General features: G+C 39.7%; 1 protein-coding gene and 2 long non-coding RNA genes across 7 annotated transcripts; 2 read left to right on the top strand and 1 right to left on the bottom strand.

Annotated features, from left to right (window-relative positions):
• Nucleotides 1-4,772: 4,772 nt before the first annotated feature.
• On the bottom strand, nt 4,773-696,472 carry pard3b (par-3 family cell polarity regulator beta). Of its 4 annotated transcripts, XM_008114949.3 has the most exons (23): nt 695,373-696,471; nt 641,182-641,283; nt 514,276-514,447; nt 500,014-500,120; nt 439,780-439,865; nt 427,952-428,038; nt 427,489-427,614; nt 421,184-421,542; nt 419,534-419,673; nt 416,541-416,669; nt 395,873-396,058; nt 373,652-373,825; nt 362,656-362,788; nt 346,485-346,581; nt 343,928-344,043; nt 322,125-322,169; nt 277,565-277,771; nt 275,665-275,911; nt 196,390-196,500; nt 171,979-172,275; nt 109,199-109,328; nt 64,366-64,445; nt 4,773-10,801 (listed from the first exon to the last, which is right to left on the bottom strand). In XM_008114949.3, exons 1-23 carry the CDS (start codon nt 695,490-695,492, stop codon nt 10,441-10,443), a joined length of 3,612 nt encoding a protein of 1,203 aa, XP_008113156.2. In that variant the 5' UTR covers nt 695,493-696,471; the 3' UTR covers nt 4,773-10,440. The 4 variants fall into 4 exon arrangements, 3 of the variants coding, with proteins under 3 accessions (XP_008113156.2, XP_062825199.1, XP_062825198.1); XR_010002345.1 differs by lacking the exons at nt 4,773-10,801; nt 64,366-64,445 and adding an exon at nt 173,649-173,680; XM_062969128.1 differs by lacking the exons at nt 4,773-10,801; nt 64,366-64,445; nt 109,199-109,328 and adding exons at nt 173,649-173,680; nt 180,517-180,587 and having other exon boundaries at nt 172,073-172,275; nt 695,373-696,472.
• Nucleotides 696,473-716,588: 20,116 nt separating this feature from the next.
• Nucleotides 716,589-723,852, top strand: LOC134295713 (uncharacterized). Its single transcript, XR_010002344.1, has 4 exons — nt 716,589-716,824; nt 719,472-719,554; nt 722,858-722,951; nt 723,542-723,852. It is a non-coding gene; the product is annotated as an uncharacterized LOC134295713 (long non-coding RNA).
• A 78,789-nt stretch (nt 723,853-802,641) lies between these two features.
• LOC134293752 (uncharacterized) lies at nt 802,642-811,615 on the top strand. Of its 2 annotated transcripts, XR_010000714.1 has the most exons (4): nt 802,642-805,635; nt 808,766-808,920; nt 809,954-810,038; nt 811,418-811,615. It is a non-coding gene; the product is annotated as an uncharacterized LOC134293752 (long non-coding RNA). The 2 variants fall into 2 exon arrangements; XR_010000713.1 differs by lacking the exon at nt 809,954-810,038 and having other exon boundaries at nt 802,654-805,635.
• Nucleotides 811,616-811,890: the final 275 nt, after the last annotated feature.

The raw sequence follows: 811,890 nt of genomic DNA, 5'->3' as shown, positions 1-811,890 counted from the left end.
TAGAAGCTTTACCAGTTTCTGAATCAAGATATACCCTGCAGTATAATAAAGTGTCACTCAGGCTTGTGTAACAAGTAACAGTATCTTTACTTCAGTTCAAAAGATCAAACAGGGTAACAATATATACAGCAGTCTCTCTGAATTCACACAGAGAATAGAGGGAATGAACTATCCCTTTAAACAGTCTTAAAATATGCCTCATCTGCCTTATAAATAATCAGGCTTCAGAGAGTTGTCAGCCATTTCCTTCCTGACTATTTCACTCTGCACTCTCTTCACTCTCTGAGGTGAAAGTGGCAGTTACAACCGTTTGTCTCAGCAGCAAGCTAGAGACAGCAGCCAAATGGAATTCTGGCTCCTGACTGGTTCAGCCAATCAGCTGCCAACACATCCCTTTCCAGTCAACCCAGTATATCATGGTGCCTTTTTACAAATCTCCACACATTTCCCCCAAAGGAGCCTGATTGCCAGAGATGGCAAGGGAGACCTTAACTGTTTTTATTCAGAAATATGTGGCAGCATAGTATTGTGTCCATTCAATTGAATCGACATGGTGGCTGCACATGTGCAGAATGTTTCCACAAGCAACTCATGCATGGGCTTCTGCCTGAGCTAGGATTTGGGTTTGAGCCCTCCTGCACTTACGTAGAACCTAAACTTTGCATTGGTGATGTGCATGTCCACTAAGAAGACTACATCCAATTCTCAATTACCTTCTTCTTCAAAAGAGAAGCCTCATTATAGCCCCAGTGTCAGCCTGGCTTCTGATCTGTATTGTAGTATGCATTACAGCAGAAGCAAAAGGCCATGAACTTCACCCAGCAGTGACAGATGTCAGTACAAGCTGTTAAGAAGACAACGCAAAGGAGGGGAGGGTTGTGAGGTCAGCACAAAGGTTTGTGTGTCTCCATGTGTATCTATCCTTGGAGCAGCAGCCGTGTGTTTGTGAATGGTACAAAAGTCTGCACTTAAATTCATCTCTGGCCCCTTCTACACTGCTATATAATCCAGATGATCAAAGCAGATAACCCACATTATCTGCTTTGAACTGAATTATATGAGTCTACACTGCCATATAATCCTGTTCAAAGCAGAGAATCTGGATTTTATATGGCAGTGTAGAAGGGGCCTCTGACACATGTGGCTAAAGTGCTCAGTTATACTACCTTATCCTAATTTTGCTTTACCGGTTGAGCATAACCTTGGGACAAGAAATGTTTTCATATTCATTTCTTCCCCCACAGATTTTGAAATATCTGTATTTGCATATACAGTAGAGTCTCACTTATCCAAGCTAAACAGGCCAGCAGAAGCTTGGATAAGCAAATATCTTGGATAATAAGGAGGGATTAAGGAAAAGCCTATTAAACATCAAATTAGGTTACGATTTTACAAATTAAGCACCAAAACATGTTATACAACAAATTTTACAGAAAAAGTAGTTCAATATGCAGTAATATTATGTTGTAATTACTGTATTTACGAATTTAGCACCAAAATATCATGATATATTGAAAACATTGACTACAATTTTTTTTAAATACCAGTAGCCAGATTTTGTTCATTTTCATGGTTTCCTCCTTTCTGTTGAAATTGCCCACATTCTTGTGGATTTCAATGGCTTCTCTGTGTCATCTGACATGATAGTTGTGAGAGTGGTTCAGAATTTCTGTGTTCTCAAATAATATGCTGTGTCCAGGTCTTCTTCATGTACACCTTATACCAGGGGTCTCCAAACTAAGGCCCAGGGGCCGGATGCGGCCCTCCAAGGTCATTTACCTGGCCCCCGCCCTCATTTATAATATAATATTTTTATATCAGTTTTAATAATAAAATATATTATATATACATATGATATTGATAATATCATGTTATACAATGTAATACTAATAATAATACCATATAATAATATTAATTACATGTTATATATTACATATAATATTACAGTATAGTTCAATATAGTAATATATAATGCTAATATTGTGCTATGCTAATAATATTGTATGTACATACAGCTGCTCTGAGTCCCCTTCGGGGTGAGAAGGGCGGGATATAAATGTAGTAAATAAATGTAGTAAATGAATAAATAAATAGTTTTATACTTAATCTTTCCCAAAGTCTGAAATGAATTGAGGGCACACAACAACAACAACAATCCTAATTAACTTGACTATCTCATTGGCCCACTCTTCCTATTGAAATCCTGATATGTTTATGTTGGTTAAAATTGTTTTCATTTTTAAATATTTTATTGTTCTTTCATTATTGTTGTTTTGCACTACAAATAAGACATGTGCATTGTGCATAGGGATTTGTTTGTATTTCTTTTTCAAATGATAATTCGGCCTCTCAACAGTCTGAAGGATTATGGACCGGCCCTCTGCTTTAAAAGTTTGAGGAACCCTGCCTTATACACATAGACTGGAGGTAATTTTATACAAAGTAAGTGTGTGCACCTTGAACAATCAGAACGCAAAGGTGTCTCTATATCAGTCACCTATGTGGACAACTTTGGGAATTTCAGAATTCTAGATCAGGAATACTCCACCTGTAATTACACACACTTGTTTCTCTGTGCAAAGGGAAATGTGCCTTTCTGAGTGCCCAGAAGGAACTCTTTGAGCAGATGAGGAGAAAGGGCAGAATTTAAACATTGGCAGTCTTATTTGAGAGTTTATTAAGTTACAAGGCTAGAAAGGGAAAGAAAGATACATTGTCAAAGGCTATTTTCTCCCTCTGCAGTTTATTTATTGTTCAGTCTGTAGTGTATGGTTTGCGTATTGGACTAAGGTTCCAAGAGACCAGAGTTCAAATTCCTGTTCAGACATGGAAACCCATTGGGTGGTCTTGGGCAAGTCTCACAATCTTACCCTCTCAGAGGGCAGGGGCAAACTTCCTCTGTACAAATCTTGCAAAAAAAATATGTAATAATGTCAAAAATAACTTGAAGACAGATAGCAACAATTATTCTGAGCCCTTTTGAAAAGGGAGTACCCTGTAAAAGGACCATAGGAACCTCCCCCCCCCCCCAATGGGAGGTAAATAAAGAACAACTCGAAGGAACAGAGCTTTCCAAACTGTGTGTCAGGTGCAATGTGTAGGTTTCTTTTTTTTTCTGTGACAGGAGCGACTTGAGAAACTGCAAGTCGCTTCTGGTATGAGAGAATTGGCTGACTGCAAGGACATTGCCCAGGGGACGCCCAGATGATTTGATATTTTACCATCTTTATGGCAGGCTTCTCTCATGTCACCGCATGGAGCTGGAGCTGATAGAGGGAACTCATCCGCGCTCTCCCCGGTTGGATTTGAAATGGCAACCTTCAGGTCAGCAATCCAACCTTCATGTCTTCAGTCCTGCTGGCACAAGGGTTTAACCCACTGCACCACCAGTGTAGGTCTATTACGTAAACAGAAGGAGAAATGACTAAATCTTGGAAATGTATGCTGTCATCTTACAAATCATATAGTTTTAAAAATATAAATGAAAGGTTTTAATGAGATACATTGTGTCCCCATACATTTTATGTGTCCATAAATCTTATATGGGATTTGTTTAACTTCCAGTTTGCTAGTCAAACTCAACTTATTATGTCACCGAAAAAGCATTTCACCAACATGTTCAGAAATGTTTTGAAAGCTCTGTATCAGCATTTAGCATTAATACAATCAGAAGAAGAGTAATCCAGTTACCTGATTTAAAATAATAGGAAGAATTTACTCAGTTTGGCTAATAGTACCTAGCAAAAAGACACTACCTTCTGTGGACAGTTGTAAGTTTCACTTCTGCAGATTTGATTGCATATTCATAAATTTGATTCTATGGTCAACTTCCACTTGAGGGTTGCACTGCACGATCTAGAGATTCCCAGGGAGTAAAGACTTTCTATATATTTCAGATTTCGATATTAATGTCAAAAATACATAGTATGACTTTACATAGGATTTCTGTTACATTAGAACAGTAAAGACAAATAACAACAAAGTAAATTAAACATTAAATATTAAATAACCAAAAAATAAAAATAAGGTGTAAACACTAAACTAATCTGGGAATCTGCTATTGCAATACATCCAATGAAGTGGTTTAAAACCAGTATAAAAAAGGATTAGGACCAAGTACGTTCCAGTCTACTTGGAATGTACGAAGCTCATTCCAGAAGCATGTTTAAGAACTGGTCCAAGAATCCAGAAAAGCCTTGACTCCCAATTTGGCCACCATCCCACTTTCTTTGCTAGGCATTGTTTTTGGTCCCCAGATGTTTTTGGCCTACAGCTCTCAGAAACCCCAGCCAGGTTTACCAGCTGTTAGGATTTCTGGGAGTTGAAGGCCAAAAATATCTGGGGACCCCAGGTTGAGAACCACTGCTCTAGACATTCTCTAGGCATTTGTTGGTTCTCCAATGAGATTTTGTTGGAAGTTGACCATAACGTCATGCTGGAAGAGAGTCCTACAGAAATGTTATCTCAGGTAAAAATAATAGCGTTTTCCCTCTACTTTCATGGAGGTCCTGCACCCCTTACCCCAGTGAATGTGAAGGGGTGACTGTAATGTATTTCTCCCTCCCACTCAGGAATTTCAAGAGGTTCAAAGAAAGCATAACAAATGGCATTTTAAACAATTTACACGCATCCTTTAAAATCTGTCTGTAAATTCTCTACCATAAGGCGAATAGAGTCCATACAGGGAGCAGAAGGCGGAACATATTCCAGGTAAAGGGGCATCCCTGCAGGAGGGGTTGAAAAGGAGCAAAAGATTACAAACGTGACTTGGCTGTTGTTCTTAAAGCCTTTATTTTAATGCAAAATAAAACTGTCCAACATTTATATGGTGATATATAACAAAAACAAAATAAAAGGTCTAATTTGATCTTGTGGTAACAAATGTACTTCCTCCTAAAATAAACTTTCCGAGGTTTTAAACAACACAATGCACACAAATGTAGATTAGAAAAACAAAACGAAAGTATAGATAGGGTGACAATGTGCAAACCGGAGCCACTCTTATTACAGTTTGAACTGCCAAAAATCAGTGGGATTAAATTCAAAATCGCCTGAAAAAGTCATCTTGTGAATTGAGGATTAAATTGTTACATTTTGCATTGAGAAGCAAAACAGCACTTGATTAAATATAGTAGGAATACTCCTGCAAAAAGTTATCTACTTCAGTGCCTGATGTGGGAGAGCAAACAATCAACTCTTAGTTCCCACAGGGAAGAGGGAAATCACTCCAGACTACATACAGAAGACAGCGAGGGAGGAAAGGAAGATGGAGGTAGCGCTTTCATATTATACAAAAAATATGCAGCAGGTAAAGCTGTTTCTGGTTAACATTGTGAGCTAGAACGCCTACTGTCGGCTTCCTAATTCCGTTCCCTGGCCTTTAGGCTTCCCAGAAAGCCACCTTCTCAACTGCTGTGCTTAGTGTTAATTCCCCATTTTATTGCAGTCTAATACCAATTAGTGATTCAGGGAACTGCTGGTATTAAACCTTTAGTTGTTCATGTACAATTCACTTGTTTAAAAAAAGCAACTGGAGTTTGATCCAAAGTACACTGGTGTTTCCAGTAAGTTTATTGGGCTTTCAGCCAAGTCTCTATTTCAAGTGTAACGCTTAAGTTAAGGAATAACACCCAAGGCCAGAGTAAGGCACTTGACACCTCTGGTCTGAAACCAGTGTTGGTAGCCTTGCCCTTCTGCTACCCTGATGGTTTTCCACCACCAATCTGACTATCTCGGCATATTTTAAACAGCCAGTCTTGAAAGAATGCCCATCATGGCTGTCTAACATTTTGTTTAGCCATATTAGGGGGTTGAGCTGGAAACAGCCCCTAATGTGGGTAGATTGAGATGACCATGTTTTGCAGCTTGCTACTTCTTACTGGTCATTCTTCCCTGCTTTTTGGCAGGGCATTAAAAGCTAATTTGGTCACCAATACAAGCAAAGTGGCCCATTACCTTTATTGCTTGCTTCTGGTTTTTCATCAAAAAGGAAAAAGTAGCAGAGATACCAGGTAATGTAGGAAACGGGGATCTGAGTTTGCATACACGACTATGAAGGAGATACCAAGTCGAAATGAGTCTGTAGAGAAAGATATTGCTTTGCCTGGGATCCCAGGAAGACATCCCACCTTTTCACAGAATTGATAGACTTTCCATGCTGTGGACATATTCAAGAAGGGCGACCAGTCATCATCTTGAAACAACCTTCAGCAACCTTCCCAGAAGTCCAAATCTAAACTATCCCAGAAACCAACATTCACCTTGGAGATTTCTACTGCTAGATTGGCACATTTTAACACAAGTTGAATAAAGGCATTCTAGAATACAAGAGGACCTTTTCTGATAGAAACATCTCCAAAATATAGGAGCTCACAATAGGGAGGAAACAACTCATAACTCAGTTTGCATGCATTTTGTTTTTGCAAGTGGTATATTTTAATCCATGAGCGATAGCACCTTAGGAGATATGTGTGCACTACATATTTGTCCGCAATATGGTGTTAAGAAAGCTTGTTTGACATTATTGCAGAGAAGGTGTCCCTTTCTCTCTCTGCATATGTGCACAGCACACACATGTATATTTAGATGCACACACACAGATCTACCCACCATGATGAGTCAATTAAAGCAGTCAAGTGCTTCCTAGCTCCTCAGTCAGAAATTTGGCACTTTGGATTGATGAGGGGAAATTCATTTTGTTCTTGTCCCCACAAGAGGAGTCAAGAGTTTTAACCCGCTGCCCCACAGCTATCTGTAACGTATGAAGCACCTGCATCTACTCAGTTGTGTCTATGCGGGGAGAGAGGAAGTTTCCTACTGTTCAAAACACAGAACTACTCTTTAATAAGCCATCGACTAAGATTAATGGTTGAGAAGGTCTCTTTTTGACCTTCCTTGCCCTACCAGATGGCGCCACTGCAGTCAATGGGAATTTTACAGGGCACTTCGGGTTACATTGAAACAACTGAGCCTTGAGCAGCAAAAGCCGTAAATAACCTAGACAGGTTCTTGCCACCCAATCTGGATGCCTCCCTTGCTTCTGAAACACTGTCAATTATCTTTGCAAACTAGAATGATATGGCACAAGAAAAGGTTAGGAGGCAGCAGTTTATAAGGCAGAATTAATTCTTTTAATTCCGTTGAGGATAGATAAAGTCAACATAATCGATATTGGTTTCTTTTAATGAAGGATCCCAATCTATTGTAGGGTTCTGATTACACAAAAGCAAAGCTATTTTTTCTGTCCTCACTCCTTGAGGCCTTTTTGTCTTTATTGTACAGCTGCCATTTTTTTCTTTGTTAATCTCAGTTTATGTGGTTTATCCTGCAACCACCACAGGCATAGTGTGATACCCCAAAGGGAGTTGTAAAAGTGTTTTTGTTGAAGAGCCTCTCTTATAATATCTATCCTGCTTCTTATGCAAAGTTGAGGTATTTTCCATTGATTGCTTCTCTGCATGTTCCTGAGGCCTATTTCTTAAAAAAAAAATTCCAGGGACAAGGTCTAAGATGATATAAGAGAGTTGAAACACAGGGAACAGACTCCAAAATTTGCTTACATGACCCTGGTCTGATAGAAAGGCAACTTGGCTCTACTTGACTAAGAAAAGTCAAACACTAGCCACTCAATGTGGAGAGTATTGAGTAATGGGTCAGTGTTTCCAAGCAAATTATAAACACAGCAAATACCTGACATAGTTTGAAGTGGTAAAGAAGGCAGAAAGTGTCAAACAGTTTGTGCTCTTTTCAAAATGTGCTGCATACCTTATCAGAAGGAGCTGAAATGAGACCAGAAATAAAAATAAAAATAATGCAAATTCAATTATAAAAAGAAGGTCTTGTATAGCTCCATAAGGTTAGAGTGGGAAAACTTACCACAGATCAGGATTCATCAAATACCTACTTTTCAAAGCCCATTTGACTGTAGGTACCAGCAGCTACATTTTACATCAACATTGTTCATGTTCTTTTATATTTTCATGTTCGATATATTTCATAAAATATCCTATTTAAAAATGTCACTATTTTCCTTCCATACTGTAGTGGTCTATCTCAGTTCAGATACTAAACAAGATACAAGAACTGAGACCTATCAGCAACTTACCATTCACTTCAGACTATGTAAACTAATCATGTAAATTAACATGATAGTCAAATCAGTTGCCCACTTAAAAGTGGATCAAACAACTGAAAATAACTCATAAGAAAAGGCAACACAAGAAATCACATCTTGCAAGTCATTTCTAGCTACTCATTCACAGCCACCTGAAATTAAATTCATTTCTTGGAAATAGTTATTGTCTTTGATATGAATATCTTTCACATTAGGGTGCATTTTTAGAAATAAATAACCAAGGAATAATTACATGGACAATTCATTTCTTGTTGACTTTTCCCTGTTAAAATTAATCACAGAAGCATGTTTGGTATTTTAAGCCATTGTCCTACTTCTGTTTAGCAATGTATATGACATTGAAATCTAGGAAGGATAGGTCACACGACCTTGGATTCAAAACTCACTAATCATTACTCGAGGACTTTGAATCTGAGGCTGCAAGTTTGGTTAAAATTCAATTACTTACCTGAATATTAATGCTCAGGACAACAATGCAGGGCCTGTGGATCCCATATAAAACCGTTGAATCTTTCATGGGGAGTAAAAGAGCTGACACTCTGAAATGCAGCAATGCAAATTTGTGTGCGTGATAGATTCACTATGCGCCATGTCTCCTGAGGCCACCCGGTATAATGAAGCCATTTCAGAAAGGCTAAATGATAAATGGCTGTGCCTGGTAGGTGACCCCTCAGTGCGATATATAATAATTATGAGATGACCTATGTAATGAATCCTGTTAATTTGCTGCATACCAAAAGAAAACCAACCCATCGCCTCATACATTTCCGTGGCTAGACCCAAGGTCTTTCCCTCCCAGAAAATGGGCTGAAGCAGAGGCCTGAAATGCCTCTGATGTCAAAGTCTGTGGAATTAAAAAGATATGCTGAATTTCTTCAAAATGCTGGGGTCAATCAAGTTAGCCTTGGTGACAAATGCAGGTCTAGAATATTGAAAGGACTCCTTCCTACATTTCCCATGCAATCATTCTTTGTCTGCCCACAATGTCCAACTTCCATTTGAGTAGAACCTTGTTCATCTCCGTTCTCTCGTCATTTATTTTTGGAATGACTGGAAGTTACGGTATTTAAGGAGAAACATATGTACTGTATCTCATAAGCCCCAAAGGCTGCCACTTATTGCCATGGACTTCTTGGACATTTAGCCAGGACGTCTTTTCTGGGATTGGTGGGAAGCCAGCTCAGCCAAGCCACATTTTGCTAAAACCAGCACTGCAGCACAATGTTGCAAACACACTCAACAATTAATCTCCTGGGAGAGCCAATTTCAGAGGAAGATGGTACACCAGCTTTGCATAAGTATGCTGTCAATGGATTGTATGTATTACTGGTGGTGACTGCTTCTTCCCTGCATCCTTCTTGTCTAGGGATGGGTATTGGCAATGGTGAAGACCAAATAATGTCACACAAGGGGTGAATCTGGCTTTCCATGTGCTGCCAATTACTAGTATATAATTATAAGCTGAAATATGGCAATGTCACTAATGGGGAAGCAGCTCTCACCAAGTCTCCCAGCCCAAAGGCAAAAACATCCTATTCTCAGGAAATAAGAGGCTGCATATAGGGCTTTTGTATATATAATTCCTGGAGGCATCACAAGTCATTGGTTTCAACTAAAGATTATCAACCCTCCCCCCCTCCATTTGTCTATTATTTGATATTAGAAAACTGAAGGCAGGAGGGAAGAGAGAGAGAATCATGATATGTGTCCAATACAGAAGAAAAGACAGAAATACAATATCCCCAGAGGGGCAACTAAGAAGGTCACTGTGAGGGTTAAAATGTGAGTGATAACCCCTGATATAATGGCAACAAAATAATTTGCACCATCAGTGAAATACATTTCCTAACATAATGAAGCCCCTTGTGAACCTGCCAGGGGATCCTGCAAGTTGGAGATTCTCCAGTTGAAGGTGGTCTACATAATATACTAAGTACACACATAATTGCACTGATTAGATAGATGCCTTTTCTGAAACTTTTCCAAAACAAGAGTCTTGGAATATGTGCTTATGACAGTTGCAAACAGCCCTGAATGGCACTTTGTGATGTGCTTGGAAATTCCACTTTTTCTTCATCTACCACCTTCTACGTACAAGCAACTTTTAAAAAAAATACTCTCTGATGCATTGCTACCTAAAAATCACGTACCACGTTGTACGAGCATGTAATACATTTAGGAATATATCCTGGATGCTGACTAGCCACAGTTAAAGGACGTCTGTCTTGGGGTAGCCAAGCTCGGTGGTGCCAGAAAGATGATGTCCATTTTTTCTTGTTAGATGTGAAGAAGAGTCCACCTTTAAGCTATACAGCTGCAGTCATGGGATCCTTTTGTCGTGGATCTTGATGCCTATACTGATAGTGATCAGGACCAGCTGGACGGGAGGCCACTCTTCCCATTTCGTTGTAAGGTAGAACCCTGTGGCCTTGAGGAGGTGATGGAGGTACGTCTTGCCGGAGGGGTCCTTTATGCTGGGACACTGGTTGTGTTGAGTAATACTGAGCATACCATAATTCTGCTGGCCTCGAGGCATCATGTGGATGAACGTAGCTCCCTTTAGAAGGTTGACCTGTTGGCTGGCCTCCTTGAAAGTAAGGAAGATCTCTCTCTTTGTAAGGTGCCCGTAGTCCCGTTATGTACTCCGCTGGTTCTACAGGTCCATGCCTGGGAAGGGAAATAATTTTTTTAAAGGGTGTGTGCACGTACAGCTGTAAATAGAATTCCTAGCATCATTTTCATTTAAAGTTCTCCCTTTGCCTGGGGCAAGAAATGCCAGCCTTTGTAGCAAATAGCCCATGTAAGTCAAAAGAGAAGAAAGGCTTCCCCAGTCTCATGCTGCTCGATAGGCAAAACACAGAAGATGTTGGGCGGAAAAGTCCAGCATGCATAGCAGCTCCTTGACAAAAAGGCACCACTGGAGTCCCCTGGCTCATCATGCAAAACTACTCATGATCCCTCAGCAATAATGGAAAGCAAAAAATCCTTTCTGTGGTATGGCTCTAACTGTGGCTTATCTGGCTTAAGGATAAACAGATGAGTTCATTCAGCATCCCCAGCAAACCTCCCAAGGATTCCTGTATACCAATATTCACACCTCAGAGCTGTTTGGCCAATTTTCTTGTCTCAAACATGTCAGTTTATAAAACTTTCTTAATCCCCATGGCTGGAAAGTCTGGAACACTCAGAAGAAAACATGAAGAATATGTAGTATCTGTGTTTAGTGGGCCTGCTGCCAGTAAGGTTTCAGGATGGACACACACACTGTTTCTCTCTCTCTCTTCCTTCACATGTACACAGGAAACTGGGAAAGCTAGAATCAGGGATCTCTGTAACTTGTCTGCTTCCAAAAGTATTTGTCGAGCTCTGATGCATGAGGGGGAAAGGCAACCCATGTGATAGTGTAATGTCAGGGGGCCTGATTATGGAGTCATTTCTGTAGTTTCTCTGTCTTAATTCTAGGATTTACATTAATGAGGGATTCTCTTCTAATAAGGATAAAGCCAGGATAAGTGTTACACAGAATAAATAACTGTTGTATGTAGATGTCAACTCCGAAACCACAAATACTCCAAGCGATTAGGCTAAAATATTTCCACGCTTACAGAAACAATAATGGAGAAATTGGCTGATGGAAACATTTTTGTGAGATGCAAAAATAGATACTGTGTTTTCTAGTAGGTCTTAGTACAAACTGAATTTAGCCCAAAATGCTGATGTGTGATACATCCTTGCATGTGTGCTCCAAATACATGTTCTACCTCTGTGTTTTTTAAAAGTGTTATTGTTTGAAATAAATGCTGAATTTGTGAAATTGCACACCTTTTCCTAACCTCCATAAATTTGATCCAGCTTGCATGAGAAAAGAGTGGAGCCTTGGAAGACAGCCAGGTTTAGTTTCTGCTCAGCGAAATCGAGGTGCATGGCTGCTCAGATGTAACAACCAAAATCCACCTTAAGCAAGTCGGGGAAAAGACTTAGATAACAACAAAAGAGAGACAGGACTTTGGCCAGTGTGACAATTCAGTGTTTTCATTCAGACTGACGGTAGAAAGACTTGCGCCATTTAAAATGGGCTACAAAATTAATACACAGAGGAAGTAGCACTCAAACCACACAATCCCATTCTTTGAGTCATAATAGCTGAATATGAAAAACCAAACCCATAATGATACTTCTCTTCCAAACACATCTTTCAGTCATATTCCACAGGAATATTTTGAGTGTTGGGCTATGGATCTGAAGACTAGGGTTCAAATCTCTGCGCTACCATGGAACCCTACTAGGTGGCTTTGGGTAAGCAACACTCTTTCAGCCTTTAAGTAAGACAAAAGCAAGCTCTTCTGGACAAATCAGGCCAAGAAAACCCCATGATAGGGTAAGGAACAACTTGAAGACAGACAACAAGAAAACTCCAGAAGTGAGGATCAACTTTGTTAGGACGTATCCAGTTGCAGCCTTTTACATTCTGCATTAGTGTTGCAAGATTTAATTAAAGGCATGTGAAAAGTTGGGAAAACCTCCTTGGGCAACCCTGAGTTCACTCACCCCACTCTGCAAATTGGTGAAATCAGTGTAGATTGGTGGGAGTAGGGGAAGATGGATACACTGACTGTGGAACCAGGAATGGTCAGGGCAACTGTGGGTATCCACTGATTTGGCTCTCTCTGAATCCAAGATATTGGCCACCACCACATCTTGTGAATAATTTAAATATGAAACAATGTGCGAAGGAATAGGTTTTGTTTTGGTAGGTCAGTTTCATTCAGTTTTGAGTCATGGTTATCTACACCAGAATCATATCAGCAGCAGGCTAGCTAGGCTGATTTTGCACAATCCCAGTACCTTTTGCACTACTCTACACAGGAGAAAAAACACCAAAAGAGGGCAAATTGTGGTTTCTGGAAGTCATTTTCTTTTCAAGCATACAATTCATGCTCCCTTTAGGAATTTCAAAAGAACGCCTTTTGGAAAACCAAGAGTGAGTTTTGAGACATTCCTGGTTTAGTATCCTGTTTCCATTTTTTCCCCCCAAGGGAAGCAGTGTTGTTCTCATATGGCCTAGTAGGTGGGAAACTACCCTATGGAGTTTGCCAGCTTCTGTCCCACACAACATTTAATTTGTTATACTCAACATCTTCCATATCATTTCTCTGCTTACAATTTTTAGCTAAAGCTCAAAAAAGAACCTTTTTCATAGGAGAATTGCTTTAGTGTTATAGAATCGTAGAGTTGGAAGAGACCTTGTGGGCTATCCAGTCCAACCCCCTGCTAAGAAGCAGGAAATTCTCATTCAAAGCACCCTCAACAGGTGGCCATCCAGCCTCTGCTTAAAAGCCTCCAAAGAAGGAGCCTCCACCACAGCTCAGGGGAGAGAGTTCCACTGCTGAACAGCCCTCACAGTGAGGAAGTTCTTCCTGATGTTCAGGTGGAATCTCCTTTCTTGTAGTTTGAAGCCATTGTTCCGTGTCCTAGTCTCCAGGGCAGCAGCAAACAAGCTTGCTCCCTCCTCCCTATGACCTCCCCTCACATATTTGTACATGGCTATCCTGTCTCCTCTCAGCCTTCTCTTCTGCAGGCTAAACATACCCAGTTCTTTAAGCTGCTCCTCATAAGGCTTGTTCTTCAGACCCTTGATCATTTTAGTCGCCCTCCTCTGGACGCTTTCCAGCTTGTCAACATCTCCCTTCAATTGCGGTGCCCAGAATTGAACACAGTATTCCAGGTGTGGTCTGACCAATTCAGAATAGAGGAGTAGCATGACTTCCCTGGATCTATACGCTATACCCCTATTGATGCAGGCCAAAATCCCATTGGTTTTTTCTGCTGCCGCATCACATTGTAGGCTCATGTTTAACTTGTTATCCATGAGGACTCCAAGGTCTTTTTCACACATACTGCTGTCAAGCCAGGCATCGTCCTCCATTCTGTATCTTTGCATTTCATTGTCCTGATACATTTTCCTTGCCTCTTTCTGCTTTTCCACCTCTTTAACTAAAATTATTTTTTGAGATATGGGAATGACCCCTCTAACCTTGCAGATCATGGAGAGGGACATCCTGGTCAGGCACCATTTCCCTATGAATGGCATTCTTATTCCCAAGAGTATCCATGTGAATTTCACAGGCACTTCAGCAAGTCACCTGCTAGGAGTGTACAGTGTTACGATGGGAGGGACAGGAGACATTCTATGCACATGCCTCTCTCCTGCTGTTTGAAAACGTATGGTATAAAGATTTATTAAAGCATGGTGCCTAGATCCAGTTGGAGGGAAGACATGGCAGGTGTCATACTCAGCTGGGTTTCCCCATATGGAGCCATTGAGTGAGGGCACATGGAGCCATGCCTGGGGGGAGGAGGAGGGGGGATGCATTTATGCCCTGCCTTCAAATGACGGGGAACCATGCACTGGCATCCAGCCATATAGCATCCCAAGTATGTCACCCCAAATAACTCCAGGCAGCAGGGTAGATGTTGAATGGCAGGCAGGTAGATTCATGCCTGGATCCAGAGCCAAGCTGTGGCTACCCTGCAGATTGATCTGATTCAGTTTTGGGCTTCAATTAGCCATGTGAGCCTGCTAGTGCCTTGTGATTGCCACTCATTTCTTTGTAGCTTCAATGCTGTCTTACCCCAAAGGAAGGGAAAAGGCTGAAAGTCCAGCTCTGGTTCAGGTATGATTAAAGGTCAAATTTTTACTTGAGAAGTCTGAGATTGTTCCCCTCCCACAACCTCATCACATTGCTGAAAATAAGCATCCTCGGACGCTTAGAGCCTTCTTTGGGGACGGAGCCCCATGGCAGCCATCATATGACATCATCCATCCCCAACCAGGGTGAAAGCATTGCCGGATGCTGTCCCTGCAACATGGGAGGGGGGCTCCCCCATGTGATAAAGTCACCAGAGCCAGGAAAACTGTAAATAACAATGGATGCCTGTCCTTGGGCTTAAGGTGGACAACATCTGAAAATGGTATCAGTTGGTTACTTCAAAGAACGACCAGCCTGGCATTCAGAATATCAGGGGGAAACATGTTATTCTATTATTTAACACCTCAGTGATTTCATTCATAAACTGGATGAGATTTGCTCCTTCATCAGTGGAGTAAATGTGCTCTTTAGCCAAGATGAATCTTCCCAATTGTCTCTTCAGGAAACCCTCAATAAAAAGAAGCTCAGTCACCACAGAGCTATGGGCCTAAAATCGAGATAATTTCCAGATGACTGTGTCACAGCTGTGATCAAAGCAAATTTTCAGAATCCCAAAGAAAAGCCAAGCGAGGAAAAATCACAATGGAACTGAAAAATTCTGATGCATTAATTCCTACACATATCTACAAACTCTTTGGTTAGCCTTTCTTCCCTTCTTAATCTGCTGACAGAAAGCCAGGGACTTATGATCAATATCGTTGGGAGAGTTCCTGTGTAATGCCCCTGATACAAGGATCAGGAGATGATGCAAGATTATCACAGAGTGCTTCTTTTGGCAGATCTTCCCACTGGGATCTGAAATGTCCAAGTAGCAGTCATGGCCTTAATATAAATACCACTCAACTTGTTCAAGGCCTAAAGGCCTCTAATCCTAAACACACTTTAGTGCTTAAAGGGACTTCTTTCTTCCAAGAAGACAGACATAGCACTGGGCCAAGAAAATATTTCCTCAGCAATGTGCAACAGATAATTTTATTCCATTAAGTAAAACATCAAGATCAGATGCAAATAAATATGCAAAAAGTATTAATTTGGTAAAAGCCACAGATGCAGAAGCTGTAGATGCTTTATAGGATTTGTATTTAAGGATTAAATCGCAGAGGTGTGATACAGATAAAGTGCTTGCTGTTGGTCAAACAAATTCTTGTTTATTAGATTGCTATTGCAGTTTCTATACTGCACCTGGGTGGCGAATCAGTAGTATTTTCATATTATTTTGCAAGTCAGTACAGAACAGCTGTTAATCCTGCTTTTCTTGACTATACATATATTCCCCAATTCAGTAAATGTATTTGTGGGTATTATTTCTTAAATAGAAAATGTGATATCATAGGCAGAAAGCAGTTCCATCTGTTTCACCAAATTTTAATTTAGAACTAACACTATGCACACAAGAAATGAAACAACTAAGTCAGGTAAGCCCTGCATGAGTAAAGAAAACCAATTTGAACCTTCTAAAGATAATCTGAAGTGGTTTTTTCCCACATTGCCTCCAAAAATTACTTTTTCTTTCACCAGCCTCCACTTTTTTATTATTTCCATTTTGCTTGCCATTTTTTAAAATGATTAATTTTATTACATTTCAATTCCATTCCATTCCAAAATACAATCTCTATAATTCTCTAAAAATCTCGGTTGCCATATTTACAGATCAACATTTTCTTCTAATCCAGGATGGGAGGTAGCTGGTTTGGGATGCTTATCTGCTCTTTCCTTTTCTCTCTCTGTTATATTGTTCACACATGTTCTCTAAAGGATTCTAGAGGCAGCTGCTGCTTTCCTTGCTTGTTGTAGGCAGGCACATGCAACTACAGCAGGATCATTATTTTCCAGGTCAAGCTTTATTGCACTGTTTTCTGCAACCCAGCATTATAATCTGTGTATCTCCAGTCCTCCTTTAACATTCTCTCAATGCAAATGCTGTTTTTAAAAAATCCATGTAGGCAGGGAGGAAAAGGAAACTGGACAGATTTTAAAAAGAGCATCTTTGTTAGACTGAAGGATGCTTGTAAAACATATCTAATCTTAAGGACAGGCACTTTTATTTTGTGCCATAAACTGTATGGCAGAAATAAAGTCAATTTGGTGGGAGTAACAGTTCTAACACCCATGGTTTCAATGTCCTGTTAGTATCTCTGAGGGTGGCTTCAGGTCCGTCAGCACTTTGTCTGGTGTTTCTCATGTGGAACCGGGAGGGCCTGTCTTTTATAATGTTCTGTTTTAAAAGTGAGAAATCTCTGGGGAGAACAAGGGTCCTGAAAGTCCAAGGCCTGGAATTCTTCCTCTCTCCCTTTTCCACTTTAAACAGGAAACATTTGTACTGAAGAGTCCCGAGAGAGGGAGTGTAGGTTCATTTCAAAGCAGATAATATTTGTACATGGCCAATGTTGGTGATTTACCCTACAGGCTTAAGGGAGTGAAGCAGGAAAAATAGTGCATATTGAATTTTGATTCATGCAGAACAATCCTAGAGGAATCTGGGGAGAGTAGGTTAAACATGAGTATCCCACCTGGAAGCACTGCAGCTAGCTAGACTTCATTCTCAAATACAGAGCAGAGTTAGAACTACGTTTTCAAAAATGTTGTATCAGCAATGTTTTTTTGTTTGTTTGGGATTATGGAATCTATAAGAATTCTATGCATATCCGCTCAAAAGCCATTTCTTTATAGGCCTGTACCTAGACATTCTATGTAGAACTGCAGAATTTCATTGTTTGAAGGGCTGAGCAATTAAGAGCATTTTTTTCACAGATCTAAATGGCAATACTATATTTTAAATGCATAAAGAAACAAACAATAACCATCACCTTTATTTTCCTGAGATAGTTCACCTACTGGTTTCAAACCCTGGTCTCCCAGAGTCCAAGTGAAACACGCAAACCACTATACTATACTAGTTCTCAATCAGAAGTCATCTTGATTAATCATTGCTTTGGTTTGCTTCCTGCTGAAAAAGTGGGTGGCAAGAGGAAGCACCATGTCTTATTAAAATCTTTCTTAAGTGGTGCAGGCAGGGAAGAGTAGAAACCGACCCCATTTTTTATGGAACATAGCCTGGAAAGAGCTATAAGACTACTAAGGTTACAAGGACTTCCAGGATGTACTTTGCAATTATCCTTCTGGGTGGTGGAGCACTTTCTCTTTACCCCCACATTTCAATTTTGAAAAGAATGTTTTCATACCAAATTGTTCATACAGACATTCAGCTGCTGCTTCCAACACTGGTTGAAAAAGCCAAAGTAGCTGAAGTGGGCATATACATGCAGTTTGGCAGTTCTCAGGTTTCATGTTTACCTTTTCAATGGCTATGGAGCCATTGATGTGGATGGGTTAGAGCAGTGGTTCTCAACCTGGGGTCCCCAGATGTTTTTGGCCTTCAACTCCCAGAAACCCTAACAGCTGGTAAACTGGATGGATTTCTAGGAGTTGTGGGCCAAAAATATCTAGGGACTCCAGGTTGAGAACCACTGGGTTAGAGGAAATGTACCTGACCACATCAAAGCATGGAAAGAAGGATCCCCTTAAGGAAGAAAACCCTGAAGGGATGGTTTAGTTTACAGATCTTGATTAAGCGTAATATGTAATTCTTCTCTCCAAGATAAAACTGAAAACTCTCAAAACCTGGATCTCACTGAAACTAGAGTAAATACTGAACACACACCAACACCCACACAGAATTTACATTTGCCTTTCCAAACACAAGCAAACAATGCTGTGTTTTCTCCTTGCAGTAAGGACCACCTCCAAGGAGCTCCTAATTAATTTTGTTCTCCTTCCTTCTTGTTTTTCTTGGCTCCTGAGAGGCATAGAGTTCAGAAGCCTGGTTCATGCCTCCCCAGTGACCCATGGCTTGGTGGGCATATATATCTGTCAGGCAAACTGAAAATTAGTGACCACTGGGACTCATCCGAACTGTTGACCAGCCACTCGTGAAAGCATGTGGAGAACATTTCCCATAACAGGAAACGATAGAAAGAAAAGGGCTAACTTAAGCACTGATACTGGATCCAGGCCAGAAAGAATTTGTCTAGACACTCAATAGGGAAACCTATGTGATCTTCAATTATATTATATTTCATTAGATCTTGAGTGGCAATTCTAACAGATAAGTGGTGACTGAGTCGGGCTAGGAAGCAGTGGGGCTGAAGAGGAAGATATTGTGATGATACAGATCCTTCACTATTGGATGTGCCACTTTGAGGCTCCCAGGACATTAGACTTTCTCATGTAACAAACAGTGCTCCTCACCTGCTCTATAGACAAACACAAATCCCACTGGTGCAACTTGTGTTCCTCCAGCATTGTGATGAAATAGAGAGAATCATGCAACCATAAAAATATCTCTGCCCATTATGTGTATGGTGTGAGTGACTGATCTTAATGAATGCAGCAGAAAGTTTGGAGGTGTTGTATGTTGTACATAATTTATATGCTGAACTTTCAACATAAAATGTATGCCTTCAGGCTTGCTAATGAAGTAAGAAGAAACAAAAGTACAAGAAAATGAAGATGATGATACAGTAGAGCCTCGCTCATCTGAGTTAAATGGGCGGGCACGATCTCGGATACCGGAAATCTCTGATAATAGAGGGCGCCTATTATCCAAGCGTGGGGAAGGTGCCTTGAGGGAGGGAGGCAGGCTCCGGAGGAAATTCTAATGGTGGATTTCTTCTCCCCACACCTTCCTTTTCACCTTTGAGGAGCTCAAAGGCTCCCACCAGCTCCATTAGAACTTCCTCCAGAGCCTGCCTCCCTCCCTTGAGACATCTTCCTTGCGGCCCTGGCAAGCCCCCACACCTCGGATGATACGGACACTCGGATAAGCGGGGCATGGATAAGCGAAACTCTAGTGTAACTGCAACAACTGAACTAGCAACAATGGCAGTGGCATACTAATGCAAAGAAAGCCAATGCTTGAAATAAATGTTCCAGGTAGAAATCCCTGGGAAAGACTCTTTTGCTCTCCTCATTCTCAAAACTACATTTGAACGGCATTGTTTTTTTAAAAGAGATTAAATCAAACGGTATGCTATGATCTCAGCTCAAGATACAGAATTCATAGCTACATGGCAATATAACTAATTTTAAATATTTTTCTTAATGAACCTTTAGTGGCTTTGGAAATTGAGGTTCATATTCTGATGTCAGATATAATATAACTGATTATGTAATTTTAGGTTCTATGTTATAATTTATTGTTAGATGTTGGTTTATTTTGTGATTTGGGTGGCCTGTTTTTGTATCTGTGTTCATGGCTGTTTCAAGGCATTGAATGTTTGTTTGCCTTTGTGTTTTTGTCTGTTAGAATCTGCCCTGAGTCTCCTCTGGGAGATAGGGTGGAATATAAATGCAGTATTATTATTATTATTATTATTATTATTATTATTATTATTATTATTATTATTATTATTATTATTATGCCTGTTAGCATATTCATCACTGTGTCATTTTTTTAATAGGACCAATGCCTATAAACTGCAGGAATATGTTTGGTCATTGCTTGTCCAGCTAGATCAAAGGAGAAGAGTGGGATAGATATCCAAACCATTTGGATGAATGGATTCATGGGAAGCAGCCAAAAAGAATGTGAGTGAGGTGGGGCATATGGCAAGTATAGTCCGGCAGACAGAGAGCTTTGATCTTGGATCTGGCTGACCTTGGTTCAAGCCCTACCTGGGTCACGGAGTCACTGTGGGGCCTCTGCATCAATCTCTCTCACATCTCCAGGCCCCTATTTGTAAGATGGGAAACCTCAGGGGTTTGTGAGGGCAAGCTCACTAAAGATTACAAAGCACTTTGCAAATTAAAAAAGTTACAGAATGATAAATAGGGGTAGTGAAGCTAATCCCTACTTTCTCATCTTCTCTTTGGTGTAAAGAAATGAAAGACTGCAACAGATGCAAGACACAAGATGTTTTTCTTCAGGCTGACTTTAGCAACAAAGAACTTCAACTTCTAACATTTTTTAAAAATGCAAGTGTTTCAGTTGCATTTACTCATTTCAGATCATCCACTGGAATTACATAAAACTATAATTAGATGAAAATCTTGAACAATAAAATGAGAACGGGGTGGGCAGAATCTTAATCCTGAACAATTCCCCCCCCCAAGGGAATTTTTATTAATAATTATTATTTTATAATACACTAGCTGTGCCCGGCCACGCGTTGCTGTGGCGAAGTATGGTGGTATGAATTGGTGGTCGTTAAGGTAAAGGGTAAAGGTTAAAGGTTTTCCCCTGACATTAAGTCCAGTCATGTCTGACTCAGGGGGTTGGTGCTCATCTCCATTTCTAAGCCGAAGAGCCAGCGTTGTCCATAGACTCCTCCAAGGTCATGTGGGATGATTGCATGGAGCGGCATTACCTTCCCGCCGGAGCAGTACCTATTGATGCACTCACATTTGCATGTTTTTGAACTTCTGGGTTGGCAGAAGCTGGGGCTAACAGTGGGGGCTCTCTCCGCTCCCCCAATTCAAACCTGCAGCTTTTCGGTCCAGAAGTTCAGCAGCTCAGCACTTTAACACGCTGTGCCATCAGGGGATATTATTTCCTAAAGGTTGTGAATATACAATATTTCTGATTGTTTTTTTGTCTGTTGGAGGCAAGTATGAATGCTGCAATTGGGGAAAATGATTAGGATGTAATGGCCTTGCAGCTTTAAAGCCTGGCTGTTTCCTCCCTGAGTGAATTTTTTGTTGGGAGGTGTTAACTGGCCCTGATTGTTTCCTGTCTGGAATTCCCGTTTTCAGAGTGCTGTTCTTTATTTAGTGTTCTGATTTTAGAGATTGTATTGTTCTGTTTTATTATACCACATTAATTTTTATATATTCTGATTTTAGTGTTTTTGAATACTTGGAGCCAGATTGTATTCATTTTCACGGTTGACCGCAACACAATAATAATAATAATAATAATAATAATAATAATAATAATAATAACAACAACAACAACAACTTTGGTAATACACAGTGCTTCACTCCCTTCTCAGCTTCCTTTCTGGAAGAATCCTTTCTTGGGAGGTGTTAGCTGGCCCTGATTGTTTCCTTTGTGGAATTTCCAATTTCCCTGCTTTCAGACTGTTGGTCTTTATTTACTGTCCTGGTTTTAGAGATTATATTGTTCTGCATTATTCTATCCCAGTAATTATTTCATATTAAAGTAGAATCTCACTTATCCAACATTCGCTTATACAATGTTCTGGATTATCCAACGCAGTCTGCCTTTTCATAATCAATGTTTTTGTAGTAAGTGTTTTAAATTCATTGTGATATTTTAGTGGTAAATTTGTAAATACAGTACAGTAGAGTCTCACTTATCCAAAATAAACGGGCTGGCAGAATGTTGGATAAGCGAATATGTTGGATAATAAGGAGGCATTAAGGAAAAGCCTATTAAACATCAAATTAGGTTATGATTTTACAAATGAAGCACCAAAACATCATGTTAGACAACAAATTTGGCAGAAAAAGTAGTAATTACTGTATTTATGAATTTAGCACCAAATTATCACGATATATTGAAAACATTGACTCCAAAAATGCGTTGGATAATCTAGAATGTTGGATAAGTGAGACTCTACTGTAATTACTACATAGCATTACTGCGCATGGAACTACTTTTTCTGTCAAATTTGTTGTATAATATGATGTTTTGGTGCTTAATTTGTATAACGATTACCTAATTTGATGTTTAATCGGTTTTTTCCTGAATCCCTTCTTATTATCCAACATATTCACTTATCCTGCTGGCCTGTTTATGTTGGATAAGTGAGACTCTACTGTATATTGATAATCTTATATTATCTGCTTAGAACTGGATTATATGAGGCCCCTTTTTCACAGCTGTATAAAATGCACACTGAAGTGGATTATATGGTAGTGTGGAGTCAAGATAATCCAGTGCAAAGCAGATAATATAAGATTATAAATGGGTTATATAGCTTTGTGGAAAGGCCTTGAGTCTACACTGCCATATAATCCAGTGCAAGTTAGATAATCTGTGGAAAGGCCTGAGGCCTAAATCTGCCTGTCCCCTAACTGAACCCTGGCTGTCCCTTGGCTGAGTTGGTTGCTAGGAGACCAAGTGGGCAGAGATTAGCCCTCTAAACTGGCAGCAATTGGATAAAAACAATTATTGCTCTTCCTCTAATTAGGACTTCATTTTTCTTTTCTTTTTGTTGTATCAATCTAGAGGCGTGGATGATGGGTTGTGCTGTCAAATTTCAAGGTTGGGGGGGGGGCCTGTAGTTTTGTTGTTTTGTGGGTCGCCATGATGCCATCACTCATTTATATATATAGATGGCAAGTTGTTAGGTGACAACACTGCAATAGCAAATATAAAACATTAATGTAACATTTAAGATGTCATTTAATTTCCTATGGCCTAACTTCAGTTGTTAGTTCCAATCAAAGCAAACCCATTGAATCATTGTAACTGACGTAAGTGATGTCTTATCAAGTTCATTTTCCTTCAATGGGGCTAACAATTTGATTTATTTCTAAGTGGTATTATGTATGCATGGAGATGATTAATGTTTTATCATTCCTAATGTATTAACAGAGCATCCTTAGCTTGAAACAAGTTATAAGCATATTGTTTATTACTAAAGGGAAGTTACAAACTGTATCCACTTAGATGTTCTAAAGTGCTCTGCTGAGTAGTAGAACATTTGAGTGATTTAAATTATAACCATTGTTCACAAAAATAATGTGTGGGAAAACTCATTTTGATCAGGTTTTTTATTGACTGACTTAAACCAACCATTTAAATTCTCTCAATTTAAACCAGTCTTAGGCTGGCCTGCCATGGTGGCTTGTAGTTTCCAAAGTTGGTGCCTTTTCTAGTTTATTCCCCAATGATCCAACTGCAATTATAAGTATTATGTATTTGAACAACAAACTACATAATCTGATAAATTCACAGCTAGTATGACAATTCATTCTTTCATCCAGTTAGTATAGTAGGTTCTTTGTCAATTGTATCCACGAGAAGGGAGAAGAAATTACAGTTTTCTCCGTCTATCTCTTGTCAACTCCTCCTATCCTGTTCCTGGTGAAAGAGCAAAGCCCCTTCTACACTGCCGTATAATCCAGATTGTCAAATCAGATAATCACATTATCTGCTTTGAATTGGATTATATGAGTCTACACTGCCAGATAATCCAGATAGTCATTCAAAACAGATAATCTTGATTTTATATGGTAGTGTAGATGGGGGCACAGGGGACTCAGCTCCTGAAAGGCAAAGGTTTTCACCATACAATAACTATCTGGCTGAAGTTGACTATATAGTTGTACTGGAGAACTGAGGCCCTTTCCACACAGCTGTATAAAATCAACATTGAACTGGATTATATGGCAGTGTGGACTCAGATAATCCAGTTCAAGGCAGATATTGTGGATTACCTGCCTTGATATTCTGCCTTATATGGCTGTGTGGAAGGAGCCCTAGTGATTCCTAAAGAGACCTTGGGCTTGTATATTGTCAAAAACATGGGGCTCTACATGGAGAACTGACTGTCTTCATGATACATAGCTACTTCTGATGAATATCCCAGATTTTTTAGGCAAAGTCAGGGGATACTTAGAAGTTTTCTGGGAACTTTGGGGAAGAATGGCAATCTGGATTGTGTCATATTTGGCCCAATCCACTTCCAGACAGGAGCCACGACCTTTTCCCTGCACTCATCTGCATCACCATCACTGCCACTTCTAGCTGGCCCTGGAGCTCTATGAAAGCTCTTGGTTGATTTAGGCCCCTTCTACACTGTCATATAATCTGCTTTGAATTGGATTATATGACTCTGCACTGCCATATAATCCAGTTCAAAGCAGATAATCAGGATTTTATATGGCAATGTAGAAGGGGTCTCTGCTAACATCAGAACCAGCATGAAGAAAATGGGTTACCATGGTGCCTTTGACAATGCCAGAAGGGGATGCCAACACAACCAGGAAGGGGGGATATTCTTCATGCTGTTTACACAGCCACCCTGTTTTGATAACAGCAAAAGCCAGGAGCTCTCATGGAGATTTGTGGCCTGCTAGGATGGGCAGTGACATGGACAAGGTAAGTGTACGCTTCCCCAGAGGAGCAACTGTGCTCCTTGGTTATGTAAACAACAATCCCAGATTTCGTACAATTGTGCTGGATCAGGGGCACCTTCACACAGGACGAAACTGCCCAGTGTAGATGATACCCATATTAATCATACCTGCAAATAGTCAAATCAGTGAAAATTAAACCTGCCATTATGAAAAACTGACTGTACTAGGAATTTTGAGGGACATTTCTAATTTTAAAAACTCCTTTTTGCCTGGAAGTACAATTAGTACTGCAGTTTGCTCAAAGGAACCCATCTTCATACAGAGTGGCTTGGTTGGGGGAAACTAGTGAAGAAAATGACTCTTTTGTAGCTGCAATTTTCCAGTGGTGGGCCAGGACCTGTCAAGGGGGCAAGGAAACCCTTTTGCAAGCACTGTCAGGCACCAGCTAATTCAAGCATAGCAACACAAGTGTCCAAGGAACTTCTCTTCTGAACAAAGGAAAATTTCCATGGATGACCCTTTGTTAGTAGAAAAAAGGAAATCAATGGTACGGATGGCAGTGGGTGGGCAAGCATGCAAGCGTGTGCAAGGAAATTCTACTGGCCACGGCTCATTAAAATCAATTTAGCAAAGTAGAAGACTCTGGAAATATAATCGCTATTCCCTCAAATGTTCCTTATCTTAGTTATTTTAAAACAGCATTACCGAAGAGCAATATGTGCTTGCATTTCAAAAACACAGGAAGTGACTTAGAAATTTATAAAGAAAACACAGCCAGTGATGCATTGTTCTTTTTGCTACTGTTGATGTCAAAAAAAAAGAAGAAGACAACTTATAGTCCCAAATGGCAATGCCACACACAGGTTATTTATGTGCTGCTCTGGCTACACTGCATTCTCCTCCTGTTCTTCATCAACAATGCATGACTTTAAAAATCAGATAATGTAAACTAGTACAATCTCTGAGCTCTACTACAACACATGCCTTTGCAGCAGGAGCTGTTTTTAGTCTGAGAAGTGTGTTTCAAATTCCTTCAGTGTCAGATTTCCAGTTACCAGACCTTACATTCCAGGTCCAGGCACGGCTGTGGTTGAACAGGATTAGCAGACTACTCTGAGACGTTATGAATTACATAGCTTTTACTTTCCAGGCTTTACAGATCCATAAAAAATAATGATCATTTGATGACCTAAGTTACTGGGTGGAAAACAAATATTGAAAAAGAAAAGCCTTCACTTACGCTACTAGTATTTGCTTCAAGCTGTGCTGAGCTCAAGGTCCTTCATTATTCACTGACTGGATGATAACACTTTCTCCAAAATGCTGGTTGATAAGGCAGGGCCAACTCTTTCTTTTTCTTATGCAACTGTTATGAACACTACAGTCAGCCTTCCACATTTGCTGGGGTTATGGGTAAAGGAAGTGGAAAAAAGTGACTAAAGAAATTCCTTTTTTTTTCTTTTACCTGAGAGAAAACCTTACTAGGAATTTCTAAGTTGGCATGAACAAATATAGGTTCTGCTCAGATTTAAAACATTTTGCATCTTTTAAATCCTTCTGAACTAGAGGAAGAAAATGAACAATGCTCTTCTGGGTTAGAAAATTCCTACTGAGTTTACCGGGAATATCTGGTGCCTCAACGAGGCCCCCCCTGAAATGGGAAACTCAACCTCCAGTGATGACTTTGCTTCATATTAAGCATTATCAAATACAAGCAACTAACTTGGCTGTTTTAATTAGTTGAATCATTCAATTAAAAAAACCAAGTGCAAAGGCCCCTTCTACACTGCCCTGTATCCCAGGATCTGATCTCAGATTATCTGCTTTAAACTTGATTATATGAGTCTCCACTGCCAGATCATCTGGGATAAGCAGATAATCTGGGATCAGATCCTGAGATATAGGGCAGTGTAGATCCAGCAACATCTGGTCAATGAAGACAGGTGGGAGAACACTGGAAGACAAGTGGGAGAACACAAGAATAGGAGAGGAACTGAGCTCCTGTCACTTGATTTTGTAGAAGAAAGAATTTCTCTCTTCACCACAGCTGTTGTTGTTGCTATTGTTGCTTCAATTATTGCCACTATTACTGTTAAAGGTTTGGCCATTCTGTCCTATTATGTGTTCAGTCATCCTGTTTTCCAGGAAAGTTGCTTTCTGGTTCTATATGTATCATGCATACACAAATATTTACAGGGCATAATATTTTTCCAGGGGGTTACAGCCACAACTAATGGTTTCTCCCTCCTGTAGTATACTCTGCCAATAGTCTGATGTTAAATCACTTTTCTTCCCCAGATGCAAACTTTTGGCTTAAATAGTACCCTGTAATTGCCTTGCTAAAACAAAATGGTTGTCTGCTTCATGCTCTTGATGGTTCTCATTCAGCGCAGGGGAATATGAGATAGTGACTCTAACATGTGACTATGAAAAGAATAGGAGAAATGAGTGTAAACAGGAGTGGCAGCAAGTGCCATCACAGAATGTGTGTCAAACTGGTAAAGTTAAAAAATTGTCACTAGGTGAGCTGAATCAGCAGTCAAGTGCCCCAAGGGAAGAAAGAGATATGGATAATACTGCAGTTCTATGCACATTTCTGTGGCTACAAGTCCCACCAGAGGTGAGAAGGAACATATTAACTTGCGTTTTGGAGATGTAAACTTGCATCTTAATCTACACGCATTGTGTTGGGCTGCCAGAACAGCAAATGCTTGCAATAAAGGTGGGGATATATGTGGTTTAAAGTAGGGGTGTGTGAAATTCCATTGGTCGATTCAATTTTGGATAATTTTGGAGATTCAGCAGCTGAGCCACTAGAAACAGACCAGGAAGGACCCCTTTCCATGAACAAAAATGGACCGCCTAATCTTTCAGCTAAAAATTCGGGAAATATTCGTTGATTTGGACTAACTTTTCATCATTAGTATTCTGACCGTTCATTTGTTTTTCAAGAACAAGTAGCAATCTCTCCATGGTGGGGGCGATGGGGCTAAGAAGTGGCAAACACAGTCATACTTGCTGTATCATGTTTCTAAGCCAACCAGAGGGCTGGATTTCCCCACTTGTGGCACACACTGTTTTGGACTTCAAATCCCATAAATCACTGTTGTGGTTTTTAAAAAATGTTATTGGTAAAAACTTTAAACATTTCCCAAAAAAAATCAGTGGATTTGCAAAATTATGTGAAACTTGGCAGGCTTATAGTCATAAATGTGTCCTACAAGTGTGGCAAGTTTCATCCTGATGGCCATAAAAATGATGGAGAAAGACACCCCCCCCCCCGAATGTTCCTGAACACACAGCCAGCTGCATCACATTTCTCAGCCAATCACAGGCCTGGTTCTGTTTGTTCTCCTCCCCTCTTGTGGTATGTGCTGGTTTGGACTTCAACCCCCAAAACCCCTCTTCTGGTTTTTAAAAAAATTATTGGTAAAAACTTTAAATATTTCCCAAACATCAGTGAAACTGGCTTGTAGTTGTAAATGTGCCCTACAATTGTGGTAGGTTTAATCCTGATAGCCATAAAAATGATGGAAATACGAGCCTTGCCAGTTTCCCTATTGGTGCCAATGGACAGAATCTTCCCAGAAAGAAATCGGAACTCTATATTTTGAATTACGGATTGAAGCCTCCCGTCCCAAATCTCCTGAATTTTCCTGAAAATGGATTGGGGGGATAAAAAAAATAGAACCAACGACAATGGATTTCTGTCATTTCACAAACCCCTAGAGGAGGCATTTTCCATGTACGTAAATTTTATTTCAGTCCCTGCATGTGTTGCCCACAAAGTTCCTGATGTGGCAGAAAATGGGGTGAGTGTGATGCTGCCATTCCCCTTACTTCAAGCAAAACAAGAAACCAAATGGAAAGCCTCAACGTGGAGGCCCCTCTTATTGAAGTCTAACAACTCAACATTATGGTTGCTGGCATACTGTCATGATCCACAATGCAATGCAGACAAGAACAAGATTACACAAACAACACAATAGACTCTCTCTCTCTTTTTTTTTTTACTAAGCTGTGAAAGAAAGCAACCATGCAGATGACCTTCCTTAGCCTACGGTCTCTTTATATTCAGATCATCTCAAGCAACGCCAGCGTTTCCTCTCGCAGGGTGCATGGAATTAAAGAACCTATTGAGAAACACGCGGCTATTGCGTGACCTTTTCAAAAGTGAAAGAGGCTAAAGCAGAATGTAATGACTTGCTACTTAAATTAACAACATGTGTCATTCTGTATGTTGCACGTTTTCCAACACAGCATAATACCTTGAGAGTCATTAACCTCTTGGCACCAACAGCTCCTGCCTCCATGCTAAGTAGTCATGCCTTTTGTGTTGCAACCTCTTTGCCCTATTAAGAGAGCTTCGGATTAGGATTGGGGTCTCTCTCTGGTCTTTTGTTCCTTGGAACAGCACGGGATGAAGGTTTTAAGCAAGCAAAAACAGCCTTCTGGAAAGAGGGCTTTGCATCCCATTGAATTAACCTATCTGATTAGGCTTGAAATGGAGCTATTTGGAAAAAGCTTACAGAAGTCCTTGTGGTACAAATGAAGCTATTCCTGCTTTACATTCTAGTAGATGGTGACAGGAGTAGTTGATGGAGGACTTTTTCCCAACTGAAAACCCTCCTGGAACAAAAGTTGCTTGGTTAATGGCGGGTCAAAGAGCCTGGTTTTGTGAGGAAGGCTAACCTACAGCCAGTGGCAACAATACAATAATGCAGTACAAGACAGCATTATTTGGTATGGTGCTTTGGGTCCTACATTTGAAGAAAGGTAGGCTATAATCAAATAATTAAATAGATAGCAGATAGCAACATGTTGGTCTTTGGTTCTACAGTTCACCAAAAAAAATTCACTGGGAAAACATATTTATTCATTTACTTATTATTTGATTCCACTTTTCTCCTTTATTTTCATGTGATGAAGTGTCTTCATTCTCTTTTCCTTAATGGAAAAATATATACACAAAATTTTTATCTAAGGGAAGGTCTGAAAACCAAAGTATCTGACGAATGGCACAGAGACCTAGCCATGGGAAGGGAAGACAGAGAAGCAACATGGGAAGCATTTTAATCTCTGCAGGGAAGTCTTCTAGAAAATGCAGCATGCTTGTTTTCTCTTGCTCCAGCAACTAGAATATAATGCAGTGGATTAAAATAACAATGAAAGAAATTACATCTGAATGTTAGGAAGTGATTTTTAAGAACTCTGTAATAGTGGAAAGGGCTTCTTCTTCATTGGAGGTATTAAACAGAGAGTGGGTAGGTGTCTTTTAGGAGTGCTGGACTTGTGAATTCCTGCACGGCAAAGGGTTGGACAACATAGGCCTTGTGGAGCCTTCCTAGTCAGGATTTTATGATTCTAATATCTAAGTGGAAAAGAAACAAAAAGATAATTTCTGTTGGCATGAAGGATAATGGCTTCCATAAAGCCGAATTGTGCTGGTGAGATGACGAGTGACAGAAAACACATTTAAATAGCTTGTTTGTAACTGCCAAGGTTTTGAGGTAATTTTCCGTTTGTGCATCTGAAACAAGACATTCTGATGTCCTCACAAAATATTCTTTTGTGTGATGTAATGAAAAGGAGAAACTGTGCCAGTTCCAATGACTGGAACTGCAGAAAAACTCTTGCAATCACCTCTCTTTTGCCTGCAAATTCACTGCACTACAAGTATCCAAAGTGTTCTGGATCCACTCTGAAAGCCACATAAAAATACATTTTAATCAGTTCTTATTCTACACATGTAGTGAAATTAAAGCACAATGAACATTCAATGACATTGTTAAAAGATTTCCAACAAATAACAGAAGCCATTAGAGAGAGTCTTCTTAAGTAGTAACAACTGGTGCAGAGGTTCTAGCTATTCAACTGTTAGATTATTTGTTTGTAATGAACAGCCTAATATTAAAGTCTGTGTGAAATGCTATGAGAGCATGTTATTAATGCTATTACAATTTTTATTTTTAAAATTATCTTTCATCTAAATTAAAGCATTCTTTGTTGCATCTCCCCCAGCTTTGCTGTGTTCACCTCTTCACTTATATTATGTGATTAAAAATATTCCTCAGTGAATGACAAAGATGCTGAGCCAGAACAAATTGTATTTTCCTTCTACTTTTTACATTTTATTTCTAGACAGAGTAACTTAATTGAACTCACTGAAATGTGCCTTTTTATTTTCCATATCCAAAGCTCCAACGGAATTTCACCATCTTAAAAAATGAAAATGCTTTGTCATTGGTTTCATTTAGATGATATTTCAATTTATACTGTTGCTTAGGTCTAAAGCATACAGCTAAGTTCTCGAAAAAGGTAACCAAACTAGTAAATCATGTCTTTGGTTTTGCAAATTTTCAAATCATTCCCATTTGCAGGAACATAAAAAGGTGTTTAATATACTGTATATATATATATATATTTAAAAATATTGAATAGCTTTACCAAAATATCGTGCCTTCCATGATTTTGCAGACTAAAACTGGAACACATGGGCAAAAAATATCAGAGTATAAGGATGTAGCGATGAGCAGGCAAAAGTTAGTAATGAGGATAAAACACATAAAACTATTTTAAACAGAGAAACTCTTATGTTTATGTGCTTGGTTTAGAAAGATTTGACAAAATGTGGGAGATCCCAATGAGTCCTACTAGGAAGAAAAAGACCTTTTCCCTACTCTTCTTCCTGCTATTTAATATGAACTGGTATGAGGCAGTGAGGAGATGACCAACCTCCTTGGTGGCCTATCCACCTTACAGTTATGATCTGTCATAATCTAGTGAGCAGCATGCTCCCAGATGATGCCAATGATGGAAACAGGTAGGGTTCAGAGTATTTAATCATCACGAGAAGATGGTACATCGTTGCCCCCACATTGAATGGAGCAGATCCAGCATATCATGCTGGCCTGTTTGTCATATCTGCCAATTTTATCCCTGTGTTTGGGAGAGTCTGTCACAATCATCCCAAAATATGTAATCCAGTTTAATCATTCAATGTCACGTCTGGTCAAAGTGCATTCAGAGGAGTCAAGTCATCCTCATCCCAGTGCATGTCATGTTTGGTAAAGCAAAAATGTCCTGCTCCCAGTTATGGGTGCAGGAACATTCCCATATTCCGTTGAAATGAAGTCTTGGGTTGTAACACAGTCCTGGACATTAGACTGGTCTGATGTCACAGTAATTCAGTTGGTTTTTGTGGTCGGTGCAGTTCCACACTAAGTGAAGTAGCTGCACTCATTACCAGCGGGACATGAGAAGGTGGAAGAAGCATTATTGACACCAAATCAGTAACTAAGAGAGCCATAGTTACTCCTACTGGTAACTACTTTTGCCAGCGGGACTGTGTTTGCAGCAACTGAAGCATAGCAAGAAAGGCAGAAACTAGGAGAAAGAGAGAGCAGTAGAGCCATTTTAAAATTAGATGAAAAAATGGGAGAACTGAGCACTAAAGTGGTTTGCTCCTCAGAGAGTTAGAATGTATGAAACATTCTTTGGTAGTGTTTGGTAGTCTGGTTGTTAAGACCGTAAGACCACTTATTACAGAAAATCGATTGTATCAATTGGCAATTGGAGGCCAATGTTTATAATGATTAACAATGAAAGTCCTTGAAGAACATCAGTGGGGATATGATTGGCAGATATAACTTCTCATTGGTGACCAATATCATCTGTACAAACTAATGGAGGGTTTTTTTGTTGTGGTTTCCCATGTGAGGCTATTCTTTCACAAGTGTGTGTGGGTGTGTGCACTTTTCCATCTCTCTTTCCCTACTTTGCCATAGGATCACTTCCATCTCTAGATAAAAGACACACAATAAGTCTTTCAAACTACTACCATCCAGCTCTTCCCTTCTGCCATACTCCACACTCATCTCGCCCCCTATTTGCAGGATAACTAATGGACTTCCATCAGTTTTAGTTCTCATCTTCTCTATCACTTTGCCAGTATCTCACCCATGTATGTGCAAGTCTAAAAATGATGCTAAAAGATACCAAATATATCCTCCTCTGAACTGACTTCGTTAATTTGTCTTTCTATGAAATTCATGGGATCATCATAAGTTGACTGGTAACTTGAAGTCATATATTTCCCCCTCCTTTCCTCCTCCTTCAGTGTGACATGATTTCCCCCTTGCCTTTTGCTTCTATGGCAAGATAGTCAAGAGTAAGTTGATGTGCAGAGGAAGACAAGAAGAACAGAAGCAAAGTGCAAGGATGCAGGGAGACATACAGCCTTCAAAGCACTGCCCTTCCATTTCAGTCTCTCTTCTCTGCGCCTGGTCTGATGTCAATGCCTTCAGAGCTCAGGTTGCAAATAAAAAAAAATCACAGGACTCATATATGGAACACTAGACTCATGTGGCCGACAACCTCAACACTGGATTACTGCTATGCGCATTACAAGGGGTAAGCTTGAAAACAGCACAACTTAATTAATGGCAGTAGTTCTGTTTTACCATGACATTAAAAAAGTCTTGGATGTCTCAGACTAGCGGATCAGAGCATTTCTCTTATTTTTAGTTCAATCTGCACTGGTTACTTGCTTATTGGCAGGCCCAATTTCAATTTCTCATTCTTACCTTTAAAGCCCTAAATACCCTGAGTGCTGTGAAGACTGCTTAAAATCAGCAGGACATGGAAATGCTTCACTCTGAGTGGATTTTTCTATGTACATTCATGTGATTTCAAAGGGATTATTTCAGATCCACTGATGTCGCTTTGAAGAGGTTTACTTGTGTTCCTAGATGGATTTTCTTAAACAACATTTCAAAAAAGGGGGGATTTGCTTATAATATAGACTCTATATTTTCTCCCTACTTCAAACATTTTGTAGATATTGCATTTACTAAAATCTTCCCTGGCAAACTGTTAATAAAATGTGAACATACTTTCCATTTTATTCTGTGTTGCACAAACTTTTGGCAGCATCAAATGATCCGTCCGTTTCCAAAAATCAAGGAATCTTACTCAGAAGTAAGCCCAATTTGAGCTTAGTAGAATTCAATCCGGGGTCAAAATGTCAGCTGCTGGGGGACTCCATGTTTTAAAGCAACATTAAGTAGAAATGTAATAAAATTGACCAAGCCCAAGTTATAGCACCCATATCAATTGGAACGTGCCTCCTTGCATATACTAATATATTGTAGTATCTCATAGAAATATAGGCCATACACATGCAAGTGGGAAAAGTTTCTATATACAGTAAAGCCCCAGTTAACCGAGCTCTGGTTAACCGAGGCTCTGTATTATCCTAGGTGCCACTGGGGGTGCCCCTCCCTCTCCTTCTCTCGAGTTCAAGAGAAGGAGAGGGAAAGGGAGGAGAAAGCGCCCCGCAATAGCTGCTGCCTAGCAGCAATGACGATGCGCTTCCCAAGGGGCGAGGGCTCACAAGGGACGTCCCTCAGTGAGAACGCCATCGCGGCTGCCTAGACAGCCACGATGACGAGGCGCTTCCCAAGGGGCGAGGTCTCGCCAAGGGACATCCCTCGGCAACACGTCACCCTATCCGAGCCGTTCAAGTTATCTGAGATGGAGCCCACCCCTTTTTCTCGGATAACTGGGGTTCTACTGTACATAGAAGGCAGGAACCATTTTAGTTTCTTCTAACAGCACTTTGCAATGCAAAGGACAATATTTGAGAGCCCTACCCTCATCCAAAACATAGGAGGACTTTCATGAGCTACTGAGGGTTGCAGCTAGAAATCCAAAAGCTTCTATGTACAGCTGGTAGACCTCCATAATGGTTTGGACTTCACCCATGGCAATTTGCTTCATAAGTACACATGCACATATGAATACTATGTCTTATTCCTAGGTAGGAAAACTAGTGTGGCAGATATTGTCCCAGTGTGTTCAAAATCTTGTAGTGAGAAAATAGATTTTTGATCCCCCCATCCCAAGAAAGCATTAATCTCACATTCATGCCAACCTCATCAATCCTCAGTAACCTAAAGATGGCAATGTGAAGTGGTTTTATTTCCTAAGCATAGTAGGGTTGCTACAGAAATTACAGAATAAAGGAGAGAAAGGAACAGAGACAAAATATAACCCAGAAAGAGCAACTGTTGCTCCTGCTAATTTTTTCTTTAATATTGGTGGCGTCCTGTTTATTTATACTGCAAAACATGGATCAGCATTCAACAGTTCCACAAAATTTAGGAACGGTGCCAAGATTGTTTTTCATTCTTGAATAGTGCCAGCAAATGACATAACTGCATGTATGATTCCCATATTTCTCCTCTTCCTTCTCAATCAGCAGATACAAATGTTCTAACAGGGAAATTCAAAAATGTGTCTATTCAGAATTAAATCTGATTGCTATCAACAGGTCTTACTCCAATCTAAGCAGGACAAAGGATGTAGCCAAAACTCTTCGGCAATGGCATAATTAAAATCAATGTTGTAGAACTTTGACTGTATTACCCCAGAAAAGAAATGGTGTGCTTTGTTTTAAAATGTTCCTTCTTTCTAATGTATGAAGTTATATTCTGATACTATTCATAATTACATTATATAGAATTTATTAATAAAAAGAAAAACATAAAAAGTTGAATCTTCTTTTTATTTGTCGTTTTATTTCTAATGATCCTTTTTGTATTCTTTGTGCTTTATTAAAAATCTTAATAAGTGTCACCTCAGTGCTTGACATTATATATAGCCTGAGATTTCCTATACTGAGCTGTGCTTTTCTGTTTCAGAAAAGAAAAACTTTTCTTTCACAGTAAAAAAAAAATCCTTAATCAATGCAGTTTTTATAAAAGAAAGAGCAACCCACCTCAAAATTCCTGGGGGAAAGATGACATAAAGCCAATACTTAGTAAGAATCTCCTAATTACTTCCCTCATGGCTAGAACGGAAGCCTTGCTGTTTGGTGGGTAGAGTTTTTTTTTTACCTTTGCAACACAGATATAATTTCAAGTTATCAAGCTTTGCTGATAGAATTGGAGAGGTAAGGCATCCTGCTATAATTCAAGAACTTTAAAAAGCCTAAGGACTTTATCATACCAGTATGTGGTCTCATGGCAATTTATGGTTTTTAAACAAACAGAAATTTACAATTTTTGGAATAACCACTTTCACACAATTTGCACAATGCTGGCAGTTTGTTGATGTAAATTCCTACAATCAGGATTCTGCACAGAATTTCTTCCTACTCACATTAACCCTTCCCAGTGTTTTCATGTTATTTTGCAGCAACTGCACAGTTGTATAGTTTCTGTGTTCTCACAAGACCTTCCTCCACTTTGCAATATCAGGATTGCAGCAGAAGGAAAGTGTCACACAACAAAGAATGTTGGAATAACAGCTATATTAGAACCACTGACAGGTTTTTCCATCAATAAAGAGAGATGATCCAATCACAAGGAGAGATGCTGATGCACTAGAGTCCTGAAACACCTTTTCACTACAAACCACATTCTGTCCAGGTAATTCATTAAGTAAAAGTTTATTTAAAGAAGAATATATATAAAAAATAAGCAAATGCAAAAGAGAAAATCAAAGTTTAAAAGGTTATTTCCTAGATAGCCGAGAGTCCAAAATCTTTTCAAATATAGTCTCCAGAATCAATCCACAAGAATACCCATTAACAAGATAGCATGAATCCAAGGCAGACAACCTAAGCCACACATGAACTATAAGCAAGAACAAACTTAGAAACGGTACATGAATTCCAAGAACATAGGACCCAAAAAACAAGAGCTGTTCACATGAATACAATGTTGCTCTCACAAAGAATTGTACCAGCAGGACCACTTTAAAAAGCCTCAATTCCTCTCATAACATAATTTCTCATGCACCTGCTTTTCTTCTCCTTATTTCTAATTCTCTGGGAAAAGCAAGTTTGCCTTTGTTGCATGCTCTGTCTCCTCAATTCCAATCGCCTTGACCTAGGCAAACATTCTTCTCCCACATTTCTCTCAGCCTGCACTTCTGGCAGGTTCTCATGAGAACTGATATCGCTTTCTCCAGTCTTGCGGGAACTGCCAGGAGTTTCTAAAACAGCTCTCTCCAGGCCACTTCTATCCTCTTCTGGGCCCATTGAATCTATTCTAGCACCCTCTTCCCCATCTCCTGAGCACTCAGAATCTCACTAGGCTACAACAGATACAACTTTGTGCGGTAGGCCCCATTCAAAGGCACTTTTATCTTGCCACATCTGTACTTTAGCAACCTTGTGTGATAAAGCCCTATCAGGTTTATAATGAATTTTCTTTCCACTTGCTACAACAGAGTCAGAATTAGGACTATACTGCACAACAAGGGGTAAGACTTTCTTGGAATTCATTATGGCAAATGTTGCTCTCTTAGAATAAGAAAGGACCTTACTCGTCATAGGCTTTATCAACCTAGCATGGGCTTTGAAATAATAAGGCTAAATATTGATAAGTTTAATCAGAAGCAAAAAAAGAGTTCAGTTTTAAACAATAAACAAATGTCCTCACAATTTGTTTAGTACTATATTTGTGTGTATTTCTTTTCAAGCCATCTGTAGACTTATGGAGACCCCATTAATTTCATAGGCCTTTCTTAGGCAAAGAGTACTTAAGAGATGGTTTTGTCAGTTCCTTCTTCTGATATATAACCCATGGTTTCTAATATTTGTTGGTGGTCTCCCATAGAAGTACTAAACAGAGTTGAACCCAGCTGGCTTCCATGATCAGATGGAAGCTGGTGCTTTTAGGGTGTTCAGGGTAAATGAATATAAACACAGCATTATGGTGATTTAAGGAGGAACACAACTTCTGTGCTTTCTACAGCATCATGGTGAGAGTACGGAACTGTATGATTAGGAGTATAGGTGAAGCAACAATGTCTCTTTGATAGCACTGCAGCCATGCTGCCAATGTGATTTTATGCTGTAGGAAGATTAGGGTAAAACTGCCTTCCCCAGCTAAAACAGTGCCTTGCTGTGCTACAGATTGCATTGACAGAATTCTGTCTGCTTTGATTTGCATTGATCACAATGTTGCTACTGTGGTTGTCTTGCTACCTGTAACTTCCCGTGCTACATTATCAAATGAACAATTCTTTTCTGTTATCTCCAGATGCATCTGAGAGGTAACAATACCTGGGGTTCCCTGTCTGTCACATACCTAAAGTGAGCTTTTAAAAATACTTCATAACACAATAAATTGTGTTCTAGCATAAATGTGTCATATTGGAACAGGGAGATCATAGGTAAGATAAGCAAGACAGAAATAAACCTCCCTAAATCTTGCTGTAACTAAAGGATTTGGGTCACATGAAGACTTAGAAAGTTGATTTTGACAGGCAGTAGTATTTTAACTGTTTCCAATGCACACTGAGCTCTCCTCACAAACAACTGTGACAGGATTCCTGTCTACACACAATTTAGCTTCACGTTTTACCTTCCTTCAAAAGTGTCCTAGTGCATAAATTTTGCATAAATTGAGAATAGGCAATACAATAAATGTATTTACTACTGCCTTCTCAGTGATGCAGTTATCAACTAATGACAGACAAGAGTTTTGCTAGTTGATGAAGGATGTACAGACAGAGACCTCTCTGATCTTATTTAGATTCTTTTTGCTTACGTTTTTTAGTTAAGCAGAAAGATGAATTAAGAACTAGAAATTAGATTTAAATGCATTTTGTCTTTTTATTAGGCTTTAGATATTATCCACACTAAAATACATAGATTCCTGTTTTTGCTGCTATTTAGTTAAAAAAACACCTCTACTTAAAAAAAATAAATGAAAATTGATATATAAAATGTCAAACGCTGTCATATAATACAGTGGCTGCTGACACCATGATCCAAGTAAAAAGTCATTTGCACGGAGTTTCAACTGTGAAATCCTACTGAGATTGCTTATGCTTGCCAAATTTTGCTGCTATCTGTAGCAGATTATTGCTCAACAGAGTACTTTGTTTCACCCAGAAAGCAAAAGTCCTAAAGAAAAGCAAAACATTTCAATCTGATATCTCAAGATACACCCCGATCACCTGGATCTTTCTCTAAGCCCTCCCTTGTATCAGGAACTGCTGAGAATTACCCCACCTTTGTGATTTTGCTTCCTGAAATGATGATGTGCCACCAATTTCTAGAATGCAGCCTAAAAAAAAAAGCTGAATGAGCAAGTCCCCATTCTCCATACTAAATTAGCTTTGAAGTGGAACAAAACTGGTGGGTAACTCACTTTTCCTTCAAGGGTGACACCCTCCTTCCTCTCACTTCCTACGGCTGTAATGTCGTGTTGAGCATGTTCTGCTGTTTTTTCAGCTGCACCGGATATCAATTACTTCGTGTGCGGAGGATGCTGACCTGAATAACCGTTCTCCATTTAACATTACTTCTCACCTCCTATCAACTGCTCTGCCATTTAAATTCATGCCTCCTGGACCTTGAATTAGGACTTCATGACTTCCCTTTTCCTTTCATTACATGGTTCAGAGGGGATTAACTCTTTTAAAACTAACATTTACCCAGGAATCTCACAGGATTGCACATATTTCAGCCTTTCAAGACAAAATAAGGAGTGAAAGGCTAATAATGCAAGACCTACATTAGTATTAGAGATTAGAAGTTAGCGGTAAGGTACAATTTTGTGCAAAACATGCGTAAGGTGGACAATGTTACCTTTTAATTTGCTATAGGCTGCTAAACATATTTCAGTGCAAGTTCGTAACTGCAAACAAAAACATCTACAGTACCACAAATCAACTTAGAAATATCTTAACACAGGGTTTAGATCTGGGTTACAGTATTTAAATCTGAGAGAAAACAAGAGCCTAAAAAAAATAAAAATCATATTTACTAAACAGAAAATTCTCTTTCTCGTCAATGAATATTTTGCAGTCATTCACTATGCAATCTTAATTTTTTGTGGCTAATAATAATAATAATAATAATAATAATAATAATAATAATAATAATAATAATAATAATAATTTTTATACCCCGCCCCATCTCCCCGAAGGGACTAGGGGCGACTTACATGGGGCCAAGCCCAGGCTAAACAGACAATGTAAAAACACAATAATAAAACAAATCAATCAACAATAAAACAAATCACAAAACAAATGAGGTCATATAAAATAAACATACTTTGATAAAATCCTGGGTTGGCTCCTAAAAGGAACTGGGACAAAGAAAGTGCCAGTAGTGTCAGATACAATTGGGGAGAGGACGATACCAAAATTATTGTCCTATTAAAATGCTGGGGAAGGCGTAAACAAGGAAACTATGGCTGCAGTAGTGCAGTAAAGATAAAATAGGCAACAGGTCAGTCCTTTACTATGGAAGTCAGTCGCCAAAGGCCTGTTGGAAGAGCCAAGTTTTCAGGCTCTTCGAAAAATAAGGAGGGTAGGGGCTTTTAATTTCAGTCATGGTTTACAACATAGCTTGATAGTGCTTGGAATTCCTACCACATAAAAATGTTATAAAATCAAGTTAAAATTTATATCAAATATAAAGTTTTATTTGAGATAATTAATTTTAGGTTTCTTTCACACTATGTAAATTTTCTTGTAACTTGGGGTGATCAGTTCTTTAAACATTATTCACCAAGGCTAAAATATCTTTTGGTGTACCACTCACTAAAAGATATTAAATTAAACAGCTTTGGAGACAAGGTCCCTATAGCCCTCCGTGGCACAACAGCCATGGGGCTCAACATGAGTCTTCCATTTATCCCACAGTGACCCCCGCAGCTACTACTGGATCACTCTTTATGTTTATCGAGCAACTGGATAGCCTACTCACAACAAGATATGCCTCTGCCCAACCAACTTAGGTTGCATTCACATTCCTACTGTAGATAAAATGTTTGAAAGTCAATGCACTATTAGAGAATTTGTGGTATAGGAAAAAATAGATGAAAAATGTTGATCACAACATTTATCTTGCCTGTTGCAAGCCAGTACAGACAACTACAGTGGGATTGGCTAGAGTGGAATCCCATCCTTTCCCAGCTTAAGCTTTATTGTCTTTTTAATTACAGACACATTACAGAAACCTGATACTAAAAGTCTGTATTTCTCCAGTTTTCCTTTACTATCCTCTCAAGGCCAACGCTGCCAAGAACATCCAAAGGATGAGGAGGGGAAAGCAAAGGGATGGTCAGGCATAAAAAGGCTATCAACCTCATCATACAGACTGATTTGCCCATCGTACATCGCTTTCTTATCCCTTTTGCCACAGAGCCCATTACAAAACACATATCTACTTTCAGTTGGGCAATGTGGTGAAAAGGGAGAGGAAGCAGTGCACACCACTGCAGCAGCAACATGGGAGGCTTCCCTTGTTGCCTTTGCTACAAAGGGGGGGAGCAGTGGAGGCTTCCCCCGTGGGATGGGGTGGCGGTAAGTTGGGCAATGCGGAGCGTGGGGCAACGGTTTCTCCACGCCTCCCGCCAGAACCTCACGGATTCGTCATAATGTGTGACAAACTCCTCACTTAATGTGATAAGGTCCTAAATGAAAAAGTCCTTCCCTGTTATTAAGGCATGCCTGTTTGTGCATGCACGTAGTTTAGAATTACAGTGAGGACTTTATATACACATATCAAAAACTTTACAAAAGAGGAATGTATCTTTTCTTATTTTCTCAGTGGTTGAGTTTTTAAAAAAGATAATATATTCAAACTGTATCCTTATTATCAACTGTGTTGTTGCCATTGTCATGTGCCCACAAGAAATTTCCAATTTATGATAAATCGAAGGTGACCTTAGAAAGGTTTTTTTAGAGGTGGGTTGCTTTTGCTTTCCTTTGAAGCAGAGAGAGTTTGATTTGCCCAAGGTCATTCAATGGGTTTCCATGGTATAGAGGGCATATGAACTCTCTATTCCTTGCTGGTTCTCATATAACAACTGATCTCCTGCTTCCCCAAGAAGACTGCAAAAGCCAAAAGCCAGTCCTCTCTGAATACATCTCCAAAGGTTTTTGATCAAGATTAGTTACTTGAATCTTGTGGTATACTGCTCATCACCTGCCCCTAAGATAGGTATATAAGTTCTCATCTACCCTTAAAATGGATTAAGGCCAGCCTCGCCCTGACTAATATTTCCCGCCCCTTGATCAAAGGCTGTCACTGCAATTGGTTTTTAACTGAAATTGCTGTGTTTTATCTATGATGTATTTTTGTTATATTTTATTGTATGTTGTTCTGTATTTGTATTTGTAGTCTTTGGAAATGGCCCTGAGTCCCTTCGGGGAGATAGAGCGGTATATAAATACAGTTTTTTTTTATTATTATTATTATTATTATTATTATTATTATTATTATTATTATTATTTATAAAGTATGTATTATTCTGGGATAACTATGGTATTTTGAAATTCTACAAGGTTCACTCTGTGCCTGTTTGTGTGTGCATACTTAAATGCAGATTTTTTTTTCTAAAAAAGACTCTCATTAATGTAAGTGTGTGTGTGTGTGTGTGTGTGTGCGCGCGTGTGTGTGTGTGTGTGTGTGTGTGTGTTTCCCTTTGCCAAAATTTCTTTAGTGACTCCCTTGGAGATTAAAGATCTGGTTCGACAGCTGCACTTCATGACTTGGTGCCTTGACCTCCTGACCTTTTGACTTCCTTAAAAAGAATGCATTTCAGTATAAAGGACCTTATTTGGCTTTCAGAAAATTCAACTTGTTAATTATAGGCTTTGTTGTGCTTCATGTGAAGGAAGCACAAATTATTCCTTTTCACTATCAAAGCCAAGCTTTTCCCCTTTTCTGTATTTGAAGAAATTTCCACTTCTCATTAATAAGAGTTCCTATGAATTCAGATGTAAATCCCTGTGATAACAGAGGTAGGAAGGTGTGCACCAGATTTCTCAACATCTTCCCCATCTTATGTTTGATCTGGATGTACTTTAATTTTAGAAACACCCTGGAAATTTGTCAGTTTGACAATTCAAGTGTTCTCTCACTTATTGCTGGGGTTAGGTTCCAGGACCACCTGCAATAAGTGAAAATCCGTGAAGTAGAGACACTATATTTATTTTAATATGTATACATTATTTTAGTAGTTAAACCCTATTTTAAGTCTTTATCAACCAATCGTGTGTTGATAAATCACCTCCTTCTCCTCCCGTTGCCGCTTGGGCTCCTTTTCTCTCCCTCTGGCTTCTCCTTCCTCCCTTCCTTAGGCTTTAAATTGTAATTTTTTTATGATTTATAATAGTCTTTTAGAGTTCGTTGAAAAACTGTGAAACAGTGAATCCGTGAAAAGTGAACCACGAAGTAGTGAGGGAACACTGTAGTCTGATCCAGAACATGTAATCCCTACCATTCGGCAAGCAGATTGTGGTCTAAATTCAGTTGTTTTAACCCAACAAGAATACATTCATGGAATCGATGGGATTTATTTATGTACTAACTCACCATTTAACAACTGATTGAATAGGTCTACTCAGTTTCAACTAGTAGTTGGATCTACACTGACATATAATCCAGTATCTAATCCCAGATTGCTTGTTTTGAACTTGATTATATGAATCTATACTGTCATATAATCCAGTTCAAATCAGATAGTCTGAGATCACATATTGTATTATATGGCAGCATAGAAGGCAGCATGTGACTCAGATATATTGATGAGAGCATATGTACGTCAGAAGTAAACTGGGACAGACATTGTCAAGCAACACCAGATTCTGGTCAAGGTGGCTAAATATATTAATGAGAAAGAAGGCACAAGTTATGAGAGGCTACATCTGTTTGATTTGTCTGAGCTTCCTAGGAAGGGCAAGGTTCCTTTTCCCTCTTCATTACTCACTGAGTTGAGTGCACACAACTTTGAATCCAATTTACAACAATGGAAGAAGGATGCTGGCAATGTCTGAATGTGGGACGCAAGGTATGGAAAACTAGAACATTTTAAACACAGGTCAAGAAGTTTGAGGGCAGAGAATTACTCAGGATTACTAAAAGATGTAGAGCTGTTTTAGGATACATGAGAATGCAGACTACAATAAGCAAATTGCCCTAAACCACATGTGTCAAATGCAAGGCTTGTAGGCAAAATCTAGCCCTCCATGTCATTACTGCCAACTAATCTAGGTGCACATAGCATTTGAGCTATACAAACTTTACATTATTGTGGGGTTGTTGTGTGTTTTCCAGGCTGTATGGCCATGTTCCAGAAGTATTGTTTCCTGACGTTTCGCCCACATCTATGGCAAGCATCCTCAGAGGTTGTGATGTATATATACAGTATATACCTCACAACCTCTGAGGATGCCTGCCATAGATGTGGGTGAAACATCAGGAAAGAATGCTTTCTGGAACATGGCCATACAGCCTGGAAAACACACAACAATCCTGTGATTCTGACCATGAAAGCCTTCAACAACTTTACATTATTGTTTTCCTTTTTGACTACAATTACCAGAATCCCTATTGGCCATGCTGGCTGGGATCTGTACTTCAAACAGAGAAACTTTTCAGAATCTCTGTATATTAATCTTTTTCAGCATGTCCTCCAGAACTATGGCCTGAAGATCTTCCTGTGTTTTCTCAACAAGACTTAATGGATTTCCTACATCAGAGGAGTCTCGTTCCCAATAAAAGGAGAAAGCCTTGGCTGGCATATCTACACCCAATTTTCCAGTCGGGAAGTGGCAGTATTTCATCCTTTGGCAATGAATTTTCAGAATGAATTGCATGATTTCCTACTGGCAGAGGAAACACCTTCTCCCCTACCAAAGGAGACATTCATGGCTGGCATGTCCACATCTAATTTTCCAGTTTTGAAATGGCACTATTTCATCCTTTAGGGATGAATTTTGAAATCTATGAAGATGCAAAGGTATAATCAGAGTCTCACTGATTTAAAATCAAAGTACTTCAAATAATTTACACTTGTATTTTACCTACTCTGGGGGCCTTTCCTATTCTTTACAGTTTTAACAAAATGTACATTGATCTTGCACATCAAATATTTCTTTAATTCATTGATCTTGTTGCAGCTTTAATTCTCCTCCTGCAGAAGGGCTATTATCTTTCCACTGCCTTTCACAGTGACTCGGGGTGGCTTTGTTTTGTAATTACAATGGGTCTCTTATCAAAGGTATTTTCCCCTATAACAGACAACTTCTCTTGAACAAACCCATTGCATTCTTAGTTTAAAGGTTTATTCAAATTGGAATCAGTTTGCTTTGACTTTACGAGATGCCAAAGATAAGGTAGCAATCAGGGGTTAAGTAGTTTCCTTAACAGAAATGAATAAAGAAGTACTTTATTTAATGTGAAGTATTTAATATAATTAATCTTAATTGAAAAAAAACTACATGCATGCACCCCTCAAAGTCAGCAGGAAATCGATGTGTTCAGGAACACAGAGAACAATCTGCACTTCCCAGACAAAATCTAAGAAGAGACTTTCACTTGGATAGCTCTTAAGACTGGAAACTATACATTTTGAGGATGAACCAGACTACACTATCAATGATATAAATGAGACAAAGGCCCAGGACCCTCAAAGAGTAGGGGCCCCATGCTACTGCTGCAGCATAAATATCACATATAGATATAAGTTTCTTGTAATGCTACTGAATAGAGACAGGAGTGTAGACCTCTTCCTCTTCCTCAAAAATGATTGAGTTAACTGTCCTCTTCAACTTGATTTGTCAGCTGTAATGTGGCAGGAGAAGTTGTTGACACAATGAAATCACTACTTCAGAGACTGATCTTGGTCACACTAGAAATGGGATGTGTGTGTATGCCCAGAGTCAGAACCTCTTTCCTGTGATCTGCCACAGTGCCAACCTATTCTTCCAATGGGAAGCTCATGTAGGTGCACAACGGGGCATGCTTCTGGTATTGTTCTGGAGCCCCAATTGCTTTGAGGTTGGTTTTACCTACAATGGACAATACTTGGTCCCATGTCTGAGATTTTTCTGAATGGTTGGAATACAAATGCATTATAAGGATAGTGGACCCTCGATATCCACTGAAGTTTGGTTCCAGAGTTCCATGATACTCCAGGCCCATTATATAATAATGACATGGCAAAATGATATCCATCATAGAATGATAGTCAAGGTTTACTTTTTTGTGGGAGGTGAGGATGGTATTTTACAAGCCATGGATGGTTGAATCAGTGGGTTCAGCATTTGTGGATATGGAAAGCCACCTGGACATGATATTTAAAGCTCCTTCATTCCATGCCTATATTGTGCATCATAAATTAAAATGGATTTACCACTCCAAAGAAAGGGATTGCACTCTACTGCTGATTTATCCCTTTTTATTCCCGAACAGGACTTTGCCTACACCTCTCACCATGCTGGTACGGATTTTCTTTGGCTTGACTCCTTGAAAGCCTGAGGGATGCTCTTATATGGAGGAGGGGAAGGGAGGGATCATGGAGAAATCCTCCTTTCCCCTGCAGCCCTTTGAAACGTTGTTATTGTTTATTTTTATGTTGTTAAAATATTTATAAATTGCTTTCTATCCCAACAAGGAAATGTTTAGTAAAAATGATCATTAAAAAAAAATTGAGCAAAAACATTCTGCAAAAACGAGCAAAAATAATTTAAAGAGTGAAAGGTCTGACAAAATGATAATGGGTTTGACTGCCTGTTAAAATTCCATAAGAAGCCAGCCTGACATCCCTTGGAAGGAAGTTACAAATTGGAAGTGTTGCTACAGAAGAACCCCAGCCTTAACACCCACCAACCTAATCTCTCAGAGTGGGATGCGAGGACACAACACAATGTGTGCTGGAAATGTCAGGATCATATGGGTGGAAGTAGTCTTTTAGACACACTGGGTCCAAGATTTTAACAGATTTATAGGCCAAAGGAATTGCCTGGAATTGAATCAGAAGCAAAGTGGAAGTACCTACATCTAAAACGTACAACAGAAAACTCTCTAGTTGCTACATTTGCACAATTCTATATCTTCCAAACATTCTTCAAGGGCAGACTTGGATAAGACAATGTTTCAGCAATCTGACTGACAGGCAATTCAGACATGGCTCATTGGTCAAATCTGCTTTCCCTAGAAAGAGATGAAAATGATGTGTCAGCATAAAGAGAATCAATGGTCTTCTGCCCTGCTCCACCTAGAATTGCTCCAGAGGTGGCAATGTACTGTGTTGCAGGTGGATGGAGGAATCAGCCAGAGCTGCCTCTTTTCTTGTCCCAGAATTACAGTCCCTTCTGTAAACAGGAGACTTTCCCTGGGTGGAAAGACAACTTTAATCTATAATCTTTAAATTCTCATCCGGAATTGCGAAAGGCATACAAATAAAGAGTAGATGCTGAACACTGGAGTTAATATTACTTATAAATAAGCTCTGCAGCTAAGACAGAAATGGCAGCTATCTCTTACTTTCAATCCTAAAATATCTAATATTGGATGACACCTGCTCCTGATCTACTAAAATCTTTTTGTGACTTCTTACTACCATCTTACTCCACACTGCTTGACTGCCTTAAGAATGATGGGCTTCTTCCTATCTCTGAGACCTAGAATTCTATTCCACCCTCTGCAAGAATCACTGTCTTTCTGTCTTTGGACTGATTCTTAAATGGCCTAAAATCTTTAGACAAGGTCTGGAAACCTATTTCTGGGCCACAGCATTTCAGACGAACCCCCCCCCCCCATCCCCATTAAATCAGTCTTATACTATAGCCATAGGTTGTTAGCATGATGCAAATTGGGCTACAAAGTGGAGTACACAAAATGAGGATGTGGAGAAGAGCAAACCACAGATCCCCTACTGGAATGTAGTCTGAGCCTTGTCATATGCACAATGGAGGACCTTCTAAAAGCAACACCAGAGGCACTCCAAGTGGCCAGCGACTGGTCAAAGAATGTTTAGCACAATGCCAAGTTTTTAAAACTTTGTTTGTGTTTATAAATACATTACAACTGTACCCCCGGTTTCGCTTCTGATACGATAAATAAAATAGAATGTAAATGTTTATATATATATATATATATATATATATATATATATATACACACACACACACACACACACACACACACACATACATACATACATACACACATGCGCGCGCGCACACACACACATATATATACCCTCAGGACAGTTAAAATGTACAAGCTAGTATCTTTTGTAGGGTTATTTAGAGGACTTCAGTTTTCTTCTAAGCTAAAAATGCATGGCATATAGAAAACTGCTGTGCCAAGAGGAAACTAATCACAGTGACCTTTTCTGATAATAGAGTCTGCAACTCTTAAAAGTTACCTTCCAGGTTCCCCAAATCAAGAGAGACTATGTCAGAATACGACAAGACTGAGGTCCCTTCCATACAGCTGAATAAAATCCCACATTTTCTGCTTTGAACTGGAGTATATGGAATTTATAGCAGTGTGGACTGGATTCAGATAACCCAGTTCAGAAAATATTGTGGGGGTTTCTGCTTTGATATTCTGGGTTATATGGCTGTGTGGAAGGGCCCTTAGTCACTTCCAGGGTGTATTACTACAATGTTTTCTACACAGACATGTCGTTGAGAGTAATGCTGCAGTTCCTTTTTAACAGCCATGGACTGAGATTCATTGTTTGGTCAGTGGCTTCCAGAGGAGCTCCCAGGCTGACGAGTCCAAGGGGCCTTTCCTGAACTGCTAGTCTCAGGAATCCACAGGATGTTGCCAAAGCAATTAAAGTGGAATCATGGTGCTATTGTTGTGTGGTGTGAAATGTCCAGAATGCAGCAAAGAGTGTTTGTGCATGGGAACATGAACCAGTTGTGTTAAAATAGCTGCTCTGGCTTCTGCTATTTTGCAGGGAAGTACAATTTAGATTACAATAAATTTAGGTTACAATAAAAGATCATATCCTCCCATTTGATGCTGCCATTGTGCAGAGATCTACAAAAGGGAGATCCCTTTCTTCACATCAGCCATCCAAGCAGTAGCCACCTGGTTAGTGCTTGGAAGAAAGACCAGCAATGAATCCCAGATTCTTTAGGTTATATTTCTGGGGAAGAAACTTGTAAAACCTTCTCTGAGTATTCCTTGCCTAAGAAAAAGAAGACATACAACAATAAGACAAAAACTCTATGAAATTCACAGAGTTGCCATAAATCTTGAAAGCACCTACACCCAGAACATGATTGTTTGCATGACAGATCAATGGGAGAATGAAAGAGCTTAACCTTGCAATGCCTAGAGATAGCACAAATCATCAAACAAAGAGCTCAGCATCTTCTTGGGGCTAGGAATCTGAGGAATGATACATCTATTGTGCACTCGCTTATCAAGCCCAGTAAAAGGAAAAAAGAATGCAATTGTCCTAATATATTGCTAAGGAATATATATAATGAATGGGCGTAAGGGATGGAAAAATAAAAATAAAATAAAATACAGAGACCAACCGTTGCTATTCCAAGTATATATCTACATGTAACCTTGCAAAACAAAAAGTAATTGCAAACTCTGCATCTTGTTACAACCTCGAGGGGAATATTCAAAATGGGAAGGTGACTCCAGAAGACAAATGCCTTCTCCTGGGAAGATTAATTTTGCCCAACAGCGTGGGAGAGACTAGTTGGGTAGTGCGTGTGTATGAGTGTGTGCGCGCACGCACATGCACAAGAAAAAGAACATGAATCTAACAAATCTCAGGGTGGTTATGGACATGAATTAATGTATTCCTTCAAGGTTTGGGAAGGATGTTGGATTTATGCAAATACTGCAGTTGCATTATAGAAAAGAGTTTCAAGATTGTTGAATACCCTCTCTCTCCATAATTGTGAGAAATGCTGTGGCAAGTACCAATTTGCCCCCTTGTGGGAATTGCCAAACCTGTTCTTATGATCAAGATTAAATGAAGAGAATTCTAGGCTAGGCATGCTTTGAAAGGTCCACTTTACATTTAGTGGGTTTGTGAAGATAAGACTGTTGTTCTGCTTAACTGCTCCGTCCTCTCCCCCTCATTTTCTTTTCTTGTTCCCCTCCGCAGCTCTCCAAAAGTGATTTGAGCAACAAAAATGCTCTCGTCGGTCTTCTCAGTTTTACCTCTGTGTCCTTTCTGTTACGGAAATGTTCTTGAATCAACACAAGGACTAAAAGGAATCGAAACATTGATTTTTTTAGAATCAGCATTTCTTGCTCGAAAGGCAGCCAGGGCTCAAGAGATACATCATATTAATACTGATCATTAAAGGTCTCAGGAACTGACCCTTTCTTCTGGTTAGGAGTCTATTTCTAGGTCCAAGTAAAGTGACTTTTGTATCCAAAGAAATCAACACTTTCCTGACTTGGGACACTCTTGGCAAATTTATCCCTTGAGAATTAAAGGATGTGCCATGAAACCAAAATGTAAAGGGGGGGGGGGGGGAGAAATAAAACCGCAAACAGGATGATTTCAACTAGGAAGGGTTTTTTTAATCAGTCAAGTATATATATTGAATTAAAACAATTTGACATATTCATATACTAATATAATTAGAAAATAAAAGTAAGTTTATGGATGCAATGTACATACATATGTCTGTATCTGTTTGTGTGAACTGGAAATGGGTAGGAGGAGGAAAAACTCAAAATATTTTTACAGTAACTTGTACTATTGGTTCAGTTCCTCATGCCAAAACAGCATTGCAGGGTTAGCAAGAACTGTGCTATTTTCTTTCTAAGTGAGAAGCTTTAACATTGCTCAATACAATTCTGCAGTAGTTTGCCTTAAAGCCCTAGGGCAACTATGGTGTGTGAAGAACTCTATCTTCTCCGCAAATCCTTGGCTTTTGCTTTTTACGCTTTTCCTTCCTTTCTGAAGATTAAATAACACAATCCAGTATCCATCACTCCTGAGCCCTTGGGAAGATCTGACTTAGCAGAAAGTTTCCCATGAAAGGTTCCCAAATGATGACTGTAAACTTCGATTAATATTAGATTTTTCTAAAGGCTCACAAGATTGATTTGACTGACTTCTGTTTATTTTCCTTTACAGCTTTTCATAACAACAGAGGAGTCACACAGGGTTAGCAGCCTCGCAACATTAACTCTGAGACTCAGATCGAGTTACTACCACTGGACTATTAAAGTAAAATAAAATAAAAAGCGGGTTGCAAATCAAAACTGTCAGCCAATTTTAATTTATTTCTTTGGAGCTCTGGTAAGTATAGGATTCTTCCATTTCAGCTCACATGCATTAAATTTTGATAACTATGTTAGGAAAATTGTGTTAGTCCATTATTGTTCTTATAAATGATCACTTGTTTATCTGTAGTATCCACCTGAGTTTTGTATAGACTTTTCCATTTGTCTTGCATAGATTTTGATTTCACTGCTTATATTACCCTTTGTAATATATGCATTAAGTGTGTCAGTAACTTAAATAAAATAAATGTAATACAAATAATTACATGCACACATCTGTACATGGATATGTAATACATATGTATTTTATATATACACATATATGAACATTTATGTGTGTATGTGTGTGTGTACGTATATGTATGTGTGTGTACATATATATATGGTAAAGGTTTCCCCTTGACATTAATTCCGGTCAGGTCTGACTCTGGGGTGGATGCTCATCTCCATTTCTAAGCCAAACAGCCGGCGTTGTCTGTAGACACCTCCAAGGTCATGTGGCCGGCATGATTGCATGGAGCGCCGTTACCTTTTCGCACCTATTGATCTACATCACATTTGCATGTTTTCGAATTGCTAGATTGGAAGTTGGGGCTAACAATGGGAGCTCAACCCATTCGAACCACCAATCTTCCAGTCAGCAAGTTCTGCAGCTGAGAGGTTTAACCCATCTGCCACTGTGGCCCCAATATCTATCTATCTATCTATCTATTGATGTACAATACATATATATTTTGTATTCATGTACAGATATATGTGTGTGTGTATTTTATGTTGCTTTTCTCCTAGCATAACCTCACACTGGCTTATAAAGCACGTGCATATGCGCGCGCACACACACACAAAATCACATATGTATAACATATAGGTATATACACATACATGTAGGTGTTAGTGTGAATGAATGTGAATACCTTCCTCCTTATTTTTCAGAAAATGCTAACACTATTTGAGTGAGATACAGACCAAAGCATCAGTGAAAACTCATAGTAAGTCTGACCAAAAAGAGGTTAAAATCTATCTGAAGGCCTATGACAGGACAATTAATTCAGAAGAAAAGGCTTTTCTGGATGACTCTATTGTATCTGCACAAAATCATGAAGTGGAGCTGATTTGAGAGGTCTGAGATCTATTGCAATCCGGTCCAGAAGAGAATGTAAGCAATTCAACAGCTCACTGTGAAGAATTTGTCCATCAGTTTGCAAACAAAATCACAGGGATTTGATCTAACTTGAGATGCTACAGGCCTGACGGATGTAACACGGGCACCTGCTTGTCCACTTTTGATGGATACTTTTCAATTTGTTGCAGCCTGCAGATATGGACAGGATCCTCAGAGAGATGAGAGCCACCACATGCATACTAGACCCTTGCCCTTTCTGGCTAAATAAACAAGCCAAAGAGGGACTGGCTGAGGGGCTAAGAGAAATGATGAATGCCTCTACTAGAATAATAGAATCATAGAATAGTAGAGTTGGAAGAGACCACATGGGCCATCTAGTCCAACCCCCTGCTAAGAAGCAGGAAATCGCATTCAAAGCACCCCCGACAGATGGCCATCCAGCCTCTGATTAAAAGTCTCCAAGGAAGGAGCGTCCACCACGGCCCCGGGGAGAGAGTTCCACTGTCGAACAGCTCTCACAGTGAGGAAGTTCTTCCTGATGTTCAAGTGGAATCTCCTTTCCTGTAGTTTGAAGCCATTGTTCCGTGTCCTAGTCTGCAGGGCAGCAGAAAACAAGCTTGCTCCCTCTTCCCTATGACTTCCCTTCACATATTTGTACATGGCTATCATGTCTCCTCTCAGCCTTCTCTTCTGCAGGCTAAACATGCCCAGCTCTTTAAGCCGCTCCTCATAGGGCTTGTTCTCCAGACCCTTAATCATTTTAGTCGCCCTCCTCTGGACGCTTTCCAGCTTGTCAACATCTCCCTTCAACTGTGGTGCCCAAAATTGGACACAGTATTCCAGGTGTGGTCTGACCAAGGCAGAATAGAGGGGGAGCATAACTTCCCTGGATCTAGACGCTATTCCCCTATTGATGCAGGCCAGAATCCCATTGGCTTTTTTAGCAGCCGCATCACATTGTTGGCTCATGTTTAACTTGTTGTCCACAAGGACTCCAAGGTCTTTTTCGCACACACTGCTGTCAAGCCAGGCGTCCCCCATTCTGTATCTTTGATTTCCATTTTTTCTGCCGAAGTGAAGTATCTTGCATTTGTCCCTGTTGAACTTCATTTTGTTAGTTTTGGCCCATCTCTCTAGTCTGTCAAGATCGTTTTGAATTCTGCTCCTGTCTTCTGGAGTGTTAGCTATCCCTCCCAGTTTTGTGTCGTCTGCAAACTTGATGATCGTACCTTCTAACCCTTCGTCTAAGTCGTTAATAAAGATGTTGAACAGAACCGGGCCCAGGACGGAGCCCTGCGGCACTCCACTTGTCACTTCTTTCCATGATGAAGACGACGCATTGGTGAGCACCCTTTGGGTTCGTTCGCTTAGCCAATTACAGATCCACCTAACCGTAGTTTTGTCTAGCCCACATTTTACTAGTTTGTTTGCCAGAAGGTCATGGGGGACTTTGTCGAAGGCCTTACTGAAATCCAGGTACGCTACATCCACAGCATTCCCTGAATCAACCCAACTCGTAACTCTATCGAAAAAAGAGATCAGATTAGTCTGGCATGACTTGTTTTTGGTAAATCCGTGTTGACTATTAGCAATGACCGCATTTGTTTCTAAGTGTTCGCAGACCACTTCCTTAATGATCTTTTCCAGAATTTTGCCTGGTATTGATGTGAGGCTGACCGGACGGTAATTGTTTGGGTCGTTCTTTTTTCCCTTCTTGAAGATAGGGACCACATTCGCCCTCCTCCAATCTGCTGGGACTTCTCCCGTTCTCCAAGAACTCTCGAAGATAATTGCCAGTGGTTCTGAAATAACTTCCGCTAGTTCCTTCAGTACTCTTGGGTGTAGCTGATCTGGCCCTGGGGACTTGAATTCGTTTAGAGAGGCCAGGTGTTCCTGGACAACGTGTCTCCCTATTTGGGGTTGGATTTCCCCCAATCCTTCGTCCATTCCGTGTTGCTGAGGTTGAAGATGGCTTTCTTTTTCTGAGAAGACCGAGGCAAAGAAGGCATTGAGCAGTTCTGCCTTTTCCCTGTCCCCTGTCGCCATCACCCCATCTTCTCCTTGCAATGGCCCTATCGCCTCCTTTTTCTTCCTTTTTCTACCAACGTAAGCAAAAAAGCCTTTTTTGTTGTTTTTTATGTCCCTGGCAAGCCTGAGCTCATTTTGCGCTTTAGCCTTGCGAACCTTTTCCCTACAGGTGTTGGCTATACGTTTGAATTCTTCTTTGGTGATTTCTCCCCTTTTCCACTTCTTGTGCATGTCACTTTTGAGCTTTAGCTCAGTTAGAAGTTCTTTGGACATCCATTCTGGCTTCTTTGCACTTGTCTTATTTTTCTTCTTTGTTGGCACTGTTTGCATTTGCGCCTTGAGTATTTCACTTTTGAAAAACTCCCATCCATCCTTAACTCCCTTGTTTTTTAATATCGGCGTCCATGGAATGCCGCTCAGTAATTCCTTCATTTTTTGGAAGTCAGCTCTCTTAAAGTCCAGAAAGCGTGTTTGACTTGTCTTAGTTTCAGCATTCCTTTGTATTGCAAACTGCAGGAGCACATGGTCACTTGCCCCTAAGGATCCAACCACTTCAACTGTATTGATCAGGTCTTCCACATTTGTTAAGATTAGATCAAGAGTTGCTGATCCCCTTGTTGCCTCTTCTACCTTCTGGACCATAAAATTATCTGCAAGGCAAGTGAGGAATTTGTTGGACTTTGTACTCTTGGCTGAGTTTGTTTTCCAGCAGATATCGGGATAATTGAAATCGCCCATGACTACTATATCTCTTCTTTGTGCCTGTTTGGTCAGCTGTTGACAGAAGGCTTCATCAAGTCCTTCATCCTGACTCGGAGGTCTGTAGTAGACACCCACGACAAGATCTTTTTGAGTCCCGGTTCCCTTGATTCTTATCCAGATGCTTTCAAGCTGGTTTCCCGGATTACAGTCTTGCATTTCTTCTGCAACGTAACTGTTTTTGACATATAAAGCTACTCCCCCTCCTCTCCCCTTCTACTGCAAGGGAAGGAACCAACATGCCTGAAAAAAATGTGGAAAGACCTCTTCTGAAAGAACTTTTGCTGGAGCCTCCTATATGCTAGATACCCACGGACCAGTGGGTATCTAGCCTTCCGTTTTTGGGCAAGACATTGGATTACGGGGTGGCTTCTACACTCTAGAGGCGCCTGGATGAGGATTACCTAGACCAGTGTTCCCCAACCTTCGGTTCTTTTGGTTTTGGACTTCAGCTCCCACAATTCCTAACAGCTGGTAAACTGGCTGCGATTTCTGGGAGTTGTAGTCCAAAACACCTGGAGGATCAAAGGTTGGGAAACACTGATCTTGACACATTTCAGACTTGTCTAATGCCTGGTTAAGGGAGATAGTTTCAAACACATTAGTGGATGACCAGCACAGGGACATGAACAGCGTGTACCAGTGAATCTCCTGGACCCCTTGGTAGCTTTCATCAACATGGTATCCTTCTGAGTTGCCTCTTTGGGATGAGGCCTGGAGGCCCTCTCAAATAGACAGGGGAAATTCTGTGGCTATCAAATTATTGATTCTCTTTAATTCCAAAAATGTGCTGAGAGTAGACAAGGTAACATGAAGTGTCATTGTCTCAAGCATTTCTCTGGTTCAGTTTTGCCTAAAATGTAACTATTTCACTGTATATTTACCAGATTCTTTGCACTTGCTTTGAAGCAGAGCATTATATGCCAGAAATAAATTATAATTGTCCTAAGAAACCCTAGCGGGTACAGAGCCACAATAAAACACTAACCATAGTTCTATTTTTTCAGTTAATTCACTAACCTAACCACATTCATGAGCACTCCAGCAGTGATTTGCAAGAAATATTCAAAGTGTAAGTCAAAGATTCTTGTACTGAAACAGAGATCCATGCACATATAAAAACACGCACATGTGAGAGCCCTGATTGGACTGTGGAACCATTTTCCAACAACATATAAATAATATCCACCTGACATTCACATATTCATGTAGATTCTCAAGGGGTAAAAATGACACATTTCCTGAGAAACAAATCTCAAAATGAATCTCAGAAATCAAAATATACTGTTACATTTTGGAGACATATTCTGTCCCATTTGTCTTTAAATTGGATTTCAAATATGACTAAACAAGACTCTTGCAGGTATTTTAAGAGGAACATACTTTTGTGTCATAAGCATTAATGAACTAAACTGCATTCCACCAAATGCATTTACTTACTTACTTAATTTATATCCAACCTTTGTCCCAATAATGGGACTGAAGGCATATTTCAAAACAATACAGATTAAAATCTGTAAAACCATTAATAAAAGTGTAAAAATAAAAGTTTCTACTGATGTATTAATTTCCACACACAATCCCTTACCCCATCTCTGCTTCTCCAAGTAACTAGCCCGTGGCTAATAGTCAGAATCAAAGAGCTGTAGCCAAAGGCCTCTTCTACACTGCCATATAATCCAGATCACCAAAGCAGATAATCCACATAATCTACTTTGAACTGGATTATCTGAGTCCCCTTCTACACTGCCATATAAAATCCAGACTATTTGCTTTGAACTGGATTATATAGCACCGTAGAAGGGGACTCCGATAATCCAGTTCAAAGCATATACTCTCGGTTTTATATGGCAGTGTAGAAGGGGCCAAAGCTTCAGATCCTGTCTGAAGCTGTCAGGTTTGGATGGGCATCCAAGGTCTTAGATAATTTCTAGGGCAAAGGCTCTAATACGTTTACTGGTGCCATGTGCAGCCATTAAAAATAAGCATGCAAAGTGCCAAATATGCATGCACACATCTACGTCTATCAGGTATATGCGCAGTTCAGGTTAAATGCCTGCCAATGTAGATCATCTGCCAGCACAAAATGAGCATTCCTAGCCCTGAGGTGCAAAGCAGGCCACTATTCATCAATGAAATTTCTTGCCTGTCACACATTAACACCTTCATACACAAAGATACCTGTGAAGGCTTGTGTGGCAAGTCATCATTCTTGCCATAAACACTATCCAAATTAGGACATGACCCAACCAATTCCCATCCAGAGAATTATTTTATCAATAAGACAGATGGAAAAGCCAAGAGAACCCACTTTCAGTTCATTTGCTGTTTTGTAAGGCTTCTTCTAGATCTAAATTGTCCTACAGACATTTGGGGGTGCCGACTGTTCTGTTTATTTGTGCATGTGTGTGGCATGTACCATATTGTAAGGTCTCCTGGTAAGGCAGCATTTCACAGTTGCCACACCTGCCTTAGACCACACAGTGCTTCTCACAGAATTCTTACATCGGTTAGAAACCCAATCCAATATCCCACTAGATCCATTACTTTTTCCTCAGTGACCTCCCACTTTTTACCTCGACACCTATCTCTCTGCTCTCATATCTCAATATATCATATCCACAGCGTTTCCTCTTTGCTGTCCAGTCAGAAATTCTCCCCAAAACATCTTTGTGGCGCCACATCTCTCGCCTGTCTCAAAATCCACCCTTTCCATAGAAGCTTTAGCTTAATCCTTTTATCCTTGCACCCTACAGGAACCCTCCTTAGGAAAACAAAGCTTAAGTAGATGAGAAACTGAGTTTGTGCAGTTCTTTCCTTATCCTGAACTCAGCCATCTTCTCATTGCCGAAATGCCAATATTTAGGCTGCAGGATTCCTGGGACAGAACTCATCTTTTTCACTGATCATACTTAATATAGTGCCATGTACTCTGATGGCAATATACAAGCAATTATAATGGACTACAAAAAGATGTATCTAGAGGAATTCCTGCAATAAACAACAACGTGTTCATTGCACAAATACATAACAACCCGGGAACACATAAATCATCCTACAAACCTTAATCTAGACTCTATAACAGGTAGAGTTATAGCTAAACAGCTAAAGTCTATGTGTTTAAGAATTGGAGAACAACTTCAATAGAAGTTGCTTAGTGAATTCCACAGTCAACCTATGATCTACAGGACTAGCGCAGTTTAAGGACTCAAGTCAACTGTGACATAATCTACACTTTTCACTGTCTTTATGTGGCTGGTGTTATTAAATATAAATTGGAGATATGAAAGGGCCCAAATATATTGAAGAATATAGACTATAGAGCGGGGGAGTGGGTGGTGGATGGGTGGGTTAGAGATTCAGGCTGATGTTCTAGGTCTTGGTGTCCTTATTTTTAGACCGTTTTAGCATTCAAACTGAAAGTTAATGCTCAAGTGTTCCTGCACTTTCTTCTTGCCACACCATCACTGAACAAGAATGTAACAATTTGCATTTTGTGAAATATCAATTTTCAGAAATAATGTATCTGCATTAAAAAGGCTTCAGCAAAATAATAACATTCAGTTAAGACTGATGTGTTTATTTAACGGGTAGAGTTTGAAATATTGTATAGAACCTCAAGGCTGGCATATGCACCAGTCTCTAATTTTTCAGCTGATAAGAAAGCAGAAAAGAAAGGGTTTTTATGCTAGCAAGTATAAATGTTCCAGTCTGGAAGTTTCCCATTCAAGTACTAACTAGAACTGACCATGCTTAGCTTCCAATATCAGATGGGAGCTGGTGCCTTTAGGGAATTTCGGCCAGCTCAGTAAACAAAACATAGAGATGGAAAATAATATTGAAAATGTTCCAATGTCATCTAAATCAATAGTACATGCACAGCTGGGTACTATATTCAATTCTGATGATCTATTACAGAGCAGATGTAAAAGAAATAAGAGAGGATTCAGAGATGAGATGGAAGACAGCAGTGGTTGCAGGCTTAGAAAAAAAATGGGCCCTAAAGGGAAGACTGAATGTGTAGATCCCTTTTTAAGTAGGGAGAGGAAATGAATAAGAGAGGATGCAATAAAGGGACGGAAGGAAAAACTGGGGCAGATGGGTATATTGGACACCACATTTTCAGCTGCTCCTTTATAGAAACTTTAAATGAAGCAAGTTGTTTACAATATATAATCAGCCAATGAAATTAGGCCCTCAGATGGTTGCAGACAAAAGTTTTTAAAGATTAAAGTGAATACTGAAATGTCCCATTACCTGAGGCATGGCGAGAGCGGTGGGGAGCCACTACACTTTGAAGAAAAAGAGCTCTTCTGATATTAAATTAGCAATTTATGGCCCACATTAGTCACAGATGTGAATGAAAGAGATTGCTTGAAATGTAAAATCCCCTTTAAACAAGAGTGTGTCACTTAACAATTCCAACGTATGTTTTAAAGAACATTAAAGCCTGGGAAAGCTTTTCTTATAGGAAAGATCTAATAAATCCAATCAAATAGTCTTAATGCCGTTTAATATAAGCCTTGGGCTCTAGAAGAACCTTGCTTAAATCAGACGACATCCATCCGAACAAATGTAATGCAAAATAAAACTGTGTAAAAAACGATATAACAAGACAACTAAAATAAACCTGGCCTGTAAACAGTCATTATTACCCATGTATGTGTATTTATGGTAATTATATCACTCTCTGCAGTGAACCACATTTCGGAAACCCCAGTTCATAAAATGCAGCGTAGGAGAGGGAGAATCAGGCAATGTACACTGGTACGTTGTAATGTCGTGTTGCCTGAATGCCAGACAACATAAACACGGTGCTTTAAAAGTTTAAATATATTTACAGAATCACAGTGAAAAATATTGGTTGTCTGAAAAGCAGGAAGGTCTCTGAAGGTACCCTGCCACTTATCAGATGCCAGGGTGAGAAAAGTGCTGGTCAAGGAAACAGACAATGTATCTCCAATGAGGTGTGAGACACTTCCAAATTTGTGAACTACTCAGGAAAAGCCTGTTAGGCTGACTGATCTGTTAAGAAATACAGGCTCTATTCCATAGGAGATGCAGCATGCCAAGTGGAAATATTTGCTTCCCCCTCTTAAGTAAGGCAGCACATTCTTTTTTAATTTTTGCACAGAAACTGGATGGAGCTGCAAATCATGTGTGCTGGCTGATTGTAATGGAGAAAAAGTAAAAAAAGAAAAAGAAAAAGGAAAGTATGGTATATAGTATGTAAGTACTGTAGGTGATATAATATTATCTTCTATATAATGGAGGACAGGACAGGACACTGGGTATTTATAGGTCCAACCAGAGTTTGGAAAGAATGTCTTTAAAATCTCATTTATTACTGTTACCTCCTCCCATGCTCTTGAAGTCAGTATTATAATGTCAGCAATGTTAACTTTTTAACAGATAAATTTGGATGCACTTCATTTTCTAGCTATTTTTAATTGATCTAAAGGTAACATGCTACTAATAGTGTTCAACAAGAAACAAAAGGGAGGGGTGAGAACAATGACGGATTGTAGTGAAAACTGCCTTTTCACAAAATAATGCTAATGCTAATCGGCTTGTTTACACTGACAGAAAATTCTGTTTGGTACTTATTTTCTTGGTTTGCATTGGCGATGCAGTAACCCCATTAATGCCATACACATCATAAACATTACAGTATAATTGCAAAAATCAGATGCACATTGTTCCCTGGAAAATTCAACTCATTGCAAGGGAGTGGTCCATATTTTGAATTATTTGCAGTATTTTTGGTTACATGGCTATGACAGCTCCATTTTTTGTTTTGCCAATCACATTAGGCAGGAGTGAATTAATAACAATATATTGATATGCATCTTTCCACCAACCAGCTTTCTTGGAGAGTGGCTACACATCAAAAAACGAGCTTATCAGTAAAACTTGGAGGTAAAAGGCAATTTTTCTGAACTGGAGTAAACTGCATTCCAAGTGAGTCATCAAGAAAATAAGGTGTTCGGATCGCAGTGCCTATTTGGTGCATATGATTTTTTTCTACAGTGCAGACAAGTCCAATATTTCCAAGATACTGTCCTGAATCTTCACGCTATTGCAGAACCATGACTATAAAACAAGAGGTGGACACTGACAATCCAAAATGAACTTTATAAATAAACACACACCTTCACCGTGTATTTTGGCCATACACCCGTGAATGCTGGCAATGCCGTTTAAGTGATTGACAATACTGACATGTGTATTTCTGACATTTTTGACATGCACAACATTTGTCAGAAATGACTGTCACTCACAGAACTTGGGACATTTTATAACAGTGTATGTAAAACTGCTTATCAGCCTTGACACTGGTACAGTGACTTTAATAATGTGCTCTGACATAGCCAAAACAAAAGATAGTAACACAAGTGAAGGCTGCTTACTTATATAGTCTTCACCTAGGAAGGTAAATACAGAATTGATGCCCCATTTTTTCAGCTGTGCAAACAATGTTAAAAAGTTGGGGTTTTTACAGCCAAGTTCAACAGCTATGATTATCCCATGTCCTTCTTCTGGAAGGGAGTACATAAAGAGTGTGGCACCTTAACTGGCCTAAATAGTTTGATAGAAAAGGTAGTTTCCTGTGTTCTTATGGAAACCTACTACACACACTACTACTACTACACACACAGCTGAATAAAATCCCACATTTTCTGCTTAGAACTGGAATATATGGCAATGTGGGCTCAAAAAAACCCAGTTCAAAGCAGATTTTGTGGGATTTTCTGCCTTGATATTATGGGTTATATGGCTGTGTGGAAGGGCCCTCTGACTAATACTTTGAAGATCATGTGCTCATGATGCTTTCAAGGAATTTAAAGTGAAAAGTCCTCTGTAAATAAAGGGCCCTCTGTAAAGGGGTCCTCTGTAAATAAAAGGCCAGTTCATGGTCCCTCAGACTTTTTTGTGGGGAGGAACGGGACACGGAACACTACAGCTTAAAAAAAACATGAATTAATTCCTATGCACACTGCACATATAATTTTAACTAACATAACCAGTATTTCAATGGGGGATGTGGGACTGCCTTTGGTTGATGAGAAAATCAAGTTAATGAGGATTGCTGTTGTGTGCCTTCAAGTTGTTTCAGACTTAGGACGACCCGACGTCTAAAATCTAGGGTGGGGCTGGGGAAATGATCTTGGAGGGCTGTATTCAGTCTGTGGGCCTTAGTTTGGGGATCCCTTGTTTAAGGCGATGTTACAATGAGTACAATATACTCAAGGTGTTAATCTGAGATATTAGTCATGTTCCATGGCTTTGACATAAGATAAGTCCTTCTGAAAACTTATAATATTAGAAGAATATGGGAAAAAACTATCACATCATTTTCTCCAATTCCTCTGTACTGTTGCATAGCTTTTAGGAATAGAAGGTTATTGAGATCTCTCAAGAATTTAGTGTTAACTTAAGAAAGACAACATTTACCCTCACTCCATCTCATCCATTCACTTTCTCTAACAATTTAGGATGATAAATAATTGATACTTCTGTTCTCTCTGTCCTTACATTCCCTTTCTTTGTTTTTCAAACCCCCGAAACTGTTTTTTTTTTTTTACAAACCATATTACTTTTAACCGCTTCTACCATTGCCTGGTATCTTGGCATGGTTTCTTAGCGTTCCTGCACTGTCACGCCTCACTTATTCTTATCAAAAATTATTATCTGCTGCAGGGATTCCTAAAGTGCCCTATGGATATAAGAAACCAACTGTAATGAAGGAAGAAGCAAAATGGCCAGAAACTAGACTCTCACCTGCCATGTATTTTTGAAGTAGACAATGTGAGTATGGCTGTATATATGCCAAATCTTTTCATCTACAGTATGATTCCTGTATCTGCAAATATATGCAGTTTCACTTATTCACTTAGGGTCTTGTACACAAGCTACACTCTCATTCCAGTGGCTCTTGTCATTTGTCTCATTGGAAACAATACAGGCTGGTTATTATTCATGTGGGTTGTACTGTACTTTGAAGTATTTGTGGCACTGTAGAGATGTTATTCCTTCGAATACCTTTTTTCGAGTCAAGAGCAACTTGAGAAACTGCAAATCGCTTCTGGTGTGAGAGAACTGACCATCTGCAAGGACGTTTCCCAGGAGATGCCCAGATGTTTTGATGTTTTACTATGCTTGTGGGAGGATTCTCTCATGTCCCCACATGGGAACTTGGAGCTGACAGAGGGAACTCACCCACTCTCTTGGGTTTCGAACCACCGACCTATTGGTCAGCAGTCTTGCCAGCACAAGGGTTTAAGCCACTGCATCACTGGGGGCTCCTTTTAGAATACCAATGTTCATTCTGTGTACCCGCCACTTTTTTTAAAGTACAGACCTGCTTGGTGTAGTAGTTAAGAGTGTTGGACTATGACTCTTGGGAAAAGGGTTTGAATTTCTGCTTGAGCACGGAAACCCACTGGATGACCTTGAATATATCATACTTCCTCTCTGAAAAGCAAAAGCAACACTCCCTCCAAATAAATCTCGCCAAGAAAATCATTTGATATTTTCACCTTAGGGTCACCATAACTTGGAAACAGCAACACAATAAGAAGGACATATTTTAGCAGGATTTGTAGCTCTTCAAGGGGGTGTATTGTTTTCGATAGTGGGAAGGAGCTTGCAATAGCAAAAAGCCATATTAGATCATAGGGGAAAGAAGAGAAAGATCAAGGAAGGGGAGGTATAGTGTAAACCATTTTAAAACATTTGAATAAATATAAACAGCTACAACAGTGTATGTGTATGATTTGTCTCCTGCATTGAGTCAGAGTACACTAACAGTCCTATCAGAACTTGGAGAGCTTAGTATCTTGGACTACAATTCCCATAATTTCTTTAACGACAGAGTCCCTGCTACTTTTTTAGCACTTCCAAAACAAATGATTTGAAATCTGTCCATGTTTATTCCAATGTTTTCAAGCTCAAAAGGACATGCTCTCTACTAGGCAAGCCTAGCAGCCTTAGTGGCTTGCTGTTAAGCCTGTGAGAATCCAGGATCCTCCCAGTAGCCCTGAGCTGTGAACTTGGTTGTGACTGTTGCACTGGGAACTCCTCACAGTGATGTTCTGTCGTTCCTAGCTACGATTTTTATCACCACAGACTCTGTCTCCGTTAGGCCCTGCTAAGACCTGCTATAACTCTCCCGGAATAAGCTTTCCTCAATGTCATGTTCTTCCCCAGCAGATCATGACTCTTGCTGACATGTTCATTGAGAGAGACTTTACTCCCCTCACCCACCCCAAAATTGGCTGTCTAAATTATTAACACAGCTATAAAGATGGCACTAAATCATCAGCAGAAGGGCAGCATGACAAAATTGCAACATAATCTCTCATTTCATTGCCAGATGTCTGTTCAATGCAGATTTTGCTAAACAGTGTAATAGCAGGGGGAAAATCTCCCTGCCAGTCTGCGAAGGGGGTTTGTGTAGATGCACACCAGTGTGTGTGTATCAGAGACTGAAGGCTACAGAAATTCAAATAAATCTTACCTGGGCAAAGAGGCGTATTGTCTTTCTATGCCTTCATACTGGAGATGGTGTGAAGGCCCATCTGGAATTTTTCCAGACACCTGTAGTGAACAGCATAATTAGAGATGAAGATCAATTATTCAACCCAGTTACTGACAATGTTTCTGAAAATGATAATCAGAGAACAAATGATGCTCCAGCATGCCAAAATCAACAAAGAAGAAATGCTGGGACTCAAGAGGAATCCACACGCAGTCTTCGCACTATTAATAACATGGAAAATTACACTGAAAAAGAAGTAATGCTTCCCACTGCCAAATGTTTTGCAAGCCAAAAAAGGTGCGGAAAATTCACATATCATTTACAATTTACTGCTCTCTATATGTGTTAACGGTGCTCCATGCAGTCATGCCGGCCACATGACCTGGAGATGTCTATGGACAATGTCGGCTCTTCGGCTTAGAAATGGAGATGAGCACCAACCCCCAGAGTCAGTCACGACTGGACTTAACATCAGGGGAAACCTTTACCATTACCTTATATGTGTTAAACTACAGCTTCCATAATACTCCTTCACCACACTGTTTTGGAGGCGTAGGCTATGGGAACTGTAGTCCAAAGCATTTTAATTGTATTAATATTAAGGCTACTTATTTGACTTGGATCCCACATTTCTCCTACCATGGGATTCAAGCCACCATATGTTTTAAAAGCATAATGTCATTTTAACCCTTAATATAAAATTTAAGCACAATTAAACACATTTTCTGTTTTTTAAAAGCATGAGTTTTTAAGAGTGAAAATATGCTTAAAACACAACAAAGAGAGCTTCCAGCACAGCTCTCTGTGCTAAAACCAGCACAGAAACAGGTTCTGCGCAAGTTCCAGTCACCACCTCCAACCCAAACTTCGGGCTGCAAATCATAGTTAATATCAACCAGAGTCACATGTTTTGATATAACAATAATATGGTTAATCAAAAACAGAAATAAAAGCTTGTGATCTCTTTCTAGTAGCCATGCTGGGCCCATGGACAGAATAGCAAACCATAGTTTAGGATTATATCTGGACCAGATCGATGTTTGCTGATGGCTCTGAGTACTAAGAGTCTGTTCCAAATTAAGCAGTAATTCCTCTTTTAGCAAAGAAGGTGCAGTATTCCCTGTTCCTTATATCAGTATGAGTATCAGTATCTTAGTACTGCTAAAATCAGCAGTTTTACAAAGCAATATACTAAAAGGCCATTTAAAATCTTTTTCTGCATCCTCAGATTAATGGCAGGGAGGATTTAATGCCTTTTCAAAACACTGTTAACAATTCATTTAAAATGAAAGAATAAATAGCATCAGCCTTTCTGCAAAAGGCTTTTGTTTAAATACCATTTGTTTTCTTTCTTACTCGCTCTATCCAATGCACATGGTATAAACAATCTAAAATTAACATGTTTCACTGGTAAGAAAGTACTTTTTCCACTCTCATAAGTTAGGTACAATATGTCAGATTTTGTTGAATATATTTAAAATTCGGCATGATGGAAAGGCTGTGCAATGTGTTGTATAAAGAATCATTTCTTTCTATGTGTCATTTTCATATTCAGCATCTTTTGATCAAATTCACAATATGTGTGTGAGAGAGAATGGGGGCACTGTTCTGAAAGTGTGGGTCAGACTCATGAAGCTGAGTGAGGAAACCCAGAGATTTTAGGAGGTTCATTAAGTTCCAAGAAAGGAAATAATCTTAAATTCATCCCCTGACTCAACAGCGAAGCTTTAGCACTACAGTCATTACACTATGAACCCATGAAAGCAGTAGGGAAGGAGGGAAAAGCCAAGAACCCTCTGACAACAGCTACCCAATTCTATTTCCTTCTAGATGCCATTTCCTTGACTATAGTTTGATTTGGGAACTGTTCAAGATCAGAAAAGAACTGCAATTAGATAATCCTCATCCAAGAGTCACTGGAATTGAAGAATGATAAATTTGGAAGAAACAGAGTTCAAGAACACTGACACATATCAGTTCCTTTTGAAGTCATCATAAATCCAAGGAATTACAGCTTCATGCTTGGGTTTTCAGATAAAAACAACAACATTTTTCTATCTATACTAGATTTTTCACAAAAAAAGAGAACAACACAGTTTTTGCTATACTTATCCAATTCCGAAGAAATGACAAGTAAAGCATTGGCTTCATCCATGACTAAACAAAGTTCATGTTATGTCCTTCAAAGATACTTTCCCTGTATGTGGATTCCAAAGAGCTTACAGAGTAGAGCATAAACAGACCAAGTTATTGTCGAAGCCTTTTAAGGCTGGAATCACTGGGGTGTTGTGTGGTTTCTGGGCTGTGTGACCATGTTCTACCAGCATTTTCTCCTGATGTTTTGCCTGCATCTGTGGCTGGCATCTTCAGAGGATCAGATCCTCTGAAGATCCTTCAGTCCTCTGAAGATGCTAGTCACAGATGCAGGTGAAATATCAGGAGAAAATGCTTCTAGAACATGTCCATATAGACCAGAAACCACACAACACTCCCAACAGAACAAGTTGTTTGGAAGGACTACTTTGTGTGTTCAGATATAACAGCAGTTACTAAACATTTTTTCAGTTCCAACTTCTACCCCCCAAATTCCATTTCACAGATTCTTTTACTCCTTGTCTTTTGCCATCATTACCATCCATGTCTCTTGGATTGGAAATATGTGTCTGATATATTCCAGCATATTGCAATGTTCCACTTACCATCATTTTGTGGAACAATGGCAGCAAGAAGGTATGAGACCTGGGGCTCATTAAACCTGCTGACATTTTACAGGACTTAAATAGCATTGTTAGCTGATGATAAGACTACTGTTCACTTTATTCCAATTACACTCTGCCTAGAAACAACACTATTTTTCTATTACTTCTTATGGGAAGATCAGGGAAACTTATAAAGTTGCCTTCCTGAGACAGAAATTGAGCCTAACAAATAGCAGGTGAGACGGGTCTGAAAGAAGAGGTGGATCTATCTACAATGTCCCAATTTCACATCCTAATCATATAAGACGACTATGCATGTATCAATGCTCAGTCTTAATGGAATCCCAACCAAGTATCTGAATAGAAACAACATCCTATATTTGCCCTGAATTATTGTTGTCTCCACAACAGTAGCAACAAGTGTTTCTAGAAAATAAAGCAACTAGGTTTGTGTGTGTATGTGTGTGTGGTACATTAATGTTGACAAATTTCTAATCTAAGCAGTTTGGCTGCCTTTGCTAAAGAAGGACACTGCTTCTAAACAGCCTTCAAGCATGGTACTCAAAAGCATCCTCCACTCTTGTTCTGTATCGGTGCTCTGAAGCTAACATGACACCAACGCCGTGGAAAGACTGTTTGCTCAAAGGAGCCAATTAGTTATGTGCAGAGGCAGGGGATGTTCAGGGGAAATGGTCTTCAAAGTAACTAATTGGGTATTATAAAATGTAACAGTAGTTAATGTTGGTGATGACTTCTTGCGCCTACAGAGAATAAGAAGTCCGGTAGCTTGCAAAGACACTCAACGAGAAAGTGGGGGGAGAATGAATTTATGGTTGTTTACCAAGACAAGCCCACACAGTCGCCGTGCCAGGAGAAAGCGTTTATGTTACATGCTGTCCTGTAATAGCTTCCACCATCCAATTTCTGATTGTTTCTATCTCGGCAAGGAGGAGAGGAGGAAAAAAGAAAGAAAGAAATCCCCCTGCCAGTTGTTTGTGTATGTGCTCCAAGATGCAGTTGCCATAGAAACTGATTGTGGATACAGTTCTACAAAATTTGGCTCAGCAAAGCCAGTGGACACTTTGCTCAGGGAACATTGTCCAGTGAGCTCAAAGAGCCGGCTTCGGTTCTGTGTCTTTCATCAGAGGCTCAACTAAGCCCTTCTTCCTCGCACCATCTGTCTAGACACCAGTCAAGATCCATGAACCAGGCAAAAAAAAAAAAATCCAAATATATATATATATCTGACTTCATAAAAATACTGCAGGGGAGGAGAGGAGAGTGGCAAATGTGTGGTACTGGAAGCAACAGGTTAGTTAGGTTATTATAGCTACTGATAAGAACTGACTTTTCGATGGGCTGTCTTTACCACAATAGGTTTAATTACAAGGTGGAGGTCAAGCACACCACAGATATTAGCATAATGAGAACACCTCATTTGCTCCAGTTTATGTTTTGCTTCCATCTCTTTTATGGCACTGTTTAACAATCTTTTAATATGCTGTTTTGTATTCCCTGAATAGACAGGGGATGCAGTGGTGCAGTGGGATAACGGGGGCTGTGGTGACACAGCAGGTTAAACTGCTGAGCTGTGGAACTTGCTGGTCAAAAGGTTGGTGGTTCAAATCCATGGAGTGGGGTGAGCTCCCGTTATTAGCCCCAGTTTCTGCCAACCTAGCAGTTTGAAAACATACAAATGTGAGTAGATCAATAGGTACTGCTCCAGTGGGAAGGTAACAGTGCCCCATGCAGTCATGCTAGCCACATGACCTAGGAGGTGTCTACGGACAACGCCGATTCTTCAGCTTAGAAATGGAGATGAGCACCACCCCCCAGAGTCAGACTCAACTAGAATGAATGTTAAGGGGAAACCTTTACCTTTACTTATTCCCAGCATAGACCGCATCTATCTCTTTCGAAATCAAGTTGCTACATTAAAAGCCATACTTAGAGAAAAAAGAGAAAATACACACTATCCATGTCAGCATTTTGAAATATTCCCTTTAAGCGTTACCAAATGTCTCTTGTTTATGGAAGTCCTCCTCTCAGGTTCCAAAAAAACACTAAAGACTTTCTGTATATATTTCAGATTTCAATATTAATGTCAAAAATATGTAGTAAGATTTTACATGGGATTTGTGCTACATTAAAACAGTAAAGACAAATATCACTTAAGTAAAATAAACATTAAATAACCAAAAAATAAAATAAGGTGTAAACACTAAGCTAATCTGGGAATCTGCTATTGCAACACATCCAATGAAGTGGTTTAAAACCAGTATAAAAAAAGATTAGGACTAAGTATGTTCCAGTCTCATTCACGTGAAATGTTTTGGGGACTCAAAACTCTGCGGAATTAATCCCCCCCCCCCTTGCAATCTGACCAGAATAAGATTCAACTAGAAAGCAGGTCTAGTACTTTGCCTCTAATCCACCTTGAGATTTTCTCATACAGGGTTGGATAGAAGTATTTTGATAACATGTTTCCTTTTGAGGCATTTGTTTTGAAAAAGTGTACCTTCAGATTTCTATCCTTAACTTCTATTTGAACTCCCAACACAAGCACTTGGATGTATACCAAAGACAAGCAGTATGCACATACAGACCTAAACAAATACAAGAGCAGAACACTGAGGTGTTCCAGCTGAAAATGAATCTGTGTGGATATAAAATGACTCTTCAGAAGTAGGTTAGAAGAAAAGTGGGCTTTTAATACACGTTTCTGCAAAATGCAACAAAAGAAACATTTTATAAAAGCATGAAAGCTGAAAAGTCACATGGTAGATTCTAAAGGTAACAACTATTTTAGGCAAAAAAGGTTCAGCTCTGTTGGGGAAAGCTTAGTTTCTGTCATATCTTTTTTATGTGTTTTCTCCACAAACAGGAAATCTTTATTTTTTGAAAAGGAGTAGTGCTTAAATATCCAAATGCAAGTGGAACTAAGTGGCTTTAAGGACCACAGCTTAACTGATTTGTGGAGCAGGTTGGAAATTAGAATGTTTCAGAAATTAGGACAAATTATTGAAGAAGGGCTGTTGCAAGTGATCATTTCAGCCATTTCTCCTTCTAACCTCTCATAGGAATAAAAATGCACCCACATTTAAGGCTGAGATTCTTGTGTAACATAAAGTCCTCAGAGAGAGTTGGATAGCTGTTTAGAAAGGAAGATATTTCTTTTTGCAAAGTGCCTTTATTGGATTTTAGGCTTGTATGATTCAGCTCGAACAGAATCACATCTGTTCCCTACCTCTATCTGCCCTAATATGCTGGGAACTGTAAGGACACCCCCTTTTTTGGTTACAAGGCATTTTTTCCACCTTTATATGATACAGCTGGAATCGTCTATTTATTTTCTACGATACAAGATTGCTGAGTTTAATGCAACTTGAAAGGCCTTTAGCTCACAAAGTTATAGAAATTTGATATCACTTTTTATAGACAAGGGAGCGGGGCAAGGGACTAGAAAGTTCAAGTACAATTCATCTGTTTATACAGCACTAGCACCTCATTCACCAATCTGCACAGCTCCTTGCTTTTCAAACTATGGACTTCATTACATTATCTAAATTCCCTGTCATAGGACACTTTGTCCATGCAGCAGGCATGGGGCCCACTGGATCTGATCACACGACATACATCTACTTCTGGCGGGGCTGCATGTCATCTGCGTTGAGGAAGCACGATAGGAGGTGAAAACCTGAACTCGAGAAATTGTCCATGTTCAAGTTAGGAATTATGAGGACAACCCGGGCACACGCTGGAAAGCAAATGCTTTCCGGCATGTAATAGGTAAGTGGGTGGTGTGGGCAATGTGGGGTGCTGGGTGACAGATTTGTCCTGCTACCCCATGATTTGCCCCGCTATTCTAAATAATAATAATAACAACAACAACAACAACAACAACAACAATAATAGTGCAGTTTTCTGACATTGTATATTTCTGCTGCTTCTGTGTCTGTTCATTTGTATTTTGATTCTGTAGCCCACTTGTCAATGGATGTCTAGAATTGGCAGCATCCACAACGGTCCTTTTTATCCTGGGCGACGACCGAGCCAGTAATCCAGCATATCTATCTTGTTTGCTGTGTCATACTATGTCGTTGTGTCAATAATAATAATAATTTATTTTTCTATCCCGCCATCATCTCCTCGAAAGGACTCGGGGCGGCTAACATGGGGCCAAGCCCAGAACAGAGACAAAACATAACAAGTTAAAACAAATATCATTCTACCCCCCCCTCCCCCCACTGTTGCCTGCATCGAGGACCTCAATGTGATAAGGTCCTGACTCCCTGGATTCTGTAGGAGAGAGTCATGGAAGTCAGTATGAAGTCAAAGTGTTATTACTGTGTATCATAGATATACTTCAAATTCCACGAAAACGTATATGGAGAATCAAATACACAGCTTGTCCAGACATACCCTTCATCCTATTCCAGTGGTTGATTATTTGGTGGCTTCTTGTTCTGTTCATGGTATCCTAAGAATATTTTACTTCTAACACTATATTTAGCATTATCATTTGAAGATTTTTATGCCCAGAAAAATTCTGTGGTTGTTTTTAAAATAGTGGTACTTACCACTGGGTTAATTGTGGCATGTAAATCTGATGCACATTAAAATATTAATTTGGTGCGCTCATGCTCCCAACAATATTATTTGCAGATGTATCAACAGACCGTTTACTGTGAAAGTGCCTTCAACTCTTCAACTTCTAACCATCATTCTATTTGACTGTATTTTTCCTTATAAGCTGAACATCCCTTTAAATGCCCAAAGCTATAATATCCCAAAATCAAAACTGTCCACAGGAATGACTGAAATAGTGACACTTCTCCTTTCTAATGGTTTGACATATAAAATTATATATGTGCATAACTTTTATATGAAATATAAATTAATTGAATCTCATCTTGAAAATATCTCATTATGACTTGAATCTCATTTCAAAATATCTTACTACAGTAGAGTCTCACTTATCCAAGCTAAACAGGCTGGCAGAAGTTTAGATAAGCGAATATCTTGGATAATGAGAGATTAAGGAAAAGGCTATTAAACATAAAATCACATTATGATTTTACAAAATAAGTGCCAAAACATCATGTTATACAACAAATTTGACAGAAAAAGTAGTTCAATACGCAGTAATGTTATGTTATAATTACTTTATTTATGAATTTAGTACCAAAATATCATGATATATTGAAAACATTGACTACAAAAATGGCTTGGATAATCCAGTACCTCGGATAAGCGAGGCTTGGATAAGTGAGACTCCGCTGTATTTACATATAAGTTAAGCATCCCTTATCCAGAATTTCCAAATCCAAGATTGTCCACGTGGGCAGTGGTGATAGTGACTTCTTTGCTTTTTGATGGTTCAAAGTATCCAAACTTTGTTTCATGTACAAAATTATTTGAAATTGTATGAAATTGCCTTCGATCTATATGTATAAGATGTATATGAAACATTACTTTTGTGTTCAAACTTGTATCCACTACCAAGATATGCAAAGACATACGTAAATATGCAAATATAGTATTCCAAAATTCATAGAAATCAAAAATCCAAAACACTTTGGTCTCAAGCATTTTGGAGAAAGCATACTTCACCTGTGTTATTATTGTTTGCATTATTGCAATATGGTGTTACTGAAAAATTATGCTTACTGGCACAATTTCTCACCCTATAGACTTGTGATGTGTGTCGCAGATTGATGATGATAAATGCAAGCTCTTATGTGTGCCTGTGATCCAGAGTCACCTGAAGAACAATGACATGCCACTTAAGTTTGCAGAACAAAAATACAGGAACTTTACTGATTCTAAGAGTTAAAACAATAGTATACTATTTACAATAGTACATCTGATCATTTACAGAAGTCCACAGTCATAAATAGTCCTATCTCAGTCCATGAATCAGCTTCAGAGAAGAATACAGTCATGGTTCTTCTCCCTCTTTTCTCAGCAGCAAAATAGGCCTCAAAATAGCAAGGCCTCTCTGAGTAGATTTTTCACCAACAGTACTCAGACAGCAACGGAAAAAAATTGGTTCAAACTGTTTCTGTGGCAGCAGAACAGAAACACTATCAAATTAATCCTCAGATTTTTGCAGGCTCAGCCAATCAGCTTCATGCACTTCATTCCCCAGTTAACACACACAGCATGACAATGTGCGGGTGCATTTGTTGCCATTTAGAGTAGAAAATAAACAATTCCCCTCACTGCTGAATTGACTCCCATGCTGGAGACACAGATGGGTGCGATAGGGGTCTAAGTTTTCTATCTCCCTGCGAAACAGTACTATGAACATTCAGGCTTGGAGTTATGGGGTGTGAAAATTGCCCATCCAAATATTCTTCCCCAGTGAAATTTGGCCATAATTTCAGAATTTCTGATACGTATGGTAGTACTTAAAACTTCAGTCAAGCATTTAGAGGTACAGTTAAAGTGTCAAAAAAAAAGAGAGAGAGAGAGAGAGATGCCAAGTTACCAAGGGAAGTAAGCACAGCATACAGAAGAGTTCTAGGTGTCAATGTTTTTCTGTATTTTATTCTGCAGCATTACAAATTTGTGGAGGGCTGAAACCAATTTCATTGGTGGAAAGAATTCTAAAAGTCCCCCAGGAAAATATGTTTTTTTTTTTAAACTATTACACTACAGAGCTATTATTGCCACCAAACCATTCAAAATCCCAGAGCTTCTGGTTATGTGAATAAGTACTACACCCTTACTTAGATCTAATAGCAAGGAACAAGGTATAGAAAAGGGAAGGAGTCCAAGAGAATAAAAATGGGGAGTTTTGCTTCTTGTGTGGCGTGTAGTTCCATTATGAAGACACAACACTGTTTTGTTAAGGCATGTCAGCATGCAATAATTAGCTGAACAAGAAAGTTTGCAACAACACACAAACAAGACTGTTTCTGGTAGAGAATGTTCCCTTGAGAGCTATGTGAAATTCCAGATAAATACCCACACTATAGGTATGCATTGGAAATTCCTTTTGCATCTATAAAGGTTCAACATAATATAGGATGTGGAGATGTGGATTACTACTATCCTTAAAAGAAATTCAAGGAATTCGAGTATTTGAACAGTGAAAGGGGAAAAGAATAAATGGAATACAAAAACCAAACCTTTATTTGCTGAAATAACAGAAGAGAGGTCCTGGTAATGAGATTAATAATACAGAATATGTAGAATGAAGTCACCTTTCTGTAGAACTCATTGATTCCAGAAATCATCCAAAACTAAGAACTAAATGGAATCTACATAAAATGATACACAAGAGCAGAAGCACAAATCAGGGGTGGGAAGCCTTTATGCCTAAAAGAATGATTCCTTTTCTACTTGAGCCTTATCTTGAGCCAATCTGACATGGATACAAAATAGGTGTCCAGAAAAGTCAGATGCAGAATTGCAAAACAAGCTGCCTTTGTGCACATGCATAGCCCAGAGCTGTGTTTTCTGTACTGAAATTGGATCATGTGCAGAAATCCTTTCTCTTATCCCTGTATTTCATGATTCCAAGAGTCTAATTTAGAAGGATAAAAAGCTTTTCTTGTGGGCATTGCTAAACCAATGGGAGTCAGAACTCCTTGTACTTCACCTAGAGATCAACCAGTAGATATTAAGCTCTCTTCCTCATGCCTTTCGAATGAATGATAGGAGTCTGGCAATGCATAAGACCTGTTTCAGATGGAATCAACTAATTTCTATAAACCCAGAGTTCTTGTATAGTTTATATTAACTTTTGTGGAAAATGTGAGAGATTACAGCAGGCAAAATGTTAGTATCTTGACCTGGTACAATAACTGCTATCCTCTCATGCTAGAACACCTTCTTTTCTGCTCTTGACCTTTGAGTTTCAGTTCAGAGGACCAACCATCCTCATCAGCAACCAGTTTTATTATTATTGTGACGCTATAATTATTTTACAGTATGAAATGATCACGGGACACCTTAACACTTACATGATAACAGTTAACGATCAAGCAATGGACTGGAAGAAGACACTGAGCGAATAAAATAGGGAGAAGACGTGAATGGACAACCTGTCTTGCCATGGGTTTGCATCTATCAGCATTATTAGAAATCAAAGGGAAGGTAGAAAGATGTGTGCGGGCATGCTATCAAATTCATTCCAAGGGAAATGGAGTGCAATAAAAAGAGAGAAGAGAGAGTGGGTACAGGTGTAAAAATAAGCTATCGGCCTGTCAAATGTGATAACTGCATGGTGCTTTAGCAGAGGTCCCTAATAAGAGCAGATGATACTCTTGCTGCAAATAATCTCTCACAGCCCAACCATTATCTCTACGAGATCTGTCCAGGAAAAGGAAAAAAAATGCACCACATAAATGCATGACCTGCAGGCAAGGTAGTAAACGCTGCAAATCAGTGGAGGAAATAATATGGCACACTACCCAGATATAGAATTTACAAGCCACTAGTTACAAGTAAGGGGTTATTTGTAATTTGTAATTAATTCCCTTTTGCAATAACATGACATTTGGTGGCGGTTCTATGCTGGCAAAATAAAACTGGTACAATTCAGTGTTTTGCCTCAAAGCTGCCCCAGATTTTCCCTGTTAATGCCACACTTGCTTGTAATACACCACGACATTTGTCTTGATGGCCACACATTTCTTCTTTCCAAATTCAGATTTATCCTTTCCAGGGGCTGTCCCACATGAGAACAGCCATGAATGCAATCAATAGTGAGAGGGTAGATCAGGGCCCTCAGTCTCACATCCTCATCAGATGAATGATTTACTCATGCTATGCCACTTTTTCTCCCCTTTCACCACAAAGCCCTTCCCATGACACACATCAACTTCTTCCTGGGTTCTGTGGTGAAAGAGGAGAGGAAGTGGTGCATGCCACTACTGCAGAAAGATGGGAGACTTCCTGTGTTGCTTTAAGAGCAATGGGGCGAAGCCTGATGGCGATACGTTCCCCCATGGAATGGGGGTCGGGGTAAGTTGCACAACCTGGGTCATGGAGTGATGGGTTCTCCATGTCTCCTGCCAGGACCCCCATGCCACGATGTGTGGTAAATCCTCAGCCAAATGGGGCTCTGTCAGGGAGGTGCTTGGGAGGGATGCAGCAGTGGTACTTCAGTGGCCCTGAGGAGAAAGACAATTTATTTGGCCTTTTCAATGACGAGAGCCCCAATCTACACATTTTTAAAAATGCTTGCCACTCACTAATCTATCCCTCTCTTAATGCCACTGTTATTCAGATAGACCCACTGGAAATGTAATGGTTTTTCCTAGAAACTGCAGAGCAAAACAGAATTTTAAAAAGCATGAAAGCCTAAAATGGGTGCCTTCACTATTGTAATGGTGGTATGTCATATGCAGGGGCGGTTCACCCATAAGGCAATTTAGGCAGTTGCCTCAGGCGCCATCGTTTGGGGGTGCAGTTGAGGCTGCCTCCCGCCGGGTGAAGCGGCTGGAGAGCGCGCGTGCTGCCGCTTCCGGTGAGGTCTCTTGGAAACTAGGCAAGTGGGGTTTATATATATGTGGAATGTCAGTCCTTGAGGCAAGTGTGAATGTTGTAAGTGGCCACCTTGATTAGCATTGAATGGCTTTGCAACTTCAAAGCCTGTCTGCTTCCTGTCTGGGGGAATCCATTGTTGGGAGGTGTTAGCTAGCCCTGACTGTTTCCTGTCTGGAATTCTTCTGTTTTCTGAGTTGTGTTCTTTATTTACTATCTTGATTTTAGAGTTTTTTTAATACCAGGGGCCAGATTCCCTTTCAGTGGCCTTTTAATTGTGGATTATCTGCCTTGATATTCTGGGTTATATGGCTGTGTAGAAGGACCCACAGTGCTCTTCCACACAGCCATATAACCCACAATATCAAAGCAGAAACACCCACAATATCTGCTTTGAACTGAGTCCACACTGCCCTATATCCCAGTTCAATGTTTGGTGCTAAATTCGCAAATATAGTAATTCCTACATAACATTACTATGTATTGAACTGCTTTTTCTGTCAATTTGTTGTAAAATATGATCTTTTGGTGCTTAATTTGTAAAATCATAATGTAATTTGATGTTTAATAGGCTTTTCCTTAATCTTTCCTTATTATCCAACATTTTCACTTACCCAACGCTTTTATTTTTCAGTGATTGGTTTGGGGGGGTGTGTGTGCCAAAATTCTGTTTGCTTACACTTGAAAATTACCTAGGGTCAGCCCTGGTCATATGTTTCTACAACAATGGAATAGCGGTGGGTATGAATTTTGTCAGGTGTAGATACCAATTGTACAGAAAGCAGGGATAATATCTTCCTTTTGCCATGCAATTTTAGTATTTTTAAATGCTTGGATTTTATGAAGGGTTTGCCTTTTGTCTTCTTTTCTGCTATACATTCTCCCTCTAGATATTTTGAACTCCAAAATTTCTTCTGAATAAAATATTTTTGCACCCTTTTTAAAAAGGAAAAGCAGCACTGCTCCCCAATGATACACAAGTTCCTTAATCAAATCAAACTTCTACTTAGCAAATCTATCCAAAAAGGAAAAGAATGGGAAAACCAACCTTCGCCTTTTCAAAAGGTTATTTATATTTAGAGGGCAGTGCATAGATTGCAATCTCCTTCACAAGAAGACTGCTGAAATGACACCAACTTCAATGGGATTTTAGCAACTTAACAGTGGAGGGGATTGCAGCAATGAGAGTTTGCTACCTTTAATGATAGCCATCACTTAACTACCTCAGAGGACCCCACAGACTTTGTGCTCATCTCAAAAATTACCAGCTGCTCTTTTATACTGAAAGTGTCGCCTTCCAACCAGGGAAAGGTGACATTAGCAACTCTTTGGCGGCACGGTTTCTCTCACTTCTAGTATCTCCTTTACCTTTGCTGCACACAATAAGGATGCCCTTTCAAGCCAAGTTTCACTGGTTTTTGCCACCCCTCCTCATTGTGTTAAGGGATTTGGCCTCTGAAGGCTTCCTGACCTCTCTGCTTCAGTACTCTTTGCCTCCCCCCATTTCATGCTAACCCCTCCATACTTCTGATCAAGTGCTGAAAAGAAAAGGCATGAAAAGAACCATGAAACCATGTGGAATTTGCTCTTTGACATCTCCTCGCTCAGGTTTTTATTTCCAAACTGGAATATGTTGGGGCTGGGGAACAGAAATAGGCAACAAAGTGCTTTCCCACCCAAAATTATACTAACCATTAAAAAAAGAAAATGAGAACATTTTAATCCAACAGCACAGTGAGTGTTCAGCACAAAAACACCAATGTTTATGATTTGAAATGCTATCTTTTCTTTCTATGCTGAAAGGAGATAAACCAAATCGAGGTTTTCTCCCGTCTGCGGACCCTCAACACACTATTTACTAAATCCACCAGGATCTGCCCATTTCCCTTTTTATTGAATCAAAAAAGGTGCAAATTATAATTTCAAACGTTCTTGTGTTCATAATAAAAGAAAAGGAGGGAAAAACCCAACGCTTGTGTTTTCTTTACACAGAGGAGGGGTATATTTTTGCTTTTCTGTTTTTTGTGATCAAAGCTGAAACAGTGATTTTGCATTATTATAACACTCATCATTTTTGTCTCTAATTTGGATGGTTTTTAATAAAGCTCCATTGATTCCACTGAATGCAATCCCTCTTGGCAAATGCAGAACACACACGCTGATTGCTAAGTATGCGGCAATTATCATATTCAGCAGTACACTTTAATATCTTATTTATAGATGTATCTGTCTATAATTTGCTCTAATTAAGTTGCATTGATTTTAATGACAGGAGCCATCGCTTGAAGACAGAGCGAGGGTTATGTGATCCCATCAATACCACTGTGCTATTGTTTGATAACACAGTTTTAAGACTTCTCCATTGCCTAGAATAACTTGTCCTCTCTTTTCAAAGTCTGCTAAAGAGGTAAGATGGAGACTTTTAAATGGTATGAGCCACTGCCAAAGAAGAAGCATTATTCCTTTTGTGTTTTCCAAAAGGAAAAAAAGACATAGCCTGTATGCTGAACAAATAGATGAATCAAGTAATGCTTCAGTTGAATGAATGGCAGTTTCCCCTTCTCATGGAACATCCCAAGGCTTTTTTTTTTTTTGCTGCCTGGAGTAAAGGGCAAAATGTTATTCCTCCCAGCCACAAGATTTCTGATTACTATGGTGTTTGCTGGGATTGCATCCATATCCAAACCAAAGGTTTAATACAGAATGTTCAGGGAAGCCATATTTTAGACATTTCTTTGGTTTCCAACATAGGAAAACAAGGGAGAAACTAAAAAAAACAATACCAAAAGGCTACAAATGCCATACTTCTACTGAATCTGCCACCTAAGCTTCACTCTCTGAAATCCTGCATCTTCCCTTCTATATCTTTGAATAAACAGGAAAAGCACAATTGTGTGAGGATACCACATTTTTTACTTCTGCAATCACCAGATAATTTAACCTTCTTTTAAATGGGTAAATGGAGGAAACACCTCTGAGACATATGGCAACTTCATGCTATTGATGGGCCAATGTGTATTTTCAACGTTTCCTTCTCTAATTATTCAATCTTATTTTATCTCCATGCTGCCAGTGAAGGGTGCTTTCAATAGATGGTTTCTCTCATTCTCCATCGAAGGGCATTTTGCAGCCATTCCATCTTTTCTTTAATAAGTGTTAGGGAATCAAAAAGATGGGAGACATACCAGGAAAACAAACAATGCCTAAAACTGGAAGATGATGGCATATCAAGTTCATGCTTAGCATAATACGAATGTGGATGGCAGGAATGAACACCCATAAATAGACAACAGAATGCCTCATTTAAACTTCTACTCACACATTGATGGATGTGAGGACCCAACTATTACAAAAGGGAAATGCAATTGCTGAGAAAACAAAACACAATAAGCTGAAATAGTACATTTTCTCCATATTGGGTACCAGTATAATGAAAGTAACAAACAGGAGATGAATAGGGCAATATTATACATGATACTCTGTATTTGTAAACCTACCCTGTCATATAAAATATAAATGGACAGAAAGAGAACCAGCACTGTGGTTTTAATAATGTGCAAATATATTTAAATGTAATTCATCAGTTATAATATTGAGAATTGATCAATTAAACATTCTTTAATCACCTGACATCCCTATATCAAACACTTTGCTGGGCATAATGGAACAGGAGCTAGTTAGCAATATCAAGGGAGGAAAAAAGGTCATAAATGCAAATATTTTCTGCCACTTCAAACAGCCATAAAGGTGAATCTCAAACAAAATGCTGTTCATTTCTGTCATGTCTAAAAACACATTGGCAGAATGTTGCAGAATGCTGTCTTTCGTAATGCTCTGTTTTATGCAGTTTGATCCAGAACCAATTTGCTACTGCTGAATAGGACTTACTCTCAAGGACTTGTGAAAAGGACTGGAGCATTAATCCCTTCCATTTTGTGAGTCAAGACTCCAATTCATGATTTTAAAGTGGCTCTGATAGCAGATCCTTATGATGTCTAGCAGAATCTACCTCTGTCATATGATTTCATTTTTTTTTATATCATCATTACACCATAGTCACATATTGCTTTGGAATGCACTCTACTAAGCCAACAACAAAAACAAAGAATCTCCAACTGAATTAAGCCATTAATAGGTACCCTGGTTGAACTAAGCCCGTTATTTGAGTACCCTCCAACATTTCACAGATGAATACCAGAACACGCGAGGCAAGTGACATCAGAGTGTAATCAAAGTGGCAAAAAGCATTAATAAGGACGTACACACAAATTAGGAGAGGATGAGCTGTTTGCTTTTTCCTGATCCTAACAAGGAGATTCTGCCCTACCTTCCCTCTCTCAACTCCAGGCAAAACTATTTTTACGTTTGCAATAACATAATTAAGCTGAGGACAAAGTGGGGACTAGAGAGGAGAAGAAACAAAATGGAACATTTTAAAAGTAGTTTAAAAAATGGGATGACAAATCCTCTTCCATATCAAAACAGTTGGAACATAAATAGAATTGCTTTATTGTCATTGTACTATTGCATAACAAAATTAAATGTTTTCCCAAGCACATATCAGAAAACAACACACCCATCCCTCCACATATGCTCTTGGAGCCCAGAATCTACTCCTATTAGTTCCATGAACTATTTTATTCTTTCTGAGTGTGTAAATGCACACTATGTAGTATATTCACACAGATGGAGGAGGGAGTGTTTCCTCTGATAACTGGCTGGCAAAAAGATTTTAAGGTTAGAGGCAATCATAGACAGAACAGCCCCTTTAAAACAAATAATTCTGGCAAAGTGTCAGTGACTCAACAAACTACAAAGTTCAGATTTCAATGAGATGAAGCCTCCTAAGTTATACCAAAGTGCTATACTTGTGGAGTGTTAAGTAGGCCATGTTGCCAAGCCATTCTGGGATCACTCCCATTCCTAGCCAACCCAAGTAGCAATAGTCTTATATATATTTAAATAAAGGCTTCCAATGAGTTTGGTAGCATAAACTGAATTGTTCATCTCAAGTAAGGTAGATTCAGTGAATGAAAGTCCTGGCTAAGACACCATTTATATATTTAGGACTGTGTTGGAGTGAAATATTGGATTTAGCTCATTAAAAGTAACAAAGGCCTCATAACATGTCCTATTGCAAATAACTGCTATATACAAAATAAGTTCCTAAAAGTGCATTCTTATTTCCTAGACATATTTTGGGCATGGGAGTGACATAATGGGTTAAACCTTTGTGCTGGCTGGACTGCTGACCTGAAGGTGGGGTTGCTGACCTGAAGGTTGCAGGTTCGAATCTGCGAGATGGGATGAGCTCCCATCTGTCAGCTCTAGCTTGCAGGGACATGAGAGAAACCTCCTGGCAGGATGATAACATATCCGGGCATCCCTTGGATAATGTCTCTGTAAACGGTCAATTCTCTCACACCATAAACGACTTGCAGTATGTTTTCAAGTTGCTTTTGACATGATAAAAAAATTGGGCATGTCTTATCTATTTCTCTGTCACATGTAACAATGTTGCCCATGAAATGTTTCTCCATATATTCACACATCCAGCTGAGGAAGAGGCTCAAATACTTCTGAGTCAGAAAATATGCATCTTATTGGAAACATCTCCTTTATCTTGGATTTATGCTCATTCAGCAATAATGGGAGAAAAAAAGAGAAACAGTGTTGAAGAATTCTGACATAGCACTTTGGGATTCTTGCTAAAGTTTGGCCTGTTATGTGTTTGTGCCTCGAAAATTCACACTGGATCATGAACAGTTTGGATTAGGGAGTATGTGGGGAAAAGGAGTTTCAAGGTCCCCTTATTGAGTGTATTTGGTCACTGTCCTACACCACAGGTGCATCAATGTTGCAAATCCACTGGCACACAGCTGAAGTGTGGTACTTGGTGTTGGATGTGGATTTCAGCACCACAGCTTCAGCTATCATTAAAAAGGAAAAACCCCAAATACTTGCAGAAAGGAACATTAAGGAAGCTGGAAAATGTTGCCGTGCATTTCAGAGGGCCAGTGCTGGGTAGTAGGTTTTGATTTAAGAAAAAAAAATCAAATTGTTATCCCTGAAAACTACAGAAATATCTTCAAATAACTGGCCAAAACCATCTCAGCACTTTCATAGTTTGCAAAGCATTCTGTAAAGTTATTATAGTGGTAATGGATCAGAGCTGTTTCTCTCTCTCTAAATCTCTGCATTTTAACATACATCATCATAACTGTGTAAGCATTATCCATTCTAAAAATGCAAGGGCATGCTCTCCAAGGGGAAGAAATCCTCTAAGCTGTTTTTCCTGGTGCATTTTCAGTTTCTGGTCATCATTTTTCACTCCCTGATTACCACTATAAGTGTTGATTAATAGTCATGCTCATGTCACTAGAATGCACTGCCCCCGGGTCAGGAAAACATCCTTGAATAAAGAAACTAGATAGAATAATCACACCATCCTTCCTCTTCTCTATAAAAAAAGAGGACAACAGACACTTGGATATTAAAGTTACGGATGACCTTAGTGCCTCTGGTTAGCAGTTCTAAACACTTTTAACTGAAAAGCAATTAAGTGTACTTTTAACCTCCTTGTCTTCAACATGGAGAAAACAGAAAGACAGTGAAGGAAATATAAAAGGTAGTGCTTAGATAATGACCTGCCAATATATTTAAATTTCAGTTTTTCTCTCTGCACCAGAACCTTCCAAGATGACAGTATGTCAACTTTATTATCAACCAGATCTGCTGGGGAGCCTTCCTTTCTGTTTCACCATCCTCACAGGTACAGTCTGCCCTCCTCATTCACTTGGGTCAAAGTAAATTTGAGAAAGTGAATAAAGAAATTATTATTAAGTGACAGAACACTTTCTTAGGAAGCTCTAGGTCATCCAGCTGGAAGCTGACTTCAGAATCACATTAGAGGACATAGAGCTTCCCAGAGAGATGCTGTTTCTAGGAATCTCTAGGTCCTCCATCATGACTGGAGAATGTTGCTGCCAGAGTCATACTAAAGGACCTAGAGATTCCTAGGGAGAACAAATCCATGAATAATCCAATCTGAAAAAGTGAAAACGCAAACAAAAACCATGTCAACTTACAAAAGGAAAAATAGAAATAAATACAATCAATAAAGAAATGTCTTAGCATTTCTTACTATTGTATTAAAATTGAATAGGGACGAGTTCTTAATAAAGAAAGCAAAATGCAAATGGACATTTCTGACAAAGAAATGCCGTATTTCTTCAATTGTAGGACACCACCGATTGTCATTTCAGCAGCAGCACCACCAAAAATACCTAAGATATACCGAAGAAATATGCATCTTAGGATTAAAGAAATACAGTATATAAAAACCATCTTTCTTAGACACATAGCCGTTGAATTTCCTTAATAACTAGAGTAATTCAAAGGTTAAGGTGTTTCATGCTACACATAAGCTATATTTAATTGGGAGCAAATCCCACTGAACTTAGTGAGTTCTAAATAGAGTTGTAAAAATCCTGAATTGTATGCGATCCTACAGCACACATCACAAGGCATCCAAAACAATACTAAAGAAGTTTAAAATGCAGACCTGACTAAGTTCTGTTTTCAGAATCAAAGTCTCAGACAGCTTCTGATCCTTCTTTTTTTGTGTCAGGAATGACTTGAGAAACTGCAAGTTGCTTCTGGTGTGAGAGAATTGGCCGTCTGCAAGGATGTTGCCCAGGGGACACCTGGATGTTTTGATGTTTTTACCGTCCTTGTGCAAGGTTTCTCTCATGTCCCTGCATGGAGCTGGAGCTGATAGAGGAAGCTCATTCATACTCTCCCCAGGTTGGATTCGAACCAGCAACCTTCAGGTCAGCAACCCAACCCAAAGTCATCAGTCCTGCCAACACAAGAGCTGAAACCACTGCGCCACCTGGGGCTCTGCTTCTGCTCTTGAAAGGCTGTCTCTGTTCCTTGTGTCTAGTCCAAATAAGATCCTTTCCTCCTCTGTGGGTCCTTCTCTCTGGGTGGCTTTCCTTCTCATTAATCCAATAATTTGTTTTTGTTAATTTGACCTCCTAATTGTCTTAAATGCATACCATATTGGAGAGCCCCACCGCATTTGGAACCCAATACTGAGATAAATTAGAAAAGCAAATAGGAGGCACCTTAGCTCTAAGCCTCTTAGCTCTGAGAACACTTCTATTTCAAACAAGAGGAAAATCTTATTTTCTTTCCCCTCTTTCCTATGGATCTGGTTGGGAATATTTTGGCATTTTAACAGAACACAGCACTCTAACAAAACCATGGGAATCTAAAGAGAAGTCATTACTGAGAATGGTCAATTATCTGCTGATTTCTTTGAACTTTGGACTTAATGTATGCAATATCAGCACGGCAATCAACCATTTTGCCTCATATTAAAACCAGCTTTTTGACACTGCTTGTGATTGAGAATAAACCCCTTTTGTCTCTCCAAAGTCTCAACCCTACACCCCTCCTTTTTCTGCTATTGGTTTACCACACAGTTTACTCAGATAACCAATGCTTTCACATGTTTTCAAATCAGTACATTGTCTTGTGAACACTTAGATTTGTTATCTGAACTTTCAAGACATTATAAGTTATTTTCTCCCATTAGGTTAACTTTCAACCGAAGGAATGTTGTGTTCTTAAACATCCAGTACCATCTTTCTGGAGATATTTGTTTTCCAGAAAGCTATGCAAAAAAAGGACTTCCAGACAGCAGTGAACACTGGCTATTCAGTTACTATACTGGAGAAAAATTATCTGGACTGTCCCCTGACGCCGCCACACATACACTTTCGAACCTACCGTGGCACCACATTTGTGCTCACACAACCCAACTGTGATGAAACCGTACCAGCCCTCCAGGACCATCCTGTCACTTTCTGTGTTGCCATTGCTACTAGTAGGCAGCCACAGAGCTCCATGTGAGCTCCAGGTTGCTGCCAGTGCCCCATTCTGACATCAGCCGAGGTGTCCACATGTCTAGGATGAAACAGGAGCAGATATCCCAGTTTTCTTCCTGGTGAAATTACCACTTCTGTGGATATCAGAACAGGCCATCACTATAGCCAGTAACTGGCTTGGAGCTCTGTGGCAAGATGAAAGCAGCAATGGTAACAACACAGGACTGATGGGCATAGGAAAATGGTGGAGATGGTGGTGTTCTGTCCGGACAGTGGATTAGTCCACATCAGACCTAATCCAGCTGTCCATGGGATACTCTGAAGTTTTCAACAAACTGTAGCACATCCCCTGACTTTGTCTAAGTGAGTTTGATTGAGGAAAACATGTGGTTTTCATCAATAGAAGAATGTTGAGAAAATAGCCACAAGTCAATTCAGTATGACTCTGGGTTTTCTTGGCCATCTAAATTTACTAAGAAATAACAAGTGTATGCATATGGAGAAAGAAACTTTGGAACATCTCAGTTTATTTATTAGGATACCCAGGTGAAACCTTTACTGTTTTTAACAACTAAATAATAATAATAATAATAATAATAATAATAATAATAATAATAATAATAACAACAACAACAACAACAACAACAACAACAACAACAACAACAAAACAACAGGAAAAACTCAGCCGCTATCAGGACCTCAAGACTGAACTTCAAAGACTCTGGCAGAAACCAGTACAGGTGGTCCCGGTGGTGATGGGCACATTGGGTGCCATGCCAAAAGATCTCAGCTGGCATTTGGAAACAATAGACATTGACAAAATTATGATCTGTCAACTGCAAAAGGCCTGCTGGGATCTGCGCGCATCATCCGAAAATACATCACACAGTCCTAGACACTTGGGAAGTGTTCGACTTGTGATTTTGTGATACGAAATCCAGCATATCTATCTTGTTTGCTGTGTCATAAAATAAAATAAAATAAAATAAAATAATAATAATAATAATAATAATAATAATAATAATAATAATAAAAAATTTATTTATATACCTCTCCATCTTCTCGAAAGGACTCAGGGTGGTTTCCAACATGAGCGTATAAAACATTCAATTGTCAAAAAACACCATACAACAAAGTTAAACATAGTAAACATAATAAACAACATCATAAGACAGAACCAAAACAATTCTATTATAAACAGACATAAAATGACATATCCAAATCAATGTACACAACTGGCATGATTCAAATAGAATGGTAGCTTGAGTGCTGAGTTAGCCATGGAAACTCACTGAGTGATTAGGGGCAAGTCATACTTACTCCACCCAAGAGAAAGGCAGTGGCAAGAAAGCCATGTGATAGGATTGCTATAAATTGGAGTTGGTCTGATGGTTCATCACAGCAGCAAGTTTAACTCAGTAGTAAAAAGTGTATCCTGATGTAAGAGCATGAACATCCACCTAAATGCATACAGGTCCATGTAACCTCCAGGGCATGGAAGCAAAATGCAGATTTAGCACTGAAAGAATCATATAAAATATTCTCACAGGCAGGAAGGCACACAAGGGAGACACAGCTTCTTACTGTCTATATTAATCTTTTTTTGCTGGAGGCTCTCCTGAGTAGTAGTTGCCTCAAGGTAACACATTCTTCATGGTTGTATTATTGCACTCTAAACATTTAGGTACTGCTTCACAAGTCAGAATACCACTTTACAGGAAAAAGGGTTAGAACCAATTTCGTAAGCAGCAAGGGAAAACACCAAAGATGAATAAAATAGCTAATATTTTTGTTGTGAAATTTTAACCCAGATTCATTTCTTCGAATCTAATCAAAGAAAGAAAAAAAACAGGATGGTATTTGTGGAATTTTAATGGCTTGAGTACTAAATTCACCTTAAGCCTTTTCAAAATAGACAGGCAAGCAAGAAATGCTTCTCCCCCTTTTCACCATCTCACTTAAACAAAAAAAGAACACACTCCAAAAGTCGCCTTCAGTGTGTTAAACAAAACCACCACCAAAATCCAGAAATTCTGCATTAACATTTATCAAAGCTATCAAAAGCAGAAGATTTTCAGAACAGCGATATTCCATATGTCACACCACCCGGCTTCTTCTTCTGTTTTCTTTCCCTTTTTATCCTATTGGTCCTGACTTTTGAAATAATAACAGATATAATTTCCTTAAGCCTGCAATGGCAATGGGGAGGAGGCAACCTCTCCTTCCTTACTGATACCAATTTAGCAGCTGCTATAGTATTTCTGCGATCTGGTACTATAATTCCCCTCCTCTTTTTTTTTTTTTTTTGGATACCAGATGGATGCCAGATGGGCAATACTTTCTTCTGAGCTCCAGGGTTTTTTTTTTAAACCACCAAACAGAGGGTCAAATCTTGTCAGCGAGTCTTCTCAAATGGCACTTCAAAGCACGACAATTGAGGTGGGCGGGGAATTGAAACATCTGCTCCTTACTCCTAACGACCCTAATAATATATGAGATAGCCATCCTCACTTCCAACCAGAAGTTAATACACAGCTGCATAACAAATGGATGCTTCAAGGTTCTACTACACTTTGCCAGGGAACAAGATCTAAAGGCCAACTCTTCAGCCACCAGTGTCAGCTATGAAGGTGCAATATAGGCCATATAATCCAGTTTCAGAATACCATATAACTGAATTGAACTGGATTATATGGCAGTGTAAGGCTCATATAATCCAATTCAATGCAGTTAATTTGCATTATGAAACTAGATTACATGGCAGTGTAGATCCAGCTGAAGTCAGCCCTCTGTAACCATGTGATTCAATCATCCATGAATGTCCCTCCCCCCCCCCAGTCATTTTTATATAAGAGACTATTTTTCTAAGGTAAAGGTTTCCTCTTGACATTAAGTCTAGTCGAGTCTGACTGGGGGGTGGTGCTCATCTCCATTTCTAAGCTGCCAGTGTTGTCTGTAGATGCCTCCTAGGTCACGTGGACAGCATGACTGCATGGAGTGCCATTCCCTTCCCACTGAAGCGGTACCTATTGATCTACTCACATTTGCATGCTTTCAAATTTCTAGGTTGGCAGAAGCTGGGGCTAACAATGGGAGCTCACCCCATCCTGCAGATTCAAACTACCAACCTTTTGGTCAGCAAGTTCTGCAGCTTAGTGGTTTAACGCACTGTGCCACTGCAGCCCTTCTATTTTACTACACTATTGTAAATAATGGGATTTGAGAATCCATGGATTTTGGAGTCCGAACAGGGTCTAGGAACCAAATGCCAGAGGATACCAAGAGCCCACTATACAATCAAGGAACTCTCCTTCTGGGACAGCAACAGTGCGGAGTAGGGCAGATTTTGCATTCTTATCCCCTGCCCTTTTGAAAGACGAGAGGGAACGAATAAGAAAACTTCTACTGTCTTTTGAAAATACCCAGCATGGAGCAGAAACAGATAGAAGGAAGAAAGCAAGAGAAGAGGCCTGCAATGGGTATTAATTTTTCCTACTTCTTTCAGGAGGCTGACCCATCTTTCAAACTGGAGGAAAACCTCCAGAAACAAAACCTAGAAACAGTCATGCAATCATTCTGAAAGAAGCCTAGGGGAGCTAATTCAAACGTGATTTTACAAAAGCCTCCCCTTTATGTGGAAAAGAAAAAAAAAGTTTTTTTCAAGTGTCAAGTTAAATTGTCCTTAAGTTTAGAAGGGTATCTGCAGGAAAATACAGCTGACATCAAAGCATGCTCTCCACTCTGCAATTTGCTTCATGGAGAAGTTATGATAAACAGGTTATGTGGTTCCCTAAGGTTACCATGGAAACCTTTTCTTTTCAGGCCATCATTTCCAAAGGTACAATTTGCATTAAAATGACAGAACTTGATTTTTTTTGGCAAGATTCAAGAGGGGTCATGCTACCCTGTATTATAGCTATTATTTCAAAACTCCTGAATGTAATATTCAAGGGAAGGATCTATTAATCCCCGTAAACATCTTGATGACCAAATACAATTTAATTGCCGGCATGTCAGGTAGCTCTCTGACAAATTATTGGGGAAAATTAAGCCTCTAATATAAGAATAAATATTAAAGTTAATTCATGAGTTGAATCTGAAAGCGACTTTTTCTTCCATTGCTTTGTGCAACTGTTCCACATCATGTTTTGTGCTCTAGTTTCTAAAAGATATTAGGGCAGTAATGGAACATGTGGCTCCATCTCTCTCTTCCTCTCAAGGAGATTCGTATTTCTGAATCAATAAACTGGGGGGTGGGGAAAGGAGACCTTTCTTAATCTTGTAAATTGAAGCATTGTTACAAGAACTCAACATCTACAGTGCTCCAGGTGATCACTTTCTTCAGATCCTATGGACTGCTGAATGTGTGTTCAATGTACACACAGAAATATGATATATAATCACCTCTGTATATATATTGCAAGAGTGCACACCTTTTTCTGGTCTTAAATGCTACATATGGCCCTGAGGTCAAACATGCATTCATGTATCTATACACACTGGGAATGTCGTTCCATATATTTTAAATAAATTATTATTAGATTATCAAGTGCATTATGTTCTTAAAATACCTCTTCTCCTGACCCAGCATAAGGTCACAGTAGCTCTCCAAGGGAAGCTCATTAATTCAGTAGAGAAAACAGCCGAGGAAACTCTCTTCCAATGAAAATTAATGTGGCAGATCCCATACAAGGATACTATGTGTAAACTGAGTGAATGAGCATGTAATCGTACAGATGGAACAGAAGTGGAAAACAACCATTCATCCATGGCTCAGAGGAGTAACAACACCTGTACATCTCTCTTACTAAAGCCATAAGAGCACTGAGGATGGTTCTTTCTAGACATTTGCAAAAGTCGTGGAATATGCTACACATGTACACACCTGTCCATTTTACCAGCTCCAACAATGCATTTTCATCAGAATACATCTAACTATGATTTCTGATTTGCATAGTATATACTGCTCTGCATCGTACACTTCGGAGGTCTGCTTCTTGGCCACACACGTCTCATAGCAAACATGCGAAAGTCATCTGCAAGAATACTGCAACAATACAAAAGGTCTGGCTTTCACCAATATGTGTTTTGCTTTTCATAATAAAGACAGTTTGGCACAAAGACACAGTACTGTTTGAATGCAGAATACGTTTGCTTAAAAAGACTGAAATATTGCAAAAGAAAACGCAGGATATCTTGTAAAGCTCTTTCAAATAAGAATGAGTCATAGGAAGATTCATTGAAAACATGTCAGAGTCTTGGAAAGGCGGATAGAACATTTGAATTAACATTCAAAATGACAGAATTGCAACTTTCAGCTTGAATTTCATTTATTCACAGACCAGCAACAACTCTAACAATGTGCATTTTAGGTGGTGGGCAAACTCCAGAAGAAGGTATCCATTGTAGTCTATAACTAACTCCTTCCCTCAACAATCCAGGGAAAGAAGCAAAAGAGGTACTGTGAGTGGTCATATAATATCCCCACCCTATGCGTATCATGGCACTAAAATGCTGTAATTACTTTCAATATCTTTGGCCTTGACATGTCATCATCTTTAGTCATTGGTAGGCTTGTGCAACGCGGCTGGAGGGCTATCGGTTTTTGGTATCCAAATTTCATTGGGTACCCAGATCCGTTTTTGGGAGCCTCCCGAATATCAGCTAATGGAAAAATCTGTTTTCAGTTAAGCAGGCAAAAGATCAGGGAAGATCCGGCCCATTGGCGGCAATGGGGAACTTACGAGGATCCCTTTTCTGTTCCTGTGCTCTTTTTCTTTCTTCCTTTCAAGGGAGCCTGGGTTTGAGGAATGGGGTTAAGGAAGCACCCTTCTGTCTCTAGAGCCAGGACACAACTGAGAGCAGTGAAGGTGCTCACCCCATTAAATAGACACAGCTTGCATAAGACATGTCAAGACAGTCTTCTATTCTGATTGGCAGGGCTCATAGGGAAACCTTGTGCAAGCACGTGGTAGCCTCTTTACATGTTGAGTGATGCTGGAGAGGAGAAGAGGAGCCATGACCGGCTGCCGCGTGGCCCGTTTCAGTAAAAAAAACAAAAAACAAAAAAACATGACAGCAGATCCCTTGCCATTATGGCCAGCCAAACAAGCCAGATTGGCTGAAGGGAACCGACCAAACTGAATCTGTGCACAAGCCTAGTCATCGGCTAAGTATTTCCTTCACATACACAGAAAAGCTGCAAAGATCAAATACCTCTTTTTTGTGTATATGAATGAAATGGTCACCTAGTGACTAGAGATGGTGACATGCCAAACAATAGTACTGAAGGGCATAACTGCCTATATCTATAAACCAACCTTTCACTTGCCCTCATGCAGCAATGTAAAGCTATAACTTCTTCCTCAAATACTTTATTCACTTTGGCCATGGGAGCCTCCGGTGGCCTTGGGGATAAAAGCCTTGTGACTTGAAGGTTGGGTTGCTGACCTGAAGACTGCCAGGTTCAAATCCCACCCGGGGAGAGCGCGGATGAGCTCCCTCTATCAGCTCCAGCTTCATGGGGGGACATGAGAGAAGCCTCCCACAAGGATGGTAAAACATTAAAACATCTGGGCGTCCCCTGGGCAACGTCCTTGCAGATGGCCAATTCTCTCACTCCAGAAGCAACTCAGGTTGCTCCTGACATGAAGAAAAAAAAAAGACAACTTTGGCCATGTTTATGTGAAGGGATTGAGGGTGACTTTGGATATCTGTGTGTGTATACACACACACACACACACACACACACACACACACACACACACACACTATAATACAGAGACTTTGTTAAACTGATGGGTAAAACTCATATCCTTCCAAGAAGTTACTGATCTTTGAGTTAGGGGGAAGTTTTTTTATTTTATTAAAGCAATGACATATACCTATAAGCCCAGCAACACAAGCCATTTTGAAATGTTGTTGTATTGTTAAAATGTATATTCTTATTATTCTACACAGATTCTTTCTCATTCTCTATCTATCTCTCTATGCCTAACCCCAACCTCAATTTCTGGAAGAATGCTTTAAGTATAGAAAGTTATTTTAAAATCCAATTTATTCAAGTACACCGGCCACCTAAAAAGATTTTCAGAATTAGAAATACAAACAAAATGGAATTATCTAAGAACCTGAGCAAATGCTTTTAACACAAAACAATTGTTGAGTTAAATACTTTTAATTAAATAACTTTTCCTCCATTCAGCATACTTTTTCACTAACTATTAAATCTATGGGCAAGAAAATCATACACACAAAAGATGACATTTTGACAGAAGGGCCACGTTTGTGTAACACCAGAGGTTGATTTAGCAAATGAAGTTTTCTTCTGTCCTATTTTGTTCTGTACTTTAATGCATTCTTATTAGATTAGCATCTGCACTGTAGACCTTGAAGTGGGAACTAATAAAGTTATCCACACAATCTCTAGGTGTCTGAGCCACTGACTTTATTTTTCATTTAAAATAATTATAACAGTGCGACTTGTTTGTTAAAAAGCTTTTTTATATTCACAGATAATTGCTTTATACAACAGCCAGCAATGCATCCTAATTTTCACATCTTCGGTGAGAAATGGAGGAGGAACCTTAAGCTCTTTAAAGTTTGAACCAACTTGACAACAATGTCGTCACAATAGTTTTAAAGCCTTGAAGTTAGCAAGAGCAGAAACCCTTAAGTGGATTAACAAGCCAAAAAATAACAGCACTACAACATTAATGGTTTACATGTTTTCTCAGGTACAGGATGATTATTGATGGAAATTTATGTCCTGACCAATTCCAAGGAGTAAACATAACAAAGAAGAGGTTGCTCTGATCCTTCACACTCACTGTCGGTGCTATTGTTCTTGTTTAGCATTCAATCCAAACTGCGTTTTAGCTAAAGTCATCAGTCTATTGCAAATCAATACCCCGTATGATCAGCTGAGAGTCAAGGCAACAGCACTGCACCGATAGCAGTCTCTAAAACTTGCTGGTTCTAAAGAGGAATCTAGACTGAAACCATCTCTGTCTATGACCAGTAAGGGGTTTCCTCCAATGTCCTGGGATTTTGCTTCACCAGAGAACTCTTTTTTAAGTTGCCTCTAATGTTGCTGTAAAAGCTTCATCTCATCTGGCTATCTCATAACTTGGGAAATTACTTCTAAAGAACTGCATAATTAAACAGGAAATAACACTTTCAAATCAGGATCAGAGTTTTTTTTTTCAAATTTTGAAATGCAAAGATACAGAATGGGGGAAAACTGGCTTGACAGTAGTATGTGTGAAAACGGCCTTGGAGTCCTCATGGACAACAAGTTAACCGTGAGCCAGCAATGTGATGCAGCGGCTAAAAAAGCCAATGGGATTTTGGTCTGCATAAATACGAGTATAGTGTCTAGATCCAGGGAAGTCATGCTGCTCCTCTATTCTGCCTTGGTCAGACCACACCTGGAATACTGTGTCCAATTCTGGGCACCGCAATTGAAGGGAGACGTTGACAAGCTGGAATGTCTCCAGAGGAGGGCGACTAAAATGATCAAGGGTCTGGAGAACAAGCCCTATGAGGAGAGGCTTAAAGAGCTGGGCATGTTTAGCCTGCAGAAGAGAAGGCTAAGAGGAGACATGATAGCCATGTATAAATATGTGAGGGTAAGTCATAGGGAGGAGGGAGCAAGCTTGTTTTCTGCTGCCCTGGAGACTAGGATGCGGAAAAATGGCTTCAAACTACAGGAAAGGAGATTCCATCTGAACATCAGGAAGAACTTCCTCACTGTGAGAGTTGTTCTGCAGTGGAACTCTCTTCCCCGGACTGTGGTGGAGGCTCCTTCTTTGGAGGCTTTTAAGCAGAGGCTGGATAGCCATCTGTCAGGGGTGCTTTGAATGTGTTTTTCCTGATTCTTGGGAGGGGGTTGGACTGGATGGCCTGTGAGGTCGCTTCCATCTCTATGATTCTGATTTTGACACATAGTGTTATTGGTAATCAATTACCTCCAAGCATTGGCCTTCCCCTATTGCCTGTCATCTTCAAACCATCATGCCTATCTGAATGGCTAAATGTGGGGGTTTTTCACTGCTTACCTTTTTTTGTTTGAAAACCAGAATAACTTTTGCTCCTTGTGGCATTTTTCAGCCCTATCCCCTGCCCCTTCAAGTCTTGTTCAATATATATAATCATGTGGGTGTTCTGGATTGCAATGGATTTTCCAAATGCATTTTGCAATCCATAGCCTTCTGTTTCCTCCTCCTCCAGTCTTTCAAATACATCTTTTTGATTTTTAAAACTTTTCTGTATCCTCTAAGTGCTAAAGTGTTAACCTGGTAAGTGTCCATAAACTCTCCTTTATCCCACCTGGAGAAATGACCAATTTGACAAAAGGACAGGGAGGGAATCAACAGCATAATTGAAACGTGCCTAGTTAGTACTTTACTAATAGGGTGGAGGAGACATTAAAAAAATGAAAAAAGGCATTTGTGGGGAAGAAAGAAAAGTAAACCATGACTTGCAAAGCACATCTGGATAAAATGGCAGGGTGATGAGATTGGACGTTACATCCTAAAATCATGCTAGTGTTGCTCAAAATTTCCCGCCCATTTCCTTCTGGATTCCTCCTGCAAAATCCCACTGGGTTTCCCTGCCTGTACAAGAACTAATCGCTAGATAATATGGAGAATGTGGACAGAGGCAAGATGATGATGTATGAGAAACTTCTTTGCGCTCATCTCAAATAGGAAAAATGGCAGCATAAAAATAGGCCTAGTGATTCTTTCAAAAAAAAAACATGCCAGGAAATTGAACTGGTAGCTGAGAAAAGTTTATAGGGAATAGGTTTCTTCACCTCTTGGTAATTGTGCATAAAAATCTGTAAATTAACCCTGAATCTGAATTTTAATTGTAATTCTTTAGGATTTGTACCTGAGATTAAAACGAGGTATATATAAGATGGGTGGGTGAGAGTCAGCTGGTGCTCCAGTTCATCCCTTTTGACCGTCATCCAATATCTACCATGTACTGAATCCAGGCATCCATAATTTGTTTTTGGAAAGAAGGCTGGGTTTTCTGTTGTTTTTGGAAAGGAGGATGTGTTTTCTGCAGCATCGGAAAGGCTAGTCTGGGTTACCCTTGGCACATGTAATGACATGTATATTCATGGCTTAGCATGCGCAGACACTGGACTTTGTCACTTGTTTTAACCGTTGGATAATGGAGAAAGGGTTTAGAAAGAGCATGTTTTTTCCTTTTCCTTTCTCACTTCAGAAGAATAGGGTCTTATTCCTAAAGTCACTGGTGGGGGGAGATCTTTCTGCTCTGGGGGTGGGTGGAAAAGGAGGTGATGGTTGTCAGGCATTTAAGAAGAGCTCTACTTTTTTTGTGCCATTGCAATCAGAGTGTCAGAAGGAACTATATTTTATCCTGTGGCATAAATGGCATTGATGTGCTGGATGTCACAAAGGGAGCTGTCATCTGGGCGTCTATTTCAAATAGGCAAGTGAAGGTTCAAATGGAGAAATAGTAGGTCTAGTTAATTCTCAAAAAAGGTTTAATGTTAAAAAGACCTTTTGCTGTCACCGTGATTCATGCTCTCCCCTGTTTGCACGGACCATTTCAGGTTTGAAGTCAGTGGAAATGTGTGTTTCAATCACGTTAACAGAGGCTGGGCAAGTACAGAGCAAATTCTTTTGGGACTCATCCAATCACACAAATATACAAATGAACAAAGAGCCTGATGATGTGGCCAACGGAGCAGGAACAAAGCACAAAATGGGTTTTTTTTCAAGGTTTTTGTATCTGGGCCCGGCTCCATCTGAGCGCTGGTGCAGCAGTTGCCATGGGTATGTGAGTGGCACTTGTTGTGTTGGTGCCAGTATATGAAACTCAAAGTGCCGTGTTTGGTCTCTCTTGTGCCCTGTGACTTCTGTTCTCCTTTATTAAGTGAAAGGAGCTGGATGGGACTCATTATGAGGCTTTGAGTAATCAATAAAGGGCTTGATTGAACAGTGGGTGCAATTTGTGTGCTGAAGGAAATAGTAAAGAAGCAATTTCTAGATAGAAAATGCAGGAGCCCATTTCAGCTTTATTTTTTTTTATATATAAAGAGTTTGGTCAGAATTGGATGGGGGAGAGGAGGCCAATTCTCTGCTCTTGCTGAAGCTCTCAATATGCTGTTTTCTATGGCAAAGAATGAGTTACTGGCACCAATAGTATGCTATCTGCCCAAAGCAAATGTCTCATTTGGGAAAGAGTTTTGCTGGGGTCATTTTAACCCTTCTCCTCCATGGTCCTAATTCTGATCACATGTGTATGTACACAAACACACACACACACACACACACACACACGTGTGTGTGTGTGTATACATGAATATGATCACCCTTTCAATCTTGTTTGTAGCTTGAATCTGGGTTTTCCATTACTAATCTCTTCCTCACTCCTGCTGGATTTTAAAAGTACAATTCCAAAGAAACAGAAATCGAGATTGGTGAGGGATACAGAAATGAAAAAAATGGGAAGAGGTATATACTGTAGGGCATTAAAACTTTCTCTCTGATTTGTAAGCTGATCACATTTCTCAAAATGCCTGCTCTTAAATTTAGCCTTTATAAAACGCACATTCATGCAATGGGATCTTATAACCATTGAACAATAGAAGGTGAATGCTTTCCAACCTTGAAGCAGAAGAGTTTTTCTTAACAATAGTAAAAGCACACCAGGTCCAACCACATTGACCCTCAGTTCAACCCCATGTCAAAGGAATGTAATATAAAAGAACAGGTACATCTGCACATGTCAAAGATTCTTCTAGTGCAAAATTAATACCTTGTAAAAACAGTCAACCACAAAAGGATTAACCACAGAACACCCCCATAACATGTGCCACAAGGAAAGCAGTGTCTACATTACATTGACAACCTTTAGTTAAAACAGACATTTTCTTTCTAAAAAGGTCCAGGTCACCCGAAACATCAATTTTTGAGGGACCAAACATAATTTTGCATTTAAGGAGATTCTTAGATATGGAAGCAAGGGCAATTTACTGCTGGCTAATTTGCAAAAAGAAATCCAACTCTTTGTTCCACTCATGTCTAAATTTGTTAACATCAAATTAAGTGCTGTCCAACAAACATTTATAAATTAAAGTTTGCTTCATTTTCTTTCAGAACATGATTACCGTTTTCAACACAGCGTGGGCGGCTTGGACATTCGAGGGGAACGCTACACATAAAATCACTAAAAGGTGTCGCAACTGTGAATTCTGCCACACTGTACCAGCATATAACTGAGAAGCAGACTGCAATGATGGCAAAAGTTCTCAGTCTGTATCAGTCAGTTGAGGCAGTAGATGTGACTCTTAATGAGACATGCCACATCATCCCAGGATGTCTACACCCTATCCCACTGGAAAAATTATACTGTTTAGCCGGTATTGCACCATCTGATATTCACCGGGAAGTAGCAGCCAGCAATGAAAGGACCAAGGCATTGACATCTCCGGCCCATTCTCTGTTCGGATTTCAGCCCGCATGCCAACACCTTAAACACTGAATAGCCTTGCAGTTGCAAAGTTAATCAGTGAGGGTATTTGTTGGCTGTTGTTGCCTGGAAGCATTCTTTGTTTAGGAGGTGTTAACTGACACTTGATTGTTTGTTGTCTGAAATTCCCATGTTTCTGAGTAATGTTTTTTATTTACTGTCTTGATTCTAGTGTTTTTTTTTTTAATACTGGTAACCAGATTTTGTTCATTTTCATGGTTTCCAAATTGTCCACATGCTTGTGGATTTCAATGGCTTCTCTTTGTAGGCTGACACGGTGGTCGTCAGAGTGGTCCAGCATTGCTGTGTTCTCCAATAATATTCTGTGTCCAGGTTGGTTCATCAAGTGACTTCTCTGGTTGAATGAGTCTGCAGTGCCTTTCACGATCTTTGCTTTGTGAACCAGATGCATAGCCATATAATCCAGATTATCAAATCAGATGATTCAGATCAGATGGTTTGAATGGGATTATATAATCATATAATCCAGTTCAAAGCAGATAATCTGGATTTTCTATGGCAGTGTAGGTGGGACCTTAGTCTTTGGTAAACAGAAAATAAGCTTGCTACCTCCTCACTATGCCACCCTTTCAAATGGGTTATTTCCACCCAGTCTGTCTTGCCCTTTCTTTCAAGGCTTCTTTCTTGCACCTTCTTTCAATTCTCTTTCCAACTCTCTGTCCAGTCAACAAGTGTCTTTGGGGATTAACTAGGAAGACTCCACTAATGGTTCTTAAACCTCCCACAGATTTCAACCTGGGGTTGAAAACTTGAATCACTGAAAAGGGTTTCAATGTGATTTCTGTCTTTCATACTGGTATTTTCAGCAGCAGTAACATTAGCAAAAAGTGTTTCTTTCTGCTGTGCATTATATTTGGCAGCAAATCCTTTTTTTTTTTTTTTTGGTTTCAAGATCTTGAAAATTGAGGTGCACATTAGATTCGATGGCACACTAGATTTGTGGCAGCCACAAAAATGAAGTTTTTGGAGTATAGCAACTACTTTCAAAGTACTTACCACACACTTAAATTGGAATAACACTTTCAAACCAGGAACAGATTTTTTTTAAAACAATTTGCTACATTGTGTAATGGGAAAGGGCCCCCAAGCCAAACAGGGGTTTCACATCACAGGCATCTCTGATTGCCTGGCTCCAGAAACACAGATTTCTCCATCAGTACTCATTAAGCAAGCTATCAGCCAACTCAAAAAACAAACATGTTTTTCCCTTCCTGAGAAACAAAAGTAACATGTCCCACAGTGTCATTCTGTAGCAACGCTAGTCATAAGTTATCTTCATTAAAGTGAAACCGTTATGGCATATTTCAGAATTTGAGGTTTCAAGTATTGCTTTTCGGAAAAATGAGTGAAGGAGAATGAGAATCATCCAATTGACTTTGTTAGCCAGAGGGCTTTCAGAAAAGCTTGAATTCATAAGGTGGTTCTGTGGCCAGTTCCCGCATTACATAAAGTTGTCATTTCTCCCGCTGCCCGAGAAGACAGGAAGGCTATTACTCTCTATAAGAAGGAATGTTGTTTTTTAAAAAAACCATGATCCAATACAAACGTTTGTGGTTTTGGGGAGCCTAACCTACTCTAAACTCAACATCCTGAAACTGGAATTAATTGCTCATTAAATGCACAAAGAGTTCCTTTCTCAGTCCAAAGTAAGCACAGAACCTTTTGACACGTTATGGAAAAATAATGCAGTTCTCAGGCTTCTTTTTCTCCCTTTGACTCCTTTGGAGTCTGGATCTGTGCCAGGTGCACAATAAACTCCTTGGCCTTTAACACAAGCTAACATGATTCTTCTCCGTCTTTTTGTAACTTTAATTGGGAACTGACAAAGCCGTAGTATGTTACCAAAGTGTTTGTCGGAACCTGTTGACAGACCATACATTCAGGCCAAACTCCCCAGGTTTGAAACCAGGACTGGCTGGGAGCAGATCAAATAACAAAACATGTGATTATTCTAAATATGTTATTTATCAACCTTTAAATCTTACTTACAAAGGAAAAAGAGGCTGGTGGAGAAAAAAAGGGTTCTGAGGATTGATGTAAACAAGGCATTATAAAAGGAAATTGTCATGTCGTCTGCCTTCACCCTCCCAGTGAAGAACTACACAATTATGATGTTTTATGCAGTTCTTGGAGACCAAAAGATAAGCGAGAGGGAGGAAATTAATGCCACACCAAAGGACAGGTTTTAAAGGTAACGTAATCTCTGTGTGAGATCTGCAAAGTAATCCACACAAATGTGCACAAAGATTACTAATTCCTAGTCATTTTAGGTTTTGTGTGCAGATATATGTCTATTCAGTGGTTCCAACCCAATGCAGCTTGCATGGAGCTGCCGAGGTAGTATGGATATGCCTACTTTAAAGAAATCCAAAATTTTATGTATCAGCTGTTGAGTGGGAGAATATGGAGCAGGAGATTAAATCCAGGCTCTGACCAGTTATTCCCACCTCAAAACAGCCGACAGGTGAGATTTTAGTGTTTTTTAAAGGGGGGGGGGTCATATAGTGTCAATAGCATATCACATGTGACCATATAGTGTCAATATCACATCAAGCTGATGTAATTTTAAAAAAGAAGTTGTAGTTCTCCATTCACACAAGGATGGTTGCTTGAAAAGTCTGTTGAAGCAGGTGCAGAGCCCTCAACCAGATCATGGCAATAAGCCCTTTTGCAAGCTTCAGTTCTCTTAATTTTCACATAATGTCCTGAGCAGGAACAAAGGACTCCTTCCAAATACCAAGGACCTGGTGTTTGATCAGTTTCCTGTAATTTTCTGCTTGTTTGTGAACTAAGTTAACAGAAGGAAGTGCAGTGAAATGAATAGGAAATACTTCATGGGACTTCAAACAACTTGAGATTGGATTTGTAAAAGCATGAACTGAAGCCTGCACCTAGTGTCACGGTAGACAATTTTACCAATATATATTCTTAAACGTACACATGCATTAAAAAGTAAAATGTTAGATGTGCCACCTCCCTCTAGCCAATGCAACAAAGAGCAGACAATTCCTTTTTCTCCTCTTCCTTCGTCTCTTCCTTGTGGTCCCCATGTAAATACGATAATGGTGGAAACGGATGATGAATGGATGCCTCCACACCCATCTTCTTTTCTCACCAGCAGCTACTGGGCAAGATATAGTTGCTCCTGTAGGTTGCTCATCTGCCTCAAAATCCTTGGAAGAGTTTACAGGGGCCATGCAGGAATAAACAATCAAAGCACTCCTGTCAGATGGTCATCTAACTGCTGCTTTAAAACATCCAAAATGGAGACTTCACCATGCCCGGAGGCAGCTGGACCTAAGTGCCAACCCACCATGATCAATGTCCTCAAATTCCTTTTTTCTTGTTAAAGGGGAAAATGGGGGGAAAGGGCAACTCAACATTGGATTGAAAGAACAAAAGAGGTAGAGATTGGTAGACTCTACTAATCTCTAGTCAAAAGGACGGCAGAAGCCATTCCTATCTCCCCATATTTTCTCTCTAGGCTGTATTGTGTCAGTCTCAGCTGCGGCATCCCAGCTGTATTGGCACCAATGCTGGCTTCCTTTTGATGCCAAGTAACCGTGTGGCTTTTTATTAAAGCAGTTTATTTGGGGCCTAATTGATTTAGCCCCAAATTGTTTAAAACTACCATAACATTTTAAAAACCATTTCAATCTGTTCATTGTTTTAATATCCTTTTGGTCTATGCAAATTATTTTTATTGTTGTTTTTTTTAAAAAAAATTAAAGCTGTGCACAATAACAACAAGGATGAATCGAGGAGAAGTGAAAAGAAAACCAGGGAGGCACAAAGCATGGTGGGCTTATTTTTAAAAAAATTGTGTGGGTTTTGGCCGTACTTTGAAGCATTTGTCTGTTTTCCAAAGCTATTAGAAAGCTGTTTTTCAGCTGGCACTCATGTAAGCTTGACACATTATGTCTACTTTTAAAAAAATGATTGTTCCAAATATGCTTTCTGTCAAAAGTCTAGGTTATTATAGTGTTAGTAAAAGTCAGAAATATCATTCTATGTTTCTATTATAATACATTTTAAATGTATGTCTGTGGGTATGCAAGATTCAGTCAAAAGTTTGATCATTGGAGTAAGGCCCCTTCTATACTGCCATATAAAATTCAGATTATCAGCTTTGAACTTGATTATATCACAGTGTAGACTCACATAATCCAGTTCATAATCTAGATTATATGACAGTGTAGAAGGTGCATAAAGAAGACCAAGAGCCGAATCCCCATTCAGCCATGGTAACGGATGATCATGGACAAATCATACCCTTTCAGCCAAAAACAAACTCTCTCTGAATATATCTTGGCAAGAAAATCCTACAAAATGATTGTTTTAAATTGGAGATAAAGATATATAACAATAACAAGTATATTATATTATTGTGTATATGTCTTCACATTACCTGTCAAATTTGGGTGAATCCATTCATTTCATATGTTTTTTTTAAGTCAAGGAATACACAGAGATAGTTATGCCAATTTCTTCCTCTGATTATATAATCCATCAAAAGTTAAAAAAATAGTGAGCAAGTTTGAAAGGTCTCCAAATCAGGGGAGATATTAACCATCTATCCTGGGTGCTTAGCAACAGGGAAGCTTCCTGACATTGAAGCCACGGAGTCTGCATAGTTGGTGTGTAGGTGACAATAGCACAGAGATGATTAATAAGCTTGAAATCAGACTCTACTGAATGCTGTGAAAGTTGCAGGATGCACTGAGGATATTGGCCAAAGCAACATATAATGCCCCCTCACCCCCAAACAATTTCCAAAACTGAAGCCACTATCCTGTTTGCATCCTAAGGCAAAAGAAAAACCAGAAAGCCTTTTCAGCACCAAAACCAGGGCTCAATTGTATTTTATATTAATTTTTAAAAAGCAAGTAGAAGCCAAATAGATTAGCTGGAACTGACAACTTCAGGCAGTGTAAAATTGCCTTCTTGTTGTTTTGGTTCTGTTCTTAAGCAGCAAAACCTGGTTTTTGGCTTAGCATCTATTAACACCATAGAAAAAACACAATTTGATACAATGCCATGTAATCTAGGGTTACAGTTTGGTGATGCACAACCACACTTTGGCAGAGAAAACTACAACTCCCATGATTCCACAGTATCGAGCCACATCAGTTCATGTGGTCCCAAACTGCATTAATTCTACAGTGCAAATGGATCCTTAGTTTGATGCATGTATTGCTCTATTCCAGACCTGGTTTTTCTTTTTCGGAAGATACTAACTTCATTTTCTTGCATCACATTCACACTGCAGAATTAAAGCAGTTTAGCAACACTTTAACTGCTCTAGCTCCATTCTATGGAATCCTGGGATTTGAAGTATATTGTGGCACTAGAGCTCTCTAACAGAGAAGGATAAACATCCCACAAAACTACAAATCTCAGCCATCCATGGCATCAAGATATGGAAGTTAATGTTGTGTCAAACTGCTATAATTCTGCAATGTGGATACAGCATAGGAGACTAACATCACCAACTTTGCCTCTTATTGGATGCAAACAATATTTCCAAGTTTGGAAGACTATCTGATGTGAACCCAATGAGTTATTGTTGAGTGCCAATCCATTTGAACCCTTGGTTAGCAATGTTTTCCAGTCATAACAGCAGCTGCTACATATGGGAAGGTATAGCGGAGAGATATGGCTAACTGACAAAAACACAGTGAGAACCTATCTCGTATTAAGGATCTCACAGCTGCATTGCCCCTAGAGGATTTCCAATGGAGAGGAAGAAAAATCTTATATATACTCCTTTCTCAGTTCTATGTGCCTTTTTTTAGAGCATGGAAATATGTAGATTACAATAAGTTTTCAATTTAATCACAATTATGGAATTAACCTTCTTTTCTCTCATAGCAAACAACTCAGTTATTGCTCAATCCCTGTTCCCAAAGAGCAAAGCTGAAGTCAGAAGGTCTGTCTGTTAGTGATCATGATCTTCAAGATATATTTTCAAACCATGTTGTTGACCACATGGGAAGGGTGAAATACACTGTTTATATTGAAGGTATGAACAATGTTTAAAGGGGGGAGGCATCGGCACAGTTGCACGGGCCATAGGTCATAAACAACCAGCTATAAGAATGCCTTCATCTGGATGTGGCTTCAAGACCTATATGAATTGGAACACAATGTCTTAGTATGTCACAGAGCTTAAGGCAAAGCTAGAGCTCCAAGTTTGGGGGAGTAGGAAATGTATCACAAGGGAAAAGGTGGATTACTATGAGCTAAGTGAAATGGATAGGAACAGCCAAAGTTAGGTTTATGTTCCCTAAGGGGAAACAGCCAATGAAGGAATTCTAGATTAGCTACAAAGCATCTTTTGCTGAAGTTGATTGTGGAGTACAGGAAGACCAAAACACATTAACACAAATCTGGTTTGCTGTTATTAACTACTGTCAAGATAATTTATAAGAAGAACCCTATGAATGAGTGACTTCCAAGCCACCTTGTCATCAAAAGCTCTGCTCCGGTCTTGCCATGCCACTTGTAAAGAGTCTTTCTCTTTTTCTACTGTCTTCCATCTTGCCAAGCACTTTTGTCTTTGGGTTGTTGTGTGTTTTCCGGGCTATATGGTCATGTTCCAGAAGTATTCTCTCCTGACATTTCACCCACATCTATGGCAGGCATCCTCAGAGGTTGTGAGGTATATATTTCACAACCTCTGAGGATGCCTGCCATAGATGTGGGTGAAATGTCAGGAGAGAATACTTCTGGAACATGGCCATACAGCCTGGAAAACACACAACAACCCTGTGATTCTAGCCATGAAAGCTTTCAACAACACTTTTGTCTTTTCTAGTGATGCAAAGCTTGGAAAAGATCACGATGCTGGGGAAAATGGAAGGAAAAAGGAAGAGAGGCCGACCAAGGGCAAGATAGATGGATGGTATCCTTGAAGTGACTGGCTTGACCTTGAAGGAACTGGGGGTGGTGACGGCCGACAGGGAGCTGTGGCGTGGACTGGTCTATGAGGTCACGAAGAGTCGGAGACGACTAAACGACTGAGCAGCAGCAGCATATCTTCTTTTGTTATTTCCAAAGTGCACTAGTCTTTGTTTAGTTATCTTGGCTTCTAGGGACAGATCGAATTTGCTCTAGGATTCATTTGTCTTTTTTAGAAGTCCCTGGTATCCATAGAACTCTTCTCCAGCACCACATCTCAAATGAGATTATTTCCTTTCTATCAGCTTTCTTCACTGTCCAATTTTTGCAATCACACATAGAAATGGGAAGTACAATGGCATGGACAGTGCTACCTTTAGTATCCAATGATATATCTTCACACTTCAGGATTTTGTCTAGTTCCTTTGCTATTGTCCTTTCAAGCCCTTGTCTTTTGATTTCTTGACTGCAGTCTCCATTCTGATTAATGACTGAGCCAAAGTACGCAAAATCTTGAAATAATTACAGTTACAGAGTCATAGTATTCTAGAGTTAGAAGGGGCCTCATTGGCCATGGAGTCCAACCCTCCCACCTCCCACTCAATTCAGGATTTTAAGATAAAACATCTCCAGCAGGTACCTGTCCAGACTCCTTTTAAAAGGGTTTTAGAAAAAGAGATCTGGTCCCCTCTCTAGGCAGTTGGTTCCACTGCCAAGCTACTTCTGCTATTAAGCCATTCCTCCAATCCTTTTGTAACTTAAATCCACTAGATCTCATCCTACATCTGAAGCAGCAGGGAACAAACATGCCCTCTCCTCTCTGTGACAGCCCCTGAGGTATTTGAAGAGTGCAATCCTGCCCCTTTCAGTCTTCCCTTCGTCAAGCTGAACACGCCCAGCTCCTTTAACCTTTCTGTACATATTTTGTTCCCCATAGTTCTGATCATCCTCACTGCCCTTCTCTGAACCTGCTCCAACTTGTCTTTATCCTTTTTAAAATGAGGCATGCAGAATTGAATGCAGTATTCCAGATGAGACCTGATCAGTGCAGAATATACTGGGACTGTTACTTTCATTGACTTTGAAACTATGCTTCTATTAATGTATTCCAAACTAGCATTTGTCTTTTTTTTGGCATCACATAGCTGGCTTATGATTAGATATTAATCAACAATAATCCCAAGTAGGACTTTTTTTTTTGGCAAGGAGTACTGCTGAGCCATGTATCTCCATTCAATCTTATACTTGTGCATTTTGATTGTATGGCCTAAATATAGAATTTTCAATATGTCTCTATTAAATATCATTTTATTATTTTCCGCTCAATTTTCTAGTTTATATAGATCCATTAGAATTCTGTTCCTGTTGTCTATTGTGTTTGCTACCTATATCAGTTTTGTTTCATTTGCAACTTTTTAATGTCTTCATAATCAACTCTGAAGTTATGCAAATCATTTGTTGTCTTTATGTTTGTTTTCTTTATGTTCATTTGTAAACCCGCCTTTGCCTTTTCTTCCTTGGCTTTCTTCAGCAATTGTTACAAGTCCTTGCTGTTCTCTTCAAGTAGTATCATGTTATTTGTATATCTTATACTTATGAAGTTCCTCCCTCTGTGTCTAATTCTGCTTTATATATATGATATGTTCTGTGTACATGCTAAACCAGTGGTTCTCAGCCTGTGGGTCCCCAGGTGCTTTGGCCGACAACTCCCAGAAATCCCAGCCAGTTTGCCAACTGTTAAGATTTCTGGGAGTTGAAGGTCAAAACATCTGGGGACCCATAGGTTGAGAACCACTGTGCTAAACAGATAAAATGTAGTTGTACCTGATCCTCTCACCAGCTGGAAATCATTCTATTTCGCTGATTCTCTACTGAGCAGTAAAATCTTGTACATGTGCCACAAGAGACTCCAGTCCTAGGTGATCCCCCTAGGTAACAGACAATCTTTGAGATAATCAATGGGCAAAAATTACAAGAATATAATCCAGTAAAGCTCTCCCTTTTCAGGGTATGTTTATTGAAGGGCATGTTATATTGCTCCTTGTTAAGGTTTGACATGTTTCGTATCACAAATCAAACAGCAGTGTAGGTTAAGAGGACTTGAGCTCTGATGATGGAAGCTCAAGAAGCACCTACAAGTCTCAAGGAATGTGCTAGTCCCCTCCTTACCTCCCAGATTTTCTGCATTAAAGCCATAACATTAGTGTTAGTGCAAAGGCATTTGACTGCGAAATGGAAACAATCTTGAGACTTCTGATATTAATCAGAGAGACTGAGAGCTTTAAAGCTATCTTGGGTGCTTTGATTAACAACCCTTCTCTCACAGAAAACATGTAGCCTTGGGAATCAGTAATCTTAGGGTATTACACCTAATAGAAATGGCTTAAGGGGGATTACCCAGAAGGGACTTTTGTGAAGCTTTGGAGACTATATGGGGGCATAGTCAGCATGGTAATAAAGCCCTTCAAGGTTTGATAAGAAATAGGAATCCTCATCCAGCCCTCCCAAAGCTTCATTGACCAGGTCTGGATTATTTGCCAGGATATCAATTATTCTTTAAACATTTACCTTGGGGGAATAAGTATGTTATTTAAAAACATAGCTTGGAGAATAGTTTCTATCTCTCTCTCTCTCTCTCTTTCTCTTAAGCACCACAGTTCTGTTGGCCAAATCAGGCTGACTTAATGAAAGGGTATGTTAAATTGATTTATTGGGAGGGAGTTCCAGCAACTAAAGCTTTATCAGAACCAACTTTTAAAATGCACCAAGAGAGGACATTGTTCATAAACAATCCAGGTCCTGAAAGCTTTTTGTATCTGCTATGGTAGACTTAGCAGCAATGTCTCAGAATATTGCCTGACTTCCTTTGTTGTTAACAGCTCAGATTTTAGCATTACTTTAAAGCTTTGGTCCAGGGAAGTCAGAATTGGATATGCACTGAGCAGACAAGGGTAGATGTAGCCGTGAATAATTAGCAACTCTGATTTTTAATCCAGCTTCTTTCTCAAATAAAGAAAAGACTATTAGAATTCCCTTCTGACAGCTAGATTTCAATCATCTAAACCAGGGGTCCCCAAACTAAGGCCCGGGGGCCGGATGCGGCCCTCCAAGCTCATTTACCTGGCCCCCGCCCTCAGTTTTATAATATAATATTTTTATATCAGTTTTAATAATATAATATATTGTATATACATATAATATTGATAATAATATTATGTTATACAATATAATATTAATAGTAATGCCATATAATAATATTAATTATATGTTATATATTACATATTATATAATAGTATAGTGGTATAGTTCAATATAGTAATATATAATGCTAATATTGTGTTATGCTAATAATATAATATATTGTGTGTACATACAGCTGCTCTGAGTCCCTTTCGGGATGAGAAGGGTGGGATATAAATGTAGTAAATAAATGCAGTAAATAAATAATTAATTTTAGACTTAGGCTCGGCCAAAGTCTGAAATGACTTGAAGGCACACAACAACAACAATCCTAATTAACTTGACTATCTCATTGGCCAGTAGCAGGCCCACACTTTCCATTGAAATCCTGATAGGTTTATGTTGGTTAAAATTGTTTTCATTTTTAAATATTGTATTGCTTTGTTGTTGTTGTTGTTGTTGCACTGCAAATAAGACATGTGCAGTATGCATAGGAATTTGTTTTGTTTTTTTCAAATGATAATTCGGCCCCTCAACAGTCTGAAGGATTGTGGACCGGCCCTCTGCTTCTAAAGTTTGGGGACCCCTGATCTAAACACACCACCATAACCTATAAAACAAAGATATTTGAAAACTTTTCAGATTAAGAAGGAAAAAAAATGTAGAAAGGTATCAGGAAAACCACAAATAAAAAGCAGCACATTTAAAGTGACTATACAAGACTGCAATTTTCAAGATGTTACATTTTCAAAGACAGCAAAACTACAGTTAGGGCAACACAAATTACATACTTCTCCAACATGGGCACACCTTGTATATAAGTGGCCCATCGGGAGTGAAAACTATGGTACAGTTGCAGAACCATTAAAGAAATTTTGCTACCTGAGGTAAAGGACAAGACAGTATTCCCTCCCTATGCAGTTTTATATTGTCTTACTCTGAAGTTGAAAAAATGTAACTTGTCCAAAGAGACCTAGAGGGTTTCCATGGCTGAACAGGGATTGACATCCTGACCTCCAGAGTTGTAATACAACACTCAAACCATGACTACACCATTATGGCTCTTTTAATGCTTGATGAATATTTATTAGACATTGGATGAACACCTACCCAGTGCTGATCAGATGGCCTTCCTCGGCTGTCATTTTCATCATAGAAAGGTAAGCCTTCTCGCCTTGCTTGATGGTATTCTTTCCGTAACTTCTGGATGCGTTCTGCAGTTCCAGCACTAGGGCGGTCACTAGATAAAAGAGAAAAATGGATAAGTATCAATCAATATTATCTTCAGCTGTTACAAGCAGGGGATCACATTTATTTTAAAAAGTGAAAACTTTAGCAGTGTGGGTCTTTAGTTCTCATGATCACCACTTGAAAATGTACACATACGTACCTCAATATGCTTTCTTGGGCTTCCAGTTATAGTATGATACTTTGCCATAAAGTCTGAAGTTTGAAGGAATAACATACAATCATCCCTCCACATTTACAGGTATCACTTTTGAGAATTTTATTATTCATAGATTTGATTAAAATGCTGCTCTAGGGATCTCTAGGTCCTCCAGTGCTATTCTATGGCCAGCCTCTGCCAGAAGTTGATCAAAAAGTCACACAGAAGCACTTAAGAAGCATCTGGATAAGAATCAAGGGAACTGGGACTCAAAAAGATCTCGTCGTGGGTGTCTAATACAGACCTCCAAACCAGGATGAAGAACTTGATGAAGCCTTCTGTCAGCAGCTGACCAAACAGGCACAAAGAAGAGATATAGTAGTCATGGGCGATTTCAACTATCCTGATATCTGCTGGAAAACAAACTCGGCCAAGAGTACAAAGTCCAACAAATTTCTTGCTTGCCTTGCAGACAATTTTATGGTCCAGAAGGTAGAAGAGGCAACAAGGGGATCGTCTACTCTTGACCTCATCCTAACAAACACAGAGGACTAGATCAATGCAGTTGAAGTGGTCGGATCCTTAGGGGAAAGCAACCATGTGCTCCTGCAGTTTGCGATACAAAGGAAAGCCGAAACGAAAAAAAAGTCAAACCTGCATTCTGGACTTGAAGAGAGCTGACTTCCAAAAAACGAAGGAAATACTGAGCGGCATTCCATGGACGCCAATATTAAAAGACAAGGGAGTCAAGGATGGATGGGAGTTTTTCAAAAGTGAAATACTCAAGGCGCAAATGCAAACAGTGCCAACAAAGAATAAAAACAAGACAAGTGCAAAGAAACCAGAATGGATGTCCAAAGAACTTCTAACTGGTCTAAGACTAAAAAAAGACATGCACAAGATGTGGAAAAAGGGAGAAATCACCAAAGAAGAATTCAAACAAATAGCCAACTCCTGTAGGGAAAAGGTTTGCAAGGCCAAAGCACAAAACAAGCTCAGGCTTGCCAGAGACATTAAAAACAATAAAAAGGGCTTCTTTGCTTACATTGGTAGGAAAAGGAAGAACAAGGAAGTGATAAGGCCTCTACGAGGAGAAGATAGGGAAATTCTGACAGGGGAAAGGGAAAAGGCAGAACTATTTAATGCCTTCTTTGCCTCAGTCTTCTCACAAAAAGAAAGCCAGCCTCAACCTCAGCAACATGGAGTGGATGAAGGATTGGGGGAAATCCAACCCCAAATAGGTAAAGAAGTCATCCAGAAATACCTGGCTGCTCTAAATGAATTTAAGTCTCCAGGGCTGGATCAACTACACCCAAGAGTATTGAAAGAACTAGCGGAACTTATTTCAGAACCACTAGCAATCATTTTTGAGAGTTCTTGGAGAACAGGAGAAGTCCCAGCAGATTGGAGGAGGGCGAATGTGGTCCCTATCTTCAAGAAGGGAAAAAAGGACAACCCAAATAATTACTGTCCGGTTAGCCTCACATTGATACCAGTCAAGATTCTGGAAAAGATCATTAAGGAAGTGGTCTGCAAACACTTAGAAACAAATGTGGTAATTGCTAATAGTCAACACGGATTTACCAAAAATAAATCATGCCAGACTAATCTAATCTCTTTTTTCGATAGAGTTACAAGCTGGGTAGATGCGGGGAATGCTGTGGATGTAGCCTATCTGGGTTTCAGTAAGGCCTTCAACAAAATCCCCATGACCTTCTGGCAAACAAGCTAGTCAAATGTGGGCTAGGCAAAACTACGGTTAGGTGGATCTGCAATTGGTTAAGCGAACGAACCCAAAGGGTGCTCACCAATGCATCTTCTTCATCTTGGAAAGAAGTCACGAGTCAAGTGCCGCAGTGTTCCGTCCTGGGTCTGGTTCTGTTCAACATCTTTATTAACGACTTAGACGAAGGGTTAGAAGGCACGATCATCAAGTTTGGAGACGACACAAAACTGGGAGGGAGAGCTAACACTCCAGAAGACAGGAGCAGAATTCAAAATGATCTTGACAGATTAGAGAGATGGGCTGAAACTAACAAAATGAAGTTCAACAGGGACAAATGCAAGATACTTCACTTAGGCAGAAAAAATGAAAGATACAGAATGGGGGACGATGCCTGGCTCAACAGCAGTATGTGTGAAGAAGACCTTGGAGTCCTCGTGGACAACAAGTTAAACATGAGCCTACAATGTAATGCGATGGCGAAAAAAGCCAATGGGATTTTGGCCTGCATCAATAGGGGTATAGCATCTAGATCCAGGGAAGTCATGCTACCCCTCTATTCTTCCTTGGTCAGGCCACACCTGGGATACTGTGTCCAATTCTGGGCACCGCAGTTGAAGGGAGATGTTGACAAGCTGGAAAGCATCCAGAGGAGGGTGACTAAAATGATCAAGGGTCTGAAGAACAAGCCCTATGAGGAGCGGCTTAAAGTACTGGGTATGTTTAGCCTGCAGAAGAGAAGGCTGAGAGGAGACGTGATAGCTATGTATAAATATGTGAGGGGAAGTCATAGGGAAGAGGGAGCAAGTTTGTTTTCTGCTGCCCTGCAGACTAGGACATGGAACAATGGCTTCAAACTACAGGAAAGGAGATTCCACCTGAACATCAGGAAGAACTTCCTCACTGTGAGAGCTGTTCAGCAGTGGAACTCTCTGCCCCGGACTGTGGTGGAGGCTCCTTCTTTGGAGGCTTTTAAGCAGAGGCTGGATGGCCACCTGTCGGGGGTGCTTTGAATGAGATTTTCCTGCTTCTTGCAGGGGGTTGGACTGGATGGCCCGTGAGGTCTCTTCCAACTCTACGATGCTATGATACTATGATTCTAAGAGATTTCTAGAAAGGTGTTCTCTCAGGTGAAAACATAACAAAAAAGTGTAATTTTTTACTTTCAGGGAGGTCCTGTGCCCCTAATCCCAGCAAATATGGGTGGTTTACTATATTTAACACGTTAAAGAGACACAATTTAATACTGATGGTCCTAGTTTCTTTATGGGTGACTGTAGCGTTTAATGTACAACAGCTCAGTTCAAGTATGGGTGGGGCAGCAAATCTGTGCTTCTCTGGATTCAACTTGTTCCTTTCTAAGAAAATACTGACTTTCCTATTATTTAGAAAAGGGAGCATTGTGTTTGTAAAATGATAACAACGATGACAATGACAATGAGGATGATGATGCAAAACAGTCAATGGCATTGTTTCCAATGGCCCAACTGTGTGCCATCTCTGTTAGTCCTCTTGGTTTCTTTACTATAGTCACTATTTTGTCCCTTTAATCCTCTCTTCCTTTTTTCTTTCTTTATCATTTTGCCCATAGTTGAACCCTGTAAAAGGTTTGTTAAATGGGAACACATAGACTGGTACAATAGAATAGCAGTGTTTGCCGAGTATGATTTATTGTGTCGCTAAATTACAGTAATGTTAAGTTTGTGTTATATTCATGCAGAGAGGCCAGGGGGCCAGTGGGAAGGACTGTTTGCTGGGCAAGATTTATTTTTCTTGTCTTCTGTGGGTTTAAATATAGGGATATTAAAATATTTTGATTCACAGTGACATTTATGGATGCCATATACATTTCCTACGTCTGTCCAAATGTAGGGATTATATATCAAGAAAGAGAGAATAATTTCTGCACAGGGTGAAAGGGGCCTTGTTGGGGGAAAATATAGGCAAACGATGGGAACAAAATGCAAGAATACATAGTGTGCAAATGGGAGAGCAAAGCACTCAGCAGTATGTAATACAATTTAATGAACTGTTAATAAAATGGAGACTATTTACAGCAAACCACAGAACCTAGAAGCAAAGTTCCACTGCTTCCAATATTCATATGTGAATAATTGTCTGGAAGTGGCCACCTAGGATAAATACTTCCTGACACCCAAAATGTGTGCAACTGAGAGGTGTTATAGCCACATATGAGATCCATTACATTTTGTTTGGTTTTTGCCACATGGAAACACCGAAACATTTGAAGCATCTCTGAACCTGTTTTCAGTTCACACAACTTCTTTACTGAACAAGTTTGCATAATCCATCTCATTTTTGCCTTAGTTTTTAGTTATCAGACTAACTCTACTTCTTTACAAGGCCAGATACTGTCCTCAATGGAAGTGTTGTCTATAAAACCCAAAGATCCCTCAATAGTGACTTGTGGGGTGCCACAGGGTTGTGTCCTAGACCCAGTGCTGTTCAACATCTTTATTAATGACTTGGATGAAAGCTTAGAGGGCATGCTTATCAAGTTTGTAGATGACACCTAATTGGGAGGGATAGCTAATACTTCAGAGGACAGGATCAGAATTCAAAATGACCTTAAGAAATTAGAGAGTTGGGCCAAAACTAATGAAATAAATTTCAACAAGAAGGAGTGTTAGGCAGAATAAAATGAAATGTAAAGCTACCGAATGGGTGATGCCTGGTTTGACAATAGTGCATGTAAAAAAGATCTTGGGAGTTTTAGTGGACAACATGAGCCAGTAATGTGATTCAGCAGCTAAAAAAGTCAATGGGATTTTGACCTGCATCAAAAGGAGCATAGTGTCATGACCAAAGGAAGTCATGGTGCTTCTTTATTCTGCTTTGATTAGACCTCACCTGGAATAACACTGTGTACAAATCTGGGCACCACAGTTCAAAAGAGATATTGACAAGCTGGAAGGTATCCAGAGAAGGGCAACTAGAATGACAAAGATCTGGAGACCACAAATCCCTATGAGGAGTGTCTTAAAGAGCTGGATATGTTTAGCCTGCACAAGAGAAGTTTGACAGGAGACATGATCACCATGTATAAATATGTGAAAAGATGTCATAAGGAAGAGGGAGCAAGCTTGTTCTCTGGAAACTAGGTCTCAATGGAACAACAAGTTCAAATGATAGGAAAAGAGATTCCACCTGAACATTAGGAAAACCTTCCTGACTGTAAGAGCTGTTTAGCAGTGGAACTCTCTGCCTCAGAGTGTGGTGGAAGCTCCTTTCTTGGAGGCTTTTAAACAGAGACTGGATGGCCATCTTTTGGGGGTGCTTTGATTGTGATTTTCCTGCATAGCCGGGGGGAGGGTTGGACTAGATGGCCCATGTGGTCTGTTCCAACTCTACTCTTCTATGATTTTACAATTTATTTTAGTGACTTTTGTGGTGCTGCAAAGATATCCTCAGTAAGACAATTGTGAGCCCAAACTTATCAATAGCCTTAAATCCTGGGGGCAATATTAAAAACAATGCTACAATGTGCTTCATAATGAATTCAGAGAGTTTTCTTCAGCTATAATTTAGCTGAGTCCATGGTAAAACATGCTTTACTAAAATAAAGAACTAAATTCTTCTCTGTATGTGTAATTTGTATGATGAAGTCAAATCTTTGCAGTATGTTCCCATTCCTTCCATCCCAAACATAAAATACCAGACACAATATTTAATGACTTTTTTCTCAGTAACTGTCCATATCAATAGTTAGAAGTACTGGCTTTTAAAAAATGTAAGTCTAATTGAGGAAAGAAATATGAACAATGTAACAAAAAAAAAACAACCCCCAACCCAAGCCTGCATCAAGTTCCCAAGCAATGTGAAATTATTGCGATGCCCAATCATTTAACAGTTCTGCATTTTAGCTTGGCTCCTGACAGTTACATGAATATATGAACCACATTCAAACTACCAGATGAATTCAATCAGGCCCAGGCAAATATCGCATACATAATCTATTAGTTTACCCCAAAGAAAGCGAAGCATTGAATTCAAACAGAATGAAGTCATCAGTAATAATAAAAAAAGAAACTGATAAGGCAATATTAAAAAAAGACCACAATTTTCTCACATTTACAGGAGGAAAAAAAACTTTGACTTCAACCTATTTTCGCATCTGAGTATAAGTACATATATTTCAAAATATGGGTTTGATCAGATAGCTATTCTAAAGCAAGGAAATGGAGGAAGAAATAAAATCCCAGGTGCATGGGATGAAAAAAACCATGTTTGTATAGAAAAGAAATCAGAATGCACAAAAGAAATTTTAAAAAATATACTACCTTAAAAAAACTTGCATAGGAAATATTTTCAGTGAAATGCATCTGTAAAACTTGTGAGCAGTGTTAAAATTATAAAATGTTTGAGGGAATTACATTACCTCTTTGTTTATAAGACCACCATGAAACTGGAACTTTCAAACAGAAGGATTATGGCAGACCTGAGTAAGTTTTGTATCTCCAAACTCGTTTTGGTCTCTCCTAAATCAAACAAGCAGTGAAAACACTAGCACCACATAAACCACTTCACAGCTTGACTAGTTAGACAAGAAAATTCAAGGCCTGCCAGAAACAAAGTGGAGGAGTCTGATCCTGGGGTTCCATAGACTGATAGAGATGTGACTCAAAGGTTCAAACAGCCAGCATAAAGATCACAGAAGCATCCATAACAGTAGGACTAGGGAACATATTTAGCTGACAGTTCAATGCAATCACTGCCAGTTCATCTCTGGAACCAGAACAGTAGTGGAATACAGGGTAGTTTCAGAGAAACACAGTTGGAAGGGACTCCAGGGGCCATCCTGTCAAACTCCTTCCCATGTAGGAATATGTAACTAAAGCAGTTCTGTAAAATGCCCATCCAACCCATGCATCCATGGGTTTTGTTATCCACAGGAGTTGCTGGAACCAAACCCCAATGGAAGCCAAGGGTCTGCTGTAAACAACATTCCAACTTCACTCTTTTACGCCTGTAATTAACTTTTTAGGATGAAGCTACGCTGCCCTATATCCTAGGATCTGGTCCCAGATTATCTGTTTATCCCAGATAATCTGGCAGTGTAGATAAATATAATCCAGTTCAAAGGAGATAATCTGGGATCAGATCCTGGGATATAGGACAGTCTAGATCCAGCCTTAGGGCTCTTCCAGGATTTTGCTGGGGAGGGCATCTAGGCAGCCCCCAGCCCCCCATTTCCCCTCTAAATTTAATGGAGGGGCCTGGCTACCCCACTCACCCCTCCAAAGCCCCTGATGCATCAGGAGCTTTCTCTGAGGGACCTGAGATAAAGCCAGCCCCCTCCAGTACATTTAGAAGGGAAATAAGGGGCTGGGAGGGGAGGATGGGGTGCCATCCCACTCCTCTTAGAGCCCAAAGAACCAGGCTGGCAATGGGAATTGACTCTCAGGAGAAAATCCCCACAGGCCCAAAACCTCAATAGATCCGTGCCTTGCAGTAAGATCCGGATCTACTGAGGTGTTTTTTAAAAAATCTGGAGTAAACTGGAATATCTCAGTTTATTCCAGATTAAACCGGATTAATTTGAGGCATTGTTTGGATGCCTCTGGTTAATCTGCAACCCATCATGGGTTTTGGGCCTGTGTGGAAGGGCCCCTAGCTACTTTTACAGTCGAGGCGGGGGAGGGCTCCGTAAAAAGTGGAGGAGAAATATAAAATGATCAAATGTTGGCTCATACTGAGGGTCATGCAGCAAACCCACACTTTGCTGTAAAGAAGAGGGCAGTGATTTTTTTTACCATGGGTCAGCAGCATTCAGGTATTATAATTACTTCAGAAAGTAGAAACATTACTTCTCAAAATGCAATGAGAATGTCAATCAGTTACGGTTCTGAATCGTAGGACTCTAACCAATTACTCTATTTAAAAAGCACCTTTCCAAATTCTGAATTTAGAAAGTATGCAAAATCAGATTTGATTTAAGACTCAATATTTTAAATATTTCAACGAAGTATATGGTAAGATATCATTTCCTTTTGAAGCATTTTGAGCATATGGAGAAATAATCAGTGAGGCAATGGCACTCCCCTTCATAATCCAGATGCTTTTCTTTCATGCTATCATTCCAATGTCAGGGGCATACAATAAATATCATGGCATGCTTCAGGTACTGCACAAAGATACCTTGGCTGCTTGACCTGAGTCTCTGATTTGAACTCCAGTCAACACAGTGGTGTTCTTGTAAGGATTGATGTCTTACTGATTTTCATTTGACAAAACAAAATGTTAATCAAATGGGCTTGGTCACATCCTGTAAAGCTAGGCACTTTGTCCCCTTCTATACTGCAATACAATATAGATCAGTGGTTCTCAACCTGTGGGTCCCCAGGTATTTTGGCCTTCAACTCCCAGAAATCCGAACAGATGGTAAACTGGCTGGGATTTCTAGGAGTTGTAGGCCAAAACACCTGGGGACCCACAGGTTGAGAACCACTGATCTAGATTATCAAAGTAAATAATCCACATTATCTTCTTTGAACTGAATTACATGAGTCTACACTGTAATATAATTCAGTTCAAAGCAGATAATCTAGATTTTATATGGCTTTGTAGAAGGGCCATTAGTCTGTCAAATAGTAAACATTCCATTTTAATTGAATTCGTATTGCAGAAGACATTTTTTCAGCCTTGGACTACAGTTGCTGGCTGCAAAATTCTGAGAGTGGAGTTAGGTCTGCATTAATTGTATATAAAGTGAGGACTGACAAAAAAAACATGTGGAGAAGAAAAGAAACCTGACCCTCTACCACAACTTATTTCTGAATGCCTTATTTCTCCTAGATGGGCTCTGCTAAGAGGAAAGCTCCTGAGAGAAGGTGATAGGGAGCTACCTAATGAGTGAAGGGTACCATGCTCCTCTCTTCCTCTAAAACAGAACTCTCAGAGCACAAGACAATGAGAAAGAGTGAAGATCCAACTAGGAAGCTATTCCTGCCACAGACACAACCAGAACCTGGTTTAGAAGAGAATCACTGGATGCATCTACATTGTAAAATGAATGCAGTTTAACAGCACTGTAATGACCACAGCTCAATGTTATGGAATCCTGAGAGTTGCAGTTCTGCAAATCTTTAGCCTTCTTTGCCTCACCAAACCAGGGTTCCCAGGATCCCATAGTATTGAGTCATGGCAGTTAGTGGTATCAAACTGCATTCATTCTACAGTCTATGTGTACCCACAGATTGCCCATTTCACTGTCAGTGTTGGATTAACTTCTCCATTGAGAGCAATGGGCTGACAATCAGATTCTGTATCTTCACCTGCTGAAAAGGGATTACCAGTGGGAGCTTGAAGAAGGAAACAAAAGTTTAAATGTAAAAAACAAACAGGATCTCTGGTCTTCTCAGACATAGAGACTGAGCAGGCCCAAGTATAAACCCACAGCTGTGCTGCCAGTACTTAGTAGCTGAGCTTCGACTATATTCTCCCTAAGAGCTATACGGTGGCCAGGACTCTAAACATTAGGTAAGAAGTAGTTGGAATCTCATTCCTACCACCAATTGTAGACATTGTTTGAAACTAATGGGTAAGTCAACCAAAACACAACTGGATCTACTATTAGGAATATACTCATCTTAAAACATGTGTGAAAGCACTACTGTGGTATTGTTCATTTATGGTATCATTTGCTTCAAAAATCAAGACCGAAATATTTCAAAGAGTGTCTAACAAAAGCAGCACTTACAACACCCACATTTATTTTCAGAACTTGCATGCTTTACTGAGGTGGCTTAGCCTCGAAGAGAAGAGGGGAAAAAAAAAAGAATAGCTGAAAAAATATGATAAAAATAAACTGATACCAAGAACAGAACTCTGCAATATTTTAAGCTTTCATCTTTGTCAGCCAAAGAGGGGAAAGAGAGTTTACAAGGAAATAAGCCTTTGGTGTTTGCATCTCTACTTGAGCAAATGAAGGATATTCCAACAGAAGGCTCTGACAATTCAGCAAGATAACAGAAGTTAAGATTCAAGCAGGGAGGGCTTAAATATAAAAACACAGCATGCACATTTTGCAGATGAAAGCAAACTATCTATTCATCCATCCATCTAATGATGTTTCTATGTGTCTGAATGCCTGCCCTTCTGCCTATGTTCATATGCCCACACACATTTGTGTATCTTAATATAAAACCAACCTCCCTCTTTGTGTATTTGATCCTGGAGTAGTGCACAAACTGCTTTACAAGATCAATATAAAAAAGAAGAGTTCCATATTAACAAAATGGAGATTTGCATCTTGTTTCATTATCGACATGGCAAACCAAATAATTACGATGTAAGGTAGGATAATGTGGAGCCACATATTATCTGTCTGATCTAGGAAATAGCAAGATCCTGACAACTATTACAAATTAACCAATCAATCCATCAAAAAGCAAGTATGACTGTAGGATGTGGGTGATCCCATTCATGCAAATGAAAGAATGGGAAGACAATAGGTTATACAGAAAATATACATTGGCTGATCTTGGAAGTACAGACATTTTTGCTAGTAGGATGGCTGGCTGAAGCTGCTTTATTCTGTGACAGATTAATGCTTCATTTAGTCCAGCACTTTTAGACTGAAAAGCTTGTGAAGTACTGCGGAAAAGGTTTTTTCAACTCTGGGCCTGAAAACCCCAAACCTGCCTTTTTCCCCAGGTTGGGATGCAAGACAGTTTCCAACAGAGAAAAACTAACAAACATATACCTAATATATATACCGAATATCTATCTCTCTTTCTAGTTAAAATTCACAAATTGAAAAGTTAAAAGATGACAGAATGATGTAAACTTAAAAAAAAAAAACCAGCACAACAAAATTAACAGATGGAAAGTCCAGCACATTTTTAGAAGGAATAGGCTTTGAATGTTCTGCCCCGAAAGCCTTGTGAAATAGAAGGTACTAAATCAGTCTGCAGAATGACATTTAGGGGTGTGTTTGTAAGTTTAACATTTCTTGGGAGTTCTAAGGCCTGGAAGCAGCCAACAAGAGAGCCCTGTTCCACTAGAAGTACCTGTGAAGGTTATGGCAGAGAGAGAAAGATGTCCACAGCTGATCTCAAAACATGGGCTGGTTTGTACAGAACATAGTTCTTCAGTAACCTGGGGCTAAGCCATATTGAGTTTTACGGGGCAAAACCAGCACTTTATATTGCACCCAGAAACAGTCTGGCTGCCAATATAGCAATGTGAGAGTTGTATGCTCACTGTGAATTGCTCCAGATAACAATCTGGCTTAAGCTTTTTGGGCCAGCTGAATATTCAAAATGCTGTTCAAAGTCAGCCACTTGAAGAGTGCAGTATAGCAATCTAGCTGGAATATAACTAAGACATGTACTGCCTTGGCTAGACCTGACTTCTCAGGAAATCCTTTTAAGTATGATGTTAGGAACTGAATGTCTGACTGCCATGGCTGGACCATGAAAGAAAACTTCCCATGTTCTGCCCTTCCTGACCAAGGGAAAGATGTAACATCACTAGCTTCCACTCCTTGAATGCTGTCTCTTCTAAATAGTGCTGGCTAAGCAAATTGAGATCAAGGATCCAAATGTCACTAGAAATTTGTATTTTCCTTTTCACTTTCTGTGGCAACCTCACACATTTGGACTCAATTAGGATGCTGCCTAAAGGCATAAATTACACAACTCCCATGATTCCATAGCATTTAGCCATGGCAGTTAAAGTGGGGGTCAAACTGCATTAATTCTACCATGTAGATGCACCCCAAATTACATTATTACTGTAACACAATGAAGGAGAAGTTTACTCATTTATGATATGCTTTTAACAATAAAACTATATTTAGTAATGCGTGTCTGTGGTTTTGTTGAATGGTGGTGGAGGAGGATATCACATGGGTCAGGTGTTGACTCATGCTGTGTCTCTTATTTCTGCCTCCTGTTCTTTTGTGAGTGTTGAAAACAAAGTAGATAGAAGGAAAGTATGTTTTCTCTTTTGTTTTCAAAATTCAATTGTGGATGAAGGTCAATTCACATATTTGTATCGCAAGTAACAAAAAGTAACATTGGTCAAAATGGGAAAGTATATAACAATTCTAACAAACTATGAAGTTCAAGATGGCTTGAAACCATAACCAGTTGTTGTTGTTGTTATTAGAAAGCAACATTCTAAGCTCTGCCTCATCAGAGAAGCTCACAGACTGAGATCATTATTAGAGTTCAGATGAATCCAGCTCTGCTTCCGCTAACTTCCAATGAATGAACTGTGGATTTCAGCCGCTGCTGTCGAATTTGTAGTGGCATATATGAATATAGCAGAATGGCTCATACAATGCAGTCACTCATAAAACCTGAATATAAAACAATGTTTAAAAGGCACCAATCAATAAATGATATAATGTGGGTCAGCTTCCTTTCTGCAAAGAGTGCTGTTTCGCATTATGGCAGAATTTCAATGCTTTCTTACCAAGAAGCAGGATGAAACTGAACTAGAACCACAGAACCAGAAAAGAAGAAAGAGGTCACTAGGTTACATCATCTATAATTCCAGGAGCCCTACGGCCATATCAGCTGTCAATTGATCACCTACCTACAAAGCGAGGCAGTATACAGATGGGAGACAAAGCTAGTGTTGCTGAAACATCACATACAATTTTACGATAGAGTAGCTCCTGTGGGGCAGGTTATACTTTGAAAATGCGTATGCAAAGGCCAACTTAGGCAAAACACTTTGGGAATTCAGGAAGCCTTTGAAATGTAAACTGGCAGGCAGGGCGGAAAAGCATTTCTAGATGCAATTTCTCATGTCGCTAGCTGTTCTTGTGTCAAACCTTTAAAATATTTTTTATAAAAACAAGGCAGGGATAGGTCTCTGTGTGTGAGTACTAAAAGTGAAGCTCTTGGAAAATGACTTATCACTGCTGTCTCATAGTCCCTTTCAGCAAGATTTGAAAATACATCTCAATAATCAAGAGAGCAATAAATTTCCATTTAAAGATGGATATCTGAGAATGATTGGGACCCAGTAGGGTAGCCCTAAGTTAGAAACAGCTTGAAGGCATGCAACAACAGCAATGCATAAAGGTCCGTTCATTCACGTTCAGGCAGTCCCCAAGTTACAAACTAGATAGGTTCTGTAGGCTTGCTCTTAAGTTGAATCTGTATGTAAGTCAGAACAAGTACATTTTTAATAATAATAATAATAATAATAATAATAATAAAATCTTTATTTATATCCCACTTTTCTCTCTAAATGGGACCCAAAGCGGCTCACAACATTATATAAAAGACTATATATATATATATATATATATACACACACACACACACACACACACACACACACACACACACACAATAGCTTATAAAAACAAATTTACAATAATAAATAAACACATTTAAAAACATCAGTCTAAAACAGTTATTCCAAGCGACTCAACAAGATAGATGGGGATCTTAGCACAACAATAAAAGTTAGCCTTCCTGTCATTACAGCTAAGTGTCTTCATCAAAAGCTTGTGCGTACAGGAAGGTTTTTAGCTGTTTTTTAAAAGATGCCAGGGATGGGGCTGTTTTAACCTCCTTGGGGAGGGAGTTCCAAAGAGTTGGAGCGGTCACCGAGAAGGCCCTCTCTCTCGCCACTGCCAACCGCATTTGTGATGGTGGTGGCAATGAGAAGAGGGCCTCGCTAGAAGAGCTTAACATTTGGGCAGGATGGTTAGAGGAGATGTGATCAGATAGGTAAGTAACTGTTTAGGGCCTTAAAAGTCAAAACCAGCACCTTGAATCGGACCTGGAAAAGAATTGGCAGCCAGTACAGGTGCTTTAGTGGGGGGGGGGGTAGTATGCTCCTTGGGTCCAGCACCTGTTTAATAACCTGGCTGCAGATCTCTGAACTAACTGAAGTTTCTGGACACTCTTCAAGGTCAGCCCCAAGTAGAGCCTATTACATTAGTCTAAATGGGATGTAACCAAGGCATGGACCACCAGCTTCTCGAGATATGGTCGCAGCTGGTGCACAGGTTTTAATTGTGCAAAGGACCTTCTGGTCACTGCCGACACCTGGGCCTCCAGGGTCAGCAATGAGTCCAGGAAGACCCCCACACTGCAGACCTATTACTTCAGAGGGAGTGCGACCCCATCCAGCACAGGTTGCCACCCTATATCCTGATCTGCCTTCCAACTGACCAGGAGGATCTCCGTTTTGTCTAGATTCAATTTCAATATATTAGTCCTCATCCAGTCCACAACAGCTGACAGGCACCGGCTCAGGGTCTGGGCTGCTTCCTTGGCTTTTGGTGGAAATGAGTAGTAGAGTTGGGTGTCATCTGCATACAGATGGCACCGAACTCCAAAACTCCGGATGATCTCTCCCAGCAGCTTCATGTAAACAACATGGGGGACAGAACTTAAGTGAAACTCCAAACAAAAAGATATAGATATAGATACAGATACATAGATACATATATACATATATACATACAGTAGAGTCTCACTTATCCAATGTAAACGGGCCGGCAGAATGTTGGATAAGTGAATATGTTGGATAAGTGAATATGTTGGATAATAAGGAGGGATTAAGGAAAAGCCTATTAAACATCAAATTAGGTTATGATTTTACAAATTAAGCACCAAAACATCATGTTATACAACAAATTTGACAGAAAAAGTAGTTCAATACGCAGTACTGCTATGTAGTAATTACTGTATTTACAAATTTAGCATCAAAATATCATGATGTTTTGAAATCATTGACTACAAAAATGTGTTGGATAATCCAGAACGTTGGATAAGTGAGTGTTGGCCAGCTTGAATTGCACTGAATAGTCTTGCAGCTTAAAAGCCTGGCTGCTTTCTATATAGGGCATCCTTGCTAGGCCAGGTTGAATGGGACGGAGTAGCCTCGTGGCTTCAAAGCCTGGGGACTTTTCACCTAGGGAAAATCTTGGTTGGCCAGGTTGAAAAGCACTGAATAGCCTTGCTGCTTGCAAGCCTGGCCGCTTTCTACCTTGCGGAATCCTTGGTTGGCCAGTTTGAATAGCAATTAATAGTCTCGGTGTGGCAAGTATGAATGCTGCAATTAGCCACTTTGATTAGCATTTAATGGCCTTGCAGCTTCAAAGCCTGGCTGCTTCCTGCCTGGGGGAATCCTTTGTTGGGAAGTGTTAGCTGGCTCTGATTGTTTCCTTTCTGGAATTCCCAATTTCCCTGCTTTCAGAGTGTTGCTCTTTATTTACTGTCCTGGTTTTAGAGATTATATTGTTCTGTATTATTATACCACAGTAATTATTACATATTATATTTATAATCTTATATTATCTGCTTAGAACTGAATTATATGAGGCCCCTTCTACACAGCTGTATAAAATCCACACTGAAGGGGATTATATGGCAGTGTGGACTCAAGATAATCCAGTTCAAAGCAGATAATATCAGATTATAAATGGGTAATATTGCTATGTGGAAGGACCTTGAGTCTACACTGCCATATAATCCTGTTCAAATCAGATAATCTATATTTTATAGGCAGTGTGGATCAGGCCTAAGTGCACTCTGCCTGTGCTCTGGGTGGTCTTTTGGCTGAGGGAGTTGCTAGGATATGAAGGGGGTGGGGCCTAAAGGCAGCGGGGGGTAAAGGCAGCAGAGCCTACCTTTCTAACTGGCAGTTGGGGGGAGAAAGGCTCTTCCTCATTCTCTGCAATTTGGACTATTTTTCTAGGGGTTTTTTTAAATTGAAAGACGTATTTTGGATGACTATGTCTTTCGTGGCCAAATTTGGTGTGATTTGGTTTAGTGGTTTTGTTGTTTACTCCATAGTAAAACAAACATTACATTTTTATATATATAGATACACACACACACACACACACACACACACACACAAGCTTTGAATAGCACAGGGAAGGGCTGACACCCCCGTGGTGCTTGTTTTGTTGTCTGTGCCCCTGTTCAGAAGATTTCACCTCACTTTCTGTCTCTGTGGTAATTCGATTTTGGAAAAACATGCTTGTTGTGGAAACAAGAAATGGTGAAAAAGCTTCAATTGATAACTTTCACGAATTAATTTCCCTTCCTAGGGGTAGATTTATCTGACCTCCTGTTGTCTCATCCCTGTTCTTAACTATGAGTAGCTTGTAAGTCAGATATTTGTAACGCCGGGACTGCCTGCAGTTATAAAAGGCCAACACTTCTGAAAAAGAAGGCTAACAGAAAAGGAGTCTAATGCTTAAAGCTTGCACATCCCCACAAAACAAATGAAGGCTGAGGGGTGGGGGGGTGGGAGCTAAACTTGCATAGAAACTGATCTGTAAATAGACACTGGCTCCAACTTCAAGTTGAAATATCGACTACATCATTATATAGATTTAAATAGTTTTTAAAAACCAACAAATAAGGTTTTTCTTAAGCCAAGCACTCTGACCTTTTAGTCCTGCAAACTTGCATAAAAGAGTTACAACCCCTTCTGTTCCAAAGGTTAAAGATTCCTGAAGCAACACATGACTGTCATTTGTCTGGATGAAAACCGAGCCCCTGTGACCCTGAAACCGTCACTTGTGACTCTTTGACTCTAGAGGCAGCTTAGTGGAAATGAAGCAACTAATATTATTTCGGCTTCCAGGGATTAATTAAAAACCAATTAGGCCCTTCTGTTATACCTGAATCACAGCACTGAGCCAAATTAAATGCCTGCTGCCTCAAATGCTTGGCAGCAGTGTTTCTGCAAACATCGCAGGGTCTTTTTCTTGCCTTCTTTTTTTAAAAAAATGTATGACTTAATGTGGGCTGAATAATTTTCTCAAGGGCCCATAACATATCTATTCAATGCAAACACACAATAGAGCTCTTTACTGAAGCTCCCCCTGCCCTGCTCCCTGTCTACATCTCATGCCCCTTGGTTCTGTAGCTTGCAGCTGCTCATAGGCTTCTCTTTCAACTGACACCTTTAAGAGGAGGCTACAGGAAAACACATTTTCTCAAGACTGGTTTAGGTTAAGGAAATTCCATGTCTTAAAGAGCAAGGATTGTAGGTTTTTTAAAAAGGGGAAAATCCTTAACTAATACAGGAAAAGGTTCCCATATGTGCAAACATAACAAGACTGTAAGACTCTCACAAGATAAGGGAATGGAAGATTTTCTTGTGCAAAAGTTGTTACGTATATATTTTTTGTACTTTAAAAAAAACCCATGCATGGTTTACAAGTAAATGTAGCAGTACATTCCACCTTCTATTGTTTAGGACTCCACACCATCATTCTCTTTAATCTTGACATTACTACCTTGGAAAAGGTTGTATTTAGTTTTCCAAGGTTGTATTTTGTAGTCATCATGTATATACTCATTTCCATTTGGATGATTTTGATATGTCTGTTTGGTTTCTTTTTATTCATTCCTTAATTTATTTTGGATACTTCATTCCTTTATTTATTTTGGGTTGAGAACCACTGCTCTATGCCTCCCCTTTTCAAGGGGTAAGAGTTTCATGCATGGGCGGTTGATGGTTGCAGAGATATAAAAATTTCAATTCAGGTCCATCTTTTGCAACACCCTGTACAGTATTTTGTTGATATCATTTCTGCAGATGCACAATATACTCATGTGTAAGTCTAGAAATTTCAGTCCAAAAACCAATTCCCAAAATATGGGTTGGCTTCTATTATGAGTCAATGTAACTTATCAAAAAAAGAACACTTCTCTTTGCTGAGTAGAGCGTAGTCCAGGGGTCCTCAAACTTTTAAAGCTGAGGGCCGGTCCACAATCCTTCAGACTGTGGAGGGGCCGAATTATCATTTTGAAAAAAAAACCAAAAAAACAAATTCCTATGCACACTGCACATCTCTTATTTGTAGTGCAAAACAACAACAACAATGAAAGAACAATACAATATTTAAAAATGAAAACAATTGTAACCAACATAAACCTATCAGGATTTCAATGGGAAATGTGGGCCTGCTTCTGGCCAATGAGATAGTCAGGTTAATTAGGATTGTTGTTGTGTGCCTTCAAGTCATTTCAGACTTTGGGCGAGCCTAAGTCTAAAATTATTTATTTATTACATTTATATCCCGCCCTTCTCACCCTGAAGGGGACTCAGAGCAGCTGTATGCAATACAATATATTATATTATTAGCATAGCACAATATTACCATTATATATTACTATAACTATACCACTATACTGTAATATTATATGTAATATATAACATATAATTCATATTATTATATGGTATTATTATTACTATTATATTGTATAATATTATGATATTATTATCAATATTATATGTATATACAATATATTATATTATTAAAATGATATAAAAATATTATATTATAAAACTGAGGGCGGGGGCCAGGTAAATGACCTTGGAGGGCCGCATCCGGCCCCCGGGCCTTAGTTTGGGGACCCCTGGCGTAGTCTGTCCCTAGAGAACCTATAGGCAGCACCGACTTCTTTTATTTTTTTCCCTAGCCTTTTTAAAATGTTTGGTGGTGATGGTCAGGGGCATTGGTGTTTCCATTGAGTGACTTTCAACTTATCCATGGGACATGACAAAATCCATAATTTTCACCCCAAAACATAGAATCATAGAATAGTAGAGTTGGAAAGAGACCTCATGGGCCATCCAGTCCAACCCCCTGCTAAGAAGCAGGAAATCGCATTCAAAGCACCCCTGACAGATGGCCATCCAGCCTCTGCTTAAAAGCCTCCAAAGAAGGAGCCTCCACCACGGCCTGGGGGAGAGAGTTCCACTGCCAAACAGCCCTCACAGTGAGGAAGTTCTTCCTGATGTTCAGGTGGAATCTCCTTTCCTGTAGTTTGAAGCCATTGTTCTGCGTCCTAGTCTGCAGGGCAGCAGAAAACAAGCTTGCTCCCTCCTCCCTATGACTTCCCCTCACATATTTGTACATGGCTATCATGTCTCCTCTCAGCCTTCTCTTCTGCAGGCTAAACATGCCCAGCTCTTTAAGCCACATGTCCCCACCTTAAAGTTGACTATGAGTATATACTGTATATTATGCTTGATCTTAGCTAAAAGGCTGAGAAGTGATTTGTATCATTTGTCTGTGTACTTTTTTCTGTCTTTATTGTTGACATGGTCAGTGGATGAATCAATAAGTAGATCTATCCATCTATACTGCATATAGCTATATCTATCTATAGAAAGGAGAACTTCAGTATATGTGATGCTTTTCAAGCACTAGAAAATGAGCTGTTGGAATTTAAAAACCATCTAATTATTATGTGTTTGATTTTAAATAATTAGGTGTTTAGCAATGTTGTACCCCATCTTGAGCCATGAGGAGAGGCAGGTAAGAGATAAAATTATTGTTGTTGTTGTTGATGATGTTGTTGTTAACATCTAAAGACCTATCTCATCCGGCAGGCCTACCCAGCCAGTTTTAAGCATGAATTTTAAACTTGTGTCCTGTGTTTTAATCTCTGTCCTGTGTATTTAATAGGTATTTTATAGAAATTGGCAGAAAAAAATGAAATGCAAAGATACAGAATGGGGGATGCCTGGCTCGACAGCAGTACGGGTGGAAAAGATCTTGGAGTCCTCGTGGACAACAAGTTAAACATGAGCCAACAACGTGATGTGATGGCAAGAAAAAGCCTGCATAAATACGAGTTTAGTGTCTAGATCAAGGGAAGTCATGCTACACCTCTATCCCGCCCTGGTCAGACTACACCTGGAATCACACTGTGTCCAATTTTGGTCACTGCAATTGAAAGGAGATGTTGACAAGCTGGAAAGTGTCCAGAGTAGGGTGACTAAAATGATTAAGGGTCTGGAAAACAAGCCCTATGAAGAGTGGCTTAAAGAGCTGGGCATGTTTAGCCTGCAGAAGAAAAGGCTGAAAGGAGACATGATGGCCATGTATAAATATGTGAGGGGAAGTCATAAGGAGGAGAAGGAGCAAGCTTGTTTTCTGCTGCCCTGCAGACTAGGACGCGGAACAATGGCTTCAAACTACAGGAAAGGAGATTCCACCTGAACATCAGGAATAACTTCCTCACTGTGAGAGCTGTTCGGCAGTGGAACTCTGCCTCGGAATGTGGCGGAGGCTTCTTATTTGGAGGCTTTTAAGCAGAGGCTGGATGGCTATATGTCAGGGGTGCTTTGAATGCGATTTTCCTGCAGCTTGGCAGGTGGTTGGACTGGATGGCCCACAAGGTCTCTTCCAACTCTGCAATTCTATGAAATATGATGTAATATGTATTTTTTTTATAGAACTACATTTTAATGTGTGTGTTTATAGCATTTTTGCAATGCTTTTTTGTTTTAACTATGCCATGACCCACCTTAAGCCACGAGGAGAGGCAGGTAAGAAAAATATTACTACTACTACTACTAGAAACAAGAAAAAGGCAATGTTTCATTTTCTCCTTCTCTGTGTTTCCATCAGAAACATAAAAAACCCACTTTTATAGTAAAAAAGATAAGAGTTCTTAAAAATTGTACCCATGTAAAGTTCTGTGATGAAGAACAGTTCAATGTTCCTTGCATCACTGAAAGCAACGAAGATTTAATTTTAGTCTCACTAAAACACCAAGAGCAGAAAGGAGGAAAATAAAACTCCGGGGAAAATTGGTTGTCTGTGGTTATACAGATGAGAAAGAGAGTCATTTGGGGAAAGATATTACTCGTCCTGAAAGGTCCTTAGCCAAAATGTGCCTTCAAGGGGAAAACAGTTAAGATTTTCATTAAAATAATATAAAAAGGGTGAATTTTGAACTAGTAAAGGCCAACAATCTGAGCTTCTATTGTTCTACATATGAACCAACCTAGAAAAGACTACAAAAGGCCAGGAGTTTACAGGACGTGGTTGCTGACAACAATTGTATTTCCCATAGCTTCCACACAATGGTAAACAGAAAGAAAGAAATAATTTTAAAAACAGGCTCCTATTTCCCTCAGGCAATGTTAGGGGTTCTGTTTTATACCACATGTATGCACATACAAATGACATCTATTATGTCTTCTTTCCATCAGAGGATCGTAACAAGATATAATCATGAAGGGCAGTATCTATATGGCAATTTTCTTAGGATACTCATAGCAGAATACTTAAAATTCTCTTCTTTTGGCACCTTCTCATCTTACAACGGAATATATATATGCACACATACACTTCAATGAGAGGAAGCAGCTGGCATATTTGTAATATATAGGTCACACCCACATAGAGTACAGATTTCCACCCACCGTCACCACTCATTTTACAACAGCTGTAACAATTCAAGCAAATACTGAATGCTAACTCACTGCAAAGGATTGCCTTACTTACATTTCTTTAGATAGACCTAAAAACATTTACTTAGAAGTTAATGTTATTTACTCATGTTAAATCAGCCTAAGTGTTTCATATCTTAATGCCTGTCACACCTGTATGCAACAAACATTGCCTCATGATTTTGTGAACTGTTTACTGCTCAGCTCTACAATTGGTAGATTGGTAGACTCTAGGGCTGTAGGAGAAGGGGGGTCACGATGATAGCTGTAGCCAAAGCATTGCATTGAACTGCTATCAGATATGAATCCCTTTCACATAATGGTAAGGCTGAAGAACATAGAATCACAGTATCTTGTAAAGCTGGAAAGGAACACAAGGTCTACCTAGTACCGTGTTTTCCCGAAAATAAGACAGTGTCTTATATTAATTTTTGCTCTAGGTTTTATTTTCAGGGGATGTCTTATTTTTCCATGAAGAAGAATTTACATTTATTGTTGGACCAAAAAAATAAACAAACATTATAGTTGTCATCATAAACCAGCATAACCAGACAAACTGAATCCTATGAAGAATTTCTTGTTACTACCAATATTTCCATTTACAACACTTTATGGTACGTAATTTATCAATCCTGCATGCTGTGGTGTTCTGTTTAACGGGCATGCTTCCAAACAAAAACTTTGCTAGGTCTTACTTTCGGGGGAGGCCTTATATTTAGCAATTCAGCAAAACCTCTACTAGGTCTTATTTTCTGGGGATGTCTTATTTTAGGGGAAACAGGGTATATTCCCCTTCCATGCAGGAATATACAACTAAAGCACTCTAGAAAGATGCCCACACAGCTGCTCCTTGAAGACATCCAAAGATGGAGAATCCACCACACTCCAAAGCAGTCCATTCTACTTCTGAACAGCTCTTACATTAATGAATTGGAATCTCTTTTCTTATAATGTGAATCCATTAGTTCATGTCCTAATCTATGAAATGTCAGAAAACAAGCCTGTTCCATTTCCTACATGTTATCTGTTGATATAGTTAAAGGTGGCTATCAAAGAACTTCTCCGTGTTTTTCATCAAGCTAGACATAACCAGCTCCTTCACTTGTTCCTCACACAACTTGATTTCCAGACAGTTTATCATTTGATTTCCTTTCTAAAGGACGTTTTTATGCTTGTCAGTATCTTTCTTGATCACACACAACCTTATCACATGAGGAAATTTCCGTGTCCTAGGATACTTCTGCCCCAGTTGAGCAAAAGAGCCCCATGCTGCCCATCAAATGATGTAGCCTCACTTCTGGAGGGGCTCCGTGGCTCAACTGGAGCATAGAATCATAGAATCATAGAATAATAGAGTTGGAAGAGACCTTACGGGCCATCCAGTCCAACCCCCTGCCAAGAAGCAGGAAATCGCATTCAAAGCACCCCTGACAGATGGCCATCCAGCCTCTGCTTGAAAGCCTCCAAAGAAGGAGCCTCCACCACACTCCGGGGCAGAGAGTTCCACTGCCGAACAGCCCTCACAGTCAGGAAATTCTTCCCGATGTTCAGGTGGAATCTCCTTTCCTGTAGTGTAAAGCCATTGTTCTGCATCCTAGTCTCCAGGGCTGCAGAAAACAAGCTTGCTCCCTCCTCCCTATGACTTCCCCTCACATATTTATACTTGGCTATCATGTCTCCTCTCAGCCTTCTCTTCTGCAGGCTAAACATGCCCAGCTCTTTAAGCCACTCCTCATAGGGCTTGTTCTCCAGACACTTGATCATTTTAGTCGCCCTCCTCTGGATGCTTTCCAGCTTGTCAACATCTCCCTTCAACTGCGGTGCCCAGAATTGGACACAGTGTGATTCCAGGTGTGGCCTGACCAAGGCAGAATAGAGGGCTAGAATGACTTCCCTGGATCTAGACACTATACCCCTATTTATGCAGGCCAAAATCCCATTGGCTTTTTTAGCTCCTGCATCACATTGTTGGCTCATGTTTAACTTGTTGTCCATGAGAACTCCAAGGTCTTTTTCACGCATACTGCTGTCGAGCCAGGCGTCCCCCATTCTGTATCTGCAGAAGCATCCTACGACGCTGAACTACCAACACAGGAGCCTTTCCATGTTCTATTAGGAACAACTGGGCTACCGTGGAGAGGAAGCTGCTTGGCAACCCTTCCCCACACATGATGAGGAAGTGTTTGCTGCTGATGAGGTGGGGTGCAGGTCACTGGGATTGCCCTGCTGCCCCCCCCCCCCCCGATTTGCCGCAGAGGCTGGCAAATTGTTCTGGAGGACCTCATCAATGTGAGGAGGTCCATGCATGATTATTTAAATCCATGAGTACCGATTAGGGGGTGTATGTAATCTATCAATATATTACTGATGGCTAATGAAATCTTTGTATTGCTCTCACTCCAAATTGAGGTGGTGGTGATAGGAATGCTTAAATATTTTCATTGCTGAGTTGATTATGTCAGTGATTCCTCTTGTTCCATTCTAGTGATATGGCACAGTTAATTCTGCCAGCAGCCAACTTTAGTCACATACCTAGGGGTACATTATTCAGTGGTTACCTCTATATGGTTGGGTGCACTACAATGTACTCATTTAAATAAGAAACATCTTTGGTGTTTGTAAAGGGACATTTTATTAAAATCATACCTCCGTGATGTGGAATATAAATGGCATTCTACTCATAGTTAATGTGCTTTTACTGACGCAAAAAGACTTGTTCTCCAGTGCTGGAAAGATAAACATTCTCCACCTACCATTCAATTGTCAGTAGATCTTATTGCTCTAGCTATAGACATTAGTTTCATGAACACATATTTTCAGAAACATGATCACTTTATTTTAGGGTATATGCTGAGCCCACACTCACATCCCATTTGCTCCCCCCTTTCTTTGCAATGATACTATTTAAAATGATACTTATTTTTTTTTTTTTTAAAAAGTCTAGTCACATGTGTATTTAAGTGCAATAAAACATCAGTAGGGAAGTGTGTTTTAAATTCAGACTGCCAGACATATTCAGCCACAATATTCATCAATCTGACTTCCTCTAGATGAGGATGACAGCACATCATCTGCCTCCCTTGGCAACTGGAACATGGTCCCACTTTCTAACTTTGTCCAATTATGTCATTTCTTTTTGCTAACAGCTATAGGGGAAAATCATTAGAAAAGGGGGGTACTTTTTTACTGGAAGTGGAAAGTGGACTCCCCTTCATACTTTGTTTAAGTGTATACAAAAACAAACAAACATCTATTTCAACCATGGCAGAATGTTTAAAGATATTATTTCCTGGCAATTGACTAAGGCTACCAGGAGTTAAACCTCCAAACATCTGGAAAGTCAACAACTGAGAACTACTTTTCTAGCAGACAGTAAGCAAAATGCACTTTTCAAGTAGGAAGCTTAGTAAGTGCCACTATTTCTTGTAGCATCTGTTCAGTCATCTGAAGAAACATTGCAATGGAAACCTGTCAACACCTGTATGTTCAGCAACAAATGCTGGAGCAGATCCCTATTCAGAGACAGCATCTAGGAAATAGTGTTGCCCATATAAATTCTATTCCATGAACAACTTAGAAAAAGCAATGCTATGAAAACAGCATTTGAAGTTTGCTCACATAGGGAAGCAGGGATTTTTTTAAATATATTGCTAAGAAAGCAGAACATATATCACTTCTGCTACTCAGCATGAGGGAAGGGACCCTATTAACACCATTTTTTCAGCTCTCTTTTAATCAGCATGTACAAATGATCATATATAGTAGGCTCTTAATTTCTGTGTGGGTTAGGGGCACCATATCTTTGTGAAAATTCTGAAACCACATTTTTTTTTAAAAAAAATCAGTAACCTGAAAGAACCTTTTTAGGAATCTCTGTGTCCTCCAGTGTAGTTCTATGGTTTACCTCCTGCAAATGTTGGTCGCAGAGTTGCACCGGAGGTCCTAGAGTTTCTTGAAGAGTCTATATTAAGCAAATCTTTGAATAATCAAATCCACAAAAGTTAAACACACAAATGTGGAGGTGCAAGTGCACACAAACATATCTCCTTCCTTGTCAGAAACCATATTCAAGAGAAATATGTTTTTCATAACACCAGTGGTTACTATTTTATAATCAGAAACTCATAACTGCACCAATATTTTTGTGTTTATTTTTGGAAAGACATCACAGAATCTAATCAATTAGGACTATTCCTGAATAATAATCTTAAAAACGGAGATGTCAAAGTAGAGGTTCCCCTTATATGTATTTCATAGAAATACGTTTTAATAAGTATCTTTTATAGAAATATAATTTAATATATGTATTTATGGTATTTTTTGCAATGTTTATGTGCTTCAATTATTCTGTAACCCACCTCAAGTAACGATGAGAGGCAGGTAAGAAATAAAATTGTTGTTGTTTTTGTTGTTGTTATTATTATTATTATTATTATTATTATTATTACATGGTATCATTAAAACCCTAAATCATGTTTTTTTATTGTTCTAAAAATCAGTATTACAGGCAGATGTTCCAATGCCTGTTTTTAACAAAACGTCGCCTTAGGCAAAAACATCAACAGGGTCTCAGGCTTAAATTTTAAATCCGCTGTTCTGGTGAACCTGAAGAAATAATTTGCTTCTCTCTTCTTCAAAGGTTATTTATAGGCTGCCTAGAATGTCAGAGGGAAGTAGATAGATCATGTGGTCAAAAAGCATCCTTACAATAAAAGAAAGCTTTTAATGGATGATGGCTACTGGGATAACATTAATCCAGTATTAGGACTTTTACGGGAAAAAAATACAAATGTAATTTATCTTTTTAACTGTCAGCTGCATTTCTAAAGCTTTAAAATCTGTAGCTTCCAGGGGCCTTTTGTCTTTCTGCCATGGCAGGAAGATCTTGGACAGCTGTAAGAGCTTTGTAAGCTATCTTTCTCAAAATCCATTAGCTAATTCAAGGAACCTAATTAGAGCTGCCATTTTGATGAAGCATATCGAATCCACAGTATAAACTACTAACACCATCAGTGTTTATTAGAAGACCACAAGAAACAAAACCCCATTAACTATAATAAAAAAGTGATGGACATAAGCAGACAGTTTACGGAAAAGTGTCTATAGAAACTGATACAAAGGAAATGAATCCACATGCCTTGATAGTATATGGCTAAACACTAAAGCACTAAAAATCCATATACAAAATTAATAATCTCAGTGGAACACTGGCACAAGGAAAGGATGCTTTCTTATGCTTACCTCTAGATTTTAAAAGGTCTATAGTTTACATTTGAGAATATATATTTTAGAGAAAGAAGAATTAATGTGTTAATGTGTAAAAAAAGCCACAAAACTATTTTAACATCTATACAATGGGACTAAGACAACAATATATTGATGGGATGGTAGTCTGATGTCAGAGGCTGAAAGACAATTCCTAGTCCCAACTAAAGTCGACCCAAGAAATCAACAATGGAAATGTGGAATATTAGTGAATACAAACATTGCATGGTATGAAAATAGAGGTGAAACATTTCCATTGACCCTTCATATCCATAGGTTCTGCACCTGTAGATTCCACCAACCATAGCTCAAAATATTTGGGGGGAAATATCCAAAAGCAACCTTGATTTTGCCATGTGCCAAGTACTACACTAGTGCTTAGGTTGTAGCCTCCTGTCAGAGAGATCATCAGGTTATCTCCGGCATCTGTTTGAGTTGTTTGCCATTATTATAAGAGACACCAATTTACGACATCATTGTATATATTGGACCTTGAGCATCCAGGGATTTTGGTGTCATGGACTAAATGTGTGTATATGGGGAAGTGGGCATTGATTCATATATGCTTGCGTTTTGCTTTTCGCTGCCACTGATTGGGAGCCACATCACACATGTCACAACAGAATTCCACACTTGGATCTTCCAGCATCTTTCTGAAGGTTAAAAACAATGTTAGGGAGGTGGACCAAACTGAGGTGTTTGATATGTGGAGATTAATGGCATGCTATTTCTAAAGGCATTCCCCTTTCCTACTGGGAAATAAAGCCAGATTTCCATATTGCATGCATTCCCCCCCCCCCCCCCCCCCCGTCTGTAGCCCTTAGTTGCCTTCTGGGTGAGGGCAAGCTATATCAGCCACAAGTGTTTTAAAAAGTGCACCTCCTCCATCAGACAGCTTCCCCAAGTTGCTTTCAAAACTAATAAATAAATAGTTAAGTCAGCAAGCAAGCAAAGACATCTTATGTAGTTCGGCATTTCCACAGCTACTCCTCTGGGATTTTTCCTTTTACAAACCGTATTACTTTCTCTCTAAAGCAGTTCTAATTGGACAAAGCTGCTATTTATAACACTTTAATAAACTAAAAAGAAAGTTATACAGAATTTCCTTGCATATGTTTTCCAATCCAGATCCCTCATGTTGCAAACAATGAAAGGCATGGCATATTGTCTTCAAGCGCTGGTTCTGAAATGCCTCTCCCCATTCTTATAATTATATCTCCATTCCACTTCTGTGTTCAACCAAACAGATGCAAAAACAAAACCAGGATCTTTTCTCCAGCAGATGTTCTAGTTAAGCCACTAGTGAGTCGGAGGTGAAAGGTGCAAGCCTTACAAGGAAAGAATGAAGCATTCTAACGGAAATTTAACGAGGGACAGCGTAAACAGCAAATGAAATAATTTGTAGAGTATTTCATTAGCTGTCAGCGCAAGAGGCTAGGCAGGATGAAAGTGTGCTGGCTAGTAGCTATGCATGACAAAATAGCTTTTTGAGAACACAGAACTCCTCAGAGAGGTATACGTTTAATCAGTATTACAATTATTGTGATACTGCCTCCGGAGTCTGAACCACAGGGATCAGAAATCATTGTGTTGGGCACCATTCAAAAAGATCGCCAACATGATTTGCAAGAGGGCATGCAGATGGGGGGGCATTATTCTGAAGGAACCTCTGGAATTTCAGAAACATAATGTATTAGATGGAAGAAAATGACATCTGAATTATTAAGGAAATTACTACAGTGGGGTTGTGATATTCATATAACACAGATATTAATGCAATTAATGCCTAGACAAGGCCAGCAAAACAATTGACCTCCAGGGCTGCCTAAATCAAATGGGTTAGATTCTGTCCAAACACAGAAGGTTATAAGGGGCTTGATAATCATGTTTTTTGCTGCCTAGAGCTATCAAGTAACAGACAGATTACCGCAGTGGTATGTCACAAGTTTCATAAGCTTGGAGTAGGCTATTTAGGAGATTTATTTTTTAAACAAACAAACAAACAAACACTATTTTACTAGATAAAGGTTTCTCCAAACAGAGCAAATGTGTCAACAGGTTGTAGTCTTTGTTGCCATGTCTCTTGGTGTTGGCTTGTTTAATTCTGAAACATCCAAACAATGTTTCTGATACACTGGGCTACCTTGTTAAACCTCAGCACCATCAATGAAATAACATTTTTGCACTATGATATAGGCACCATCTACACCATTTAATGCAGTTTTAAACTGCAGCAGTCAGAAAAAAAATTCTACAAAAACCTGAAAAAGAAAGCTGTTAATGTACAGTAGTTTGCTGTGGTTTGTGTAATCCCAATCCGAGGGCCCTTCCAGACAGGTCCTATATCCTAGGATTTGATCCCAGGTTTTCTGTTTTTGCCAGATAATCTGGGATAAACAGAAAATCTTGGATCAGATCCTGAGACATAGGGCCTGTCTGGAAGGGCCGTGAGTGTCAAACTGGTTCTAGGATTTCCTACATAATCACCTGTAAGTGAAACCGCTTCCTTCAATACCAGTGTTAAACTGCATTAAATGGGCAGTGTAGATGAGGTTGTTTTGGAACAGTCCTGGGGCAGATTGAAAAAAACCATGACAATCAGCCTTCCAAAGCAATGGACATGAATGACAACTCGCTAAAGTGAAGGGCATATACTCTTGAGAAATCATGCTATTTAAAACTAACCTGGAATAGCTGTGAGATTTGGCCCCGAAAATGGATTTACTTATGTGCATACCTGGTTTAGACAGAGAACCTTAATAGCAATTTTCATCACAGTTATTGGCATTTTTGCCTGAGGTTTGTAATGTAATTAGGCAAGAAGCAGCTTGAGGATACAAAAAATGGTAAATCCAAGAGATAAATAATTCCTTTAATTTCATGTTCTTAACCCTTTAGAACCCACAAACACAGGATTCTCCCTTCTGTTTCCTTTCACAATATTTTGGACCTGGTAAAATATTTGCAGGGAAAGTGTAATGGTAGATACAATAAAAAGGAGCATGCCTTTTCACATATTTACTCCTCCTTTTCTTTTGCGCCAGATCTCTCCAGTTACCTTCCCGATGCGACTAAGAAACCACAAATTCTTTTACACACTACAATCATATAGCTATTCATATTCATATACCCATGATCCATCTTTGACTGCCATGGGATCCTCCGGTAGCACCAGAGGACAATTCTCTGGCTATGGATCCCAAAAGCTCTTTTCTCAAAATGCCAGTTCTATAGGATATTGTCATGGGAGATAAAGTGGAATCATAGTGCTATAACTGTGTAATATGCAAAGGCTATCTATTCATGGGAGTCAGGTTGAGGGGAAAGCTGCCAGAGAAAAGCACTGAGTGGGCAAAGAATTGAGTGCCCCTTTCTGCCCACAACTTCTGCCCTCCAGACAACCCTCCCTTTTCACTCCTTCTTTGATGTTGCAAGCAAGTCCACAACCCCATATTAGCTATCAAGCTTTTTGTTCTTCTCTCACACACACCGCTGTCCAGGTGATTGATACAAAACAAGTCCATACCTTCTGGTTATTTTAAGGTTGTTTTTTTTTATCATTTCCCCCTAATTTTTGTTTTGTGTTTATAATGAGAATTTTATATTGATCTGGCAATTGCCTCAAGGTCTGACTAAAATCACAAAAACTAATAATTAAAAAAAATACATATTACAAATACAAATATGGAGATCTTCCTTTACCTTCATAATCTAAGATGATTAAACTGAAAATACAGATTTCAGCATTTAACTCTATGTATACATGCAAAAAACATTTGGAAATTACATTATGTAGCAAATTTTGAAGAAGAAAAATCTGTTCCTGGTTTGAAAGTGTTATTCCTGTCCAATTGTGCAGTATGTACTTACTTTGAGAATAGTTGTTACACTCTAGAAACTCTGTTTTTGTGGATCCCACAAACTATGTTGAATTGGTTGCGACTCTATGAGACATTCATTAGAAAAACCCTAACAAAATATGCTGGAGCATGTCCTGCAAAAACAAAGTTTTGCAGTTTAATACACTTTTCCCATGTTTTTATGATAGAACTAATCAGGAAATGACATTTATAAGCCAAGAACAAAATTATGTTACATATTGTTATTCAATATTTGTTAGAAAAGCTACATGTGTCTCTGTATCTTTTTTTAAAAAAAGCAACTGCGATCAATGAGAATACATTCCCTCTTTGCCTGCATGGAAATGGAGCTATACTATATCCTGGATGACACATATAGCTATAATCCTGGAAGTAGTAGGATTTACTGAGTCTATCTAACATTGTCTTTTCTCAGGAGTACACTAGGAATTTTAAACTGACGATTAAAATTCATTACTGCATTATCAACTCTCTTTGTTCTGGGTGAGCCAGAGGGCAAAATAACAAAAAAAAAAATGGTTTTGCTCTGACTGATGTGGAACTGACCCAGCTGGGTAACTTCTACAGAAGCTAATGTATTAACAAGACCTGGAGTGAAGTGTAAACAGCCGTTCCCCTGCTCTCTTGGCTCTGCATCCCACAAAGCAGACAATAAGCCCCAAATGCAGATTAGAACCCTGCACTCTTGCTGTTCTTTAGTCAGAAAGCACTTTCTTTAAAGCCTTTCCCCTTCTGCTCTGTTATTCATGTGCTCAGCATTGTTCCTTGGCAAAGCTAACAACAACAAAAGGAGAGTGAGAGGCAAATCGCCTTGCCTAGATGCCTGTAGAGGAAGTGTATTTGTTTCTTTTTGCTTGCCCTGAAGGTTGCCTCTGCTGAGAAACAAGTGCTTTGAGTTAACCCTTCATACGGTGGGACTCATCCATTTGTGAGAAAGTTAGGAAGGGAATAACTCCCATCTTCTCAAGACAGTCTGAATGCAAGAGAGCTGAAAATCCTTCAAATAAAGAGATGGAGTGGAGGAACCATTGGTCATATTTATTCATCCTTATATGGATCCCTGAGCTAGCTGATTCAGGTCTTTGTGGTACAGTCAACCAGAGAAAAAAGAGAGAGGAAGTACTGGCTGGAACACATATAGAGCACATAGAGGAAAACATTGTCTATGTATGCATTTCTCAAAGACAGCAGGATGAAACAGGACATGAATAGAAAGTGAAGAATATTTGCTTCTGGGTTTCATTGCTCCCTCTCCCTTTACATTTGAAATGTGAAAGTGCTTAATAACATGCTCTTTAAATAGTTCTACATCTGTTGTATATGTAGTAGTGAAAGGAGTATGGATTAAAACCAGTCCTAATTCTTACCCAGAAGTGACTGGGGCTGTGCTGGCACAACGGGTTAAACCGCTGAGCTGCTGACCTTGCAGATCAGAATGTTGATAGCTTCAATCTGTGGGACTGGGTGAGCTCCCGCTCTTAGCCCCAGCTTCTGCCAACCCAGTAGTTCAAAAACATGCACATTTGAGTAGATCAAAAGGTACCGCCACATGACTTAGGAGGTGTCTACAGACAATGCAGGCTCTTCGGCTTAGAAATGGAGATAAACACCACCCCCCAGAGCCGGAAGGGAAGGCTTTGCCTTTATCTGTATTACGATTGTTTCTAGGCATTGAATGTTTGCCTTTGTGTATGCTGGAATCAGCCCTGAGTCTCCTCAGTGAGATGGGGGGAATACAAATAAAGTGTTGTTGTTGTTGTTGTTATCAGAATCATTACAATAAACAAGATGGTTCCTGAACCCAAATAATGTTTGGGCTAAAATCAGGGCCGTAGCCAGAAAATTTTTGGGGGGGGGGTTTGAACCCCTGACCCACCCGCCCCCCGGGTTCAGACCTGTTAATATCTGCTTGAGATAGTGCCTGGAGGGACTCTTAATTTCTTGCGTCTCATAGACTTAGCATGGGAATTTGGTTAACCAGTTAAAATTCATGAGTAAACCAGGTATTTTTTTTTAACCTAAAAATTTTCGGGGGGGGGGGGGGGGTTGAACCTGGCTAAAATGCAAGTGTTACTTCCAGTTAGAGTAGGAATTGTTAGTTCCAAATGTATCAATTAAAATTACAAAGAGCTGAATTTCCTGGTTCCTACTGATGTGTATTCCATTTTATGTATCATGTTTATTAAAAACTTTTAAACACATAACATATAAAAGAATTGAAAAAGGAGTAAGTTTTAAAGGGGGGGGGGAGAAAAAAGAAAACGAAAAAAGAAATAAAGGAAGGAAAAAAAGGGGGGGGGGGGTAAGTCTGTGTCCTTCCAATCTTCTCCATCACCACTTTAAATTTGGTTTCTGTATTTGAACTTTCATCGACTCCTACGGTATGCTTCCTCTATTACATATGTCCTCTCCGCCGGGCAGAATTCTTTTAAATTAAAGCCGGATTGGTTATATAATAAAATTCCCTTTCTCCCATTTCATAAAGTTTTAAAAAGTTGCCAGTCTGTTTCTTTATTTGGTTTTCCTTGGTGCTTTTTAAATAGTTGTCTTAACTTATTCATGTTCATGATTTCACTATTTTAATTAACCACTGATTGATAGAAGGTACTTCTTCTTGTCTCCAATGTCTTGCATAGACTATTCTTACTGCCGTTGCCAGGTAGTTGAAGATTACTTCACCCCCGGTAGCGTAGTGGTTAAAGCCTTGTGACTTGAAGGTTGGGTTTCTGACCTGAAGGCTGCCAGATTCGAATCCAACCTGGGGAGAGCGCGGATGAGCTCCTTCTATCAGCTCCAGCTCCATGTGGGGACATGAGAGAAGCATCCCACAAGGATGGTAAAAACATCAAAAACAACCGGGTGTCCCCTGGGCAATGTCCTTACAGATGGCTAATTCTCTCACACCAGAAGCGACTTGCAGTTTCTCAAGTCGCTCCTGACATGAAAAAAACCTTCTTTATTTACTTCCATTGTCCTACTGATGTGTATTCTGATTGTGACTGAGAAGTGGATTTAGTCCTAAAACTAAACTATAAACAATTAATATAGTAGCAACTGCAGATATAAATGCTATTCATATACTTAAAGTATAGGCTTTCAGTATCTACTGAGTGAAATTGCCTAACTAGTTAGGTTAAGCTACATAAAAGCCATGGGACTGTAAATGGAGCAAAATTTTGCAAGGAGTGAAACAGTCACTTCAGCATGATGCTATCCATAAGGGGTACGCAGACATGTTTTTTCTCATAGTATCTGTATCATCAATGTCACACAATTCAGCCCTGAGATGAGTTTAAAGGTTTCAAGTGCTCTCTATGAAAATGCAGGCAGACTTTGCCCCCCTTGGTTTCCTCAGGAGATCAGATGAGTGTATAACTTGGGGAGAAACAGAAGGATTGCAGAAGAAACCAGTTAAGATCAGGAATCACCATTTTATCAAGATTGTACTGCCAAGAGAGCTTTTCTAGATGGCAAGGAGATTATCACAGTCTAGTCCCCAAGGAAGTAAGGCATTAGCCATGACAGCTTGTTGGGATCATTTTCTGAGGCACTTTGTTGGTGAAGGAGGGAACTAAGACAGAACAAATTATTATTTCAAACTGAATACATAGTCCTGGCACTGACCAGGGGTTTATTTCTATGATGAAAACCTGCATGCAATCTCTGTTCATTTCTGGAAGTGTCGGGCCATGGTGACATATATTTAGTTTCATCTGGATTATAGTAATGCACATCAAACTCTTTAACTTATTTAAAATTCTGTAGCCACACTTTGACTGGTATTGCTTGCAGAAAACGTATAGCCCCCAGTTATGACACATTCACTGGCTACCAGTTCAGTTCTCTGATCCATTCAAAATGATGGTCATGACTGATATGAACTTGGGCCCAAATTACCTGAAAGGCTATTTTCCCCATTCAAGCCTCCTTGGACTTTCAGATATTTCAGATCTTTAGTTACAGACAGGAAAAAGGAATTTCCTTGGTGGCTGTTCTCAGGTTTAGGAACCCGAGCAGTTATCTAACAGCCAAATTATTACCTTAGGGAGTTAGGCTGGCTTCTTCTTCCCCATTGCTTTTCCTCCAGCTGGCAAAGGTATTGTAATTCAGACAGACAATTTACAATTGACATTGCAAAAGGTGCTTTTAACTGTATGGGTGCTGAATTTTCCATTCACTGGTGCATTTTAATTTTAATTTTTAAAGCTTTTCTTTACAGCATTTTGACGGCATTTGTATCATTTTACTGTAAGCCACTTGTAGGGGAGGAAGATGGGATCGAAACAGAGTAAGGACATAAACTGAATACTTTTTTTCCTGAACTGGAACAGAATCCAGATTGTCATCTTGCTGTCACTGTTGGTTTATTGTAAAGGATGTTCTACTTATAGGTCTGTGGGTTCCTGTTTAAAAATTATTTGGACATCCTTAATGTTAGTGCTAAGTACATTAGATTACATTGAAAGATGAAACAGATAGCAAGGAAATTATCCTATCTAAAAGAGGGAGCTCTTAAGGTAAATCTCTCCCTCAGAACAAATTTTATTAAATTGGTTAAACACACAAACACACTTGATATTAACTCATCACAGTTAATTTCTGTGACTATTTACCAAGCTCCTGGTTGCTGCTTTTTTGCGATAATAATAATAATAATAATAATAATAATAATAATAATAATAATAATAATAACTTTATTCTTATATCCCGCCCCATCTCCCCGAAGGGACTCAGGGCGGCTTACATGGGGCTATGCCCGGACACAACAGCACAAAATCAAAGCAAAAGCAATAAACAATTCACCCAACAATAAAACATCAACATGGATAAAAACAGTCATAAAAAAGTCAATATACAAAATAATGTTAAAAACATGAGTTGGATCAAAAGATCTGGGCAAGGTGCAGAAAAAATATCCTCACATGGTGCTTCTTCACTTGTTATTTATACTCCTGATTATTCAATTGTAATTTAAAAATAGATAAAATAGACATTGGTTTGTTAAGACAGTGGCATTTTTGGGTTATACACAGGGTTGGTCGTATTTATTGCTAACCTTTAGATGCTGAAGAGTTTATCATCTTTTTCCACCTATGTGTGCAAAAAATAATGTGCCTGATATTTAAATTCTATTGTGCAGACTGAACCTGTGACTTAAGTGTGTTGGACGACTTATTGAAATATTTTGGCCTGAATCACATTAAAACTCCATTTAGCGTTTAAGTGGCTTGACTCCCTCTAATAACATTGGCTGGGGGTACATATTAAGACTAAGATCAATGGCAGAACACCAAGGAGGGGTTTGCTTATCTTGAATTACTGGACAGGTTTTCAAGAAATGGCTTGTAGGGTTGAGGTCAACCAAGCGGTTGATTAAAAGTGCCCAAAGGAGGCCTAGCCTCGCAGGTAATGGATGAGGATGTCTCTAGTATACTGATGGAGACTTCTACATGAAAACCCATTGTACCCAACCTGTACCCTTTGGGAATATGTTTTACGCATACTTTGGACTGCTAAAGAGAATAATAAATAGATCCCAGAACAAATCAAGACTGACCTCTCCATAGAAACCATTATACTTTGGCCACACCATGAGAAGACATGACTCACTAGAAAAGACAATAATGCTTGCTAAAGTAGAAGGCAATAGGAAAAGTGGGAGATCACAAAGTGGGTGGATAGATTCAATCAAGGGAGACACAGCCCTGAGTCTGCAAGAGCTGACAAGGTCAGTTGATTACATGGAAGTGTCTCATTCATAGAGTCACCATAAGTCAAAGTCAACTTGATGGCAGCTTATAGCATATTAAGATGTCTCTGAAACATAAATGAACTTTATGTTTTGACTTAGGCCCCATATACACTGCCATATAATGCAGTTTCAGAATTCAGATTAATTGCATTGAACTCATATAATAAACACATATAACCCAGTTTAATGCAGTTCAATCTACATTATAGTACACTGACCTTTATAATGCAGTTCAAACTGCATCATATGACAATGTAGGTGGGGCCTTAGTACCCATATCCACTATATGTCATTATGTAACAAATTCAGATATTCCACAACTCTCCCAAAATCAGAAATCAAAAGCACTGTTGGCTCAAGCATTTTGGATAAGAGATATGTATAATGACATATTAATAAAAAATACAGAAATAAAGACATTTTTCTGCATGGCTTCTCCCTCTCAATATATTCTTTCATGATACTTATATAATGCATGTTACCATTAGTTACACATATGCATTCTACCATGGAGTCTATACTAAAAACAACATGAAGTGCAAAATAGAAACAAGGCTTTGGGGTACAGGTTTCTGTTTATATACAATTTTATTTCTTGACAGTTTTCTTTAAACAGTAGCCTCCAGCTCCTCAGCCTGCTCTATCACCCAGCAATGCTGCAAAGGAAATAGCTTTGAATTGCCAGAGAAAGCTACTGGAAGAAAGAGATTCTGGTACAGCATGTCCTATTAAAATTTCTCACAGCCCTTGGTACTCAGAAATAATGTGAAAAAACAAAACAGATAAAGTCCTTTAGGTTTCATTAGGCAAAGAGTAATTGGGTCTGGAATAGGCTTTGCAATGAAGGCACCAGAACCTGTTGGATCTCAGAAATTAAGCCCTGATTAGTACTTGGGATGGGGAAACTACCAGGTGCTGTAGGCTTATTTCAGGGGAACAAACTGGCAAAATACCTCTGAGTATTTTTTGCCTAAGAAAACCTTATGCAATGCACAGGGATGCCATAAATTGAAAGGCAAATCGTATGTACACATACATATGGGTCAACTGCAGCCTTATCAGTGGAACTTAGAATACATTTTGATGCACCTACTATCCTCTCCCCCTTAAACTACGGAGCCTTGATGGGGCCTCTGGGCACTCCGAGAATATAAACATAAAACCTCCATAGTTCTGCAAAGAGCCTCTGTGAGTAGATAGCTCTCGTGCCTGTGTTCCAAATGAAGCTGCAGCCAGCTTAATGAGATGGCTAATTGATGAGCACTACTTCCTTCTCTCCTCCATTAAGGTAAGTAGAACACGTGGGCATCTCCGCTCGTCAAAGACAAGAAAAACACATTAATTTGGAGAGTTGCAGAGCTGTTAATAAATCTGACACTGTCTGGCAGATTTTCTTCATTTCCGCCTATTTGATGGACACTGTGATCACAAGTTAAGAGGATCTATTTTCTCCCACAAAATTGCTACTCTAGGACTTGTTGTTTTCACAAAGAAAGTACAAGGAAGGATGGGAACACAATGGCAAGATGGTGTATTTCCTCTTAAGAAGCCTACTTAAGCAACTACTTGCTAGTATGAGCAACCTACTAAGTCTAACCCACATCTTACTGTATGTGTTAATGTTATTATAAAAAATAAACAGACTCTTTGCTTTGCAGTTGGTATTCTGTTCGAAGGCACTCCACACAGCAAATCCCTTTTACTCTACTTTTTTTCTTCCATGTGAAATTTGTACAGGCTTGGCTGAGCTATTTCTAATAATTTTTTCATTACTAACAGATTTTTGTGTGTGTGGCGGTGTTATGCCTTTGCCTTTTGGATGGGGAAAAGGCAAAGGGCAAGGAGAGAAAGAGGCTTTAACTGCCCTGAAAATGATCTTTCTGAATCTGGGCCTCATAAATCCTATTAAATGTTATATTTCATCAGCAGACTGGAAAAGCTCCCCCTCCTGCCCTCCCTCTGAGCAATGATGAAGCCCAGCCTTTAAATTTATGGTTTCATTTTAGAAATGGGCTATAAAGAAAGCTTGGCTTTGCTGTCTGTCAAAGAGTGACTTCGACAGGCCCAACCAAGGTGCGGTTTTGAAAAACAAGCTTCTTTATTATAGTACGAGGCTCACAAACCCAGTGCAAACTGGGGACGCAAACTTAAACACATACGGGTAGGGAATATTTTTCTCTCTCCAAAGGACTTTACTCTGCTTCTATCAGCAAGGCGTCTACAACAGTATCCTTGCTTACTCAAGTAGTAAATGGGGAAAAATCTTTCAGTTAAATCTCTTCAGTCTGTCACTTCTCAATTTGCCCCTTTTACACATGACTAGTTAGCCTCTCGAACTTCTATAGGATGCTCCTGTATGGTGTACCCTTCCAAGCTCTTCCCCTTCTTTCTGCAAACCTGATGATTGCTGGCTTTCCATTTTATGGAGTCAGTATGATTGCTGCAGCAAAACCAGGGTTTTGCACATTAAAAGATGCTCAAAAGGGAGCTGTGTCTTCCAAAATACCAAGAGGCACAGGATGGTGGCACAGGGGAGTTCTACTTGGGCATGGGTCCCTGGCGCAGGATGATTGTAAGCTTCTCTTTCACTTTTCACATGTTCGCTGTGAACAGCATCTGTGCACAGCAAAGAGGACTCCTGTGTAAAATGAAGAATATATAATACAGCAGCAGATCTGGGCCTGAATGTCCTCAAAATATCTTGTCTGGTTTCTTCCAACTACAGTAGAGTCTCACTTATCCAAGCTAAACGGGCCGGCAGAATGTTGGATAAGCGAATATGTTGGATAATAAGGAGGGATTAAGGAAAAGCCTATTAGACATCAAATTAGATTATGATTTTACAAATTAAGCACCAAACCTTCATGTTATACAACAAATTTGACAGAAAAAGTAGTTCAATACGCAGTAATGTTGTGTTGTAATTACTGTATTTACAAATTTAGCACCAAAATATCACGATATATTGAAAACATTGACTACAAAAATGGCTTGGATTATCCAGAGGCTTGGATAAGTGAGGCTTGGATTAGTGAGACTCTACTGTACATTGGTTGCTCTTAGAGTTCAGGTCACCCAACATAGCTCTGTTTTCAGGACTGTCTCCAACACTGTGGTATTTCAAACAGAAACTAAGAACAAATCCCAGGGGGCAGAGGGCTCAAATGCGCAACATGTCTTCACTCTTATTTTCACATATACCATTCCATATGGCAGTATCATTTCACTCTTGATGGAAGACTTAGGTTTAAGAAGAAATTAAGGAAAATTATGCTTGTCAACATCTGGTGACATTAAAGTAGCAAGTTTTTGCATTTCAAAAGTCAGGGCACCAGATGGAACATTTTTTTTGATGGACAGAATTAGTTAACTCTTCGGGCAGAAAGCTGAATATTTTGGGGCGGAGAACCCTCATGAATTGCATAGTATAGCACCATTGTCTCCTGCTTTTCATGTAATTTTAGCCGACTATGGTAGTACTGATACTGATATTATCTCCCCCCCTTCAAATCATTAAACTGGAGTTGTATCCAATGTTTTTTCTTCATCTTCTAGTTTGCTACAGACACAGTCCCTGCTGCTGAAATAATTTTCACCTTTTAAAAATTCACTAGCTTCTGTCATTACTGCTCTGCCCAAGTCAGACTGGAAAAAGGCTTTGTCTGTTTTTGAAAAAATGGAGGATTTATTAGTGTCCTTTAGCTTGTTTTAAGCCCCTTTGTTTAAAGCCTTTATGTTCCTGGCTATCTGATTTGTATTGATAGCAGACATGTACACACAAACACACACACGTACTTTGTTCATAAATATTTGGTGCCTGCACACATTACTCAACATACCAGCCTGTGTAAATACAAAGAACTCTGAGATATGCAGGACTGGCAATTCACTCTGTAACTGCCCAAGCAGACATTTCTAGAAAATATCTAGAGCAGGAAAAATGATGATTTTTCCTGCTCTAACACTGCCTCTAATTTCTCTCAGTGAACCCCTCAAGATATGAACAGATATACTTCTAAAATGTATTTTTAATTTTTATTTATGTCTCACCTTTCTCCCAAAAAGGGACCCAAGGTGGTTGACAACACAGATGTTTACAAAACAAAGGTAAGAAACCAATAGATACGAGGAAATGCCACATAACATAATTAAACTATTTTTAAAAACTACTTTAAAACATTTAAACATTTTAAAACACTTTAAAACATTTAAAACATAACACTGAGATTCAAAGTGCAGACCTCCACATTAGAAGATGCTCCCCTAGCAACTACATTGTAGTCCCAAATCTGGAGAGGTCTTTGCCTGCTGTGGTAAGCAGAAATTACATGAGCATTCATAGATACAAGAGTTTACAATATAGCTCCAATGTTTACTCCTCAGGGTAATGTGGATGTACCCTGAGACAAATCCCCAATGAATCTAATGGTCCCAGGAAAATAAACTTCCCATGTCCATGTATGTTTAGGCCCGTGTGAATGCAATGTACATTTTGGGTGTCCAGATTAAACTTCCAACTGTTCAAAGGGAGGAAGTAGCTAACAATATGCAAGTCATAAATCAAGTTCTTAACATATGCAAAAATGTAATTTGTATAGTATTGAAGGACTCCAATCCCGAGCATTGTGCAAAAAGATAAAAATGTGGAGCTGTGAGGAACTACAATGCTATTGTCATATGAAGTCTATATTCTTGCACACAGTTCTCTCCCTCACCCACCCATCCTAGATAAGCACTGTTATTATTTTCCAAACCCATGCATTCCAAGTAGCAAGGCTGCCAGAAAAAGCCACATTAGTATGATAAAATAATGTTTATGGTCTCACAGATGAAGGATTTCTAGGCTTGGTTCATAACTTTAGGGAGAATTCAGCAATTTGCATCCCATTGTTGCTAGGTGAGTGAAGTACCCCATGCGCTGGCACCACAATAATGATGGTGGAATAGAAATTCATACAGTGGAGTGGAAAAGATTCTAGATGGAATTCCCCTTTCCTGTTATCACTTCCACATTCTCTACTCAGTCAAAAAGTAAGAATAATTGTGGCACAAAAAAGCTGTTGGTCTTCATTATAGTGAGAAAGTAAGCCTTGGGGGGCCTCTAGTTGAAGGCAAATACCGTGAATATAAACAGATAAGAGTAGTCTTAGAAAAAAATGTTCTTGGGCATCAGTCAGAAAACAAAGACTAGCCTCTTTTTTCTGTTGCCAGAATATATATAGGTGGAACTTAATGCTGAAAACTGGACTGATAATGCAAAGAGTGAAACATCTATTTAATTAAATTGAGGTTCCCAAAGAATTATTTGGATTATCTGTAGCTGGGGAATTCTGGGAGTGACATATCATTAAATACCAAAATCAGAATTATCCGGGACATAGTATTTCCCATTTCTATGCACGGCTGTGAAAGCTGGATATTGAAGAAAGCTAACAGGAGAAAAATCAACTCATTTGAAATGAGGTGCTGGAGAAGAGTTCCATGTGGATACTATGGACAGCTAAAAAGACAAATGAGTGTGTCTTAGAGCAAATCAAATCTGAACTCCAATTAAAAGTGAAGACAATTGAACTGAGATTGTCATACTTGGACATATTGAACATCGTGACTCACTGGAAAATATGGGAATGCTTGTGGAAACAATTAAGAAGGAAAAAGACCACAGAATACTGGATTGATTCAATGAAGGAAGCCACAACCTGAGCATGGCTGTTGAAGACATAATGTCTTAGAGATCTTTCATTCACAGGCTTGGCATAAGCTGTATCCTATTTGACAGCAAATCACAAGACATGCAATTGCTATTGTCTAGGCTGCAAGGGACAAAAGTTGGATTCAGACAGGGCTCTCTTTCATTCAGGGGCTGGATCTTGTGACCCTTTATGTTCAAACCTTTAATCTACTACTTAGCTGCAGCTTTCTCTCTCCCAAAGCTGCATGTGAAACAATACTACAGATGATGTGGTCTTGCTCTCCTATCAGATGCTTTTTTCCAATATTCCTTTGGTATTTGAAATAACGAACACTCTCACACTTGGGTTGTCTACTCCCATTTCTTCCTTCTCCCCTCAGAAAGGTTCTTCCTGATACAAGCAGTCTTGGATTCACAAAACATAATATTTAATACTTGCTTTCAAATTTGCTTGATTTAATTTTCATATTGATTTGGGAACTGGTTACCTCAGCTTGTTATTTCAACAGTCTGCCAACAGAGCACAAGAAAGTGTGCAACATTTAGCACACAACCCTCTATCCAAATGCTTCTGAGGTCTAAGCTTGTGGTGAACTACTTAGGTGATGGTTTACTTTGTGCAAATTGAAGCTTATTTAACCAGGGACTTGGAGTTGGAAGGCCAACTTCTCTCTTTAAAGGAATCTTTAAAAACCAGTAACATTAGCATTATTAGTTGTTTTCACCACTTTCAACACACATTAATTTTAGCATCAAACTTGATGTAGTGATAGTCAACTATGTTTGCCTGCATTCATACAGGCAAACATGTACACATAGTTTTGGGTGTGCATGTCCAAGTCCTCTTATCACCTGGCCAGTGTCATAAGCTAGAGGATGCCTGCTGATGTTGCTTCCCAGTGGAGAACTGTGGGGGGGGGGGGCATTCAGACCATAGAGAAGCAGCTATTCTCAGCTCATTGAGATGGAGGGAGAGAAGAAATGAGTGTGTGCCTTCTAATGGCATCCTGTCTTTTTCTTCCCCCAGGGGCCCAGTGGAGCCAGATTTTCATGGTCTGAATTGCCTGACCATTCTTGTCTCTTTCAGTTCCAGCTACACCAACCATCTAATGCAGTTTCAAATTGGTATCAAAGAAAGTACTTTAATTGTACAGTTGATTACATAGGGAATCCTGGAATCAGTTTGAGGCTTGGACGGTAATTAGATTATACAAATCACAGAGCAGTGATGCGCACTGGATTCTTAATACATAATAAAAGAGGAGCCATGAATTCTTTTTTTTGCTTTTTGGTACTTCATCACTAAATCCCCACTCCAAGTTTCAGGTTAGATGACAACTTTGCTGAGGGAGGGATAATTGAACCAAACAAATTGCTGAAGGACAGAGCAAAAAAGCGGAGAAAAGTTCACTCCTCTCACTGGTGTATATTTTGATGTAAAATTCAACATATCTATCAAAGAGGTGAAAAATCCTCTCTCAATGCTGCTGCATTTCTGCAAATCCTGTGAGTTTTATGCTTCCATCCTTGGCAGGATTAGGATGTTAGATTTTATTTTGAGTATCCACATGGATATTTTCATTGGATTTTTTTGCATGGATTTTCTTCAGCCTACATATTTTGGCAATCGTTTTGCCCACTGACTATCAAAAACACATCTGTGTATTTTTAGCAATCCACATTTTTTAAAACATGTATTTGTAGGTGTTAATTTTTCCAAAATGTACAAGTCTCACAAATGTGTTGAATTCCTACTGTCTAGTACAAAGTCTTGGGGAGGGCAGAGCAGATGCTTTCATTGCAAATTTAAAGTCCCATGAAATTATTTTCTATCCCAAATCCTCACCCCTCTTTGCTGTACTTGTGAAGGACAGACTCATGGGTAAATAATGTGGCAAAATTCATTTCATTTAGTCTTTAGATCGCTCCATCACAGAGCAACTCAGTACACAAGGAGCTACCGTGTTTCCCTGACCAGGCAATAAGACAGTGTCTTATATTAATTTTTGCTCCCAAAGATGTGCTAGGTCTTATTTTCAGGGGATGTCTTATTTTTCCATGAAGAAGAATTCACATTTATTGTTGAACAAAAAAAATGAACATTTATTATATACTGTACAGTAGTTGTCATCACAAACCAGCATAACCAGACAAACTGTGAATCATAACAAGAATTTCTTGTTACTACCATTATTTCCATGTACAACTGGTGTGTACATTTACCAATCCTGCATTCTCTGGTGTTCTGTTTGGTAGGCACTGGGCATGCTTCCAAACAAAAAATTTGCTAGGTCTTACTTTCGGGGGAGGCCTTATATTTAGCAATTCAGCAAAACTTCTACTAGGTCTTATTTTTCGGGGATGTCTTATTTTCGGGGAAACAGGGTAGCTAGTTTTTATTTTTTAACAATTATACTGTATATGAACAAGAATCAATGACAATTATTGTTTTAAAAAATTAACATCTATGCAATATGAACCATGTTTTATCCAGGTTTAACCATGTATCAATCATAAATTCAACCCCTGGAAAAACTGGCTTCTCGTTCCTCTTTGAAGCCATGGTTCTTGGCCTACTTCCAACTTCCGAGCAATATCTCATCAGAAAAATTAAAGAGGCATTACAACAGGACTGGGAGAGGAAAGCCTAAGTACAAACTTCCATAACCAGAACAAGGATTCATATTGTAGTGTGTAAATGTGGGTACAAGGGAGGATTAAGGGTGTGACAGGGTGGAAGGAAATGTACCAGGCATGGACTTCATTCTCAAGATATGTAGGTTCATCACTGGTAACAACGGAATCATATAGATATCAATTTTGAAGAACCCATTGCTATCAAATACTTTTGTGTGTGCATATGTCAAGTCACCTATCAACATCATATTATTTTCTTCAGCTAGGAAGACTCAGAGGTAATTTTGCCAGTTCATTTCTCTAAAATCAGCCTACACATCTGATATTCATCAGCGGATTCACATCTAAGTATGAACCAAATCAGATGCAGGCAGATCCCAAATAACGAACAAGATAGGTTCTATAGGTTTGTTCTTAAGTTGAATTTGTATGTAAGTCAGAACAGGTACATTTTGAAAATGTGACTCCAGCCAATATATCTCTATCTCTATCTACCTATCAATTTTAGACAGCACAGGGAAGGGTTAACACTAATGGTGTGTTTCTTTTGCTGTCTGTATCCCTGTTCAGAATATTTCACTTCATTTTCTGTCCCTGTGAGAATTGGATTTTGATAAATGTGGAAACAAGGATTGGTGAGGAAGCTTCACTGAAGACACCCTTTTCCCCATGATAACACTTTCAGGAGTTAATTTCCCTTCCTAGGGGTAAATTTCTCTCACTTCCTGTTGTCTCAGTCCCGTTCCTAACTCTGAGTCATTTCTAAGTCAGATGTCTGTAACCTGTATTTCAAATCACTCTAGAAGAATTTCTTGTCTATTCTAGTCACAGTTGTCTCTCTTCCAGTTTGAGATTGTGTAATTGTGTATTTTCATTATGAACATCTTATTTGTTCAGTATCAATTAAAATACTATTTTCCCCAGTGATGCTGAAAATGATGATACAGGCCAAATCAGTAGTTCTTTTCTCCTTGGAAGTATACTTTGACTTTCTTCTGTCACTGGGTACCTTTCTCGGGAAAAATCTTCACTACCCATGCTATACTATATATCATATATTAATGCTAACGGTAAAACGCAATCCTGATAAGTAAATACCAAGTAATCTAACTGCACTTTATACAACAAAAGGAGTAGAAAATCTGGTTAGAATGATATTTAAAGCCTTTTCTCTAAGGAGATGAATGCAACACAAAGCCCGCTCTAGCATTTCTTGGCGGCAGAGTATCCATTCCTTCATTTCCGAATAGACGCACATATCAGCGTGTTAGTGATGCTTTCGCAAAGAAGGTTTGACAACAATAGAGAGTCCCCCACCCACTAAACAAGAAGTGACAACTCCATCTGAAAGCTGTCCCTGGATGTGTTTTATGTGCAGAAATTATCTGTGACAGTTCAAATCAAAACAGAGTTTTCATTTCACATGGGAGGTAAATGGACGAACGAATAGGTTGCTTTAAATGCTACGGTCTACTGCAATTAATGTTGCAGAAAATTTCTTTTGGGTAAACTGCTCATTGCTTGCTGAAAACTCGAGGAAAAGAATGTAAAAAGTTATTCTCTCCAATAGCTACACTTTGAAAGATCAAATTCAAAGGTAATGTAATGATAAAATAAAAAGAAAAAAAAACTCCAAAAACCCAATCCTTTTCAGATACTCTGTCAATGCAGGAAAGCAAAAGGAGAAAAATGAAGCAGCTTCATCATTACTGTAGCAATTATATTATTCAGTCAACTGTCTGAGCACACATTTTGTGTGATTCTAGGAAAACCACTTGATTTCCAAGGATTTTGTTTCCAATAAACAAGAAAATAACATGATTTCCTTCTATCCCTCCTGCAGGGAGGGAGAAGAAGCTCAATGGCAGAATGCATATCTTTTCATCAGAGCTGGGGAAAGTTATTTTGTTGGACTATAGCTCCCAGACTATAAAATGAACATGTTGGTTGGGGATGCTGCATGACAAGTCTAGCATTGAGGAGCTGGTGACCACACAAGACCTACTTGGGGATCAAAATGCTGTATCTGTATGAAAAACAGTGCTATAATGTTGGATAATAATCACCTATCATTCGACTCGCACGGACTTCCACTGGTCTAACTTCTACAGATCTAAATGAAGACTTGCATTTACAATCTTTAATATAAAGATTATTGTAAAAATATGACGGTAAACTGAGTTAATATTTAGGATGATTGCATCATCTTTGTGACCCAATTCAGAGAAACCATAGGGTTTCCCCCACTCTTCCCTGACTACCTGAGTCTGTACAAAGATATTTAGGGATGATAGTTTCTACTGTGCTTCTCTTTGCTTAATGGGCCACCTTCTTTAGAGAGTGTATTATACAACTCCAGAAATTTCTGTATAAAGGTATGTATGTATTTATTGTATGGTAAAGACCCAAATAGGGTCCCCTTAGCGCAATGTTTGGGTCACAAAAAATGTGGCAGCACAAAAACGTTTCTGAATGCCACCTAGACATTCGCATGAATCTGATAGTAACAACGTGCAGTGCTTAGTAGACTCTACAGAAATTGCTTCAATTAAACTTCACAAAAAGGAAAATCAACCAGTTTAGCAAGTTTTGCAAATGCTGATTAATTATCACTAAATGTTTGATTTGTATACCTATTTCATATATTTATAAATCTGAAGCCCTCAGAGCCCCTGGTGGCACAGAGGATTAAAATGCTGAGCTGTTGAACTTGCTGACCAAAAGGTCAGCAGTTCGAATCCAGGGAGTGGGGTGAGCTCCTACTGTCAGCCCCAGATCCTGCCAACCTAGCAGTTTGAAAACATGCAAATGTGAGTAGATCAATAGGTACCACCCCGGCGGGAAAGTAATGGTGCTCCATGCAGTCATGCCGGCCACATGACCTTGGAGGTGTCTACGGACAACACTGGCTCTTTGGCTTAGAAATGGAGATGAGCACCAACCCCCAGAGTCGGACATGACTAGACTTAATGTCAGGGGAAAACCTTTACCTTTACCTATAACTCTGAGGGCACGTGAAAATTTCTCAGGTGGAAAGGGGTCAAGTATGGAAAAGGTTTACGAAACCCTGATGTAGAATAGTGTTATCTAAAGTCCTAGTTGCTTGCACCCAAAAACTCCTTTAAGGGATTGCCCCAAAGGGACATGATCCCCACTATGATTATCTGTAGTTCATAAAGGATAATGCACTAGGAATGAGAAAAATGAATGCCACTTGCACAGTCCTCCAAGAAACCCAAGTAGAATTTGTTATTTTGTAAATGAAATCATTATAGAAACATTATCAATTATTAGATAAAGTTGTGGGATCGAATGCTGTATCTTAGAAGTGTCCAAATAAGTAAATAGCATTTTTTTCAAATAATAGATTCTGAAATGTTGTTGCTGTTAGAACAAACTCCATATTTGTACCAAAAGTCACATATAATAATAACATGAACAGCAAGGAGTGTCAAGTATTGTTCCTGAGAAATATTCCCAATCCTATGATATTGACATAGTCGGAAAACCTTGTTTTATTGCAGCCTAACAAAATATCTCAAAATAGTGAACAAGTTTTCAAGCCCTTCATAACTCTTCATCAGGCTAGATGTCAGACTAAGCACAAGCAAGAAAAACAACAAACTGGCATGATGTTGACACTACAGAAACTGCTTCAACATCATGGTCTTAAAATGGATGTGCTGAAGTCTAAAAGCTTCAGACTTCATCTAGAACTGCTAGGAGAAAGAAGCATACTAAAAGCTGTTTTTGCCACTGGTGAACATTTAAAATCCAGCAGGCATTCAGGTATGTCTCAAGCCTTAAGCAAAACATATAGGGCCTTTGTTTAGTAGATAAAAGAAATAAAGATAAACATGGCAGTTTTTATATTAGCAGATTAATTTTAGGCAGTGTACTAAGTCAACAGAAGTAAAAAGGAATAGTATTACCTAGTGGCTGGAGGGAATGTAACCCTGAAAAATGAAAGTGCCTTTTTTGAGTAGCAGAAAAATGATTTTCATAATGATGTTTACTTTTTAAAGCATTAATGGCACTTCCCATGCATCATCTCTGCAAGAATACAGATACAGTATACTGTTATTTAATATTTGAACAATCCTTACAAGTGTTCTGAAAGGTTGAGGTCAGTGTCATTTCAATGCTGCAGCTTTGAAGAGGGAAGCTAGGGCAGAAAGAGCAACTTGCTTAATGCTATTGAGTGCATACATAGCAAGAGCAAGGCTTGGAATGAAGGACTTCCCATCTCAACACTTTTACCTACAGTCATTTCTGTGGTGTGAGATGGGGGTTCATCTACACTGTAAAATCAATGCAGTTTGGCATTACTCTAACTGCCATGGCTCACTACTATGAAGGCACCAGTCTCTTTGGCAGCGAAGGCTAAGGACCGTGTAAATCTGCAACATGGCAGTTAAAGTGGCATCAAATTGCATTTAACTTCTAACATTGTAGACGCAGTCAGTGATTTGTAAAAAGTATTTTTTTTCTCTTTTGGCATCGGCATAACAAATGATAGATCTATTATTCTATTATGTCTCAGACTAAAGGAAGGTAGGAGGATACATGTGTTGACACCTCAATGAAGGTGTTCACAAAGACCCTGAAGACCGACTTAGTTCTAGACTGTTCTAGGGTAAGCTCTTTTTAATAAAAAATGCTAGAAATACCTTTCTTTGTGTGTGTGTGTGTGTGTGTGTGTGTGTATATACATACACACACACACACACACACACATATACACACACACATACATACATACATACACACAGGCCACTTAATGTAATTAAATCTCAGTGCATTTCCCAAAAAAGACATATATAAGACAATTTAGTTGGAAATATCTGATAACTGTGTTTTCAATGGGCTACAACATTTCTCAACCTAAAGAAAGGGGACACAGTTGCCTCCTTGATTTTCCCCACACACTCAAATTGTACTTTTGCACCAAGAGAGTTTGCAAAACCAAGAAGCACAAGTTTCAGTCCAAAAAGGGTTGAAATTATGCAACTATTAGAATCGAAGTCTTGCAAAAGTTCCAGCTTTAAACAAATATCCAATGTATGCTCCTAAAATGCACCTAAAAGCCTCTTCAAATGTACATGATTGACAGGGGAAAATGTTGGCACTTTCCAGGGAACTTGCTGACAGACCCACTGCTCCTACAGGAGGTGGGACCAGTGGGCAGTCTCAGGATCCACTGCTCAAATGACACTAATAGTATCAGTTACAGGAAAATGCTCAGTTGGGACCCACAGAGTACTTACAACTTTATTACAGATTCTATAAAAATTTGCTTTTCTGGTACTGTGGCAGGACTTCCTGAGAACTTTTAGGAATCAATAGTCTGGAAAATCAAATTACCCTTCATCTGCTCTCAGGACATGGAAAGATGGTCTTCACAGGATTGAAATCAGGAGCTCTGCTTGCAATCATATGAGTAGTGGTGTTTTTTGTTACGAGTGACAGTATTCAAATAGTTACAATATTCTTGAGAAAGTGAATGAATCTCTCCACCTTTATGTCAGATAATTAAAACCCATTTCCTACTGACAAGTCCAACCTCATGTTTTTGGAGTACACTGTATATCAAATGTATTGGCAAAATGGTTTCCAGACCCAAGTTTGCAATAATGTGTAATTTTCAGCACTTCAGGAGAGTTTTTTCTTCTTTTCATATTGTGCTTTGAATTCACAGGATGACTCCTTGCTGGTTACTTCTGTGCCTGTAAAGAATAGCAACATCTTCTTTGAATCCTCACCCAATTAGCTTCACAAGGGATCTCTTTCCCAAAAGACTCCTGGAGTGGCAAAGAAGGATTAATGTGACACAGAGCCAAATGAGAAAAGGAAAGATCACAGATCAAAGAAACTGAAAGAAGGGTGACTTAATAAAACTATTTTTAAATTGGCACACCAATCTTAAGACACATTTACACAGCGGTAAGTAGAGTTCACTCCACTGGAACTTTCTACACAGTAAAGTATATCAAGAGGAGCCATGTCAGTGAAGAAGGTTTAACTGGGACTGAACTGATGAAGATATTTACAAGAAGGCATCAAAACTCAGGAGATGGGAGGGAGTCCTTTTTTTACTGTTCCACTCTCCAGAGATCACCTACTGAGGAAGGTGGAAAGTGCTTTTTAAGTTGTGGCAGATGGGGGGTCAAAGCATCAAGGCTGGTTCAGACTGTGGCATTTACAGGGAAAAAAGCAGGAAAAGATCAGCTTCCCTCCCCTGTGTTATTACCCCCACCCCACACTCCTTTCTATCCATTTAGGTGCAGCAGCTGCATAACCACTGCTATTTTCTTCCGCAAAGGCACAAAATAGCCGCTTCTGTATTCTTAAAAATCAGGAGCGGCATTTACTGAAAATATCAAAGAAAGAAAACAAGACTTCCTTCAGGTGAGGGACTTTCTCAGACTACTTCCCTGTAATTTGTGCACTTAACAATCAATAACAATTAGGGACAAGGCCTGTTGCTGATTTAATGCTGCTCCCCAAAGCCCTCTTCCCACCCCACTAACCCAGACCCCTCTCCATCATCATGCTGTAGAAGTGGCTACTGATTTGTAAAGCAAGGACTTGCATTGCAACAAGCCTTCTCTATCATTACCTGTGAATGGATCAGAAGCACTTCAGGTCCCCTGGTTAGCAGAACACTTACAGCACAGAAGTGCTCAATTAAAGCAGCCCTTTCAGGCAATTATTGAGCATTACAGCCGCTCAGAAACCGAAAATAGCACTCCCCTTTACTCCAAAAGAGAGTGAATTTTTACCTCTTCCATATGCCATTCCCCTCCCATCCCGTTTTCTCTTTTTTTAACCTATGTATTTTGTGACCACTTTCAAGATTTGCTTCAAAATGCAATAGTTGATTTTGCAGCACTTTTGGTTTATATCCTTTAGTCATGTGCAAATGCTTCTCTCAAATCATACACCATTTCAATAAATTAAATGCACCCACTTTGACATGTTTCAGTCATTGCAGAAGGGGCCTAACTACCTTCTTATCATGCAATGTTGCTATAGCATGATATTCCAATTTAAATGCAATGGCAACAATATTGTTGAATCGTGGCATAGTGAGATTATTAGACAATTCTAAATGGCAAATTCCAGGATCCCACAGCATGTTGCCATGGCAGTTAAAGTGGAATACAGTGCTATAACACTGTAATGGGATATTAGGAAATAAACCCGCAGCTTGGACTGAATATGTTGAAGAGCCCAGAGGCAGAAGTGTTTAGAGCTGATAAATTCAGAAGCCAACTAAGGCTATGTTTTCAGTTGATTATTGAATTGACAGACATCACCCCAAAGAAACTATTACTCTAGAAATTATAATGTATCATCATTTAAATTTTAAATGAATGAGAAGAATCAAGCTCAACAATGGGCTGTCAGAAAGGCCGATTATTAAGATTATTTGTATAGACGGTAAAATATTGGCACCTCACTGTCCTTCTCTCCATTGTTAAGGTATTCTCCATTTCCTGGCAAGATGCTAACACTCTTATTCTGTTAGAGATGAATTGGGAGGGAGGGCCACACACTACGACAATAAAGTGTGACAGCTGCACAATGGAGGATGAAGAGACCTTTGGCCTCTGGGAGGAGGGAGGAGGAGGAAGACGGTGGGACAAGAAAAAATGGAGATGTGAGACTAAGGAAAATTGACTAAATTATGGCCAATGACATCATGACTAAGACCACATGATATTGCTCTATGCAGGCCTGGCCCGTAAGATGGTTTCATTCCTTTAGCAATTTCTTCCTCCAAGAAGTACGTTGCTAAACTATAAAAGTAACCCCACAAATGTTTTTTGGCAACAGAAACCTAATCATGGCAGAATCTTTTCATAGGTCAGTTGGGTCAAGAGAGGTTAAGGGGAAGTAGCATTGCACAACTGCTCTGCCCCTGACACGGCAGTCTCCCGTATGTCCCACAACTCACCCCATGTTGAGTTTGAGTATGGATATATTGGCTTAGATAAGGCCTCTAAGTGCACTGGGCTAAGTGATTTCAAAATTATTTTGGTTCTAGCTTATCTGAGTTTCAATTTGTGGATATCACAAAAAGGAAAGGCGTGCAACCTGGGGGCATGGCACCAGCAAAATTGTCCCTATTGACTTTAATGATATTGCACCCCCTTTACCTTACAAACGTGTGGAAGAGCTATTCTTGTCTAAGATGCCTGAAAACAGGGCAGGGAGAAGGCAAGGAAGATATACAAATACTTTGGGTTGTAATCCCAATGCCAAGCATATGTTGCTCAAAAAGTTTAATACAACATTGGAAGCAGCAGATATTTCCCACTGTAGGCCCTTAAGCAGCTCCAAAGCTTTCACAGCCAGTTTTTTTCACAGCCAGTTGTGAGAATTGAGAAGGAAGAGAGTTATGTAACAAGTGTGCCACAGTGAATTGAAGCCTCTGCCTTCATGGTAGATTATATTGGAAAGAAAATTGAAAACCTAACTGGGTTTTCAGGGTTGTTGTATGTCTTTCGGGCTGTGTGGCCATGTTCCAGAAGCATTCTCTCCTAACTGGGTTTTGTTTTTTTTGTTTTTTGAAAGGGTATCTTAGATACTATGAAATACTGAGATATTTGCTTTTTGGTGATTTCATGCACAACATTATATAAAATTGCCTTTAGGATATATGTGTAAGATATATATGAAATATAAGTGACATTCATGTTTAGACTTGGCTTCCATCCCCAATATATCTCATTATACATCTACAGGCAGTCCCCAAATTAGAAACAAAACAGGTTTTGTAGGTTTGTTTTTAAGTTGAATATGTATGTACGTCGGAACAGGTACATTTTTAAAGTTAAACTCCAGTCCAAAATATATATTATTTAGCTTTGGCTAGCATAGGGTGTTTCCTTTGCTATCTATGCTCCTGTTCTGAAGATGCCACTTCACTTTCTGTCCCTGTGATAATAGGATTATGAAAAAACTGCCTTATTGTAGAAACAAGGATTGGAGAGAAAGCTTCAGTTGAGGCACATTTTCCCCATGATAAATCTTTCATGAGTAAATTTCCTTTCCAAGGGGTAGATTTCTCTCACTTCCTGTTGTCTCAGATCCATTTTTAAGTATGAGTCATTTGTAAGTCAGGTGTTTGTAACTTGGGAACTGTCTGTATAGACAAAACATGGGGGAAAATATAAAATCTCAAACCCTTCTGGTCCCAAGCATTTTAGATAAGAGATACTTGACTTGTATTTATAATTTTATAGTTTTATTATTTGTAATTATTTGGAATGGTCAGTAGTCTAATTTAATAAACTGGCATATAATTGAATTAAATTACCTGGAATGATTACCTTAGAAATAACAGAGCTCACACTGTCTCTGTTCAAAATTATGAACAATTGCACTTACGTTTAGCTTCAAAGAATCTTACATCTATGGCCACCCATTAAAAAAAAACACCCCAACAGTAAGAGAGATTGATTTTCTAGTTCCTTTGTGACTGACCATACTTGATCTGTTCAAAAGACCTGTCCACCCATTTATCTGTGACAATATAAACTGCCTGAAACATGGTCTGGTGAAGACAATATATACATACTCAAATTTGCTTCACAAGAAACTCCACAGTCCTTCCAACAGACAATTACAATGGAACTATCTTGTCAAAATCCCTGAACAATATGCTGATATGTTATTATATGAAAAAATCCTTTAAGGAAAAACAAAGAACAATCAAAAGTGACACAAAGTTCCAAGATTTCCCACCAATATGTATTCTAGATTTTGATAGATTTATTGGATTCCCTAGGATGCAGCCATGGAACAATAGTACTATTTTATAATTACCTAGTCTAAATAGGGCTATACTAATCAGCTGTTTAGTAAGGGAGCAAAGGTTCATCACAGAGCCAAAACCACAGTACTTTCTGATGAACAGGAACAATGGCTTCATCTGTCTTAGCTTTCAAGCTTCCCTGTTCCCAATAAACATAACTGTAATCCTCCCAGCAACAGGAAGAAATGGATATCCTAAGCAACAAGCAGTATATTGTTGTAATGTATTTTGTAAAGTGACATATTTTGGGTGGCTTGGTGTACTATGACCCTTAGCTGCTCTCAATGGGGATGGAGGCCATTAGATTACAGGTATAATTTTTCACTATGTTTCTTCTGAAAACAAACAATTAATAGATTTATAAATTTTATTTCTACAGCAAGAAAGTCTTCAAAAAATCATCTAGTATTCAAAGAATATTCACAATTTTGGATGTACATGTACAGAATTTGCTCTTGGTTTTTTGCACCAAAAACTGCATATCCTGTGCAGTGAACAGCATTTTCGGTACAGAAAATAATGTTCTTATGCCCAAATATTTTTCTGCACAGAAAACTGTTTTGTGTGTAGAAAATGCTGCTTGCTATGCAAATCACCAACATGTGGATTTTGCACAGAATATGTCACCAACTACAACTTTTTGGACAGAAAAAAACATTTCTGTGTTACAATATTGTTTTTAGCACATAAAAGGTGTTTTCTGCACAAAACAACCATGTGCCAAATTTTGTGAATGTTCTTGTCTGTCCCAGATTGCCAGGGTTTCTTTGTTTTATTCTTCTTGGGGGGATTCTTTGTTTAATGTTTTGAATATTTGTGAAATATGCTTTTGATCCCTATATTAGAACTGGTTTACTGATATGGACGAATGGCTCTGTCTGAAGGTCGGGATTCTTGTCGAGGAGATACTCAGGACAAAATGTCTTATATTCATAAAACATGTCTTTGTTTTCCAGCTGGGGACCAAAGTAATATTTTAAAAACCATGTATATAAACATGTGTATGTGCAACCCACACTGTGTGCACACAGAGAGACAGACATATATATGCATGGATAGTGTCTGCAGCATAAATCATATAGTGACAGACATTCTGTCTGCAGCCCCGAACAATGCCCTTTTCTTCTAAAAGCTGGGATATGAAAAATGTATACAATGAGAGAACTGCACACTCCCCCAAGCCTTCTTAAAATCATACTGAGTAGCCAACCCAGGGGGCCTTTTTCTTAGCAGTGCAAGAACCTAGGAGGATGAGGCAGCTGCTTCCAGCTCGCTGTCATCTTAATCATCATTGTACGTGTCCTCCTTCTTTACTTCATGCATTAAGATTTTCCATCACTATCTAACAAATCTTTTGCAGTAAGCAGCATGTAATAATTGCCAGGGGAGCTCTCTTGGTTGCTCCAAGCTGACCTCATGCTTATGAGGTCAGCTGGTCAACTGAAGTATTTCTTTTTATATAGATGGGAGAACTAGCCCTGACATCCTGGCTTAATCATGCTAATCACTGCTGGAAAGAACCTGAAGTTGGAAATGGCTTGGGAAGGCTTTATACTTTGCTTCTCCATCAACTGGGGGCATACCTTGTTATCCATGTCTGCAAAGCCTCCATCTTTCCCACCTGTTGGGAATAGGAATATCTACTTTTCAGTTTTCATTATTGTTTCCGTGCTGCATTCCAGACTGACTAAAGTGTAATTTGGGCTGTCAGTTAAAATGGGTTTTCTCAAGTGATAAGTTCATGGTTTGGTAGGCATGCTCTGCCATTGACAAGTCTAATGTCCATGGGTAAAAAATACTTTAGTTGAGACAGTAGGTTATTAATTGTTCTTTATTAATAATTTAACTATAGAATTATACAGTTAGTATGATTGGTAGTTCTTCTTGAGCCATTGATTTAAAATGTCACCTACAAAATCTTAATTTTACATGTTATCAGTTTGCAAATCACTATCCATGATTGAGAAAACTGGACATCTCACAACCAAAAGTGCAGACATCTTTGTTCTCTAGTGCCATCCCCAAAATAACTTGTTTTGCATTAATTCAAAACAAGAAGCACAATGCATTATGCCCATTACTGTGAACAAATGTACACAAGCCCTGGATTGCCTTAACTACATATCCACACTAAATTTCTACATCTTGGATTTTCTCTAAGAATTAATATTGAAGATTAATTTTCTTTCAAGACAACTATGTTTTTGCATGTGTGCATGCATGCTTGCACACGGTTGATCTGCAATTCAGGTATTTCCTCCATGCTAGGACTTTTACTGCGGGGGGGTGGGGGGAGCATTTTGTCCTCAAAAATAGTAACGTTTTTGTTGCTGAGAAAACGCAATTAATCTCACCATTCTCAGAAACGCATTATTAGTATGTTAATTGAGTAGCAGAAGAACAATACATTTCAAGATTGATCATTCATTTTATATTAGACATTGAACGTTAACATATTCTGCACTAAGGTTCTTCTGGTCACACTTGTACTGGTTTAGAAACCTATGTTTTCTCAAAAAGTGTATTTTGGGGTTCAAGGATAAAAATGCTCTAAATTGCTTGCTCACAAGTACTATGTAAGGGACTGCCCTATAAACAAGATTTTAGCAGGTTCTCTTTTGAACAACTCTGACTATTTAATTAATCTTCAAGCCATTAGCCATTCATTTAAAATGCCACTTACAAAATCTTCATTTTGCACATTATCAGCTGGTTTGCAAATAGCTATCCATGAGCAGAGGCATAATGATCTCCTTCTCCTATTCTTACAGCTTACCAATCTCATAGTCAATTTTGGCTTCTTAATTACCCGCACACATATTAGCATTTAAAATTAAATGGCAGAGTTCTTTTAAAATAATGTGCATGCGCGCATGCACACACACACACACACACACACACACAGAGCAATAGAGAAAGTTAACATTCTTATTATTGTGCTTCCTGTTAAAGGAACCACAACCTACTTTTAATGAAATAACTTTGTGGAATTTTGTTCATAATGAAAATATAATCAGAGAGAAAAACATTGACAACATTAATATAGTTAAAAAGAAATTCTACTCATGTTGACATTATAAAACTTTGATCTCTTACCCTCTTAGCCACAGGTTTGATACCCATGGTTGCACTTACCCACACTTTCTGGAAGTGTTTGTGTGTCTCCCTAGGTTAGGGGCTCACATACACCACTCCAAAATCCAGTGCTAATCAGGAGCAGAAATGTTCTGGACTGGCCACAGAGGCTGCATAGGTATTCACACGCTCAATTCCTGACCCATGGCAGCAGTGTGGGTGGAGTCCAAAGGGTTGAGTTAGGCTGAGATTGATTCAGTTCAGTTTAAGTGTCATCTTTGCCTCCTTCTCTATGGTTGTGTGGGTACTTTTGCTATGATAAAAAAGGTTTCGAGTGACAGCTAGCTCTTTGGACAGGTGCTGTAGTGACAAAAACAACATAGCCCTGATCCACCCGAGTTCAGGCAAAAGGAGATGCCTGCATTAACCCATATGGGCACCAGACCATTCACATTGGAGCCAGTCTGCTGTCCAGACTGTGCCTGAAATGCAAGATTGCTCCAGAATTTCAGTTAAACTCCAGATGATTCTCCCATTTTGCTTATTGCAAAACTAAATCAGTTTAGACTGGTCTTTCTGGTTAAGAATGAGAAGTCCCTGAACATGGACAATCAGGTTCAAGTTGTGGTGCTGGTATAGGAGAAGATCTGGTTCTCTAGCGTGATTCTACAGTATAGTCAAAGTACACAGTTTGTTATAATCCATCGTTTCAGATATCCACAGTGTGTGTCTTGGAACATATCCCAGATAAGGGAACATACTGTACTAAATTTACATTCCCATTCAGGCATGAATTCATTGACTTAATTCAGGTTAAGTCCTTTGGCACAACATGCAAAATGATGAATCAGGATTTGCAAACCACAGTTTGGACTATGTTTTGACATCATGTCTGAATTGATAAATTTCCAGATGCTCCTGGAATGGAAGGTGCCAGATAAATGGAAGACTGTTGGTAGGAAACAATGGTAGATTGGTACCTCTAAACCACAATTTCTCATAAGCTTTGAAGGTTAAACCATGGTTTAAAATCAAATGATTTTTAGTTGTAACCAGGATTTGGACTGATGTCTTAAATGAGTGATTGCATAGCTTTGAGTGATACCTATTTGTGCTATGAAAAGAGTTTTGTGGACTTCAGTCCAATTTACCAGATGCAATTATTTCTCACAAGTTTTTATAAGTTCTGTGATGCACATGTTCCTCCCCAGTCATGTGGTTCGTATGTAGTACCAAATGAACATATTCCTACATATTTTGTGACATATGCCATGCTCTTCGAAAGGTATTCAGATAGTGAAATACTAAAAAAAATACTCAATATTACTTTCTATTTTCTCCTCTGACACTGAGACAATATGTGAAATGTACTATACCTACAACAACATCAACACATCTCTGCTTCCAGTATCATATATTTCTTGACATTGATGCATTGACTTTGACTAATATTCCCACATAAGTACTAATCTCCTGTTTTTTTTTTTATTGTGTCAGCAGGGAATCGAGAATATGCTGCAAGTCGCTTCTGGTGTGAGAGAATCAGCCATCTCTATAGAGACGTTGCCTGGGGATGCCTGGATGTGTTATCATCCCGTGAGAGGTTTCTCTCATGTCCCCGCATGGAAGCTGGGGCTGACAGATGGGAGCTCACCGCGTCTTGTGGATTCAAACCACTGACCTTCAGATCTTCAGGTCAGAAGTTCAGCCGGCACAAGGGTTTAACCCATTGCACCACTGTTAAAGCACTTTAACATCCAAGTTAATAAAACAAATATGATTTATCTCACACATTTATGTGGCACTCTTCCTTAAATTAGGCAAAACAACATTTTCGTGTTTCCCACACAAAATACTATAGGTGAGGATTTATTCTTCACAAAATTCACAACATTTTGGTTTAGAAACCATATTTTTTGCAGAAAATACTCTGAGAAAATTTTGTTTTCTATGGAAAAATGCCATACAGAATATGTCTTGAACTACAAAGATTCTTGTCAACCATGATTCTCCTCACCACGACTTCACAATCCTCAGGAATCAGTTTTTCAAGCATTAATCCCCCCCACATCAAATATTTTCAAATATTCTTGCCATCTCAAGTATTTTTTCAAACTATTTCTGTTCCCTGGTACCCTCTTTCAGTTTATGTAGCTGGGACTTTCTATATGCAGATGTCCCTTGACTGCACCCATGAACCTAGCTCCCCGCTCCACTTCCACACTGGTTTCAAGTAAGTGCATTACTACTTTAAAAATATCTAGCACAATTATCTGTGGGTTTCATTTACATTTCATTTACAGACCACAAATCTACTTCCCAGTGATACATACTAGGATTTACTGATATAAACAAGAAGAAAGGCGAAAGACTGTTAGGTTTATATCTCAACACAACATGGTTGAAGAAACAGTTGTAACAGATTAGTCTGAGATTCTGTCTTATTTTTTGAAGTACAGACAGGGTAATAAATATGGGGATACTTCTGTAAAAACAAAAAGTAGGGCACTAAAATAGGGCACTGTTGAGGAAGACATGGCTCATTGTATATATCAGTGCAAGATATGCTGATTAAAGCACAGAGATCTTTTATTATAAGCATTCTCATAACTTTATAAAATCATTAAAGGATGATAATACATCCTTCACAGGAAAAAAGTGATTGCTTGGTTCAATGCATGAGTATTAATTTAATTCTTGATGCTAATGTTCTATGACTGGAATCATGAGATTGAGATGAGATCATCTAGGCTTGTGTTTGTGTGTGTGTATGAGAGAGAGAGAGAGAGAGAGAGAGAGAGAGAGAGAGAGAGAGAGAGAGAGAGAGAGAGAAGGGAGTCCCAAAGTCTTTTCTTATATCATAAAATTGTTTGTCACAGATTGTGAGTTAGATGGGGGAAGAGTCACATTTAACTGAAAAAAAAATTAAGTGTGCAAGAAACACAAAGATGAAATATCTCTAAGAGCAAAGAATGAGAAAAGTATGATATGAAAACCAGATACTAAATCCTAGGTATCATAAATTTGACTTTGATTTGGCCAAACAATTTCACTTTTTTCTTTCTTTATCCTAGTCTGGTGGACAAACCAGATTTTATGGTTTGTCCTCTGAGGAGCCGTGGCACACATAACAGCTAGCACATTATTATTATCATTATCATTATGTTTATTTATACCTTGCTTTTTCTCTCAAGAAGACTCAAAGCGATACATGCAGCCCACCTTTGAACAACTTGCTATGGTGGTTATCTCCATATAGCAAGTCACACTCATCTAAGGGTTGGTACTATAAATGTTTTAGTTGGGAGAGTGCAGTGACATGAATGGAGCCCATGTGTGGCAAGGCCTATACTGAGACAGGAATTACAAGTGCAGTTTAAGGTGCTTCACATACAACAGCTGCTACATGTGGACCTATCGTGTGCTTTATAATTGGAGAATTATCCAAGTGTGTTACCCTTTCCTTAATTCTCTTAAAATGAAAATCAAACAAGTCTCCCTTTCAGCCATTATTGTTTTCAAAAGACCTGTTTGCTGAAGATCTCTGGCCATGAGACAACTGTACTAAATCTATGTAATACTGACATGATTGCTTCAAGGATCTCATCTAGAAGAGAGTGATCCAGACCCCCAAAACTGCCATTGGTGGGCACATGTAATGGTGTCTATGTATTGTTGATTTAACATTTTGAAAGGTAGTAAAAAGCAGCCAAACGTCGAGGAATTACAGCAGAAGATTCTGAGTTATATAGAGTACCAGAGTCCTGTAACTAATCAGATTTGGCTCAATATTTACTTGTCAGCTCCCCTTGCCCACCAAAAATTGGATACTTTACTCCATAAGAGGAGGTCTAAATTGGTCTAAATGGCTTTAAACCAATGAACACGGGCACCGGCCTATACTGATTCTCACTCAAAGACTTTATTGGTTTGAAAGGATCAGATCTCTTTTATTTAAATATGCAAATTGAAATATCTGTCCCTCTCCAAAGACAGTCTACTTCAAAAGAAAAGCAGGGCTTTTCAGGTTGCCTCGTCCTAGCAACTGTGGCCTCATTAAATATCCTTTATAGCCATACTATTTATTCCATTAGCAAGACGTATTTACATATGCAGTGTTGAATTAAGTGATAGGGCTGCCAACCAAGTAATAGAAAGTTCAGTAATGAATCCTTTCCTTACTCTTCTTCTCTTGCTTGCATTTGTATATCTCTCCCCAAAGAAACTCATGAATTTGCTTAGGCACAGGCAGCCCAGCTGAGCACTATGTTCTTTAGCACCCTCCAAAATGCTAGCCTTCCAAATTTCATGATGTGGCTCCATACATGTGCCTAGGAATGGGTTTTTTTTAATGTAAGCCATGCAGTGGGGGGAAAACTCTGCATTTTCTAACATTATCAACCTGATAGCCTGACAGTAAGGATTAAAAATGGCTCCTTCCTCCCTACTTGGTTATTGGAAAGGCCCTGAAAGGTAATCTGTCTTGTGAAGCCACGCTTTACAGTCTGCATAAAAGTGCCATGATTCTCAGTCTTCCTTCCAATGTAATTGAAAGCGCATAATATCACACAACAGGGGAAATGTAAACTGTAAGCATACACAGTAAATCACTGTATAAGCAAACAGTTTTTGTAGCAAATGGGCACAGAGTGACCGTGAAGGCCAAAAGAAAAACAAACATGCAGCAGATTCAGGCTGCAAAGCAACACCTTTGGAGTGGAGGAGGAAGATTTCTTATTCAGGAGCACTGCAGCTGGATTTGAGCCAGGTCAGCTCTGTCAAGCCTGTGAAACCGAGGCCTTTTTATAATGATTTCAACTTAATCATGGCCTTGAATAGTGAGACTGCTAGAAGTGCAAAGAGAAAGTAAATGTGTTGTTTCCCTTTAAGGAGCTATAACACCTTGATTGCACAAAATCACTCAATAAAATTAAAGAACAGTTGCAGCAAATTTAGTGACCAAGATCTCTTTTGGTAAACAAACAAACAGCCATACAAATACTTGATTTAGGAATTAAAAGAATCTGTAGCCTAACTCACCAATAGCCTGACAATGTGCACAACCCCTGGTTTATTTTTCAGCCACACCATAGTCTTCATAATAGTCTCATAATTTTACAGTTTGTGACAGAGGTGTCGGACTTCTGGCCTTCCAGATGCTTCAAACTCCCAGAAGCCCTAGCCAGCTTGTCTAATGGCCAGGAATTCTGGGAACGGAAGTCCAAAGCACCTAGAGGGCCACAAGTTTTACACCACCAGGTTATAATTCCACTGCAGTGGTTCCACCATTTGTTTGTACTGCCCAAAGTTGATATTTTGCTACAAAAAGTCTAAAAGGTGCTGTTGGATAGAATTAAAAACATTCTTTTCAAAATATAATCAAATTAAAACAGCTTTTTGTTTGTTTGGATGCATTACAACTATATCTGTGATATATGAGCATTACCTCTCAACAGGAGCATGCTGATGAAGTGGCTTGTTGATTCTTGCATACAGTCCTTCTAAGTGGTCCCTATCTGAAGGTGCTGGAGGGTTCTCAGATCCAAAGGTATCTGGAGTGGGTGGAGAAGAGGGCCTGTAGGCATTGGTCTTTGGATACATTTCCCGAAAGTGATTGACACGTGCGTAATTTGGGTCTGTCTCGTCATCGTCAATATCAGGTGGTGGACCCACAGGACCAATTGGATATTCAGCAGGCCCCCTGCTCTGCTTCTGTCGTAACTCTTGATGTTTTGCACCAATTCTAGGAGGCAAAAAAATGAACATTTATTCACTTCAATGCCCAGCTAAACCAAATTGAACCAGTCTCACAAGAGGGCTCACAGTTAGCTTGTGCTGAATAACAAACAACTTAGACATACAAGATGGGCGCCAGGTAAAACCTACAGATGCTTGGTAATCATGCTCCCATATTGAACTGAACATATCAAGCAAGCATGTCTGTCCGTGATTCACAACAGATGATAATTTAGTCCCTGTCTGTGTATTGGAAAACTCTGAGATCATGTTGCCATCAATAAGCATACTGGCACCAACATCACACAGAATTTTACCGAGAGTTATGAGACATTTCTGCAGCAGATCCATATTAAATACAGTAGAGTCTCACTTATCCAACGTAAACGGGTCAGCAGAACGTTGGATAAGCGAATATGTTGGATAATAAGGAGGGATTAAGGAAAAGCCTATTACACATCAACTTAGGTTATGATTTTACAAATTAAGCACCAAAACATCATGTTTAACAACAAATTTGATAGAAAAAGTAGTTCAATACGCAGTAAGGTTATGTTGTAATTACTGTATTTACGAATTTAGCACCAAAATATCATGATATATTGAAAACATTGACTACAAAAATGCGTTGGATAATCCAGAACGTTGGATAAGCGAGTGTTGGATAAGTGAGACTCTACTGTAGATGTTTATTTAGTTCTTTTTTCATATAGTCCAATTAAACAGCATTATCTGTGGAACCTTTTCCCTTTCTCCCCTATCCTAACATTCTTCTAAACGAATCCACAAACTCATTTGTGAGAAATGCAATAATGTGGCCAACATAAATGCCGAGGGGTTTGGTTGTCTGGAAAAGTCAAAGACCAGAAGCAATTTCTTGGGTCTTCATCCAAAGCTCCCGCACAACTTACTTAAGTGGAGCACATCATACCTCATTATACAGAGGCTAGGGACAGAGTAAGACAGTGAAGAAATGAATAGAAGCCTGGCAGAGATGAATTGGTACATATAAGTGAATTAAAGACTATTACTGGCAGTACTCCACTGTGATAAAGCTTTAAGTGGTATTACAAAATGCTGCTGCTAATCAGTGCCATTGTGTAATCTGTTGGGAATAGGAACAGTAAAAACACACCCAGGTATAATTTTAAACCTAGCCAGATTCCGATGATTCAACATTTGCTTTGCAACTGAAAACTTTAAACAAGACACTATTAATAATATGAAACTTAAATGTTCAGCTTCCTCACTCCATAATTAAAGCAAGAGGAAAGATCATAGCAGCAAGATGAGCCTAGTACATGGAGAGCAGAGAATGAAAAGCAAGAGAAGGATTAAAGCATAGGAGAGCTGCCAATTAAAAAGCTAAGATTTACCCACCAGTATTAAATTCTGAAGCACAGAAGATGATCCTGGAAGCGAATAGGCATAAAGGGTGTATAAAATAAATGGTAAATACATCTTGTTAAATCATCACCTTTTGCTCTCAAAAAATTTATGAAGAATCAAAGAACAGTCGACCAACAAATTAGAATAAAAATGGAGTGGAGGAAAGGGAGAAATGTTTCTGAGAGAAAAGATGAATGGACACGGGAAAGATTGAAGGCATCAATGTTTAAACAACACTTGAAATGAATTGACTTAAGAAGGGGGTTAATAAATGATGGTGAGCAGAATGAGAATGCTGATGATGTGATGAAAGGGGGTGGAAGGGTTTTTTTAACTAAAATATTGGCAAAATATGAGGCTCTTACCCTACTTTATGGATTTTAACAGAGAATGAAAGAGGGAACAGAAACTAACAAATGCCTGCAGCCTGCAAAACCACACAATTATAACAAGACAGGATTGGCTACAGTTTTTGTTTTTGTTAACAGGATACACAGTTGATGAGAAACTACTATAAACTGTATGATGTGAAACATGAGAGAGTTCTATGTGCTGTGAAAATAGTAGTCATTAGTATATTTTTATATAATTTACTAGCTTGGGTACCCAGCAATGCCTGGGTTATTTGAGAAGGTTGTTGTGTGTATTTGGATCTTAGTCAATATTGGTGTGGTCATATGTTATGCTATTTCTTAAAAAAAACTTTCCTGATTTTTTTTATGAATGCCCCCATTAGAAGGATGTGAGTGAACTACAATTCCCAAAAATCTTAGGTCAACCCTCCCAAAACTCCCCCAGTATTCCCCAGTTGGCCATGTTGGGTCTGTGTGCCAAATTTGGTCCAGATCCGTCATCTGCTGGGTTCAGTGTTCTCTGGATACGGGTGAACTACAACTCCCAGATTCCCAGGTCAATCACCCTGAAACTGTGCCAGTATTCCCAGTTGGCTATATTGGTTCCGTGTGCCAAGTTTGGTCCAGATCTGATGTTGGCTGCATTCAGTGTTTTCTGAATATGGGTGAACAGTAACTCCTGGATGCCAAATTCAATCACCCCCAAACCCTGCTAGTATACAAAATTGGCTGGGTTGGGTCTGTGTGCCAAGTTTGGTCTAGATCATCACTTGCTGGGTTCAGTGTTCTCTGAATACGGGTGAACTACAACTCTCTGGTGCCAAGGTCAATCACCAGGAAAGCCTGCCAGTATTCACAGTTGGCCATGTTGGGTCTGTGTACCAAGTTAGTTCCAGGTCCATTGTTGGTGGGGTTAAGAGTGCACTTAGACTGCAGCTGAACTATACATCTCAGTCCCTACAACTTCTATAAATCATGGTGAATTCTCCCCAAACCTCTTGTTCAGTTGCTGATCAATTCCTCTGTTTGTGCCATAGGAAAGGGTTAAGGGAGAGGCAATGGGCAGGGTCATGCAAATGGTGAGAGAAAGGAACACTGTGATGTGCTCGCTGCAACCTGCAATGTTCCTGGAGAGAGTGACTTGGTAGCTCCTCAGCACTGGGAACTATAGCCTGTTTGTGGAGGCTGGATGCTGTCTGTGTGAATGGACACCCGTGCCACATACACACATACAGATTTTCACTTTTATTATGTGTATAGATTTGCAGTCATATGTTTTCCCTAAAGAGGAAGGAATGTGAAGTCTATGGTTGCAACTGAGTGCCATCTGTTGTTGGCCACAAAACCTGGCCTGTATTATTCAGAAAGATATTTGAGGACTCGCCCAGATCTTCAGTACGCAAAGAAGTTCAAGTGAGAAACAAAGATCTCAGGCCAGGTTGAGCTTTCTGGCAGCAAGAAGGAATCACACTGCTTCAGCAAGCTTCAAAGCATGGCCTCATAGGCCTTCCCATTCTTCCACTGCCTATTCAAGAGGACCTGGGAAAGAGAAGGACTTGTGCTGGAGTGAGCAAGCAAGCAAGCAAGCAAGCAGACAGCCAAGGAGTTCTGCCTCCTCTAAAGCTCAATATAACACGATAAAACTGACTTCTGTCATCCCCCCCCCCCCCAAGATTCTATTTAAACACACATGCATGTGTATCCTAGCTGGGAGCAGATCTATTAGCAAAAGCCTGAATGCAACTGCCGTTTCATGTCAGTCAAGCTTGGAAGTTACTTTTTTCAGTGTAATTCTCATGTTGGCAGGGAGACCGGGGAATTATACTCCAAAGAAGTAGACTTTCCAAGCTCTGTAGCCTATGCTGTACACATACTTTTCATGTTAATTTACACATGAGAAAATACTCATAGCACATGCAAAATGGTCCTTTCTCAAATAATCCTAGCTGGCATGTATTAAACTGGCTGTATAGCAGCAGGCATAGAAAGTGCTCTTTAACTATCCATTTCCATATGCCACAAAGTCATGCATCTCTGTGTATGTGCCATCAAGTTACTTACAGACTTATGGCAACTGCATGAATTTCTGAGGCAAGGAATATTTAGACATGGTTTTGCCACTTCCTTCTTCTGAAATATAGCCTCCAGAACAATGGTTCTCAACGTGTGGGTCCCCCAGGTGTTTTGGCCTACAACTCCCAGAAATTCCAGCCAGTTTACCAGCTGTTAGGATTTCTGGGAGTTGAAGGCCAAAACATCTGGGGGCCCACAGGTTGAGAACCACTGCTCCAGAACCTAGCATTTGCTTGTGGTCTTCTGCCCAAGTACCAATGGAAGATGACCCTATTTAGCTTCCAAGATCAGACAGGATCTGGTACCTTTAGGATAAAATCAGTCAGGATCCATTATCAAAAAAAGCCAGCTTCTCTTGAATTCCTTTCTGCAACCAGCACCATACATCAGGAGAGTCTGATATGCATACAGATACATAGTAATTTCACTGCATAGGAAGACTGGTGACTATCTATGACTATGGCAAGATGCTACCTAAGAAGAAAGGCAGGAAATGATGGTCTCAAAAAAGTGTCACCTCACAGAGGTCTCAAGTCAGTAGAGGTACCAGCATTGATTCAACCTCATTACGTGCAACTATTTGCACATGTTAGCTTTGAAGGACGGAGTACATGGACCAGAAAGGAAGAGAGTAGCCATGAATCCTATTTTACAGAGGACTAGTCTCTGCTTGAAGGCCCACTCAAATCCAAGTCTATCTTAAAGATAAGGAAGTACAAAGAGGAGAAAGAGCCTCTGAGATTTCACAAAAGTAATTAGCATCCGGACATCACACAGAGTCAGCTTAAAGATGACCTGGATCTATATTTCCTTACTATGGTGATAATGTATTTCTGTCTAAATGGCTATATGGCCATGATCTAGCAGCATATTCTCCTGACATTTTGCTTGCATCTGTGGCTGGTATCTTCGGAGGATCTATGTAAAACTGTGTACTTTTTCCATCCCTTTTTTGTAATATAGAAGTGGCCACTCTAGAAGTGGCCAGATGGAAAGAGATTTGCAACTGGTTGCAAGACTGTCCGGTATCTCTTCTTCAGTCAGGAGTGAAACTAACTTCTAAATCCATAAATACTCTTGATTTGTAACTCCTGGTTGGCTCAAATCATGATTAAGGGTGGTGTTTAAAGGAGGGCAGGAGAATCTGACAGCACACATCCCATCACCAACCCTTTAATCATGATTAAGGGACTCCCATGAGTTATTATGCCATATTGCAGAATGCTTCATTTTGTTAATTAGAGGCAAGAAGGGCCCTTCAGGACCAGGAGAGGATGATGTATTCTTCAGACTCAAGTAGCAGTCCCTAGAAAGCTGGAATAACTGTAAACAAACAAAAATAAGTTTAAGTAAAGGCTTTGAGGTTACTACAGATTAAAAGAATAAAATAAAGGATGAGTGTTTCCTGTAATGTAACAATTCCTAGCTCACAAGCAATTAGTGAACAGATGAAAAAAACAGCAAGAGACTTAATCCTCCAGGGGTTCCTGAGAGAAAGATGAAAGAAAGATCACACAGAGAAGTGGAGACCTAGTTTGTCCATTCAGTTGCCGAATAGAAGTGTGTGTGTGTGTGCGTGCAAGAGTGTGCATGCATGAATCTATGTGAAATGTTAAAATCGGATCAGTTTTTGTCAACAAAAACAGTCCTTCTTGTGAAAGTTCCATTTACGTATTTCCCGCTGTCGGGGATGCTTCCTAAATAGCAACAAGTAAGACATTGCATTTCCACTGCAAATGCAGGTTTTAAAAATCAATACACAAAGTTTGGGGCAATGGGAGAAAATGGGAAGGGCAACTGAACTGATGTTCTCTTTCTCTCTCTATTATCATACAGAAAGATTAAGACTTTACACATCTCACAGCAAAGTTGCATTTAGAAATAATCATGAAGGCCCTTAGATATGATTTTGGTAGAAGTCCTCATCAGCTTATCCTCTGTTATTCCTTAATACTTGTGTTTTGTGACTAGAGTTTTACATACTAACTGAAGAAGCGGGTGATACCAAAGATACCATAGACGATTGTCTTCCAAGGATAGAGTTTTGGTGGTGGGACAGGTATCCAAAGAGAAATCCAAAGAGAATTATCCACAGACAGAGACAGAGACACAGAGAGAGCACATCAGTTCAGTTGCCCTTCCCATTTTCTCCTGTTGCCCCAAACTCTTTGTGTATTGGTTTTTTATACTTGTGTTTTGTGACTAGAGTTTTGCGTATTAACTGAATTGTAAAGATACCTGGCCTTTGGATGTCCAAAAGTCACATGGTACATTGGCTTCTATTGACCACTGGAAGAGTTTCATCCTAATAATTTTATGTGAGGCTGCTACAGTCTTTATGTGCCTCTGATACATCCTGTCAGTATTAGTATGAATGGCCCAGTGTGTTCATCCCAGATAACATCCCAAAAGAAAAAATGCAGATGCTGTGACTTCAGTACCTTTTACTTTACTTCCCCAACACAGTTTTAACCATTTTTCCCTGATGAATTTCTAAAAGTTGTGTGCTCTTGATGACTTTGGATAAACCTATCATCATACCATACACCACATTAACATTCAAATTCAAGTTTGATATGGATATTTTGGATTTCTTTTTTAAAAAAATATAAAATTATTGTTACACGCATTTTGGTTTTTAATTGAAAGCATCGTTTCTTCCCCTTCTTTGGTGTCTCCTGTGTCTTTGTTCCTCTCTCGTGCTGCTCTTCTGCAGTCAATGGGAACAAGGGTACTCAGATGAAACCCCTCACAAGGCCTCTAACACAGGCATGGGCCAGCTTCAATGGCCCTCCATCCACGTGTTTTGAATTCTAACTCCCACAATTCCTAACAGCCGGCAGGGCTGAAGTTGGCCCAGACCTGATCTAGAGGATATTTTGGATTTCTGATGCTTACAAGCAGAAAAATGATCAAGCTGTGATAAAGCAGGTAAGCAACTGCAAATATTACCGGGGGGGGGGGGCTCTTTTCTTGTTGCAATAATTGTACAAAACATCTAGATGAATACGACACATTGTTAGCAATATTGTAATAATTTGCAATATTCATAGATTAATCTTCCTTTTGATTGTGCTGTTCTGCAGCCTTATGAGTTTTTGCTTGATACTACTATCTAACACAGCTGGACAAAAAGGACATTGAAAGTATACTTTTTGTTGCTTGCTCTGGTGATATGGTGCACCAAGTGGTCTTGTATGTCAGATATAACCATTGTATGATTCTGCAGCTTGTACCATCAAATAGATTATGATTTTACAATGTCAGGCAGGCACACTGGGGTTTCCTTCCAAGGGTCCAACTGAATCTTCTCATATCAACATGTATATTACTAAGCAATATTTCTGTCTCATAATCTTCTGGGAACTTTCTTGACAATCTTTATTCACCAAAATTTTATTGTAAGAGTTGTGTCACTGACAGAAATAAGTCTACCCCCAGAATACACAGCACCATTAACAATCGTAATACATTTTCAGGGGATTGGGCAATCCTATGTATTTTCTATCCTGCACACATACAACTCAAGAATCAGAGTTTTGATTTTCAGTAAATATTTTTCATTTGAGAACAATGGGCTGTTTAGGCCAATGCCTCAGCGTATTCAACCTCAATCAAATGGCTTGAAAAGGCCAAGGATGCTTTTATCAAGATGAAGAATGTCAGCTTTGGGTCAGATTTGTGCTTCATTGACTGTCACTTTCTGGAGTAACACAATAACCAACATCAGCTTGAATTGGGTTTCTAGTGAATATGCACATACATTTTAAAGCCTGTGATAAAATCACAGTGTGAGTATTGCATGGACTCCAATTTATTCTCCCTACAGCTTCTCTGAGTGCTTACCTTTTTGGTCCCTTTCTTTGAAATACCTCAGTGTAGCCATTATCTGGCAAATGAATTCAAATATTATTTATTTATTTATTTATTTATTTATTTGCGACATTTATATACCGCCCTTCTCACCCCGAATATCTGACTGAATCATGCATACATTTCCCCAATACTGAAGCATAAATGATCTAGTCAGATATCTGAATTCCCTTGCCAGATAATAGCCATATTTAGGTATCTGCCCTTTTTCAACAGGACCTAAATACCCTAAAAGTACCAACTCTTGTTTGATCTTGGAAGCTAAAGAAAGGTCACTGCTTAGTCCTTGAATGAGAGATAGTTGAAAGGAAGGAACTGGCAAAACCACCTCTGGTATTTATTGCATAATAGAACCCTATGAAACCTGTGTGGTTGCCATATGTGGACAAGTCACTGGAAGCAACATACACATTCATTGATTTTTTTGCCAGGGAAATTCACTAGTAAACATATGGGGGAATCAGTGTTGTTGTAATGGGAAAATTAGTGGGGCTATGAACCACAGATTTGCATTTGTTAACATAAAAGAATACTGTTTAATTGGAATTCAGATCTTTTACCTATACAATAATACGAAGGTGCACAAGAGAAATCCAGAACTGCAGAACTGATTGTAGAAATCTGGACATCTCTGTGTGCATTTAAAACCAAAAGAAAACAGGATCAGGATTCAACATTACCTTGACAGATTAGAGAGCTGGACCAAAAATTAACAATATGAAATTCAATAGAGGTGTTTTCATGAGGTACCACATCTGACATGGAAAATGAAATGAACAGATATAGGTTGAGTAACACCTGATGCGAAAATTGTAAATTTGAAAAAGACCTAGCGCTCTTAGTGGACCACAAATTAAACATGAACCAACAGTGTAAAGCAGCAGTCAAAAAAACCAATACAATTCTGAGCTAGATCAACAGTCAATGTCATCCTATTGGATTTCAACTGTAAGAAAAGAGATCCCACCCAAGCACTACAAACCTAAGAACTATTGACAAGCCTGTATTTGAACATACTGTACTCTTTCTCCTAAGAGTTCTTGAAAAAGAAGTTGAATGAACATCTTTTAGGAGTGCTGTAGTTGGGTATTCCTGCAAGAAAGGAGTGACTATATTTCACTTGAGGCCAACATCATCGCAAGGATTCTATGGTTCTATGCTAAGAGTTTATTTTTGAAGGGTTAATTCTTCCATCCGTCATCTAATAATTTCTACAGTTGTTGAATCAAGTCTGTGCACAGTGAGGTGCATATGTGGCCTCAAGTCTTCCAGACGAGACGGTTCATCAAAAATACTGGGTCATTTTTTAAAAATTTCTCTTAGATATTTAACAGATTTCTAAAACCAGATCCAAGAAGAAGAGTGCTACTTCCGCAATGGTTCTTTCCTTCTCGCACATAACATTCTTTCATGTTTGATAAGTGACAATAATTTCGTACTGTTGTCAATACTGGCACTTTGCACACAACAAAAGTCATAAATGGGTCATCACAATTTTCTTTTGTTCCTCGTGAAATAAAAACACACACCATACAGCACCCTAGCCTTTTCCATTTTCTCCATATAAATGCAGCCTGCAATTGCTTCCACAGCTGTAGGCTGTGGCTGCTTTTAAAAAATTGCTTTCTTTTTATGTTGTACTTGGCTAGCCAATACTAGGTTATTTCTCCATGATCAATGCTTCATCTCTTCGACAGGGCTATTATAATTGCATTAATATTTCTTGTTTATTTCTCACTCCTCTGAAGAAAATCTATAAAATTTCATCAATGACCTCTCTTTTATCCAGTGAATTTTTCATTTGGTTGCTCAGTTATAATGCTGAACAATTTTGTGAACATTTTGGGCAATTTTATTATATTCCTGCTACTTTATCCTTTTCACCTTTCCCCACTCTTTCATACAAAATTTCATTTACAAATATTCCTCACCATTTCTTTTTAAAAACAGAGAGTTAAAACCAACGCTATGAATGTGGTTGCCATTCTGCAGGTTCTTTGTGTTTCAGTTAAAAAAGAAGAGTTAAGGGGAATGGATGAGGACCAGGAAATTGACCCTGGGACTCACCACTGTTGCCTAGTCTTGATATACAGATATTAGAACAGAGAAAGTGTGTCATGTCAGAAGCCTGCCACACAAACACAAGTTTTAGGACTGTAGTAACAGCCAGCACTGTATTAGATGTGTATTACTAGAACAATGTGCCCAAATAAAAGGCAGTGGCATGAGTGAACACACAACATGTGAGTAAACAGTCCATGATCATGGCAGTAAAATTTCAAGAATTTCAATATACTACTACTAATAATAATAATACAATATAATAATATTAATTATATATTATTTATTACATGTAATATTACAGTATAGTGGTGTGGTGCAATATGCTGGTATATAGTGCTTGTGTTGTGCTGTGCTAGTGATATAATACACTGTATGCAAATATTATTTGTAAGCCGCTCTGAGTTCCCTTCGGGGTGAGAAGAGTGGGACATAAATGTAATAAATAAATAAATAAGAATGAAAAATATGGCTTACATTTGTCATGGTTCAGTATAATTTGTAAGGTTTCTCCTAATAACAAAAGCATCACAGAAGTACAAAACTAGAAATAATTGAGAGTAGCCTTCAACTTTCCTAGTAATTTCTTCCTTAGAGATGCCCATTGTATCTGGGAGAGATGCTAACAGGTAACATCAGCAACACAAATTTGGGTGCTCACAAACCAATTAATGAGTACTGCATATAGTTTTTCCAAGAATATTAATACTAATATTAACTGCATTTTCAGCTGTTACTTTCTATACATCAGGGCCTCAGGTCATACTCATATGCCAGAGTGGGTATGTTACTTGCTCTTTATATGACATTTGCTCACTGGTACATAAAACATGGGACTACCCTAAGTACCATTGTTTATGAAGCATGAATATGCCTGGCTTATTTCTCAACTTTTGTTGGGATCAGGCCCGGTTCTCATTGACGCCACTGAAACCCTTCCTAGGCACACCCGAAGCAGCAGCAGCGACCATTGGGTCACTCACCACCAAACCAGGAAGTATTTTGTATTCTCACGATATTTCGTGAGACCTCGTGAAATCTCGCGAGATTTCTGCATGATCTCACAGAAATCTCGCGAGAATACAAGCTACTTCCTGGTTCTGCGACGAGCAACCCAATGGTCACCGCCGCCGGTAAGTTGGGGGTGGGGGGGCATAATTTCGGGGGGGGGGGCAGCCCTAGGTTGGCTTACAATCTGAAAAAACCTAGGGCCGCTCCTGGTTGGGATGAATCTATTTTGCTTTTCCTACCTGCTGTATCCTATTTGAACCATGTGCTGGCAAATTTTTCTAAACAAATGATTTCCTAGTACTATCTTGCATAGTGGAGGCAGCCCTTACACCAACCCGATGTGTGCTGAATCACTTTGGATCTAGTTCTTCTATTCTTCTTTGTTCTCATAGTCACCTATATGAAGAGGAAACATCCCCGCCATACTGTATACTAGGGTTGTGCACAGATTCACTTTTCAAAATAGGCTCTGGCTGTTCTGGCTGTTTCAGCCAGCTGTAATGGCACAAGCTCTGCCACCATTTTTTCCTGGCTGCAACAGACTACATGGCTGCCAAAAACTACTACTTTTGGTTTCTTTCGGCTACATCTGGAGCACAGAGAGGCAGCTGCAAGTACACAGGGTTTCCCTGTAAGCTTTCCTGTTGAGCCAATCAGAACAGAAGAAAGCCATAGTGTGTTTTTTAACCAAGCTATGCTTCCATTTTTCTATTGTGAGCAGGCTTCTGAGATAGACAGATCGGTGATCTAAATTCTCAGTGACAGAATGAAGATCAAGAGTAGTTCATGTTTGGCCATCGACACACTGTTTTGTCAGAGAAAAGATATGTCACACAGATGATCAGTAAAGAACAGGAAGTTTACTCTATAAAATGCAGAGCAACATATGTACAGTCATAAGAACAGTTGTATTGACTCACACAATGTCTTTTGAGAGATATTCAAATGGTCCTTAGATGTCCATGTAAAATGTCTTCCTCTCAGCAGCCCAGGCGCAAATCTTGCTAAGCTACTGTAGAGAAAGCCATCTGTAACCATTGCCAAAAATCCCAGGCTCAGCTAGCTCCCTGGGTGTAGCCCAGCCAATCAGCTTCGTGCTTTGCATTTTTAGTTAACACACACACCAACTGATTTTTACATGCCCCAACACCACTCACCACTTTGCATGGCTTGGCTTGCTTTTAAGTCACCTAACAATCTATAAGCAGTTTACTTTTTACACATTTAAGAAACTGCCACCGATGGTGCCCTTCACATGAGGCAAGCTTCAAATGTGGGATAGAGGGCATATCTTACCATTTCTATGAGGAGGAAATTTATATCTTTTTAAAAGAAGGGCTAATGCTCCTTCAGGTGGTGTGGCTTCCATTGAAATAAGTGTATGAAAGGGTTCCTTAACTCAGCTTCATTGAAAGGGTGTTGAGGAGAAAGGATCCCAGAAAGGTTGTTTTCTTAAATCTGATGCCTTTAATTCAGGTCTTATTGGAGGATATAAGGCAAAAGGATCTAAGAAAGGATGTTTCTTAAGACTGATGGTTTTAATCCAAGTCTTATTGAAGGATATATGGAGAAATGATCCCAGAAAGGTGATTTCTAGGCTTCTGCAATCCAAGTAAGCCACAATCCGTTTTGGTGTCCTGGATTTCAGTGGAGGTCCTGATCCATTTTTCAGGGGCCTCCCGAATTCAGGAGGACAGAAATCAATTTTCAATCTGGGAAACTGAAAGATTAATTTTCTATCTGGCCTATTATTGGGAGAGGACTTCCCAGCCCCCCCTTCTTGTCATTTTAGGCATCATTTGTCCTCATATCCTTCATTAAGTCCTGAATTAAAAGCATCAGAGTTCAGATACCACTCTTTCTGCAATCCTTTCCCTTCTGTCTCTAGAGGAGACCTGGGTTTACTAAAGGCTTAAGAAACATCACTTCATAGGATCCTTTCCCTTCTGTCGTTAGAGGAGACTGATGTTTAAAGAAAAGGCTTACGAAACATCGCTTCCTGGATCTTTTTCCTTCTAGTGGCTGCCTTCCTCCCCACACTCAATGTGTAACTGAAATAAACTGAAAGCAGCCAGTTTTCGACAACCACTGATGGCAAAAAATGGCAACGGAGCCCATGCCATTACAGGCTTCCAAACAAGCTAAAGGCAAACATCCAAAACAAATCTGTGGTTTCTTAATGACTGAAGGGGAGCCTTGTAAATTCCCCATTGATGCTAATGGGCCAGATCTTCCCGGATGAAAAAAAAATGGATTTTTTCCCCACTGAATTTGGGAGGTTCTCAAAAAATGGATCTGGGGGTCTAACGAAATCCGGATACCGAAAACAGAACAGGGTTAAACCAAATCACACACCCCTACTGTATACTGGCTGTACTTTCTTTCATCATTTTAAATCACTTGTTATGAAATACAATCTGCCTTCTGAAGGCAAAAGCTATGCTGACTGGATTCCACTTTGGTTAAGAAAACAGATCCATGTACAGGATCTCCTATAACACCGTGTAACAAAATTTGAAAAAAAAATCTGTTCCTGGTTTGAAAGTGTTATTTCCTGTTTAATTGTGTAGTATGTGCTTTGAAAGTAGTTGTTATACTCCAGAAACTTCGTTTTTGTGGCTGCCACAAACTAGGTTAAATTGGTTGAGCCCCGATGAGATATTAATTGAAAAACTATAGCAAAACGTGTTGCAGGATGTCTTGAAAAAACAAAGTGTTTGCAGTTTAATAAACTTTCCCCATGTTTTTATGATATATAGTAGAGTCTCACTTATCCAACACTCGCTTATCCAACGTTCTGGATTATCCAACGCATTTTTGTAGTCAATGTTTTCAATATATCATGATATTTTGGTGCTGAATTCGTAAATACAGTAATTACTATATAGCATTACTGTGTATTGAACTACTTTTTCTGCCAAATTTGTTGTCTAACATGATGTTTTGGTGCTTAATTTGTAAAATCATAGACTAATTTGATGTTTAATAGGCTTTTCCTTAATCTCTCCTTATTATCCAACATATTCGCTTATCCAACGTTCTGCTGGCCCGTTTATGTTGGATAAGTGAGACTCTACTGTAATCAATTAAGAAATGGTATTTATAACCCAGGAACAAAAATCATGTTGCATAGTGTATTCAAGCAAGTTATAAGTCATCCTCATAAGTCGTGACACTGAGGTTAAATATTAAGCTTTGAATCATTTTCTCCTTTTTTATTTATTAGCCTAAAACTATTCTTCTTGGGTGCACATTAAATAATATGCTTAATCACATGGCTTAGAAAACCTGTGGTGTTCTGAATCGGGGGAACTGCAACCAGCTCATCTTACTTTCCATTTGTGGTTTTCATCCTCTTGGTCAAGCGTATTAATGAAATATCCTATAACACACAGTGATAACTGTGTATGTACATTGTGGTGATATGTGGTTAGAAACTGGAACCTGAGGGCTCAGCAGATGAACATTTAAACTAACACAACTAAACCAAATCCATAATCTCAGGCCCTGCTGCTGCAAAGAATAATTTTAAAAAACCCAGCAGATGGTGTCAGATTGCCAAATTGTAATATGTTTTTGAGTGGCCACATTCCCAGTAATACAGCTGGAGTGCCTAAAAGGGAGTCAACAGCCAGCCATGGAATGGAAGTGTGGTCCTGTTAGGGACCGGGATGGGAGCTGGGTTTAAATAGTGGGGCATGACCTAGTTAGGAACACAGGAAGCAGAACGGTGTAAACGTAATGCAAGAGAGTCGAGTGCAAGTGGTAATCTCAGCTACGGCCGCACAGATTGAGCTTCTGGTTTTGTTCAGAAACTAGTAGAAAGATGGATGGATCAATAATGGCATTTCTATGTATGTCTACAGTTGGAAAAGCAAGGGTAACCTATCACCAAGAGTCCTTTTGTCTATAAAAGAAGATCATGAGGGTAGAACCTCTCTGTTTGCACCCCACCTAAGATGTATGAGAAAGCTGGACTGTGGTGAACTAACCTCTGTGAAGCTAGAGAGAGGAAAGAAATAAGAGTACAAAAACAGAAGGCAGAAAGCACAGTAGTCTATACTGCAGCAGTATAAAAGATTTACCACTGTTTAAACACACAGCATGGTATTCCCTCCTTCCTTTGTAAACCATTTTTGGCTGGGGGAAAAAATACCAGCAGAGTTAGCAACTCAGAGCTACCTCCAGCAACATATGGAGTGCCATATTCTGTTCCAATCTAGAATTACTACAAATCATCATTTTTTACTCTCTAACAATGACCAGTGTGAATAATACAGAAGGGAGACATTTGAGAAATGAAGGATCAATAAAATGTTATCCATTACACCTATCAACTCTAATTCAATACAAATAAAGGACAATCACCTTAATTTTTACAAATATTTCCTAAAATCATATCTCTGTTTAGTTATCATAATATGCTTCAGCTTTTCAAGTTATGATTGGAAGATTCCCTTTGAGCCTTTGCGAAAGTGTATACATAGAATGGTAAACAGAATAGAACAGTTTCTAAAAAAAAGTGCATCTCTACTCAAATGCATTTTAATTGAATAATTGAAACACACAACTTAAGGACTATTTAAATGCACTTTTCTTAATCTGTGAGGCCCTAACTCAGATTTCGTCAGCCCTGTATCTGGTAGAATATACTAAGTGCTGGGTCATGATCTACTGAAGGAAAGACATGACTGTTTACATTGGCATACCACTTTCCTAATTGGCCAAGAGGGAAGTGTAGTTTTTATTACATTTTCTAGTGTACATGGCAGCAGCAATAGCAATCACAACAGATCTGAAATAAGAATTTCAAATCACTGGGACAATAGGGGCCTGCCTTTGAGGTTCAGTGCTATTGCTACATCTTTGGAAACCAGAAATCTGATAACTTCACACAGTCAGCACAAAATGGAATGATGACCTTGACCTGCACAACATCATCCAGTATTTTTTTTCCATAAATGGTGCATACCATAACTATGCTGCTATGATCTAATAAGAATCTAAAAGTAATTAACTGGATTTGCAGGAAAAAAGCCATGCACCAATGCCTTAATCAAATATGTATTCTTATCAGGGTTCTAAGGCAGCAGTAAATTGGGACATTTAAAAAAACTGGGCCCTCATCCAATCTGTGATCTGATCAGGGTTCAATGGTTATAATAAATTGGAACTATTAAAACTGGGACCTCGTCCAATACTTTTATTTTGTCTCAACCACAGAACCTAGCAGTGCTGCTAAGTCAGGAATATTCAATGAAGAAAAATGCTGTGTTGAATTAACTCTTAACAAATATGATGCAACATATACAGGAGTTTCAACACAGATGCACTCATTCTAAAGTTGAGTTGTGGTTATAATAATATTGCATTATATTAGGAATCTACAATAATCTATAGTCCTATGAGGCATACATATGTTCTGCTAACCTCGGGCCTTGAGTACAAGAGACTTTGGACAATATTCCCGATTTTTGTCCATCTTTTCACAAACGTTAACAGAGTAGAGAAACAGAATTATCTCAGAATTGTAGTAAGGAGTTTAATTTTATTTTATAGCTAACCTATTTCTGCTATCCTTTTACAAAAGAACTAAAGGAATGGTTGATACAATACATATGTCCAGCATCACATAATCTGGGTACAGAGTAAACCAAGCCAAAAATTATAATAGAATGAAAACAGACTTTCAAGCCAATGTTTTTCCAAATATGGGGTTAAATGTTTTTATTTCTGTGAATTTAGCTTGTGTAGGGTATCTACAGCTGCAATATTAAATTGCAGTTTCCCAAATATCAAAAACGTATGTATTGATTTAAAGTATATTAGCATTTAGGAAGGCTCGGGGCTAATAAGAAGAGGAGAACTACTCTACAGCTTTGGAGAGCTTCCTAGAATTCAAGTAAAATATGGAGTTAAGTCCTTACGCTTTTAAATATTCAGTCCTACCCAAATACTGAAAATACAGAAGTCAGATACACACTTTTTCACTAGTAGACCCACTTTCTCCAGTAAAAAAATTCAAAGACAAACCATTTCTATTAGCAAAATTAATCCTCTTTGTTTCATAAATACCTCCACAGGAAGATGCAACTTGGCATATCGAGTAACTTTGTGTTCACAATTGTGTGCATGCTTTTTATTACAGAAGAATGGGAGAAAGCGTGAGAGTGAATGGAGCTCAACAGTAAGATGTTAATCTCTCATGGAAAGAAGACTTTGGTCTCAGTAGGGTTACTTAAGGAAAATAGGGAAACAACCAGGAAAAACAGCTGTTTTAAAGCTGATATTAGTATTAAATGCAGTTTAAAAGCGGGTAAATGATAGTACAGTACAAGCAACCTGATGCATCTGGTTTGCTTCAGAAAGAGCTTCAAAGGGCAAGAATATTAAAAAAGAATGTGGGTTGCCTTAAAGCTAAGAATGCAACGCACTTTCCATTTCAGAAAAAGGAAATCTGCCTCGTCCCACACTGAATGTTAAATCTGAAGCAGTTTTACTTCAAGACTGAATCATATCTACTTAGAAGACGAAAAATATTCAGAGAAAATAATGTTTTTGATGGATAAAATATTAAGCCTTTGAAGCTTAATGTTTGAAGCTAGTCCAGTTTTCTAAACCAGGACCTATACTGTGACTTTAAATATCTATCTTAAAACAGGGTTTTTGTCTGATGATCTCATAACTTAGATTAGAACAAGTTAAGTGGTTCCAAAACTGTGATGAATCAACTAAGCACAGCAAATAAAAAAAGCTAATCCAAACAAACCCATACTAAGTGATCTATGTTATGATGTTCTCCTATCAGTTCAGAGAAATGTCACTTACGGAGCTGAAGAGAAGTATGAAAAGAGAAAAACTGCATTGTTATATTTGAGTGACTTAGGCTCCATCTACATGGATTTCGAGTATCTGCTTTGAACTGGATTATATTAGTCTACACTGCCATATAATCCAGTTCACAGAAGATAATCTGGATTTTATATGGCAGTGTAGAACGGGTGTTAGTAACTACATGTACAAAGGAATACAATTTCAGTTAGTTTATTTCACAAAATTGAGTGGTTTATGTCCAAAAAATGGATTGATCACTTAAAACCACACATTCATTCCACAGGTATTACAGTGGGTATATCCCTAGGCTACAAGTCTGAACAGTCCTTGGAAGAATTTAAACTGATTTTATAGAAAAAGCATGGCAACGTAAAATCTGCCTGAACATTTTAGTACAACAAAGAGGAACATGTAGCCTTCCAGACTTTAATTTCCATCAGCGCCATGAGCTATGTTCAAGGACTCTGCATTCAGGAATTGTAATTTAACACCAATTCCAGATAGCCACAGAGGTGTTCAGCAGAGGCACCACATAGCACTTTCTTTGGTGCCACTAGTATTTTCTTGACAAGTTTTATTCAGAATGCATTGCCCTTACCTTTCTCTGAGGCTGAGAGAGTGTGACTTGCCCAAGGCCACCCAGCGTGTTTCCATGAAGAAGCAGAAATTTGAACCCTGATCTCCAAGCCATATTTCAGCCCTCAAACCACTACACCATGCTGAATGTCCTCTCTGCTCAGTTCAAAAACTGATGATTCAGGTGGTGTTACATCAGGGAAACTCTTTTCAGGCTCACTGCTGACTGGACCAAAGACACCTTTATGCTCCTGACTTAATGTCAGGTAGACGAAGCCATTGTCATCTGACTGGTTGGATCCAGCTCCTGGCTTCTCTTTCAGAAATAGATGAAATTACATTTTTTAAAGTCTGAAATCCACTTCCAACCCAGAAGTAATGAAGGAATGGAAGGCTATTACATCTGGAAGGCTATTGGAAGTGGAATGTGTATAACAGTCAGGATCTTAAGTTTTTCAATCAGTGTAACAAAAAAAAAAAAGCATGAAATTGATCATGTGTGCATCTACACCAGTGGTTCTCAACCTGTGAGTCCCCAGATGATTTGGCCTTCAACTCCCAGAAATCCTAACAGTTGATAAAATGGCTGGGATTTCTGGGAGTTGTAGGCCAAAACACCTGGGGACCCACAGGTTGAGAACCACTGATCTACACTGTAGAATTAATGCAGTTTGGAATCACTGCAACTACTATGACTCAATCCTATGAAATCATGGGAGCGTAGCTTGACAAGGTCTTTACCTTCTCTGCCAAACAGTGCTTGTGCTCTATGATTCCAAAGCACTCAATCATGGCAGTTAAAGTGATGTAAAAAAAGCATTAGTTCTCCAGTGTAGGTGCACCTCCTTTAGGTCAGGGTCTTATAATGAAGGCCTCAATCTCTCAAGGAATGATGGAAGAGTGGGGTATGCATTACTATAATATCCTTTCAACAAAATAGCAGGAAAACAGGCAAGCATTCTTGTTTCTAGAAAAATCTTTTCCTTATCCCTATTCAACAACAGAACAACAACAAAATAATCCATCGTGTTACCAGGCATGGAAAGTTAACAGTAGAAGGTTAATATAGTTTTTATAAAACCAATGTTAGTAATTAGGAAAGCAATTAAAATCTCATACAAAGCCAAGTTCTTTGTGTGGCTTTTGCTCACCATATGATTTCCCTTCTATATCTTGGCACTGCAATTGTTAGATTTACTATAAATTAATTTCTCTCCTAATAAGGAACGAGGGCTGAGTCTGCAGAGCCTACATTCTAGTAAATCTTTTGCAAAACGTGGTCCATTTAGCAGCAAGACAAAGTAGGCAGCAAGTGAAGTCATAGTGGCAGCAAGATCTATGGCACAGCTTCACTGTGTGGTTGCCGTTGCCAATATGTGCATTAAAATCTTAGACCTGAATTACATTATACATTATGGGATTAGTGAATCTTGGGGCAAAGTTATAAAACTCATCTTTACTGTCTGTGTAAGCCATCATTAGGTGAACAGTCAATAAAAACATAAAGCACTGAAGTTCCACTCAACTGGATAACTTGAAGCTTATTTTAGTCAAGCCCTACTGCATTTTTTACATAGTCATATGTCACAAGAAAGCCAGCTTTTCCTTTTTTATTATTGATAAAATCATCGGCTACCTTTGCAAGAGCTGGGTAATATATTATTTTTTATCTGCCAGCATCGCACACTAAGCTAGGCACTTGAGTTACTTCAGTTTTGCCTTCTCTAGAGACTAGTTCACACAAACATGTTCGCTACTGAAGCATCATGTGGTGATTTGTATCTGCAGATGAGCTCTCTCAGGTCACCTGCACTTAAGATAGAACTTGTACATCAATGCAGCACAGGATCTTCAGAAGAGCTCCTTTATGCATCTAGCTGCAAGGCATCAAATGCCGAGGAAGCAAACAGTGAGAACTCCTGCAGCTCCAAGGTAGGGTGAGCTTTCAAAAAATGTTGTTGGAATGTAGTTACTTTCAGTCCTAGTCAGCACAGTCAGGGCTGAGAGACGATAAAAATAGTAATTCAGCAAAATCTAGAGGGCCATTTCTAGATCATGGGATGGTTCATTTCCAACCCCTGCACTCCTGAAATTTAGAACTACAAGCAAGGGTGATATGGCCATACTGAAGGCTTTGCAGTCTTGTAGCAATCTGAAGCACTGCCCAACTGGGGATGAAGGAATCTGACAGCAAGTCCCAAAATTCCAAAATTTACCTTCCCTGTTTTCACTTTTGAGGCAAAGGCAACCACTGTTAAAATTTTATTTCATAGGCAAAACAACAATATGACTTGCATAGCAACACTGGCGATGTAACAATGTGTGTGAAAGGAAACCCCATGAATGAGAGATAAGTTATTTTGTGCTGGTAACCTTCCTTATCCTCTGACTTCTCCTCTCCTATAAACAATCATAATTGATGGGATTTCTACTTCTCTCTCATACTCAGACACTTCAATTTTAGGTAACATTTTACATTGTTTTGAAAATTTACCAGATTCATCTGTATACATGTAATTTTAAAAAACAAGCATAACATAGAAGTTGGCATCCTATTGGTTAGTTGTTGCATGTCTAAAAGTGTCTTTTGGCTTATGGGAGACACTAAGGGCCCTTCTACACTGTATTTATATCTCAGGATCTGATCCCAGATTATCTGCTTATTCTAGATTATTTGGCAGTGGAGACTCCTATAAATCCAGTTCAAAACAAATAATATGAGATCAGATTGTGGGACATAAGGACAGTGTAGAAGGGGCCTAACCTATCACAGGGTTTTCCTGGCAAGACTTGTTCAAAGGGTATTTTCTTTGCCTTCTTCTGAGGATGAGAGAATATGACTTGTCACCCAGTGGGTGCCCATGGCTAAGTAGGAAACCCTGGTCTCCCAAGTCCAAGTCCAATGATGAAACCACTAAACCATGTTCGCTCTTTAGTCACAATTGGAGTAGACTATTCAATCAGGTGTAGAAAAGAGTTAACAAAACAATCAAAGGACAGGAGCAACTCTCCAATGAAGAACACAGGCTCCTGTCCTGCTGGAGGTTTTCCACCTGAGAAACTGTCTGTCCACTGTCTGAACTGATTGCATTACAAAGGTCCAAGGTAGCCTGCATGATTCAACATGGCTCTCCCTATGTCCTGTTTAGGCTTGTATTTCCTTTGTATCTCCCATATGGCTGCATGGCTCAGTTGATTAGAAGTAAAACTGTCAGTCTGCATGCATACTGCAGTAGGTCTATTCTCAAACACTGGATACAAGTTGTGACAGACACAAATTGGTGTTCTTACTGCTCTCATCAATGTGAACCAACACTGTGATCAGACAGAAGTGAGGTTAATGTGTTATGTGGTTATAGCAAAGAAAAGAGAAATAATGTGCTTGTTCATGTGGTATAACTTACATTTTTCCTTTGGGGATTCATATGATAAACATTTTTTTTCTTAATATACAATTAAAAGGAATGAAATTGCCCAGAGGAAGAAGGTGATATTTCTGTGCCTATTAATTGTGGGATAAGAATCAAATATATGAGTTTAAAATATAATCTAGGTCCATCAGTTTCTAAGCACACCTGCTGTTCTCCATTTCAATCTCAAACGTTTCCAGGTCAGAAAGGTGAATAATTATTAGAGAAGATAAACCAGAATTATAAAAGCATTGAACTGACTGTTTTTAATAGGTTCTTACCAATTAACTGTCACTCCAGGGAATACATTCTATTTCGAAAGAGAATTTATCACTGAATGAAATGTTAACAACAATTATTCCACGTCCAATTGGAACATTAGCTCCAGAAACAGACGGGATCATTCCTTGAAGTCTGCCAAACATTTTAGCAAATGACACCGGCCCTTTAACAGATGGGCTACTTACTCCTTAGCTTGCCAGGATACTAATAAAGATGTTGGCTTCTGTAAAATGAAGGACACATGCCTCTCAAATTGCCAACATCCAGACAGGAGGTTAGACTTTTAAAAAAGTAAAAAGAAGAATTTGCAGGGAGGGAGGGAGGGTGGGTGGGGAGGGGGGGGGACTCAGCTTAGAAGTGCCAGACATAAATTTCACTGACACTAGTACAAAACCTTCACCAAACTCCAATTAACCCATTAAAGCCACTGAGCGTGTATATAATAATAAATGTGACTTTTATCAGACTTTTATCTTTTGTGCCATAAAAATGGTATTTAATTTTCAGTCTGTTTTTGGACAAATGCAATTATTGTAATTGCCAGATACTGCAAGCTGATTTTAACATTTGGATGCCTCATGAAAAAAAGTATACAGACAAAAACATTTCATAACTTGAAATATAATAAATGGCAACAATTTACAGAAGAAAACAACTGAGGTCAGGCTTAGGGTCACACACTATCTGTGATCAATGAACCAAATGCTGTCCACAAGCTATGAACATCGGTCCTTCTTTTTTGTCTGCAAAACACACACACACATAGACACATATATATTCAAAGGAAAGGGGCAATCATTTGATTGGGCTGCCTGCCTTTGGCTTTCAGGACTGCAAGTTTTGCAAGCCTTTATAAAAGGAAGAATGTGAAATCTGATGGGATGATCACAAGAGAGGCATAACACTTCATCTGCCATCTCAGCATCCCTACACTGGAGATCCAGAGGGCAAAGGCTTCTCCTTTCTCTATGGATGCACAATTGCATCTGGATGGTGGTAGGCATATTCCACAGCCAACCAGTAGTCATTTGGATTGAAAGCAGAAGAGATCTTGAATATTTACTTGCCCAATGCCCAAGAGAATACTTGAAAGTCTAGCTCTATCAAACTCACTGACTAAGGTGTTAGGCCCTTGGAACTGTCATGCACAGTGATAAAATAATTACTACGACTCAAATTAACGAGGAACAGCTCAAGTAGTAAACTAGTTACATGGAAGTAAAGGAAAATGATTCCAGCATATTCTCCCTCTAGACATCTCACTCATCTGTCTTCATGAGGGGGCTCCACATATGCTGCTCCCAAGAGCACCAAGGATGTGGGCATGAAGGCCCCAGATCCTACCAAATACACCCAACTTTTTGAGGCAAAGGCAACAACTATTAAAATTTTATTTCATAGGCAAAGCCAATAACATGACTTGCAAAACAACACTGGCAATGTAAAATATTAGGCTCAGAGGAGCTATTCTAGCTTTTGAACATATGGATTCTTCCATGTTCCATGAATCCACAACACAACCTTAAGTGAATTAAGGTGTTTCTAAGGAGATGGTACACGGAACAAGCAGACGGGCAGTCTAGGGAAGCCAATATTGCTCTCATCATAAATGAATATCTGATTAGGACAAACAATGATGAGATGCATTCCAGGATATAATTAGTTGCAAAGAATCTCACACTGCTGTTTCCCTACCTGTTCCCAGTGACGCCTATATTAGCATAGGTATGAGCTTTATGAGTTATGCACCAGGCAAACAAGATCTATCTATAGTGCCAGACCCAGAAAAGAGATGTAGAGATTTGCCTATATTAGCTTTGGATAGGGAACAATTAACATCCCTGTAAAATTTGTTTTGTTGTTTGTGCTCCTGTTCCCACCACTTTCTGTCCCTGTAATAATTGGATTTGGAAAAAATGGCTTCTTGTGGAAACAAGGATTGGGGAGAAAGCTTCAGTGGAGATGCCTTTCCCTATGGTAACTCCTTCTGGAATGAATTTCCCTTTAGAGGGGTAGATTTGTCTTACTTCCTGTTGTCTAACCCCTGTTCTTAACTATGAATCATATGTAAGTCACATGTTTGTAACTCAGGGACTGTCTGTGATGTGTTTCTAAGAGAGAAATGACTAATAAGATTGGTGACAAGAAGTCTGGGATGCCATTTCTGGGATCACTTCCCTGATTTTCTGCTAGCAAAGGTACATCCTCTTTTGTCACAGAACACAGGCTGGGATCCCCACTCCCCTCCCTTCAACTCACCTTTCTCGTTCCTCCTTCATCTTTTCAAATTCTTCTTCTTTAAGAGTTCCAGTCTTGGTGTTTCCTTTCTGGTCACCCTTTACACCTTTATCCTCTTTTTTCTTCCCAAACCTGATTAAGAAATTGGGAAAGGTCATATGAAGGGAGAAAAGGAATAGTAGGGAAAGTATGCATAACTGAAAATCCACACTGGGGGATTAAAACAAGAACAGTATAATGTACTTTTTGTTTCGGAAAGCTACGCCTTCCGAAATAGAGTGGATGACACTATTCAATAAACTAAAAATTCCTCAGAGTATGAATTAACTAATTTTCCATACACTCGGAGCTTAATTTTTTCCAAGATATCATCAGTTAATGTATGCTGGAGATTTCTCAAGATGCCGAATGAATGAGAATTTTTTTCAATGCTAGCCTACTATTAGCATAAATTTTAAAGCAGCTGAAGGGGTTTGTTTCCCCAAGGACAGCGTGCGTCTAAGTAATCCTTGCCAGCCCTCAAGCCCAGGCACAGAACCCCTGTGCCATGTTCTCGAACTAAAGTCGCTGCACAGCTTCAACTGTTCTCTAGTTTCCCTTTGGAAGTGAGATAAATGGTGCCACACTGTATGAATAAGAACTGTGCTAATTTAAGGGGAAAAAACACTTGGCATACCTACTTCCTATTTTCATTAGAAACACACAACAAAGTACAGGTGCAAAGGGTATACATGTCCAGGAAAAGCCATTTTCATATGTGCTAAGACAAACATTTGCTCAGTGCAAAAACTATAGAATGACATGTTTTTTGTACCACAGCTGATGGGTACTGCTGGAACTTATCATTTAGATCAATGCATGATTCTAATTTTACTGTTTGGAATTTCCAAGTTGGATTACTTCCCTGACAATTTAACAAAAACATATAATACAGTGTATGATTTAGAATGAGGAAATGCAGATTTTAGGAGAAATAGATACTGAATTGTATTTAAATGTTCTGTTGTCAGATATTATAATTTATTTCTTACATATTGAAAAGACGGGTTTCATTCATTTAAGGCTCCACAAAGCTTATGGATCATGATAATTAACTACACTGGTGTAGATGGTGGCATAGGAGCAGAAACACAGGAAGGGCTTTCTCATCTTCCCCTATTCACCCTGATTGTGGCTCAAAAAAATTGGTTACTCCAGAATTTAAACATAAATTACACTATGTAATATTTTTTTGAAAAAAAAATCTGTTCCTGGTTTAAAAGTGTTATTCCGGTTTAATATTGTGATATGTGCTTTGAAAGTAGTTGTCATATTCCAGAAACTTCCTTTTTGTGGCTGCCACAAACTATGTTGAATTGACTGAGACTAGAGGAGATATTCATTGAAAAACTATAGCAAAATGTGCTACAGGATGTCCCGCAAAAATGAAGTTTTTGAAGTTTAACAAACTTTTCCCCATGTTTTTATGATAGAACCAATTAGAAAATGACATTTATAATCCAGGAACAAAAATTATGTTACACAGTGTTATTAACAAGGTGAGAACGAGTATGTTTAGAATGTTTGTGATGGTAACACTTGGTGATGTTTCCAGCTAACAGGAAAATGGAATTGCAACACATATATCATAGTGTTGCCTGGGGCTGGTTACAAGGACCATAAAATTCCCTTGTTGAAATACCTTCACTGGTTATCAGTTTGTTTCGAGGTGCAATTCATACTGGTGGTTTTGACTTATAAAGTTCTATAGAGCTTAGATCCCAATTTATTGAAAGTCTGTATCTTCCTATATGGATCTGCCTGAGCCTAAAGGTCTTTAGGGGAGTGCTTTCACACAGGTCTAACAGACTCATAGGCCAGTCCAATAGGAAAACATGAGAGTGCCTTTTTGGTGCCATTCACATTGAAATTCACTTCCATGGGAAGTCAAGTTGCCCCTCTGCCTTTCCTTCCACTGGCATTGCCTATGGCAGGCATGGGCAAACAAAGGCCCAGGGGCTGGATGTGGCCCTCTGGGTGCTTGCCTTAGGCCCTTCCTTGTCCTCTTGGTATAAAGACATAAGGACATGGTGGCCCACCACATTCTTATGCCAAAAAAAATGAGGGTGGAAGACACACAGCAGCTGAGAGCCCTCTGGAGCGTTCTTAGCCACCGGGTGTCTCGCCTTCCTCTTGGCATAATGACAGTGCAAGCCGCCCCATCCTTATGCCAGGAGGACAACTCGAGGAAGGCACACAGCAGCTGAGAGTCCTCCGGACCACTCTCAGCCACTGTCTGTCTCACTTCCTCCTGGCATAATGTCAAGAGGACAGCCCAAGGATCAAGTGAGGAGGATCAGGGCAGTTGCCATGTGTCTTGCCTTTCCCCCAGCATAAGAATGGGGTGAGGATAACCCCTGCTCTGCCCTTTCCTGGTCCTCCCCATCTAGTGTGTGCTCGGCACCTCTCCCCGTTGGCCTGGTCCTCCTGACCAGGTCTACAATGGGGCCCCAAGGCAAAAAAGTTTGCCCATGCCTGGCCTATCATGCGTATGTGTGTGTTGTATTTTTTATCTTTATTGTTATGTCTATAAAACTATTTCAAACCTTTAAAATTATAGGTGCTCATACAGAAAGCTAATATCATTATTTATGCTTTTGTATTATTAGATTTTTAGTTATACATTAAGGTAAAGGTTTTCCCCTGACGATAAGTCCAGTCGTGACCGACTCTGGGAGTTGGTGCTCATCTCCATTTCAAAGCCGAAGAGCCGGTGTTGTCTGTAGACACCTCCAAGGTCATGTGGCTGGCATGACTGCATAGAGCGCCGTTACCTTCCCGCCGGAGCGGTACTTATTGATCTACTCACATTTGCATGTTTTCGAACTGCTAGGTTGGCAGGAGCTGGGGCTAACAACAGGCGCTCATTCCGCTCCCGGGATTTGAACCTAGCACCTTTTGGTCTGCAAGTTGAGCAGCTCAGTGCTTTAACGCACTGTGCCACCAGGGGCCCCACAATAATGTATAACTAGTTATACATTAGTTAAACATTATTTCAACATTGTAACAAGATCCCTCAGGACCCTTATTTGGAGAAAAGCGGGATATCAATGAAACACGTTAAGCATATAAAAAATGTATACAGTATAAGCAGTAACAAAATGCAACTAGTCTTCAAAAATCCCCCACACAAAAGGAATTAAGAAATAATACTGCATCATCATATAGGGTCAATGGTCAAAATACTTTTGCCACAAGACTCCCCTGTACCAATAAAAACAGTAAAAACACTTTAAAATCAAGCCAGTGTCACTTTAGTTGGCAGTAATTTTATTTAGAATATATATGTATAAGCAAAGAATTTGAAACAGGTTGGTTTTTGAAATTGCACGAAGGTCAATATCTCTATATGAGGCCATAAACACTTCACAGTTCTCAAATGTGAGGACACTACTAAGAAAGTCCCACACCAACCTGATTCATCTCACTAGCAGGATCTCTGATGAAGAAAGAACTTTTGTAAATGCAATCATCAGAAAGTGCCAACAGAGATTTTTTTTGGGGGGGGGGAGGGACGACGACAATTTTTAGTCCTCTCAACTCAGCATTTGCCCATACTTCTATTGTTCACATCACTGACATCCACAAAGGCCGCATCTGTTATGCTTCAAGTAAACTGGCTCCAAACAAAGTAATTCTTAAGAAAAAATCACAACCCTGGAAAAACATAAAGCAGGCCCAGGTTGAGTCTATATGGAGGCTCTGTCCCACCTTCACTGCATATCATCTCTATCTCTGTTTGACCCCTTTACTGCCACACACATCTGTTTTAAACCAAACCAAAATCAATTTGGAAATCCACACAGGATCCCCATTATATAGTCAAACTGGTGCAAGGATTTTTTCCCTACCATACGCATGTGTTTTCTGGGTGCTGACACAGACAAGGGAGCTATCCTTTCATGATGAGAATGGTGATCTAGGCGACCATCTGATCTAGGTGAGCACCCATCAACCTGGCCCTTTCCCATCTCCAATACCACTGCAAGCCCAATTCAAAAATTGTTATCCTCAAAAACAACAGAGTAAAATGAAGATTTTTAAAAATTGCTTCAAAGTCCTCAGTCATTAGTTTTATGCGAAATAATCCACCACAGAAAAAAATATTTTAAAACTACTACAGGAAATGGAACATGAGAAAAGCTATGGAATACTTTATAACTCACTCACCATTTAGGTCCAATTCCCTAGCAGGAGTAATTAATATTGCAGTGTAATAGATCAAAACCACATCTTCCCTTGGCCAAATGTAATCTCTGCCATAGCATATTTTCCACATGAAATCCACAATGTATCTAAATAAATGTAATCTAAATGTAATCTTTTCCATACCATATTTTATAAATAAAATCCATAATATATCTAAATAAATACATTTCGTATTTATTGATATAATCTTTAGGTGATTTCTCATGTCCTTTTGTAAAAATGAGAAAAATGCTCCTTTATTCATTAAATAACTATAAGGCCTCCAGCATGTTGGCTGAAGCATATTTTTTCTGGTATGTTGGCATTTCTCCAGTGACCAGCACTGAAATCCTACATTTCAGTGCAACCTTATATAACTCAAAATACTAATGAATTCAAGCTGTGAGACTAGAGTACAACAAAGTTAGACGCTAAAAGGTAACACACTTCCTCAGAAATATCCTTCATTGTTCACTGTAGACTTCATGCCAACAAGCAAGCCAGGAATGCCTCAGTGCAACATGAGACACATTTGTATGAGATAGATATCCATACTTATGGGACTGGAGTGTGTAAATGTGGAAATGCAGTACAGTCACATACAGAGTGGATGCTCCCTACTGCCTGGATCTTTGAAATGGTCAGCAAAACAGAATTAGGTTCACTTGAAGGGCTATCGAAGTGATCCCGGGGAAATATGGCACTCCTTTAGAACCCACAGTAATCTTTAGTAAGCTTTGCAACATGTCTAAATGGGTGTATGGGGAGTAAGGAGTGAACAAAGAAAGAGAAGGATAGTAGGTACAGAAAAAACTTACTATTTTTTTTACTAATTGCATCCAGCCTATTGTAGTTTTTTTTTTACAACTACATAAACCCTTGAATGTTTCAAAGGCTCTATCACTGATAGCTGGTGGCTCCCATGGGAGCAAGACAGTGAATTTGCTCCAGGTTTTTGACAACTTAAAGGAACTATTCAAGCTGCATAACTTATTAAAAGGATTAGATTCAGCACCATGGATAGTTCCTAACCTTTGGTACACTGGGTGTTTTTGACTTTAGCTAAAACAATTCCTGACAGTTGACCAAGCTGATTGGGGTTTTAAAGAGTTGAAGTCCAAAATACCTGGAGGATCAACGGTTCAGAATCACATGATTCAATGGCTGTTGTAGTCTGGCATGCATCAGAGGATTTTTCTGAATGTTCAGAGGATGAGGAGGATGATTGCCTTCGTTTTGGCAATTGGCAAGTTCAGTATGACCCAGAAACTGGAGGTCAGGCAGAGATGGTAACAGTGAAATACAGTCAGCCCACATATTAGCTGGTTTAACCTTTACAGATTTCACTATTCACGGATTTGATTAACATTTTCTCTCCAGGAATCTCTCCAGGAAGTTGAAATCTCTCTGATGGAGATTGATCAAGAGTTTCCCTAGAGAACCTAGAGATTCTTAGAGGGGTATTCTCTCAGATTAAAAAATAGCACTTTTTATGTGTAGTTTTCCCACTTTCATGGGTGTTCTGTGCCCCAAGCCCGAGTGAAAGTGGAGGGCCAACTGTAAAACCAGAGTGCACAGGGCAAGTGCAAGGAGAGCCCATTCCCAGTTGTTGTTGTTTTAAATAGCAAAACTTAACCACAGGAAAAATACATCCTTCTTTTTAGGAGGACCTCTAGAAGGAATAAAGGTAATCAGAAGAGGATGATATCTGAGATACTGCAAACAACAACACTTCCATCCTCTCCCCCTAAGAAAAGATTGTGGGAAGCTCACAATGTAGCAGAATATGAAGAATATACCCATGAATCACATTACAGATTACAACAAGATCACATAATTGTTGTCTACAACTGTATTTGCTCAGAATCCCATTATCTATACAAAGGGAAGAATTCAGTATAATCCTTTCCGTATAACTTTGCAAATATAAGCAAATGCACAATGCAAAATGCCCCACAAACCAATTCTGGAAAGACCTGAATCTAATAGCAGCTGAGAAGAGAACTTTCTTGTCTAATGTGTACATATTCCATGGTGAGCAGTGCTCACATTGTTCATTCCACCTTGGCCACATTCCAGATCACACATTTGATCTTGCGCTCACCTTTCCAACATAGTTTCATTTAAGCAGGAGTTTGGAATAATGTCTGATTTTTCATTTACAGATTTTTAAACTATTATTGCCACCATGTTTGTATTACTATAGGGGAAAAGGAAAAACTGGTACATTCAAATAAGGTTGTAAACTAAAGATGAGTTAATAAACCTAGATGAAAATTAGTTTCTCTTCTTGCCTCAGTTTGATACTGGAGTTTTGTGAAGTCACGTAGTACACCAAAAAAGCTAAATATAAAATCTCTCAGCCCCAGGCTGGAAAACATTTTTTTAAAAAAACATATTTTTCTTTCACTAAACCTTTAAAAATCTCTCTCCTCTACGTTGACATAAAAGGAGAAAGACACACAAAAATATAAATACATGAAATGGCACCTGCTTAAAAAAACATGCCAGGTAAAACCTGTAGGTAAGTAAGTAAGCAAGAAAGTAATAAAACCTGTTCTTACCCTATTACAAAATCTATAAATTTTTCTTACCTCCTCTTTCCTCCACCACTCTATTCTATGTTTCATGTTGCTAGGTGAATACTCTCGACAATTCCTTTGTGCTGTGAAAGTCAAGCACTTCTTCAAAAATGATGGAACATTATTTCAGGTGTATACAATACCCAGATCATGAATATAGTCAGCCTTGTGCAGCAAATATGATGGATTTCATTATGGGGAAAATATCTTCATGTGACAAAAATGATGAAATAGGTCAAACCCATGAAAAGTTCCACAAGCTCAGTGGTTCTCAACCTGTGAGTCCCCAGGTGTTTTGGCCTACAACTCCCAGAAATCCCAGTCAGTTTAGCAGCTATTAGGATTTCTGGGAGTTGAAGGCCAAAATATCTGGGGATTCCAGATTGAAAAACCACTGCACTAGCTGAAGAATTGCAGACTTGAAAAAGCTAAGGAGCCAACAGTTTAGACGAGCAAGAGTGAACAAGACTAATTCATAAGTGTTGGCAATATCTTCTTATTGTCTGTGAAAGCACATTGTCTGAATTCAGAACAAAAAAGATATAGCAGCATTAGACAGAAAATTGATAGAACCAAGAGATCTAGAACAGGGTTCGAAAAGGCTTGTAAACACAGTAGGGGTTGGAAGTCAACATTTAGGAGGAGCCATTCCACCAAGGCGAGGAAGCTCATGGTGAAGTTGCATTTGAGTATTCTTTTTTCCTCTTCCTTCTCCTATCACTGCTTCCTTTTTTAACATGACTTACTAAGATTGTAAGCATAGAAATAAAAAGAAGGTAGGGCAAGAGGGAAATCAGAATTCTTGGAGGTCAAATCACAAAACAGGAATTAGCTAGAACCTCTTACAGGCAGGGGCAAACTTCGGCCCTCCAGGTATTTTGGTCTTCAACTCCCACAATTCCTAACAGCCAGTAAGTTGGAGTCCAAAACACCTGGAGGGCTGAAGTTTGCTCATGCCTCCTAGGCTACATAACTCCATAGTAGCTTTCAGGGGAAGTAAACCATAGAACTAACAGGAAGACATAGCAAATTTCTAGAGAAACAATATCACCCAGAGGTGAAACAGCAGATACAGGTTCTGTGGTTATAGGTGTCCCACTGTGCTGTCCATTGCCCTTAATGCTTTCCACCAGGTGTAAAAGACAACAGATCCTCTGGGAGGAGGTATGTCTTCACCCACCCACATACATACAATCAAAGCCTTTAGTCAGAGATTGTTAGTTGTATAAAGAGAAAAGAGACTTAGAAAAAAAAGGAAGAAAGCACTTGAATATTTAATAACGTTAAACATTTCTAACATTGATTCCTGCTCCCAAGTATATAAAAAAGAAGGGAGGAGGGAAAATAATGATAATAACATTTTGGCCTCACACCACTCAGCACACTGTTTTTGTGACACTATGCACTATGAAGGCAGCTTCAGCTTTAAAGCCATTAGCATGCTGCCTGTAATGGAAGGACAATATTCTAAATGCACTGTGCATAATAGGTATGCATACAAAAGCAGGAAGAGGTTCTCTTTTGTGTGACTTGCCATCAGAAAAAGCAAAAAAAGGAATGAGTCACCCTAATGTGAAAGACAACGCACTGTACCTGAGAACAGGTTGTGCAGGCACAATGGATTCCCCCATTCTGATATTGAATTTAGCACCAAGACTCTGAGAACAAGAAGTGGGCCAAGTTCTAAATGCTTACTGATGGCTACAGGAATACCAGTCCATGCCAGTTTGAATGGCACCTTACATGAACAATATAAACATTTCAAATGTGCTCTAAAAGGATGAGTATAGAATGGCTCTAAGGAGATGCATTCAAGGTAGCAGCCTATTTGGGATGCTATGGAAAAAAACATCAGTCACCTATCCTCATTGGAACTGGGTTAAAGAATTGGTTAAGAACCCATCAAGGTAGTAGAATTCAGCTTCATGAGTACTCCTCCTTCTAACTACAAACACTGGCTCTGTCATTTGAATACCAAATGTGCAATTGTACAGAAGAATATTTGTTGCTACACCTTATAATCACTGATGCAGATGAAAGCAATATTTCTTTTTTTTCTGTGCTGAACTGCCCAGGTGATGGCAGAAACTGATTATTCCTAACCCCACTGACATCATCCTTTCTTTGTTTTGCTTTTAATTTCAAGACAGGTTTAAAATGAATTTGCTGTTCTGCGAGCCCACTCCGCCGTGCCTGCAATGAATTTCGTATACACAGGACCTAAAAGCGGTGGCCATGGTAACATTTCATTTCTGTGCTGAAGAGCCAGTTTCCACATCTCAAATGTGTTGATATTTACTTTGAGGATTAAAGAGCAGGGAGGTCTACAAAGTCCTCAGACTTCTAATGCAGGGAAAACATCTGCTGGACAGAGTCCTAAGCAGATTGCTAGTTAAATTCAGCAAGTGGGAATTCTTTTGGTTAATTAGGTCTCCCATATCAGGAGATGACATTGGAGATCACTGAGAGCACAGCGGTATTTGAAGCATTTTGTTTAGAAAAAAACATGAATTCAAAAGGTCAGCATGGTGGTAGGGGAGAACAACAAGGGCAAGAACAATAGAATTTGTGGCTTAGATGGTGTCATCTGTAAAAATGATGAGTGTTTGGAAAAATTCAAAGCCATTTGTGAACTTAATGGAGCAACAAAATAAAGCAAACAAGGGGCAGAAAGGAGAGACAGCAGCAGCAGACCTATTGTTGCATGGCATGGCAAGGTTTGGAAGAGAACGCTGATAAGTTATGCACAGCCTCCACCCAAATCACCAGCTTTCAGGTCTGGGAAGAGAAGATTTTTGACCTCAATGAACCAAAACGCTCAGAACGAGAGTTTGCATTACAGCACTGCTGGAGCAGATTTCTTGGGGAGATCTAGTTTCAGTGGCACTAGCAAGGCCACTTTATTTTCTTTTTTGCCAGATGTGAATGCTGAAGTGGAGCCATCTGGTCACACCATTATCAATACACTTTCTCACTTCTTTCTGATTCTATTAAACAAAACCGGAAAGGTCTGCCAGATAAGAGATAGTAGAAGGTATTTTCTACTTTTTAAGCCTTTCTCCATTCCCCAGTACCTGTTTCATCCATCATCTCTCTCTCTCTCTCTGCCTTTCCTATAAGCAAAGAGAAATGGGAAGGTGTGTAGGTTAAGATATGGAAGAATAAATAAACCAATGGGATTGTGATGGGGAGTTGCCATGAGGAGGGGGGAATATTAGGAGTGAATATCCTCGACAGAGAAGGAAAGACTTTCTAGGCCAGTGGTTCTCGACCTGTGGGTCCCCAGGCGTTTTGGCCTACAACTCCAAGAATTCCCGGTCAGTTTACCAGCTGTTAGGACTTCTGGGAGTTAGACTCATAGAATCATAGAGTTGGAAGAGACCTCATGGGTCATCCAGTCCAGCCTCCTGCCAAGAAGCAGGAAAATCACATTCAAAGCACACTCGACAGTTGGCCATCCAGCCTCTGCTAAAAAGCCTCCAAAAAAGGAGCCTCCACCACACTCTGGGGCAGAGAGTTCCACTGCTGAACAGCTCTCACAGTTAGGAAGTTCTTCCTAATGTTCAGGTGGAATCTCCTTTCCTGTAGTTTGAAGCCTTTGTTCCACATCCTAGTCTCTAGGGCAGCAGAAAACAAGTTTGCTCCCTCCTCTCTATGACTTCCCCTCACATATTTATCATGTCTCCTTTCAGCCTTCTCTTCTGTAGGCTAAACATGCCCAGTTCTAAACATGTCCAGCCTTCTTTTCTGCAGGCTAAACATGCCTAGTTGAAGGCCAAAACATCTGGGGACCCACAGGTTGAGGACCTTTTCACCCTGATTTTGTAAAGAGACACTCATTAAGCTGTGATGGCCCACCAGGAAAGTGGTGGTGAATTTTGAGAAACAGACCGCCAGGGAACTCAGACAAAACCATTTAGCCTTTCTTCGTAAATATGGTATGGAGTTGCCACTTGTTGATTGGAAAGAAAAAGGCATTCTGCATGTTTTTAGAGATGTTTTACCATATTTTTACTGACTGGCTAATAAAACAATCCATGGAAACTTGGATATTTGGTAATTTCTGTTTTCTCACCCATTTGAGTGTGAAGAACTGAAGGCAATTTGTACCCAGATACCACATAATATCCAGTGGAAGTCGGCCATAGAGTCATGCTGGAAAACTTAAACATTCCTAAATATGTGTTTTCTCAAGTAAAAACATATAGCATGTTTATTTGTTTTCCCCCTTTCATTAGGCCCTGAGCCCGCAACTCCAATGAAAATGGAGAGCTGGCTACAGCTTGCTTGGGAAAATAAGTCCTCTTAGACAGGTGATCTCATATATTGCACCAAGAATGGCCTAAATCCAATTGTTAGTCCCAACTAGATTAGACAAAATGAATTAATGGGAACATTGTAAGGAAAACACTTCTGTAACTTCCACTGAGTCAATGAGTGTACTCTAACAATTGGATTTAGGCCAGTGATTGCTGCACTTCCTCAGCTAGGCAGCTAACTCCAGAAAGGCAGCTCTCCGACATCCCTCAGCAGTTCCAAATTTTTGGCCAGATACTGAGTCTCTTCTGGGAACATGCCAATTTTGCAGTTGTTGGAAGATGGGACATGTCAGCACTTAGGACTGAATAAGAGCTTGACACTTGGCTCTTATTTTTGCCAAAAATATTTAAGTAGGCATTTACAGGATTACCTGAATAATAGTAAAGATTCAGAGAGGGCTGCACATGCTGCACAATGTACATACACACACACACACACAGACATACACACAGAGGGCTAAACATATATATTGCTTCAAGAGAAGAGCTAGACAATTTCCACATATAGAGGTGATGGAATGCTCCCTCAATTCTACATATAGAAGTCAACCAGTCTAACTCTGAATTTCAATTCATTGATGGCAATGTTCTGGTGTCTACTGCATGATGAAGAACTTTGGAAGTGAAGTGTAAGCTGTATGGCTCACACAGCTGTGACCTCCAACATCTTACTTCCACTCTGTACTTCCCAGTGGTCTAACTAAGCCCACTCACTCAATTTATATAGGGCTTGCCTCCTACATGGTCGCACACAGAGTTATAAAGCTATAAAGTGCATATGTACAGGCTGAATTTTGTTCAAGCCCAATTCTAATAATCAAAAAGGAGGAACTAATTTTTATGCTCCTTCTTCCTCCATATGGGATGGTGATTTGGAGGGAAGGAAACCTAAGATTTTATACACACTAGAGAACATTTTGGGGACAGCCAGACCAGTACAAAAGGTACACACACTGTTTCCACCAAGAAGAAAACAGACCGTTGGTGTTTAACAGGAGGTAGGGAAAAGCTAAAGGGAAAAATAACATGAGTTGGGAGCCATCCAGTTCAGGTTGAATTATCTTTTAGAGATGAAGGGATCAATGTTTTTAATTCCTCAACTGATGACAGGATGGGAACAGGGACTGAGCATGCAATAACATTTGGTAGGCAATCAGAAAGTTCTTAAGTGCCAAAGTATAAAATGCAGATACCAGAGACTTCTTATGAGAGGCAACAGGTACAAGGTGTTTCTATGGCAATCACAGAATGCTCTGAATCCAAAAAGCAGAAGAATTGGGAGTGCCTAGTTTCAGGGAGAACACAGATCAAGTAAGCAGAACAGAATGAAAATAAGATGCACATTAGGGGAAGCCAACACGTAGCAACCAGCAGGGGGGACCATTGCAGCTCCCTAACCCACTCACTTTGTGGGTGCACTCACATTGCTGCCAACATTCAACAGGATGCGGGGAAAAATGGTTGCAAAGGCATGAGACAAAATCAGGACATTAACTGTTTGAAACAAAGCATCAAATGGGGCCCTTTCCCCATCCAGCTAACGTGCATAGTACTCAAAGTAGGAACTTTGGCAAATGAAGTAGAACATCCTGCAAGCATCTTCGACATTAAACATCCCATGATAACAATGAAAAAACTAATCATATACTGTCCTTCAATGACACCTCAAATATGATGTCTAAGGCAGATACCATGTTCCACCTTGGAGGATTCACTCAGCTAATGGGCTTCCTATAGGCAACCATTGTAAAATAGTGTGCTGGAGCAAACAGTCCTTTGGTTTTTTTCCAGCATGGCTTTTCTTCTTTTCTTATGGATTGTACAAGAGAGATTCAGTTTGCTTCTGCCTTGTTCAGACTTCCCATAGTCTGCTAGTGATTGGAGGGAGGACACTGTATGAACTGAACTGCCACATGGGCTCTAGAAACCAGGACCCTCAATTTGCAGGCTGTCATGTAGGAGATTCAGATACACATTGTGTTAAAATTGGCAACTATGAAGACCTGGGGGAAGGGGCACAGAGGCAGAAACCTGTTTCTAAAACCACTTCCATGTGTCACCTTGAGCCTTTCAATTTTAAAACTGGTTAGAGTCAGAACAAATAATAAAAAGTTTAATCCCTCCAATTTCAAGGCAGATGAAATAAAAATACACCAAAGCATTCTCAATTCTTGGAAAAATACATAAAGCGGGTGGGAGCATCAATGTTAAATTTAAATGTAAGTAAAGAGTGAGTGAGAAAGATAAAGATACTAATAAGGTATGATTTTCAGGTCCACACAGGGACTATAAAAAGCTTATTAACTGCCATGACTGCCGTGTGTTTTAAGTTATTTTATCACTCTGCTTTACAGCAGGAGAAATACTCTCTTGGAGCGGCACCGTGCTTTGATTAATTACTTTCATACATAGGCTTTTACAGGGTATTAGTGCTGGAGTGAGTCAGACTGGCTGCCTGTGATTACCCGCCCAGACTCATTTTACATTTATGTTAATAGGAGTGTTAATGAAAGAAATCTTTTACATTTTTAGTGTTTTTCTAACTACCTAAAAGCTTTCTGGTTATGCTCTTACTTACTAGACAAAAATTATGGGTGCTATGCATTGCAATTCCACAGATCTTGCAGAAATGATCATATGGGGACCCTGGAGTGGGAGGGAAACACCGTGAACCACAGTGAAATAGGCACATATTTTGTATCCAGGCATCAGCCTTCTACCTGAGGTGAGAACAGCAATGCATAAAATGTACACTTGAATACATATATACTTTGTTCAAAATGACTATATAATGTTTAACCTTTTAGTTCTCTTTATTTATGGAAAATAACCTTCCTCCCTCCACTCTATATCCCATTACACTGGTAATACAAAATTACATTAGGTCTTCAAATAGCACCAGGGAACTGTTCCAGGACCCTTCAGGTAATAGGAGTTTTGTGTATAATCTGGAACTCCATGTTTCTTATATGAAATAAACAATGTCTTGGACCACTGATCGAAGCATGGTGTAGAATTACACAGGAGGACATAACAGTGCCTAAAGAAGTGTTCTCCAAAGGCCTCTAGCATGATTCTTTGGTCAATTTTCAGTGGAACCTGACCCAAAATCCTTCTGGAGATCTAAAAAGAAAAGCTCATTAAGCATCACTAGGTCCTCCTATATGCTTCTGTGGAATTCAAAGTTCTTCACATATAATTGAAACCATGTACATCAAACTCTGGTAAGAAGTTGGCCAAGAGTATTGTTTCTCAAAATGGGTCAGGCTTCTTTTTATTACATTGTTGCTCTGGTGAAGACTCCATCTTCTGGCAATCTTATTGTAGGCTTTTGTGACCAGATTTCTTCAGATGATGTTTGTGTCAGCGGGGATGATGGGTAGCAGAGTGAAATCCAAAAAATTCACCATCCCGGTTCACCTCCTTCTCTCCAGACTGTTTCCCCGTGTGGAAAACAGCACTGGACAAACTCACTCCAGTAGATGAGGGTTCAGTTGGTAGTCCAACGGCAAACAACTTTATTTACATGATCTATTTACAGACAGAGCAAATTCAGTCCTTTCCTCCATGAGCGCTTTGCCGAAAGCACTCATGCACACACACAGCACATTGCTCATCGCTGTTCTCTGCTCTACACAGGAAAAACTCCCACAACATTCCACAGGAACAAGATAGTAAGTCCCGGTCAAAACACACTTGACCCCATTGGTCCTGTGATACATCAATCATAGCAGACTCTCATTAACTCCATAATTGCTGAATCCAGATTGATTTTAACATTTCACAATACACAATACCCTGACAGTTTGCTATTGCCTTCCTCTTGGAAAGAGAAAGTATGAATGACCCAGTTTCTGTGACTGAGCAGGGATTTGAACTCTGCTTTTCTTATGTCCTGCTCCAACACCAATAGACCACGCTGGTGTCCGTCCCCCCCCCCCCCCCCCGACACACACAAAATCCAGTGGATCTTTGATATCAAGTGTTAGCTGAGGTTAAGACTAAAGGTAGCAATGCCTTATTGGTGTTTATCCACTTATGATATCACCAAAGTGCCATTTACATAGGGGGTAGGGGGATAAACTAGTAGCACATTGCTAGGGGGGGGGGAGATTTTATTTTATTTATTTTGTGTCAAAAGCACTGCATAATAAATAAGTTTAAAAGTGATAAAATAAAGGAATCACAAACAGCTAAATAGTTTTAGACCAAAAGTGGGCAACAGCAATTGCATTGTCCGTAGCAATGCAGTTGCTATGGACAATGGGGAGAGATGGTAGCAAGCAGAAGATTTGGCTGTCAGGCAAATAGGTACTAGAGATAGCACCTAGAGATATTTCTCCTTACAGAAGATGTAGCCATGTGCCAATCACCCAAAACCACAACTCTCTGTGTGTGCACATACAATGCTAACCTGGATGCAGCGAGTTCTTTGATAGAAATTCCCTCCAGTCAAAAGTGAGTAGAAATGTTTTTTTTTTTGCTAAATTCCTCAACCTTTGAAATCCCCAGAGCCACCTCTCCCACTGTTCTGAAGGATCACACACTCTCTAGAGAAGATTGTTAGATGAGTTCTAAATATCTCAAATGCACCAATGATCCTGGTAGTTAAGCAAGGTCAGCTCTGGTTAGCACTTGCATGGGAGACTGCCAATAAATACAAAGTACTTTAAGCCAGTGGTTCTCAACCTTTGGTCCCTCAGGTGTTTCTGACTTCAGCTCCCACAATTCGTAACAGCTGGTAAGCTGGCTAGGACTTTTGGGAGTTGATGGCCAAAACACTTGGAGGAACAAAAGTTGAGAACCACTGCTTTGGATATATTTCAAGGAATGGAACGTCTGAACCTTCATTGCCTAATAAAACCTTATGAAATTAATGGGGTTGCTATAAGCTGATGGGCAGCTTGAAGGCACATTCACAACACATGCACACATAAATAAAGGGGACTGAAGAAGATTGTAGGAAAATAGGGGGAAGCCACACACACACAAAAAGGGTTTCTGCTCCTGCAGCATTCCATCAGGAGGATTTGTCTGCTGGATCAGAAGCCTTCTGAGGGTTGATAGAGCCCTCCAAGGGAGGCCTGCCTCTTTAGCTAGCTTCTCTGATCCTAGCTTTGATTGCCTGTTTGGCTCAATTTATACACTTGCACATGGTACAAAACAATCAGCAGCATTCCTGTGAACAGCAATGAGACAGGAAGAAGGAAAGAGTAAGGTGTTTTGCAGTCAAAAGGTGCTGTTTAAATTGGGGGCGATAATAGCTGAGAAAGATAAGTCTGAAAGTGAAATCCCAAAAGAAGGCCATGAACCACTTTGATATGGTTAAATCCTTCTTCACTCTTTTGAGTAAGTCAGACTTAGGATCCAGGATAAATACACATTTCAAGCTGCAACAGAAAGAGCCCCTCTGACTGTACTTTGAAGTTGAGAGCCTGCATGGCACGCAGGTTCAATGAGTAAGGAATCTCTTTTTTCAAATCTCACCTCAGACTTCAATTTACTAGGGTTACAGACTGAATTGTTGTAGGGGTTATTGAGCTAGCATTTGTGAAGCACTTGGAAGGCACAGGAAGCATGATTGACATGGCATGAATTCTTCTCCTCCCCCTTCTGAAAACTAAAAACACTGGATAGTTTGAGCAGTTCCATGGCAGCAACTAAGAAGGAACCAGCAGTGCTCTGTAATATGATCAAAGTACTACACTATCTAGTGTGGAAGGGTTCAGGTTTTGTTTGCTATGTTGACAAACATAGAAGGGACTCCTATTTCTGTCTTCTTGACTTACATGTAATGAGATACTGATTATATTCAAACTAAATTGACAAACACTCAGCCTACCGAAAAATTATTTGGCATAAACATCTGCAAAGAATAACAACTGCCTCTAGTCCAAACATATCACAACAACAATTTTTCATTGTAGTTAGGGAATTAAGACCAGGACATTTCATCTGACTAAAGAATTTTCTGCAAATGAGTTACATTGCATGGTAATAATATGCCTCCAAGAAGTGAAAAGAACTAGGAGGGATAAAAACATAGTTATCAGCAATACTGACCCAAATTAAGGTTTTGTAAGAAACTTATCATCTCATAGAGTAAAATGTTTCAAAATGACACAAATTGATCCCGGTAAAACCATGGATTTCCCCCCATATTTCAGAACTAATTTCACCTAGACCAGTGGTTCCAAACCAGTTGTCAGCGGACCATCACTGGTCTGCAAGAACTAAAATATGGTCCACAAAACATTTTAAATTTTAAACCTCTATTCATTTTAATGAATCTGTTGCTATGCAGGTTCTGCTGGTGAGTAGGACATCAGACAAGCGTGGGAGGCTGGGGGGAGGGCAAGTGATAGATGTCATGTATCACATACTCACACCACCCAGCATCAGTCAGTTGCATGCATTCTTTTGTCTTGTTTTGTTGTGTCATTGATTCTGTTTTGCTGTTTAGTGATTCGACAGCTACAGTAGTTTTACTGACCATGAGTCCTCAATATTCATATTAATTTTTAACTTCTTAATGATGACTGAAATGATTGAAACTAAAAAAAGCAATTTTATATCAAAATTCGAGGAATCACCTTGCACTATCTTATGCTCTTCTCCACAACTTATTAATGTGAACAAGGGTTTTCTGCTTTGCTGGTAATTAAAAACAAGTCCAGGAAACTTATTTATGTGAACAAGGGTTTTCTGCTTTACTGGTAATTAAAAACAAGTCCAGGAATCGATTGAAAGTAAGTGATGATATGCGTGTAGCTTTGAGCAATAATATTAGACCCAGGATTACCCAATGTGTAAAGAAGATGCAAGCTCAAAAATCCCATTGATGCAAACTGAATTTAATTTAAAATGTTCTTTTTATATTACAGTAGTACTCTTAATTCATTTTACTATTAAGTTTAATGAATATGCTAAAAGGTTTGATTGAAGTTTATTTTTAGTTTAACAGTTTATTATTATCGAACCTTGTGGACCCTGATAACAACAAAAATATCAAAGTGGTTCCTGGTCAAAAAAAGGTTGGGAACCACTGACCTAGATCCAATCTAGAGGTTTTGCATAAAAATGCACTTATTCAGTATCAGCTACTTTAAAGATGAAAGGGATGGGAATGAGACAAAACCAACAGCATATAAATGCTGTAAATAAATAAATAAATAAATAAATTAGTACAAAACTAGAGGGAGATGAATGCATCCACAAACTACATAGGCAGAATTGGGGGAGATACCTACAAATGTTTTAGTATAATCATGAATGCTGCACTGGTTGAAAAGAAAACCAGTGAGAGCTTCAACACAGAATGTTGCAGCATATACTCATCCTTTTTTCCTGCCCCAGAGAAACACTTGGGTTTGGGGTTCCAACCAATGCAAGATAGAAAAGCTCTAGTGAGGGTTGAATTTCTTGGGGAGTTTGTGTGTAGGGGGGGACGGGACGGGATGACAACAACACCCTTATCCTTTCCCACCACCTGTAACCTTTCCATACTACTACAGATCACTGGCAACAATTATCTGTGAGATCTACATCTCCCCCCAAAATACTTGTGAAATATTTACCTGTGAGTTATTCCTCTGGAATAAAAAACTGATCAAAAAAGGGGACTGCTTTGAGTTTCTATCTTCTTGACATTCTACTATAATAATTATTTTTAAATAATCTTTAGCTAAAGAAGACTGTGAACAGTGTATGAGTTTACAGAGAACAAGGATTCACGTTACAAATTAATTCTTTAACCATTTTTTTGAAAATAAGCTCTGGATCCTTCTAGTTAAAAGGACTAATCACAACAAGCTCAATATTTTTTGATGGACAAAAAAAGTCAACGTTTTTGCAGAAAGAACAATAAGAATATCACTCTTCCACTCTTGTGAAATGTAAAGACAATGAAAGATAAAACAAATTAAAATATCAATGCCTAGTAACGTAGTCTAAAAGAGCAGTGAAACAAAAATAAGTTGAAATATTTATTCTCCCAGCGACTGGCATCGTCTCCTTATCACTGAAATGTAATTATGAAAGAATTCAGATTCTACAATACACTGTAACAATGTAGAATCAAAAACTCTCCAAACCTGCCATCTAATTGTAATCTAAGAGAACAGATGACAATTAGACTCATCATATTTAACTTACTGGAAAGCTGCATCTCTAGACTGTTATTTAATCCATTAAACAATGGAGTAACAATGGAAGCATAGCTGCTTCTGACACTATAATACTTCCCTGCCCATACTTGCATGCAATCATTTTACTTATTTTATCATTTTCAAAATGATACATTACAAACAGCCATTGCTGTGATTATGCATTGCTGCTCTTGATCAGCAGGGACTCTCCCCTCCTCTGGACACATCCTGAGAGAAGTCCAATATATTCAATGTTTCAGTGAAAAGGAACAAAGGAACTGAGATCTTGCCTCCAAAATTATACCACATGTCAGTAAAAGTATGAAATGATCAGGGTGAAAGGGCAAAGAAGCCTTTCCATTAATTATTGAGTATTAAATTACAACTTAATGTCATGTAGAAGGCAACTGTCAATGCCTGGCTTCAAGAGAACATGGACAAATGCAGCAAATTTATCAGTGTTGCTCTCAGAATTCTTATGCAACCTGATGGAAGCTGACTGACAATTTAGCACTGCACCACATTAAAGGATTGTGTCGCTGAAGAAGAAATACAAAGGCTAAGGGGGTGGGAGCAGGATGAGAAAGAGTCTAGCACAAACAGAACTAATCTGAACTTCTGATCAGTGTAGTTGTCTCCCAAGAAGTCAGAAATAGCCTTTTGGTGGATAGAAGAACATGCAGGGCTAGAGCTCTCAGGCAAAGTGGGTTGGGGAGCAGTAGAAAAATGGGCAAGCTCTAATATGGCTACTAAAAAAACTAAAATGCACAAATGTAAGAAGAGTGACACCTTGGCTTGACAACAGTATGTGTGAAAGGGATCTAGAACTTTTATTAGACCTCAAGATGAACATGAGCCAACAGCTTTAAAAGCCAATGTGATTCTATGCTGCATCAAGAAGAGTACCGTATCTAGATCGAGGGGAGAAATAATACCAATCTACAAGTTTTGCTTTGATCTGAGTTCACCTGTAATACTGTGTCCAGTTCTGGGCACCACAATTCAGGAGGGATATCAACAAGCTAAAATGTGTCCTGAGGAGGGATTTAGGGAGCTGGGTATCCCATGGGCAGGAGGCAAGGGGGGAGGAAAGTGGGGGAAAATGTCCTTAAGAGTGGGGACACAATCTACCCTGGCAATATCCATCTTTGGGGATGGCCTGTCATCCCACAATGTTTCCCCACTTTCCTCCACTTCTTGCTGCTATCTTCAATCAGGAGTCATCTCCTGAAAATGGACTTTTCTCTCCATGATGCACAGCTACTAGAAATGGCTGTGCATTGTGGAGAGATCTCCCGGGAACTCGGTTGTGCCAGTGTGAGGAAGTGAGAAAATGGGGAAAACTTAATGTGGGAAAGGTCATTTGCCACAGAGCAATGGATTCAAACTACCGGAAAAGTGATTTGAACTTCCTGGCAGTAAGAGCTGTACAACAGTGAAATGTGCAGCTTCAGAGGGTGGTGAAGCCCAGAGGCTGGATGACCATCTGTCTGAATGCTTTTATTGTGATGGCAGTAAGGGGTTTGACTGGATGATCCCTGTGGTCTCTTCCAACTCTATGTCTTTATCATTTCTATTGCTCTCTAATAGTGTGCTTTTGTATGGAATTGCTGTTTGTTTTGTGTTGTTTCATTCATGTTGTCTCATTTTCATATTTGGTTCCCGCTAATGAAAATGGGCTGCCTATATGACACGAATTTTTGTCTGGCTAACGAAAAACACGAAAATGTTCATGCCATTGGCGGCAATGGGAGGGCTTCCAAGGCTCCCCCTCCCCCTCGGTTTTTTGGCTAGAGGGGTGAAAATCCCACACACTGAGGGCATTTCGATCCCTTTTAGTCCACCAACTTTTTAAAACATTTGGATCTTACCCACAGTACTATTGTTATTAATTATATTATTATTATTAACACTCATTGGCACACATCAGCTGTCATGGGGAAGCACTCCTCTCCCAGACTCAGCTTAGATTCCCAGAGTTGCTATCATTATTATTATTAACACCCATTGGCACACATCAGATGTAATGGGAAAGCAGCCATCTGTCAGTACCTGCTTATTGTTACGAGGCCAAAACGAAAGGAAAACAAAAGCAATCACGATGACTGCGGTTTTCATTTTCGTCTCACCTCTCATTTCGTATGAAAATGCCATCATTCGTTTTGTGTAGACGAACAGTCGAAATGGAACGATAGCACGAAGGAAACGAAGAAAAAATTTCCACGCACATCTCTACTCTCTAAACTGGTTTACTGCACATAAGGATGGCAGAACACCATATTTGATTGTCACTGTTAATCTGGATATGGTTGTTATATGTTTTCCGGGCTGTATGGCCATGTTCCAGAAGTATTCTCTCCTGATGTTTCACCCACATCTATGGCAGGCATCCTCAGAGGTTTTGAGATATGGAGAAACTTGCTTAGTTTCTCCATACCTCACAACCTCTGAGGATGCCTGCCATAGATGTGGGCAAAACATACAACAACCCTGTGATCCCGGCCATGAACGCCTTCGACAACACAATCTGGATATGTTCTGCATGTGAAATTGTGATGGAGGCAGCAAAATGTTTTAGAAAGGTCCTACTCTGGGTCCTGAGAAAATGTCTGGCTAGCAGTGATTCCCAAAGTGGGCATTACCACCCCCTGGTGGGTGCTGCAGCAATCCAGGGGAGCGGTGATGGCCACAGGTACATATATCTTTCTGTTTAATTGCTATTAAAAATTTAAAAAAATAATTTCCAGGGTGCTGAGTAATATTTTTTCTGGAAAGGGGGCGGTAGGCCAAAAAACTGAAAGTCTTTTGACTGGCCAGAGGATACAGCGGCTTCCATGGACTTTTGGTCTCCTCCATTAAATTCCTGCTTATGACAAACATGTAGAGTAATTATTGTTAGTTGATCTGTAATATGATCATGCCATTCTTCAATTTCACTTAGACATGGAGGTATAAGACCTCAGTACTGTCAACATACTGGAAACACTTGCCCAGCATTGTGACAATAGAAAGATTTCAGCAGCAAAGAAGATGTAAGCAGATTATCAGGTTTTGTTAAAAATGACAACCTGGCTGGAATTAATTAAGGCAAATGAAACAAATATGGTGGAATTTCAATATATGAAATCAAATCCAAATGCTTCAAAATCTATTTTAGTTTGAAAAAGAAAATGGCTACTGCAATGTTGATGGATGGTATTTACTATTTATCAAGAAAACAGGGGAAGGAACAGTTAAGCAACTTGGAATAAGGCCAGAAACTCTATTCATGACCTAGGAATAAGTCTCATTAAAAAAAAACCCACATTAGCATCATTAGTACTGGTTTCTGCTCTTTCATATACCAATATTTTAAAAAGCACTTTTTCCAGCACTCTGTTGTGAAAAACAAGACCAAAATGACTGAGCTCCTAGAGAGTCCAAGGGGAGTTAAACTTATCTTTTTCAACAACTCTGATTAAACAAAAAGAAACTACTACTTTGATGCTCAAATTAGCATCTCTTCTCCAACAAGCTGAATTAATTAGTACAGTGACAAAAGAAATAGTCCAGATAGGATCAAAGCTGAAACTATATTTATTTGGAATTTTAAATGAAAAACACAGAGCATTAACCCCCTCTATTCCATTTTATTGAAGGGGCTGCTTTTAAAAAGCTCAATAAATATATTTTAAGGGGTCACCAGACTGCTGCAGATGGCTTGGGGGAGGGAATATTTCATATAACCCAAACAAGGAATTCTTGGAGTCGGTGATTTAGGGAGAGTTCCCCCCTCCCTTGATTAAGTAATTTCAAAGCATCAATATAATTAAGCAACAGAGATCTCATGAAGAACTCTTAATTTGAATGATCACTCAGATCATGATTTTAATTAGGTCTTAGGCTCAATTTTAGCAACTCTCTCACACAAGATAGTTACAATCAGGTTTCAGTTATAATTGCCTGGTTGTGTGAAATGGCTGTCACAAATTCTAACCTTATGGCTCAAAATAGCTCTGTACCTTGTTTACACATTTACATTTTGCATGTTCAAAAACGACTTTATGCATCTTCTGCAATTTACCAGCTTTTTAGTAGATGTGAGCCATGGATTCAGCTCCACTCAGAAGTGTGAGCACACGAAAATTCTTCCATTTATTCACATGCCTTCACAGCAGAAAGACACCCAGATTCTGAGGCTGCTTCTTGAAAAGTGTGCATAAGGGAGGTCATCCTGGATTAAGAAAGTACCTAGATATGGGTATATTAATAAAAAGCAGTGTATCCACACAAGCCTGATGTCCCATAAGCAATATGATTAAATTAGATCAGGAAGGTAAGATGGTAAGGTATTTTTATACGTCTTCAATAAGTCATGTTAATTTGCCACCTCATAAGACACACTTCCTACATACCCATACAAATGTGAAGAAATAGAGCACTTAATCTGGATCTACACTACCCTATATCCCATGATCTGATCCTCGATTATCTGCATATCCCAGATTATATGGCAGTGGAGACACATATAATCCAGTTCAAAGCAGATAATCTGGGACCAGATCCTGGGATATAGGGCAGTGTAGATCCAGACTAAGTGAGTAATATCAGGGACCAAATTCATACTATGCTGTTAAGTATGTCCATTATTGAAATTCCCAATTTGAAAAAGAAACACCCCACTATTTTTCACATAGAGTAACATAATACCTGAATCAACACCACCAGAAGATTGTCACTGCCCCCGCATATGTGCCTATTGTTCCAGGGCAGGATAAGGCCCTTTATGCTCATTCTCAATTCCATGCAATCCATCATAGCCCACTATTTTAGGTTGCTGCCTGTCTGCCTGTGCCGATGGCGAGTATGAAAGCATGAAGAAGCGGAAATGAAAGAGTAAGTGCAAGTGTTAGAAAGAAGGCATCTTCACTCTGAGGAAGTAAGTTTGCGCTGTTGTGGGGCAGCGTTCACCATATCGCGGCTGCTTCCTGGCCTTAAAGAGACTTTGGTCCCTTATAGATTGCCATATAAAATCATTGCTGTCCCTTCCCTTTTTAACTGGGCTGTTCAGAAGTCCCACCAGCCATAATTATTAGTTATCATTTACAGGTTTAGGAGCTGGGGTGGCACAATGGGTTAAACCCTTGTGAATTGCTGACCTGAAGGTTGCTGGTTCAAATTCACAAGACCGGGTGAGCTTTCTTCCGTCTGTCAGCTCTACATTGCAAGGACATGAGAGAAGCCTCCCAGTAACACATCTGGGCGTCTTCTGGGCAAAGTCTCTGTAGACAGCAAATTCTTGCAATATGTTTTTAAGTTGCTTCTGACACAATAAAAAGATTACAGGTTGATTTTCTTCCAGTAAGATCAAACCAGAAGGCATGGCTCTCCACCTTCCCACTCAAGAACAATCATAGGATTGTTTTTTTAGGCTGAGAGAGTGTGTGTGTGACTGAGCATTTTGGGTTAACTGGATGCCCTAAAATCTCTGTTTAGAATTGTAATCACACTAGTTCTTCTGTATCTTTCAGTGAGGCCCTTTAACATTAGGAGAATGGTACTTGAATTAACCATAATGGTACACAAACAAACGCAGAATGGTCTGTTCATACTACACTGGTTTTAGCAGGATTTGTATTCCTTTGTATATTTCATGGTAAAATAAGGAATGAAAGATTTTTGCCAACGAAAGCTTATTCCATGTTGTATGTACATATACATTTTACTTGCAGGCAAGTAGAACATACAGGGTTTTTTTTTTTTAGAATGAATAGTATTATAGTACAGTAGTGATTTACAACTTGATCATAGAGAGCAGAAATTGATGTATAGTCTGTCCAATCCATGCAGTTCCATTTGCTTGTCCACTAGACTGTGTAAATATCATTTTCCATATTTTACAGTCTTTTTTTCTTGCATCACAGGTTGGTTCTTGTTTTTTTCCCAGTATGATATAAGAATAATTTATTTTGAAACAGAAGCTAATATTCTTTTTAATTAGCCAGACGCACACTAGGAGTTAAAAACACAGATAAGCACTACTTTTCACTTTAAGAGGAAATGGTGAAGTGAGTTAATTAAATAATTATTTTAGAAGGAGAACATCCAGTCTGCTGTAATGAAGCCAGCTATGTGTATCACCTTAAACTGGATACCTTAAACTATATTCTATTTATTTATTACCAGATATCTTTCTTTTTTTCCTTAAATCATTTACCAAGAAGTTTTCCACCATCCGCTGTACATCATATAATACAACCCATAATGTAAGCTGGAATATGTTGAGGGTTTTCTTGCCTGAAAGGCACATCAACTGGGGTCCCTCTGAATGAACTAAAACTCACCCTTAAAATAATAATACCAATATTAATAATGGACTTGTAAACCACCTTTCAAGACCGTAGTGTCCTTCAGACAGCTTTAAAAATTTAAAAATGTCCTTAAATTCTAGTGTTATTTGCAAGTATGGTATTAATTTGGAAAATTTCTCATATGAATGTGTAATCTTATGCACAAGGCAGTGGTAACTTTTCCTTACACAAATCATTGACACGTCTTTTGTGTGAAGACATTCACTCCACATCAACCGGCCTTCCCCAACCTGAAACTTCCCAAATCTGCTAGACAAAACTTTCACCATCCTAAGTCAACAGGACAATTCTCACAATGGAAAATGCACTATTTACAACACAGATCTGTTTCTTTTTATGTTCTAAAGAGGCGGTAGAAGTGGAAACACAAAAGCAATGTGGATCCACTGTAATAGCTAAGAATGATTTTGAGGATGTACAGTATAAGCTGGGGTCAGTTCTTCAGACAATCCAAATACCTGTCTGAGCTATTAAGAAAATGAAAGGACTCACATTAGCATTTCCAGCAACGCTTCATAGTTTATCTATAATTAACTAAAATCTTGCTCAAGGCTAAGATTTTACATGCAGTAAAATGTGTGTGTACACACACAAAACACACTTTTATAATAAAACAACATGTCTAAATATCATAAACATCTAATCTTTTGTATTTTAAAGTGACAAGAGTGGGCTACATGATAACTAGTATTTTCCTCACTGGCAGTAACTATGAAACTATCACACATTTCTAATTAGACACAGCTGAATGTGGCCAATATCCCTCCTGTGCATTATTATTTGTAGATTTTGTTTGTGCCCAGTTGAATTCTTCTTATGTTAAAGACCACCAAGGACCACAAGAGTCCAATCGATAGAAGTCCTAGCAAGAGAAATGCATCTGCTTGTCAAAAGTGCAGCTATCAATTATAAAATGTAAATATTTTTTTTCCTTACATTAAGTTTTAAAGTGAGCTATACAGAATCTGAGAGACTGATGTCAAACTGAGCTATGGAACCTTTGAAAAAAATGAACCACCCTACAAACAATAACAACAACAACAAAAACAACAACATTATTTTGTACTCTGCCTCCATCTCCTCGAAGGGACTCGGGGCAGCTAACATGGGGCCAAGCCCAGGTAATGAATGGGATGGGAATAGATGCCACAATTGCTTTAGAGTTGTATGCCTATAACAATTGTGCTAGAAACACCATCTCCTTATCTATGCATGTAGATTGTTTTAAAAACTCATTCAATGGGTCATCTTAACAAACTGGATCAGCTACATTCTTGTTAAGAGGCTTAGCAAGCATTGCAAGACAGCTGCTAAATAGAAATGGGAAATAATGGAACAGTTGAAAAATATAGTATATAAAAGCTAGCAGAAGGATGCAATTATACTGCTCAGTAGAAGAATCTAATTTGGGGGAAAAACTCAGGAGCAAAGGTAGTTGTTTTTTCTTTGATACAAGCACATAACTCTCATTAGTGTTAATAAGACTTGTGCACACGTATCGAGGGGCGCATGCTTTTGCAGAGATTAACACTACCTTGTTATGGCGACTAAAGGAGGCTCTGTCACTCAAGCAGTCTGTCTCTGCTGGTTAATTAAGCAAGAGCCTCTGTTGTCAATCTTGGGAGGATGCGCTTCCTCCTCTACCTCCAGCCAGGTTGACACAAAGCCAATTGTCAAATGTCAGGAACAACAAAATGGATGATAGCAATGTTAAAAGAAAAGTATTGAAGACAAGCTCCAACCTCCCGGTGCCCCAGGCTGGAGGGAGACGGGTTTTGACACAGTTACAAGAAATCAGATTGATTTCTTGCAGATACGCTTCGGCTTTGGAAAGTGTGACTAAAGCTGGCTTCCAAGGACAGGATTTATGAAATATTAGCAGCACATATTCATTAGCTTGTCTTAGGGAAGGAGCCAAGATGTATGAATAAGAACAAGCCCACAAGATAATAAAGATTCTTCCCCCTCCTGAATGTCTGCTGGAGATATTATGCCAGCAGAGCATCCAATCGATAAAAGAGAAAGCCCAGGACAACACGGCAATCAGCAAGATGCCTTTCTGCTCTACACTGGAGAATGCAGGGCAGGGAAGCATTTTCTCACTAGCTACACATGCAGTCGATTTCCTCCACCACTAAATTTCCTCTAAATGTCAAGAAAAAACGGCAGATACAGGCAGTCCCCAAATTACAAACAACTGACATACAAAAGACTCATAGTTAAAAATGGGGGTGGGACAATAGAAAGCGAGAGAAATCTACCCCTTGGAAGGGAAATTCACTCACGGGGAAAAGGTGTCTCCACTGAAGCTTTCTAAAAATGTACCTGTTATACACAAATTCAACTAAAGAACAAACCTACAGAATGATCATGTCTGGAGACTGACTGTATATTCTTTGCAATTTTGCAATGCATGTTCACAAATGAGGACCACAATCCAGAAGTCCGTAATTCTAGGTACAGTACTCTGGTGCATTCTTGTTGATTGGTTCCAGTGCAAATGGAAGTGAGTAAACAAAGTACAAACACTAGGCTGGGTTGTCGTATGTTTTCCGGGCTGTATGGCCATGTTCCGGAAGTATCCTCTTCTGATGTTCTGCCCACATCTATGGCAGGTATCCTCACAACCTCTGAGGATGCCTGCCATAGATGTGGGCGAAACGTCAGGAGAGAATACTTCTGGAACTTGACCATACAGCCCGGAAAACATACAACAACCCTGTGATCCCGGCCATGAAAGCCTTCAACAACACATGAAACACTAGGCTCTTTTTTGTGGTTTATGGGCTTGGGGAAACATGGTAGCTCTTGGTATGGTCTGACATCACACTAAACAAAACATAGACTGCAAGTTCATGGTTTGTTTAATGAGTGCTGTCAGTGGCCATGCTGTTCATGAGTAACATGTAATTTAGGTGTTGTTGTGTGCTTTCAATCATTTCTGGACCCTATTGTGGAGTTTTCTTGGTGAAATTTGTTAAGAAAGAGTTAGTTTTTGCCTTCCTCTGAGGCTCAGAGAGGGAAACTTGCTGAACATCATGCAATAGACTTCCATGACTGAGCAGGGATTTGAAACACTGTCTCTCAGAATACTGGTACAACACTTTAAATCAGTGTACCATATATATTTTTCACAGGACTATGTGTAAATAATTTTTGTTGTTGCTACTACTGCTAACATAAAAAGCATTGCTTGTGTGGGAGTGAAAATCTTGCAGTGGCTGATTTTCTTTCCCCAACAGTTCAACTGGATGTGTCAATGCATATTTTCTTCTCAAGTATGAGAACACTTGCAAATTTGCAAATAATTGCAAATATCGTGTGATAAAAACAACTGTGGGCATTTGTGGCAAACGTGAAAAGGATTGGGTGGGGAGTTATGGACCTGCCTCTTGCACTTTTTTGTAATCAGGTCCAAGACTCAGTACACAGAAAACTAACTGATATATTACAAGAACTAAACATTAAGAACTCAAACAACATATTTAGTGCAATTAGAAGGATGCAGTTTCATCCTTTTGGCTAGGTGAGTGGTATATCCTAAGAAAAAATATTATTCTTATATTATACTCAAAAAACCTCAAAAGATATGCAGAAGTCAGAATATTTGAGATACAAAACAAATAGTAATATAACAAATCCACAAAATAACAGTACATTGTTCAGTATTACTCATCCATAATGGTTAGGGATCAGAGGTGGTTTGAATTTCAGATTTTTTTCAGATTCTGAAAGACTTGTATTTGCATATACTTACATAATGAGACATGAAGGTACTTTTACACAATATTTTTTAATAATTTGGAACATGAAAAATGTGTCCATTGAACCATCAGAAATCAAGGTGTCACTATCTCAACTATCCATGTGGACAGTTTTAGATTTTGGAGCATTTTGTATTTCAGATAAGGGACACTTAACCTCTGTAATTTTTTATTGGCATCACCAACGTGTCTGGGGAGATTAATGATAAAAAACAACACCTGGGCAAATGAGTCTAAAGTTGGTTGATACACCCAAACTGAATCTTGATCTTGTTCATCTTGGTTGGTGCTGTAGTAGAGAAGGCCCTCCTTTCCACTCCCTCTCCCTCCCAATACCAAAATCTATGGATGCACAAGCCCCAGTATATACAATGGCACAGAATCCCTTATATAAAACTAGCTGTGCCCAGCCACGGGTTGCTGTGGCATAGTCCTAAGAGGGTTTTTGTTTGTGGAAGCAAGTATGAATGTTGTAATTAGTCACCTTGATTAGCACTGAATGGCCTTGCAGCTTCAAAGCCTGGTTGTTTCCTGCCTGGGGGAATCCTTTGTAGGGATGTGTTAGCTGGCCCTGATTGTTTCCTGTATGGTATTTCCCTGTTTTCTGAGTGTTGTTCTTTATTTACTGTCCTGGTTGTAGAGTTTTGTAATGCTGGGTTCCTGGTTTGATTCATTTTCATGGTCCACAGCAACCTAATAATAATAATAATAATAATAATAATAATAATAATGACTCTGAGGTGGCGGGTGTGCAGAGAAAGAGGGCAATTAACATTGAATGGCCTTGCAGTTTCAAAGCCTGGGTGATTCCTTCCAGGGGGAATCCTTTGTTGGCTGGAGTTAGCTGGCCCTGATTGTTTCCTGTCTGAAATTCTCCTGTTTTCAGAATGTTGTTCTTTATTTACTGTCCTGGTTATAGAGTTTTGTAATGCTGGGTGCCTGATTTTATTCATGTTCATGGTTCACAGTGTCCCAATAATAATAATAATAATAATAATAATAATAATAATAATAATAATAATAACAATAATAATAATAATAATAATGACTCTGAAGTGGAAGGTGTGCAGAGAAAGCGGGCAATTTGCATTGAATGGCCTTGTACTTTGAAAGCCTGGCTGTTTCCTCCCTGGATAATAATGAGAAGAAGAAGAATAGTAATAATAATGACTCTGAGGTGGGAGATGTCAAGAGAAAGAGGGCAACTAAAAGGATGAATTATCCCTTTGAGCAGCAACTTAAAGTGCTGTAGAAGAGAAAGTTTAAAGGAAACATGACAGCTATGTAAATACCAGCTGCTCTCCCTCCTGAGAACAGTTCCTTAGTATAGCTGTATTTCTCTCAGGGCATGCTCTCTCTTCTGAGGGGGCGAGAAAAGGGAAGGAGCGGCTGTTAACAGTTGCCAGCCGCAAGCCCTGCCCACCATGGCTATGTTTTGAGGAAGTGGGGTTAGGCTCTGTCCGTAGGTGCAAGGTCCTCTGGGTAATGTAGTTGTTTCAGTTCGGGGGGGACTCTGCACTTGCATGGTAAGCAATTGGGGTTTTATTTGGTCCAGTAGAGTCTCACTTATCCAACATAAACGGGCCGGCAGAATGTTGGATAAGCGAATATGTTGGATAATAAGGAGGCATTAAGGAAAAGCCTATTAAACATCAAATTAGGTTATGATTTTACAAATAAGCACCAAAACATCATGTTAGACAACAAATTTGGCAGAAAAAGTAGTTCAATACGCAGTAATGCTATGTAGTAATTACTGTATTTATGAATTTAGCACCAAAATATCACGATATATTGAAAAAATTGACTACAAAAATGTGTTGGATAATCCAGAACGTTGGATAAGCGAGTGTTGGATAAGTGAGACTCTACTGTATTTATTTTGTGGTTTGGTCTTTATTTTTCTAGGTTTTTTGTTTTGTTTTGTTTGAAAGACATAGACTGGATGGCTATGTCTTTTGTGGCCAAATTTGGTGTGATTTGGTTCAGTGGTTTTGTTGTTTACTCCATAGTAAAATAGCACATTACATTTTTATATATATAGATATGGCAAAATCAAGATTCACTTTTTGGATTTTTAAAAACACACTTAAAAGTTGTGGTGGCTGAATCCATGGATAAAAAATGTGGATATGGAAAGTCTAGATCCACTTCTATCCTAATATTCCTCACTTCTCCCTTTCCTTTTTTCAAACTTTTATTTAACATGTTAACATTTTAACACTTTTGCTTTAGATGCCATGGGAAGGATGACATTTAAGAAATCAGGAAAGCTTTGCTGAGTGCTGAGTGTGTGAAGTGAGGACACACAAGCTGAGATGACACCAACATAGAGATCATCCCCATACCAATAAACCATGCTTTGTGGAAAGAGAACTGTTGTGTCTGAACCAGAAAGAAAGATCTGTAATGTAGCACAGCAAAATATTCATACTCCTCAGAACTGGACGTGACAGAAAAACCCTGACAGATATTTGAAACAATTCCAGTTACAGTATGGAACTGTAACTGACAGAAAAATCAATGACTGCGAAGAATGAATGTGTTGATAAATACCACACATCTGTAACCAATTTGTAAATACTTTAGCCACTGAACAGTGCTCTTCTCTCTATGCTCAGTCTGTAAATTAACCATAAATGTTCCAAAGCTGTTCACTATTAGCAATGTACAACAAATCCATGGAGGGATGGCAATGATCAAAAATCAACTCAAAGAATCCCTCCCTTCTCCAGCCATCCTTCTCTGAACTCAACATTTGCTACATAAGCAAAGCTGTTTGGATAATGGTATAATGATACAAAATGGTTGAGACCAGGCAGGCAACCAACAACATCATATAGGGTTGCTAGTAAATTGTGTCAGCATAATTCAGGTCAAGCTATGCAATTGCATCAAATCAGAACATTGTTCTGAAATTGCAGGCAGTCTTATTGAAATTTGCACCGCTTTTGTCAAATCTGCTAAACATTCTTCTGTGAAGTATGAGAGCTTTCAGTGCCATGCAACCACTGTTCTGTGGTTCTTAAAATATTTTAACCCATTTCTGTCAAGTCATCTTATACAAAGCACATCCAATCCCACATCATTTTCCTATACTAAACCTGTATAGAACTACTGAAAATTTACTCCCTTCTGTTTCATTGCAGACCAGAAGGAAATGAGCTTTAATACAACAAAACCATGATGCAATGCAAAAGAAACACACATGAGCAAAAAAAAAAACCAACAACCCTCAAGTCTTGAATTAAAAATGAGCTGAGAGAGCACTGAAGGTTGAATGTAAACACAGAAATAGGTCATGAAACGTTTGGCAGGAGTGTTTTACTCATGGCCATGATAATGTAATTGGCAACAACATTTCTCCTGTGGATTTCCCACACCATCAGAATATGTCTACATGTAATTTACAACCAATGGTTGCTTGAGGCTGCCATCCTATATGCCTTTACCCAAGATCAAACTCTACTGTGCTCAGTGAGACTTAACTCAAAACATTGCTTGTATGTCAAGTAGAGGTTCCTCTGTATTTGCCTTCAAATCATTTCTGACTTGGAGCAATCCTAATACAAACCTACCATGGGGTTTTCATTGCAAGATTTGTTTAGAGTGGGTTTGCTCTTGCCTTCCTCTGAGGCTAAAATGTGATTTGCCAAGATCATTTAGTGGGTTTTCATGACTGAGTGTGGATTCAAATCCATATTTTTAAGAGTTCCACTTCAGTATTTCTTTCTATTTTTATTTGCCTCACTTCTGTTCTCACCCCATTCTTAGTAGAATAATATCACTACTCTTTATTCACCTCTTGACCTCTTCTGTTTCAGTTTTCCTGATGAAGGCATACTCTTGATTTATAAAAGCAGTTTAACATTTTCAGCATTATTTTCTTGAGCTATAAATCTCAGCCATATTTTCCTTCCCACTCTCCCAATAATAAAGATGGAAATTAAATCCTCCTTTCATTCTCTCTCTTCAGCCATACAATTTCCTGTCACCTTAATACTCCTGTTCTATAGCCATGTTGGTGGGAATTGTGAACACAAGGACCAGTAATATTTAGAGGTAAAGAACAACTGAATATAGGAGCATAAAGTGGAAATCATGATAAAACCCAAGGGCCTAAGAAGGCATCAAACCGAAGTTTTACGTCCTAAGAATTTGGAAACGGCTAAGGTCACTCACAGCTCCACAGATTTAGCAAGTTTTTCTCCTCTATCTTTCTGCCACATTATGCCAAGTGATAACAGTAACAACATGACTCACAGTTCATTGTCATTTTGTCCTTTTGAAATTCAATTTTTGACAGGATTGGAAATCTCATCAATACACATCTGGGCCAGAGAATGGTATTTCTGATATAAAGTAGCTTGGCCCATTGGCAGCACTAAGGGGTGCTGGAGGATACAGACCACACCGGATAATATCATTGATGGAGGGCGTGACACCAAATGTCTGTCTATAACATTTTTGTACAGTAGAAGTGCATTATTTTCTTTTATAAAACTGTTCCAGGTGCCATGTCTATTCAGACAAGCCTTCCTTCTTGTTCTTTATCTGCATACAGGTTTTCAATGACCCACAAAGTTGTGCATGCTCCTCCCTCCCTCCCCCATGCTGCCAGCTGTGCTGTGCCTTAAACTTCGAAAACCTGTCTTAGTTCCCTTTTGGCATAACACCTTCCTTCCTTCACCCAACATCGACTGCTCAGTTGGAGTCTGTATTTGTGTGGCACCTTGAGTTACTGTACTGGGTAACACCAACCCCAGTGACGTGATCGGCTTCATCTGAGATCAGTGTACATCATAACATTAGAGAAGAAGACCCGTTTCCAAGGTAGTTTCTGCCAAAGAATAAGGACAGCATCGTTCCCTCACAGAGAAAGAGATTAATAAACTCTAACAATAACTGTATTATTTGGACCCTTTAGCACAGGCTAAATGAATTAGTACCTACATCTTCCTCTAAGTATGAATAAAAATGTAAATGTAGTACTTTAGAAACACACTATTAACAATGCAAGTGGTTGGTTAGTATTTAGTTGCAGCATAATTTGGTAGAGTGTCCCAATTCACAACACATAGGACAAGAAGCTACTGTTAGAATGGAATATGGAAAACTGGAATGGTTTGCAATGGGTAAGGAGGTCAGGCAAGGCTCATATTATCAACCTTTATATTTAACTCATATATTGAACATTTCAAACGTAAAACAAGATTAGAGTTGGAGGAAGGAGACATGCAAATTGGAGAATAAACACCAACTATTTAAGATATGCAGATGACACCGTGAAGACTTGAAATAATGACTGAAGAAAGCCAAAGACAGATTTACAATTGAACATTAAGAAAACAAAAATAATTTCAACAGATAATTTATAAAACTTTAAAAGAGATAATGTAGACATTGAAACAGTTCAAGGTTTTCTACCCATTGCTCATTAATCAGAATGGAGACTGCAGTCAGGAAATCAGAAAAAGACTTGGGCTTGGAAGGGCGGCTATGGTCCATGATCCTGAAGTGTAAAGATATATCACTAAAATACAAAAGTTAGGATTGTCAAGGCCAACGTATTTTCCATTTCAATGTACAGTTGTGAAAGCTGGACAGAGAAGAAAGCTGATAGGAAAAAAAAAAACAACTCATTTGAAATGTGATACTGGAGAAGAGTTCTACAAACACTGTAAACTTCTTAAGACAAATAAAAAATTTCACCTAGAACCAATGAAGCCTATAATCCTTAGTCAACTTGATGGTATTGTAGATAGACAGCTTTCAGTGACTACTGATAACTTCAATTCAAATATCACATGACAAACAGCATGGGCGAAGAGACACTGGAATATTTTCAAGAACAGAATACATAAGGTATTGCGATATGCATTGTTTAGCTTTTTGCAATTAATATGTTAAATAAACACAACACAAAAATGAAAGAATGCCTGTTCTTTACTTAGCTTTGGAGAAATAAAACAATGTAGTGTTCACAGAAACTGTTTCAAAACATCAGCAAGACCTTAGGGCACATATATTTGTGAAGTTTCTGCAGTCTGAAAAGATGACCTTAGGTTTGGTACAACAATACTTTCTGAGCAACATTTTCATGGAGCTCTTATTGGATGTGTTTGTGGAACTGATTGGTAGAATGTCTTTTCCAGTCTACAGAATAGTGGTTCCCAAGCTATCGGTTCTTAGATGTTCTACGTCTTAGAAAGCCTGACACTGTGGGAAAGGGCGAAGAATTCTGGGAGATGTAATGCCATAATATTGGGTAATCTACAGGTTGGAAGTCACTATTCTAGAAGTTATAAATAATGAATCTAGTCGTATAAAATTAATAACCTGCTTCTCCTGTGCCAACTCCACTTTCCTCCTAGACAAAGAGCCACTTTTACTCCTAGTGCAGTGATTCTCAACCTAAGGCCTCCAAAAATCTCAGCCAGTTTACCAGGTGGTTAGGATTTCTGGGAGTTGAAGGCCAAAACCATCTGGAAACCCCAGGTTAAGAACCACTGTCCTAGTGTAAAAACAGGATCTTGTAGCATATAGAAAGGCTACAGGTGCTTCTGGATGGAGGGGCTCCTAATGCCAGAATTTCCAAAAAAGGAATGTACTGCATGCATGTTATCAGGTGTTTTTAAAACTTTATGGCAAAAGTAATCTCAAGAAAAAATTACCTCGCTCTTGTTCATAAGATTATATGAAAGAAGTAGTGAAATCCTCGTATGTCGTACCATAATTTCCACCATCCACAGTCAGCATGGAGAAAATCCTTACTGGCCAGGGATAACATCAATCATGGGGTGACAATTTGGAAGTGTACAAATGAAGGCTACATTAAGGGATGAGATTTATAATAGTAATAATAAAACTTTATTTGTATTCTGCCCTATCTCCCCAAGGGGACTCAGATTTACAGTCTCAGGACTCTTTGCAGTATTGTTTACACAATGCAGTGCCTTTTTTCCATACAGTATGGGTGTGTGTATGTACATGCGTATGTATGTGTGATACATACACAAACACACACAGAGAGGGAGGGAGGGAGGGGGGAGGGGAGAGAGAGAGAGAGAGAGAGAGAGAGAGAGAGAGAGAGAGAGAGAGAGAGAGAGAGAACAGTATAGCCCCCATATCTAGAATTCAAGTGTATATATGAAACTTCAGGTACCAGCCCCACAGATATGGTGCTATTCTGAGAGCAAACAAAAGAAATCCTGACATACAAGTAGCCCTGTAAAATGCCTTGGCAGGTATGGTTAGATATGAGCTTTTCCTCCCTTTGTAGTACAGTACAAATTCTATATAATAATCATGAACGCTCATCTTTTCTTTTCTTTAAGTGTGCTTTCAGGTTCTATTCAAGAAAAAGCAAAATACCTACTACCTAGTCAAATGTTGGCAAAAAAATTGAACCTTGCCGTCAACACGCTGCTGCCAAATTTCTGATCAAATTGCATAACGGACTATGTTTAACATCCGTTAAAAATTCATACATAGTTTCTGCTCGTATTCATCTCAACTTCTTCTAACTGAGCCTCAGAAGCACTTCTGGAGCAGAAAGTGCAAAAATGAGTAGCGGTGTAGCTGGATACCTTTGCTCCTTAATTGAAATGACTTCTAACCTAGCTCCAAACATTCAAAGAACATCCTTTTTGCTACAAGTAGTTATAAGTGATTCAGAAAATAGCACCTTTCCCTCTGAGTGCTCCCTGGCATTTACTTCTGATGCTCTGAGCTGTAAGTATGTCAGAGTTCAGAAGCTAAATAAGGTCAGGCCTTGGAGGGAATTTCTCAAAATAATAAGTAGACAGGTCCAGAGAGTAGCCATGACACATGGCAGACACCCATGCAACCTTATTTAAGAGACTCTAAATATGCAATTAAGGTAAATGAAGAATAGCTTCTTGCCAGGAGGCAAGCACCAATCCAGCTGAGGGCAGAGAGTACATATTATAACTACATGGAAAGTAATTGCTGGATAGCCAGGGCAGTTCCTTTGTTAACAGGTCACCATGAGAGACCCATAGGCTACTTCAGAATCCAGCCCTGATATTTCAGCAACAAAGCTGAGATGACAGCATGGCAGATTTTGCAAAGGAGAAATTTAGCAAAGGTTGTCAAAGTTGGTGTTTTGAACTAATGTATAGCAAAGGCATTGGGAGACCACTGGAGAAATAAATGGGAAGGGCTGACACAGCAGCAAGTACACACTGGGAGTGCAGGTTCTCGAATTCTAACAGATAAAAGAATGACTGTAAATACTCCTAAATTTTTAGTCAAAATTCAACCCAGAAAACCTGGGGTCAACTTATTCACTGGTCAATGTAAGTACTGTACATTAATTATTGCATAAAAGTAGAGCACCCCTTTTTCTGAGTAGAATAGTGAAAGGTAAGAACTTAGTTCATTTTAAGAGAACCTGGAAGAAGCACCAGCCCCTATATTATCTCCACAGTGGTGCCGCTTTGGGCTTTTTGGAACATCTGGGCAAGAAAACATGTTGGCTTCAGCAGCAGGGGTGCTTGGCTCTCTTAGGCAATACCAGCACTTTCCTCCCTCTGTAGAATGCCCCTTGACTTATTCATAGGTCATACAGAAATCTATAATTTTGACTCCAAACCTGTCCTCAACTTATGCAGGAGGTTGTATTCATTACTGGTTGTATTTATGCAATAATGCCAAAACACATATGGGAGGATGTTCTCTGTATGACGCTTGAAGTCTCATGGAGACAGCATCTGAATGCTAAGTGTGCTTTCTCACTCCTCCCACCAAGTACCAACTTCTTCAAAACTCAAAGGACAGGGAAACTGGAAGGAGTCCAAGAAGGAACAATATTTGCTGTAGGGTCTCGGGTTGTTTATAAATGTGCATATGTGCCTGTGTGTGGATGTGGGTGTATGTGTGTGTATAGTTAAGAAGAAAAAAAGTGTAAGAGCACTGTCTTCACTGTTGTATTTAAGGGACCTCACACTGACATGCCACCTTGAAAGATTTGTTAAATCAACAATGGGAAAATTGGGGGCTCTACATCACACAGACCCTGAAGACCAAAATGTTTTGTGAAGTTTCACCCAAAGTCTCCTCCATTTCACTAAATAAGTTGGGAAAATGTTCACCCCAATATCCTCTCAATGGCTCAAAATTTCTGAACACACAAAAGCAATTTTACCCAATTTCAAACCTTCCCCCCAAAAGGCTCAAAAGAAAAATAATCTGAAATTGAAACCAGAAGTGGCACAACATCAGTTCTAGTCACAGGGAACAATGCAATACAAGATAAAAACAACATAATAGTTACTTTAAAAACCGGATGCCCAGCCCTACACTAAAGGAAGCCCCGCTCTGTTTAAAACATTTCATAATTGCTTTTAAAACGTTTCAGAACAGCTGAGGCAGCATGGTCCACAATGTTCCAGATGAAGACTGTCCCACCCACATACAGACTGTACATGCAATTGAAACATGGAAACAATGGCGGATAACATGTTTGGTCATTTCTTCCACAATTTGAACTTACATGTAAGACAGAGAAATTTTATCAAAGTAGTTCCAACAACGTTATTGGGCTTTGTTAACCTGAAATGAGAAGACAAGGTTTTGTGTTCATCCCTTCTGTATGGCTCCACAAACTAAATGTGGTAGCATCTGCTTAGTCTCAGACAGTATTTTGAGACCTGGATTGACCCCCAACCATCTGGACTGAGCACTGGGTCCCTCAGGACACGAAGGTTTATAATTACAGCATTTCACAACAAGATCAAATCTTTGGCTGCTTGATTATGTGCAGGAAAGGAAACTCACTTTCGGGAGCTTCAGCCTTTTGAAAATCCATAGCAATGCCTAATCATAGTTTTATCATCTTCTTCATTGGCACTGACCATATTTCCATGGTGCAGCAAAGCTCAGCCTCATGTGAACTAGGAAGAAGAGTTTCAAAGCTTTTCTTTCCCTTTTTAAATGGGCAGAAGTAGGAATGAGCCATAACAAGCAACACAGTACCCTCGCATTGTTTCCCTCCCTACTCATTGCACGGCCAGAGAAACTTTGCAAGCTTTTATTTCTATTATAATTCAAAATATGGAAATGTAGGAAGGAGTAGCAAAGTAAAAAAGGTGGTGGTAGTGGAGATGATAGAAAGAGAAAGACACGGGGGGGAATGTGTACATTCTAGAGAATAAGTACAGTCATTCTTGATCATTTATGTTTCACTAAGAACAAATTACAGAAATGCCCTTCACTGATTTTTCTGATAGTTTCTTCCTAGAATGAATTAACCCTCATCCCACACATCTGAGAATCCACTTGTGACTGTGTAACTCTTAATATTGGAATGCACCCAAACAGATCTGACACATGGCTAAATGTATACAGAAATATGACTGAGTCAATGGTACTGTAGAATGTAACATATAACTGGAGTACTTGTGTCATTAGAAAACAAGAGTGCGTCTGGTAGGTTGGATACTTCATTTCTAAATGTTGTTGTTTTGTTTTTGTGTGCCTTCAAGTCATTTCTGATTTATGCCAACTCTAAGGTGAACCTGTCAGAGGGTTTTCTGAGGCTAAGCGTATGTGACTTACCCAAAGTCACCCAATGGGTTTTCATAGCTGAGTGGGGATTCAAACCTGTTTCTTTGAAGTCGTAGTCCACAGTTCAAACCACGGAATCATGACGCACACAGGAAAACTAACTCAGACCATTTTCTTTTTGCTAAATCAGACTGTTTTATTGCCAACAGCATAACTATTTGATTAAGAGCCATATGCCATTGAGCTTACTTGTCAGTCTCTAAAAAGCACATATTGATACCACACAGAATTAATGTTTTTGTGTAATGTACATTTAATATATAAACCTGACCTCTCTTACATATTCAGATGCTAACAGACTGAGAAAACATTTCCAAAGCTGTTTCACTGACAGCAGCTGAGCAGCGTATGGGGTCAGCCAAGACCAGAATGGGGAAACAGAAGCCCTATCTTCCCTTCTCCAAAGCAGTGATACCAGTTCAATGCTGGGAAGGCTTTCTCTACATGAAACCATGACTACATATGGAGAAACTGGGTTACTCTTCCTTTGGAAAGCCCAACTAAAGGGGTGGATTATGATGTGGTAAGGGAAAGTTGAAGACAAAGAGATTTCTCATCTTACCACAGGGCACATCCCAGAAGTGTTTCTCTAAGGACTTTATCACATCGACCTATTATTCTGCTGCAGTCACATTAGCAGAGCTAGCAGATCTGTCGGGGGTGCTTTGAATGCGATTTCCTGCTTCTTGGCAGGGAGTTGGACTGGATGGCCCATGAGGTCTCTTCCAACTCTACTATTCTATGATTCTATGATTCTATGATCCTATAAATACTGGGTTGTGCCTCTCTTCAGTAGCACAATTGCACTGATTCGCCATTCCGTAGTTCCATGATTAATAACAAATAAATAAATAAATAAATAAAACTTTATTTATACCCCGCCCCATCTCCCAACAAAGGACTCAGATAAAAAATAATAGATACATAAAAACAACTGGGTAACATAAAGAGTCAAAATTAACACAAAACAATTGACACATAAACAATTATTATATAAAACATGTTAAACAAGCTTTAAAAAGTCCAAACCATTGCATTGATCAATATGAGCCATGTAGTTCATTTATTCTTACTTTAGCCATTGTTTTCAGTTCTTTCCTAAAGGACATCAGTGTGGGTGCTTGCCTAATCTCTTTGGGGAGGGTGTTCCAAGTCAGGGTCACTACCGAGAGGGATCTCTCCCATGTCCCCACCAACTGTGCTTGTGATGGAGGTGCAGCCATGAGGAGGGCCTCCCTGGCAGATCTTAAAGCCTGAACAGATTCATAGGGGAGATGTGGTTGCGTAAGTAGACTGGACCTGAACTGTGTAGGGCTTTGTATGTGATAATCTGCACTTTGAATTGGGACCGGAAGCATATAGACAGCCAGTGAAGCTGCTACATTCCCTATAACTCACTCCTGTCAGTAGCCTGGCTGCAGATCTTTATATCAACTGTAGCTTCTGAGCTGTCTTCAAAGAGTGCATTGCAGTAATCCATATGAGATGTAACTAAAGCATGGACCACCGTGACTACATCTGGATTTTCAAGGTACGGTTGCAGTTGGTACACAAATTTTAATTGTGCAAAGGCCCTCCTGGCCACTGCTGACACCTGAGCTTCAAGGGTCAGAGCTGAGTCCAGGAGGACCCCTAAACTGTGGAATGTAACCCTGTAGAGCACAGGTTGCCACCCTATACCTCAATCTGCCTCACGATTGACCGGGAGAATCTCTGTCTCTCTAGATTAAGTTTCAGTCCAGTCCTCATCCAGTCTGTCGCAGCTGCCAGGAACTGGTGCAGGACTCAGGAAGCTTCCTTGGATTTTAGTGGAAATGAGTAAAAAAGTTGTGTGTCATCTGCATACAGATGACACCAAATTCCAAAACTCCTGATGAGCTTACCCAGCAGTTTCATGTAGATTATAGTACTTCCACATACCCTTTGTAATCCTCCCTTCCTACACTACTATGGTTTCTTTATTATTTATTATATTTAGAGCAATTGTGCAATTCCAGCATCTAAAATAAACAAAAACAAGACAAATACAAATATAAATACAAACAGCCATCTTGAAAATAGTGAAGGAGACGATGGAGAGGAGGAGAATCTCATTTCCTACTGTTGTGTTACTGCTGGTATGCCACCACAGAAGTGGAAGGGAGCCATCACAACAAGCTAAGTGATGGGAACTTTACAGAATTGGGAGCTATGTATAGATGGATTTTACCGGTCAATAACTAGTGATGTGGAAATCATGAAGAAGGGAGGCAAACTTGTAGCAGGTTGCACAAGTTTGTGTGATAGAGATTATCATATTTGTTTAGGTTGCAGTTTATGTATTTATTTACAGTATTTATATTCTGCCCTTCTCACCCCGAAGGGGACTCAGGGTGGATCACAATGTACATATATATGTCAAACATTCAATGCCATTAGACAAACAACACACAGAGGCTATTTAACTTCCCAGCTTCTGGCTTTGTGAGGGTATGCTCGATTCCAGCCACAGGAGGAGCTGCTGCTTCATCGTCCACTGTGACGATGAGTCCTTTTTGATGGAGTACTTTCTCCTCCAGTGTTGTAAATCAGTTAAATTAGCCTCTCCACATAAGCGGTCCCTAAATTTTCCTACTTGACAGATGCAACTTTCATTCGGGATGCTTAGGTCAACAACGAGCAGGGCTATTTTTATTTTTTATTGTTGGGTGCTCACTCTGACACAAGCTGGCCTCGAACTCATGACCTCTTGGTCATAGTGATTTATTGAAGCTGGCTACTAACCAGCCTGCGCCACAGCCCGGCCCTTGTGTGACAAAGTCTTACATCTCTGGAAAACTATAGAGTTAGTTCTCATTTCTTTTTTGAAAGGGTTAATCTGTACCCAATCTGTACCCCATATGTGTATGTGCATGTGTGAAAATAGGATATATGTTCCTGCTGAAGGGTGATAAAGCAGAGGACAGAAAAGTTTCTCTTCTCAGCAGGTAACATTTCTTTTGTCGGCACTATTCTCATTTTTTTTTTTGCCTTTGATATTAACTCTCCTTACTCTTACACAGGGTAGAAGAAACGGTTACTAAAAAACACTCTGAGATAAGAAGACATAGTATTATTGTTGCTGTAAATACAAGACCCAATCCTTTCTATAGGAGTTAAAAGAAAGAATGGGCCAGCATCATGTCAACAGCAAATTAAACATGTAAATCATCCCACAATACATATTCATAAGTGGAGAGTGGCATGCTCATTATGCCAACAGAGGATTTATAATCTCCACAAATAGAGCTGGCAGGTTTATTGGAATTTGTTACCGATTACTGGTATCAGGCATACTGTGTCAAAACAACTATACCTTTGTCTGTATTTCTCTACTTTAACTTCTGAAGGCTACTGGTGTCATTGCTTGGCAAATATAAATATAAAGTGTTACTAATACCGCCTTCTCTCTAAGGCATAAACCCTGCCATGCTGAAGATGAATTTTTTGTGGCTTGCTGTGGCCAGTTTCCAAGGCCATTCTCATAAAAAAATAATTTGAAATAAGGAGGCTTAGCAACTTATTTGGACTGAACAGCAACCTTATATCATGGAAAATTATTCCGTGGTTGCAATAAGGTTCTTAGCAATGACTTATAAAATATATAATTTAGGATTGCTGAACTCAGTTGGAAGTGGCTCTAATACACAAGGCAAAAGACACATAACTTCGTTATTGCTTAAAGGTTCTTTGAATTTTAACAAGTCAAAACAGCAAAAACAAAAAAACACAACAGTAATAATGTTTAAGAACAACAGATGCAAGGCTACCAATTAAAGGCTTCAATAAGCCATTCGTCTTGCTTTTTGCTGATTAATTAACCAATTAAAATATTGTAATATCTCATCACAGATGTTTTGAGGATATATAATGAAGACAATAGAGTCAACTAATTTTAAACATATTGCAAGGATCAAAGGAAAGGAGAAAGAGGGCTTATGTCATGAGTGCTGAAAATCTTTTCAAAAATAACAGATCCAATTCAAATCTAAAAGTCTATGGTTAATGAATTAACATGATTCCAAATTTCATGTATAGAGTTTCCCCTTTCAAGCTTTCCTTAGGGGAGTTATTACATTCTAGTCTCCCAATCCCTATTAAGCTCTTCAGTCCTTGGCCCTCTGGCAACTTAACTGAAGGGACACTGACAATCATTTAAGCCACACGAAAACCCACTTCCTGCTGAGAACTCCCATGCTGAGAGAGAAACATTTTGATGAAGAACAAAGAAAATGCTAGGGAGAGTTAACTGCAGGGATCTTAATCACAAAATAGATACCCTAACAGGAATGGGTACCAATTTGGAGAAAAGACCCATGAAATCAGGCTCTTTCCCAAGGGGTTAAGTTATCCAAGTACTAGCATCAGTTCCATATCATATGTAGTTTGCATGATGTAGAAAGCCTCTTAGTAAACAACATTATGTATCACAATTTTTGTTCCTGGGCTATAAATGTCATTTCCTAATTGGTTCCAACATAAAAAAACATGGAAAAAGTTTATTAAACTGCAAAAATGTTGGTATTGCGGGACATCCTGCAGCACATTTTGCTATAGTTTTTCAATAAATATCTCAACTAAATCAAAATAGTTTGTGGCAGCTGGATCACAACAACAACTTTCAAAGTAAGTATTGCACAGTTAAACAAGAATAACACTTTCAAACCAGGAACAGTTTTTTTTTCAAATTTTGTTACATAGTGTAACCCCAAGGAATATAATCCCTGAAATATTATTAAACTGCTATCTAGTAGCCAGAAGTTATATTTATTTATTCCGTATCAAAAGCATTGCATAAATTAGTATAAAACTGAAAAGGGTAAGGTAAAGATTTTCTCCTGATGTTAAGTCCAGTCATGTCTGACTCTGGGGGTTGGTGCTCATCTCCATTTCTAAGCCGAAGAGCCGGAGTTGTCCGTAGACACCTCCAAGGTCATGTGGCCGGCATGACTGCATGGAGCGCCGTTAAAACTGATAAAAACTGCTAAATATCTTTTGACCAAAAACAGGCAACAGCAACCACATTGTCTGTGGCCTTAAGCAAAGTTAATTCTATTAGGCAAGACTGAAAAAAAATATTGGGGTTGGGAAGACCAAAACAAAACACCCAAAGCAAACAAAACAATTTGGTACTGTTTAATTATCTGGGCGTAGGCAACAAAAGGGCGCTAGAGAAAGTAGAATAGTTTATTTTAGGGGAGGGGAGCTGAAGGAGGGAAACCATTTCTACTGTTTTTGCTGGTTATTCTCCCTCCCCACTTCCCATTTCATAAACAAAGGATGTTTCCATGATGGGGACATGGGTGGGGGGAATAACAGGAAATCAGGGGGAAATGGTTTTACTTCTTCAAGCCCTCCCCCCCCCCCATAAATAAAATTGACTATTCTCTGTCAATGTTGATCCACAACATATATGAGGGGCAGTCCAGCCCTGAAAGAAATGATCCATAACTGTGAAGTGACAAGGAAAAAATTTATTTGATTTTGCTTGGGTTCATATGGTTTAACTATTCATCTGTATGTACACGTGGACCTCAAACATAGCATTAGACTCAGTTACTTGATGCTGTGGAGCAGTTGCCAGCATCTACAAATCCTCCTTAAGTCATTACGATTTAATAGAATTAGTAAAAAAAGATCTTGTCTTTTATCAAAAACTTACTAATGCCTTCTTCAGGAACTACATTCACATCTGTAACCAAGCAGCTTGATATAAATAGGTTGGAAACATTCACAGTATGACTATTCCAGCTAAATAATTAAATAAACATAATGCTATTTTAATGAAATAATATGGAAGAAATTACTTTTATGCAAGAAAATTACTAAATTATTAATGTATTAATGGTTAATTCTTGTGCAAAGTGGGAGATTTCTCTTTAGTGATGCCCACTGTCTATAATTCCATTTTAACATAGATTACAGTTGCCTGATTGTACTGTTCAGAAAATGTGTAAATATAAAATAAGCAAACGACTTGACTGAAGTTCTCTCATAGATTTCATATGGATCCATCTACTCAAATTAACATTTTTGTTGTTGTTCATTCATTCAGTCACTTCCTACTTTTCGTGGACCAGCCCACACTGGAGCTTCCTGTCAGCCTTTGCCACCCCCAGTGCCTTCAAGGTGAAGCCAGGCACTTCAAGGATACCATCCATCCATCTTGCCCTTGGTCGGCCCCTCTTCCTTTTTCCTTCCATTTCCTTCCAGCACCATTATCTTCTCCTGCCTTCTCATTATGTGGCTAAAGTACTTCATCTTTGCCTCGAATATCCTTCTCCCCAGTGAGCAGTCGGGCATTATTTCCTGGAATATGGACTGGTTTGATCTTCTTGTGGTCCAAGGCATGCTCAGAATTTTCCTCCAACAAAAGTGTCTTATCTTTCTTCACTCAGCCTTCCTTATGGCCCAGTTCTTGCATCCATAGGTTACTACATAGCTATACAGATTAAAAATGGAAGGCAACTCCAGGAATGTTTAATGAAAAATCATGCACTAATCTTCAATATTTTGTTCACTAAAACACAAATTCCACTCCTTTTGAGAATGAAGAAAGCTATATAATTTACAGCTAGGCTAGAGGAAAAATGAAAGCAGGCATCACAGAATACCTTTGGCAATTAAAGATTCCCCACCAGTTCTGTCAGCATTGAAAGGTTGTAAAGAATATCTTAAGATATTTATTTATTCATTTTATTTTTAGGTATATTTTAGCAAGATCCTGGCAACATGATACTGGTGTAGGAGGTGTTAAAAAACAATCTGCTGAACATATGTTGCTGAATCAATAGGAAACCTTTTACACAGTTTACCTATTGTAAGTGTTGATTTGCACCTTTCCAAAAAACTAAAAAAGGGAAAAGACTAAGAATAAATAAATAAAAAAGACTGGGCTAGAAGTGTAAAGCAGATATTGCACAAATATATATCAGAGGCTATGGCCTTCTAACTGTCTAAAATCCCCTTGCTGTGAAATTGTACGGAGAATTAATCTAGTGCTAACTAGTAAATGTTCATTCAGTTTCAGCACATTAATATCAGGCTGCATGCCAACTCTGTGGAATCCCTTCGAATAGGAGATTTTATAGCTATGAAGGGCTCTTCTGGTGCCAACACTCTTTGCTTTTGCATGGGCAAATTAAAATAGCCATGAAAGGATGGTTTCTAAGTAATTCTTTGGAGATTATCTGGCAGCTTAGATCTTTGGGCAGGGTGTGGGATTTGAGCAGGGTGTGGGATTTGAATTTACCCATCTCTAACTTTTTTCTCTTCCCCCCTTTTCAGCTCTCTTATTATTTTGCTCATTAGCTGGCTATTGTAGCTTCTAGTGGGCAATATAATGAATTTCCTTTAAATTCATATGCAGGAAAGTACGCATGTAACACAGAGTACTTGGTCAGGATGTCTAAGGCTGGGAACAAGCTGACCTGTTCTTCTGCTTTACAATCAAATGAAACCTCTCATGAAAAAGAAAAGCTTGACTGAAGCCATTATGCCCCCTTTCATTCACTGTGGCTAGTCTTGTCTGTTTGGCTCCATTACATAACTGTGTATGATATAAAATGAAAGGCAAAATATCTCTATTAAAGCCAGGTCAGGTAGCACCATTAAGAATCCAAAACCCATGATACATGTAACTACAATCTTATGCTACCTATGCAAACTACCTCCTTTACATAGACAAAAAGAAAATAGCCAAAGCTTCAAACGGAAGGAATTTCATGAATCTACTCAAGAGATCTCAACTGAAACTATGAATTGGCATTAGCCAAAATTCAAATGTGCAGATGGATTACTTTTTTAAACATCTAATAGTTTTTTTAAAAATGAAAGAGAAGCTGAACTGGAATATGCTGAAATGTGTTGAAAACATACCTGTCTAGGATATATTTTAAAGATAAAACTCTAAAAAGCAGTGCTTCCTATAATAGCAAATGGATGACTAGGTTAAAAAAAAGATGTTCAAAGAACTCTAGTTGTAACTATCCTTGTGTAGTAACACTTATATCATAGGATAAGTTGCGGATTTCATTGAAGCAATTATTTCAAAGGAGTTGGCTTACTTTAGAGAAGATAGTCTTATGTTAAGAGAAACCAATTCAAATGTGGTTTCAAGATATAAGAAGGAAAGAGAGACAGTAGCATCCTTGAAGTTGCAGTAGATCATGCAGTTAGTTAGAATCTTCCCCACCAAAGTGCATTGAAAAGACACACACACCATCGATACCAAAATACGTAGAAGCTCAAGTCCTATTGTATAACATAGTAAAATGGTGTCCCAGAATGCAGAGGGTCAGCTATACATATATGTCATCATTAGCTATTTTCATATATGTCATTTTGCTAGTTTGTATCTCTTTTTGTGCTGCATTCCCTCTTTGGTGTAGTGAATCTTTAACATGAACTCAAAGGTCTCATGCAGATATAATGATCATAATCATTAAAGGAAAAATAAATTAGCAAGAGGGGCTGCATTTTCCTTCCTTCTTCCAGATGATAAATTCTGCTCACCTGTTGCAAGTATGGTTAACCATTATATTGTCACTAATTCTAACTCTGGTTAAAGTTAACCTGAGTTACAAAGTATGATAAATCAGAATTTTAAAATGGCTTGAAACAGAAGCGATGGAAATAGTATTTGCTATTATTCATGGGAAACCTAATTGGGGAAAATAACATAGTGCTGAGAAATTTACAAAGCTCTCACACTGTATTCACAGATTCCAAGAAAATTATTCTGCACAAAAACATATTTGCATATGTGTGAAAGCCAGTTTTCGCATAGTCACATTTTTCCATGCTAGGCAGGGCCGGTTGGACATATGAGGCTGCTGAAGCGGCGGCCTCGGGCGCTGGCCGCTAGGGGCGCTGTCGAGGCGTCGACAGCAGCCCATAGCGCCACAGCAGAGATTGCCCAATTCTCCCTTAGTTCCTGGACGCGGCCGCAGCTCGCCCTGCCGACCTGCGGCCGCGTCCAGGAAGGGAGAATTGGGCGATCTCTGCTGTGTGCACGCACACAGCAGAGATCGCCCAAACCTCCCTTCGTTCCTGGACGCGGCCGCAGCTCGCCCTGGCGACCTGCGGCCACGTCCAGGAAGGGAGAATTGGGCAAGGAGGAGGCAAGTGGACAATATCCACAGAAAGGAGGAAACCATGAAAATGAACAAAATCTGGCAAACAGCATTTTAAAACTCTAAAATCAGGACAGTAAATAAAGAAACAAACTCTGAAAACGGGAATTCCAGACATGAAACAACCAGGTAACACCTCCCAACAAAGGATTCCCACAGGTAGGAATCAGCCAGCCCTTGAAGCTGCAAGGCTTTTCACTGCTAATCAAGGTGATTAATTGCAACATTCACACTTGCCTCCAACAGACAAGAATTCTTTCTCCCACCCTGGACCTTCCACAGATGTATAAACCTCTCTTGCTTAGTTTCCAACAGACCTCACAACCTCAGAGGATGCCTGCCATAGATGTGGGCGAAACATCAGGAGAGAATACTTCTGGAACATGGCCACGCAGCCCGAAAGACATACAACAACCCTAAAGGGTAAATGTTTTCCTCCTGACATTAAATCCAGTCATGTCTGATTCTGGGGTTTGGTGCTCATCTCCATTTCTAAGCCAAAGAGCCAGCGTTGTCCGTAGACTCCTCCAAGGTCATGTGGGATGACTGCATGGAGCGGCGTTACCTTTCCGCTGGAGCAGTACCTATTGATGCACTCACATTTGCATGTTTTTGAACTTCTGGGTTGGCAGAAGCTGGGGCTAACAGTGAGGGCTCACTCTGGTCCCCCAATTCAAATCTGCTGCGGCCTTTCAGTCCAGAATTTCAGCAGCTCAGCGCTTTCACACGCTGTGCCATCAGGGGATATTATTTCCTAAAGGTTGTGAATATACAATATTTCTGATTGGTTTTTTTTTTGTCTGTTAGAGGCAACTATGAATGCTGCAATTAGGAAAAATGATAAGGATGTAATGGCTTTGCAGATTTACAGCCAGGCTGTTTCCTCTCTGAGTGAATTTTTTGTTGGGAGGTGTTAGCTGGCCCTGATTGTTTCCTGTCTGGAATTCCCGTTTTCAGAGTGGTGTTCTTTGCGATATGGTATGTGCTTCTGCCGTCTGTGGCCGTGAGAAAACAGAGGATTTACCAGACTTTGATGATGGGAATACTTTGTTGGGAGGTGTTAGCTGGCCCTGATTGATTCATGACTGGATTTCCCCTGCTTTGCTGCACCCATTACAATGGTCCACGCTGGCGTGGCACTTCTGAAGGACAAGAGTTCACTTCCTGAGAAAGGAAGTGTCTATTCTCCTGGGGCTCCGTTCTCCCAAACAAAACTGATCTGAAGCTAGTCCGAAGTCTGAAAAATCTTCTGAAGAGATATCATGACCAGGAAACCTTTGTGTAGTACTTGTAGACTAGAAATAACAAAAAAAATAAAATTGTTGCAAAGTTTATTAAAATATTTATTTATTAAAATGCAAGATTGGTGTTAATTCTATGTAAGGTTACTATATGAACATAATGTTGTTAATAAACTTCTGGTTGTAAGGTAAACTCTTTTATCCATTCTATTCACCTCTACCTTCTACCTTTTATTTCTCGGTGATTGGGTTTTTTTTTGGGGGGGGGGGGCACGAAAATCCTGTTTCGCTTACACTTGAAAATTTCCTTGGGCCGGCCCTGATGCTAGGTTGACTTTTTCCACAAAACTCAGCAATTTTGCACAAACAATCCAAAAATATATACGAATACCTTCAAACAAAACAATGATTCCTTGATCGGTCCAATCAAAATATACTAAATACATTATTCAGGCTTCTTCAACTGGCAAATGTGTTTAAAGCTATATAAAGGAAGAAAAGAAAGGTCAGTGTTGGAGTCAGAGGCCTAATATTTTGTTAAGATGTTTTTGTTGTTGTTAATTAAGATGGTCTAGAGCAGTGGTTCTCAACCTGTGGGTCCCCAGATGTTTTGGCCTTCAACTGTCAGAAAGGCCAAACAGCTGGTAAACACCTGGGGACCCACAGGTTGAGAACCACTGGTCTAGAGGGCTATCAATACAGGCAGAGATTACTCCCATCTTTGGCTATGTGGGCTCTGGGCTTTCTCACCACTATGTTATTTTTCCCAACTAGGTTTCCCATAAATAATGGCAATATAATTCCAAATCCATTACCAATAGCAACAGAGAACATAACTTCCCTGGAGATCCAGACTGTTTCTGTCCTGAGTGAGGTGGCCTGTCCATTTCTTAGGCAGAGAACACTGACTTCTCAAAAAGCATCTGTACTGTTACATCTTTTAATTTTTTGAAAATATTTGTCCAAAAATCCCATTATCAATTTTAACAGAAGAAGCTTTTTTTACAAGTTAGATTAGAAGAAAGGAGAATACTGGATTACATACAGCAATTTAATAATACATGAAGATGAAAAATACAGATGTAAAACTCAAGAAGAATTGAAGGATGCAGGACTCCACCTACAGTGGTACACATATAGGCAACTGAAAGAAAGTTTTGCACTACACAATAAAAATGTGGGATCTGAAAGAGACCAATCAGCATTTAAAAAGGAATGGTGTATGAATGAAGAATATCTTATTGGAAAAATATATAAAGTATTACTGAAGACAAAAATGTAAACAGAACAGATAAAAGATTGTATTGGGCACAACATAGAACTAGATAAATGGGAATAATTTATTATTTACAGTATTTATATTCCGCCCTTCTCACCCCGAAGGGGACTCAGGGCGGATCACATTATAACACACATAGGGCAAACATTCAATGCCCATAAACACATCAAACAGAGACTGAGAGACACACGCAGAGGCAAGTTAACCTTCTTCTGAGGGGATGTTCGATTCTGGCCACAGGGGGGAGCAGCTGCTTCATCATCCACACTGACGGCACTTCCTCATTCCATTCCAGGTCGTAAATTAGTTAATCTTGCCTCCCCACTTTATAAGTGGTACCTTATCTCCTACTTGATAGATGCAACTATCTTTTGGGTTGCTAGGTCAGCAACGAGCAGGGGCTATTTTTTATTTTTAATTGACGGGTGCTCACCCTGCCACGGGCTGGCCTCGAACTCATGACCTCATGGTCAGAGTGATTTAAGGCAGCTGCTCAACAGCTGCGCCAGCTGGACTATTGACTAAAAAAAAATGGTACTTCAACCTTAGAGAACATTTTTATAAAATGATGAACAAGTGGTACCTGAGCTCTGCAAAACTAGCTAAAACGTATAAGAGAAGAAACAACAAATGCTGGCAATGTAAAGAACAGGAAGGAGCTTTCTTCCACATGCGGTGATCCTATAAAAAAGCAAGAGAATTCTGGGGCAAGATACAAAAACACTGCAAGAAATTTTTCATTCAAAGATACAATTTGACCCTGAATTATTTTTATCGGGAATGTCAAATAAACAAAATCATTACACTACAAAGTATTACACTACATTATCATAGCAGCAAGAATAGTATACTCATATTTCTGGAAGAAGGCAGACTACCCAACAATAAAAGAATGGATAGTTAAAATCTTTAAAATAGCAAAAATGGGCAAATTAGCAATGATGAACAAAGAAAAAACACAAAAAACTTTAGTTTTAGAAATTTCTAAACTCGGTTTCTAAACTCGGTAAAAAAAAAGAAAGGAGGGAAAAGGTTTTTTTAGAAGGCTTCATAATTTAACCTGTTAGAATTTATAAATAAAAATTATCAGGCCAGAAGGAAGAATAGAAAAACAGTGTAATAGGAAGGAAGAATGGAATTATATATGAATGTCTCCAACCCAAGAGACGAGAAATCACTAAAATGGGAGGGGTAGGAGGAAGAGAGAGTATAACCAAATACTGTACAAATATTTCATAGATGTTAGGAAGTATTGTATTGGTTCATGCATATATACATATATATAGATCTGTTTCACTTTTTTTATTAATATGCACATTGAAAATAAAAACATATTAATTTAAAAAAGAAAATATTTGCTATCCATGGGTATTGGAATCTATGAATGCAATATTTTTGGTTATAGAGTGCAGACTGTATTAACAATTCTTTCACATTCACTTTCTCCTACATGATTGAAATCATTTCACACACAGTCCTTAGTTACACAGGGCATTATGAACCAAGGGGACAAGTAAAACAATGTCCAAAGAAAGAAAAAATCCTAGATGCATTACCAGTTTCTCTGTTGATATCTTGAAGGAAATTTCCAAGCTCTTTGTCTGTGCACAAAGTAGAAACTTCTTCATTAAAGGTGAATGGAGCACAAGGATTTTCAACAGGAGCCAGTTATTCAGGAAATAGCTATCATTTGGCAAATGGCACAGCACACACTTTACATTTCTTGATGCAGTTGATAATAACCTAGGGTGCACTTTGGCTGCACACACCAATTTCAAGGGAATTAAGAATATGAAATCTCGACTCATACATTGCCATAGGCCCATGTGCATAAGAGTGCCTTTGCTTGTTCTATAGAGTTAGGTATTTATCTATATATGTGATACCTTTTCCTCTTGCTTCTGAATGTGGGTGTTATATTTACATTCAAGACATTTTTTTCATTTTTAAGTCACATTATTGCATCTCTCTTCCATTTTATCCCTTCATTAACCAACATCTTCTTGAATGCTTTTTGTTCTTCACATACTTTATTTGGAGAAATTACAGATCCAAAAGTAAATGCACACTCCTAGAAAATCACCACCATTTACCTAGATCACAAGGGGGAAGTCCATTTAGAGGCCCAATCTTTTCTCCCTGCTAGCACAGGGAATAATGAAAGCACAGAATCGACATAACAGTTCCCATTCATAGTACAGCTGATAGGGTAATGAATTATATAATAATTATGCTACTCACCATTAAAAGCTTACTTTAGCAGAAATTGAAAAGCTTTGTAGATGCATGAGGAGCAGGGAGATGGATCACATATTACAACTCTCCGCTGTATGTTTTTGAACGCCAGCATTTTTAGACCCGAATCAATTCTATTTCACATCACCTACTCTAGATGTGATGCATTCTATTTATACCATATGTGCTTAGCAAAGATAGATGAAAACTGGATAATATTTGTTGCATGCAGCTGGAGGCCAGTTTATATATGAAGCGACCAATAACCTCACTGGCAATTCAGGGCTTACAAGTTGGGGCTTTGGGGTGTCTTCTCCTGAGTGACACCATTTTTCACAAGATTTAATCACATCAAGAAATATGAAGGGGATGCCATCAGTACCTGCTTTGTTGTGATGTGTCACAATTAAAAGCAGGAGGAACCGGAATAAGAAACAAGAAAAAATACTGAATACTGTCTCAACATGGTACAACAATGCTGGCAATCAGATTTGCGAAAAATGATATCTAGCTGTTCTATACGTCAGAGTAACTTTAATAATTATCAAATTGTTTGGTGTATACACACACAAACACATAGTTTCAAAATTCATCATTTCATCAAGATAGGTAACCCCTTGACTGATGCATATTGCATGTATTCCATGGATAACCATGATGACCAAACAATTATTTTAGTCATGATCCAGCCAGATGGGGCTTTCAATAAATTGTCTTCCTCCATGACTGAGCTCAAAGGTTTCCCTGGCAAAGACTTAGAGAGCCCAGGCTCACTTCTAGCCCATCATGAGATGGCTCATTAGGACTTTACGTAAGACGTCCAGTCAGTCCTTCTCTGCTACCTCCATATACAGAGAGAAATGATGTGCATTATCAAAGTGAGTGTTTGAAAGTAATCTGCAAACACACTTTGCATATTAATGTAAATGAAGATCGAATGGAGGGGCATATTACTGAATGCAAATATTAAGCATTCAGTTTTGTTAGAAGTGTCGAACTTGCAGTAAGCCAGCCTGTGCTCTTCCAAGGTCACAGGTTAGTTTTGTGATAGATGAAGGATGTATAACACTGGAATGTGGTGCTCCTTATGCACCATAGGTAAACAGAGATTTCCACAAGAGAGTATTCAATCACTATCCCCAGAAGCAAAACAACCTCTAATATAAAGAGATTCGTTAATACATACCATCTGCAGCCTCTCCATCAACTTCACAGTAAGTACATAAAGTCAATTAAAAATATCTAAAAGTTTGAATCACCTTGTTGTCCCTTTCCCTCAAGTATTTCTCTGTTCTTAACACACAATATCGGTAGAACTGGGAGAAGAGGGAGATAGTTGTCAAACAGTAAACTCTCCAAACAGTTAAAAACATCTGTTCATACTTCAACAAGCAGAATCACAAGATTTATCTTAAGCAGGATGTTGTGTCAAGGTACAGCAAAAGGTTCAGGCACCAGCTCAAAGCCCTATAGTGAGAGAAATCTGCTACGAGAATGGTTCACTTCGTTATCACTGTGTCTCTTAAGCTAATTTCCAATGCACTGTGACCCTAAGGTGAACCTATTGTAGGGTTTTCTTGGCATGGTCAAACAGGGATTCAAATCCAGGTTTCCAAAGTTGCAGTCCACTCATCAAACCAAAAAATCAAACTGGTTCTCACTGAAATCTAGCCAGAAAGAGTTAAGATATCATCAAAAAGAGATACAAGAAGGTATGTGTTTGCATATGATTTGAATATGTTAATTTATTTGTAAAATAATGCATTAGAAATAATTGCCAATAAATTTTTAAAAATCCAATGCATCTCACTCCGGGTGACTGGCTGACTTGTGAGCTTGCCTGCTTTGCCTATTGTCCAGATGCTAACTGCCAATGGGCAACCTCAATGTTCCTGCTTTCCTCAATATTCAACATGGAGAGAGACAAGAAAGCCCTTCAATGAGTAAAATGTCCACTGACAAACCCTTCGAATAAAGGCCAGTCCTCTGCAAAATAGGATAAATAATCTATTGGCTTACCATAAAAAAAATACTCTAAAGCTATTTTAAAAATAAAAGACAGGAATTGTAGGTCAAGAGTGAAGTTTTCAAGGTTGTGAAAACTCCCAAATGAAAACCAGTAAAAACACTGGACTTGTGGAAAATTTGTTTGAGTTCACACATCCTCCTGGAAGATACTACAGAGGTTCACTGAACTTGGAGATGGCTTTTCATGGTGAAGCCACTGATAGATAGAATTGAACATGACAGGCAGAATCCCAATATTTAAAATTTAAGTAGGATCCAGTACTATGGTGGTAAGAGCTGTCTGGCAGTGGAATTTGCTGCCTTAGAGTCTGGAGAAGTATCTCTTTGAAGGTTTGTAAGTAGAGACTGGATGGCCATCTGTTGTGTGTGATTTGCTTGTATTTTCCTGCATGGCAGGGGGTTGGACTGTATGACCCTTGTGGTCTCTTGCAATTCTATGATTCTAAATTGTCTCTTTCATATTATTATTGTGCATACCATGACTGGTTTGGAAGACTAACTGTGATAGAGTCCGAACTCAGTGTATATACTCTCAGGATTAACAGGGTCAGATTCCATCTATATATTATTAGGAAGTAGCACAGAACAAGCACACAATGTTCTTCACCAAATCTACATGTCTCAACAAATGGCTGGCTGAACAAACAAAAAGCAGACAAACAGTGGGTAAAAGTAAAGCTTTTAAAAGTTAGTATTTCCCATTATTCTGCATAAGGGTTTCAGGGAATTTGTGACAGGAGCGACTTGAGAAACTGCAAGTTGCTTCTGGTGTGATGTTGTGAACTACAAATCCCACAATTCAATTGCTGTCAAGAGATGGTGAGATTTCTAACCAAAACATTTGGAACATGCCAAGTTGGAGAAACTATCCTAAAGCTTGGTGTCTGACATATTAGTTATATTTTATCATTGATCCCCATTTCTTTTCTTTACTTCTGTAGCAACAGGTATCCATACAATTCTATCACCCACAGAACCATGTTGATTGCTTGTGTGAATTAAAGAAAGTTAATTAAGAGATAAATCTAATTATTACACCCAAGTAGGTCAGACCCATTAAAAGGAAGGTAGAATTAATTTAACACTAACTAAAGCTCCATTGATCACCAGGCCTACTCTAGTTAGATCCAGCAATTGGGTTTAGCCTGACGTTTCAACTTCCATTTTGAGCATATTGATTCATTGCATATTAAAATGTCCTGCTAAATTTCTTTGTGCAGTGAGAGTTTGCTTCTGAGTTGACAATCTGCATTAGCAAGCAGTGATTATCCAAGAGAACCATCATTACTTGACTCTTCTGCATGAAAGAACTGAATATGAAATTTTGAATATGACATAGTGCAAGGTTTTCCTTGCACTATGCAAGGACTTTCTGAGGTTCCCTATGGGGGTAAGCTGGGTCTGTTTCAATTCAGCCACTGAATTGATAAGGTAGGAGGCATCCATGGCCCAGAGGATGAAAAGCCTCCATCTCAACATTTTAACTATTGCTTTTAATAGAAAGCGGTGATTAATTATTTAAAATTATTAAGTAAATAGGCATTTGAGTGGGAAAATCTTATGAATTCTTCTTGGGAAAATACTTGTTTTTGCACATATATTTGTATACTGGTTTCCTTACACCTGCCATCAGGAAATATAGCTTATTTACATATTGAATTTATGGAAGCTGACATCATTGTAATGTAGCTCGTAAGAAAAAGTCATGCTCCCTATTGGATCATAGAGATTTTGACAGAAAGATTGCATAAAAAAGTATTGTGGATCAAGAAAACCATGCAGTAATCATACAAAAGAATGAGTTTGGAAATGAAAAGTTCTTTGATTTTCAGATACAGCTATAGCCTCCCTTAAAAGCAAATGTTAACATTAGAACATCAACATCACTATTAGAATAGAGAAAACATCTATCTATCTATCTATCTATCTATCTATCTATCTATCTATCTATCTATCTATCTATCTATCTGACTATTATTCAAATATAATATAAAAATTAAAAATGATTTTTGCTTGCAGGATTTACAATGCCCAGATAGTTTTTGAAGTTTCTACACTCAGCAGAATGATCATATCTGTTGACTTAATGGACAACAGATTTATACTCAGGTGAAATGAAATGTTTCCAGAGAGGCTGCTTGGACTGTTTTTGCCACACAAGGCAGCAGAACCCCAAAGCATGTCACTGGACTCTGATACTCTTCTCCTCCAGCGTTGCTCTTTCCATAAGAACATACAATTTATGAAGCAATTCACAGTTTTGGCTAATTTCCTCAACCTTAATTTCGTCAGCTCCAAAAAGTACTGAATTAAAGCAACGAATGGCTAAAGATACATATACACAACTACTTAACTGACTACTCTTTTTTCCCTGGAAATATAAGACTGTGATTCATTGAAGATAGATTATTGAACACCAGTATTGGATCAGGACCAGAATTCATTTAAAACTCCCTTTGGCTCTGCTCAGGGTTTCAATAACATTGTAACAGATCAGGTCCTGTGTATTAATAGTAATGATTTTATAAATGAAAAATTTAAAGTACTTGAAGAATATTTATACTGTTCGTTTTGATGGCTTCAAACACATTATTGAAATTACAGAACCTGCCTGTCATTTCTCTTGCTGGAAAATTTTACATCCCTCTTGGAGTGGGACAGTATGAAAAAAGTTTTCATTTTAGCAAGTTTTAAATTATTTTTTGCCCATGCATTCATTTTTTAATTTAAAAAGTAAAACGTTCCTCTGCAACCACAAACTCTTACAACATTTTCATATGGTTTATTCTGCTACCCTGGCAGATTTGTCAGCAATGTAGAGTCAGTGTAATGTCATGTTTCATTAACATGTGGCATTGCTAATTACTCATTTGCTCATGCAGCAGTTCACAGATCATACCGGAAAATCCATTACTGATCATGAAATCTTATATACCAACAGCAAATTCATTCAAGTAGGCCGTTTCATCAAAGGTGAGTTCTTAAAAAGCATGAAGGGGAAAGAAAGAAACATGATGACGCTGAAGTCACCAAATCTACATGTTGGCTTTGAGATGGTAGGATGGGTCTGAGTAGGAGGTAGAAACAGATTACAGTCCCCAAAGGCCAAGAATTGATGGGAACAAAGCAAGTGAAAGAAAGGTAATAAAATTTGATTTTTTATTCAAAAATAAAAAGTAATCACAGATACATTCTTGAAAATTCCAGACTCTTGTTAGCAAACACCAACTTTCAAAGCTTCAAAAGCTACATGATAAATAATCTGCATTTTTGGTTGGCTGAATCACCATTATATTTGGACTTTGGAATTTGTTCCACGTCTCCAGGGGTGCATCTGCACTGTAGAATTAACACAGTTCAGCTGCTATGGCTCAATGCTATGGCATCCTGGGAGTTGTAGCTTTGCCAGGTCTTTAGCCTTCTCTGCCAAAGAGGGCTGATGCCTCACCAAACTATAACTTTGAACTGTGGCAGTTAAAGTGCTGTCAAACTGCATTAATTCTATAGTGTATATGCATCCGAAACTTGAATCACCAAAAGACTTGCATCCTGATAGTTAATCCCAACAAGAATGGACCTTTCCAAACAAGTGTGTGAACCTATACATAGTTAAATCCCATTGATTGGATGCTAGTCAGAACTAACAGCAGAATTCAGGCCAAGCTACATATGTTTTTAATAATTTTTATTAAGTATTTTTAATGATACAAATAAAATGAAAAGTTAAGAATATAGGGAAAAAGCAAAGGGATACTGGGGACGGGGGTTGTTGTTATAATTTTATGTGACTTGTTTTATACTTTTGTACCATTTTTACCTGTTGTATGTTATATGCGCACCCTGGAGTGGTTTGTAAGCTGCCTGAGTCCCTTCGGGTAGATGGTGGCAGGATATAAATACAGATGACGATTGTTATTATTATTGAAAAGGGAATAGGGTCAGGGACTAGAATAGAAGTTTAGGGTTGAATAAAGAGGAAAGGGGTGGGGGAGGGGTAGTTTGTTGGCTTCCAAACCTCTTTGACGTAGTTATAAGACTCTAATACTCATACATTTCTTCTTATTCTCTTCCTCTGTCTTTTCAGATACTAAGGGGTGTGTACCCTTATTGGTACATATTCACAGTAATATCTTCATTTTTTCTTGTTTCATATACTGTACCTAGTTAACAAGGTCCAGTCCATGACCCTTTTGTAATTACCTCTCTGTTGTACTAGTTGATGTGTGAGTTTATCCATACTCATAATTTCCACAATTTCCGTCAACCATTCCTTTAATGTGAGGATTTCATTTACTCTCCAGTGTCTCACAAACACTATTTTGGCGGCTGTAACCAAATAATTAAATAAAATGTCTTTGTTTCTCTCTAATGTCTATCATGCCCAATAAAAATATTCTGGCTTCAGCTGTAATTTCATTTGTAATATCTTCTGAATTGCACCATGTACTTCTTTCTAAAAACTCTTTGCTTTTTTGCAACTCCACCACATGTAGAAAAAGGTACCTCTCTCTGTTTCTCATTTCCAACATTTTACATTCATATTTTTGTAGCATTTCGCTAATTTGTCTGGGGTGATATACCATTGGCACATCATTTTATACAAGTTTTCTTTGCTATCATAAGAATACATATATTTTAGTTTAATATTCCAGCTCTTCTCCCATTCCTCCATTCCAATAGTGTGACCTACATTCGCTGCCCACTTCACCATGCATTCCTTGACAGTTTCTTTTTCTGTTGACCATTCTAACTACTTCTTACGTAGTTTCATCAGGCCAAGCTACATATGAATGTCATATGTCAAAAACTTAGAATTACAGACAGTTTCCTAATCCTTTATTTTTAAAGATTTCACAACGGAAAGGTTAAACTGCCAATGATTGAATATTCTGTTTTTTCAAGGTCATTTTTTTTTTAAAAAAAAAATAGTTTTTCTAATTAGAATTCTACAATGATCCTTTTGCTAGTTGGTCAAATGGACTGGCAGTTATATTGACTTCCTCTAACTTGTGTGCAATGTTCAATGCATTGATCTTAAGCCGTACACTGAAAGTCATCTTTCTCAAGATTCAGGTTCTAATTTTGCTTAAATTCTTTGTTTACTTTACAGGAAAACTAGTTCATCCCCCAGAACATCCCCTATTTTTCTCTTAAAATCCCCATGGATAGTCAATAAATATCTGCTCAGAGCAATATGCTTTATTCTTGAGAACAGCAACTATTCTGTACTTTTTAATTAAATCTCATGGCTTTAATTATCTATATCAGATGTTATATAAACTTGTTTATTTTAAAGCAGTTCTCTGATTTGCATTCCTTCTCTTTCAGTGATGTTTGCAGAATTATTAGCAGTCTAAACTTATATTTATGCAGGGCATGAGACACACACAAACCAAGGACTCTTAGATTTTTCTGGCAATGAAGAGTACCCCGTTTCTCTCTAGATGTGCACAGAGGCAGCATGGCAGGCAAGGATATCCCAGAAGGTTTGAAGGGGTGCCCCTCAAGTAATTTCAATACAGTCAAAACACCTTATCTACGAGATATATGATATGTTCCTGGTTAGACCATGTTTATGTAAAAGAGCAGCTATAACCAAACATCATTAAATTATTTTACTTCAATTCCCAGAATACAATGGTTTCTCTGGTTTTATTATTAACTAGCTTGAGTACCTGGCATTGCCCAGGTTATTAGAAGAAGTCATTTTTTTTTTTACAAAATGCATAAGGTTGTGGGTGTAGTACAACTCACATCATGCCAGATTAATCCATTGAAACTCTATCAGTACTTAAAGTAAGTTATGTTACGCAAGTTTGCTCTAAATGCACCATCGGTGGGGTTCAGTGTGCTCTCTGGCTGTAAGGTAAACTATAACTACCACTATAGTAAGTCAGTTTCCTCAAACCCCTCCAGCAGGTTAAATCAGGCATGAGTGTTCTGTGTGCCAAGTTTGGACCAGGTCCATCATCAGTGGTGTTCTTTGATTGCAGATGAACTATAAATCCCAGTACCTACAACTAACAAATGTCAAGCCCAATTCCACTTCAAATCCACCAGTATTCAAATTTGGGCATATTGGGTATGCGTGCCACAGTTAGTTCAGATCCATTGTTGTTTGCATTCACAATGCTTTCTGGATGTAGGTGAACCATAATTCCTATAAAGCCAGGTGAATTTTCCCCAAATCCCTTGGGAATTTTGTGTTGGTCATGGGGGTTCTGTGTGCTAAGTTAGGTCCAGAGCCATCGTTGGTGGTGTCCAAAGTGCTCTTTGATTGCAGGTGAACTATAAATCCCAGTAACTTCAACAACTATAAATCAAGGTGAATTCCTGGCAAACCTCTCCAGTATTTTCTTTGGTCATGGGGGTTCTGTATGCCAAATGTGGTCCAGGTCCATTGTCAATGGGGGTCACAGTGTTCTGACTTGATGCACAGCGAACTACAACTTCCATCATGTGGAGTCAGTCCCCCAAACTCCTCCAGTATGTTTAGTTGCTGCTCAGTTCTGCTCTGTTTGTAATGATGTCAGAGTGGAACAGAATAGGAAAAGGTTAAGGGAGAGGCAGTGGGCAGGATCATGCAAATTTCATTCCAATGGAGAAAGGAACACTGGAATGCCTTCATGTGGTGAAGGAAACACATTACATCTATGGTGAAATGGTCCCTGAATAAAAGCATTCCTTGGGTGGTAGGCCGTAGTGTGTGGGGAGGACATTGGCAGGGGTTCCTGAAATGTCAATGGAGAGAGGCTTTTGGTGGCTCATCAGCACTGTGGGTTAAAGCTGTTTGTGGAGGTGGGAGACTATTGGTGTAAGTAGACACCTCCGCCATATACACACATACAGATTTTCACTTTTATTATGTGCATAGATGGTGAGACAAGGAGAAAGGACCATACATATGTAGTCTTCGGATCCCTAAAATCAAAGAAAACTTGCTACATACTGCATGGAGCTAGAGGCTGATCAAGCCGAAGTCTGTCAATAACATTTTAGCAAAGGTAAGCTGAATTTAAGCTTGGGGCAATTGGGATCTGGCTGTTTACTATGCTAACAATGAAGTTAACGAAACAAACTATAATTTGGAAAAACACAATGATTTTTTAAAAAGTTCTGAATAAGAAACAGTTAATATGTCAATGTGATTTTTTAAAGGAGCAGTAAAATATAACAAGTTAGACTTCTGTCTTTTGAGTTCTTTTTTTAAAAAAAAACACTTTGGAACAAGACAGAATTTCAAGAGTATGTTAAAATACACACAGACACGATGGTTTTATTGCAAGTGGTGGGTTTCCTATTTATGAAAACTGTCATCAAGATGTTCAGCTTTAAAAACAGAATCACCATCAAAATGAAACAAGAGCCCAGTTTCAATGAACTGTCAGTTGATATTAAGCAACAGCAGCTAAACATTCATTAGTGGGCTTAGGGTATACCATGCATGTTTGCATGGAATCAATGTTCATATAATTGTAATCTTTCCTGTTCTCAGTGCAGTCATTTCATTCCTGTGTTTATAAGAAGCAGTTGTCCTTGTCACTGGGAAGCTTTGTCATTCCCTTTTAATGCATGTGAAAATTTATTCCAGTTGGTCCAATTTCAATAAGGGTACAGAAATGTAGATCTCAGGAGAATTGTGTTTTGCGTGTGCATATATGTGCTGAGAAAGGCATAGCTCCAGAATCCACTCTTTTATTTTTGCGATTTTACTGAAAAAACACCAGACCTTGTCTTGGACAAATTTAAAAATAATTTCCTCCCTTTACTGCCATGAGCCTTGTATGCTGAAACCACTTTTTATGCCAAGTCTGCATGCATCCGACAATTTCTTTGGCCACATTCACCATGATTTCCACAATGTGTCATAGCCACAGGGAAGTAAAATGAATTTCATATATACTTTCATGTCTTTAGAGTCTCTCTTTTAAAACTCAGTGTAGTTGACCTATTTGCTTTCAGTCTATATGGCAGCAGCAAGATAGGAAGCTAGTGTTTCCCACAGATGAACAGAAGGCGTTTCCATACAATGTGTGCTTTAAAGTTGCCCATCAACTTATGGTGATCCTATAAATTGCATCGGATTTTCTTAAGTAAGAAACACCCAGGATGACTTTGCCAGTTCCTTCCTTTGAGGAAGCATAAAGTGATCTATTGGTAGAATATATGATTTTCAGCTATTTTCCCACCCCATCACAGCCCCCTGCTCAAGAAGGAGACAAACTTACTAAATACCACACATTCTATTGTATTCCTTCAAATCACAAATGGGTATTAGTTGGATGTAACATCTAATTAAAACCAACATTGACTAAACTGGAATCCATCAGTCCAGCCATTAGTGGCCAAGGAGAAAAGATACCAATTGGTAGCCTATTTTTTTTCAGAAAACACAGTACAGGGTCTTTCTGTCTGTCTGTCTGTCTGTCTGTCTGTCTGTCTGTCTGTCTGTCTGTCTATCTATCTATCTATCTATCTATCTATCTATCTATCTATCTATCTATCTATCTATATCATCTCTCCTCTCATCTTCTCTTCCTTCCTCTCTTTGCAGGATTGTAATTAACATAAAGCATGATAGGCAGGTAGGAAAGATACCAACTGGTGGCCTGTTTTTTTCAGAGAACATGCCATCCAAACAAATCTATCATCTATCATCTCTCCTCTTCTCTTCCCTTCCTTACTCTCTTTGGAGGATTGTAATCAACATAAAGCATGTTTAGCAGGTTTATGACATAATAGTTGACGGAAACCATCGTATGGACACACTTCTTCACTAAAATAACCAGCTAAGCTTTGCTGTGCGAAGAAGCAATATTATTGCTACTGGTTGTGAACATGCTGGGGAGATCTCAGTCAAACTGATGGCTAGCAGGAATAGTTGGGAAAATGGGAAGATGATAAACTGCATATTAAGTCCGAAGAGCAATACAGTGCTTCCGTAGTAGATAGATTTGGTCTCTTTGCTTTGCTGCTCACAATACTATATGCCCCGTTCATCCTGTTTTTTAGCAGTCAGCAGCAAAATCCAGATATTGTGTATAATTTGGGCTTGCTAGTGAATTGAAGCTGAGCACATTTGCAGCTCCTTGGATTTAACCAGACAGATAGAAAGCTCTCCAAGGAGCTTCCAAGGCAGGTATCTTTCAGGATTCTGTGGCTCATTTATCTCCTACACTGCTATATAATCCAGATTATCAAAGCAAATAATTCACATTATCTGTTTTGCGCTGGATTATATGAGTCTACACTGCCATATAATCAAGTTCAAAACAGATAATCTGGATTTTAAATGGCAATGTAGAAGGGGCCCCAAAGATTTAAGTGGGGGATTGAACCGCATACTACGGATGCTACAATCTGAAATGGAAAACTGCTATGGCTGCACAGGCATGACCTCAGTTTGAAGTAAGCTTGTTGTGATGTCTTATCCTGGCTTTTTTCCTTCTCTTTTTTCCTTTTCCTTTTTTTCTTTTTTTCCTTCCTTGTTTAGTTCTCTCTTTGGTGTGGACTTTTCCATTTGTACTTAGTTTTAGGGGTGGAGCTTAAAAAACTCCCTAGAGGCCTGGCTCAGTTTGGTTTAGCCCTTTTGCCTCAGAGCTTGCCTGAAAGGCTTTTCCCTCCTTTTCATTCTGTGTCAGAGTTTTAGAGGAGAAGGTCAGAAATTGTAAGGGTTCCTTGGCCTTGGCAATCCAGACAGGCATCCTTAGCACGTACCTTACCATATAGTCATCATAGTCCAGAATTTACCATAGCAAAGTTCAGTATTTTACCACCAAAATAGTACTTTACCAATATAGCTTAGTTTACTTCACCATAGTTCTGTACTTTACCATCTTAGTTCTGTATTATATCTATAGCTAAGTATTTACCAACAATATAGTCCAGTATTCTACCTTCAATAGCAGAATATTTTACCAAGTGACTTACCACCATTATAGTCATTTTACCTCATATTATACGAATATAGTCAAGTATTTATTACCAGTGTAACTAAGTTCAACCAACAAACTTCATCTTTGTAATATATTATTTTGATTTGCCTTTCAAGAATCCTGCTTGAAGTTTACTTTGCCTTTTGTTTCCAGTAAACTTATTTGGTTAACTTTATCCTATATTTCAAGAGTTTTTATTTTAAAGAACTGAAGTACATCAGAGGGTATACTGATAGCCACCAGGTATAGCCAGACATTATAGTTTTCTTTTTAACCCCGGCGTGCCATCACACTTGTAGTTGGATCTGCCTAACACTCAGTTCTAGTCTGCACTAGTCCACTACTCTCATGATTGTGCTCTATGGCATGTTGTCTGAAAAGCACCAATGGGTGCACTGAAAACTGAACAAAAATAAATATGGGCTCTATTCATACGGTATACTATCAGCATGCCTTTAATCGAAATCCATGATAAAAGGAAAGTCGGAGTTACTTAACTATAGATAACACTTATCCAGAAAAGATGCATGTTTACAAACATCATCTCTCCTCTGTGCAACACTTACAAAGCCTATTTTGCACATTTGTAAAATCTGGTGTGGTTCTGAACTGAATAGACAACACAAAATGCCTAGTGGTGCAGTTCCTCTAGCAAAAAATCAGCAATATTCAGAGCTCTGTAAAATAAAGAGTATCTCTTCAAGAAGCATTTCTAACAGCCATTTCCAAACAGGTTCTATGATAGAACAAATCCCACGCTATTACAGCAAGTAGGTACTAAAGCCAGTTATCCACTCAGAACAAGAAAGCTGCATGCCAAATCAGTTTTTATCCCCCAGTGGATATAATAGGCTTCTCATATAAATCAAGAAATTAAACAGTTTATGAAACAGAGGCATTGCTGCAAAACTGACAAGATTCACCAAAAAGGGGTATTGTTTGCATTTCAAAACCTGTTGAAACGCTACTGTTGTATAGATTTTTGAAACTTTAATTTTCAGCTGAAATTAATGTACTAGAGACAGAGTTTATGGAAAGGTAAACAAATTGAATTCTGGTGGAATAACACTATATGCATTTATCATGGCACTGAGCACCTTGGATAATTCAGCATACGAAACAGAATTAGGAACAGGAACAAAAATCTTGAATCTGTGGCTACAGTTCTCAACCATTTCACGTAACTCATAGATGAAGACTACCTTTATCAACAACAACAACAAAACTTTATTACGGCCCATGACCAGCACAACGTGGGGCACAAACGCCCTGGGAAGGGGAAACACATATTACAGATGCAAACTTATATAATTTGTTCACACATGTCAGGCACTGTTAAATTTTCTTAACAGTTAAATATCATAGAACTCATAAAACCTTATCTGAACAACTGATTAGGTAGAGACCACTCACATATGTGGTCTGTCCAAAAAGTAATAAGTATTGTTTTAGTGGGTTTTTTAAAAAATTGACCATACATGCAATTAGCTTATCCGCTTCAAAACATGTTCCTGGTGATTGAATACAGCGATTCCAGTATTGCTGACACTGTTCATAGCAGTGAAGGCAGTCTTCACTTGAAATGTTGTTCAAAGTCCTTGTTGCAACTGCCTGGATGTTTTCCCAAAATGAGGTGCATTTTGAGCTTAGGGAAACAGACTGCAAGAAGTCAGGGCTGTACTTTAGTGTGTGGGGACAGCCTTCACACTACAAGCCACACTGGTCTCAGTTCTTGAAGTTGAAGGACACTGCTCCAGTCTCCTATGTAATTTTGCTTGTGACAAGACACAAAAACTACTTTGCACTTTGCTAACATACCAGCTACTACAACTGTAAGGATAGATCTAAGGAAGGTCAAACTGTATGCTTGGGTTTCCTCTCCACCTGCCACAACCCTCACTTTCCATTCCCGACCCTTCTGCACTGCACAAAATTATAATTCTCATTACTGTGGGACAGATCCACATACGCTTGGGAATGACATACCGTGGTATGTTTTGACTGAGCTGAAATCAGCAATATGTAGGTTCTGGGTTAGTCCATCTTTACTTAGTGGTCTCTCCTACAGGATTCAGAGTGGATTTTCATCTAACATTTTTCAATGTTATTTATGACATAGGAGCAGCTATTGCATTACAAAGTAATGGAAAAGCAAAAAGAAGATCTCTTGGCGGTCATTATTCTAACATATCTTACAGGAAAAGGGAAAATGTAATACAGCAGACACTTGGTATTCTCTAGGGTTCCAGGACATCCCCATCCCAATACGAAAGTCTGGGGGTGCTTAAGTTCCATTATATGTGATGATGTAGTAAAATGAAAAACAACTTAAATAAATGCCTGAGAGAGCATGAGGAACTGAGAAACTGTGGAAGGCTACAGCAGGGTATGCCTTCACTTCAGTGTAAAGCTCAGCATGCAGCAATGTCAAGATTTGCTTTCTGGATTTTTTTTTCTGAATATGTTTGAACTTGATTAGTTGAATATATGGATGCAGAACTCATAGATACATATGACTGACTGTACATAATGTTAAGATGAAGCAAACTGAAGTGGTAGTAAATGAATGGGTAGCTTACTGTAAACCATATGGCTAAGGAATTTGCATTGTAATACTATGTATTAATCTACTGCACAACAGACTGAACTTCACATCTAGGGGACAATATAGCATTTATAACTGCATTATTTTTCTGTTTTAAAGTAAAAACAGATATGTGAGGTATAGTTTCAGGGAACTGAAATTATGGTATTTTGCAAGACATTTCCAATCATCATCTGACCTCTCTTTCAGGATTCCTCATTATGCACAAATGCAGGATGTACAGTATTCATTATGTTCAGAAAACTAATTTTGTGAGGAAGAACATTTCAACATCATCAAATTAAGATAAAGCCAGACCTATTTTCTCCCTCAAAAGTAAAATGCGGAAAAGTTGTCAGAGTGTATTGAAGTGTGTTTCTTTTTTCCTTTCTTTTTGTTAATTGCAAAACAAAAGGTTAACTTACTGAAATATTTGCTAGGACTTATTTTCATCATTGAAAACAACAGTTGTATTTTTAAATGATTAGATTAATGACTGTGTATCTATAATAATCTTAGTTTGAAATGTCAACTGAATTTGAGATGACTTTTTCATTTAATCAGTCAGAGCACTATACAATAAATAATGCTTTGGTTTGATTCTTGTCTCTGGCATGATTCAACATGACATATATATATATTCCATAGAAAACTATAGACAAAAAGAGTCATTGACACCTTGCTGTTGCATCAATAATTTAGACATCAACTGCTTGGGGGTTCAAAGGGGACTGATAAAATGACAATTCTAATATGTATTAAGAAACTACCATCTAACTAGGAAAAATAAAATCACTGAATTAGTCTGGAATATCAGTCTGCAATAGAATCTTGTAACACCTTTGAGACTAACAAAGAAATAAGTTGATAGTAAAAGTATTGTAGACTTTTCACATCTATGGGAGTAGATTTAATCTTCTAAACAACTGTTTCTAAAGTACTGCAAGATCTCTTTCAATAAGAAAACAATAAGACATACATGGACCTGACATGAGAAACAACTTGAATGTAGAGAGTGATGTCTGTTTCACCCATAGTATTCAATTCAAGATCTTTGAGCTCGGTATGAGCACAATTCACAGAGGATCTTGGGCTAGACTCTACCTAATCACCTAATCAGAATGCCCTAATTCCTGTCTCTTTTTGTCACTTATTGTAAGCACACCTTGTTTTTGCAAACTACTTCTCTTACCATTAGCTCACTTTATCCATATTGTTATTTAATAGGCACAAATGATTATGTTGGATACATTGAATTATGTTAGCATTCCATAGATGCTCATGAACAATTATGAGACCGCTGTGGGTAAATATAGGTAGCAAAGCGTGCAAAGGAGCAAAATAGAAATGCAGCCAAGAAGGGGTCACAGTTCCTATACAGGAAGAGAAGCAACCCAAATAATGCAAATATATACAGAAAGGCATATTATTTTTACTTGTGTTTACTGCCATCAAATTTTATTAACATTTCGATCCTTTCTATCTTGTCTGTACATTATTATTATTTATTTATTTCTTATAACCTGCCTCCATCTCCCCAAAGGGACTTGGGGCGGCTTACATAGGGATAAGTCCTAAAAACATCAGTTTGATGTACAATTCAAATACAATACAAGTTAGAAGATTAAAACATAACAAAACAATTATTTAAAACATCTTAAAATGAACACACAACCATATCAATTACAGAGCAAAAGTGGAACTATTCAAGTTGCATGGAAGGGGCAGGCTGTGCAACCGTGGATAATAGAACCAAAGTAGAACAAAGTGCTAAACCCACATACTTGTGCTTTTTAACAGCTATTCAGATTCTTGAGAAACTAGATCAAGGGTTCTCAAACTTTTTCAACCACAGAGTCCTTTTTGAAGCAAAAGTTTCTTGTGGAGTCCCAAGAAATTTTTATATATGATACTATATTACTATTTTATTTTATCTACTTGGGGGGGGGGGGGCAAATCCATGTTTTTACCTTTATTGTCTTTTATACATATATGTTTTTTTTAAAAATATTTTTATGTTTAGAATGTTAACTTACTTTTTGTTTGTATTTTCTGATGTTACTGTATGTTGTTTGCTGTTTTATCTGGGTGTGGCCCCATGTAAGCTGCTCTGAGTCCCTTCGGGGAGATGGAGGCGGGGTATAAAAATAAAGTATTATTATTATTATTAAATGTATATGTATCAGGCAGGGGCAAACTTATGGACACAGGGGCTGCATTGTGTTTTAAAGTTTGACAGATAGGCTGGGCCAGAGGCAGATGGATGGAATGTGTTTGTGTGAACTAATTGGAAAAAAAATGAATGAATTCCTATGCACACTGCACATATCTCATTGGTAGTGCAAAAAAGAAAAGAAAAGAAAGAATAATAAATGTTTAAAATGGAGAAGAATTTTAACCAACATAAACTTAACAGTATTTCTGCGGAAGATCCCAGGGGCCATCCAGTTCACCCTTCTTCTGCCAGACAGGAACAGCACAATCAAAGCACCCCCAACAGGTGGCCATTGAGCCTTTGTAACAACAACTACAAAAGCAACAACAACAACAACAACAACAACAACAACAACAGAAACCACAGGGACCATCTAGTTCAACTCCCTTCTGCCATGCAGAAAAAGCACAATCAAGGCACCCCCTGAACAAAGGGAGGGAAATAGGGTTTTGGAAACAAAGAAAGTGTGGGGGTTTGTGTGAGGGTCTGGGTGGCAAGGAAATGAGAGTGAGCAGTAAGAGAGCCAAGGAAAGGATCTGGGGCCTGGGAGGACCCTGCTCCTGCTGCTCTTTTGGCAGCTTCAGACTTTAATTTCCCCGCATTTCTCAGGAGGAGAAGGAATGAGGAGAAGGCGGAAAGCAGTATGGTGCTGCGGAGCCCCTCACAATTACTTGTGAAGCCCCACAAGCCCCACGGAACACAGTTTGAGAACCATATTGTCAATGGGCAACATTTTTCTGCACCCTGTATCACAGTCACAGCCTTGCACCAAAATCGCAGTTCATACAAGGTCCTTTGGATTGGGTTTCAATGATACAGCAACAAGCAGAATTAAATATTGACTTGGGAGTTTATGTATTTTTTTGCAAATCTCTACCATGAAATAATTTGAGAAAAATGGAATGGGCAAGCAGGAAAATGTGTGGGATATATATGTGTTTGAAAATTAAAAGAACTGTTCCTTGAATTTCTTTTAAAAGATACTCCAAAAACCTTCCATTTAAAACTAAGAAATGATGAACTAATTTAGGTGCAGCGCTGCCCATAGTTATGCATAAATATACATGTTCCTATCCTCCCCCACACCTAATATATGCCCTGTTCTTTTGAAGTTCAAGTTTTGGGTCTCTAATCCTTTCCTTTTTTGTTCAAAACACATTAGAAGCTTGGCTATGATTTGCTCCACAAATATAGGTCATCTTATTATCAAAGTACATTAATGAGTTAGAAGGCTATCTTCCCTTATGATGCACTGGTCTAACTCATTAACATTAATGAGATTTATGCATGTAGGCAAAGAGAAGAACAGAACCTGAATTTAACAAATAAACTGTTAACAGTGTGTACATAAGATGTTTTTTACACACACATGTATATTCCTCTTGTCTTTGTTTTTGACAAATGAGAAACTCAACTAAGAAGTAATCAAGATTGCAAGGGAAAGAAGGGAAGTGTGTCATAAAACAGCCAATATTTTCTTAATGGCATGACAAATGGGCTGTGCATATATTCTCAGATTAATTACGGCATCTACCCCCTTAGACTGCAATCACTAAAACATGGTAGTTTTACTCCACAACTGACAGTTTTGTACAGTATAGATAAATCAGGGCAGAAAAATTAAAAATGAAGGCCTCACAAAATGTTCTAAATAGTTTCTGATTGTAATTTATTTCTCTCTTTGCAGTACCATTTATTTCTATCACTTTTCCAGCTTCATTAAATAGCACTAAAAACAATTAGTTATGCAGCACTAGAGAATGGGAAGCAGCATACATACTCGCAAGATGAAAAGGTTGGGAGACGCAATCTTGTGGGTGGACAGAGAAAAAAGAAACTGAAGGTTCTTCGTCCAATGCTCCTATCCTTCAAAAGAGGTCAAGTACACTTTTAATGCCAATGCCACTGACAAACTGTGAGAATTTGCTTGCACACATGTGGATACACACACACACACAAAGTACTCCAGGACTGTCCCATTGTTGGCGTGAGCCTCCTGATTTAGGATCGTAGAAGCCAGGTATCCATGGGAATCAAGGGATTAATATTATTGTGTCTTATTCAGCAATACCATTATAGAGTCAACTCTGTTGGTCATAAAAATACAGTTGCAATATTTATTCATGTAATAATAAATATATGTATTTTCTCTTCGAGCTAAAATAAAAATTAAAACCATTTAGGTGTTTAGCTTAAAGCAATGTTGGCAGATTAGCCAGCCCCCAACCTTACTTGGCCACAACCAAGTGGCCCATACTGTGAAAATGAGAGTAAATATTCCAAAATTAATTGTTGCCAGGGACATGTAATATTTTCAAAGAAGAAAATAGCATTACAGCTCACATTAGGTACTTTATTAATCCTCTTACACACTTAATATAGTAGAACCTAACAGAAAACAGATTCTTTAAAATATACAACTCTAACATACATCAGGACTGTATATAAGTATTCCTCCTTCTTTATAGGAAGCAACCCTTGCCCCTCTAGTAAGTGAGTAAATCAATTGCAGAAAGAGAGACAGTGCTATACAAGCACCAACCAGAGAAATGACACTATAAAATAGGCCTGTGCAAAAATTCAGACGCGCGTTGTAAGTCGTAAGTGATTTGGAAAATCCATACTTACGATCCACTTTAGAAAGACAATGGTGTGTCCCCTGCCCCAAATGAATTAAAACACCAAATCTATGAAGTTTTTGTAAGAAGTTGTAACTTTTCGTAAGTTGCAGTGAGTTAGCTTCTTTTTCAGCACAATCAAACCCTTGTGGCGCAGCCAAGCTTGGCATGTCACATGCTCTCCTCAACCTATCAGGGCTGAGGGAGAGGGGAAGAGAGGAGACACTGCTGGAATTTTTTTTTTTAAATACAGGAGCCACGTTGCCTCTGCTGCCAAATGGGCGAGAGCTGGGAGTTGAGGGTAGTGTAGGAGCTAGGAACTGAATTTGTTCATTCTCGAATGCTTGTGCATGTGCCATGCACAAGCATTTCTCTGGTTGGTGTTCTGGTTGGTCCTTGTATTCCATTTAGGACTGCCACAGCTGAGTTTAACGATCCTTTTAGAATCGTTGACATTTTTCTTTTCATGTTTGTGTGTGTGTGGAGGGCTGTTCCATTTAGGATTCATTGGGGGGGGGGGGGTTCTGTTTTTTCCTCTTTGGATTTCTTTCTACAAGCTGCTTTCTTTATTTAGTTATCTATTTTAATTCTAATCTACTAGTCTAGTCTTTATGCTTTCCTTTTTATTGGTTTTTAAAGTATAATTCAATTCCTCAAAGTGCACCGTGTGCTTTATTTTACAAAATTCCCGCATGGCCATCGAGGCTGTGTGGGGTAGGAGAGGACGCAATCGGTTCTATCAATCCAGGGAGAAGCGCACGAGAATCCTTGCGACCCTGTGGAGATATAGGCCGGATAGCCTACATGAACGGTCCCCCTGGACTTAACGTCCTGCTGTTAAATGCCAGATCCGTAACGGCAAAATAGCAGCCATCCAGGATTTATTCCTGGATGAAAAAGTGGATCTGGCATGTATTACCGAGACCTGGTTGGATGAGTTGGCAGGGGTCAACTTCACCCAGCTGTGTCCTCTGGGTTTCGGAGTGCATCCGCAGGCCAGGTCTGGGGATCAGGGAGGTGGAGTTCAGTGGTCAATTGAGATTCTATCTCCCTGATCAGGTGCCCCGTTCCACAATCTTCCGGGTTTGATTATGTCCACCAGAAAGTTGGAAACTGAAACAGGTTGGGGATTCTGCTTGTGTACCAGCCACTCCGCAACACAGCAGTCTCGCTGCCTGAGCTCGCCAAGATGGTCCCAAGCCTGGTGTTGGAGTCCCAGCACTTTATTGTTCTGGGAGACTTCAACATCATCGCGGAGTCCACCCTTTCTGGCTCAGTACAGGACTTCATGGTTACCATGACATGAATCTGTCCCAAATGATTTCTGAACCAACACACCAGGCGGGACACACGTTAGATCTAGTTTTTGTTGTGGATGGAGGAAAAGTCAGTGTGGAAGAGCAAAACAGTCTTCCATTGTCATGGACTGACTATCACCTGGTCAGTTTTAGACTAACCACAGCTCAAAGCCTCTGTAGGGGTGGTGGAATGATTAAGATGGTCGACCCCAGGAGACTTATGGATCCAAATGGATTCCTGAGGTCTCTTGGGGATTCTCCCGTCATGGAGGCTGGTGATTTTGTTGAAGCCTTGGTTGATCTCTATAACACTGAGATGGCCAGGGCGGTAGACACAATTGTCCCTGAATGTCCCCTATCATCATGTAGAGTCAGCTCAGCTCCTTGGTTCTCTGAGGAGCTGGCCGTGATGAAGCAAATGAGATGGAGACTGGAATGCATCTGGCGTAAATGTCGAGGTGTATCCGATCAAACACGGGCTAGAGCTTCTCTTGAGGTCTACTCCGCTGCATTGTGGGCAGCCAGAAAAGATTTCTTGACTGACCACATTGCGTCTGCAACTAATAGACCAGCTGAGTTGTTTTGGGTGGTGTGGGGAGCTCCTCCATCCTTTTGATGGGGGGGGGGAGCTGTTCCTGACCACCTGACAACTCAATGTGGTGAGTTTGCCTATCATTTTGTAGACAAAGTCGCTTGGATACACTCTGATTTAGACGCCAGCCTTAATGCAGTATCTATGGAGGTAACTGAGGCACCTGCTTGTCCAGTGTTAATGGATTCGTTTCAGACTGTTCACCCTGATGAAGTCGAGGGGATCCTTAGAGTTGTGAGGGCGACCACATGTGCTTCAGATCCTTGCCCATCTTGGCTAATAAAACTTGCCAGTGGGGGGCTGGTAAATTGGTTTGTGAGGATAATAAATTCCTCACTGGATCAGGGAATTTTTCCATCTATCTTAAAACAGGCATTGGGTAAACTGATCCTGAAAAAGGCGTCCCTTGATCCATCAGTACTTAACAACTACTGGCCAATTTCAAATCTTCCCTTTTTGGGCAAGGTTCTGGAGCGGGTGGCCACTTCGCAGCTCCAGGGGTTCCTGATAGAGACTGATTATCTAGATCCATCACAGTCTGGGTTCAGGCCTGGTCATGGTACTGAGACAGCTTTAGTCGCTTTGATGGATGACCTCCGCAGAGAATTTGATAGGGAGAGTGTGACCCTATTAGTTTTCTTGGACATCTCAGCGGCTTTCTATACCATTGACCATGTTATCCTTCTGTGGAGGCTCTCCAGAATGGATATTGGGGGTGTTGCTTTGCAATGACTCCACTCCTTCCTGGAGGGCCATTCCCAGTTGGTGAAGCTGCTGCTTGGACCCCTGGCCATTGACCTGTGGGGTCCCGCAAGGCTCTATTCTATCTCCCATGCTTTTTAACATTACATGAAACTGCTGGGTGAGGTCATCCGGAGTTTGGGAGTTGGGTGCCATCTTTATGCAGATGACACTCAACTCTACTACTCTTTTCCACCAAATTCCAAGGAAGCCCCTCGGGTCCTTGATTGATGCCTGGCTGCTGTGATGGACTGGATGAGGGCAAACAAGCTGAAACTTAATCCTGACAAGACAGAGGTCCTCCAGGTCAGTCGTGTAGCTGATTGGGGCATAGGGTAGCAACATGTCTCGACGAGGTCGCATTCCCTCTTAAGGTACAGGTCCGCATCTGGGGGGTCCTCCTGGACTCAGCACTGACACTTGATGCTCAGGTGTTGGCGGTGGCCAGAAGGGCCTTTGCACAGTTAAAACTTGTGCACCAGCTGCGACCATACCTCATGAACTCTGACTTGGCCATGGTGGTCCACGCCTTAGTTACCTCCAGATGAGATTACTGAAATGCACTCTACGTGGGGCTGCCTTTGAAGACAGTTTGGAAACTAAACGGTTTGGGCCCAGCTTACTTGTCTGAACATGTCTCCCGCTATGACCCACCACATAATTTAAGATCTTCAGGGGAGGCCCTGCTTTCGGTCCCACCTGCGACTGGCGGGACAAGAGACAGGGCCTTTTCAGTGGTGGCCCCTTGCCTATGGAATGCCCTTCCAAGTGAAATCTGTCAGGCTGGTTGTGGGACCAGGCTTTTGAACAATAGAAGCAGCATTAACTACAACTATATGTTTCAGGATACAATGACAGATCCGGCTTGGATTTGGAACGCACCTAAATGTATATTTATATGTGTGATTTATGAAGGTTTTAATTAGCTTAATTTTATATTGAATTTAAATGTTATTGTAATTGTTTATATGTGTGTTTTATATTTGTAAGCCGCCCTGAATCCCCTATTGGGTGAGAAGGGCAGAGTAGAACTACTGTAATAAATAAAATAAATAAACTACAGCTGGTACAAAGATCAGCGGCCAGATTAATAACGGGAGCAAGCTACAGAGAGCGGTCAACCCTCCTGTTCAAGCAGCTCCACTGGCTACCGATAAGTTTCCGGGCCCAATTCAAGGCGCAGGTTATTACCTATAAAGCCCTAAAAGGTTCAGGACCTGCCTATGTCCATGATCGCCTCCTCCCCTATGAACCTGGGTGAGCCCTAAGATCTTCCGGGGTGTTCCTTCTCTTGCTCCCACCTCTATCCCAAGCACGACTGGTGGGGACGAGGGAGAGGGCCTTCTTGGTGGTGGCCCCCTGGCTCTGGAACTCTTTCCCTAGGGAGATTAGGTTGGCTCCTTCAATGCCTATCTTCTGCCAGGAATTGAAAAAAAGTGGGCGTTTGAGTGAATAAGCCCATCAGACATGCAATCTGTTTACAAATATGTATGGCACTTTATCATTGTTCCTCACTCTATATGTTTTAGCCCTTTAATGGAACTGTTCCCTTGTTCTTTCCCTATTTGCCCTGATTTTACCTATGGATTTTTCGGAGCTCTTGCACTAGTCACCCTCTGCTGTATGTAGCAATCGACGCACAGGCTTTTAAAGTAACTGTTATGTTATGTTGTTTATACCTTTATTATATTGTTTTAAATTACTGTTTTAATTACTGTTGTATGTAATGCTATGTTGTATTTTTTGGGCTAGTCCCTGTGTAAGCTGCCCCAAGTCCCTTCGGGGAGATGGTGGCGGGATACAAGAATAACGTTATTTTAAAAAGTTATTATTGCCAGGGAGTGCTGCTGTTGCTTGCTGTTGCTGCAGGACCAATATTAATACAAACAACAAATAAACATAGCATTTTGGGGTCAAGTGAGAAGAAGAATTCTAGTCTAGTATCACTGAGTAGCACCAGATGTGTACCCATTGGTGCAAATGTGCGAATAACAAAACAAAAAACTAACATTTTTTTTGAAGTTCATATTAGATACAATATGGACCCCTTACAAATTTTTCAAAACACTTTTAAAAAATGGGAGTTGCTCGAATTTTGTAAATACAAATAAAACGGATTTTTGGCATTTCATATACCTCTACTAAAAAAACAGCCTTACTAGAACTCCATCCCAATTGGGAAGCATAAGAAGAGGTTGTTGGGTTCTGCATCGTGGATGGTTGTTCAAATTTGCTTTTCTACCGAAAAGGCCAGAAACAGAGCCCACACTTCAAAAATCAAAACGCTGCAGCTCCAGTCTACTGGTTGTCTATAGGGAGCTAACTATTAAATTTTCATTGGTATGGCTGCAGTCCATTAGCTAACTTACCTTCATGCCCATAAAAAGTGAAGGGTAAACCTAGGAATTTTACAACCACTATCTGGAAAAGGTAATAACAGGGCCACAGCCACATTACATTTATTATCCACCATTCCTCTAACAACTACTCTGGGATGAGGCCTCAGAGTAACAGCACACTATGGCATATGTCATATTCTCCTGGTGATTTAAAAGGTTCAGATTTTATTTAACTTAATTTAAAAGTAAAGCCACAGCTTTGGCTCTGCAGCGAAAAAATACACTGACTGAGATGATTTCAGGTCAGATAACTACACTAACCAGGCCACAAATTAAGAACTTAATACCCATCATCCAATTCAGAAAACTCAAGAATATGCTTTCCTATAACACCCTTTTGGATGAGCAAGCACCACGTTAGACATACTTAAGCACTAAGGAAGTGACAAACGGATTACTGTCTTCACACTGACCCAAATTGCAATGGTTGGGGTTGTCATGAGATTAAAGTTCCTGCTCTGCTATATAAAAACACACAGCACATAAATTTTTCACAGTTGTCACAGCATGATTTCTATAATGGCTTTTAATTTTTTTTAAAAAACTCTCATATTGCTCCTGACTAAATTTAAGGCTGAAGTAATACTTTCACAAGATATTGCACATAAAGTAAAGTCCAAACAGTTGACGTAAACAACAACTGCTCTCATCTGTGAGAGTCTACTCATTTGTGTGACCAGTCCAGCCAAACCTTCACTTTTACAATTTGGTTGATCTACTTCATCTTTCCCTTTTATTGGCAGCTGATCTCCATTTCACGTATCAGTCTAAGTATAAAAGAATTAAAGCCTTGGGCAAGAGGTCTCTTTCTCAACCGGTAGCAAGTTAATGGACAACTTGAAAGAGAAGAGTATCATGTCCCTCTAACCTGACACACACCAACCTGGTCCCCATCCTGTATTTTTTTAGATGCAAATCCATTGAGCACCCTTCCATCATATCAATCAATAAATTCCAAGAAAAATAAAAGCAAGATCTTAAAAATATAATTTGACTTTACCTCAACATGGCACCCAAGCCTTTCTTTTTTGTTTTTCTCTCTGGGTCTTCGTTTTCTTCTTTCTTGTCCTTTTCCTTCATTTTAGATTTGTTCTTCAAATTCAATTTTTTATTCTTGTCTTTCATTTTTGATTTGTCTTTGGTCTTCTTGTATTTTTTTGCCTTGCCTTCCACATCTTCTAATTCAGAACTGGCATGAAAGTTTTGCACTTCCTGACCAGAGAGAGAGCTCTTATCTGACATGCCATCTGCAGAATGGGAAAGAAAATTAATAAATACAGACCTGGGGCATTACATGTAACAATTAAAATGACAAGTATGGTATGCATCAATGGTGTCTTATAATTCACTTTCATTGAACTTTTATTTAACATTTCATTTAGCAAAGACTATATAACTTACCCAATTAATTCCAATAGGGCTCTTTTGCCAATTATTGGTTCTTATTTTCCAGATTCGGAAAAATAATATAGTTGGTGATACTAGAATTTAAAGTAAAATATACACATTGCTCCTTGGGATACACAGATTTAAAGGTTAAGCCAGTCAAAGAACTAAGAGATCATAAGTGGATTTCAAATTCATGAGCACACATTTTATGATTATATCTGTATCAGTGCTGTCAAATACAAATATTCTAAGGCAGTGGTTCCCAACCTGTGGGTCCCCAGATGTTTTGCCTTTAATTCCCAGAAATCCTAACAGCTGATAAACTGGTTGGGATTTCTGGGAGTTGTAGGCCAAAACACCTGGGGACCCACAGGTTGAGAACCACTGTTCTAAGGGCACATCTAAGGTCCCAGGGTTACTCCAGGTTAATAAATACATGGAAAAATGCAGACCTTCCAGGGGATATGGGGATGAACTGTCGGGATTGCCATCCATGATCCCAAGGGTCAATCCACACAGCCATCCTGCCTTGTCAGGCTCCGGTAGCCCAGCGGGGTAGGATGGCAGTGCCAACCTCCCCTACCTGTCCCTCATTAACCACTAAAACCTACTGTAGAGGCTTGCCTTCATTTGCAGGTCTCGAGTAGAAAGCTTCTTTTGATAGGTTATAGGTGTAAATAGGGGGTCAGGGACAATACCCCCGGGCCCATCTCAGATGGACCCAAGAGGATATCTAGCCACCACCCCAACAAAATGATGGGGTTTTGGCTGGTGATTTGACTGCAAACCCAAGAGAACCCAGCATTTCAAATGCCAATTTCTCCCAGGTTTTAGGCCTGTGCAGAAGTGGCCTAAGTAGCTATTTCCAAAAACTACTGAATGGTGATTGCAGTGAATCAATTCCTAATGGGTTTGCTACCAGTGGATCATGATCCATAGTCATACTGAGGTGTAACCAAAACTTACAGAGTACTATTGGTTTTTTTCCTGAAATTTAAAGCTACCATCCAACCATGAACCACCCCTCCTCTAACCTCCGGTCAAAGACGATGAATCAGAAAACACAAAAAAAGCCAAGGATATATTCATGAAATTTAAAAGTGGGTCAGGCTTCTGTGACATTGCCAAAAGTCCAGGAAAAATGAGACGTCTGAATTTGGCTTTGTTGTGTATACATTGTCAGTTCAGACTACAGTGGAGCCATTGAATCAATGGAAGTCATACTAATTTCACATTTATTATTTGCGTTTAATCATGTTGTGACTAACTACTGGTTTTAGAACCATAAAGTTCAGTCATGCCTTCAGATATGCTGAAAAGTATCCTCAACATCAGAATTCAAAGAGAGTTTCCACAGTAAGCTCTTGATTCAAATGTCCTCCTTCCCTTTTCCTCCTATGTTAAACCGAATTGAGAAGTCAGGAGTAGTAGTCCACAGCAATTGAACAATAGCACAATGTTTAGGAAGTCTATTTTGAAAAAAAGGAGAAGAAAAAATGTGAGGCACACACCTTCTGGAAAATCTTCAGGTCCATCGTAGGATTTATCAATGGCAGCTCTGAAGCTCTCATTGCACCCTCTACCACGGACCATGTGAGGTTTGGGCCTATAGAAAGGAAGCTCGTTCTTTTTCACTTCAGCAACAGCTGTCTGGAGACTCTCTAGGGAACTTGATTTCTTCAAACCTAGAGTTGGACCAACATCCTTGCCAGGAGGTTCTGATTAAAAAGATGAGAGAGAAAAATATATGAAACTACACAAAGCAGCAATAAAACTACAAACATGCACATGTTTTAAAGAAGAGTTCCACTTATGGTACACCTATAAAATGTTGGACCCTGCAGTTGCACAACTGTAAGTCATCTTTAGCCCTCCAAACTTAACCAGAGCTTTTATGTCTAATAAATATGATTTGCAAATCTTACAGGTACAGAAAGCATAAAGCACAATGCCTGGAAGCATATGACTCTCAAAAATAGTACTGCTATTCTGAGGCTATTCTGAGGATGCAAAATATTGTGAGCTAAAAGGAGCAATTCTATCAGGATTCCAATATAATTTCACTACTGATATGGGATTTAAAAAATGAATGAATATTGGTTTTACAAAGGAAGCCACTCTTCTACTAAAGCCACAGAAACCCTAAATATATATGTAGTTCTTTTTACTGTTCAGACTTTTAAGGGAAAAGGAAATGGAATGATATTATTATTTTCCCATGAAATAATTTAACCTCCAATATTCTAGCACAGAATTATATTTCTTCAAAACAGGCCAGTATTTGTATACATGGAAACTTTCAATTGAATTTTAAAAATGAGCAAAAGGCACGGCCATGTCATGTGAGGACTTTGAAGAGAAGGACAGCAAGGGATTTGGAGGAGTGAGAACAAAGGAGTCAAAATGATTGGTCAACTCTGAAACAAGATGAATCAACAAAAGATAATCTATAGATCATGCCTATACAATATAAGCCAGAGAAAGAAAACACATAAGCACAAGAACAAAATGAAGAAGCAGCCCTAAGAGATGCCTAGTTTATTAAGGCCCATTACGGTGCAATTGTTTCAGAGTTTGACTAGAATCATAGGAGATGAAGGTTCAAATTTCTGTTCAGCCACTATAATTCACTAACCAAGTCAAAATGTCTCTTGACCTAAGAGAAAGGTAATAGTTAAAGCATAGTGAACTAATCTTGCCAAGTAACTCCATGATAGGTCCTCCATAGTGTCATCATAAGTTGGAATGATGTGGACACAACAGCAAAACAAAGATATAGCCAGATGACTCTTTATGGGCTAACCAATTATATTTAACCCCCCCCCCCCCTCAACTATAATTGCTGTATGTGAATGTGTTTGGCTGTAGCAAATTGTTTAAGAGCATCATCACCATACTAGGTGTCTTCTTCTCTTTTCCTTGCACAATAAAATAAAGGAATGATATAATATTCACTTTTTACAGCTCTTTCCTATGTTTGTGGGAGCAGTTTAAAGTCTGCTTAAGTCTATCCACAACAGAACTGGGATGAGGGCCATTCTCTCTGAATTGCTTCCCCTTCTTAGAGTAGCTAGCATCAGCTTTTCTCATTATCTGTAGGTAAGTAGCCATCTTAACTCTCCATGATATGCCTGGTGTGCTAATTTCCATGAAAGTCACATATGCTCACCATGGAAGAAGAGGATTACGATTGAAAAACAGTATGCGAAAGGAGTAGGGAGAGAGATGGTGAAAAAAGACTGAGAGATCAATGGAAGGAAAGAATATGGAGATCACGAATAGGCTATAGCGACCTATAGAATGGGTAAAGAAAGAGGTGAGATAAACTCAGCTTGCTTCATAAATACATAAAATACCATACAAAATTGAGAGTATGCAAAGGGGAAATGATTTAAAACAAAGTTCTCTATTTTGTGTGCTGGCTGCTAACAGAAAGGATGTTATTTCCCAAGAGTAATGTTTTCTTTGCAAAGCTTATATTTGTGAAAGATAGTGGAAATTTACCAAAGCAGCACCACAACCTCTTTAAAGTTGATAAAAATATTTCTAACATGATGGTGATTAATACACATTTTACTGTGCGATATATACAGCATTGAAATAATTAAAAATTGTCTCTTCTTTTAGCCCCCTCTCTTTTGTGTGTATACTTTTTGTGCTTATTTCCTTAATATCGAGATATCAGGTATACTGTATATATTTTGAAATACATATACCAAAACATTGTCCAGATACATACATTTAGAACAGGAATCAATTTGGTAGGTATCTTTTGCTACTGCAATGACTATTTATGAATGGCTATTTATAAAGGCTCTTCACAGCTTGCAAGATATGCAAGAACAAGAGCTAGATAGGATGATGTACAAAGCATAAAAGTAAAATAAAGTGTTGATAGTTACAAATGTAAAACCAGGGTTTATGTAATTTTGAGGGAACATGATCAACAAAAACAATGATATAACGAAGCTCCTCAAAACACGGAAAGGTATTCAAAACACTATAATGATTACTATTCTTGGCAGCCTTAAGAGAGATAGCTGTTTGCTCTCTTTGGTACTGCTAAATCTTAAGAAATAATAACACTAATGAGAAATTATAGCTAATCAAAATAAAAGAAAGTGATGAATGAAACCTAATACGAGAGGGAGAGAGTGTGTGGTGGGGGGAGGGGAAGAAGCATTGCCACCAAATGGTGAAAGATCAGCCACACACAAAGCAATTTAACACTGCTGTTCTCTGGGGATTTTGACATGTAATGTGCAAAAAAAATAAGAAAGAAAAAGGGAGAGAGGGAGAAACCAGTTTAAAGGGAAACCTGGTTGCTAGGTCACAAAGTGCAATGTTCCTTTGTTCATTAATTGCCATTGTGGAGACTACTATTATTGCCAAATTAGCAACTGCTGAAATGGATTTTGAGCATCGCCTTGCTTGCAACATAAAAGTGTTTAAAATTATTCAAGACATAAGCATCAGTGAGAGGTATAGCAGCACCCATTTGAGGTTGGGAAGGAACAACAGAAAAGAGAAGCATAATCACTGGAGAAGAAACAGATGAAGTAAAGGCTTTTCTGATCAGGAAAGAAAAACCCAGGCTGCTTTTTAGTGAGAAAACAACTTTGATTGTCAGCTTCTGACAGAAAAATCGCCACACATATCAAAATATAATTCTCTGTTGCAGGGCTTAATTTGAGCCAGGGATGAGCCCAGGGACTAGCTTTCAGTGTTCGGGCTTATCCCTGGAAGTTAGCTTGGAAAAAAGAGGGAGAAAGTGAGACAGAAAGGGAGGGAGGGAGGGAGATGGATAACAAGCAGAGTGCTTATTGCCTTTTGTCCAATGATACCTTTTGCTTTCACTAAAACAAAGGTATTGGTGACAGAGTGAACACAAAGATATATTCTTCTCCCCCTACCATAGTCTAGTTCCCAATAGAAGAGAAAGGGTTGGTAAATTTATTTCTAGACATGAGGACATAATTGGATTTTTTTACCGAAAAAATAAATACAGTATGACCCTTGTACTACAGGTGCCACAGAACGTGTATCTGTGGTTTCACCTATCTATATCTGACAAAACATGCTCCTCTCCAGGAATTTTCAAGATTCTTCAGGTGATTTTATGTTATGCTTCTACTGGAATTTCCCCACAAAGTCACTCTGTATGACCAAGCAATTTTCTAGGTCCTCAGGGGTGTCTCAATAGTAACTCCTGGCAGAAGTCATTCATTTTCATAGGGTTCACCCATACCCATGGTTGCCCGTTCTCCCCCACAGATACACAAGTCATACTGAATATAATTATACAAACCAATGCTAGCACATAGAAAACTAGCAATCAAAGCAAAATATAACAAAATGCAAAATCCACAAAACAGTGATACATTTACAGGACACAATTGAAAGACAAAATGCATCAAAATGCAAAATCCATGTTTTGCTGGCTTCTTCATCAAGTAAAGTTGTTTTTTAAATCATGTCAGAAGCGACTTGAGAACACACTGCAAGTTGCTTCTGGTGTGAGAGAATTGGCCATCTACAGAGATGTTGCCTAGATGCCCTGATGTGTTACCATCCTCCTGGGAGGCTTCTCTCATGTCACTGCAAGCTAGAGTTGACAGATGGGAACTCGCCCCGTCTCGCGGATTTAAATTGGCAACCTTCAGGTCAGCAACCCAACCCTCAGGTCAGCAGTCCAGCTGGCACAAGGGTTTAACCCAATGCACCACCATGGCTCCTAGTAAAGTTGTTAATAATCACAGAGAAGAAGATGAGTCAGTTTGTTTCTGATGCTACTTCTGTTGTCAGTTAAGATGGCTCAAAGGCAAAAGCCACTCCCCTATTTATCATGTGAGGACCAGGGGCAAAGGGCAATAAAACAAAAGTTTCAATTTCATTACAGGTTGTATATATGTTTTTGTAGTCTGGGTTTATGCGATCAACTTATGCAAACATCTAGTTGCATTGTAAGGTAAGAAGGTACAATATCATATCTCAATCTCTTTGTCTTAAGTGTCATAAATTTTCCCCCAAATATTCCCCAATATAGATGAAGAAGATAAGCTGGGATGATCTAGTTGCCAGATTGTTGGACTTTCCTCTGCTAATCTAGTTGGTTATAGTTATAATTTGGCACTATGGAATGGATCATGTTGAGACTCACGAAGAGCAGATTTGATATAAATTTTGCAGATTAGTCAACTTAAGTTGATAAACTTGTAGAGACAGGAATGAAGACATATGGCTCAAAAGATGATGCATAGATTGGTGCCATATGCACAAACAGTGACACTTGGGAGGTTTAGCTTCCATTAAAGTAAACTCCATTTTGCCTTTGAAAAGACATTTCAAGGGTAATGTCACTCTTGGTACACTAATGAAGGCAGATGGCTGTGATCAAATATCCTGGGTTCTATTATCAATTCTGTTTGACATGTCTTTGAATTTTACAGCTCGGGCAGGTTATAAATAGGACTAAACAGGTGCAAACAATTGTGATGCAGAAGATCCAACTGACTGATGGAATCATCGTCACAAAGTTCCCTAGTAACTGGCAGATTCTGCTATCCTATATACCACAGTAGAGAATGTATAAATGGCATAGATTATAGTCTTGTGGAAGGCTACACATTCCTCCTGACTGAAATACAATAAACCATTCGATTCATGGATTCTGCATCCACAGATTCAGCCATCCAAGGCTTGAAAGTTTTCCCTCCTCCAAAATTCTTGGTTTTACCATTTTATATGAGATATCATTTCACTACATAATTATATATAATGGGACTTGAGCATTCATGCATTTTGGCATCCATGGGGGAATCCTGGATCCAAATCTCAGTATCCATTGAGGGCTTATTGTACACTGAAATAAGGAATATCATTAGCAGAGATTTTGCTTTCTTAACTTCAAACTTTCCTTAAACAAACTGGCAAAGCTCTGTGAACTCCAAAGCAACACAGATATATTTAACTACTATTGCTATTTGGAGCTTAAATTAACTAAGTTTCTAAAAATCATTCTATTGTTACTGAATAAATGTTGAATATGACTCAAATGAAAGCATTAATTTTACTAATAACAATAAAGTCCCTATTTTTGACATCCTATAAATACTTTTTAAGTGTAAAAAGAGCAGGAAATTACTACTACATTTATATTAGCAAGTAAACTTATTCAAAATTTCATTACATCATTTACATTCTTGCTAACCCCTAAAACTACTGAGCAAGTTGAACAGACTTACATTGTTTATGGCCTAACAACATTTTATAGAAAATCTGTCAAAATATGGAGTGAAGAGGCAAAAGATTAACTACATGTTCTATTTACTTGAATGTAAATAAAGTTTTTGCCCCTGTCAACCTCTTGAATTCTACCATTTAAATAAAGCTTGTCATTTATTTGGGACTATTATTATCTGCTAGATCAATAGTTAAACATTTAGTTGCCATTTCCTATAGGTGATACAGTCACTTAATCTGGTCTTTTATTTACAGCTAGCAGATAAAAGTATTTTTCTCTTCATTTATTTCTTCCCATTCAATCTGTTTCCTTCTGACTCCTTTGTTCTCACTCCTCCAAATCCCTTGCTGTCCTTCTCTTCAAAGTCCTCACATGTCACGGCAGTGTCCTTTGAGGAAATATATTTCTGAGCTAGAATATTGGGGGTTAAATTTTTATAAAGCAGCAGAGCTTCCAATCTTCCTGCAGTCTGTCTGGGTGGCCCAACCCACCAAAAATAATCTCCAGGAGGAGACATAAATGTTTAATTGCTGGGAAACGGGAGGGCCATTAAATTAGAGATTACCTAAAAGAGCAAGGGACTGGAGTAGATGACCTCGAGGTCCCTTCTAACTCTATGAGTCTATGCACCAATGACAGGAAGGTGCAGGGAAAGGGGCGTGTTTTGTGGGGGGTTGGCCCCTCCCACCTCCCACCAGAGAGCATAACTTGGGGACTGTCTGTACACTGGAGTAGGCAGCCATGGCAGGTGTGGGAGACAATGTTTCCCCCTAAGCACCAACACCAGGGCTACTCTATATCTTTTTTATGTGTGGCTAGATGCGTGCGTGTATTGGGGAGGGGATATGGCTGAAAACTGCAACCCTTCTTGGTTGGGCTAGTGATGGGCTAAATGCAATTTATTCCTCCTGAAGGTCTCCAGTACCACTTCATTGCAGAGTACAAAATTACAAGACAGTCGACACTCCACATTTGTGTTTTTGACTTTTGTGGATTTGATTTTTCATGGATTTGATTTAAAATGTTATCTCTAGAAATCTCTGGGTCCTCAAGTATGGCTTCATCTTCAACTTTCTCCGATCTGGAGGACCTAGAGAGAACACTGTAGGAATCTCTAGGTTCTCCAGAGTGATTCTATAGTCAGCTTCTAGCAGACAAATCTACAATTATGCTGGAAGACCTAGAAATTCCCAGAGAAGTATTATCTCAGCTTAAAAAATAGCAATTTCATTTCTCTCTCTCTCTCTCTCTTTTTTTTTTTTTTACTTTCATGAAGATTTTATATTTTTAATCCAGGAAATCTGGAAAGATAACTGTACACCCAAGATGCTCAGTATTTCTGTTATAGTTATTGGAAAGAAAACAGAAAGGAGAAAGTAAGTGTGTGTGTCTATCTCTGGTTTGCTTCCATTTGGTATAATAAACCAGCCATTCTTGCTCTCTTTGGGGAGGGGGGGGGGGGGGAATGACTGCCTTATTACACCAACTGATAACAAACCTTTCAAAGAATTTTAAAACAAGGTCAGAAATAGGAGGCATTCAGGAAGGTGGTAATTCAACCCTGTAAAAACACAACAACAAAAAGCAAAATTTTAACACTATAGTGCAATATAACAAACTGCAGATTCATTAAGTGACAGAATTGCTTAATTCTATAGAAAATATTAGCTACAAAAATATAGCGCTGCAATATGAAATGCTTGAAAAATGACATTTTTTAGTTTTTAATGAATATTTTATGATACATAGGAAAAACTCCCAGCCATATGTGAACAGCTCTAGACATCACATATATTAGTCTAGAAAATCAAAACAATAAATAAAACCAATAAAAAGTGGACTGGATAAGAAAGCTTGGGAGGGTTAAATGTGGTTTTTCCAACAGAAACTCCGAAACTCCTTCAGTCACTTACAGAAATAAAATAATAACAAAACTTTTTCTTTCACAAGACATTCAGTTGTTTTTTAAATCCTACATATTTATGGAATTGTTTATATTTATATATTAAGCTATACAGTTGTTAACTACTTTACCATTTCAGTGTAAGGACAGGAACCACCTGCTACTTATGTATTTAGACAGAGTGGTATCCAACTGTGCTGCTCCTGTCTAAATACCATCAAGGCACCAGATCCCTTCTGATCTTGGATGCTAAACAGAGTCAAGCCTGGTTAGTACTTGGAATGGTCTCTGCCAAAGAATACCGTGAGCTGCAGGTTATATTTCAGAGGAAGGAAATGAAAAACGACCTCTAAGTGTTCCTTCACTAAGAAAACCCTATGAAATTCATACAGTTGCCATAAGTCAATAGGCAACTTGAAGGAAGCTAAAACAGCTTCTGTCAATGTAATGGAAAAAAAGGATAACTCAGAGCTACTTCTTGCTAGCTACATTTATTTATTTATTTGTGACATTTATATGCCACCCTTCTCACCCCGAAGGGGACTCAGGGCGGTTTACAAGTATTTTGAGAATGTACTCTTCAACTCATAGATTTGTGCATAACCATCCATGATCAAAAAGTAGCCTGCAAGAATCAATAAGAGAAATATGTACACATTTGTACTGCTTCATTTTTTTTCTCCTGCACATCAAAAACCTTCCTTTAAAAAATCATTCAAGGGTACACTTTCCCCCACTGCACATTTCCCTGGCATCTTTGTCAGATACACTGCTATTGGTTAGTTTGATTTAGGGCTATACGTGGCTCTCTCACATTACTGCCCTAAATTGTAGTGATTTGAAACTAAGCGTGCATCTACAATGTAAATTAATTCCATTCACCACAACTTTAATTGCCATGGCTCAATTCTATGGAATCACGAAGAGTTGTCATTTGATGAACCAGCACTCTTTAGCAGAGAAGTTTAAACAAAACTCCAATGATTCTACTGCATTGAACCATGACAGTTAGTGATGTCAAATTGCATTAATTCTACAGTGTAGACCAGAGGTCCCCAAACTAAGGACCGAGGATCACATGTGGCCCACTGAAGCCATTTATCCGCCCCCTGCAGCGGCAACTCCCTCCTCCTCCGCCGAGGAAGGTGCATGTGGTGTGGGGTAGGAGGGAAAGGCACGCACCTTTCCCATCTCCTCCCTCGCCTGGTGTGTGCCTTCCAAGGCTTTGCTTGTTTATAATGGTATTTTCATTATTTAATTAATAATTAATTATTAAGGGGTGCTTTGTTAGTGCACAAAAGTAGAAGGAGGTTGGACTAAATGGCCCAAGGGGTCTCTTCCAACTCTCTTTATTATTTTTATTATGATTTTATGATTAACATTGAGGCTGTATTTATTCCTGTTTTGTTTTTTGGTTTTTTACTTCAAAATAGAATATGTGCAGTGTGCACTGCATAGGAATTTGTTCATAATTTTTTAAAAAACTATAGTCCGGCCCTCCAACGGTCTGAGGGAACATGAACTGGCCGTGAACAGTTTGGAGACCCCTGGTGTAGACCCACCTGAAGAAAGATTATTTCTTACTTGGCAACTATTTCAACTGCCCAAACAATCTGAATGACTTATAGAATCATAGAATCATAGAGTTGGAAGAGACCTCGTGGGCCATCCAGTCCAACCCTCTGCAAGAAGCAGGAAAATCTCATTCAAAGCACTCCCGACAGATGGCCATCCAGCTTCTACTTAAAAGCCTCCAAAGAAGGAGCCTCCACCACAGTCCGGGGCAGAGAGTTCCACTACCGAACAGCCCTCACAGTCAGGAAGTTCTTCCTGATGTTCAGGTGGAATCTCGTTTCCTGTAGTTTGAAACCATTGTTCTGCATCCTAGTCTGCAGGGCAGCAGAAAACAAGCTTGCTCCCTCCTCCCTATGACTTCCCTTCACATATTTATACATGGCTATCATGTCTCCTCTCAGCCTTCTCTTCTGCAGGCTAAACATGCCCAGTTCTTTAAGCCACTTCTCATAGGGCTTGTTCTCCAGACCCTTGATCATTTTAGTTGCCCTCCTCTGGACGCTTTCCAGCTTGTCAACATCTCCCCTTCAATTGCGGTGACCAGAATTGGACACAGTGTGATTCCAGGTGTGGTTTGACCAAGGCAGAATAGAGGGGGAGCATGACTTCCCTGGATCTAGACACTATACTCCTATTTATGCAGGCCAAAATCCCATTGGCTTTTTTCGCCACCACATAACATTGTAGGCTCATGTTTAACTTGTTGTCCACGAGGACTCCAAGGTCTTTTTCACACATGCTGCTGTTGAGCCAGCCATCGACTTGCTACTCTTCTTTTTACATTAACTTTACCTTATGGCAAAGACAACTGTTTTTAACATTCCTATTCTCTTACCCTCACTTTCCTCCTCTTATATAAACATATACAGTACACTTACTTTTTATAATTAATGGTAGCATTTTTACCTTGTTCCTCAGATGGAAAAAACAAAACAGTTTACAGAGATTAAGAATGTAATAGATAATGCTCTCATTTTAAAATCTAAAATACAGTACACACAAATAATAAGGTTTAAAGAATGACACCCCCCCCCCCCCTTAAAGGCACTAGCATTTTGTTGGGAAGTTCTAATATAGGCTAAATCTGAACTGGACATTTTTTGGATTATATGAGAGGGAAATTTTAGAATAATTATTTTGATATACATACAAACATGAGGTACAGTAGACTCCCGGTTAACTGAAACTATAGCAGCCGGAACCTTCAAGCAAGAGAATTGAAGAAATAATACTGCATTTACAAAACTATTTTTTATAATACACTAAAATTGTGCTACATTAAGTTAAATTTGTCATTATTTGTCTCCATTTGCTTTTAAGTTGTGTTTGTCTTTGCTTTTTATTACTGTATTTCAGTAGAAATATCACGTTGTGAAGGGAGCCTTCCTCTGGTGACGTAGCATGTTGAACTGAACTTGCTGACCAAAAGGTCAGCAGTTCGGATCTGGGGAGTGGAGTGAGTTCCCACTCTTAGTCCCAGCTTCTGCCAATCTAGCAGTTCAAAAACATGCAAATGTGAGTAGATCAATAGGTACCGCTCCAGCAGGAAGGTAAGGGCATTCCATGCAGTCATGCCGGCCACATGACCTTGGATGTGTCTAAGAACAACACAGCCTCTTAGGCTTAGAAATGGAGATGAGCACCAACCCCCAGAGTCGGACACGACTAGACTTAATGTCAGGGGAAAACCTTTAACTTTACTATCATGTTGTGATATAATATTGGCTATAGTATTCACTACATTTATTTTAATGGTAAGTCTCAAACAACCAAAAACTACATTTATCTGGCATCTACCTATCCCCATAGGTGCCAGTTAAATGAGAGTCTATTGCATATTGGAGATGGGACCATAGTCCAAACACAACATTCATTTGTTCCATATACAGTAGAGTCTCACTTATCCAACGTTCCGGATTATCCAACGCATTTTTTTAGTCAATGTTTTCAATACATCGTGATATTTTGGTGCTAAATTCGTAAATACAGTAATTACTACATAGCATTACTGCGTATTGAACTACTTTTTCTGTCAAATTTGTTGTATAACATGATGTTTTGGTGCTTAATTTGTAAAATCATAACCTAATTTGATGTTTAATAGGCTTTTCTTTAATGCCTCCTTATTATCCAACATATTCGCTTATCCAACATTCTGCTGGCCCGTTTATGTTGGAAAAGTGAGACTCTACTGTATAAAGCATCCCCAAGTTATGAACAAGATAGGTTATTTCTTAAGTTGAATTTGTAGGTAAGTCAGAACAGATACATTTTAAGGGTAACTTCAGATATCTAGCTACTAGCTAGCTAGCTAGCTGGATAGCATAGGGAAGATTTTTGTGAAAACAAGGATTGGTGATAAAGCCTCCATCGAGACACCTTTTTCTCATGGTAACTCTTCCAGGAGTGAATTTCTTTTCTGAGGGGTAGATTTTTCACATTTCCTGTTGTCTCATCCCTGTTCTTAACCATGAGTAATTTGTAAGTTGGATGTTTGTAACTTTGGGATTGCCTGTACACGTGATACACATACAGTGAAGATAATTTTACACAATATTTAAACAACATTGTGGAAGAAACTAAGTTTGTTTACACCGAACCATCAGAAAGCAAAGGTGTCACTATCTCAACCACCCATGTGAACAATTTGGATTTTGAAGCAGATTTGCAGATAAAGGACATAAAGCCTGAAATTATTATTTCTGACTGGGAAGGATAAAGTATTCCCTTAGTTCCTCACCTGGCCAATGTATGTTCCATGAAACTAATTCTAACAACCATGTAAATGGGCAAATAGACAACCATTGAGAGGAGAGACAAAGTGTCCCAGGAGATTAAAGGGGCAGAAAAGATAAACAAGACCAGTAGGCACAAAGACTAGTGTAGTCAATGACTGAGAAACTGAATAGAGTCAATAAATTAGCAAGTGTTAGAAATACTGACATTTTAATTCATCTTATATGGTAATTTCTTTGTATACTCCTCCAAGAAGGTGCTTTTGGGAGTCAGCTGAGGAATAAATCTGTGTAAGACAGGTTATTTAACTATCTAAATGTTAAAAGGATATAATGAAATTACAAGTATCTCAGAAGAAAAAAGGAAGTTGAATTAATTGCACACTATACATTTTCCTCACAAAAACTAGGGATCTCTTCCTAAAAATATTTGGTGGCTAGGGTCCAACAACTTGGTGCTTGTCTACACTGGGCAGGTTAGCATGGTGTAAATCTGGCTCAAAGCAACCCTAGATCCAACACACACATCCTAAATCAGAAGCTGTTGTCCAAACAGCATCAGCTCCATTGAGCTGTTGCCTTTTCTGTGTTTCCGCTGCTTATGGTCTCAGAGCAACCAGCTTTGTCAAGGTGGCTACTCTGGAGCGTCAAGCTAACTCTGGAATATCCCCGGATTTACCCAAAATGTGTGCAATTGTTTTGAGTAGAGTTTTTTTTCTGGCCTGTGTAGATAAGTCCTTGGATACAATATCAAAAACCAAAGTGGATTTGATATATGCTTGACATGGAAACCACTTGGGTGTCCTTCACTAAGGAATACTCTCACCAACAGCAAATCTTTTATATGACTATTTGTATATATTTTTGCCATGCGAAAGGTGATACAGTAGAGTCTTATTTTTTCAACATAAACGGGCAGAATGTTGGATAAACAAAAATGTTGGATAATAAGGAGGGATTAAGGAAAAGCCTATTAAACATCAAATTACATACTGATTTTACAAATTAAGCACCAAAATATCATGTTTTACAACAAATTGACAGAAAAGGCAATTCAATACATGGTAACATTATGTAGTAATTACCGTATTTATGAATTTAGCACCAACACATTGCAATGTATTGAAAACATTGACTACAAAAACTTTGGCTACTAACAAATTGACTACAAATAAAGATAGAATTGCATAAAATGAACTTACAGTAACAACATTGTTGGAAGTAAAATCCATAAAAAGTTCAGTCCTTGCTGCCTAGAGAAACAGCTGTGCATCCGGATGGGAGCCAGACTGAGTTGGATAGTCCAGAATGTTGGATAAGCGAAGGTTGGATAAGCGAGACTCTACTATATCTCAATGCTCTCTGCTTGGACCTTTTTATAGGGTAGAGCAGAATGAGATTACTTGGTTGAAATACTCTAGAACTAAGGGAGAGGAGTTCTATGTTCCCTTCAGTGTCGCCCCTTGTTCCCAACAGGTCTGTCTGAGATAAACAAGAACTCATCTACAAAACAGAAACATTTTCATGATAAATAATTTGGGAACTAGTGAACTACAAATACAATCTAGCTCCAGATCCACGCTTATTATGTCAGGTTCCTGTGCCTGGAGGAAGCCAAGCAAAGGAGAGTTTCTATACCTACTTGAGAGACCTCAGGAGGTATATATGAATACACAAGGTTCTCAGTTAATGGGGATTGATAGATCCTAGATAAAAGTAGCTTCTAAGACATTTTCCTGAATGCAGTTAAAAGATACAGCCATGGTGAATGTCTTTAAGTCATTAGTTTCACCCAAAAATAGGCATAGACTAAAATTGTCCTAAAACGATCACTTCATTGGGAAGTGTTTATTTCAAACACCCTTTGTGCACTCCCCCCTTTGCTCCAGCATTTTAAAAAATTCTCACAATCAGTTTTCTCACTTTTTACCACGTAATACAAAACAATCAGGGAGCATGTTGTGAACACTAAACAGGCTGTTTGACCTGACATTGTGGCACCAATATATGGAAACTTAAGATAACTCAGAGCAACAGCTATGCTTTACATATCAATCCCCCCCCAGGCATTGAGAAGTGGAAAGATTTGAGTATATATCAAGGGAGAAAGGGCAATGCGGCTGTTACGGAGGCCATGCCATCGCTTGGCTACCATTCATGGACACAGAGAATTCCTCGTCTGTAGATCCACTATTGCATGGCTATCTGCCATCCAGACATAGCTGGATTCCTTTAATTATACAGTTCAAAGCTTTGACTAAACAGTGTAATAATTTGCTTTAATTCCCGAACTTCCTCAAATGGCCCAAACTGATTGTGCTGGGAGAGTTGTTTCAACTCCATCTCAGCAGCCAGATAGTACATAACCCTTTAGAAATTTAGGTTATGCCCAGTCACAAATAGAAACCAGAAGAATACTCACAGTGTTCATTTTAATTTTAATAACTATACTGAAGGTTTAGCAAAATCATTATGATCACCCCTCCAATTTGCCCCCACTTCATCATTACTCATGTATGTTTTCAGCCATGATCTCTACAAAGATACTAAAAATTATCTGGGACAGAGGGTTTTCAATATTCATCACACTGTTTAATTTGCACTCTTCAACTGAATAGCTATCAGGAGCACTCCTAATGTTATGGCCTTTTCAACACTGGTTCATTTAGAAAACATGGAGAGAATTATGAAAGGCTTGATAAAAGCAATGAAACATGCTAAACCTCTTACACTCCAAAAATTAGCGATAACAATTATCTTTTAGTTGGTCTTTTGCCTTAAGCATAGGATCCTAAATTGGAAACAGAAATAAAAGGTCTGAATAACATTATGCCTGGCCCTTCCCCCCAATATTAAAATTCAAAGTATAGGGAATTTGATAAATTCTCTGATTAAAAGCTCTCATTAAAGATTTGAGCTTTGCAAATATGCCTCCCTATATACAACATCCTGTGTAATGGCGGCTTAGTTTCTACCACATTCAAGAGGAGTAGTTGCATCCTGGAACCTGGAAGGGTAGGAGATAATGATTTTACACCCCAACAATGTTGTGAATATATGGGCTAATGCAACAAGTAGTTAAATGTAGCACTCTAGTCACCAATGCAGTCACACAAATTTAGATCCAGTTTGGAGGTGGACAAATTGACAAAGAGACCAAGCTGAGAGTTGAAGAAGTTGAGGTCAGGGCTGTGCTTTTTTTGTGTTTTTGTTTTAAATTCACTGCTGTGAAAAATGTTGTTTAAAAATTTAGATTCACATAATCATAGAATCTCCCTGCAATGCACAAGTACAATAGTTCAACTACAGCCCTCCTGAAAGATGACCATCTGACCTCCAAAGAAGGAGAGTTCACTACCTCTCAGGCAGTCTTTTCCACTACTGAACAATTATTTCAGAAAAAACGTTATTTCTAATGCTTAGGTTGAATTTCCTATCTTGTAATTTGAATCCAGTTGCTTATTTTATAGTATCTGGAGTAACAGAAAATAATCTTGCACCATCTTCTACAGAACATATTTAAAGACAGTTATCCTGTCGCTTCTTAGCCTTTTCTTCTCCAAGCTAGACAAACCCAACTCCCTAGTCAGTCCACATAGCTTTGCCATTAAAAGACAGGATCAGATATATTGTTGATAGTTATGGTAGGTTAGTGGTCTTTCTGTTTTATGATTTCAGGAGGCTCTTCATTGGAGGCAGACATCTTCTGTATCAATGGAAACTGGATTGCTTGAATCTTGTTGGATACTCCCACATTTTAGAATATTGCTGCGTGAAGGAACCATGAATTGAGAAGTGTGAAGGCACTTATTCATGTTCTTTCCACCTTTTCTGTAACTGTGCTTTATGCTCTGACACTGTGCCTTATGCTTTCTGTGCCCCCAATGCTGAAGGAGGAGAACTTTCAGTGTGTCCCATTCTGTGAATAAGCTTAACATAATAATAAAAAATACAGGCCTGCAGCTCTATGAGATCTACAATCTCATAAGAACTATTTTTAAATAATTGAACATCACATAGCACAGACTAGATTGGGATACTAGAACTGGAACAGGCAAAGCAGCATGTAAGTACCTTTTCTTCACCATTTCTGAGGAAGCATTTGGAGGACAGGACATGCTGCCCTGATATGTTTTGCAGTTCGGCACAAACCATGCAACTTGGTAACTCTTGTGGTAAAACAAGAGGATCTCATGCCTAAATTCTTCTGCATATCTTCTCCCAGTACTGATCAATTCTCCACAGACCCTGAAAGTGGCCTTGAAAAGCTAACTCTAGGGATGGAGAGAATGAGGAAAGAGCCAAAGGCATTTCTCACTGAGGGTGTCCATGCATTGTATTTCACAGAGACAACTTTCCATCTGAAGGAAGACAGAAATTGAAATAGGAGAATGCACAAAAAAGTATAGACTTACTACAAAAGAGACAAGATTTCGATTCCTGAGTATACCTAAAGCTATCAAATAAATTGAAATAGGAGAATGCACAAAAAAGTATAGACTGACTACAAAAGAGACAAAACTTCAATTCCCGAGTATACTAAAGCTATCAAATATCAGAAGAATTAGGGAAGGCAAACTCTTTGAAAGAATCAACAGTTTGAAATCTGGTTAAGAAGGAATAGTAAGGACTTTGAAGTTACCTACCAAAAGCATGCAGCTCACTTGGGATCATTTCACTCTACTTAGTTATAGCTCTATGCTTCTTTATCTGCCATAGCAACAATATATGGAATTATATGATTTATAGTTTGGTCAGAATCACCAATGGAGCACTCTGAGAATTCTTAATGCTTCTCCCTAAACTACAAATCCCATGATTTTATAGTATAGAGCCAAGACTGTGAAAGAGGAATCACAATGCTGATACTGTGCAGTGAAAAAGGGACCCTGATAACTCTCTGCCAAGGTGAGAGACACACTGTATTTCTATTAAAATCATAGTAATTAGTTCTAAATGTGTGCTATATTTGTATATACACACACCTTATATAAGTATATGCAGTTGGAATTATAATATGCAAATTTACCAATGGTTTTGTGATGATACAAGTTCCTCTCTTGAAGACGTATTAGTGGCTGTATGGTAGCAATAGAAGAATAAGGGTGAGAACATATAGCCAATGACAGCCATGTTCTGCAATCTGTTACTGGCAGAGGTTTTAAAAAGTACCCCCTGTCCTCTGAAAGTGAAATCTTTCACCAATTAAAACTGCTTGTCATGAAAATTGGTTACTGTGTGTGTCTCTTTCACAATGCTAATGAGATTCTGAATAAAAACTGAATTAAAAGTACAAGAAAAATTACTTTGAAATCAAGGCTGAGAGAAAATGTTCTAAAGCTTTCTGCTAAATGTGTGACAAAATCAGTTGTATCTGAAATCTTGTCACTGTTTAGGGAACAAAAACCTTATATGTTCTTATCCATATTCTTCTTATGATATTTCCTGATAGCTTAATATCAGGTAAAATGTGTCCCCTTCCCCTGTGATCTTGGAGTACAACTCCAAGATGTGTTTTAACAATGTTATTAACAGATCTGTTTATATTGTTTTGTTTTTATGATTGCAATTTGGGCATTAAATTTTGCCAATTTTTGTAAGCCGCCCTGAGTCCCCTCGGGTGAGAAGGGCGGGGTATAAATGTTGTAAATAAATAAATAAATAATAACTCCCAACAATCTGTACTTTGTTTAAACTTCATTTACATAAGGAATTCTAAAATAAGTGTGTACTATTGAGGTTTATCAGAGTATCTCATTTCAGCTTTTCAAAATACATAAGTTTCCAAGTTAGTCAAAGTATTTATCAGTTTTGCTGACCCACCAATATTAATCAGTAAAGAGTGACATAATCACTTCACTGCCCTGTGATTTTGTACACCTAATAAAGAGAGCAATCTATTTTGTACTTAAAGTTCAATTTACTTTATGAGTCAAAATAATTCTGTGAACAGGCTATGTGTGAATAATAGTTCAACACAATACATCTGGTGGACATCAGTCTGGGTTGACTACTCAAAATATGACAGCATGTTTATTTTAAACCTTTATAAAAATACATTTATGCATTTTAGTTTCTGGCTTCCAGCTCCAGATTCTCAAGCCACATAACTAACTAACACATAAGACAAACCTGCAAAGTGGTCTTGGTTCTAAGTTTGAAGAGACAGATCCATCAAACCGACTGACACTGGAGATAGAGTTGCTAAAAACTAACCCAGGTATCAGCATTATGCCAGATCCTAAACTAAAATCTATCAAATCAGGGGTACTGTAACAAGTGCCCCCTGAATCAGAACTTCCAGATTCCATATCCTCAAACTCTACACCTCTACAGCCACCATGGAAAAGAAACAATCCCTCTATGCCAAGGATCTGCATCCCCATGTTAATTTCCAGTACAGACTGAAGGCAATTTTCCAAAAAGAAGACAAACAGTAAGTCCCATGATGAGGGCCCACTCTTCAAAGACCCCTCCATGGGAGCAGTGATCTGATGTTAGAGTTGCAAAAGCTGAGTTCCAAACTTAGTCTAAGGGTGCATCTACATTGTAGAATTAATGCAGTTTGATATTATTTTCACTGCCATAGCTCAATGCTATGGAATCATGGGAGAAGTAGTTTACAAGGTCTTTAGCCTTCTCTGCCAAATGGTGCTGGTGCCTCACAAAATTACAACTCCCATGACACTACATCATTGAGTCATGGCAGTTAAGATTGTACAAATCTTTGTTGATTCTATAGTGTAGATGGATCCTAATTTGCTGACTTGAGAGTTTTTCATGGTCCTGCTATGGATCTCCTGTCAATATGAGGCCACTATATGAGGAGAGAAAACCTTGGTACCCCAATGCTCTCTCAAATTGAGAACCTGGACAGGAAGATCATGGTATAATCTGTAGGCTTAATCCTTGACCCTTTGCTCTCTTACTAAGTAGTGGCATCCAAGGAAGACAGAAGAAAGCCTTTCTCTGTTTCTCAGCATGACAAGAATTTCACTAGTTGTTAGAAAATGATTTATAATATCTGTACCTTGCCTGAGGGACAAAATCATGATAGCCAGTGGTTGATGTGAGAAAGAAAGTGAACACCATGTTAGAACACCCTAAATGAATGGTGCTGGAGCAACATATTTGGAATCAAAGGGTTTTCTTTATGGCAGGGGAATACATTTCTTAGAAGAAACTATATGAAACAACCTCTGTGTAGAAAGAATCACAAAGAGTATACAAAGTGCATGGCTGGGTCATGAAGCTACTTCAAAGACATCTAATTCAATTGTCTCCAAGACCACTAGCTTCAAATACATTGGTCTGTAATATTTTTTTTTAATACACATTTAAGTCTCTCTCTCGATTGGTGCCTCATACTCTTTTTTTCTCAGCCACCATCCATGAAGAATGTGCTTATTTTTCTAGGAAATACAATCTACAAAACATTATTGTTTCTAGTAGGGGGTATATACCTATACAATTCAGAACAAATCATTGTAAATAGGGGATAGAAAAGAATTTGAGATGCAAAAAACTTGTAGAGCTCTAAACGGATACAAGATGAAATCGTGATAAATCACAACAGTAGAATGGTGATAATACTGAATGACTAGATATCTCTCCTAGGTGTACAGACTGGGTTTTGAATCTGAAAATGAACAATAGAACTGAGTTCTGCAACGCAACACTTATCTTCTCAAGTGCTATTTTTCTGTCAAGTTAACCAATGCTCCACAGAGAAAATATAAGAAGGAATTAATCTGGAATGGATTGTTAAAGTCAGCATGGCAATAAGGACTGTATCTTGCTCTTGTTTCTGGTAGGATAAACTATAGGTTATGAAACTGGAAAAGATATCCGAACCTGGCTAATATTTAGAAGTGTAAAATATTCTGCCACTCACACCTAAGATGCTGCCAGTTTTAGGTCTGGATTCCCCTCCACTCTAACTGAATCATCTACATTTATTTATTCCTGAACCCTTCAGCTTTTCTCCCAATATGGGATGTAACACAGATTAAAACAAAATACATCTTAAAAATTTATTACATAAATAGTTAAAAGACAATAAAATACTATCCTATGAAAAATGCCAGGACTAATTAGCACTCAGCACAAATACTATGTTAAATTATATTTAGAAACAGAAAATGCAAGGCTAGAACCACTGGATAAAAATTGAGTTTTGTAGTTTCATGTTGGCATTCAGAGCCAATGTACAACAAGGTAGAAGAGTAATAGAAGAATTTCCTTGTCAGGAAGAATGAAGATATCAGACTGAATGCCGAAAAGTTTTTCTGTATTTTTAATGCTTGTATAGGGGACTATTTTAACTAATGCTATTTGACATGCAACTATTTAATAGGCCTAAGATTCTTAAACTTTTTTCACTCATGACCCCTTTCTGCCCAATAATTTTTTGATGTGACCCCAGATATATAGGATATAAAAATATATGGATATAAAAAAAACCCCAATCATTAATGATAATTAATAAGCATTTATAAGGCTTGCTAAACAGGCTAAGTTTCCTATTTGTGGAATATAGTTAAAGCATTTTCTGCAGAGTCCACTGTAAGCATTGCATGCTGTTGCTAACAGATTTATGTAAATGTTGGCATTCAGAAAGCTTTTACTTCTTTTTTACTTCTACTGTTGCCATATTTGATTGAAGCGGACACCATTTGGGGTTGGGACTGACCGTTTAAGACATAGTGTAATAGACAACACCTGCTGAAAACTCTGGCAACCCCAAAGGAAGAAACAAGAGGACTTAGGCATGATCCTGCTCCTATCAGACCCTGAGTTATGTTATTAGTAGCTGAATGTTGCATATCTGCATATTTTGGATACTTTTCCAATAAAATACACTAAAATTGAATCCTTCTTAAGGCGCTATTATTTAGCCTAATAAAGAGGCCGTAATCAACGCACAAGATTAAATTGGATTGTGTTACTCTTGAGTCACGTATGTGGCTACATTAAAGACTTATAGAAAATCTTAAATATAACACAGGTAAACTTCAAAAAGAAATGATTTCACAGATATTGTGCTATAGGATCCAATTAAGAGTAACACTGCAACCTACATCAGGATTGTTTCTTCTTCTTGAGGTATTTCCTTATGCTTGTGAAACTGTTTCCCTTAAAATAGTTATTAATATACAGCTGATTAAGTTCAAACATAGCTTGCCGATTTTCACAGAAAATAATATTTCAAACTACAAATAAATAGCTATGGGATAAAGATGGGTTGATGCTCTGTTTCAAGGGATTATTGAAAGTATCATTATATTGTGGCAAAATTATGGTAAGGGGAGAATAAGGTTAGACGAGAACTAAGGTTTCTTATTTACATTCCTATATAAATACTTCCCCTCTCCAGTCTTTCACATACACACACAATCCCAGCGTTACTGATTCGGAATTGTGTCCTATCCAAACCCTCAAATTTACCAGAACGAACTAGGGAGAAACCTTGTGCCTTATTCCCCAGCCAACTATCAGTCTGATCCGTGAATCCAGCATGCTGGCACTGTTTATGGGCTCACTTTATGGGGGCTCTCCCCTCCCCAGAGCTGTCCAGCAGCTACTCTAATTTAAGAAGCTCTAAATATTGTTGCCATGGGCGACACAGGAACATAGAACAAGGCTCCACTAATAAAAAGGCTTTCACGGCATTTCAACCCTTGCTTGCTCACAAGTAGAGTTAAAATTTATGGCTTTTAAAATACAGGTTCCGAGAGAGGTCAGGTTATATGGCTGCCAGTAATAAAAGAAATCAATATGGCAGCACATCTGAAGAAGCAGGACAAACTAAATAAACACTTCATCCTAATCTCCTTGGACTTGAATTAAGAGAACATAAAGTAGTGTGTTTATTTTGCTTGCCCTTTATCATTCAGCTACATTGCATTACCTGAATCTTCGCAGCCTGACACCAGGTGAGATGCTAATATTTGCCAGCCATGAGACAATTAAACTTCATGTCAAATCCAAGCCATTAACCTTATCACAAATCCACTAGTTCATGAACATGTTACAAATGCATCCAGGACTGTGAAAATGACCAGATTTACTATAGTATATTAACATTTCTCAATTTATATACAGTAAAAACTCCATACTGAAAAGGATATATTGCTGGGCTTTGTGTTACAAATGGACTTTGTATATACAAAACCATGGGTAATAGCAAACCCTACTGAAATGAAGGGCTTCTGACCCAAGAATAGCATAGAGTCACACTGGAGAGTCTAGAAAATGCCCAGAGGACATATTTTGTCAGATGTGGATAAATGAAACTGCAGATACTGGTCCATGGATATGGGGGTTGTACTATAGTATGGTGATTCAGAAACCATGAAAACAACATTTCGATTAACATATTTAACATCAAATTATGTTACTGAAGTTTAGACTTTGTAGAGTTAGAAGCATTCCATTGTCAGAATCAGAATCACTTCTGTAATGATCTGCAGGCTCATATTAGAAACTAGACAAAATGAGTTCAGCCTGAGGTTTTTCCATAGATTTGCACAGATATAAAAAAATACCAGTATTGGGTCAGAACTATGAAAATGACTGTATGAAACAGGTAGTTATTTCCACTGCTCCAATGAGCCTCTTATCTCATAAAATTCAGCAAAGAAAAGTTCCACTTGCATGCATAAGGAGGGTACACATGAAAAAACCCCGAGAGCTTTTTAATCTGTCACTTCTTATCTGATATTGAGAGAAGAAGTAGTTCTACCCAAGATATAATCACAGGATAAAAAACAGGATTAATCTAATTTGAATGTGATTATTAAGAAAAAATAATAATCGGATGGATGGTTTAAGCATAAATGTACTATTTCCATACTCCAGCAAACCCAACTAAGGCATCTTAGATGGCATTCACCTCTATTGACAGTATCCATCAGATGCATGTGGGGGAATAAAGCATCACTTACCAGCAGGCCATGATCTTAAGTTTAGTTTTTACCTATGGTATAATGAAGAGGAGGCAGTATTGTAGCACAGATAAGAAGATTAACACATGTGTAGAGATGAACAGTCTTTGTCTAATCGAACTATAAGGGATAGAGATTATACTTAACAGAGCCAGGAGAAAAGGAAATGCAAAGGACATGACTTAAACAGTGGTCATAAAACAAGTAAGAATTGAGTGATAATAAAGACAAATTTGTGTAGAGAAGCTGATTAGCATATGTATTTAAAGCTTAATCTTAGAATTTTAAAATTCATGGTCTTCAGAAGAAGAAAAGTCAGCTGCTATGGATATTGAAGTTCTTCCTACCATTGCTGGGCAACTTTAAAGGGTCTGGGAGTTCATTTTCTGCCTGGAGCCCACAAAGTCACTCACCTCCTTCAGTGTCTAGTCATCTTTCCCTCCCTCTTCACCTAACTTCCCAGTATTTTTGACCCATCACTTTGTCAGAATGAGGGCACGATGCATAGGAAACTCCAAAGGTCCTGACAGTTTGGGACTGGGTGAAGTATTGACGTTTGACCTAAGGCACACTAAGGCCAGTTCCACACATACATTAAACCCACTTTGGAGCAGGTTTAAGAAACCTGCTCCAAAGGGGGTATAAATCCACACAGGCAGTGGAAAAATCAGGCTTTGCCGGGATAACATGTGAACCTCCAACCTTCCCCCCCCCCCCCCAACACACACAAACCTCAAAAACAAAAAGGAAAATCATCGGAAGCCATTTGGAAAACTTCTGCCTGAAGAAACATTACAATGACACCCCAAAAGATAGGGGGAGCTGGCAGTGATTTGCCCCCCACTTTTCGGGCGTCATTGGTATGTTCCTTCAGGCAGGAGGAAAAGCCAAATGGCTCCTGGTGAGTTTCCTTTTTATCTTTGAGGGAGTTTGGGCGAGGGGGTTGGTACCTGCCCTCACGGTTGTGAGAGGGATGTCTGGACTGCCCTCTCAGAAGTACAGAACTTCTGAAGGAGCAGTCCAGACAGTGAAAATAGTTTGTTCAACCTGTGCCTTTCACGAAGGTGTAGATCAACCCACTATCACATTATCTCGGCACAAAGCAGAGTTTTTTGGCTTTGTGCCAAAAGCATTTGTGTTTCCGGACACCCCACTTGAAAAGGGAGTTGTCTGGATGCCACCTAACTCCCCCAACACCCTTTCGTGCTTCTCTCCCAATTTATGCTACCAGAACATCCAGTCACTTGGGATTCACAGTATTTTCAATATAAAACAATCAAAGACCACAACCCCTTAAAGGTTTTCCCTCGACATTAAGTCTAGTCATTTTCGACTCTGGGGGATTGGTGCTCATCTCCATTTCTAAGCCAAAGAGTCAAGGTCATGTGACCGGCATGACTGCATGAAGCGCCGTTACCATCCCGCCGGAGCGGTACCTATTGATCTACTTGCATTTACATGTTTTCGAACTGCTAGGTTGGCAGAAGCTGGGGCTAACAGTGGGAGCTCACCCCGCTCCCTGGATTTGAACCAATGACCTTTTGGTCAGCAAGTTCAGCAGGGGTTTAATCTGCTGCGCCACCAGGGGCTCAAAGACCAGAATCACCAAATAGCCATTTCCTCAATTCAATGAAAATGGCCTGTTGCAATGCCAGTAATATAAGCATAACCCTCCATACTGTCAGAGGGTTTTGCTTCAATGTAGTATCTGAACAAAGTAGTATCTGCTAGAAAACCTTCCCTGTTGAAAGATGCCACCCATTTTCATTTCATATCCCTTTCTTTAAAAAAAGAACCAATTGACAACATGGCACTGGTGCTACTATATTTTTTCCAAGTTAAGCAAAAAGACAGTTTTCAAAAATCTTCAGGTTATGAATACATTTATGATAACTACAAGCATTTTATGTGAAATTGTCCAGAACAACTGCAAGGTAACAGATACAATTAAAGAGGAAGAAAACCTTAATATTTCTTTTTCACCAATCAGAGAGGGTGATTTAGGAAGATTTTCTCAGTAAAATCAATTCCTCTTAGCCAAATATAAATTTGCTATGAAAAAATAACATCCAGAAAAGAATCAAACATCCTGAGAAACTGGGCTGGCTTTTTTTTCCAGAAAGAAGGCAACCAAGCAAAAGACAAACATCAAACAGAGGGCTGCTGGTGGGTTTGTTAAATTCTTGATCCCATGACAATAAAAAATTACCCTTGGAGATTTGTACATAATACTTACAAAAGGACTGAAAACAGTCCTGGCAGAAACTATGATTGTGGGAGGGGGGTTGATGTGGATATTTAGTGCCCTGCAGCACATCTCTATAATCCTCCAAGACAGCTGGGAACGGGGAGTCTGTTCCAAACATGTCACTTGTTGCAGACACTTCATAAAGAACAACAAGGAAATGTACTATGTCTGGATTTGGGGTAAAACCTGAGAATCATTTCCCCAAATAATTGCCTATGAAATTGCTCCATTACTGAAATTCAAAATGAGCACTTACATAAACACTTTCCGTTTTCCATATGTATCAGCTTCATATACTTCTCTTAAAACCAGCTGCTGCCGCATTTAACTTTGTTTGGAATTAAAGAGAATAACAACAGCAGCAGCACCAACCTATCTCCACCACTATTTATTTGGGGAGGACAAACAATTCAAGAGGAAAAAAAATCCCCAAACATTATTTCTAAGATGATAGAATTTCTCTCTACAATCTGCTTTCTTCAAGATCAAAGAAGTTCAGCTACTGGTAACAATGTCAAAGGCCTTTGTCAATCCCATCCAAAACTGTCTTTCACGATTTCAGATGCTATTTTGCTTTTCTCACGGGGGAAAAACATACTAATTCTACAGAATAAGCAATTTATTGGAGCCTACAAAAGGGTGTGAATATACAAAACCATGGATAATACCAAGTCCTACTGAAATAAAGGGCATCTGACCCAAAAATAGCACAGAGTCAAACTGTAGAGTCTAGAAAAAACTTTTTATAATGTTGAAACAAATATTGTGCATACTTGTGTATAATTCAATCTCATGTATAAGTCAAGAGCAAGTTTTGAGACCAACATTATGGATTTAAGGTGGATCTCAGCAATATGTGATGGCACACAAGAGCAATAGGAGAAGAGAAGATTGTGGCAGCAGTCCATAGAAGTGACACTATTTAGAGAAAATGGAGGAGGAAAAAAGAAGATGACAATGTTAGTAAAAGTGGGGGGAAGGAGGTATCTAGCTAGCTTAGCTAGCTATTTTTAAATGCCTTCCAAATGGTCCTTGGAGCCAAGAAACTATAAGAGGGAAAGCATATGATAAATTTAAACACTATTTTCATAGTAGCTTGGCTTCATAAATGGCAAGAACCGGGAATTCAAGAAAGAGTAGTCTTGGAACTAACATCTGAAAGGAGATGGATACCCGGTTCTGCTTCATTCTCTGGAAGCAATCTAAACAGATAGCTGGGGCTACCCACTACTTCTTGTCATGGCTCCTATAAGAAGGTCTTGGATATCTTCGCAAGTGCCCAAACTGTCAAATTACTTGTGATATAGTGTGATACACGAGTGTTTTGACACCACAAAATCTTGGCCTACAAGATCATCAAACTTCCATATGCTTGATATCTGTCTAAAAAGACTCCAGAAGTGTCTACTTTCCTAGAATTCCTTACAGAGAAAGGGGAAAGCATAATTAAGAAAACATAGCATCACCTCCCCCCCCCCATCTTCTAACACTTTGGAATGGATGTGATTTTTTTCCAAAAGGTTACAATAAAAATTTAAGACAATCTTTACCCAGAGCCTATTCTAGATAACCGTTTTCTTATATTATTGGCAGACATTAAGAATTCCTGGACAGATGGTTCCAATGGTCTCCAATGGACAGATGGTTGGCAAGAGGTCCTTCCTCACAGCTAAAATGGCTTATCTGTACTGATGATTATTTTGATCGGGTTCCTCAAGATAAAAAGAAATGAAATACAATGTAGCTCATTAATCTTCTGGACCAGTGCAACCTCCTGTTACCCATTCCGAAGCACAGCACAGACCATTTTATGCTACCCTTTAATGTAGAGAAATTGGATACCTTCCTTCATTAGACTCTTAATTATGAGCATGAGAAGATTGCATTTTAAGTTTATTTTATGTATTTTAAGTTTAAAACAATTTAAAGCAATTTAAAGCTGGTTCCATCCATATTCATCCTGAATAGTTTGGTCCCTTCTTACATTAAGTTTCCTGTACATTTCCAGAGCACGGCCTACAATCACACATCTTCTCACTATTTTTTCAAAGAAGGAACTGCATTCCCTTTAACATTGTCATTTCTGCATTACCCTTTTTATCCTGAAGATACTTGCCAAAGGACAGCATCTAAAATAAAACATTAGTTTGGTGTAGTCATATGAGCTCATGATGGTCAGTAGTTTTGACAGCTTTCATGAAGAACTATCCTCATGGAGGACAGACACCATCCCACAAATTCCATGCACAAATCAGTGTGCAAGCAGGTAATCAAGGCACACTGACAGCTGAGGGAAGGTTTTTGGCTATATGGTTGTTTTATACTTATCTACTATAGCAAGAGTGTCAAATTCATTTTTATCAAGGGCCACATCAGCCTTATGGCTGCCTTCAAAGGGCCACTTGTAAGACTGTATAAATGTAACTATGTTGCCTTGGCACTGAAAGCCTCACAGGCCACATAAAATGATGTGGTGGGCCAAATTCAGTCTGTGGGCCTTGCATTTGACCCAAATGCATTTGGCATGAATAAGTGAATGAACGAGTGTCCTCCTTGTAAACATCCTAGTGATGAAGAAAAAGTCCAGATCTTTCATCTAGATTAGTATGGCTGTTTCAGGGTTCTTTACAACTCTTCTGTCTTTGAACTCTGCCTTTTTGAACAAGGGTGAGCAAAGATCAACATAATATTCCTAAAGTGGTCTCCCTGCTAGTGCCTTGTATAAAGAAAAAGGGGCCCATCATGTCTACTGTGGGAAATGTTCCTGGACCAGTATGTCTGGAAGACCTACCTTTAAGTGTCCTACACTTTGGCATCAGGGTTCATCACACATAAGGCAACAGGATCATGGCATTTTTATTTTTCTCCTTGTCAGATACTCATCGATTTGCGCCAAGTCAGAATATTTTTTGGTTGACAGTTCAGAAAAAAACAATAACAATAGAAATCAAAGAAAATAACACAGAGAAGTATTGAGACTGCTGTGACTTAAATTCTGTGGCTAAAAAATAGTTATCACCTTTAAGTAGTCCTTAGTTCAATGCAATGCATTATATTGTCAGAAGGTTTTCTCTAGCCTTGTCCTTTCACCAGAAGAGGTTTTTTTTATAGTTTATTGTTTAGTGTGGCATTTGATGCTTAAGTATTATATGAAGAACAATTCTTGTTTTTGATGTGTACAATTTCTCAAGCAGGTCCCTGTTCCCGTTTTCTAATCCCCTCCGATGTGCCCCCTTAAACGTGGAAAGAAGCAGTTGATCTGATATAAAATTAAATTCCTATAGATATGTAGTCAATCCAGCATGAACCTGAATTGTTGTGATAAGTATAATAATTCAGATGAATGCTGTGAGTATTGGCCTGAAAATGAGTTAGAGTCAGCTCCTTACAGAGTCTTGAGCTGGAGAGACTTGAAGTACAATCTACTTGGTTCCTAAAATACTTGGAGACAATATTTGTTGTGCAGCAAGAATAAAAGGTATTTTGAATGCTATTTGAACCTTGCTCCTTTTCTTAGCTTCTGTGGAAAAAAAACATATAATTTTGACTGTACATTAAAGTACATAGCCAGTGATAACTATCTGTATTTTGACAAGTTGTTACCATGTCATTGCAGTGGAGTTCTTTATCATTCTGGATGGCACCCAACTCACTGACTTAGAAGAAGCAAAAGGACACTATTCTGAATTTTAATCTAGAATGAAGTATTTGATTAATAATGTTTGATGTCAACAAAGAATGTACATTATCAGATTCAATATTGTGTTAGTTTTAAAAATTCTGCCAGTTATATTCAAAATATCAGACACATTAATAATGTAAAACACTCAGAGATTGTATTTATAGCAAAGTCTGTAATAAAGATAATACGAATAGAGTAAAAAAAAGCCACATACCAGAGATAGAAATACTCCTTACCACTAATATAACTATTTCATTTACTTTAAATATTAATAAGATCTGTCATATCTATAGTCTGATATGTCTAAAGTTAAATAAACCTCCATTCAAGAGACAATGAAAGTCAAAAAATATGCTTAAAATCATTGCCATTGAGATGAATAGACTAAAATGAGCATTGTGAATTGTAACCACGAGTTTTAAAAATTGCCATTCCCTCCTCCTCTCCGCCTCCACATTCAAGAACTGTAAAAAGGAATAACCTAAGTAGAACTGCCCAAATCATTATCTGTACACCATTACAGTTCCTGACATTAATCATTTGTAGTAGTATGTTCATGCATCTATTATAATTGCTTTCCAAGACAGCAGTGCTGGTGCAATTGACATTGCTGTCCATGTGGAAGAATGTAACGACTTTTTCTATAGCCCCTTAATACTAATCCATGTAAATGGCATAACAGTTTTATTCCATAAGTGTGATCAGCTGTGACCCTGCCTCCGTGATGCATGCCTTCATAAACTATACAGATAGGCTGTATGAAATAGGACTTTTGAGAGGTAACATACTGCAGATAACTCTGGAGAAGATGTCTTGACCTGTGTTACTAAAGACACTTGAACACCAATTTCAAAAATAAATAAAGGGCTAGAGCTTTAAATTTGCTTGGGAGGCCACTAAGGAATAACAGCATGGGAAGTTTGTGTACACTGAACCATCAGAAAGTAAAGGTATCACTAGTTCAGCCAGCCATATAGACGGTTTTGTGTTTTGGATTTTGGAATCCAGATAATGGATCCCAGTCTATATTTCAGAGAAAGGAACAAGCAAAGCCACTTCTGAGTATTCCTTGCCTAAGAAATCAACAACATGATAAAAGAGATGTAAACAAGAATTTAATAGGGAGAACTAAATAATTAACTGCTTACATGATAAAAAGACCCCATGTTGGAGGAAGGATACAACAGGAATGTTACCCTCAGGGTGTTTGTTTTTCATCTGTAGGAAAATCAGGGGAAAGGAGGGAGTGTGGAGTGATGAGAAACATTAATAGAGCCTTGGGACAAAACTTACTTTGTCTTGTAAATGGTAGACAGTAGCCAATTCTTCAAAGTCTTTACCATAACTAGACCAAAAAAAGGCTATGTTGCTAATCCTCCTCCCCATACTATGAGGTATAAACTAAAAGTGCAGGTGTATAATCTGGGAAGCATTCCAGCTTCATTAAGTCCAAGGCATCAGTGGCTTCACATGCCCACTGCCAGAAGTGTGTCATGAGCAGAGAAACCTAGCATCTGGAGGGAAAGGATTAAGGAAAATTAGGAACTCATCAGTGACTACAGGTTTCTTTAGTAGCATGCTGCAATTCAAAGCACCTGCCAGTGACAGGAGCCAACTTCTCAAGCCTCTAGGGAACAGAGGGTCCCCCCTCCCACATTTCCCTGTTGTACATCTGCTGACCTCTCAACCATGACTGGAGGGGGGCTGAAAAGCTTTCCAGACACTCAGTGACTGGAGGTACAGAGCCGGAAACCAAATGATGAGGGAAGCCAGAGCAAGTTCAGAAGAACGCCACATCTCTAAATGGCTCAGCTATGACATAACTAGGCTGACATAGTACAGAAGCTCTCCAAGCTATTTCCCCTGCTCCCTGCTGTCCTGATGTCAGTGTGCTTGAAGATGAAATGCCAGTTCTTAGGGATTCTCTAGGAAGCAATCTAACAGCACAACCACATCCCTCTCCTCCACAAAGGATTTCAGTTTTGCTATCTGCAAAGCTGTTTTTTTTTGGGGGGGGGAGGGTTGGGGATTTTGTAAGTGTTGGATGATTTGGGACTTTAAGATATAACACACATTTCCATTCATATGCCTCTAATTAACAGAATTAGATCCCATATGTGATTTTAGAAAGTTAAATTGCTTTTTGTCTGGTTCTCAGCTGGAAGTGTGTGGTCTCCACATAAACTAGAAAACTGGAGGAACACTAGAGTGTAAATTCAACAATAGTTGATCCCAACAAGAACAATAGACCTCAAGTTTCTAGGATGATGTGTATAAATGGGTTGGAATTCTTCAAACTTTTTGTTGTGGATCTTTTACCACATTTCAGTTTGGATAGATCATTCCAAACACTCATTTGATATCCTCTAGCTCAGAGATAGATAGTGTTTAGCATGCCAACTCATTGTTTGCAAGGAAAAATATGTAGTTTACAGCCCGAAAGACATACAACAACCCTGAAAAATAAATCCCTGCTAGCTAAAAATCATGTTGTTAAAAATCAGCTGTAAACTACTATAGCAGCCTCCTGCTTCTCTTCCTGCCTCCTTTCTTCTTCCCTTTTAAGTGAATCATGCTGTGACTTTTGGCTGAAGTTTGGCCATCTGGTCTATTACGCAGGACGAACACCACTTTACAAAATCTGGGTTTAACATTGATACTACTAGCTGATTCATCTAATGATTTGGATAAATCAACTGTTTCAGGTCTGGCCTCTATACTTTCAAAATACGACCATCAATCTTTTAATGCCACCCTGAACATCTCTGTTCTGTGCCAATAATACACCTTAGCCCATGTGTGCAACACATCCAATATGTTCAAAATTTTATTTACACAATACATGGAGTATGGTCTAATAAGCTATAAGCCTATGTCAGTGATTTTAAGTATTTAAAATGTTAATTTTTAAAGCCAAACTATGATGCTATAGAAAATGGTGATTGCAGAAACAAGGCAGACTTCATTACTGGACTTCCATTAAGCATAATCCAGCAAAAAAGCTTGAGGTGGTGGTAGTGAAGAAAGATCTAAGATACCCCATTTCAAACGAGACCTATCTTCCAGGAACACAAAATCCTGTTCTAAATGGATAAGAAATCAATTTACAAACATCATAGCATCCTGTTTTCCCCTCTTGTGCCAGCAACAGTCAATGAAAAATTATCTGTTTTATACATGCTGCAGAGATGTGCTTCTGTTGCCAGTCGTATTATCACAGTGGAATGATCAAGCTATTATGACCACTAAAGTAGCCATGCCCATTCATTTCATTCATGTCTTAATTTGATCACTGCTATGAAGCATGATTATTCAGAGGTTTGTATTAACTGGTCTCATTCTCACCTCCTATGGTGCTTAGGAGCATCTCTTCTACAAAGATGACAGAAGACAGATTTCCTTCCCTTGCCTGTTAGTTTTTTTCCTGCAAATGATGGCTACAATTTTGTTAGTGTTATATCTTTTGGGCTAATAGTCCTGAATTTTTGCCCATCTGACTTCTCAACATTTGACATGCATCCTTTATTCCACACTTATATCACCAAAACAATCAAAACCTATGCCTCTTTCTCTGTGCTTTGGCACAAGTCCTTTAACATTTCAAACAGCTTACTTACTAAGGCAAGAAAGAAATAAGACTGCTCCCTTTTCCATTTCCTGAACTTCTAGGCAGCAGTGGGAACCATGTCCAAGAGACCACATGTCATTTCAAAAGGAAAATGGAGGTGTAGAGGGCAAGCCAAAATGATTCACACATTTGGGAAACTATTTAAAGCCATAATAAGGAAAGCCTATTTAGAGTGACCTACAGATTATGAAAAGAATCAACAGGTCTGAGATGATGCCAATATGATTAATGAGCAGAAACTATAAAAAGTAGGCTTCCTTCAGAAAATAGAAGTCTTGCCCAAATCAGAAGAGACATGAATAGTGCCAAAACAAATGCAAGTTTTCAATATAGCACATGAAAAAAGAAAGATAATTTGACTAACATCCTGCTAAAAACATTAAGACCAAAACATTCTTTAAATGTGTCAGAGAAAGGGAGGTGGGCCAGAGAGGCAGCTGGACAAATGGAACAAGTTCTAAAGAAGGATAGGAAATACCATGAAAAGAAATTGTATTACTTGTTTGTGTATGTATAATAGAGGACCGACGTCTCAACTAATTGTGCAAGAAAGGAGCCAGGAAACCCAAACCAACCAGAGATGGAAAGTGATTCAGTGATCAGGCTTACAGACAAATTAGAAATTAACTACTAAGCTGTGTCCAGGTGGCACCCATCCAGAAGTTGTTAAATCAAAAGTCTAAAACATGAATTTCTTGATCTTCTAATAAAAATGTGCAACTTGTTTTCAAAAACAGCTTCCACAGTATAAGATTAGAAAGTAACTAATCTTACAAAGGAATGTGTGGGGAGGTTTCACATATATACAGCAGATAGTTACATTTCTCTCTAAACGAACTGGCAGAAATAACAAGTCTGGCTGAAGAAAAATCAGCATAGCCTCTGGAATGTGAAGTCCTGTTTGAGCAAGACCTTATCATATTAGCCAGGTGAAGAGACCCACATTGCCAGGGAACTGAGGAACCATGTAGGGAATCTATCACCCCGTGTGCTGCTCCCTTGTTGCAATGCTTCCTCCATCATATGGGGAAAGTGCCACCGAAGCTGCACAGATCCAGTATTTGGAGGGAAGTTTCCTATCATGCTTCCACTCCAGTTGTGGGCCTCCACCAGAAGCTCAGTGACGTCTTGGGATGGGCAGCATGCCCATCTGTTGCTAGACTGGCAGGGAAGTGTCCTAGGATGCTAAAAAAAACCCCATGTGATGATAAGTAAAAGTCAACTAGACCTATAGAATAATCTAGTTCATATTATGCAGTTGGTCTTCCTAAAATTGTTTCCAAGGTTTCTCCAAAGACTTAAGAGAACACCTGGAAATTAAACTACCTAAGGAAAAGGTAAGGATAGAAACAGGTTTTTTTCTATTAAAGAATACCTTTAAACCATTTGGGTCCTTATGTCAGCAGTGGACAGAGCTGTCATCACTGGAGGGTGGAAGCTGCACCAAGGGTAGGTTGGTCACTCTGTTTTTCCATTTCTCACCTTCTTTTTTGTTGCTCTATCTCTTCTTCCTTGTCCAGTGGGCTGTCAAGTCAATTTATCCCTATTTTTAACTGAGGTCTGCAGTCAGGGCAAGAGTACGTGTAAACCAACTGCTTAAATTAACAACTCACAGCCAACCAGGATCTTTAGACCCACTTCTTAAAGTGTATAAAGCGAAGGTTACCCTCATGCTTTTATATGGAGCTGAAGTTTGGGGTCTAAACCAGGTACCATTATTAGAGCAATCACAATCACAGCACCTGCAAAGTTTTCTAGGAGTAGACAGGACGACCCCAGCTGCTGCAGTAAGAGCGGAACTGGGAGTATACACACTTGATGGCTTATCTAAAATCAGGGCCTACAACTACTGGATAAAATTGATTGCCATGGCAAATGATAGACTGCCAAAACTGTGCCTGTTAGAGCAGATAGAAAATCAACATCAGTCCTCTTGGCTAGTTCATCTGACAAAATACATTAGTAGTTGTGGACTTCCGATTCGGTATCCAAATCTCTTAGAAGAACTAGACCCAAAAATAGTGGCTCAACGAGTACTGGATATAGAAGGCCAAAAAGACATTGCTACCCTGAGTAAAGCTGGCTCATTGAAATGGTTAAGCCGTTTTAAACATACTTTCCAAACAGCCAGGTATCTAAAGACAGAAATGCCTAAACACCTCAGGAGGGTATTTACCAGAGCCCGTTTTGAGCAGCTGGATATGATGGTCAATCAAACATGGAAGGTTTAATCAAGTTCCATACAACGAACGATTTTGTATTTGTGGAGCATCAGAGGTGGAGGATATCGCACAGCTGTGAATTGTATAAGAAAGATAAAGACCAATGCCTCGGGCCATACATTATTCACAAAACACACTGGGACCCACATATTAAAATTTCATTATTGTTGGCCAGCCAAAATCCTAAAATAACACACAAAACAGCCCTTTTCCTATTCAAAGCCACACAACTGAGAATTGCATATCTGGAATCAATTGGGGTAAACTGTGCAGGTGATGCAGATATTTGACCTGAATGGGGTCTTGTTAACAGCTTGTTTATTTTAACTTCTTTTTTACCGCAGGTTGTATGTTGTATGTTGTATGTATGTCTATGTGTTAAATGTTTTGATATGGCCGATGGGCTAATCAATAAAACATGATTTGATTTGATTTGAACTGAGGTCTGAGCAATTCATGTGCAAAGGACCATTGAAATGAGCCTGACGGCCACATAAAAATGGGCAAAGGGGATAAAGTGAATGGAATGGAATCACATAGTTGGAAAAGGCCACAAGGGCTATCCTGTCCACTCCCCTGCTATGTAGGAAAACATAATCAATGCATCCCTGACAAATTATTTTCCTTCTCTATGGAATGACCTTTGACTTATCCACCGGTCACATCAAAATCCAAAATTTTGGGTCTCAACTCTACACTGAACTTATACACAAGGTTGGCCTGTACACAAGTACAGTAGAGTCTCACTTATCCAAGCTAAACGGGCCGGCAGAAGCTTGGATAAGCGAATATCTTGGATAATAAGGAGGGATTAAGGAAAAGCCTATTAAACATCCAATTAGGTTATGATTTTACAAATTAAGCACCAAAATATCATGTTTTACAACAAATTTGACAGAAAAAGTAGTTCAATACGCAGTAATGTTATGTTGTAATTACTGCATTTATGAATTTAGCACCAAAATATGATATATTGAAAACATTGACTACAAAAATGGCTTGGATAATCCAGAAACTTGGATAAGCGAGGCTTGGATAAGTGAGACTCTACTGTATATATAATAATTATAATGATAAGACATGATGCATACACATATAATTCTGTCTGAGTGGAGAGAGAGAGACGTTTTTGTCTTCTTCCACAAGACAAGGACACAAGGGAGAGCCTTCTGGTGGCTTCTCCCGCATTACGGAGCTCTCTACCCTGGAAGATCCCTGGTTTTTTGTCAGCGGAGAAAGAACATTTTATTACAAGAAGAATTCAGCTTTTAGTACATAGTGGCAGGGAAAGTTTTTAAGAGGCACATAGTGTTTTTATTTTAATATAATTTAATGTTCTTATGATGTTTAACTTTCTTTTTTGAAGCAGAAGTTTAGCTTAATTTTGCTTTAACTTTTGTACTTAATAATTTTTAGTCATATTGTATTTTTTAAATTTTGTTCGCTGCCTTGGATCCCATGCTGAGAGAATATATGTGAGATATAATTAAAATGAAATGGAGGAATGCAAAAAGGCAAATTGACCTAATTTAAAAAGTGAGCAATAAATTCAAAACAAAGAAGTTTTTTTTCCAGACACCAGGTAATCCATTTATTTCCATATGGCTACAAAATGTAGGCATGCAGTTAACTTTATCTTGCCATGGATTAAATAAATTCATGGAGTAGACAAGGAGTGGACAAAATGTGGTCCCAAGGACACACTGTGGATACCAGGATTGTTTTATGTATTCCCCACAGCTCATTTCCCGGTGGGGGAGGGGGGGAATAAAGTATCTCTCCTGAAGCATTGATCCACAGAAAGTCAGAGACAAAATAAATAAATAAAATGCACCTGTGACCTTGCAAGATTTTCCATCTCTGAACTAGGACACTTGATGCCTAGCTTTATCAACATAACACATTTTAATACCAACTTTTTGGTTGCTCGCATTTGGACTTGTTTCCTGCCTTTGGCTTTGCAGACAATTGTACACACTGTAGTTCTCTTTATATACCTGAATATATAATATATACCCAATATATAATCTATTTTAATCTAAATTCAACTCTGTTTGGCTTTTCTCAGTATCTTTGCGGCAGATAATCATCCTCCCCCTTGGCATCCTTGTACCACTGCTAACTGACAATATGCCTCCTTGAGTCTTTCCTAAGGCTAGATAGAGTCATCAGCCAAAGTCTTTTTCTTCTAAAATCTTACTTTCTAGATTTTCTACTCATTTCCTTCTTCATTATAGCACCCACAACAGCTTGAGTTAGAAGAGCAATACGATGTTGAATAGAAATACTTCTTTTTATACCACTTAAAACGACACTGAATATTTCTGCCATGGAGTCTCATGGCTGGTTGAACATCCAACTCTGCTTATGTCGATGAAGTGCAATTTCCCACCATAAGCATTACATAATACAAAATGAGATTGCTCCTTTGAGTGATAAATGGGAAGTAATATCTCATAAGATAGCTCCAACTTTAAAACATAGAAAATTCTGTTTTTCCTGGTATTTATGTAACAAAGCATATGTATAATATTATCTATATACAGAGGAAGAAACTCCTTCAATATGTAAGAAAAGTGTGGCACTGGAAGTCATGGACACATTAAGAAAGAGGAAAGATTACTGTCTTACTCTGCAGGAAGAGGGGGGGGCAGCATTCCTGGCACATGTTAGTCCTTTTGATGGGTGCTACTGGATTTAAAATCTCAATATACATATGTTTTAGAAAATTAAAAGAGAAAACAGCAAAGGTTTCTTTCTTTTAGTCCATTACACTAATTAATATGTCAAACCTCGTAAAGAAGGACTCATCAGTTTTTTTTCCAGCACTGCATCATTTTAAGAAGCTGTGTCAGCAGAGACCTCAGCAGACAGTCAATACATATTAAGAGAGTCCCAAGCATTAAATAAAGTAAAATAAAGAAGTCATATGAAAAATGAAAATAAGCAAATAGCTCTGAAGCTAATGGAATACCATTTGTGACTTTGCATAAATGAGGGGAAAAGGCAGCATTTTCCAAGGCAAACAAAAACTTGGAAATAAATCCTCTCAACATATTCCATTACAACTACTACAATACACAATAGTTAGCTGTGCATTTACACCCTCTGAATGAAAATGGGCATCTCACATTATCTTATGGTAATTATACTATACTACGAAAAAGATCATGATACTGGGAAAAAAGGAAGGAAAAAGGAAGAGAGTCCGACCAAGGGCAAGATGGATGGACTGTATCCTTGAAGTGACTGGCATGAACTTGAAGGAACTGGGGGCGGCGACGGCCGACAGGGAGCTCTGGCATGGACTGGTCCATGAGGTCACAAAGAGTTGGAAACGACTGTGTGAATGAAGAAGAAGAATACTATACTACTACCATTACTACTTCCCATCCAGTTTGACACTTCCTGTGAAGGTTTAGTTGGCAGATGTTATTATATCTGAGTGCTCCTGAGCAAAAGCAGTTACTGTGACTCAGGAAAATCACTATCATTCCAACATTATGCCACAGATTAAACTCTCTGAGTCCCCTAAGAGGTAACCATCCTATTTTATTTGCCCAATCTTGAACATGGTGCCTAGAACATGCTTTTCAAAGTCCATGAATTATCAGTACCTAGAAAGTTTCCAGGAAGGAAAGAAATCAACAGTCATAAATACAGGAATATTCCCTGGCAATTGGGGGGGGAAACTTGCCAGCCCCCACCCCAGATTGCAGATGAAGCACTGGTCTAGAAGCCTCACAGATTTTGACCAAGGATAGGTGGGAGAAATGTATGTCTAATTCTTCTTTGCTAAATACAGGAAGGCAAATATTATTTAATAGGCATCACTGAAATCTGGTGGGATGAGTCTCATTATCAGAACATCATACAGGTCGGTTATAATCTGTTCCAAAGAAACAGACCAAACAGGAAAGGAGGAGGAGAACCATTATATGTCAAGGACATGTACATTCTGCAGGGAGATAAATGGGTTACAGCAAGCATGGACAAACCTTAGCCCTCCACGCATTTTGGACATCAACTCCCAAAAATCCCAGCCAGCTTCCTGGCTGTTAGGAATTGTGAGAGTTGAAGTCGAAAACACCTGGAGGGCCAAAATGTTTGCATGCCTGGATTAGAGTATAGATAACAAGTTGAGAGTTTTTGGTAATATCATGAGGAGATGGAACAAGCTTGTTTTCTGCTGTCCAGAGATTAGAACATAAACAAATGTTTTCAAATCACAAGAAAAGTAGTTCCATCTAAACATTAGGAAGAACATAAAACAATGGATTCAACTTATAAGAAATAAAATTTAGCATAAACATCAGAAATATTTTTTACTCTAGGTGTTGTTTAACAAAAGAAAAGATTGCCTTGAAGCCAAGATTGGATATGGATAAGCATCGTTCAAAATGCTTTAACTGTCAAAATCATGATGTCATCTAGTAGTTTTCTTGTTTAATTGTAAAACCTTCCATGTTGGTGTTTGATCGAATTTGCCTCATCAATACTTCAAATGTTAGTATAAAAAATAGAGGTGAGAATGGACATCCTTGTCTGATCCCTTTCTGGATTTCTATTTTTTGAGTGAAGTCATCATTTATTTGTATTTTTGCAAGTTGTTCAGAGTAGATTGTCTTTACTCCATTTCTAAAGTTTTCTCCACAATCTATTGCCACTAGTAATTCATTTATAGAAGTCCAATAAATGTTGTCAAAGGCTTTCTCCATGTCCAAGAACATCAACACTATAACAATGAGCAATCCAAACTCAAGATAGCACTTCTAAGCTAACTTCCTAAATTAACAATAACTTTCCAATTATGTTATGTTTTGCTTCTAGATTGGAGTTAGGCAAGGATTGGTGAGGTGCATATAATTTATCAAACAGCTAACTGAAGAGCTAGGTTATTGTACTGAGCATTAATTAAAAAAGCTTGCATACTACACTGGAGAAATAAAGAGATAAATATGAATCTGATGTTTATGGTACATAAACTTATTCAATTTCATAAACTAAAGATGCCAACGCACCTCCTGAAGTTCATGCATACCTTTTGCATTCTTCAACATCTTGAACTATAGATAGGTATCAAAGTCCCAACACTTTTAATTTCTTGAAATATTTAATACATTTTACTCAAAGTTTACAAAAAGCTTTCTCCAAAGAATTCTTTGTTGTTTGCTTATTTGGCAAACCTATTCCCTATACATGAAGTCCCTGAGTTACAAAATCTGACTTCCAAATAATTCCTAGTTAAGAACAGGGGTGAGACAAAAGGAAGCAAGAGAAATCTGTCCCTCGGAAGGGAAATTCACTCCTGAAAGAGTAATGGTGGGGGAAAGGTTTCTCCACTGAAGCTTTCTCACCAATCCTTGTTTCCACAAGCCACATTTTTCAAGATCCAATTATCACAGGGACAGAAAGTGAGGTGAAATCTTCTGAACAGGGGCAGAGACAGCAAAACAAACCACAGTAGTGTTAAGCCTTCCCTATGCTATCCAAAGCTAAAAATATAAATATTTGGCAGAAGGTACACTCCAAGTGGCCAGCAATACCAGAGGTACTCCAAATGTCAAAGGACATTTGTCAAGTTTTTAAAAACTTTTTTGTGTTTTCAAATACATTACAACTTGTACCCTTGGTTCATTTTTGACATGATAAATAAATAGGAGGTACACTTAAAAATGACTTACAAACAAATTCAGCTTAAGGACAAACCTACAGAATCTATCTTGTTCGTAACTTTGGGACTGCCTGTATGTCCATATTTTTTTTAAAGAAAGAAAGGGAGAAATCCAAAGAACTCACTAGTGAATCAGAAGGTAACATGTGTAGTTTTCTTAATGTTTAGAAATAGCATGCCAAAAATACAGTGGACAATTGGACAGAGAGCTGCTACTGCCATGTTCAAAGAGTTTGAACTAGGAAGATCCAGCTACAATTCCCATCTCTGCTATGAACTCCCTAAGCAGCCTTTGGTATCCTATTTTCTACTTCCTTACCTTCATTTTAACTTCCATCTGACAAGAAAGGAACAGTAATACTGATAGAAGAATGTCAAAAAACATATGTTTAGTGAGAGGATGTACAGAAAGCAATAGTGGTAGCATTTCCAAATACACACAATGCATTTGCAGGAGTATGTGCATTTTTATGTGCATGAGAAACAGAATGTTACTGCTAGCATGTGCAAACAAGGCCTTTTTTCAACATCTGCTTTTCACTACGTGATAGAATGTCAAGGTACCTGGCTGCTTGTTTTTTATGCTTCTGGACAACACACACACAAAAACTGAAATAGTAGGCTATTAACTTTCAGAGCAATTCCTTGCCAACCGCTATGATTGCAGTGGGCTTTGTTCCAACACGGCTTGATAGGAAAGGCTTCCATTTGTCTTTGGCAAACTCAAGAAAAACTGCAGTGTTTGCAAGCCTCCTTCTGAGTAATAGCAGGGCACACCTTTCCAAATGATGAGTCACTGCTTGGAAGATTTTTCACCGTCTGATGCTCCCCTTGGTGGAAACGAAGAAAAAAGCTCAGGTGCAGGGAATAAAAGAAGTTTTTGCTGAAAAGCTCAGTTTGAACAGAACAACAAAAGGCTATTTGCCTCAGTAGCTAGATATCTACCTATCTAACTGAGGAAATCTTAGCATTAGGATTAAATATGGGATTTATTCAGAATGATGACATTTCATGTAACATTTTTAAGAAGACCATGCTCTCAGAAGATAATGGGGCCATTTTTCTCTAATGTATTTAGTGCAGAAATGATAGCACTTGCGTTCCTCATTCAAGAAGTGCATCAGTGAGAATTTCTCCTAATGCCATCCAGAATCACTCTGGTTGTGTGCGTGTTTGTAATCAGTTGAAGGGTTGTTCTGATGAGACCAGAAGACATGGGACTCTATGTCACATGATCACTTTTAAATTCAAAAGGTATTAAATATTTGAAAAGTACAGCAGAAAATTAAGAAAAGTCATGCTCTTGGCATTTTCTTCCCTACTTCATCCATGATTTACCCCACTAAAGAAGTGAACTTGGGTTAAACTTCAACTCAACCGTTACAGAATCATCAATCAGAGAGCTACAGCATGACTTGCAGGTCCATTCAGTGAAGGGAAGAATGAAAAATGGGACTGCTTTTGGGTCCCAATTTTGGAGAAAGGTGTGATATAAATTCAGCCAATCAGTGATTAATAAGCACACATGTAAGAACTGAGCTCTCTATTTCCATGAATCACCCTCCCATCGTATAGAACATAGGATATCCCAAAACAGTGTTACTCAAAGTGGTAGGCCCTGGATCAATATTGATCTGTGAGCTAATGGCCACTGCTCTCTGATGAATTTCCAGAACAGAAAAATTGTAACCAATGGGCACAATTATGCTGCAAGTCTGTAGCGCACACAGAAATAACGTCTAACAACTCCTAGTCCTTAACATCAGATAATCGGAGAAGCACTGGCCTCAAGGACAATATAAAAATATGGGTGATACTAAACCTATAGGAAGGTGCCTTATGCTGAGACAAACCACTCAACTGTCAATAGTCAGCTCTGCCCAACAGGGGTTCTTCTAGGTCTTTTTCTAGCATAATTTGGAGAACTGTAGTTACAAAGCGCTTGACTTATCAAGTTGCCATTGATGGAGTGAGTTTGCAGGAATTTGAACGATCAAATGTTTCCCTCCTCAGATCAGTATTTTCTGAGGTCCACAGATCTTAGAGTGCCAGATAAAAGACTGGTAGAATTCCTTGTCACAGCCTTTTTCATATCCTTCCAGTCCTAGCCTGAAGGAAGGCAATCAAAAAGTTTCTATAGGAATGAACACTTCTGCTTCTTGCTTCTCCTACTTCAGCTTGGGCAAGGATCGGACATATTATTTTGACAATTTACTACACTGTAAGAAAATCTCTCAAGAGAACTGAATTCTAATTGTGATGGTTTAGTATTGGGGGTTTTGAACACAAAATGTGGGTTCATTTCCTAATTAGTGAAGAACTAGCCTAGCAACAGCCTCTCAAAGTTTATATAACACATTAGTGAAAAAAGTGTAATTGGCAAGGTACACATAGATCACACAAAGATCCCACAGCAGCTCTCATCTCCATGTTCCCCACTCTAAGGCTATAATTCAAAAGCCCCTTCACATCTCTATAACCTGGAGGATAATTTTGCTGACTACAACTGTTTTAGATAGGCAATATGTGTGTTCAAAACCAGTACTGACTTCTGAGCCTGGGTGAAAATCTGACACAAGGGAAGACTGGGATACATGCTATTGGATTATGATCTGTTAGGATCACAACCTATAGAGGATTATGACCTGTTAGTATCATAACGTATTGGATAGCAGAGTTTCAGGAGTGTTTCTTTAGTTTATTGGGTAATGGAAGATCACTGGGTGTGCAAATATTTTGTTTCTATTTGATGCTCTCAGCAGATAAAGATTCAAGTAGACTTCTTTAAAATAACATGCTTATTTTCCTCGCAACTTCATGTATTTAAATATACAGGTACATTTCTTGTTAGGTTAAGCTTTAAAATGTTTCAGTTTGTATCTTTAACTTACAATCTTTAACAGTCTCTTTAAAACTATATTGCTCTGTATAGCTCTCTTTTATAACAGTCTACTTCCAAGGAACCCAAGCCTCAGCTGACTGTCTTCTAACACTGGCTTCTGTACTCAAACAAACTCAAGCCTCAACTGACTTCTGTCTTCTGACACTAGCATCTGTACTCAAACAGACTCAAGCTTCAACTGTCATTCCTCAAATGTCATCCTTTTAAACTGCATTCTAAACAGTTACTGAACCAGTCACATGGTCTGCAGCCCCTCCCACTGCCTCAAGTACTTAGACCTAAGAAAACTGCAAACCAAAGAAAACATACACTTCAGGGAATAAATGACTCATAAACAGACAAAACATTGGATAAAGGAGACTTGAGAAGGTTGCTATCTCCAACACATGCAGTCCTCCCAGATTTGGTGGGGGCACATACGTGTATAAGTTGCTCTCCCTGTTATAGTGTTTTAAATGGGCAGCGAGGTTCATAACCTGGTCTGGAATTCTAACCTACATTTAGGAGCCATAAGTCTGGAATTTATTCTGTGGTCCAAGAAATTATATCCTTGATTCTCTGGAGTGATCCCTGATGTTCAGGCTACTTGGGTCACGCACTTTCAAAACATAGCATTATGCTTCCATGTGGAATATGGCATATTTCAATAATAATACATGTGATGGCGAATGTCTTTGTTTTTCTGGCACTGATTTTATTTACTTCCCTAAATAGTTCAGAATGATGTATTTTTAAAGAGAAAAAAGATCTCACCAGCTCTTTTAAGGTGAGAAGACTTTCAAAATAATACAGTAAAGTAAGAAACACAAGGGAGCATTTTACTTATCATTGTTCTATGTCTTCAGGTCATCTCCAACTTATGGCAATTCTATCCTAGGGTTATATGTATATGACACATGTAATCCGATACTGGGTCTTTCCCCTCCTTTATAGTGTTCTCTGGATTTAATATTTACTGTATGTCTTATAGGCTGGAAAATGGACCAGCCCAATTTAAGGACACATTGTGGCACAACAGCCTAGTATAACACGTTTAATGAATATATTTCTCATTCTGCTTACTTACTCATGTATTGTTTAAAAAAAAGAGGTGTACTATTGCTGGTACTGCAAATGACTCAATTTTCTGTAAAATGCCAGCAAATAGATAAATCTTAATATATCACTGCAGAGTATGGAGATAAGACTTAGATTAATTACAGAGGTTTAAACAACAATAACAGCAACAACCAGTGACTACAATTTCTGTAAACCAAATGGGTGATATTTCAGCACTGTTATCTTCAATGCAAGGGGAAACAAATATATCTTACCTTGTTGTTGCCTGGCCAACAGGCTCATGTTGCTTTCATCTGCCACTGGAAGAAAGCATAGGTGGGGGCAGAGAGAAGGGCAAAAGAGAAAAAGAGACAAATATTAGGTTTTGCCCTGACTTGAGCAATAATTAAACAAAAAATAGGCACTTTTTTCGACATTTGAAAAACACCTTCCTTTCCAACATTTTTCTAATATCTCTCTCACTCTTTGACAGACAATGAAAAATATACACAGAGATTCAATCCAACACTTTCCAGAAGCCAGAGAAACCTGTTTTGATAAAATAGGTAGGTTATAAATAATGATTATGATTATGATCTCAAAAAGTAGCAGTGATGTATAGTTCTCTTGTCCATGTTTCTAGCATATATAATCATAATAATTAATGTTATGTACTTTCAAAGGACAATATAGTGTAGTACAACTGGTTGTCACTGTAATTAATAAAAATTATGATGACATTTTAATATATTTTATTCTTTATATAATTTCTTTTTTAGGCTACACAGAGTTAAGGAGAAGGAAGAGTTTCTCTTCTGTGTAGTGTACAAGGGAGAAAAATGCAAAGAGCTAACCAGAAAAAAATACAAATACAAATACAAATGATGTTTGCTTACTTCTGACAGATGATAATACAGACTTTCAATAATGAATGTATGTATTGTCTAGACCAGGGGTCCCCAAACTAAGGCCCGGGGGCCGGATGCGGCCCTCCAAGGTCATTTACCTGGCCCCCGCCCTCATTTATATTTTTATATCAGTTTTAATAATATAATATATTATATATACATATGATATTGATAATATCATTTTATACAATATAATACTAAAATAATACCATATAATAATATTAATTATATGTTATATATTACATATAATATTACAGTATAGTGGTATAGTTCAATATAGTAATATATAATGCTAATATTGTGCTATGCTAATAATATAATATATTGTATGTACATATAGCTGCTCTGAGTTCCCTTCGGGTTGAGAAGGGTGGGATATAAATGTAGTAAATAAATGCAGTAAATGAATAAATAAATAATTTTGGACTTAGGCTCGCCCAAATTCTGAAATGACTTGAAGGCACACAACAACAACAATCCTAATTAACCTAACTATCTCATTGGCCAGAAGCAGGCCCACACTTCCTATTGAAATCCTGATAGGTTTATGTTGGTTTAAATTATTTTCATTTTTGAATATTGTGTTGGTCTTTCATTGTTATTGTTGTTGTTTTGCACAACAAATAAGTTATGTGCAGTGTGCATAGGAATTTGTATTTTTTTTTCAAATGATAATTCGGCCCCTCAACTGTCTGAAGGATTGTGGACCGGCCCTCTGCTTTAAAAGTTTGAGGACCCCTGGTCTAGACTGATAACTAGTGGTGTTAACTTGTCTGAACAAAGTGGTATCAAACCGCATTAATTCTACAGCGTAGATCAGGCATGGGCAACGTTTGGCCCTCCAGGTGTTTTGGACTTCAACTCCCAGAAATCCCAGCCAGCTTACCTGCTGTTAGGAATTGTGGGAGTTGACGTCCAAAATACCTGGAAGTCTGAAGTTTGTCACTTGTACTTACAGTGGAAATCCAGTCAGCCAGATGCTGCTGGGGTGGGAAGAACCTCATGTTATGGCCTAACTCCTAACCTTTTCCAGGGTTCATATACAGTGTTCCACACTTTGGCCCCATTGTGGACCCTCAGTAACCACAGATATGTGCCACCACTGACATTGTGCCGATTGCAATTCAGATGAAATGCAAGGAAGAAGCCGATGGACTTATGTTGTAACAGATTTAGTCAAGGCTCCAGAAATATACAGACACCCCAGAACAAAAAGCTTTTAACATGATAAATTTGGCAGGTCAAGATTAATTCATTACATTCAAGATGGCCACAGTATTGCACTTCAGCACAGATATATCTGTACATCTCTATCACAGCTTGTTTTCTATCTTTCTTTCCCCCCTTTTTTTGAGGGGGAGGGAAAAAAAAGAAAAGTTAAGTTAAGATTAGATAAAACACAATAGATTTAGACAATGAAAAATACCCACTACTCTGAAAATAAAATTCCCAAGTAGTCTCTAGAAAGCTTAACCAAAAACATCATCTAAAAAGCAAATTAATCAGCCAAGGTCTCGTTTCAAAATGCAAAACATTCCTGCATGCTTTTAAGAATCTAAATAAATTGCCTTTCCTGATCTAAACATTTTTACAGGCACAGGGAAGGGAGGGGGGATCAGTCACCAGCTCTCCAGATGGATATTATCCTTACACAGCCCTTTCAGTGTAATAAAGATATAGCACCATCAATTAATTTCAAGTCAATGATTGTGCCAATAACATGACTCCAGCAGCTCTTATATCCTCACTGCAGTGTTTCCTCATCTAGGGACAGTCGCATATTACTCAGAGAACATGTCAAATCCTGGCGCAAATCTATCCTTTTATGCACATTTTAGATGCCATTTTAGAGTGGAAGCTATTTCTATTGGAAATTGACATTTTTAACTCTAAAGCAATGAACTAAATTTTACCGTTCTCCACTGCAACCAGTATCCACCTATGCCTGATAAGTTAAAAGACAACTGAAATAATGATCAAATCCCAGATTTTGAAGATAAAATAAAAACGTTAACTTTGAGGTTTTTATTCACGTTATTTTGAATAATGTTCAAAAATTAAAGTCTGAAGATGTTAAGTGGCAAGAATCAAACAGATAATATAGCTATACTCACGTGCCACTTTCTACAGCAGTCTGGGTGGGAGTGCAAGAATAATTTTACTCTGTATCATACAATAAGCTAGGATAAACTGAACAGTTTAGGAAGGGCTCCCACTTGAAGTAACAGTGGCTAAATAAATCACAGCACTTCATTTCCTGTCTGTTTCAGTGGCAACTAGTGGGGAATCCAGGTCTGATCTCAATCCAGGCTTTAAAGGAGCTCTCCAAGGTGCTGAACCTTGCTTCTCAGCAAAATCAGAACCTTACAGAGTTTCTTTAAAACTTGCTAAAGCCTGGAAGACTATTTCCTCTCAACCAAAGGAGAAGCTACCAGTTGCCACTGGAGTTATCATATCCTCTGCCAATAGACTGCTTCCCTTATCTGATTTATTCCCTCTCCATGAGCCAGTGAAAAAGTCAAAGACAGTTCTAGGGTTTGTTATTGTCTCATCCACTGCAAACAGAAGCAACTATGCAGCATGCACCAACACATTCTCCATCCTCTACATTTGCCTGGTATCATGTCTTACAAATTTGCTAACTGTATTTAACAACAGCATTCCTGTTGCTACCACAAAGTATTACAAAGACTAGTTGTGCCCTAGCCCAGATAATGTTTTAAGAAATACGAAGGTTCCCTTGCATCAATTGGAGGATGAGCTTTTTCTCTTGAATTCCTTGGTTCAAGAGAAAACAAGAGGAAATCACTGCATGTACATAATCTAAGAAGTTTCTAGAAGAATCTGCCAACATTTAGAAAGAATCTGCATGGAAACAGATGAAAACATGCTTAGACAAAAATACTTTCATCACATCAAAAATGATGTGTGGACAAAGCTTCACTTTTGCAGTTCACAAGAATGTATTTTCTTCTTTCCACTTTCCACGCTTAGGCTGCATGATGTATTGTTATCACCAAGTTAATGCAAATTGTTCTTTTTTTACTTTATAGCACCTCCGCCTCTCATTCCTAAGTAATGCACTGTTAATTAAGGCCATCATAGCTTATTTTACACCTTTGTCGCTACACCTCCTTCCTCATACACTAAATGAAGCAGAATAATCTCCTTGCAATGGAATACTGTAAAACATTAATAATCTAAATCTTAATTGAACTTGCGGCATGCCATTATCACTTCCGCTCAGTTTTCATGACATAACCACCGTCCCTTTGTCACAAAACTTCTCACTGAACAAAGTCAGAGGGAAAGAATCAACTTATCCAGCACCACTGGGCCATGATTTATATTACAGGCATATGTGAGGGGTTTTTCTTACCACACTGCTACACCAAGTTTGCTAATTTAGATTTTTACCTTAAATCTCCAGTGCTAATGGGTGCTAATGAATACTGTATTATTAAATCACATGCAGATTTTTAACATCTTAAAATTATTTTCAGTTATTAGACTAATACACAGTGCCCTTATTTCCAGGGAAAATAAGGTAATTATCATATTCTTCCACTTCTTGCCTCCTCCATTTTGTTGCGCATAAGCAGATATCAGTCAGGTCCAATGCAATAGACACACAAACAAAAATAAAAGGAACAAAAAAATCTTTACTCGTGTCAGCAGAGATACAAAATCAAATAGCTCAACAAACTTACATAGTCCTTGTAAGTAGCATAGAGTAAGGCTTCTTCATCCAAATAAAGGAGTAGAACATAAAACAACCAAATAGCTATTCCATCATAGCAAGGAGCATTGCTGTTAAGTCCTTGTTAATTCAGCATCACCAAACTGTATTCTAACATCCATACGGTTATGCCCCACCGGGTGTGGTCCAAGCTTGCTTGCTGACCTACATCAGCAGTTGTTCATAATAATTAAAGCCATAAGGTTTTCCTTAACACACACATATATATCTGATCCTGTTACTACTTACTGTAACACATTTCCCCTTATACTCTAAAAATCTGTCAAATACTTATTTTTATTTTATTTCATCAAGATTTTATCCAAGAATGACTGAGCCAAATCAAAATTCTGCAAGTCTGATCATTGTTGCCTCTTTTACTATTTGCGGTCAAACACAAATAATAGCAACCGTACCTTAAGAAAGGTTTCTTCATTTTCCTTTTTCACAGTAACCATTTCCACCGGCGGAGCCCCCAATGGTGCAGTGAGTTAAATCCTTGTGCTGGCAGGACTGATGACCTGAAGGTTGCCAGTTCGAATCCAACCCGGGGGGCCTGTGGATGGGCTCCCTCTATCAGCTCTAGCTCCATGAGGGGACACGAGAGAAGCCTCCCACAAGGATGGCAAAAATATCAAAACATCTGGGTGTCACCTGGGCAACGTCCTTGCAGGCGGCTGATTCTTTCACACCAGAAGCAACTTGCAATTTCGCAAATTGCTTCTGACATGAAAAAAAAATGTTTCCCAACAGTCAATAGAATATAAACGGCAATAGAATATGATCATAAAGTCTCCCTAGAGAATCTAGATCAGTGGTTCTTAATCTGTGAGTCCCCAGATATTTTGGGCTTCATCTCCCAGAAATCCTTTCTGGGAATTGTAGGCCAAAACACCTGGGGACCCACAGGTTGAGAACCACTGACCTAGACATTCCTAGCAAAATCTCCAGGTTCCCCAGTATCTAAAGTGTGTGCTCTGTGTGCGTGTGTGTATATATGGCTTAAGTTGGAACTGATACTTTAAAAATGTACCTGTTCCGACTTAAGAAAAATTCAACTTAAGAACCTATAGAACATATCTTGTTTGTAGCTTGGGAACTGTCTGTACTTTTAGTACAATTTTCCTCTTTAACAGTACACTGTGAAGAGTTCCCCCTTCATTCTCTCTTTTTCTCACATTCATCATGCATCTGTGGTGAGAAACAATGTGAAAATAAAAATTCCTAAATCTTAATACAATATTATCCACTTAGAGTAATCATAATAAGTGTAATAGAAATAAGTAAAAATATTTCCTGTTTCCACTTAAAATCTTCACAGTCTGACTCAAACTCTAAAACATGTCTATACTATCATAGTGGAATAGATTTCCATACACAAAATACTTCTGTTTGAGAACATAATATTCTATCCTACCTTTAAAAAGGTAAAGTTAAAGGTTTCCCGTGATGTTAAGTCCAGTCGTGTCCAACTCTGGGGGTTGGTGCTCATCTCCATTTCTAAGCCAAAGAGCCAGCGTTGTCTGTAGACATCTCCAAGGTCATGTGGCCGGCATGACTGCATGGAGCGCCATTACCTTCCCGCTGGAGCAGTATCTATTGATCTACTCACATTTGCATATTTTCGAACTGCTAGGTTGGCACAAGCTAGAGCTAACAGCGGGCGCTCACTCCACTCCCCGAATTTGAACCTGTGACCTTTTAGTCTGCAAGTTCAGGAGCTCAGCACTTTAACACACTGTGCCACTGGTGGCTCTCCTCTATCCTATCTTAGCATAAATCCTCAAGTTCTCCCTCACATAAAGAAATAAATCTGTGAGTAGTGTATATTTTATATAGATAGATAGATAGATAGATAGATAGATAGATAGATAGATAGATAGACTGGCACTTGGCAGCAAAATTATACAATTTGGGGTTTATGATATTGTATACATCATGATTATAAAACCAACCTAATAAAGATACATTTATCTCATATCAATGGGAAGTTCTAGGTTATTTTAACAAAGCAAGCATGAAGGAATGCCTGCGGGCTGGATGCGCCCTCTTGGATTCTTTCATCTGGCCCTCATCTGTCTGGGCCCTCCTCTTAGCTTGGGCATCCCCAGGCTTAGAGAAAGGCTAAGACAGAGACACACAGCTTCCAAGTGCTCTCTGGAGAGCTCTTGGCAGCCTCGAGTCTCCCTGTCCTCTCAACCTAGAAACATGGCAGGCTATCACATCCCAGGGCTGAGAGTAGGGATGAGGCAGTCCGAAGGGTCTTCTGAGATCCCTGGGCAGCCATGTGTGAAATTCTCCTCTTGTCAGGAGGGCGTGGTGGACCACCACACTCTCCTGCATATGCCCTCCCTTAAAAAGTTTGCCCATGCCTGAGCAAAAAGGAAGGGGCTTGCAAAGCTTTGATGTAGCTATTGTATAAACTAGGGGTTCTCAAACTTTCACAGCTGCAGAGCTCTTTTCAAAGCAAAAGTTTTAAAAATCACAATTTGGACATACAGTAATGTGTGGCCTGTAATTTGTCTCAGACGCCATGTTAAACTTTGCATAAGGAAAGACAAGACACAGAGGAAATGGGAGAAAAGAGTAGGAGACATATAAGGCCAGGGCACATTCTGAATTGAACTACATTTGCATTGTGTTACTGCATTGTGGCCCTGCATTCTTGGGAAACAGTTTGACTTTTGAGCATGGCATAACAGTGCTTACATGTTGTAGTCTGAAGAGAGGTCCTTGGTACTACTGATATGGGCAACATTATATTCATTTTGTTAGGTTGAAGCAGATGGCCATATTAAGCATTAGTAGTTAGTGACTTTTGGCACCTTAAAATTTAACAGATTTATTGTGGTAGAGAATGTACTTCATCTGGTATATAGAAACATAATTGGAAAATTGTAGATAATGAGGTCAGATAGCAATGAAATAAAAAAGAACAGTCAGTAACAATTATATGTATAGCTGAAGATGAGCAAAATAACCAGTCATAACAGCATGCCTATGTTAATTAGACTTGGATGTACTCAGACAGGAAACCATTATCTCAATTCAAGCTTCAATAGATAGAATCAAACTTCATAACACATTCTAATTCAGCAATTTCACACTGGATTGTCCCTTCAAAATGTATGGTGACCTTCAAAGAGCAAGAAAATATCTTCAGAGACTGAAGTGGTCTCTCCATAGTTTTCTGAATGTTATAATATCTGACATAAATTTGAATTTAGCTGTTGAAAATTAATTAATTGCCTTGAACTATATATTTCAGAGGAACAGATGGGCAAAATCACCTCTGAGTATGAAATACAAGGGGTCACCATAGTCAACAGACAACTTGAAGGCACATCCACAACCTCAATATTTTTCCTGTTCTGCCTGTACAAATTAAAAGCTCTGACCATATATACATGGTGTGCAGAAACTATTGCTACACTAGAGCTCCACTGCATAATGTTAAGTTTGCTGTTGCTGCAAAGTTCAGCAGTAGCTCTTCATGACCCAAGCTACAAGCACAAAGGGGCCGTAGATTCTATTGACATTCAATCAAGCAGGCTCCAGGTGGTGCATGAAAACCTTTAGAAATCATATTACTAAATAATAATATTGCACATTTTAGCCGTTTGTTATTGAAATCAAAAACTCAGCTAGGTACTTCCGTTGATATTCAAATTAAAGATAGCACGATGTGGGTGAAAAATCTATTAGTCAGTTCCCAGTTGCAGTCAAATGTACAACAGTATTTTTCAAATCATATGGTTTGCTGAAGTAAATGTTGCTTATTAATCATGGGAACATTTGTAATGCTCTTGAGAAATTTAACAGTTCATTTTGATATGGCGTGGTCTTCACTTTCTCAAATGGGAAAAAAGACTTTACTTTGGAAGTGTAAATAAAGACAAAATGAGTTATAAACATACTATATATACTGAAAAGTATATGCTGAAGAACTTGACACAATGTAAAAATCAAAAACATGAGAGAAAGCGTGCCTACTCTGACAGGGAATATATATGCAGACTGACATTAGCCTACCATAACATTGCCAGGTATTTTGTTTGAGCTGACATACAACAAAATAGCTATTCATTAATATTATTCAATTCTCTATTTAGCTGCAGGCTAAAGCTAACAGGGCTTTCATGTTAGTGAATGCAATTCCCAGGGCTGTGGTACGTACAGATCATTTGTACATAGCCCAAAGTACTTTCGTGCAAGTTTACAGAAAACAATAAGTGATATTAATATAAATAATAAAATACTAGGCTTTTTAGAAATGATATTGGTCTTCTGCTACAACTTGGGAAAACTAATTTTGTCATGCAGCTGGAGAAGAACACTGGTGCACACGTGACACAGTTAATGCATTTTTAGTGCATAATGTGGCAATTATTGTCTATACAACTGTCCTATTGTGCATGAATAGGAAGTGGCATCATCCTTACAATAAATTGCACGGTAATTAGCCATTTCCCCTCATTTCCTTTCCGAACTCTGATAACACTCAGATATATCATTTGCCTTGCTTATTTGCAAAAGTAAGAACAAACCAGCCGCACAGCTACTGTTCTAAATTAAATGGATTGTAATTTTCAGGTCTGTAAAGCAAAGGCTCAAAGTTCAAGCCTTGGAATTGTCTGACAAGGTCTAGGTCTGTGTGCCCTATGGCATTTCATGCACAAGGGAAAACATAGTAACTAAACTCTGATCCAACTCTATTGATAGAAATGAAATACAGAAAGCAGGATCCTGTAATTTTGGGCTTGTTAACAACATACACACACTCACACAATTTAAAATGCCTAGTTCTCAGTGACAGGAAAGATTGCTTTAGCCACCTGCTACTTCTGTCTTCTTCCTGTAGGCACTGCCAGGTCAGTGGCTTCTAAACTGCATCCACATTTACATATTCCAAATAGGAATCATACCATTATTTGCATAATTAGTTATCCCAAGTAACAGATGCCAAGAAGAACTCATACTTATCCAAGGGCAATCTCCCCTGAGTTTCAACTCCTTCACCTCTAGTTAACTCCTTTAACAGCTTGACTAGCTTAGTTATTTAGAGCTGCTCCGTTCCCTTGGCCATTTTTAGCTCAGCCATTTATTTGGCAAGAATATCTGAAAGATCCAAATCTTGATGTTTTGCTCTATTATCATCAAAGAATTGCAGCATGGGATTCCAAACTAAGTCATGCATCCAGGTAGATTTCCAGATTAAAACAGCATTTGGGACTGTTCATCTGACAGTCAGCCATCCATATTTACTGGGGTTAGAAGCATAAGATCCCCCTGAAAGGAAAAGCCCATTAATTTTAAAAAATGCTATTTATTTTACCTTAGACTAGAGAATACCTTAGTAGGAATCTCTGCTTTATACAGCATGACTCAATGGTGTACTTCCAGTGAGAACTGCACTGGAGGACCTACAGATTGCTAGAGCACTGTTCTCTCTAGGAATCTCTAGGTCCTCCAGTATGGCTTTCAGGGGAAATCTCCTTTCCTGTAATTTGAACCCATTGCTCTGAATTTCTCTGTTTCTAAGAAGAGTCTGCATTGCAAAGATGGGGAAATTGTGAGCCAGTCTCCTTAGATTACACAGAGATAACACTTGAGCCAGAGACAAAAAAAAACCCCACTCATCATGACGGGTGGTGATAAGACCATACGCTATACTTGTACATTTCTCTGATGCCAAAATAATGATTCTCTCATTTCACCCACTTTGGAAGATAAAAATTTAACAGTAACATGCAAATGACTGAAAACACAATCCCTTTTTCGTTTAAGCCTTGGTAGTATTAAATCACCTTATGCAAAAACAAATGTTAGTTAAACATTTTTAATTAGATGTATACAATTAAATTGGAAACTGATTTTTTAAAAGTAAGCAACAAAGGATTTTGCAGATGGGAGTGAAGGAAGAGGTGAAAAGAAACTGTTTTCCATGGTTTTATTCAAAGAACTGTCAAATGTAAACATCAAATCAAAATAATAACCCGGAATACACATGCAGAGCAGCTTAACTTCCGAAATAATTTCAATTTTGGAAGGAAAAAGCATTTTAGAAGCTTATGTTTGTGATTAGCCCTTCCAAACTAGTGTAGATACAAAAGCAGAATGAATTGGTGGTTATTCATCCCCACTTTTGCTTCCAATGGAGCACGTTTGGACAAAATGTTCATAGGTTTCCAGCAATTATTGGGCAATGCCTTGGCAATAACACAGAATGATTGCAAAGACAAATAGCTAGGCAAATGGAATAACAGAACACAATGGCTACTGAGGATTTAGAAGAAATATTCTACTAGGCACAAATTCTGTGGCACTGTTTGTTTCAAAATGTTCACTGTTCAAAACTGTCCCTGCTACTAAAAATTAGGCTTTTTCTTTCTCAATCTCAATCACCATTGGATGTTGGAAGGTTTCCTATTTCCCACAAAAAAACATACCTTTTCTCTCTTGTTGCTTCTTATGCCCAAAACTGCCTTCCAAGACACCTAAGGATGCTACATTTCTTGCTTCCTATAAATACTTAAACCAACTTAGCTTTGTCCTGAAAGTTTTGACACACTTTCCAATGTCCCAATGTGTGTAACTGAATCAATCGATCACATATTGGTCCTCTGTTCACTCTTCTCTTCATCCCTTCCTTTTCTGCTGTATCTTTTCTGTTTTCAATTAAAGGCAGCAAGCTCTCCAAGCTGGGGTCTGCTTTACTGTATGGTTGGTGATGCCAATATATTGACAGTGCTGTATAATTGAAGCATATATTTATGCCACAATTGGGTGGAAAAGGTACCTTTCTGGACTGTAGCATCCAGGATGCACCACACAGCATATTGTAATCAAAACAAATCACTTTTACGTTGATATGCACCCATCTTTCCCAAGAACAATGCTTCTAGGCATGTGGCACAGAAGACTGTCAGAGGGACATTACACAGCATCACAACCATGTGACCCACAATGATTCAGTGCTCCTATATATTAATCTTTTAGCTACACTTCAAGCTCTTTAACTCCTAATCCAGGCAAACACCACAAAGGCACTATGTCAAGAACTATCAAAACCAAGCAGTATAAAGGCAAAGTGAAAAGTTAATTTCAGACTTAAAATGGCAACTTTTTAGAGAAATGTATCAGGTCCTCATATGAAATTGTCAATTCTGTGGTATGACTAAGATATAAATGTGATGATTTGTAAAAGAGGCACCATCATGTGGTGAGTTAACTGGAATGGGCATGTGGCCACAGCTGATTGGCTGAGGCAGTCAGGAGCCAGAATTCTGATTGGCTGCTGTCTCTAGCTTGTTGGTGAGACAAACGGTTTTAACTGCCACTTTCATCTAGGTGAGGGAAGAAAGCACTGACTGAAAATGGTCAGGAAAGAAATGCCTGCCATACTCTCCGAAGCCTGATTATTTATATGGCAAATGAGGCATATTCAAAGGCTATTTGAAAGGGACTGTTTATCTCTATGTTCTCTATGTGAATTCAGAAAGACTGTTATATATATTGTTGTCCTGTTTGAACTTTTGAACTGAAGTAAATATACTCTTATTTGTTGCACAAGCCGACTGTTGAATATATTGTTGCCCTGTTTGAACTTTTGAATTGAAGTAAAGATACTGTTACTTGTTGCACAAGCTTGTGTGACATTTTATTATACTGCAGGGTTTATCTTGATTCAGAAACTGTGATAAAACTTCTACTTATTTATTTCTACAACCATCAACAATAAACACCTCACATATAGTTGAAGAGATGCATTTAATAAAATTCTACATGACCACACTCCCTAAGGCAATGATTCTCAACTTGTGGGTACACAGAAGTTTTGGCCTTCAACTCCCAGAAATCCTAACAGCTGGTAAACTGTTGTAGGCCAAAACACCTGGGGACCCACAGGTTGAGAACCACTGCCTTAAGGGTAAGTGGCAATACTATGAAGAAAGGCAAATACACCTGACTGAAGTTCATACAAACAGATGTCCACAAACTTCTGGCACTATAATATGAGGCTTCCAGCAGAAGAACTTAATTCCATCCATAGACAGAAATAGGTATCACCACAGATTCTCTCACATGAGCAATAAATACCAATCAATTTATCCAATATGCTTCTAGCCTGAAGGTTGGGACTCTCTTCCAATTCTGTGAGTCTATGACTCCTGGTTAGTAGCTCACAATAAATCTCTGAAGCGTAGAAATGAAATTCAAGGAAAGGAAGAAATGGAAGAATGCACAACTTTGACACTTGAGTCAAAATTCCTAAACAACAGTTGAGCAAAGCAAGAGTATGTTCCCAAACTGAGCCTTGGGACCATTCTCTCCTCAAAGGGACGAGCACATGCATCTGGAATCTAAGCATTTCCTTATGCAAAATAAGGACAGTGGATTCCATTGAATTTTCTCCTGCTGAGCAGAAAATTGTGAACAGCACCCACTGCCTGCTCCTGACTCTGCCACTGATATTTGCTTTTTGAAAGTGGCTCAAGCAGTTTTTTCATCATGCCAGGGATTGCAGAATAGGTAGTCCCCAAGTTACAAACATAAAACTTACTGGACTGAGACAACAGGAAGTGAGAGAAATCTACCCCTCGAAAAGGAAATTCACTTTTGGAAGAGTTATCCAGTGGAAATTGTGTCTCCACTGAAGCTTTCTCACCAATCTCTCCACAATAAGCTTTTTTTTTTTTTTTCCAAAATCCAATCAGGGACAGAAAGTGAGGTGAATTTTTCTGAACAGGGGCACAGACAGCAAAACAAACTCCACAGGGGTGCTATCCAAAGATAGATAGATAGATATCTGAAGTTACACTTTAAATGGACCTGTTCTGACTTACATACAAATTGAACTTAAGAACAAACCTACAGAATCTATTTTGTTCGTACCTTGGGGATTGTCTGTATTGCAAAACTATGTATTAATAAATACAATAAACTGCTAGAGGTGGAAAATGATCAGAGGTTGCCTTGTGGGGAAATTACTCATTCCAGGTAATATTTTGATTATTATTGTATTATATTGCAATTAGATACAATCTTACCTAAAGCCACTTTGTAAGGTATCGTATATTATGTGAGGTCATTTTGTATAACAGAATATCTAATTGTAATCTATGATGTATATGGTAAAGCATTTGACACTGATTGACTTGACTAGTTCAGATGTCATGGAAAGTTCATAGACATTAAGCACACTTTTACCTCTTGCAGCCCTTAGATACCAAGAAACATGATATGTACTGAAATATAATGGTGACAGATCTTCCTCTTAAGAGAAAGGCTTTAGCTTGATGGAGGGCATATGTTTTGCAAGTAGGAAATCTCTTATTCAATCCCAAAGGCTGCCACAAGAGACTAAAGGCAAGTCTATATGGGCATTATATGCAACTACAGTAGAGTCTTATCCAACATCAATGGGCTGGCAGAACATTGGATAAGCTAAAAACATAAAATTACATTATGATTTTACAAATTAAGTTTGCTGGAATATCTAAAGTGCCTAGCAGGTTTGGGGCAGCCTGAACAGCTGGATTGGGTCCAGTTCAGACCAGTCCACTGTCCAGGCAGGACGCCTGCACCAATGTCCTTTTCCTGCAATGACAAGCACAGAGAAAGATGGATCCCAATGTAGCCGTTGCTCCCAGCCAGACACAGAGCTCTATGTGAGCTCTTAGTCATTGTGGGTAACCTGTTTTGCATGATCAGAAAAAAGGTTGTGAGACCTCCCCTTTTTTTCTTCCTGGTCATTCAGATGCACAACCAGAAGCTTGCACAGAGATCTGTGTTCTGCTGGGAGCACTGTTAGTGACACAGACATTGAGGTGAGGGTCCAACAGGGCTGATGGAGCCTCAATACAATTGGATCATCTGGGCAATAACACATAATACAACGGATCCACCCAGGATAATTGGTTGCTCCAGTGCTAGTTGAGATCATTTGTGTTCTGGATTGGATTTAATAACCAGTTGTGAACTCACCTTATAATAAAAGGAACCAATCAGTTTAGCAACACTGACTGGACCAATGGTCTAACACAGTGTCAAGGAAGCTCTTTATATACTCATCAAGTAGTCAGAGCCGCAGTGGTGTAATGGGTTAAACCCTTGTGCTGGCTGAACTGCTGACCTTAAGGTTGGGTCGCTGATCTGAAGGTTTCAGGTTTGACTCTGTGAGAAGGGTGAGCTCCCGTCTGTCAGCTATAGCTTGTGGGGACATAAGATAAGCTTCCCAGCAGGATGATAACACATGCATGCGTCCCCTGGGCAATGTCTCTATAGACGGCCAATTCTCTCACACCAGAAGCAACTTACAGTATGTTCTCAAGTTGCTTCTGACAAAATTTTTAAAAGTCATGAGATGTCCAACATTTTGCCTTCTAAGCTTTTACTCTCTGGAATCCATCAGCCTGTTTTCAGCCACATTTTCTGGTCCTATTCATTTATTTAAAATATTTTATCTAGGGTTGCCAGGTGTCCTTTATTGTAAAGGTTTCATTTATTTGAGAGTCAGAAAGCATCTCCTTATAGACTGGCAAATGTCTTTTAACTGATGGTTGGAAAGTTTTATTTAGATTGAATGGGATGACAAAAATGTATTTGGGTGTTGGTGCCTTTTATAAAGAGAGATATGTGTGCATCATTTAATTTATGAATGTCAACAAGATGTTAATTTTACACGTAAATGCATTGCTAAGTTAATTGAAATCATTTTTATTTGGCATTTAGATAGAACACACACTTATTAATAAGCTATTTCCTGATTGTCCACCCAGCTTGTCATTAATTTTGGCTCTCCCTTATTGCTGATGGCAAAACCTGGCAATAATATTATTATCTCAATTTCTCCTGAAGTGGGAGCCAAGGAAGCTCAAAATACAAGGTAAAACAGAACAGAGCTAAAATTACCAACCATTCGTTTAAAAAGCACAAAATTTTAAAAAGCTTAAAAGCGCTTAAAATGTAAGAAATGGGGTATGGAATCCTCATTTCTGTGGCAACCCTTTCAATGAGAATATGCCTACACAAGGTTGCTCACCTACAGTCATCATGACCTGCCTCATAACATAGTCAAGAGCTTATATTCAGTGTCACTGAACATAACAATTGTCTTTTTTAAAACAGATAGACAGGATTTGTTTATCAAACAATATGGGAAATTTTATACATAAAATTGTATACATAAAAAGTTTGATTCCATATAGTATCAAATAATAGGTTGAACTGTCATAACTGCACCAATGAGAACCATTTAGCAGGAAAGCATATTTGTTTTCATAAAAAGATATAAATCAGTTTATTTTTTCTGTATAAAGTATTCATTAATAAAATGATAGATTGAAGTTCATGACAGAGTTTGGCATGTCAAAGTAACGAATGTCAAAATTTTCTGGTTATCTAAACACCAGCTGACAAATCACATTATTATTTATTATTAGGGGCTGGATAGGGAATAACTTGAATTTAATGTCTTAAAGTTTTAAGTTTTAGCAGACTTCACACTTCATTTTTTAAAAGATATTCAAATCCTCTTTGTGTTTTCTTTTGCGCATAAACAATTAATCCAGGAAGTCTTTAATCAACCACGATTTCCTGTGTTGTCCACATCAGGAAATTACGGTTATCATTTTCAGAATAAACTAGGATGTTAAACCAACTTCAAACCACAGTATGATATTATTTTTTCCCACAAACTTTCTTTGTTTGGATAAAATGGCAATCTGTGTTTAGGCCTGATTGCACTCACTGGAAGCAAAAGATTCATACATATCTCATCTCACTAACATAACATTCGAATGAAAATGGCTAATATCTTTTTAAACTAAACTGTTGTACTTTTAACGGTTTTTTAGTGGTCTCTCATTGGTTGTCTAAAATTCCCACTAAGCTACAAAATTTAATCAGTATTTTGAAGACGTTGCCCTTGCCTCAAAAGCCATTGCTAGCCAATATTGAATCCATGAGCTTCTGTCTTCATAAATTATCGGGCATATTGCAGACTTAATCTGATTATGCAAGGGTGCTTATTCATCATTGCATTTAGGAATCAATAATTATTGTTCAAGGAGCTTCATAATAGTTACACATCTAGGATTTCTGCAAGAAGGGTACTTTCATCCCTGTTTTGTAGCTAGATCACAAAAAGTGAGAGATTAGTTCCAGTTAGTTAACTAGAGAATGAATGTCTAAAATCTAATTACGCCAACATAAGCTCTCCAGTTTCAGTAAACAAATTCTTAGTATATAAATAATTAACGTTCATGGGAAATGGTGAACACATCTCTTTTGCATATGGCTTTGGCTATAAAAATTACTGAATATAAAAATATATTCAGGTACTTTGTGTATCAATTCCTTCATGTCTGAGATAGTTATGCCACCAGTTGAGCAACCTGATTGAACATTTGAACTGGTTTATGCTGTCAGCAAGCTTCAAAGCATTAGGAGAGGAACTATTTTTGTTAGCCAGGAAAATATTTTTACCCAAACATATCTTTTTATCCTGCCACCCCCACCATGCTCTGAAGCCTGCCCTTTTTAAAGCTTCTGGGAGAAGAATTCCCTTTTGCAAAATAAACATTTGCATACATAAAATTCAGCAAAAAGCAGGTGGAACAAAAATTATATCAACTACAAATACTTTGTTCTTGCTGTTTTTAATTTGAATGTCCTAGTTCTGCAGATATGCTGACTACTTTAGATTGTCCATCATCCAGTGATTCAGTCAGGGCCATTGCAATTCTATATATGAACTGAACAAAGACACAACTCAGCAACCAGTATGGAATCCTAAGAATCCCTGTTATCCATTTTCCATAAGGAAAGATTTAAACATTGTGGAGAGAACTAGCTGAAACTCATGGGTAGGATCTGCTGAAGAGTTCCTTAGGTTTGACAGGAAAGGTTTCAAATTTCTTTCAACTGTGATACTTTGTAATTCAACAGTCTTGAAACATTTATCTGTCTTCCTCAGATGTGTGAATTTAATATAGGAGATAGTTCTTATTGTTTTATTATCAGGGCAATGTAATATAATAAATGAAAAGAACACAATTTGGTAAGAAATTTAAACTAGTCAATCAGAACTTTTAAAAAAATCCACAATATTCAATTAATCCCCATAAAGCAGTGGTTCCCAACCTGTGTGGTCCACGGATCACCAGTGGTCCCCAAGAACTAAAATACGGTCTGCAGCCTCACCGTTACTAGACCACTGCAATGAGGGCGACTGGTCTCGTGAAACCCTCTCATAGTGTCAAGGCAAGGGGATGTCGGGAGGGGAGAGGCTGACTACCCACAAAGGTGCAACAACAAGCTTCCTGGTTACTGCTTCTCCTCCCCCTCCCTCCCCCTGAGCATAGCCGTTCCATGTGGCGCCTGGAAGCGGGAGTTTTTAGGCCTGTCCCTGGGGTTATTTGGGATGCTGATTCAGAAAATTGCATTGGATAGACCACATCAGCTCCAGATTATTCAATAAGGTTTTCTATGGGTGAGCAGATGGCAACTACTGGATGGCATATTTGTGTACCAGAAACGAGAGCTGGTGTGGTCCATTCAATGCAATTTTCTGAATCAGCACCCCAAATAACCAAACCGAATCTAAGGTTGACCAAAAACTGATTCGTAAGCCTTTTGGTACTGATGTTGGAGAGTAGTCACTGCTCAAAGTGGTCCCTGGTCAAGAAAAGGTTAGGAACCACTGCCATAAAGGGTTATAGAAGAAAATCAGGAAAGAGCTGGCAGAATTTCAGGAAGAATAAGCATTCTAGAAATTGATTCCTCTTCTATTAAAATTTGGTGGAACAAGCAAGGAATGATAACTGATGGAAAATAAACAGTGATATGGTTATTGCTGGCCAATGCCCCTCTATCCAAACCTTAAGAAGATCTCATGGTCAAATTTTCAAAAGTGAAAGTACAGTATATCTGAATTGCATCTATTTGCATGCAATTCAGATATAGTCTTTGCTGGGAAGTTTTGAAAATGTTTTGGTATAACTAGATATTTTTCACAATTTGTAACTTTAAGGTTACTCCCAAAGAAGCATTTATTGTATTTTGACATTTTACAATCTTTTAAGTATTTAGCTTTTCTATTTAGATTAAGACAATTTCTTATATTGCCGATTGTGTTCTATTTCGTGGACAGGATCCTTGGGGCGGTGGGAGCGACCACTTGCTCTGCAGACCCTTGCCCCTCGTGGCTAATTAAATCGGCCAGAGGAGGGTTGGTAGAGTGGTTTGTGATGATAATTAATGCCTCTTTGGATCAAGGCAAATTTCCATCTGTCCTCAAACAGGCCATAGTGAGGCCTATATTGAAGAAGGCCTCCCTTGATTCGGCCATTCTAAACAACTACAGACCAATCTCGAACCTCCCTTTCTTGGGCAAGGTCCTGGAGCGGGTGGTTGCCTCGCAGCTCCAGGGTTTCCTGGATGACACCGATTTTCTGGACCCATCGCAGTCTGGCTTTAGACCTGGTCACAGTACTGAGACGGCTTTGGTCGCCTTGGTGGATGACCTCCGCAGGGAGCTGGACAGGGGGAGTGTGACCCTGCTGGTTCTCTTGGACATCTCAGCGGCTTTCGATACCATCGACCATGGTATCCTTCTGGGACGGCTCTCCGGGATGGGCCTTGGGGGCATGGCTCTGTCGTGGCTTCAGTCCTTCCTGGAGGGCCGTTCCCAGTTGGTGAAGCTGGGGGACACCTGCTCGGACCCCTGGCCTTTGACCTGTGGGGTCCCGCAAGGTTCCATTCTGTCCCCCATGCTTTTTAACATCTACATGAAACCGCTGGGAGAGGTCATCCGGAGTTTTGGAGTTCGGTGCCATCTCTACGCAGATGACACTCAACTCTACTACTCCTTTCCACCGAACTCCAAGGAAGCCCCCCAGATACTGAACCAGTGCTTGGCAGCTGTGATGGGCTGGATGAGGGCGAATAAGCTGAAGCTTAATCCCGACAAGACAGAGGTCCTCCAGGTCAGTCGTATGTCCGATCGGGGTATTGGGTGGCTACCTGTGCTTGACGGGGTCGCACTCCCCCTGAAGGCGCAGGTCCGCAGTTTGGGGGTCCTCCTGGACTCAGCACTGACGCTTGATGCTCAGGTGTCGGCCGTGGCCGGGAGGGCCTTTGCACAATTAAAACTTGTGCGCCAACTGCGACCTTACCTCGTGAAGTCTGATCTGGCCACGGTGGTCCATGCCTTAGTTACCTCTAGACTGGACTATTGCAATGCACTCTACGTGGGGCTGCCCTTGAAGACGGCCCGGAAACTCCAACTAGTTCAACGTTCGGCAGCCTTGCTTCTAACTGGAGCAAATTATAGGGAGCGGTCAACCCTCCTGCTTAAGGAGCTCCACTGGCTGCCGTTCACCTTCCGGACCCAATTCAAGGTGCACGTGATTACCTACAAAGCCCTGAACGGTTTGGGACCCTCCTACCTTAGTGATCGCCTCTCCCCCTACGAACCTGCACGATCTCTTCGTTCGTCGGGGGAGGCCCTCCTCTTGCTCCCACCTCCGTCACAAGCACGGTTGGTGGGGACGAGAGAGAGGGCCTTCTCCGTGGTGGCCCCCCGGCTCTGGAACTCGCTCCCCAGGGAAATCAGGCAAGCCCCCACCCTGGTAGCATTCAGAAAGAGCTTGAAAACCTGGCTCTTTACTCAAGCCTTTAGATAAAGATTGCTCATCCAGAAGCAATCTGTATCTGTGACCATTCTTGTACCGGTTTGCACCTTTTACCTTTGTCAACTCGATATAGACACAGGGTCTATTCCCATCCCAATTTGCGCTTCCAGAATTTGCAGCACTTTATCAGTCACCTTGTGTCTACAATATTTATATGGTGCACTTTACCCAGTCTACTTTTACAATCTCTCAGTTTTAATCCATGTTTTTATTAGTTCTTGTTTTTTATTGGCTAATGTTTTATTTTTATTTTTTATTTTTTTTATTGTGCAAGTTGTTGTCTATTGCTGTGTTTTATACTGCTACTGTTTTTATTCGGGCTTGGCCCCATGTAAGCCGCCCTGAGTCCCCTTCGGGGAGATGGAGGCGGGGTATAAAAATAAAGTTATTATTATTATTATTATTATTATTATTATTTGCACATACTTAAGACTACCAGTCAGTAGCCAAAACTAACCAAGCACTGAGGCACAACATTTTGAAAATGCTGTACATGCACAAAGACCCCAAATGCTTTTCCTTGAGGTCCAAGAAGGTAGTTTTATATTTGGAATGGTGCCAGAAATCCAACTCCAGAAACCAAAAAGGAGACATGAATAGTTTTTACAAGCTTCCTCTTTATATAACCAAGAGCAAACTGTAGAATCAGTCTTGACTGAAATTTCCATACATTAAGAAAAAGCTGGGCTCTCTTTTCTTTAGTTCATCTATGCAATACATATTATAACATATCAAAGTGGCTCCAGTTCAAATACACATACATGTACAGATTCAGAAAATGTGCTTTCAGATGTGTGCCTTCCTTTGATGGTAACATGTTTTCTGCAGACATGAACTAGTAGTGTTGCAATGTCTAAAGAAGATCCACTATCGACAAGTGCTACCAACATGAGGTGGCAGATGGAGAATAAGCACTGAGATACAGTTATAATAATATACTCCTCTACTTTAAGATATCAAAATCTTCCATATTTTCTTCTTAAGACCACTCTCAAAACCTTAGCCACATGTTTCATTTCCAAAAAGCTAAGCACATGCAGTGCTGACAATTACTGTGACCTGCGATTCTGTCCAAATGTTAGGAGGCACCGAACCTGATGGTACATACAGGTCTAGAAAGCACAGTGGCATTGAACAAAGTCTGATTGTCAAAAATATTTCCTCTGGCTGGTGATAAAATACAAGCTCAAGCTGAAATATCCACCTGCAACCGGCAGAAACTGTGTGCAAAATATCTGCCACCTTTCTCCACAGAAAGCAATTTCAGATGAAATTGTTATATGCTATGCTTACAGGGTGGAAACTATTTTCAACCACACTTCAATACATTCCGCAGAGCTCGGTTAGCTAGGTACAATGGTGCCACCAATCACATGTCTGTAAAAGTCAGCCAAGAAGTTCTCAACTTTATTATTTCTTGTTGTTGACAAGGAAGTATTTCTATTTAAGATGTTCCTTTTTATACTTCACTGAAACAAGCAATATGCTCCATGTTTAAAATCTGATTTCACTGCACAGAGTTCAAGACTCAAAAACCCTCTCTAGATTTTGTTCTCTAGAACCAAGTGGCATTTATTTCTAAAATAAAAAATAGTGCTACAATGAAGATTTTTCTACTTGTGCCAAGTTTAGCTCTAGCAACAGGTTGTTTCCAAGCAGTATATATTTGAGAAACAAAATCAAGAAGTGAGGCTAAAAGGGATTATTAGTTTCTACCCACTATTTCTTCTTACCAAGATCCATGCTCTTAGAGGCTTTCAGATTAATTGATTCTGTCTGCTTGGCCAGTGTCAAAGATCTGAAGTTGATGTGCTGATCTGGTAAATATGCTGCTGAATCTGCTATTGAGCTGTAAAAGGAAAACACATCAGAGAAAAAATGCTCAAAAACACGCATCCATTGTAAGAGTATTGTACCCATTGCAGCCAGTCACATTTCTTGTATGATTATTGTTTGCACTGACTATGATTTTATTCAGGGAATGTCTTACAGACCTGCACAACCTATGGCTCTCGAGGTGTTTCGGGCTTCAGCTCCCAAAATTCCTGACTATCTGATGCTGGATAGGATTTCTGGAAGTTGGAGGACAAAACACCCGGAAGGCCGCAGGTTCTGCAGGCCTGGAACAGATACCTCCGAATGCATGTATCATTATCCCAATTTTTAAATAAAGTGAATAAACCTGCTGGGACGATGTATATCTCACCCTAAGTTAAAGAAAACAGATATGTAAAGAAGCACACAGGACAGCAAAATCAGGACTAAGCTCCTGAAATGTTTCATCTTTAACGATCAAATTTTCAACTGACTCATTTCCAGATTAAATCTGAAAACAACTTACAGCTCTCTATGTGCTTGATTTAACCAGAAATTCACTCTTAATACACATTCAGTTTTCACTGGATGGAGTTATGTCCAGCCTGTTCAGCTGGAGGTGATGAAAATGTTGCTTGGAGAGTTAAAGCCATCCCCATGCATTTCATCTCTCCTGACTTGCAAGTTCTATCAGAGAGAGGCTAATTAATTGGGTGATGGAAATTGCTAATGCTTTGTATGATACCCTAGGGTCTCATGATATAGGCTAGAGATATATATATTTTGAAAAACAGCCTTGTTCTGGCTCCTTTAAAGTAACCAGTAGCAACAACTTCACTGAAGAAGTCTTCACTGTCCCTCATCACCCTCCATGGGCAAACAAAGAATGGGCAACATGGAAGTCCCTGAACAGACTCAGTAGTGGAGTTGGGAGATCAAAAGTCAGCCTGGCAAAATAGCAATATCTAGAAGAATCTTCCACCTTGGCTGGTTATGGAGCAGAACAAGCAACTGAGCATCTGTATGCCCACAATACCCTGCCTCATGCACAGACAGAGAACTACAGACAATGCTGTTGCAAATTTTTGGTCTAAAATTATTTAGTTGCTTGTGCTCCCCTTCTTATTTATTTATGCAATGCTTTTGATACGAAATAAATAAATCACTCTTGGACACTATCAATCAGGTTCAAATGTTCTTTTTTAAAGTAAGATTTTTGACCATGTGATGACCTCATATTTTGAGAGGTTTCTTCCCCTTCTATCTGGGTTAAATTCCTGGTCTTGAGTCCAGACTGCTGGATAAACAAACTGAGGTTTGATCCAGACAAGATGGAAAGTCCTGTTGATCAGTAGATGGAAGGCCCCATGAATCAATAGAACCTCCTGTGGCTAGGGTAGTATTTGATACTCAATTTGAGAGTCCCTTTAGATTTAGATTTGGTCAGGTGGCAATAATGCCTAGCACTGCTCATCTTGGGCTGGTGCACGCGTTGTGCTAAATTTGACCACTGTGATCAATGCCTTTGCCACTTCACATTTAGATCACGTGGGACTGACTACAACATTTTTTGAAAAGTTCGAACTGGTGCAAAAGGCAGAGCTTTTTACCTAATAGTGGTCTTGAAATACCTGCAGTACTTCTAGTTTGTTACTAAGTTCTTACCTATAAAGCTCTAAACAAAGTGGGGCTAGGTTATGTCAAACCATTTTCCCTTTTGTGAGCCTGTCTGAAATTTATTTTTGTGAACTGAACACCTGGTGCATGCTCTATTTTCTAACAAGGTAAAGGTGGTGGGGACTCAAGCCAGGGTATTTTTTTTCATGAAGCTGGATACCAGCTTTAAAGCTCTTTTCTCAGAAATGCTAAGCTCTATTCTTAGTTACTATTTAGCTGGCTAGTGCAGGGGACATTGTTCTGCATAGCTTTCAATAATTAATGTCACTGTTGTTTTTAATGTCAAGCCTTAGTTTTACAGTGGAAAACATTGTTCCATTTTTTGTACATTATGCATTCTATTTTTTTATTTGTACATGACTTCGAGGACTTAAAGTCAGTAAAGTGAAGGACTCTAAATAAAGAAATAAAAATTATGAAACTGGAATAAATTGATGACCAGGTCACAAACTATACATTTCTAAAACATGTTACAAAGAATTTTAGTAATTATAATTTTAAAAATAATAACAACACAACATGCTTCCTCCACCCCACCCACTTGAATATGAAAATGACACTTAATGACAACATAGGGTTGCAGGTACAAAATAAACATTTTTATTTAAAAATACCCATGTACCTATCACCATATAGTTATAAGAAGCCTTAAAGATTGGGAAAGTTGTACATCTAAGCAATATATGAATATGTTCTGTTGCAAATTCAGCAACATAAAGCACAATGTTTTTTACATGAAGAAAAAGGATTCCTATTGCTTTCTAGAAATAAAATTATACACAGTAAACATTTTCAAACCTGTGATTATAATCTGTGATCAGCTCGTCACTCGGATGTGGAGGCAACGGGGGTGGGACTTCATTTTCAACCATGCCACTCTCAGATGTATGAAGCTCTGAAATTAAGGGGGGAAATTAATAAACTATGGTACCAGCAAATATATTACATCTATTTGCTGATCAAGAACTGAACTGGCATGCCTGCATGCTGTTTGAAGCTAGTGAGAAATTATACAAATCTCCAAACTAACTAAACTAGAATTAAAATTACACCAAGCAGAAAATACATCCCTTAGGATTTTCAAAAGACCTGATTTTCCCGTTTGCACATGCATAATTAAAGATAAACACATTGAAATTCTCCTTATGGAGAAGTTCTGTATTGGTTTTATTAATTTCAATGGATATTCTCCCTCTCTGCACAAAACTTATGTTTAAACTGAGCCCTGAATAAAACATTCAAGCATAAAACATACTGGCAGCACCAACTGTATTCTTGTATGCCTGAGCTGTTTACTTGTTCTGTGCCTTATCTACAAATTGAGGTTATCCTCAGGTTTTTATGGGCTCCATAAACAGAACGCCATTAGGGCTGTATCTACACACTTCTTTCTGTCTTGGGGAAAAGCTAGGCAAAAATGTAACAAACAAAAATGAATCTCTAATGTGGCTCAGTGAGGAGAACATGACAGCATGCCCAGGAATCTCCTGCAACATCTCTAGTTGGAGCTTCAGCAGTCAGGTTAGCTTACCAAGCATCTTCAAAATAACCTCTCTCTCTCTATATATATTTCATCACAAATGCAATCATCTAAGTTGTTACGCTCACATGCTCTATTAGAAGATGAGACTGCCCTGTTAAATTCCTTGCAAGAGAACAGGAAAACTATGAGATACATCTAGAGAAATAATCACAGAGTATTGTGTTAACAGAACTAGTGTCCTGATTAAGATATAGCTGATATAGAAGGTTCAGCTTTCAGGGGATATTTTGAGTACTAAAGATTCATGTTCAGATCCCTGTTACCAGGCTCACAAACAACCAAGAGGCAAAGAAAGGCTTTGATTAGCTAATGTTTAGGACAAAGGATGAGGCCATTCTTTCCCAACCAGCTCTAAACAATCTGTATAGTCTAAATAGCACAATTGTAATCAGCACAAACACAGCATCAGGATGACAGTGAAGAATGTATTGGATGAGTTCAATTTCCACAAATCACTTTTGATGCAGATGCTGCTAAATCAGCCCTACTGGGTGTGCTTCCACATTTAGTGGGGGGGGGGGGGGGGGGGAGGTTGCCATGCTCTTTCTTTCATGATGCTTTGCTCACTATTTATGAAGTATCCACACAATACCATCCCTCCTTTCATTCTCATCCTCTCTTGGTTATTTCACCTCTGCAGAAAGTTGGGGTTGTTTTATTTTTAACATATTATTGTAAAGCCTCCACAGAGGTTTTTAATTCCAACTTTATGCAGTGGTGTTTTACTATCCCTATATAGATCACAGAATCATAGAGTTGGAAGTGACCACATGGGCCACCCAGTCTAACCCCATTCTGCCATGCAGAAAAAGCACAATCAAAGCACCCCTGACAGATGGCCATCCAGCCACCATTTAAAAGCCTCCAAATAAGGAACTTCCACCACACTCTGAGGCAGAGAATTCCACTGTTGAATGGATCTTACAGTCAGGAAATTCTTCCAAATGTTCAAGTGGAACCCCTTTACTTGTACTTTGAACCTACTGCTCCGAGTCCTAGTTTCCAGGGCCACAGAAAACAAGGCTTTCAAAAGGATATGACTTATGCTGAGATAAAATGTTAATCAATGATTTGTTGTTTATAATCCATCAGTTTGATTTGTGACTAAAGTGATTTGAAAGTGAGGTTATTATTTTTTGGGTAAACAGGTATTCTTGTTTCAAAAAGACCAAGTAGTAAACAATATATGCATGAAAAATGGATATAGATGCTTTATTCATCATTGCAATTAATTTGTATTAAAAATTGAAAAATGATTTACAACCCTTTGTTGTTTTGGTCACTGCAAGCAAACAATGGAGTGGGAAGGGAAGCTGGACTCTCTTTCCACAACAAAATTCCCTGCATGCATCAGAGAATCAATGACATCTGGAAAATTTACTACAGTGTGATAAAGTTACAGCTGATAAAGGCTGTGTGTTTTAAATTAGGATTTTCAAACTGTAACAATTTAAAATGGAACAAAAAGCACCCATGGCTTTAATCGATTTATCAGTGGGGTGCTAATTTTCATCAGCAGAGGTATACATTTAAGGCACAGTTGTTTATTTTTTTAAAAAAATATTTATGTCAGCTGCAATGCACAATGAGAAACAAAAAACGTTTTAATGCTGATTTGTTGTTTTCCTGAGATTATGCTGCTGAGGCCAAAACCAAGGATATATTAGTCATGCATAGGAGAGATGTATTTGCACACTTCGGCTGAACTTTGGCTTTTAGGCATGCCAAAAAAAATATCTTTAGGACAAAATCCACAGAAAGCTCAATCACATGGAACACTGGATGAATAGAGATAAGGGGAACAACTACCAGATAGAAGGGGAAACAGAATGGAGTGACTGGAAAAGAGAAAGAAACACCACAGAAATATATTTTTACAAAGGGTATAAAGAACCACCAGTACATTTATACTTAGAAATAATTAAAATGTTGATATCTTTATGGATCATCGGCTTTAATGCATGGCAACCTAATGAATGAAATGCACCAGGAACTTCAGTCATCAGCAGCTTGCTCAAATTTTGCAGACTAAAGGCTGTGACTGCATTGGTTCAGTATATATATCTGTGTTGTGGCCATCTTCTTTTTCCTACTGTCTTCCACTTTCCCAGCAAGTCATGCTATTTCTTCATATGCTCAAAATATGATTGCCTCAGTTCAGTTATGGCATTTACTCATGTATAAGGCAACCTCGGCAAGTTTGAGGGACAAAATTATGGATTTTGAAATGACCTGTGGAAGAGTTGAAGTTCATTCTGTAGAGAAAAGAAAGAGATTATCCACTTTGGGGTCAGCTGCCCCTAGCCAATGCTGCTATTTTCCCACCCAAGCATTCAAAAAGGCCAGAAATGGCACCATAACAGAGTGAGGAGGTTAGTGCTTCTTTCAGGTTCTCCTGGGACAGACTAAGCTCTTGCCTTTCACCACTCTACTCAGAGATTGAGATGTTGCCTTTTTAAACATAAGGTTTAGATATATTATTGACTTTGATTAGTGGATAAGTTGATCCAGATTTCTGGGGTCAATGGTTTGACTAAAATTTCTAGGCTTATACATGAATATATGCTGTATCTCATTTTAGGAAGAATTAGGGTATGGTTTGCTCTAAGATGCATTCACTTGTCTTTTGAGGAATTCATGGTATCTGTAGAACTCCTCTCCAGCATCACATTGCAAATGAGCTGATCTTCTTCTTACCAGCCTTATTCACAATCCAGCTCTCTCAACTGCACAGAGAACTCATAAAAACTTTGGCTTGAATTATTATAGCATTGGCATTTCATATTATGCCTTTCCACTTGATGATTTCATCTAATTCCTATATGCTATCATTGCAGATCTTGGGTTGCATCTGCATGAGTCATGACTCAACGCTATGGGATCATGAATGTTGTGAATTTACAGGATATTTAGCCTTCTCTGCCAAAGGGTGCTGGTGCCTCACCAAACTACAATTCCCACAATCCCACAGTTAACTAAAGAGGTGTCAAACTGCATTAATTTCATTGTGTAGATGCAACTTAAGTCTCCTTCTGATTTCTTCAGTGAAGAAATCAAGTAACTACATATATTTAACTTGGAATGAGCTCCAGCATGTCTACTACAAATATATTTTAAAAACCCAGAAATAGATAGAGGACAGGAACAAGAACAAAGAAGGTTTATAAGTATTGCCAGTGCTCAGAAAAGGTGGAATGGCAAAGAGGAATTCAGTTTATTATGGCTTGGGGTTGGTGAAAGGAGACAAAACAGAGCATCTGGAAGTGTGCACAGTACTCAACGGTGCAAAAATTTACCATGGGGCCAACACTCTGAATCTAAATAACCTTTTATTCCAAAATGACTGGCATTGAGGTTTTAAAAAAAGAAATTCTAACTTCTCTTCAACATTTCAAAAATCTTAAGTCATCTGTAAAGTGATTTCATGAACACACGTGTATAATTTAAATGTAATCAATTATTTGGATAAGGAAGACAAGATTAATAAACCGGAATTCTTTAATTGGTAGACGGTCCTGAAATGAAGCAATATTTCCAATTGCAGGTGGTTTCACATAAGGTAAGATTCATTACACAGATCCATTTCTTAAGGCTGCCATTAGAACAAAAGCCTGCTCCTTTGTCATGGAAATGATGGTGAGTTCCTCAGCAGTCTTATAATTTTCTAGAAGTTAGAAACTTTCTGATGAGGCAGATTCCAGTAATCTTTCAGCAACAGAAATGTGAAATTGCTGGCACTGAAAGTAAGACTTCTTTGAAGAAGCTCTACTTTTTAAAAAATGCTGTCTCTGCACAACATCTTGGCAGAGGAACAAACTGAGGACCTCAGGGTGGCAAGTATTAGATTATTCATATAAAAATAAACTGAATGCTGGCATTTCAGTATTGGATTTTAAAGCATTTCTTCAAATTATCGTAGGGAAAGCAAAATATATATTTAAAATATATCTTAACTTCTTACCAGAATATTAGAAGTTCTCTTTTTAGATCACCAAACAAATTGGTAGAGGTTTACATACGTTTGTGGACATTTATAGAACACAAAAGGCGGACAACTATGATATATTTCAGCTTCCTATTGAGTTTGGTATGTTCCAATATTGCTAGGCCTGAATGCCTCACACTGAGGTTACTACTGTAATTCAATTTTATAATGCAATTAAGAAACCTATAAGGTTTCAAGCAAGCCTATTATTTGGGGATTATTTTTTCTCTTCAACACTGCAACACAAAACTCTCTTGCATTCTCTCACTTTATCCTGTCTGGTCTTATATTTTATTTTCTGGGCCACCTGTCTTCTATCTAAAATGTCTCTTCTACTCTTGCTCTTATTGCGCAACAATTTGATTATCTTTTGTCCTTTTCAAAGAATGTTCACTGGTTCCTTGCCTCCTGCTGTCAAGCTATTTTTCTATCCTTTAACTGCTTCTATTCTCCCTCCTCAAAGTCAAATACCACACTCTTTGTTATCTTCCCACTGCTTTGTCTACTTCTGTTCTTTCCATAATACATATGGTGAAAGCTAAAGTTCCATACTTAACAAGACAGACCATAATTGTGTTATTTATACATCATGATCCTAGAATGTATAACAAGAGTGGGAAGAGAGAGACCAATAGGCATATAACAACATGATTTGGGATCAGGCTGGCATATGGACACACAGTGCATAATCATTTTTTTCAGTTACATAAATCCTAATTTCAAACCCAAAGATCGCACTATTTATTTTTCAACGACTTTGCCTTCTAGTGCTATGTCTTCTTTTTCTAACCTATTTAAATTTTCATTATTGGTCTGGAACACTGGCCAGCATTTTGGAGAGATTTTGAAACAAATTGTGGGAAAAACTGCCATATACATATTAGACTTTCTATTGAACAGCATCTATCAAAGAGTGAAAACAGGAATACAATTACTGGTGTTTCTCGCATCACCAACACACTGATTAGTCTCTGCTGGCACTCAAAATGCTATAATCAACAAAGTGAAAATAAATTATACAAGATAAATGTATTAGAGACAACAAGAAGAAAACACTGGCAATATTTGATATTCTAATCTTTATCCCTGCATCTACAAAATAAAGAGCAGGATCAAGAATAGACAACTGAAGAATTGTAATGAAAAAAATGTCAATACAATGATCCTACCATGATTAAAACACTGTAAATTTTTTACTTTTTGGTTCTGGCTCACAGAAGCATGATAACTTTTGGAAATAAAACATCCACTTTTGCCACCATACTGGTTCAACAGCTGGGGATGTTTGAGATGTCATTTGGTTAAACAAATCTTCCATACATTTATCAAGACATCCAAATTCCAATTTGTCTTTCCCCTTACAAGTCAAAGAATTAATGCTTCAACAAACAATGGATTATTTTTCTGCCTTGTCAGTGGAGAAACAAGCCAGAGTTCCAGCACCCACCAATCTTGACAGAACAATAAACAAACCAGGATGGGAAATCTGCAATTTGTACAGCTTCTGTTACAATTGATAGCCGTGGAGCATGTGGATTTTTAAAATGTGTTTAATTAGTTAACTTATTTTTACTCCACTTTTCTCCCAATATAGGACCTAATGCACTTATGGTATAAATTTTTAAAAAATATATAGTTGAAACATTGTCTAGTCAGTGATTCCGGTCATGAAAACCTTCGACAATACAATGTCTAGTTCATTGATTTTTTTTAAAAAAAACCTTAATACAATATTTAAAACAGCTGAAAACACATTTTTAAAATAATAGAAATATACCACACACCCCAATAAAAGATCCTTATGCTACACTCAGCTAAAAACGAAGACCTGTTTGAATAGAAATGGGCAGGCATGTAAGTGCCATTACAATAGAGGTCCTAACTGAGTGTATTTCAGTCCAGCAATTCAGCACCAAGAAATGAGCTTATAGCCATTTCAATATGCACACAAAAATATAAATATCTAACCTTTCTTTCTAGAGCGGGATACAAAATAATTAACTTGCATGAATTCCTGTGTAAAAACATTATCCTTATTCTAATGCAAGACACTGGTTGTAATAGTGAAACAAAACTACTGGTATAATAAATAGTTTTACAACTCAGTAGGGTATTGTGTATGTGTATGTCTGCATGTTTGCACACACTCAGAGGCCAAGATTTTTAAAGCCTTTGTATGGATTGTGCAGTCAATAGCTAAAAGCACAGTTGAGTTAAAAGCATCTCCCTGCTAGCAAACAAACAAGAGGAAGAGTGGTAGCCTAACTTCATTTAGAAGGGCATTTCTGTGAGCAAGAAGAACTCTCTCACATCCTTACAAAACTATCTCTGAAAGTGGTGGGTCTGAAAGAAAAGCTTATCCTGCGTTTCTTAACAATAAGGCAGGATCTTATTGAGATATATGGTCCATCAAATGAAAACTAAGACCCAAATTGGATGAGTGCTTATTTGTCAGGATCCAGATTCAGAATTATGCCCAGAAACAAATTAATGGAGCTGTTGAGAAAAGGGAATTAAGTGTTTTTCTCAACTAACCCTGGCCAATGGTCTGGCTGCAGCATTTTGGAGTAGATAAAGTTTCCAAACATTCTTCAAATGTAGTCCTATCTAGGACAGGTTAGAATAGTCCCAAGAGAGGCAATTAAGGCACATATGATTTTGACCAGAATACATATTTCCAAAGTGGGTACAGATAGTGCATTTGCTTCAATTATGAAAAGCACTCCTGACCACTGTAGAAGCTTGAGGACGCAAGCTTCTTGATGAGATGTCTAGGGCCTCATCTACACTACCATATAAAATCCAGATTGTCTCCTTTGAACTGGATTATATGGCAGTGTAGACTCATATAAACAAGTTCAAAGCAGATAATGTGGATTATCTGCTTTGACAATCTGGACTATATGGCAGTGTAGAAGGGGAATCGGAGAACACCCACATTGTGAATCTTAATCTTCAAAAGGAGGTCAACCTTATCCAGGACAGGTTGAATTCCTATTACTGGTTGACATTTCAACTGAGCAGTTGTACCCTGTCTTGTCTGAATGAAGATCCAATTTGTTCATTCGTACTGTTTTTGGATGATAGGAAGAAGAAATTGATTTAAGTGTTATCAGCATATAGCACTGAAACTCAAATTTTCTTGCAACCTCTCCTACACAATTCATCTAAATCATACACACATACACTTAGAGACCAGAGAATGTCTATGGGGCAATGGTCAAGTCAGTGAGCAAGGATACCTCAGCACTACATCTGGTATCTTTCAGCATGACATCCCATCAAGAAGCAGTCCAGAATATAATGTTCAATTATACTGAAAACAGGTAAGTGGCATAGCAGAAACAACACAGGCAATACTACTTCATTCAATTTCCAGATTATATTGATGTATTGTCTACAAAGTCAACCAAAGCCACCTTCATGAATGAACCCAGCCTGAAACCAGATTGAAGCATGGCCCCTTGGAGCTGAGCAACCACTCCATATTCCAGTACCTTGCTCAAAAATGAAATACTGGAGGCTGTGAGGTCTGTGAGGTCATGTCAGGACCCAGGATGCAGAGCACCAATAACCATGCACAGAGACCAGAATCTATCTAATATCTTTATTAAAGGAGTATATAAAGTCAATAAAAACAAGTGAAGAATATAGTTCAGAAGTAGACCTTTCAGGAAAGGTCAAATATAGTCCAGGAAATCAATGTCCAATATGAGATATTAGAGTCCAAAGTTATAATCCAATAACCGAAACACACACTTTGCCTTGCAAAGTGTGGGGAAATGACAAGGTCCTTTAGTCCATAGAAACAACAAGGCTGGAAACAAACTTGATTCTTGGCAAAACAAGGCTTGATACGAGGCAACAAGAAGCAATAAGCAAGAACAGGGTCCGTGGCTAGGTCCGTGGCGAGGTCCGGGGAACAAGGCAGGCTTGGAACTAGAACAAGGTCCGTGGCAAGGTCCTGGAAACAAGGAACTGGAGTAGCGTAGTCCACACACGATCTTACTCCTGAAGCTGACGAATTGACTCCGCAAGGATCTCCTTGCGGGTAAACACCTATATAGGATCTTGTTTTCCCGCCAAGGAACACTTTCCCTGGGGAACAAGAAGTGAAACCTATACTATGTCCAGATGCATGACTCCTTAAGATTTCCCAAGGGAAACAGGCTTAATCAGCTAATTGTCTGGCAGCGATTCTGGCGCTTCGGCGATTCGCCTCCCTTGCGCCTCTATCTTGATTATAATTATCCCGGCGAGAGAACGGGGGAGATTTCTGCCCAAGGCTTGTTTGGCTGACTTCTGGAGGGCAAACATCCTGCAGGTGCAAGGGCTCTAATTCTGGCTGAAACGGTGGGAAACCCAAGTTTTCCTCTTCATCTGCCACAATAGTACTAGGAACGGGACTACATGGCCCATGAGACATCACACTATCTCCGCCCTCAAGGCCCCCCTCAAACATGGCCCCTCTCCTCGAGTCGCGGGGCCGCGGCTTGGCAGGGTAGGCCTGATGGAAGCGGCGGACTAGGTCGGGGGCATGAACTGTGGAAGCGTCTTCCCAAGAACGTTCTTCGGGGCCAAAACCTACCCAGTCAATGAGATACTGAAGGCGGCGGCGGTGGAAGCGGGAATCCAAAATGTCCTGAACCTCGAATTCCTCCTCCCCGTCCACCAAAACAGGGGCGGGGGCCGGGCGGCCCGCATCAGGACGTACACCATCCGCCGGAAGGAGCAGGGAGCGATGAAACACCGGATGAATGCGCATAGAGCGCGGAAGTTGGAGTTTGAAAGTCACGGGGTTAAGTTGCGCCACCACTGGATAGGAACCAATGAAACGGGCATCTAGCTTCCGGCAGGGACGGTGGGAGGGCAAAAAGCGAGTGGACAGCAGAACCCGATCTCCTACCTTGATTTCGGGGCCCGGTTGGCGATGACTGTCAGCGTGGCGTTTATAGTCCTCCTTGGCTTGGTCCAGTTGCTGGAGCAATAGTTGTTGCACCGCTGTGAGTTCTTGCAGCCAGTCCTCCGCTGCGGGGACTTCTGAGGTTTCAATGACAGGAGGAAAGAAACGTGGATGGAATCCGTAGTTTGCAAAGAACGGGGTTTCCTTGGTTGAAGCCTGGACACCGTTGTTGTAGGCAAACTCTGACAGAGGTAATAGGGATGCCCAATTGTCCTGTTGATAGTTTACATAACAGCGAAGGTATTGTTCCAAAGTGGCATTGGTGCGCTCCGTTTGTCCATCTGTTTGGGGATGGTGAGCTGAAGATAAACGAGAGTCTATGCCCAACAGTTGTTGTAGTGCCTTCCAGAATCGAGAGGTGAATTGAGATCCACGGTCAGTGACCAAACTCTTGGGCAATCCATGTAGCCGGAAAATATGCTGAAGGAATAAATCTGCAGTCTGTTTGGCCGTGGGAAGGCCATAACAAGGAATGAAATGGGCCAATTTGGTGAAAAGGTCCACCACCACTAGGATCGTGGTAAATCCAAGGGAGGGTGGTAGGTCGGTGATAAAATCCGCAGAAATTATCTCCCATGGACGAGATGGAGTAGGAAGGGGATGCAGTAGCCCTGAGGGCTTCTCCCTTCTTGTCTTGGAACGCTGGCATACTGGGCAGGTATTGACATATTTCTCCACATCCTTGCGGATCTTGGGCCACCAGAAATCTCGTAGGAGCATGGTTTTGAAAAGCCCAAAATGTCCTGCTGGCTTGCAGTCATGACACAGATGAAGTGCCTTTTCTCTGCCTGGTCCTGGGGGGATGTAGACATGATTTCTGTAGCATAATAGCCCGTCCTTAAGTGAGAAAGGGAAACGTAGTCCTTGGCGGATTTGATCTTGAGCCCAGGCATCCGCCTGTTGACTGGCTCTAATTTCTTGAGCACAAAGGGGTCCTGGAGTAAAGGGAGTTGGTTCAACTGCAGTGGATTTGGTGTTTCCCACTGTGAGCGTGGCAAAGTTTTCGGGCTGCAGCAATTGGGATTCGAAGGTCTCTCTGCGCCCTGCAGCATACTCTGGTTTCCGTGATAGAGCATCTGCTTGCTTGGTCTGAGCTGGGGTTACATAATGGATCTGGAAGTCAAAATGCTCAAAAAACAAAGCCCAGCGCTGCTGCCTCTGATTTAGCTTGCGGGCAGTTCTTAGATGTTCCAAATTACGATGGTCAGTATGAACCTCAATGGGAAATTTGGCCTCTTCTAACCAATGTCTCCAATTTTCAAAGGCTGCCTTTATGGCCAAAAGTTCCTTCTCCCAAATGGTGTAATTTCTCTCTGGGGCTGTTAGTTGACGGGAGTAAAAGGCACAAGGATGAAGATGTTCTCCCACTGGTTGCATGAGTACAGCCCCAATTGCCACATCGGAGGCGTCAGCCTGCACAACAAAAGGGGTTTTAGGATCAGGGTGCTGAAGAATTGGCTGGGACGTGAATAACTTCTTTAGTTGCTGGAACCCCTTCTCTGCTTGCTCCGTCCAGCGGAAAGGCTGTTTTCCACGGATGCAGCTGGTGATTGGGTCAGACCAGCGGGCAAAGTCTGGAATGAACTTGCGGTAGTAGTTCGCGAACCCCAAGAAACGTTGCACTTCTTTCTTGTTGGTTGGCGCCCGCCATTCCAATACTGCTGAAACCTTTGCCGGGTCCATGGAGAGCCCTTGTGGTGAGACGCGGTATCCCAGGAAGTCTACCTCTTGTAGATCAAAAGCGCATTTTTCCAACTTGGCATATAGTCCATGATCCCGCAATCGTTGTAACACCATTCTGACGTGTTTCTCGTGTTCTGATTGTGATCTAGAAAACACCAAAAAATCGTCCAAATATATGATCAAGAACCGATCTAGATAATCCTGGAAAATATCATTGACAAAATGCTGGAACGTTGCGGGAGCTCCGGATAAACCGAAATTCATGACTAGGGACTCGAATAATCCGAATTTAGTCTGGAAGGCGGTTTTCCACTCGTCCCCCTCCCTGATGCGAACTAGATTGTAAGCCCCCCGGAGATCCAACTTGGTGTAGACCTTGGCCCCTCGAAGCCGGTCTAATAGGTCCGAGATCAAAGGCAGGGGGTAGCGGTTCCGCTTCGTGATATTGTTCAATGCTCTATAGTCCACAACCAAGCATAGGTCCCCTGACTTCTTTTTCACAAACATCACCGGGGAGGCAGCTGGGGATTGAGAGGGTCTGATGAATCCCTTGCGAAGATTTGACTCTATGAACTCCCTGAGAGCTTCTTGCTCTGGTTCCGTCAGGGAGTAGAGGTGTCCTCGCGGGATCGGGGCCCCCTCCACCAAGTCAATGGCACAGTCATATGGTCTATGTGGGGGTAGTTTCTCGGCTTCCTTTTCATTGAAAACATCCCAAAAGTCTGAATATTTCTTGGGTAAGGTGATGATGGGCTCAGCGTCTGTGGCATGGCAGACCTTGGCTACTAGACAATGGTTTTGGCAATACTTTGAAGCAAACTGTAGTTCTCTGTTGGTCCAGGAGATGTTTGGGTCGTGAAGCGTCAGCCATGGAATTCCCAAAATCACAGGGAAGTGGGGCACCTCGGTAACAAAGAAGGAGATCTCTTCCAGGTGTTCCCTTATCCACATCCTGGTGGGTTCAGTCCATTGACTTACTGGACCCGTCATTAGGGGACGGCCATCGATAGCCTGCACTACCTGGGCGTTCTTGAAATCGTGATATTGTAATCCCAGAGAGTCGGCATACTCTCTATCGATGAAATTGTTTGTTGCTCCTGAGTCTATCATGGCATGGATCATGACGGGTCCTTTTTTTGCTGACCACAACGTGACCACTAGGAGAAATAGGACCCCGGTTTGCGGCTCTTGAGTGGGGTTCTTGACCGGGTTGGCGAGCCTCTCTATGCCCGGTCGCTGGCTTCCCCCGCCGGCTTTGCGCCAGCCGCCTCGGCCGTCTCTGTCTCCGCGGAGGACGGCGCCGCCAAGTGAGCGGCGGGCTTTCTCTTGGCTGGACATTCTCTGGTGAAGTGGCCCCCGTTCCCGCAGTACCAACAGAGGTTTAAACGTTGGCGGCGGGCCTTCTCGGCAACATCTAATCTGGGACGCACATTGCCCAACTGCATCGGCTCCTCCTCGCTTCCTCTGGGGTATGGGGCTGGTGGTGGGGGTCTCCATACTGGACGTGGCTGAATACTGGCGGAAGCGGGAGGTTTCACTCCTGCTCTTCCACTCTGGCCTCGGAGCCACTGTTTTTTGTTGGCAAGCAGGACTTCGGCTCGTAAACATTGATCGATAAGCCTCTCAAGAGTGTTTGGGGGATCCACCTTGGAGATTTCTTCCTGCATCTCGAAGTTGAGACCCTCACGAAACTGTCCTCTGAGGGCTATATCATTCCAACCGGTGTTTTGGGCCAGCACTCGGAACTCGGCTATGTACTGGGACAACGGCCTGTCCCCTTGGAAAAGGCGCCGGAGTTTATGGCCGGCCGCCTCCACATTGTCCTCGATCCCCCATGTCGCCTTAAGGTGATTCAGGAAGTTTTGCACGGAACTTAGGTTCATGGAGCCCGCATCAAATAGCGCCGTCGCCCAATTGGCCGCTGGCCCTTCTAGGAGACTGTAAATCCACGCCACCTTGACATCTTCTTGGGGAAACTCGGCTTGACAGGCTTCTATGTACGCTTGACATTGGCGACGGAAAACGTGAACCTTGGAGGCGTCGCCAGAAAACTTGGTTGGAAGCGCCAGGGCAGGATACTTCAAGCCCCGTATTTCTCCCTCCTGCGTATGGAGTGTATCACGGATTCTGTCTAATTCATCCTTGGAAATGGTGTAGCTGAGTGGTTGGGCTCCCGCCCCGGCTCCTGTAGACATTCTGGTCTAGGTTTATTGGTGCTTAGGGTGGCGGAGTCAAACTGTCAGGACCCAGGCTGCAGAGCACCAATAACCATGCACAGAGACCAGAATCTATCTAATATCTTTATTAAAGGAGTATATAAAGTCAATAAAAACAAGTGAAGAATATAGTTCAGAAGTAGACCTTTCAGGAAAGGTCAAATATAGTCCAGGAAATCAATGTCCAATATGAGATATTAGAGTCCAAAGTTATAATCCAATAACCGAAACACACACTTTGCCTTGCAAAGTGTGGGGAAATGACAAGGTCCTTTAGTCCATAGAACGTGACAACAAGGCTGGAAACAAACTTGATTCTTGGCAAAACAAGGCTTGACACGAGGCAACAAGAAGCAATAAGCAAGAACAGGGTCCGTGGCTAGGTCCGTGGCGAGGTCCGGGGAACAAGGCAGGCTTGGAACTAGAACAAGGTCCGTGGCAAGGTCCTGGAAACAAGGAACTGGAGTAGCGTAGTCCACACACGATCTTACTCCTGAAGCTGACGAATTGACTCCGCAAGGATCTCCTTGCGGGTAAACACCTATATAGGATCTTGTTTTCCCGCCAAGGAACACTTCCCTGGGGAACAAGAAGTGAAACCTATACTATGTCCAGATGCATGACTCCTTAAGATTTCCCAAGGGAAACAGGCTTAATCAGCTAATTGTCTGGCAGCGATTCTGGCGCTTCGGCGATTCGCCTCCCTTGCGCCTCTATCTTGATTATAATTATCCCGGCGAGAGAACGGGGGAGATTTCTGCCCAAGGCTTGTTTGGCTGACTTCTGGAGGGCAAACATCCTGCAGGTGCAAGGGCTCCAATTCTGGCTGAAACGGTGGGAAACCCAAGTTTTCCTCTTCATCTGCCACAATAGTACTAGGAACGGGACTACATGGCCCATGAGACATCACAGGTCAGTTGTAAAAAAAAAAATGCATTAAAAAGACCCCCTTGCTGAAACATATGAATTATCCCTGTCTTTTTCCAGTCATCCAGTTTCCTTTGTTTACCCCTACTGAAAGGAAGCGCAAGGATCCAATTCACACATGATATGTCTACATTCTCGAAGGAACTTTTCCACATGTTTGGCATATATAAATTGAAAAGTATGTATTATCCCTGAACCCACAGGGACCCACATTCACTGGGAGATTATCTACAACTGGCCCTATAACCTGCACTGGGCCAGAAGTCACTCATGGACATCTACCCAACATCCAGGGGCTTCCTGTCCATAACAAGGGGTAAAATCTGTTAGAAGAATATATTGGTTAGAAGAATATGTTCCAAAATATCGCACCACACTTTGTAGTATAGCTGCTTCAGAACAGCCGTGGATTGTGTGGCTTGTGCTGATGGTACTGGGACTGTATCAAGTAGTACTCAAGTCACAACAGATCTAAACATTTTTATCTGCAAAAGGCTGCACAAAATTGTTCAGAATAGGCTGTTGTAGGTTATTCACATAGACTAGTTTTGAATTTCCTTTTTTAAACTGAATTAAACACTAATCTACAAACTTGGGTCACTGAATGCCTGCAAAGCATCAGATTGAGAACACAGCTCACAGCTGAAAACCTTAACCTTTATCACCCACACCATTTACCTCTACAACCTCACAGCATTTGACGAAAAATAGATTTTATTCAACTTTGGGTTAATGAAAATGATTTCCCTCTTTGGATCATGGCCCCATAAATGATCGATTTACTTATTATTTTCAGTAGTTTTATCTTTTGTTGCAAAAAATTGAACACTTACAATAATTGCAATTTTTTATATTTGTGAACAAATAAATGTATCCAAATCCTCTCTAGGTGAATGGACTCTGGATTAATCTAATTATAAATAAGTGTGGTTCATATGTGTATGTTATTTTTAACTCTTGCTATGATTCAGAGAATTGTAAGGTATATTACATACATTGATTCTTTTAAACAGCAGACACAAAACACCATTAAAATCAAGGAACTGGCATACATTCTTACAATGAAACAAATATTAGGTGTCCTACCAGAACCAAATAGGTAAATTTAAGAACAATAAAATGATTAAGATCTATAGGAAATAAACGCCAGAGATACACTTGTCACCTGCAAACTGTTTTATATCTTGCCTTAAGTGTTGGGGCAGGAAACCAGAAACTGTCATGTAAAATAGCCAAGAATGTAATTCATTGGTTCTGAGTCAGCTTTTCCCACCTTCCTTGAAATTGTCATGCCTTACAAACTCTGCACTTACTCTAATTAATTGCCTTCTGAGTTGATGTAAGATCCTGCAAACAATATAATAAAAAGGGAGAAAAAGATGTAACAGTAGTTGTGGATTATGTTTGTGGCTTACGTGATTAATTGTGATTATATTGTTTTAAATGTTTCTAATTTTTAAAATCTATTTTATTATTCTATTTTAAATGTACATTTTAATTGCACATTGTTTTTAAGGCATCGAATAGTTTCCTATGTGTAAAGCCGCCTTGAATCCCCTCCGGGGTTGAAAAAGACAGCATAGAAATGTCGTAAATAAATAAATAAATAAATGTTGTTGTTGTTAAAACCAAAACTTACATGTAGCACTCACCTTTCAACCTCCCTTGCTGGCAATACGCTCCAAAACACTGCACAGCAGCATCACTACACCTTGGAATACTTGTGAAATTAAAATTCCCTTCAAGGTCCTGCTTGGAAAATGATGCAACATGCTCTATGTGTTCCTAAGGAAAACCAAATTGACACTTATGTAAAAATACTGATTCATTTATCAAGTTATTTATATTTATATCCTCACTTTTCCCTAAAAGTAGTACTCAATATCATTAAAATACTGCAAAAATAAAATTAGAATTAGAATTTCAAAATTCACAGAATAAGAATGCATTGATAAGAAAGCAATACCTGCACCTAGCAGATTAAAATTTAATGTAGCAGCTTAGGTATCAAATTTGTTTAGTCAAGGATATCTCTGCATGCTAGAAGAAGTAAAGTAAAGGAAGAACTAGCTATTCCTCAACCACTGTAAGTGTAGCAATAAGCTGCTGGCTACAAGAATCAGTCAGTGAACCAAAGGTATAGCATCTGAAATGTTTCCTGCCCAAATGAATTGCTGAACTGCATTTTAACCTCCTTATTCACACTCAAAATACTCTGGGTGCAAAGATCATTGGAAGAACATGTTTTTGCATGCAGGGCTCAGAGGTCCCAACAGCAATTTGTGACACCTCTCAAGCCCTCTATTCTTTACACCAATTTTACGGAATGTTTGGTGGTGGTTGTTGTTATTTTAAGGATCTCATTATAAAGAGATGCAGCATTATTTAGCTTACTTATGTGAGAATAAGCCTTGAACTCAATGGGACAATGAAGATACGGTGTATTGATTAGACAATATATCATCATCACAATAATCTAACAACAACAATGGAAATGCCGAAGAAAGGTTTTCTCTTACTTGGATTAATCTTCTATTTAACTAACCATGCTTCTTTTAAAATATAGCTTTTAGCAATGCAAATAGCACTCAATTTGCGCATTATTTACACTGATTTTATTTCACATTATAGATAGGACTAGACTTCCAGATGCTTGTAGCATTAAAAGTTCCAACAGTGTGAGAAGAGATTAGTGGCCAGTAATTATTAACAAGGAAACAAGGTAACTCCAGCTGGATTGGATTTGTGAGATTTTGCCCTCATGTTTCTAGTACAGACTTTCAGAAATTATACGTATTTCATCCTATATAGAACTGGCTGAAAGTTTAGATAAGGATTCTGTCAAAACTGTTTCCAGTTCTGCCAGAGCTGTTAGTTTTCCTCTCGAATTTAGACCAAACAGAAGCGTGTTGGGGGCAGGATGAAAGTGACATGCCTTTTTCACCCCTCTTCTTTAGTTTTTTTTCCCACAGCATCAGAACAAATAATGCAATGTCACTATTCTTCTGAGGAGCACTCAAGCAATACAAAATAGCATCCAGTGTGACTGCTGAGAAAAGTAATAGTTTATTTTGTAGATTTTTTATTTTGCAGCCTAACTTCTAAATCCTAGTGTCAGTCCCAACTAGAATAGGCCATTGAATCAATGGGACTGACCCATGTGTTGAAGAACTCAATAATACATGATTCTGTGGTCCTACTCTAGTCTTCTCTAAAGTACACAACTTTCTGTTTTCCTATTTTTTTGTGGGGAGGAATGGGTTCTTTAAGATTATGTTCATTTAATACTGTATTCTCGATTGATTGGCTATGTAAATTGTGGCATCTTACCACTCAATTGGTGATTATGATCACCTAAACTAATCCAAAAGAAAAAAAAAGCATGAGAGGGGAAGGTAACATTGAATGCTGAACATTAGTATTTGAGGCCAGAAAACAGAAACTGGAGAATGTTCGGCACAGTCCCAGATCCTACCCATCAAAGGCAGAATGCACGATAGAGTTTCTTCTGACCACAACTGGCTTCCCATTATTACTCCATCTGTGAAGGCAGCTTGTAGCCTTGTCAAGACAAGAAAAACGGTGCCAACAGTAATTTTTTGACAGCCAGCTGGTTCCCTTCTCTCAGTGGCTGCCACATATGTGCTGTAATGAATGCATACCAGAATGGCTTGGGAAGAAAATGGCAAACCCTTAACCCATGTTTCAATGTTTTTTGGCTTTTAAAAGTTTTTCTCTGTCCTGTCAATAACCATTCCAAATTTCTTCTGACATTTGCTTTGTAAAAATAAACAATTTACTAGACCAAATTAGTTCTGAAGAACTAATTAACTATGCTACTGTAAAAAGGAGGGGGGTTTCTCCCCAACCACCATACTTCCACAACAGTTCAAACCACACTGCCTTCATTTGTAGTATTCAAAATATAATATCAATTAGTCCTGTTTTACATATCTTATTTTTTTACATAATATACCAGGGAACAAAGACTTGCAACAGATTTTAGAACTATAATTACAATATTTGGACTGTTTCATAATGGGCTGGAATCCAACGAATGGCAACATAATCTGGATCTCAACAAGTGAGCTGTAACTTAACTCAAGTCCCACAGATTTCAATGAGAACAAAGCTCACTGAAGTCTGGATGCAAGCCAATTCCCTCTCCTCCTTATGCTATCCACAATTCTTCTTCTAGATGGCTTCTAATGACAAAAATAACCTAATGTAGCACATTTGCTGTATTGTAAACATAGCTTTTGAATGCAATATTATTTCTTCAATGTTTTGCCAAAAAATGAAAAACTTTCAATGTTATTTTTCCCTGGGAGAACACCTTTCTAGAAATCTCAGCATCCTCCAGTATGGCTATATAGAATCGCCTGGGAGTTCTGGCTGCTTGAATTCCCGTTAACTGAGATTCTATTGTATATACTAGGGGTATTACTATTCAACAGTCAGCCCTCCACTTTCGCAGATCCAATTAAACTGTTCTCTGGATCCTCCAGTGTGACTTGATGGTCAACTTCTGCTGGAAGGACCTAGAGATTTCCAGAGAGAACATTATCTAGGAATATTATCTAGGTGCTCCAATGCAATTCTATGCAGTCACCCTGGGGGATGTAGAGATTTCAAGATGTATCCTCTCAGGTAAAAATAACATTGAAAGTTTTTCACTTTGTAGGGGTCCTGTGCCCCTAACCACAGGAAGTGTGGAGACTGACTGTATTTCAGTCTTGTAAATCAGTATGAATACTATTCGAGACAAAAGAAAAATATGGCTGTGGAGGACTAAAGGGTTGCAAGAGGCTGAAGCCTGCAGTTCACAACTTGTGGTGTATGAGCCACATTTTGCCAATCTCAAATTATGAGAAATTGCGAGGAAAAAAACGTGCTTTTTACAATTACTGAGTCTTAGAATAAAAAAACATGGAAGCCAAAAACAACTGAAAGAAAAAGAGCTTGATGCTTAAGAAGGTCACAAGAGAAAACTATTAGTATCAAAAGAGAGTGGAATTTTAATACTGATTATAATTTAAATAATAATGCACATATGATTTCAAAAATAAAACATATAGAGCAATAAAAACAGATAAAGGGGAATGAGATCATATAAAGATGTATCAGTTAAGAGAAGATTCTGAAGTTTGGTATAAAGCAACAGGAGATGTCGGTGAAGAGAAACATATTGAAAGAGAAACATATTGAGGAATAGCATGCTTTATGTATAAATGGAAAAATAGAGTGCTAAAGAGTTGACAAGAAAGATAATAGGGTTTAAACTGAAAGACAGAAAGGACAATGAACAAGTCATTAAAGTAGTCAACACAAGAATGTATGAATAAGAGCGTTAGTAGAGTCGTTAGCTTTTTAAGAAACAAAAATTTGGAAGCATCAGAAATTGGAAACAGACAAAAGCATTAAGAAATCTATGAAGAAATCTATGAATTATATCAAAAGATGACAAAGGCTTACACACACGTATAGAAAAGAATCCATGTTGCTTAGCAAATATAAGAAGATTAGACATTTCACACAAAACAATTTCTAGAATTCAGTGTTTGAAAGCCAGACTGAAAGGGTCCAGAAGAAGAGAAGAAAGAAAAATGGGGCACTTAGAATAGAAAAATCTCTGAAGGAGCTGAAGATGAAATAAAGAAAAGACAAACAGGGCAATAGGTTCAAGAGGAGGTAATAATATAGAAGAGTTGTTTTTATGATTCAAAGAAACAAAAGTGTGTTTTAAGCAGGACGACGTAATATCCAACATAGAGTTAAAAGATAGGAGTAAGAGAGAAAAGAACACATGGAGAATAATGAAATAGAAAAGACAAGTAACAGGTTTTTTATTAAGTGGTGGAAAACTGCAATGGCTTCGGGGGTGTCAAATTGGCCCTGAGAATATCTTGGACTGCTTAAGACCCCTGCCATGCCTTCCTACCTTACTGTAAAAAAAAAAAAAAACTACATTGATGATATTTTTAAGAAAAAACTCCCTAGGTGATGACAAATCCCAAAATTCCTTTGGGTCTTCCTAACTGTTTATGGCCTATGAGAGACCAAATCTGAAAGTGACCTATACGCAAACATTTTCTTCTAATTTTTAAAGGTAAACTTTATTACAATTAGTACAATTTAGAGGAGGGGAATCTCCCCCATCCTAATGAGGAGAAACAGGACAATAGCCAGGATTTTGTTTCGGGAGGGGCTGGGATTTTGGTTTTTTTTGGGGGGGGGGCTTAGTCTGAGCGGGAGAGGGTCTACCCTAACAAACCTTTTGTATCGTTATCCGAATACCCCCATGCATATGGGATATATTGAGCATGCTGATCAGATCATGGTATGAATAAACATAACAATTTAAATAATAAATGTAAGGCCTTCTCGCGGACCACCCTGAGAATTTTTTTTGGGGGGGGCGAAGCCCCTCAAGCCCCCCCCCCCCCCCCCCCCCCGCTACATGCCTGAGGAGAAAGAAAGACTAATATTGGGCTTGAAATCAGACTTTGGGACCTGCACATTGCTAGTGGGCTACATTTTTTCTGCTCAGGTTTAGGGAATGACATTTAGTGAAAGAAAAAAGGAGTAAGATGACCTAGTACAGGCCTGCATAATGTGTTGGGGGCTGGATGTGGCCTTCACATTCTGTACTGGGTTTTATGAATTAGTCTCCTGTTTTAATATTGTATGCTTCATGTCGATTTTATCGATTGTTTTACTGATAATTGAGGTTTTATTGGTATAATTGTTTTATTGTTGTATCATTGATATTTGAATGTTTTATCGGGCTAGGCCCCATGTAAGCCGCCCCGAGTCCCTTCGGGGAGACGGGGCGGGGTATAAAAATAAAGTAGTAGTAGTTGTTGTTGTTGTTATTATTATTATTATTATTATTATTATTATTATTATTATTATTCACAAGGTTTTGGTGCGGCCCTCAGAGGCTCTGAGCCTAAGCCTTAGAGAGGGAGGTCACACGCAGATCTACAGCAGAGGAGCAATTGGAACCCCCATTCCCTTCACCAAGTGTTTTGCCTCTACATGTTTCCTTTCTGTATGCATCCAAGTTACCAAACTAATCTGTAGCAAAGGGGGCACCACCAGTAGACTCAGTTAGGATGCTGAAAGCCAGTGGTTCCCAACCTTTGGGCCTCTGGGTGTTTCAACTCCCAGAAATCCCAGCCAGTTTACCAGCTGTTAGGAACTGTGGGAGCTGAAGTCCAAACACCTGGAGGCCCAAGGTTTGGAGCCTCTGCTGTAAATTCTGGTCTCAGTTCAAAAAGTGGCCTGAGAAGATTGTTCTACTCAGGTTCGAGTAGTGGGGAGCAGAGATGAAATTTTAAGAGGTTTTGGACCTTGATTAAGGGACGTTGGAATCCTGGGATCCAGGTTATGCTAAAATTTAACATCAGATTGACTGTTTAAGTTGGAGAAGGAGGCAATAAAGAAGAAGGACCTCAGTTCTTTCCTCTGCCACTCTTCCTTTCTCTTTGCATCTGTCATCTCCTTCTCATCAGGTGGCAAAACCACCAACTCTGCACCGTTCACTTGTCAGGGAGAAATTTGGTTAGATTGCTCTTCCTTTTTCTTTGCTTCCGGGTTGCCTCTGTCGTCTCCACCTCCTACAGTGGGAAGAATCACCAGCCCTGCCATTCATTTCTCTCACTTGTGAGGGAGAAAAATAGCTTCACCATGAGGTTGTTGCAGGGTATTCATAGCAAAGTTAAGTCTCTCCCTCACAAATGAGGGAAATGAATGGCACACAGTTAGTGGTTTTTTTTCCTCCATTGGAGAAGGAGACAACAGAGGCAACCCAGAGATAAAGAGAAAGGAAGAGCAGTGGAGGCAAGAGCTGAGGCACTTCTTCTTTCCCTCAGAAAAGGACTGCAACTTGCCAACATGCTATGGGGAGAAGGGGAAATTGATGGTAATCCCCTTTGCTGTTTGCTCCCTCTCAAAATCATGGAGTGAGGTGCTAAAAATCTGTGACCCAAAGAAGTTTAGCCTATTTAATTTTGGTCCCTTACAACTGCCAAGTTGTACTTGCCTGAGAACAGCATAATAAAAAACAGCCAATATTAGGAGGAGACAGATGAAATACATAGAAAGAAATGATACAGTAAAATAGAGGGAGGTCCACCACTGCTTTAGAATTTTGCATGATCTCAGCAAAGGGACCTGGAAGATTGCTTTGTTTTAAAGGAATTGTTCAAATGTGGTGGTGGTGGTGGTGGGGGGGGGGGGGGGGGGTTGTGAAAACTATGATGACTGCTGCTTAGTTACATGGACTTTTAAAAGCAGAACTATTGGATGAGTTGTTTGCACTATTTTAATCAATAAGACTATTCTGTGCAAGGGGAGGAGATGAGGGTATATAGTAAAATTGACTGGCTCTGCAAACAAATTTTTAGTATAAACCTGCATGAAGAAAAATAGCACTTGTTCTGTTCTTGCACTGGAAGTGAGAAATCTCATGGTGGTTATTGATTTCTCAAAAGGTTGTCTCAACATGTCTATATGGATACATTATAGTGACTGGGAGGGAATTCTTTTTTTTTTATCATTTTCCCTCTAGGCCTTCGCATCACTAGGATTCCATGGGGAAATATAACCCGACTCCAAGATTACTCCTACACACAATCCAGCTAAAACAGGAAACATTAGCACCTGCACTGTAAATTGATGGCCATTTTGAAAGAAATTGGAAACAAAAAACAAAGAGATGAGAGTAGTCTGTAACAATTTATAGTGCATCCCCTGGAGGTGGGGTAAGAGTTAGCGCAATGAGATTAAACCACCAATCTGGAAAAAAGTAAAGGGAGATATCCCTTTTTTCTTTTTCTCACTCTTTAGACACTACTCCTATCAGATCAATTACATATCCTGTTTCCCTGAAAATAAGACCTAGTAGAGGTTTTGCTGAATTGCTAAATATAAGGCCTCCCCCGAAAGTAAGACCTAGTTTTTGTTTGGAAGCATGCCCACCGAACAGAATACCAGAACATGCAGGATCGGTACATGGAAATAATGGTAGTTATAAGAAATTTTTCATAGGATTCACAGTTTGTCTGGTTATGATGGTTTGTGATGACAACCACCGTACAATATATGATAAATGTTCAATTTTTTTTTGTTCAACAATAAATGTGAATTCTTCATGAAAAAATCAGACATCCCCTGAAAATAAGGCCTAGCATAAGTTTGGGAGCAAAAATTAATATAAGACACTGTCTGATTTTCGGGGAAACACAGTAGCAATAAAATTATTGATGCTCCCATATCCAGCATTGCAGAGAAAGTGCTTGACGAGAGAGGATTCATGAAATGTTTTCTCACCTTTCCTGCCCCTATGCAGGGCTGTAGCCAAGGAGGGGTGTGTGTTAGGGGTTCAACCTCCTCCACTGAAATTTTTCAGGTTTTTTAAAAACCTGGTTTACTCATTAATTTTAACTGGTTAACCAAATCCCCATGAGTGCCCACTGAAGTTTATCTGTCTTGAGTGCCCACTAAAGTTTATCAATGGAGCCTGATTTCTAAATTATTTTGCACTATGGAACTACTCTTCACGATTCGCTTGAAAAGTTTCAACCCCCCCCCCCCCCCACACACACACACACACACACATTTTTCTGGCTTTGACCTTGCCTCTATGCCTCTCCTTCTTGGAGGCTAGAACAACTCTGGTTTTAGTTTCAGGAAAAATGGGATACACTGAAGCACTACATTGCAAGTTTGAACTACAACACCACTAAAACAACAATCTAACTGATACCTCAATCTTCTTTTTATGAGTAAGAGAATGCACATTTTAATCAGTTCGGCTTCACTTTGCAACAAAGCTTCCATTGCTGTTACAAATTAATATGTATCTTTTGTGTTACAATTTGCTGCTCTTCTATATGGTTCTAAATAAATCACAAGAGCAGTTACTGCTAAACACAGGTACCAAGTGGGAGAGGCAGCTTTAAATCAAGAGTGGGGGTGGCTGAATCTGCTTTTCTAGCTCTTTGATAAACAGCAGAATCAATAGCTGAACAACTGATCAGTATGCTGCCTAATTAGAGTATTCTGTTAGTGCAACAGAGCTGTCATGAAAAGGTTCCATTAGTGCCCCAGCCAATACAAAAATAATGGATTTTTAAGCATATCCTGCTATACCAAGCTGGAATGCAGCAGGGAAGGAAGTAGTTCAGGTATGGGGAAAATGGGTCAGGGCCCTTTTTGCTACAGTCTTCAGTCCCAAATACAATTAGAATTGAACTGCAAGCACATCCTATAAAATTAATTTCTGTTTAAAATGAGTTTTATTCAATCAAGAATGCATTGGGCATTCTTGACAGGGTATGTGCATTTCATACTTCTGAGTGATACAGAAGTGGAAAGAAGTTTTGGTTTAGGATTTGAAGTAAAGATTTGATGCAGAGTTGGATGTTGGGAAACCTCATTTGCAAAACATAGTGGTGAAGGGCACCAACCATTTCAGAGAATCAACTGATTTGGGAATAAAAATATTAAATAACCATTTACCAAAAAAAGGGGGACATTTTTTCTCTTTGTATTTCTTGATATTTTACTCTGATAGGATACAATGGCAGGTTCATGAACATAAACCTGACATTTGCAGGAGTATATCTTGGAGGATTCACAGCACATACATCTTCTGAAGTTCTCCCATAATCAAGAAACTAGTGGTGGGATCGCCAGTCCAACCATCTGTGTCCCAAAAAATCCAGTCAGACCAGTGGGGCATGCTACTGTCTTCCTGGCACACAGTGTTGTACTGTTCTTCAGGGAAATCCACAGGAAAGTACAACCAACGTAAGATCAGTCTGTCTGTGGAGAGATGCTTAAGATGGCTGAAGTATATGTAGATTAGGAATGGATATATCCATTCACAAGTACAAGTTGAACATCCCTTATCCAAAATACTTGGCAACAGAAGTGTTTTGGATTTCAGATTTTCTTCAGATTTTGCATATGTATGTGTGTTTGTGTGTATGTATGTATGTGTGTGTGATATTTCACATTCTTGATAACATAGGCTCAATTTGTATTCAGTGTCAGGTTGAAATACTGACAATTAGTAACCGCCATTGATAAGAACAACAAACCAGCAAGAATTTTGCACAATTCTACCTGATGTTCAATTGTTCCAAAATATTTCAGAAGAATTATTCTGTGGAGAAAAAGATAAGTTTGTGTGTGTGTGTGTGTGTGTGTGTGCACGCACACGCATTTCTGCCAAAGGAAACAGTGCTTTCTGGGGAGAAAATAGGCATTCTGCAAAGGAGATCATGAGTCTTTCCTCACATTCCTCTTAAACATTTTAATATATGGAGAATATAGCAAGGAATATTATTTTTCTCCTAGAGTGGGGGGGGGGGGGGACCTGCAATAGTTCACCCTCATGTGTGAGGAAAATCTAGTTGAAGACTTACATGCCTAATATAGATTTCTATGTATTTCACGGACATATCTGTTCCCTGTATAGATGAGTGGGAAGAGTCAGTGAAGGAAATGTCAGTGACTGGTTTTCAAAATGACGGATGCCAACTTTTGTTGATTTGGGAAGGTAATGTCTGAAGATAAAAAAATCTACATGTAAATAGTTCCCTGTCAACTTTAAGATTTCATACTAATTCACAGCTCTGGTGGTTTGCCAGTCAAAATGGGAATGAATACATCAGAAGCAATGCTAGATGATTGAGTGTTCAATAGGGAGGTTTCTGACAGGTCCGTTTTTGGAGCTGGTGCAAATTTCTTTAAAAGCCCAAGAGAATCCAGGATGAAAGCTTGGAATGAAGGGATCTTTCTCAGGTTGGTTGAGACAAAAAGGTTAAGAAATAAGACTATCAAATTTTGTGTGACATGTGTAGATATATGGGATGAGAAGGACTCTTTAGAAATGAGTTTGAGTCAAACGCATCTGTCAAAAGCACAGCAAAAATATTCTAGACAGGAGAAGGTTGTTTTGGCAGCCAACCATGGAAAGAGAATTGTTAATACAGTGTGGCAAGCAGTCCTAGAACTTGACTAGCAAAAATGTTTATAGGATAGTAGCCAGGTATTCACGAGAGAAAAGGGAAAAGACAAAAACAATTTGGTTTGTCTTTGAATAAAACCTTCACTTGTTCAACTAACGGTAGTCAAGCTGTGTTTTAGCATTTATACACATATAACCAAAATCTGTTTTGACTTCTAGCAATGCAATTTCACCTGTGGAAAATATGATTAATTAATTAGATTTACTGCTCATGAAGTATTTGTTGAAATAAATGGAATAGTAAAATTTAAAATTACCACTTGAACTGACTAGCTGAACTGAAAAATCTTGCTTGAAGATGTCTTAGATACTGGTTTATTTCTAACTTACAAGGCAGAAGTTGAAACTTGTAATGTTTCTAATAAACTGTAAAGTTATTTATAGAATACATATTTTAATGGGGGGAAATGAGAGCCGCCACCACTGACCATCTGCTCTTACAATAAGAATATTATGTAAATCTCAAGGTTTTGGGCCATCAATGCTTATAGAGTTTTTAAATGAATGAAGTAATAACGCCAGTACATCAACTCCACACAACGATGGCTAAATAATTATGAAAACAGCTCTGATAAATTAATGGAGATGAAGGCTTTTTTTTTTACCACTTCCGTCTGCCTGTCCAGCCTCCTGAGAACCACAAGCTGGATCATTCCACGAATATTTCCTTCCATAGACATTGAACGCCTCAAAGTCTCCATGGCTTCATGGTTCGATTTTCCAAGCAGAGACTCCCCATTCACTGCAATAAGTTGATCATTTTTTCGCAGGCGGCCATCCTACAAAACAAAAAATTATTAAATGTATTCACATAAACAACAGCAGCACAGGAAGTGTAACATGTCTGAGACTGATAAAGTTTTCCATATAACCTGTGAAAGCACATGTTTATGAACATCTGTTTACATTTAGCATTATCCCCACTTGTACCTTGGAAAGCACTTTATGAGTTTGGCATATACAAAAGTTGTGTAGAAAAGTGTCATCTTGGTTATTAGCGTACTCAAAGAGTGAAACAAATCTGGTCAGAAACAAGCAAACGAAAGAAAAATTGGCAGATCATTCAATTATTATTCATGCCAAAAGAATCAGCATATTCCAAAGTCTGATCTTTACAATTAGTCTAGGAAAAATATGGTTGAACTTTAAAATAATTGCAACAGTATTTCTCCCTAAAGAATAACTAATTACCATCAGAATAATACCTTCAACACAGAGACACACACATATCTAGATTTATAAAGTGCTAAACACTGAAATATAATACAGACTCACTTGAATATTTATATTATCAACAGAAAAAGATGAGAAAAACGACAAAGCCCCAATACTTCTAAATCAAATCTTGGAGATTTCCTGTGAAGTTTATTTAACACCTGCTAATGCAAACTGAAATGATCTTATAGCTCCATCACAGGTCTGGTGTTGGTCTGGCGTTAATAATCAGTCCATTAGCTTCTAACTTCAAATATAATGGTCAGAATTTTCTTGGTGCACTACAACAATATAATGTTTCTCTATGCTGGTGTAGTGCACATATAGAGGACTGTACAATGGCCAAACTTCTTTCCTGCCACTGCTGAGAGGAAGAGATGCTGGCTCTTGACCAACGCATTACTGTAACGGCTGTTTTCCAGGTAGGTCTTTGATGACTGGTTCTTCTAGGAAGACTGGCTAAGAAAACTGCACTGAACCTTTCTGCAGCAACTATTCTAGTGGCTATATGCTGTAGTCAATGGATACTAGGGCTGTACGATCAATAAAAAATGTTTCAAAACTAATTAAAAATTAGGGGGCACTGGCGTATTGTTTCTAAAGTGTTTCTAAAGTATCATTAGTGAAAATTTCATTACTATAAGGAGAGTGATGAAATTTTGTTAATTTTTTAGTTATAATTGTGGGGAAACTTCAAGGGCTCCTTTCTCCCTCATTTTACAGCTATTGAGGTGAAACTTGCTACAATGGTAGAACATATTTATGACTTTTAGCTCATCAAATTTCAGAATGTTTTGCTTATCCACAAATTAACATTTTTTAAAAAACTACAAAAACTAACTCCTTGAATTTTCTATACAATGACACAAGATTACAGGGGATCATTTCCACAACTTTCAGAAATATTCACACATCTACTGATTTTAGGGATCTTTTTAAAAGTTCTGACAGAAACATTTTTTAAAGCCACAACAGTTATCTCTCATATTAACCAATGGAAGTTACATTTAGAAATTTTTTCCCAGCCCAGCACAGAGATTTACTTTCTAGAAGTATAAGTCAGTCCTCCTCTTTGCAGATTTAACAATTTAGTGGAACTCTGGCTGGCCTCTGCTACGGAGGGACAAATCTCTCCCCTATCTTGATTGGGGCTTTCTGATGCTAAGCTGAATTCTGGGAAATGTAGTTTAGGGCAGGGCGTAGGGCTCCTAGCATTCTCAAACTACATTTCCCAGAATTCTGTGCTTTCTCAGTCTCTTTCGCAATGAACTCTGCTTTCTTCCTGCTGCTTCCCTCTGCTAATGCAAACTGAAATGATCTTTCAGTTTGCACTCCTTTCCACCTACTTCCAAGGAAGCCCCTCGGATCCTAGACCAGTATCTGGCCGCTGTGATGGGTTGGATGAGGGCCAACAAGCTGAAGCTCAATCCTGATAAGACAGAGGTCCTCCAGATCAGCCGTTCGACCGATCGGGGCATAGGGTGGCTACCTGTGCTTGACGGGGTCACACTCCCCCTGAAGGCGCAGGTCTGCAGTTTGGGGGTCCTCCTGGATTCATCGCTGTCACTTGATGCCCAGGTGTCGGCGGTGGCCGGGAGGGCCTTTGCACAATTAAAACTTGTGCACCAACTGCGACCGTACCTCGAGAAGTCTGGCCTGACCACGGTGGTCCACGGTCTAGTTACCTCAAGGATGGATTACTGTAACGCGCTCTACGTAGGGCTGCCCTTGAAGACGGTCCGGAAATTACAGTTGGTACAACGGTCGGCAGCCAGGTTACTAACTGGAGCTGCTTACAGGGAGCGGTCAACCCCCCTGTTTAAGCAGCTTCACTGGCTGCCGATAATATTCCGGGCCCAATTCAAGGTGCAGGTTATTACCTATAAAGCTCTAAACGGTTCGGGACCTGCCTATCTTCATGACCGCGTCGTCCCCTATGAACCCACCCGATCGCTGAGATCCTCCGGGGAGGCCCTCCTCTCACTTCCACCTTCCTCACAGATACGTCTGGTGGGGACAAGAGAGAGGGCCTTCTCGGCTGTGGCCCCTAGGCTCTGGAACTCCCTCCCCAGGGAGATTAGTTTGGCACCCTCCCTACCATCCTTTAAGAAACAATTGAAAACCTGGATGTTTGGGCTGGCCTTTGGAGAGACAGCCATCGGATGACCAGCCTCACTATAATTCTATTCTGAATGCTATTAGGTTCCTCTCATCGGGATATTTTAATCTAATGATTTTATCTTATATTACTGCTATAGTCCCCCCACCACCACCTTTTAAGTTGACTGAATGGCATTGGTGGTTGTTTGATATTATTACTGCTGTATAAACCTTTGTTTTAACTTCTGTTTTATTATCTTATTGTGTTTTAAACTGTGTATATTGCTGGTGTATTTGTGCTGTTACTTTTGTAACATTGTGAGCCGCCCCAAGTCCCCACGGGGAGATGGTGGCGGGGTATAAATAAAGTTTTATTATTATTATTATTAATGGCAAGAGGCCATTAATTTAAAGAGAAATGGCAGACTTTTTGGCTTTGCTTTGCTTGCTTGGGCTGAAAATAAAACTGACTTTCGGAAGCTGCTGAGTTTTACAAAATTGAAATAAAAAAGTATTGGGTAAGTTTTAATTCTTAAGTTTTTGGCACAAACCATGCCAACTCACTTTGTAAGTACGAATTTAACTAATTTGATCCAACTTATGACTAACGAAAATTTTTCACAGCCCTAATGGATACCTTCTAAGGGCAATTATTCTGTTAAATATTTAAGTGTTATTTTTCCTCCCAGAAGTTTCTGCTTTCCTTAAGCATGACAATTTTATGATATTTCAACCAGCTTTTCCCTCAGTTAACTGATCTCAAAATAATATGATTAATCATATCCAAATAAAGAAAGGAACTTCAGAAATAGGCCATGATTTTTTATTAATTATTATTCTACTTATTTATATCCCACCTTTTCCCCCCAATACCAGGACACATGGCAGTTAACAACATATTTAAAACAATACAAGCAACTGAATGAAAGTATAAATAGAAGATTTGTGAAGTTAAAATAGTCTAAATTCAAAATATTAAAAGGCATTAAAAGACTACATAGAATCTCTATGACATCAAAAGACTAAAACTAGTCAAGTTATAAAAGTCTGATGGCACAAATAGGTTTTGAACTACTGATATAAAAAGAGCATGGGCAGAGCCATATCAGTCTCTCTACAGAGGGAGTTCCAATGTCTGGGAGCAGCTACCAAAGAGGCTGTCTGCCTGTTCACCCCAAATGACCCTCAAAAGGTGATGGGGCATAGTAAAGGGCCTTTGCAGATGATCTCAGAGCTCTAACGGGCTCATAAAGAGATACAGTCCTTTCCAATAAGCTGGACTCAAGTAGTATAGGGCTTTATAGGTCAAAACCAACATTTTGAATTGTGTCCAAAAGCAGACTGGCAGCCAGTGGAGCTGTTACAACAAGGGGGTTATGTGCTCCCAACTATCAACCTGATTGCAGCCCTTAGGGCCAACTAAAGTTTTTGAGTACTTTCAAAGGCATACAGGTGGAGCACATTGCAGTAATTTAAGCAAAACATAAAAAGGCATGTACCACCATAGCCACATTTGACTTTACCAGGAACAAATACAATTGACACACAAGCTTTAATTGTACAAAAGCACTCTTGGTGACTGTTGAAACCTGGGCCTCCAGACGCAGGGCTGAATCCAGTACTCCTCCTAAATGGTGAACCTCCATTTTTCGGGAGAGTATAACACCATCTAACACATACTGAATCCCTATTTTTTTTGTGATTGACCAGGAGTACATCTGTCTTGTCAAGATTAATTTTCAGGTTTTTTGCAAGCACCAGTTTAGCACAGGAATGCCTTCCTTAGAATTAAGTGAGAATTTATAATAGAGCTTTGTGTAATCAGCATTATGGTGACACCTGATCCCTCAAACTCTGAAGACCTCTCCCAATGGTTTCATGTAGATTTTAAATAGCATGGGGGACAAGACAAAACCCTGAGCGATACCACAGGACAATGGCCAAGGAGTCAGGCAGAAGTCCCTTAGCACTATCTTCTGAGACACCTTGAATCTCTTTTGTAGAGAGAAAATGCAAGGTATAAACATCCACATATACAAAAGCATAAACATAAACACAATAATTCTGAGACTACACTTTCAGGAAAGAGTGGAACCACTGAAGAACAGTTCCATAAAGCCCTATTCCAGGGGGCAGCATAAAATTGATGCCATAGTTGGTGGTATCAAACATTGTTGAGAGGTCCACAAGAAGTAAGGGGTCATCAGCTAAAGCAATCAAACCAGTCTCTCTCCCACAACTATTATTTATTTATTTCCAGAATTTATACCCCGCCCTTCTCACCCAGGGGGACTCAGGGCGGCTTACACAGTTGGCAACATTTAATGCCAAGAACATAATAATAAAACAAAAACAGTACATATAATCAATTAAAACTATAAAAATACATCATTAAAATACATTATAAAAATTAAAACATATGTAAATTAGATCCATTTGTCTAAAAACCTCATGCTTCAGCCTTCAATCGGACCATGTCGACGTTATCATATTATTCGTTAAAAGCTTGTGCACACAGCCATGTTTTCACAGCCTTTCTGAAACCCAGAAGAGTTGGGGCTTGTCGGATATTTGTGGGGAGGGTGTTCTACAGCTGGGGAGCCACCATCAAGAAGGCCCTGTCCCTCGTTCCCACCAGCCGCGCCTGCGAGGCAGGTGGAACCGAGAGCAGGGCCTCTCCAGATGATCTTAGGGATCTAGCTGGCTCATATGAGGAGATACGTTCGGATAAGTAAATTGGGCCAGAAACTATGTCTGAAACCAGACTGAAATGGATCTAGATAATAGGTCTCACTGAGAAATCCCTGGAGCTTAGAAGTCACCACACACTCCAGTACCTTGGCCAAAATTAGAAGAGTGGAGACTGTTCTATAGCTGTCAAATATATTAGGCTCCAGAGAAGATCCTTCCAGAAGAGTTCTTTCCAAAGCCTCCTTCAGACATGTTGGAGCTCAATCTTGTTGTTATTTCTCCTCTGGGCTGTTTAATTAACCTGGATGTGGTGACTCTCCATGGATCCTGTACACATCTTTAGGCTGAACAAACAGAGTGTAAATCTCCACCAGCACCCACCCACTCTCCTGACCATTGGCTCCAGGCACTCCACAAAACTCCTCCACAGCTGAATGGCACTAAGACACATTCCCAATTGCTCATGGCCAGCCAGTGGCTAGGGGACGTGGAACTGGCCCTGATGAGCTTGCACTGGTCAAAGGTGCTCCACAAAAAGGCACCGGATAATTTCTTGTGCAATGCCCATAAATTACTTACAGTGGAAGAACTGGAGTTTCCCCTAGTCTAAGACATTAGGATTCTGGTAATAGTTTGGAAAACAGTTTTAAGAACAAAATCTTGTAATAACTTTTCAAGGGTTCTATAACTAAAGAGTAATAGGAAGATGTCCTAGGACACATCGTTTTACTAATATCCAGCTATAAATGATTTCTACGTGTCATCAGATTGGTTGTTCTTAAAAACAACTTCCCAAGCACTGCCTTTTGTCAGTCCATGAACAGTCTTCAGTTTTTATAAGAGCCCCATCTCGAAGAGCAGGTCTGGTGACAAATCTGTGAAACTTTCAAATATGTTTCGTACCAACTGCTGATGGATTGGTTTCTACTTCATCCGCCCCTGCAGACAGTGATTTCCTGTAAGTTTTTTTGCTTTATTTTTGTTATAATCTGAATTTAGATGCCAAAGAAACTTGATTGATTGACTGATGTTCTGTAACTGTTGCAGACTAAATGGATATTCAGAATGCCTCAACCTATGTAAATCAAAAGGCTTCAGCTCACATTAAATGGGCTATGTTTAGATTTAAGTACATTGCAGGCCTTCTAAAATACACTATAGTTGACTCTTCACATCTGCTAAGATTAGAAGTAAAAAAAAAACACAAATGAAAAAATGCATTTGTATTGCCTGAGAGAACACCTTTCTAGAAATCTCTGGGTCCTCTAGCTCAACTCTATAGCGTAAATCACACTGGAGGACCTAGAGATTCCTAGAGGAAACATATAAATCAAATTTGTTAATAATAAAATACACAAAAGTGAAACCCATAAATGTGGATAATGGATAGTAATTGCATTGCTCAATAAGGCACTCCTTAAACTTAAAAGTTGCAGTTTTAAAACACAAAACCCGATGTGACTGAGGGCTGCAGTACGTGACTAAAAATCTCTCTTTTCAATGCTAAACAGGAAAGATAACTTGCCTTCTCATTTGCATTATCATCCTCCAGCCTCTGAGCTATTTGGTTGTTTTTTTTAGGAATTCCTGATAATTTACAAGATTTTATGTTGTAGGTCAATGATTCCCAAAGTGCCCCCTAGTGGGCGCTGCAGCAATCTAGGGAGGCAGTGATGGCACCTATTAGGACACGGGGGTGGGGCCATGGGGAGGGGCCTCTTCCCAAGTGCCAGAGACAGGGCTGAGCACCCGAGGCAACAGTTAGGACACACAGGGGGCAGAGCTAGAGGAGTGGGCATGGCTTCTTCCCAAGAGCCCGAGTACAGGGCTGAGAATCTATACCTCTCCTGAGGTACTTGCTGGGACACAAAGGGCGGAACTAGGGAAGGGGGCGGGGCCTCCTTCCAAGAGCCTGAGACAGGGCTGAGCCTCTATATTTCTCCTGAGAGGCCTTTTAGGACTAAAGGGTGGGGTGGGGGCCTCTTCCCAAGAGCACAAGACAGGGCTGAGCCTTTGTATACCTCCCCTGAGGCGCTTGTTAGAACACGAGGTCGGGGTATAGAGGTTCAGCCTCATCAGGCACTTGGGAAGAGGCCCCGCCCCCTCCTCTAGCCCCGCCCCCTGTGTCCTGGCAGGCACCGCAGGACAGAGATAGAAGCTCAGACCTGCCTCAGAGCTTGTAACTCCACACATCCGAGTCCTGGCCTCCCATTTGTGGCCCCACCCACCTCCCCCTCCCCCTCCCAGCCCTGCATCTTGGACTAGGGGAGAGGCTCAGCCCTGCCCTCTTGAGTAGGAGCCATGCCCACCCCTCTAAGCCATGCCCCACTTTCCAGGGGGCACTAATATTTTTTCTGGAAAGGGGGCGGTAGACCAAATAAGTTTGGGAACCACTGCTGTAGGTGAAGGTCCCCTGTAAATCAGCAGAAAATAGTTCCCAGAGCTGTTTTGTCTCTCCCAGTCCCATCCCTACATACTTTTATACATATTCTTCTTTGTAAATCTGGAACTGTGAACTACTGCTTGTTATGGTCTCCAGACTGGCAGTTTACATTAAAGTAGGTCTGCATTCATCACCTACAATAAAAAAGCTCTGAAAAATGTGCAGATAACTTTCGATTACATTATTCGCAGAAAATGGGATGGTGTAGCCCACAGTGTGAGTGGAGATGAAGGAATCTGCACTTGCATACTTCCCACAATTTCTGTTCCCTAATACAAATGGATCCATATGCAATCATGCCCAACTGGCAAGCACATCCTCAGTCTGTCTCGGTCTCCTGTTACCTCTGAAAGAGTCAAGGATTTTAAACCACTACTCATTTTAAATTTTAGCATCTGCCGTTGATTCATTGGTGCCTACAGCATATAATCATATCCATTATAACATAAACAAGCAGTGCTCCTTATTAAGGAAGTAACCTCTCTTATCTGAGAGACATCTTAGTCAAAAAATATTCATATTGATGCCATAAACCTGAAGAAACCTAATATGGACTGAAAGGGTCTGCAATGAAAAAAGACTCTTAGAAAAGGAAGCGGCATTGAAAAACCATTAGCTTGCTTACAGTGAATTTGATTCAATCACAAACTCATTAAGAGTTTTCTATAAGCACTTGTCAGATTTGCTTACATCTCTCATATGTCTTAGTGGTCCATAATATGTATATTTTCAATTCGGATCCTCCCACTCTCTACAATCATTCAAGCATTTAGTATATTCAACATTATAGTCTTGCCAACTCTAAACACACATTCTTCTCCTTACAAATAATGATTAAAGATGTTATAAGAATAGTACACCAAATTGTATGAACTAACACAGAACCTATGTTACGATGGAGAAAAGGAAAATGGCCTATGAATTGGATTAGAAGATAAAGCAAAGGAGATGTTTTACAATAAATACACAGATCTAAGATAGCAATAGAGTGAATCAGGCATCATGCTCAAGAGGCATCCCACACTAGAATATAATATGAACATTTAGGAACTGGTATTTGCACTAACCTGTGACCTAAGAAACACATTACAACAATGAATCAATATAAGCTCATGAAGTCGTATATGGTGTACTGAAAAATGCAGGCAAATACAGCTATAAGGATACTATCAGATTTTATTTCCATTACGATACTTTCATATTAAGAAATAGTATTCAATTTTAACTTGGATTTTTACATTCCTTTTAAAGCCTATTATTCTACCTCCTCTTTCAAAATATTCCTCTATTGCACAAAAGAACTGTAAAAAGAAATCTTGGGGCACAAAATAGGAAAACGTCTAGACCATCGTCAAAGGAGGTGTGCCTGCTGAGTACAAGGCCGTTGGGAATCCATATCGTACAGGAAGTGATCTCTAGCAGACAAGACTCTCTGCCCCACCTCCATAGTAAAGAGGCGTAGAATAGTTATTAGACAAGGTATTCGCCATTTCTATATTTCAATACAATCCTTACAAAAATGAAAGGAACACATCATTTCAATAGTCGAGGAAAAAGAATGAAAACTTTTCTTGTTGGGAGCTGTTATGGCGATTTTGAAGTTCTTTTCCACTATTTTTGGTGTTCAAGTCAGAGTTCTTTTATTAGGATTCTTTGCTTTGGGATCTTCTAAAAGATGTAGCAAAACTATGGAAGCATTGTTCAAATGAAGCTTGGCATTCTTGTTGTCATAGACAGAACGCCACCAAATAGAGTACAACACAGTTTATTAAAGTTACAGAACTAAAAAATGCCCGTAGGAAGCAAAGGACTAGGCAAACACTTGTCTTCAGTGTGAAAAGTAACAGAAACAGCTCCGTTTGAATTAAAACGGTTCGAAAGGATAAGCCGGATTAAACAGGAGTTTAATCCGGATTAAAACAAAAGTGCTTACTTCAGCCTGACAATTTAAACAAACAAAAGTTGGAAAACAGAGGTCAAAATGAACACAAAAAACTGGCAGCAGATTCCTCTCTGCTACTCAAAAGCTACAGATGAGTAACTCAGGCTGTTTACTCCTCCGTGCAACGAGTGAAATCCGGGTCCAGGCACATCAATCAGGGTAACGACGGTCAGCATGGGTCCCAATCCGGTCCAAGGTCGAAAGCCAAGTGCAGACGTCCACAAGTTCCACCGATAGCCACAGAAGGGATAGTCCAGAGTCGTAGTCAGTCAGTCAGTCCAGCGTCAATCCAGAGTAGGTAATTAATGTCCGTCAAAAAGACGACGGAGGTCCAAGCTATCAAGATTAAACACAAGTTGCACAGAAAAACCCCACACAGTTCCTCCCGCCGTCTATGCCCAGTGTCCTTGGTAACTTACGTATCCAGCAACGAATCACACCCGTCTTCAGGAAGTTCCCCAACAAGAGCCCAAGCGTTCGTCCAGATTACCTTGCCCAACGCAATTAACCATTGATCCTAAACCCCATTTTATCCCAGTTCATAACTCCTCATCGCTGTCAGCTGCTATCCTAATTCCAGGTGCCTCATCATCATCATCCTCATCAGAGCTAAAACACCTTTGACTACGCCCCACAGCATCCCCAGCTGTGGATCCCGCTCCATCCCTCCAGCCCGTCCATGGGTCTGATCCTGCAACCCGCCAATTGCCTCCCATGCTATCATTGCCGGCGACACCCAAATCCTCCCTCACACGAATCCACTCCATGTCATCCTCCTCTGAGCTAACCATCTCTTCCTCCATTCCCTCGGTAAAACCCTCAAATGAGTCTTCATCTGTTGGTTCTGCAAATAAGTCCCGGAGCCGTTTCCTTTCACGCTCCTCAAAAGAGTCTGACTCTCGAGGAGTCTTACGACCACGTCTCCTAGTACCGGAGCCAGAAGGCTCAACCATAACACTTGTCATATAAATTAAGGCTGAGCGTGGTTGGTTGAGTGCATTGACTCATTCTGTGTAGACCACAGAGTGCTCTTGGATGCACTGATCAATGCCTGTGACAGATATTTTCAAGCCAAAACCATGTTAAGGTATAGCGATGCTGATCTAATAACCAAGGTGTGTCAGGCCACAAAATGAGCATTTCTGACCATGCTTGTTCTAAACCCCTGGTTTCATATTCTGGTTTATAAGCAGGACTTAAGTTACAATTTTCTAATTAGGGCATAATTAGAAAATTGTTTAAGAATCTAGGATATATTGAAAGTATACAAAGGGAAGGCCAGAGGAATTTTATTTCATTCTGATTTACTCATTTTGTAAGCCTTAAGATTATTTCATATGTACATCTTTTATGATATTGTAGTATTGAAAAAATATAAGATCTGCCTATGACAAATCTACATTTAGTGATAGGTTAATTAAAATTGACAATTAGTTAACTGTATCTTTCTTAAAAAAGAAAGAGAGGGCTCTTGCTAAAGTCCAGCAAATGTGCCGGCAAACTGGTTCCTGTAGTCATAAAGCTCATCAATTGGCCTGTCAAAAGTTGCAACCTCCACAACATATATGGACCTGCTATACCCATAAATTTATGGGTATGCTATACCCATAAATGTGTGAACTCCAATAATAAAGTACTGAGTCAAGAATAAAAATCCAGCTTGCACCTGGGCCATGAGAATGCAAAGCTACAAAAAAAAAAGTTTAGAGAGGCACACACTACAGTGGCTCTTGCAGCATTATGAACACCTTAGTCTTAGTGCTGGAGGATAAGCTGTTTCCTGCAATTGCTAAGGATCTGAACAGCAATTTATAGAGCAGTCAATTTCCTTTTATAACTCAGTACAGTATTTCTAGTCCAGTATGATACTGGGGAAAATTGAATTTGCTTTAGCATTAACCTATTTCCCAGATACTATCCCAAGGCATTTCTGAAACTCATTTATTAGACCAGCATCATACTCACATTCTCTCGTCTTGGTTATCGTAAACTATCGGTAAAGAGACTCTAATAAACTTACAGAAATAATGACTGCATATGCGACTCTTTTCAAAGCAGAACCTCCATTCACTTAAACTCAAGGTAGATGCTTAACACAACAATATGTATAGTTCTTAAAGGAAATCATAATTATGTAAGAGAACAAGAGCACAGGATCGACAACAGCAAGAAAAATTAAAGAGCATAAAAGTTGAAAAGCACTACTTGATTTGTGTGTCACATGATTCTTCAAGTTAACTATAAAGGAAGAGCTAAGTAACAAACAAAGTAGAGGTGGATAAGTACCAAATAAATGTTGTCACTAGCAACAGTAACAGGGAACGCTTTGCAGTTCAACAACATCTCAGTCTTTCTAGTCCTACTATAGTGGCGTGATGTTCAAGAGGCCTTTACAGAAGTGGTATCTCAAGCACATGTTTCGGGAAGAAAATGCACTCTAAATGTGCTCATTCATGAAGTAAATAAGGGGCAACAAAAGTAAAAAAGTTAGTTTCTTGTCTTATTTTTCGAAGCAGATACTGTGTATATCAACACTGTGCCATTGTGAATTCTTGTTATATTCAAGTTCAAGTTCAGTGACTTATTTGAGAGAAGTGGGACATCGTTATATTTGTCCCATAGGAATTTCTACCTTGGTGTTACCTCCACTGTTGCTACAACACAGAGTGGTGTTTTCAAATCTTTGTGAAGTAACAGAGCACTTTATCTTTTTAATACGAATCTTCTTCTTAGGCGATCCCTCGTAATTCGAGGATGATGGTCTTCCATCTCTGTTGTATTTTTCTTGGAAGACACCTGTGCGTGATTTTTTTTTTAATGTGTGGAAGTCTGTGCATGGCGAGTCAACACACAGGCTTCACAGAGTGAGGTCCCAGCAGTGGTGTGATTAACACAACGAGAGTGGCTTCTCAGTCTGTTGCAGCCTTCTTCCGCCTTCACAGCCGTTATAACATGTACCATGTTATCCTCTGCCTGCTCCGCCGTTGAGGTCTTTGGGTCTTCAGATTGTTCTTGGTCTGGATCCTCCCCTGTGGCCACTCCTGGGAGTGCATGACTCCAGTGGTTGTGCCCGCAGGTTCAATGGAACAGGCAAGCCCCCTCACCATGACAAGGTGACAATCCATCAAGAGGGTGAATACGAATACGGGGAATGATATCAGGGTGTCATACTCCACACAGAATCATAGAGTTGGAAGAGCCTCATGGGTGATCCAGTCCAACCCCCTGCCAAGAAGCAGGAAAATCGCATTCAAAGCACCCCCGGCAGATAGCCATCCAGCCTCAATTTTAAAGCCTCCAAAGAAGGAGCCTCCACCACACTCTGGGGAAGAGAGTTCCACTGCCGAACAACTCTCACAGGGAGAAAGTTCTTCCTAATGTTCAGGTGGAATCTCCTTTCCTGTAGTTTGAAGCCATTGTTCTGCGTCCTAGTCTCCAGGGCAGCAGAAAACAAGCTTGCTCCCTCCTCCCTATGACTTCTCCTCACATCTTTATACATGGCTGTCATGCCTCCTCTCAGCCTTTTCTTCTGCACATGTTCACAAGAAGGCTGGGGAGCAGATTTGAGCAAATGTATAACGTTTAACTAGAAAACACAGTACACCAAATCGTTCAGAAGCTGGGGGAAGAACTATGCTTAGATCCACTTCCCTGCCATTTTTGCCCCACTGGAATCTCCATAGATATACTCAAGAAAGCAAACTATTGATCATGGGATCATCTGCTTTAATGGTTCCAGGAGAAGCAATTCACAATTTTTTAAAAAATGAGGGGGGGGGGGGTCATGTCCAAGAGAGTTTGTCTTTTAATGGTCCCTTTGAAATGGGGTTTTCATTGCTAAAACAGTAATTTTAATTATTTCTTTTCCTCTAGTTTTTGAACTGGGTTAGTTTTTCTTCTGTAAAAAAAACAAAAAAAAACAGTTGCCTCCCAAAAAGACCATGAGGGCCATAATTCTTGTTCATGATCACCAAAATTTCCTCAGAGAATATACCTATCATGTCAATTATCCTTTTATCCAAGCACTCTAATGGAACAAGTCTGTTCTAAAATAACACATGTCATTGTCATTTCTTGCACTTTGAATTATTTGTCTCTATTGTAAGACATCAAGGTATCATAAGGCCTCCCCACTGACAGAATAATATTTAGCTGAGTTTATAAACCAAATCCTTTCTTTGCTGCGATATTCCATTTTTTTATTAAAAGAATTTAATATTGGGAGAAAAAAAGGGAATGGTTTGGCAAAGAAAGCACATTTTAGACATAATAAACATCTTAATTAGGCTAAGCTGCCTACAAGATCCTTAGTAATTTTAATCCCTTAGTAAGTGACACCAGAATAACAAAGGAATAAAAATGTCTAAAGTCATTATTAATTCCCCCAAACATGGTTACTGGTGTGTCCCCATTATTATAAACTTGGACTATTACATATCTTTTAACTTTTTTCTCTATGGTGTTAGCAAGCACCCTGGAATTTTTATTACTAGATTCATAGTAACGTTGTTGTATATACAGTAAAGAAGTTGTATTTTCTTGAATTGCACAACTTTCAACTATGCTCTTATATTATTCCACCCTTTTAAAATGTTAAGCTTTCGAGATGCATTGTTTTTTGTGACATCATTAATTTATACCATGTCCAATCTAGTTTTAGTGTTCTATTTTTAATGCTGGTATAAATATACCCTGTAGGACCAATTCTTAAATATTTCCCATAGCAATGTACTTGAAAAACCAAGCTGCTCATTTCCCTTGTAAAACCATTAAATGGTTTTATGAATATTGTCCATAAACAGAGTAAGAGTGAAATTAAATCTCCATATTTGGATTTGGCTTTAGCACAGCAGATCAAACCACCAGCTGTAGTAAATCTTGTCAATCAAGAGGTTGACAGTTCGAAGTCTGGGTCAGGGTGACTTCCCGGCCTTTAGCCCAGCTTCTGACTACCTAGCAGTTCGAAAGTAGATAAATACGTACCACTTAAAAGTGGGGAGGTATTTTAAGGCACCCATAAGGAAATGCCAGAAAAAATGACAACAATTCAATCATGGAGGAAGTTTACAAACAAAGCACTTCAGAAGGGAGAGGGAGCAAGAGCACCCCCACCCCCACCCTGTGGCCGGAACCGAGCACAAGCATCCAAAATGCCAAAGATGGGAAAAGCCTATATGTATGTATGTGTTATATATGTGTGTGTGTGTGTGTGTGTGTGTGTACAAATGTCTGTCTTGTCAGTGTATAAATGGCATTGAATGTTTGCCACATTTGTTCTGTGATCCACCCTGAGTCCCCTTCAGGGCAAGAAAGGTGGAAAATAAATGCTGTAAATAAATAAATATATGAGGTGTGTATGCTGGACTAAAAACAATGGTTGTACATTAGGGTGTGTGATCTGACTTTATAATTGAGCCCAATCTAATATTTACTAGGAGATATACTATTGATTTTGCAATCAAAATTTATTTTGCCATATTCTGGAATAAGTTATGTTTGCTGAGATACAAGCATATTCTTCCTTTTAGTATTTTACTCTCTAGTCATCTGTTTGGTGTAAGGCATCCAGAAGTTTTGTTATATTACTCATTTGTATCTTGGGAGGTGAGGAAGTTGAGAAGAGTAATTTAATTTTTTTATTACCATGTTGCACCTGCACCAAATGTATCTAACACATTCATCAGGCCAGTCATAAAGACCATTTATTCACCATTGTGTAAATTATAAGATCCCACTTTCACACTTTATCCTTAATCAGAATAAACCTTCACTCTGGACTTCTGAAGAATTCATTTATTCTCTCAGGTCACTGTTTTGCAATATTCAATATCTTTCCTGCCACAAATTGTTTTTCCAAAAAAATTGTCATCAGGAGGAAGTCTCCTCCTGTGCCTCAGAAACACACCCAGGACTAATGCCCGATTTCTGCTAAAATTTGGCTAAAATTCTATGCATGGTTTGACAGCAGTAGGTGTGAAAAAGACCTTGGAGTCCTTGTGGACAACAAGTTAAACAAGTTAAACATGAGCCAACAATGTGATGGAGCAGCTAAAAAAGCCAACGGGATTCTGGCCTGCATCAATAGGGGAATAGCGTCTAGATCCAGGGAAGTCATGCTCCCCTTCTATTCTGCCTTGGTCAGACCACACCTGGAATACTGTGTCCAATTTTGGGCACCGCAGTTGAAGTGAGATGTTGACAAGCTGGAAAGCGTCCAGAGGAGGGTGACTAAAATGATTAAGGGTCTGGAGAACAAGCCCTATGAGGAGCGGCTTAAAGAGCTGGGTATATTTATAGCCTGCAAAAGAGAAGGCTGAGAGGAGACATGATAGCCATGTATAAATATGTGAGGGGAAATCATAGGGAGGAGGGAGCAAGCTTGTTTTCTGCTGCCCTGGAGCAGCAGGATGAGGAACAATGGCTTCAAACTACAGGAAATGAGATTCCACCTGAACATTAGGGAGAACTTCCTCACTGTGAGAGTTGTTCTGCAGTGGAACTCTCTGCACCAGAGTGTGGTGGAGTCTCCTCCTTTTCAGGTTTTTAAGCAGAGGCTGGATGGCTATCTGTTGGGGGTGCTTTGAATGTGATTTTTCTGCTTCATGCCAAGGTGTCAGAACCCTGCTACTAGAGCCTGGATGTGGCTCTGAGTTTCAGGGTCACTGACATTGATAAGACACCTGCGGCTCAGGACTTGGAGAAGAAACGGCTGCTGGACTTGGCGGGGAATTTGCGCGGGGTTTTACTGAGCGGGAAGAGACTGTTCAAATGAGGGGGAGGGTATATAAAGGAGGGTTGGCCGTAGTATCCCATTCTTGGCTTTTCTGATGTTCATGTTTCCTACAGTAAAAGTTTCTGGTGATATCACAGAGAGTCTTGTGTGTTCATTCAGGAGCGGCTGTGGTGAGCTGACACTAAGCCAAGAATACGGACACCATCCCGCTGTAGCGGTGAGGTGTAACATGCAAGTGGAGGATGAAGAGCTCTTGGGCGCAGGAGGAGGAAGGTCGGAAAGGGCCACTCCCGAGCCGGACGCTGAGTTCCACCAGCTGGCGGCCCTGGCGTCATCCACCGCTTATGCCCAGCCAAATGGGGTAACCCAGAGGCGTGGAGTGGTGCGGGGAGACAGCACCGGAGGAGAGGAAGGTTCACCTTCCCCAGGCCCACAAAGGATGGTGTTTCTGGAGGAGAGGATGTCGGCGATGGAGACCACCCTGGCAGTGATGTCGAGGGCGATGGAGCGCCTGGCGGTTTTGGCGGAGCCGGAGAGAGGAAGGGAACTTCGGGCTAGCTCAATGTGGGACGTGAGCGTGGGAAGCAGCCAGGGCTTTGCAGACCTCCCAGCACCGAAGGGAAGGGAAATGCGAAAGGAGCCCGGTGCCCGGCCCAAGATCCAAACAAGCCTGACGCGGGTGGAGGAGAGTGACGACGAAGGGGAAAAGCCTCCGAGAATCCCGGCTACGCTCCCAACTGAGACCCTGGTGCCCCTGGCGAATGCCGGGCGTGGCACAGGGCCAAGAGAAGCAGCAGCGGGGCCCACTGGTCCGCAAGGGGGCTTGCGACGGGCGGAGAATTGGGGATTGCCACCACAGGGACCCCTACCGAGACGAGAGGAACTAAGGATCGAGTTTGGGGGAGAGTCCTCTGAACTGGATTTTTTCCTGACCACGGTGAGGGGCTATATGGAGGACAATGCTCACACTTTTAGAACGGAATCCAGCCGGGTACGGGCCATTGGTGCAGTGTTGAAGAGGGGAGCGGCCAGCTGGTACGTTCAACTGCACGCGCGGCGCGACCCATGTCTGGGGTCACTCCGACGCTTTATGGGGGCCCTGGAGACCCGTTTCCGAGATCCACTGGAGCAGATCCGGGCGAGGGAGAAGTTGAAGACCGTCTCCCAGGGGCAGAGGTCAGTATCTGAGTATGCGGAGGAGTTCCAATGCCTCGCTGAAAAGGTGCCGGAATGGTCTGCAGTAACAAAGATAGAACTCTTCAAAGAGGGTCTCAGGCGGGAGATCCTCTCCTGGGCGGTGCATCGTGATGAGCCTGACACACTGCGCGGATGGATTCAGCTGGCGGGGCGCATCGAGACATCGCTGGCCCAGGCGAGGAGGCACCGAGGAGGGCTACAGCAGCGGCCGCAGATGAAAGAGGGGAGCCGGAAGGAGGGATCAACCCCAGCCGGGAGGAGAACGGAGCCGACAGGGAACGTGAGCACCAGCAGGAGGGGCTGCTTCGTGTGCGGCCGTTTGGGCCACAGGGCTGCCGAGTGCTGGCAGAGAAAAGGGGAAGGCGGAGGCCCGCCCAAACCAAGAGCCGTGGCAGGGAAACGCGCCGAGGAAGAACCACCGATGAGGCACCACTCGGGGGGGTTGGTAAGTCAGGACAAAGCCATGATAGTGGTCCCCATTCAGCTTGAAAGTGGCAGCAAACAAGCAACCTGCAAAGCATTTGTGGATTGTGGATGTTCCAGGAACATCATCTCCCCTGAATTAGCCGAGGGATTGGGATGCGAAAGAACGAACCTAGAATCCCCAATAGCTTTCTCGCAGTTGGACGGATCCACAGCATCGGGATCATTAGCTAAGTACAGTGCCGAAGATGTAAAGTGTAAGATAGGGAGTTGGGAAGGAAAGGTGTCATTTGTGATATCACAAATAGCCAGCTATAATGTTATACTAGGCATGCCATGGCTGGGGCAGGCCAACCCGCAAATCAACTGGGAGGATAAGAGCATGATCTTCAGGATGAAGTTGGAAGAAGGGAGCCAGGAAGTGGAGAGAGAGCCGGGGAAAAGGGGGGAGGAAGACTCTATCAGGATAGCAGAACTGGCAGATAAATTACCCCCAGAGTATCGGGATTTTGTGGACGTATTTGATGAGAAGGAAGCAGACAGTTTCCCACCGAAGCGGAGAGTTGAAGTGAAGATAGAGCTAGTCCCAGGAGCAGAGCTTCCCAAGGCAAAAATATACCCAATGTCGGCTAGGGAAAAGGAGGAACTGAGAAAATACATTGATAAAAACCTAGCGAGGGGTTTCATAGAGCCTTCAAATTCCCCTCTAGGGGCGCCTGTGTTGTTCAGGCGGAAAAAGGACCAAACGCTGAGGCTCTGCATTGACTACAGGGGCCTGAATGCAATCAGTTCTGTAAATAAATACCCCCTACCCTTAGTGAAGGACTTGATCGCCCAGTTATCGGAGGGACAGATATTCACTAAATTGGACTTAATTGAAGCGTACCATAAATTGCAGATCAAACCAGAGGACAGGTGGAAGACGGCCTTCTCCTGTGCATTCGGATTATTCAATTATCGTGTGCTCCCCTTCGGTTTGTGCGGCGGAGGTGCCGCGTTCATGCAATTAATCAACGAAGTGTTGCATCCATTGTTGTACAAGGGGGTCTTTGTTTTTTTAGATGACATATTGATAATATCTCGGACTAAGGAGCAACACATAGAACTAGTCAGGGAAGTCCTGCAAAAGTTGAGAGAAGCAAAACTGTATGCGAAGCTTGCCAAGTGCGAGTTCAATAAAGACCAGATAGACTTTCTGGGGTATAGGATTTCCTCCCAGGGAGTGGCGATGGACCCTGCGAAGGTAGAAGACGTGAGGGGGTGGGAAGCCCCCAAAACACGGAAGCAGCTGCAATCCTTCCTAGGGTTCGCAAACTTCTATAGAACATTTATCAAGGACTTTGCGCGCCTCACTTTGCCATTAACGGATTTGTTAAAGACTAAAGGCAGGGGAGAAACAGCCAAAGTGAAGGCCCCAGGGGCCAAACTGACATGGACAATAGAATGCCAGGAAGCTTTCGAAGCCCTTAAAAAGCGTTTTACTGAGGAGCCTGTCCTACAGCACCCTGATATGTCTAAAGCCTTTGTATTACATTGCGATGCATCAGACCGGGCATATGGGGCAGTTCTGCTACAGAAAGACGAGGGGGGGAACCTGAAGCCATGTGGCTATCTGTCAAAAAAGTTTAGCGATACAGAAAAAAACTGGCCAATTTGGGAGAGAGAAGCCTTAGCTATTCTAAAAGCACTAGAGTGCTGGAGACACTTTCTGGAAGGAAGTGGAACACCGTTTGAGGTGTGGACTGATCATAGAAATTTACAGTATCTAAGATCCCCTCGTAAACTATCAGCGAAGCAAATTAGATGGGCCCAATATTTCAGCCGTTTTGATTTCAGACTCAGATTCTTCCAGGGGAAACATAACATACTCGCTGACGCTCTCTCTCGGATGCCTCAGCACGGGGGAGGAATTCAGGAATCTGAAGGGAGCCTATTCCTAGATAAGCAATGGGGCCTGGCAGTACTAACTCGAGCACAAGCGGCCAAAGAAAACAAACGTACTGCCATTTCCACGGGGGGAGGAGAAATATGGGAGGAAGAGTTGAAGCGAGCGTATGGAATGGACAAATGGTTACAAACTAACAAAGAAAAGGGAGAATTGTGTGGGGATTTGGTGTTTGTAAATAAGAAATTGTATATCCCTGAATGTTTAAGACGAGAAATGTTAAGGAAGTACCATGATAACAAAGGTGCGGGTCATCTAGGCCCCACCAGGACTATTAAACTGTTGGCCAGACAATGCTGGTGGCCCGGAATGAGGAAAGACGCCAGGGGGTACGTCACGCAGTGTGAATTATGTGCAGAGGGAAAAACACCACCGGGGAAGCCCCAGGGGCTATTGCAGAAGGTGGTGGAGCCCATGAGGCCATGGGAATGCGTAGCCATGGATTTTGTAGGCGAACTACCCCCCAGCAGAGGCCACAGATACATTTGGACAATATTGGACCTATTCTCAAAACAGGCACACTTTGTGGCCCTGCCAAAACTCCCTTCAGCTGAAAAACTTGCTGATTTGTATGTGAAGCATGTATATCGCCTACATGGGTGTCCCGACAAAATAATTAGCGACCGGGGAGTCCAATTTACTGCAAAATTTTGGGGAAAATTCTTACAGCTGTTAGGAGCAGAAAGGAACCTGAGCTCGGCCTTTCATCCCGCGACCAACGGGGGGGTCGAACGTACCCAACAGACACTGTGCCAATTCTTAAGGATGTACACCAATTATAGACAGGATGATTGGGCGGACCTTCTACCGTTTGCTGAGATGGCTTTTAACGGGGCCGTACATTCGGCCACAGGTCGTGCCCCATTCGAAATAGTATACGGACAGGAGGTGGCACCTTTCCCCAGGCTACCCGAGTGGAAGGAAGGGGAGGGCCAGACCGACGAGGAATGGCCGGCCAAAATCAAGCAAGGGTGGCAAACCGTGGTAGAGGCATTGCGGGAAACACAAAAGAAGTACAAGCTCTTTGCGGATCGTAGGCGCCGAGAGGGGGACAAATTGGGCGAAGGAGATCTGGTTTGGCTGAGCACAAAAAACCTAAAATTGGGATTCCCATCCAAGAAATTGGCTCCACGCTATATAGGACCATTCAGGGTAGCAAAAAGAATAAACGAAGTGACCTATGAGCTGAGGCTACCCAAGGACCTAGGAAAGATACACCCGGTATTCCATTGCAGCCTGTTAAAAAAGTATAAAGGAACTCTGGACGGCGGAGAACAATAGTTGTGTTTAATCTTTTCCTTCCAGGATGAAGGGGAGGAGGACGCCATGTCAGAACCCTGCTACTAGAGCCTGGATGTGGCTCTGAGTTTCAGGGTCACTGACATTGATAAGACACCTGCGGCTCAGGACTTGGAGAAGAAACGGCTGCTGGACTTGGCGGGGAATTTGCGCGGGGTTTTACTGAGCGGGAAGAGACTGTTCAAATGAGGGGGAGGGTATATAAAGGAGGGTTGGCCGTAGTATCCCATTCTTGGCTTTTCTGATGTTCATGTTTCCTACAGTAAAAGTTTCTGGTGATATCACAGAGAGTCTTGTGTGTTCATTCAGGAGCGGCTGTGGTGAGCTGACACCAAGGGGTTGGACTGGATGGCCCACAAGGTCTCTTCCAACTCTATGATTCTTAATGAGTCTCTTGGAACCCATCCTAGCACATCTAAGTAGTATCAGTAAAGAAAAATGTCTTTGTTCCCTCTGTTCTCAAACAATAAAAACAAAACAATCCAAAGGCATAGCTCCTGTAAACCAACCAAACTGAAGATGCCAGCCACAGATGCAGGCAAAACATCAGGAAGGAACATGGCCGTACAACCCAAAGAAACTCACAGCATCCCAAACTGAAGAGGCTTATTTAGAGGAAACTTGCATAAGGAATCTACAATGTCAGGAACTGCAATCCTACAACAACAGGAAGATTTCACAACTCCCACCCTTTGAAAGATGCCATATCTCTCCTAGCATAGAAGTTTAAAAATGCACACCTCTCTTGCATGGAAAGCTGAAAATTGATGCATACAATATTGTTCTGGTTTAAAGTTACCAAAAAATCCATCACCCACCCCCCACCCCCTCCACATACCTTATAGGCAGCACCTCCATGGATGATAGATTTGATGAAAATCCCAAGGTCAGCCCCAGTCTCTCGAGATTTGTTGCCCTTTAAGCTCACACCAAGTCCAGCTGAACCTGAGTCATTCAGAGGAATCTCAAAGGTCAATTGCTCAGTAGTCTCTAATGAAAGCATGTTGCAGAAGGGCTCTCCTTTCTGTTAGATAAAAAAAAGAAGAACATTTGCATAAACAAATAGTGGTTAAATACATATTTCTCCGGCACTCTACTGTACTTGGAAATCATTACATGAGTCTACAACACAGAAAATGCATATTTTCTATGTCTTAACCCTCTTTCAGGGTGATGGAATAATTTAGTCCTCCCAGAATCAAATTTTGTTACTGCTAGATCTAAAAGGTATTCATATATGACGCTGTTGCCTAAAATGTCTAATCAACATCTCTGTATTCTAATAATTTGCCATCTATACTTATTGGTTTTTTTAAGAGCCAACAAGAGCATTTTTAAAATACAATATTACACACTACTTTTTCTTTTCTTGGAAACTCAAAGTAAACTTTCTACCAAACACAAACTCATGTTTGAATATATGTTTATAGCTGTCAATTCAGATGAACTTCAAAGTAAACTGAAGTAATTAATGAAGTTTGAGCCATCAACAGACACTACTCAGTATTAGAGCCAGCAGTGCATCTCTGTATAACAGTTAAAAAGAGTTTGAGATGTACAGAATGTTGGACCACAAGGGACTTTGGTCTCATCCATGATAGAACTTCAGGCTCATCACTACTCCAAGCAGATTGGATGCCACCATTTCTTCAAAGATACATGTTGTCCATGAATCCCTGTTAATTCACACCTTCAGTTCACAAAAGTGTGTACTTATATACAGTGTGTGGTAGGGTTCCTCTCATTAAATGCTCTGTCAGCTGTATCAATTGTTACACAGATTATGTAGTAAGGAATGCTTTTCATGTGCAGCAACACAAAGCCTTCTACCACTGTTTTTTCTATGCCCTTGGTCAGGCTTCAGTGATTCTCTACACTGAAATGAGTTGCAGGTGTCTTCACCAGGTATTTCCATTCTTACTTCTCATAACAATATTTTCTCTTGGAGCTACCTGGACAGTAAGGAGCATGTTATTCATGCCCTTCCACCTTTTGAGCAGAAAGAGGGATTCTTTCTCATTTAAACACTTACATCAGCTTCTCTGCATGATTGTTGTATGTCTTTCAGGCTGTGTGGCCATGTTCCAGAAGTATTCTCTCCTGATGTTTCGCCCACATCAGGAGAGAATACTTCTGGAACATGGCCACACAGCCTGAAAGACATACAACAACCCTGTGATCCTGGCCATGAAAGCCTTCGACAACACTCTCTGCATGATGTTTCAACAATTTTGAGTGTTTTTGTCCCAATACATTACACTCTATGGGCCCTTCCATGCAGCCATCTAACCCAGACTATCAAGGCAGATAGTCCACAATACCTGCTTTGAACGGGGTTATCTGAGTCCACACTGCCATATAATCCAGTTCAATGTGGATTTTATACAGCTGTGTAGAAGGGACCTATATGGCAGAAAAGTATTTCATTGAAAAATGGTAGAAACTCCCTTGGAATATTTTTACCTTACCTGTCACTGTCTGTAAAAACAAAACATATAGCAGGTATCTTGACTTTTTTGAACTTGTGAGGTAACACTATTTTAAAATGTCTGCCTTATAGGCTGGATCTACACTGCTCTATATCCCAGTATCCAATTCCAAATTATCTGCTTTGAACTATATGAATCTACACTGACAGAAAATTTGGGATAAGCAAATAATCTGGGATTAGATCCTGGGATATAAGGCAGTGTAGATCCAGCTGTAGTTTTAGTTTTGATTGGATTCTGGAACAAAATATAACTGTAAGCTGTTAAAAGGTCCTGTTAGGTAGGTTTACATTTGAAAAAAAAAACTGGAATCTGTGATTGCTAACTAAATAATTATGTGGCTATAAAGTCAACAGAAAGAAAAAATATGTTTCAGGGGGAAGGAACAAAAATCAACAGAAACAGAACTTGTTCTAAAATAATAACAGATAAGATTAAAATAAAATGCAGTGAGAACAAGATTTTTCTGAATGTTTGCCATTTGGGGCACAAAGAGGAATTTCTCATCCAGCCCAACTGACAAATTGAATCATAGGTTCTGCGTGTCTTATTTCTTCAGAATCAATGTTTGACTGTTGCTTCTTCACTTTCTTTCTTTGCTGTCAGTCAATCAGGGATTACATAATGAACAGAACACCAGAACAGCTTTTAAAAACATTTGTTCTTATCCCTAGCACTGATACATTGGGCCCATCCCCATCTATTCCAGAAAGAAGAATCCAAATCAACAGGTTGTCTGTCACAGACACTGAGCTGTAACTACAGCTTTCCCTCATTTGTAGTCATTTGTATTGGAAGATAATTGGCAAAACTTTAATGTAATACAGATAGATTTAACTTGATGACAGCAGTGCCCTATCCTGATGTTGGAGACCCTTTCATCTTTTGTGTGTTATAATGTAGCCTCATTTCTTCCAACTGTGGCCTTCCTATGTTTACTTGGAAGATGTGAAAGAAAACATTAGCTGCATTTGGATACAGGCAGTTGCAGAAGTCAGTAAGACCAAGATTTTTAACTGTGTGTAGTTTCACAATCATGTCTGGATGAGTTTCAGATTTTCCGAGGAAACTTGTGAAGGCAGAAAATGGTCCATGTCTTCCTCCCTTTCCATGCTTGAAAAGGCCTACAAACAACTTGGAAGTTAGCAGACTGAACACCTCATCACACTAGAGTTTGGATCCACTTTAAATCCACTTTGGGGAGGGGCCTTTCAATAGCTCAGCCAGGCAGGTCCTGGGCCTCACCAAACTACAAACCCCAGAATTCTGCAGGAGGCGGAAACCGAATGTAAAGTGGATTCATGCTCTGGTGTGATGAAGCAGCCAGATACACACTTTCAAAATGGAAGACCTTTCTACACAAGAAATGAATCTTGAAAAAATCAGGAAGGCATACACATGGTTCTTGGTTGCAGTCAAAAGAACCAGCTTTGCGGCTTTTTAAAAATTTCAACAAAATTTGCAAAACATCTTGTAGAATACAACCGGGTCTCATACAATTTCATCTGCTAGCAACAACTTCTGCAAGAACAGCTCTAACATGCAATAAGATCTGACCTTCTTCCTAACACTAAATTCAAATCTATGATGATGCAATTAAAACATATTGTTTTAGTCCTTTGTAAAAATAAAATAAATAATGTGCTTTTAATCTGAAATCAGGAGGAAAGACAAGGAGAAAGAGAATGCAGGGTCTATGGAGCTATAAACCTCTATTCCAATAAGTATCAAGAACAAATATTTAATATATTTAATCATAAGACAAATTTAATGCATTCCATTTAATTGAAAAACATAAAAGTGGTTTGATGTTGACATTAATAATTATTGCCTGATCCAGCCATCCACCTCTCCAGCTCTTTTAAAACCCACAAGCTTTTCTTTGTTAATTTTTCTGGTTTTCTTTTTAAATAAAAGATGCTCCTGTTTAAAGTCCTTCAAAACAGAACTGTAAACTCACTGCAGTTGGAAAAGGGAAGTTAAATCAGTGGTACATAAAAGCTACTTGTTATATTTTTGTTGTTAACTGCTGTCAAGTCAGCTTTGGCTTATGGTGACCCTATGCATGACAGACCTTAAAGTCAACAGATCTTGCAAACTTAGAGCCTTGGCTCCTTTGATTTAGTCTATTTATCTATAATAGGGTCCTTCTTTTTTCCTACTACTTTTTGCCTTATGAAGCAGTACTATGACCCAGTGAGTCATACACATATTAAAAAACAGGCTGTATATTCAATGCCTATTTTAAAAGGTTACAAATATTATTAGCCATTCTTTTTCTCAAGCCTCTGAACTATGCTTTTGCATCATAAATGCAGCTCTAAATCATTTCAGTGATGGTGAGTGTTGTACAGTTAATAAACATGAGGCACAATGATATTCAGGTAAAAATAAACAAATAAAAATACAAACATGGTGGTTGGGTCACAGTCAACCACTCTGTCAGCCTTCCCACCAGCTATTTGTTTAAAACTAACCTGAATTTACTGTTCTGAAGCTGACAGAATGTTGAACATTTCTGTTGGAATGTATAAATACATAAGAATATTTTTATCTTCCACTAAGTATCTGTCTGACAACATGATGCAATCTTTGATATTCAGCAGCACATTCTTTCTTTTCCTTTCTCTTTTCAGATGTGTGACATCCTCTAAGCCACGATGGGCAAAGAGTGGCCCAAAGCCTGTTAATCCTTTTTGGTGAACAGCTCCTCCTAGATGTCTTTTCAGGAGCGCCCCCCCCCCCCCGATGGCATAGTGGGTTAAAGCCCTGTGACTTGAAGGTTGGGTTGCTGACCTGACCTGACGGCTGCCAAGTTCGAATCCAACCCGGGGAGAGCACAAATGAGCTCCCTCTATCAGCTCCAGCTCCATGCGGGGACATGAGAGAAGCCTCCCACAAGGATGGAAAAAACATCAAAACATCCAGGCGTCCCCTGGGCAATATCCCTGCAGATGGCCAATTCTCTCACACCAGAAATGACTTGCAGTTTCTCAAGTTGATCCTGACACGAACAAAGAAGTATTTTCAACTGATTGCTGAGCTTCCTTTAAGAAAATATAAAAAAGATAACTGTTTTCCAAAAGTATGGGGGCTTTTTACATGACAGACTCGAAATGTTATGATTTCACTTTAACTGCTGTGGCAACATCCTAAGCAGTCCTAGGGTTGTTCAGTTGAGAATTCTCAGAGAGATCATTCTTGTCTGGCACCTCTGAACTTACTACAAAGCCCAGGAGTATTCCATGGGATACAGCCATGGAAATTGGAAGTGAAATCACAGCACTGTAATTGCATAATATGAAAGGTCCCTAACGATGGATTTCCAGCATTTGGATTTGCTGCGTTTATTTTTTAACATTTTTAATATTCTCAGGTGAGTCCTAGAACAGGGTATTGGCCCCAGGAACCAATGCAGTTGCTTACACTGATATAAATGTGTTCTTTAGCATTTCAAGATCCTCCAGAATTTTAAAAATTCTTCCCAACCAGAGGAACCAACATTTCTCTTTTCTTCATGTCACCTGCACTGTTTGTGGACATTCCAAATTTATTTCCTTTCAACAGTCAGAAATGTCAAGGCATTTGTTAATTCTGCCCCATCTTTAAAGAACAGTATGTATATACCCCACATGAGAATTTTCTTCCTTCCATCTAAATGTGGCTTACTCATGACTTCATCACACAAAATAAAATCAGGATTTCTACACATTTAAGAAACGGCATCCCACTGTGCCCTTCACAGGACACAAGCTTCAATTGTGTGGGTGAGGTATTTTGCTGTGTCAAAAGTATTTTTTTTCCAATAATTTTTTCCTGAGTCGATTGGCTAATTTCCCACTGTTAATCACTGTTGTCTGCTTTTATCGCCCACTTGTAAATAAAACGATGATGCTGTGTGTGGGAGGAGCTGAAATATCAATTTCCCAAGATTGCCAATGCAGAGGCTTGGAGAAAGATCAATCGCCAATGCAAAGGCTCTGGGAAAGATAAGAGCTAATTTAAAACCACTACCTAAGATCTGGGTGATTTTTTAAATAAAAAAGATAAAATAATCAAAATCCTGGAGAAACAATGGGAGAAAATCTTGGTGCAAACACAAGGTGCTTCTGTTTTAGTCAAGGGTCTTGAGTGCAAACAACCCCAGTGCTACTTTAAAAAGGTACTGTTTCAGTCTAAGGCAGTGGTTTTCAACCTGTGGGTCCCCAGATGTTTTGGCCTTCAACTCCCAGAAATCCTAACAGCTGGTAAACATCTGGAGACCCACAAGTTGAGAACCACTGGTTTAAGGGGTTTGAAGGCAGGGCTGTCTGTAAAAGATCTATTTTTAAAAGTATGCTGGTATCCTTGAAATTGAAGAAGTCATTGCCTACCCATGTAATGGATATTAAATTGATGATTGATTTAGAAGCTGGAGGAGGTGATCTTAGTGTGATGGGAGTGAGTAGTAAATTATTTGAAAATACAGAACCCCATGAAACTCCACCCTTTCCCCTCGCTTTCCTTTGTTTTTTCCAGCTCAATGTGATGAAATACTAAATCTCGCAAAATGTTGCTGTTCAGAATAACACTACCTTGAGTCTTTTAATATTCTGTTTAAGGACCACTGCATAGAGCTGTAGCTTATTTTACTATGCCTGCCTGCCAAGTCTTTCATTTCTAGTATGTTACACAAAGCCAAAACACAAAAGTAAAAACACTTTAGATCCAAAATAATAGATATTTCTTGTTATGTGTTTTTAAGTCAATTCCAACTTATGGAACACTTATCAAAGGGTTTACTTGACCAGATTTAGTCTGAGTACGTTTATCTTTGCCTTCTTCCGAGGTTGAGAAAATATGATTTGTCCAAATGGTCAGTGGGCTTCCATGGATGAGGGATTATTCAAATCTTGCCAGAATCCTAAACCAACACCCAAATCACTATACCTCGCTGGTCCATCCATTTCTCATGAAATACTGAAATCATTTTTTTTTTATTCATGCCACACTATCTTCACTAAACTGATCTAATTTCAGGCTAGTACTGTATATACTCATGTATAAATCAACTGAGGGCAGATTTTGGGGGCAAAATTATGGATTATCCATGGGGATAAGTTGAGGGTAATTCCATGGAGAGGAGAAAACACCAATGACACTGCAGGGAAACAGTTGTCCTGGCCACTTCTGGCATTTCCCCACTCAGGCATGCAAAAAGTCAGAAGAAGTGCCACAGTGGAGTGGACATGAATACTTCTGACATGATGCATGCTTGGTAATTCTCCATTGTGGCTTAATGGTTGCTGTTTCATAATAAACTCACATATCTCCAGTGTCATTTTGTGGTTTGTTGCATGTTGCTGCTAGGTAGATTTTCTAAAACCAATACAAATGAAAAAGGTGCATGTTTGCTTCAGTGCCAACTGTCTAAATATCTGGAATGGCACTGTGTAATTAAATAAGCTGCTGTCTTCAATTCACTGTGCTACTATTCTTTAATGCCAAATTCAGCAACATTCCCTTTTCCAGTAATACTTCTGAGACGAAATGGTTTACTTCAGCAAGATCTTTCATGGATCTCAATCCACTTATGGACTGTTCAGTACATGTGAAAAGTGGGTTAATATCCATGAAGGGTATTTTGTTGTTATGTGCCTTCACTCCAAGTCATGGTGATCCTCTCATAAGGTTTTCATGTCAAAATTTATTCATAAGAGCTATGCTACTGCCTTTCTCTAAGAGTGAATGTGATTTGTCGAAAGGTCAACCATTGGGTTTCCATAGCTAAGCAGTGATTTGCAGACTCATCTCCCAAAATCCTAGTCCAACACCAAATGACTACAACACGTTGGCTCTTCACACTGTATCGGGCCACAGTCAATCCTACTCGTGACACACAAACAGTAAAATCATACTGGGTTCTTTGAAAATATTTGGACATAGCTGTACCAATTTGTCTAAGCACTGCACTTATATCTTTACACAGACAAGCACATCTCTTGTCTCACTTTTTGCCTAGTAATTTTATTGTACCAAATTACTAACTTTACTTCTCTCTTCCAATGGAGCAACAGAATTAATTGGAATACAGCAATTATCTCAATTTATATAATGTGCATGTATAACAACATATATTCTCTGCACCTGTTCATAGCTTTCACTCCATATCCATCTGTAACTATCAATTTTATTATGATCATTACTAGAAACACTGACTTTAAACATATGAGTGTCTCTCAATCACAACCAACTCAGTGTTACGGAATCTGTTATTGCTGGTTTCCTCCCAAAAAGCAATAGTACAAAGAACAATTATTCTTGTTCATTATTTTAATGACAGTTTAGAACATTTTGTGAACAAACTGTTCAAAGTCTAACAATATTCCTAATAAATATGTAATAAACCCATAAGCACAGCAAACATATTCAGGTGTACAAGCATTTCATGAGATTTATTAAGTTTATTAAAAGGGAATTAAAGCCCACATTACTTCTTTGCACCGATGCTCTGGGATATCATCAATGTGTGGGCATGCCATCAAAACCAAAATAGAGTTGTTAAAATGTGTCCCTGCGAGGGGACAGATATAACTATTGTAAATCATTTTCAAGTATTAGGTTTCTTACAGCATGCCGCAGACATCCAGTTTGGAATCCATAACATTTCACAGCTATTTACTTCTGTGAAACACCCTGAGAATTAGCTAAATGCACTGCTCAAATGTTGTTTTAAAATCGCTCTTTATAATAGCTGGTGCTGTTCTTTAAGTTTGGCATTTTAATCCAGATAGTAATCATGAGTGCCTTAATGAAAACAATTGCTGTAAATTATAAGGACTTATTTATGCAAAGTTTTGCTTGTGAAGTTGGAAAAGGTTTTTGGCTATATACAGTGTTCCCTCACTTATCGCAGGGCTTAGGTTCCAGGACCACCCGCAATAAGTGAAAATCCGCAAAGTAGGGACTCTATATTTTAATATTTATACATTATTGTAGTAGTTATACACTGTTTTAAGTCTTTATCAACCAATCGTGTGTTGATAAATCACCTCCTTCTCCTCCCATTGCCGCTTGGGCTCCTTTTCTCTCCCTTTGGCTTTTCCTTCCTTAGGCTGTAAATTGTAATTTTTTATGATTTATAATAGTCCTTTATAGTTTATTGAAAAACCGCAAAACAGCAAATCCGCAAAAAATGAACCGCAAAGTAGTGAGGGAACACTGCATAATTAAGTCACAATTTTACATAAGTAGTATGGTAGCAATCCATTCCCTCTCTCTCAGCTCTCCATATTCAGTGGATCATAATATAAGTAAACGTTCTGTATGTCTGTGTCTATCTATCTCAGTGGTTCTCAACCTGTGGGTTGCCAGATGTCTTGGCCTTCAACTCCCAGAAATCTAACAGATGGTAAACTGATTGAGATTTCTGGGAGTTGTAGGCCAAAACACTTGGGGACCCACAGGTTGAGAACCACTGATCTATCTGTTGGAAATTGCTTTGCACTCGTTATCAGATGATTAAAAAATAGCAGGGCAGTAAGTTAATCTCACACTGTTTAATCCATATATGGAAAGTGAAACTTCTATTGCATATTAAGGAGCATGAGAATAACTAATCAGTATCTTCTCCTTCAGAACTGGGTGCTATAGAAAATAAAAAGACAAAATATTGAAAAATCAACACCCCACAAAGATTTGGGTAAGAAATAATTTCTTACAAAGAACAATGTTAAATGGAAGAAGTTACTTTTTGAGAATGACAGGGTAGAAATATTTCTCTCGAAAAATAATAAAACATATTATTTTATAGTGGTGCACATACTATTTTCCACTTCTATATGCTCTCCTTACTTTTAAAATGTTGTAGCTTAGTTGTTGGATTTAAAGCCAGTTTTGGTCATTTTTCTATCATTGGGTCTCTTTTCAGAAATTATAATGACAACAAAGTAACTAAGAAGCCATCATTATGCTTAAGCAATACCTAGCAACACGATCCCTAATAACTCACTATAGAAAACTTAGTAATGCTTATTTTGTTACTTTGAAAACAAATGTTAAAAAAGCAAGCCATTAATCTAGGAAACCAGGCCACCACGAAGGATGTCTTGCTGTCATCACACACTATTTTCTCAGCACAAAACATAGGATTCTCCCCTGTACTCTTTTCTTCAAGAGGAGGAGGAGGAATTTCTGAGTGGTATTTTACCAGTTTTACAATTTTCTTCCCCTGTTCCTTTAGTGGGGAGGGGGGAGGGAGGATGTTAGATACAAGAAAATTTAAAAAACCAGGAAATCTACTACAGGTCAGGTTCTGCTTTGCTTTTCACTTTTTTTAAAAAAAAAAGACCTTTCCTTTGCCTTAAAATTTGAAAGGGAAATAGATATGTGTCAGGGGTCACAAAAATGTTTCAGCATTCTCATATTCTACACTTAGGGTGCTTCCAGACATACCTAAAACCCATGCAGAATAATAACCTGCTTCCACATGGGTTCTAGTTCCCACCTCCTACCCAATCCCCAGGCTTTCCTTACTGGGGTGGCTACATGCTATCCCTATTGAAATTGGAATAACCTGAAGCCACTCTGAAGCCCCAAATTTTCCCTCTAAAACTTACTGAAAAGGGTTTCTGGTGGCCATGGAACCTCTCCTCGCATCATCCTGAGTGGATGAAATGACGCCTGAGGAGACGGGAGGGGTGAGGAGGAAACTCCTTCTTCCCCCCTCTTCCCGTGTAATTTCCTCCACTCAGGATGACACAAGGAGAGGCTCCATGGCCACCAGGGACCCTTTTCAGTAAGTTTTAAGGGAAAAATTTGGGGCTTGGGAGGCTTCAAAAAGCTCCTTCGAGCTTTTGGAGCCTGAAGAAGCGAGGTGGCTATGGGGACTGACCCCTGGGACTGTGGAAGGAGTTCAGGAAGTCAGTCCCTGCAGGCCCAGGCCCCTCAACAAATCTGGGCCTTTCAGTAAGACCTGGATTTGAGATGTGTAATTAATGCAAAGTAAACTGGGAAACCCTGGTGTACTCCACATTAATTTGCTTTTACTGGAGGTGTCATTTGGGCGCCTCTGGAAAACGCGAGACAGGTCCCGCATTTTGGGCTTGTCTTAGAAACACAAGAAGGTACCACACAGCAAACATTAGTGTCAATCTGGTTCTGCATTTTGCCATCTGAATTGAATGGGTTTTTCAGGTTCTCCAATGGTTCTGGCCCAGATTACCTGTCCGAACATATTTCCCCTTATGAACCACCTCATAGGTTAAGATCATCTGGGGAGGCCCTGCTCGTGGTCCCGCCTGCTTTGCAGGCACAGCTGGCAGGGACGAGAGACAGGGCCTTCTCGGTGGTGGCCCCTCAGCTGTGGAACTCCCTCCCCAGCGATGTAAGGTCAGGCCCCTCCCTTTTGGCCTTCAGAAGGAAAGTGAAGACCTGGCTCTGGGATCAAGCCTTTGGATAACTGTGCAATGCAAGAATGGATGTCTAAAATGTATAATGACCTTGGAATGGCTTTAGACCATGATTTTTTGGTTGGTGTGATTTTTAACTGTTATAATATTTTAATTTTTGTCTGATTTTAAAATATTTAATATTTTAAGCTTTGATTTTATATGTGTTTTGGGGCATCGAATTGTGCCATGTGTAAGCCACCTTGAGTCCCCTTCAGGGTGAGAAAGGAAGAGTATAAATGGAGCAAATAAATAAATAATAATAAACATATTTATGCTGGTTTTACTGTGTATGGTCAGCTCTCTACATTCATGAATGCAGGGGGCACAGCATCACCATGAAAGTGAAAAAATGAATTTAAAAAAACACTATTTTTAAACTTGTGAGACCACCTCTGTAGGCATCTCTAGGTCATCAAGTGCAGCTCATAGCAAACCTCTGCTGAAAATTGATCACAGAACAGGCATTGGGAGGATTATTAATGACTAGAGGAGCTGAATTAGAGAACCTAGAGATTCCTGGAGATAAAATAGTAATCAAATCCATAAATAGTGAAATCCACAAAGGTGAAACTTAACAATGTGGAGGACCAACTTTAAAAGCATTAGCACAAAATGGTTATATTTCAAAAGTAAACAAAAAATACAATCAGAAACCTTCTCGTCCTCTTCCGGTCTTGTCTTGTCTATGTAAAATTATGTCATTCTGGACCTTGAATGTGCAACTCAAATCATCACTCTGGGATGGCAGTTTACAGCTAGTGACTTCACAATACAATACAACAAAATACAATACAATACAATACAATACAATACAAACTAGAACAATCAGGAAAACATTAGTATAAAACACACCATAACATTTTGACAAGCAGAAGAGAAAATAAAAAGGGTTTCATATACAGAGAAAGTTACTTGTCTCCTATTTTAAAAAGCAGCAATGCAGTATAATCAGGCATGCTGGGAAAACACTGCATGCTCACTGACAGTTCACATGTAACAACTCAATTACAAGTAGTCTGGATTAACAGACGTCTCACTAGGAAATGTCCCAAGGCTGAAGATTTACAAGTACACCCCAGATATCCGTTTTCACAGATAAATAGGTTCTCAGTCAGTTGTTTTTTTTTTTGACAGCTTGCATGACTTGGCAACTCTAGAATCTTGAAACTACTAAAAATAGATTTTGTTTTCAACTTGAGTACTTCCGGCAGTCAAATGTGCCCTACCCCTTCCAAGCACATCACAGGCTTCTGCCAATTCATTAGATGTAGGATTCATTCGATGTACTTACCGGGTATGAATAATAGCTGAATCAGTATTTTTACACTCAAAATAGAATAAGATTTTGGCACACAGATGTATATTCTTACTTTCTCCTTGAAGTACTAATTCTATGTCAGTAATTTCTTAAGGGAATTGTAGAAATGGTTCATATCATGATAAAGTTTACTGATTTGTATAAAGAAGAGATATAAGCATACTTAATAATCCCACCTGGAGTACTTTAAGTACAGTTAAGAAGAGGGCACCAGTATTTCCATATCAGGGGAAAGCTAAAAACCTAACAATCCCAGTGCCACAGACAGATAATACTACTCTTGGTGGTGGGGATATCCTGCTCTATATAGTCTATTGAGACCATTTGTATTGTAGTACACTACAGTGGCCCTTCTCCCCAAACAGGACTGTGGCCAATTTTCAACATGGGTAAAAAAAAGAAGAAGAAATGCTTAAACAATATGAGACATTCAATAATCAAATCAATGAAAACATAACTTTTAAGTGATTTTAAAGAAATAAAACACATAAAGTATTGGGGGGGGGAGGATGAGAGAAACCCTTCAAAGATCATAATATTCAGACAGACTTATATATATGGGACATGCAGATTTTAAGAAAGTCCAGACTTAAGCGATTAAGGACTTGATAGGTTATGATCAGCACTTTGAATTGTGTCTGGACTGGTAAACAGTGAAACTTTTTCAATAAGTTGTATTTGGCTGTTCGTCTTTATTGTGTCTCCACAAACACTTTAAAAGTTATTCATACTCTGAACAGAACACAACATTTTGGAATTACAGAACATCAATTCATAATCCTCCTGCTACCCCAGCTTGTTTGATCTGGGCTGAGAAGCCTCAAAAAGCCTGCAGTGATTGCCAGGGAGGCTGGCTAGAGAACTGAAAGTAGTTCTTACAGCCAACATTTTCATTCTTTTGGACAGTTTGCTTGGATGCCTGATGCGTTGGAAGAAGGAGACTTCATCATTGTTCAACAGGCCAGAAATAGTAATTTGTAACTACATCAAACCACTCTCTTCATCCCTTCCCATTTTTCTCCCCCTCTCAAGTGCATCAGTAAACCATTTTATTTTCCCCTGCCTGCTGCTTTCCTTTTCTTGGAACCAAACCTCAGTAGTTCCAAGACAAGATTTTCCTTGGGTCATCAGCTTCCTGAAAGTTTCTTCTTCTGCTGTGCAGATACTCTCACACAGTGACAAGTCATACCCGCATTCTCACGCTGATGCAGGTTTCTATTCAGTTGGGAATGATATGGCTACAATATTGCCGATTTGTACGCAAACTGAACTCATGTCATAAGGTGGAGAGATGGGAAAGAAGAGAATGAACAAACCCTCTTCCCATGTCCAAATGTAGCCACTTTCCCTTGGCAGAGTCCTTCTATGCATGTTGAATGCAAGCAAAATGTGCTTTCCAACTATTCTGCTCAGTTAAGTTCACTTAATTTTTTTAAAGCCTTAAGCCTGTTCCCTCTTACATAAATTCTTCTCTGTCCGACTGATGTTAATATATGCTTAGTCTTGTCTCAACCCTCTCCCTCTCCAGAGATGCCTTTTCAATTAAATCCTGTTATTTAATCTAAGAAGGCCGACACTCATTGACCACTGCACTTTCTATCTGTGGATTTATGATAATCTAATGCACATCTCCCTTGGCAGAACGGCTGTCTGAGCTATCCCTATTGTTCTGGGGCCAGAAAGCAAAAAAAAAAAAAAAAACCTCTTAAAAACATTAGCTCTTTCTGAAGCCAGGAAGGAAACAGCATTTATTTAACATAGCTAGGGACCTTTCGCTAACTGTCAGATGTCCTTGACCAGCACACACCATCATGGCCTTCTCAATGTGTGCCGGCTGCCCCTTTGCCTGGCTGCTTACTTCAGATAAGAGGAGCAGAGTCCCCTGAGTGCAATTCACATCCAAGCCCAAGAGGCAACAGATTGAGAAGGGATCCTCTTCAAAGGCTTGTGAATTTACATTCTCCTAAACTTGTTTTCAGAAAGAATACCACACAATTAAGGTGTAATGTGTTGGTGCCGCATCTCTGACAGAATTCCCTTCTTTCTACCAGAAAATGACTTACTGTTTATGTTTATCCTTTATTGTTTTCCCAAGAAGATTTTAAGATTGGCACATACACAACTATAAAAAATGCTGCTCCTATATATTAACAGGTAAATTTTGTTACAGCTATGGCATCCTTCAAATTAAGTCCACGTTTAAGCTCAAACAGCACACTATGTTTAGCATGGAGTTTCTGACTGTTTTTCTTTCCTCCCTATTTGGAGCAAGAATGCTATGCACCAAACTAAATGCTAGGTTTGCTCCACAAACTGTCCCCAGACACAGCTAGTAACATCATCATCTCGCAGTCTAAACGTATTTCCACAGAAAGCTTTTTTTGTTGTTAAAGTGATCTAATCTTTTAAATTCAGAAAAGCAGAGATGGAGCTAAGGGTATATTGGCCCATCACTGATTGAATTACCAAACTAGCACTCTGTAACTGAAGTCAACCAACCTGAAACATGTCTATAAAGCGACATAATGATGTCTCAAAACCAAGTTCTGTACTACTGTTAATCTCAGCTAAGGCAATTTCCTACTCAGGATGTCTTCCCTGCCCAAACACTGAAGGCCAGTTACAACTTTTATCTCTGGCCGCATTTCATACAAGAGGTAGAATATCTTGAGAGTCTTAACTTGCCAGAGGCCACCCACTCTGTTTTATGCTTTACAGTTGCCTAAGAAGGTTTAATGGGAGCCTCTCCTACCTCAGCCTATCACTATGCACAGGTCTGGACCAATCAACTGAAACCCAAAGGCTTCTGCTTAATTAGAATAGTCTGTGCTTGGCCAGCATTAGAAAATGTTTATACTACACCAAGCAATCAAACTGCTGTCTGTGTCAAGGACAGTAGATATTTATATAGCTGTGAGCTATTTGCTTCATTCAGAACCAGCAGGTTTTAAACAAAAACATGTTTATCTGCAAGGAAGCATGTGCATTCCAGCTGTGTGCTTTCTTGTCTGTTCCCCATTGTACACTTGTCCAGATCTGCTGCAAAACGTCCTGGTTAAGACACCTCGTAATATGTATGTATGCAATTGCATGCAACACTCTCAAATGTTTAAGGAATGTTACATGCATACTTCATCACTTGATTGGTCATTAAAGTGAAGCTTTAAACTACATTGTGATGTGCACAGGGCAGCAGCCAAAAATATAGCAAGGACATGTTGGCTGAAGTTTAAATTATGGGTGACATACTCAATAAAAGGCAGGATATAAAATAACAAATTAAAATGTGTGCTCTTTAAGAGAAAATAAATGTACACTTTCCTTTACATAACACTATGTGAAAAAATGTGAGAAATGTTCTGTTCACGGTTTGAAAGTGTTCTTTCCTGTTTAATTGTACAGCACTTACTTTGAAAGTCATTGTTATACTCCAGAAACTTCATTTTTGTGTCTGCTACAAACTATGTTGAATTGGTTGGGACTCTTATCTGATATTCATTGAAAAACTAAAGCAAAATATGCTGCAGGATGTCCTGCAAAAACAAAGTTTTTGCTGTTTAATAAACTTTTTTTCTGTGTTTTTATGATTGAACCAATTAGGAAATTACATTTATAACCCAGGAACAAAAATTGTGTTACGTAGTGTAATGGGTCATCATTAAATCTTCTTGTGACAACTAAAATGAAAACAGATGAGTCCATTCTAAATACCATTAGGATAGTGACAAATAAGAAGGTGGTGATAAAGCATAGACATGTACAGTGACATTTCCTAATCTATCTTTTTAATTCTTCATTATTTCTGGTATGTTTGGCCAAGGTCCAGTCTTTTGTTTTTGCAGGTATAAAGATGTGTCTACACATCTCTGGAGTCTCCTTAAGAGTAATATTTCAGAGTCATTTTGGTCAAGGAATACATAGGGCTACAGTGCCAAAAGGGTTAAGCACCGACTGCTTCCAATTAAAACAGCTTCTTACTTCACTTGATCTGAAGAAAAATTAACCCCAGGTTGCTTGAAAAAGTGTGAGCTGAGCTCATGCTCAATTCATTTGGGGATTGGCAGATGAGAAAGGAGGGCAACAGGCATTACCACACTGGTTCCAATTTTCAGAATTAGGTAGAACAGTAGCAGGTTTCATGTATTTCATTTGCTTTTAAAGAAGTCAGAAAATACAAACCAGATCACAATCAGACACTTCCCTGCATTCTTCCTTTTAATCTTTAAACAGTCTTCAGAGAAGTCAACACAGTATTTACTACATAGCTGAAAACCCTAACGTATCTTATAAAATATACTAATCACAAGGCAGCCTGTAGCGTCTGGTAATTAAGCAAATCAAGATAATCCCCCTGAGTTTTGGAACCAGCTCCTTACCCCAGCTGTTACATTGTCAACAGCTGGCATGAATTACTAGTAACATTTGGCTAACTGGATAATAAGGAGGACAGTCTGTGGTTGGTCCCAATTCCACTTTACTGATCTGCTTCACAAAAGAATCTTCTTAAGATTCTCTTATTCTCTTCTAAAGCAATGACAATACCTCAAAGACCAGTCTGGGTTTCACATCACTATAATGTGAGAACAATGTTAATTACACAGTTCTTTGAAGTTAATGTTTACAGAGTTGCACTTAACTAAGCCCCAATATCCTGTAATCCAATCAACAACCATTATATATCCTATTCTCCACCAGAAGCAAGGAGATTTATAAAACCACATGGCAAATCAGGTTTGTTAGGGCGCTTTGTAATTTGCATCAGAAACCTATAGCAACCCAGACCAGATCTGACAAAAGGAGCAGCTCTATGTACATATACTAATAGGGATATAAGGATAATGGTTTCAAGTTCAAAAGGAGTTTGACGGGGTTATAAATTGGATTTGTATCCTACATTTCTCCCAAAAAACAGGATTCAAGGCAGCTTGCAACAAATCTAACAGGTAAAAAATAAGAAGTTTTACCATGAAAAACAATTAAACCAATTATAATATTAAAACACCAAGGCCAAGGTAATTCTTCTGCATCCAATGCCCATAGAGTTAAGACTTTCTGTTTCACCTGATGCAGCACTCTACCTGATTCACGGCAGAAGACCTAGAGAACTGTTCTCTCTGACTTAGACTCTGCAACTAGAGGACCACATTTGGTGGAATTTGACCACAGAAAACACCCTGGAAGACCTAGAGATTCTCAGAAAAAACATATTAATCAAATCCATAAATAAGCAAGTCCACAAAGGTTAAACCTGCAAGTATAAAGGACCACTGCATAACATACATATGCTGAGTTTTGATTTCTAACTTGGATTTGTACTAAACACTGTGCTAAAAAGTTCAGAGCTGTGTACACTCATCACCATAGCTTCTTCTAGCCTTTACTGACAACTGTGAGGCTAAATGAAGTATAGTGTGACTTGCTTTGTTGTTCGTCCACAAAAAGCTGGTGAGTGGCAAAATTATAAAATGGGAATAGTTTATATGTGTCTGAAACCCCAATGTTGGCTAAAAATCTAACATTCCAGGAAACAAGCAATAAAGGAAAGCTTTGCTACCACGAATCAAAAGACAGTAAGCTCAGCACACTTACTGCATTCTAGTCTTATCAAGACACAAAGTGCAGGAAACAGCAACAGAAGCTGTGAAGAGATAAGGCAGGGGATCACTTTGCAACAATTAAACCTACTCCGAGGCTTCCTACCAGCCACCAGTAGGCTTTTATTGCCCAAACTGTCTGTCTAACTCAGAATGAAAGAGTAAAAGGAAATAAATAATTAACTATGAGGAAAATGCAGGTTCTGAGTAGTTATTTCTGTGTGGGCCAATACTAATAAGAGGATGTCACAACAGAATTATTCTTTTGATCAAGGAAAAAGAGGAACGTTTCAAACCAGAAAATACAGGCATTTGGTCTGAGACAAAGGCAGGAAGTGTTGCCCTTCCTTTCATCCTATTAGGTTTTGCATTCTAAAAATAAATAAATAAATAAATTAGACACATTGATCAAGGTAATAGGGAGGAGGCCAAAGGTTTATATTCTCCTGACGCAGCAGAGTTATATTCCAAAAACACCTCTCCTATATATTGATAAACCTCTTGATATATGGCTTCAGTAGAAAGGTATTTTCAAATTAAAGCATGTTCTGACTTTGCACAATCAGTTTGCAATATATTGTTGCTGAGTTGACAAATGAGAAATAATTACATATTTAAGGCACTGCAATGTTACATCTAAAAATATCCAGACACTCAAGGTGTTCTAACATCTTTGCCTAGTCTTATGCTCTGGAAGCAGCCTTCTGTTTCTGATACTTGTTCTTGTCATCTTCAAGACATTTTTGACTTATGGTGACCCTAAGAAAGAACTGTTGTTTTTTTTTGGGGGGGGGGGCGAGGGGCTTTTGCCTTTGCCTTCTTCTAAGGTGGAGTGTGACTTGCTCAAGGACACCTAGTGGGTTTCTATAGCTGAGCACAGTCCAGCATCAAACTAGCACTTCTATATTGTGAAGACTACAAAACAGCAAGGCTATAATAGTTGAAGAGAAAAAAAAACTTGACCATATGCTGTGTAAGCAAACACCGCTGAGAAACATTAATTGTTAGCATAGCTGAATACAGTGAAACTTGCTGAAGATAATCAAAACAATAACATTAGAAGACCTAGTGAGAACAAGTGTGATGCGTTGGCTCGACTTTCACTTGAGGACCAGAGTGTGTTGCAAATAGCAACCTTCTTTAAGCGTCCTGTAATAGTTATTTCTTACGTTTATAACTGAGATTGCTTACTATATTGTATGTATGCAGTTTTTCCCTTGACTCTATATTGTTTGAGGTTATGGAAGGGATTACAGACCATGTGACCAGATCAGGGACTAGTCATACCGAGACTCCATTTTAGAGGTCAGTAGAGTTGAGTATAGTAGTCAGTATACAGAAGTCAGTTAGTATGCATTAGAAGTTAGTTGAATACAGTATGCATCAGAAGAGTGTTAGTCTGTATGCAACAGAGAAGAGACTGAAACAGAATGCTTAAAGAACAGCCTCTGAACCAATAAGCAATGTACCTGTATGCTGAATACATCAAGTTTTGTAAGTAAATCAACTATGTCAACTTTTTAATAAAGACTGATTATTTTTGGTCTCTTGAGAGCATGATTTAAAAGCAATATATTTTATGGGAGAGTAGATTGTGGGGCAACTGAAATAACACTTCTGAAGATCTGCTATATATATTTTATGTACTGGCATATCTTTGTTCCTAACAGTTCAAAGAGAAAACCAGGGATATCAGTCTGACAACTGAGAAACCTAAATTGCCTTACATGAATATTAGTGGATATTTACCAGTATGGAGAAGATTGACTCAAGTGAGTTTTTAACTCTTTTCAAAAAAAGATCATACTTTATAAAAAGGTTATGATTATTCCAAATAGTGTGAATGCCAATTGATAGCAAAAAGGGTCACACTTCCAAATGGCTAAGGAGATTAATTTTTGCAAAAGAAAGACCTGGGTTCAAATCCTTGTTAATTGCCTGATTTAGGAGCAATCACTACCTTAGTGCTCTGAGCTTTGATTAGAAGATAAAAGGATGAGGGTGTAGGAGTGTTTGGAGGAAGGCTAGTATGAACAGAATAAATGGGTAAAACAGAAGTATTTAAATTAAGGAAGTTTTTATTATTAAAGCACATAGATAGTTTTGTTAACATTATAAAGGGCTGTGAATCTTGCTTCCAACATATATCACCTGACTTTTAATGTATTTACTCAAATTTAACGCTCACATTTTTTGGCTACATTACCTTGCCAAAATTAGGGTGCGCATTAGATTCACATAGTAGGATAATCTTACTACTGAGCCAAAGCAATAGGGGAAGCTGCTTTAGGAACACCTGCAGCTTCTATTTGAGGGTTGTTATGTGTAATTTAATTGTCATAGTTCAATGCTACGTAATCCTGGGATTTGTAGTTGATGAGGCATCCATACTAAGGTGTGCCTTAGATTCAATGGCACATTAGAATTGAGTAAATACAGGTAATTGAAGATATCACATAATGTGTCCCCTCTGTCAAATATTAAAAGAAAATAAATACAGGAGACAAGGAAATTCCTATCATGGTCTGTCTCCCAGAACAATACATGCTCTGTGCTAACCTGTTGATTATAGTGCCAATGGATTTTCATGGATAATTGCAACATCTAGTAAGTCAACCGTTATGAGTTTGATTCTCTGATTCTGATGGTTCCTCTACACACACAGATTCCTTACCAGCTCTCGGGGAAGGAAGGTTTCCTCCTGGCGAGCAATAATCAGAGAGACAGTATCTCCTTGTTTTGTGCTCCTCAGTGTGGCTACAAGCTCTTCTTGGGTTCTGCCAGTGATGTCTCTACCATTCACCTAATGGAAGCCACAAACAAACAAAAAAAAAACACAAGTCAGCAAAACCACCACTTACATATACAGTGATACCTTGAGTTAAGAGTTTAATTCATTCTGTGACCAAGCTCTTGACTTAAATTGCTTTTATATAAAAATTGAATTTTCCCACTGAAATGCTATTAATCCGTTCTGGACCCTCAAATCCCCCTCCCTAATTTTTTCTTGCATCTTTTAAAATAAGAAAATGTACTTTATGAATAACAAATAATGTATAAATGCACATTCACATGGAACTATAAAAAAGAAAGATCAACTTTAAAATGGTAGAAGCACAAAGTGCAAGGAAGAACATTTGAGGCAACAAAATGTGTGTTGGTCAATGTAATAGTAAGGCAAAAACTGCACATCTACATGCAGCTATTATAAAAGAAAAATCTTTCAAATAGTAGAATCACAAAGTTGTGGCAAGGAAGCACAAAGTGAAGAGGCAGGAGCATCTTTTTCTTCATACTGAACTCATTCCAGCCTCCCACCCTCTCTTGCTTTCTCTCATTCTCTCTATTCATGAGGCCAAATGTACCAGGAATAAAAACTACACAAAATCAACTAACTCAAAGTTCCTTATAGTGGACAAAAGCAAAGCAGACAAGAGCATGAAGAATGGATGCTGCTCCCTTGAAGCCCTAAAGCCCAGTTCTCTCACACTAGCATTCCCTCTAGCACCAGCAATTAACTCAAAATGTTGCTCTTATGTCAAAGCAAAATGTGGACTGTATGATGGCTCTTAACTCAACTCTTAAGTTGAGATACTTTTAAGTAGAGGTTCCACTGTATTAGCTACAAAGTGAAATACAGAATCAAAGGCAGAGAAAAAGCTGTCCGGCCTAGTAAGACAGTGGACATAAATGAGGAGGGTCCCATAAATGCAGGCACTTCAATGATTTCTGCATCTTCTGTTTCTTCCAGATCCAGACCAAAATTGCTGGGCAGATCTTACCTTCAAATGGTTGCTTTGGAACAATTCCCAGGTCCCCAACATAGGATGCCTGATTTGACTCAGACCTGCCTGTTCTTATATGGGGGAGACCAACACACCAACCTCAGAAGCCCTTCTCTGTGGCATTCATTAAGAGAAATGGTCCTTTCAGTGATGGCACTTCATTCTGGAATCCTCTCGTTAGAGAGGATTGCTCGGCATTTAATTAATGACCTCCTTTTCCTAAATCTTTTAAAACCCCGAAAGTTCAAGTCTAAAACCTACTTAATTTATTTATCTGTGTTGCTGATAGTTATTGTTGCTCTGACTTAATTGCCTCCTTGTTTTTTTTAATAAGTGTTGTTGATGTTGTATGGAAAATCATATCAAATTTTATTAACTGGAGGCATACAAATACTCCTAACAAAAGAGTCTCAAACCCAGCATAGGATTCATCAAGTAGCATTTATTTTTGAGCTACTGGATTGTTATGGTTGAGCCTTCTGGCTCCGATACTAGGAGACGAGGTCGTAAGACTCCTCGAGAGTCAGACTCTTTTGAGGAGCGTGAACGGAAGCGGCTCCGGGACTTATTTGCAGAACCAACTGACGAAGACTCCTTTGAGGGTTTTACCGAGGGAATGGAGGAAGAGATGGTTAGCTCAGAGGAGGATGACATGGAATGGACTCGTGTGAGGGAGGATTTGGGTGTTCCTGGTAATGATAGCATGGGAGGCGACTGGCGGGTTGCAGGATCGGACCCGTGGACGGGTTGGAGGGATGGAACGGGGTCCACAGCTGGGGATGCTGTGGGGTGTAGTCAAAGGTGTTTTAGCTCTGATGAGGATGATGATGAGGAGGCACCTGGAATTAGGTTAGCAGCTGACAGCGATGAGGAGTTATGAACTGGCATAAAATGGGGTTTAGAACCAATGGCTAATTGCGTTGGGCAAGGTAATCTGGACGAACGCTTGGGCTCTTGTTGGGGAACTTCCTGAAGACGGGTGTGATTCGTTTGCTGTATACGTAAGTTACCAAGGACACTGGGCACAGACGGCGGGAGGAACTGTGTGGGCTTTTCCTGTGCAACTTGTGTTTAATCTTAATAGCTTGGACCTCCGTCGTCTTTTTGATGGACATTATTGCCAACTCTGGATTGACGCTGGACTGACTGACTGACTACGACTCTGGACTAACCCTTCTGTGGCTATCGGTGGAACTTGTGGAACCTAGACGTCTGCATTTGGCTTTTCGACCTCGGACCGGATTGGGACCTCGCTGACCGTCGTTATCCTGATTGAAGTGCCTGGACCTGGTTTTCGCCCGTTGCACGGAGGAGCAACAGCCCGAGTTACTTCCGTAGCTCTTGAGTAGCAGAGGGGAATCTGCTGCGGAGTTTTGTGTTCATTTTGACCCTTTGTTAACCAGTTTTTGTTTGTTTAATTGCCAGGCTGAAGTAAGCACCTTTGTTTTAATCCGGATTAAACTTCTGTTTAATCCGGTTTATTCTTTTGAACTATCTAGACTCAAACGAAGTTATTTTTGTTACTTTTCACACTGAAGACAAGTGTTTGCCTCGTCTTTTGTTTCCTACGGGCAATTTTTAGTTCTGTAACCTCAATAAACTGTGTTGTATTCTACTTGGAGCGTTCTGTCTTTGACATGGATTGTAACTAAAGATGGGAAGGCCTGGAAAAAAACTGAAAAAATTGGGGGGAAAGAGGTTGTTTTCTTCCCCCACCCCCAATTTTTCCTGTGTCTCCCCCCCCCCCCCGGCCCATATTTCTGTTTTTTTCCACGCCTTCCCATCTCTAATTGTAACAACAACATATTGTTGGCTGTACAGAACATTTCAAGCCACTGGATAACAGCTTATGAGATAAGCTAGAAAAGAACAGTTGACCAACCTCAAGTATTCTGTCTCCAGATTGTAAACGACCATCTTTAACAGCTGCACCACGTGGCAGAATATTCTTTACAAAAATAGGTCCAGGTCCATGCACTGAAGAGTCTCTGGTAACTACAGTAAAACCGAGTCCTTCGGGACCTAAAGATCAGAGAGAAGAATTATGAGAAAATGGGATAACTGACAGCAACAAAAAAAGGTTATTATCACAAGTATTTATTTTAAGGATTAAACATATATATTCAAGCGAGTCTGTGTTATATCAAGCATCACTGCTATACTCCAAACACTTCCTTCATTCTAGTGGTGAATTAAGGTCACATTTTCAGTCTCCTCTGAGCAACTGTTATGCCCTTTTCCCCTCCAGGGTTCTTCCAACTATAAAACATCACAGACATCATTTACCTTGTGTTTCCTCTATCCTGCTACTCTGTACGTTTTTTTAGGAAAAGAACGCAGCAGCTGAATTGACAGTCCCAAACCAATGACACATTATGATATGAAAGGTCAAAGAGACAGTAAAAACACCTGCAAAGATTCTACAAACCCACACAATGGACACTATCTTGGTGAGAAAAAAGTCCTCCATCTGGAATTCATGATCCCAGAAAACTGGATGCCTTTTAACTTGTTGTTTGTCTGTTTTAGGCATTGAATGTTTGCCATTTTTGTTACTCATTGGAAACCGCCTGAGCCCACTTGGAGAGAGAGGGTGGGTTACAAATGAAGTGTTATTATTATTATTAACAGATGCAAATGTAGGCTTTACCTAATGCCCCTTCTACACTGTCATATAATTCAGATTATCAAAGGAGATAATCCACTTTATCAGCTTTGAACTGGATTATGAGTCTACACTGCCATATAAACCAGTTCAAAGCAGATAATCTGGATTTTATATGGCAGTGTAAAAGGGGCCTCACATGCATAACAAGGTTTGTTTTCAGGGAAACAATGCCAAGGTGTGACTAAATTCCCACAATCCTACTCTGCTCTTCAAGGCCTATGATGCAACTGCAACAAGTACTAGTTCACTAGGGAACTGCTCACTAAAGGAAACTAAACGAATCAGTTGAATAACGCTGGATTATTTATGTAAATCTCATTAATATTCAGTAAGCATCAAGTTAAACCTGATTAATTTGTTACAAGACTAAAAACAGAACCACATGGGATGCCGAACTTCTGTACATAAAACCACTTGTGTGCAGTAGCAGCTATTTCAAATATGCTGTCACAAGTCTTCTTTCCCAAGCCCTTACATTCATCTGGGATCTGCAAATGAGCTCCCACATGTTAAATGCTCACCTGGTTCTGTCTTCAAGTGATAAACAAACTGCTTTAACAATGTATCAATTAAACATAAGGATTCAAACAATTACAGTGGGCCCTTAGGATCCACTGAGGTTTGGTCCCAGGCCCCCATGGATATAAAAATCTGTGGATGCTCAAAACTCATTATATACAATGGTATAGTATGGTATCCCTTATATAAAGGTTGGCATTTTAAAATTTCTTTTGGTGAATATTTTCAACTGTGGATGGTTGAATCTATGGATGTAGAATCTGTGGCTATGGGAGGCTGAATGTATACATCATGCCTGAACATAATTACATACACATGGTGAACAGCTTATCCTTTAAGCATTACCTTTCTTGAGATCTATTCTTATCCTCTTTGCATTTCTCTTGCTGCCAAAGTTCATCAGAGGAGATAAAGTTGGTGATGATGTCTTCCTGCCAACCCTTGGGATGTTGGGGCTCTTGGCAGGATGGAGAACTGTCCACACACCAGTATCCAGACTGTTCAAACCAGACAAGCCTACTTCCTTTGCCATTGGCTTTGGGTATATGAGAGGTGGATTTTTTGCCTTTGAAACATGCTCAGTGTTATCTGGAGAATATAAAGATGTGATGACAGATTTCTCATATTGTTCCCGGTTGTATGAAGGAACCACTTCCAAGATGATATTTGGAGATTTCATTGCTTGGCGGAAGAGATCTTGTGCTCTGAGGGGCAGGGAAAGAGATACAGGGAAAATGATTCAAGATCTGCTTTTCAATGTAAACACAGAAACACTGGAAATTACATAATTGAAAAACTATCTTATTTATTTTTGCCAAGTGTGTCACAGTACTCTTAGAAAAGTTGTTTATCTTACTAATATTCTTTATTTTTATAGCCATTTAGCCCAGAGTTTTTATAGTACATATTTAAATTTTCTGAACAGTTGTTTGATAAAAAAAAAAAGCAATGAAGGAGACTAACTTATCCATTGCCGCCAAGTGAGATCCATAATTAAGCATAGTTTTCAATTTAGAACTTCAATGTTTCAAGACTCATGACATAGACCTCATTCCACAAAGTACTCTAGGAGTGTGCGTATTTCAGTGTTTGTTTCTGTTTTTTAAAACAGCTTAGCACAAAACAGAAAAATATGTATTCTTCTATTACAAGACCTACTCTCTAACAACAACAGCAAAATGTGCATTATCATAGCCTTACTCCTAGAACATGCAATACAAATGCAAATCCTAGCATGGATACTAATAGAATCTTAGGCTCCTGTCTCTTACAGTTTATGGATGTTCCTGATGTTTGTTAATTACTTTCAATACACTTCGCTACTATTTTCACACCTGGAATACTGTGTCCAATTCTGGGCACTGCAGTTGAAGGGAGATGTTGACAAGCTGGAATGTGTTCAGAGGAGGGCAACTAACATGATCAAAGGTCTGGAGAACAAGCCCTATGAGGAGCGGCTTAAAGAACTGGGCATGTTTAGCTTGCAGAAGAGAAAGCTAAGAGGAGACATGATAGCCATGTACAAATATGTGAGGGGAAGTCATACCCCATCATTCTGTTTTGGAGTTAATGTAGTCTGATGTCAAGCTTATTGATTAAATGGACAGAGTGACAGGATTGTTTTACTCTAATAGATCAGGGTGCTCCATGGAGCCTTGAGGCTCCGCAAGTGATAGTGAGGGGCTCCATGGCATCATGTTGCATCACACTTCTTCCTCTTTCCTTCTCCTGAGAAATGCAGGGAAATTTATGCAGGGAAATCCCGGAGATAACAGCAGCAGCATCCTCCTGGGGCACAGACCCTTTCTTCTGTGCCTCCCTCACTGCCTAGACTCCTTTACTCGCCGCTAAACCCCCCCCCCCCACACACACACACACACTGCTTTCTTTGCTTCCAAAATCCTATTTCCTTCCCACCACTTAGATTATGTTTTTCCTGCATGGCAAAAGGGAATTGAACTGGATAGCCTCTGGAGTTCCTTCTATTATTATTATTATTATTATTATTATTATTATTATTATTATTATTATTATTATTATTATTATTATTATTATTATTATTGAAGAGGCTGGGTGCTTTGATTGTGCTTTTCCTGCATGGCAAAAGGGGTTAGACTGGATGCCCCCCGGGGGGGGGTCTTCCACTGAAATACTGTTAAGTTTATGTTCATTAAAATTGTTCTTCATTTTAAGTATTGCATTGTTCTTTCTCTTCTTTTCTTTTGACTTGTGTGAATTAGTTCACACAAACTCTCTCTATTCATCTACCATTGGCCTGGCCCATGGCTGATATATATATATACATTATCTACACACATAATAAAACTGAAAAATGTATATGTGTGTATGTGGAGGAGGTGTATACTTACACAGACAGCTTCCCGCCTCCACAAACAGCTATAGTTCCTACTGAGCAGAAGATACCCACGGCCCTCCCTCCACTGTCATGCAGGTTATAGTAAGTGCCATGAACATGTAGCCCAAACCCTGCCAGTGTCCTCCACAAACACCATTCTGCCCCCCACCCAAGCGAATGCTTTCATGAGGGGACCATTTCATCCTAAATGTTCTGTTTTTCCTCCAGAATGGACATCCCCAGGGTTCCTTAATTTACATGACCCCACCCAATGCCTCTACCTTAACACTTTCCTACCCTTTCCTATGGTACACAGTTAACAGAGAAATTGATCAGCAATTCACCATGATTTACAGGAGTTGTACTTGACCTACATCCAGAGAGCACTGTGAACCCAACTAACGATGCATCTGGACCAAACTTGCCACAGATAATGAGACTCGCAGTACCTTCACTGATAGTATGACCCCACTCCCCATCGACAATGAACTGGGACCAAATTTGGCCCAGAAAAGCCCCATGACCAACTGAACATACTGCAGGGGTTTAGGAGAATGGCCCTTGATTATGGGAGTTGCAGTCCACCTGCATCCAGCGATACTGTGACCTTCACCAACAATGAACTGGGACCAAACTTGGCACAGAGAAGCCCCATGACTAACTGAGCATACTGCAGGGGTTTAGGAGAATGGACCTTGATTTGGGGAGTTGTAGTTCACCTGCATCCAGAAAATACTGAACCCAGCTGACATCAGATCTGGACCAAACTTGGCACACAGACCCAACATGACCAACTGCGAATACTGGCAGGGTTTGGGGATGATTGCCTTGGGAATCTGGTAGTTGTAGTTCACCCTTATCCGGACTGCACTGAACCCAGCCAACAATGGATCTGGACCAAACTTTAGTGATATTACCTAGCATCCCAAAACAAACAATGCCTTCTTCTAATAACCTGGACACTGCCGGGTCCCCAAGCTGGTATATAATATAATACATAAACATTTCTTGGGGCTCCACGAGAAACTTTTGCTTCAAAAAGGGCTCTGCGGCTGAAAAGGTTTGAGAACCCCTTGCCTAGAGAAACCCCACCACACAGACATAGAATGGTCAAAGAGTGTATAGCAGTGTGGTTGGCAATGGCCATGGCTTTACTCAAAAAGGGAAGGTTCCGTGTCTCCAGTTCTAACAATTAATGTTGCTTAAAGATTTCAGTTCATCAAACTAAGATCTAGGGCTCATCTACACCTATCAAATATTCTGGGTCCAGTCTGGATCAACTATGGGGTTCACACAACCAGGGAGAAAATGAGGGCAATTCTCCTTCCTTCTCCCTGAATGTGCAGATATAATAATAATAATAATAATAATAATAATAATAATAATAATAATAATAATAAAACTTTATTTATACCCCGCCACCATCTCCCCAACGGGGACTCGGGGCGGCTTACATGGGGCCATGCCCAAAACAATACAATATAAACAGCATATAAAAGAACAACACATCACAATACAATAAGCAATACAATAAATAATAATATCCATTACAAAATAAAACAAGGAGACAATGAAAAACAAGGGCAGACCACATGAACATTAAGTTAAAACTCGGGGTGAGAGAGACATAAAAATAAAAACCACAGCGAACAGGGTCACAAGGAAGTGGGGTATTCTGGAGGATAGATATTAGAGGGAGCAACGGAAAAGAAATATAAAATGGTTACTCTCCAAAAGCACAGCGAAAGAGCCATGTTTTCAAGTCTTTGCTGATGTCACAAAGGCACTCATGAATGACCAGGAGCTCCCCCAGAACTCTACATCCTTCTGCTGCAGTAATAAGGGTGACACAGGCCTGGTCGCTTCCCCTTTCCCTGCATTGATGAGTGCAGGGCGAAACTCTGTGCTGTCCACACTCTGTGAGAAGTGTGGGGGAAAACGCCAAAACATTCTCCAACTTTCTTTAGTGTGGGGCTAAACCATACACCTTGATTTACCCCCATATAAAAGACCAGAAGTGCATGGACATCATCAGGACATTCAGGAGCAACTTCAAGTTTTAGGGCTAGTGTAGGCAAAGTCCTATTCTATAATATGGGAAAATTGAGGCTTTCACAAGTGCATAATGTGGCAGATAATCTAAAGTGATAGGTTAAGATATCTTTTTAGCTTATATGAGAAAGTATTATATATTCCGCAGCTCACTTATGTACTTGAACAATTTTGCTTGTTCAAGTTTGCTGTCTAATATATGTCTGGAGCACATATAACTCCACTATTCACTTGTATAAGGTAGACATCAATTGCAGCACTGCACAATTTCTTTTTTCACATAAGCATACCACATACTCAAATGGATCGCATATTAGACCTACTCAAATGCCCAAGCAAGCACTTATGTCTAACCTTCCACCTCATTCTATCTGTGTAAATCCAATAAAAAAAACTGTGAGTCACAACTGTAGGCTTAATGGGATCGCTAGTCAAATATTTTCTCAATTGTTCTGTGGGGAGTAATTAAATTTATTATCTACAAAAGAGAAAAATAACTATCTCATATTCTAAGCCATTTAGAACATAGTATTACTTTTCAAAATATAATACTCCCTCTCCAAACCTCCACCAACCAGAACAAATAAAAAAAACTGATTACCAACTCGAAACTCAAATGTTATTTATATTTTACAAAATGAAAAAAGGTTTGAGGCCTGTTATAATGTCCAAGAGGGGGAACGGAGGTTTCACTTCCACTTTGTGTATCTCTGAGCTGGATGATCCCTACAAATTCTTCTTGATTAAATCTGAATGTGAATAAAATGAGTAATACTAAAGTCAGAGAAAGTTATGATTTTATATTTGTCATATGTATCAGCCTAGCAGTTCGAAAACATGCAAATGCGGGTAGATCAATACATACCACTCCAGTGGGAAGGTAACAGCGCTCCATGGAGTCATGCCAGCCACATGACCTTAGAGGTGTCTATGGACAATGCTGGTTCTTTGGCTTAAAAAAGGGAGATGAGCACCAACCCCCAGAATCGGACACGACTAGACTTAATGTCAGGGGGAAACCTCTATCTTTACCTATGTTTCATCTTATTTATTTTATTAAATTTGGACACTAGTCAGTCAATAAGAATATATGAGAAATGGACAATACATATCCAATATAATACAAAAATCAGATTAAAATATTAGACTTAAGAACGTGGTAAACATCTATGGCTGAGTCACAAATCAGGGAAAGCTGGATTGAAACAAAATGTTTTGAGCAAGTGACTAAAATTCAAATGACTTAGAAAAGGCAGAGGTTTCTTTATTTCTTGTTTTTATTTTTCTGATTGCATTGAATTTTATTTTGAGATAAAATTAGAAGTACATACCACTATTCATAGAGAAAAAACTTACTGATTGCATTTCTTAGATGAAAATGTCTTTTATCACATAGCACAAACAATTCACATTTTAAAATAGTTACTTGTTTTTTTCAAAAAAGTGCTGCTCAAATAGTTGAAAAAACATTTCTAACCGAAGATTTTAAAAATCCATTAAAGTAAATGCAACATCCTGAATCATGGCACCAACATATTACAGAGAAGGAAAATCATTTCTGAAAAGTATCAAAAACAAGAAAACCTATGCTCTAAAATGAAATGTAAGCAATGGATCTATGAACTGAGACATGCAAAACACATTCCTAATTTTGAGGGTTACATATAATAAGCTGTTTGCTCTTGTAGTTTAAAAAGAGCAGGATTGAATAAGTCATTTATGGTTTCTCAAGTCATAATTTGTTGGCTTGTTAGCAGCCCTTTTCCAACAGCTAATAAAATGTTTATATAAAGATGACTAGAATATTTAACCAGAGATGAAATATTTTATTCTCAGGGCAGGCCCATAGCCAGGATTTTGATTCGGGGGGGGGGGGGGGGGCTGAGCCTGAGTGGGAGATGATCTACCCTAGCAAACCTTTTGTATCGTTATCCCTATACATGGTGATCAGATCATGATATGAATAAACATAACAGTTTAAATAATACCAGTAAGGCCTTCTCGCGGGCCACCCTGAGTATTTAGAGGGGGGGGATGAAGCCCCTCAAGCCCCCCTCCCCCGGCTACATACCTGTCTCAGAGTGATCATATGGAGGGGAGATCCCACTTATTTCATAAGTGACAGAGGAAATACTGTGATATATAATTTGTATGCAATACAGTCAAATGTTTCACTTGTACAAATGTGGTTTTATCCAAACTGCATATATTCCTAAAACATAAGAAAATAAAGCAAACTCACTGTGCAAAGGTTTTATCTGCAAGCTCAATGCTGTTAATTTTCACTATGCACTCATTTTCATGGAAAAGTGCTTCCCGTTTAGATCGGCTGTTCTCCTCAATGCCACGGATAAAAAGCCCTAGAATCCTGCGGGAGAAATACAAAGTAAGTTAATTGGAATTACCTTTTCAAAATATATAAACTGGATCTAGATTAGCTGGCAAGTTTTATCAATTTCTCCCTCCCCGCAGAGCTTATTGTGCCCACAAATCCCTCTTCTTCATTCAAGTAGTGGGATTCTCTATAATATCTAAATACCATTACAGACATGGGCTCCATTCAAATGTTATTTACAGCACTATCCTAGGTATGTTTAGCTTGGAGAAAGGAAAGTTATTTGGAGTTATTTCTTAGGGAAAAAAATGAAAGGAAGCAAGTCCAAAGTCTTTTCCCAATGGTCTGCATTTCCATAAGAAAAACTTACCTTCCACTTAAGGATGAAAAGTATGGTACCACATGGATTCCTAGAGGGCCATCTTCACCAGATATCTCCACTTTTCTTGTCAAATCACTAAGGAATAAAAGAGGGAAACATATATGGTTATTTTCCAAAGAGACCAAGTAGAAATATGTCTGATGGAAGCATTTACCTCCATGTCCCCCATGGGTTTCTTCCAATCCTAACAATATCTATTAATATTTCCACAAAACATCTCACCTACAATCTTCTATGAGGTTAAGAACCTATATGGCATGAAATACATGGTATCTTGGTGGACACCAAAGATGCTGCAAATAGGGAAAATCTATGGACAGCAGAGTGGGATCATATCTTTCAATTCCAGTTTCAATTGCCAAATACTCACAACATATTTAAATGTAAGTGAATGGAAGTATACCAACTTGAATGTGTTCAAGTCTGGTAAGCTTTATTACTGCATTATTCCTACTATGTCATGGATGAGTAACTCTAACCTTACAGATTTTTTGAACTACAAATACCACAATCTCTCACCTTGAGCTATTCTATGACTGAAAAGAGTTTTAAGAGGAAAAAAACCAGAGGGCCAAATTTGCCCAACTCTAATATATAAGGATATTTGGTAGTACTAAAGGTAGTACTAAAGGCATAACCAACTTGCACAGTGTGTTCTGGCTCAGATGCAGCTACATCTTAGAATCTCTCTACCCTTGAAAGATGACACAGTGGATGTTAGAAACATTCACTTCATGTTGGACAGAATAAAGGATAAAATGTATCTAATATAAACCATGGTTTACTCAAAAGCCAGGATCGTAAACCAAAGTTGTATCTATGCAAATTCAATAACATGCCAGAGTATCGGATAGGGATAGCTTTGGAACCTGAATTTCCAGCAGTCAGAGTTGTATAATGTGGTTGAGAGTTAAATCTGAACCTGGCCTGTGTGTGGGTTACATATTAGATATACTTTCTAAAAAGAAGGCAGAGGGAAACCATGCACTACAATTTGTGCTATGGAATCAGAACCAAAAAATACACTGGAACATGTCACAACCATTGTTGCTTAGACAACCTATCAGCCAAAACAAAGAATCTTTAATAGCTCTTTCATCCTGAGGCCCAATGATTAGTCTGCGTGACAAGATCAGGGCAGAACCAAAGAACACTGGCCATTAAGATGATTCGGTGAGTAACTTTGGTAGCTCACCAGTCACCCAACAAAGCAGTAGAGTACTGGCAGTTTTGATAATTCATTAGAATTATTTTCTTATCTGAATTAGTTGGAGTTCAATACAGCCTTTCTCTCTGTGACTGCAGCATTTTATTTATTATACAGCTGAATTCTTCGACACAACTCACTGATGATATATCTGAATGGAGTATAAGTGTAGAATTGAAAACAGGCCCTGAGCGGAGCACTCACAAATCATTTTAACACATCCAAATTCAATCTGCACCAAAAAAAATGACACTGAGAAAGAAGTGGGAATCCTGAATGAACCTGTGAGTCAACTCTCCCCTGTGTGCAAATCAAAAACCAAGATCATGGAACTAGAAAGAGTAATAATGAAAGAAGATGATTCAGAAAGCAATGGCTAAAAAGAATCTAAAGAAGAAAATGGAGGCATGGTTAATATGTTGAAAGATGTCTTATCAGTTTTTAAAAGCCTAATACATTTTGTCTTGTATGTACTGTATTATCAGTGGATTTATATAGCCTGGGGCTATGAATAATTCTAAAAATAGACAACACATAAATATAAATAATTAAATAGTACATACAATTGCATTAAATTAAATCATTATAGGATTTGTGCATTGCCTACAGTATTGAAAATAAGGCCTCAGAGTTTTTTGCACTTCAAACTCACACACCATTTGCTGGGGGTTAGGGGGGTGGGGAGGAGAGAAATATGTAAACTAAGGCTAAAAAATTCTTACCTCAGCAGATGGCCAGAAAAAAGGGGTTGTTAAATAACTTTCAAAGACACTTGTAACTGGTCTAAAGGAAATAAAATAAAATAACCTTTGGCCTTTGTTCATATGTTCTTCTTGTCTAGTATATAGTGTAGGAATTTGAGCTGCAGTATTTTCTGTGGTTAAAATGCAAATAAAATTTCCCCAGGTTAAATTTTACCATATATAGTCCCTGAAGAAGTCCATTCAGAGTATATACATGTCAAAACGGGTTTGTCTTTTCTACAATAAAGTATCCATCCATTGAGCACTTTGAGATGTGCCTCCAGTTTCTTTTGATTTTGTTATGTGCTCCCCATTTTTTAAATTTCTCTTCAAAAAATAAAAATGTCTGCTCCCATCATTTGCTGGTTTTGAAATGCCTTCACATGAAGTTAAAACTTCAGCCCACAGAGGTCTGTGCCAGAATGGACAATAGTCCTCAATTTGGGGCCTGGTAGTCAACTGGGAAAACCAGGAATACTGATTCTGTGAGGCAGAAAAAATCTGTAACAGCATGCAATAAAAGTTAACTGCTGTATATTGTAAATTATTCAGTATCAGGCATTTTTGGGGGGAGGATATAAAAGGGAATGGAAAGAAAAACATGGGACATGTGTGTGAGTGAAAAATAGTTGGCTACTTCTTCCAATCATGGGCAGGACAAGACTTGGCCTGATTCTATATTAACAGTATAAATGATAAAAAGAAGTCTAATACAAAAAAGAAACTAAATCCAGATGGGTTTCTATGCAGTTTGGGTAATGCCACAAGTTTCCCAAATGAATCCAAGCTGGACTTGTTTTGAGGCAGACTTCATGGCAATCTCTTCACTAAACAAACTACAGACATGTGGACTAGAGGCTGGGCTGGAGCCGAGTTTGGCCACATAAAATTACACACAGTTTCATCCAACTTTTTTTTTAAAAAAAATCCCATAATAAATTTTAGGAGGTTCACATTTAAGGCATTCTATTTCCAGAAGAAGGAAGAGGAGGAGGTGGTGGTGGCAGCAGGTTCCCTTCTGACACTCATGCTTGTTTTACATGTTAATGTAAACTTCTATTATCTCTGTGGTTTAGGACAGTATCACACTAAATTAAATGATTGTTCAAGGCCCACTATTCACAAAATTGTATAGAGGGGTGGAGTTAGTCACAAAATGGCATCAGAATTTGGCATGATTAAATGACATTGACATATAGCTATATTGATTAGCTAAGTGCTGTCTGAAAATTCCTGGAACATAAATGTACACAGGGTCTCCAGTTCCCAACATTTCTGTCCAGTTGCCACCAGATTGCTATTCTAAGGAGAAGGAAGTATCCAACACAGCAAACAGAGGACTTGGTGGTGGTTTAGGGTCTTCCTTTTTTTTCTTTTCCTCTCCCTCAGACTTTCTGCCCTTTAACTTTATCTTATCATCTTTAGGAGCAAGGCCTCTTCAAAATAAACTTTGAAACAGTAAAATGTGATTAACAATAAACCTTCTACAATCCATTACTTCATATTCACCTGACATTCTATTATTGATTTCCTCTTTTTCCCTTTTTTCTTTTCTCCATCATTCAGTCTTTAACCATCTTCCACACACTCTCTCCCACATACACAACATGTTGGCAAAATTAAAACACAAAAGGAGTATGACACCTTTATTGATATACCAAAATGCACAAAATACATTGTACAAGCTTTTCAAGTTCCACTGGCTTCTTCATAAAGCAAACAATGTTTTAGAAGACATACAGCAATTACAGGGCTATATTTTGTACCAGATGTCTCTATTGTAATTCAGTTGGTATGGAGGGATCGCAATGCAATCAGATACATTTCACTTTAAGCGCTACACAGGTACTCAGACAATTCATTACCATAGGCTATCAATCGTGACCACGTATGATTGTCTTCCAAGGCAGAGTCTTGGAGGTGTGTCCATAAGTTACTGTACAGACCTATTCTGGATCCAAATCATTGTGAAAAATTGGGACACAGATTTCTAGTCATGACAAGGGTTAGCTTGACTTTCCTTTTTCTTGGCACGTTTCTCCCTTTTGTACTTTATTCTTGTCTCTTCAAAATTCATAGCAGTGTTGGTAACAACTGACCGCCAGTTAGAACGCTAGAGGCCCAGGACTTCCCAGTTCTTGGTCTTTATCCCACTTTTTTTAGGTTAGCTTGGAGCCCATCTTTGAATATCTTTTGCTGACCACTGACAATCCTTTTTCTATTCTTTTTTTAAAATAATTTTATTGCAAGAACAAAATAGTAATTTTTTACTGTATGTTAAAATTGGGGAAAAGGGAAAGAAAAGAAGAAGAAAATAGAAAAAAATGAATTTAATATAGTCCAAAAGTAAAAAAAAAAAAAAGAAAGAAAGAAAGAAAGAAAGAACAAGGAAAAGAAAAAAAGAAAAAACTGTTTAACTTCCAATCTTCTCTGTAAGTTTTCTCTCGCTATCATGTTTCTAATTTTGCTTTGGTGTTATGCCCTCTTCATGTCTTGGTCTAAGGAACTGGTTTTACTTCAATATGTGGATTCTTCCAACTAATTCATTTTTTCCTGTTTCATAAACTGCATCATTGCTGACCAATCTGTTGTTGTTCTTTTCTGTGAATCTTGGGTAATAGCCTGTGTTAATAAATTGCAATTTTCCATTCTTGAGCTGAGAGTAAAGCAACTGCTTTGGGAGATGGTGATCGGGCATCTATTGTCTAAAAGAAAGTTACCCTTTTTGGAGGTAGAAATCGCAAAGTGTTAAGTCCACATCCTTCATTCCCTCTTGTTTGGGGTCCTCCTGATGCAACAAAATCTGGTATTTTCTTAAGTCCACAGAGCTTCAAAAGCTTGCATGATGTGTTTTGTTCAATGCGGTTGGCCAATACAGTATTTCTTCTTACAGATTTTTAAAATTGTATTTTATTTTTTCCATCATGGCCAGCTCTGAATATATTTCCACCATGCTGGCAGTGGGACATATTGTTGGACCTGGTCCATCAGGTCCATTCAGAACAAGTCACTCATCCAATTTCCAAACCTGGAAGGTATCAATCTGCAGAGCCTCACTCCTGCCATTTTTATCTTGTTTATTTGTCTTCATTCAGCACATTATAGCTGGCACTGGTCAAGTACAGCTTCATCTGGCCCTGACTTCTCAAATCCCTGATGGCTTTATCCAATAGCTTTATACAAATATTAACAAAAATCCTGGCTGATCAAATGGAATGTGGCAAACACCACATACTCAAGCATTGTTCCTCATAGAGATATAGTTATAACAATTTTTATCTATGTCCAGATCCATGGAATTCCCAACATGAAAGAAGGCAGTGCATCAATATTCACTTCAAAATTGCAATCACTTATCCCTGATATAGTGAGCAATTTACCACTACATCTGCGTTGTTGTTGTTGTTGTTGTTGCCTACCATCAAGTAGACTTCAAGTGATGAATGAAAGACCACCAAGATTCCTTGATTCTTTCAATTCAGCTGTAATACTATCTTCTTCTTTTCCTATTGCCTTCCCCTTTACCTACCACTAAGTGAGTCATGTCATCTCATGAGATGTCCAAAATACAATAGTCTCATCTTAGCCATCACTGTTTCTGGTGAGAGGTCAGATTTGATTTATTCTAAATTTAAACACACATGTAAATGTAAGATATCATGTGATAAACAGGTTGCAGTTGGTGAGATCCATCCTGCTTTATTGATAACACACTGATGTACTTTGAATTACTGATTTTGCACAGTAAAAAACTTCAGCATATATTTCATAAGGTAAGGTGTCAATACAAGAAAAAATATTAACATTGCTACATTTTTTAAAAAATCTGAATTAAAAGAGTCTGTTTTTATAGTGGTGAAGGAGATGTTAGTGATTTAATTAGGAAAGAATTTTCAGAGATATTTAATAATATCCCTTCCTTAAGCAGTCACACTGGAGATGGCATCAAGGATGTTAAAGGCCATCCTATTTTCATCTGTGAAATTTCAGCAGAACACAATTATGATACATAAGCAAGTCTAAGCCTGCCTGGCCATTGCATTCCAGAATCCTTATTGCTTACTCAAAATAGGAACACAAAATGATGTCATGGCATTGGCAAATTCATACTAAAATAAATTATTTCTTCAAAAGCACTCTAAGTTTTCCATTATTTCTTTAATGAAAAAGATGTCATTCCCTGCAAGGAAAAATAAATCTCTTTGGGTGGGGATGAGGATGAGAGAAGAAATAAATACCCAGATAGTTTTCCATTCTTATGTCTAACTTTTGTTTTGTGTACTTTAATATGTATTTTATGGGAATATGTTTTAATATGTGTGTTCTACAGAGTGTTTTTAAATGATTATGTGTTTTGATTATGTGTTTTAGCAATATTGTAACCCACCTTGAGCTGTGAGGAGAGGTAGACAAGAAATAAAATTATTATTATTATTATTATTATATTATTATTATTATTATTATTAAAGAAACATGAGTGATGGAGAATTTAAATCAGGAATAGGCAGAATTCAAAAATGTATCTACAATAAAGCCCATAGTTAGTTTATATATATATTAATGTAACGTGTATATTTGAATTCACTGAGTAGACTGTAGGACTTTTTGTGCACAGATTAAATAGCAGTGTACAAAATGTACCATTCTAATCCTTTTTCTCCAAGTTATATATATAATTCACCCAAATCATATCTAAAACAATGAGCCCTGCTGACCTTGCATCTTCAAATTTATATTCTTTCTAAGTAGTGAAAAACACTTAGATGTCATGTAAACATATTCTGAGAATGTGCCAGTACCAGTCTGCTCTGGCTATTTTCAGCGGACATAACAATGAGAATCCAGAGCATATAGAGATGTGTACATCTAATAGAAAGAAAAATAATCCCTTGTGCAAGCCCAGCCTTTGATCAACAGGGATTTCTAACCAGAAACCAAGTACAGATAAATCCAGTAATGCTCACAAGATGGCTACCATCTCAATCAACTCAAATAATCCAAAAAAAGCCAGTATATTCATCATTAATATATAATAATACAGTCAGACCACAATGTAATGCGAATAAAGGTTCCCTTCAGGCCTACATAATCCTTCAGGTAGCAGCTGGTGCACTTTCTATTTTATACCTGATGTTGATCAGATACCGCCCAAGGAATTTATTAGCGAAGGCTGATATTTGAGTGTGGTATATGACAGCCTAGGGGAAGTCATACAAGGTAATCAGGAAACAGAGTCAATCAACACAAAGCATTATCTACTGATTAAATCCACAACACTGCAGGAAATTAAACAGGCAACAAAACAGGAAAAACAGCTGTTGTGGTCAAGTGTGCAATAATTGGCAGGCTGCCCAGACAAGTACTGCACCTCATACAAAGGCTGAACTAAACTTTCAGACTTGAAAGAAATCTCAGACTAAGCTGAAAAAGCTGTGCAAGACACGCAAAACCTATGTCTGGATAATGCTGTTCAAGTAGGCTTCTCTTCCAAATTCCTCATCACAGGGCATAATCAGATAACTCACTCTGCAACACATCACTGCACAACTTTGCCAAAACATACAGTGAAAGCAGAAATGCATGTTGATTTCATCTTTAGGTTCTAAACAAACTAACACTGAAGCAGCAGGGACATGACCCTCATTCATAGACTCAAGGTAAGAGACTTAAAGCACACCATCAAAATACCCAAGCAAGGGGATTAAGTTAAACTTGTTTTGCCCAGAACAAGAAAAGATACCCCAAAACAATGCAAATGAAAGTAATTATTCTGTTGTATTTAAATCTATAAGACAAGCAGAAGGCTAGACCTGACAGAAACTGCTATCTTCAGAATGCCTTTTCAGGCAACATGTTTTTCAAAAAAACAAGGTAAGTGTGAGCGACAGGAAAGGTCAGGGGTGGTCCATAACATTCTTCTCATTGCATAGAAAGTATGATACTGTGATCTGAAGGGGGTTTTGCAAACATAATTACATCACCATTTAAGATGTTGCATATACTGTGAAACACTACCTGAGTGACTGAGAAAAGCAGTGAAAATGAACTCTTTTGATGGTTATACAATCTGTGTGCTCCTCAGAGTTGTTTGAAGGTAGAGCAGTGGTTCCCAACCTTTGGTCCTCCAGGTGTTTTGGACTTCAGTTCCAACAATTCCTAACAGCTGGTAAACTGGCTGGGATTTCTGGAAGTTAAAGTCAAAAACACCTGGAGGATCAATTATTGAGAACCAGTTAACTAGACCAATGAATAGAATATAATGCCCTTTGAGGCTGGATCTACACTGCCCTATACCCCAGAATCTGATCCCAGATTATATGACAGTGGAGACTCAGGCTCCTTCCACACAGTTGTATAAAATCCACATTGAACTGGGTTATATGGCAGCGTGAACTCAAAATAATCCACTTCAAAGTAGATATTGTGGATTATCTGTCTTGATAGTCTGGGTTATATGGCAGTGTGGAAGGGCTCTCATTTAATTCAGTTCAAAACAGATAATCTCAGATCAGATCTTGGGATATAGTGGAGTCTAAATCTATCCTGGGTGTCTGATGGGGTTTGGTTGCAGACTTTTGTGGATATAAAAATCCATGGATGCTCAAAGTCCCATTATAGAGTAAAATGGTGTATTTTATATAAAACAGCAAAATCAAGATTTGCTTTTTGGAAATATTTTTTTAAAATATTTCCAAGTTGTGGATAGTTAAATCTGTGGATATAGAGGAACAAATGAAGTCAAATATGAAGTCAGAAAATTAAATATTTGTCAGCCATTAAAACCTCGTGCTTCTAAGTTCTACTCCATTCAGAATATATGCACATTGCCTTCAACTAGGGTGGTAATGTTGTTTTATCTCTGCTTTCCATGTTGCCATCAATAAGATAGATGGGAACGAAATAGGAATTAAATGAACTGACATAATAAGCCTTGCATTCTTAAGTTCCGTTTATTAATGTAATCAGTGAACTTTGAAAAAAGTGGATTCAGAATTGGCCTCACATCCTGTTTGAAACAATATTAAAGGCAAGCACAGTAATGGCCATGATAGAACACATGGTGAAGGAACACATTCCAATGAATAAAGTGTTAATAAACCAAGTATCTGCTTTCTAATGGTCAAGGTTTAATTTTTCATTAGCAGGACTATTTTTACTATGGAAAAACATGTTTAAAAATTAGGCTTGCAAAAAATTACATTTCTTTTTCCACATGTAATGCTGTGGGGTGGAATTTCATGGCTGGTGACACATTCCTAAACCACAGCATAATACTGTTTTATTTTTAACATCTTTCAATTAAGAAGTCCTGGGAAGGAATGGGAATTTGAGAAATGGAAATGTAAGAGTGCCTGGAGTCATTAGTTATTATAGAGCACATTAAATATTCTAGTATTTGGTTTTATTAGGCTTACTTTTATAGCAAACCTCTTATTCTTAGATCTGTTGTTAAGTCCTTCCTTCCCAATTTCTTACAATGCTAATAAACAAAACAATCTTGTCTTCCTCTATGTCTATTCCACCATTCTATAAATGTGTAAGAAATTATTTTCATATTTTGGGGGAAAATTGATGATTCCTTAGCACTGTCTTCTTGACAAATCCAGTACATTTAGCAAGACAATCAGATGAAAATAAGAGAGATAAGGAGGTAGGCATATACTGAAAGGATTAATTGAAAATTGACTGAAATCTTGACAGGAAATCAAACAAAAAATGAACAGAAGCTTGGGTTAAGACATCGGTGTGTTAAATGTAAATCGAAGCAACTGAAGCTTTTAATACTGCCACGGAGATTTTCTTTAAAACTTCCTAAAATGACAAAACACAAAGAGTTGGGAACCTGAAAGAGGGTGCAGGGTTTTCACTTCCTGCACAATTGTCCTCACTGTTGAAACTCAAAGCTTAGATATATGTATTTTCCATCAGAATATTGTAGGTGGCAAGTTTTATCTGATTAGGAAGCTCACTTACTTCTGTCAGTTAGGGATATGGCCACAGAGATCTTTGCATTCAAGAATGACAAAACGAATAATACTAATATACCATAATTGAAGATGGCAGCTATACAGAAAGGTTACCACAAACATCACCCCATTTTCCTTAATATCGCTTCCTCTACAGTTCAAAGCCATCAGTGGGTCAGAGATCAGCCATGCCATCTACTACATCTTTTACCCACTACCTCCTCAAATTAATGCTCTTATTTAGACCTTGTTCTTCTTAATTTGGCTTAGCCAAAGAAATACGATGTATGATGTGATACTTAAGGAAAGCATGGTAAAGATGAGAGCTTTCCATGAGTAAGGATTGTTGAGGCAATTATGATTATATACTGGTGTTATTTAACACATTACGATTGGGGCAGTGGAGAAGGTCAAAGTGATATATCCCACTTCAATGCAAAGGGAAAATGCCAGTGTTGTGAACCAAATAAAGTCTTGTGTTCCAGAAAGACCAGGTTTCAAATGCCCACCTATTACAAAATCAGCTAGATTTTCCCTCTTGTATGAGGAGGTTGTTTTATAGCCAACGTCAGATGCTAAGCAACTCTTTCTCAAGAAGGGGATGAGTTTAGCCCTTATCAAACTGTAGCCCTTTTTTTACAGAGGTCAATGACCTTTCTCGGTGATATTGTCCAAATAGGTACAAAACTGTTCCTCTCATATGATACTGGGATCAGCTAGAAGAGTTCTTGCCCCTATCACATTAGTGTCAGGAAGCTACCCACTGGGAGTATGTTTGCTCACTTCCAAGGAAATGCTGCTGCTAAGAACACAGACATAATTAGAGCATAGGAAAAGTACCCTTTTGGAAAGTAAGAAATCCCCCATTGAAGTCACAAAGCTCACTAGCTACAAATTCAACAATTACCTGGCCCAGATACTAGTCTAGATCAAGCAGTGTTACAATGTCCTATTTAAAGGGAGAAAACATGCAGTAGCTTTCTGGAAAAGTACTAGATATCCTTCTGCAACCTGGAGAACATTAGCAATCTCTTGGTCATGTGGGAGCAAAAACAAGATAAAAGAAACTTTTTGTATGAAAGAAAAAAAAATTGGGAATTCAAACAAATTTTGAAGGACCTTTACCAACTGATAAAAGCAAGCACTACCCACATTTTCTTGGTAACATTATGTGGTAAACTGTACTACCTCAGATCCAATTTTTATATAAGATGTGCTGCTTCCCATGCCATAAAGAACCATGTGGAATGAACAGATCACGTACATGTCAATGCAAGATAAACTATCTATGGCAAGGGAGAGGACATAATAATGATGTACAGTGCTTGAGGTCCACTTCTATTCTATTTTAACCTCTATTACCACTAAAAGAATCAAAACTCTCATGATTTTACAATGTAGGGTTAAAAACAACAGCGCGCGCATATATATATATATATATATATATATATATATATATATATATATATTGATTGTAGCAATGTCATTAGTTGAATCAACAAGTCGCGGACTAGTCTTCACAGTGGCTCCACCTATATTCTCTTGCTTCTCCTTTCACTTATTCTCTCCCATGGAGCCACTACTCTCTCCCTCCCCTTCCTCCTTTCTCTCATCCTACTACATGACAATCTGGACATAACTTTCCCATGTTGTGTCTATTTGGCTTCCAGGAGAACAAGGAGGAATTTTTCAAATCAATCATAATTTTCTCCAAGTATGAACTTTTTTTAATGTACTGCCAATCCCCTTAAAACTAATTGTTTTAAGGGGGAATATCTCATATAGCTATGGTGTCATAATGCATATGTATATACGCAGACTCCTACAAAGATGTACCAATTTATTTGAAGTCTAGAAGAGATAAGGCACAATACAACTGAAATAGAAATGTGTTCATACCTGAAAATGAATTTTGTTTTCTGAGACGTCAGCACTTCACTGCGTGCAGCAGGATCCCAGTCTTCTGAAGATGAGTGTGCTGAACACTAAAAGAATTTAAAAATGTGCATTTTAAAGTGAAATATTAAAATGTGAATTTAAAACAGCTCCTACCCAACTCAGATAAATCTGTGCTTCCAATAAAAAGCAAATGCTCAGAAAGTCCAACCACAATGTGGTTGCCCAAGTGTTTAATATCTCTTTCATATCTCTGTTCTCAGAAGTCTTCAAGAAGATAACACTTAATACTGGAGCCAAACAAGCATGACCTGATGTTGCTTTATTTACCCCCATTTTGTAAGTCAGAGTAAAAAACTAGAAAAAAAGAAAGTAAATAAAGCCTTTTTTGACCTTGTTCAATTCATTGCACACAAGCATACCCAAACTATTTCTGAGCAGAGAGTGCTTTCTCTCATAAATGAGAGGATAGAAAGCTTGTCTTCTCCTCTACCCACTCAACAGTGAGCTAGAAGAAAATAATGGAAGAACTTGAATATCCTTCTGCAGGAATCGAAACTTTGTATAGGTTCAGTTCTTGTACATTATTGCCTGGTTAGAAGACTTAACATTATAGCTACATTGAAGCAAAGTATTTTAACTACGTTTAATTTAAGCAGTAAAGAAAAGAAACATAGGCTGGTATCTTATTAAAGTTACAATGTCATAATTCAGACTTGCAATCTTGTTGTCCCCTTCAACCAGCAATCCAGAGTTCAACAAGGGGTTGAATGAATGATTTTTTATTATTACAGTCACAGACCAGGAATGTAAAACATTAAAACATTACAAACATAGAATGTGGCTAACTTTGTGATCTAGGATCCTGCCCTTCCTATAATAAAGGAAGACAGTTAAGTAAGCCTAATTGTATTTTATTAGTATGATATGTTATGTTCAAGAATTAAGCAGTCCTCATTCCAAACAGTTTTCCAAGTTATGGTGATGAAATGGTGCTAAGTAAACTGAGAGGACAAGAAATGTGTCATTTATTTTTCCCAAATTATACATTGCAACATTAATTACTAGGGGTGTGAATAGCTCAAAAACTGCATTGTTTGTTTTAACAAAATTTGTGCGAGCCCCATTTTGAGTCTAAAGTACTCTGGAAAAATCGTAAGGTGTGTGTGTCAGATCTATTACAAGTTCCAAAAAAGTCATTAGTTTTTGTTTACGTTATTTGCCCATTTGTGTCAATGGGGACACTAATGGAGCTCCTCCTTCCCTCAGTTTTTGGGCTATCAGAATGAAACTTGCTACAATTGCAGTACACATTTACCACTCTAAGCCCCCCAAGTTTCAGAACGTTTTGTTCATCCACTAATTTTTAGAATAATTTTGAATTTTTTGGAAACAATAATTTTAAAAAACTATGATGACATAACATAACCAGGGCATCCTTCCCCCCAAGTTTCAGAAACATTTGCATATTTCTGATTTTTAGGGAATTTTTTAAGTTTTGCCCAATTTTTTTAAAAAACAAAACAAACAAAAGAGGTACCCCCTGGAATTTCTCCTCAGTGACAGAAGAGGAGCAGGGCATTATTCCTGCCATCTTTCAGAAAGATCCACTAATCCAAAAAAAAAAAAATGTAAGAATCTTAAAAACGATTTCTATGCACATGCAAAGAAAATGAACCTAAATGAATTCTAAGCCTGGCTGTGGGTATCCTGAAAGTAATCTCTTGCAACAATAGCCTTTTAAACAAATACATTCAACTGTTAGACACGTGCTACACTCACTATCGCTAAGCTTAAAGCTATTTGTTCACTTCCTCCCTTCCCTCCTGCCTGCTTGCTTGCTCCTCTCTCTCCCACCACTCACTTCACAGTGGGGACCAAGCCCTCTTGGCTGCTGCATTTCTTGATGATGCCAGGAGCAACTCCTCCCTTTTCCTTAGTCCTCAGAACTAATAGGTTGAAGATAGCATGTGACCTGACAAGTTTGCCTACACTGCCCAGTTGAATTTGCTAGTGCATAAAGAATAAGCTGACTCATTTGGGACTTACAACAGTGACAGAGTTCATATGAAAACTGTGTAACTGGATGTTTTCATTTGTTTGTATGGGGGCACGGCACTGTGAAGTCTTTGTAAATCTAGACGTAAGTATGGATTTAATGACAATCTTATGACTTACAACCCTCTTACCACTTTTTGCACAACTCTATTAATTACCACCAGCATTACTATGTCAGAAATACGACTGGGATCAGCAGAAGCAAGTTACAGATTGCTACATTTTTCATCCCTGAGCATTTTCTTACTTTTTCTCTTCTAAACTGATGGCTGTCATCTACTCTCATGGGACAAATAAAATGCCTCACTTGGAAAGCTCTGTCAGAAGTGTAAGTGAAACCTGTGCTCCAGTCCTGACTCTGGGTCAATCTGGCCCTCTTCGAGAACAAGGGAAAGATCTTTACAATAAGCATGTAGAACCTGCTTAGACAGCTTCATACTTGACATGTTTCATAGCTTTACATGCTGAACAGCAATTTCTTCATTTTTTCCTGTTTTTCCTTTTCAACTTTACCTCTTCTTTGCTTGTCTACCTGCCATGGCTCAAACTTATATTGTAAATTCCTGGAGGCAGGACACTTTCCACATTTACACTCTAAAGTATACACAGAATGACCCCTTTACCTCTAGGGGATATGTTCCTAGATTGCCTAACTGCAAAGAGTAGCAAACCCTAATGAATTGAGGGACTCTGAAACCAACAATACCATAGAGTTGCACTGGAGGGCCTAGAAATACCTAGAGGATATATTTTGTTAGACATGGATAAATGAAACCATTGAAATCAGTTCTACAGATTGTAATGTATGGTCTGCGAATCCTTTAGTGACTATCCTTTGTATCACAACAAAAGGTTTACGTTTACCAATCAGAGAAAAAAAAATGATCTTTATAGTATATATTATGAATTCACTGTATTAATATTTACATTATTGCCAAAAGGGTCATAGAGGTACACAGTACAAGGAACTAGATACATCACCTGCAGACAAAAGTTTTATCTGTTTGACAATATTTCTCCCTCACTAAGGCAAAAAGAAAAATGGTCTAAATAACAATCAACGAGTTATCACTTAAATTATTAGTTCTGTGATATTATTAGGAAAATGTACTTTCCCCATGCCTTGGTGATCTTGTGGTTCTTAAATAATTGCAATATTTCCTATTCAAATGCTGTTGACATAAAATATCATCTGCAAAATTATGCCAGTGCCTGAATGCATGAGAAGAAATGACCATACAATTGTCCTCTTTAAATACTGTTTTCTCCTGTATCACAATGAACCATTATCATCATCTTCCTTATGTATAGCCCACTTTTTCTTCCCGTTGGAACTCTAGGCAACTAAGAACAGTAAAGATGAACATTGGAGGGGGGGGGGGGGGGAGAGAGAGAGAGAGAGAGAGGGAGGGAGGGCGGGAGAGGGAGAGAGGAGATGTGAAAGCTATTTGCCTTACACTGGAATGATCAATCAATTCAGCCCATTGTTTTCATTAATACATTGCTGAAAGTATCATTTGCAACAAAGCAGTAACAGTCTATTTAAAGAAATAGAGTGCTTTAGAAATTTGACAGCTGACAAACTCTAGCTAACAAAATTTCAAAATTATTATCTACATGGCACCATTGTTGTTGTGCGCCTTCAAGTCATTTCTAATTTATGACAATGCTATGGCAAGAATTATTTAGAGGTGGTTCGCCATTGCATTCATCTGAGACTGAGAGTGTGGCTATCCAAGGTCCCTCAGGATATTTCTATTCTTGAGCTGGCATTTGAACCTTGGGCTCCCAGAGTCACAGTTCAAAACTCAAAGCATTCCACTACAATGGCTCTTTATAATGTTGTTACAAAAGGGCAACCACATCCAAAGATTTTCTGGTCAAACAAATATCCTGATTTAAAATAGTGGTTTAGATCAGACAGCCAAATTTCAGCTTAATAAGCCCAAAATGCATAAGCTTAATATATATACATATTTTCCCCTGTGCTGCATTTTCCCTGTGAATGCACAGGGAACCAAGGAATAGCAGTAGTCTTGGATTCACACCAGAATGATGGTTCTCAGAAAATGGATGGTCCTACAAATCTTATACAAACAACACTGTTTGGTTTTATGAGTGAAGGCAACTGTCTAGTATTTGGCCACACAGACAACCTTCACCTGAATTAGGTAGCCAAGGAATAGACTGAATTGAATTCTATTCCCCATGGGCTTTTCAACATAGAAACATACCTTAAACTGGGTTGTTGTATGTTTTCCGGGCTGTATAAGGTTTATAAACCTTCCTTGCTTAGTTTCTCCATACCTCACTACCTCTGAGGATGCCTGCCATAGATGTGGGTGAAACGTCAGGAGAGAATACTTCTGGAACATGGCCATACAGCCCGGAAAACAATCTGTCAAAATCATTGTGTTACAACTAGCAAACAACAAATAGGCTATTTTTGAAGGCTTTCATGGCTGAAATCACTGGGGTGTCTCCTTGAATTGTCACACTCACAGTCTCAGAGGAAGGCAATGGCAAACCACCTCTGAGAAAATGCTGCTAGAACACAGCCATACAGCCTGGAAACCACACGACACCTCAATAAATAGGGTAGTTCCAAGAAAAGGATAGTACTTCTATAAGTGCTAGTAAATCTTCGAGTACAGGTTTAGGCTGCATGACCTTTTACTCCAATTGTGAGGCATCTGGACAGAAATCTACTGCTTCACAAAAAGCATTCTTAAAAACTCCTTTCTTCACAGCCATGACTAAAGTACTGATTTTTGATGCTTCGACAGCATCAAAAGAAACAAACTTGGCACCATACAATTTTCTCATCTGTGATCAACAGACAAAATAATAATACAAAGGCACTGAAGCTTTGACTTTGCAAATAATGACCATAACGTGCTAAATTATGAGAGAAAAGGGAAAGCCATGAAGTCACATATAGCTCAGAACAGCAATAATATTTTTACTTTAAGGCTATTTAGGTAATTGAAAGAAAGTGCTGGGGAAAATAGGTCCTTCAATTTAGGGCAAGGGAGGAAAGCAAGAAAGAGCATTTTATAGTAATAAGATGGTACTTGAAACCTATATATCTGGGCAGTCCTTAACAACTCCGCAAAAACCAAAGACCTGGGGAAATTTCTCCACAATTCTCTCCCCACCGTTGCATCAAAAGACGACAAACTGGGCCATTTGAACAAAGGGGAGAATATGAAAACATCTCTCATGAGAGCTCATGCAGACACTGGTATATCTTCAGCACTATCTCGTGCATGACTACTTCAAAGTAAGTCCTATTTAAAGACATTTGTTTTCATTTTCAAAAGTTAAATCTGTGCATCACCATGAAATCCCAGTCTCCAGGGGTAATTGGTCACAAAAGAGAAGCAGCAGGTTAGAGTTCTTTATCTCCTTATTTGGCAAGCAAAGTTCTATTCAAGGAAGTTCAGCCGCAGTTCAGACATTACAATATATCAAGCCAAACCTATTTGAGGAAGAAGGCTGCTTTAGCCATCAAATATCATAATGCTAGTATCTGCTACTCATGAAGCCTTAAATTAGATAGATAATTACAGAGAACTATCTCAAAAGCAAGTTCATTTCTTTGTCTGGGTTTACAAAAATGCTTCTCCATTTCTTTTTCATCTGAAATGTGCACTCTTCATTTTACATTGTGTATGTATGTGCTTGCACACATACTCTTTCATTATACATAAACAAGATGTTGGAGATTTTATTGTGTTCTCTTCACAAAGCAGCCCTTTAGTACTCACATTAATTTGCTGTCCAAAACAACTGCATATGTCATGAATGTAAAAAATCCTTGCTTTGCTTTCAGTATTTTGATGGGAAATTAACTACGGTTTGAGTGAGTTTCTTTGGCAGTCTTCTCCCGCCCTGCAACCTTTGGTTGACAATATTTAAGTACATTCCTAGAAAATAAGCCACTCTTATAATTCCCAACTGTAACAATGGATAAAAATGCTGTAAGTGGATAACTATACAAATATTATGTTTAAGATTACTACTGGCGTTGATCTAACATCTCTGAGATGTAATAAACTAATAGTACAATACTTATTATTTATATCGTATTTGTACACAAGACACTGACTCCAAAGAGCTACTCTAAATTTAGGAATGCTGAACTTAGTTTTGTGCTATGTTGTATTATGGTTGTGTAGTTATTGTAGTTCTAGTTGTTCTGCGAGCCCTGAACCCTGGGGTTCTGTATTTCTAGAAAAGAGTCTTAGCACTTCGAAAAGCAAATAAAACTGTTTCTTAACACAGTGATATGTGGAAAATCATGGTGAGGATAAAAACAACAGCAGCAGCAACATGAAGTTGTTTACATTGAGCCTCGAGCACTGCATGAGATATATGCAATATTTACATCCCATTGTCAAGTTTTGCTACATAAGTATTACCAACATTCTAGATAATGTTATTTGCATAACCACCCACACTTTGTAAAGTCTTCAGATGAAAGTATCTCAACATGTATTTAACACCTTTCTTTTGTATTAAAAAGCCCTCCATCTAGTTGTAATATGAGGAAGAAATGCAAGAGTCAGTTTATTTACTGGCAAAATAGTCCTAGGAAATTCATCTTTACTGGTGAGTTGGACCATGTGTGTGGCAAGTTCATCTGAGTCAAAAGGACATAACAACAACAACAACAACAACAACAACAACAACAACAACAACAACAACTTTATTTATATTCCACCCTTCTCCCTGAGGGAGACATGACCACTTTCACCTTACCAAAAAAGAAGAGAGTAAGCCAAACAAGCAAGAAAAGGCCAAAATTGGGAATATTGTGATGCAGAGCTGGCACTTCTAACCGCACATCTAATGACATTCCAAAATGGTCAAGACTGACTTCTGGGGAAAAGTATATTTTGAAAAAATTTGGTGCAGTTAATTGAAGAAACTCATCATTCTATCAGGAACTAAAAACTAAATCTAAGTGTCACTATCTTGGTAAAGCCATGTTATTAATTAAGATAATTGTGGCTGAAATGTCAAGTTTAATTAGTGAAGTCCTGTTTTATCTAGCTTAGTGACTCTGATACCAAGTGATCTAACATTCAGACTGGAAAGTAATAGCATTGAATAAATATCCTTTACCTATGAAAGATTTTGGGATAAGAGGCTGCTGCTATATGAGTCAACTGTACCATAGTTTAAATTGTGATTTTTTTAAAATCTATTTTTTCTTATCATGCTGAAATACCAGAACTCATCAGATATGCTAAAAGTACTGTATCAGTGATATATTCACATCACCTTTTTGTACAAAACATGAAAGCAAGTTGTGTGAGATTAGTTAACCAGCTGCAGTGTTTTTCAATCAAGAATAATATGAAGATTTCATACACATTTATTTATTTATTTATTTATTTATTTATTTTTCAAACTTATATGCCGCCACTCCCCTAGGGCTCAGAGCGGCTTACAAGAACCGGCTAAAATCAACAATTTAAAAAAACATTTTAAAAACATCTTTTAAAAAAAATCTTTAAAACATCCTAAAAGCACCTTTTAAAACATCAGCAACAGAACTCAAAAGCCTGCCGATACAGGTGTGTCTTACATGCCCTGCGGAAGGCCAACAAGTCCCGCAAGGCACGAACTTCAGGTGGCAAGGTGTTCCACAGAGATGGCGCCACTACTGAAAAGGCTCTGCGTCTAGTTGCAGTTAGACGCAAGGTCTTAAAACTGGGGACTACCAGCAGGTCTTGGTCCTCAGAACGGAGGGATCTCTGGGGTTTGTAGGGGGTGAGGCGGTCCCTCAGGTACATCGGCCCTAGACCATGTAAGGCCTTGAAGGTAAGCACCATCACTTTGAAAGTGATCCGGTGCTCAATTGGTAACCAGTGCAGCTGCCGTAAGATTGGTGTTATGTGGCATCTTATCAGGACTCCTGCAAGGAGCCGGGCAGCTTCATTTTGCACCAATTTGAGCTTCCTGATCACCGACACAGGAAGGCCAATGTAAAGGGCATTACAGTAATCCAGTCTCGAGATGACTGTAGCCTGGATCACTGTAGCCAGGTTGTCCCTAGATAGATAGGGGGCTAGCCGTCTAGCCTGCCGAAGATGAAAAAAGGCAGTTTTGGTAACGGCGGAGACCTGGGCCTGCATCGTCAATGAAGGGTCCAAGAGGACTCCCAGACTCTTTACTAGTGAAGACGGGCGTAGCACTTTGCCATCCAGGGTTGGCAACTGGATATCCCCACTGCCCGGTCGGCCCAGCCATAGGATCTCCGTCTTTGCTGGATTCACCCTCAACCTACTGGAACGCAACCATCCAATAATGGCCTCGAGGCACTGGTGAAAACTGTCGGGTACAGACTCCGGTTGGCCTTCCATCTTTAACACAAGCTGAGTGTCGTCAGCATATTGATAACACTCAAGCCCGAAATCTCGGACCAGCTGAGCAAGTGGTTGCATATAGATGTTAAACAACAGAGGGGGGAGAATGGCCCCCTGAGGAACCCCACAATGTAGAGGGGACCTCTCAGAGACCAGGCCCCCCCCTCTCCACTCGCTGTCCACGGTTGTGAAGAAAGGAGGCCAGCCAATTTAAAGCTGTCCCCCTAACTCCAGCAACGGCAAGGCGGTGGGTCAGAAGATTGTGATCGACTGTGTCAAATGCTGCTGTGAGATCCAATAACACAAGCAACACCGACCCGCCCCGGTCAAGCTGGCATCGGAGATGATCTGTGATGGAAACCAATACAGTCTCTGTCCCATGCCCCGCACGGAAGCCAGACTGGAAAGAATCCAGTCCGGCTGTGTCGTCTAGGAACTGCTGCAGCTGCACCGCTACTGCCCTCTCAATCACCTTGCCCAGAAATGAAAGATTCGAAACTGGGCGGTAGCTGGAGGGAACCAAACGATCTAAATCTGTTTTTTTCAGCAGAGGAGAGACCACTGCCTCTTTTAATCCCTCTGGAAAGACTACTTGCTCAAGGGAGCTGTTTATTATCTTCAGCAGCGGGTCAAGTAATCCCTCCAAGCAGGATTTTACTAACCAAGAGGGACACGGGTCGAGGGAGCAAGTGGTCGGTCTAGCTGCAGCTATGAGCCTATCGAGAGCCTCTGCGTCCAGTGGGATGAACTGGTCGAGGGTGGGCCCAGCAAGTGGCCACGGAGTCTCAAGTGCTCTCATTGTATCAGTTGTGGCGGGGAGGTCCCGGCGTAGTAGTGAGATCTTGTCAGCAAAATAGCTTTGAAAAGCCTCGGCTGAAGGGGCCTGATCATCACTTTTTGGGTTGGTAGGAACCGTCGTTAGAGATCTAATTATTTTGAACAATTTTGCCGGGCATGAGCTGGCGGACTCTATCAAAGAGGCATAATATACTCTCTTTGCTTCGGTGGTAGCATGCTCATAGGACTCCATAAATGCCCTGTAAGCATGACAGTATTTTAATATGTATTAAAATTCAACATGCATTTTAAAAAATATATGGAATAGCCTAATACAGAGTCAGGCCACTGGACCATTTAGCCTGCTACTATCTGTTCCAACTTATCTCTTTTGTCTTTCATAGGTTAGCAGATTGACCTATGCCCTTTTCATGCTTATTTCACCTGTGCAGCCGAAAGGAAAATGAAGTCTTTAATCTACCTTGGTAGGTGCTAAAATAAGAACTAATTAGCTTTCACTCCATGGGGCCATCTTTGTTGGCACCAAGCATTCCATCATCTCCAACTAGATTTGTATTTAGAAAAAAAAAACAAAGAAAAGTATCAGTGCTGGGAGGGCAGACTGCAAATAAACACAATCCATGACACTGCACAATATCAGTACTGATCATGGGCCATCAGCCTTCACTTCCAATTTCCTGGCTTTGTGGAGCCTGATCCAGATTAAACCAACCGCAGCCATAATTCTCATCTTCAGATGGCAGCTTTACTGATGATTTAATCTTTTTATATATTAACATACAAAATGTATGAAAACCAATTATAAAAATCTGTCATTTCTAGTCAATTAGCTAATAATGTGCTGTAAGCAGGACAAACAAATTGAGAAAAAATAATGGAATGTGTGTCAAACACAATAAAAAGCTTTGCAGAGTGTAGGAGGAACAATCTGAAGAACACTGTGATGAAAGCAGAAGCTAAAACAATCATGTCTTTCAGACTTGATGTTTTAAGAGAAAAGAAATACCAGAACGGCAGAATGGTAAGGCATATCCTTACACCAGGCAGAGTCACAGATGAAACTGAATATATGATCGAACAATAATGGATACAATCTAGTTGAGTTCAATCATATATTTTGCTAAACTGCATTATTTTAAACTGTGACTAGTTTGCTAAATGAACTACAGTAATTCTCTCAGGGCTTGAAGAAACGTGCAAACACCTCTGGACTGATCCCAGAAAAAAAGGCTGACTGTTCCTATGATTTATAGCAGTGGTTCCTAACCTTTTTTTTTGACCAGGGACCACTTTGATCAGGGATCACTCTCCAACATTAGTACCAAAAGGTTTACAAAACAGTTTTTGGTTATTCAGGGTGCCGATTCAGAAAACTGCATTGGACAGTCCACATTAGCTCTCGTTTCTGATACAGAACACATGCCATCCAGTAGTCGCCATCTGCTCACCCACAGAAAACCATATATAATAATCTGATCCAGACCTATTTGCTGTCCAGACTGGACAAACAACACCATCCCCTTTTCCTTGGGCTCATCAGGGAATGGATTGTGCCCTTGTCACCATAACCACTGGTCCTAGCCAATCTGATCTCTTGGCCATTGTAGGTATCTCTGTTGAAATCAGAATGGAGTGCTCATGTAACTAGGAAGAAGAAGCAGTGGTGATATTCCCTCCTTCTTCCTGGCTGCCCAGGCTCTCTGTCCCGGCACTGGCAGAGATAACTGCATGTTAAGGAAGAAGAAAGGGAGATCGCCTGGTTGCACAGGTGCTTCTGCTGATGTCAAAATGATGTTCCTGTGCAACTAGGAAGAAGGAAGGGAAAACGCTCCCTTCCTTCTTCCTGGTCATGTAGGTGACTTCTTCTGATGTCAGCAAAGGCATCTGTGATGTCCAGAAGCACAGACAGAACTAGAGTGGTAATGGCAACACATAGGTAAGATGTGGGGGTAGCCCAGCAAAGCAGATGTGCTTCCAGGACATATAAGCAAAAGATCCTTAGTTCCAAGGCTGCAGTTAGTCATACTCATGTGATCACCAGATTAGACTATTGCAAAATATATGGTGCTACCTCTGCAGAATATTTGGAAATTTCCACTAGTACAAAATGTAACCTTAAAGCATTTTACCAGTCAGTGGAATTCTTTCAGACCAATTCCCAAATATTTTCACAGGCAACTAACCACGTTTCCATCAACACTGCTTACGCAATAAAATTATCATTGCTGATTCTCCTTGAGATAGTCTCTCTACCAATGGATGCATAGCTGGCATCCAATTCCTTTATAAACTTTCTTTTATAATAACTATAATTTTATGGTTGTTTTCATATGTTTCAGTTGGTAAACTTTGTATAAACAAGTCATCCTGAGATTATTCATAATGAATGGTGGCATAAAAATTTATTAAATAATATTAAATTATATGTTTGATACCGACATCAGTGATTCATTTTTCAAAGTGCTTAAATATGGTTGGATTTCCCCCTGAAAATATTACAGTAAAATATTACAGCAAAACTGAAAGCAAACCCAGCTTTGTACTAATTAATAAATCTAGTGTTCTCCATCTTCATATTTAAAACAATATTAGTATATTCTGAGTATATCTTTTAAGCTGTAGATTAATTTGGAATTACCAAGCTTGATTACCTGAGAAAATATTGTTCTCTCTAAGAACTCTACGGGGATGTGTAACAATATTTTAAATCCCTCTGTGTATTAAAGACAACAGAAAATAATCTTGGCAAAATGTGATCTGTACTAATAATTTTGTATGGGATTCAGTGAACAGAGATGATCTGACCTATGCTCTGAATATCTATGTAGCTCAATGACTGGTCAAGATAATGGCAGAATCTGTAATGAAATTAAGTAAAACGATTATGAAAGATAAAAATAATAACAAAGGTATGATGCATTAACATTACTAAGAAATTAGATCATGATGTAGAAATTCACTGGACAGAAAACAGCACAACCACAAGAATCCAATAAAGGTTAATTAAAAAATGTTATATAATACATCCCCTCACAATTATAAAAGTATTAAACGAACAACAAACAACTAATACAAAAACTACTGCCAATACTCATAAAATGTAATTAATTCAAAGAAAATTAACATCATGAAATTCATTTCATATTATAAGATATGCTTATTGACAACAATAACTTCTTTGGAATTAGAGATGATTTAATTGAAGCACAACTATAAAGTAATAGCTGCATCCCTAATTAGAAGAGGAAAGGTCAGGAAGCAAATTGTTGTTGCATGACATGAACACACGAAGATAAAATAGCCAAGCGTTATTAGAACTTCAAGACTTTTATTTTTTTTAAAGAACTAGTTACCATGCTTGCTTTAGAATGGAACTTCAGAATTAGAATGAAGTTCCTCCTGCAAGCAAGAAAAAGGTGCATACTTCTTTAACATCATCATTTCAAAAATCAAAGTGCAAATGTTTCACTTATCCTACCAGATCAAATAAGAAAATTCACTGAGTGCAACGGTATAACAGAACTGATCTGGATGTGTCCAGCTGCTATTTACAAATATATGAAAAATATGTCACAAAGACAGTCAATGGATAGGTGTCAGAACCCTGCTACTAGAGCCTGGATGTGGCTCTGAGTTTCAGGGTCACTGACATTGATAAGACACCTGCGGCTCAGGACTCGGAGAAGAAACGGCTGCTGGACTTGGCGGGGAATTTGCGCGGGGTTTTGCTGAGCGGGAAGAGACTTTTCAAATGAGGGGGAGGGTATATAAAGGATGGTTGGCCGGAGCCTCCCATTCTTGGCTTTTTTGATGTTCATGTTTCCTACAGTAAAAGTTTCTGGTGATAACACAGAGAGTCTCGTGTGTTCATTCAGGAGCGGCTGTGGTGAGCTGACACTAAGCCAAGAATACGGACACCATCCCGCTGTAGCGGTGAGGTGTAACATGCAAGTGGAGGATGAAGAGCTCTTGGGCGCAGGAGGAGGAAGATCGGAAAGGGCCACTCCCGAGCCGGACGCTGAGTTCCACCAGCTGGCGGCCCTGGCGTCATCCACCGCTTATGCCCAGCCAAATGGGGTAACCCAGAGGCGTGGAGTGGTGCGGGGAGACAGCACCGGAGGAGAGGAAGGTTCACCTTCCCCAGGCCCACAAAGGATGGTGTTTCTGGAGGAGAGGATGTCGGCGATGGAGACCACCCTGGCAGTGATGTCGAGGGCGATGGAGCGCCTGGCGTTTTTGGCGGAGCCAGAGAGAGGAAGGGAACTTCGGGCTGGCTCAATGTGGGACGTGAGCGTGGGAAGCAGCCAGGGCTTTGCAGACCTCCCAGCACCGAAGGGAAGGGAAATGCGAAAGGAGCCCGGCGCCCGGCCCAAGACCCAAACAAGCCTGACGCGGGTGGAGGAGAGTGACGACGAAGGGGAAAAACCTCCGAGAATCCCAGCTACGCTCCCAGCTGAGACCCTGGTGCCCCTGGCGAATGCCGGGCGTGGCACAGGGCCAAGAGATGCAGCAGCGGGGCCCACTGGTCCGCAAGGGGGCTTGCGACGGGCGGAGAATTGGGGATTGCCACCACAGGGACCCCTACCGAGACGAGAGGAACTAAGGATCGAGTTTGGGGGAGAGTCCTCTGAACTGGATTTTTTCCTGACCACGCTGAGGGGCTATATGGAGGACAATGCTCACACTTTTAGAACGGAATCCAGCCGGATACGGGCCATTGGTGCAGTGTTGAAGAGGGGAGCGGCCAGCTGGTACGTTCAGCTGCACACGCGGCGCGACCCATGTCTGGGGTCACTCCGACGCTTTATGGGGGCCCTGGAGACCCGTTTCCGAGATCCACTGGAGCAGATCCGGGCGAGGGAGAAGTTGAAGACCGTCTCCCAGGGGCAGAGGTCGGTATCTGAGTATGCGGAGGAGTTCCAATGCCTCGCCGAAAAGGTGCCGGAATGGTCTGCAGTAACAAAGATAGAACTCTTCAAAGAGGGTCTCAGGCGGGAGATCCTCTCCTGGGCGGTGCATCGTGATGAGCCTGACACACTGCGCGGATGGATTCAGCTGGCGGGGCGCGTCGAGACATCGCTGGCCCAGGCGAGGAGGCACCGAGGAGGGCTACAGCAGCGGCCGCAGATGAAAGAGGGGAGCCGGAAGGAGGGATCAACCCCAGCCGGGAGGAGAACGGAGCCGACAGGGAACGTGAGCGCCAGCAGGAGTGGCTGCTTCGTGTGCGGCCGGTTGGGCCACAGGGCTGCCGAGTGCTGGCAGAGAAAAGGGGAAGGCGGAGGCCAGCCCAAACCCAGAGCCGTGGCAGGAAAACGCGCCGAGGAAGAACCACCGATGAGGCACCACTCGGGGGGGTTGGTAAGTCAGGACAAAGCTATGATAGTGGTCCCCATTCAGCTTGAAAATGGCAGCAAACAAGCAACCTGCAAAGCATTTGTGGATTGTGGATGTTCCAGGAACATCATCTCCCCTGAATTAGCCGAGGGATTGGGATGCGAAAGAACGAACCTAGAATCCCCAATAGCTTTTTCGCAGTTGGACGGATCCACAGCATCGGGATCGTTAGCTAAGTACAGTGCCGAAGATGTAAAGTGTAAGATAGGGAGTTGGGAAGGAAAGGTGTCATTTGTGATATCGCAAATAGCCAGCTATAATGTTATACTAGGCATGCCGTGGCTGGGGCAGGCCAACCCGCAAATCAACTGGGAGGATAAGAGCATGATCTTCAGGATGAATTTGGAAGAAGGGAGCCAGGAAGTTGAGAGGGAGCCAGGGAAAAGGGGGGAGGAAGACTCTATCAGAATAGCAGAACTGGCAGATAAATTACCCCCAGAGTATCGGGATTTTGTGGACGTGTTTGATGAGAAGGAAGCAGACAATTTCCCACCGAAGCGGAGAGTTGAAGTGAAAATAGAGCTAGTCCCAGGAGCAGAGCTTCCCAAGGCAAAAATATACCCGATGTCAGCTAGGGAAAAGGAGGAACTGAGAAAATACATTGATAAAAACCTAGCGAGGGGTTTCATAGAGCCTTCAAATTCCCCTCTAGGGGCGCCTGTGTTGTTCAGGCGGAAAAAGGACCAAACGCTGAGGCTCTGCATTGACTACAGGGGCCTAAATGCAATCAGTACTGTAAATAAATACCCCCTACCCTTAGTGAAGGACTTGATCGCCCAGTTATCGGAAGGACAGATATTCACTAAATTGGACTTAATTGAGGCCTACCATAAATTGCAGATCAAACCAGAGGACAGGTGGAAGACGGCCTTCTCCTGCGCATTCGGATTATTCAATTATCGTGTGCTCCCCTTCGGTTTGTGCGGGGGAGGGGCCGCGTTCATGCAATTAATCAACGAAGTATTGCATCCATTGTTGTACAAGGGAGTCTTTATTTTTTTAGATGACATATTGATAATGTCTCGAACTAAGGAACAACACGTAGAACTAGTCAGGGAAGTCCTACAAAAGTTGAGGGAAGCGAAACTGTATGCGAAGCTTGCCAAGTGCGAGTTCAATAAAGACCAGATAGACTTTCTGGGGTATAGGATTTCCTCCCAGGGAGTGGCGATGGACCCTGCGAAGGTGGAAGACGTGAGGGGGTGGGAAGCCCCCAAAACACGGAAGCAGCTGCAATCCTTCCTAGGGTTCGCAAACTTCTATAGAACATTTATCAAGGACTTTGCGCGCCTCACTTTGCCATTAACGGATTTGTTAAAAACTAAAGGCAGGGGAGAAACAGCCAAAGTGAAGGCCCCAGGGGCCAAACTGACATGGACAATAGAATGCCAGGAAGCTTTCGAAGCCCTTAAAAAGCGTTTTACTGAGGAACCTGTCCTACAGCACCCTGATATGTCTAAGGCCTTTGTACTACATTGCGATGCGTCAGACCGGGCATATGGGGCAGTTCTGCTGCAGAAAGACGAGGGGGGGAACCTGAAGCCATGTGGCTATCTGTCAAAAAAGTTTAGCGATACAGAAAAAAACTGGCCGATTTGGGAGAGAGAAGCCTTAGCGATTCTAAAAGCACTAGAGTGCTGGAGACACTTTCTGGAAGGAAGTGGAACACCGTTTGAGGTGTGGACTGATCATAGAAATTTACAGTATCTAAGATCCCCTCGTAAACTATCAGCGAAGCAAATTAGATGGGCCCAATATTTCAGCCGTTTTGATTTCAGACTCAGATTCTTCCAGGGGAAACATAACATACTCGCTGACGCTCTCTCTCGGATGCCTCAGCACGGGGGAGGAATTCAGGAATCTGAAGGGAGCCTGTTCCTAGATAAGCAGTGGGGCCTGGCAGTACTAACTCGAGCACAAGCGGCCAAAGAAAACAAACGTACTGCCATTTCCACGGGGGGAGGAGAAATATGGGAGGAAGAGTTGAAGCGAGCGTATGGAATGGACAAATGGTTACAAACTAACAAGGAAAAGGGAGAATTGTGTGGGGATTTGGTGTTTGTAAATAAGAAATTGTATATTCCTGAATGTTTAAGACGAGAAATGTTAAGGAAGTGCCACGATAACAAGGGTGCGGGTCATCTAGGCCCCACCAGGACTATTAAACTGTTGGCCAAACAATGCTGGTGGCCCGGAATGAGGAAAGACGCCAGGGGGTACGTCACGCAGTGTGAATTATGTGCAGAGGGAAAAACACCACCGGGGAAGCCCCAGGGGCTATTGCAGAAGGTGGTGGAGCCCATGAGGCCATGGGAATGCGTGGCCATGGATTTTGTAGGCGAACTACCCCCCAGCAGAGGCCACAGATACATTTGGACAATATTGGACCTATTCTCAAAACAGGCACACTTTGTGGCCCTGCCGAAACTCCCCTCAGCTGAAAAACTTGCTGATTTGTATGTGAAGCATGTATATCGCCTACATGGGTGTCCCGACAAAATAATTAGCGACCGGGGAGTCCAATTTACTGCAAAATTTTGGGGAAAATTCTTACAGCTGTTAGGAGCAGAAAGGAACCTGAGCTCGGCTTTTCATCCCGCAACCAACGGGGGAGTCGAACGCACCCAACAAACACTGTGCCAATTCTTGAGGATGTACACCAATTATAGACAGGATGATTGGGCGGACCTTCTACCGTTTGCTGAGATGGCTTTTAACGGGGCCGTACATTCGGCCACAGGTCGTGCCCCATTCGAAATAGTATACGGACAGGAGGTGGCACCTTTCCCCAGGCTACCCGAGTGGAAGGAAGGAGAGGGCCAGACCGACAAGGAATGGCCGGCCAAAATTAAGCAAGGGTGGCAGACCGTGGTGGAGGCATTGCGGGAAACACAAAAGAAGTACAAGCTCTTTGCCGATCGTAGGCGCCGAGAGGGGGACAAATTGGGCGAAGGGGATCTGGTTTGGCTGAGCACAAAAAACCTGAAATTGGGGTTCCCATCTAAAAAATTGGCTCCACGCTATATAGGGCCGTTCAGGGTAGCAAAAAGAATAAACGAAGTGACCTATGAGCTGAGGCTACCCAAGGACCTAGGAAAGGTACACCCGGTATTCCATTGCAGCCTGTTAAAAAAGTATAAAGGAACTCTGGACAGCGGAGAACAATAGTTGTGTTTAATCTTTTCCTTCCAGGACGAAGGGGAGGAGGACGCCATGTCAGAACCCTGCTACTAGAGCCTGGATGTGGCTCTGAGTTTCAGGGTCACTGACATTGATAAGACACCTGCGGCTCAGGACTCGGAGAAGAAACGGCTGCTGGACTTGGCGGGGAATTTGCGCGGGGTTTTGCTGAGCGGGAAGAGACTTTTCAAATGAGGGGGAGGGTATATAAAGGATGGTTGGCCGGAGCCTCCCATTCTTGGCTTTTTTGATGTTCATGTTTCCTACAGTAAAAGTTTCTGGTGATAACACAGAGAGTCTCGTGTGTTCATTCAGGAGCGGCTGTGGTGAGCTGACACTAAGCCAAGAATACGGACACCATCCCGCTGTAGCGGTGAGGTGTAACATGCAAGTGGAGGATGAAGAGCTCTTGGGCGCAGGAGGAGGAAGATCGGAAAGGGCCACTCCCGAGCCGGACGCTGAGTTCCACCAGCTGGCGGCCCTGGCGTCATCCACCGCTTATGCCCAGCCAAATGGGGTAACCCAGAGGCGTGGAGTGGTGCGGGGAGACAGCACCGGAGGAGAGGAAGGTTCACCTTCCCCAGGCCCACAAAGGATGGTGTTTCTGGAGGAGAGGATGTCGGCGATGGAGACCACCCTGGCAGTGATGTCGAGGGCGATGGAGCGCCTGGCGTTTTTGGCGGAGCCAGAGAGAGGAAGGGAACTTCGGGCTGGCTCAATGTGGGACGTGAGCGTGGGAAGCAGCCAGGGCTTTGCAGACCTCCCAGCACCGAAGGGAAGGGAAATGCGAAAGGAGCCCGGCGCCCGGCCCAAGACCCAAACAAGCCTGACGCGGGTGGAGGAGAGTGACGACGAAGGGGAAAAACCTCCGAGAATCCCAGCTACGCTCCCAGCTGAGACCCTGGTGCCCCTGGCGAATGCCGGGCGTGGCACAGGGCCAAGAGATGCAGCAGCGGGGCCCACTGGTCCGCAAGGGGGCTTGCGACGGGCGGAGAATTGGGGATTGCCACCACAGGGACCCCTACCGAGACGAGAGGAACTAAGGATCGAGTTTGGGGGAGAGTCCTCTGAACTGGATTTTTTCCTGACCACGCTGAGGGGCTATATGGAGGACAATGCTCACACTTTTAGAACGGAATCCAGCCGGATACGGGCCATTGGTGCAGTGTTGAAGAGGGGAGCGGCCAGCTGGTACGTTCAGCTGCACACGCGGCGCGACCCATGTCTGGGGTCACTCCGACGCTTTATGGGGGCCCTGGAGACCCGTTTCCGAGATCCACTGGAGCAGATCCGGGCGAGGGAGAAGTTGAAGACCGTCTCCCAGGGGCAGAGGTCGGTATCTGAGTATGCGGAGGAGTTCCAATGCCTCGCCGAAAAGGTGCCGGAATGGTCTGCAGTAACAAAGATAGAACTCTTCAAAGAGGGTCTCAGGCGGGAGATCCTCTCCTGGGCGGTGCATCGTGATGAGCCTGACACACTGCGCGGATGGATTCAGCTGGCGGGGCGCGTCGAGACATCGCTGGCCCAGGCGAGGAGGCACCGAGGAGGGCTACAGCAGCGGCCGCAGATGAAAGAGGGGAGCCGGAAGGAGGGATCAACCCCAGCCGGGAGGAGAACGGAGCCGACAGGGAACGTGAGCGCCAGCAGGAGTGGCTGCTTCGTGTGCGGCCGGTTGGGCCACAGGGCTGCCGAGTGCTGGCAGAGAAAAGGGGAAGGCGGAGGCCAGCCCAAACCCAGAGCCGTGGCAGGAAAACGCGCCGAGGAAGAACCACCGATGAGGCACCACTCGGGGGGGTTGGTAAGTCAGGACAAAGCTATGATAGTGGTCCCCATTCAGCTTGAAAATGGCAGCAAACAAGCAACCTGCAAAGCATTTGTGGATTGTGGATGTTCCAGGAACATCATCTCCCCTGAATTAGCCGAGGGATTGGGATGCGAAAGAACGAACCTAGAATCCCCAATAGCTTTTTCGCAGTTGGACGGATCCACAGCATCGGGATCGTTAGCTAAGTACAGTGCCGAAGATGTAAAGTGTAAGATAGGGAGTTGGGAAGGAAAGGTGTCATTTGTGATATCGCAAATAGCCAGCTATAATGTTATACTAGGCATGCCGTGGCTGGGGCAGGCCAACCCGCAAATCAACTGGGAGGATAAGAGCATGATCTTCAGGATGAATTTGGAAGAAGGGAGCCAGGAAGTTGAGAGGGAGCCAGGGAAAAGGGGGGAGGAAGACTCTATCAGAATAGCAGAACTGGCAGATAAATTACCCCCAGAGTATCGGGATTTTGTGGACGTGTTTGATGAGAAGGAAGCAGACAATTTCCCACCGAAGCGGAGAGTTGAAGTGAAAATAGAGCTAGTCCCAGGAGCAGAGCTTCCCAAGGCAAAAATATACCCGATGTCAGCTAGGGAAAAGGAGGAACTGAGAAAATACATTGATAAAAACCTAGCGAGGGGTTTCATAGAGCCTTCAAATTCCCCTCTAGGGGCGCCTGTGTTGTTCAGGCGGAAAAAGGACCAAACGCTGAGGCTCTGCATTGACTACAGGGGCCTAAATGCAATCAGTACTGTAAATAAATACCCCCTACCCTTAGTGAAGGACTTGATCGCCCAGTTATCGGAAGGACAGATATTCACTAAATTGGACTTAATTGAGGCCTACCATAAATTGCAGATCAAACCAGAGGACAGGTGGAAGACGGCCTTCTCCTGCGCATTCGGATTATTCAATTATCGTGTGCTCCCCTTCGGTTTGTGCGGGGGAGGGGCCGCGTTCATGCAATTAATCAACGAAGTATTGCATCCATTGTTGTACAAGGGAGTCTTTATTTTTTTAGATGACATATTGATAATGTCTCGAACTAAGGAACAACACGTAGAACTAGTCAGGGAAGTCCTACAAAAGTTGAGGGAAGCGAAACTGTATGCGAAGCTTGCCAAGTGCGAGTTCAATAAAGACCAGATAGACTTTCTGGGGTATAGGATTTCCTCCCAGGGAGTGGCGATGGACCCTGCGAAGGTGGAAGACGTGAGGGGGTGGGAAGCCCCCAAAACACGGAAGCAGCTGCAATCCTTCCTAGGGTTCGCAAACTTCTATAGAACATTTATCAAGGACTTTGCGCGCCTCACTTTGCCATTAACGGATTTGTTAAAAACTAAAGGCAGGGGAGAAACAGCCAAAGTGAAGGCCCCAGGGGCCAAACTGACATGGACAATAGAATGCCAGGAAGCTTTCGAAGCCCTTAAAAAGCGTTTTACTGAGGAACCTGTCCTACAGCACCCTGATATGTCTAAGGCCTTTGTACTACATTGCGATGCGTCAGACCGGGCATATGGGGCAGTTCTGCTGCAGAAAGACGAGGGGGGGAACCTGAAGCCATGTGGCTATCTGTCAAAAAAGTTTAGCGATACAGAAAAAAACTGGCCGATTTGGGAGAGAGAAGCCTTAGCGATTCTAAAAGCACTAGAGTGCTGGAGACACTTTCTGGAAGGAAGTGGAACACCGTTTGAGGTGTGGACTGATCATAGAAATTTACAGTATCTAAGATCCCCTCGTAAACTATCAGCGAAGCAAATTAGATGGGCCCAATATTTCAGCCGTTTTGATTTCAGACTCAGATTCTTCCAGGGGAAACATAACATACTCGCTGACGCTCTCTCTCGGATGCCTCAGCACGGGGGAGGAATTCAGGAATCTGAAGGGAGCCTGTTCCTAGATAAGCAGTGGGGCCTGGCAGTACTAACTCGAGCACAAGCGGCCAAAGAAAACAAACGTACTGCCATTTCCACGGGGGGAGGAGAAATATGGGAGGAAGAGTTGAAGCGAGCGTATGGAATGGACAAATGGTTACAAACTAACAAGGAAAAGGGAGAATTGTGTGGGGATTTGGTGTTTGTAAATAAGAAATTGTATATTCCTGAATGTTTAAGACGAGAAATGTTAAGGAAGTGCCACGATAACAAGGGTGCGGGTCATCTAGGCCCCACCAGGACTATTAAACTGTTGGCCAAACAATGCTGGTGGCCCGGAATGAGGAAAGACGCCAGGGGGTACGTCACGCAGTGTGAATTATGTGCAGAGGGAAAAACACCACCGGGGAAGCCCCAGGGGCTATTGCAGAAGGTGGTGGAGCCCATGAGGCCATGGGAATGCGTGGCCATGGATTTTGTAGGCGAACTACCCCCCAGCAGAGGCCACAGATACATTTGGACAATATTGGACCTATTCTCAAAACAGGCACACTTTGTGGCCCTGCCGAAACTCCCCTCAGCTGAAAAACTTGCTGATTTGTATGTGAAGCATGTATATCGCCTACATGGGTGTCCCGACAAAATAATTAGCGACCGGGGAGTCCAATTTACTGCAAAATTTTGGGGAAAATTCTTACAGCTGTTAGGAGCAGAAAGGAACCTGAGCTCGGCTTTTCATCCCGCAACCAACGGGGGAGTCGAACGCACCCAACAAACACTGTGCCAATTCTTGAGGATGTACACCAATTATAGACAGGATGATTGGGCGGACCTTCTACCGTTTGCTGAGATGGCTTTTAACGGGGCCGTACATTCGGCCACAGGTCGTGCCCCATTCGAAATAGTATACGGACAGGAGGTGGCACCTTTCCCCAGGCTACCCGAGTGGAAGGAAGGAGAGGGCCAGACCGACAAGGAATGGCCGGCCAAAATTAAGCAAGGGTGGCAGACCGTGGTGGAGGCATTGCGGGAAACACAAAAGAAGTACAAGCTCTTTGCCGATCGTAGGCGCCGAGAGGGGGACAAATTGGGCGAAGGGGATCTGGTTTGGCTGAGCACAAAAAACCTGAAATTGGGGTTCCCATCTAAAAAATTGGCTCCACGCTATATAGGGCCGTTCAGGGTAGCAAAAAGAATAAACGAAGTGACCTATGAGCTGAGGCTACCCAAGGACCTAGGAAAGGTACACCCGGTATTCCATTGCAGCCTGTTAAAAAAGTATAAAGGAACTCTGGACAGCGGAGAACAATAGTTGTGTTTAATCTTTTCCTTCCAGGACGAAGGGGAGGAGGACGCCATGTCAGAACCCTGCTACTAGAGCCTGGATGTGGCTCTGAGTTTCAGGGTCACTGACATTGATAAGACACCTGCGGCTCAGGACTCGGAGAAGAAACGGCTGCTGGACTTGGCGGGGAATTTGCGCGGGGTTTTGCTGAGCGGGAAGAGACTTTTCAAATGAGGGGGAGGGTATATAAAGGATGGTTGGCCGGAGCCTCCCATTCTTGGCTTTTTTGATGTTCATGTTTCCTACAGTAAAAGTTTCTGGTGATAACACAGAGAGTCTCGTGTGTTCATTCAGGAGCGGCTGTGGTGAGCTGACAGATAGGTAACAGTACTAGGTTCTATTTTCTTTTCCCAGATCTGTATCTCCATCATTAACATATAGTTGGCTGCAATTTATTTCCTGATTTCTATTTCTATTTGAAAACTAATGTCAAAACAAAATGATCCCAAGGTATAGTGGTGACTTCTATGCAGGTTTCTGAGATTTTTTTTTTTCATGTCAGGAGCAACTTGAGAAACTGCAAGTCGATTCTGGAGTGAGACAATTGGTCATCTGCAAGGACGTTGCCCAGGGGACACCCGGATGTTTTGATGTTTTATCATCCTTGTGGGAGGCTTCTCTCATGTCTCGGCATGGAGCTGGAGCTGATAGAGGGAGCTCATCCACGCTCTCCCCGGGTTGGATTTGAACCTGGCAGCCTTCAGGTCAGCAACCCAACCTTCAAGTCACAAGGCTTTAACCCACTACACCACCGGAGGCTCCGGTTTCTGAGATGTAAGTTAGTCTTTAGGATATACATAATATTGATTTATTTTTCTGGATAGCCACATTGAGCAAAACGACGGAAACATCTATGTATTTTAATCCACCATGGCAGAGATCCAAATTGCTGATATCACCACAAGGAAATCTGAACTCTTCTGTCCCTTTGAATAACATATATATATTCCACATTACAAAATATTTTGAAAAATGTCCTCAATTTCAAAAGCGGTTTATCGACTAATATGGGGAGAGGAAAGTAGGTGGCTGTTCTTTGGCTCTCAAGTAATAGTACGGTCACTCTAACTGTCTGACAATTTGCAACAGGTGCATTGACATATTCAATCTATTTCTGGATTATGGGCTTGTTTGGACGTTTCCAGGGGGTTAGATTAGGTAATCAATTACCTTGTCAGCTCTCACTCTCAACAATGGCATGCCACAGGGCTGTGTGTTGAGTCCTCTGCTTTACAGTTTGTACACATATGATTGTACCGCCATCCACCATAGCAATATCATTACCAAAATCGCAGATGATACATCCATCGTGGGGCTTATCCCTGAAGGGAATGAGTCTGTCTACTGTATAAAGTGGATCAACTGTTCTCATGGTGAAGGGAGAATAATATGGTTCTTAACATCAATAAGACCAAGGAGTTCATAATAGACTACAGAAAGAACAGACCAGAAATCCAGCCCTTGGTCATAAATGGAGATCAAGTGGAGCAAGTGGCCAGTTTTAAGTTCCTGGGTGTCACTATTAAGTAGGATCTGACCTGGGGCACCCATACAGCAGTGTTGGTAAGGAGGGCCCAGCAGAGACTGTACTACCTGAGATTCCTAAGGAACCACCAACTGAATGAAAAACTGCTGGTGACTTTCTACCACTATGCTATGGAGAGTGTCCTAACCTACTGCATCTGTGCACGGTTTGGAAACTGCACAGTAGCACTCCAAAGGGTCACCACTTCTGAACAGAGAATCATTGATTGCCCTCTCCCCTTTGGAAAAACTTTATAGGTCCCACAGCCTTAAAAAAGTTCAGAGCATTCTTGGAGATCCATCTCACCCAGCATATTCCTTTTTTTAATTATCGCCATCTATCAGGTAGTATCAGGTGGTACAGGGTGACAAAAACAAACAGACTGTGAGATAGCTCTGTGATGGTGTTTGGGTGTGGAGGGATGGGTGTGTTGTTTTGTGATGTGTGCTGGGGAAAGCATTAAATTTCATTGTGCAATAGTATAATGACAGCAAAGCTATTCTATTCTTTTCAAACATCTTAAAACATGTAGACATCTTGACTGTCTAACAGACACTAAATTTTATCTGTTGAAGGTAGTAAAAAGAAGCAGCAATTATTTTATACTCTAAATGACAGGGATTGACTGGATATTTGAATTTTTAAAAAATACAGCCAGTCTACAACTCTTGAGGGAGTTGAGGGTACTTTCTGTCAGGACCCAGGCTGCAGAGCACCAATAACCATGCGCAGAGACCAGAATCTATCTAATATCTTTATTATAGGAATATATAAAGTCAATAAAAACAAGTGAAGAATATAGTTCAGAAGTAGAACTTTCAGGAAAGGTCAAATATAGTCCAGGAAAACAATGTCCAGTATGAGATATTAGAGTCCAAAGTTATAATCCAATAACCGAAACACACACTTGCCAAGCAAGTGTGGGGAAATGACAAGGTCCTTTAGTCCAATGGAGCTTGACAACAAGGCTGGAAACAAACTGGATTCTTGGCAAATAAGACTTGATGCGTGGTAACAAGAAGCAAGAAGCAAGAGCAAGGTCCGTGGCGAGGTCCGTGGAAACAAGGAAAGCTAGATACTAGAACAAGGTCCGTGAAGCAAGGCTTGGAACTTGGTCCTGGAAACAAGGGACTGGAGTAGCGTAGTCCACACATGATCTCACTCCACAAGATGACGAATTGACTCCGCAAGGATCTCCTTGCGTAAAACAGCTATATAGGATCTTGTTTTCCCGCCAAGGAACATTTTCCCTGGGGAACAAGAAGTGAAACCCAAACTGTGTCCAGATGCATGACTCCTTAAGATTTCCCAAGGGAAGCAGGCTTAATCAGCTAATTGTCTGGCAGCAATTCTGAGAGAGCGGCGATTCGCCTCCCTAGCGCCTCTATCTCGATTATAATTATCCCTACGAGAGAACGGGGGAGAATTCTGCCCAAGGCTTGTTTGGCTGACTTCTGGAGGGCAAACATCCTGCAGGTGCAAGGCCTCCGTTTCTGGCTGAAACGGTGGGAAACCCAAGTTTTCCTCTTCGTCTGCCTCCATAGTACTAGGAACAGGACTACATGGCCCATGAGACATCACACTTTCCAACCCACAAGAAATACTTTTACTAGGATGATGGCTAGGTGGAGCCATGTACACATTCCCTTGTACATTCACATGCTTGGGAAGGAGAGGAGAAAGGAACAGGATGGGAACAGGAGGTTGTGTGTATTCCCTTATACACTCACTTGATTGCCTGGCTGGCCAGAGGGAAAAGGGATGGGATTTATTTCGTGTCAAAAGCATTGCATAATAAATAAGTTTAAAAGTGATGAAATAAAGGAATCACAAGCAGCTAAATAGTTTTAGACCAAAAGGCAGCAACAGCGACCACATTGTCTGTAGCTTTAAACATCTCCTCCTCCATACATGAGGCAGGACACTGTGGGCAAGCATACATATGCAGAGTTGTTTGTTCTGCTCCACAGTCACACAAGGTGGAGGATTCCTCCAGGTAATGCCATCTTGCCAGGTTGCCTTTTGATCTGCCCACTCCGCTTCTGAGTCTGTTCAGGGACTTCCAAGTTGCCCATTCTTGGTTTGCCCCTGGAGGCAGACCCTCATGGGGGGGGGGGGGGGTTACCCAGTTGGGATTGCCTGGTTTAGCTGCCCAGAGGGATACTCTTGCTGTTGCTGGGGGAACATCAAGAGGAGTGGTGGTTCTCATGAAGCTTTTCCTTGATTTGAGTCTAGTGGGAGGAGGCTGATAGTTATGCAGTGAATGGCTTTCACAATGTTCAACCTTATTTCTCTCACAGTTAGCAGCAACTTCCCGTCAAACATGGGGGGGGGGGGATGCCAGCTAACATGTAGAGTTTATCAACAGGTATAGGTTCAAGGCATCTTGTGATTATTTTGCATGTTTCATTCAGTGCTATGTCCACCTGCTTCGCATTAGCAGACTTGTGCTAGACAGGACAGGCGTACTCAGCAGTTGAGTAAGATAAGGCCAGGACTGATGTTCTTATTAATTTTGGTTCTGCACTCCATGCATTGCCATTAAGTTTCCACAGGATGTTGCTGCGTGAAGCTACTTTGTACTTGGTGTTCGTGAGGTGTTTCCTATATATTGGTGTTCGATCTAAGGTGACACCAAGATATTTAGGATGGAAACAGTGTTTGCGCTCTTGGCCTTCCCAAGTAACTTTGTTTCCTGTTGGCTTCATGGTTACGTAGCTGGAAAGCACACACTTGTGTCTTGGCAGGGTTAGGCTTCAGGTGGTTATCTTTGTAGTAGCTGGAGAGATCTTTCAAGGCAGATCTCTCCAGAAAGAGTTTCCCCAAAGACTGAGTAAATCCAGTTTGGCATCCCCTGGGCAAAGTTTCTTATAAACGGCTAATCCTTCCAACCCAAAAGCATTGTTTTTAAGGTTGAGATGGGAGAGCAGGAGGAGGGAAAGCAGGTGATGCATGGATCTCCTTAGCAGAAGGATAGAGAGGAACAGGAAAGGGGAGGAGAAGAGACGTGGGATGGGTGGGTGGAATGGCTGTAGTAGTGGGAAGGGGATGGACAAGCTGCTCTTAGGATAGCATTCTTTCAATAAACCTAGGAGATCCCACATTCCTCCCATTCTCCTGCCCTATCCCCATGACCTCTTTATCCAAGAGAATAAGTGAGTATTCAAGAGAATGCAAATGTGATTGGGCCAGGCGACACACCAGTCTATTTTCCTCCCACAAAACCAAAGTTTTTACCACTGACTAAACCTATTGTAAGTGAAAATACCTCACAATGGACACCAATGCTATCTCTATTAAATGGTGATTGGGTCGTAGCACAGGAAGCAGCAAATAACCCACAAATAATCAAATCCGCAAAGGTTAAACCTGCCAATGTGGAAGGATGGCTCCAGGCAAAATCTCACTTTGCAAGTGTCAGGACACCTTGTTAAGAATATGAGACTGACAAAAATCTTTGTAGTGTGGGGCTTGCACATTTTTCATGCAAAATAATTGAACTATGCTGAAAATATATCCCCCAACATTTTGTAGACAGAAAGATAATTCTGGGTGAGAACTTCATGTGAAAATTGTGTACAGAGTAAGCTCCTACCTGTGCCATTTTCAAAGTCTCAAACTGTGTAAATGTAAAGATTCTTTTTTGCAGGAAAGTGGCTAAAAGTATTTATTAACTCTTTGAAGAAAAAAATACAGCAATGAATTACACACATAACCAAAGAACTTAAACATGTAAAAACAACTAATTCTAAGTACCAATAGAAGAGGAACAGCTTCTATTTTTAATGGAGCAAACAAGGAAAGGAATTATTTCAGGGTTAGAGGTTCTTAGTTCTATCCACAACGTAGACTGTCCAGTGTTGAAGTATGACGATGACTGACAGGTAAATTATGCACACAAGCAATGACAGGTATATAATGAAGTCTTTACAAGAAACTAAAACTCAGATCTCTAACCATTACATTCTTCAGAAATCTTACCAAGTACGGCTTTTTTCCCTATTCAAAGTCTGTTATCTATTATTTCCACCTTACAGGGCTGCACAGCAGTAGTTAAGGTTGCATGTGTGACTAATTTTGAGAAATTGGACACATGCAGGCTGGAAGTGACAAGCTATTTGAGTGTTTTTGAGTATTTAAGAATATTTTTAAATAATGCAGTTCAGCTTAATTTTTCCAAATACTAATGTTGCTTTAACTCGCATAATTATTGTAGTTGCAATATAACCAGCCTTGAATATTTACTCCTTAGAATAAATATGACTGAGAAATTGTATTTATCCTTCAAATATTTCAAATTTTATATTATTTACAGATATGCCACTATCTGTGCACTATGCTTTACTTAACCAAATATAGGATGTAGTAGAAAAGAAGTATTTAAATGAAAAAAAAATTAGGCAATGAAATCTTCTTCCACGTTGTTACAGACCTGAACACCATCATCTTATTCTAATTTTGAAAACCACAGATCAAGCCAGCACAAACTGAAAGGCTTTTGCTACATGTAATTTGTGTCAATAATGATAGCAAATTTAGTTGTTGTTTGCTATCAATTTTACTAAAATACATTTTGTGCCCAACAGCATTTCCTACAAAAATTATGTGATTATGTGAAATCTTTGCTGGATATGGAAATTCTTATGTTCAAAACCCTGCTCAGCTATGAGCCTCCCAGGAATATGTATTGTTATCTCAGGGCTATTTTACAAGTTACATAGGTCAAACTGTAGGTCAGCCACCAAAGTCAGTTAAACATGGCTCCATGCTGGGAGAAAATATACCATGTACTCCTTGCAATACAAAATCTCTTATGCATATAACTAAAGACATGAGTGATTACAGCACTCAGTTTGGATTTCTTATTTATAAAATCGAAATTATTACCGCTGAGCTAGTTTTTTGCAAAATAGAGAGAAGAGTGGAACTCAAAAACACAACACCAATGTGATAGTGGCCAAAAGTGCTATAGAAATTATAATGAACTAGAACTTATTTTATGAACATTTTTTTTTAAAAAAAATGGCATTTTTCATATTACATTTCAAAATACCATAGTCATATTAATTGGGACACTAAGTGCTTTTTCTGTAAATAGGAGGGTGACTTCTGTTTGTAGTAGGGTCAAGCAGTGACTCCTGCTGGTAGAAAGATACAGAACTCTCCCCTGAAGCCCCCAGATCACCCCTTACATTATTCAGGAAGGTCACACAAGGATCTTGGACAGATCTTTTTTGTGGTGAAAAACATGAGTGTCATTATTCCTTTCCACTAGGAAGTGAATTTTGTAGGTAGAGTTGAACTTGAACCCACTTAGATTCCAATTTTTTTTTCCAGATAAGCTATATTTATCTAATTATGTTATGTTACATGAAAATAATGATTGCACATAATAAAAAACTAGGATTCCTCAAAGTAAAATACTGTTGGGTACAAAATGTATTTTAGTAAAATAGATAACAAACAATAACTAAATCTGCTACCATCAGTGGCACAAATGACATGTAGCAGAAGTCTTTCTGTTTATGCTGGCTTTATCTGTGATTTCTTCTACTCTGATTCCAATTGTTTTTATGCACATTATAAATGAAACAATTTACAGTAGAAAAATAACTGATTTTGTATGGAAGCAAGCAACATCTTCACCCACCTACAGGAGATGGTCAACAAAGCTTTGCACACAATTTTTTTAATCTGCCATTATTCTGCCTTTAGAAATAGTTTGATTCTACAGTATTTGCTGGATTATTTATTGCTGATCTGCTTGATTTCTTTTAGCTGCACTAAGAACCTTTAAATGAGAAAGCAGGATATAAATGCTTTTAAGAAATAAATATTGATGAGTATATTACAGGCCCCAGATGCTCCAGTGAATCGGTACATAGGAATGCAGCTCTCTAAATTGTATCTGAATATATATACAACAAAAGAACTTGAAACCTGTTGCTTTGATTAGAAGCCACTTGAATAGGAAGTCACAACATCACACTGTATTTTGCAAAGTTAGGTAATCTATCTCCCTTGACCCATACTGTACCACATTCTCTGGAATGTAGATTTTGATCATTCTGCTGCATAATCAGTATAAAGGATTAAGAAAACTGTGGTCCTAAATGTCTAGAGGGCAGTGGGCTGCCAACCAGCTCTCTATTGCCTTTCATAAAAGTAACTGTCATGCTCCACTTAATTCAATTAAATAGGACTGGAGCTAATCTTATGCTGGAAGAAAGTCATGGGACCATGCATATTGCTCTTATACTATCCCCACTTCAAAGTGAATCATTGTTATTAAGAGGTGTGTTGACACAGACATAGGGTAACTAGATTACTTCCCTAGGTAGAGGAATTATTTACCAGCTTCCATTCCTAGCTTCAAATTCTGTGTAAGCCTAGTGAGTGCTAACTATGATTAATATTGCCAATAGCACTTCTCAGATACAACTGGGGCGGAAAGGAATGTGTATCCCACAAGCCTACTTTATGACATGTTAATTTGCATTGTTATTGCTATGTTCATGCATAGAATGGCTAGGTACACTGAATGAGTTTCGTGATACAGGATTCCCGTGTATTTTTTAACATATGGAGGGAATTAATCATGTATGCATCTGATTTGTATTCAAGTTTGCAAATGTAGACTTGTGGAAAGAATAACATATAAATGAAAAGGTAAAGGTAAAGGTTTCCCCTGACGTTAAGTCCAGTCATGTCTGACTCTGGGGGTTGGTGCTCATCTCCATTTCTAAGCCGAAGAGCCGGCATTGTCTGTAGACACCTCCAAGGTCATGTGGCCGGCATGACTGCATGGAGTGCCGTTACCTTCCTGCCGGAGCGGTACCTATTGATCTACTCACATTTGCATGTTTTCGAACTGCTAGGTTGGCAGAAGCTGGAGCTAACAGCGGGTGCTTACTCCGCTCCCCGGATTCCAACCTGCGGCCTTTTAGTCTGAAAGTTCAGCAGCTCAGCGCTTTAACACACTGCGCCACCAGGGGCTCCTGAGATACAAATGAAAACGAAATCAAATTACTTCCTACTTGTACAAGGTGTATTCCTGAACTCCTACCATGTGAGTAGACCTTTAATGAGCTTAAAATAATTATCCAGAAGAATTAAATCATCCTAAAAAGAAGTCTGACTTAACATGAGTAAGTTTTAGTCTCTTAACTAATGCAATGCCTTACTGCTTTGTTGACTGTACCTTTATGGATTCAAGTGATTTTAAGTGTTACATGTATCTTAATGTATTGCCTGTTTTATGAAGAGATAACATGGTTTGATTTAAGTAAATAATTGAATTATTTGACTTGGCATCTGCATGGCATGAGATGGAATAGGAAAGACAGAGGCTGTGGACATCCAAGTAAACTCTAGCAGGTGACATCATAGTTTTAGATATCATTTAGGATAATCCTTAGAAAAGACATGAGCAAGCAAAAGAAGTACATTTATTTTGTTTTTGAAAATATACAATCTAGCTGTAACATTTTGTAACTGATATTAAACTTTTCTTTCCATCTCAACCTTAGATACTATGACAACAATGTCAAGCCCAGTTCTTCCATCCTTCTGCTTCTCACACTCATTGCTTAGAGTGACATTTTGGAGATCTCTGCAACTTGCAATCATTTTGATTAACTAAAAAAAGCATTACTAATTCAGAGGTAAATGCAGAGTTGCACTTATGGCCAAAGATGGCAACCTTTGCCTTTTAGATATTGGATTGTGAGCTTTGCAAATTGGTGTCTATTAACATAGGGCCTAGACACCCTAAAAGGCACGGCATGTTATCTGATGCTGAAAGCTAAACAAGGTCAACTTGACTAAAACTTGGGTGGGAGACCACCAACAAATAACAGGTACTGCAGGCCAAAGCTTCTTAAACTGTGGGTCCTGACCGCATATAGGGTCCCCTTAGCTCAATATTGGAGACACAAAAGGCCTCCACTACCACCACCACCACTACCACCAAGTAGGAGCCTCAGTGGCTGCTGCTTTTATCAAAGGGGTGGGGAGGAAGTCCAGCTCAAGCTGCTAAGGGAAGGGAAACGGGCCCAGCAAGGCTGCCAGCCATGTGGAGGAGGGCAAAAAAAAAATACAGCCAGGCAATGAAGGAGGAGGAAGAGGGAAGAGGATGGGCAAAGGAGGAGGAGGAGGAGGAGGAACCCTGCCAGCCTCTCCAGGCATCTGCTGCCCTTCCTTCTCCCCACCACACCTCATTGCTTGAAGGAAATTGGATTTTTTGTTGCTGCATCTTCAACCATCCACAGCTTGAATATATCTATATCTCTCAAACCGCGACTTTGCCATTTTACATAAGGGACACCATTTTACTATACACCCTATATCTATTTACTGTATCATGGGACTTGAACATTCATGGAGTTTGGTATCTATGGGAAGTCCTGGAACTACACTCCAGTATTTGACTTAAGGGATATGATTTTCATGTACTTGGAAGTTAAGCATGCCCTAATTGTTATCGCTGTGGTACGGTTGGTCCTCCATATACATAGATTTAACCATCTGATGTTCAAAAAGAGTTTGATTTGTATGCCTATTTTATAAACCTGGGTCACATAAACATTTCTTGGGCAAAAAGGGGTCACAAGTTGAAAAAGTTTAAGAACCCCTGCCATAGACTATACTTCAGAGGAAGGAACTTAGTATTTATTTTCTAAGAAACACTGTGAAATTTATGGGGTTGCCATAAGTTGACAGGTGACTTGAAAGCTTTCTTTCTCACACACCCACACTTTATGTTTCCTATAACTTAATAGAACATAAGAACATTCAAACTAGAAATATCCTTTATGTAAACAAGAAATCAGTAATAAAGAACTTGGATGATTTTCAAAGTGAGTCCTACTATAGACACATTATGAATAGATGTTGCAACACCATAGGAAAATTCCTCAAAACATCATTACCATGTGAGACATCTCTTCCTCTTTTTACAATAAAACCTTCAGTAAAGCTGATAGTTATGATTGGAAAAGTAGTGGAACTATCAGTCTGCTTATAGTTTTGAGTCTTGTTAGAAATAACAGCTTGTATTTGTTGTGGTGCACCTACTTTTTAAAAAGTCTATACTTGATCTTCATCTTCCTGCAATATCTGTGGCAGACCTCACACTTTTACAACAATCTTTATGGAAAGATAGCTCTGGAGAGCTCTCTCCCACCCCTGTGTAAGGGGCTAAAATAAAAACAAAAACTAATAATGTAAAAAAAGCCCAAGTTTGTGTTGCTATGTTCAAAACAAACAGAAAGAGCCTGGCACAGATAAACTAATTTCCACCTGTTTCTGCTTACTGCATATACAGTAACTCAATTTAGATTGATCGGATAATATTTGCAGACTTACTACACTGGCACAAGACTACTATATCCATTTAGATTATTTTAAAAGCTCCAAGATGAAATGCTGTTTGTGCTCCTTTTAATTTAGTTGTAGCTCTTTGTTTATCTCCCTACTTCAAAGCATTTTCAGCATCTGACAACTATGTAAAATTAAAACAGAAAAGGGTGCCAGGCTCAATCTGCTTTACTTTGCAAGGCATCTGGGTATTGATTCAGATGTGATGCCTTATGAAACAACCTCTAAAAATAAGAACAGCCATGTTCCATATACAACTGGGAAAAACATTTTTGCGGGGGGGGGGGGGGGGAGATCTCAAAATTTCTAGTTTTGATTTTTCTATTCAACATTTTTTCAGATGCGCAAGATACATTCCAGTATTTATTACAATGTAATTTACAAATATAGATGGAAAGGATAGTCACTCACAATCTATAGTTATTAGTGTCATTAAGCTTCCACATAAAAATTTAATACATAGCAGTGATCTTTGCAGCTATGCATATTCCTTGCCCTGGAGTGGGGAGGTACAGAGAAATGCAGCCACGCTGGTGGAAGCCAAAGAGCTTCTTCCTAAACTTCAGATTTGGAGCTCATCTAAAACTATAAAAAATCTCAAACGAAAGGCTGGCTGTCCCTATGACACACATCAATATCCAGTGACTGTCCTGTTGTTTGTTGTTGTTTGCTTTAAACAGGGGATGCACCAGAGTTTGCTAGTCTCTCTTTGCTATCCCAAAGTGTTGGGCAGATCCTATTTGGCCTAATCTCGTCCAGACTAGACACTGGTACCACCACCATTTCCGAGTTCATCAGTGCAGAGAAAAGGGGTAGATCATGTCTGTGTTGCTGCCTCTGCTTCTTAGCTAGCCATGGAGCTCTGTCCATGTTTCTGGCAATTGTGAAACACCTCTGCTGGTATCAGAATGCAACCACGAACAAGGGGAAATATCTCCCCACACTACTTTCTGTTGATCATGTGGGCACCCTATTCTGGTATCAACGGAGTTGCTGTAATAGCTACCAGGAGCTTGGACAGTGCTCCATGGCCAACTAGGAACAGCATCAACAACACAGAGAAGATGAAATGTAGGCTGCCCCAGTGGAGTGACCCATCTCCTTTCAGTCATATTTCAATTGGGTTATCCTGCCTGGTGTAGATGAGCCCTTGGGGAGGTTAAATAGCTGGAAGGCTTCCATAATTAACAGAGACCCTTTCTCATCCTATCCAGTCAATTTGCATCTTCATATGATGTAGATTACAAAAACATGGACGGATGGCAAAATTGCCAATGTTTTAAACCAGGTTGCTAATATGTACACCCAACGTGCATGTGGCTACACTCTTTCATATAAGTGATAATCACAAAATTATTTGCAGAAGTACACTAGGCCCCCACTTTTGCAGGTTTTAGAGGTGATGGTCCCCCACAAAATTGGACAACCCATAAATAAAATGCAATTTTTAATGAGAGAGTATTTTTTTAATGAGAGACCTAAAGATCCCTTTTCAGGGGATCTCTAGGTCCTTCACGGTGACTCTATGGTCAATGTACACTAGCAGCAGGTGACCACAGATTTGTTCTGGAGAGCCTGGTAGCCCCTAGAGCAGTGTTTCTCAAACTGTGCTCCTCCAGGTGTTTTGGACTTCAGCTCCCACAAATCCCAGCCATCTTACTAGCTGTTAGGAATTGTGGGAGCTGAAATCCAAAAACTCTGGAGGAGCATAATTTGAGAAACACTGTCCTAGAGAGAACATATTAATCAAATCAACAAATAATCTAATTTACAAAAATGAAACCTTTAAACATGGAAGATCAACTGTATAAATCGCTGAAGGAAGGTACAGATCTCTGTGTCAGTCAGGATGCCTGAGAAGCTCGTAATGATTCCCCGAGTACTTCCAGACTAAGGACACAAAGAAACTGCTATCAGTTGCTGTTGAGTTTCTGTTTTTAATGATGGTTTACATGTTTTATGTGGTTTGTTTTGTAATGTAAATGTATTTTATGGTGTTTTTATAGTATTTTTTGTTCCACTGGGCTTGGTCCTTATGTAAGTTGCCCTGAGTCCCTTTGGGGAGATGGGGCAGGATATAAGAATAAAGTTATTATTTATTATTATTAAACTCTACACTACTCCTTTGAGATAATCCCATCAAAAACCAAATCAAAACATCAACTATTGTAAGATTTTTAACCACTGCATAAGAACTGATCATCTGCCAGAGCAGCTGTGACTTCTGGGAGCTGAACACATGGAAAACTAGAGTTTAGGAATTAATAGTGTAAGCAAAACTTTTAGTTTAGAACCCTATTGCTTCATTTGTTAATATTCGTAGTGGAGATCCAGTGGTCATCATTCTCCCAAGTTTTCCCATTTCCCCTTTCTTTTTATCCTACTGAAGAAAGTTTCCTCTGGGAGGGAAATAGGAGAAAAGCTATATAATGCTGCCTTAACTGGAAGATGTAGGAAGGAACCCCTGACTGGGAACACTCACATTCACCGGGAAAATGCACATTCCTTAGGAACTGGGCTAGGGAATTGTAATCATATGACTACTTTAAAATTAAGAGCTGATTACAAGGCTCTCCATGTATTGAAGGGTACAGCATTTCTCTTTTATAATCCAGTTTTGTAAGTTGCAATATACAGCAGCTAAAAGAAAGCCCCGAAGATTAGCTATTCACAACGTGCCTCCCTGAAGCAACAGTCCATGCTTTTGTTCTTTGTTTTTGTCTAAACTGACAGCCAAAAGCACAAATAAAACAGGGGAAAAGCATAGAATGAAACAAATGCTACACAGATTACAGAATTAAAAGCAGGTCATGGAGAGGACATAAACTATTATAGTATACTTTGATCTCTCTCTTCTTTGACTGTGCCCTAGATCCTTCAGCCAATGAATTCAGCATGCTGAAGTCATAAATCCCATTTCACTGAAAACTCACCATTTCACTTAAACTGACAGTGTGATATCTTGTGTTAATATTTCTAAATATTTGACGTCTTACAAATAGCAGGAAACATACGCAATTGCTGAGTGTATAAAAAAGTGAGAAGAACAAGACTCAGTAGCCCTCTATTTAGGTGAGATGGATGCAAGAGGGGGACAAAGGGCTGCTTCTTCTCTATGAAAAGAGAAGTGTATCCTTCCCTCCGCACTGCATCCCATGGCTTGTGTCTGCAATACAGCTTTGGCTTCTGCTCTGCATCATAGCAACAGCTCCAAAACTAACTCACTCCAGATGTCCCTGTGATCATCTAATCAGACATCAAAAGCAAGTACCTTGACAAGCTCTCACGCTGATTATAAGAATTCTATATATATGTTCCCACAGCATAAATACATACAGTAGCAACTTGGGGGTTTTGTGGTGGTTTTGAATTGTTTTGTTTTGTTGTTGTTTTTTTTAAAAAAATGACTCATCTAAATCAGGAGTCTATTTAAACACACATGAGAAGTTATGAAAATAACATTTTCTGTCTCTTAAATTACAGAAAATTATTTGATACATCCCAAAATACTCAGTTCTTTTGTACAATTTAACTTTCTGTGTTTAAAGTATGGCAAGGTGGGGGAGGGAGCTGTATAGTTAATACATGCTTATATCTTAGGATTCGCAGATTTTAAAAATAGCATGTGTATTTAAGACCAGTGATTCTCACCCTTTGCCTCTCCGGGTGTTTTCAATTTCAATTTCCAGAAGCCCTAGACAACATATCTAATGGCCAGAGCTTAGAGGAGTGGAAATCAAAAATATTTTAAAACCCAAATACCAGGAATCTGACATTGGTTGTATGTTTACTAGACAACATTTCAGGCTTGGTACATTTGTTGATGTTCCAGTAACTATGCAATAGTTCTCATGCTATTTTTTCCTCCATTTCTGCCCTCTTTCCTTTTAAAGATTATTGTTTAGATCTGCACCAAGGTAACACTAGTCATGACTAGCTTCAAACCACATTCCAATCTTTGATATTAAAGCAAATCATAATTTCTCAATGTAGGCTTACTCTATACCAGGGTTACGATGATAATGAGGAGGGAATATAGGAAAAAGAGAAAAGGCAAACCCACATACCTGCACTTAATATCTTAACTACTGTGTCAATTTTATTACATTTTAAACTATCAGAACATCTCTTTAACATATATTATAGATTAGCCACAATTATTACCCACTGATACAATATAGTTCCAACTTGGTGACCATGGTTGACTCAAAAGGATTAAATGCACTACCCATTCTCTATGCATGTTTACTTAGAAACAAGTATCATCTGACGTCACTGGAGCTTTCCCTCTATAAATCTATACAGAACAGCAGTGTGAAAGAGCTGGAGACTTATATCACAAAGGGACAAGTGGTGGTGCACAGCTATGTTGCACCAGCATCGGCCTATAATCCCAAGACCTCCAATCATTGAAACAATTTACACCAGTGTAATATAATAGTTCTTTGCACAGTTTTTTTTTAAAAAAAACCTCTCTGGCTTTGATGTGTAAGTCAAACAGAGGACAAACAGCTTCAACTCTAAATCCTTCAAGTCACTGTACTATAAAGAATGACCTCAGTTTTGCCCTCTTATCCCAATCAACTTTCTGTATGCTGTAGACATAATCCCTTTTGCACAAAGCTTCAGGTCACAGCTTCAGGAGGAAAATCTGCAAGTCCAAATAATTCTTGTTTCCACCCTCTCTGTTATGGGAATGGGGAGACTATCCTCTATCTGGAGGTTTTGTGAGAAAAATCAATCCTACCTTCAGTGTGGCAACCAGACACTAGGCACTGCACAGCACTGCTTTTAATGCATGAGCAGCCTTGCCTTTTCCTTGCTTCTTCTCAAACAGAGACTTAATTGATCCACCTCTGTTTGGATCAGCATCTATTTTCCAGGACCTGTTCTAAAGAGCTCAACTAGCACTGCTAAGTTTCTTTCTAGCTGAAAAAAAGGTGTGAAAGGATAGCAAACATAAGGATGGACCGGAAATGGGTTTTAAAGTACAGTAACTCATTAAAAGAATTATAACATAGCAATTTTTCTATAGAGGTTTTAAGTGACTCGTTAGTCATTGTGAAGCACTTGGTACCATGAAATTATTAGCGTTTTCTTGTAGAGCACCAAACACATCAGTTTGCTTGATTGTCAGCTTTCCCTTTATTGACCTCATTAAATAAAATACTTAAAGTGAGATACAATGACATGAAAACCAGTGCAGTTGCAATTAGTGCATGGGAGACTTTCCAAAGCAGAAGGTGTGAGCTATGGACCTGGTAAAATAGATGCACGGCTCTACGCAAAATTGAGTGAACCAATAAAACAGACCAGCTATGTTCTATGTACTATACTATTTCCTCATGTGCAAGTGCCTTTACATCATCTAGCAACCTATGATAACCCCATGATTTTCACCAAGTTTTTCTTAGGCAAGGAATACTCAGAAATGGTTTTGCCAGTTCCTTCCTCTGAAATATAGGCTCAGCAGAATTTTAACCCTTTGGCAATCTTACTCATGACAGATCTATTCACATGAAATAACATTTTGTAATCTATTCAGTGCCCAAACACTTCTCAGCCTAGATATCGTAGAACAGAGTTTGGCAATTTGTGGTCCTGCAGATGTTCTCTGATTGCAACTTCCACTGGCCCTAACCATTATAACCAATTGTGGTGGATTATGTGAATTAGAATTCAGCAGCACTAGTTATTATAGTCGGCATTCAGCAGCGATATTGGTCTATAGCTCTTTACATTAGTAATGTCTGCTTTGTCCTTTGGTAACAATGTTATATTTGCACTTTTCCATATTGCCGGGACTTTTCCTTCTTCTAAGATTTTATTCATAACCTTCTGTAGTGGTGTAGTTAATATCTCTTGAAATGTTTTGTAGTATAGCATTGTGAGTCCATCAGGTCCCGGCGCCTTATTGGGTGGGAGTCTCTTAATGGCACTGTTTATTTCCTCGTATGTTACCTTTCTATTTAAGGTCTCTCTTTGGTTTTCCGTGATTGTTGGAATGTCCTGTTTCCCCAAGTATTGTGTTACCTTTTCTTTTGGGATTTTATCTTCCGAGTATAGTTTTTCGTAATACATGGTGAATTGTTTTTCTATATCCTCATTGCTATAGTAAATTTCCACCCCCCTCTTGAATTTTATTAATGATGTTTGCTTGTCTCTTTTTTGATATTCTCCTCGCCAACCATCCGCCTACCTTATTCGCATTTTCAAAGTGATGCTGTCTAATATATTTCAACTTTTTTCCAATCTCCTCCACCTGTAATGCTTCCAACTCTTTCTTGGCAACTTCTATTTTAAGTTTGATTTCTTTATCCTGGGGTTTCACTTTTAATTTGGATTCTAACCTGTCCACTTCCTCTAGTATCTTTGTGTGTCTTAATAGTCTTAATGTATTCATTCTGGCATTCTACTGAATCATTAGTCCTCTTATATACGCCCTGCTGGCATCCCATATGACGTCAATTGGAGTGTCTTCCTCTTTGTTGAGTTTAAAGTATTCACATAGCAACTCTCTGTATCTATTCTGATCAGATACATTTTTCAACAATAAGTCGTTTAGTCTCCATCTAAATTCTTTATAATATCCTATTTGAGAACACAAAAATGCTGGACCATTCCAACAACTATCATGTCAGACTACACAGAGAAGCCATTGAAATCCACAAGCATGTGGACAACTTCAACAGAAAGGAAGAAACCATGAAAATGAACAAAATCTGGCTACCAGTATTACAAAACTCCAAAATCAAAACAGTAGATGGGAACCAAAACTCTGAGGGCTTGAATGAACAAAGGATGCCCCCAGGCAAGAGACAAAACATTTCCAATGCTAATTAGGGTGATTAACTGAAACATTAATGCTGGCTCCCAGTGACAAAGGACTCTTGCCACACCCTGGACTCTACACAGATATATATTCTTTCCTTCCCTTACTTAGTTTATCCATACCTCACAACCTCTGAGGATGCCTGCCATAGATGTGGGCGAAACGTCAGGAGAGAATACTTCTAGAATATGGCCACACAGCCCGAAAGACATACAACAACCCTGTGATCCCGGCCATGAAAGCCTTCGACAACACATATAGACAGTTGCTGAATGTAGGAAATCAAGAAATTAGTTTGAAAAGATATGAAGAAATAAAACAACTGGAGCCAACAATGACATGGTTAAACTATTGGCAAATAAAAGAAAGTTTTAGAGAAGACCACAAGACAGGATTTGAAAAAAAGATACTTGCTGGGATAGAATGCTAAAATCAGATAAGAAAATAATAAAAATATTATACCAGCAGTTATTAGTTTAGGAAACGGAAGAAGAACAGGTCAAAGAGGTGATGACAAAATGGGCAAGAAAGGTAGGCCATACGATAAACATGTCAGAGTGGGGAAAAATATGGAAGAAAAATCTCAACTACACATACGCGGTAGAAATAAAGGAAAACTGGTATAAGATCTTTTATAGGTAGTATCTTACTCCAGATAAGCTCGCCAAAATGAATAAAGGAAAAGGCGATGGTAAATGTTGGAAATGTGGGAAGCATATAGGCGACTTTATGCATATGTGGTGGAGTGTAAGAAAGTTAAAAAAATTTTGGCAGACAATACATAAAGAAATGGAGAAAATAATTCAAAAGAAATTTGACATAAAACAGGAATATTTCCTATTAGGAATAACGGACTTCCTGACGGACCACAATACGGAAAAACTCTTTACATACATGGTGACGGCAGCCAGGATATTTCTGGCAAAATTGTGGAAAACACAAGAAACACCATCGAGAGAAAACTGGTTTCTGAGACTTTTGGATATTAAAAACATGGACTTATTGACTCAAATTCTAAAACAGGACAATGCCACAAGACAAGAGACAAATTGGTCTCTACTGAGAGAGTATATGAACAAAGAAAACATGAATCAAATATAAATTATGGTAAGAAATCATCTAGGACTTAAATGTACTCAAGGGTGCCGCAGAAATGTGCTCTACTTAAAGGGAAAAGGCGCTGTCATGCAAAAGGTCCGGAAGGAGAATTAGTGGGGGTTTTTTTCTCTCCCTCTGTATAGTTTGTTAGTTTATTAAGTATTATTGTTGGTGTTTTTGTAGTTTCTTGTTTTCTTCAGGTTTTCCTATATTTTTCATTTTATCTATTACAAAAACTCATAAATAAAAGGTTAAAAAAAAGAATTCAGCAGCACTTAGTGAGACACAAAGTAACCACAGTTCCCATTCAAAACCCTCTTAGACAACAAAATATTTTTGGAGAGATTCACAGGATGAGCATCTCCTATCTGGAATTCCGAAATCTGAAATACACCTTTACTTTCTGATAGTTCAATGTATACAAGTTTTGTTTCATATACAAAATTATTTAAAGCATTATATAAAATTACTTTCAGGCTATGTGTAGAAGGAAATATAAAACCTTTAGGAATTCCATGTTTGTACTTGGGTCCCATCCCCATAATATGTTGTTATATATGCATATGCAAATACCAGAATTCCAAAATTCAAAAAAACAAAATCCCACATCCATAACACTTCAATAAGCATTTCAGATATGGGATACTCAACCTGTATTTCTTTTGAGATGAATAACATATGTTATTCTAGTCTATACTAGGAAATTAACTGAGGATCACAATTACATCATGGTGAAAACCCTACCAAGCTTCCAATAAGGGGCGGTTCAAGCTATATGCGAACTACGCACTTGCGGAAGGTACAGTCCTCTAGAGGGCGCAGTTGAGGCGCCTCCAAGAGCGCGATTAGCCCGCTTGGCTGCAAGCCAGCCTGCTTGCCTCCACGTCCCTCTCTGCCAGGCTCCCTTGCCCCCCCACCGCCCCTCCAAAGCCAGGAAGGGGGGGAGAGTGAAGGAGCATCCTGTGGCATGGGAAAACAACAGAAGCGGCTGCGGCTCCCTCGCCCTCCCACCACCCCTCCAAAGCCGGGGAGGGGAGAAGAACAAAGAAGCACTCATCCCCGTGGCGCGGGAAAACAATACAAGCAGCTGTGGCACCCTCGCCCTCCCACCGCCCCTCCAAAGCCGGGAGGGGGGCAAGAGTGAAGGAGCACTCATCTCCACGCTGTGAGGCCACTGTGTGGTAAAGAAACCTAAGGAGCAGCTGAGGCTCTTCCAAATTCGGGGGGGGGGGGAGGAGAGGAGGAGGAGCTATCCATGACCTTGCAGCATGGGAAAATTAAAAGAAGAAAACCTAAGGTACAGCAGTGAGCCTCAAAAAAGGTAGAGCCCTACCCTACCTTTTATTTTTCAGTGATTGTTTTTTTTTTTTGGGGGGGGGGGGGCTCACACCAAAATACTGCATGCTTACACTTGAAAATTGCCTATGGCTGGCCCTGCTTCCAACTTATTTGAAAACACTATTTATAAGAAAGTATACTGCATGCCAGGCTAATGACTTACCAAGCAGCTGAATGGTAGCTATTAAGTCCTCCAAACATGGTCCCAAGGTAAATGCTGAAACCACCAAATAACTGTTTTCCAACACCACATCTGTAACCACCTCAGCATGCTTGCAAAAGACCACAGGTGGGAAGCAGGGGAGTTACTAGAACCAGAACAATCTTTAATCCATCTTCTTGATTGAACACATACTAAAAATATTTATACTTGGGTGGTCCCCTGACTTTAAAATATTTTGCAAAGGCTAGAAGAGACTGAAAGGAACATATATCAATAGGGAGTTTATTCCAGGCAGAGGCTGCATCCAAGGGGGAAAAAGATGTAAGTATACTACATAAAGAAGTAAAAATACATGGCTCAGAAAAAAAGCGAGAACCCTGGGATCACAAAAATTGAAAAAGAGGATAAAGTTAAAACACATAAAGCAAGAGCCATGAAATGGATGCGCTTAAATGTTGGTATCAAAATCTTGAACTGAATATAGAGTGGATAAGGTCACCAAGAAAGAAAATGGCACGATCAAATTTACAGACTGGGAAAAATTAACTCAAACAAAAGAATAACGTGGAGAAGAAGAAGCCTGAGTTGGGATCAGAATAAGACAGCAGGCAATGAATTATAATAATTCCACTGAGATGAAATGAAAGAACAAACTAAAGGGAAAAAAGTTGAAAATTACTGGAATGTTATAAACCTTAAATTAGGGGTGCATCTACACTTTAAAATGAATGCAGTTTGACACTTTAACTGCCATGGTTTAATGCTATGGAGTCATGGAAGTTGTAGTTTTATAAGAGCTTTAGACTTCTCTGCCCAAGAGTGCTGGTGCTTCACCAAATGACAAATCCCATAATCCCATAGCACTGAGCTGTAGCAATTACAGTGATATCAAACTGCATCAATTTTGGAGTGTAGACGAACTCTTAGAGAAGTAGTCCATAAGTGTAGCTGTGTATAATATATCTAGTTACCAAAAATGATGTTGGAAACAAGATTGTGTCCTTTTCACGATTCAGGGATATGATCTGTCTCTGGCGTCATACAGTATTCTGGAAGCACCAACAGTTTCAAGATCCTGCTGCCTTATCCAGTTCAATTCAATGGGAGAAAGGTTACAGAAGTGGAAACAGCGCAAGGTGCAGACACACCATGTGGCACACCTTTTCAGGTCTCACAGACTGTAGCAAGATACTTTTAATTATTCCTGATCCAATTGATTCACTATTGGATTATTCCAATAGTGAATCAATCCTGAAATATATCACTTCAACATCACTGACTCAGCTCACTGGAATTGGGAGAGCTCTAATAAAAGCATTGTGTCTAAAAGATGACTGTCAAAAGGCTAATCCAGGATGGTTCATATTCTGTTTCAGTGTCCTTCACAACAGTCCCACTTTGATGTGAACACCTCCTCTGAAACAGTCCAATTTGGTTCAACACAATTGAGGAATAATCTGAATCTAAAATCCATTCCTAATACAGAGATGCTACTAGCCCTTTTTAACCTTTTTACCCTAGGGAAAACCTTGAAATGATTTTAAGATCTCCTAGAATATCTGAATAAGAATTAACAGCTTAAAAAAACAAATCTAATTTTTCAATCACAATCTTTTGTGGAAATCATAGCAACCTCTTACAAAACTGTAGGGTTTCAGGATGTCTGGTTGAGAAATGCTGTGCTAATCAATACTTGATTAGGTAAATAAGATGCACAAGGAGATGGCGTGTGTATTTTAAATTATAGCATATGCTTACTTTCTTCTGGCTTCCTATTATATTCAGATTGCAGCTTGTTCTTTTCTAAAGTAAACTGCACAGCTATTCTCAGCAAAGCAAACAAAAGAGGACAAAGTCTGAAGAAACGCACACAAAAACCGAGAATAAGATAAAGAATCAATTGCACAGAAAGGACCATCAGATAGGATGAGAATGAGGATATTGCAGGATAATAACACTAAGCATTTGATAGATAAACAGATCTGTTTTTACAGCTTATTCTGACATTTAGCTTCATCTTTCATTAAAATGAAAGTAAATGTGCACTTTACTTTAGAAAGGTTGCAATCAGAATATAACAGATAGTAAGAAGAAAGTTATAAATTAAAATACAGTGCCCCACATATTTCATAATGTTATCAACCTAAAACCATGGCAACAAGATTCTTCTTACATGGGCACAGAAAAAGAAAAGGATTGGGCACACAGGAAACATCTCCCCACAATGGCCTCAGTTCCTAAGGAGAGGAACTGACAATGAAGGGGAGGAACCAAAGCATGGGATTCTCACACTAACAGCCTGTTTATTGAGTGTCAGTTTCGCCTTTCTCCCAGAACTGAAAATTCAGAATGGAAAGATCTGTTCAAAACAAATGTCTAATGGCAATTACTGTGTTCCCCCACTACTTCACGGTTCGTCTATTGTGGACTTGCTGTTTTGTGAGAAAAAAATTATTTATTTATTTATTTACCCCATTGCTGCCCCCTTGCTTCGTGTCTGCAATGTTGCTCTGGCTGCCTCTGCTCCTGCAGCCAGGGAAGAAGGAATGCCGCTCTGCTTGGTGAGTGAGCGAGCGAGGGTGGGTGGGTGAGAGAGTGAGGGCGGGCGGCAGCGGTGGCAAGAGTCTGGAAGAGGTGGCCAGGCTCCTGTTTCTGCAGACGCTCCAGCCGGTCACCCCGGGAAATGTAGAGGACTCAGAAGAAGGGGTGGGACTCATGGAGGACTCTTCCAAGCCCTCCACGTTTCCGGCATGGCCTGGCAGGAACAGCGGCAGAAACAGGAGCCTAGCCGCCTCTTCCAGGCTCCTGCCGTTGCTGCCACTTACCCTGAGTCCCTCACCCACCCTCCCTCACTTGCTCGCTCATGGATCGGCATTCCTCCTTCCCTGACTGCAGGAGCAGAGGCAGCTAGAGCAACATAGCAAGCATGGAGCAAGGGGCCCGCCAGCGCTGGTAGGAAAGGCTTCAACATAATGTATAAATATTAAAATTAAAATAGTGTCCCTACTTCACGGATTTTCACTTATCGCGGGTGGTCCTGGAACGTAACCCCCATGATAAGTGAGGTAACACTGTACTACTCTTAGGCCCAACAAATCATTTACTGACTAGTATGACAACTCTTCCATATATCCCTTGTATTCAGTATGACTGCTCTTGTTGGAAACAGCAACTGAATTTAGGAAAGTTATTTCCCCATTTGCAGAAGCTATCTTCTTCATATAACCAAGCTAACTTGAAATCAGTTTAAATAATCTACCTTTTCCAGGAAACCTTGATCAGGGGTACCAGTAAATTCTAAGATGTAACTATTTGCCATTAAGTTGATTTCTGCTTATGAGGAACCAATGAAAGAGAGACCTTGAAGAGTCCCAGCCATCAACCACCCTGCTCAGGCACTCAGGGCTGTGCCTTCTTTGATTCAGTCTATCCACCTTTCATGCTGTCTCGCTTTTTTTCTTTATCAAGCCTCATAATCAAGTGCAATAACAAACATCATCTCATGATCTATTCGAAGTACAACAGCCTCAAAGCCTCAACCTAATCATCTCCAATTTTAATTAGAATTCTGATTTGATTTTAGCAGTCCATGATGACCACAGAACTATTTCAACTATTGACTTGATTCCCTCCCTTCTCAACTTTTTCACTATCCAGCTTTCACAAGTATACATAGAAAATGGAAATACCATCACCTGAACTAGCTAATCTTTAAGACTAAAACATTATAGATCAGAATATTTTTTTAGGTCATTCATGTCTGCAGAGGTACAGGCACACCATGCCTGCGCCAGAAACAGATGAGAGGCCCTCCATTCCTCCTAAGTGTCCCTGCCTTTACCACAGAGGTACATCATCCTTGGTGTACCTGTTTTGTGGGTCTGGAATACACATTAAGCATTTTAGTATATGGGCCTTTGTTTTGTTCTCTCCGCAAATCTGCATCATTAATCATGCCTGTGGATTTGATTAATTTGTTTTGTTTTCTTGGTAGATATGCATCACTAGATATTGTACTACTCATACTTCTTCTCTACTCTTTCCCAGTAGCAGAGTCTCATCTTCCAGTGCTATCTCTTTTTTTCATTTTGGATTGTATCATAATCGAGTTTTCAAGGTATAAAGTTTCAGGAGTGGTTTCCCATTGCCACCTTCTGTACAGTATTAAGATCTCTTAGAATTAGCTATGGTGTTAGCTATAATTGTTTTGGAGATATCCTTCATCACTGTAAACTGCCATTATTGTTGTTGCCCAATGACTCCTTGGTACATTTAGTCTGATTCTACAGCAAAAGCTTACCATTAGCACAGCCTCTTGCTTCACCCCAGAACATGCATCACCACCACAGAAAGGTAGTGACAGACCTCACAACCTCTGATGATATCTGCCATAGATGTCAGGAGAGAATGTTTCTGAAACATGGCCATAAATCCCGGAAAACTCAAAGAAATCCAGTGATTCCGGCCATGAAAGCCTTCAACAACACTCTCCAAGATTTCATGAAAAAACTGAATGTTGAAGACTGGTTTGTAATTATCCATTGTAGTGTGATTCAGGCAAAGGGGTTTCAGGAGAAGTCTTGTGCTTTTGTCTTTAAGCACATTAAAACCCTGACATGCTTTAGAAAGGTGTTAACCATCCCCTTTAGTCAGCCAATCCCAAATGACTTTTTTTTATGAACCAGAGGCATTATGATCCAGGTTTATATGTCTTATATGTCAAATCTTAGGGCTATAAAGAATGAAAAGAATGGGTTGCTTACCTGTAACCATGTTTCTTCGAGTGGTCACCTGTGAAATTCACACATATGGGTTGCCTGCACAGACAGTTTCGGAATTCTCTAGAAGCTCTTAAGGATACATTTTGGCAGAGGCCCCACCCATGCCCCCCTCATTGGATATATAGGCAGTGGGAGGAGCCACTGCCCCAGTTCCCCAGCTGCAAGAGGCAGGTGAAAGACTGGCCATGACGAACTGCGGGGAGGACAGGTGGGGATGTGTGGATTTCACAGGTGACCACTCGAAGAAACATGGTTACAGGTAAGCAACTCATTCTTCCTCCTTCGTGGTCCCTGTGAAATGCACACATATGAGTGACTAGCAAGCTACTAACCTGGAACGGTGGGCATCATGCCCCACATGAAGCTAGCACAGCTCTGCCGAAGGTGCCATCTCTCCTGGACACAACGTCAATCTTGTAATGAGAGACGAACGTCAGGGGTGTCGCCCAGGCAGGCGCTTGGCAGACATCCTCCAATGGTATGACCCTCATAAAAGGGCATGAGTCAGCTACGGCCCTCGTCGAGTGAGCCTTCAGCATGGTTGGTGGTTCGTGTCCAGCGAGATTGTAAGCTAGACATATGGTTGCAACGATCCAAGCTGAGAGCTGTTATGGGGTTATTGCTAGATCCATGGCATCATGTCGATATTTCAAAAAGAGCCGTGGGGATCTTCTGTGAGGTTGCATCCTATCCACACAGTAGGCCAGAGCCCTCCTAACATCCAAGACATGGAGTGCATACTCTAGTGGTGATGCTGGGTTCTGAAAAAAAGCTGGGAGAATAATGTCTTGTGATAAGTGGAATTTTGACATGACTTTTGGTAAGAGGGAGATGTCTGTACGGAGAACAGCCTTGTCCCTGTGAAATCGGAGGTACGGTTCGTCCGCCCTGAGTGCGCAGATCTCACTGGCGTGCCTCTCTGTGGTGACAGTGATCAAAAAGGCTGTTTTCCAGGACAAATGGCACAGATCTATGGTCGCCATGGGTTCAAATGGCAGTTTAGATAGCTGGGACAGTACTAATTCCAGGCTCCATGATGGGGCTGGTGGGCAGACAGGCAGGAAAAGATTCTTATGTTCTTTTAGGAACAGGCAAACCCAGGGGTCCCCAAAGCAGGAGGGTAGACCAGCCTTAAAGCGATACCAAGAGATAGTTGCCAGATAGCACTTGATAGAGGAGATGGATAACCCTCTCTTGAAAAGTGAATGGATGTAGTCAAGTACTACCGGAATGGGAGGCGCCGAAGGATAGGTACCTGCCTGTTTAGCGAACGCCGAGAATCGCTGCCGCTTATAGGTGTGACTTTTCGTGAAGACCTTCTGTGCAGCTGCAATAATAGCCCTCACAGGAGCTGAAAGTTCCCTTGAGGCCATATCCTCCATGCCGTGAGGCACAGGGAGTCTGTGTCAGGGTGCCGGACCTGGCCATTCTGTGATGTCAGAATGTCCGGCCTGAAAAGCAGATGACGGAACACCCCTCAAGACACCTGGAGAAGCGGGCCCAACCACGGTTGCCGAGGCCACCATGGTGTTAGTAAGATGCAGTATGCGTTGTCCTGGATTAGTTTCGATAAAACCCGCGTTATTAGAGGAATGGGCGGGTATACGTACAGCAGCTTGGGGGCCCAGGTGTAGAGAAACGCGTCTCCCAGGCATCCCGACTGGATGTTTGGAGGATGCCTTATGCAGAATAGATCACACTGATGGTTCTCGGGGGAGGCGAATAGGCCCACCGAAGTTTGGCCCCAGAGTCTGATGATGGCATCCAGCTCCTGTGGATGGACACGCCACTCGTGGCAGGAGTTGGGAGTCCTGCTCAACACATCCACCAACCCATTGTCCTTCCCGGGGAGATAAAGAGCTAACTGATGGATCCCCCTGGCAATGCACCAATTCCAGATCTGTAACATTAGATTTATGAGCTTGCGGGATCGAGTTCCACCCTGCTTGTTCATGTAGAACTTTGTGGTGGTGTTGTCTGTCAAGAGGCGGACTACACGACCTGAAAGCAGGGACTCAAAAGCTCTTAGAGCCTTCTGGACCGCAAGCATCTCCAGATAATTGATGTGGTGGCTCTTCTCCATTGGGGACCAGGTTCCTCAAACTGTAAGAGTGCCCAGGTGGGCGCCCCACCCCAGCAGGGACAAATCTGTGGTCAGTGTCACTGATGGTCTTGGTTGATGGAATGGCATTCCCTTCTGAACATTGTGTCGACGCGTCCACCATTGAAGTGACTCTTGAACCAAGTCAGGCATCAAAAACATGGCCTTTGGGTCATCGTGAAGGATGCCGAAAGCCAATAAAAACCACATCTGCAAGGGACATATTTTTGGTCTGGCAAATGGCATCACGGTCATTGTAGAGGCCATGTGACCCAAGAGAGAATGAACCGTCTCGGCAAGCACACAACGGGAATTGAGCGTCTTGTGGACCAGCGAACCTAGGGCAGCGAAGCGGTCGTCGGGCAGAAAGGCTTTTTGCCGGACCGGGTCGATAAAAGCCCCAATAAACCGGACTGACTGGGACGGCAACAGGCACGATTTTTCTTTGTTGACCACTAGGCCAAGATCCTGGAGAAGAGACAATGTCAGGTCAATATCGGCAAGCAACCTGGCTCTGGAATTTGCTACCAGAAGCCAGTCGTCAATGTAAGGAAACACTATCATGACCCGTTGATGGAGAAAGGCGAAAAACCACAAACACACACTTGGTGAAAACTCTTGAAGCGGTTGACAAACCAAACCGGAGAACGTTGAAACAAAAGCAACGGTGGCCAACTTTAAAACTAAGGTATTTGCGATGGGAATACCTAATTCCAACATGGAATAGGCATTTTTAGGTCAACAGTTGTGAACCAAGCGCCTTTGCGAAAGAGGGACAGGATTACTGGGAGCGTGACCATGTGAAATTTGTGGGGTCTGATATAGGAATTCACGTCTTGGAGGTCTATGATAGGGCATAAGCCGCCATCCTTTTTTGGAACTAAAAGGTAACGTGAGAAGAAACATTTTTGCAAGATCGAACCGCACATTCACTGTATAGCACCCTTTGCTTGGAGGGACTGGATTTCTTCCAATAGCGGGCCTGAAGGAGACGTCATTCTAACCAGCCCTGTTCAGGGTGGAGTGGCAAACTCAATAGTATAACCTTTCCGAATGATATCTAGGACCCACCTATTGGTGGTAATCTGGCGCCAAGCGTTGATAAAGGGAGTTAAACGGTCCCTAAAATTGAGGTGGGATTGCGTCGAGGCTTTCGGCCCAAGGGGAGTGGTAGGGAAAGGCATTCTCAGTCCGTGGGAAGTTCTAACAGAAAAAAAACTTTTGAACCTGGTGAAACAGAACAAAAGGAACTTTGACAGCCCCTAGAAGCACTTGATGGTATTGGGCTAAACATGCTGTCTAGGAGCGTACGTGTGCCTGCCCCTAGCCTGCTGTCGGAGTATCGATGAGGATGCAGATATCCTAGCTGAGGCTGGCTGGGTAGGTATCCAAGGTCTCGAGCCAACGGGTGCTGGACTAGGTGCCTCCGTTGAAAAGAAGAATGGGAAGACCAACGTTGTCGCGGTTGATTCCCTAACCTAGACAGGAAGCCGAACCTATGAGCGGTTTAGCGCATCTGAAAAGTGTGCTCAAGGCTGGAGTTAGTGTTAGGATTAAAGAGGCCCCAATCATCAAATGGAAGGTCTTTGATTGCTGTTCGAGCAGAGGAGGAGAGGCCCGAAGAGCGTAGCCATGCATGACAATGCAAGGCAATCGAGGCAGCAAACAGCTTACCCGCCGAATCAGCTGTGTGCTTAGCTAGTTCTTTCTGGAGGCCTGCCAGCTGGCAAGCCTCTTGTTTATAAGCCTTGGTGAGGCGTAATTCTTCAGCAGATAAGTGATCCAGAAGGGGGCGATTTTATTCCACAGGTAGTTCTGATAAGCCCCCATGTGAGCGCCATAGTGCGCGAATCGGGCCAAGAGGCCAGCGGACGTGTAAATCTTCTGTCCCATGGCGTCTAGTTTTTTACCCTCCCTGTCTGCGGGAGTGAACTGAGACCTCGGTGTTGGCCGAGTTTGGGAGACGTCGATGACAATCGAGTTAGGCTTGGGGTGCTTGCCCAGCCATTCAGCCGATGATAGATCTATGCGATACAGGTTGTCAGCCCTCCTAGAGATGGCAGGAACCATAGAAGGTGCCATGTCGGGAGCTTTAAGTAGTTGTAGAAGGTATGGTAAGGTCCGAAGCAGCATGGTTGCAGTTGCCTGTTGCTGGTCCTGAAAGAAGACAGGGTCGTCTAGCAAGGTCAAAGCTCGGGGCGCTGGTAAGTTTAGGGCCTTAGCCAGTCACAAAATGAGAGAGAAGCTTTGAGCTTCCTCAGCAGCATTATCTTCCTCCACATCACCAGTCTCCACTGTGGCCGGTAGTTCCACAGGTTCCAGAGACAAGACAGATTCAGAGTCAGAACTGGTGTCAGCGGCTGGGGCTCATGAGCTCCAGGGATGGGGTTCACAACCGGGATGGAGGGTGTAGAGGCTTGGGGTGGAGCCATTGCCCCCTAAACTACGGTGGCCACTTGGGATGAAACCGAAGCTGGTTCCAGTGAGCGGGCTGTCGTTTGGCATTTGCCCATTCGCAGCATGCCCTCTCTGTGGTCACCTCGCGAGGAGTGGCCCCGCCGCCCGAGTGAGTGAGGGATCGCATTAAAATAGTCCCGAGTGTAGATCGGGTCTCCGTGGAAGTAGTATGGAAAGGGAGACCGGGAGTCATATGAAGATCTTCGGAAAGAAGAGCTCCGGGATCGAGGCGTCTCCTGGAATCTCTGGATTCAGAGCTCCATGAATTCAAGAATGGTGAGTAATGTCACCTCCTGTGGGATCGGCGATGGTGGGTGTGCCTGGAGGAAGAGTGCCCCTGGGATAGAGGCCTGTGAGAGTCAGGCACCGTCGCCCGGGCCGGTGCTTCCTCTGGCACATCTTGCAAAGGGACCGCCTGCGTGGTTTCACAAGGCCTCCCCACTGCGCTCTCTAAGACCGCGCCGGGGGCGTGGCCAACTGCTGCACCTCCGCATCCCCAGGAACTCCCTCCAATGATGGGGGAGGAGCAGTGGGTGTGAGGATGAGCTCCAGGGAGAGAGGACTTGCCCCGGTTGGCACAGATTAAGGCAGTGGTAGGATCGATGCCGCAGCCTGGCTGCTCCCAGGGCTAGCCCTTTCAGTCGTGCCCGAGCCGATCGAAGAGGAAGACGCTTGGGAACGGAGAGGCTGACTTCCCAGTGCAGCCGGCGTCTCGTGCTTCTTGGAGCCCTTGGTCCCCGTGGCCACAACATTGGGTTTCTTCGACTTAGGCTTTTTTAGGGGAGGGGCACCCGCCTCCACCCCATTCCCAACAGGTAGGTTTGCGGTCTGGGCCGCAAGGTTGGAGGGAGCTGCGGGGCCCAGGGGTTCAGAGGCAACCCTCTTGGGGGCTTGTTTTGTTGGCGGCAAGAGAGCTTGCTCATATAACAGCACTTTTAGGCACGTCTCATGGTTTTTCCTAGCCTGGGGGGTAAACGATTGACAAATGGAGCACAAGTGGGTGGCATGTCTCTCACCCAGGCAAAGCATGCACATTGTATGTCGAGAGAACTGGCCTGAAGAGTAGTCAAACGGTCCGTCAGTTCAAACACCGGAGGTCGGCCAAGGTCCAAATCGCAGTCCAGAGAGTAGTCAAAGAAAGTCCAAAGGTCAATACAAGAAAGTGTAGAAATGATCTAACTGAAAACTAGGCCTAACACTAGAGCACAGAGAGATTCCTAACTGCCTACTGCGGCGGAAAAAAGAAACCGGGGCAGTGGCTCCTCCCACTGCCTATATATCCTACAAGGGGGGCATGGGTGGGCCCTCTGCCAAAATGCATCCTTAAGAGCTTCTAGAGAATTCCGAAACTGTCTGCACAGGAGACCCATATGTGTGCATTTCACAGGGATCATGAAGAAGGAAACACCAGTTACAAAATTCTGTCCAGATTTGTCTTGATGAGCACATCCAAGTCAGAACAGATCCAAGTGATTTCGTCTGCAAAGCATCACACAACTGTTCACAATTTCTGTCTTTTAAGAGCAACACATGGAGTATTTATTTCAGGATCTTTAAATGTATTGTTTAAATTGTAATAGGGAAGCCAAACTGCTTTTCAATGTGCAGACTTGATTTAATCTCACCAACTACAAATTTATCAATTACATCTAGGCATCATTTCATAATATAGTAGAGTCTCACTTATCCAACATTCACTTATCCAACATTCTGGATTATCCAACGCATTTTTGTAGTCAATGTTTTCAATATATTGTGATATTTTGGTGCTAAATTTGTAAATACAGTAATTACTATGTAGCATTACTGCATATTGAACTACTTTTTCTGTCAAATTTGTTGTATAACATGATGTTTTGGTGCTTAATTTGTAAAATCATAACCTAATTGGATGTTTAATAGGCTTCTCCTTAATCTCTCCTTATTATCCAACATATTTGCTTATCCAATGTTCTGCCGGCCCGTTTATGTTGGATAAGTGAGACTCTACTGTATAATGCAACACTTCTACTAGAACCTAATGTTCTCTCTCTCTCTCTCTCTCTCTCTCTCTCTCTCTCTCTATATATATATATATATATATATATATATATATCTTTAAATTGTATCAGAAATATGTGGGCAAGTACACTACACTTCCCAATCTGACTAGAGTAAAAAGAGTGCCAAGAAAAATACTATACTGATAGAGATATCATCATTTTGAAAACACAGGGATATATAATATTTCCATCTCTAGTTATGGCCTAATTGAACAGCTGGGGGTACAAATTCTATGACTATTAATTCACTGGGTCAACAATATTCTCTCCATATGTGTGATTTAATAGTTTAAAATTTAAATAGAGCTATTTCAAAGAAAATGCCCATTGTGAGCTATTGTTTTTAACCAGGATGACTGATATAGCTTTATCTCTAATATAATCTTCTGAACTGCAGAACTGTTTCATCTTTAAACATACCAATCCGTATGAAATTATGCACCATGTTATCAATTGGATATATGATATGTATTATGCTAATGTAAAAACACTTAATCACAATAGCTAATGCTTTAAAATTACAATTAGTGGCATAAGAACTAGAGGCTTGACCTTTTTTTAAAGAAAAAGAAGAAAAATTTGAAATAAAAACACTTCTAATTAATCAATCTTTTAAAAATTACAAATCATATGTCTGCTATGAACAGACAGAAACCAATTTTGACATGGATTTATGTATAAATCCCAATTAGGTGAAGCTATTTAGAAGCTCATATTTACTGTTATAAATTCTAATCGCATTACACATTTTGAGCCTGAAGTACCCCCATATTATTGCAGACACAGGCAAATTTGAATTATATGTATTTATCTGTACAGTTGGAATATATAAACTGATACTACAATCATAATATATAAGTCACTATATCACTATAGAAGTATAGAACTATAACATAACTTACTTTATATTATATTATATACAATACTTTTCCTTTTTTCCTTTTTGCTGTATATAATAGACATCTGTGCATATAATAGCTGACACAAGCAAATTCCCAAGGTCCAAATGGCACAAATATCTCCCTGTCAGATCTGGAAGTGGTGTTCTTTCCACATTTTTTAATTGAAATACTCTTTCCCAAATTTGATTTTTTTTTAAGAAAAATAATTTCAAGATAGTTGACAGGCAATACTGCCAGCATTTCAGCACACACTGATGCAACATGGGCCCAGAAAGGCCATTTTCGAAACATGAGAGCCATTTCTGGTTTTAAAAAGTTTCATATCCTTCAAATAGCCCTAGAGGGCTCTCAGAACCTGGAGAAATTACACTCTCAATGGCCCTACACCATGAAGGGGGACTTTAAAGTAAAAATAAAATTCTGAGAATGAGGAAGATTGGGGATACACTGAGGCCCAGAGAGTGTTGTATGGTTTTCCGTACTGATCAATCAAACATAATGATAAAGCTCCCTAGACAACATGTACTATATTGGACTGCAATGCATGACTGTATTGCATTGGATCCAGAAGCATAATTACTGTAAGAGCTATTTTGCATGTCATAGAAGAAAAATGAAAATGTGAATCTAAATCACTTTATGCAAGCACACAGGTGGCCTATTTTATATACAGCAAGGAAGAAAGTAAAAATAAAACTAAAACCAAGAACACCAGTTCAGGTGGGAAATCAAAACAGTCTTTCCCAAAATGATATTTCAGACTATACATCATAGAATTATAGAGTTGGAAGGGACTCACAAAGGCCATCTAGTAGAGTAGGGCCTGGTATTTGTTTGATTTGTGCTTTTGTACCATACCATTCATTTGTATTGCACAATACAGCAGACCCCTCCCCACACAGATGAAGCAGTGAAACAAAAGTGAAAGCAGTACAAAACGGTTAGCTCTGCTGCTGTTCATTCCACTTCGCACCATGCTTGTTGCCTTTTTCCTCCTTCAGTGCCTGCCTTGCAGCCTGTTTATTCTTTAACCATAGGTCTCCCCCTGCGTATCAAGGAGGAGACCTCTCAGTATCAGTAGTACCTTAAGCCCAGACTTTAAGTTCAGTTCTCCTCTGCAGGCAGATTGAGAGGGAGAACTCTCAGAATCAGTGGTACCTTAAGACCTGCCTTTAACCTCAGGTCTCCTCCGCGGTTCGAGAGTAAAACGTGTCAGAATCATTGGTATCTTAAGCCCTTAGGTTAGAGGGCAGGACCAGGGGGAAAGAGGGAATGCTTTTAAGGAGATTTTATTTATAGAACAAAAAATCCCTAAAATTCAGGGATGACCCAAACCTTGTAAGAGATGGAGGGCTAAAAGTCATAGATATGCCTTCCATGTGTGGTGATTTTCACCCCTCCAGCCATAAAACTGAGCAGAAGGGGAGCTTGGGCAGCTCACCCATTGCCGCCAATGGGACGGATGCATTTGCATATTTGGATGGTGAAACAAAAGAGCTCATTTTGATGGGCGCCAGTTTCAGCAGTAGAAGACAGACATGGAAATGGGGCCAAACAAATGAAACAAACAGAAAAGGGAAGCACATGCACAACATTGCCATCTAGTTCAACTACCTGTCATTCAGGAACATGCACTCCTATAACACTCCTGAGTGATAGCCACTCAACGTCTGAGGAAAAACTGTTTCTTTTTCTGCAATTTGAATCCACTAGTTTGTGACCTAGACTCCATCTTCTACATGACATCCCTCCAGATACTTAGGTTTAGCTATCATGTCATTCCTCAGTCTTTCTCTTCTGCAAGTTGAATATACTCAGTTCCCTAAACTGTTCCTCACTGGGTTTATTTCCAAACCTTCTGCCATCCTCACTGTCCTCCTCTGAAACCCCATCTTTTCCACCCCACTCTTATTTTCCCTAGGGGATTGGGTTGTATTCCAATACATCCGCAAGCTAAACAAATAATTCCCAATGTCTTAAGATTCACTCTAGAAGAGTAATAAAGGAAGGAATGATATTCCCCATAGTAACCTATGGATGTGAGAGCTGGACCATAAGGAAGGCTGAGCGAAGGAAGATAGATGCTTTTAAACTTTGGTGCTGGAGAAAAATCCTGAGAGTGCTTTGGACCGCAAGAAGATCCAACCAGTCCATCCTCCAGGAGATAATGCCCGGCTGCTCACTGGAGGGAAGGATATTAGAGGCAAAGATGAAGTATATTGGCCACATTATGAAAAGACAGGAAAGCTTGGAAAAGATCATGATGCTGGGGAAAATGAAAGGAAAAAAGGAAGAGAGGCCGACCAAGGGCAAGATGGACGGACGTTATCCTTGAAGTGACTGGCTTGACCTTGAAGGAACTGGGGGCAGCGACGGCCAACAGGGAGCTCTGGTGTGGACTGGTCCATGAGGTCACGAAGAGTCGGAAACGACTGAAGGAATAAAGAAGAAAGATGTAGCTCCTTCACAATAAGCTTGTTATGCCTATTCTGTTTCCATATGATGTCTTACAAAGCAGTAAATGAATATGAGGAATATTGGGGATACATTGAGGCCCACCAAGGAATAAAGGGGCCTTGTGACCCTCGTAAATATATAAATTAATATTTAGATAGTAAGTATTTAACCAATAGGAAGCAGGCGGTTGAGAATAAAATCTTTGAAATAAATTATTCTGATCTCTCAACACTGGAAGGTGTTTTGTAAGCGAAGAAGCTAACTACATTAAAATACATATATAACTCTGCTCATTTGACATGAGCTCCATTTACCTTAACTATGCTTGCATTCGTTTGATTACACAATTTAGTTTAAATATTACATATATGAATATTTATAACCATTTGCTAACCCTGAGTTGAGCTTTAAAGTTCCTGCTAAATTTAACGTAATCACTGGCATTGGTACTGTATGTTAATACTATTTCGCAAGTTTTCAATATCCTTTGCCAGAACAACTTTTGAAACCGTATGACACTTAATCTATGAGCATGCGAAAGTTCATTGAAACAAAAAAATTAATTTGCATTTCAAAGCAATATCAGAGTTGAAGTTTATGAATTTCTCATAAAGAATCTTACTAAATTTAGAAGAGTAGAATCGAAAATACTTCTTGTTTGAGCACATCATGTAACATTCTTTTGGTTACTAACTAGTGATATATGCTCATTTCCTTTTAGCAAACTTCATACATTCTACACAGTCTGAATTAAAATGTGCAATTTAGTTTTCCAATTAATTTATTTGTAATTATAGGATATAGAAGTAATTTTACCACTGCTAGAGCTACAGATAAATTTATAACAAAATGTTAGTTCCCATATGTTTCACTTACTATATCTACTCATGTATAACTGAACACCATGACATTCTTCTTTAAATGATTTAACAAACCAAATGTTGTAAACTGTAACTCCTCCCTGATTAAGTGCTCAACAAGCCATGTAAACCATACGATTAGTTTACTTTTCTCTTAAAGCTATACTAAAATACAAAGGAGAAGGGTTAACAGCTTTCTATGACGGAAATCTAAAATGCCAGTTCTGGATATATTTCAAGAAAAGGTCAGAAATTCAGATCCCAGCATGTGTGAGTCTTTCCATCTCTGATCTCTGTATCAGGGAAATACTCACTTTAACTTTGCTTTTCCACTTCAAACTAAACCTGAACTCTCTTTGAGACAGTTTAGAGCCATTGTCTAGGTGATATAGTTAAAACTATAAGATTGATTACTTGCATTTCCAGCATAACATAGTGACTATTAATGACCTGACAGTGAACTATCTGATTTCTGGGGGTTTTGTTTTGTTTTGTTCTGAGACATAGAGCAATCTTGCATTTTTTTTTAAAAAGGCACAAATTGGAAAAATGTATTAACTTCTCATTTGTTACACACAAGTAGCAACACTGGTTTGATTGTCTGTGTCTTTGAAAAAGAAAAAAAGAGTTCACTTTTTACAGAAACAAGAATTTTCCACGAAGTTCTTTTTGTGAATTTTATATGAACTGCAAAAAACATGATGGTGGGGAAAAACATCTGGTTTCTTGATCTCATGACAGAAATGAGATTTCTTGAAGGTGTTGAAGAATCCTTGAGATATTGTCTCACCCTGTCAAGACAGCCACTCTTGTCTGGAAGCTCAAAACTGGCAAGTCTTCTTCATATCCCTAAGCAAAATCTTTGCCAGCTGGGAAACAAATGAGCTAAACAGAAATTTTTACCTTTTGCCATATTTCTGTTGCTAATCAAATTTATCATTAAAGACTGATGGCTGTATTTAGAAATTTACAAAAATACTAAACAAAAACATTTTCTTTAAATCCAATCATAACTTAAAGTCACCCAAAATTCCCCATACACCCAGGTTATGTCCTATGGGTGTACAAATAGAAGGCATCTTGTGTAATTCATCCGTTGCTTTCCTCCTATCTCTTTTTTACACCAAAAATCTTCCTACAAATAGCTAAGGAATTCTCTTGTGAATAGTGAAGTAGTGTTAGATGAGAATTGTAATGCAATGGCTATTAGGTATTCTGTCCAATTTCCAAGCGACTCCACTTTCCTACCAATGCCTCAAATAGCCCATCTGTTATTGTTTAGGGGAGCCTCACATTCCGTGGACATAATCACAGAGAAGACAGGGAAGTATAGGGCCAAAGAAAGGAAAGGAAGAATTGAGTTAGGTAATCAGCCTTTTTGTTATGCAAGACCTGAGTGCAACACATAATATCAAAGCAGTCTAATACTGATAGGAAGTAGTAGAAGAACAAGATACCTACTGACACAGAGGTCTTCAAAACATGATTATTGGCATGTGAAGCTCCTACAGGAAACTCAGGTGGACCCAGTGTTGGATCACTGCTCCTTCTCACCAAAAGTGGTGTCCCTAAAATCAAAAACAGTAAAGAACAGAATTATTGCATCAGGAAATTTAATCAATTGCCATACTTTTCATATAAGAATAGAATCACAGGATTATTGAGTTGGAAGATGCAATGGGGTCATCCAGTCCAAGCCTATTCTGGAATGAGAGATGGTTGCCCACTCTCTGTTTAGAAACCTTCAAAGAAGGCGACTTCAACACATTGCAAAGCAACAATATATTCTACTATTGAAGAGCTCTCGCCATCAGGAAGGTCTTCCTCATGTTTAGGTAAAATCTCTTGCCCTGTTGCTTGAATCAAAGGCTTCCTGCTCAAATATTTTAATCTATTTTAATTTTTACTTTGTATGTTTTTATTGTATTGGTTGCCGCTTTGAGTCTTGTTTTGGTGTGGGGGAAAAGCAGGGTAAAAATCAACCCAAATAAATAAATAAATATTTCCTTTCAAATATTTGAACATGGCTATTGTGTCCCCTCTTAAACTTCTCCAAGTGAAACCTATCAAGACCCCTAAATATTTGATTTAGGGTTTTTCTTTATCCAGACCTAATGCATGTTAAGTTCACATGTCTACAAAAAGATAATTTTTTTTAAAAAAAAGAAAGATAATACTTACACGGCAAATCAAAAATGGTAGTTGGCAGAACAAGAAGGACCTGTCTTTTTGTATTTTATAAAACATTCAATCACTGCTTAACTTTACCACTACAGAGAAGAACTGGAAGCTATGAAACTACAAAATACGACAGTGGCACAACCCTACTTCTTTCCATGAGTCTTATGAGAAGTGCATAGTGGTCCAAAAAACTTCATGACTTATCACAAATGTAGAAACGCTTTATTTTATGATAGTGTATGTCTCCCATAGTCCTTACATTAATTCATATTTTTATTATTGTCAATGTAGGCTACAAGCATTCATCTTTGAAACCGGGAAAAACTTATTTAGAAAAGCAGCCACCACACTGTTTCCACTGAATTCTTGTGACATTAAAAAATATCTCATGTTTCCTCCTGCTTATGTGTTAAATGTACATTTGTTTGTCCTTTGTAAAATTCTAACTTAAACACTAGATATGATTCCCTCCCTTCAACTGTTCCAAATTAATGTATTCCTGGAGAAGGGACAATAATGCAGACTAATTAGCTCAAAGAGATTTTCTGTTATTTGCAAAAAAAAATTATCAAATATGGAATGACATGTAACATTATCAAGATTACTACAAAATGCATTATTTGAAATACAACACTAATATGACATGGTCAATATAAAGCAAAATTCATTCAAACTGGCTCTCAAATCAACATTTGAATTCGTAAATACAAAAGTTCCTGATTCCAACCTATTTTGACATTTGTCTCTACTCTTACCAGTTAGGCTAGCTTTTAATTCTGACAAAACATTTCAGTCCCTAACTTCAGCCTCTCTCTTTATTTTACAGGTAAATGTGGTGATTACTGACAGGTTAACAAAGCAATTACCACCCTTCCCTTTTAGGGTATAATTTGTAAGACAACTATTCAATTGGTTGGGTGAGTTAGAAAAGAAAATCAAGTACTGATGCCAAGGAGCAATTTTGTGGTTAAAAATTATTTTACACCTTTCACTGGAAATGAACATGATTCATCCTACAAAAATATTTTCCATCTCTCTGAGCCTCTTATATGTTCGATATTCGAAAAACGTAAGTGTGCCAAGGACCAAGGAGTGTAGTGGAAAACTTGTACTTCAGCTTGCTTTAGCAACAGAGAAACTGGTGGCAGCTCTAATTACACATCCTATGTCAACGTGATATACTGACAAACTTTTTTAAATTGCAGAATAAAGCCTACTTTCAATAAAGACTAAGCTGAACTTTAATTATCTGGAAGTCATTGTGTCAAATTGCATTAAGCAGCCAGTACTGATCTGCTACTTACGTCATGCACAAAGTACAACTAGACCATTCTGCTGGAAGAACTAGATCTGGCTGTGTTGGAAAAGGCATTGCCGTGTGTTTTTAGTCCATTCAGTACGAGGGTTAAAAGATGAAACTGGTTGTCCTCCCATTCCATCCCTTTTTCAAATCAAACCCAATATCACAGAAGTACTTCCAACTATTTCTGTCTTGCAAAATCCTGAACTCACTAGAGGGATGATTTAAGTTAGAATACACAGAAAGCTAGACACTTGAACAACATCCATTGTTCCTGTTTTCCAGTAGTGAAGAAAGTGTATTGTGATAGAAGCTATCTATTAATGTATTATTTCACTTCCATTTAAAATATTTTAATGAACAATTGTATAATTCTTAATAGTGCACTACTTAAAACATCTACATGACACATTTCCTAAATTTTTTTTGCATTTCACACATTTCCCAGCAAAGTAAACAAAACATCTAGTGACTATGACATCTATCTTGCAACATCATCCAAAGCAAACATGCCATCAATGCTGTTAATACCAGACATCTCTTCTCACCACCCACCACTTTCCTATAGTGTTTACATTTGCTTCTCCACTAAAGTGCTCAAGATTGTAGTCTTCCTTCATATTTCTAAGTATCTTTGACAGAACAAAAATCCCAACATAACTGAAAACACTCAATTCCATGCAGTCAGAAAAAAACATTTTGCTCCTGACAGCTACTCCCCCCCCCCTCTTTGTAACTTGGTCAAAGTTCTGTCCTTGAAGATGGAAAGGGCTTGCGTACAGATTTAATTCTACAGAAAGCTGACCTTTCTCTTTTGTTTGTAAGGAACCAAACACATCTTTGTTAGGAACTATTCTGTCTTATCATATACAGGTTAAGTATCATCTGAAATGCTTGGGACCAGAAGCATTTTAGATTTTGGATTTATTTATTTATGACATTTGGAATGTTTGCATACACATAATCAGATATCTTGGATATGGAACACAAATCCAAACATGAAATGTATTCATGTTTCTTATATACCTTATACTCATAACATGAAGGTAATTTTATACACAATATTTTAATAATTTTATGCCTGAAATAAAAACTTTGTGTTTATTGAACCATGAGAAAGAGAATGTGTTACTACCTCAGCCACTCATGTGGACTATTTGGATTTCAGCACATTTTGGATTTCCAGCTAAGGAATAGTCAAACTTTACGGTGAGTGATCACTGATGCCCATTATAACCAGAACTAAACCTCTCCAGTCTCTTACAAAGCTAAACACTCAGCTTCTCCCTTCTGTTTCATCAAAACACTAGATACCAGTAACAACAGATCTGATCTTCATTTTTCTCCCAATAATTCTAGATGCCCAAAAAAACTGGCAAAATATCTTTTTGGGCATCACATAATCCATTCCAAATAAAGCTGAACAGTAGCTCTTTCAACATTACAATTCGCTTATCTCCTACCAATGCTAAACTTTTGACCATTTTTAATCAGCCTAACAGACATTACAAAAATGATCTGTTGCTGTAACGATAAAACAAGACCAAAGTTACTCAATTCAATGTTAGATTTTATCATTGCTGTAACCCCCCTTTTCCACAGTGCTTTTTGTTTCAAACAGACATGGTTTATTTACTTATTTAGCATATTTATGCCCTGCTCTTCAGCCACAAAGTCTCTCAGACTTAGAAATAATTCATTTGACAGTTTCCAGCAGAATAGACCAGAGCTGATTCTAGGGTTGTGGGGTTTTTTTGTGGTTTTTTGGGGGGGGGGAGGGGGGGATCTGCCCAAAGTGCCTTTTGCTGCGCCATATATCCAGCTTACCTTGTAAAAGTGCCAGATAACAGGGTCTGGGAGACACTGCATAGGTTATTTAGCACCAAACATAGGCATTATGAAACTTTAAAATGGGAACTGCCTGACACATATACTTATTCAAAAGGGGAAGGAATGCAGGTGTTAGGAGAGCCCCCATCCAGAAGTGCTGGACACAAGCAGCTCCCAATGATGCCATGTGTCAACTTCAGCCCTGTCAAGACATAGCCACAGTACTCATAAACTGTGCTGTAAATGGGACTTCAAAGTGACTAACTTGATCCATTATTTCTCCCTGACTAGACTTTATGCTGGTCTGAGAGAAAATGGTTTATGCTACTATAGGAAGGCTTCAAACTTCTGATTCTGCAAACTATATTTGTAGCTTGTCATAGATTGTTCTGGTTAGTGGTTTGAATGTTAGACCATGGCTCTTGAGATCAGGGTTCAATTCCCCACTTGGCCATGGAAACTCACCAGGTGATCTTAGGCAAGTCACACTCTCTCAGCCTAACAGGAGGCAAAATAAACCCTTGTCTGAATGGCCAAGAAAACCCCACAATAAGTTCACCTTTGGAGTTGACACGAGTCAGAAATGATCTGAAGAAACAGCACAATACACCCATGCACACCCAACTGGAAAGTAGTCCAAAGAATGCCATCACTTGGTATGTCAAACACTTCAATTTGAATGCAGACACACTACTGTTAGAACAAAGTATGCTAAGCAATCTGATTTCCCATATCACAAATGGCACTGCCCAACATACACAAAAATAACTTGGGTACATGGTTTAAAAACTTTAACAATTGCATTACAGTGACCAAAGAATATGCACAGAAGTGATCAGCATGGGGATTTTTTATTCTAATCACGCCTTCATTCCTCTGTACTTAGTCTCACATCTTTTCTAATTAAAACCACCCTCCAACACTTTGTTTTTAAAAAAATTCCTAAGCAGGGTCAGCTCACCCATAATTTAGCAAGTCAGATTGTATTCCAGTCATGAACAAATAGGACAAGACATTTTCATTTGCATTATGGATTTAAGCTGTTACAGAGGAGGGCAGGAATGAGTTGCTGAGATGTAAACAATAGCAGAATTTTTATTAACACCAAGATAGAGAAGCTACACAGAGATCAGACTGAAGACAGGTTATAATTCTGTACCTCAAGCACACAAAAATGAGTATGCAGGAAAGGCCTTTGAGGAAGCAGTTATTAATAGAGTGACACTCAAACTACTGACTTCCTAATTCTCAGTTTCTTAGTTCTTCTCTATGTGGACAAAAACCAAATATGTTCACCTCAAATTGGCCACATTTCAACCAGTTCTTTGGCCTTTAAACCACTTTAAAAAGAATTGCCTTTGACTTGCATTCTGCCAAATAACTCAATGAGCTCCAGAAATTTTTTCATTAAGAACTCAAGTTGACTTATTCATTTGTCTTAATAAGCCATAGAACATTATTTCTTACCGTATTTATTTGACTGCTTAGTCACTTATCCTGAAAAACCTAATGCAGGCACAAGAATCTTTTTAGACACAACTAAAGACCTATCTCTTCCAGCAAGCCTACCCAGTTATTTTTTAACTTGTGAATTCTAACCTGTATTCAAGAATACTGAAGTGTAAAGAGAGGGATAAGGCACGAGTACAAAGCTCCAAGTTTGACTTTATGATTTTAATTATACTGGCTGTGGTTTTCTACAAAACAGGAATGAAAGTTTAAATATCTTCATTGCCATTTTGATTTCTAATGTACTTCTGACCCATCTAAGTATTTTAAGGCTGCTTTTTAAAATTAAGGTATTCATTTCAATGAGCAATCAATTCAGTATTTTCCTGAAAAGCTCTTCCACTTGTTATCTTAAGAGCCCATATATTTATCTGGAAACTGGTGTCAAAAGCAGACAATAACATAGCAACTACAGTTAATATTCAAGTAACCAGTATCACAAATATTTTATAGACTGGAGATGTATCCTTAACTCACACCATTTATGCTGACATACAGAAATACAACAGGGTAAGTCAAGGACAAAGCAGATAGGCTAATATAAACATGACAGGTAATGATAAATGAAAAGTAATGATTAATTCACAACTCAAGACCTTTTAAGCATAAAGTTTCACTAAGGGGGGAATAGGATTTTTTTGTGTTAAGTGGGAAAAACGTCTACCTCAAATTTCCTGCAACAACAATACTACTAAGACTTCATTGGTCTTCACAGTTAGTGATTTAACCACATATTGAAATATAGAAATAATCTTAAATGATTATTTTCCAAAACGGAATTGTTTAAATTTGTTTTAAGAGTGCGTTTAAGGGTGCGTTGATTTCATAACTTAACATTAAAGATTACGTGTTGTTGTTTTAAAAAAGATAACACGCAACAACAACAACAACTGTTAATGTCTTGGGTTTTAGGCCAATTTCCTGGGGTTATTTGGGGTGCTAATTCAGAAAATTGCATTTGATAGATTGCATCAGCTCTAGTTTCTTAGATATGGTTATCACGAACGATTTTCTATGGGCCGGCAGATGAAGACTAGCACATGACACATGTTCTGTACCTCACTTGAGGTGATAGTGGTAAACTGATGCTACTTTTGGAATCAGCAGGTCAAATATACCCAGAAAAAGGTATAATATCAGATGCACCAAAGTGTGTATTGGCCAGTATTATAAACAGAACTCTGTGTATCCTAAAAAAATTCAAACTGTTCACATAATTCAGGTTACTATTAAGACATTTTTCAAGCTTCTATTGTAAGGAGCATGCTTGGGAGGTAAAATTTCAAAGACAAGTTGACTGAGTTTGAGGTTTCAATGTTTGTATCTACCCTAATGTCCCCTGCAACCAGCTAACAATAGACAGAAATCAATGATAAACACACATAAACTTACATACTTATACAAATATACAAAGAATTACAAAAAAATGCTTAACTGGCATAAATTATTTTGTTGTCTAACTACAATATTTCATTTATTTTATTTAAAAAAACGATAGACCATCTCTTATCAATAATTTTATAGCTTAGAAAATTTTAAACAAAAAACATTAAGTGCTGTTATAGTTATGTGCTTTCAAGTTGTTTTGGCAACTCTAATGTGAGCCTATCAGGGATTTTCTTGGCAGGATTTGTTCAGAGGATGATCTTTCTTTGCATTCCACCTGAGCAACTATAATTTGACCAAGGTCACCAAATGGGTTTCAATGGCCAAGTGAGGATCTGAACCTTGGTTTCCAGTCATAGTTCACACTCAAACCACTATAACACACTGGCTTTCCAAAAAACAAATACCACCAGAGGAAAATAAATAAATAAAAGTGTAATTGTAAGTCTTGAAATTTAAAATAAATTTGATAGAAGTGGTTTCTTAAATGTTTGGATTTTAAAAAATTGTTTGGTAGTGACACAGAAAGGACAGCAAACCTGGTTCAAAGCATATACCCCAGGGAAGATCTATCCATAGCTGGGCTACCAAGAGTTTGAGAGTGTAGGTGTGATGACTTATGGGCCATGTAGTCCCGTTCCTAGTACTGTTGTGGCAGATGAAGAGGAAAACTTGGGTTTCCCACCGTTTCTGCCAGATTTGGAGCCCTTGCAGCTGCAGGATGTTTGCCCACAAGAAGTCAGACAAACAAGCCTTGAGGAGAAATCTCCCACATTTTCGCGCCGCCTTTATTATAATCAAGATAGACACGCGCGGGAGGCGACTCGCCGAAGCGCCCGGATAGCTGCCAGACAATTAGAAGATTAAGTCTACTTCCCTTGGGAAAGTTTAAGGAGTCCTGCATCTGGACAGTTTAGGTTTCGGTTCTTTTTCCCCAGAGAAAGTCTGCTTTGGCGGGAAAACAAGATCCTATATAGATGCTTGACACAAAGGATTCCTTGCGGAGTCAATTCGTCAGCTACGGGAGTAGATTGTGTGTGGACTACGCTACTCCAGTTTCCAGGACCTTGTTCTCGTTCCAGCCCTGCCTTGTTCCCCGGACCTCGCCACGGATTTCCCACGGACCCAGTTCTTGCTCCACGCTTCTTGTTGCCTTGAATCAAGCCTTGTTTGCCAAGAATCTAATTTGCTTCCTAGCCTTGCTTTAAGCTCCATGGACTAAAGGACCTTGTCATTTCCCCTCACTTTGCTTGGCAAAGTGAGTGTTTTGGTTATTGGATTACAACTTTGGACCTTAATATTTCATATTGGACATTGTTTTCTTGGACTAATTTTGACCTATCCTGAAAGGTCTACTTCTGAACTATTTTCTACACTTGCTTTTATTAACTTTATATATTTCCTCAATAAAGATATTAGATAGATTCTGGCCTCTGTGTATGGTTATTGGTGCTCTGCAGCCTGGGTCCTGACAGTTTGACTCCGCCACCTTAAGCACCAATTAACCTAGGCCAGAATGTCTACCGGAGCCGGGCCGGGAGACCAACCACTCAGCTACACCATCGCCAAGGATGAAGTGGACAGAATCCATGATATGCTCCATACGCAGGAGGGAGAAATACGGGGCTTGAAGGAACGTGGAACCCGTCTCCCTGCCCTGGCGTTGCCAACCAAGTTTTCTGGAGAAGCTTCCAAGGTTCATGTTTTCCGTCGTCAATGCCAGGCATACCTAGAAGCCCGTCAGGCCGAGTTTCCTCAAGAAGACATCAAGGTGGCGTGGATTTACAGTCTCCTAGACGGCCCAGTGGCCAATTGGGCCACGGCGCTGTTCGATGAAGCCTCCCCACACCTAAGTTCCGCGCAAAACTTCCTGAATCACCTTAAGGCGACTTGGGGGATCGAGGACAATTTAGAGGCGGCCGGCCATAAACTCCGGCGCCTTTCTCAAGGGGACAGGCCCTTGTCCCAGTACATAGCCGAGTTCCGAGTGCTGGCTCAAAGCACCGGTTGGAATGACATAGCCCTCAGAGGACAGTTTCGGGAGGGTCTCAACATCGAGATGTTGGAAGAAATCTCCAAGGTAGATCCTCCAAACTCTCTTGAAAGACTCATTGACCAATGTTTACGAGCCGAAGTCATGCTTGCCAACAGAAAACAATGGCTCTGAGGCCAGAGTGGAAGAGCTGGAGCAAAACCTCCCGCTCCCGCCGGCATCCAGCCACGTCCAGTGTGGAGACCCCCGCCACCAGCCCCATACCCCAGAGACAGCGGGGAGGTGCCGATGCAATTGGGCAACGTGCGTCCCAGATTAGACGTTGCCGAGAAGGCCCGCCGCCAACGCTTAAACCTCTGTTGGTACTGCGGAGACGGGGGCCACTTCGCCAGAGAGTGTCCAGCCAAAAGAAAGCCCGCCGCTCGTTTGGCGGCGGCGTCTTCCGTAGAGAGGGAGACGGCCGAGGCGGCTGGCGCAAAGTCGGCGGGGGAAGCCAACGACCGGGCGTAGAGAGGCTCGCCAACCCGGTCAGAAACCCCACTCAAGAGCCGCCAACCGGGGTCCTATTTCTCCTAGTGGTCACCTTGTGGTCAGCGAAAAAAGGACCCGTCATGATCCATGCCATGATAGACTCGGGAGCAACAAACAATTTCATCGACAGAGAGTATGCCGACTCTCTGGGATTACAATATCACGATTTCAAGAACGCTTGGGTGGTGCAAGCCATAGATGGCCGCCCCCTAAAGACAGGTCCAGTAAGCCAATGGTCTGAACCCACCAGAATGTGGATAAGGGAACATATGGAAGAGATCTCCTTCTTTGTTACCGAGGTTCCTCACTTCCCTGTGATTTTGGGGATTCCATGGCTGACGCTCCACGACCCCAGCATCTCTTGGACCAACAGAGAACTGCAGTTTGCTTCTAAATATTGCCAAAACCATTGTCTTGTAGCCAAGGTCTGTCACGCTACAGACGCTGAATCCATCATCACCTTGCCCAAGAAATACTCAGACTTTTGGGATGTTTTCAATGAAAAAGAAGCCGAGAGACTACCCCTGCATAGGCCTTATGATTGTGCCATTGACTTGGTGGAGGGGCCCCCGATCCCGCGAGGACATCTCTACTCCTTGACTGAACTGGAGCAAGAAGCTCTCAGGGAGTTCATAGAGTCAAATCTTCGCAAGGGATTCATCAGACCCTCTCAATCTCCAGCCGCTTCCCCAGTGATGTTTGTGAAAAAGAAGTCAGGGGACTTACGTTTGGTTGTGGACTATAGAGCATTGAATAATATCACGAAGCGGAACCGCTATCCCCTGCCTTTAATCTCGGACCTATTAGACCGGCTTCGAGGGGCCAAGGTCTACACCAAGCTGGATCTTCGGGGGGCTTACAATCTAGTTCGCATCAGGGAGGGGGACGAGTGGAAAACCGCCTTCCAGACCAAATTCGGATTATTCGAGTCCCTAGTCATGAATTATGGTTTATGTGGAGCTCCCGCAACGTTCCAGCACTTTGTCAACGATATCTTTCAGGACTATCTAGATCGGTTCCTGATCATCTACTTGGACGATTTTTTGGTGTTTTCTAGATCACAATCAGAACATGAGAAACATGTCAGAATGGTGTTACAACGTTTGCGGGATCATGGACTATATGCCAAGTTGGAAAAATGCGCCTTTGATCTTGAAGAGGTTGATTTCCTGGGATACCGTGTCTCGCCACAAGGGCTCTCCATGGACCCGGCAAAGGTTTCAGCAGTATTGGAATGGCGGGCGCCAACCAACAAGAAAGAGGTGCAACGTTTCTTGGGGTTCGCGAACTACTACCGCAAGTTCATTCCAGACTTTGCCCGCTGGTCTGACCCAATCACCAGCTGCATCTGTGGAAAACAGCCTTTCTGCTGGACGGAACAAGCAGAGAAAGGGTTAAAGCAACTAAAGAAATTATTCACGTCCCAGCCAATTCTACAGCACCCGGATCCTAAAACCCCTTTTGTTGTGCAGGCTGACGCCTCCGATGTGGCAATTGGAGCTGTACTCTTGCAACCAGTGGAAGAACATCTTCATCCTTGTGCCTTTTACTCCCGTCAACTAACAGCCCCAGAAAGAAATTACACTATTTGGGAGAAGGAACTTTTGGCCATAAAAGCAGCCTTTGAAAATTGGAGACATTGGTTAGAAGGGGCCAAATTCCCCATTGAGGTCCATACTGACCATCGTAATTTAGAGCATCTAAGAACTGCCCGCAAGTTAAATCAGAGGCAGCAGCGCTGGGCTTTATTCTTTGAGCGTTTTGACTTCCAGATCCATTATGTAACCCCAGCTCAGACCAAGCAAGCAGATGCTCTATCACGGAAACCAGAGTATGCTGCAGGGCGCAAAGAGACTTTTGAATCCCAATTGCTGCAGCTCGGGAACTTTGCCACGCTCACAGTGGGAAACACCAAATCCACTCCAATTGAACCAACTCCCTCTACTCCAGGACCCCTTTGCGCTCAAGAAATTAGAGCCAGTCAACAAGCAGACGCCTGGGCTCAAGATCAAATTCGCCAAGGACTACGTTTCCCTTTCTCTCTTAAGGATGGACTATTATGCTACAGAAATCATGTCTACATCCCTCCAGGACCAGGCAGAGAAAAGGCTCTTCGCCTGTGCCATGACTGCAAGCCAGCAGGACATTTTGGACTATTTAAAACCATGCATTTAATCTTACGAGATTTCTGGTGGCCCAAAATCCGCAAGGATGTGGAAAAATATGTCAATACCTGCCCGGTATGCCAGCGTTCCAAGACAAGAAGGGAGAAGCCCTCAGGACTACTGCATCCCCTTCCTACTCCATCTCGTCCATGGGAGATAATTTCTGCTGATTTTATCACTAATTTACCACCTTCCCTTGGATTCACCACGATCCTAGTGGTGGTGGACCTTTTTACTAAATTGGCCCATTTCATTCCCTGTGTTGGCCTCCCCACGGCCAAAGAGACTGCAGATTTATTCCTTCAGCATGTATTTTGACTACATGGATTGCCCAAGAGTTTAGTCACAGACCGTGGATCTCAATTCACCTCTCGTTTCTGGAAGGCACTACAAAAACTATTGGGCATAGACTCTCGTTTATCTTCAGCTCACCATCCTCAAACGGATGGACAAACTGAGCGCACCAATGCCACTTTGGAGCAATACCTTCGTTGTTATGTAAACTATCAGCAGGACAATTGGGCTTCCCTGTTACCTCTGTCAGAGTTTGCCTACAACAATGGTGTCCAGGCTTCAACTAAGGAAACCCCGTTCTTTGCAAACTACGGCTTCCATCCACGTTTCTTTCCTCCTGTCTTTGAAACCTCAGAAGTCCCCGCAGCGGAGGACTGGCTACAAGAACTCACAGCAGTGCAACAACTATTGCTCCAGCAACTGGACCAAGCCAAGGAGGACTACAAACGCCACGCTGACAGCCATCGCCAGCCGGGCCCCGAGATCAAGGTAGGAGATCGGGTTCTTTTGTCCACTCGCTTTTTGCCCTCCCACCGAGCCTGCCGGAAGCTAGATGCCCGTTTCATTGGTCCTTATCCAGTGGTGGCGCAACTTAACCCCGTGACTTTCAAACTTCAACTTCCGCGCTCCATGCGCATTCATCCAGTGTTTCATCGCTCCCTGCTCCTTCCGGCGGATGGTGTGCGCCCTGATGCAGACCGGCCGGCCCCCACTCCTGTTTTGGTGGATGGGGAGGAGGAATTCGAGGTTCAGGACATTTTGGATTCTCGCTTCCACCGCCGCCGCCTTCAGTATCTCATTGACTGGGTGGGTTTTGGCCCCGAAGAACGCTCTTGGGAAGACGCTTCCACAGTCCATGCCCCTGATTTAGCCCGCCGCTTCCATCAGGCCTACCCCGCCAAGCCGCGGCCCCGCACCTCAGGAAGAGGGCCCATTTTGGAGAGGGGCCTTGAGGAGGGGGATAGTGTGATGACTTATGGGCCATGTAGTCCCGTTCCTAGTACTGTTGTGGCAGATGAAGAGGAAAACTTGGGTTTCCCACCGTTTCTGCCAGATTTGGAGCCCTTGCAGCTGCAGGATGTTTGCCCACAAGAAGTCAGACAAACAAGCCTTGAGGAGAAATCTCCCACATTTTCGCGCCGCCTTTATTATAATCAAGATAGACACGCGCGGGAGGCGACTCGCCGAAGTGCCCGGATAGCTGCCAGACAATTAGAAGATTAAGTCTACTTCCCTTGGGAAAGTTTAAGGAGTCCTGCATCTGGACAGTTTAGGTTTCGGTTCTTGTTCCCCAGAGAAAGTCTGCTTTGGCGGGAAAACAAGATCCTATATAGATGCTTGACACAAAGGATTCCTTGCGGAGTCAATTCGTCAGCTACGGGAGTAGATTGTGTGTGGACTACGCTACTCCAGTTTCCAGGACCTTGTTCTCGTTCCAGCCCTGCCTTGTTTCCCGGACCTCGCCACGGATTTCCCACGGACCCAGTTCTTGCTCCACGCTTCTTGTTGCCTTGAATCAAGCCTTGTTTGCCAAGAATCTAATTTGCTTCCTAGCCTTGCTTTAAGCTCCATGGACTAAAGGACCTTGTCATTTCCCCTCACTTTGCTTGGCAAAGTGAGTGTTTTGGTTATTGGATTACAACTTTGGACCTTAATATTTCATATTGGACATTGTTTTCTTGGACTAATTTTGACCTATCCTGAAAGGTCTACTTCTGAACTATTTTCTACACTTGCTTTTATTAACTTTATATATTTCCTCAATAAAGATATTAGATAGATTCTGGCCTCTGTGTATGGTTATTGGTGCTCTGCAGCCTGGGTCCTGACAGTAGGCAGTAAGAAAACTCATTTGCAGATAGATAGTCACAGTAAAAATAGCAGCACCCCTGATCTTGCAGGGCTCAAATGAGGCTAATGGCAATGTAACCTGCAGATCTATCATTCACAGGGGCAATTAACAACAATAAAAATTACTTTTCAGTTACACTTTAAGTCAGTTTTAAAGACACACAGAAATACAAAAATTTGGGACCTAATTTTCACAAATAACTTTAGCCAGGAAGGTTCCTAAACTAACCTTCCCCAGGGCGATTTGAAAGCCAAGAAGGAAAGTTTGTTATATAAGGAAATGTTGACATAAAGAGACTTTTCTTTGTAGTGTTATCATACTTTTATCACATCAAAAAACTATGTATTCCATATAATAATAGTTAATGTGACGCATTACTTCTGGCATCTGGGAAACCAGTGACAAGAAAGTCCTTCCTCGGGGCAATAAAGTCCTGGGAGACCAGTGCCAAGAAAGTCCTTCCTCGGGGCAATAGGGCAGAATATAAATAAAGTATTATTATTATTATTATTATTATTATTATTATTATTACTTCCCACCTTTGAGGTTGAGAACACATTCTCTTTAGAAGCAGATGTCGACATTGAAGACAATAATCAATTCAAGAGGTTTGCAGTAATGGTACATAACATACGATACACACACACACACATATACAGTATATATATTCAGAAGCATATACCTAGTTTCAGGGCAGAGGGTGTCACTTCAATCTCTCCTCCAATAGGCTGAAATGCAGCCAGCTGAACAGCAACCTCCGTCTCAAAAGCATCTGGGCTGTTCCCATCTGTCAAACTACCATTGATGTCATCAGACTTGGGCAGTGAATCTTGTTCATCATACACAGCAATCAGCTACAAAACATTAAAAAAGAGTATTTGATTAAACCTGAAGGATGAGTGACTTCTATCAAAGTACACAAATGTGTAATGATGGCACAGAATCAAACCAATGTATGCTAAAAATTGTGCCTGCCATAGAATTCTCTTTCTACTCATTTCTTAATGCAAGTGTTCCTAAAAAAAATGTTTCCGAAGGGTTTGCATCTCTCTCTCTCTGTAATTGGATATGATTATATTTTATTTATTTTAAAATGCACACTTTGCTTATCTTCAATGTAACTCTCAACAGATGACAAACAAAATTACTGAAATAACAAGCAGGAAAACTTAATTTTATAAAAAAGCAAAAGATACCACAGTGGAGAACAGAGATTATACAACATGCAGCCATATCAGCCAGAACTAGAAAAACAAACCACCACCAACACCATTCAAGAAACAAGAGAAAGAGAAAAAAAGAATAGTCATTTATCAGAGCATGAAACAGAATTAACTGACTCAAAAGACTTTCAGGTTTTTTTCTTGTTGTTTTAATGTGTCCAGTGATAGGAACAGGTGGGTATCTAAGAAGAAGACAAAGTCCTACATGGTTCCCAAGGCAACTAAGAAAGCCCCATCCCTGCCACTATCTCCCTCCTCCCACAAAAACAATGATCAATAGTATGGGCCCTGGTGCTGACTACACTATAATATTCCAGACCCATTAAAAGATTAGAACCAGAACTTTTCAACCAAGCCAGAAAACAAAGACATAACTCTGTTTCAGCCCTTATAATGAAAAACAGAACATTTCTAAAATTTGAAAGATGCATTGTCAAAGAGATTTCGAAGATATGAAAACGTATTGTCAAAGAAAGAAATCACATCAATGAAAGAGTCATCCAAACAGAAACAAACAGATACCTCTGTCAGTATCCTATCTAAAAATCAGACTACTGTGGCATAAACAAATTTGTTCTCATGATTTAAAAAGGCCAAGACATTGGAACAAAGGCAGCAAGAATGGAAAGGTGTTTGAGGTTACTTTATAGACCGCCCTATCTTCCCGAAGGGACCCAGAGCCACAAGCAACTCCCTTGCAAAGTCTTGCTTGTGGACATCACTTTTCCTGTCTAGTGTCCTATTATTACCTCATTTGAGAAGACGTCACCAGCAAGCTTCTGAGGTCCCATCTACACTGCCATATAATGTAGCTTCAGAATGCACTTTATAATGCGTTTAATGCATTGATTGCATTACATGGCAGGGTAGACTCATAGAATCCAGTTCAATACAGTTAAACTGCATTCTATAACTACATTATATGGCAGTGTCGATGGGGCCTGAGAACTTCTGGCTGATGACACAGAGTTGGATCTGTTGGACATATGGACAGTGGACTGGCCTGGATCCAGCTCAATGAAGCTATCCACATCTCCAAAACTCCTAGATTATGCCAGAGCTTCCAGGAAGGTCCAAAGTAAAACCCATTTCTCCTTCAGGTAGATTAATGGCTGGATGCAGCATTTCTGCTGTGAATGGACTCCATGCAGTAACTGAGAAGTGAGTCCAGAGTATCTCGACCACACAGACACAGCCAGAGAAGAATACACAACTGTCGCTTGAGGTTTGCTGATGGTAAATGAAATTAGTGTAACAGTTTGCATCAGGATATTTCTGGTGACAGTAAGGGAGAAACCAACTTACAAATGAAACAATTGTGATCAGTTTTGTGTGGAAAGTTATGCTACTCTGTCAGAGTCACTGCAATTTACAACATACAGAGTACTTGAAAGGTATGATAGATGATTATATTAACATCAACTTCTTTGGGTGGCTAAATAAATATCTTACAGTCATGGAAAGATACTATGACTATCGTGCAGTAATACAGACAACCTGATCTTTTAGTTTTATGTTCTAGACAAGAAATGTCATTGCTGCACACCATTGTCCTAATCATTTGAAGTCTGACACTGTGGTGCAAGTTTTCCATTAAAAATAAATGATGTATTCTCTGTCTTGAAGATTGCAGAAATAACATAAATATTAGGAGCTGTTACATTACTAGAGACATCCCCAGACCTTGTGAATATTTTTCTACATTAACATGTATGGTCCTCAGGCTTGTGGATATGTAACATAAAAAAAGAAATACAAATTGAAAATCTAAATACATTAAAATTCCATTGTTAATATCTTCCATGTACCTCTCTCTATGTTACACCTACCATTGTCAAAAGCTTCCCTGGATCCTACTTCTTTTACAATGTTGGGAATCCTTGCTCAAAGAGTAATGTTTGAAATATCTCACGTTTTCCAAGCCAGTTCCGCACATCATTAGCACCCCAGTCAGGATCTCTAAAAGTTATACATTGCTATCATTTCAAACACTAAATGAAGCAAGAAGACTCCCCAAGATAATTTCAAGTTAAGGAGACAGTCATTTATTTTTTTTTAAATGACTAGCAAATGTATTTGATATGGCCTTTAGTTTTAAACAAAGATTAGTATAGATTGAAGTGGAAAGCAGTGAGGATGTTTTTAAAAACAGCTTCGTGAGACCTTGCTCAGTGGCAAGTGGATTAATTAGGACTCCTAACTGTTTCCTTGGGATCATGAAAGTGTTTATTAGTCATGGAGTATAATATCACTTCTCAACTAAGAATTATACCATATATGATTCAGTAACACAACTTGACTAACCTGGAATTGCTAATTTAAAAGAATTACAACTTATATAAGCAAATTAAAGCTGGTTTCCAGATAGTGACACTTTTAACCAGCATTATTTATTCAATATGCAGCAAGAGAACATATGTAATGAGAAGCTTTTGCCAGTAGTTCTTTGAAAAACAGGAATAGCCTCCAAGTAGTAAAGCATGCCTAGTGCAAGGTTTGTGCATTGTGCTTTGAAATTTCAAATACCTATTCCTCATGTCTTCACTATTTTCCCTTGAGCTGTGCTAGAAACAGCAGGGCATGCACGATACTGTACTGCCTGATGTTGACACCTTTTGTGACCATTTCCTCTTCACCATCCTGCTGAATTTTTCCCTTCAAAATTTTTCACTGCAACATTAGCAGTGGCAGCCTAAATACTAGGAGAGTGCAATTTTTTCATTCGTCCTTGTAAGTTGGATTAAATTCATTAAATTCATACTTACGAGGAGATATCCAATACATGGGCATGGCCTGCACCAAAAACTTAAGAATTGAAACTTACCTTATACTTTTTGTTTGCATTTTGTAAATCTCAAAAGCCTCCCAAAGTCAGTTTCATTTTCAGCACAAGCAAGCAAAAGCCAAGCCAAAATGGCTGCCTTTCCTCTTTAAATTAATGGCCTCTTGCCATTTAGGACAGGGAAGCAGCAGGGAGAAAGTAGAGCTTTCTGGGAAAGAAAGCACAGAATTCTGGGAAATGTAGTTTGGGAAGGCAAGGAGCCGTATGTCAGAGAATTCAAAGGCCTTGCTCTAAACTACATTTCCTAGAATTCTGTAGCAGCAGCCAGTCAGAGTTCCATTAAACTATTGAATCTGCAAAGAGGAGGACTGAGTGATACTTCTAGTAAGTAAATCTCTGTGCTGGGCTGGGAAGAAATCCCTAAATGCAAGTTCTATTGGTTAATATGAGAGATATTCAATGAGATAGCTGTTATGGCTTTTTCAAAAAAAATGTTTTGTCAAAAAGTTCCCAAAAATCAATAAATGTATGAATATTTCTGAAAGTTGGGGGGGGGGGGGAATTATCCTGTTATCTTGTGTCATTGTATAAAAAAATTAAAGAGATTGCTCTTGTGGGTTTTTTTTTTAATTTCCCAAAAACCCATAAGTAAGTGCAATGTTCTGAAACTTACTGGGCCAACAGTGGTAAATGTGTTCTACTATTATAGCACGTTTCACCCCAATAGCTGTAGTTTCCCTACTTGGGCAATTACTATAACAAAAAAAGGAACAAAATTTCATTAGTCTCATTATAGTAACAAAATTTTCACTAACTATATTTTAGAAACACTTTAGAAATGAAATGTCAGTTCCCTCTAATTTTGTAATGAGTTTTGAAACATTTTTTATCCATTACACATGCCTACTAAATACTCATAGGATCTCCAAGGCTATCTCAATCTACCACAACACACTGCGAAGGGATTTTTCCTCATCAAGACCGAAAGAGGCCTAACCGAGACTCCTGATAAGAGAGACTGCCTATAAGAACTGCTGCTTCCTGGAATGAAACAGTTGTCACCCAAGTTGGCTTACGACATAATATAAAAATCAATAAATGCTGGAAGTATTAGATAGTGGCAGATGGTTGCAAAGTCTGCCCTCCCTCTCAAGTTGCAGCCAGAGCCAAATGGCTCAGTATGGATCAGGATAGGATGACTCCTGATAGATCAGTCTGCAATACTGATTCTCATTTATTTTATTAGCCTTATTAGGTGTTCACATAAAAGGAACTAAAAATACTGCCTGGGGGACAAGGAGAATATGAATACTGTGAACCATATTTTCCAAACAAAGACAGGACAACAATGAATATTTTTCTACTCCATGAGTCTACAAAACCATAAGTGAGAGGCTGATAGACTACCTATTGTATGTTTCTCCATATCTGGTATCTCCTACAAAGAAATGACAGATAGCATGAGACAAATTCTACACTGTCCATTGCCAAGCCTTCAGCAGTGGCATCCCTATCACCAAACAATGATTTTTTTTAACCAAACCCTTATAATCTATTAACAGAAGATATGGGTTAATATATGTGAAAAGTGTCTTTAGACTTACCACCTCTTCATTGCACTGAAATTGATTATAGGAGTCTACCTCTGTGCTGTTGTGCCACTAAAGAGAAGGCATGCAGGACAGTTAATGATGCCCCACATGCCCTTCCTCCTCCCTTCACCACATGGTTGGGACTGGACATGGTGCATTGGAGCTATACAAACAACACTTTCCTCCTCATGCCTTTTGGCACTTCCACCTCACTTTGAGAGGCATGTGGGCAGAGCCTGCCATGTATCATGTGATGGCGAATGGCAGGCCCCATTCAAGTCACGCATAAAGGCAACAAAACAGGGCAAAATGCCCCATGTTAAGAGGTCCCTACTGGAAGATCCTCATATTATTTTAATCTAGCTCAGTCACCAAAATCTTTCTGAAGGCAAAAAAAAAATATATAGTTGGCAGTCTCACTAACATTTGATCCCCACTCTGCCTTTCAATTCATTCATGCTCCTTCTCAGTTTTAATCACTGTATAGTATTAACTCTATAATGATGGCAACATTACCCAGTTAGCTTGAAACTAGTACATCTGTTTGTTTGTCAAGGAGCAACCTACTGTCACCTCCTAAAAAGCATTTTCATCAGACAAGAAGGAACTTTTGGATGTGGACGAAAGTTGCTGCAAGGAGACAGAATTTGCAGTGAAAAAGGGAAAACCTAGCACTCAAAGCAAAGCTCTGTATCAGTGGTTCTCAACCTGGGGTCCCCAGATGTTTTTGGCCTTCAACTACCAGAAATCCTAACAGCTGGTAAACTGGCTGGAATTTCTGGGAGTTGTAGCCCAAAAACATCTGGGGACTCCAGGTTGAGAACACTGCTCTATATCCTATTTCATCTAAGCTAAATAGACTGCACAAGAAAACTCAGATTTAACTATCTTCAGATTCCTATATAAGGTAGAGATGGGAAAGCATGAGAAATAATGTTACTCGATTACATTAAAAATACTGCTGTGATATCTGATGCTTTCTGTCACTTTGAAGATTCATGTCACACTGAAACACTAGAGTTAGTAAAATAATGGAAGAAAGAGACAATGATTTAAGGGAACCCATTTGCCTGAAGCAACAAGGAAGACAAAGAAAAGACCAAAGTGGAAAAAACAGGAAGAAACAAGAGAAAATTTTAACTACTCCAAGGAAATTGACATTTTTTGGTCTTCTGCTCATTTATAATTTGGTTGCAAAAAGCATGTCAGACTCTGTTCACAGATATATATTTCTGAAACATATAATAATTGGGATAGTAACAAAATGCCCTTTCACAGTAAAGAATGCATTATCCAAGGGTGTCTCTTATCATTCAATACGATGTATTACTACCAATGATATATAAATATTGCCAATAGGCATGACAACTGCTTAAGGAAAAGAGCATTGGAGTACAAAAGCCAGCCATGAAATTCTGCCTTAGTTGTCCCAAATACTTTGTTTCCAACAGGCCCAGCACTACTAGAAAGGACTGTTTAAAGCATTCTACGAATTGAAGTGACAGCTGGACTCAGCCTTTCAATATGGAGTTCTGCTCCTTCCAGTCACTGAAAGTCAATAAACCTATGTTTCTGACCAAGAGAAGACCTGCTAGTTGGCCAGAAGGGGGCAATTAGGCATCTTCTGAAGATAGGGCACTTGATGAAGACACAATAATTGATTACTTCCATCTGTGAACATTTCCTTTGGGGAAGTGGCCAGCTTGTAATTCTGGCATTCCAACCACTCTGCAATAAAAGTGGACTTTCTCAGACTTGTAGCAATTTAAACTTAATTTCCCCACATTAATTTATGACAATCAAACTTCCCACCAGATTACAAGGCATCATATGCACTACTCCATATACCTGCTTTCCTCAAACTGCATTTTTAAAAGCTGCTTTTAAATAGCATGTTTAACCCAAATTAAATGATGCCCATCTTCTGCCTGTATGGGCAAATCTGGACTTTTTAGAAAGACAGCACATTTTTAAAAACATGACATAATGCACAGAGATTGATGCATACTTAAGATTTGTCTGACTACACTACAGGGGAATCCATAATATTGAACACACTTTTCTAATTCTTAGCTATGTGAGGTAAAGTACTTCTCAGGGGGAGGAAGAAATCTACACTGTGTCAAAAGGTGACATCTGTGATATCTATTAGTTCAGCTTCAGTTATCAAAGAATCATCTTTTTCAATCTTCATGACAATAGTTGTCACATGACAATTCTAAACACGCTTATGGGAAACATATTTGCATATTCCTGGATGTCCACAAATCCTCTGGATTGAATGAAGAAGAATTTAATTACAAATTAATCAAATGGAGATATTAGTGTAAATTGATGAAAAGAATACGAATGCCTTGGGAGATCTGTAAAAATGGTGGCATCCATGCGTATAAACAACACTTCGGAAACAAAGCAAATGTGAAGTAGCAGTTAAAAGAATAACTACTGAAAGGAAGCATGTCTTCACTGAAATGTTAATTTTCATCTTCAGCAAATGAAAAAAGACATTCCAAGGTTTATCATGTGCTTCCATGACCACAAGAGTGGACATAGTGGTTGCCCTTTAACACTTGAATTCCCTTCATCTGGACATTATCCAAAACCTACTTCCAGGAATATTCTAAGACCTCATTTTTAAAACTAGAATTCTGTGATTAAAGTAGTGAGAGATACTGCAAATACTTGTGAAAGAACATTACGAGCCATTTCTGGATAGGGCTGTCAGGCTTTAATTCATTTTGAATTGGTTGGTTGAGACAAATATTTTTTAAAAATGATTAAAATTCAATGAAAAACTGATCAGATGTCAGGATTTTATTAATTTCTTCAAGTGTGATGCAGAGCTCACAGACTAAGGTTCTGTGAACATTGCATGCAAACCCAAAGCCAAAAGAATAGGAAAAAACGTAAGTATGGCATAAAAAGTAGAAGAATGTACATGCAATATGGAAAGTTTGCCGAAACATTACAATACTACTGAACATAATTAAAACACTGAGATTTTAGCATTTAAACAAGTGGAATAAAACAAATTAGCACCTTTAAGTGGAAAAACATTTCAGTTCTGTTTTAAAACCATTTGTTTAACTGCAATTCAAGGGCAATTAATTTATATCAATTGTATAGTATCTTAAATGTTTCATAGGAATTTGTTTTCCCTTTCTAAACCATGGAACAAGATTAGCATTTTTAATTAGGTTAGAAAGGTAAGAATCTTATTAACCTCTTCCAGAATATATTACAAATGCACACACACAAAACTCTACAGTGATTTCATACCGCTTGAGATATACTTGTTTCTTCCACAATCCCTAAAGCTTAGGGGAATGGAACAGAAAGGGAGCTTCAGTGCAAAAATGCATACAACTGAACCTGCATGCAATTAAATTCATCAACTTTCAAGTACTGCCAGGTTAAGAATAATTTAAAGAAATAAATATTTTTACTTCTTAGCAACATATTAGATAATTAGAGGGGAGATATATATTAGATTGGAAGGGGAGGCACAAGATGAATCCTACTCATGTTTCCCTATGAAATGGCTGTCTGTAAGATTCATATTCTGCCCTGAGAAGAGTAAGTGGCATTTTATTTATTTTTTAAATTCTATTCCAGATAAAATCAGTGATTTAAATAAACATTAAAATACCATTCTAAAAGGATTTTTTTCATGCCTTCTACAGTCCTGGGATCTTGGGCTCTAGGAGACTTTTTAATTATTTTTATTTATTTGCTTTTTCAAAGAGAAATACAGGAGCATGCTCCAAAGTAATATCTCATGATATTTCGAGGATGATTCACTATTCAGGATAACGATGCCTACCCACACTCTAGAACAATGGAAACCATACAAGTAAGTTAATATAAAATATGTGAGTCATTCTAAAAATGATAACCTGTATACACTCAGGGCTGAATTCAGCTGTCAATCCCAACTAAAGCAAGCCTAATGATCACTGAGGATTACATAAATGTTCATTTAACCAGTATCATTCACTCAATTAATCAAATTTAGTTGGGACTAAGGGATGAATGTGTCGTCATACAAGCCAAGTGACACCAGGTAGTTCAGAGACTTCAATCTGATAATCTTTTAGCAAATTGCATCTACTTGCAGAGTTGATACACACATGTACTTGCATGCTTCTAACATGTATCATGCTGAGACCAGTACAGAAAGGGAAAATTCATAATGTATTCCCAAAACTTTAAATCTACTTGTAACGCAATAAGCTTGCCCAAGGTCACCTTGCCCAAGGTCACCTGGTGGTTTGCAAGGCTGAAAAGGGATTCCAGTCTTACCACCTCTTCACATGGTGCATTTTTGCTCCATTTTGCCACTTTGCTTCATGGCAAGGACGGGGCCTGCTGTGTGCCATCACACAATGCATTACAGACCCCGCCCACTTTCCTCTCTAAGTCAGGGAGGAAAATGTATTTTGCGTAGTTCCAATGGAACTTCCCGCACTTTCCCTTCCATTTCCCCATGTGATGGCAGAAAGGGCAGCGAGGCAACGCTCATTGCCATCCTTTCTGCCATCTGATGGGAGAAGGGAAAGAGTGCCAAAGCCTGATGAAGAAAAGAAGGAGGGAGCACGGTGCGCCACAAGTCACCCCACATGCTTCCCTTTTGCTGGGGATTGCCAGTGCAACGGCACAGCCCAAAAGGACCATGTGAAGAGGTCCTTAGTCACCACTATATCATGCTGGTTTTCATTCTCTGAGGCTGGATCTACAATGCCATATATTCCAGATTATACATTATCTGCTTTGAACAGGATTATCTGAGTCTACATTGCTATATAATTCAGTTCAAAGCAGATAATCTAGACTTTATATGACAGTGTAGAAGGAGCCTGAGAGAGTGATTGTGAGAAGAATTCTTAAAGATGTAGATATAATTTATGCTGAGGTTCCCTGTGATTTGGAAATTATTTCAGGCGTTCCTCTTGGATTGAGAAATGTTGAGAAAGGCTAATTTAAGCGTCTCATTTACAAAACACATAATGACAGGGTGAAGAACTGTTAAGAAGAAAGGAATTAGCAAGATCCCAATAGGGAGATTGAAGTGTAGACAAAGTTCAGGGAGTTCATGCATAATTAATTTGTCATATCATAAATATTGACTGTTATTGTTTTCTATAGTAGTTAGTAGTTACTATACTTAGTAACTACTATTTCTGTAGTTAGCTGTTTACCTTTAAGACTTGTTGCACTTGAGCACATTGAACCCTCTGATCGACACAGCTACTTTCTCAGAACAGCAGTCAACTTGAAACCTATGGGATGGGGGATCTTCAAGGTAAAATGGCAAAGTAGGTGACCGAAGCCAAGGGCTGGAACTGTAGATTGGGATTCTGTCCCACTACTCTTCAATTTGAACTCCTGCAGGCAGTTAAAGCAACAAATGACCACTGACTCTTAGGCTACCAACAGCTGCTCACTTACCTAAGCCTAAAAGTGTTACATTCTGTGTTCCCACTTATCTTTTTTTTTTTTTTGTGCAAGTCTTCTTGCAATTTATCTGGGCAGAAAGTGTATATCTTTTAATATCAACCAGAAATATTTTATATAGCAAAAGAAACTTTACTGAATTCGGAGTGTCTTTCCAAAATGGAACTATGCTTTCAGCCACATAAAAGACTAACATCACAGAACTAATCAAAAGGATTTCTGTACTATTTTGGTATACATTTATAGACCACACAATTTGAAAGAAGAACATATCACCTTCTTTAGCAGATGGCACTGATGAAGGGAACATTCAGGTTAACATTGCAACAGCTCAAAATGTAGGGGAGAAAATAGACATATAAAGCCACTAAATGCTGATGTGAATTGGAATAGTTATTAATGTTTACTGTTGTCAATGAATGTATTTATATAAAATTTCTCCCCTGAAGGAGAAAAATCCGATAGACTCTTCTCCTGGATTTGGTGGGGGTTGTGCATTTTGACAGCTCTTCCTTCCCTTCTTCCCACATTGTTCTGGTTGACCCTAAAATCTAAATCTCGAGAGCAGTTTTTCACGGGACACAAAGAGTTTTGGGGGGTGGGCATGAATTGCCCCAAATCCCTTCCTTCTCTTCATCTAGCTAAAGCTCCTATGTCTGCACTTGTTTCCTTCAACTTTCAATTATTTTCACTGATCAACTATGCACATGTTATTGCACACTGTTAAAATGGCTGGGATCTAACCAAAGTTCAGACAATTCCCAACTGGGTGCTTCCCATGTTTCCAAAATAATGTATCCCATGCCTCTTTGCACAAGCAATGCTCAACACTGCATAGAAGCCAGGCAATCTAACAGACTATCTGAAAAACTAGTCAGGAGCCTAACCACAGTTCTGTCCCCTTAGAAACTGTCCATGATGGACACCTCTTCCTCCATCTTTGTCCCACTCAAGACAGACTGAGAATTTCACTTCATTGCCACTGAACTGGATCTTGTTCGATACTGACTTATTTGCCATTTTGTTTTGGTCCTAAGTTTTCAACAAATACGGTAAGTCATACACTTAAGACAAGACATCCACAATTGTAAAGCTAGAAGAAAATAAGACAACTCCAAATTTGTAAAAACTGTCGAGCATCCCTTATCCAGAATTCCAAAATATTCCAAAATCCAAAACTGTCTGAGATAGTGACAACTTTGTTCAATGTACACAAAGCTGGTTTTATGAAAAATGGTACAGTAGAGTCTCACTTATCCAACATAAACGGGCCAGCAGAATGTTGGATAAGCGAATATGTTGGATAATAAGGAGGCATTAAGGAAAAGCCTATTAAACATCAAATTAGGTTATGATTTTACAAATTAAGCACCAAAACATCATGTTTAACAACAAATTTGACAGAAAAAGTAGTTCAATATACAGTAATGCTATGTAGTAATTACTGTATTTATGAATTTAGCACCAAAATATCACGATATATTGAAAACATTGACTACAAAAATGCGTTGGATAATCCAGAATGTTGGATAAGTGAGTGTTGGATAAGTGAGACTCTACTGCAGGGGTCCCCAAACTAAGGCCCGGGGGCCGGATGCGGCCCACCGAAGCCATTTATCCGGCCCCCACTGCACAAGGGCTGAAGGGGGTTGGGCTAAATGACCCAAGGGTTCTCTTCTTCTCTTACAACCATGATGATGATGATGATGATGATGATGATGATGATGATGATGATGATGATGATTAACATTAAGTCTGGGTGGCCATCTGTCAGGGGTGCTTTGCTTGTGCTTTTGGTCCGCAGAGGCAGAAGGGGGTTGGACAAAATGGCCCAAGGGGTCTCTTCCAACCCTCATTATTATTATTATTATTATTATTATTATTATTATTATTATTATTATTATTAATTAACATTGAGGCTGGGTGGCCATCTGTCAGGGGTGCTTTGCTTGTGCTTTCGGTGCACAAAGGCAGAAGGGGATTGGACTCAATGGGCCAAAGGGTCACTTCCAACCCTCTTTTTTATTATTATTGCTGTTGTTGTTGTTGTTGTTATTATTATTATTATTATTATTATTATTATTATTTATTGCTCGGTGGCCAACTATAGTCCGGCTCTCCAATGGTCCGAAGGATTGTGAACTGGCCCCCTGTTTAAAAAGTTTGGGGACCCCTGCTCTACTGTATTTAAAATATTGCACTAAATTACTTTCAGGCTGTATGTACAGTATAAAATGTATATGAAACTTAAATGAACTTTATGTTTAGATTTGGATCTCATTGCCAAGATATTTTATTATATATGTATATGCAATACAGGTATTTCAAAATCTGGGAAAATATCCAAAATCTGAAATGCTTTTGGTTCTATGTATTTTAAATAAGGATTACTCAATCTATATTTGGTTCTGAATACAAGTGCCTAAGATCATATTTCTCATACTTGGGGAAGAAATTGTCTATGCTTACAGTAAGATGTTTCATCAATGCTTTGTGTCTAAGCATGCACTCCACTGCTGTCATTTAAAGTTATGGTTTTATTGTAATAGAGGCTGGGGGATAAATGAGGAAACCTTATTCAGTTTGTATGATATACATCAAAGGACCACGTTCATCATTTTTCAACAAGTTTGTTGCTGTTGATGTTTACATGTACAACTGTATCTGAGTTAAGCGTAAGAAATATCCATCATTTTTTTATTTATCCAAGCATAAACACATCAAGGAAGATTACAAAGCTCCACTGTGGTGCCATTTCTCAGTCTATAGAACCAATATATAAAAATGGAAGAAAAGATTACTTTAAAAAGATGATAGACTGAAGAACATGGATATATCAACGTGCCTGGGAGAAAAGATTTTATATACAAAACCTCTAAAGAGTAACTGGATCATAAGGAAAATATAGTGTAGTACAAGACTCCAGGCTAAGCTGCTAACCTTTTAAGGTTCCCCTCCTGAAGAGGGAAGGTAGTGCCTGAACAAGTAAAACTTAGACAAGCAATCACTATAGCTCTGGAGATTTTTAGCATAATCTCTTTGCTACTGAGAAGCTGTCCATGCCAATACAGATCTTGCTATAATCTTCTCCCTGATGTCATGGGGGTATGATGCTGTAAGATTTTTTTTCCCCCATTAACCTATGGGGGGGGGGGGAGCCTATCTTTAATCATATGTTTAACTACAAAAAACTGTAACTGCCAAATAGGCAAAACTGATACAGTATCTATGTTCCTTTGCCAAATTAGACATTCACATCTTTCCGACATTCTTAACACGCTAACCCATGTAATGTCCAACATCCATCTATCATCATATAATAATAATAAATAAAACTTTATTTATATCTCCCAGAGGGACTCGGGGCAGCTCACAAAACACTCAAGGTATGACACAAAATACAAGTGCCAAACAAAACATAGGCAATAAACAGTCAACACATCAGTCATCTATTACACTGGTGCTGACAACCCACAAATTCCATGCTCTCCAAAATGGTGTCAGTGGCATGTTATAGCCATCTGGAGAGCAACCCCTTGGTTTTCTAAAGGGTAATTTTTTTCATATGAAGTACTTGGCAATGACTCATCTCATAAGAGCAGGATGTAATAAGATGCAATAAGTGAGTGGTTCACAACCTTTTTTGACCAAGGACCACTTGACCAACATTAGTACCAAAAGGGTTACAAATCAGTTTTTGGTCAACTTTAGATTCGGTTTAGTTATTCGGGGTGCTGATTCAGAAACTTGCATTGGATAGACCACATCAGCTTTAGTTTCTGATACAGAACACATGCCATCCTGTAGTCGTCATCTGCTCGCCCACAGAAAACCATTTTAAATCATCTAGAGCTGATGTGGCCTATCCAATGCAATTTTCTGAATCAGCACCCCAAATAACCCCAGGAACAGGCCTAAAAATGAAGACACCAAGGCGCCCCCGCTTTCAGGCACCACATGAAACGGCTCCGCTCAGGGGGCAGGAGGAGGAGGAGAAACAGCAGTCAGGAGGCTTGTTTGTTTATTTATTTATTTGCTGCATTTATATCCCGCTCTTCTCACCCCAAAGGGACTCAGTCAGCTTACAAATCAAATGTACATAGAATATATTATTAGCATAGCACAATATAAGCAATAAATTACTATATTGTACTATATCATTATTGTTACATCCCAAGACAGCGCGAGCACCCAAAAACCAGGCAGGAGCCAATATAACACACAAGCTGTTTATTGAAGCAGAGTATATATATATATCTATGCGCATTTAAGGTGGAAAGTCAGAGTAAGAAATAATCCATAATATATAGTCTATTGCAATTTGTAATCCACAAGTGAAGCTAGATAGCTTCCTTTAAGAAATCAAAGTTTGTCCATGAAACAATAGCAGGAACAAAGTGCTGCAAATCCACTTGAAAAGTCCCATAGCAAAAACAAGGAAACAAGGTAAACAAGACAGAGTCAATCTCGATTCAGGAACAAGGAGGTCACAGTAACAAGGCAAGTTCTACTCGGGAATCGCGGCTTGATGCGGCTCGCCTGTAACTGGGAACTCGGTATGGATTCAAGAGACAAGGCAAGGAGCTGGAAACTGGAACTTCTTCCGAGAAAAGGCAAAGTTGACACCACAATGAGAATAGAGTGAGGAGTACTTTTAACAGAATCCCAAGTCTGCAAGAATTAGGGATTACAGGACCCACAAGGTTCTCATGGGAAAATTAATCATTATCCAATTTGAGAGCGAGTCTCCGACTTCTTCTCACTCCCTGTTTCTTGCTCCTATCTTTTGTAACAAAATCTCTCTGATTAAAAGTTCCATTCTCCCCCAAGTCTGTATCATCTGGTATGGGTAACACTGGAGAGATTTTGGAATGTTTGTCAATTAGCGGATCCTGTGACTCCACAATATCCGGCACCTGCAAGGTCATGGGGCCTGGAACTGAAGTAGGAATGTCCTCAAATTCCATCGCCTCATCTGTTTCTAACTCTAACTCTTGATGAAACCTGGGCCATGATGGCTGAGCCACAACAATTATATGGTAATATTATTAGTAATATTACATTTAATATACAATAAAACCCCGCTTGTCCGAGCCGCGCTTGTCCGAGCCTCCGTGCAATTCAAGCGGGTGAACGGGAGGGCCACAAAGGCCCTCCCCATTCACCTGCTCGCTGGCATGCATGTTGCTAGGTAGCTGGCTGGCTCCTTGGACACGCCGGGCGCTGGTGCTGCCGGCCCCTGGCGTGACGAAGGATCCGAAGCATGGGCGGGCAGGTGAATGGGGAGGGCTTTTGTGGCCCTCCCCCTTCACCCACTCAGTGGCTGGCCCAAATGCCCGCCGAAGAGAGAGGTTTCCTCTCCCTTCGGCGGGTGCTTGGACCCAGAGAAGTGGCAAGCTCCCCTGGATCCAAACCGCAGCCATGGAGGCTTCCCCTCTGTCGGCCGCAGCCTGGATTCAGAGGAGCTTGCAGCCCCTCCGGATCCAAGCTGCCTCCCAACGAAGAGGCCTCCCCTCTGTCGGGACGCAGCCTGGATTCGGAGGGGCTACAAACTCCTCTGGAGCCAAGCTGCCTCCCAACGGAGAGGCCTCCCCTCTGTTGGGACGCAGCGTGGATTCGGAGGAGCTGCAAGATAAGTATACACAATATAATATATATTTATAAATTATTGTAAATTATATATATATATATATATATATATATATATATATATACACGTATGTTTGTATATAAAATTAGCATAGCATGTTGCTATGGCACAGGAGACAAGATGGAACTATTTTCCTGGCTCTCAGGTTGGTATCATGTCTTCCTCCCCCCCCCCCCCCGGTTCCTCACTCTGGCAAGTGAGGAACGTTGTTGTTGAGCCTTTCATAGTTAATCAGCCTCTCCTCTCCCAACATCCCCACTGCCTTGGCACTATTTTTTTCATGAGAGCAGTCGCTCTAGTTGCAACAGTGTAGTAACGTGAGGCCGCGGACCATATATTATTTCTTGGGGACCACTGGTGGTCCACGGACCACGGGGGGGGGGGGGGGGGACTGCCATAGGGTGAATTCTACTCAAGTGACTTACACTATAAAATGAAAGGAATTGACATAAAAAAGGAACAGAAACATACACATTTTAAAAATAGCTTTGGATAGCAAGTCTATGCATAAGGAGCCCTTATACTTTAAAATTGCTTTTAGAAGATGCACATTTTACTGAATTCCACTTTAACACTCAAGAAATAATCCTGTTAAAAGAAGAAATGGACAGTGCTTTCAAGAAAATGAAAACAATGCAGAACCCTTTTAACAACCTGAAAATAATTCATTTTAAACCACTTCATCTGTATCATAAAGCAAACCACGTTTCAATAATGCAGATAAAATTTCAGAGTGATCTCCATTTAATTCTGAAGTGAGAAATAAAAAGTTAAATGTATACAGCCATTTTGAAAGCATGCCTTAAATGAATAAGAACATGTCTCAAATCCTACAAAACCTTCTTAGAAGACTATGACCTATGCAGGATATTCACAGTGATGCATTGTACTAAAATTACTACAGGACATCAGTATTTAGAGATCTTTTAATATTAATGTCCAGCAAATCTCCAAAAATCAAAATTATTTTATGGAAGAAGCTACAAAGAAGTGTACACAGTGAAAATATTCCATTTTTCAGTTGGTAAATTCAAAAGAAGTAATTTTGAAGAAAGACTGCATTGTCCGCCCACACACGAAATATCAATATAGGCATCACAATGTTTTTAAAGCACTGTATATGCTTCTAAAACTGAGAAGAAAATTTAATTCTTTCATGTTTTGACCACAAGGAAAGCATCTATTATCAACAATGCAGTTAATGAAGCAGTACTGATTACAGTTTCCATATTTAAAAGAGGCATTCACAAAACTGATAAATAAAACGCACCAGAGCTTGGTAAAGATCACTAGTTGAACCTTACTTATCTATGCACATCTGCCACACCACATTATCTTACTGTTTGAGCATCAATTTTGCATTTCAATGCAGCAGCTTCATCAGATTAATGCCCAAGACATTTCAGCTGTGTGGCACATAAGTAACTGGACATAGAGGAATATTATGCATGGTCTGTATCATTGACACTAAGCAAAGGAAATGTGATTAGTACCAAATTGCATGTGACAGGGGAATCGGAAAGCTGTCAAACACAATGACATGGATTCAGTATTTAGAAGGCAGAATGGGGAAAATAAAAGGAGCTGGCCAGTCTGGCACAGAGACAGCAATAACACAGAGCAGCTATGATAAATTAATTCATTTACTTATGAAAAATTAGAGGCTTCCACACGCAGCTCTCATTTATAATCCTGTCAATCAGGCTAAGTAAATAAAAAGTCTGTAAGATTCAACATACTGCACATGAGCAAAGGAGGGGAAAAATAATTTCTACACTTAATTTCAATATAATTTCTTGATATATTTTAGAAGCTCATTAGAAAGGGTCCTTTATAGGAGTCAAGAATACTGTGACATTAAACATTACCATTCATATAAACAGAAGACTTTGACAACATTGTCCCCCTGGAATGTCCACCTCACTCAAGGGGGCAGAAGCATGACATGCCAGAAAAAGATAAAAAATAGTATATCAATAACTATGTGTTGTTAGCAGCAGTAAGAATATCCTATCATCTCTGACAATTGTTCTGTGGTCTACCTTTCAAACAAAGGAGAATCACATTCTTTTGTAATTTCTAAATATTTATCTACCTAAAACTTACAGTCATATTGAAGACTGCTGTCCATTTGGTTTGAAAAGTTCTCAAGGCTTGTTTACACTGGCCCTATACCCGTTTCGACCAGATGTAGCTGTGGGATAGTCAGACAATGTACGGTGATTTCCAGTTGGTAATGTGAGGTAAAACTGATTAATCTGGCTTTACCCTATGTTAGGAGTTATCAGGGAATGCTCCAAAATTTTTGTGAACTCTGGAGCAATCTTGCACTCCAGTTCAGTGTGGATTGCTGGACCGATGCTAATCCGAACTGCTCCACTGTCCACATGGCTCCTGCCGTCCCTTTGCTCCTGCCATTGCTTCAGTTCTGGATTATAGTTTAACTGTCGATGACTCCATTCCTCTCCTGCGTTCCCTCAAATCTGACTAGAGAAGGAAATATATACATATCCACTATCACCCAAAAAATCAGAACCTGTAGTCACAGTAATATCTAAAAAGATGAAGCACATAAAATGAATTTTCATGTAACATGAAGATTTTATAGGTAGAGTACAGTATATAGATGTGTACTATTGGATTATATATAGATCAGGATTTTAATGAACATACATACATCTTTCACCATGCCTATATGTTTGCATAGGTGTCCATTCACCCATCCATGTGCATGGATCAAGTAGGAGCTTGGCTTTTATAATCGGACAAAAATTTTCAGTGAAATATCTTGGCCACATAAAAGAGATTTAAAATAACCCAGGAATCTGTAAATAATAATTTTAATCATAGTTCTTGTCATTTTGTAACTCAAATTGTAATATTATAAACAGGTCAGTTTAACAAAGCATTGCCCTCCTAAAGGCCCAAACATAGGAACCAATATACCTCAGCTAATGAATTAGATGTGTTCCTGTGCATTACTTCTTCAAAAGTTAATCCAGTACCAGAGCCAGAAATAATATGGAAACAATAGGGATAGTTCCCTACAAATGGCCAATTAATACCTTTGATAAGGTAAGATAAAATATTGTAGACAGAAATTGGCTAGAAGTATTAGGATTACATAATAAACTTAAACAAGGGAGATATGGAAGGAAAATAAAGGAAGAAGATAGGATGGAAGAGATATTTTTAAAACACAGAAATTAGAGAAAGAATTAGCAGGACTAATATACAAACTGATGGTCTAGGATGGTGAATATATAATAAAGACAATAAATAGCAGAAAGAAGTCACTGACAAGCCAAACAAGAGAGAGCGTAATTAAGGGGATCAACAAAATTAATATTGAAAAATATAAAGAACTGGAAATAAAGGTTTTATTAAAACGGTATAGGACCCCAGCCCAACTCTCATATATAATAAAAGAAATAAGTCCAATTTTGGTACCCAATAAAGGTTGGTATAACCAGGGCCAGCCCTAGGCAATTTATTTATTTATTTATTTATTTATTTATTTATTTATTTGCAGTATTTATATTCCGCCCTTCTCACCCCAAAGGGGACTCAGGGCGGATCACATTATGTACATATAGGGCAAACATTCAATGCCCATAAACACATTGAACCGAGACAGAGACAACAGACAAGTGTAAGCAAACCGTATTTTGGCGCCCCCCCCTCCCCAAATGCAGTGAGAGTGGAAGAAGACAGCCATGGAGATTTCTCCAAAGGGTCGGGTCTTGGCTGGAAGGAGGACTTTCCTCCCTCCGGCCAAGGCCCAGCCTAGGGAAACACAGGGCTCGCTGCTTCTTAGCAACACACCTGTTGCACTCCAAGGCAGCGAGAGCACTGGAAACCAAACAGAGACCAATAATCATATAATATAGTTATTGAAACAATTATAAATTCAGTAAAGAATAAGTGGAAAGGATGAGTGAGCAGTAATCCTTTACGATATGGTATGAATTAGTCCAAAAAGTTGAAGAGATATGTCCAATATTATTGTCCAAAGTCCAGAAACCGAAACATGCTCAAAACTGTTGGGAAGTTCTTGAGCGGGGAAACAAGAAGAAAGCAGGAGTGAATAACAAAGTCCAAAGTCACTAGGAAGTCTTTGATATCAAGGCAGGCACCACGAATTGTTCACAGTGTAAGATGCTTTTATGGAACTTAGATCTAATCACAGCGAAGGGAAACCAACTCCCCAAAGGTTCCCAAGGGAATCTCCTATTCATTATCCCCTCTAGATGCCAAACGTTGACTCCTTCAAAGCTCCTGTTTTTCTGATCTCTGGCGATGCAAAAACTCCCTTCTGTTAAAGGATACATTCCCTGGGGAACTCGGGACATCTGCTTCTACCATGGGAGTAATGTTTTCAGTATCTCTCCCAATTAAAGAAGCATCGGAGCTATCCACAGCTGGGATCTGTAATTGAAAGGCGCTCGGAGAACTGGGCAAAAGGTCAGAATAAGCTTCATCCTGGTCAAAGTTCATTTCTGAATCAGGTTCAGAACCCAAAGGTGGCTGGGATATAACAGCACCTTGCATTTCCTCAAAATGCCGGGCCTTGGCCAGAGGGAGGAGTTTCCTCCCTCCGGCAAAGGCCCGGCCTAGGAAAACCTGAGGTGTGTTGCTGTTTCCTAGAACTTTTGTTTGCCTGCCTCTCTCTCTCTCTCTCTCTCTCTCTCTCTCTCTCTCTCTGGGCACTTTACCAGGCACCTCAATAGTGCCCCAGGGGATTGGCGCCTTATGCATTTGTGTACTTCGCTTACTGGTTCAGCTGTCCCTGGGTATACCCATATGTGGTGGGAATGTTCAAAAGTCGAAATAATTGGAAAAAATAATAGAAAAAATTGGAAAAAAATGAAAAATATTTATAATACCACTGATGTTAATGGGAGTGTTGGGAAATTATAAGATTAATATGAAAGAACAAAAACTGTTTGAAATGATGATTCTAGCAGGACAAGTTGTAATAGCCTAGGGATGGAAAAATGAGGGGGGGGGGGGAAGGACTATAGAAAATCGGAATAACTATATTTATGATCAGGTCTAATCTGAAATCATAGCATATGCAATTTGGGAAAATATACAAGAGAATAAAACAGAAAAAAAATAAAAATAAATGGAAGACATATGAAGCCAATTTAAATATTGTACAGAAATTAAGGAAATTGTGTGATGGTTAAAATAAAGACATAGGGTAAATATGTGGTTTGAGGGAAGGGTGATGGGGATAGGGATGAGGGGTCTAAACAATTTAAAAATGTCATCAAAGAGAAGGTTGTATAAAAAAGAAAGTGCAAACAAAAGAAATGTTACATGAAAATAAAGTGTGTATAAGTACGAGCACCAACGAAAACGAAGTGTAAGCAAGATGTTGTAATACTGAAACAATAAAAAATATTGTGGGAAAAAAGTTCCCTATATAATCTTAAAAAGCACTCAAGTGTTAGCAAACCTTTTCTTCAAATCTAACAATATGCATAATTGAACGAAACAATTAAGCCAGGAAAGCCTTGTTTCAGGCAAACTCTGGAGTACCCTCCATTTTTTCCTAATCCAGGTTACACTATGTTATTTACCAGAAGAGCAAAAATGTCATGTGGACAGCTAGGAAGGAACTCATACAGAGTAGAGGTTATAATGCCATGCAGATGAGACCAAAGAAGTTAGACTCAGGAGTCATCTATTTTTGCGGCTACTTATCCAGTCAAAAATGCTTCCCAAAATGCCCAATATACCTTGTCAGAGTCTCTCCAGTTCCATTGCTCACTAGCTCCATACCTCTGACAAAAATTTCATATTAGTGAGAAACAGTGATATTATAAGTAGTTTAGAAACAAGAAGGTTTTGGGTAATGGGTAACATATTGCATCTGACTGAATCTAAGGTGCACTTTTTCCCATTTAAAGGTCTTCAGAAATGGGGTGTGTCTTAGATTGATTAGATTTTCTTCTTAAACCTGGCAGATTATTTTTCCTAATACTGTGATAGCAGTTTTCAGTTGCAGTCAGTTTTTTTAAAAAAAAAGACATATTCAAACAATAGCTTATAAAGAAGATGAGTCATGCACAGCTAGTGCATACATCTTACCAGGAGCACATTTATAAGATGTCTCCTCCCATTATCTTCACTCAAACACAAGTTAGAGCACACGTCTTATCATGAGCAAAAGCCCACTATTTTATCTAAACATTATTTCAAAAATGGCAATTCCACACAGATACACACATGGCATGAGGATGTGAAAGTAATACCATTCAGGGCAATATTTGGACCTTGGGCCACATTTGTCAACCACTTAGCAAGTAGACAAATGAACAAGAAAATGGTTGGAAACAGAAATAAAACGTGCTCTATATCAAAGAAGGATCTGGCTGTATTCTTCAGACCACAGGCATGTACACTGAATTTTCTGACCATCATTTTAAATCTGTCTACACAAAACTAGCAAACAAGATTCATAGATATTAGCCTGCAACAATTTTTATCTAATGCATAACTTAGTTTTAGATACTATGAGACAGGCAATTATAAATGGCATTTTGACTCACGATGTTACAGAACACAATCAATCACAGGCTTTAAAATTAGATTTACCAGCAATCTTAATCTGTACTGCCAAATTTACAGCTGATAGCTATTTTTCCACTTATGTGACAAATACACATTTGCATATATGGATTGTTCATATGGAAAGCATTCCAGCAAAACACAAATCCAAGCATCTGGAATAATATATTCTTTATTTAAAAAAAATGCACCATAAGAATTATATTATTGTGGGAAGCTTTAAAACTAAACTTAGCAAGTTATTCAAGTCTCGGGAGTCTTCCTACTAAACAGCTGCTCTGGTACTCTGGGAAAATATTTTCAGTTTCAAGAAGTTGATATTGCAGAAAGGTGATATTGCGAACATTAATATTTTAGTTAATGTGGCTCTTATGTCCTTGGTTCAAATACCAGGAGCAGCAAAATACATGTCCTTGGTGAGAACTGTTCCTGCTCTTAAGAGAAGGTATCAAGTGTGTGTGTGTGGGGGGGGGGGGGGAGTGGACAAATTATGACACAACCAAAACAAAATCACCTAAAGTGTCTTAGTAATCTATGTATATGCATAAAACTGGTATAATTTCTTGCCAAATTTTTTGTTGACTTCTCCAGTTACCAGGGATGGAACCCACAAATACCCACAGATTCATACGTAACTTTTCAAAGTTATGTACATAGATACGTGTCAACCATATAATTACAAATGTGTGCATCATAAGATTTATCAATGCTTCCTATTGTACACAGTTGCTTCTCTTTATCCATGAATTCTGCAGGAAAAAAAGCCTTTGTTTTCTTTCATGGTTTCAAAATTTCCAGGAAATTGCATCTCTAACTCCTCTTCTAGATTTCTAGTTATAATGATGGAATGTGGTTTATCCATCGCATGCATATCAAATTTGATATGATATGCTGTTAAGTATACTGCTGATAGTAAAATAGGGAGGAACTAAAACTGACTCAATATTGTTACTTTAGGAACATAAATACATTGTATGCAAATTTGACATAGAATTACTATATATAGTTTAATAAATACATTAATCACAATTTGAATTTAGTTTTTCAATTTATTTATTGGCTACAAATATCCATATGTAGGGGGAAGTCACTGGAGATGATAGTAATATGGAGGCGTTAGGTATGGTGTGCACAGTTGTTCCATGTTTGACATTATTTTATGTCCCCTAAAATAATAAAGTCTCATGTAAGGGTTGGTTTTCTGTTCTCTTCATACTTTCAAGGCAGAGAACTCATTGGGATAGGATGGCCTTGGCTTACCATGGGAGTAATTAGAAGACATAACCATGTTAAAACTCCTGGGGAAAACAGGTGTGATTGGTTAAGGTGTTGTACTGGGCAACACATAGCACTCTGACTTGGGAAGATACGAACCTTTACATATCAGCCTAAAAACTGAAACTCGTTGCAGGCTGATAGCTGGGAAGGGGCTACATGCTGGCCAAAACTGGGATCTTCCAGGGGTCCCCAGCAATTAACTGAGAAAACATGTTTGGTTTGTACTCCTTTTCTATGATTATATTATTATACCTGCTTCTCCAATACATTTCTTTCTTGAGCTGGAAACCACTTGAGTGCTTATTGCCTACAGATCCAAAGAAAAACTAACCTTTACCTTTGGCAAAACACTGCATTTCACCACATTGCTTTCGCTACCGAGTAATGCACTCCCTCTTGTGAAGATCACAGATTTGGGTTTTTTCTTTCCTCACGTATTACTCACGCCAATATTGTCACTCTCTTCATTGAGTTGAGTTCAAAAGCAGTGGGTGAAGAGAGTGAAGACAATTTTCATCTCTGGTCCTCCTATGTCCATGGGCACAAGGTGCACATGAGAACAAGGAATTCCTGGGAGGAATGGCAGCACCCACTGAAGAGGCTCAACAAAATAAGGCCCTGCTAGACAAGATCTTACAAGAAGAGAGGCCCCATTCTGCCTGTAACCATCCTCTACAGTATTTATTTATTTATTTATTTATTTACAGCATTTATATTCCGCCCTTCTCACCACGAAGGAGACTCAGGGCGGATCACATTGCACACGTAGGCAAACATTCAATGCCTTTTAACATAGAACAAAGACAAACAAACATAGGCTCCGAGTGGGGCTCGAACTCATGACCTCCTGGTCAGAGTGATTCATTGCAGTTAATTGCACTGGCTTGCTCTCCCGTCTGCGCCACAGCCCGGGCCCGCCTCCACTATCCCCCACAACGGATTTATAGAAAAGCTATTTTCTTTGCACCCCAATTTTCCAACAAAAAAGGGATAAAAATGTGACAATTACATGATGAACTACAGTACAACTGTAAGCTCCTTCCAAACTGGAAGGACTACCTGAACCGAACTGAACTGAACTACCTGAAGTATTTTTTACTTTTGCGATCATGGCAAAAAAATAAAAAAAAATCCAGTAAAAACAGAAGAAACATCAACAGCTCGTAAAATAAAATAAAATATTTTTTCATTCTGGAGTCCTCCAAACTGGCCCAGGTGGACATAAAAGTCATTTCTATAATATGAAAAGAATGAAAAGGCAAGCTCCAGGAATGGCAACCCCCTGGTATTGTATTCTTCCTGTTATTTAATCTTTAGAGATAATTTTGGAGGACAAACTGTATTAACTACTTCTAAATATTTCATTTACCATTCATGTAAATCGTTTTGAAAGCAATCTCCTGCTTCTTGGCAGAGGGTTGGACTGGATGGCCCTTGAGGTCTCTTCCAATTCTATGAATCTATGTTTTGGAGGACACAAAAAGTTGGTACAAAGGGGAAATGGCTACACTGAATAACAGTTGACAGTGTGGCAAAGGTACATGTGAGGATGGTCTGTGCTGATTTTTCAGCCAGAAAAGATTAGCAATGGTTTGTTTTGATAGCATTTAATGTGGGAAAAATAATATCCGCAATTTGATACCTTTTTTTGTAATTTTCTCCCCCTGTATATCTTGTGGGAAATGGACATTGTTGGACAATTTTTCAACCCATACTGCATAATTAGAAAGCTCATTCTTTGTGTTAGGTCAAAAGGAATGCCTACCATATGCTTTGTGGCTAATACCTCTGTAGTTTTTTTAAAATTAAAAATGAAAGCCAGAATCCTCTTGATGGTCTTGTTATAGCAGGAATAGAGATGTGAGAGCACATTTCCTTTTCCTCATTTTTGCCCATCTGTCTAAATGTAAAAATAACAAAGTCTTGGGGTTGTTTTCCTTTATTACTAAACAGTCTAGTTAATGAAGAAAATGCATATGAAAATTTCAAGATTTTCACCAGTGATCTAATTAATGACATTTATTTATTTTTACGAACTTAATAACTATAGTTAAATTATTTTATGTATGTGTCAAAGTATTTAAGTAAATACATCTATTACTGTTTATTTTTGATATAGCCCCAGAAGATGACCAATTATTTTGTATACTGCCCAAAAAGCATTGGGCTTTTAAAAGAATACATTCAGTATATTTACAAACAAAGAAATATGATTCTCTTTTTAAATGCAGTGGTCTACTTATGCCAGCACACAGAGTGACACACTGATGGTAGAGAAGGAAAAAAGGCATGACTGTAAGGAAAACTAAACAAAGCAGTGCTCCATGGCAGCCTCCCAAAATATTTTGTCATTGAGGATGCACTCCAAAATCAGAGACTCTTTCATACTGCCCTGTTGTTACACTACAATCCCACTTTAACTGCCATGGCTGCATTCTATGAAATCCAGAGCTTGGCAGTCTTGTCAGAGGCACCAGAGAAGATCCCTGGCTGGGTCTCCCTAAACTACTGACACCAGGGTCAAAGTGCTATAACCAGATATAAGACAACCCTCTTATCCAGAGAGTGGATAGCCATGATTTCACATCATCATTTACTTCAAAGGATATTCCCTCCCTGGAAGTCTTTGTGGGCATTGCTAGGTGCAATTCTGTACATGCCTCTGTTCCAACTATAGTCAGAATGTAGGGTTCACTATTAGCAATAGATTCAGGCATTCCCACATGGATACAGGTATTGCATTGTAGTGTAAAAGTGATACAGGTATCTGCCAAACAAGCCTAGCGACCCCAACCCGCCCCCCACCAAATAACAACAGGTTAGCATAGTGCACCATGAGATTTCTGGCTACAGTTTTTGCGCCTATTTTACTTATGGTTGGTCATAAAATTTGCCACAGCACATTTATTAGAAATTTGTACTGCCTACCAAAAGCTACACTAGAGAAGCTACCTGCTTAGAATTAGGGCCATAAGGATGGAGAAATAGAAAATGTGAAAAAGAGTACAGCATGAAATAACCTTGAAGAAACTATCGCTGGATTTCTGATATACCTTGGAAAGAGCCCTGAGCCCTGAACAGGAACAATTCTATTTTGGTTAGCTTGACCACATCAAAGGAAATGTTTTTGAAACCCTGTTTGTTCCATATAGCGAAAAAAAACAATATTTTGTTACATAGCGCAACAACTTTTTAATGCTATCTGGAGGGGAAAATAGTCTTCATTGCTTTTTGTCTAATTGGTTCCAGTTCTTCACATCTGCCAAATGACACATTCTGATAATATCAAAGGGGGCTACCAAGCAGGAAGCAAAACAGCAATACCACCACTCCATCCCAGCTTTGTTAACATGTATTAAAATATTTCCCTGAAGCTGGTGAAAGGTCTCTCTCGTTTCCAACTGCCACTGCTATAACCTATGTACTCATGTATAAGTCTAGAAATCTTAGTCAAATATCAGCCCAAAAAACCTGGGTCAGTATGATTACAACAGCTTAACTATTATCAAAAATTGAATCCTCATTTTGTCTGTGTAGAGTGGCAAAAGACAAGGAGTCAGTTCATCCCAGGAGTACCTAAAGGAAACTTTCTCCATCATGTGCCACTTCTAGTCTTTTTGAATGCCTGCGAGCAGAAATGGCCATGGTAACTAGGTTCAGCTGGTGCTTTCTCTCCTATGCAGAATGACCTTTAACTTATCCACAGCCCATAACAAAATCAGTAATTTTGGTCCCAAAACCTTGCCATTGACTTATACATGGGTCAACTTATATAAATGAGAATATAAAGTAGCTTCCTGACCTTCATCCTCTTCCCTACTATCATCCATTTTTAGCAAAAGGCCTTAACCTTTCACCTTCCTTTCTTTCCCCCCATTTTCATTACAACTGAGTTTAACATACATTGCAGGAGCTGGACTGACTGACTTACAAAGGAATTGATTTGTAAACGAAAGCCAAAGCAGACATTTCAATTGCCTACTTTTAATAATCATGAGTGACATTTCCAATAATTATTTATCTACAGATAAGACAATTGGACATTTTAAAATCTATGCAGCATGATCCACTTTCCCACTTTTCTATGAGTATATCTCCCTAGTTCCTCACAGTCGATCTGCAAACAGTACCTTTAACATACTCAGAAAAATCTCTACAGCAATGATCAGATGCGATTTTTGCAGATAAGTAGAACTGTTTTCAGCCCTCCCATGTCACACATATCTATAAAACACACACACTGCATATGTACCTGTATAAGAAACATTTTATAGCATCGGAGACAGATGGTAGACCATCAGGATTTAAAAACAACAACAAGCCAAGCAGCCAAAATAGTCCTTCTTAATGTGCTTAACATTACAATCATGGAGGTGCTGAGTAACATTAAAATTATTTAAACTGTAATACATAGTGGCTACAGGCACTACCGCTAAGTTTTAGGACATCTTGTGTTCTTCCCAAGCCTGAGGTATAAATATTCAATAGTATTCCTGTACCTTTGTATTTTATGAAGGAAATAAAAAAAGGCTTTTTGAACAAAATCACTGTTTAAAGTTATCAGCATAAGACAAGTAAGGAATATTATTATTATTATTATTATTATTATTATTATTATTATTATTATTATTATTATTATTATTGACAGCAAACAAGACAGATATGCTGAATTTTGTATCACAAAATCACAAGTCAAACACTTCCCAAGCGTTTATGACTGTGTGATGTATTTTTGGATGATGCGCGCAGATCCCAATAAGGTGGCCTTTTGCAGTTGGTAGATCGTAATTTTGTCAATGTCTATTGTTTCCAAATGCCGGCTGAGATCTTTTGGCACGGCACCCAATGTGCCCATACCCACCGGGACCACCTGTACTGGTTTCTGCCAGAGTCCTTGAAGTTCGATCTTGAAGTCCTGATAGCGGCTGAGTTTTTCCTGTTGTTTTTTGTCAATCCGACTGTCACCTGGTATGGCGACATCAATAATCCAAACCTTTTTCTTTTCCACAACTGTGATGTCTGGTGTATTGTGTTCCAGAACTTTGTCAGTCTGGATTTGAAAGTCCCACAGTATCTTTGCATGCTCGTTTTCCATTACCTTTGCAGGTTTGTGATCCCACCAGTTCTTTACTGCTGGCAGGTGGTACTTAAGGCATACATTCCAATGAATCATTTGGGCCACATAGTTGTGCCTCTGTTTGTAGTCTGTGCAATTTTCTTACAGCAGCTGAGGATATGATAATGGTTTCGTCAGCTTCCTTGCACAGTCTGCATTTTGGGTCATCAGCTGATTTTTCGATCTTGGCCTTAATTGCATTTGTTCTGATGGCTTGCTCCTGGGCTGCAAGGATCAGGCCTTCTGTCTCCTTCTTCAGGGTCCCATTTGTGAGCCATAGCCAGGTCTTCTCCTTATCAGCTTTTCCTTCAATTTTGTCAAGGAACTTTCCATGCAATGCTTTGTTGTGCCAGCTGTCAGCTCTAGTTTGTAGTGCTGTTTTCTTGTACTGATTTTTTGTCTTCTGTGCTTTGAGGAGTTTCTGATTTTTTACTTCAATCAAAGCAGGTTCTTCACTTTGCTTTACATATTCTGCCAGGGCATGTTCTTCATCTTTGACTGCTTGTTTTACTTGCAAGAGTCCTCTGCCACCAGATCTTCTAGGCAGATATAGCCAGTCAACATCACTGCGAGGGTACAGTGAATGATGAATGGTCATGAGTTTTCTTGTTTTTCTGTCCAAATTGTCCAGATCTACCTGTGTCCAGTTTATGACGCCAGCAGTATATCTTATGACAGGTATGGCCCAGGTGTTTATGGCCCTGATGGTGTTGCCTCCATTGAGCTTGTTTTTGAGAATTTTTCTGACCCTTTATGTGTATTCTTTGCTGACCAGTTTTCACATGTTCGTGCTTGATGTTGCCCATCTGTAATATGCCCAGATATTTATAGGCCTCTGTCTGGTGGCATTTTATTGTTTGGCCATTAGGCATATTTATGCCCTCATTTTCAATGATTTTTCCCTTCTTCAATGCCACTGTTGAACATTTGTCCAAACCAAACTCCATGCTGATATCACTGCTAAAAATTCGGACAGTGTTAGTCAGAGACTGAATTTCAGTTTCATTTTTCCCATACAGCTTCAGGTCATCCATGTACATCAGATGCGGAATTTTGTGAGATTTCTTAGATGTTTGATAGCCGAGATTTGTTTTTTGTAAGATTGTTGACAGAGGGATCATGGCAATAATGAAAAGCAGAGGGGACAATGAGTCTCCCTGGAAAATTCCTCTTCTGATGTTGACAAGTCCATAGATTTCATTTCCAACAAACAGTTTAGTTTTCCAGTGCTCCATCATGTTTTCAATAAAAGCGCCAACGTTTTTACAAATCCCGATGGCATCCAGGCACTTGATGATCCAGCTGTGTGGGAGTGTGTCAAAGGCCTTTTTGTAGTCAATCCACGTCATGTGAATATTAGCTTTTCGGTTTTTACAGTTCTCCAGAATCATTTTGTCAATTAATAACTGGTCTTTTGTGCCCCTGCTTTTCTGTTTGTTGCCTTTTTGTTTATCTGGTAAGATTTTTTTCTTCAAGATAATCTTGAATTCTGTCAGCTATGATGCCAGTCAGTAGTTTAAATATAGTGGGAAGGCACGTTATTGGCCTGTAGTTTCCTGGTGCTGCTCCTTTTGCTGGATCCTTTTGTATCAGGTATGTTCTTCCAGTTGTTAGCCATTCACTGATACTTCCTTTCTGCAGCATCTCATTGAATTGTTGGGCCATTTTTCCATGTAAACTAATCAGATATTTGAGCCAAAATCCATGAAGTTGATCACTACCAGGTGATGTCCAGTTCTTGACTTTTTGCACTCATTTGCTGATCATTTCAGTTGTTATTTCCATCTGTTCCATTTTGTTCTGTGAGAATTTTCTTACAAACTCCTTTATCCACCCAGCGTTTTTGCTGTAGTTCTTATTATTTTCCCAAAGCTCTTTCCAGAACTTTGTTGTTGCAATTTTCTCTGACTTTATGGTTACTGTGTCTGTTGTTTGGTTCAGACTCTGGTAGAATCGTCTTTGGTCTGATTGAAACAATTGATTTTGTCTGTACTGGATGATTCTGGCTTCATATCTTTCAATTTTTCTAGCTGTTGCTGTAATTTGTTCTTTCACGATTTCCAAAGCTTTTTCAATTTTTTTCTGGTGTTTAGCCAGTACTTTCTCATCAGGCATTACTTGATTTTGTCATTCTTCAGTTTCTTCTCTTTCATATTTTTCAGGTTACTTGCATCTGACCTAAGATTTTTGATTTTCAACTCTAGCCTGACCTTTCACTTTGGTTTTCCAGTTGATTTTTTTGGGGGGCTGCCTTGGTTGTAGGAGCCCAAGCTCTTCTGTTACTATCACTGCTGTACTGTAGGCAAACTGGTTTGTTTGTTCTGGACAGTGGAGAGTACTGTATTCATATCTTTCATGAGAGGCGCCAGGTGTCTCTTGGGCACTGTTTTTAGAGTTGGGAGCCAATTTCTTATTGCATTTGCTGCAGCATGTGCCATGATTTTGTCCTTGAGCTCTTGTTGTCTTGCTGTCAAGGTTCCTGGTGGTTCAGCAAGTGCTTCAAGTGCTGGTTCTTCAAATTCTTGCAAAAGCTCCACACTTTCTTCTGGTTCAATCTGTTCCACCATTCTAAGTGTTGCTGGAGTCTCTGCTGCTGTCTGTGCTGTGGTCTGATGGTAATTTCCTTAGCAGATTTTCTGATTTTTTTCAAGTTCAACTTCACTGAACACTTCATTTCTGATTATGAATCTTCGTTGGTCAGCCAGTTGGGGTTCTGTTATCTGTGAGTCAGGGTACTCTTGCTTCCACAGTTGATGCATCCTTTTTTGGTAGCCACGCTTTTGAGGTTCAGAGGTGGTGGTGGTGGTGGTGGTGGTGGTGGTTGTTGTTGTTATTATTATTATTATTATTATTATTATTATTATTATTATTATTATGTTTTCTCCAAAATAATATTCAAGCTCACCAAAGTTTAGCATGTTACGATTTAAAAGTTAATTTATCACTCACTAGCTTTTGAAAGTGAGCTGCTGCTGTTATTCTTTCCTAAGAATAAGTTGTTATGCTACACATTACTATGAATTTTAACCAGGATCCTACATTATCAGATGTAACTATGGTGATATAGTTTTTTCATCATAGTTACCATGTCTGACCCTTTTGGTAGCAATTCAGTGTTTTCAATGTGCTGTAGACTGGGGCACTGGGAATGGCATTTGCAGTGTTCTCCCAGTTTGACAACATTGAGAACAGGCAGTTGGGAAAACTCTACAGAGTTAGTGTGTCATATTTGGCCATTAATGACTATACACATACATTTCCAGCAGTTATAAGATTGTAAGTCTCATTTACAATATGTAACTACTGAAATTTTATCATGTTTTTAATGCACTTAAAAATACAAAACCGGACAAAATACCTCTGAAGCAATCCCTTGTGAACATTTTAAAAGTACTGTAAGCAGTAAACTTTTCTCATTCCATTAAAAAATATTATTTGCAGTCATCATACTTTAAAAAGTAACTGTATTAAAGGTAAAATCTTTATTTGTAATAGTTAACTTCAAACCTCTGGCTTTCCTTGTACATTCCAAACTATACCTGAATGCAGAGAGAAGCCTTTTCAACTCACAAAGTAATTTAATTAATATATTTGTCACATTCAGTGTAAATATGGAAACTGTAAAATACTTTAATCACTTACTTTAATTTAAAAGAAATTACAGACTATGGGGTATGTTTTTCTCTAACAACTTTTTCTACTAACCCATCAAGGATATAATTTTTTTCAGGTGCGCAAAATCTGATCTCAAACAGTACAACTGACAAATCTGGTCAAAATGTGTACTTTGAGCATTGCTCAGACAGCACTAAATTAAAAAACATATCAGAAGCAATTTCAATCTGAAATGCATTTTCCATACGAAGAGCAGACGCAAAAAAAAACAAAACACAATACCATTAACCATCAAAGAAAGGTCTTTCCGAATCCTAGGCTTTTAAGAACTATTAATGCTAGAATTGTTACATTTAACAGTGGCATTACTATCCTTTCTAATGAAGCACTGCTCAATTACCTTACTGTGTTGGCATGTTTTGTCTTATTAGTTTAGACTTTTATTGTTGCATTATAGAAACATATTACTTTCTTGGCTAACATGGATAGTAAATTTATTGTGATGTTGCAGGGTAGAAAATTATGTAAATAATATTTGTGTTTGTAGTATCACAGAGCCTACTATCAAGCAAAACACATTTCATGTATTCAACATATACTGATGTTGCAGGATATAGATTATGTAAATAATTACAAAATACAATAAAAAAATTCTGGGTACACTACCCTGGTGAACAATCTGCCGCCCCTTGAACCCTTTGGAGCTTCTGAACAGTCTTCAAAGGCAACTCCACACAGAGCACATTTTAGTAGTGTATTTGGGATGTAACAAGGGCATGGACTACCGTGGCCAAGTCTGACTTCTCAAGGTACAGGTGCAACTGGCACACAAGTTTTAATTGTGCAAATGCTCCCCTGGCCACTGCCAAGACCTGGAGTTCCAGGCTCAATGATGAATCCAGGAGAACACTCAAGATGCGAACCTGTGACTTCAGGGGAAGCACAAACTGAAAGCCTATACCCTGTTCGGCCTTCTGACTGACTAGGAGAACCGATGATACTGCTAGGAACACTTTTCAAAAGATCACAAACAATGTTCGGGCTCTTGAATCAAAGCTAAAACAATGTACATAATGTACTTGTGGTCTTTTAATCTTGGCCATGGTAGTCCACGTTCTTGTTGCACTCTATGTGGAGTTGCCTTTGAAGACTGAAATCGCCAAAGAAGAATTCAAATGAATAGCCAACTCCTGTAGGGAAAAAGTTTGCAAGGCTAAAGCGGAAAATGAGCTCAGGCTTGCCAGGGACATTAAATACAATAAAAAGGGCTTCTTTGCTTACACCAATAGGAAAAGGAAGAACAAGGAGGTGATAGGGCCTCTGCGAGGAGAAGATGGAGTAATGCTGACAGGGCATAGGGAAAAGGCAGAACTACTTAATGCTTTCTTTGTCTCAGTCTTCTCACAAAAAGAAAGCCATCCTCAACCTCAGCAACATGGAGTGGATGAAGGATTGGGGGAAATCCAACTCCAAACAGGGAAACAAGTTGTTCACAATACCTGCTCCAAAGGGCCACCTCGCCGGACCGGGAGGTGGCTTGCACTGGGGCTTAGATGGCTGCTGCTCCAGGCTACCTAGCCAGACTGGGAGGTGGCCTGCACTGGGGATCACCATTGCCACATCCTCAGGGGTCGCCTTGCTGGACCGGGAGGTGGGCTCCACTAGAGATTGACACCACCGCTGCTCCTGAGAGGCCACCTTGCCAAATCAAGAGGCGGCCTCCACCGGGGATTGGCACCGCCACTGCTCCTAAGGGGCTGCCTCACTGGAGTACTGCAAGATGGCAGTGAGGCAGCAGGAACTGTGATTGTTTCCATTGTCTTTGCTCAAGCTGCACAAAGAAGGAGGAAGCTCGGGAGGGAGTTGCACAGCACTCCTTTCCAGCATTGTGGTTGTTTCTTTGTCCTGGAATGTGCCTACCACTGCCTTGCTGGTCCGCCACCCCGCCGAACCGGGGGATGGCTTGCAGTGAGTGTCAGGACTCAGGCTGCAGAGCACCAATAACCATGCGCAGAGGCCAGAATCTATCTAATATCTTTATTAAAGGAATATATAAAGTCAGTAAAAACAAGTGTAGAATATAGTTCAGGAGTAGACCTTTCAGGAAAGGTCAAATATAGTCCAGAAAAACAATGTCCAATATGTGATATTAAAGTCCAAAGTTATAATCCACTTCACCGAAACACACACTATTTGGCAAGCAATAGTGTGGGGAATTGTCCATAGTCTTTGAGGCTTAAAGTAAATCCGAAGGAAACTGGGAAACAAGGCTTGAATCTGAGAAGCAAGGTCCGTGGTTTAAAACGCAAGGCAAGGCAAGAATTGAGACTTGGCAAGAACCAACTTGAAGCAAGGCAAACATGAATCAAGAACTGAGTCCATAGAAGTCCAAGGTACAAGGCTGGGCTGGAAACTTGATCCGGGATCTGGGAACTGGAGTACGAAGTCTACACACGATCTCACTCCTCAAGCCGACGAATTGACTCCGCAAGGATTCCTTGCGGCCAAACACCTATATAGGATCTTGTTTTCCCGCCAAAGAACACTTTCTCTGGGGAACAAGAAACGAAACCTATTCTGTGTCCAGATGCAAGACTCCTTAAACTTTCCCAAGGGAAACAGACTTAATCATCTAATTGTCTGGCAGCTATCCTGGCGCTCCGGCGAGTCGCCTCCCGAGCGCTTCTATCTTGATTATAATAAAGACGGCGAGAAAATGGGGGAGATTCCTGCTCAAGGCTTGTTTGGCTGACTTCTTGTGGGCAAACATCTTGCAGCTGCAAGGGCTCCAAATCCGGCAGAAATGGTGGGAAACCCAAGTTTTCCTCTTCATCTGCCACAACAGTACTAGGAACGGGACTACATGGCCCATGAGTCATCACAGTGAGTGCCTTCCCCGCGGCTCTTCCTTTTCCCACTTGCCGCCCTCCGCTGCCTGTCAACTTGGCAGAGAACAGACAGACTGTAGACTCTCCATCTTACTAGTCTGTCGATTGTCTTATTTTATTATATTTTATTTCAAATTTATTTTCATTATTTAATGTTCTGGGTCTTTCTGTTTTGTTTAGTGTTAGATATCAGCTATTTCCGGTGAAGGAAGGAAGAGTGGTTAGATGAAGCAAGGCCCAATAAGGGAATGAGATAGCATATGCATTTCCCTATGTGCTAACTGTGTGGATTTTGGTGGGTTCTGGTAGGTGAGTGAGAGTTAGAGTAAGTGAATATGATTATAGGTTGAAAGTATATAAAATAACAGAGAGTTTGAAGGGAAGTTTCTAGGAAAGATAGAGATAGATGGTTCTTGAAGGCTGAGTTTAGAAAGGGTTTAGAGTGGTACTATCTGACGGTATTATGAAAGTTAGAAAATGAATCAGATTGAAGCACATAAGAATAATGAACTGCCCCAGATTTGCGGTCTCTTGGGAAAACCATTTAGCCTCGTTCTAGCCCAATTGGCAACTTTAAACGAGAAAATAGATCATCTTTTTAAAGGGATTGGTGAACTATCCCACACAACATGATATTTTGGAGGAAGATAATATTACAGCTACCAGAGATCAATTGGCCACTAGATTTGGATGGGGATGGGGAGGATAGGCAACAAAATTGCAATAATGAAGTAACGTTGAAAAATGAGGGCGGTCAAAAAGGGATTGGAAGGGCTGGGCATTAGACTTGGGAGTTCGGAAGGAAATTGCTAATGTAATGCCGGAGTCAGATTTTTGTTCCTTGGACACTGCGCACCATCACCAACATGTCTTCCAACCGGAACAAGTAGCACTTGAAATCAGAAACTCACGGTTAAATCGGTGTAGATGGACCTCAAAAAGAGCGGTCCAGAGGTCCATGGCCCAAATTTTATCTAGGAGCCTAGCAGAAGTCAAGATCAAGACCAGCACTTGGCTATATAAGGACTTTCAATCCTGTGACTGCTCTTTACGCCTCATTACCACCTTTGGACCCTCGGATTCACCCTCTTATAGTTGACCTAGAAGCACATTCCCAAGCCCCAACTAGATTCAGGGAAAATAGGACACATAACTCCCTGTGTAGGACGTCCCTTCCTTTAGATCTCCATCTAGATATTCCCACCCAACCCATTCCAGCTTCCCGGCCACAAACTCAGACTTGGTTTAGTACTGCAAATTCCCCTGATAGCTTCCTCCCACCCCTATGCTTAGACACTAGCTTAGTTAGGATCCTCTGTGGCTCTCTGTTTTTAGAGAGCTGAGTAGGGCCTTTTAACAATACTTTCATTGAGTCTGTTTCTGTGGAGAGTGGAGCCCGGGGTGGGGTGGGGGACCATTGAGGTTGTGTGGGTGAGGAGGAATGACGGTCACCGGTTTCCCAGGGAGTAGCACAACAGAGTCCTTGTGACCCTGGAGAAGATAGGTGTGGTAGCCTCCAGGGCAGTCCCCTTGGGCTGAAGGTCCTGCTGCTTAACACCAGATCTGTCAATGGTAAGACATCAGTCATCCAGGACCTAATTCTGAATGAACTGGCAGATCTGGCCTGCATCACCGAGACCTGGTTGGATGAGCTGGGCAGGGTAAATCTCACCCAGCTGTGTCCTCCGGGTTTGGAGGTGCATCAGCAGGCCAGGCCCGGGGGACGGGGAGGTGGGGTAGTGCTTGGAGACTTTAGCATCCATGCTGAGGCCACTTTAACAGGTGCAGCTCTAGACTTCATGGCCGCCATGACGACCATGGAGCTATCCCATATAATATCGGGTCCCACTTATCAGGCAGGGCATACACTCGACCTAGTTTGTGTTGCAGGTGACAGTTTGGTCACTGTGGAAGAGCTAAATATTCTTCCATTGTCATGGTCCGACCATTGTTTGACCAGTTTAAGACTCACCGTGACCGTAAACCTCCGCAGGTGTCAGAACCCTGGCAGCAGAGCACCAATAACCTTACACAGAGGCCAGTCTCTATCTAATATCTTTATTAAAGAAATATATAAAATCAATAAAAACAAGTGAAGAATATAGTTCAGAAGCAGACCTTTCAAATGAGGTCAAATATAGTCCAAGAATGTATTGTCCAATAAATGATATTAGAGTTCAAAGTTTTAATCCACTTGACCGAAACACACACTTTGCCAAGCAATAGTGTGGGGAAATAACAGAGTCTTAGAGTCCAATGAAGCTTAACAACAAGGCTGGAAATAAACTTGATTCTTGGCTAGATCCGTGACTGGAGACAAGGCAAACATGAAGCATGAAACATAGTCCGTGGTAAAACCGTGAGACAGGGCAAGGCTTGAAGCTTGATCCGGGAAGCAAGGAACTGGGATTACGAAGTCCACACACGATCTCTCTCCTCAAGCTGATCAATTGACTCCGCAAAGAATCCCTCGCGCCAAACACCTATATTGGGTCTCGTTTTCCTGCCAACAGAACTCTTTCCCTAGAGAACGAGAAGCGAAACCCAACTCCGTCCAGATGCATGACTCCTTAGAATTTCCCAAGGGAAGCAGACCTAATCAGCCATTTGTTTGGCAGCGATTCTTAGACTTCTCCGATTAGCTTCCCTGACTCCCCTTTCTCTAGAATAAATTTCCTTCCTGGGAAACTGAGGGGAGTTCTGCCCAAGGCCTGTTTGGCTGAATTCTTGTGGGCAAACATCAACATCCTGCAGGTGAAGAGACTCCAGTTCTTGTTGAACCGGCGAAAACCCCATGTTTTCATCTTCATCTGCCACAATAGTACTAGGAACAGGACTACAAGGCCCATGAGTCATCACACTATCCCCGCCCCCAAGGCCCCCCTCAATCAGGGCCCCTCTCCTCGAGTCGCGGGGCCGCGGCTTGGTAGGGTAGGCCTGATGGAAGCGGCGGACTAAGTCGGGGGCATGGACTGTGGAAGCGTCTTCCCAGGAGCGTTCTTCGGGGCCAAAACCCACCCAGTCAATGAGATACTGAAGGCGGCGGCGATGGAAGCGAGAATCCAAAATGTCCTGAACCTCGAACTCCTCCTCTCCGTCCACTAGAACAGGGGCGGGGGCCGGCCGGCTCGCGTCGGGGCGGACACCATCCGCTGGAAGGAGCAGGGAACGATGGAACACCGGATGAATGTGCATGGAGCGCGGAAGTTGGAGTTTGAAAGTCACGGGGTTAAGTTGCGCCACCACTGGGTAGGGCCCAATGAAACGGGCATCTAACTTCTGGCAGAGACGGTGGGAGGGTAAAAAGCGAGTGGACAACAGAACCCAATCTCCTACCTTGATCTCGGGGCCCGGCTGGCGATGGCTGTCAGCGTGGCGTTTGTAGTCCTCTTTGGCTTGATCCAGTTGCTGGTGCAAGAGTTCTTGTACTGCTGTGAGTTCCTGCAGCCAGTCCTCCGCTGCAGGGACTTCTGAGGTTTCGATGACAGAAGGAAAGAAACGTGGATGGAAACCGTAGTTTGCAAAGAACGGGGTTTCTTTAGTTGAAGCCTGGACACCATTGTTGTATGCAAACTCTGACAGAGGTAATAGGGAAGCCCAATTGTCCTGTTGGTAGTTTACATAACAGCGAAGGTATTGTTCCAAAGTGGCATTGGTGTGCTCAGTTTGTCCATCCGTTTGGGGATGGTGAGCTGAAGATAAACGAGAGTCTATGCCCAATAGTTTTTGTAGTGCTTTCCAGAAACGAGAGGTGAATTGAGATCCACGGTCAGTGACCAAACTCTTGGGCAATCCATGTAGTCAAAATACATGCTGAAGGAATAAATCTGCAGTCTCTTTGGCCGTGGGGAGACCATCGCAGGGGATGAAATGGGCCAACTTGGTAAAAAGGTCCACCACTACTAGAATCGTGGTGAATCCAAGGGAGGGTGGTAAGTCAGTGATAAAATCCGCGGAAATTATCTCCCATGGGCGAGAAGGAGGGGGAAGGGGATGCAGTAGCCCTGACGGCTTCTCCCTTCGTGTCTTGGAACGCTGACATACAGGACAGGTATTGACATATTTCTCCACATCCTTGCGGATCTTGGGCCACCAGAAATCTCACAGGATCAAGTGCATGGTTTTAAATAGCCCAAAATGTCCTGCTGGCTTGCTGTCATGACATAGATGAAGTGCTTTTTCTCTGCCGGGACCTGGAGGAATGTAAACATGATTCCTGTAGCATAGTAGCCCGTTCTTAAGTGAGAATGGGAAACGTAGTCCTTGGCGAATCTGTTCTTGAGCCCAGGCATCTGTCTGTTGACTGGCTCTAATTTCTTGAGTGAAAAGGGATTCCGGGTTAGAGGGGGTTGGTTCAATTGAAGTGGATTTGGTGTTTCCCACTGTGAGCGTGGCAAAGTTTTCGGGTTGCAGCAATCGAGATTCTGAGGTCTCTCTGCGCCCTGCAGCATACTCTGGTTTCCGTGATAGAGCATCTGCTTGCTTGGTCTGAGCCAGGGTTACATAATGGATCTGGAAGTCAAAACGTTCAAAGAACAAAGCCCAGCGCTGCTGTCTTTGATTTAACTTCCGTGTGGTCCTGAGGTGCTCTAAATTTCGATGATCAGTATGAACTTCAATGGGGAATTTGGCCCCTTCCAACCAATGTCTCCAATTTTCAAAAGCTGCCTTTATGGCCAAAAGTTCTTTCTCCCAAATAGTGTATTTTCTCTCTGGGGCTGTTAGTTGACGGGAGTAATAGGCACAAGGATGAAGATGTAATCCCACTGGTTGCATGAGTACAGCCCCAATTGCCACATCGGAGGCGTCAGCCTGCACAACAAAAGGGGTTTTAGGATCAGGGTGCTGTAGAATTGGCTGGGTCGTGAATAACTGCTTTAGCTGGTGGAACCCTTTCTCTGCTTGCTCCGTCCAGCGGAAAGGTTGTTTCCCTCGGATGCAGCTGGTGATTGGGTCAGACCAGCGAGCGAAGTCTGGGATGAATTTGCGGTAGTAGTTTGCAAACCCCAAGAAGCGTTGTACTTCCTTTTTGTTGGTTGGCGCCCGCCATTCCAATACTGCTGAAACCTTTGCCGGGTCCATGGAGAGCCCTAGTGGCGAGACGCGGTATCCCAGGAAGTCTACCTCTTGCAGATCAAAGGCGCATTTCTCTAACTTGGCATATAGTCCATGATCCCGCAATCGTTGTAGCACCATTCTGACGTGTTGCTCATGTTCCGATTGTGATCTAGAAAACACCAAAAAATCGTCGAGATATATGATCAAGAACCGATCTAGGTAGTCCTGGAAGATATCGTTGACAAAATGCTGGAATGTTGCGGGAGCTCCGGATAAACCGTAATTCATGACTAGGGACTCAAATAATCCAAATTTCACTGGGGAAGCATTTGGGGATTGAGAGGGTCTGATGAACCCCTTGCGGAGGTTTGACTCTATGAACTCCCTGAGAGCTTCTTGCTCTGGTTCAGTCAGGGAGTAGAGGTGTCCTCGCGGAATTGGGGTCCCCTCCACCAGGTCAATGGCACAGTCGTAGGGTCTATGTGGGGGTAGTTTCTCGGCTTCCTTTTCATTGAAAACATCCCAAAAGTACGAATATTTCTTGGGCAAGGTGATGATGGGCTCTGCGTCTGTGGCATGGCAGACCTTGGCTACTAGACAATGGTTTTGGCAATATCTTGAGGCGAACTGCAGTTCTCTGTTGGACAAGGAGATGTTTGGGTCGTGGAGTGTCAGCCATGGAATACCCAAAATCACAGGGAAGTGGGGAACCTCGGTAACGAAGAAGGAAATTTCTTCCATGTGTTCCCTTATCCACATTCTGGTGGGTTCAGTCCATTGGCTTACTGGACCTGTCTTTAGGGGTCGGCCGTCTATGGCCTGCACCACCCGGGCATTCTTGAAATCATGATATTGTAATCCCAGAGAGTCAGCATACTCTCTATCGATGAAATTGTTTGTTGCCCCTGAGTCTATCATGGCATGGATCATGACGGGTCCCTTTTTCACTGACCACAGCATGACCACCAGGAGAAATAGGACCCTGGTTTGCGGCTCTTGAGTGGGTTGGCGAGCCTCTCTACGCCCGGTCGCTGGCTTCCCCCGCCGGCTTCGCTCCAGTCGCCTCGGCCACGTCCGCCTCTGCGGAGGACGCCGCCGCCAGGCGGGCGGCGGGTTTCTTTTTGGCTGGACATTCTCTGGCGAAGTGGCCTCCATTCCCACAGTACCAGCACAGATTCAAATGTTGGCGGCGGGCCTTTTCAGCAACATCTAGTCTGGGGCGCACATTGCCCAACTGCATCGGCTCCTCCTCGCTTCCCATGGGGTTTGGGGCTGGCGGTGGGGTTCTCCATATTGGACGGGGCTGAACGCTGGTAGGAGTGGGGGGCTTTACTCCAGCTCTTCCACTCTGGCTTCGGAGCCATTGTTTTTTGTTGGCAAGCAGGACTTCAGCCCGTAAACACTGGTTGATGAGTCTTTCAAGAGTCCCTGGGGGGTCCACCTTAGAGATTTCTTCCTGCATCTCGATGTTGAGGCCCTCGCGAAACTGTCCTCTGAGGGCTATATCGTTCCAGCCGGTGTTCTGAGCCAGCACCCAGAACTTGGCTATGTACCGGGACAACGGTCTGTCCCCTTGGAAGAGACGCCGGAGTTTATGGCCGGCCGCCTCCTCGTCGTCCTCGATCCCCCAGGTCTTTCTAAGGTGGTTCAAGAAAGTTTGCGCGGTGTTTAGATGCGTGGAACCCGCATCGTACAACGCCATCGCCCAAGTGGCCGCAGGCCCATCTAGGAGACTGAAGATCCACGCCACCTTGACATCTTCTTGGGGAAACTCGGCTTGGCGGGCTTCTAAGTACGCCTGACATTGGCGACGGAAGACATGAACCTTGGAGGCTTCTCCAGAGAACTTGGTTGGTAGCGCTAGGGCAGGGAGTCGGGCTCCGCGCTCCTTCAAGCCCCGTATTTCTCCCTCCTGCGTACGGAGTGTGTCTCGGATCCTATTGAATTCTTCCTGGGAAATGGTGTAACTGGGTGGTTGAGCTTCTGCTCCGGTTCCTGTAGACATTCTGGCCTTAGGTTATTTGGTGCTTAGGGTGGCGGAGTCAAACTGTCAGAACCCTGGCAGCAGAGCACCAATAACCTTACACAGAGGCCAGTCTCTATCTAATATCTTTATTAAAGAAATATATAAAATCAATAAAAACAAGTGAAGAATATAGTTCAGAAGCAGACCTTTCAAATGAGGTCAAATATAGTCCAAGAATGTATTGTCCAATAAATGATATTAGAGTTCAAAGTTTTAATCCACTTGACCAAAACACACACTTTGCCAAGCAATAGTGTGGGGAAATAACAGAGTCTTAGAGTCCAATGAAGCTTAACAACAAGGCTGGAAATAAACTTGATTCTTGGCTAGATCCGTGACTGGAGACAAGGCAAACATGAAGCATGAAACATAGTCCGTGGTAAAACCGTGAGACAGGGCAAGGCTTGAAGCTTGATCCGGGAAGCAAGGAACTGGGATTACGAAGTCCACACACGATCTCTCTCCTCAAGCTGATTAATTGACTCCGCAAAGAATCCCTCGCGCCAAACACCTATATTGGGTCTCGTTTTCCCGCCAACAGAACTCTTTCCCTAGAGAACAAGAAGCAAAACCCAACTCCGTCCAGATGCATGACTCCTTAGAATTTCCCAAGGGAAGCAGACCTAATCAGCCATTTGTTTGGCAGCGATTCTTAGTCTTCTCCAATTAGCTTCCCTGACTCCCCTTTCTCTAGAATAAATTTCCTTCCTGGGAAACAGAGGGGAGTTCTGCCCAAGGCCTGTTTGGCTGAATTCTTGTGGGCAAACATCAACATCCTGCAGGTGAAAAAACTCCAGTTCTTGTTGAACCGGCGAAAACCCCATGTTTTCATCTTCATCTGCCACAATAGTACTAGGAACAGGACTACAAGGCCTATGAGTCATCACAGCAGGGGTGGTAGACCCATTAAGATGGTCCGCCCCAGGAGGCTTATGGATCCGGATGGATTCCTGAGGTCTCGAGGATCTTCCTGCCTTGGAGGCTGATGATCCTGTCAACGCCTTGGTCGATTGCTATAATAGCAAGATGTCCAGGGCAATAGACACGATTGCTCCCGAACGCCCCCTCTTGTTGCATAGAGCCACTCTAGCTCCCTGGTTTTCTGAGGAGCTAGCAGTGATGAAACGTGCAAGGAGACTAGAGTGCTACTGGCAGAAATCTTGTGGCGTCTCTGACCGAGCACTGGCTAGAACCGCTATCAAGGACTACTCCGTGGCATTGCAGGCAGCCAGGAAGGCTTTCTTGACTGCTCGCCTCAAATAGCCTGCAACAAATAGACCAGGGGTCCTCAAACTTTTAAAGCAGAGGGCCGGTCCACAATCCTTTAGACTGTGGAGGGGCTGAATTATCATTTGAAAAAAAAAACTAACGAACAAATTCCTATGCACACAGCTCATGTCTTATTTGTAGTGCAAAACAACAACAATGAAAGAACAATACAATATTTAAAAATGAAAGCAATTGTAACCAACATAAATCTATCAGGATTTCAATGGGAAGTGTGGGCCTACTTCTGGCAAATGAGATAGTCAAGTTAATTAGGGTTGTTGTTGTTGTTGTTGTGTGCCTTCGAGTCATGTCAGACTTTGGGCGAGCTTAAGTCTAAAATTATTTATTTATTCATTTACTACATTTATTTATTACATTTATATCCCGCCCTTCTCACCCCAAAGGGGACTCAGAGCAGCTGTATGTACATACAATATATTATATTAGTAGCATAGCAGAATATTAGCATTATATATTACTTTATTGAACTATACTACTATACTGTAATATTATATGTAATATAGAATTAATATTATTATATGGTATTATTAGTATTATAGTGTATAACATTATATTATTATCAATATTATATGTATATACAATATATTATATTATTTAAAATGATATAAAATATTATATTATAACGGGGGCCAGGTAAATGACCTTGGAGGGCCGCATCCGGCCCCCGGGCCTTAGTTTGAGGACCCCTGAAATAGACTTTCTGAGTTGTTTCAGTTCATCAGGGAGCTCCTCCACCCTTGCGAGGCTGAGAGATTAGGCAAGCCCCCACCCTTCTAATTTTTAGGAAGACGCTAAAAACATGGCTCTTCCAACAAACCTTTGGTAAATGATTTTCGCTCCTGTTAGGCTTGTCCTGGTGATATATATCTGTTGCACTTTATTTACTCCTTCAGTTGGAATAGTTCCCATGTTTACTTCACCTTTAGCCCTTACTTATGATAAAAGTCTTGGGTACCTTTCTTGACTTCATTCCTCAATGTATGCACTTGATGACCCAGCCATTTTTATGCATTTTTATGTTTTTACTCAATTCATGTTTTATTGATCTCTTTTATTGATATGTTTTATTGATTTGTTTTACTTTGATGTTATTTTACTATGTCTGTATTTTTGGGCTTAGCCCCATGTAAGCCGCCCTGAGTCTCTTCGGGGAGGTGGTGGTGGGGTATAAAAATAAAGTTGTTGTTGTTGTTATTGTTGTTGTTAAATGAATTCAAGTCTCCAGGGCCGGATCAACTACATCAAAGAGTATTGAAGGAACTAGCAGAAGTTATTTCAAAACCACTGGCAATAATCTTTGAGTGTTCTTGGAGAACGGGAGAAGTCCCAGAAGATTGGAGGAGGGCAAATGTGGTCCCTATCTTCAAGAAGGGAAAAAAAGACGACCCAAACAATTACCATCTGGTCAGCCTCACGTCGATACCAGGCAAGATTCTGGAAAAGATCTTTAAGGAAGTGGTCTGCAAACACTTAGAAACAAATGCGGTCATTGCTAATAGTCAATATGGATTTATCAAAAACAAATCATTCCAGACTAATCTGATCTTTTTTTCGATAGAGTTATAAGCTGGGTGGATGCGGGGAATGCCGTGGATATAGCATATCTGGATTTCAGTAAGGCCTTCGACAAGGTCCCCGATGACCTTCTGGCAAGGAAACTAGTCCAATGTAAGCTAGGCAAGCCTTGTTGAGATCACACCTGGAATACTGTGTCCAATTCTGGGCACCACAGTTGAAGGGAGATGTTGACAAGCTGGAAAGCGTCCAGAGGAGGGCAACTAAAATGATCAAAGGTCTGGAGAACAAGCCCTATGAGGAGCGGCTTAAAGAACTGGGCATGTTTAGCCTGCAGAAGAGAAAGCTAAGAGGAGACATGATAGCCATGTACAAATATGTGAGGGGAAGTCATAGGGAGGAGAGAGCAAGCTTGTTTTCTGCTGCCCTGCAGACTAGGATGTGGAACAATGGCTTCAAACTACAGGAAAGGAGATTCCACCTGAACATCAGGAAGAACTTCCTCACAGTGAGAGCTGTTCGGCAGTGGAACTCTCTCCCCCGGAGTGTGGTGGAGGCTCCTTCCTTGGAGGCTTTTAAGCAGAGGCTGGATGGCTATCTGTCGGAGGTGCTTTGATTGAGATTTTCCTGCTTCCTGCAGGGGGTTGGACTAGATGGCCCAACTCTACTATTCTATGATTCTATGATTCTATGGTTCAATCTAATTAACCTGCATTCTGAAAGTGAATTATATGGCAGTGTAGATGGGGCCTGAGAACTGATATCTATGGAAAGGGCTGTCCACTATATCCCAGCAATAGGGAAAATACATTGCAGGAGGACATAAAATATTTTTTTCTGTGGTGGTACCCTAGTTGGGTAATAATGCCATCCTCTTGGAGACCTGATTGGGGACAATGTTAATATCATTTTGGCACAAAGCCAAAATTTGGCATTTTATTACAGATTTTGGGCTTCATTGATTTTATCCAGGCTGTTCATGTGCTGTGACTGTACTATTTTGAATAGGTAAAGGTTTCCCCTTGACATTAAGTCTAGTCATGTCCAACTCTGGGAAGTGATGCTAATGTCCATTTCTAAGCCGAAGAAACGCAGTTGTCCAGAGACGCCTCCAAGGTCATGTGGCCAGCATGACTGCATGGAGCGCTGTTACCTTCCCACTGGAGTGATACCTATTGATCTACTCACATTTGCTAGGTTGGCAGAAGCTGGAGCTAAGAGCAGGAGCTCACCCCCGCTCCACGGATTTGAACCGGCAACCTTTCGGTCAGCAAGTTCAGCAGCTCAGTGTTTAACCTGCTGCGCCACACTATTGAATACAAGGATACAAATATTTAAATCAGTTTAAATCAATCATTAAGTAGCCAACATCTCTAGCTCCCACAACAGAATTCTGTCATAATGAGGTTTTATCAATAAGAAAATAGGAATCCACTCTAGATACAGATGCTAATATTGAAGGTAGTTTATTATGCAACAAAACCAAGAACACGTGCATGCAAGAGATCTCCACATGCTTTTAGTCTTTAAATTTTTTCCAAAGGAGGTAGATGGGAAGTCAATATTAAGTACTTTTTTGCTATCCATCCTTATTTTATAAAAGCAGAGAAGGGAGAATGAGTTTGCTTTCTTTTTAAGTAAGGATAAGCAAGTAAAAGGGCATAAAATTTTATTGAAAATGTACAATGTGTATAATGAAGCTTGTACTACAATAAAAAGCCACCCTTCATATATGATTGAAGAAAAGATCCCCAACGCCTATAAGCTACTGGTTCCATTAAAGAACAATTGACATAGCTGCTACTCAAAGTCCATTTGCATAGCAAGGAGAATGCCAACTATTTTTTCCTCTAGAATGATAGCAGAATTTCAAATAGCATGATAATGATGGTTCCTGATGAAAAAGACAGGCTAAGTCATTTACAAGGAGGGGCATTCCTGGAGAAAAATACCTCAAACAAGACTCTTGCCTTTCAGTTGTTTCATCTCCTTTAAAATCCCTTTTACCAAAGGATGCATTCAGAGAGCCACTTCAAGAGTATCTAAGGGTCTGCACATACTTGTTTGAGCTTTCTGGTTGTCTTTTTAAAAATCAGCCTCTTACAAACCACATCACAAACAGGTTTTTGAACTTCTGCTCTCACCTTCATGTTTTAAAAGTTTCTATAGAAGGAATTTTAGAGAATCTCAGATAGTAATTCTCAATGTAGTTTACTTTGCCTAGCTCATTTTAGGTTTTTATTGCTGTGTTTTTCATGTGTTAATGATTGTGATTTTTTAATGCCTTTTAAATTTATTTATGTGTTTTTGTATTTGATATTACTGTATGCTGGTTTTATATCTGTAAGCCGCCCCGAGTCCCTCTGGGGAGATGGTGGCAGGGTACAAAAATAAAATTATTATTATTATTTATTATTATTTACAGTACAATAACCCTTGGCATCCACTGAAATTTTGTTCCAGTACACACCCACATACCCATGAATACCAAATCTGTGGATGCTGAAGTGCCATTATATACAATGGCATAGTTAAATGTGTCCCTTACTTAAAAGAGTAAAATCAAGGTGTGATCATTGCAATTAAAAAGAGATTCAAACTGCAGAAGGTTGAATATGTGAATGTTGAATCCATGAATATGGAGATATAGATATAAATGGATATATAGTGGTGCTTCTCAAGCTGTATGATGTGAGAAACTAGCAAGTATTTCCTCCCAATGTGCCAGGGATCAATATAATATTGGTGTCCATTTGCTACTATTGTTTTGCTTTTCCTTGAAACCCTGCAGGGATCAATGGCCAATGGCTCAGGACCAATATTGATCCAAGGACTATTGCTTTGAGTAGCACTGCTATATGACCCCAAGATCTAAAACACCCCTCAGATCTCCTGAGGGATGTACTATCTGCCTCTTCTCTTTGCTGTCTTTTCTCCAGAAAACAAAGACTTTGTCACCAAGAGGCCTTCAATCTTGACTGACTAGACTGGCTGGTGTATGATGTTTTAATTCAGAACGTATATTTACACATTTTGAAACCCAATGTTTTAACGGTAACGAATATGCTAGTTAATTATTTTAAAAACCTTTCAAAACTGATATATTTCATATCATTTTAGATGTTCCATTTTATTTATATTGTATGCTGATTTCTATTTGGGAGAAAAGCAGGATATAAATAAATGAATAAATACTTGCTTCCTATTGCCACCCACTCTTCTTAGTCTTATAAATAAACATATAATCAATATAAATGTGAGATTGGTATTCTATACAGCTATTAAAAATGAAAGTCTCAAGTCCCCTGTCCAAACTGAGAAACCCCATTGCAAAGTCTAACAGATCATTGAACATTTTCAGTTCTCTTCTTATATTTTAACATCCTGAAATGTTGAGTCAGAATTACCCAGTGAAGAAAGAAGCATGAGTTTTATGCAAAAAAAATGCCTTTTTGAGCAAAAAATACTGTTTTGTGCACAAGGTTTCCTGAGAAGAAAAATAGTTTGTATTTTTCTGTGAAGAAGATTCCTCCAGAGCACTGTATATTGTTCTGATACAGGGGTGATATTGCAAACAAGCACTCATTTTCACCTGGAATGGGGAGGAAATTACTACAATCCATCCTCACATACAAGGACAAAACTGTGAAGGATTTACAAGGCTATCTGTATAGCCCATAACTCCTTTAAATTCAACTGATAATTCAAAAAGAGGGCAACTATCTCTTCTGGAAAATGGTAGGAAAGCCATTTTACCTCTTAAAGAGGCTGAAGAACTCTTTAATATTTAAAAATAGCTGTTTAACATATTTATTTATATTTTTTTAAAAAACAAAAATACAAAAGTTGATTTCCAGCAGCTTGCAAACTGTTTTTGATAATTCGTGCAATCCGTTTGAAAATCCCAGGGGCAAAATATTGGCTCCAGATTTGACATAGTTGCTCGTAAAGGAAGTCACTCGATCTAGCATGGAAAAAGAAGTAGGGAACTCTTCTATATATATAGCTGTGCCCGGCCACGCGTTGCTGTGGCGAAGTATGGTGGTATGGGAAATAAAGTATTGAGGAATTGGTGGTAGTTAAGGTAAAGGGAAAAGGTTTTCCTCTGACATTAAGTCCATTATAAATGGGTTATATAGCTGTGTGGAAGGGCCTTGAGTCTACACTGACATATAATCCAGTTAAAATCAGATAATCTGTATTTTATAGGCAGTGGAAGAGGCCTAAGTGAGGCCTAACTCTGCCTGTCCCCTGGGCTGAGTGGGTTGCTAGGAGAACAAGTGGGCGGAGCTTAGCCTTCTAACTGGCAGCAATTGGATAAAAATAATTATTCATCTCCCTCTAATTAGGACTTTATTTTTCTTTTCTTTTTGTTGTATGAACGTAGAGGCATGGATGAGGGGTTGTGCTGCCAAGTTTAGTATTTCTGGAATGTGCAGTTTTGTTGTTTTGTCCTAGGCCGAAATTTCATTACCCTTATATATATATAAAAATGTTCTGATAGTTTCCCCCTTAACTTAAACAAGAAAAGTACACAACCAAAACACACCAAATTTGGCCACAAAAGACATGGTTATCCAGACTGTGTTTTTACATTTTAAAAAAAAACAAGAAAAATAAAGTCCTAATTAGAGGGAGAGGAATAACTGTTCCTTTCCCATTGCTCCCAGTTAGAAGGCTAAGCTCCACCCACTTTGTCTCCTAGCAACCCACTCAGCCATTTAATGGCACCCAGGGCTGCTTCAATCAGGCCTCTTCCACACTGCCTATAAAATACAGATTATCTGATTTGAACTGGATTATTTGGCAGTGTAGACTCAAGGCCCTTCCACACAGCTATATTACCCATTTATAATCTTATATAATCTTATATGATCTGCTTTGAACTGGATTATCTTGAGTCCACACTGCCATATGCACTTCAGTGTGCATTTTATACAGCTGTGTAGAAGGAGCGTTAGAATGTTGCATAAGCAAATATGTTGGATAATAAGAATGGATTAAGGAAAAGTCTATTGAACGTCAAATTACGTTATGATTTTACAAATTAAGCACCAAAACATCATGTTATACAACAAATTTGACAGAAAAAGTAGTTCAATGTGCGGTAATGCTATGTAGTATTTACGAATTTAGCACCAAAACATCAGAATGTATTGAAAACATTGACTACAAAAACATTAACTACTAAAAGGCCGACTGCATTGGATAATCCAGAACATTGGATAAGCGAATGTTGGATAAGTGAGACTCTACTGTAATATGAAATATTTATTGTGGTATAATAATACAGAACAATATAATCTCTAAAACCAGGATAGTACATAAAGAGCAACACTCTGAAAGCAGGAAAATTGGGAATTCCAGAAAGGATACAATCGGGACCAGCTAACACTTCCCAACAAAGGATTCTCCCAGGCAGGAAGCAAACAGGCTTTGAAGCTGCAAGGCCATTAAATGCTAATCAAGGTGGCTAATTGCAGCATTCATACCTGCCACACTGAGACTATTAATTGCTATTCAACCTGGCCAACCAACGATTCCGCAAGGTAGAAAGCAGCCAGGCTTGCAAGCAGCAAGGCTATTCAGTGCTCTTCAACCTAGCCAACCAAGATTTCCCCTAGACAGAAAACCCCCAAGCTGTGAAGCCACAAGGCTACTCTGTTCCATACAACCAGGCCTAGAAAGGATGCCCTATGTAGAAAACGGCCAGGCTTTTAAGTTGCAAGACTAGTGCAGTTCAAGCTGGCCAAACAAGGATTCCCCTACAAAGGAAGTAGCCAGGCTTCAAAGCGGGTTTGATTGAGGGTACTACTCCAACTACTCCAGAAAATGGCCCTGGCTTTGAGGCTGCAAGGCTATTCACTGCTATTCCACCTGGCCAACAAATGATTCCCATAAAAGCCACAGCAACGCATGGCTGGGCAAAGCTAGTCTTCCATAAGAATCCTTCCAACTGCATTTCTCATACTCACGTCTTCTAATCTGTATCTTGCAACACAGGTTTTGCTGTTCATCACAATTAAAGTGGGCAATTTAGAATTCCTATAGCCCAATACTTCATTGCCTTTCTATTTACTCTTTGTTTATTTTATTTTTAGACTATATTATTCCAAGGAACTTAGGGCAATATAAATGGTTACCCATCCACGCATTTTATACAACAACAATATGAAGTAAGCCCGAGAGCTAATCAACACCTCAAGGTTAAATGGCTTTGAGAAATCTAAACAATGCTCCTAGTCCAACATATGCACTAGCTCATACTGATTCTCATCTAGGCTTGGCTGATGACTGGTTTTTAAGGAACAAGTTTCACATATGCTGGAAATAGAGAAAGAGACATAAATCAGGATAACATGCAAGCGAGTATGCACAAGGTGCACTATATGCTGGAGAATCATTCTACCTAAAGTTGTAACTTTTATTTACTTTTATAACTTGCGATTTAAGTTATTCTTCAAAACCTAAAAAATCTACAGACAGACTTTATCAGTGCTTCTGGGGAGACCTCATATGTATGTTTAACACAAATGAAACTAATTAACTCCAGGTAGTTTGGGCTCTCTAAGCCAGGCTTAGAGAGTTTCTTAACCCAATACTTACAATGAGAACGCTGCTATGTTTGATTACACCACCCACCAAGCAACTGAAAACAATGTAAATTCTTAAACAGATATTCTAGGTACATTGTGGTTTAAGGTCAATATTTTCAAATGTGTGTGATGCCTCTTTGGATATGGACAGGAAGCACACTGAGACAAATCTGTATTTATAAACCTCTTTCTTCAACATTACAATAGCACCAAAATGTGTGCAGATTTAGAGAGTCTGAAGACTGTGGGTGGTCAGTGCTTTTGAAGACAGAAAAAAAAATAAGCAAGTTATAATTTTAGCACCTGCATAGGTATTCAACTATCCACAGCAGCAACTAGATAGAAGTAATTCAAAGCCTCAACAAACCCCAAATCATTTTCTTTTGTTAACACTTCTTTAAGGAAACTAGGACATGTATGTTTTGTTTGCATTTTAATGCAACCTTATATAATGGTATACTTCAAACCAATGAAAACACTGTCATTTATCAAAAATTTACATTTCTCCAAATTTTGTAATGTGATTTGGTGACTTAAAAATAAACTGTGGTTATGAAGAATGCAAATAAAACACATTGTTGCAAAAATAAAATTAAAAACGGAGCTTTAAGGGCTCCTTAGCAGAAAGGAACAGCATGTATACAGCTATATAGCTAGTTCTGGAAACTGTCCAAAAAATGAAAACATGTGTAGAAATTATTTTTGATTATTTTAAAGCATCCAAAATTTAAGACTATACAAGATAACACTAAAAAGGTAAAGGTTTTTCCCTGACGATAAGTCCAGTCATGACCGACTCTGGGGGTTGGTGCTCATCTCCATTTCTAAGCCGAAGAGCCGGCGTTGTCCATAGACATCTCCAGGTCATGTGGCCGGCATGACTGCATGGAGCGCCATTACCTTCCCGCCGTTGCGGTACCTATTGATCTACTCACACTTGCATGTTTTCGAACTGCTAGATTGGCAGGAACTGGGGCTAACAGAGGGCGCTCATTCCGCTCCCGGGATTTGAACCTGGCACCTTTTGGTCCGAAAGTTCAGCAGCTCAGTGCTTTAACGCACTGTGCCACGAAAATCTGAGGAGAATTAAAATCAACAGAGATGTATATCACATAACAAATCAGAAACTGTGAAAGACATAGCATGGTTTGTGTTTGTGTCCATGACAGATGATACCCAAATATTCTGGAATGGAATAATGCCACAAAAGTGCCATTCATGTTTTTTGTTCTTTTCTTTTTTTTTGTAAGGTTAATTAATTTTAAAGTAAAGATTTACCTGTACTATCATCTTTAATCACTAGGTGGCAGATTATCCAAATCTTTTTAACCATCAAGAAGAAACCTACACCCAGGTCTGAGATATCATTCTTCCAGAGGGCTTTTAGACAAATATACTAATTTTTCTCTTTGGACAGACAGAGTAAATGAATAAGAGATAAAGAAAGGGATGTCTGGGAGGAAAATGAAAAGAAAGAAAGGCTTACTGGACACTGGGTTATGAGCACAAAAGACCATTGAGAAGAAAAGCTCCATATTATTGTTGCACACACATTCCTAGTACAACATAAAGAATGACATCTGTAAAAACAAGTAATTGCACATATATGAGTAAGTGTGTGCATTTAAATAGCAATACATTAATATACACACTTGAGCAGCTATACAGGCATACAAACATGCATGAAGATATCTTCTCAAGTTAAAAGAGAACAAATTAATATAAATCCTTATCTTTTTTTCAAGCTGCATTATATAAAAATATGTTTATCACTGTAACAAATTGCATTTCCAAGTATTCCTGTTTTGTGGCTATACTGTTGTTTTACAACGCTGTTTTTGGAACAGTGGTGGATGGGTAAATTCACAGTAGAAATTTTGGAAGGTGTCATACGTGTATTTGAATCGGCCTTCACTATTTATGACAGATCTTACAGCTCCATCTAGCTCTGCAGAATGGAATTCTGCCTTAATAAAAACCTGAAAATGCATTACAGGAAGATGCCCTGTTAGCAACTTTGTAATTAACACCGTACAGCTCCAGGCTGTAAGACTTACGGTTTCATATCATTTTTCAATATCAAATGAAAAGGTGAGCAACCTGTCCTTCTTTCCATTCACATCTCACTACAATCTCATCCCATTTAAAAGAGGAGTCACTGACTGTAATTATGAATTCTCCACTATGTGAAAAAATGACAGAAGGACAATGATTGCTTTTACAGCCATACTGACTCATTTCTACAACTTATTTTAAATGCATTATAGGGCACTGCAGTCTCATACACTGCGACTCAGAATTTAGTATTACTTTCAGGGGAAAAGCTACAGCTGCATCAAGAACCCAAACTTTGCCTTAGCTAAGAGAATTATACTATATCCACCATCACCACAAATTAAGAGATTTTTTGCAGATTAATACTGGGAATAATCATGCACATTAACTTCTGTGTGCTTAAGACATGTACCTCATCCAAACTGATGAAAGGGCAGTAGGAGTCAAATATGCCTTCCAGCAGTTTTTATATGTTCCTTGATACAGATGAATATTCATCTAAGGTTTTTCCTTGTTTCATCCAGGGAGAAATAATTGGCGAGATGAATTTTCAAATAGAAATTTCAAGAAACAAGTATAAATTATTTGTACAACAATGCTACTGAACTACATGAAGGTGTTTCAGCAGGATGAGCCCACCACATTATCTTGCCCACGACCAGGAATCTCTCTATGGCTACGCTAATGACCTACTAAAGTCTACTATAGTCAGCAGTGAGGAATGCTGGGGATTGTAGTCCAACAACATCTGGGAACCTCACTTTGCCCTCATCTGTTATATGCTGTAAGTCACTAGTGGGCCAAGGAAGGACCCCAGATGGCATATGTTTCCCAGGACATAGTTTTTTTAAAAAATCCCTCATGCCTCTAGGAGTCATGGAGACATTTTTGCACATGCTTGTCTTCATCCAAGGCTAATTTAGGACCAGGATAGCTCTTTATTGAAATGGGGACTGAACAGGAAGTAATGCTGCTCACTTTCTGTTGTTAGAAAAAAGACCTCTTCCGGACCTACAATAACCCAGGGAGCCTAAAAAATATGACAAGAAATTTCCTTGAGACGTCTAGAGATTGTTGGGGAGCCTTTGGTGGCTCTTCAATGTTTCCTGAGAAGCCCCCCAGTCTATCACAGTTGCCCACCATTGCTAAAGATCGTCATGATTCCATTCTAAACTGCGTTGCTTCAAGCAAATCCAATATTTATTTCCATATTCTACAGAGATTTAAACTTTCCACCTCTTGCTGAGGTCCCTTGGGAAATCTACCTTTGGATGTCTGCACTTTCCTTTGCAGATTCTGTCTTTAGTTGACCTGACTATTCTTGTCCGCTCCACCTCTGACCTTCTTCCTTTCTCTCTGCCGTCTTGATTTTTTGTTGGAGTGGTTCATGTATGAAAACTACTTGATCATCACCGCAAATTCAGTATGCCCGTAATAAAATTTGTCACTTCCCAAAATAATCCCTCTGCTCCCCTTATACTTTTTTAAATTGATGGACAATGATAGCATTCATCTTGTTGAAGAGGATCTTATGTCAAAAGAGACATTCTTCCCTTTACACACAATATTCCAATATCCCTGGCATATGCCAAGTCGGTTTGGTTCTCCTTTTTTAACTGTCCCCTTGGCCAAAAATCTGACTCACATCCTGTTCACCTATAACCCTGAAATCATCTTATCCCTGTCATGTCATCATCTTACTTTGAGAAAGACCTTGCTAGGCTAGTGAGAGTACTGGCCAAATGTTGGCCAAAGATATTTAGAACCATCTACTAATTGCCAATATACAAACAAAGGGTATGGTGCTATGGATGAGTAAGTATTAATGTTGTTTTGAATCTGATGAACTAAAAAGTTTCTGATTTTCTGAATTTTGAAGGCTGTGCAGAAATTGCAAGAAACCCAAGAAAGAGGGAATATATGGCACATGTGGGAAATATCTGAAGGACATGATGGGGAATGCTAACACTAAATGACAAAGGATCCAGTGAAATAGTAACTAGGGTTGGTACTATGGATTTTATTCCATACTGTAAGCAGGCTGGCAAACAATCACACTATCCCATAAAATCTAATACTGGTATGCACATATCAAGTATTTCTTACACTGTGTAATAAACAGTGCATTTAAACAAAATGTAGAACAAATTTAGCAGGGGGTCATTAATTGTTTTAGTCTGAAGGAGTTAATCGAGATCTGTTTAACACAGCTAGCTCTGGTATTGACTGAAGACAAGGTGACATTCAGACTTTCAAAAGGATCTCATTCCTGGATTGATCTTCCCTTGGTGACCAATAAGAGAAGCTATAGCACTTGGACCTGATTACAGGTGATTGTCCTGGCCAACCCTTCTGTCAATTACATTGCGAACAGCCATTGTCTTATAGTATTTATCTATCCTCTTTTGCAGCAAGAATGTAGACAACAGATTTATTGCAGCCCTTTCCCAAGAGGTGGAAATTGTGATATGGAATTGTACAGATAGTTCTGAGTTGTATCTTTTCCTTTTTGTGGATTGTAGTTCCCAATTACAGTTTGACTAACCCCTTAACCTGAACTGCATCAGTGCTGATATTTATTTATTTATTTATTGCATTTATATACCGCTTTTCTCACCCCTTGGGTGATAAAGTTAATTTGTTTTTAATGATATCTGTTAGCTGCCTTGGGTGTTGTTTTTGTGTTTTTTAGTGGAAAGTAAGGCACAAGATGCAGTAAACAAAACTAAAGATATTGATCTTTTCTCATCTCATGCGTGGAGTGATGAGAAAATGTGAGTGTCACTAAGCTCAACTGTACCAAAGCCTTCTGTTTCCTCAAAAGACTGCACATTTTCTCCCTCATTGCCCCAACTGCTTGAAACTAGTTAGAAAATTTCCATGATATCACATCTTTTAAATCCCTTAAATCGGTGGTTCTCAACCTGGGGTCCCCAGATATTTTTGGCATACAATTCCTAGATATCCCAGCCAGTTTACCAGCTGCTAGGACTTCTGGGAGTTGAAGGACAAAAACATCTGAGGACCCCAGGTTGAGAAGCACTGCCTTAAATATTTTTGCAGAACTGGGTTTAACTACAGTACATGTTCATAGATTTAATCTTGCACGTCTTCCACTAAGCCCCTTCAACCTACAGTTGTAGCAATATTGAGGGAGACGAAATTTTAAAAGGGAATTTTCAGAGACGTTTCCAACAACTATATGTCCCATATGTCCTGATTTACTGACATTTGACCTAATTTGCGAAGGCCCTTATGACGCTCATGTTTGGGAAAATACAGTAGAGTCTCGCTTATCCAACCTTGACTTATCCAACATTTTGGATTATCCAACACATTCTGCCTTTTAGTAGTCAATGTTTCTATAGTTAATGTTTTTAATACATTGCAATATTTTGGTACTAAATTCGTAAATACAGTAATTACTACATAACATTACCATTATTGAATGCTTTTTCTGTTGATTTGTTATAAAACATGAAGTTTTGGTGCTTTATTTGTAAAATCATAACCTAATTTGACGTTCAAAAGGATTTTCCTTAATCCCTCCTTATTATCCAACATTTTTGCTTATCCAACATTCTGCCAGCCCATTTATGTTGGATAGGTGAGACTCTACTGTATGTGTTCAACATGGGTTTTTTTGCATCCAGTTGAAAAAAAAATCCCTTTGTTTTCTATGCACTTTTAATGACACGCTGGAGCCTTGCAATCTGTGCTTCTTCCAGATATAAAATATTGCTTTAGTATTCTGGTGCTTCAAGTGCACAACTGTAATTAGCAACACACCTGAACAGGAGTAGCTCTCTTGCTATATTGAGAAGCCTGAATACAGCATATACGACAGGCATTTAGCTCTGTTTTGGATTAACAAAAAAGAAAAGATGGGGAGACATGAAGCTGAGATGCTTAGGGAATGCTGATATACTTGGACAGCACAGGATCACATGTTTGGGATCTACTGTTTTAGGGGAAAATTGAAGATTTATGTAAGATTTACACCAGGAGTCAGTGCCCATGGTCCTCTTTTTTAATTTTTTTAAATTATTTATTGTTTTACCCCACTCCCACCCTCCGCCTCGACATACAATTTGTACAAAAAACTACATAAAAATTACATTTGAAATATCAATCTTAGTCTCAGTTTTTCCACTCCATATCTTGATACATTCTCTAAATAAATCCTAACTGGATCCAACATACTCTTAATTGTTATAACATTTTCTATTTTATCTATATTTTTCAATTTACAATTTGTTATTTCCACATTTGACATATTGTTTTAGTGAGGGGTTGGGAAGATAAAACAAAGTGGACTTTGACTAATTGGTATAATTATATAGTGCCCATGGTCCTCCATATATTTCAGGATCACACCTCCAATATAGTCTTACCATTAGCATAGCTGAGAATGATAGAGGAAGAACATCTGAGAACCTCAGTTGTCCACCCTAATTTAGAGTCTCCTTCTTTCTAATTCATAACATGGTGAATTTGTGACTGATCTATATTTCTTAAGATTGCCAATAAGAATTTATGTTTTTTTAAATTTATTTATTCAATTACTTACTAACTTAATTTTTTCTCCCTAAATAGGATCCAAGATGACTCATAAATATTTTAAAATTAGTTTTTAATAGCTCGATGAAGTTTTATTTCATACTAACTGTGCCCGGCCAAGCATTGCTGTGGTGGTGGTATGGGAAATAAAGTATTGAGGAATTGGTGGTAGTTAAGGTAAAGGGTAAATGTTTTCCCCTGACATTAAGTCCAGTCATGTCTGACTCTGGGGGTTGGTGCTTATCTCCATTTCTAAGCTGAAGAGCCGGCGTTGTCTGTAGACTCCTCCAAGGTCATGTGGGATGACTGCATGGAGCGCTATTACCTTCCCGCCGGAGCAATACCTATTCATCTACTCTTATTTGCATATTTTCGAACTTCTGGGTTGGCAGAAGCTGGGGCTAACAGTGGGGGCTCTCTCCGCTCCCCCAATTCAAACCTGCGGCCTTTCGGTCCAGAAGTTCAGCAGCTCAGTGCTTTAACCATCAGGGGATATTATTTCCTAAAGGTTGTGAATATACAATATTTCTGATTGGTTTTTTTGTCTGTTGGAGGCAAGTATGAATGCTGAAATTAGGGAAAATGATTAGCATGTAATGGCCTTGCAGCTTTAAAGCCTGGCTGTTTCCTCCCTGAGTGAATTTTTTGTTGGGAGGCGTTAGCTAGCTCGGATTGTTTTCTGTCTGGAATTCCCTTGTTTTCAGAGTGGTGTTCTTTGCGATATTTTATGTGCTTCTACTGTCTGTGGCCCTGAGAAAACAGAGGACTTGCCAGACTGTGATGATGGGAATATTTTGTTGGGAGGTGTTAGCTGGCCCTGATTGTTTCCTGTGTGGAATTCCTGTTTTCAGAGTGCTGTTCTTTATTTAGTGTTCTGATTTTAGAGATTGTATTGTTCTGTTTTCTTATACCACAGTAATTTTTATATATTCTGATTTTAGTGTTTTTGAATACTTGGAGCCAGATTGTATTCATTTTCACAGTTCACAGCAACATAATAATAATAATAATAATAATAATAATAATAATAATAATAATAATAATAATGACTTTGGTAATACACAGTGCTTTACTCCCTTCTCAGCTTCCTTTCTGGAAGAATCCTTTCTTGGGAGGTGTTAGCTGGCCCTGATTGTTTCCTTTGTGGAATTTCCAATTTCCCTGCTTTTAGAGTGTTGCTCTTTATTTACTGTCCTGGTTTTAGAGATTATATTGTTCTGTATTATTCTATCACAGTAATTATTTCATATTAAAGTAGAATCTCACTTATCCAACATTCGCTTATCCAATGTTCTGGATAACACAGTCTGCCTTTTAGTAGTCAATGTTTTTGTAGCCAGTATTTTATATTCATTGTATTTTGGTGCTAAATTTGTAAATACAGTAATTATTACATAGCATTACTGCGCATGGAACTACTTTTTCTGTCAAATTTGTTGTATAACATGATGTAACATGATGTTTTGGTGCTTAATTTATATAATGATTACCTAATTTGATGTTTAATCAGCTTTTCCTGAATCCCTCCTTATTATCCAACATATTCACTTATCCAACGTTCTGCCGGCCTGTTTATGTTGGATAAGTGAGACTCTACTGTATATTGATAATCTTATATTATCTGCTTAGAACTGGATTATATGAAGCCCCTTCTTCACAGCTGTATAAAATGCACCCTGAAGTGGATTTATATGGGAGTGTGGAGTCAAGATAATCCAGTTCAAAGCAGATAATATAAGATTATAAATGGGTTATATAGCTGTGTGGAAGGGCCTTGAGTGTACACTGCCATATAATCCAGTTCAAATCAGATAATCTGTAGTTTATAGGCAGTGTGGAAGAGGTCTGAGGCCTAACTCTGCCTGTCCCCTGGGCTGAGTGGGTTGCTAGGAGACCAAGTGGGTGGAGCTTAGCCTTCTAACTGGCAGCAATTGGATAAAAGCAATTATTGCTCTCCCTCTAATTAGGACTTTATTTTTCTTTTCTTTTTGTTGTAACAACCTAGATGCGTGGATGATGGGTTGTGTTGTCAAATTTCGAGGTTGGGAGGCCTGTAGTTTTGTTGTTTTGTCCACTGCCATGATTTCATCACTCTTTTATATATAGAAAATATAGATAGATAGATAGATAGATAGATAGATAGATAGATAGAAGAAGATAGATAGAAGAAGATAGAAAATAGATAGAAGATAGAAGATAGATAAATCAGGAGCGACTTGAGAAGCTGCAAGTCGCTTCTGGTGTGAGAGAATTGGCCGTCTGCAAGGACGTTGCCCAGGGGACACCCGGATGTTTTAATGTTTTTACCATCCTTGTGGGAGGCTTCTCTCATGGCCCCGCATGGAGCTGGAGCTGATAGAGGGAGCTCATCCACACTTTCATTGGGTTAGATTTGAATTGGTAACCTTCAGGTCAGCAACCCAACCTTCAAGTCATCAGTACTGTTTGGCACAGGGTTTAACCCACTACGCCATGAGGGGCTGTGATGGAGAGGCACTTCCTAGTGCTTTCTTGATCTGACAGCTGATGATCTATATTTCTTAAGATTGCAAATCGGAATTTATTTATGTATTTATATTTATTTATTCAATTACTTACTAACTTAATGTTTTTCTCCCTAATTAGGATCCAAGATGACTCATAAACATTTTTAAAATGAGTTTAAAAAAAAACCTCGGTTAAGTGGTATGTTCAGTAACAAAAAAAACTAGTTAGTTATACGATTAAAACACACTGAAAATGATAAAAATACAATTGTTCTTTCATTCCAAATATAAAGACAAAATTATCCCTGAAACTTGACACCAGGGAGAAAAATTCTCACATAGCATTTTCCAATAGTGATACACAGAGGGCTTCTGTTGTTATTTTTTCTGTGGAGGCGCATTGAATCACACAACAGATTACCTACACTCTGAAGTACTTTTACCCCACCATAAACTTCAATAAGAGTAAAACCTTAGAGAGAAGGCAAGCTTGTAAGTTTACAGTCCTATTTGACCAGACAATAATTGGTCATGGATCATTTGAAGCTAACTCTACCTTCAGCTTGGTGAAGGCACAGAAAGATAAATTAGTGTGCTTGTTGCTCACACTACTGCAGAGAAATAGGCTGAAGTCAGTTAGCAATCCTATGGTCAGTCACTAACCACTGTAATTATGCAGATCGCATAGAAAGATATACAAGCTGATTGGTCTATTGAATCAATATTCCTAATGTGTTGGATTGAGACTCTATTCTTCCCAAACAGTATAGTATTTAGATGACACAGATTAAGAAAAACTGATCAGCTGCTCAGTGATATCCCACAGAAACACAATGGTATTGATAGAACATTGAGCCCACTTTGTTTAGACTAACTGTGCTATCAACACCATGAGAAAAGGGATGTGAGAGGAAAGCCCTTAGTTGTCATGAAAAGCTGATTACTTCACTCAGTTCCAATTGCTTATAATCCATTTATGCCAGTTCTGACTTTCAGCTCCCATAATCCCTAACCATAGATGGTCTGGGGGTTTGAAATCTAGAACAACTGATAGAAAGCCAATAACTTCTGCTAACAAAATAATTCCGGAAGACAACAGTAACTCAAGCAACACTGATTTAGCACTGTGAATATTTACATCTGTTAGTAATAGCAGACTTTATGAAACATGTTTTTGGCTACTTGATCTTCATGCTTTTATAGTAAGCTAAAAAATTGTTGCAAAAACATTTGTTCATGTGATCAAAGTTAATGAATTCCAATGACAGTTTCCTGAAATCTTCCAAAAATGACCATAAAGTCAGGAACTACAACTTGCTATAATGATTTAAACTTCTTGTTAATAAAACTAAGTTGTCCATTGTCTACATCTTGCAAGGTTATTACTGGCATAATCTGAAAACCACTAACGTCCAGGAAGTATATTATATATTATTCATTATATTATTATTTATTATAGTATATTACATCTAAACAGTTTGAAAAAGATAAGTTTATTGAGAAATGTATTGAATTTTTATGATATACAAATATTTAAAAATATGTTTATCTCTGCAGCAACCTATGATTTAATATTAAAGAGCCATATTTGTATCTTTACTAATCTATATATATAAAAGAGTGATGGCATCACGGCAATTCACAAAGCAACAAAAGTACAGGCCCCCCAACCTCAAAATTTGACAACACAACCCATCATCCATGCCTCAAGGTTGATACAACAAAAAGAAAAGAAAAATAAAGTCCTAATTAGAGGGAGAGCAATATTTTTTTTTATCCAATTGCTGCCAGTTTAGATGGCTAATCTCTGCCCACTTGGTTGCCTAGCAACCAAGGGACAGCCAGGTTTCAGTTAGGGGACAGGCAGATTTAGGCCTCACTTAGACTTCTTCCACAGATTATCTAATTTGCACTGGATTATATGGCAGTGTAGACTCAAGGCCCTTCCACACAGCTATATAACCCATTTATAATCTTATATTATCTGCTTTGCACTGGATTATCTTGACTCCGCACTACCATATAATCCACTTCAGTGTGCATTTTATACAGCTGTGAAGAAGGGGCCTCAGATAATCCAGTTCTGAGCAGATAATATAAGATTAGAAATATACAGTAGAGTCTCACTTAACCAACGTAAACAGGCCGGCAGGATAAGTGAATATGTTGGATAATAAGAAGGGATTCAGGAAAAGCCAATTAAACATCAAATTAGGTAATCGTTATACAAATTAAGCACCAAAACATCATATTATACAACAAATTTGACAGAAAAAGTAGTTCCATGCTCAGTAATGCTATGTAGTATTTACAGTAGAGTCTCACTTATCCAACACTCGCTTATCCAACATTCTGGATTATCCAACGCATTTTTGTAGTCAATGCTTTCAATATATCGTGGTATTTTGGTGCTAAATTCATAAATACAGTAATTACTATATAGCATTGCTGCATATTGAACTACTTTTTCTGACAAATTTGTTGTCTAACATGATGTTTTGGTGCTTAATTTGTAAAATCATAACTTAATTTGATGTTTAATAGGGTTATCCTTAATTCCTCATTATCCAACATATTCGCTTATCCAACGTTCTGCCGGCCCGTTTATGTTGGATAAGTGAGACTCTACTGTACTGTATTTACAAATTTACCACTAAAATATCACAATGAATTTAAAACACTGACTACAAAAACATTGATTATGAAAAGGCAGACTGCGTTGGATAATCCAGAACATTGTATAAGCGAATGTTGGATAAGTGAGATTCTTCTTTAATATGAAATAATTACTGGGCTAGAATAATGCAGAACAATATAATCTCTAAAACCAGGACAGTAAATAAACAGGGGAATTCCACACAGGAAACAATCAGGGCCAGCTAACACCTCCCAACAAAGTATTCCCATCATCAAAGTCTGGCAAATCCTGTTTTCTCAGGGCCACAGACAGTAGAAGCACATAAAATATCGCAAACAACATCACTCTGAAAACAAGGGTATTCCAGACAGGAAACAATCAGGGCCAGCTAACATCTCCCAACAAAGTATTCCCATCATCAAAGTCTGGAAAATCCTCTGTTTTCTCAGGGCCACAGACAGTAGAAGCACATAAAATATCGCAAACAACACCACTCTGAAAACAAGGGAATTCCAGACAGGAAACAATCAGGGCCAGCTAACACCTCCCAACAAAAAATTAACTCAGGGAGGAAACAGCCAGGCTTTAAAGCTGCAAGGCCATTACATCCTAATCATTTTTCCTAATTGCAGCATTCATACTTGCCTCCAACAAACAAAAAAACCAATCAGAAATATTGTATATTCACAACCTTTAGGAAATAATATCCCCTGATGGCGCAGCGTGTTAAAGCGCTGAGCTGCTGAACTTCTGGACCGAAAGGCCACAGGTTTGAATTGGGGGAGCGGAGAGAGCCCCCACTGTTAGCTCCAGCTTCTGCCAACCCAGAAGTTCGAAAACATGCAAATGAGAGTGCATCAATAGGTACTGCTCCGGCGGGAAGGTAACGCCGCTCCATGTAGTCATCCCACATGACCTTGGAGGAGTCTACAGACAACGCCGGCTCTTCGGCTTAGAAATGGAGATGAGCACCAACCTCCAGAGTCAGACAGAACTTTACTTAATGTCTGGGGAAAACCTTTACCCTTTACCTTAACTACCACCAATTCCTCAATACTTTATTTCCCATACCACTATACTTCGCCACAGCAACGCGTGGCCGGGCACAGCTAGTCTATATATATAAAAGAGTGATGGCATCACGGCGACCCACAAAACAACAAAACTACAGGCCCCCAACCTCGAAATTTGACAACACAACCCATCATCCATGCCTCTAGGTTGCTACAACAAAAAGAAAAGAAAAGAAAAATAAAGTCCTAATTAGAGAGAGAGGAATAATTGCTTTTATCCAATTGCTGCCAGTTAGAAGGCTAAGCTCCTCCAACTTGGTCTCCTAGCGACCCAATAAAAAATAATAAAAAACACTAAAAAATTAATACAATAAAATACTACAATAACAGAAAATAACTAAAAATAATACAAGAAAATAATAAAATATAATAAATAAAAATATAACTTACAATAAAATTAATTTAAAAATGCAAATAACGTCAAATAAAAATTACACAACAATTTTTAACCAATACCACCACCACTTTGCCACAGCAACGCATGGCCGGGCACAGCTATTTTTCTATAAACGTACCTGTTATTTTCTTGAAATGATATATAAATATACTTTCTTATCAATGTAAACTTTTAGTAAGGAACTTGAGAGAATATACATTTATTTTTAAAATGTCCCATAAAAGTAAATATATTAAGATAAGGAAATACTTTGTTTTGATAATGAGTAATTTTGAAATTTGATGTCTACAACAATAAATATACACCCTGAAATTCCTTGCCAGTTTAAAACAACATAGCTAGTTCCTAAATGTTTTCACAATCGAAGTAGTAAGTTACTGATTTACCAGCAAAGACTGCCAGTTCTTCAAAATTGATAGATAATGATATACACCATAAGGTACTGCAATAAACATTAGGAAGCTATCTCTTTTTTCTTGTTTAAAGTGATGTTTGTAAAATGGCTATTTAATTGTTTGCACCTCTTCTTCCTCCAACTCTACTCTTAGACAAAGCCATAAACCAAAAGAGTATCATGCACTGCCTGAAAGCAGACTATCTTGGCACTAGGAATCTTGTGCCAAGGGGCCGGGCTGTGGCGCAGCTGTTGAGCAGCTGCCTTAAATCACTCTGACCATGAGGTCATGAGTTCGAGGCCAGCCCGTGGCGGGGTGAGCACCCGTCAATTAAAAATAAAAAATAGCCCCTGCTCGTTGCTGACCTAGCAACCCGAAAGATAGTTGCATCTATCAAGTAGGAGATAAGGTACCACTTATAAAAAGTGGGGAGGCAAGATTAACTAATTTACGACCTGGTATGAGGAAGTGCCGTCAGTGTGGATGAAGCAGCTGCTCCCCCCGGTGGCCAGAGTCGAACATCCCCTCAGAAGAAGGTTAACTTGCCTCTGCGTGTCTCTCTCTGTCTCTGTTTGATGTGTTTATGGGCATTGAATGTTTGCCCTATGTGTGTTATAATGTGATCCGCCCTGAGTCCCCTTCGGGGTGAGAAGGGCGGAATATAAATACTGTAAATAAATAAATAAATAAATTTGTCTTTGTCAATCTTAAAGTGGAATCCAAGATGCTTTCAGAGTCATTAGAGTCTATTTATCCCATTCAAGACAATCTCAACAGATTGAAATTCCTTTATGCATTTGTTGCCTTGAAGATCTGGGTCATTACATCGCAACCAAAAATGTTTACTGTTCTAATTTTAGAGGAGTTTTTTTTAATACTGGTCACCAGATTTTGTTCATTTGTATGGTTTCCTCCTTTTTGTTGAAATTGTCCACATGATTGTGGATTTCAATGGCTTCTTTATGTAATCTGACATGATAGTTGTTGGTCCATCAAGTGCTCTGCTATGGCTGGTTGAGTTAGCCTGCAGTGCCTTTCATGTTCCTTGATTCGTGTTTGGGCAATGCTGCTTTTGGTGGTCTCTATGTAGACTTGTCCACAGCTGCATGGTATACAGGGTGTTTGAGAAAGAAGTCCCTAGTTTTAAGTTAAAACACATTAAAACTAGGGAGTTCTTTTTCAAACACCCTGAAAAGAACTCCCTAGTTTTAAGTTAAAACACATTAAAACTAGGGAATTCTTTTTCAAACACCCTGTACAGTAGACTCCTGCAGAGGTGAGAGGATCCCTCTTGTCCTTCGATGAATGTAGCATTTGTTGGATTTTCTAAAACTCTAAAATCAGAGCAGTAAATAAGGAACAACACTCTGAAAACAGAAGAATTCCAGACTTGAATCAATCAGAGGCAGCTAACACCTCTAAACAAAAGATTCCCCCAAGCAGGAAGAAGCCAGGACATGAATCTGGCAAGGCCATTAATGCTAATCAAGGTGATTAATTACAACATTCACACTGGCCTCCAACAGACAAGAGTTCCTTCTCCCACCCTGGACCTTCCAGAAATATGTAAACTTTCTTTGTTTAGTTGCCAAAAATGCCACTCACCCTGCAAAAAGCATAACTAAAAGCCAAGTATAACATTAACTATGTAAGTGTTTGTATTCTAGCTTTATGGAGGGGGAACGTTGTTTTTGTAAACTAACAGGTTTTGGCAGGGAGTTTTATTAACATTTTGGGCTACTTTGCAGGCTCTAATAAAAAAGGAGGATTCAAAACTCAAAAATAAATAAAAACTGAACATTAATGAGAATGGAAAAGGCAAGGTGATCTGCAACTAGGTATGTGATACTAATCACAGCTTCTGGAAATAAAAATGACAAGAAAGGAAGAATTGGCTCTCCAATATTTTTATGAGATATACCTGGCCACAATTGTGTATAGGTTTGGAAAGATGTTAATAAATACAAAGCATGGTTCAGGAGTCATCCATAGTGATTTTAAACAACTTTATTAATTGACTTCTTTCATTCTTTTCTTCTTAACACACAGCAGTAACTAAACCACATCTTAAGACAGTGAATCTTGTGCAAAAATGTCTTGGCAAAGACTGAAAAATGAGATAGCAAAACAGGATTTTTTCATCTGCATATGTATTTTAAATTCATGTGTCAAAGTCTAAGCTTTTGCCTCCCTCATCACCACTTCAACTTGTAATCATAAAGAATGTTCATATTCTAATTAAACTATATGAAGAATTTAAATAAGTCAGCACTTAAAAATAGAATAATTAGAACTCTAAGACACTCTAGGGCAGTGTATTTCAGTAAAATTATTATTATCTGGAACATTAAAGCAGAAACCAAAGACAAATTGACTTAGGCTCTTGGGAAATGCAACAGCCCCAGAAATTCTCTACTTAAGACTCATCTCTTCCTGGTATTGTCTCTCTTTCTCTCTTACGCTCAAAGGTCATACTAGATGGACTTGGTGCAATTTTTTTAAAGAACACTTGGCATTATTAAATGCTTTCTTTATTAAAAATATAACTGCTACAATTAGATGAGGTGCTATAGACAATTTCAGGATATCAGCAATTTTATTTTTAGGTGCATGCTAGGTGGTATTTGCTGTCAACTATATAATTTCCACAGTAAACTTTTTTCCAATCCATAAAAAATGCACTCTAAATTTAATCATCCTGTTTTAGTGCAACATAAAAAGAGAATTGTGAACACAGCTCAATTTAAAACTAATAGCCAACTTTTCATGAACCAAATACAGCATATAAGCCCTAAAAGTTTTAAAAATAGGTTAATTTTCTTTTTGTAATAGTATATGCTGCAATCTCATTTTGTGGTATGTTTTTGTATGCCTCCAGGTTGTTTCCAACTTACAGCAACTCTAAGGCAAACCTATCACAGAGTTTTCTTGCCAAGATTTGTTCAGAGAAGGGTTGCCATTGTCTTTCTTTGAGGCTGAAAGTGTGATTCGCCCAAAATCATCTAGTGAGTTACCACTATGGAGTGGGGATTTGAATCCTGGTCTTCCAAAGTCATAGTCCTAAACACAATTCTGGTTCTTTAGTGGTATAAATCTATTAACTTCACGAACATAATGTCTTGTGCTGCTGAAATCATGCTTCAGAAAACAAAAACAAATCTTTCCGTATAACATCAAACCTTGGAAATTTGAGAGAAACAATGAAGAGGAGGTGTGCATACACAATACCATTCTCAGTGGTGACTGAATTTTCGCTATAATGCTTTGCACACTTTCCTGGCAGTAAGAAAGCAAATCTAGTGAGATTTATGCCTGAGGAATGATGCTTAGAACTGCAAAACTTATGAAGCATATACTTTGTCCAAAATGTCTAGGACTAGAGGTGCTCCATATTTTCCTTTTTTAAAGATTTTGGACTATCTGTATTTTCATATACATACATAATGAAATATCTTGGAAATGGGACCCAATCAGGAGAAGGGAGATTTCTCCCTCCGTAGCAGCAGCCAGCCAGTTCCAATAAATTACTGAATCTGCAAAGAGAATGACTAATACTTCTAGTAAGTAAATCAGTGCTGGGCCGGGAGTGTTTTGGATCTTGGAATTCTGGATAAAGGATGCTCAACCTATACTGAATAAACTGTTGAAACTGGGATCAATATTAAGGATCTTGTCAACACAGAAAAGGACAACGAGGTATGGTTCTGTGGCAAAAATTAAGCAAAGCTAGAATCTTCAGTTGAAATTAAGCAAAAATCGATCTTTTTCTGGATGCAACTACTCTCACTGGCATTCCTGATACAGAATTAGCAGCTCTGTTATCTAGGCTTGCTTCCCATATGCTCTGCTTCTACAATTGTATATAAAACCAATATTATTACACACTTCAGTGCTTCCCCTTCGAAATGAAACTAAACTCTGTAGCACTATTCCGGGACTTACTACAGCTCAGGAAAGTTATACTGCTATTATCTTTCTAGCAGTCCAATCACATTAATTCTGTAGGAAAGGAATACTAAATAAATACTGTTGGGCATACAGAAGCCTATCCATCTCTGTACAAAGATATTGTCTTTTGTCTTAAAAGAAGAGCAAGCTGTGCTCTGCCAGAACACACACTGTCAGAAAGAGATAACGTATCTGTGCTTTTTGGGTTTGAGGAGGAGCTGACATTGTTTCAACAACCAGCATTTACAATGGATATCAGCCAAAAATATAGAATTCAAGATCAGAAGACAAAAGAAAAAGAAACATTACTGATTACATGTTTTTGTTCCATGGGTAGCGTAGAAGTTATTTATTTCTCAGCAACAGGCAATATCATACTATCCAGAGTCTCAGTTCATGTGGTGCAGAAATATGAAATTCCTTTCAAAGAATGACACACAAAGCAAACTGCGTACATAAAAACAACTGATTTTAAAGTACATATCAGCAACAACCAACCATCTTACCAATTTGCTGACACAAATATACACAGGTATCTGGGGTAAAGCTTTACAAAGTGTGGTCATCTGTTTATCTTATTCCACTACAACCCCACTATTCAGAGCTCCCCTGCCTACGTTCATGTGCCCTATAAAACTACAGGGAGATCACATTGCAAAGCATAAGCCCAAGTAAAGAGTGTCCAATTCAATGGTAGAAGCCCACTGTCTAAAAGAACATGGAGTTGCATGAATACTTCATTATGTTTTCAAATTAATCCAGAGAAATTAGCGCCTCTACACTCCACCAAAGTAACCAGCTGTGATTCACATTATTCATCCCCCAGAGCTGCCTGGATTTACTCCATTAGCACCACACCTACCTGTAATATGCCACAATTAGATTACATAGATGTCCATGCCCCAGATTGGAATCAGAATAGTTTTTATTTCTCTTTTTCTGAAGTAATTTGCCTGCCACTGACTTCCCAGCCAAATTGCTTCCTTGCAGAGCACTCCCAGCCATGTGACAAACAGTGAGAGGGTAACTTGACAAACCCTGGGTATCTCGGTTTGAGTTAACAACTTTCCAGGCTGGGAAACTATCTGGCCAAGAAGGTAGCAGGAGCACTAGTCAAAAATGTATCCAACAATGATTTTTCACTTTCAACAGCCTAAACTGTTTTCGTTGTTTCCTTTTTGGTGGCAAGGCATATAACTCTATGCTTTATTTAATATATCATGGTAGTTGGTAAAGGGGACTAATCTGTTTTGCTCTTTGCGTATGCTCAACAATTCCGTACTTTAGGCAGTTGTTTACCTACTTCCAGAACATAAACACGGAGCTACATCAAGATCACCTAATTATAATCTCATTATTTCATAGCTTGACTTTTATTGCGCTGCTTTCTGAAGACATGCTGCAGCAACCCAACACTGAAATTACGCTTTTTTCAAGCCCTCCTTTACCATCTTCCCAATCACAATGCTACAAATAAACTTCCAAGTAGGCAGAAGACTAGAAAAGAAAGGCTACATTGGGCTCACATAAATATACCCACCTTATAAAAAGGAGTTTCCTTATCAGAGGCTTTGTTAACTGAAGTTTGCTTGTAATATTTTGTTAATGTTTTGTTGATGTTTTGCAACAAAAAAGGTATATTAAAATCAAAACCTTATTTCCTTTAAACCCGAGGTGTGTGGCCCTCAGACATAATCCTTACAGCCTGAGGAGCTCCATAAAGCTCCACCAACGTTTTCTTATTGTCTAGTGACCCAATTATTGGTGTTTGTCAGATCCTCACAAACTCCACATTTGCCCCATTTGTGTCAGAAATGGCCTACATCAAGGAGAGTTTGTGTGTCCTCTCAGTGATGTGAGCTTGGTTGCAAAAAAATGCCCCCATTTGAACATTTGGCAGCCATATAGCAGTGGCCGTTTCACTTTTTCCAACATGCATTCAAATATATATATTTCTGTCAAATATGTCTTTAGTCAGTCTGTTGTGCAGAGGAGCACTAATACCAATATACAAGTATATGATACACATTCCTTTTTTATAACCATGACTGAGCCTACTCCATGGGAGATGATCCTGTCACCTGCTAGCCCTTGTCACCTCCCACCAATCAGTTCAGGTCACTTCCTCTCCAGTTCCAATGCAAAGCTGCCTGTTTGGGATGACCACATTAAAAATGTAATATATTTGGATCTTCAGTCAGAATGTGGGGTAAAATACATTTTTAAAAGCAGTTTAAGAGTCAAAGAAGCTAATTGTCACTAACATTGTGAGTCAGGATAACAGCAATTATGGAGTGTGCAAGATTGTTTTTGGTCTGTGTTGATAGGGCTCACATTTACCTCCAGGAGTTACATATCTCAGTCTTCCCTGAGGACATTTGTAAAGAATGCAACAAAGAGCAAATGGAGGAATGTGGGGTGAGTCTTAAGGACTAATGGACCAACCTTTTCTCTTGGGGCAGAGAGAAAGGATCCCAGCAAAGGGAGGAAGGTGTCTGAGACTAAAGAGGAGCTTACAGTTGGCAAGTTTCCACATAATGTTGCAATTTGTTTTCCCGAGCATGGTGGGACATTACTGCTAAAGGTTAATTCACTTATTTAGTAATATCGCTTTTACTGTATGCTTTGATTTAAATTGTATACATTAACGTTGAGTTTCTTAAAATGAATTGCTAGATGAATTGCTTATTGGCAATATAACTGTTGATTTTACTCTATTATATACTGTTAATTGACTTGTTGACATATTTGACATATTTTTAAAATAACTGTTATTTAAAAAAAATCATCTGTTAACATTCAACAGCTGACATTATTATTTTTATATATAGTATGAATGTTATGGTTAGTGATATGTGCTGTTATTGTACTGAGACTGTCATCGTTTTCTTTTCTGTCAAGCACCATGTAATAGTAGAAAGTGAAAGACATAAACATACCATCAGTAATTAATATCCCAGAACAGCACACTATGTGGCTTACACATGGATTAATGTTGGATGAAGCCTTACTAAAGTGGATTTACTTATGCATAAACCTGGATAGGACTGCACTCTCTTTTAAAAAGGCAAAAAGAAAGCAGTTTGACTTCTCACCTTGGGGGAGCTAGTGGACTGAAAGGAGGCAAAAAATATCTTAAATGAGCATTTCTTTATTAAGCACCTAAATGCAGCTACTAGAAAGGAAAACTGCTTCTCTTTATCATACAAGCATCATTTTCTGAACGATATCATTCCTTTTTAAAAGGCGGTCGCTCAAATTAGTACTGGTAGAGCTCGTTTTTTAAAAAAACAAATCTTTTTTATGTTATTGGTATTTGGGCTTTCTACAATTATTTCCTAATTGAATGCTTGAAAAAGCAGTGTTATCAAGGTATGCTTCTAAAATGCTTTTCTTGGCAAGGAAAGATTAAACTGGACTAGAATGAAGGCTGCCTGAAAAATCAACAGCTGCTTTTGAAATTGAGCCCACTATCTGTTATTGTATAGCTTAAAACCCATTCACATTCAGCACAGTAAAGGAATGAGCAAGGTGAGCGCGCCTGGAGGCAGATAACATACAAAAGAAAATATTTTCAAAGCGGGTGATACAAACAAAGGAGTTTTTTAAAAATGGCTTGACATATTAATTCTTCAATGAACAGTAGGCTTCCTTCATCCACAAAAGACAAGCTATCTCTAGGATCAATCTTAATAGCTGTGTGTTGTAATAAGGAATCCAAGCTAGTGAAAAGCCAAGGTTCCATAGACTTAAATATAGATTGGCAGAATCCTTTAAAGTTCCTCTCTCAAGGCAAATCCCAGTCTAATTTAACAGAAACAAATCCCTAAAGAGAGATAGAGCTTCAAATATAACTAGTCTCAACTGCCAATAATGTGGATTTCAGCACACGTTACAGTTTATAACAAACCAGACCTTATGATGTGTGTTTTAGGACTATGCTATATGAGCACATGGGGATGTCTTAAATAATAATAAATGCAATGGCTGGGATCTAAGCAATGATGAAACTAATTCTGCAAACTGGGGAGTGAGGGTTATTGTTCATCTATGTTTCTTTAGTACCCGCAGGAAAGCAAAAAACATGGTATGCGGTAAAAATTGTTTCTTCTTCTTAAAGATTGAGTTAATTTTCAAAAACAGTTTGTAATATTGTTCAAGGAAACCCTTCTGCTAAAAATTGCTACACCCTTGAAATCCCCTAAGGAAGCTTTCCTGATCCTGTTCTGTAGATGAATGCCTTGGAAGAAAGGCAAACGTTATATTTTCTGTTCCAGTTTTGGTCTACCTGTTTCAAGTTGTGATGTCAAAAAGTAAGAATTTTTGTTATTGTTTAAAATCAGGGCTGCAATATTTTAAAAAACTCTAAAAGAAATCTACATAGGAACAAACTTTTAATATATCTTTGGAGATTACAACTAGCAAAGACACCCTAGTAAAAAAAAAACACCCAAGAAGAGTTCCTGTTAGGAGAGTCCAGAGGTTACATTACACATATTCCAAATAATGGTGTTATAGCTCCTATTATTCAGTGAAGAAAATAGTCCTCCGTACCCACAGGTTCTTAATACATGGGTTTCAACCAACTGTGGATCATAAATAACTGACCTATACACATTTTTGTGCCTCAAATGTTAACCCTGTTTCTGGGTATACTTGCCATGCAGATTCCAAAAATGGCACCAGTTTTCCCCTCTCAGTTCTAATTTTTGAGATACAGAGCATATTCAAGTCACCATCTACTTGCCAATAGAAAAGAAAAGATAAAGAAACTAGAGCTGATGGGTTTATCCTATGCAGTTTTTTTAACCACTGCCCCCAATAGCTCCAAAGACAGGCTGAAAAACCAAGACACCAAGAAAAAATGGGTTTTTGTTGGGCTGCATAAATGTTATTGGTTTTTATTTCCAGGCACCAAGCACTGTACTGAATTTACTCCACATATCGTAATCCCATCCTGTTCAGACCTGGGTGGTGATTGGGTGTTTTGGAAAAGATGTTTGTGAGCATTATTGAGTGAGAAGGGCTCCATTTCAAAGTTACTCAAACCTAATTTGATGATACAAAGCTTCAGTAGGGTGGCGTAGCTTTGTCAAGAAGAAAATCCCAGTGTGTTAGGAGGAATGCACATGCAATGTGAAGGAATACAGGCTTGTAGGTGAGAAAGAGGTCAGCTGAAACCAGACTTGGTAGTGTTTCTTGCCAAGGTGTTAGTCTATTATTAACAATATCATTATCATTCCATGTATTTGTAGGAATTTATACAATACTAGCTTTGCCCGGCCACGTGTTGCTGTGGCTTATGGGAATCCTTTGTTGGCCAGGTGGAATAGCAGTGAATAGCCTTGCAGTCTCAAAGCCTGGCCGTTTTCTGGAGTAGCTGGAGCTTTTTGTTGTATGAACGTAGAGGCATGGATGAGGGGTTGTGCTGCCAAGTTTAGTGTTTCTGGGATGTTTAGTTTTGTTGTTTTGTCCTAGGCCAAAATTTCATTACCCTTTTATATATATAGACTAGCTTGGGGACCCCAAAACCAGGCCTGTATGCACAGTTGGCCATGTTAGGGCTTTGTGGCAAGTTTAGTCCAGATCTTTTCATCGGCTGGGTTCAGTGCTGTCTGGATAAGAGTGAACTACAACTCCCTGAGCAAAGGTGATTAACCCTGAACCCAGGCCTGTATGCACAGTTGGCGATGTTGGGGCTGTGTGCCAAGTTTGGTCCAGATCCGTTGTTGACTGGGTTCAGTGCTGTCTGGATAAGGGTGAACTACAACTCCCAGAGCAAAGGTCAATCAGCCTGAAACCAGGCCTGTATGCACAGTTGGTCATGATGGGGCTGTGTGGCAGGTTTGGTCAAGATCTGACGTCATCTGGGTTCAGTGCTTTCTAGATGCAGGTGAACTATAACTCCCAAAATCAAGGTCCATTCCCACTACCCCCTGTAGTATGTTCAGTTGGTCATGGGGCTTCTCTGTGCCAAGTTTGATCCCAATCCATTGTCGGTGGGGGTCACAGTACCAGTGAAGGTACTGCAAGCCCTATCATCCGTGGCAAGTGTGGTCTAGATGCATCATTGGTTGGGTGAAGAGTACTCTCTGGATGTAGGTCAAGTACAAGTCTTGTAAATCATGGTGTGAATTCTCCCCTAACCTCTTGTTCAGTTGCTGATTAATTCTTCTGTTCACTGTGTGCCAGGAAATGGTATGAAAGGGTTAAGGTAGAGGTGGTGGGCGGGGTTATGCAAATGAAGGAACCCTGCAATGTCCATTCTGAAGGAAAAACAGAACATCTAGGATGAAATGAGCCCTGCATGAAAGCCTTCACCTGGGTGGGGGGCAGAATGGTGTTTGTGGAGGACACTGGAAGGGTTTGGGATGCATGTTCGTGGCACTCACTATAACCTGCAAAGTCAGATGACGGAGTGACTTGGTGGCTCCACAGCACTGGAAACTATAGCCTGTTTGTGGAGGCCGGAGGCTGTCTGTATGAGCGGACACCCATGCCACATACACACATACAGATTTTTCACTTTTATTATGGATATAGATATAGATAAATGAAGTTAGGTAGGAGCTGAATACAGGATAAGCCATTTCAACTTGAGCATTCATAGATTCTGGTATCCACAGGAAGTCCTGAAACCAATCCTCTTCTGAATATTGTCTCTGCAGAGTGATAATAATGTCACTGCTTTTACAAATCAACATGTGCCTGAATACTTGTAAATACCTGAATGCTGTGGTAGATTTGTTCTGATAGATATGCTCCTATTTTCTTGTCAAATAGTATTTTACTTAAGTTGTGATTTCTCAAATATTTAAATAGAAGTAATCCCATTAAACACGATGCTTTTGATACTACAATCACAGAATTGCATTGTTAATTCAGACAAATATTTCTTAAAGATGTAACTTTAATTTTCTGCCACTCTCAAAGGAAAGAAAGTAGAAGTCAACAATATTGCACAACTTAGGTAAACTGTTAAAAGACTGCATACATTTTAGTTGACGATATATTTGCAAAATAATTCTGGTCACTATACATGACTAGGATCTATTTTGTTATAAATTAAGATATTAATTATTGCTTCAAAAAGCTCTGATAGGGAAAAGGTTAACACTTCTTATTTTCCAATGCAATGATAATGTAGCCATCATCCCATATCCTTAATCTTCATTGCAGAGTAAAAAAAAATAGGAAACACACTGGGAAGGTCATAAAAAATTGTGCCCAATGGTGCCCTTCACAAGAGGCAAGCTTCAAATGTGGAGTAGAGGACATTGTCTTACCATTTCTAAAGCTGCCAGAAAATGAAGAGGTAATTTATATCTTTTTTTAAAGAATGGTTGATGCTCATTCAGGTGGTGTGGCTCCCATTGAAATAAGTGTTTAAAAAGAATGCCTTCCTTAACTCAGCTTCCTTGAAGGGTATTGAGGGCAAATGATCCCAGAAAGGGTGGTTTCTTAAGTCTGATGCCTTTAACCCAGGTCTTCTTGAAGGATATAAGGATATAAGGAGAAAGGAACCATAGGGAAAGATGTGTTGAGCTAACTTAAAGAGGTTTCTACTCATACGATGAGCGAGAAGTTGGTATAGTGCCGGCTGCCTCTGGCAACATGAAACCCATGCTGAGGAAAGAAAAGATAGTGGAGGGAGAAACAGTCAAAACCTTAAAACCTAAACCCAGTCAGCTTGAAGGTTGAAGCAGCTTAGGAAAGAAGGGTGAGTAAAGTAGAAATAGCCGGGTCTCCCTTTTAAAAGCCTGAACCCAACCGGTTTACTGAGACTTAGGCTTCTCTCCATATGATGAGAGGAATGAGGGGGAAGCCTGGATGGTGTGGGGTGCACTTGGACACCACCGGCGGCACAAGTGAAGAGGTCCAAAGAGAAAGGATCCCAGAAAGAATGATTTCTTAAAGTCTGGTGCCTTTAGTCCAGGTTTTATTGAAGGATATAAGGAGAACGGATCCCAGAAAAGGTGGTTTCTTAAGACCGATGCCCTAAAAATGATGGAAAGGGGAGGCTTATAAGTTCCCCATTGCCGCCAATCTGCCAGATCTTCACAGATCTTTTGGTTTCCAGATTGACTGAATTCAGAAGGCTCCCGAAAAATGGATCTGGGAGTCCACCAAAATCCAGATACCAAAAACAGAATGGAGTTTAACCAAATTGCACAAACCTAGTTCCAGGATGCTTAGGACAATGAAAAACAGTCATCTATCTGGGAAATTATACCAAGTATATCTCATGGTAAGCCCATAATAGGAAATAAGACGCCTCTGAAAATGGCTCAATAGTTCTTCATGATTTAAAATTTAATCTAAGATTACAGAATGGATGGGTGGGAGCCAGAGCAAGCTGCATCCATTTCCATTTTTTCTTTTCCGTTTTAATCAGAATTGAGGGACAGATTTGTGCTTACAACAGTATACATAGCTATACACACTGAAATAATCTTAGCCCAAAGCCCATCCTTTAGATATGTGTTTAAATTCTAAATTTCTTTAGTGAAATCAAGCTTTCTTTAAAAGAAATGTTTTCTATTATTCAAAACAGCTGGTTAGAAGAAGAGATTCTTCCTTGAGTGAGTGCCTACCAGAAACAGAGAGAGAGAGAGAGAGAGAATGAAACAAACACTTGTACCATGAAATTAAAACACCAATAAAAGTAACCACCCATTCAATGTATAACTTCTGCCTTCCTTTGGATTTCTTGCTCCTGGTTAATTCTAAATGCCATGATGAATAGACTCTTATAAGCTACAGTTGTAGACACTCATCTTTTTCTTAATACAATGGGCCCTTGATATCTGCTAGTATTTGGTTCCAGGACTCCTTCTCCCACATGGACTCCAAAATCTGAGGATGCTCAAGTCTCACTATACACAATATCATAGTAATATGGTGCCCCTTATATAAAATGGCAAACACCTTAAGTCAGTACCAGAGTCAGCATGAGGATCTATGCAATGATAGAAGTCTACAGCAGGGTATGCCTACACATCAGTTTAGTGGTTGGCACGTGGCAAAATTAAAGTTTCCTTTTTGGTATTTTTCCCCTAAATAATTCAGTTTGTTGGTTCCATGGACACAGAATCCACTGACATCGAGAGTGACTGTATTTCATTCAGCAACCCAAATGTCACTCTCTTTCTCATACTGATAACAACAATACTACAGGTGGGGGATAAAGATTGTTGTTGTTGTTGTTGTTTTGTGCTCTCAAGTAATTTTTAACTTATGGTGACTCTAAGGCAAACCTATCATAGGGTTTTCTTTGCAAGATTTATTCAGAAACAGCTTGCCCTTGCCTTCTTCTGAGACTTAGATAATGTGAGTTGCCCATGTTATCCAGTGGGTTTCCATGGCTGAATGAGAACCTGGACTCAGGTCTTCGGATACTCCAACACTCCAAGCACTACACAATGCTGATTCTCAGGGGTAGAAATACAGTCTACATTCTACATGGTGGAATACAGTGTGAGGGATTTTATACAGAATCCTCTTATGACTTCCATGCAACCACCTCCAGGATATGCCATGTCACACCCCCATACCTATAGTATTCCATTGCTAGTGAAGAATGTGTGGGACCAAATATTTCCTGTTTAGATCCATTGGGATCATCTCTAAGGAGAATTTTAACTCTCTATATCCAGCTACGAAAATATATGTATTATTTTAGTCATTGCAAAGATAGGTATTCTCCCTCTTCTCCCACAATATGCAAAGCAACCCCCCCCCCCAATCCTGTGTGGTAAAGCTCCCCTCCCCACAGCCATTTTGTTATTGGTGGGGAAAGAGAGGATTAGAGAAGCATCTGATTATGGGAATACAGTTGTGAATGGGGCATTACAGCACAGCATTGAGTTGGGAGAGAGGTTGGACATTATGGAGGGAAAAAGAGAATATTTACCTCGACAATGACAAAAAATGCATAGACAAGCATAAGGTGGACTTACAATTGCATATGGAACTAACAGGATGCTAGAACTGACTTTACTCAGACCTGGATTTAAATTATTTAATAACTTGCTTATTATTTCTACAATTTAAAACCTATTGATCTGAGATGTGCATATAATGATCAGTATGTTCATTTTCCCACTTGGTAAAATTTTAAGAATCTGTGGTTATACACAATGAAATTCGTTGCCTGGATGACTGGCGATTGCTTTAATCAAATGCTCCTTCTTCCACCATGTATGAGAAACTATTAAAATATTTGTCATTTGTGAATTTAAATAGAGTTTCAAAGCATTATCATCCCCATTTAAAAAACCACAAATTTGCTGGTAGAACTCTTATTAAAATTGGAGCATGCGTGTAATTTTCCACTATACCTTCTGAGTACAAGAATCTCTTTGAGGTTCTTCTTTAAATTATGTAAAATGACTGCCATTAGCTAAAATGTTCAGTATCTTTCACTACTATGTGTTAATTATAAATACAGCTCATTTTGGGTGCATCCATGCTGAATAAGAAAAGCTAGGAGGTTAGTACGGATTTGAAAAGCACAGAGCTGTTAATAGAGTAAATGTTGCACACTTCAAGACTAACTTTGCTTTCTATACTAGCTTCTGCAAAAAACCTTTACATACAGCAGGATATTAGTTTGTTATTCTTCCTCTTTAAAATACAGTAGAGTCTCACTTATCCAACATAAACGAGCCGGCAGAATGTTGGATAAGCGAATATGTTGGATAATAAGGAGGGATTAAGGAAAAGCCTATTAAACATCAAATTAGGTTATGATTTTACAAATTAAGCACCAAAACATCATATTATGCAACAAATTTGACAGAAAAAGTAGTTCAATATGCAGTAATGCTATGTAGTAATTACTGTATTTACGAATTTAGCACCAAAATATCACGATGTATTGAAAACATTGACTACAAAAATGCGTTGGATAATCCAGAACGTTGGATAAGCGAGTGTTGGATAAGTGAGACTCTACTGTAGTACTGTTTTAGACTACAGTTCTCTGGGCCAAGGTGAATGGCATAGATAGAAGTTGAATTCTAAAATATGAGGACAACAGCTTGAGGAAGAGTGAGTTGAAGTGTCAGACCTTTGTCTTGACTGCTGAAAACAAAACCCAATTCTACCATTCATTTTCTGGAACTGGAACTCACGTGGCACCAGTTTCTTATTTGCAAACCAGCAAATAGAAATGCCCTGCCTCAAGGAGGACAGTTGTGTGGTAGCTGTGATAAAGTAATAGTGTTACCCATGCTGAGTCTTCAAAATATAGGGAACTCAATGTAGATATATAGCAGAAAATAAATAAAATGGTAAGAATTGGAAATGTATTGGAAATGAAGCAGTTTTGATGGGAAGATCCAAACAGTCATTTTTGCTCATACTGTACTGATAAAGCAGGTTTGTTCTTCAAATATTTGTAATTTCTAATCAAGTCCACTGATTTTTGCTAAATTAACTGTTAAAAAATAGAATAGAATTGTATGTTAGAATAAAACTCTTTTAGGACAAATTCCACATTAGAATTTAATTTTTATTGATACTTATTACAATGTACCTAAGAAAACATGATATATCAATGGAAACATTACATATTCATAATAATAGCATTATTATTTATAGTACAGAAAACCCCTGAGTTACAAACATCCAACGTATAAACGACTCATAGTTAAGAATGGGGGGAGGGGTGAGACAACAGGAAGTGAGAGAAATCTACCCCTCAGAAGGGTACGTTTTAAATTTAAATTTATTTGTATTTTCACTTTATATCCACACACAAATATTGATTTTTTTTATTTCTTTTTGTTTTAAATTGTTATTAGATTGTATGGTTGTTAGCTGCCTTGAGTCTCTATGGGGAGAAAAGCAGGATATAAATAAAGATAATGATAGAAAAAATCACTTAAAATCTGATGAATCATATTAAAAGCAGCAAAGTTTTCTTTCTAAAAGGACCTGGATTGAGAAAAAGAAAAAAGATATTCAACAGAGGGAGAAAATAAAGCAAAGAAAAACATCCCTTCAGCAAAGGAAGCCCTTTCCAACACATAAATCTTCAGAGGTTGAACAGTGACTACCAACGATTAAAGGAGTAGTTGGGCCACTGTGGCCCTACTCATCATGTTGTTGGTGTTACACCTCCCAACAACTGTAATCATGATACCTGATGGTTAAGAATTGTGGGAGTAAAACTCCAACAGAATCCAGGGGGCACATGTTCAATTTAACGGTGGCCACATACCTTGGAGGAGGCAGTTCTTCAGATATCTGGGCCTGACGCCTTTTAGGACTTTAAAGGTTAAATCTAGGCTACAACATGTGCTCTGATACAAGCTAGCAGCCAGAGCAGTTCTGTGAAAACTGGTAAAATGTGTTCCTTACTGCCATGGAACACAACCACAACTGTTCAGCAGCACCATCTGAAACAAACCACTCAATGACCAACTCCTATGAAATTTACCATTGCTTATGTTACTAATATTCAAGAGTTGCTTTCTCAGCGAAATTAACCATAAGGTTGGATCAAGCAATGCTATTTTCATTCCAAATTCAGAACACAAATTAAAAATTGTCTAGATAATCAGATTCATCTGGGAACATCTGGAGTGGGTTTGCAATCATACATGCAAAACAAGAAGCCTAAATCGAATTGAACTAATTCCAACTAGAGTACACTCACTGACCCCCTCGATGGATTGTCACCTTGCCGTGGTGAGGGGGCTTGCGTGTTCCGATGAACCTGTGGGCACTGGAGTGATGCACTCCCAGGAGTGGCCGCAGGGGAGGTTCCAGACCAAGCACAATCCGAAGACCCAAAGACCTCAACGGCGGAGCAGGCGGAGGATAACATGGTACATGTTACAACGGCTGTGAAGGCGGAAGAAGGCTGCAACAGACTGAGAAGCCACTGTCGTTGTGTTAACCACACCACTGCTGGAACCTCACTCTGTGAAGACTGTGTGTTGACCGGCCGTGCACCGACCTCCACACATTAAAAAAAATCACGCACAGGCGTCTTCCAACAAAAATAAAAACAAACCTACAAAAGTCCCATGGCGATCAGCGAGTGGCGACGGGGGCAGGACTGTGAAATCTGGAAGCCCCTAGTCACAGACTGGCACATGGGCGGTGGATATGGACTCAGTCGTTCTACCTCAAGGACCGAGGCAGTTGAGTAGTCCGGCAGCTGTATCCATGACTGAGCAGCCCTTTTTAGGATCCGCTCTGCTCACCCCACACGGGGAAGGGGCTAGAAAAGGTGCCCTAAACATAGTCTGCCTCTCCTACCCTGACTGGACTGCCGCGTCCAGAGGGGTCACCACTCTGCGGCCAAAAAAGAAAAATGAACTTTGGAACATGGAACGTACGGACATTGTTAGATAACACTGACAGCGAGCGCCCCGAACGCAGGACTGCTCTCATTGCAAGAGAGCTGGGACGCTTCAAGATCGACATAGCAGCCCTTCAGGAGACCCGGAGAGCAGGAGAGGGGCAGCTGAAGGAAGAAAAGGGAGGCTACACCTTCTTCTGGAAGGGACTACCTGAAGAAGAGCGAAGAAGAATACACGGAGTTGGCTTTGCTATCAGAAACGACCTGGTGAAGCACCTGACTGAAGCACCCACTGGCATCAACGAACGACTTTCAACCCTCCGAATTAACCTTGCCAAAAACCAACAGGCAACCATCATATGCGCCTATGCACCAACTCTAGATGCTGACGAAGACATCAAGGAAAAATTTTACTGTCAGCTGGATACCATCCTATCGGAGATACCTAAGGAGGACAAAATCATCCTCCTGGGGGACTTTAACGCAAGAGTCGGAAGGGACTCTGACCTGTGGCCAGGGATCATAGGAAAAGACGGGGTCGGAAACAGCAACTCGAATGGCATCTTGCTTCTCACCAAATGCGGAGAGCACAACCTTGTCATCACCAACACGCTCTTCCGCCAGAAAAACAAGCTCAAGACATCATGGAAGCACCCTCGGTCAAAGCATTGGCACCTCCTGGACTATGTTATCACACGTGCCAGAGACCGCCGCGATGTGCTTCTCACAAGAGCCATGACAGGTACTGATGACTGCTGGACAGACCACAGGCTAATCCGATCCACGATGGCTATCAAGATCGTCCCCAAACGCAGACTCCAAGGAAGGAAAACAAGGCGAAAAATGAACACCCAAGCCCTTCAGGTGCCCTCCAAACGAGCCCTTCTCCAAACAACACTCAAAGATCATCTACCCACAGAACACCCCGAAAATGTTGAGGAACATTGGAACAAACTGAAGACCTCCATCATCACAGCCTGCGAAGAAAGCATTGGATACCTAACTAAGAAACATCAAGACTGGTTTGATGATAACGACAAAGAGATCCAACAGCTGATTGATAACAAAAGGAAAGCCTTCCAAACATGGCAGAGAGACACCAACTGTGCTGCCAAGAAAAAGATCTATGCCAGTGCAAAAGCCGAGGTCCAAAGAAGGACCAGAGAACTCAAGAACATCTGGTGGACAAAGAAGGCTGAAGAAATCCAACACCTTGCAGATACCCATGACGCTCAGGGATTTTTCAAAGCCACAAAGATCATTTATGGACCAAGAAACCATGGCATACAGCCCCTACGCTCATCAGATGGAACCAAAATTCTGAAGGACAAAACATCAATTGCACTACGTTGGAAAGAGCACTACCAGAACCTGCTGAATCGCAGCTCCAATGTGGCCGAAGAGACCCTCTCACAAATCCCGCAACAACAAACCAGGGATGAGCTTGCAGCACTGCCTAGTTTGGAAGAAGTCAGCAATGCCATCAGCCAACAAAAAAACAACAAAGCTAGCGGACCTGATGGGATTCCCGCTGAAATCTTCAAAGAGGGTGGACCTGAGCTGATGCAACAACTCCACCAGCTTATTGAAAAGGTGTGGATGACCGAGAAAATCCCAGCAGACTTCAAGGATGCCACCATCATCACCCTTTTCAAGAAAGGGGACAGAACAGACTGCGGGAACTATCGTGGTATCTCCCTTCTAACCTCCGCCGGGAAAATCCTCGCAAGAATCCTTGCAAACCGCCTTCTCCCTGTCTCAGAAGACACCCTCCCAGAATCCCAGAATGGCTTCCGCCCCTCCAGAGGAACAGTGGACATGATCTTCACTGCTCGACAGCTCCAAGAAAAATGCAGGGAACAAAACCAACCTCTGTACATGGCATTCATTGACCTTGCAAAGGCATTCGACACAGTGAATCGCAGCGCTCTCTGGACCATCCTCCAAAAAATCGGGTGCCCTGACAAATTTGTGAACATCCTGCGGCTCCTCCATGATGACATGATGGCAACAGTCTTGGACAGCAACGGCTCCCAAAGTGACCCATTTAAGGTTGAATCAGGTGTCAAGCAGGGATGTGTTATTGCCCCCACCTTATTTTCCATCTTCATCGCTATGATACTTCACCTTGTTGATGGGAAGCTTCCCACCGGAGTGGAAATCATCTATCGGACAGATGGCAAGCTATTTAACCTCAGCAGACTGAGAGCCAAAACCAAGGTCACCACAACATCTGTTATAGAACTCCAATATGCTGATGACAACGTAGTCTGTGCGCGTTCAGAAGAAGACCTACAAGCCACTCTAAACACCTTCGCAGAAGCATACGAGAAGCTCGGCCTCTCACTGAACATCGAGAAAACCAAAGTGCTCTTCCAACAGGCACCAGCTAATCCCTCTGCAAAGCCAGGAATACAGCTTAACGGTGCAACATTAGAAAATGTTGACCATTTCCGCTACCTTGGTAGCCACCTCTCCACAAAAGTCAACATCGACACTGAAATACAACACCGCCTGAGCTCTGCGAGTGCAGCATTTTTCCGTATGAAGCAGAGAGTGTTCGATGACCGGGACATCCGTAGAGAGACCAAGGTGCTTGTTTATAAAGCCATTGTCCTCCCAACCCTGCTCTATGCCTGCGAAACGTGGACTGTGTACAGACGTCACACCAAACTCCTGGAGCGTTTCCATCAGCGTTGTCTCAGGAAAATCCTGCAAATCTCTTGGGAAGACAGGCGGACAAATGTCAGCGTGCTTGAGGAAGCAAAGACCACCAGCATTGAAGCGATGCTCTTACGCCATCAACTCCGTTGGACTGGCCACGTTGTCCGAATGCCCGATCACCGTCTCCCAAAGCAGCTCCTCTACTCTGAACTCAAGAATGGGAAACGGAATGTTGGAGGGCAGGAAAAGAGATTTAAAGATGGGCTCAAAGCCAACCTTAAAAACTGTGGCATAGACACTGAGAACTGGGAAGCCCTGGCCCTTGAGCGCTCTAATTGGAGGTCAGCTGTGACCAGCAGTGCTGCGGAGTTTGAAGAGGCACGAACGGAGGGCTTAAGGGAGAAACGTGCCAAGAGGAAGGAGCGTCAAGCTAACCCCGACCGGGACCGCCTTCCACCTGGAAACCGATGTCCTCACTGCGGGAGAATATGCGGGTCAAGAATCGGTCTCTTCAGTCACCTAAGAACACACGCCCAAGATACCAAGGTTGGAAGACCATCGTCCTCGAACGTCGAGGGATCGCCTAAGTAAGTAAAGTAACACTCACTGAATCAAATGCTAAACATTAGTCGATTCTTATGCCCTATTTCTTTGTTTACATTTTAGGTGGGACTGGATTCACCAGAATATTAGTCTTTAGACATTAATGTAATCAAAATGGTTTCATTAAATCCTTTTTCTACCAAATATAGTTTCATAATCAGCAATTCCTTCACCCATGCAAAAGGAGGCATTCAATATCTCGGAGATTGAGATGGCCATCAGCACCCAGAAAAAAAGTATAATTTACAGAACATGACACCAGAACGGTTGACTTGCTTTAAATTGAATTTATTTAAATCATAATTTAAAGCACCTTTCTGATGGACTCTCTTTTAATTATGTGAATCACAGTTTAAATCACCAGTGAAAAAGAGTTCATTTTATCATATTTTTTTGCAGAAGCATATTATTATTTAGTATAAACTTAATACATATTAAGGGATGAATATTTCATTAGGTGATAAGTTTATGAGCAATTATCTTGAATTGTTTTCAGATTAATTTTCAGTTCATCAAAAATGCGACAACAATTTGGTCATTTTAGTACTAAAGTAGAATGAACATCTGAAGTCATTAAGGAGATGAATCAGCTCCACTTTTCAGTTAATCATGACATTTTTGCCGTAATATGCAAGATATGCTACTTTAAAAATAATTTTAAAAGGTTTGTCTAAATCGTCAAAGTAATGCCAGCTGTAATTCACATTTTTCAGCACAAGAGGTGTCCTGGATTTATGCTGCTAGTGTGAACCTACTTGTAAGACTGAAATTGTATGACGATCCACACCCCAAATTAGAATCAGCACTGTTTTTATTTCTTTTTCTACTCTGAAGTTATTTGCCTACTGCTACCTTCCAACTAAACAGCTTCCTATCAGAGCTGTATTGTGGAAGCCACTTGCTTGGACATCAGAATGAGGAACCAGCAATGTAATCAATGGGGAGGAGGTGGCCCAATCAGCACTGGGTACCTCATTCTGAGCAAGCAACATTCACAATGAAACTCTGCCAAAATGCTGTTTGGCTAGTAACAGCAGTCTCAATAAGAAAGGAAGAGGTTTCCACTAGTCATGGGTCCAGTTACCGTCTCATCCGTTTATTTTGTGTTTTCATACCATTTTGTTCATTCGGAATGCACGAAATGGTACACCCCCTTCGGAATAGAAATATCAGTGAAACAAAAAAATGCTGGAACAGTAGCTGTTTGGTTGGCTGATTTTCGGCACACTGATCAGCAAGCACCTCTTAGAGCTCGTATACCCTGGTAGGCCCTGGCAGGGCCTACAGCCAGGGACCGGGAGCCAGGTACGATCAGATGTAGGCCCTGACTGAGCCTACAAGCCAAGCCCCAAGCACTCAGCATGCTCAGATGTTCGCCCTGGCTGGCAGGGCCTACAAGCCCTGGCAAGGTCTACAGTCGGGCGCCAAGCGCTCAGTGCGCTCAGATGTAGGCCCTACTAGGCCCTGGTGCTTTGCCGCTAATGGGCTGAAAACTTTCATTTTTGGGAGAGGTGCTCAAATTCAAAAATGGAGCCTTATGAATGAAACAAACAAGAACAAATAGTGATTGTATACAAATGCATGAGACTATTTTCCACTACTTCCTAGTGCAAAAATTATGGGATCTGTCATGATGATAAAGCATACTCAGCAACTAGTATCACTCCATCTCCTGAAACCATGCTGTTCTAGATTGTGCACACAGAGAAACACAGAGGAACAATCAGATTTTCCTAGTAACTGTGGAGCAAGAAGTACGTTTTGGCATATCACATTAAAGCCTAAAAGAAGTGCTAAAGGGGTAGCATGTCATGCATGAGGATCAAGGCAGATACCAAAGATGCACAATTTTGGTCCATGTTAGACAAGCCCTAATGTGTTTGTTTTGCTAATGGTGTTTGTTTATAACCAGGGGAATAAACAAACAACATTAGCAAAGCAAAGATGTGAATTTTTAAATGGCTACTTATTTTAGTGTTATATTTATATTTTAAATAAGACTGAGTTAAATGTTGCATCCAATATTTTAAGTTTCTCAAGATGACTAAAAAAATTTAAAAGAAAAAGAAATTCCAACTGGTGTCTCTTTCATGGCTTCCTACTGGTAGGATACATTTTGACTTTTTGTTAACTACTTTCATTTATATCTAGAATTCTCCTTTGTTTGAATATACTCCATCTCCCCAAATTCTCTAATCATTAAATTACTGTATTTGTACTTAAGAGAGAGGCAATACAGAAGGGAATGAAGGGAGGATGTAGTTCATGTATAACACTGGCAAAACAAGACTGTTCAGGTTACACCCTATCCACATTAACTACTGCAAACATAGAGAAATAATATAAGAACATATTACATAATTAGTATTCATAATATCTTATTTTTTGGCCCAGGCTCGTTCTTTCTTTTAAAAAAAAAGTTGATCCAAATTATAAGAAATCTGATTTAAGTTTTTAAAATGTGATTTTTATTTATAAATCATATATTTTTATTAGTCTTGGGCTGATACATTTTAAGCATCATATGCAGATTTTAAGGCATTACAACTAAAAACTGTCTGAGCAAGTAGTCTGGTACAATGGGCATGTTCAGAACTGAGAGGACGTGACAAGGGCTTGTGCAATATACTGCAAGGGCAGGTCTGTTAGTAAAGTGCAAGAGCCAGATAATAGGTTAAGGCTAGGAGGGCCTAGGTGTCAATCCAAGTAACCATTAATAAGGCTTTTCACACCTTACCATTACAAATACAAATAAACTAAAAATACCCCTTAAAGCTGCCTAATAGCCATCTTTACATCTTTTGGCAGTGAAGTCCATTACAAATAGGGTATTAATGGAAAAGGTGGTCACATCCTAGAATTGCTTAGAATCAGCAAACGAGTTGACTCATCTACTTACTCATCTGGTCAGACTACAAATCCTTTTAATATTCTAATTATTCACCAGGTACATGCTATACATTACTTCCACTCCAAAAATGCTCGCTCGCTCGCGCTCTCTCTCTCTCTCTCTCTCTCTCTCTCTCTCTCTCTATATATATATATATATATATATATATATATATTAAAGGTAAAGGTTTCCCCTGACGTTAAGTTCAGTCATGTCTGACTCTGGGGGTTGGTGCTCATCTCCATTTCTAAGCCGAAGAGCAGGAGTTGTCCATAGACACCTCCAAGGTCATGTGGCCAGCATGACTGCATGGAGCGCCGTTACCTTCCCGCCGGAGCGGTACCTATTGATCTACTCACATTGGCATGTTTTCAAACTGCTAGGTTGGCAGGAGCTGGAGCTAACAGCGGCCGCTCACACCACTCCCGGGGTTTGAACCTGGGACCTTTTGGTCTCCAGCTCAGTGCTTTAACGCACTTCGCTACCAGGGCGAACATTCCCTATATTTGTTACATAATATGCATTTCCATTTGATGTGCAGCACAATCACAGCCCTTTTTTACTTACTTGAAATGAAAATATTACATGACAGTTACTGGAAACAATTCCGGTCTACAACCACATTTTTGTGCCAACTATGAAGAGCTCAAAAAAGCCAAATGAAATCTAAGCTTTTGAGGTTTGTCATTTAATTCTCATGTATTTGGAGGAACCATATTATGCCAAGAAGGGCTGCTATCAATGACAACAGTTTCCAAAATCTTGAAATTTGCACAAGCATGTGTGATATGCATGAGACTCAGATTTCTTTTTTTACATCTTTACATTTTACAACGGAAGCTGAATGGCTTATCTAGCTGACTGCCTAACATTCCAAGTAAAATAAATTAGAATGTTAAGAAATCTTTCATCAAACTGATTCTTCTCTGTGCTGTAAATCTGCCAGCGAGCTTAGTAAAATGTCACAAAAATTCATAGTTACAGGCTATGTCACCTCTACTGAAGACAAAAAAATTCTGTGTCAAGGCAACTCATATTCTGTGTCCTGCATGAATCACAAAGAGTTCGAAAATGTATGCAAATAGGTTTAAATTTGTATAATTTATTCTGCTTCTTCCAGACATGAGGAATGAGGCAGTAAACCACACAGGATATTAAAGACCTGCAAGCCACAATAAACTTTGCTTCTGCTTCACCCTTGTGGGATTTGGCAATACTTTTAGGGAAGACAAAGGTGACTGATTTAAAGCAGAATATTTTGATGGTATACTATAGGGAGTGAATTGTTGATTGGTTCATTCATTACCATGGGCAAGGAACCCTCATGGTTTTACATGTCATATAGTCCTGTTGGCTGTCATCTCTGAATCCACATTAGATCTGAGATCTGCACCAGTATTTCCTACATAAAATGACAAGCATACTTTCACAGATGTAGAGTAAAGGAATTTGCCTCTCATACTATACCATAACCAATACAGTGTTCCCTTACTTATCGCAGTGGTTATGCGATAAGTGAAAATCCATGAAGTAGGGATACTATTTAAATTTTAATATTTATACATTATATTAATATTTATACATTATATAAGTCTTTCCTACCAGCACCGGCATGCCTCTCGGTCCGTGCCTGTCATGTTGTTCTGGCTGCCTCTGCTCCTGCAGCCAGGGAAGAAGGTACGCCGCTCCGCCCAGTGAGCGAGCGAGCGAGGGAGGGTGATAGAGTGAGGGTGGGCAGCAACGGCGGCAGGAGCCTTGAAGTGGCGGCCAGGCTCCTGCTTCTGCTGCCTTTCCAGCCAGGTCACCCCGGAAACATGGAGGACTCGGAAGAGGGGGCAGAGTCCTCCATGAGTCCCGCCCCCTCTTCTGAGTCCTCCACATTTCCCGGCATGGCCGGGAAACAGGACCCTGGCCGCCTCTTCCAGGCTCCTGCCACCGCTGCCGCCTGCCTTCACTCTCTCACCCATTCACCCACCCACCCTTGCTCACTCATCAGGCGGAGCGGCTGTCCTTCTTCCCTGGCTGCAGGAGCAGAGGCAGCCAGAGCAACATGGCAGACACAAAGCAAGGGAGCAGCAATGGGGTAGATAAATAAATAAATAATTCCCATTAAACAGCGAGCCCGTGATAAATGAACCGTGAAGTAGTGGGGGAACACTGTACTAATATTTAGAATGGTGCTCATCCTGAATTAAATTGACCTGAAGAAAATACCAATTAGTTCCTTACTATAAGTATTAATAATTATAATAATTAATTAATGTTTAACATTGTTTCTTTAGTAAATATATAATAGAACAGGTTTGCAGCAATATTGTAGATTTACTTGTTTTAGGTCTGAACCCTGTCTGGTATAAAGTTGTATTCATTCTCACCCCACACACCATTAGTAATTAAAAAAATAAAATTTGCTCTCCTTCGTTATCCCCCTTTTGTTCTTCCTTGAAAGGGAAAAATCTTACAAGTTAACTTGCACTGAACAGCTTGGAAATCCACATTATGTAATTAAAGGTACAAGCAAATGCCATTTATCATGTGTAAAGTCTCAAGTGTTCTGTCAGTTTTTGGAAAGTGTTTACAAGCCACCTAAATGCATGGTGACATCTGAGAAAGAATCTCTTTACTCAAATACTCAGAAGCTTAATTAATAAAGCTGAATGTTGAAACTGGAATATATGAAAGACTGTTACACGGTTTCATTATTTTATCTTGTCAGAGCTGCTATGACATCCTGACCTCTCTTCACAAGGCTAGAAGACATCCCAACAAAGCACTGATTCAATACTATACCCTTAAGACACTCCATACAATGACTTTTAGCTAGGTAAAACAATCTTCTTAAGTAGCTTTCAAGAAAGTCTCCATGGCCCCAGAAGCAATCAGACCCGTGGGATCCTTTTGTCATTTCTGGAATTTAACAGGCTCTGTCAGATCTCATCCTCCACTTGCCCCTCACAATCTTGTTTAGGTATGTGAATTCATACTACAAAATTGGTTCAACACTTCAGAACTAGACTAGTACAAATATGCTGAAACAACATCTAGATTGTAGTATTCTCAGCCCAGAAAATGACTCTCTTTTTATAAAAAAAGAAAAAAAAGAAAGGCAGTCTCCCAGTTACAAACATTTGCTCCTAGTTAAAAACGGGGGTGAGAGAACAGGAAGTGAGAAAAAATCTATTCCTAAAAGGGGGGATTCACTCCTGGAGGAGTTATCATGGGGAAAAGGTGTCTCCACTGAAGCTTTATCACCAATTCTTGTTTCCACAAGCCAAAATTTTCAAAATCCAATTGTCACAGAGATAGAAAGCAAGGTGAAATCTTCTGTACAATAGAACGGACAGCAATACAGATGTTTCAGAGGTGTTAACTTTTCCCTATGGTATCCAAACCTTTAAAATAAAGCTTTGGGATTACATTTAAAAATTACCTGTTCCATCTTACATACAAATTCAACTTACGAACAAAGCTACAAAATTGATCTTGTTCATAACAAAGCTAAAAGAGTGTAATGTACAGGTGATCTTTTCATCCCTGCTCCATGTTGTAAGACGTGGCGGCCCTATAAGGGCCAGAAAAATAGTACAGGTCAATAACTGGCTCAGAAAATGGTGTCAGGAGGAACACTATGGCTTCCTTAACCATGGCCTGCTTTTCCTGGAAGATGGCCTACTGGCAAAGGATGGGGTACATCTCACACAAGTAGGAAAACATCTTTTTGCTCACAGTCTCGCAAACCTTATCAGGAGCACTTTAAACTAGATTCACCAGGCGAGGGGGACAACAGCCTTGCAACCGCAGGGAACCGCCAAAGGTTAAACAGAGGGTTGCACAAACACAACAAGGACCAAGTACCAAGAACACAATAATCCTAAATAAGCAGCTCAGGGGAAGTTCTCAGTGGCTTACGTGTCTTCACATTAATGCACAGAGCATGGGAAATCGACAAGACCAACTACAACTTTTATCACAACACCACACTTACGATGTCATAGGCATCACTGAAACCTGGTGTGATTACTCCCATCATTGGAATCTAGATATCAAGGACTAAAACCTCTTTCACAGAAACAGAATAAAGGAGAGAGGAGGGGGTAGCCATATATGTCAAAAACAATTACGACACAGAAGAGATGCAAGACTGCAACCCACCAAATCAGCTTGAAAGCATCTGGAAAAGAATCAAGGGAACCAGGACTCAAAAAGATCTCATTATGGGCTTCTACTACAGTCTTTCAAACCAGGATAAAGAACTCAATGAAGCCTTCTGTCAGCAGTTGACCAAACAGGCACAAAGAAGTGATATAGTAGTCATGGGCAATTTCAACTATTCTGATATTTGCTGGAAAACAAACTTGGCCAGGAATACAAATTCCTCACTTGCCTTGCAGACAATTATATGGTTCAAAATGTTGAAGAGGCAACATGGGGTTCGGCTACCCTCGATCTCATCCTAACAAATGCAGAGAACCTGATCAATGCAATCACAGTGATCGGATCCTTAGGGGCAAGTGACCATGTGCTCCTGCAGTTTGCGATACAAAGGAAGGCTGAAACTAAGACAAGTCAAACCCATATTCTGGACTTTAGAAGAGCTGACATCCGAAAAATGAAGGAAATACTGAGCAGCATTCTGTGGACACCAATACTAAAAGACAAGGGAGTTAAGGATGGATGGGAGTTTTTCAAGAATGAAATACTCAGGCACAATTGCAAACAGTGCCAACAAAGAGAAAAAATAAGACAAGTGCAAAGAAGTCAGAATGCATGTCCAAAGAACTTCTAACTGGGCTAAGACTCAAAAGAGACATGCATAAGAAATGGGAACGGGGAGAAATCACCAAAGAAGAATTTAAACAAAGAATTCTAATTTTAAAAGAATTAAAAAAAAAGAATTCAAACTAACTCCTGTATGGAAAAGGTTCACAAGGCTAGAGCTCAAAATAAGCTCAGGCTTACCAGGGACATTTAAAACAACTAAAAACACCTTTCCTTACATGAGAGAAAAAAAAAGAAGAACAAGGAGGCGATAGGTCCTCTGCGAGGAGAAGATGGGATAATGCTGACAGGAGATGGGGAAAAGGCAGAACTACTTAATGCTTTCTTTGTCTCAGTCTTCTCACAAAAAGAAAGCCGTCATCAACCTCAGCAACATAAAGTGGATGCAGGATTGGGGAAAATCCAACCCCAAATAGGGGGAAAAAATCGTCCAGGAATACCTGGCCGCTCTAAACAAATTCAAGTCCCCAGGGCCAGATCAATTACATTCAAGAATATTGAAGGAACTAACTGAAGTTATTTCAGAACCACTGGCAATCATCTTTGAGAGGTCCTGGAGAATGGGGAAAATCCCAGCAGATTGGAGGAGGGCAAATGTGGTCCCTATCTTCAAGAAGGGGAAAAAGGACGACCCAAACAATTACCGTCCGGTCAGCCTCACATCAATACCAGGCAAGATTCTGGAAAAGATCATTAAGGAAGTGGTCTGCAAACACTTAGAAATGAATGCGGTCATTGCTAACAGTCAACATGGATTGATCAAAAACAAGTCATGCCAAACTAATCTGATCTCTTTTTTCAATAGAGTCACAAGCTGACCTTCTGACATGATCTTCTGGCAAACAAATTAGTCAAATGTGGGCTAGGCAAAACTACTGTTAGATAGATTTGTAATTGGCTAAGTGAACGAACCCAAAGGTGCTCACCAGTGCTTCCTCTTCATCCTGGAAAAAAAGTGACGAGTGAAGTGCCGCAGAGTTCCGTCCTAGGCCCAAATCTGTCCAACATCTTTATGAATGGCTTAGATGAAGGGCTAGAAGCCATGATCATAAAGTCTGCAGATGACACCAAATTGGGAAGGATAGCCAATACTCCAGAAGACATTGAAGGAACTAGCGAAGCAGAATCCAAAACTATCTTAACATATTAAGAGAGATGGGTTGAAACTAACAAAATGAAATTCAACAGGGACAAATGCAAGATACTCAACTTAGGCAGAAAAAATGAAATGCAAAGATACAGAATGGGGGAAGCCTGGCACAACAGCAGTACATGTGAAAAAGATATTGGAGTCCTCGTGGACAACAAGTTAAACATGAGCCAACAATGTGATGCAGCAGCAAAAAATGCCAGTGAGATTTTGGCCTGAATAAATAATAGTGTCTAGATCCAGGGAAGACATCAAAGAGGACGCCAAGCCAGAGGTGGTCACAGGAGAAGTGGACTGAACAACAACCCTGAGCCGAGAGTTTTGATGGCTGCAAGTGAAGATGGAGACAGCGAAAGAAGTAACAAATGGGTTTTGGACTCAGGGGCCACTCATCATATTACTAACGATATTTCTCTGTTGAGAGATGTACAAGATTTGGAAGGTGCAAATGTAACTTTGGCTGATGGGTCATTTAAATTGTTTTCTAAATTTGGAACCTGTTATATTCCATGTTTAAAATTGTATTGGGAGAAAGTCTTGTATGTGCCTGAAATGAAGACAAATTTGTTAAGTGTAGCTACATTGACTGATCAACAGTTTAAAGTGTTTTTTAAAGGAATTTATTGCTATATTCGTGATAGGGAAGGAAAATTGGTGGCAAAGGAGTAAAAAGAAACAGAATGTATGAAATGTTTGAAAAAGTGAACAGCATTGATGGAGAAAATGTAGGAGGTCAAATTCAACATGATCGTTGTCTGCATTTATTCCACCGAGTGATGGGTCATGCTAGCATGGAAATATTAAGGAAGACACTTAATTTGTGCCCTAATTACAAAATGGAGTCATGTAACTATGATTTAGATTGTGCCATATGTAATGAAGTGAAGAAAGAGCCTGTAAAGTTTTACAAGAGGTCGAAAATAAGTGTGGATGGCATGTTTGAGAAGGCACATGTACATATTGAGGGTCCTTTTGAGAAAAGTACTGGTGGATCAAAATATATGATGCTTATTGTAGAAAGAATGAGCAGATTCGGTTATTCATATTTCTTTGCAGACTTATCAGAAGCAACTAGAAAATTGAGTGATTGGCTAAGTTTGGTAGAAAATGTGTATGAAAAGAAATTGGACACTTTAATAATTGACAAAGGTGCAGGAGTCTGTGGCAATGAATTTAAAGCATTGTTAAGGTCAAAGAATATTAATTGGATTGAAATTGAACAAATGAAAGGTGAAGAAGGTGTTGCTGAAAAAAGAGCACAGCTGTTAAATGAGATGAAATTGTGTATATTTAAAGACAGTCATATAGCTAACAATTATTGGCCAGAAGTGTTACACACATGTAATTATTTGACAAACAGGCTGTGGGATGAGTGTGTGCAAGACATTCCTTTTCGAAAGTTGTATGATCATGTACCAAATTACAAGTTTTTGAGAATATTTGGCCAGAGAGCAAATATAGTCATCCCAGCCAGTGAGAGGGGAAATAAGAAAGAAAAATACAAAGAAATGACATTCATTGGGTACAGTAAAAAGTCTTACAAGTTCTTGGAGACACCTACCAAAGTGAAATTGTCAAAGATGGCTTATTTTGAAAGACCCAGAGATTGGAATAACATACATTCCAATGTAGAAAAGTTACATGGTTTTCAGCGAGTTAAAGTTAATGAAGAAAGTGAAGAAACATCTAAAAATGTAATTGAGTCAGTGAAATCAGAATACACAACACCAAAGAAAGTAAGTCAAGGTACACCTAAGAAACAAGGAACAAGAAGAAGATCTAGTAACAAAGGTGTAGACACACAGGTGAAACAAGAAGCTAAAGAAGAGGTAAATTTGAGTCATGTTAGTGTAGAGAAGAAGAGATATGCTTTAGTACCATATGCATATGATTCAACGAAGTTTCATAAAACACCTGTGGCAAAAGATTTTGTTAGTAGAGGTAGATTTGTAATTGTTGAAGAATGAGTCTATAGTTGTTGGTGATTGTGTGTAATGAATTGTAAACTTGTGAAAGTGTTCCCCATACATGTAAGAAGAAATTTTGTATATGTTTGTTTAACTTCAGTTGCAAAGTTAGACATTCAGAGTGTAACAATGTTATGAATGTAAAAGAAGATGATTGAAATGTGTTCGAGCTGTGTATATAACTGTGATGACTAAATTACATTTAAAGAGGGGGAATTGTTGAAGTGGGAATGATTGTATATAGAGTTGTCTCGTCCAACTCTATGATTCTATGATTCTATGATAACCCAGGGTCTGTCTGTATCTAAGTGTACTGTGGCAATTGTCCATTGCTTCTCATTATATGTATTGCTTCTAATAACTAAGCTCCTTTCTCATTCCAAATATGAATCCTTGGGGAAGAAAGACAATGTGAATCTGAATATTGTGAGATGTGAAATATGACCAAGGGAATGTGGCTGCCACTCCTGTCCTGTTTGTGAAGTTTTCAAAGCATCTGGCTGGTTAGACGATGAATAGAAATTTAGGATAAGATGGGTATTGGGTTGCTGTGAGTTTTTCGGGCTGTATGCCCATGTTCACTAGAACATGGCCAACCATACAGCCTGAAAAAATCACAGCAACCCAGTGATTCTGGCCATAAAAGCCTCCGACAACATATTAGATGGGTATTGTTCTGACCTAACTCTTCTTATGATAATCAAGTCCAAATTGCTCTGGTTAGATTGTTCCCAGAATAACAAGAATACTGAAAGAGTTTCACTGGCTACCAGTTTATTTCCAGGCAAACTTCAGTGTTGGTTACAACCTACAAAGCCTTCTAGGGTCCAGGACAATCTGAAAGCATCATCTCCCCATATTAGGCCACTTGAGTACTGTATTGCAGTCATTGCTGGGATGGGGGGGCGGCGGGGGGTTCCCTCTTTGTCTCACCATTCTCCTGGGCCCATTTGGCAAGGAAATGGAAGAGAGCCTTTTCAGTGGCTGCTTACATGACTGAACTGCCACTCAAAAGAGGATTGATTGGTCTCCTCTCTGCTTTGCCAGCAGACAAAGAGCTTAATATCTGAAAGGGTGCTCAGCCTTAACCGACTATGACAGAGGGGCAAGCTATATGTGTTTTTTAAATCTCTATCTATCATATTTTTAATTGGGTTTTTTAAAAAAAGTTTATGTCTTAAAGGTAGTGTTTGAATCATATTTATAGAATGTTTCTAACATTTACTGGATATTATATTAGCCACAATAATCACTCATATTAGCTGAGGTTTGGTTTCAGGACCCCTTATGGATCAAAATCCATGGATGCTCAAATATAGCATGGTAAAATGGTGTCTTCTTATATACTGGTAAAATGGCATAAATCAAGATTTGCTTTTGTTTTGTTTTTTAATATTTCCAAACCATGATTGGATCTGTGGATGCAATATTTATCAATATGTAAAGCAACTATATTTTGTTTTGATTTATATTGCAAGCTGATTTCAAGTCCCATTGAGAGAATGATAGGCTATAAATCAGAAAAGTAAATTGATATTCTTAAATGATGTACTCTTACTTTTCTACAACTCCATGTATAGTAATCTCTTAGATTGGAGGAAAGCATAAAATAGAAAGAAACAAAGAAGTGTCTGTCTAACGCTGCATCAAACTACTGGTCCATTTAACCCAGCAATCTCTACTTTAACCAGTGACAGTTTTCTAAAGCCTCAAGCAGAAAGGATGGCATACTCTGTCAGTGACCTATGCCTTTGTCCTCTAACCCCATTACTGGTGAGACAATTCCAATTTATAGATATTGACATTAAACTCAAAACTGACCTAACATCTGGCAGCTCAAGGTCAGAAAAATAGGATTCGGCTCAGACCATGCTACAAGGGCCATCATCTGGAGCAAAGCACCTGTCAAGTCCCATAACTTGACAGGATCCTGCTGCCATCTCCTGGCATTGCTGCTGCTCTTGTACCTTTTTGATGCCATTCTCTATTCATCTCTTACTGCTTAAGCAAGCAACTGGTTAACAATGACAAGGAGGAGCAGCAACTTTTGCTCGCCTTGACATCTCCCTGTGGGTAGACTAGATCTAAAATGAGCAAATAAATGAATGTGCAGTAGGTGAGATAATGAAAGAAGTAGACTCCTTTGGGGTTCATCTTGACCTAGAACTCCCTCATATATTTTAAGCCAAAATCACATGTTGCACCCATATGGATTATCTTCACTAATTGCTATCTACTTTCCATGTCCAGGATGAACTCCAAATTCTGATAAAACATCCAGGGATGCAAAGTCAGTATGTCAATCCTTCGACCACTCTATTTTTCTACTGTTCTCCAGACATGACAAATATGAAATAATTAATAACAAATTTTGTTACCACCATGTGAATTGTCAGGCTACTTAAATTGATATAATATAGGTTATATCTATTTGTTTAAAAATTTCTGAACAAGAACATTTTCCACATAAATGCTCATGAAAATAGATAAACAACAAACCAGGCATTTAATATTATAAAGTTCTATTTAGAAGTTGGAGTCAGAGTTGTATATTTCTACCAATAGCAACTCCACCCAAAACTGCTTCTGACTTCCTAATTCCACAGTCCTGCCTACATATCCCACTATCCATGGACTGGTTTGTGGCTGCCCATAATCACTACTCCTGCAATCAACCTGAAAAGTCATTGCCCTGATTCCATACATTATAACACTGAAACATGTTATAATATATGGAATCAGTACATTTTCTGTTACCCCTCAAAACAATTTGGCCTTCACTAATGACCACAACATGCCTTTCGAACTATCTTCTTACCATTTTCTGCTTTAAGTTTCTTAGGATTAGAGTCCTGTCCTTTTTGCCTATGGAAGACATCATGTACTGTATACAGCTAATACAGTATTCATTCCACAGTGTATTTGGAAACTAATGAAACTATGTGGAGCAAAGTCTCAAAATATCTCCAAAAACAGAAATAGCAGCTGCTCATAGCTGACTTTTTTTGGTGGCTAGGTAGGGCCAAGGTCAGCGCAGATTATCCCATTTCTTCAGTTAACAGGGCATGGATAATTGCCTATTCAGCACTATTGGCACACCACATTAAATTTATGAAAGAAGCTAACACAGTGGCATGGTTGAGATTTGATTAATTATGTCCACAAACAAGCTTACTCATCCATCACATTGCACAGTCTTCATCCAGTTGGAGGAAAATCAGCTTCGTTCTGAGTTTTAGCTTGGTTATGGTACAGAAGTTCCATTTGAAATTATCTGCTAAATGATCTTTCTCTAGAGCAGAGGTGGCAACCCTGTGGCTCTCCAGATGCTTGGGCCTCCAACTCTCAGAAGCTCTAGCCAGCTTGTCTAATAGCCAGGAAGGTCCAAAACACCTGGAGGGCCACAATTTTGACACCATTGCTAGAGGTTCAAGCAGCTTACAATTAAAGTTGCCAGATTTCTCAGCAAGTGACAACTGTACAATTTTATTTTTTGTACCATCTCAAATATTTGTCAAGCATCATAGGAACAAGCATAGTGTGATAGGTTGAGTGCTGGACTATGACTATGGAGACCAGCATTCAAACCCCCATTTAGCCATGGAAATCCTTGGGCAAGCCTCAAGGGAAGGCAAAGAAAGGATTAAAGGCCCTCTGAGCCTATCTTGCCAAGAAAAACCAATGATTGGGTTATTGTAAGTTGAAAAAGATGTGAAAGAACACATCCACAATAATAGCAACAATCATGAGGAGAGATTTCCATTAGCTAGTCTCTCTCTTTTTCTTTATTTTCTTTTTTCTCTTCAAATGAACACAGAGGGTCTAACTGGACTCCTCACTAACATTAGATTTCTTTCCTCAACCATTAATATGGATTGCTGCAAAGCTGAACTGCCTGAACATAAGGGGCAGTTATGATCAAGAGGGGATACACTGATATATGATAGATGAGGTCACTATGACTCTTCCTAATCATAAAAAGCAGAATACCTTGGAAGCTGGTCTGTTAGCACAGAAGCCAGTTGAGACACCCTTTCACATCTGCATTTATCAGTGAAGAAGCTATGTTCTCTCATTATCCTATCCCATGTTTCTATCCAGACTTCATTGCTGTAATGCGTTCTCCATGGAGATTGAAAATAACTTGAAGGTGTCTCACAATTCAAAACACAATTGCACATCTCTCTGAAGATGTTGTGACACATTCAAATACCAATGCATTTGCACCAAGCTCAACACCAATTGCCAATATACTTCAGGACCCAATTCCAATGTGTTGAGTTTGGCATTACATTTTTTGCTTTACTTTAAGAGCCACTTCCAACATGGGCTAGAGTTTCGGAAACAAGTAGTAAACCCATCTATATAGCAGGACAAAATTTCAGTGACTAAACACAATACCTCTATGGTCATGGTTCTAAATCAACTTTTAACCCACACACCACCCAGTCTACTTCAATGCCCATTAGCCATAGCAAGCACAGTCAGTGATAAAGACTGATGGAACTGGCAATCCAACAGCATCAGGATGGCCGTAAGTTGACCATCCTGATGCTCTTCTCTAAACCAGTGGTAACTCCTTTCTGAAGCAGAATCTGCCTCTCATATATGTTTCCACATACACCGCAAGATCTTTCCTCTTCAACATTTTCAGAGTGCTTCAGTTGATTCTTGCTAGGAATATATTTGATCTGATGTTTGTCTTCATCTTTCATAAATTACCATTTTAATTTTTGTTTTATAATTTCTGGTCTCAATCAAAAGCAAGGTAATTATATGAATAGATCCAAAGTAACACATCCACCCAAAAAAGCTATTGAAACATTCTGAGCAAGTCAGATATTCTTTTGCTCATACTTAATCAATAAAATTTAGACAGACATCAAGAAGTCAGCTGCAAATCCTTTCAGCACAAACATTAGAGCAACCACAAGTTTCTTCTAAAAATCAATTTGCAATACCAATGGCAGAAAATAAATCTTTTTACATGGCGCAACTTCTATCCACTCAATGTGACTTTGAACAAGCAGGAGAGCTAAACCATGGCTATAATATTCAACCTTCACTTGAAATTTATCTCCAGGGCAGAAAATAATTGGATGTCGCACCTATTAACTCAGCTTCATTCTACTAATTATCCTTTAGTAATAATCTTGGGGTTTTTCTCACCACTGTATTTTGAGCAGGATTAATATATGCACTGATGAAATTATTTTGAAGGCTATCAAATAATGCACTAAATCAAACTTCTGTGACCACAGCTATTTCAGTGAGAACCAAGGACGACTTCATTTTTGGAATGCTTAATACTGAATATTAAAATAACGCAGGAGCTGCATTCTTTCTCAATTAAGACTCAAATTAGTTTTTTCACTGTTACATTCCAGTTTTTGTTGTTGTTTTAATAAACAATAAATATTAGTTGACTGTCATAAGATTACATGAGTTACTGAAGGTTAAACACAGTTCAACTTTTCTGTCTTAAATGTGTTTTTTTAATAATCTACAACAGTGTTAGTTTGAAAGCTAGTTTAAAACATTTTATATTGAAATGACCTCTATCTCAATGTTCAAACCCTGAAAAGTTTCTGTATGTACATGGTGCCACACACTCACATATATATACTGTATTATGTATTTCATCATTCTGAAGTTAACACAGCCTTTATAACAATGTCATTTAAATAAAATTTGTGTGGCATCAGAATAAACCATTCAAATATATGAAAGCCAGGAACACCAAGACACACCAAAACAAGAAAATACTATTGGGAGAATAATAGCAGTTGGAAAGAAAAGGAGCAGTAGAAAGTAACAGTAGTTGACCCAAGGCACACAAAAATAATTAAAAGCAACCAATTGAACTAAATATTCAAACAACACATCAGAAATGTAAAAATGTATTCGTATAAATAAATAACAAATACAGATCGAAAGAAAGAACACAAAAATTAATCAATTTTCTTGAATTAGCAGATACAAGTGATAGTCACATCCTCATCTAGCCAATCTTACTGAATTATACAGAAAGACTTATATAGGTCTGGATTTCCAAAATCCAAAATACTCTTAAATTGTTGACTTGGGTGGCTGAGATACTGAAATTTATGTTTTCTCACTATTCAATGTATGCAAAATTTGTCTCATGCTTAAAATTATTCAATATATTATGTATAACATTATTTTATAGATATGTATATAAAGTGCCTATGACTTTTCTGTTTAGACTTGCATCCTATCTCCAAGATGATTATGATGATGATTATTATTATTACTTTATCTAACATAAAGTTATCTCACAATGAACATATATGCAAATACAGGGATTCAGAAATCAGAAAAAAATCCAAAATACCTGATCCCAATCATTTTGGATAAGGGACACTCAAGTTGTATTATATTACACAAATTCCACTCACAAAGTGGTTGCATGATTGATTTTTTTTTTGAAATTTTGGGATTTAGGACTTAGGAATGCTATCTTGCCTTTAACCATGAACATGTTTATATGTCTGGTTATGGTATATCATAGCACATCATCTACAGAGTATTTGCTTTTCTACACACAAAATGTTGACAATCATTCCAATTACTCATAATTCAATTTCAAAGAGGAAGGAGAAAGCTATCAGCATGGTTGTGATAAAATGTCATTTGAAAAGCAAAAGAAGAAAATGAAAGGACAGGGTGGTTCCTGAGAGAAGAACTTTATGATCCTTGCAGCCTAAGGACATTGGACATGATAGTGTCCCCTCTGCCCAAAAAACTACCAAAATAGCAAACACCCATGCTGGCTACACCTCTGTTCTCTGTAAGGTATAGAGTGAAGAGTAGAAGTCAAGGAATTGGTACATTGGAGATACAGAATAGCTTGCAAAGAACAGCCTTTTCACAGGTTTTCTGTCAAATTCAGCATTCCTGTAGCCAGTCACAAAAATAGATAATTAAAATGGAACACAAATCAAAAATTAAAAAGCAGCCTCTAACATGCAAGTGGCATCATGATTGAGCAATAAGGCCACTCATGATGTAGTAATTTGCAGTTTTGATCACCAATAACTCTTGTCTAATAAGTACATTTCTAATGAGAAAACAAGCATTCTTTTTATATAAAAAATCTAGTTTTTATCTTTTTTCGTATTATAGTTTGGATGGGGCAGAGTTCTTTTGTATTTTAACAGGTTTATTAAGTTAGTTGCTGGTCATTTAGCCTTGTATAGCATTTAGTTTTGTAAAATTAAAGTCAGTAGAAGTTTCTTGTCTGCTTTATAGGGAAGACTTAAGATGAAAGATACACCTAAGGACCACCTAATGAACTCTAAGCAAGCAAATGCTTAAGCATCCTGCCACCTAAGCCTTTTTGTTTCAGTTCTGAGCTCTGAGAAGTCTATAGTACTAACATGTAACAGTGTAAATGGTGCTACTGGCCTCTGTCTGAGTGCCTTCACCCACCCACATGCCTGCCATGGAGACTTGAAAGGCTTCCCTCAGCTGTCGTAGCTGATCAAGGCCTCCCACCTCTCACCAGCAGACATCTGCAGAGAGAGCAAGGAAGTCTATCCGTTCTCACATCTTCACCTGCATGTGTGCTTGCCCCTCAGAGCTACAGGGGCTGCTCCAAGGGACAGGTTTGTGGGCGGGTGGTGCACCTATACAATGAATACTTAAAAGACTAAAACTGGGACCTCAAAAAGGGGAATATGTGATGAAATATGGTATTGTCCCCTTCTTCTTAACACCTCTATTTTAAAGAAAATTATTTTCACCAACATTAAAATACAGTGTCATATCCATGTGCCCACTTCACTATCATTTCCCAATATGAGGCATGATGATCCATGATTACTGGAAAATGAAAATCTGGATCTCATGGGTCCAAAGGCCCACTGTAATAAAACCTATAAAAACAGTAAAATACACTCATTCAATAATTTTTAAAGTAGTATAGTTCCAGCCAAATTAGAAATCCAATACCTGATCTAGAGGTTCTGACACCTAGTCTAAAATAAGCAGGAGCTGGTTATTATTACTCATGAAGTAACGCCCCTTTGTTATTAGACATATAAGGACAGCCTAGGTTGCCCCCACACAAATGAGTTATTAGTATTCAAAACAGGTTTGAATGCTGGTCTTTGAGTTATCTCCACCTAAGAGTAAAACTCTCACTTCAGCAGTGTAAGAGTTGATAAATGACCCACCAGTGTGGAACGAACAGTCCCATAGGCCCTGTCTAATAAGATGAAAAGGGGTAGGCTTTTAGAACCAAGGCAATACCAAACAGAACAATCTCAATTTAGCACCTTAAAGTACAAACACTAAATGAGCCAGAAATTAAATTTTTATAATAGCTTTTCATTATTTTAAGACGGCTTCAAATGACTATAGACTGAATCTTTTATCCTGAATTTATTACAAGTTACATAGAATTAAGCAAGGATGTTTATTAGCTTACATTCCTATAGTTATTCACGAAGGGCTAATTACAGTTTGAAAAGTATACAGTCTATGTCATAATTAACCACATTGTGATAGTCTAATTAATCATTGTAGTCTGAGACCTCATTTTTAATGCAGGAAATTAAGTAAGCAGTTCTACAGCACAGAGAACTGCTTTGTGGATACAGGAAATATTAAGAGGCCCAACTTTGTGGAGGAGCACACTTCAAGAAAGCCAATAGAATATGAAGTACCATATTATTGCCTACACCCATGCTGTTTTCCCAACAACATTTGAGGTTTACGAAATTCTAAGTGAGGCCATTTCTATCCCCAATCTACAGTCGATCCTATAAACTAGAATGGGGAAGCTTCTACAGAGGCCAGGTGTCTATCCAATAAAGACTGAATAATGTCTTAGTACATGTCCCGGACACATGCACCCCATTATCAACCCACCACCTGAATCACAACTGGAGATATTTCAGCCCAGGAGGATGTGTGCTGTGTCCAGGCTCTCCTCAACTGCAAGAGTGGAGCTTACGCAATGTAAAGTGTGATCGTCTATTCAATGTAAGGCAGTTTTATATTGCATTGTTTTTATGACCTGCCATAATAATAATAATAATAATAATAATAATAATAATAATAATAATAATAATAATAATTTTATTTTTATACCCTGCCACCATCTCCCCAGAGGGACTCGGGGCGGCTTACAGATATAAAACAAGCATACAATTAGTTCTTGATAAGATTACAGGCAGTCCCCAAGACATGAAAAGGGTAGGTTCTGTAGGTTTTTTCTTAAGTTGGAACACATACTTTTTCTAAGTGTGACTCCAGAGATAGATAGATGCATGCTTTGAACAGCATAGGGAAGGGTTAACATCCATGTGGTGTTTGTTTTTCTGTTTGTGCTTCTGTTCAGAAGATTTCACCTCACTTTCTGTCCCTGTGATCATTGGATTTTGAAATATTTGGCTTGTTGTGTGGAAACAAGAACTGGTGATAAAGTTTCAGTGGAGACATCGTTTACCCATGATAACTCTTTTAGGAGTCGATCTCCTTTCTGAGGGGTGGATTTCTGTTGTCTCACCCTTGTTCTAAACAATGAGTCATTTGTTAAGTTGGATGTTTTTAACTCGGGGAATGCCTATATTTGAAAGTATCAATCAAATATACTGCCCTCAAATGAAAACAAAATGTTGGAGCATGCAGTAAAATTCTTTCCCCCGCTACAGCTGCTAGCCTGCCATTGCGTGATTTCAATAGATTTGGGTATTCTATAACAGTTGAGATCTCAGAGGAATCAGGAACATAAAGAGAGGTTTTTGGATGAAATCCAAAATATTTTATATTGTGAATACCTTAGCTGAATAAACAAAATGCCTAAGGTAATGTGTTAATATGTTGCTACCTCGCCTTTAATCCCCATAATAATTTCTAAGAACAGGTAGGATTTTGGTGTATGTGTCTGTGTGTGTGTCTGAGAAAAAAGAGAGAATATTTCAATTTTTAAAATAAGATGCCATCAAAAAAATACGACAGTGAAAATTATGCATACATTGTTCCCTCACTTATCGGGGGGGGGGGGGGGGTTACGTTCCAGGACCACGCCCAATAAGTGAAAGTTCGCAAAGTAGGGACGCTATATTTATTTTAATATTTATACATTAGTTTAATAGTTATACACTATTTTAAGTCTTTATCAACCAATCATGTATGGATAAATCGCCCCCTTCTCATCCCGTTGCCACTTGGGCTCCTTTTCTCTCCCTTCGGCTTCTCCTTCCTCCCTTCCTTAGGCTGCAAATTGATTTTTTTAACTATTTATAATATTCTTTTAGAGTTTACTAGCTGTGCCCGGCCACAGGTTGCTGTGGCTGATGGGAATCATTTGTTGACCAGGTGGAATAGCAGTGAATAGCCTTGCAGCCTTAAAGTATGGGTGTTTTCTCCTTATGCGAATCATTGTTTGGTGAGCTGGAATACAATGGAATAGGTTTGCTGCTTGGAAGGTTGGGTACTTGCATTGTAGGGAAATGGTTTTTTAGCCAATTTGAATTGCACTGAATAGCCTCGCTGTTTCAAAGACTGACTGCTTTCTACATAGGGGTATCCTTTCTTGGGCAGGTTGAATGAGACGGAGTAGCCTCGTGGCTTGAAACCCTGAGAGTGTACTATCAAGGGGAAATCTTGCTTGGTTAGGTTGAACAGCACTGAATAGCCTTACTGTTTGCAAGCCTGGTTGCTTTCTGCCTGGGGTAATCCTTTGTTGGGAGATGTTAGCTGGCCCTGGTTGTTTCCTTTCTGGAATTCCCATTTTCAGAGTGTTGTTCTTTATTTAATGTCCTGATTTTAGAGATTATATTGTTCTGTATTATTACACCACAGTAATTTTAGATATTATATTTGTTGCCTGAGACTACAGGCAGGCGCCCTCTTTCCCTGGGAGAGAGACAGAGGCCCAGGCAGCTGAGGCTGGGAAGGTAGGGCCCTCCTCTGAAGAGGGAAAAAGGGGAGGAAGGGGGGTGCAAGGAGCCAAGGCCCTGCTCCCGGGTGGCCCTGCCTAGGACTTCACGGCCTCCGGCCACCATTTCACTCTCCAGGCCCGGCCCATGTGGCAGGCCTGGGCTCTCGTTGGCTCTTCAGGGCCTTCAGGACCCCCCTTTTTTTCAACGGGGGTCCTTACCTGATTCTTGGCCTTTTTTTCGTTTCACGGCCTCCCCTGTGTCCCTGGCTATGCAGACCTCAGCCAGGCCCTTCCGTTGCAGTCTCCACAGCCTTCCTCCAGCCTTCAGGCTTCCCGGTGCTGCTGCGGCCTCCCTCGGCCTACCCTGACAACGACGCGACGAGGTGGTGGTGGTGGGGGGTGCTCTTCCCGGCCTTGCAGCCACCCCTGCCTCTGCAGGCCTCCATCTCAAATTTTTAAAAAACCATTGCGGGGCCACGGCGCTTCCTGATCTTGAGGCCACCCCTTCAGGCCTTTATCTCAAAAAGAAAATAAATAGTTAAAACAAAATAAACATTGCGGCCTTGTGGCCTCCCTCCAGCCTGGCGGGAGGCGGAGGTGGCTCTTTTGGGGGGAAGGTTCGGGCACCGCCTCTCTCGTGGCTTGGGCCGCCCTGAGGCCTGCGGCGCATGGAGGAGGCTGCGGTGGTCTTCGTGGGGGGGGGGCGCCTTTCTGGAATGCCCCCCCGCCTTTGCCTCTGCAGGCCTCAACATAAAAAAAAAAACCTTGGGGCCTCGCGGCCTCCCTCCGGCTGGCGGGAGGCTGAGGTGGCTCTTCGGGGGGGGGCTCCCTCTGGCCTGTGGCGCATGGAGGAGGCCATGGTGGCTCTTCGGGGGGGTTGTTCCATGCCTGCTTGGGCCCCGCCGTGGCCTGACAACTCTTACCCCGTGGCTGTCCTCTTCAGCAGGCGTCACAGGCCCCGCTGCATGGAGGTCCCTCCTCCGACCACCATGGGGCCTTTCGGCCTCCCTCCCACGAGGCCTGCAGCTCGGAGCAGGCTCACGGTTGAGTTTTTAAGGCCCCGTGGAGGTTCTTGACGTGTTTTGTTGTATCAACCTAGAGGCGTGGATGATGGGTTGTGTTGTCAAATTTCGAGGTTGGGGGGCCTTTAGTTTTGTTGTTTTGTTCGGTGCCGCAATTCCATCACTCTTTTATATATATATAGATTGAAAAACTGCAAAACAGCAAACTGCAAAAAGCAAACCACGAAGTAGTGAGGAAACACTGTATACATCTACAAATGATGACTAAATACTAATGTGAATATTCATAATACAGTGTTCCCTCACTATTTCGTGGTTTACTTTTTGCGGATTCACTGTTTCACGGTTTTTCAATAAAATAAATAATAAAAAATTACAATTTACAGCCTAAGGAAGGGAGGAAGGAGAAGTGTTGACCACTATACCATTGTACAACCATGTTTGTCCCTCACATTATATTCCATACAGAATGAATCAGACCATCAGGTAGAAGGACGACCAACAGGTCTCATGGATCCCTGTGGGTACCATGTTGCCATGGCATTGCTCCAACACCCATCTGTTCTGCGCATCACGTGACCTGCAAAGCAATGTTTGAGCTGGGCAACATGGCAAAGATCCTCTTTCACTTTTGATATTTTTTGGACATTCTTGTTGTGCAGTCTATATTCTCTCTGCATTTGGAGAGACATTGGGACGAGCCATCTTTCAAGTGAGGCATGCATGATCCATAGCTGTCCCAAGAGGGCAGGTAGTACAGTCAAGTCAACTGAGCTCATACAGATGTTCTTCCGGTTGAGTCTGCAGAGGCTTTAATAGAATTGTAAGCAGCCCATCCTGCTTTCTTACATCTGTTCAACTCCGGATTCAGTTCATTCCTTGATGTTAACACAATTTTAAGGTAGATGTATTCCTCTACATTTTTAAGGTCAACACCATCTACTATCACTGTAGCACCATCTGCGAAGTTGTTTTGGAGTACCTTCGTCTTGCGCATGTTCATCTTTAATCCAATTGACCAACTTCTGCTACAAAGCTCGTAAAGCATGCTGGAAACTTCTGAGGTGTTTGCATGATTTAAACTATGCTGTTGGCAAAGCATGGAAAATTTCCACACTTATTTTATTTTATTCCTATTTTTATCCCGGACTGTGAGCCAAAGCAGTTCACAATCTTAAAAGCTGCACTTTTAAAAGTTACAAAACATAAACATTAAAACAGAATTAAATGTTACAATCAATAAAACAAGTAAAAAAAACCTGTTAAAACTATTATAATTCCTAACGTTATTCAGCACCCCTGGCCCATTCTGCTTAAAAACCTGCCTGAATTAAAAAGTATATCGATATTTGTGTTGTTATACTGCAATCCATTATGTTAGATGGAGTAAAGATAGGATATGTGGTGATTTTTCTACAGAGGCAAGGACTCGGAACTCCTTGTGCTCAAAGGAACAGACTAACAAATGAATGCACAGCTATCCTTGTCACCACTGACAAAGTCTCTTGTCTCTGCAAGTATAAGTAGGCAAGACAAAATATGATAAAAAGTTTCCTTCAGTGAAATAACATATTCAAATGAATCATTTTTTTCTCAACTTGAAACAGAACTGATTAGTACTCCAGACAGTGAAAGAGTAAAGCTGAACACATTAGAGCTTTTCAACCATTTCATGTTGGGGCACACTTTTTAGATATGCATCATTTTGTGACATAGTATTTCAGTTTTACTAGCAAACCAGAGGTTAAATCAACCCCTTATAAGTGATCCAGACACATAATTAATTTTTAACAACAAAATGTACGGGGACATAAACATACCTCATGAAAACCTTTCATTTATATTTTTAAATATGATTTGTAAGATAATAACATGTATCTCCAAGATTTTTGTCATTTCTTCTTATATTCACACAACACGGCTACACACTGAAGCTGACACATTAATATATCACTACACAATTTGGAAAACTCTATACTAGTTATATTTCTGCAAAAGAAAGTTAAATCGTTGATATAAGATACATGTGGTGCAGCTCTCTTTTGCTAAGCTAAAAAAGGTTTGTTCTAGTGTAGCCATTTTTTGTTAATATAAGTGAAGTCTCTGCAATTCTCTTTACATTACAAATCTTCCAATAAAACAATGTCTACACAAATGTCTCTTTATGTTTGAATATATTTAAACCAAATGAGCTAAATTAGATAACATTATTTATTGCATTTGGATATTTTCCAGAAAAGATTTGCTTTTTCCAGAAAACCCACATCACTGTTATGACAGTAGGCAAATCTTCAGTATTTATACATCCATAAAAGATTAAAATCAAGCAGGAGCAGGAAGTCCTGATGGTGGCAGCCAGAAAATCAGATGGATTAAACAACATTTTGCAGAACAACGTGATTTTAAAAGTGAATCTTGGATTCTCCTTCCCTCCTCGCTTGCTCTTTTTAAAAAATGACTGCTTGCTGTATTTGCTTGACAATGCAGAGGAGACCAAGTTCTAAATGCACATTAATTTTCTTTGCTTGATTATAACAGGAATGGTTTCTTCATTTTTCAATTCTAACCTGCTTCTCAACAAGTGTGAAAATTGAAGAAATGTGAGATTTCCTACAGTTCATCAACTTGTAACTAAGTTTTAACAACTCGTATCTAAACAGATTTTGCTTAAGACTTTGTTTTGAAGATATTTTTGTGGAGAAAGGAATAATCTGGTACAAAAGTTCCCCATTTTCTGGGAACAATAGGGGGCTTTCTGAAAAACCCTACAATGAAGAAAAACCCACAATTTTCTGATACATTTTTGGATATGTGAATAAATACTAGGCCAAAACTATGCAATGTTAAAAAAATGAACAGATATCTTTGAGTGCTTCTACACGGTAGAATTAATGCAGTTAGACACCATTTTAACTACCTTGGATCAATGGAATCATGAGAGCTGTAGTTTTATGAAGTCTAGCCTTCTGTGCCAAAGAGTGATGGAGTCTCACCATGATTCCATAGCACTGAACCCCATATAGCTATTTGCCACAAACTACCCACTTCAACATCATGTATAAATCAAGAGCAAGTTTCAGAAACAGTATTATGGATTTTGATATGCTCCACTGATAAGATGAGGGTCATTCCATGGAGAGGGGAAAGAGCCAGTGCTGCTTTAAGGGGCCAGATGCACCTTGCCACCATCATTTTCCAGCAGAGATATTCAAAAAGGCCAGAAGTAGCACCAAGCTGGGGGCTGCTTCTTTTAGGTTCTCCTAGGACTACATTTCTCACCTTTCACCACTCTCACTCAAAGAAGGGAATGGCTCCTTTTTCACAGGAGTTAAGGTTCAATACTTACATTGATCCATGTAAGGTACAATACTTGCATCGATCCATTTTTTTGGAGTAATTTTTTATTAAAAATTCTAAACTTAAAAATGTGGGTATGCAGTAAATCCATGTCTGTGTATGTGCGAGAGAGAGAGAGATCAAACTTATTAAGAAAAGAAAACAGAAAGTTGCTCAGAGAGAGAAGCCTTAAGAAATTATGACAAGCCACACAAAATAAAAATTATCAGTGATTTAACAGCAGTTTGAGAAATGGTATTAAATCATTTTTTAAAACATTTATACTTTGTTGATCTTTAAAAAGACCTTTGGCAATTATCTATATTTATACCTTGCATTAGCATATGGTTGAATAAAGGTAATTTATATAATTAAGCATTTCTTACATTTGTTTCCTTCTCACAATCGGAGTTTTTTAAGCCTTAACAAATGCCCCATGCAGTTTAAGAGAATTGTAATTTAGATGCACTTTTTAAAATGGTGAATAGTTTATGTTTTTCTACATTTGTTTCTAACAATTTGCTGCAGAGATTATAACACTATAAAAATCAATAGGTTGTAAAGATTTGTTCCAGCTGCTGGGAAGAAGGGGAAACGTCCAACAGGTGGTACCATTAATGATGAAGGGAGCACAGTGAGAGGGAAAAGAATAGAGAAGGAGGTGTTGTCATGGTTGTGGTTATACTTGAGAGAGGGCTTTACAGCACCATCTCCTCCTCATTATTCTTCTCCCAAGTCTAACTTTCTTTGCTTCAGCTGTGAACTTGCCCAGCAACCCCTAACTGAACTTGCAAGGGCAGTGTGCTCACACAGATTCTTTGTGCTACCAAGAAATTACCACCATGACTGAAGGGATGTGAAAATTCCCCACAGCATCCCCTGAACCCATGACTGAAGTTTCTTTACACAAAGTGCATATGGCACATCCACCCTCTACTACCAATTCTTTTTCAAAATACTTTTAATTGAGACAAATTTTTTTTTACAATATATTAAAAAGAAAAGTAGAGGATGAATTGGGAAGGGCATGGGGAGGGCAAGAAAGGGGGTAATAAAAAAGGGCAAAACGAATCTTAACGCTTACGTCTATAACACAGAGAAACAATACAAAATAGATACAGTCAGCCTGCCACGTTTGTGGGCTTAACTTCTGTGGATTTGATTATTCACAGATTTGTTATTTCTAGGAATCTCTAGGTCCTCCAACTGGTCAGAATCCAAGTGAAGTTGAGTATAAAGTTGTGCTCAAAAATTTAGAGATTCCTAAATAAATGTTCTCTCAAATAAAAAAAAGTTTGTGTTTAATTTGTGGGATTTCCACTTTCACACCCTTAACTACTATGAAAGTGGAGGGCCTAATGTACACATGGTTACTGATGACCAGGGACGGCCCTAGGTAATTTCGCTTTGTAAGCGAACTTAGTGGTCGTGCGCCCCCCCCCCCAGAATTGCGCCCCTACCCCCGCACATACTGGCTTCGGCGGTGGCTTCGGCGGTGGGGAGGAGCATCACCTCCCTCCAAGGTGAAGGCCTTCCACGTTTGCGGAGGGAGGCGATGGTCCCCGCCGCCTCCCTCCTTGGCAAACGCGGAAGGCCTATCTGAGGCCTAGCTTTTCTCGCGAGGTCTCGCGAGAATAGCTAGGCTGCAGTAGGCCTTCCCCGTTTGCCGAGGGTGGAGGCGGCGGGGGGACCATCACCTCCCTCCTCGGCAAAGGCCTCAACTTTCGCTGAGGAGAGAGGCGATGGTCCCCGCCGCCGCCGCCTCCCTCCTCGGTAAATTTACACGGGGGCGCTGTCAAGGCCTCGACAGCGCCCCCCTTGACATGCTCCCGAAGTGGCCGCTTCAATGGCCTCCACGTTGGACTGGTCCTGCTGATGACATACAAACAATAAGGAGTCAAGTTTACTGACCTGTTTTATTGTGTATAGACATAAATATATTTTATTTATTTATCTATTAGATTTATATGCTGCTCTTCTCCTAAAATGAGGCTCAAAGCAGCTTACAATACTAGTAAAAAAAAACTGTTCATATAAAACATAGCAAAAGTTAATAGAGCATTCAACAATTGTCCCATTAAAAGAATACTTTAAAACATGCATTCCTAAAATAATTATCATAGAAAGCACATACTGTAGTACATGTTGAAAATGGTACATTAGAGTCTCACTTATCGAACACTCGCTTATCCAATATTCTGGATTATCCAATGCATTTTTGTAGTCAATGTTTTCAATACATCGTGATATTTTGGTGCTAAATTCGTAAATACAGTAATTACTACATAGCATTACTGCGTATTGAACTACTTTTTCTGTCAAATTTATTGTATAACATGATGTTTGGTGCTTAATTTGTTAAATCATAACCTAATTTGAGGTTTAATAAGCTTTTCCTTAATCCCTCCTTATTATCCAACATATTCGCTTATCCAACATTCTGCCGGCCCGTTTATGTTGGATAAGTGAGACCCTACTGTATACCTACTGTGTGTTCCTCTGCTCAATCAGTCAAAACTGAAGAAAGTTATTTGACTGCGGTGAAATAGAGCGGAGGAAAGACAAACCTAGCTTCCTTTAGAAAGGAGCTCCATAGCTTTGGAACAACCACTAGAAGGTGTCTGTCATGTCCTCACTAGATGGCCCTGGAAGAATAATGAGACAGAAAGAAAGCCCTCCACCAAAAGTAATGGGGCTCCAGCAGGCTCATATGGGCACATATGGCTTTCAGACAGTCTTATTCCAAGCAATATAGGGCTTTAAAACCAGACTCTGAATTGTGTCTAGAATTGGACTAGTATCCAGTGAAGTCCTTTTATATGCTCCCTATAGCCAGTCCTCGCTGGCAGCCTAGTCAGAGAATTTTGGACTTGCTAAACAGTTTTGAAACACAGTCCCACACAAAATTATTAAAATAATCCAAATACGACATAATCAAAGCATATGTTATTATAGAGGGAGATGACATTCCATATGGGCCCCTGGTGGCACAGTGCATTAAAGCGCTGAGCTGCTGAACTTGCGGACCAAAAGGTGCCAGGTTCAAATACCGGGAGCGGAATGAGCGCCCGCTGTTAGCCCCAGCTCCTGCCAACCTAGCAGTTCGAAAACGTGCAAATGTGAGTAGATCAATAGGTACCGCTCCGGCAGGAAGGTAACAGCGCTCCATGCAGTCATGCCAGCCACATGACCTTGGAGGTGTCTACGGACAACACCGGCTCTTCGGCTTAGAAATGGAGATGAGCACCAACCCCCAGAGTCGGTCACGACTGGACTTAACGTCAGGGAAAAACCTTTACCTTTACCTATGACATTCTAAGAAACAGTTGCAGTTGGCACATTTGTCCGTAATGTGCAAATGCACTCCTGGTCACTGCCAAAACCTGGGATTTGTCCAAGATAATGCTCAACCTACAAGACAGACACCATAAGCCTTCAGACTGACAAGAAATACTTCTGGCTTGTCTTGCTTAATTTTCAAAGTGTTTCTGCTCATCGAGTCCATCATTGACATCAGCACTACTTCAGCATCAAAACAGTTTTCTTGTAGTTAGATGAAAAGGCCAGATAAAGTTAAGTGTCATCAGCATATCTATAAATATGACCCTAAATCTAACTGCAAGTACAACAGATCTTATGAAACAATGGTCAGTCAATTGATTCGATGGGCCTAAATCTAGTTCAAACTAGCAGGTTTAGCCTATGATACTTGCCATAAGAGAAAAAGATAAAAAATATAGTCAGACTTCCATATCCATAGGTTCTTCATCCATGATTTCAGTCAACTCATATATATATATATATATAGAGAGAGAGAGAGAGAGAGAGAGAGAGAGACCCCAACACACACACACACCTACTTTGATTTGACTGAATGCTAAGCACTACACTGATGTGTAGATGTACCCTGTTGCAGCCTCCTGCCATTTCACAATCCTCAGGTCTGGCACTTGTTTGAGTTATTTGCCAAATTATAAAAGGAATGTCATTTTACTGTGCCACAGAAAATAATGGAACTTGAGCATCCACAGATTGTGGTGTGCATGAGGGTTCCAGGAAACCAAACACAGCTTGAAGGGCACACTTCATGTAAAAAGACCACCATAAAACTGAATTGGTTTTGCCTTGCTATTGAGTGTCCACTTTTAAAATCATTCCACAGAGATTACATGATTAAAAAGCATGTAACAGCTTCTGGGACTTGGCAAGGCATCAGAATTAACAAAGTACCTCTCTTTTTTCTCTTTAAACCGAACACAAAAACCAAATGGGAAACAAAGAGGCTCACAATCCAAAAGAAAGATATGATATATGTGCTGTCCAATTACAATACTGTAATCTTAGTGGCAGCCTATCTGTAATTTTGCATGGTTCCCTTTTGCAGATAAGCCCCAAAACACTTGTCCACAGCAATAAAGAAAAGATTAGATATAAATGTCACACAACATTATTTCTGCACTATTTGTGTGGGTGATGGGGAGAATAAACACCTACAGATACTACCTAGAGAGCTGTGGAAATAAAGTGCCGAACTCTTGCAAAAACAGCTTCCTTCATCTCTCCACGCATTTCCACTTGATCTGTTAAAAAAAGTTATTGCCAGTGCTTCTGCACAGAGATGTTGACATTATCTCCACATCCACAATTCTCAATATATATCCCAAAGCAATGCTTCAAATAAATTAGAACAAACAGAAGACCATTTTGGACCCCAATGTAGTACAAAATGAGTGCCCTCCATGCATCCTTTATAGCCCTAAATAGCTGTATGACAGTAGTACTGTTCTACATGGTTGGTAAACCATGTCACCCCATGTCACAGGTCTTACACAGTGAGTGCCACTCAGGTTTTCCTCCAACCTTCTAAAAAACAAAATTCCAACCCCATTTTATGGCTCCCAGAGACATGTTTATCATAGCAGTTGACAAGGCAACCCAGGTGTTTTATCGGCACTAAACTGCTTCTCCTATGATTCGTTTGCTGCCTGAGGACAATTGCCAACAATGTTCCTTCCACCACCCACTGTTTCTTAGAAAAAGTGAATGCGGCACAGGTGCTTTCCACAGGGTTGCTCCTTTTACTTTCAGCAGCAACAGTAGGAGGTAAAATTGAAAAGAACAGCTCAGAGGAAATGAAGGCAATTCTGTCATCTGGAAATTACCACTGTTTTGCAGCCCACTGCCTCAAGGGGCAAAAACAACAAAGATTACACAGATCTTTGGCTCTTTACCTCTCATTTTTATAAAGTAGTTTTATTATAAAGGCGCAAGATGAAATATCAGATCTCTTCCTCCTTACATGCTACTCTTTGAAACTCACAAAATTTTTTTGCAAGAACAGATGTTTCTCAGCACTTGCAACTAGCTGAAGTGAATTTGGAAAACTAGATTTGGAGCAAAACTAGCAAAGCTGGTGTGCATGTATATGCACACATGCACACACACACACACACACGCATGCATGCTTATCCTTCAAACCCATCCGCGAATTCTTTTAGGTTGCAACAGATCCGACAAATTACAACAGCAAAAATTTTGCAAGTGATAAATTTACACAGTCAAAAATTTTTTAAAAGTCAGACATGGCCAAGATTCAGTCTGCTTATACAAACTGACCAAGCAAACACCAGTCTTATTAACACATTGACATGCTCATATTATAAGGCTAATGTAGGGGCAGGGACACAGATGCACCCAAAATCCCCAATCATAAATATCCCTACAGATCTTCATGCATTAAGGATTTTCTAAGCCTGGTTGATTTTTGTAAATAAGAAACAGGATCTTAGTAGGATCTCATCCCCTACTCTCAGGTTCTTGCACTGTTCTAAGGCCACAAAAAGCTTCCGAATCTTTCACCATACATTCCTCCCATTATTGCTAGTGCTAAATAACATTCTTCAAGGCAAAAAAGAACACTTCTGGGAAGGTGTCATCACACAATACTTGCAACCCTTCACCAGCTTCTTCTGGCAATATGTAGAAGGGGAACCAGACTAACAACCTGGAGAAAAATCCCATGGGACTTCTGTTCTTGTGCATCAAAATATAACAGATTAAACACAATAAATAAAGCCACAGGCAATAGAAAGAGTAGAATATCCCACTATGTTATAGAACATAAAGTATTCCTTTCATCATGAAGCCAGTGAAGTACCTTCACTCAAACACACACATAAGCATTCAACACCCAAAGGTTATTAATATGTAAATACTATATTTAACTCATATGAATCCTAGACAAAAGCTGATGCCGATTGTTAGTACAGGAATCTTACTCCTCCTCTCACCCTTCTGGACTAAAACATTCATGTAACACATAATGGTTGACTGCAGCTAAGCTTCTGTTTGAAAAATTGCTCCCTATCAAATCTCTCTCCTTTTCGCACATTTCAACCCAATTAGAGACAAGACCGATTAGTGTGAAAAAGGCAGTTAATTTTAGAAAATGTATGCATGAAATCAAATGTGTTAAATTATTTCAATATTTCTAGCATGTGACAGATTTATTTTAAAAAGGCAATAAAATCATGTTTTGTAAAATGAAATGAGAACAGCAGATTAACTAATATAGGCCTACTGGATCTGAAATACAGAATGTTTTGTTTGTCATTTCATTCAAGTTCTGTATTATACTTTATTAATAATGCACCAGCAATATAGCTAATTTTCAATCACCCAGTTTTTTCACAAATGACAAAAAATGCTTCCAATTATTTTATACAACTTTAACCACCAAACCAAGTTGTCCCCAAATTCAATGACAAATTAGTAGAAAAAAATTAAAACATATTTAAGGGTACTTCTTCAAATTCAGAGACATATGTAAAACTCACCAGTATATACTTATCTTAACATAAGAAACCAAACATAAAACTCACACACTTAACCAGCAGCACATAAGACTTTCAAAATGTTTGTTATTTATTTCCAACATCCCATACCACTTTTCATTTTAGAAAATCCCAGCATGGCTTACAAAAAGCAAATAAAATAGAGAAGGATAGAAGGATAAAACACAATATGATAACAACAACGACAACAACCTTATTCTTGTATCCTACCACCATCTCCCCAAAGGGACTGGGGATGGCTTACACATGGCACAAAGTGCCAACAGAACATAAAATAAAACACAATTTTAAAATAGTTGAATAAAACATATAGGCAAAACAGCAACTTAAAACTCAATTAAAACAGCACTCATCAACTAATGGCGGTAAGCTACTGTAAACGTGGCCAGGCTGCAAACGATCAGACATGGAATGGGATAAGTGCAAAGCTGTACAACAATGAAATCCATATTTGTGTGTACATGTCTTCAAGTTTCCTGTTGACTTATGATGAACTCATGCATTTCATAAAGTTTTCTTAGGCAAGGAATACTCAAATATAGTTTTTTCAATTCTTTAACACACAAATATTAACAATGATGACAATGAACAGGAAAGGGGCAGGGTAAACATACAGGTCTTCAATTAATGGAGAAAACATCAAATACTACAAACTACCTATTTTCAATAGAAACACAATTTCACATGGAGCCACAACAAAAAAGTTCTCTCCCAACAACCCAAAGCCTCATGGGACTAAAACACAATTAGGACATCTCTCTCCACAGAGTATAAAGTGGACTATAGAAGAGAACACAGGATCTCTGATGGCCTAGAAATAAATTATGTAGGTCCTTATAAACCAAAACTGATATATTGTATACATAAAACTGGCAACCTATGCTGATTTTTTGAAGAGTGAGTTCTATATCCTCAAAAAGGTGGAGCCCCCAAAAGGTGCAATGGGTTAAAGCCTTGTGCTGCCAATACTGCTGACTTGAAGGTTGGGTTGCTTACCTGAAGATTGCCATTTCGAATCCAACCCGGGGAGACCACATATGAGCTCCCTCTGTCAGTTCCAGCTCCATGCGGGGACATGAGAGAAACCTCCCACAAGTATGATAAAACATCAAAAACATCTGGGCATTCCCTGGGCAACGTCCTTGCAGACAGCCAATTCTCTCACACCACAAGTGACCTGCAGTTTCTCAAGTCACTCCTATCACACACACACACAAAATAGAAGCTGGCAGAAGCTTTCTGCAAGGATTGCAATCTCCAGATCAATCTCAAAGGTAGTATAAGGATGTGGCATCTGTCACAAAGGGGGTGGCTGGGATTGGGGGGCAGATGATTATTCATGGAACCTATCACAACAGATCACATCAGACAAAAGGGGGTATTTATAACTGAGAAGAAAAGATAACAAATCTCTTGGTCAAAGGTGGGATTTTTCAGGAGCAGTTAAACAGTTGCTTCCATCAAGGCACCTGTTAACAACCCTTCACAAAGAGATGCATTAACTAGTCCTAGGGACCACACATTGAACCTTCTCTCACACAAGCTTCAATAAGCCCAGATGAATTAGAATCAAGGATAGGAGCAATTTTAATGTAATGTCATGCTTTTAATTGATCTGTTCATCCCACGAGCATCTTCATATGGCTACCTGTCCTTTGCCTGAGAGGAAGATAATACACACAGATCAAACCCATCTTTGACTCAATTTTTCCATGCTTTCTGGAATTAAAAAAAAGACTATTACAGAGTCAAGTCTGGGGGAAGATGTTTAAGACTCTATAATGTGGTAGTCAAAATATAGCCTACAATTTGCGTGTTAGGTCCTAGTGTCATCGAGAACTCAGCAGACCCCGGCCTTCAAATTAATCTGACCTACAGCAAGGAGCTCCACAGGTCCATAAGACCAACATTGGATAAAGAGAAGTGGGAAAGTGTTCCAGCAGCAGCAACTCACCATAAACGCTTCTTTCTCTGGTCTTTCCTAACCCCAACCTTGTAACAAATCCCCTAATAAAATGTTTCCTAACTTGCAACTTTATTCCTTTCACTATTTTGTGTCCCTTTTCTTCCAAAAAAATAACAATAAAACCTTATAAACTACCTTTTGGGGTCGTGGGAAGCCACTGGCCAACCCAGGGGGCCTCCATAGGCAACCTGGGGGGATCAGAACCACATTTCTCCAAACCGCGGATACGGAAACCTCAATAACCCCCATAACCGTGGGTCCGCCAAAACGCTCTGTTTCAGTGGCATATTCTTCCTGACTAAATCCTAACACTAACTGCTATCTCACTTTTTGCGCCAAGGGTTCCTGTGCTCGGAAAATAACCTTTTTGTTTAAAGAGCCAAATTTAAAGGGACAAACAGCTGATTATTGAAACTCACTGCCTCCGCTCTCCTCATCCACACCTGGAGATCGCTGCTGGGGATTTCAGTAATGGTTCCCCGAAGCTGCGACCCTGAAAGGGAGTTTTAGTTCTCCAAGGACCAAGGGCCAGCTCCGGGGCCCCCACAGAAGAGGACTTTGCCTGGGATTCACCCTCCTTCTAACCCCATGGAGACTGCCAGCCTGCTGCCAAGAGATCCAGATTTCCCACTATGTCTTAATGCTCTAATTTCTCTCATTTCCCCTTTATATGAACTATATGCTTATATGTTTATGAAATATTGGAATCAATTCTTTATTAACTGTTTAGCCAAATGTAACTTGGTCTATGGGTTCCCTGGAAGACCCCCAAACTCATATATTTCCCCATTACATATGTTTTATTACAGAGAAACCCGGGTTTTCCCTTCCCTTTAAAACCGAAGAGAATCTGAATTCCCTCTCTGTCCTCAGACGAACAGCAATACTGCCGAATTGCCTACCCCCAGCATACACTTTCATTCATAACTTACTCAATATTGCACCGAGAATCACCCCTTTTCATATTTATGGCTAGAATTGCCTAATCTTTAAAATACAAACACTGGAGATCATTTTTGACAGTTTTTTCTCTGATCATCAGCTGATTGTCAAACTGCGTTCTTTGCGTAAAAAGCTTCCCGCCTTGCGCTATTAGCGTAGGAATGGAAAATAAGCTATAAATGTTAATATTTAGTACTTTTTTTGGTAATTTTGGGGTGAAATGGCTAGAATATGATTCTCTATATTCCTAAATTCCAATATCTCTTTTCCTTGTGCCTGACCTCGCCCTGACCTTCTCCTCAGATTTTTTTCTTCCTGGAAGGAAGCGCCCCGCTGATTGAAAGGGAGTAATCAGCTTATCATACAAAGTTAATCCCAAAGTACATTTGCATGGGACAGGACAAAGGAAATCCTCCTGATCTCGGAGCTGGTCCATCAGCGAGGATCTCCGCATGGAAGACTTAAGTCATTTTTCTTTGGGGATCCAAAAGAGCCTTAGGAAAACTTTTTAATCCCCGCAATAATAAAAGCTTCTCTTCTATATTGCACGTCCACCCCAGTCTCACACTGTAGGCAAGGAATTGTTAAAGACAGGAAAGCCGGACATAATCCTATCAATGTCTCATCCAAAAAGACAATAACTCTAGACTCCCCTTGTAGGCAAACGCCTCGGGGGGTCAATTTGACAGCCGATTACACATGAATCATTCATCAGTACATTGTCTCTCCCTATCCCGCCTTCCTGCCTCCTGATTCGCTGCCGCAGAGACAAAGAAAGCCCGTGACTGGTTCCTGGAGCGAGGCGGGAGACCAAGTCTCCTCCCAGCTGGGACGCGCCAGCCAATCAGCGGCCAGAGGGCGGGAGGAAGAGGGCAGGAAATTTGAAGAGGCTTCACTTTGAAAGTTGTATAAAAATGGCATTTTTCTCTGTATCCACATGCTTTGCCTGACGAACTATCACGGCAATTGCATCCTTTTCAGCTGAATCGCAATAAAGATCACCTCAGTGGCATTTCCTTCAACTTTGGCTGTCTTTCATTTCATCTCAGGAAAATTAATAGATCTATAGATTGGGATTCCCCGGCTCGCCAAAGTAGCGATCCCTCCTTGTTGGAATCATATAGTCTCCCCTCACTGGGGCAGACTTCCCAAAAGTTTGCGGTCGATTTCACTAGCATCATTTTTGTGACAGAAGCCCCCTCCCTACAATCTCTGGGGCCACACTGAACACCACCTGAGTTCAAAACAAACTTTGCAAAAAAAAAAAAAAAAGATCTCCACACAATAGAGGTATGAAATCGTGCACAAGGAAGGTCCCAAAGCATGCCCTCATGTTCCCTACAAGGCTTTTGGGTGCAAAAAAAAAACACCCCAATTTATTGAGATGAACAGGACCTGGTGCTTTGGGGCGATGCCCCTCCAAGATCTCCTGAAGGGCTAATGCAACCTCCCAGTCTTTCAGAATAACCCATTCCTGGTCTATATAGTGCTTCACATATGTTAACAGCTGCACAACATTCCTCTGAGAGAGTTTCAGGGAGGATCAGGACATAACATTAAGCAAAGCTGGTTTGCCTAAAACTGTAAAGGAAGTTGCTGTAGCTGTAGGCTGACCTGATTAAGCAAACCATTAAGAGTATACTGCACCAATAAACTTACAGGTTCTTAATAGTGTACTAGTTCAGTTAGATAAAGGTAAAGGTTTTCGCCTAACAGTAAGTCTAGTCGTGTCTGACTCTGGGGGTTGGTGCTCATCTCCTTTTCTAAGCCGAAGAGCCGGCGTTGTCTGTAGACACCTCCTAGGTCCTGTGTCAGCATGATTGCATGGAGCACCATTACCTTCCTACAGAAGCAGTACCTATTGATCTACTCAAATTTGCATGTTTTTGAATGGCTAAGTTGGCAGAAGCTGAGACTAACAGCAGGAGCTCATTCCGTTCACAGGATTCGCACCACCGACCTTTTGATCAGCAAGTTCAGCAGCTCAGTGGTTTAACCCACTGTGCCACCAGGGGCTCCTACTAGTTCAGTTAGGGAAGTCCCTAACTAACCCCCCCACCACCACCACCACCACCACACACACAAACACACTAGTTCAGTTAGGGACTTCCAAATCTAAGTCCAAATGTTTGGAAGTCCTTGAATAAAGCAGCACTTTGATCATGTATGTCCTATGTGGCTTTATGAAACATTTTCTGGGGATCATAGTGCTGTTTTTTTAAAGATTATTTACTTAATAAAAGCCAACAGCTTCAAATGAGAGAAAAGTATGGAAGCAGGAGCTTCAAAAGAAGGCATCAACACTGCACTAGCATAAAAAAGGCACTTTCCTTTACCTGTGATCCAAAAATTCTAGATTAGAGGTTGACAACTTTGGAAGGTTTCCAGGACTCACTGTGAGCAATGCCAGGTTGAAAATTCAACATTTTTAAAAACACAAAACAAATAAAACCAAAAGGTGCTTCCAGTGGTCTTCAATATCAATTTTTTAAGTTTAAAAAACCAATATCTCAAGGCAAAGCCTGAAGGTCTTCTGAGATATCTTTGGGCTATAAAAACCACCTTAGAGGTCATGGGAAGCCCATGACCCATCTATTGTACACAGACAAAAGAAAGGTGAAAGAAATAGAAAGGAACAATGAGGATAAGAAAGGTAAGGCACTTTTAACTAGCAGCACATAAAGGATAGCAATCCAATCTATTGCATGTTTTTGTTAACACTGTAGAAAGGTAAAAAATGAGAATGTCAAAGATAGCAAAGTTCTTTTAATTATACATAAGAAAAATGTGGTCTAGGCAGCAGACAGATTTAGTTGCAGAAATGTTTGGTTAATACAACCTGGTACAACAGATATACAAGAGAGAAGAAGCTAAGGAAATTCAAGCACTTAGAAAGCGCATGTTTAATCTTCTTTCTAATCAAACATCTTTCCTATTCTCCAAAAAGAAGCAGGCTACACAAATAGTTGGTTTCTCAAAAGGACAGAAAACTTCAAGTGTTTCATTATGCACAAAACTTTGTTGTTTTGCTCATCACCTCCAAAGCCCTCCACATTCCTGTTACCTCCACCAGCTGTTAGCCAGCCCTCCTCAAAATCTCAACAGTTAATTAGCAACAAGGCACAGTAAACATGTACAGCTTGCCACCTTTAATTATACTGTAATTTTCTGAAGTTAGAAACAGCACATTATTCAAATGTTTCTTTTTTATTTTAAAAAACACAGAAGTTTTAGCCTTACATCTAAAAACATCTCAAGTTTTCTCTTTGATAGCCCTATGATCCCTAAATTGCTTGAAATGCCAACACACCTTCAAAAAACAAAAAGATATTTTATTTTATTTGGTAATGTGACAAAAAGAAATAGATATTGCCTCATTCTTTTCTCCCTTACTTTTAATCTATTTCAGAAATTTATTTCTGTTAGCACAGTAAAAACATTATAGGTTAAGCATCCCTTATCTGGAATTACACAATCCAAAATACTCAGAAATCTGAAAATATCCACATGGGTGGCTGAGACAGTGACACCTTTGCTTTCTGATGATTCAGTGTACACAAACTTTGTTCATGCACAAAATTATGTGAAATAGTGTATAAAATTTCCTTGAGACTATTTTTATAAGGTGTAAATGAAAGATAAATAAATTCCATATCTTATTATCTATTATGTCTATGCAAATGCAAATATTTCAAGATCCAAAAAAAAAAAAATATCTGGCCCCAGAATAGGGGCCAATCGACCTGTACTATCAAATTGATAGATTTATCCATGTATTTCAAAATGTATAGTTTTGCTGTTTCCTTTCCCAGAAAATGAAACAGTAAAAGGGAGAACATGCAACATAGGGATCACAAATTGCTATCCCCTGTTCAGTTTAATTGCTCCAGATCAGTTTCTCAAACTCTGCTCCTCCAGATGTTTTGGTCTTCAGCACCCACAATTCCTAACAGCTGGTAAACTAGCTGAGCTTTCTGAGAGCTGAAGTACAAAACACCTGGAAGAGAACAGTTTGAGAAACACTGCTTCAGATGAAACCTCCTACTTAAAGTCCACCAAGAGGACCCTAGTTGTATAAAATACATTTCTTCTCTTTAGCATGCATTTCAATTCACAGTTGACTACAACAATGTATTCTAAGGAGCAAGCAAGATTATGACAGTATTTTTAGATAAGTAACATGGAAGGAATTGCACTTTGTCAAATACAACTACTAAATTACAACATTGTCCAAAGAAATATTGAGACACTGCAAAGATTAATCAGTTTACTGTGCTGAATCAACTATTTCTCTCCTGCTTTTTCAGCAGTTCTCTCCTGTTTCTCTCACCAAAGCCATCCTCATTCAAGGTGATTTCCTTGCCCTTAGAAAGGGCTTTTCAGGGGATGTGACAGGAAAAGAGGAGGGGCAGGAAAGTCATGTTTCGACTGCCCCTTTCTGATGGTGCTTCTGTATCATATGTTTCACTCCATGAATAGATGGATCTATAGAAAAACCCATCCCATGCACCAATATCACCTAACTCCTATTCAATGGTAAACTTAGCCATTTCAAATTGTAAATCAATTACATCTATGTTTTTATGTGAATTTCTTCAGTGGCAATAGTTAAAATATGCACATACACACACAGCTGTAGCCAAAACAACAAATATCAGTTCTTAAATCAGTGACTGCCTTCACTAGTCATTAGCTTGTGTCAGAACTGTAAAAGTCCCTAATTTTTGTTGTTGATCATGTTGCTATCTTAACACAAAGTGGGAATGCCTCAATTATGGTTTAGCCAGTGTCTTTTACTCAACAAAAGCCAGCCAATTTGTATGTATTGCTATTATCTAGAATATTTCATCCAGAGTCACACTATCACATAAACATTACATAGAAGAGGTTATATAAGGTTGCAGCAGAGTCAAATCAGATCTTAATTCAAACTGACAATTTCTAGTTAAAAATAAAGATTAATTCTCCATTCACCTTATCTTTGTCTTCTACAACATCTGCTAGGATGTCATCTGGGTCCAGGATTCCCCCATCTGTGTACTCCAGATGGTGAATATTCACCCAATAAGAAGGATCCTGCAAATGAAACATAACAATCTCATTAATCACCACTTGAGGAGACTTCTGTCAACAGTAAAAAATAAAGAGTACATTTTTTAAAAAGGCATGCTGTCATAGTCACATATTATGAACTTGATAGAATGTTTAAATTTAATAGGTGTAGATTAAAATTCAAATGTATTTCAAATTGGAGGATTCAAATATGCACAAGCCAAAGAAATTCTAGCAATACTGTTGTGCAACACCTAGTTGTAACATCATTCAACTTCTGTATAACACCTTGTGAAAATTCATAGCTTGATATATGCTGAATCCTTCAACTGGCTACCTCACCAGTGAGGAAACGTAGATAACTCTAATCTTTTATCTGCACATTTTGGCCTAAATCTAAATATCTGTTCCACCAGAGAACAGTAGAATTGATAAATCAATAATTGCTTTCAGTTTGATTCAGTGGATATGCTCTCTTTGTGGTTAAGATTTGGAGTTAGACATGTGCTTGTCCCTCCCAAAACATCCATTCATTTAGTGCAAATGTCTGTGGAGAGAACTGGAACCATCAACTGCTGGGCTTCTCCTGGAGGATTGTAATCCTTAGTATCAGCAATGCTTGTCCCATTTTTTCAAGTCTTTAAAGTGTCACAAACCTGGATTTATACTATTTTCTCAATTAAGGATTGTGTGATAGAGTATCTCTTTATCAAATGCATTTAATAAATTATATAATGTAATACACATGTGCCAGACCTTTTCTTCTCAGTTGACACACTTTCCTCAACATTCTAAGTCAACATTAATGTAACATAACATCAGATCAAATACCCTTGTATGTAGACTTAACTACAACCTCAGATGTACATACATAGCCCTACTGCAAACCTTCCCCCTTACGGCAATAGTGATTTGTTAACAATACTAATTATACTACAAATGCATAACACAAAATACCTCACAGCCTCTGAGGATGCCTACCATAGATGCAGGTGAAACGTCAAGAGAGAATGCTTATGGACATACAGCCCGGAAAACTCACAGTAACCCACAAATGATTCATTTTCAGCTCTATTTCTGATAAAATACTCCTCACTTTGCAGTGTGCAAATTACTTTTAACAGGCCACAGTAACTGGTGTTAGAAACAAAGATGCACAATTTGAAACATCAATTAAATAAAAAACCAGCACAGAGCTATAGCAATTGGAAAAAGGGAGATACTATCACAAGACCTGTTACCAACTAGTGTGGTGTGGTTAAGACGTTTATCCAAAGGCCAGATCGGCTCCTCCAACATAGAAAATAAAAACATATGATCTCAACAGGAAACATTTCCCTAGAGGAGTTAGTCTAACCTAAATCTCCAACCATTTGTTACTTAAATGGTAGCACAATTATTTGGATTTTAATAAAATTAGCCTGATGCCTTTATAGACGTTGATGGTGACATTTGAAATATCTTAAAAACATTGTACAAGTAATGCTGTTTCCTCTAACATTTTTAATATATGACTATAGGAGGCCATCTTTCCCTAATACATATTGCTTTCAATGTATGTACAATATCTTGGGATGACTGTTTTGTCATCTTACAATATATTTTTTAGAAAAGTGAAAATTGAAGGTAAGTTAAATACTTTATTTGGCTTCCTTAGAATATGAGCTGACCCAACATCATGCCTAAGGCAATCAGAGAAATGGCAGAAACTCTTATGAGGAAATTCATTGACAACATCTTCTACTTCAGGGGTCCTCAAACTTTTGAAGCAGAGGGCCGGTCCACTATCCTTCAGACTGTTGAGGGGCCAAATTATCATTTTAAAAAAATACAAACAAATTCGTATGCATACTGCACATGTCTTATTTTAGTGCAACAACAACAACGAAAGAACAATACAATATTTAAAAATGAAAACAATTTTAACCAACATAAACCTATCAGGATTTCAATGGAAAGTGTGGGCCTGCTACTGGCCAATGAGATAGTCAAGTTAATTAGGACTGTTGTTGTTGTGTGCCTTCAAGTCATGTCAGACTTTGGCCGAGCCTAGGTCTAAAATTAATTATTTATTTACTGCATTTATTTACTACATTTATATCCCACCCTTCTCACCCAGAAGGGGACTCAGAGCAGCTGTATGTACATACAATATATTATATTATTAGCATAGTACAATATTAGCATTATATATTACTATATTGAACTATACCACTATACTATTATATAATACAGTAGAGTCTCACTTATCCAACACTCGCTTATCCAACGTTCTGGATTATCCAACGCATTTTTGTGATCAATGTTTTCAATACATCGTGATATTTTGGTGCTAAATTTGTAAATACAGTAATTACTACATAGCATTACTGTGTATTGAACTACTTTTTTGTCAAATTTGTTGTATAACATGATGTTTTGGTGCTTAATTTGTAAAATAATAACCTAATTTGATGTTTAATAGGCTTTTCCTTAAGCTCTCCTTATTATCCAACATATTCGCTTATCCAACGTTCTGCCGGCCCATTTACGTTGGATAAGCGAGACTCTACTGTACGTAATATATAACATATAATAATAATTATTATATGGTATTATTATTAGTATTATATTGTATAACATAATAATATTATCAATATTATATGTATATACAATATATTATATTATTAAAACTGATATAAAAATATTATATTATAAAACTGAGGGCGGGGGCCAGGTAAATGACCTTGGAGGGCCGCATCCGGCCCCCGGGCCTTAGTTTGGGGACTCCTGTTCTACTTCATTCATCTTCCTTGCCACACTCTGCCACACTTAATTCTTTAAAGTATTCAAATGTTTAGAAGAAGTGTTAATTTAGGAAAGGATAATTGCATCATCAAACAATAAATTATTTTTTTCCAAGAATAGAAAGGGCATGATATGATGTGACACCAGTTTGGGTTATTATGTAGTCTCCATAATGCTAGTACATTTTTAACCACTACACTTGGGTCATGTCTGACTGCTCAGGCATCTTTAATGTGCAGTATTCTGTTTTTATTGTTTATATTAATATTTGTTTTTAACTATCAATAGTTTAATTGTATTTTTAAATTTTCCATGCAATGTTAATTTTGTATGTCTGTCTCCTTTAAATTTCCAGACTGGAAGAAGGAAAAATACATAAATATCATAAGTTACTATCTGCATCAACATGTAGTAAAACCAACAATAAACTAATTGATAATGGCACGTGATCATACTAATAAATAATTTAATGTGAAATGTTTTCAACTAATAATACTAGCCCCAAAAGATTCAAAGTACTTAACTAAATATATATCACTTTACATCAATATGGCACAAGTAACTTTGCATTACAAATGAGTGATATATACTGGCTGTACCACTGACTGTGCTTCAGTATCTGCAAGGCATTCCAGGTCAAGCAATGTCCGAAGTTATTTATGGTTCAAACACCTTTCGGCTTCCAACATTTTCACAGCATATCATTCTAGTCATCCCCACATGTACAGTATTGTCCGCCAAATAGTTCTTTTTTCAAAGTTTTTGTACAGAACTAAGCAACCTTCCTGCTCTGCCCTGCACTGTTTGAACAAACCATTTAACTTCTTTTCTATGCATTGGTAAACTGAATTAACTCTGATTATAAACATAAAAGACGACGAGCATATTTCTACAAAAGTTCAAATATTTCCCACAATTATTTCAAAACATGCACATACATCTCTCTTCTGTCAGTACAAACAGTTATTTCAAAGTGTCAGTGAGACTTCATGTGATACTTGAGGGATAACAAACCTCTCTTGTTCAGAAAAGGCTTTGTGCAACTCTGAAACAGCTTTCATGGAGTCCGAATTACCAAGCACAAGTTTTTCTACAAGCAGCTTTGAAATATCTCCTTCTGAGTATCTCTTTGAGAAAGGTAAGGACTGTGTTCAATTTACTGAAAATCCAGAACTGCTTCCTCTGTTAACTGTTCCCATTTGTACCCCTTTTTCACAATTAGCCTCAGCAAATATGGACATGGTTGACCCACTTTAGCCCAATGACACACATTCCTAGGACTGACCGTCCCACATCTGAGACAGTAAAATATTGGTAATGATTACAACTATGCAAATATAAGGACAGCTGCTCCTGTTCAGTTATGATATATCTCTGATGATCTAATCTAGAAGAAACCAATCCCTTTGTCCCTGAACAAGCGCTTTCTTTTAAAAGAATGCAAAGAAGCAAAACTAGACCTAGCCCCTACATATCAGAGTAATTAGACCACAAATGTATTTACTGTGGAGTCACTCTAATTTAAAGTATGATACAAAACTTGATACAACAATGCATGAAAAAGGTTGTGTTCTGAGAGATGAAATATCTGTTGCTTCTGTACAAGATCACAACATCTTAGAGACTTTTAACTTGCGTCACAATCTGAAGATGGAAAATTTACCAAGGCTCTTATAAAAAGTTATTTTTTGTATTTTTATAAATGTAAAAAGTAAATGCTAATTTAGTTAAAGCAATTATTATTATTATTATTATTATTAATTTTTCTCCTGCTTTTATCCCACGAGTGGGACCAAAGCAATCAAAATGTTCTGTGTAAACTCCAAACAATTTAACACATACATTTAGCATACATTTCAGTTTAAACCCTATTTAAAACAGTTTTAAGCCATATTTAAAACAAATCATAAATTTGTATTCTTTATAACTTACATGATGGATGCCACCATACAGAGGTGTTGTTTTACATATAGAAGAGTTTGTTTTCCAAACACACCAGTACATAGAGATTTACACCTTAAAACTCATTTACAAATAATTAGAACAAGAATAATATTGTACCTAATCTTCCCCCTGCAGTATTTTATGAAGACCCCCCTTCCCCCATGAATATGATAATTGAAGGAACTAATACCCCGAGTGTCATTGAAATACAATTAAGATTTGAGCAGCATATACCTGAATATAGCACATAGCTAGGAAATTGCTAACCTTTAAGTGGGTCATGGCCCAATGACTTAGTTTTCTGTCAAACACTTCGTCAACGGGATTTTAGGGTTTTTTTTAAAGTCATCTGCATGTGCAACTATGCATGAGCCATTAGATATCAGTGACAACCTTTTTCAGAAGCTAATATCCCAGGTAACATCCAGAAATAATTAAAATTTGAGTTGCATATGCCTGATAGAGACAGTAAAGCACACAATTCTGAAATGAGTGGGTCACGTCTCAATGATTTAGCTGAATCCAACATGCCTAGAAGACCTTACCAAGTACTAATAGTTAACAGTTCTGCCCGTAATGCCAGCTATACCATTTCTAGAACTGAATAATCAAGTGCACAATTAATTTCTGGACAAAGTATAAAGTGTTGATTAATATATTGGAAAACCTACGTGGTTTGAGATCAGGGTGCTAACAGGATCACCTTCTTGCATATAATTCACACTGTACACTCAGCCGAAACTAAGCTCAGAAATAAAACTTTCTTTGGCTTCCCCAAGATCATGTAATAACATGCTAGAAGAGATCCATTAGCTGGAGATTTTGTCCACATTTAGAACAGCAGTGAAGACCAGTTTTATCACACAGGCCTATCTAAAGGATTTTTAAATTCAGATTTTCCAAGTATTTTATGATAGATTGTAATATATATGTGCTTTTATTTTATATTATGTTATTTGTTGTTTAATCCACAATGAGAGGTGAGTAACAACAGCAACAAACATTGCTGATTCTTTGTATTCAGTGGAGTTTGAGTCCAGAACCCCCTGTGGGTACCAAAAGTCATGGATGTCAAGCCTCATAATATATAATGTAAAGTATCTGTCCCTTAGATAAAATGGCAAAATCATGGTTTACTTGCTGGAGGGGGTGGAGGAGGAATATTTTCAAGACATGGACACAGAATCTGTGCGTATGCAGGGCCAGCTGTAATAATGATAATCAAGAGCAGCAAATATCTTTAGCTAAAGATGCATTCAGTTTACTAAATAAATTGGAAAGAAAAATGCAGTGTGATATGATGGTTGTTACTGGCATTTCAAAGATGCAGGTTCAACAAAGTTCCACTCTCAGCAGTGACCTTCAATCAATTTGGAGCAAATAGTGCAGAGATATTGCAGCACCTCTGAGACAAAACTTAGAGAAAGAAAGTTAACAGCATAAACTTTGGTGCAATAATTGTTGGTAAAGTAGAAGTCTGTGGAAAGAGGAAGTCAACATTATGTACAGGTGGTTAAACTCAATCAAGGAAGCCCACAGTCCTGAGTCTGCAAATCCTAAACAGGGTGGTTGATGATAAGTGACTTGGAGGTCTCCCATTCATGGGTTATTAGAAGTCAAAGTCAACTGGACAACAGTTAAGAGAGGCCAATGAACTTGATAAACTCACTTTGAGGCAAAAATTGAGGATTGGAATATGCAAAAATAATACTTGGGTTTCTGTGACTCAAACAAACAAACAAGCAAATCTTTATTATGATCATAGATCAGCATAAGGAGAGTGGGGTATAACCTCACAGAGCATTATACATTAAAATCATTAGAATTTAGGCTAAAAGCTAGAATATAGAGGTAAAAGGCCAAAACACAAAATACTATTTAGAGGGAGGGGAAGACTAGAAGGAAATAAAAAGGAAAGGGAATCTGGAAGGAGGGGTTGGAGCATTCAGGGAGTACGAAGGAGCCTAAGGAAAGGGTAGTACAGTCAGGCACAAGTCTAGGGCACAAGGGAATGAGAGCACTAAATATCTATATTTTCAATGTACTGATAAGTTAAGAGTGCTAACTTGTGGTACCGGTCATCACCCAGTGAATTTTAAGTGCTGCTGCACAAAACTTGGGAATATTATCGTAATAACAGAGTTGGTATCTGAAAGCAACAGGATTATACAGCAAGGGTGAGATGAGTCTAGTTCGAATGTCTCTGTAAAACAGGCACTAGAGGAGCACATGTTCCGTTGTTTCTATATGACCAGAGTCACAGAGGCAGTCTCTGTCTGGGTAGGGGTCTTCCGATCTCGACCCTCGAGTACAGCTGATGAAACGGCATGACATCATGCCAGGGTAAAGGCCCTCTGACAGCTGGATACCTCTATATTTGTTAGGTAAACCATAAGGGAGGCAAGGTATTTACTGGCTTCATTGACGATAAAGGTTGGGCGGCTGGCTGGATCCAATTGGCACTCAGTGTCTAATATACATTGTTTAATGAGTTTCTGTGACTCTAAAACAATTACAGGCAGTCCCCAAGTTATGAACAAGGTAAGTTTTGTAGGTTTGTTCTTAAGTTGAATTTGTATGTAAGCCAAAACAGGTACATTATAAAGTGTAATTCCAGCCAATAAATACCTGGGGGTGGGAGGGGGGGGTGTGGATAGCATAGGGAAGGCTTTGTTTTGCTGTCTGTGCACCTCACCTCATTTTCTGTCCCTGTGGTAATTGGATTTGGAAAATTTTCTCTTGTTGTGGAAGCAAGGATTGGTGATAAAGCTTCAGCGGAGATATCTTTTTCTCTTGATAACACTGACAGGAGTGAATTTCCCTTGCTAGGGGTAGATTTCCTCTCATTTCCTGTTGTCTCACCCCCATTCTTAACTGAGTGGGATGTAACTTGGGGACTGCCTGCATTTTAATGATATTAATCAGTATTAATTTAAAATGAATTTAATCCTTAATTTTCAGTATTAAACTAGTATAAAGGTATTTAGGTAAAGAATTTAATTTTAAAACCCAGTCTATATTTAGTCCAGATCCATTTTTTATCTAAATCTTGTGGATGATGCAAGAAAAAAAAACTAGTCTTTCTTTTTTGCCGATTCTGTATTTTAAAAAATGGCATGAGGAAGACATCTGTCCCCCAAATTAACTTTCGTTTACAAAAGGATTATGAACAAGTGCTAGAAATACATTTGCTTGATATGCTTTCTACCACTCCATTCCTGAGTTAATGAGGTCATCTGGTTAATGTATTTTATAGAACAGGCGTTTGAATAACCTGAACTGCTAATTAAGGGAAACACAGTGTATCATGGACTGCGACAACTGTTAAAATATATAGTAACCTGTAGTTATATGTAAAGTTTCAATCAAGATTCTACATTTTTAGAGGAGGAAATTTTAGAGGAAGTTCTACTTTGTAAAAACTCACCTCATAGCTACTCAAATGAATATGGTATAGCAATATTCATGTGCATGAGCTTTTTGCCTGAGGCTACAAACCTTGTTTATATTTAACATCAAGCCATTCCACGGTTGTTTATGATCATATCCTTTATGCAAAGAGCTATGAATTGAGAATTATTATGCAAATATTTTCCTGATCATATACTTTTTAAAAGTCGCTTGATTTTTTCAAAGACTAAGTATATACCATGGCTGCTTATTTAGACAAATCTAAGTCACACTTTGAAATGAAGAGTATTCAAGAAAATCAAATTACCACCAATAATTTTACCTCGCCTCTAAGCACTAAATGCCAAGCTCATTATCAGAATGACAACACTGCAGAGGAATATGAGAGAACGGAGAGATTTGCAAACAGAATTTTCAGTGCTAAGCATGAGTCATGATTTTTGACAGAATATGAAAGGTAAAGACACCCAGCGTGGTGTAATTGGTTTGAGCTTTGGACTACGTTTCTGAATTCCCACTTGGCCATAGGAAGCCACTGGGTGACATGGGCAAGTCACTCTCTCTGTATCAGAGAGAAGCAAAGACAACCCCTCTCTGGACAAATCTGGCCCATGGCAGTGTGATCTTAGTCAGTCAGAAATGACTTAAGGTCTCGCAACAACAAGGAAAGCTATGGATAATATTATTTCATCTCACATGCAAAAATGAAGAATCTCAAATATTTTCTCATTGCTGGGTGAAATTATAGAATGTTTTGTGCATTTTTTAAAATCTTATTTCAAGACCGTTCTGCAAAAAATTGTGTAAAAACTAACCAACATATTCATGCAGGAATCATAAATCTGGGTTTTAAAAAAACATAGAATCATAGAATAGTAGAGTTGGAAGAGACCTCATGGGCCATCCAGTCCAGCCCCCTGCCAAGAAGGTGGAAATCGCATTCAAAGCACCCCCGACAAATGGCCATCCAGCCTCTGCTTAAAAGCCTCCACCACAGTCCGGGGCAGAGAGTTCCACTGCGGAACAGCCCTCACAGTGAGGAAGTTCTTCCTGATGTTCAGGTGGATAAAACTTTTTTTTTAATCAAAAGTAATATTGGAATGTCCAAAAACGTTGGCAATCACCATTTTTTACAAGGTCCTGAGGATTAAAATTGTGTACATTCTTTAAATAACTAATGAATGCAAAAAGAAAAGAAGACGTCTATATACAATCCTATAAACCAATTTTGCTGTCTGAAAATGTAAATCAGAGTAAAAGGCACCTAGCAAACCACAAGACATGGCCAAAGGGACACATTCCACATGAGAGTCACAACATAAAGAGCAGGGGTCCCCAAACTAAGGCCCACAGCCTGGAAGCGGCCCTCCAAGGTCATTTACCCAGCCCCAGCCCGAAAACTTTAGATTTAGGATTGCCTCCAATCTGAAACAACTTGAAGGCGCACAACAACAACAATCCTAATTAACTTGACTGTCATCACTCAAAAGCAGGAAAGCTATGAAAAATGTTTCATTCTCATATGCAAAAACAAAGAAGCTAAAATGTTTTCTCCCTACTGAGTGAAACTTACCATTTAAATATTGGTAAGTTTATAGAATAGAAGAATACAATAGAATAGAATAGCTTTGTGATAGTTCTATTTCACAACGAAGTTACATGCCTTCTCCCTCACACACCACAAAACAACACATCCATCCGTCCACACCCCAATCACAACCACACAGCTCCCAATGGATACCACATTCATGCGAAACCACGGAGTCAAACATAGCCACAGCTCTAGGATAAAAGCTATCCTTCAGTCTGCTTGTCTTTGTCTTTCTCACCCTGTACCATCTGCCAGATGGCAACAGTTCATATATATATATATATATATATATATATATACACACACACACACACACACACACACACACACACACACATATACACACACACACATACACACACATACATATACATACATACACACACACACAAACACACACATACATACACAGTAGAGTCTCACTTATCCAAACTAAATGGGCCAGCAGAAGCTTGGATAAGCGAATATCTTGGATAATAAGGAGGGATTAAGGAAAAGCCTATTAAACATCAAATTAGGTTATGATTTTACAAATTAAGCACCAAAACATCAGGTTATACAACAAATTTGACAGAAAAAGTAGTTCAATACGCAGTAATGTTATGTTGTAATTACTGTATTTACAAATTTAGCACCAAAATATCACGATATATTGAAAACATTGACTACAAAAATGGCTTGGATAATCCAGAGGCTTGGATAAGCGAGGCTTGGATAAGTGAGACTCTACTGTATATATATATATATAGATAGATAGATAGATAGATAGATAGAGATATAGATATATGCTGGGTGAGATAGATCCCCAAGAATGTTCTGAGCTTTCTTAAGGAAACGAGAATTACAAAGTTCTTCTAAAGAGAGGAGAGGGCAACCAGTGATTCTCTGTACAGAAGTGGTGTCCCTTTGGAGCGCCTTCCTATCTGTCACTGTGCAGTTACCAAACCATGTGCAGATGCAGTAGGTTAGGACACTCTCTATAGCACAGCGGTAGAAAGTCACGAGCAGTTTTTCATTCAGCTGATGGTTCCTTAGGAGTCTAAAGTAGTACAGTCTCTGTTGGGCCCTCTTAACCAGCACTGCTGTATGGTTGCCCCAGGTCAAATCTTCCTTCACAGTGACACCTAGGAACTTAAAACTGGCCACTACACCACTTGGTCTCTATTTATGACCAAGGGCTGAATTTCTGGTCTGTTCTTCCTATAAGCCACAGTGAACCAGATTATTGTCTGTGTTGGTTAAAATTGTTCTTCAGTTTAAATATTGTGTTGTTCTTTCAATTTCTTTGCACTACAAATAAAACCATGTGCAGTATGTATAGGAATTAATATATATTTTTAAAACTATATTCCAGCCCCCCAACAGTCTCCGGGACCATGAACCATCCCTCTACCTAAAAAGTTTGAGGACTCCTGATACAGTGGGATGACCTATAACACAGGCTTGACTATTGCTACTGCATTCATGACTTCGCAGAAAGTGCTTAGAAAGAAAAAAAACATAATAGAGTAATAAAAGTGAATACAATATTTCTCCCTCACTTTGAGACAAGATAAATGATTTGGCATGAAAAAGAAACAACTAACAGAACAGGATCAAGGTAGACTATAAATATGAAATCAAGACTTTATTTAACATTAGCAGACATCAGACAGAACACCTTTCTGGTTAAATAATGTGTAAATAATATGTGTTGTCAAGTTTCCTATCAACTTGGCAATCCCATGAATTTCTTAAACAAGAAATACTCAGAAGCAGCTTTGTCAGTTCCTTTCTCTAAAGTATAAACTATAGCAACTGACATTCACTTGTGGTGTCCCATTCAAGTACTAACCAAAGCTGATCCTGCTTAGCTTCCAAGATCAGACAGGATCTGATGCCTTAAAAGCAGTGCTTCCCAAAATGTACAATATTACCCTGGGAAGCACTAACAGGATACCGGGGGAGGGATAGTAGTCTGGGATGCAGTCGGGCACTGAATAAAAATAAGGTGGCAGCAGAAACATAAAGAATGGTTGCTTACCTGTAACCAAGTTTCTTCAAGTGCTCATCTGTGACATTAGCACCTGTGATAGTTGATGTACCTGTGCAGCAATCAACTGGAAACCTCTGGAAAGCTATAGGCTTGTGGCTGTGGCCCCGCCCAGCCTCCACAGGAGGCAATATAGGCCATGCAAGGGGCTGCAGCCTCAGTTCCCTTTCACCATCGTACTGCAGCTCGAGGACTGAGCATGAAATGCAGGGAGGATGGGCAGGGAGGTGCTAATTTCACAGATGACCACTTGAAGAAACATGGTTACAAGTAAGCAACCATTTTTTTTTCCTTTGTGGTCTCTGCTGAAATCAGCACCTGTGATAGAATAGCAGGCCACAAACCTTGGATGGTGGGCATCATGCTAGTGCCAAGAAGAGTACTGCTCTGCCAAAGGTGGTGTGCCTCCTCAACTGGACATCTATCTTGTAGTGGGTGGCGAATGTGAGTGGAGTATCCCAGATCGCTGCCCGTCAGATGTCTTGCAAAAGGACTCCACCGAGGTACGCTGCTGAAGTGGCAACAGCCCTTGTAGAGTGGCCTCGAAGGTGAGGAGGCGTCTCTCTGCCTGCCATCTGATAGGCCAGCTTAATTGTGGAAACCACCCATGTGGAGAGGAGTTGCGGAGAGACGGGCAAACCCTTAGAATCATTCCGATACTTCAGGAAGAGTCTTGGGGATTTCCTGAACCCCTTTGTTCTGCCCAGATAAAAGGCCAATGCCCTATGGACATCAAGGAGATGCAATGCCCATTCCATATCTGTTGACAGGGCTTGAAAAAAATGCAGGAAGAACTATATCCTGTTCTAGATGGAAGGCAGTCGCACTTTTGGGAGGAAGGCAATGTCCGTTCTAAGGACAACTTTATCCTGATAAAGCGAAGGTATGGTTCATCAGCACACAGTGCACAGAGTTCGTTCGATCTTCATGCTGATGTGTCTGCCACTAAAAAAGAGACCTTCCATGACAGGTAGGAAAGGTCGACAGTAGCCATGGGCTCGAATGGTGGTTTGGTTAGTGCTGAGAGCACCAAATCGAGCTGCCACGAGGGCGGTGGGGAGGGGGGAGACTGGCAGTCGGAGTGTCAGAGACAGAACGCCAGCAAGTAAAACAAAACTCAGTTTATTGAGGTTACAGAACTAAAAAACGCCCGTAGGAAGCAAAGAACAGGGCAAACACTTGACTTCAGTGTGATAAATAACAAAAAAAACAGCTCAGTTTGAGCTTAAATGGTTCAAATGAATAAACCGGGTTAAACAGAAGTATAATCCGGAGTAAATCAAAAGTGCTTACTTCAGCCTGGCAAACAATGCAAACAAAAGAGAGTCAGCAGGAGTGAGAATGTAAACAACAGACTGGTGGCAGATTCCTCTCTGCTATTCAGAAACAGCAGGGGAATAAACCAGGCTTGTTTATTCCTTCCTGCAGCGAACGAAAAGCGTGGTCGTAGTCAGGATTCAGCTTAAGATTCAGCGGCCAACGATATCCAGGTCCAGGCACAGCAGTCAGGGTAACGGCAGTCAGCAGGGTCCCAATCCGGTCCAGAGGTCTTTAGCCAAGCGTAGTCGTCAAGGAATCCAAAGGTCTCACCGATAGCCAGCAGAAGGGATAATCCGGAATCGAAGTCAGTCAGTCCAGCGTCAATCCAGTGTGAGTAGGTATTGCCCGTCAAAAAGACGACGGAGGTCCAAGCTATCGAGATTAAACACAAGTTGCACAGAGAAAAACCCCGCACAGTTCCTCCCGCCGTCGATGCCCAGTGTCCTTGGTAAACTTACGTATCCAGTAACGAATCACACCCGTCTTCAGGAAGTTCCCCAACAAAAGCCCAAGCGTCTGTCCAGATTACCTTGCCCAACGCAATTAGACATTGATCCTAAACCCCATTTTATCCCAGTTCAAGCTCATCATCGCTGTCAGCTGCCATCCCAATTCCAGGCGCCCCAACATCATCATCCTCATCAGAGCTTAAGCACCTTTGACTACGCCCCACAGCATCCCCAGCTGTGGATCCCACTCCATCCCTCCAGCCAGTCCATGGGTCTGATCCTGCAACCCGCCAATCACCTCCCATGCTTTCATTGCCTGTTTCCCCAACACCCAAATCCTCCCTCACACGAGTCCATTCCATGTCATCCTCCTCCGAGCTGGGCATCTCTTCCACCAAACCCTCAGAAAAACCCTCAAATGAGTCCTCATCTGTCGGTTCTGCAAACAAATCCCGGAGCCGCTTTCTTTCACGCTCCTCGAAGGAGTCTGACTCTCGAGGAGTCTTATGACCCCTTCTTCTATTACCGGAGCCTGAAGGCTCAACCATAACACGGAGATTCTGGTACCCTCTGAGGAAGAGTTGTACAAGAGGATCTTGGAACCAGGAGGCACCGCCTTTCCTGCGACGGTAAGCAGAAAGAGCAGCCAGGTAGCATTTCAATGATGAAAGCACCAAGCCATCTCGAACCAGCATCACTAGGAAATCAAGTAGGAGGGAGGTAGGAGCTTACAGAGGATCCACTCCTCATTCATGGGCAAACTGAGCAAAACGGTTCCATTTTGCAACATAGGATCGCTGCGTGGATGGACAATGTGCAGAGTCTATGATGTGCATTACTGAGCGGGAAAGTGGCGGGGTTGGAGTCGCCATGCCATGAGGCGAAGAAGGCCGAGGTCTGGATGGCATATGGATTGTAAGTCCGGCAGGTTACCCAGAGGAAGACACTCTTCTGTAGCCATTGAGCTCAGGAGCGTGAACCAAGGCTGTTGCGGCCATTTTGGTGTGATCACAATGGCATCGACATTGTTGGCGTCCATCTTGGCAATCACCCTGTTGAGGAGAGGGATGGGCGGAAGGATGTAGAGGAGAAGGCCCTTCCAGTTGTACAGGAAGGCATCTCCTAGACAGCCCTGCCACATGTTTTGCAACCTTTCTGGAGCAGTAGCGGTGGCATTTAGTGTTTTCCGAGGCTGCGAAAAAATTGATGTCCAGATGGCCCCACCTGTGGAACAGCAGTTTTGCTGTAAGTAAGGAAAAGTTTATTTGTATACCGCCCTCTCTCCCGAAAGGGACTCAGGGCGGTTTCCAATATAAAATCAGCATAAAACATTGTACAATAAAACACTGAAAACACTATAAAACGCTATAAGAATTAAAAAAAACAGCAACAATTGACTAAAACAATCACATAAACAGAAGCAATATAATCACTCAAATAACATATGAATTAGAGAGAGAGAGAGAAAAGACCACTGGGATGGAGGAGAGGATGGCTTGGAGGGGCCACTAGAACTGAAGTGCAATGTTATATTTTAAGATACTTTGGGGCAGAGGAATAAAGTGCAGTGTTTCAAGTCAAAGAGAAGGCCTGTGCAACTACTATAGCTATGGGCTTGGTTACCCAAAGGCGCAGCGGAAGAGCCAGGTTTTAAGCAGCTTTTTGAAGGAAGCCAAGGTGGGTGCTTGCCGGATCTCCTCCGGAAGGGAATTCCAGATACGGGGAGCAACAATAGAAAAGGCCCGCTCCCTCGTCCCCGCCAACCAAGCCTGGCTTGGTGGCGGGAGCGATAGAAGGGCCCTACCGGATGAACGAAGAGGACGAGTGGGTTCATAGGGGGAGATGCTGTGCAAGGACGAAGTGACCACTCGAGGGTCTCGATCCTCACTCTGCTGAGCTCGTCCGCTGTGGTGTTGTCCTTGCCAGGGAGATGTATGGCGACAAGTGTTATGCCTCTGGGGAAGCACCAGGTCCAAATCTCCAGCGCAAGGCGGAGGAGGGTCCGGGATCGAGTGCCGCCCTGTTTGTTCAGACACCAGACTGCTATTGTGTTGTCTGTATGAATCTGAACCAGCCGGCCAAGGATGGAGTGCTCGAATGCATGCAGAGCCTTCTGAATTGCCATGAGCTCTAGAGCATTGATGTGCAGCTTGCCCTCGGCTGCTGACCAGAGCCCCTGGGCTATCTTGGAGTCCAAATGAGCTCCCCATCCCTGGAGGGAGGCATCGGTCATAATGACTGTGGAGGATCCTGGGGGCCGGAACGGCATGCCCACACAAATGTTGCTGTGCTTCGTCCACCAGTGAAATGAGCAGTGTACCGCATGTGAGGCAGACAACAGCCGGCTCTGTCTGTGTCGAAGAGGATTGAACATGCGAAGAAACCACACCTGAAGCGGGTGGAAGTGGAGCCAGGCGAATGGTGTGACCGCTGTTGTTGAAGCCATATGCCTGAGTGTGGACTGCACATGTTTGGCTTCTACAGATGATGATTGGATTATCCGCAGAACGGCAGATCGAAGATTGCGGAAGAGCTCCTCAGGAAGATACGCCTTGTGGTTGAGAGAGTTGATCCTGGCGCCAATGAACCATATGTCCTGTGTCGGCTCCAAGTGGGATTTTTGGAGATTGATGATGAGCCCCAGACTCTGCAAGAGGGAAAGGGTGAATTTGATGTGGTCCAAAAGTTTTGAGCGGGAATTTCCAACAACCAACCAATCATCGATGTAGGGGAACACCGTGATATCCTGAAGACGTAAGTGAGCCGCCGCCACTGCCATGCATTTGGTGAAGACACGAGGCCCACTGGATATCCCAAAGGGCAGAACCTTGAAAGAAAAGGCCTTGTGGCCTATCTTGAAGGACAAGTACTTGTGATGGCATGAATTAATGGCTACGTGGAAATACTCATCCTTCAAATCAATTGTGGCGAACCACGCATGCCCGGATGTAAAGTTTCAGCCCTCGGAGGTCCAAGATTGGTCTCTGGCCTCCATCCTTTTTGGGGACCAAAAAATAGGTGGGGGAAAAAAAGGCTGAAGCAAACATCGAAGGATGGAGCGGCACGATAGCCCTCTTCTGGAGAAGGGTGCGAACTTCGTCCCACAAAACAGAAGAGGGAGGTGTCTTCCTAATAACTCTTGACTGACTGGGGACTTAGGAGCCGGTTAACCCAGCTTGGCCCAGCCATTTCCAGCACGCCCGGTAAGGCCAAAGCCTGCTGCAAGGGCTGCACTGGTGGAGGGAGTGAGTCCCCACCTACAGTTCCAGTGTCCGCAGGAAGCTCCAAAGACCCCTGCCTTGACTCTATGAGGGAGGCTGGCAAGGAAGATGGCACCACCAAGGCCTGTGCCGCTGGAACGGCAAGAAGAGCCTCCTGGAGAAGCAGTAAGGGCTGCTGGGCATCAACAATGCCTTGTGTCTTCCGCTTCTTTTTGCCTCCCTTCTTCTCCGGGGAAGGAGTTTTTGCCGCGTGAGCCGCTCTGCGCTTTCTTTCAGCGCTATTGGCGTCGGCGTTCTTATAAGCCTCATAAGGGTACCGGAGGCTGGGAGGGTGCTGTGTTTGAGAAGCTCCCTCGGGGAGGAGAGCTTTCTCATGGAGAAGGGCCTTGAGCCGACGCTCCCAACTTCTCCTTGTCTTTGGCGTAAAGGCGTTACAAAAAGCACAGGTCTGCACAAAATGTGTCTCTCCCAGGCAGACCAGGGAACTAGTATGTCCATCTGTTTCTGGGAGAGCCCCCCCACAGGACACACACTTATGAGGAAGCAAAGACATTATACAGACCAGGGTCAGAGGAAAAGATGGTCAAAAAACAGTCTGAGTCAGGAATGGAGATAGCAACAGGTCCTTAAACAGTCCAAGTCATTACCAAAGTATCTTATTGAATTGTAAATCGGAGAGGTTCCTTATCCGTGCTGCAAAGGCCAATGGAAAAAGGGAACTGAGGCTACAGCCCCTTGCATGGCCTATATTGCCTCCTGTGGAGGCTGGGCGGGGCCACAGCCACAAGCCTATAGCTTTCCAGTTGATTGCTGCACAGGTGCATCAACTATGACAGGTGCTGATTTCAGCAGAGACCACGAAGGAGAAAGGAGAAATTTTTGGAAAAAAATCTTTATACATGTTTCATCTGTTATGATGGACCTAAAATTCTAGTAGAAAAGACCTTAGCTGCCTAGTCTCCAGACATGCTTGCTCCCAGTGGCCTTCACATGCTGCATCAGGCCTGATAACAGCAAAACATGACATGAAACTGAAACCAAACATGAGTAGCATTTGGACTTCTGGGGATTTGGGTTGTGTTCAACATGTTTGTCTAACACAATGAGGCTTCTGGAAGCTACAAACATGTTTTTTGCAGGTAAGGTGGATTTTTCCTCGGCATCAGGGATAGCACTAGAGAACTGGGTGGCCACAGAAAATACATTGCCTGACTTACCAGGCAATGGCTGATTGCGGTGTGGGGTGCCCTTTGGCCCTGTCATGGCGCTGGCAGGGGCCTTCTCCTTCCCAGAAGCCCCCAGCTGTGGGAAATTTTCCCACTGACTGGCTCCTGGGCCAATAGGAGGTGGGCTCGGCTAGGCCTGCCGTGGGCTGGCCTGAGCTCCTCCTTTTAGGCCACACGGCAGGCCGGAGCAGGCATTGGGCCTGCTTTTAATTTGTGCCATCCCTCCCACCCTGCATATTTGTTATATTATTGTTTCAGTTACTTGTTTTTTGTAAAGGAAAGCATAAGCCACCAATTCATCAAAAGGGTATTAAACCCGATACTTAACACACAACACAGACCAATATGCTGCGTAGCATATGCAGCTGTAAGACCAAAAAGTGTCCCATTCCGCAGAAGATATAACTTCAGTAAAGCTAACTGGACAAATTTACAGAGAGTCTTGGAAGCTGCTACTTCTGATATAGAACCTTCTATAGAAAATTATGACCTGTTTGTAGAAGCTGTGAAAAGATCCTCAAGGCTCTCAATCCCTAGAGGCTGTCGCACAAGCTACCTACCAGGCCTAAACGAAGAATGGCTAAATCAGCTACAGGAATATCTCAGACTATTTCAAGAGAATCCATACAGTGATGGGACTATAGCAGCAGGCCAAAAACTATCTACAGCCTTAGCTAATGCTAAGAAAGACCATTGGATAGAGCTGCTTGAGAACCTTGACATGGCCAAGAGTAGCCGAAAAGCCTGGCAATTGCTGAGATGCCTGGATAGTGACCCTCTGGTCAAGCAGGGACACGCGAAGGTGACACCAGACCAGATAGCTCACCAGCTAATTCAGAATAGGAAAACCAACCACAGCAGAATAAAGATGAAAATCAACAGGGTGCCAGAACTTGAAACACACCAGTTGTCTTCTCCTCTAAACCTGAAAGAACTCAGAGAAGCCATCAAGAGACGTAAGACTGGTGAAGCACCTGGCCTAGATGACCTGATGATGGAGCAAATCAAACACTTGGGCCCCAAAGCTAAAAACTGGCTTTTGAAATTCTACAATCAATGCTTGGCACACAAATAGATTCCCAGAGCATGGAGGAAAACTAAGATCATTACCATTTTAAAACCTGGTAAAGATGCCTCCAATGCCAGGAACTATCGACCAATGTCCCTCTTATGTCATCTATATAAAGTCTATGAGAGGATGCTATTAAATAGACTAGGACCTGTTATCGAACCCAAGTTTATTGCACAACAAGCAGGCTTCAGACCAGGGAAAAACTGTACAGGTCGAATTCTTCATCTGACTGAGGATATCGAGGAAGGCTATGAGAAAGGCTGCATTACGGGAACAGTTTTTGTGGACTTTACGGCAGCCTATGACACGGTGCAATATAGAAAAATGCTGCATAAAGTCTACCATGTCACCCGGGACTTTGACTTTACAAAAACTGTCCAGACCCTCCTAGAAAACCACAGATTCTATGTGGAGTTTCAGGGCCAGAAAAGCAGATGGAGGAGGCAAAAGAATGGTTTACCCCAAGGCAGCGTTCTTGCCCTGACCTTATTTAACATCTTCACGAACGATCAGCCACAACCACCACTCACAAAGAGCTTTATATATGCTGATGACCTTGGCCTTACAACACAAGCAAAAGATTTTGAAACAGTTGAAAACCAGCTCACTAATGTCTTGAAAGATCTCTCCAGCTACTACAAAGAGAACCACCTGAAGCCTAACCCTGCCAAGACACAAGTGTGTGCTTTCCACCTATGTAATCGTGAAGCCAACAGGAAACTGAAAGTTACTTGGGAAGGCCAAGAGCTCGAACACTGTTTCCATCCTAAATATCTTGGTGTCACCTTAGATCGAACACTAACATATAGGAAACACTGCATGAACACCAAGCACAAAGTAGCTGCACGCAACAACATCCTGCGGAAACTGACTGGCAGCGCATGGGGTGCAGACCCACAAGTAATAAGAACATCAGCCCTGGCCTTGTCTTACTCAACTGCTGAGCACGCTTGTCCTGTCTGGCAAAAGTCTGCCCATGCGAAGCAGGTGGACATAGCACTAAACGAAACATGCAGAATAATCACAGGATGCCTTAAACCTACACCTGTTGATAAACTCTACAAGTTAGCTGGCATTGCCCCTCCTGACATGCGACGGGAAGTTGCTGCTAACTGCAAGAGAAATAAGGTCGAACATTGTGAAAGCCACCCTCTGCATGACTATCAGCCTCCTCCCACCAGACTCAAATCAAGGAAGGGCTTCATGAGAACCACCACTCCTCTTGATGTTCCTCCAGCAGCAGCAAGGGTGTCCCTCTGAGCAGCTAAACCTGGCAATTCTAACTGGATAGCCCCCCATGAGGGTCTTCCTCCAGGGGCAAACCAAGAATGGGCAACTTGGAAGTCCCTGAACAGACTCAGCAGTGGAGTGGGCAGATCTAAAGACAACTTGGCAAGATGGCATTACCTGGAGGAGTCCTCCACCTTGTGTGACTGTGGAACAGAACAAACAACCCCACATATGTATGCTTGCCCACAATGTCCTGCCTCATGTACGGAGGAGGAGTTGTTTAAAGCTACAGACAATGCGGTTGCTGTTGCTCGCTTTTGGTCTAAAACTATTTAGTTGCTTGTGATTTCCTTTTTTTCATCATTTTAAAATGTATGTGTTATGCAATGCTTTTGACACAAAATAAAAAAGTTACTTGTTTCGGTTACTCGTTTAGTCACAACTCCTGGTTAGTGTGTGGCATGGGCCCTGGATCTGGCTTGCTTACTCCCCCCCCCTCATTGGTAGGAGGGGGGAGTATCCAGTGGTCCCCTGGGGTGCAGAGATACCACTAGCCCGGTTTGGTTCCAGTAGCACCCCAGCTTGGATAGAGGCATCAGTCAGCAGCAGGCTGACCAATCTTTGATCCAGGACCCATGCTTGGCAGCCAACCCTCGTTCTGTAACCAATAAATGAGTTGCGGCCTATTTTATACCCAAAATTCTTGTGTTGGTGGTGTTCTTGGTTTCCCTTCCCTCTACGGAGGTGTGCCGCCCATACACACACAACAGTCATGGGCCTGTAATTGTTAAAAATCAATTATTTTTTAGACCAAATCCTTGCTCTAGATACAAAAAGTATTCTCCAACCCAGATGCTAAATGTTGTGTCTGCCACAAATACACAGTAGGATATTGGAAGAGATAACAAGAAGGACTAAAGAATGATAAGAAAATAGAAAGGAAGGACTACTGGGTGAATGATACACAATATCTCTTGGAATCATCCATTCCATCAGGCTTCTTGAACACTGACTCTGCTGAGAGACCAGTTCTCTTTGAAATGGTTCCATTCTGATTTGACATTATGAGAACGTTGCAAGTTTAAGAAGACAAGCCCAGGTTTGCCTGTTTATTTTTATTTCTTCATCACTTCGCTTTCCTATCCTTTCTGAAATAAGCTTATCTTCAAGGCTAAAGTTTTGATACAGGCTGCTCTGAGAGCATTTTTTTTTCCACCAAAGAGCCTCATAAAAATATTTCTAGAAATACTAGACTGACCTTGTGTTTAAGCAGAGGACAGATCCTGAAGCCAAAATTATTTATTTTGCTATGACCCATGGATCCATCAGAGGTCAATCCGAAGAGAGAGGAAAGCCTAAGGGGGGCAGCTACCCCTTCCCACTACTACCACTGCCATTTCCTTACCCAGGCATTTTCAAGTCCTTTTGCCAATCTACTCAGAGAAGGAGGGGTGGGGGTTGTTTTAGTTTTTTGTTTCATAAAAGTTAAGAAGCAACACTCATCCTTATCAAATAAAGGGTCCATGCCTTCTAAGGAGAGAGTTGAGTCCATCCTGGGAGAACCTAAAAGAAGCACAAACCCTCTCTACTCTCTTGGTGCTCCTTTGAGGGAGTACTAGAAAGCTGCCAAAACTACAATTTCCCCATACAAACACTAAAAAATGCTAGAAGCAGCATCAAAGCAGACAGAGTGGGGGAAACAGGTGTTTCTTTTAGATTCTCCTGGAATGAACTGACTCCTTGCTTTTTACTGCTCTACTCAGAGAAGGGGATGGTTCATTTTAATAAGAATTAATATACATGACTTAAACTGACTTATACAGTAGAGTCTCATTTATCCAACATAAATGGGCCGGCAGAACATTGGATAAGCGAAAATGTTGGATAATAAGGAGGGATTAAGGAAAAGCCTATTAAACATCAAATTATGTTATGATTTTACAAATTAAGCACCAAAGCACCATGCTTTACAACAAATGGATAAAAAAGCAGTTCAGTACACGATAACATTATGTAATAATTACTGTATTTATGAATTTAGCACCAAAATTTCACAATTTATTGAAAAATTGACTACAAAAACATTGACTACTAAAAGGCAAACTGCCTTGGATAATACAGAACCTTGGATAAGCGGAGCCTGGATAAGCGAGACTTTACTGTATATAAGCTGACCCAGGGTTTTTGTGCCAGTTTTTTACTAAAATTTCTAGATGTATACACAAGTACATACAGGACTTTACAGAAATTGTGAACTATTTCTGTAATAGCACTACAGATCCTGTGTTCTCACTCCAAACATTACCAGACAAAATACTTTACTTTTAGAATGAGCAGATTAAGACTTGTAATTCTCCCTGTGAGCCTGAGATGCACTAATTTTCTCAGGTTGATATTCAGTCTCCTCAGGCTTCAAAATCTTCTCAGCTTCACCCCATGGCTTAGTTCAGATGTAATAGTAGATGAACATGGAACATCAAGGTTTACCGTTACAGGAACAACCCACATAAGCCTTAGGTTCACACAGTACACCCTCTCATTTCATCCTCCTCCACATACATGTGAAAAGAAAACTGAAGGCTTCCACTTCAGAAATAAACCCCATGGTATCCATATTCTGCCATCTGTTGCTTGCTCTCACTATTTTTAGCTAATAAGTTCTGGTTTGATCCCTGTTTGTTTTAATCACATTCCTTCATGTACATTTAATATATAATATAATGTTGTTATATAAATAGAATACCCATAAAGACTTGTATTTTCAGAGTTACAGTCCTATATACATAATCCTAGGAATGTTTCTCGTTGAATTCAAAGACACTTGCTTTTGATTAGAGATGTACAGAATTGTGCCATAAAATTGAAGATCATTTCCTCCTATGGTCTCATCTTTATTTGTGAATCCATGACGAAAACTAAAAAATCCAAATGTTTTCACTTGTGAAGCACAATAAAATATGTGTGGGAGTGTTCTTTGTGTTTCTAATTTTCAAATTTGGTACAAAGCCATTTTTATAAATGGAACAGTCTGGAAGATACAACCCTGCACTTTTATTCAGGATGAAAAAGTAGGGTTTTATCTTCCCTCCTTCCCCTGAGAAAAAGAATGCAAAATAAATAGAGAGGCAAATATATCAACTTAAAATGTAGGCTTGCATCCCAACATACTTAAGAAATTTTACTACTCTGCCTTGCTGTTAAAGAAATATTGTTCATTATAAAAGGACCAACACAGAAAGTATTGAAAACAAATGAATCCATGGTCTCTTTCGATTATACCAGCTATATTGTGTTAATTGTGATCTGTTAGAGACAACAATTTTCCCTGTTCAGGCATAAGGCAACGAACAACTCTAACGGAATGTAGGAAATTATGCTCAATATTTAATGAAAATCTAGCAAACATGTACTTGGCAAAAAGAACACCTTCCACCAAAATTCTTGGTGCAGTGGCTGAGTCAGTTGACTGGACTGGGATTCATCAACTTCTCTCTGCAATCTCTTAAATATTCCAATCTCATCTAGAGGGTTGGAAGACCTTCTGAAGACAGGCAGGAAATGGATCTGGAGACTGCAGGGGGGGGGGAGAACCTGTAGAAATCCTCCTCCACTTTCTGATAAATGAGTACAATTCTATGGAGATGTTCCCACCAGTAGAATAAAATCCTCCAGACTCAGTCCTATATTTTATAGGTACAACTTAATATAGACACGTGTTGCTATGTTAGTCCCAAAGCAGAGGTAAAAGCATGCAAGACAGTGTCTTTTACTGGATCCCATGGCTGGGAACCAATGCTGGAAAAATAAGAAAAATGTACACACACATTGAGTAATTGCCAACAGAAGATAAGAGTATCTGTACATTTTTATTCCTTGAATGGAGCAAATAAATTTAGAATCTATTACTCACAGATCTGTTTCGAACCATTCATGACAGGGATTTTATGGTGGAAATCATGGTAACACGTGATCTACATATGCCTTTTAAAGATAAACAAAGACTCAATTTAAAACCAGGAAATATGCCAAAGTCATGAAAAATAGAAATCACTCTAGATAATGTGTCTGTGATCTTTGGTTTTCAGCCAAGACAGAGACTGCAATTCCCCACAACATTATTAAGTGGTTTCATTGCTGCAAAAGGGATGATATAATCAGGAAAAGTAGGATACTCCACAAATCCAAAGTAAAATGATATGGAACTAGTTTTGACTTCAACAGATGTACTATCATACATTTTTAAGAAAGCATCCAGAAGTAACCTGATAGTGTCAAACACCTGTTAGGTTTCATGAGAACCCCGTTTTCATATGTAAATAATGTCAATGAGTGCATTTTTGGTAGAAAGGTGGAGTACAAATCAAATAAATAAATAAAACAAAGCAAATTAAATGTGTGTGTTTATAAAAATGTTTCCTATATGCAAACTAAATAAACCATATACCGTGTTTCCCCGAAAATAAGACCTCCCCAAAGAATAAGACCTAGCAGGGGTTTGGGGGGATTGCCAAATATAAGGCCTCGCCTGAAAGTAAGACCTAGCAACTAAGGCTGCAGCAGAGTTCCATTGGGAAGCATGGCTGCAGGGCAGAAGCAGCACTCATTCATACACCGGAGGGAGGGAGGGAGGGAGGGAGGGAGGGAGGGAGGGAAAGTGCTTGCTTTCTGTGCCTCCCTCCCTCCCTGCCTTGCCTTGCCTGTCCCCCAGCCGAGGCTTGAAGAACCTTCCGTGGCCTGCTGCTGTTTCTTCCTTCCTTCCGTCTCCCTCCTGGCCATGCTGCCTTGCTTCCCAGAGGCTTCTGATTGGCTCCTGGAGCCCGGGCAAGGGAGGGTGGGAGGGAAGGAAGAGGGCTTTCCACTCATCCCCAAGGCTCCTTAAAGGTACAGGACGCATTGGGATTCTCCTCTCATCTTCCTATCCTATGCCATGAAACTGATTATTTTATACTATTATTCTATTGCCATATTATTATCATCATATTCTGTTACTATTCTTATATCCCATTATTATATTATCCTAATAATATATTTTAAATCATTATATTATATTTTTCTATTATTATTATTATATCATTATATTATTCTATTATTATTCTATTATATTTTCATATTATTATTTTATTATTATTAGCATATTCTGTTATTATTATTATTATTATATTCCATTTTATATTATCCTATTAATATATTTTATATCATTCTATTCTATTCTATTATTCTATTATATTATGCTATTATTATTATATTATTATGCTATTCTGTTATTATATCCCATTATTATATTATCCTATTAATACCATATTATTATCATTTTCTGTTATTATTATATCCTATATTATATTATCTCATTAATATATTGTATATCATTATATTATTATTATATTATCATATTATTATAGTATATTATATTATTCATCATTCATGACTACATTGAAACTAGAATAGAGAGAAATCAGCGTGGAAACCTTGTGAAACCTAAATTGCAAGAAGTACCATAGATTGTTGTACATGTAAATAATGGTAGTAACAAGAAATTCTTGATAGGATTCATAGTTTGTCTGGTTATGCTGGTTTGTGATGACAACTACTTTACAGTATATAATAAATGTTCATTTTGTTGTTCAACAATAAATGTGAGCTCTTCTTCATGGAAAAATAAGACATCCCCTGAAAATAAGACCTAGTGCATCTTTGGGAGCAAAAATTAATATAAGACCCTGTCTTATTTTCGGGGAAACAGGGTATGACTAAAGCAGCAAAAGGGAGAGAAATTACGAATCCCCAAGAAGACATGGGACGGGATAAAGTTGACTTGACTACTTGCATGGAGGTACCTCATGAAAATGGATAGGAGTCTTAGGAGAACTCCTGCTATAGCTCCTGCAAAACAGCAAAGGTAGAGAGTACGGCAACCTCACAGGAATATTAAGTCACACATGATCATGACAATAAGATAAAGTTTTCCTATGCCTTACCTATCAAGATAGATTTAACATATTTCTTTCTCAAACTTTCAGTACTCATAAACTATTGAGGAAGTTCATTGAAATGAACCATAGCTATATCTCTCTTTCATTCAGCAGAATACAAAAGTCTACCTTTTCACCAACGAAGTTTTCTGAAAGATGCATTGAAAGATTTCTTTTTCTAAGTGACAAACTCCCTCTACAGACAAGAAAGGTTAGAAAATCTTCCCATCATGGCCATCTGACTATCTATATGAATTTATGGCACAATATAAATACTACCCAGGCCAGTTAAACAGCACGGTTCTTCTCAGTAACACAACTTTGCTTTCAAATGAATTCTGAGAGCCAAGAACACAGCTTTAAGAATGCTCTGAAAAAGGTATGTGCCAGAGAGTGTTTCTTTTAATGTGAATGGCTAGATAAAAATGAAGTATTGCCTTCCTTAATGTGGTTAACACATCACTGTGGAGTGAAACTAAACATCCACCTTGAACTCTATGTTTGGTAACAATCACCTGATTTCGAAAGAGTTGGCTGAAGAAAATTGGAAACACGACTAGAGGATACTGATTATCTTGACTCATTACAATCTTGGACCATTGGTAGGTGCAGAACTGAGGCAGATTTATTCACGCCGTGAGAGAATAAAGAGAACAGCTACCTCACTCCTCTTAACTAGCTTTCTCATTTGTTTTTAATATTATTGTCCCAGGTATCCTTCTGGACCAGCTTTGGGTATCAGAAGCCCTCGCCCTGGTTTCTTGTTCTGTTCACTAGATTGGTTTTCTGTGGCTGCTTCCATACTGTGGAACTACCTTCTTAAGGAGGTTAAAATGGCCTCCTCTTTGCCATCATTTTATCAGTAACTAATGACTTTGAGCCCCTGATGGCACAGCGGGTTAAACCCACATGGAGTATTTTGATATTTTCTGGATAAAGAATACTCAACCTGTAACACTTCTATTTTATGCTTTTAAATATTTTAAACAATTCAATCCTTATAGGCAATTTAACACAATTTTAATATTGTCTCGCTGTGTATATTTAGCTAGATGTGATTTTATCTGTAAGCTTCCTTGAGTCTGAGTCTTAGAAAAAGGCAGGGTAAAAAGTGATTGATTGTGAGAAAAACCAATTTAATAGCTGCTCTTAGGGGGTTATTCTCAGTTTGAAAAAGGTGCATCAGAGTTAAAATGTTTTGAAACCTTGTTGTTCAAGGTTGTCTATGTGATTTGTGAAAAAACAGGGCATTATTAGACTGAAAATTTGGGTGAAACTTACTGCCAATATTGCAGTTAACTGTTATGGCAACACTTTTAGCTAAAGAATTTTATCTTTGTTACATTGTATTTTAATGATATTAGAGTTTGACAAGATATTTATAATCAATTGTTTTATGTAGTATTTTTATAATGTTTTAAACCATTGTCCTTCTGTACCGTTTTATAATGTTGCTTTTTATATTTTATTTTTTAGATATTGTTTTATTTGTGTGTGAATAACTTTTGATCTGGGCACTGATAAACGGAAATGGACCTACTAGACTGTTAAAATTTACAGTAATGTTTAATTTAACACAGTTATTTATCAACGTTTCTGGTTTCGAAAAAGTCTAGAAAGGTGGGCATGAGAGGCTGCTCCCCTTTCATGGTCACCCCAGGCAAATGTTCTAAGTGGCCATAATGGATATGCCTTGTGGAGCCAGTGCTATGGGATATTTTCCTCCATTTTCAGGCATTTTTGGACCTTTTCTCATCTTTTTTTCAACTACAATCTCTTTTTCAAACAAAAAGTAGCTGAACTTTCCAGTCCTAAACATTTCCAGCATTTTCTATTTAGACAAAATATGGCCAAATGGCTAACAGCACCTCCGCAAGGTTTGAAGCACTCCTGATAATTTAGGGAGTAAAAAATAAACATTCCAGAAATTTGGGGTTGGAAGCAAGCAAAGAAATCCATGGGAGCCACAAAACCAGCCTTTACAGCCATATAGAGCACATGGGCAACACTTTGTCCTTATATTAAGGCAGTGGTTCTCAACCTAGGGTCCCCAGATATTTTTGGCCTTCAACTCCTAGAAATCCTAACAGCTGGTAAACTAGCTGGGATTTCTGGGAGTTGTATGCCAAAAACATCTGGGGACCCCAGGTTGAGAATCACTGTATTAAGGCAATGACAGCAGCTGGATTCAATGCAAGCCCAAAATCCTCTTAGTGGCATATGCACTTATTATTTTAATACCTATTCCAAGTACTGTTTAGAGTAGACTAATAAAATGAATGATATCTACCGATATGTAAATACACCTTTGAACATTTGATTCAATGGATTTACTCTAGGTAATTGTGAGAGATTCCAGCTATTATGTATAACTTGCAAGTGCTGATGCCTCTTTTTGGATGAAGCAGGTGCTATTTTGTAATCCAGAGGTGGGCTTAGTGTGGTCTGTGGACTGCATGTTATCTTGGGAATTACTCAAACCAGTATGGTCCCTGCCTCTATCGCATCTTCCTCTCATCCTCCCCTAGCAACGTTCTGTAAAACGCAGCCTGACAAACTTGGAGATTTGGTCATAATTTGTAATATTTTTACTGGCACTAATAAATAGAATGCCAAACTGTGGTTTGAGAGAGACTTCCTAAAGATTAGCAGTATCAGGTTATCAAAACCTTTCTTTAATAATTTCCTTCCAACTCACTCCTTGGGTTCACATTTTACATGGCCTATAATTAATAGTTGCTTGGGCCTGTCTTAAATGAAATAACTAACATCGTTCCAGTATGTACTGGTTATCTTATCAACATTGCAATGTGTTCAAAAATGTAATTGCATAAGAGGAAGATTCACTTCAAGTTACAACTTAAACATCTTGAAGCTAACTGAGATCAGAGTAGTGTTATCTAAATCTCACATAAGCCTTTGCTTTGCCCCAGGTCTCAATTTTAAATGCCACTGAATAACAAGAGAAAAGAGAAGAGATTGGCAGAGTCTCTGGATGCGAGTAAATTCTAACTATTTTGTTACATGTCTTCTGTGGAGACTACAATCAGATCCATTTCAAGCACTTCAGCTGAACTGCTTGAGTCCTTGTTAAAAAGAATCTCTTCCACCTCAAAATTGAAAAACTACTTTTCCTTTGAATGTTTTAATCTGTGTGAAACACTGTATAACTGCAATAATATACTTTCTAATTTTACTCATGCAACAGTGCTCTTTTCTATTATATAAAGCTTACCACTATATAAATCTTTGTCAAGGTCTTTAATTCTCATCTCCCACAACCCAAACTTCAACTTCTTTAAAAATGTACATGTACAGTAGAGTCTCACTTATCCAACGTTCTGGATTATTGTAGAACGCATTTTTGTAGTCAATGTTTTCAATGCATTGTGATATTTTGGTGCTAAATTCGTAAATACAGTAATTACTACACAGCATTAATGTGTAATGAACTACTTTTTCTGTCAAATTTGTTGTATAACATGATGTTTTGGTGCTTAATTTGTAAAATCATAACCTATTTTGATGTTTAATAGGTTTATTCTTAATCTCTCCTTATTATCCAACATATTCGCTTATCCAACGTTCTGCCAGCCTGTTTATGTTGGATATGTGAGACTCTACTGTATCTTTTACACATCCTCATATATTCTTTCTAGAGCATCACAAACCCAATCAGATACATTTTACATTGGTTTCAACCTATCATAACCTATCCACTGACCTTTTATTTCATATGTATAATATGAAACTGGAGAAACTGGCCTGAATCTCACTTTAGTACAAGGAAGCTCACATAAACGTTCCTATTCATATCCCTCCCTCCCTCCTGCAGCCAACTGCACAGGAAAGCCTGTCATGACATGGGATACAGTTGGCACTGGCCCAAATAATCCTTGGGTCCTTAAGAGTCTTCTCTGCCACCATGCACATGCCATCCAGACAGTGAGGTCAAATGCTTCAATGACAGATAAACACTCACAACTTCCAAAAGTCTAATGTGGTTAATGTGCTTTACATTTTCAACCAATATAACTCAATTTGGGCACTATACCTTGAGCACCAGAAATGGTGGAGCTACAATCTGGTCTAGTCATATTATTACGGATACTTCTAAGCTTCTGGAACATAGGATCATTACCATTTAGTCTCATGTCTTCCATTCTTGAGCAAAATATAGATGGTGGTATCATATCAGTTCTAAAATGCCTTGAAGAATATAATCCAAACCCATTCCAATCTGGTTTCAGGCCTCAATTTAGATACAGACAGAATTGGACAACCTGGTGAATATACAATCAAAGTACAATCATATTAGTTCTCCTGGAATTTTAAAGAGCTTTTATACCAGTGGGCATGATACCCTCCAACACCAGAACCATTGGGTTGTGCTGTCGCTAATAAGTATTTCATGGGTTGGTCTCAAAAAATGATGGTGGGAGACGTTTTCCAGTCGATTATCTTTGACTTATGGGTCAATCCTCAAGTCTTCAAATTTAGGTGTCCCCATTTTATCCTTATGTTAGCTAACATTTAACTATAAAGGTATAGCTCAGTTAATGGAGTTAATGGAGTAGTAAACAGAAAATTTGGTACCAGATTCAGAAATAACAGTGAAAAATAGTAATTGGTTTCCACGATCACAAAAAATGAGTTGTTCTAGAGATTCTTGAATCTTACACCATAAGCCCCAGCTTTTTTATAAATTCAATTTTTGTGTCCAGACCTATGGGTTGTTTTTTTTATTTAAAAAACATGTCTGTAAAACGTGCTTATCAGATCTCACTTTTTTTCTTTGTCCCTTGTTCATACATGCTCACTTTTGCAGGAAGGTATCAAAAGCTACAGTAGTCTGTTTCTTCTGCCCTCCTTTGCCATCTCCCAAATGCAGATCTATTCATTCAGCAAGGAATTACAAAAGATATGTGAGATGGAAATATAAAAGATCAAAACAAAAAATAGTGAGGCTTTACCTTAAAAGTCTTTATTAGACCTTCTTATGGGAATCATTGAATCACAGAGTTGGAAGAGACTGCATGGGCCATCTAGTCCTCCCCTGCTATGCAGGAAAAACATAATCAAAGATGGCCATCTGGCTTCTACTTAAAAGCCGCCACAGAAGCAGCCTCCACCACACTCCAGAGTAGAGAGTTCCACTGCTGAACAGCTTTCACAGTCGGGAAGGTCTTCCTAATGTTCAGGTGGAATCTCCTTCCCTGTCATTTGAACCCATTGCTCCAAGTTATAGTTTCCATGGCAGCAAAAAACAAACCTGCTCCCTCTTCCTTCAAATATTTATACATGGCTCTCATGTATACTCATCAGTTCATTTTCTTGTATTACTTTACTAGTTTTTTTCCTGCTCCCAGTTAATTGGCAAAACCAACACGGAACCTTTTAATTCAGATTTAAGCCATAATAGCTCAACTTTATTATATATTTTTTTAAAAAAAGTAAATTCAATTTGTAATAAGTTCCTCAATAATCTGGACTTTCTATATAACAAGCCACCCTGAAGCCCCTGATGGATGAGAAGGGTGGGGTAGAAGTGATGTAATAAAATGTAATAATTGTATGACAAAACAAGTACACATAATGCAGTTTTGTTGCTGTAATAACAAAGTGACTTATCATCTGTAAGGCTTGCTATAGTAGTGCATGTTTCCAAATTTCCTCAAAGTTTCCATTGTTTACTGTGAAAAACATTTTTCTTTCAAGGTTTCAATATATCTTTAAGTTTAACATCTTTATATTATTTTTTCTATTACTGTTATTTTCTCTGTTGCTCATTGGTGTCTGCAAGGTTCTGAAGACAAAGAGGCAGGGGAGATCCAGACCACAAATTGCAATGATGTGGAATGCTATACATATAGACTTACCTAAAAATCAATATGCTACTCTTTAAATATAAATAATGTGGGAAAGTAACTATAGAACTCCTTGTCTCATATGTTTTATTCATTCCAAAAGAAAATAACCCATAATCAAATGTTCAATGGGTTTCAGGGCTTAATTTTCCATTTTTCCACACCATCCCATCTCTAAGACAGTCTCTACACTAACAAGAATATAGTTTTGATGTTGCTCTAAGGTTTGTTTGTTTTTAAAGTAAATAATAGCCAAAGTGGGTAGTTTTACCTTGAGAGTAAATGATGGATTTCCAAAGAAAAAAGTATCAGAATACGATAAATGTCCCAAGCACTGATACAGATTATGTTACTTTAAAAATCTGTGGGTATTATACTGTAAATTTTATTTTGAAATACAATTAGTATTATATTTTAGTTCAAAATAACCTTAAAACATTTTGGAAAATTAATTATTACTAGATGAGTAAAGAAACTATTAATTTTTCTTTCCTTTTGTTATTAAATGTGCTTGATTACAAAACTGTTCTACGCCCACAGGGTAAGTGTCTGAATACAAAAATGTGTCTATAAAAAGCATCACCATTAACAGCCCTCTGTCATGACTGCAAGTAAACATAATTTGAACATCAGGTGCCTCATAAATCTATAAAGAAAAACAGTAAGCTTTGCTTAATTTATAAACCCATAATCAGCCTGTCTAGTTCAGAAACAACAAATGCCGTAATAGGAACATACACTAACTTGCAAATCTTTCAAACCTTTTGCTTTGTTACCTTAGTCTACTAGCATACTTGTCAGAATCTCAAAGAATTTAAATTTTGACCACAGTAACCTCCCCAGTAAATTAAGACTTTATTCCAAGGCCCTAACTTCCTTTATTTCAAATCCTGAACTCTTCATCCAGAAAAATAATCCCAGATCGAATTACAGTAGAGTCTCACTTATCCGACATAAATGGGCCGGCAGAATGTTGGATAAGTGAATATGTTGGATAATAAGGAGAGATTAAGAAAAAGCCTATTAAACATCAAAATAGGTTATGATTTTACAAATTAAGCACCAAAATATCATGTTATGCAACAAATTTGACAGAAAAAGTAGTTCATTACACATTAATGTTATGTAGTAATTACTGTATTTACAAATTTAGCACCAAAATATCACAATATATTGCAAACATTGACTACAAAAATGCGTTGGAAAATCCAGAACGTTGGATAAGTGAGTGTTGGATAAGTGAGACTCTACTGTACTCCCTCTCGGTTGCCCATGGACATTCTTCACTAGGGGTGTGCATTTCAAGTCAACCCTGTACCATTTTCAGGTGCCCTCATTCCATTACTTGGGGAGCTGCCCGAATTCGGGAGGGCAAAATACAGTTTTTCGATCCAGCAGCCCGTTTTCTCTCTGGAAAGATCTGACCCATTGGCGGCAGTGAGGGAACTTTCCAGGTTCCCGTTTCCATAATTTATGGCTATCAGGACGAAAATGGCCACACTTGGAAGACATATTTACCATTGCAAGCCCACCAAGTTTCAAAATGTTTGGGTCATCCACTGATTTTAGGAAATTCTTACAATTTCTAAAAATAAAATCTCCTTTTAAAAAAATCCAAAATGGTATCCTGTGGGAGGAACTGATTGAGATTCAGTAGTATTCTCCCTCTGGCTTTTGCTCCCCTGAAAGCCTGGCCACTCGACCCAGCAGCACCCACACCACACCCACACATCATCATGATCGCCATTATTATTATTATTATTATTATTATTATTATTATTATTATTATTATTTGTGTGTGTGTTACTGGTATATATAGAGAGAGAGGGGGGTAATATTGGGGGGAACAGGCTAAGGCTTCTTGTGTGTGAGAAGAAGTGCACACACACAGAAGCCCCAAGAAAAAATAAGAGTCAAAGAGATGAACAACAAACAACTTACAGGGACTCAAGAAAGTCAAGCTATCTACTCCCTTCACTAAACCACCTCAATATCTAAACAAACACCCCCCAAAATGTCCTTTCAAAGCCCTCTCTCCCAAACACATGCCATTACAATGTTTTTCCTAATGTTTAGTTGGAATCTCCTTTGCCTGGGTTATTAATTCCATTGATCCAGGTCCTATCTTCTAAAGCAGTTGCAAACAAGCTTGTTTTGTTTTCCCTGCTGAAATTTATTTTGTTAACTCTGACCAGGTATAAGATCTAATGAGGCCATCTCAAAACACTGCATATCTCTTCTGAAATATTAGTACTCGTCTGGCTACAACAGACTACAATACTAATGTAACAATTGCATTGCATTGTCCAGCTCACATCTTACCAGCTTGTGTCAAGAATGTCAAGAGACCTTCTCAAAGGCCTTACATAAGACATACTGTATCAGTAGTATTTGTCTAATCTATCTTGCTGATAACCTTATTTTAAAAGGAGGAGGATGTAACACTAGTCTGGCATGAATTGTTTTTGGGAAACCCATAGTGCTTCTTAGCAATAACATTTAGTTTTAAATGCTTACAGACAGGACACTTTAATAATCTGTTCTAGAAACTTTTTTAATGTTGATATCAGGCTAATCATTTGATGGTTGCATCAATCATTCCCCCTTTTTATTAAGTGGGGGGCAATGTTTGTCTACACTCAGTTCACAAGGGCCTCACAATTTCTCAAAGAATATGACTAAGATTGCACATGCAGGTTTCCTTAGTAACCTGGCACTGAAGACATATTTATTTAAAGGATCCCTGTAATATTTCTTTACCTATCTTTGCCTACAGCCTCCTCACTTTTTCATTTATTCTATTTTAACTAAGTTGAACACTGTATTCTTTTTGGGACAAGATACATACAAAATAGGTGTTAATTAGTTCATTTTCTCTCTGTCACCTGTGAGTGTTTCACCAACTTCTTTGCACATGAGAACTACCACTTACTTGATCTTTCTCTTGCTATAAATGTGAAGCTTGTTTTCAAAAGGTACTAAATCCATCTGACCAAATTCTAAAGGAATAAAAAACGTGCTAAGAATATGCATTATTTTACTATAAAATGCACTTTTTCAAGACCTGCACCAAAGTGATTTGATACATTTTGACAGTTTTGATTGGGTCATAGTATTCTACTCCTAGCCAACAATGTATTGCCACCTATAACTCTTTTTTCAATATTTTTGGATTCTTGCCTTTTGGAAACAAACTCCACAAATATGCCCCCATCCCTTTTTGTTCTTCATAACCTCTCTTGCAAACCAGATCTCATTTTGGGTTTTAACCCTTCCAATCTTCTTCTAAATAATAACAAGCTTTCTGCAAATATTCAACCAGAAGAAACTGTGCTCTTTCTTGATGATTTTCCACTTCTCCCATTATTATGCAAGTGCCATTTAACTCACAACTTATTTAAAAGCTCCTTATCCAGGCACCACAGTTTCTTAGCTACCTCTCATTTTTATCTTTAACTACAACTGTTTGTGATTGTGATATCACTGTGCCACATTTAGGAAACTCCCACTTATCATAAACTTCCTTGAGTATTTATGATTATGGGGCCACACCCAGTATTTCCTTAAGCTTACTTAAACAACTTTCTAAGTCCAGAGTACACACCTGAAAATATACAAGCCTTCCTTCCCCTTTCTTAACAAATCCCAGGAGAACAATCAGTTTTACCTGTTTTACTCTCACCTTATTGATCAGGCTCATGAGAATCAGCTACACAACAGTCTACCTGTTGCTTCTTTCAGTTAATGGAGAAATTTGGGCAAAATTATCTGAAACCACAGGTCATGACCAACTTTATTTTCTTACTGTTTTCTCCTGCTTACTGACAGATTTCTGCATTACTGTCTCAGTGACGTGTGTATCTATGATACAACTATCCACAGTATCTTTTGTCCCCTCAAGTACTGGCTTGCTTTCCTTGCAAACATGGGGAGGTTCCCCATATCATGTTTGCAAGAATATTAGCACCTCCAAGAGATATAACTCCAAGAGGTCATTTTTTAAATAAAATTGCAGATCATGATCCAAGGCAAATCTGCAACTGCATTCTATACTTCCCATATTCTGGAACTCTCTCCCCAGGGAAATCAGACTAGCCCCCACCCTGTCGACATTCTGTAAAGACTTGAAAACATAGATGTTTCAACATGCCTTTGAACAATAGGTCAGTTCATAATTTATTTCTGCCCAGCCCAGCACTTTATTCCCATGTCCTGCGATTTGCACAAGCCCTGTCCTTTCCCTTGCAATTTATGTATCCCGCTTTTGATTGATGTACTTTATGTTGCTTTTATTCTGTGATTTTAATTGCTTTTAATTATATTGTTGTTATGCGTTTCATTTTATATCTTGTACACTTTTTGGGGGGCTTGGTCCCCATGTAAGCCACCCTGAGTCCATTCAGGGAGATGGAGACAAGTTATAAGAATAAAGTTATTATTATACTATTCCTCTCTCCTAAAACGATGGCCTTCAACAAGAAAGAGTGAAGAAATAACAACCGGTGCCCCAAGGTCCTTCAGCTTCCTATGCAAACCCTCATAACAATCCCTTGCAATGCACTTGACAGTATGACTAAGCAGTATGACTTGTTCCCCCATAGATTACAAAGAAAGAGTTACCATCAATAGGCTTGATTGTTTGCATGTCTATATCATATATTGGATCCAAAAACCAGGAAAACAACAAAGGATTCAGGATATCTCATGAACTGTGTGCAATGCTGTCTCTGTCCCCTGAACTGGCAATCATCAGCCATAAAGACCTGTTCTTCATCTTCCCAAAATCAGCCAGAATCTCTTATGATCTCAGTTGAGGCAATTCATTCTATGTAAATGTAAACACCCAAGATTTTATAGTTGTAATCCACTGAGATCCCAAGTTAAAGAGTTCCCTCCCCTTCAAGATCCTACTTGCAAGGATGCTGGCCTCACTGATTGCTGTCAACCAGTGTTGGCTGCAGAACCAAAAGTTTTGGCACTCAGTGTTCATGAGATTTTGCTTTGCTGGAGCATATATGTTGTTTTTATTCTATTGAATTGTCTCTAAATGTTAAAAATGTAATGTTACTCAATGCATCTAGCTTTGAGATATTTGGACAGAGAGCAAGGTATAAGCATTTAAATAAACAAACAAAAGCTGTTTCAACAGAGAGCAGCCTTACATGTGGTATATTTCAACATGTTTTCATTTTTTTTAAATGCAACTCCTATTGAAGTGATATTAGAAAAAGAAATCAATATTTGGTCAACCACTGATGTGAAACCGGTATAAGAAATGCTGCTTAAAACACGACAAAGCAATGGTATTCATATTGCAATGTCATTAGATGTGGACTGTTTTAGCAACAAAAATAATTTACCTTACTCTCACAATCTGAAATAAATCAGAGTCCATTAAATACAATGAAGCTTTCATTATGCTATCCCCCCCCCCCCCCCCAAAAAAAATGCAGGATTTCCCGTTTGGCATTCTTTAAGAAATAAAAATGTACATTTACTATATTAAAGACAACTATCCATACATTCCCATTTTAATTTGTTCATGAGCCCTAACCATTCCACAGAATAACTCCTGCTATCTTATCAAGGTAATATCCATTATAATTCAAACCTTTTATTTGATGAACCAAGCTCATTCAATCAAAAACCAATACATAAAAGGTTGCCACAAATCATAAAAAGGAGGGCACACAATAACAAAAATGTTCACAACCAAATGATAACTAAACATAAGGTCACATCAAACATGCACAATTTGGAGACAAGAAGGTTTCCTCCATATTATCTATTTTCTAAAAAAAATATGAGAGGTCATAGGTTCGACAAAGAATCCATTTAGCAAAATGCTAATTCCAAAGCCACAGCTATTAAAAGAATATATTCTGTCAAGAATGTAATAAAGAGGACAATTCATCAATTGCTCTACCTTTTTGATGTTTTAAAATATAAATTTATCACACATATACAGACAATTGCATTTGCATAAGGTCAAGCACTTTATTTACTAAAGCAAGCCACAGGCAGAAAAATAATGTTACAAAATACAAATAGACAATTACATTATGTGATCAAGATATTAGCCTTTCACAAAAATAGAAGCAGAAGTAATTTGGCAATCTTTCTCTTAAAACGCACCAACTCCAGTGAGCACATGGAAAACATATAACCAACTTATGTTATGTTTTATGGTTCCTCCAATAATTGTTTCTGTCAGTCAGCTAAAAGATTCTGTAGACACACTTCCCACCCCCAAGGCAACTTCCGATCAAAGCTGATTTTAGATGCACAGTATGTTCTTTGCACAAGTGCAAAGTGAAAAACAAAATGTCTTATGTGCTACTGCCCCAGTACAGAAGTTATATTCAAGTAATAAGCAAAAATACTTGAATAATGCCACAGTTCATGGCACTGCATCTCCAGTTAGTCATAATCCTGACCACAGACACAGCAGCAACCACTGGTTCTACTTTGTCACTATAGCTGCCAATACTCAATAGGCCCAAAAATCTACTATGCCACAATTGAGGATGATATATTGAGAATAATACAGAAAGCTGAACAGCTCCTCCTTCTAGACCACAACCTGTGGCCTTGCGGGTGTTTGGGACTTCAGTCCCAAGAATTCCTGTCCACTGGACAAGTTGGCTAGGGCTTCTAGGAGCTGGAGTCCCAAACATCTGGAGGCTCTCAGGTTGTTCTAGACACATCAACAGCTATAGCACCAATAAGTGAATTCTTCTATCACAGCAGAAATTACTCTTTTGTGGTCTATGGAAAGCTCAACAGTAAAGCTCAAACTAGTAATGCACTTATGTGAAACTGCTATTTACTGCACATAGCACATATTTTTTTATATAGACAAACACATATCTGTAGTCCCAAACTCTGGTCCTCCATGTGTTTGGGACTTCAACTCCCATAAATGTTTGCCAGGTTGGTCAAGTATTATGCCAACCTAGCACTTCAAAAGCATGTAATGCAAGTAGATCAATAGGTACCTTCAGCAGAAATGTAAAAGACATGTAGACATGCCGGCAATACAATCAGAGATATCTATGGACAACAGGCCCCTCAGGATGGAAAAATAGAACAAGAGCACCTCCCCATGGCCAGCATTAAGCATCACCTCCAGATGCTGGAGATGAAAAGGGGAAGGCCTTTACCTTGTCTGTGTACTGTATATATTGTCTGTGTACTGTACTAATTAGGATTGGCCATAGGATGTGGTTTTGGGGGTGCATTTGCCCTCCCCCCGCATACCATTTATTACAAAAATTCCTCCAAGACACACAAGAAGTTTCACTGTAGTGGAAGAAGGATAAGGGAAGCTTCTCTGCAGCTTGAACATCCACATGCTTAAAGCTGAACTAAAATGAAAAGAACCAGCCATATTTTTAATTTCAATTTTAAGCTTTAATTTTACTAAGTTTTATATTATTAATAAAAACCATATTCAGGAGAGGAAGAGTGAGAACTTTAAATTTCATCATCAGGCAAATAACAACACACATGTGTCAGCAAGAATTCAAGAAAACCACAACAGTTATTACTGGGAGTAAGAATGTATTATGCAAAAGTAAACAAAGGAAATAGTTGTGGCTTTGCATGTAACACTATGGAAAATTCCAAGTTTGAAATCCATGAGATCATCATTTTGTATATCATCATTCAGGAAAAAATGCATTTCTTTTCCAAAGCACATGTAGCCTTTCCCCAATGTCTTCCAATTCCATGGAATAAAGTTCTCTCTCAATTACAAAAAACAAGATTGTGGCTGTCATTCATGCTTTGAAGAGGGACTTCTCCTAAACTTGGCAAGCAATCACCCATAATTCCCACTATAACATGAGGAACTGATGTACAAAATGATACTTGAGCTTATTAATATGCTTGTCATCATGAGCAAACTTGAGTGCTGTACAGCTTAATTAAGATTTTTTATTCAAGAAAATATACTAACGCATCAGAAGCAAATTAAAGGAGTGTTAATGAACTTTGATTTATAAAGGGATAAATTAATATTTGGATTGATATGAGAGGGTATAGCTTTGAATATGCCAAAGTAAATGCATTTAAAAGCTCAGTTTCTGGTAGCTACTGCCATAAACCTAATCCTGTTCACAAAAAATATAAACATAACAGTTTCAGGAAAAAGAGGGAGTTAGAATATATAGACAACTAAAAATCCTTAAGAATCAAAAACAGCTGCAACAAATTAGTTTTATTATGTTTTTATTTATTGAAAATGTATCAAGCCATTTTGGCAACATATGTCTGTTTTCAGGAAATCATTTTTGCGGGGGAAAACCACAACTAAGACCAGCCAGAGATCACTAAAGGAACCAACGAGCCAATCCTCAACACAGGACAGTACCAGAGTCTGTGTTGTTAGATTGTGAGTCACTGCAAACATGTGCGCAGCATCAGAAAAGCAGCAAAACAGCCCATCGTCAGCTTTTAAAACAATGCTTAATCCTTACAGAAGCTGAAGTAGAAGCTGAAGTAGGAGACAAAATGTAAACGCACCAATTTGTCCATATATTTTGTGAATAAGTAGTCCATCACTTCCCAATGTTTCTAGCTCAAGGATTAAACCAGAGTAATTACCGATATACTTGCTATCTGAAGATGGAACCTCCTTCTTCATTGTTAAAACGCAGGGGAGTGGGGACTTCCCAAGTAAGAACACATTCTGTCGTTACAGAAATATTTCAAAAATCAACGAGTTCAGTTCTTTCTAGTCCTGATCTTACTTTTTTAAAATGTGCTTTCAACAATCATTCTGACAATGCATACATAAAGTTCAGGGGCAGAGCTATGGCAGAAATTGTGGGTTACATTAGCTCCAGATTTATTATACAGTAGACTCTCAGTTAACCAGAACTCAAGCAACCAGAACTCTCAAGAAAAAAAATGAAGAAAAATACTTCACATTGTAAAAAAACTTTTATAACATGGTGAAATAGTGAAATTGTATTGCAATAAGTCTGTCTTAATCTGCTTTTAATTACTGTATTTCAATATTAATATCAATACAGAGTTTATGGTATAGTATGGGGTATTAAGCCTATTTTTAATAGTAACTCTGAAGCACATAGAAACTACAACACATTGCAGTTTAATCAAACTCTCTTGTTTAGCTTCTGAGTATCAAACTCTGTTCGAGGTAAATCTGGATTTATCTCATATCTAAGAGATTTGTCCATAATCAAAATGGAGAGCAAGAGCCACCAATGTAAAAGGTTTTATTGGTGAGCAATAGATGCATTAGGTGTTTCGTAACAGAGAAAACTCACATTGGACGATCCTACTCCTTAAGGCAATACTTGCTTCCAGGCACATCACTCCTGGATTTTTATGAGTTGCTGAAGTAACCAGAAAAAAAAGGTTGTCTTCTTCTAGAAGCTCCAAGGAACAGACACAAAAATATGCCCCAAGCACATTTAACAATTCAGCTACAAAGACAGATCAATTAGTGAATGAGAAACACTTTGCTGTGTGAACTATACTAAGGTAACCCTTTCAGATTTTTGACAAGTTGTATATAATGTCTGTGAACACTTAATGCATATCTCTTTCACACTGACATTTCTCCGACCTATACAATCACCACCTTGAGATCATCTACACTAAAGTCATACCAGCTTGATACCAATTTAATTATCATGGCTCCTTCCTACTAGTGTAGAATTCTCTGTTATAGAATTCTAGTGCTGTAATTCAGGAGGAATTTTTGATGCATAGACTTCTGGGCACATCAAACTTTAAATCCCAGAGTTTTGTGAGATGTTATTGAAGTGCACTACTATGTAGTATGGATAAACTTACAGAAAGGTGCATACATTGGGAAATGTACAGGTGTGTTCTAGGCACTCACAAGCCACGTATCACTGTTCAATTTTTGTCCACTAACCTGGAAAAATGCCAGGTTTTAATTACTGTGCTTGTCATTGCATGAAAAGGTAGAAAAGGCAAGGAGGGAATGTCAAGAATTCCAGCAGCATCTTTAAGACTAGCTGATTTACTTTAGCATGGTATTTTATGGACTTCTTTCTATTTGATCAGACACATTGGTTGAGGTACTATCAAATCACAGTTGTAATAGCAGTTACATAGTTGTGAGATGGGATCATGTACAACAGGGTATAGACAGATGCAATTTGTGTCCTGGGCACAAAAACCTTTTAACCAGGCACATATCTTAGTAACCACAAAATGCATTATCTCTTAACCAGTTGACATTCACTGTTGTATACCCCATTTCAGGCTTGTATATAACACTTGCAAACCACAGCTTCCAACCAATAACACTAGTCCCTTCCCTGGTATTGATGTCAAGATGTCTTTCCCCCTCTTTTTGAAGATGGAATGAAATCTCTCCTCTTCAAAGCTTTTCAAAAATTTTTGAAATTATCTGTTGTTTTTTCTAGTAATTTTGGATGTATTTCACCTGCTCCCATAAATATGAATTCATTCAAAGAAGCCATTAATTTAAAGTTAGTTACCTCTTTTAGCTACTTGGGGATACAATCCCCTTACTGCATTACTTCTATCTAAGCACTATTTATCTTTTGGGAGAAACTGAGGCAAAGCAGGTGTTGAACAGTTCTGTCTTCTCTCTATTGCCATGACCATTTCACCTTCTGCATGCAATAGCCATATAATTCCGCTCTGAGTCCCCTTCGGGGTGAGAAGGGCAGGATATAAATGTATTAAATAAATAAATAAATAAATTCCTAGTTCTTTCTCTTGCTTAAAACACAGTCTTTTCATCATCTAGAGAACTTCATTCCAAGCTGCCTCATATCTGCAACTGGCAATTATTTATTTCCAATGTGCCAGGAATCAGTGCCATATTTGTGCCCACTGATCAAAACTAATTCTTACTTTTTCTGGAAATACTCCAGAGACCAATATTTGGGCCTTGGGCCATCACTTCAAATAGCACTGTTCTAAAAAATCATATGCATTCCCCATTCCTGGTGCTGTTTCCTTTTTAACAATTAATTTAAGGCCAAAAAAGATGCCCAAATATACCAGTTGGGATGAAAGAGCCATTCTTTGGTATCACCCTCACTGCTTTGCTTGAGGTCCAAGGGGAGGAGCAGCAAGAATCATCCCCATATCTGCACTGTCACCATCTTAGTATGTCAAGAAAGATGTTGGTATGGCAAGCACATGGATGTTCTTCCACCAGAAGTTCCTTAGATCTCTGGTGGAAGTAGCCACAGGGAATTGGCGATAGTATTTGTCTTACTTGATAAGTATATCATTTAGTCCAAGAATTTTTATTCTGCCCTACTTTACATTATCACCATCTTTCTTCAGAAAAATGCTCTCATTATTCAGATTACTTCTCTAATTTTCAATTTCTCACACTTACACCCATACCCAAGTCATTACTTAACTTTTGCATGTAGAATGGTGTCAGGACACCACTTACTACCTGCTGCTTGAGAACAATTAAGTGATTTGCATTCCTACCAAATACCAGTTACTTTGTCAGAAGAGAGAAAGAGAAAACTAGGTTGTTCCAGCATTTGATTTTGAAAATCTGTGTTGTTAACTATTGTTAATCACCTAAGTTTCCGTTAAATGCTTATAAAATCAGTTACAAACTACATCCATGCAGCATTAACTCTGTGGGATGCATGAAGTCTCACTAATTGGATTACAGGTTGTAAAGCAACTCTTGTTTGTTTTTTTTAATTAAGTCATGAATACAAAATGTCTGATTGTTTGAGATTAGAATAATAGAGATAAGAACTTCAAAGAAAAGCAAACTTTAAGTCTCAGAAAAGATATGTGTCTCTTAGACATCCCTTAGTTACATGTAGCACTAAAGTGGTTTAAATCAAAGAAATCTGGCTGTTCTCATTTTTTGGTCCTTCAGATGCTTTGGGTTTTAGTTCCCAGAATCCCTTACCACCGGCCAAGGTTTCTAAGGCTTCTGGAAATTTAAGTCCAAAAACATGGGAAAAGATTGTCAAAACCACTGGTTTAATATGTTAATAAAACATTTTGGTGAACTCTAACAATTCACTCTTAATATAAGTTTTGTAAAAAGCTAAGAATTTGGCTTTTTTAAAAGAATACTAACAATAAATTAAGGACAATAACCAATGACCTCAGCAATGCAGAGAAATCATTCCTAATCAACAGCCATCAAAATACATCTGGAAGAAGTAAGATCTCTTGCTGGAGGTCTCATCAGCGAGTCTATAGTCTCCAAAACCCGGTTCCTTGCACATAGAAAATATTGTATATTAATAAATGTACATTGTATATTAATATGTATATTAATAAATGGTATACTGTATTTATCTTTCTTGCTTCTATATGCTCCATGTTTCTTTCAAAATATGGCTATTTTCTAAAGCCTTCACCAAGCAGAGCTTATAAATAGTGACTCTCCTATCCACAAGCCATCTTCTAAATCAGGCATGAGCAAACTAAGGCCCACGGGCCTGAAGAAGCCACTTGGCCTCTTTCCTCCAGCACCGGAGCAAACTGCATGACACACCCTCCTCTCAGCAGGACGACATGGTGGCCCGCCACATCCTTCTGTTGAGAGGAGGGCCCTCCCAGTCACATGTGGCTGCACAGAGCTCTCCTTGGCAGGAGGAAGCAGCAGATGTCCTTGGCAGAACATCTAAAGAGCCCTGCACAGCCACCTGTGAAACTCTCCTAAGTATCTCCCAAGTATTTCTGTAACTTCTCCCCAAATCCAGTTCACAAATGCATCCCCAACATTGCTCTCACACTCAGTTATACCCACCTTGAGAAGAGGCGGGTAAGAAATAATGTATTACTATTATTGATGTTCTTACTACTACTACATTCCATACAAACACACACAAACACACACAGAAAGATATAAACACTTGAAGCTGCATGCTGAGTGACAATTTCTGTGTGCCCTAGGTAACACACACACACAAATACACATGACAAAAATATCAACTATTACTACCTGTTGAAAATGTCTACTTAAATGTAGAGAGAGAAGAATTGAAAACAGATTTTAAAAACTTTCCATATATTATATTAAAGTAATACATTTAATTCAAATATGATATCCCTAAAAATTAGTCACATGTTCCAATTTCCATTTTTTTTAAATAATTACTTTGTATACTAATAAGAGATTTCAGCAAAGTGAGCAATGCGGTTCTTATATTGGCCTCAAAGGAATGAAAATGTGGCCTGCCATTTAAAGATGCTTTATTGTGGGTAAGATGCCCTAGAGTACAACACACTTTCTGCCGAGTTACAGCCACTAATCTTATCTATTAAAGACCTCCTGAGATTAATTTCTATTTGGGATGACTCATCTCAGTTTTCTTAGAGATCACTTAACTCTCCAGAGAGCAATCCTAGGGCAAGAGGGTATCTTGACACGTCGAAGTGAACCTCCCACTATTCGTATGTAGTCAAACTCAGTAACCTAAGTAGTGTACCTGTTTCATACATACATAGAACATCTTATCAAACCTTAATTAAAAATTTGGCAGAGAGGCAGCAGAGAGCAGACAAAATAGTTTTGAAGGGCAAATCTGATCCAACAATTCTTAGTGTATGTTGTAGATCTCAAATTTAAGAATAATTATTCATTTATGTTCTTTTTACATGACAAAATGAGGTTTGTTTTAAATGAAAAACTTCTGTTTCTAACTTTCTGTTCCTATGTAGAGCTTATGAGAAGAAGAAAAGGTCAGCCTTTCTGTATTATGCTAAATTATCTGTCTGCAGAAAATATCATATGCTAAAAATGTGACCTAAAGTTCTCAGGTCTGAGGAATGTTTGTTTTGGAATATGTAACTTCATATTTTGTTACAAAGCAAACCAAAGAAGCTGATTGTTTACTTTACCATAGTAATTACCAGTGTCAATTTAAGCCGAGATAAACAACCCAGCATTTTAGATGCTACATACTAATAAGAAAAGTCATTTATCATCTTCCCTCCTCTGAAAAGTCAGGAATAAAATGTAATTGTTGACTTGAAACTTATCCACAAAATTCAGACATCATCCGAGATTCTTGTTACATTTAATTTGCAGCCAATAAAAACTATGCTACAATGGACAGTGAATAAGGTTCTAAAATATTAAGAAACACATTGCCTCAGCTATAAGAAGAGCCACCTCCGCCTCCCACCAGGCCGGAGGGAGGCCCCACGGCCCAAGGTTTCTTTTCTTTTAACTATTTATTTTCTTTTGGACATAGACGCCTCAAGGGGTGGCCTCAAGGCTGGGAAGAGCCGCGGCCACAAGGAGGGAGGCCGCTAGGCCTCAATTTTTTTGTTTTGTTTTTTTTTAGATGGAGGCCTCCAGAGGTGGAGGCAGGGGTGGCTGCAAGGCAAGAAAGAGCCCCCCCCCCCCGCCGTGTCCTAAAGGGTCCTAAAGCCTCCCTCCCCTTTTCCCCTACCTTCCCAGCCTCAGCTGCCTGGGCATTTGTCTCTCTTCCAGGGATTGGAAAGAGGGGCCGCCTGCCTGTACTCTCAGGCAACAAATATCATATCTATAATTACTGTGGTGTAATAATACAGAACAATATAATCTCTAAAATCAGGACATTAAATAAAGAAACACTCTGAAAATGGGAATTCCAAAAAGGAAGCAACTGGGCCAGCTAACACCTCCCAACAAAGGATTCCCCCAGGCAGGAAGCAACCAAGCTTCCAAACAGCAAGGCTATTCAGTGCTGTTCAACCTAAACAAGCAAGATTTCCCCTTCATAGTACACCCGCAGCATTTCAAGCCATGAGGCTACTCTCATTCAGCCTGCCCAAGAAAGGATGCCCCTATGTAGAAAGCAGTCAGTCTTTAAAACAGCGAGGCTATTCAGTACAATTCAAATTGGCTAAAAAACCATTTTCCTACAACGCAAGTACCCAGCCTTCCAAGCAGCAAACCTATTCCATTGTATTCCAGCTCACCAAACAAGGATTCACGTAAGGAGAAAACACCCAGACTTTAAGGCTGCAAGGCTTTTCACTGCTATTCCACCTGGTCAACAAATGATTCCCATCAGCCACAGCAACACGTGGCCAGGCACAGCTAGTTTAAAATAGTATCAGAACTGTAAAGTCCAAAAGCTGTTAAAGCCATTAAAATAAGAAATGTTGCAGAGACATCAGGATGCACAGAACACACATACAATGTACTGTTCGCCGTGCACATCAATTAGTGTAAAAATAAGTTTCTTTATAAATTCCTTTCACTTCACAAATATCATTTGACTGAAAGAATGTTGAGAATACTTGTGAAGCAGCATTATCGGGAATGGAAATGTGTCTGAAATCACCTCTCTTTTAAATCAATCATATGACTCACAGGTGCTTAGATTTTATGGCGTTAACAGAGCAATAAACACGAAACACGTGTAGAGCACCTGATTTATGTTTATCTTTGTCAGTTAGAAAATGCACATGTTGGTGGCAACTTGATGAGGCCAAATGAGCACAAAGACAATTGTTTGAGAAACAAGACCTCCAAAGGCCATTTAGAACATGGGAATCATATAGGTCTCCATATGTTGCTGGACTACAATTCCTAGCATCAACCATTCTGGCTAAGGCTCCTGAGATTTGCAGCTCACACATTCTGCAGGACCACACAATTCCCTTCTCCAATTTAAGCAAATACCAAATCCACTGTAACACTTTATCAATCCAATTGCTCCTTTATGTCACAGGTGCTACTTGCTGTGTGGGGCTGTGCCAAGGCACCCACCTCTTGCTGCCTCTATCACTTCCCACTCGAATGCAAGTAAATGCAGCAGTTTCCCTATTAAGGCGATTGGGGGGGGGGGGGGCACAAAGATCCAAGGCCATAAAAAGAAAAATAATGTGTCTTCCCCTGCCAAGCATTCTTTGGATAGCAAGATGTTTACTTTTGCCAGCAAGCTTTGTGTCTCCACATTAAAAATAATCTTGCAACACTCACTTCACTCACTTGAACATAAATGGGAATCAGTACTCCAAATAGCAGAGGGCAACCATGGAGGGGCAAGGGACATTTTTCACTCCTGCATCACCAACACTCTCAACATAACCGGGAGTGATATAATGTTCTTCCAGTTTCTGGTTTGACTAATTGGGGATGGTGGTATTTTGCATTGTGAGACGTGAGCACAAAATTCCCATGTTTGATGGTAGGTTTTAATGATTTTGGTCCATGTTGACTCAAGATTGCCAATGGGGAAGTGCTTCAGGGCTACATAATGGAGCCTCATACTTCCATTGTTTTTCCAAAAGTGGATGAGTTAAATAAAGATTTCAATAAACATATAATCAGAGGACGTTTCTTAGATATATGGAAGAGATATAAATATGATATAGAACCCAAAACACCCCTATTACTAAGGCCATTAGAAGCAACCCTGATGCCAACCTCAAGGGAAGAAATCAAAACAGACAGAGTATCTAAGGAAAATGCCAATGAAAATTAAGAGGAAGAGACAACCTAGGCATTAATGATTGGTTCCATTATCACCAACTACATGCAAGATTTTTTTAAAATGTGGGGATTGGTTTTGCAATAAGAAAATCATAGTATACTGGAAAAAGGGAGCAAAGGATTAATCTCTAGACTTTACAAATATCTACTAAGTTACAACCTAGAAGACAATAGGGTAAAATCGACAATGATCATTTGGGCTAGGGACCTAGGGAGAGTTATACACCTTGAAACCTGGGAGCAACTCAAATTTACAATAGCAGGGTCAGTTAGGGAAAATTTATACAAAACGTTTTTGAATTTTATACAACACCAGTCATACTCACAAAAATAGATAAATGTCAACAAGGTAGATGCTGGAGATGAAAAAAGCAGACAGGAACTTTCTTTCGTATTTGGTGGTCATGTGAGAATATTCGAGGATTTTGGAATACAGTAACATAATTAAGGAAACAAATAAAATGTTGTGCAATAAGGTCAAAAAAATTCAGGGATGTGTCTGCTGGGCTTATTCAGGGAAGGTTTCAATCAGGATGATAAAGAAATAGCCTAATGCAGTTTTGCGTCAACAAGAATGATAATTGCTAGGAAGTGGAAAGGGGGAAAAAGTTAGCTAAAAAGGATTGGAAAGATAAGCGAATGGATTACATGCACATAGCCAAGATAGCCAATCACTTGGCAGGCAAAAACAATGAAGAATTCCTAAAGAGATGGAAATGGGCAATGGCATATCTGGAAGGAAAGCCAAAGTGAATGATAAATAGCCCCAAGAGAAATGTATAGACAAACACAATAGAAGGGTAAATAAGTAATATTATAGGCCCCTTCTACACAGCTGTATAAAATCTCACATTAACTGCTTTAAACTGGATTATATGGCAGTGTAGACTCAGATAATCCAGTTCAAAGCAGATAATGTGGATTATCTGCCTTGATATTCTGGATTATATGGCAGTGTAAAAGGGCCCTAAATGTTTATACCAGGGGTCCCCCAACTTTTTAAACAGGGGGCCAGTTCACGATCCTTTGGACCGTTGGAGGGCCGGACTATAGCTGGCCACCGAGCAATAATAATAAATAACAACAACAACAACAACAATAATAATAAAGAGGGTTGGAAGAGACCTCTTGGGCCATTTAGTCCAACCCCCTTCTGCCTTTATTCACCGAAAGCACAAGCACAGCACCCCTGACAGATGGCCACCCAGCCTCAATGATGATGATGATAATAATAATAATAATAATAATAATAATAATAATAATAATAATAATAATAATGTTTTGGAACACAATACTCCTGACCTCACAATTGTGTTAAAAAACAAAGTATGGATTGTTGATGTTGCAATCCCAGGTGACAGAAGGATTGAGGAGAAACAACTGGAAACGCTGACATGATATGAGGATTTAAAGATTGAATTACAAAGACTCTGGCACAAGCCAGTCAAGGTGGTCCCAGTGGTGATCGGCACACTGGGTGCAGTGCCTAAAGACCTTGGCCTGCACTTAAACACAATTGGCGCTAACAAAATTACCATCTGCCAGCTACAGAAGGCCACCTTACTGGGCTCTGCACGCGTTATTCGCCGATACATCACAGTCTTAGACACTTGGGAAGTGTCCGACGTATGATCCAATACAACAACCAGCAGAGTGTCTGCTGTGGACTCATCTTGTTGTGTTTCTAATAATAATAATAATAATAATAGCTTTAAGAGAAAAAGAGACCCTTGGGTCATTTAGCCCAACCCCCTTCTTCCCTTGTGCCGTGGGGGCCAGATAAATGGCTTCGATGGGCCGCATCTGGCCCCCGGGCCTTAGTTTGGGGACCCCTGGTTTATACCAAAGCAGTCAGCCCTTAGTTTTACATTTTAGAGTCTTGACCCAGAAAACAAATGGCAATTACTCTGGGTTTCTCATCTACAAGTTTGTATTTTCTCAGTTGTTTTATATTGTGGAATTGTCTCTACTCTTAGAGGTGTGACTAAAAGATAAATACTTGAAAGTGGCTGGTTTTTCAAGCCACTGCATCAATTCTAACCAGTGTTTTTCTTCTTCATTCACTCAGTCGTTTTTGACTCTTCGTGACCTCATGGACTAGTTCACGCCAGAGTTCCCTGTCGGCCGTCGCCACCCCCATCTCCTTCAGGGTACCACCCAATAATTAAGCAGACAGCCTTCCCAGCTTTGATACACGTGGTTCTTTCAATTAGAGTTGCTCCTAACTGAATTTGAAACACTCTTTGAAACATAAAACTACAGTACTGAACTTTTGTCCCTCCCAAAGAAGAAACACTCTGTATTGCAAAAATGAACCTTAGGTAGGGTAGGTATGTCCGACACTATTCTAACAAGGAGAAGTGATCCCCACTGACCATTGGAACAGAGAAGGAGTAAAGAGGGCAAATGTGTTGGGGATCCCTGCATATTTAATTATTGTGCCTAAGAAGAGTGGACAAACAAGGGCATGACTGTTACATTCTGCCTCTTCAAGAAGCAAGCCACCAGAAGTCAGTCAGTCTAAAATTCAGAAGCCATAATAGTCCTGAGCCTTGAGGAAAGCAAGGATACTTGTCAGTTAAATTGCACTTGTTAGTTTTCTCCAAGTCCGTTTTTTACTCCATTTTCCCAGCAGACTGGAAACTAAATTGTATTGAGTTTTCAGAACTGTTGAGTTCATGCTGCTATTCTCAGCTAGGCAATACAGCCGATCCTATCACTTATCTTTGATACTGAGGGTGGTGGTTTTACAGCACTGACAGGAGCAATACTATAGCTCCCAGGAGTCCTAGTCAGAATAGATAAAGGTAAGGATATATATTGCTGTCCAGGTTGTGTGACTCTTACCCTTGGTTTATACAGTTAAATAGGAAACCTACTTCCAGAATATAATATAAGTGAATTCTTTGGTTGTGGTATGTACACCACAATATATAACCTGACATAACTGTATATTCAGAAATGATTTACTGTAAAGGTTGGTTTTTTTTCTAATTAGTGAGTGGGTAAAAGAGTGATCAGTCAAACCTTTGTGTGTCCACATATAACTTTTATTATACAATTGCCCTTCCCATTCACACATTTTATATGTCCTACAGATAACACATTTCATTTATAACCCCTTAAGTTTTCCCACCATTTTGACAAACTTTTTTCTTATTACAGGTAATGAATATATTGCTGCTGTAAAGATGGACTAGGTGCACAATATAATATTTTGATTTCTGGACAAAGGTTCCACGCCCATATAGAAACTCACATTGTTTTTAATCAAGTTTTTGGACTTTGTCCCAAATATGTTTGAATAGTGAGAGAAGATACACACGAGGATTGACAGGTATGCACTTAGACTGGCAATAGGAGGAAACGCCTCATTTTACAAACTGAAACAAACAACAACTCTTGAGAGGGAGGGAGAAAGACAAGGCTTCAGTGTAGCTTTCAGCCTGACAGGCAAAGTTATCTTTGATTACATTAAACTAGTAACAAGTAGCCTACCACAGGACCAGAATGGTCTCAGCAGAAAGCAAGCATGGCAGGAAATTTTCTTCTGATAAGTTAATTGGTGTCTGCCAAAACTAATGCAACAAATATATGCAAGTAAGTAACCTCTATAAACATCTGGTTATTCATTAATTAGCATAATAATCATTTTTTTTGTTTGCATTGTGTAGGCTTGATAATTTCTGATCTCTTTTTTAGTAATCAAAAACCATGATTACCGATACAATGATTCATAATTTCCTGAAATTATAAAATGTTCATGGTTTTCACGGTTATTAAATGACTTTATCACTAAATGCTGCATAATAAACAGTATTTTGATTTGTAAGAGTAGGTACCATCTACTCATGGTTATGAATTGACTTGATCCTCAAAAAATAATACGAAACTATTCAGCACACTGGCATCAATATTCCCTGCATATATTCTTCCCTATCTAGTGACAACATTGACGGATAAAAGAAGAAATTTGGCCCAGGGCCTCTTCTCTTCCAAGTCCTGCACTACAACCCCAATTGTACCACAGAATGGAGAGGTTTATGTCTCAGTAACAGACAGCCTTGTTTATTCTGCATCCCATTCGTATCACAGGAAGTGGAGAAGCAACTAGTGGCAGCAGTTTAACCAATCTATGGGCCCTGGGATAAAGAATTTCCAAGAATTAAAGGAGAACACAGCATAAGGCTAGAGCATGTTCCCGTTGCCATAGGGATGACTACGGACAACAAATTTCTCATAACAAGTGTTCCTTGCCCAGTCCAGAACATTTAAAAGCACAGTGAGGTCAGCTATACCATTTCTAGCCTCCTCTCCATACCTCCTTCAGCAGTCGCCAGGAAGGCAGCTTGACAATTGAAAGGCTGAAAATGGAATGGCCAATCCTAAGTGCTCTTAGAACAGTGGTCTTCAACCTGTGGGTCCCCATGTGTTCTGGCCTACAACTCCCAGAAATCTCAGCCAGTTTACCAGCTGTTAGGATTTCTGGGATTTGAAGCTGGTAAACTGGCTGGGATTTCTGGGAGTTGTAGGCCAAAACATCTGGGGACCCACAAGTTGAGAACCACTGTCTTAGAAGTTGCAGGTTGGGTTTGATGCCATCACTTTGGCAACTGTGACATATGCTCCAGCCCATGGAATGCTAGGAAGTAACAGTGATGTAGTGTTGTAGATCTTATGTCTTTCAAGGGGTTCTTCAGTGTAGAAGCCTTTGGCACTTCTGGCTTTTAGCTTAGAAAGAAAGAAGAGAAACAGCCCAGTTAACGTTGAATTTCGTAGCATACCAAATTCAACTAGTACAACATTTGAAACAAGACTCTTTTAAGTAGTAAAGAAAACAAGACTACTGTATACGTCTAAATGTCTGGCTGGGACAACTTATGCAGAGGTAAATGAAAGTGCTATTCAGAGTGATTTCCCCAACCTCTTGCTTTGAATGGCTGGGGAGCACCTCAAAGGGCCCTTCCACACAGCCATATAACCCAGAATATCAAGGCAGATAATCCACAGTTTCTGTTTTGAACTGGTTTATCTGAGTCCACACTGCCATATAACAGTTGAATGTGAATGTTATGCAGCTGTGTGGAAAGGGGCCAAAGAGACACCTGGAAAAGCATCCAAGACAGTGGTTCTCAACCTGTGGGTCCCCAGATGTTTTGGCCTACAACTCCCAGAAATCCCAGCCAGTTTACTGGTTGTTAGGAATGGAAGCTCCAAATCTTCCACTTCTGCCTGAACCTAACTGTACATCCTTAAAAGTACATCAGCCACACACAGACACTACATCTTATTATTTTTTTTAAAAAAAACTACGCAAACAAACAACACTTCTGTAGGAGAATTTGACAAGGAACATCACAATCCCATCTTTCAGTTTATGCTGTGGTGTCATTTTTGACAGCAGTCTACCATCGACATAAAAAGGCCATTCAGCAATTCACAATATGTTCAATTTCACACCGGAAATATATGCAACAGGAGTCACGCCAGGTGACTTGAAGTCCCGGGTTTCGACTGGGAGCCGCTACTTACCTTTTCTTTGGTTCGCAGGTACCTCTGGAGAGCCTGGTGGGTCACGTCTTTAACCCGGATCTGCCCGTCCTTACAGGGGACCACAATCCCCGTCTTTCCAAAACAAACTGTCACTTTCATCGCTCATCCAACGAAAGCCAATGTTAATAATTGGGACTTCCTTTAAAAAAAAAAATCTCTGAAAAGCTGCAGAGAAGAGCCTTTGCCAGAGAAGGGGAGCCAATGATACCTTGGAATGAGACTGCAAAACTTTCAAGCTCAGAGGGAGGCAGGGAGGAAGAAGAGAACTGGACGTTACTCCCAGCAGCAGGTGTTTTGTTTTGCTGTTGTTGTTGAATGGTGCTATGAGGAGGCAGAGAAGGGGAAGAGAGGAAGTGAGAAAGAAGGACAAGAACTACTGAGGGGGAGAAAAAGAGAAAGAGAAAGGAAGAGGCCTAGAGGGCGAAGGCGAGCGCTAGCTAGGAACTGTAACAAAGGTCACCCACACACTTGCGGGGAAAACATAGATTAAGCTAAACGGGGTCTGCCTGAGGGATTACACAGGCTGTGTCTACCTCAGGGAAGGGGGTCGCCTGCTCAGCCCCACACAGAAAGGACTCAAGGCTAGGGAGGTGAAGGACTGAAGTCTGAGGGAGAGTTGGGGGAGGAAGGGAGGGGGAGGGGGAGAGAGAGGGCAAGGCACTACAGAGAAAGAGCCCACACGCAGTCCCTTGAGGGCAGGCCTCCTTTTGCCACCGCCCACCACCCACTTCCCTACAGGCTGCTCCCCTGAGGCGGAAGGAAGAGGAGGGAGGAGGAGGAGGAGGAGGAAGGGAAAAGCGAAACAGGCCGAGCCCGGCGACACTTAGAGCAAGCGGGAGGCCTCCTCCTTCCCGCCCAGAAGTCCAGCCACGCTGCCCCTCTCTTCCCTTGGCTACGCGCCTCTCTTGCCCTTCCAGAGTGCAGGGTGCGCGCGCAGCCCTCTTCTTCTGGCTCGCGCCCCTGCGCGCGCGCGCGCCCTCCCCCAAAGTCGAGCTCGCGCCTTCTCCGCAATCTCCAGGAAGGGCCCACGGAGCCGCTCTCCAGGTCTGAGAGGAGAGTGGCATCGCTTCCCGGCACGCGCTACTCCCCCCCACTCCCCGACTCCCGGGCCTTAAAGGGGACGCGGCCCCGCCTGGGCAGTCCTTATTTATTTATTTATTTATTTACTAACTTGCGTATCCTGCGATGTCCGAGATATTTGAAAAGGGCCTTGTTTGTTTTCAGATGATAGTTTATATCAGTTCCATTCAGTCATGCCGGCCACATGACCTTGGAGGTGTCTACGGACAACGCCGGCTCTTCGGCTTAGAAATGGAGATGAGCACCAACTCCCTGAGTCGGTCACGACTGGACTTAACGTCAGGGGAAAACCTTTACCTTACCTTACTAGCTTGCGTATCCTGCGATGTCTGAGATATTTGAAAAAGGCCTTGTTTGTTTTCAGATGATCGTTTATATCAGTTTGGTCATACGTTCTATTTCTTAGGGGGAAAAACCTCAGTCTTTACTTTTGTTTTGTTTTTTATGAATGTTCCCATTAGAAAATGCATAACGAAGTGGGTGAACTACAGTTCCCAAAAATCTTGCGTCGATTCTCCCAAAACTCCCCCAGTATTCACAGTTTGCCATGTTGAGTCTGTATGCCAAGTTTGGTCCAGATCCGTCACTTGCTGGGTTCAGTGTTCCCTGAATACAGGTGAACTACATGTTGGAAACCGCCCTGAATCCTCTCGAGATAGAGCAGTATATAAATAAAGTTTTATTATTTATTATATTATATAACTATAACTCTCTGATGCCATGGCCAGTCACCCACACAGCCTGGCAGTATTCACAGTTGGCCACGTTGGGTCTGTGTGCCAGGTTTGGTCCAGATCCGTCATTGGTGGGGTTCAGAGGTCTCACTGAATACAGGTGAGCTATAACTCCCAGAATAAAAGGTCAATCACCCTCCAAAATCCACCAGTATTCCCAGTTGGCCCTGGTGACTTTGTGTGCCATGTTTGGTCCATATCCGTCATCAGATGGGTTCATTATTCTCTGAATCCAGGTGAACTCTTGGATGTCAAGGTCTCCCCCCCCCCCCCAAAAAAAAACCCCCAAAAACCTACCAGTATGCAGATTTGGCCATGTTGGGTCTCTGTGCCAAGTTAGTTCCAGGTCCATCGTTTGTGGGGTTTGGAGTGCTCTTAGATTACAGGTGATCTATGCATTTTGGTCCCTACAACTCCTATAAATCATCATTCATTCTCCCCAAACCTCTCTAGTATGTTCAGTTGCTGATCAATTCTTCTGTTTGCTATGTGCCATAAGAAAGGAGAGGAAACTGTTAAGGGAAGGGCAGTGAGCGGGGTCATGCAAATGGAGAGAAAAAGGAACACTGAGATGTGCTCACTGTAACCAGCAGTGTCCTGGGAGGGAGTGACTTGGTAGCTCTAAAGCACTGGGAACTATAGCCTCTTTGTGGAGACCGGAGGCTGTCTATGTGATTGTTTTTGGTCATAATGCCCATATATGGTCAAAATGCCCATGAATCGTCAAATGCCCATATATGGTCAAAATTTCCATATATTGTCAAAATGCCATAAAGACTAGCAAGTAGTGTTGATGTTCTTGGATGTAGAGAAGGCATTTAATAACATTCATTGGACTTTTATAGATAGGCTGTTAGGAATTGTGGGAGTCGGGAGTCCAAAACACCTGGAAGAATGGAGCGCCGAAGTTGACTCAGGCTTTCTGCAAGGCGATGGGGAGGAATCTCAGGGTGAGAACACAGCCTTGAAAACAACACATGTAATCCCTCCCCCGCCCACCCACCATTCTGCACCCCCTGCAGGCGAGGGCAAGACCATCCTGTTGTTCCTGGCCTTCTGCCTGGCCCTGGACGGCCCCTTCGCCAACTGTGGCTAACTGTGAATACTGGCACTGTTTCAGGGCGATTGCCCTGGGAATTTGGGAGTTGTAGCTCATCCTTATCCAGAGAACACTGAACCCAGCAAGTGACGGATCTGGACCAAGTTTGGCACACAGACCCAAGATGGCCAACTGTGAATATTGGGGGAGTTTTGGGAGGGTTGGTCCAAATAACCCGGGCATCGCCGGGTACCCAAACTAGTAGTGTAATATAAACAATGACAACATTTGCAATCTTCTTAGACTCCCTTCTGAATTTAATTGTAGTCCTTACAGATCATGAGTGGGTAACAATGTATTGTTAGTGAGGAGTGGTGACTTGTTTGTTTTCCTTGATATAGCTACAGTAGAGTCTCGCTTATCCAACGTAAATGGGCCGGCAGAATGTTGGATAAGCAAATATGTTGGATAATAAGGAGAGATTAAGGAAAAGCCTATTAAACATCAAATTAAGTTATGATTTTACAAATTAAGCACCAAAATATCATGTTATACTACAAATTTTACAGAAAAAGTAGTTCAATACACAGTAATGTTATGTAGTAATTACTCTATTTACGAATTTAGCACCAAAATATCACGATGTATTGAAAACATTGACTACAAAAATGCGTTGGATAATCCAGAATGTTGGATAAGCGAGTGTTGGATAAGTGAGACTCTACTGTATATAGATAAAACCTGTTGCCTTCTTTGGATTCCTCTTCTAGATGTTGCTTAGGGATCATCATGAGGAAATCCTGTACTGTTAGTATTTTGCTTCAATTGCTGTACTTGGCATGGATGGTAGGAGTTATATTGAGATATATCTCAGGGGCCTTCAATTGGTGAATACTGCCAAACCTGACTGGCAACAATAACCCAGGATTTCAAACATGAGTCTTTCTCAGGCCCCTTCTACACTACCATATAATCTAGATTATCAAAGCAAATAATCCACATTGTGTGTTTTGAACTGGATTATATAAGCCTACACTGCCTTATAATCTGGTTCAAAACAGATAATGTGGATTATCTGATTTGATGATCTGGATTATGTGGCAGTATAGAAGGAACCTAAGGGTTCTTCCACACAGCTATATAACCCAGAATATCAAGGCAGATGATCCACAATATCTGCTTTGAACTAGAATATCTGAGTCCACACTGCCATATAATCCAGGTCAATGTGAAATTTATACAGCTGTATGGAAGCGACCTGAGTGACCTTGAGCAAGTCTGCGTCCTTCCACACAGCCATAAAACCCGGAATATCAAGGCAAAAAACCCCACATTTTCTGCTTTGAACTGGAATATATGTTAGTGTGGACTCAGATAACCCAGTTCAAAGCAGTTATTGTGGAATTTTCTGCTGTGATATTCTGGGTTTTATGGCTGTGTGGAAGGGCCCTCACTTTGTCTCAGCATCGGAATAAAGCTCGCCAAGAATACCTATGATGTCTCTTTATTGCAACCATGCCACTGGCAAGGGATAGACTGAGCAAGGAATATGAAGAAAGTTTTCCCCACATTGGGTGATTTATGATAAGGATATACACAGAAAGGTAAAAGAAATAGTATCTCACACTTACAAACAAAAATTTAAAGAAAGATGTGCAGACAAAAAGGTTTAAATTTATAATAGCGTATTAATGGCTTTTAACTAAGGCAGTCGAAATATGAGTATATCCACTTGCTGAAATTATTTATATATTTTCTTCTACCAAAACATGTGATCCTCAAGCTGATCTTTCGTTGTTGCTGGAGGAAAGCTATGGTGCAGCATGCTAATGCTGCTGAGTCAAATATTCTTTAAGTTCAGTTTTTGCCTCAAAAGGGCAAATAAAAGCTCTTAATTCTCCCTTTTCTAAAGGCTATTTCGCAACTTCCCACAGCCCCTGATTTCTTACTCACCCTTTTTTCTCTCTCTGTTTCCAATTACCCCAGTCACTCAAGGATCACATACTAACTGCTGCGATGTCACCACAATGTATAATCAATAGGATTTAACTATGTCCTGGTGCTATTCAATCAAATATCATTAAATATGAAAGACAGGCCATTAAAGGTATACATTGAATACCAAAGTCAGAATTATTAATGTTACACTATTTTATTTATTTGTGTATTTATTGCCTTTTCATGCTGCCTTTCTCTCAGAGTGGGGCTCAAGGTAGCTTCTGAAACGTTTTTTAAAAAATCACAATAAAAATGTAAACAATTAAAACCACGTGAAGGAGTGTAAAGGCAGTTTTAAAAACATGCATAAATAAAAGAAAATAATGAACTCATTTGAAATGTGATGCAAGAGGGAAGTTCTGCCAATGCCATGGACTTCCACACAGTTATATAAAATCCACATTGGACTGGATTATATGGCAGTGTGGACTCAGATAATCCAGTTCAAAGCAGATACTGTGGTTTAGCTGCCTTGATGTTCTAGGTTATATGTCTGTGTGGAAGGACCCTAAGAAGAAGAAAAAATGAAAAAGCCTTAGAGCACATCAAGGCTGACCTTTCACTAGAAGTGAAAACTATTAAAATGAAGAGCCCTGTAAATCAAGGGTCATTCTAAGGACCATAGCAAAAAAACAAAATCAAAAAAATGGGGGGGGGGGGTTTGAAACTTTTTTTAGCAAATCATGAAGAGTAGTTCCATAACGCAAAATAATTTAGAAATCAGGCTCCATTGATAAAATTCAGTGGACACTCATGGGAATTCGGTTAATCAGTTAAAATTCATGAGTAAACCACAACCCCCCCCCCCCCCCTTGGCCAGAGCCCTATAAGGACCCTTCCACACAGCTAAATAAAATCCCACATTTTCTGCTTTGAACTGGAATATATGGCAGTGTGGACTCAGATAACCTAGTTCAAAGCAGATATTGTGGGATTTCCTGCCTTGATATTATGGGGAAAAGGACTGGGTGGAAAGGACCTAAGATTCCAAACAGCATTTCTGCTCAGTTGCATCAACTCCAAATATTTCAAAAGAGAGACATGTATGTATATGCGGGTGAGTTATTGATCGTTCCCTTTTAGCTCATTGATAACTAAAAATGCCATTACAAATGCAGCTGATACTTAGGGCCCTTCCACACAACCCTATAACCCAGAACATCAAGGCAGAAAATCCTACAATATCTGCTTTGAACTGGATTATCTGAGTCCACACTGTCATATATTCCAGTCCAAAGCAGATAATGTGGGATTTTATTCAGCTGTGTGAAAGGAGCCTTATTCATGTTATAGACAGCTCCATGGAGCCACTGTAGTGTCACAGAACCAGTTTGCCCTATTTGAGGAAACTCAGCAGTCTAAAAAGAGTTAACATTTACAAGCTCTGATTAATAATGACTAGAAAACACTGTCATTACTCAGTCTGTGTTATTTGACACATTCTGCGAAATGGATCCTGTCATATTCAATTTCTCTGAGTGTAAATTAAGGGGAATAAAAACAAGGACAGATGGTTCGGCTGGTGGTTTACACATGTGTTGAAGTTTGGGGTAGGCAGAGCCATGGAGAAATCAGGGAGCAGGGACTTGTGAGCCTGTCCTGCCTTTGAAATCTTCCACAGGGAAGGACTGGCCTCCTTTGGGAACTGTATTGCTCTCTTTGGGAAAGACACACTTCCAGAACCAAGTTTTTCATCTTTTCAAAAGAAAAGAAATCAAACTGAAGGAAAGTATTCATTGTGAGGGAAAGAAAAACCACTCAAAAGTGTATTGTTTGGTCTGTAAACATCATTGTTACTTTTCAGTTAAATTACATTGTTACTAACATTCACCATACAATTGCACTAGTTCAGAGTTTTAATGTTCCATTGTATAAATTAAACATGTTACAGGGAGAAAGGGGATGAGAAGGATAATTAAAGTAAATAGAGAAAAAGCAAGGAGGGCTACCTAACAGAATAAAATAACATCGTATCAAGGAAATTTATTATTAATACAAAGAAAAAAGAGTAAAAGTAGCTCACTGGCACACAATTAGATGTAATTGGAAAGAATACTCTATTTTCCTTAGCTTAGTTAGAGAGCCATCTGGAACAGTCTTGCTGATTTTCCTATCTATGTGCTTTAAAAAAAAAAACAGTCAGGGACACTCCCTTACTTTATCCCTTCTCCAGATGGTGTTTGTTCCTTGCAAATGCCTAAAATATGCCAAGCTCTATGTCTTTTTAAATCCAACAACTATTTATGTATGAAGAGCAAAATATGTAATACCCGTATTCCACACTGTTAACAGTATGTTCTGTTTCCAGCTGCATTTTTTTTTACATTTTTACTAACAGTGGAGCAAGCCGAACTTGTTCTTTTGTTCAATGTACAGCCATCAGAGTGTTCAAACTGAGATTTCTGAAGGGGACCATACAAACTGCATGATTTTCGTAATTACTGATGGCACTCCTTTGTCCACTATGTTATTTTCACATGCAACATAGTTGTGCTGCTAAGAATAGTAACATGAATTGTGGAGGTTTTTTTGTGGGGTGGGTGACGAGAGTTGTTTAAAGTATTATTGTTATTATTATTATTATTATTAAACTTTATTTGTACCCCACTAGCATCTCCCGAAGGACTCGATGCGGCTTACAAAGGCCAAGGCCTCAACACACAATATAACAATACAAACAAAAGGCAAATTAAAAACAATTAAAACAGTATAAACAACAAGCAATAAACAATACGCTAAAACACAATAAAACTGGGCCAGGCCAGAGTAATGGGTACAAGATTAAAAGTGCTGATGTGACAGGTGATATATAAGGCTTCTAGGGCAAGTGCAGAGTGCGATATACGATCTTAGTTCTAATAAAGTGCTTATGGAACTTGGTGTTGGAGATTTCCTATTAATCTGGGAAGGCACATTGGAACAGCCAGGTAGTACTACTAAAAGTGCCAGTCTGAAAAGTTTCCAGGAAAGAAAGAAACAATTGTAGCCAATGGGTACACATATGGTTCAGTGCTTAGGAAGTCATATCTGATTTTATGAGAAGTCCTGATTTAACATGTTCAGATGACTGTAACATGTTTGTTGTACTAGCCCAGTCCTCTTATAGCTGCTCAGCAGGCCTTGGAATTGAGTAGCCCAGGCCCTAACCTGGCCATCAGCTTGCACTTTACCCACTCCCCAGCCCTGTGTTACTTCATTGCACGAGCCTTGGCCCATCCTCTCATAGTTGTCTAGGCCCACCATGGAATCTTAACCATTGGTAGTTGAATTTCACCCAATGGAGTAGTACTGAAATTAGTTTTTAATTCTAAATGAGTATGTTTGTTTTTAATAGTAATTATGTTTTATGTTTTATTATGGTTGTGTTGTATGTTTCTGTGTTGGTAATTGAATGTTTTACCTATGCTGGAAACCACCCTGAGTCCCTTCGGAGATATAGAGTGGTATACAAATAAAGTTTTATATTATTTTTATTATTATATTATTATTATTATTATTATTATTATTATTATTATTATTATTATATTGTATGACACAGCAAACAAGATAGACATGCTGGATTTCGTATCACAAAATCACAAGTCGAACACTTCCCAAGTGTCTAGGACTGTGTGATGTATTTTCGGATGATGCGTGCAGATCCCAGCAGGGTGGCCTTTTGCAGTTGGCAGATCGTGATTTTGTCAATGTCTATTGTTTCCAAATGCCGGCTGAGATCTTTTGACATGGCACCCAATGTGCTGATCACCACCGGGACCACCTGCACTGGTTTCTGCCAGAGTCTTTGAAGTTCGATCTTGAGGTCCTGATAGCGGCTGAGTTTTTCCTGTTGTTATTTGTCAATGCGACTGTCACCTGGGATGGCAACATCAATGATCCAAACCTTTTTCTTTTCCATAACTGTGATGTCTGGTGTGTTATGTTCCAGAACTTTGTCAGTCTGGATTCGGAAGTCCCACAGTATCTTTGCGTGCTCATTTTCCAATACTTTTGCAGGTTTGTGATCCCACCTGTTCTTTTCTGCTGGGAGGTGGTACTTCCAATGAATCATTTGGGCCACATAGTTGTGCCTCTGTTTGTAGTCTGTCTGTGCGATTTTCTTACACAGCTGAGGACATGATCAATGGTTTCGTCGGTTTCCTTGCACAGTCTGCATTTTGGGTCATCAGCTGATTTTTCGATCTTGGCCTTAATTGCATTTGTTCTGATGGCTTGCTCCTGGGCTGCAAGGATCAGGCCTTCTGTCTCCTTCTTCAGGGTCCCATTCGTGAGCCATAGCCTGGTCTTATTAGTAGTAGTAGTAGTAGTAGTAGTAGTAGTAGTAGTATTATGACTGATTATGTGTAAAATAGACCATGGCATTGGAAGGGACATTTAGTTCAGCTCCCACCCTTCAGGAATATACAACTAAAGCAATCCCAAAAGATGGCCATACAAGGTCTGTTTATACTTTAAAGTCCTCCAAAAGAGGAAAGTCTGCCACATTTCAAACCAGCTATTCTACTGTTGAGTGACTATTACAATTAACAAATTCTTCCTAATATTTAGATGGACTCTCTTCTTTATAACTTGAAATCATTGGTTCACGTTTTAGTCTTTGGAGCAGCATCAAACATGCTCAGCCCATCTTCTATGCAACATTCCTTCAGATATTTAAAGATATCCATCATGTGACATCTCAATTTTCTCACCGCTTAAACATATTCAGCTCTTAGGTTGTTTCTCATAGTGCCTGGTTTCTACACTTTAAATCATTTTCATTACTCTCCACCGAGCCTGTTCCAGAATAGAGTAATAGTATTTCCCTGAGGCTGAACTTTACTCTTGTTGACATGGCTTAGAATTGAATTAGCTGTTTTGGTCTCTGCTCACAATGTTGTGTGTGTGTAAATATGTGTATGTGCACCTTCAAGTCATCTGTTGACTTATGGCAACCACATGAATTTTATAAGGTTATCTTAGGCAAGGAATACTTGGAGGTAGCTTTGCCAGTTCCTTTCTGAAATCTAACTTACAGAACCTAGTTTTCATTAGTGTTGTCCCATTCAAGTTCTAACCAAGACTAAATCTATATGCCCCAGACTGGTGGTGGTACTAGGTAAAAGATTCTGGAATAGATATAGTCTGACCAGGATTGATTGTGTTGACTCATCATTGTGGTTTACAAAGACCTGTAGATTTTTTTTTCACATGGACTTTTTCAGTCAGGTGCCTGTATATGTGCATTTAATTTGGGGGGTGGGGGGTGGGTGGGAATCTATACTTTCAATTCCTGCTTGGTCATGGAAAGTCTTGGGTACTTTTTGGCAAATCATACTATCTCAGCCTCAAAGACAACTCACCTGAACAAATAGGAAACACCCTAAAGGCACAAAACAACAACAACAACAACAACAACAACAACAACAACAGCAACATTATTTAATCCTGTTGAAAGTCCTTTGTTAGCTTTGACCCAGTTGTCTAATCTGTTAAGGTCATTTTGAATCATGATCCTTCCCTCTTCTAAAACTTTTCCTGTTATTGATATTAAACTTTTTCACCTATCCTCTTTATTCCCCTTTTTGAAGAGTGTGATGACATTCACCCCTCAGTCTAATCATGGGACCTCTCCTATTTCTCCAAAATTCTCAAAGATTATTGTCAGAAGCTTTGTGATTACGTCTGAAATGGCTTTAGCACCTTTCGATGCAGGTCACCAGGCCTTGGAGACTTGAAATCATTTAGAGGAGCTAGGTATTCCCACACAACCTCTTTACCTGTGATGCCCTGAAGTCCCCTTAACTGCATTATTTGTTGTAGTTTCAGTAGACAGTGCTCTCTTTTCCTTTTTGGAGGAGACTAAGCAAAATAGGTATTAGACAGTTCCACGTTCTCTTTGCCTTTTACCCTCTTCTCTGAACAGCAGCCCTACTGTTTCTGTTTTCTTCTCTATGTTCTGAACATAGTCCAAACACCCTCTTTCTTATTTTAACCTTTCCTACAATCCTGAGATCATCTGGAGATTTAACCCCTTCGGACTTCTTGTAAAAACTGATCTTCCTACAAATATAAAGGTAAAGGTTTTCCCCTGACATTAAGTCTAGTCATGTCCAACTCTGGGGATTGGTGCTCATTTCCATTTCTAAGCCAAAGAGCTGGTGTTGTCCATAGACATCTCCAAGGTCATGTGGCTGGCATGACTGCATGGAGTTCCGTTACCCTCCCGCTGGAGCGGTACCTATTGATCTACTCATATTTGCATGTTTTGAACTGCTAGGTTGGCAGAAGCGGGAGCTGACAGTGGGAGCTTACTCCACTCCCTGGATTCGAACTGCCAACCTTTTGGTCAGCAAGTTCAGCAGCTCAGTGGTTTAATCCACTGCGCCATCAAGGGCTCCTACAGATAGTCATCAGGAAAACTGCATTTAATCCAAGTGTGGGCAGTTTGTGGGCCACAGCTTTTTAAGAATTGCAACTGATGTCTTTTAAATACAGAAGCTGTGGATGACCTTCTTCAGAATTAAGGAGAGGTCTTGTGAATTTTAGATTTTACCTACCTTGCAATAAAATCTGAATATTAATTTAATGCAAGCAATTTAATATCATTCATTTGAGAGCCAATAAATAGGACATTTAAACTCCATTGATCAAAACAGTCTTCACTTTAGCATGCCATTTTTTCCATTTTGGAACTAATAGCAGAATCCTAGATTCTAAAAACCAGAACTATTTTATTCAGTGGAATTTGCTTCCAAATTAAATAATTGCAGCTTGACAATTAATTTAGTGAGACATTGTTTTAATAAACATGCTTAGGACTAGTGTTTTAATAAACATTAGTCCTAAACACAAGAATAGAGAAGGGGAAATTACCAATAGGCCCTCTGATGTTCCTTCCACGCAACTGTATAAATCCAGTTCAATCTGGATTATCTGGCAGTGTGGACTCAGATATTCCAGTTTGAAGCAGATATTGTGGATTATCTACCTTGATAAGATGGGTTATATGGCGCACACTGAACCCAAACCATTGTAGGTGCTTTCCTCAATAACTTATTAGTTGCCAAAATCTTGTTTAGGGAAAGCATTTTTACTTCCCAGTATTTAGACAACAGGAAGGAAGTAGCCTGACTTCACTTGGATAGGAGGCCCTGTAATTTTAAAATGCTGCAAAAGGACAGGGAATGGGTAGTGTAGTTATTTATTTACTTTGTTATCACTGTATTGAGGAGATTATTTTATATCACTGGAAAAGGTGAGAAGAGGTGCTTGTAGGATTCTCAACCTCATGTGCCAAAATAACTTGCCTGCCTTTAACTAAACACACACACACATGCATGCTCACATACATGCCATTCACTGTTCTGTCTCAGGGCCCTTCCACACAGTCCTATATCCCAGAATATCAAGGCAGAAAAAACCCAAATTATTTGAGTGAGGACTCCGATAACCCAGTTCAAACCAGATATTATGGAATTTTATGCCTTGATATTCTAGGATATAGGGCTATGTGGAAGGGCCCTCCGACAGCAAAACATCAGACCTGGAATAATGCAGCACAAACTAGCTTGGCTGAAATATTCAGCAGTGTGAATATTCTTCAGCCAGTACTGTTCTATTGACTAGAGGCCCAGAAAAGCTCCTCTTTCACATGCCTATTCCAATTTTGCTTCTCTTTGTTCCAGGGCGGAAGCCATTGCTCTCACTGTCCTGGCTTTGACACCCATTACCAGGTGGTGTGTGTTACAGCAACTCCCTCTACACCTTGATGCCAGTTAAAAAAAAGAAAGAAAAAGAAAGAGATTCATATCAGAGCCTGTTCACATTGCCTCTGTCAACTTTAAAAGAACGAGGAGAGGATAGAGTTGTACATTTCTAAGAAGGCTGCTGTGCTGGCCTTTTCTTGGGACGGAGAAGTAGAATGAATAAAGAAGGCTGAGGCTGCCTTACCTTTCATAGCTGACTTAGAAAAGGAAGAGTCTGAATGTATAGGTTTTTTTCCCTCCCCTGCTTGTCAAACCGCACCTGCCAAAAGTTCCTTTTCCACAGAGCTGGTAAAGAAATCCTACCACGTCTTTGTGTTTGTCGAGCCAGGTAGGACGGTATTGAAAGTGAGGCGGATGCTGGGCTTACATGTAATATGCATAAAAAGTGTTGTGCTCTCTTGACCAGAGGTAATAGCTATCTACTCTGAGTAAATAAAGAGCTACCATTCTCTCTATCCGATTACACTATACTTTTTAGCACTATTATCCTACATTAATTGTTATGACAACATCCTATGGAATGATGGGATCTGAAGTTTAGGGAGGGCCATTTAAAATTCTCAGGGAGCTTTTGGGTATCACTTAACTACAAAGGCCAGAATTGCACCAGATGGAATCAGAGTGGAATAATAGCACTATAACAACGTAAGACTTTATCACACCAGCTTCAGTCTCACAGCAATCATGTTGCTTAAGCCATCAGCAACACATTGGATTTGAAATTAACACTGACATTGTACAACGTTGCTGCTCTATTGATTATTTTCTGGAAGCAGGCATTTGGAGAAGGATAGGAACACATTGCTGGGGAGGTTGTGAGTGGGACTTTGGGGGAGGAATGTGCATTTTAAAATGCATTTTACTTGTATTTATTATATTCTAACTGTATTTTTCACCTAACACACACAGTACTGTTGAATTGGTTTTTTTTGTATTTGTTTTGTTTTAAATTGATCAAAGTGTGTGGCTGTTAGGCACCTTGAGTCCCCTTAGAGAGAAAGGTGAGATATAAGCATAGTAAATAGTAAATAATAATAATGTTTGTGTAGGTTGTGGAACCCAGAGAAAGTTATCTGTTGTGGAAAAGAGATTTAGTGATTTTATATGAGGAGATGTAGGCTTTCAGGTCATCTGAACATAAACTGTACAGTGCTTTAGAGGAGTTCTCAGAAATGAACTGATCACTAGTGAAGATGTTTTAACAAGGGAGTTCCATGCTTCCTATAAGTGACCCAGTTAGTATTTTGACTGAAGCATTCTGGACCTGATAAAATTTCCAAACATTTTCCAAAGGCAGCCCCACATAAATTGCATTACAGTAGACCAAACAGGATCTAAAATCACAGCATGTGCTTTGATTGTGCTTTTCCTGCATGACAGGGGGTTGAACTAGATGGCCCACATGGTGTCTTCCAACTCTTATTATTCTATGATCCTATGTATTATTGTAGCCAGATCCAGCTTCCCAAGGGACAGGTGCAGCTGGTTCACTATTCTTATGCAAATGCATTCATGGGCACTGCCAAAACCTGGGCATTCAAGTTCAAGGAAGAATCCAGGAGTACATCCAAGATCCAAACATGAGATTTCAGAGGGAGCTGAATCCCTGTTTCCCCATGTACCTTTAACCTGATTAAGGACTTCATTACATTGAAGTCAAAATTGTGGGCTGTATTGGGGGAATTGGTCATGGATTCTCCTGTTGACCCGCACCCCACATTGCCAGCACCATCCCTTGTCTATCTTGTGGGGGGAAGTGTCAATTCCTGGCTTCCCCCCATTCTTCTCAATGAGAACTCCAGAAGCCTTCTTGCTCCCTCTTATGACACTTTGACCTCAGTTCAGGGACAGAATCCCACTGGAAATAAATCTACATCCTCTGATCGGATTGTGTGGGCTCCGCCCCTGAACTGAGGGGAAAGTGTCGAAGGACAAGCAGTTTTGCCTGTGTGATGAGGTCGTAAGAGCACTTTTATCCTCCAACTTTTCCTGTCAATGTTTAGGCAGCTGGACTACTTTGCTTATGGAAAGCAGCATAGTATTCTACACAACAATATGAAAATCCTGCTGTGCCAGCTCTGGAAAATCCAGATCCTGTTCACCTGTTTTTTCCCCTGAAATCAAAATCCTTTTTTAAAAAAATACACTGTTATTTGCACAACATGTCCAGCGAGGGTTAATTTCAGTATCATGCAGCCTTTGGGGAGATTCTGGAAAAGAATCCTTACAACCTATACAACTTAATGGAAGAATGTTTACCTCATGTCCCATAACAAATAGGCAATGGGAGGTATTCTATAGGTGTTGGGCAGAGGGGAACTAAACTCTGAATATTTATTTAATATTTTACTGTAGCAGAGAACATTATTATTTCACAATCTCCTTGCATGCCTTTTACATATAAAATATTCTCATTGTATTCTCCTTGGTTTGCAAGAGGTTTGTATGAACTTACAGCTTTGAATGAAAGTACACAGAGCCATGGTATAAATGTCTGTTCCTGGTTTGAAGGTGTTCTTTTCTGTTTAATTGTATGGTACTTACTTTGAAAGTAGTTGTTATACTCCAGAAACTTTGTTTTCGTGGCTGCCACAACCTATGTTGAATTGGTTGCGATTCAGTGAGATATTTTTTGAAGAACTATAGCAAAATATGCTGCAGGATGTACTGCGAAAACAAAATTTTTACAGTTTAACAAACTTTTTTGGTGGTTTTATGATAGATTTAATTAGGAGAGGACATTTATAACCCAGGAACAAAAATTATGTTACATAGTGTAATTCAAGTCTATATGCGATGTAATAGTTGCAATAGAAAAAAATGTACCTGATTGTCACACCACTATTTTTTTGGCTACCCAATTGTGTGTCAAAATGAATACTCAGATCGATGCCTGTGCCAACAATGTAATGCAGTGATAATATTTTCCAAAATTGTCTTGGGGGGGGCATAAAAAACTGTTCTCTGCACTGATGACCTGTAGATGTAGTTTCTGTGAAGGACATTTCTCTTCAAAGAGAAAAAATGCCCCCCCCCAAAATAATAATATTCAAGCAGAATTTGGTCTGCTCTTCTTGTGATCAGATCAGGAGGAAAACAGCTAGACATTAGCTAGATTTACAGTCGGTGGCATCCAATAGGTGTGAAGAAAGATAGACTTTTAAAAAATCATTTGGTCCATATCATTATCATTTTCCTTAATTTCTAATGAATGTAACCTAACTCATATTAACTATTGTATCATCTATCTGATGTAACAGACAGAAATAAACTTTAAAAATCTGTTAGTTTCCTTTGACTGGTGTTAACAGCCTGAGTTTCCTGATCATCGCTGTCCTTGCCCAACCCAGACTTATTTATACAGACAAATAAGAAAATGAATGGAATCATTAAATTCAGCCAATATGGATTAATCTTCTGTTTCTACATGAGCCAAACATTTGGTATTTGCACATTTGGTATTTGTCATGGAAAACAGGATTTTTATCCATTTTTTATTTTCTTCAGCATAATTATCTAAAGCCAAAACATAATGCAAGAGCCCCTCAAAATAAAAACCATAGCCCCAATGATTTTTAGATTCCCAAACGTTTGGTTTTCCCCTTTACCCAATGCCCTGATTCATTACTATAGTTTCCTTCTAGTACACTTTCAAAAGTTCCATGAGTGACACTGGAATGAATGCCATTCCCCTTTAGAAAGTCCCAATGAAAGATAAGGGTTTAATTCAGTTGGAAGTGGAATAGTGCTTTATCCAGGTAACCAGCATCCCTTGACACAGTTGTATCATGGCAACAGAGTACATTTTGTCCAATGAGGGTACCGTATCTTAAAAGAGACACCATAGATTTGTGAGAGTCCTTCTATAGGTGTTGGACAGAGAAGAACTAAACTCAGGAATCTCCTTTCCAAAGTACAGGATTTAATAGTTTGGGCTTTGCTTTACTTAGTACCTTGAGTTATATTTGGGTGAACAAAGATTTCCTTATATCTGCCCCTATATAGTTATATAGCTTTGAAGAGCGAAAGCAAGGCCATCACTTGAGGATATGTACAAGGAGATGAGGTTGATAGATTTCAGCTCTTGGGAACAATTTTCTGCTTACACTCATCCATGTTACAGATAAACCTGTCTGACGGATAGGTCTGAGTCTAGTGACATTTAATGTTTTTCAGTAAAGGTCATGGATATCTCACTTTAAAAGTATGTTCTAACGTAAAAGCAAATAGTTATTGCAATTAGCAAGAAAATGGATGAAAAATGGCAAAGCAATTTAGCTGCCCGTGCTTTATGTTGGCAGTTGTCACTGAATCTGAATAGAAATTTTTAAAAAATGATGATGATGATTATGATGATGATGATTATTATTATTATTAAAATATGAAGGAAGTCACAGTTTTTCATATGCAATGGACATCAGGAAAAAAACATCGCACACAAACACACACACAGATCAGTTTTGCATGCAAGACCCCTAGGTTGTACATTAGGAGGATTCTCTTGCCATCCATCACAGTAGGGAGTATACTTCACACACTGATGACATTATTTTAATTATGCTGATGTTTCACAGTGCTCCCAGTATTACCTGCACAGAGTATTAATGCCCTGCCGAGGCAGTTATGCATAAGGAAACTGCAGAACATAGAAAAGAGATCAATGGAAAACAGATATATTTAGCAAGATACTAAAGAAAAGAGTGTTGATTAGTAGTGATTAACTATACAAGCAGGGAAAATGCAGTGATTAGAGTTCAGAGAATTGATATCAAGAAGCTGTGTTTTACATTTTAGGGAGCTGGAATCGGCTTGAAATGCAAGTTTATCTATGCCATTTATTTCCATTTTGAGAGTTTGCTTCTGTAAATGAAAAATCTGAAGGCAATGATTTTTATGCCATACTTGTTTATGTGAAATGTGATCTCTAAGTGAAAAAAATAGATTTTTCTCTTTTAGCCATTAATGTTCTGAGAGACATTAAGGTTTCTAAAAATAATTTCCAAAGGGTGTTGGCTTTTGCTTATTCATTACTCAATCTTTGGCTGAAAGAATTCTAATTTTAATGTTATAGTGTTTGAAACATGCTATTTAAATGGAAAATAACTAAGTAAGCATAACTTATTTTTCCTAGATTCTGGCTTTTATTACAGTTAAGAAATCATAGAAACAGAATAGGAAGGAATCACAAACACAATCCTGTCTAACCCCCTTCTGTGCAGGAATATACAACTAAAGGTAATCTAGGGAGATGTACAAGCTTGTAAACACTGTTCACAATGTGACCGAAGCATGATATACAGTTTAGACATAATATCACATTATATATCATAATAGCGTTGGCTGCTCACATATCAATTTTATTGTCCCTTGTTTTGTGTGGAAGGGGAGGAAACACACAGTTTGTAACAAACAATGTCTCTTTGTGTGTGTGTGTGCATGACTTCAATTCACCTGTCAAGCATGACCTCCCAGTTCAAACATCAGATTAAAATTCAGTTAATCTTACTAAAAACAATTGTTTGTTTACACATATCTCTAGGCAACACAGTTCTAATAACCCAAATTATCTGCACAGGGTGAGTATCCCTTATCCAAAATGCTTGGGACCAGGAGCATTGGGGATTTTTAAATTTTATTTGGAATTTGGTGGATGACCTCAGCAGATAGCTAAACAGGGGAAGTGTGTCCCTACTAGTTCTCTTGGATCTCTAAGTGGCTTTCGGTACCATCAATCATGGTATCCTTCTGGGTCAGGAAAGAGTCTTGACAAGACAGAGGCCCTCCTGGTCAGTCGTGGGGCTGATTGAGGTATAGGGTGGCAACCTGTGCTCAATGGAGTTACACTCCCCCTGAAGATGTAGGTCCACAGTCTGGGGGTCCTCCTGGACTAAGCGCTAACACTTGATGTTCAGGTGTTGACAGTGACCAGTTAAAACTCATGCTCCAGCTGCGACTGTACCTCAAAAAGCCTTATTTAGTCACGGTGGTTCATGCCTTAGTTACATCTAGATTAGATTACTGCAATGCACTCTGAGCCTTTGAAAACAGCTCAGAAATTGCAATTGGGGCAAAGATTTGAGGCCAGATTACTATTTGGGACTAGCCATAGGGAACACACCATTGGCTGCCAATAAGTTTCCAGTCCCAATTCAAAGTGCAGGTTATTGCCTACAAAGCCTTACATGGTTCAAATCCAGCCTATCTTCATGACCGCATCTCCCCCTATGAACTGGCACAGGCTCTAAGATCTGTGATGGAGGCCTTCCTCTCGGCTCCACCTCCGTCTCAAGCACAGCTGGTGAGAACATGGGAGAGGGCCTTCTCGGTGGTGGCCCCTGGCTTCTGAAGGCCCTCCCCAGGGAATACTACAGCACTTTTATAAAGAGCTAAAACCTTGTTTGTTTTTCAGCAGGCCTCTGACAATGTTTAAGATAGTTGCCAGACTGATTGCCAATTACTTTAGCACCTTATAACTATTTTAAAGGGGAATACAGTCGGGATGCTAAATCACAAGCCGCTCCAAGTCCCTATGGGAGATGTTGACAGAGTATAATTAAAGTTTATTATTATGATTATGATGATTATTATTATTGTATGACACAGCAAACAAGATAGATATGCTGGATTTTGTTTCACACAATCAAAAGTCGAACATTTCCCAAGTGTCTAGGACTGTGTGATGTATTTTTGGATGATGCGCGCAGATCCCAGTAGGGTGGCCTTTTGCAGTTGGCAGATCATAATTTTGTCAATGTCTATTGTTTCCAAATGCCGGCTGAGATCTTTTGGCACGGCACCCAATGTGCCGATCACCACCGAGACCACCTGCACTGGTTTCTGCCAGAGTCTTTGAAGTTCAATCTTGAGGTCCTAATAGTGGCTGAGTTTTTCCTGTTGTTTTTCGTCAATGCGACTGTCACCTGGGATGGCAACATCAATGATCCAAACCACTTCCTCCTCCTCCTCCTTCTTCTTAAGTTTATTATAATTTGCATATAAGTACATCATGTACAGTCTTGGAGATGAGATCCATGTTTAAACATCCAATTCATTTCTGTTTTATAGACAGCCTACACACCTAGCTTGAAAATAGATGTACATAATATTTCAAATATGTTTATGCATGTAACAAAGATTAGAAAACAAAGGTGTCACTATCTCAGCCACTCAATTTTTGAATATCAGTTTTTTGGATTTTGGAATTCTGGGTATAAGACACTCAACTTTCTATGTAAAAGTAAAAAGTTAAGGCCCAGTGTGTGAATACATTTTCCTCTCTTTTCCCTTTCTTTACTATTTCAGAACATTAACATGTCTGTGCAGGCTTCAGATAAATTGATGATGGGTTTTCGGTCATGTGGAAACTCTGTACATTACAGCAGCAGCCACAATAACAGTGCCCTTTCTGTAAAATTAGTCAAAGATACGTACCCTGCACAAGCTCAGGGAAGCCATCTCTGCAAAATCTCACACCTCAGTAAATTAAATGCATGTAATTTTGCTATTGAACATAGGTACTATAACATGTTCCAATAGTCTCTATTTCTTAGCATACTGAGTATTGGCGGTCCTTTAAAAATAGTATCTATTCTCTCATTTTTGTACAAACAATAGAAGACAGCGGAAAGCAATTGTTGCCAGTGTGCATATATAAAAATATCAAAATCTCTCTAAAATATCCTAAAGGTTACACTTGGAAATAACAAGGAACTGTTACTAATTGTAATGTTGCATTGATTTTAAAATGCAACATTATATATCAAAGGCAACTAGTTACAGGCAACAGTATTACTTCTAAGGCCTCTTCCACACAGCTGAATAAAATCCTATATTATCTGCTTTGTACTGAAATTTATGGCAGTGTGGACTCAGATAACCCAGTTCAAAGCAGATATTGTGGGATTTTCTGCATTTATATTCTGAGTTATATGACTGTGTGGAAGGGCCCTAAGCCATTACTTCTGAGCTGTATTATAAACAATTTTTTTAAAACTTGCAATTAACAGAACCTGGAAATGTTATATTTATGGACTACAGTTTCTATAATTCAGGGGATTATGAATGTTTTCATCCCCAAAAGCTCCTCTGAAGTTTGTCAAACTCTTGTAATGAAGAGAGATTAGGAAGTGAGTGTTGAGTATACTTCAGAATGATCCTGTGCTGATAATATATAATACAACAATGTGGTGAAAGCGCAGGAGAGTCATCAAGAAATTTCTATTATTTTGACAGCCTGGGTAGTGAACATCTTGCTGGGGATCTTATAGGCTACCAAAAAAAATATCATCTAGTCCAGGCATGGGCAAAATTTGGCCCTCCAGTTGTTTTAGATTTCAACACTCAGATTTTTTTTTTTTTTTACTAAAGTGTTCTCATTTTTTTAAAGTTGACATTTCAGAAGCTGATGCATTGTTTCATAATGTGACTGAGAGGTAGCATTGTTTCTATAATTATCTCTTTTGCCATTTTCCCTAATGCATGTGCTTTGTGCTTTGAGATATTGCAGTTCCACTGCAGAGTGTATGATATATGATGTTTACCTAGTGCTTGTTCACCTAGTATTCTGTTAAAAGAAAAGTATGGCCAAATCCTTCTTGGAAGCATTTTTATGACTGGATAAGGTGGTAACATTTGATAACACCACATTTTCTTATTTATTTAATTATGTCCTGTCTTTCTCTTTCCACAGGACCCAAGGTGACCCAAGGGGCTGTGGCTAGCACAGCGGGTTAAACCACCAGCTATAGAAGATCTTGGCAGTTCAAGCTGCAGGTTGGGGTGAGCTCCCACTGTCAGCCCCAGCATCTACTTACCTAGCAGTTCAACAACAATGTGAGTAGATAAATAGATATTGCTTTGGTGGGAAGGTGAAAGGCACCCTGAAAATCATGCCAGCTAATCTGATCAGGAAGACATCCATGGATGACAGGCTCCTTGGTGTGGAAAAATGTAACAACAGCACCTCCCCATGGGAGGGTCGAGCACAGCCTCCAGGTGCTAGAGATGGGAACAGTGAAACCTTGCCTCTGTTCATGTACTTATTGTTTGTCTTTGTCGATTGTATAGCAGCATTGAATGTTTTCCATATTTGTACCTGTAATCTGCTCTGAGTCCCCTTCGGGAGATAGAGTGGAATATAAATAAAATATAATATTATTATTTAAATAAATCATATTATTTTCTTCTGTAGTCACATTGACATTTCTATGGACATTCATCAAAGTTTGCTTTTTGGAATTAAAAAAAAGTTCATTTATTGTTGAATTTGTAGATGTATGGTCCATGGATATGGAGGCCTAACTGCATATTCATCTTTCAAATTTCTATAGGAAATTGACTAATCAGAGATCTCTTCTGTGCCTTTACTCACCCTTGGCTCTGGAAATTTGGATGAACATGGCTTCTTTTTTAAAAAAGGTTCAGTCTTTCAAAAAATCTTACTGTTCTAGTCTAAATCTCAATGTGCTCCTCTTTGCATCCAGAAGAGAAGAAAGAATTGAAATAAGTTATCCTGTTCGCTTGAAAAAATGAGATTTTGCTCCAATGTATCCTAAAATAAAAACAACACATATTTTAAGGAGGAATGACATAATTCTATTTTTTATGGAAATTTCAGGATATTCTTTGAAAATGGAAAAGTCATATTTTTATATATATAAAAAGACCCAGAACTCTGGGGACAGAACAGCAAAGAAAACCTTTTCCTCCATTTCCCCCAGCCCATTTTATGGGATGCCTAATGCCTAACTATTAGGCTTGGGCCCAAATCAGATTGAATGAAAATGATTTGATGTTTTCGGTGGGCTGTTTTATATAATCTCCGAAAACAGAATGGGGAGGAGGGAGACGAAAAAACCTGGCAAAATGTACTAGGGGAGCCAGATTCTATCAATTCTGGAGAGGAAGGAGTTAAGTCTGCAATATACCTGAGGCAGGGACCTGCCATGTCTTTTCTCTCTCCCCAGCAGAAGCAGTGTCCTCCATTTCTTCTTGGAAAGTTCCCTCCTCCTCCAGATAGGATCTTGGAAACTTGGTTTCCCAGCAGCACTTGCATAGGGCGGGAACTGAAAAGTTCATCTCAGAGCATGATGGGGGGTTGAAGTTTCTCTCTTGCTCTGTTTTTCAGCCAATAAAAAAGCCTAGTTGTGTCCATGCTCTGATTCGCTGAGAATTGACACAACAATTCCCAGAACCCTCTCTTGTGGTTTGTCTTATTTTGAAAAATGTTATGGTTAAAACTTAAAACAATTCTAAAAAATTAGTAGATTGGTGAATTATTTTGAAACTTGACAGGCCTGCAGTTGTAAATGGGGTCTAAAGCTGAGGTTAGGTTTCATGCAGACAGGCCTTAAAATGGCTGAGGAAGGAGCCTTTAAAGTTTCCCATTGTAGCCAATGGGCTGAATCTTTGCCGAATGAAAACGGCAAAACCATTCCCCATTTGGGTAACTTCCCGGTAAACAGAATGAGCTGACAATGGAACCCAAAATGGGATGCCTTTCAAATGAATTGCACACCTCTACTAACTATTACCTGGAACACCAATTCTTGAATCTAAAGGAAAGCATATGAAGTTGCTTTATTTAATTATTTGCGCCCAATTATTTATATCCCTGGATATTGTCCAGAGAGACCTGTGGCCCTGGGTCCCAGACAAAAGTGTCTCTCATTATTACATTGCAATCCAATTCCATAAAAAGGGATGCCAGGGATTTGACTGGGAACGCTCTGCATGTAATGCTTGTTGTATGTTAACCTAATTTGAGTCATATATTCCAAACACTGGAATGTAAGAATATGTAAAAAAAAAAAAACCCACCCAAATGTGATATGTGAAATGTCCAAAAGGAATATATATCCTGCATGCTACACTCCTTCAAATCCTTGGTTAGTAATTCTCCTAATATAGCAGAAGATGCACCCTTATCATTGTAGATTCTAGTCCTTTTACATCTCTGTGCCGTTGTGAGGCGGCCTTGACAATCTTGTTTGACTCTGTATAAAGCTAATAAAACCCAACATTTTGAAAAGCAAACAAAACCTCTAGTTCACTTCTTATTAGTTTGTGTTAGGTCTTACAGATGGCGGTGAGGTTGTTTGTACAAGGATCAGCCTTATTTTCCATGAGGAGAATCTCCCATTAAGGGAGTAGCTCTTCATAGTTTCTGCTGTAATTGCCTATCATGATGTGAAGTGCTTGTCTCCTCCTTTTCATCTTCTCAAAATCATTTAGATATACTTAACCAAGACTCCTTTAAGGCACAGTGCATTTGAATCCAGTGATATTTATTTTAAACCTTCAAATTGCCAAGAGCCAATCTAGAAATGTCTGAGTTCATAAAATGGATTCTGTGACAACTAAATATGCCATATCAATATCCATCTCTATTATGTCTATCTATGTATTTTTACCCTAAGTATTTTTGATTAGGTACTCTCTTTTCTACATTGATGTTAAAGGTAGCACTCTTTGTTTACAGCCTCTACTCTTCTAGCTTTTAATACTGGCCTGGCACAGGAATTTATCAACTGAAGCTTTTTTCTATAAGCAAACGAACCAGAGGTAAATGCTTTATCTCCTTAATGTCAGCATGCTTAGCTGTATGAAAAGGTCTTCCTTTATGTAGGGAGCACCTCTGATTCATAAGTGCTTGCACTCAGTCAGTGCAATTCTAATAGCTACTTATTGTTGTAGCATTTTAGATATTAGTGTGTATTGAGATATTTCAGTTTCATAAATGTGGAAGACAAAAAATGTGTATTGAGATGGATGGTTTTGTGGTGTAATCACAATATGAAGATGTGAATAATCTAGGATGCTAAAATAAAATTCCTGGTGTTGGAAGAAGGCTTAAACATGTTAATGTGTATTAATAAAGCAAGTAACAAACAAAATAGCTTCTATAGGTTTATTCTTAAGTTGAATTTGTATGTAAGTCAAAACAGGTACATTTCAAAGTGTAGCTCTTTCCATATATATATATATATATATATATATATATATATATATATATATATATATATATCTGTGTGTGTGTGTGTGTGTGTGTGTGTGTGTGTGTGTGTGTGTGTGTGTGTGTGGAGTCTCGCTTATCCAACCTTATCCAATATTCTGTATTATCCAACGTATTCCACCTTTTGTAGTCAGTGTTTTTGTAGTCAATATTTTCAATGCATTGCAATGTTTTGGTGCTAAATTCGTAAATACAGTAATTACTACATAATGATACAGTGTATTGAACTGTTTTTTCTGTTGATTTGTTGTAAAGCATGATGTTTTGGTGCTTAAGTTGTAAAATCATAACGTAATTTGATATTTAATAGGCTTTTCCTTAATCCCTCCTTATTATCCAACATTTTTGCTTAGCCAGCATTCTGCCGGCCTGCTTATATTGCTTAATCGAGACTCTACTATATGTGTGTGTGTATGTGTGTATATATATATATATATATAGAGAGAGAGAGAGAGAGAGAGAGAGAGAGAGGGCACTTATAGGGAAGGGTTAACACCCCTGTGGAGTTTCCTTTATCACCTGTGCCTCTGTTCGGAAGATTTCATCCCACTTTCTGTCCCTGTGATCATTGGATCTTGAAAATTTGTCTTGTTGTGGAAACAAGGATTAGAGATAAAGTTTCAGCTGAAACACCTTTTCCCCATGATAACTCTTCCCAGAGTGAATTTCCTTTCCGAGAAGTAGATTTCTCTCATTTCCTGTTGTCTCACCCCTGTTCTTAATTAGGAATCATTTGTAATTGATTTACATGATAACAATATGAACATGTATCAAACTTAGATTTTAGCCATGTGCTACAGGTGCAATGTGTAATAGTTGCCTGGATATAATTTAGACACCCGACAGGAAAAAAAGGAAGAGCCAACCCTAAAACTTGCAAAGCGAGGCAGCTGCCTCAAACAGTAGGAATCATAGAATCATAGAGTCATAGAGTTGTAAGAGGCTTCATGGGCCATCCAGTCCAACTCCCTGCAAGAAGCAGGAAAATCTCATTCAAAGAACCCCCAACAGATGGCCATCCAGCCTCTGCTTAAAAGCCTCCAAAGAAGGAGCCTCCACCACAGTCCGGGGCAGAGAGTTCCAGTGGCGAACAGCTCTCCCAGGGAGGAAGTTCTGCCTAATGTTCAGGTGGAATCAATACTGTATTGTAAAATTCCACCTAGAACTGTATAGGAAACTTGTGCAATGACTAGAGTGTAAGCATCATGTGGTTAGACTACCCCCTAGAACCTAAACATACTCGGGCAGTTGCATTCTATACCAGTTCATGTTTTTAAAATATCTCTTATAGCATTGCAATAAATAGTTTGGATACCACTAGATCATGGAAGTCATTGCCAGCTTGACCAGGTAGGGCTGGAGTCCACTGTTTAACTCCCAGGAAACTAGTAGAACAGTTCTCCCGACCAATAAATCAGCCTTTAAAGGACATACAGTGTAACCTCTACTTAAGAGCATCCCAACTTAAGACTGTTTTGAGCTAAGAGCTGTTGCTCAACTTGAGTTTTACTTTGACATAAGAGAAGCATTTTGGGTTAAGAGCTGGCACCAGAGGGAGCCCTAGCATGAGAGTACAGCACTCTAGGGCTTCAAGGGAGCAGCCTCCATGCCTCGTGCTCTTGTCCGCTTTGAGTAAATGAGGAATGAGTAAAATTTGAGACCAAGTGGGCACCCTCTCTTCTGTATGGCTTGAGGTCTTGCTGCCCATTACAATATTTCTACCTTTCAATTCATTAAGCTAATCACAGCCAAACTTAGTCTATCCTGTACTACCTCTGTCTCCTATGGATCACTCCAGGTCCAGATCCTTAGAAGAATTGGTGGCCCTCCCATGATCCTGCTGCAATGTACACTTCTATTTGAAACTACTGTAAAAAAAAAAAAAGAAAGAAAGAGTACTTTTTAGCAGTCTGCTGTTAGGTATTAAACTGCTGGTAAAAATTTCCCCCCAAAATAAGAGTGTTTGGTGGAGGGATGGGAGCAGAGCCTGCCCTAGGTTTTTTCAAGTGTAGGCGAACAGAATTTTGCCCCCCCCCCCCCCCCCAACCAATCACTGGAAAATAAAAGCATTGGATAAGCGAAAATGTTGAATAATAAGGAGGGATTAAGGAAAAACCTATTAAACATCAAATCACATTAATATTTTACAAATTAAGCACCAAAACATCATGTTTTACAAGAAATCAACAGAAAAAGCAGTCTTGACTGTGCCCCCGTATGTTTTGCGCCCAAAGCGACTGCTTAATTCGCCTCATTGTTGGACCGGCTCTGGATGGGAGCCTGGGTGATTTACCATTGCATAAACCATAACAGACAGGACACAGCATCACCATGTCTGACACTTTGTAAAGGATCTCATTTTATATTCTCTCTGGACTAGTTTTAAAATAAAGACCCAAGAGAAGGGAGAGCAGAAAGCAAAAGAACTTGAGGTTGCTCACCAACAATTACCATCTGGACAACACCCTGCAGGGTCACTGCTCAGAGTCTTCCTCACTATGGGCAGTGTATTCCATTTCTAGATGAATTATCATAATTGTTTTTAAATTTGTGTCTATACTTGTAAATCAATGCATGCAGATTGTATGCAAATCCTTGTCCTCTCTTGCCGTCTCCTTTGGCAGTGCTAAGTGGCCATTCTGTTAGAGAGACCTTTGGCTGTCAGCTAATGAATCAGTGACTTTTCAGAGAAAATGGGAAGTTGGGAAGATAGATTGATGGGAAAGGGAACGTGTCACTGAAGAAGGAAAGACTGGCAACCACCTGTGGAGAATCTATCTGTCCCTGCTTACATGGAGAGAACATTACTGGAGGAGGTTCTATTTTTTGCTTTCAATGTTTATCTGTTTCAGTGCTTTTGGAGACAAGCTTCACAGCAGGCATCCTTTACTGCCATCAGTGACAAAGAAAATTGTAGTGCATTTCCCCCCTTTGGATTTTGACACGGTATGTATGCTTGGGACACCTGGTATTGTCAAGGCAGGGTGAAATGAAATCCTTCCAGTAAATATCAATTTGAACACATTTTGGCTTTATTTCTAAATGCATCTACATGACTTTAGCTATATCCTATAAAAGAAATATAGAACTTTGTTGCTATATTTCTTTTAATGTGGGCAGCTGGTGTGTCTGTCTATCTGAATCTCTGTGTTGGCATATTTTCCAGTTCTGGCAACTGGCAAAAAAAGAAAGGGGAGAGAAAGGTGGAGAGGCTAAATAGTTTTGTAGATATAGCTGTCTGAATAAGAGAGAAGATTCCCCCCTTTACAAAACCCCTCTTTACAAAAAAATTCAAACGACCCTCAAGTTGTTTTACATTTTCATCAAGATGAGATATCCTTTGTCTATGACTATTGTCACAAACTCGTAGAATAGGCAGAAACAAAAAGCTGCTTGTGGTTCCACATATCTTCCTTAAAATAAAATGTACGAGCTGCCATTTGGCTAGCTAGCTAACTTTTGTTTAAATATTTTTGGCACCCTCCTATTGGTCAATTGACAGCTACATCTTTTAATTTCTCCTTGTTAATCTGAAGCTTCTGCCATCTCTGATCAAGAGCAAAATTCTTTCAAGCCAAACACTAGGTTTATCATGCTGGCCACACAACCAGGAGACAACACAGCTCCTCTGCTTGGAAATAAGAAGAGTACCTCCCTCAGAGCCAGAGATGAGCACTGCCTCAAGAGCAGGAAATAAAAAGAGAAGCCTTTGCCTTTGTCTGTGTATGTATGTCTCATTGTATTGCAACAAGGCATTGAATGTTTGCCTGTCTCTGTTTATATACTGTAATATGCTCTGAATCCCTTCAGGGATAAGGGTGGAATATAAATAAAGTGTTGTTGTTGTTGTTGTTGTTGTTGTTGTTGTTGTTAATAATAATAACAAAGAATTCAGGTTAGCATAATACAGAATGGAGCCCCTGGTGGCACAGCCCATTAAACCCCTGAGCTGCTGACTGAAAATCAGTGGTTCGAATCTGGGGAGCAGGGTGAACTCCTGCTGTTAGCCCCAGCTTCTGCTGACCTAGCAGTTTGAAAACATGCAAATGTAAATACAGTAGAGTCTCACTTATCCAAGCTTTACTTATCCAAGGTTCTGTATTATCCAAAGCAGTCTGCCTTTTAGTAGTCCTTGTTTTTGTAGTAAATATTGCAATGTTTTGGTGCTAAATTTGTAAATACAGTAATTACTACATAACATTACTGTGTATTGAACTGCTTTTTCTGTCAATTTCTTGTAAAACATGATGTTTTTGGTGCTTAATTTGTAAAATCATAATGTAATTTTATGTTTAATAGGCTTTTTCTTAATCCCTCTTTATTATCCAAGATTTTCGCTTATCCAATGTTCTGTTGGCCCGTTTATCTTGGATAAGTGAGGTTCTACTGTAGATCAATAGATACCACTCTGGCCAGCAGGTAACGGTGCTCCATGTAGTGATGCCAGCCACAGGACCTTGGAGGTGTCTATAGACAACGCCAGCTCTTCGGCTTAGAAATGAAGATGAGCACCAACCCCCAGAGTCGGACACGACTAGACTTAATGTCAGGGGGAAACCTTTACCTTTACCTATAATAGAACAGGGTTGATGAAAACATGATCTTCCAGATGTTTTTGAAGTCCTCCACTCTGAACTCCAGTGCAATTGAAGTGCTGATTCTAGATACTGTTTCTCATTTCACGATAACCCCATTTTCTTGTTCTGATTAAGTGCTGGCATTTAGGTACCTGACACATTTCTTGTTCTCAATAGGCTTGGTTTTATCCATTGATCTTTTACAATTTCAAACAGACTTCTTATGAGTTTTTTAAAATTAAAATGCTAATTTAAATTCTTCAATATTTTCAATCATGTTTTCAGGGATCCACTACAGTGTCCATAAATTCAAACATGTAGAAAGAGATCTTGTTGATAATTTGTTAGTCCATGCAGACTTTAAGGGAAAAAAACTCCAGGTTTAAGTATTTGATCTGTCTGTCTTTCATTTTAATCTTTTATGTGAACTGGCATGCCTATACCCCACCCGGTTTTCTGTTTCCAGAGCTGCATTAATACTCATGGTTCACAACATGTAAATACCAAAGTTATTCAAAATTGTAAGATTAATGCTTGGTTAGACTTCATGCTATCTGCATCTTTACAATGCAAGGCATTTGTTTATTCGGAGTCATGATCTTATTTCCATACGACCAAACTATCCAGAGAATATGCGGTACTAAAAGAATGAGAGAGAGGAGCAGTTGTGGAGTCAGGCCCCATCTTCACTGCCTTTATAATGCAGATTGATTTGCATTATATGATCAGTACTCAGCAGACCCATATAACTGCATCGAACTGGATTATATGGATTTGCACTGACCATATAATTCAGTTCAATATGCATTATAATGGCAGGGTAGATGGGGCCTAATTGTGGCCTAGTTTTTCTTCTAGGTAGGCCAGTTTGTTTTTCATCTAGATGTTATTGTACTGTAAGACTTCACCACTGGAAATGGAGTTCAACAGCATGGGGCGGGGAGACACACATTGTTGCCCAACAGAGATTTATCTGTATACACCTGCTGTAGATCTTTAAAAAACGCAAATTTTCTTATGTGGTATTTTAGTATCTATAGCCTCTGGTCATAGTCCAGTTCTCAAATCATTACACCAAACTGGTGGAATTTTCTTTTCTTGTAATTTTCAGCCTTTGTTCATTGAAATTATAGTATCTTTGCTCTTTGAAAAGTATAATCTAGAAAAAAAATCTTTTGGGTATTATAGAATTTTTTTCCTATTTAATCTACCTAAAACAGCCCAATTACAGTATGGTACTGTTTTGGAGACCAGAGTTTGAATCCCTGTTCAGTTTTGGAAACCCCCTGGATGATCTTCTCAAGCCATATTCTCAAGGCAAAGGCAAACCCCCTTTGAACAAATCTTGTCAAGAAAAAACTGATAGTTTCACTTTAGGGTAACCATTAGTCAGAAACAACTTGAAGGCACAGACCAACAACAGCAAAACTAGTCCAATTGAAAGAGCTCGATCAGCATGGTTATCCTTCTGGAGTGTATGAATATTCTACATGTTTGCTGTCGCTTCGTTTATTTGCAGTCCTATTTGGAAGTCCTGTTGATGTGAACTTGGTTTCCCAGTAAAAATGGTGAAGGTAGTAGCCTATGCAGCAAATCACAGCATGGCAAATCAAGTAGTAATGGAATGATCTATTTAGTCACTAGACCAGAGAGCAAAGTTGATTTTATATGCATACATTTTCTCATATCGCCAGAACCAGTGGAGAAAAGGATGGCAGCACTCAACTGAATTATACTCTGGAAAAGTAATTTTCCAGGTTTTATATGTATAAGAGAGATTAAAAATGACATTTTCCTAATTTTGCTGTCTTAAGAACAACATAAAGGTGAGCTACATATGGAAGGAAGACACATTAAGAATAATAAAAAGTGATGGAAGCCCAGTTGGTCCAAGAGAGAAAGAAAAAGTCCAAAAGCCAAAAATAGATAATACCTTTATTAGTGATGAATGTTACATTACAGGAAAAGCTTAATCAAATAAAACATATAGGGGTGTAAAATATAATATTAGTACTGAGCCCGCTATTGATTGTACAGAAACTGTTTTTGCTCAAATGAGTGTGGGGCATGATAGAAACCCTTTAAGTCATGGGGATATATGTACCCTGATATAGTACCAATAAGACTCGCTGTCTTTCCCCAAGTAGCCACATTATCCTATGCTCCAGTCAGCAAGCATTCCAGAAATCTATTGCTTTGAATTCCTGAGCTGTTAAGAAATTACTTCAGTATAGATGAGACAAGGATTATTCATGAGCTGAAGGGGAAATGAGAGAGTTGTTGTCAGTGGGTCAAGGAGTTGTTATAACAAGCCAGCTAGATATAAGAATGAGTAAACAGAGTTATCAAAGAGCAGCAAGTCCAAGGTTAAGAAATCACAAAGGGAATTCTGTCATCCAGATCAGATGGTTGTGAGACAAAGAGATGTTGAGGAGCTACTGGGAGAGTGATGGACAGTTGACTCCAAAACACCAGGTGCCTAATAGTACTGTGCAAAATTTCAGAGCTCTGTTTTGTAATTTGAAGATTCAGACAATTCGGAAATACGAATCTCTGGATTACTAATCAGAAAGGCCCCCTCCAAAGTGTTTACGAATGGAAACACAACCCTTGAAACTTTCTGAGAGATTTGTAAAAGATTTGTTGTTTCAGAGTGTTTTTTCCAATTAATATACTCAGTTGGCTTGTTGGCCTGTTACCTGTAATTGTCTATGGTTAGAGGGGGTGGGGGTGGGGTGGGAGGTGGCGGGGCTGATGTGATTGACAAGGGGAGCTGCATGCTGTTTTTTTCCTTCTCAGCCAATCAGAAGAAGAAAGCCAATCAGAAGAAGCAAGCAAAGCTGGTCTTATATATGCTCCCCTTAGCGTCTCCTTTGTGTTTGCAGGAGAGAGAGATATTATGTGTTCTTTGGAGCTCTGTTCTGTTTCTGTGTGTTTCTTAACTTATAGTAGCTTTTTCATAATTCTTTTTCATATAGTAGCTTATAGTAGCTTTTTCATAATTGGGTTTGTTTCTGTCCCTTCGTATATACAGTCTATAACCTTCCTCTGTTGAAATCCTATCAAACCCCAAACTGCAGCCCTGTTCTTCTAGTGCACACAGAATTCTGGGAAATGTAGTTTGGGAAAGCAAGGACATCTGAAGCAGAGTATTCAAAAGACCCCTTCCTTAACTACATTTCCCAGAATTCTGCTCATGCCAGAAGAAACAGGCTGCTAGCGTTAAAGTCCTAACGTAGGTTAATCACATGTGCTTAAACTGGAAAGATTTTTAAAATCAGTGGATAGACTGATTGTTCTGAAACTTGGCAGGCTTGTTGCTTTGCTCATGTTGTCTCACTGTGTCACAATTTAAATTGATATCCCTTGTAGTTTTTTTAAAAATAAATCTTTAATTGAATTTTTAAAAAAATCTTATAAATCAGTAGATAAACTAATCTTTCTGAAACTTTGCAGGACTGATGCCCTGCTTATGTTGTCTCATTGTGCAGAAATTCAAGGGAATATCTTTTGTAGTTTTTTAAAAAACATTTGTAAAAACTTTTAAAATTCTTTAAACTCACTGGATGACCGAAATGTCTTGAAACTTGGCAAGCTTAAAATCATAAATGTTCCCTACAAGTGTGCAAAGTTTCATCCTGATAGCCATAAAAGTGATGGCAAAATGAGCCTTGCAGTTTTGTCCAAGGCCACTAATGGAATAAATCTTAACGAAGCAATTACAATCTTCGGAGATTTGGATTACGAATTAAGAGTGGATTACAGCATTTATATACGTACATAGGCAAATATTCAATGCTTTTACAATCACATGAGACACAAACACAAACAAAGGCAAGGGTGTCCTTTCATTTCCGGCATCTGGAGGTGGTGCTCATCTCTGACTGTGAGGTGCTTTTCTCTATTTTTAAGCCAAGGAGCCTTTGTTGTCATCTCCTGGTCATGTGGCTGGCAAGATTGCTTGGAGAGTCTCTATGCCTTTTCCCGCTGAAGCGGTACCTATTTATCTATCACATTTGCACGTTTTCGAACTGCTAATATAATTTTTTGCTATTAATTTTATTTATATCCTATCTCTCCTGCCAATTAAGGACTCAATATTAATTCTAAAATAATTCAATAAACAACAAACAGAATATTTGCAGAATAGAATAATTATTAGGTCACTGGCTAATGTTAGGGTTAATGCTGAAAAAATATATTGCACATCCAAATGGATTAAAGAGATGTGTTGTCGAAGGCTTTCGTGGCCGGGATCACAGGGTTGTTGTGTGTTTTCTGGGCAGTATGGCCATGTTCCAGAAGTATTATCTCCTGATGCTTCGCCCACATCTATAGCAGGCATCCTTAGAGGTTGTGAGGTATACCTCACAACCTCTGAGGATGCCTGCCATAGATGTGGGTGAAACATCAGGAGATAATACTTCTGGAACATGGCCATACAGCCTGGAAAACACATAACCCTGATTAAAGAGATGTTCCAGGTTTTGTCTCTGTTCTTTCAAATTTGTTTTAGATATCCATATATGCTTTGTATTTCCTTTCATCTCCTGATGTGATCAGAGACTTTTTATATCACTTTCCCAATATAAAATGGGAAGGAACAGGAACAAGCTCAGGGACTTTCAATCAGCTTTGACACGCCCTTAGAGGAAACATGCATGAGTGTGACCCTGTCATTTGAATATTAGGTAAAGTTTTAAAACACTAATTATAATTATTATTGATATAATTTTGTATTAGTATTATTGATGCAATTAGTGTAGCACCTTACATTACACAATGATAGAAGCTGAAATGAGGGCAAAGATGTTTTTAGTCCCATGAAGTTAGTAATTTAAATTTTGTCAAGCAGAGGAGGGGATGGAAGGCACTGTAGTAAGAATGTTTTTGCTGTGTAAAAGTCTGGGAATATCTTTTATCTGGGGGACAAAACAAACTTCACTATTTTATGAATCTTGTGCAGATGAACAAGAGGACAGGAACAATGTGTACAGGCAAACCAATGTTTTCCCTAGGAGATGAAGTAACAAAAAACAAAAACAAACCTTAAGTGAAAACTCCTATCCCGCAGCAAAGCCATAATTTAAGACTAAATTTACATTGTAATTAGCTTCTCTGAAATGTGAAAAACTTCAATATAGTTGTCCATTAATAATCTCACTGCTGTTGGAAAGCCTGTTCCACCCACACGTGCTACTTAATTAAACTCAATGTTCCTCATTCACATAAGACAGTTATGAAGAACAGGTGGTATCTAATTTGAAGATAATGGATGTGTGGATCTCCGTCTAATTTCATCATCCTAAGTGAAATTATGTGACACCTTACCTGAACCTATAATTTTTTTCTTCTAAAAAATCAACTCTGTTTCTTTCAGAGACTACGAAAAATGTTTGGTTTAATATAAATGTACATGGCACAATACTCCTTTGTCATGAAAAAGCAATTTCTCATAGCTAAAGTGAGCTGTGTGGCTAAATAATTCTTGGCAGAGTGGCTGACTGCTCCATAGAGGAGGGCTGTTTCCAAAATAGAGATTATTCAAAATGCTTGGGACCAGAAGCGTTATGCATTTCAGATTTTTTTTTCATACTTTGGATTATCTTTATTTGCATATATGTACATAATGAGATACCTTGGAGATAGGAACCACGTCTAAACATGAAATTTATTTATGTTTCATAGACAACTTATACAGTGTACCCTATATAGTGTTCGTAATAATTTTGTGAATGAAATAAAGCTTATGAACCATGAGGAAGCAAAGGTGTCTTTATCTCAGCCACCCATGCAAACAATTTTGCATTATGGAATATTTTGGATTTCTTGATAAAGGCTGCCCAAACTGCACCTTGTTCAGTGATGAGAGTTTAGAACTCTATCCTGCCTGGACATGTATTATCTATACTTCTAAACCACTTTTCAAAAACAATATTATTCTTCCTATATTGTGTTTAAGTTTCATATAAACTGTTTATTCTTGTGCAGTTAATTTAATCTATTTATACTCAGTGGTTTAACGCACTATGCCTCAGTGGTGCAATGGGTTAAACTACTGAGCTGCAGAACTTGCTGACTGAAAGGTCGGTGGTTCGAATCTATGGAGTGGGGTGAGCTCCCATCCCAGCTTCTGCCAACTTAGCAATTCGAAGACATACAAATGTGAGTAGATCAATAGGTACCATTTTGGCGGGAAGGTAACAGTGCTCCATGCAGTCATGCCAGCTACATGACTTAGGAGGCATCTACAAACAACACCAGCTCTTCAGTTTAGAAATGGAGATCAGCACCCCCCCCCCCCCCCCCGTTAGAATTGGACTTGACTAGACTTAATGTCAAGGGAAAACCTTTCCCTTATTTATACTCAGGGAGCCTCTGGTGGCCTAGGGGATAAAAGCCTCATGACTTGAAGGTTGGTTTGCTGACCTGAAGGCTGCCAGGTTCGAATCCCACCCGGGGAGAGCGTGGATGAGCTCCCTCTTTCAGCTCCAGCTCCAGCTCCATGCGGGGACATGAGAGAAGTCTCCCACAAGGATGGTAAAAACATTAAAAACATCCCATGGGCAACGTCCTTGCAGACGGCCAATGCTCTCACTCCAGAAGCAACTCTGTTTGCTCCTGACACGGAAAAAAAACCTTATACTTAGGAATTCACTTTTAAAATATTTCAGATTTTCTTCTCACCTTCTGAATTTCTTCCCAGAGGGATTGGCAAGATTTCCCCTCCCAGTGTGCCAGGGACCAGCATAAACTGGTGGGGCACAACAGTTCCCCCCTACTATCATTCCTCAGCTTGTCAAGAGATCAGCGCAAGCTTTCCAGCCCCTGTGGGCCCCTGGTATTCTCTGGGGTTTGCTTCCAGAACCTCAAACAATGTGTGATTCTGGGGACGTTTTTGGATGCCCTCTTCTGTCATCTCTCACTATTGGCTCCCCTAACTACGATTGATGGAAGCTGTAGTTCAACAGCATCTAGAGGGCCATTCATGACCTTCTCCTGCTTTAAAATGCTCACAATGCTGTCGTTGTTGCCATTTCCATCATGGGGTCAAGAGCCAACTTGCTGAGAATGCCATACTGATCTTGTGAATATCTGAAAATTCACTGAGACACGAGTAAAGGTTGCTAATTCATTGTGTGCAGGCATGTAGCCGGGGAGGGGGGGGTGGGCTTGAGGGGCTTCAGCCCCCCTCCCCCCGAAATATCTGGGCAAAAGCCTGTGCATGGATCAATTTTTCAAAACAAGCTCCGGCTTTTTTGGCTCTTTTGGCAAGGGGACCACCACCATTTTTTTCAGCTGCAACAGACCACGTAGCTGCCAAAAACGGCTTCTCTGTTTCTTTTAGGTACATGTGGAATGCAAAGAGGAAGGCAGCCACCCTCGCATGGGTTTCCTTGTGAGGCTGTGAGCCCTGCTGCCTGCCTGAGCCAATCAGTAGAAGAAAGCTGCTCATGTACTCCGTTTTCTATCTCAGTGTCTTCGCTGCTCTTAGGATCTTGCTTTTGGACTCATTTCCAATCTTTTTCTTTGGTAATTTCATTTATTTTTCTTAGTTTAATATCTTTCATTCATTTTTTAAAAAATTATTTCACTAGGGAAGTGAGAGCAGGTATGCGTTTGGGGGGTTGTGAAAGGGCATTGTGGGTGTTTGTTTAAATATTGGGGTGGTTTATTGAAGGGAGGGGATAGCCTCCTACGGGGAGAATTTAATTCCTCCTAAGGTCTAGTTGAAAGATATGGGGAGATGACCCCAGAAACAATGGTTTCTTAAGCCTGGTGCCTTAACCCAGGGCTAGCTGAAGTATATTAGGGAAAAAGACACTGGAAACAGTGATTTATGAAGCCTGATGCCTTAACCCAGGGCTAGCTGAAGTATGTTAGGGGAAAGGATGCTAGAAATAGTGGTTTCTTAAGCCTGATGCCTTAACCCAGGGCTAGCTGAAGTATGTTAGGGGGAAAAGACACTGGAAACAGTGATTTCTTAAGCCTGATGCCTTAACCCAGGGCTAGCTGAAGTATGTTAGGGGAAAGGAAATTGGGAACAATGGCTTCTTAAGCCTGATGTCTTAACTCAGGGCTAGCTGAAGTATATTACAGAAAAGGATGCTGGAAACAGTGGTTTCTTAAGCCTGATACCTTAACCCAGGGCCAGCTGAAGTACGTTAGGGGAAAGGACACTGGAAACAGTGATTTCTTAAGCCTGATGCCTTAATTCAGGTCTGGGTATGAGAGATTGGGGCTTCTGTATGATTGCACTCCTTCTCTCACACAAGAAGCCTGAGCTTATCCCCCCAATACAAATACATACATGTATTGATACATACATAATTACACACGCACACGTACACATGCGCACACACAATAAGGGTATGGCCATGGTGTGGGTGCTGCTGAGTCAAGTAGCCAGGCTTTCAGGGGAGTGAAAGCCAGAGGGAGAGGGAAAGGGAGAGGTACTAGTACTGAATGTCAATCAGATCGTTCCACAGGATACCTTTTTGGTTTTTTTTTCTAGAAACAAAAGGATTTCCTAAAAATCAGGGGTTGACCTAAACATTCTGAAACTTGGAGGTCTGGAATTTTCATCCCGATAGCCCTAAAAATGACCAAAAGGGGAGCCTTGGAAGTTCCCCCATTGCCGCCAATTGGCTGGATCTTCCTGGATCTTTCTGCTGCCAGATTGAAAACAGCATTTTGCCCTCCTGAAGTCAGGAAGCTCCTGAAAAACATAATTGGTGTGTGTATGTGTTTTGGGGGAGGGGGGTGGCAAAGAAATCAGGACACTAAAAATGGCACGTGGTTTACCCAAAGTGCACATCCCTACTGGGCAAATGCACTTCTCTCCCCAAGCACTCAAAACTTCTGGGGAATTCCTGCATTCCTATATGAATGGGTCTCAAGACCAGGGTTTCACTCCCACTGATTGATTTCTGGCACGTTATACTATCTCAGCCTCAGAAGAAGGTAATGGCAAAACCCCTCACAATCAATCTTGTCAGGAAAGCCTTATTATAGCTTTGCCTTAGGGTAACTATAATGGCTTAAAGGCACACAACAATAAAACAACAACACTGCAGGCATATAAATACACATACAATTTGAAGAACAATGAAAATGTATCAAAACAGCCGTGAAAATGGGATATAAGACAAAAAAGGGAAAAACATCAGTAACTATATTGCTGAGAACTTCTTGTTTGCTCCAGGAGTCAAGAAAAGGTATTATAAGAAATCACTTAGAAATTCTGATGGAAATAAAATTTCCCTTGATAAAGAGACATTTTTCATCAATCTTGGGAATGACAAAATATTGAAGCTGTTTCCTTTCATTCTTTGTTTTACAGAAACTTTTCTTAGAAAAGTGCAGGAGAAGAGCTTGGGGACACTCAGTATCAGTTAAAAAATGGAGAATAGTATTATGTTAGATTCATCTCCTAACCTTCTGCAGTCCCGAAATTTGCACTTAGAGGTTGCAGTGATAGAGATGAATTTGACATCTCATGGGAGTGAGGCTTTTGTATTCTCAAATGGAGAACCAAATGTTATGGCTCTATCTTTATTACTTTTCCTTTTCCCAGGCATCCAGGACCAGGGGGTGGGTGAGTGGGTGGAAGGTGGCTTTAAGAAAAGTAATAAAAGCAGAGCCATAACATTTGGTTCTCCATTTGAGAATACTAAGGCCTTGCTCTCAAGAGATATCAAAGTCATCTCTATCAGTGCAACCTCCAAGTGCAAATTTTGGGACTGGAGAAGGTTGGGAGAGGGATCTAAGACATGCTACTTTTACAGGCTTTATAGCCTTTCCCATTCATCCAACTGAAAGATAATGTGGACCAAATAACCCTTACATTGTCTTTTCTTTCACTCTACATGTTTTTTATTTAAACATCTTTGTTTAATGAAGAAACGGGGGTTTATTCCTATACCCCGCCACCATCTCCCTGAATGGACTCAGGGCAGCTTATGGAATAAAATGCCCAGGAGACAGAAATACAAAGCAATCCATTAAAACACAAACAATCAAAATAAGAGCATAGTAAAATGTGACTTTGGTGTCTTTTTGACTGACCTAATACTAATTTGTGATAAAAAATTAGCATGAACTTGGAATTTGTCTTATCACTCTCCTTGCCTTTTGAGGACTTCAGGGAATGTGATGCAGCTCAAAGCAAGGACTGTGGATAGAGTAGAGAGGTGGAACAAATTGTCTTTCTTTCTGTGGATGGAAGACCAAGTTAGGATCTAAATATATGAATGCAAACACAACTGTGAATTTAAGGAAAAACACTACACAAATGTTTTTTTTTTGTGGACATTGGACACCTCCTCTTTGTAGTTGGCACCAGAGGTGGACACAGTGTTGCCTAACTCAGCACTGAGGTTCTGGGTTTGGTATAAAAAAGGGGATTTCTGGTCTTGTCAAGGCTTCCTGGACTGAGACGTTGTTCCTGATTTCATGAGACATGATAGTTGCACCCTATGGGACTTTGTGGCTAGGGAGGCACATAAATAGACCTGTAGCCACATGATCCAGCCATTCTAGATTTAGTAACTAAACAACCAAGTCACCCTTTTCTATTTGTGGGTGTTCCCTCAACATCGGGCTGGTCACCCTTATGAGGCTACAGCATGGATTTTTTTTCAGCTCTCTCTGTTTTGTTATTCTGTTTCTGTTTGATCTGCTATGTAATATTTAATGGCATCACTATTGCTATTACAGTAGAGTCTCATTTATCCAAGCTAAATGGGCTGGCAGAAGCTTGGATAAGCGAATATCTTGGATAATAAGGAGGGATTAAGGAAAAGCCTATTAAACATCAAATTAGGTTATGATTTTACAAATTAAGCACCAAAACATCATGTTATACAACAAATTTGACAGAAAAAGTAGTTCAATACACAGTAATGTTATGTTGTAATTACTGTATTTACGATTTTAGACCCAAAATATCATGATATATTGAAAACATTGGCTACAAAAATGCCTGGATATATTCATATGAAATGGGTGTGACGATGAAGAAGAATGCAGAGCATGAAATTAATGGATTGTTACTAGATAAAGTCCAGATAGAAAATGGGGAAGTGGTGAGGCTACAATGTAGGTTTGAGCATCTGCAGGGTCAGCATGCTTTGCTTAGTACAAATTGGCATGTATTGGGAGATCAAGACTTTTTCTCTCAATACATACCAACCTGATGACACCCACCTGTAGAACTGGGACACAAGCTTTCTAAGGCACGCAGATTCTTCCCACTCAATTCTATGGACACACCATTGTTCAACACAGCCAATGATCCCCATCTCTTCCCTCTTAGCACAATTGCTCTTTCATGCAGCATGTTCACAATACCTTAATCAAATCTCTTGAAGTAGTTTAAGTTTGGAAGAGGAAAGTCTTCTTGTTCTTTAACAGCCTTATCCCAATGACTTCCCAGCTGTGTTGGATTACAACACTGATCATTCTCAGTCAGCATGACCAAAATTGTCAGAGATGAGCTAACAGTGTCATTGTTCCATGAGCTGTTGTGCAAGAGCCAATGGAAATACAACTCTGGCTCCAGCCCATTGCTTTCTGGCAGAGTACTCAGTTCCATATATAAATGACATCCTAGACATGAGCATTAAAAAAGAACTTTCTCATTGTCTAATCAGGATAGCATTTGACATCTTAGTGCAAAGCATAGCAAATATTGGCCAGATCTTAGTGTTAGTTGCAACAAACCATATCCATAGAATCCATAGTTTTGATACTGTCTAGTGTTTTGAATCCAGTGACATTTTTAGAGGATAGCTTTTAGAATCAATGAGAGTTTGCCTTATTGTCTGGGAGACACAGGGAGCTATTGTCCCAAAAAGTAGTTTCTCCGACATCTGGTTTTGTCAGTAGGGCTCTTAGGCCTTGTCTATACTGATGGATTACTCTGAAGATATACTCTGGTGCCCACAGACACTGTCCTAAACTTGCTGCGGCAATGGCCAGAGTCTGATAGGTCTAGCTGGGCTGAGACCATGTTGGTCCGACTGAACTATCCCCTGACTGTCTGTGTTACCACTGCTGTTTCCAGATTGGAGCAAAGCTCTTTGAAAGTTCCTCACCATAGCAGGCAGATCATGCAGATGTTGGCAGAAGCATTTGTGTGAGCAAGAAGGAGGAGGCAGCTGGTCATTGATGGAAATAAACATGTTCTTGTTCACTGGGAAAAGGGGGTGGCAGTGGTGCTCCATGTGCACAGCAGGCCAGTCAAAATTGGACTGAATTGTTCTGGAGATTCAGATACATTTGGAGCATCCCCTGACTCTTCTTAATGTGGGACTGAACTGGATTAACACATTTAACACCACATGAACATTGTGCAGCAAGGATCCAATGCATAGTGATTAAGGATTGGTAGGCCTATGTAGATATAATGTGTTTATATTGTTTAATAGTCCTACCTCTATAGATTACTATGTATGTTGTTTTGCCTCCTTAAAAATGGAGTATGCTATTCTTTTCTTCCTTCTGACTCACCAGAAGTCACCAGAAACTTTGGTCTTTCTAAGTCTAGAAGTCTCTTCTGCTCATGACGGATTGAGTTTTTGATTCAAATTTAGGGCTTGTATTAGAATCAATTGGTGCCAAATCAATCCTGAGCATATGGACAACTCTGGATCTGCACCCAAGGGCCCTGCCCTAATAGTACCAGTATGTTTTGTTGTCTGATTTAAAGTTGTGGTTCTTTTGACACACACAACCCTCCAAGTATTGGGCAGTTTTAAAAACACCTATCTCGTGATGGTCAAAAACCGATTCAAGGTATTGAGAATAATACAGATATGTCTTGCATTTTGATTCCGCAGGCTGCTATGATTCATTCATACAGGAAGCATTTTAGAGACTGGAAAATTATTTACTGGAGAAACAAATGGCTCTGTTAAAACCTTATTCTAACAGCCATTTAAAACAGAAAATATAATCACAAGATAATCAATGAAGTGAGTTATATTTGCTAGCTGAATGATGAATGGTGCTCTTGGGAAGGTGGAAGATTGTTATGTATGAGTTTTGACAGCTAGGATGGCCCTCAAGCAGCAGCAGGATGCAATAAATATTTTATTTTGAGCAAGCTGGAGCCTTCAAATAGGCCAAGAAAATCTACTGAAGCCTACATATGCTTCTGTTTCTGGGTTTTTCTGCTCCTGGTTCATACAGTTAAAACAACCGACTGCTTTTCTACCGAAGCTGTCTCTATTTTTCTTTCTTTTTTTCACCCCTTTTACTTCAGATAAATGTTTCTGACAGCACAACTTTAGTAGCCAGTTTTTGATGCAAGGCATAGACAATCCTCATCTAGGCACAGATAGTTTTCATGTTGATGCTGAAGGAATGAAATCATTTTGCTTGTGAAATAAGGGGAAAATGTCATCTCATTTGTGAAACAGGCAGTGTCCTTTGCCTGATTCTTAAAATAAAGCCTCTGCCTAGAATGGTGTTTTCCTTGCCTAGTTTCGGAATTTTAGTGTAAGATTTTTTAAAGATTTAAATGCTTTATTTTGATTTGCTCCTGTTTTGGGTTCTTCAAGTTCTTTCACCCTGTTTTCCTTCATCAAAAACTTTGTGTTCCTCCGCTCTCTATGCTGCATGGCATCCTCTTTCCCAGGGCTGAGGGATCATGGACTTCCTTGCCATTGCTGAGGAATAACATGGAAAGTAATTAAACAACATGAACTAGTGCAGGGTAGTGGTTTGAGCATTGAACTACAACTCTGGAGAACAGGGTTTGAATCCCTGGCCAGCTATGAAACCCAACTTAGTGACCTTGGACAAGTCACATTCTCCTAGCCTCAAAGGAAGGCAATGGCAAACCCTCTCTGAACAAATCATACCATGAAAATGCTATGATATGTTCAAAAGTCAGAAACAAATTGAAAGCACACAATAGCAAAGTTGATCAACATCTGGACGACTATAGGTTCTTTACCTCAGCCCTTCATACTAACCACCAACACAGGATGCTGCATTCCTCAAATTCACACAAAGGAATGAAAGATGGCAGTTATGGAAGGCTGCAATATTTTAAAAATGCTTGCAAAATGGCAGCATGGAAATTGTGCTATTAGATCTTTTTAAAAATTCCATCATGATTTTCTTTTGCACAGTTCGTTCATAAGACAGAAACAAAGGGAGACAGAGAAAAATAATTCCTATGTACCTTCAATAGTTGTATACAGTATGCCCCGCCTCTCCCATCCCAGAATCGGCAAATGCTGAATTATTACAGTATGACTGTTCCTTTAGCTTCAGGACTTATCAGAACTTGTAATGAAGGGTCCTCATGCTCCCTCCTTCCACTTACCTAATTTATGAAGCCATTCTTACGGCCCTTACTTCGTCATATGAGGGCTGTGATTGTCTTTGTCTTTAAGTTTTCTGAAAGAATTACTGTAAATCCTAGGCAAGATGAAACCTTTGTCAAAGCCAGTGAAGATGTTCATATGCTCCTACAAGGGGCATTCTGGAAATAATGGCTGTGACCAGTTGTGGTAGCATGGAGGCGATTGAATCCATAACACAGAACTCTCCAGTTTGCATTGGATTTCACTAAAAGCTGGTTTTGGAAATTTGACACTGACACTTGGTCTCTGATCCCCTAGGTGTTGCTGGACTACAGGCTCGATCATCCCACACAATACTAGCTTTACTACTCAGGGCTGGTGAGAACTATAGTACAAGAATATTGGAGATCTACCAATAGCCTATCTCAGTATACTGCCTTATGTACTGACATATAACCAATGTACTACTGCTGCACTTTCTTGTGGGAAAATTTATATTCTTGTACCTGAACTCAGTATGTTACAGTTGACTCTCAACATTTGTAAAAGTTGACTCTCAACATTTTGAAAAATTGATTATTTGTAGATTTGAATAATATGTTATTTAGGAATCTCTAAGCCCAGAGGGTGACTCTGTGGTCAACTTCCACCAGAGTTTGACCACAGAGTCACCACAGAGAACCTAGAGATGCCTAGATAAGTATTTTTCTATGTCAAAAAAGGGTGTGTCTGTGCTAATTCACGTTTTCCCCTGTTTTGTGGGGGGTCTTGCAATTCTAATTCCCACAAAAGTGGATGACCTATCATAAGTAATCCAACATAGTCTAATGACAAAGCCATATTCAAGTTTAAAAATAAATCAATATTAACACATTATGTTTATTATGGTAGTGATATAACATTGCATACAGATTGACTTTCCCTCAACAGAACTGTTTGGGATCAGAAGTGTTTTCAATTTCTGATTTCTTTTCTTCAAATTTGGGGATACCTATGTGCACACATGTTTACATAGTGAGATATCTTGTAGATGAGTCCCAAGTCGAAACACAAAATTCATGTACATTTCATAGACACCTTATACAGATAGTCTGAAGGTAATTGTAGGAAATATTTTAATCATTTTGTGCATGACACAAATATTGTTTACAATGAACTATCAGAAAACAAAGGTGTCACTATGACAGTGGTTCTCAACCTGTGGGTGTTTTGGCCTACAACTCCCAGAAATCCCAGCCAGTTTACCAGCTGTTAAGATTTCTGGGAGTTGAAGGCCAAAACATCTTGGGACCCACAGGTTGGGAACCACTACACTATGTCTACTACTCATGTGGACAATTTTGGATTTTGTAATTCTGGATAAGGAATGCTCAACCTGTAAGATTAATATTAACAGTACTGAAATCAGGGAACCAGTATGATGTAAATGATTGTACTATGGCTTTGGTGATCAGGGTTTGAATCTCCATTCAGCCATGGAAATCAACTGGGTGACTTTGGATAAATCAGACTCTTTCAGAACCAGGCAAACCCTCTCTGACTAAACCTTGTCAAAGATAAGTTTGCCTTAGTACAGTCCTTATTCAGAAATGACTTGAAAATACACAACAACAAAGTGCTGGAATTGTTTGGACTCAAGCAGAACTAGATGCACAAGATAGAAAAAGTCAGAAAATTATGGCAGGAAATTGTGCTTTACAACCTTGAAATGATATTGATCAGTATCTCCCCCATAAAATTGGTGGCCAGGGATTATTTCAAGTAAAACATACTGTTGAAAATGAGAAGAAATCCTTGAACAAATACATCAAAGAAAGCAACTAACAATGCTAATATATGTGCATAATGTATTAGACACTGAAGAAACAACAGATACATATGGGAAGAAAATTATGAAAAATCACTTGCAAGCCTGACAAAATAAATCAGTACTTGGTCAGTATATTAAGAGCCCATCGGGAAAAGTGGAGAAGGGGTACATCTGGGAATGATTACTGAGCAGGGCCTTGAAAAATGGCACCAACATAATTATATTTGTGTCTGAAGAGCAGGCATTCAGACCAATATTCTTAATGTAAATACTCCAAAAATATCTAAAGATGGTGAATGTCAACTTTGTAGAAAATGGTAAAGGAAAACTCTTATGGGATTTTAGAAGCCAAGCTGATTGACAATTAAACAATAGCATGCCAGACATAACTCTGCATGAGAAAAAAGAGAAAACTTTATAGATGTGACAATCCCTGAGGACAACAGAATTGAACAGGAGGATTATGAAATATTGACACCTACAAATGGAGACACAGAGCCTTTGGGGAAAGAAAACAACTGCAGCTCCAGTGGTAATAGGTGTTCTGGGAGCAGTTCCAAGCAATCTGACAAAGCATGTGAATGAAATGCTTATAAATAGGAACACGATATCAAAATGATAAAAAGTGACTTTATTTAGAGTTTGCTACATCATCTGACAATACCTCTCTGATTCTTGGGCAGAAGATGAATAATATAGTCAAAAAATATTCAGTCAGTAACATCTGGTAGATTGTGAAACTGAGAATAAAATCACGCTTTAGAAGGATGTGAAATAAATAAAAAAGTGATTCTGTCAATCTTCCAAGAGAATGTTTAATTGCAGAGCTTGGGAATGTGTCTAGGAGCTACAACTCCCTAACTCCCAGTGGTCCTGTTGTCTGGGGGAGATTTTGAGAACTGCAATGTTTTTTTTAAAAAAAGAACTCTCCCAAGTTCTTCTTAAATCACCACACGAAGTCCTGCTTCAAACATTGAGTTCATAGTCTGAGAAAATTATGATGGTGTAGGGAACTTGCTGGATGTTTTGATGCCCTGAAAGTTGGGTTTGAGGCTGCATTTCTCTGATGCTAGTTTACAGAAAGCCAAGCAGGCTATCATATAAACCTTTTGCCAACGCAGTATTGACCAGATACATTTTCTCCATTGTACTTGAGATCCAGCATGGTGCAGTCATCTGATGTTGATCTAGGACCCCAGAAAACCATGGTTTGAATCTTGTTTGGCCATGGAACTGACTGGATAACCATGGCCTAGTTACATTTTCTCAGCTAAGGACTTCATCACAAGGAGCTGAAGAAAATGAGAGAATGCGGGGGAAAGGGTGGAGTTTCATGCAGGTCTGTCTTTAAAGAAGACGACTAATGTACTCACTCACATTACACTAAGGCCCCTTCCACATAGCTGAATAAAATCCCACATTATCTGTTTTGAACTGTAATATATGGCAGTGTAGACTCAAATAACTCAGTTCAAAGCAGATATTTTGGGATTTTCTGCCTTGATATTCTGGGTAATATGACTGTGTGGAAGGGCCCTAAGATCGTCTCCTCCAGCTCAACTCAACCATCCACTTAATTCCATTACACGGATGGGCAATGACTCTCCCATTTCAAGGATACCAGCACAGGCATCCTTTAAGACAGCACTGCCTACAAGATCCTTCCACTGAAGCAGATTTAAGGCATTTTTCTTAGGTGACACTTTCTATAGGGTTGTTTGTACTCAAGATCCTTTCACTGAAACAGAAACATCTTTCTTAAGGTGGCACTTTCCTTGGGGTCATGTGCATTGAGATTTCCTCTCATTGTCTCTCCAGGATTTTGATTTTTTTTTTAAATCACCCTGGATCATAGTAAGTGGTTTTAAATTAACTCTCATCTTTCCCATAGCCTTTGTATTGGTGATCAAAGGAAGTAGATTTAAATTAATCCTGATCTTTTCCTAAGCCTCTCTGCCATGGCAATCTGGGAAAATTGACATTTTGGATCCTCCCACACACAGTATTATCATTTTATTTACAAGCGGGCAACAACAGTGGGCAACAGGAATTAAAATCACATGAAAATAGGCCATTTTGCCCACCTCTAAGCGGGGAATTAAAAAATAAGTCAGTGTGTTGTCTGGGTTGTTGTGAGTCTTCCGGGCTGTATGGTCATGTCCTAGAAGCATTCCCTCAACCTCTGAGGATACCTGCCACAGATGTGGGTGAAACGTCAGGAGAGAATGCTTCTAGAACATAGGTTCCCAAACTTATTTGACTGCCCCCTTTCCAGAAAAAAATATTACTCAGCACCCTGGAAATTAATTTTTAAAAAAGTTTTAATAGCAATTAAACAGAAAGATATATGTATCTGTGGCCATCACTGCTCCCCTGGATTGCTGGGAATCACTGTTCTAGAACATGGCCATACAGCCTGGAAGACTCACAACAACCCAGTAAAAATAAGTCAATGGCCAACCAGCTTAGGAATTGTTGGAAATACCAACACTTTAGAAACAGCAAAATAATCACTCTTACAGTTGAAGCATGCATCTTGCGAAAGGCATTGTGGATTGTCGTTTCTTAAATGTGTAGGAACACTGATTTTACTGTGTGTTATGAAGTCATTAGAGAAAGGCAAGGAGAAACCTTCTCTGAACAAATCTTGCCACGACACAGTCAACTTGAATGTATAGCCTGGAGACAGAAAGCTGACACGATAGCCATCTTTAAATACCTGAAGGGATGTCACTTGCATACATAACAGTAGATTCAAATTACAAGAAAAGATTCTTAAACCTCAGGGAGAATTTCTTTACTCTCTATTATCTGTCCTGCTCACCTCCATTGGCAACCTCTGCCTGAGTTTCTTTGCACCCAATGGCAGGCAGGTTTTGATTGCAGTAGCCCAGCCTTATGGAGATACTAGTATACTCTTGAAGAGATTGCTCAGTATGGGATAACAAAGAGCAAACAGATGAGGGACCTGTATTAAAAAAAGGGTTGTCTTCACATCTAATGTGATTATGACAACTAACATGTGCATAGGCACAGCAAGAAGAGCTCAGCTAGGATCTTTTTAAAAAATGCAGCTTGACATTCTCTAGTTCTGGCAACTGGGGAAAATAAAATGCAGTCAGCGTGGATAGCTAGATGCCGCTGTCTGTGTGAAAGCCCTGGACCCCTTTCTAAACATATTTGTCAGCCCCTTGCTTCTTGTGAAATGTATTTCTCATCTTCCCATTTTGAGGCAGCACAACATCAGCCTAACCTTTAATACTTATTTTTTCTTTCTTGGCGGGGGTGGAAAAGAGATATCAACTGTCTGGTCAGAATTAATGACAGGCTGACATCATCTGTATTAGTTTGTTCAGAGAACCTCTTTGTAATGGCTGCCACACAACGGGCAAGCACCCTGTCAGCTCCATGCAAAGATTGAAGAATGCTGCCAATACATTCCCCGCTGCCAGATGTTTCATTTATTACAGAGCCTCCGCACAGACAAATATATTCCTCTCCCTGTGCCAGCTCACTGCCGCGATATCTCCTTCCAGTACTTTGTCCTAACTAGCTTTTCACTGTTCTTGTTAGAACAAGAAGGACAGGCACTTAGTGAATGAGTGTAATTAGCTTGATGATGTGTCAGCAGACTGGCACAGTGGCAGCGCACTGAATTGCCAGGCAGGCTTTGCAATAAAAAGAGACTCCTACACCTTGGTGGGTGATAAATAAGCAGAAGACAGGAAGACTGCTGGCCTTTTGCAACACCTTTCTCTTCCCCGCCCCTTTTTCCATTCTCCATTTCAGCTTCACAGAATGGGTTGGCAACAATCTTTCCAGGATGGTTGTTTTGGAAACCAGCTGGCCGAAGATATGGGCAGTATTTATGATGTTATTTACTGAAAATGTTTTCACGGTTTGCCAAATCAAGAGGAGGCTATCTGTTCTTTGTTCTTTTTACTTGCCAGCAAGAACTTTTCCTGCGGCTGCAGATCATTTGTAATCGGTAGGAAAGAATTGGTTGGTTAGAGTAACCTTTGCCCCACATGGAAAAGTTTCAGAGCCACAGGTCCATAGGAGTCAAATCAGAATTTAAATGTTCCTTAAGTAAACTTGTATGTGCCATGTATGCAACGTGACTAATCATTACTGGTATTAATGCCTCTCGCACACAAGGCAAAACCAGGCAATTAATGTTCAGTTCAAATAACCCTGGATGAATCCTTTCCATCCCAAATCTTAGTTTTTAGTTATATATAGTTTCCAATGGTTGTGAACCACTGTGAAAATAAATGCAAAACAGTGGGGATAGGCTTTTTCAGTGCCACTTATAAAAGATAACAGTTGTGCCAAAAACGAGCTTCAAAAGTTGGTTGGCTGCTAATCCAAAAGTAATATCCCAATTCCCACTTAGATCTAACGTACACTTGGGATACCTGGGGAATATCCCCCCAACCTATTCTTTTAAACTTTTTACAAAAGGAAAAATAAATGTATTTTTTCTCTTCCTTCTACTCTTTCACTTCCCATCTCTCCCTTGCTGCCCTTCTCTTTGCTTTTTTCTTTTCTTCTATCCTTCTTTTTCTCTATTTATCCCAGATGGCCAAAGCTTCTATTGGCAGAAAACAAGTCCTCCACCCCAAAATTTGAGTTCCAAACAGAAGTATGGTTTTCAGAAAAGCTACATTTCATGATGAGGGAGGACTAACCCTTCTCTCCCCTTGTGGCTTCCATTGAAAATTATTTTTCACTCACAAGACAGTGAATGAATGTTGTTGAATTCTTACATGGGTAGGAATAAACTCACAGGGCTCTGGTTAATTCAGTTGTTTAGCCCTAGCAATGACCTTGTGGTCTGGAACACAGTGAGTTTTCATAAAATATTTTCACAATATAGTTTGTAATTGAAAGGTGTGGCATCAGAAGGAGAAACGGAGCAGATGTTGGTAGAATTCTTCCAGTAGCATTTTTCACCTTCATCCTTTATCTTCCATGGTATCCTTCGTTGGCCCACTAGCCCTATACAGTGGAGCCCACTGGGGACCTCTGAGGACCATCCCATCATAGAGGCAGTCCTTCACTTGAACAAGAATACTAACTTAGGCCCCTTCTACACTGCCACATAAAATTCATATTCTCGTCTTTGAACTAGATTGTATGGCACTGTAGATATATAATCCAGTTCAAAGCAGATAATACTAATTATTTGCTTTGATAATCTGGATTATATGGCAGTGTAGAAGGGGCCATAGTATTCCTCTGTTTGATACCTTCCAGATGTTTTGGAAAGCAATTTCTATCAGTTCAAGTTTAGCACAGCCAATGGTAAGAGATTGTGGGACTGGAAATCACAAATATTTGGAGGGTACTAGGATATTTTAGGCGCTTACTCATTCTTCTTTAACCCCTATGCTTCAATGAACTTTTAATATTTACCCAGAATCCACTCTCCACTGCTGACACTTACACTACTTGGGGCCGGGCTGGTTAGCAGCCAGCTCCAATAAATCACTCTGACCAAGAGGTCATGAGTTCGAGGTGAGCACCCGACAATTAAAATAAAATATAGCCCCTGCTTGTTGTTGACCTAAGCAACCCGAAAGATAGTTGCATCTATCAAGTAGGAAATTTAGGTACCACTTATATGTGGGGAGGCTAATTTACGACACCATAAAAATAATCCAGCCGCTGTTGGAATGAGGAAGTGCCGTCGCAGTGGATGATGAAGCAGCTGCTCCCCCTGTGGCCGGAATCAAGCATACCCTCAGGAAGCTGGAAGCTGGAGAAGGTTTAAATTGCCCCTGCATCTGTCTCTGTTCTGTGTTAAATGGCATTGAATGTTTGCCTTATATGTGTCAAAGTGATCCGCCCTGAGTCCCCTTTGGGGTGAGAAGGGCGGAATATAAATACTGCAAACAAACAAACAAACAAACAAATAAATAAATATGATGTTGTTATGTGTTTGTTGTGTGTGTGCATGTCCCTAAAGTATCCACCAAGTGTCGGTGGGAATTTGTGCCTCCTCTGTTTATATTAAATGAGTTTTTCTTCCTTTTTATTATCTGGTATAGACTTAATAGACAGTCAATTTAATGTCTCATAGACAATGATGGCAGCCGGTGAACATCTGCATATGGCTGCTATGGAGTGAAGCCCTTTTCTAGGTAGATGATACAAAGGAAGCCTCACTAAATGGTGGGCGATGACTCCCAGGTCAGCAGGGAAGCAAATCTGCACCTGATTTTAATCTAAACTTTGGAGAAGCTCTCTAAAGTGCTGAGCTGCATGTTCAAAACAGGTTTAGCACCTCGTAGATCTCCTTTATAGTCTGGACTAAAACTGAGTATCATTGATGCTCTGGCATGAGTACCACCTGCTTATGCTCCATCCTGCTGATCTTCCTATACCAGCTGCATTATAAAGGAGTTGCATTCCAAGAGTTGCCACAGTACGCTTGGCTGCCAATACACCGTAAAACTGATTTTTCTTACACTTGTCTATATTCTTAGTCATTCTGCTCACTGGGCTCAGCAAGCCAGTAAATTAACATTCCTTATTGCAAACAACACCGGACACTACTCTTTTTTTCTCCCCTCTATTAAGTTCTAAGAGCAGCGAGAAATTTAACAGGAGCTCAGTGGGTACTGTGAAGAGGGCAGCCCCCTATCCATCCAATGCTCTGCTTAACAGTGAACATATTGCACCCTTCGGATAAATAAATACTGTGTCGCTGTCAGATAATTACACAACAGCAGGGATCCTGTTCTATAGCAGGCATAGCTCAACAGTAATTCCAACCCTGTCTTGTGTGCAAGGCTTTTTAAAGAGGTGATCCATGAACGGGAAGATAGCAGAAGCAACTGTGTAAAATTGGTCTTAAAGAGTCAAGCCTGCCATGCAGACAATGGTGGGTTCAAGTCGGCCTCTGGAGATTGTTGCCTGGGGAAAGCAAAGGCTTGAATAATGTTTTAAAGTCCCATGTGATGAAACAGATTGTGTGTTTGCTTTGGATTTAGGAGGAGTGAGTCATTCCAGCAAGATCATGAGATGGTGATCACGGACGACGACAATGATCAATATGGTCAGACCCACCAATTGCTTGGTCGTCTTTGTATGCACTTTGCAGTGTATGTGATAGCAACAGAATTAGGAGGACTTCTTTTCTTTGGAGTACGATTCCTAGAAACTCACTACCTTCATAGGTGCTGGCTGTGGTGGTTGAGGGATCTTTGGAGTTGTTTCTTCCTTTTAAAGATGCATTCCAAACTCTGGCTTGCACTGTCTAGAAATGGTTTTCCAATAAGTTCTAGGCTTTTATGAAGGGAGACATAAAATATTAAAATCCAGTCATCATCCCAAACCCATTTTTCTCTGGCAAAGGTGATAAAATCTGTCCTCTCCTTCCACCATGCTTTAATCATTCTGATTGTTTGACTAAAACACCGGTGAAAACTTATTAAAGACAAATTAATACCCATTAAATGATCTGGTGAGAACCACCTACAACAGTTTTTGCAGAGGGGCCATTTCTAAACAAATGTGTCAGTTCTCCTGGAATGAATGAACCACAGGCTGAAACCTGCCTGTCTTTTCTAGATTCATAGTCCGTTGGATTCAGAAAATTGGAAGCACATGTCTCAATTAAGAAGCAATTAGTGTGACATCCCAGTAGGAAAGAGGTATTTCTGAAAAGGCAACCTGCTGCAAATTAGGCATTTAAAAGTCCTCGGATTTTTAAAAACACTGTGACATAAGCCTACTAAATGTTTTGCAATTAAGCCACATGGGTCTGAAAGTAAATATACGGTAGGCTCCCCCAGGCTGCAATCCTGTTTACACCCACCTTGGCATTAACCCTGCTGAATTTAATAGATGCAAGAAGTCCTGAATGCACTTTAAACAGACTGGTTCTATGGTTCAACAACTAGGAGTTCGATTCATGTTCTGCTTGCTAAGGATTTTGCACCAACATCCCATCACACTGTATAGATAGCTTGTTTTTTTACTTGTATACCTTTGCACGATGCAAAGGATCCTTTACCCTGGATAGACCTCAGATTCTTCATTACCCTCTGCTTCTCTGCTGCTTTCTTAATTTAATTTTTTCAAAGCTCTGCAGACCTGGGCCTCATTCACATTACACAGTTATAGTGCTATGATTCCACCTTAATAGCCATGGTAGCATCCTATGGAGTGTTGGGATTGACAGGTGAAGAATCTTCAGCCACAGAACTCCATTGTGCCTCACCAAATTTTAAATTCCAGGGTTCCGTAACATGGAACCATAACGCTATGTAATACAATTTTTTCCCCTGGGTTATAAATGTCATTTCCTAACTGGATCTATCATAAAAACATGAAAAATGTTTATTAAAATGCAGCACATTTTGGTCTAGTTTTTCAATGAATATCTCATCGAGTCTCATTCAATTCAACATGGTGTATGGCAGCCACAAAAGCCAAGTTTATGCAGTATAACAACTACTTTTAAAGTACCTCACAGTTAAATGAGAATAACACTTTCAAACCATGAACAGAAGTTTTTTCAAATTTTGTTGCATAGTGTAATCATTAAAGCAGAATCATTGCATTATATTTGTGTAGTGTGAATGGGCATGAAACATTTAACTTGTGATGACTGGTGCCTTTCATGCCATTGGGCATGGAGTTTGAAAGTAGGTATCTAAGATACTGATCTCTAGCTCCAAAATAGGCTTGGTGACTTGGATAGCTACTTTAATGTTTAGACTAAAACCTTGAGCAGATTCAAAGCTCTCCAATAGCCAATTTTTTAAACCCAGATTTTGGTCCAAATCAGGCCTTTGCTGTATTTCCCCCCCCCCAAAAGATTGCTGAACAAGTAGCACTGCAAGATATTCAGAAACATTTGGCTCCTATTATTATAAGTGGGGAACAAAGGACAGCTTTCTAGATAATCTTGGGCTCTAGCTCCCATCATCCAACATCACTGGCTATTCTGTTATTTTGGATAGATTAATATATTGATGTTAGGCTTAATTTACTGATGTTAGGTTTCAAGATGCTACTAGGTTTTAATATTATTTTCATATGTGGGGTTTTCTGGGGTTTTAAGTCAGAATCTGTTTGTTTTATGGAGGCATTGAATGTTTGCCACTATATGCTGGAATCCGCCCTGAACACCCCCCCCCCCCCCCGGGGAGATAGGGTGGAATATAAATAAAGTATCATCATCACCACCACCATCATCATCATCCAATAATTGGTGGGTTGCCCACTCCTGAACTATAGGGAGAGATTCACAATGTTTGGATTCTGAAACAATATGGATCATTACATTTTTTAAAACAGAGTCTGGATGGCCATCTGCCAGAAGTGCTTTGGCTGTGTTTTCTTGTATGGCAGGGATTTAGACTGGATGTCCCTTGTGGTCTCTCCCAACTCTATCATTAACTCCTTAGATAGTTTGCATTTAAGATTGGACCCCTTTTATCATAGTTTCTGTTCATCATGTACAGCATTTGGGATTATCAGTAGAGCAGTTGGTCAAACATATAACATGTGACAAATAAGAATACAGTTCTCTGACCTATACAACCCATTATACTGACTGGTAGCACCATTGGTGTCATAGTGTGTTAAAGCGCTGAGCTGCTGAACTTGCGGACCAAAAGGTCCCAGGTTCAAATCCCGGGAGTTGAATGAGTGCCTGCTGTTAGCCCCAGCTCCTGCCAACCTAGCAGTTCGAAAACATGCAAATGTGAGTAGATCAATAGGTACCGCTCTGGCGGGAAGGTAACAGCACTCTATGCACTCATGCCACATGACCTTGGAGGTGTCTACAGACAATGCCGGCTCTTCGGCTTAGAAATGGAGATGAGCACCAACCCCCAGAGTCGGTCACGACTGGACTTAACATCAGGGGAAAACCTTTACCGTTACCTAGCACCATTATAGGAGAAGGAGCACAAGTTTACATTGCTAAAAAGGTTCAAAAATAATAATACTTGACATGTTTATACTTTCATTTTGATTGTTGTGTTTGTCATAAAGATGAATTAATGTGGTGCCATTTTCAATTCTCATTATAATCTTTGTCAGAGATGAAATATTGGACTTCTAATGGCTGTAAGAATTATAGCAGTATGTTGTGTGGTGTTGACCTTTTCAATATTCTGTATTTTCACTGGCTGGCATTTCTACTCCTCCTCTTGGTATAGCAATAGCACTAAACCTGCCGGAGCTGCTTCAACAGAGAGCCAATGAAAACTGAGAATGTTGGAAGGGTTAGTGTTACCCCCCCCCCCCCACTCCCATTGTTCACCCTGTATAAGGTGTTTATAGGGGCTCATAATGATACTATGGAAGGCAGCACAGAGAAACATTGCCCAAACTTTTCCCTCATTTTATTCATGTCTGGTGAGAGTTTTTAGTATAATGAAGAACAATTAAGAATGTTGCTTTTCAACAGTTCTCCATTAAAAATAAAGCACCCAAGGTTCTATTCATGGTTGTGTAGCACACATTATTTTGCCAGTATGGTTCCATTCAGGAGCAGCAGGTTAAACAGATGAGCTGCTGAACTTGCTGACTGAAAAGTTGGCAGGTTTGAATTCAGGGAGCAGAGTGGGCTCCCGCTGTTAGCACCAGCTTCTACCAGCCTAGCAGTTCAAAAACATGAAAATGTGAGTAGATCAATAGGTACCGCTCCTGTGGGAAGGTTTTTTTTTCCGTGTCAGGAGCAACTTGAGTTGCTTCTGGAGTGAGAGAATTGGCCGTCTGCAAGGACGTTGCCCAGGGGACGCCCGGATGTTTTTGGTGTTTTGATGTGGGAGGCTTCTCTCATGTCCCATGGAGCTGGAGTTGATAGAGGGAGCTCATCCGCACTCTCCCCAGGTGAGATTCGAACCTGGCAGCTTTCAGGTCAGCAACCCAACCTTCAAGTCATGAGGCTTTAGTCCACTACGCCATCAGGGTAGTGGGAAGGTAATGGCACTCCATGCAGTGATGCCGGCCACATGACCTTGGAGGTGTCTATGGACAATGCTGGCTCTTCAGCTTAGAAATGGATGAGCACCAACCCCCAGAGTTGGACACAACTAGACTTAATATCAGGAAAAAACCTTTACCTTTACCTATGGTTCCAATGCAGTAATGGATTGCACTGTTGTTTGTCCCCTCAGGCAATCAATTGTTAGACTTCAGGACCCTGGACAGATTCCCAAGGCTAATCTTTGTTGCTGGGGTGCTTTTTTATGTCAGGAGCAACCGGAGTTGCTTCTGGAGTGAAAGAATTGGCCGTCTGCAAGGACGTTGCCCAGGGGACGCCCGGATGTTTTTGATATTTTACCATCCTTGCGGGAGGCTTCTCTCATGTCCCCGCTGGAGCTGATAGAGGGAGCTCATCCGCACTTTCCCCGGGTGGGATTTGAACCTGGCAACCTTCAGGTCAGCAACCCAACCTTCAAGTCACAAGGCTTTTATCCCCTAGGTCACCGGAGGCTCCGCTGGGGTGCTGTGAGACCCCTTTCCTCATTATATAACAGTTGCTCCAGTTCCTTCCCTGCTTTGGACCGCATTTATCAAATCTCTGAGGAAGAACTCCTAGGAGGCTTGTACAATAGCTTACGCTGGCACCACAGGGCTTTGCAAAGCCCTCAAGGTGATACTATGCTTGGGATCTGCCAAGAAAATGCAATCTTCTGGTAACAAATTTTAGACTGGTGTAAACTGGCCTATAAAACTGGCCCCCTGTATCCATGGATTCAACTATCTCTGACTTGACAATATTAAAAAACAAGTTCCAAAAGTACACACATTGATTTTACTATTTTATATAAGGAGTGCTATTGTATATAATGGTACGAGCATCCATTCTGGGACCAAACTTCAGTGGATACTAAAGGACGAACATATATTTTTTAAAAATAAATATATCAGTGTGGTCTCATCCAAAGCGTTTTCAACATTGGGATGGAAATTTGCTGCCACTTGACATTTGGATGCTGCCTAATTTGATTGGATGTTACTAGTTTGATTGACAGTATCCAGTGCAGTTGTCTTTCCCCTGGCTTTGCTGACTGGAGGGATTCTGGGTAAAAGGTAAAGGTTTCTCCTGACGTTAAGTCCAGTCATGTCTGACTCTGGGGGTTGGTGCTCATCTCCATTTTTAAGCCGAAGAGCCGGCATTGTCCATAGACACCTCCAAGATCATGTGGCCAGCATGACTGCATGGAGCGCTGTTACCTTCCCTCCGGAGCGGTACCTGTTGATCTACTCACATTGGCATGTTTTCGAACTGCTAGGTTGGCAGGAGGGGATTCTGGGTACCATAATCCAAAAAAGATATGTGTTCTCTGGCTAGGTTTGCAAATCACACAGGAGTTGTTTCCATTCTTGTGTTGATTGCCACTGGCAACGTTTTATTGGGTATTAGGTCAATGATGAACATGTGTGTGTCCATGTGTGTGCATGTCTCAGCTTGAAGACGACATTCCTGGTTACAGAATAGGCATCACTGCAATTCATTCATTCTACAGAGCTTTTTGGCTTTCTTGGTTCAGAGATTTGGGGGCTTGGGGCTGCTTTCTCCAAAACCAGAATCTCTTCCATGCTTTGCTCCAGCTGCTTCAGTCAGGTTCTTGCTTCAGAGTTAATATCGCACTTGCTCCTAAATGCACAAGTCATGACATCAGTAGGTTAGGGTGAAGCCATGTCATGCCATATATTAAGAATTATTATGTTAAATGTATGTTGTGCTTTTTTTAATTTTGAAATAATCTGAGATCCAAAATAACCTGAAATTGTTCACATGGGGATCCGTGTTAGTGTCATCTTTGCTTTCTTATGGTTCAATGTACACAAACTGTGTTGTTTAAAATTATCTTCAGGTTATGTGTATAAGGCATAAACTGTGTAAAGCTCATGTTTTGACTTGGATACCATCTCATTATGTATATATGCAAATACAAGTATTCAAAAATCTGAAATCACTAAAATCCCAAACACTTCTTATCTGAAGCATTTTGGATAAGGGGTACTCAATCTATAACACTATGTAACACAATTTCTGTTCCTAGGTTATAAATGTCATTTCCTAATTGGACATTTTTTATTGAACTGCAAAAACTTTATTTTTGTGGGACATTCTGCAGCACATTGTGCTATAGTTTTTCAATGAATATCTCATAGTCTCAACCAATTCAACATAGTTCGTGGCAGCCACAAAAACGAAGTTTATGGAGTATAGCAACTGCTTTCAAAGTGAGTTCCACACAGTTAAACAGGAAATAACACTTTCAAACCAGGAACTGGAAAAAAAATCAAATTTTGTCACATAGAAGAGACCTCATGGCGGAATGGAAATATTTCCTCCCCTGCCTAAAGTCTGAGAAAGATTCAACTTCTTGAGTGGAGATTTTCTTGGAGAATGGTGTCTTTTCGGAACTGCTTGTAGTACCTCTCCAGGAAAAAAGCAGCAAGATAAATGAATGAATGAATAAATGAATGAATAGATGTCCCATGGTGCCAGTAATGGGTGAGTTCTTTATAGAAAAAGCAATGAGGTGCTGCAATAAAACGGAAAGACAATTTGATTGGCAGGAGTCCTCCAAATCAGTTCAACATAGCTGCTCCTCCCATGCTTCAGTTCCATGTGGAAGAAGAAAGGAAATACAAAGCAGGGAAATTCTTTTCTTTCTTTTTTTGTATTGGGGTAAAAGGTTGCCTTATCTGACCATCCTGTCTGTCAAAAACATATGAGGCTTCTATCTGGTTACCTTGCATTTTAAGCCTCCTGATGGTTCTTTGTTAAAGCCCAAGTTATCACTGGTCAGAGGCAGACAATTCAGCACAGGCATCAATCTTCGTGACAACGATTACCGAGGGGAATCTTAGAAACACCCTCCAAACTCTTAATAATGACATTATGACAGGTGCAGCTGCGGAAATGGCAGCTGTTGACTTCTTCTGCCCCCTTTTTTCCATTTTGGGCTTCCTGATTGTATGCTTGGGATTTCTTCACCCCTTAAGTATCCGTCTCGGTACTCTAATTTTGTTCAGTGATTAGGACATATTTTGTGAATGCCATATAAGACACAGCATTGTGTATGGAGTTAGAAATTCCTGTGGCGTGAAGGGTGAAGCGGCGATCTCTCCCCAACCTTGTGCTCTACTGATGTGCTGGCCATGCTGGATGTGGATGGTGGGAGTCAAAGTCTAATACATCTGAAGGGCACCAGGCTGGGGAAGGTGGGGAGCGGGCCTTGCCTCGTAAAGGTTACTGAAGGAGGCTCTCAAGGGTTTTTCCAAAGTCAACAATCCCCATGACCTTTTGTGTTAATAAAGTGCTGTGTTCAGCTATGGAGACTCGGCAATTATTTCTAATAATATCATAGCGTGAGGGGGTGTCAGATGATATGAGGGACTATGCACATTTAGATGCTTCGAGCTTGCCAAGTAATTAAAAGACAATTTAAGAGAGAATGAAATTATGAATCGCTTAGCTGAAGATGAGAATAGCTAGGCTACAATAAAAGAGCAGGGAGAGCAGGCATAGAGAAGGATCTTTTTGCCCGCAGCAGGAAGCAGTTGCCATTGCCAAACAAAAGGAGACACCTCCTCTCGGGTGGTAATATTTGTGGAGAAAAGGAGGCACATCAATACCATTCCACATCTTTGATCTTGTTTGCCTGCTCCATTTACATTGGATATTCCCATGTGGTGCTGACAATTCCATTTCAAACTGAGGTGGCATGAGATATTCTATCAGCATCAACCATTCCAGATTTAAGAGTGAGCTATTTTATACTTCAAATGAAGCTGTCCCCATGCCTGAACTATATGGCTCTTGTAAGCCTTCCTATTAATATGCGTGGGATCTGGGGTGGAAAGAAAGAATGTTCAGGCCCCTTCAGTTGGCCTCAGGCAACATCAGACACCTCATTTGTATTTGCTGTAACATTAGCCCCATAGGAATGATTGAATTCATCATCAAATTTCTTTAGCAAAAAAAGGACTCCTATTTTATTTACTTCTTCATTTTATAGCTCAACTTTCTCCCGATAAGGCACCATACCCATCAACATTGCACAGATGAAAACTGAAATACGTGTAGCCAAGCAACACCAGAGTGTAGTGAAGGTGGAGAATTTATTAATGAAGAAAGATACAAGCTAGACATTAGTTCTCAACCTGGGGTCCCGAGATGTTTTGGCATACAATGCCCAGAAATCCCAGCCAGTTTACCAGCTGTTAGGATTTCTGTGAGTTGAAGGCCAAAAACCAGTGAGCTAGGAGAAACTGCAGCAGCTTACTTTTGCCTGAGTCTATTGTGAAGGGTAAGCCTCAACCCATTTGTTCCCCCCCCCTCGCTGAGATAATTGAGTGAAAACTAATTTTACACTTTGAACTCAGTTTGCAGTGATAGGATAAGAGAGAAATCGGGACATTTTTAAAGCAGCTGAAAAGTGGAAAGGAAGGAGGATTAAAAAGATCTGTCCTTCAGAATCAGAATCCCATCCGAATTCTGATGGGATGTTGTTTATTTGTTCAGTCTCTTCTGACTCTTCATGACCTCATGGACCAGCCCACGCCAGAGCTCCCTTTAGTCAAAAGATCTTTCAGAGTTTGGTAAAGACTGGGAATCCTTCAAAAGGTTTCTAGAAGGAAATACTATTTCAATGTAGAGATTTCATGTTTAAAATGGAAAGTTTGTCCATTATAAAATCTAAATTTCCAACATATTGTTTCATTTCCTCCTGAAAAAAGACCTGAAACTCAAAATCATGGCATTTTCCAAAAGACCCAAGAGTCACACTTGGAGTATAAAAGGTAAAGGTTTCCCCTGACGTTAAGTCTAGTCGTGACCGACTCTGGGGGTTGGTGCTCATCTCCATTTCTAAGCTGAAGAGCCCGCATTGTCCATAGACATCTCCAAGGTCATGTGGCCGGTGTGACTGCATGGAGCGCCATTACCTTCCCGCCAGAGTGGTACCTATTGATCTACTCACATTGGCATGTTTTCGAACTGCTAGGTTGGCAGGAGCTGGGGCTAACAGCGGGCGCTCACTCCGCTCCCGGGATTTGAACCGGCCCCCTTTTGGTCCGCAAGTTCAGCAGCTCAGCGCTTTAACACACTGTGCCACCAGAGGCACAAAATCGAGCAGGTCTCATGTTTCAAAAATCTGGAAGTAGTCCTCCAATCCAACAGTAGCTGAAGAGCCCATGGAGACCATGTGGCCGAGTCTGCGCAAAGGAGCTCATTTGCCATTCTAAAATATCTCAGGTCAAGAAGGGGCCACTCCATACCTGTAGCACTCAAACTATTTGAAGCCAAACCAGTGGTACAACTCCTGTATGGAGCCCAGCTAGGCCCCTTTGCCAATTTTGCCCCCTTAGAGCTTGTACAATCAAAAAATTTTAGATCGGCCCTGCAAATACAAAAATGTGTCCCCAGTGCCATTCTGCGACTGGACACAGGTTTCATGAAAGTGTAGGCCAGGGTGTGGGTAGTCATACTCAACTACTGGCTCAGAATATCCCATGCTCCTCTTGGTCTTGCCCCACTAATCATGAAGGATGACTTCCAGACCACATGGAAACAGGCAGTAGCAATGAAAATTTCATCACTGGGCTTTTCTCCAAGGTTGCTACTCAGTATGGAATACGATTAAGCCAAAGCACTAATCAAACGTCGTATCTCAGACACAGAGAGCCAACTGGATCTAGCCTACGACCCAATCTTTATTGTCAGTGAAGCCAGCAGATATCTCACCTCCCCGATGGCATACTTTTTAACCATATGTTTTATATTTTTATATTGTTTTAATTGTTATAATTGGATTTTCATTGCTATGTTTTAATTATGTGTAGGCATCGAATTGTTGCCAATTGTGTACACCGCCCTGAGTCCCTTCGGGTGAGAAGGGTGGGATATAAATGTTGGAAATAAATAAATAAATACTTAACAAATGTAAAGGTTCCCAATCATTGGAAGGCTTTAAACTTGACTCAATTTCACGCCCTTCCATCAGTTGTACTCGGTATTGATGGGCCGATACCAGAAGACCCCCTACTCAGAGAGACTCTGCCCCTGCAACTCGAGTCAAATAGAAATGACTGAGCATGTGCTCCTCCAGTGTCTGTTCTACAGGGACATTTGATCCAGACTCATCTTGCCTTTACTATATAATTACCCAGACCGTTCAGAACAATTTTACACCACTCTGCTGCTCTCAGATACCGACTCAGTTATAACCTATAATGCTGCCAAGTTTTGTGCAGCAGCACTTAAAATCTGCCAGATGATGACTGGTTCCAAAAGTTAGCAATCTAACTATCAGCTAACTGAAATATCAATATATTGATTTTTACTGTTCCAAAAGTATCAGATAAGATGGAAAGAACATAGTCAGATTGGTTTATTTCTTTGTCTAGATCATTTCCTTTCATTTGAATTTGGAACACTTTTAATACTTGGGAAAAATGATATATAAGTGTTAGATAAGCAATTACTTAAATGAGTATACTGTTTTTGAAACTATGCAGGAGACATTGGACACTATTTCAAAGTAATTGCACAACTGACTCATCTTAGGCAAATATTGAGATTATCTCTAGATGCTGCTATCTCTGAGTGTGTAGAGTCCCTCTCTGTGATTCTTTCTCAGCCGCAGAGAGCACCCTGAATTCACCTGCAATCTATAATAATACAAGTGAAAATATGTATGTGTGTGTGGCTGGGGTGTCCACTTACACAGTCAAGCTCCTGCCTCCATAAAAAAAACTATAGGTCCCACTACCCAGGAGACACCAAAGGCCCTCTCTCCAATGACATTGCAGGCTATAGAGAGCACCATGAACGTGTCCAAGAGCCCTGCCAATGTCGTACACACACACCATACTGTCCACCACTCAAGTGAAGGCTTTCATATGGGGACAATTTCATCCTAGATTTTCCATTTTTCCTCCACCACAGACTTCCCAGTGTTTCTTACGCTCTCCATCAGTGTGGAATTAGCATTAACCCTTTTCTATTTTTTTCTATGGCACACATCTAACAGAGGAATTGATCAGCAACTGAACATACTGGAGAGGTTTGGGGAGAATTCATCATGATTTATAGGAGTTGTAGGTAGTGGGATATATAGTTCACCTGCAATCTAAGAGCATTCTGAACTCCACCAACAATGGAGTTCAACTAATTTGGCACACAGAACCCCCATGACCAGCATGGAGGTATTTGGAGGGATTTATAGGAGTTGTAGTTCACCTACATTCAGAGTGCACTATGAGCCCAGACAATGATGGATCTGGACCAAACTTGGCACACATATCTGATACGCTTAAATTTGAATACTGGTGGGGTTTGAGGGGAATTGGCATGGGCATTTTGGAGTTGTACTGGGGGTTTATAGTTCACCTGCAATCAATGAGCATTCTGAACTCCACCAAAGATGAGTTGGACCAAACCGGGCACACAGAGATATCCAGAGACCCATTCACATTATGGAAATATAGCTCTATTATACCACTTAAATTGTCTTATTTTCCATCCTGTGGAAACCTGGGTTTTGTGGTCTTATACGGCACTAGAACCTTCTCCTTGAGAAGTACAGTAGAGTCTCACTTATCCAAGCTAAACGGGCCAGCAGAAGCTTGGATAAGTGAATATCTTGGATAATAAGAAGAGATTAAGGAAAACCTATTAAACATCAAATTAGGTTATGATTTTACAAATTAAGCACCAAAACTTCATGTTATACGACAAATTTGACAGAAAAAGTAGTTCAATACGCAGTAATGTTATGTTGTAATTACTGTATTTACGAATTTAGCACCAAAATATCATGATATATTGAAAACATTGACTACAAAAATGGCTTGGATTATCCAGAGGCTTGGATAAGCGAGGCTTGGATAAGTGAGACTCTACTGTATAGTGTTCTCTCACTTATTGCGGGGGTTACGGTGGCGAAGTGCGTTAAAGCTCTGAGCTGCTGAACTTGCGGACCAAAAGGTCCCAGGTTCAAACCCCGGGAGCAGCTTGAGCGCCCGCTGTTAGCTCCAGCTCCTGCCAACCTAGCAGTTCGAAAACATGCAAATGTGAGTAGATCAATAGGTACTGCTCTGGTGGGAAGGTAACGCCGCTCCATGCAGTCATGCCAGCCACATGAACTTGGAGGTGTCTATGGACAACACCAGCTCTTTGGCTTAGAAATGGAGATGAGCACCAACCCCCAGAGTCAGACATGACTGGACTTAATGTCAGGGGAAACCTTTACCTTTACCTTTTACGTTCCAGGACCACCCGCAATAAGTGCAAATCCACGAAGTAGGGGCACTATATTTATTTTAATATTTATATATTATTTTAGTAGTTATACACTATTTTAAGTATTTATCAACCAATCGTGTGTTGATAAATCGCCTCCTTCTCCTCCTGTTGCCACCTGGGCTCCTTTTCTCTCCCTTTGGCTTCTCCTTCCTTAGGCTGTAAATTGTAATTTTTTATGATTTATAATAATCTTTTAGAGTTTATTGAAAAACCGCAAAACAGCGAATCCGTGAAAAGCGAACCGCGAAGTAGTGAGGGAACACTGTATAAATATATCTCCCTAAATTGAAAATGTTAACTAAGGCAGTTAAAACAAAATCATAATACTATGCATTCCACATTTACTGGGGTTAGGAATCCCTGTAAAAGTGAAAACCATGAATCAAAGACTTGCTATTTTTTTTACCCAAGAAAACACCCTTATAGAAATGTCTAAGTCTACAGCATGGCGGTATGCTAACCACAGAGTTACATTAGAAGACCTAGAGATTCCTAGAGATAATGTTCTTATCAAATCCATGAGTAATCAGATCTGCAAACTTGGAGGGTCAACTGTACTTACGTAGTGTGAAATGGTCACAGATGTTTTCAGAGCAGTTTGTTCTGGTTATTGGGGTGTTTCAAGAGCACACATCTTGCCAGGGGCCTGAAGGATGTACCACTGTGGCCTGCCAAATGTGTTGGATTGTTCCTCCTCATTGACCATGCTGACTAGGGACCTCATCACATCGAGATCCAAAAAGTCGACGATATTGGGGGGATTTACTAGCAGTGTGGCAAATCGGCGGGCAGCAAGTGAAACTGTTGCCCCATGCTCCGCGTCACCCACATCAGTGCTTTCCCCATCCCACGGGGGAAAGCATTGCTGCCTGGCTTACCTCTGTGCTGGCCCCATTCTTGTCAGTGAGAAAATTGGAAGTCTTCCATGTTCTCTGGGCAGTGTCCTAGGACTCTGCCAGGACACTGGGAGTACAGAGTTCCACTGGAAGTAGCCCTCATCATGTGAAGTGAAGACACTGAAAAAGTCAAATGTGATGAGGTCCCTAGAGTGATGGGAGTTGTAGTTTGCTACATCTGGAGAGTCATAATATGTGAACAATTCCTCCAATATCTAGAAGAGGCCAAGACATATGCAGGACTTCAGATGGCCCCTAGTAGTCAAGCTGAATTGGGAGAGGAGGAAGAGGTATACCAAAGAAGGGGTAAGTTAATAATTTATAATGAGAAAGTTCATGAGAAAACTGGAGAATGGAGTGGAAGGGAATTAGTGTACAGCAATGGGGTATGTATGTATATTTTTCACCTTGTTTTGGATTAAGCACTTATAATTCCTTATCATTGGCTGTGCTGAATGGGTCTGATTGGATTTATGCACTAAAGCATCTGGACAGATAAAGGACCTTCACGCCATTCCTGGACTAGAGGATTATGGATAGGTTGCTAGGAGATGGGTTTCCATTGCTTTTCTTTCCTTTTTTGATATAAAGTCACCCAAACAGGCTTAAAATCTAGCTGCTGCCCAAGTTTGATAGAGCCAAGAGCACTGGGTGATTCCCAGCCTGCCAAATGCCTGCGCCAAGTTTTGGAAATTCACAGTGTTTAACTAACATTGGTAGTAGCACAAATAATGTTGTGAGCAGATTATCATAGCAGCATGTGCCAGATCATAGAACTGCTGTTGGCAAGTAAGGTTCTCTATTGCCTTTGGAATTATCGTCTATTAAGATATATTATTCTGGGCTTGGAACGTACAACCCTCCAGATGTTGTTGGATTGCAATTCCCATCAGCCCTAACCAGCTTAGACAATAGTGAGGGATGGTAAGAATTGACTATTGCCTTGGCTAACTGGTTCTGATGATAACTTCAAAGATCAATATTAGGAGGTCCACATGTCTCTCACTCCCACAGCTAAATATTCATCCACATTGAATTTAATAGCTTCAAGGGTACTTCATTCTTTTCTGATTCATTCAGGGATTTTATCTTATGGGTTGAGAAAATGAATTTCTTCAGCTTACATGTTTTTTTTAATACTCACCGAAGTGTTGCTGTTAAATGATCTGGAAAATACATTTCGTTCCTTGCCATAGGTCACAACAGTGTCAAGTAGTGTGGCTCTTTGCAAATATTATTAGGATAAACAGGTGTCAAGACAATGTGGGTTGGATGTGTGAAGTGAGCATGAGTCATTTTTGTACATCGCAGCACTCTGTAATTTAAGCAAATGGCAGCTATGCAATGGGTATGGTTCTTGGGTGAGGTATGTATCCCCTCAAATGGAGGCCAGTCCTCAATATTTGTATGATTTGTGAAGGATCCTGGTAACTTGCTCATTTTTGTTTCCTTTCCTTACTTATAGTTTCCATTCTGTCCCAGATTTGCTCTATGATCCCTGCTTTCCAGATTTTTGCCTGTTTCATATTTTTTACACTTCATGGTCCTTCAAGTGTGCTACTTTATACAGTAAAATATTTATATCCTTATTTTCGTTTGCATTTGGAATGTGGAAGATGGCTTAGCACACAGTTTCAAGGTCATCTCAAAGGCCAGAGGGTCAGTCATAAAAAACCCACATGGAGATCTGCCATGCCTCCTGAGGACCTGCCTAATAATAATAATAATAATAATCATCATCATCAACATCATCATCATCATCATCATCATCTTTATTTTTATATCCCACCCCATCTCCCCAAAGGGACTCGGGGCGGCTCACAACAGGGACAAGCCCGAAACAATGACACAACATATTTGACAAAAACTTAAAACATTTCAACGATACACAAAATAAAATAATGGACAATACATTAAAATCCAAGCAGATAAAATCAGAGTAATTAAAAGCAAACCAGCGGGGACAGGTTTCATAAAGTGCTGTATCATGGAAATAAGTAACAGTGATAAAGTGCCATACGCTTTTAAAACATAAAGAAGTATTCTGATGACAGCTCTATTGGGCCTATTCATTCAAACGCGCTCTGGAACAACCATGTTTTCAATTCCCGGTGGAAAATGGGCAGGGAAGGAGCTAGCCTGATCTCCTTAGGGAGAGGGTTCCAGAGCCGGGGGGCCAATGCCGAGAAGGCCCTCTTGGCCATGGGAGGGGAGGCCAATAAAACACTGCTCTGAAAAAAAAAAAACACATCCTGGCAGGTCAAATCCCTGCCTGAATAACAACAGCAATAACAACAATGCAGATGTCAGAGCCGAATTGGGCCTCCTAAGGCAGAATGTTCTATTATTTTATTGCCTCTTTGTCCAAAAGCAGAGTGTATTTTTGTCTGAGATGACATTCAACACAATGCTGCTGTGCTATAAGCCTGATGTTGTGACTGTAGCAGGACTGCAGCCAAAGGATGTTGCTGTTTTGTACGTTTGTTTTTGCCATGGATGAAAACATGGGGGAATTAAAGCTCCAGCAGAGGTGTCTGGATGAACTGTTTGGGGAAGGGGAGAGAGAAATTGCTGGGAAGTGGAATGCCTGAAGCTGGCTGCTGTTGTGTTGATTTTACCAATAGATGGAGGAGAACATCGCTATTTGAGCCCTAGGGTTTTAATTTTAAAAGCTGGCATTAAGAGATATAAATCTTCACATTTTTCAACTTGCATGCGAAAACTAATAGTCCCTTGTAGTTTTCTCCCTGCTGTGGGAGAAAACAAAGACTATCGTGCAGTTCTGGAGAGGTATATGCATACACTGCGGAGAGTCTTATTATTTTTCTTGGTTTATGTCAATGCATTTAATGATGTAAGACCATAAGAAGAATCTTCCTAAATCAGATCCTAGTTTGACCTGGCCTGGCATCATGTTCCCAAAGTGGACCACCAGATACCTTGGATGAGAAGCAGGATACAATGGTAGCAGCACTATTCCTCTCAATCAGGACTGTTTTTTTTATGTCAGGAGTGACTTGAGAAACTGCAAGTTGCTTCTGCTGTGAGAGAATTGATTGTCTGCAAGGACGTTGCCCAGTGGATGCCCAGATGTTTGATGTTTTACCATCTTGGGGGAGGCTTTTCTCAAGTCCTCACATAGGGAGCTAGAGCTGACAGACGGGAGCTCATCTTGCTCCCCAAATTCGAACCACCAACCTTTTGGTCAGTAGTCCTGCCGGCACAAGGATTTAACCCATTGTGTCACCAGGGTCTCCAAGACTGAGTTATAGCAGTTCTTCTTCATTTTCTTTCCTAGTTACTTCCTGAATCTCCTATTTTTTTCTGTCAACATTTTGTGGGTCATGCGAGTCATTGAATTAAAAGGGTTTGGGATTAAGATATCTCACTGAAGTTGGAAAGGTGAAAATAGGTTCATATAAGTCCTTGCTAATGCTTACTGTGTAAGATGAACAGTAATGAACAATGAAAAAACACAAAAAAAATTAGCAAGGAAAACTTTGCAAAAAAAGGAAAACTTTCTATAGAAGTTTTCCAAATTTAATCTGTTGGAATGTGTGTAAGGGATTTATACATAATAATGATCAGGCCAGAAGGAAGAATAGAAGAACAATGTAAAAGAAGAAAGAACAGAATTATATATAAATGTTACTAACCCAAGGGATGGGAAGTCACTAAAATGGGAGGAAGGGAGGGTATAATCAAATATGAATATTGTATAGATGTTAGGTAGTATTGTATTGGTATGTGTGTGTATATGTATGTATGTATGTGTGTGTGTGTGTATAAATTTTCATTGTTTTTTATGAATATATACATTGAAAATAAAAATCATAGAACGTCTAAGAAATGCTTTATTGACAGTTATGATCTACACTTCAGGAACCTTGTTACATCAAGGGAGAGAACACAACTCAAGTTAAAGAGCTCCTTGTAGAGCCTGCAAAATTCACACACACACAAGCTTATGGAAAAAGTTGCCCTGTAAAGAGGGGTTGGTAGATGGCTGTCTGTCTCTGGAATGAATCCCGAGACTGCTGAGTAATCTAATACATCTAACTGGAAGCATTTAATAGTTTCTGGCCCCACTGGCCCAAGTTGTATAGAGTTATTAATGTCAATGCATTTAATGATGTAAGACCATAAGAAGAATCTTCCTAAATCAGATCCAAGTTTGACCTGGCCTGGTATCGTGTTCTGTTGGCATCAAATTGTTGCCTGTTGTAAGGCCGCCCTGAGTCCCCTTGGGTGTAAGAAGGGCGGTATAAATATGTGGGAAATAAATAAATTCTTAGAAATGTGCCTGTGATAAGATACAAAAATAATAAAACAAAGAAGGAGATGGAAAAACTAATAGGGCAAAAACTAGAGCTGAAAAAAGGCATTTTTAACCCAGAAGATAGATAGTAAGGGCAGCATTAATGAATGAGTTGATATCAAAATATATGTTAGAAGCTGCCCAAGCAACTGTGGCTCTAAATTGAAAAGAGCAAAGAAAGAGGGAATTTAAAAAATATATTTGAATATTTAGTTGACTTCATGCTTCAGGATTACATTTTTGAAAAGAGAATTAAATACACGACAGGCTGTTTCAAGGGGAATTGGGAGTAGGGTTGTGCACGATTTTGTTTTTGTGTACCGGATTCAAATGATACTGCAGATTTGGTTGCCAAATGCATGAAAATGAGCCTGGCATGGGGCAGCCAAAGCCTTAGCCGGTACAGACCACAGCAACCAGGTCTTTTTGGCTAATGGGGGCTAATAATGGGGACCAATGGGGCTGAGTGGCACTCTCCCTAAGGCGGAAGAGGTAGCATGTAGGCAGGGCAGCCTCCCTAATCAGGAAAGCTGTGACTCTTCCTTTGCTTTCTTCCCCAGCAGGATCCTCCATCCCTTCCCAAAGCCCGCCCCCTCCCCACGTCTGCTTGAGGCAAATGGGAACTCACTTTCCCAGCAGCACTTTGTGCAGTGGAACCATTGAAGGAGCCTTATGCTCCCTCTTGGGGCATGATGGAAGTTGAGAATTTTTTCTGTTTGTTTCTCTCTTTCTCAGAGGCCTGGTGAACTGGTGAACCTCTTGTGGTGTGCGCTTGGGACTTCAATTCCCAGAACCCCCTCTTGTGGTTTGTTTTTAAAAAATGTTATGGTAAAAACTTTCAGCAAAAACTTGAAGTGTTCTGAAACTTGGCAGGTTTGCTGTAGAAGATGATGGAGAAGTTAGCCTCTAAAGTTTCCCCACTGGTGCCAATTGGCAAATCTTTCTGACATGAAAACAGAAACCTCTTTTGAATTCAGGAAGCTCCCTAAGAATGGATCAGGGGGGCAGCCGAAAACTGAACACCGATAACAGAATTGGTTTTTGCCAAATTGCACATAGGACATATCAAATGGAGCGAATATTTAAGAGGAATATCATTATCTGTGTGTTCTATTTAACCTTGTGGGATTTGTTATCATTCTACTTGTGTTTACAAGAGAGAAAGAAAAAAACTTTCTTTAAAAAGATAGGGTTGTTAGGATGGTTTGGTAGAAGAAGAATTTCAGGTGCTTGACCTGTAACCAGGTGACAAGCAATACCTGCTAGAATTCTTTCTTCTACATAAGCATTAAAGGTTCAGAAGCACACTTTAGTTTTCATTCTGAGAATCCTAGCAAGGAATCTGTCTGTCTGGACAGGGAGGGAGTAAAGCTAAGTGCATCTGCAGGCTTCCTATCCTTTCCTCCAGCAAGCTTTTACTAGGCTGTTTGCTACTCTTTTCTGGTTGTTGTCGATTTGCTTCCTCAGACCAGCTACTAGGTGAGCTGTCTCCTAATTTCTGCAGTTTTCCCCACTGGACTCCTTTTCCTGTGATACTCCTATCTTGCCTATCTTGTCCTCCCAGCCTCCACCATCAAATTCAATCCTAGTGAGTCCCCCCAACTCACATACAGTTATACCTTGAGTTACGAGTTTGTTTCATGACTGAGCTCGTCACTCAAATCACTCTTATTTCAAAGTGAATTTTCCTATTGAAATGTATTGAAATGCTATTAATCAATTTCATGCCCCTGACCTCCCCCCATTTTTGTTACATAAGAAAATGTACTTTATAAATAACAAATAATGTATAAATGCACATTCACATGGAACAATAAAAAAGAAAGATAGACTTTAGAATGGTAGAAACACAAAGCTGTGGCAAGGAAACACATTTGAGGCAGCAAAATGTGTGTTGGCTAGTGTAACAGCAAGACAAAACCTGCACATTCATATGAAACAAGAAAAAAATCAACTTTAAAATGGTTGAAGCACAGAGTTGTGGCAAGGATACACACAGCGAAGAGGCAGAAGCATCATTTCCTTCATACTGGACTCATTCCTGCCTCCCTCCCTCTCTTGCTCTCTCTTCCTCTAGCCCAGGGGTCCCCAAACTTTTTAAACAGGGGGCCAATTCACGGTCCCTCAGACCGTTGGAGGGCCGAACTATAGTGTTTTTTATTTTGAACTATGAACAAATTCCTATGCACACTGCACATATCTTATTATGAAGTAAAAAAACAAACAAAAAGGGAACAAATACAGCCTCAATGTTAATAATAATAATCATCATCATAAAAATAATAAAGAGGGTTGGAAGAGACCCCTTGGGCCATCTAGTCCAAACCCCTTTTGCTTTTGTGCAACAAAACATAATCAAAGCACCCCTGACAGATAGTCACTCAATAATAATAATAATAATAATAATAATAATAATAATAATAATAATAATAATAATAATAATAATGGGATCTGCACACATCATCCGAAAATACATCACACAGTCCTAGACACTTGGGAAGTGTTCGACTTGTGATTTTGTGATACGAAATCCAGCATATCTATCTTGTTTGCTGTGTCATACAATGATAGTAATAATCCATCATATATATCTCGTTTGTTGTGCCATACTCTGTCTTTGTGTCAACAACAACAACAACAATAATAATAATAATAATAATAATAATAATAATAATAATAATAATACCATAATTAAAATGGTTAGAAAAGACCCCTTGGGCCATCTAATCCAACCCCCTTCTGCCTTTGTGCACCAAAACAATCAAAGCATCCCTGACCAACATAATTCAACCACCTACTAACACAGTTAACCTATTTCTATAAGATGTGCCTCCGTATTCATTTTGGAAACTGCCACTGGATACATTCTGTGCAATACAAAACGAAGTGTGCCATTTTCCCCAATGTACATTTAATGTGGTACCTCAAGCAAGGTCTTAAGTTCCTCTGTGGCAGCGGTGGCTGGAAAGGAGCGCACGGGGCGGGCAAGGAGGCAGGAAAGGTGAGTGCCTTTCTCTTCTTGTTTGCCCAGTGCTTATGTTCCTTGGCAACAGCGGCAGCGGGAAAGGAGCGCGCAGGCCGAGCGAGGAGGCAGGGAAGGCGAGTGGCTTTCTCTCCTTGCCCCGTGCACTCCTTCCTCGACAGCGGCGGTAGGAAAGGAGCGTGCGGGGCGAGCGAGGCGAGAAAGCCACTCACCTTCCCTGCCTCCTCGCTCGCCCTGCGCGCTCCTTCTTCGGCGGCAGCGGCGGGAAAGGAGCGCGCGGGGCGAGCGAGGAGGCAGGGAAGGTGAGTGGCTTTCTCTCCATGCTCGCCCCGTGCACTCCTTCCTCGACAGCAGCGGCGGGAAAGGAGCGCGCGGGGCGAGCGAGGCGAGAAAGCCACTCACCTTCCCTGCCTCCTCGCTCGCCCTGCATGCTCCTTCTTCGGCGGCAGCGGCAGCAGAAAAGGTGCACGCGGGGCGAGGGAGAAGGGAAAGGCCTTTTCCTCTTTCTCCTTGCCACACACATCTTTCTTGGCAGAGGAGGAGGGAGCTACTGCCCCGCGGGCCGGATAAATAGCTCCGACGGGCCGCATGTGGCCCGCGGGCCGTAGTTTGGGGACCCCTGCTCTAGCCCTTCATGAAGTCAATGTACCAGGAATAAAAATGATACAAAATCAACTAACCCAAAATTCCTCAAAGTGGACAAGAGCAAAGCAAACAGCAATCTCCCAAAGTGGACAAGGGCATGAGGCATGAGGCACAGTGGTAGGAGGCACAGAGGCTGCTTCCTTGAAGCCCTGAAGCCCTGTACTCTGGTGCTAGCATGCCCTCTGGCACTAGCTTGTAATTCAAAATGCTGATCATATGTCAAAACCAAACCCGGGCCAAGCAACAGCCCTTAATGCAAAATGGTCTTAAGTTGGGACGAGATTCCACTGTATTGTCTATTTTGTATATTTTCTATGTGCTTAAATTAGTTTCTATGCCACTTTTAGGATAACTCACACATGTGCACAAAGGACTTCTAGACACTGTTCAGGCTGTATGTTAATCCATCTTTTCTAGCAGCTGATATTCCATGACACAAAATATGGGAGGTTATGTCAAGCTACTGTGACTGGTAGACTTTGTGAATGTGTCAAATTCCCCTTTAAAAGACATTCACAGAAGTGGTTGTTACTTCTGTACATATCTTCAGATGGCCAAATGACCTGAAAGGAGCCTCGCTTAAACATAGACAGCAGACTTTACAAAAGAGGCTGGTTAGAAATCTGGCTGAAGCATTATGACTGCAAGGTCATTCATCTAGGGATAGTGGTTCTGCTTCCCAAGTTATCTCTCTCTTTCCTATCACACAAATAGCGAGATTTAAATTCTAGTTAATATTCTTTCCTACTTCACAGCCTCAGGACTGCATCACTGCTAACAATGGGACCTTGAAACCCAGATGGCTCCTCCAGCTTCTCCGCAGTAGGTTTTTATTGAAAATCTAATACACAAATCTTTGCATGCCGCTCACTGCAAAACAATTCTTTCCCCCCTAAAGGGTGCTCCTTCAATGTGTTGCAATAACAGAGCTTGAGCCATAAAAACAACTTCACTCAAGCCAGCTCTGTTTGAATCAGTGCCTGGCAGTGAGATATGCCCTTGGTGGATATGCCACAGAAACCAATGCATCTCATTCCAAATATCTCTCTGTCTGCCTACTGCTGGAAATAGTTACTGGGTTAATCAATTCATATAAATAACACATAATTAATGGCCCCATACTGCTGTATTGAGGAAGCAGCTACCATACCAAGCAGGGTGCAGAAGAGGTTGTCTTGTCTGACATTTCCTCTCCTGGAAGTATTCATTGCTTCAAGAGCAGTCCCTTTACTTAGCTCACCAGTGCATTATAAACAAATACATACAGAGATACCTTTTCATCTAAAAAGGTCCCTGTGATTAATTTTTCAATTAAAAGCTTTCTTATCCACTTCTCTTGATTTTTATGTTTGTTGTTCTAATAAATGGCATTAAAGTGCTGAGCTGCTGAACTTGCGGACCAAAAGGTGCCAGGTTCAGATCCCGGGAGCGGAATGAGCACCCGCTGTTAGCCCCAGCTCCTACCAACCTAGCAGTTCGAAAACATGCAAATGTGAGTAGATCAATAGGTACCGCTCCAGCGGGAAGGAAACGGTGCTCCATGCAGTCAAGCCGGCCACATGACCTTGGAGGTGTCTATGGACAACGCCGGCTCTTTGGCTTAGAAATGGAGATGAGCACCAACCCCCAGAGTCGGCCACGACTGGACTTAGCTTCAGCGGAAAACCTTTACCTTTACACTTTATGGACTGGATATCATTAGGACATGCCACTCCCCAGCCCTCTCTCTAACCTGGGACAATTTATACATTCCAGAAGTAAATGGATAAAAACAAATATTGCAAACAACCTGCTTATGAGAAACAACCAGAGATCCAGGGTATGTCCTCTAACAAAAGGATCAGAAGATCAATGGAACAAATAAGAAAGGAAAGGTCAATAGTCATTGTTTATACCAGGTTTTCAGGCTGGAGAATCTCCTTGCCTCATCTATTGTGCCTGGAAAAAAAGCACCAATAGTGGGAGAGGTGGTGTGCTAACTTCGGGGTCCCGATTACAGTAATTGGCAACCTCATCACAAAGGGCTCATGCCCGTTTAGACCAGGTCACCCATGGAGCTTGCCAGCTCCCATCAAATGACACCAGCATGGCTTCATGGATGAAGGAGGGCAGAGCTAGCGCATGCCAGGAGGCTTCCCGTGTTGCCATTACAAGCAATGGGGGGAAGCTGTGTGCTCCTTATGTGCTCCATGTTTCCTCCTATGGGATCAGCTGGGAGAGGAGTCAGGCGATGCAGGGTGTGGGGCACCCCCAATGACATAGAGTAACTCCGGTGGTCATGTGACAATGTAGTTAAAGTGTTATCGCAGCCGCTCCCCCCCCCCCCCCGGTCCAAATTGGCCATGGAGCCCCAGATGGATGATCTGGAGAAGGCTCCAAGTTTCAAACTTTGAATATTTCCTGAATCTCATGCTAGATCCTTTCCCCCACATCTTGCCCATTCATAAGTTAATTCTGCACAAACAGTACACATTTCTGACTTGCTTTTTCACAATGAGCTGGGAGCAGCAATCTGCCAGCTCCTTCGCCACACAAAGGACTCAAAATAAGACTTGAAATGTAAACCCATCAAATTGCACCCATCATCCTTTGTCCTAATCTTAAGACCCATCAAGACACTTGACTACCCATTGTCTAACATCTCGGAATCTCCTAAGACCCACATCAGTAGGAGTAAATCCATTAACTACTCATTGTCCCCAAAACCATACCACATTCTTTCCCAACTCCAGAGAGCAGACACAAATGGACAGCAGATAGCTTCAAATGCAACCAATGACAGTTTATTCAACACTATACACCAATCACATGCTATTAATGAACGTACATTTAAACCAATGAGGTTGTGGATCCTGAAGTTCTACCAATCACCTCTGTTCTTCATGTTCTCAAATGTGTCTACCTTTTCTATATAATGCCATGTCTGTACCTGGAAAGCATGCTTGATTTAGAACTCTGACAAGAGCTGAATAAAACGGATTTCTGTTCCTGCCTTCCACTCCTGGTGTGTATGTTTCATTGGATCAATTGGGAGCTCCTGCACACCTGGGAGGACCCAAGATTATGGACCACAAATTCTTTATGGATGTACAGCTAGATGTCTGTATCTTCTGATAAAGATGGTCTTTCTGAGTCTAAGAAGCCAGGGACTGAGGGGAAAGTAGGACCCCAGTTCTGCCCAAGGCCTGCTTCCCAGTAGGAAGTTGCAGATGCTAAAAACCTATTGCTGTTATTCATGGATCAATACAGGGTCAACTTTCCCAGTGCTTGTTAAGTATGAGGCAGTGATTTAATACGGGTGTGCAATTTGGCAAGACCCCATGCCATTTTCAGTGCCGTTTTGGGCTGCCCCCCTCAATTCTGTTTTTTGGGAACTTCCCAAATTCGGGAGGGGTTTCTGTTTTCATGCCAGAAAGATTCGGTCCATTGGCGCCAATGGGAAAACTTTAGAGGCTTCTTTCTCTGTCATTTTTAGGTAGCTTGAAACCTGCCTTACTTGTAGGCCACATTTACAACTGCAAGCCTGCCAAGTTTTAGAACGTTTCACCAATCCACTAATTTTTAGGAATTTAAAAAAGTTTTTACCATAACATTTTTTTAAAAAAACAAACACAAGAGGGAATTCTGGGAATTGAAGTCCTAAGTTCACGTCACAAGAGGGGAGGAGAATGGACATAGTCAACCAGGCCTGTGATTGGCTGAGAAAGAAAGTGAGAAACACACACACAAAAAAAACTTCAACTCCCATCATGCCCCAGTAGAGAACACAGGCTCCTTCAATACACACACCACACATAGTGCTGTTGGAAAAGTGAGTTCCCATTTGCCTCAAGCTGGGGGGGGGGGGGCTTTGGGAAGGGATGGAGGAAGCTGCCAGGGAAGAAAGAGGAGGAGAAGCCACAGCTTGCTTGATTTACGACACTGCCTTCACCTCAGGTAGAGTGCCGTTCAGCTCCATTAGCCTTCATTAGTTGAAAAGATCTGGCTGCTGTGATCTGTCTCAGCTAAGACTTCATCTGCCCCCTGCCAGGCCCGTTTTCATGCATTTGGCAGCCAAAGCTCCCGAATCGCCAGAATCAGAGACACCAAGATGATATTTTGCACACCCTATGATTTAATTAGTGTTTCCCAACCATTCTATGTCAGCTTTTTTGTTTTCAACCCTCCTTGGATATTAGCAATACAGTACTTTTTTGAGTTTTGAACTTCTTCCTGATCTTGGGCTGGCCATGGTTTTGGACTGTGTTTTAGTTCTTGCTTGCTTTGTTTATCTGAACTACTGACTTGAGAACAATTTTTAGACAGGCAGACAAGCACTTCATTGCATCTCCTTTCATCTTGCTGGATACTCTGTGGGATGCTGGACTTAGTGCGGACGGGCTATGCCGATCGGATGTCCTCGCTAAGTCCGGCGTCATGTGATTCACCAGGACTGAATTAACTCCACAATAGCTCTTATACTCCAAACACCTAGTTTCTGGGTCACTTGCTGACTAGAACATAGATCAGCAGCCCTCTCACTGACTGTAACTATTCTTTAGCTGGGAATAGTTTTGCATTTATGAGATCCAGAGTTTTTCCATTTTCCCAGTTAGGTCTCAGAACTGGGCACCCATTCCACACTAGACTTAGGTTGACATATGCCTATTTCCCCTCATTTATTGATTATGAGATCTGTTGTGCAGAAGGTTAGCTGGTCTTCCTGTCCTGGTTGTTTGCATGCAGTTGAACAAGATGTTCCATAACAGATCTCCTTGTCAGGCCACGCCAGTATTACTGCGAAATTATCATTGCCTGAGAAGAGATGGTGAAAACCAAGGGCACCATATTGTATCTTCTTTTTCTTGAAGATGATGATACACAGAAATCAACTGCTTTTTATAATGCTCTTTGATCTGTGCCTGTGGGACATTAGGGAGAGACGAGGCCTGCATAGCATCAGCCTCTTCTGAATTCCCCAGAAGAGCATATTGTGTTCTGCATAGAGAGGGAGAGTTGGGAGGCCATCCAGTGTGAAATTAGATCTGAAGAAACAGCTGTCAGCGATACATTTAAGTGCCCAAGTCAAAAGGCAATGAAAACTAGCTTCCACAAATTGTTCACTTGATGAAAATGAGCAACATTTAAGGTAGTGAAGGATTAGAGAAAGATTCTTCCCTCTCTCTCTTTCCCAACATATATAGTATTCATGCATAAGTCTAGACCAGTGGATCTCTACATGTGGGTCCCCAGGTGCTTTGGCCTACAATTCTCAGAAATCCCAGCCAGTTTACCAGCTGTTAAAATTTCTGGGAGTTGAAGGCCAAAACATCTGGGCACCCACAGGTTGAGAACCACTGGTCTAGACATTTTAATCAAACAATCAACTCAAAAGCCTGGACCAACTTATCCATGGATCAATGTGTATTTCAATGCTTATCAAAAAAAGGAGCTATCACGTGCTCTGAGCAGAGTTTAGTCCATCCTTGGAGAAATGTAAAGAAACACAAACTCCCTCTTCTTTCTCTGCTTTAGCACCACTTCTGGCCATTTCAAATGCTTGCATGGGGAAATGGCCATGGGAGCCAGGGTGGCTGACCCTCTGAGATGCAATTGTGCTTCCTGCTCTCCATGGAAAGACCCTCAACTTATCCACGGATCATACCAAAATCAATCATTTTGGCCCCAAAACCTGTCCTTGACTTATACATGAGGTTGACTTATACAGTAGGAGTAGCTTCAGTTGGAGAAACCGTTGTTGTGTGCCTTCGAGTCAGTTATGATGCATGACTTGACTACTCTAAGATGAACCAATAATGGGGATTTTTCTTGGGCAGATTTGTTCAGAGGAGTTTGATCTTGCTTCTCTCTGAGCCTGAAAAAGTATGACTTGCACAAGGTCAGTCAGTGGGATCATTGGTTTAATGTGTCACTTAATTGTAATCAGCCTTTATTAACCATGGATTCTGCATCCTCGGATTTAACCAATTATACAAGGCAACATTATATTATATAAGGCACATCACTTTACTACACCATTGTATATAACGGGATTTCAACATCCATGGAACTTTTAATATAATATTGTTATTATTGTATATAATAAAAAAACTAAACTTATTACCAACAATTAATACTAATTATAAAAAATCACCACTCCAAAACTAACTAAATGTCCAAGTTACACTATCCCGTCTCCTCTTCCACCCACATATAGAAGAAAAAATTACACACCTGAGAAAGGTAAAATCAAACCCCTAAGCAATGGCCAGTCAGTCTCCTCCCTTAGCTACTGTCCTAACAGACGGCAAGGGACATCTGGATGTTATACCATCCTGTGGGAGGCTTCTTTTTATATATATCTGTGGAAGGTCCTGGGTGAGCGAAATAACTCTTTTCTGCTTGAGGCATGTGTGAATATTGCAATTGGCCAATTTGATTAGCACTGAATGGCCTTGCTGTTTCAAACCCTGGTTACTTACTGCCTAGGGGAATCCTTTGTTGGGAGTTGTTAGTAGGCCCTGATTGTTTCATGTCTGATATTTCACTGTTTTCTGAGTGGTGTTCTTTATTAACTGCAAGCAATGTTGCAATTGGCCAACTTGATTAGCATTGAATAGCCTTGCCGCTTCTGATGTGAGAGAACTGGCTGTCACTAAGGATGTTCCCCAGGGGACACCTGCATGTTTTGCCATCCTGTGGAAGGCTTCTCTTTATATATCTATGGAAGGTCCAGGGTAGGAGAAAGAGCTCTTTCCTGAGTTTTTTTTTCATTGAACCAGACTGGGCCACAGCAACGAGTGACTGGGTACAGCTAGTAATAAATATATATAATCCTAACATCTACTTTATAGATAAAAATGAAACTTTATATTCAAATCTCACAAGGGTCTTCATGTTTCCCTTCTTTTTTAAAAATGAAAATTAAGGAGGGTTTCCAATTTTTAAAATAAATTATCTAAGGAGTGATCATTAATTAATTCAGAGTGTCCATTTCTGCCATTTTGAGCATCTTCAAAATCTAATCTTATCTTATATGCAAACAATGGATTTAAATACCTATGGGGAGTCCTTTGATCAAACACCTGGGGATAAGGAAGGGCAAACTGTAATTTGACCTGGTTAAGATGTAACTCGTATAATGTTGAAATTGATTAATGCTATCTTCAATGGAGGAAAAAAGACTCTAAGATGATGGACCTTTTCAATTCCTTTAGTGCTTTTCTTTCTTTTAGATGGTTTGGTGGCCTACATTGCAGAGGCTATCTGGCCAAGGTCTTGCAGGATCACCAAGACAAAAAAAAAACTCCTTAAAATTGCCCATGAACAGTTCACAGATGGAAAGCAAAAACTCCAACTGCAAGTTACACCAAATGTGCAGCTCCCAGTGTGTATTTTCTTTACACAAAATTCCTCATCCCAATCCATAGACGAGGTGCTGCAATGGGTTAAATCCTTGCGCTGACTGAACTGCTGACCTGAAGGCTGCTGGTTCAAATCCACAAGACAGGATGAGCTTCTGTCTGTCAGCTCTAGCTTGTGGGGACATGAGAGAAGTCTCCCAGTAACACAGCCAGGCATCCCCTGGGCAACATCTCTGTAGATGGCCAATTCTCTCACACCAGAAATGACTTGCAGTATGTTCTCAAGTCGCTTCTGACACGATAAAAAAATCCGGATTAGACCACATCACAAACCCTGTCTGCATTGCACTTAGGTTTCAACTGTATTTGAAACTATTTGAGTTTTTGTTGTTTATTCTTTCAGTTGCTTCTGACTCTTCGTGACTTTGTGGACCAGCCCACGCCAAAGCTCCCTGTCGGCCGTTGCCACCCCAACTCCTTCAAGGTCAAGCCAGTCACTTCAGGGATAACATCCATCCATCTTGCCTTTGATTGGCCCCTCTTCCTTTTTCCTTCTATTTTCCCCAGCATCATTATCTTCTCCAAGCTTTCCTGTCTTCCCATGATGTGGCCAAAATACTTCATCTTTGCCTCTAATATCCTTTCCTCCAGTGAGCAGCTGGGCATTATTTCCTGGAGGATGGACTGGTTGGATCTTCTTGCAATCCAAGGCACTCTCAGAATTTTCCTCCTGACACCACAGTTCAAAAGTGTCTATCTTTCTTCGCTCAGCTTATGGTCCAGCTCTCACATCCATAGGTTACTACGGGGAATACCATTGTTTTAACTCTGCGGACCTTCGTTGCCAGTGTGATGCCTCTACTCTTCACTATTTTATCGAAGTTGGTCATTGCGCTCCTTCCAAGAAGTTAAGGTCTTCTGATTTCCTGGCTGTAGTCTGCGTCTGCATTAATCTTTGCACTTAGAAATACAAAGTCTGTCACTGCCCCCACACTTTCTCCCTGTATTTGCCAGTTATCAATCAGTCTGGTTGCCACCATCTTGGTTTTCTTGATGTTTAACTGCAACCCAGCTTTTACACTTTCTTCTTTCACCTCCTCAGCTCCTCCTCGCTTTCAGCCATCAGAATGGTATCATCTGCATATCTAAGGTTGTTAGTGTTTCTTAAAGCAATTTTAACTCCAGCCTTGGACTCATCAAGCCCCGCACATCACGTAATGTGTTCTGCATACAGGTTGAAAAGATAGGGTGAGAGGATTCAGCCCTGCCGTACTCCTTTCCCAATCTTGAACCTGTCTGTTGTTCTGTGGTCTGTTCTTACTCTTGCTACTTGGTTGTTATACAGATTTTTCAGGAGACAGACAAGATGACTTGGTATCCCCATACCACCAAGTAACTATTTGAGTTACTAGAAACATTAAAAAAAATTGTGTCTATACACATGAATTAGCATATCCAGTTTTATGCAAATTGATGCTCCCATTTTTGTTGTATTAGGGGGCATAAGTGGCAACCTTAATTTGAATGAGAACTGGGAATGTAAATGAGCCCAGATGGTTGAGTGCAAAATAGAAATTGCCATGCTGTATTCCAGGATTGCCATACCTGTAGTCCAAGTGGCAATCCCATCATCATCATCATCATCATCATCATCATCATCATCACCATCATCTGGGAAAAGAAAGCAACTATTGATTCTGATGGTAAAAAGTGCTTTGAGAGCAATTCCAAACAAAGTGCTAAAAATCTGAATGAAACAATCGCACATATGATCAACTAAGATGCCACATGATCTGATGATACAGCAAAAACTCCTACATCCTTGGGAAAAATCTGATGGGCTAAAACTTCAGCTGGTACCACTGAGATGATCAACAATAACAACTATGCAATGAATTCATTTATTCACGGGACAAAATATATTCTCATGTGCCTCCATAAAAAATGAATGTGAAGCATTCACATTAAAAATAGATTCTTTTTTACATTTCAGTTCCATCCAGGCAAGCAATGGGTAAAAAAAAAGCAATATGTTGAGACATTTTCGTTTTTTTCCATAATCAGCTTTAATCAGGACAGATGTAGCTCTCTCTCAGCAACATACAAATTATCACGTTCCAAGCTTTAAAATACAGCCTTAAAGGTGGCTTGCTTCTATCAGTGCCATCAAATCATACTCCTCTCTCTCTCTCTCGGCTGTCATGCACCATTAAAACAAGAAGGCCTATGCAAGGCTGACATGAATTTGACAAAAAATTAATGATTTGTATATCACTTTAATGCCTCGAATCTGCATTTCATGTATGCTAATTAGGTCGTAATGGGGCTGTTTGAGAACAGAACTGTCATCATGCCGCTGTGCAGGTTTCTGGAAGGAGAGATAGAGCAGTCTCTCTCCCCCCCCCCCCCCCCCCCCGGCTGGCTCTTCCCTTTTGTGCGGCTGCAGCCTGGCAGATCTATGAGTCCTGGCTTTCACCATCCCCTCCACTTTACGCCACAATTGTTCTGAGGATGCGGGACTTTCATCGATCAGGGCAATGGTGGCATATCTCACCCTACTCTGTAATACATCCTAGCGGGGAGAGTATACAGCAGCTCTACCAAAATGATTGATTTGTGGATTTTTAAAGCTGTCATAGTATATCTCATAGGGCAGCTGTCAGCTTCTCAGGTATATGAAGTTGTATTTATGCAGTGCATTATGGAGCAGGGAATCTAACTCTCTTATTTATGGACAGGAAACGCTGTAAAACCTAGAAACCAAAAACAACAAGGAATTTGAACCTAGGCTATATTTTATTTTCTTATTGAAAAGTCTCAGCAATCTGACTGCTGAGGGAAAACACAATGTCTCTGCTTTATATGTAGATCTTTTCTCCACGGCAGGAAGTCTACAAAGGTTTTAAAAACAAAAGTGGCTTCAACGAAGGGGGTTCAAGGGTTGTTAGTGAACGTTATTACTCTTTTGTAATAAAGATACTAGAACATTTACTGTGAAAGGATTTGAAGTCTACTCATCTGCAGTAAAGACACAAGAACTATTCCATGAAGAGGAGTCTATTCATCTTTTGAGAAAAGAACAAGTTTCTTCTTTTCAATGTGAAAACAATCTTATGCTTTCCTGACCTCATTTGTGTTTGTTTGTATGCATAGAAGTTTTGTGTGTTTAAGATTTTTTGCATCACTGCAATTACTAGATACTGGTCTTTCTAGTTCCAAGGGAACCCATTTTCATTTTCACATAGCAAGGACACGCTAGGCGCGCGGGGGGGGGGGGGGGGGGAACGAGGAAAGTCGCCCCTGGCTCCCAGCAGGTTTTTTAATGCCTTTCTACCCATGTGAGCCGCTCCGAGTCCCCGTTGGGGAGATAGAGGGGGCATACAAAAATAAAGTTATTAGCATCAACATCATCATCATCACGCCTTTCTATGTACCAGGAGGCCTGCTGGAGAGCAATAATGGTAGCCCAGTAAATTTTCTTTTATTTTAAGGCTGGCTTGGAGGGGGGTTGGGAGAGGGAAGTGGGTGCTCTCTTGGTTTTCCAAGCTCATGGAGCCCAAAAAACTGAGGGGGCTGTGGGGACTAACCCCTGGGTAGTCACGAGACTACGCAGTACTCAGTCCCCACAGGCCCCATAACCCATTAGACCTGGGTCTTCCAGATCTAATGGGGTATCTAATTAATTCAGGAGAAAGCAGGGTTTACCTACATCCTCCCAGATTAATTTGCTTGTACCGGAGGCATCGTTTGGATGCCTCAGTTAAAAGCCTGACAGATCCCACATTTTGGGACCTGTCTGGATGGACCCAGACAAATGTTTTTTCCCCCACCTCCTACTACTTTCCCCCCACCACCTCCTTCTCTCACTTCCACCCTCCTCACAACTGCATTTGGTGGGGACGAGAGAGAGGGCCTTCTCGGCCGTGGCTCCCCAACTCTGGAACTCCCTCCCCAGGGAGATTAGCTTGGCTCCCTCTCTACCTTCCTTCAGGAAACAACTGAAGACTTGGATGTTTTGGCAGGCCTTTGGAGATACAGTCATTAATTAATCAGCCCCAGAGGGTTTTTAATAATCTATCCCGTTTTTATTACAATTTTACAATTTATGTGTTTTAAATGCAATTTTTTTATCCTGTATTTTTGTTTTAATTGATATATTGTATTACTATTTTACCTTTTTATAGTGTGATTTGTATTATGTTGCCTATGTTTTGTTCTATGTTGTTTGGGCCTCTGCCCCATGTAAGCCGCCCCGAGTCCCCGCGGGGAGATGGTGGCGGGGTATAAATAAAGTTTTATTATTATTATTATTATAACGCAATGCTCATGTGCAGGTCACTGGGGCATCCTGTCTCTTAATCACTTTTGCCATGCAATGTGGTTAACACTGAAGCATCCTGATGTGCATTAAGTGCTCTATCTTATACTAATTCCCCAACGTTGGTGATCCTGGTTTAAAGCCCTTCCTGTGCATTCCTGCAGACATCTGCAGCACGTGGCATCTAAGCACCATACTCTCAAGGTGTCTTCAAACTGCATTAAGTGGCCAGAACCAGCCCTAGGTAATTTTTGGTAGTAGGCGAACAGAATTTTGGCACCCCCCCAAATTTTGGCACCCCCCACAAACCAATCGCTGAAAAATAAACCCCTTGCCTTGCTGCAGACTTTGGCGGGCCAGCGTGGGCCAGCCTTCCAGGCAGTGGGCACGCTCTCCAGCCAGTTGAAGGCCCGCCAGCCACCCACCCATGCAGTCGAATGGAAGCCCTGCGCACGCACACAGGAGGACCATCAGCCATTTTGGGAGATGGTCCTGTGCACACACACAGGGCTTCCATTCGCCCGCGCTGACAGGTGGCTGGTGTGCCTTCTGTGTCCGCGCGGGCAAATGGAATCCCTGCACATGCACACAGGGCCATCGGCCATTTTGGGTGATGGACCTGTGTGCATGCGCAGGGCTTCCATTTGCCCGCACAGACATGGAAGGCATGCCAGCTACCCATCCACATGGGTGAATGGAAGCCCTGCACACACGCACAGGACCATCAGCCATTTTGGGCAATGGGCCTGGGCCCGCCTCTCAACTTTGGCCTTCCTTCGGCCTGGCCGACGGACACTGTGGAAACGGCAGCAGCACCATGTGCATGCGGGGGTGCCTCAACTGTGCCCACGGTAGTTTTGCACCACAGGCAAGCGCCTAATTGTCCTCGCCGGTGGACCGCCTCTGCCTGTATATATGTCCTCCCAGTTTCCCCTCTGTACCTAGTTTATTTCACTTGGTGTAAGCTGATCCCAAAGTGCAAAAAATACTTGCATTCAACTAACTCAACAGAGGGAAAGGAGATGAGGGGGCAAAATCTTACCCTTTTTGGCAAAAGAAAACAGCTTTGGGCAAAAGCGAACCTCTCCTAACTCACATGTTTTTTCCTCCCTGATAACATTTGTGATCTTGACTACACTCTGATGTTGCTTAGCCACACATGTCCTTGTTTTCATCTGTGAACTGTTTGAGAACATGTCGTGGTTTTGGTAGACAAGAAATGACATGGCTTCACTTTCTAAATACTGTATGTTTCCATCTTGTCAGGAATTGACCTCCAGTTTTTGCAGTCCATGTTGTCAATTGTCTATTTGTGGTGAAAATCCATTGTGTTTTTAATGCTAAGGGGAACCGGCATTTGGAGAGGCAATTAAATATTTATTTGTAGGACATATGTGGTCAATGAACTGTGGAGGACAAGCTGTTTCATTTGCTATAGAGGATTTACCCTGGAATCCCCAGTTCTGTATTTTGCTAGTGCAGTGATGCATGCCAGTGATGAAAGACAGCAAAGAAGGAGGGCAGAAAAAGATGGTATATGAGACTAATGGAATATTTGATGACGGTTATTAATTTTTGGTAGTCTTAAACTAGGTCAGCTGACAGTGATGTTCCTTTCCCACAAGAATTATGGTTTTTTTTCATGTCAGGAGTGACTTGAGAAACTGCAAGTCACTTCTGGTGTGACAGAATTGGCCGTCTGCAAGGATGTTGCCCAGAGGACGGCCGGATGTATTTTGATATTTTTACCATCCACGTGGGGACATGAGAGAAGAATTATGTTGTCGTATATGTATAGCCTAACTGTATATAGACTATACAGAAACACACCCAAGATATAAAAATTAAGGAGTTGGGATAGACTTGGAACACTTACCATATTAGGTAGCCTTGAGATTTGACTATGGCCCCTTCTACACAGCTGTATAAAATCCACATTGAACTCGATTATATGGCAGTGTGGACTCACATAACCCAGTTTAAAGCAGATATTGTGAATTATCTGCCTTGATATTCTGGGTTACATGGCTGTGTGCAAGGGCCCTTTCTCTCATCTTAACATATTTGCTGAGTTGTTGTGAGACTAATTTATTTTGTGATCCATTGAAGGGTAACACATTATGAGTACAGTTTACATGTGTGCCAACACATGTGTGCACATTTCTATGAAAACTCTGGTTGAAGATGGTTATTTTCTGTATCTGAACTTCAGGTATATTTTTTCCTATGTGAGTTTTCACTTTTGGCTTCTTTCAGCATACAATATTAATGCTTGCCTGAAGCAAGCATATAGTTTCCCCCTGTCTCCTCTACATATAAATGTGTTCAGACCCACCTTGAGCAATTACTTTCAGCTAGGCTGTTTTGACACAGAATGCCTGTGGGCTATGCTTTTCTTAGGGCATGTACAGTGTCCTGAGAGGTTGTCGCAAGGTTTGAAGGCATGTTTTGAAACAGAATTTATGTGAGTGGCAGTGACAGATGTGTTTGTCACATCCTTGTCCTGCCAGAAATATAAAAACAGGTAAAGCTGGGCTTTATCTTCTCTGCAACTGGTTTAGGGTTGGCATTTGACCAGTTCAAAGTAGGGGAAATTTCCTCCACATTTTTAAATTAAAAAACAGGATCAACTGACCTGTCAGATTACAGCCAAATGTTATTTTCCTTTTCTTTTTCCCCTATTCCTTGTCTTTCCTTATTTCAAACCCTGAAATATCTCCAAAACTAGATTTCAAGACACTAGAACCCAGCTCTCATTTTCTAAAGGTCTATTCAAGCCCTTCATTTTTTAAAATATTTTTATTGGATGTATTTTTACATTATGATAAAAAGGGGAGGGGGGATAAGGAGAATGGGGGTAAGTGGGGGGGGGGTTAGAGGAAGGTAGGCGATAGGGATAGAGAAAAGAAGAAAAAAGGGAGGGGAAGAGGAAAGGGGAGAGGAAGTAGGGGGATAGCCGGAAGGGCTCAAATTAGGGTTGAGTCCGGGGAGGTGGAGAAGCCCTTCATTTTTTTATAATGGTGAATTAAAGAACAAAACTCAAAGGCTGCATTTATACTGTAGAATTAATGCAGTTTGACCCTACGGCTTAATACTGTGGTTTGATTAGCCTTGTCTGTCAAACAATGCTGATGTACCACCAAACTACAAACCCCAGGGTTCCATAGCATTGAACCATGGTGTCATTGAGAAATTGACCCCTCCTTCATAACTTGACCTAATACACAAAGATGAATTAAAAATGAATTTATTTTTATTTTGTCTTTTAAACTGTTTTCACAATATTTAAAGATCACTTCTCTGCAACACTAGAAAAGTCCGGCCAGCTATCTCCTCTTGTTTATGAAATCTGCCTTTATAAAATTGTATAAACTATATCAAATGAAATTAGCCTTTAAAGTGTTACTAAAACTCCAGATCTGTAAAACTGCCTTGTTTAATTTTATGCCTTGGGACAGGAGACTGGCTAAAGCCAGCTAATGTATGCAAGCCTAAAGGTGCCCAAATCTCATTGATGGAATATCTATTGTATTTCTGTGAACCAAAACTCTTTCCCATTGACAAATGTCTTTCCTATTGATAGATTCTCTTATGTGCGTTGGGAAACTTCCTTAGTTTCCTGTGGAGAGGTGAGAGATGTGTGACAGAGATGGAATCCTTTTTGATCCCACCACACACACAGATACCACCAATTATAAAGATGTTTTATGAATGATGATTTTAATTAATTATTTATTTAATTGTCTTCTTCGCTGCCACCATTTGAGGAGACGTCAGGCAGATGGCACTGGTTCTTTTTAATGATTTCTTTGTTTATTTTACCTCAGATGATGATGTCGCTTAACTTAGTATATAATTGTGACAGAGACTTAGGTGGAATAAAATCAAAACAAGTTTATTGATTGTACAGAGCTTGATGGTTTCTTATAACTTTTTAAAGGCACTTAGCTTAATGGTTACAAACAGATATGAGGTGTTCAAACTTTCAAAATACTTCTTCCTCCAAACTAAACCAATTTGATTTGTTTAAACAGTCAGGTTTGGTTAATTTAATATGGTGAGTATTAGAGCTGATAATACCAGGAGATAGCCAGCTCAGCATTGAAGAACTGGTTGCTATGACAACGGGGGCGGAGCCAACCGCCATTTGGAAAGGAAAAGGGGGAATGTTTTAAAACCCAGTTTCAGTCTGTGATTTCTAGTCGCAGGAAGAAGACTGATTCTCATGTGGAGGGTCAGGGTGGCTCAAACAAAAGAATTTGAGTCAGATCTAAAATAAAATGATTTATTTTAGATAGTCTGTGATTTTGAATCACAGGGAGCAGTCTGGTTTCAAGACTGAAGAAAGCCAGAGGGACAGACCTCTATTAGGCCAGACTAGGCAAGTTAGGGACTTGTTTAGGGTCAGTTATAGAGGCTGTGGATTAGGGAAAGTTAATCCCAGTGGATCCAGGAGGATCAGGTTTTGGTTTAGTTTGGAGGAAGAAGTATTTTGAAAGTTTGAACACCTCATATCTGTTTGTAACCATTAAGCTAAGTGCCTTTAAAAAGTTATAAGAAACCATCAAGCTCTGTACAATCAATAAACTTGTTTTGATTTTATTCCACCTAAGTCTCTGTCACAATTATATACTAAGTTAAGTGACATCATCATCTGAGGTAAAATAAACAAAGAAATCATTAAAAAGAACCAGTGCCATCTGCCTGACGTCTCCTCAAATGGTGGCAGCGAAGAAGATAATTAAATAAATAATTAATTAAAATCATCATTCATAAAACATCTTTATAATTGGTGGTATCTGTGTGTGTGGTGGGATCAAAAAGGATTCCTCCCTGTCACACATCTCTCACCTCTCCACATTTCCATTTATGCATCTGGGAATATTGGCTGACATGGACCAGCATACCTGCTGCAGATGAGACTAGCCCATTATACCATGAAGTGATCCCAATTACCTCACAATCTCTGAGGATGCCTGCCATAGACGTGGGCGAAATGTCAGGAGAGAATACTTTTGGAACATGGCCATACAGCATGGAAAACATACAACAACCCTGTGATCCCAGCCATGAAAGCCTTCGACAACAATCGATCCCAATTACCCTTTTATGTTTTCTGGACTACCCCTTTGTGTTTACCTGGACTGAACATTAAGTCAATTATGGACTAATTTACATTTGATGTCAACACATTCCTCATGGGGTGGACATTTAAACAGATTTGGACTTTAAACCATTCAACAACAACTGTTCCTTTTTCCTGCCATGGGAGGAATACATACAGCCAGTGATGTCATAAGCAATCCCCAGACAATAGGAGTCTGGATCCTGGCTGGGCCACCTTTTCAGCCAATCAGGGGAGGGTGCAGGTATTTGAAGGGCTATCAAAGTGCTCTGTACTTTATGTTTTATGTCGGCTCCTTTGAGAACACAGATTCTGTGCTGACATCCTTTTTGGCCAAAAGAATAAACCTTTGTTTCCTTTCAAGCCCGGATTGTGTCTTGTTTCTGACACTGAAGCAGTGAAGCGCATGAGGCTATGAACCCACGTTTTAGCATTTAGCTGAAATAATTCAACAATGGTAGTTAAGGTAGGGTCAAACTATTAATTATACAATGCAGATGCACCAAAGTGGCTGAAGAAAGATCTATGCAAGTTGCAGACAAGAACCCAAAGATAAGCTTTTTGCCTTTGGCTTAGTTAGTTGCATTTTATCCAGAATCTAGCCATCCCGCCTGGTATTCTTTTGCAACATTAGCTAGTTTTGGGCTGGATTTTCAAAAACCCCATAGATTGGGACAGACTGGACATAGAACAGCTCAAAGTCTTGATGGCAAAATAGCTCTAGTTACAGGTGAACTGGATTGTGTTGACTGTCTTCAGCCTCAGCACTTGAAGCCACTTTATGAAAATTAACAAACTCCTCCCTCCTTTTGTACCCCAGTGTCTCTGTCTCTCTCTGCCTGCTGAGACAGAAGCCCATGAAACACCATGCAAAGAATACAAGTCCACCCATTTTATGGAATGAAGTCCATAATCTATAGTCCTTTCCCACTTGTAGCTGAAAACCACTTGAGTTAAAAAATGAAACCCATCTCCAGCTCTTGTTCTTTCACCCTTTACTTTGTTTCCCTCCCACATTAGAGGAATTGTCCTATCCCTATGTAGTTGACCTACTGCCCGTGCTTGTGCTGTCTGCTGGCTTGACTGGTTTTTGTTGCTACCATTTTGTTAGTTCCACCTTGTGTATGTATCCTCCATCTCTCATCTTTCCTTCCCTCACTCCTTGGATTCTCCTGTTTTTGGTGTTTGTACAAGACAGGCTTGGCTGTCCTACCAAGGCTACCATTGTTTTGCTGATGCAGAATGCACAGAACAGTTCAGAGGGAATTCCATGGGCTTTATAAGTCCCAGCAACTCCTGCTAGCACAGCCAGTGAGGAGAAAAATACATACACTTACATACATACATACATACAGACAGACAGACAGACATAGTAAAAGGTAAAGGTTTTCCCCTGATGTTAAGTCCAGTCGTGACCGACTCTGGGGGTTGGTGCTCATCTCCATTTCTAAGCCAAAGAGCCGGTGTTGTCCATAGACACCTCCAAGGTCATGTGACTGGCATGACTGCATGGAGCGCCGTTACCTTCCCACCGGAGCAGTACCTATTGATCTACTCACATTTGCATGTTTTCGAACTGCTAGGTTGGCAGGAGCTGGGGCAAACAGCGGGCGCTCATTCTGCTCCCGGGATTTGAACCTGGGACCTTTTGGTCTGCAAGCTCAGCAGCTCAGTGCTTTAACATTGCATAGCTCAGTTAAAAAGTTGATTTGTTTCTGGGCATTATTTCTGTACAAACAATTGGTTTCAAAGATATATAACGTAAAAAAACAGGGATAGGTTCCTATACCACAAATAAAAGAAAACTTTAACACTTTTCAGGAAACATTTTATTCAGAAAAAATAATATGTATATTGAAATGAAACCGTCATGTTAGGATAGCCTTGCAGAAGCAAATAAAAAGTTTTGATCCTTTTAAGAGACCACTTGAAAACACCTTTCGAAATGCATCCAAGGATAATTTTCCCCCTTTAACCAATCTCTACTTATTATATGACCTCAATTTCAGTGGCTATTCTGGGACCTCTTCACATGGGGCAAATTGCCCCATTTTGCTGCCTTCATGCACAGCTTTGACGGGGCCTGGCATGTGCTATCACACAATGCATGGCAGGCCCCACTCACTTTCTTCCCAAAGTGGAGGCAAAGCACTACGGGGAGGAAAGCCCTTGCAATGGCAGAAAGGGTGGTGGGGCAACACATGTTGCTGCATGTTGCCACCCTTTCTGTCATGTGATGTGGGCTAGGAAAGTTGTGTTGGCACCCGTATCACACTCTTTCCTGCCCTCCATGTGTGATAAGGAAAGGAGGGAGGGTGTGCAGGGTGCCAAGAGTTGCCCCATGCCTTCCCTTTCACCAGCAAAAGCTGGTGAGACAGAACGGCCCAGCTGGACCATGTGACAAGGGCCCTAGAGCTATGTTTTTTAACATGCAGAAAGATGGGCTGGGTAGGCTGGCTCATCTACTTTCCCCTTTTTTCTCTGTTTGTGGATCTCTGTTCATGGATGCTGGATGTAGCTGAAGTTTACCTTGCCTTCTGTAGGAAGATGACTGGAGAGGTGTATAAAATTTTTGTAAGAGCTGCTTCTTTATCAGAGACTTTGTTAAATGAGGTATGCCTGGATAAACATACAGCTTGGTTACCTTGTATAAACAAGAATTATTCCCATCCTCTTTCTTTTTATTTTGACTTCTTTCCTGCCATTTCTCATGTTCTCATTGTTCAGAAATGAGAATCTGAACACTCCCAAAGCAAATATTCTGAAGGGAGTCAACTTATTAATTATTGTTTCAACATCGTTTTTGTTCCAAGTCTTTGGTTCCAACTGTTGGCCCACCTTTCCAAATGTGTGCCACATTAGCTTGGTGAATAAACATAGAGATACACTTTCCCCACTCTACTTCTAAAACAATGAATCTAGTTGTGGAACAAAGAAGGCATTATCTTCATACTTGTGAGAGAGTTCTTGGAACAGAAAGAAGTTCTTTGTCTCCAGATTCTCCCCTCTCTGCCCTCTTTTCTGCCAGATGCTATTTACTGATCAGGAATATTAACCCAGATCTATACAGATGGTGTTCATTGGGACCTGGGATAAACATTTTGGAAGGCTGTGTGTTTATTTAATGGTGGAAAGGAACCTGCCAAGTAAGTAATATTGCCCTTCTACAGGTTTTTGATAATCCATCTCCCACATAGAGTTTGTATTCCCAATTCCCTACATAAACATGCATGCTATCTTCTGAACGACATCATTTGTCTTGACTTGGCTGGTGAGGTGATCATTCTTTTTGGAGGCTGGCTGACACATCAAGAGTACACAGTAAATTAGTGGCACATGTTGTTCTTCCAGTAATACATCTGGCACTTCCCATTTGAATCAGTTGCACACTCCTAGTTCAGACTTTTTAGCCTGAAACATGGAGACTCCCACAAACGCACACACGTACTGTGAAATTATGCAGGAAGGACAGAAATCATGCTGTTCTCCACATGTTACTGGATCATAACTCCTAGTAACCCTAGCTAATAGAGCCAGTGGTGAGGAATGCTGGGAGTTGCAATCAAACAGCATAAAGAAGGCTACACCATTTTTATCCCTGCCTTTCAGAAATTATTCAGTGGAAGGCAAAAGAAATGATAGAGGCTAGCCTTGCCTTTGGGTGGAGACATCCAGACCAAATGGAGACATACAGCATTTGCTCCCCCTCTTACAAAAATCTTTTAATATAAAAGCTTTTAATTATTGGTTTTCTGTTTTGTATTTAGAGAAGGAAAAGCAGTGATGAAGGAATTAGACAAGATCCTGATGTAAAGTTAGTTTTGTTCATGCCACTGTATTTCACATTTCTATATATGGTTGTGAAAGCGGGACAGTGAAAAAAGCTGATAAGAAAAAAACCAACACATTTGAGATATAATGTTGGAGAATAGCTAATAGATCCTAGGGCAAATTATGCCTGGGCTTGGTAAAATAGAGGGCAATAGGAAAAGAGTAGGACCACATTCCATATTGGTAGTCTCAATCAGAGTAGCCACAGTCCTGAGTCTGTAACACCTGAGCAGAACTGTTGATGGCAGAGTGACTTCGAAGTCTATCATTCATAGGTCACCATAAATCAAAGTAAACTTGATGGCAGTTTAAAACAATGATAACAATTTAGGCATTACACTACAGTTTATTTAGTTTATGCATAAATCTTTCAGTTATTTTGTTTACTCCTACATAAATATCAGATTGCAGCCCCAAAGCAATTATTCTCACCATGAATCCTTTGGCTTGCCAGATGTTGTTGGACATCCTTTAGCATCCCTTCTATATATCTCCAACAATAAGGGGCCATGAGAATTGTAATCCAGTAACATCTAGGGAAACATACATGTTATTTTGCCATTTCCTCAAGTGTAGGAGCTGCCCTGACCTTTTGGGGCTGCTCTTGAGTACCATCGTAATTCACATAGGTGTTAGAGCTATGCCCAACATCTTAGGTCAGCAACAGGAATAAACAGAGGTCTCTGAACTACAGCACATCTGGCTCTAGCTGGCAGTTTACATGGTAGAGATCCCTGATTAATTAAAAATTATTATTATTATTATTATTAAACTTTATTTGTACCCCGCTAGCATCTCCCGAAGGACTCGATGCGGCTTACAAAGGCCAAGGCCTCAACACACAATATAACAATACAAAACAAAAAGCAAATTAAAAACAATTAAAACAGTATAAACAACAAGCAATAACAATACACTAAAACACAATAGAACTGGGCCGGGCCAGAGTAATGGGTACAAGATTAAAAGTGCTGATGTGACAGGTGATATATAAGGCTTATAGGGCAAGTGCAGAGTGCGATAGGCGATCTTAATTCTAATAAAGTGCTTATGGGACTTGGTATTGGAGATTTCCTATTAATCTGGGAAGGCACATTGGAACAGCCAGGACTTCAAGTTCTTTCTGAAGACTGCCAATGTAGGGGCCTGTCTGAGATCCTTGGGGAGGGTGTTTCAGAGTCGGGGGGCCACCACAGAGAAGGCCCTGTCTCGTGTCCCCACCAACCGCGTTTGCGACGCAGGCGGGATCACGAGCAGGGCCTCTCAGGCCAGAAATTTTCCTTCTCTGAAGGTTTTTAAGCAGAGGCTGGGTTGCTTTGATTATGTGACCATGTATGGCAGAATGGGGCTGGACTAGATGGCCCTTGGGGTTTCTTCCAACTCTATGATTCTATGAAAAGCCAGCATGTTGGAAACAATAGGTTTCAGTTTGATCATTACCTAATGATCTTTTTTCATGTAAGATATATATACAGACACACATTTAGGACCTCATCACACTGAAGTCCAAAGAGTAGGCAATAGTGCGGGGATTTGCCAGGCAGTGTGGTGAATCTATGGGGCAGTAGGGGAACCCATTGCCCTGCATTGCTCCCTTACCCATCCCATGGGGGAAAGCATTGCCACATTGCAACATTGCTGTGTTGTGATTGTATTTAATGATAAGACAGGAAACCTCCCATGGTCTCGTTGCTCCCTTGTACAACACTTTCACCGCAGTTTAGGGATGGAGCCTCACTGGAAGTAGTTCTGGGTCGTTTGATGAGATCCAGTGGGCTTCATCACCAAACTGTGGTGAAAGTGTCATATGACATGTAAATTTGCCTATGTGAGGAAGTCCTTAATAGCATTGTTGCTCCCAATTACAGTGGAGACACAGAATTAGATTTATTCAACAGCTGGTTTTATGTGTCTGGTATTAACCAACAGAATATTAGATAATGTGTGATGCCCACAGCAACAGTAATCTACAATGAAGTTTTTAAAATCATGTCAGAAGAGACTATAGAAAATATTTCAAATTGCTTCAGGTGTGAGAGAATTGCCTGTCTACAGAGATATTGCCCAGGAGATGCTGGGATATGTTAACTAGGAGGCTTCTCACATGTCCCTGCAAGCTAGAGATGACAAACGGGAGCTCATCCCATCTTGTAGATTTAAACCAGTAACCTTCAGGTCAGCAACCCAACCTTCAGGTTAACAGTTTAGCTGGCACAAGATTTTAACCCACTTTGTCACCGCAACTAACAATGAAGTTAGTTGCACAACTGAAGTGTATTTTAAATGGCCACATCAAATAACCTATAGTGGAAAGTAAAGGAAGGGTGGGGAAAACATATGTCTGTCTAGATGTTGGACCTCAACTCCCATTTGCCCTAGCCAACATGGCCAGTGGGAAGTAAGAGTGGGAGCTGTAGTCCAACACTACTTGAGGCCTACAGTGGGTAACGGTGGAGAGTTTGTCAGCTTTGTTCATTCACCCTATTTTTATATAGACTTTGTACATATGGATCAATGGGACACTGAACTTTCATGATGCTTCAGAGTGATCCTGGAATTGTGGATGGCTGGACAGGTGGGCCTGAACTGATTTACTGCTCACACTTCCAATGGACTCCCTGCTTTATTGCTGGCAGCAAGCATCTTCCTTCAAATACTTGCTGGCGGTGGCGGTGACCCTGAGCCGCCCTCAGCCCAGCCTGTTATGTATATGGTCAAAGTGCTTCAGGAACGGTCCATGGCTGCATCAGAGTAGTACCAGCATGCTTTAACTTTAACCTAGTATAGAAATGGTCCTTATTATATCTAATAGTGAACACTGTATGGAAGACAGATATCTATTCAAAGGAGGTACACACATATAATGATGGCATGAAGAGAGAAATGAGTGATGCAAACTCAGAAACCTAGATCTCTGCATGAGTAACAGAGAATGTGGGGAAGTCAGGGATCTACTCAAATCAAACTTAGGCATGAAGATCCATTCACATGTGTTTAGATTGTACGGATACTTCAGGCATCAAAGACATCAGGCAGTTGCATGAGGGAGGAGGTATTTTTGTTCCCACAATGTTTTTTTTTTTTTGACAGACCATCATATTGACCCTGAAATGCCAGCATAGCTGTAGGCTTGAAACAGTGAGCTTGTGAATCTGCTGAATTTAATATACCATCCTACGCACTTAGAAGCTAGTGCCTCCATGCATGCGAAGGTAGCAGCTGGGGAATGGGCTGCACATGTTGAAATTGATTGAATAGGGCATCTCTCCCAAAGATGAGGAATTTAAATTCTAGAATGGTGTAGCATTCAGGTGTTTAGTTCAACCTCTCCAGCTAGTTTCAGGATATATTAATCATGACGCCCATAGATTCTCTTTGTCCATCCATCCACCCATTAATTCATGTCATTTCACAAGTTTAGGTGGATTTGGGTCTGTTGCCCAATTCTGAATGTTGCCATGTTCAGTCTCACACATTTGTATATATGTTTAACCCAGGCCCCTTCTACACAGCTGTATAAAATCCACATTATCTGCTTTGAACTAGATTAAATGGCAGTGTAGACTAAGATAATCCAGTTCAAATCAGATAATGTTGATTTTTTGCTTTGATAACCTGGATTATCTGGTGATGTAGAAGGCGTCCCAGCTGCTTTATAACACCAAGGGAAACTAAGCTTGTTTGCCCACCTTTCCCTACAGATCTCTAGTCGGTAACATGCTTTACATGCAAAAAGTCTAGGGAGGATTGTTGCTTGTGTATCTCCAAATTGGATAGGGCAAGATCCCTGTATGAGAACCTGGAGAGTAGAAACCATAATTGTAAACAATAGGGAGCTAGTGGGATTGACATTTGTATGAGATGAGCTCAGAAAGACATAAGTTTTTGGTTTGTTATTGTTGTCTGTCTTGAAGTTAGGTGACCTCAAAAATATTTCCATCAGCAGTAGTTATAGGATTCCATGTTAGTTCAAAAAAGTAACTTTCTCAGGCTCTGAATGCGAGACAGTTGCTATATTCCTCTTATAAGCATGAAAGCGGCATTTTCCTGGCATTTTTACAAAGACTTGCTGCACATCATACAGGAGGCACTTTATCAGCAACAGTTATTATTTTAAGAAGATCAACCGGTAGTGCATTATCATTTCAAGTGGCACCAATTATACATGCTACACTCATACTTATATATACACACACATACACACTCCTCATGAAGTGCTGTTGAAAGTAAAGTTTAGATAATATGCCACACAAAGCTACACAGATATCAACTGTGTCGGGAAGCGGCTCTGGATACTTAATTGTTAACAACAAACTAGATTCAAGTCTTATTCTGCATAGAGCAATTTCTAGATGTGTTTTGTGTAATGCTCTAAATTACTGTGCACTGCTATGGCAAAGCAAAGCAGCCATAAAATGCCATGTCTGTTTTCTTGGGGAAAAATGATGGAAGCAGTAGTAGCATACCAATAAACCAAGCTGTGCATTGTTAATACTCACTGCTGCAAATGAGGAATAGATTTTGTGATATATTCTTGGCCACAAACTTTTGAACAACACAGAAGACATAAACACAGAATGCTTAAGAATTCCAGACTTGTCTGTGTACTAAACTGTATCTTCTGATTGTTTGCAGCTACACAAATTAATCATAGGGTATATTTCAATCTCCACAATTAAAGCTTTGGCTGATTCATAGTCCTGGTGAAATCGATCAATCGTATTGCAACTCATGTTGTGGGCTTGAAGGGCTGATACTATTTCAGATGCTCCCCTCCCTGAATTTGAAATGGGAGCCAGAAACATCTTTCCCCCATATCCAGATTTCTCCTTCTCTCCCCATCCCTGTCCACATGCAGCTGCATTTCAAACGTGTGTGTCAGCTTTGGGGTGAGAGAGTGTATTTTGCATTTTTACCTTATTGGAAATTCCTGACAGACAGACATGATAAAGGTCAATTCTAAGCCCATCACCCTTGTGATTTGAATTTGCAGTTCAGCTGAACTCTGTTTCTGAAAACCTTTCCTTTGAATATCTAACGTATTAGCTGCCCTACTACTTCACACATAATCTGAGAGAGGGAGAAGGACACACACACACATTCACTGCTCTATAACCTCTCCCAGAGGTCTAGACAGTCTGAGACTCGAGAACATAGCAACCAACAAAGAAATTATATTTTCAAATGAATATATTTTCATCAAGCCCTCTATGTATCTGTCAGCAGCCCTGTGAGTGAATCTGATCTTATTTGAAAGCTGCTGCATAATTCTGGGCAGCGATGAAAATATTTGGAAGAAAAATATTTGAGATGCAAACCTCAAACTCCTTTGCAGGCACAAATCGCACTCCTTTCCACAGACCTTGCATCCACAAGCTGCTGCAAGTCCCCAGCTGCTCAAGGTTGCCTCAACCTATCTTTTTAAAAAGTGTACACACACACACACACACACACACACACACACACACACACACACAATTCCTTTTTCATGCCCTACACCCAGAAAATAGTCTTAAATATTTGATGGTAAGAAGAAAACATTTCAAGCTCACAGGCATTATTTGGAATTTTCTCATATTATGGCGACAAGCCACTTGGTGAACTATTTAAAGTTCAAAGGGACCATCTTCAGAATGTGGCTTGTATATTCTCAGGGCTTCTGTACCTCTTCTTATACATTAATCTTAAAAATACTGTTTTTGTTTATTCACTGCAGTCACTCATTCACATGCAAACTCACTGGAAATCACCTTAGAAATACAAGAACACAAGGCATTTTGAGACCTAACATCCAGAGTTTAAACAGCACACTGCACAGACTAGTATAAGAAACAAAATTACATATGCTGAGAGTCAAAATAGGTATGTTTCAGCAGATGTAAGGATGGGAAACCTGGTTTCTGAAAGGCAAAAGGGAGAGAGAGGGTACAGTTTGCAAACTGGAAGCAGCAAGATCAGAACCGATGCCTAGCAGTCTCCCTGTCCACCTCTTTCCCACATAACATCTTTCTTTGGAACCCCTTTTGCTGGAATCCCCTGGAAAGATTGTGCAAATTGCCACACGAGCATGCCAGCTGTTGAATCATTTCCCCAGAATTGTTGGCAAGATGCCTACATGAATAAGTGGTAAATGCTGAGTCAAGACAAGTGCATCTACCAGGGCTTTTAATGAACAATTGAAATGCAAGCAGTTGTCCCAGGTTGACAGGTGAAGTGAAGGCACATATATGCACACAGTGTTGAGTGTCATTCAGTTGTTTAATTCACCCTCTAACCCAAATTTGCAGCCCATGCAATCTCTTGACACTCTTCAAAGCCCCAATTTTAAAATTTCAGTTTACTTGTGTGTGATTTTTCACATCTAGTTTGTCCCAGGCATATCAAAGCCACCTGCAAACCTGGTGATTTTCTTTTTCTCTTCCTTTCAATCTCTCTCTCTTCCAATCACTCTCCCTCCCTCAACCATTTAAACTGTCTCAACCCAAAGAAAGTACCCAAGGAAGTAGACCTGGACTGCATCTACATCTAATAAAATTTTTTTGGAGTACTGTACTCCCCAACTGCTCCCTATGTAGTATGAGACCATCCTTGGAGCCCTTTTTGGTGTCCAGCTGACTGGCTGGACAAATAGTGCATTGGGCCCATGCCAATGGTGCATGCTTTTTGCCAGCAAAAAGTATGCAACTATGAGACCAGCAGAAGTGATATCATCAGCAAGTATCTGCCAAGAGTTGTTTCTAGCCAATGACACAGTGGCAGATCTGTTTGGTATGAACACTAAATCAGACTGGATATAGTCCTATCCAGCTGTCCACACCTTAAAAACACCCTGATCTTTGCAGTTCGCCTTGTGCAGGATTAATGACTGGAAGCAGTACTTCTGCTGCAAAACCTTGCAGCAGTTGCAATGTGAGTCCATTTCATTGGGCCCATGTAGGGATGGAATTAGTTTATGCAGGTTTATGCTATCAACTTCATTCTCTCAGGTTGGATCTACACTGCCCTATATCCCAGGATCTGATCCCAGATTATATGATTTGAACTGGATTATATGAGTCTGCACTGCCAGATAGTCTGGGATAAGCAAATAATCTGGGATCAGATCCTGGGATACAGGGCAATGTAGGACCCCCTCCACATGGCTGTATAAAATCCACATTGAACTGGATTATATGGCAGTGTGAACTCAGATAGCCCAGTTCAAAGCAAATATTGTTGGTTACCTGCCTTGATATTCTGGGTTATATGGCTGTGTGGAAGGGCATTAGATCATCCTCTGATACTCTTTAAGGTACTATAAGATTGCTTTGCACAAGGAATCTGAAGAGTTATTTTTCCTGTATGCTACCAACAGACTGGGGTCCCTGGTGGCACAGTGTGTTAAAGCGCTGAACTGCTGAATTTGGGGACCCAAAGGTCCCAGGTTCAAATCCTGGGAGCAGAATGAGCGCCCGCTGTTAGCCCCAGCTCCTGCCAACCTAGCAGTTCGAAAACATGCAAATGTGAGTAGATTAATAGGTACCACTCCAGCGGGAAGGTAACGGCGCACCATGCAGTCATACCGGCCACATGATCTGGAGATGTGTATGGACAACACCAGCTCTTCGGCTTAGAAATGGAGATGAGCACCAACCTCCAGAGTCGGTCATGATTGGACTTAACATCAGGGGAAACCTTTACCTTTACCTTTACTACCAACAGACTGGGGCAGTGTGGGGAGGGCATGAGAGTGGGCAACATTTGGCTCCCATTTCCCAGGCATCTGTCCACTGCTACACTACTGACAGTTACAATAGTTTCTAGGACCTACTACTTTGTCCCTTTAGCTGTTTAAGCCTTGTATACCACAGGAGGACATGGTTGTCTTTCGATCTCATCAGATGAGTCCAAATTTGGCAGCATATGCTGGTTCAGTTTTGCCATGGAGCCCACTGGCTCCCATTCCACAACGTACAGCTACTTCCAGTAGGGCTCTGTAGTAAAGCCGAAGAGGAACTAGTATATGTTGCCACCATGGCAACACAGGAGGCTTTCTGTGTTGCATTAGCAACAATGAGGGAAGCCAGGTGGTGGACGCTTCCCCCTGTGGGATGGGGTAAGGGCTAAGTTGGGTGATGCAAGGCGTGGGGCAGTGGGTTCTCCCTGACCACCGCTGGGGACCACCGCATTCATCATGATCCATAGAGATTCTGTTAGCAAATGTGATGAGGCCCTTTCAGTCATGTTTCATTGTAGCTCCACAATGAACTAATCCTACAGTGTAGATATTCTACATCAACAAGCACTGAAATGGGAAAGATACTTTTCAAAAGGACTGTTAGCATTACTAGGTATACATTTTTTCCTCTTATTCATTAAGTAACTCATGCCTTTTTATTTTCTTTTTCTGGTACATGTGTGTCTACTGAAAGCAATAAGACAATGTTCTATATTTCTGGGCCACCCAGAAATACACAAAAAAGATCTAGGCATGCTTAGAAATAATTTAGGGGAAGTACTCAGTAATTAGCAGTCTCAATACTTTGTGTTAAACACTTTATTCATTTTTCTAAAATAAAATATTTCATAATCCCCCATGTTTCCCTCCTTTGGAACGAGAAAAGCCCTGGAGGAAAGTTTTCTTTTAAAAACATTTTAAAATCTCCCCTGGGCATTCACATCTCTATTTCCACTAAAGAACAGGGTATAAATTATTTGAATGGATGGGTGAATGAATGAAGCTCTATGGACTCATCATTGCCTTCTTCAATTGGCCTGGTAAAAGGAGGGTGGATTAGCTACCTTCTATCTATAGTTTTTTCTCTTTATCGCACATGTAGACACTATATGTAGACACTCTCCATACAATTTCAGACCATACTGGAGGGGATGTTCTTGATCATGCAAAGAGAAGAAAGCTCTCCTTTTCAGATCTGTCACTTTACATGGGTGGAAATCAACAGAACTAGGAACAGAAACAGGTAAGTTTAGCTCAATCATGTCTTTTTTTAAAATTAATTTTTATTGAGAGGTTTCCCAGCAACTCCATATATTTCCTATAACAACAAAGATTCTCATTTATCAATACCATAAAACACATGTAAGACAACAAGGGTATCTGAGGGAAAGGGGTGAGGGGGAAAATGAGGTATCAATACACAAGTTGAAAAGGAACAAAAAGAAAAAAAGGAGGGGATTAAAAAAAGAACAACAAAAAAAAAAAAGAAAAAGAAAAAGAAAAAAACCAACAACCACAACGCAAAAACAACCACACCAAAAAAAGAATTTACATGTAAACAGTTGCTATATATATCCTGTTACTTCCAGAGCTTCGGGTGTGGTCCTTTTGATTTTCTTTTAGTCATTTATTTTTATTTTGAAGTTAAACAAGGTTAACTATCTTTACTTTATACTATTATCCGAGGGACTTTCTTTAGTCCATCCTTATATAAACATTTATTTTTTCTTTTTGTAAAAATTCCTTCATGGGTTTCCAATCCGTTTTATTTGATATTCTTTCCTGGGCTAGTTTTTGTGTTAATAAGTCCATATTCATCACGTCCATTACTTTATTGAGCCATTTCTCCATGCTAGGTACTTCCTTTGTTTTCCATGCTTGTGCGAGCACTATTCTCGCCGCCGTGGTGAGGTAAAATATTATTCTATCGGTGTTATTGTCTATTTGCCCGTCTGTAATTCCTAATAGGAAGCATTCTGGCTTAAACTCAATTTCTTTTTGTAGGATTTTTGTCATTTTTTAATGTATTTCTCGCCAAAATTTCTTGATTTTCTTACATTCCCACCACATGTGTATAAAAGTTCCAGTGTGCTTTCCACATTTCCAACAGTTTCCACTGTTTTTCCCTTTATTGATTCTAGCAAGTTTATTTGGTGTCAAATACCACATGTGGAACATTTTAAACCAGTTCTCCTTTATTTCTGTAGCATAAGCCCACCTCAGCTTTCCCCCCTATATTTCTTCCCATTGACCTAGATAAATTGTGTGTCCTATCGCTTTGGTCCATTTTAGCATTACTTCTTTTATTTGATCTTTCTCTTGAGCCCAGGTAAGCAATTGTTTGTATAGTATTCTTATTTGTTTGGTGCTAATTTTCAGTATTTTGTCCCAAAGTTTTTCTGTTGTTTCAAATCCTCTTTCTTTGTCTTCCTTGTATTCCTCTCTAATCTGCCAATACTTAAGCCAGTTGATGTTTGGGTCTATTTTTTTAATTTCTTCATGTGTTTTTAGTTTTGCCTCCTGGTTGGTTAGTATTAACATTTGTTTATATGTTAACCATTTCTCACTGGGTGTTTCTCTTCTGTGGTTTGCTTCTATTGGAGAGTACCACATTGGGGTTTTGGAGTGGAATCTGGTTTTATATTTATCCCAAATTCTGATTATAAAGTGGTTTTAAAAGTTTTTTTCTATTTTTGTTTTTCCTTTCCATAGATAACTGTGCCACCCACGTCGTAGATCTTCTCCCTCTAGTATTAATATTTTTTTCTTTTCTAATGTGGCCCAGTCCCTCACCCAAGTCAAAGCAGCCGCCTCATAATATAATTCCAGGTCGGGGAGACCTAGCCCCCCTCTAGCTCAATCATGTCTTGATTCAATATTCTTACCTACAAAGTGAATCATGTCTTAGGAGAAAACTGAGATACACAAAATACATAAATAAAATGCTGGGTAAGAAATTTATTTAACATATTTGTATTTGCCTCCTAATGACATAATTGCCTAGAAGACTCTCAAAGATAAAATTATATCGAGAGTGTCCACAATGGATAACTGAAGAGATAATTAAATTATTTGCACTGGACGGCAGAGCTCTTTGATGGGTGTTCCTATGACTGGTTCCACAGACTGACAGGCATTGATGGATTAGTTTAAAATCTGTCTCCACCCTCAAATATTTTCCCTAGAAGGGGCAGAAGAATTCAGGGGGATGCAGGACAGGAAGGAGGATGTTCCCACAAGCCATAGTACGAGGGTGGATCTAAAAGTTTTACCTCCTATGTCATAAAAATGTTATAAATAAATATATAACAGAAGAAGTTGCTACAGATCATAGCCTGAACTATCCTTTACACAAAACTACAGTTCAACGTATTTTAGAACTGTTTTAACGCCATTCAAACTATTGAATCTGACACCATGTAGGTAGCCTTTTTGGGCCTCTAAAAGACAACCTACATGGTTTAAGATTCAATGCCTTGAATGATGTTAAAACAGCTTTAAAATCATGGGTCTCGAAGCAAAACCCAGAATTTTTCCAAAATGGTTTTTATGCCTGGGTTAAATGATGGCACAAATGTGTACAAATTGATGGTGACTATGTTGAACAGCAGTTTTGCGTAGAGGATCACACTATGATCTGTAGCAACTTCTGCTGTTAGACGTTCATTCAAAACATTTTTATGATACAGGAGACAAAACATTTTGACCCACTATCGTATTTATTGACATCTCTTTGATCCCTTTCTCATACATGAAAAGCTATGGAAGCTATGGCATGCTGTCTTGGACTGTTAAGTTTTTCTAGTTAAAATCTGAAGATTGTGAAAAATAACAGATTCTAACTAAGTTAGAAGTGAACAGTGGTTCAGTCCCAGACCTAAGATTCCTAATAAGCAACATTGCTATTAGATCCGCAAAACCGTAGAGTTAGAATGAGCCTCAGGGGCTACTGGGTCCAACCCCCTACTCAGTGCAGGATTTCCAGCTAAAGCATCCCCAGCAGATTGCTGTCCTGTCTCTTTTTGAAGACCTCCAGAGAAAAAGTCCCACCACCTCTCTAGGTAGTTGATTCCATTGCCAAACCATTCTTGCTACCAAAAAGTTCATTTTAATCTTCAATTCAAATCTACTGTCCTGTATCTTTAGACAGTTAGACCTGGTTCTGCCTCCTGATAGAGCTGAAAATATAGTTTCGGATATATGTTGTTTGAGAAGTAGCAGATAGATAGGATTAATTAGCACTAAAATAATTCCAATGCACTTGTTAGCATGTCAGTTACATACTCCAATTATGCAAGATCTATAGCTCACTTGAACTTCACAGCATGGGGTACACCCACTCATTATGGGTGTGGCCTGAATATTCACCCAGAATTCCATTTAATCAATAATGCACTTTACTAGTCATCTTGAAGAAGCAATCCAAGGCCAAGAAGTATGAACTTCAGGATAATATCATTATCATTCTCTCTCATGCAAGAGCACAGGGACCTGCTCAGTGCACCAATTACTGTTTGACGATGAAGCTCCTCTTAAACTAATGAAATTAAACAAATCCCCAAGGCAAGTTGACTTACTCCTAGACTTTTTTTCCCCAGTTTAATTAGTAAGCCTTTTGTTCTGATCTTGCTTCTGTGGTTCCTTGAGATTACGGACTCAAGAGAGAAATGGGGTACTATGAAGGTGGATATTTTCTTCATTTGGTCAGCAGTAACTACAAGAGGCTTTCTTGTAGTGGTAAACAAGTCACCAAGGCATGGTACAAAATATCCGGCAAAACAAATCTGTTACTGCTTAGGATGTTGGAATCAACTGTTTAGTCCTGGGAATAAAATTATAACAGATTGTAACACCTCAAAATAGTGCAAGCAAGTCATCAATAAATATATCAACTGTTTTGCTTGGATCACAGAAAGGTCTATGTTGAAACCTGTGAATTAAAGTCCTTGCTTTCTGCTATGAGGACTTAAGAATGGTGGTGAGCAATTCAAGGGGCTGGTGAATGAAATATTTCTAAGTCACGGTATCCTTAGGTCTTGCACAATCAGGGCCTTGGCATTCTGGATTAAGTAGATCCATCTGGAACAGGGTGCTCCTCTTTTCCTTCTGCCTTCTATCTGACCAAGTACTATTGTCTTTTCAAATGAGTCATATCTTCTCATGCTATGTCTAAAGCAGTGGTTCTCAACCTGTGGGTCCCCAGATGTTTTGGCCTTCAACTCCCAGAAATCCTAACAGCTGGTAAACTGGCTGGGATTTCTGAGAGTTGTAGGCCAAAACACCTGGGAACTCACAGGTTGAGACCCTTCTCTTATACTAGTCATCTTAATTTTTATGGAGAATTTAGGGTTGATTTACTCTAGGACTCACTTGTTTGTCTTGTTGACAGTATTTGCAGAAATCTTCTCCAGTACCACATTTCAAGTGAATTTATTTTCTTCCTATCAGTTTTCTTCACTGTCAAGCTTTCACAACCATACATAGATTTAAAAATATGATGGTAGGGACAACCCCAACTTTGATATTAAATGATTTATCTCTACTCTTGAGAGTCTGGCTCCTTCATATTCATCTTTCCAAGTCAGAGTCTTCTTATGATTTCTTGACTAGTTTTCATTCTGATTAATAATGAGTGAGCCAAGTGATGAAAAATCTTGAACTATTTCAATGTCTTCATCATCTACTTTAAACTCATATAAAATATCTGTGATGATTAGTTTGGTTTTCTTAATATTTAATTGCAAATCGGACCTTCTACTTTCTTGACTTTCTTCAAATAATTGTTTCAAATTTTTGCTATTTTCTGCTAGTAGTATGGTGTCATCTGCATATCTGAAACCTTTGATATTTCTTCCTCCAATTTTCACACCTGCTTCTACTGAATGTAATTGTGCTTTCGCATTTCTACCTGATAAAGTCTCTGGCTTCAGTCCAGATTTATTCTGGTTTTTCTGGCAGTCAATTAATGCAAATCTATTTTTTAAATTCTGCAGGGATATTCTTCAGGTTATATTTCAGCATATTGGTTGGTTTAGTGTTCTTTAGCTTTGCTCTAATTTTTAATATTGGTGGTTTATGTGCCACAATCTGCTCCAGGTTTTGTTTTTGCAGAAAGAATAGGCTTTCTCCTGTTATATAGCCTATTTGATTTCTATATTGCCCACTAGATGATATGCTTGCCTCTGAGGACAGGCGAAGAATGTGTTTGTAATGAACAAATGGATAGTCCTGCAAAATACAATCAGTCACTCTTCTGCTTTTTTTTATTTAGACCAAATTTTCTTACAATCTAATAAATAAATACAATATTGGATTCTACTCTATTATCTTCTTTTGTATTCTAATAACCTAATTTTTGTATTCTAATAACCTATGATTAACACAAGTCCACTTCCTCCTGGAGTCCAGTACAGAATCTTATAATTACTTTTTGTGTATTTTGCATTATACCCCTTGATTTCTCTTGCCACCTCTCTCCTCAACATTATGGTATCCCGTTTCTTCTTAGATTTTCATTTTCTAAGTAAAACATTATGAAACTGTCTGACTTAAAATGTTCTAATTCTGTCCACTTTAACTTAACCATGTCAAGTATTGCAGTATTTAAATTGTGGGGGTTTTTTTTGTTTTGTTTTACTATGTCTAGCTTCCCTCGATTCCTGCTTCTTGCACTTCATGGTCTGGTAATATGTGCTGAGTGGTTTCAAACTGAGCATGTCAATAGTGAAACATTCTTTTGACTTGAGTAAACAAATTTGCCACATTTAATTCCTTCTCCAATCAATTTTTGAAAAAGCTCCTATGAATATGAAGATATTTGAGAGTCCAATTAAATTCTTATGAAATAATCCTGAAGAAAATCCCCTGCACTTCCCTAATTAAGATCCTATGAAATGTAATCTAAAGTCAAGCTGTTGCACAAGAAATGTGCACAAGCTGAATATCAGAAAGTTGAGCTACATGAGCTTGGAGTTCACATTCAAAATACAACTCAACATTAATAATCAAAATTAGTTCCTCCTCCTGTGCCTCATCTCCCACTGATTAGTAAACTCTGTGTTTTTTATTACGGATATTGCTTATTTGTGTCCTCAACAAATTGGAGATGGATTTAATACAGGGGGTTTGCTTTTGCTTTTCTTAGCTGGTAGCAAACACTACTTACTGGAGTATAGCTGGAACAACTATGGGTAGCACTGTAGCTAATGATGCTACTCCACTTTGAATACACACTTTAAAACATCTGCATTAGAAGGGATATGTGTTTTAAATATCAACATTTAATTTATGTTACCACTTTTTTCTCTCTGAAAGGCTCCCAATTTTTATACCTATACTGCAAGCAGACACAAGCTTGATTTTATCTAAGTTAAAACAGCTAAATTTTCTAAAGTTGGTTGGAAGAAACAACATTTATTTCTATTTGTTTTATGATACATTTACTACTTTCCTCCAATTCAGAAAAGGAAGTGATTTTTTAAAATTAAAGTAAAACTGAATCTTACCAGTTTTTTTTTAAAAAAGAAGAGTAATAACATACAATTTTGTGACTTGGCAAAGTTTTGTTAAGAGTGAGTTGAATTGGCCCCAGTTCACTGTGATGTAGTGGTTCATTTGGTGTATATTGTCTGCCTATCCAGTTACACAAACAAATGTTGTGCCATCCCTTCAGAACAGAAAACACTTCTCTGTCCTCTGGCTTTTTCATTTCACCACATCGCATTAAAGAGGGGAAAGCAAAACCTATTCTCTGAGCTTGTTGCCTGTCAGAATAGATTTGCTACAGCACCCATTATTTGCTGCTGAGCAGTCATTCTTCCGAATTAGAGGAGAAGTCATCCATCTGTCCAAAGGATTCTCCTGCAACTGAGCAGCAGTGATGAAAGAAGCCCCTGTTGGCAAAGGCTGCCACGTTATAATCACAAGGCGCTGCAACAGATAGTACCCAATGGCTGTTAAATTGGGAACATGCTAGGCTCTGTCTAAAAACCCAGCGAGGAACACAAGAAGGCACTTTGCCATTCCTAGAAAACTGCCACAACATGGGGGAATTTGTACAGCAATGCATGGAGAACTTCAGGGATCACCCAATGCCCATTCCAATTGCCTTTTTGCTCACTGTTCCAGAAATGCAGATAGCTCTGAGCTCAACATGCCTAGGTCAGTATTGTGGAAGTGAAAAATGCTATGTGAAGAGCATGCACACACTGCAAGTGAAGCATATGAGGCAGAGGAATAATGCACATCTGGCAAAGGCTCTAGAAAAATTCTCAGTAATTTGCCTACTGCTTAAAGATGCTTGGTGAGTCACAAACTATTGGGTCATGTACCCAGCTTGAGTGAGCTATCCCAGTATTCTGTCATCTGATTATTACACATGCAGGCACCATGTCACTGGCCAATCTGAGATAGGTAGTTGGAATACCAAGCACTGCTGGCCAAGAATGAGATGGTATGTAGAAATCAGGCAACAATGCTTCCCAATTAAAGGACTCAGACAGGAAACAAAAGTGTGTGTGTGTACATGTGCATGTGTTGTGTGGGGGGAGGATAGGTTTGCCATGTTTCAGTTCCTCAAATCCAAGTGACCTATTTTGAATATTTTCAAATTAATCTGCATAATATTGTATATACTCGAGTATAAGCCAACCCGAATATAAGCCGAGGCACCTAATTTTACCCCAAAAATCTGGGAAAACATTGACTCCAGTATAAGCCGAGGGTGATAAATTTCAGAAATAAAAATAGACACCAATAAAATTACATTAATTGAGGCATCAGTAGGTTAAATGTTTTTGAATATTTACATAAAGCTCAAATTTAAGATAAGACTGTCCAACTCTGATCAAATCATTATTCTCATCTTCTTCAATGTAAATGTGCTTATGTATCCTTTTAATAATAATAGAGTAAAATATAATAATAATAATAATAATAATAATAATAATAATAATAATAATAATAATTTTATTCTTGTACCCCGCCTCTATCTCCCCGCAGGGACTTAAGGCGGCTTACAAATGCAGAACAAGTATACATACATAAAACATCAAATACCGAAACGCACGAATGAAAAATTAAAACATACAATTTAAAATCAATCCATTAATAAGACAAAGTTAAAACACAGCAATAAAACATAAGGATGGGCTGATCAAAGTGCACTAAGTGAGACTTGTAAACATGGAGGAAGTTAAAAGTGCTATAAGAACATGGGGGAGAACCCAAAAGTGAGTTGATACATGTAATAATAATAATAATAAATACAGGAAAATAATACATGTAATAATAAATAGAGTAAAATAATAACTGCAATAATAATAATAATAATAATAATAATAATAATAATAATAATAAGATCATAGTGAAATAATAAACGTAATAATAATAATAGTAATAATAATACTAATAATAATAATAATAATAATAATAGAGTTAAATAAATGTAATAGCAACAATAATAGAGAAAATAAATGTAATAATACCAATAATAATAGAGAGCAATAATACATGTACCATATATTCTCGAGTATAACCTGACCCAAATATAAGCCAACTGGGACAACTCACCCGAGTATAAGCCGAGGGGGGCTTTTTTAGTCTTAAAAAAAGGGCTGAAAAACTAGGCTTATACTCGAGTATATACAGTAATTTGATTCCACAGTATGGACATTAATTTGCAAAATATGAAAATGTGTACGTTGGTTGTGGCATTGCGTGCTTCTCAGGTAGATTGTATTAATATTTCAGCCTTGAAAGTATTATTTAAAATGCACTTATTAAAAAACCAGTACTCCAAATGTGCCTGAAAATCTTCAGCTCTATAGGAGCTCAGCAAGGGAGTCCACGATAACTCACAAAGAGTTACAGAAGCCCTACATGCACATCCCACAACTCAGGGCATGTTTCAATATTCAGTTTAGGAAATGCCCTAATCCCTTCATAATGCCCAGGGAGACACATAATGGGCTTAGGAAAAGCCACAAGATTTTTCCGGAATCTGTCTCACTTTATTCCTGGGAATGTTTCCTCATCTCAGTAATGAGCTTTGGTGGATAAACTGAAATGCAATTCTTATTTAGTATTTTTATTGCAGACATTCTATGTTGCCTACCTACTACAGGAAATATAAATAGCAGCTGCCCCAAGAATCCCTTGCTGATTATGTATAAACAGCAAAACAGCATGAAAATGGGAAAGTAGATAAGCCTGCCTCAGCAGCTACCTCTATCATGTAAAAAACACTCAACAGATTTATAAGTTTGGACACCAAAATAGAAATCACTAGAAAGGTGGAGTCTGGTAAAAGGGGGGGGGATCCTTGGATGCATTTTGGAACAAGCTTTCAAATAGTCTCCAGAAAGTTCACAATATTCTTGTTTAGTTCTGTAAGGTGTGCCAGACCCTGGTTGTTTCATTTCCCATGTGAGTATTGTTAATTTTGGATAAAATTTTACTCAGACATATTGAACTGCTGTTCCTGTTTATGATATAGGAACCCATCCCCATTCTTTCCATGTTATTTCTTCTAATTCCCAGGAACACATTGACTTTGTTAACTGAGGCCATTGTATTTTAAAATTACTTTAACCTTTTAAACCACAGATAACAATAATAATAATAACATCACACAGTCCTAGGCACTTGGGAAGTGTTCGACTTGTGATTTTGTGATACGAAATCCAGCATATCTATTCTGTTTGCTATGTCATACAATAATAATTTTATATTTTGATTCCGTAGCCCACTTGTCGATGGATGTCCAGAATCAGCAGCATCCACCACGGTCCTTTTTATAGAAGCAATATAAGATAAAATCATTAGATTAAAATACCCCAATGAAAGGAACCTGAATGTTATTAGGTTCCTTTCATCGGGGTATTTTAATCTAATGATTTTATCTTATATTGCTTCTATAGTCCCCCCCACCTTTGAAGTTGACTGAATTGCATTGGTGGTTGTTTGATATTATTACTGTTGTATAACCTTTGTTTTAACTTCTGTTTTATCATCTTCTTGTGTTTTAAACTGTGTATATTGTTAATGTATTTGGGCTGTTACTTTTGTAACATTGTGAGCCGCCCCGAGTCCCCACGGGGAGATGGTGGTGGGGTATAAATAAAGTCTTCTTCTTCCTCTTCCTCTTCTTCTTCTTCTTCTTCTTCTTCTTCTTCTTCTTCTTCTTCTTCTTTCTTCTTTCTTCTTTCTTCTTCTTCTTCTTCTTCTTCTTCTTCTTCTTCTTCTTCTTCTTCTTCTTATTATTATTATTATTTATTATCCTGGGATCTGCATGCATCATCTGAAAATACATCACACAGTCCTAGACACTTGGGAAGTGTTTGACTTGTGACTTTCTGATATGAAATCCAGCATATCTATCTTGTTTGCTGTGTCATACTAAATAAATAATAATTGTATGTACTTTTATTTAATCTTTTTTAAACTTCTGGAAGCCACTTCAAATCCCATCAAAGGAGAAATATGAGGTGTATTTTTAAATTAATTAATTAGCTAATTATGGATTGCATTTCAGCATGGCATACTACCCATTTTGCTACATAATCTTCTCTTCCTTCTATCAGTAGAAGAACCTGCAATGCTGAGGAGCTCAGACAGAGGTCTATGGCTGGCTAGAGGTAGCAGTTCCCATGACAGATATATGATCTATTCCTTTTCCTGAAATGGACCCGATCTAGTTGTCCAGACTGCCCTGAAGACACAGGATACTCTGGAACAGGTCTTCTTAAACTTTTCCATTTGGGATCCCTTTTGTCCTAAATAATTTTTACGTGATCCTAGGTACATAGGGTCATAGCTAATAAAATAAGTATAAAAACAAACACAGGTAACAAATCAGCAGCTCGCATTGGCTTGCATCTGCTCGAAGAGCGCCATGGCAGGCGGGACCAGGAAGAGGAGGAGAAAGGACTGTAACAACCACGCCGGAAGCGGAAGGAGTAACAAATCATCATTTACAAGGCTTGCTAAACAGCCTTTCTTTTTATGAAGCACAACTGAAGCATTTTCTGCAGAGTCCATTGTAAATAACAAATGTCTACCTATCTCATCAGATGGGCCAATTTTCCCGTTGTACATCAGCTCCTCTCCACTTTCAGCATGGAGCCCATTAGACGATGCACAGGGACTTCTGGCCAGACTCCATGCTGAAAGAGGAGAGGAAGGGGTGCATGCCATTGTGGCAGCAACACAAGAGCCTTCCCATGTTGCCTTACCAGTAATGAGGGGAAGCTGGGTGGCAATGCTTCCCCTCATAAGATGAGGGTAACGGTGCAGGGCATGGAGCAATGGGTTCTCCACGCCCCCCGCCAGGAGCCCTTGGATTGGCCACGATGCATGGTGAATCCATGGGCCTTTATGATGAGGCCCTAAAACAGCCACTAGGTGATGTTCAGAACACTTTTATTGTTGCCAAATATTTTGAGTTAAGGGACCCTATTTGGTGTCAGTACCCACGGTTTAAGAAACTGTGCTCTACAGCTTCCAGCAAGCTGCAGAGTATCTTGACTCTGCCCAAAGCAAGGAAAGTCAGTTTAAAGCCAAAACAAAGAAACAAACAAAAAACCAAAAACCAACCAGTTCAAACTCCCAGGATACTCAACAGGTAGCTCTGTAGAGAGCTTTCTATCTGGGCTGAGTCTGTTTTATTTTTTCATTTTTTGTAGCAGTGCTGAAAACCCCTGGGGTAACATAGAGCTTTTGTTGCTGCTCTTATTTACCTTTTGGATTTTATATATTGTTTACTCATTCAGGAGCACCTGGTGACACAGCCGATTAAACCACCAAGCTGCTGAACTTGCTGACTAAAAGGTCAGCGGTTCAAATCCAGAGAGCAGGGTGAGTTCCCGCTGTTAGCCCCAGCTTCTGCCAACCTAGCAGTTCGAAAACATGCAAATGTGAGTAGATCAATAGGCACCACTCTGGAAGGAAGGTAACAGAATCTCCATGCAGTAACGCTGCCCCGTGACCTTGTCCGTAAACGCCGGCTCTTTGGCTTAGAAATGGAGATGAGCACCAACCCCCAGAGTCAGACACGACTAGACTTAATGTCAGGGGAAAACCTTTACCTACCTTTACCTTACTCATTCATTCATTTATTTCATTTCTCATTCATAGCACCTAGACCAGGCCATGCATGTATGTTAAAAAGTGGGGTTGCTTTTTGGTACTGCACACACGAATGAGAATTGGAGGCAAGGAAGTTCTGAAATATACAATAAAAACGAGAGCCACAACTTTTCACATCTCTCTTGTTGAGTTGCTTCCAACTTTAGCCCCAAACATCTTAGGTCCTTGTGTGTTTGGCCACCTTATGGCTCAGCACTGACATCTTATATTTTGAGAAAGTAGGACAGAAATAGTGCATGGTTGGAAATGAAAGATCTGATGTTGGCTGGAATTCTAGCGAAAGAATAGGGCTTGTTGTGTCAGAGAATTCTGAAGACACGAACCCTTAGCTATCAACATTTCCCTAGGCCTCCTGATCACAAGAATATATCTTTTTATTTTAAGAGATCACATGCTTTTTCTCCTTGACAGTAAATATTTTGCCTGCATGTGAACATTTTGTATAGGAAGGCATTTGTATGGGTGTTGTAAGGAGGGTTGCAATTGCAGTACTCTGGGGACGCAGCTGTAATAGCTTCACAAGGCTGGCCTGTTTAAATGGGATTTCATTGTATTACACAGAGGATTCCAACCCCCCTCTGAAGGATGTGATTATTCCAGGCCTTATCCTCTTGCTGTGATATGACCACATTTGGCACCAGGCGGCATGGCGTGGGATTAGTCTGCCGGCATTCTACAAAGTGACTTAGACATGTTGTCTTTCTTATTAGCATGTGGTATTGTGGATCATTTTACAGAGGCAACAGCTGCAGCCATTATTTCTACAGTTATGTCATAATTTGGTATGTTAGACGCCTCTGGCAGTGCAAATTATTCAACTTGCTTATCGATACGTTGAATTCTCCAAACCCTGAAGCTATTCATTTTCATCAGCCACCCTACTCACTCTTCCACCGCAGCAGTAAAAACAGATAAGTGGCTGCTCCGGGGGATTAGCAAGGAGAAATCTGGTAATTGTGAAGCACATACTACATTTGGCAGTACATTTCTTGTTACTGCTCATAATTATTTAAGCTTAAACCCTAACTGCCTCCTTACATATGTTTAGCAGCTCCAAAGTGATTTGATCCTTTGTGTGTTTTCTGCAGAACTTTAATGTCCATGTGGATTACATATGCAAGCGGGACAAAATGACACAGGGACATCAATCAAGGATGGACTCTTGAAATTTGTGTTCCATGGGACTGCTTTTGAAAATTGTCTGGATACATCTGCTAGTTAAGACTATGGTTGCAAGAATGAGCAATTTAATTCTATCGCTATGAATGAATTTTCAGAGTTCTAAAGTGTGATAATTCTTCTCCTCTGTAAGGTATCTTGAATGTGGGGACACTGGGAGATTTTTTTTAGCAGAGGATACAATTATTAGGGAGTGTTCTTCATATCCACACTGTCCTTTCCTGATATCAAAAACACCTTACTTATGGCACTTGCTTCTGTCTGCTGAATTATAGGAAAGGCCCCAGTTCCTGACCTGAACATGTAGAGAACCCTTTAACACAGTGATGGCTTGTGGGACTTCATCCAACAGAATAAGTAAAGTGTTTGGGGATCATTGATT

Source organism: Anolis carolinensis, chromosome 1 (assembly GCF_035594765.1).
Source record: "Anolis carolinensis isolate JA03-04 chromosome 1, rAnoCar3.1.pri, whole genome shotgun sequence".
NCBI classification, from domain to species: domain Eukaryota; kingdom Metazoa; phylum Chordata; class Lepidosauria; order Squamata; family Dactyloidae; genus Anolis; species Anolis carolinensis.
Note: the sequence above shows the minus strand (reverse complement) of the source record. Positions and strands in the feature narration are given on the sequence as shown.

Bases quoted from the DNA above. Each gene is read 5' to 3' on its own strand.
- pard3b (XM_008114949.3), bottom strand. From the start codon at position 695,492: ATGAAAGTGACAGTTTGTTTTGGAAAGACGGGGATTGTGGTCCCCTGT. The intron at 322,170-343,927 runs GTAAGAAGAAAT...GCTTTCTTCCAG, and splicing joins CTCTAAGAGCATGGATCTTG to TGGCAGATGAAAGCAACATG. The intron at 196,501-275,664 runs GTAAAGTCAAAT...TTTCTTAATCAG, and splicing joins GGCTTGGGTGCCATGTTGAG to GTTTGGGAAGAAAAAAGAGG.